The sequence below is a fragment of the Oenanthe melanoleuca genome, chromosome 8 (assembly GCF_029582105.1).
Source record: "Oenanthe melanoleuca isolate GR-GAL-2019-014 chromosome 8, OMel1.0, whole genome shotgun sequence".
In the NCBI taxonomy this organism is placed as follows: domain Eukaryota; kingdom Metazoa; phylum Chordata; class Aves; order Passeriformes; family Muscicapidae; genus Oenanthe; species Oenanthe melanoleuca.
In genome coordinates, this window is record NC_079342.1 from 28,305,057 (window position 1) to 29,252,851 (window position 947,795).

The 947,795-nt window shown below is 44.8% G+C and overlaps 12 protein-coding genes, 4 long non-coding RNA genes and 1 other non-coding gene across 40 annotated transcripts; 10 read left to right on the forward strand and 7 right to left on the reverse strand.

Moving 5' to 3' along the window:
• Positions 1–16,556: 16,556 nt before the first annotated feature.
• Positions 16,557–38,481, forward strand: SEC16B (SEC16 homolog B, endoplasmic reticulum export factor). 3 transcript variants are annotated; one of them, XM_056497727.1, is made up of 27 exons: positions 16,557–16,656; positions 17,710–17,897; positions 19,145–19,508; positions 20,486–20,592; positions 21,096–21,195; positions 21,311–21,425; positions 22,118–22,259; positions 22,601–22,758; positions 23,348–23,409; positions 25,074–25,209; positions 25,761–25,991; positions 26,637–26,734; positions 27,672–27,753; positions 27,868–27,985; positions 28,517–28,628; positions 28,822–28,927; positions 29,579–29,719; positions 32,549–32,662; positions 33,292–33,364; positions 35,374–35,610; positions 36,073–36,143; positions 36,438–36,575; positions 36,727–36,834; positions 37,636–37,717; positions 37,814–37,917; positions 38,017–38,085; positions 38,351–38,481. In XM_056497727.1, the coding sequence occupies exons 3-27, from the start codon at positions 19,210–19,212 to the stop codon at positions 38,411–38,413; spliced, it is 3,066 nt and encodes a 1,021-aa protein (XP_056353702.1). In that variant the 5' UTR covers positions 16,557–16,656; positions 17,710–17,897; positions 19,145–19,209; the 3' UTR covers positions 38,414–38,481. The 3 variants fall into 3 exon arrangements, with proteins under 3 accessions (XP_056353702.1, XP_056353703.1, XP_056353701.1); XM_056497726.1 differs by lacking the exon at positions 16,557–16,656 and having other exon boundaries at positions 17,636–17,897; XM_056497728.1 differs by lacking the exons at positions 16,557–16,656; positions 37,636–37,717; positions 37,814–37,917; positions 38,017–38,085; positions 38,351–38,481 and adding an exon at positions 37,528–37,629 and having other exon boundaries at positions 17,631–17,897.
• A 911-nt stretch (positions 38,482–39,392) lies between these two features.
• On the forward strand, positions 39,393–59,484 carry LOC130256401 (uncharacterized). Its single transcript, XR_008841106.1, has 3 exons — positions 39,393–39,861; positions 55,443–55,536; positions 59,410–59,484. It is a non-coding gene; the product is annotated as an uncharacterized LOC130256401 (long non-coding RNA).
• Positions 59,485–110,630: 51,146 nt separating this feature from the next.
• LOC130256477 (uncharacterized) lies at positions 110,631–129,246 on the forward strand. Its single transcript, XR_008841124.1, has 6 exons — positions 110,631–110,797; positions 113,862–113,999; positions 114,408–114,541; positions 124,301–125,598; positions 125,778–125,837; positions 129,207–129,246. It is a non-coding gene; the product is annotated as an uncharacterized LOC130256477 (long non-coding RNA).
• Positions 129,247–129,262: 16 nt separating this feature from the next.
• Positions 129,263–132,825, forward strand: LOC130256478 (uncharacterized). 2 transcript variants are annotated; one of them, XR_008841125.1, is made up of 3 exons: positions 129,263–129,391; positions 131,175–131,631; positions 132,112–132,825. It is a non-coding gene; the product is annotated as an uncharacterized LOC130256478 (long non-coding RNA). The 2 variants fall into 2 exon arrangements; XR_008841126.1 differs by having other exon boundaries at positions 131,175–131,268.
• A 21,808-nt stretch (positions 132,826–154,633) lies between these two features.
• Positions 154,634–168,262, reverse strand: BRINP2 (BMP/retinoic acid inducible neural specific 2). Of its 2 annotated transcripts, none has more exons than XM_056497687.1 (8): positions 168,091–168,262; positions 160,911–161,263; positions 158,707–158,897; positions 158,365–158,555; positions 157,902–158,007; positions 157,317–157,553; positions 156,935–157,157; positions 154,634–156,597 (listed from the first exon to the last, which is right to left on the reverse strand). In XM_056497687.1, exons 2-8 carry the CDS (start codon positions 161,195–161,197, stop codon positions 155,481–155,483), a joined length of 2,352 nt encoding a protein of 783 aa, XP_056353662.1. In that variant the 5' UTR covers positions 161,198–161,263; positions 168,091–168,262; the 3' UTR covers positions 154,634–155,480. The 2 variants fall into 2 exon arrangements, with proteins under 2 accessions (XP_056353662.1, XP_056353661.1); XM_056497686.1 differs by having other exon boundaries at positions 160,896–161,263.
• Positions 168,263–170,470: 2,208 nt separating this feature from the next.
• Positions 170,471–228,479, forward strand: ASTN1 (astrotactin 1). 2 transcript variants are annotated; one of them, XM_056497684.1, is made up of 23 exons: positions 170,471–170,788; positions 191,110–191,297; positions 194,545–194,938; positions 195,708–195,854; positions 196,304–196,411; positions 197,437–197,586; positions 198,388–198,555; positions 198,748–198,832; positions 205,962–206,036; positions 206,507–206,644; positions 206,963–207,113; positions 207,802–207,968; positions 208,134–208,328; positions 208,657–208,784; positions 211,036–211,140; positions 211,313–211,501; positions 213,937–214,205; positions 214,461–214,594; positions 214,961–215,112; positions 215,449–215,584; positions 215,712–215,812; positions 216,267–216,450; positions 220,602–224,093. In XM_056497684.1, exons 1-23 carry the CDS (start codon positions 170,506–170,508, stop codon positions 220,834–220,836), a joined length of 3,882 nt encoding a protein of 1,293 aa, XP_056353659.1. In that variant the 5' UTR covers positions 170,471–170,505; the 3' UTR covers positions 220,837–224,093. The 2 variants fall into 2 exon arrangements, with proteins under 2 accessions (XP_056353659.1, XP_056353660.1); XM_056497685.1 differs by lacking the exon at positions 220,602–224,093 and adding an exon at positions 228,395–228,479 and having other exon boundaries at positions 170,477–170,788; positions 196,292–196,411.
• Positions 228,480–228,803: 324 nt separating this feature from the next.
• Positions 228,804–317,092, reverse strand: PAPPA2 (pappalysin 2). Its single transcript, XM_056497683.1, has 22 exons — positions 316,636–317,092; positions 310,391–311,453; positions 287,467–287,612; positions 280,433–280,726; positions 279,350–279,542; positions 277,704–277,825; positions 275,717–276,209; positions 275,057–275,185; positions 273,957–274,048; positions 273,488–273,681; positions 272,212–272,349; positions 268,545–268,680; positions 268,119–268,341; positions 259,095–259,266; positions 256,748–256,925; positions 254,215–254,428; positions 247,710–247,878; positions 246,936–247,068; positions 245,713–245,822; positions 243,048–243,119; positions 230,782–230,880; positions 228,804–228,890 (listed from the first exon to the last, which is right to left on the reverse strand). The coding sequence occupies exons 1-22, from the start codon at positions 317,090–317,092 to the stop codon at positions 228,804–228,806; spliced, it is 4,914 nt and encodes a 1,637-aa protein (XP_056353658.1).
• Positions 317,093–344,766: 27,674 nt separating this feature from the next.
• COP1 (COP1 E3 ubiquitin ligase) lies at positions 344,767–475,816 on the forward strand. 8 transcript variants are annotated; one of them, XM_056497516.1, is made up of 21 exons: positions 346,100–347,015; positions 347,441–347,518; positions 351,962–352,021; positions 360,788–360,885; positions 362,251–362,327; positions 364,628–364,747; positions 366,732–366,800; positions 375,673–375,732; positions 377,582–377,658; positions 382,590–382,647; positions 386,102–386,216; positions 389,622–389,757; positions 404,638–404,781; positions 412,345–412,453; positions 414,152–414,233; positions 420,997–421,113; positions 439,298–439,415; positions 442,910–443,034; positions 444,105–444,265; positions 472,779–472,823; positions 473,659–474,675. In XM_056497516.1, the coding sequence occupies exons 3-21, from the start codon at positions 351,978–351,980 to the stop codon at positions 473,815–473,817; spliced, it is 1,914 nt and encodes a 637-aa protein (XP_056353491.1). In that variant the 5' UTR covers positions 346,100–347,015; positions 347,441–347,518; positions 351,962–351,977; the 3' UTR covers positions 473,818–474,675. The 8 variants fall into 8 exon arrangements, with proteins under 8 accessions (XP_056353486.1, XP_056353487.1, XP_056353484.1 ...); XM_056497509.1 differs by lacking the exons at positions 346,100–347,015; positions 347,441–347,518 and adding an exon at positions 344,768–345,317 and having other exon boundaries at positions 473,659–474,676; XM_056497510.1 differs by lacking the exons at positions 346,100–347,015; positions 347,441–347,518 and adding an exon at positions 344,768–345,317 and having other exon boundaries at positions 362,251–362,315; positions 473,659–474,676.
• On the forward strand, positions 457,704–457,849 carry LOC130256530 (small Cajal body-specific RNA 3). The gene has a single exon (XR_008841145.1). It is a non-coding gene; the product is annotated as a small Cajal body-specific RNA 3 (non-coding RNA).
• An 11,874-nt stretch (positions 475,817–487,690) lies between the features above and the next one.
• On the forward strand, positions 487,691–561,315 carry TNR (tenascin R). The gene is made up of 22 exons (XM_056497508.1): positions 487,691–487,923; positions 532,057–532,612; positions 535,286–535,762; positions 536,186–536,449; positions 537,322–537,437; positions 539,854–540,004; positions 542,636–542,905; positions 544,622–544,807; positions 547,481–547,570; positions 547,685–547,948; positions 548,591–548,857; positions 548,968–549,087; positions 549,591–549,734; positions 550,347–550,466; positions 550,766–550,909; positions 551,559–551,689; positions 552,649–552,781; positions 555,742–555,893; positions 556,814–556,910; positions 557,655–557,816; positions 559,407–559,570; positions 559,997–561,315. The coding sequence occupies exons 2-22, from the start codon at positions 532,117–532,119 to the stop codon at positions 560,114–560,116; spliced, it is 4,068 nt and encodes a 1,355-aa protein (XP_056353483.1). The 5' UTR covers positions 487,691–487,923; positions 532,057–532,116; the 3' UTR covers positions 560,117–561,315.
• Positions 561,316–572,930: 11,615 nt separating this feature from the next.
• On the forward strand, positions 572,931–582,034 carry KIAA0040 (KIAA0040 ortholog). 3 transcript variants are annotated; one of them, XM_056496969.1, is made up of 2 exons: positions 572,931–573,080; positions 578,853–582,034. In XM_056496969.1, the coding sequence occupies exon 2, from the start codon at positions 578,965–578,967 to the stop codon at positions 579,295–579,297; it is 333 nt and encodes a 110-aa protein (XP_056352944.1). In that variant the 5' UTR covers positions 572,931–573,080; positions 578,853–578,964; the 3' UTR covers positions 579,298–582,034. The 3 variants fall into 3 exon arrangements, with proteins under 3 accessions (XP_056352944.1, XP_056352945.1, XP_056352943.1); XM_056496970.1 differs by lacking the exon at positions 572,931–573,080 and adding an exon at positions 573,375–573,904; XM_056496968.1 differs by lacking the exon at positions 572,931–573,080 and adding an exon at positions 577,511–578,023.
• A 1,856-nt stretch (positions 582,035–583,890) lies between these two features.
• Positions 583,891–600,492, reverse strand: LOC130255908 (uncharacterized). Its single transcript, XR_008841036.1, has 5 exons — positions 600,051–600,492; positions 597,897–598,006; positions 591,875–592,119; positions 586,920–587,084; positions 583,891–586,357 (listed from the first exon to the last, which is right to left on the reverse strand). It is a non-coding gene; the product is annotated as an uncharacterized LOC130255908 (long non-coding RNA).
• A 147-nt stretch (positions 600,493–600,639) lies between these two features.
• Positions 600,640–603,516, forward strand: MRPS14 (mitochondrial ribosomal protein S14). The gene is made up of 3 exons (XM_056496972.1): positions 600,640–600,816; positions 601,573–601,731; positions 603,021–603,516. Exons 1-3 carry the CDS (start codon positions 600,772–600,774, stop codon positions 603,201–603,203), a joined length of 387 nt encoding a protein of 128 aa, XP_056352947.1. The 5' UTR covers positions 600,640–600,771; the 3' UTR covers positions 603,204–603,516.
• Positions 603,517–604,715: 1,199 nt separating this feature from the next.
• CACYBP (calcyclin binding protein) lies at positions 604,716–610,344 on the reverse strand. Its single transcript, XM_056496971.1, has 6 exons — positions 610,197–610,344; positions 609,454–609,646; positions 608,692–608,788; positions 608,105–608,204; positions 606,715–606,809; positions 604,716–605,033 (listed from the first exon to the last, which is right to left on the reverse strand). Exons 1-6 carry the CDS (start codon positions 610,215–610,217, stop codon positions 604,874–604,876), a joined length of 666 nt encoding a protein of 221 aa, XP_056352946.1. The 5' UTR covers positions 610,218–610,344; the 3' UTR covers positions 604,716–604,873.
• Positions 610,345–613,304: 2,960 nt separating this feature from the next.
• On the reverse strand, positions 613,305–873,748 carry RABGAP1L (RAB GTPase activating protein 1 like). Of its 9 annotated transcripts, XM_056497049.1 has the most exons (27): positions 873,512–873,607; positions 871,072–871,165; positions 851,913–852,080; positions 849,901–850,090; positions 848,285–848,495; positions 846,268–846,442; positions 845,343–845,503; positions 844,754–844,864; positions 843,317–843,383; positions 841,972–842,074; positions 840,940–841,106; positions 837,185–837,329; positions 822,679–822,772; positions 819,137–819,287; positions 746,941–747,054; positions 736,977–737,051; positions 734,243–734,368; positions 732,688–732,831; positions 705,337–705,378; positions 676,109–676,237; positions 631,792–631,884; positions 624,400–624,510; positions 622,613–622,717; positions 621,375–621,458; positions 620,823–620,894; positions 619,463–619,660; positions 613,305–619,129 (listed from the first exon to the last, which is right to left on the reverse strand). In XM_056497049.1, exons 3-27 carry the CDS (start codon positions 852,045–852,047, stop codon positions 618,983–618,985), a joined length of 3,150 nt encoding a protein of 1,049 aa, XP_056353024.1. In that variant the 5' UTR covers positions 852,048–852,080; positions 871,072–871,165; positions 873,512–873,607; the 3' UTR covers positions 613,305–618,982. The 9 variants fall into 9 exon arrangements, with proteins under 9 accessions (XP_056353024.1, XP_056353023.1, XP_056353025.1 ...); XM_056497048.1 differs by lacking the exon at positions 871,072–871,165 and having other exon boundaries at positions 873,512–873,748; XM_056497050.1 differs by lacking the exon at positions 734,243–734,368 and having other exon boundaries at positions 873,512–873,608.
• GPR52 (G protein-coupled receptor 52) lies at positions 795,176–800,024 on the reverse strand. The gene is made up of 2 exons (XM_056497059.1): positions 799,894–800,024; positions 795,176–798,041 (listed from the first exon to the last, which is right to left on the reverse strand). Exon 2 carries the CDS (start codon positions 797,847–797,849, stop codon positions 796,764–796,766), a length of 1,086 nt encoding a protein of 361 aa, XP_056353034.1. The 5' UTR covers positions 797,850–798,041; positions 799,894–800,024; the 3' UTR covers positions 795,176–796,763.
• A 19,316-nt stretch (positions 873,749–893,064) lies between the features above and the next one.
• CCDC180 (coiled-coil domain containing 180) lies at positions 893,065–922,744 on the reverse strand. 2 transcript variants are annotated; one of them, XM_056497484.1, is made up of 38 exons: positions 922,613–922,744; positions 921,986–922,086; positions 921,265–921,491; positions 920,356–920,438; positions 919,029–919,138; positions 918,809–918,937; positions 918,535–918,645; positions 917,366–917,461; positions 916,919–917,082; positions 916,632–916,751; positions 915,866–915,945; positions 915,063–915,151; positions 914,451–914,570; positions 913,654–913,827; positions 913,034–913,149; positions 911,658–911,784; positions 911,169–911,232; positions 910,282–910,514; positions 909,368–909,585; positions 908,669–908,844; positions 907,407–907,587; positions 906,750–906,896; positions 906,334–906,478; positions 906,024–906,140; positions 905,495–905,617; positions 904,496–904,609; positions 903,588–903,826; positions 902,941–902,993; positions 902,056–902,152; positions 900,982–901,053; positions 899,873–899,939; positions 899,533–899,677; positions 899,016–899,176; positions 898,060–898,197; positions 896,197–896,308; positions 895,849–895,954; positions 895,184–895,322; positions 893,065–893,770 (listed from the first exon to the last, which is right to left on the reverse strand). In XM_056497484.1, exons 3-38 carry the CDS (start codon positions 921,357–921,359, stop codon positions 893,639–893,641), a joined length of 4,593 nt encoding a protein of 1,530 aa, XP_056353459.1. In that variant the 5' UTR covers positions 921,360–921,491; positions 921,986–922,086; positions 922,613–922,744; the 3' UTR covers positions 893,065–893,638. The 2 variants fall into 2 exon arrangements, with proteins under 2 accessions (XP_056353459.1, XP_056353458.1); XM_056497483.1 differs by having other exon boundaries at positions 921,265–921,446; positions 922,613–922,716.
• Positions 922,745–947,795: the final 25,051 nt, after the last annotated feature.

The window sequence follows — 947,795 nt, forward strand, 5'->3', positions numbered from 1 at the left end:
GGAGATTTGGGACAGTGGTACAGAGGCAGGCTGAAAGTCAGAGAAACATCTTGAGCACTTGAGAAGAAGCACCTGAACAGCTACACCTCCACTGAACACAAGGATTTAAGCACGTGACAACAGCCACAATCAGAACAGTGATGTAGTTTTGTGTTTCTGAGCAGTGTTCTCTCTTGAGGAGGTCTGGGCTCCCTTGGTTACCATGTGAGCCTCATGTCTCACTCCTCAGGCCTATGTTTTTCCTGCCAGGGTCTCTGCAAGGATTTTGATGCTCTCAAGCAGCAAAATCCCTCCAGGAGGTACCTGCTGCTCATGCTGAGCCTTTGGAGCATCAGCTATTCCACCCAAGTCAATTAAAAGTGTCCCAGAAAAAAAATACAGCCATGCTTTTTGAGGAATAAAGCAGGCAATTTAGAGCACAGGTGTGCTATCCATACAGAGGGAGAGGAGGGGAGAGAGTCCTGAAGGTGCTGAGCAGACTGGAGCAACTCAGCTGCTGCAGCACAGGGAGAAAACCAGCAGCATAGGATGGTACTCTTTTTACAGTCCCTATTCTTCCCTTAATTACAAGCTTAAGTGATGGCTAATAAAGATGATCCAAAACAAATAAATTGAGCTGCTGCTGTAATTAAGTGGCTTTTGCTGCATGCAGTGAGCCAGACCCATCTGTGTCGCAGTTCAGCAGAAGCCAGGAGGGTTCTGCAAGGGATTCATTTCAATTGCATCTGAACTGCTTCAAAGGTGGAGCTGACCATCCTGATTCCTACACTGCTAGCCAAGAAACACTGGACTGTCCCCTAGACAGTGATCCTGGGCAGGGGCGCGGTCGTTCACAGACATTCAAGCTGGTTGCATCTGCCTTCATGGCAGGTACATTCAGGTGAGGACTCCCTTGCTTATGGGAAGGAAGCTGGGGGAAGCAGCATTTGTTCCTCTGGGCAGAAAATACCACAGCAATGACATTTCGTGGCTGTGCCCCTGATTTTTAATCAGGGCTGTACAGCAGAAACAAGAAGCAATTACTGCTGGCCGTATGCTTATTTGATGGATGAAATGAGCTGACAGATTCCCTGTGGCAAAGTGCAGCAAAAGGCTTTTCAAGCTGTCCAGTTCAGCTCACAGGTAAGGGCTGATGCCTGGCAAGGGCAGATGTGAAGGACAGCATACACAGAGAGAGCCCACGCTGTGACTGCCCTGGCAATGTACAGCTTGAATCCCAGGAGTATGAACTCCCAACAAGCCTCCACTGTCCAGATGTGCAGTGCTTAGTCCTCTGCAGGTACAGTCCAAAATATTTGGGGCTTGCTGTGCACGAGTGCAGATTTTTGCCTGAAAACCACTGAGCATCTGGGAACTGCATCAGGCATTGTTTCCTCCCGCCTCTGTATTTTCTGTGGGAGTGTAGTCTCAGCATTCTTTGACCACAGCTGATATTTTAAAATCCACTTGCTCCAGAGAATAGCCAGTTCATGGTCCTTTTGTAGGATTCCAATCCAAGTTGTGCATGATGTCTAGTAACAACCGAGTATATCTAAAAATAGTACCAGCACTCAGCTTGAGCCTGCTCCCTTCTCCTTCATGTCACCACAAGGCACCAGGGCTGGTGGTCATGATCCAAGGAAGAGAGGCACTCTCTCCCTGAGCTACTAAAATACCACCTACTTGAGCTAATTTTAGAAGGAAAAAAGGGAGACACAAAGTCTCACACCCATTCAGTTGCAGTGCATCCTGCACTGTGGCACATCTGCTGGAGCACTGATCAGGGCATAGATCCTGTCTCTCAGTCCCATTGCTGTTACTTTGCTCTTTAGCACTCTTGCAGGATTTTATGAGAGGAATTCACCTCTCTTCCTGATCCTGAGTGCCAGACAAAAGGGTGCTCATATGCAAACGTGCTGCTTCACTTGCAGATAAAGATGGTGGTGTGATCACTGCTGCCAACCAGGAGCTAGATCCAGAACAACCAGCCAGCCCATTTTACCCCACAGCTGGCATGACATGGGCTGGACAGCCACGTTGGCACAGCCACACCTCTCCCAGCCCTGGGTCTCTGTCAGGTAGCTGCTGTGTAGAGCAGTAACTACTGTGTGCGCACTGGTCGTTCTCTTAGAGTCAGAGCTGTAACAAATAGCCACACTGATTTCTCCACCCCCGATTTTTTTCTCATCACCCCTCCCCCACGTGCATTCCCATCCGCCTTCTGGACAGAGAGTTATTACAAGATGTTTCTGCCCAAGAAGCACATTATTTTCTCTGAAAATAGTTTTCTCCAAAAATCATGTGCAAGTGGCAACACAGCTTTGGAGTGTGAGATTCCCTGAGGGGAAGGGACAAAGTTGTGGTTAAACTATGGGGTGGAGAGTCAGCAGATCAGGGTTCTTATCCCCTGGCTCTGCGAGCTCTGACTCAGCCCATGGCCCCTGAATGTTCAGCTTCCCCATCGGGAAAACCGGTGTGATGACACATTGTGATGGCAGCACACAACCCTTTTTTACTGCTGGGAACCACCAGAGGCTTCTGCAAAAGCATCTTCTCTCACAAAAAAAAAAAAAAAAAAAAAAAAAAAATCATCCAGCCTTTGGAAGCCAAAATGCTCCTCTGCAAAGTTTTCATTTGGTGTGGTTTACTGAAGCTGCAAAGGTCTACTTAGATGCTCTAAATATTTACCCAGCATTTTTACATTTGCCCAGTATTGAAAGCACCAGTCAGAACTCAATGCACAATCCCTTGGGGATGCACAGCTGTGCCCTGGGATGCTGTGCTAGGAGGAGGACTGTGAAGTGCTGCAGTGAACCTGTTGCCTCTCAAGTCCCTCCAAGTTGGGACTGGTCATCCTTTCTTTTTTCCCCCATCTTCTTTTCCCTGTCATTCACCTCTCCCCTTACAGCACCCTCTGCTCCCCCAGGTGTGCCTGCAGCTCAGCCTCACAGCAGAGCTTTCTTTTGCTTTCTCCCCAAGCCCAGCACTGAAGATCTTTGCTCCCATACCACCATTTGGAGCACTCCAAAGATACTCCTCAGCTTTAATTGTAAGAGCTTTATGAAACACTGCCCTGGCAAGAGGATGGTAGAACCTTCCCTTCTGCAGGCTCTGGTGTTCATCCCAGGACATGCCTCCTGAAGAGGACATTCTCAAGGCTGCCAAACTGGCAAAGCTTCTGGTCATGTGGGATGTCCCATACCCTCCTCTGCAGCCCCACAAAGTACAGTGATCACTGCAAAGGCTTGTGTGGCACTTACTGGGTCACTGAGAACAATCTGATACCCTTACACTGGGGAAGTAAATCAAGGCATGTTTCTCAAGGGAACTTGTACCTTCCCTGCCTGTCTTTGCTGTTCCTCTGCTACTCTCTTTCAGTTCAAATCATCTCCCTCTCCAGAACCCCTTTCACTTTAGAGCTCTCCCTTATCCCTTCTACAAACACTGACAGGGTAGTGGCCACCATCTTCACACACCAGAGAAAGCCCTGCTCTGGTAATTTGATTGTGCCTCCAGCTCCCTCTTCAAACCCTCTGCCATGTTCATTTGCCCTGGAAACCTCCTTAACATGAGAATCTGGTTATTTTTAATAGTATTTGGGAAATACAACAGTATAAGCCCTGTTTCCAAATCAGCCCCTTTAAATGCTGCATTAGTAAGAAAAAGTTGCCTCTCTTCACTGATACATAGCCAGTGAAGCAGAGCTGTTGGTGGGCTGTTGCTGCCATCTTCTGCCCACTTGGAATTTTGCTGCTCACAACTTCCCCAGTCTGGCTCATTTCAAGGGAAAGGAGGTGAGGAAAATGCAGGGATACAGGAGTTTAGGAACAAGCTTGTGTTCCCTCACCAGTCTGTGTGGGTAGGGATCCAGGTGTGTGCCATGGAGGTTGCCCCTTTCAAGCCTTGGCACCGTGGTTGTGGATGAGGGATGCTGAGCTCTGCCAATGGAGAAGGCACAGGCTCATTCAGGAGATGAAGGGGATAAATACACTCAGTTAATGCAATTGCTAAGTGGACTGTCAGTAGACACAGCACGAGCTGCTCGCAGTCCTTCCTGAAAACACAGGGAAATCAAATGTTTAATTCAGAGAGAACAGCAGGACTACGTGATTTCTCTCCTGACACCCATCCAATAAAGGCTTTTTGGCAGGAAAGCAGAGTAAGTGGTGTGACTGGCACTAAAGCTGTGGCAGCAAAGCGTGTCGTTGATCAGAAGGTGAGGCTACGGAGCCACTGTTTCCCAAAACTGCAAAGACTTTTGTCTGTTTGTTCAGGCCTTTAGTTCTGACTGAACCACTGCCTTGCAACCCTCAGATTACTTTTGTCCCCTGTCATTTTTGGCAGAGTGTGGTGCTTGGGGGAAGTTTTTCCTAACAGTAGGCTGTTAAAAATGTAAAAAAACTACTAAAACAAAATTTTAAAATACCAAGCCCCACCATGGGTTCAGCTCAACAGATCTTTGACCCATCCCTCTTTGGGATTACAGGTCTCTAGGCAGGTGCTGGAGCAGATCTGTAGGTGTAGTCTGAGGATGTGGTGCAATTGCCAACCACCTGTGGCACAATCTCACTGGTTCTTGGCCACTGGACATGGACTTATCCAGTGTAAACAGCAGCAGCAGCATGCACATGAAGCATAACCCTACACCTGGGTATTTCAGCTGTCAAAATTTTATCTAAAAACCTGGTACCTTGTCTCTTTGGCACCTATCTGTATAAGCAGAGGTGATAATTTCAAGTTTGCACCTTGATTTTCCCTCCCTCTAAGCCGGGGAAAGCATGCCAGTCCCACAGAGATGAGGATTGCACAGCATCCAGGTGGGATACAGCCAGTGAGTGATTCAGTCAGCAGCCCCAACCTGTTGAGTTTCAACAGCCTGGAGGTGTCAAGGGCTGCAGGAAAGGCAACTCTTACAAACTAAACCCACACAGATACAGTGCAAACTTCAGAACTGTTCAACACAAACTTTATACCCGATTTTGAACATTCCTGGTGAACCTGTCTAGTGCTGAAACACCACAGGCCATGTGCAGTGGTGAGTTAACCCCCTGTTCCCCTCAGTGGGTAGCATCCTGAGCTGTCTCACTAAAGAGGAGCTCAGTATCCCTTGGTGGGCTCCAGGGCAGCAGCTCTGGCTGTGAGCAGCAGTGTCTGTGCCACTCAGCCTTCACCAGGGAGCTATAGTGGGGGTGTCCAACCCCTGCAATTTTCAGCAGCAGCCACCAGTTGAAATGCCAAGCTTGCCACTCCTCTGAAAGATGGGAACATCCCTAGGCAAAGGTATTGAAACAAATGTCCTGAGGTTCATACAGAGACACAGCAGCAAAGGATGGGACAAACTGCAGGAATAATTCCTATACCTTGATCCAAGCCAACCTCCTCCTCCTGCTCCACAGCAGAGGCAATTACATGGGCTGTGTGAATGGTATGGGAGTGACATTTTCAATACAGCCTGGAGTTAATGCACTCCTGCTTGTAAAGTCAGCATCAAACACAGGTCCTTGTGTAGCAGAACATTTCACTACATCAAAGCTTTGTGTTGGGGCAGAGGGGAGGGGATGGGGCTCCTTTCTGTAGAGGTCTTCCTTGGATGGCAGTACCCAGCACATCACTGATGGCAGGGGGTACCCATGGCCTGGAAACACTACACCTTTCAGAAATCAATGACATGCTTTTTTCCCCTGTGCTATATACACATTTAAATGTATACAGAGAAAGAGCTGGTCACACCCCAGCTTCCCACTTGTTTGAAAAACCTCATGTGTCCAGCCTGAGATTCTCTGTGCTTCTCTGAGCAGAGAGCTTTTGCATGGGGTGGTGGGTGTTCCTTCAGTCTCAAGTGATAGTGGCAGTGGAAATGACCCCAAAAGTGAGCTGGCACTGAAGGGCAGCACAAGCCACAGTATGAACTGCAGCTGGAGCATAGAGGATGTGAAATACTCACAAGCAGCAGAACAGTTGACATGGCCATCGAGGCCATTAGTGGGAACAAAATGACAGAAAGGGTTGGGAGGCACCTCAAAGCTCATCCCATTTCAACCCCCTGCCACGGGCAAGGACACTTTTCACTCTCTCAAGTTACTCCAGCCCCATCCAACTTGGCCTTGAACACTCCCAGAGATGGGGCATCTGCAGTTTGCCTGGGCATCCTGCTCCAGGTCTCACCACCAGCACAGTAAAGGATTTTTTCCCATTATCCCTTCTAAGCATCTTCAAGAAAGCTCTGGAAAGTTGCACAGAAGTAAAAGCCCACCTCAGCACATAGGTTATGTGTAGTAATAATGTCAATACAGACACAACTGGCACCAACACCAGCCTTTTATTAAAAACTGCATGCCTTCTCTCAGGCTACTCTGACTTCTTTCCTCATTAGCTGCTTCACACAGCACTGACTCCTTTTCTTACAGGCAGCTCCACACAGCTCTGACTTCTCTCCTCTCTGCATGACTGGCTAACCCCCAACCTGTCCCTTACCTGTCCCCCTAACCCTGTCTGTCCCTCATACAGCATCTTCTTACCTTATCTATGCCTTGCATGACCACACAACCCTTCCTCCTCACAGCACAGCCAGCAGACTCCATCCTAAACTGCAGCAGACCCCGGGACTCCAACTGTGACTACAACTTACTCTCAGCAGCCAGCCCACTCTTTTGTAACACCCATCCTCACTGGGCAGGCAAGGCTGTCTCCACTCCTCAGTTATCAGTACAACTGTAATGCATTGGGAAAGATTGTCTTCTGCACTATCCTTACAAACTATTCTCCTACAGTTATGCCTCAAGGCTACATGCAAGACCTACAGTGGATCTTCTTTCCTCTCTCCCCTTCCAGGTTCATGTGGGAGGGCAGGATTGTGAGAGTGGGTTTTGCAAGGCGAAAAATCCTCCTCTTCCTCCCAGTCTGCTGCTTCTGAAGAACCTTTTGTGCCATGGGAGCATTCCAAGTCCCTGCTAGGAAGATTTTTTTTTTCAGTTTTTCCTTTATCTTTTTCATTCCCCAGTAATACCCATCCCCATGTTGGAGCATTCTCCAAACTAGAAGGGGTAAGCATGGGAAAGACTCCTCAGAATTATTCTAGCAAATATCCTTTTTCTTTTTTATAGAAACAGAGTTTTGTGAGCAGTTAGACCCCTGGCACAGGAACTACAGAGTCCTGATTCTTTAAAAAACAAAAATATTCAATCAAAAAATCCCATTTCCCCCTCATCCTTTTAAATCTTCTTTCATTGTATTGGAGTCAGGAAGTCATTAACTCCTGGTTGGGTACTGCAAGGCCAGAACTGTGATGTGCTTAGTGGCAATTTCATAAAAACCCAGTCATTCCCATACCAAAGGGCTTGTGTTCTGAAAGAATAATATGTTGGGATATGCTTTAGAAGTGGATTAGTGGATCCTGATGCTCCTTCATTTGCATTTCCCCCCTCGAGCATGTTTGAAGGTGTTAAAATAATTTTTTTAACTTATTCAATGGTATTTTTAATCCTTAGGTAATGGCTCAGCTCCACAGAAATATTTACATAGCCACCATCCAGTACACTCAAGGATGTAGAGCAGAGGAATAGCCAGGAGCTGGTCTGGTCCTGCATTATTTCAACCTCTGCAGTGGATCCCAGGAGTGGAAAGCCAGGCTCAGATGCAGACTTCTTCACATACCTTATTCCACCCTTTCCTTCCTAACCTCATGGCCATCACCATAAATACCTCTGACTGAATTTGCAGTTAAATGAAATTTCAACCACCTGCTCCAGCATAAGGCCACAGGAAAGGTCATCATCTCCAGGTGTAAGTTGGCTTTCACTCTGCTTATCCAACCCCATCAGAAGGCTGGGGACCACTTTTACCCCTGGTAACAGCCTAATTTTGTGTCTGGGCTGCAATCAGTGCTTAAGGGAGCAGAGCATCATAGCTCACTTCCAGTTGCTTCTTACAGTTTGAGCTGAACTAAGAGCAGCCAATGCTAATCAGGGTCCCACTGGTGCCCATTTAGGAGCCACTGCCATAAAGGGGGGTGAAGAACAGGTTGCCCAGAGAAGCTGTGGCTGCCCCTGAATCTCTGGAAGTGTTCAAGGCCAGGTTGGACAGGGCTTGGAGCAACCTGGGATAGTGGAAGGTGCCCCTGCCCATGGCAGAGGGGTAGAACAAGGTGAGCCTCAAGGGCCCTTCCAAGCCAAAGTGCTCTGTGATTCTGTACCAGAGCAGTGCCTCACCAGCAGTGCACTGTCAGCAACTGCACAGAAAGGTCTGAGTTGAAATGAGGACCACAATCAGAAAGATTTCAGGGTACAGGTTTGTGTGTTTTGAACAGGGAATGAAGTCTATCCAGCCACCAGCAGTGGCCAGCAAGCAAGGGACACAGCTCTCCTGCCCTCCCTCCACATAGCCTGCCACATTCCCAGGCATTTTTGCCTGGAGAGAATGACTGTGTCCGTGACCCTGCATCAGCCCAGCTTGGACCCAGGAGGGGCCATTACAGACACTGTTACCTTTATAAGAGCCCCTGCAAACAAAGGGACCCTGAGGCACCACTAACGAGCTGGCTGTTACTCTTTGAAGCTTAACGAGAGAAACTTGAGCTACAACGGGCTGTGGAGTCATAACAGCCAAAACCATTTCATCTGTCAATGCTTCAATTTGTCTGTGCTGTGCCCTGCTGTTCCAGCATCACAGCAGCTCTGACTCCTCGAGCCGCTTCAGCACTGCCTGTGCTGCAATACCCCTCCCAGCTTGCTTTTGCAACTCCAGTCCTGCTTGGCACTGCCTTAGACCCTGGAGGAAGTTCTTTAATTCCCATCCATCCTTTAAAAGCTTTGCAAATTCATCACATCATGCACAGCTTCTCATTGCGGAAGAAAAGAAGTGGGTGTTTAGCTTATTTCACTGGTAATAGCAGAAAATGGCCTATTGCAGCAAAAAAATTTGTCCAAATAAGCTGTGAGCCATAGCCTTCCTGCAGATAAAATCCAGCTCATTTTAGTGCCCTGGAAGCACTCTACAGGTATCCACTATTGAAGCATCATTGTACTTCAGATAAATGTGCTGCTTAAAGATAGCTGTCAGCACAGGCTGCTGAATAATGCCTTCATTTTATACACTCAGATTGTTCCCCAAGTTATTGGCAACGCCTCAAGTTCGTAGTCTGACAGTAGAAAAATAGTCAGCATGATGGTGGAAGAGCAGGACCCTGACCCTGTGGCACCCACTGAGCTTCCAGCAGTGTTTAAGGGCTGTAATAGGTTACACCCAAGTTACTGCATTCATTAGTTGTCAGTCATCACCCTTCCATCAATTTGCTCTGGTGGAGTCGTGTCTTTGCTGTGCTCAGGTCACATCACTGGAGTTCCACATTCTAGTTACACACTACATACAGAAATCCTAAATAAGCAGATTTCAAGCCTACCTATTAGCATATATTGTTATATAGTATTAAAGTTACAACAAGTGTTTATCACTGAATACTGCTTCCCTCTGCCATGTTTTCTTTTGTTCTTCCTTTACTCACATAAATGAATCTTTGAGCCTTGAGAGACTACTACATGTTATAGCATTACATCTTCAAGGACAGAGAAGCCTTTTTAAGGCTCCCATTCATCTTTCACACATATTTATTTAAATTAAAGTAATAAGCACCTTTATTGGCTCATAACTCTCAATTATTTTTCAAGTTTTAGCCCCTACTTCTTAATCTGATATATAACTTCAATAATAATTTCATTTCAGCTCTTTCTTCAACAGCCAGCCCTACAGCACAGCAGCCTTTAGCTGCTCTGCCTCTCCATGAGTGCCTCTGGTGCATCCCCCCCCATGGGCAGTGGCTCTAGATAAACTCAGCCTGAGGGCTTTTCTGCTTTATAAGCCTTGAGTAGAAACACTAATCTCTAGCTCAGCTCAGCACAGTCAGCTTGGCCCTAGACCCTGCTGCTGTGGGCCTGGCCAAGCATGTTTGTTTCCCTGGACCCAATTCCAGCCTCAGGACTGACTTACCAGGTGGAATTAAGACCTGTTTCATCCCTACAGAGGTGCCTGATGCCGGGATTATTCTCAGGGGGTGCTCAGTACTCTCTCCTCCAGCTCCAAGAGGAGGTAAAACCTTGGCTACTTATTTTACATTCTAATGTCAGCAATATATCACGGTTTGTTGCTCCTGCTGAGTAGTTTCCACTGCCCAGGGGGTTCCTGGGTAGCATCTTTCCTGGAGCAGTGCTGTTTGTCCCAGTGCTTTTTCTGCTGTGAGCAGCAAGGGCTGTGGTACAGCTGGGTGGCTCTTGGGGAGGCTCTGTGGGATCTGATGCTCCTCTTCCCCCACATCTGCACGGCAGGAGGCACCCTTGGGATCTGTTCCCCATTTGAGCTCCAGCCACTGAGCCCTGGCACCCCCATGAAAGCTCCTGAGAGCTGTGAGAAGGCTGTGCCTCCCCCCAGGCTTCCTTCAGCACCATCAGGGGTGCAGTCAGCTCTGGGCTGCAGTGCTGGGTGTCTGTTCTTGCTTGCTGAGCAGTTTGTTATTGCCTCCTCCTGAACAGCTGCTCCTCAGCCTCACCATGGGGTCACTGAGTAATCTGGGAAAGGAGTGTGTGCATTGTTGGCCGGGGTGTTTCACACCCCTGCTTGGTAGAGTTAAGTGAGGGGAGGAAAATTGTGACTACCCACAGGGTGTTGCCTTTTTCAGCAACTATGAAGGATTTCTTTAGTTCCTCAAAATGTCTGGAGTTTTAGTACTTACAATCAGCAAAAATTGGAGTGGAATATCAACGGTGCACAGCTTTCAGAAACTCATTTTCTTTTTCCTTTCAAACTGACAATAGGATTTTAAGAAAAACTCTGAATAATGGATATACTTTTGAATAATGGATGTTTCACAGCCAAAGTCCCTTGACTTTTCTTTCTGTGCCTGAATGAGAAGCCTTTTAATTGCAGAACACGTGGCGAGGAGGTACAAAACGCTTTGTGTCTTGTGCTGCTGATTAACTGATGCATATACTCCCATTAAACATTCAGAGAGGGCTAAGTGTATCCCAGCCCGAAGCTGTGTGCTATGCACATTGGGTTTTTATCAGCTAACACTCTGGCATGAGATGTTTTGTGATTTTCCTTGTCTCTGTCATGGCTGCTCATAATTTTCCTCTTTTTTGTGTGTGTGTACTTTGGATTTTTCCTGTTTCTGGGGAGGAATTCTTCCACCTGGAGAGCTTGTAGCCTGTGCTCTGGGCTCATGCAATGGGCTGAGGTCACCTTGTGAAGTGAAAAAGACTCCTGAGCTGAGACTGTGGAATAAACTTTGTTTTCCAAAATAGCAGTAGGGGTTTTTGGTGGTTTTTGGTGTTTTTTTTTTTTTTTTTGGTGTGTTGTTTTGTCTGGTTTTTTTGTTTGTTTGGGGTTTTGGTTTAGTTTTGGGGTTTTTTGTTTGTTTGTTTGTTGTTGTTTTTGTTGTTGTTGTTTTGATTTGTTTTTTGTGCAAGGGTTTTCCTGAGAAATGGTGAAAGAGGTGCCAGGTGCCTCTGCCAGGCTGGATGCCCTGTCATGATGGGATGGAGTGCATGGAGCAATTTGAGCCCTCTGGAAATTATGCGTGTGGGATGCAGGCAGGGGAACTAGCAGGAGCAGCAGTGGTCTGGGTCTTTGTTGCTCTCATTCCATCATGTTGCTTTCTGTCCCTGGAGCTGGCTCTTCTCCAAGTTAATTCAGCTTTCATGAAAGTTTAACTCTGCTGCAGAAGGGAAAAGACAAGTCACTGTGCCCCTGAAAAATGTAAAGGGTGGTTTGGGGTCAAGTTCTTTTTTGTCCTCAGTTTCCCCAGTACTTGGTGCAGTGCCCAGCACTTTGAGTGAGCCCAGATGGGTTCAGCAGAGTTAAACCCTGCTGTGTTAGTACTTCTCTAACTCCTGTCTCCACAAAAGAGCTCCTCAAAACTTAAAACAAGAAGCTATGACCCCATCAGCTCCCCAGTTTTCTTTCCAAGCCCAAATTCAGGCTGAGTACTGAGCCTCAATGAATAAGTGCTGCTGGAACCTGGCTCTGTCCTTCTCCCAGCCCTCTCTGTTCTGGCTGTGAGGGACTTGAGTTTATTGAGTGACATCCTCTGAGTTTGGACTATTTTAACTCTTGGGATTACCCCACAGAAGACCTACAGAGGCAGCCTGGGGTGGCACAGAGGATTCTGTGGGCTCCCCACTATCAGGATCTTCTCTTTCACTGTTTTTGTGATCCTTGCCTCTACAAGCCATGGGAAGCTGCCAGCTGAGTTTCTGCCTTTAAATAGAGCTTGTTCTCTCTCAATTTTGCAGCTTCTCGCCTTAGAGTACAACTGCAATTTAGCTTTATTTCACAAAATTTGACATGACTTGAGACGGTGATTTACTGGCCTTGGAGGATACGGTGTATGTAACTGTGGAGGGCGTAAGTGGCTTTTCATGGCAGAGGAGTCATAAATTGAGATGGAAAAAAATGAGGGAAACAGTTAGTGTCCAACTTTACAAGGTAGCAGTAGGAACAGGACCCAGCCAAGCGATCTGTAACTGTCACAGGTCTTTATTGCCCCTGATTACCTGTAATAAAGCTCCGGGATGGCTCCAGCGGGGAGGCGGCCGGCGCTCGGGTGTCTGAAGAGACACAAGGTGGCAATGTTTTCCAAAGGACACCCTGCCACTTCTCACAGCTAAAGAGTTCCAGCTGATCAGCTTTCCCTGCTCGGGCACTCGCTGGAGACCTTGGGGAAGGGTCTGTGTCTGGTCTCTCCAGGAAAGGAGCCTGGGGCTCAGTGGGTGATGTGAAAGTCTCCAGCTCGAGGAGGGCTGGTGTTGCCCTCGTGTTCCAATCCAGGTGTTGTGGCAGCAGTTGTGGCTGCTGGGGTTTCTTCTTTTGACATCTGCACCCCCTCTTTGCCTGCTGTGCCCTCCACACCCTCCAACGACCCAGATCCGGAGGGACATTTTACAGCAAGGAGATTTTAGACAAGGAATAACAACCTTCTCTTGGCTTTTTAAAAAATATTATTGTTGTTGTGGGGGGTTTTTTTGTTTGTTTTTTGTTTGTTTTTTACTTAATACCACAAGACTAGCTTCAGGATTTGTCCCACTTAAAAATTAATTTTCCATGGTTGAGCAGGAGGTGGTGTGGGGCAGGTGGAAGAATTACTTCTGCTTTGGTTTTTTTGCATTTGCCTAACAAATATTTCTGCTTCTCTTGGTTTTATATGTTAATTTTCAGCTTAAAGGTTGTAAGGCATTGCAATGTGGCACGGGAAGGTGTGGTGTGACAGACTCCAGCCTGCTTGTGCTCGTTTTATCTGCAAATGGCTGCATTTGCAATGTGTAATGATCTCTGTAAGGCAGTTAGAAGCGAGATAAACATCAATTTTATGGCTGGGAAAACATAAGGAGTGTTGCACAGGAAAACGAGAGGACTTGAATACTGAAAACTCTCTGGCCTCCTCACTGCTGTCAGGTTCAGCTCTTGTCCCTCCATGGGTCCCTGTGCATCCCAATCCTTCCCACGATGGGTCCAGGCAGATGAGATGCTGCAGAGCTGCAGTGATGGGATGCAGGAGGTGCACAGCCTCTCCTTTAGGGGTGGGGGATGCAGGTGGCCAGGACTTAGAACTCACAGGCAAGAGTTAAGGAGGTCTGGCTGAAGTGGGAATGAGCTAAGACCCAGATTAGGAAATTTTTGGGGATTTATTTGGTTATAGGAGCTCATGCAGAAGGCTGAGGTCACGGTTCTGCGGCATCCAGACCGGGGATATGTTTTGAGTTTCACAAGTAAAAGCTTTTTGCAGCTCTGTTTCTTCACCAGATACAATGCAGGGTATAAAATGATTTTTCTAATATGCTGAATGCCTCTGGAATGCAATTAATATTCTTGCCCAAGTCTCCAAAAATTAATAGGCGTGTCTGGAAGCTGCTGAACGCGGCTGTGTGTGTGCAGGGGGGTGGTGGGGAGGGACAACTTATCCATCCAAGCTGGAAACAGCCTCATGTGGGGAAGGAAGGTGCAAAACCATTGGTGGGAACTCGAGCTCACAGAGTGGCTGCAGGACATGGAGTGAGGTCAGATCACACCCACAGGATGGTGCTGAGGCAGTGGCTTGCAGGTGGGAGCAGACCCCATTTCAGACCCCACCTTCCTCCCACCAGGATGCCCATGGCCTGGGAAGTTCCAAATGCCACCCCCTAGCTGAAGCAGGGGCTCTCACAGCTTCCTTTGAGCCTGGGAGGGGTGATCAAGCTAATTATTAATTAGCTGCCATTGAGACTGGCTGGGGCTGAGGGCTCTCCTCACGTGGTGCAGGTGCTCAGCCTGTCTAGGAAGCTGAGTCCTGGGTGGTTTTTGTTTCCTTACTCTGTGTGACATGAAATAGGCTGTCTAATGTCTCAAAAGCTGGCAGCACATTCAGGGCTGCTGTTTTTTGCTGTGTAGAATATTTAAGATGAGTTTTCACATTTTGCGCAGCTCATTTGCTACTTGCATTTTTGCCCTGCATGATGCTCAAGTAATCTCCACCAAAAAAATAAAAAAAAAAAAAAAAAGAAGCATGTTTGTTTACATATATATTTTTCACATTTGTAGGGGGCTGTAGCTCAGAGATTAACGAAGCTTCCTATCAATTCTGCTTAAAAAAAAATAAACTTTATCTCAGAACCATGAAGAAACAATATAGATCACCTCAAAATAGCTTCAGGTATTGTAGGCGCCTGAATTTCTGCTCTTGGGTTACAAAGGCTGCAGATGAGGTTGGGTTTGCTGTGGGGGCTCACCTAAGAGCCTGGGGCTGTCTGTGATCAGGGCCCCAAGGAGCTGCACAAATACACCGAGGGCATGAAGAAAAATGTTTTCCAGCTAATCTTGTTACTGTAACAACACCAGTGAAATTTTTAAAGCAGAAAAATGTGATGTTTCAATGCGATAGTAGTGTCCCTTCAGCTCTGTGACAAATGCCATCTGTAGCATGTGCTGCCTGCATTACAATAGTCCTGTAAGCTTGATGGCAGTGCTAGGACACAGAGCTTCGATTTCCAAGGAAGCTATGGCTCCTTTTAAATAGTAGTCTTGGCTAGATGTGATGACGTTGGAAGGTTATCCTTTTCTTCCCCTCTTTCTAGCCCATCTGAGCCTTTTTCTCTGTTTTTTCTTCTGTCACTTTTCATTCCCCAGCTCCATTCCTTGGCTCTTTACTTTTCCAACACACTTTCTGTGGGAGTCCAGAGTATTCCTCTGGCTTCCTTGGAAGGTTTAAGACCCCCCTGGCGGGGTCCCCAAAGACCCTCGAATGAGACCCAGGTGTCTCAGGGGCTGGATTTAGCTCCTTGGAGCAACTTACCAACATTGAGAGAAGAAATGCAAGCCACAAAAGTAAATAGAGTGTAAATTAGACTGTTAGAATGTAGAATTAGCAGATTTCTAGAATGTTTGTGATAAAGGACACGTGGCCAAGATGGAGAATTGGGGGTGTGGATACCTCTTCCTCCTTCTTCTCCGTGTCATCCATGCTGGGTGACTCGCTGGCACTCTTAGATTGGATGAGGACAGATCTGGACCATGTAACAAGACTGTATTGTATTGGGGGTCATTTGTAAATACCTAGTACGTAATTTAGACTATAAAAGATAAGTCCTGCCTCTGCCAGGCAGATTCTGCCCTGGACATCTAGCGAGCAGACCGCCGTTCGCTGGACAAAGCATTCCTGAGATAAAGAACAATAAACAACCATGAAAACCTCTAAGAACAGCCTCCTGCAGTCTCTCATTGGTGGGCATTGGAAAGAGCTGGGTTCCAAACCACCTGCATGTCCACCAGAGGTGATCTCAGGTCTAAGGAGACACCTCAGAATGTGACAACTTTCCTTCTTTTGCCCTAAAGTTGGTGTTCTCCATCCATTTTGAACCTCTTCTGCTCAAAGCTTTACGCTGCTGGTAGGGTTTCTCATGTCTTCTCCCCTAGCAAGAACGTGAGCAGCTTTTGCACACATCTCAGACACAAGCATTGGAAGTTGCAGTTGCTTTGATGCAGGACAAGCTCCCAAATCTTCCTTGTAATACAAACTTCTCAGGTTAGGCTGGCAGCAGCAGCCTGAGGATTCTAGAGGTAGAGTAGTTTGGGTTGGAAAGGACTTGCAAAGGTCACCTAAAAGGTCCCCTTGCAGGGAGCAGGGACATCTTCACCCAGATGAGGTTGCTCAGAGCCCCATCTACCCTGGCATTCAGCACTTCCAGAGATGAAGAAGCCACAGTTTCTGTGGGCAGTCTGTGCCAGGGCCTCACCACCCTCCTAAGAAAAACCTGCTTCTTTATATCTTATTTAAACTGACTCCCCTTTTCAGCATCTTTATGTGATGCTGATTGAGCCCTGCAGGCTTCCAGTATAGATTTGTGTTGTTGCTATAAAATAGACTGGAAACATCCAGCAGTCACCTCTTGGCTATAAAACTAAAATTATAAGCCAGAAACCAAGTGGAACTACATTATTTATATTTATGAAATATCCTATCAATTTGTGTATTTTTAAAGTGTGACTCTCATGGTTTCTAGGGATCCTTTCTTGCTTCCCCCAAGACCTGATCTGTCTGTAAGAGACCTTTTACTTCAAAACCTCCTGAAGGTTTGAAGAGCAGCTGTGAAATGAAGAGGAGATGCTTAATTTCATTCTACTGCAGCAGCTCAGCAGCACGAGGACAACACTGCCCTGGTTTGTGTTTCTCCCAATCGCATTTCTGTATGGCTGAGTGCTAAGGATATTTTTTTACTTGAAATCTTGAATTCTGCAGAGACCAAGGGCTTATTTCTCAGAATCACTAGGGAAAATTTCTTACTCTCCCAGCAGGGTGGAAATTTCAAGGTCTGAAGCTATAATATATGTAGTTTTTCAACATCATTAAAGGAGGGGGTTTCTGCCAGTGCCACCATGATGCAAAGCAAACTCTCCTGCCTGTGAATCCCAAATCAGTCAGTGCTGTGGTGTTACAGTGGAGGTAATTTGGAGGCTCTGGGAATGGGAGAAGAAGGTGACACATCACTAAACTGCTGGGTGGCAGATGATGGACCTTATATCTAGCTTTAATGTGGTTTTCTATGACATAATTTGCCTTAATTTGCTCATTTTCTCAGTTTTTAAGGTGCCTAGGGGAGTTCAGGATAGGGTCTCCAGGCAGGAATCCCTGGTCACTTAGACAGCAAGGGCAGTATAGTGCTGTAATGACTGAGATGAAGCAGTGCTGGAGTGGATCCCAGTTCCATCCTGCCCAAATTCTGCCCTGGGCAGTACTTGGCGGGATGGATGTTATTAGCTTGATCTAGCTGGGTCTGAATTAAACCAATCAGGTTTTATTTTTTATTATTATTTAGGAGGTGTGAGGATGTGAGAAAGACACTTCATAGAATCCTGGAATGGTTAGGGTTGGTAGGGACCTTAAAGGGACCTCATTCCACCCCCTCCCATGGGCAGGGACAGCTTCCACTATCCCAGGTTGTTCCAAGCCCTGTCCAGCCTGGCCTTGGACACTTCCAGGGATCCAGGGGCAGCCACAGCTTCTCTGAGCACCCTGTGCCAGGGCCTCACCACCCTCATGGGGAAGAATTACCTCCTAACATCTAATCTAAATCTCTGCTCTTACAGCTTAAAGCTTTTCACCTTTGTCCTTTCTCTATCAGCCCCTACTTACTTCACAGCATTAAAAAACTCCCCAGGAGAAATATCTGGCTTTTTTGAGCTTAGAGGGCTGCATGCTCCTTATCTTGGCAGAGAGGAGACCCAAGTGATGGGAAAGGACCCTCAGGACTCAAAGAGCAGCGGGATTCCCCCGGGGCCGAGCGAGCTGCCGACATGGGGCGGAGGAGCACAGGCTGCCCTTTGCCCACTGGCCCATGTGGAAGTGGACTTTGGAAGTGGCAACAGGGAGCAGAGGAAGGGCCCCAGCGGCCTCTGAGCAGGTGTGTGCAGCTGCTGCGGGGGGAGAATGGTGGTGGGAACCCCTGGCCAAAAATTGGGGTGGGCCCTTGGTGGGACTGAAATAGTGGGTGCCTGGATGTTTGTGGTTGGGGGCTATTTAGGACAAGGGTTTACCTGGATGTTACCTAGAAAGCCACAAACTGAGCCACCTCAGACCTGTGTGTCTTCTACTCCTGAAATTACCCTAGAGTGCCTTGAACTTTGAAGGGGAGGAGTGAGGAGGGGTTCAGGTAGCATCTGGCCATCTCACTGCATTGGGGAGGCCTGTAGTGATGGGGGCACTTTGGGTACTGATGCTGCAAGAGGAGACATGGGGGGCTTGAGGGTGACATCCCCCTGGTAGCTGGGGCTTCACCCATGTGCCACCCTGGGCTCTCCTCAGGATTCCCTCTTCTGCACGGGATTGCTGTAACTCTGGTGCCCACTTGGAATTCTTGCTGGAGCTGAAAGGCAGGAGGAAATCCCCACCCCATCCTATAGCTCACAGAATAAACCTCCATTTCTCCCTGCTTGCTCATTTCTTTGAGCAAGCCTCCTTGTCCTGCCCAAAGCTTTGTCAATGCCCCCTCCCTTACTGCGTGTCAAATGGGGTTTCAGTGCCCTGTCACAGAGGTGAGGGTGATTTCTCACTCTCTCACAGCTTGAGGGGGCTGTGAGTGCTGGTGCTTTGCAGCTTGGAGTGCAGGAGGATCCTGCCCGGGTATAAGAGGGCTTTTTAAGATAAGGACAAATTTTATATCAGGGCCTGTAGCAAAAGAGCAAGGGGTGATGGTTTTAAATTGAAAGAGGAGAGATTTGGGTTAGGTATTGGGGAGAAATTCTTTCCTGTGAGGGTGTTGAGGCCTTGGCACAGCTTGCCCAGAGAAACTCCTCATCTCTGGAAGTGTTGGATGGGTCTGGAAGGTGTCCCTGCCCATGTCAGGGGGGTTGGAACTAAATGATTTTTAAGGTCATTTTGAACCCAAACCATTCTGAGCTTCTTGCTCTGGGAAGAGATAGATGTCTGTTACTTTTAAAGGCAGACAATTTCATCCTGGTGTTTTAAGTGGAGCTTCAAGTTAAGGAAGATGTAGAGATGACTCTTCCTTGCCTCTGGGCATTTTGGAAAGGATCCTGGGTTTCCAGGGTGCTCCTGAAAAGCAGAGAGTAGCTGGCAACAGGCTTCAAAGGGGGCTTTGAGGAGGTTGAAAAACTGCTGATCACACACACTGTGACTTTTAATTTGCAGGCCACTGAAGCCATTTGGGGCTTCAGCTCCCCAAATCCAGAGAGGATTTTGTTGGCAAGCTTGTGATGGAGCCCCGGGCCCCTGTGCAGCCGGCCCAGCCCAGGGAGAGGCTGGCAGCCCGGGGGTCATGGGCAGAGGGGCACCACGGCCCCCCGGCCCCGCTCCGGCGGCAGCTCCTGCGCGCAGGGCAGGCTCCTCGCCCCGGCTCCTGGCACGGGAGACACCTCCCTGCTTACCCCTGGGATGAGGGCCCCCGGCCCCGGGATGAGGGCCCCCGGCCCCGGGATGAGGGCCCCCGTCCCCGCCGGCCAGCTTCCCGCGCTGAGCACTACGACAGCAGCTACCCCAGCCAGCCCTACTCCAGGTGAGATCCCTTTGATCCCTCTTCATGCAAATCTTCAAATAAGAACTGCCCATTCCACTGCTCAGAGCTCCTGCCCTTGTGACTGCATTGGGACACTACGTGTCAGTAGGTGATGTCCAGCTATTCAAGCAGCCCCATGACTTCCATATTTAAGCCTGTGTAGCATTTGCAGCTCTGATTTCTTGTTAAAACTGTCACTTCTGTGGTTGCTGTTTGACAAGCTCTGTCTCAGCCCCAAGGTGCATTTTTCTTATAGATTTGATAAAATACAGTTCTTTTTCCCTAAGTGCAAGATGAACAATAAAAATACAAGCAGTAATATAGGAGCAAGAGGCAGCCTGCAAGCTCAGCTGCTGAAACAGTGGAGAGTGGACAGATAAAATGTGGGCTGGAGGATGCTCTCAGTGCTGAGAAAGAGCTTCCAGCAAATCTGGGTTAATTTGCCTGAGTTATTGCCCTCAGTGAATTATGGAGTCGGTACATGGGGTTTTGTGCTGAGGTCGTGTGATGCAGATGGGATATTAGGAAGTAAATTTTCTCTCTGAGGGTGGTGAGGCTCTGGCACAGAGCAGAGAAGCTGTGGCTGCCCCATCCCTGGAAATGTTCAAAGCCAGGTTAGACAGGGCTTGGAGCACCCTCATCTAGTGAAAGGTGTTCCCTTCCCCTGGCAGGGTTTGAAATGAGATGACCATTAAAGGTCCCTTCGAACCCAAACCATTCTTGGATTCTATAAAACTGAGTGTCACCTGAAACTGCAGTGCACAGCTTTCTCATAGGTGGGGATAGCAAAGCATCCAAACCTCCTCCTGCTCTTTCCAGGTGTGATGCTGGACCAGTTTCAGGCCCTGCCACTGAGCAGAGGACCTGGCTTTATTCCCATCACCTTTTCTGGCTCCACAGGCCCCAAGCAGGAGGGCCCCTAGATGTGACCCCAGAACCCTTTCTTCCCCAGATCAGTATGTTGTGTTGTTTTCCAGGCAGGGGTATGAAAACCCCCACAGGCAGTTTCCTGCAGCTGGCTATGGAAATGGCTACCCCTACCAAAGCCACCAGTGGCAGCCAGTGATCTGGCAGGATGACAGAGGTATGGGCTCATCCTTTGGGTCTGGGGATGGAGGCGGCTTGCAGGAGAAGTGATGCTTTCCCAGGTTCTTCTGCCAAGGTTTGCACATATCCAGAGCTCTCTCCTGCCCCCACTCCTGGGTGGTGGTGCTCAGTGCTGCATTGGCTGCCTGTTTGCATTTAGGAAATACGAGCTAGGTGCACCCAAGGGATGTTTGATCTTCATTACCATGGCTAAAAACATATGTTTTTTTGGTCCCAGCCTGAGTTTGATGGTACTGTGTGATCAGGATGGCAGGGTTTCTTCTTTGCTGTTTCTAGCCTGAACAGAAGAGGAAGGAGGAAAGAGAAAAGGACATCAGTGCTGTGTTGGCAAATGTATACAAGGCATTATCATATCTCCACTGTGTTGGGATTATTTGGAAGCAAACTGGATGGGCATGGCAAATTATCTGACTCATGGCTTTTCTTTTGCAACTTCGTTGTTGTTTTGGAATGACAATGCTGAATCTTGATTCTTTGTAGACCTGAGACAGGGAGAGACTTATGGCAAGAATTACCGGGACCAGCACTACTACAGGGGCTACCACCCCAACCTGGCCACGGGCCCCCCAGGGCAGGACAGGTAAAGCTGAGAGTCTGTGCAGCCTTGTGAAACCATCTGCTGCAAAATTAGTGGGTTTGTGGGTGGTTCAAAAACCTCAGACCTTCAGCATGCCTCCCTTTGCTCCCACCTGCAGGACACAGACCTACAACTCCCGTGAGGAGAGCTACACCTCGACTGCCAGGAGGGAAGGGACAGGGGAAGGAACTCTTGGCAGTGGTTTGGGAGAGGCTGGTGGCTACCCCAAAGAGGTAACCTCAAGATGGGCAGGGTGGAGGACAGGAATCTCTCAGACATTTGGGAACAATCCACGTGTCCTCCTCCAGCTATGTTGCACTCAATGCCTGACATTCCCTGGGGATTATTACAGTGAGTTTTTAGTGTTGGTGATCTCTCCATCTGCTGGGCTGTCACTCTCCCAGGTGCAGGGCTGTATGCTTAGCCCAGAAGCAATACAGAAACCCAGGCTTAGTGGGATGTTCTGCAATGGAGCTGGTAAGAGTTTGGAGCACAAGCCTGATGAGGAGAGGCAGAGAGGACTGTGGGGCTTCAGCCTGGAGAAAGGAGGCTCAGGGGTGACCTTGTCACTCTACAATTCCCTGAAAAGAGGCCGTAGCCAGGTGGGGATCAGGCTCCTCTCCCACATAACAAGTGACAGAACATGAGGAAACAGCCTTAAGTTGTGACAGGGAAGGTTTAGGTTGGACATTAGGAAAAATTTCTTCAACAAAAGGGTTGTCAAACCCTGGCATAGGCTTATTTTTCTAAGTTGTTGGGTGAACCCAAGCTGGTGTAGGGCATGAGCTGCTCAGATGGGAATTGCCTGTCCTGTTCCTGCTGGGCACTTTCCTGGAGTGGCAGAGCCTGCCCCACTGCCTCAGAGCAGGAAATCAGCAGTGTGTCTAGTTCTTGAGCCAGGTTGTGTGTTCTCTCTTCCTCACAGCCCTCGGGCCAGCCCAGCCTGCTCCTGCAGTACCACGAGTCAGGACTCAGCTCCAGCAGCCATGAGCTCAGCCAGTACATCCGGGATGGTGCCGACCACTATGACCCTGTGCTTACCGGGCCCTGGGATGTGGGACAAGCAGGTGAGGTGTAGTGAGGGGCTCTGACAAGGGGGGAGCAAGAGAATAAATGGCTGGTAGTGGATATTGGCCGTCTCTCAGCTTGGTCCTCTCCTGGAGTAGGTTGTGCAGGCACAAGGCAGAACTGGGGGGCTGTGGGGTGGGTGAATGGTCCTGGGATTCTGCCTGGGTAGGTGTAGGAGCTGCTGTATACATCTGCTGCTTTGGGGGACAATTCTTACATAGAGGGGTCAGTGGAGGGTTACTTACGTTGGGGGACAAGGCTGGGACCTGGTCAAGTCCTCCATAGTGGATGTGGTGTGTGATCAGTGTGAGTGGTCACAGTGGCCTGTGTGTCATTGCAGGGGGGCCCTTGGTGTCCACCTCAGCCCCAGAAGTCCCCCTCAAGTTCCCACAGCTGCACACAGCACTGTGCTTTGGAGCTGGGGGCCACCTGGTGCTGGCGTGTCCCCACCACCCTGCTGAGGGATGGCTACCCCGTGTGAAGCTGCACAGCGTGGAGGTAGGACACAGCTGGCCCTCCAGGCCCCCCATCCCCCTGGAGTGGCTCCTCTTTCCCTGAGGGATGCAAACATGATTCACAACCCAAGCAGCCTCCTCAGCAGCCTTCCAGTTCCTTGCTTCCATCTTCTGTCCATCCCACATGGACTTTTGAGTCTCCATTGTGCCAGCCTCTGCCTGGGTGGTGCTTTCAGGCTTCAGCTCTGTAACCCTTGGTGTCTGTGACCTGCCCATAGTGATCCCTTCTCATGGGGACAGATGTGGTTTGTACCACTCCAAAGGACTCCACTCATCTTCCTGAGGTGCACCAACATAGTGGCCTGGTCCATGCCCCAAGTCTACCACAGCATTCCAGTCTCCTGTTTTAGCTCCAGAAGGAGGCAGATGCCATCTCAGCAGATATTTCATTACTGGACCTTAGCACTGGAGTCCATGTGATAGCTCAGGGTCTGTACTCTGTGGTTACCTTAAGACAGCACAGGGCTCTTTGGCACTGTTGAATCCTTGGCCAAGGCACTGGCTTTCCAATAGCCCAGCTGGGGCTGGTCTGACTGCTGGAGTCCAGCTGCTGAATTTACTTTTGTTTTTAGGCGATCCTTCATGGCACAGAAGAGCTGGAGGAGCTGCAAGCCTTCCCCGGGCCCCTGGCCAGGTAGGGCAGCACAGACAGGTCCAGGAGCTGTGTCCTCCTGGCTGTCTCCTTTATGAGGAGACATGAGCTCATGGCAGACTCGAAGGGTCCCTGTGGTTTTGAGTTATCTACAAAGGCCATGTCTAATTTCAGGTTGGGAGCCCAGCCCCCTTGATGCAGTGTGGGTTGGTCTGGACTGTGGGACGTGATTTTTTGAATATTCATAGGATGTGGGTTTAGTGTGGTTTGTACATCTGACCTTATTTTGTACTCATTTTGTCTCAGAAAAATGATTTTTTTTAGTTTCTTTGGATGTCTAAAGCCCTGGGTCAACCTGTGGCTAAGCTTTTCCTAAGGGTTTTGTCCCCTGGGATGGCTGAGCCACAGCAGGGTCAGACCCAGTATCTACCTGTGGGGAATGGATTTGTAGAGAGCTTTTAGGGCAAAATCCAACAAATACCTTCATCCAGTGTGAGCCTGGGGATGAGTCAGGGTGTGTTGCATCACGTTTTCTCTTTTTCTGGCCACTCCCAACCAAAGAAGGGAGAGAAAAGGAAAAAGCATTTTCTGGGCAAAAGAGCTGTATGTACACAGAAGCTGGGTGGAAGATCTGGAGCTCCCCCTGTACTCTGCTCTCATGAGACCCACCTGGAGTGCTGCAAGCAATTCTGATGCACCGGCATAAGAAGGACATGGAGCAAGTCCAGAGGAGGATAAAGGGACTGGAGCAACCTCCCTATGGAGACAGGCTGAGGAAGTTTGGGCTGGAGAAGAGAAGGTTGTGTGGAGACATTACAGCACCTTCCAATATCTGAAATGGCTACAAGGAAGCCAGAGAGGGTCTCATTGTGAGGAACTGTAGAGACAGAACAAAGGGAAATGAGTGCAAATTGAAAGAGGGGAACTTTAGGTTAGATATGGAAGAAATCCTTCCCTGTGAGGGTAGTAAGGCCTCAGGTTGCCCAGAGAAGTGGTGGATGCTCTATCCCTGGAAGTGGTCAAGGACTAGTGGAAGGTGTCCCTGGCCATGGCCGAGGAGGTTGGACTAGATGAGCTTTAAGCTCCCTTTCAACCCCCAGACCATTCTATGATTCTGATTACCATTTGTGCCAAAGGGTACATCTAGAATCTTCATATAATATATTGGAACGATTGAGTCAGGATCAACATCTCCACCTGCAGTTTCTCTCTCCGTCTTATCCACTCTTTCTTTCTTTCTAACTGTATGAATATTTTATTGTATGGCAGCACTTCTGCCTGGTTTGCACATAGCTTAAGGGTTTCTGTTTCAGTCCCAAAGGGTTTCTATGGTCACATGAGTGACCCTCCACTCTGCCTCCACAACAGATTGTGCCTGCTTCTGCAGCCTTGGACATCCATGGATGTAATGGCAGCACAGCAAATCAAAACTGTTTCTTTGCAGATGCAAGGAGGAAAATACTATTAGGAGGGCAAAGAGTACTTTTGAAATGTACTTTGCATCCCTGAAACACAGAGATCTGCTAAGAGTCACAATAAACTTGAGTATGTTTGGACTTAAAAGTATTCATTGGTACTGGGGATCTTCTTTCCTCCAGCTCTTGCTTGGAATCTTTGGCATCCCCATCAATGAACCTGGGGACTGAGCCTGAACCAATACCCTAGATTGCTTGCCTCTTCTTTGATGCTTCCTTCTGCTACTCTAGGGAAGATCTGCACAAGGTGGATGTGATGACGTTTTGCCAGCAGAAGATAACCACAGGCTGTGATCTCTCAACACAGAGGGGCAGAGATTCTTCTCTCCTCTGGAAACTCCTGGTCCTTCTCTGCCAGCAGAATGGGGTAGGTATCCCATGGAAGGAGACGACCCTTTTGATCTTAGAAATGAGACAAGTAATATGTCCCTTAGGTGCCTCCTGATCCAGTTGCTATTTTTGGGGGAAGGGGTGCACCTTAAGAGGATCTGATTTCCATACTACTATCCCTCAGTTTGATGCTGCCTGGATATTTGGAGCAAATCCTTCTCTGTGATTGCTTTTTTGCTCTTGGGAACGACCAACAGCCCAGTGAAGGGGACTGGTGCCACCTCCATTGAGGAACCAGCAATTACACTTAAAAGGGGGCCATTCCCTGAATCCACTAAAATCCACCCAACCCAGTCTGTAGCTGCTTGTAGGAAGCAGGTGGATAAGGTCATAAGAGGGAGTGTTGTGAAGGTCTTGCTAATTGTGCTGAGTCCTTTTCCTTCCAACCCCTCCTTGCTGGTGCCCAGAGCTGGTCTTGGGGGGATGTGCTGGCACAAGGATGCAGGTGCAAGGAGGGGCAGACTGGAAGTGCCATCACCCTTTGCTCGTGGGGCAGCCTGCAGGCCCCTCATTCCCTCCCTGTCGCAGTCCATGGTGGGCTCGGACGCGGCCGAGCTGCTGATGCAGGACTGCAGGCGCCACGAGCAGTACAAGAGGCAGGAGCCTGCGGCCAGCCTGGTGGGCCTGACGGACGACGAGTGGGCACCGCGCCAGCCGGGCACGCTGGACCTCATCACCGGGGAGGTCCCTCCCGTCGTGGAGACACAGGCACAGATAGTGGACAAGTTCACCAAGCTCCTCTACTATGGCAGGAAGAAAGTAAGTGGTGAGTGGGACCCAGGACGTGGGGCTGAAGGTTTTTTTCTTGGACCTGTTGGCCTCTTCTGGCAGGTTTTAAAGGGAAAGGGTGGTCAAGAAGTGACTTGTAGTTGTGGGATCAACTCTCCAAGCTGTGTTTGTACAACAGGGCTTATGGCAGTGATTTCCCACCACTGGGAACTGGGATGGGAGACTCAAGTGAAGATGAGATGCAGAGGCTTTTAAAACCAGCACTTGTACCACATTTAGTTTCATAGAGTGCTAGAATGGTTTGCTTTGGAAGGGACCTTGAACTCATGAGTTCCAAACTCATTTGCAGCTATATGATCTCACAGGATACCTAAGGCACAAGGAGAAGAGAGGAGGGTTGCAGCTTGGGTACCCAGACTGGGATCCCATGGCATTAAGAGCTAACAGGCAGCACAGACCTAGGGACACAACATTACTTTGAAGGTTCAAGTTCTTGTAAATTTTCAAGGTAGAAAGACAAAGGGATCTGGAGGAGATTTGAACATGGAAGAGATTTTTGGAGGATGCTAATTAAAGCCAGAGCAGTTATTGGGACTCTTCTCTGAGCTGGAGAAGCAGAGGAGGGTGGGAAGCAGAGTTGGTGGAAACCGTACTTCTTCTTCCCCTCAACTGTAGGAGGCTCTGGTCTGGGCCATGAGAAACCAGCTGTGGGGCCATGCCCTGTTCCTCTCTAGCAAGATGGATGCTCGGACGTACAGCTGGGTCCTCACTGGGTAAGTTGGAGAAGGTAAAGCAGGGAATGATGTTCCATGGCTGGCTTTCCAAGCCTGCTATCCCTTCAGTGCCCCCTGAACTGGAAAAGAGCATTGATTCCAGCTGGAGCCTTTCCAGAGGGGGCAAAGGGGACAGAGAGCATCCATCCAAACAGTACTGAGTCTTTCAGGCTTCCCAACGGACAGGAGAAAACAAGTGAGGGGCTGGAAAGCAGGAGGAAAGCCATTCTCTGGAAATGGAGGGTTAATTTTTTCTAAGTCTCTGGCTTTGCCTGTGCTGCCCTAGCAAAGACAGCCATGGGGCAGGGGGAGCTGAGCCATCTTCACTGTGATCCAGCCTACTCCCAGCTGTTCATCCCACTTGTATGAGCATTTTCAGGTGGAATTTAATGTGCTTAGTCTGGATTGGGTTTATCCCTTCAGGGAGAGTTAAGCAGAAATTTTTTGTCTTGTGAAACCCAAATCCTTTTAAGGAGGTTTTATGCAGTGTTGTCCTGGAGACCTGCCTTCTCTGAAGGTAATACAGATCATCATTCCCAGAGGCTGATGATCCTCTCTGTCTCCTATTTACAAGGGCATGGAGTATAGGGTGGGGAGGAATGGCTTGAGCTGAAGGAGAGTAGATTTAGATTAGATGTTGGATAGAAATTCTTCCCTCTGAGGGTGGTGAGACCCTGGCATAGGTTGTCCAGAGAAGCTGTCACTGCCCCATCTCTGGAAGTGTCCAAGGCCAGGTTGGACTGTGCTTGGAGCAGAAGGTGTCCCTGCCTATGGAAGGAGGGTTAGAATAGAAGGTGCCTTCCAATTCAATCCATTTTTGGATTCTCTGAGAAATCCCTCAAGACATCAGTTTCCTGGGCCATTTGGGATGTGCTCTGGGAGGTGAATGAAGGTTTGGGGTCCTGGGGTGCTTCCCTTCTCTGCTGTCTCCTCACAGGTTTACCAGCACGCTGGCCACCAATGACCCACTGCAGACGCTCTTCCAGCTCATGTCGGGAAGGATTCCTCAAGCAGCACTGGTCCGTGAGCAAGAGGCTGGCCATAGCATGTGTTCTCCAGGGCTGTCACTGCCTGTGACACCCACCTTTTGGTGACCATCTCAGCTCACCTTTGCTCTCCTCCTCTCCCTCCAGTGCTGTGGGGATGCCACTTGGGGTGACTGGAGGCCCCACCTGGCTGTGATACTGTCCAATAAAGTTGGAGACACAGAGCTGAACCACCGAGCCATTGTCACCATGGGAGACACTTTGGGTGAGCAGAGATCAGTGGGAGCAGCCATAACAGGGGCAGGCACTGCAATGTCATCGTGCATGACCACAACCACTAGGACAGTTGTGCTTATACCCCTGGAGCTGCAGTGCCTGTGTGGTGGAAGGGGTGAGGTGCCAATGAATCCTCAGATGAATTGGGCCCAGGCACATCCATTAGCTGCTCCTGTGGATACACCTGGAGCAGGTGGGCCCACAGAAGGTGTAGGTAACTGCAGGGACTGAGCCTTGCTCCCATTGGTGGGATTTTATGCCAATACTGGCACCCTGCAAGACTTGGAGCTGGCCATGCTCAGGCTCACCCAGTTCTACCATTGAATTGAAACCTCCTGAAACAAAAAGCAGCAGCTGGGGAAAACAGATGAAAAACAGGGACAAGGGAGGGATCAGGTCTGGGTGGGCAGGAAAGCAAGGCAGTTGGGTTTTGTGATTTTGAAGCTGAGGGCCTCCAAAGCAAAGCTGACCATGTGGTGATGTCTCAGGACTAATTGTTTGTCTTTTTTCTCCCATCCAGCCAGCAAGGGAGCAGTTGAAGCAGCTCATTTCTGCTACCTGATGGCAGATATTCCTTTTGGTTACTTTGGAGCAAAGGCAGCTCGCATGGCCCTGCTGGGCAGCAGCCACCGGTGAGCAAGCACTAGAGGCTGGGGTTCTTGCCAGAGTCACCTGTCCCACATTTCCCCCATCCCAGGGATCTCTCTTTTACAGAAAAGCAATCCCTGGCTGGGGTTTTTCTTGCTGCTAATGTGCACGCTGTGTGGGGCTGTTTGAAGAGGCAGCTCTGCCCCTGCTCGCTGACCCTGTCCCTCTCCTCTGCAGCCAGGCGTTTTCCCAGTTTGCCAGGACAGAGGCCATCCAGAGGATGGAAATCTTTGAGTATTGCCAGCAGCTACGCCAGCCTGAATCCTTCCTGCTCCCCTTCCAGGTAGTGGATATGCTCAGCTACATCTTGCAGCAGCTCAAACTTACCCCAAAACATGCATCCATCTCCCTGAAGCCTGGATTCAAGCTCTTCCTGAGGCTTGTCCCCTTACTGGGCTTTGGGAATGATGAGGAGGTTGCCTTGGCCAAGGGACTCATTTTGGGGGGCACAGTATGTCTGATGAGTGCTTGCTCAGCTCTCATTGCCTTCCTGCTCTCTGGGTAACAGGTGGGATTTTCCTCTTGCAAAGCAGCACCCAGCTGTTGCTGCCTTGGGTACTATGGATTTAGATAGATACATCCCTGGAAGTGTTCAAGGCCAGGCTGGATGGGGCTTGGAGCAACCTGGTCTAGTGGGAGGTGTCCCTGGCCATGGCAGGGCGTTGGAAGTAGATAAGCTTTAATATCCCTTCCAACCCAAACCATTCTAGGATCCTATGAAGCTGTCGTGCTCCTCCCTGCCTGGTTCAAGGAGGGATGGGGTGGATGCTTCCATGGGGGTGGGTGGAAGTGGCCCCAGGTTGCAAGTGACCTCTGGGTGCATGACCCAGGGAGCTCTGAGCCATGCTGGGGCCATGTGCCATGGCACAGGGCACCTGCAGACCTGTCTGTCTCCCTGCTCCCACCCGTGGCTGCTCTGCTTCCCTCTCCCAAGGTGTACAAGCTGCTCTACGCCTCCCGCCTGGCTGACCACGGGCTGCCAGCCCAGGCCCTGCAGTACTGTGAGCACATCTCCACCCTGCTCCTGCGCCAGGACCCGGCTGCACACCCTGTCCTGGCTCGGCAAGTGGTGAGGGTGAGTCTGCACCTCCTGCCTCCCCACAGGGCGTGGTACCCGCTCAGCACCTGCTGGGCTGGGAGTGGTTGGCAGCTCTGAGCAGCCCCCCAGGGTTTGCTGCCAAGTACGGCAAAGCCAACACTTCCACAGGGTTTCTAATCCCCATGGATCTGAGGCAGAAAACAAAGGTATTATGTTGACTGCCAAGTAGGAGCAGGGTTATTTGGAAACAAAGGATGTTTCTAAGTCTGGAGGGGTTTTCTGAACTTCTAAATGTCACAGAGTTAAGAACTGAAGTTTAAGTGCACATTTCCCCTCCAGCACATCTTCTACAATTCTCTTTACCTCCTGAGGAGTGTTCTGGGGTGACACTGAGAGGGAGTGTGGCCCAACTTGTAGTCAAGTGCAGCCCTTCTACTTCCTGAGCAGGGGGCTGGGGAAAGGCCAAGTGTCCCAGATCCCCCAGGATGGTGGAGCTCTCACAAGACCAGGGCAGTGCTGAGGCTGCTTGCCACCTTCCTCCAGCCTTTAGGACCAGGTTGTATGGGGCTTTGAGCAACCTGGTCTATTGGAAGGTATCCCTGAAAATGGCAGGGGGGTTGGAACAAGATGAGCTTTAAGGTCCCTTCCAACACAATTCTGTGATTCTATGAAAGGCACTAAAGCCATGGTGCTATGAGGTGAGGGGCAGCAAGATGGCTGTCTGAAGTGGGTGCAGCTGAATTCACCCAAAATTTGGCTGTCACTGCTTCCTCACCCCATCATCGAAGCCTATATATTGTCTAATAGTCTCTCAGAGCTGCCATTCTGATGGGGATAATGCTTCTCCTGGGAGAAAACACTTTCATCTGAAAAACTAGTGCACTCGTAGATGCTCTTGTCTTTGATGTTCTAGACTGTGTTACAAATTATGATACACATTAGTGTTTGATTAAGACTTCCCCTCTTTTGAAGCTGGGAATGATACACAACCAGGTGCTGGTTCATTAATACTGGATCAAAGTGCATATTAGCTTTTGGATTAAACATTCCTCCCGTTTAGGAGTAATCATGCTTATAATTTCCCTTTTCCTGTGATTGATTTAGGATGAGCATAGGTGTCTTTGTAAAGAGATGGGACAGTGGGTCTGTAGGTTGTGCAGTCTCCTGGCTGGCTGCTGGTTTACTTTGCTCTAGTGGCCATCCTCAGTCCCAAGCTGGGGTCCAGCCGTACAGGTCCTGTCTTGCTGTAAACTCACAGAGCTGGAAAGTGTGATTTGTGCTGGTTTAGAGTTTGTTTTTTAAAATTCAGGAGCAGAAAGAAATGGCTGCTGGTGCAGGAAGGAATACCTGAGTCTTGTGTGGCTGAGCTGAAAATCACCTATGGGTGGCTTTTGGTGGCCCTCAAGGTGGCAGCCTTCTAGCAAAGCATTGAAGATAAGGGGGCATGAAGTAGCTAGGGGTAACTTGAGAAATCCTCAAGAATTCTAGAATGGTTTGGGTTGGAAGGGACCTTAGAGATCATCTAGTTCCAACTCCCCTGCCATGGGGGCCACCTTCCAGTAGATGAGGGAGTTGATATTAGTCAGAGAAAATTCAGTAAAGGTATGGATGATCTCCTCTCACCCAGCTGTCTTAAAACTGGATCTGTGTCTACACAACTTCTTCAGACAGGGAATTAGCTCTGCAGGGAACCCTACATCTCACCTTGGACTGCTGGGTCACCCCAGAAGAGCCTCTTGCTCCTTTAATGGGAGCTGGAGCCCCATGTCACCAAGATGGCTGCAGCCAGGGCAGCACAGACCCCTCTTGTGCAGGAGAAATTAAACACATAGCAGCAATACTGCAGAGAGGGACATGGGGGAGATAGTGGAGCATGGAAAAATACTGAGCAGCAGCCTAACATGATGCTGTTACAAAAGAAAAAAAAAACCAACTACCAGTGTTGTAATGTTATTCTGGGTTGTGAGAGTACAACTGGCATATCTGAGACAAGGATGTGACAATCCCCCTGTGCTGGGGTCTCAGGGGTTTTGGCTGGGGCCTGTTTGGGCTGCTGCATGTGGAGACAGTGCTAAATTGGAGTGAGTGTGGGAGTGGAGAGCTGGGGTGATAAGAGATTGAGGGGAAAATGACCTCTGAGGCCTGAGGGTTATTTCTTCTAGGCAAGATATGGTGGGGGAGAAAGGGGTATGAGGGATGTGATAACAGTCTTTCAGTGCACAGGAGGCTGCTCGTGGGGTATGCTGGCTGGCTCCTCTCACAGCTTCCATGGGAGCAGGGATAGAGAGGCTTAATTTGCAGTAGGGAAGATTTCACTTAGATATTAAGAAAATATTCTTTAGCTCTAAGGACAAGCATTAGGACAAGCCTGGGAGGCTGTGAAATCTCAGAGATTTGTAAATGCAGATCAGACAAACACCAGCTCCCATCATGGGGTAGGTGAGGAGCTGATGAACTGCCCTGGGAGCTGGGCTCTTTCCTGGGCTCCTGGTGGGGTGTCCTGCAAACCTACCAGTGCCCCAGGATGGCTGTTAGGGGGGATTAAAGACACTCATGTTCCTCAGGGGGGAAAAAGGATGGTGATAGTTGCCCGTCTCTTTGATGTGAGGAGCATCTTTGACACAGTATTTTGGCATCTCCGTGGAGGTGCTCAGCCAGCCCTGCTGAGGCTGCAGGGCACAGGATGGGCCGGCAGCTCTGTGGTGGTGTGGGTAAGGGAATAAATCCAGAATAAATCTGCAGAACAGGCTGGTGTTCCTTCACCCTGCCTCACAAGCGATCTGTTTCCTGAGCCCGTTTGCCGGCCGTGTGTGCCGGTCCCTGTGGATCTGCACTGTGATAACCTGCTGTCCCCCGGCCCTGCAGCTGGCCGAGCGGCTGAAGCTCTCCGACCCGCTGCTCCTGGAGATGCCGGAGCAGGACCAGGCGCTGGAGCCTGACTGGCTGCAGCAGCTCCGGGCCCGCTGCTGCCAGTGCCAGGTAAGGAGGAGCAAGGATGCGTGGGACAGCTGCTCTGTACTGTGCTTTGTCTGCAGCAGCATCCTCCTCTTCTTCCCTCAATCCGAGGGGATGGAGGTTCATAGGCTGTTGTTCTTTGGCTTGTGAGCTCTGAGATGTGGTCTCTGCTCTGGGACCTGCAGATTCAGTGGGAGCAAAGAGCTTGCAGTGCCTGAGGGCTGCAGAGCTTCACATAGGCCAAAACTGTCCTTGTTTTGGCTCAAGGAGGGCTGGCAGGGGCTGGTGGATGAGTGATTGTCTCCCTTTGCAAGGAGGACACTGCAGAGGTCACCGGTGGGGTGTCACCTTGTGGGTGTACTCTTGGCTCTTTTAACTATGGTCTGGTGCTTGGATTACTGCTCTTCATTCAGATTTGGCCTCTGCTTTTGTTTTTGTGGCTTTTTCCATCTCGTTACCCTTCCTGCCTGCTCTCACTTAGTGGAAAAGATCTGTGTCTGTGCTGGTGTGGGTTTCTCCTGCAGCCTGGGGTGGGCTGTGAGCCCCAGATCCACTAACACTGCACTTTCCTTTGCATTGGCTTCCTGATTTCCTTAGTCTTTGTCCTGTGCCATCCTTTTTCCTATCAATTTTACTCTCTTTTCCCTCTGCAGGTGGAAGATGATCTTCCTCTAGAGGTGGCACCCACTCAGCAGGAGCTGCCCTGTGCTGTTCTACCAACAGCAGGTAAATAAAGCAAAGCAGCAGGTTGTAGTGTCCCCAGTGGGCTCTCCCTGCATGGAATTGTGTTGCCATGAGCTGGAAAGCAGCTCCCCAGTCCCTGGAGTTTTTACCAGCAGCAACTTCTTGCTCCTTGCATCCCCTCAGAGCCCAAAGGCTGCTCCTGCCTGGATGCATCCCTCAGGCATGGGCTGCAAAGCAAGGGCTCAGTGCTCGTGTCCTCGTACAAAGTCTGAGTAATTTGGCGTAATTACCACAGCTTCGGGGTCCCTGTGGATGCTGTGGGAAGAGACAGGAGCTGGGGGTGGGTGCAGGATGAGCCTCCCAGCTGAGCCTCAGGGGAGATGGCCCCATTCTCAGGCAGTCCTCTGAGGGTGCAAACTGGAGCTGAACTAAAGGGATTTCACACTTACAGAGCAAAGGATTCAGGAGGGAGCTCATCCTGCTGTGTGCCAGGCTGCAGGATGCCTGTTGCTGAAGACCCAGCATTTCTCCTTCCCTGCTGCCTCTTTGGTCCCCTTGCTTCACCCTTTGGTGACCTCAAGAGTCCCCTCCTGTGCCAACCCACTCAGAGGGTCCAGAGACATCAAGATGAGAGATGCAACCATTTGCTGGTGTCAAAGAAAGCTTTTCTTTCCCAGCTGGGCAGGCATCCATTAGGATGTCCAATTGAGGAGAAGTCAGTGGCAGGTGTTGCTTCACATCCACCTCCATCAGCAGGACACTCCTACACAGTACCCTGCTGCTTGGATCTGGCTTTCTGGGAATGCTGGCATTGAAGTGTGGAGAGCAGAGACTGGTGCAGACAGGATGAAACACAACTAATTCCTTCAAGCCATTTCTTCCTATCAGCTTTGCCTGCTTCTGCCAAATTCCTTTTCAAAGAGTTCTCCCAGGCAGTAAAAAGGATCATCAATCCTGGTTGCCTTCTGCTGCAATCAGGGCTGAGACTATGATCTTCCTTCCCTGGAAGGAAGTTGCAGGTATGATGATCCCATTGGCTTGGCTTCTCCAGGTAGCCAGGTCTGCTCCATGTGGTCTCCACAGCTCATCTTCTCTATGCTTGACTCTTTCCTTCATTGTGAAGGCCATCCACAGCTGCCACCTGAGGGACCTGCCTGCAGAGAAAGCTGGCTTGTTGCTGAATCCATCCATCTTGGAAAAAGCCTGAATCAGGTGCCAATATGGGACCCACATGGTCTTCCCTGACTTGTTCCAGCTGAGCTTGCCAGGCAGCATGAGTTTGAGCATCCATCCTCCTCCTTGTGGATCTTGAGCATCTCCAGGCCATGTAGGAGCAGCTCATGGGTGTGAAGCCAATCCTGAGTGGGCTGGAGGTGATGCTGACAGGGGTGCCATAATCCTTCCCTGTGGGATCTTGGTCCTGCCTGCTGTGTCTCATAGCACTGGGAGAGGAATTTCCCAATGCTTAGTGTTTCTGGCAGGAGGCTGCTGAGCTGGAATAAGCAGGACATACATTTGGGACCAACGTGTGTGTTAAATAAAACAAATCCCACTTGCTCAACTTGCCTTTCAAACAAAAAAATCCCAACCCTGAATAAATCTGCCTAAAGCAAGGAATTCATCTGTGGGTGTTGCTGTGGAACAGGAATGAAGGCTGCCTGATGAATCTTTCCTGCTCAGGGTGTGCAGCAGGAATGGGGGGACAGGCTGGAGACCTCAGACTCCTCTGAGCTGCTGGTGCATGCTGCTTGTGGGCTCTTTGCTTCCATAGCATTCTCCTTCTGAGTTCATTTATAACCACAGGTACATTTCTAGGATTTAAAATAAATTTCCCTTGGTCTTTCCCACTCCACCTTCCTTGAAACCTCTGGAAGGTTCCTGTTGCTGAGCTGTGTCCTACCTTCTCCCTTGTATGGTTCCTGGAGTCTTTCCTCACTCCCTCAGCTCCTGCTGATATGTAATGGAAAGGGGGATAAATCCGTGCAACAGCCTGATAGAATTATAAACATCACAAAAATTTTAAACTCCTGAGGTGTGGGGTTTTTTTGCAGATGAAGAGCCTGGCAATGAGATTCCCCAGAGTGAAGACTACCAGTATGACCAGTGGTTTGAGCCTGTGCCATCCCAGGGACATGGGTCTCTCAGGTCCCCAGCACCTGTTCAAATCGTGGCATTGCCGCTGCCCAGCACTGGGAGAGACCTGCAGCCCCCTGTGCTCGGCCAAGGGACACCTGCCCCTCTGGGAGGGGATTTTGCTGAGCCCTCTCTACAGCCAGAGCTGCTAGCAGGTAAGTGCTGCAGCCTTGTTTCCCTGCAAAAATCCCAGAATGGTTTGTGTTGGGAAAGGATATTAAAGATCATCTAGTTCCAGCCCCATGCAACGGGCAGGGATACCTTCCATAGACCAGGTGGCTCCAAGTCCTATTCAATCTGGCCTTGGACACTCCCAGAGATGGGGCAGCCACAGCTTCTCTGGGCAATCTATGCCAGGGCCTCACCACCCTCACTGCAAGGAATTTCTTCCTTAGAAGTTGCCTTTAGATGCACCAGCTCAGCCTCGCCACTTACTCCCTGGTGGTGGCAGGGACAGGGATCAGAATGGCTTTTTGCATCTTTTGGATGACATCTTGGCCACCAAGATGGCTGTACTCTGGAGAGGAGCATGGTAGAAGCTCTTGAAATAACTCTAATAGATAAATCTATAGCTCCACAGATCAATCATTGACTGTGTCCTCCCCTCTGCTCCACAGGAGAAGCTGGGGAGCCCTGGGGGCCCAAACTGTCCTCTGGAGGGGTGCAGCCAGCCGTCCCCACAGAGCAGGTGAGTCAGAGAGGCCAGAGAGACCATCTCATTGAGGGTTCTGGCTGGATCTGGGACATGTTGGTCCATCCTTCCATGCACTGAACTCACATGGAATCCCCCCATCATTGTGCCAGTTGTTCCCTTGATGAAAGCTGTGCCCTGCTGTGGGTGCTCTTGCTGTGTAAGGCATGTAGGGGTCCCTAGGAATGCTTTCCAATAATCTGGGTATGGAGCAGTCCCAGGGGGACTCTGACCACGCTCAGTGCAGCTCCTGTGGGAACAGCACATGGCAGCTTCCATGTCTGATGGCAGGAGGAGTTACCGACCAGGAGTCGGACGGTCTCGGAGACCTCCACTGTCTCGCTGGGGGACAGCCGGCGCTCCTTGGACAGTGCGGATGAGGACGCTGCCGGAGAGCGGGCAGAGGCCATGAAGCCAGAGGAGGACAAGGTGAGCAAGCCAGAGCCATCATGAGCCTCATGCACTGAGCTTGCTTCCCTGATGCCAGCCCTGCCCCTGGAAAAATGGTGCCCACTCCTGGCAGGCACCTGGAGGACCCTGCCATTCTTATCCCTTTCCACTCTTTTCCTCCATTTCCCAGAGCTCTGGATTCAGGTGGTTTGGCTGGTTTCGGTCAAAACCTACCAAGGAAACTTCTCCCAAAGCTGAGTCTGAGACAGACTCAGACTCTCCTACATCAGGATCACAGGTAGGGGACAAAAAGCCATCCTGTTCCTGGTGACATGTGGGGTGCAGCTCTGAGAATGGATGACACATCTCCTCATCACCCACTGTTTCTTCCTCTGTCCTCGTGCAGGGGCTGTGGCCATTCTGTGTGGGGACAGAGCGGGACTGGGAGCCTTTTTAGAGTGGAAGTGAATCCTTAATTAATAATAACTGTAAATTCATATAGGCTCTTTGATCCATGAGGTCATCCAAGCCCTTGGCAAACTCTGCAGGGATTGCAGAGTTTGCCAAGCGGAACACAGCAGCTGTGAGCAGCACTGCTCTGACAGGTTTTAGGAGATGCAGGGAACGGAAAACCTCTTTAATTGGAAGTGCAGCAGTGAGGGGAAAGCAGCCATGCATGGTTATCCCAGACCTAGCCAGCTCCTCAGGGCATCACATCCCTGATGGTAGGGCTTGGAGTGAGAACCTCCCCTGGAAGTTCCTTCCTGGTAGAGAACGACCTACAGTCCCAGAGCAAAAAGAGTTGTAATATTCCTCTAAAACTAGCAGGAAATGCAGAATAGAAGGGGACCCATGGATGTTGGCCCTTCAGACTGTAACCAGGCTCAGTGTCCAGCCTCCTGCCTAATTTTGAACCCTCAGGCTGATTTAGCTTCGTGCCAGAGTTGCTTGCTCTGAGCCTGTAGTCCCTCCTTAGCCGTGTTTCCTGCAGCAGGACAGGTGCAGAATTGGTACCCCAAATGCCTGGTGTGGTATCTGGTGCAGAGTTCTTCTCCCAGCTCAAGGAGTTTCTGCTCTAAATGGGTGGATGTGATTTCAGGAGCGGACGTCACCATCCCCATCCATTACCCCTCTTGCAGCTGGGATAAACCCTTTGGCTCAGCCTCTCTCCAGAAATCCCGGTAAATACTGCATGGTTCCCCTCACCTCTCTCCTCCATCAGCCTTTTACAAGGTTCTCCTCTTAAAATTAAGTTGGCTTTTGTTTTTGGTTGCCAGCCCTAGGAGGAATGCAGGGTGAAAATACCTTTGCTGTTAGTCCAGTGTCTGTGGATGTGAAAAGCTCATGGGAGAAGGAAGGAAGGCAGTCAGCAGGACAGCAGGTGAGGAGAGGAGGGAAGTGTATCCATGTGTGATGGGGTGTCCAGGACACCTCTCTGCTTGGGGTGTGTGTTAAGTTTCTCTCCTTTTGGTCCTTCCAGACTGGCTACCCTGGACCTCTCCCACCACTGGCTTCAATTCCTCTTTTCAACCCTGCCCAGGTCTCTCAGGTGAGAGCATTTTCCTGAGGTGGTGGTGCTGCATGGGGCTGGGTGTGACTCCTGACTTTGGGGAGGTGCCAGATTTCATCGTGATCTGCTATGGGCAGATGATACCAGTCCTGGGAATATGGTTTTTTTTAATGAGTAAATCGATGGGAGGGTGTGGTGAATGAACAAAACGTAGGAAAGGATGCTTGTGGTTACATCCTGATGATGGGAAATCGACATTTTTGGGTACAGCCCATTACTCACACCACCTCTCTCTCTTTTATAGGTTGCTGCCCGACCCACCCAACCCAGGCTGCTTTCCCGACATCGTTACCCCAACCCACTGTGAGGTGGTGGGTAGGGATGGCAGAGAGAAATTGCAGGAAGTTTTTTTAATTAAAATGGCGTTTGTGGTTATTTGCATGGGGTAGCAGTGGTTCAGCCTGCTTGGTGGAAGGTGTTGTAGAATAGGGGGGGGGTTGTGGCTTTAAAAGTGAATAAATGGGGGTGTGAGGCTGGGAGGGGGATGAACAGTTTGGCCACCCAGGTGGGAACCCATGCCCCTACCTTCCTCCTTCACAAAAATTAAGTCTGGTTTGTATAAGTCATTGGTGTCATTCCTTATGTGTCGTTCCTAAAGTCTAGTCCAGTATTTCTTTTTAGCTTTCTTTGGTAACATTTAGGTATTTATACATAGCTATTTTAATGAACTCTCCTCCCAGCTACTTCTTCACTCACTCAACCTTTCCCCATAGCCGAGTGCTCTTTAATGCTCTTTGTTGCCCTCTGCCGGGCTCTGGGTTTGGGGTGCTGAAGTCAACAAAAAACAGGGGTAGGAGTGGACCGGTGTCTGGGGAAGGTGAGGGGGACGGAAAAAGTGTCCGGGGGAGAGTAGTCTGAATTGGGTTATGGGGCGCTGCCCCACCTCACCCATTGGACTCAGCGCGCCGGCCGTGAGTCTGTCTCAAAGCGCCGCGGGGCCACGAGCATCCGCCGGGGGCTCCGCGCAGAGCGGAACCGCCGCGGCTTCTCCTGCCCAGGCCGGCCCTCGCCGCGCCCCCCCTTGCTGGTGGCTCACCCGCCCGTCGCGGGCGGGGCCCTGCTGGGGCCGCGGGCGGCCCTTCCCTCAGACCTTCCCCGAGGCGGGGCGCGGGTGACGCGCACCCCGTGGGTAGCCTCGGCAGTGAGCTTCCCCCGGACGCCTGGGAAAGCGCTGCTACCTCTATATATAGCCTCACTTGGGTAGCTTTTCGCGCTCAGGGTGAGGCACCGGCACTACCCGGCACGCACTACAATATATGCTGATTGAGGGCCGCCCATTGGTCGGAAGGGAGACTGGGGGCGTGCCCCGGTGTGGAGCTGGAAGCGCAGGCTCATGGCGGGGGACGGGCGTGCCGCCTGACGGGCTGCGGTCGGAGCTGGGGCCGGCAACCTCTGTGTTGGGCAGTGGGGCCGAAACCTGGCTGGGGCAGGCTGTGGGGTCTCGATGTCTGTCTGAAGGCCTGTGGGGTTAACACTTGCCTGTGATGGGCCGTGCGGTGGGGGTCCCCTGGTGAAGGGATGTGTGGTAGTGGCCGCCCGTGGCAGGCTGTGGGGTTCGTGCCCCATTGATCCAAGATGGAGTCCGAGCCCTGTTGGTAGCAGGCCTGGGGACGGGCTGTGGGGGGAGTCCAGGCTGCCCCAGCAGTTCCAGCAGGGTGCTGTGAGGGCTGGAGGCGGTGCCTGAGTGTGTGCATGGTTTTAACTCCCCCAGGCTGCCCCGACAGCTCCAGCAGGGTGCTGTGAGGGCTGCCGGTGGTGGGTGAATGTGTGCATGGCTTTAACTCCCCCAGGCCCGCAGTGCAGGGACTGCTGGCTTTTAATATCAGGGTATGGAGGCCGATGTGAGCCTGGGGCACCTGCGTGGGCAGATACAGGTACTGTCACCTGGCTGTCCCCTCTTCCAGGGCTGCTTTGCTCCCAGGACTACAGAGCTGGAAGTGACTGGCCGAGCCCAAGATGCTGTGCTGGGGTGAATCAGGCTGAGTGCAGCACACAATTCCAGTGGGTTTCCTGAGGATGGAGACCTGTATCTGGGATGTTTCTGTGGGTGCAGGGGGAGGGACCCCCATGTTGCTGGGTGTCCTCACAGCTTGGTGTACTGCAGCTGTGCACCCACACACCTTTATGTCCCTCAGTCCCAGCTGGAGGATGCTTTGGGCAGCTCTTTGATGGGGGGTGGGGGAGATGTCAGGATTTTGGTTTTTGGCTTGGCAGAGGCTTTTTGCTGCCCTAGGGTCCTTTGAGTTGGTTTAAAGGGGTGTGAGTGTGCAAATCTGATGCCTCAGGTCTTGGACATCCTGCTCTTCCAAGACTGAACATAGTCTATCCTGTTACTCAGGCAATCTTTTTCAGAGGAAAAATAAGTACAGGGGACTCCTTGCTTGTGGAAGTTGAAGATCTGACAAATAATTTTAGAAATAAATCCTGTGATTTTAGATTTGCTCCTCAGATTTTTGGTTTCTGGCTCTACACTTCATCCCCCTGAGGTTGGAAGGAGTCAAATAGCAAAACTTTTCTGAAGTAGAGTGTGCTGTAAATCCCCTTAGATTCAGTGTGCAGCCATGCACGTGGAGTTCAGGAGGTTCTTTGCTTGCCTGTTGCACTCTTGATACCACCTTTGGACGTTTGGAGATCAAAGGTCATGGAAAAGTTTAGAGGCTGAATCAACCTTAACTGTGTACCTGAGCTGGGTATCAACATCAGTTAAAGAACTAGGAAAAGAGAGTCTGTGTTCTCTTCCACCCCTGAGGTTGTCTTGTTTTGGGTGAAAGGTGATTTTCCATTTGCTACTTTCTGTATGAGGGAACATAGAGGTAGGACAGCTGTCTGCTTGGATTAGGAAGGCAGAAGGAGCTGATTTTTTTCTGTGGGGCTTTGGTTTTTTCAGAGTCTGGGAATATCCTGGGTAACCTGGGTATGGGGAAAGTTTGCCTGTGAGTTGCTTTCTTGTGGCCAGTGAATTCAAGGTAAACTAGGACTAAGACTCCCTTTTCCTTCTTCATCCTCTCTTGAGAGCAGTGGAAATGCATTAACCTGATGCTAATTGTTAACGTGATGGATGGCAGCAATTAGGGTCTGTAATCCAGTCTCTGGATGTGGAGTGCTGTAGTGCAGCCTGGGGAAGCTCTCTGCTAAACACCCTGAGCTGGGATGCAGCATTCCCGGAAGCCCTGGAGTGCTCCTGAATGCTACTGCCCTTGGAGAGAGTTGTGTGTGTTCTCTGCACTGGGCTTACTGTGCCTGAAACAGCAGTTTATTTCAGATTTACAGCCCTGTTTTGCTGGATGCTGCTTTCTCCAACAGCATCCCCCTGGTCAGGGTTGCTGAGAGGAGGCACTGCCGTGCCCGACATTGCAGTTTGGGCATATTTGTGTATGATGCTTCCAGTCTCATGTGGGTTCCACTGGGCATGGCAAGGCCGTGCTCATTTAGAACTGTTATTTATTAAAAGAAGTGCTAGGTGGTGACCCTGTCTCTGTCCCTTCAGCTCCTGGTGACATCAGTGACACAGCTGGTCTTGCAAGGTCACTCATTTCCCTTTGTTTAATGATCTGGTGAAAACGAGCTTCCATTGCTCTCTGGAGTGTCACTGGGACATGAATATTGATGAAACCTCGGTGGTCCCGGTGCTGTCACAGCGTGGCAGGCTCATTTGGGGCTGCCAGGCAGTGTGGGGAGCTCTGTGTTGGAACGATGATAAAATGTTGCTGAACTCTTCTCCAAGGTGCTGTTGGACACGTGGAACTTGCAGGTTCCTAGCACAGCAGCAAGAGGCTGGGCTGTGTTTTCCAAGGCAGGGACACAGCACTGTGAGCATTAACAGGGGAGGGATTCATCCCTCAAACATGAGAGTGCTGCAGGTATGGGAGAGTTTGTTGGTTGCAGCTTCAGGTGGCAAATGATCCAGTTAATGGAACATAAATATTCTCCAAGGTGGAACTGGGGTGAGGGCAGATGCAATGCAACATCTCTTCAAATGGTCATTTTGGGCTGTAAGAAATGGGATATGGCTGTTATAGATATACAAAGAAAGAGCATGATTTTAAATTTGCAGAGTGAGTTAATCCAGGTGAGTCCCTTGCAGCTTCTGCTATCCTATGTAGAAAGGTCAAGGTGACAACTGAATTCTTGTAAACAAAACAGTTTTTTTTCTTTGAACAATGAGGTATTTTGCCTGCTAATTTTGAATATATCACGCAGTATGATGTGCCTTTCAAAAGTGTATATTTAATATATGTGCTTGAAGGGCAGAGAGAACCCCAGGTCTTGTTCTGAACCTTTATTGTAGCTCCTGCAGTCAAGGTGTATGGCTGGTAACCTTTGTCCTAACTGTGGAGAAGGATCTGCTTCTCTTGGAATAATGCAGATCTGACCTGCTTTTGCTTAGAGCAGTATCTTCCTTTCCTGCCTCAGGTTGCAGGAGAGCCCTTCTGCAGGAATTTCTGCTGGGTTGAGGCCATAGGATGTTGGCAATGTCTGGTTTTAGTAATGGACACTAAAAGATACCCATTCTCCCTCAAAACCTTCATAAAACAGTGCCTGTAGGAGCTGACCCTTGCTGATCAGGTTTTTGCACCAGCCCCTCATTGCACGTTGCAGCAGCCCCTTGCTACACTGAGGGACTGTTCCAAACTCCTCTGATCAAATGGAGCATTGTCTTTCTTGCAGGTCCTGCCAGATGTGGCACAACTGAGCTCATTTAAGTTTTGTTTTTTTAGAAAGTGGATATTGGCTTGTGTGGTCTCCGAGCCAATGGTCAGTGCCAGCTGTTGTGTTTTAGCAGTGTGGAAAACCTGCTGTAGTAGAAAGACTGTGAGGCTGCCTTTGGAAAGGATGCACATGAAAACAGATACAGTTAGACTCAATAGTCTTAGAGGTCTTTTCCAGCCTTAATGATTCTATGATTCATACTTCCTCATCTTTGCTAGGGCACATTGGAGATTCTCAGCCCCCTAAGGATTTTAGGGAAGACTGACCCAATTAAACCCTTTCAGAGCTTGTGCCCATGCACCAGTGTTTCTGGAGCATAATCTGTATGAGTAAGAAATAGGAGAGGCTGTGAACCCTGAGGGATCTGTGCCACTGCTCTTGGAGATTTAAGGGTCTGAATAGTACCTTGAGGATGTGGATTATATTCACACTAGGGGGAAGGAAGCAAAAAAAATATTATGCTTTTGGCAGCATAGGGTAGAAGCATCACCTTTCCTGACATGTTTTTCTTGAGTGGAGATGGTATCCAGTGGTAAAGGATGAAGAGGAGTTGCATGCTGTCTGGTGTTAATTACAAAGGGAAAACCACAGGAAAATCAAACGAAATTGAATCCCACTGCATTTGATATTCCCAGAGTTGAAGGCCTCAGTACGTCTCATTAGTTTAAAACCCCTGATGGAGAGAGCTCAACTTCGAACAGGAAAATTGATATGACATTGAGACCTGGGAGAGGATTAGCTGTCTGCCTCAGAACTTGTCCAGAGGAGTTGAACATGCAAATGTTCCCAGAGAGCAGCTCCCTGCAAGAAGGATGCTGGATAATTAAGGCCCCTGGGACCACACAGTTGCAGCAAGGGAGGGATGAGGTCTGTGTGTCTGAAAAGTCCTTCCACTGCATTCTCTCTGTGTGGGAAATAATGCCTGGGCAGTCAAACCCAAAGCTTTGTGTGTGCTTGACTGCTGGTGACAGAGATGCTCAGTTCCAGCTCTCAGTGGAGTTTGCAGGTGCTGGATTAGGATTGAACTATGCAGGGTGTGGCACTCTTGGACTGATGAACTGGCTTGTCTGACAAAGATATCTGTGGAAGGTGTGTGGCTGAGACATAAGCCTAGGTTTGGCCCACAGGTGATTTGAGCTTTTGTGGCAAAGAGTCTGGTTCCATTTTGCAACCCTGCAGCAATGCTGAAGGCCCAAACACACCTGGTTGCTGCAACCCACTGTCTTTAGTGGTATGAAAATTGCAACACCAAGGCAACGTGTATAGAAAGGTGTAACTGCTTTTCTAGTGCTTAAGCTGGTAGGAGGTGTTTGCTTGGGAATGCAGGCCATGGGATGTACTGTGCCTGTCAGTTTGTATCTGTGAGTCTCTGCTTTGGGCCCTGCTGGGTTTCCTGTTGTGATGAAGTGTTCTGTAAAGCCATATGTGGAGAGAGGATATTTCCCATTTTCTCCTGCAAACCCCAGCCGTGCTACGTGCGCTCTTAGGCAAGGTGCTAATGATGAAGAATCCATGACTTGTCAGCACACTGGGGTTTTCAGCTTCTGAAAACAAAACGTGTTGGTGGACTGGCTGTTATCTCTGTGGCAGGTGGAGCTTGCAGACCATACCAGCATCACTGGGCTTCTTGTGTGCTCAGAGGGCTGTTTCTAGCTGGAACATTGCAGTCCTCAGGCAGGATTACTGGAGGGCTGGCGGGATCCCCTTCTTCCAGTAGGGTGATGGAGGCTGTGGAAGCCTGCAGGAATCTGGCCATCAGCATGATGACTCTTCTTTGGACAGAAACTGCTGCCCAAGTAGCCAGGAGGTGATAGTCTGTGCATCCCTCTGGCTTTCTCAGAGGGAAATCTTGTCTCTTGTTGAAGCAGTGACCTGAGGCAGGGATCCTCCTCACCTATTTTCTGCCTGTGTGCCTCCCTCTAGCCTGCTTAGAATAAGCAGACCTTCAGATTCTCCACTGGAAGAGCAGCTCCAGGGAGGAGCCCCAGAGGAGAACACTTGTCCCAGCACAGGGCATCGCTCACTCTTGACATTGCTGCTGGAGAATATGTTGGCAAGAGCAAGGAGCTGTGCTTTATATAACTTGGTGTCACAGCTTCCATCTGAGGGTAGCCTAGGTCAGGACTCACAAGCTTGGGAAAAGCATCAACATGGAGGACTTGAGAAATGGATAAAATCACCCAAGAAGATGATTAGAAGGTAACTGTTGTTTCCTGCAGGGTAAAATAATGGACTTCAGGTTTAAATCAAACAGCTTTACATGCTATGGTGTGGGAGCTAATTCAGCCTTGGAAACATGTTGTCCTGGGACACTGTGGCAGCCAAAAAATATCATGAACCTTTAAAAAGGAACTTGGCAATTTCATGGCAGATAACTCTTGATGATGGGCCTAAACACAGCCCTGAAGCAATTTACAGCTTGGGAGTTTTTAAGTGCTGGGCTGCTAGGAGCTGGAGAATCATCCTGGGAAAACACTTCCACCTTCTCTTCAGTTCTTGCCATTAGCATCAAGGCCAGTTCCTGTGGGAGACAGGAGGCTGAGTTGAAGGGACCTACAGTCTCTTGGCTGGTGGATTACGAGTGGACAAAGGTGGGTGAGTGACCCTATCACCCATCTTCTGAAGCGAGAGCCTCCTTTTTTGAGAGATTGGGATCAAAAGAGCCTTTTTGGGTCTAACACTGTGTTCCTTGGTACAGGCAGATGCTTGAGTGATTCCTCTGGTGCCCATGCCTGCCCGTGCAGAAGTGGAATTTGTGTTTAGGGAGTTGCTTGGTGACAGTTCTGGAAAGGTTTAGAGAACCAAACAGTTAAGTAGGATTAATAAAAACGTATCAAAATTTGTAAACATATATATCACTTCTCTTTGATAATGGAGGATCAGTTAATAAGTATTTGCCATCAATGTTCCTACCAGGAAGCTTTCTCTGGAAGCGTTTCTGGGGCTGCTCAAACAACCCATTTATTTCTATCATTTTAACAACCTGTTTTCTCAAGGCAGTTGAAATTACTTGCTCAAAAAGCTGTCTCCCCTCCTCCTCACCTACAACATGCTCTATTTTACAAAGCCTTGGCTCAGTCTCTGCCTTCTGGCTGTGTCCTGAATGGCTGGGGAAGATCCTGGAAACTGGTGCTGACTGGGATCTTGCTCTGCTGGAGGTGTTGGCAGGGCAAGTGGGCAGCTTTGGGTGACAGTGATAAGCTGGGTTATAATCACTCATGTGGAGATCTCTTCCTAAAAACCTACTTATGAGGGAAATCAGGAGCTGCCTTGATGCCTAAGTGTATGTGTGCACTGGAAACACTTGCACTGGCTGGAGGAATGTTGGTTTGGCAATGTGGGAAGCAGGGCACTTCTTTAGCTGTTCTTCTGTGGAATAAAATGATATGACATCCCACTGATGTGTTCTGAGGACTTACAGTACACTGACCTCTGTGCCTGGTGCTTTCAGCACCTTGATGAGCTGTTGTATATATCCTGGTTTTCTTCCAGCACAGAGAGATCCAGGTCCCTACCTGCTGCTTCCAGGATTTGTGGGCATTATGTAGGTTTGGATGATTTCTTTGGGCTGTTGGATCAGTATTTCTTCCTCTTCATATGTGTGAGTGGGTAGCTGGTTCCCAGAGCAATGATGTGCCTTCTTGAAGACTGCAGGATTAGTTGGGTTTGGTGCAGAAGTAGTTTAGGTTTCCTAGCCTGGGCACATCCCAGGACAAGGCTTAAAAGGCCAGTGTTGAAAATGGGGATGATCCCTGCCTGGTACAGAAGCAACTTACCCTTGATTAAGGAAAGATGACAGGTGATGAGTGAAAGCTTCAGCTTCCAGGGTTCTTCCCCATGTACTTCTTGCAAGGATTTAATTTCTCAGGCTGTACTGATGCTTTGCCTTTCCCTGGGAAACTGGGAGCCATGTGATTTTGACATTCTCTTATTCCCTGGGGTTATTCCTTGTCCTCTCTGGGGATGTGTTAGGGCTCTGCTTTGTGAGATAACTAATAGGGCTGTCAGCCCCCTTTTCCCAAGAACCTGAGAAGACAAATAGTCCAACATGTGTAGCCACCTTTGCATGTCCTGAGGCCCTGTCAGGAGCCAGCAGGGTGACGGATGGGCTGACGAGTGGGGCTGACACAACTGGGTCAACACGAATGTCAAAGGGGTGGAAGCCATGCCTCCTTCTCCCCTCTGCTTGGCACCCCAGCACCTCTGGGCCAGACACTGGCCACTTATCACCCTTTCTTTCAGTGCCTGCTGTAAGCTGGCAGCACCAGAGCCTTGTCTAGAAGAAAGACACAAGTCATAGTCCTAATGTTCCACTGTGGAGCTGCCATCTGTCCTCTCCTTGGATGTCACTGCCAGGGCAGCCTGGGAACATAACCCAGTGCTAATGCTGTCAGGCAAACATCTGGTTAGACTGTGCTCTGTCCCTCTGCCTTCCCAGCACACTGTGGTGCTGTGTTCCCTCAAAAAGGTGAGCTTCATGTACCTGCACATACAGATGTGTATATATATCAGTTTTTTTCAGAACTTCAACTCTGTGCTTTGCATCTTAATGCTGCTTTCCCTGCCCAGCCTCCTACAGCCTCTCCTCTCTCAGCTTTTGTGCTGTCGAAGGGTTGCTTGTTTAGAGAGGACTGTGCAAATAATCTCGTGAGTTTCTCCCTTTATGGATGGGTGAGGAAAATTTGGCAAAGTAGCTGCAAATGAATCTTGGGAGCATTCTGGACCGATGAGCTGAGAGCCCTGAGCCAGTCTCATTGTGCAAAATCCATTAGCCATGAGCAGAGCTGCTTCTGGACTCGGCATTCACTACCTGTTGTGGCCTGAATTAGCCCCTAATTTCTGTCCCTTACAGTTAAAATGACTCAGACATTTCTTTTTGAGATGGGATATTGCTTCTGATTAAATACCCTAAAGCCATGGTTCTCCTGACTATTAAATTGTTCTCAGGAATGCACTAATCCTCTTGTCTCTGGGTCACCTGCATGTCACTGTGGGGCTGGAAGAGGTACTTTGCTGTAGGCAAGCAATGCTGAGACACATTTGAGGACTTGATGGCTGCAGGTTTAATAAGATCAATACTACCTCTGCAAAAGATTATATGGTATACTAGGCAGCAAATAGAGCACTTCTGCTGGATTTGGAAACCATTTATTGAGTCTATTAGGGATGGTGAGGTAGAAGGGATGTGCCTGGAGTGAGTTGCACAGTCGTAGTAGTTGAGACTCCCACATTAAGGGTTTTTTGAAGTCTATTAAATAATGGAATTAAAAGAAAGGAGGAAGTTTTGTCTGAGAAGTCACACCTGCAAGCTACATTGGTCAAAGAACAGAGGAGAAACATGCTGCCCAGAAGATGAGTGCTTGCTTCTGTATCCATTGGCCTGCGCTGCCTCCTCGAAGCCTTGAAAGATGTCGGAAGCAAGAGAGGGTTGTCTGTCAAGCTTCTGTTGGGACAAAGAGCCAGTCAAGGTGGAAGTTTGGAGGTCCTCCTCTTCCCACCCAGCAGGCTGTTGGGTCTTCCACCCACAGCTGGCAGGTCAGAAGCTGTCTTGTGCTGTGGAACATCCCTTGTACCACACTATGTGCCAGGGTTGGTGCTGCTGCCTAACGTAGTGGGTTGGCTTGAGTTAAGGGGCGGCTTTTGGGAACTCTGCTGGTCTTGTTTGAACTGCCCTGGTGTTGCCATCACCTCCTGTGGTGTGCCCTGGAATAACTGGCTCTAATCACACATAAGCAATAGCCTGCCTGGGCACCCTCTCTGCCCCTGGGGAGCACAGCAGGGCACCTAACTCCTGTCATTTCTCTGGTGCTCTGTCCAGTCTCATTTGAAATGCCTTGCAGGATGAATTACAGTGCTCTAAGGGAATCTGCAAAATAGGATCACAGGCCAATTGAATCCATCTGCAAAATGCGGGAGGATGATGTATCACCTCGCAGATGAATTGTGCTCACCCCTTCTTTTTTTCAATTTTTTTTTTTTTTTTTTAATATTTTAAAACTCTTCATGAGAATAAGAACAACAAATGCTTGAGGAACAAGGAGCTGGATCAGGCCATGCTGTCCAAAGGTGGGTGATGCAGAAGGGAAGTAGGGAAGCAAGGAGAGATTCACACTGTCTTCTGGCCAGTCTGATCCCTCTGAAGCCAGACTAAAGTATAGGAGTGTTTCATGGCATAAAATGTGCTGGGACAGGCTGGAATTACCATTCATGGGCAGGCTTTAGGGACAAATAACAACCTGCCCAAGTCAATCAAAGCAGCTTCAAGTAGGAGCCAGCAGGTGCTCTGACCTCCCCCCATGGATGTTGCAGGTACCCCAGAGCATCTTGGGGCACAAAGGCAGCTGAGTGCAGCCCTCAGAATCTGATTTAGCAATTCCTGTCTGCTCCTTCCCATGCTCCCCCGGGAATGTGATCAAGGTCACCCATCTTGGCCCTGATGTGGCTGGACTGCCAAGGAAGAAGTTAACCCTCTTGCACTTCAGGTGGATTGAGGTTGGACTGGTGTTACCGAACTTCCTCCTCCTCCGGCTGGGATGCTCCAGCCGTGGCCTGAGGGGGAAGGGAAATGAATTAAACCCATCTTCAGACACGTTTGTATTGATTCTGTCACTTTCTTGCTGCTTGCTGACAGGTGATGGATGGCTCATAATGCGACCGGCACAGTACATTACGTTTCCCATCCAGGGACTCCTAAATCATTTCAAATTTTCAAATTCCCTAATCAATATTTTATCAGTAGCAGAAGAAAGTGGAACAGACCCATTTCTCAAGAGGTAGAAGAATGAACGTGTGTGGATGCGTGCCTGCACATGCATAGGCATGGGAGTTTGGGTATTTATAATCACAACTAAGGCACTGTTAGTATAACAATTATATCTGCAACCAGAAAATAAATACAGAAGTAGGACCAGGAGTGATGCTTACATTTAAGTGACTTCGTGATGAAGTAAATTAGAGATTTAGATTTCTGATATGAACATGGAGGATTAATGCCATGTGGGCTTTGCACTCATTGCTCAGCTGGTCTCTCCATCCTTATGCCAGGTGCAGGGGGATTGAGGCAGGTGCAAACATGCCTCATTTTTTGGGAAAGGAAATTGGATTTGCAACCACATGTATTGCAGTGGGACTCAGATCTCTCACACTGAAGCAGTAATGGGGAAGTATCCCTAGCAAGCTTGTCTGGGCTGGATTGTGTGGCCTGGATATTTTTCTGGCATTTTAACCAAGCATGGTGCTGCCTTCTTGGGACTGGGGTAGGCAGAGAAGGATCCTGTTGCTGCCATGATGTTGGCTCCTGGAGGCTCCTGGGCACTGGGAGACTAGATGGGAATGTGTGATGCAATGATTGTGCTTGAACTGGTTCTGAGCAAACGGCGTGTGCCTTTCTACTCCTGGGCTGGCACTTGCTGCCACAGTAGGATGTGATTAAGGTGGGGCTGAGTGAGGATAGAGAAGGAAGGACTGGGGCATTTCAGAGGAGATGCAGGTGGATTTCATGACATTAGGATATTGTGGAGTGGCTGGCTCCAAACTGGGACCCAGATTCAGTGACTTTCCATGTCTTCCACACTGGGCTTCCTCCACCAGTAGCTCCCAGTTCCTGCCTGGCAAACTGGCTTTCTACTGAGATTTCGGATGGAAGAGACCAGGGAAAAACGGAGCTGATTGTCCCTGTGGTAGGAGTGTGGTCTGTGCAAAGTGGAGGCAGCACAGGGCTCTGTTCTTTCCCCTCTGAAAGATGATCCTGGTGAGACAGTCGGAGTATGCCTGTCTGTCCAGAGAATGGCTGCTTTCCACAAATCCTTCCTGCGCTGGTGGTCCTTCCTTTGTGCTCCTTGCATCCTCTGACCTCACCTGCTCCACAATCTTTCTCTATCCAATTACTCATTCTCTTAGACTCTTGTTTTTTATTCCCAGACTGGATGTTTTCCAAGTAAAAGATTTATTCTTAAGCTATTTTTTCCTTCCCTGTGAAGAGAGCTTCCAAACAGCACAGATGTGAGGCTAAACATAACCTTCCTTGTTACTGTCACCTCTCCTCAGCGTTCGCCTGGCTGATCGGGTGTTGCCTCTGCTTCTAAGTGTTGTTTCACAGCTCAGTTGTAGCTTGCTGCTGGAATACACAAGGTAGGCTTGCAGGAGAGAGCAGGCTACTGCTCTTGGGAGCACAAGGTAGAGCTCAAGGGTGGCACTTAATCCCATGCTGACCTCTTGGCCCTTTCCCAGGCTGTGTGGGGACCCTTAGCCCTTTGGGCTGGTGCAGTGGCATGGGCTGAATAACAGGGAGAGTAAGGCTCTTTTTCTAGAGGTAGTTTAAAAAACAACTTTTTACTCATAGTAGAAACTTCAGTGCCTTTCCATCCTGACCTCTCTACAGATTAGGGGAGAATCACAATGCACTTTCCCTAAGGCAAGAGTGGCCTCACCACCAGCAGGGACGTCTTATACTGCAACACTTCTATGCCAACATTTTTTCTCTGTGTTCAAAGTTTTCTGTGGGCTTGGTTTCAGAGACTGGATCCCTGCTGTGCCCATGTAGAGGTGAAGTTTGCAGCTATACCCTTTTCTCTCTATTATTACATGCTCAGGGTTTGCCAGGGATGGGGGAGGCCTCTGGTTTGTGCTGCCCATACTGCTTCCTCCGCCAGAAGGCACTATGTGTAACAGGAACCTGGTTGAACATTGCAAAAAGATGTGTGGAAATAACTGATTTGCTTCTTCTGAAAGCCTGTGCCTGATCTGCAGGAGCAGGAATCCTTTTGAAGACCTTCTGCATACTTCATGTGTACCGGAGGCAGGTTGCAAGGCTGTTTTTCCTTGGTTCAGATAAGATTTAATTGAACCAGGGAGAAGTCAGTGTTTGCTGAGTCATTTACTGATCTGATGGCTGTTTGGAGTTGGATCTGAAAGTGTCTGAAAGCAGAGTTCCTTCAGCCATGCTGCTCCGGGCAGTGTGTCTGTGCTTCCTGGAGCACAGCAGGAGGGAGGAAAGAAGCTACTGAGGTGCCTCCCAGTGAGACAAGGTATTTGTCATGTAGCTGTCACCAACCACTCTTCAAAGCAAACTTGGTCACCCAGACTGCCTGCGGCTTTCCCTCTTTAAAATACAATAGCAGGAATTGTAACGTCCTCTTGTTCTGGTGCTTTTTGAGGACACATCATGTGTTTCACTGTGAGCAGGACAAGAGTCAGACCTAGACCTTGGTGCTTCTTCTCAGCTGCCACCTTTGCAACACATATGTAAGTCCCTGTCCATAGCTGACCTAGACAATGACTGCGTTTGGCTGATAAACTCAGTCCTTCTGCACAAGAGGTGAAGTCCATTGTTTGGGCACAGATGGCCCCCAGTGCTGTTTCCTTGGATGAGAGATGTTCTGAAAAACTCTGTACCTGAGAGAGAAATGGGTCCTTACCACCTGAAAAAGTTTGCTGTGGAATTGTGTGTTGCAGTTCTCATCTTTGTGGTTGCTGTTCTTGGGAAAGAGCAGAGAAACTGGGAAACTCTGCAAGGAGGGTTAAGATCAGCTCAAACAGGAGGGGATGAGGTGAACTGGCTCCTCAAAGGCAGTGCTTAACCCCCATTTGTCCTTAGGACAAGGAATTTGTTCAACCCTAAAACTCCAGGATGCAGCTCCACCCTACATCTTAAGAGGTCTTTTCCAACCTAAATGATCCTGTGATTCTGTGTCTTACATGCTTTAAAATATACTCGGGTGTCCTGAAATGATCTCAGGTTAGGAGCTGTGATTTATGTCCCTCAGGATAAGAGCCTGTGGCACACACATCTCAGCTTGGCTTTTCGCCTTTCTCAGCTGGCAGTGCCAGGGCTTTCTGCCCCTTTTGTAGTGGGACAGAGTTGGTCAGGGTGGCACAGCTGCTGTAGGGGCAAGGAGGATGTGGGCTGAAGATACCTCAAGACTTCATGTCAGAGCTGTCACTTGCCAGCCTGGCCAGAATACTGTGCAGGGAAGAGAATTTTGGGTAACAGCAAAGCAACACAAAGGCTCTGCATGGTTTTAATATCCAGCTTGAGGGAAGTCCTGTTCATTTAGTCTTGATTTAAAGTGGTCTGGGGAGGTGAAATCCTATTGCCTCATCTGGGTCTAAGCTGGGTGCTGATAAGCAAAGAGCTGTTTTTCCCTGCCAGCCACTTCTGCCAAGCCAGAAATAGCCTGCCCAAGTAAGCTCACCATAGCAGCATTTCTCATTCAAAAGTTAATAAGCTTTGAAATTGGATTTTAATCAACTAATCTTTGATCCTAGGCACTAGAGCTCGATTAGGAGCGTCCAGTAAACCAAGTTACATCTCTCTTCCCTGCTGTCTTCCCCCTGCCCCAATCTAGCAAAGAAAAGGCTGAGAAATGTTTCGGCATGTAAGGACCTGTGCATTTTAGGGTTTGTGTTGTCCCTGTTCTTTTGAACTGATCCTTCCCATGGATGAATGGAAAAACTGATCTCTGGTGGACATCTGCTCTTCCAAGGCTGTAAATGTCTTTTAACATCTCCTTTTGGGAAAAGGGCTGGACCCCTTTTTTAGCAAAGGTTTGGATTCAATCAGATGAGGTGGGACAAGGGATAGAAGATCTGCTGGGGCCCTAACCATATCCCTCCTATTCCCAGTGTCAAAATAGAGTACCATTAATTCTGCATCCCGCAGAATCATGAAATAGCTGAGGTTAAAAGGGCCTTTGGCATTTTGCCAGGCTGCACAGGAAATTATATCTGGACTTCAGGGTTCTGTAGTTAACACTTCTGCTCAAGGGATGGATTCAGCTCAGACCTCTCCCCATAAATCTGAGCTCCTGTCTCAATTTACCCTCCAAACACTTTTCTCTTGATCAGATAGAGGCTGTTTTTATTTTTTAAAGCTATATTTAGATTTGGGTGTACAAGGTTTTATTTCCTATAGGAATACTGGCTTGGTGAGCTCCCCAAGGACCACATAGTTCATCCCTGTGCTTGTGGAATGGTCAATTCAAATGGCAGAGGATTTGTCTGGGCAGCAGAGTAAGCACACAGAGGCACTGCACTGCTCACATGCTGTAGTCTTGTTATCTTGGGTCATCTCTGACACTGCTATGGTGTCCAGGATTGGGGTGGGCTCTCTAATGAGCACCTCATTCTGTAACACCTCACACTTGGGATGCTGGGAGAGTGGCACAGAGGCCCTGGAGTGAGCTGGCCACGGGTGCTTTGGGTTTGATGGGATGTTGGGGAAGCCGGTCACGCTGGCTCTGAGTGGAGTCTCCATATGTCTCTGCTCTCCAGTACTTCTGCTTGCTCTTCCAGTAGATGTTGTATTTCCCTTGCCCTGGGCTATGAACATCCATCTGAACATTTATCTTCTTTCCTCTGAGGAAAGGCAGCTGGGGGAGTGTAATGATCCTTCCGAACACACTTTACAACCTAGGATATCTATTCCATATAAAACTACCCTAATGGTCAGCTTTTACTGTTTCCAATACTTTTCAGGGGATTTAAGCTCTGTGATGGTACTTGCCAGGAATATGAACTGTGGTGTGTCAGCTTTTGGGGGCTGTCCAGCCTGTGCTGGGCTGACAGGTAGCTTAAAGGGAAGGTGGTTTAGTGGGCAGGATTGGCTGGCCCTTCAGAAAATAGTGTGCTTAGGGTGAGTCAGCTTCCTCTGGAGGTGATGCTTCTAGCCAGCCACAGCCACATGATAAATTAAAAGTGACAATAATCTACTAACCCTCAGGCCTGTACAGTTAGCAGAGCTGATTGTACCAAGGGAGGGATGAAGTTAGCATGGTTAGGATCCTCTGAAGCCTCTGGATTTTAGAGATCTTGTAGGGTGCTGATCCCCAAACCTCCCCAAGCTGTGAGTGGAATTCAGAAGCCCTCACTGGGCTGATCCTTAGAAGGAGTCCAGAGCAGGTGTGATGCCCCACAGAGTGGCAGGTGGGGTCCCAGAAGCTTTTTTCAAGTCATACTCAAAATAGAGGAGGTCTTGCCTTGTGTAACCCCAGCTGTGAAGAGATTATAGCCTTGTCAGGAAAATTGTAGAGTCTTTCAAGTTTTTCCTCATGTTTTCCATTCCTACTTGATATTTCTAGCTGTGTGTAGTTTTCTTCTTTTTAAGTTCAGATAGAGCTGCCCCCTCCCGACAAACCTCAGTCCTTTCTTGGGTCACCAAAGACCACACTCCTCACTCTGGTGGCATTTGTTGGTCTTTGTTATTTTGTGGAGCTTTTTGGAGTGAAGTTGCTGAATCCCATAACAGAGCAGCATGTCTGGTATAGGGAAACAGCATTGCAGGCCTCAGCTTGTCCTCCAGGCTCCATGAAATGTGTGAATGAGATGCCAGCAGCCATGGTGGATGTGAAGACCAGATCCTGCCTGCTTTGGGATGTGTGAATGTTTTGACCTTCTTAGGACTTCCCACTGCAATGTTTTAGGGGCTGATTTCTGACAGAGCTCTGCATCTCTCAGCATGTGTCCAGCTCTCCTGCACAGTTGACCCCAAATCTGAGCATGAGATCAGGTTTGGACACTTCTCCATGTTCTGTGGTATATGTTTGTGTGGCTGAAGAGAACAGGCATAGCTCAAAATATTTAGGAAAGAGCAACTCATCCTATTCCTTTTTCCTGATCGTCTTCTCAAGGTGATTCCTCCTTGTTGCTTCCAGCCAGCCACTGGAAGGGCTAGAATCTCTGGAGATGTCTCTTCTGGAAAGCCACTCAAGTTAGAGCCAGCTGGTGAGTTACAACTTTCAAATCTGAGATTTTTTTCAATGGTGTTTGAATGGAAAAGCTGCATGCCTAGCGAATTGTGCTTTTAAGTTTGGTTTTGGTTGGGAGTTTTTTGGGAAAAAATTAAGGCTAAATGAATTATGTTGTGCAGGTAGAGGTAAGCAGTTGATGGTCATGGAAGCAGATCTTCTTCCCCAAGAAGACCTTGGGGACCTGCATGAGTTGAGAATACAGGAGAATCAATTTTGAGTCCATGTTCAGCTTGATTCAGAGCAATGTTGAGCTTTTTCCCTCTCTTAGGCTCATGGCCTAAGGAACCTCTGTGCTTAATCTCACCTAATATTATGTATCTGTCTCCTTGAAAAAGGTTGGCAATATTGAAATAGCACTTTTAATTGTCTTTTTCATGGTTATGTTGTGTTAGGGCAGATTTGGTTATGACTGAGGAAGCTAGTAGGAGGATGTTATGGAAATGCAAGCCTGGGCAAAGAGGAGGAAGAGGAATGGAAATTTATTGTAAAACTATTGCTCCAAGGGGAGGGGAGGGTGTTTGCCTAGAAATGTTTTGAAGGACTGATGCTCAGTGCACTGACAGAAGCCAGTCTGTGATGAACCACTTGGAAGGTTTGATGATGCTTAGAAGTTTAGACTGAGGACCCACCAGTGACATTATTCTTTCCTTTTAATGAGGGCAGAGTTTGTCTGTATCCTTAAGGAGGAGGACCAGATCCTTGACTCGTGTAGAGATGGTAGTTCCCAGTTCTCCCTTGGAAGGCTGGGGCTGGCCTGGATAAACTACAGATTTTACTTGTCTGCCCTTCTCCCTATCCCAGCACAGAGTCACCTCCAGCTCAGCTCAGGATCTGTGGCTCATCCCTTGTGAAGGACATAATGAAATCTTGCCTAGGTGACAATCTCCAGGGACTGCTTTGCCGAGACTTGTCAGAGCAGTGGCAGCCACAGACTCACTTAAATTCCAACAGCAAGCTAGTTGGTGCCAAATGCCATTTGTATCACTAAGAAAAATGGTAAAATCATTGTTAGGTGTTCACTAAAATACTCTAAATTTTAGAGAACACGAAGCATGAGTCAGGCATTGAAACCAGCATCCAAAGGAGGGAGGGAGTGGCAAGAGGCAGCAGGAGTGCTTATGAAATATTTTGTTTCACTGGCAAGAAGACAAGAAATAATTGGGCCTTAAATCAAGGAAATGGGAGAATAGAAACAGCAAATCAAGGGAAATGGTGGAAAATTAGGTCTTAGAGTAGAGAAATGTGTACACATGATCACCTGGTGGTTCTGGCAGAGATATATGCCCATAAATCTTCACTTTTAACCTCTTCCCTGTTGCTTTATGGGGAATAGTGTCAGGCTTGCTGGCCCCATCCATCTTTTCTAGAGACTACTGACTTTGGTTTCAACTTGCTTGGTGCTGAGCCCCCCCTGAGTGGCCCACTGAATCTGTTTTAGAGCTGGAGAGGGAGTTCCCAGCCTGCCTGGACTCCTTGGGGCAGCCTGGAGACTATGACCCCCCAGAGAAGATAATTGTACAGATCCATCCTGTACGTGGGATGGGGTTGGATGGATGAGGTGAGCCACGGAGGACTCTCTCCTAGAGCTGTACTGTGTGTGTATACACTCACAGATGCTGAAATCTAGAAGAGTAAGGTACCTCTCTGGAGACACAGCCACCTCCCTACTGTTTAGGCACAGGACATCTCAGCAGAGTCTTCCAGCCACAAATTCTGCTATTAAAAAAAAAAAAAATTAAAAAAAAAATCCCCTTTATGCCTCCCTTAAGGTCCCAGGCTTATTTTTCTTATAAAAATAATGAAAAGTAAAAATAAAGCTTTCCCTGTTTGCTTTCTGCCAGCCATCCCTCCCTTTGCACAGTGCTCATTAACTCCCCTAACGCTCGAGTCAGACACGGCCTCTGGTTAAAAACAGCAACCGCCCTCATGCCTTGCCTGTTTCCCAGGAGCTGGCAGCCAGACAATAACAGCAATGGGATCATCTTCATCAGAAGATGTCAGCCCCTCTCAAAAATTTACATAACATGAATTTAGAGTCAGGGGGGCAGAGAGGAGGGAAGCAGATCGAAAAATAAATAAAGAATTCTGGAAAAAGAATTGGAAAGAGGAACCTGCTGTTTGGGAGAGGCTGCTGGAAAAGCTGCCTCTCTGCATGTCCCTGCTGAGGGATCTTTTGGGCAGGTAGGAGTTTCTGCTCCAGGATCACAGGTGATGTGAGTTATGTTGCTGCATCAGTGGTTGGACTTGATGATCTTGGAGGTCTTTTCCAACCTTAATGATTCCATGGTTTTCCCCAGCACAGCCTTTCTGATCCACTCTGATACCTGGGGTGAGAATACTCAGCAAGAGTGGGGTGTTAAATTATTGTGTCAGAAACAAAAGTCTCTGCTGAATATTGTTCTAAAATAGCCAGCTGGGGGCACATTCTTTGAGGAGCTCTATTAGTCAGATAAAAACATTGTCTTCTGATATTTAGGCAGAACGGGGGTGTCCAGAAATGTCTTAAAACAAAAACTGCTCCTACAAAGCCTTTAATCTGATTTTGTTAGGCTGTTGGTACATCCTGGTGGGAATCTGATGTTGGCCCACCTTTGGCTGCTCTAGGGCAGCTGCCCAAGGAAGGCAAGCCCAAGCCCAGCGTTGGTAAGCACTGTTAGGGTGATGCTGCTGATCTCCAATTCCTGCTTGAAATGGCTGCATACCCAGAGGGAAGGGGAGAAAGCCATCACTCACTGCTTTGGTGTGGGAGGAATTGTATCCTATTTGGGCACCTGGGGTGAGGCTCCTGAGCTACCTGGAGGAAGCTCCTTCATCTGTGGCTGTCAGCATAGCCCAGTCTGGTGTTACATTACCTTGGGGTTCAGTGCTTAATGCTATCGTGGGTCCCCTTTCAATGCCTGGACATTGAGGTTTTTGTTTTGTTTTTTTAGTTATCACTCCAAAGTGATACAGAGGAGTGAACACTTGTGCCAGCAGCAGATGAGGGTACCAGCCACTGTCTGGGGCCATTATGCAGAAGTTCAAGTTCTGGCCAGTGTGCTGAGTCCTAATGATCCCCACCTGAAGCGACATCAAAGATATGTCAGGCAAAATCTTATTCTTTATTAGTGTATGATTTTGTGAATGTGGGAGATGCTGTTTGGAATGAGCATCTGGGCACAACAGTCTTGCTATTCCTGCCTGCTTTTCCATCACCTCACTCTCTGCCTGTTTGTTTGCTATTGTGCCTGTATTATTTTTTTCTCTCTCCTCTTGCTTCATCTCTAGCGTGAAAAGTTATTCAGCCCCTGAGTGCACGGGAGCCTATTGTGCACAGAGAGCTGCAGCACAAAGGATTCCAGAGACAATCTTGTTCCCTCTCACCAGCACAAGCTGCCCAGCCAGATTCAGAAACACATCTGCAAGTCTTAAAAGGAGTCATGCTCTGTTTGACTGCAGCTTAAAGCACGGGGAATAAGGGAGGGAGAAGCTTTTTAGGAGCCTGGTGGGTTTTATTAGCCCACCCATGGATCTGTGGCACGGATGCAGCCCAGCCCATGCAGATGTTAGTGAATGCCCATGTTTGAGATGGAGCTTTACTTTGCAGCTGGTCTGAGGATAAGCAGGATAACTCTCCCCTTGAGAACCTCTGGTTTGTGGGGTATGGAGATACCACCCCAGGCAGGCTGCAATTTTAGCACCAGAATGGCTGCCCTGGTGGTGTGTAGATACTCATTAGTCCTGATGTTAAGCAGGGCTCAAATCTGGGTGCAGACGTCCTTAACTGCTTTCCTGCAGTGGCAGCTCTGAATGGCACTGTGCTGTAGGCATGGATCTACTTCCTCATAAGTAGCTTCATGTTTTCCAGGGCTTCCATTGCCCAGAGAAGTGCCTGTGCAGGGACACCAGAGGGTGTGTTGCCAGCCCTGGCACATGGTGGCTGAAGCACAAGAGACAAGTTCAGGAGACCTGGTTTCTATATCTCTCAGAGCTGTTCCAGGTAAGCCTGCTTGAATGCTGTCTTGACACTTGGCCTAACTCCAGCTTCCATAGCAGGGATGGGAGAAGCTCTAGGCTTGGGTTCTACAGGTCAGTTTAGTCACTGGTCTAATACAGCTCTGGTCCAGCTGGGGCAAAATGGGGTTTTTCTGACTACAGAATAACAGAATGGTTGGGATTGGAAGAGGCCTTAGAGATTTTCCCATTCCAACCCCCTTGCCATGGGCAAGGACACCTCCCACCAGACCAAGTTGCTCTGAGTCCTGTCCAACCTGGCTTGGAGCACTTCCAGGGATGGGGCAGCCACAGCTTTTCTGGGCAACCTGTGCTAGGGCCTCACCACCCTCACAGGGAAGAACATTTTACAAATATCTAATCTAACCTCCTCTCTTTCAGTTTAGAGCCATTCCTTCTCTTCCTGTTGCTCCAGAATCTGGTCCAAATCCTTTTCCAGCTCTCTTGTAGCCTCTTTCAGCATGGGAAGGGGCTCTAAGGTCTCCCTAGAGCCTTTTCTTCAGGCTGGACAGCTCCAACTCTCCCAGCCTATCTCCACTGGAGAGGTGTTCCATCCCTTTGAGCATCTTTGTGGCCTTCCTCTGGACTTGCTTCAAGAGGTTCACATAAACCTGTGGAAAACCAGGGAAACCCCTCATCTGCAGATCTGCACAAATGGGAGGGTTGGTTAAACCCATGCCACTAATCATTCCTTGCTCCAATCTTGTGATGCAAAGTATTCCCAAGCTCATGGGTCAACCTTCAAGCTGAGATGTGCTCTGTGAAATGTCAGGATTTTGCCTTGGATGCTGTTGGAGTTCAGCACTGCACCGAAATAGGAGGAGATATCCAAGCAAATGGCAGGGACAAACAGATTTTAAAAAGCTCTGTCTTTGCAGTGTGCTGTTTATTTTAGCCTTTAAAGACTCTGCCTTACTTCTTTTCTAAACCTCCTGCTTTGATTTCCCATTCACAGTTGTCTTTCTGGCAGCCCATGGGAGAAAGGAGACATGGATGAGGGTTAAAGAACAGCTGCAGGAACATAATTAATGCTTTGCAACATTTCTGAAGGCCTTTAGCACCTTGCCGTGACCCAGCATCTGTAACATCTGTGCGTTGGCAGCAGCCAAGCTGTAAAACTCCCCTCCTCCAAGTACTGCACAGAGCAACTGTCGCCTGCCTGAGGCGTGCAATCAGGGTGAAAATGTAACAAATCAGTACAAAAGGCAGGCTGGAACACAGATGGAAGGTCCTTGGGTGCCGGGTTTGGCAGTGGTAAGGGGCTTCCGGCTGCTGATCCTTGTTAAGTGTCCAAGGGGAGAGGTGAAAGAATGCTGCTTTTGTAGAGATTTGATAGGAGAAGCAGGACAGCCAAATGAGAGCATCCCTGCACTTTCCTGTGTTCTCACAGAATGGGTGCGGGCCAAAGGCACAGCCCCGCCCTGCCCGGCGCTCTCAGGGTGATTGCCTGTGCAGCCATCACGTACCCCGAGGGATGCCGGATGTGTCCCCATTTGGATTGTGTTTCATCAAGGTCTGTCTTTTGCAGCTCTTTTCCCTTTATGTGGCTAAAGGGCACCTTCAGGGCTTGCCACCTTCGTTTTTATGTGAGCTGTAACTCAGTACAAAGAAGACACGTAAGTGACTCCAATTCCCTAGGGTTCCAGCTAGCGGTTTCCTTTCAGTCCCAGACCCAAGTCACAGCTGGAGCTAACTTGGTGACCAAAGAGAAGATGAACAAAACCACTTTGTTTTTGAAGATTAACTTTTTAACTTCCATATCTCCCTTTTCCTCCCTGTTTCGCTGCAGCCAGCCCCGCTGAGTTTCCAACCTTCAAAGCCCATTGTATCCAGCTGGACAGGAGCAAGCTTGCCAAAGGGAACTGTTTATCCTTTGTTCTTTTTGGTTTTCTGAGAGGCCTGTGACTGCAGTGGATGCTGAGCAGCCCTGACCTTCGCCTGACTGGAGCTCCCAGCTACTACAGTGTTATTACAGCATCTCTGCCTGATAGAAATTCAGCTGCATTCCTTCAGATCTTTCCTGGAAATTTTATATGACAAATGTGCCTAATTTCTAATTCTAGCCTCCTTTAGGTAGACTGGAATGTCTGCTGCCTAGGAGAGGTTTGTAGATCTGAAAGGCTGGAAGGAAGCACTACATCTCTCTCCTTTGCCTCCTGTTAGAAGTGTGCCAGAGACACTAATCCAGCATTTGAATTTCAGCCAGGTAGCTGGAAAGGACTGCATCTCACTGGCACATTCTTCTGATGGACTATCCTGCTTTCTTCTTGTCATGCTTCCCTGTACTTCTCTTCTTTAGGGCATGAGGGAGGTGTTGCTGGAGAAACTGACTTTCTATAAAGAAATCTCTTGTTTCACAAATCAGATGAGGATGTTTTGCTGCATCTCTGATGAATTTTTTTCCCCTTTGGAAGGAAAAGTGGCTGGGTTTGCAATAGGCTCCCTCCTGGTAATAAAAATGATGGGATTACTTCAGGAACAGCATCTGGGGAATTAGGCCTGAGTAACAGCATATTATAACATCTCAGACATCTTTGTGCAGCTTAAACAATGCCTGAGCCACGACATCCCTGTGGGATGGTAAGTCCCATCAGGTCTGTGGGCACCTAGGGCACTTCAGAGGCAGATCTCTGCTTTAGCAGCAGCTGTGGGTTTAGCTGTGTCCATTGCTACACGCCTATGCACTACTTTTCTTGGTGAGGAGGAATATGAATTACTGCCTCACTGAGTTACTGCTCAGTGGCTTGGATATGTTTAGATTTCTGGTGCCGAATTATTTTTCCTTTGGCTGGCATTCATGAGGAGGTACTGTGGGTTTTTTTCCTGGTGTTAGTGCCCTAGGATCCTGGTTCTTGACCAGCTGTTTTTGCTGGATGCTATGCAATCACTTCTTTCTCACCCTGCAATCGGGGTGGTTTTTTTAAGGGAACTGGAAGAAGCCACAGAGTATTATTTTCATTTGGGAGTTGCAGCTGAAATAGAAAGTGCCTTGCTCTGATGGTGAGTCCAGTGTCAGATATGTCCAGCTGTGCTGGCTGGAAAATGGTAAGCAAGTTGCTGCAGGCTGCATGAAGGAGAAAAGGAGAGAGAATAATCATGGGGGAGTGAAAGCTGAAATGCTCTGAAGATCTAGTATCAACAGTCAGGAGTATGGGGGGACACTTTGGGCTCTGCAGACACATCAGAGGCGAAGAGGAAACAAATGGCACGCCAGAGGAAAAAGGGCAGTGGATTAATAAGTTACACAAATAGGATTACCATCACTCCTGCTCTTGGTTCTATTCCTCTCAGCTCCAAAACAGTGATTTAAAAAAGAAAACGAATGCCAAGACTGTGTGTGGAACGTACAAAAAATCCCAAGCGTTTGATTAGGAAGCTTCTTCTTTCTCTCTAGAATATTCTTTCTCTCTGTGCAAATGTATATGCTCTGGGCAAATCCCCTTAAAGTTATTCTGTGGTGAAGGCCCTCAAATACTGGTGGTTGAAAGAGAACATATTTCACTTTTGCACTGGAATTTCTAATTGTATGGGGAAAAAGCTCACATTTCCACACAATTCTCCTGAAGCAAGGAAGCGTTACATTCTTCTGCATTGCCTCTTATTAACAGAGTTTTTAGAGGTGCTGAGCTCCTGCAGTTCCCACTGATGTGAGCAGGGCAAAGCAACCTTGGAAACTAGATGTTAGAGCTCTCCAGAGACAGCTTTCCTTGCAATCCCGATGCATCCTGCAAGATCCCAGATGTGGGATGTGGTGTATCTGCTGCATGTCAGTTTGCCTTAGGATTCTCACCTGCTTTATAGCCCTGTGTGGTGGGATACTCAAACCAGTGAGTCACTGGTCAGGCCAGATGATAGGGGCCTGATCGGAGCACTATTACTTTTGGGTGGTGGTTGTCTCCCTTTGATTGCTGAGCATAAATCTCCTGGGGGTTCAGGCAGAGATAAATATGCCAGCAAGACCCTGGCTGTGGAGTCAGAGTGAATGTCTGAGGCACTGCCTGTGTGTTTGTCCCCAGTCCTGTTGATGTGGCAGAGTGCAAAGGACTAGTTAATCAAACGATAGAAATTAGGTGCCACCCGGCCATTTTTCAGTTGTCACCTAGTGATCCGACAGAGCAGCTGCTCCGACAGCCCCAAGCACTCAGCCTCTGGTGGTTGACAGTGAATTAAACAGCAGGACCATACTTTCTGCTTCTTTGCTCTTACAAATTGGGACTGAGTCCTCAAAGTAACCGTTTACCTGCGTGGGGGAGGAGGAAGAACGAGGATTGTAAAATAAAATGAAACAGACCATTCAAGTAATTTAATTCTTAAATCTTGTCTCCCTTGGGCTAATCTCCTCCAAGCCATTCTTTGCTCAGGTCAACTGCTTTTAATTAGCAAGCTTCATTGATCAGGGCAGGAGTGGGAGCTGGTGGGTTGCTGTCCAGGTCTTTTTAATTAGACACTTTTCTTCCTTGCTGGAGGAGTGGTATTACCCAGAGAGGAACCTGGCAAGAAGGCCTACAATTGTTTGAAGAAGGCTGACCTATGATTGCCTTCATGGCATCTCTCCTGGCAGTGTCAGGGGTTAGCGAACTTTCAAGTGGAGAAAGAGGGAGGAAAAAGAACCAAGCCTGAAAGCACGTTTGGTAAAACCGGGAATTACTGTAGAGATATAGTTGCAGGCAGGAGTGTGGGTGTGTGTTTTTTCTCCTTCCTAGAGAAAAGAAGAAAAACCAAAGGTCATTGCAGACACCTCCAGTCTCCCCAGCATCTTCAGTCTGCTTTCTCAAATGTTGCTGCCCAGCAACAGGAGCAGTGGAGCACCTTTGTGGGTAGGAGAGTGAAGAATACTTGCTCCCTGTCTTGGGGAGGAATGCCATGTAGTCTAACAAGGTAGAGGTTGCTATCACAGTTTTTCCACCTTACAATGATTCTCTGGGGCATTAATAGTAGTGAGGTTTTTTTTGCCTTCTTACAGTGGTTCTCTGGGGCAATAATAGTAGGGATAGAGCTCACCATATAACTGTAGCTTTGGGCAAGGGTGGTGGTGGTGGTGTTGCTGACTGTCTTCTCCAGCTGGTGTCCCCTTAGGGTACAAGGCTGAAAGTTAACCCCTAAAGTCTTCCATTCTCCTCAAGGATAACACTTTACTCCTCTTTCCTGTAAATGGAAAACCACTATATACCTGATATTAATCCTTCTTTATTCCATTACCAGAAGTAGTAATTTCTATTAAGTGTAGATGCCCACACTTCAAGGATGTGGATGCACTTGCATCTCTGTTTTCTGCCAGGTTCCCTCATGGTACAGTTGTCCTGCATTTTGGATTAATTCTGGCACAGTTGGATGTGTGGTGACTGTAGATACAAATCTATGGGCTGTCAAGATGTGTTTGCTGGGTGGTAATGCTCTCAGCCTCTGGGCTTCTGCAATTCATGGTTAAGGAAAATATATCTAATATTAATTAATTAGCACAAATTTGCTATTTTATGTATTTGATCAACTCAGCCGTGAAAATTCTGAAATGCAGTTAAATCAAACAGAAAGGAAGTGGCTTTGTATCAAACTATTGAATTAATATAATTACCTTATTGATTAAATCATCAAATCAACCTACAGCTCCTTTATCTGCTTTACTTGGCCATTTGGGAAAGCATCAGCTCTCAATCCCTGTAGCACCATTTTCAGTGCCAATGCCTGCCTTTACATTCCAGTCAGACAGCTGATCTGCAGGTGATCTCCAGCTGAATCTCCCCTGGAGAGCAAGGCTCTGATGTCCATTGCAGCTGTCAACCAAAATTATATATATTTGGGCAAGAGGTGATCTCTTGTATACCCACTCTGTTGTGAATCATAGAATGGTTTGTGTTTCACAGGACTTTAAAGATCCTCTAGTTTGTTACATTTCAAATTTCAGGGGTGGAAATGCTGGTGAGTGAGTCATCACTTTTTAGGGTTCCACATGCCATAGGAACACAGGCACCTGTCTTGCAGGCCAAGGACTACTTCAGGGGCTGATTTGGAGCTGAGGAGGTGCCCTTGAAATATCTTACCTAATACTTTGTGTGGCTCTTTCTTGCAGTTGGTTTCCTGTTCTTGCATCTTGAGGGAAAAGTGCGTGAGTGGAAAGATATTGGTATTGTTATTAATAAATACTAACGTGGGCTGGCTTAGGGAGACCTCCCCACAGGACTGATGTTCAGCTGCAAGTAATTTTATCCAGTGAGTTTAGTTGCTCAGCTATTTAATGTATCACACTGCTTTCCTTGCTGGAGGTTGCTGTCTTAGACCTGTGGAAACGAGACCTTGCTAATGGCCCTGATTCTTGGTGGCTCACCAGAAGTGTGAGAGGAAACAGCGATGTCATAAAAAAGATTTGTCAAGGAGAGCCTGGCAACTGAAACGTGAAGCTGTAAAATGTGGGCTTGAGTTTAAATCAGGGTCAGCTTTCCATTGGAGTAATCCAAGTTCTAACCAGGCAGCCAGCCAAGAGCTGGCAGTGATAAGTCAGAGCCATTGTGATCTGTGAGCCCACTTCTGTTGACCCTGCAGGACTCCCAGCTTGGAAACATTAAAAACTTGACACAATTTGATCCTAAAATTATCATTGAGCCCCTCAAAGTTTTATCTTCCATAGGCATATGCAAGAGCCAGTTACTGTCTCTGTAAGCAGATAGGTTTAAGTTGGTTTCAGGCTTTGAAGCAATGCTGAGCTTTGTGTAGGAGTTGGACAAAAGGTTGGGTCTTTTGAGAAAGTCCCTGCCTTGGGCTCTGTTTCCTAGTCCCAATTTGTGATTGTCTCAGTGGTCCTGCAGCCACCTCATTGCTGATAAGCGATGCCATTTCATCCTTAATCATTCCAGCTGACAGCAGTGAGTATGACTCATCCGCAGCACTGTTGTTGGAGTGTGAGTTTAGCTTCTGATTGTGCTGTGAGGAGAGAACAAGCAGGAAGGGTTCCCGAAGAGGATGTGTTGTTCCTGCCAGCTTAGGGCTGCTGGCAGGAGGTTCAGGCACTGACAATATTGCTGGGCTCTCTGAAATCTCACTCCTAACGTGCTTCAGTAGGGGGTGAAAGGGTAAAAAAAAAAAAGGGGACACAGAGTTTGTGCTGTGCTCAAACTTCTCCATGGTTCCTCCTTCTCCAGGAAACAGTAGCTCTGCAGGTGAGGCGTGAAATACATCCACTGAAGAAATTGAAAGAGACTGTCTCAGCAGGGGAGGGATTTGAATTCTGTCAGATTTGGGGGAGAGGTTTCCAGCCTTCCTTGGAAGCAAATTTCCCAGGGTTGATGCTTTTCGTCCTTGCATGTGATTTTTGCTTTTGGCAAGCTGCCCTTTGGCGCTGCATGTTGCTTGAGATGAAAGGCTGGAGCGAAGCATGTTCTTAACACTAAGGAAACCAGCTGTGTTGTCAGATTCACCTTGAAATACTGATAAACAGCTTTGCAGGGGACATCACTTGTGTTACCCTGCCTTGTCCAGGCTGCTGCCTTGGCTGTGATCCATAGGTGTGAGGAAGACCACAGCCTCTCTTTCTGATGGAGACAGCAGCAGGAGAGACGTGTTGATTGAGGACAGAAAGAAAGAATGGTATGGTTTTAGCCTCTGTTTCTGGAAGTCTGGTTCACCCATTGCACCCTCTGCTGATGTCCTCTTTGTGATGTGCCAATCCTACCTGGGCTGAGTGACACCATTTCTCCGGGTTCCCTCCTGGAGAACTGTCATGTTCATCCATCGGTATCAACTGATGGGACCTTCCTCTTGTCAAGATTTGCTTTCCTCTGATAATGTTGAGACATGGGAACTTCACCTTGGGGAGATACTTTCAAGTGGATGGGATTAATAATTTCTAAGTTAATGGGAATAGCTGAAGAAAAATCACTTGGAAATGTATGCAGGTCAGGCATCCTTGGCCTGGCATTAAAGTCAACATTTCTGGCTGTGTACAGCAAAGTGATGATGGGTTGTTTTTACAAGTATCTGCAGTGCAAGGGAGACCCTTCTGCAGAGAAGGTCTCTCTGTAGCAGGTGTGTGATTCTGATGGTGCCTGGTATGATCCATACCGTCAGTCTAGTGTCTGATTTATAATCCTTACAGTGCTATGGTACCTACACTGCAGTGTTAGAGACCTCGTCTCCCTTCTCTGATGTCTTGCTTGCTTTGTACTGGTAAATTTTAGGAGCAGGTCCTGTAGATTTGTGTAAGGTCAGATGCCTTCTCTTCTTCCTCTTCCTCCTTCCTTCCAGTATGCCTGAAAGGCTGATGTGCCCCAGGAAGATCTCTCTGTTCCCTGTTGGAAATCACAATCCTTTTCCCTCTCTGCTTCGATCAACCAGTCAAGGTTTATGACAGGGCAACACTCTGACTGCTGGACTGTGTTGTTGTTTGAGCATCACTGGGCTATGTATGAGTTGCAGATGGGAGGGTGCCCAGGTGCTTGATGCCTTAGTTTTCCCTGCTTATCCAAATGTGGCATCTCAGGAGGATGCAGTGGGGGTTTGCTCCCCTTCCTCATCTGTATTCCCTCACCTGAAAGTAGATGCTCCAGCACAGGATTTGGTGTCAGTGCTGGCATGGCTCATGATACTGCACATGGTAGCAATTCCAAACTGCTCCAGCCCTGCAGCATCTCTCTCCTCTTTCTCCTCCTTGCCATCCTAGGGCTGCCTACATGTCTGCACATGCCATGGCCATTCACCCTGTGGACAGCTCTGAGTCTGGACTGCTCTTTTTTGGCAGAACAACAATCTGTGCGTAGGTCAGCTGTAAATTTAATCGAGCAACACAAAGGATTTAGTACACCTTGCAGATAAAAATTGCCTTGGGCTGGACAAAAGAAACACACATGCCATTCCCTTTCTCTCTTCGTGCGACAGCTTAGGCTGTGGTTGTTTTTTTCCCCCTTTGTCTCCCACTCCATGACATACAACGCAGATGTTGTTTGCATCTCGGTGTGTCTCAAAACACTATGAGGCGTCTTACCTAGCAATGATTAATTCAGTATATGCAGCACAGAGCTATGATTTCCCTCAGGATCCTTTGTAGTAATAATTTCTGTAAATAAAGGCTGGAATCAGGATCTCTGTTGTAATAGGATTTTGTTTGTGCAAGGGCTGGTAGCCATGTCCCCTTGATGCTGCCCGGTAGTAGGACTGTAGACTTTATGACAGCTTTGTGTGTGGGATGGGAAGGGTGGGCTGGCACAGAACACCCTTGAAGGGAGGGAGAGGAGTAGGACTCACCTGTGGGAAGTGTTGGGAAGTTTGTAGGCCAGAAACACAGTGCTGATAGGCACCTCCACTGTCTCTTGAATTGCTGGAACTTGCCAGACTGGTTTGTATTCCTGACAGGGGGATGGCTTTCGGCAAAGCCATGGCCAGGGTAAAGTCCCTGTCCTGTGTAAGGTGCCAAAGCCTGTGAGTCTTGGAGGAGAAGGAAGAGCCTTAGGGGATAAGGTCTGAACAGGTTCCAGCAGCTCTTGCTGCTGCTGTGACTGCATTGATCTGTGTGGAGGAAAGCTGCAACCTCTTCATTCATCTCTGCACTTGCAGAACTTGCGATTCTCTGAGCTGGTGACTGCAGTGACCCGCATCCTTTCCGAGAAGTCACGTCTCTAAAACACACACCATTGCTGAGGGAGCAATTTGTCAGCCCCTCGAATGAAGGGTGCAAGAAAACGGTGCCTTTAATTATGCCTGCTTGGGAGAGAAGTGAGTGAGGAGTGTGTGCGATCTCAAGTCTTGGGGGCTGTTAGATTTTCTTCTCACCTGTTCTATCAGTAAGAAGCACATGGGGGAAGCACATGTGTGTTCACACATTCACCCTGCTGGGTGCAGTAACTCTTTCTGTGCTGGTGAAGGAATGCTATGGAAACTTCTCTTCAGTGGGAGGACCAGTGGCTGTGCTGGAAGTGATGGGGACCTTTGTGCCTGGGCTGCTGCAGCACTGTAAAACATCGTCATTGCAGGATCCTGAGCAGCTGTGGGTGAATGCAGTCCCCTTTGAACATATACACCTCAGACATGTTAGTAAATTAAGATTCCTATTCATATGCTGGCTATATCTCATCCTGACTTGGTCCTGTACCCAGGTTAGGTGGGCTCAGTACCACCTACTGATGAGATGCTGAACTGTAGCACCGCTACACTATGGAGATGAGAGGCTTTTCCTCAGGCAATGATGGCAAAGGATGTGTGCCAGGTTCGGTGTTAGCAGCAGAGAGTTGTGTTGTTCTCAAAAATAATCAGGTGCCAGAATTTTTTGTCATATGAAAAGGTGTGCTGGCACTTCATCCCTCCCTGGCATCACCCAGAAGGCTCAAGTGAGCTCTGAAAAAGCCTGCACACCTTTCACAGTGTAATTAGCACCACAAGTCTTGCTAATTGCTAAGGGTTTTTTCTCTTCCCCCTCCTTTTTTCCAGCACAACATTTCTCTAGTTATCTTGGGTTATCATCATGGTAGACTGTGCTAAGCCTGGATGCTCCTTCTGAGGGCTGGTGTCAGGAATAATTACTGCCATAGTAAGCTGATCAGCCCTTCCTTATTAGCTGCTGTTGTTGTTACTCGACATTGATTAGTAATTTGTAGCTGCCAGTGCTTTCCTCTGCCCTCAAAGCCGAGGGTTTGCTGGTGCTGCCGTGCTGTTCTGCCAAGGACAAATGAACATTTTCCCCCCCTTGCCACCCACCCTGGAGTTCCCTGTTTAGAGTGTGGTTTTTAAATCTCCAGCCCATGGCTGGGAGAGCAGCAGCAGCCCTGTCCGAGCAGCTGAGGGTCCCAGCCAGCTGCAGTGGTAGCAAATCTTGTGGTGAGTGACCCAGTGGTGGGACAATGTTTGTAATTTCTGGCTGAGACCTTTGCAATGATGCCCTCAAGTCCTGCATCATCCTGCTGGTTGGAGAGGTCAGTGGAGATGCCACCATAAATATCAAATGTCTCCAGAGAGATCTGTGATGTTTCTAGGTGGCTGCTCACTCGTGTTCATGTCTGAGCTGGTGAGCAGTGGTGAAGGCAGGTTTTGGAGGGGAATGAGGAGAAAACAGACCTGTTGTGAGATGTTCAGTTTATTTTGAAGTAAGGCTGCTTAGTAACTTGAAACCACAAATGCTGGGAGAAGGGGAGCTTCCCAACCAAGACCTGGGTCAGGGGTCCTTGCTCACAGTGCTGACTCCCTCTGTGGTTGGGTCTGTCTCTTATGTCTTTCAGCTGTTCCCATCTAGCTCTGAGAGCCACGTGCCATCACTTGTTTGTCTGACCTGCTGGTCTGCAGACCAGCTGTGCCTGTCAAAGCAGGGTCAGAGAGCAGAAGGCAGGCTTGCAAGCCTATGCTGGGATGGAGAGAGAAGTTTGGGGAAAGGAATAAAGGAATGCCTTTTATGTGATCTGTGTCTTTTGTGTTGGCATGTTGCTCACATATTGTCTCAGAACCTCAGCAGTGAATCTTTTGAGCATTCTGGCTTGTCCAAAGTGGCCCCTTGCAGAGTGACATCCCAGAAGATGCTCTCCCATCAAACACCTGCATGCAAACAGTAATCTGCCCTGGGCAGGCCCTCTGTGGAGGGGACGTGGAGGAAGTCTTGGGCTGGCATGGAGCAGAGCAGTATTTCCATCATCTCTGCCAGCCGTGCCGCCAGTGCCGGGAGGCAGCGTGTGCCATCACTGTCCGTCCGACACAGCAGGTATAAATAATGCATGGGCAGCAGAGACAGTGGGGAACGCGCCTCCTTTCACCCCTACTCTGACTAGCATCCCTGTGATGCCGGGGGGCGGCAGAGGGCAAAGCTTGATGTCACTTCTTGGCACTCTAAGAAGACATTATTCAAAGAGACGGTGACCTCTCCTGGCATGCAGAGCGCTGCCGGGACCTCCAGCCCCGCGTCTGCAGCAAATCAAATGATGTGCTGGGGGAGAGGAGGGTTGGCACTCACACATCCATCACCAGCCTGCTGACCGTGGAGGAGAGGAAGAGAGCTGCCAAGAAACCTCCCCTCCATCAGTCCTCGGAGGCGCCAGCAGCTTAAATCCTGGGGTGTCTTCTTACTCGTCCATTAGTGGACACTAACCGCAGCTCCCTGTGCAAGCACCTTAATGGCTGCCTCATCTGGACAAGCACTAATTAAGACTGAGGAGTGGTTTCATTTCAAAACCTGTGCTCAAGTGTGTTTTTCTAGTTTCTCACCTTCCCAGATGAGATTTCCAGGGCTCAGGCTAGGTGATTTTTCTTTTCTTTAGTAGTTCCAGTGATTCACCAGTTTAAAAACGTGAGAGGACTGCAGGACACCCGATCAGGCTTCCTTTCTGATCACACATTCAGGGGATTTTATTATCTTTCCTTTTCCTCCCCAGAGAGCTCAAGCTTTGAGGCAGCCCAGGTAGAAACCTGCAAACCACAGAAATTAATCTTTGCTGACAAAAGCTTTCTGACTAAGCACTGGTCTGGATTTGAGGATGTGCTTGATGCTCCCAGGTGAGCTTGCAAAGGTGGAGGGAGCACTGGCATGTCCCACCTCTGGCAGCAGATCACAATAGGGTGTGCACTCACCATGGGGCAGAGTTAGGGGTTCCAGGCCACTCTCTGTGACAGTGACTGTGTAGTGCTATTGCTGGGGGTCCTGGTGGGTGAAAGCAGTGAAGTGCTAGAGATCTGCATCTTGCTTGCAAGCTGCTCTGTAGGGCTGAGAGGTTTCTTCAGCTTGGAGGCTGTGTGCTCCAGCACCTGTTCTTCACTGGTACAATCCAGTTTACACCAGTGACTTCAGCGGGCCAGCTTTAGTTTACCTAACATGAGGATATTACCTTTGACCTCAGCTGAATTCCCTGGCTCACCCTCTCCCCTGTGATCTACCTAGCTTCTTGTCCAGCTTGCCCGTGCTGTGGAGTCCACCATCTCAGCCACAGGAGCAATGCTGGGCCTTGGCTGCTGGTTCATGTTTCATTGGAAAAGGTAGAGGCTGCCGTGCTCTCCCCCTTCCTTGTGCTTTGGGGTAGGTGTGGTTTCTGCAGCACTGAACACACCAGTGGAGGACACCACAGGCAGCACTGCCAGTGTCCTGTGTAGTCATTGCCTGAACCATGTTCTTCTACGGAGGATCTGCCTCCCTCTGCTGACAAGGAGGTGCTGGTGAAGTGCCACTCTGGTCCTGTGTGAGCAGCATGGGCCAAAAATGTTGTGGAGAATGTCTCTGCTGTGGAGTATGAGCCTGATTTAAAGTGGTGTCTGCTGGGATCTGAGCCTGCCTTTACAGAGGACTTTGAGTGGTTGCACTTTCTTGTGTGCAGAAAGAGTTTGAGATCCTCGGCTGAGCCAGATGCTTTCACACCTATTTCCATTCCACAGTGATGCTGCATTGGTGTCTCCCCACAGGACAGGTCAGTCCCCTCAGGGTGGTTTGCCCAAGGGTGTAGAGAAGCTTCCTCAGCTCACATCTCTCCAAGTGGGCTGCCGAGGGCAAGGCAAGCTTTCAAACACAGCAGAAGGAACAACTGTTACCCAAGCTCTGGCCAAGTTCTCCAAAGAAGAAAAGAAAGACCCAAGTGTTGCAACATCTCTGAGCAATGATGACTAAAATCTCCTGGAGTGTTGCCCATGCTCCCAAACCTCGGGTTCCCCGTCCCTTCTGCCAGCTCTCTTCGCACAGGTGCCTGGGGAGTATGGAAATTCCTCCCAGGCTTTCCCGACCCCTTTCACAGGCAAGGCCTCTAGATGGCAGTGTTTCTGTTCAGGAGCCCAGCAGCTGCTGTCCAGGCGAGCTCCATGGATCCCTTTCATGGCCACGCTTTGGAGAAGCTCCGAGATTAAAGCTGGGCTGGGCGGCTTTGCACCCCGCTGCCTCTTATCGCTTCCTCAGTGAAAGTGGCTTGAATTTTGTGACCTTAGGGGACCACCGGTTTTTGCGGGCTGGACAGTAGTTTCTGGCTGTCCTTCCCCACCACGTGATGAAATTGGCTCAGGATTGATTGCTTGGACAATTGCCTGTTGGTCAGGGAGGTAGCAGGGATTTTGGAGGTGGTGGGTGTCCTTTGCTGTGACAAAGCTCAGCTATTTTTCTGTGTGTGCTTGAGGATGCAGACAGGGTGTCTGCTTTTCCCAATGTGTGTGTAGGCTGCCTGTGTGGGACTAGGACTTTGGCTGGAGGACAGCTGTGAGCTTACAGAAGGAAAATGTTGCTGGGGAGTGGACTGTAATTGCTCCTGCACACTTGGAGCTGTCACTTGCTGTCACCTCCTTCCTGCACCCGGCTCTGCTCACTGCCTGAGTGATGGAGATCCTGGACTCCCCTCCTTTCCCAGGGCTTCGGCTGTCATGCTGGATGGAGACCACACCTCAGAGGCTGTGCCTGTGTTTATCTTCTCTCCTGGGTGCCAACGTGACAGGTACTCTCTTTGCCCATAAAAGTGTCAAGGGAAAGAAAGATGGAGGGAGCCTGAAGGCTGCTGTCTCTCACTGGCTGCACTTGATAGCTTTGCTTCAAGCTTGGGGCTGATCTCACTTGGCTTCTGACCACATTTTGTCATGGACTCAACCCATTTGGGGTCAAGAAGAGGGGAGGAAGACTCAGAAAGCCAGGATGTGTTCCTGCCCCTGGGCCCTGTGAAATGCAGCAGATGTAGACTGGGGTCCTGTAACTCTTCCCTATTATAGCCCTCCTGGGAGCTGGCAACAAAATTCAGCCCCTTGCCAAGGCTCCCAGAGAGCTGAGCAGGGGGAAGGCAAGCACCATATTCAGCAAAAGTCTGGGCCATTTGTACTCATTGTGATTACTTGGGATTTTATGAATCTAAGTGTACCCTCATCTTGGGAGAACTGGGTTTACTGTGTGGACCAGAAATAGAGGCTAGACCCAGATCTTGCCTGAACTTGGGTAGTGTGGTGGCAACAGCTGACCTGGGACCTGGGGCAGTCTCCTCTTCAGGTAACTCCTACCACATCCATTAAGTGTTGAGATGGGTGTGACAGTGTTTCTTTCCTGTATGGCAAGGATGGGAGGAGCAGGCCTTGCTCCTGAAGCTCTCCTCTTCAGGAGGAGAGTACAGGATGGACCACCCTCCATCCCCTCCCTCTCCCCTCTGCTCTCCCAGGCCCCTGGCCCAGGGCTGCTCATGCTCCCCCTCAACACTGTGCAGGAGCCTGGAGCTGCTCCTGAGCAGCAGAATGATGCTGGTGCTGCTAAGTGTGGAAGGGGTACTGCATTTCAGGGGCTGCAGGGGATGCCAATTGTTTCTCAGCTCTGCCACAACACAGGAGAAACCATTCCTATCTCCCTGTGCATCATTTCCCACTGCATAAAACAGACAGTGATCCTTTTTCTTGCCTCCTTGAGTTGATGCCAAAGGAGGGAGACTGGTTGCCCCTTGTTTTTTCCCCTGCACAGATGATAGTCTCTTTGGGGTTGGTGTGGTAATGCGTGGCCTTCCCAGTCCCCCAGGAGACCTTGGACCCTGGCTTTGCAGGAGTGTGGCAGCAGAGATGAGCTGCCCTGCTGTCCCTCAGCCTCTCAAGGCTGTGAGACAGCTCGCTCCCAGCCTATGCAGGGGCTTTCTCTGCCAGTCCTGCACCTGCAGCCTGGGAAAATGGCTCCAGTCATGCTGCAGCAGGCATGGACAATTGATTATAAGTGGTCATAGATTACCTGGAGCAATGCTATTAAATTTAATACACTTCTCCACCGGCTCTTGAGGCTCAGCCTTGGGTTGTGTAACTGACATCTTGTTGCAAAGCATTTTGGGGACATTGCAAGGGGTGGGAGGCAAAGAGATTCGACTGCAAAAAGAGGGAGAAGAAGATGAGTTTCTGTTGAAATTTATTTCCTGCCCTATAATTGCTCAGAAAAACTGTGTAAACCTTCTCTGTTTGTGGAACAAATACTGTAAGAGTTACTGCTCTGACCTTTTTTTTCTCTTCCACTGGACAATTGTCTGTGCCCTTGCTATTCTGAAGCCTTGATATGCTGCTGGCAGATTTATGCCATGTTGAAACCCACTTCTTATTGCCTCAGAGTTGATTGGAAGAAAGGAAACTTGCTTGCTGAAAAAATAAACCTTCTACCATGTGCTCTGCATGCCAAGCTGGGGCTGAAGTTTAGGAGTCCTCTTTTCCTTGTCAGCTCCTTGTCTTCTGTCACTGTGTCATCTTTGAAAGGTGAGGGAGCAGCTTCAAAGAGGATCACCACTGGATTTAGGCAAGAGTGAGATACCTAATGAGCAACCCACACTGTGATGCAGTGAGGCCACTGCTTGCTCTCGAGGGAAGGGTTGCTCGGCGTGCAAGTCCTGCCCTGGCTTAACAAAAGCTTGTGGCAAATCCCCATGTGAACACTCTAACACTGATTTGGCAGCTGCTAAATTTGGGAATAAATCCACCTTCCACGGGAGCAATAGTAAATCAGATGAGGCATGTCCAGTGAGGATTTAGAGTGCACTGCAAAAATGCACTGGGTTTCTGTGTTCAGAGCTTGCCTATGCTGAAGAGCACTTGGTGCTAAAGCTCTCTGGAACAAACCTTGGAGTTTTAAACATGTCCTGGATGAGATCCCAGGTGAGATCTCAGTTAGTGCTTTTTGGAGTCTTCATCACCCTGCAAGCCTCTGATATTGGTGCTTAGAGCCCCCTTTCTCTCTGTATCAACACAGAACTGACAAGCCAACAGGGTTGTATGGTAGCCAGACAGCCGAGAGGGGCTGTACAGCAAAGGCCACTTGGAGTCATCAATCCTCCCCTTGAATGCCACACAAGAGCAGATGCCACTTGCCAACCTCAGCTCCTCATAAGTGTTGGATAGGTTTGAGGTCTATTGCTACTGGCCCTGTCCAAGCAGGGGTGGTTGTGTCTAAGTTTTATTCTGGGTAACACAGAATTCTTGTGGTAGCTGGTAAATGTCAGCCCTCATTAGGAAGTATATAATTTCGGAGGTGTGTTGGAGGCTACTGCTGTTTCACTGAGTGTCTGAGTGGAGAATCGGTCCTGTATGTGTGTATACGTGTATGTTGCCGTGCACTTCCTCCTGTAGGTGACAGGAGAGCAGAGAGTGTGAGGTTTAATCTGTGTGTCTGTGTGGGCAGCTCTGCCGAGGGTGTTTGTCAGCTGGAATCCCAGCACAGGGCTCTGCAGCATCAGCTGCGGCCTTCTTTTTGCCTTCTGTCACACATGGAAGGAGGGAAGATGTAGCTGAGTCTTGCAATAGTAGGTCAAAACATACTGCAGCACTAAAGATCAGAGCAAAAGCTTTCTTATACAAACACATGGTTTTATTCATCCTGTTATTTTCTTTATCAAATGCTTACTTGCCTTTACAGAGCAGCTTTCAGCCCCAGGGAAAGAAAGTGTCTCTGGGAGGGAAGCTGGGCTAGTGACTGAAGTGGGTGACAGTTAAGGAAAATGGGTAATCTGGACTTTTATTCCAGATTCTGCTGTGGCTCCTGTTCTCTAGATCTCTGTGAAGAGCTGAAGAAATGAAGCACACGGGCTGTCACTGCATGTGTACGTGGCACACAGTGTGGTGGCACCCCCAGAGCACCGTGGGCACAGCAAGAAATGCCAGTTGTGCTTGCAGCTGTTTCTGGCTGGGTAGCAGTCTGGTTAGGGTACAGCCTGGTTAGGGTGCTGGAACGAGCTCTTTTATACAGACAAAGCTTTGCCTGGGATTCTTCAACGTCCAGACAAGCAGACAGCTTATTTTTAAGGTCTCGTTTGAAAGATGTCAGCTCCCCCTCCCTACTCTTCCCCAGGCAGCAAGAGCAGAAAACTAAATTTATCTGCATTGGGACAGAGAGAGCTGGAGTAAACCAGCCAGGCACTGCTCCAGAGCTGCTGGGTGGAACAACTGGCACAGAGCTGTCTGTCTGTCCGAGTCAGAGGTGCTGGGGTGCAGCTGATGCTGGGCTGACTGTGACACCTGAACAGTGTGCACTCCTGTCCCTGGGGTTCAGAGTTTGCTGGAAAGTTAGCCTTGTTGAGGTGATGTTTTATCAGTTTCTGGGTTAATATATCTCTTCTATAGATGCAAAGCAGTCCCTCTGCTTGTTGGGAGACAGATGAGGAACTACACTCCTTGCCTTGCTTCTCAAGACCTTGTGAGAGCCCCAGGGTAGAAACAGTGCTGGAGAAGAGGTGAAGCCCTTGTTGCTCAGGAACTTTTGAATATCCTGTAGGTAGTGCATGGGATGGGAACCGTGAAAAACTCAAATATTTTCAATATAAGGGTAGCTGGCCACAGTGCCCTTTTTGGGGTCATACTTGATTGGTGGAAGGGAACCCAGGGCAGATGTTTGAATGGGTGTGTGCTGCGCACTGCTGTGTGCCTGAGGTAAAGAGACTGTTTACTGCACTCCTTCCTGAGGCTGTCTGGGGCATGGGCAGGTGGGGAATTAGTGGGATCTGTTTTTTCTTTTACTGTTCGTAAAACTGGAGCATCCTTCTCTGTCAGGCTGCTGCTAATGAGTTAGTTAAACAGCATCTCCTTACTGGAAACTCTTTTCAGTCCAATTAAGATCTTGCAACATGTCAGTTGTGACAATAAAAGTGAATTAAGGCTCATTTCTCTTTTTTTTTACAATGTTTATTAGAAGATGGGAATGCTCGTTTAGGGAAGCTAATCATGGTTATTTATTTGTCAGTGGTACCAAGAAGCCCCTGCTCAGGCTAGAGACCCAGTGCCAGATGCTGTGTGTGCTCGTGGAAGGAGTGGGAGCCATGGAGAACCATGCAGGAAGAGCCCAGGTGAGGTAGGGAGACTCCTGTGACCATTTAACCTCAGCTGCAGGACTTCTGCTGCTTGGAGATGCTGTGAGAGCCACTGGAGTCAAAGAAGGCAAGAGGAGAATGCGTAATTCATCTTCCCTCTCAGGTTGCTTTGATTCAATTGCTTGGCCAAAACTTACAGCAAGCTCTTCCAGGAGCTGGGCTGCTAGTGATGATGCTTTCCAGCACACCTGACAGGGAAAAGGAGTTATTTTATTGCTGTGAGGAACCCAGGCAGGTGGATATAGTAAGAAAGGTCTATAGGAAGCTTCAGTGCTTCACCTTGTTTTCAAGGGGAGCTTGGTTTGTGCCTTCTCAAACACTTACCCAATAGCTTTAATCAAAAGATCCAGTAATTAAGAACAGAAATCCAAAGACATGGAGGAACAGAGACTGAGAAGTTGGCCAGGAATGAAAAAGCCAAACTAATGATCCTCCCCTGCTGTGTGTCCTGCAGGGAACCAAGAACAGTCAGCCCTCAGTGTCTCACTGTGAGGGTGACCCTGTGCTGGAGGAAGGGGGTAAGGGTCTGGCCCCCCTTGCCCTGAGGTTGCCATGTGGGGAGGGACAGAATTTACTGAAGGCAAAGGCATTGAGCACAATGAGATGAATTGTCCTGTGGGCTACTGCAGTCCCACGCTGGCATTGCTGCGCTGTGGCCTGCTGAGCTCTGTTCCTAGCCTGTGTTTTGGACTTCTCTCTTCCAGTCTGTGCTCCTGCTTGGTTTGTGGGCTCCTTCCTCAGGACTTTTTGCTTTATGCTGTTGTGCTTATGAGTGCACATAAGCACATCCACACCCTGGGTCCATCCTTGATGCCAGCGTCACATAAATATGGGTTGGGGTTCTGAAGGCTGTTGTGTGGAAGGCAGAAACTGAGGGCTTTGGAGATCATACTGGACATGAGAATGGAGAAAGCTGAGGTAAATGAGTCTGCAGGATGTGCTGACTTGCTCCCAACTCCCTTATCAGGATTGCCAGGCTGGGGTGAACCAGCAGCAGCCTATGGGGAACTGAGACTTCCAGGCTGGACTCCTGCTTGTGGCCACATGAATACAATGCACAGGGGCTCTTCCCCATCCATGAACCCATCCTGCCATGTTGTAGCAGGCTGAATCTCTGTCTTTATTATAAAAACATCATTCTTCTTTTTTCAGTCCTGCAGCTGTTGATGTTGAACTTAAGAAAACATTTAAATGATTACAAAAAAAAAAAAAAAATACCCAGCCTTGGTTTATCAAGGGAACTTCTAATGAGGAGAAGGGGAGGGAGAACAGACACAGGAAGGGCAGCAGAGACTAACAGCCTGGCAGAGCACTTGTCATCTTGACAACACAGTAAGTTTCAAACTGGGCTCGCTCCTGACGTTTGCCTGAAGGTATGTTTAACTAGTGCTAGAGACACTGGAGCAGAAGTGTGCACCTTTGAGCCCAAGGAAGCCTCCACGGGGGTTAGCCGCATTTGGGAAGGGGGGAGATGGGCTCCAAATGGAAAATGTGCTCCTTCCCTGCCTGTCTGCGTGTGGCCAGACTGCAAGGCTGTGCTCACAGCTTGGTGAGAGGATGCTAATGAAGCGTGAAGCGGCTGCGCTCAGTGGCTCAGAGGCAGCTCCGTGCTCTCTGCTGTCAGCCCACCTCTTCCCTTCATCCCTTCTCTAGCTCCATGTCGTGTTTGACGAATGGAAATGCACGTTTCTTTTTGAAGCAGGAGGCATGACAGATAGGATGGGAGCTCAAATTCAGCTTTCTTAGGGCTAGGCTAAATTGTCAGAGGATACACAAAACTTCTAGGAGAGATTTGCAGCCTTTGGGACTGATGAGAGACCCTAGGTTTTGCAGGGTTAGTGAGGTGCAGAGAAGGGTCTTTCTGTGTCTCTGTACTGTGTCCTGAAAGCTTTTACTGTTTTTTGTGTTCTTTTTTTTCATGCCCTGGCTTGGAGTACTCTGTGCTCCAGGGTTGCTGCTCCTCTGTATGGAGTTCCAAACCTCCAACCCTTCCTACTCCAGAACTTCCAAAGTGCACCCTCCACCTCCCTCAAACACCATTTAGCTCTCCCTGCTGCAGCAGGACTTGCTCCATCCCTCCTGTCCAGGTATTCCTGCCCTCTTCCTCACTGCCCCTGGCTCCTACCTCCCCTTCTTTCCCCCAGTTTCCCTGTTTTAGTCAGGCCTTTGCTCACTTTCTGTCCCCACAGCCTGTGCATAGGGGATTTCAGAAACAGAGACGTGAACTGTGCTTCCAGAAATCCTAAGATGGTGCCTACAACCATGGACTTGTGTTGAATCTGCATTGCCTGCACATGGGAGTGAAAAGCATAATCTCCTCAAACATACCTGCAACCAAAATTATTGTATTAAGGCTGGAAAAGACCTTTAAGATCACTGAGTCCAACTGTTAATCCAGTACAGCTCTGTTCACCTCTAAGCCATGTTCCCAAAATAGCAGGATGAGGTAGGGAGACTCAGAGCAGGATGCTTTATGTCTGTCTATTCCTGTGCTGTGAGAAGGTTCTGAGGTAGAGCTTAAGACTCATACATTGACATTGGATGCTGCTGAAAAGGGATGTGATTGTTTTTTTCATAGTGAGTGACTTTTTGGCATTTTTGAAGAGCAAACTCCCAACTCGGAGGCAGAACAAGCTGGGCATGTGAGATGGGAGTTGTGCCATGAGCCAGAGCATCTGCTGTATTGAAGGGTCTGAACTGTCCTGTTGCTTTCATCACATCCCCAGGCATCTAATGGCACCTCTCTGCATGCAAAGAAACATCTGGAAGGGTGCAAATGCCAATCTGTGTTTGTACTGTCCCTCTGTAACAAAGCCAGCCACATCCCAGCATCAGCTGTACCAGGAAGAGATGGAAACAGAGTGTTAGACACTGGAGTAGGGGTCCTGCCTGGGAGCCTTGCCTGGAAATGGTTGTCTGTGGCAGTATGGGGAATGAGCTAAAATTTGGGATCTTAGTCCATGCTCTCTCTTGCAGATGTATGGGTTTATCTTCCTTTCTAGATTGGCTTTAAGATATGGGAAAGCGTGGAGATTCTTCCCACAGGAGAGATTTGCTGAGGTCCTCAGCTGGTACAAATCAATCAAGCTCTAACTCACAAAGCACTCTATGGGGACACAACTTCGATAGGAACCTTCCCTCTGAAGTTTGATGTGATTTCCTTTTCTTCCAGCCACACATTTTCCTCTTTTCATTACAAAAATAAAAGCTGTGACAAAGCCTGGCATAGTCCCAAAGCTGGTCCCCACCTCCCTTGTCCCAGCCTTCGTGCCTTCTAAAACTGTGAGTCATCACCTCTTGGCTCCACCAGCTTTGTAATGTTTTTTTTCTCCTCCTTGTTCCCCCATCCCAGCTGGAGTGAAGAAGCGAGAAAGAAAATAGGAATAAATACCTCCAGCCATAAAAGTGAAATAAATCAATACGTCTTCTCTGAAGCCAGAGATGCTTAATAGGCAAGGATCACTGCCAGATTGTAAAAAATGTGTTTAGTGTGCGGCTGGGGCAAGTTTAACCCTTGGACATAAACAGCTGAGCAGCTTCTCTCACCTCTGAATTAAATAACTTTAACTGCAGAGGGCTGTGATTAATGGAGGCACCTCTGCTTGGGATTCTGCAGCTATTTTGTGCCTATGGATTGTGTGAGAGATTGGGATGGAGAAGTTGTTGTCAGGTCCCTGCTGCAGGCCCAGTGGTGCTTTTTTTCCATGAAGGTATGGCTCTATTCATGGGTAGGGGAGCTCCTGGGCACTGGGCTGAGTTGGTGAGACTTCAGCTGCCTTTCCCAGGAATTAAAGACCTTTCCAGCTCTCTGTGGTGGGAAAGCAGAGGACCAAAGCTTGGATGAGGCAGTGATAGACCTGACACAGTGATAGCACCTGAGGGAATGGCATGAATGTATGTCAGGGGAGGTTTAGGCTGGATATTAGGAAAATGTTCCTCACTCAGAGGGTGGTTGGGCACTGGAACAGGCTTCCCAGGGAAGTGGTCACAGTGGTCACATGCTCCCTGAAGTCTGGCAGCCGTGGTGGGATTGTTGATGTCCTGTGCAGAAGCAGGAGCTGAACTTGATTATCCTTGTGGGTCCCTTTGAACTCAGAATATTCTATGATTCACTAGGATAACAAGACATGGCCAAGGCTGGACTAACAGGGATTGTTGGAAGCCCTAGTGAGGTGCTGCTGGGGGAAATGTTAGCCCTGCTGTAGGCTAGACTGGTAAGACCACATCAGGAATTATGGGGATACTGTGGCCAGTCTTTCTGAAGACCAGCAAGGTCAAATGGGAGCAGGTAGAAGGAAGCCTGCAGAGAAATTCAGAATCATGCAAGTCCCATCACACCCTGTGTTTGGCATCACACAATCAAGGTTAAGAGGTGATGCACTCTGGGAGATCTGTTTAGAGTAAGCAGATGCTGGCACAAAGACAGCTAGCTATGGGCTGTCCATGAGCTCAGGAGACTGGCAACAAGCAGAAAGACAATGATCCCTGTCTTGGGTTGCAATACAGGATGTGGCCAGAAATGTGTATTCTGTCCCCATCTGTTGAGCCAGGTGGGGCAGTGACCCTGATCTCCTGGCACATATTATCTGCTAATGGGCCAGCTTTAAACCAGCTGGGCAATCATCTTTATCTTTCCCACAGCCCATCCTCCCTCCAGGAAGATATCATCTGCTGCTGGCCCATTCAGTCCCACTGCATGACTGATAAAATTCCATCATCCCACTGGGAGATGCTCCAGCCAGGGGAGCAGCCAAGCCTTTCCTACCCAGATAAAAACTGAGATTTTGGACACCAAGGTACCTTCTTTCCACTGGATTCCAGAGGAAAGCCAGACCTTTCCACATCATCCCTGCACCTTCAGAGGAAAACTGCACCTTCTCCAGGAGCACTGCTTCAGCTGAACCACATCTGCCACTGCAGGAGGATGCAGCCACCATTGAATGGGACTGTGCCAACACCCTGACTGACTGACAGGTGTCAGCTTGGATTCTGACTCTGGCAGGGTTTGGGATTGTTCTTTGTAACACTGTATCTCAAGTTTAATTTTCTTAGTCAAGAACTGTTATTCCTAATTCCCATATCTTTGCCTGAGGGCCCCTTAATTTCAAAATTATAATGGCTTGGAGGGAGGGGGTTACATTCTCCATTACAAAGAGAAGCTCCTGCCTTTATTGGCAGACACCTGTCCTCCAAACCAAGACAATCCCTTCCAGCAGCCATGGAGCAGGGAAGCACTAGGACTGGTTTAAAGTGAAGCTGAGCAGGAGTGATTATTTGACATAACTCCAGCACTGCTCAGAGGCTGGATGTAGGGATATGGGGTTTCTTAACAATTCTTATTTAAGATGGTGTATGTGCCTTTTGTTTGGGCTAGGAGCTCAAAGATAGCCAAGGTATTTCAGGAGAGGATTAGGGTCAGTTTCCCACAAAGCCTTTGTGCACGTGGATAAGCTCTTTGTTCCCCTGGCACACCATCTCACACTCAGTTAAGGGCTGCCTGACACGTGTATGTTTTCCTGAACTGCAGAGGGGAGCCCCATGATGGAAGTTAACTTGGTGTTGAGGAGCTGGAGGCATCTGACACAACTCTCAAAGCCAGCTGGTTTCTATGCAAAAGGAAGACAGGTTCTACTGGGGTGATCCTGGAAACACTTGTATTGCTTTGATGTTTATTTTCATGGGTAGAGGAAATTGCATCGCTTGTTAACATAAGCTTGCCACAGGGGTGGGAGTTACTAAAGTAGCAGTGGAACAGGCTATTCTAAATATGCCCTGATTTTACTCTTCTCCCATGGAGAATACTGCCATTAGTTGGGACACAACAAACAGGCTGAGGTCATGATTGGCATAAAATGGGCAGGATTTGTCCCATTACTTGTGCCAGATTTTTCTTATGGGAAGCAACAGAAAAAACAAGGTCTTACACAAAAAAAAGGCCTTTACTGGCTTGTGATGCATTGCCTCTGCCTTGCTCTGCAGTCTGTCAGACAGCTCCTACTCCTCCCGGCCAGATTCCAGGTGTTCCTCTTTGGACCCAGAGGTCCTTATAGTTAGACCAGGTGGTGTCACAGGTAGCTACCTAAATCCACTTAATTAAGGCCAGAAAAGATTTCCAAGATCATCAAGGCTAACCATTAACCCAGCACTGTGGCTTTTTTCAGTATCTTGATCCCTTCAAATATGAAGAAAGGTAGACAGCATTGCCTGTAAGGGACTGTAAGTGCCTGCTACCTCCAGGACCCCTGTGTTTTGGATGAGGTGGTGTCCTGTGGACATCAAACACCTCTGTGGCTTTGTCTGCGTCACTCCTTGCCCACTCCTCCACCTCCAAATGTGGGATAAAATCCTCTTGGTGGTGCCTGCAGAGTTGTCTGTGAAAGTCCAGCCATGGAAGAGCTGGTGAATTGTTTATCTGCCCAAAGCAAAGAAAGTGCTCCGGGTGGGATAATCAATCTTCACAAGAGCTCCCCCAGCCGAAGGTGACTGCCCTAACTTTATGGAGTGTGGAGCACCTCCCCTGCAATGGCCATGAGTCCCCCTCCCAGGCAGGAGCTCACCTGTGGGATGGGGAGTGTGTGTGTTTATTTGTGTGTTTAAAGGTCATAAATGCTCTGTGGAGGAAGGCTCTGGCCGTTACACGTGCTGACAGGAGAGCTCCCGGCACTTCAGTTTGCTTGGCGTAAAATCACAGCGGTGGAGAAATCCTGGAGAAATAAAACAAACCCAATCGAATTAACCCAGAACCGTGTGCAGGAGTGGGAAATGTTCTCACAGTGTTTCATCCTCTCTTGCGGGTACTGAATCATTGAGGGTAATTTTTCAGCTCAGTGCAGTTCAAACCAGCCTTGTTGGTTAATCCTAATCAGGAAGAGAGGCCACTCTGTTGGTCTGACGGTACCACATTGCTCTTGTGTTCCCCAAAATGGTAAGGAAAGGCACTGGCAGTGGGTTTTTGGGGTGCCCTTTTCCTTCCTCCTTGGACTTTCTGATGCTGTGCTTTGGGTTTGAGGGAAGGATGCTCCCTAATGTCAGCCAGCATTGGGCTGGGTATGCTCTGCCTTGCTGGCTGCCCCAGGGTGGGAGCCATCACCCAGGCTGGGATTTCTCCAGAGCTGGGAAGTAGCTGCCAGGCTGGATCTGGGATGGGGGAAGGGAAGGACTTGGTTTCTTTCAGTATCTGAGGGTGGATTAAGTGGAGCGTTCCTTGTTTGCTAATTGAAACAGTCAAAATGTCAAATGAGGCATTTCAATAATAGTGATGTTAGCAGCTTTACGTTTTTATTTCCTTCCCTCTCTCCTTTGTATCGTGCCTTCAAGACATGGCGACCTAAGTCTGCTTTTATAGAAACCCTCTTAAAGAGGGGCTTCAGGGGGATGGGGCAAGGACTGAAGCTGTTTTAATCCCCTCCAATTCCAACATTATTGTGTTTCAGCAAATATTTTGCAAAAGGATTTTCAGGCTGAACTTCAAACAGGCAAATTCCTCACTCCAGTGACTCGGGGAGCTTTGCAAATTTAGAAAAGAAAATGAAGATTGTTTTAGCTGACATTTAAACCTCTTCTCTTTTCCCAGCCTGTCAGGAAGCTTCATACACTTTGGGTCAGACACTCTTTCCCTGAAGAAGAAAAGGATATTTATAGCTGGGTAGGACCTTAAAGGGGAAATCTCTAGGCTGCAGTACCTGTCAGATGAAGTTATGTATAGCCCCAATAGGAACATTCAACCTGGAACCCACTAGAGGGAAGCAAAACGGTGATGGTCCAGCCCTGGGCCACACAGTAGGGTCTAGCTCAGGTAATTTGGTGAAATTCCAGGAGGATGAAGGTAGGCTTGGCTGGAGTGTGGTATTTTCCAGGTTTTTCTTATGGCTCACTGTGTTTTGTTGCCCTTCTGAATCTTGGAGAGCGTTGACACACAGAGAGATTGAAATTGTGGTTTGGATCATTCCTGCTCCTTGGAGAGGTAGGAAAGGGACTGATGAGAGAGGCAAACCCAAAGAAAGCCAGTTTATCACACAGAGAAGCTGTGGCTTACTTGCCCTGGTTGGTTAGGAGCTCCTGAGTGGCTGATGGAGCACCTGGCTGCAGGTCTTGGTTCTTCCTTGCTCCTTCAGCCAGGGTCTGAAGCCAGGCTGGCAGTGCCAAGCAGTGGGCAGCTGTCTGGGCTGTGAGTGGAGCAATTTACTCCCAGGGATTAGAGTGATTGGGGTTTCTTAAGGTAAAGACAGCTTGCAAAGGAAAGTAGCATGACAGCAGAGCTCTGCCACAACCTGCTCTTACCCACAGCTTGTTCTACACAAGGAATTTTTGTTGGCACATAACTCTCCTCCAGAACTGGTCTGAAAAGAGGGGAGCTCACCCTGTGGGGCTGGGGAGTGGGGTTGGAGTTGTCTTCTATGGCTGAAGGGGCTGAAGGAGGTTTTGGCATAAGCTTTTCTGCAACTTGGGCTCTGGGGCTTTCTCTGAGGCCCCAGGTAGGACACCAAGGACATTTTTGTGTAGCCCAAAGTAGCTGGAATATGGATGAAGATTGGTGTCAGGCTAATGTAGCTCTGGGGCTGTTATTTCTGTGTGGTATTGGCTTATTGGACTCCCAGGTGGAAATCTCTGGTAAGCTTCAACTAGACTTGGGAGCATCTCCCATGGTGTAGGTCCAAGTGTTCTCCTTTTGGCCAGCATCAGTTGGTGTTTTGTGTACTCTGTATTTTCCCAAGTCTCTCTAGATTTTAAGAAAAAAGAAATCCAGGTGCAGTGTCTGGAGAGAGAACTGTGATGTGTTCTGGCTAAGAATCCTGACTAAGCCCAAAGGGTGTGGTGCCCATTCTCCGTGGAATGGGCATGCAGGTACCCAGAGCTGTGTGGGGTGCTGGAGGCAGGCTTTTCTTGTAGAAAGGCCACCTGGGCTGAAGGAATAACAAAACCCCTCTTACAGACCACGTCTCATGGAGATGAGACCCAGAGGGATCTTCCCTGGGGTTTGCAGGTGACTCTCAGCTGGTGTTGCTTCTCTGGGCTCTGCAGGAGTGGGAGAGCTCAGGGCACTGTGCAGGATGTTCTGGGGGTGGGGTATCAGGTTTGTTCTGGCCACACTGTTAGTTCTGCTTCCATGTTCCTTCAGATACCAGCCCAGCAGTGCAGTCCTGGGCCGAACTGACCCAGCTTTCATGATCCCAGCAAGGAAAGGAACAAATCTCTTACACACAGAACCCTCCACTGGGGTTTTCCCACCTTCTCCCCACCCTGGTGGATGTTAACAAGCTAGTAGATCTGGACCTGCTGTGCCTTGATAGCAAGATTTATTTTTAGGACCTTGATATTTAAAATGATCTGTTATAATTTCATGCTTAAATAACACTAAATAATGTTCCCTGTTTGCACAGTGTAATTGGAAGAGGCGAATAAACCAAACAAACTAGCTATGACTGAGCTTCCTTAGTATTTTCAAATTGAAACACACAGCAAAAAAACAAGGGCTTAGCCAATTTAACATTTTGGGGGTATTTTCTAGTTGGCATTGCACTTCTTCATTTTCACAGGCCAAGAAACACCAGAGTTCTAAAGAGCCAGTGGCTTCTTGCCAAAGAAAACTCAGTTGATCTTAGATTGCAAAAAAAGAAAAAAAAATCAGAAGTGAACTTATTGTTTGTTTTTTAGGAACTGGCAGGGCTAATGACTCTGCAAGTGCCATGGGATTTTATGCAAGTGCAGGAAAGACTTAGAAAATATTCAGCAAGTTCATTTAGGCTCCTTTCATGCTTCTCAAATCCTGAGGCTTCTTTATTGCTTCTTTATGTCAATTTGGCACTGCTTGATTTCACTGCTGCCCTCAATGTTACTGCAATGGCATTGCTGTGCTCCATGTGGAGCAGCTCCTGCACTGATCACATCCCATGTAACCTGCTTGGGCTTTCAGGGGATTGAATTAAAACTCTGGCCTTTGGTTGGCCCCTTTTAGGGATAGGGAGTTCAGGCCAAGCTGCCATTCCCTGTGTGCAAAGCCCCCGGTGTCATTATTTAGCCAAAGAGGTTTTGTGATTAGTCATGAGTAGGTTCAAGGTGTTCCCTTCAGGAAAACTGCCATTGGAGAGGGAAGATAGCCCAGGCTAGTGAAGCTGCTGCACATCAGCTCATCTGTGTGTCTTTATCTGCCAGGACCCCTCTCTGCCAGGGCTCAAGAAGCGTTAGGACACTCTCGGGCTCATGCTGGGGTTCTGTGCAGGGCCAGGAGCTGGACACAATGGTCCCTGTGGGTCGCTATGATTTTATGATTCTCCTGTTAGAAGGGTGTGAGTAAATTTTCCCTCTGTGTCCCTGTTCTGAAATGCCCCATGGAGCAATGCTCTTGCAGGTTCAGGCTGTGGCAGTGATGATGCTGAGACTCCTTAGCAGCCCTGCATCCTCCTTCTGGTTCTTCCCTTTCCTTCCAGTGCCCTTTCCTACCTCTGCCCCACCTACCCTGGGGTGAGCAGGATTCCCCCAGTGCCTCCCCTCCTTCCTGTCTGGCAAAATCCTTCCCCCTCTTCCCCTCCCTGTGCTCAGCACAAGCCTCAGCTCTGTTTGTGCCCGCATTAGCATTTCTGCTGACTGCAAGGATCGGTTTAATTTCATGGGTGTCATTTCCTTCAAGAAATCTCTCTCTGAGCAGCAGCCCGACGAATGCCTGATAAAACATATTTTCCTACGGTAATGATTTTATGGACCCATAAGTCATGAATTTATTATGATCTCAGCCCCTGCTGCTGATTGCTGTAAAATGCAAAGTAATTAACAGTGAGCGGTAGCAGCTATTCCCACCTGGTAGCGTGTTCTTGGGTACGCTGATGGCTTTGATTAAAGTAATGGCTAAAGTGTACAGCCCGGCTGTAAAATATTAGCATGATTAATGCAGTATCCTAAATAAGAAACAAAACTAATGGGCATGGTTTATGGAATTAAATATATATGTATGTGTGTGTGTATACACATATATATATACACACATTCCCACCCTCTAGCTATTGTTCTGGCTCATTTATGCTTTTTTTTCTGTTAAATAATGTATGGGCTGGAGGACCGGGGGCCAGGCTACAGATGCATATTGCAGTTTCATAACATCTTAAGTGCTTGTGTTAATTTTTCACTCCTTCCTTATCTTTCTCCTCAACCTGCCATCTCCCATCGTGTAGAAAGATAATCGAGTTTCCTAAACTTGGCCTGAAGTCAGATGTGATTTGGTTTGGATTGCAGACAGCCTGGGGAAGTGGCTCCAAAGCAACCTGGAGATCTGGATGTGGTTTCTGGCCTCTCAGAAGAGAAACCCCGGCCCTGTGCTCACATTCCCGTGGCTGGGGTGATCTCTGGCTGTCACAAAAGCCAGGAGCCCATAAGTTTCTTGCACATGAAGAATAACCACATCTGTCCAAAAAGCTGCAGTGCTTCTCCTGGGAAAAGAATGCTTTTGCTTTTCTTTTTCTGAACAGTCTAAAAAAGGCAGTGACTGGATTTTAGTAGAAAATGAGACCCAAGTCAGATTTCTCCCTGCCACCCTTCCCAAAACTCTGATGAATTTGATTTCTGGCATTTTCCAATGGGAAATTTTCCAATCAGAAATTACTTCAGCTTGGGTGTGAGAAAAAGAAATGCACTTATTTTTTAAGACCAGTGCTTAGAAAATTTTATTTGGAAATGGAGGAAATACCTGATTGGGGAAAAAAAAAAAAAAAAAAAAAAAAGAGAAAAAGGCCTTTCTGACCCATACATTTTGATCAGCTCTCTTCTTCCTATTTCTAAAGATCTGTACACCAGTGTTATCTAATTTCCTCTGATCAGCCTCCACCTTTTTAGGTCTATTGATCTGCTCTAGTTTATGAAGCTCCCAACTATTGGAAAGAAGAGTTTATAAATAACTACAGAGAAACGTGATTCTGTATCACAGGAGTTCCAGCTGTGCTGCTTTTGTTTATCACACAACACACATTTTTTGGAACTTTTCTTAACCAGAAGGTTGCAAAAGGAAGCTCAGCATGCCAATGTCACTGAGAACAGTTGTGTTGTATTGTGCTGTGCAAATGGTGCTTTCTCCCTCTCGGGATGGAAAGGTTTCTGGGTTTGTTTTTGTAGATAAGATATAAACTCAGTAGTGGTTCTGCTAGTAAATACAAGTAGCCTCAAGCTCTGGAATGTGCCTTGTTGGTCCCTCTAGTAATTTGACAAAGTACCCTTCCAGCAACCTCCTGAAAAGTACAATATGAACAATTTTGTTGATCCCTCAGTATCCGGAATAATAGGAAGGGACACTTTGCCAGCCTTGGAGTGGGGTTTGGATGTCTCACCCACATTCAGTGGTGGTCAATCCCAGGAATCAGATGTGTTACCAGGAGGGTGAGTGAAGTTCTCTCTCTAAAACTGCCATTTCTGGAATTGTGACTTCCTTTTGGGGGGAAAGGTGTAGGAAACCGCAGAAAGGTAGAGTCTGTGATTCAAAGTACAGGGGACCTTCCACACAAGGAGAGAGTAGTCAGATTGAGATGTGCTGTTTGAGTAAAGAGGCAGCTGGGAGAGGGGGTGACCAAGCCAAGTACAGTCAGAGAGGAGTAGGATGCTTTGCTGATCTTGTGATGTGGGTCACCCCCCACATGTGATGTGAACTCATTAAGCAAAAAATTTAAAGAAAACAAAGGTAAGTCCATTCTCCTGACATGCATAATTCCATTATCACTTCCTGCTGTGGAGTCCAAATGAATAGATGTGAAGCAGGACTAGAACATCATGGAAGGCAGATCCCTGGGGATGCTGAATGTAATCAAAGGGTTTGTAGTAAGAAGAGAACCATAGATATCCTCATTTGCTTTCCCCCTCTTCCTCTTGGGAAGGCTGTGGCTATGTTCTTATTCCTGCTGTGGTTTCTTGTCCTGACACAGGGTATCAGAGGCTGAGTGCTGGAGGATGTAGTTTGACTGACAGCACTTCCTCAGGAATGGATGCCTCCAGTCTTCTCCCACCATGTGAGACCTTGTGTGCTGAATGAGAAAACACAGGGCAGGTGGTGAAGGAAGGGCAATGATGCTGGGATTCATCAGGATTCCCACCAGGACCATCTTTCCTGGGGGTGGAGGACACCACAAGCCCATGGGGCTGAGTCAGTGGCCTTGAGAGGTAAGAGCCAGGTGTGTGGATCTCATGCCAGCCCTGAGCCATGATGGTGCCACAGCAATCCCCAGCCTGTGAGGGTGGTGTGTGGTGCCTGGGCAAGGGGAGGCTGATCCTTTTCATCCCTTGTTTGGGCACTGTTTGAGGCGGCTGCTGCAGTCAGGCTGCAGGGTCATATTTGGAAGGCTTTCCCAGCAGTGCACACATGTTAATGATGTTTGAGGAGTAGTTTCTATGGGAGACCTGGGAGCCAGGCAGCTCTGCAAATCAGCCCATTAGTATTTTTAAAAGAAAACCTCCATCCTATAGGAACTGCTTTGGCCTCTGGAGATGTGCCAGAGCTATATCCCAGACTGCACTGCATCCGCTTCTATTAGATCTTCCCTTCTCTCCTTTTATCCACCCCTTTTCCTTCCCTCCTGCCTAGAGCTTTCTCTTGCTTTTCTATCCAAAACACACTTTAGCTGTTCCTTTGGAAGTTTGCACAAGGATAGGTTGGCGTTTACTTTTCCCCCTGCCGTCTCCTTTCTCCTTTTGGAGCTAATCACCCGGGTGAAATTGAGCTGTAATTCAGTTGGCAGTGGTCAGATTGAACTGAACATGTGTGCTCCAGCACATCCCCAGATTCTTGCATCAACAAAAATGAGCACAGACAGGCACAAAGCAAAGGAGAGATCGCGTGGCCTTGTTTAAAACACACTCGTGCAGCAGCGTCAGCTACCTGAACAAAAGCTGCCTGTCTGCTTTTTGGAGGTGGGTTTGGTTTGATGTGCACAGCAAGAAGGGGAGGTGGTGTTTCCCCCCTCCTTTCCCTGCCATCTGCAGCCTGGTGGCAGGTGGAGGAGGTTGGTTTGGTGGGGAGGATTTGTAGCTGCTGTGAGTCAGTCAGTGTGTCAGGGTAAATCAAGCCTGACGTTTTTAACATCTTCCCCACACAAAGAGGGGGAGCAGGGGGAAATGGAGAAAGCAATTGTAATTTTATGTCTATATCCTGCTCTACTAATCAAGGTGAGCAAGAGACTTGCCAGCCAGAGGTTTTCCTCTTGTTAGCTTGTTCATTTCTCTGCTTTGCCTTTCTCCTCCCTTTCCTGGACTATTGTAGCAAACTCCTCTGTAGGGAAAGAAAGATTCAGCTGATCAATGCTAGAGGCTTGTAGACAAATGGTTCTTGCTCCTTCACACTGTCTCTTGTAGTATGTCTCCAATTAGATAAGTGAAAACCCGTGGAAAAACACATTTTGGCAGTGGTTTGACTACTTTCATGCTGTATCCTGCCTCCTCACTCCTATTCAGACCCTAAACTTACTGCTAGCCCTGATGGCAGTGCTGTAGTGCACCATATCCTCTCCTGCCCCTCTTGGGAGCACCTTGTTCAGGTTGGACAGGCCTACACTGAACTATGGAAAGAAAGACTATCTGAGTCATGAGGGAAAGGTAATTCCAGGGGATTCCAGCAGCAGCATGGCTTTGGAGTTGTACTTGGTATGCCTCTTGTCTTGCCTCAGGCACGTGCTGCTGCAAAACCTCTCTGTGCCTTTTACCTTGCTGCCAGCACAGGCTGCCTGCTGTAATCCCAGGTGAGCTAATTCCCTCTGGTGAGCAAGGAGAGGAAGGAAGGCAAAGTAAATTCATAGATAGGTGCCATCCTTCCATTGCCACAGCCCAGAGTGTGGGTGTAACACATTAGGTGCATCCTGGTTTGAATATTTGGATTAACAGGATGCTCGACCTTTTGCTGGGAGAAATGATCCAGTAGCCTGGAATATCTGGTGGCAGTGAAAAAGCTTGTACTTCAGGTGAGCACCTTGGCTTCAGAGCTGTCTTCCATCCCAAGGCACAGGTTGTCCTGAACGGGAGGTGGATCATGCTCCATCATGTACTGTCCTGAGCAGGAGCTGTTGGGCAGCATTAAAAGCTGCACGCTGGGTCCATGTGCTGGCAGGGCTGGGCAGCATCATTAAAATTCCTGGTGTGCACAGAAGTGGACAAAGTCATCAGCACAGGGCAGGGAGCCTCCGAGTTCTGAGTGCTTGTGCTGATTTACACCAGCTGGGGAGCTGGGCCAAATCTGTCTCGTTCAATGAATGATCATTCAATTTTTCTCTCTGCTATCAAGCCCTTAAACAAAAGCCAATTGAAATCAATGGGAGACTTTCATCATTTTCAGGGTTATAGGCCTAAAAAATTGGATGCTTGGGGAAAAAGCAGGCAGGGGAAGAGAAAGGGAAGAAGGAATAAATGCTGCTGTAACATTATGGCTTACAACAGAAACAGATGGAAGTGAGAAATGCTTTAGTTACGATTCTCTGGCAGCACCAATTCAGCAAAACTGAACATGGAGATGTGTACATTGAAGAGCATCCCTCCTTATATAGACTGCTCTGTGAGTGCAAAGTTAGCCTGTCCCTCTGTGAATCCCATCTCTGCGTGTCCTATTTCTATATGTGATTAAGTTCTCTGCTCTTCCATTGCAGTTAAAGTTGTTATTAGTGGTAAGCACATGCTCCACAGCTGGCTGTTCCACACAGAAATGCAGGAAGAAAGTGCTGCCTTCTGCTCCCAGAAACTAGCATGTTTACAGTGTATATATATATATATATATATATATATATATATATATATATATATATATATAACTTTTTTCCAGTAGCTGGAAGAGGAGGAGGTTAATATCTCATCCAGCCTCTGGCTGTATTTTGATAAAATCCTTTGTCCAATGACTGCAAAGTATTTTGCACGTACAGCAGGATAAATCCCCTTCAGACAGGTATTATCTGGCCTATTTTTACAGCTGAGAATTTGGAGCCATCCGAAGGCACTGCCGGCACCTTGTGATCTCCTCGGCTGAATGAATGTGTCAGGATGGGTGCTTTCAAACCTGGCCCCAGTTCCAACACAGCCCTGCAGTGTGCCTGTTAGATCCTTCCTCCCTCAGCCTCCCCATCCCTGTCACAGGTGTGACAATCATCCCTTCCCACGGGTAAACATTTCATTATGCGATGCTGCTGAACTACCTCGGAGGGGAGAAGACCTACAGATAAGTCTGCATTCTCATTTTGGCTGTATTTGTGTGCATGTTTTCTTCTTTAACTGCTCTTCCCTTTCTTTGCCTGCTCATTAGTTCTGCCTGAGTGCAGGACCTCTCCAAAAAATGCAGTGTTGGCAGTGGGTATGAATTCTTAACGACTCCTGTCTCTAATGACAGAATCCAGGGCCAGACAGTCAGTTTGCTTGCTGGGAGAAGGAGAGGCAGATGAGACAGTGGCTCTTCCCCTTGTCATGGGGGTGAGTTTGCAAAATCACAGGAGGATCTGTAAAATATGCTCAGGTCTTGGACTGCTTCTCATGCTGCAAGGAGAATTGCCTGAGATGGCAGATGGAAAGAGATGCCTCCTGGGCTGTGGAAGGTGTTGAATTGTTTTTAAAGCTCACTCTGGCCTCTCTCTGCTGTTCTACCCAAGCAATCAACAACAGATTTTGGCTTTTGAGCCAAAGCTGAAAATCTCAAGTCTGACTTGCCCAGTGCCCTTTTGTGCTGCCCAACTTAATGCAGATGGAATGGATTAAATTGATAAAAAGGCCCAAACAAAACAATATAACAATCAATTCACAGGAAAAAAACCTGTCAAATGCTCAATTTTACTGAACAGGAGAAGGACTTTTCTTAATGGGAAGATGAAAACTTATTTTTAGTAGTGTTTTGGTTGTCTTTCATTCCTATTCTATCCTTGATTCAAAGTTTCCTTCACTTTTTTACAGATGCAGCTCTTAATGTGAGTTGGCTTTTCTTTCACAGACTCTTATTTTATTTAAAGAAGAAGGAAGTTTTCACAAGTTAGAAGAGGTGGGAAGATAAAGACAGGTGAATCCTGCTTGGGCGCCATTCTTTCTGTTTCATTTAATGTCAGGAATGAGAAGAAACAAAAACATTAAAAATCTTTGATTTTTAATTTTTAAAAGCCAAACCAAGGAAAATTACAATTTTTCATTCTAGTGATGAAATCCTAGATTTTTACTTTGGTGGATTTGTGCTGAAACATCATTCCGTGGAATTGTTTTGTTTCTGATGAAATCTCTGTAGGTACTGAGAAAATTTCAAGTTGATTGTGGGATGACCAATCCTTCTTGGAGTTCTGGTTATTTCTTTTGATTTGTCCTGGTCTCTCCTTCCCAATTCCATCCTTGCTGATGTATTTTCCACTCCTATTCCTGTTGCACTGAAATTGCCAGCACTAAGACCATTAAAATGCCCATGAGGCATTTCCTTCCTGGATGGACTAGCTGGGTTAAGATCTTTGTCATTCCCAGAGATGTCATCTTAGCCTGACTGAGTTGTCTCCATTTCACACACTGGTGCTGGAAAACTTTTCATTTTTCTGCTCAGAGTTCTTTTCTCTGCTTCTTCTATAAGGAAAGGCAGATTTGCAGTGTGACATTCCATGTGGCCTGTGGAGGTTGATCAGGTAAGCTGGATCTCTACCTGTGTTGACTGCAGAGTTAATTCTGGCTTTGCAACAACTGAAGTTCTGCTTTTTGGCCGGTTTATTGTTCCTCAGTACCTCAGATTTGTTAAATAAATAAGTAAATAAATTAGTAAATAAATTAGTAAATAAATTAGTAAATAAATTAGTAAATAAATTAAAAATGGTGGGATTCATTTGGGGAATCTTCAGAACCATAGGTAAACATTTGATTTGGAGGAAAGAGAAAGTTGGGAAGTGTTCTGTCCAGGGATTCTCCTCTCAGTCCCTTCTGTGTCCATGGGCCCAGGGAAATGAATGGGTGTTCACCTAGTTCTGACAGATGAGTGCATGCTGAAACACCAGTGTCTTGCACCTCTGGCAGTGGTCTTGGCAGAGTAATCTGAAAACCAAAGGATCTCTGTAGCTCTCTTCAGAGCTCTGTGAATGCTTCTTCTGCATGAAGCCTGTGCCATGATTTTGGAGACAAGACCTGGCCATCTCAAGGCCAGAGCGTTCTGCAGAAATGTGGAGCCACCACCTTTTGTGGCACTCTGATGTTCTAGACCAGCTCTGGGATGAAATATCCAAAATCCATTTGTAATGAGGTCTTTGGGACTCTCTTCTCATTCTTGCTGGCAGGAGGTTCCCACCTTCTGTGCGTACCTCCATCCCCTCAAGCAGGCATGTTGATTCCACATTCCTCTTGTTCTCGAGGGCAGGTTTTAAAATCCTGTCATAATTATTCACAAGCTTTGATTGGAGCCCACGCTCAGAAACACTGTTTGCATCCAGGGAGGATCTGATTATAATTGCTGCAGAGAAGTTTCTTTGAGACTGATTCTGTGTCAGCTTGAAATTTCTTGATGATGCTCTTTGGGCGTGAGAGCTGTGCAGGCTCAAGGTCCAGAGAAGGGTAGTGGAAGGGACTTTGGGTGTCAGGCTTGTGGATGGAAATTTCTTTTTCTTCAGAGAAGATGGATATGGTAGGAATGCTGAGCTGGAGAAAGAGCAGAGCAGTTAGAAATTGGAATTACCTGACTGGTCTTTGGGGCACCACTGTCTTCTCCACTCTAAAGATGAGGAGGCAGCCTGTTTTCTTCAGGGTGGTTGATTTAAATCACCCATTTTAATCATGATTTAAATCAACAAGCAGGAAATCTTGATTTAAAAACCACGTTTTAATCTTGTATTTTAAAGTTCACTTCCTAATGAAACGTGGCTTTTCATTGGTTGGCATAATTTGGTGCTATTTTTGGCAAAGCAAAAGGGGATGCGACACCCATACATATTTATTGGTGTGACTGTATAGTTCAATGTATATCTGTTCCAACTTTTACATCTTTTTATTACATTGAAGGAATGGAAAGCATGTAATTTCTGATATAATAGCCATAGATTTGTTTTTTACACTTGTCTCAAGCTATATGAGGATAAAAATTAAAATGCAATTAAAAATGCATGAAGAAAGTAGTTAAAAAGTTTGTGTTGGTATTGCAGAGGGCTGGAATGAGCTTCTGCAGATAATCTACTCTGTGTGTGGCATTGAGGCAAGACCAATTACACCCTTCCCCCCACACAGGTGTTTGTTTAACCTTTCCATAGACGTTTCCAGTGAAAAATTCTGCAACTTCCTTGTATCTGTTCTAGGCAGAAAGTTTTTAATCTTTTTTTTTTTTTTTTTTAGATGTCTAAACTTAAGCTTTCTTTGCTCCAAGTTAAATTATTTCTTCTTGTGCCACTGAACACAGAGAACAATCGACTGCTGTCTTAATAACCTGCAAGCTACTGGAAGATTGTTATGCCTCTGTGCCTTAGTCTTCTCCTTTATTTTTTTCTAGGCTGAATGAACCTAGTTCATTTAACCTTTCCTTGCCAGCTCTTCCTAAAGCTGTGATGGTTTAATTTCTTCTCCTCCAGACTGCCCCCTGCTTTTTCATCTCTTTCTGCATCTGCAGTGAAATTACTTCGGGGGTGCTTCAAGAGGAGAAATTGCTTGCCATGCCGTGTAGGCAAACTGTGGAACTCATTGCTATGGGATACTGTGGATGCTAAAGATTAAATGGGTTTGGAAAGGGTTTAAACAAAGTAATGAAAGCTGTTCCTGAGCTGTACATTGCTGGAAGGCCTTGGGAGATTGGGATAAACAAAGGGTAAAATGCTATGCTCTGTCTTAAGGTTTCATTGCTGGCTTTGGGGTGCTACCAACCCTGCCAGGGGTCACATTGCCATGCACTGCACTGCATCCATGCCATGCTGTTGTGATACCCTGGGAGCTAGTCCCACTGCTGTGTTTCAGGGAAGTGCTGCCATGTGCCTATGTCTTTTCCCAGAGCTTGTCTTTCCAGCCTTTCCAGCAGCTGCCTTCCAACTAGCTGGAAAAACAGAGTCCAGCTCTGACTTGAGCATGTCAGGAATCAGAGCCTCAGAAAACCTGGATGGCAGCAAGAGGTGTATGAATTTCCTGGGATTTGGATGTTAACCAGATGCTGTTTGAGTAATGTTCTGCTCCTCTGGCAAACAGGATCATGGGGTGGTGCTGGTGGCTTTGCTGGAGCACCACGGTGGTTAATGATACCCCAGCCAGGCTGCATGAGCGCTGCAAACAGCCACTGGGAAGCAGAAATCTCTCTCTTCTCCAGGACTACTGGATTTGACAGTTCCCCTTTTATCTGTTCAGAAAGTGCTGCAGTGTTTCTAGCTCCTCTTCAAAAGCAATTCTGCACTGCCCAGAGGGGGCTGTAATTCACATGGGGAGCCAGGAAAAAAATTATATTCCCCATCTCAGCAGATGTGTGTAAACCACATCAATTCTGACTTCAGCTCTCAGTGAGACTTAAATATGAGGGTGGGAATGTGGTGACAAGGACTCTGTGGGTCACCAGCAGGGCAAAGGTACACCAGGAAGCCCTTACTTCTGGAACAGCAGGGTTTGAGGATAGCAATGCTTTGTTCTGGAGCATCTTCAGGGGTGTTCAAAAAGGTGATTGGAGTCTGACTTTCCTGTTTGCCAAGCCTATGATGCTCTGTGGTTTTCGTAATACCCTGTTATTGAAGGTCTTTATAGAACAGTCCCTCTTTGTTCCCATCTGTTCTTGGGCTTCCAAATCCCTTTTTCCTTTTCAGTTCACCTTATGGAGGGGAGCACTTGCTCGAAAGAGCCTGCCTGGTTTTAACTCTGCAGGGGCCACTGGAGCTCAGCAAGCATTGGGCAGGTTCACCATTCCTTGGGGGAGAATAAGGCCAATTCAACATCTAAGGGGAAAGCTGGGATGTTGTTTTTGGTGGGCTGGGGAATCATAGAATCCTAAAACAGTTTGGTTTGGAAGGGACCTTAGTGTGGCTGTGTGGAGGTGGAATTAGGCAGCAGTGAAACAGTGCTGTTGATGTCCCTCGCCATGGCAGGAGGCCACTGGCAGTGGGGCCAGGGACAGCTGGGATGGGCAAAGCCAAAAGTTGCTCATTGTTTCCCAAGTGATGGTCCCAAAAGGAAGGCGATGTGTCTGAAAGGGACCCATGACAGTTACTGCGTCTCTTGAACCTCCTGAAAAACATTTGCAGGGAGAGATGTCTTTGTTTCAAGAAATAATAAAGCTGGGCAGCTTGCAAGCTGCATGCTTGCCTTCTCCCTGGTGTCCCTGTGCTTGGCAGTGCCTTTGCTTTTGCAGAAGAAGTGTGGATTTGTTTTTTAACTCTCGCTGCTCTGTGAAAGAGGGCAGCCAGAGAATGAACAGTTTGGGATTTTGCAGGTAGGTAGGGGGTGGACACCAGCCCTCTTTAATCTTGGGTGCTGAAGGTGATCAGAGCTTTTTATATAGACTTTTATCTGTTGGCAACTTAATTAACTAATGGTCCCAGAAAGCTCTTACAGAACAATTGATTTTATTCACTTCAATATCGTTATCTCTGTCCTATTGGCACCCAGGCAGTTGTGCAGACATTTTTGGGTGGTGAAAGCTGGCCATGGCTCCCTTTCCCAACCCTGTTTTATATCCATAGGTTTTTGGATTACAGATTTAGCTTTAGAGAGAATGAAATCCTTTCTGTCTGTGGCTGTGTGGGGAGCACGTGGCTGCAGCTGTAACAGCCTCAGAGTATGAATGCACAGGGCAAAGGAAACACGATCAGCATTGTTTCATTGCAGCCTTGCCTCACTGTCTGTGCTCCCCACCTGACCTGAGGACACACGTGAGAGCAATACAAGATATTCAGCCCCTCCTCACATTGTGTCTTTTCTTTGCCTCTGGCCTGAACCTGGGTCTTCTGGTTACTAGTTCTTGCAATTTTGCTGGTAGCCCTCGTGGTGATACATGTCACGTTGAACTCCCGTGTCATGGATGCATGTGACAGAGAGAATCACAGCCTTTATTTTAATAAAGCTTAATTCCTCTGCCTCCCTAAAAAAAATCTATGTAAGAAGACACAGCTGAGCCCCCGGGTATAGATAGAGAAGGCAGGGGGAGAATCTCCCCCTGGGCTCTGTGTGTGTGTGTGTGTGTGTGTGTGTGTATTTGAAGTGCTTTCCCAGTCAGGGGTGTGGACTCCTGGGACTGTTGGATTTGCTGAGACTTCTGTGATAGGGATAGCTGGGGTGAACTGGGATTTGATGAGAATTGAAGCTGGCTGTGAAAAAAAAAAAAAAAATCCTGAGTCCTCCTTCAACTTCCTACTGGGTTGGATTTTGCATCATCTTTGCCAAGGTCAGAAGAAATTCATAATGGCAGCTGGGGCCAGAACAAATAGCTTTAAGACTTGATGGAAGTCTTCCTCTTTTCCCATCCCTCCAGCTTTCTTGGCTACCTGGTCATTACCCCTTCTACCTACCCTTTCACCCAGCAGCTCATCAAACTGCCTGTCAAGCACATCTTCTGGCACCTCTGTCTGTCCCCATTCCCATCCTAAGGCATCGTGACTCTACTGGCATGGTGGCAGACTCCTCTCTGGGGCTGAGGCTGGTTGGGTCACCCCTTCCTGCAAGTGGTGCTCTGCAGTAGAGGGAGCTACTTCTCTTTTTTATTACAGCATAATCAAATAGGCCAGGACATATGGTGGCATCTCCATACAGGTAATATTTTGATCCTTCAGACCTGGAAGTGAGAACTATCCCCTCTGGTTTTCCCACTATCTGTGGAGGCAAATTTGACTTATATATTTTAGTCCCTTAATGGGGTCTTCTGGGCTGCTGGTGGCTGGGGAGGTGATGTTGCTTTGTTTGAAACCCACGAAAGGTCATTTAATCAGTTTGCCTTCCTGTATGGCTGTGCGAGAGCACCCCAGAAATCTAATGGGCTGCTTTCACAGGCAGCAGCTCATGCTTGATATTTATATAGAAATGGTGCTTTGAAAAGACCCTGTTTTTCAGCCTCTCCTGCTGTTCTCTAGCTAGGGCTGAGCTTTGCTGTTAATAAGGGAAATGCAAACATCTCTTCACAGTAAAGACAAAAAAACCTCCCCTTTTCTTTCCTTCTCATCTTGTCAGGAGCACCCTGCTGTGCCCCTCTGCTTTCTTCCCATCTCACAGTGGGAATGGATTCTCCTCTCGGTTGTACTCCTCACTAGAGCCCTGGTTGCTGAGTGTGTCCATGCAGCCATACCATGTCCCTTCAGCTGGCTTTTATTAGGAAGCAGAAAGCAAAGTGCGATGATTTGGGGGTGGGAGGGAGGGTTTGGAAGACCTGAGGTTAAGTCTCAGTTATGTTTTGGATTTACCATACAGCTTTGGAAAAATAATTTGTGTGCATCAGCTCTCTACTTGTAAGCATCAGTGTGGTCTGACCAACTTCTTCAGATTAAATGGTAGTTATATGTTGCTTTTACCATATTCCACAGAAGAAAAGAAGTGGGTGTTGAAGCAGGGGTCACTTTGATGCTGAGCCTCAGCCGTTTGTGTTTCTCAGGTACTTTCAGTAATATGACCTATGCTTTATGTCTCAGGCTGCAAATACTGCAAAAATCTATTTTGAGCCCTGGTAGCTTTAATTGAGATCCAGGCTCCTAACAGTCCTTGCAAAATGAGCATGACACCCTGCACTCTGTTTTTCTAGTGAAAAAAATGGGTTTCTTAAGCTTTTTGGCTGTGCTTTGGATAGACATTTGTGGTTCTGAGAAAGAACTGGGCTCTGGCTCTGCAGGACTCTTCAGATGTGTCAGAATTCTGATTTCATTTTCTCTCTGGAAAATCACTGGCCATATAAGAAACTCAGATGAGAAAGTGCTTGGTTAAAAACTCAAGGGACGCTCCATGGCAAACCCATGAGAGGATCCATTTCCCAAGTCTCCTTCTGTCTGCAGGGGTTATTAAGAGATTCATTTATTCTGCTTGAAGCCTGCAGCTTTATAAACTATAGGCTCTTCTCTTCAGCTGAGTTGAGAAGAACAACATTTGAATTCCTTTGGGACTGGAGATGACTGTCTCTATCATTCAGTTTAGGAGTGTAGCAGAAGGGAGGGGAGAAAGCCAGGGGAGCACCTAAAGGGTCTTGGTTTGTACTGGACTAGGAAAACATGCATCATTGTGAGGATGGGTAAAAAATGTCACAATTAAACTCATGCTGCTGCAGCAAAGAGGGATTAGTCCCATTAGAACTCTTAATGCAGCATCCCTGGTGTAGGTGTGTGGATGGGGATGGGCCTGAGAACATGACTGGGCTTTTAGGCTTAGCTAAACCAATTGTCTTTGGAAGGACAAAAGGCTGCTTTCCCTGGGCTGTGGCAACACTCAGAAGAATTTGGTGGCATTTCTGAACCCTCTGAATGTCACTGGTATGTTGAAGATGGCTTTGGGCTCATGGCTGAGAGAGGCTATCACTGGGAAACCCACAGTGTCTGAGAGGTTGCAGAACTGAGGCCAGAGAAAACATGTGGGATGGCTTCTCTGTCTGTTTTCATTTTCCTCTACCATTCTCAGGAAGATACAAATACTCCAGGCCCCTGTTCAGCTCTGAGGCCTCAGCCAGTCTGTAGCTGGTGGGGTCACTTTCACCATGCTGGTGGATGGGAAGGCTTTCACTCCCTCCTGCACACAGATCGAAGGGTTCTGCTCCCTGGCTTGTTAGACAGAATGACTGCAGTTGATGTGAGAGAGCAGGAAATCATCTCTGTAAAGCTGTCCAGAAAGCCTTGAATTCAGGTACAAGCCTCATGTTTGTAAGAACATAAAAGGAACCATGGAAACTAAATATGGGTCAGAGCACTGCAAATAGAAAAAAAAAAACCAGAGGGATTGCAGAGTTAGACTAATTTTTCTGCCTTTTGATTTGCTATGGTGGTTTCAAACCTGCCTGGGGTCCTAGGCTCTGAAGGAGGCTTTGGGATCCATAGGAGTAAGGAATATTTTTGGGAAGACAGAGGGCAGAAGACTTCATTTAAACGCCTGTTCCACGAGGGTCATGCTGCTCAGTGCTACATAAGATCAGCTGTCTGTGACACTCCCATAGAGTCCCAAGGGACATCAGGTACCTGGAGAGGAATGAAAGCTTCATTTGCATTGTTGACATGGATCTCAAACTTTGTTTCCCTTGTTTAGAGGATTACCCTGTGGAGCTCTGCCTGCCCTCCTGGGCCTGTCGCATGATTCACCTGCTCTGCAGTCCTCAGCTCCATCACGGGAAACTTCTTCACCTAGCAGCTGCCAGCATGCTTTTGGCGACCCTGGGTGTCCTGTCAGCTGTTACAGGCCATTAAAGGATTTGTTTCTCGGTGTATGAAAAGGCTTAATTCAATTCTCATTCTCTCCTGGCATTCCTCAGAGGTGAGTGCGTCCCCTCAGCATGAATCCTCCAATGCCGCTAATTGACTTGAAAGTAGCTCGTGTCTCCTTGGAAATGTCACCCAGCCCTTTTCAAGTGCAATTCCAGGCAATCAGGATCAATATGTTTCTTTAGCTAAGGGTATTAGCACATGACTGACAGCCCTGCGGTATTAGCTTATTCATATGGACTTTGCTCATTTTTCTTCCCTGTCTCAGCTCCAGTCCCAGTAAGGAGGGACAGAGCTTGGAGCAGAGCCATACCCTGAGCTGCAGTTGTTCCCAAAGCACTGGTGGGTACTGGGCTGGCTCTCTCATGTGTGCCCCAAATCCATGGGTTGTTCTCATTTCCTGCATTGCCCCATCTCCTTGCTCATCACATCGTGGCTGCGAGGTGCTCCAGAAAGGACGGGGCTGGATTCCTCTGCCTGTGTTAATCAGCGTGGCACTTGGTTTGATTAAAGAAAGGGTGTCAGCATATTTCAGCAGCACACCTTTGCACAGAGAATTCTGTCAGTGTAGATGTCCTTCCTCAGATCACTGCCCTCTTGTGCTCCCAGGGAGGCTGCAGTCAGCAGCAGAGGACTTCCCTTGCTGTCCTCATCGTGAGGCAATTGTGGTGTGGTCCTGGTGCCCAAAACATCTGGGGTTTTCACTATGTCTTCCATCAGTTAGATATTCTGCTTTCTTGCCTCAAAAATGTTTGTGAATTCATCCTCCTAGCACCCTGTGAGGAAGGGGCGTGCTGCTCTCTCTGCTTAGAGACAGGGGTGAAAGCACTGGGAAATTAATTTAGAGGAGCTTACAAAAGCACTTGAGACAATGAATTTAATCTGCATCCACGTGCCCTCTGCTTTCCTTGCCTTTCCTTTAATAAGGCTGCCACAGCTGATGCATCCACTCTGCTCCCCTGGAGAGACCTCCCATCCCTTCTGCACCCCAACTTTCTTTCCTTGGGAAGGAGAGGGGAACTCACCCCCTTCTTTTGGAAATACTCAGAAGTCTTACAAGCAACAACTCAGGAACAGATCATAGAATATTTCATGTTTTCAAAGGCAGAAGCTGAGTTGCTGAGAGATCAAGAGCCATGTCCTAGGTGAGATGACATTTCTCAGCCTTGGTTCTTCTGGGTCCCTGCCACCCTGCTAGCAAGCAGTGTTCCCAGCTCTCCAAGACAGCATGTTAGAGCTGCAGGGAAAATGAAGCTCCCAAATAGCAAACATTAACATACAGAAGGATGAGGTGTGCTGCACTGGAGCTCTGAGAAAACTTTGAGGACTTCTCTGCCATGCTGTGAATTTGAGTGCAGGGCTGGTAATGGCACATCATCTGCCCCCACCTGGGATTTGTAACTGCTACCAAAGCAGAGGTGGGGAATCTGTCAGGGAGCTGCTGAGAGCACGATCCCCAAAGGCACATCAAGAAAGAAACAAAAGAGCCTGGAAACTTTAATCTGTGAGTCTGCCTGGATACCTGCAGGTGTGTTAACTTTTGGTGTCCTCTGGAATTAGTCAGTAAGGAGTTAAGGTGCGTGCCCTGTGAGACAGGCAGAACGAGTGCATCCGAAACTCCGGCAATCAGAGGCAAAGCAACGATTATTAACGCCTCGGTGTTTAATGTGGCAGATCGCTTACGCCCCCAGTCATATCGTGTGCTCAGTTCTAGAGCCCTCACAGTTGTCAGTCAGCAGGGCCATAGATCATGGCTACCTCAGCATCATGTCAAGGGGCTTCACTCCATCAGGGATAATGAGCATCTCCCACCGGGTTCTTCCCATCATTCATTTGAGATCCAGAAGTTCATCATGCAAATGACAAACTGTGTTAATTTTCTGCAAATAATTCCTCCAGATGTCCGCAGGATTCCAGCACTCCTTGCCCAGAACAATAAAATATGTTTGTCTTCCTCCCTATAATTCATCACCAGGCCCACAAATCTCCCCAAAGTCTCTATAAACAAAGCAGGATGCAGAGTACAGAGGATAATAGTTCACTGCAAACATGTCTCCAGGTGTCTCTGTGCTCCACACAAGAAAAGAAGTGGTGGAAGAGGTCCAGAAGTTTCTTCTAATGTGAGCTGAGTTTGACTGCATGTAGTCTTGCAAATACAGTGAGTGGGGTGGTCTGAGCCAAGCCTCACAGCATAAGTCAAGTGGGAGGAGAAACTCAGGAGGAATTTTTATGGATTTGAAATTCAAGTCTGTCATTCTGGAATGGCTTGATCTGGAGTGAAACCTCCTGCAAAACATCACTAGAGGACTCTCCAGGAGACCCAAGCTTTATCATGGATCTGCATCATGCTGTGTTTTCTGATGAGCACTAAAGCAATTAGCCAGAGTTTGGTTTCTCCAAGCATCTCTCATCTTTCTGGATTCCACGTCCAACCAAAAATACACAAAGAGCTGAATTTCATGGACATTTGGGCCACAGAGCACAAGAAGTTTTTGGCTTGGATGAATTTGAAGATATGATGCAGGAGTTGGCTCCAGATGGTGTATCTGGCTGGGAATAGGGCAGACCCATGGTGAGGCAGACACAAAAATGACTATTTTTGACTCACACAAGAGGTCATCAAGCAGCTAGGACCCAAATCCAAGGAGGGTGGTGCAAATCCTGGACTCTTTCCTATGTTCCAAGTAAAGTTCAGAAGAATTTGGGGGTACCCAGCTTGGCCTCAGGCTTGAAAAGCTTCTGTACTTGAGATTTCTTTGGTTGGATATGTATAAATGTATGTATTGTTTTATTTAGTTGGACATGGACAAAACCAAGGACATCCCAAAACTCTTCCTCTTCTGGCTGTTGAGAACAGCCAACCATGTGCTCCTGCCTTACCTTGGAACCCATCAAGTGCTAGAGCCAGTCTTGGGGCTCAGTCCTGAGCTCCAATATGGAAATGGCCTGACCTGGAGGCACATCAAGGACAGTAACCCGCTCAGAGTGAGGCTTGTGTGTGCTGGAGGAGAGAGCATCCCAAGCTCTGGAAGGTCCTGTGAGGGCCCAAGGCCCCTCTTGCCAATGGCACAGCAGGGCAGTGTGACACCTGGCAGAGAGCAGGTATGCTTTGTTGTTCTGCTCTTCTCTTCTGTTTTCCACCAAGCTTAACAGGCCCAGCTTTGCTGTGGATTTTTCCTCTCCATTTAGCAGCTCCTGCCAGCCCTGGAAGCCGCTGCACCCACTCCCTCCCTCGCTGGCCTTTTCACACTGGAGGGGTTTTTAAAGGTCCCTCTAAGCAGCAGCTGCTGTGTGGCTTTTTGTTTTTGTGGTGTTTTTTATGATGGGCTGGAAATTAATTTCTTTTTCACTGGCGTTGGACTATCCATTCCCCATGTCACAGTGCAGAATGAGCTCGTAACTCTCTTGACTGCCTCATGGCTGAGTTATGGGGTCTTCTGCAGTGTAGCCCAAAGGGTTTAATTTAACAGCAGATGTTGGAGGCAAGCAGTGGAGCTCTGACAACTGTCTAATGCTTTTGCTGTCGGTGCACTTGGAAAATTTTCTTTAATATTTGACTGAAAGGTTCCTTGTTTTAAATTAAGCTCAGGACTTCTTGTCCTTTCCACAGATGGGGAAAAGTGGATGGATTTTAGTTCCCCCCCTTCTCTTTTTGTTTGTCTGAAGATTGTAACCATGTTTTTATCCTCTTAGACTGAGCATCACAAATGCTTTCTACCTCTCCTTGCCAACTGTCTCCTATAGATTTGCAGTCACTGTTGTCTGTCTCTCTTGGACTGTCTCCAATTTTTCACACTGCCTGGAAGATCAGCATCCCAAACTGGACAACACATTCCAGCTGAGTCTTTAACCATGCAGAAGGCGTGCAGGGTAACTTGGGCTACTTGCACAGGACATCTTTTCTGTGCTCCGATCTTGGCTGCCCTTGGCCCCATCTTGAACCTATTTTAGGGCAAGTGGGGTGAAGTGCTCTGGTTGCTGTCTGGGCCACCTGTGGTGGTCTCCTTGTCACCACATACGGACACTAATAAGGCCATCTGCCATAGGAACCTGTGTCTTGGATCAGGGATGCTCGGGTGAGCTAATGTAAAAGGACAAAAGATGCCTGCTGCTTGCAGGAGCTAGAGCTCAGTAACCCTCCTGCACATGCTCCTCCATTCACAGGCTGCTTTACTGTGCCTATTAATGGTGAAATTGGTGAGGTTGTGTCCACTGGAGTGCTCTTCTCACAGAACTGTGGAGGAGCCATGGGGAAAGAAACAAAGTCCTTGGTTTTTCCTCATCCCTAACTCTGCTTTTTTGTAATTTCCCCTTACAACCATTAGCAGACTTCACGTTTTTTTAAGGCCCAGCTTATTTTTGGTGCCCTTAATGAAGAATAACATCTTAAGGGCACTGTCCCATGGCTTTGTCTCTCACAGGGCAGCACCTAATCATGCAGTATTTGCTCAGTTGAATGGTCACTGGTTTTTCTGGACTTGCATGGTATGGATCCAAGTGCAGTTCAGTTCATGGAAATGCAGATGTATTGTGTGGGTCTGGAGTTACAACTCATCAGAGGACCCTTGAGTAACACCTGTCTCAGTGGGAATGAACAGGGAACCTGTGAAATCCCCCTTGTTTCTCAGGAGCTCACCCCCAGCTGGGTAAAGAAATCAGGGTAACTGTCTTGCCTTGCCTTTAGTGGTGTATTTGAGGCAATCATCTATTTCTGGCACCACCTGAGCACTGTTTGCTGTCCAAATCCTGACAGGTTCTGTGGGACAGACCCTGTCTCTACGTCAAACTCATCTCCTGGAGTCAGGCAATTAGATGAGACTCGTTTTTGTCTAAGTGCTTTTTGTTTTGCTTTCTAATCTGTGGAGGGAAGCTGGCAGATACCATCTTTAAAGGTGAGGAAAATGGAGCCAATGTTTTGTATTCCAGAAATCTCATTATTTTCCAACTAATATCCTGATTTTGGATGCTTGGGGTTTGGCAGTGGTGCAAGGGTCATTGCTGAACAAAGCAGAAGCAGGCCCAGCCTGGAGAAGCCTGCCTGGGTAAATGCACATTTTCTAAGAGTGGAAAACATGAATTCTCTGGGTCATGTCAAGGAATGAGGCCTTGTGGGTAATTTCCCTTTGGCTCTGACTTGATGAAAGCTTTTACAAAAGGAAAAAGTGTGTTTTAAGAAGTTACTTGATACTTATCTGTCCAGAGGCTGGATTTGGGGAGGGATTATCTCAGATTTTCATTTAGTTCTGAAATCCTGGGTATTGGTTTTATAAACTAAAACCCCTTCGCAGCAGGTTGCTTGTTCTGTCTTGTTGTTTTAGCTTGATGCCTAGGAAGGAATTTAAATTTCCTGAATGGATGGGGCCTGCGCCTCGCTGGGGTAAATCAGCATCGTTCAAATATTTAAAGGCAGATGCATCAATACTGGCAGCTGAGGATCTGGCTTACTTTGATTAAAATCTGATCAAGATTACTCAGCCTTGCCAAGGGACTTGGATTACCGGTCTATAAAAAGAAGAGGAGGAGAGGACATTAAATATAAAAATAATCCAATGAAGGACGTTAAGCTAAACTCATTGCAAATTGAACAATAATGAAAACATCCTCCTTAAGCAGGTGGAGGGCAGCAGGGCTTGCAGGCAAGCAGGGGGCTTGGAGCTGGGCTGAGGTAGAAATGTTGCCCTGGGGTTTCTCATGGGCATGGCCTTGTCTCTTAAAGGCAGATTTTTTTCAAAGGAGGGCCTTGCTCATTAAAAAAACCCCAAGGAAGCATGGCAGGAGATGTGGGTGACAAATCCTTTGGAAAATCCTTGCCTCTGCTTCCTCAGGAGACCTGGGCTAGTGCCAAATCTCACTAGCAAAGAGGTGATTGAAGCTGAGGAACAGAAAATCAACTCTCTTACAGACTGCAGAATGTGAAATGTGCTTTTGTCTTTAGGGCTTCTTACAGGGGTTGAATTTCAACTCTCCCCTTCCATCACAGCATTTTTTCACCCTGGTTCTTCATTACTTTTTAAATGTAAAGCATATTCAAGGAATGTTATTATGCCATGGGATTAGGCTTGATAGCCAGTGACTGATGGGGACACTGCACCAATCTCATTGCTTGCTGAGCCATTTCAGGAGTCTGTCCAACCATTTGGCACGTGTCTAGATTTCCCAAGATTTCTTATGCTTATGGTCTCTGAACCCTGCTCTAATGGGAAGTGTCCCTGCCTGTGACATAGGCTTGAAACTAGATAATCTTTAAGATCCCTTCCAACCCAAACCATGATTCCCTGTGCTCCTGTGAAGTGCTATAGCCTCTAGTAGGGCAGGCACACTTGGGTCCTAAACTTGTTGCCTTTTGAAGGCTCCAAATCCTACTGAGGTCAGCAGATTTTCTCTCGACTTGCTTCCTCCTCTTTCCTCCTCTTGCCTCCTCTCTTGCTGGAATGGGAAGGAAGCACATCCCTTGGTGATCTCTGTAAAAGGCATGTGAGTGGAAGGAGATCTATGGGGGTTGCAGGACTTGACTGTCCTTTTGACAGGCCTTGATGATCCCAGTGAGCAGGATTCAGGGAGAGGTGGCTGGTCTGAGACTGGAAGATGCTGTGACTGTGTCAGAGGACTCTGGGAGCCTGGCAAGTGGGGCTGAGTGGCCTTAAAATAGAATCACAGAATCCTCAAATGGTTTGGGTTGGAAGGGACCTTAAAGATCATCTGGTTCCAGGCTCCCTGGCACAGGACAGAGGGTGGGGGAGTGGCACATCTTGGGTTGCTGGAGGGAAGGAGAGGGTGGCTGTGGGACCTCCTGGGCAATTACACACATGGATGGTCAGTGACACGGCCCGAGTGCCCCAGCAGGGATGCCAGCCTGTCCTGCTTTCTGTAATCGGAATGGGGGTCGCATGAGGATAAGATTGTGTTTTAATAAATATTTGTTAGCAAGTGCCTTACCCTTCCCCCTTCCTTCTAATACTGTTCATTTTCCTTGCAGTGACACGTGTGTTGTTCAGCTTCTGTTGTTCCATGTGTCGTGCTCCATTACTCCTCTCAGCCACTGCAGCCACAGACAGGAGGAACACTGCCAAGGCTTTTTCTGGGAATTTGCTCTGGTCCTGCTACTTCCCTGGGGGTGCTCAACTGCTGTGTTTTGTTTGCAGGGGGAATAAAATGCTCAACTGTCAGCTCCTGAATGGCCTGTCAGAGACCAAGGCAAGGACCAGCCCTCCTTCAGCTCTGTGTGCAGGTGCCCACACAGCCGTGATAAGTTTTGGGCTATGACTTTTGGGAGAGAAAAGTTGCTAAGCAGTAAATGTGACCTTCTCACCGTGCTTTAAAATATGTGAGACTTTGCTTAAGGCATCCTTAGGATAAAGGTTCTTCCCCCACAACCTTTCTCAGGTGCAGAAACAGGGTCTCTGAGTGGCTGTGATACCCTGTGAAGAGGCAGCCCTTCACAGGGCTGAGGTGTGATTGTATTCTCCCGGGGTGTGAAACAGTGTTTAAAAACTTTGATAAATGAAATGCACTGGTGAACGTGTTGTTCAAACACTTGCTTTTTTGCTGGAAACAGGATTATTCTTACCCAGACTAAATGGCTGCAGGGAAGGTGGAGTTGCAGTGGTGCCTGGGCTGTGCCTTGGTTAACTTGAGGCTGAATTTCTGATGACTCAGAAGGGAGCCTGGCAGCCCCTCAGCTGTTTACAGGTCTGAGGATCAGTGGTACTGTGCTTATGAACCAGCACTGCACTGAGCAGGGCTGGGACCAAAAGCCACCTCAGTCTCATACTGCCTATAAAATGAAGCAGCTGAGGGTTCCCAAGTGTCAGGTTTGCACAGTGCACTCACAGACAAATTCCAGAGAAATAATAAGGTAGATGCTTATTATTTAATAAGAAGGTTCTTGCTGCTTGCTTCAGTTTCTTTCAGGCCATGAGAGAGAGCAGGGGAAATTTGAACTATCTAATGTACATTAGTAATGAAAGATTAATGTTGTGCATGAACAAGGGCTTTATTACTGCAGGAGCTGGTGATACTGAGTATCTTACACTTTCTGATTTATAATTCCTTCCTGATCTAGAGTCTTTGGTCAAACATTGTTGTATGCAAAGCCTGAGGAATGTTTGATGGGAAAGCCCCTTTTTTCATGGGACCTGCCTGCAAACCTTTGCTGCCAGGTCACAGCAGCTTCAGAGCATTTGCCCAGCAGAGCAGGCCAGAATGGCAGGGGGTTGGTAAGCAGAGCTCAGTAGCTCCACAACCCACACCTCTGCCTGCAGCATCCTGGCCTGCAGAGCTGCTGTGCTTGCTCGAGAGGTGTTTCTCCTCAGCTCAGCTCTTCAGGTTGTTCTCTGAGCTGTGCTTAACCCTCTGTCACCTGGATTTCTTCTCTCCAAGAGCTGGGCAGGGCAGCTGCCCACACTCAGTTGTAACACCCTTCCTTCTTGTCTTTTTTGCCTGAGAAAAGAGGGTTGATGTAGTTTTGGCTCCTTTTTACCCACCCTAATAACTTTCCTCAGTGATGGCTGATTGCAGCTCTGTATGCCAGAGACCTTAAAGATAACGAGTTCCTACCAGCTTGATATAAATAGATGGCCAGGGAGAAGACTTTATCTTTGCCCCTCTCTGTCAAAGGAGTTTAATCCTTATCAGTGCAAGAGCATCTGTGTGTGAGAGAATGAGGAAGAGAGATGTCATGAATGCCTCTGGGGAAAACTGTTCTTGGAGACAGTACCCTACTGCATCCTGGAGAATCCCACTGGGACATGTAACTCCATGGGAAATGGAAGTACTGCTGGCCCTGCTAGGGGCTGAGCACTGTGTGATGCTTTCTGTTGTTTGTTTTCCCTGCATCCTTTCATCAGAGACTAGAAGAAGTGATGTGTGTGGTGTTGCCAGCCCGACTTTGAGGAGGAAGCACAGGGACAGGAGCCTGGTGCTGGAGCAGAGGGTTACAGCCTGATTTTCAGGGAGATGAGGCTATTTTAGCCTCTGGCTGGTGGATGGGGCATCTTTCTCCTCCAGCAGCTTTTTTTCCCCCTGGGGAATAGCCTCAATTTCTAGGATGGTCCTCCAGCTCATCACCCAGCTACCTTCCTGCCTTCTGCCTTTTAGAGAAAGCTGTTTAATCAAGGATGTATCAAAATCCATCCATCTATGCTGGTGTCAACAACTTGGCTTCAGGGACATTTTAAATAATTTTAAAATTGCGTTCTGTAATGGATTTTGTTGCTGAGAGAATGGAAAGCAGGGCAGCAAAGGTGTTTTAATTACATCTGATTGTGGCATTTTGCAGACTTGTCCTGTCAATTGTTCTGGCACAGCACCATTTAAAGCCTGCTTTTGCCAGCATGGGCATGTTAGCTGGCAGGGGGGGTTACTGATCACAGAGGAAATCATTGATATTTTACTACTGACATTATCTTGGAGCTTTGTCTTCTTTCTCTACCTTGCTTTTGTGGCATCAACTTCTCCCACTGCAGGATTCCAGTGCTATATCGTGTTATTTGGGAGCAGTGAAAACCAGTCACCTGCCCTATTATTGTGCAGACACCATTTGGGGTGGAGCAGAAGTGCTCTGCTTGCTCTGAAGAGAAGCTGTGTTGCTGCAAGGAAGATGTCCCTCTGAACCCTTTCCCCAGCTCACATCTTGGTTTCACAGCCTGTTAACATACAAACAGCTTCTCTTTTTCTGGATCAAGCAGGAGAAGACTGAAATGCTGTCTTCAGCAAGGCTGGGGGAAGGAGGAGGGAATTGGATAGGGAAAGGCTGATGGTCTCACTAGGCTGAAACACCCTTGTCAGACCCATGGGACTCAATCAGCAGGTGGAGCAAGTCCTGGACAGGCAGGGCTGTAGTAGATGCAATAAAGCACATTTTTGGAAGTGCCTGCTCACCACACAACAGGAACTCCAGCTGGGTACATGTGGGAATGCCAAGAGCTGTTGTATCTGTACACATTTAAGGTGTATTTTCACTGACACTCAGGGCTCATGGTCTCTGCAATGATGCCTGTGTGTTTTTTGGAGCATTCAGCAGGTGGCAGTTCCCATACTTTGACTTGCCATTTCAAACTGCTTAACAGGCAGGAACTGTTTGAATTCTAACCTGGGGTTTGGAGGAATGAGAGTCCAAGGAGGAGGAGGGCAGAGCTGATGTAATTTTTCTACATGACTGCTAATATTGCATCCATTCTTTCCAAAGCTTTGGGCTCTGTTTTAATAGGTAGCTCAAACTTCAATATCCACAATGTTGGAATGTTTTTGTGCTCCTGACAACACTCATCTAAGTCATTTCCTCCTCTTAATAGCAGTAACCACAGCTGCAGATTAGAAGTACTTTGTTTGTGATTCCTGGGTGCTCTGCACTTGATGCATCGTCTCCCGACAGATGCAGGGCAAACTCCGCTCCTCCCGTCTGGCCTGGGCTGCAGTGATGGATTAAGTGGGTAAGTAATAGAGTGGTAATGAGATAACCACTGACACCGAGCATTAACGTGGGAATAAATGAAGTTACCAGCCAGAACTAATAGCGTGAACTATCACTGGCGTGTAATTAATGAGTGTGGTGGCTGAGATTTACAAGGATATTTTAGGATGCTCCTTGCATGCAGCTTTGGGTTTTATGGCTTGGTTGGAAAGAAATCGGTTAATGCCAAGAACTTAATGAACAGGCAGAAGCTATTCTTTGTCAGCTTGAAGTGCCCTTTTTGTGGAAAAGGCCAGAATGGCACATGTTGAATATCTGCCTTCTCATTATTTCAGGGACTGGAGGAGGGTAGGTTGCTGTGGCCTCTTGATCTCTCAACTTTTCAGTGCAAGGTATCTTGCGGCTCTTGTTTCTTCTATTTGGGCAGAGTAGTAGGAGTCCTGGTGGAAGCAGTGCATCTGAAGTGAACTTCTATGTAGAAGAAATTGCCATTGACATGGATTCTCCACTCAGAACCTCTAAACTGAGCAACGACAAGCTTTCCTGTTCTGCCCCATTAAGGTGGGACTTTTGGTTTCTTCTTCAGGTCTTCTCCTTCTTGCTGCTCTGGCTCTGTCACCTGCATGTACCCCCTCCCTCATCCTGCTCTGATGTCCATGTGATCCAAGTGCCTGTGTGTCATGCAGGAGTTTCCTGGAGCAGGAAATGAGGTGTCCATGCCCAGAGGGCTTTGTCTGGAGACCTAGCCCTTCCTGCTGGCACAGCTTTCTCAGTGTGTGACCCTGCTTAATGCTTCTCACGCATGTAAGAAACATTTCAGAGGTGGTTTCTAGGCTGTTGCAGGAAACACAGCAGAGCAGTCAAAATTCTTCATGATAATTGGTGGGAATACTCCAGCTACCTCACTGCTGCCTTCCTCAACTTTCCATGGCAACCTTCCCCCTATAGCAGCCCAGGTGCTTGTGGTTGGATAGAGTCGGAATTTTTGAGTCCTTTGTCTTCCAAATCACCCCTTGGAGCATGGGGAGAACATCTGTACTTTTAAAGTATGGGGCATCATGTGATACAACAAATAACTTCACTTGCTCTAGCCATATCCTTTTTTTATGCTGGCAGAGACAGAAAACTTTGGAAATATGCCTGAATCAGACTCTTGCATTTCTTTGGTGGAAAGAGCTGTTACCTTGTTTTTTAATGGGGAGAGAAAGGTGCAGAAAGACCTGAATGTTTCTTTTCCTTCCCATGGTCTGAGCCACCACACCTTTCCGTTATGGAGAAAGGGGTGGGACCACACTCAGCATCTGGTGAGCAAAGGGAAAGACAATCTTTTTCTTTCGGGCAGACAGCCTGCATGGAGCTGTGATGTCTCCTACAGGAAGCCAGGATGATAGCTGGAAGGAACAGAGATGAGAGAGAGCAGGAAGGGGAGGGAGAGAGAGAGAGAGGTAAGATATTGCCTCATCCTCATTTCTGCTCCCTGCTGTAAACAAGGGTGCGTGGGACACAAGACCAGACAAACAGGGAAAATGCCTGTTGGATGATTCCCAGCTCTGCCAGCATGGGCACAGTTGGGCATTGCAGAACAGAGGCATCTTCCTGCTCCACACTTCTCTGAAACATTCTCCATGCATGTTCTAGTACTGTCATCTTTTTCCAGACCTGTTTTACAGGCATTTTTAATGATTTCGGGGGAGAATGAGATTCAGTTGGCTGCTGGCAAACCAAGTCCAAAGCTGCCCAGACCAGGGGAGGTTGCCACTTTGTCTGGAAGCATTATTTATCCTTGGTGCAGGCCCTGTAGTTCCCTTCCATATTGAAAAGGAGGAGGAAGAAATTTCCACTTGTGGGGCCAGCACAAGCCAAGTCCCAAACTGAACAAAGAATGGGCAGTGCAGTCAGGGATATGTAAATTCTCTTCCCCCAGCCTTGGGGAGTTTATTGCCCTCCATGAAGTACACAGTGTGGCTGTCATTCCTGAGCAGCCCAGGCAGCCTGTTAAATGACAAGGGAAAATTACCCAGTCTGTTCTCCAGAAGGCAAGCGAGTAGGAATTTTCCTCCAACTGGTTCAGGACAAAGTTAATGTAGGGAAAGCCATTAAAATTAATGCTGGTAAACAAGGATAAAAACCAGCAGGGTTTTAACAAAATTTGGACCAGATTGGGTTTCCCAGCTGTCGTGCTGCACACTGTCTTAAAGGCAGGGGGCAGAGAGAGGAGTTAAGCTGAACTCAGAGGAGTCTTGCTGGAACAGGCTGTAGGGTGGGGTTGGGGCATCTGGGCTCATTTGGCACCAACTTTAGGGTCCAGCCCTCAAATCCCCTCAGGCTGGCTGGCTTTTTCTGGGAAGCAATGAAGCTGTTTTTTAACGACTATTTTTTAATGATTATTATATGTTAACAGTTATTACATGTTTCATATATTCTTGTTTCTCCTCTGCTGCATTCCAGAGGCTGCCCTCCCCATTCAGGCCCTGCTTCAGGACTCTGGCTATGTGTCCACATGGTTGCTGGCTGCATGTGTTTTGTGTGAGCTGGTTTGGGAGCAGATCTTGGGCTGTTGGGGCAGTGACTTGCTCCTAGAAACTTATCCTAAGTTCAGATGGGAAAGGTGTAAAGAGGCACAGCTCTGTATGTTACTACTCTCTTCTAGGTAAACAGCTTTTTCCAAACCCACAGCATGGTAACATGAGCCAGGCAACTTCTCCAGAATTCCTGGCACTGGATGTTCAGCTGACTTGACACACTTTGGAGTAAGCAAAATCTGGTATAACCAATCCAAAATTTCCAGCCCCAGAATAGAAGTAATGCCCCATATTTTCAGGTGACCGCTGACAGTGAGAAGCAAGAGGTACAAAAGCAGTCAGCCACTTTCTTGCAGTGCCTGAGGGACTTGGATTGTATATTTGGAAAAAGAAGGCAAGAGTCTGAGCACCACTGCCTTCAGCACAGATGCTGACATCCATAGAAAAATTTCCACTCCACAAGTCAGTGAAAACACCAGCAGAAATATCCTTTAATTCCTCAAAAAGTATCATATCCCTTGTATATCTTCCTAATGAGGCTGTGTTTGCTCAATGGTTTTGATAGCACTGTCCTGAATGGTCGGGTTTTGCAGGTTAGGTGGGCTCTGGAATCTCCATGCAGCAATTCACAGAGCCAAGTGAAGCTGCTGAGATAAGAAGCTGTGATGTCTCCAGCCCAGTGCAGGGAAGTAGAGCTGGATGTCTGAAATTTTCCTCTGCGAAGAGGAGTGTCTGGACAGGTCACGCTTCTTGCTGGAATGGAAAGCAGTGTGGAGAGAGGCCCAACACAGAAGGCTTCTTTTGTATCTCTATCCCTGTGGGAATCCACAGGCTGCCTCTGTGGGGAGGCACCAGCCCCTTTTCACCAGTCAAGCTGCTGTGACGTTGGTAACTCAGAGGTGGAAAGCTTTCTTTTGGTTTTCATGAGACATCACAAAATAATCAGGGTGACAGAATTCTTTTCGTGGAAGTAACTATGTGAAACATTTTTTATTTGAATTATTTGAAAACTAAAACTGTTCATGGGTTTTAAAATCCATGTCCCCTCCAGGTTGCTTCACTTTGTTTTGTTTCTTATTCCCTCTCCCTTATTCCTCAGAGGAAACCATCCAAACCTACACAGTGTGTTATTTCTTCGAGAAATGCAATCGTTTTGCAGTCAAACCTAGGCTGGAAATGCTTCTGGTGATTCATTTGTCTGAGAAATTTAAAAAGGCTTGGATGGAACAGAAACCAAGCTAGTTCAGAGAGTATTCTTGTGTGTGAAGACCCACTTTAGCGGGGGAGTTATTTTTTTTTTGTTTTGGAAAAATAAATTTTTATAGGCTTTGTTTGGGAGACTTGGGCTCCAGCCATGCTTCTGTTGCAGCTTTTCGTATTGTCCCGAGATCTCGAGTCTGGCTATCCCAGTTCCTGCTTCCCATGCCTGCTGCACTGTAGAGTTCCATGATTCCTTTGTTTGTTCTTTAGGGTCACTGTTTCTGCAAGGTGGGATGGACTTGATGCCATTTTTGCCTTGACTATACTTTGTCTCACAAGTCTTTCCCAAACACTAGTATCTTATGTGTGCACAGCTGTGTCTTGAGGGCAGCAGGGATCTCCGGCTATCACATGGTGAGGGGTCAGGCCCTCGATTCGTCTTTAGGATCTGCTTAAGCTCCTCCTCACCAAGAACCTATTCCTGACAATTCCCAGCACTCAGTGAGTTTCAGAGCCAGGAACCAGGAAAGCAGATTCATGGCTGGTAACCACCACAAGTCCCCTGAAGAATACCTTTTAGGCTTTCAGTTTCCTCATCTATAAGCCGAGCATTTTTAAATGGTGTGCTCTCTGAGACATGGCTTTCTGTTCCCTCAGACAACAGGGACTTGTGAAAACCTCCAGTTAGTGGCTGCAATCAGATGAGCTGGTATGTCACATCCCAAGAGTAATCCCGTTTTTGGGGATTGCTTTTATCGTCTCCATGGATGTCCCAGAGTTAGCTTGACTGGAGGCAAGGAGTACCATGAAAGCAGGGCTGGGTGGAAAGGCTTGGGCAGTGGGGAGGTTTTCAGGGGTCAGGAGTGGTGACAAGTGCCAGTCTGCCTGGAAATAGGGTAAGTGGGCTGGATAGAGGTAGACCACCACTCCTTTAATGACTGCTGTGAGGGCTGCCACCTCTGCTGCCCAGTGCTGGCCAGATCCATGGTGTGACTGCTCACCTCCAGTCCCTGCCTTCTCCATGTTGCTTTTCCTGTAAATAGTCTGGTGGGAGGCAGAGAATGGAGCCACCACAGATGGACCCCAGTTGCATGTGCAGTCGTGTGTGAGATCCCAGACAGGAGCTGTCAATACTTTGCCTCGAGCCACCCATGCAATCTCATTAAAAATGGTGTCTTCTTCCATAACCCCCATCACCCCCTCGCTTCCCACTCCAACTCGCCTGCATTCAGGCACCCTTATTAAACATGCACTTCTAAGCAAGGAGCGCTGACTCTCCCTTAATTGAGGCATAATAATTAGAGCATTAACACATTAGGAGGGTGAGACAGCATGTTTAGCTTTTGTGATTAATTATCTGAGGATTGTAATAAGTTGTTAAGACATTAATTACTCTGGCATGTTTATTGCTCTTTATTGCTGAACAGACACTTGGTAGCAGCAAGTGTTGGTTCGTGGGAACAGAGTAAGTGGTCTGGCAGGAGCAGACCACCTACTCACCCACAAAACAGTGAGCTGCTGCTGGTGGCAGCAAGGTGAGGAAATCTCCCTGCATGTGCCTTGGTGGCCAAATAGGTTTATTTCTCACAGATGGATATCAAAATGGTACTTGAGTCCCTCAGGACAGTCCCGGATGTGGAAAGTCCCTTCTGATCTTTTCATCTGGATTTTTCTCCTCTTTCAAATTAGGTGTTTCCTTCCTGATGCTTTGAGCTCCCCCTGATTTGGGTCATTGTGTTGCCAAGTTTGATTAGCATGGCTCAGTCTCTGTCCGGACCTTACCTGGAAGGTTGTCTGTATTAAAGGAAGGTTGAAGTTTGGAGCGTCAGCAGAGGCCAAGGAATGAACCAGGCCTCCACTGGCCTCCCTCACCCTTTGCATGACTTTTCCTTTGGAGTTTGGGGAAGTGGGTTAGGGGAGGGGTTGGAAAGGTTTGGACTGCTGCAGCCTCCTCTTTGCATAGCAAGCTGCTCTGTGTCCCCTAGGCAGCTCCATGTGGGTCAGTCAGGTTGGGACTGATGGCGGATTCAGGCCTGGAGGATGAGTGGTTCTTGTGTGTTCCTGAAGCTCTGAGAAAGATAAAATGCAACATCATAAAAAAAGACGTCATCAAATCAGCAGGATGACATGGTGGACCTGTTCCCAGTTTCCTGCTCTTCCCATGAAATACTTATGCTGATTGACCCTCTCTGCTCAACCTCTCCTTGCAGTTATCTGGCTGGGAGGAACAGGGGAAACATGATGGCAGCCCCAACAACTGTCACAGATAAAGAAATTTGGGAATATTATGTAAAACAAGAGGATGGTGAAGTCATAGGAGCAGTGTGTTGATATAATTTTCCTTTGGGACCCCTGGAACCCAATGTTTCCTGTCTCTGGGCTGTTCTGTGTCCCCATGTTATTGCAGCATGTGCCTGTGTTTAGAGTTAAAACACAAGATGATCCTGGCAAGTCTTTATCCTTCCAAGACTGACCCAGTGGCCACTTTCCCTGTGGCTTCCACCAGCTCAAGCCAGTGTCACTGTCACTCAGTTGTGTGAACAACTGGGGAGGGAAATTCCCTTCCCTGTGTATAATCTGGGATTTGTCCTGTGTAGCTGAATGTGATTTGCTGCCTTCAGCCCCTCAGAGCCTGGTCTGCCTCTCACTAGCCCAGCCTGGGATTGGAATTCACTCTCAGGGACCTGCTGTCTGCATTCAGAGTGTGGGACATGTCAGCCTGGCATTCCCTGCTCCATGCCTGGGGACAAGGCAGGTCATGACTTATGCATTTTATCATTACAAAGAGAATTTCCTCTAGATGTGTGCAATAAGACAGTGGCACTGACCTGTGATCCTGGCATTGAGCAGCATTGATGACTCCCCTTTGCAGGTAATAAGCAGCAAATGTACACATTTTGGGGAGATCTGAATATTTTTTTCTCTTTTTAAGACTGCTGTCTTCCTAGGCCAGACTTAATTAGCAGACCTCATTATTTCCTGAAATGTAACTTGACTTCTATTGAATGAGAATTGTTCAGTGGATGGGAAGCAGCAGAGCAGTGCTGCAATATTCATATTGTTTTAATTGCAACATTAACATTTCATGCCGCTCTTGGCGCTCTTTCAGGTGCGGCCCTTTAGCTCAATGCAACACTGTGAAAGGTTGGATCAGAACAATTAGGATAGAGTGACTGGATTTCTGGATTTTCTTTTCCTTCTTTTTTAATGAACATAAGCTTGAATTCAGTGCCCATCCCCCCATTCCCCCTTTTGTTGGACAGAACAGGGAGTCACCACCCCTGGAGTATAAATTCCTTTTTTTTTTTTTTTTTTGAGTAAAGGATATGCTGTAGCTCGTATTTAAATTCTCTTTTTGTGGAGCTGAAGCCCCACAGGTACAAGTGATACGTGATCCACAAGGCTGAAGGCACCTCCTGAGACCTGACCTTTACCAGGTGAATCAGAGAAGTCCCAAAATGTGTCTGGCCAGCTGGGATAGTGTCACAGATGAAAAGAGGAAAAAAGGTTGTTTCTCACTTCTGTTTCTGCCAGGGCTCTGGAATGCCTGAGGCTGGAAATGACACTCTAAACAGATAACCACTGGGTTATCAATGCAGACCCTAAATGAGCACAGGGATAGAGCCTTGCTCTATCCCTAAATTACAAGGATATGGTTTTGGCTTTCTGGGTTTGGCTTTCTGACAGAGGGGTCAGACAGCACTGACAGGCTGGGCTCAGCCTTAGCAAGGCTGTATCACACTGGGTGACCTGAGAACGTTAATTGATTCTAAGGGAGAGCCAGGAGGCTGTTGTATCCCCTTCAGAAGGAAGAAGAAGGGTTTCTGAGGGTCCCTCTTTCCTTCTGGGGGGAGGACACCCATGCTGCTGCCTGCCTGGCAGTCTGTGCTGGGGCTGGTGAGCAGCAAGGACCTGTGTGGGGAGGAATCTGCTCCCTCTGGTTCCAAGTGCCACCCATCAGTCAACAGCTGATGAGCAGCTTGATGTGCAAGTGATCCTGCTGAGAGCTCACCAGGCACAGCCTCGACTCTGGGCTGCCTTCCTGGCATTTCCTGGAAACAGTCTGTGGATTAAACATCTTTTTGGAAGGTGAAATCTCTGTCCATGCAGTGGAGAGGCAGTGGAAGAGTTGTGGGTGTGAGGGAGCTGTTTGGCCCATCAGTTCTCCCCCTTGGAGCTGGGCATATCACTTCCATTTTAGCAGCAGCTGAACTCATCCATAAGTCTGGGAGGGTTATTAAAGCTGGAAATGCAGAAGGACTTCAGCTTGGTCTCTTGAAGAAGGGCAAGGGAAGGAAACACATTCCATTTCCATGGGCTTTCCAAAGGCTACCATGCTGTCTTAGCTGGCTGGCTCTCCTGTCAGTCAAACAGGCCTGAAACCTGCTGTTGGTACTATTTGCAGTGGGATCCATGAAATCTCATCTTTTGTGGATGTACCATTTGGATTTGGAGTCTCTGGTGTCCAGTAAGTTGTTTGTGCTGAATGGAGCATTTCCCTTTCCTGGGATATTTATAGCATCTCTCCCACACAAATTGTCTGATGTCTAATAAGGGATGATACACTACAGTTTGGAAGATGCTAATAATGTCTCTCTGTTTGGGAGTCTGTTCCCATGAAATTTATAGACTCTGACTGTCTCCAAGACCTCTGTTGCTCTGTCACATCAGCTTGAAATCTGTTTGCAGTGTCAGAAGTTGCTGGGGAGTGGGCAGAGGACAGATTGATGCAGCAGGATTGCACATGCTTTGCACTCCTTGGGAAATCAGCTGAAAATGAGCAGCTCTGGGGACGGGGGCAGCTGTGGCTGGGATCACGGAGCTGGGTGTTGGGAAAGCAATCTGTTTTTGTGGGAGGGAGGGAGGGAGGGGTGAGCTCCGAGCGCTGCGTTCGAGCTGCTGGGGGAGGCCGGCGAGCATGGCCCTGGTGGGAAACAGCCCTGCAGAGGATGAACCAGCCAGCCCAGAGCTCCTGGCTGCTGTGAAGAATTGCCTGGCTAAAGGATAATGAATGCCACAGCAGGAGACAGAGCATTTCTCTGAGGCTATTCATCCCCTTTATCACCATGCTAACAAGCCCCAGAGCGACTTTAGAGAGACTTCTCTGGAGCAGCAGCATCCCTCAGCCATGCTGCTGGCTGGGTGCTGGGGGTCAGGGACACTCAGCACAAAAACTATGGACTGTTTCTCAAATAACATCCCTGGGTTTGGCTCTCTGCTCTGGGGACTTGGCTTTGCTTTGGCTGGTGCTGAGACCATGCCCTCCTTCAGGCTGTGCATGGTGCCACCTGAGAGATCCAGATGTAAAAGCCAAGCCATCCATCTTTTTTAAAATACTTTTGGGCAGCACCCACAGCACCCGTAGGAGGATTGCTCCATCTTAACTCCCAGCTTGCCTAAGATTTAAGATTTGTAATGTTTATACAAGACCCAAGAGGAGTTTGGGGCTGCCAGCACGTAGGTAAGTTGGTTCTGCTTCACTGGCAGCACAGCTGAGCCCGTGCGTGAGCCTTGTGAGAGGAGGAAAGGGCAGGAGTGATGGGCTCTTCATAAGAGCTAATAAAAGCTAATCCATCCCTTTGCTCCAAGACAGTGGGAAGCATTAGTGGCTGGCTGAGTGCCTCCTCCACAGCAGGAGCATGCTGGGTGCCTCTGGCTGGGAGCAAAGCGTGTCCTCCCATGGAGGGAAGGCATCTCTGGCACAGCTGTGCTGCCTGCAACTGCTCTCTGTAGCTGCTGTGCCTCCTGGGAAGGAAAAACTGCCAGAGCACCCAGACAGGCGAGTCTGGGAATGAGGATGGACATCCCTTGGGCAATCTCTCTTGGCAGGCCTCAGCTCCAAGCTAGTGGCTTGCCTCTGCTCCAGGACATGGGCCATGGCTTGTGGGAGCAGAGAGAGCATCACCTCTGATTTGACTGGTGTATATGAGACCCTCAGAAAGGCTGGAGCCAGTTGAGCCCAAACAGGTGTCCAAATAGGTTGGCATGCCTTCACCAAACAGCCTGTGTTCTCACCTGTGCACTGTGTGTGCAGGTACAAGCTGTGCCACCCTGCCAAGAATGATTTATGTCTGGGGCAGAGTACATAGTGGGTGATGAAGTAGAAATAATTGCTAGTAAATGCAAGTTTTTTCTTTGTCATCCTGTGTGTTTTCTTAATTTCTCCTTCTTCTCCAGGTTTAGCTGTTGGGAAAGGCATTTTGTGTCTCCATGATAAACACCCCACAACCAGTGCTAGTGGGAGAAGGGAAAGCAAACGGGAGTTTGTGTTGTGTTTGGGCGTCCTCAACAAATGCTGAGTGTAGTTTTATAGGGGCAAAAATCGAGGAGAAAAGCTGCAAAGCTTTGCAGATAGAGGGGGCAGAGTGCCATGATAAATAATTGGGGTGGTTCCTGTGAGGGGAGAAACAGCAGGAGAGCAGCAGGTAGTGGGGATGGCCTGGAGTGTGTTTGCAGAGCTGTGGAGCAGAGTAGAAACTGTGTCATGGAGCCAGGTGTCTCCTTGAGTGCAAGCAGCACAACAGCAAGAGGACTGTAAGCCTAATTTTTTCTCTCTCTTTTTTTTTTTTTTTTTTTTTTTTTTTTTTTTTTTAATCAGGAGGTCTCCAAGCATTTTCAAAGGAAGCTAACATTCACAGATTGAAAAACTTCCCATCTTGAGGTTTCAGTGACTGAGTTTGAAGCCAGCCAGAGGAACCTGAGAGTGTTGAGCCTTTGACACATGATTTCCTCCCAAAAAGTCTGCACTCTAGACCTTGGCCTCTCTCCCAGACCCCTGTGCTGACCAGACTGATGATGGGGAATTCACTGGAGCCAGTCATGTCCCATGGGGTGGCAGCAGGACGTGTTGTCTCCTGTGGCCACTGCTATCAGCTGGATGCCCCTGGAAGGGAGGATGTTGGCAAGCCAAGTGGCCTTTAAAAGCAGGCTGGAATTTAAAGAGGTGCCAGTCTCTGAAGCCCCTGTTCCTGCCCTGACCTCTCAGTGTTTTGGGAGGAGTTCACCAGTCTAGAAACATCTGGTGCTTTTTCTTCTTCTGCCAGCAACATTAGATGTCGAATTGAAGGGAAACACAATACATCACCTTCCTCCTGGGCTGCCATTCAGCCAAGAGTAACAGAGATTAACCTTCAATCACATGAGGGCTGGAGCTGAAGGAAACCTTCCTGAGGACACGCTGGAGAAACATTTTCATTAGCAGAGGAGAACGTGACAGAGATGAAGTGGCCCTTCACCTCAGCTACCAGACCTCTTGCCTTCCTTGTGTTAACAGGACAGGGAATGCAACTGAGGAGCTCGGGCCAGCTGTGGTGCTCTAAGTGCTGTGTGCATCCAGATGTGAGAAACAGCTGTGATGCAGCAAAGCAGCGCTTTTATCGTCTGCTGGGGCTGGTCTTGGTTTTCCTCCTGCCTATGAGCTCTCACTGCTAGAAATAAACTGTCTCTCAACACTGAAAGAAGAAAGTATGTGCCAGGGTATGAGCCAGAAAAACAATGTCCTTGGGTGATAATATCCATGAGGCCAGGAGGTATCACAGCCTCTGGCTCCTCAGTGCGTTTTGCAAATTTAACAGGACTGCCTTGGTGGTGGTAGAGGCTTTCTCTGCTCCATGGAAAGATGTTCCACAGCTCTTTGCTCTTTCTTTGCATCCCCCTAAGGCAGCTGAGGTGCCCAGGATTCGCTTCTGCTATTGATGAAACACACCCTGGACCCCAGCTGGGTGCCTGGCACAGACCTGTCTGTCCCAGTTACTGGAATTACCAGCAGGATCCCTGCAGCTCTGTCTGCTGTCCCCCACCACCTCACCTCCCTGGGGCTGGCGTGCTCCTGTCAAAGGCAGGCTTCATCTCTTTCATTCACAGCTGAAGGATGCCTTGCCTGCTCCTATCTTGCAGGTTGGAGGAAAATCATTTTAATTTGTGTGGCACATTCCTTTGGGTGGAGGCTGGGGGAAGAAAAGAAAAAAAATCCAGAAGAAACTCTGGTCATTCTGGGTATTTTTAGTTGTTTGCGAAGGACATTAATATATCTTTCTCTCTCTCTTTTTTTTTTTTTTTTTTTTAATTCCCTGCAGAGTGTTCTCTCTCAGGGACTGCCTGTGGTGCTGCACTAACATCACATCTCTGTGGTGAAGGTAAGCTAGTTCTCAGTGCTCCCTGAGACATGGACTCAGAGGGAGCCCCATCTCTCCACTCTCCCTGGGTGCCCACCACATGCACAGCCCTCTGAGAAGGGGCTCCCTGCCTGGGAGGGTGAAGGCTTGGAGTTATTTATGCCTTTTGGGATTGGTTTTATCAGGAATGGGATTTGAACTCCCTGAGAGGGAGGTGACACAGCTTGGCATCTAGGGAATTGTTTTGGAACATCAGAACAAATGGCTGCTGGTTTTGGAGCATTCTCATGTTAAGTTACCTCTCATGTGGCCCTCCTCCATTTCAGAACTGAGAGCAGTCAAAATCAGAGGAAAACATGGCTCCTGAGCATTTTTCCCCCTATGATGCCTTCACCTTTCTCCTACGATCTCAGCTGGCTGAGTTTCACTGGCAGCCTATTGAAAGGAAAGGCACGTGCTGGCTTATGGAGGGAGAGAGACCTGAGACGGGATAAATCTGTATGCAATGAGAATGGAGGGAAGCAAGTCAGCTGCTGTGACACTTTTATTATGGAGCTAGGCTGCTTGGGGATGAATCTTTCTTGAAACGTGTTGCTGGATGACATTTCTACCAGGTCTCAGCAGTAACCTTCACCAAGCCTTGCTGCCCAGCCCTGTGCTTGCCTTTTCCTGGGACAAACAGAGTGAATATCAGCTGGAAATCCCACAGGCAGCAGGGATCAATGGGGCTTGGTGCACCTCCTGGGAGTCTGAAGACACCTGGACTTTCTCACCAGAAGCTCTTCAGGCTTTGGTGTTTTCAGCTTATGGCTGCATGTGTTGTTTTGCAATGAAGGTGTGGGCTCCTACATTTGTTTCTCATTTCAGAAACAAAGAGAATGCAGCAGAGACCAAAATGAAATTCTCCTCGGAGTTTCCCAGAAGGATGGATAACTGCAATAAAATATTATTCCATGGCTCTGGAAAAGAGCTTGTTTAGTAACCCAGTAATGAGGTGCTGGCTCTGCTCTGTGCAGAGGCTGGAAGCCACAGGAGACTTGGGGTTACAAAGAGGGCTGGGCAGAGTTTGCTGCCCTCTCAGCTTCTCTCCTGTATAACTGTCAACTTAGATTTCACATCAAGGGGGTGATGTTATGGCTGGCGGTGACAACAGCAGAATGTCACTGGCAGAGGTGAAATCTTTCCCTCCATGAGGGTAATTCTTCCTTCCCTTTCCCCTTCCCCCTGGCTTGCACAGGGACCTGCTGGCTCCTGGTGCTGAGCAGGGCAGGCACACGTGCTGCTCAGGGCACAGCATATCCTGTGCTGAGCAGCACTTCTGCTGTCTGGGTCAGTGGCTCTGTGTCACTGACGCCTCTTGGCTGCACGGTGACCTGGGACACAGGGAAACCCCTTGTCACTGCCTGAAATAAGCTGGGGCCATTGGAAGCTGCTATGTTTGCCACCATGGCAGCATTGCACACAGTGGTCCTCTGCCATGCTGGCAGGCTTGTACCAGCAGGAGGTCTGCCAGGGATGTCCCTTCAGAGCCCTGGGGGCCCCTGTGCTCTTTAGGGCCAGGACTAAGCTAGGTCCAGGTCTGAGGGGCAGACTCACATGCTAATGGTTCCTGTTCTCTGCAGGTTGTCTCTCACCTCCTCTGAGCAGGAGCTGATCTTGTAGAAAAGTGCCAGTGCCCACCCACTCCAGCAGCCCTTCTACCAGCATCTGTCCCCAAGGACAGCAAAGCCTTGGTGTAGTTTTGGGTTCAGTTTTCATTTTTCAGCTGATTATGGGGAGAAGGATGAAGGTACCTGCTGCTTCCAGGCCACAGTAGAAAACAGAGGAAGGGGACTGGCCTCTTAGTGTGCTCAAAGATCCAAAAGTTTAATCTCACTCTGCTTCTCTCTCAACCCTGATCCTGTTGTATCTTTTCCAGCTGATGCCTGAGCCTTTTTTTGTTTTGCTATTTGATCTTGTTCCCTTTTTACCCTCACTTTATGAAAAATGGCTTTCTCATCTGCATCTGTCAGAAGTCTGCCTGAGCTGGGTGTACAGCTCAGTGAATATACAAATGTGTGGTTGGGTTGTGGCCCCCCTGACAGGCTGGAGATGAATTCCAAACATACAGGGAGAAGGGCTTCTGCTGCCTCTCATGGTTGTTTTTCTTATCCCAAGGAGGTGTGAGAATCGCCTTTGGGAGCAGTGCTTCCTTCTGCTCCTGCTCTGCCTTACCAAGGATCAGTTCTCTCTCATCCATCATCAGACGAGTCCTCCTTGCTCTCAGCTGCTGATGGGAATACTGAGGAAAGGGAAAACTTTTTAATCCTGAATTTTTACTACTATTCTTTTCCCTCTGCTTTTTGCATCCCTCCTCTTAGGCCCATGACAATGCATTTAGCAGGCTGGGACTTGAGAACACTTGCTCATCCAGGTACTTTTTTGAAGAGAGTTAAGGATGAGGTAGAGGGAAGGGCTTTATTTTGTAGAATCATAGAATATCCTGAGTTGAAATCCACAAGGATCATTGAGTCTAACTCCTGTCCTTGCACAGGATGCTGCAACAATCCCACCATGTGTCTGAGAGCATTGTCCAAATGCTCCTTGAGCTCTGGCAGGCTTGTGGCTACAACCACTGTCCTGGGGAGCCTGTTCCAGTGCCCAGTCACTCTCTGGATGAAGTAATTTTCCTAATGCCCACCCTAAACCTCCCCCAACACAGCTTCATGCTGCTCCTTCTGGTCCTGTTGCTGGTCACCAGTTTGACCTAAGCCCCTTAACGGGCTTAAAATGCAGCTTTGGAATTTTTCAGCAGTAGTGCATGACTCCACATAACATGCCCTGAAAGCACCCCAATGCTCCTGCACATTTCAGCCTTGCTGTGTCCCCTTCCCTTTCCCTGCTGCAGCTGACCAGAGCTGTGGGGCTCTCCAAGGAGGAGTTCACCCTCTGAGCTGTGTAACTGCAGGGTCACTCAGGTGCCAAAGGGAGTTGACAGCCTGCCCTGACACCCATGGATTTGCTGAGCTGCTTCTGCCTCTTGGCTGAAAGCAGGTGAGCTGTTTCCCTCACCCCTACAGACCAGAGGAGCTTACAGCCAGGTGGGCTCAGAGGAGCAGGAAGGCAGAAAATGAAATGAATGTCTGTCCACACTCTTGCCTGGTATCAACACAGTTGCCTGGTCAAAGAGGGGAGCTTTCTGGGAGGGCAGACCCCCACTTTGGCAGGAAGAGAGAGCAAGCAGCTTGAGCTGAGCTCATTTTTCAACAAGCAGATGGATGTTCAGTGGGGACCCATGAAAACCCTCTCACTCCAGGCTGCAAGCCCTCCAAACTAAAGAGTTGTGCTGACATGGAAAAAAGCATCGCTTCAGTGATGCTCAGCCTGAATTGCTTCTTCCATTCGATTCAGGACACAACGACAGCCTACTCCTGCCACCAGCTCCCTGGAGCCAGCTGCATGCATCCAGGCGAGGGAGCCAGAGCTGTTGAGCCATGAGGAAGGCGACCGATGGCAGATTCCTCCAGCATTTCCACCCCTGGGGCTCTTGGCGAGCGAGCGCTCGTCTGCTTTGAAAGCTCTTAGTGCTCCTGCAGGTGAGAGCCAATTTGTCTGCTTTCCTGCCCAGGTGCCATCTGTTTGTAGGATTGCCTGTGCGGTGGATGAGCACGGCGGGGATGGCGAAAGAAAAAGGGCTGCTGGGGTGGGAGAGATGAGCCTAAAACTTTCCCTGGATGTCTTCAGCACTTCTAGCTGCCGTTGTTCCTTCTCTTCTGCACGGCGGCAGCAGGGAAATCACAGCCTGTCATTTGCTGTTCCTGGAGCGTGATGGGGAGCTGAGGCACCGCTAATAGCAAACCATCATTTTAATGCTAATTTCCTACCATTAGCTCAGGCTGGGGGAGGCTCAGCCTGGGTGGAGGGAAGCCATTAACAGATGGAGAAAGGGGGTATGTGTGGGGATTTATTCTGCACCCCCAGAAGGGACTTCCAAAGGGCAGATGACTAACTACCACTGGGAAAATTGGTAGGAGGCACTGGGGTCAGTCTGTGGTGGATGTGTGGGAGGGAGGAAGAGCAATGCTTTGTTCCAAATCATCTTCCTATGGGGATTTCTCGAGTACTTCAGACTTTGGCTTGAATTTAGTGTTGGCTGCGTGTTGCCAGCCCTCTGTGCCCTGCAGCCTAAGGGATGCTCAGAGCACTGGCAGGGCTGCAGCTGGTGGCATCGTTGTCCTTTCAACAAAGGAGACAAGCAGGGCTGGGTTTAGCTGCTGTAGTCTTGGGAGGGGCTCCCTAGTGCAGAAGCCTGGGCATCCATGTTGGGTGATGGGCTTCAAAGCAAGGAAATTTGAAGCTGTTCTTGGGATACTCAACAGCTTAAAAAAAAAGAAACCTGTTCTTTTGTTGTGGGAGCAAGGTCAGCTATCCCAAGCTGGAGAGCTGGCAGGAGAAGTCCGGGGCTCAGTTTGGAGTCATGAAGGAAACTCAACCATTTCCCTGCCCTTTCCAGAGGTGGTAGCTCCCACATCCTCTTGGTCAGTCTCCTTCAGCCATGCTTACGAAGTGGGAGAGCCTGGGCTGGTGTGGGTGCCTGGAGCTCCGGGGGAATTTGAAGAAAGATGACTGGCTGCAGGACTGTAAGGTCTGTTTGGGATTGTTTGGGCAGGAGCCAGAGAGGTTCCTCTACCATTTCTAGACCAGCATGGAAACACTGGACTAAAGGAATGCGAGCTCAGATGCTCAGTGCCTGTCTGGAAAGAAACTGGTTGCCTACTAATGAGGGACAGCATTGTTTGAAGTCAAGGGCCCAGTGGTGTCCTGTCTGTGGTCTGACACCTCTCCTGAAGACACACCAGCCTGTGCTGATCTAGACTGCTGGCTTCATAATTTCATATGGGAGCCTATTGTAGATTTTTTTTAAAACCCAGTATAGGACTGTTTTAAAACTCTTTTGTCATCTGGCAGAGAAGCAGCGGAAGGACAAAAGCAGCCACAATAAACCAGGAACTGGTTGAATGGCAAAGGGGTTGAAAGCCAAGAAGGGACCATCCTGCCAGGAGGACAATAGCACAAGGCTACATTAGCGGAGTACCAGGTATCAGATCCATCTCGGTGTGGAGCATGACTCACTGTTTTTAAAGAAGCTGTTTCCACCTGAGAAAATGGCTCCTATATTTTAGAAAGGCTCTTCCCAGCTTTGGTTGATGAGAGAAAAGAAAAATTGAAGGGCTACTTTTTCCTAGTTAAGGAGAATCAAACTTTCCTTCAAGTAGCTGAGCAAGGAAGTTGGTGCCTTACGTGTGCCCAAGAATAATACAATCCAGTACCTTTGGGGGGAGAAAAGAAGTAAGAATTAAATAGCCTTGCTTTTCCCAGTTCAGCACTGAATAACGAGCCTGCAAGCCGGAGGGAGAGCTCCCCAGAGAGGCGCCTGCGCACGGGAGATGGACACAACAAGTGCCTCAGATGGGTCGGTATCTGAAGCAATCTCTCTCTAATTTTCTACACCAGTGAGAGCACAGCACAGCACCATCAATCACAGCCAGCCTCTCCTCAGAAAGCTGCCTCCCACCTGGCTGTGCTGTGGGGCTCCCCTGTGCTCCTGCCTGTGCTGGGGGCTGCAGGTGTCCTGGGCAGCAGCACTGTAGGCACTGTCCCTCCTGGGGGTTTCTCATTCCTTGTATTCCTTGTATTTCAGCCTGCTTGTGCTTGTGCCTGTCTCCTTCCTCCACCACCAGCACCTGCTCCTTGCCAGCACTTCATTTCCAGATGCATCTTCCCCTCCTGGAGTCAGAAAAGGCCAAATGCTCCCTTTATCCCCGGTGAGGAGAAGGTGGGGGGCTGCCTTACCTGGAATAAACCCACTGTGTGCTGCCTGGGGGAGGCCTGAGGGTGGGCTTGGTGCTTGAACTGCTCATCTGATGGGGAGGTTTGGCTTTGCAGTTCCCATGGAGCCAACAGGGCATGTTCTGGGGTTTGCTCTGGACTGGCTCCTTTGCCCAGCTGTGGGCATGGAGCAGCTTTCATGCTGTGCTTGTGATGCAATGCAGCAGCTCTTGGTCCCTCATCTTTCTTTTGTGGAACCCCTTCCTGGCCTGGCTGTGTTTCTGCCAGACCCAGGGGCTCTTCTTTGGCAGGAGCACTGGTGGTGGGTCTTCTGGCCAGGCACACTCCTAGGCTGGCCAGAGGGCTGCTGGGACACAGATCTGTGCCTGTGGTTGTTTCTTCTACTGCAGGATGGACATAGTTGGTGGGTTTGCTGCCTCTTGCTTCTTCATCTCTCTCATGTACTAAATTAGGTTCTCTTCCTCAGTTGTGATGGCTCTTGGACCTACCAAAACCTGGCTGACCTGTTTCTGGTATCCTGACACAGAAGTTGTTTTCAGCCCCATATCTGTCTCCCTGGGCTCAAGCACCAGCTAGAAAACCAAGGACTGAGCTGCTGCAGCTTTAGAAAGAAGCTTTTTCAGAAGAAACTCTTGCAATTGCCACCTCCCTCTCAGCCTCTTCATTGGTTTCTGAGAGTAGCTGAGCATCCTTGACCTCTCTCTCAGGCATGGTTCCCTGCATGTATCAGCCCTGCCCCCGTGTTGTGGAGCTGTTGCTGGCATCTGTAATAGCTGCGTTGTTTACTTCCCAAGCGCCTGCCCTTTCTGTAATGAGCTGTAATTCATCCTGGTTCATACAGGGCTCAGAGATACCTGCAGCAAGGAGGGTGTGCCATTAAACCCCCTTCTAGACTGCTATCTGGACCAGGGATTGCTAATCTCCTGGAGATGTAAAACAGGGAGGACAAGGGGGACCAGATGGAAATGGGGAATAATTACCTTGCAGGGTAAAGGGGGCTGGCTAGGTTGGAAGCTGCTGGGAGCTGACACGCAGGTGCAGATGGATGGTTATGGCAGGCAGGGTGGAGGGATGAAAGATGCCTTTTTAAAACATCTGCCTCCCTTTCTTCCTCTGCTTTATAGCCTGTTTTTATAGAGACTGCATGAGGAACACATTTTTTTTTATTAGCAGCTTGGGAGTGGAGAGTAATAAAGATTAATTTTTAAAAATAATTCTTTGCATTATCTTTTAATTTCCTGTGGCAGGGTTTGACTTTTAAATCTGCAAATGGACTTAACTGCTAATGTGCTCATCAGTTCAGAAGTGGCAGCCGGAGGAGCTGTGGGACTTGGTGAAGGTGGGAGAGGCCCCAGAGTTGAGCCTGGAGTCCCAGGAAGGGCTGTTCCACAGTCTTCCCTGGCCACGAGGACCCATGCAGGTCCACAGCTGTATCTTCATCCCAGCAAACTTGGAGAGATCTAGACCACACTGCAGCTCACCGTGGTGCCCATTTTGCCTCCTTCCACTGATGGCAATGATGAGCTTCTGTGAGGAGGGAGGGAAGCCAGATGTCCCTGCTGTGCTGCTGTGGGTGGTAGGTCCTTGCTGGCCTCCCCCCAGGATGGTGTGTCCTGCTGGGAGCTGTGTTGGGCTGTGTGGGATGTGGGCACAGTGCTGTCCAGATCAGCTGGGCTCCAGGGGTCGTGCTGGCATTAGGGAAAGTGTTAGGAGGGGGATGAAATGTCAGAGAGAAGTAACAACACTGGGGATCAGATAGGAAAGGCTCTCCCTGCCCCACCAATCCACACCATCCATCCCAGCCTCCACCAGCACAGACCAGCTGATGCTCTGCTGGGCTTTAACCTGCTTGGGAGACTGGTTTGCACTGGAGCTGGAGAACACTCCCTGACTTGGATCAGTTCTCACATGCCCTGTAAGTGTACCAACATGGCACTGGAGCTGGGGAAAAGTGATGCCTAGCATGCAGATGCCCCAGCTTACTTTGACCACTGAGCACCTTCTCAGAGCTTGTTCACCAAATAGCCCTTTTGATTGAGTTTGCTCTTTCTGATCTCCCTGTAGACAACATGGTGGAGGCAGAGAGCAGCTTTATGGAGAACCAGCCAGTGTGGACAGGAGCACTCTGGCTCACACAGATATGAAAGCAGCTGTAGCTCAAGTGCCTGGTGTGGGCTTTGGGAAGGCAGAATGGGAAGCCCTGTGGAAGGGGAAGCACAGCTGGAGTGTCAGTTAAGCCCTGAAAACTGGATTATATTGTGTCCTGTGGCCATCAGGACCAGGATGAGGGGTTTTGGTGATGTCTGGAGATGGGGAAGAGCCAAGTCCTGCATGGGGAGCACTGTGACCCAGACTGCTCCTGGTTCCCTCTGCCAGATGCCATCTGGAGCGGGCTCTCTGCACGCCTGGGTGTCTGTGTGCCTTGGCAGCCCTGATGGCCAGCTCTGCTGACAGAGGGCCGTGCTCCCCCTCCTCCCAGTGCTTCTCTGCACACTTGGAAGATGCAGGGTAGCTCCAGAGTCAGTCTGGCCTCACTGCTGCTCCCACAGCTCCCCTTGCTCCTGGGAAGAGGAGAAACCCACCTCAGACCATCCTCAGGTCGGTCACCCCTTGCCAGGTCACCTGTGTTTGTTGGCATTTTGCTGGGCAGAGCTGTCCCAGACCAGGTCTGGCTTTGTGGCACCGTGCAGGGGATGTGGAAGGTCTGCCTTTGGATCTGTGCGACTGCCTGGCACCAGGAGTCCTGCCTGCAGTAATGAATGTGGTTTGGGTTCTGGTTTTGTCCTTTGGCAGCAGGCTGAGCTCTCATCCTGCTGGCTAGGCTTCATCCTACTGGATCCTCTGTGTCCAAGGGAATGCAAAAAGCTTTGGTGCCTGTGGCTGCTGCATGTTTTGGATGGGAAAACTCATTCCTCAGCCTTTTGTTTGAATTCTCCATTTATTCAAGGCTTGGACAAAAAAAAGGAACCCTGCCCTCTGCCAGCAGGAGATGATAGAAGTGCTCCTGATCTCAGGGGAGAAACTGAGGCTCCAAGAGCTTGTACCACTGGCACCTCAGTCACACACTCATCCATCCCTCTGTACATCTGCCAACTCCTACGTCCCAACCTACTCTAAATAACCCCAACTTTGTGTTTTTTCAGCCAAAAGAAGCATCATTTGTTAAATTTTCCAGGTGTAAAAAAACTGGGAAGGCAGTTCCTGACTCTCAATATCTGTCCAAGAGCAGAAGCCTCTCCTGTTGTGGTGGGTTCTTCTTTTTTACCTTGTGAATTCACAGAGAGAAAAATGGAAATAAAAAGCAGCAGGGAGAGAGCTGTTAAAAAGCTCAAAGCTGTCACAAGGTATTGGTTAGTTTATGTTCAGTGAAGTATACAAACAAGTTTTCAGCTTGTTGGTTGGAGCCAAGGAGCGGGGTTTTTTGTGTGATAAATATGTTTTATAGGTCTTTCATGGGATTTTTTTAAATGCTTGTCCCAATAAATTATTTACCAGGGTAATAAAAGATCAAGGAAATTGTTTCAACCATATCGCTGAGCATCTAAATCCCAAACTTTTACTGGGGTGGAAGGACCCTCTGAATTCCTGTGTCCTTATGAAAGATGGTCCAGGTGTGCTGTTTGTCTGTGGTGTCCTTCTGGAGGCCAGGTCCCAGCCACCCTGACACTCTGTTTATGTCCAGAAAGCCCCAGAGGCTTGACACTGCTTTTCTACCCCCTCAGCTCTAATCCTGGGGATGGATAGCATTTCCTTCCACCACTGGCAGCAAATCTCTTGATAGTCTCTGACTTTTTATTTAGGTTTTCAAGAGATCTCAGAAGCTTAATGGTCCTTGCTGAGATGAAGTGGGAGTTAGAAATCACTTAAAAAGCAGGGGGGAGCTTAAAGAACATCCTAACCCCTGTGGGATGGGCTGGAAGGGCAGCCAGCCCTCCTGCAGGAAGCAGGGACCTTTTCCCACCCCAGGTGTCTGGGCTCAGTTGGCATCAGTTCTGCTGGCTTGGTCTCCGTGGCAGACAAACCCAAAATAGCCTCGGTGCAGGAGAAATAAAAATTGATGGTGTTCCAGCCACAAAGTCTGCAAATACATCCTTTTGGGGCATTAAAGTAGGCTTTGAGATATCCAGTCGCTCTCCCTCCCTGCTCCTCCCAAGAGAAAGGAGGGGGCTGGGTGTCCTATCAGAGGTCTCCATTCAGGACAGGGCAAATCCTTTGTCTGTGTCCCAGACTTTCTGTAGGAAGTGGGATTAGGTGTAACCCCCAGTAGGGTTTAAAAGACATCCAGTTGTTAATGCATTGGCTTTTGTGAGGACTCTGGTCAGGAAAGGTGCAGCCCTATGTTATAAGCTGGCCATAAATAAATTCAGACGGGATTTTAAAAGCAATTTCTGATGCTTGAAAGAGATCCTTCTGGAGTGGCCTTCAAAAGGGCTGGTGTGTGGGAAGAGACAGCCACTGTTTCAAGATAGTTCTCAGTATTCATGGGGAGGATTATTCATTCAGAGCCTTTCCAGAGGGGAGAGTCCTTGGGTATCTGGTGTGCTGAAGCGAGACTGGATTGATCTTTGTTTATGCTGTCTTTGCCATGAGTTAATCCCTCACTGCAGGGTGTCTGCTGTCCTCTGCAGAGTCCAGGGAGGAATCCTCGTCTCTCTTGGTGCCTAATTTAGTTCCTGGGTTTGGTGGTGGTCTTGTCTCTGAGGTGGTGGAGAGTGGCCACAGCTGGAACTGCATCTGGGAACAGGGAGCAATTTCCCTGGTCAGCCAACAGGGAGCACAGGGCTTTGTTTAGCTTCCTTCTGGTGCTTGGAGGCTTCTGCAGATCTTACAGTTTTCTGAAATAATTCCTCTGCTATTACAGGGCCCTAGGAGATTCACAGAGCTATTTATCTTCCTTGAATGCTTCCTATTCCACATTACAGTGGTGGCTTTTGGACTTCCCAAGGGCTTTTCTGACAGCTTGGGACATGGCCATGTCTCCAGGTCCAACAGATGTGCTGGGATGGAAATCCTGGGTGGCTGCTGGATATCCTGATCTGCCCTTCCATGCTGTCCTAAGCCTGGGGCGAGGACAGGCACTGAAAAGGAGCTCATTCCTCTCATGTGGGAGTTGGGCCAGCAGGAACAGCCCTGTAGCATCTATTTCTTGGGCTGGTGGCTGCCAAAGTTTTGGGGTGTGTTGGCTGCACTCCAGAGTGTGCAGTGCTGGTGCCCACTTCTGTGAGAGCGCCAAGCTGGGCTGAGGGCTCCCAGCCCATGAACCATCGAGGCTTTAACCTGGGAAAAGTTTAAATCAGCCTGCATGGTGTAATGTTCACTGGGGTCAAGGCCCTGCGGTTTGGCTTTTAGGCTGGCAGCTGGGGACCAGGTTTTGGAGCAGGCTTTGCATCACAGGGAGCAGAGGCTGGAACACTGTCTGATGATTGGCTTTAAAGAAGAAAAAAGAACACATCTCCCCATGTCCCTCTTATTAATTATAAACACGTCCTGCTAATTTGGGAATGGATGCCATAAATTTAAATGAGGATTGAGCTGACATGGGGCAGATATAAGAGACCTGGATGATGTGTGTAGGCCAGGCTTAGCATCTCCCCCTGCTCATTTCAGACTATGCAGTATGACTCTGCTGACTTCGATGGCATTTCCTCCTGGCTCCCCTCCTCATGATGGGAATTGGACTGCACGTAATTGAAAAGGATGGGGCGTCTGCCAGCAGACTGTGAGCCACATTCCCCTTGGCAGCCTGAGCTCACTGCTGAGGACAGGGGAGACAGGCTGGGGCAGACACCTGCACGGGGGGGAGGCGATCAGCATCGTGGGGATCCCAAATCCATCTCCATCTAAGCTCTCTGGATGTGGCTTCCCGCTGTGAAAGGATTGCCCGTGCCAGGAGGGGGGCTGATATCTCCAGCTGCTGGTGCATGAGCAGTAATTTTCGCTCATTCGTGATCTCCCCCGCAATGGCACCGGGATAGACACGTGAACTGCTGCTCCTGTGAGCAGCTTTCTGAACCAAGGACTTGAACTTGAAAAGCATCCTCTGATCCGTCCGGCTGCTGCTGACCCCGGGCTTTGCACCACCACATCTCCCTGTGAGCGTTAGCCAGGAGCGGCTGAGGAGGCAAAAGGCTCCTGGGGATTGCGTGGTCCTGAGCACTAACAAGAGCTCATCACACACGGACGGTGCAGGGGGCCTTGGTGTAAGGCCAGTGATCAAGATGTGAGGCTGTTGTAAATGTGGCACCTATAAAGACGCGGGAACAAAGCGGGGCAGGATCTGCATTTCAAAGCGCGTTGTTTCTGTGGCACCGGAGCTGACGTGCTCCTGCTGCCAAGGCACAGACCAAGCTGCTTGAACTGCGGGTCGGGGAGCCTGTGAGCACCAGCTCCATGTTCAGAGCACAGCTAAAGGAGAGGTTTATGACCCCACACTAATTGCATGGTGAGGTGATGCCGACTGGGCACAGTGCTGCCTAACATGGGCTGCAGCAGAGGAAGATGTCTTGGAACTGTGTTTTGCTTCCAAGTGAATGTGTTGCCTCACTTGGCTACTAATGACAGAAGCATCCCTGCCACAGAGTCATAGAATCACAGAATATTCTGACTTGGAAGGGACCCATAAGAATTATTGAGTCCAACTCCTGGCCCTGCACAGGACAGCCCCAGTGGAGGCTGGCCAGACCAGCAATAGGAGATTCTCTTAGGGAGAGCCAGTTCCTGCCTCACAAGCCTTTGGTCCAGGCAGGAGAGACAGCCATGGGAGCAGGAACTGAAACAAAATCCAGTGGTGATGAAATTATTTGGTTTTGTATTCCAATTATAGCAAGGATTGAGTCAGTAGTGACAGCCAGAGCCTGGCCATGATTGCTGGACACAGCCTACTGCACCACAAATGGCTATATTTTTTAAAAAATGAGGGTTGTTTTTGGCTGTGAAATGGGTTTTTTCTGTTGATATTTTCTGAAAGGGGAAATTCTAGAGAGTGGGTGGTTTTGGGCAGCATGGCACTGTTTTAATTTATCTGTGCTGGCCAACTCGGTGGGAGATGGAGCATCTCCTCTGCAGCACTGCTGGCTGCTGTCATGCTCCCAGGGCAGTTGCTTCCCTAGGGGAAGAGGGATTGCCAGCAAATCCCAATTTCTGAGTGATTCCAGCCTGCCCTTGTGGCTGTGACAGGATTGGACCATCAAACTCTCCAGGTGATGGGTGAGCAGACCTCCACATTCCTTGGTGGCCCTGCTGCCATCCAGACCCTCCAAGCCCAGACCAGGAGCAGGATCCTGATGCCTGGCTTGTGTTGGAACCTTGCATGCCTCAGAGGCACTGGAGTAAGGAGCAATTAGAGGGAGAGATGCTTCTTCTAGGAAGCAAAATTAACTAGAGCAAAGTAGTGGCTGAACATAGCAAGCAAGGCAGTTCAGTGTGTTCCCCCATTACCAAACTGAGTGGGAACAAGATGGTTTTATGAATAAAACTGTTCCAGGTGTGTCCAGGCAAGACACCTGTCTGGGTCACCACTGTGCACTTATATCTCAGAGGGCACCATCAGGGAATAAAAAAAACCAAAATCAAAACCAAAACCAAAAAGAGAGAAGAAAAATGCCATCTGTGCCACTCAAGCCCCCTCAGTCCACTCGGGCTGTGGTCCAGAAAAGCACATAGGCTTGTGCAAACACTTCTCCAGCAGTGTGGTGTCCCTGCCTGGGGCAGGGCAGCAAGGCCTGGCCTTGGGGTTTGGGAGCCAGGGAGCTCCTGCCTCTCAGCACCCTCATGAGTTGCTCAGCAAGGTAACCCTTCTTGGCCCTTCCTGATCCAGTTGTGGCTGAGCCTGGCCTGGGAAGTTACTGCATGTTTATTTTACATCACATACACCTGCGAGGAGTGGATCCCTGCCTGGAAATGAGGACTCACTCCTTCCTACTGGGATGGCTGGAGACCTGCAGGAAATCAGGCAGGACATCTTTTCTCATACAAATAGGTACTTTGGAGTCTCTGGGATGTTGAAGCAAATTCCTTTGGTCACAAGTCTGGCCTTAGGCCAGTCTCACTTTCAAGGCTACATCTGGATAGTTTGGCTTCATAATGACTTCAAGTGCAGTTGCCAGCACTGGCGTGTCTGTGGGACTTGCACGAGGCTTTCCTGGGAGCAGCAGATCCCTTTCTTGGGGTTCCTCTCCAGAAACACCCATGTCAGCAGGAGGGTGGGATAGGCCTCTGTGGCTCATTGGGCTCATTCAGAGAACAGAAGGATGACAAGTAGCTCTACAGCTGAGAGCAGAGCTGAATCCAGCAAGGTTGCCACCAAGGTAACAAGTGACAGGACCAAAGGAGATATCTTCAAGTGGCTCCAGAGAAGGTTTAGATTGGATATTGGAAAACATTTTTTCAGTGAAAAAATGGTTGAGCATTGGAGCAGCAAATGTGTTGAGTCATCATTCTTGGAAGTGTTCAAAAAACGGGCACTTGGTGGGTTTGGCAGTGCTTAAAGGTCTTTCCCAACATTAACAATTCCATGGTTTTCTGGTTGCCAGGCTGCCCTGCTCTGCTGTGACAGGGCATGTGGCTGAGGACTACTGTAGAGACTTGTGGATCCCCCCTGTGCCAGCTGCCAGCATGCAGGGCACCACACCACCAGCAATCACTTGTGCATTTGCTGTTCTACAAACCTTGGCCAGGCTGTTAACGGAGAAAGGAAATAAAAAAGCAAGGGCTCCAAATGGATCCCGGAGGGATTCCTTGTAGCAATTAGCTTTATACTTGAAAACATATTTCCAGACTTTACTGCCTGCTCTCTGTATTTGAAATAATTTTCTACCCAATAAACCTTAGTAGCCCCCAAACATAATTTTAGTGGTGCATTAATTAACAACAAGGTGACCCGGTGGTTCAAAGCTGAGCAAAACCTGATGCATCTCAAGGCAGTAAGGCAGCATTTCCAAGGAGCTCTCCGGGGCAGCACGTGAAGGCAGGATCTTTAAATAGGGTATCACCTAAGGCCTGGCTAGCCCCAGGGCTGTCTGGGTTCTCAGGTGCTGACAGCACCTTCTGCTTTGGATAACCACACTGGAATTTGAGACTTGCAAAGCTCTTTTCTGTTTTTTTAGTCCTTCATAAAGAATAATTTTGAATATCTGTTAAGTTTAGGAAGGTTTCTGAACCTGAATAAACCCCTCACTTCCTGGCACCCTGTGGCTGGGTGTTTCAGGGCTTGGACAGGTACATCAGATCCCTTGAGCTGTTGTGCAATCGCCTGCCTTCCCTGTGACTTCCATCCCTGTGGGTGTGTGAATCAGCTGAAAATCCCTGGTGACTCCTTGCCCACTGCTCCCTTGGCACCAATTCACACTGGAGGGAAGCACAAGACTTGAGGTGCCTGGCTGCTTCTGGAGGTCCAAGCCATTGAGTCAGAGCTGGTGAAGGCTCCTGGGCTGGGAAGGCATTAAGTGCAGAGGGCATATGGATTCACCACACCATGTGGAGCTGGTGCACCCAAAGCTGGGCTCCTGTGAGCTCAGCCAAGCCAGTCCAGGTCCCTCTGGGATCTGTTCCCATCCAGAGAGTGGACAAAGATGAGGGAGCACCTTCAAGGAGGCTGGATCTTGCAGATCTGGAGCCTGCTGTGGACTGGTGGAGAGCTATGCGATGCCTTCAGCAGGTTTCAGCTTCTGCCTGGGAGATGACACAGCGCCTGGCCATGACCCAGAGGATGGGGACCCTGCTGGCTGCCACCACCGTGGAGGCAACCAGAGCAAGGATCCAGTGCCACCCAGTCCCTGAGCATGTAATCTCCTACTTAACAGGAGATGGGAGGGAGCATTACAGACTGCTGCCACTATTGGGGTTTGCAGCTATCATGGGCTCATCCTGCTTTATCTGTTGCATGTGAAATATCCCATGTAAAGCCACGCAAAGCTGCAAAGCTACCGTAATCCTTCCTAAAGCCAGCCTGCCCTTCCCTGCAAATATTACATTAGATATGCTTATTAAACTCACTCAGCTGAAGTTTTACTTCCAGCCATGGTGATAGTCTTGAAATGCCATTAGAGTGATAATTATATCATGTTGTACTTCATCCAGAATTTGGGTGATAATTGTTCACACCTGCTGCCAGCTATTGAAGTAGTGGTAGATGCAAGGGAAGGTTGTGGCATAGTGGGTGGTGGGATTCCAGCTGGATAATTTGAGGGTGCCAGACTGGTCAGGGACCCTCCAGGCCATATGGGATTCAGTGCCAATGTCTTGGGGTGACTGAGACAGCCATTCTTTGGGGTTGGATAAAGGGTGGGAAGTTCCCTGTCCTGCGCTTGCACATCAGGGTTGTCCTCATGCCTTGGGGGTTGAAAAGGAGCCATTTAATACCTTCATAAACAGAGTGATGAACTTCATGATCAGAGGAGAAGAAATGGAAGGAAAGTCTTTGACATGAGACTGTTGTGGCTCCTTCTTACTATCCATGGTGTTGTTGGACCTGGGTCCCTTTGGTTTGACCAGTCTATGAGAAATGGCTTGTTAGAGATAAGAGAGCCATGAATGTCAGTTTGCTTCTGGCTTCTCCACTCAAATGGATGGTTGGGTAAACTTCAGCTATTTTTATGAATCTTACATGGAACTCATTCTTACCACTTCCACATAAATATTTAGGGAGTAAGAAGGTGCAGTTAGAAATTTAGCAAACGTGCAACAGGTGGTTATTTTGTGATTTAAGTGAGCTCTGCTTATCCTGCAGTCAGCTGTAATCCCAGTGCCTATCACTCATCCCACCCGCTCTGCCACAGCCCTGCTGAGATGACCTGTTTCTGGGTAAACCTTGGGAACCTAGAATGTATTTCCTCCTGGGTTAAATTTGAATTTAGCAGAGATTAAAGTCTCCCCTCACTTTGCTGCTATCGAGTAAGAGCAGAGCACAACCTGACATCCTGGTGCTGCAGTGGCCCTTTCAGGGGAAGAATAGGTTCAGATTTTGCATAACATGGGATTGTTCTCAGTGACTTTGCCAGTCCCAGCTGGAGCAGGAGGATCCTCTCCCTGCTTTGGACTAGGGAAATACCAGGGAGTCTGCTAGGCTGCTGGGTAGCTTGGAGAGGGATACAGGAAGACAAGCCAGGAGGGCTTATGGCTGTGGGAAGATGTAGCACTTCATTCCTGTACTTGGCACTGCTGAGGCACCTCAAATCCTGTGTTGGGTTTTGGGTCCCTTGCTACAAGAAAGATTTTGAGGCACTGGAACGTGTTCAGAGGAGGGCAACAGAGCTGGACAAGGGCTTGGAGCACAAACCTTGTGGCTGAGGGAGCTGGGTGTGGTTCTCCTGGAAAAAAGGAGGCTCAGGAGGCACCATGTTGCTCCCTACAACTGCCTGGAAGGAATCACAGAGGTAGTCATGGAGGTAAACAGATGAGCATGGCATGACCCTGGGCTTCAGCACTGGGCATCCCATCCCCTGCCCTCATCCTCCCACTCTTCCAAGCCTCCGGAACTGAAGCTCCTGGCAGACGTGTGGTATCAGTCACGGGTGGGGAGTGATCTGGGTTAGCATGACACTGATGTAAATTTAAAGCCTTCTTTTGCTCTCTCTGCTAGCAGCCTTGTATTTTCAGGAAGAAAGAGAATGGGAAACAACTTTTTTAATGAAGTCGAGCATTTAAATTCTCTTTATACTTAGTCCTATCTGGAGCTCTTTACCCAAATGAAGCAGAAAGCATTTACAGCTGTATTTTCCATCACACCAACCAAGGAATATATTCATTTGCAGTAACATGGCACTCAATGAAGTGGAAAATAAGCTCCCAAAATTGAGCTATGAAATGGTTTCAATGAGTAGGAAAAGCCCACTTGGACTCCACTGACCAGTCACTTTGGTTATGATAAAAATTGATTTGATTGAACACGTGAGCCATGGCAGAGGTGAGGTTGGCCCTGAGACCACTCTGCTCAGGACTGGGTTTGGGGCTGGCTCCTCTAGCATAGCTCCCACCTCTCCTGCTCGTGGCTTTGCTTGCCCTGGTGCCTCCAAGGGATGGCCATCGATGGCACACGGATGCACCGCAGCCAATGTCCCACGTGTCCTCCTCCACAGGGCTGCAGGAGGGGACAATGCCAGCACCATGGCAGGGCTGGCCCCTGTGCCCACCATGCACAGACTGGGCGTGTGGCAGCTCCGAGCAGACATGGAAATGGTTCCTCCTTCCCGGTGCCGCAGCTGCGGAGGACGTGAGCAGGGTGTTGAGCAGGCACGGCCAGGCGCCAGCAGAGGGTCTGCTAATTGCTTGTGATGTCTAGTCCAACTCCATCGGCACGAGCAACAATTGCTACTGGAAATGCAATTAATAATTAAGCACTCAGTGCTGGCAGGTGTCAGCAGGAATCCGCAGGGCCTGGCATCCCCTGCCTCAGCGCCTCCCTCTGCCCGCACAGAGCAGGCAGCGCCGGGCGGGATGCAGCCCCTGGCTGCCTGGATCGATGCTGGGGAGGATGCAGAGCCGTGCCTTGAGCAAATAACTCGCTGGTGGAATTTCCCCAGCATGGATGAGGGCTGCCTGCTGCCGAGCAGCAGGATGAGGACCCAAGGCTGCCTTCCCGGCTGGTGAGACCTGTGTTATCCCGTTATCATTGCAGGGATGCTTCCCAGTGCAATCCATCTTCACCTAAGACATTCTGCGGGCATTTTCTGAGTGCACAGAGTGATTTTGGGTGGAGATGACTGGCAGCACTTCTCTGCAGTGTTGGAGGCTGGGAGCATAACCCCAGAGCTGGCACAGGGTGGCTGGGCTGCAACAGCTGGATGATGCTTCCCTGTCCCAGCCATGGAAGCAGCCGGGGAGGACAGCAAGGAGCAGAGATATCTTAGTCTTGGCTGAAAAAAGCAGCACCCTGATGGATTAAAATGTCTTCCTGAGACATCTGGCTCAGTGCAGCCTCAGGACCCCCTGTGTCCCTGCTCACAGGCTCTGCAGCTTTCACTTGCAGTCTTGGCTGCTGCTTGTGATGACTTACAGCCTTCTTCAAACTGGCTTTTTATTATTAATTACATTTTGCCTCTGAAGATGGGCTTCTTTGCTGGTTCATTATTTTCCTCTGCTTTTTTTTTTTTTTTTTTCTTTTCCTTTTAAAGCCCAACAGACTTTAGGCTCCCTGAGAAATAGCTTCACCCTCTAGGAAAGTGCAGAGCCTTTTCCCTGAGTAACAAAATGTTGATTTGCTACCACAGGGCTGAGTGATGGTGATTCCCTTATTAAACTGCACTTAGAGGCAGCGACTGTCAGGCAGGGATGGAGAGCTTCTCCGATAAGTTGGAGCTATTCATTATTAAATTATCTTCATTCACTCGAACATCTCATTTTCATTGAATTAGATGAAAAGTGCTCAAAGGCAGCTGCTGCAGCAGCTTGGAGGCTGCCAGGAGTAGTGTGCCAATGTCACTGCTGGCCTTTCCTCCTACACCAGCCACATCTGACCATTTCCCACAGATGGATGGGCTTTGTGGCTGGTGTAAATCTCATGGAATTGCACCTGTTGATGGCCTGACCTTGGAGACCTGGGTTCACCAGCTCTGAGAGCTGGAGCTGATGGGGATTCACTCCACCAGGCAATAAGGTGCTGTGGCTGCTGCTGTCTGCCAGCTTGGCAGCAGTGACCAAGGTGGGTGTCCCCAGTAATTGGGGGCCAGTGTGACTTCTCAGGAGGGCCTGTGCCAGTGTTTTGAAGGGTGTGTGTTTTGCTAGGGGACTGCAGATGGATTTGTGAGTTACACAGGGCTTTACCCCTGCTCCTGCTGCCCCCTTCCCTCATGGGACACCTCCCTCAGGGCAACCACGAGCCCCATCGGGCGGCTTCAGCCCTCGATGGCAGATGAGCTGTTTTGTGTCCCGTGCTTGTTTTTGTGGGAGGATGCCATCTGGCTGCCTGATCTCTCCGCTTTCACCTTGGCACGAGCACCTTGGCACCCAGCCCCATGGCTCGGCACGGAACCAGGGGCTGCTGGCTGGCTCTGCCAGCCCTCTGCTCTTCAAGGCACTCTGTGGAGTCCAGACTGCTTTAGGGCTGGCCCAGGAATGGGGGACTTTTGTGTCAAGGCGAAAGACCCTGGGCACAGCACACTGTGCCCAGGTGTTACTCATCTCTGTCCCAGCCGTGCGTAGTAAAGTTGCATCTTTGCCTAGGAGAGCTCAGAATCAGGATATCTGCCTGCTGCCCAGTCCCAAACGCCTTGGGAGCAGGCAGCACCCCTCTCTCCTACAATCTTACCGAGCAGTGAAAACCCTTCACTTCGCTGCCCTGGGTGCCATGAAGTCCTCCTCACCTCCTACCCACCGCTACCACCTCCTTCCTGGCAGGGAGCCGCTGGCCCCTTGGAGCAGCTCCTCAACAACTGTTGCTTTTCCTTGCCAGCGAATCTCGCCCGAAGAAGCCGCTTTGATCAATGCTCTTGGATTTCAGCCTTCAGCCTTGATCAAGGCAGGAGGAGGGACCAGAGAGCGCGAGCACTCGCAGGCTCTTTGGGGACGGTCTGGGAAGCGAAGCTGCTTCTCCAAGAAAAGCCTGCTTCAAAGTAAGAGGCGGTGCTGCCAGAATAAGAGTGAACCAGACGGGCAGGGGAGGAGGAGGAGGAAAGTTGCTGGGGGCCAGAACTCCAGCTGGGATGGGGCAGGTGTGAGTCCAGCAAGCAATGGTGATTGTGGCATGAGGCTGGAGCAGTTTCTGGGAGAGGAAACCAGATGCATTGGAGGGGGCGAATCTATGCTTCCCCCTGTGCTTAATTCTGTACCAGACCTGTTTTTCTGTACTCACTAGCTTTTTCAGCTCTCCAAACTTCCTCAGCCCTGGGGACCTGGCATTGAGAAAGTTTTTAGAACTGGAAAGGGGCTGCATTTTCTTCTTTAGGTCAGTGGTTTCCTCCCAGTCTTTAGCTGGTGGGGATGGTGCTGCAAGTCAGGTGTTATGGACATAAGGACAGCTCTGGGACAGGGGCAGGGAGGACAGAACATCCCTTCCTTGCCAGCAGTGGTCTGGCTGTTTCAGCTGTAAAGGCTTTTGGTTGCATGAAGGGATGCATAAAGCGCTGCTCAAGGTTTGATCAGATCAGAGCTTCTGGTTAATGGTAATTAATGGCCAGGAGGAGACCTCCTGGGACTTTCTGGCTTTGTTTCTCCCCTCAGTGCCAGGGAATTCTGTGTCAGCAGCTCTGGAAGGCATGAGCCATTCCTTTGTGGGTTGCATTACCTGGGAGAGGAGCAAGAACCAAGCAGATGAATTACCTGGAGGTCCCCATGAGCAGAGAAAAGCTGGGGCCAGAGACTACCCTCTGATGCCAACCTGCTCCAGCAATCATCCTCCTCCTCCTCTCTCCTGCTCCCACTTCCTCTCTGCTGCTGGTGCCTTCCTCAGGTGCTCACACATGCGCCTCTCGCTTTTCCCTTTGGCTACAGATGGCAGGCAGGAAAACCAGCCAGCCAGATGTGTTTTTCATAGCTCCCAAGCCAGGCATAACTAAACATTTACATTTATTACCAATTAGAGGGGAAACAGACTGTAGTTTTATGTACTGTATGCGTCTGGATATATTTCAGTTTGTGACCTTACTACACTTACTACACCTCACCCCCAGAAACTCTCTTTTGGTCAGGGCAAAACCCTGGAAAGCATTCGGATCCCATCCCAGCATCCCATCACCTCCTAATTAGATGACATGGATTCCACCATCTTGTAGGAAAGCCTGTGCAGGGGTTTGCTTCTGGGTGATGTTGTGCATCCCTAGGGATGTCCCAGAGGGATTTCCATGGTGGAGTCCATATCCATTCAGTCCATGTATGGATGTGCCCACAGAGCAGCTGTCAATGGGTGGCTCAGGAGTGCCCAGAGCCTGCAGGTCCTGAGCCAACATCACAGCAGCTCTTTAATGATGTGTGAGCCAACAGCAAAACACAAATCCATAACCAGATGCTGAGCCTTGCTGAGAGCTGGAGAAGGAAGCAGGGAATGAATGTGCATGTCCCAGGTCACTAAGGGACTGATGTCCTAACCAAGTCCAGATCCTGGCTGGCAGGGGTCCAGCCCCAAGGTGGTCATATGCCACTGCAATCTGATCATCTCTGTGAGGCCAACACCTGAACCTGGGCTGTTTGAGGTGTACGAGCTCAGGATAGGTCTTCAGGTGCCCTTCAGGCCTTGGGCAGCCTGATAGATGTCCAGTCAGGTGGAAAAAGGAATTACTGGTTCTGAGGGGATACTGGGTTTGCTGTACCGGCACAATAACTCTTGATTCTGCCTCTGAGCAATGGTTAAGCTGATAAGAAAAGCATCTCAATTTCCTTCTTCAGGTCACCATCCTCTTGGCAAGAGAAGAAGGAGAAATGTAGTGAGGCCAGGGGACATTGGACAACAGTGTTCTTTAAACCAGGCTGTCCCACATCCACCTGAGATTGTGTCCCCCAACACCACCCCACAGCCACCCCACTGGGATGGGGATGTTGCAGGCACTGACCCTACTCAGCCTTCCCATGTCTCCCCCATCCTCCCTGCTCCCAGCAGGTCCCACAGCCTATTCATGCAGCAATACGCAATTCCTTCCTTGCTCCCATTTTTTCTTCCCACAGGCAATCATGGCCAAAGTTCACCTCTGGCTGTGCCTCCTGGATCCTTGTGCCCACCTCTGTAGTTGCTCAGGCAGCAACCTCTGGCCTGGATGCAGGGCTGTGTTTCTCTCCTCTTTCCAGGGGTGCTGCTGCTGGGGAAGCAGCCTAGACACAGAGAGAAAGCCCCGGTCGATGCCATGCAACAGTTGTGTGTGTTCCTCTGGGGACACTGAGGGGAATTATTCCATCACAGGGAGCTTCAGAAATGCAGTATTTTATTAGAAGCTCATTAAACTGTTCAAATAGGTGATTAGAAGAGGGGTGATGATGCAAATTGAAGCAAGATGGGGGTGGACTCCCACCTGAGCGAGGAGAGCTGTAGGGTGGATTTCCACCTGAGCAAAGAGAGTCGTGGCTGGAGGGCTGAGGTCGGCTCTGCAAGGCCAAGATAAGGAATGAATAAAGCTGAGAGACTTGGAGGAGGTGGGAGTGGAATGAAGGGCTACAGTATTTTGGCAGAGCTATTGAAGAGGGCAAGGGACCAGCCCTGGGGTGGTAAGGGTCCACCTCAACCCATGGAGGACTGTGTGGACATGCCTATCTCATGGAAGACAGCACCCTGCCTTCATTTGGATGGGAAGCACCAGGTACAGGCTGGATCAGGGGTGTCACAAACCCTGGCCACCAATCTTTGGGTCCCTCTAGGAAGGAACCAACACAGGGACAAGGCACGTAGGGAACCTTTGTCCAGCAAGGGCAGGAGAGGAGCAAGATGGGAGGTTCAGGATCTACTGCTCCATACATGAATTTGTCCCATTATCCTGCTGATCAGCAAAAGCAGGAGACAGTTTAACTGGAGAGTTGGATTTAAGATTTAAAAATAATACTTTATTATTTTTCTCCTCTTCTGTAACTGTGTTAGAGTGTGACAGGGTGGGAGCTCTTGGCAGCTGGGATGTTAAATGTTTTTCCACATGGTCTCTTGATTATTAATGGATTTTAGCACTTGACAAAGTAGAAATTAGGAGATAAAAGCCATTAGAAACTAATTTGGGTAATTGCTGATTCAGGTCCCCTAGGAGCCTTTCTGAGAATGTTGCTCCCAACACCACTGCCAAGTCTCAGGAGAGAAGGAATCTCTTTTCAGTAGAGTTTCTTGGACTTTGGAAGAGTCCTCTGATCTATGGCCAATGAGGACATGACTTGAATGGAGCAGGCCCAATCCAAACAACACTCTTCTCCCAGCAGCCTCCTGGTACTCATAGGATATCACATCCCTGGACACTATTTGGGGTGGTTTATGTGCCACATTTTTTTTACTGTTTTGTTGGTGTAACAACCATAGAAACTAGCTTGGGAAAACAAGGTGGGAGATAAATCCTCCTGACGAGGTCTCTCCCAGTGATAAAATGGGCTACAGGTGGAGAAATAGGCCCTTAAGACTCTTTATTTCCTTCAATTCCCATCTTTCTGAGTGGATCAATACCACCAGGGGCAAGGAAAGGATGAGGAACCATTGCAGGGAATCACTTTAAGGGAAAAGCTGGAAGGTGGTAGCTGATGTTGCAACCACTGCTGATTTTTGAGGCAGATGGGCTGGGAGGGTTTGCATATCCCTGGAGGGTTTGTGTGCAGAGAAGAGGATGCCTGTAGGCTGGGATAGCACTTTTAAAAATAATTTGACTGATTCTTCTCCTTCTTTCTTTCCATCCAGTCAGCCTCCACTCCTGGCATATGCAGTAGGAGCAAAAGGTATGTCTTGCAGATTTTTTTTTATTTTATTCCACCCTAGAGGAAAATCCCTTCAAATTTTATCCCATCCCAAAATTTGACTGTCTCAACCCTTGGTCCAGGAGCACAGCTTAGAGGTCCTGTGGAAGCACGGTCCTGGGGCAGCTCTGAGGGTCCCAGGGGAGCTCTATCCCAGGAAGGGGTCAGGGTCCAGTGGATGAGGTAAATCCTCCAGCCAGACTCCTGGCTGTGGATCAGCTGTGTTCCTGGCTCCAGCAGGGCTGATTTACACTGGCTGTGCTGACACCCCAGAGCAGGGCACCAGTATTTAATGGGTGGGGATATTGCTGCTGGCAGCAGCAGCTCCCAGCTGTGGGCTCAGGGAGGAGAAAGCAATTTGCCATCGTCATCCCTGGTCCTCTGCAAAGTTTTCCACTTGCAGAATGGGCTGCAGTTTAGAGACTTTATTTGATGATGTCTAAAGAGGTGTCTAGGTTCTCCTTAAGAGCTGAGGAGCAGCTGAGGGCACTCCAAGGGTTGGTGTAGGCAGTGGGGTTGGGTGGGTGAGCTTATCCTTTTTGATCTTTACTTAAGGAGGAGTTGGTGGGGAGGGAAGAAGGGAATTGAGGAACTGGGACTGCAGCTTCCTGAGGTCCCTACCAGCTTGAGTCATCCCAGGTTCCCACTGAGCTCCTAGTGGGGACACAGGAGGGTGGCTGGGACACCTTCTGCATATCTGTGCTTGCAGAAACCTCCCTCTTGCCTGTTCTGTGCTGATTCTCCTGCCTCCTTCAGAGACTGTGGAAGGAGGTTGAGGAGGAGGAAGAGGGAGGAAGAAGCTGAGGTCACCACCATTTCAGGAGGTTAATTTTCCCCTCATTCTCCTTTAAGAAAAGGCCATTTACCACAGGCCCTGTAAATTCTCTCCAGAGAGGAAACACCAGGGAGCATGGCATGGGAGGATGAGAGCCCTAGATGGCTTTGAAAGAGATGGCAGAGAGGAAAAACAGCCCAGCACTAGTGAAGGGGGAAAACAGACTGGAAGAGAGAGAAGCTGAAAATGTGCTGAAGCAGCTGATGACAGCCCAAACAGCAGGAGAAGGCTCCTGCCTGCCAATTAATGAGGCTCTGGTGCTAATTTGCCACCTTGACTGCACTTCTGAGCTTGTCACAAGGAGGAGGAAGAAGAACAAAAACATGAGGCTAAAAAAGAGCCGGCGAGGTTTTGCTTTGCCTCTTGGCTATGCAGATGTTGCTGGGCTTTGGAGAGGCAGGGGAAGCACAGGGAGCTGGTGGCAAACCCCACCAACCCACAAGCCTGGCGCGTGAAGAGAATGACGAGATTCCATGGGCATGTGTTGGCAGAGCAGCTCTGCCCACAGCGTTGCCCGGCTTAGGGATGCCGATTTCCTGGGATTCATCCTACCATCTGCTGGGTTAGCTGGAGAGTGAGAGGTGATCCCATGTGTGCCCAGGACCACCTCTGGTACCTGTGGTGAAACTGAGTTTTAAGGAAGGAGCCAGAGCAGCCCTGTGCTGGGGCAGAGAGGGCCACAGGCAGCTTGGCATCTCCTGCCTCCCCCAGAAACGCTGTCAAACACAGAGCAGACCTGCTGGCAGCTACCTGCTGTGTGGCTAACGGAGCCAGAGGTGCCCTGGGCAAAGCGCTCAGCATGAAGCTTCCTGCCAAGCCAAACGTCTGATTCTCGCTTCTTGCCCATCCTGCAGCCTGAACCCAGAGACCACGGCGATGGATTAAAAGCAACATCTGCACCAGTGTGCTGTTCATATGCAAACCTAAGGAGTTTCTGCCAGGGAAGAGTGTTACCTGAAACCCTCCTAGCCCTCTCTCCTCCTCTGGGATGTTTTAATTCCCATGCATCCATGTTCTTCTCCTAGGCTGACGCAGCATTAGCTGGGAGCCACAAGGGGTAAACTGAGGCAGGCTGGAGCAAGAATGCAGACTTAGCCTCACAGCCTCTCTCCATGCTGGCTCTTCTCTTCATGGAAAAACTGTCCTTGCTATTTGGGCCCAGCCTGATGTGGAAATGCCCCTGGGCCAGGAGGCTAAAGAGCACCACCTCATGGCACACGGGGCTGGAGGCTCAGCCAGTGCTATGGAAAAAGGGGGAAAAGGGTATAGGTGACATAGGTGGAGCTGTGGGCTGTTTGCTCAGCTGCAGCCCATCACCCATCTGTCTCAGGATGGGAAATGGAGTTAGGATCAGCCCCAGCCTGGGGGCGATGAGCTCTCACTGCCCTGGGAGAACTGTGCACATAACCCCATCCTGCTGCTTGGGCTGGGGGTGAAACATCCTGGCCTCTCCCTGGCATCCTTTTTCCTGACAATGCTGCTAAACTAACATGTCTGAAAGGAACCAGAGTGTTTGCAGTCAAGTAATTGAGGAGCTAAATTTGTTATTTAAAGCCCATATTCTGGCTTTTGTACTGCAGAGAATCTCGTATAAACACAGAGCCTAAAAACGGACAACCCCAAACACAACAGTTGTTAAAACCTAATGTGTTTGATGCTGAATTCCTGGTTCAGGGTGTCACACTGGCTGTTTCCATCTGAGGCCAGATCCTGCCGGTGCTGTGCAGCAGCAGCTCTCCAGCCAGCCCTGCTGCCATCAGCACTGCTCTATGCCGGGGAAAGCACTGCAAGGTAATCAAACGCTGACCTCCAGTTATTAACCTCATCCTTTTAATCACCTCCACTGAGCGCCTTAATTGCTGAGCAGGGATGGGAGGACCTGGCTGCTTCCAGCTGAGATTCCCACCCAGCCTGGCAGTGCCCTCCCAGGGCATGCATGCTCCTGCTGCTGCTGCTGCTCTTTAACTCACACACATCCCCAAAAAAGGTGGAAGCGGTTCTCTCCCAAAATACAGCAATTTAGCAGCCAAATTCAAGGAACCAACTCTGTTTCTCTGTCACTGAGTTAGAGGGGGTGCAGCCCTGTGGTGTTGGGGGTACATGACCAAGGCCTTGTCTGCCTGTCCCAATGGGATGCTTTTTGCTGAGACAGGGCTGTGCAGCTGCCAGCTTTGGAATGCCATGCACAGCTTCATTCCTAATGGGAACTGGCAATTTGGGCCAAACTTGGTGCTTTTGGGCAATAGATTATGGATCTTGCTGGGGGCTGTGGAGAGAGGAGAGTGCAGCCCCAGGGGCAATTGCTGAGGATGCAAAGAGCTGATGGCTCATCCTTCCAGCTGCCTGCCTCCCCCTACTCCCCACTTTTTATTTTTTGCATCAAATTAAAAGTAAATGGCCTTCATCCATCTCTCTTCTCACACATGGGACTGTTAGGGCATCACCTACATCCATCTGGAACCTACACAAAGCTAGAGAAGTCCAGGGTCCATTCCTTGGTGGGAACCTTGAGGTGCTGTCAGTCACCCCAACAGCTCTTGCATTCATGTTCACATGGGTTTAGGATGTGGGACTGGTTGAGGGCACTGAAAAACATGGTAGGAAATGCTCTGTCTAGAGGAGACAGGATGGAGTCAAGGAATGTTAGACTGACACATGGCCCACATGATGATGGGGAGAACCCTAGAATGGTTTGGGTTAGAAGACACCTTAAAGCTCATCTTGTTCTAACCTTCCATGGGCAGGGACACCTTCCAGTAGACCAAATTCCTTCAAGCATCATCCAACCTGGCCTTGGACACTTCCAGGGATAGGGCAGCCACCGCTTCTCTGGACAATCAAGAAGTGATGAGATCGAAAATGTACAGGAGAAGCCAAAATAATTTCACTAGCTGGGAATGCTCCAGGCAGCCCTGCCTGCTCAGGAGCACTGCTGGCCTTCATGCCTATGCCCTCCCCATCCCCAGGCTAATGTCTGCCTGGGAAGCCCAGAGGATGGCTTTGACTTCACATTTCCTCCTGGTGTGTTTAACTGCCTGATTTTTTTTCCTTTAGAACTGGGAGAAACAGAGGAGAGGTGGGCAAAGGAAGACAGATGTGTGGAAAATAGAAGTCTAGGTGACAGATTGAGGGCTGCTATAACCACAATAGCCAGCCTGATGGATTGATAGATTAGACAGGGAATATAAATAGTAAGTATGGTTTATCTATCCCTGTTTTATTTTCTTCTTGTCTGTCTCTTTATCTCTCCTGGTATTATTTTCCTCACGCTTATCTCTTTATCTGCCCAGCCCAAGGATGGGGGAGAGGCGGGTGACAGAAGCAGGATGGATGAGTTTGGGTTTTTACTGCCTTTGCAGCAGACAAGTTTTGCCAGCTGTGGAGGATTAGAAAGCAGGCTCAGATCTGCACACTGATACACCCCTCTCCTTACCCCTGCACCATCCCCTCTGTTGGCCCTCCCTTTGGGATACTGCAGTCAGAGGGTAGGCTCTTTCCTCTCCCTGGCTCATCCCTGGCCAAGGAATGAGGGCAGCCACTGGACCAGTGAGCTCTGCTTGTCTGGGTACCCGGCACTCCCATCTGACAGCCGGGCAGCTCCACTGCTTGATATTCCAGTCAGGCACAGAGTACAGCAGTGGCAGCACCACCAGGAAGAAGGGAGGGAGGGGAGCCATACAGCACAGGAAAAGCCAGGGCTAGGGATGACAGTAACTGTTCTGTTTTTTGGTTTTTTGTTTTGTTTTTTTTTTTTTTTTTTAATCTCAGTTGGTTTTGGTTGCTCTTTTGCTCAAAAAAGGCATTTTTTAAAAAATATATTAAACAGATACATTTTACTAAGATGCCTCTTGGCTGGAGCCACTGACAAGAAATGACACTCTCCAAATGAAAAGGCTTAAAAAAAATGGTCCCAAATAAATAAATACATAAATAAAACATTTTCTTTTTCTTTCTTTTGCATTAGGGGATTTTTGTTGTTTTCTTTGTTTTGTTATGTAGGGAATCATGGCCCAGAGGTCTCTGTCGGTGTCTGTGATGGCAGCATCCCTGGCTCAGGTGCCAGGTCCTTCCCAGGCAAGGGGTGATACAGTGCCTCAGCACTGCAGCAGACACAAGGTGCTCGTGGAGAGGCCCCAGGGGAAACCTGCTGGGTCTCCAGGGCCTTGCTGTGGACCCCCACCAGCACCGTGTGCAAGGAGACAGCTGCAGGATGGATCATGGGGGATGCAAAGGCAAAGGTGCAGTAGAAACCTCTTAAAAAGACTACAAAAGTTGGGGTGGCGAGGAGGCTGCCACTGTGGGATCCTTACGGTAGGTTAAGCACCTGCTCTGGCAGGACCAGCAGCTGCCTCTGGCCAAGTCACAACCCCCTGGGCCATTGGCACACCTCCCCAGCCACCTCCGTGGTGGCCACAGTGGCACTGTCCCTGCACTCAGAGCCAGTCTGCACTGCATGAGCCATCCCTCCTCCTCAGTCCCACTGGCATCCTCCATCCACTTGAGCCCTGTGTCTCTTTGGCCAGTTGCTGGGTGTACCATGGAAGCACGCAGTTGGCACTAAGGTAAGGCCTTGAGTTAGACTTTTAGGGTGGTTATTTCTCTCTCTTCCCCAGGAAGTCTTTCCCCCCAGCCCCCGGCACCGCAGTCTGAGCTCCCAGCCGTTAGCTGCACAGCTTGCCCGTCTCCGGCTCCAGCGCGTTGGGCAGCTTGGCGTTGAAGGCTCTCAGAGAGGACTGGATCCTCGCCACCTCGTTGTTGGCCAGCTTGAGCCGGTGCCGGAGCAAGCAAGTGAAGAGGTCGAGGCGGATTTTGCCAGGGGGTGAGAGCCTGTTCACCCGGTCCCTGATCTCCAGCAGCTGGAGCATGGCTGAGTCCTGGGAGCCCTGGGTGTAGGGGTAGTCCAGCTGGAGGATCAGGTCACGGATAGCATCCGGCTCAAAGGGCAGGCTGTAGCCAAAGACTTGCAAGCTGTTGATTTTCATGTACCCCAGGTTCTTGGAGGGATCTGACATCTCCAAGGGTTCATAGTAGATTGTCTCATTGGAGCTGTCATCCAGAGACTTGATGCGGCTCCGCAAGTAGACGTGGACCGTTTCAAAGAAGGTCTTCCACTTGTTGCCCAAGGTGATTGTCCAGTTTTGGCACTGGGCAGAGGCATCCACGGTAGTCCTTTCCCAGTCTGGGAAGCTGCCCTCATTGACAGGCATGAACCAGCTCTCTGAGTGGCTTCCCCCAAAGGGGTTGACATAGATGGCCATGACGGGCTCCAGGGTGCTGTTCTTGGTGAGGCAGATCTGCAGAGAGAGGGCCAACATGACGTGAACCAGCCCAGGCTTGTACTTGTTGCTCTTCAGGGTCAAGAGCATGCGCTTCCTCCAGGAGGGGTCAAACCAGCTCCCCAGGCGCATGTCGTTGCTGATGAAGATGGAGTGCACCTCGATGCGGCTGTCCCGTTTCTGCAGGAGGTACTTGAGTTCCAGGTCCTGCAGGTCGGTCTCCAGCCCCAGGTAGTGCTCCAGGGAGTCGGCCACCTCAGGGCGGCAGAAGCCCTGGGTGAGCACATAGCCGTGGTTGCAGATCCCGCAGCGGGTGCTGTTGTCCTGGTCACAGCTGGCACAGGCTGGCCCCTCGCCCAAGGCACACGGTATAGACCCCTGGCAGGAGGGCTGCTCGGAGGGACAGGTACAGCTGTGGCTTTCTTCCAGGAAGGTCCCAGGCACTGTGGTCTCGCTGCAGTACAGGAGTGACTGTGCGCGGCTCCACCAGTAAGGGAGGGACCTGTGCAAAGGAAACACAGAAGAGAAGCTTAGATGGCATCTTCTGGGATATGACTGACTTTCCCTAAGGATGGAAGAACTGCCTACCTTGTGTTTGTTTTCTTCTCTGATGGTTGCCCCCCCATAAACCAAGCCTCATTTTTCACCTTCAAGTTTGGACCTATCTCTCAGGGCCACATTCCAAGCTGGTACAGCCACTCCTGCTGCCTGCTCACCCCCAGGTGTCCCTCCTAGGTAGGAGCTTCTCCAGTCACAGCCAAAAGGAAGTAGCCCCTGGCTCTGATCTACCCTTGGGGCACAGGGAAGTGTCCCCAGCAAGGGATGCCATGGCACCCTACCTCTCCTTTGGCAGCTTGAAGCGAGGTTGGCGGTGGCAGCGTTTGCTGAGGTTGAAGAGCCGCCGGATGAGTCGGTAGGTTTTCCTGGAGAGCAGCTTCAGGCTGGTGCCCAACTGTTGGTAGCGATGCTGGACATCCAGATCCATGGTCCAGAAGTGGGAGATGGCTGTCCTGTTCAGGAAACGGTCTGTGGGGAGCCTTTTCACCAGGGCCTGAAACTCCTCTGTGGGGAGAAGGAGACGGTGTCAATGGACCCTGGAGAGCAGGCGGTGAAGGTGGAGCTGAAAGCAACCTCCCTCCACCTGAGGTCTGGAGACCCAGCACAAAGCCTGGGCTGCTGGCAAGGGGAAGGAGATGCTTGGTGGTGTTGCCCCAGCCTCACCTGACTCCTCGAACTGGCTATGGTGGCTCTCCCAGGCTCGCCCCAGCTGGGCCAGGCTGCTCTCCAGCGCCTGGATGTCGGCCTCGGGGCAGTTGCAGCGGGGGAAGGCGAGCTGGCACTGGCAGCGGCAGTCGCTCCTGCGGCACACCAGCTCCCCGGCAGAGCCGCAGGCAATGTAGCTGAGAGCGGCCGCCACGAACCTCTCCCGCAGGTAGGAGGGAAGCACTGTCTGCAGCCCTGCAACAGGGAGCAGCCCCGAGAGCACCAGGGCACGCACGGAGCCCCCCAAAGATCATCTGGGCGAGGGGGCACAAGCCTGCCCCCTCCCTGGGCTCCCACCCTCACACGATTATCATATCAATTTGCTGTGGAGCCGCTTGTCTGGGCTCTGCATCGATCTTGGCTCCTCTTGGCAGACAAGCAACAACCTCATCCTGCCCAGCGTTCATTATTTTCATCCCCTCTCCTCCCCAGCCCTGAAATTAAAAGCAGCATCTCGTGCCAGCATACTCCCCTGCAACCCCTTGTGCACCACAAGCGTGGCAGCATTTGTCCACCCCCACATCCCCACAAGCCCAATCCTACCTTGGAGCTGCACTTTGTTCTCAGGGCTCTGCACCAGGACAGAGCTCACCGAGTCCAGATTGTCATAGTTGCTGCAGCCGAGTGGCCCTGTCCGTGTTTCTGTCACCTGGGGCAGGGACACACAGGTAGTCAGGGATACAAGAGGGGACAAAGGCTGAGAATGCTGTAGATAATCCCTGACCCCACTGGCCAAACCCCGCTCCCCATAGCAGGGCTATGGCCAAAGAGGAGAACTAATTATCTGCTAATTAGCTCATTGACAGGCGGCAGCCCTGCCTGCAGCCCGCTGAAAAATGTGCCTTTATTAGCGTGCCCAATTTCCCATAAATAATGGGAAGTGTTCACTCTCCCTGCTCTCTCCTCTCCAGGTGAGGCTGTTTGAGGTCTGGCCAGCTCCGAGGGGCCGCTGGTGAGGCCGGGGCTGCCGTGTCCAGCGCCGGCCCCTCCCTTGGCCCCTGCCCACCTTGATGGCAGCCGTGGCGATCTGGATGTGGTGCAGCCGGCGCAGGGTGCTCTCCCGGTCGATGAAGTAGGAGGCTGCCAGCTGGTGCAGCGTCTCCAGCGAGACCCCCGAGCTGTTCCCAGCTCCCCCCGCAGGCTCTGCCCTCCGGCTCAGCTTGCGCTTGTCCACAAAAATGGTCAGGGACTCCTCTCCTGGGAACACACAATACCTTGGGAAGGCTGCTGGGCTCCCCCCGCTCCCTTTCTTGGCCGTGTTTCTCCTGTAGTGCTCCTTTTCCCACTCTCCCTCTCTGCACAGTCCTTGTGCGAGGGGGTGAGCAGGAGCGGGCACCCCAGCACTCACCTCCCAGCGTGGCGGCCAGCAGGAAGTGTGTCCCATACTTCTTGATGAGGCTGTCAGTGATCTGCTGGGGGCTGGGCCGACGCCCCAGCAGTCGGATGTTGCGGATGAATTCAGGGGCCAGGGGAAGCGGAAGGCTGAAGAAATCTTTCCTCTCCAAGGCCAAATTATTCACCTTCCAACGAGCAAACTCTCTGTGGGAGGAGAGCAGCAGTGGGGAGAGGGCGTGAAGTGGGTCTGGACATTGCACAAGCATGTTCTCCTTCCTTCTGTCCCTGAAGGGACAGCTCAGGACAGGTGGAAAACTGCTGTTAGAATCATCCTGACCTTCCCATCGTAAGTGAAGGACCTGATGCACGCACTTGCCAGCTATGGATCCAGCCAGGACAAAAGCACCGTTCCTCCCTAAGCCATTGATGGTGATAAAGAGCTACAAGCAGCGGAGATGCCTGATATTGATTAATCCAGCACCTCCGGAAGGCATTAATCACAGCCCAGGGCAGGGCTAGACCCTTCTCCAGCCCACTGGGCTGGTTGGATCTCATCCCTCCTCCAGCCTGATGCCTATGGATCCAAGTGAAAATCCAACATCTGGGGGTATCGTGGTTTTAAATACCAGCATTTCGTGGGAAGCTGGAGGTATTGGGATGTTGTGGGGTTGGTGGTGGGTCCCCTCAGAACCCCAGATGCTGTGAATGTGCCCCCCTAGCCTTGCCCAGCCCTAGGGAGCAGCCACCCTGTCTGTCACTGCCTCCAAAACCCCATGGCCTTGTAAACAACCGGCAGCAAATTTCAGCCTAATCTTTGGCATTTTGCTCTAATTAAAACCACGCGATGCCTTTCAGACAGTTTTACCAGGGCTGAATGGGAAAAGAGTGAGAGGGAGGAGGAGTGAGGGGTGGATGGGTGCAAAGCAGCAGCTGCTGGGCTTGGCAGATGACAGGCTGTCTCCCACCATGACTTTTGGGCCCAGAAGATAGGATGCAGGGGCCAAGTAGCAGAGTTGAGGACAAGATAGGGGGGATGCTGCCTCTGCCCTTGGACACACACTCCCTTGGGGCAGGGGTGCCAATTTCCCCTCCCTCCATCCCAGAGGCAAAGCAAGCTCTGAAGGCTGACAGCAGGTTCTCTGCCTCCAGGGAGGTGTGAGCCAGCTGATATCCCTCTGGCTGCTCCTTTCTGTCCCATCACCGTCACCAGCAACATCCCTGGAGGACGCAGGTTCCTTGGCATGGCAGCCTCAGCACAGAGGAAAGAGGAGAGGAACTCCCTGGGGGTGCCAGGCTGCATAACAAGGCTGCAATCCCGGCACCCACGTCAGCATTCCCAAGAGGCCATGGCCAGGCTTTGCTTCACTGCTGGAAGCCCCCAGGGCTCAGCTCCAGTGGGGAGTGGAAGGGAAAAGGCTCATTAGCCAGAGGTGACAGCCCCAGTTAGGTCCAGGAGGCTGTGGAATGGAGTGGGTTTCCCACAGAGGCTGTCATGGAGTGGCCCTTTGCTGTGGTGAATGGACCCCACCACTGCCAAACCTGGTTCTCAGCTGGCAGGAAAACCCCTCCAGCCTCAGCCCCCATGCATATAGCATCCCACTGCAGCAGTCCATGGGCTGATGGGACTGTGAGCATGCGAGGGGGTCAGTCAGGGTGGCTTTCCTCCAGCTCCAGCAGCATCCCAGCCCCAGAGGACTGTCAGTCTAGGCAGTTTCAGTAACTTGGCACAAAGAGACATCTTTGTGCATGGAAAAAGGACAAAAGAGCATCTTTGTCCAAAGGGCCTGGAAGGTGGATACCACATGCACATTGCCCCTTCAGCTGTGCCCAGTTTCCACCTTGTGGCAGAAGATGGGTAGGTAGAGGATGTCCAAATTGCCTGGAGTACACGAGACTCATCCAGCCCAGTGGGTTCTGTGTCACCTGCCATAAGGGCTGATTCCATCTCCACCTGTGCACCAAATCCTACCCAGCTTAGGGCAAATCCTGCCTGAAGCCCAGCCCAGCCTGGCCACACAGCATCCTGGGGGGGCTGCTATCATATTCCCAGGAAAAGCAGCATCTCACATGCACCCACCCCGCTGTCTGTCCCAATGGTCAGCCTCCTGCACGCAGGGGTCTGCTCATGTGGATTAAAGAGGGTCTGCCTCCACTTTGGCATGCCCCCACAGTCCCCCAGTTGAGCTGCCCACAGCCTCTCACCTGTAGATCCTGTACCTGGTGGTGAAACCCTGCCGGTAGCGCTCCATGAAGTCCACGTACTCCTGAGCTCGGTAGAAGGGTCCCCGGTCAGTGAGGAGCCAGTCGAGGGGCGCCCGGGCAGAGGCAGAGGAGGATGAGGAGGCAGAGGAGGGGGTCGCGGGGGCGGCATGGCCCTGGGGCACAGCGCTGCCCGCCCCACCAGCCACTGCCCAGCGGCAGCAGGCGCTCAGGGCCAGCAGGGCCAGCGGCCACGGCAGCATCCGTGGGGGCCCGTCAGCACGCGGGAGGTCCTGCCGCCCCATCCTGCTGCTGCCCGGCCGCCTTCTTCATTCTCTCACCCCAGGGCGATGCTCCGGGACAGCCCCGACCTGCAATGCCAAGCGGGGAAGCCGTGAGGACAGCGGCATAGATATGAACCAGGAGCAACCCCAGCTCTGGAATGCTTGCTGGGATGCTGACAGAGGGAAAGCTGCGCTCCAGGGAGAGCCATGCACCAGGCATGGCGCAGGAAAGAAGAGTTTATGGGGTTGGGGGTGCTGGGTGCTGCTGAAGTTAAATGAAACCCTGGCTGGTGGGTGTTTGAAGAATTTCTGGCTTTTTCTCTATGTTTTTCTCTGCCATACATCAGTCTGTCAAGCTGAGATTGCTGCTGTGGGGTGCCCGTGTGGGGGGGCTGCCCCCACCTTGTATTGTGGGGATGCATGGCACAAGCATGTGCAGCTCATTTCAGGTGGAGCTAAAAATAATAATCATGGGGAACTGGGAAAATGAGCATCTCCAGGTATGGACTGGATCATGTGTGGTTGATGTTAGACTGCTCTTTGTGTCCTGCTAGTAGATGGATGAATGGATGGATGGATGGATGAATGGATGGATGGATGGATGGATGGATGTCCACTCCAAGGTTGGCTAGGCTGATGGAAGTAGTGTTTTGAGTGCAAAGTAAAGATGGAGCTCTTCTGGCAACAGCACAAGGGCAGAGCCTGAATTTGCCAGTAAAAGTGGGAGATGGGGAGCTGCACAAGGTCTGGCCAAAGCCAGGTGTGCTGTGAGGCAAAAACATCTGTTTGCCTCAAAACAGAGATCCCATTGCTGCAGTACTGCCAGGGAAGATGTTTTTTATTCCAGGAAGGCAGCTGAAGTCCAAATGCCCATTCCTGCTAAGCACACACCAGCCCTGCGTTCTCCCAAATAGGACTTTGCTAGATGAATCATCATGCTTTAACATGTAATAATATGTTTTTTTCTATTTTTTTTCTCCCTCTCTTCTATTTTTAAACCCTTAAGAGTGCCCTTTGATTACACTTTCTCAGCTTCTCACTCAGCCCTTGAGGCTAGGGCCCTGTGAATTTTAAACAAAAGCTGAGATTTTCGCATCACCAAGCTGGGGTGCCAGAGCACCACCAGAGCAGTGGGGTGGCAAGAGCACCAGGCAGGGTTGATACTGTTCCCCCACACACTTTTGTTGTGTCACCCTGGTTTCTCCCAGCTTGGCAGACAGCCACATAACAGCCCAGTCACTGCCTCCTGCTCTTGGCACGTGGAGTCCCCCACAGCCACGATGTGACCAAATCCTGGTCCAAAGCTGTCTCATGCTTTGGGGGGGGCAGGGATTGCCAGGCTGGTTTCCTCACTGTGTGCCTCAAGTGTTAGAGGGGGCATCTGTCACCCCCAAAATGTGGCAGGACCCGATGCCAGAGGCTCACAGAGCTGCTTGTGTGCTGCCTGTGTGGGTGACTGCTGAGCAGATGAGGCACTTTGGCTGCCCTGTAATCCTCCCTGCCTGCTTTCCTGCCTGCAACCAAAGCTGGGCCGAGGGGAAGCAGGCAGATGGGATGCAGAGTCTGCCTGAAGCAAATCTGCACCTTGCTCCCCTTGCAAGGAATATCTGCTGGTTCAATTAAAAATTTATGTGGCCTGGGAAGCAAACGGATCCTCAAAGCTTAAGATTAAACCACCCCCAGGTCCATGCTGCCTGCAGCCATGGGCTCTGCTGCTGTGCTGACCCAGGACCAGCTGCCATGTCCAGGAGAGAATGGTGAGAGCCAGGATCTGGCAGCAAACCTCAGGGGTGGTTTAGATACTGACCACAGACTAAACCCTTGGTGATTTGATCCCTTTCCCGCACAACAAGAAGGAAAGCAGCACTCTGGATCTCAGCTGAGAAGCCAAGGGAGGGTACAGCATCCCTGAACAGCATCCTTCTAAACCCTGCCTATAGAAGCACGCTGCTTGTAGCATTAAATATGGCTGTGACAGCAAAACACGTTGTTTAAATATCTGGTGCACTGGGACTCTGCCTGTTGCCTCACAAACGGGCTTGGCACATCCTGTCACCTCGTCCCCTGTCATCATCCATGGGTTTTAAGTGGCTCCTGACCCACCTCCAGATGAGGTGGCGCTGGGCAGGGACTGCTCCCTGGCTGTGTCCCACTCTCCCCCCTCCACATATCTGTAACAGCCTGGGTCTTACAGGGGGATTTTAAGTGGTTAAAGGACATGCTTTTCCACAAGTGCCATGGGACATTGGCCTCATCCATCACCACTTCACACCACCACAGACTGGGGACAGTAGGGATGGTTCTGCACCAGTCACTTCACCATCCTCCCTGAGGCCTTCCTGGTGCAAATCAGAAAGACACAGGAGTATCCTTCCTTTGATTCAAAGCACACAAGGGATTTTTTTGGGGTGGGACACACCAGGTAGACCATTGTCTTTTCCATCAAACCATCCTAGAGGTTAAATGCTTCCCACCAGCACTAACCAGCCCCTTGCCATTACCACCCTGGGGGGCACTTCCATGTGACTTTGCCAAGAGAGGCTTCCCATGCTTTCCTTCCCCTCCAAATCCCCTTCTCCCACCATAGCTAAGGCAGCAAACATCTGGCTCACCATCATGAGGACAGATATTATGGATCGACCCACTTTGGGCCACCTTCTCCCTTAGGCTGTAGTCCCTAGACCAGCTAGAAACCATTTAGGCCTGCTCTGATGGCTTCCCTGGGGAGCTCATTCTGAGGTCTGAGGCTAAGCATGGCATGTTTCCCTGTGGCTACTTTGTGTTTTACTACAGAGCAATAAAAATACGATTTGGTGTTTCCAGCACTTGGGCAGGGCAAACTGGTGCAAAACCAGTGAAGATTCCCTCCTGGTATGAAGCAAAGTTTCCAGCCTTGCTGAGTGAGCTTGTATTCACACATCCATCTTACCTACCCCACGTGTGCCGGCTCCTCCGAGGGCAGGTCCTGCCTGGGGACGCCTGCTGACGCACACCAGCATCCTTGCCAACAGGAACTGGAAGTCCCAAGTCGGGCAGCAACGGGCAAGGAGGGCCTGTGTGGGGGCTGCACTGAGCTAAGCAGCAACTTATCCCCATGGAGCAGCTTTCCTGCATCATTGTCAGCTGGGATAATTTATTTCCTCCTATCGATCAGGAGTTATAGAAAATAAATATGTGCAGATATTGCCACAGCTCTGTATAGTCCTCAATCCTTACAGCTGAAGGGAACTGGCTCTGATTTGAGGGGAAGGCAGGCTGCACTGCTGCTCTGTGGGGCTGGGGCGAGGCTTTTTGGGGTGCACCTCCACATGCTCACACCAGGATCCTCCTGGGATGCTGGGGAGTAAAGTTCTTTAGAAGCAAGTAACCCCCTTGACCTTACTACTAGAGCTGGAAATAACTTGCTAACCACTTTTCCTTGATCCAAAAAAATGAAGATTTGATGAGAAGCATCTGACAACTCTTTCTTCTTCCTTTTGATTTAGAGTTTCACATCACAAAAGTTGGAAAACTTCCAGTTATTTTTTTTCTCCTCTTTCCCCTTCTATAAAAACCCCGAAGCAATGGAAGAAGAGTGCCAAAGCAAATATTCTTGGCAAATTTTTCTAGGACCACAACCTCTTCCAGGGCCAGGTCCCCTTGAGCTTCTTGCAGCCCACTGTGTCCCTGCTGCCTGCAGCAAAACACCCATATGTTGCTGTGATGGCTCATGCATGGCCCATACTGTCACTTGTCATGAGCTACATCTTAAAAAGAGCTTGTGGCAATTTCCAGAGGCACCCCTCACCCTGGGGATGGCAGTGGGGTCACTTCTGTGGTGGTGTCTTCATCCAAAATGGGGATCAACTGAGAGGCCCAAGGAGGGATGTGACATGGGGGTGCTCCGGTGGACTGCATAAGCATCCCTCTACTGCCCTTAGAGCTGACAGTGACAGCAGCAACATCCTCAGCGTAACACTGGAGTAATGACGAGGTCCTGCTTGCTTCCATGCCGACAGCACCTCCAGAGCCACGTGCTCCACTACTAATCAGGCTGAGTTCAATAATAAGACGTTAGCTAATTGTTAGGGACATTAACATTGATTTGTGCCCTTTCATGCTGCAGGAGCAGACCTCGAGATACAGAAACTGGGAAGCATGCACTGGGGAGAGGGGCAGTGGTATTTGCCAGGTGCCGTTGGGAAGATTCCAGAACTACCAAATTCCAGATTCCAGAACTATCTCTGTACACACCGAGCTGAAGCCCAGAGCCAAAGCAAACCCCACTGCCTATGGCAGGTACATGACTCCAGTTGGTGGCAGAGCTGTGGGATGTGCCCAGTCACAGGAGCTGGTCCCTGGGGAACAGTAGGAGTAAGGGTGCATCTGTGCAGGAGCAATGGAGAGGGATCTCAATTTCCCTGCGGATGTCTTTTAGTAGGAGTGAACATCAAACCTAGTGACTGAGTCACCTTCTCATTAAACATGGAAAAGCTTTATCAAATTAAGGCCATTTAAAAGAGGCTGGGCAAAGGCTAAGTGCAGTTTAACGTCTGAAGTGGATTGACTCAGCTGAGCCATGTCTATCTATGAATTCACGCAGGTGCCCAGGCCGCCTCTTACTCTGCCGCTTGCACACCTCGGGACAGACATTCCCAAAAGGCTCAATTTTTGCAGGATGCTCCCATTGCTCCCGAGTCACCAGTCTCACCTGGGGTTTCACAGAACCTACCTTCCCTACAGCCAGCCCTGCCTATGCTGCCTCCTCTGTCCCCTGCCCAGCTCGATTGTGGCTTGTGAAGAGCTGCATCGCCGGGCTCGTATCCACACACTCCCAAGGAAGCGCCAGGGCCCCATTGATCTGCCGGAGTAATTAAGAGAGTGAAGCAGGCACCGCCGGAGCGACAGCAGTGCGGTAATCACTGGCAAAGTGGGCACGGCAGGGTGCTGGCAGCCACCTGGCAGCCGGCCTCGGAGACACGGCTCCAGGCGGTCAGCATGGGGACAGCCACCTCGGAGTCTCCCGTCCTGCTGGAGCCGCGGTGCTGAGAATCACAACCGTGGCTGTGAACAGATTGTCACTGGGCTCCCGCAAGCCACCCTCTGTAGCCTGTTCAGTCACTATAGCCGAGGGACTCTAAGTCACTGTGCTCCTCTCAGCTCGTGAGACTTGTTAGAAAACCTGTAGGACTCAATGACTTGGGTTCCTTTTATTAGCTTTTCTTCACATCCTCAAGAGCGAGACACTTGAAGATGAGAGTAATGGAAAATAGCAGAAAATCCCAGGACTCAGGGATCCAAGGATTTGCATAAGACATCAAATGAGTCGAAGCCTGGGCCGCTGTCAGGGAAGATGGCAGCTGCATGCAGCAAGTTGCACCAGTACCATGTGTTCTGCCCTCTGGCTTTGCACACCCGAGACTTTCACACCTACAGGCAAAAAGCCTCTTAAATAAAGCAAATGTGCCAAATACAATCTCCTCCCCCAGAACAGTGATGGCAACAGCAGCTCCAGCTTCCCCACCTTGTGCTGAGCTCTCAGACCAAAGAATCCCTGCAGATGGACCTTTGGGACCAGGGGAGAGCATCCCTGCACACAAAGGGATGGGGAAAAAGAGCAACCCTGCGCACAAGGGGCCAGGGAAAGAGTGCAGCCCTGCAGCCTCATCCCCAGGGAGGATGGCTCCTTCCCGCTAACAGATCCTGCATGCCCAGTACCATCCTCAAGCAGGGGCTGGGGGCAATGCAAGATGAAGAGCACAGCTTCCCTTCCCTGCCTTGTCTTCTTCACAAGTGACAAGTGTCACAGATGGGCAGTGATGCACAATTGTAGCTCAACCTTAGCGGTGCAGGATAAATAAGGTGCTGTGGCTGGTGTTGGGCAGAGAGAGGGAGCCCTCCTCTGGGATGTCAGAGTGGGGCCACTCCCCTTTCCATCACCCCGCTGCTCCCCGGGTCTCCAAACTGTCACTGAACGGCCACCAAAGACAGCTCCGCTTCGGAAAAAGTGCAGGGGCCTCCTTGCAACATCTCCGAGGCTGGCAGGGACCCTCCTGGCTGCTGACAGAGAGGGGACACTGACATCTGCCGGCAGGTCCCACTCAGCCCCGCAGCGCCCAGCTCAGAGTGCTCGGCCCCGGGAGCACAGCGGCGGCACTCCGGGACCCGCCACCGCCACTCGGGGCAGCGACACGCGGGTCCCCTGCGGGGTCACGGCAGGTGGGCATCGCTGCGCCGACAGCTGATGCTCTCCAGCGCTTTAAAGACACACAGTTTTGTTTCATACGGGAAAGATGAGTGTTTAGGGGAAGGGAAAGGAACCTGGCAGAGGGGACTCCCGGCTGCCGGAGCTGCTCGTCCTGTGCCGGGCAGGCGAGCAAACATCTCCTGACGGGTCCCGAACCCACTGCTCGGCCCGATGCTCCGGGTGGTGGGGCGGGACCCTGCGGTGGGGGAATGATTCCCCCACAGTCTATTGATTGATCGGTGCCCATTGGAGAAATGTGTGTTTTAACATTTGCGGGGGCATCTCCCGCGGTCCCTGCGGGCGCGAGGTGTCTTACACCGCATTCCACACCGAGCAGCGCACTCAGCACACAGCGGCAGGTCCCAGCATCCCGGCCATCCAGTTTATCCCGGCAGCCCGCCGGCACCCGCTCCCACCGGGCCGATCGAGCCGAGGCGGCTCCCGCCCGGGAAGGACTCGGTGCCTTCCGCGACACCCGAGCTCGCCGGGGAGGCTGCGAAGAGAGCCCGGAGCGGGGACACAACTTGACCAAGGTCACCGAGCAAGCCAGCGTTAGTACCCGGGATCTCCGCCCTTACGGGGCCGCCGCTCGCCCCGCTCCACTCCTTCCCCACCCCGCCACCGGCAGGATTCCCAGGCCGGCTCAAACCCCGTCCCCCAAGTCCTCCCCGCGACCCCGCAGACTCACCCCAGGCTCCAAATCAGCGCCGGCGGGGCACCGGCCGCCTCTCCTTGGCGTCCCGCCCCAATCCGCCCCGGCTCAGTGGCCCCGGGCGCTGCCCCGCCGGCCCCGGGCCGCGCCATGTGCGGGCGGGCCCCGGCGGCGCCGCCACCACCATCCCGCGCTCCCTCAGCCCCCGCAGCTCGCCGCCACCGGCCCCGCCGAGCTGCGCGGGGTCGCCGCGCCGCGCCGATAATATATGCAGCTGCCGCAGCCAATCACAACCGCCGCCGGCAGCCCCGAGCGTTCCCATTGGCCGGGCGGGCGGGGCGGGGCGGGGCGCGGGGTCCCGCTCCCGCCTCCCGGGCCGGGGGCAGCGAGCCCGGGAGTCCGCGCTCGGGGAATGGGGACCTTGGACGGGACCCTGGGCATCATCCCGCTCCCGTCCTGGGCAGGCACACCTTCGCTAGGCCTGTTTGGGCCAAGCCCCACCTGCCTGGCGTCGAGCGCTTGCAGGGATCCACACTCACAGGTTCTCTGAGCAACCTCCTGTGCCGGTCATTGCCAGTGACCAGCGGGAAGACGCCGTCAGTGACACCAGATTTACTGTTCTCGGGTGGTTTTTAAAAATGTGTTCTCTTTATCCATCTGTGTTCTTCACACCTCCCACCAAAGCCCTTCCTTGCTCCTCTTCACGCATCGTTAAGCATTCCAGGGGTACTGCTCCCGGGGGTGCATCTCGTTTCCAAAAGGGAGGGTGGAAAGAAGCTTGTTGGAGGTTAATAATGCAATTGCACCTTTTTAAAAAATTATTTTTTCAGAATGAAAAAGCTCCTTTCAATGAGTTTGTGGTAAAAAAAGAACAGTAGAAGGACGTTGCGGAGATCATCCAATGAGATTTCCCTGTGCTCCCCAAAAGGAACACAAAAGGAGGGCCTCATCCTACAAAACACTGCTGCTCATTTGTCCTTATTTTCCCCTGATTTTCCTTCCCCAATTTTCCCCATTTGGTTTTTTTGTTTGTTTGTTTGGGGTATTTTTTTTCTGATTTTTCCTGATTTCTCCTGATCCTGAGCCAGTTGGTGTTGGAGGGAGACAGCACTGCTGAAACACACCCCACTACATCCCCCCTGTTTTAGTTCTGTGCTTCACTTTGGTTGTTGAAAATGGGTAATTTCTGGTAAGCACAGTTCTTCCTGCCCAAAGTCTCATGGAAGTTAAAAATGCAGATCAGGGGAAAAGCACCCACTGCTTGGGGTGTGTGGGGCACAGTGCACCCCTCAATGCCAATCCTGGGGCATGTTAAGCTTCACAGCTGGCAGACATGAGGGAGGAGGAATTCAGGGAAACACTCACAAGGGGAGGTGGAGAGCTCTGCAAAAGAAAAATACAAAAAAATGAAAAGGATCTGCCGTGTGGCATTTTCTTTGAAGGTGCCAGGTGGGATGTCCCCATGAGGAGATGGTGGGAGCTCTGTGATGCTTCCACACCATGTTCCAGAACCGTCTGCAATCAGGAGAGTCCCAGGGGGAAAACCACACCAGCAGACCATGGCCAAGTATTCCTGATGGGACGAGGGCTGGTCATTTTCCCCCATCAGATTTTGGCTGCGGTGGGGACCACACGTGTTTGCAGGAAGGTGTGGCTGTCGACAAGCTTTCAGAACTGCTTTGTGCACACTTAAAGAGGGTAAAAATAAAAAGCATCCCGATCTGGCAAAAAGATCCAGATCCAGCAGGTTTGGGATTGCTCTTACACTCTCTCTCTCTCTATATACACACATACACATGCACATATATATTTTTAATATATATTTATGTATACACACATGCACACATACAGACAATGATATATATTTAATATGGGCTTGGGGGATTTGGAGGTCTGTGACTTCTTCTAGGGCTTTAGGGTCCATAACTTCTTTTGGGACTTATTTTGGAGGTCTGTGGCTTCTGGTGAGGCTTTGGGTTCCATGACATCTCTTGGAGTCTGGAAGTCTGGGATTTGCCCTGGGATTTTTGAAGTCTGGGATTGTGGAGGTGTGGGATTTTGGAGCTCTGTAATTTATCCTGGGCAGGGTGGGTGATACCTGCACGCTGTTCTCAGCGCAGAAGGAGTCCGAGCAGTCCCGCATCCCTCCCGCCGCCGCATCGCTCCGCACTTCTCCCGGTTTCCAGGGATGGGGGGGAAAACGGGGGACGCGGAGGGAGGGAGGGGCGGGGGGCCGGAGGAGCCGAGCCACGCCGCGCCGCGCCGCGCCGCGCCGCGCCGCGCCGAGCCGAGCCGAGCCGAGCCGAGCCGAGCCGAGCCGAGCCGAGCCGAGCCGAGCCGAGCCGAGCCGAGCCGAGCCGAGCCGCGCCTCACGGGGAGGTGCCGGCCCGCGTCCCCGCCCCTCGCCGCCGCCTCCCGCCCGGCGCCGGGAGCGCGGCGCGGGGCTCCAAGATGGCTTTGGCCGGGCTCTGCTCGCTGCTGGCCGGCTGCTGCCTGGCCGCGGGCAGCGGCCCCGCCGAGGCGGCGGCGGAGGCGGCGGCCAAGGAGCTGGAGTGCAAGCTGAAGAGCATCACGGTGTCGGCGCTGCCCTTCCTGCGCGAGAACGACCTCAGCATCATGCACGGCCCCTCGGCCGCCGAGCCCAAGCTGCTCTTCTCGGTCCGCAACGATTTCCCCGGCGAGATGGTGGTGGTGGATGACCTGGAGAACACGGAGCTGCCCTACTTCGTGCTGGGTGAGCCTGCGGGAGCGCGGCGGGGCCCCGAGCATCCCCGGCGGGGCGGCTCCTCCCTGCCGCACAGGCGGGCGGGCTCCCTGCGGCGGCTCGGCCCGGGGCCGGTTCACCCGCTGCAGCATCGCAGCCCCGGGGCCGGTTCACTCACTGCAGCACCGCAGCCCCGGGGCCGGTTCACCCTCTGCAGCATCGCAGCCCCTGGGGCCCTTACCCCGCTTAGCATCACGGCTGGAGATGCTGCAGGCCTGGGTGCTCCTGGGTGCATGCCCACGTTGCCATCCACGGCGCTCGTCCCCGGCTCGATCAATGGCCACCGGCTGGCAGGAGGCCACAGTCTGCTCCCAGCGTGCCTGGCTGGATGTAAAGGTTTCTGCTTTGTCTGCCCCTGAGCAGAGTCACCTTTCCTGCAGCCTGATGGAAAAATACTCCACTGCCAGTATATCCCATCCTGCCTGTGAGTGCTTTCTCCAGTGCATCCGCCCCCAGGTTTTGGGCTCTGGCCTGTTCACATGGTCTGGATGGTTCCTACCTGTTCTTCATCCACTGGGTGAGGCTTATCTACCCTTGTCTCATGGGCTCCTTAAGTTTTCTTCCACCAAAAAAAGCCAACAATTTGCTCTTTTGTTTATGTAGAGTGAGGCCTCCCCCTCTTGTATGCAGGGACCACCGTTCCTCACCACCTGGAACAAGTCACTGAGCTGTTTAATTTCTGGTGACACTGGTGCAGAACATCAGTTCCTTGCCCACACATAAAATCCTGCCCTGGGCAAATGCCACCATCACGTTCCTTAGCCCCACAGTGGCTGTGTCACCTCTTGCAAGCCTTGTCCATCTGTTGCTTCTCCCGCTGCACCTTGGGTGTCCCATGAAGTTTTTTAAATGCCACCCTTGTTTGGATGTTGGCCCAAAAATGAGGTACTGGTATGTTGCTTGATGTGACATTGCCCCACTGTAGCACCCTTGTGTACAGTGGTGACCCCAGACTGGGTTTTTTTCCCAGCAATTTGTCACTTCTGTGGCCTGTGGACTCCTCCATGTGCTAAAACCACCCAGTTCTCGTTGCTGGGGGGGCTTGGGGCAGCACTGGCTGCTGTGTGGGCATCCCCCTTCTCCTGGGAGAAAGGCAGAGGCAGTGTGGGGCTGCTGATGCCATGGGGAGGTGTGTGGGGACAGCCAGGGTGTTGTGCTGGAGTCAGGGGCTGTGTGGGCAGGGGCAGCAGGCTGTACTGTGTCCCTGTCTCCTGGTCCAAGGCCGGTGCTGCGGGATGCTGCAGCGGAGGTCTGGGAGCGTTGCTGTGGCAACAAGGCAGCAGTGCTGCGGATGCAGGGGACGCAGGCATGGCCGCCAGCCCTGGCACCTCGGTGCCCCAAAGGCCACCCTAGCGCTTGTCCCCTGGTCCCCTCGGACCCCGTCCTGCAGAGCCAGACCCCGATTGGCCCCGGGACCTCGGGTGCTGCCAGCAGGGAGCACCTGGGTGGGGATCAGGAGGACATTCCTGAGCATGACCCCAGCCCATACTGTAGAATTTTCCTCAAGGATTTTCAAATCCATGAGGTATCTCAAACTGGGCAGCTCAGGAAAAAAGCTGCCTGCACTGATGATGCCTGGCAGGGGTTTGCTTTTGCCTCCTTCTACTCTCTGCTGCCAGACAAGTACAAGGATGACAAGCCCTGTGCCAATGCACCCTGGTGTCCTGGTGCTGGCCAGCCTCTGTGGGACATTGCTGCTTGGCACATTGATCCCCCAAAACCATGACTGTGCATGGTGCTGTGCCAGCCCCCAGCATGCAGGGGTTTGGGCTGTGGAGACACAGAGGTGATCCCAGTTCAAGTCTTCCTGCCTGGAATGCTGGGGCTGGGGCTGGGCTGGCAGGAGGGGGCATCTTGTAGGCCCCTCTTTGCCAGGTGGAGACCTCTGGGAAATGCCATGTTACATCTTCCTCTCTCCTGTGAGACAAGGGCTTGCCTTGAAGCTGACGTGGTCACTTTGCCATCTGTGGGTGTTACTGTTTTAGGCCGCTTTAACATGTGGGAGTGTTGTTTTAAATATTATTGTTGTTGTTATTGTTATTATTATTATTATTATTATTGCTATTATTATTACAACTACTACTGCCACCACTATTAGCCTGGACACTGCTTTTGTATGGCAGAAGCTCTGAAATGCACAGAAGTCTTGCAAAACCCAGACTTGGCAACTCAGAGGCTGCAGCTTCTGGATCTGGAGGTTCCCCAGTCCAAAAAACCCAGGAGCATCAGTGCTGTCACTCCACACTTGCTGGGGACATAGCTATGTCAGGTTGATGCCTGGAGCTGGTCTAAGTGGCTGTTTGTGTTTTCACAAGCCCTTGTGTGGGGAGAGGAGAGTGTATTTGAGCATCTTTCCAGAAATGTGGCTTCACACAGTGCTGCTTGCACGATCCCTGGCAAACATCAGACCCATTAATTGCACCCACCTCGCTGAGTTTGAATGTGTAATAAATACTGCCTTGGAATGGGGGTTTGTGGCTGGTCTGGTTCAGTGTCTCTCAGGGGGAGCTGGGCAGCTGCTTCTTCTGCTCTGGTGGTTTTCTTATCTACGGCTTGTGCACAGGGAAGGGGTTCTCAAGGGAAGGCGAGCTACTACTCTGGCCAGCAGGCTTGGACCAGACCCAGGTGCTGCCCCTGATCACAAAGGGCCTGGGTTTGGGCTGGGAGCGCCATCAAGTGCTTCACAGAGCCTCATGGCACTGGCACCTTGGCTCTGCCATGTGGACTCTCCATCAGCTCCCTTGGGGGGGTTCTTTCCATGACTGTTTCTACTCAAAGAGGGTGTGAACATGCAGGTAGGTGGCTACAGTGGGGGATGAGTGAGGGGAGAAGCTGGGAAGGGGTCTGGATCAGGGAGCCCAAGGATGGTGGGCTATCATCTGCCTCCGGTCCTGGTGTCCCCCTCAAATTCCTCCTAAATAATTCAAAGGCCTTTGAACTTGCTGGTTTTCATGAACACTAGTATGTGTGGTTCCCCTGCCTTGGTGACACCTCCCTGCCACAGTGGCCAAATGAGGCATCCCACTGATGGATGCCTGGGTTTTTCTCCCAACTGAAGATGTACTGGGGTCTTCGGAGAACCACGTATGCTGCTTGTTAAAGCTGAAGTGCTGGGGGGAGTTGTTGAACTGGGCATGCCAAGATTGGCTGTGACTCCTGACCCCTGAAAACCCCTGATGGTAACATAAATTAATGATGAGCTCTATATTTATCTTTACACAAGAAGCTGAGGCAGCACTTGCTGCCTGCTTTCCATGCACCTTTCCTGCGTCTTACCTTCCCTGCTGTGTCCATCCTGGTGCCAGAGTGAGTGTGTTGGTGCTCAGATCTCCTGAACGTGGGGACCTGGGACCTGGTGTCTGCTCCTCTGTTCCTCCAGAAGCAGATGGGCTGTCTGTAGGGTTATGACTTCTGCTCTAGGAGGAGGTGAGATGCTTGGACAAGGCTTTCCCCTACTTTGCAGCTCTTTTTGCTCATGAGTGGAGTGAGTTTTTATTGTGCTGGCTGTCTTCTTGTGCACGTGCTGCCTCACCACCTGTGTTTGCTCAGGGCTCTCACCAATAAACCCCACACTGGTTTATATGTTTACCCCCAAAGGGACTCCAGCACCATCTCTCCATTTTACTGTGGGGTTTTCTCTCACCTCCTTAGTTTTCAGAAAGTGCTGAGGGTGTGGGAGCTAGGATGGGGCCACTTGCTGCACACTGGGCTGCCTGCATTTAAAATCACCTGCCTTCATCCTGCTTTCATCCTGCTTTCAATCAAGCAAACCTTCATTTTAATGGTCGCCTTTCATCTCGTTTTGTGTTTGTTGCATTAGTTGTATTTTTTCCTGAAGGGAGGAAGCGTTTTGCTGGTTGGTGGCCATTAAGAAATGCTAATTTGCAGCTCAATATTCCCTGTCCACTCGCCTTCACACCCCCTTCTCCCTCACTGCTTGGCTCGGCAGCATCCAGCCACATTTGATGTGTCATTAACTGGATTCACACTCCTGCAGGCTGCTAATTTTTTTGGGCCCCATCCTTTGCAGGTTTAAAGAGGCACGAGGGGTATTTATGAGCATTCTGGCTTCCTTTAGCCCCTTGGGCTCAACAGAGATTTGTGATGCAATTAAAAACTGCACCACAGACAGTGTCTTTGACTCGTTCATCTTCTCTGTAATGCAATAAATATTTGAAAGTCTTGAAACACCTTTTTGAGTGTAAAATCGACTGAGAAATGAGAAAGCAGAGCTGACGGGTTGAACTCATGCTTTCTGGGTGCCAGATATTTCAAGATCTTGAAATACTTGAATTTTATTTGCATGCTGGTTTTTTTTTCTCCTGAATGTGGAAAAGCTGAAGGAGATGCTTCTGCCTCTCTAGGTTTCCAGCCCAGTTGGTGTGCTCTGAAATAGGGCAATGCAGCCCCTCATCTCCCAACTTCCCACTCCCCACTGCTCTCCCAGGAGCCTCAGCAGCAGAGGATGGGAGACAGCTCTTAACTTCAATGACTTTAATAGATTATCATAAACTCCAGCCTTAATACAAGCTGTCATGATTTCAAATTATCTTACTTTTAAATTAAATAGATTCCTTTTTAAATACAAAATCAATTCTAATTTTTTAGAGGGGTGAGATTTTTCAAAGGCACTGATGAGCTGGGCATATTTAACCACTCTTGAATATCTCCCCAAAATATCTAATTTTTTTTTTTTTTTTTTTTTTTTTTTTTAAGTCCTAGCTAAGCTGTTGGCTCTACTTCTGGAAGGTCTGGCCCTGACTTCCCTGGGTTAATAACAGGATAGTGGGGGGAAGGGGAGGGTTGCAGAGATGTGAGACAGATCAGGGCAGGATGTGGCTGCTGCTAATCGGGGTGACGGCCAGATGTGGCACCTGTCAGCTCTCATCCTCGTCCCACACATCTCCCTGCTGCTGTGGACTGCTGGAGGTTGTGTCCCCTACCCCCAGCTCGTAAAAGGCCGTGGATGTGGGAAACAGGAACCAAGGGGCTGCAGGGCTGCATTATCCCATACTTTTTTCCAGTTACATGGCAAGTGAGAAGAGTACCTTATTGAGTTTTGTTCCTCTCACCTGAATCTGGTTGCTGGCTGTGGGTCCCAAAGCTGTTGGCACACAGGGCAGCTCTTTAGTCCCAGCTCTTCGTGGTGGGAAGCAGTTCCTGGGGTGCTGAGGTTCCATTCCCTGGCTTGACTTAATCACCACCACTTAATCACCTTCCCATCATATGTCACTATCTCATGAGAGCAGAGCATGGCAGAGAGCTGCAACTCCACCATGGGGCCCACAGTGTGAACCTTGCACCTGGGAAGAGGTGTAATGGTGAAATAATGAAGCAAATATTAAGAAATTCTTAAGTACCTAGAGAATAACCAAGTTAAATTATACCAGGGGAGCTCAATTGCCTTGCTTAGATTGATTGAATTACTAAATGAGCCTGACTAATGGAATGGAGTGGATATATCGGACTTTTACTCAAGATCCTGAAATAATTTCTCTAATAAGATTGTGAGCCATTAATTGAACTTGGCTTTGATCCTGGGCACTGTCACATGCTCTGAAACCCGCCAGTGTGTTCTGTGCACTGACAGGCCCAGTGAGGGGACAGCTGCTGTCATCTCCCTGCTGGGTGGCCTGGAGGGCAGCAGGGGATTTGCCTGGGGACGTCTCAGGAGCTGTGGTGGGGAAGGGGACCCAAAACACCCCATCTCAGCTGCCCTCCTGCCCCTTAGCAACACCCCTCCTGGCAGTGGGCTTCACTGAATTCCTTCCTGCTGCCAGCAGCTGACCACCTGGCTGGGGTCTGAACCCCTGTTCCCATGAATTTGGGATGCACGTCTACTGAAAATCCAGGAGAGCCATGTGTTTGCTACATCCTCCTGGAGTGGTTGCTGCTGGTGGTGGAACATTGTTGTAGCACTCAGAGTGCTGCTGGGTGTCTGGTCTGCTGTGTGAGATATTTGTCCCCAAGGCTTGATGGCTTCCAGAGTTTCCAGCAAAGCAGACAGGGATCTATCAAGGGGACTCGTCCTACCCTGGCCCTGCCCTGGAGCACCTGGTGGGGCAGGACATTCTCATCTAATAGCAGTATCTAATAGCTCATCTAATAATTGGGTGAAAACTGCTGGTGGGACCTCATTCCCTCCTCTTGGCCACCAGCATGACCACATCCCTTTTCCGTCTGGGTCCAGAGCCTGGATTGAGGTGACCTGCACAGAGCCACTGGAGCACCAGGGACATCCCATGCCTGGCAACACCCCCCCTCTTCCAGGCAATGGAGCCCAGCACCAAGTTCAGATATGAGTAGCGACAGCCCTTAAAACCTCGTGGCAGGGTGGAAAATGCTGCAGGAGAGCTGTCAGCATCCCAGGGAGGAGCAGGGAGTCCCCTGTGGCCAAACTGGGGGTGATGGGGGCTCAGGAGGGAGGCACAGTGTGCACATTCCCATCCTCATGGACACCTTGTCCCCATGCTGTGTCCTTTGCAGACCCACTCTTTTGCTGGGCATGGACATTTCAGTGACATGGGGGATATACAGGCCCTCTTGTATATTTTTCTTCCTTAACCAAAGGGGAAAAAAAATAAGAAATAAGGATTTTGTCTCTGGGAACCCGTTGCCACAGCAACCGTGCATCCAGCTGGCTCCAGCGGCAGCAGGGCTGGGAGAGGATCTCACTGACCCAGAAAGCAGTGGGGGAAGTGGGGTGTGGGGCTGCTTGGCCTTTCCAGGGGGATGGCAGGGTCTGGCAGGGTGGGCAGGGAACCAGCACTCAGCCAAGGAGGCTCTGGGTCTCCTGACCCTCTGTTTTATCTCCCTTCCTAAATGTCTCAACTCACATCCAGGCAGGGATGCTCAGGCTTGGTCCTGTTCCTGCCCTGAGATCTGTCCCAGTTTTGGCCACTGGGCTGCCCATGTGGGTACACGTCAAAGATCCCCCCAAAGATTTCTGGTAGGATTTACGCCCCTGGAATTGGTTGGGGTTCCACTGTTGGAGAGGACCCTTGGGCAACCATACTCATGCCCTGATGCCACTATCTCACCTCTGCCCTCCTCTCTATGTGCCAGTGACATTTGCTTCTGGGCTGCATCCTATATTTTATTTTATATTTTATTTTATTTTATTTTATTTTATTTTATTTTATTTTATTTTATTTTATTTTATTTTATTTTATTTTATTTTATTTTATTTTATTTTATTTTATTTTGTGCTCTTCTATGCTATTCTATTTTGTTTCATTCTGTTTAATTTTATATTATGTTTTATTTTTTTCATGGTTGCTTAGCCAGCGAAATGGAGACTGAAATCATCTCACTTGGAGCCTTGCTGCAGAGTGGTCCTTCAAATGAAGGAATTTTTGCCTGGTGGGATTAAGGCAGTGCCTGGATGATGACGGCTCTGTCATTTAAGACTGATTGTCCTTTTATGTCCAAATTGCTGGGCTCCAGCATCTGCAGCTGTGGCTGGTGGCTCGCCCCAAACAGCAGCTGGGGGATTTGCCTAGATAAGGGAAGATTTTTGATTGCCAAGTTCTGGCTATCCCACTCCAGCTTTTTGCTGGGAAATCACCCAGAGGAGAGTGTGCTCTGCCCCCGTGGGCTGTGATGGTATTTCTTATCCTCTTTTCCTGCCCTGCAGCATGGGGTCCTTGAATGGATGCTCACCTGGTGCTGGGCTCTTTGGAGCCTGGTGTGGTATGTGGTTAATCTGACCCCACACTTTGCTTTGGTTTGGGGTCTTGTTTGCTGTGATGGGCTGATGAAGGGGTCTGAGCCTGTTCCCTCCATGATTCCTGCCTGCAGACCCTGAGATCCACTGGGAAGTGGGCAGGGACTTTTTGAAACGTTTATAATCAAAGGGAAGTAAGGGATCCTTGCAGGATCCTCTTGCTGGTGGTGGCTTACGGGTCACAGAAGTTTGGGGTCCACAGCTCCAACATGAGAGGGGGCACAGCCCCTTTTCTGGCCAGCTCTGAGGCATCTCAATAATTAGGATGACTAACAAGCATAGCAGAGCAAGCAGCTTGGGGGATGCAGAGAGCTGGCTTTTCTCCTGCAGGGAGCTGACCCAGCTGGAAACTGACCTGGTGGAGGAAAGAAATTGGAGACTCCCAGAGCCATAGAATCGTTTGAGTTGGAAGGGACCTTAATGTTCATCTTGTTCCATCCCCTGCCATGGTCAGGGACACCTCCCACCGTCCCATCTCCACCTGGCCTGGCCTTCAACACTTCCAGGGATCCAGGGACAGCCACAGCTTCTCTGGGCACCCTGTGCCAGGGCCTCCCCGCCCTCATGGGGAGGAATTTCTTCCTAAGGGTCGGATGAAGGGCAGAGAAGGTGGCAGAAGGTGCCAGTGCTCTTAGTTGAACATGCCATATCTGCTTGGGCTGGTGAGGGCTGCATTGCCTTGTGAGTACTTCCCAAATCAGGTCAGTGGTCTGAGGAAAACCACAGCCTGTTTGCCAGAGCCCTTTGGGATGGAGGCCTGACTGGACTGATGTGCACAGGCAGGATCCTGACCTTGTTTTTTGGGAGTGGCACCTCCTTTTTTCCTCCCTCCTGCACCCCTGCCAAAAAAACCCAGCTGTGATATCACCGTCACAACACAGTGGCTGCCTGGGAAGGCAGATATTAACAACCCTGAAATATCCCCGGGACAGGCTCTTGTGTGATGGGAGACAGTTACCATGGAAACCTCCTTCAAATAAAAAAAAAGAAAAAAAGAAAAAAACTCCAAAATTTAAAGCAGCCCTTGTAGCTCAGAGGAACTGTAGACCTTATTGTGGGTTTTGGCAACCCCCCTTTTTCTTTTATTGTTCCAGCTAAAAGCTCCAGGAGACAAGGCAATTAATTTGGCATCCCAAGGGGAGTGAGAGAGCGAGGATATGGCACTGGGAACCAGTTTCCTGGGCTGGCAGGCACCCGGAACTTCCTGGTGCTGCTGCCCTGCAGCCACCAAACACCCTCCTCTCATGGGGCTGCCCCAACACAGAGGAAGAAGCTGGGTATTTTTTAGAAGAGGCGGTTTAAGGATTAAATACCCTTTCTAGATCCATGAATGGAATGTTTGGGGGGGGGTGGGCTGAGTGGCACTGCTGGAGAGGTGAGGATATGGAAAAGCGCTGCAGATTGCAGCTCCAGCGTGGGCTGGGGGGGCTTGCCCTTATCAGGGTGGCAGGAGGAGGCAGTGCCCTTTCTTCTGCAAGAAGGGCAGCAGCATGGCAGGAGGCTCCTGTGCCGGTCAGGTGAGCTGGCTGGCTTTGGTAGGGAAGGGGGATGTTTGGCAGGGGAGACATCCCATTCCCACGTTTTCTTGCAAGCCTCTACTGTGCAGCAGTGGCTGCAGGGTCTGTAAATTGCTGCTGTGCTCAGCCCGTTTGGTCCTCTAATGATGTCCCCAGTGTCTGCAGCCTCCGGGAAATTTGTTTGGACTGGAGAGACGGCCATGCCTCACACTGCCCTGGGCTGGCCCCAAGCTCCCCTGGGCACTACTTTCCCAGTGGTGGCTGTTCTGCCATCCCAGTGCTGCACCTCCCAACTCTTCCTGAATTTTGAGCCAGAAATAGTTGGGCTCTGTCTTTTGCCTATTTGGGAGAGCTCTGGAGAGGAGCAGTGAGAGCTGTCATGCTGCCATTGAGCTGCTGGCTTTCCTGCATGACAACGGGTGAAGCCAGGAGTTTGCAGACATGACATGTATGGCCTGGGAATCTGGGGTGGGGGGGGATTATAAATGTTTCTGCTGGTCCATGAGCCAGAAGCTGCAAGGATCTCATCCCAGCTCATGTCAAGGTGCATCTTCAGTGGCCTGAGATGTGTATCCAAGCATCTGCAAGCAAGGCAGTGCCTGAAACATCCTTCCAGGGAAAAAGGAATCCAATTTTATTAGTTTTTCAGCAGGAGCTACTGGATGTGCTGTGGTCATGGTGTGCTCAGACTTGGTGGGCAGGAGAAATAGCTCAACCCCCTCCATGGGTGGTGGGAGGAGAGTCAACCTTGGACTTGGGCTGGCTTCCACAGCTTTTGTCATGTTTCTGCCTTTTTGTCCTTGCAGAGTAAGGCACATCTCTGGTTAACCCTGGAGGACTCAGCCTCAGCCCCAGCATGTCCCACAGTCCATTCATGTCGTGACACAAACTGGGAGAAAGGGGTGTCCTGCAGGAACTGGGACTGGTGGCTGAGTGGGGGGTGTGGAGGTTCCTGGGAAGTGGTGCTCATCTCCCCATGGGATGGTGGTGGCATGGGCAGCCTGGGATGGGTCTGACCTCCTTGTCATTAAACCTCAAGGCTGGGTCTTCCCAGCTTTCACATGCTGGGGATGAAAGGCAGTGTGGATGTGAAACCACCATGCCAGCAGTAAGGAATCCCAGTGATGCAGTAATGGAGGGAGGGCAGGAAGGGAAGGAGTATGAGTAGGGAGGAGAGGCACAGTGCCAGGAGGTCAGAAGGAGCTGCAGGAGCCACAGAAACCAAGGGGCTTTAGGAGCAGTGGTGGCAGAGCCACTCGCTGTGGGTGTGGGTCATAGCACCTTTGGCAGCTTCTTGAAGCTGTTGCACACAGAGCCCAGTGAAGTGACCTTTGGAGTGAACCAGAGCAGGAATTAATGGCTGGTTTCACACCAGGTGGCAGCATCCAGGTCCTGGGAGTAGCTCTGCAAGAGATGTGGCTATGTAGTCAGTGGGTTTCTGGCCAGGAAAGGGAGGAGATGCAGGAGGAAGTGGCAGGCTGGTCTGTTGGGCCCTGGACTCAGCAGCAGCAGCCAGAACTGGCAGGGTTAAGGCAAAGGTGTGGCTGTAAATGCAGGAGTTTGCAGTTACTGGTGGTCAGAGTCCAGTAGGTCTCTTTGCTCTTGAAATACTGAAAATGCAGCTGACTTCTCACCTTGATTTGATTTTGTTTGCTAAAATGGGCTCCTGCTCCTCTGGTGCAGGAATAAGAGACAGCAGCCCCTCTCTTAGAAACTCCCTGGTTGTGATCATGAGAGTGCTGTCCTGGCTAGGGCAACTCTTTTGTGCTTGGCTGGGCTGAAGCACCCCTACTTCATTCCCTTTTTTTTTTGCCATCTCCAATTTCAGCACTGGACCAAGAGAATTATGTAGATTTTCCTTCCTTTTTTTCCCCCACACAAATGCCTGTGGTTTCTGCCTATGGTTGTGATGTTGGGATCCCCATTTCCGTGCCAGGGGTGCGAGCCCCTACCTGAAACAGGTAGGTAAATACAGGCAGGGCCTTGCTGCCGTGTGAGGGCACTAAAGCTGATGGGTGCTGAAACCCAGGAGCAGTGTTACATAATTCAGACTGCAATGCAGAAGCTCTTCCTTAATTTTTAATTATCCAGTTGCCGTGCACATGGTGCTCAGCTCAGGATGCGAAGTTGGCCCATGCACACGTGTGAAGGGCCTTGGCTGGCAAAGGTGACAGGAAAGCCTTCCCTCGTGTTCCTGTCCCTGGTAGCATGGCAGGGAGAAATGAATCCCCATGGCACCAAGCTGGGCTGGGCTGTGGTGGCTAGAGAGGATGCTCTGCACCCATCCTGGGCACTCAGCGATGTCCTGCTGGGACAATGGGACAGGGAAAGAAGGTTTGTGTGCATGCCTCCAAAGGCCTTTGAGGTTTCTCTGGTTCACAGAGCTGGAGAAGTGGAAGGCACCATGGTAGTTTTGCATACAGATTTCCTGTAGAGCCCCAGCTGCCTCTCAGGGTGGGTTTGTTGGGATGTGGGAGAAACTGAAGGAGCTGTTGCAGAGCTCTGCTGTGAAGCACAATTTCTTCCCCTCCCTGTTTCTCTCCCTCTTTCAAATCCCCACTCTGCACTTTCTGTCCTTCCTACAAAGGCAGCTGCCTCAGAGCAGTTGAGGCTTCAAAGTTCCCAAAATAACAAAGGTTAAAATAAATTATAAAAAAAAAAACAAAAAAAAAGCACTGCTAAAAGATCAAGTCAGCACCCCACTTGCACCTGGGCTCAGAGCTTCAAAGCAGCTGCTAAGAACCCCTCACAATGTCCATGGTCAGGCTTCTCAATGCTTGTGGTCCTGTTTTCACCCTCCTGCAGGCACAGGAGATTCAGTAGTAGCCAGGGCAAGGATGCAGGTAACTGGAAGGGGTACAGGGTCCTGCTGCTTTTGTTGTCTGTGGGGGCAATTGGAAGTCTCTTGTGGAGGAGGAGGTTGTGGCGATGGCTGCGGTGATGGGCAGAGCCATGTGGGTGCCCTAGGGCTGTGTCCTGCACTCTGGCCAGGCAGGTGGGCAAATAGCTCCTCTGTGCCCAGAGTGTGCTTTGTGCCTCTGCTGATTTATACAAAACATCAATATGACAATAATATACGCCTGCAAATTTAATTACCTCCATTTTCATCAGGCAGCAACAGATTTATGCCTCTGTTCAGTTCCTGTAAATCTCAAACAAGCTTGACTAGACCTAAAAGTCTTCCAGTTGATCACTGTGCACTGGCTGGTCTCTGGCCATCTTGACAAGCTCTTCTTTGAAGAGCGATAAATTCAAGATGCACAGTTTTTCCTCTTCTACATCTTTTGTCCTTTTTTTTTTTTTCCTTTTAATTCTGCCTTTTCCATCTTTCAAGCCTCCCCAGAAACTCGAAAATGAAGCTTGAAATCGTGTAAGAGCTCCTAAGCACCAAAGAATTTATGATGGTAGGTTACAGGTGGATCAGCCCATGCCTGCCTTCTCCATCCCTTCCCCTGAGATCAGCATTGTTTCCTCCAGGGCAGATGGGAAGAAGAGGAAGATCACCTCTTTGGCCTAGCTGTGGATAGGAGAGCAGACAAGGTTGTTTTTGGTCCTGTTTCACTCCCTGGGAGGGCCATCCCATGTCTCAGAAAACCAGCAGGTCATGGCTTTCCCCCCAGGGAAATGAACAAGTAGCTGTGCTTGTTCCCCGTGCTAAGCATAGAAATGCCAAAATAACATCTAATTTTCCTGACCTCTCAGCCTCAGCACAATGAGCACTTACACAGATGAGTGTGTAGGAGTGAGCTGAAGCTCACCCTTGAGGTGCAGCCCATATCATCACTGTAGAGCACCCCCCCATGTCCCCCACTGGTCCCACCACTGCTGCCTGACCTCCCCTGTACGATATGCTCTGATGTCTTGCTAAGTGCCTGGCAGATGGGCTGGAGTGGCCAGCCATTACCTTCCCTGCCAGTCTGTGATGGATATAAATAGTCCTTTGCCTCCCCGTGAAAATTGCTGGCTGGATTGTAAAGCTGAGGGAAATCTTGGCAAGTATCTTGGATCTGTAGGGTCTGACAGCACAGAGGACTGGGATTTGGAAAGGGGGAGTTTCTGGCTGGGTGTTAAGAGGCTCTGTCACTAGGAGGGAGCTGCCCTGGGGTACCCCCTCCTCCCATGAGGCAGTGCTGGGGGGAGCAGAGGGTCTCAGACACTCCCAAAGGGACACATGGATGCGAGATGCATCTTTGAATGGTGGTCTGGGTAGCACAAAGCTAGCTTTGCAGCCACTCTTGAACCCCAAGAGACTGGGCAGTGTAGGGGTAGTGGGTTGTTGTTCCTTGGCATCTGCAGCCAACCTCTCCATAGGGGTAGAAAGGAGCCAAGATAGACTGTCATTCAACAGCATGAAGAGGATCCCAGTTTATTCCTCTTTACAGCTTAGCCATCCTGACTCTGACTACAGCAAGCTCCTACTGTAGGGTCCAACTGCAGACTCTGCTGGCTATTTCCTGCTGGACTATGCCTGCAAGTATTGGTTTGCAGACTCTGAATGCAGCTTTCACCTAGCTTGACTATGACTGCAGGCTCCAACAGCAGCTCTGACTCCATCAGACCCAGACTGACCTCACGGCACATCTCTTACTGCAGCAACTCTCTTCCTTGTTTCATTCTTCTTTGTGCCTCTCCAGGTCACTCCTCAGGGCTCCTCTACCTCCTCAAGGCCCATTTTCCCAGGCCCTCTGCCTCCAAGATCCCCTAACCAGTCAACCCACCCCTTTTAAAACACTTATCTTTATTAATCACAGCTGTGACCCATTAAGGGAAGGCTATTACTCTTCTTTGGTAATTATCTTAGTAACTGTGACTTATCAGGGATGAGGTTGCCCGTAATCTTTTCTTTTACATCTACAGATAACTGAGAAAAAAAAAAAAAGTTAAAACTGCAGAATGTCTATATATGCCCAGGTCTGTGCTGCAGGGATTTCTTGACCTAGGATGTATCTCTGAGCTCTCTGGCTCAATAGCTGGTGGTGGCTGTCTCCCCTGAATTCAGTACCTTTCACCATCCTTGGATACTTTAGGGTGGATGAAAAAGGACCTTTTGTTGGTTTTTACACGCGTAAATCCTTGCAAAGTGAGAAATAGTGAATAACCATTGCCTTTCCCACTGCTCCACAGCCTGATGGTTTTATAGGCTTTTATATGTCCTCATTCTGTTGTTTTGTTTCTTTACTGTGGTGTCCTAACACAGTTGATTTCTCCTCTTGATAAAGCCATTTGCAACATCTCATCTTCCTTGTACCCCTCCTCCAAACCTTCCAAGCTTTGCCTCCTCTGTTTCGAGATGGTTGACCTGAATATCACTTGCAGGATTCCACATCATCAGCTTGCTTTCACCAAGGTTCAGTTTCACCTGCCCACTTCCTTGCCTGCTTTCCTCCTGCACTTCTCAGCTTTGGCTTTGAGAAGACTAAATTTAGCCTTGGTGACCAACTTTGTCATTTGCCTCCTCTACCAGAGTGTTTCTGAGCAGCCAAGGTCCTGACAGAGATCTCTGTGGGGCTTCTTGGTAACCTCCTTTCATTGTGAAAACTAAATCCTTATTCCTCCCCCACCTGGAGGGCTTCAAGATGACTTTCCTTCTTTTCCCAACACCACTTTGGTGCTTGGGAAACTTTGAGGATTTTGACAAGAACGCTTTGAAATGAGTCTGTCAAATTGGATCACCCTTATCTACTGGCTTAACAACCCATATTTACTGATGCACCTACTGGATCCTCTGACAAAGTGCCCTGGACTTTACTGGTCTTTAATTTCCTTGATGTGCAAGAGCTTTAATAAGAAATTGGGGTTTCCTCTGGCAGGTTTTTCTTACCGAGTTGCTCACCCTTCTGGAATGATAGTGGTTGTGTTGGTGGAGTTCTTCAGTTCATAGGTGAGCACCATCTGAGCTGAGGGGTTTGTGTCCTTCTTCTTACTGATTTTCTGGGGGACAATTTAGCCAGGGCAGTAATTTTCCATGGCTGACTGGGAGCCTCTCCATCATTTGGACCCTTTCCATGGAGACCTGATTTTCCCTCTGGAAGAGGTGACATGACAGCATTGCAGGGTGAGATATCAACTACAGATGTGGTCCTTTCTGGGGCTTTTGTATCACATGGCATCTTGCAAGTGTAGTCACACATTCTCTTTATTTTGCTTTTGCTCCCTGTCGTGGGTGAGCATTTGGGTTCTTTTGAACATGACTGTGTCATCTGAGTTTTGGACCAGGAGGTGGATTTGCTTCTCTTCCCACATTTCCTCTGTAGTTCACAGTTACAGCAGATGGGGCCAATGTAACAAGACAGGAGTGAAAATCAAACACCAGCAAATGTCCCAATCTGCTTGTAGTTTTCCCCCCAGCTTAGGTCAATATTGACAAACGTGGTGGAAAAATGACCTTGGAGGGGATGTCGCAGCGGTGCGGTTGGGCACGTCCTTGGGCTTGCAGGGACGAGCAGGGCAGTGGGGACTGTCATGCTATAAAATCAGCATCTGCAGAGCAAACCCAGTAAGCTCAGGCCCACTAATGATGAATCAGTGTCCTTTGCTCAAAAACAGTTGTGCAATTCAGCGTCACTCCCAGAGTGATGGAGGGTTTGTTGTTAAAGAAAGGGAGGGCTTAGGGCTTTGGCATATTTGGGGCAAAAATCCCAGTTCAAGGCTAAAGCGTGGTTACGGCTTTGAAAGGTGACTCCTTGGTGACCTTCCCAAAAGCAAAGGCGCCCTGCATTCCAAGGAGACACCTGGTTAGCTGTCAGCCATGCTGTGGCACTCATGGCTTCACATGTCCCAGCCTCACGCATAGGCATTTTGGTGCAGTGACCTCTCTGACCCAGCCTGAGAGTGGCCCCAGGGAGATCACCTGTCTTTTCCTCAACCTTTATGTCCTCCCATATCTAGGAGTCTTTTGGAGATTTTCCCCTAGGGGCCCTCTCCCATGAAGCAGGTTCCTAATATATACAGTGAGGTTTATGTTTACTGGTATGGAAAAGCTGGATTGTCTTGAAAAGGCAGAATGACCTGCAGAATGAGCTGGTTTTCCTACCTGAGACTGGAGATAGGAAAAAATGCAAATTAAATATGGGTAGTCAGTGATGAATGTGAATTTTTTAAGCAGGTCCATAAAAAGATGAATATTACTGCATGAATGATGTGTCATTAAAATCCTGGAAGTATAAATGAGTTAAGTATCAAGATAAGCATTTTGACATCTGAATTGGTAGAAATCAAGGCCTGAGGTCCCAACAGAGAGAGTGAGTGACTCATGGTGGGAAGGTCTCCTGAGTCACTTCAGACACTGGAGACCCTCAGAGGAGTGCAAGGTTTGATTTAGCTGAGTTTGAGCCCTTTAAAGGGTGTGTGTGGTTTAGACATGGAGCAAAAGCCTTAGCTAATGGGAAACTTAAATAAAAACACAGTCAGGTTCTGGATGGAAAATAAGGCAGGTTTAAATGTTAACGAGGAAATACAAGTCCAAGTCAAAATCTGTGCTTGGCTGTATGAAATGAGTCTTTGGAGACTAGCATTATGGCAGAGTTCATTTGACTTATTGGAGGCATCTATTAGTGCAAAATGCTTCCAAATGGAGAGGAAAATTGTTTTGATGGGTGTTTTTTTCATCAGCATGCTGATGTGAGTTTTTAAGGAGAGTTGTTCTCCTTGAGTGCCACCATGCCAGGTCTCACTGGGGGAATGAGGACATGGGAATAGAGCCAGGTAAGCACCAGGCTCATGGGCCATGGTTTTGATGTTGCACCAAATCAGGTGCAGAATGGGTCTGTGACAGAGGTGTTGCCTCCCAAAATCAGGACATGCAGAGGTGCTGCCTCCAGAAGGACTGGGTCTGCTTCGTGTGGGACAGCTGTCCCAAGGGAAATGAGGCTGGCTGTGGTAATCAAGAATGAAGCAGGTATAAATCCACACACCTCCAGCACCTTCAATCTGGCTTTTTATCCTCTCCTCAAATTGCTCCTATGGAACCTTTCTTTCTCCAGTCCCTTCCCGGGCAGATGGTCTGGGAGGGGAGCAGCCACTGAAAGCATCAGCTGGGGCCTTTGGAGGCTGCTGCTCCTGCAGATATGAAGGACCTGGGCCACGTTTGATACCAGGTGAATGTGGCACAACCTAATTAGTGGGCCTCCTACTGTCATTAACCTCTGACTCAGACAGGCTATTTTTTAACAGAGGTGCAAGAAGTTAATACTAGTGCTAATGGCTTCCCATCCAAGGCCGTAATGAAAGCCATGCAAGGACCAGGCTTTTCATCAATATCTTTCAAACTTTGAACTTGAAATTTTCCTCTCCCCCCACCATTTTTTAAATTTTATTTTTGGCTTTCTGCCCACTTTTCTGCCTCCTCTGGGACATCCTGGCCCCACTGTACAAACAGGTCAGCAGGGTTGGCACCTGCCAGCTCTGTAGCAGAGCTGAGACCCTACAACATCCAGATAAATCATCCCAGTTGGCTACATGGGTCACCATAGCATCTCTCACCAGGTGGTGAGATGTCTGCTTGGAGAGCAAGACAAAGGGAAAAGTAAAATCTGTTGGACTGGGAGAAGAGAGAGTAAAGAGTTGCTGTGTTAAGGAGGAAGCTTGGTCTTGATCTTATTTTTGTCTTGATTAAACCAAATTCCAGGAGAGCTTCATGGATGCAGGAAAGCATTTACATGTGTAAATTTTTCAAGTAGAAATGGAGTAGGATAGAGGCAGCTGCTGTGTTACTGAGACACTTGAAGAAAGGAGGAGAAGGTCCAAGGCTGAAGCGCTGTCATGCAGGCACTGCCTCAAGAGCCTTTGCCAGGCAGGAGCAGAGATGTGGAGCAGCCTTGTCCTGCAGTGTGATGGAGGGCTCATAGCCTGCCAGTTTGGGGTGATGGCAGTTGATTTCTGGGGTGTTTTCCTTTGTGTCTTGCACTTTTGACCTGTGTGTAATGCAGCTACAGGGTCATGTCATGATGTCTGGTGAAAGAAGATAACGTGCTCAGGCTCTGTAGTTGGATTGTGCTATTCTAAAACAAGAATCCATTTTTTATTAAAATATATTTTTCTTTTAAAAAATAAGCCTGTTTAAATAAATTTGAAATTATGACAACCTATTTTAAGGCTTAAATTTACGATAATCTATTAATCATTTAAATAACTTCCATCAAGAATTTCTTCTCAGATATTAATGAGTTGAAGGGTGCTGCTTTTACAGTGATATGTCAGGTGAGAGGGAAAACATCTCTAACTCTAGCTTTCTAAGTGTCACAATGTCACATACTTAGTATCCATTATTTTCCCTCTTTACAATGGAGCAAATGCTGGTATTTACATTTTTTCCAAATGTCAGTATGTTGAATTCCTGCTGTGCATAAATGCTCTTGCTTTAATTACTCCTAATTTCACGTTAGCTGGCAGGTGCAGGGAGAGTGTTTTCTTCCATTTGAACTGGTTCATACGAAGTTGAGAAGCCGTGGGGAGTTGTGAAAGCGGGCAAGCTTGTTTTCCCCTCTAGTCCATGAATAAAGACCATGTGGGAGAGGAAGAGATCAGCTGCTTCCAATCTTCCAATCCTCCCAGCTCCCAGGACCGGCTTTTCAAAGGGGATCCATGTCCCTAAGCACACAGCTCAGCAGTTAGAGAAGGAATTTTAAAAGTGCTTCTGGCTTCCTGGTGGCTTAACTCTTGGTTTTGCTTCCCATGAGCGTCATGGAGCGCTCAGCATCCCTGTGCTCAGGACACTCTGAGTGCACTGATCACTACCAGAAACACGGCCCGTGCTGAGCACAGACAGTCTGCCAGTTCACTCGCTGTGGCTAATGCTTCTTTTGATTAATCAAATCAGTATGGGAGGATGAACCTGGTTCTCCATGCAGATTTTTTCCCCCTCCCCACCTCCCCCGGCAGCTAGCTCACTTAAGGCAACCTAATGAAATTAATTAACGGCAAATTTAAAATGTTGTTTTTCAGCACTGTAATTGAATTCCAGTTTTCATTTGAAGGCAGCATGAAACAAGCAAAATAAGGATGATAATTTGGAAAGTGTGACAGGCACTTTCCCATTGCCATCAATGTGGCAGATACAGGAGAGAAAGCTCTGCCTAAGTGGGAAGCTCATTGTGTTTTTTCTGGTCATCCCAACTAAATCTTCTGTTTTCATGAAAAATAGCTAACAGGCAGTCAGACTTGAGCTGATGGCTGAGATGAAGGTGGTGTGAGATAGTGATCAAGTTGATCTGGTCTGAGAGGGAGATAGTGATTAAAACAGTGCCCATCTCTTCTAGGGAGAGGTCTTGGTGTTACCCTGTCTTTGGCTGCGACCCAGCTGTAGGATGTCCCTGAAATTTTGAAGCCAGCCAGGTGAATTAGGTTTGATTTGGCATCTAGTGTCCTGGAGCATGTGTCATGTCCCTGTCCTCAGCTGCTCTTCCTGCCTGGGTGTCCTCTACTGCCATGACAGCCCAGCTTTGTCCATCTGTCTTATTGCCCCAAACTTTGGAATTAAAAGTACTTAGGGAAGATAGGGTTGCTTGGCAGAAGCTCTGCAGGTCTCTTGGTTAAGTCTTGGTTAGAGAGCTGTAAAAAATGGTTGATAACTGAAAACCTCTGAAATCGCGGCCACGTTCATGTTTCACTGTTCACAAAGGATAGTAAATATTTTGTCTGCAATAATTTGTGTTGTGATCCAAATGATCCCATCATGCTGCTGGGAAGTTGTCCTGTAACCTGTGTACCCAATGCCTGAAGCTGTGTTTAATATGGAGCGAGTAGGTGAAACCTGTCCAAATTAGAGCTGGAAGGACATTGTTGGGTTACTGCCATCAGTAAGTGCTCTCTCCCTGCACCTCAGCTGGATTTTTGGAGAGGCCCATGTCTGGATTATACCCAGAAATATTGCTTTACTCTGCTTTAGCACTTCAGGTTGTGATTTATGTAGGGGCAGCCATGGTGCTGGCAGGCAGTGACTGCAGGGTGTGCATCCTGTGGTCCCTCAAGCCATTTTTTTGGGAAGAGGTGAACATCTCCCAGGAACCCTCTGCTCCCCATTTCCCCCTTGACCATCTTTGCTCTTGCAGAGATCTCAGGCAACACGGATGACATCCCACTGGTGCGCTGGCGGCAGCAGTGGCTGGAGAACGGCACATTGCTCTTCCACATCCACCACCAAGACGGGGCCCCCAACCTGCCTGGCTTCGACCCCACAGAGGAACCCCAGACTGAGTCTGCAGAGGAGGAGCTGAGGATCCTCCACATCTCTGTCATGGTATGTGTTGGGAAAACAGCCCCTGTTTAGCTGTCCAGAATCCTGTAGAAAACAGAGTGGCTTTTGAAAAGCCATTTATTTGCCCATCTGGCTTCAGCTGCCCTAGGATGGGAAACTGTGCCCACCTTTGGGGTGGTTAGGATGCCCTGGGCACCTCTCTGAGTGGTGAATGCCAAGTGCCTTCACAGGCTGCTTTAAACCTCTCCCTTAGTTTGCATCACTTTGAGAACATGTTTGCAGGGTGCCTTTATCCCCAGGGGCTCTGTGCTTTGAAGTGTCAACCACATTAACCCAGGGTTAGTTCACATTGACTGGTCAGGAGCCCTTTGCTCTGCTGCAAAGTGCACAGTGCCTGCTGCCCTCTGCCCTGCTGCACAGCGCATGTCACAGTGCCACCAGGCACTGTCACCAACACTTTTATCAGCATGGCAGCCCCATGGCCATGGTTTCATGTGTTGAGATTGCACAGCAATACTCCACCTTGCTACATGGAGGCAAAGTTTTAAAGGCAGAGAAAGGAGAGATATGCATGTTGGGGGAAGATCTGTGGTGTGTTGATTGAGGTTTTTTTGTTGTGTTGGAAAAAATTTGAAGAATCTTACAATTTTTGTGCCACTGGAAGATAATTAGCCAAAGACAATGTGTTGCCGAGGCTGCAAACAGGCTGGTCAGTGGTGTCTACCCTAATAAGAGCTTCAATTGCTCTTCCAGATTGGCACCCGGACTCAGGTTTTTCCTTCTTCATTTGTACTTGATTAGTCTGAAGGAAAAAGTGGTTTGCAGAGCCACTCCCAAAACCATCTTGCACCATTATCTCTATTTTACTGTCCATTGCCAGCTGCTCCTAAGAGGGTGCATCCCATTCGGAGAGGCTGGCCCTTCCATGGTCTTGGTCTTCTTGGGCACTGCTGTATTCCAAGATCAAGGCAGAAGTGCCTGGATCAAGGCTTGTTATCGAGCTGATGGAAAGGATACCTGCAACTCACTGCTGTCATACCAAAATGGGCAAATGCAGAGTCCTCCTCTGCCCCTTTGTCCCCATCACTCTCACCTCCACTCCAACAGCATCCTTATTCCCTGACAAACAGAAGTTGGCTTTTGTGCTAGGAGTCAGGATCACGTGGTGTTTTCAAGGCTGATTTTCTTTCTCTCTCGTGGTTGCCAAGGGAAGAAGTGTGAGTGAGGGATTGTATCCTTCGTGACCAAGGTCCCTCATGGACTGGGTGAGGACCACTCCCACACCCTTCCAGTGCAGGGCTCCTCTCACAGCCATCACACGGATACTGGACTGAGGGGAATAAGACAGAATGGGATTTCTCTGCTCCTGTGGAGGGAAAATGGGTATGAGGTAGTGGTCTGACCCTCTCCAATAGGCAGTATGTGTGGGAGACTTCAGTTCTGGTTTTCATCCTCCTCTCAGAGCCTCTTGAAATCTCAAGAGTCCACAGGCTGGATTTCTCAGGGATAATTTGAGCTCTCAGACTATTGGGGCAGAAGAAGTTTCGTTTCAATGAAATAACAAGTCTCTTTTGTGAACCCACAGCCACTGCCTGAAAAAAAAGAACATCCTCCAGATTTGAGCTCCAGCTTGGTCTGTCCTATTCACCAGCACAGGCACATGGCAGAGCTCGCTGGTGTTGGGAGGATTTAATGTGCATACTGAGGGTGAAGGAAAGCCAGCAATGCCCTGGAATTCCTCCTGCCTGCTTGTCATGCCATCTGCAGGTGAACTTTCTCTAGGGTGATGGTGAACCATGACAGAGGAGGCCATCTCTTGTGGGGATGGATTCCCACTTCTTCATGGATCACAGGAATTCATATGGGTTGGAGCATGATACAGAATTAAGCTTCCACTAAAAATTTTGCCACTAAAAATTCTGCACGACTATGTCAGGCACTTTATACAAAGGCATGTAGTGGTGGAATTAGACTGATACAGAGAGTAGATATTGGGAAGAAGTTCTTCCCTCTGGGAGTGGCAGCACCCTGGCACAGGTTGCCCAGAGAAGCTGTGGCTTCCCCATCTCTGGGAGTGTTAAAGGCCAGGCTGGACAGGACTTGCCCCTGCTGTTGGCAAGGGAATGAGGTGAATTTTAAGGTCCCTACCAATCAAAACCATTGTAGGATTGTATTTCTGTGATCCAGGGCCAGTTTTCAGCCCCAGCAAGATTTTCTGGCTCCCTGGCCAGCAAGATGCCAGCCAGCCCCCCCCGGCTTCTGCAGAAGTGCTGGTCTCCTGAATCACAGAGCTTGTTTCCTCTTTTTTTTTTTTTTTTTTTTTTTTTTTGTTTGTTTGTTTGTTTGTTTTTAAAGAAAGAAAGGTGGGAAGGAGGCTAGGAGGGTGCATCACAGCTCCATTATTTTGGAAATGAAAGTAGGTTAAACTGTAGTGACCATTAAACTTCCTTTTCCAGCTGCCTTTCTTGCTTCTCATTCAATAATTCCCTTAATGTTTGAGCCTAATGGAGCAGATTATTACTATTATTTTATTTTCTCAAGATCACCTGTTGCATAGAAAAGAGGAAAGAGGCCGGAGCTGTGGATGGACTCATAGCTGTTAGCTGGCTCCGCATGCTCTTTATTGTTATTATTGTTATTATTCTTGGCAGATTGTGTGTAAGGGGCCAGTTTGGGGCTTTCATCTCACCACTCTCTATCTGTGTACCATGATGTCTTGAAGGAGAGTGATCTTGGGGATGGTAGCAGGACGGCAGGACCAGGTGCAGTTTTGGGGTCCATTCCTGTGGGACAGGAGCTTTTTCAGCCTCTTTCCCCAGGCATGTTCCCCAGACAAAACTTCAGTCATCTGCCTGTCTCAAGCTTTGATCTCTTTTAATCTGTGCTGCAATTTCTGCCGGATACCCTTGGAAAATCTCCCTAGATTGGGAATGACAGCACTGAAACTGATTGGAAATGGGTCAGAAAAAGTTGCCTGTAGGAGCATTTGCCTGGAATAAAGCTGATCTCTGTTTTCAAAGGCAGGAGAGTGAAACAAAACATGCCTTGCTTTAAATGCTGCTTTTTCATGCCTGGGTGGCGACTTCAAAACCGGTCCAGCCTGAGGCAGGCTCCAGCTGGTGCCCTTGGCCAGCACTGGGTGCTCCTGGTGTCAGCACACTTTTGGTGATCAGGGTCCCCTCTGCAGTGCCTTTGCTTTGGCCACCCTGGAGCATCCCTGGGGTGTTTGTGTCCCGGGGGAGCCTGATGGCAGTCCCTGGCTGATCCCTGGTCCCGTGTGCGCCCGCAGGGAGGGATGATCGCCCTGCTGCTCTCCATCCTCTGCCTGGTGATGATCCTCTACACGCGCCGGCGCTGGTGCAAGCGGCGCCGGGTGCCGCAGCCCCAGAAGAGCGCCAGCGCCGAGGCGGCCAACGAGATCCACTACATCCCGTCGGTGCTGATCGGGGGCCACGGGCGGGAGAGCCTGCGCAATGCCCGCGTGCAGGGCCACAACTCCAGCGGCACGCTCAGCATCCGCGAGACGCCCATCCTGGACGGCTACGAGTACGACATCACCGACCTGCGGCACCACCTGCAGCGCGAGTGCATGAACGGAGGCGAGGACTTCGCCAGCCAGGTCACCCGCACCCTGGACTCGCTGCAGGGCTGCAACGAGAAGGCCAGCATGGACCTCACCCCAGGTGGGCGTGGGCCGAGCTGGCTCCTTTCCAGCTTGCCTTCTCTCCACAGTTCTGTACATGTGCTTTCCCTGCAGTGTTTTCCCTGTTTCTCTGGGTTTTTGTTGGGTGTGAGATGGTGGTGGTATCCTGAAGGCACTTCCATTGCTGGGAGACCTTGCAGCCAGTTGAAGGCAGTCCCTGCTGAGTGGGACATGGCTGGGACAGTGCAACTTTGTGGTTTCCACGGCCTGACAGAGAACCAGAATGGGGTTCCCCCCATGCTTTCCCATCGAGACCCCAAACTTCCCTTTTGCATGCCCAGATTGCTGGTGTCTTCTTCAGATGAGGTTGTTAGTAGCAAATTTTGAATTGTCATCAGTATAATTCAGAGTTAATGCTGCATTCTGATCACCAGCAAGGCTTCTTTGAGGCTTATAACAAATCTATTCTTTGGTTATATCACTAACTGAGCCATCCAACTGAAATTTCCCAACTGAGACATAGTTTGCGAAGATTATCGTGTGTGCCTAAAGCTCTCCTGCATATGAAGAAGTGCCCTAAGAGGCTGAGTGTTAAATCTCAGCTTTTGGCTAGTTTGGTGGAGGTGCCAGTTGTCTTCAGGATTTGAGCTGTACATGAGTGTGCACTGGGGGCAGCTCAGCTCATTGGCTTCCACACCTTGATCACCTCATGATGATCTGGAGATGGATCCAAGGAAACCTTTCTCTCACCTGCATCTGTTTTAAAAATCTTTATCCCTGAAATATTTTGCTTTCTTCTTCCTGCTTAGGGAGCGATAACGCCAAGCTGTCCCTGATGAACAAGTACAAGGACAACATCATTGCCACCAGCCCCGTGGACTCGAACCACCAGCAGGCCACGCTGCTGTCCCACACCTCCAGCAGCCAGCGCAAGCGCATTAACAACAAAGCGCGAGGTAGGGCGGTCCCTGTGGGGATCGGGTGCCTTGGGCTTCCACCCTCCCACATTCCAGCTACCCGCCCTCTCCTGGGATGGAGGAATGGGACCAGAGCTGGGAGACTGCATGTAAAAGAGGGTTTGGGTGGGGAGAAACAAAAAATATGGTGCCTGCAAGGATGCAGATGATGTTGGGCTGGTTGGTTACAAAGATGCAGATGGTGCTTGCCCCAGTAAATACTACAGGATGCTGGCACAGCCGTGGGGAAAAGTTGCAAGGTAATCAGTGATGGTGGGGGGTCTTGCTTTGTGTGGTGGGAAGGGGAGCAGATGCTGTCCCTGCTGCACCTGGCAGATGGAGCTTCTGGTCTTTAGTGCAAGGCTTTCCCTGAAGGGTGGTGTAGGATGCCAAGGTTTGGGGTGGCACGGTGCCAACCCCTCCATGACTACACTCAGTGTCCCCTGCAGCTGGCTCAGCCTTTCTCAACCCCGAGGGGGACTCCGGGACGGAGGCAGACACCGATCCCCAGCTGACCTTCTACACGGACCCCTCACGGAGCAGGAGGCGCAGCCGAGGTGGGTGCAGGTGCAGCGGTGGGTGACAAGCCATGACCCCTCTTGCCTTATTTGCTGCTGCTTCTCTGGGTTAGGAGACTTTGCATTGGCAAAAAGATGGAAACCCAAGAGCAATCCCAGCTGCCGCAGGCAGGCACCGGTCCCTGCTTTGCAAGCTGCTGTTGCTCTCCGGTGGAGTTTCTCAGCAGAGGATGAAATGTATTCTGATGTTTGGCTGGAGGCTTCTGCTGGGCACTGGTGTATATTAATGAGCAGCACACTTCAAAGGCTGGCCCGTGTGTTCCCATGCTGCTGCAGCACTGTGCACATACCAGCTGTGTGTGCAGCAGAGGATGGGGACAGCCTCGCTCCCCAGGCAGGAGTCTGCCCCACCGCCCTGCACTGTTCCTTTGGGAGGTTTTCCAAGGGGAAAGTTAGTGTCTGTTTTCACTTGTTGAGCCTTGTTTGCTGGATAATGCTTTGTTTTTCTGGGAGTGGCAAGACTGGGAGCCATCTCCTTCAGCTGATGCTGGAAGGCTGATTCAGGCTTTGTCTCCAGCCAGCTTGTTTTCCGTGCAGCTTTTTCAGCTGAAAGATTAAAAGTCAAAGACCTGCATGCCCTGAGCAGTTAGGTCTCTCTGTTTCTTTTTCAAGAGCATCAATGAGCCTGTTGTCATGACAAAATTAACCCGAAGGAGTGGAGAAAACAAGGATGCTGCATTTACCTTTTTTTTCCTAATATTGCTGCTCTGCTTTAAAGATCTTGTGCTGCAAAGTTCTCAGCATGCTGCAGTGCAGGTTGTGGGAGAGCCAGGGCTCTGGGGAATCGGGAGGATCTTGGCTACAGTGGGAGAGAGGGATGGAGAGTCCCATGGCAAAGGTTGCTTCATGTTCTTCAAAGTCCAAAGTGATTCCATTTGATTCAATTGATGCTGGATTTCCAGGGGGCTGGGCAGGGTCTCTGCATCCTGAGGTCCCCTGGCTGTACGCAAAGATCTTCCTGGTCCCACAGGTGTCAGGTTTGACTGTGCTCCTGTGTTTTGCAGTGGGGTCCCCCCGAAGCCCTGTGAACAAGACAACGCTGACCCTCATCAGCGTGACAAGCTGTGTCATCAGCCTGGTGTGCTCTTCCCACATGAACTGCCCCCTTGTTGTCAAGATCACCCTCCATGTCCCTGAGCACCTGATTGCTGATGGTGAGCACCCCATTTCTTCCTGCTCCACTCTGTAAGGTTTGATGGAGGAGAGGGGGGAATGAGGGACAGGATGGGTGCAGGACAGAGGGGACAGGTGTTTATGGGGGCACCAGTGTGGGACAGAGGGAATGGGCATGGGATGGAGGCTATGGACACAGGACAGAGGGGTAGAAGACAGAGGGAGATGGAGGGAGTGGGTCCATGACTGAGGAGAGTGGTGTGAGGTGGAAGGTGCCATGTTGGGAGCAAGGGATGGAGTGGTACAGGATGGAGTGGATAGGCATGAGACAGAAGAGAGAGACACAGGATGGCTGTTGTGGGGCACAGGGCTTCAGGATGGAGGGGATGGGCATAGGGTGAAGGAGATTATTTTGGGTTGGAGGAGAATGGATATGGCATTAAATGGACCATTTTGAGATGAAGGACATTGTGGGACAGAGGGATCAAATATCAGTGTGGGACCAAGGGGAGGGGTGTGGGAGGGAGATAGCTGCTATGGGACAGAGGGGAAAGGCACAGAATGGAGGGAGCTCTCATGGGATAGAGGAGACAGGTATGGCATGGAGGGAGCTGTCATATGGCAGACAGGATGGGCACAGGACAGAGGACTCCTTGTGGGACAGAGGAGACTGTTGAGGGACAGAGGGTACTTTCTCAGGATGAATGGTTACGGAGGGATCCCATGGACAGAAGACAGGATGGGGGGAAACATCATGGGATGGATGGGAGGCAGGGCACCACCATGGGATGGAGGGTACAGCAGCAGGTTGCTGTCCCTGACTCCCTTTGTCTCGGTGGCAGGAAGCCGGTTCATCCTGCTGGAGGGCAGCCAGCTGGATGCCAGTGACTGGCTGAACCCAGCACAGGTCGTCCTCTTCTCCCAGCAAAACTCCAGTGGGCCCTGGGCCCTGGACCTCTGCGCCCGGCGCCTCCTCGACCCCTGTGAGCACCAGTGTGACCCTGAGACTGGTGAGTGCTCCTGAGGCTAGGCTGGGCTGGGCTGGTGAGCTTACCTCGCCTCCTCAGCCCAGCTGGGGTGGGAAGGTGCAGTAGGGAGCTGCCTGGTGTCCTGGCGTGGCTGCAGGCTGCACTTGGCAGGGAAGCACATGGAAAGCCTTGCCATGTGTGTTCCGCCATGTCCTCATGTCCCTGTCTCCACAGGGGAATGTCTCTGCTATGAAGGTTATATGAAGGACCCTGTGCACAAGCACCTCTGCATCCGGAACGAGTGGGGAACAAACCAGGGGTGAGTGCCCAGGCTTGGAGTGTCCTCACATGCAGAGTGTCCTCACACGAGCTGCTGGGCTTCCACAGCTCATTACCACAGCTGTGGTGACTCCTTGGATGGCAGAGTTAGAGGCACCTCGGTGAATTGTAGGGTCGGCGCACAGCTAGGCTCTGCGGCAGGTCTGTGGGAGGCAAGGATTTCTGTTCTTGGAAATAATGGGGAATGATGTGCAAGAGACCATTGTCTCATTTTAGAGTAAACACCCTCTGGAGAAGATTGAGATTGTTCCTCCCACTGTTGTTTGCAGCATCTTGGGCATCCTCTGCTTTGTGGGGCTTTCATTTTGGGTGTGTGAGGCATCAGAGGAGGGCTGAGGTTGGGCTGACGTCCCCATAGAAAACTGGGAAAATTAACACTGTGGCTGATGGAACAGAGAAGTCACCATCTGCTCCGAGCTTTTCATATCTGGAGGTGCTAAAGGAAATTTTTCTGATGTTTCAGCAGCAATTCGGTGATAGATTCCAAAAGTTCCCGTCTCTCTGTGGCCCTCAAGGGAGTGCTCCATCTATCCCTCAACTCATGGGTCTGTGAGTGCATCTGGGGGACTCCCAGGACTGGCTGGAGGGGCTGTGCAGAAAGCCAAGACGTCCCCAAATTCAGAGGTTCCACATGCATTGGCATCTCCAAACCCTTTTTTCCCCCCGATCTCATTACACCACAGATGGATAGGTGGTGGCCCTGCACGTGCCTGATGCCCTCTCTGAAGTTATTAGTCTTCACAGTGGGAAGAGAAATATCATCAAAGGCAGGGCTTGGATCTCCCCTGCCGTGCCGCAGTGCTGGGGGATGGCAGCAGCGGGGGGCTGGCTGCGCCAGCGCAGCCCTGCTGTGTGCCTTTTAACTGGGACCCTGGGGAGAGCACTGCTGCTCCATCTCCAGCCCCCTCTCTGTTTTTTATCATTTTAAAGGCAGTTTAGCAACTAAACCCAGTATGGAGCACCAGCTGTGTTAGACAAATTGTTGCTCTGCGTGCTCTGAGCCAGGGCACAGGTGGCTCCATGCTGGGGATGTGCTGTGTGTGTGGTGATGGTTCCCAAACCTCTGCAAGGTACCACTGCTGGAGTAGGGAAGTACAGCTCCTCGTCCTGTTTGTCTCCAGGGGCCAGTGGCCAAGAAGAATGTCCCCAGCTCCTTTGTACCATCTCATAAGAGGCATTGAGTGATGGGCTGGGATGTGTGGGAGGTTATTCCCCTGCCAGGGATTTCCCTGTTTTGGGAGGTGTTGTGTTTAGGAGTGTCTCACAGTGGGCTGGAGAGAGGCCACAGCCACCCAGGGCCACATATGGCTTTGGTGCCATCCTCTTTCTCCATCAGAGCAGTGTGTTGGGCCCACCACCTCGCAATAAGTGAATTGGCAAATAACTTTGTACATCGAGGCTAGTAATAAAAATGGGTAAGCACTGCAGAGGAACATTTGCTTCCTGACCCTCTGCTTTTCCTTTGCTCCTGAGTGTGGGTCTGCAGCTTCACACTTTTCTTCCATGCACACTGCTCTTCTCCAGCTTTTTCCTGATTTAGCTTCTACACTTTCTTAAGGCAAAGTGGAGAAAAAGATGCTGCTTTCAAGTAAATTGGGAAAAAGTATAGATGGTGACAGGCAAGCCAAGGGCAAGAAGAGCCAATATATTCCTGAAGCTCCTTGGGCCTGTTTGTATCTCATGATCCTGCTTTGGTCTCAGTAATGCACACCTGAAATGTGCTCAGGACCTCCTCTGTTCCACTGGGGGATTTGGGGCTGCTTTTTTAGACCTATCTCCGGCCTGATGCTCCCACAGGAGCTTTCTCTCTTCCTTTTCTTCTGCAAAAGGATTCATACCAGACATCTTGTCTTGTGTTTCTTCTTATAAATCATCAGCTCACTCCCAATTCCAGCCCAACCAGGTAGCTTGCAGGCTCACCTGAAAGAAATGTCTGCAAATCTTGGTCTCTCTCTTCCCATTCCAAGGTGAGATCAGCTGTGCCTGAAACATTTCTGACTACAATTTGTCTAATATGCTCTGAGCCCTCCAATATTGAAGTGATGTACTGCTGCCACAAGTCAGTCCCCAGGAAACCACATTGATGCTTGGTCAATAAAGCAGGATTTGCCAAATCCCTTGGCAAACTTGGGAATGAACCTGTTCTGGATGTGACCTCCTCTGTTTTCCCCAGGTGGCCTTTTTATCTGAAAACTCATTTCAGCCCTTTGGTTTAGATAGTTTTGCCGTTGGTTTGTTTTTATTTACAGTGATGACAAGTTGACTTGGTATCTGTTCACTCAGTAGCATCTAATTTTGCTCATGAAGGTGAGCTCATCTTTGTACTTTATTGGTGATGGCAGTGAGAAGCTTTTTGTGTTGTGTGTATTTTAGATACCAGACTGAGATCCACGCCTCCGCACTGCATCTTTTACCCAACATGTCTGGACCCTAAATCTTCAGTTTTTCAGAAACTCAGATCTTTTTGATCATGGGAAGCAGATGCATTTGATCAGCTGCTTTTTTTTTTGTTGTTGTTTGTTTGTTGTTTTTTTTTTTGTTGGGGTTTTGTGTTTTTTGGTTTGGTTTGGTTTGGGTTTTTTTTTTTTTTTTTTTGGTTGGTTTTGTTTTGGTGTGTGTGTGCTGCTCTTTGCCTGTTTTAAACAAATCTGTCTGGTGCTGTTTGTGTGCTCACAGTCTGTCTCCCTACTTTGATATGCATTGTTAATTAGCTGCTTTTTGACTCTTACTCTAGTGTTTCCTGGGTCAGATGCAGTTTCTAGCAATCCTACTGGCCACACTTCATGTTTTCTCATCGGACCAAATTTCTGCAGTTCTTTCTGTGGTATAACTTGGCCAGATAGTCAAATCAGCGCATTCTGTCTTTAGTTAATAAGCTGTTACCTGCCTGAGTTTGTATTTTTTCATCCCAGCCCTTAGATCCATCTCACACGTGGTTTTCCCCTCCCTACATGCAGTTCCCCGGCTGCACTTTTCAGCTTCCCCCGTTGAGATTTAAGGTGCCCTGCATCAAGGAGTCTTTATCAATGTGCTCTTTCAGCTTGTGATGGGTTTCACTCTCGCCTGGGGAGGTTTTAAGGCAGTTTAAGGTGATATGGTGAACACGTCAGACTGGGTGCTCTCATCCTGCTATAACTGTTGGGAAACTGTCCCACCCCAGTCTTGCTCCCCCACCCGCAGCCTTGCAGATGTTTTATTCCAGCACAGCACCCGAATTTGAGCATCAGCCTGTGCCCTGCTCACCCAGCTCCCCTCCCTTCCCCTCCCCTCCCCTCCCATTCTTTCCTCTTCCCCACACAGATTTCCCCATGCTGGCAGTGCCCCTGCTCGACTTATCCCATCCCCATCCCACAGAAATGCAAGAGACACACCAAAGTGACAAGGACAACACTTTTCCTCCTTAAGGTCTTTATTTTTCTCTCTTTTTCTTTCTCCCACCCCTTTTTCTTTTTTTTTTTTTTTTTTTTTTTTTTAATTTTCGTTGCCTCTCTCCATCCCCTGCTGTGTGCCTCAGCTTTGCAAGCTGAAGGACAGCCTGATAAACAGCTCCTCGTTCTTTCAGATCCTTTCATGAAGCCACCCATCCGCCTCCTCCTCCCGCCTCATTCTCCTCGTAGATTTACGGGCAGCTCAGGGAGAAAGTGCCAGCATTAGCATCTTTAATAAAGAGCTGCTTCAAGGGATGGCAGGGAGGGAGGGGTGGGAGGGGAGTGGGCTGGGAACAGGGGAGGCATCGGCAGCTGGAACCCGAGCAAAGCTGTTGCAAAATAAAGTGAAGTTGGGGAGGAGCCGTGATGGGCATTGCCAACTGGAGATGTCACTTGATGCTCATGTGGCATCTGCTCTCTGCTCTTCTACTCTCAGGGTGGTTCTGGGTCTCCATATGTCCCCACTTTGGGGTCCTGGGGTACAGTGGGAGCACACGTGCTGTGGGGATGCTCTGGTCCGTTCACCCTGGGCTTGGCCATCCTTGTGCTGCTGACTGGTTGGAAACCCTGAAAAGCACAAAAGGTCAGGGAACCAGATGTGAAGTCACCTATTCTGGCATGTAACAACCAACCACTTGCTCCTCCCATGACATTTCAGTCACAGTCCCGTGCAGCAACTTCCTGTGTCTTCTGCAAAGATGCTCTCCAGCCTCTTGCCAGCTCCCCTCAAACCAGCTGCTCCAAGGTAGCTCATGGTGATTGTATTCTGCCCACTGGGTTTATTCCTCATCCCACCCATCTTTGTCTGAAAGACTTTTGCATGTAGTAGGGACAAGCTGGAGCACAGTTCCTCATGCTACAGGTCAGCCTGGCCTCATCCTGGCCTCAACCCCTGGGGGCTGCAACTTAAGCATGGCCAGGACCCTGTTGAGCTGTTCAAAGCATTACCAGCATCATCAAGTTTGGAGGCCTTAGCAGGTGTTTTATGAGCTTCCACTCAAGCCCATATGTGGAGCAAAGCATCCAGACAATGGTCCATCTCGAAAAGACAAGAGCCTTAAGATTGACCTAGGGATCCACCGGCAACACTTTGGCCTTGGGAACTTGCTTGCTGAGTGTGGGGAATTTGGTGGTTCTCAGGGTGCCCTGGTTATTTTGTTGTTTGAGATGCCTGAGTGCCAAGCCTTGCAAGAAGCTGAGAGCTGTCGTTTCTGGCCCATTTAATCCAACCTGATCAGCTGCAGAGCTGCTGATCAGTCTCACTTTTCTTTGTGAGCTCTGAAGACTCTGCAACCAAAATACCCAACAAGAATAATCCAAACCAGAGCAGCGAGGTGCCTCCAGTGATGGCAGAAAGCAGGGAGGGAAGCAGACAAGTGGGGAATGAGACATCCATGTAGGGAGGGACGCATCCATGTGGCGAGGGAAACAGCAATGTGGGGGGACACACAGAGGAAGAAGGAGGTGAAACAGTGACAGAGCCACCAGGGGCAAAAGGCAACAACGGGGGAGGTAAGGTGTGCCTGGGGGAGGAGATGCTGCCCTGTCCTCTGCGGCAGAAGGCACAAGTCAGCAAGAGTGCATGGGTGGAAATACCAGTGCTGAGCTTCTAGAGCACTTCCTTGGAGATGAGGATGGTAAGTATTGAGCTGGAACTCTTATGTGGAGGACATCTCTGGGCCTTTCTGCAGAAAATCCACATCCTCACAGAGCCAGTTGTGCCTGGCAACACTGACTCTCCCTTGCCATGTAGGGATGTAGCTAAAGGCTGAACATTGCATTTAAAGGACTTTTTTTGATCCCAAGTGAAGGAAAAGTGTGGCAGACTGAAGAGATGCCATGCATCTCCCTTCCTAGAGCACAGAAATCTCTTCCCTGGATCAAAGCCATCATCACTTTATACAAGGGCATGTAGCATTAGGACCAGGGGTAATGGGTTCAAACTGACAGAGGGGAGGTTTGTTTAGATGTTAGGATGAAATTCTTCACTGTGAGGGTGGTGAGGCCCTGGCAAAGATTGCCCAGAGAAGCTGTGGCTGCCCCATCCCTGGAAGTGTTTAAGGCCAGGCTGAAGGAAGCAACCTGGTCTGGTGGAAAAAGGGTAGGATGAGATGATGTTTAAAGTCCCTTTCATCCCTGGCAATTCTGGGACTCTATGATTACAAGAATTTTAGCCACATTTGGAAATTGCATTCTGGGTGGACACATATGGCTTGGGTGCTGATTTCCATCTCCCAGGTCAGTCCAAACATACTGGCTCCATGTCGGGGGTGTGTTGGCATCCCTGGGCTCACAGATGTGACACCAGGCAGAGGTCTGGCAGTCCCTGTGCTTCTACAGCACCTGCCTCAGCACTGAGCTCTGCTGCAAGCCAAGAGCAGCTCTCCACAACCACTTTTCCACCCGAGTTGATGGGGAACAATAGCTCGCTTCTATACAGCCTCTGCCTTTGTTCCCGGCCTGGTGTGCTCCTCAGAAGCGAGAATAAAACCCATCTGCAGGAGCACTGGAAGGTGGGGGAGTGAAGCATTCGAGGTGTTGGCGAGACACAAGGAGCACATCTCTTTCTGGATGAAGCTGACCTCATTCAAGACAATCCGATTGTGAGCTGAATGTAATCCCCAGCTCCCAGCTGACCAGACAGGAAAATGGCATTGTATCCCAATGAAGGAATGAGAAGGCGTGCTGTAATCCTGCAGTCAGGATTTTTTATTATTATTATTTTTGTCCTTGCTGAAATAACTTCAGATAAGAAATTAAACTGCTTGTGCAGGAGAGCTGTAATTGCCTGGAGAGAAAATCCCTGGGTTTGTCACTGGCACCTGACACTCTTGACTCTGAATTTTAGCAGCAGTGATGAGATGGGATGGAAAATCTCCTGTCCCTAGCTCTGAGTTCTTGCTAAGGGGATTTGGAGTTTTAGGGTTGGGGGCAGAGTTCATGTTGCTTGATTCAAAGCCCACCATGGCTGGGTCTCTTGTTTGTCTCACTCTGCAAGTGATGGTCTGCCAGCAGAGCTGTGCTGCTGGGAGTTCATGTCCCAAAGGTGTCATGGCCATGGGCGTCCCACTGAAAGGCTCTGGCCTCCAAATCTTGGTGGCTTATCACTCATCACCCTGTGCTATATACAGCAGCAGGGAGGGAGGGGATGGGGCCACCAGCCTCCTGCTTGGCTCCACACTTCCACTTCGTCTTCCCGCCTACTTTGCAAAGTAAGGAACAGTGAAACACGGGTAGTACGGCAGTTGGTGAAACTGGGGTCCCAGACTTGATGTGCTCCTTGGCAAAAGCCTCACAGAGAAAGGATCCAGCTGCGTTTTGGTTTTCTTTTGCAATTCAGTAGCTGTAAGGGAAATCCCTAAAACAGGACCTGGCAGGTGGCACCAAGCATGAAGGGATGGGGGGATGGTTAGACTGTACCAAACCCCAAAGTAACAGTTGTAACACACTGCTGACCTATTGGCAGGTTGTGGCTGGGACGAGAATCTGATGTTTTGAGACCCCAAAATTAAGATCTCAGATCTGAAGCTATTTTATCGTGTTGTCCCAGCTACCCTAGGAATCATCCTACCCTAGGACCCTTCTGCTTGTGAGTTGAGGGCTAAGCAGGGGAAGCATTTTGGGCTGTGAGGAGTAGTGGGGATACGATGCTGGTGTGATGCTCCTGGGTTTCTTTTCCAGGCCTTGGCCATACACCATCTTCCAGCGTGGCTTTGACTTGGTGCTGGGCGAGCAGCCCTCTGACAAGATTTTTCGGTAAGCAATCAAGGCAACCTGCTCAGCACATTTTGAGGCTAAAATATGACTCAGAGCATACAGGCATGCAAGTAGCCCAGCTGGCAGGGCTGAGCACAGCTGTCCTATGCCACCTCCTGGGGACATGTGGGCATGGCTGGGAAGATCCCCCTGCAGCTGTCGTGAGGGTGCTGAATACCCAGCAGTCAGTTCCTGCTCTCTGTCCGTGGTGAGAGTGAGTTTTAGGCTCTGAAGGAGGCTTTCTATGAAAATGAAAGTGCCTTTTTTAAAAAATTACTTAAGTTACATGCAATTTTTGGGAATCATTGGGTGTGTTTGGAGGAGCCACCCCACTTTACCCTGCCCACACACCTTAGGCTGGCATCCCTGCAGGATGAGCAGGGAGGCTCAAGGGCTTGGATTTGGGCAGAGACAACCTTCCAGTCTCCTGTATTTCCCTCTATGCCAGCTTTTGCTGCTCTCCCTGGCAGGTTCACCTACACTTTGGGAGAGGGCATGTGGCTACCCCTGAGCAAGAGCTTTGTCATCCCACCGGCCGAGCTGGCCATCAACCCCTCAGCCAAGTGCAAGACTGACATGACGGTGATGGAGGATGCAGTGGAGGTCAGGTAGGTGTGACAGCAGGGTGAGGGAGTTCAGGAGGGGTTTCAGCAAGTAGAGCTGGGATGCCCATCCCACATTTTGCAGGTGGAGATTAGTACAACCATTAACCTGCCCCTCTTTAGTCCTGCAAAGCTGAGCCTTTGGCAGTAATCCCCCTCATCTCAGTAGCTCCTGCATCCTTCTAAAAGCTTGGCTGCCATCCAATTCAGTGTCAGCCCGAGGAAAGCCTGAGCTCTGGAAAAGCCCATGCAGCAGCCACGGTCACGCATGCGTCCACCCCATCACTGAAGCAGTGACACATCTCCTCTTCCCCCTCCTCGCAGGGAAGAGCTGATGACCTCATCCTCCTTCGACAGCCTGGAGGTCCTTCTTGACTCCTTCGGCCCCGTCCGGGACTGCTCCCGGGACAATGGGGGCTGCAGCAAGAACTTCCGCTGCATCTCGGACCGCAAGCTGGACTCCACGGGCTGCGTGGTGCGTGACCCCAGGGACTGCCAGTCCCTCTTGGTGGGAGCAAGGAAGGGGAGGCCAGAGAGGGAATCCCTCCTCCCTTACTGTCACTTTGGGGTGGATATTTTGAGGTTGATTTTGTAGCAGAAAGATGTTTTTGGGCTGCCATCTCCTCTGTTGCTGCACACACACACACACAAACACACACACACAGACAAACACACTTGAGGCAGTAAGTGTCCTTGTGTTTGTTGGCTCTCACACGTGGTGTGCCTTGTCATCACCACAGCTGCTCTGCCCCAAAATGAGGGGTCTGTGGGGCTGGGGTGTACTCTTGCAATGTCACCAGAGCTGGGCTGTGGGGTGAAGAGGCTGTGAGTGTGGGGCAGAAAGTGGGTGTAGAAAGGGCAGCACTGCTTTGTCAGTCACTGGAGCTGGGTTGCTGGAGAGTGGGGTTGATACCAGCACATTGCTTTGGTGGGGGATGGCTTGGAGAGCTCCCATCTCAGGGGATACACTCCAAGAGGCTTTGGTGCAGGAGGAGTATCTGCAGTTGTGGATGGTGCTGCTGCTGTCCTTCTTGCAGCCCCTGAGCACTGCTCAGGTGGCAGTTTCCAGTGGGGAGCAATGCCGAAGCCCTGCCCTGCACCTCAGCCCCAGAGACAGGTTCCTTCCCAGAGGTTTTGACCTGTTACTTCCCCCACCCCACCAGTGCCCGATGGGCCTGAGCCCCATGAAGGACGGCACTGGCTGCTACGACCGTCATGTGGGCGTGGACTGCTCTGATGGCTTCAACGGGGGCTGCGAGCAGCTGTGCCTGCAGCAGATGGTGCCCCTGCCTGAAGACCCCCTGCTCTACAACATCCTCATGTTCTGTGGGTGAGTGACCCGTCACCTCGCTGGACACAGGGACGCCCCCAAAGTGCTGCTGCCACCCTGAGCTTGTAGGGTTGGGATGGAGGGGGTCTCCTCTGCTCTCCTGGCTGTCCTCGGTGTTGGGGGTATCAGCTGCAGCTGACAGTGGGCCTCGTGCTGGCTCCCCAGGTGCATTGAGGACTACAAGCTGGGCACAGATGGGCGATCGTGCCAGCTGATCTCAGAGTCGTGCCCTGAGGCCGGAGACTGCGGCGAGCCCCGCGAGCTGCCCATGAACCAGACGCTCTTTGGGGAGATCTTCTATGGCTACAACAACCACTCCAAGGAGGTTGCACCAGGGCAGGTGCTCAAAGGGACGTTCAGGTGAGTTGTAGACATGGGGAGGGCACCCCAGAAGGGTCAGACCTCACCATCCTCTCCAAGAAGCAGGCATGGGAAGGAGCCTGGGGCTGGAGCATAGCAGACTGCCTAGTCCATCCATGTCTGGCTTCACTTTGCAGAAGGTGGAGGGGCTGGTGGGGAGGGCACATCTGGTGCTTTCCATCAAGAGTAAACATCTTTTTTAATCTGTGCCTGAAGGAAAAGAGAAGTATCAGGTGTTTTTATGGGATGGGTCACTTGCTGGAAGGGATGATCTCAGTAATTTCTGCTGTCCTTCATCCTTGCTCTTCTCCCTGCAATTAACTTCCAGGCAGAACAACTTTGCCCGGGGCCTGGAGCAGCAGCTGCCAGATGGGCTGGTGGTGGCCACAGTGCCCTTGGAGAACCAGTGCCAAGAGGAGCTCTCTGACCCCATGCCCGACCCTGAGTTCCTCACTGGTGAGTGAGTCCAGCTGGATCCATGTCTCTCCCAGTGAGGTGGCTGTCAGCATGTCCAGCTTCAGCACCTTAACCTCCCACAGCATATATCTACTGTGGGATGTATCTAGTCTGGCTTTAGCACCCTGTGCTCAGCTGCACATGGAGGAACCAGCAGCTGAGAGTTGGTTCCTTTTTCCAGTAAGAGGAAGGCATTAAAAATGAAGGAAAGGCAAAAGCTGTAAGTTATTGTAGAGTGTAAAAAGCTCAAGCATCTGTCAAATATTTGGGGCATTTGCTAAAGGATTTTTTTTGTTTTGTTTTTGAAGGCAAAAAAGGTTTTCCATCTACCTTTGATTTCTTTGCTGATCTAATGAAGCATTCAAAACCCATTGCCATCAAACCAAAACGTTTTGGTTTTCTGTGCCAGAGCATCGTGGGCCATGAGTGATAGGTTCCTAGACAGCGTTCAAGGATTTGCCTTTTTTTCCAAGTTGCCAGTACTCATAAATAACCTTCATTACCTTGGTGTTTGTTGCTGTTGGCTGAAATGGCTCAGACATCCCAGAGGACCTATTAAGCACAGGATGTGGCTAGTAAGGTGTTTTGGTCTCCTAGGAGACCTCATGCATTCACTTGTCTGGCAGAGCTTCCAGGAGGATTTTGGGGAGCACCCATGGACTGTATCCAGGGTCTGGTGGGTGCTGGTCACCCTGACAGGGTGTATGGCAATGAAGGTGTGTGTGCAGGAAGATTCAGAAGGGAGGAGGGTGCTGGTGGGTCTTGAGGAGCTGAACTTCCCCAAGACATCTGGATGGATGGATCACTCCTGCTTCTCTGGGGATGCTCAACCCTGCCTGGAGGTGCTGGAGGACACCTGCCTCCCAGTGGGGCTCTCCTACCTGTGACATGGTTACATGGATGTAAGGAAAGCACTGCCATCACAGCCCCAGCATCACAGCTGTGTCAGTGGGACTGGGGCTTCACTGGCAATTATGCTGGGGAGGTAAAAGCCAGTAAATTATCCTATTCGTTTCCCACTGCTGTGCTGACTTTGTGGCTGATTAAGGGGGGGAAAAAAAGGGGGAAAAAAAGGGGGAAAAAAAGGAAAAGAAGTAAAATATTCTCTGCTTGTCAGAAGCTTGGATATTGCTATGAATACACGAGAGACAGAGCTGCTGAGTAAGGAAGGGCTGTTTTTGCATAAACACTTCGAAGGGAAGAGCGAGGCTTTGAAGCTGTCAGCAGCAGCCAGCACTGAAGAGAGAGGCGCTGGAAGGCAGAGGATCTTAACCTACTTATACTCTGCCTTCAGGTCTTGTTACAGAGGGGGGGATGCCCACTGTTACCCTCCTGAACTCCTGCTGGGTGCCTGTTAGCAGCAGAGTTTGCTGCTCAGCTGCTGAGCGGAGCTATGACGTGCTGGCTGTGTAGTACTGGAGCTGCAAGGGAGGATGTGGCCTGTCTCAGCATCCTGCTGTGGCACTCTAGGGATGCTCTGGCCACCAAATTCAGAGCCATGAGCACTCTTCAGTTCCCTTGCTGGGCTTTGTCTGAGGCTCGATGGCCTCTCTGTCTCTCTGCTCGTGGAAGCTGAGCTGCCATGTGCCTTGAGCAGGAGTAAATGGCCACCGAGCCTGGGTCTCCATGAATTTCTGCCTTCTGTAACTCACAGCTAAATGGCTGAAGAACAGGATGTCTTTGAAGGAGAAGGACAAAGTCTAGGTCCTGTTCAGCCCCGGAATTGCCATAATGTCTTGAGGGAACATTAGCATCAGCAGGCCAGCGATTTCCCTATCCATCTGTTGCCCACTCAGCTCAGTCCCAGCCAAAAGGGACCCAAGGCCTCTTGGCTGGTCACACTTGGCATGACAGTGACCGTTCCCAGGCCTGCAAACAGCTCATTAAAAAGCACAGCTCTCATTAGTGACATAATGAGCACACCTGGGCATGCCTTGGGAGTGGGCACTGGGAAGGAAGCAGGAGGGAAAGCAGGAGGAGGCTCATTATCTTCCAGCGCAGAGCCCTGGATGGCAGAATGAAACAAGCCTATGTTGTTTTCCTTCAAAGCCATCATTTTAATTGCTGGGGACCACCTAACCCTCAGCTCTGAATGCCTCCCTGGAGGGCATGTGGTGTGTACAGAACCCTTTTCCCTGGCTTCTTCCCACCTTACTGGCTGTGTTGCCCAAGGCACAAAGGGCTGCAACCTTGCCTATGGTGAGGTATTGCTCAGCAGTGGCATTGACTGCCTGTGTCCTTCCTCTGGCAGGGATGGTGAACTTCAGTGAGGTGTCTGGGTACCCCCTCCTGCAGCATTGGAAGGTGCAGTCTGTTATGTACCATGTCCGGCTCAACCAGATGACCATCTCCCAGTGTAAGTGTGCAGGGACAGGGGGAATAAGGGGAGAAAGGATGGTGAGAGGTGACATAGCCTTCTGCTGGCAGGTGATGGGCTCAAAGGCTTATTGCCAGTTGCAAATGTGTAGGGAGGTAGCAAGGGCTTGGTGGGCTCTGGGAACTGAACATTTCTTCCATCTCCTTCCCAGCCTTCAGCAATGCACTCCACTCTCTGGATGGAGCCACCTCCCGTGGAGATTTTGTGGCGCTGCTAGACCAGTTTGGCAACCACTACATCCAAGAGGCAGTGTATGGCTTTGAGGAGTCCTGCACCATCTGGTATCCCAACAGGCAGGTCCAGCGGCAGCTCTGGCTGGAGTATGAGGACATCAGCAAAGGTAGGAGCTTATCCTTGGGAAGGGTACTCACAGACACCCCATGGGAGTGGGAAGCTGGGTTTGCTTTTGGCAAGCAAAAGTGGGAAGTGGGGTTTGTTTTTGCTTTTAGAAGGTGCCCAGCCTGTGTCAGAACTGCTTCCCACGTCATTGTCTCACACTGTGCTCTTGCACCCTTTGAAGCCAGCTGAAGGATTCCTATGGATTTCAGCAGGCACTGGTCCAGGCCAAAAAGAAAGATCAGTACCCACAGTCCCAGAGAGATGAAAGAAAAGTGCACCAGTCCCACCAAGCCATCCTGCCTCATTCTGAACTTAACTGTAGTCTTTCATCTTATTCTTTCCTTCCTTTTGTCTCTGCCATATCTTCTCTCTTCCACTTGCATCCCGCAACCAGACTTTTCTCCCTCCAGTATGTTTTTCTCTCTGAGGCTCTCAGCACTGTGCTTTTAATGCCTGGGAACCAGTCAGGAGCTGGAAGGTTTATCATGATGCAGAGGGCATCTAGCACTTCTGCCTCCCCTCCAGTGCCCTGGCTGCAGTGAGCTGTGATGAATCCCCAGTGGAAAAGGTGGTGCCCACTTTGAATAGGAGCTTTACAAAAGCTGAGGCAGCCTAACTCCTGCCTGCTGCCATCTGTCCTCAGGACTGTAGCAACTTGGTCTAATGGAAGGTATCCCTGCCTGTGGCAGGAGACTGGAATAAGATGGTCTTGATTGTCCCTCCCATTCCAAACTATTCTCAGATTCTATGATTCTGCAGTCTCTTGTGCTGGCCTCAGCAAAGCTGCCTTGCACGCATTTTCCTGCTTGTTCTGGAGGTGGTGAGTTGCAGCATCCAGGCTTGGACAGTAAATAAGAGCCAGCTCCCAAGCCTGGACATGGAGAATGGCTGAGCAGAGCTGCTGCTTTTCAGATGAACTTGGTTTGCTGCTCCTGCCCAGGAACTCCCAGGTGCAGGCAGTGTGAGCTTGGAGCTCACAGGCACCATAAACAGACACATCATTTCCATCATGAAGCTTCCTAATTCTCAGTATTGGCACCAGCCTATGGTGCTGCTCTTACTATGTCCCAGCCACAGAAACATTTATTATCTCCCCAGGGCTCTTGTTTAGGAAGGGCTTCTTTTAAAGCCTCAGTCTGGATCCTGTGGGTTCAAGTCTTCTGGAAACTGGACTTCTTCACAAGCCCACCTGGAAAAGTACAAACCTGGTGCTGTTTGGCAGTAGGCTGTCTCCAGATGTAGCACCTTTTGATTTCAAGTACTTCTTTTTTTATCCTGCAATTTCCTCCTCCTTGATTTTCGTGCTTGGAGGCTTTTCAGGTCTGGCAGCCTTTTTCAACCCACAGTATCACATTTAGGTTTCACTCTGGCACCTGCCACTTTCCTTCCTTTGCTTTTTGTTTGCAAACATCAGGGGCTGGATATTGATTGAGAAATTGCAAGAGACAAATCATTCCCTGGCTCCTCTGCTTTTCTTCAGTGCCTGCTAAGCTGCAATTCACAGCCAGCCTAAAAAAAAAAAAGTAATCCATCTCCAGTTTGCTGGGGGAGCAGAGCAATATTTTTGTATCCCAGGTTTTGTTTTAACAGCCTTGTTTTCTTTGCAGGAGTTTCAAGGATGTGCTAGTGCTGGCCCATTTCTCCAAAAATCCTTGTTATAGGGAGATTTCCTTACTGAGTTATGGATGTGGTCCATGGTGGCTCTCCACAGTAGCCAGCCCATACTGAGTCACCACTAACAATGGCCTGAGCCTGCCCTGGGGATGAGGCTTTGCCTTTTTGCCCTTCAGCTTCCTCCAACCCCACCAACCATCTTCAGTGGTTCCTCTAGGCCTGTCTTTCTTCTGTGTAAATCCAGTGACATCCTTTGGCAGGGATTTTGTGTGAAAAGCACTGTTTACCTTCATGGCAAGGCTTGCCATGGCAGGGTGATGGGCAGATTTTACCTTTTTGACTTCTTCTTTGACTGTTCTTGTGCCAAAATATTTCCTGCTATGTAGGACCAGAAGGGTTTTTGCAGGAGAATGGTTTGGCAGGGGTCTTTGTCTTTGCTGGGGAGTCAGTGTTATGTGAGGGTGCCCAGACAGGTCCTTCAGGAGTCTCCAGCCAAGTGAAGGAACTCCCTCTCGTGGGGACCTACTGTAAGGATAGTCTGTCCCAGTCCAGATATAGGGATGAGCCTGGGGAAACTGAGGCACTGGGAGACCAGAGGACCTGCAATCATAGAAGCCAGGATGGGCTTTTCAGTCCCTATTCCTTCTCTGAAGACCAGTTAGTATTTAGTCCCTCCAGAGCAAACAGCTCTTAAGGATACAGGGGCTCTTTGGAAGCACTGCCTCTCTCCTGGGTGGAAGGCAGAGCTCTAGCCCCCTCATATTCCATCAGCAATGGCTTCGGGCCCACCCTGATGTTGATGTCCCTTTTCCCCCTCTGCAGGCAACTCCCCCTCAGACGAGTCGGAGGAGCGGGAGCGGGACCCCAAGGTGCTGACGTTCCCCGAGTACGTGGCCAGCCTGTCGGAGTCGGGCACCAAGCGCGTGGCGGCTGGCGTGCGCATGGAGTGCCAGAGCCGCGGGCGCTGCCCCTCCTCCTGCCCGCTCTGCCACCGCGCCTCCAGCCCCGACCTGCCGCCTGAGCCCATCCTGCTGCACGTCACCAAAGCAGCCCCCCTCTACGAGCTGGTCACCAACAACCAGACCCAGCGGGTGAGCAGCCACGGGCTGGGGTGATGGAGTGGGCAGGAGGGGTGGCAGGGCAGCACTCCAGCTGTCTTTGGAGGCAGCTTGCCCAGAGAGCATCATGTGCAGCCGTGGCAGCCCTTGCCTATTGGCCAGCCCTGCTCTCCAGGTGGATGGACTGTGCTGAACCCATCAGGTTCAGGGATAGACGAACACTGGCACAAGTGGTGGTGGGATGGGAGCTCACCTGCCCGGTGCTCAACCCCTTCTCCTCTCTCCCAGCTCCTGCAGGAGGCTACCATGAGCTTGCTGTGGTGCTCGGGCAGTGGGGATGTCATTGAGGACTGGTGTCGCTGTGACTCGAGTGCCTTCGGGGCTGACGGGCTGCCCACCTGTGCACCTCTCCCCCACCCAATGTAGGTGCCCAGCCTGGCTTTTTGGTGTGATGGGTCTGTGAAGAGGTGCTGATGGCCAGCTGTGTGGTGGCAGGAGGTGGTGGGGCTGTGTGCCTTTATGGGACAGGTTTGCAAACTGATGGGTAACTTGAAAATGGGGCGGAGTTGCATTGTCTTAGTTCTAAATTCAGCTGAGGACTTTGGAGCTGGTTGTGGATCCATCCTGGTAAAGCAGCCCTAGGGAATGAGTCCTTTGGACCAACATGCCCAGAGCCAGGAGGGGAAAGGGAGGGGGAGTAATTTCTCTCCTGAGGTTTCTGTCTCCTGTGAGTTAATGGCTTTGAATCCCTTCTGTTGTGACAAAGTAATGCAAAAATTGTCCCCCAGCCTTCGTCTCTCCACTGTACATGAGCCCAGCAGCACACTGGTGGTACTGGAGTGGGGCCACTCGGAGCCCCCCATTGGGGTGCAGATCGTGGACTACCTCCTCCGTCAAGAGAAAGTCACTGACAGAACAGACCACTCCAAGGTGGAGACAGGTGAGTGGGGACTCCACTGGTTCTCTAGGGAGAGTGGGATGGAGATGTTAGAAGAGAGCCTCTGTCTTTGTCTTTGCAAGGGGATGCTACAACAAATCAAATACCCTGTGGAAGAGAGAGCAGCCCTTCTCCTGCCCACCATGCTGCAGAAAGGGGCATCTCCATACTATAGGGATGATCTTTTCTGGAAAAGCAGTGGGTCCAACTTCACACTAACTTCATGTGTTAGCCTTGGTCCCCCTTGGCATGAGGCAGTGTGGCAGCAGGCACAGGCTCTCCATAGCCCCAGGGACACCTATGTCATCACCAGTGGCACATCCTCCCCTCTCTCCCTAGAGACAGTGCTGAGTTTCGTGGATGACATCATCTCTGGTGCCAAGTCACCCTGTGCCATGCCAGCCCAAGTGCCTGACAGACTCTCTTCCACCATCTCCCTCATCATCCGCTGCTTGGAGCCCGACACCACCTACATGTGAGTGCCCTGCGTCATGCCTGTGGCAGTGCTGACATCCTGGCCGTGGTCCTCCTGTTTGATGCTGCCTGTATTTCCATGTGGTCTTGGGAGCCAGAGTTTGGTTTTTTTTCCCCTTCTCATGCAGGTTCACGCTCTGGGGAGTTGACAACACAGGAAGACGTTCCAGATCAAGTGATGTGATGGTCAAGACTCCCTGCCCTGTGGTAGATGATGTCAAAGCGCAAGGTGAGATGGAGGGAGCTGCTGGACTGTGATGCTTGGGAAGAGAGGGAGTTCCCCCTTCTAGCATGTCTTGTGTCTTGGCTGTAACATCTCCTTCACCCACTGAGGCCCAGGAGCTGCCACATGGTGTGGAGAGCTGAAATGGGGGGCTGCAGGAGGCACACATCCTCTCTGAAAACAAAAGGGAATAAATGGTGTTTCACACTACCTGATGGTGTCACCCATTTATTTTCTTAATTAGACCAAATTGTGGGAAGCTAACCTGGACTAAGTCCAGGAAATGCCATCTAGTCTGTTTCTCCTTCACTGGGACCTTGTCCTGAAACGATGTAAATCATAACTCAGTGGACAAATCTTGACTCTGGTTTTGGTTTCCCTCGAACTAAGCTTTAGCCCTGATGGGTTTATTCATGCCTTTCCTTGCACCCCACTGAACAACCCCTGTCCTTCTGCCCAGAAATAGCAGACAAGATCTACAACCTCTTCAACGGCTACACGAGTGGCAAGGAGCAGCAGACAGCCTACAACACTCTGCTGGACCTGGGCTCCCCCAGCCTCCACCGTGTCCTTTACCACTACAACCAGCACTACGAGAGCTTTGGGGAGTTCACCTGGCGCTGTGAAGATGAGCTGGGGCCCAGGTAGGCTCGGGAGCTGACTTGGCTAAGCAGGCAGGCCTGCCCACCAGCAGGCTTCTCCCTCATGGATAGTGGTCACCAGGAAGGCATGTCTTCAGCAGATCTCATTATATGATGATGGATGTTAGACCTTAGAGTGTCACAGGGGGGTTCTGTTTTGCTGGATGCTGTGCATGTGCAGAGACCATTAACACAGGACAAGGTGGAAGGTGGTTGACTGTTGTCAGCCCAACACTGTTGTCCATGCCATCAGCCCTATACTGTGTCTAGAGTTTGGCCTACCATGTTCAGGCTGTGCAGAGTGGCAAAGTGATGGGATTCTCTTTTTTCCTTCATAGCTGATGCCACAGGCAAAATGGCAGAAGGTCTTGGAAAAATAACGCACCCTTGAGGAATGGAGATCAGATTCTGCTTTCTACCTTTTCCTGGGCTTTGGCTTGAGCTGAATGCACCTCTGCGTGCTGAACTCTGTCACCTTGTGGTCCCCAGAAGGCAGAGGACTGACTTTAGGTCTGAATTGTGCACTTCCTCACTTTTGATCCACATCTGTGGTTGTGTAGGGGTGGCATGAGTTGCTTTGGTGCCCAGGCAGTGCTGAGCTTCAAAGTAGGTTTTGGAGGAGGTTCTCCCTGGTTCTTCCTGTCTAAAATAGTCTCTTTGTGCCTGAGTAAGCACCATGTCTTCTCTTCAGGCTTCTCCAAATCACTGAAGCCCCTCCAGCTGCCTGAGAATGTCCCAGGCTTGTGGAGGTAGCCAGATGTTCCCTTCTTCACATGTCCCTCAACATCTGCTTTAGTCTGCGTGGTTTCCCAGTATCGTAGATATTTCCAGTCAGTTTAGCAAGCTGGGCTGGGAGATTGCGTGCGCTGCAGTGGTGTTTCATAGCATCTGGCCTCCAAAGAACCAGAGAGTGGCCTCATCTGGAAAGCAGGTTTACTTTCAAATGTACATCAACAAGAGCTCCTATGTATGAAATTCACAGCCTCCTTCTTACACTGTGCCCTACACCTCCTCTTGCTGGTCTCACCACTGTCTGTCTTCCAGCCCTGCTTCTCTAGGTTATCACTTGTGTACTTCTAGCAGAGGATAGGAGATTCTCTGTGTACATTTCTGTCCTCCAAACCTCTGCTAGGCAGTGAGAGAGACTCACTGTACCTATCTTGCACTTAGTGCCTTGGTGCCTTGGACTTGTTTTGGTACAGCTTTGTTGGAAAACTCTGAGGAGGCCCTTCATGCCCTGGAGTGGAGGTGGGGTATCTCTTCTCTTCCCCCTTTTCCCATTTATGTCCTAAGAAATGTGAGCTTTTTGAGGCACAACCTCAAAGCTCAGGAGCAACATTGCAGCACATGGAGTCTTCCTAGGGCAGAGCTCTGCCCAGGGTTGCCTTATTCCCCGACACCAAGCAGGCTTGGACTTTAGTCTGACTTTTGTCTCAATCCCAGCTATGGTGATGCCGCTCTGTCTCCATTTCCAGATGTGAAATCCAGCCCCAGTTTGCACAGACCATCTGACACGTGGTGATTTGCATGAGGAGCCCATTAAATTCCTTACATGACAGACTGGAGTCATCACAGAGCCCTTACCATCACTGAGGCTGAGTGCTGCCACTGCTGCTCTCTGCCCCCGTGAGGAGACCAAGGACCAGCCAGAGCACAGCGTGGAAGCTGCCTCCTTGAGTCCCAGAGGCAGAGATGCATTGCCACGGGGCAGCCAGAAATACCTCTGAATTACCCAAATGATACAATTTTCTGTGTGAATCTACCAGCCAGAGGGTTAATTGCACCCTCTGGAAATGCTGGAGTGCTTAGGACAGGATGATGCAAGTTGCTGATGAAGTGTTTGCAGCTCGCACTACTTGGAAAGAGGCATTTAGGCAGCTGCAGCGGGTTCTGGCGATGACAAATCTTGGAAAGCAGACCTCCTGTTGGAGCGTTTGCGAGGGCGAGGCACCCAGACTGGTGGTGACAGGACAAATCACTTGCAGATGACATTATTTAGCCAGCAGACACTGTTTGTTTGACTGTTACTGATGCTCCTTTGAAGTCATGGATGCGGACCCACATGACTCACTCTACCATGTCCCTTCTCCACATGTCCAGGGCATCTCCTACTCTGCTCATTTGTGATACACTTGGCTCCCTTCTTGGCAGTGCTGGCTGCTGGACCAAAGAAGCATAACTTGTGAGTGCACAGATAACTTGTCTGAGGCTATGAAAGCAAGTCGCTCCCTCATGGTCTGAGAAGGGATGCAGAGAGTCCTGGTCTTTACATAAGGAAAGGAAATGGAGAAAAAAGCAAGCAATAAGTGGAAGTTGGATTTGATGCAAAGCCTACTGAAATCTGTTGGTGCCTATGGGCTTTGAGCCAAAATCTGTGGGATCATATCAGGCATTCCCTGAGGGTACCTGTAATGCTGGAGGAAGAGGCACCTTGCTTAGGTGTCAGAGACCAAGACAAGTGAGAGCTTCACTCTTTTCTCATGACTGGCCAGCTTGGGTGACTGTCTCCAGAGCCAGCACCATGCTAACCACCTTTGCCTCTCTGGCATGTCCTGGACATGAGCTTTGGGGTGGCAGTTGTCATGTGGCTGCAGAGCTGGACAACCGTTTAGCGGCTCCACATTGGGCCTTTGGAGCTGCAGTCACATACAAGGTTTTCTCTGCAGGAAAGCCAAGGTTGGCTCTGACTGGACTTGGGGTAAATTAATTCCTCTTCAAGCAGCTCTCCCGTGATGTGCTGGCTTGGGAGGTTTGGAGAGGCAGTGGATTCTCCTTCATGATTATATCCTGGAGTTGTCAAACCTGTTCACCCTGCTTATCCTAAGTAAGAATGGCCAGTAAGAATGTGATTTTTTCCTTCAGAATCATGATTTATGACTGCTGCCTGTTCTGGGCTGAGCAGATGCTGAGTTAAAGCTAGTAAGGGGATGTATCTTCTGTTCCCTGACTACTCAAACCCACCAACTCACTTTGTAGCTGGTTACTTATCACAGCTCATCAGACACTTAAACTTTTGTCTGGGTTTCCAGGCACATGAGATACCCTCAAGATGCTTCATTTGAATCCATTGCCTTCACAGTGGCCACATTCGCTGGAGATCACCCAAAGTGTGAGACAAATTTAAAATGAACACAGTGTGTTTTATCTGTACAAACTGATTTTCTTGATAAAAACATTAGAAGCACAGTTTTAAGAGGACAAATTTGAAAAGAAGAGAACACAACTTAGATCATGTTTGGCCATGATTCTCTGCACTCTTCCAATATCTTCTCCAATACAAGTGATTGGTAATTTAGCAGTTCCTCACTACCAGAACAAGCCCGCACTGAGGTTATGATGCCCTGGGTGTGCTGTGTCTGTTACAGAAAATGGATTAATCCTGGATCTCCTCTGTCTCTGTCACCTGACCTTCTTTCAAAGCTTCCTTGGCTCAGTTGTGGCTCTTCACAAGCTGCTGCTGCAGTGACTTGCAGAGAAAGCAGAAAAAGCGATTTATTGCAGAAGTAGATGCATTTTTATAGACTGGTTCGCAGAACCAAGGATAGAATTAAGCTCATTGGTCTAAGGAAGGTGACACCTCTTGTAAACATGCTTCTACCAAAACATCATGTTCCTCATGCACTCCTCCTGTCCACAACACTAGATGTTACACTTTGTTATTAATTCTTTCCTTTCTGTTTTCCTTTGAGTAGTTTGGGAAAACTCAAACTGTTTTTTTCCCTGACTCTCACCAGTATCCACAGTACAGGGTGGATAGAAGAAGAAGGGGTGGAAGAAGAGTGGGCAGAACAGGGAAGTGTGAGTCCCAAGACCAGTGCAGCAGTGCAGCACTGCCATTGTGACATGGGAATCTCTGCCCTGGGCAGGGGCTGTTCTCACATGGATTTAGTTTGCAGTGCTGCCTTGGGCGTGGTGTGTCCCCACAGCCTCACCATCCCTCCTTGTCCTGGCAGCATCAGGCTCCACACAGCTGCTCTTGCATTATCTCTTCTCCCTCAAGGAGCTCCCAAGGTGTCCTTAACTGTCTTTACTTTTCTCTCCTCATACATTCCTCCCTCCCTTCCTGCCATCCTCTCTCTGGTGTCTCCATCACTCCTGCCACCCCTCACTGTCCATCGCCCCCTGGCACCTCCCCTTGCCCGCCCTCGCTGCAGGAAGGCTGGCCTCATCCTCTCGCAGCTGGGGGACCTCAGCAGCTGGTGCAATGGCCTCCTGCAGGAGCCCAAGATCAGCCTGCAGCGCTCGTCCCTCAAGTACCTCGCCTGCCGCTACAGCGAGATCAAGCCCTATGGGCTCGACTGGTCGGAGCTCAGCCGGGACCTCAGGAAGACGTGCGAGGAGCAGACGCTGAGTGTCCTTTACAATGACTATGGTGACAAGGACTACTGAGGATTCTGGGCACCTGCTCTCAGGCTGGCCTTCCCACGGGCATTCCTGAGGGTTTTACACATGGACCCATGGAGGGGGAGGGTGTCACGTTTCTGGAGGCAGGAATTTGGACTGGGGAGCAAAACCGGCTCTCTGTGCAGGACTGACTCAGTATTAGTTTCTTCTTCAGCTTGGCCAAAAGCCTTTCTAGTTAGAAGTCTTGTGGGACCCAGTTTTCTTGGTTTTGTTTTATTCATTTTGCCAAGAGGTTCCTCAGCACTGGTGGAGAAGGCAGGTTGGAAGGGCACAGCCCTCTTCTTCTGCCCCATCCCTGCCCTGGCTGTAGGGACTGTCTCCAAAGGTGGGAACACCAGTCATGGGAGAAACATGGTGACACAAGCAGGATGGGAGAGCAGCTGATGCAGGTAAAGTGGAGGCAGGGCATGCAGGTTAGGTTGAGATGCTTATGGTTATGGCTGAGCTAATCAGCCACTGGATGGGCAACAGAGTTGGGATGGGGTTTTTTGCAGTTGTCAAGCGTGAGGTCTGGGTGAGACCTGAGCAAGCAAGGTGCTGTTGATGGGCGGAGCTGGCATGGTGTCTGTCATCAGCTGGGGTGAAAAGACAGGCATTGTGACCCCATCTCCTCAGGTTCTTCTGCTATGGTCAAAACCCACATGTGCTCCAAGACGCACAGTCGTCCAGAACAAAAGCAGTTTGGCCTTAGGGCCAATGGTCAGCTGGACATTGTGAGCTTTCTTCTTGAGGGACCACATTTCTAGGAAGCCAACTTAAAAATCTTTTCTATTATATTTTTTTTTTTACCCACAATAATAAAAACTTAGAAGCAGCATCAAGCTACTGCTGAGGAGAACTCAGCTAGGAGAGCAGCAGCCAGATAGCACAGACAAGATGTTCTGCACCAGACACTTGTAGCTGTGGTATAGCCCAGGCTCTGTGTGGTGAGGGGAGAGGGATGCAAGGTATGCCAAAGCCATGGTGCAGGATGGTCCTGAAGGTTCTGGTCCCAGAGAGGTCATGGAGGATGGGCTTCTGGGGGTGTTGCTTGCCCCTGTTCAGGCTCACATCTGCCTCTTCCTCTGGTAACCTTTTTTTTAAAGCCAGAGAGTTGAGGTTGTACTGGGACACTGGTTTGGAGCAAACGAGTCTCCAAATTCCTGTCACTGCTGATGATGTTGGAGGCAGAAAACAGGTTCCTTTAGCTTCAGCCTCCTGCCTGATTTGCAGAGGAGGCAGCTCTGGACTTGCCAGCTGTGCACCTTTGATCTGGACAAGACCAGAACCCTACAGTGGGATTTTTACGATGCCTCCAGAGAGAAATTTCCTTTTCATTTTTTTCAGTCTTGGCAGGAACAGTCTTCAGTCTGTCTCGTATGATTTTCTGCCTCATTCCTCCTCCTACCTGCCAAGGACATTGAATATCTGCATGGTGCTTGAGAGGGAGGCAGCTGTTCTCTACACCCCATCACTGCTGACAGCACTGCATCACTGTGTTTTCTCAACAGCAGTTCAGTATCTTCCTGCAGGAGCACACAGTGCTTTGCTCTTTACTTCTCATGGGCAGACATCTCTCCAGGGGCAGCTGGCCTGGACTGGGGAGCTGCTGGGAGCAGCCACCAGCAGTCATTATGAGCTGGGCATCCCCATGTCATTGCTGTAATGAGTGTGTCAAGCAGCGGTCATCAGACCAACATTTGCTCTGTGCAAGAAGGAAGTCTTCTGGATCCTTCTGGCTTTTTCTCATGTGTTTGTCCTTATATTTTGGTATGCCTGATGCTGCCAAGGGCTTAGGGCTCAGAGCAAGACCAGTGCCACCTCCATGCACAGGTATATGTGGGCAGGTGATCTGTACCGAGTCATCACTCCTTCTCCTTTTACATGAGACTTCTGGCCAAGACACTTCTGTTTATCCTTTTGCTTATCCCAGCAGATGCTGAGACAACTTTTAACTTTCATCTGGGCAGCCATCCAACCATGGCTGCATGGGCAAAGGGCACCTCTGCTCAACACTTCTAAGGGATGTTTGAATGAAGGCTGCTCTGGCCCAGACACCAGCTGGTTTCTTACCAAGTAATACCGTGTACATGGCCTTTATGTGAAATGCAGACTGTTCTCCTTTGGATAGCACACTCCTTTCTTTTATTGCTTACTAGGTGCAGCAGCAAGGACAGGAGTAGTGCTGTCTGCCAGCCACTCGCTGTGATGGTGCCAGGAAAACCCTGGACACCCCATGCATTCACACCTGCCTGGGTTACTTATTCATCTTCATTTGAAATCCAAGATCTATGCTGAGGCTCTGCAGATATTTCTCTTCTGCTTCTGTGCTGACACTTCAATGCCCTTGCATGGGCAACCAAAGCCCTACAGCATCATCAGCCATCTGGACCAGACTCTGCTCCCTGGGTCTCGGCTTCTTCATGGGCTGGGCTTTGGAGAGTGAGGGGAAAGCCATCCCTCCACAGTCCTTTGCCAGCACGCTTGCACAGCTGCATGGGGCTCAGCATCATCACCCCATGACAGACTTTGCGGGCTGCTGGCAGGCCCTGCCAGTGTGGCACATCTGTGGGGCCATTTTCACAGTGACCCTGGCTTTGTGAGGGCTTCCTTCTTGGTTTCCTCACTCTAGCTTTGGAAATCAGAACCTTGCCCAAGCTTGGATTTTCTTGCCCAAGTCTCTCAGCTACCACACAAGTCTATCTCAGACAAATGCCAGCAGCCAGCATTTGGGGGGAGCAGACCAATCCACCATGGGTGCTGCACCACGGCTGTAGACCTGGCCTGGTCTAGTGGAAGGTGTTTCTGTCCACGGCAGCAGGGTTGGTACCAGGTGATCATTAAGGTCCCTTCCAACCTAAACCATTCCATGTCTCTGTGATTCCCTGCAGAGCTGACACCATCCACATCTGCTGCAGGGTCCAACTTTTGGGCCGGTACAGTATTTTCTCTCTTGGACTTCTGATTCTTCCCAAGCTGTCAGCAACATGAGATCTGTTTTCCAACCATTTCTGCAACCTCCTTCACCCCCTTGCCTTTTCCTTTTGTTTTATTTCTGAATTAATAAGCAATCATTCACCTGAGATGAACCTCTGGGTCGTTAACTTTTCTTTGCTGCATCCGTACCCCTGTAATAGCATTACTACCTTTTCCTTGTCGTGGAGTTATTTAACATATAAAGACCGTTTGGTCCTTTTCTTTACAAAGATGGCTACAATTCATGTTCCTTGATGTTCTATTAAAACTCTAATGTGACGTTTTACTACTGTAGATTGAAAGTAGGGTGCTTTACGGTGAGATAGCCATGTGGCAAGAAATACAAAGCCCTTCTGGATTACTTAAGAAAAAAAAAAAAAAAAAAGAATAAATAATGAAGGTTTTAAACAACAGCAACAGAAATCATTGTAACTCTATGTAAAACTCCAGATGATAATTTAACTATTAAACGGAGCTGTTAGTAATCCCTGGCTCTGGCAAACTGGAGTGTTTGTTTATAGTCTTGGTCCAGTTGATGTCATCTTTGGTTGCAGATGAAACACTCCCTGCCTTTGAACTTGGGGAGTCTTTACACAAATTTAGCATTAGCCTGTCTGCCCACTGGGTTAGCCAAGTCCCAAACCACTCAGCACATACAGATGGAGCCATGTCTTGCCCACCTGCTCTGCTGGACGTGGGAAGGTAAAGATGTTTCCAGTCACCTTTAAGGGAGAAACCAGCCCTTGATTTGCAAACCTCCACAGAGGCTGGGAACTTGGAAGCAGACTCCAAAAATAGCTTCTTTTAGTCATTCTTTTAGTATATGAGGTTGATGGGATGGTGCTGTCTGGTGGTCATCAACCCCTGGAGAATGTCCTGGTCCATCTGGCAGGCTTTTGAGAGAGGACTAGCAGCAACATGAGTATTAATGTCCCACAAAGAATGTGAAAAACAGTGCCTGAACAGAGGTGAGATCTTCAAAAGATGCCAAAAGCCACTTACACTGCTGTGGACAGGCCATCAGGACTTCAAAGGGCAGGTCCCTTGGCCAAGCCTAGTGTGTACTGCCACCTGCCCTGCCAGATGGGTGAAAGACCCAGGGAAAGCCTGGGCAGACAAACAGGCAGACAGACAGGAAACTTGGGAGGACACGGGGATTTAGGGGCTATAGCACACAAATCCATAGGAAACCAGACTTCATCAAGTCTCATGGAACAATTTGGTTTTTTTTTTTCTTTTCCCAGTGCTAAATTGCAGGAAAATAAGCTAAAAATACACCCAATACTTTCCTTATCCTACTTCCCATGCAGTTAACCACCATCTCATTGCACAATAAGCTGTGGCTATGGAGCAAAATGGAGGAGGAGGAGAAGGAAGAGGAGGAGGATGAGGAGAGGGTCTGTATGGGAGCTGGGTGTGCAGCTGCAAGCCTGAACTGCTGTATAAATATCTCAGCACAGCTGCCTCATCACAAAATATTCTCAGGGGTCATCTGGCTTGCAATCCATGGGAGTTTGGAGAAAGCCACCCCCAAAAAAGGGTGAAGTGGACTGGAAGGGGTGCATCACCAGCACATTGGCAGGTTTTTAGGAAGGGTTTGGTAATTTGTGTCTGTGTGTTGGAAGGGTTGCCACTGGCTCCTCTCCACAGTCCATGATTTGGGGAGCTTTGCCTTAGGGAGGACATTTGATGTCACCAGGAGATGCTGTTCCTCCTCTGGGACTGAGCTCCTGTGCAAAGACCAGGCATGAAGAAAAGACCAATGAGGAGCATCAGAGACAGCTGGAGGAAGAAAAGTGGAGTTTAAACACAGGGCAAGAGCTTTTTGGTGTTTCTCAGTCTATAGGTACAAAATTTACCTGGTCACTTTAAAAAACAATGGAAAAAAATCCCCAAATCTTAAAGCAACTTTATTGTCTTGGGTTTTAACTTTCTTGCCAGGATGCCACTAGTCCTCTGGCTCTAGTGTGGGCCACCTTCTGCTCCCCATCCCCAGGGAGGTGAGGTGTGAACATATCTACACACACACACACACACACACACACACACACACACACACACACACACATACACACACACAGATGGATTTCTCTACATCTTTAGTGGATTACAAATTTCAGAAAGCCTTGGACCAGTTTGTAGGGTAACCTTCTGTAAAAGTGTTCTTGCACAGCAAAAGCTGCCTGGGTGGCAGCCTTGAATTAGGGAATGACATTGGAAGTAAGTGTCCCCCCCACATCCCAAAACCCAAAGGAAATCTCCAATTGGGCTGTGACTGTTCTGGGAGAGTCTGGTTTGGGAAGAGGAGAATATGTCAGACTGAAGCAAACCACCTCCTTGGCCCACTTTTGGGTGAATCAAGGAGGCAAGAGAGATGAAGGGTGAGAAGATTATTTATTTTTCATAGATTTTTATAAAAAATAATTATCAAATACAAAAAAATAAAAATAGCAGCAGCCTCCATTGTGAATAAAACCCTAAAGGGGACAAAAACCGCTCAATGTTGCTATAGAAGAACAATATTTCAGTATGTAGAAGCTGTCTGGTCATGAGAAGCACAAATGTCTACCAGCCAAGCCAGCAGTTCCCATCCCAACCCCCCAGTTCCCCTGTCCATGGGGCACAGTCCCTTCCCTGCACACACACGTGAGCTGAGAAAAGAACCAGGATTTTCATGCCAAAGGATACAAATGTGGCATATAAACATGTAGGCATCCAGGTAACGCTGACACCAGGCAGGGAAGGGTTTGTCATGGCAAGATGCTGGGGCTTGAAATTCTGCTGCTGTGTGTCATATTCATCCCACGTCCCACTGTCCCCACCTGAGGGGGGCTGCCAGACCCCCAGCTCTGCTGTGTTGGAATTCCTGGATCTCCCCTTTCCTGCACTGATGGAGCATGACAGGCTGCCTGAGCTGCACATCCTGGAGCTGTTGGGCCAACTACTATTTGAATTTCCTTGGGTTGTTTTTTTATTGAAAAATGGGTATCTGACAAAATATTGCTTCTGTCTGCCCAACTGACAGTGAATTTTGGGGTGGTGTCACCTGTGCATGATGAGAAAAAAAAAAAAGTCAGTGTTCCAAGAAGAGATGGGCCTCATTGTCCCCCACTTCTCTTCAAATCTGCCTAGGCCAGGTGGGTGGGGACACCTGGTGTGAGGAAAGGGCTTGGAGAAAGACAAGGCATCTCCTGCCTGGATGCTGGTAGGATGTCTGAGCACCTCTGCCCTACTCAGATCCTCCAGTAAAACACAACTGTAGGAAATTCCTGACAAAATAGGATGGGGTAGAGCTAGTGAAAACCAAATGGTGCCTTGCAAATTCTTGGTCTGTCCACACCGTGTCACCCTCTCTCCACCACTCCTTCACCAGACAAACTGGCTCAAAGCCTGTATGCAGCAGCACAGCCCTTGCAGGCAGGACACAGCTGGGCAGCCTGGAGTCATTTGGTCCCAGCCAGCAACTCACCCCGGGACACTGCAATGAGTCCCTTCTGTGGTCCCTTCTCTGCTCTGTTCTCCTCTTTCTGTCCCTTTTCTCTGCCTTTTTACAACACAAAACCATCAGTGATAATCCCAGCTGGAGCCAGGCACTTTTCCTATTGCTGCCTTTATGTGACTGGGTCCAAGCTGAGCTTCTGGCAATCAATTATGGGAGGCAGAGTTTCTTGCTGGGCTTCTTTGAGGCCAGAATTGAAAATGCAGATTTTCACTTGGTGCCTACAGGAACAAGACCCTGTTGGAAGTCAGCAATTGTATGTCCAGTGTGAGGGGCTGGGACAGAGATAATAATAACAATACCAATACTAAGGAAAATGTCAACAACAAAAGATTCTCAAAGTCTCCTGACAGGTTCCTTTGGTCCCTTTGGCATTACAGGGTCTAGTCTCCCCTGAGAGCTGCTGACAACACAACTCAGTGGAGCTCAGATGTGGGGGAAAGAGAAGGATCACCTCAGCATCCTTCATTCAAGCATCACACTGGTTTGGCCTCTACATCCAGTTGGGTGTGCAGTGGCTGGGGGTGTGAGACACAGGGAGCATGCTGAGCCTTTGCTCCTATTGACCATGCAGTGATCCCCATGGACACATAACCCTGCTCTAAAATAATGTGTGATGGATGCCTGTGGTGCCCTTGGAATCTGTTGTGCTCACTGGGATGATTCAAGGGCACAATAACATTTTTTCTCAACCCCAGAATCCTAATCTTGATCCACACCCTACACAGAACAAGGCAAAGCACTGCCAAATACCAAGGCCAAAACTTGGTCCCTGCAAGATGCCCAAATCACCTTGAGGTGTGAGCCTCCATGCCTGGGGAGCTCTCTCCTGGCATGGCCTGGATGTTTGGCTTCTCTCTCTGTCCTCCTTCCAGCTCCCCCTGAGCAAGGAAAGTGAAAATCCCTGCTCCTCCCACCCCGACCTGCACTTTTCCCAATGGTTTGTACTTCACAGCAGCATGGGTGTATGATAAAGGATATCCTTTCTCAGCTTCATTAAGAGGAAAGAAAATATTATATATATTTATATATATATTATATATATATATATATATGTATATAGATATAATTAAGTTTAAATATTTGCAGAGAGATCACAACTACCTCGACCTTGCTAAAAGACGTCTGTACAGCAGAGAGGGGTGAATAGTGACAAAATCCAGAGCAAAGACAGATACCCAGGAGCTGGACCAGGACAAACATCCACGGCAGCACCCGGGCTTGCAGCATGGATGGACCCTAGCCCGATGTGTGGCTGAGGTGGCACCAGACTGAGGCTGAGCACCTTGTGTGGTTTCTGGAGGGAGCAGCGATGGGGAGGGGACCACGTGCCTGCCCTGCTGTCTCCTGGGTGGCCTGGACCCCAGCCCTCCGTGCGCAGTGCCACCCCCACCCGGCTCTCCTCACACTCCTGCCCTTGCCTCCGTCATTCCCGTGGCCCCGCCGCTGCCCCTGGCTCCTCTGGCGCTGCCTGACTGAGAGAGGCCCCGTGCTGCCGCTACTGCTTCTGCTTCTGGTTCTCCTCGGCCGCCGGGTCGCGGCACGTGCACTCGTCCTGGTCGCAGTCAGCAGCAAACGGGATCACCTGGGAACAGAGGGACACCTCAGCTCCGCCCTGGGACGCCCTGTGCCCCGCACGGCCTCTCCTCCCTGCTATGGACAAAGGTACCTGCCCCGTTGTTGGCACTTCTAGGCTCTGCGCTCACTGAGGAATGGGCTCTGATACAACCTGTCCCCAGCTGAGTTTTTTCCTTAGCCTTTTCATTTTTGTTAATGTGTTTCGAATTTTGCACCCAAAGGTCAGGTTGAATCTTGTGCCCCAAATGTCAAACCCTGGGAAGAAGTGTCCTCTGATGGGTGTAAGACATTCAGACTAGGCCTGGCAGTGTAAGGCACCTCCAGATTAAAGTTTTACTTTGGTCCCTTTTAGAAAACCCACTTCATCCATGTCTGAACCTGTGGACCTCCAGCAAACCATGAAGATAATATAGCTTCGTCTTCTGCAGCTCTTGGGAGGAACTCAACCAAGCTCCCAGCTGCAAAGCTGACCTCCACACTGCCCAATATAAAAGCCAGGGTAGGTGCATTGTCCTTGTGCATTCTGGATTAAGGAAAGCCAGGCAGTGAGCAGGAACAGCCTTCCATGGGGCAGGCAGTGGCTTCATCTAGGGCCACTCACAAGCTGTGCAGCTTTCAGACACTCTGTGCAGGTCGGAAGGCTCATTGCACATTACTTTCTGTACAACAACTGCATGTGACCAAGCAAGACTGTGTCCCCTTAGCTGGTAGTAGCAGAGAAAGGAGGGAGGGCATACACTGAGCATCTGACTCCTGGTAGATAGTTGCCTGGTAATAAGCCATGGGAGCCGAGAAAACAGTTTCCTTCAGAGGTTTTATACACACCAGGCTCAGAGCCAGGAGTTTTTCTTACTGTGAAAACACACTTGATTTTTCACAGACTGGATCAGCAAAGGAAGGGCTGGAGCGCTTTGGGGATTTTTTGATGTTTAAACCCTGTATTTCTCCATCTGCCTTAACAGGGATATGCTGGAGGCTTGCTGAGCAGAAGATCTGGGAGCTGTGGGGGATGCAAGCTAGGTCTGGGTCTCCTGAGAGCCATGGGACTGAACCTACCCCTCCCCCCCTCCCGCTTTTCACTCTGAACCCATCCTTTATTTTGGCCATGCCTTGCTCTGAGATGTCATGATATTGTTGTGGGGATTTCACTCATCACTGGGGTGTAAAGCCTCTTCTTTCCTATCTCAAGTGGATCTTCCCAGGATTTTATTTTTCCTTTTCTCTGTGTATGTATGTGTGATGAAAGGAGAAATGATTCAAGCTCCACAACAAAGATGAGAAGATCCAAATTCACATATTTTCGCAGTGAGAAATTATTTCATGCCCTGTGATTTGTTTTGCTGTTGGATATGATTAGGAAGAATGGGCTGTGAGTGCTGGATAGCAAGTTAAGTGGAAGGGAAGGTGGTGATGGGAGACAAAGAAGGGTCTGTGCAACCCCAATGCCAAGTTGCTCCCTATATACTATTCTTCCCTTCTTCCCTCCTCAGAAGAAGGAAAACATCACTTGTAGAAGATGCCAGTGGACCATACCAAAAAACCCCTGTGACAGCTCAATTACACAAGGTGACTTCTGACTCACCATGTGTCGCACTATGTCCTATGGAAGTCATTTCTTTGGGACACATTCCCAAAACAAGAGGAAATCCCATAAACCGCAGTGGGAGCTGGGCTAAGGTTTCAATCACACTGGCCTGAGTTCAAATCCCACTCTTAAACAGTGTGATGATGTCCATCAGCTTCAGCTGGCTTTGGTTTAAAATTGTGCGTTTGTTCTCCCTTCATGGGAGAATTACATTGCAGGCTCAGTTCCACAGCCAGCAAAGCCAAAGAACATAGATAACAGTCACCCCTGAATCCCCAGATCCTGGCCAAGGCCACAGGAGGTGCTCCCTTACCTTCCTGGAGGACAGTGTGGAGGAGCAGCAGTCCCCACCATCATACTGGCAGTATGCCCGGTTGTTGATGGTGTCACACCAGCCATCTGCTTGGAAGGGCTAAGGCAAAGGAATGAGGCTTCATTAAAGGCCATTCAAAAACATAAGGTTTCCCACAAAAGTAGAGGCTCCAAGTCCTCAGCAAGGCCCCTGTGCCCACTTCCACCATATGCAGCCCCCTCTTGAAAGCCAAAGTGCACCAGATTATCACAGCTGGTGTGGATGGAGCAGTGGGTGTTCCAAGGGCAACAGCTAGAGGATTGTGGAATTGTGTCAGAAATGTTAAATGGCATGGGCAGCCATTCAGAAAACGAGTTTATTGTTGAGTCATCTGATCAGAGAATAAGCAACTGGGGCTGAGAAGCAGCCAGTGAAGGCTGAAAAACTATCCTGTGCAATGGCTGCGACCAGCGACGTGCACGGGAAGCACTCGCAGGGAGGCATCAGGAGCAGTCGGCAGCCAAGGTTCATTTATCATAGATCTACACCAGCACTGTCCAGCAGTCACTGAACTAGCTACAGGATGGAGAAGCCATTCATGACAGAGGGATTAGTTATGAAATGCTTCTTTTACTTTGAGCTCTGTGATTGTACTTATTGGCCCAGCACCCATGGGTGACCTCCAGGAGCACGTTTTCCATCAGAATCGTGGAATCATGGAATGGTTTTGATTGGAAGGGGCCTTAAAGACCATCTCATTCCAAGACCCCTGCCATGGGCAGAGACATCTTCCTCTAGATCAGGTGTCCAAGTTCTTTCCTATCTGGTCTTGAATATTTCCAGGGATAGACCTGCGCCTGCATCTCACCACCCTCAGAGTCAAAAATTTCCTCCTAATATCTAGTCTAAATCTACCCTCTCTCTCAGTTTAAAGCACTACCCGTTATCCTATCACTTCATGTCCTTGCCAAAAGTCCTCTCTCATCCTTGTGTAGCCCCTTTTAGTCCTGCAAGGTGCTTTTAGGTCTCCACAGAGTCTTCTCCAGACTGAATAGGACTCTTGGTGGAAACCTGGTTCTGTTGTTCATGGAAACAGCTAACCTATTTAATTGGATCTGGTCCCCAAACAACAACCAAACTCCAAAAAATGCCCAGACTCAGCCTTTGATGATGGACACTCACATGTACCACCCTTAAACTGAATGAGAGCCTGCTGAAAAATATCACTGCACCCACTGTGCCAAAGCCAACATGTGGGCCTGGTGATAATACCAGTAATTCACATGAAAAAACCATGCCAAAACCAGAGAACCCATGTGGATTTTTGTCCTTATGACTCACAAGGAACAGAAATGGGCTCAACACAGGCTAATAACAGTTTAGGAAGTAGCAGCAGGGATTATGGCAAACCACCAAGTCTGGTCTCTGCTATCAGTAGCACAGGCCACAGGCCAAATTCGGGCAGCCACTGAGAGCTTGCATTAGCCTGGAAGACTTTGGAAGAGCAGAAAAAAGAGAACACCTTCCTACAGCTGGAACATTGAGGCACAGCCAAGTTCAGTAGCTCGGTCAAAAACAAGAAGGGATTTGACTCCAATCATTGCTGTCACAAACCATGTCCAGAGGAGACCACAGTGCAATTTCATCAAGGCAACAGTGTTAACACTCCTCTTCCACTAAAAAGCATCAGGAGGGTCTTAAATGATTGTGATGAAAGAAGATATCTTAGCCTCGAAGCAGCTTTGAGCATCAGGAGGGCCAGGGCAGGGATGTTGGGGCTGGCAGGTGCCAGGATGCAGTTGGGATTGGCCAGGGTCGCTGGCAGGGGAAAGCTCTTCTGGGTGTGATTTGCTTTTGCAGCCTTCCACGCGGTGGAGTTTTTCCTTGAGCCTTGCTCCATATATCATGACTCACTGGCAAAACAACACCCGTCGCTTTGGTAGTTTCCATACAATTATGGGGAGGTTTGCCCATCCTGGCTGCACAGGTCTTAAATGATTTCCAGATCTTGCGTGCAAGGTAGGGGGAGGACAGAGGCAGGGACAGGATGGGGAAGGAGAGGCTTGCAGTCTCTCACTACACCTATCAGGGCTAACTGCCCCCTCCTCTCCCCCAGCCAGAGCCCGTACCCCACCCTAAACAAATACAGGCTCCTATGGCAACACTTGGTGGGGAAACTTAACAACTCATGCTCCAAATTACATTGGAAAAACATATGAAGGGAAAATAAAAAATGACTAATTGGACTTGAGACTCAGAAGAGCCAGGCACAGTGTTTGGGGATTTCTGTCCCTGTTCCTTGCCTAGTATTTGGAGAACACACTCCTGTGCTGTTGCCTTACTGAGAACTTCCATATGGTTTTGTCTTTGCACGCACAAAGAACAAGGTAAGGTGCTGCTTACCCTCGAGGATGCAGGAGCCTTTGTACTTGCATCAGTCTCATTTTGGCCTTGCAGGAATTTTGGCCTTGCATGGCAAGGGAGGACACAGACAATACAATCTACTAAGGGTAGGTGATGTGAGAGAGAGGAACCCATACAGACTCTGTTCAGCCTGTGCTTGAGACACATGGCTCTACAGAAAGCAATGCCAGTGGTGGGAGAAGGCGGTTTGCTCATGTCTTCGACTTGCAAAATCTCCTGATGATGTTTTAAGATGTTGGCAAGAAAAAGGAAAACATCAATGCCCAGCTGTGCCACATGAAGGTGATGGATGTGATCCAGGGAAATGGTCAGCTGGGTCTCAGCTGCCAGAATACGCATCCTCCAGTGTGGGGCGGGTAGTGGGCTGGTTGAAATGTCTCTCATAAACAGGGAAAAGATGAATAAGGTAATTGCAGCCGCCGCTGTACGCTGTGTTGAGTGGTGGGGAGCTGCTGGGCCGGGGGTGTGCCACTGAGGCAGCCAGGGAGCTGAGCTGTGTCAGCGGATATCCCGCTCGGCCATCCATCTTCCTTGTTTGTTCAGACAGGAGCTCCATGGGGCGTGTGTCAGCACGTGGAGGTGCAGCATCTGGCACGGCCGGGCCAGAGCCCTGTGCTGCCGGCACAGAAATAGCAACAGCAAAGCAAGTGCTTGGCAATTTAAATAGGCTAAAAAAACACAGGCTCTCAAAGCTGGGAGAGGCACAGATGAAAAGAGAAAAAATTTAGGGGGAAAAAAAATGAAAGAGGGAAAAACATTGCAGGCAAAGGAAGGACTCAAGAAAGGATTGGTTAGACCCCAATGCATCCCAGCCAGAAGCATCTCTGAGTACTCGGTGGTAGAGTTTCTCTCAAGGATGCTGGGAGATGCCCCGCAAGGAGCAGTGCCTGTGCACAGTATTTTTCCACTACCCTTGAAGATTCCCCAGGCTGGCTCCATTCCTGGGGCTGTTATCCTTCCCAGCAGGGAGTCCCCAGTGCCATCAGTGAGGTGGGCAGGGTCCAGGCATTTTTCTTCAAATCCACCTTACATGTAGGTTGATTCAGTGTGAAAGAGCACGAAAGGGTGCAACACGGTGAGGGAAAGCTGGATCACGAAGACTCAATCACAGATCACATCAGACATATTTCAGTGCTGCACTACTGGTGTTTGACAAACATTATTTTCCAGGAATGCACATTTTGCTCTGGTTGGGCACACCTGAAGGCCCAAGCACCTTGCTTTTGGCCATGCCTCCTTCCAAATGCTTTGGAGGAAGGTGGAAAAAAGAAAGAAAAAAATCAGCATTCACCTGGCCAACTGTGTAACTGAGGAGCTGAAAGACTGCCCTGATCTGCCACTAAGATGGAAAGTGCTTGTCATTTCTATCTGCATCCACCCAGTGAAAGGCCAGATTCCAGTCTCAGGGAGTCAAGTTCAGCCTTAAGAAGCAAAATGCTTTCTCCCAGACTGATCCATCCAAGGAGGGTATACAGCTTGCTTTCATGGAACTTCTCAGTCAGCATGAATTTTGCTGTCCTTTCATTTTTCCATTTGGGAATTGGTATTCTGGGCGTCAAGCTCAGACTGTTTCCATGCTAATACAACCACGTGGCTGAGAAGATGCAAGTGTTTTTGCCCTCCTCAGCTGTCACTTTGAAAGCAGCCCCAGAGAAACAGGGGAACCACCATTTGGGGAGGGCCCAGGCCTGCAAAAGCTGCTGCTGCCCTCAGACTCATGCCTTGTGCATCAATACTGGTAATTGTGCTCTTGGGACAGATGAGTCACCAGTGGTAGGAAGATGAGTTGGAAACCCCATCCCTTTGGTGGCAGGGGCATGTCAGCCCAAAGCAGGCTTCACAGAACCACAGCACATGAACATAAGTTGCCCTAGGGCTGAAGAGGGCTATAGCTGCAGGGGTCTTAGGCATGCAAGAGAAGCTGTGTCCCAGGTGAAGGTGCTGTCTGTGGCAGGATATCTGGGAAAAGGAAAAGTATGGACAGGCTGCAGTAGCCCTTGGAGAGGCAGAGGGCAACTTCTCCCTGCCATATGTCTTCCTTTCTTCCTCACCTCAGTCACCAGCACGATCTTTCCAAAAGCTCTGGGAGGTCCCTGGGAGGATTTGAAGAGTGCCCAAAGCCTGTTAAACATCTGTACTAGGGTTTCACTTAAAGCCCCAATATATCCACTACCCCAGCTTGGGTCCCTGAAAATTCCCCCTCACATTCCCATCCTAATCCTTCCAAACCACTGTTCCCCTGCAGAAAACTTTCAGTCCTTAAGGCCAGAGATGTGACAGGAGCTGGCTAAAGTGATGCTATAGCACCATGTCCCCAGGACACATCCCTTTCCTTACACACATTCACGCTGGTGAGGCAGAGAGCCCGGTCATTCTTGGCTCTCCCTGCTTGCCCAGGGAAGTTGACTGGGAATGCAGACTGTGGGAGGAAATGACAATGTTCATTGTTTGGATTAAATATTTTTCTTGGCCCTCTCTCTGTTGCAGTGTCTTTCATTTTATTTTTTCTTTCCCCCTTGACACCCCAAGTACATTCACTTTCCTTCTCCCTTTTTGGAGGCTCTCTGGCATACGGAGGAAATTGGCTCTGAAAAACAGAGGGACAGAGAAGGAACAGGTCTAGCTTATGCTCAGAAAGTTTTTTTTTGGGATGTTTTTGTGCCCTGAGCCACCCTGAGCAGTGAGCAAGGTCTACTTGGTCCACTGTAAAGAGGGAAGCAGGGTGAGCACCACGCAGAGGAAGAGACATCTAGACGTTTGGAAACCGGAACCTGGGACCAAGTGGGCTGAAGAAGAGAAACAAAATCCTACAGACTTAGTGCTTCATTGTCCATTTTTATGTCTTCCAGTCTCTGCCCCCTGAGCCATCCCTCTGCTCCTTTTGAACTGTGGCAGATGTCCCTTGGAGGTACATGCCTGTTGCATGATTTGTTGGAGACATCATGGACCTGCCCCATCACATCAGACACAGACGGAAAGCAAAATAGAGAAATTCCAACTGCTTGTTGAGCCTGCTAGTGTCCCTGAGCCACTCATCAGCTTAGCATGCAGATTGTTTATATCACATCTCAGAACTGTGCTCCAGCTCCAGTCTTCTCCCCAAGTTTCACTACAGAAACAGAGGTTTGCTGCTTGAGAACATTCTCCATATACCTGAATGAACACCCCAGGGAAGAGGTGGTGGGCTGGAGGGTTGTAACACCCCACTGTCTCATTTCAGCTCATGGACCTTCACTGGTACTGCCATACCACCTCCCAGCAGTCTTGGTGTGGAGCTCTAGGTGTTCTTCAGGACAGTGGGCTCCCTTGGACACAGGTTTTCTGCTAAGAGCTGGGCCATGTGAACCAGCCTGTGCTGAGGTTGTGCAGGGTTGATGTCTGTAAGGGGGATGGAGTGCACAAAGGCTCCACAGGCTGCTGTCAATGGCCATCTTGGGAGAGAAGGCCCTTGCCTTTATGATGCCTGAAGGTACTTCTGTGTCCCAGGCCAAGATTTGGCTCAGATATACTTCTGCTGCAAAAGTGAACACGGGCACTCAGGACCCTGAATGGGGATGTATTTCTTTATCCCTCTGAACTGTGCTGCTCAGAGGCCTCATGTTTCAGCAGAGAGCCATCTGGAAAGGTCTTTGCACAGTCCAAGGGACAAGAGGGAAGAATGCTGGTGTAGATCACCACACCAGAGCAGATCTTTGCTTCTATCAAAATATCCATGGCTATTATCTATTCATAGTGAGTTCCTCGGCATTGTCCTTTTTACACCCTGATCTCCATGCTAACAGGAGAAGATAAACAGAAGCAGGAAAGAGCAGAGAGAGAGAAGCAGAGGAAGTTTTTGTGTGTCAGTAGTGCTTCTGGCAAGCACGGTGGCCCACCAGTCACAGGGATAGCACTGGGACACACAAGAGAAGCAGGATTTCCCGTGCCATGAGCAACAGCCTGCCATCCTGCCCTCAGCAGCTCGCCTGCTGCATGGATTAGATCTCCTGCCAAGCCATTTGTGCAAAATATGTTACAGGATAGAACGGGTTATGGAAAACAAGCCTTGAAAACCACAAGGGCCTCCTGACCCACTTGTATCTGGTTTCCGCCAAGTTCTTGTTACAGATCTTAAACAGAAAGAAAAACAATGTACAAGGGATGAAGGAGCTGAAGAGGAATGAATATTCGTGTTGGAAGAGCAGTTGGCTGGGCTACGCTTGGGGATGTTTATTATCAGAAACAACTCACTGATTTTTACTTCAGCGGGTGCTTTCAGTGGTTTTCCACTCTGTCTTTACCACTGGCTGCATGACTGTGACTGCTAGGAGGGGGAAAAGCAGGACATGGACAGAGATGAGGGGAAAGCACCTGAACTGGAGAGGGCTGAGAAGCAGCTCAGGTTAGCACATCCCAAGTGCAGGGCTGCTGGCACTGTGGCTTGGGGAAGTTGAGGCTGTTTTCACCTCTTTGGGGCTCCACCACCACTGGTGGTGTATCTGGGCGGTGGAGCCGCATTTTTTGGGGTCCTGTCCGTGCAGGTAGGGGAGGGGCACCTGTCCCTAGTCCTTGCACCGTGCTGCTGTGTGATCATTTTATTTCCCTCTGCCTTAATAAAATGATGCTGCTACAGTAACACTCTGTGAGCAGGGGACACAGATCTTTTGACTGTTTAGGAAAAGCATTTTTGGAAGAGAAACAGATTTCTTTGGAATCATCCCCTGGAAGGCTAAATCCCACGCTGAGCAGCCCACACCACCCATGCCAAAAGCAGCATGAAAATGTACCCAGCAGGTATGTAAAGAGCTCTCCACCTTGCCTTCCACCTCCCCAGTATGAAGAGCTTTGCCTTCACGAGTCAGAGGTCAGGTCTGATTCAGAAGTGACCACTACCTGCAGTCCTTGCTCCTCATGCTCCCCCACCATCTGCACAAGCTGCAGTAAGCAGGGCAGAAGGTACAGCATTGTCTGGTGCAAGAGAGGAAAAAGATGTGTGAATCATGAGAGAGTCACTAAATTCTGGCCATGCTGCTCTAGTTGCTCTAGAGAATCTCCTTAGTGCAGGTGGGATGCCTGTAGTTTTCATTGCCTTAAGCCTCAGAAGTACAGAAAACAATCTTTTCTGGAGCAGAGTATTCCATCAGCATCTCATTTCTTACCAGTTTCCTGTGCTGAGTTTTGCCATGGTACAAAATCAGAGACCCACAAGTCTGGGATAACTGAGAACCAAGGGTCCCCAGCCTCACCGATATGCAAGAGCAGAGGCAGCTGGGCCTCAGTTGCAGTGCTGTCCCAGGGAACAAGTCTCACCCTGTCTCCCATCACATGAAAGAACAGCAGATTTTAGGTGACACTTCCCACCATCCTTATTGCATATGCCTTCCAAAGGGTTAATTCTGACTGAGAAATGCTGGACACAAGCCACAGATGTGTGCTGAGTGAAGGTTTTGTGCATGCTGGTGGGAAGAGCTAAGGATCCTTCAGAGTCCTTCACTACCTGTTGGATCAAGAGATTCAGGAACAACTTGCAACCACAAACACACTTCAGTCCCTGTTTGAACAGTTCCATTGTAATACCTCAGGAAAACCGCAAAACAGAGAACAGATTAAAGCTTTACGGTTGTGATAACGTGACCAGCAGCATGAGAGGGCAGCAAGACCTTATCCTTGTGCAGGGAAGACCTGAGAAATTCCCAGCAGCTCATGCTCACAACAGTGTTTTGTTCTCTGCCCATCTTCATCCAGGGCATGAGGCAGACCTCAAGTCCAAGTCCCTTCCAATTAACCCTTTGCTACCTGCACATAATGACGTGAAGCTGGAGGTGAGAATGAGGACAGCATGTTGCACAATGTGTTGGCTGCCCAAAAAAAGCTGCCCATGTTCACCAGTCCCTGATAGAGCAGTCTAGCTTTCTTCAAGTGCATTAGAGCAGGACAGTGGTGGTTACCCTGTTCTGTGAATAACATCGGGTAAACACTGATGATGACAAAATAAGTGAAATTTTGCACCTAAACCACATCTACAATGTGAAGCACAGGAGTCCCTGTGGTGGGAGACAAAAGGGTGCTGCACAAACTAGGAGGGGCTCTATAGGAACCATGCTCATGCATGGACTACTTTGGACTGTGGCAGGAAAAGTCCAAGGGAGCCACCTGGACCTCTGCACATGCTGTCTCCTCCTCTGAAGTCAACAGTCTCACTTGCTTTTAGGCATATCAGAGGTGATCACCTTGGCATGGCTCAGGAGAATGTGACCCATATGCTGCAAACACCTCCCTCACAGCAGTCAAACACACCACCAGGACCAAAACCACCTCCTCACAACCCATGGAGGGGAGGAGAGGTTTCTCTCCTCATCCAATCCCCTGTCCTGACAGCCCCAAGCCCCCTCCCTTGGTGCTGCCATCTGTTTTTCTACTGATGGCAGGGGACGAGATGTTCCGCTGGCCCTCAAAAGGCAAAGTGTGCTCAGTGCTAACTTGTATTCCTGACGGGCTCCTGGAAAGGTTTGCATCCCTCCCTCCCTCCCTCCCTCCCTGAAGTACGTGCCTCACTGCTCCGGCACTGGGGAACTTGGCAAGGCACAGCAAGAGAGCGGGAGGCAGATGGATGACCAGATTAATGGAAAGAGAAGGGAGGCAGGGAGAGGAGAGAGAGGGATGAGCAGGCAGACTGATCCACCGCCAGCACAGGATAAAGATGAGCGAGAGTCCCTCTAATGCCATTGCATGGTGACCTGGACTTTCCAACACGAGGCAGAGCTCCAGATGGAGCGGGGAAGGTTGAGCCTTGGCTACTGCTCCCATGCCCCGGCCTGAAGTGACTCCACCAAAGAGAGACAGTATGAGCTGCCAGGTGGCCTGGATTTCTCTTATGTAGGGTTGCTCCCCTCACTGAGGCATCCAGAAGAGAAAACTTCCTGATCCAACACACACTTGGCAGTCAATGGAGAGACAACGGAATCTCCAAGGAGTGACTCAGACCTGAAGTGACATGGACAGTCCACTGGAACAGCATTTCACTGCCCAATGATGGCAGTCTGGGCTCTTAAAGGAGGTGTCTCCATTGAGGGGCTCCTGTGAAATGAGAGGGAACCTGGGACTAATATGGCCCATGGACATGGCAAGTGAAGCTGAACCATGTGTGTGAGGGGGCCCACCGTGCAGTGAGAACAGAGTACAGATTATATTCTTTCTCTGCCCTGCCCCTGCTGTGAAATGCTTCTGTATCCAAAAGGGATTGGGGGAAGTGAAACAGCCTCTGAGAAGTGAAGAGCTTTTCATCATAAGGAGGGCAGAGAGGAATAGGAATGAGGATGGAACTCAGCAGACATGAGGTAGAAACAACATTCAGGGCATTCTGTGGTCAAACAGGGAGAATGGTGACATCTCCTTTCTTGCCAGTGCCAAGCAGCAGTTCCCAGAGCAACACTTTGAATGAGGCACTTTCAGTAAGAGTTATTCTTTATGGCAAGAAAATGACTACTATGAAATTCATGTGGGGGGAAAAGAGTTATCTAGGAAAATTTGGATTATTGTTCCAACCTTAACAGCTTGCAGCACCATAGGAGGAAACACATGGAAAAGAATAAACCAAGACATGCATGTGAGAAGTGAGAAGGAAAACAGAGATGAAGAGGAGGCTGGGAGCTGTATCTGAAAAGAAAGCATAAGGGTGAAAGAAACTATCTAAGAATGAATCTTTATTAGTATTACAGTGAATGACTGTGACCTTAAAAATAGGCCGGCCCTGATGGAAGTGGTAACAAGGAAGAAGGCACTGTTCCACAGGGGAGAATCAGGATATCTAACAAGGAGTTAGTTGACCTGAAGGACTAGGGAGAAAAACAAGATGACATTCTCTTGTGTAAAATTAAAGGGCAAGCTCTTGTACTGATGGCAAAACATCTGGTGTTAGCTTGGTGCTCATCAGTTGGAAACAAAGGAGGAAAAGAAAGATCTGCGTGTACTTGCTGACCTCAGGATATCTGAACTGCCAGACTGATGCAACTGCAGAAACAACAGATATAGTCCTGTGTCCCATCAAAAGAGACATTTCCAGTACAAGGAAGCTTTATGCAGGGCTTTGGTGAGACCTTGGATGGAAGAGTATGTACTGACTGCTTGGTTGTTCCTGATAAAACAATAATTGAAAGCAGAAAAAGCATTAAAAAGTCTATAAGGGAGAAGAAGAACATGGAATCTCTCCATCTTCTGGTGGGACACTGCAAGATTTTGGCTTGGTTAACCTCCTGTGTGCCAAGAGTCCTGCCTGAGACTGCTTTCTAAGAGTAAAGAAGGGTGACAAGCAAATAGGAACAGAAAGAGCTCATGTTGACTGTGAGCACGTTTGCGTGGTTGATGAGAGCACAGTGATGTACACTGAGACACTGGGACTTCAGGTACTCAGTTTTTCTTTCTTTCTCTCTCTCTCTCTCACACACACACACACAAACAAATAAACTGGCATTTTTCAGCATTCCCTATGGGATCTCTCACTGAACACACAGAGCCAAGATGAAGCACAGGAACCACAGAGGAAGAAACACAAGGGTCAGCTGTGTACCTGAGCCTAAGGGAGAAGCCTCACTCACAATTGTGTCAGATTTATGTACCCTGAGCTGCACAGGAAGGGAAGAAGAAACATCTCACACTCCATCGGCTTCTTTTTTGAAAGGACCTAGTCCCAGAGAACACAAGAAATTCTCCCTTGCTAGCAGAACCACCACAGAGACAATCACTCAATCATCTGGTCTGCTCTTCCACTTAAGCCATCCCATTTCAAACACAGTGTGCTAAAAGATGTGGTTTAGAAGACACAGAGCTCCCAAAATGTCAGAGGATCACTAACTTCTGGTACTCAATCACCAAACACCTCTATAGCACACAGCCCCTCATTCCCCTGCTCCTTCTGTCTGTGTCTCGCAGTAGACACAGACACTGTGTGTGTGTGTCATGCACAACACAAACACCAAATCTGGGAAATAACTGCTGCACCTTCTGTAGACCATAAGGTTTCCTTCCTGGGGACGTGCCCCCTGCAACATTGCCCTTTCCCCCACACTTCAGTAGACAAAGAGCTGAGCTCAGCAGAACCAGTGAGGAAAACTAATCATTCACATTGAAATGAGCACAAGAAAAAAATACAATCAGCAAACCCCAAAGCTATTTTTGGTGTGCAAACTCCATTTACATTTTCCTTTCTGGTAAAAATCCCAAATTTTCAGCATACAACATTCCAAAATCCAATCTCCCCCCCCCACCGCTTTTCCTTTTATCCTCAATCATAACAACTAGTGCTTGACAAAGACTGCCTATTTTTAATTTTCTTTGTGAACTGACTCCAGGCTGCCTATGATTTTCTCCTGCCTGGTCATTATTCAAAGTTAAATGAGTGGCTAACCAATTTCTGCAAGGAATTCTTTGTCTGCAGATTCTTCAGGAGCAGTTTGTTTTGCATATACAAGGCTTGAAGTCCTGATTGTTTGATTTGGACAGGTGAGCCATACAGGGCTTTTCTGGACCCATGTTACTCTAGAACTGCAGTTCTGGTTAGGGAAATATTCCAGCTTGGAGTCAGCTCAGGCTTTTGGGGGATACCCCTTGCCAGTGAAATCTTTTTGCTAGATTATGCCTGGGCTGGCCAAAACCAAGCAGGCAAGGAAGGAAATGGGTTATTGTGCAGCTCTTGCTCCCCAGCATCATCCTGGCTGTGGGGACTCTACCCAAGGATGCTTCCTCTGCTATCTCCACTCTTCCAGCAAGCCCTGGCCCAGCTTGGAGCAAACATAAGGTCAAAGCAGTCTGTGTTGGAGCAGGTCTTCACTGCCAGGAGCTCTCCTGCGAGGAGCAGGCAGCTCGTGCTGGCGACAGGGAGGGCTTACCTCGCATGACTGGATGCAGTGAATGACAGAGGGGTCCGGATACCACCGCAGCCTGCCCGTGCACACAATGCTCTGGGAGAGGAGAAGCCAGCAGTTAGGGGAGACGGATGAGGCAGAGAAACAGCCAGCATTGCTTCCTGGAGCTAGAGGGTCTTCTAGAACTCTACATTACTCACCGTGGGGCAGAACAGTAGTGACACCCCCTGTACCCTTTGAGGCCGAGCAAACCCAGGGTAGCTGCACCCAGAAACCCATGGACCAGGGTACATTGTTCAAGGCAGAGGCCAGAAACACACACAAGTGTGTGTGTATGTATATGTGTATGTGTGTAGATGTAGATGTATATTGGTTGGACTTGCTGATCTTGGAAGTCTTTTCCAGCCTTAGTGATTCTGTGTTTCTATATTGATACAAAACTGGAAGAGGACAAAGGAAAAGGACAGGGACTACCTGAGAAGTGGGTTTGGTGGGCAGTGCCACCACAATGTCTGACTTGGCCCCCTGCTGCTGGAAGTAAGCCACGAGAGGCTGGAATCTACCATTATGTCTCTGTGTGATGCTGAATTCACCAGCTTCTCAGCTAGTCATCACTCAGTGCCTACAACAACTGGCTCACTGATCCCTGCTCAGGCTCTGAAAACTCCATCCTGGAAGGACTCATCTCCCCAGACTTGACTTGAAATAGATACACCAGACTCACGGTCACTCTGAGGTTCTCACTGGTATTTACAAGGCACAAATTCAGCTGTTGCAGCCAGATGGACACAAGAGCGAGATGTGAACGGCTCGGTTTCCTGGCCCTGGAACACACCACCCTGCTCATTTAGCTGGGATTTGTGGGGAACACTCATGATTACACAGGGGGAAGAAAAGCCCCACCACACATGCAATTTCCTCCTTGTAAAGCTCAGGCAGGCTTTGAAATCTGAGGCCCAATAAAACGGTGTCTGGCCTGTGAAAATGTCCTAGGATGCCCTTCACAGCATGAGAATTGCACAGAGGGGTAGGTGTATTTTCTCCCAGCCTCTTGTTTGATATGTTCAGTGGCAGGAAGACCAGCTCCAGCATTCCCAGGTGGTATGGCAATTAGGGATGGGGCAGTTCTGCCCACACGACCAGCTGCAGGTCCTTCTGCAGCACCTTTGGTCAAGACCATGATGAGGCTGGAGGGGGATGAGGTCCTGGCCCTTCTCAGCCAGCGCAGGGGAGGCAGTCCCAGAGAGAGCCAGCCTAATGGGGCAAAGACTGGGAAATTCCAGAGCCCACCAATTCCTGCTCAGCCAAGAGGATGTGTGCATCTCAACCCCATGGAGTTACTTTGTATGTGGTTGTTGTGCAACTCAGATGACATTTTAGCATACTCATATTAGTATACTCATATTCCAGGCTGGGAAATAATGGCAGAGAGACAACCCTGCTCAGCTGCAGAATGCAATGAATCAGAGCTGAAAACAAAATAGGACTGTGCCTTCTCTGAGGGGCCTCTGCAGTTCCCAGTGTTGTTTGCCCCGTCCTCTCTATCTCATGGAGCATGGCAGCTCCTGGGAACAGAAAACTGTTGGAATCTTGGGGGAGCCAAGTGAGGAGCAAAGACAGAAGCCAGGACAGGGGAGAAAACAAGATGGTCCAGGGAGAGAGCTCCTGGCAAAGGACAGAGCTCCTTCTTAAAATAGTGTCTCCTTTCCCTCCTCCTCCTCCTCTCTGCAAAATGCCTCCCTTGCATGAAAGCCTGCAGTGGTGGTGAAAGGGAAGCTGAATGCCACTGCCTCAACAGGCCAAGCCATCTGATCCCTCAAAGGCAAGGACTCCTTCCAAGGCTCATGCTTAACCATCCCACATGCCCCAGGCATCCTCACACCCCCGGCAGCTGTCCACCGTGGGTCTGATTCAAGGCAATGCACAGTAGTATCCACAGGAATGATGCTGAGCCTCCTGCGGGTTCCCAAGAGGAGGGGGAAGCATTTGGATGGGAGCACTGGCTCCTGGGAAGATTGTTTGCTTTTCTTTGTTCCACCTCCTTCCTTATACATCTCGTTTTTATTTTCAGAAATATTACCCCGGCAGAGCTGCTATTTGGTAAAGTCATGCCATGAGGATCCAAACTATTTGAGCTGCTTTGCCTACAATATGAGTAAGAGGTGGGGAGGGAAAGGCTCCCCTGTTCCAGCAGCAGAGGCACCCAGCCGGCCAGCAGCTCCTGGCAGCTGGAAACACCTTCCAGCAGACAATGCCCTGCCTCTTCCTTAGCAGGGAAATGCCTGCCTAGGATTCCATCTCTGCTGCCAGGTAACTGGGGACCCAGGCTTACACTGTGCCAGAGGCGGCTTTTGCTCTCCCAATACACTGACCGGCAATAAACAGCAACTTAATGGCTTTAGGCACACAGCACATCCTGAAAAATCAGTAGGATTCTTGCATTAAACTTCATATATTGTGGTATTCTGCAATTCCTTGAAAGCTGGCTTGGGAGCTGATAACTATGCTGAACTTTGGTGTAGGAGAGCCGGAGGATGTGTAGTAATGCCCACTGCTTGTCTTTACAAGTCTTACCCTTCTTCACTTGAGGGAGAGATTTTGGTTCAAAACACCAGATGGAGAGAGAGGGAGATCCCCTCTCCATGCTGTGAGCAATCCACCTGCTAGAAGAATTCATCTCCCCTTTTACCTGGACTTTGGTGGGCTGCAGCCGGTGATCCATTGTCTCAGCAGTGACATTTTTGGGCAGTATGACAGGATCACTGGGAGGAATGATACAGGAAGGAATGCACACAGCACCTGTGGGAGGAGGGAAAGCCTTGAGGACCTTACCAGAAACCAGGCATCAATATCTTGTAGGAGGCCACCACTGACAGTAGAGACAGATGTAGAAGGTACTCTTTTCCTCCCAATCTGGGATAGCAATTCCTTCCCCAAGTCCTGAATTACCCAAGATACAGGAGTTGTGCACAATTATCTTCTCCTAGATGAAAGGAAAACTGAGCACAACCTAAGAGAAAGATTCCAACTCTGATGGCAGGACACAGGACCCAGCACGAAAGTAAGTCTGGCCTGAATATGATGTTTGCTGACATGTTAAAAAACATCTTTCACAATTTTTCTATCACAGAGAATTCTCACCGCCTTTCCATGACCCAGGAAGAAAAAAAAAAAAACTGCAAAAAACACCTTGGAAAAAAGGGTGGGATCCCAGTCCTAATCCTAGCCTCACATCAGATCTGTTCTGAGCTTAACCCTAGTAGTCCCTGTCACTAGACTGTCCTCAGCCTGGTTTGACCAGACTGGTGTGACTGGTGCATTTGCCTCAGAGCATCCTCAAACATCCTGTCCAGAGGGATGCTAGACCAGATGCAACAACCATGGTTGAGTGTTGCAGGTTTTCCTGAAAGCAAAAAAGAACCAAGTCCTGCAGACAGAAACGGATGATGCGGTCCCTCATCTGGTGAAAGTGCCCTGTTACACCCAACTGTCGCTGCAGCTTTTATGGCTTTTATCTAGGACTTGTCACATTAACCCTGCAAACAACAACAGTAGTAGCAAATGGAGAGACCTCAGGAAAGATGGAGGGCTACAGATCACGAAAATGTGCAAAAAAGCTGGGTTTGCCCTAAAGACAATCCCTGCTGCTTCTGAAAAGAGAGATGCTTAATGCTGGAGACAGCTTCAGATTTGGGTCTTGCCCAAGAGTGCAAGCAGGGGCAGCACAAGACTAAAGCCACCCCTGGCTCTGTGTTTATAAAGACCACGGAGAGAAAACAGGAATTTTTTTTCCTGTTTAGTGGGGATTGGTACAGGAAGAGTCTATATATAGTCTATTGTGACTATCGACTCTCTGGGATGACTGAGTCAACACAAAGTTTGGGTTTCTGTTTGGTTTTCATCTGCCCTCACCTATGCCATGCCCCTGCTCACACTTGTACTCCACGAAATTCAGCTCCGGGGGCGATGGGCAGGTGCCCTGCAAGCTCTCACACAGTTTGAACTCCTCTGTCCACACGCCCTCCTTAGTGCAGACGATGGGAACCTGCAAAGCAGAGGGATAGCAGTGGGCATTACTCACCCTGCCTGGCCAGTGCCCATCCCCACTGGAGCACTGTGCAAGTACACCCCTCCTACCAGCCACAACCAGAGAAAAGTTCCCCAGGGAATCTGGGTTGCAGCCAGCTGGTCCAGCCTATGTGCACTGACCAGAAAAGCAATTGTATCCCAGCTGCTGCTGAATCTGACCAGAGGGAATCAGCCACACTTCTTTTGACAAGACCTTTTCCAAGCATTGATACGACACCTGGGTGGAAGAGCTGGCAGCAGCCTTCCTGCTTGCGGAAACCCCTCGGTGAGCACAAGTGCTGCAGCAAGCTTGTCCATCATACTAAGTGAATGCTTTCACAGCAGCTCCCAAAACCTTCTGGAAACCCCCTACTTATGCTTTCTGACCCTTTTCACCCAAGATAAGCCAGTTTGCTTAGGACCACTGTTTGCCAGACAAGGTCCCCAGGGAGCTGGTGAGCATCCCCAGGAAGTGGTGCAGCTAGTACCATGTACGGGGCCCAGCCAAAACAGCTTTGGGCTTGTAAAGGGTCTGCTCTTCGGTGGTAAAAGGCAGCAGAGCCCCTCTGCACAGCAGATACTCATGATACACAAGGTGTGGTCACACCAGACACTTACCTGCTGTCCCTGCTGCTCACAGTTGAGGACACACTGGCTGTCCAGCTCGAAGCCCCGGGTGCAGTTGTACATGCCCTCGAAGACAGGGGGTGGGGGCTTGCAAACCACGGGGACACAGTGCCCCTCTTCCCACTGCCCACTCTCCAGGCACTGGACCTTCAAGAACTTCCTGGGGAAACACAGACACCAGACTGGCCTGCAGAACCCCATACACCGCACCTTGGCTGCACCAGGCATCCCACAAATGTCAGGAGCAGACTGAAGACATCTCTCCTGGAGCACAAACACACCCCCCATGTGTAGGACTGCCATATGAGGAATCCCTCACCATGGGCATGTCTTCCACAGGGACACTCCATGCTTAACCAGGACCCTTTTTTCTCCTCCCTGGGGGGATTGAACTGATCTAGGAGCACTGGATGCATTTCCCTTGCACTCACCACTCTGCTGCTCCCCACCTCTTGCAGTGCCCCTAATTCCTTCCACAGTCCCTGCAGGTCCTGGTCTGCTTTGTCTCACTGCCAGTAGCTGCATACTTTGCTGGATGGGCTTTGCCTCCGCCAGTAAATCCTCTGGCCTGTGCTCAGCTACTCCTGAGGCTCCTCTTTGTACTCCAGCCAGATCTGTCAATCCTGCTCTCACCAAGGGGCTGCCATGCTGCAGCAGACCAGTACCACCCTATGCTGCTAAAGCAGCCCACACACAAACTACTTGCCAAGAAAAGAAAGAAAGAAAAAGTCCAGGAGCAGAGCCCACCCACTTTTCAGTCTCCCATCCGTGGCAGTGACAGAGACACCACATCTTTTACACAGAGGCATCAAAACTGGTGAGGTTACCAGGCTGGCAAAGGCCTCTCTCAGCAGAGGACATGTCACTGCCCTGATGGGCTTTACTTGAGCCAAAGCTGATTGCTCCATCCTTAATGAGACATTCCCCCACTCCTGTCCTCCTTTACTAGACAGCCTTTACTCCAGCTGCCTGTCCTCTCCCACCACAGATGCCAGCAGGCAGGGCTTCAGGCACCACGTTAGGGTGTTTATAGCCTGCCACAGGTATGTGGAGGGGGCCACCGGGGGTTAGAGAAACCCCTGGGGGAAGGCACTAAATTGTCCCTTGTTCTGAGAGGCAGCAGACAGAGTGTGGGGCCACCCATGTGCCCCCTAACACCTGGGGCAGGGTCATAGCATTGTGTGGTGCCACTCAGTTGCGCCTCCAAACATGATGCGGGGTCACACAGCCTGCAGAAGCAAGGGGACCCCATCTGCACCCCACTGCCAGACTAGGGGTGTTCCCTGTCATGTTTCTGCTGGGATGAGACATTTTAGAGGTTTTTGCAGCATTCTCATTTTAAAATATTTGCAGCTCTTAGAGAGTCCCCTTCTCCCTTCAGAAATCAGGGATCTGTTTTTTCTCAAGACTGTATAAAGGGGCAGTGGGTTCCTGCCAAGATGAATGTGGGCTCCAGCAGTAACACGGAGGCAGGCAGGGTAGGGAATGGGATGCAGCAAGTCCACTGGCCCAGATCGCTGCACAAATCTTCCCTCCAGCCCAGCTGAAAAGTGAGGATGGCTGTGGTGTTAGCACCTGAGCAGTGAGGGTTGCTGCAATATCACCCCTACAGCAGCAGCCTTGAATTAACTAAGAGAACTGCAGCTGTGAAGTATTTCAGAAAGCTGGTGAGGCAGAGAGACTCTTGATTCCATTGTAGGCATCTGTGGTTTCATTCCATTCCTCATTTAACTTTTTTGTTTGCCTGTCCTTTCCATAAGGAAGACAGTCACTGCCTTGCAAAGATGTTCCCATCAAGACTTTGCTTTCTCCCAAATCTGACCGGATGCTTCACTCTGCCCAGGTTTAAAGGTAAGCAAAGACACAGGCCAAGAAGTACGAATCCATGTTGGATGCCCAGATCCACAAGCAGCATTTTCTGCTTCTTAAACTTCCTGGCTCAGAGAGTGTTATCCAGCTGCAGGACTTGGAAGGGGTAAAGCACTGGGGGTTATAAAGATAGAAACAAACTGGTAGTGTGAAGTCACTGAAACAGCAATACCTCAGGCACTGAGTAAACTCCTTTAAAAACCAGGAGCATCCCAGCCACACATGACTTTTCACTGACCACTGCATCTCCCTGCTGCTCTCCAAATCATGGCAGAGGCCCTGTACCCAAGAAGGGCTGGGGAGATGGGTCAAGCATGGGGAGGACACACTGTGGCAGCCACAGTTTGCTCAGGAGCAGGCTGTGGTTTGCAGCCCCATCATCCTCATAGGGGCTTCTCATTTTGATGTGGTGCTGGAGTGACCCCAGTTAGAGCCAGTGCCCTGCATGGCCTTTCACACCTCTCCCCCAAACCTGCAGCCCCCCAGACCATCTCACTCTGGAGGTTCAACCCACTGCCAGCATCCATCCAAGGACTTCAAACACAGTTAGTCCAGGCTGACCCCAAGGTAGCGGGTGGGATGTGGACCACTCCCACATATATGAAATAAGCAGTTCACGTGGAAGAAAAAAAAAATTAAAAAAAAAAAAGCCAAAATGAAACTATACACATAAATTCACACAACTTCATAGGAGCTAGAAATTTCTGGACCACCTCCCACCCCCAACCTCTTCTGATCTGGTTTAGTGGCACTTCTTGAGGATTAACAAGGAAGCCAGGAAAACTGGAGTCAATCCTCCAACCAGGCAAGCCTAATGGACAGAGGAAGCAAGTGAGATGTCTGAGGCCAGCAAGGGCTGTATCTGAGGTGAAGGCATGAGCACTTGCCTAAGTCCAGGAGCTGAACATGCAGAGCCTAGCACGGATCCAGCCTTCTTCTGAGCCACCTTGGGGGAGGGTGGATTTGCTGTGCAGGAATGGTGACAAAGGAGCCTAAAGCCTCATCTCCTATGTCAGGAGACTGATGCCTTCAAAAAGAATAGGGGATTGGAGAGAGATTTGTCATAAATTGAAAGAAAGCTGCACCAGCGTGTAGGACCCTCCGCTGCTGTGCTCTCTCCAAACAGCCTGGACAACCTGGGCTGAAAATGCTGAGACTTTAGAGGTGGAAGTGACAGGAACCTGGCTGACAGCCTGGGTTTTCTTTCCCTGGCTCTTTGGCTCCCATAGCTGTGTGTGTTTGCCTTTTATCTGGAAGGGGCAAGATACAGGCAGAGGCAGTTTGTGCCCACCACATGTTTGCCTGGTGCCCTCCTAAACTGCAGTGCTCCTGGATTAGGCTGCTCTGCTTGTCCCGCTATGACCTTTCTGTTTCCAGTCCCCAGTCTGCTAACTCCTTCCAGTCCCCATTTTCTCCTCCACATTCTCCCACCTCCCAATCCTTCTTCCAATAGTTTCTGCTGATTTTGAACAGGGAGAGAAGGAAAAGGGGCCGACATCTCCATGAAAGCTGACTGGGGACTGGGTTGGGCACCACCAATCTCTAGTCATAATGTACGTTGAGACTTTCAAATCTGCCTGAAAATACCAAAGTGGATCTTTGCTTCTTTCCCTCAAGCTAGCAGAAGGAGCTCAACCCCTCACAAAGGCAGCTTTGAGATCCTCAAATCTCTTCTCTCCAAGGAATCATCCCACAGTGGGCATGGGAAACAAGTCCCCTGAAGGGTCTGACCTTTTAGGTCCCCAAAACTGAGAGCATCCTCTCAGAGTGCTCCTCTAAAGGATCTCCCAGCTACTATCACACAATCATGGAATTGTTTTGGGTTGGAAGGGATCTTAAAGATCACCTTGTTCCAACTGGCCTGCCATGGACAGGGACACTTTCTACTAGACCAAGTTTCTCCAAGACCCATCCAACCTGATCTTGTCTATTCCTGTCAGAGATCTGTTTCAGATGGCACTTCATGCTGGAATCAACAGCAACTGTGGGGGTGAAGGCCTTTCCCCAAAAGTATCTGACCCCTGACTTTTAGGCAAGCACTTTTCAATGCCACAGCTCTGGGTGATGCTGAAGTTTCTCCTCGACAGTCCATATATTTACGTGATCCAGGTGGTGTGGGCTGGTACTGCTGTGGAACAGGTTCTGCCTAAATCCAGAAAGTTCCCATCACAAAGCACAAATGCATATGCATATGTTAAGTTCCCCTTGTTATCCTTACATTGGAATTAAAAGTGAAGTAACTTGGCAGCTGGAAGCCAGGCTGTTACATGGCCTCTCCAGGATCATGACAGATCTCTTTTAGGAAGAGTCAAAGAAGCTTTACCCTTCATGTCAGCATTGTCAGTCAGATGAACCTGCCAGCAGGAAGGCAGCAACTTTCTGGCAGGATCTTGATTACACAATCAATATTTCTTCAAGAATGCCTCGCTGACAAGCAGTGATTTCCCAAGGGCCTTTCCTCACCCAAGTTCATAGACAAATGCATCTCCAAGACAACTCACCTTCGTATTCCACTTAAACTATGGGAAATGAATTTCAACTATGACCTCAGCCCCTTCTAGGCATCCTTACTGCTCCTGCAGTAAAATTCAACTAAAAAATATAAGTGAGGTAATTGCTTGAACATCTGCATCCAAGATTACCTGTACTTGCATGGAGACAGCTGGATCCCATCCATGGTTCAGGCCTGGATAAAGTGGGCATCTCCACACAAGGAACAAAGCTAGAGCTAAAAGAGTAATTCAAAGGAAGCCTAACTATATTTCCAAGGGTGAGCTAGTTAGTGGACAGGAGGAATCTTCAGTGTCAGTCACAGATTATGCTTGACTTTTGTCCAATATATAGTATGTATAGAGAGTCTTGCTTCCTTATGTACATAGACCTGTATGACACTAAATCCTTTAGCAAGGCTTGTGCTTGCTGGATTGGTGGACAACAGGAGACAACAGATCAAGAACTCAGTTTTATGAACCCAGAGAGACAGCACAAGACCCCATAAACCTGGTGCCCAAATCACCAGCTCATCAGGAACCTGCACCTCATCAGTGTTGGTTGTTCCAGAACTCCCCACCACTTTCTCCAAAACTAGCATGGTCAAAGAGATCAACCTCTCACTCTGGCAGCTCCCACCCTCTCCTTGCCAGGGCTGAGACACCAGAAGGATATCCAGCAAACCAGGAACTGACTTACTAGCTAGTAACTACTACACCACACCAAGGGTTTGTACTCATGCTGAGTGTACAAGAGCTCCTGATAAGATGGTACAATGACATTTACAAGTCTGAGGAAATATTTTTGCTCGGGGTGGGCCACTCACATAGGAATTAATCTGCATGATAGGAAAGCAATATTATTTTTGTTAATGTGGCTTTTGTATTCCACCATCAGCTATGTCTGATGAAATAGCAGCAACAACAATTTCAAAGGGGAAAATGCGATGTCAACATGCACTGCTACGAAATCATAAACTGCTTCACATGGTTTTCCTTGACTCGTCTCACAGGCTGTTCAGACCCATATGGAAGTTTCTCACACATCAGAAGAGCCTCTGGATCTCCCAGGGGTCACAGTTTTTACCAGCAGTTGCTGCAGCAGGACAGCAGGCCTGTTAGGACAGGCCTAACTTTGCAAGCTGGGAGGATCTGTTTGAATGCCCAGTGCCTGAAGCGCCACAGGCACAAAAGCTGCTCTTGAATTTGCAAAGCAGTCCATGTGATCACTGCCATAATCATCATTTGCTCAGCTCTCTTTGGCCCAAGAAATGCTCCTAACACTGTGAAAAGCTGTTTACAGAAACCACTTCCTTCATTACTAGGCAAGAAATTTGGCAACTGCTTCCCACTGCACAACAACTCTACCCCAGAGCAAAGAAGAGATGAAGTCTGCATCCAATTAAAACTGGAAGGGGGCATTAAATAATTAACACATAATTACCTGATCTGGGCTAGAATCAAGACTCTGGGGAGGACCCAGCCATTGCCAAGGAATCTTTAGTGACCAGACTGAATGGGGACTTTGGCTGGAGGCGTCACAGACAAAACACTGCTTTGCCCCCCAGCACTGTGATATTGGCTGAGAGCAGGGCTAGTGAACCACCAGGAATCCTTCCCTGAAGCATCAGGAAAAATCTTCTTCCATTGAAAAGCCAATGCTAGAGATTAAATTTAGCCAAGAGGGTGAGATGTTAACCCTGACAGAAGGCAGCCATTCATTCTTACAGTGCCTCTGTTCTATGTTTTATTGTTTTTAGAAAAGACAGAAGCCCCAAGAATCTGCCAACATCTTGTAAATGTCTAATTACCTGGGAAACACTTAATTTGGTGCTTAACTTTCACAGAGTGACAAATATGTTGAGATGCGCAGGAAGATCTGCTTGTTTCAGGTTAAAGTACTTAACACACTTGTGTGTGCAACCTTGTACCCACCGGGTTCACCTGGACCAGGGAATGCCTCTTGTATTTCAAGAAATCTGTGTAATCAGATCACAGATCTGTGTGAGCAGGCCAGCTGCTCTGCCTTCTACCTATCAAGCCAGGTCTTTGAGACTGCCATTGTCCTTTCACCTCTGCTCCTTGTGCACACTGGGAGAAGGAAAGCAATGGTGATAACAGACCTGCCACTGACTTACTTCTTAGGCTTGTCTGCTGCGATCTCAGCCACGTGGTATCCAGGCTTGCACTTGTAGCGACAGACTGAGCCCACGTCGTGGTTCCTCTGCAGGCACCGAGGCACCAGAAGCTTCGCATTGGCCACGGCGGGAGGTGAGTCACACTCCAGCTTGCAGTAGGCTTCTGGCAGGGACCAGAGACCATCCTCCAGGCAGGTGAGCCACTGGTTTACTCCTGACCCCAAAAGAGAAGCAGCGTGTGGGGTTACAGCTGAGCCAGGAATGGAGTCCTGCCGAGGACAGCTCAGAGCCACCAGCAGAAGTCCTCTTGTTAGAGTGGATACTGACACCAAAGAGGGCAACAAACATGAAGACCATGGACTGCATCACCTGCTTGGTCAGGCTGCAGCAGAAAATACTTGAATGCAGACAAAAGGTAAGGTCAGCTTCTAGAGGCTGGAGATAGGATCTTGGTCCTGCAAATTTCCCCAAATCTTTCCAATAAACTTGCCCTCTTTCATGGTGCATCAGGATAGCCAGAGGCCTTTGTGTAAGACAGCTCTCTGTCATGTTCAGTTCAGCCCAACTTCATTCTCCCCAAGGCCTTTTTGCAGCTTGTCTTTACCTATGCTGACCAAGCTGTCATACCCTACTACAGATGCAGTGCAAGATCATAAAATCATAGAATGGCTTGGGCTGGAAATGACCTTTAAAGGCCATCTAGTCCCACCTCCCTCTGCCATGAGCAGGGACATCTTCCACCAGGTCAGGTAGCTCAGAGCCCTGCCCAACCCGGCTTTCAATGTTTCAAGGGACGGGGAATGCACTTCCTCTCTGGGCAACCTGAGAGTCAGGAAGATGGAAAATGCCACAAGGACAAATGTGGGAGGCTTCACTGGTGTGACTGGGAATTCCAACCACGCATGGTTAGAGGTCTGGGTTGAGTATTACAGCCCAGCTCTTTGTTGTCCCTGATAGACCCAGCTAAATGGGTGGCCAGCTCTGGATGCCTGCAGAAGGTGCCCAGGACTACATCACCCACATGGTGTGGATGATGCATACTTCATTGGGAACTGATGAGCAAAGAAAAAAAAGCCGGACTGGAGTGAATGGGACTCTTCCTAATGAGAGGTTTGGATCATCATGTTTGTGATACAGCCAGGCTGCTCTACAGCTCCTTCAAACACCACTTTCTTTTTACAGAAACACTTTTGGGCCAGAGACAAGACCACATCTCTACTCAGCGCCTGTGTTCCTGATGGGTCAAGGCTGCCAGGGTTTGTCTCCCTCCTCCAAGTGCCACATAGCCATGTCATCCTTCTGTTGCCTACTCTCAGCATTTATTAGCACTGGCAGCTTGCTTGTAAGGATGCAAGTCTTTGGGGGGAACAAGCATGAAGCATATCCCTGCCTCAGTGACTTAGTTGTGCCAGCTGGACTCTAAGAGTTCACTCACACTGCTTGGCAGCCTTGGCCAAGCCCCTCCAGCCATGGTGCTGGAAGTCACCCAGGAGCCCATGGAGGGGACGCCTTCCCACTGAGGGAGCCCATGGCAAACCTCCCAGTGACTGCAGCGGGACCAAGAGGCAGCTGTGAGTGAAAGATCAGATTAAAGCTCTGCCCTCAGTTGACCAACCCAAGGCAATGGGCATCAGTTCATGCAGAATTTGTGTTGTTAAGATGACATTCACATGGTACCCCTTGATCAGCTCACCATGGGGATTTGCCACCATCCTCCCTGGCATGAAATGAGATGTTAATTCTCTGCAGTTTTTGCTCCTCAGATTTAACTTTTTTTTTTTAAAGAAGTAAACAATTCTCATACATTTCAGCTATAAATGTCTCCATAAAATAGGTCACCCATTAAAATGATTTGTTGTATGTGATTTTTCCGAGCAAAGGCACTGGTTGAAACTCACAAAGTCCCAATGCTTGAAGCTGTCAAGGCACTTACCACTGAAATCCCATCCAGTTCAGCCCTTGCATAGACAGAACAGTAGCTCTCTTTCTCTGACTTGGCTTAAAAAATTCCTGCGGCTACCGATGGAGTCGGCAGAATGAAAGCCAGGCCATGGTGTGTCTGGGTGGTGAACATCTCCCAGACTGCTCTACAGCTGTGGGCATCAGTCTCTATGGCTTTATACAGCCTCAGGCCCCCTGAACCCCAGGCTTTCCCACAGCCAGCAGGTACAGAGCCACTTCTGGCTCTCTGAAGTCCTCTCTGTCTGCCTGCATGTTTCTTGTCTCCATCACTGTAATACTGGAGGCTGGACCAGTTATCAGGAGAGAACATCACTACACCCTGAGGAGGATGGATCAGGGCTGCCTGCCAGGGGATGGGAGTCAGAGGGAATTATCCCCACACCAGGATGTCTCCACTCCAAGGGGAGGGATACCCATTATTTCGGGAAGTATCTCAAGAGCCCATCTAGCTGGCAGATCCAGCATTAGTGAGAAATTCCAAGTAGCAATGCTCTGTTTGAACTGCTTGGGACAGGCACAGCAAGGCGGCATCAAAAAGGGAGATTAAATGTCTTGACACTCCAGACCATACCTTGAAGCTTGGCTGGGGGGATGCAGGAGAAGAAGCATCTCTGCAGGTAGGTGGTCCCCAGAGGGCAGGAGAACTCGGCATAGGACACGTGGGACTGGTCAGGGACATGGCAGTCAACAGGGTCACAAGTCACAGATCTGTCCCACTGTCCCAAACTGCACGTCAGCACCACCTCCTGCTGCAGAAAAAGCAAAACTACATCAGACTCCTAAAGAGAGCTTTGATCTACACATGTGCCACCACAGCAGAAAGATCTGACCCAGGTTTCAGGATGAGGAGAGCAACATTTTTCCTCCCCCAGTCTGCCCCTTCTCCCTGCTCTGGATAACAAATTGTGCAGACCTGACCTGTTCACAGATGTGTGGGGTGTGAAAGCAGCAAATGTGCTTTGAGGTAACAGTCCAGCTACTGTGCATGTTACATTGTCTGGGCAGTACCAGTCCACATTGGGGAAAAGAGTCCCTTCAAGATTCACTGAAATCTCTTGAGCTAAGCTATTCCCAGCTCTATGTGCTGCAGTTTTCCCCCAAAAGACCAAGTCTTACTTCAGCTGTTGTCAGAGAGCTCTTCTGTTGATTGTTTTTCCCTTAATGTACCAATTCCCTCATGCCTCAGCCCACAGACCCCATTGAAATCATATTACCTCATTTATAAATCCCAATTATACAGTCCTTCTTACTCAGCTGGGGAACTGCCTGTGATCAAAAACCACCATGGTCCCACCACTAAATATGGTCAACAGGTCCTACAGACTTCTTCAAAACTGAGTGGCAGATGATGGTTTGCTGTGAGCTGGTTTGGTGGAAGGTGTTCCTACCTGCAAGAGGGGGGTGTGTGGGTGGGTGGTTCGACTTAAGTGCTCTTTTGAAGGTCCCTTCCAACTCCAATTTTTCTGTGATTTCCATTTGCAAACTGCTAATCCCAGACCAGCAGCCCTCAGCCAGGGGCTGCAGACCAATATTCCTGATGTCCCTTCACTGCCTGAGTACAGTCACAATGCTGGTACAGCTAAACACATGACCTATCCTCCAAAACCAGCACATTTTGATTGAACCTGGATGCAGTGGCTCTGAAGAAGGTCGCTAAATCTGAGTCTGATGCAATCAAGTGTGCAGCAGGGTCATAGGGTAGCTGAACTAGGTGGAGAGGATGCTCAGAAGAGCTGTATGCATTTTTCTGAATAGGGTTACAAGCCAGACATCACTGCAGTATCACTGGAGGGCTCAGGGCAAGGCACTTGCAAGCTGCCCTCTGCTGTGACAGCCACTTGGTAAAGGTCTGTTCAAAAGTTTCTCACCTCACTGCCAAATACAGGGAAACTGTCACCCCAGGCACACTTACTTAATGTGGTTTCATTTTGGAGAATGGGAACATTTTGTTTTCCCTGGGCATGCCTTGGCCCACACACCCAGTGGCCATGTAATTAACAACCTCCCAGCGATAAGAAGTGCATTTCCAGCTGCCCTATTGCACTTCCCAGTACTCACCTCTCCTTTGGCCAACACTGCAGCACAGGAAACCTGCCTGCCAGGAAATGTCACCCTGCTGACGTGGCCCAACTCACTTCTGTCTGCCCCACGCGAGCTCACACTCAGTCTGGCATCTAGACCACCCCAGCCCCAGAGACTCCTACTCCCCCCTCCAGAAACAGCCTAAGGACAGGACACTGTGTGCCTACACCCCTGCCAAGGTGACTGCCTGGACCAAGGCAGCTCAGTCCCCAAGGACACATCATCCCAGGCCTCCTCGGTCAAGATCTAAGAGCTGAGCTGGCTCCTGGCTTTTATGAGGTAACCCCCAACCCTCTGGAAAGTGGGACAAACTCTTTCACAGTGACCTCTGTGCCATTATTGCAACACAACACAAAGGAAGAAAAGCTCTCCATGCTCTCAGCTGCGTCTAAATATAGTTGCTGTGCAATGACTTCATTTCTTCCTGAGCCACTAACTTCAGCTTTAAAAAAGAAAACATCCCAGGGATGTTTAACCCTCCAAAAAATGCCCATCTGGAGAGCAGAAATATCTACCTCTGCCTCTGCTAGAGCACATCATCTGGATTTGTGACATGTTCTGCAGCAACTTTCAGCCTAGCAGAGCTGTGCTCTGCAGACAACTGGGAGAACAAGGACTGCAGCAAAGGAAAGAGAGGGATGTCCAGAGCAGAAACAGCAGCCATGAGCACAGGGGTCCAGCACTGGAGTTCTGTTGAGCTAGGATGTGTTGGGAAAGCAGCAAGAAGGTTGGGATTGGAGGAAAGAAGCAGTCTGTGCTCCCCCCACCAATTTCAAGGTGGTTAAATCTTTTTTATCTAGGTCTTGGTCCCATGGGCCATCCTGAGGCCCACTCACCTCCATGGAGCCCAGCCTCTTCCCACCACTGGAGCGGAGGACGAAGCCCTTTTCACAGGAAACAGCGCAGGTCATGTGCCTTGGGCCATCAGAGCTACAGTTGAGGGTGGCAGCGTGAACAAGCAGAGGCTGCGTGCAGGTTCCTGATCCCATGCAGGCCCCATGGGCACAGCTGTGGGGGAGAACACAGAAGAGACCAACCAGTGGGTCCCAGGACCACTCCAGTAAGAAGGGCTCTCTCCATGTGGCACTTGTGTGGAATGAATGCTCAGCAGGTCACAGATGCCTAGAGATGCACACCTATCCCTCTCAGCTCCAGCTTCTTCCAGATTTAAAGTCTTCTGACAATGGAGAGTACTCTATCCTAGGTCTGTCTTAGCTGGACTTCAGCCCAACCCCAGCCCACACCTTCCTACCAACCACCGCCATGCTCTTTCAAGCTGATGAAAGGAGACACAGCTCAACAATATTCCAAAAATTGTGCTGCCTGGCACCAAAGGGGCTCATTACAGGTAGACCAAGAGGACAAATGAAGAGAGGTGACAAGGAGAGGGGAGGCAGAAGGTATATCTTTGTGTAACTTTTGAATCATGTATGTCACACTCTCTATAGGACACTGGAGAACCTACAGATGATTCTCCAACTGCAAAGAAAGCTAAGAGGAAACCCCTGCAAATATTAAGGAATCACCTATGAGATGTTCTTAAGATCCTGTGCAGTTCCCCTTCATGCCCATACAGCTACACCACAGCCTGTGGTGGAAGGGAGAAGCTGGATACACAACTGGCTCCTCAGCCCCAATCCTGTCACCTTCCCCCCACCCTGCCCTGAGGGTCTTCAGCACTTCTGCTCTTCCCACAGGCCAACACAGCACTCAGCCTCTTTGGGATCAAGACCATCTCAACATACACTTGTCCAGCTCTACAGCCTCAACTGTGGCCACCAAGGTGAGATGCAGTTAAAGGGAAGAATAACCTTCCCCTTGGCACCACTGCAAGTTACAAGAGGTCCCAGGAAAGTTTGAAATGCATCACCCATTCCTTGGTTTGCAATGCATCACCCACGTCTCTTCCTCCTCCTCCCCACTGCAGCAGCTTCCCACTATAGAGCAGCCATTACTGATAATTTAAGCATCACAATTCCATGAGAACCACTGTTGGTAAAAGGTCTCTATTAGTAAAATGCAGCAAGTCAATTAATTACCTGGGATGGAATTGGGACAAGACACAGGGCAATACAACACACCCTGGTTATCCATCAAGTCTGGCTTTATCTGTTATCAAGTGATATAAGTGCAACACCTGATCTCAGCCCTCTTCAGCCAGGGACAGAGGTGCTGCAGCTTCAGGCAGTAACTGGGGAGATAAGGAAGGGAGCTGTACCTGAATGCCTTGCTCTCCTCTGCTCCCTGCTTGGCACAGGGCTGCCATTTTCAAGCACTGCCTTTCTCCCAGCGAGGCAGAGGCCTCTGCCTCTTGCCTTTACTCAGTGTTTCCAGCCAAGGATGCACAGAGCTAGAAATACCACAAAAGACATAGACACAAAAAACCCAACAAAAAGCAAAAAAAACAACAAACCCCCAAAAAACCCAAATTGTGCCGATGCAGATGCTAAGGGAACACAATGTGCTGTTGACTCTGGACAAGTCCACCGAGCCAAAGACATGGTGGAAACCTGCAGGCCACAGCCCTGAACAAGCCGGTGGGCACAGGAGGGGACCACAAAGGAGAACAAGAAGAAAGGGGCTGTTTTTTCAATGCAGACCTGTTTATGAAGTGAGAAATGGTTTCAGGGCAGCTGCTGCAAATTCTTTCACTAGCTTATATTTCCATTTGCTTCCTTTTTAAAGAATTTGTTTTATGAGTGCAGCATTTGTCAGGTCATTAGCTTCTGAGGGCATCTGTTACCAATTGTAGCCCTCTCCCCTCCCCTCCTGCAGTCACCTTCTCTGGGCAGTTGCTCTGCTCCCTGCCTATGCCCCTGGCTCATACTTGCTCCCATTCCTAGTTCCATTGCCCAGTGATGGAGCCAGTATCCTAAACTCCCTTGTATGTTTGCCTCTGGACACACGTGTCCTCTTCCCAGCCTTGCTCCTCCATTCCATCCCCTTCCTCACCAGTCATGGGTGCAACACAGAGATGCATCTTTCCACCATGACCAGGTTGCTCCAAGCCCCCTGCAAATTGGCCTGGAACACTTCTAGGAATGGGGCATCCAGTTTCTCTGGGCAACCTGTGCCAGGGCCTCCCCACTCTCACAGCTGATGGTCAGGGTGTTGAGTTTTGGAGCACGAGCCCATCGCAGGACTGGTTCGAGAATGTGCCAGGGAACCCTCCAGATGCATCCAGGCCAAGTGCTTGGCTGGAGCAGCTCTGCTGGTGCTGATGGAGAGACAGCACATTGCCTGGGGCAGCCTTGGCAGCTAGGACAATGCTGTTATTAAATAAAAATTAAATGAATAAATCCTTCTGAGAGCTACCAGGGACGTTTTGGTTTTCCACCAGTTCAGAAACATAACCAGCAATGTGGTAGAAAGTAGATCAAGATATCAGCAAGTTTCTTATTTCTTTGTATTATAAATACAAAATGTTATATAGGGTAGTTATGCATAAGAGATTGATAATTACAGGTCACAAAATATTTTTATCTACATCACATATATACACTCCTGCACATGTTCTGTATGTGCATGTAGATATATTTTAGAAATAACAGAAAAGTTTCAGTTAGAATAGTTATCTTTCTCTTTGTCCCCAACAATGACTAACTCAGCACTATTTTCTCTGTGATTAACTACACCCCTAAACCTACAAACATCCACTGGATTTGATTTTGGAAACAATCTGAGACCAATCAGCTCAAATCCTGAGAAGCTGTGCTCATCCTACACCTTGCTTTGAAATCTGGTGCTGCTATTTCAGACCTGAAGAGCTGCTCACATCACTGAACACTGTCTGATTTTCTCAGATATATCAATAATCTCAAAAAATACATATCAACCCTACCAACAAACATTGCCTTGACTACTTCCTTTATCAGCATCATCACTGCTATCACTGCTGCACTTGGGGCCAGAACACTTTTGAGCCTGATGGTGAATAAGGGCAGATCAAAAGAGACAAAAGCCCTGTGACCTGGCCACACCATGATCCGCAAGCTATCCCAGGGCTCAGTAAAGTGACGAAATAAATCACAGCTCCCAGACCTTGGAACACCCTAACAAAGGTTGGACAAGGAAATGGTGCAGTTAGCCCAGTTCTGATCTCGGCATGAAGGAGCTCTTTCTGTTTTTGATGATAAATAAAATTCCTGTATCACAGCTGCAAACTCCTGACTTCTGCCCATTTCTGATTCAGGCCATATAAGATATGGGGCAAGCCAATATTTTTTACTTTTTTTCTGCCCAAGACATGGAAAAAAAAAATCCACTTCTATCTCAGCATCTTTTGAAGCTCAAACTAATGATTTGTCAACAACACTTTTACAAAATACCAAGGTTTTTCTCCTAACTTATTTCATGTCAGCACAAGCCTGCACGATGCTCTGGGCTCACCAAGTCCCATAACTTATACATCAAAGAACATTTCAGGTCTGGAAATCTGTGAAATTCTGCCTAGTGATGGCCCAAACGGTAAGAGCTTTGCTCTGAAATGGAAACAATTCTATAAACTAAAGCAAAACTTTTCCTTTGAGATCCTTCATCCTTCTAGAGTAAAAACAAGCAGCCACTACCAGCTCCAGAGCATGTTAAGCCAGTGATGGCAAAGCTAGTACAGTAACACTACTTTGTTGTGACAAATCCCAAATTCTGAAAAGCTGAAATTTCATGTTTTACAGCAATTACTTAATGCAACACAGAAAATACTGATGGATTTACCCACATCAGACTAAGCCAAGTCAAATGTGGTGCAGCTGCCTGATTATAATAAATCATCTATACATTGCTGTAGTGCCTAGTCAAGCTGTCAATCCCAAGACTGCTGCTAAAACATCCCTTATCATTAAGCTCCAGCTCTTAACAGCAGAAACTTGTAAGTTCTTCTCATGGTGCAAATTTTTGGGAGAGGGGGTTATAGGAGATGCTGACAGAAAGTAAAGGCTTCGGCCAAATCTCCTTAAGTAAAAAGTCATCACTGCATATACTCTGGTGGAGTCTGGACTGTAACACTCCACATTGGTGAGATAAAAGATGTTTATCCCAATGTGGAATAGCAAAAGAGAATTGCTAGGAAATGAGAAAAGGTGTTTTGGAAATACTTGGGAATGTCTCCCTTCAGGCATGTTTCCTGTGAGGGTGAAAGGTCTCACTTTTCCAGTAAATCTGATGGCAACCACCCTTGTGGGAGCAGACTGCATGTACAGACCCAACGGTGGTGACGCTTCTTGATTCCTATCTGCACTGAGGCTGCCATCTCAATAAAAGGTGCTTGCTTCTGTACGTGACTCCAAAAGAAACTTGGCAAAAAATAACATCACTGTGAGTCATCTGCTGTCACCCGCCTCAGAGACAGAGAAGAGGCACCAGTAAGACATCAAATGACCTGCTGGCCTCTCCACAGCCATAGTGGCAAAAGGGAAAAAAAAAGCAAGAGTACATAATGTATTTCCAGACTGTACCTTCCCATGTTTTTTTATTATTGTCCATTACACCAAAACAGTTGTACAGAAGCACAGAAAATGAGGTTGAATGGGATTTCAGGTTCGGTCCTTCCCAACCTAAGCCAGGACAGACTGTACCCAAAGAACATCTTTATCCATATCCAATCTCCACAGGACCACGCTCTACCTCATTTTCCCACCTTGTCCAGAGGAATTAATTCCTGAACCACATCCATCACCATGAAAGACATAAAAATAGCAGAGGAGTTTCAAAAGGCAGCCACAAGCAGAAGCCATAGCTGGCCTGCAAGACTTATGCTGTAAGATTTAAGGAGGAAAAAATAATTATCACGACAGAGAGGAGATAGTGAGATGATCTGATGGCTCTGTACAGACACACAGACACAGAGAAGTTGCCTGCTGGCAGGAGGCATTCAGACTTTTCTGACAAGGATGGAGCAAAAGCAGCAACTTTCATCTTGAAATCAGAGGCACCTTCTCAGCAGAGAGGGTTACTGGATATGATAATAGCTCAGCAGGAGAGATGGTGGACTCATCACTTCTTACAGCTTGTGACAGGAGGTAAGAGAACGTTCTGAAGGATGCATTTAATCCAGTCCCTGTGAAAAATCCCTGTGCCTGACAGCAGGAAGGGCAGGGCAGAATGGGGGAGACTGGCTGCAGCAGAAAACCAAGGCTCTGCTAGCTTCAGTGCTTGCTCCCTTCTTCACTGGGCACGGGAAGTCAGAGTGTTGTAACTCACAGAATACTCACATGCATCAGGGGTCAACTCCGCTTAGAATAAATGCATCAGACCGGGTGGCCCTTTCCATGAGGTGATACTGAGCACCCTGCCTGAAAGCAGTTCAGTTCCTGTGTTTGACTCAAGACCAAACTAGTGAAAAACTTGTGCTGGGAGTTATTTTTTCCCCAGGCAAGACTGGCTAGTCTCAGGGAAAGGTAGAAGACATCTTGATCATCCTCAAAAAACCCATATATAGAGCATTAATCTCAAGAAGCTTATTAGGCTGCAGAGAGCAAATGGGATGGGGCAACCCATGAAAGGTGTCTGGCCCTCCAAGGGTAACCTGTGACACCTTCCAGCTGGACATTAATTTAAATTTTAATTGAAATTAAAATTAAGAACAATTTTTAGAGCACAGTCTTGGCCACTGTTGCCCATCAGCCAGTCAGGGACCCACAAGAGAAGTGACAGAGGTCAAGAGGCTTTGATGCTGGAGAAGAAGCACCTCTAGAGGTCTCAAAGGCAGAGGTGAGCCCATTCTCTGGGGAAGGTGGTCATCAGGACCCTAGAAACACAGAATTGTTTAGGCTGGAGAAGCCTTGTAAAATTAAGTCCAATCATTAACCCAGCAGTGACAAGGCCTCTACTAACCCATGTCCCCAAGTGCCACATTTACATATGTTTTAAATCCCTTTCAAGATGGGGACTTGATCCACGGGGCACCCTAAGCCAGAGGCAAAGAATCAGGATTTTACAGCCCCTTCCAACCCAAACTAGTCTACATTTCTGTGAAATAAGACACCAGCATGTCTACCCAGGGTGCCCATAAATCTTCATGCCATCACGCATGCAGCTCATAAATTGACCCTGCATAAATTTGGTGCCTGGAAGAAAGAAAACAAACCAAACAAAACCTGTTTGGGAAACAGCCCTCTTTCCTGAATAAAGTTTATCAATTGAAAATAATAAACAATTCCCTCCTCCATCTAATCTTCTCTCCTCAGATCCATTTTCCATACTAAAGGAATCCAAACCAGACTCCCCTTGATGCCTTTCAGGCCCTTTTGGGGAAGCAGAGGCAGGCTATCACACAGGAAATACAAATACAAAGCAGATTGCCTTTTGTAGCACCTTTTCTGTGAATCCACCCAGACATTTCCCAGCCCATGTGAACATAAAATAAAACACAGTAAAAATAAATGCAAGCTAAAAATAAACATAACAGAGGAAATGAAAAATGTTCCCCTGGTTCAGAGTATAGCCTGTACCAAGTTAAACAGGAGGGACTGTGGCTGAGTTTAAAAATGCGAAAAAAAGGACGAAAGCTGGGAGACTTTGGGTCTCCTGGGCGGAAATATGTTAGAAGTCTGATTTCTGCTTGACCTCATAAGGTTGTGACCGGGAGCAGAATGCACAGACAGCCCCTGATCTGCTGGAAGAGACAGCAGAGAGGGGCTCCTGGTGATGGCAGCGAGGACACTGCATTGCTTTGGTCTGCAATTGCTCTGCCAACCATCAGCACCTTGAGTGGGGCCAGAAGCAAAAGGTGACACTTTCTTCAAAACAAGGGCACACTTTTCTAGAGTCAAACACCTGTTCATCCTGACCTTGAGAAGGCTGTATTTCATCAGCATAAACACGATCTCTATGTTTTCCCCAGTCTGCAAAGCACTGTGAGATCCTTCAAGATGAAAGATGCTACAAAAATACCAGCCTGTCATATATTTATTATTTTGGCAATGAGCATTTCTGAAGGCTGGAAACCTCATTTCTTTGTTGCTTTTGTTGCTGTCCTTTCTCAGGTTATTTTAGGGAAGCCCTCACAGGCACGTATTGTATACGTGAGGCTGGGTGCGTGCAAACCCTCAGCTCAACTCTCTACAGGAAGAACATGGATGTTCTGTGATCTTTTAGAGTCAAATGTCTCTCAGCCTCTGAAGATTTTCTATTCCTGGATTTTTATAGGGGACTTCCCCCTCTGCACACAGCCAGAGTCACCTACCTTATATGAAATAAATTGTTAACCTTTAAAAATACTGCAACACATTCCTTTTGGAGATAGAAAAGATTTTAAAAATATAATAAAGGTGGCATACTTAAATGCTTCCTGACTTAACAGAGGAAGATTCTTTATTATTAGTGGGGCTAATCAATGCTGTAAGCCTAACCCTCTGCCCCAAATATTCCAGATTTTAATTCTGAAGATCTAAATAGAATTTTCTATTCTGAAAATTCTGGGAATCTGATTTACTTTGAGTATTTGCTAAGGGCACACACATATCCTGCAATTCAGCATATTGCTGTGAAGTCAAGGCTGTGGGGAGCCCATGGGAGGGCAACAAGAGGAAGAGGAGACACGAGAATCCTGCTGTGCCCCTGGAAAAGGAACACAGCTTGGTGTGCCTTGGTAATATGGGAACTGGCTTGTTCTTCAGCTACAATGAGACTTTTATGAGGAAAACATCTATTTTTCTCTCTGTTTGCCCCTATATGGGCATCTCCTCATCCCCAGTCAATGCTCAGCTGTGTCCAGTGAATCTTTTCCTCCTTGCAGTCACTTCTGAGGGGAAGAGGGAAGCTCTCAAGCAATGAGAAGGCAAGATTATTTTAAGGGATGAGAAAATGTGATTGAAAAACCACATCAGTTGGCCAGGGTCTTAGAAGCATGTGGGTACATTGGTGTAACAGCTACCAGGAGGAAACACGCTGCATTTCAGGTGAACACTGATCTTTTAATGTAAGGTTGGGAATAATATTTATATACTGACTCACTAAGATTTATGTTTCTGTATAAATCACACATGCACTTTAAAAAAAAAGTAAAAAGCAACTTAAGGATATTCATGGCTTCAAAAGCTCTACATAAATCAATTGTACCACAATCCCACAAGCTTTAAGACAAACACATGCACACACTCATTTGTTATCAGGGATGTTCACCCATCCAGGCCATCAACAGAAGGAGCATGACAAAAACAGCGATGAGATGACCCCAGACAAATCCATTCTGTGCTGAAGAACCCCAAAGCTCCAGCAAAACTCAACTCAAAATTTGGTATTCCTGGTGGTGCGGTTTGAGTAACTGACTGAACTGGAGCCCTGGATCAGCACATGCACGTAACTCCAGGGAGCCTGGGATCTGAAAGCAAAGCCAGACTTGGCAGATTTGAAGTGCTGAGGCCGCTGTTAGCATAATCACCACGTTCAACAGGGCAGTGTGAGACTCAGTGAGGGGCCTGGATAGACTGGGAGTGAGAACAGAGAGGATGAGGAGAGCTTCATTCCCACCTTCCACAGCATGGGGAAGACCAGAATGGATGGAGATGGAGGTTGTAAAGTAAGTACTGAAGAAGCCGATGCTTCAGCTTTAGCAAGAACTCTCAATGATAACCTCTCTGCCATTTTCAAACTTCTCTTGGTTTTCCCACCAGGAATCAGTCCTCTAGCGCAGTTTTGTACAGTGCAGAGGCCATGCACAGAATCTGGTTTCTGCCTTCACATTCCCTCCAGCAAAATAAGCAAATCAAGACTCATTACAGCAGCTCTTCCAACAATGCCTCAAAAAGCATCTGAGGATAGTCACAAAGCACTCAATGAGAATATAAAAACTCCAGAATTCAAACACAGATTCCCAGAGGAGAGCAGTAACCCGGGGTGGCCACTGAGGAGACCAGCTCTACCTGTAGCACTGATGGTCACATCCCTCCTCGTGCTGCAGGAGGCAGGTGGTGAGGGGGTCAGATGAGCCAGGCTGAGCCAGGGTCCTCAAGGCCACAGCTGCAATGCCCACAAGTGGAGAGGAGAAGTTGAAAAGCACTGAAGCAACCTGGAGGGATGGGTCCTCCTGGCTACGGGTCACATTGATGATGATGGGGTTGTGCTGGCACGACAGCTCATACATCCCTGTGGACAAGGCAAAGAAATAAGTGACTAGTCCAGCTCCAGGGATTTGCTTTATGTTTACATCTGCTCCCCCCACATTCCAGCAGACCAGCCTGGAAGGCAGAAGGTCCTGCAAGGGGGGACAGGGGACAGCAGTGAGGAGCCACAGCTATGGTGGTGGCTCCGGGTGCCCCTGTTGGTGTCACAGCCCCTAAGCTGCTCACCCAAAGAGCGGTTCTGTCCATCCGTGTCAGTCAGCTGGACGGTGACCACTGCCTTGTGCTGCTGGCTTGAGACAGTGCCAGAGGAGGCCAGGAAGAGCAGGAGAGAAGTGGGCAATGCAGGTCTCTCAAAGCAAACCTAGAAAAGAGGGCAGGAGACACTCTGAGAGCAGGCACACCAAATACAGCTTCTCAGAGTCATATAGGCACGAGAGAGAAAGAAAGAGCAGTAGGACAGCAGGAGCAGGCATAAGGGGTCAGAGACCTTGTAGGGCTGCAAATGGGTACAAAGGTGGGAAGAAGGGGAGGAGGAAGGAAGGGAGCCGAAACAGTCCTTTCCCTCTGAATTTCCCTTCTTCCTTTCACTAGCCTTCTCCTCACCCATTCAGTCCCACCTTGACATAAATTTACAGCATCTTCACAGCATCCACATTTGCTAGTCTTTAAGTTAAGCAAGACCTGGATAACTTCCTTCCTGGTCCCCCTTTTCACCAGGCTTGGACTCCCACCCCACACAGAGCTGGCCAGGCAAGTGAAACACCCAGAGAAAACAGCTACCAGCCTTGCCACCAAAATATTTCCAATAAAAAAGCCCTCAAAAGAGAAAAAAAAAAAAAAAAACAAAAAAAAAACAAGCCCAAAGAATGCCCCCAGTACCCACTGCAACAGCAAACTGTCCACCAGCCAACATGGTGAAAGATCTGTGGGAAGAAGCCCTGCCCACTAGGAAAGCCAACAGCTTGCCACTTGTCTACAACCCTGAAGGCAGCTGGAAGTAGCTGGGAAACTCGTGGCAGGAACCATGGCATAGCAGATGTTCTTCGGAAGTAAGAAGACAGAAACGCTTTTATCCCCCACCCTCGTACCCCCTCTTCCCCCCAGTGCCAAGATGTGGTTTGATCAAGATCTGCCCAATACAGTGTTTTTATAGAATGATGGCATGGAAGAAGCTCAGAAATTTGAGGCAAAGGTGTATTTGGAAAGAAGACAAGTCCTGGCTGGCCAGGCACAATCCAAGGAGCAGACTGTGGAATGGAGGGGACAACTATGCAATCTGAGATGGCAGCCTAGCCTCAGGGTGGATTATGCCATGTCAGGCATTGCTCACACACGGGAACGGGAGAAAACCTTGGGCTTCAGCCCAAGGGTCCCACCCTGCAGGGAGCTGCTCATCAGCAAAAGCCCCATGAGCAAGGCCCCACTGCTGTCTCCTTGCTCCCTTAGCCAGGGCCTGCTTACTTACAGGCCTGCCTGGCTGCAAGGAGTGGAGCACAGGGCTCACATGTTTGTATTTGGTATATCCACACTGTCTCCCTTGGTCAGGTAAGTGGGTGTGGAAGGAAAAGAAACAAGAAAGCAAGAAGGGAAGAAAAGAAAGAAAGAAGAGCCAGCAGTGCTCACAAACAAGGAGCCCCCCAAGAACAGAGCTACAGCTGTGAAGTCCCACGTATGTGGATGATTTTAACCCAACCTCCAAGTGTGGTTCCTCAGGGGAGGAGAGCTAGTTGGAGAGGTCAGGTGAGGCTTTCCCTGGACTACACATCTTGAGGTGGAGAGCTCAGTCATTCACTTCCTGCAGTGCATCTGCACGAGGTAAAAGGCACTGGCCCCAAGTCAGGCCAATAGCAGCTGCCTTGATTAACATCCCAATCTTTTCATTATGTATTATGTGCTTGGCCACAGCAGGCTATCTTCTTAATTTTTCTCCCTCCCTCTCCCCACTTTCTTATTTAATTCCCTTACACATCCTGACTTGCTTGCAAGTGATTTTGATGTCTTTCCTCATCAGGTGTACTAAAAGCTGAGAACAAAGCATGGATGGAGATCTCCAAATTGTAATGATTCTCATGTGCAGACAGACCCAAGGGGCATGGCAGGTGCTCCGTTCAGGGCACAGACACACATACCTCTTACACTCAGCCTAAATACAGCACGACATTGAGCATGGGAAAACTCTGGCACCAGTTTTCCAGAGCAGTTGTGGATCCCTGGAAACATTTAAGGTCTGCTGGGGATCTCAACAACCTGGTCTAGTGGGAGGTGTCTCTGGCAGTGAGGTTTGAACTAGAGGGGACTGAAGTTCTTTTCTAACCCCAACCATTCCATGATCCTTTGACCCAGCTGTTCCCCTTGTTCATTGGTGCCACATCTTCAGAAGCACTGTAGGAAGTGATTCCAACCATAATGAGTTTTGTAGTGCAGCTCTAACCCAGGAGACACAGGTGCAACAGCTTTAAAATGGCCTAGGGAGCTGGTGGACACCGAACACCTCATGCATATGGGTACACATGTGCATCGACAGCACCATTCCTGTCTGGGCAGGCAGCCGTGCTAGGCAAACTGTCAACAAAAAGGCATCTTTCCTAACCCAATATGCTACCAATCAGGCCAACTCTTCAAAAAAAAAAAAAAGAAAAAAAACCCAAAAAAAAAGAAGCATATTTATTACTAGTCCATAAATAATTTTATGGGCGGAAAATAATAGCACTCCTAGAGAGAGCACGGAGAACCAGTAATGAAAGTCTTTAGTATAAACATCCATAGAGGAAGAGAACTCACCACAAGCTCCAATAAAACTGTAACATGCTTTAACCCCTGCTGAGAAGTGGAAAGCAAGCTTTCATCTAGGTAAGACCAAGGGGGAGAATTACTGCTTTCTCCTTAGCAAAGGAAGAAAGGAGGCAAGTTTGTCATGGCCAGAGACTGAAGCCACAAAGTGGGTTGGAAGCATACAGACAAGGAAGAGAGGAAAAATCAGAAGAAGGTTAAAGGAAGTTGTTTTGGAGAGATAGAGGACCTTGGAGCAGTACCCATGTTTATTGACTGAGGTTAGATGATTCACCAAGTTATCTGAGCATCTGGGGAAAGAGGCCTTCTCTAGAGAATGTATAACAAAACAGGGCAAGCTGCCCCTCAGTGCAGAGAGAGCAGCATGCCAGAGCTCAGCTTTCCAGCAACACCAGGCAACAGCCACAAAACCTCTGAACTGTGCCTGTGGTCAGAAACCAAACACTGTAAAGATCCCAGGGGCCAACCCTCAGCCCTCCTCTGTCGCCCTCCTCTACCTGCTGGGACAGAGGGGCTGGCCCCACCCAGGGAGGCCCTGAGCCCCTGCTGAACTGCAGGACCAGCATTCTGGGGCACAGAGGTGCCACCTCTGTCAGGAGTCATCAGAAGGACCTGTGTGCCACAGCTGGCTGCTGTGGGCTTGAGGTGCTCAGCAGCACCCAGGGGTGCTCAGGACCCCTCAGGATGGCAGAGGATATCCAGCTGCCCTCTGCTGCTCTTCCCAAACAAGGGCAACTAGAACTTTAAACACGAGCTGTGCCTACCCTTTGGGGGTGTTAAAGCACAGCTTGACTGCAGAGGAGAGTCAGGAGCAAGTTGTTTCTCATCCTCGAGGCATTTCTGTGGTATTTTGGTTTCATGCACAGTCCTTCGCTTGGCAATCTGCCCTAGGTTGGGTTTGCTGTTCACAGTGGGAATGGGGCAACTATGTCAGATCCAGACACAGGTATTTTGGGATTTACAAAGAGTGCAGTAGCATATGGAGTACTACGTGAGTGTTTTAAAGGTTGCTGTAGCTCCTACAGGACAGAAAACAATGGGTTTTGTCACCAGAGCTGGTGACAAACCAATATTTTGTGCCTGACCACGCACCCTCACTTACCTTGAGCCAAACTCCCTCATCATCACCCAAAAGCATCTTCTCATTTGGGTCCTGAGCATTCTCTTGGCTGGGAGCACAGGGAAACCAAGCAGCCTGCAAAAGGTCCTTTGGCACCTCATGAAGGTGGGATTTACATGCCTGAAAGGAGAGATTCAGTTCAACCCAGGAGGTTGCAAGGAAAGGAGAGAAAAACTGCACCTAAAAAACATCAAGGAAGATTCAACACATGTTGAGAAGGACCTCAAGATGGCTCCTAGCACAACAACAGCTAGGATGTGGCTCCCTAAGTGACATCTCTCTGTCCACAGATGTGCACAGAAGACCTTTGCCATTTTGGAGTGCTGTAAATGTGTTGTTTAAGCATCTCATGGTGTCTGTGGAGCTGAGTAACAAACAATGAGCCAAGCTGTGAGTGGGTAAGTGAGACCACAGCATCTGATTTTGGCTGGGCTCATGAGATACAAAGGTGTGATTCATTTGCCTAAATAACACTCTTCTGTTCCATTCAATGCCCTGTGTCATCCCAGACATGCCCACAGGCCTGGCGGACAAAACCTGGAAGATACATGTGAAATAGTAAAGGAACAGACACCAGAACCCAAGGCACCTCATTAGCATGTACATCTGGGCAGTTTAATCATGCTGCAGGTCTCAAGATCATTCCTTCTATCAAGTCGGTAGAAACACATGTGTAAAGGGCTAAGTAAGATCTCTTTACATATTTCTTGCCTTTCTTCAGCTTGCTAGCAAAGAACATACACACCACGTTAACACCGATCAGGCAAAATCCCCTCCAGGCTCTGCTCCAAAGCCCATACAAAAGATGGGAATTCTCCCATTGATTTTTCCTTGGCTTCAGATCAGAAGGCTTGGGAGCAGTACAGATGCTGACATGTGTGATTCCATCCTTTCAGGCCCTGACCTTATAAGGTATTAGACTTACAGGATTTTTTTAAGCCAACAATGGGACAAGTCGCATGCTCCAAGCTGAGCATTTGGCTGGCAGGATGGGGTGGTTACTGTTCATGAAATGCATGGCTGGGGGAGGTGCTCCCTGCCAGGATGAAGCACCTCTCCACGAACTGCAGTTCCTGCACTCAGGGTCTGATGCAAGAGAAGTGTGAGAAATGCCCAAGTCTTCCACTCAGTCCCTGGTTGAGGAGGCAGTAATTGATGATTGCTGCCAGAGCTGATTTTGTTTGTTCCTTGCCCAGCACAGACTTTGCTGGAAAAGTTGTTTTGTTTTGGTTTTTTTTTCGTTCATGCCTTCACTCACCTTCACAACAGGCTCTCCAGTGACTAAGGAAGCAGGGCAGGACTTTGCATCCTGTTGGGAGGCATAGGCTTTCACTGCCCACAGATCCACATATCCCTCAGGAGTGTGTGGACCACAGTCCAGCATGCTGCTTGTCTTCTCAAAGGGCTCACACACACCATCCTCTTCATGAATGTAGCACAGGCTTGGCTCCCCTGCAGGGAGAACAGGGATGAGCTGCTTACAAACCAGGCACCAGGCACACACACCTCCTCTTGTTATAAGAGGTTTGCTGTCTCATTAATCTGGGGTTTTCCCAACACAAGGGCCGGACAAGATCCATGGATCACTCCAGCTGCAAATCCAGGTTCTGTTGCGATGAGGTGCATGGCCCTCTGCTCTAAGGAGCAGTGTCAATAATGTACAGTTTTGACTCCTGCCTCAAAAGGAGTCAATCCATTTGGACCTGTCTCAATACAATTGGACTCACCAATACAGCTGAAGCCTTCTTCCTTTTTACACTTCCTGGAACAACCATCTCCATCCAGCAAGTCCCCATCATCACATTCCTCCTCCAGGCTCCTAAGAGGGCAAAGCCAGAGGTGTTATTACCACCTTTGACTCAACACTCCTGTGCTCCTGCCCAGTCATGAGTGAGGACCCCTTATCTTGGTTCTATTCCCACAGAAGCAGTTCAAAAGGAAGAATCACACATAGAATTAGACAGAGAAGAGAAAACATCTTGCCAGGGGACAGAAAGAGGTTAAAGTCACAGCATTTGGCAGCAGACATGATTGCACTGTAACTTTGCTATAAGACCTGAGGCAAGAACTATGAGAGAATGGAAGAAGTAGAGAATTAAGCATCATGAAGAATTTGTTGCTGGAGAAAGCAAGTGTTGGAGAAGGCAGGAGATTCTGAAATGGGGCTAGTGTTTCAGTGGGAGCTGGAGAAGAAGGGAGAGACAGAAGATTCCTCTCTCTTTCCCTTTCCTCACCCTGCTAAGAAAACTGGTTTCAAATGAAAGTGATCCTGAGTATATCCTGTAAGCTGAAGTCTAAAAAAGCTCAAATATGGAAATCTGAAATAATGATCTCCCAGGCAGAGCAGGTGAAGCATTGAGCTCTCTCAGTGTAGAGCTGGTGCATCCCTCATTATTTAGGGCCCCTGAATAGAAACTGGAGAGCTCTCTAAAGACTGCAATGTGCAACTGCGCCAGTTGCAGAACCTACTCCTGCTGGTCCCTGTCCAAAAAGTTATATTGCCCACTTCCAAAGACAAATCCTTTGGAATGGACTCTGCAACACTTCACTGAGATGGGCCAGAATCCAAGCACTGAAATCCAGGACAGAGGATGTTCAGGTTGAACTCCTCTTGCAGACCATGCCTCTCAAAAAGACCATCTCCATCTCCTATGCACATGGCATTTTACAAAACACAAGCTCTGCAGCTCAGTCTGCTGGAGGGATTTTGTGCAGCATCTTCAGCCATGTACCTGTACAAGGAGGATCCACCTGCTTCTTCCCTTGGGGGCAGGATGACCTGGCAGCTTAAAGAACCTCAGCTGAGAGCTTGAATTTTTCAACTTACGTGGTCACCTTCCCATCCCCACAGTAGGGTGCTCCATGCATATGGACGAGTGGTGGGGAGGCTTCTCCTGAGGTTGTATGAGAGACTACCTGCACCTGGTAGCGGTACACCTGCCCAGGCGTGACTTCCCTGCAGGAACAGAGAGAACTTGAGGGAACAGCAACATCTGCAACACTGAGATTTGCTCACCACAACTATAGACATCACGTGTATATATCCATGCAGTACCATAATCTGACGTGTCTTCATACTCTGCCAGAGGCAAAGCCTGTGGGGAGAGAGGCTGTTTTAGGTCACACTGCTTATTTCCCAAAGGTCTAAGTTGGGGAGAAGTGACATTAGCTTAAGTAATCATTTTACTCTTTCTATTGATGGTGGAAATGTAGTTTTATGGGTTGTATTGATGGGGAAAATGTTTCTGGTTTAATAAGCTCCTCCTCGTTAACCTGGGCTCACAGGCAAGGGTCATGCTAGCATGGTGGGTCTGCCACACACTTGTTCAATGGCACTGGATGCAGTAATTCCCAGAATGAGGGGACAGAAGGAACAACAAAACAGAAGAAAAACCACACAGGGATTCAAAGAGAGAAGACACAAGGAGGTGATCAAACCTGACTCCAGCACCCCTTGGGCCCATGACAGAGCAGCTCCGTGACTCACGTGTCAGTGAAGTGGCGATGTGCCTGCAGGGGGGCGGCAGGGGACCCATCTGCAAAGGGGGGGTCGCGGAGCAGCCGGTACTGGATCCGTCTGCAGGCTGAGCACAGGGAGCTGCGGGGCCTGGAGGTCAGCAGCGCTGTGTCGATCTCCATCCTCTCGTCAAAGGTGTAGATTCTAACTCCAGACATCTTTTTAGGGATATTGAGCTTCACAGTAAAGGGGACATCACAGAAGGTGTCCAGGGGGCCCAGATGGATGGACTCCCCCTGCTCTGTCAGGATTTCAATGTCAGACAGGGCCTTGGGAGAGCCCATGGAGAGGTATGTGGTCCAGAGGGTGAGAGAGTCGGGATAGACGGGGTACAGGAAGCGCAGCTCCAGGATGCAGCCATCCGGCTGGGGGCATGGCACAGTCATGTTCATGTCGTACAAGTGCAGCTCCGGACTCCAGGCCTGCAGACTGGGCTCACAGGGCTGATCGACATCTGGAGGACCTGGGACAAGGAAGAAGCTGATGAAAACGAGGGGACAGCTGGCTTCACAGAAGACCCACAGGGGAGTTCTTCCCTGTAAGGTGCTTACACATCTCAGGGCTATAACTGCATACCTGTGCAAGTTTGCACCCACTCCAGGCATGTCCTAGACCTGGTGGCTCCTGCCCTAACATCCTGGAAAGCAATAATATCCACTGATCTCCCAGTTCCTGAGTACTTGCACATATGCACAAGGCTCAGCAGATCTGGCGCCTAATAGCCCTCTCAAATGGAAACAATGGTATCCACACTGCAGCTGGACACAGTGCAAAGATCTAGGGACAGCCTAGACACAGCTCAGGAATGAGAACCCTGCTCTGCAGTCTTACAGGTGCAGAAACTTTGCCAAGGGCACCTGAGTGCTCCAAGCAGAGCAGCGACTGAAGCTTTGCACAAGCACATGCTGGGACAGGTGTAGTCAGGAAGGGACCAGGCCCAAAGCAGGGAAGCAGGTCTGGTGGAAGGCTGTTTTTCCAGAAGAACTTGGACAGTTCCCAGGCTAACCTCAGAGCCCCAATCTGTCTCCCCTGATGGTGGATTAGCACTCAGCAAGAGAAATGGAGTGCTGGCCTTTCAGACCCAGAAAGGACCACTGGAATTTATCAACCTGTAGTAGATATACCCTTGTCCTCATTAGCCACTGGAAGCATTTCTTAGGGCCCAGCACCAATTCAAAGCCTTCAACCATTTATGACAAGTCTCAGAGTTTCTGAAACCCACAAACTCTCTATTTTTATCAGAGTAAACAAGTACTTGTGGTAACTACAGACACACAGAACCACGTCCTCCCTCTGTATGGTTCAGCAGTAGCACATGCACCTCACACAGCTCCTAGGACCAGCTCCCCTGGTCTTCTGCCTCCTTTACCCTGCTCTTGGAGGAGCTGAGGCAGGAAGAAAAGCCCAACAGCTCCTATGGCAACTGAGTGACCCTGAAAGCCACCATCGTGCCCACAAGATGGGTCTCTAAACCAACACCCGGGTCTCGGCACAAGAGAAGTTGTAACACCTGGCTGCTGTTGGCCTTGCTAGGGAGCCATGGACTGCCCAGGGCTTGGCATAGTCTCAGTGAGACTCAGCACAGAGCTCCTCTTGCTCTGTTTGGACAAGACTACATTAAAGTCTATGAATGTCCCTGAGGATTAGAATGAGGTCCCAAGATGTATATTTAAGACTGATTTCAGTTAAATGCTCCTCCCTGGAGTCAGTATCATGCAGCAACATCTGTCTGAACAATGATTGGGGTATGATAATATTGGGGTGCCAGTCAGTTTGTCCAAAGCCATCTGGCCATTACCAGGTTTTTCCTGGGCACCAATAAGTCCTTCCTGCACTACAGAACCCTTGCGAAGGGAAGACAACTGATTCTCTAAAAGAAAAAAACTACATTCTTTTTCTTGTACCAGAAAGATTCTGTCTGGGGACTCACAGACAGGAAAAGAGAGGAGACATTTACCTTCTGCTTCTTCTGGGGTCCAGTAGCCAGAGGAATCGCAGACACGGGGGGAAGAGGCCTCGTGCACGTACTGACGGAAGGTGCCATCCTCAGCACAGCTGTCACAGAGTGTGTCCTGCTCCCTGCTGACAGAGCACAGACCCTGGCATGCCTATGGAGGAACAGCTAATTTCCCATCCACATTTGTCCAGGTGGGACCACACAGGAAGTTGGAAAAGCAGAGCTAAGGTCTCAGAAACTCCCTGGGTATATCATCCTGTTTGGAATAAGCTTCTTCAAAGACAGGGAAATGTGAGAGTCCATGGGACAGGCTGTATTTAATCTTTCCTCTTCTCTTCTCCATGCTCTCTGGGTACTCTTGGATGGATAGCCTGTTCCATCCCTGCCAGTCAGAGCTAACACACCCCACATGTCCCAGGGCAATGCCTCTGGACTAAAGTGGGTGCAATTAAGGCACTCTCTGCTAAACCTAGAGTCAGGTTTTGGCTTTCAGCATTATTGTAATACAAAACAGTCACAATAATATCAATTCCTGTGCTCTCCAGAAAATATAAAGGCACTTTTCTATTATAAGAGCCAGCCTCAGCCACTTCCCTTGACCAGTTCTTCTCGGGGGATGCGGGACTACCACAGTGGATCAGCTCCTGAGACAGCTATGACTGACAGCTTGGGATGGCTCCAAAGTGCCTCCCTTCTAGCCCCATGTTTTCATGCTTCCAAATCACTTCATTTCTCAACAAAGCAGTTTATTTGGATGACTCAAGGCTACCCAGCATTCAGAGCCTCTCTTGTCTGTGGGGTGACATGCATCTGCTCTTGCTAGTCCTGAGCAAAAGGCATATTGTAGAGAGCACTCGTTCTTTGAAAACTCAGCAAACACTGACCCAAGAGTGACCCAGCTGCCATCAAACAGCATTTTACTTTTAATTATAAAAGACAGCTTTAAGAAGCAGCTTCAAAACAAGTTCAAAAGCTCTTTATGTATGTGCTCATGATCCCATAAGCAAAAAAAAAAAAACCAAACTAAAGTATCATCATCTAAAACCTGGTGGAAACTGAAATATTTCAGTAAGAGAGGCTGCTGAATTGAGACCTGTATCCTAGTCTTGGTGGCTCCCTTAGTGGGGAGAAGACAAATCCACCCAACACTCACGGTCTTTTACTGCTCACCAGCCAAACAACCCTGCCTCCTTGGCATAATTTCTCTGGCTTGAAAAGTTTCCTGACTTACCCCCAGTTAGCTGCTTTGCAAGTCCATGACAGCGCTGGGAATGAAACCCAGCTCTTGTGGTTCGAGCTCCCTGCCTTAACCACAAGGCTGTATTTCCTCCTGGTAAATAGCTACTTTATACAATAAGTGCTAAATGAAGCTTATTTTTCATTCCCTGATTGTACCCTGGGGTTTAAGAGCTGGCTTTGCCTCCTGATGCTCTTTGGCTTTCCCTCCCAGCACCCCGAGTGCAGGAAGCTTGCAGGAGAGCCCATGTGCCAGGGGCCTTCGAAGCAGACTGGTTCTCGTGCCTGAGGGCTCTACTGGAGACCACCAGGGCAGGAAGCAGACTGGGGGTCCATCCCACAGAGATTCCTTGTTCCTTCCAACAGGCTCCTGTGCAAGCCCAGGAGCATGGCAAGCACGGCTCCCTCACCTCTCGTGGATGGCACCGCTGATGGGAGGCAGCCAGAAGATGCTGAGGGAGTCCTGTGTCTGCCCCGTGATCATGGGGGGGATCGGGATGGGCGCCGGCTTCTTGCTGTGGCCCCAGCGCTGGTACACCAGGTCCAGGTAGCAGTGCATCCGGGCCACCTGGTTGGGGGTGAAGCTGTTGGTGCACTCATCATCTGGGGGAGAAGACAGGCTGGCCTGAGGGCCAGGGCACAGCAGCATGCACCCCTCCTCCTGTCCAAACTTCTGCGGGGACTTAGGGAGGGCTGGGAGCACAGCGCGCAGTGGCTCGGCTGCCGGCACTCTCTGGTGTCGTGCGTCCCCAAAGCCACAAGATGGCAGTGCCTCAGCAGCTCCACGCCCCTGCACCTGCCCAGCACCAGCGCCGACACCCGGGCAATGCCAACACCCGGGCAATGCCGGCACCTGGACAATCCCGCATCCACCTGGGCAATGCCGGCACGAACCTGGGCAATGCCGGCACCTGGGCAATGCCGACACCCACCCGGGCAATGCTGACACCCACCCGGGCAATGCTGGCACCTGGGCACTGCCAGCACCTGGGCAATGCCGACACCCACCCGGCACCGCGGGAGGGTCAGGCTGGGCACGGAATTGCTCCTCCGGCTTCGGTCCTCCTGGCATGGCAGGAGAAACATGTGCCCTGCAGCATGCCTTTGGGAACAAAGCCAGAAGGGTTCAGGAGGTCAATAATCAACAGCAACAACAGAAGCAACAACAATAGCAACAATAACAATAATAATATTAATAATAATAATGGCAGCTTCAGGACTGGAGAAGAGAGGTACACACAAAAAAGAGCAGCATCGGTGCATATCCATGGACCCACTGGCAGGAAGACAGGGATGGATGGTTGGAAACAGCCTGAGGGAAGAAAGTGGTTCAACAGCCACTGCAAGCACTACCTGACACATCCCAATACACCAGGAGGGACCCTGCTGGTTAGGGAATGAGGTAAAGTACTACTGACGGAAGTAGAAGAGAGGGAAACCTAAGTTTTAAGGAAGGTGACCCCTTGTGGCTCCCAGCAAGGGTTACTCATTACCTGTGTAACTCATGTAGTTGTTGAAGGGTGTCCCCGTGAAATGTGTCTGCCCACAGGCATCATTGGTAGGGTCTGGGTCCCGACAGAGTTTACTCTTTGGGGTGGGGGCAGTGTCAGCACAGAGGTCTCCTGTCTCCATGGATGGAGTGGTCTCCCTGCAGGGATCATCACAAGATTCCCGCTCGCTCACTCCCTTAAAGACATGGTACAGCCCCAGGACATGTCCCACTTCATGGATCATGGTGTTGGTGTGGCCTTGCATGCCATAGTAAGCAGGATTGAGGACAACTCCACCTGGAATTGCAAGTACAAAGAGTATCATTCCAAGAAAGGGACAGTGGACATTTGTCATTACTCACCTATGAGAGGCAAAACTCCTCTCATTGTGCTTCCAGGCCACAGATGAGGGGCCAGATGGAGACCCAAACATGGCATACTCAGCCTCTTACAGGACAGGAGGAGGATCCTTTGCCTTCTGGGATTGGAACAGGGTGGGTGGTTTTCCTTCACCTCCTACTACTTAATTGGCCCCTCAACATCTTCAGTCATTTCAGCTACTGTTGCCCTCTGCATCTCTCTGCACAGTTGTAATACAGCTTTGGATCACACAACTCCAAAGGAGGTTTGGAGCCAGAGCACCAAATCAAGCCATGCTGTGACTTTACAGGGATCATCTTTTGAACCAGAAGACAGAAGTCCTTCCCTGACCTAGACAGGTGTCTATGGCAGGCCAGCTCCCATGGCAGGTGAGACAATGAGGTGCAGGGCAAAGTCCTGACACTCTCAGCTATGCCATCTAGAAGCCAGGTTCAGCACAAATCCACATGGAGATTCAAGTGCACTACCTCTGACCCCTGCTGAGAAACCACCCATGACCTATTGTTTCAGCCTCCAAACCAGACTCTGAGGGGTAAACTAAAAGTTTCACGAGGTACTGTTGAAATCCACTAAGCTTCTACCACAAACCTGACGCAAATTCAGTGTATTTTAGAGTGGGATTTCCCAAGACATAGCTTCTGAAGATCTCTTCCTCCCCTTCAGAGGAATCTGCATGTGAGCAAGGTGCAAATGAACCCAACAAGATCCTCACAAACTATCACAAACCTACTCCTCTTCACTGGGATATCCCAACTCCTGACTCAAGGAGACACAGAGGGGCAGTTTGTCTCCAAGTCAGTTTAGTGCAGGTTCAGCTGTCAAAGATGTTGGAACATGGGTACAGACCAAGTCCCCCAGGAACTGTCCCAGAGCTGCAACCTCATACTGATAGCAACACCACGGAGCTGGACAGAACCCATGATCATCCTGCCCTAAACTGACCTGTGGCTGCAGAGCAAGTGGATTTTTCTTTCCTGTGAGCCCATCTGTGACAGGAAGAACAAGGACCAAGGATACTGACAAAAGCCAGGTGGAGCAGAGCCTTCCCTTTGCTCACTGCCAGCATCTCCAGCTCCTGACCCGGGATGCCCACCCTACACTGATGGCTCTGTGTCACATCTGATAGGAAACTGTCCACAGAAGGTGCTCAAGAAAAAAAAAAAAAAATTGCTTCACTGCCCTCCTTTTATTTGCCTCCTTTATTTTGTCCAGATGAAAATTTCTTTGGAATGTCTCCATTTTTCTCACTGTTCTGGGGTTTTTCTGGCCATTTCCCCCCCTTTTCTCTTCTCATTTTTAACTACATCCATTTTTCCATGCTGCCTTACAGTGGAGTAGCAAGGGCTGGGAAATATCAACAAGACAGGGGTGCTAAAAGCAGACCCCAGCATGTGCCCAGGCTGACTCCACACAACTCCTTCATGTCTCGGGGAGGCTGTTTTTACACAACTCCTTTTAACCCAGACAGCTTGGATGGCCGTGTGGTGAATAGCTGGCTCCGGCACAGCTTGCTCCCTCCTTTGCAGGGCCCTGGAGGATTTTCTGTGCCAGCTACCTCACAGCACAGCCTCTGCTACTGCATCTCTGCTGATGATCACTGCCCTGCCAGCAAAGTTAGAGCTGGCAGGTGGCCACAGTGTGATCCTGTCTCCAGCCACACAGACTGCTTGAAATCTGCTCCTGGATCAGCTCCGCGCACTACCGACTACCTCATGTCTTCGAGTACAGGGCATTCCTTCCAAGAGAGGGTTTTCTTCAGATCACAGTGTCCCTGGCAAGACAATGTGACTGTGATTCCTATGGGGGAGCTATGCTGGGTGAACACTGAGCTGGGGGCTGGAAAGGGACCTTCAGAGATGCCCTAAGCAATTCTCCCAAGCCCTTCCAACAAGCAGTGAAAAAATGACAGTGGCATCTTCTGTGGAACATCCTGCGTGTGTGGCCCATGGAAGGGCTGAGAGGCACCACTGACCTGTCAAGTGGCACCATTTCTTAGCTCAAAATCCTTGTTTATTGCTCTTCCTTCCCACAGTGTGGATCTTCTGCCCAGGCTTGAGGCAAAGGATGTGTCACAAAGTAGCTGCATCCCCTTTTTTCCTAGCTGTGAGACAAGAGAGCAAAGGACTTTGCATCCAATCAGTCAGCTCTTGACCCTTCAGTTGCCTGGAGATGGGTCACAAGAAGGCACAGGGGCTGAAAAATTATTCATGTTCTGTCCTGTCAACTCTTAGGTTCCTGGAAGCCATCACCCTCTCAATTACCACCCCAGTAAATGCTATAGATAGTGAAGGGCATCCCATTGATGGGAAACCCAGTGGGCGCATAAAAGAAAAGCTGCTTCTCATTTCAATCAAACAGGGCATGAGAGAAGAGAGAATAGAAAGAAAAGACATCTCTACAGCCAAACCCAAGCCTGAGCAAGGCAGGGGGGCTGCTTGCCCAAAGGTCTGAAAGGAGGAATGCGCACACAGAAAGAAAATAGTGTTCATAAACAAGTAAATGAGACATGAAAGCCCTGCATGCATCCTGCAGCAATAACCACAGGGAAAGGGGATGAGCACCAGGGGCACAGGGCACCCTGGGACCAAGCTGCCCAGCCCTCCTCCCTGCAGAAATCCAGTGTTCTTCCCATGTGGTGGAATAAATGAGATTCCAGCACAGGGAGAGAGAAAATTGTCACAAGTGAGGGATGCCAGGGCCAGGGTACCCTGTCCCCTTCCCTCTTTTCTGCTGGCTTCCCCTATTCCATTCCTCCCCCACACTCCACAAGGACGATCATATTTTTAGTACTCATTTTAACAACTAATTAAATAGCAGAATTAGAAACAGCCTAAGAACTCTGCCTTCCAGAACATCCCTGTCCCTTCATTCCCTGTCCCCACTGCTCCCTGATGAGTTGGGAGTGCTCCCAGCTTTGGACCAGGAAGTTCTACTTCCCCTCTGCAGGATTCTGGCTGTGAAGACAAGATGTTCATAACATCCCAACAGTAACATCCTCCTCTCTCTCTCCACAGCAGATCAGGCATTCCCTTCTCACCCTGCCTCTTCCTGCCCTGGGCAAAGGGCTAAATTGGACTTTCAGTGCCTGAGAACCAGCTCAAGCAGGTTCACAAGGTCAGAACTTACACAACAAAGCTAAAAACTTCCATGTTCCTGTGGTATCAAGGGACAACAGCACTCCAAGGCAGCTGAACCAGAGATTTATTTGGACTTGCTCACCCAACCAAGCCCAGACATCTGGAAAGATTAAGGTCTAGCCCCACAACACCTTGTCCAGGCCAGACCCACCAGCTGCAGACCTGGTAATGTCCCCAAAGCCAAACCCTAACTCTGATCAAGCAACAAGAGATGTCCACCCCACCAGATTTCTGCTGGTGTAGACCATGCTTCTCCTTTACTCACACAGCCCTGGAAGCTCTGGCTCCCAGGACACTCTCTGCTGCTAGCCAGGATCAATGGCAATGCTGAAGGACTCCTGCCCATGCCAGTCCCAAAGAAGCCAACCTGTTCCTAGGTCAGAGCTGTCCCAGAGGACATTCCCAAGTAACCACAGGACCTTTAAACAGTAAACCACAAAGCTGAACCTGCATTGCAGAGGCAGTCTTCCCCAAACACTGAGTCAGAGCAATTAATAGAACAAATGCATGACAGTTAGTCAGACAGGAAGATGGCCATTGCCTAAGGTACCTTGGATGGAAGGGCTGGCCCTCCTTCAGGATCCACTGACCTCTGCCAGATATATGAGCTGGCCTCAGCTTATATAACTACAGAAAGTATTTATAACATCAAATGTCCATGATTCCCTTGCCTTTTGACCACGTTTATACAGTTCACATGCAGCTACACATGAAGTTTAAAGCATCTGCATTATTACATTACTGGGGTTTTGAACAAGGCTTTCCACCACAAAAAGCTAAGGGTTTTTATTAAAAGAAAGTTCTTCAACTCCTTCTGCTTTGTAGTTAAAAAGATTTACTTCTAAGTTCTCAGAAAACTCATTCCAGACTCCAAGAAATCTGAATTTGTGAGGAACTCACTGTGATTATGGTGGAAAGACTGAGACAGAATGTATAGTCACAGGGAGTGGTGCAAACAGACCTGAGACCTACCTCTGCTGCTGGCTGACAGCAGCTGTCTTTCCCTGGGAGCTGAAACACAGTCTAGAGAAACTTCATAGACCACTTCAACCTCTCCAAGCCAGTAATTGTCTTTTATGCTTCACTGAAAGTAGTTGCTGTTGGCCTTATTACTGGTAAACTATCCCCAAGCCTTCAGAAAGGGTGCCGGAAAATTTAATTTCATCAGAAAAAAGTCTGGAGGAGAGCAACAGAACTGTATATGAATATGAATGTATATGCATATGAATGGTCACGCAATTTCTGGTAGCCCCAAAGAAGCATTGTGAAGAGAAGGGGATGAAAAACAAAGTTCACTGAAAACTTCCAGAAGGTGATGACAGCAACAAGAAGGTGAGGAGGACCCTCTTGAAAAACACACTCAAATATCATGAAAAAATGGTTTACAAGGAGATCAAAATCCAGATGGCAGATTAAACAACTTCTAGAAAAGAACTAATGGAGAACAATAAATCTAGTGATCTCTGGGCTGAGGAAATGTATTAAAAAAGAAGAAGGGAAGGCAGCTGGAGAAGAAAAAGTCTCATGATGCTTCTCCTGAAAACATCTAAGAAAGTCAAGTTCAGAGATCTTCTCTCAGAGAAGTCAAGAAACCAATTTGATTCATGTAGAGAACTAAAGCATGGAGGGTCTGTATGTGTGCAGGGAAAAATCAGCATGGCATTTCTGCTCCGTGGCATAAGGGGTGCAGGTGTTGTGTGCTGACCCTAATATTTTAAGGTCAGTATAGACAGCAGATTAGCAAGATTTAGCACAAGGAAAGAAGTCTGTCTTTTTTTTTGAGACAGACTCCTCTCTTGTGTATAGACCTGTCTCTACCCCCAGCCACAGCTAGGTCCTTAAGCTCAGGAATTTTTCTCAAACTGCCATTAACTCCTTCCAAGGTTTTTCTTTCTCTTTACTTACTGCTTTACTTTCATACCTACTCAGATTCTTCAGTAGCCTCTTGTGAGAGTTTTTTGTCAGAAGCCACATATTCACGGCCTCCTCAGTCCTAAGTTCCTTCTGTGTGGGACAATAATATACATGGTACAAAGCAAATGATGATGCAGTGAAGCTCACTGTTTACAGAGAACAGAGTCCACCACCCGCCCTCCAGAGCTCATTAAATCTAAAACCAAGGAGAGTCTTGAACCAAAGTCTTCACTCTGTGCCAGAGACTCAAAGAAGTTCGGATCCAGCTTCATACTTCACAGCCCTGGCACCAGAGTCAAGACAACACCCCTTCGCCCCTGAACCTCCACGCTAAAACCCTGATCCAACATTTCCAGATGGTGCCATTTCTTGTGTCCCTGGCTGGACACAAGCACAGGGACGAGCCAAATGCAAGCTTTTGATGAGACCACTCATCCCAATTACCCCTCTGTACAACTGCTTCCATTGGGAGGGGTCTGAGGGGAACTTGTGTGGCTGAAGCACTTGCTGCAGTCAGATGATTGTCAAGCTGAGCCTTGGAAATGATTTCTGGAAGCTGAGAGAATAAATTTCATGGAGATTTGCCTTCCTCAACAAGCAGCTGGAGCAATATGCTATCGAAAAAACAGCCCTGAAACTCATTGAGGGAGGGAAACTGGCAAAAAGGAACTTTGAAACAGGTCTTTAATAGCAGTGCAAAACTTTTAAGGGTTGAGCATCACGCACTTGTAAAAACAGAAGGTCTAGGTCTGCTAGTGCAGGTGTCAGGAGTAATTATTTCCAGTTACTTATTGAGAAACACTTTAGACACTTTGACTGCAAAGTGTAAAGCGCTTTGCCAGAAAACTCAAGCACTGAAGAAGTGGTAGGAGAGGCAGGAAAAAGAGAAACAACAGAAATAGCAGAAAATGCACAAAACAACCATATTCTAGTGAACCAGTTGCCATTTTGGCTGTTTTGCTGCCTACATGGACTGATGACCTTAAGGGTCTGACCTGAATCCTCTGAGACCAAGGAGAACCTTGCCCCCAGCAGGCAGCAGGCCAAGTTATAAAAACATGGCAAAATTTGATAGTTATCCTCACACTTGCACTCGATTCAGAAGTGGCCAGTTCTGGCTGCTGCGTGGGCAGCCCTGGAGCTGCTGAAATCTGCCATCTCAGCTCTGAAAACACTGAACTCCTGATTTGTATCTGTTATTATGTGCTGCAGAGTAAGTTCACAAGAAGTAAGTCTCCAGAATCCTAAAAGATAGACCTGGAAGGTCCAGGAGAAACCAAATGTGAGTCTAGAACTCTCTCCAGAGCTTACTTATTTTACTTATTTACTTATTTGACTTATTTTACTTTACTTTACTTTAGGTAAACCTGTAGTCCCACTGCCTCACTTCCTTCACCATCAAGTTTCTCATAACAATGTTTAAGTCTCTTGTTGGTGTGTAACCTCACCATCTTACCCATGTGGATTCAGGGAACACCCAAACCCTGCTATTGTGACCTTCTTATCAAACATCCACAATGTTGAGGCACAGCACTCTACCTCTTTTTGCCAAGTCAAGGAAGAGAGAGGAAAACCAGTGGTTCTGAGACGGGGTAAGTTACTTACCCAGGTGACTAAGGGCCTCTTTATCCCACGGCCAAGTGGCAGCACCAGCCAACTCTTCTCTCACCGAAGTGGCAAAGTAAACATTGAGGAAATGGGTGCTGTTCAGCTGCAGAGCCTCCTTCAGCTCCTTCACACTCATGTATGCCCTGCAAGGACAAAAGAGAGGAAATAGTCAGCACACACTCCAACAGAGTGAGGAGGAAAAGCAGGAGTCATCCATAGACATCATACAAGGGTGCTGCAGACCTGGAGGCATCCCAAACTCTGAAACCAAGAACATTTTAAAGCAAAGAAAAATTCAGCATTTCAACAGGATATCCCATGACACCGCAAACTCTGCTCTGTAAGGTGCAGGTTTACTAGTGAGGGGTTTGGGTGGGGGTGGAAGGCACTCAAGCCTGAAGAAGCTTTGCTAATTACAGTAGCTTTGTTGGCAAGTTCTGCTTTCAGGAAAGGTTTTACAACCATGGGGACAAAAGAAGCTCCACGACATAGGATAATAGGGAATAAAACGGGAGGAGAAAAAATGAGAGAAGAAAGGAAATTAAGAGGTAGGTCCTGCTAGGGAAAAGAGAGGGGCTTGGCATCAGAAAAACAGAATTTGAGGTGGAGGGAGAGAAGAATGAATCCAGAACTCCAACTGCTTCTGACAAGGGTTTTTCAGGGGTTGCCCCTGATATGGGGCAAGACAGGAATGGATGTCAAACCTTACTGTTGGGAGCAGAGAGGGTTTGTCAGCTGGGGCTGAGAATTCTCTTCTCCAGCTTCTCTAGTCTATCTGGACTTTCATTCCATCCTTTTCCCCAGGAAAATCAGTATGCCAGAGATGGCAGTACGTGGCAAAAACAAGGGTGTCCTGGCAGTGAACAGGCACATCTCTCCTCAAGATACATCCCAGGGAATTGCACAAGGAAGAACAAGAGCAAAAGGTATCTTGGAATTTGCTCAAAAAACTCCCCCCAAAACAAAACAAAACAAAATAAACCAAAACAAAACAAATCTTGCAGCTTTTCTCAAAATGGACCTTGGAGAAGACTCTGCCTGGGTCTCCCAGCATTGAGCCAGGCCCTCTTCACATCAATCTGTCTCTCTGCTCATGATCTGAATCTTTCAGAGAAGGTCTGGGATGTCAGCAGGGACAAAAACAAGATAAAACAAGCTTAGTGGGGAGAGGGTAATCTCTGAAGCCAGATTCATGGAAGGGCAAGTTTAATGGGGAAAATCTCCTGACAACACTGCTGACTGTCTCTCCTCCCATCTTCAGAGCTGAGAATAAAGACTTGCAGGAGCAGAAAAAACAGTGGAATGGGATATCCAAGACATCCATTTCTAAAGGCCATAGGAAGGTAATGGGCTAGGGGAGGTGGGTGGGCACTGGGCACTGAAGCAGAGCAGTAACACCCATGGGTATGCCAGAGTGTCCATGAAGTAAACCTCACAATGTGGCATATCTCAGCACTTGGAAATAAAAAATAATAAAAAAAAATCCAGCAGTTAGGTTTCACTCTTCCCTCTGAGTGTTTCTGCACAGGTCAAAAGACTGTAACACATTCACCAGAACACCAACAGTCCCAGCATTGGTCTTTAGGGAGTTCATACACTCAGCAATGCAAAACAATCAAGGTCTAACCTAATATCAACAATAATAATTCCAATAGCAATAGCAATAGAATTATAAGGCCTTGGACTGTGATGCAAATGCCAGGTACCCTTTTAAATGGACTTCAATGATCCTTGTGGGTCCCTTATATCTCAGGATATCTATGATTCTATAATCAAGTACTGCCATTTCCACCATTTGTGCCATTAACCTCACGGGCTGAGACAGGACTGGGACAGGTAGCAGACATTGACTCGACATTTCTATGACTTGTCTCTAAGTCTTCAAAACTTGAAGACCCTGACCCACAGTTTGTAAAGCGATTCATTTAAGAGATTCTGAGCAAGAAAAAAAAAAAACAACTCATAGAAAGGCTTTAAATACATCACTGTGGAACGATGATGGAAACACACCATTGTGGAAATAAGTCATAAGGATGACTAAACCTGCAGAATGAGGCCAACAGCAACATGAAGGTGGCAGAAAGCATTTCACTTATTCCCATGCTTCCAGGAGCAATTGGCATCTTTGAGCTGCAGGGATAGATTATGAGCAGAGCACAATCGTTTCTTTACACTGGGCTCACCATGAAGGAACACCAGCTCTGTTTGAACAAGCTGCTTCAGGTGGTGTCCATTAGCAGTGATGCCCATTAGTGCATTCCTCATCACATGGAATGATGGACAGAAGGATGGAGCTGAGCATGGGCTAAGGGGAAAAAGGCACGTTTTCATCTGCGATGTGAACTGAGAAGGGAAACCAGTGAGATGAGCAAATACTCTGACATGGCAAGATCCCAAGTAAAGCTGTTACACCAACAGGCTTCTTCAGAAAAAGAGAGGTTGCTACAATAAATTGAAGACAAGGAGGAAACAATTAAAAAAAATAAAAGGATTGCAGAAACAAACCAGAGCAGGGTGGCATATGGAACAGAGCTGGGTAAGCCCAAGGGCTATTTTCCTGGACCTGAAAGAGCAGGGGGTTTCAAAAGCCACTGCTGACTTGGGAGGTGTCAGGTAATCAGGGTCTTCTAACTGCCTCTCTCCTACCAGTCAGTCCCAGAAGACCATCCCAGGCTGAAGGCATCTTACACATCTTCCCAGGAGCTGTGAAGATTCAGTTACTTCAGAAAAATGTTGGCTGGACTATGTGGCGAGATGAGATGACCAGCTTGTCTTCACCAGGCCCTGAGATCTCCCACCACAAAGCAGCATTCCCAGAACACTTTCCCCAGCCACATCAGCTTGTGGAGAGAAAACTCTCCCAGCCGGAAAGGACAAATTAGGAGAACTTGATCCTTTCTCTGTGATGTCTCGCCTGAGCATCCCAGACACGCGCCACGCTGACGCCATCCCTTCAACCCAACCAAGACGGGAGCAGGCCGCGAGGAACAGATAGTGAAAAGAATAAACAAACCTGAAGGACATACTTGTGGCATGACTCGGAAGGAATAGAAGCAAAAATTTCATAGAAATAGAGCATAAGGAGAGGGAAGCAAAGTCTCCTTCACTCACCAGAGCTGCTCGGGGGACACAGACTTAAAAATAGCATCAATTCCTGACCTATGATATCTTGGAAAAATAGCCCCAAAGCCTTCCAGGCTGTCCAAATTCCAAGAGCCGACGTCAGCCCTCTTCAGAGGGATATTCCTGCAGCCCCTCTTCTGAAGACACGATGTTTTTCTGGCTGCTGCCTGCCGTTCCCTTGACATTAGCAACATTTATTGTCAAGGCTTAATTATAAATAACTGTAATTTCCTCCATTGAGAGATCTGGATGGTTCAGGGATGTGTAAGGGTTAGGGAGAACAGCTCCAGCACTGAGAGCTGCTCAGATAGGTTGGATAGGCAAGGAGAAGAAATGACCCAAATTTCAACCCCTATGGCATAGAAAGCACAAATATCCTGCTAATATCCCCAAAGATATGAGCAGAACAATTCTAGAATGGGCAACTTCAATTCCCCTCAAACTACATTTCCTGCTGGCATCCTTAGGTTAGACAAGGAGCGTCCAACTGGCACCTGAACCTCCTGCTTCCAGCCAAGGTTATGCTCACCATGTCCTTCAGTGCTTCTGTGATTTTCACTGAGGCAAAGGCAGAGCAGCCTTTGGTCTCCACAAGCAGACTAAATGACAGCATCTCCTCTGCTTCCCAAATAGTTTTCCAATGCCTACAAGACTAGAGTATTCCAAACTAGATAGTATTTACAGCAGGATGGGCACTGCAATCCAACATGGAAGCACAAAGGAAGGACAGAAGGATACATGACGGACAGCTGTCAGTTGAGGAGCAAAACACAAACCAACCCCAAAGAATAGGATAGAGGACAGAAGAGACAGAGATGGGACATCAGGTTTGCCAGATTCAAAGTCAATGTTTTTCCAAGGACATCCAGGAGCAGCCAGATGTGTGGTGACACCACCTGAAGCTAGGGAACACTTGCAGCCCTGGAGGAGTGGAGCTTGCAAGAAGAGTAGATGCAACAGTAGAGAGAGATTAGGGATGGGAGGGCTATGGAGTGACATTATTAGATATGAATACAGGAATGAACACCATCCAAAATGATGGTATTTGAAGGGATGAGCCCAGAAATTACAGACTCTCTCACAACAGGTGATATTGGCTCCAAGTTCTGCTCAATGACACTGATGACCTGGAATTAAGGCACCACACTGCATCCTGGTTTACTTGAATGGGACATAACAAGGGGCTGTCATCCTGTGGTGTTTCTTGCTGCTGAAAAAAGGAAAGGAAAATGGAGCAGCTTCAGTGACTGTCACCACAGAACAGTAGAATCAGACTCCACTGCAGATCAAGAGGATCTCCACAGGCCATTTCCCAGGCACTGACCCCCTTGCTCAAAAACAGGTCTAATTAGATCGAGGTGTTCAAGGTCATGTCCAGCTGGGGCCTAAACAGCCACAAGGACAGAAGTTTCCCAACCTTTCTGGGCAATGTACTCTAGTGTTTTAGCATTCTCAAGTAAAAAAAAAAAATCCTGATGTCTAATCTGAATTTCTCACATTCCCAATTGCGGCCAGTCCTTCCTGACAACTGTCTTCCTGGAGTCCTGCTCCATCTTCCCTGTATCACCCCATCATACCAAAGGGGAAAGTCATTAAACGACTGTAGACTTGCATGCTAAACTCTTACTGCACTAGGCCTTACCTTATTAAAGTCTAAAGAAGCTTCCTTTCTGAGCAGTTGAAAAATCACACTCCATCCATGGTCCCAGACCTCCCTGGAGAACTCACATTCTTTTTTCATGCTTTTCCTTAGAAAGTTTTGTCCTGACCATGGGGGAGATAGCACCATTCTAACCATGGTTGTAAATCAGGCTCTGAGCTGGCTTGGTCAAAGGAGATTACTAGATATATTCAGGAGAGACAGAGCTGTTGCAGGTTTTCCAGCACAAACTTCTGGAAGCAACACCAGGACCATTGCTGGTGGGCAAGTGGGAGAGAGGAGAGGAGAGGATCTGCTAATCCATGGGGCAGCAGAAAACACTGTCAAGCTGTAAAACAGGCCTGACATGGGAGAAAAGGGGCAAGAGTGGCACTTTTTAGTGATAGCTACACCATAACAGGAAACCTTGGGGCCACAAAGTGGCCATGACAAGCAAGACACAAAAGATGGCACCTCCAAATGAAAAGCAAGGCCAACACATATCCCCTGCAGTACCATAAATCAAATCGAATTTTCTGGGTACCGCAAATGTAATGCCACAGGAATTCCACTGCAATTCAAAAATAGGAGTCTTTTCCCTGTAGACCTTTCAGAGGGGATGTGGGAGTGGGGTTGGGTGGACACCATCCAAGTGCCCTCCAAGGACAACTGGAAAATACTTGAGACTCAGCCAGCTCAAGCTAACCATCCAGCCTAAAGAAGTCACAGGGGATTCCTGGCTCTGCTTTTATGTCTTTCAACCACTGCAAGGAAATTTCTCTTCCTACTTCCTGCAAGCAGAGAGGCTCCTTTTTCCCCAAAACTGTGCTTGACAAATGAGGAATCCCTCAGACTTCCCAGAAATGAGCACCAATCTGCCAATAACATTTTCAGTGTGTGGGTAATGCATTTCTCCAAGACTGCAAAGGGTTAATGACAAACACAGCAACCTTGTCTCTGAGTCACAGCTCAGTCCATGAAGACAGGTGCTGATCCAGATGGTGTGAACATTTTGGGAGAGCAGACTATAAATTCATCCGTGAAGGGAGCTGCTCCTCCCGATGGTGAGCCAAAGGGGATATCTTCCATTTTGGCTCACCAAAAGACTCTTCTTCATGGTGAATCTTCAGCAGGGGGTCTACACAGGTGGGCCTCCACGCCTGGGCGCTCTGCTTGCACAAATGAATCATCCTTGCTAGAATTTGGGAACCCTCAAACCTGTTCTCATCACATCTCAGCCTTGCCTCCCTTTCTCCCTACCACAGGCAGACAAAGCCCACCACCACAGCATAAACACCGTGCCACCTTGCCACAGCAGATAAGCCTAGATTAGTTACTTGGTCTGCTTCCAGACAAGGCTGACGGCCATTCTTGTAACTGCAGCTGCCTCACACTGGGTTTATCTGCCCCAAAATTTCTGGCATTGATGCAGCTGGGGGGATGCTGTGTTTTTAAGTCCTCCTGTACTTGCTAAGACTATTTACATCCCCATGACCACATCTGGGAGCTCTGACTCCAGTCCAGCATCTGCTGGTATGCCACAAATATTCTCTGCCAGCATCATGACAACTTGACAAGGCAGCAACATCCCAATGACTCTCATCTGAACAGGCTTTGGTAACACAGTCAGACACAAAACACATGCAAGATGGGAAGGGAAGGGAAGGCTGAGAAAGAGCCAGACATTCCCCTGGGATCACAGGAAGCACAACACTGCTGGAATAATACCCTCTGTAGTGCTCAGGAGCCTTTCATCAACTTCACTGGGTGCTGGACTCCAGCCAAAGAGCATTTGAGTCCACAAGAGATGAGGACATCGCACAGTTCTTGGACGTGCCTGGAAAAATCCACCTCCGAGGCACTGACAGCACAAGTAGAAGGAAGGAAGCCTAGGAAGTAGCCGTCACTGGCAGGACAGTTTAAGTTTTACATGGGAGGCTGAGTGAGATGCCAAAGACAGTGAGAGGAAAAACAGGATCCTTCAGGATCAGGAGGTTTTCTTACGTCTGAGCAATTCCTGTTGGATTCAGAGTTAACTCTCCATCTCCATGTGTGAGCATGGGACTGAAGCAGACCAGGGTCAAAGAGCATCACTGACAAAAGCTGCAGATGGGATCAAAAAGACACATTGTAGCTCAAGGCTGTGATCCTTCCACATAGATTTAGGAGGGAAAGGGAGCCAGAAGGCTGAAGATTGCTAGCACAAAGCTCTGTTATACCAGAGGGTAGTACACAACTTCTTGAGGTCAAGTTGGGAAAAGAAAGACATTAACATTAGTTAGACCAGAAAGCCTGCAGGGCATTTTGCCCCGAGATAGGCTGAAAAAACGTGCTGCTAACAATGGCATGGCCCAGATATTCCTGGAAGCGTTGGCTAAAAAGTTGTTCACTAAATCATCACTGAATCAGCCAAAGGCAGTGCTATTTTAGACCCGGTTTTGGTAAGCAGTGCAGAAATTACGAAAGAGCAGATAAGAGAAAGAAAATTTGGCCTGAACTTGTAACGAGTTGATTCAGATCAATGAGGGGATGAACACAGGTCTTGAATGAAGAATTGAAGGACTGACCAGCAGACACTGCTGCATCAGAGCTGTCAGGGAAAATGGGGTGAAATGGAATTCCCTGAAATCAAGCTGACTCCAGTGAAAACAAAGAGTAAAAGATCCTTTTAGAAATAAGGAAAAAAGAAGGAAGAAGAGATCTGCTGAGGAGCTGAAGCTCAGTGTAATTGAGACGCATCCCTGGACAAAACTACAGTATGGTCCCCACCTTTATCCTAGTTTAAACACATGGTATGGAGCAGAGCTCAAGATAAAGACAAAAAATAAAAAAGGTGGCAGCAGATGGATGAGGGCTGAAGTGTCAGTGTGACTGGGTAGAAGACGGACCACTGGGGAGGTAGCAAGTCCCAACTCCAGAGATGTGGGATGTAGGTATATAGAGCAGGGGGCAAAAAGCAAAAGGAAAGTGTGCAGAAATACAAACATTCATAGTCTAAGAAAACCTCAGTGGATGTAACACATTTGCAGGGGAAATGCCACCTTGGATCCAGAAGGACTGACCACAGGACACATGACTGGAGAAGAGTTGATATTGTACATACAGAGATGTCTGAGAGGGTAAAGAAGGATCACAATGAGACAGGCTAATTGGGTTGTCCTCTCTCTAAAGACCTGTTCCCACTGGTTCTCTTACCTTTAAAAGGAATGAACTGTTTTTGTGCTTCTAGGAGAGCGTTCTTGAAAACTCCCAGCACTCACTCTTTAGCTTGTATCGAGCAAACTGAGCTTTGAGCAAACTGCAATTTACCCTTCAAAAATCTAAAACCTTTGTCTTACAACTAGCCACCAACACCACAGCAGGATCCAAAATCCACAATATTGTGACCACTGCAGGCAAGACTACCACTAGCCAAGCTATTACAAGCCAGGTGTTATTGGTTTGTGAGTAGCAAGACCAGCAGTGCCTCATTCCTGGTTGGCACATCCAACACATGTGTGAGGAGCAGCCCTCTACACACTCCAGGAACTTCATGGGTGATCTGTGAGCTGCTGTATCATTCTTCCAACAAACACCTGGGTAGTTGAAGTCACCCAAAAGAATGAACTTCTGATGACTCTGAGCTTAAATGACTCAAATATTGCTTAGCTGGCCTTATAATCTTGGTCTGGAGGTCAATAGCAAATCTCTCATTATAGTAATATATCCCTTGGAGACAGCCCCTCTGATCTTGACTTAGAGGCATTTGACAGGACTTCCACAATCAGCACAGTTGGCTTCCATACATTCAAGGTTCTCCTTAACATAGAGCAAAGCCACAGTCAGGCATCAAGGAGTAGTGTTTGCCTCTGCCATCACAACAGGACACCTGACTTTAGGAAAGCTGTGTTAATTTCTCCCTCTCAGCCTGCCCAGAGACTGTTTGCTTTTCTGACACATGCTGCTTTCCTCTGGATCTTGTTACAGCTTTGTTAACAGCTTACGTGCAGGGCAAGAGGGCAGAAACCAATTTTAAGGCTGGTTGCATGTGGTACTCATGTTTTTTGGGGCCTGAACTGAGGACACTCCCCCACTTGTGCTGAATACACCAGAATAAGCCTCAGGAGAGGTTAACCCCCAGCTGTGCTCACACAGCATGGTGGGGACCCTCAGGACAGCAGTGCCAATGGGGTGCACATGTGCATTGAATGCTCGGATCACAGAAAAACACTTTGTGATATTTGCACCCTGAGGGCAGGGCTGCCTCACTGCCTCACTCAGCTACTTGCTGCCATGCACATATTGGGCACCACAGCCTGTTCAAGGACCTCTTGGGATGACTGTGATGGGAATCCCAGCACATCTCCATCTGTCTGTGCAGACTTCCTGACCAGAACTCAGGTACCACCAGCCCTAGCATACCTTTGGAGGAAACAAGGTTTTAAAGAAATACTCATTTAAAGAAATTCTCAGCATTCTGTTCACACTGCTTTTCAGTTTGGAAAAAAAAGTAAAAAAAAAAAAAAAAAAGAATGCTGATGGTTGTAGCTATTTGACAATCCTGTAGTCATTCTCTCCTGAGCTCCTGGAGGAGTCAGTCCTGCACTGCAAAAAGCCCTAAGGCCAACAATCAATAACCCCAAGTGGTCAAGTGGTCTTGCTGCCTGACACAGAACCCATTATAAAAGAAAAGTCCCACAACACTTGTTCTAGGGATGGATGTCTGCACTCCATCCAGGAACAGGACCCCACATGCTCCTCTCCACCTGCCTCAAATTAAACCCTCTTAGGAAGGAAAGAACCAATTCACTACCTTGCCTCCTCCACTCCCATCACAATTATCATCCAACATCACTACATTGTTGGAGGGGAAGAGATGTCTTTTCCATGAATGGCCTAATGGAAGCATCTAGACACGGCCCCAGAGCACAGACATCATCCTCAGCAAGAGATGACAACAGGAAGAAAAGGAGTGCTGGATCAGGCACACACAGCAGAGAAATCCAGGGCTGTGGGAGGGAGCAGAGGGCTGTAGTGAAGCTGATTGAAGGAGGCATGAAGGGAGACAAATGAGAGAAGCAAGGCCTCTGGCTCGGCAGGGACTACCTGACCTCTCCTCCAAGGGGCACGGCAGCTCTGGGCTGACGCCGGCGGCGAGCCTGCATCCTGAGAGCTGCTGCTGTCTGGCAGAGGTGGCAAGCAGCAAAGCCCTAATCTGAAAGGACAGCTGGATCACAAAGCTCCCCGTGCCTCTCTGCCAAGCCAAGATGTGGGAGCCAGGGTTGGGACCCCTTCCTTCTACACTGCTCTTCCCCCAACCTTGGTGCACGTCCTGAAGCACTGCCCATTCCCAGAGGGGACAAGGACACATCATTGGGTCCCAGGCCTTTGGGTCACTTAGGGGATGGGCCTGCCAGAGCTGTAACCCTCCACCCACAGTGTTCAGCAGGGACACAGGGCTGCTCCACTCCAGTTTTAGCATTGACACAGGTCTTGTCTCCCATGCATGATAAGAGGTGTGGCCAGCAGGACAAGGGAGGGGATTCTTCCCCTCTACTCTGCTCTTGCGAGACCTGCAGAGTGGGGTCCAGAGCTGGGGGTCCCAGAGCTGCAGCATTTGGGGCTGCTAGCACAAGGAAAACATGGACCTGTCAGGGTGAGCCCAGAGGAGGCCACAGAGATGATCACAGGGCTGGAGCAGCTCTGCTGTGCAGACCTAGGCAACACAGGTAACCCTGTGCCTCCAAGAACTGATCCACAAATTTAGCATTTCTTACAGCACTTCAGCCCTAAAGCATCATTTGTTTCTGCCAAACAACCAAACTCTACACACACTTGAAATTTAATACAAAATAAGCTAAATGTTCCCAAAAAGCTCCTGCAGGAGTCTGGCTTTCAGCTTGTGTTAGCAGTAGCGAGTCAACCTATGAACCCTTCTTTTTACCCCCTCAGGGAAGACAAATCCATGCAAGTCCCATAAACTTCCTGACTTATATGACAATTCTCATGTTGCTTAAGCATAATGGGCCATCAACTTTCCCCTGGGATAAATTTGGCCTGGCAAACTATCTTTTAGTGCTCTACATCTTGGGGGAGCTGATAGCATTTAGGGTTTATTTTAATGGAGTCAGTAGCCATGATCAATTGTAAAAGCTCTATTTCCACGGAAATGGGAATTTAATAGATTTTTGAAAATGCTGGTTATTGACCCAATGGGCCTTAATGGCTTAAAAACCATCTGATTGTACTGTGTATGAGTAAATGCGTATGATTTTCAAATGAATCCTGGAATAGGTAGTAAAAACCCATTTAAATTGCAGGAGCCCGGTCAATAGGGAGTTTCCATTTGCTTGTTTGGCTTTTCTATTTCTATCTGAGTGAATCATGGCCATCTCTTCCTCGGAGAGGCTCACCATTTCCTCACAGCTGAGATCATCCTAACGCACGCAGCCCATCTGAGCCCCAGGAGGGTCTAGGGGTGTCTTTCATTAGAGCAGCAATGATGCAGTCTCTCAGAACAGCCGGGCTCCCAGATGCTTCCACGGTAGGAACAGAGCATGCAAGGACCATCTCTCACAGATGATGCACCCATTGCTCACAGGACAGCTCCTTGGGAGCTCAGACTCATGGATTTAAACTCAACCTACAGGCTCCCAGTTGACAATCTTTCAGGGAAATTCCCAGGCAGAAATCTTGGTTTGTCTGGGGTTGACACATACCAAAGACATCAATAGGAGCGAACTCCAAAGGAATGCACTAATTGCTAAGACGTAACCTTGGAAGCAATGGACTAAACTCTGATATTTATTCCACAGAGCCTGTGAGCACTGACTGAAGCCCCCTGCTCCAACTAGAGCATGTATTTACAGTTATCACGCCCAAAAGCCCTCCAAGGTCTACCAAGGCTCAGCACAAGGCTGCAATTATTCCCCATTTTTCCCATCACCAGAGCAGCTCTTTTCTGGCTGCCTTTTTTGTGAGGCTGCAGGAACACAGAAGCCCAAGATTTTTACCTGTTTGAAACTGAACTATGGGTTCAGCCATTACAAAGAGGAGATCCAAGGACATGTGTGCAGTACTGTAGGGCTGGGTGAGGGTCACAGCAAGATCCTTTAGAATAAAGCAGAAAACAACCCCAAGGACTGAAAATTCCCAAATTTCAAAGGGACATCTGTTCTCCTGATTTCTCAAAACATTCCCCTTCAAAAATCCAGTGAAGCAGCAATCAGAGAGTTCAGAGCTGCAGACTGCTGCCTCTTGTCCTCATCAGTGGAATAAGCAAAGGAGACAAACACTGCAGCTCCCCACCTGCTTCCACCCCAGTAATGCATCTCCCACTTCCACGTGCAAATATCATGGGTCGGTTTAGGTTGGAAATGACCTGAAAGACCATCTCATTCCATCCCTCTGCCATTGGCAGGGACACTTTCCATAAGACCAAGTTGCTCCAAGCCGTATCCACCCAGGCCTTAAACACTTCCAGGGATGGGGCAGCCACAACTTCTCTAAGACATCATCCCTGAAAATGTGAAAAGAGCTGTAGTTGCTGGGAGTTAGTCAAAAAACTTCAAAAGAAAGAGTTAAAGATCCAGTTTGGAACCATTGAGGGGAAGGAAAAGAGCTCTGTTTGGGAGAAAGGCAGTGTAGCAGCAGCCCAGGGAAGGAGGGGAGTCCAGCCTTGCAAAGCCCAGCATAAGCAGCATCCCAGCTCCAGCAGCCACCAACAACTTGGGAAAGACTTGCTATCCACGGCAGGGAGTAAGCACTCACCTTCCTTTGGCAATGCCAATGCTGGCTGGAGTTACACAGTGTGGGGGAGAGAGGGCAAGCAAGAAGCAGCAGGGGAAAGGGAGAAATATATTTGCAGTCCTGTACGGTTTTGGGAGGCAGAACTCAACAGTGGCAAGTTATTCTAGAGCCAGTTCCAAACTAAACGAAGTCAGGGATGATTCCCTTTCTGCCTGGATTGTTTGTTCCAAAGCAAAATAAAAAAAAACATCCAGGCCAGGATAATGTTTTACAGGTCTTTTTTGCCTAAGGTTGCACAGATCAGCCTTGTCCCACCTAAGCTACAAAAAAAGATCTGTAAATCAGTTATATTACTTTTTGCCTAAAATAAAAACATAAACCAATGTTCCAAGCTTAGGGAGGCCTTATGGTTCTTGAACACAGCTCAGGGTCACTAGGAACCCAAACTTCACTATCAATTTTTATAGTGCAATTTGCCGAGGTAAGGGAGAGGGGATAACACCAGTGGGAGTAGTTCTCTTAGTCTGCCCCACCACTGCATGGGCTTCACATGGCTGAGCAGTGTCTCAGTGCCAGGAGGCTCATTAAAGCCCTCCAGACAGGGGAACTGTGCAACATCTTTCCTTGTATTTAAGCCAGGACAGAGCAGCTTCATCTCCTTTCATTGAATGCCTCTCTTTCCTTATGTGCTGGTTGCACATGGAAGGGTGGGGGGTGGAGCCACCGGGGGGAACAGAGGGGCTGTGCCCCCTCTGGGAGCTTCCCCTGTGGGATGCGGGGACCAGTCGGAGGGCTGATTTGGTGGTTGGCATCCCAGGTAGCCAATGAAAGAGTTGTTTCATTTTCATAAATCACATTGGTGGGGGGGTGGGCCGCTCTCTTTCAGCTTCTGGCCTCCCTGGAGGTGCGGTGACCTCTAGCCGGGGCCCGGGCCCTGCTCGGGGCTTGGCCTCCGTCCCGGCACCCCGGCCCCGGCGCAACGGGAGGCCCGGCCCAGCACCGGCTCTGCAGGGAGCCCCTGGCCCAGCCCCGGCTTGGTTCGGCAGCGCCGTGGCTCGGCCTCAGCCCTGGCCTGGTGGCCCCGGCCCCGTGCGGCTCAGCTCCCCTCTGCACGTGGCATGGCCAAGCGGGGGGATTGGGGAGCCACCAAAGGCCCTCCCTTCCACCTTCCCCCCCAACCCACCCTGTTCTGAGAGAAGAGGCCTCCAGCTGACCACGTGGCTTCTTCACATTCTGGATGCAATTTTAACTCTTTTAATGCCTGGATAAGATTCTCGATCTCCTGAGCTCCCCTGAATGAGAAGGAATAAAGCATGGAGTCTACAGAAGTCAGTGGAATGAAGATAAAGTTCCTGATGGGAAGAGATTGAAAAGATGCAACTGATGAATAGCTGAAAACCTTTTTTGTGGGGCTGTAAGGGGACTGTGACTACACTAAAATTCCTTTAAACTGTGAAATATACTTGGGGAGGTTTAAGTGCTTGAAAAGAAGACCTTTTTGCTTTGAGGAAATGGGGCTCTCTGTTTTGGGACTGGAAATATGGACAGAGACATTTAACAGAAAAAGAGATGAAGAGAATTTTGTCTTTCAGCAGCTTGCCTTTAAAAGTGGTACCCCAAGTGTGTAACATAACCCATAGCACAGCTCTGGAAGGACTGTGGAGATGGGAGGAGAGACATAATCTGCAATATTTTCCCAGACAGGTGTAGATTGTGAAGGTGAAGACACCCCCTAAGCCTAAACCAAAAAAGGAACTTTTCTCTCTAGAGTGAACTGAAATGATTATTTAAGTAGATAACTGACTGAAGTGTTTTCTGTATGTTGTTTTTAAGAAATGTGGAATGAAGGAAGGGGGAGGAGGGAATAATCTAGAAATCTTACTCTGAATTCTTTTTGTGTTATTCATAAATTTCTTCTTATACCCTTTTAAGTTTTAAGCCTGCCTTGCCTCTGCTCCTGAATCCTATCTCTAAAGGAAACTAAATATATTAAAATTGGCAAACCCAAGTCACACCGTGACATCTACCCAGGAACTGGGAGGCAGAAGGGCCAGATGCCAGCATTAAAGGCAGCACCTCATTGCTGCATGACTTGGGGGAAGATGTCCAAGACTTCTGTGCCTCAGTTTCCCTGGCTTATGATTACCTTTGCCCACAGCATAGGCAGTGTTTGCAAGAATCTTGAAAGATGTAACCCCTGCTGTGTAGGGTTTTCTCAGGAGCTCAGAGAAGTGAGGCACCCATATCTCACTGCTGTTCAAGGGAAAGCAAGTGTCCAGCTCTTCCCAAGTTCTTCCTCCTCTCTCACAGCTCCCTGCTCCACAGGAAGACCTCAGCTACTGGGAAAGAGGAAGAGCAGTGGACTGGGTGAGAAAGTTGACACTACAGCACATGTGGCAGTGAGAATCTGCCATACACTGCCTAAAGCCAAAAAGCTGGGACTGATGCACATCACCTTCAGCACCAGGCCTCAGCAGAGGGAGCGTGGAGATCCATGCCACAATCAGTCAAGGCTGGAGAGAAACATGGACTGATGTGTATCAGGAGACAGCTTGATCACATCCTGACAGAAGGCTTGGCTGGAAAAGAGGGCCCAGACCACAGACTTGTTTCTGTATGGATGCAAAAGGAAGAACCCTGAATTTGAGGTCTTCTCCAAAAACAGCCAAAGTGACAAGAAAAAAAACAAAAACAAAAACAAAAACAAACAAAAAAAAAAAAATCAATCTCTGTTTTCCATCCAGCCTTCCTGACAAACAGGACAGGAGAAAAGGCAGCACAGACACTGCAAGGTTGGGGAGGGATTTCTATTGGTGCCAGACAAGCCCCCAGCCAGCTGCAATGGGCATCCCCATCCAGCAGCAGGGCAGCATAGGCAATACAAGGGTGGTAGAACAAGGTGCCACCCTTCCAGTCCCTAGCCTGTCACTTCTGCTTAGATTCCTGGGCACTGGCAGGATAAGAATGCTTTAACAGACCTAACAGCACTGGATCAATTTGCTGAGCAAGGATGATGCTCCCAGAGCATTAAGCTAACTGCTCAAAAGGAACCACACAACCCTGTGATCAATAAGCCCCTCTTTGTGCACTCTTCACCATGATGGCAATGTCTTCCCAAAAGATCCAAAACTTTGCTACATTCACCCTAAACTTCTCACTGAAGAGCAAAAACTTGCAACCCTGATATTGGTCAGGAAAGGGGTTGAGACAGAAGAAAAGGAATCTGCTCAAGCCAAACATCTCCAATTTGCTTCTTATATGCACACACACATATATATATATTTGTTGGTTTGGTTTTGGGGTTTTTTTTAGGGTAAAACCAAGTCCCAAGCCTCCAACTTATTTTTAGATCCAGGCAACTGGGTGTCCCAGCCAGAGCACAAAGTACACAAGCCAGTATTCTAAAAATGCCTTCCTCACAGATATAAAAAGGATCATGAGATAATTTACTGGGGAAATTCTGTAGTGTGACAATCATACATTAAAAGAAAAAAAAACAAACAAAAAAAAAACCCCAAACCACCAAAAACCAAGGCTGCCTCTCATCCCTAGCACAGCCCTTGTGAGATGACAGTCACAAACATTCAGCATCCTTATCCTTCTTAAAGCCTCCAAAACAAGTCGTCTACTTCACACCATCTCAGTGGGTTTGGGTAATGCTGGATTCATTCCCTCTCACCCCACTGTCCTTTGGAAAAGGGCAGTTTATTTCCGAAATAACAGTAGTGGCTGGGCCAAGGAAAACTAAAAGAAGTATGTTCACTTAAGGACTCCCCTGGCCATAGCTCAGGCTGCCAATTTAACACAGATTAAATCATCCCAGAGACCTCATCAGTGCCAGCCAATGGGATGTCCCTCCAGACAGCTGCCAAGTTCTTGGGGTCTCACGGGCCTGGCCAGGGTCTCTGCTGGTGTCCTCCACCCACAGGCATGGGTACAGCAGGATGAGGAGAAGCCCTGGAGAGGCCTAACAAAGACTGACCCCTCCCAGCCATCGGACACATGCTGTTCCTTCACAATTGCAATCCCAACACAATCGGCCTCCCTCAAGTGAGCCCCCAAGTTGGTGGTGTTTTGAGAACAATAGCTCACATCTGGGACAGCTGTTTTCCCCAAAAGCACCCAGGCTGCCTACAGCCACTGGGCAGGGGTCCTGTGCCCTCGCTCACACGCAGATCATGTTCTCCCTCTCCCACAGAGATGTGGCCACCCCTGGGGGAACTGAGCAGGTTCCTTCAGGAACCCACTGCCTGGCAGCTCCAAGCCCACAGGAGGACTCAACCTCCCACAGAGGCTTGCTGGACATTAACCCCTGAGCTGTCTACCTTGGCAAGAAAAAAGTACATTACTGTGATTTTATTTCCTAATTCAGCACTCAAAAAAGAGCAGAGAAGCTTTGTGCACATCAACAAGATGGGACCAGGAACCATCCCTTGGAGCTAGACACCTCTACACCCACTCTCTTGTGCTTCTCTTCCAGACCCATGGGGTAACACAACAAAGCTCTGGTCCCACCAGAAGGAAGTTTCACCTGGAGCCACAACCTGCCTCTGGAAGGTGCTCCCAAGAGCCTACACGGGCCCTTGGACAGCAGCACCTTCATGCTTAGCTATTTCCCTCTGGAAAGAAGTAATTTCTGCAGTCCCACTGCCCTCCAGCTGCTGGATGCGCTGAGTCAGACTCTGGTATGCCACCTGTGCCTTAGAGGGAGTCTCCATGCTGGAGTCCCCACCACCACCTCCTCTGCCACAGCAATGCAGACTCTCACCATCCCAAGTCCTCCCCCTTGGGAGCAAAATCCCACTGCTGGGCTCCTGCAACTAAGCAGTGGTAACATGCCAAATACTCTCCAATTAGAGATTATCTCCATACTATCCAACACTTTGAGAAGATGAAAGGCAAATCTGGGGTCTTCACCCCAAGCTAGGGCTCTGGGTGGGCTGAGGCACCTTCTCATGGGTGTAGCCTCCAAATCCCATCACAAGCAAGCAACTTGGGATATCCTGCCCACCTGATATAATGGGCTGTACAAAAATAGTCCCTTCTATTTTTGCTAAGTTTTAAAACTGTAAACCCATAAGAAAGCTTAGAGAGAAGGAACTTTCCTACAAGGAAATAAGAAGTCTTCAAATGAGCTCAAATCCAAGCACTCACAAAACTTAAAAGCATCCACCAAAAAATCATCAGGCTCTATAAAAAAGTTCTGTTTACTACTGCATCCCCACAGTCCCAGCAGGTGTACTAGAGGGTAGAAGTAGCAAACTCAGAAGCCAGTGAACCCATCACTGCCACTTTTGGTGTCTCCAAAGCACTCCCCTCCTCACCACTTCAAAGTCCCAAGCCCAGCACTTGAGACTTGGCTCTTTGGATACACCAGGACAGTATTTCGGCACACCCCAGCAGGACTCCAAGAGGTGCCAGAGGGAGCTCAAAAGCAGCCAGAGCTCAGGTTCTGAACAGAGAACTTCCTAGCCATATACTCCTCATGGGACCAACATAGTCTCTGCCATTCCATAGGCAGTGAAAAATCACTGAAAATACCCTCTCCCATCCAACCTTCAAGCAACCAAGCACCACAAGCGGCAGATACCTATCATCTCCAGATGAATCTGTTCTCTGCAACAGCACCAGCAGCCTGAGGTCGTATGTGAGGCATTTACTTTTGCAGTAACTTTGCATATCCCTGTCCTCTTTCACAGTAAGAAAGACCTACTAAGATTTTCTGTAGCAAGGGAAGAAGAAGGGGAAGGGATTAATTGATTTTAATGCTGTTTTACTATATGATTGGGATTAATGCCTAGGCAGGTCAGCTCTGGCCCCAAGGTATCTCATTGCCTCACCTGCTCTAAATTTGACACCCTTTATGCTCTCAGGTCCAGCCACATTCAGCTGAACATCTGACAAGGGGCTGCTCAGGTGCCCAGAGATAGCTCAGAGTGATTCCGTCTTCCTCGTGATTATCCACCAGAGACTTTTAGTGAGGTTAATCTGGATGAGCTTTTGAAGACAAGGCTCAAACTGCAGGAGGCTCCCAAGCAGCCTCAGCCAATTAAGCACCAGTCCCTTACAAGGGAGGCCACCTAAGCTTGCATTAAAGCCCATCAAGTTAATCAGGTACATTTTAACATCACAGCTTTGGTCATCCCAGCAGAGGCCACCAAGCCTGGAGACACCAGGAATTTTTCACTTCCTTTTGTCACTTTGGTTATTTCTGCTATTACTTTAAGCAGCAAGATGAAAGGCCCAGCAGCTCTGCCCTTAGCCACTTTGCTCTCCAGACTCCCCTCCGGTTTTTCTTTTCACATTAACTGTGTCACACACCAGATTCTCATTGACTAAGTGCCTGAGGGGGACCCTCGCTGAGTGTTAATTGCTGCTAATGAGCTGTTGCTGCTTTCCTTCCAAGACCACCAATTACAGAAGCACTCAAGCTCTGCAAGAAGATGGGAGCCTGCAGAAAATTAAGGCAAATTTTGCTCCAGACCTGACATTGGACTGCCCAGCAACTCCTGGAAAATGCTTGAAGTTGGGATAAAACAGGGTGAAAGATGATAGTCAGTAACTCTCCTGATGTTGCCTGCCCCCTTGCTCCTCATAAGGCGGACCAGGGGTGAACAAGAAGTCTATGATTTGTTTCCCATGTCTTCTGTTGAGGTGCCTTGCAGGAATGTCTACACCCAGCTCTCTACCTGAGTTCTTGCTCAAGTCTCCTCCAGACACAAACGCACAGTCCCACTAGTAGGTTCCACCTGTGGGTGGAGGCCCAGCTGGCTCATAGCACAGCAGGACTTGTCTTGTTCCATGTGCTACCAGAGGAGGTGCAGGAGGGACTCAGCAATGTGTTTCAGTGCCCATTGATATCATTACAGCATCAACCCTTATCCCAGTTTTTGCTTCGGCCACAGTTGGCTCCATTCCCACCAGAGTTTTCACAGAACCCTGGCATGGTGTGGGCTGGAAAAGATCTTAAAGGTCAACTCATTTCAACACCCTTCCAAAGGCATTGGAAGGTGTCCCAAAGGCAGGGATACCTTCCACTATCCCAGGCTGCTCCCAGCCCTGTCCAGCCTGACCTTGGACGCTTCCAGTGATGGTGCAGCCACAGCTTCTGTGGGCAACCTGGTGGGGCCAGGGCCTCACCACACTCACAGGGAAGAATTTCCTCCTAATATCCAATCTAAACCTGACCTCCTTCAGCTGAAATCCACTCCCCCTCAGTCACTACATACTCTTTAAAAAAAACTTCAATAATCCTTCTTTCCAATTCTCACTTCCCTCCCCTGGGTGAGGGTATAAGCTGGCACCAGCTGTAGCCCTGGAAGTATAATGAGATGTTCACCAGCTAAGAAGCACGGAAGCCACCGCTGCTCCTCAGCTCATTCCTCTAGTTTACCTCTCTCTAAGATGCAGCCCAAGAGGGAGTTTTAAATCAGGAATGTGTTAAGACAGAAAAAGCTTTTGCTTGAGTGTTTACAGTTGTGAAGGACAAGACATGGTGTTGAGACTCTTCACCAAAATATATTGAATCGGTCTACAATGCCGGCAAGAAATTACCCAGCATCTTGCTCTGGCTTTCTCAATTCAATTATTTTTGGCCGTAGTAAGAAACATTCACATCCAAACCACTCTTTATGAAAGCCTTGAAATGAAGTAGAATAGATTATTTAATCTATGAAAAAAGATTCTAAGATTTTTGGTCTTTCCATCTTGATCTGAAAGGAGATGCAGAGATCACCTGCAGGGGGGGTTCCCTCTCTCCCCTGGTTGTCCCAAAGCCACAGCTGCCTCCTGGGCTCTGGCACAGGTATGAGGAAGCAGAGAGGTCTGGGTGAGCAGCAGCCAGCTTGCTCTCCTTCAGTTACAAACCCCAAAGCTGTTGTTTGCATCAAAGCACCTGGCTCCTATCTTGCCGCCTTTCTGCAGTTTGTTAAATTTTATTTCATGTTATTTCTCCCATTTTGGCTTCCACCCTAAAAATCCTTCTGTAAGTTTGCCAGCTTCCCTGCTCATTTAAGTTTAATACCTTACAGCAAACACAGCAGCACTCAGCGGAAGCTCTGCCTGAACAAAACCTCTCAGGCTGAGGTCCCCAGCCTCTCTGTCTTGGGGCTCACCCACCAGTTCTGGGGAACACCACAAACGTGGCCAGGCTTTTCAGCAAGCACAAGTTCACCTCAGATTTTCCCAAACACACACAACTAGTTTTCCAGCGGTTTTCACACAAACATCTATATTCTTCCCCAGGAACCACCCTCAGCAGGGCTGAGCACAGGGAGGGTGGATGTCCACCAGCAGCACCAGATTGGGCGGGGCTTTGAGCAATCCGGTCTAGTGAAAGGTGTCCCTGCCCATGGCAGGAGGTGTGGAACTGGATGAACTTAAAGGTCCTTCCCACCCAAACCATTCAATGACTCCTTTTTTCTGTGATGTCTGAAGAAGCCAGCCAAAAGCAGCTCAGAAGACCTCAGCAGCAGCAGGATTCAACCCATGTCCCCTCATTTCCCAAATGCCAGGCACAGTGGATTTAATTTTTCTGAGTTTAGCCTACAATCAATCATTCTTGTCCTCTGCGTAGACCAATAAGTTCTGCGGAAAGAAAATTGCAAAAGATTTATTTCCCTAGTGTTCCCATTTTCCCATTCCTTTCCCACAGAAGCAAGGAGTTTTTTTGTTTTGTTTTGTTTTGTTTCCCAACTTTAAGGGGAAAATCCTGACAAATGGAAGCTCTGATTCATACCAGCAAAAATTTGGCCTTTTTCAATTTAAGGTGGAGCCCTTCTTGTCTGAGGATGAAAACATTTCTCTAACTACACATAGAGGCGGCAAGGACAGAGCCTTTGCCCTGCCAAAGCCAAGGCCAAGTGGTGTTGGGTGCTGATGGCGACCAAAAGGGGAGAGTTGTTGTGCAGGCTTTTCATCTGCTCCATGACCAGGAAAGCACTGCCACGCTGGTTCATAGCATGGGAAACAAGGGGACAGGTGGCCACAGGGTGGCAATGGTGGCTGTCACCAAAGAGACTTCCAAAGGTGGGAAAACATCTGTGGAGGGTGATTTGGGCAGGGACACTATGTGATCCCTCTCTGTGTCAGTGGGATGCATTGGAAGAAAGACTGCCTATCCTCTTCCTGTGTTTTCTCAGGCAACTTAAGGATGGGTGAGAAAAACTCAGGAAGGGGGGAGGGAAAGTGCTGCTCCTCTCTATCACCATTGCCCAAACAGAAACCTGCTTCCCTCCTTCCTCTGTGTCCTGCCTGGGAAGGAGCAGAGAGAAGAACTTGGGACTTGGGAAAAGGGGATTTATGGCTACAGCCTATCTGCTCCCACAGCCCAGGGAAAGAAAAACAAAAGGAAAAGAAGATCAAAGGACAGATATGTTCCTAAAACTCTCCCTTGCAGCTTTCCTCGACAGATGCTGCCATCTGTGCTGCACTGCTCCTGCTCGAGTGGGCACCTCTGCCTGTCACTGGGAGCCAACAGCAGGGAATTAATTTTCTCTGACACTGAGACACAAACGGCTTTAAATAAAACAAAAAAAGGAAAAGCCATGACTTTTTTTCTCCCTTCCCCATCTCATCCAGAAAGTAGATTTAACAGAGCCCTGGGTGCTGGAAGCCATCAACAGGGCTGTAGGCACTTCAGAGCCACCGATTGCACCAAGGAAATAGTCCCAAAAACCCAAGGTCCCCCCATCATGTGAATGGGTCTTCCTGTCCATTCTCCACCACCCCGCCCCCCTCCTCATTGCTGACTCCAAAGACCCTTAGGGAGAGCAAGGGTCCCCAAACACAGCACGTTGACGCTCTATGGGTTTTAGTCCATGTGTATTTTCAAGGTAATTTGCACCTGCACAGTAAAGACACACATCCTCTTCCAAACAAGGGAATCTCCTTGTGGGCATCACCCCCTGGGGCAAGATTCAGGAAGGTTTATGCACACCTTTCCAAACTCTGCACCTCATATCTCGCACTGCTGGGTTGCCTCCTCCCCACTCAAGAACTCAAGGCCTTTTGAGCACAAGTTAAGAAATCAGACTTCAGACACATCCAAAGAAGGTGGGAAAGGGCAGCAATCCCCAAGTACATGCCATGCAGGGGATCAGGGTAAGCAATATCCTTTGCAGGGGCTGCTCTGCCCACCCCAGGGATACCCACATTCCCACTGGCATGTAACCAGTGGTGGGCAGCTCTCCACTGGGAATCCCCCTGGGGGGAAAAACACTTGCTGGCAGGGCTTCACAGAGGGGTGCCATGTCACACTGCAGGATTTACTTCTTTTGATGGCAAACACACCCAGCCCACGAGAAAATGCCCCTCTGCCTTTCCACACTGGAAAGCCACCGGTCAGAAGCAAGACCCAGGTGCAGAACAGGTGCTGGGGAGAGGGTGCATCCCACCCCTCGACACACCACCGCCCACCAGCCCCACGCCTACCGCTGGGGCGAGTCAGGGTCGAAGCAGGTCTTGGCCACGTCGGTGGCCCGCGGGTCGCAGCAGTCGCCATCATCGAAGTCGTCCAGCATGTTGTTGCACTCCATGTGGCAGACGCCGTCGCGGCGCTTCCAGGAGAAGCAGCGGCCGGGCCTTCGGCAGTCGCCGCCATCGTATCCCGTGAGGGGATGCTCGCACTCGGGGTCGCAGCGCTCGTTCCCCACCTTGCTGGGCTCGCAGCCCAGAAGCACAGCGCGGCGGCGCAGGGAGGAGTTGTGCACCTCCAGCAAGCTGAGCTGCCAGGAGATGTTGTAGGGCCGGAAAGCTTCGCTCAGAGCCCGGTGCTGCCGCCAAACCTGCTCCCAGCTGACCGTGGGCCGGCCGCCATCATCCTCCGCCAGGTTCACCACGCGGTACCGCACCACCTTCCAGCTCCGCAGCGGCCAGTGCTGGTTGTAGTGGGACACCAGCTCCACGTTATCGCAGGCAGTCTGCCCGCAGGCCGGGGGGCCCAGCGGCCGCACGATGGGCGCCGGTGGGGACAGCAACACCCACTGCTGGGGGAAGGCACCCTCCCGAAAAGGCATCCAGCATTCCTCCGGGGTGGCAAAGCCAGCAGCCAGAGCCAGCCCTGCCGTCTCCTCAGCCACCTCCTCTAGAAAGGAACGCTGGAGGTGGGATTGGGACAGGGCACCGTGCCACAGAGCCAGCCCGGCCAGGTGTCCCCGGAAGGTGTGGGTGGTCCCCCAAGCGTCCCCTCCCAGCAGCAGCGTGCGGCAGGAGGACATGAAGGCACTGTGCAGGGGTCCCTCCTGCCCGCCGGAGCGGCCGACCCGCACCCCATCCACGTAGAGGGCCATCCACCGCCCATCGTAGCTGGCGGCCAGGTGTGTCCATGCCCCAGGGCGGTAGCGGTGGTGGGAGGTCACCTCAGTGGCAGTGGCTGCCCGATCCGTGCGGAGGGAGAAGAAGAAGCGGGCATCCTTCTTGCCGCTGAGCTGCAGGGCACGGATACCCAGCGCCCAGCCCTTGTCGCTGGCTGAGTGCGAGCAGTTGTTGAAGACACCTGCAGCAGGTCGGGGACGGGACGGGGAGAGAAAGGAGAGCTGTTAAGGACCAGAGAGCATCACCCTCCTCCCTGCAGCACAAGCTGGGTCCTCGGCAGCAGGTAGATGAAGGTGCCCAGAGGCCAGGCAGTGTCATCCATCAGGAATGACACCCTAGCCCCCATTCAAAATCATTTCCATGAGTAGGTGGAGTAGCCAGGAAGAATGGCAGAGCCAGAGAGGCAGGATGGAGAGGGGAGGAAGAGCGTGGATGGGAGGAGAGGCTGAAGAGCGAGGTGTTTCTGAGTTCCTCTCTGTAGGAGTGCTCCAGCGGGATGGGATTAGAGACTAAGCTTTTTATCTGTGAGCCAAAGCTTTTAAGAATTAGAGCACAGCAACCCAAAGCAATACAGGCTCCTCCAGGGACTGCTTCCTCAACAGCTTCCAGGCAGATTTACAGCTCTCATTTATGCTCCAGTTTCCCTCCCAGTCATGCATCCAGTGCTGGCGGGAGAGGGTTGGAGAGGGCTAAGCTGTCTCGAGCCTGGCGAGTGCACTCATCAGCCCCTAAGGTCACCTGAACATAAATCCATTTCCAGGAATAGCCTCTCCCTCTGCACCCAAGCATGTTGCAAACCTGTTTTATGCTGGGCAAGACCTGGAGCTGTGCTGACTTCCCCCCAGACTGCTGAGTGCCCACGGCAAAGAACCAGAGGCTTACAGGCACGGAATGCCCTTGGGAATCAGTGACCATAAGGCACTTAAACGCTGGTGAGGATAAAGGGATCTGCTGCGTGAAGTAAGTGTCTCTGGGCTCTTAAACACCACAGCCAGGACGTTCATGCAGGTCACTGGCTGAGGTGAATGAGTTTAAAGTCACTCTTTGAGCAACCAGTGGTGTCTTCTGGGGACACCCTGCTCTCCCATTCATCACCCCAAAAGTGTCCCAATGCTGAAAAACCTGCTGCCATGCCCAGAGACTCTTTCTATATTCATGCTGCGGTATTTCTTATTTTCCATTCTGTTTTTCCTGCTGCATGGATTCTCCTGCCCCTCACTGTGCCATTCCCATCGCATACCCATCTTCATGGCATCAGGACCTTGTGGTCCAAAACAAAGCACTCCTGCCTGTGCCACTGTCTTGCCTGTCCCTGGGGATACCCCACCTGCTGCCAGAATTGCGAAGAGGCCAGGAGAGAGAAACAGAGGTGTAGAACAGAAGGAGCTCCAGGAGGAGTAGGATCTCCTGGCTCTTATCCAAGGGGTGTGTCTGAAGCCGGGTTACCACGACCCCACATTTCCCCCTTAAAAACACAGCTGGCAAAGGTCACCCTAGTAAGCAGCATCCCTCCCTCCATCCATCACCAAGGACAAGATGGGTGGTGGCCTCTAAACCATCCCAGGGCTGTAACCACCCTGGGCATGGATCCCTGTCGCTGCTCACTACAAAGGCAGCCACGCACAAAGCCTCCGTGGGCGGATGGGCTTTGGCCAGCTCTTGCTTTCTGTGGATTGTGAAAGGGAAGCAGAAAGACATGGGGAAGCTGAGACAGGGAGAAGCCAAAAAGCAGGATGTGAGCAAAGGAGCCTTGCAGATATGAGAAGGCAAAGTTGGAGACTACTTTTGGGCTGGGTGCTAGCTGAAATATGCTGAGACCTGCAGACTCGAAAGCCATCTTTTGGTCCTCTCTGGGACTGAGGAAACAATGCTTGATACCTTCTCTCTTGGGAAAGCTCATGTAGTTTACCTTGAAATGATTCTGAGTGCCACATATTTGATAAAACCCTAGGTAAAAATGGGAAAAACAGCATCAGGGGTGGAACAGCTCCTGGGGTGAGTGGAAGCTATCATCGCAAACCCATGCTGGAGCCAAGACTTGCCTGGCAGTGCCTGATGAGTTCAACACTGGCCAAAAGAAATTTAAGTGGGCCCAGAACCAGGTATAAGGACTTCATCAAAGTCCTCAAAGGTATGTAAGTAAGGCCAAGACCAGCTCTACAACATGGGAGAAATATCAGTAAAGCAGCCGCTGGTGCATCCTAGATGTGGCCAGGGATGACATCTCCACATCAGCAGCAGCAAAGGTTCTGCAGGCAGAGCAGCATGTCCCACAGCCAGCAGCCACTGCAGAATAGTGTCACAAAAAAGGTCTAGCACCAGGTCCTGACATCTCTCAAGGGCTTTCATGAGAAAACATCAGGGAAACAGTTTCAAGAACCCAGAGTTTGCCAAGGAGCTTGGTATTTTGTCCTGAGGCAACCCACCAGAAGGGAAAGCTGTTTGTAGAAGTGTGAGGTATCTCCTCAGCAGCTCTAAATACAACTCTGCCTCTGATCCCTCAGTCAGGAAAGGGGAGCTCTAACCTGCTTTATGCTGTTCACCTGTGCCTTAGGGGCACTGTGGCTCTGGGGGTTGAAACAAGAGTTGTTGGCAACAGTGAAAGAAATTTGAAAAGGAAGGTACCTGCCAGGGAAGATCATGGAGAAAAAGCCCACAAAGAGACCAAGTGTGTCCCTTTATATACTGCAAGCAGCCTCTCCCACTGGGGCCAGAAGTTTTGCAGCACAAGGAATAGCTTTCAGTCGTGCTTTGAGACTCAGATTCTGTGGGAAATTGGCTGCTAAAGCTCCAGAGGGTCTGACAAAGGCTGGAAGCCTCTAGTCATGGTCACCCCTTAGGGTAAGCAGTGGGAACCAGCTCAGGCAACCAAGGAGGACATCTGGATTTAGACACAACAGATGTTTGGGATCGTCTCTGGTGAAGGATCTGACCCAACAAAATCACCTACAATCTGAGTAAAAACAAACCTCAGCCTGGCACAAGGGGAAATTCCTTGGGGTTCACCAGAAGCAGAGCAGGCATAGATGTGAGACAAAAAAGGTGGAAAAGGAAACAGCATCACATGAAAGGACTCTCATTTGCTGCCCAAAATGAGAAGGACAAGGAAGAAGTTTCCTTCCCTAACGTGGCTGTGGCAGGTTATACCCCAGCAGAAATCCCCCTGTGAAGGAGTGACTAAGAAAGATGAACAACCCCATCCAGGGTGGCCCTGAGGCAAAATGTGGCATCTAGGGGAAAAAAATGCCAACTCCTGAGCCTTCAATTCAAGCAGCAGCCACACCAGCTCACAGCTGGGACAGCTTGCTTTCCATAATCAGAGTGGCTCAGCCTGCCCTTACTTCCCAGCACTGATGCTGGGAGAGCTCAGCTCTGCCCTGCTTTCCTCCTGCCTTTCCTCACACATGGACACTTGGAGCACCTCTGGCTTCTCTACACCTCTGGATGACCTCATGCTCAGTTGCCTTTCTTTCAACAGAGCAGGAGCAGCAGATCAGGAGCAGACTCGGCACCTGCTGAGGGCTGGCAGCTGCTTCTGTCACCTGCTCACACAAAATGCCAGCAGCACAGGGCTGGCCCCCTTTGGCCACCCACACCCAGACCCTTTGGTCCCAAATGCAGGGAGACAGTGGAAAGTGAACAGTGACTCAGACAGCCAGAGGTTCCTGGGGCTGACTCAAATCCTGGAGGATATTACTCTAGTGAATGCCAGCACTCACGGGTGGTGCTTTCAGCACTAACAACTCTCCCACCCTCCAGAAGGAAATTAAAAAATAAAGAATAAAAAATAATAATAAAAAAAAAACTGCTGGCTAGCTGGGAAACTCAAAACCCAGCACCTGCAGGCCAGACTTCCAAATGCAAACAGCTGTGCTGCTGATGTGATGACTGGGAATGGTGCTCCATGCATCCCAAGGTGCTTCCTGCCAGCAGGAAGGCATCCAGGATGCTGAGAGGAAGCAAGGTGGATGCTAGGAAGTTTGGTAGTTTTCTTGTACAGCCTTGTACATGGCTGATTTCCCCCTCTGCCAGAGACTCCAGCCTGTCCCTCCTACCTCTTCCACAGCACAGGTGTGGTTATTGCCCTACAACCGAGGAGAAAAATCAGTGAAAGGGACCAGGCAAAGCAGAGGGAGGTTCAGTGGAATGATCACAAGCCAAGGGAGAGTTAGGATAGAGAGAGGGATTCCCCAGTCAGCTTGGCTGGGGCAGCACAGAAACACAGGAGCCCCCACTGAGGTGACCTCAAATATCTTGTCACTGCCATCTGTTCCCAGCCCTTGTTAGCATCCCTGCACTGCCCTGCCGAGCTTGTACCCAGACACGAACACTTCACAGCTGAATGAAGCACCACTGCAGGAGGTGACATCTGTCCCACTCTGGGCCTGTGTGCCAGTCTTCTCTTTCTCCTCAGCTTCTCCATCAGAGGATCATTAAGGTTGGGCAAAAACCTTTAAGGTCAAGTCCAACAGTTAACCCAGCACTGCCAAGCCCACAAATAAACCATGTCCTGAACACCACATCTGTACATTTTTTAACACTTCCAGGGATTGTGATTCCACCACTTCCCTGGGCAGCCTTTTCCAGCGGATGACAACTCTTTCAGAGAATAAATTTTTCTTAGTATCCAATATGAACGTCTCTTGGCACAATTTGAGGTAATTTACTCTTGTCCCATCACTTGTCACTCAGGAGAAGAGACAGACAACTATACTGTCCTTCCAAGGAGTTGTGGAGAGCAATAATGTCCCCCCGAGCCTCATTTCTCCAGGCAGAGTCCCCCCCCAGCTCCCTCAGCTGCTCCTCACGGGGACTCCTCATGCCTTGCCTGTCTTTCAGCAAGCTCTCGAGGGGGCAGTTATGGGTAGAACAAACCCCTGGGGCCGCCCGTGCCCCGCAGCCGTTCCGCAGCGCCCCCGGGGCCGCAGCCCGGGGATCGGAGCGGGGCCGGGCCCTGAGCGCGGCGCGGCTGCCACCGTGCGGCCACCGCCCCGGGGACCCGCCGGGAGCCCCAGGCACGGGGAACTCGTGGGCTGGGGGGGAGCGGAGGGCAATCGGGGGGAGCGTATCACCCAGAGGGACCTTCCAGCTCCCGGCGAGGGAAGACGGAAAAACCAGCTGGGGATGGGGCGGGGGGGACGGAGGCGGGCTGGGAGGACGGGGTGGGTGGAAACAGAGGGGAGGGGATCGTTTAGGGTTTGGTCTCAAGGGAAGGAGGAATATTCCACGCCCGCGGTGCTGAGAACGCGGGTGTGGGCGCGGGGTGTCGACTGCCAGAGCGGGGAAGTCAGGGAGTCCCCCGTGCGGATGTCTGAGCAGGGTCGCGAGGTGTCGGGTCCCCACCCCTCCCTGCCAGGGTTTACCTGCGATGATGGCCGGGTTGTTCTGTCCGCCCTCCGCCTTCACCCACAGCTCCAGGGTGAACTCCTGCCGCGGGACTGCGGGCAGCGCCTCCGCCCGCGCCGCCAGCTGCTCGCGGCCGCCCGAGAAGTACAGGGCAGGCAGCGGCCGCTCCCGGGGAGGGTCCAGCACCTGCAGCTCCCGGCCCCGCCGCCTCTCCCCCCGGCCCCGGCCGTCCGCCTCGCCCTCCGGCTCTTCTCCTCCCCTGGCTCCCCGCGGTCTCCGGCCCCGCGAGGATGCGGCTCCGAGCGCCCCGTGCGCGGCGGGACCCTGCGGGTACAGCCCGTACGGGTGATGCGGAGGGGCGGCGCGGCGGCTCGGAGCCTTCATCCCGCACCCCGGGACCGGCGGGGGCTCCTCGCGGGCCAGGCTGAGCGCCGCCAGCAGCAGCGCGGCCAGGGGGGCTCCGCCGCGCAGCATCCTCCTTGGGAACGAAGTTTGGGGGCTGGGAGGTGGGGGAAGAGTGGCCGCGGGGGAAATAGGATGTTCAGGGGGGCGGCGGGCGGCAGCGCCGGGGCACAGTCCCCCGCCCCCGCCGCAGCCGCTGCCCCCAACTTTTCCCCGGCACCGCTCTCCTCCCTTCTGCTCCTGTGAGAGGAGGAGGAGGAAGAGGAGGAGAAGAAGGAAGGCGAGAGCACCGCGGCAGGGACCCCCCTTCTGCCTGCAGCCGGGGTTCCCGGGGCACGGCGGACCCTGCGCCGCTCGGCGCTGCCCGGCTCTGCCTGCGGGAGCGGGGGACGCGTTAGTCGCCCTTATCTAGAAAGCCCCGAGGCGCTCCTCTCCCCCCCCCACCTCAAGGAGGGGTGTGGAGGGGGGGCTGCCCATATTTAAAGATGATTATGTCCAATCTAATAAACCCCGAGCGGAGCATCGCCCTCCCTTCCCCCGCCCTCCCGGGCGCTGCCCAGGATGCTGGCGGGGAGGGGATGCGGAGGAGACACAACCCTCCGGGCGCTGGGTGCCCTCCGCAGCCCCTTCCCGCCCTCGTGGTTTTGGGACAGCACCTGCCGTATCCCTTCCCGTGTTTTCTCCTGTTGTAGCTTCCACCTCGCCTCCATCCTCCATCTCCATCACCTAGAGGGGAGGAAAATAAGCTGAAAGGAGGGGTCATCCTCCCTCCACCCTGCCCCAGGCGAGAGGAGAGGTTGTCTTGGACTCAGAGTCCCTCCTCGGCAAGAGATTTTTCTGCTTTTTCTTGCTTTTATTATTTTTGCCCTTTTCCAAACAATGACACGTGCAGAAAGGTGGGGTGGAGGTGCCTTATCTGAGCAAACCACATCCAAAAGCCAAAAAAAAACCCTATGAATACAACAAGGGAGTGTGCAGCAGTGTGAGAAGCATCTCCTCCACCCTCTGCCGGAGGGTACAGCACCAGCGCTGCTGGGAAGAATTTCTCAAAGCATACAGGTGAGTAAACAAACCCCCAAAGTTTCCTCTTGGTTCCCAAGACTCCCCCACACCAGCACATGGCATAGGAGACTAGGAAAACTTCAGCAAGGAGATTCAGTGAGATGAGAAGCTTTTTAATGCTTCCTTTTCATTTTTAAATTTTTTTTTCAGTCCCAAACGCTATCTGTGGCGGTCAGTCTGAAGCCGGGTTGCCAGCAAAAGCTGGGAGGCCCATTCCAGGGTACAGGCTTTCAAACCAGCAAGGCAGGAGGGAAGGGTTTTAAGAATAAACAGCAGGAGCTGGCTATGTGGAGTTGGGCAGTTTTTTGTCTTCTCAAGGTCGGAGGGTGATGGGAATAAGAGTGAGGGACTGTTGCCTTTAGTCAGGGGGAGATAGAAAAATACAGTGCTGGAAAATTTGAGGGTTAGGAGGGGTGAGCACAGTGCATCTCTTGCTGCCCGGAAGGAAGGAAGGTAGGTGTGAGCACACAGAGAGGTGAGGGCTGGGCTGGCAGTGTGTGAAGAGGAAGGAAGGACACAAGGGAGCGAACAAGGCTAGGCAGAGCAAGGATGGCTCATGCAGAGCTGTTCAAGCAACTCCCAAGGACATTTGTGGCGTGAACCACATCCAAGCACAACACCAACACCCATTGCTTGCGGGGCAGTGGTGAGGTCTGCAGCTCTCCTGCCTGCACTGACTGACCCAGTGCCCATCCACTGGCAGTGGGGGCATGGAGATAACCCAGCTCAGAGCTTGGCACTGGTGAGGTGGCCCAGCAAGTGTTGTCTTGGGGCCAACGCCAGCAAGCACTGCTTACAGTGAGTATTCATTCAGGAATGAACCAGGCTCCTGATAGCTCTGTCTACCAGGGCCTGATACGAGAGGATCCCATGGGATGGCTAATTTTGAATGGTGGTGACTTTATTAAGAGGCTGTTTATCATCTTGCCACACATTCTTCCCAAGGTACTTCAAATAAGCAAGACCCTTAAGAGGTTCGACAGCACTGCCTCCTCAGGGACAGCCTAGCTGAGATGACCCTGGCATCAAAGCCACAAAACCCTCCAGAAATGCACCTAGGTAGGGATTCTATATATAGGCTCTGGCCTGGGCTAAGCCACTCCCTTGAGAGAATGACACTCACAACAAATAGCTCTGCTGTCTGCAGGGTTGGGATACACCAAGGAACCCACTTCCTGGGACAAGCAACAGCCATGCCAAGCCTCTGTCTTCCCCTGCTCTGCGTGTCCAAGCCTGAGTCTGTCCGGATTTAGGAACCACAGGAGCAGGAAGCTGAGACTATGAATCATTATCCCATGTTGGTTCCTGAGCATTCTCCACCCAGGCAGGTTCCTCTGCCAGTATGGGGCTGGTGAGGATGAGGATGACAGGACAATGGGGGCATATCACAGGGCTGACTCAGCATCTGGGGAAGAGACATGCTGGGATACCTTTCCCATCCCAGCACCACTGTGGGCTACAGGAAAAATCCCTGTCATTTGGGTAATATTTTCTTTGCTTAAAAAAAAAAAAAATTAACTGTGATGAATTCACTTCCTGTGAACCTGTGAAGAGAAGACTGGTCCTGTGGATAAGGTGGGGATTGCAGGATGACTGACTACTGGCAGTGTGCCCTCAGCATATTTTCTGTCTCTCTGAGAAGCAGAGTGGGCATCTGTTAGAGATCCCAGCTCAGAGCGAATGCTAAGGAACGCAATTGCCTTAGCCTTGGCTAAGGAATAGCCTTAATATTGGCTAAGGAATGCAATAGCTCTGGGATCTTCAATGGAGATGATCCTCGTGGGCAGGGTACCACTGCAGTTCAAATCTGCTAAGGATGTTCAGGAGCAAGTAAAAGGATGATGGGTGGGAGGAAGGAGGATGGCAGAGGGGTGTTAGAGGGTCAGTTTGGTGGGTTATTCCTCAGCTATTTCCCACTCATCCTTCCTGGCATGTCCCTGCTCTTTGGACTCTCTGGGCTGCCAGTCTCTGCAGTCAGGGTCATTTGGGGTGGGGATTGCATAAGACAGGCTACCGATGCTGGGAAGGAGCAGGGGCCAGGAGCCTCTGGGAGGAGGTAGGGGAAGGGGGGAGCTCCATCAAAGTGAGATGCTGTGGGACGGTCGCAACACAAGAGTGAGGTTACCCAGGATTGGTTCAGCCCACACTGAGGGAAGGTGGGGAGCTGCTGTGGGGTGCGCTATAGGGGGAATGGACAAGATGAACTTTAAAAGACCCTTCCAGCCCAAACTCTTCTGTGATTCTAGGATTTAGCTGGAGCAGAGGCCGAGCCTTGCTTTTCCCCACGCCTGTCAAAAACCATCAACAAAAGCCTTCCTCTCCCTGCTCTCCTCCTCGGGAAACCACCAGTGATCTTGACATGGGAATAAAGGCTCTGGGAGAATCCAGCTTTTTTGTTCACGGCCAGGCAGCCAAATCCGCAAGCCTGAGACAGCAAGCCTCAGCAATCAAAGCCACAAGCAACGGCCGACCCCACTCAGGGCACAGCCCCAGCTCTCCCTCCTCTCCCTCCCCATCTCTCCTGCTTTTCCCAAGCAGATTAGGAGCCTGTTCAAACACTCAGGACCCCGGAGGTCAGAGACACTGGCCTCCCGCACCAGAGGTTTGTTTGGGAACTTACTGAGTTTCCTGCTTCTGGTAGGTCTGGAGATAAGCCCCTGGTGTGCAGCCGCTGTCTGGTGACAGTGCCGGTAGGAGTCCACAGTTGCACACAGAAAATCCTGCAGAAAAGCTCCAGTGCCATAGAATCAAAGCATCACAGAATGGTTTGGAAGAGACTATAAAGATAATTTAGTTCCACCCTCTTACCACGGGCAGGGACACCTTCCAATATCCCAGATTGCTCCAAGCCCTGTCCAACCCAGCTTTGGACACTTCCAGGGATGGGGCATTCACAGCTTCTCTGGGCAACCTGTGCCAGGGCCTCACCACACTCACAGGGAAGAATTTCTTCCTAATACCTAAATCAAAACCTACTCTCTTTCATTTAAAAGCCATCTCCCCTTGTCTTATCACTACATGCACTTGTCCAAAGTCCTGTCCCATGTGTGTTTGTGCCTTGCGGATGGACACATCTTGAAAGGGATGAGAGACATTCACAGAGACCTCCCTTGGGTACAGCCCTGGATTCACCACAGCCTGGGAGGCTGGGTTCCCCTCACCCTGCAACACCCAGTAACACTTCCCTGTGCTGTTCAGTCCCATGAGTTTGATGACAACAATTTCCCCACTGAATTCAGCTGTACCTGCCTCAAGACTTTAACAAGTCACATACATGACCTCAACTCATTTGGCAATGGAGCCAAGGAATGAATTTAAATAACAGCAAAGGATATGTCTGCTGCATCATCCTCACACTTCACACCTGCCTACCCCTCTCTGTGCTCCAAGCCATGCAGCCTGTGGATTGCCTAGGGAAGCAGGAATGCAGGGAGTCCATGGAGGAAGCTAACTAGCCAGGCAGTCATTGGGGCATCAGCTAATGTGCTTGGAAGCTGGTTCGCTGCACCACCATCAGATGCAGCTATTTCAGAGCAGCCCTGGACACCATGCTGGCGCCCTGAGCTGCAGTGCAGATGTGCTTTGGATGGCTCTTGCAAGCTTCCAGTAAAAACCATTTACTTCCTCTTGGGAGGAGAGGATGGTGAGGATGCTCAGCAGTTCACTCACATCTCTACATAAGGAAGACATTCCCTACACAACAACCTCCAAGGATCTTCCTGCATCCCAGAGTTTTACACTTCACCAACAACTTGCAGGTGCTAAATTAAGACTTGCCAGAGAACAGGGCATGACTTTTGCCAGACAGGGTGTCTCAGATATTGAAAATGATTCGAACTGCTGACAAAAGGCAGGGACTGATCTGCCTTTAAGTAATGCAGGTCTTCTAGCAGCCGAGGAGGAAAAGCATACATGAAGCAGGAGGAAAATGGAATCTAGCTTCTCACTTCCATTCTGCTACTGTCATTAGGGAGTTTCAGCCCCATTAGGTCAGGATAGCCCAAGCATAGCTCTATCCCAGCTCTGTGGGAAGCGCCTGCCAAGGGATGCCACGCAGCTCCTGTGCCTGCAGAAGAGGCAGGATCCCACAGGAGCTGTGCAGGCACTGAAGGGAGGAGTATGTTGGTACAAACACAGCAGGGACCTGCTAAGCCTTTCAAAATCCCATACCAGCAGAGCCAAATCTGCTGGCAGAAGCTCCAGGAGAGCACCACTACACTCATAGCAGCTCTAGTGGCCAGGTGGAATAATCACAATCTTGTTGCATTTTCATCATCCATGTGCCCACACCAACACCTGCTTGTTAATCCCCACTGGAAATGCTGCTCACACGATAGCATCACTTCCTTAATTGAGCACGACACCCCTTGCAGGAGGGTCAGAGCAATTACCTGTACAAAGCTCCACAATCTCCTGATAACCCTGCTCCTGCATTTTTAGACACTTTCCATGTGTCACCCAGACAGAAAAGCCATTTGCTAGAGCCAGCTGATAAGACATGAAGTGAACACTTAATCTGGCACTGGTATCTGAAGGATGAGGGAAGGGAGAAAGGGCTTGTGCCACCTCAGATGCAAAGCTCAGCAGTTCCTCAAAATTCACATTTCAAGATCTTTCATCTGACTCCAGCCAGGGAACAGCTGCAGCAAGAAGAAAAGGAGCAGAAGTAAATAAGCACAGTGGCTGGGGTGGAGGCAAAGGGGCTGCCTTTAACTTTTACCTCAAGTTAAAGCAGGATTTTCGGTTAAAGCAGGATAGGTGAACTAGAGATGCATGCCACCTTATTGTTGATCCAAAACTCACTGTCATAGGGATATCCTCTATCCTGCAGAAAACTTGCTTTGTCATTTGGCAGCGACCAATAAAAAGAAGCCTGAAAGAGTTAGACTCAGCTCTTAAAAGCTGGCCAGCAGGGTTTTAAGTATTTGGGGTTTGGACAAGTTCATCACAATAAGGAAACACCTCTGCCTTCCCCATTCAGTTTTAGAAGATACAAATAAAAATAGACTTTCCAGAAGAGCCACAGGGGAGAGATGGGGATGGAGCCACATGCCAGCTGCCAAGGAAGCTCACAGCTTTCAGCTCAGAATTGTGCTGTGGATCTACACCACCCAGGTCATTCATGTCCCACCTTGGGGCAGGTTGGAAGCCTGGTTAAAATGTGGAAGAAAAGATGAGCACATACACACACACATTCTTTTCAAGCAAGAGAAAAATGTGATTGTCCCAGGCTGAGGATATGACATTTACTTTTTTTTCACTGGACAAGGAAAAAGACTGAGACATGAACTCTGGCACCACCCACTAACTATCCAGTAGATTTTCAGTTGCTTTTTAGTTTGTTTGTTGGATGTTGCCCTCAGTGCGGTTTTGCACCTGCACTGTAGGAAGTGGCAACAGCTCCAGGTGTGCACCCCCAGGCCAGTGGCATCCTGGTACCTGTGAGTCCAGAATGATGCAGGAGCTGGAGGCAACCAAGCACATTGGCTCTCTCCAGCCTTTTCAACCAAAATGGATACCTCAATTTCCTGTAGGACTTGCACTGGGATGTGTCCTGCCACATTGTGCCTCTTGTGCCAGTTAGCTGAAGCCCTTGAATCTTTGGTTTCGTGCTCCTGCGCCCTTCAGTGTCTCTGTCAATGATGTTGTGATGATGGTCCACCTCTGTGGCCCACTCAAGCACAGAGAAACCTTCTAAGGATGTTTAGTGCTTTGCTCCTGAGATGTTTGTGGCAGTTTTTATCCAATCTTAACCCCAGTGCCACCTTAAGACCTCAATCTGGAGTGCTCACCACAGCTGCTGAGGAGAAGAGGGCAAAGCATTGGTGTGAAAGCCTTGGTCAGGACAAGATCTTGCTGGCTAGGACCACCCCTTCCAAATCACAACCTTCCTTGGTGCTAAAACCCATTGGATCTTTGTAGCCTGCTCTCACAGTCTTCATCTCAGCTCAGTAAGAGCTAATTAGCTGTTTTATCTTTATCCCTAGCCCAGGTTTTACCCTCAACTATTTCTATGACTTGGAGATGCATGAGTGATCCCTGGTTGAGAAAGGTTACTCATAGCCATCCCTGACCTCCCTTTCATGCCATTGTCAGAGCTGGCCAGCAGCACTTCCCACCTCTGCCAGCCTCACTGTGCTGGCAAGCAGCACAGGAAAAATGCAGGAATCCCAGTCTGGGGGGAGCTGGCAAAATCAGTAATCTATCACTGGATGCAAACTAACTGGGCAAGGTCTTTCCAGTTAAAGATGAAGAGAGGCTGTTTGTGCTATGTCCTCCCTGTGCAAGCCTCCAGCTACTGAATCTGCTTTTGGAGAGTCCCCTGCAGCTCAGTGTGGCCACACAGTCAAGATCCCACGTTATCTCCTTCTGGCAGCCCAGGGCACTGTGCCCATTGCTGCAGCTCTACCACCATACCCACAGTCATCCTTTCCCTCCTTGCCTTTCCTGAGGCCCCGGAGAGCCTGAAAACATGCCATGTCCCACGCTGCTTCTCAGCTAGGCCTGGGCTACTAGGTCAAGCAGGAGGAGCTCCAAGGATGCAGCAGTCCCTCAAGCATTCCCCATTGCCCAGTGGGGTGTAAGCATTCCCCATTGCCCAGTGGGGTCCGAGCATTCCCCATTGCCCAGTGGGGTCTGTGCCTGCATGCTGCTCCCAGCCAGAGCACAGCTCTCCAGCATTGCCACTGGGGACTGTGGAGGAACGTCCAGGCAGCTGAGAAGGAAGATAAAGCTAAAGCTTCATTTTGCTGGGCACTGGCACACTGGCACTTATGCGACCTCTTCAAGCTGGTTTTCTATGCAGTAAACCTCAGATCAAACTCATCCAGCAAGATCCCTGAGTATAGAAAGAGTTGTCCCTGTCAGATGCTATTTGGCAGCTGTCCCAGGCCAGTTTGAGGGATTAAAACAAAAAGACCCTTTTGCTGGTACAGAAGGTCTTCAGCACTGGCTGTATTTTTCCTGGGATTAAACCGTGCTGGGAAAACGTGCTTTTCAAACTTGCCGTTGCCCTTCGGCTGAGAGGGGATCTTGGCTAGATGGGTTTTCCGGCTACCCCCCTGCCCTCACAGGACTGATTTCCCTGCCAGGCTGCCAAAGCACCACCAGCACCGGAGGCTGAGACGTGTCCGCACCCCACCACGAGGCCACCGTGAGCCCCTGGGAGCTGGAGGAACGCCGCACGGAGGGAACCCCTCCGAGCGAGGCGGGCAGGATCGGGAGCATCGCTCGCCCCGGGGACCCGGCACCCACCAGCCCCGGCGAAGGTGCTGCGGTTCTTGGTCTCCCCCCAGTGACCAGAACACAAATGACAAAGCTGCAGGTCTGGCTCATGCTGGGGATTTCCAGCCCCACGAGCAGAGAGAGCTCCTGGTGTATGATTACCAGGTAATTATACTAATCATTATTTCCCGGCATCCTGGCCATGAGCAAAGCCCTCTCGCTGGTGTGCAGGCTTGTGTTGCCACTTTTGGAAACAAGACCCTATTTCTTCCATACACCAGCACTAGAAATGTATACATTCATTCATTAAGGAGCACTGACACCACTGTGGCAAATGACCTGTCAACAGATTTACAGCAGGAAGTAAGTCACTGCCTCTGAGCCTGCACTCTTAATGTAATTAAAGTCCTCTGTTTGGAATTCGTTGTTAATTAATATTCATGCTTGGTTCCCCATCTGCCATTCCTTGTTACTGAATCCTTCTGATCAGAGGGACATTAAGGCAACAGACAGAGAAAGAGGGGTTGCCTGGTGGGAAGGGATTGAATCAGCTTTTGGTAGAGGAGCAGAATTTCATCCAGGACCCCAACTGCTCTGGGAGGGAATGGTTGAAGCATCAATCTGGCTTGCTCTGTTGCTGAGGGCAAACAAAAGGGATGGTGAGAATGATGTATCAAAAGATAGACAGCGCTGGTTGGCTGCTGGGGTTTTTCAGTGTTTCCTTCAGCCCTCAGAGGGAGGTGAGAAGCATCTCTGAAGCTGGGTGCTGAGGATGGGCTGGCAGCTGGTGCTGTGAGGGAAGCTTAATTGAGATGAGTCCAATTGCTGGATCTTGTGGTTTGGCCAGGGCAGCCCAGCCCCATAAACCAGACCTACACCTCAGTTACTTGGGGGTGGAGGCTCAGAGAGAGCTCCCATTGAAGCCATACTCACTTGAGCATATGCAAGGAAGATAGAGATGTGTGGTGTGTCAATGGACACCAAAAGATTTTCCCAACCTAGTGCAGGGCATGTGAGGATATTTGCAGGGACACAGGCCAGCTTCTCAGTGTGGACACAGCCTTGCAGTGGCAACACAAAAGGCAACACACACCTCTTACAGCAGGTCATGGGCTGGCCCTGGCTGTGTATGGACCCTGGGAGCTTGCCCCATCCCTGCACAGGCTGGAGGTATGATCTGCAGCCTCCTATCTGATCTGCAGTCATTGTAGCATTTCCACAAGTGCTCAGCATGGGCCCCAACACAATCAGATACCCATGGGAACAGTCACAAGTCCTGTACCAAAAACAATGAAACATGGCACACACTGTCCACTGCTCTGGGTGGGAAAGATGTCCCCATATCACAACCTGAGAGCCTAGTGGTTGTCACCCCACTGAACATGTGGACTGCTGTAAATGCAGTGCTCAGCAGCATGAAGAGCTCAGGCTGGAGACACAGTGCCCCTGGTAGTGGCCCTGTAACACCCCACTGCCCCATCTCCAGGTGCTAGAAGTATGTCCCTCATACTGACCCACATCACCCCCACCACCTCATACCAAGATGATGGAGATGCCAGAGCTAAGCATCCTTTGAAATTAAGGACACTTCATGCACTGCAAAACCTTTAAGACCTCTCTTGTTTCCAGGATAGCTGGGGGTCTGTGCTTGGTGCAGACAGGTAGGCAGCTGGAAGGCAGGTCTTGCAGTCAGCCTCTCTCATCAGGAGGGCACTGTCCCTCTCCCTTTCCTGGGACCCTTCTCTTCCCCAGGAAAGGTGTCACAGGATATCTCAGGATGGAGATTCCCAAAGGACCTGAGGGAGTGGGGCTGTCAGCCAAGCCCTGAGTGACAACGGCTCTGTCGCAGGAGCACTATACGTGGGGTTTCCTCTATTAACAAAGTACAGTTTGAATGTCTTTTAGATCCTTAAACACAATCATAGGGCTTAAATTGGACGTACCCTGCTCTGAAAGCTGAGTCCTCCTGGTACCTCCTGTTTATATATGAACAGTCAAAGTGATTCATTAATCTGCCTAAAGCATGGTTGCTCTTTGGGCATCCATCCATTATCCTTATCTATCTGTCCTAGTTAGGAGCTGAGCAATCCATCTTAGCCACCCTAATGTATGCCAAAAGGCTCCGTGTGCTTCCGCTCCAAGAGGGCTCTGCTGGAGCAGACAGCGTGGGCCTGGTTTGCAGCAGCATTAACGCAATTCCATTGACGTCAGCTGGAGCCACCTGTTGTCACTCTCCTAGAAAATTAAAGCCTAGGATGGGCAGAACCAAGGTGGGTACTGAAGGGATTTGCAGTTGTAATCAGGACTGAATGTGCCACCAGGCTTGCCATGGAATGCGTGGACCTTGTGCCCTCAGTGTGCAAAAAGCCCAGATGACCCAGAGAACTTCTTGATTCTCCTGATTAAACTGCAAAAGGGGACCAGTGGTGGGGTCTTGGGACATCATCTTCTCTTCTGTGATGAGAAGATCAAACTGCTCCTGTGCCACAGGGGTAGCCAACAGTGGCAGCTGCACCCTGGCTCCCCCCTGTCCCTGCCTGGGATGTTGCAGAGGGGCTCAGGGGTTGTCTCAGGTAATAGCAGGGTGCTGCCCTTCTGCCTCATGGGGAAGAGAGGTTCCACACCTTGTAGAAAGTGTGTCCATGAGGATGTTACAGCCCTGGAAGTGTTGAAGGCCAGGTTGGACTAGGCTTGGAACAACTGGGTCTAGAGGAAAGGGTCCCTGCCCATGGCAGGGGCATTGTAACAAGATGATCTTTAAAGGTCCCTTCAAAACCAAACCAGTCTGTAATTCTATGATCTGTGGTCATCAGAAATTTGCTCATAAAATGTATTGTCACCTCCCTTCTCATCTTTCCTCAGGGACAAACTGTTTGGATAAGCTGAAGCTCCTTGTAGCAGGCAGGTGCCCAGCAAGGAGAAGTGGGATTTGTGCTCTCTGTCCCACTGTCAGTTGCCATCCTGGGTTCTGTGGGGACTGTTCAATCCCACAGCCATGGATTGGAGAGTGCTGAGACTCAGTCATGCAGGAGACATGGAGGGTCTCCACCTTGCAGAAGACACGGCTCAGGGAGGATGGCACTGCATGGGGCTGCACACCATGTGCTGGGCACCTCTTGTCAGTGGGTTGGGTGACCACTGCCGAAACTATAAACTAAGAAAAATAATTCTATAAGCTTAAATAAGCTGCACACTCTCCCTCTAAGGAAACCAGGAAGGGTTTGCAGCTCCCCATCAAGAGAGTCCACTCTCAACAAATTTCACCTCTTCAAGTAAAAGTTTTCAGCCTCTCAGGGTGAAAGAGTTTTCCCAAGGAAATTCAGGAAGAGTGTTTGGCCACAGGCAAACCAAATCGCTTTCCCATGTCTTCTCTCTTGGAAAAAAACTGACCCAGTTTGGCTGAAATCTTTCACAGAAATTCAGGTTGAGACAAATCCCTAGGAGACAATTTCTGCCTAAATGTCTGTGTTTTGGCATTGTTCTAAGTAATGGGAAACACAGCTCCATAATGGGAAGTATTGGGCAATCTCAATAACTATCAGTGTAATCTGCTCTGTCTACAATAAAACAATTAATTACTGTTAATTTACCCTCTTTGCCTTTGAAGAGTATTTCTAGACTGGGAGGCATGGGAGAGAGGGAAGACAAAAAAAAAGGGATAAGAAAGCAATGGAATTAGCCAACCACCTCCACAGTTGAATCACTCTAGATCTGTGAGACAGCACCTGGCAGAGCAAGGAGAGATGCTAAAGGCTGTGGATGGGAGACCTCTCAGCTCATCTAATAAATAAGGGAAAGGTTCCACTGCCATCTCTGAGCAGGACCTTGAACAGCTGGGTAATGTAAGAGGAAATTCCAAGCATGGGGTGATAGGAGTAGGACAGCAGCAGTTCCAAAAAACTGGAGAGAGAAAATCAGGTGTTTTCACAGTATTTGAGACCATTTCCATCTGTGCAGAGTGGGCAACCAATGCTCGTGTCAGGATTCTCTATTGCATTGATGAATGTGGTTTGCAGCCTGCCTGAAAGCAGGACACACACAAATTTTTGTGAAAGTGCTCATTTTGGACAGATTTCCAGCCCAAGGAATTTGTGGTTTGGAATACCTAGAGAAGCTCTAGGTAAGCACCTAAAATTTGAGGAACCAAGGCAGACCCAGACCCTTCAGGCCAGTGCCTACAACTGGGTACCAGGCAGCACAGCTTGTTTCCCCACTTCTGCAGCCAACTTGGTAGATTGAAGTGGGGTGAAATGACCCCCCTGACTATGCACCTTCTTTGACATCAGCATGGTTGGATGGGAACAGGTACTGAGCATCAGTGCTGCTGCACTCATGCAGTCTGATCCAGTGAGCCACCAAGATGTTTTGAGTCATGTCTTGCTGTCTTCTGGAAATTCCTGGATAGATTGTGCCAAAAGATCATCCAGGTTCGACAAATTTAGCTTTGCTGTAGTGTCAGATGACTCTGTCCACAAGCCAGGTTGATTTCATAGCCTCAATAACCACATGTGTGGAGAGAAACCACAAGCCAAAAAGTTGGTTTTGTGCAAAGAAACACCCTTCACTGAGCTTAAGTCACGCAATGAAATATTTTAAGGACACTAAAGCAGTGGGCTCCCTGGCTGCCTCCTTATGGGAATCCAATAATACTGGAGACAGACTTAATTCAATATTCAAAAAGCCTCTTTCTCTTTCCCTCTCTTTCCATCTTCTCAATGTCTCTTTGGGTTCAGAGATCTTTCAGAAACCTCAGCTTTATATGCTGGATGCATTAGTGGAGAGAGAACAGTGGAGAGAAGGAAAGGGAGGAGAAGGAGTCGGAGCACAAAGATGGGGATCACATGCAGGACAACTGGAGATTTCTGGTCCTCAAGCAGCCTGAGGATGCTTGGCTGCAGGATCTGAGCCAACTCTTCCCAAAAGCATGGCTGCATGGCTTTTTCTGGGGCAAGGCTCACACTTCTGCTCAAATATGGCTAGATAATGGAGTCAGCTCTGGCCCAAGAGCTGTGTGACTGTGGTTGTGTGGTCCTGTGTTCTCACAGACAGACTCACCTCAAAACAGGATGCCTCAGCTGCAGTGGATGTCAGCAGCTATTCTGCAAAAAGAAGCTACTGAAGAGGGAGTCTTTGTCTACCAGCGTGGACTAAAAATTGGGATAGTTGGGCCCAGGCATTCACAGGGATAAAGCCCTCAAGACCCAATCATGTGGCTGCTGTTCCCATGAACAGTCAACATCAGTCAGGGTGAGGATGTGGATGCTGGCAGGGCTTGAATGAGCCCTTTGGGTACTCCCCAGTTGTTGCTGATGCTACAGCTCTCGATCCCTGACCTGGAAGAGCAATTCTGATGTCCTCCTCCCCATTTCAGAAGGAGGCAGAGGTCATGTTTTGGGTGGAATTGCACTGAGCAAACCCCCGGAAGACAATACTGACATACAGTTACTCCATGCCAGGAGATGGGCATTGTTTCATTCTGCAACCGGGTGGGAGGGAGCTGTAGCTCTATTGGTAGGACCTTTCTTCCAGCGTGGGAAGAGACAGCACTCAGGGTTGTGCCCAAAGCACCTCCAGCCATTAAGGGTCCAGTGAATTGCTTGCTGTCCATCCGAATACAAAAATAGGGGCAACAAAGGATAAGAGCAGTGAGACATGGCTTTCCACACCATCTATGGACACCATGGGTGATGATGAAGCTTCACACACCTCAGACAAATTCAGGAAAAAAAGTCCCCTGTTTGTCATCCGTAGCTTTGAGTAACAATGCTCTATACATGTTGCAGCAAAGATTTAGAAGAGCAACAGCTTCCAAGCTTTCAACTTAGCACAGTATTTCCCCCACTCCCCACCCTGCCCAGAATTCTTTCCCAGCAAGTATTTAAAATCCAGTTATTTACTCCACAATGAACTGGTTATTTGGTTTCTTCTTGCATCTCCTAGTCACGAATGCCCTCGAGCAGATCAGTTTCAGCTTCAGAAAACCTTTCTATTAGTATTTGATCTTGTCAAGCTCTTTTTATAGCCACTCTTAAAGCTAAGTGGGAGGCACTTAGAAGGTTACCTGCCATGCTGGAGTGTGCAGACAGAGGCCAGATAGCAGGGACAGGGTGCAGTTCCCATGCAGGAGGCTTCAGAGCACCAATGATGGTACAAACAATTCACAAAAATTATGAGAAATGGAGAAAATTCAGATCCATGCTCATGTGCTGGGGTGAGGATGGAGAGTTCCATACTGCTCTGAGCTGCCTCCCATCTCCAAGGCAGAGCAGGAGCCCTTTGGGGAAAAGAAAGGTGCTCCTCCTGCTGGTACCATCACCCTGATCTGGGGGCTATGCTGGGGATTCCCACAGAAGGAGAGTGTGAACAGGATGCCTGTAAGTCCTTTTGCACCTTCTTCAAGAGCCTGGCACTAGTGAGGCCCCAACCAAACTCCATTAGGAACCTGACATGCTGTCTCTCCCTTACTATGTTTTCCATGGCAGAAAAGAGATTTTTTTTCTCTCTTCCTTGTTCTAGCATCTCCAGGACTGATGCTGATCATGCAAACACAGTGCAGACACTCTTTCTCCTTACTGGTCTTTTATAGATCCTGGTTGCAGCTACACTTGCAATTATTTTAAGACTTTCTGGAAAAGAACCATTTCTACAGATTATTGCTTTGAAGCCCATTTTCCTGGACATTTGGAGCCAGTGCAGGTCGCCTGATGGGATCTCAGGAAGTGTTGTCCTTTGACTCTTTCCTGATTCTCCAGCTGCATCCATGCCCTGTCACCCTATAACACTTCCTGCCCCATCTGCCAATGCCTTGAGGCTGTCCTCTCTCCCCTTTGGGATTTCAAGCAAGGTGAAACAGCTGGACTGTATCTCCTAAGGGGAACAGGAACTTTCTGTTTCTGGAACGCTTGGCACTGCCTGGCATCACCTGGTCCATGAAGAGGAGCAAAGGTACAGTGCACCCAAAGGAAGCTCCAAAAAGGCACTGCTGATTCACTGTCAAACAGGAATTTTATAGTGTCAGGTTCAAACTCTTTCCTGTCTGGTGTAGAATCTCAGATACAGCACGGCAAACCACAACCCTAACACAGATACAGCTGTAATGCCATAGCATTGTTGTGTGTCTAGGCTCTAGAGGCAATGTGTCCCTAGAGTAGGTACTCCCCTATTCAAAAACTAGTCTATTTGTGGTGAACAGAGATGACTATGCTTGGTTTTCTCCAGGTTTAACTCCCAGTCTCAGGGGTCCAAACCAGGCTTTTTCCAATATTACAGTATTGTTTCAAGATGACTCTTGGTGAACACTAGGATATAGTTGATGGATCTTGCAGTCTACACTGGGAGTAGAAAGCAGAGACATGCACTGATGCTTGGTGGGAAAGTAAGGTATAAAGAACATCCAGACAAGGTTACATGGGAGATCTGTGGCAGAACAGGGACAGGATATGGAGTCTACAGTTACAACCCCCTCATATCAATCCATTTCTTCTCAAAGACAGCTTGAAAATCCTGAGGATCTCTATTTGCTCAAAGTTCTTGGGCTGCCGATGGGTGAAGGACAAGCTCTGCCCAATGCAGCAGTGGGTGCTGGGGTATCCCCACAATCCCACCTGCTGCCAGCTTCTCCCTTGATGAGCCCCCTGAGGAGGAGGGGCTGCCCACACAGACCCACAAGCCTTCCAAGAAGACCTTTGCAAGGAATAATGCATCTGATGGATGTTGCCTGTCTGCATGAATCATCTTCCAGTAGGTCACGAATTACTCAGATGTGTCTGTTATCCTGAATTATTCTCTGATTCACGTGGCAGCTTACGCAGGATTTCCTTGATTAGACTGATCAATATCGAATGCCCTGGCTTGCTGGCCTGACCTTCTCATCCATGTAAGCCTCCAGGCCATAGACCATTCTTATCCAAAATCTTGACCTCATGTTTAATTTTATCACTGTTGACGTTAACGGAGGTTAGTTAGGCGTGAGCATGCACTGGAAGTTAAGCTTTCCTGTACCAGGGCCTCCATGCATTTCCCAGCCCTGACTGATGACCTGAATTCAAGGATGCCTTTTCCCTGGCCTCGACAGGCTTCAGCTTGGCACATGCATAATTCCTGGAATCAGTTCTCCACCACTGATGATGAATCAATAATTTGCTTTCTGAATGTGTTCCACAGAATTCCTTTAGCCTTCAACATGCTGGCAGGCTTTCCCACCACAAAATTTGTTGGCTCTACAGCTTTTGGGATAGTGAGCACCCCATGTATGATTCCTGTCTGGAAGCAAATGGATTTAAACATTTGAACTTTTGTAGGATGATCTTTTTCAGCAGGCCTCAGACTTGGTGAGAGCCAGACTCAACACAGACTCAACTGCTTGGTGGGCAGAGGGTAGTTAAGGAGAAGGAATGGTGCACAGGATTGGTCTATTGACATCAGTCAGCCTGACACAGTCCAGAGACGGCTTTTACAAGTTCAGCAGAGCCCAGACCTCACCTGAGTGGTTTGATGGAAAATCCTTGTGATGGTCAAGTTGGACACACCTCACATATCTGTAAGATTGGTTGGTTTGCTTTGTTGTGTAAAGCCAGAAAATCATCCAGGCTCCCTCTCTGGTGAGTGAAAAGACAAGCTATAGTTCAATCCAGGAGCTGATTTATCCCAGGTTATTAAGACAACTGGCACAGATGGGATGAGTAACTTTCACATAGCTGTTCATTCAGTCCTTTGGTCATTGAGGGATACTGGACAATAGCTTTTGCTGCACTAACTAGCTTTTGGACAGCTAAGCTAGATAAAATGAATCCTATCTCTTGGTTCCCACCTGCACCTCTGCAGATCTCTTCCACTGTCTGAGCATTCTCCGAAGTCCACTTCCACACATTATGCCCTACAGTTGCTGCATGAGGAAAGCTGCACCGTCACAGCCAGCAGAGGGAGAGGAATAGACAGGTACCCCAGTTCACAGGGCAAACCTCATTTGGCCTTTCCCATAGAGGATCCCTCTGCCAGGAACAGGGACTTCCCACAATATCTCCTTGTGCTTCACTAATTTTACTTGCAGAAAGCTGTTTCCTCCATTTTTCATAACTCTTTTGCTGCAGTTTAAACCAATCACTTCTCATCTTTTTCTCACGAGACAGTTTGGGTTTTTTCCTCTTGGGGCGGTTTTGGATATGTTTGGAGCCTGTTTCTACACTCTCTCCTCAATCTTCCCTACTCTTGGTAAACTGCCCCAGCTCCCTGGCCTTCCATTGGTGGCTAGTTTTTCCACACTCACACAGTAAGTTTCCAGTATTTGTGAGGCCTCTGAAAACCAAGATTCATCCATCTCCACAAGCTGATTGTCAGCATCCAACAGAAGAGCCCAAAGTCAGCTTGAGAGCAGCCTTGCAGAGAAGGATTTGGGTATAGCAGCAGATGATGTGCGCTCCCATTTGAGGAAAGGCTGAGAGAATTGGGATTTCTTAGCCTTACAAACTCCAGGGAGACCTTATCAGCAGCCTTTCAATATCTAAAGGAGACTTAAAAGAAACTGAGACTTTTTAACAGACCACATAATAATTTGACAAGGGGGAATGGCTTCCAACTGACAGAGGTCAGGTTTACTAGATATTGGGAAGAAATTCTTAACTATGAGGGGTATGAGGCCCTGACACAGGTTGCCCAGAGAAGCCATGAATTTAATGCCCCATCCCTGGAAGTGTTCAAGGCCAGGCTGAGTGGGGCTTGGAACAATCCAGTCTAAGGTGTCCCTGCCTATGGCAAGGGTTTGGAACGAGATGATCTTTAAGGTCCCTTTCAACCTAAACCATTCTGTGACCATGATTTGGACTTTAGAAAGGTGTCCCTGCGTTCCTAAAGACACACAACTCCAAAGCCTTGTAGGGAAGTTCAGTGGGGCAGGGGATCCCCAGCATCTCTAGAAATCACATCACAATAGCTTAAGTGCCAAAAACAGGATTGGGGGAAGTTGAAATCTGAACATTGGCCCAGTGTGTGGGTGCCAATGTATTGGCATAATAGAGAACACATTTCCAAAACAGAATAAATAATTTTTTTGCCAATAAGTTTAATTGTTGAACACCGCCTCTCTTCAAATTATTCATGAACAGATGACAACTTTCTCTAATCATTAGTCCTAATTATTCATTCCATCTCTCCTATTAATAACATACAGGCAGCAGATTAACAGTAAACAGCTCCATGCAATTATTTTGCTTAGTGAAGATTGAAACAGAAGTAGTGCCAGGTATTTCTGATGGGGCACAGATTGCATGGCACATCCCTGCCTACCCACCACGTGGCTATGAAATTGTAGAACTGCATTTCTGGTGTGAATTCCCCCATTTGCAAAAGGAACACGTGCCAAAAAGCTGCTGGTTCCCAGGCTCAAAGGCATTTGTTTGAATATCATTGAACAGTGAATACAAAGAAGAACCAAGGCAAACATATTTTACAGAGCTCAATAAATTACCAGCCTCAACTTTGCAGGAAACAACTTTCTCCAGGTCCACAGTGTATCTGTGTATTGACAATGAGAAAATTTCCCACCTGAAACTAGGAGCGATTTATTGCAAGGATACATGCAGAGTATCCAATATTTAATTACCATGATGTCAATTAGTTACATCGCATTGGTTTCCTCCATTCATACCATGATCTAAATATAATAAGGCACCTGAGCTGCATTTGCAACCCTCTGCCTTTCTTTCCTTGTTGCCCAGAAAAGGATGCTGGACAACACACTATCAGTAAGTTACTTAAAGCTTAATGGTTTTAAGGGCATTTGAGGTTGTAGCCCTAGATTTCACCTTTAGCAGGAAAAAGAAATAGGAATCTCCTTTATGCACATAGAGAGCTAAATTTAGAGCCTTAAGACAGACAAAAATTGACTGCTCCCAAGTGTGCACTCATCCCCTGGAAGCAGCAGCTGTGGCATTAACTCTGGACAAAAATCCCTGCAAGAGGAAACATACTGATTTCTGATGGGGAGAGCTCCTGTCTTGGTTTTAAATTAACTCAAGATGCAGAGTTTATTCAATTATCAGCTGTCTTTAAACTGGAATGTGGCTTCACTCCGAATATCAGCTGGGCAGGGGAGATGATGGCAATTGGGTTAACCCTTTGTTTACTTTCCAGTTAGATTTAGGGTGGGCAGCAGGACGGCACTGAGAAATTGGCATACATCCACCATGCATCCCCAAGGTTAAAGCTTTTGGCTCAGTCCCTCATACACAGAAAGGGCTATGACACTGGCTATGCTAGGAGGACAAGTGGAAAAAAAAAAAACATCCCTGTGGTGTGGTACCCAATGGGAGGATGCTCTGTTTACAAGCCCCTTTTTGTAAGGAGACCTCATGCAGTACAAAGGATTCTCTGTCCTCAGGGGAGATCCAGGGTTGTAAAAACAAAGAGAGACACCGGGAAAGCGTCTGGTTCATTATTCCCCTCTGAAAAGCCCTCCAGCTTTTTAAACAAAGTCTCTGGCTCTGCGGGGGGTGTGGATTAAGACTGAGATTCATTGGAAGAGGCAAGGGGAGAGCTAGTAATATCTAAATCCTCCCCATATGCCTTGGGAAGCACGGAGGCTTTTGGGCTGGCAGCCGGGCCCGCATGCCAGCAGACAGGGCTCCTGGGAGAGTTCAGAGCTGCAGCAGTATAGAACACTTTGCTCCTCTAGGATGTATCTGAGGGGCACCACTCCCATAGAGGTTACTTTAATGCCACTGGTTTTGCTGGGACTGTAGAGCCATGCTCACCAGTGGCTCTGGAGAGCAGCAAGAAGCTGGACAGAGAGCAAGCACCAATCAATACAGTTTTTTGAGTGCTGCTCAAAGTCTAAATTCAGCCATAAATACAAATTCTGCTGTAATAAAAAGGTCATACTCTATTTGGTATGTTAAAGCCCAGACCTGATGCTTTTTGAGAATCTCTTCTGTGCTACACTGCTCTGACTCGAAGCTCACAGCACCATCCTTGCCTCTTGCTGCTGGCTGGGATGCTCCTGCAAAGCAAGATTTGCTCTCGAGGGAACCGGGAAGCAGAGCCCTTCCCAGCATCACGCAGAGATGGGAAGCTTCATCTGTCCTCTGTGAGAAGGACGGTAAATGGCCTCTTGCCTTTGTCATTATCTCGCAGAGATGAGCCTGAGAAGCAGCAGGCTGCAATAACCGGGTCCGGAGCATCTTCACCTGGGCTGAGTTTGCCCTCTGATGGCAAGCACTGGTACTGAGAAAAAGCAGCTCTAAAACCATGCCATCTCCAGCTAATCGCCTTGGTGCTAAAGCAGCATGTCAGAGTGCTGCTGCCATGAAGGCACTCTCAGCTCCTGGGCTGAAGTTTTTCCCGATGAGGGCAGCTTCTCCTTGGCCATGACAGCTTAAATTGTGCCCTGCCTTACACAGGGCTGGAGGGGACAGGGGTGGCAGAGGCCAAGTGAGGCAATGCAGATATGCTACAGCAGCTCAAAGGTGGTAACAAGGCCACAGAAAGTTTTTTTTTATGGGCGAGTTTAAAAAAGAAACAGAGAAACAAATGAAAATCAACTCATGTGAAGACAGGCCGGGAGAACTGGGAGTGCTCAGCCTGAAGAAGAGAAGACTTCAGGAAGACCCTAGAGCCCCCTCCGAGGTCTAAAGGGGCTTCAGGAGAACTGAAGAGGAACTTTGGAAAAGAGCCTGGAGTGACAGGACAAGGAGGAACGGCTTCACACTGCAAAGGGAAGATTTAAACGGGATATTAGGAAGAAATTCTTCCCTATGAGGATGGTGACACACTAGAAAAGGTTGCCCAGAAAAGCTGTGGATGCCCCATCCCTGGGTGTTCAAGACCAGGTTAGATAAGGCTTGGAGTAACCTGGTCTAATGAAAGTTGTCCCTAACTATGGCAGGGGGCTAGAACTAGATAATCTTTAAGGTCCCCTTCAGCCCAAACCATTCTAAGATTCTATGACTTTCTACCGGCCAACTACAACTTATTCCAAATCAAGAGCTGACTCTTGTGTGGGGGGTTCTTGCAGCACTAACCCCTGTCACCTGCCATCCACCCAGCCTAGCAAAGAGACAGCAGGCAGGGGAAGCAGCCAAGGAGCTGAGGGCTCCTGCATGCAGGGGACAAGCCAGAAGCATAGGGTAACCCCACAGCAAGGCACTCATGAAAAAGGGTCCAGCCTGAGCACAGCAGGGAGGGCTGTATTCCAGTAAAAGGGTCCACCAGCTCTCAGGCACAGCAGAGGAGTCCTAGGTCCATCCAGAGGCAGCAGCAGATGAGGCAGGACTGGAAACCAGTTAGTAACAGCAGAGGCACCAGATTCCACCCATTGAGAGGGTTAGGCATCATCACCCTACATCCTAAGGAGGAGCGAATTTCTGGGACTACCTTAAATATAGTGCCTGGGCCAACTGCCAGAGGATGTGTGCATGGAGGTCCCAGAAGAGGGAGGTCCCCAAGCTTGGGAGTGTTCAAGGCCAGACTGGATGGAGCTGGGAGCAACCTCATCCAGTGGAAGGTGTCTCTGCCCATGGAAAGGGTGACTGGATGATCATTAAAGCCCCTTCCAACACAACCCATTCTGTGATTCTATGACTTTTGCCTTCCTTAGTAATAAAGGAGGGAACTTCCAGAGATAGCAACATGTGCTCATGTTCAAAGACCCAAATGCAGTCCACTAAATAGACTTGTTTCATACTATAAGGACACATAACAACATCAATGCCATCATATTTTGTTGGTGAGAAATCAGCCTAGACAGAGATAGGTACTAAATCATCTTTATTAAAATGATTATTACAGTTAGACAAGAAGGTAATTAGGTCATGGTTGTACTTAGACATGGTGTTATCAGCTGAGTGGAGTGACAAGAGGAGCTGAATTTGGCCAGGTTTGGGGAGTGTCAATGAGAGCACGTAAGGAACAGCTGAGCCTTGCCATGCACTGCATGAGAACCAGAGAGCCTGGCAGAGCTTCAGCATCCCAAGACAGACCTGGAGTTGCACAAGCTGAGTCTGGGTCAAGCCTGTGTGTGTGAGAAACCATCTCTATCCATGCTTATACTGAGCAGAGGGCTTAGTTAATATTTGCCTAGAAAACCTACTCCTAATACGAGGTCAAACACTCTTGGAACAAAAGGACGTGCTTCACTCTACCCCCAAACACTTCCATTATAGTGTGGTGTCTAATAATAAGATGGTATTATTTTTTCCTGTGTAAAGGGAATTTCATAATTTTGAGCAGTGAATTAGGTATTTCTGCTGCTGTAGGTCAGGCTCCTCTGTAGCTTTGCCTCAGCGCACACATGTTAAAGCAGCAGTTCCATGGACATTTCTCTTCAGGTCTCTGTAGAGCCTGGAAACTCTGAAGACAGTATTTCAGTATTACAGAAGAATCACCAAATTATTTTAACCTCATTTTAGTTCTATCAAGTAAAATTTCTCTCCAGAAGATCAGAATGATGTAATTATTTGCTGTGCAAAGATGACACTTTTACCATATACCGCTTGCTTTTTTTTTCTGCCTTAGAAGATCTAACCTTTTTAAACACAGCAATAAATTGAAATATTTTATTTTTGTTGATTCTTGGTTTCTGAAATAAGTTAAACAATTTTTGCTTAAAATTCCTATGTCAGCTTGGAGCTAGCCTAAGGCTGAGGCATCAAATTTCATCTTGCGAGTAGCAAAGGTATTGTTATAAAGCATTGAAAAAAATCTTTAAGAACTCTGTATAATCTTAAATAGAGTAGATGTCTCTAAGCATCCTGCCTCCTAGCACTACTTGCTTTTGCACTGTTAAACTAGAAAAGAAATTTAAAAAACAACCAACCATCTCAGTCCCTCACAATTCCTGCTCTTCTCCTATCCCAAGCAGCCTGAGTTAACCTAAATTTTAACAACCATATAATCTTTCAAAGTCAAGTTTCAGGTGGTGACCAGACACATATCTGAGTTTCTACATGACAAATTAGTTCCTATCCCTGTATCAAAACATGGTCACTAAGTGCATCATGCCCTCTCCTTAAGGCTCTTCACTGTGGAGGAGATGTCTGCTGGGGGCAGGGAGCACTGAGCTGTGTTCCTCCATCTCCTCCAGATCCCCACGTCTGCCTCACTGCAGGAATTGAAATTCAGAGATGTGTCCTGGCTTCTCCCAGTAAACTGGGGAAGGGGGTACCTGGTGGGTAGGAACTAGGTCTCTCAAATGACTTTGCTGCAGGTTCACTCCAGAACTTGCTGACAGCCTAATTTTCAGATTTATGGGGCATTAAGATTCCCATTGACTCTGTAACCAGGTGATGAACCTGTCTACACTTCATTTTTCTCAGCTATAAAATGGGGGAAATGGCTTTTCTATCACTGACTAGCTGAGAGGTTAATGCAATGATTATTTTAAAAGTACCCTAATAACCTCTGGAGCAGCAATTCCCAAGCCAGAGTGGCAGTTCCTAGAATGGTTTGCTGAGATCCTGAATGGACTAACGGACCAGAACTGATACTTTGCTGGGATGTTGTCAGTGATTGCCTTTAGAAGCTAAAAATACAGAAAAGTAAGATCAGATTCTTTCAGTCAGTCTTACAAAATGTACATCTGTCAGAAATACCATTTTCTTTGTGTAAAACAACCACTAAAGACTATAGCTGGAGACAGCTTATCCCAAAGATATTGATTTGTTTGCAGCCTAAGTTTCAGGCCACTCGGGAATGGGTGATGTTTGCTTTCTGTGCTTGATCCACACAGCTTTGAAGGCAGACAGACATATCTCCAATAAGACTAAGTGAGGAAACACAGGCAATCCTCTGGAAGCAGGTATGAAGAATGTGCTACCTGAGGGTGCAGGTGTCCCCACACCAAGACTTTCCCCTCTGTCCTAAGCCCATCATAAGTTGTGCTTCAATGCAGGATTCTGGTCTGCAGGCAGTGCAAAGGCACACTGCTGACTGGAGGAGACAGAGAAACCTCTCACAGCTAACCTATCCTGTTTCACTCTTGCACCCTGGCCACTGAGAGTAATCACAGTGTTGTTGATATCTGGACTAAATCAAACTAATTCTTAGAGCTCATATTGTGCTAACAAGAACTAGAAGATAACTGACAAAGTTCACTGTTCCAGCTGCAGTGAACTTGAGAAATGGAAGAATTTTTCCAGGTCCTTCTTCCTGACACAACACACAGGTATCTGCTGTAAGTAGCATCTAACCTTCCCTTAGGCTGCATACATGGATTCTGGAACTGGTACTGCAAGATAGACCCAGGAAAGCAGTGTCTTCAGGAGCCAGAGGCTGCTCTGGATGTACATGGGCAGTGAAAAGAAGGCATTCACTCAGAGAGTCTCCAAGAGCTCATAATGGTATCCTAAAGTTCAGGAATCAGGGAGGTCTTCCCTAGGTATTGATGTGCTGTGTGTCACACATTGCCAGGGCTGTGAGTGTAGGGGATGTTGTGAAGGCCAGCTATGTACAGACATAAGTGGTCATATAAGTCATATAGTCATATAAGTGGTCATGATTTTTAACAGCTTTTGCCTGTGTAATTTTTTCGTCCCTGAAGCAGTCAGTAATGGCATCAGCAAGACTTTTAAAGGATCAGCCAGTATTTCAGTGTGAAGCATGGGGTTGTGCTATTGCCAATACTACTGCTTACTACTCCTGAAAGTCCATTGTAGACACTCATCCATAAAGCTTTTGATCCCTCTGGAAGAAAAGGAAATGAGACTTCCCTTTTTCTTAGCAATAGAAAATAAGATGCACAGAGACATAATGGCTAGGCTGAAAGAAAGGTCTAAATAACAGCAATTATCTTCTTCTTCCACTGAAAACAATGGGAATCACTACATTTTAATGACTTTATGGAGCTAGTCTTGAGATCTGCTAGACAGAAAGGTATTTACAGAAAGCAGGGGAACCCAATGGCTAAAAAACCAAAAATCCAAACCCAAAAGGAAACACCAAAAAGAGCCTCACAAACTATATTAAAAAATGTTTTCAATAACAGCAACAAAGAGTTAAATCCTGGGAGTGATTCTAATGGTAGATGTCACCTTGTAAAGGTGGGATGGCAGATCTGGATCTCACAGGGATTCTGCCTTTGAATTTCCCGGCTTGAATCAAATTTCTTAGAGACATTTTGGGTTTTGCTGACTCCCTTGGCAATTTTTCCTAACATGAGGGGTAAACATAGAGGCAAATACTCAATTGTACTCCAACACCTCTGAGAGTGGAGATTAGAAGGAGCACTCCACAGCTCCAGCCCTTCAGCTGAATCTCCAGGTTAAATCCACAGCTGCATTTTGCCATGCTGCCTTTGGGACATTTGTTGTCCAGCACCCCTGCCAGCCTGATGCGTGCCTGGGAGGTCTCCTGACCAATACTGCCTACCTGAAGCACCTTTTTTTTCCTCTCAGACCAGTTTTACCAGCTCCCATACTAGTTTTATAGCTCACTCTGTTGTCCCTACCGGGAGGAGTGCTGCAGCGCTGATCTTTTTGGGCGTTTTCCCATAACTGGGTTTAGGATTACTCTCCTCAGGGAATGCCCTAATGTTTCACCAGCTGCCTCCTCAACTCTAGACAAGTAAAGCTGACTGCAGACAATACAGTTACTCAATGCAAAGGAGGCAATACCAGGCTGTTGAAAGAGAAACGAAAGGGAACAGCAGGTATTTCTCCACAGTACTTCTGGCCAAGCCAAGGAGTTGACAAGTGAACTTTTCAGTTTGGCTTGCAAAAGGCTGGATCTGGGGTCAACATTTCTCATAACACCCAAAACATCTTTGGGGCATCCTTTATCAACACTTTACTAATTAACTTGGGCAGAAACTGGTCTGCCTTTGCTCTGTAAAACTCAGGCCTGCTGTTGGGAAACAGGAACCCAACAGGCGGTGGTCCTCACCACTGGGATTCTCATCCACCTAGGCAGCAGAGCACCGACTCAAACCTGGGAAAAGCTGTTCACTCATCATCAGACATCTTTCACAGAATCATAGAATCATTTAGGATGGAAGATACCTCTAAGATCATCAAGTCCAACCTGTGACTGATCACCACCTTGTCACCCAGACTGGAGCACTGAGTGCCATGTCTAGCCATTCCTGGAACAGTTCCAGGGATGGTGACTCCACCACCTCTCTGGGCAGCCTGTTCTAATGCTTAACAACCTTTGTCATGAAGAAATTCTTCCTGATGTCCAACCTGAACCTCCTCTGGACAGGCTGAGGCCATTTCCTCTTCTCCTGTCAATCGTTACCTGAGAGCAGAGCCTGATCCCCATCTGGTTACAACCTCTTGTCAGGGAGTTTTAGAGTGATAAAATCCCCCCTGAGCCTCCTTCTTTTCAGCATGAGCCCTCACAGCTCCCTCACCTGCTCCTCACAGGACTTATCCTCCAGCCAATTTCCCTGCTCTGTTGCCCTTCTCTGGAGCCACTCCAGCCCCTCAAAGTCTTTCTTGCAGTGAGAGGTCCAGAATTGGACACAGTGCTTGAGGTGTGGCTGCTGTCAACCAGCACTCTCAGGTCCTCCTCCACCAGGCCTCCAGTCTGTCACACTGCCTGGGATTGTTGTGATCCAAGTGCAGGACCGGCCACTTGTTGAACCTCACACAATTGGCTTCGGTCAATGGATCCATTTCTTTGTGTGGGGCTGGATGGCACAGGATAAAGCTCAGCATGCTTAGAGCTTTCTTTTCAGGTATATATCTAAGGTATAACTGCAGGTGAAAAACATCCTGTGAGAGACAGATCAGGCCTGCTCTTCATTGGATCTGTCTGTGGTGCTGGGGGCTCAGGGAGTGCAGGGAGGGTCTCTGAGTGATAGCCTGACACATTTTCCTCTGAGACCTGGCTGCCTTCCCCTCAGTGCCCTGAGGGAGATCATAGAATCACAGACTCAATTAAGTTGGAAAAGACCTGTGAAGTCATCGAGTCTAACCTATGACACAACAGCACCTTGTCAAACAGACCATGGCACTGAGTACCACGTACCACTTGCAGGCTTTCCTTACACACCTCCAAGGGCAGTGACTCCGCTGCCTCCCTAGGCGGCCCATTTCAGCACATAACCACCCTTTATCGTGTAAAAAATTCCTCCCTATGTCTAGCCTGAACCTCCCTTGGCGCAGTTTGAGACTATGTCCTTTAATCCTATCGCTCGCTCAGGAGCAGATCCCCACCCTCACCTGGCCACAACCTCTCGTCACGTGGTCGTAGAGAGCGAGAAGGTCCCCCTGAGCCTTCTTTCCTCCAGGCTGAGGCCTCCCAGCTCCCTCAGCACCCCCTCACCAGACTTGTGCTCCAGGATTGTCAGGGGAAGCCCGACGGACCCGAGTCGGCTGCTGAGGCCCGGGCCAGAGCTGCGCTAAGAAATCTCCATTCCCCGGCGGCCCCAGCTCCCGCCGGGCCGTGAGGGGAGAGCAGCCCGGCCCGGCCCGGCCCGGCCCGGCCCCGCCCCGCCCCGCCCCTCAGCGGCGCGGCGCCGCCCCGCGCACGCGCGGCCGCGCTCTCCGCCTGTCAATAAAGCTTGAACAAGCGCCGCGCCGGAGCCGCCGTTTTGGTTGTTTTTTTTCTTTTATTACTGTGTGGGGTTTTTTTTCATTTTTCTTTTCTTCTTTTTTTTTTTTTTTTTTTCCCCCCTCCCTTTTTTTCTTTGGAGGAACTTTATTTTCCCCCGCGCGTACGGGGATGCGCTGAGGCCTCTCCGCCCGGCCTGGCCCGGCCTCGGCATGTCGGGCAGCCGCCCGCCGCACCCCGCCGTGCCGCCCGCCGCCACACCGGCCTCTTCTTCCTCATCATCCTCCTCCTCCTCGGCGGCCATGGCCCCCGGCTCGTCCTCCTCGGGCGGCGCAGCGGCACGGCCCGTGCTGGTAGCGGCCGCTGTGTCGGGGTCGGGCGCGGGGCTGGCCCGGCTGGCGGCGGGGGCGGCGCGGCCCGGCGGCTCCTCCGCGGCGCCGGGGGGCGGCGGCAGGAAGAGGCCGCTGCTCACCCCGCTCTGCAACGGGCTCATTAACTCCTACGAGGACAAGAGCAACGACTTCGTGTGGTGAGCGCGATATGTCGCTGGGGGAAGCCGGGGGCGCCGCTATGCCGTCGGGAAGCCTGGGGAGTATGGAATAGCGGCGGGAGGAGGGAGCAGTCGGCAGCCCCTCCTGGCGCTGGAACGGCTGCTGCCCTCCGGGGATTGTGGCTTTGGGGTTTTCCCTCTTTTGTGCCTCTGTCAGAAATAGTGGCCAGCAGGACTAGGGAAGTGATTGTCCCTCTGTACTGGGCTCTGGTGAGGCCACACCTCCAGTCCTGTGTCCAGTTCTGGGCCTCTCAATTCAGGAAGGACATGGAGGTGTTAGACGGGGTCTAGAAGAGGGCAGGGACTGGAGCTGGCGAAGGGCCTGGAGCACCACGTCCAGCTGAGGGAGCTGAGAGGGGTAGCCTAGGGAGCAGAAGCGGCTCAGGGGGGACTTTATCACTTTCTAGAACTCCGTAACACGATGTTGCAGCCAGGAGGGGATCAGACTCTTCTCTCTGACAGCTGGCAACAGGAGAAGTGGACACAGCCTTAAGCTGCGCCGGGGGAGGTGTAGTTAGGATATTAGAAAGAATTTCTTCCCAGAAAGGTTAATTATACGCTGAAATAGGCTGCCCAGGGAGGTGGTGGAGTCACCATCCCTGGAGCTATTCCAGGAACAACTGGTCATAGCACTCAATGCTATGGTCTAGTTGGCATGGTGGTGTGGGGTCATAGGCTGGACTTGGTAATCTCAGAGGTCTTTTCCAACGTAACTGGTTCTCTGATTTTGTCTGGTTTTGGCCCCGTGTAGCAGCATTGCCTCTATGCTCTCTATTTTTAAGCAAAATCGGGTTATACCTGGCAGGTTCTTCTTTGAGTGCGCTCAATTTGTTGGAAAGGCCCTGCAGCACAAGATGTTTCCTCACAGCATTCTGACACCACAGCAACTGCCTTGTTTTCCTGGATGATGTGACCTCGAGTGGTCTGGAGCCCTCTGATCTTTGGAAGACGATTCAGCAAAGGTTGAAATACCCCTCTGGATGGGACTCCAAGGAGCCTCATGATGGTTGTTAGCTCCAGCAAAGCTGGCTTGGTTTGCCTGTGTTGCTGGGACAGATTGTCTAGTTTGAAACAACAATAAGTTTTGTGTAAGGCAGGCACCTAAAACCAGATTAGTAGAGAATTTCTTCTGTGACGGTTTAAACATTTTTCAGATATTGTTTTTCTAGCATTCAGCCAAGAGTTGTAGCTCGTAGCTGGAAATTACCTTTCAACATAATTGCTAAGCTAAGGCCCATGGTTTGAGAGCTGTTGGTAATTCACAGTTTTGAAGAGAACCTGTTGCTGGTGGGTTTCAAACTTCCCAACATAAGAAGTAGGTTTGAGTTTTGTAGCTGGCTGGATGTGCTAAAATGTGAGAGCAGGAGGTAAGGTGTTGCATCGAACGGCAAACAGGAAAGAGGTAGTGGGAAAAAGATCAAATTGTAGGAAAGTCGTGTATGGAAAGGAAATAGTAAAAAAAAGTTAAGTGGGCCACAGCTTCCAAGATAATTTTGAAAGTTCTGACTTAGAGGTGAGGACTGCATGTGAGGTATTTTTCACAGGACAGGTATTTTCTCAAAGCTGTGTAGGCTTAACTTTACAGCTTGTTAAGTGTTTTGCAGAGTTGATAGGAAATACCTTTGCTACTGAAGTGAAAACTTGAAGCTGCTAAGAAGCTAATGTCAGAAAAAACCAGTAAGTAATTTGTGTTAGGAATAAGTAATAGTCAAAAATTACTGCTTATTACTTTAGTTAGTAGTTTGTTCAGTAGCAGAATGGGAATGAGATGACTGCTGTTATCAGCTGATGCCCTGTTCTGGGTCTAGGCCATATTAGGTGGATTTAAGAGCTCTTGGCTTGAGCTCACAGGTCTTCTGGTCATGGGGTGTGAACACAACTACAAGTGCTCATTCTCCTCTGTTCCCTCTACACTTACACTCTGGAAGCAGTGTTCTGCCAGCATGGCTCCCTGCCCTTTCTAGTCAGTTCTTGTTTCCTATTTTGTTGTCTGTTGTAGAAATGAATAGTTTGGAAAGGAAATTACACCCATAACCAGTTTGTAGACTTGAAGTATTTTTAGATGGTTCAAAAAAACTGAGTTTCTTGCTTTTTTTCTGCAGGTAAGTACTGTGCATGCTTCAAGGAGAACCTGCGATTAGCTGTTTTCTCCTCATTGAGAAGCACAACTGACTGAACAAGTGAGAGGAAAGAAACCAGTAGTACTCAAGGCAAAATGTCTTGTCTTAGTATTTGCAAAAGCCATGTTGCGCATATTGTAGTGTGGATCAGAAGCTTTAAGAGCAGGCAGTGATTATAGTTAACTTGGGGTTTTTCACTGCTCTATATTTCTGTGGGCTAAAGGGCTTGTTCTTATTTATTATTGTTCTAGCTTCAAATTACAGTATCTGTCTTTTTTTTTTTTTTTTTTTCTTATTTGAGTTAGCAGTATGGTTATGTAGAAATAAACCAAACTGGGCAGCTCTGGAGTTTTGAGTAAGGTCCAAGAAGGCAGGGTGTGTGTGTATATGTGTGTTACTTTAAATAATTAAAATTTAAACAAGTTTTACATATCAGTGTGAGAAACAGAAGTTTCCCCCTGTGCCCTTTTTGCCTCTGTAAGGACAATTCAAGTTGCTGCCAGCTGCAGAGGACACTTGATAATTTTTCTGATCATGAGCTGTGAGATGCTGTTAGCCACAGCTGTAAACTCAGTGGTAGATTATGCCTGTACCAGATGGAAGGTGAGGAGGAGTAAAGAAATTTGGATGAATTTTGAACACCAAGGTGCAAGTGGAAATTTCCTCAATGGTATTGATATGTGTGACCTCCTTGCCTATCTTCTGAAAGCACTGTCCTAAGTGAGGAAGAGGCACTATGGTAAACATTGTCATGTGTTGCTACTTTCCGTTGCGAAATGTTTAGCAAGTGTATGCTCAGGGGTTTGTGAGTGTCTCCTGTTTGTGATTCATGTCAGCTTCTGCCTGGAAAAGCGTAACTCCAGTTAGGACTGCAAATAGGTCTTAGTGGACAACTTTATTATAAAAGGGAAAACGTTGTTTCTCTTAGTGTGGAATGCAAAATATAAAGGTATTTTTTGTGCTTCTCCTGTCTTTCCACTTGCCTGGAGAGCGTCTGAAAGGGACTTCTCTAATCAGATTATTTTCTCCTGCCCAGCAATGTAATTGCTTAGTTTTCCCAGGCTTTGTATTAGCTCTCTCAATTCGTGGTTGACTAAACCTATTTAAAACCACTTGCTATCTGCTTTGCTCCCTGGATGGATTGGATCTTACCTGTCTCTTCAGTGGCTGCTTCATACCAGTCTGTGTTTCTGAGCTCTGGCACAAATCATGTATGGAAGAGGGGATGTTGTATGCTGATGTGGAGATCAGCACCCTGTACCACAGCTCACCTGTAGGAAGAGCTGTATGCCACCTGGACTTGCACGTTCATGGGTTTTTAAAATCAATTCTTTCCTCAGTGGTTACGTGTTAATCCAGGCATGGTCCGAGTGTGGTTGTTCCCATGCTTGTGGTCTAGAAAGTGGCTTTAATAAGGAATATTGCAAATTTGCCCTGAAGTCACAAACTAAAAACACAGCAAGCTGTTTGCATGCCATGGACAAGGAGTCTTACTACCTGTTGTTATATTAGAGCTTCATAGTGAGTAGATAGTAACAGCAGTGATCTTTAACCTGGCTACCTTCCATGGGAAGGACAGAGCCTGTAACAAGTCCTGCTCTCTGATTAGACCAGGGAGGAGCTGAATAGGAGGCAGGCACTATAATGAATCTTGTTTGCTGTGGAAATGTGTTTAAATTTCATAGTGACCACTTCAGCCAGGTGTTTGTGTAGCAGTAGAGTGACATTAGCACTCTTGAGAGGTGCCTGGAAAACAACTGGCCATGAACTTGATTAAAATGGATGTTTAAAATGTTTGAGGTCTTCCCTGCAGGGAAAGAATGGTAAGCCTTTGCAGTGCTGGATTAAAAAATAGTGTTTATCAGATATGATACCTTATTTCCTAGAGATCAGTGACGTTTTTGACTTGCTGAAATAATTTGCATCCTTTTAACCTGACTCTGCTGCTTAAAACAAGTAGAGAATAAGCTACCTCATTCACAGAAGCCTTGATTTTACCATACTTCCGCTTCCCTAATTCAGGATATACTACAAACTGTAGTATGTCTCAAATTCTCATCACTCCTTTCTTAACTTTCCCTTTATGTTAGATTAACTTCAAACAACTGTTGCATAATAACTTTCATGTGTTGCAGTCAGCTTGGCTTCAGTAAGTGTTAAAATATATCAATCTTGTTTCCACTTGTAAATCAGGGAGCATTTTGGGGGAAACAGTTCTTAATGGAAACTTCAGTACCATTAATTCAGAACTCTGATACTGAATAGCTATGTTTGTTGGCTCTGATTGCTTTTTTTCAACTATTTTGACTCTGTCACTTCTCCAATCAAACTTGTATGAAGGAGTAGTTTGGGAGCAGTGATCTCATGTGACTGGTATATTTGGAGGTAATCTTCCTGTTTTAGCTCTAATTTGTGATGTTCTGCACACAGAGGAGCATTACAGCCTTGTTGATTGCTGCAGGGCGTTAGTAGCATCACCTCTGGCCCTGTGGCGGGTACCAGTTTCTAGGATGACACATAGAGCATATACTTCTGTTATACAGAGTGACTAGAAGAAGGTGAAAAAGTTAAACCATTCATCACCAGTCCAGTGGGGAGAAACAACCCGTAAATATTCCTCTAACCCTAAGTCTTTGGCTTCCTCTTTTAGAGTCCAGTAAACAGAATTCAGAGATGCCTTATTCTCCTGCTGATAATCTGCCCATGCTGGCTGAGTTTGCTCATAATTTATACTGACTCAACAGTGTCTTGAAACTAAATAACTTGAAGAAAGTGACTTGGAGACTCCTGCAGTTGGTGCTACTCAAGACAAATGTAGAAAAATGTCTGTCAGGATAGAAGAGGGACAGGTGTGTATTAATTATTTTTGAGGTCTCTTGAGATGGCTCAGTTGGTTCAAAGAGTAGCATTCTGGTTTGATTCATTTGCCTTTATGTTGTGTTCGTACAGGCAATTTGGTGGAATATTTAAGACAACCTGGCTTGTATGTTAGGCTGGACAAACCTTTCAGGACAGCTGTGTTTTCCAGTATGGTGTTTCAGAGGAAGGGCTTGTATTAGCAGGGGCCACAACTTCACCTCTACGTGCTTAAAAAGTATTTAAGAGGTGTTTCCTCCCTCCTGTTTTTAAGATTTGTTTTCTCATGGGGTAACAAATGTTAGTATACTCTAAAATAGATTACAGAATAGGGGGATGCCTTCTGTGGAGGTGTTTCCCTCTCCTGCTTAGACAAGGATGCTTGCTGTTTTTTAGGTTTTGGATGCAAAAAAGATTCCTGCTTTGCAGAAGTTGTTAACAGTTTATTAACAGCTCTTCGGTGAGAGCTGTCTTGTTGGCAGAAGGTGGGAGGAGGATGTTTTTGAAGAAAGCAAGTGCTGGTGAAAGCCTCTCAGAACTGAGATTGGTGTGGACTTGAGGGAGTGAGAGGAGAGCGTTTGGATCTCTGTAAGGCATTGAAAACAAGGTGAAGCTTGTGACACACCTGGTCCATGTGTTATGTGTGGAATTGTGATGTTGCTGTCCATGGCATCTTGCTGGATAGCTGGCCAGGACCGGGAGATGAGCATGTACCTGACAGCAAATCTCACCGCTTATCAGAGAGCAGTCGGGAGTCACTGGAAGAATGATGGATGCAGCTCTCCTTTTCTTTCATTTGTGTTTCATTTTCCTTTCAAACATGTCACAGACACTTGATGAGCCAGATTTCTTGCACTACCCGTCTCATGGGATTTCTGTCTCTAGTGCTCAGGTTCTTGTGGAGCACTGCTTGCTTGCACATCCTTCTCTTCATGTCCCTGCTTGGTTCTTGGCGATCCCCCGCGGAGAGCTGGCTGTGCTCCAGTCACTAACTAGTTATTCTACCTTTCCCATCTTTGGCTTTGTATCACCTGCTGCCTGTTGGTTTCATTCTGCTCTCCTGCAGCCTGCACCCTGGCAATGCTCTGCAGGCACACCCCCTCCTTTGCTCCTTCTCTACCCACTTATTAGTCCTTCTTCTTATGACATGATTACTATTTCTGATCTGCTCTGCCTCTTCGTGCCACTTTTAAAATTACAGATAGCTATTGGTTGAAAAAAAGAGAGGAGAAATTAGTTTTGGTATAATTTATGAATACATGGTGTATTAATGTAAAAAACATCAGTGTTCTACATTTTGTTTGAAACCCAGGACAGAGAGTTAGAAGGTTCTTCTACAGCCTTGCTTGTTGAAGATTCTCTGGCTTTGTTTGGGTTGTCTCCTGGTATTACAAGCTTAGGAGTGAACACTTACTGGTTTCTAATTGTAGCAAACTGCAGTACCGTTCAGAGTTCAAAGAACTGTTGATTGCCCTTTTGATCTTTACACTGCTTGATTGCTGTTGCACTAGTATGTCATTTCATTTTACTTATAGGAGATTATTACCTAAGCATAATTAGGTGGTTGCTTTGAATTAATAATACTTTTCTTCGTATTTTATCATAAAAGAAGACATGTTTCTGATTTTTGTTTTGCTTTTTTTTCAGCCCCATCTGTTTTGACATGATTGAAGAAGCCTACATGACGAAATGTGGACACAGCTTCTGGTAATATTTGGTTTCTTGTATTGCATAAAATGTCCATCTCTTACAGCATGTGCAGACAGGTGTTGCTGTGATTCCCTTTCATTCTGAGTTTCTTTTCTGTTTTCTGTCCCTACCCCAAAGAAAGAGGTTGAAATAAACTTTTAAAAGATGGATACCTGTTAGATTAAAAAAAAAAAAAATTAAAAAAAAAATCCAAGTTTCTTAACCAAATAGTGCTGTGCCACCATATATCCTCCTTAAAGAAATAAAATGTTCATAAACTACTGGTAACACCCAGTATCCAGAGTCAGAGCAGTTTGTTGATTTACCTCTATTGGCATCACCTCTGTAGAGGTGTTGGGAGCAATGGTGGCAGTTCTTGTATATTGAATATTGCAATTACTTTAAATCTTGTAAGAGAGTATATGCTTCAGGCATTCCTGTTGTGTTGAATTGGCCTGGCCCCACTTACTTTTCAGTGTGTTATCTCTGACTGTCATGAGGAGCAAATGTTTCATGGAGAAGTGCAAGAACCCTCTAGGGGCATTTCAGGAACCGCTTGCTGCTTCTTTTCTCCTCTAGGAATTGGTATAAATGTTGAACCATGATGTCCTGTAGTGTCCTGTCTGTGTTATACTCTTGTGGTGTCTGCTAATTAGAAATACTTGTAAGAAGTGATATTATAGTAGTATCAAGTACTTTCTCGAGCAGCAGATTCAGGTAACTTTCAGAAGAGTTTTGACTTGCAACAGGTAAGATAACAGCCGATTTTGTGCCCTCTGTGGTAACACTTTATCTCTGTAACTTAGAGGCCCAAGATGTGTGTCTTAGGGTGACTTAATGATACTTGTATCCCCAGTTGTCTGTTCTGTTGGTGTTAAATATTGAATTCTGCAGCTTTAAGACTGGTTCCAAGAGTTAAGGGAGAGAGAAGTGCAGAGTTTGTTATCAGAGACTGCACTTGCTCCCCCTCATCCTTCACACAGACTGTGTTGTCTGCAGTGGACAGCAGGAGAGAGCTCTCCTTTGCTCTTGGTTAGTTTCTGGCTAGCCAGAAGGCAGAGAAGCTCCCAGGACTGTAGTTTTTCTTCCTTTTCCTTGGAATTGTTTAAACCTGCTCAGGACTGAAAAAAAGAGCACCGAGAGCTCTCAGCTGTAGCCCACCAGGCCTGGCCTGGGCTGTGGCATTCCGCAGCGCCAGAGGGACTGAGTACAGCCTGAGTGAGCTGGGCTGCCACCCACGAAAGGAAAGTTCTGAATTTGTCATCTCTTTGGAACGGCAAGAAGTTTTGCTATTTAGTGTTGTTCATTTTTGTGCTAGGAAGTGCTTTGCCTGTTAAAGAAACAGGTTTTTCCCACTTCTCTCTGAAGAAATATTTCCCCAAACTGGTTGGGGGAGGGACTGCTTGAATCTGTTTCCTAGAAAGACCTCATTCAGAGGTTTTCTCCCAAATTTGCCCTAAACCAGAACAAATACATAATTGGTGCCCGACACGTGGCTCAATAAAGTGGAAAAAAAAACCTGTCCTGATTGCATTTTGGTTGTACTTACTCTCTATAGGGGTAAAGCAGTCAGTAACCATGTTTCTTGAATTCATAATGTCTCTTGGGGTGGAGGCCTTTGTGTGTCTCTGGTCCCTAGGCTTTTTTAAGGTTTCAATACCTTTCTGGTCCCTAGGCTTACTTTCTTATCCAGAGATAGCTCCCGTAGTGTCCCTAACCTGTAGTTTCTACAGTAGAGGCGCGTGGATTAGAATACCTATTGTGCTGGACTTGGTGATAATAATTTATAGAAAGTTTATAAAGGTACTGGAGTTTGTTCCAGGTATGCATAGTTTATAGCTTCTTCATCCTACCCTGCATCTCAGTTCCAGTGGCATGTTTTGGGGATTTATTATTACTTGCACCCAGTTTGTTAGAGGAAGAGCAGGGGGTAAGTCTTTTCAGCCTTTCCTTTTCTCCTTCTCCTTTGGATCTGTTAAGTCATTTTTTGAGAATGTTTAGTTTCCCCTGGATGTCAAGGATACCACCTTCCTGGTATTTCATCTGGTAAGCTTCCTCTTTACAGTCTGCAGCCTCTCTAGAATGAGGGCTGAGATGTCCAGAGGAGCTGATGAGACCTCTGACCTAGGAGTAGGCCCAGGTGTGGAAAATTCTGAGTGGTGTGGAGAATGGGAGAGAATGGGCCGAAACCTCAAGGAATTTTCTGATCTCCCAGCCTCACAATTATCATGTGAACGAGTTCAGAACTCAGCTGAGGTGGAGAAATATCTGGAAGCAAGTGCCATGATGATTCTAATGAGAAAAAACACCCTGCAATAAGCAGGCCCTTGGCATATGCTTATCGCCCACTGCTAGATGCTGTAGGGCAGCAAATAGAGGCCAGGGGACAGGGAGATAAATCAACCAACATCCCAGTTACTCAGGTTGTAGCTAAACTAGACAGTGAGCCTAAGTCAGCAGCTAAACCAGACAGTGACCCTAAGCCACTGGCAGTCACTACAAGAAAGAAGCATACAAACAAAACTGATCTGCCAGTGGACGATGATGATGATCTGGAGGAAGGACCCTCAAAGCGAGCTCCTGATACAAAATCAGAAGTCAATATTGAGTCCTTTTCCCTAAAAGACTTTTGTGGCCTAAAAAAAGATTACCCCCAACAACCTGATGAATTTATAGTTAGTTTGTCTGTCTGTCTTTAGGACACTGCAGGTGAGACTACAATTCTGGATAGTACTAAAATGAGATATTTGGGATCCCTGTCGTGTGATCCAGTTACCGACCAAGGAATGACGAAGGGGGCTAAACCTCGCAGTCTCTGAGCACGGATTCTGGAAAGTGTAGCACAAAGATATCTGTGTGCAGGTGATCTCTATATGCAGCAAGCCCAATAGAAGACCATAGAACAAGGGATTCAACGCTTGAGAGAAATGGCAGTTGCAGAGATTGTCTTTTCAAATAACGTAACAACTAAGAATCCAGACTTGGTACCATGTACATCCGTGATGTGGTGAAAACTTGTACGACTTGAGCCACAAGAATACACTTCTGCTTTAGCAGTAATGAAGCTGGATGACAGGGAGCTGTGCTTGATATGGTGAAGAAGCTCTGAGCATCTGCAGATGCTGTGTGTGGCCAACACATTCCAAATTCGCAGCTGTGGAAACATGCAGAAGTTCAAAGATAGAAGAGAATCACAAGAAACTCAGGGAGGAGATTAAAGAGAATCTTCTCCAAATCTTGGCAGTACAGATCAAAAGTTCTGGCCCCAAACCTAAATGTCCCGCAGATGAAGGAGAGAAGATACATCCCATGAGCTGAGCTGTGTTTTTTCCTGCATGATTGTGGAGAAAATGTGAAGAAGTAGGATGGAAAAATCTGCTGTTGCTCTGGAAAAATGGGTGGTTGAATTGCAGGACAGCGAGACGCAGAGAGGAAGTTCCACCAAGAAGGAAGCAGCTCCAGTAGCCCATAGCCAAACTGCTGGGTATAATGATGATAACATGTCCGAACCCCTTAAACAAACCTCCAAAATATATGCTCAGGGAAAGAATTACCAGGCTTAGAGGGGCATTGCCTCTAGCCGGGCGGAGGCTGGGGAAAACAATGTTTTACGGACTGTGTGGATTCATTGGCCTGGCATGTCTGAACCACAGAAGTATGAGGCCTTGGAAAACGCTGGTTTGCAGTGCACACTAATCCCATGAAGACATGTGGGGATAGAGTCTGTTTCTATTGCTGGTGTGACAGGGAGATCACAAGGTTTTACTTTGGTAAAAGCTGAGGTGAGCCTGACTAGAAATGAGTGGAAGAAACACCCTATTGTGACTGGCCTAGAGGCCCCTCACATTTTGGGCATAGCCTTCCTCCGAAATAGATATTTCAAAGACCCAAAGGATCTCAGGTGAGCTTTTGGAATAGCTGCTGTAGAGGCAGAGGGCATTAAGCAATTGAACACATTGCCTGGACTGTCAGAGAACCCATCTGCAGTGAGACCCCTGAAAGTAGAAGAGCAACAGGTACCAATTGCCACCTCAACGATGTGCTGCTGGCTGTACAGAACAACTCGTGATCCCCATCTACAAGTTGATCTGTGAGCTGGAGAGCCAAGGGGTGGTCAGCAAAACCCACTCACCCTTCAACAGTCCCATCCGGGCTGTGTGCAAGTCTGACAGAAAACAGAAATTGACTGTAGGCTATTGTGCCTTGAATGAAATAACTGCAGCACTAGGCACTGCTGTGCCGGACACGCTGGAACTCCAGTACGAGCTGGAGTCCAAGGCAGCAAGGTGGTATGCCACCACTTGACATTGCCAACACATTTTTTTCCATTCCTTTGGCAGCAGAGTGCAGGCCTCAGTTTACTTTCACCTGGAGGGCTGTGCAGTACACCTGGAACCGACTGCCCCAGGGGTGGAAACACAGCCCCACCATCTGCCATGGACTGATCCAGGCTGCACTGAAAAAGGGTGAGGCTCCAGAACACCTGCAATACATTGATGATATCATTGTGTGGGGGAACACAGCAAAATAAATATTTAAAGAAAGAAAGAAAATCATCCATATTCTACTGAAAGCTAGTTTTGCCATCAAGAAAAAGTCAAAGGACCTGCCTGAGAGATCCAGTTCCTGGGAGTGAAGTGGCAAGACAGATGGTGCCAGGTCCCCACTGAGGTCATCAATAAGATCACTGCAATGTCTCCACCAATCAGCAAGAAAGAAACACAAGCTTTCCTAAGTGCTGTAGGCTTTTGGAGAATGCACATCCCTAAGTACAGCCAGATTGTGAGCCCTTTCTACCTGGTCACCCGCAAGAAGAACGATTTCCACTGGGGCCCTGAACAACAGCAAGCCTTCGCCCAGATCAAGCAGGAGATCACTCATGCAGTAGCCCTTGGCCCAGTCAGGATGGGACCAGATGTGAAGAATGTGCTCTACTCTTACCACAGGAGCCATGGTCTGTCCTGGAGCCTTTAGCAAAAGGTGCCTAGTGAGATTTGAGGTCAGCCACTAGGATTTTAAAGTGAAAGTAACAGAGGGTGTGAAGCCAACTACACTCCCACAGAGAAGAAAATCTTAGCTGCCTAAAAGGAGTTCAAGCTGCCTCAGAAGTGGTCAGCACTGAAGCACAACTTCTCCTGGCACCCTGTCCTGGTTTGAAGGACAGGTGTCTGCCAATAAAGGCAGAAGCTTCTCTTTGAAATGGAGAATGTAAACCCTCTCCCTCCAAATTATTATAGTTTTGAAATTAAGGGGCTCTCAGGCAAAGATATGGGAATTAGGAATAACAGTTCTTTACTAGGAAAATTAAAATAGAAATATTACGAAGAACAATCCCAAAACACTGACAGAGTCAGAATCCAAGCTGACACTGGTCAGTCAGTCGGAGTGTTGGTAGCAGTCCCATTAAATAGTGGCTGCAGTCCTCCTGCAGTGACAGATGTGGTTCAGCTGAAGCAGTGCTCCTGTAGAGAGGTGCAGTTTCTCTGAAGGTCCAGGGATGATGTGGAAAGGTCCAGCTTTCCTCTGGAATCCAGTGGAAAGAAGGTATCTTGGTGTCCAAAATGTCGGTTTTCATCTAGGTAGGAATGGCTTGGCTCCTCCCATCTGGCTGGAGCATCTCCCAATGGGATGATGCAATTTTATCAGTCATACAGTGGGACTCAATGACCCATTAACAGCAGATGGATACCTTCCTGGAGGGAAGATGGGTTGTGGAAAAGATAAAGATGATTGCCCCAGCTGGTTTTAAAGATGGCCCATTAGCAGATAATATGTGCCACGGAGATAAGGGTCACTGCCCCACCTGGCTTCAAGAGGAGATGGTGATAGAATACACATTTCTAATCACATCCTGTATTGCAACCCAAGACACACCCCGACTACCCATGCTGGAGTGAATATTCAAAGTGAAAGTTCCCTCTACTTACCCTGCCACCAATGCCACACGAAGCAAATGAATTGCCTTCAGCGTGCAGTGTGCCTGCATTGGAAAATTAAATTGCCCTAGAATTTTAGAAATAATTACAAATTGGCCCAAAGGTGAAAATTTTAGTCTCACTGTCAAAGAAGAACAGGAACAAGTGCATGTGCTGAAAAAGCCCCACCATACAACCAACTACCAACAGATGAAACACACTACACACTTTTTAGTGATGGTTCTTGCCACGTTATAGATGGACCAGAAGTGGAAAGCAGCTGTATGGAGCCCCACGCGACAGGTCACTGAAGCTACTGAAAGAGAAGATGGATCAAGTCAATTTGCTGAACTCAGAGCTGTTCAGCTGGCCTTGGATATTGCTGAAAGAGAGAAGTGGCCAAAGCTCTACCTTTATGCTGATTCATGGATAGTAGCCGATGCTCTGTGGGGCTGGCTAGAAAAGTGGAAAAAAAGCTAGCTGGCTGTGTAAGGGAAAGCCAGTCTGGGCTGCTGATGAGTGGAAAGACATTGCCACTTAGGTAAAGAAGCTACCTGTAAAAGTCCGTCATGTAAATGCTCTTGTCACCAAGAGTTGGGCTAATGAGGAGCACCAAAATAACAAGCAAGTAGATCAGGCTGCACAAACAAAGGTGTCAAAGATAACTCTCCTTTGAGTTGTTAATGTAAGTTTATTCCTCGCTTGATGGGCCCACGATGCCTCAGGTCATCAGAGCAGAAATGCCACCTCTAAGTGGGCATGGGAGGGGTGTATTTAACCATGGGACAGTATTTCTCAGGTTATCCATGACTGTGAGATGTGTGCTGCCATCAAGCAAGCCAAGCGGGTGAAGCCTCTGTAGTATAGGTGGTGGTAGTACAAATATAAGTATAGAGAGGCCTGACAGATTGACTATATCATACTGCCTCAGAGCTGCCAAGGCAAGCGCTACGTGCTTAAAATAGTAGAAGCAGCCGCTGGATGATTAGAGACCTACCCTGTGCCTCACGCCCCTGCTTGGAACACTATCTTGCGCCTGGAAAAACAAGTCCTTTAGAGGCATTGTACCCCTGAAAAAATTGAATCAGACAGTAAGACACATTGAAAAAACAGCCTTATCAACACCTGGGCTAGGAAACATATCATTGAGTGAGTGTACCACATCCCCTACTCTGCAGCAGCTGCAGGCAAAGTAGAGAAGTACAATGGACTGTTAAAAACCACTTTGAAAGCATTGGGTGGAGAATCTTTTAAGAATTAGGAACAGCAATCTAGCAAAAGCCACCTGGTTAGTTAACACCTGAGGCTCTGCCAACTGAGCAGGCCCTGCCCAGTCTGAGTCCTTGCATATAGTAGATGGAGACAAAGTCCCATTAGCGCATGTCAAAGGTTTGTTAGGAAAGACAGTTTAGATCAATTCTGCCTCATGTACAGACAGACCCATCCGTAGGACTGTCTTTGCTCAGAGACCAGGTTGCACATAGTGGATAATGCAGAAAGATGAAGCAACGCAATATGTTCTTCAAAGAAATTTGCTTGTGAAGTAAGAACTATATGTAAATATTACTACTGAGTGTCATTGTCTGTATGTAGTTGTATACTATATATGTATAATGTATGTGTTTATAGAATTAGAATATATATATTAGAGATGGTAGTAAGCTGACGATATGGGGATAAGGGGTGGAATGTCTTAGGGTGACTTAATGATGCTTGTATCCCCTGTCATCTGTTCTGTTGGTGTTAAATATTGAATTTTGCAGCTTTAAGACTGGTTCCAAGAGTAAAGGAAGAGAAAAGTGCAGAGTTTGTTATCAGAGACTGCACTTGCTCCCCCGCATCCTTCACACAGACTGTGTTGTCTGCAGTGGGCAGCAGGAGAGAGCTCTCCTTTGCTCTTGGTTAGTTTCTGGCTAGCCAGAAGGCAGAGAAGATCCCAGGACTGTAGTTTTTCTTCCTTTTCCTTGGAATTGTTTAAACCTGCTCAGGACTGAAAAAAAGAGCACCGAGAGCTCTCAGCTGTAGCCCACCAGGCCTGGCCTGGGCTGTGGCATTCCGCAGCGCCAGAGGGACTGAGTACAGCCTGAGTGAGCTGGGCTGCCACCCACGAAAGGAAAGTTCTGAATTTGTCATCTCTTTGGAACGGCAAGAAGTTTTGCTATTTAGTGTTGTTCATTTTTGTGCTAGGAAGTGCTTTGCCTGTTAAAGAAACAGGTTTTTCCCACTTCTCTCTGAAGAAATATTTCCCCAAACTTGTTGGGGGAGGGACTGCTTGAATCTGTTTCCTAGAAAGACCTCATTCAGAGGTTTTCTCCCATATTTGCCCTAAACCAAGACAATGAGAAAAGGAGTGGATCAATGTTACCACCTGGTGTCTCTATCAAGGAGCTAACATCAAGCAGGTTCTAAGTGAGATGCTTAAACCTGGAGCTAAAGTGCATCTTCTCATTCCTCTGTCCCTCAATTCAAGAGTGAACACCTCTGAAGTCACTGATAGTGAGAAAAGCAGCTGTGGGGGTAAATATGAGAGGTTAGTGAAAGTGTTTCCTCTGTTCAATTACCTAAAATGCTTCTATTCAGCTAATCTAGACGATTTGCTTCTGAGTAGTTCAATCTGTTTGCCACCTCTAGCTGTGGAAGTGGTGGGGAGTAAGAGTGAAGTACTTGACTAAATTTTGTAATCCTTGCCAGAAACCTTTTTTTTTCTGCTGTAGCACACTCTGAGTTTAAAGACTGGAACATTTTGACTCCACTGTGGATTCTTGGCAGCACAGCTGTTAGCTGGCAGTGCAACAGTGCACCTTGTCATTATTTACCTTGTGCTTATGCTTTGTTCCTTCACATTCTGTTGTTTTTTGTTTTTGAACAGCTATAAATGTATTCACCAGAGCCTGGAGGACAATAACAGATGTCCCAAATGCAACTACGTTGTGGACAACATAGATCATCTTTATCCCAACTTCTTAGGTGAGCTTTCATTCTGCTTGCATGAGAAACATCTTGGTTGTTAAGGAAGGCAGGCACTTTTAAGTTTGTTCTGTAAATTACAGTCTTCTGGATGTTGAAAACAAAATCCAAATATCAGCTCCTTGGTTGTCATTTTTATATAAAAAAGATTAGTAGTATAAATTGTTAATACTGCACTGACTCCAACAATGCCTTAACTATGTGCTGAGTGACAATAGTGAGATTAACTTGTTGCTGTTTCCATACTGTGAAAAGCAAAGGCGTTTTTCTTACGGCTACAGATGTGAATCTCCTAACTTTTGTTTTCTTGCACTCTTGTCTGCCTAATAATAAAGAACATACCCTGTTTACAATGCTTGGACACTGAAAGGGTGGAGGCTGTACTAGATATTGTGCTGTTTTGGCTGCTGTAGTGAGGCCCGTATGATGGATATTGGTGTAAATTAGATACAGAGAAAATATTCATACATATACCTGTCTGCAACCCTAATTGCTTCTTAAAGAGGGAGGAAATGTTGCTAGGTGGAAATACAATTTAAAGCTTAGTTTTGTGGAGAAAAGATTAAAGGAAATGCATTGCAGTGTAAAATACCAAATTGAAGTAAATCTTGATTTCATGTGCTGAGTTACCCATTTAATAATAAATGTCTGAAAAGCCACAGTAGCCAAGAAATGCTTGAGACATGGGTATCCTGATTTAGCCCTAATCATGTTGTGCTGGAGGTGGTGCTGAGGCAGGCCTTGGAGTACATGGTGGGCCAAAGAGTGTTTCCATACCCCTGCATCCAAGGATTTATGGTATGTTTTGGAGGGGGAAGAGCTTATGTATAGGTGTGTGCAGAGGGTTAAAGTTATCTTTCTCTTTGCATTCGCTAGATTGGTGTAAAATTAAATTATAGCAAAAATGTACCTTTAGAAATGCACATTATAATTCAAGGAAAATGCTGTTCTATTCACCTGTGCGCTTTTTTTTTTATTATTATTATTTTTATTTTATTTTTTTTTGGCCTAAAATAGAACATTACCTGATTTATCTCTATTATACTTTTCTGTGTTATACTTTTGCCTTGGAGTTGAAAAACTTTCTCAAACAACCATGGGTGTTTAGAAAAAGGAACTGAATCAATTTGGAGAATGTGTAGGCTTTGTATTTGTTGGTGATTTTAGAAAAAATCTTTATATATGTTACAAAAAATCACCAAGGAATAAATTGATGAGGAAAAAAAGTGGAGACATCTTCTACTGTTTTAATTACTGATAAACATCTTACTGTGGAATTAATAACTAAAAATATTGAGGTAGAATCTTTCATACTGGTTTGGTGAACTTTAAATCCATCTTCTTGACATTTTGTTTGTTTTTTAGTTAATGAATTAATTCTTAAACAGAAGCAAAGATCTGAGGAGAAAAGACTCAAACTGGACCATTCAGTGAGTAGCACCGTATGTTCCAACTTTTTTACTTTATATTTAATGATTCTGTGCAGCAATTGTAATTGCATGACTTAAGTAACAAGAGATTGCCCTGTTGAGCTGATGCTTTGACTTTCTTTAAGAGGGAATAATACCAATATCAGTGGCAGTAGATCCCTTCTATCTTGTTAACTTCTCTTCTTCCTGCCAGCTATATGTGTAGAGAGAAGCTGTATTAGCATAGGCAATTGTCCTTTGATGTATTGCATATAACCTGGGAAACTGCCCATGGAAGTACACTTGTTTAAAGGTAATAATTTTTGTTCAGTGTCGGAAATTACAGCTGCAGTGAGAGCAGTGATTGATTGGAAGTGCCATGGGCTTGTCTGGTCACATGTGAGAAGCTGTATTCTGTCAGGAAACTGGAGGAATGCTAATATCAACCACAAGAGGGAGAAAGATACATTTGGAGTCTGGTGTGCTGCTTCACATAAAACTGCCTGGATATCTTCTAGATTGGCTTCATGGTCCAGAATCAGAGTAGGATCTGTGTTCTCAGTTCATCAGAACCTCTCTGTAGCACCTGTGGATGCTCTTGTATGTTAAGATCAAAAAGAATAAATGACATGAGCCAAAAAACTTTCTTATTTATCCTACTATGTCAGACATCCTTGCCTTCTGAAACTCATAAATAAGATTGCAAAATAATATTAAAAATCATGGAGCATCTATTTATAAAAGTTTGTGTTAAAGTGGTATTAATTTAGGGGCTGTGTTGCAGAAGCCACTGCTGTCAGTGTTTGAAAAGAGCATTCTTTAAAGATTAATTGGTTTACTCACAGTAAGTTTTTGTATTTATTATAAAATATGCATATACCGTATTTAGTATAAAATATGCGTAAATCAGATATGTTTTGAAGTGCGCACAACTGACCCAAAGGCATGTACAGCAGCTTCCAGCTTCTTGGAGATTCGTTTTATTCTTTAAAAGCTATGCTTGTAGTCTTGATAACTACCAATAAATGGACATTCTACCATGACTTCATGCCCAAAATAGTGCTATGTCTTTTGGCACCAATAAAAATTACAGACATCTATAAAAAGAGTAATGTTGCTCCTGTACCCCTTCTTTAATGTACCTTGTATTACTTTTGGTATTAAGGGAAGTCATTCAAGATGCATTGCAGCACATGCAGTGGTCATGGTCTCATGGTCTACTAACAGTAGTACAAGTAACTAGTGCATTAGTCTGTTAAAATGTGTCTCAAATCCTGTTCATTTGCTTAAAAATAGTGTGTTTTTTCCCAGTTACTCCAGATTGAAATTGAGTTTTTGGCCTGAGTACTTTCCGTAGGTTCTGTTGATCACTGTATAAAAAGTTGTGCATTGTATATGGATGTTACATTTTTTTATTTTTCTTAGTCTAGTAATACAAAAAGGCTACAGCCTTGGAGGAAAAAAAATTTGATGGCATTTCTAGTTCCTGCCAATTTAAAGAACTTGATTTAGTGTCATATCTTTAAGACAGTATTTTTTAATCCAGCTTTGTTTCTTAGATGTTCTTTAGACAACTCCGCTGTTCCTGTTGGTTCCTGAGGCTTTTTGATGAAAGGCTGTGCTAGCATTAGCCTGTTATTCAGGTTTTTCTGTGCTTAAAGATACCTTTTTTCTTTTTTTTATTGATAAGAGGAAAGAGCCTTAAGGGAAGAATGGGCTGTATAGAAGTATTTTGGTCCTCTGAGGAGTCCCCCTCCAGCTCCAAGCAGTTTAAATGAGATCAACCTGATGAGCTCCATCTTCTTCCCAGCTTTCACATTTCCCTTACACTTAGGAGGAGTAATATGAGAGGTGACAGTAGAAAAAATAAGCTGATACTACCCTCTTTGATTTGAGTTTATCATGAGGATTTTACCTATAACTTGGTCTTAAAATTAAAAGGTATTGGTGCATAGCAGTATTTCAGATGTATCCAACTAAGCTTGGATAAATATGGAGGTGTTTTTTTCTTCCTGAAGAAACATGTTCTCAGAAACTGGGACACAAATCAGATAAAATTGTTCCTGTGAAGTAATCTTCTACCAGCAGCAGAAAATACGCTTTCATGAAGCACAGATATATTCCAAATAAGATAAGAAGTTCCACAGTAGGTCGGAGGAGCCATATCCTATACACATGGCAGAATTGAGAATCTGGATACATGAAAACTGTTTTGCAATTTTACAAAGGGATGGAGTATTGCTGTGTTGCTTTTAAGATCTGTTGTTGGATGGCTTATAAAGCCCTGGATGGCTTGAACTCACCATCTCTTCTGTATCTTGTTCTCTTTTTAGAATGGCCACAGGTGGCAGATAATTCAAGATTTGTTGGGAACTGATCAAGACAATCTTGACTTAGCCAATGTCAACCTTATGCTGGAGCTACTGGTGCAAAAGAAGAAGCAGCTGGAAGCAGTAAGAAGTTTCTCTTATTTAAATGAACTGTGTATTTGAAAGTCTTTTCTTTTGATATATTTTCCTGGAAGAAAAATTCTGTTAGTGGATTGATTGCTCAGTATTTTCTCTTGGGTTTTGGTGTTTAAAAGGTGACTGTTGTGCTGACCTTTGTAGTGAAGTAACATTTCAGTTGGGATGCCCATAGCATGCTTATAATGTTGTTGCTGGCAGGGTTGTATAAATAAGCAGGAAAAGCGGAAAAGGATAAGAGAAAATGACCCACAGAACACAGAAAAGTACATGAAGAAGTTTGCTAATTGTCTATTGTACAAATAAATATCAGATCTTTTAGTAATAAGCATGAAGTCCAGAATATAGATTAAAGAATAAACACAATGAGCATGTGGAAAGGATCACACCCTTTAGTTCCTGCTAGAACTGATAGAATCTGAATGACCACCTTTCCTGAAGGCTTTTTCAGTATTTAGTGCTCGAAAGAAAAATTCAGATGTCTTTTTTATGAAGCTGTTTTGAAGATTTATCCAATATGAGGCAAGCTGTTCCTATGATATAACTGAAATATAGTTGGTTTGGGTTAGTTCTCCATGTATTTGGCCATTCCATGCTGATGATTTCAAGTGACTGTTTTCAGATTATAAGAACCAGACCTTATAAATTAGACTGGATTATTACAGTTTTTGAACCAGTGAACTTTGAGTAGGAGGATGGATTTTGACAGTGCTTTAAAACAGGCTAGGCAAAGTTGTATTGGAAATATTTTAACTTATTCACTCTTACAGAATCAATATTTGCAGCTTGTTGTTCTGATGGAAAGAAAGTAACCCCAAATATGCTTGAGTATTAGCAGAACTGTTATGTTGCCTTAATTGCATGGGGACTTGTGAGTATGTTTATTGTGGTTCAGTGAAGTTACAATGGGGAAAAAGAGAATAAAACTTTTTTCTGTAAGTCTTTTTTTATAATTTGCAACAAAACTGAGGAAAAGAAGGCATATGACTAACTGTATGAGTATTTCTGAGTATGAATATCTTCTAAGGATTCTAAGCCTAAAGAGTGAAACCACACCTGACATTTAAAGAGTAATTTAAAAGCATTATTCTTGTCTGGCTTTACTTGCTTCACTTTTAGTATTGTCAGATCATGAGGTGTAAGAAAATAACCTCAGAAGAGTAGTATTTTTGCATTCAATGTCTTTACTTTCCCTGTCCCCTCTGCCTTTCATGGATTTTGTGTGCTTCTATGTCTTGATCCTTTTTGAGTATATGTTCAAAATCCTTTAATAATAAATATTTTGATAGGTTTTGAAAATAAGTTTTGGAATGCTGGGATATGATTAGGGCTATATTAATGCTGGAATATAGGTCTTAGTTTTCTTTCCTCTTGTGGTTCTCTTTATCTTACCCTGTCGAGTTCTTGGCCAGTTTGGGTGAAAATACTATGCTGATGGCTGAAGTAGATAACCTGTCTCTGAGGTAAATAACCTGTACTATGAAAAATATTAGAGATGGTTTAGTTTCATCAGTGACTTTGTCATCTTTCACTCTGGAGAAATCTTCAGCAGTAACTTCTACATAAGCGTCAATGTAAATTTTGAGGAAGGTGCGTTTTTCATATAAATAAATATGTTGATCATGAAGTGGATGCTAATGATCTTCTAGGGTAGAAGGTGAGTCTGTGAGGAACCTGTCTTCCAAAATCCGTTCCAGGTGCACTACTCAAAGAAGAAAGACTTTCAACTTATTAGTAAGAACTGTTACAAGGACTGTTGCCTTCACATAAAAACTTGTGAACCAAGCAAAACCTTAAGATCTGTGAGATAAAGTGAAACTACCACTTTGAAAACTTCCTTAAGCTATTTTTCTCTTGCTAACCTCTAAATGAAAGTAGCTTTTGTGCTGTGTGGATTTCTGTGTGTAAAATGAATATTTGTTTCTCTTAATGTACATGGAAGAGTTACACTTCCTTATTTACTGTGTTACAGGAGTCTCATGCTGCCCAGTTGCAGATCCTTATGGAATTTCTTAAAGTTGCCAGGAGAAACAAACGAGAGGTAACTTGCTTTTTGTTTCAGTGGGTGTGTGGTGTTTGTCTGCTGCTTTCTCTCAGTGCATTTCTGGTGAAGTGATGCATTAGCCTGGCATTATTTCAGCAAAGAATAACTCAAGGCATGTTGGGGGAAATCTCAGACAGAGAACACATGGGTTTGAAGGAAAATTAATCTCTTTGTGTGACAGCTTCAATTTTTAATAATTTGCCTTCTCATCTCATGGTGGTGAAGCATGTGGGAATATAGAGACTCCTTGGTGTAAATGTACATCAAGTTCTTGAAACACGATTGTTTTCCCAACACAGAAAAAAGGCAAAGATTATGAAGGAGTGAAGTTATTTTCATTACTGAGTATTTTCTTTCAGTTTACCAAATACCATGACTGATGTGGACATAAAAAAATTAATATTCTTTGCTTTTTCATTATTTATCCTAAAATCAGTGTCTCAAGGAACATGAGAGAGTTCTATAATCACATACATAATCTTTCATGGTTTAGGATTCTTTTTTTGTAAGGTCATGCAATGCATAAACCCTTATACCAGAAATAGCCCAGAAACCTAGAAAAATGATCATGAAAACAGCAGAAGGATGAACTCTCTTGTTATCCATGGTTTCTGAGAAAAGATGTGAAGAACAGAAGACCCAACAGTGTGACTATAAGGTCAAACTTGAAACCCTGTAAATGTGATGGGTGTAAGAAACCTTGTCCAGCATGGACTTGAGTGCCTGGTTATGGAGTCATTCCAAAGTGAGTCTGGAGTCTGTCCACCAACAGATATCCATGGCCAAAACTAACAGGGGTTGTGAAAAGTCCAAAGAAGGGAAAGAGCTGGTGAAGGGTCTTGAAAACATCTTACGAGGTGCAACTCAGGGAGCTGGGGTTGTTTAGTCTGGAGAAAAGGAAGCTCAGTGGGGACCTCTGCTCTAATTACTTGACAGGAGGTTGTTGGTGGCGGGAGTCAGTCTCTTCTGCCATGTCTCAAGTGAAAAGATGAGAGGAAATGGCCTCAAGTTGCACCAGGGGAGGTTCAGATTAGACGCTAGGAAAAAATTTTTCACTGAAAGAGTGGTCAGGTATTGGAGTAAATTGCCCAGCGAACTGGTGGAGTCGCAGTCCCTTGAAATGTCCAAGAGGCATCTGGATATGCACTGGGGATATGGTTTAGGGGTTAGTGTGGTGGTGGTTGGACTAGATGATCTTGAAGGTCTCTTTCAGCACTAATTGTGTGAGTTTCAGTACCTGGGAAACCTTTCCCGTCTCGTCTGCATCTCTCTCTCTCTCTTTGGCTTTAGTAATATTTTTTAAAGGATAGCATATCCTTTTAAGGCTAAAGAAACTTAATTTTGGCTGCACATCCTCTGAAAACAGCCTTGCAAACATCCTGAAGGCAATTGGGATGGTAAAGTTTATTTCAGATGCTCCATGACCCTACTTATGTATTCCCTCTGTTGCCAAGATTTCCTCTGTTATTTTGTACACCCTTCTCCCCTTTATATTCCAGCATGAAATGCAGACTGTCACATCTCCAAAGACTTCTGTGCAGGCCTGTCAGTTCTGTCCTTGCTCTAGTACTTAGTGTCTGGCCTTGCCATTTCTTTTGAGGGAAATGAGGAATTGTCAGACTTGTAGCAGTCTTTGCTCTCACTTGGTATGGGTAAGAAAGATAAAATTCAGTGGGTTCAAAATACAGAGCAGTCATTAGGATAGTTTTATGTATCAAAATCTGTGTTGGGCAGTCAGTTTTACACATAGAGTAAGTTACACCAATTGATGCTTCCGCTTTGGTTAGTGCCAAGTTCCTCCCTGTAGGTGGTGGAGCTTGTGGCAAGCACCCCTTCCTGGAGGGAGTTTTGTAGGGATAATAGAGGAATTACTATTTGGGTTATGACAGTGGTGGTGTATCCAGACTGCAGAAAGCCCGAGGTGGTGGCTTGGAAGGTGAGAAGGGGAGGGTTAAATGACCATATTAATAATGCAGTAAAGGTTATCAGAACTTCAGAAGTTCACTGTAGTTTCTTTTGATTACTGTGAGAGGTGGCTGTTTAAGAATAGAGCTCAAGGAATATGTGTGGACCCTGGAACAATGATGTATTGCATGGCATTGTGAGTCAAACAAGCAGCCTTATTATGGGGAGGAGCATGACCTTTTTTCCTTTCTTAATTTGGACTTGGTTTTACTAAAGATAGCTGACAAGTAAATGCAATTTCACTCAGTAAACCCAGTAAGCCATAGCTATAAAGAGAAGTTCTTAATAAATAAAAAAGCTTGTTGTTTTTTTTTTTTTTTTTTTTTGTTTGTTTTTTTTTTTAATGAATGATCCTGAGTTCTTATTTATTTTTTGGCTTAAGTGTTTAAAGGAACTTTGGTAACTTTGCTTCCTAATATGCCTCTTTGGATACTGCTTATTGCAAGATTTTATTTACAGGTTTCATTTACTACATACTGCAAGTTTTCATAGAGACACTTTTGTAAGTGAATACAGACATTGCCTCAGAGTTAGTGTACCTGTGTAGTATTTCACATGTTCAGAGCAGATGATTAAGCACCTGTAACCCTCCTTGCCTACTTCGCTCATAAATTACGTATTTTTTCTCTTGCATTTATGAAATGGTGACTTCAGAGCATATTGGAGTGGATTTAATAGCTAGAAGAAAACTTACCTTTTAGACTTGTACTTCAAAATTTTGGTGCAGTTGAGTCTTTAGACAAATGCCTCTTCGTCACCTTTTCATAATTTCTCTAGAAGATAAATGTGAGGTTCAACACCTGCAGCAGTTTCTATTAGAAATCCTATTTTGATTTGTTCTTAACTTTTCAAAATGTTGATCTTTCAAGCTGGAATTTACTGCATGCTTTTTGCACAAAGGTGTTTGCAAGTCCTTTTTCTTTTGAAGTTTGTGTTTTGTTTTCTTTTTGATCTAGAGCAATATGGCAAAAAAACCCCAAGTCCTTGGCCAATAGTAATAGAAGAAAAAAAAAGTCTTACTTTAGAAAAGATTGAAAACAAATGGCTAAAGCTTAAAAATACTTTTTCACACAGATAGTTTTGGAGGGGAGGAGCATATCGATCATTCACAGCAGTTGGATGTCCCTAAGACAAACTTAGCATAGCTGAGTGCCTTTCCGTATGTGTGCGCAGTTAATTGAATGCACGCTCTGCAATTTTTCTTTTTTTAATCCAGAATCCTCTTCTGTTGAAATTAAGGACCCAAAATGTCTGGAAGGTCAAGTTTAATAATGGAATATTATGTCTTGGTGGTGATGGGTGTTTTTTACTATTTTCCAGGGAAACCAAATGCAGCCATCTGTGGCTTTTTAAAATTCTTGCTTTCATACATGTATTGCATAAATGCTTTTGCAAATTTAACTTCTTTAATTTTAAATGTTCACATGTTCTTTCATCTTGAACACTTTTTGAGAGAGGTGATTATATCAGTTAATCTTCCCACTTTTATGTTCAGTACTTTAAAGAAGAGGCCTTATTAATTGTCTGGTCAGGATTTGAATGTTTCTAAACAGTTAGACACCACCATATATATCATATAGATAATTTATGCCAAAATATTATTATCTCACCTACCTGATGGTATTTCTGTCAAGCAGCACCATTGCTTGCTAAAGGAGAATACTGAGCTTGATGATTAGTATCACATATCAAGTTCCACACAGGTGCTATTTTCTGGGTTTATTCATGTTTCCCTTGGCTGATGTCACTTCATTTTTGTTTTGTGGGCTTTTTCTTTCTAGTAATGTAATGTTAAGTCTCTCATGTCTAACAAACAAGGCCTCTTTCCTGCCTGCTAATATATAAGGCTATTTTTTAGCCAGTAAACATCCTGGGACAGAACAATAATCCTGAAGTGTCTCAGGCTTGAGGCACTGAGTGCCTGCTCAGCATTTCAGAATCATTGTTCTTTGCACCCTCAGATGTTAAATACTAAGAGTAAGAGGAGTTATTAGTTATTGTGGGGTAATTGTTGGGAATTATAAGCATGAATTCTCCAGAGATGTCATTACCTTGTGTTAATCACTTTACCTGTCAAACCTTATGTTCTGTATATGCACACATGGATGAGCTAATGAGTAAGCAAGAGGAGGTGACAGAACCAGAAATCAGTCATGCTCTATTGTTGTCATGTGCTCTTGATTACATTTCAGGACTGCTGAAAATTTATAGCTAGAGTAATATGGTCCCCATCCACTATACTTACCTGTTATTTTAAATCAGTTTGTATTTCTAAGTCATTGAATGAGAGATGTGAGCTCCAGAAGCAGAGATAAGAAGCCCAAGGATACAGTGAACGTGTGAGCAGCAAACTAAAAATTATCATAGTGACATCAGTGTATAACAGCTGGCTCTCCTTGCTGCACTGGAGAGGTCTTGCAAAGAAAGAAGCCAAGTAGCACCTACTACTGACACATTAGATCTAAGGCAATTTAATCTAATTGTTTAGGCAGCTTTGTTTCCTTCCCCAGGTGTCTTTATCTCATGAGGCTTTTCTATCAGACTCTATCACTATGCTTTCAGAGCATATTTCTTCCATACTGTAGCATTTAAATGAGGGAGAGAAATATTCAAAATATGAAACATACTTTATCAGCCCAGCATCTCCCTTCTCCTACCTTTGGGAATTCTGTGTGTTAAATAACGTGGATGTTCTCAAACATTTCTGTTAGCTTTTCCCCAGTTATGAGGAAATATCACTTGGAGGAAGTATTGATCAGAGAGAAGAAATATTCTCAGCAATAAATGTGTTATAGATGGACTGTCCACATGTTTAAGAGGCTTGAACACCATATTTCACTAATGAGACTTGTGGAGGCTCATGTGTTCTTGTCTTCATACCAACAAAAGCCTTGCATCTACTTGTAGTTGTGCAAAGATATTTTAACAGAGAGCTATTTTGTCAAAATAAGTGATATTTGCAATTAATTTATAAGCCTAAAATTTCTCTAAGGTCAGAAGATGTCCTCCATGCCATAGTTGCCCTGTATGTTATAAAAGGCTCTGCATCCAAAGCAGCAGTGTAAAGAAAACCCAGACACAGACAAGACTTCCAGAGGGAGAAGCTGATCTTATTGTGAATTGTCTTTGAGGTATTGAATTCTACAGATAGAAATAAATTTCACTGGTAACTTTAGAAAAGTTTCAGCTGTTAATAATGAAGTTTACACTTTAGTTTGTTAAAGTAGTACTTGGTGGAAGAACATGAAGTAGGAAGATACTGATGTTGGATGGATGAAGCTACAGGAGAGAATTTATTTACAGTGACTAGCTGGTTTATCCTTCTCATGTGGGCGGTGATAATTTTTGCCTCATCCTGGTTGGTGCAATGGCTTTGTGTGTCTGGGAAAATGATGTTCCCACTGATAATAGTCTCATCTGTTTGCCTGGATCTGTGGTATATATTGTGATGACTGCACAAGGGAGTCTGGATCAGAGCCTGGAAGTTGCGTTACTGAACGTAAAATGACGTGTGAGCTTCCAAAAAGTGAATCCAGATGCTGTGTTTGAGCTGCTTGTTAGAATGGTGTTGCTGATTTTGCAGTATTTCTGTACAAAATAACTTCTGTTGTCCTTCGCTTGTGCTGTTTCTAGAATTGGAAAGACAGTTGGTCAGAGGTCTATGGCTCCTTCCCTCGTGCATTTTTCTAGGCTGTGTCTGTGGCACTGAGAGGCTCTGCTGAGCTTTTAGTTTTGTGCAAATACTTAAAACTGGTACCAGGAGACCCAGCAAGGGCTGCATGTTGTCTGTGCTGTATAAACACAAAGCAGGAAGTTGCTGCCTCTCAAGTGGCCCTTGCTCCAGGAAAAACAAGGAAGCTCCAGGATGAAACCTTAGTGCTATACCTAGATAGACTTGTTAGTAGATGGCCAACCAAAAACAAAATTACCATGACCTGATGTTTAGCATTGTGTAAGTTCTTGACTTGAATGTCTGAAATTCCTTTTCTAGGATTATTAAAAAGTTTTTAAATTGTAGCTTTGCTTTTGTATATATGCCCATATGTGAAAACTGGGACCAGAATGTTACATACCTGTTTACTGTAGTTCATTCACTGGAGTTCAAATTGAGGTTTAACCACTGAATTAAGGACCTCCTCCTTGTCCATATTGGCTTTTTCATTTCTGGGAAGGCATCTGTATCTGAAAAGAGAGTTTACAGTATGTACTTGTCTTTAAGCATACATTTTAGTATTCATTGGAAGTGCTTTTGCTGACTTAATCCAAACTCTGACAGGCGTGATTCTGCCCATCACTGGGATAGGACTTGGCTTGCTTTCTGCACCCAACAGTGAAAATTAAATTAAGGGCCCTTAAATCTGAATATACTGCAAGAACTATAATTCATTTAGCTTTCCTTAAATGTCTGGAAGTTATAAATCGGTCTCATTTTTCAAAGTTTAATTGGAATGAATGTGGATTGATTTATGGTCTTTGATAGATTTAAACACTTAAAATAACATACCAAAAAATCAAAGGTTTAAGTGTGGACATTAATTCATTTTATGCTGATTGCATGAGGACTCCCTCCTAAAACAAGCATGAAACACTCTTGCCTGCTTTTTAGAGTTGCTGCTGTTGAGTAAGTTTACAGTAGGTTGCAACTAGAAGGAATAATTGGTAAATAAAGTCCCAGATCTCATGCTCTTGGCTGTGTGCAGTAATGACAGTTGGCCAATAAAAGGTCTCTGCTGTTGTTATTATAAAAAGTATCCTGTTTATGTGATTTCAACAACCATCAGTTATTTTTCAGACATCCAGTTTGGCTGTGTGCCAGTACATTGTAGAATTGCTGATTTTGTCACTCTAATTTTGGAACTTGTAAGTGGTTTTGTAACTTCTTTTTTAAATGAATGTGGGGGACTAAGGGTATTTGCTAGAGCTGAGTTCAGGCAGGACCCATACTGTGCAAGTGTCACTTAACTTTACTACTAATCTTGGAGCTGTAGCACCACCTGCTATTCTTGCTGTGGATTTCAAAAGTGAAAATGAAATTATCTGTTATGGTGTAGTGATTTGTAAATTATCTGTGGCAGTTTAGTTCTAAACCATTAAACTTCTGCTGTCTGCATCTCAAATGTAAATAGAAACCTTCAGAGTACAGAGATTAGGATACATTTATAATGTCATTTCATTCAAAGAAGCTGCCATGCTAGAAACAGGTGTGGGCCCAGCAGTCCTTTCTTTTCCTGTTTTCAGAGACAGAAACTTTTCTTAGTGTTTAAAAGGAAAATTAAAATGGTGAATTATTTAATGCAGAGCACACAGATGTTTGGAATGCTGTATTGTAAGAGAGGTTTAAATTGTGCTTTTTGTTTAAGCAAAACCTTCTGACACTTAAAGGACCAAATTAAGCACTTGAGTGAATAAGTCTTTGGGAGTAGCTTGCCAGATATTCTTTGGAATATGTCATACTAAGAGTAATATGTCTTGCCAAACTAATACCTTTGGATTTGGGCAACTTAATATTCCATTGTAAGGTTGAAAGTACAAAAATTTGTTTTATCTTTGGAGAATGTGTTGTGCGTAAGCTTTCAGTGGACTTAACTCAGCAAGCGCTTCTGGTCACAGGCCACATTGCTGGCTCTCTGTAGATTTTTACTGGGAGCTGAGAAGAGCCAGGGGGACTTCCAGTTCTGACAGCTTTGTCAATTCTCCATATATTTATTACATTTATGTGTCTCAGTGAACCAGACTTGCACTGGAGCTGAGTTTTGTTGGGACCTCTCAGCTAGAGGAGTGTGTGTGTATTTGGGCCCTGAGGCTCTGTGGGTGTTTGAGTGGGATATAGCTGCTGAAAAAGCAGGTAAAGAGATGATATCCTTGCTTAGGGGTAAACAGTTGTCAAGTCTGTGGCTTCAGTTGCTTGAGGTGAGCAAAGCCAGCTTGCTGACTGACTGAAAACTTGGAGAATATTACATGTGGCACAAAGAAGGGAAAGGAAATGTTGGCTGGTGGGAGGGGAAGTCTCCTGACCCTTTCAGGTATAGCCCTCAAATTCAGTGGAGTTTATGGTTTAATCCAGGGTAAGTATTGCACCTTTGGAAAAAGTGATACCTTGATACCATGTGGTGCTTGCTCAGTGCCAGGAGCAAATCTTGCTCTGCTCATAACATGTTTTTTCCAATCCAAAAACTTAATGACAAAATTTAAGTTGGCAAGTAACAGGTTAGCAACTAGGATGAGAATTAGTCTTGATACCTTTTAGCAAAACATTTTGTATTTAGTTGAAGGGTCAAATAGTCCTTGTCTTCATTGTGTTTTTTTCTAATTGTGACAGGACAAGTAGGAATGGTTTGAAAGTGGAAGAGTGTGGGTTTAGATATTAGGAAGAAATTCTTCTCTGTGGGGCTGATGAGGCCCTGGCCACAGGTTGCCCAGAGAAGCTGTGGCTGGCCCATCCCTGGGAGTGTTCAGGGCCAGGGTTGACAGGGCTTGAAGCAATCTGGTCTAATGCAGGGTGTCCCTGCCCATGGCAGGGGGTGGAATGACATGATCTTTAAGGTCCCATCTAACCCAGACCACTTTGTGATTCTATACTCAGTGTTTGCAAACCAGTTATACCTTGCTTGAGACATGTTAGAGGAGCATAATAGTATTACTTTGAATAATGCGACTCTCTGTAATAGATATCAAAATACCTCCTGCTCTTGTTTCGCATAGTTTCAAAATAACAGCTTTGTCTTGAATGTGGTTTGTATGCACGCTTATGTTAATCTGTGGATTTGAACTTGCTGCCTGGTGACTTGAATTGTGTAGCACACCAGCAAAGACAGTTCAGGTTCCTCTCTGGAAAGACTGTAATTTATCTTGGTAGTGGTGCAGTGCAGATTGATTTAGACTTCTCCCATTCTCTTATCCACAGCAATTGGAGCAGATCCAGAAGGAGCTAAGTGTTCTGGAAGAAGATATTAAACGAGTAGAGGTGAGGAGCCCAGACATTGTTCTGACTCTGGCAATTTTTCATTTTCATCAAGCTGTCTGCCTTGCTGTGAGGCTGCTGGGTTAAATTTATGGCATTTAACTTAGTAATGGGAAAATGAACACATTATGCTTTTTCTTTAATTTGTTCATTTAGTTGTTGTGTGCAGGCTGCGGTTTGGTAGCTCTTACATAATCATTTATTTGTGTTGGTAGAAAGTATTTAGAGCAGTTGCTAGAAATCAGCAGCTGATATATTGATCAGATTTTTGTATGTTGCTGGCTGTTTACAAGGGCTGTTTAAATCTTAGTAGCATGTAAGTCTTAAAATGGAGAGGTGTTGGGGATTCAGAAGAGGGTTGTTATGCAGAGACTGGGCAGAAAAAAAAACAACTCCTGGCTGCATGTCAGAACTGATTCCTGCCACCTCCTGGTATAGTTCTCATAATTCCTTAATGATGGGGGAATCTCTTGACATTTTTGCTAAGAGTTATTCTCCAAGAATTTGTAACCCCATCAGTGCAATCTTTCTGTCCTCACTGACTCTTTAGGTTCTTCTTGGTCTGTTCCTCTATTCATTCTAGTGTTTAATCTTGCAGTAGGAAGCTGATGTTTCAGGAATACATCAGACTGCCACCTCAAAATATGATTCCCTTGAAGCTTCTTGGGAATCAGTTTGCAGGTCTGCTTCTCACTTCTTGCTCTTCTTGAGCAGTTAACATGTGTTCCTAGCTATCTCCCAAAAAGCCTTTTCTATTTCTTCATGCAATTAATTGTGTGCCGATGAATTAGAAAAATGTAGATGCAACTGACAACTGCAAGAATTTCCATTTATCTGATAGCTGTTTGGAATTTTGTCAGACCTCTCTTCCTAATTATTTCTCAGCTTTGGTGAAATAAATTTATACGTTTTAGAAAACATGTTAGCATGTTTTCTTCAGACTGGTAAAATAAATCTTGACATGTCAGAGAAACTATTCTCAGAAGTTGTGGGATCTCTCAAAAAGCATCTAGCTACCTGTTTCTCTGCTCTTTAATCAGGCATTTCAGTGGGCTGCAACTGGGGTATGTGCCTGGGGTGTGATGGTGACCTTGGCTCTGACCTCTAAAACCTGCGGCCTGTCTTGTCACAAATATCCTTCTTTCTACCTACCAGCTAATAGGCACCTAGTGGGAATTTGAAAGCACAAGTAATAATTGTCCTGAGAACACTTTGCCCCTCAGCTAATGAGCTGCTGCATCCATCATAGCTTCCATTTCCCAGACAGATGAAAGACAGTCTCAGACTGGGTACACAGCAGTGACTTGTTCTAGGAGGGACAAAGCCAAGTTTATGTGCAAAGTTTCTCTTGTGCAGTTGTCCCACAGAGGACTGACATCCCCTTTTAAGTCTGTGGCACCACCTTTGCCGTGTTGCCTTGTGACTGTTCTTGACATGACCCATATCCAGCTTTACTTTCTAGCTGTGAAGGCTGTTACCTAGATAAGTTTGCACATATCTCAAAAATGCCGTTACGGCTTGCTTGTTCTGCCATGTTTAAGAGAGATGCTGGCTTAAAGGCAATTGCATGATAACCAAATCTGCTGGATTTTTTGTATAAGCTTCAAAACTGCCACTCTTGAAGCACAGAGCACCGCAGCTGTAGGATTTTTGTAACCCAATTCAAATGAAAACTGAAAAAAAATTTGAAGAAAATCAATGTTTTGTCAGATGTAGTAAAGATTTTAGCTAAGAGTAGAGTCAATGTAGACACAATTGGTTATCTGCATGGAAAAACAGCAGTATTCTGTGAGCACATGTATTAGACATACATGTTTTGTCAGCTCTGATGTAACGTGGTTTTCTGTTTCAGGAGATGAGTGGCCTGTACTCCCCAGTCAGTGAGGACAGCACAGTGCCACAGTTTGAGGCCCCTTCACCTTCACACAGGTATGGAGCTTGCAACTCAACTTGGATTTCAAGCTGTACATGTTGCACTCTACTTGCTAGTGCTTTCCAAACAGTGCCCAAAACACAAGCAAAACTGTTTTTTGAGTGCTATACAGTATTTTCCTATCATGTTTCTAACTGGTATAAACTTTATGTGAAAAAATAAGTGAAGAAAAAGCCATCTGGATGGCATCTGGATGAGTCTGGATGAAGAATCTGCTCTGAATCAGATGCCATGGAAAACCAATGGCTTTAAATGTCATGTGAATTAGTAAACTTGAGTCATAAGCCTTTTCTATGGAATAAAATATTACTGTTATTTATATGCTATGTTTTCTGAACATGGTGCCATTCTGCTTGGCATATGAAAGGCCATAATTTTGTATGATATTGGAGTGCTCTGACTTCCCCAATCAGCATGGATAGCTAAAGGTATGAGCTCACATCAAAATTTGATACGTACAGCCGATTGATTCTGTTTATCTACTGTTTTTATTTAATGAAATGCCTTTCTAAAAACATAATTTCATGTGTATTTTTGTCTGGAATATTGCATAGTCTGGTTTCTTGATGATAATATTGCAGATGCTTCTTGTATCCAAGTTGTAAGTGCCAGAGTTTGAAGTGCTCTACTTTATAGATGTGTCTTTTGCTCTAATTTCAGCAGGGCCAAGATATGTTATTAAGTGATCATTTCTGCTATCTCTTAGAAGTAGAGTTCTCTAAACTGTCATTTCCTGTTATAAAATTGTACTGGTAGATTTTTTTGCAGTTAGCAGCTCAAAACCTAATAGACCAGAAGTAAAAAATGATCAGATTTTTTCCTCTAAAGAGACTTAGTCACAGTGCTGTGGTGAGGAACTCAGCAATATTGGCTGGAATTTCCTACTGAGATGCTACTTTTCATCACAGAGACTAGTATCTCTATATTTCTATGAAGCTCTGGCTGCTCCTGAGGGAAAGGACAGGAATATGGTCACAGTGAATGGGAACAGCATTTCTAATTCAGCTCTGCACTGCTTCTTCAATTCTTTTAGGGTGCAGGCTTGTTTCTTGATATGGGGTATTCCTGTTTTGCCAAGAAGCAGTTTTGTGAAACTCATGAGATTCTTGTCAGGTTCTACTATTTCTCTGGTTATTGGCTGTTAAATAGATTGGTTTTGCTCTATGGTACTGATGCTTGGGTAAGCTTGAGCACTGATCGGGCTCAATTTGTTGGATGCCTTCAGGCCTAGAAACCTTTCTCTTTTAACAGGAGATTGTACTTATGAGTAGAAATGTATCTCTGTTGCTTGAGCTAAGCTAATAAACTAGCCCCCAAAGAACTTTTTAGTATATTGAAGGCTGGAATAACATTTTAAGCCCAAGAGTTTTAGTAAAAGAGTTGAGGGGGTAGCAGTCTGTAGTGAGAACTACACTGGTTTCAGTCTCCTGAGAATTTCTTAATATTCCTTTATGCCTATTTATTTCATGTCCTAGGGTTCAATCAATCTCAATTCTTGCATTTGAAGATTTTAGTATAAAAGACTGTAGTGGTCTTTGGATTTATGTGTTTCACCTGGAGTCTGCTGGGAGGCAGCAGTAGGTTGGAGCCATGATGGGTGCAGAGACCATGGGCCCTTTCTTACCTGCCTGTCTGGGTCCATCTTGGCTGTGTCTTGAATTTTGTGGTTTCCCCTGCGTGCAACATGCCAGGGGTGTGATATAATGGGATATTTAGATGTTTTCTAGGTAATGTGGGAATTCCTTTTTCTCTCTGCTTTAGAAGATCCCATATCTTTTTCTTGTGTTAAGAAGTAGCCTTGAGTGGTGAAAAGAAATCAGTATGTGAAGGAAGTGTTTGAAAAGCCATCAGTTATTGTCAGAAGTTATAGGAATAACTTCTATTCCCACCCCATTTTTACAGTTTTATATAATTCAAGTGATTGCATTGGTGTGAATTACCATAAATTAGATTCCAGGAAGGTCTAGCACTTGAAACTAGTTTTATTTTCAGCATTAAGTGTAAGATTCAAGAATATCTCAACAACATTCCTCCTTGGTAAGAATGCTGCGGATCAGCTGACATGAAATATACTGATTTTTTTTTTTTCCACTTCTGTTAACTGAAATATTTAATCTCCAGATTTCACTTTAGAAATGCCATGAACCACTAAGAGTAAAATACAAATATAGTTTGGGATGGATTCACTTCCATGTTAAAATTATATTGAACTTGCAGAGACTCTTTAGCTTATCAGTGAATTAAAATGGTATAGTTAAATCGAAATATAACCTAACATGCTTAACACACTGCTAATGGAATATAATTGTATAACACTTTAGTAGTGTGTTTTTTAAATAGTACAAGGTTATCACTAGACTAGTGCTGAGAGGAATAAAACTTCTTTAGCCTTTAAAGTTCAAGAAAATAGAGTTCTTTGGAATTCAGTTTTATCTGGTCTCTGGTGACTTGCCCTTATTCATCTGCTTCCTCTAAATCACAGGCTTGCTTCATTAATTTTCTGTTTCGTTTCATTGTTTGTGGTTTTTTTCCTTCCCATTCTTAACATCTTCAAAATGTGAAATTATTTTGCCTTCCCCCAGCTTCCTTCAGAAGCTCTTTAGCAAAAAAAACCTAGCACAGCTATGGTGATCAGAACATCTTTGGTTGCAAGAAACACGTGTTTTCTCTTGTGCCTAGGCAGGGTGTGATGAAACATTAAATTGGGTAATAGCACAGTGCTTGTTTACAGTGTTGCCTATTGCTTGGTTTGTATACTAATAGAGAACAAGAGGGGAAGAATAAGGGAAGAGAACAAATAGTTCTGTGTATGGCTTTTCTGAATGGGTGTGTATGTTATTTTTGCTCCCAGTAAATGGTGCAAACAGAAGATAGGAATAATGTGATGCTATCCAGGACTAATAGCAATAACAAACTATTGCTAATAGGCATCTGTGGGAAAATTCTGATCTAGAAATGAGTTGCTTGGTAACTCTGGTTCAGTTATTGAAATCCTGATTGTTCTTCCCCTCCATTTGTTCTGATTACCTCCTCCCATTCCTGTAATGGGGATATATAGCTTGTGGGTTGCCTTGTTTGTTCGTTGGGTTTTTAAATGTCATATGAGTGTAGCTGAATTTCCAAACTGAACCTAGTGTTATATCTTTTAAAAAAGAACTTGAAGGGCACTTCTATATTTTTCTGATTACTTGCTTCCCATTTGTTAAAAGGAAAAAAACATTCAAGCATATATGAGTTAACTCAGCTATAGGCACCACACAGAAATGTCTTTGAATTTGTACTCTGCTTAGGGAGATGATGTCTACACTATTGAGGGCTTTACATCACCAGACAACCTGCAGCAAATGAGACCAAGTACTATGTGTTTTCCTGTTAATTTCCACTGCACCTGTCTCTACTTTTTCATTGCTTTCTAGCTGAATGTGTTATTCCTGCAGTTCTGGCAGGATCTGCTGTCCATGTTTCGTTCTTTCATGCAGCCACATTCTAATTTAAAGTTCATTGTCCCCAACCGTGCCTGAAATGGCTCTGCTGTTTTCTCCCTTTGAATAGCTTCTGCAAATAATGATTTTTATCCCTCAGATTTTCTTTGTTTGCAGCTTTTGTCTTGCCTGGAACAGAAGTCCAATCAATCTCATTTTCCAAGTTAATTTTTTAAGTCTTGTCAGTGGTTATGTCTTATCTTCTGTTTCTGCTTCCCTTCGTTTCCAGAAGAGCTTGAAAATATTCAGAGAAATATTTAAGCAGTGGTACCATTCGTTCATTCTTCTAAACTTACAGATGCCCTGCCCGGCATTTCAACCAAACCAATTTGTTTATGACCAAGATTCTCAAGTTTACACATAGGTTCTGTCAGCTGCTGCATAAGCAGGAATTGTTACAATTATCCTTGACAAAACTAAGACAGCAGTGTTCTAGAAACTTTTTAAAGAAATCTTCAGCTTTCCCAGGCAGTGCTTAAAATCTAAGGTTATGTCATAAGAAAGACTGAGAATGAGAACAATGATCCCAGCTTGTTTCTTCTCTGTCCAAGTCAAATGACATAGCAGAAGCAAAGCAGTTAAAAAGATTCTTTTAGAAATGAATCATGATTATTTTCATAATGTATTCTGTATAATCAATAGAACTGTGTTCTTGTATGCTAATCTTTACCTGTCCTGGAAGTGTATGAAATTTGGGTGGTAAATGTGCTTTTATCTGGCTCTAGTGTCTTGCTGTGGGAGCTGAATTTTTTGCCTGTATGTCCCAAGAGCATTGAACCACCTGTTTTCTGCTTGGATCAGGAGATCTTTTTGCAGTTTTGAAATTAAATTCCATTGAGTTTGCTTGTCTATTCTGTGTTTTGAAAACAGTGATTTAAAAGGTATGTTGTGTCATTATAGATACTATAATATGGTGTAGTATTTTTTAATAATAGTAATCCTGGCTATCAGTTTGTTGTTTTTTTTTTTTTTTAAGGTTATTTCTGTGTTTCATTAAATGTTTGTTTAAACTAATATCTGTCTTACACTGATTTCTCTAGCTTTTCCCTTTCCAGTGTTGATTCAAATGCCAGAGCATTAGACTTCTCTATTTTCTATTTCTTTTTCTGTTAAGGAATTGAAAGCCAGTGGTAGCATGTTATTTTCAGAATGTCTTGTGCTGCATATTTCATGTGAAAGATACGCTTTTGCATTCTAATTAAAAGTATTTGACTGCACTACACATAATTGTGTGTAACAGCATTCTGCTCTGGAAAAACTCTGTATTTAAAAAAAAATCTCTCCCAAACCCCCAAACAAAACAAAACCTTGTGTTCCTTGTGTGGAAAATGGATTTCAAAGGCAAGTATGCTGCAGAGTGTCAAGTAAGGAATCGTAAACATGTTAAAAATTATAAAGGATGGTTGTGCAGTGATTTAAGCAGCTTATTTCTTTTCTTTTTGCAGTAGTATTATTGACTCCACTGAGTATAGCCAGCCTCCAGGCTTCAGCGGCAGTTCTCAGGTAAGATAATATATAAATGTCTGCTTGGGGGGATGGGAGTGGGCACCTTCACCCATCTCCAGAGTACTGGTCAACTGGAGCCGTGAAAGTGCTTTTAACTGGTTGTATGGGCAACTGCAGCTGTAGGAATTGTGCCCAGCTGTGTGAGAAAGCTTTAAGAAAAAAAGATGTCTAAATACATTACACAAGGTCTAACTCTTCCATGGAAGAGGGGATATACTTTGCTCTTCATCTTCCATATAGGCAGCACTGGGGAAGGGAGGTGAATTCCGTGACCCTTTGCATTGGCTTGAATAGCTGTAGATCAAGCTTAACTTTCAAAACAAAAAAAGAATCTCCAGGCACAGTTACATGATTTGTCTTTATCAGAGTGTTTTACAAACCATTATGAATTCATGTAGAGGGTAAAAATTGAGCTGTTTGGCAGGCAGCCTCCAAACTGTCTGATCTGTAGGGCCTCCCAAATTCCAAACAGCACTTCTGTAGTCTTGCACCTTGGAGGGATTCAGGTGGGCTAGGGAGGTGACACTCGTACCCAGCTCACAGTTCCAAAAAGGTTAAACAGTTTTCATTTGGGCAGATGTACTGTTGGACACATTCCAGTTGTGCCTGGGGTGCTCTCTGATGGTGGAGACTATCCCCAGAACTCATCTGCATGAAACTGGTAAATTAACAGGCCAAAATGCTGTTGGATCTTACTTGATATAAAGGAAAAAACGCCTGGACTTTTAAGCTGGTGCACATATATATTTGCATACAGCTGTGTAACTAATTAGTAATTAGAAAATTCCATCTATTAGTCTTTGGGAAAATGCTTGTTCCTGCTACTCTGGTTTTTGGAGGTTTTTGCTTGAACAGGGAGTTGTAGTTTTACTGCATTTCAGAGGGCTGGTGTAATGTAGATGGGGGTTTTATGTCCAGGACTCTAATGTGCTACAGTGTATTTGTTCTCCAGTGACATTACTTGTCTCAGTACTTCCTATTTCAAAGCCAAAATTAATAGCATAGCTATCCTGCTGTTGAGCTCACAAAACAAACAACCTAGACTTTCTAGTCATTCTGTATGACAGCCTTATTTGTGTGAGAATAATCTTTTTTGTCCTCAAATGCGATTTCTTGTCCTCCAGAGTGCAAGATCTGTACTCTCAAGTACAGTTTTTCAAATTAAACTTTAATATATGTTTGGATGGGGAGTTCAAAGAGACCTCTTGAAGTTAAACACTTCTGTTCAAAGGTAGTCTAATTTCAGCAAGACTTTACCATAAAAACAGTTTTAAGAATATAAATTATATTGTGGGGATTTTCACTAATTTGTCAGTTACAGCTAAAATTATGTATTGAGCACTGCTGGTGGTAAGAGTTATCTAGGATGGACAGCACAGCTTTCCTTTCTCAATATAATTACTTTGTACATTGCCCACAAACATGTTGTTAGGGAAGAATTTATATACCACAAAGCTCTAGGACAGTTCTCTTCCAGAAGATGAGCTTCAGAAGTAAATAGTGGACAAGTCACTTGGGCCCTGGGGAATTCTGCAGGTAGAATTTAATGGCAGTACTTTTTTTCTGCTAGAAATAAGGAGCTTATGTGCAGCTAAAAAGCTTTTTCACAGTTGTTAGAGGACTCTTAAGAGTATCTGATGGAGTTCAGACAGTAAAATCACTCCTGATAACAGAGGAATCCAAACTGATATCCTCAACTAGGGTAGCCATAGTAGTTTTAGCCACTGAATAAAAATTGCTTGGGTTTCTTTTCTGTCTTTCCTAGTTTTTCCCTCCTGTTGCCCAGTATTGCTTAGAAAGTAACCAAGAAGCAGGCTTCACAGAAATTGAATATCTAGTTTTTGGCAAAATATGAGCAAGTTGAAATGCTTAGCTGGGGGTGGTCTGACTGTGGCTTAGTGCTCCTTGCTTGGTTCTCAGCACAGCTGGGTTGCCGACCTGAGACCTGCTCCACAGGGATCTTCCTTGGGAAACACAGCAGGTAGTGGCACAGCAGGCAAATACTGTGGACTAGGATCTGGCAGATCAGACTTGGGTTTGGATTATGTCACTCATCATGGTTCAGGCATCTTGTCTTAACTTGAGGCTGAAAGGATTGTTCTTCACCTGAAGTTGTCTTGAGCCCAAATCACTACTGATGTGCTGAGAGAGACTGGAGATACTGCAGGCTGGTGCACAAAATTTACAGGGAGAGCCTATAGAATTGTAGGAAAATGCTATTAAGTATTTTTTAAAGATGTAAAATTTTAGGAAAAAGTATTTGAAAGGTATTGATGTAGGAGCTCTTCCTAGTATTGTGTGTGTCGAAGTTGGAGCTGCTTTTGAGGTGAAACAAGCTGTGAAGACCATGGCTTCTATCACAGGCCAGTGTGAGCCACGATGTCAGTGTTGTGGGAAATGATGACTTGGAGATTTCACTGCTTGGGGTTTGCTTTTTTCCTAAAGTGTTATTTTGCTTTTCATACAGGTACAAACAAAATTTGATCAGGGTGTAAACTTATTTTGTTCTCGTTGGCTTTTGTTGGTGGCTGTAATGAGGACAGGCTGTTCCCCTGTATGGACTAAGGGGGAGTTGTACACAAAGTGGGTTTTTTAGTGCCATTGAGTAGCATTACAGTCCTTGTACTTGCTCGGGGATGTAGTTTACAAGGCAGCTTGATGGTTCTTAAATCTTTAAAAATTTAGCTTTGAGAATGTGGTATGTGAGACTTCTTAAGCAGAAACTAAAGCGAGGAGCTCTTTGTGCTTCTCATGTAGTAGAGGATTTAGTTCCTTTTCATCACTCATGATTAAAATGGCGAGTACTGCATTTTCTGTGTTTGCTTCAACAGGAAAGATTACTTGTGTAGTTAAATCCTTTGCTCCTACTTCTCACTATTACTGTTTGGGTAGTTTGGGAAATGGCTTTAATGATGAGCTTCAGGAACTTTTCAATTAACCTTTGAACTTCATTCTGTCTTTTGCTTCTGTTTTATTTGCGTAGTTTTACAGAGAGTTACTGAATTGCTTCAAAATAAGTATTTCTGTAACTAAATCAAATAAACACATCCTTGTCTTTTAATGAGCTCTCTGCCAGAGATCTGGGGAATATTTGTTGTACAGTCTGTTTGATTTGTGAAGCTGGAAGTTGGCCCTTTGCTGTCTATCCCCAAAGATAGGACTCCCAAAGGGTTGGGATTGCCTGTCCTCTGTGTGTGATGCCAGAATCACTAAATTGACTAAGGTTCAGGAGACAAAAACTGTATAAAAGCAGGAATTTGGTTTTGTTATGTTAAAGGGTGCAGCATAGGACTATAAGAAATAACTGTTGACAGTGCCATTCATTTATTGTCATTTTACACTTCTAACCTCTCACATATATTGTATAACTGTTTATAATTAGATAATATCTATAGAATGAAACCTAGGCCTGACTTTTAACTTTCTGAAGTGCTCTGCCTTCTCCACTCAGACCAAAAAGCAGCCGTGGTATAACAGCACGCTCGCCTCGCGACGCAAGCGCCTCACAGCTCATTTTGAGGACCTAGAGCAATGCTATTTTTCTACCAGGATGACTCGTGTCTCGGGTGAGTTCTCGCGCGGTGTCCCACTTCTGACGTGAGGTACCTCTTGCAGAAAAGCTTTGCTTTTGAGAGAGCAGCTTTTGCTTCTTCCTTGCATGGGAATGTAGCTGTACATATTTGTGTTACTCAGATCATCTCATCTTGCTATTCTTGATCAATCTTTGAAGTTGCTAAATTTGGAAAACTTAGTCTTGTCACTTTGGAGGGGCACGTGTATTGCTTTGTAATCCCTTACTGTGAAGGGCAACACCCACAATAAACAATTTCTCTGGTGCCTGCTCTGAAGATGAAAATGCCTGGAAGCAGTGGCGGAGTTGTCTTTCCACTGAATGTGGTATAAGTTAAAAACATTGCTATTGAAGTGCTACACAAGTATAAACATAAATGGATACGTTCTCCTGTATTTAGTCTGCAAGAGGACACTTAGAGGTTATCCTGTATCTAGATTGTGTCTTGGCTAACAAATGGTTTGGACTACAGAAACTGAGTGTGCAGCAGTGCTGTTGCCCCATGGGACACGCCTTAAATTTAAGGCTTGTTTTGTAGAATTAGGAGCTGTTTTCGAAATTGCCTAGATTGCCTCATTCATAATTGAGTAACAGTGTGACAGCAGCTAGAGTAATTGTTGCCTAGTGGATGCATGGGTCTTAATTACACACAAGATTCTGTTTAGAAATGAGAGGGTCAAATCGCAGTCTTGAGGGTGAGGAGGGTTGTTCTGTAGCCGCTGTGGAAGAGAATCAAGCTGAGCAAGAAAAGGCAATGGACTGTGGCAAGCAAGAGATTTGCAGCACCAAGTTTCAGCCCATATTGAGTGTAACAGACTGCAAAAAATCAGCCAGCCCCTGGGGTGGGAGACACCATTTAGGGATGAGAGGAAACCAGGCTGCTGCAGCAAAGTATCTTTACTTATAACCTTGGAAGGCAAGGACCAACATCCCAAAGCAGTATTTCTGGGGCAGAAACCTCTGCTTTTTTCTTCTCCATTACTTTAGTTTTAGTCTCCTTAAAATAAATAAGTTACAAGTAATGTTTAAAATTAATTAATAAATGGCTCCAAATATAAAGGCTGCAGCATATCTTAGGAGAACTCACTATCTCTCTCTTCTACCTTCTTCAGAGCAGGGACTGGCTCAGTTCTCACTGTGCACAGCAAAATGGTTTTAACGAGGAATGCAGCATGTTGGGAGGTTACTTCAATATTTGAAAGATTAGAGAAGCACATTACATGTGTCCAGCCAGATCGCTGTGAAGTGCTAGCAGGTGCTTTACGGAATGCAGTTCTTCACAGCTCACACTGAGATGTTTTCATGCAGAGCTGTCTCGGTGATGCATAACTGTGTTTATGTAAAAATAAAACATATTAACCAAAGATAACAAATGGGGCTCTTCCAGCATTCCCTTGTAGAAAGCGTCTTTCTTCATAATTGAAACTATAAATATGAATGCAGTGTAACTGGTTTTTTGTATTCCCATGTGTCAGTTGCACCAAGAGTGGAGGATTTGCAAGCGCAGGTTTTCTCCTAAATAAGGGATAACCTATGATGCTTGATTAACTTTTCCTCTCCTGAGTCATTCCTGCATTTTGACACATTTTAAATAGGATTTAATGTGGATTTAAAGCTTTTTGCAAGAAGTGCCTCTAACTGTTTAAGTAGGGAGTGGAAACATAATATTACTGTAATTATCAAATGGCCTTGCACTTGGATGGGGAAAATGTCTTGAGAAATAATACTCAGTTTTCCAGGCACACATAGAGAATAAATTACAGGAGGACTGTGTGTTTGATCTTTAAATGAGGGTAATAGAAGGGTAGCAGCTATTTGTCCCTATCACAGTGCCAAAGGAGAAAACAGTCTTTGAAAAGCATTGACTGATGTTTGTGCTGCTTCTTGAGCTGTTTCCTGTAGTGGTTGGGTGCTGATGATGTTAATTTAGAGCAGCACTTTGTTCATTTTTCCCGTTTTATCCCTCTAACATGGATAATGTATATGCTAGTACCCCTAAGCATGCTAATTACTAGCCCTCACTGTTCCTTTATGCCATCAAACATTAAACAGAACATATGAGGGACACTTCAAAATGCTTTATAAGAGTAGAGATAACAATTTCTAATGGCAAGGAATTACCAGAGTGCACAAATGATTATTCTCTGTCTTTTCCCACAAGAAATCAGAGCTGGATTTTGCTTTTATAGATCAACCTCTCTTTTTTTTACCCTGGTATTTCCAAGTCATTCTAATAAATAGATCTTGTTATTACCTTATGCTGCAGATAAGGCTAGCTTAACTAGTGGGTGGAATTTGATCTCTGTTGTGTGTGTGTCGTTTCTCTGCTGCTGCAGTGGATGCTGGGGTTGAAGAGGAGACAAGTATGAAGTACCTGTAAACCAGCAGTGTTGGCTGTAGTTCCCCTAAAATGCACTGGTGCAAAAAGAAAGTGAGGGTGCAAGCATTAGAGAAAGGATTATTAGAGCTGCTGCAAATATGGGGGGTTATTACAAAGCCTGAAAGTGCTACTTTATGTTTGGCTGTGGATACGTGGTTGTATTGGGAATCCAAATTTCCTATGAGGCATCACTGTAAGTTAGGAATTTTTCCTTATTTACAAAATGCTACAATTCAAAATGGTTTAAATAAAATTAAGCTCCTACCAAGAAAAGTTAGGACTTCTGAGAATTCAGTGAATAACTTTCAACTATCTACACTGCAGCTCACTTTTAACTTTTCTAGTAAACTGTTCCATTTCCAACAGAATATTTATCATCATTATTCAAGCTGGCTCACTTTCACCTTGTCTGTTGAAGGTCATAATTTTCACAAAACTTCTAGTACAGGCAGCCTTCTGGTTTCATGCTTGTCTTCTCCAGCCCTGGAATGATTCTCCCTTAGCTCTGTTGCTTTTGGAATAACAGGAGAAGTATTTTTTACTGAAAGTATTTTGAATGTAATTAATACCAAATGTACACATATTGTAACAGAACAGGGAAAGGAATATACTTGCATCTCTGTTGAAAACTAGACATATCCTTTGCAGTGCATTTTGATATGCTTAAAAGTTTTCTGTTAATAATCTATATGGTCCATGGGCTCTGAATGTGACTAAAATAAATGAGCTTACAAAATTGTATTTGACTTCTAGGCAGATTCTCAGCATAGTGGGTTCATCCAGCATTGCAGTGGAGAGACTTCATTTGTGCTCTGAAAAGCTCATAATGCCTTCAGATGATGCTGGAGATGAGCAAGAGAGAGAGAGAGCCTGGTTTTGACCAAGAATCCTCCCCAAATAACGAGCATACGTGCATCACATGGAGACATATATCTTGATTTTTTTATTTTTTTTTGTTTACTGTCGAGTTTACCTTCTTACTCTGTTTCTGCCCCCTCCAATGTTGCTGCCTCTTCCTAGATGACAGCAGAACCACCAGCCAGCTGGATGAGTTTCAGGAGTGTCTGTCCAAGTTCACGCGCTACAATTCTGTCCGACCGCTGGCAACGCTGTCTTACGCTAGTGACCTCTACAATGGTTCCAGCATAGTATCCAGGTAGGACACACTGCAGTTCTGACAGTGGATCATGTGCATGTGGGCTGCTGAGGCTGACTTTATAACCCATATTAAGAAAAATATTGTTGGTATATATGCCAAAAATATATAATTCCCAAAAATAGTTTTGCCAGTGTGTGACTGACGATTTTGTGACTGTCATTGATCTGTGAAGGCACTCAGGGTCCTCAGTAGTACTTTTTATTTCTGTTGATGTTGGTCAAGACCATATCCAGCACCTTTGAGGTGCCAGTATTAGCAGTTGTTGTACAAAGCCTATTGTCTTCATGTTATAGCTAAGTTGTGTTGTAAGGGATGCTGTTCTAGCGTTTTAAAAATCAGCCATCTTGTTTGGTCTTAAAAATCTATGGTGGTTTTCCATTTTGTTGGTAGATCCAGTCACAATGGCAAATATTAAAAAGCTGAGTTGTTTCTAGCTGTGATTGCTTGAAGTCTTGGGCTTTGGAAGGTGTTTTTAGTGCTGAATACTAGTGAAGGGGTGGTTGTGGTAAAGCCAATGCAACAGTTCAGTTCTTGCCAACAATTCCTCTGTATGCCAGCTGTGCTGGGTGGTAATGTCCTGTGTACTTGCTGCTGAAGCTCATCTTAGCCTCCTATGGATCAGTTTTGACAACATAACTGGTGAAATGCTTTTGACTGTCTGTCAACAGAATCAGTTTCTTCTAGGTCAGGTCCACGAACCAGCTCCCTTAAGAATCAGGATATAAAAGAACACATGAAGAGGATGGGAATTGCCACAGCCCTAACTGGTTCCTCCCTACCCTGGGGGTTTTGTTTATTTGTGGTAGTTTGTCTTTGGAGCTCCTTGGGGTGGAAAAAATGATGGAACATCTTAACTAGGATGTCTTCCCTGCATGGTGTATATGCAGGACCTGTTTGAGCTTCTTGCAAGCACATTTCACTAATTTAAATGCTTATTCACAACAGTCTCTTGAGAGAAGTAGTAACATCCCTGTTTTATATATGGGGAGCAGGAACTCCAAAGAGACCGCACATGAGATCTTGGAAAAAATATTGTGTTGACAAGGTAGATAGATTAAACTTGGATTTTCTGACTTTTCATCTAGTGCCTTACAAAGGGGCCACACAGAGAGTGACAGAAGAGCTTGAATAATTGGTGAGGGACCCCAAGATATTTGTACTATGTGAAGAAATTGGAGGTATTGTGTAGCACAGAACACATTTTTTTTTTTTTAAAGCAGCACTGATTCCTTAACTATTGCAATATGTAGCAGGAATGTATAATGTCCGACTTAACCAGAGGTCAGAGCACAGTAATCAGGAATCTGATGTATATTTAACCTGCACTGATTGGGTTCACACTAGATGCAATGAAATGCAGATGGGAATCTCACTGCAGTGTAGACAAACTTTCTCAACTACCAGCTTCAGCATGGATTGGATTTTGCTCTTTTGCCCTTTCTTCTCCTTGACATTCTGCAAGAGCAGCATTTTTGTGGTATTTGGTTAAAAAATGCTGGAAGAACAGTAAATCACACTCCTGTTTGAAGGCATTCTAATTCTTGGGTGAATATATGTTTGGAAAGTGTATGTGTTACTGTTACAATGAAGATATAGTGAAGCCTTTGTCCAAGCCAGTGCAGTATTGGTAATTAAATGCATTTTACTGAAAAATAACTTGGTTTCCAAATCCATGTGCTTCCCTGGTCCTGGTTTTTATTTATGAAAGCATTTGAGAAACGTTTAAGGTTTTTAGCATGTAGGCTGAGTAAGAGAGTCAAGTTCACATCTGAGCACACCCTTAAGTGCTTTGGTAAAGTAGCTTTGTTAAATGTGCTGTTGCCATTGTTCTTGTTGGCTTCTGGCTAATTAAACAGTTCTGTAAAGTTAGAATTTGTTAATAGAGAATTTACACTTAGTATGTGTTGGCCAACACAGTCTGGTATTCACCTTTTTTTTCATTTAAACTAATAGCCTCAAGTTCAGAGTCTGTGAAACTAAATAAAAGCAGCTTTTAGATATTCACAGATGAGCCAAATTAAGGTACTTAAAAAATGAAATTATGCTTTTGAAGTGCTGTGAAAAGTTTGATTGTTTATTTGATCCACTGTGCTGATCTTAAAGCGTTTTCCTGGGCATGTAGTAAGAAACAGTGATGAAATGGCAGAAGGTTAAGTCTTGCTGTTGATACAAATGGATTTACATACAGAGTTAGTACAAGACTAATACATGAGAAGTCTTAATAAAATTTTTAGGAAGTATTTTAAAGGGATATTTTAAGTATACTTAGGAATAAAAATAGAACTGACCTGAAGTCAAATTTCCTTGCCCTTTAGTTTCCTTGTTCGTTTTTTTTTTTTTTTTTTTTTTTTTTTTTTTTTTTTTTTTTTTTTTTTTTTGGTTTGGTTTTTTTTTTGTTTTTTTGGTTTAGGTTTGGGGTTTTTTTGTTTGTTTGTTGTTTGTTTGTTTTGTTTTTTTTTTAAAGCTGCTGTTACAGATGGGCAGAATACAAGAGTGTTTGGTTTGATTGTTTTAACATGAAGTTCACAGATGACCCCAAAAGATCTGCTGGCTAAATGGCTTTTTTTTTTTAAGATATATTACCTTTAGGTTCACAAAGGAGAAGGATGTAAATATTCCTTATCTGCAAAACGCTGACATTTAGAAGTGAAATAAAATTTGGTTTATGCTAACAGGGTGAAAAGTGTAATTAAAGACTGTACAAATAGGCTGAAAAAGTCCTGGAACTAGGCAGCAGCAATACCCTCCTGAGAGCCTTGTGGTAAGAATGTTTATGGATGCCTGGACATACTGTGGACTAATAAAGTACTGTAAACGTATGTGATATTACTATAAAAATTCTGACCTCCTGGAATGAGGAGGCAAACCAGGAAAGTTTCAACCTTTTCTCCTTTTTCCTTTATTCTCTTTAAGAACAACAGATTATCAAGAAGAGTGTTCAGGGAAAGCACATTTGAGGCTTTGCTGTAACATCAAGGGGATTTAAGCATGCTTGCAGTGTGAATGTGCAAGTATCTCAATATGCTAAATGGCTTTTTAATACACTCACTTCTCCTAAGTACAAAGTATTTACAGTTTTCACAAGTATATTAAATTTTGTTAGAATTGAGCCAAGGAATAAATTTTCCATTTATTATGCCCCCAGACAGAGCAGTTGTCAGAGCTTAACTTTCCTTTTCTCTGCTGGCAGTGGCAGTAAATGTAAAGTCTTTCTTTTAAAGATGAGTCTGTAAACTGCTGCGTTAGCATTACCATGATTTATGGAGAAAATTGCTTTACCACTGTCAGAGGCCTTCAGAGAATACTGTGGCAGTCTTTCGTATTTGAGAAAAAGAAGAGGAAAATCCAAGAAATCTACTACAATGGGATGTCTCTCTGAAATCCAGGTATCAGAAAGCTGGTTCTCCCTGCTCCATGATTCCCAACTCTGGGAACATGAGTAGGCTCTAAGGTTTGGGGGCTTTGTGTGGGTTTTTGCTATTGGCTCAGACTTCTAATTCTTCTAGATTAGTTTACCATTTCTCTGAAAGATATTAAAGTGATGTTTAAAAGCTGACACTGACTGTGTCTAAAGGCTCAGTTATTTTCAGAGAGGGAAATAAATAACCTGTGGTTTTGGCTGCAGAAGCCTTGATCAACTTAACTGTTGAATCATGATCCACTGTTCAAAAACTGGATCTTACCTTTGGTGTCCATTGTATTTTTTTCATTGCTTACTCATTTTTCCATTGCTCTTAAGTAATGAACGAGATGGGAAGAGGTATTTCTTAGCATCCAAACAGTATGATTAAGTCTATTTCAAGATTGCATTTTTCTTTGTGTTCACCCTTTCAGTAACATGACCTGAAATCCTTTCTTCAAAAGCTTAAAAGAAAAAAATACATAGAGTGAGTTTTTCATGTATTCGTTGAACTGTTTAATTTTTCTGTTCCCCTTTTTTCTTTGGACTACAATTACTTGCCCATATAAATACTTAGATCCAGACTACACCAAGATACCTTTTAGTTCTGTATCCACCATAGCAAGCTTTTTTTTTTATGCTTGGGCTGGCTAGGATTAGATGAGCCATTTTGTGACCAGCAATGCTTCTTTATCTCGGAGGTAAAGATAAATGAATGAAATGGAAGTGGGTTTATCCTTTACAGGATTGTTTGAGTGCGGTAGATGCTACTCCTTGAGAAGTAAGGGAGGCTGGATTTTACTTACAGCCTGTTAAATAAATCATTTTTTAAATGGACTTTTATTTACAAGTGGCAGCTGGAAACTGTAGTTGAATCTGTCTTATTTCAACTGTTCTCGAAAGTAGAAGGGAAATACTTGGGTAAGGAGACTTAAATTGCAGAATTACTAAGGAAACTTGAAGTATAATTCCCTGAACCTGCATGAAATTTGTGCTTCTCCTGTGATTCTCTTGCCTTCCTTCATATGAAATTCTAACCTGTAGATCAGACATTGTCTGGGTCTGAAATGGGATTTTTGTTGAATTAGAGCTGAGCCCTTACTTTCCTATCTTCCCCTGAAGTACTGAACTATATATTTCCTAGTACACAATTGTGGTCTGAGTCCCTTGAGCAGAAGCTAAATGTGACTTGTACCCAGTAAAAAGGGTTATACAGGAGTCAGTTGATCTCTGAATTCAGAGTTCAGGGACAGTCTGCCCTGGAATGCAGCCCTCCAAGTCTCCAGGATGGGCTGCTGGTACCAAGAAGGACTGAAACCAGAAAAGAGTTTATTTGCTTGTATCTCCAGTCTTGACCTGAAAAGTAAACCTTCTGGTGACCATAGTGATGCTGCAGAGAGAAGTTTCTTCTTTCATCAACATATGAGCTAAAACTTAAATAACTTGAAACTGTGAGGTTAATGAATAGAAGTGGCATGGCTGCCAGTGGGACCTATTTTTTTTTCTACTAATTTGAGATGATTTGGTAGTAGGAAGATCTCTTCCCCATTAAGCTCTCTTAGTTCTTTAAACCTGTCTTCAACTGCAGACAATTAGATGAGAATTTTAGTTGAATTTCAACTTTATGAATTTTCATTAATTATGTGTTAAAAGTATTGAGCGGTCTTTTGATGAATTTGGGAATTGGGAACGTATCAAATAGTGATTGTTCTTCAGGTTTTTTCATTTTTCTTTCAATATCCTGAAGGATCTATATGCAGTTTATGCCAGGAGTTTCCATGTCTTGCCATGTAGCAGTCACTGCCTGCAGCATGGGGTAATTCAGTTTTGGAATAGGCTTCTCAAATGGGTGGTGCAAGTTCCATCCTCAGAGTTATTCAAGAGCAGGCTGGAGAAAGCCCTGGGCAATCTGGTCTGATCAGAGCTGCGCCTTTTCTGACCAGGATATTGGACTAGAGACCTCAGCATCTTGGGGATTGTACTTGTCATAAAGGTACATGATCAGAGCATTAGAAATGTTACACTTTGCCCTCACTTTCTACTGAGCATCTTCGTCTAGCCTTAGGTTTCAAGAAGGAGTTTAAGGAGGAATTCTGTTTGTGGCTTTAACGTGTGTTAATATACAGAGGGTATTTCACTTCCTACAAACCTTATGATTGCTGCTTGCAATTTCAACAGGATTATATTTATTAGATTTAAGACTGCTTTTCTTTTGAACAGAAGTTTTGTGAAAGTGCAGGAACTCAATGGATGCTGTAGTGTCAGAAATGTACTTTGAGAGATCAATATTCAGGTAGGAAGATGGTACTGATGCCTTTTTCAACCTAGAAATGAAACAACACACACATTCAAGAATATTAATATAGGAGGTAATATAAAAGTGTATCTTTATTTTGAGGTCTCCAGGGGCAGTTGGCAAAAGCCTGTCCACACAGAGTGAATACAGTTTTTATAAGTTTAGTGAATTAGCATAATTGGCAAAAAAGCAAATTAGGAGGACAGGTGGTGATGCGATTTCCCCCCAGGTCAAGCCCCTTCTCTGGAGCCCCACCACCTTGGTTCTGGCTGTACATTGTTTATGAAAATGTATCTTGAATAGTTGTTCTCAACCTTGGTAGCCAGGAAGAACTAAGATAGCATAGGGGCCCTGGAATTTGTTTTGTCTTTCTGCCTATGGAAAGAGCATGGAAAATTACTGGGAAAACTAGCCACTAATACAATAGGCTCCAGAGCTACAAATATATGTGCAAAGAATACAGAGGAAAAAGCATATAGGAAAAAAAAAGCAAAACCAAAAATGGCATCATTACCATGCAGAAATTGCCTTGCATCATTGTATCCACCCCTCTTGATTGCTCAGAATGAAAATGTTATCAGTGAGGCTGAAGGTAGCTGCCCTTCCATTCCTTGTGATGTTAATGTGGTAATGGGGTCATCAGGCACTAGTGATGTGTCTTGGCCTCAAGAATTGGAAGGCAAGCCACAAAAACTGTAGTTCCAGCATCTTACGCTCACAATTTGCATTCCAACGGTGTTTGTAAAAGTCAAAGATGGATTTCATTTAATCTCCCCCAATTTTATAGCTTTCATTCGGTGCTGTGTTGTTACAGTGAATTCTTGTTTCTGCTTAAAGACACAAACCTGTTATTAATAGAACATGGATATCTGTATTTTATGATAGTATTCTTTTAATTTTCTAGCCATATTTGTTGTAAATGCTTGAATTTTATAAAAGCTAATGATCTGAAAAGCATTAGCATGCCTTTGGATTTTTTTGTTTCTGGCCAACTAGAGTAGTTAGCCTGTTAAATGATAGGTAGTTGAAACAATATAGTAAGGTATTGTGTTAAAGCATGCAAAGATGTGTGGTGTGGGCTTAAACAATTCTGAGAATAAACCTTACAAGCAGCTCAGCCTGGAGAAGAGGCTTGAGCTCATGATTATTAATGTATCATTGTTTGCATTAATAAATACAGTTTCCAAGTCATATTTGGGATTTATGTGCTGCATAATTGTTTCATAGAATAAGGTAATAAATAACATAGATGAAGCTATGACGGGATGCTTATGTTTTCACGGGATCATATACAAGTGTGTGCATACATTTGCACAAGTGAAGTCAGAACAACTCTGTGACTGTGGAATTAAGGGTATACATAAACCATTCTTTAGAAAAACGAAAGAAGGACAGCGTTCAAAATAATGATGAAATAAGATTCAAAATGCCATTAAAACAAATCTCATGAAACAGTTTTGTCAGCTGCATGAAAAATACTTCAAATGATATTTTAACCTTGTTCTGTCATTACCAGGCAGTAGCATCATTGCAGTTAATTGCCCAAGCCCATCCTGTGGCTGCTTGGGAAAGGCTCATCTGTGTTGTATGGATATTTAGGAAGGCTGGTGCCCTGACTCATGGTGCCTGTTTGAGCTGAATTGTCTGAAGAGTTTACTGTCTCCAGCTGTCCCTCCTGATTTCTCTGCAGGGTGTCTGGCAGAAGAACTGATGGCAGTGTCAGGAAAATGTAGACTTGAGTTACTGGTGTGCTAGGCTTGGGGTGGTGATTTGTCCTGTGAAATGGGACCTCTGGCAACATGGTCAGCTGGAGACAAACATTCTCAGCTGCTGCTGCCAAATCATGGAGGAAGCATGAACTGGACCCTACAGACAGCTGGCACTGTTTAAAGTCCCTGTATTGATGGAGATCTCTTTCAGATCTCTTTGTTCCCCTGCCTCATCAGCTGTGTCAACTGTTGCTGTGCTCAGTTTGGAAGAAAAAAAGTCCTTGTGAGTGTAGTAACAAAAGAGTGGCTTGGAAACAAGCTTTTGAATGGTTTTACATCTAGAGGGCACACTTCAGTACCCACCATAACTGAGTTCCTTCCTACTTAATGCTGTAATCCTGATAAGATGGTGCTGTTGTTCAGACCACCTTACAAGTTGTCATGGAGCAGGTTTTCCTCTCTAAAACCTCAGCTTGGGTAGAGGCTATGCTCTGTTGCACCTGAGCATGAAAAACTTCTTTCCTGTGCAGTGACAGTGCACTGGGACAGTTGGCCCAGAGAGGGTGTGGAGTCTCCCTTACTGGGGTACTCCAGAACCACCTGGATGCAAACCTGTGCTATGTGCTCTGGGATGATCCTGCTGGAGCAGGGAGCTGGGACCTGATAACCCACTGTAGTGGCTTCCAGCTTTATCCATTCAATGATTTTGTACTGGAAACATTTATTTCCTAAACTTGAAGGCAGATGAGAATGTTTGTATAGTTGTAACCTCTTCCACCTCAGTATTTGAAAATGTTGACTTTGTGTTGTGGCTGGCTGTCAGAGCTGTTCATAACCCACTGTGTATCAGCCCAGCTGGGTGAAATGGTACCTGCTGGGTTTCAAATATAGGTATAGGTTACCCAAAATACTGCAGCAGGTAGACTGATCATTTGGCTTGAATTTTAAATAATGTCGTAAGGAACACTCTCCATTTAACTGTTGGCATTTTTAGTTAAATTTTTCCTGCTCTAGGAAATTATTTAAAATGGTGTTTGTGGAAAATCCTCATTAAGTTGCATGATAGTTGTTTGCAGCAGTTTTGGCTCATTGTACTTCTGTGGATCTGGCATAGAAACTCTGGGATTGTCGTCTTCAGCATGCAGAAGAGCATCGCCCAACAATAATGTAGCTTTTTATCAGTATGCTGTATATTTGGTTGCTAGCAGAATTCAGCAGTTCCCTATAGGTTTTCTCATCATTAGTGTTAATTAAGCCAAATTCCCCTGATACATGTATGGAAGAAAACCTTATGCAGCAGAAGAGGATGTCTCTAGTTATAGTCTTATAGCCAAGATGGGGTCTCTGCTATGGCATTCTGGGATATTTTGGGTTGTATTTAGAGGAGATGAGGTTCATGATAACTTCTTTGCAAAGCAGAGAGGAGCATGGTTCTGAAGACTGAGCTATTGCAAGGAGCCCAATTAATCTCACAGCATAGTATAGGCTCTCATTTGGTTTGAAAAGGGGACTACTCCGTTTTATCTAGAGATGACAAAGCGTGAAAGTAGCTCTGTTGGGTTTGATTTCTGAGCTGTGAGATGGATCTAAGCCCACCAAATCTCCTCAATTCAGGTTTAATATTCTCCTTTAAATAAGCTCTTTATATAACAGAAGTATTATGAAGTGGTCTCTGTTAGAACTGATGGCATTTCATTACACTTAAAAGCAAGAAGTGGGCCTGGAACTAGGTCTAATTACATTACTTTGTTAATGTGGTAGCTTTTTTTGTCTTCCTTCAAACAGAGTAGAGCAGCCCTCCAGGCTACTGTGCCTGTAAGAGAGGTCCTGAAAGTATGACTGCAGCATAGTTGGTGCAGTGATGTCTGTCCAAGGGAACCCAGAGCTGAGGACTGTCCTTCCCTGTGCACTGCAGGCTTTGATGGGCTAATGCAATACCCTTCCCAGTCTGTTTCCCAGCTGGTGTGGGAAAATTAATTGACACACTGAGCTGAATTTCTAGTCTCTTTTTTTGTGCTTCAAATAGAGGTTTGGGATAGTGGGATAGTGAATTCTCATCAGATGTTTGGAGCCTGGAGGTGGAGAGGTGATGGGAAGGGTACCCTGGCTACATTCAGTAACTGCTGGTGCCACTGGAGCTTGGATATTCCAAACAACTCCAAAGAACGGAATCAGCCTGAAATGCTTGGGGTCCTCTGTCCCACGGTTTTTATTAGACATCTATTAGACTTGAATCTGATCTACTGAGTAGCCAAGATAACCTCATCTTGATGAGAGGACAAATCTCTGATGATGTGCATGTCACATCTAACCTAAGGTAATGTGGTTCTTAGGGCTAAAAGTGTTTGCTCTCTTAGAGAATGACTTTGAGTGGCAATCTCATTTGTATATTTAACTTATCTATCCAAATAACAGCTTACAGAGATTTTAAGTGGTGCTTTCTGACTAGAGATTGCAACAACTTTTCTGGGATCATGACATGCTTGCTCAGTTTATGTTTTAGAAAACATTTGGCAGCCTGGAAGTTTGAATCAAGAAATATGTTCTGCAGTGGTGGTCTGTCCTTGTCCCTATAGCACAGATTAAGGACTCAGAAATAAAAGCAGTGACCTTACTTAGGTGGTGCTCTGGAATAAGGAGTAACTAATGGAGCTGCTGCTTTGATAAAGAGAAAAACTTCAGTGGCTTTTTGTTTCCACTCACAGCTTTAGCAAACAGGCTTCTGATACTGAAACTTCGTAAGCTTTGTCTCAGTAGCTTTTGTTTTTATGGGTGACAAAATTTTGGCTTTGAGCTGATAGAACACAAATTCTGAGTCCTTTACTGCAGCTTTCTATGCCTGAACACAGCTTTGTTTTTAAAAACCACATATTGGTATGCTAGTGCATACTTAGTGACACTAATTACTTTGCTTAATTACTTAAAATACCAGTCTGTTGTAAAAAGTCTCTCAGGTGTGATATTAATACCAATTTCTGTATTGGTCCCAGGTGCTTAATAGTCTGCACTGGTGCCCATGGTGTTGTATTGTAACCTAAATTTCTAATCTTTGGCTTTGATGCCTCAAAATGAGCATTGGAAAGAGATAGCCTTGGGATTGTTAGAAGTGACAGGATACCCCTTGGAGGTCATGGAGTGGAAGCACAGAGTAAGAAAGATTTTAAAGAAATTTAAGTGAAGGACAAAAACTGCTGCTGGCATTTCTCATTCTTTTCACCAATTAGGTCCTGACAATATATCTGTGTTGTCATAAAATATGGGACTCCACAGCAAGATAAGAGTTGATGTTAGAGATGCAGAAATAGAAACAGCACTAGGCTTGGGAGAAACAGAATTGAAAGGCTTTGGTATATCCAGAGAGGAAAATATGTCTCTGTGTGTGTGTCTGTATATATCTGTATACAGTTCCATGAATCATCTACTTTGTAGAAATGGCAACTCCTACAGTCACAGATCTTGGTAGCAAGTCAGGGCTGAGGCATTTTTGATTACAGTAGCAGTTGCAGACTGTATGGAAAAGGGAGAGAAGCAGTTGGCTGAACACCTTTAGCTGTAACTGGTGGTGCAATTAAAGGCAAATGCACTGAGAGGCCGCCCTGCCTTTTCCTGTTTTCAGACTGTGGATACAGTACATACCTGTTAATATCTGGTATGAACCAGTTGTACATGGATTACTGTTGTCAGGTTCATGCTCCTACTGATTGCTTGGAGTTACTACCTGAAACGTGTGGTTCATAAAATGTAACTGGGAGGGAGGAAACCCTCATCTGTCCCAAATGAAACCTTCTAGCAAGTACCTCCTAGTTGCAGTGTTGAACAGCAGTCTTGCTGTTGCTTTGCTCATAACCCTTATGGTGAGGCAGCTGCTCTGCTCCTTTAATCAATTTAGTTGCCCATCTGTATGCATTCCCTAACTCCAGTGCATCCTCCGGGAATGTGGAGAACAACTGCACACACCAGCAGGATGCAAATGTAGTAAGGCTTTACACAATGGAAAAGATGCTAAATACTCCTTCTTTACTCTTTCCCTGCTGCTCTATCCTCAACACCAAAGCAGGCTTCCAGGCATGTTTCAGAAGCAATTTATTTCATAATTCTATTTGTTAGCTATGAGTATCATAGCTCCAAGGTCATAGGCTTTACCATTAAAATAAAACAATTGATTATAATCTCACAGATTGGGAATTAAGATAAGCAGTGGAGAAACCAGAACCCTTGAGTATGTGCTTACTTTCTAGCGGCTCTTAGTGGTATTTCCATAAGACATAGGTTGTCAGCTTCTTAAGAGAAGGAAAACAGTGATTTTTGGAATGAGATGTCTCTCTCCTATTTTCCCTAGAACAAGACCATCAGATTCTTTCAATGGGATTTATATAAGTAAATCTGTGGCATGTTTATAAAGCTCTTTCAAATATCCAGCTGTTCATCTGTCCTCAAAAGATTCCTTATAGAAATTTTGTTAGTCTTTGTTGGTCAGAAATGTGGAGTTAAAAATAGGCTAAAAAAAAGAGCAACTCGTAACTGTTTTAACAAGTACATCTTTGAGGAGCAAGAACCACTGCTGGTCCTTGAGGTAATTTCACTGAGGGTTTTACTTATTTCCTCTTACTCTATTGCATGTTGTTGTTGTGCTAATGAGGAATTTGCTTGGATTATGGAAATGTATCACCTGCAAAGCAGAATGTTGTCTTTCTGAGCTGGCTCTGTTGAGTCTTTTGACAAGACCAAATAAAATTTAAATTCTCTGGTGATTTTTCATATAGATAAGCTTGTGTATAAGCAAGCCTTACCTTGACCCAAAGACTTCAAGCAGCAAGTGACAGGAATACCCATGAGCTAGTTAAACGCAAATAAAGCTTGCATAATACTAAGTGTATTTAAAAGACTTGCAAGAAAAAGCATAAAAATAATGATTGTTGTGCAAGTAGGCTGTTTGTCCTAATGCTGATTAGTCAAGGCATAAGCAGAGCTTTGCAAATATTAGAAACGGTTTTATATGGTATATAATCCGCTTGATTAGATACTTTAGATTGTTCCTATTTTTATTTGTAAATCACTGACGAAAAGCTGACTGGCAGAAAGTGAGAACACTGGCTGTCCCAGGAGTGAGCACAGGTGATGGGAGGCCAAGATGCAGGTGTGTGTTGGTCTGTATTGGTAATGGTTTATTTCTGCTTTCTTTTTCTCCCTGCAGTGTCTTTGATGCTGTTTGAAGGGCACAGGCCTGACAATTCCATTGCTTAAGGCTTTTGTTTTGTTTTGTTTTAATGATGTGTTAACTTTGGGCATATTGAAATACTCATTTGTTATGTCCACAGCAGGTCTCTATTTAAAAAAAAAAATTTGAATTAATGCTAGAGAAGCAAACCCAACCCAAATGAGAGAAGTTCTATTCTGTTCTAATAACTTGGCTTTTTTACCAACATTGTAATGCATTCTTTTTCTTTCTTCAGCAGAAGGCTGAGGGTTTAAATTGAATCCAGGCCGATGAATCACTGCTATCAGTTTAGTTGTGCTTTATCTGAATCCACAGGGCAGTGATTAGGAGCAGAGACAGTGGTTCAATTAAGATCACGGTACAAGTAAATCTGTTCTATTGTTATAGAGGCTTGTTTATAAAGTACTTCCACAGAATAGGGTGAGCTGACAAAACAAGACAGGCCTGAATGGTGTTTTCATCCTGTGTGTATAAAAAGTGATTTAGACTAGTGTAGATCCAGGGAGTGAGGAGAGCAGCCTGGATGCTTAGGTGACTTCTCTCCCTTTGCCATTTTATTTAAATAGATGCCTGTATGCTCCTTTAATCCCCCAACCATAAGTGTGTTCCTCCCGGCATTTTGGAGGCTCATGATTTTGCAGGCTGCACCTGACTAGCTTCTCTAGCAATCAGTTGTGAGTAGGGACATCTCCTGCTGCTGCCTGGGGAAGTCTGGGTGCCTGAATTAAAGGGCCAAGTTTCAAGCTGCTTCACTGAATTATTTTATAGCAGCAGACTGCATATCAACAATCTTTTCTCTCCCTAGTTTAAAAATAACTTGATGATATCTCCTTTACAAGTACTTGAAAATTCTGTTGGTGTTTAAATTTATCTTCTCTTGGAAACATTGCATTGCCTTCAACTTCTCAGTTGTGCTGAGGAGTGGCAAGCTCTTGCTGTTACAGCTATGGGGGCAACCTGAAGAGCCCTTTCTCTTCTTGTAATTGGTTTAATGCTTTCTAGTTCTAGAAAGGTACCTTAAATACCCCTGCTCTCAGGATTTTGAATGTGAAATCAGTGTAAACTCAGTTTTCCCTGCTACCAGTAAGATCTTCCTCCCTGGTTCATAAACATTCTGGATTCTTAAGGTGGAGGGTGGTGGGGGGGTGGTGTGGGGCAGGGGAAGTGACAGAGGCAGCAGGGGATTGAAATGAATTAGTGAGTGGAAGAACTCCAAAAGAGGCCTTTCTAAACAGTAGATTGATTGCTTAGTCAGAAGAGTTGGGGACAGCTGCTTACTGATCACAGAAACCTTGTGAATGAAGGCAAATGCTGCCACCGCACCCTTTCTGGGGAGGTGTCTCATTGAGGCTAGTGCCCTCAAAGGAGACAGGTGCACATTCACTTGCCCTGCCAGCAGTGCCATGGGCTGCAGGAAAGCAAAAGCACCCGGGAAATAGGATTACTTCCCTAGCTGCTGGATGTCTAGCAGATTTCTCTCAAGCCCTTCCAAGCTGTGAAGGTAGGAATGACATTAGCCATTTGTATCCTGCTGCCTGCCTTTCTCTTAGATGTATTTTACTTACAACCTCAGGCTTTTCTCATTTGCAGCTTAACTTTGTTGTAAGTTGACTGCTTTTACTTCCAGCTTCATTGATATTTATTACAAACTTGCCCTGTGGGTCAAGAAAGAAGGTGCCTCTGTTTGCACAAGCAACCCTAAGTGGAAGTCATAGTGTGTGTTGTTTTTACAGTACAGATGATCTGATTTCGAACCCCTGTTGTTACCCAGGGAATTTAGAAGGCGCTTTTTTTCCACGAATACTGCTTTGCTCTGCATTAGCACTTAGAAGTTCCTGAAGCCGTTGTACACAGGAGGAATCAGTGGGCAGTCATGCCATGGAATGTTAAGCACGTTTCCAGCACAAGTTGTTGGCTTTGGTCTTTGGGTACCATGCAATGTAGCAGATGGTGTGGCTGAACTGAAAAACCTCCACAGCACAGAACGAATATCCTGGCTGTGGGAGGGTGATTGTGCTACCACAGAAATGGAGATACGTGTGTGTTGATGGAGGGTGGATTAGAGAACAATGCTTCGAGCAAGAGCTCCACACTGTTGTGATGTGGGCCTGGGTGTTCTGAACTGGGTATTTGCAAACTGTGAATTGTGATTTTCAACTCTGCCGTACCCCAGGACATTTAGGTGGTAAAATATCATCCTAGTAAGTATGTAGAGTGTTTTATAGAGTTCTCAACCTGTGTTTTTGTTTCTCAGTATTGAGTTCGACAGAGACTGTGACTACTTCGCCATTGCTGGTGTGACAAAGAAGATAAAAGTCTACGAATATGGTACAGTCATTCAGGATGCAGTGGATATTCACTACCCTGAGAATGAAATGACCTGTAATTCCAAAATCAGGTAGGCGTTCATTTGTATTTGAACTCAGAGCATCTCTTCCACTTGATTGAGACATAGCTTTTCTCAAGCTAACCTCTGTATGCAGTTCTTCATAACAGTTACTAATTCCTCAATGCTTTCTCCTCTTCATTGACCAGATCCTTTCCTTTCTTCTAAGAGGTTGCTAGTTCTCAGGAAATGTTCCTCACTGGCACCTTCTATCTAGGAATTTTTGTCTCCCTGAAGTACTGTTCTGCTGGGTCTCATAATATAAAGCTCCTGAGAAAGGACCTTTCTGTATTGTTTTGCTTCTGTGCTGTCATTACTGTCAACTGTCAACTTTTATCCTTTTAGATGTATTAAACTAATGAAATATAGACTACCATGATAGAACTTCATCTGAAAGAATCCAGCTAAATAACTTAAAAATCCTAATTCAAAAATTCTTTTAAAGCTCAGAAGTAAATAGTACAGGCAGTCAAACGCATTCAGTATTATAATACAAGTCTCCGCCATCTCTGTTGAAATAATTTGTTTTTTATTTGGTACTCTACATTTTAAAAGCAGTAAAGCACCCACGGAAGTGCAAGTAATAAATTTATGTAGCAGTCCAGCTTCCATGAAAACAAAATGTTGTGCAACAAAATTGAGAATATTTGTGAGCCTATTTTAGTGCTAAAAGTCATGCTTCGTTTTGTAGCTGACATGTTTCTAAAGATAGATCAGTCATTCCTGTGTTGCCTGTGCTCATTATTCCCAGGAATTGCATAACACTAATTTATAAAGGGAAAGATGTAAATGCAGCTGACCCTGGGGCTAGATTTCACAATGGGTAGAAGCAGCCTGAGAGTGATTTGTATTGATATGCTGTACTGATTATGGAGCTTGTGTTTGGCTGGGCTGGTGAAGTGTTCTGCATTTTTACATGAGTCATAGCTGAGTTTGCACCATTCAGCTTCATTTTTGTGGAGAGAAGAGCAGAATAATAGGAGAACCATCTAGCAGTCAATTAATACCTTTTGCTTTAATTAGAAGGGGAAAAGCCATGTATGTTTGCTTTTTCTTGAACACCTTGAAATAAATTCCACACTTGCTGTTTCAGTTTTGACAGAGGAGCTACCCTGACACGCCTGCCAGTCCTTAGGAAAGTTAATTCTCCCTTTTCCCACAGATGCCATTGAGGAGAGTCACATTAGTGCCTTCAGTGGTGTTGCTCATCTTGGCTCCAGCCAAGATGCTGCTTGCTTTCAAGATTTTTCTCATTCTCGAGTTTCATGCATGTATATATTTAATGTATGTATGACAATGCTAAATGCACTGTCCTCCAAACCTCTGCCTCAGTAGAGGAGGATTGGGTCCTCTTTCATTTTCTTGCCCTAGATTTTCTCATTCCTTTGAAGAAATAAATGGTGGAGGTTTTTTCCCCATCAGCCTCCTCCAATTATATCAGGCTTCTTTTGGCATGTAGGTGCTTTTTGGTTTTGACAAAGCTGATCTGTCAGTCAGACACATCCTTGCTATGCCCATTAGCTGTGCTGCCAGTCACCGGTGCTGGAATTCGCTGGTGCAGCGTCAAGCAGCATAATAACTTGCTTTTCTGAAGTGGCATAGCTTGGGGGAGAAGTTATAGATGAAGGCTGTAATTTCATTATGGAACATTGCAGTGTGCTGAAAATGTGCCCCTGCTGTAATAGAAAAATCCAAATAAGTGGAGCCTGCTCTTTGTAAAAAGCCTCAGTTTAAAGCAGTTGATCTTAATTTGGGTGAAAGTGCAGCATCCTCAAGAGACTTTACCTGTGAGTACCCCTTCTGATACCAAAGACAAATATATTTCTGCTCTAGCTAATGGATGGTGTTTCTCTTCCTGGCAGAGATTCAGGGGTCTCTGTGCAGATGGGATTTGGTGACATGTCTCTGGTTAAATTGATCCTGGTTAACCTTGTTCTGAGCAATGATGCCAGAACATAAATCATTAGCGATGATGTTGGTGACTCAGCTTTTAGAGGAGCAGAGGCTCTGATGGGCTTTTATAAAAGCAGACAGGTGACAGCATTTGTAAGGACTTGTGTCTGGCCAAGAGCAAGTCTGGCCCAGAGCAGTTGCGGGAAGGGAAGCCCGTGCCTGGGCCGGGGCTGGTGCCAGCCCAGCCCTGCTCTGCTAAGTGCCAGCTGGGTGCCTGCTGAAAGCTTCAGCTTCATGCCAGCAGTAATTGATTGTAGGCTTTCTTGGAGCAGCGCCCTGGTACCAGCTGTAGCTTAGTCTCTTCCTCTTTTTCCAACCCTCTTTTTTACACCCACCTGCTTCTTAAATACATTCTTTTTCATCATCCACTAAGCTTTCTTATCCCTATTTTTAAGAACAGGGAGGAAGTCAGTGTGTCAAGTTACTGGTAAATGTGCATCGCATCCCCTGGGAACAACAGTGGCATAAGCTTCCAGGAAAAACACAAGATGACACATAAATCCTCATAAAAATCCCATTTACAGATTCATAGCTTCAGTACAAGAAACAAATCCTGGCATTGTGTAGTAGCTATAAACAGCACCCTGTGAGCTAATTATGACTTAGCTGTGTCCCTAGCTATAGCAGACACTAATCTGCAGCTCCTCCCGTGTAGGAGATGGGAAAGGACAAAGAGGAATGGCTAGCAGCAAGCTGCAGCTCTGTTCTGATTTATTCAAGAAACAGATTTGTTGTTTTGCCATAGGTCACAGGGGGAGAAAAATAAGGAGATCTAGCATTCAGGTAAAAAATTGGCTTTAGGCCTCATTAATCTACAGCAGGTGATGTGAGTGTGGTTAGGTAACCATGTTTTTAAAATCCATGTTTAGTATTCTGCATGCTCACTGCTGTGTGTTCGCAGCATCTGTACTTAAGTGATAGATGTTACCACAAACCTCCAAAATCAGCTGCATCTGTTTAGTCAATTGCAGTAAAAGCAAAGCATGAGTAGTCTTTCTTCTTTAGGAGTCTCTTGATATTTTACAGTTATTATTTTTTTGGTGTTAATAAATCAAATGTGTGATTGCTTTTTCCTAATAGCACCTTATGGTGTATTGCTGTCAGCTTTGAAAATGGCAGCTACTTCTCACTATTAAGTTTAAATTAAGCAAAAACTTGTCATATGGTCTTTTTCATTGTAGACTCTTTGGAATTTCGAGTTGTATGAGCTGGTTGTGTTAGATGTCTGTATTTCGAGTGCAGAGGGTGTTTGACGCTAAACAGGTTATAAGGAAATATGCGTTCAACTTACATTAATTCAAGTTTTTAGAATCACTGATTCAGTTTGCAAGAAGATGAAATTTTTCTTCAGAAGTATTTGTCTTTAACTATACTAGACATTTTCTTTGAATTGATTAGGAAAAAAGGGGTTTATTTTAAAACATTCATCACAGTAATGTAATTCCATATGTCTCTGAAGTATTTGTTTCGTGTTTTATTCATGTGGATGTTCTTTGCAGTAGTAGATCATGCTCTTAAAAACATTTCAGTCCTAAAACTATTAGTCATCAGTTGGCTCATGGTGACAGACTGGGTCTGAAGTACTTGGTGCTCAGAAGCAGATCAGACCACGGGAGTTTGTGCCTTATTAAAAGCCAGAGGGGCGGTTGACACTGGATAGCTTGAGCCTGGATTTGAGACACATCAGCCATAAAAATACTCTCTCATGAAAGAAAGATCAGCATAATGACAGTGGTAACTGAGCTGGCCCACTTGTGTCTCCAAATAAAATGAAGGATGCACATGAATCTTTACAGGGTCAGGATGTCTGTGTGGCTGGATCATACGGTCAGGTTAGGAGGGTTTTTCGGAGTTCAGTGATTAGCTTTCCACTACAGTTTCTCCAGCTTAATCCCCTAGGAAGGAAAGCTATCACAGCTTCTGATAAGATAAATCTCTAGGGTGTAACTATCACTCTCTTTCTGGATTAAAGAACAAAACAAAACCTGAAAAAAAATTCTAGCTACTGTACTTAAAAGTTGGCATCACACCCTTTAGTCCAGTGAATTTTACATTCTCTCAGCCCTAGGTAGTTATTTTTATATCATATCTCAGAGCCTTCATACTTCAGTTTCTCCTGGATTTGTCTGCAGACCATCTAAAGGTTGTCTACAAAAGGTTATTTTTATGAACTTCTGGGGATTTGATAGTTAATCTGTTTGAGGACTATGTAAGATGCGTTTTTGGTTCATGTTACCTTTGATTTTCCTTTGCCCTTCTCCAGCTTGCTCCTCCATGCCATTTTTGAGTTAGTTACTCAACTCGTTACCCATGATAACATCTCAAGGGTACCCAAAAAAATAGATGTCCTTAAAGCTTCAACAAAATTGCCCATGCTGGGCATGGAAGAAAGGTAAGTGCTTCCCTTAAGGGAAGTGATGGCAGTGAGTTCTCAGCCCTCTGCAGGTCCCAGAAAAGCCATATGGAAGAGAAACATCCCACATCCAGGACAGCCTTTTCCAGGTGTGGATTGTCACAGATACCAGAGGATACAACCTAAGGACTTTTTACAGAGTGACTTCGTAGAGGTGCAGAGAGAGTGATGGGACAAGGGGGAATGGTTTTAAGCTGGAAGAAGAGAGATTTAGATTACGTGCTAGGAAGCTGTCTGCTCAGAGGATGGCACATCTCAGGTTGTCAGAGTTGTTGCTTCCTCATCCCTGGAAGTGTCCAAGGCCAGGTTGGACTGGGCTTGGAGCAACCTGGGATCGTGGAAGGTGTCCCTGCCCCTGGCAGGGGAATGGAATGAGGGAGTATTTAAGGTTTCTTCTACCCCAAACCAATCTATAATTTCTATGAAAGGACAGCCCTTGCTAAAAAACTAGCTGGAAAGGGAGCTCCCCTCTACCTGACCTAACCCTAAATTGCACTCAACAAAGGTTACTTCGGAGAATTTAAGTTAGAAAGAAGCTCAGGTATTGCAATGTTAAGGGAAAAGCTCTAGTTTTAGACTTTGTAAAGAGAGTTGGATGGGGATGAGGGCAGTATTGAGGCAGAGAGCTGGAACAGAGTTGATCTTGTCTTACTATGATCCTTTAATCATATTACTGAAAAATGAAAGATTTATGGTGTGTGTGACTTAAAAGGTGTTAATTGAACCACTTAGTGGCTTCAAATCCCTAACCATTTTACACCTGTCAGTTCCTGTTTTCCCCTCTAAGTCTATCTTTAAATGCTTTCCAAATTAGTGTTAACCCCTTGTTAACACCATCAGGCTACAGTGGGATCTTTGCTGTGCCAGTTCTAATGGATGTGCTTTTGGGCACAGAAACTGGTTTTTTCCATATGTACCATCACTGAAGTATCTTAAATCTTTCACATCTCAAACAGAACTGTTAAACTCTTGTCCTTTACATCTTTCTACCTACTCAGTAATTCTTAATTTTCATTGTCTGGAGTGATTTCTTTTTTTGACAAGATGTGGTTATGTGATTATCTTCTTCATACTTCAGCTGGAACTTTCAGCATCAACTACCCAAGGTGTCACTAGCACATCAGCCTTCCTCTAAGACCCTCTTCACTTGCTGATGTTGTCTGATGTGCTCTCAAAGCCATCCGGATAGGACTGCCTTCTAAGATATAGCTCTGGGTTGTATTCTTTCTGCTTGTACATAATGGCTTCACTTACAGATTATCTCCTTTTTTTCCTTAAGCTCCTTGAAGCCCTGACTTGAGAGGAGATAATCTGGTTGGGGGAACAGGTTTGAAACTGATAAAGGTCTTCTGTGGTGTGGTATCTACCTCCCTGCCTTTGGCTGGAGACTGCTTCTAGCCCACAGCTCAGTGTGGTGTAGCTCTGAGCCTCTGAACTGCTTCTGCTTCTATCAGAGACTGCTCCACCTGGAAACATGACTCCAGATATCAGATGTGGTTGTCTCTGGGCTGCTGCAACCTTTACCTCATGGTCCTGGTGGGCAGTGCCTGCCAATTTCATTTGGAACTCAGGGAATCACTTACGCTTCTCAGAATAAGGCTTCTAATAAATCATAGGCTGTCTAGGCCTGCTTTTCTGTGTGGGTACCCAATGGAAGTAGAACTGAAATAATGATGACTCCTTGATGGTGAGTTTCTGGACAGCTCTCATGCCTACAAGGGTTAGAGATACTTAACATTTTCTCATTAACGACATGTCATGGAAGAGGTGAAGCCAGGGAAATCATTGTGTGACTTGTATCGCTGCAACCATTCTCTTAGCAACTGGTGGTTAAAAACAGTGACTTCTATTGGGTAAATAAAATTTTAAGTTTCCAAATGTAAAGTTTTAAAACCCAGGAATGCTGTTAAGTTTCACCGTAGTCAGGAGCAGAATCCCGATGCTGCTTGCTGTTACTTAACTAATGGAAAAATAAATGTTTAACTACCATGAGAAAAGAAAAGGACTTTTCCTCTTCTGTGTGTCAATTGTTAAGGAAAACAGGATGTGTATGGTGGAACCAAGAATTTAGCATGGTATAATACGCCTAAATCAGTGTTGATGTATCTACATCATATTTCAATGTGTAGCTGCACTGATCAAAGCAGTACTAAGAAATTACAGAATTGTGGACTTGTGGTTTATATTGCTGGTTAAAACCTGGCCCCAAGGCTACTATGATCTAGTTATCTGTGTCAGAGCTGCTTGAGGACCTGCATGAATGTGATCTGTCAGTTCAGGCTTCTGCTGTGTACATCATAGTTGATACCAACTGGTGTGCTTCTTTGCCAGATGGTCCAAAAATTGGTGCACAAGTATTACAAATTTTCTTACCTTTGTCACATGTTTTGGGAGTCAGAGTGGAGGCATAGTGCCAGAATGTTATGAGTGCAACTTGGCAGGGTTGCTGCTCTTGTTTTCTCTGCTGATTGTTACAGTTTGCCAGTGGAATCATCATATAGTTTTGCACAGCCCCTCAATTCAGCTTGAGATAAAAACCTGTGTGGTATATTTTCCAGTTCTTGATCAGAAACATTTCCAAAAATACTTATAGCAAACAAACTGCTGTTTCGTTCTGGATAGGAAGGCTTTTTTAGCATTTAGAGAAAGCTGGAAGTAGTTTCTCAGAAGTCAAACTTTCATGTGCACATAAGTACATACATAGAGCATTAGATGTGTGCTGCAGGAGAGGTTGATTTGCTGTCCATGCATCTATGTATTTTACATATACAGCTATTCTTAGGTAAATAGTTATCTTAATGGTATAATAACAATTTGTTTATGGTAATAATAACAGTAGCATTTATTGCAAGGAGGTTAAGGAGTCAAACATTCAGCTCTCTGAGAATGTGTGATATTAAAATAGCAAAAAAAATCACAATGTTTGAGATAAATACATTTCTAAAAAATTCTAGACCCTAGCACTTCGTATCAAAGGGGAAATGTTATTCAGCCAATAAAGTTTTGCTTTTAGCTTTTGGAATAAGTTTTGTTCTATTTTTGATGGGTTTTGGGTTTTTTTTCCCTAAGCTGCATGTTTCAGTGGGGTGGTTTGATCAAGGTGCTGTGTGCTTTGCAAAGATACTCATTGCCTAATGTATTGCAAGAGTGATTTTTGTGTTGTACATTATGATTTACTGAAAGACTGACCAGGGCTTGCTCTTTTTAAGCTGTATCAGCTGGAGTAGTTACCACAAGAACCTGCTAGCCAGCAGTGACTATGAAGGCACCGTCATCCTTTGGGATGGATTCACGGGACAGAGATCCAAGGTCTACCAGGTAACACACATCAGCGAGCAGCATTTCCTGTTGCATGCCCTCCTGTGCTGGGAGAGCAGCATTGAGACTGAGGTTCTGCTCCTAGTGCAGCAAAAGGCTTTTCCGTTCTACAGGGTGAAATGGATGTTCCTCCTGTTTGGTAAATGTGTCTCATCCACACAGCTTTATTGAGCTGTATCCTCCAAGGGAGGCAGCTCTGTCTTCCTGTCACAGTTGTGAGGCAGTTGATGTTTTCTTGCTGCTGCTTTCAGGCAAGGAATTTGTACAGGGAGAAATCAGTTCCTGGAAGCTGTCTTGCCTTTCTTTAGAAGCCTCTGTCTCTCCACACCTGCTCCACTTCAGTCTTTGTCAAAAGCCTTATATAAAACTCTGCAGTGATTGTCAGCACAGGTGCTCGTGAAACAGAAGTGCAAAATGTGGGCTTGAGTGGTGAGACTGGGAGAAGGGAGCACAAGGCAGAACAAGGAAATTCCTTCCCCACACAGTGAGACCTGCGTCAGGAGACGTTTCTGGCATTTTGTTTCTTTGTGAAACTCAAACGTGTTTCTATCTAATAGCTTCTGAGAAGCTCATGATCAGAACAAGGAGGTTGGAAAGAGGGCTGTTGTGTTTGGGAAGAGGCTGAAAGTGCTGCAGGCTGTTGTGTAGGTAGCATAGTCCATTGAAACTGGTCAGTGCTAATGAATGAACTACAGACTCCTTGAGAGTTAGACATAAATTTTAGTTATAATTTAAACCTCTGTTTACTTTTTCATTGTTTTTTAACCATTTTATAATGCTTGTTTTCACTAATTCATTGCATATATCAATGAAAGAGAAATTATACTGGACAGAATAAATCTAGTCTATTTTCCTCTCAAATACATTTTGCATTTTTTTGAGGTTGAATAATGAACCTAGAGAGGACCAGCTTATGTTAAAACAAACTCATTTTGCTTCCTATCAGATTACTTGAATTTTTAATTTGGATTTGCATAGAGGCATTGACATCTGTTTTGCATGTACTGAAACCCTTTAGTGACTTCATCCTCATGACCTTTTTGTATTGTAAGCCTGTGTGAAGGCTTTAAACAAAGGATTTGACTAAGTTTCAGATTTTATTCAATGCAATGCTCTGTTTCCATGTGGGATGTGCCAGCATAGCAATTACAGCTCTTCTTTTTTGAGGAAGAGTGTGCAGTCTTTTAATAATATTTATTTGAGTGGTAAAACAGAGGATTAGACACCAGGAGATTAACTTAATAGCTCAACGAGAAGGTAAAGATTTCCTGGGCTTTCAGGGAGTAGGTGTTTGAAATGGGCATCTTGTCAGTAATGGGTGATACTTAAAAGTTGCTAATTAATATTGAAAGATACAAGTGTGATCTAGGATAAGCAGCAGCACATGGTGGAACCACAGCCAGTCAAATCATGCTGCAAAAACAGGTTTTTAATGAAAAAGTTTTTTTTTTTCTTTCCAAGTAAAAATGAAGTCAGTTTTAGTTTTTAAAAAAGCCATTCTAGCTTTTTCTGCCTTCCTGGCATGTCTAGCATATTGATAAGATGGTCTGACTGGGAGAAAATATATTTTTTTAGAAACTGCTAAACATTGTAAGCTTCTCTCTTGAGGCCTCTGCTGACAATTTATACCAAACATGTGTTTCCCTTTGCTGTTTTATCATGTTACAACTCACTACCTTGCAATATTGTTCTCAACAGGAGCATGAGAAAAGGTGCTGGAGTGTGGACTTTAATTTGATGGACCCTAAGCTGTTGGCTTCAGGCTCTGATGATGCCAAAGGTACTATTTTATTTCAATCTGTGCAGAAGACTTAGGTTCTATGTAGTCCTTTGGAAGAAATGTGCTACTTCAAGTAGCTGATTCCTTAGCTGCCTTCAGTATTGTTAATTACTGTGGTAGTGTGGCAAGATATTACTCAACTATTTGGATCTTAGAGAAGGAGAGGCTTTATTTGGGTTAAGATCTCTTGCTTCACATTTTTTTGTGTAAAGTACTCTCAGCTAACATTCTCCTGAACTCCAAACACACCAAAATGTGTTTTAACATTAGTTAAACTTGTTGAGTTAAAGCCTCAGGGCCTTTCAAAAGAACAGAATGTATTTATATTTCAAAAATGAGGCTGTCAGTAAAACAGCAGCAGTTGAAAAATGCCTGCTGCTCTTTTTCCTGTAGCTCTGCATGTTAAAGGCTGTGTTTCTTGGAGCTTTAAGGAGTTGGATGGTGGACTGAATCGGAGTGCTGGGAGTAGCTCTCAGCCTCCCACACTCCAGGGTCTATTTTTACAAAGCACTTTTGGAGACCCCCTTAGGCCAAGCCCTTTACCACATGGTGGGGGAAAAAAGTTCATCCTCCAAGAAGATATAGGAAGTTCCTGAAGAAGAGGATAGCACTGAGTGAGATGTAGTACTCTTCATCCCTAATGAATGAGAGTTTTATCTGTAATATGTTTACAGTATCAAATCAGAGTTATTTAACAGCAAGAGCTTAAAATTTCCTTTCCTAATCAGTGGGGATCACTTCTCCCAGATAGGCAGATAGAGCTCTGGACAGAGCTCTTCATGATTTGCTTTGAAATGATAAATTAATTTTTTTATAAGTGCTAAACTTCGTAAGTTGCTCCCCCCTTTCAAAAAGTTTTTAAATGCTGTTCCAAAAGAAATTAATGTTCCTCAATTGCATTTGGCAATCACAGAATTGTAGAATTGTTTGGGTTGGAAGGGACCTTAAAGCTCATTTTTTCCCAGCCCCTGCCCATGTGCAGGATACCTTCCACTATCCCAGGTGACTCCAAGCCCCGTCAAACCTGCCCTTGAACACTTCCAGGGATGGGACAACCACAGCTTCTCTGGGCAACCTGTGCTAGGGCCTCAGCACCCTCACAGGGAAGAATTGCTTTCCAATATCTCATCTCACTCTGCTTTGTGGCAGTTTGAAGCCATTCCCCTTGTCGCTACAGTTCCCGAAGCTGGTAATTCCATTTACAAAACTTTAATGATTACTTTTTATTTAAGGCGTGTTTAAAATGTTTTCAATACACTTCCCCTTCCTTTTCTGGTGGAAGACAGGTGTGTTTTTGATGTGCTTTAATGCAGCTGGAGTGAATATTCACCTTGTAAGTTAACAGCCTCTTCATCAGTGCTCCCCACTCTTGCCATGCATATAAAAAGCTGATCTGCCAGGTAGATCTGCATTTATTAGCATGTTAATGAGGTGTCCAGTTTTGCAAAGCCCAGCTGCAAGCAGAGCTTCTGTCTTCAGTTTAACAGTTCACTTCTTCAGTAATTGTCTCTAAAAGTGTACTGGTTACTTAAAAATAATTGCAATAAAGCCTGCAGATCCACATAACCTGCATTTCAATTTACAAAGGTCTTCTGAAGGTATATTGGGGTTTTGGTGGATAAAATTGCACTGGAACATTTTATCCTTTATTTTTACCATGACTTTCCTGTGATTTGCATATATAAAGAGCCCTTTAGAGACAAATATAGTCTTAGCACAGATTTTAGAAGTTTTTGAGGTACAGAGCAATAGCAGCAAAATGTCCATGTTAATGTTGTAGTGTCCGCCTTCCATTTGGATAATCACACTGAAAGGGTTAAATGTGAGGGAACGATAACACTCATGACAAATATCTTATTTTATCCTTTTGCTTATGTTCATGACTGTTTGGTTGAGTTCTGCTCAGTTTTAATACACAGTAATATATGTCTGGCCAGGTAGCGTGTCTGGCAGGAAAGATCTTTTATCTACTCTTCCTGTCCTATTTTATTTCTCTGCTTCTTTGAGGCCACAAGGGGCTTTCTGGAGCTAATCTCATCATTCTTTCCCACAAAGCACAAGGATCATGTTTCCCTGTCAAGTGATGAGGACAAGCCAGCAAAAAAAAGGGACAGCTTTGCCAGTTATTCCTGCTTGCCTGTGTATCTGCTTGTCTCTTCTCGGTCTTTTCAAGTCAGAAGCTAATTTTGAAAATAGGCATGTGTTGGACAAGGTGATTTTAAATGAAAAATCTGTGCTTTTCAGCTCTCTCTGCCAGGGCTTAGGCACTGCAAAAGGGGATGCTAACAGAGTGCTATTAGGCAGCAAGTGATTCTCCTATAATTAGAAGCAGCATTCTTGGGCCCCAGGTTCTTCTATTGTCCATCTTGTTAGATGAAGATAATCCAGAATATGCTTATCTGTGGAAGATCTTCCTACTTTCATAGCAGATAATGACAGCATGAAAGCATTATTGTACTTAGAATGACTGCTGTGTGTACAAATCCTTCACTGTTACCTACAGTTGTTATGCCCTCTCTTTTTCAAGGGGCAAAGGTACATGAGTATGTCTATAGGGACCCAAAGGTATGCTCTAACTAGACAGCAGTGAGCAAAATTGGTGTTTACTTGTTCTACAAGGAGTTTGGGTCTTAATTTAAATTATTTTATGCACATAATAATGGCAGGAGCTGTGATGCTCCTGTAAGTAGGAAAGGGTGAACTTCTGCTCTTAGAGATTAATTTTGTGAAGGCAAAATGGTGCCATCAAAGTATCAGAAGCTAGTACACTTAGTGAATGGCTTACAGCTGTCAGTTCTGTCTGTGGGTGGAGTTTTATGGCCATGGTAAAGTTAGCAGATGAAGGAGAGTGAAATATTTTGTAATGCTCTGTGAGTAGAATATGTCTTCGCTGGGATGGATGCCTTTTTGGGGGTGATCAAGTGTTTTCCTGTTCTGGCTTTGTTTTTGAAGCTCTCTGAAACTGAAGAAGATAGAAGAAGCACTGATAAATTCATATGAAGAGAGTCCTGGTTTTTCATCTGCAGTTCCTTCATTATCCCTCAGTATTGAGAGGTGGGATAGAACAGGCACCCCTGAGAACTCTGAGTTTGTAGCAGTAGTTACTTTTGATTATCTCATGGCAAGGAGGAATGCGAGCATGTGCCTTATTGCATCTAAGGAAAGTAATTTCTATGCTGCCTCAGTAAATGAGACCCTGGTACCAGTCCTGCAGCTATTTTTTTTTATTATGCCTCTTAATTCAGCAAGGCAACACAGATATGCAGAGTTGGCTTCATTAAATAAAAAAGAAAAGCCTTCTACAGCGGGGAAATGGCCTGAGAACTGCAGCTTAGAGTCTGCTCCTCCAACTTCCACAGGATTTTTTGGGATTTAATTTTTATTGATATTTCATTCCTTCAGCTTCTGTTGACTTGAGGTGTAGGTATTCATTGCTCTCAAAATACCAAGTTGAACCTTCAGTTTGGTCATTTCTCTGGCTAAAACTTCAGTAATTTTCTGGAGATTTTTGGGGTTGTTGGATTCATTTGGTGGAATTGTCTTGAAGAGGTCAAGATGATGTTGATAGACTTTATTGTCAATATAATAACTGTACCTTATGCAAGGAGTACCCTGCAAGTCACTGCCTACTGACAGTCATCAGTTCACACCACCTTCCTGACGCCTGCACAAAGCAGTGGACCCAAAATTTTGCCTAGCAGAACAATTCAGCACCTTTCTCCTTTGTTAGGGATTCTGCTAATCTCTGCAAATGAGTTTTCTGGTAGCAAGATATTATTCCTGGCTTAGAGCTTTTCTATAGTAGCAGCAGGCTCTTCATTACATGAGCAGATAAGAATTCACAAGTGACAGGCTGGATGAAACATCCCTACTCTGCATACCAACCGTGAACATCAACATCTTCAGCTATTGTAGTACAGTCTTCTACCTCTTTTAGTCAGTGTTTAGACACAGAAATGATGCATGGGAAATTAATTTGTAAACTTACACATTTGGTGTAAAGCTCCAACCAAAAAAAAACATCTTGAAAAGACCTAAACATTTTAAACTGAAAAAACTATTCCAGGGACACATTTTTAATACTCTGATGGGGGGTAGATATTTGGCCACATAGAGATGTCTCTCAGCAGCTGCAAAATAAGAGAAAATATGCTTTGAGAACATGTGTTTCAGAAAATGTCAATCTCAGATGGTTGCTTGTCTCATCAACACAATTCTAGATGTTACCAAGACATCTGTGTTGTATAATTACTGCCTCGACCTCAGCAAAGCCGATGAAAGCTACAGCAAATAAACTCTACCCTTATGAATTATGCTTTATTAACCTGTCAGTTCTTCTTAAACAATAATGGGCAGTTCTAGGTAAAACTTGACATGTTTCATTATGTGTTGTTATATGTCCCATCTATCCTTTTTATGGTACTGACTAAGATATAATTGGAGCCTGGCATATCTCACAGCAGTTAGATCACAGAAATTGCTGGCTCTAATCTGCGCCTGTCAGTTGTAACGAATATTATGACTTTGAGCACATGGGTTGTCTCTACACCAGATCAAATGGTTCAACTTACAACCTGCAAGCTTGAATGAAAAAAAGGAGCCAAGCTGAAACCTAGCCCTCAATTAGCTTGTGCTACAAAGCTGGGGCCAGATGGCCATTTGTTTGGGGGGGTGTCAAGAGATTTGGCTGCTTTGGATGCAGCTTTAGATACCTGGGTGGAAAGCTTAAAAAAAAAGCCTGTGTAGTTTTAATACTAGTTTTTGGCGGAGTATTGGTCTGAACCTGAGATCATGTACTCGCCTCACACTCCTCAGGTTGAAGTGGTGTTGTCTGCTGACACTGTCCTCTCATAAACATATTTTATTTGCTTCTTATCTCATCCATAAACTTCATGGCTTTTACTGCCACCAGAACTTGGACTACTCATCTCTTGGTGTCTGTTCATATAAGCAAAATGTAAATATTTTCTTATTTTACAAAATTCTTCCCTGCTTCGTTCCTTGTTCCCCTCCACCCCCAGATGCAGAACATGGTGGAGAAGCTTTATCATCCAGTCTTGCCTGGGAGAAGAGAGCTTCTTAAGCCATGCTTACAAAAGCTTTTCTTTCATTTACAAATGTAGCCAGGTGTTTAGGGCGAATATAATAGCTCTGATCAATGAGAATGGATTTATTTCTGAAAACCAACCTCAGGCTGGGTGCTGTTTTCATTGAATTTTACATAATGCATCTGGCAAATAGAGTCTGCCACTGGAGTTTGTATTTCTGCTGGTGTCTGTGTGTGCTGCTTTCTGATGGTTCCAGGCAGCTGCCAGATACCCACACAGTGCTGTACTTGCAATGATTTCTTGGTGTGCTCTGAGCAGTGCTGTATTCTCCATCCTTGTATGGTCAGAATCAGCCCAATCTTTTTCCTTTTGTTGCTTGCTGTACTATTAAATAGTGCACTGGAACCTACCTGCCAGTATTCCTCCTTCATTCCTCCTTCATCTTCTAAAACATCCTTGGATAGCTCATGTCCAAACCTTGCTTCTCCCTTAAAGCCCCTAGGAAATGCTGACCAAGAGGTGACACAGAGGACCCCTTAGAAGGTAGAGGAAACACCATAAGACCACTGATCTCTCATGTGCTGATCACAGTGGGTTTCAAGATTCCTGTTGTTTTGCCATTTTTGCTCACTTCACCTCCAAAATGATCTGTCAGTAAGAAAACTGGAGGACCTGTTGGCCACAGATCTGAAGAAGCCCATGCAGCTCAAGGGGAACTCTTGAGGGGATTAACCCTTCATGCAGCAAATGCATATTCAACATTGGTTCCAGCTTACTCTTCTTGCAGCCTCAGATTGCGATACTCAAGTACAGCTTGATCCACTCATCAAGAAAAGAGGGAGGAGAGAATATTTGAGCCTTTCCTGCCTTGTAGGCATCAGTGGGGCTTGATGGCAATCTGCTCTTTTTTGTCTGGGCCAAAGGCAGTGCGTTGTTTAGCTTTTAATAATAAGATCGATTTATTATGTGAGGAGCACCTGGCACTCTTCATCTTAAGGTTAAATGGTGCTTGGAGTATTTCTGGCAGGTGGAGAAGGCTGTATTTTGAAAAGCTCTGGTGTTTTTTGTTGGTCATTGTCTGAAGCACTGGAGTGCTTGGGGGAAGAGCTCCTTTTAGCACGTAGTTTAATCAGTGTTCATGTGGTACTCTCACAGAACAGTCAAGTTCTTGTACCAAGGGATTATTACATCATAGAAAAGCTAGCATACTGATTTCTCTCCTGGCTGTGCCAGTTTCTCAAGAATAAAACAAGTTGTTCTCACTTGCTGTACATACAATTAGGTATATTTATCCTGTGCAAAGCAATTTTGCTGTGGAGCATGGAGTTCTTGCATCCCAGCATAGGGACACATTAAAAAAAAAGGATGAAAGCCTTCCTGTCCTTGGCTGTATGAATCTGCACTGAAATAACCTTAAGCACTGAGATTATAGCATGTGGTTAGTCACCTGCTCTGATGGTCTCAGGTGTGTGAGATAGGCACTTTTGGCATCTCCTGTGTCTAGAGAGGTGGGCGGAATATTTGCAATGTGGACTTGAGAATATTCTCAAATTTAGCAATCTCCAGTGACAACTGACCCTTTAGACTCACTAAATCGTTAGCAGCTGAGGCTTTCCAGAATCTTATTCATGAAATAACTAGATTTTAAGCCTTCCAGATGAAGCTCATGTTTTTTTGGTTTTTGTTTATTTGTGTGTTTCTTTCTCTTTCTCTAGTGAAACTGTGGTCTACCAACCTGGACAACTCAGTTGCAAGCATTGAGGCCAAGGCTAACGTGTGTTGTGTCAAATTCAGCCCATCTTCTAGGTATCACCTAGCTTTTGGCTGTGCAGGTAGGTAAAAGGGATCTGGGGCAAACAGATATTGTTTCTACCTTCCTTTATTCCTTATTCCTCCCAAAGATATGAGGTTGGCTGCTGTGCCCTACATGGAAGTGTCTTTGCAGTTAAAATGTCTCTGAGTAAAACTTCCTAATTGCCACAATGATGTGTCAATGTCATTCCCCAGCCTGACTTTTTTATTTGGGTGCCTTGATCAGAGATAAGGCAGGAAAAGAAGTCACACAGTGTGTTTATTGGGATCACTAAGGCAACCAGGCGGAGCTCAGCTGCAGGAGTCTCAATGTGTTAACATGATGAGAGCTGCTCTTTCTGATTTATAATATTTTTCTATAAATACTACAAAGCCATACTGAGAATTTTAACTGGTTTTACCTGAAGCGTGCTGTAAAGCTGCGGCTGTGCATGTTCCTGTAGCTCCAGCTACAGTCCCTGTGGGTGGGCTCATGTTTTCCTAGCCTGGGCAAAGATGGCTGTTAATGTTTTTATTTTTTTGAAGTAGTCAGTGGGGAAGGCACGATGAGCCTTTTATTCATGTAGATTAGATGATTCCTGGTGATAACACAAAGACCTGAGAGCAGAGCAGGTGTTGCTTTGGGAGGAAGCTTTATTGTGCTGTGCATATAGTAACTAAAACTCAGAGGTGCCTATAAATGTTTAACCGACTCTGCATTTGCTTTCTCCTTGGGGAGTTTTAATGCACTTGTAACTAGTTGTTCTGACAACATTTGTTCTCTCTGGACTCTAGGAGATATACTGATCGTTCTTGCAACCACTGATCTGCCATTTCATTCAGGTGTTCTCATTTCCAGGCTGGCTCTACTTTGGTTGTAACTCTAAGGAGGCAAAAAATAAACTTGCATTTTGAATCCAAAAAATTGGTTCAAGCTGGAGTGTAAAGTACTGACTTGCTTGACAGGTATCTCTATGAAGTTTAGTGAATTACATGTAAAAATAGTTGAATGACAATACCGACTAGCAACATTTGAATGAGAGGGACTCCCTGGGAGAGGCTCTAGGGAAAGATGAGAGCACTAGCTCCGAATGGATCGGCCACTGATTAAAATATACCTGTAAAAGCACAATGAAACAGGATTCTTGATAAATAGGTAACTGGGATTCCTTGCCATTTAAAAGGCAGAGGGAGGATAAGACACAGATAAATCAAGGCAGGTTTTTGGAGCTGCAGGGCATGTAGGGTAGGAGCAGGTGGGAGTGTCTCTATCCCCACACCCAGGTCCAACAAGACTGGGTTTGTCTTCAGCAATTGTGTTGTGCAAGAAGCATTAGGAAGCCCTAAAAGTTTTGTGGGACTGCATGTGTGTTTCTATGATTTAGAGGATGCTGAGGGGTAAAATGGTAATGTACTGAAAGAAGTGTTTACATCTGCTTGGTGTTTGGTAATTGAATCTCTAAATAAAATTTAAAATGGATATTTGATTGATATTATGGTTTCTGAAACAATTACATGGGGTAATTGAAATGATGGAAATTACTTCCCACAATGGAATTCTAATTGATCTTTCAGCCATAAATGCATGTGGGAAAAATGGCATATTAAAAGAAATACTAGAATCTTAAAGGCATTATTTCTGAACTCCTAAAAAAATAATCGGAGCAAAGAAATGAGTTAGTGTCTACTTTCATACTGCACATAGTAAAAGTCACATTTAATGTGGAGACAGAGGTTTTTCTTCTCCATCAGCTTCAGCTAGTCTTGCTTAATAATTTAATTTAGTTTGTGGAAAAAGGAACATAACTTTTGAATAGCATGAGTTGTCACATAGGCTATAAAATTAATAAAGGAAGAGTCAAAGCTGACTTCCTTGAGTAGTACTAAAAAAAAGAGCAGGGAACTGGGCACACTGACTTGACTGCTCCTGTTTGCCCTCAGTAGGAATAAAAATGAGCAGTCCACAACACTAAACACTAATTCAGTGATCAGTGTAGTAGGCAATTTTAGAAAGCTGTCTGAGCCCTGCCTTAGCTTGCTCACATGCCAAGAGGATTTTCACATTTTGAAAACTGCTTCAATTACTTAGTGATTTATTCAAGGATAGAAGAGCCAAGACTTCTGAGCATTTCATGCCCCACACAGTCTTGTATTGTATTTAAACAGAAGTGCTGTTTCTGTATATGTTCTCATTTTATTTGCTGATTTGATGGAACTTAATGCTACATTTGTCCATATTTTTGTGTGTATATATATAGAGAGAGAGACAGAGAGAGCTTAAGACTGGATGAGGTAAGCAATTCATAAAATGGGTAGGGAGGAAGTGTTAGGACTTAATATATTGAAATATAAAAGGAAGAAGTGAATTGATTTACTATACTATTAATAAATTACATACACATCTCAGCTCCCTTTTTCTGTGTGCAGAATAGCTGAAAGCCAGCATAACTTCTTTAAGCAATGTAATTTTGACTGGAAGTCTAAATTTTTTCAGGGTTAACATTTTAATTTTCTTTTAATTTAACCATCCATGAAGCTGGAGCATTTTTTCATAAGGTCCAGTTCTTTCACACCTTGCTTAAAAAAAGCTCTTCTCTGCCCTTGACAAATGCATCTTGCCCACTTGTATCCATCTGTTTAGAATGCCTCCTTGAAGTGGGTTTTCCTAATCAGATACTTCAGCTAGATCAGCATCTCTGCGCTGATCCTCGCTTGCCTCACTTGCTCTGTTCCTCACTTGCCTTCACCGCAGAAATAGGATGACCATCTTAAGGTCCTTTCCATCCTGTCCCCGTCTTACATTTCTTCTCACTTGTTAGTAATACTTTGGCCATTGGGTCACCAAGCCCATGATGCTACATTTTGCACAGGTGAAAGGTTGAGTGGTACCCTTCTGCCTTCTCAAATTTTAAAACTCCCTTTTACAGAAAAATTGTAAGGAAGATACCACAGTCCCTTAGAGATCTACCAATATGTGGTATGAATTGTGAGCTGAGGCAGCACAGGGTTCACAGTCTGACTTTGCTCCTCATGTGAAGCTTCAGGGCTCTGTAGGGAATTTTGAGCCAGAGATCTGAGTTTAATAAAAACATTTCCACCTGCACCCAGTCTACATGCTGCATTGCCAAATAAAAAGGGGGAACTGAAGGACTGTAGGGATGGATTTTGAAACAAAGTCAGGCTGTGAAACCTGTGGCACAGTGAGTGAAATAGAGGGATTCTGTCACAGGATTTGCTGTGATGTTTTGATTTAAACATAGCCATCTTTAAAAGTGTTGTTAGACTGTATATCTCCATAAGGAACACTCTTCTTTAGTAGAGAGCACTGAGTTGGCTTCAGATGCTGTAGGAAACCAAGCTTTAGGTGCCACTATAAAAGCAAATCTCAGGATTAGCATCTAATATGGATTATATATATGTTTCTTTTCTGGACTCTTCACTCTGAAGCTTTAGATGGCAAAAAAAAATTATCTTGGGTAGCTTAAAACAGAACAGATGAGCAATAAACTAGAAATAGAGCCTCTAGAAGAGAGAAATGGATATTGGTTTGAGAAGTAATTCACTTAAAATCAAGCACTTCAGGTGAGAGAGAAGCTGGTATGTCTGGCTGTAGCCTGATAGAATCTGTTGCAGTGGAGAGGGCACATAAAGAAGAAAAGACCCCTTTTATCTTTTACTTTAATGAAATAATTCTATTTGCATGCTTACTGAGTTGAAACATTGTCCAGTATAGACTATAATCACTGCCAAATACAAAATCAGGTCATTCTGTGGTCTTTTCCTCTTTTTAAAAACAGATAGGGTTTTATCCTGAAATTAACTATATAAATCATGGCTGAAGTTATTATTGTTCTGCCTCAGTAATAGCAATGATGTCCTTAACCCATCTATTTTCTAGTAGCACTGTTTCCCTGCTTTATAAAAGAAAACTAAAGGCTGAAAATGCATCATGCACTTTGCAGCTGGAATGTCAAAGTTGTGCAGTCAGGATGAGATCAGACTGTCTGCTAACTCCAGTGAGCTCAGTGTAGCTATTGATAGTAGGAATGTTTTATTCCCAGCATGCTGTAATAGTGTCAGCAGCTACAACTGACTTTTTATTTCCCATACATTATGTAAGAATTCAGAAATCTGAAGTTTCTATGATATTAGATGCATCATCTCCTCAAGTGCTGTATTTTCCCCCCGTATTTTTTCCCACAAATCTAGCATGTTGTATTGATGGCTGAGGGAGGTTTCTCAGGGCTGCAGAGATGCAGGACAGAGACAATCTCCTCTCCAGAAGCTTCTCAAAATAAGTGCAAGCAGTGGAGAAATACAAATGAACAGGGGATAGCAACAGAACAGCTGCAACATTTCCAGAACTTAAGGTTTTTTGCATTAGTGTTAGTTTTGATCAATCTCTGAAACACCTTTGCTATGTTGTCACAAACAAGATCTTGATAGTATTGGTTTAGATGAAGTGACCATGGCAGGGAAAATGAGGTGGTGCTGATTGATTCTGATCTTACTACTTACAGCAACAGAGTTTGAGACTATGTGCATTGGAGATGCCATACTCCCTCCTAAACATCCCATATTTTATTTTTCCATTTCTTCCTTCACACTACAAATTGCATGGTCAAAAGTGAATTGCCTTTTTTCTGGATTACGTTATTCTCTGATCCATTGACTACCAGTGCCAGCCCCAGACAGGCTTTTGGCAGCTTGTATCAATGCCAGGATTTGCTAACAAGGGGCAAGCCCTCAGTGAACATGAGGTCTGCTCTTAATACTGAAGTTCTCCTCTCTTACCAGCTCTCTCTCTTCCTTAATCCCTTCCCCACTTTCTGCTTTTCCTTTGAAGGTGATTTTGCCCTTCCCCACGTTTTCCAGGCTGTTTAAAGGTATTTCCTGTGCACCATCTTTAGCATTACACAAGGATGTTTCATTCTGGTTTTGAACGGTGCTACCTTTCTTTCTTCATTAAATGATCACAAAACTAATTTGATACTGAAGATCAGTGTCAGCATTATGAAGGAATCCTATTGTTGTGTTAACAGCTTTTTTGCATTTGCACCTTTTTTCCCCACCCCTTAAGGTCTCTGCATCACCCTGATGCACTTACAGTTCAGGGTCAAAAGTGTCTTTTTTATCATCATCATTCTACTTTTCTAATATACCTGGTGTCCAAGTGGGGCCACTTTGGAGACTATCCTGGCCAGTGAAATATTGATTTTTCTGCTGCAGTAACTGGAGCGGTGATTTCTCTTCTCCAGACATCTTCCTGTAGAGTTAGCCTTGCACACTGTCCCAGATCTGGGTGACTTACCTGGCTTGTCACTCAGCTAAGAAGAATGATGGTGTATTAATGACCAAGAATGTAGTGTGCCTTTTAGGAAGAGAATGAATGTTTTCCAGCTGAGAGCAAGGTCTTACCTTAATAGATTCTCATGGGTGAGTAGTGTGTTCTATTGAAAGCCTGCAGTGACTCAGAAAGGATCTATTTTTGTGAATATGTGACATGTTTAGGGTGGAGTTAGGCAGTTTCCTTGGGCTTGAGCTACAAGATTACCTCAAGTGTATGCATTTAGCTCAGTGTTTAAAGGCACAGACAAAGGTTAGGTATTTTTTCAAACCTATGCAAACCTTCATAGCAGTGAGTGCTCAGAATTCAACCTTGATGAAAGCAAAGTGGCATGCAGCAGTTCAGGCCTTGCCCATTATTTGGATAGGATTTTACTTGCAGTATGTCTTTGCATTTTAGGATACTTGATAACCTCCCTCCAGTCCATGATCTCTGAGACTGTTGGCAAGGGAAGTAGGGGACAAGGTCTGCATTTTGGAAGTGCACATTTGTCACCTTTAATTCAAACTCATTCCAGAATTCACTCCAAAGGAAATTTTGAAGCAAAGGAAAGCATTGCATTTGCATTGGAAAGCATTTACCGCACTTCAGTCAGTCAAGGGTTGTTTAGAGGAATCTGTATTTTTGGCCAGTATGACTGTGATCATATTTCTGTCCCAAAGCACTTATTGTTGTGGAAACACTGAGCTTACTGGGATTTTTTAGGTGAGGGCACATCTTTGAAGGTTTGACTTACATGTTGTCCTTCTTCATGGACCCTGGGATGTAAATTAAGGTGAGATATTAAACCAAGCCTTTTGCTGTCCTGGTGAAGACAGTCTTTCTGGCTCTGGTAGGTAGATCACATTGTACTTCTTCTTGGGACTGACAGTGAGAAGAACTGCAGCTATACCATGTTATTTAAACTTAAGATCTTTGTAGTTTTTCTCTTCCTTCACATCAGAGATGATGCCAGATCAGCCAGGCAGTGTCTTCCTGCCACCGCTTCCTAGGAAATCACAAAGGGACATGAAACCTCTCAAAAGTGTGCAGGATGTCTTGCATGTGCAATTTTCATATAAGCCTTAAGAGTTTAAGAGCTGATAGAACTTTTTTACTTGCACAGAAAAAATGGTATGTGAATTGTCTTGGATAAAGCATTTGCAATGAATAGTGAGTAATAATATAGAGATCTACTGGGAGTTTCCTAACTTTATCCCAGAGGTCATCGCACTTCAGTAACAAGTGAATTAATAAAATGAACTTGAAAAGCTCAATTTGATTCTCTAGAGAAAATTATATATCTGTCATTAGCTGAAATGAGTGTGCTAATTATTTGCTTAAATATTCTTTTCCTGAACATTTTGTCTAACAACTGGCACAGAAGTCATTTAGTCAATGTGACGAAATTCAAATTTAACTTGAAATGAGCCTTGGAATTCAGGAACAGATAGACAACTCTGACATTCATCTTTTTCTCAGAATGCCAAATTGCTCTTGCTGCTAACTGTTGCTGTATCCCTTAAGAATTTAATGCTTTCCAGCCTCAACAGTTTTCAAAGCTGCAGTTTTTCTGGTAGCTCACTCAAAAGAATTGCTCTTTGGAGTGGCATCCTCTATAATGGCTTCCTGTGTTTTCTCCTGTTCAGACTGGTGCATAGATTAACTGTTCCAGCCTTTTATTTGGGTACTGTGCTTCCATACTAACTGGTGTAGATTGTCACATTGTGCAGGAAAATCTGTAACTGGTGAGTGTATTGTGGGCTCTCACCTCAGAGGCATCTTTTCATAATGTCTGAGCATCTAACATCACATGAGTTTTTAAGAGTAGAGTTTTGAATGTTCAGTAAGATTCCTGTTAGCCATTTAAATGTCAAGAAGATGACAGGAAGTGAGACTAGATGCATGTGCAAACCCAGTTGCTCTTCATGTTACTTATTTTATTGCCTAGTTAGGGTATGTTGCTTTTTTCCCACCTTGGATACCTGCGTATCATCACATGCTTTCCTGTGCTTGTTTCCCTGTATGCATAATCCACCATACCTTTGGTTTAAGCCTTTTTATCTGAAACTTGGATTTTAGCAATTGTGACACTATATTTAGTGTCTTCCTCTCTTCCAGTGGAGTCTGCTGTGAGGTCACTTTAGGTAATGAATCAGGTCATCATCTCCAGGACCTAGTTAAGAAGGCTAATATCTCCTCAGGCTAGTGAAACAAATTGTAGTTCTGGTCTAAAATCAGGTTTGATAATTTGGCAAACTCAGGTTCTCAGGAGCCTGCACTTTCCTTTCCTTAGAGCTGCTTTGATGGCTCTGAAACCTGTTTGGTTCTCTTTGTATGATGCCTGCTAATACAACAGAAACTTGAAAGCTGTTGCTTCATAAATGCACTCTTAAAATCTTAGGGAGGATGTTCCTGTTTACATCCATTCTTTGTATCACCTCAAACCCTTATCTTACATGATTGTGACCTCTTCGAATGTGTGGTTTCAGGGAATCTGAAATTCTTCACATGTTCTAGTTGTTATAAAATTGATTTTGGACATCAGCTTACAGGCACTAGTGCATATAGAGTTCTGCATGTTACATACTAAATGAGAAAAGCTGAGTTAGGAGCATAATTTAATGTTGCATCTAAACAGTGCATAACTATTTTTTCCTCCTTCAGATGTAAAGAATGAATTCTTTCCAGAGCTGCAGGTTATTACTGCTGCTCTCTTCATTAGTTTTGTAGCATTAGTAAATCTTATTTGTGTGTACTGAATGTTATGTTTCTCCAACAGTCTGATAGACAGCAGTCCTTGAATTGCACAGTAACCACCTATCCCTTACTCCTGTGAGAAATTGCTATAAGTCTTTAAAACCATAAAGGTCAAAGTTTCAAAAGAGTTCTAGAGAAATCTGTTTTGTTCCACTCTCCCATCAGAGCACTTTTCTCAGCTGATTAATATCTAATGTTTTATGTCTCCTCCTTCTCTCCTTAGTGCAAGACAAGTTATTTAGGGCGAAGGCTTTATGGGCTGCTGTATCAAAAGCTTTAGACAAGTCAGTTACAAAGTGTCCCAAGTGTGTAAAGACCATTATCCATAACCTGGCAAATGTCATCTGTAACTTCAAGCTGTAGGGAATCCGTGGAATGCAAAGGTTATAAACCCAGCTGGCCGTTCCCATCAAAGCTGGTGTTCTCTTTATCTGTTCAGCAGAGGGAGATATAGATCTTTAGAGGAATGCTAGTGTTGGTATGTATTTTTAAAAAAATAGTACAGTTGGTGTGAGTAAGAGATGGAAATCACTGGCTGAAGTAGGGTATAGTGTTGCCTGCAGAGCTCTGTCAAAATATTTAAATTGCTGACCTGAAACCATGTGCTGGCACATCCCTGAACCTTTCTTTTGTAGAAGGAAAAGTAGAAGGGTCTTATTGTGCTGTTGGTTTTGCCAGAGATTAAACTGAGTCTACCAGACATTCAGTCTAACCCTCAACTCCTTATTTCAGTTTTAATGGATTGGATCTTTCTCATGGTGCTCCTTTTATCATCCAGTTTACTAAACTGTTAGTCATTTTTATTCTTCTCAAAGCTGTGTTCTTTGTTTGTTTAAATGAAAACTGGGCTGGATTTGTGTTGAATTCTCTAAGTATATTTTTTGAGGTTGAATTTCCACTGGATTCCTTAAATCTAATTTTTGGAGGCTTTCACCCATCATCTGTATTGCAGTGTAGGAAAATGAGATTAAGTTGTCGCCTCCAAATACCCATGTGCCTTCCTCTGCTTTAGAAACTTCCTTTCATCTCCTCGCTAGCATCATGGGCTCTGTGGCTTCCTCACTTTAAAGGGTTTAGCTGTTTGGTTTTTTTTGAGATTTTGCCACCAGCAAAATGAATCATAAAGACCTTGCTTAATCTTGTATTGTTTTTAGAGTACACGGCAGAGGTTTTCACCTGCAGGGAAAATATGTATTGAATGCTTTTCTCAAGTTTAGTCCCTTTTTGGGTGGCCATTGAATGTTTGACACCTATGTAGATGGGGTGTGCAGGACCTCCCCAGGAGTCTGGTATCACTTGTCGAGAGACCACTTGTCTAGATAGAACTCTGAGAGCAAATATAAATGAAGCACCGCATCCCAAATCATCTTGGACACACACATGAAATACAAAATAAGGGCACAGTTTGCTGCTGTCGACTAGAGTGTTGCTTCTAGAAGAGATTGCTGAGATTTCTCCAGGGCTGCAGAAGATGGTTATTCAGAGAAAAACTGTTCCTTCACTGCAAAGGAAGCTCCAGGTGAAAAGTAGAGGAAAAAGCAAATGCATCAAATCAATAATTTTCTTAGTTATAGAAACAAAGCACTTGCATTTTCTGCTAGAAGAAAAAATTGTGAATACAAAGCCATATCCAGCAAACATTTTAATGTGTCTGTGATAATGGCTGTTGGGATAATTTTTTTCTTGCTTTATTGGGGCTTTTTTGGAAGGGAAGGCACAAACAGGAAAAATAAAAAAATACCAGTTAGCTTTACCTGTGCTGCAGTGTTCTGCAGGGAGGTGTTGAGGTGACATGGGTTAATTTCTGCTGTCTGGTCCTCATGTGATTTGTCATGCTGCAAGAGAAAAACAGCATGCTTCATTCTTCAGCAAGATGCTCTGGACAGTTTTGTCTACAACAGTTCTTTCTTCAGGCTATATCAAACCCATTTTTAATCTCTTGCCTTTTCAGTAAGGGAAATGGTTTTTACAGAGGGCACTGAAGTCAACTTACTGTTGTTGATATTATCTAATTTCTTCTTCATAAAATTCTTGCACTAATTTTTAGTGCAGGGCTTTGTTCCTATGAATTCAAGTCCAGTTTTTCCTATCCCTAAAGCATTGTCATCTCTTTTCTTTTCCTGAAGCATCTATTTCTTTTATGTAGTAGAAAGTATCACACTGTCTTCCCTCAGAGAAATGGTTTGTGATAGCCCAAACCCTGCACTGATCATATCCCATCCCAGTATTACTCTCTCAAGTGAAATAAATCTCTTTATAGTGTTTTGTTGGCTGGAAGGCTTCTTCCCCATTCTTTGTCAAATGCCCAAGTGCCACCCTGCATTTCTGTTGCTGTAATAAAGACCATTTTTTGTGGGGAGGAGGGTGTTTCTGCATGAAGCTTCACTTGTTGAGTTATTCCCTAAGATGGAATGTTCAGCTGTCCTATGTTCCCAGTCTTCTCTCCACAGCCAGACCCACATACGGATGTTCAAACTGCAATCTGCTTTTAATGTGGGGACGCTCCACTCTAAACTTTCTGAACAAAACCACCTGAGTCACATGAAGATCTGCAATACTGTTGTTAGGTGTTACAGGCTTGGCAGCAATTAAAATTGAGCTGTTCATTTCCTTTTTCACTAGTAAGAAAAAAAGTGAATTAAAGGAGAGCTAAAGTTGTTTGACAGTGCTTCATGCCACCCGTGTTGTGTGGTCATAGATAGACAAAACCTGAAAAATCTGAGAAGCCAGAAACTTGTGCAGCAAAACACAGCCTAAATATTATTTCTATAATGTGAGAGGTGGGCTAATGCCTTGTGTTTATGTCAGTAGCAAAATAGCCTAAGCAAGTTTGTATTTTTAAAATTCGTCCCTCGTTCTTTGACATAAGAGCACTTTCAAGACAGCTGAGGGAGGCGTTTATAGAATTGTCTTTGGAAATGCTTGGAGCATGACTGAGTAGAAATCTTGAACACAAATATTTAACTTGGAAGTTGAATCTGACTTTGCAGTTTTCCTGTCTTTGACTGGGCAGTTGGACTGGCTGGATTTCAGAGGTCCCTTGCAACCTTCAGTCTTCCATGACTTTCAAGGCCCTTGAGCAAAAATTATTTCTAACAGAAATTGCATTCTTTCTAGGATTAAGTTTCATTTGAGCTTCTTCATAATTACATTCTAAGCTGTCTTTCAACTAGCCTTTGATATCACTGCTTTGGCAGGGAGGCTCCATTTCCTGGTGCACAGGTACGTAGAAGATTCACTGGAGAAGTTCCACTTCTTTTATTAGTGGCTTTTTAGTTAGTCTGTAAGTATTTCTGAAGCTATGTAGATGGCTTTTGTAGATTTCCTCTGGAATTTCAGGAAACGTGTTTTCAAGCATTTAATTTTCAAGGTTGGGTTCTGATGGCAGCTGTCTGCCTTTCCTCAAGTGTTGTTTACCTAGCCCTGTTCAGGTTTCTCTGAGGACCAAGGTACTCTAATGTGCCATGTCATCTTCAGTGTCCTAAATGGAAGAACAGTGATTTGAATTTATTTTTAAATCAAGATGTTTTTCCTTTTTATCTCCTTCCTCCTTCTCCTTCCTAACAGAAAAAAAAATTATCCTGTTGAAAACTGAGGTTTCATGTGAGTCTCCTGACCTGTTTCCATTCTTAGTCGAGCCAAAGACTTTACCTTTGTGGTTGCAAGCTTCCTTTTTTATATCAAGAAATCACACTAAGCTTGGCTGAAAATGAGACTTTTGGTGAACCCAGCTAAAGTTCTGTTGTTCTATGTCTTACCTGCATTCAGCAAATAATAATCAAGATGGCTTATCCCTTCTTTCACAACATATAATGTAGGGAAATAACAGTGAGTAGTCTTCCTTTTTACCCAGAGACACTCAAAGCAAGCTTTGATTTGAACCACTATACTCTGGGACACTTCAAGGCACGAGGATGTAGTTATATTTTCCTGCAACAGGTTGTCTAGAAACAATTCTCAGAGCCCTGAAAACTGAGTGATCTGGCTTAGGCTTGGTATACAGAGGAAAACTGAGTGAAAGGAAAGATCAATTTATGTAGGTAGATGTTTAAATATATATAATTGGATTTCAGCTAACCCCTTCAGTGTTTGAGTGATGGAGGTTTCCACCAGGATCTCTGAAATAATTTTTTTTTTAGACAATGGACATAAAACTGAAATGTTACAAAGTCATGTCTATCTTCTTTTATTCTGATGGAAACAATTTTGTGGGCTTGTTTTATATCCTTTTATTTTGCTTTTCTTTTGCTTTACCTTGGATAATCTAATTGATGACAAGCAAAGGTATCTTGCACCAAATTTGCCGTGACTCAGTTTGTCTTGTTAAATAAGTCATTTCAATACAGTCCCTCCGACTATAAACGTCTCTTATTACTGCTGATTTACAGAGTTTCACTGGTGAAAACAAGCTAGCTTTGATCCAAGTTTAAAGTTCATATGGAGGAAAACAGACAGATGAAGATGGGGCAATCATGAGCTGAGGACATGAGTTACTGGATGTAACAAGTCAGACCATCACGGTCAGAGAAGCACAAGATCACATTAAAGATTCTACTCCAGCCTAAGCTTTTGTTTCAGTAGAAGATCTGTAGCACAAGGTGTGCAGGACTGCAGGCTGCAGCCAGAGCATTAATGCATTGAATTATTTTGACCTTTAGGTTTGCTATTGAAGATGTATTGTATTTTTTTAAAAAAGTCCAAAATGTGCCTTGATCACAGAATAATATTTCTACCAGACCACTTAATTAACATCTGACTGCCTGCCTGACAGCTCTGCATCTGAATATGGGCATCTTCTTGGCCGTGATATTTATCTGCTGTGGAACAAGGAACACCCCTTATTCTCAAGTTTGTGAGTGCTGAGAAATCCAAATAATGTAAAGAACTTATTTTTTTAATGGATCAATAATTAAATATTGAACAGCTGAGAAATGTGCATTTTTAAATGACTGAAATAAGAAAAATGGGCATTGATTCTCCAGCAATTTAGTTTTCCAGAGGAGAGCCACAGAACCTTTGTATGCAGCTCTTGGGGCTTTCTAGTGGTTACATCCTTTGAATATAAAACTGTTGCATTGCAGGTGAATTTTTGTTTTGCTGTCCTTGGCTTGATATTCCTTCAAGTAAGTGGTTCTTGGTTGAAAAAAGCCTGGGGGGGGTCTTGTGAATTAGTTGATGCTGATTAATGTTCATGGTGAAGGTGGGTGAAACACATGACCTAGAAGATGAATGTTATCTGGAGAGTGGGATTGCTCTGCTCTCTGGTTTTTTGTGTGTGGCTGCCTTGTGTGTGCTGCTGGTACTCAGTGAAAGATAAAATTGCTGCTGTGTGACGCCCTATTATAACCCTTGCTGCTTTTTGTGGAGCTGTTGCTCATCAGTACACAGTAAGAGCTTTACAATAGATGGTGTTGAACCTAAAGCCTGCTGGTAACAGCAGTTTTGTAAATTTTATTAACAAGTCTAAAGGTAAGGAAAATCACTTCTGGCAAAAACAGACTTTGTCTTTTTCTTTCTTTTGATTTAACAACTAAAAATCCAAGATCAGTTCCATTTTTCTAAACAACTCAAATTACCTACGATGCTGCTTGGCTCCATTAGCAATTTCCAATTCTCTTATTTTAGAAGTTCTTAAATGTGATTTTTCTATGACTATGTAACCACATCATCAGCTTATTTACTGCATCCCCACCCCTGCAACCAAGCTGAATCTGAAAATTGAGACTGAGGAGGTGCTGATCCCTTTACCTTGTTCAGCACAAATCCATCCTTCTCTTTTGCCCTTTTCCTGCCAGCTGGAGTCTTCTGAATTTATGAGCAGCTGAGCAGAGAGGGATGCCATCCTTTGCTGATACGGGTTGTATTTACTGAAGAGGTGGCAAGATCTCAGAAGTTTTGTGAAGTCTGAATTCTTTTATTAGTTGTCACTAGATGGCTCAAAGGCAAAAGCAGCAGTGTCTTAAGGGAAGTAAGCTGAGCGTAATGGAAAAGCACTATTTAAAAATTCAGGCTTGTGGTCAGACACCTCAGCAGCAATGGCAGAGCTTAGCTGTCCTTTTTGCCTTCTGAGATCACCTAAAAATATATATAAAAAAAAATAAAATTACTTGCCAGCAAGCATTTGAATTCAGAAGGTGTAGCAGTAGATTCTGTCATGCTCAGCTTCTGCAGTGACATTGAACTAAATGAGAACTGTTCTGGAGTGTTTAATTTGTTATGAAATAGATACATGTTCTTTCCCATTATTTCATAAATATTTAAATTAAGCCTGAATGCAGAAGAAAAGGTGAAGCAGGGAGCTGTTGCTGCCCAAGGGTTGAGCGGGCAGGAAGCTTTAACTATAAATGTGAATTCTAAGATGAACTTGTTCTAAGTGAGTTTTCTAGTTGAGGTGGAAACTAGCTGAATTTTGATACTAATGTTCATTTTGAGGAGAAAACGAAGCAATTGCCCCTGGTGTTGCTAGTTAGCAGTGGAGCATGCTCCATGGTCTACCAGGGATGCTGAGGGCAGGAGTCAGTGCTAGGATGCTGGATGAGCTGATAAGTTCTTGTGGAATTCAGGACATGTTTGATTCCTCTCATTGCCCACTCCATTTCCCTCATCTTCAGCTGTCTCTTGGGAAAAGCTCATTTTCTGAGCCTCCCAGAGCATTCTGCCACCTCTCCTCGGACCTACTGGTGTGCCAGAGATGCTACCCACCCCAGACATTTCAGCTCATAAAAGTTCACCAGGCAAGGCTTCTGCTGGGGTACCTGGGAGTTGTATTTTTCTCATTTAGCTTCACTTTGGGGCGCTCTACTTCCTCAGCAGATGGCATTTTTATCATGTTTTTTGTGAAGTCTGTATGGCCTGCAAGAGAGAGTATCTCTTTAATTGTAAAATGTGACCACCTGTTCAGATTTTAATGAGTGCAGTGAGCATTTGTCTTCATACATCTACTTTAAAATAGCTGCTTCAATTGGATTAAAAAAAAACAAACAAAAAACTAAAACTCAGTTGGGCACCAACACTTTGTCTGCTGAAATAATCAATTAATAATTAAGTGACTAATTTTAGAACCCACTGGCCTTGCTGGTTCCCTCAGACCCGTTGTGATGAGAGCAGACAGTGATTGATTGCCCTGCTGATGCTGAGTGGCACAGCCGTGCTGGGGCCAGATGCTGCAAGGCTTTTAGCTGTTTACTGGGATATTTGGAAGGTGAATGCAACTTCATGGCTCTGCTCTGCAAATAGACTTGTCTGCCCTGCTATAGCTCTCTCCTCTCTGCATTGCTCCAGCTGCTCACATGCAGCCATCTGCAGGTATCCCTTTCCCTGCCACTTTCTTGAAGGATAAAATCTGGTGCTCAAAAAGGTGCCCTAATGATGGGACAGTGTTGAAACTGTAAGCAAAAAGAGACTTGAAAGGCTTATCCACTAACTGATTCCTACTAAAAAGCCCTGCTAGAATAATTTTGCTCAAAATTCGTTAAAATAACAATTGCCAGTTAACTGTTTCATAGCTCCCACAGGTCTGCTAGATAGATGAAAAACTGTGGAGTTTTTTGGCTCCAGCTTTCGGAGAAGTAGAAGAGACTAAGATGCCCAAATCTTGTTAGTGTGTTGATGCTTAATTCAAAGTTCGTTAGAAAATTAACCCATTTTAAAATAAGCATATTGCAACATCATGTTGCTCTAAAGCTAATTAAAATACCTAAATGGTAGGAGCACACTGGGAATTTTGATTGTTTGGAGGTTTAATATTTCAGAGGTTTAAAGACACAGGAGCTGTTTGGAAGAGTGCTTAGGGCACAGCAGCTTCATTGCAGATAGTAAGGGGTGCAATAGCTGTTGTGTTTTAACATAAGATTAATTTGGCAGTGTAAGTGGTGGAGAAAATTTGGTGTGGCTGCTTGAAGCATCTGCTTTTACACCTTGAGGAGGAAGAGAGGCAGAAATCCTTGCTTATCCGGAGAAACCTCTGAGCTGGTCATCTGCAGAGAGTAAAGTGCTCGTAGCAGTGAGAGGGGAAGTTGACTTGCCTACCCACCTTGTTTCATTGGAGGTATTTCTGACACAGTCTCCACCCTGTCCTGCCATGGCCACCAATTAGCTCCTTAATCTGGGGGTGGAGCTCCCCTTGCTGGTCTGATGGTGATTGCAGTAGCTTGATTGGTGTAAACCTGGTTATCTCAAATCACATGGGATTTCGAGACAGCAGGTCTCTCAGCTGTATAGAAGACAAGACCGACCTTTGAAATGCTGTGCAAATACAAAAATAGATGTAGCTATTGGCATTTAAATTCATTTCTGTGTAATCTTTGTGATAAGCTTCCACCACTGAGATGTTATTTCAGTGGGAGGATGGTCAGAGCAAATTTCAGCTGATGTCTGGGTATCACAGGTTGCTCAGTGAGAGAGATATCCAGCTTGGTTCCCATGCATGTGGCCTTTGCTGGCTTTCCCTTCCTGTGTTTCCAGAATAGCAAGGGGTAGTGTCTTGGTTTAGTCTCCTCCCATCTTCACAGCCTTCCCAAAGCTGTGTTTGTGGGTCATGTCAAACTCATGGGGTATTACTTTTAAGGGTAAGCTGTTCAAAAGCAAAAGTTCTCTTCATCTCTTTTTTCCTCAAATTTCTCTGTTCATGCCTCATTCTCTAGAATAGAGATACCTCTTTCCCTTAGGGCAAAGAATCCTTTTCTCAAACACTTCAACCCCCCATGTTTTCTCCACGATTTATAGAAATGCTTGGGGAGGCTGGATGAAACTACAGAGCCCAGCAAGCAAATGCGTGGTGGGGCTCAGCTGGAACAGAGCCCAGCTGCATTCCCCCAGGCCATGTGGGCAGCCGGGGGGCTTCACCTCCCCATGGCTGCTCCAAGACGGCAGCAGGGCCCCAGCCGAGCTGTGGCCATGCTGGAGGGGGAAACTAGGATCTTAGCAAAAGCTTCTCCTTCCCCTGGCCACCAGGGCCCCTGGTTGAAAGCGAGGGGCCCCGCGGCTCCCGAGCCCACCCCTGCCTGGTGGGCCCCGTGGGAGGGAGCTGGGCTGAGCCAGTGTTACCTGCTTAACACACAGAAGCTACAGAGAACTTTCCTGACATTTTCTTGCTTTTACTAATGTGATTCATGGAGGTGAAGTAGCTTCTCTAATTGGTTTTCCAGGCTGTCAGTTATTGAATCAGTTTCCAGTTGGTCTCATCAACTCACAGAGGAAGTTCTCATAGAGAAAAGCCTCTGTGTGTGTGTATGTGTGCCCTCTTCCTAGATGAATTCCATGCAAAACCAGCACAGGTGGTTAAATGAAATTCAACATTAAAGGCTGAAAGTTGGGAAGGAAGAAGTTTATTAACCTTGCTGAGCTGGGAAAGTGTCTGGGGCTTGGGTCTCATGAGGTTTTCTCTTCTTGTTTTTCTAGTTTCTTGAGAATTGACATTTAGTTGTTTAGAAAAGCAAACGTATCTCTAATTCTGCTGTGATCCCTTTTATATGGTTGTGGCACTGGGGCACATCTGTGAATTAAATCTTAAAGTGAACTGGAATTTAGTCTGTTCCCTCATTAGCAGAAATGCTAATTCTTTCTTGACTGGTAATAAAGTCAGAGGAGAGAATCAAACAACAAAGGTAGGAAGGTTATCCATCCAGAAGCAAGTTTGATAAATTTAATCCTGTTTTTCCACAATCCAGTGTAAGTAGCAGACTGAGTTTTTACCATTGGGTTCCTCAACAATTTTCCAAGAGGAGACAGCTTGAGGAAGGAAAATAAGAAGGCTGGGAACTAGAAGTGACAATTGGAGTGGCTGGGCAGGGAGCTGAGAAGGCAGGCAGAAGAGGTGAGAGTCCTTTTAGGTGCTGACTTGAAGAGGGTCATGGGGTTTACAGATACATTGGGTTTGCGGGAGGACACACATGCAAATGCACCTTTTTCCCTTCCTGATGCTTTGAAAGGGAGCAGGAACCCTTATAAGAATGAGTTTTGGGGCTGTTTTAGGAAGCCTGCTTAAAGACTCTTTTGCTGTAGTACAGACTGTTTATCCTAGATAGGGCTTGAAGTGAAATGTAGACACTGCAGGAAGGATTTCTGTTGTGATTATTACAGATTCCATGCATCCTTCCAAACTGATTAAATTTTTTGCCCCTTTTCTTCCTTATCTCCAGATCACTGTGTACACTACTATGACCTTCGCAACACTAAGCAGCCCATCATGGTGTTCAAAGGCCACCGCAAGGCAGTTTCCTATGCAAAATTTGTGAGCGGGGAAGAAATCGTTTCTGCGTAAGTGTTGCCTTTTATGTAGGCTAAAAACTGTGTAGCCCTCTCTTCTCAGTGCTCTTCAGGGCTGTTGAGGAAGTTCACCTGTGTGTGGCTGCTCTCATGGGCTGCTGTGCTTTTGGGAAGCAGATCACTGCTTTTCTCTAAGTCAAAAATAGAAATTCATTCCTGGTGTCACTTGTCTGTTCTGTCTTATGGAGCTAAAATGCTTAAGAGGAATATGAAGACAATTAGATGTGGCTCCTGTGCCCAAGTGCTGACTTTGGGAAGCTGCAGGTGGATTTTCACTGTGTGCACTGAGGATGCTCCTGACCAGAGTTCTGTGATAAGAAAAGGTTCTTCAGCTTCTATTCAGTTATATGGCCAGATGTGTCTGCCCCAAAGCCAGATGTGGCTGCCTCTCTTCTAAAGATAGCTTTTGAATCACATGGGAATGAATGTGTCAGGTCACCTAGTCAAAATTGGCAATGACTGGCTACAAGCCTCTTACCTGAACCCCTCTTACCTAAGGGGGAAGGTGAGGGGCTGCAGGGGAATCTTTGATCGTAACACATTTGTGTCTAACACCTGAGGGCAGTAGGTATGGATCACAGGGGTAGATCTAGTCCCAGGAAGTATGCCTCCTGCCTTGTGCTGAGCCAGTGGTTTTCCAGCTTGGTTCTGTCCCATGTTTTTACACAGTGAAACAGAGCATTTCAAGGTATTTTCAGGCTGCAAGGGAGTTACTCTGAGTTGAGCAGCATGATGGAGGATTCCCTAGTGGCTTCTGGTACTGCTTATATTTAATCAGCTTCTTTCTTCTTACTTCTATTAACATTATAACTCTATAAGGCTGCAAATTCATATCTGGAACATAGAGAAAATTAAATTTAATGCATTGAACCAATCTCTGTTACAGAAAGTATTTAATAGAAACAGGAGGAGGCTGGGAATGTTTTACAGCCATTATCAAGTGAAGCATCATTTATGGGATATTTTAGGACAGAATGACCCTGTTCTGCTTGGGCCAGCATTCTGAGAAAGCATTTCCCAAAGTTCTGAGAGGAGTTATTGATAGAGCTGTTAGAGTTGTCATACTTGGACAGGCAGCAGCAGGGTGAGGGGACTAACCGAAGGGTCCACCTACCTTCTTGTGTGTGAACAAGGAGAAATGTCAGAGCAGATTATTTTTCCTGCCTTTCCTTTTGCAAATTGAGTAGAGGCAACAGCAGTAGTGATTCTCAAAAATCAAGCACGGATTTAAGAAAAAAATTATACGTATATTCAGATTCTCTAGATTTCTAGCTAAAGCTGTTTTATGGATTGCATTGATTTTCTTTGCCTTGTAGAGATAGGTTTTGACCTCAGGGGTGTTCAGAACTGCCTGGTATTTAGCACAACACATTGATTATAGTTCTGATTTACATAGAGAAAAATTTAACAGAGCAGCACATACAAGATGTTTTTTTTGGAGAGGATATAAAACCAGAAGAGCAGTATAACACCACCAGGATCAATGACCTTTGTCTCTCCTTGCAGTTCTAGGGGGAGAGCTTTCTTCTTTCATGGCATGCTTATCCTAAGCCGTGTAAACATGGCTAGAGCCTGGTGGGAATTCATTAACAGTGAAACCTTTTCATTAGTAATAGACTTAAGTGTTTTTGTTTTAATGAAGACACCTAGTAGATATGCCAGTAAAATATAGAGGTTAAGTACCTATATATCTGAGGTCTTCTTGATGGGGAGCTAAAAGTAGCAGCTGCCATAGGAATCTGACAGCTTGTGGACCAGGGATTAGCCTTTTACTGCTTTTTTTCTGGCTGCAGAAAAGTTTAGTTTCCAGGAAATTCTGAAGCTTTGAAAAGCAGCATTTTAAAAATACAGCTGTCCTAATAGTACAGAAAGCACCTGCCTGTACTTGTGGGCCAAAAAAATCAGGAGTATACGCCTTTTTGCCTTCTCTGAGCTGATCCTCCTAGTGTAAGGACAAGGGAAGGGAGAATGAGCAGCAGTGTAGGGCAGGGACAGATGTGGAACAAACACCGGGCAGAGAAGCTGAATTCTCTGTTTTGGCCCTCCCATCTCAACCTGGGGTTAGGAATGCACTCCTGTTTAAGTCAAGGTGTTAGAGATAAAATTCATACCTTCTGATCTGACCTCATACTAACTAATAACCCTGACCAACAAATCTTGCTACAGCTCCCTTATCACTCCTTTGTAAATCCAGCTGTCATTGAGGACTGAGATAAGCTTTTTTGCAGGATAGCACAAGGTGCATCTCTCCTCTTCTGTCCTATATTTTTAGGTAAATGAAGCATTGGTGCAGGGCTAATGTCTTACGTCATTGGTAATATTGGATGGATGCTGTGTGATTTGAGTTTTTTTTCTTTCAGCTCTAAATATTCAGGGAGCAGCAAGGTTGGTGAGCTGACCTGTGTGGGGGAGCATGGTCTGCTTCTCTTCCCTCCCACCCAGGAGGCTGACAGGTCCTGCTCCCAATCTCCTTCAAATTTAGGGATCAGAACAGCACTATCCCTTTCTTTAAAATGGCTTCATGGGGCTTCAGTTCCACTGTATCACCATTTGTTCCCCTATCGTGTATCTCAGTTGAGTGCCAGAATACCAGAGTCGTGTCATCTGTGATTGCTAGGAAATAATGTTTGTGAAGTGAGAGATTATGTTCATGTCTCTTCAGCTTTGGGGGAAGAAATTAATCCTATATCTCCTGGAAATGTGGGATCTTCCTATTTGAGGTCTGCCAGGCAGAGGAGATTAGTAACCCCCAAAAGTAAAATGTTTTCTCACAGTAAACAGAAAAACATTTTGAAGGCAGGTACATTTGCATTTGGGGGAACCATGGAAAACAACGATTGTGATTTAATGCCAGCATATTTTGAATAGTAATATTTAGCTTTCCCACATAAGGGGAAAAAAGTAGAAGCTTGAGTTCTGTATCTATGCAGTTTTGATTACACATGCGAAAAAGATTTAATTTTAACAGCAACTCTGAGCCCCCATAGATTTTTCTGTGCTGCTTCTTGGTATTGGTCAGGAGGAGGAGAACGTGTTTCAGGGCACCTGGAGAGTGAGGAGACTGCTTTCTACCCAAGCCCTGGAAAGACATGAACGGGAGTTGCAGCTGGCATGGAAAAGGGAACTGATTTTATCCATGCTGTAAAGATTTAAAATACAAATAACTTTGTCTTGGATCTGTGGTGATCTGGAGGAGGCAGTGACAGCCCAAAGGCCATACAGTTCAGTGGAGGGCTCTGCAATTGGCAGAAAAAAGGAAGACTAATATGTCAGGGAAGTTTTCATTCAAACTTGTGTTTTGACAGGCTTTTAAAATAAGGTGATATCTTTCAGAGCTCAAGCTGAGCTGCATATGATTGAAAGTGGGATAAATCTGTTGTGCACTAGGGCTTCATTTACATTGTCGTTGGAGTGTTGAGGAGCAAGGTGGCCAGGGAGGACTTCCTGCCATATGGCAGCAGGGTAAATTTAAGTATTGTTTTCAGATCTACAGACAGTCAGCTGAAGCTGTGGAACGTAGGCAAGCCTCACTGCTTGCGCTCCTTCAAGGGTCACATCAATGAGAAGAACTTCGTAGGGCTTGCGTCCAACGGAGACTACATTGCCTGTGGTGAGTAGAGCAGCCATCCTGACATGCTAACAGGATTCCTCAGAGCTGGGGCCTCACCAGTTGCAAAGCACACCAACACCTGTACTGTTCAGCTGCATGGGCTTTTTAATAAAAAATTTTTCTGAACTTCCACACTCCTTCCCTTCCCAGGGGATGGCATTGGCAGCCCTGACCTAAAAGGGGGTCTATAGATGGTTTTCTTCCATCGCACATGAGTTGATTGTGCATGATGATTCAGGCTTGCTGTCATCAAAATCAACTGCTAATGTCATTGCTGTTGATATAATTTATATCTTTCAAGATTAACAATTGGCACAATCCTCATGCATCGCCAGTAGCCTGGGCCACATGAGGATCCAGTACTTGTCACTTAGTATGGCATTCTGCGTGGTGAAGTAAATAGTGCCCACATTGCAAACGGCTCCTTAGAAGACTGAATCATTAGTTACCCCTGTGGCTGTTCTGTCCTTTCACTGCTTAAGACAGACTGTCAAAGTTCTGTAAATCCACAGCTGGGAAGGCAGTGACAGGCTGATAGCTATAGGATGATCAGGATGGCTGTGCCAGCACTGAAGGATGGACCCTTAGCTTGTGTGTTCTCTGATCGCTGTGCAGCTTGCAAGGCAGAAATTGGGATGGACTTCTAAATAAAGTCTAGTCTCTCTTGCTTTAAGCCTCCACAGACCAGACTTGATTATGGCAGGCAATACTTTTAGAGTGCTACCTGCCTTTGAGCTGTGGCTCTTAGCAGGCTGGATGTAGTGGCAATATGCTAGTGCAAATGCTCTGCTCAAGATGCTTTGCCCTGAGGAAGTTGTGGATGGTTCTTGGAATCCTGTACATTTTACGAGTGTGCTGCACACTGCAGTTGTCTTGTAATAAACCATGTCCTATTATTGTGATGGAAGTTTGCTGTGGAGCACTTCCAGCTACCAGGGCACCGTGAGCATGATGATAACTACAAGGAAATGTCTGGGCTTGTCTTAAGCAATGAAAGAGCTACAAACCCTTAATTCTGTTTGTCTTACCATAACTTAATAACTTGTATACTTGTATTTTTTTATTTCTAGGAAGTGAAAATAATTCCCTTTACTTATACTATAAGGGCCTCTCAAAGACACTGCTGACATTCAAGTTTGATACAGTCAAAAGTGTCCTGGACAAGGACCGGAAAGAGGATGACACAAATGAGTTTGTGAGCGCGGTGTGCTGGAGGGCACTTCCAGATGGGGTAAGTTTTCTGCTTGGGTGCAGAATGAATGGCTCCTGCTTTCTCACAAAATAGCCTTGCTGAGGGTTTGACTGTGTTTGGTATTTTCCTGTTCATGGGAAAATTAAGGGTACTTGCACGTCATTGTGAGAACCCTGATGACTTGCAGGGTAACTGAAATGCTGGGTGAGAAGAGACTGCTGTGATCTTAACTCTTCCACCTGAGTATTTGAATTCCTCTGTATGGTATCTGAAATCCTGAAAGAAGCATTGTATTTCTGGTACCTAAATGGTAGTTGTGGGTGCATTAGTGAGGTTTTTGTTGCTTTAATGGCAGTGACTGCAGATATACATTGTGAAGCCTTGTCTCAATGCTCCTGTGTCTATCTGGGTTTGCTCACTGGAACACAGCCCTCTGTTTAGATGAGTAGATATGTAAAGGAGGGGAGTGCGGGCTCCAGTCACGTCAGTGACTGTTCCAGTGGCATTGAATTCACATCCCTAGTGTGCATACTAATGTGGCAGGCAGACCTGATGCAGCTTTTATGAGTGTGGCCTTTCAGAATGGGGCTGCTCTGGAGAGCAAAATGCTGCTTTTGAATTGTGGGTGCTCTTGAAAGGCTTGCATTAAAAATATGGAGCACGTAACTCTTGTATGTACAAGTTTGCAGATCAGATACATGAAGGGGCCTGTTGGGAGGGGGCAAAAAGGAGTTAATCTTAAATGTAGTCTTTCAAGTAGGTGAGGTGAAATATTGCATCATTGCTGTTCTGAGGTGTTGTATTCAGAAAGGCAGTGTCTACCGATCTGCTTTCTGCATGTGTAGGCATTACCCCAATAATCATGATTAAGTTGTCACTGACATAAACTCACTTCAGATGGATGCTTCTGAGTCAAAACCAAAATAAACCCACAACTGGATCTGCCCTTTGTGTTTAAAAATAAGAAGGGGGCTGCAGTGGTTTGAACAGGGGGCATGAGAGTCAGTTATGTAGGATCGCCCGTGTCTTTCTGGCTGGGGTTTTAGGAGAGCTTGGTATACATGTCTCAGGTGAAGATTGGCTATTGTAAGTTTGATAATTTGTCTTTCTGCTGGATAAAAACATGCTGTGGGAACCTGTGTGTCCAGAAATGCCCTTCCTTGAGCTGCCTTCACTTCAATGTTTGTATTGTCTTGCCCACTGCTTTTCTGAGTCTCTCTTCTACAGGCAGCGACTCACCCCTGGGGTTATATCTGTTCTTGTCCCAGTCCTTAGCAGTCTTTTCTCTGATAAATGTGCTCTGATAGACCTTCTGTTTAAGTAGCTGAGCCATTTCTAAGCAGTCACCAAGGGTTGTCAAGCAATTCTTCATAATCAGGATGAAAAATACTATATAAAAATGTAATAGTTAAATCAGGCCCGTCAAGATCACACCAAATAATGTTCAGGCTTCACTCCATTAAGCAGCCTTCAGAATCCATTGCTGTTCTGGTCTTTTTTTTTTTCTTTTTAGCGTTTGTCTGCTTTTCCCTGGGCTGCTTCTAAATGAGCCTGTTTCTCCTGTGGCAGCCCCAGTACCTGGCTCCAGCTTTTAAAGAGAGCAGCAAAAAGCTGCCTGCGGGTTGTTTTTACCTCTGTCTGTGGTACATGCCAAGCAAGCCGCCTTGCTTGCTTCTGCCAAGAGGCCTCAATGTTTCCTTGCACCATATCTTTCCACTGATCCAGCTGCACATTCCTCTTCTCTTCTACTGGTGCAGCGACTCTCTTTGACCTAATTGAGACTTTGCTCATCTTCTTAGGAAATTTAATTACTGCACAGCCAAAGTTCAGTTACATCCACGAAGTCTTTTTCAAATGACAAAATTCTTCTATTCTTGACTTTGATAATGTTTCTTCAATTTGCAATGACTTTTTTTTTTTTTTTTTTTAAATGAGCTTCATATATACAGGCTTCCCTAAAAGCTGACATTTATTTTTCTGATCCTGGGCTGAACCAGAGAAGGCCTGTACATCAAAGTGCTGTCAGCATCTGCAGAATTCGGGGAACTCACAGCGTATTTCCAGCTTAATTACAATTTTGATCCTGGTTAAGTCACTCTGCCTTTGTTTCCTAAATTATAAGAATTACCACATGTACCTCTCACCACTGGCTCTGATCTTACCTGCTCTGCTGCACAACTGTGTGTGTGGAAGCAGCTCGAAGCCAGTAGCTATGCGAAGCCCAGCGTGGGCTGGGAAGGCTGCCCCAGATCCACAGGCAGCACAGTAAGCAAGTTTTATACTGCTATGGGCACATTGTTTCTTGCTGGTCTGGTTCAAAGCTCATCTCCATACAATGGTCACGGGTCAACAGTTTGTTCCTGAGGGGTGGGAGATGCCAGCACAGCCTTTCCCCAGGGCTCCCCAGTGGAGCAGACTCTTGGTTTCCATACAGTGTTGCTGTCAAGGATTGTTCTTTAATTAACCTTTTGAGATGAGATGAGTAAGTTTTAGATCTGTCAGTTATCTTGGGAAGCACGAGTACATGTACTCCTTCACTTCACGCACTTAAGTGCAAAATCTCAGATCCTAATTAAAACTTAACTGAAACTTTCAGATTAAATGTCATTGATTCTTTCTTAAATCTATTTTTTACATAATTCAAGCTTTTACTTCCTCCTGAGCCTAAGTCAAGCTGTGCTAGCAGCCTTGCCAGTGCCCATCTTTTTGGTTTTTTCCCTTCTGCATTGCTTTTTCTTTACTTACAAAGGTGCAGAGACCTGTTTTCTTTTTTTCACCTTCCCAACTCAAAGGTCCAGCAGCACCTTTTGACCTATATCAAAGCCATAAAGAAGAAATTATTCTAAGTGCTTATTAGCATTTTGCATGAGGTTTACTCACTTTTCAATTTATGAAAGTGTTTAGAAGTAAGCACTAGCTTGTAGGTTACTTGTTCTGTTAGACTCTTTGGAAAAAGACAGGCAAACAAAAAGCCTCCCAGCAGACTATGAAGCAAACTTCTGATTCTTGCAGTACAGTGTTTTGAACAAAGGCAAATAGGCTGTTGGATGTTTTTTAAATAGCACCTAATTATCGTTCTTGGGGAAAACCATTTCTCCTTTCTTGTTTTATGCTAAAAGTTGATCAATATTTGAAATAAGGGAAAGCTTTAGGGTACCCTTGGCCTAAGTGATTTGATAAGCATGCATTAGACATGGAGATGCTTTCAGAACATTTCCTAGACTAAATCCTTTAATTTCCCAAGTCAAGGATTTTATAATATACCCATGCCATCCATTTTAACCAGCTTGCTTTGAATCAAGAACCAGGTCGTGAGATTGAAAACAACAGTCTTCTATTTTAGTAGCATCTGAACAGGGGATGCTCTTGCATAGGGAAAGGGAATTATAGTAGTGGTAGTAGCTCTGGGCATTTAAGTGAGTAGAGATGTCATCTATCTTAGAAGGGTCCCTGCAATTATGTCTGGGTATGTGGGTCATGGCTGGAGGAGATTGGTTTGTACTTTGCTTTCCCTTACAGGATGTCATCTGCCTTCCCAAAGGGAGCACGTATTGTTTGGACCTGCTCTGCCCTCTTGCAGAGTTTATGTGCCTTAAATATGCTGTGTTAAATGATCGCACCTAAAGTAGCCCTTTTCCCAGGCATGGTTAGTGTTTCTCAGAAAGAAGCTGTTGAAAGAGAAACCAAGGCTGAACCAGCTCCCAAGACAGCAAAAAGGTATTAGAGCTGAACACAGAAGCAATTTGATTATGTAGATTAAGCATGGCTCAATCTATCATAATCACTGTAAAGAAGCCATTTAATTTGTACCTGTTTGCACAAATATTCATTACTGCTGATAAGCAGGTTACCAGAGAAGCATTTCACAAGCAGAAATGTCAAGACTTTTATACCAGTGAGGAGATGCAGATAAGAACAAGAGAAAGCCATGCAAATTAGCTTAGGTAAAGCATTATGCGCATTTCGTTCTTTTGGAGGAGTAAAGAAAGAAAATCCATTAAAAAGCATGGTGCAGTCTTTAAACAGAGAGTGGGTGGGTCGTGGGGTGTACTGGATGGGTGCAAGAGGTTTCCTGGGAGAAAGGCTGCCAGTGGTAGAGGAAAGCATCTCCTCCATCTCAGTAGAAATCCATGTATGGGTTTTCTCACGTCATCACTCCTCAAAAGTAATTTAAATTTATGGGGATCTCAAAAAAGTCATCTAGCTATGGGGTAAGAGAAGGCAGCTCTGGAACTCCAGGCTTCATGTTGGCTTTGGGCATTGCCCTGTGATGAAAGTATATTCCTAATAAGCCCTGCATGTCTGAACTTCTCTTCATTAATCTAAGAGGATGAAATATTTCCTTCAAATAGGTTTTTGGTGCACCTTTTCATAAAACAGGCTTTTCTTCTGTTTATCTCTCCTTTCTTCTGAACATTCAGCTTTGTTTCTTAACGATGTCTGGCCTAGATTCTTTAAACAGAAACCTGTAATTGTAGCATTGTAAGTTAGTCACTTAATAGGGCTGCAGTCTTGTTCACTGATGAAAAGTAGCCATCCTCTGTTTCCTAGTAGTCTTATAAATGGTACACAGTGTACACAGGAGCTAGTCAGGGCCTCTTATAATTTACAATCAACAAATTGGCTCCCTTCACAGGAATTAATTTAGCCAATACAAATTATTTCAGGAAGTGATTCATTGCCACTTTAAACTGCTAATTAATTCGGGTGACTTATGAACATTAAAAATGAAACCTCCTTTGTCATTCCCAAGTAACTGAATGCTAATTCAGTGTCATTCTTAAGTGATTTGTATCAGCTGTAACTATACCTCTTGTAGCTTGATGTACAAATTCCAATGGGATTTTGAGGGAAAACAAGTAGCACTTGATTTTTCATTGTCTTTCTTTGCTGCTGAAATTTTAAAATCTCAAAATTCTCGCCAATTTTGAGATCCAGCTTCAACTCAGTAGTGTTTTATTTTCACAGCATCCTCAGCTTACCTCTTCAGGTGTCAGGAAATACCTGGGTAGAAACCAAAAGCTTAGGAGATAAATGCCTACCTGGAGCGATCAGACCCCAGTTGTCCCTTGCCTGCCTCTGATGCCACTTGTGCCACAGGTCACAGCATGAGTAGCTCCAGTTGTGGTATTTTCAGGAAGGGCATCTGCTGTTTTCTGACTCCTTTCTTTCCTAGACCAGGACTGGCCTGTAGCATTTGTGTGCAGCATCTCCCAAGCTAGTGTCCTTGCAGGTTATCCTCCAGTGCAGTCCCACACCACTGCTTCATGCTGGAAACACAGAGGTCTTCATTCTTGTTCTTGAAATGCACAGCAGTTTATGGAAGGCTGGGAAGGATGAGCTTCTTAAAAAAGCAAGACATGACTTTCATCAGGTTCATTCTACTGGTTTTTTTCTCCCTCACCTGAAAATCTTCAAAGGTCTCTCTCCCTCCTTGGAAAGCTGTCTAATCCCTATGGCCTGCATGCTGCAAGGCTCACAGCTGTCTGTGTGATGGGCTTCCCACTCCTCTTGACATGCCCTCTGCTCTCTGGCCATTGCCAATGCTTTAAACACAGAGTTTTCTTTGACTTTTATTTTGCTCTTTCCTTAGACAATAAATGTATTTGATTTCTCTTCCATTCTACCTTTCTCATGTCTACTGCTCCCTTACTCATTTGAAAATCTAAAATTTTCTTTAAAAACAAATAGAACCCAGAACATCAGAAGATGCATCATCCATGCTTGAATTCCCCACGCCCCCCCCTCCCGATTTTAGCATATTAGTTATGTGTACCAACACACACTGTATGTATTGGTTTATGTGCTGCTTGAAAGTTACTTTCTTATGCAGAATAATTTCTACTTGCAGATAAAAGATATCACGAGGTATGTATGGTCATTTGTGCTGAACATTCTCATATCTTTTCATATCCATATCTCTTCAAATGCTCTGTTTTGGACTCTATTTTTTCTTTGGCTAAGGAGAATTAATTAAAAAATACTCGAGTCACTGACAATATTTTATTCCCTGTCAAAAATCTTGGAGTCCGAGTGTGGAGAAATTTGACGGGGGGAAAAAAATACTATATTACTAACGGTTTGTGCATTAGATTGACATCTCAGTCTGTTGACACTCCAATCCATGTGAAAGACCATCTTGATACAGTGATTATGCAGATGACCAGCTTCATGAGGAAATGTTTGATTTTTAGTGTTCTGTAGAAGAAAAATACTGGTAAATAGTCTTTCCTTACTGCCTTCTCCCTGGTTGCAGGATACCCTCTGAGCTTCTTCCCATCGAGGAGATGACTGCACCACTGCCACAGTGTAGCATCAGCAGGGGTGAAGGGAGCCAGGAGATTTCCCTGATAACCCAGCCTCTGTCCACTGTGCTCCTTCTGCATAGTGTGTTTTGGGACAAAAAAGTATATTGCACCATTTATGTTGCTGTTTCAGGGTCAAGATGGTGCGCCGGCAGGTGGCTGGTATGTCAATAGCTGTGCTAACTCTTCCTTTTCTAGATGCAGGGCAGCTGCCCATGTCACTGCTGAGGACACTGGAGCTGAGCGGTACTTCTGTTCATTTCTCAAGTTCAGGTCCCCTGCGGTACTGCAGCACTCTGATATCATTGTAGCTTCTATTTTAAGAACAGATTCTTCAAGAAATGTAGGTGGCTCAGGTTTTTCTTCTCTGATGGTTTTAACTTTACATTTGCAAACTCAGTTTCTCTCCTTCTGCAAGGTGAGGTTTGTTTTTTCTTACATAATCACAGAAAATTGCCACACAGTCAATGTTGAAGTTAAGGTAGTTGAAAGTCCATGTTTCCTGAATGAAGACAGCATTTACTCTTTCAGACTCCTACAGATGGTGTTTGCTCACCAGTGCATCTCTTCTAATGCCAAGAGGAGTAGAGAGCTACTGTAGATAGAGCTGAGGTCCTTCTTATTGGAGTCATCTTTCCCACACGGAGTGACAGTGGCCAAAATAACTGAGTGCTGTTGACATTCCTATTCCAGTAGCTGATCCCAATGGTGCAACTGCAGAGATAATAGATTGCAGATCATTGCTGGTGCAAGCAGAGGTGTGAGCACACTTTTGCTGTTTCCTAAGCTTTAGAAAATGGCAGCATCCCAATGAAATTGCAAATCAGATTGCTGTGTTACACACAGTGAGCTGGGGATGCAAAGAAGTCTCTCTGTAGCTGTTGTTGAACTTGTAAGTGGATGTTTTTCTCTTATGGGCACTCAGCTGCTTTAGTAACTAGCAATTCTTTATTCAAGTATCAGTTTTATAGCAGATGAACTGTAGTCAGGAATTCACATGGAACCTAGACTTCATTCCCAACTCCATTCTCAGCTTGCTACTGAACCATAATGTTGCAAGGTGCAGCAGTATATATCATGTGGCACTTATATAAGCTGTGTCCTAAACAACTTCAAAGAGGATTTTTTGTGTTACTTATACTGGGGTGGAGAGAAAAAAAGACTAGGTTCATATTCAGGGAGCACTTGCTTTTGGATTTAAATGATTGGACAACTGTATTCCCTTTCCACCCAATCTCAGCAGTGCTGCTGTTGGGCCCCCTGGTCTGGACTCTGGTATGTACCCTATGGGGCTCTAAAGCCACTGATGAAGTAATTGATTAGGCTGTTTTAAGGTTTTGGGTGTTCTGAAATGATGCCTGGAAAGCTATTTATCATGAAGTGTGTGCTTCTCTCTTGCCATGCTTTGTCTTAACATTACACCTTTATCTTGGGGCATTTCAGTTGCTCTGGGAATTAGAGGTGGCAGGTGTTCTGTCTCTGCCCTCCTACAGCTCCTAGCCTTTGGGGAGGAATGTTCCTTCCTATTATTTTTGAAGGGACTTATAGCCACAGAATCATGGAGTAGTATGGTTGGAAGGCACATTTAGAGACATCTAGTCCAAGCCCCTGCAGTAAACACAAGCACGTTCTATTAGAGCAGGTTGCTCAGTCTCATCCAGCTGGGCCTTGAACACTTCCAGGGGCTTCCACCTCATCTGGCAATCTGTGCCAGTGCCTCACCACCCTCATTGTAAAAAAACTTCATTACATCTGTCCTAAATTGACCCTCTTTCAGTTTAAAACCATTTGCCCTTGTCCTGTTGCAACAAACCCTATTAAAAAGTATCCCCATCTTTCTTATAGGTTCCTTTTGAATAATGGAAGGCTGCAGTAAAGTTTTCCTGGAGCCTTCTCTTTCAGACTGAACCCTGCCTGTCTTCACAGGAGAAGTGTTCCACCCCTCTAATCAGCTTAGTGGCCTCATCTGGACCCACTGTATATAATGTATATTATATATAGTGTCCTGGAGCAGAGCCCCCTGAAAGCAGTAGGTCACAGCAGGATCCTGGCAAGTTCTATAGGTACTGAGCCAATATTCCCTGATCTCAAGCTCCAACTCTGATGGTTTCCTCTGAGTCAGAGCATCTCCTGCATGAGCAGCCTTTGCTTTACTTGCCACTGCTAGGCTCATGCTGACTTTTTTCTGTGTGAAGTGCCATCTGCTGAAGTCCGTGGTTGGTACAAAGTGCCAGTGAAATGAGATTTGAATGCCGGGAGCCGATACCAGTCGGGCAGTATTCAGTGTGCTACAAAGCAGATGAAGAGGGTCATTTTAAGAAAGGAACTGCAGGGCTAGAGCTGTGTGTCCCAACACTTACTGCTAAAGGAGGCCTTTGGTTTCAGAGCAGCAAGACCAAAGCAAGAATGAGGTAGGTTTTGAAATGCCGTTGGGCTAACCATTGCGTTTGAAGCCAGCTTCCATTCATCTGCAGAATTGCCCCACAAGGGTGGTGGTCTGCTGTCACTGCTGTTTGAACTTGATTTATAACCTCATTCCCTCTAACAAGTGACACTGCTTCACTTAAAGTCACTTGTGTTCTTCTTTTTTCTTTTCCCCATTCTTCAGTGCTGATATTGATGGCAAGTCCTGCCAGGCCCATGAGCTGTATCAACCTTTTGCTCTTGCACTCCTAATTAAGCAATTTGAATGACAGGGTTTAATGTTTTACACAGTCTAAATTAAGTGGAAAAAATATGAACTGATTTTTTTCCTTTCCTGCACAAGATTTTGATCAGATAATTTAACCTCTGGGTGAAATGGAAGTAGGAGCATTTATGCATAGGTGGTTTTCTCTGCAAAAGCTTTACTTCATGTACATCTGTGCATTAATAGAGTTAACGCTTGACTTTGGTATCCATTCTGAAGTTTTGTGTGTGCCCTCTGCCCTTCTGTTGTCAGTAACAAAACCCCAAAGCCTTTTGAAATCCACTAACTTGTGACCAGCTTAATGCCAATTGTGTTGCATGTTAATAAAGTGACAATAAAGGCTTGCAGAAACAACTGCTCAGATGATTTTCTAACAGCAACACAGATTTGTATCCTTTTGACCTGTTTAAATTTCTTTTGGTGGTGTTCTGCTCTAATTCTAGCTAATACTAGAGGAGGCTAGGTATGTGCATGGAGTGAAAACGGTCTTTCCTTTGAAGGCAATCTGGTGTCTGAATTGACACTACCTGATATATAATGAGGAGACATAATCATTTTATATAGGTTACACACAGAATTATAATAATCAGTCTTTTCTAAGGAAGAGAAAGCAAGTATGACAGGAAAGTTATGTTTAGTAATGTAATGAGTGCCTTTTTTGATAGAAGTGGCACTGTTAAATTTGGGGTTGTGCAGCTGATGGGCGTTTCACCCTCACACAAGGTGTTTTGAATTCTGCGAGGGAAGTGCTGCTTTAGATAATTATGTCTCTTATTGTATTGTATGTCATAATCACTTCCAAAATGCTTCTCTAGTTGCTGAAGCTGGAGAGAAGTGAACTGTTTGGTGCAGTACTGAATATTTTAGTTTTACTTTAATATGTCTGAAGGGAATATTGAGTTAAGCTGAGAGGTATAGTTGGGACAGCCTGAGGAGATGCATATGAGGCAGAGCATTGCTTCCTGAGTATTTAAAATAATGAGAGGTACTGGAGGGCAGACAAGGAATACTACAGATACTGGAAAGAAGGTTTGTTTCACACCCATTAAATAAATAAATAAACAAACATTCCTTTTACCTGTAATCTGCAGATAGCACATAAATTAACTGCAGTAAGAGCAGGAGGTCTTCATGACCTGTCCTGGCAGCTAAGTATCCTCTTGTTAATCAGGCATACATGATTCTTAGTTTCTAGGTTGATCAATTGATACCTCGCTTCCTTTTTTTTCTTGCAAGAAAGACCTTCTGCAAAGCAGATTGCTCTGGCCAATAACTAACTAACAGGAAGCTGCTCTAGTCTGGGGAGTGTGTGCTTGGGAGGTAACTTGACTTGTTTACAGTGACATATCCTTCATTAAAATAGGTTAATAGTTCTTCTCTGTATGTCTTGCTTCACAACTTGCACATTAGCTCCAGTATTTGTAAAGATAAATTTGGGCCAGCAGGAGTAGCAAAAAAAGAGAGAAAATTACTTGAAAGTGAAATACAAATGTCCTTATTTCATACAAAAGGATTCAGCTTGCTGTTGGCCTTCTGTTTTTCCCAGGTTTATACTTTGCTTGACAGTGCAACAGAAGAAATTTAAATTGTTGGGAAATACATGGGGGGAAAAAAAGTGATTGTTGAGAAATTGGAAGTAGAACAGGATTTAACAACTTTTCTTATGGTGTTATAGCAGGCAGAAGGCAGCACTGGGAGCTTGGGAATTTTCTTTGTTTCAAAACTTAAGAATATATATATTTAGCTTTCCAAAAGTAAGCAAAGGCTCAGAAGTTTGTTTAAGAAAAATACTGCTTTGGAGACTCCTTTCAGACAAATGTTTGCTAGATGTACTGCTACAGGGTGAAGGGATACAATTTGGTCGCAGCTCTCCCGCCATATCCGTGAATGTGAACTCAGATCCTTTCCATGCCTCCTGGCCACTCTCTGCAGCCACCCCTCTTCTTCCTGCCATATGTCTTGGTTTTCCCTCAGCAGCAGAGATGTCTGAGCATAAGTGGGGACAAGTCTCCTCTTAAACCCAGCACTAAATATTTGGATTTTGCTATTCATTGTGAACCTATGAATTACCCATTCTGGAGTGAGATGGGGAGCTAAGAAAACTTATATTCATAGAGGTTTTTAAAGCTTCTGCTGTTTTCCTTTGCAAACAGATTTGAGGTAGGTTTATGCTGTATTTTCAGTCAGACTGAAAATGTATTGATTTCAGATAACGCATGAATGTGGAATTTGAGCCCAGCTCATCGCATGTCTCAAAGTTAATGAACTAATGAATGTGACACCAAATGCCCGTGTCTCTGTCTCTTCTTATGCCCACACTTACTGTGTATGTGCTGTGTGTGTGGCTTTATTTATTTTAGAGGCTATTTCATTATACAATTTTGTATCTCTTCCTTGGATGGTGTAAGTATGGCAGGACATGATCATGAACTCTTTGTGGGAGCTTTTCTACTGATGTTTGTAGCACTACATGTAAGTTTGCTTTGACAAGAAATTAGTTGCGTAGTACTGGTAGAGGACAGTAATTTTTATTTTCTTATATTCTTTGTATTTTGTCCTGTATTTCTCACCATCTCTGCTCTGGAACATTTTAAGCATCATCAGTCTCAGAGAAAAGCAGCTCTGTGTGCTTCAGCTCTTGGTGTCCATTGAGAAAGGAGTCAACAGCAGCATCTATTCAGAAAGAATATCTAAAACTAAGGGAGCTTGAAGCAGATTACAAAAAAAGCCAAAATCAAGTGCCAGAAGTGGTTTTTTCCCTCACCCTTTGTCAGCAAATGTGGGGTTTATATTCTAATGTTTGTGTAGCTGAAGGGTATTAGAAAATCAGAAGTACTGTAGTGCAACACAAGGGCTTTTGTTCACTCCTGTAATCCCAGTAGGTAATTCTTTTCTTGAGTCTTTCGCAACTTTTTTTTCCTATTATTGTCACTGGTAGCTTAATGGATTTCTTGATAGTTGAGCTCTTCTTTTTGATGCACTATTGTTAGTCTTAGTATGCATTCAGAGTGACAGGGAGCATTAAAAATAGTCATTTCCATTTGAGATATCTAGAGATAATTTTTATAGTCACTGTGTGAAAATATCTTGAACAGTACCAGAAATATCTATTGTAAGAGAGATGATTTTACTTGTGAATTGGGTTTAAAGATAAAATCTGCCTACTTCCCGAGTCATGGATTTTGTATTCATTGCTCTTTTAAATTTAATCGGGAGCAAGACTTAATCCAGAACAAAGATGATTGAATTGCTCTTAAATAGTGATGTAGAACATCACTGAGATCTCACTTCAGTCTCACAGTGCTGAGAACTCACAAGCGTGAGAGAGTTGCTTGTGAGTACATTATACAAAGAGAGATGCTTTTTGCTCATTTACTGGCTCATTAGAAAGTGAAATGTTTTCTGGCTTTTGGAATAAAATTGTTAGGAGGTGTAGTACAGAATGGGTTAAATCTGTGTATTGCATTAGCTAGAAATTACTTTTTGCAGAAAGAAGGCTCACTTGACTTGCAAAAGCCTCGCCTCTGACAGCTTTAAGTTCTGCCATTAACTGAGCTGCTCCTGGGTTTGTGCAGTAGCCAGGAGGGATGATGAAGTACATTAATTTAGCTTTGATTCCTCTTTGAGAACCCAGATAAGAGCAAGCTTCTGCACTGGGCTGTGTGTCCAGCAGAGCCCCAGCATGATCCACTGTTCCCCTTTGCTAGTAGCCCCAACAAAAACATGCTTTCAACAATTACTGTCTTTTTTTAACCTCTTGTATTCTGCCATTGAGTATGTAGACCTATAAAGTCATCCTAAATCTCCAGTTACAGCCTGGAGCAGAGTTATGATATCAACTGGACTTTGCCCTTTGAGGGCAAGGAGAGAGCATGGGGGGAAGCAGCTAATTAAAGGATTTCCAGGCTGTGACATGGAAACTTCACAGCCCCTGTGTTCATTTCAGGGCTCTTACCTGAGCACAGACTTTTACCAGTAGAGTTTGAGAACTAGCATTGTTTATTTCAGATGCATATACCTCATTTAAAATAATTTTTAAGAAAAGGGGGATGGGGTCAGGGAGTGATGAAGCAACATCTTGCTGTAGGGACTCTGGCAGGCAACACACTATTGGCAAGCTGTTCCCTGGAGTTTAAAAATGTATTTAAGGCAAAGAAATGTAGGGACTTATTATTGGCATTGCAGCTCCAGCCTGCTGTTGGCTGGCAGTCACTGAGCGAGTAAGAAAGGCACTGTTGGTGCCACATTTAAGGCTTTCAGGCATGTGAGTGTGCCCCATGCAGCACCTCTTTCTTCTTGTTAGAATGATTTTGACCTTCTGAATTAAACTTTTCCACTTAATTATATTTTCCTATTATATGAATCCTCTCTTTTTTGTCTTATTTGCATACCTTACATCATGTTTCATTTAGGATTTGATATGGTCAGGAGTCCAGGATAAAAGAGAGTGTATAAAAGGCTGCTAATCATTAAATTTTCTAGGACTGGAAGCTGCTGGACCAATTGGGGCCAGTCATGGGCAAAATTAATATTTTTTTTGTCCTGTGTTGCAGTCTTCCTAGAGCAAAGTGGAGGTCTCTGTCTGCTTTAGGACAGACAACTAAACCAGATCGTTCCCCTCCTTACACGTGTGTTATCCTGCAATGTGATGAGAGAGTTCCTGCAGCATCCTCGGCTGCAATGTCCCACCATGTGGGGACAGCTCTTGGGCAGGATTTTGTTGGCAGCATCCACAGCTAAGTATAATTGCTAAGTGTTAATCCAGCACAGTAGCTTAGAGCAAGACTGTAATCATAGTTATTTGGTTTTGTATTAAAATGCTCTTTTTTTAAAGTTCCTGTTAGGTTTAGCAAACTGGCTGTAGAGGAGGTTGCATTCTGGTTGGAGGGATGTGTGTGAGTGGAACAGGCTGCACATCCTGAGGTTTACCTCCCCTCTTTATTCTTGCTGCTTCAAGAAACAGTCATTTGCTTTATAGTCAGGTTTGCATCTTGGATTGAAAATGACTGTGCAAAACCTATCAGAACTGTGCATGCCACAGAGTCACGTAAAAAGGAAAAATTGTAAAAGGCACTCTCTGGGATGCCAGGGACTATCACCTGTGTTTTTCTGGTGTCCCCAGGTAGGACCTAGTAAATCTTTGTCTGCCCAAAGAGCCCAGAAAAAAAGAAAATAAAGGATGAAATTGTGCTGTCTGAGGTTTGGGAATAATTACTAAGTGCTGGCCCACTGCCTGACAGCTGTCATGGGTTTGCAGAAGTGAGACAGATCTGGGAGAAGCAGCTGCAGTTGTATAGCTGGGAAGTTGGGCTTTTAATTGCTGATTAAAGTTACCATTTGCATTTGGGGTTTTCCTTTTTAAAGGACGAAATTATATTCCACAACAAACTGCAAGTGTTGTATATTTATAGCACAACCAAACTGGCAACTTGCTCTTGCTGCTTTGCTGGTACATCTGTATTTTACCTACTGCCTACTTTTGCTTTCCCATCTGTATTTTTTATGACTCCTGTCCTGACAGCCCTTGTTCCCCTAGTCCTTGACTCCCCTCCTGTGCAGACATATGATCCTGTAGCATTTTCCTTTTTGTCTTTATAAACAACAGGCAAGCAGTCTGATAGCACAAGTCCAAAGTCAAGGGAACTTAGCAGATTCAACTTGACAGCTCGTCTCTGAATTATTTAAAAGCCATAAACGGAAGAAAGCCCATCTACAACTTCAGGTGGCTTCTCCTCTAGTATTGTGGAGAATGCCTGATAGGTGAATTTTCATCTATGGAATTTAGTAAAATAGCAAATACAATTAGAATTCATGGTTTGCCTCCTGGTTTTCCATAGGGGAGGGTAAGTTGCAGGGAGGTGAATGAGGGAAGAGAGGGAAAGTTGGAAGGTGGATGAAAGAATAGAGAATTTCTGTCTAGTATTAATTGTATGTTGAGTTTGGATATTTTTTCCCTTTCACAATCAATGAACTTAAGGCATACTGTTTTTGCTTCTGACTTCAATCTTGGTGCTTGGTGGGTTTCCTTGTTTGTTCTTTTTGCATCCTTTGTTTTCAGATCTAAGATGCTTTTCTATAGCTGAAAGACCCAGTGATTTCTGACTTCTTGGGTGCATTTTAGTTGCTGGTTTCACTCATGCTTCTGGATTCAGGAGTGTTTTAGATAGCTGAGATTAGGAAAGCAGGCAGAAGGCACAATTGATTATGCAAAGTTCATTATTATCTTTTGAATAGCTCATTCTGCAGAATGAAGTGGGGAAGGTGCCCATGCTTTGCATTTATTATACTAAAGTTATAAAGCTATACTCTCATCATTCTTAATGCCTAAGGCATAGCTGTCTCCTCGCTCCCTTGTCCCCTCAGATAAATACAATGGAGAAAGCATCAGGAGTAGGATATCAAAAGCAACTTCATGTGTATCATCTGTATTCTGCATGATTTTGTTTAATGAAGTTCTTCACTTTTTATGTACAGTCAGACCTTATTAAAATGTAATTTACTGTATTGTCTTTATCAATAGCAGCCATACCATTTTGTTATGAAAGCTGATAGTTTGCATTGTGGCTTTACTATGAAAACTGACCTGCAAAAATGGCTTTGATATATCTTCTTTAAGAGATTCCAGCATCTTTCACTGAACAAAGCAAAGATCCCTCTCTTCCAAACAGCTTTGCAGGCATGACCTGGCCACAGTTCAGGTCAGCTCCCTCTTCCATACAGTTATAATACATTTACAGAGCCCTCACTGGCTGTAAGCCAAGCCAGTCCTAAACCCCTTCTTGGCTGCAGGTGTGTATAGGAGATGGTTCTCCTGGCTGTGGGAGGATACTCTGTTCTGCTGCCCCATCCTTACCGGTGCTTACCCGTACTATGGGAACACAGATCAGGAAATGTTTTTAATACAAATTCTATGACTTGAATTCACACGGGGAGAAGATTTAAGTATAACTGGAATTTTGCCTGCTCAGGAGAAAACTTGTGCTTGTGACATGAAGTGCGTGTCATCAGAACCTGCCTGCAGGACTTAGGCGCTGGCCATTTTTCTTTGCCATTCTCAAGTTTACCAACATCCCTTCTTCATTTTCCTGCGTGTCCTGGCTTAGTGAAAACATGTGCCCACTGCACTGAGGGCATTTTTGGAACAATATCTTGAGGAGACAAAGTGTCCTATTTTCTAAGCCTAGGGAAGGCCATGTGCTTGGTACAGCTTGCCCAGCCTTGTCTGCATTGCGGGAGGTTTCAGGTATGTAGGGTGACTCTTGATGCTGTTATAACATCCACTTATATTAAAAGTGGATGATGAAGGAGAACAGCAGACTGGGAATTCTATCAAGATTAATGGAAACTTTTGTTTTATTTTAATTAAACTTTCGTTCCTCAAATCAAAGTTCCCAAATCAGCATATGTTATAAATAGCATTGGTATTGGTACAATTTCATGAATTCTCTGCATGCTGGTGTTAATGTTTGTGCCTTGCATTTTGTCTGCTAGAAACCATTTATCATTCCTTTTATCTCATCAAGTCCTGGTGATTGCACTTCTATGGCACATGTGTGTTGCATAGAAAATAAAAGGAAAAAATTTATAAATATATCTTTTTATATAAAAAATAGTGGTTTATGCAGCTACAAGCTGGGCCACCTTGCAGGTATCCTTCCCTTGTCTGTTCTTACCACTGAGCAGCCTGCAGCCCTTTGGGTGGAAGCAGCCTCCAGGGATGAGACATTTTTGCTTTATTGGTGTGTTTCTTGCTATTGCTTTAGCCCTACTTGCCCCATAGATGTGTAATTCCCCACGCTCCCTGCCTGCAGCCTCAGCTTTAACGTATGCTGTTGTTCCCTGCCTCAGATAGCACCCTTAGTGCTGGCACTTGGAACTGTGACTCCATTCCTGTTGCTTTTAAATTTACTGTTCTTGTCCTAAAGAGAAATGAAGGCTTTGATTTCCATGGCTGCCAGACTTCTGGCCCATCCAGTAGCACAGTTAGAAAGCTTGCAGATGAAGCAAAACCATCATCCTTCTTTTCCAGCTGGCATAAGGAAAACATTTAGAAGAGTTAATGTGTTTATTGAGCACTCAAGTCCCCCACAACATTATTATGAGACCCACTAATGCAATGGTCAGGATTTAAATGTATGTCCAGACCTTTTGAAGTTGGTTGGTTTAGGATACTGTTGTATCAGGATTTGGCTTCGATTTGATGGAGGGGTCCCACTTAAAAATGGTTGGGTGTGTTTAAGGGATGTTATTAAAGATAAAGCAGAGAAACAAAATGTCAGAATTTAGGCTGATCCTTTTTTGATTATCTGTGTCAGGTCAATCTTGAGAGTGGAGGTGGTTTTCATTAGAATGGGGCAAAGAAGCTACAGTCTGCAGGAGATGCGATTTACTAGGTGGGTTTGTGTGGCAAGGTTTTGGTAGTGAGGGCGGAGCAGCTTCTGTGAGAAGTTTCCCAAAATTTCCCCCCTGTCCAGTAGAGCCAGTGCCAGTCAGCTCCAAGATGGACCCACCACTGGCCAAAGCTGAGCCCATCATCAATGCTGGTAGCACCTCTGGGAATAATGTATTTAAGAAGAGGTGGGAGGGAGTACTGCACAGTTGCATTAGGGAGAGAGGAGTGAGAATATGTGGGAAAGAATTCTGCTGGAGACCCAAAGCTCAGTGAGGAAGGAGAGGAAGAAGGTGCTCCAGGTGCAAGAAAATTGCCTGCAGTCCATGAGGCAGCTGTTCCCCTGCAGTCATGGCAGTCCACAGAGAGCAGAGATTCACCTGCAGCCCATGGAGAACTCCATGCTGGTGGGTGCCCAAAAGAAGGATGTGACTCTGTGGGAAGCCCGCACTGGAGTAGGCTCCCAGCAGGGCCTGTGGACATGTGGAGAGAGGTGCCCACACTCTAGAGCAGGTTTTCTGGCATGTCTTGTGACTACACAGGGACTGACACTGGAGCAGTTAGTGAAGAACTGCAGCCTGTGGGAAGAACTCACATTGAAGCAGTTTGTGAACTGTCTCTGGTGGGAGAGACCCCATGCTGGAGCAGGGGAGGAGCTTGAGGAGTCTTCCCCTTGAGAAGAGAAGGAATGGCAGAGACTGTATGAGCTGACTGTGGCCCCAGGTCTTTGTCCCTCTCTGTTGCTGAGAGGGAGGGAAGTGATAGAAAAAATCAGGAGTAAAGCTGAGCCTGGGAAGAAGGAAGGGATGGGGGAAGGTGTTTTTAAGATTTTCTTTTATTTCTCATGATCCTACTCTGATGTGATTAGTAATAAATCAGATTTTCTCCAAGTTGAGCCTGTTTTGCCTGTGATGGTAATTGGAGAGTGATCTCTCCCTGTCCTCATCTCCAGTCTAAGCATATTGTCTGCTATGTCCAGCTGAGGGAGGGGAGTGACAGACTGGCTTCCAGCCAGGTCACCCCACCATACTAGGTGTTGCCCAAACAGACAGCTTGGCTGCCCCAGATTGGTGACAACCAATCATATTAAATGAACAGTAGCAGAGTATGTATCTGTTACCAGTTTTAAGTAAATGGATTTCATGATTTTCTGCTGAAGTGGTTCTCTTTTGCTGACCCAGCCAGCCTGGCTCAGCTGGTTCCCTTCATCATTCCTGACATCACCTGTGATTAACCCATCTTCCTGTATTGATTGCCACCATCTCTGGTTGTGATGCATGAATTGTTCTTCCACCTTTGCGTTGAGGGGGATGGTGTCATGTGAGGGGTTTAGGAAGGTTTTTTCCCCCAGCCTGTCCCACTAGCAGTGGCCAGTATGTATTCCCACCAGTTACACAGCTGCACAACCTCTGTCCCCAGAGGTTAGCTTGGGTCATTCAGGAATTTCTGCTTGAATGGCAGCCTGGTATGAAATTCCCCAAGATCTAGTTGACCTGATGAAACACTTGGGAGCTACCAGACACTCATGTACATCTAGGACCTCCGACCACCAGGTAAGTGTCAGTTCCTAGGGGTGTAGGTGTGTGTGTAGGTGTGAAGGGAAGGTCCTAATGTGTCCTTCAGAACCCTTAACTGGGGATGATGTTGGACCCAGTGTGTTCACCCTCACATGGCTGTCACAATTTAGGGCTGGTTTTCAGCACGCTTGATTGCAGTGGTTTGTGACTCAAGCTTTTTTGAGAGAGGAATGCTACTGGAATGGATTTCCCATCAGCAAATAAGTAAATACTGCAGTTCCAACAGGAATTGAAGAGAATTAAACTTTAGTGGTCTTCATGCCTGCCTTTTTTGTTCAACAGCTCATTGGGAACACCTAGACTAACCTTGGGCGAATCCACCAAGTGTGTTGTCTCAGTTTCCCTGCGTGAAGGATAATACTTCACTACCTCACCAGGGCATTTATTACACTTAATTACTGTTGTAATGTGTCTTTGGTTCCTCTGATAAAACATGTGGTGCGAATGCAAAGTTGTTTTTACTGATTGGATTGTTAATTAAATGTGCACATATAAATGATTTATTTGCATTAGAGAACTAAGACTTAATAATTTAAAATATTAACATCAAGGTGGTTGGATCAGTTTTAAGCCTGTTATCGTTCTGTTATTAAATGGCACTGGGAAAGGAAGGAAAGCAGGAGCTGGATGAGCTAATGACTTATTTTGTGGTATTTCTATGTGGGGACCAATTTAATAACAGGATCTGAATTCTGGTGCCTGGCCCAAGCAAGCTGCTGGTAGCATCAACCATGTGCTGAGCTTTATAAAGCACAGGAGACATGTCATATAGCAGTGATCCTTCTTTGCCCAGTGGGATTTGTCAGCCTTCAGAGGACCAAGCTCCAGCTCAGAACAGCAGCTGATGTGCAGTATTAGTTCTTGTATATCAGGAAACAGAACGAAAACAAGGATATCTGGAGCATGTGTGAATCTGTGAGCTGCTGACGTGGATCACCTTCTCTAGGTGGATGTTCCTGGCCCAGTGCCAGCTTGTTCCCACGAAATAACATGAGGTTGCAGTCCCTGACCATAAGGCTTCTGCCTGCTTATATGCTTTTGTCCTCTGGGGTTTATCTAGGCAGATGTTTCGTAGATGTGGGAATGAGCTGTAGCTGACAGCCCAGGCAGGACTCAGGGGAATAGATGTATCATCCTAGTGCAAAAATGAGTTGAGGAACCAAGGGAAGGCTGCCTCTAGAAGCAGATACAGTTGGTTGATTGGATACTGGTACCAGAAAGGAAGGCTTACTGTCATCTCTTTCTGGCCCCAAGGAACATGTGCACATTGCTGCTGGTGCTAGTATGTTGGAGGAAAGGAAAGGGAAAGGAAAAGGAAAGAGGAGGGGAGGGAAAAGAAGGAAGGGGAAGGAAAGGAAACTGTGCTGTAAGCAGGGTTTTCAAGGGTGAATTCACTTGAGGAGGAAGACGAGATGTACCTAGTACTGTGGAAGATCGGCAGTTGAAACCAAGAACAGAGTCCTGAAAGTAAGGTTTTTTATGAGAAATGCTATGCCAGGGACAATGATCTGACAAATACAAAAGCCCTGAAGACAGTCTTGGAAAAATCGAAATGTTTTTGCACAAGTAAGAGAATTGCTGATTTGAGTGTGAAGACGATTTGAAAGAGGGATCTAAGGAGTGTTGGGTACAGTTGAGATGGAAGAGAAATCACTGGCATGAAAAAAGAAGGAAGAAGAATAGAGAAGATAAGGGGAATTGGAGAAGCACATTGTGAGTGTGAAAGAGGCATGACAGAACCATTTGAACATGAAGCAGGGCTCTAGCAGATTGAAGTTTGCCTTTCACAGTAAGGGCAAGGGAAGTGTGCTGTAAATTAAAGAGGACCAAGGAGCTGGGATAGAATCACAGAATATAACAAGCTGGAAGGGACCCACAAGAATCATGAAGTACAACTCCTGGCCCTGCACAGAACATTACAACAATCCCACCACATGCCTCAGAGTGTTGTCCAAACACATATTGAGCTCTGTCAGGCTTAATGCTGTGACCACTTACCTGGAAAGCCTGTGCCAGTGCCCAGCCATCTTCTGGAGGGAGAACCTTTCTGTCATTAGTTTCCCTGCTTCCATTCTTTCCTAGCTCAGCAGCTGGGAGCTGTGGTCCTTGCTGTGCTTTGGTACTGGGCGGTGTAGCTCTGGTGTTTGTAGGGTGGATTGTTTGTCTTATCTAATTCAGGGTAGCTTGAACAGAAAAGGCTTTTCACATTCTACTGATTCGTTTTTACAGTTCTGATCCCTTATGGTTTGCCACTGGTCTGCACAAAACTAAAATCTGAAAGTACCAGATTTAGATGAAATTTCTGAATACTCTCATGTAGATCAGTGGCTGTTTCTCCAGATTGTATACTTTGTTCCAGAGGCAAGTTTGGAAGGGAGACATATGCAATAGCAATATTAATGATAACACCCTGGGGCTTGGTTTTGCCCCACGCTGCACTGATGGGCAGAGCAGCCTGACCTTGGCTAGGGAGAGATTAAATACATCACCTCCAGCATGATGTGATGACTGACTGCAACAAACCATAGAATGGAAAGGGGGGAGAAATGTACCAGCAGTAGGAATGCAGGTCTTAAACTCTGCAGTTGTCAAGCAGTGTATGGCATTGTGTTGCCAAATGAATATTTGGGAGTTTTAAGTCTTAAAAGAATTGATGCTAAAAGCTGTCTTCACTGAACTAATGCCTTGCCATTTCCTGTAGTTTTGCAATATTAATGTTAATGTGTTGCATGTTTATGTATATGTTTTTTGAATGCTTATTGTGAGCTGTATTTATATACTGCTGCCACTTCCTTCAAGGTCTTGAGCATATTGTTTATGGGAGCATCTGAAATCCCGGGATTTATGACTATAGGAACAAGTAATTTTAGAGGCCCTGTTACAGATAAATGGGCAGTGGAACTCAGTATTCCCACACAGAGAGGAGGGGAAGACTTGTGCTTTGGGGGTGCAAGGTTAACACCAGAATAATTTGGTTTTAATGTATGTCTCCCTACCTTGCCTCCTGGGGGAGTGTGCAGCAGCTGTTAGAGCTGTGTATCTTGCTTTGCAGTACATGCAGAATAGTAAGTATCTAATGAGATTTTCTCATCTTGGATTCTAAATAAATTAGATGCTCATCAATACCAGCTTTGTTCTAGAATGACTAAATTGCAGAGGCAGTTGCCAATATATCAGCAGTATCTGGGGTAGGCTTTGCTGGCTGGCTCTCCTGCCTTTTCAGAGCTTTCTTTGCCTTCTCCACATCAGTCTCATTGGCCTCCATTTCCATCTTGAATTCAGAAGATGGTATAGAAACAAGCAAATTGATGGCTATGTACATCACTGGATATGTGTGTACTTCTATTTTCTTCTAGCCCTGTCTTCAGTTGTCTTTTTGATACTGGTTTGTTTTGGGGGTTTTTTTGAGAGCTACATGCAGAAGTGAAAAGGGCACATTAAGGAAAAGGGGTTTCTCACTTGGCTGACGGATAGCTTACTGCTTATTTGAGTGTGTCACTGGAGCAAACCTTGGATTGCTCTCTTCAGGGCACCCATGAGCTGTGAATACAAACCTGGATATGTATGATGACAAACAAGCTTCCAGTTATACAGCATCTTATGTTGGGTTTGATCTGAATAGAAGGAGAAAAATGTGTTGTAAAATCCAAACATGAGAAGACTATTTCAGGGAGTAGGAAAAAGGGCTGTAGTCATGTGTATTGAGTTGCAGCTAGAAATACTAGATGTGGAAGTGTCAGAAAACTTGATAAAGGCAGCCCAGGTACAGAGGTTAAAGTCTGAAATGGCTAAAAAACAAGGGAAGGGAGTCAAGGAGATGCTGAATTTCTACCTGGGCACATTTCCTAGTGAGATGCACTTCATCTTGTGTGGAAGCTGCAAACTCTGTATGATGTAGGATGTATTTTGTTTGGAAACTTTTTTCTAAAATGCTTTTCAGTGTGCCCATGAATTCTGACATAAGAAGAAACTGTATATATGTTTATATGATTGTAGGCAAGTCTTTCTACAGAAAGTGAGTGAAAGGAATGCCCTAATCTTTAAATCTGAGGCTTAACACTTTAGGAAATATCGTTGTTATGCTGAGTGGGTATGGTTGTGTAGCATTTTTTAACTTAAAAAATGTAAAAGATTGTGTATTTGCAGCTGGCTCTAGAAAGAAGCACAGACAAGACCTTTTTCAGATGTATTGAGTTTTCGCTTTTTTTCTGGGGCCCAGATAAGCCTAAGAGGCTTTATCTCTGTGTTTACAGAGGTATTACCTTCAGAATTAGATAAAAATACAGTTTCTAAGGATTGAAAGACACAGTTTAGGCATGTATGTTCTGTTCCAGGTTTTGTATCTGAAGAGTTAGGTGTTGCTGGTCCTGAAATATTTTGGTACATCTTTAGTACGTTAGATCTTGTTCTGTAAAGAAGCACTTGGTGTAAAGTAATTAGTTTCTGCTTGAGCCTGATGTTTGCAGTATAGATAATAAATATTCCTTTAAATTTGTTCAGAAGGAATTAATGTTAGGTGAGCATGATGGCATAGAAAGTAAATTCTGGTTTACAGAGAGAGGGTTGTGCATCACTTCAGCCAACCCACTGTGCCCCTTTCATTGATAACTGTTGTATCACAAGAATAGAAAAATATCCCCAAATTTGGCACGCAGCACATTGTCTTGCTGGGAAGGGATCTAATCTAGCAGTTCAGCTTTTCAAAACCTCTGGATTTTTGTACTGGTGGTTCATTGTGTTTTCTGGGGTAGAATTTGTAGTTTTCTTCCAAAAACAAAAAGCTGGCATGTCATACGACAAGAAAATAACTAGGGTTCAGGGGAGTTAGAGTGAAAAGCCATTAGAATCTGCTAATCACGAGATGAAGAGCAGTCAAGCAGTGGTGGTCTATTGGGGAACCACTTTTGTACATTTAGATGTGTAGAAAGACTTTGTGTGTGATATTGATAGAAAGTTTTGGTGAAATATGTTTTGCAGATAGTCTGCAGCTCAGTCCTAAAAGCCAGCACCAGTAATCGTTGCCACCTTCACTAAGGAAGGAGTAAATTTACTTAAATAATGGACTTTCTGCACGAACAGTACTAAATTTGGTTCAATTATATATTTTTATTCTACCTGTAAATAGTAGAAGACAATGGCTGCTTGAGTGCAAGCTTTCTCACCCAGGTGATTTTCCCACTCTATCAACAGCTTTGCTTAATTAGGCTCCAGCTCCTTGGAATAAATGTTGAAAAAACAGCCATTTGTTAGCCAGAACATCTGCTGGGGAGGGAAGGTGAGAAGTTGTTAATTTAAAATAAGATCTTTAAAAACCCTAGCTGTGAATCCATAGAACAAACCTAACTGAAAAACCAGGAAACTCATGCTTGCCTGAGTGATGGCTGTGCTGGAAGTTTGAGGTGAATCTCCTTTATTTGTGCAGAAAAGGGTGGGATAACACAGTACCGCAAACATTATGGCCTGTAATTGTTTATAATATGGTGAAAGACCCAGAAATTATTTCCAGTCCTTTGTGTGAAAATGTGCACATATAACTTGGAAACGTATCCATCCTAAGAAACAATCTCTTCAGCTTTTTCCTTCAGTGTGAGCTTCTGATTTCCATTTCAAGGATTGATATGTGTGGGATAGCAAGAGAGGAATGGTCTCAGAAAGGATTGTATTTAAGGGAAAAAAAGTTGTTAGTGATTTGTGTGCATCTTACCCTTTTTGAGCCCTTTTGGAACAGGTTTGATGTCAGCAGAGGAAGACTAAAAAACTCAGTTATGAGCCCACTAGTGAGAGGGATGTGTAGCTCCTACAGCTGCAGTGAGGCATCTTTATTGGTGAGGAGGGATAGCCAGAGAGGAGCCCTGCAGGTACTGGAAGGATGGAGGGTGTGTCCAGAGCTTTTCCTCACTCCCTGGCATTGAGTCCACTGGGGTATCAGTGGCTGTCCCTTCTGAGATGTATGCATGGTTTTAACAGTTGTCCATCTGGGATCACATACCCTCTCCTCCCAGCAGTGTTTTCTTACACAAAGATGTGAAGGAATGGAAGAGCTCCAACCTTAGCTGTCATTGACTCCCTGTGCACTAGAGCAGCTCTGACAGCTTTTCAGTCGTTCAGCTGAATTTCTTCAAACCTCGCAAAACATCCAGAGCATTTCTGATTGTCTTACTGTTGGCTACTCTTGCATGAATAGCAGCAGTCAGCCAGACTTTAATTGTCCTCTTTTCCTTTCCTGTACAAATTGCTTCCCCAGGGCCATCCAAAATAGGGCTCATCTTGGAGGGAAGAAAATCAGTGTGCTTCAAAACCCAGCTGTCACCAGGTGAATTATTCCTTTGAATGATGAATGTAGCAGGTGTCTCAATACTCAGGAAAGTCCTAAACTTGATTTTGTTTTTCTTTGCCAAGAATGTTCTGCAAAAATTTTTTTTTTTTTTTTTTTTTTTTTTTTTTTTGTGCAATCAGTGGAAGTCCATTCAAATCCCATAGGTGAATGCTCTAAAGTTACTGTGGGTCCAGCAGTCATACTCAGACTGCAGAAACAGATATTTGTCAGGTTCAGGACAGAGGTGCTTCTATTGGGTCTGTCTTTGCTCTCAAGACCAATTTACAGCTTCATTTTACATAATGGTTACCTCCTTGTGAATATATATCCAGCAGGTGCAAAAAACAGATTTATGGTGGAGTCAAGTCTGTCCCATGTCAAGGAATTGCTCTTCAGATTTCCATAATATCATCTCTGCAGTCCAAAAAAAGAGCAGGGCAGATGCAGAAAGTTTTTCATAGGTCTTAGCACAGAACTTCAGCCTTGGAGCATGTTAGAGCAGTTCTGAAACTGGACCCTATATTAATTTTAACATGAGTCCTGACACACACCTACATTTGCCAGTTAGATTTTTTAATTCATATGTAATACTAAAAGACAAGAAGATGCATTATTTTGATGTCCCCAGAGCTTTTTTCTATTGCTTTAAGAGGACCAAGATTCTAAAGGTTGAGATTAGCAGCCACACAGAACAAAAAGCTGCTGTTTCCAGGCAGTAAACCCTAATCTCTCAGTCTTTGCTATGTTTGTTCATTTTTCTTCTTCAGTCTTGATTTAGCAAAGGCATCTTGTTCCTTCTGCCTCTCCTACTAAGAGGGGCTACAGGTACAAACCACTCATAGGAGAAGATTCATGTGTAGAAGAGTCATTTTAATAACTGCTTTCCTCAGAGCAGGATTACTCAGTTGGGCTGGATCTTCGTCATTCCCACTGCCTCTGCTTTGGGAGTTGCTGGCTCCTGCAGGCAGCAGAAATGGAAGGGATGAGTAAGGCCAGTCTTTAAACCTTCTTGCCCTGCACAGAAACACCAATTGGTTATGGTAAAGTAGAACATGCATCCACAATGGTTGCCTCAGTGATACAGGTAGTTACAGTAGTGTGTTTAAGGAAATAGGTGTTCTAGTTCAGTGGTGATGGTGGTTTTCCTTTGAGGTCCTGGTGATTCCATTCATATATATCCTGGCAAAAAGATTTGTTTAATGTGCACACAGCTGTCACAAGTCATGAACCTACAAATCTAAACAACTTCATAACTTCTTTAGGTGTTTAACACATTAGTATATTGACTGTTTTACAGGCTACACAAAAGGAAGTGAATTGTTTCTTTGGAGGATTAAAAACAAGTTGCTTAGCTGTGTTTCTGGAGAAGCAATGCTAGAGTGGCTTAACAAGCAAGTCACTGTTTGTTTGGTGACAGATTTGGTGCTAATTTTGCTGCTGTCTGCTCCTGTTTGCATCTCATGGTTGTGGATGAAAGCAGCAGAGCAGTGATTAGCTCAGACCCTGCTGAAAAAAACCCCAACACCCAGGGGCTTCTGAAGAACAAGGGAGTGAGAGTAAATTAGCCTCTGGCATTTTTATTTTATTTAGCAGGTAAAACTGTTCATTGAAACAGAGTTCATTTACAGTGGCACCCCAGCAGACTGCAGCAGCAGGATGAATTACCAGTCACTCACATTGCAAACAAGAATCATTCAAACCCTGCATCATCTGTACTCAGGAGTTCGGGTCTCCTGCACTCGATAGTAGATCGCTGCTGGTCCTTCTCCCTTGCATCCAGAATCCTATCGGGCATCCTGCTCCCTCTTTCCATACCCAGATAATATTTATATCTGCTTTCCCCTGCCAGTGGGTTTTGATTTTAATGCTGTTAACCAGAAGCTGAGCAGTTCACTGGATTAGATTCTTAGCCACCAAATTAAAAGAAATTGCAGTATATTCTTCCTTTGAGGATATACTTTCTTTTCAGGAGCTTAGACTTGGAAGATCATTAGTGAGATAATATCAGGAGTTTTAACTAATCCTATAATGATTGTACCAGAGTGAACAAATCTGTGTCTGTTAGCCCCGTGGTCCACCACAAGTCTACTCTTACCTGACAAATGGATTTTCACACTGAAGGGAATTTTTCTCTCTTTGTCCCAAATCCAAAGACTGTGCAAAGTCCTGAACTTCATGGTGAGACAGCACACAGCCAGCTTGGGGCTGTGTTGAGCTGCCTTCCCACTCCCTTTGGAACAGGGCATGTTCTAGTCACTGAGTTTATTAAAAATGCATATGTTAAGTGATGGGATAATTACAGGAAGTTTGTCTAGGGATGGATAGCAGCAGTAAGAGAAATTTAAAAATGTGTCTCAGAAAATATATCAGCTGTCTTGAGAGAAAACAGTTTCCTACGGGCAGTTCAGCAGTGTACACTACATCTACTGGCATGAGGATGGCTGCAGGACACCTGTCTGGGAGTAGGGCTTCTCCCTCAGCATCTCTGGGGCTCTTTCCAGCACCCCAGCGCTTATGTGTTTCAGGCTTGTGGATTTCCCTCTAGATTTTGGATAGGATTTTGGCTGGGGAGGGTGCATCTGTGCTTGCTGATGAACATGAGGAATGCGGTCTGGAGAAAAGATGCTCTCTCTCCAGCTTTTGCCTGGGGGTTTCCTGACTGATGCAGCAGACCATTAATTTGCAGTCAACCAGGATATCTCCAAATGCACTTCCATCAATTGGCAGAAGGTAAAGAGATGCTGCCTCTGTGCTTAAGGCAGGGCTGGAGCTCTCTCTGTTTATCTTCCCTTTCAAACTGGGTGCATCTGCTATTGCTCTCTAATCTCTTCTCTTTGTTTTACTCATCTGAAGCCTCTTGGCCTTGGAGCTAGAGGGGTTTTGTAACGGTGATTAGTTTGTTTAGTTAGGGTGCTGGAGATCTTTGTCCATATGCTGCCAAAAGATGAAATAACTATTATTTTTGTTAGTCCACTTCACAGGGAGGCTGTGAGAATGAATTAATGTTTGTAAATTGCTTTGGAGATTTAAAGCTCTGTACAAGCGCTAAGGATTATTGCTTTCTAATTCTTCAAGGTAGTATAGCTTATAAAGACTTCTAGCCTTGAAAGCATCTCGGATATAGGAGGAGTTAAATCCCTTTAAAACTAGACATACTTCTAATGTTTAAGATAGAAATAACTTCTTCTCTCCTGCTTCATCCAAAAGAAAAAAAAAAAGAGGGGGAAAAAAAGCAGTGGCAGGTTCTGATAGTGCCTCTCTGTTTTTTTTTTCCAGGAGTCCAACGTGCTTATTGCTGCTAACAGTCAGGGTACAATTAAGGTAAGTTATTTTACACATCTCACCTCTAAATACTTGAATCTGTTGATAGTAAAGAGCAAGGTCAGAGACACTGAACAGCCAGGAGAAACCATTAGAGGAGGTCATCTTGGCCATGGAGGTTTGCAATTTAAATTATGTATTTGCCTCTGGCACACAGTGGAGTGGGCAGGCAGTGCCCCAGCAGTGAAACCAGTTGCAGTGAGGTGTAGAAGAGTTGCTGGTGGCCTTTCAGCACTCACTGCTGGTTCTTGGGGTCTTGTCTGCACAGAGGGCCTGGCACAAGCACCTCTCCAGGCTGTTGCTGGCTCCCATGGCAGCAGAGGCTAAGTGTTAACTCACCAGCATTAACCTGAGCCCGTCCTTTGGCTGTGGCAGCTGCAGCACGGCTGAAAGCTGAGCTCCTGGTATGCAGCTGGCTGGACAGCACTGGCATGAGCAGGGATGCTCCCTGTCATTGCAGACTGGTGCTCAGACGGGCAGTAACAGACAGCAGCTGCCAGCATGGGTTTTGTGAAAGCATCAGCCTTCCCCATGCATAGTACCAGGTTTTCAGCTCTTTAATTCAGTCTTCCAGAGTATCAATTCAATGTATTTCTATCCATGGAATGTCAGGTGATATGGAAAAGACTGTCCTTTACATGTCTATCAGCCAAGAAAAACCAGCACCCAAGACAGTACCAAACAACCCAAACCCAGAACTTAATCCCGCATTGTACACAGCAGCACTGACCTCCACCATGCTGTTGGGTTTGGTGCTTAATGCCCTAAGCGTGTAGCCCAGACCCCTGGCAGCATTCTGGAGCTGCTGGTAAAGGAGTTTACTTGCTGTCTGCAGAGTTTTACACTGCTTTGTCACTGTCATGAAGCTGAGGTCCTGATTGTCCCTCATATCCCTGTGGCAATAGCAGTTCTCTGGACCTATACTAGAGCTGCTGGTCGGAAACCTGGAAAAATCACCAAAAATGCAAGAATGGTGAGAAACCCAAGTGTTTAACTGCGTACCAGGATTTTTTCCCCCTTTTTTAGGACACTAAAAGGCTGCGTTACTCCTGCTGTTGCAGCATGTGATGCTGTAGCCTCTCATTCATAGCAGTTTTATTTATATATCATGTTTTGGAATTGGTTGGTGGTTATTTTGGTCACCTACTCCTTAGGCAAATGGACAAAATGCACAGATGCTTTTGATATTTTGAAGTGAATCCAGCAGCAAGAGCAGTGATTAGAGAGGAGAGATTTTGCTCATGCACTTAGCTTGTTAATGAAAGAAGGCGCAAAGAAATGTGCAGGCAGCCAGGGCTGTCAGAACTCTGGTATCTCCATTTGCCTTTGATGGCATGCAGGGGGAAGGTAGAATGGTCTGAGAAAGGCCTGGGTGTGCCCAAACCCACACCAGTCTGGAGCCAGATGCCATACTGGGTGTTACCCATGAGCTACAGCTCCAGAGCTTTTCCCAGTAAAGCTGAACCAAGTTAGTGCAGACTACAGCAGCCCCACAGGCACTTTTCTGCTGTCTCTAGTCTGTGCCTTCAGAGGCTGCTGTTCCATCCCAGCCTGGACAAGGGAAATAAGAGCACAGAGAGTTGGGATGACAAAAGCTGTGATCTCTGTTACAAGATTTCCAAGAGCTGTGTGATTGAGATGAGGGGAAATGAGGCATCTGTGGATGATTTTGCTTCATGACTAATTTATCATCACACAAGCAGACATCAAAATTGGGATGCTTGCCAAGTGCTTTTCTCATTTGTGGGATATTATTGCATGCTGGTGAATAAGGGGTAAGGGGTGAAGACGGAAGGGTCAGTCCTGTTTTAGTGATCTATATGCTGACGTAGGAAATAATGAATGTCATAAATTCCTATTCTAAATGTCTCATCTTCCTTACTAATCAGGTACTGGAGCTGGTATGAAGGGTTTTCTCTGAAGGCATGAGGTACTTGGTCCTGCTGATATGCTACAGTATTTGTCTGGGAACCACAGTGGGATAAGAAACCAAAACCACCTTGATGTTCCTCCCCAAAATGATCATGTTTGGGTTTTTTTCCATTTATGGACTTTCTAGGACATTTTGAGACACTGGTAACACCAGTGAACTGTCTACCATCAACATTAACTCCACAGATTTTGCTGGTGGTGGTGGTATGGTTGTCTAATTTTTATTATAGGAAAACGAATTCTTTTAAATAAAAACAAAAAGGAATAATAAAATTTATTGAGCCACAAGCTAAAGCTGGAAGATTGTCTTGTTGCATAAGAGAAGAGATTTACTTGTGAAGGGAGCTTACAGGAGCACACAGGGCTGTCCTCAGTTGAACATCTCCAGTTACTTTCATCTGGACTCTTCTTCATCCCCACTGGAAAAAGAAAGTCGCTAAGCCTTACCTGGACATGCAAGCAAATTCACTTTGAAATCCCATCATTGTACAGTTCTGTTGTTCCTTTGATTTATTATTTTTAGATGCATTATATGTTGAGAAATGTCACCAAGGTTGACACCACTGGAGGCTGAAATCCTCTAGTCATCGAGAAGGACACCCTCCCCTTCCTCCTCTCCTTAGATCCCTTCCTTGCCCCAAAAGAGCAGTTCCAAAGGAGAGGATTAAATTGTCCTCCTGTCCGTGTGGGCCACTTGCCATGGGCAACATGCTGAGATGAGGGGCCCTTCAATTCCTGGGACCTGGACTGACTTTGCCAAGACATCGTGGGATAATGATCTGCCTCCCTCTGACCTGGCTGTGCTTGACTATCTCAGCTAGACAAGGAAGCATCTAGATCCAGTTACCAAAGTCCTGCACCACTCAATCACCTGTGTGGTCTGGTTGTGTCTGCCCCTCTCTGCACTCCATGAAGCCAAGCATTTTGAATGTTGTAATAAGAGAGGGGATGGAGTTGGTTTGTAACGTGTTTCAGAGCCATGATATAAGTAGCCTTATTTTTAATGATCATGCATACACTTAATTGTACATATGGAGGGGGAATAAACCATGAAGCTGAGAGTTTTTGTTGCTTTCTTGGCAGGATAGCAGAGCAAATAAGAAAGTGCAGATGGTCGTCACAAGCAGCAGCCAGGCTAAACTGTCAGGATTGCTGCCAGAACTCGTTAAGCTTGAAAGTGGATTTGGTGGGAGTAGCATCTTTTCCCTGCAATGGATGTGAAAGGTGCAATGCAGATAGTGATACCTGTGGGAAGTGTTTTGATTTGCAAACAGAATCCCTCTCCATTCATTCACTGCAGGATGTGTCTCCCTCACATCATGGGGGCTGGGATTGATTCAGGGACTTTGCACAGGTCTCATGTCCTCCTGGTGTTAAAGGCCTGACTCTGATCTTCCAGGAAGATTGTGTGACCTTCTCACACCCTTTAGGCACAGAGCAGGGAAGAAGAGCAAGGATGCTCTTGAGAGTATTCATAAAGAAGCAGGGATTAATCCTTGTGGCAGAACTGGGGGCAGGTCCTGCCCTGGTTCAGTGCAGGGGGTAATCTGTGCTTCTTCAGAGGTAGAAGGATGTGGGACACACCACTTTCTGGAGAGTCTAGGCCAGTGGGGAGAAAAGTGATACTGAGCTCCAAGGGAGGGGTGGATGCATGGCTCTCAGATGCTGCATGCTGGTTTTCTTTCATGATTTCTGGTGTGTCAGTGGCAGAGAGAGTGAGGAGAGAAGAGGAGAGAAAGCACACCAGCTTGTGTCCTGCTACGTGCAGGGTTTCTGTTGTATGAGTGACCTGAGTCACTGTGGCAGAAGAAAACAAAATTGGTTCCTTCTGCCTGATGGCAGCTGTCTGACACATCCCACTGAGCACTAGCTTGATTTCCATTTTGCCACATTTTAAGAGAATTTGGTGTGGAGTGAGTGTGCTGAGCATCCTTCCCAGCCAGCCCTCTCCAAAGACAGAGCCAATGTGATGATCCATTGCCATTGCTCCTCCTGCTTCCCCTGATTTCAGATGTGGGTTTCCCCTGGCCTCTGGCTTATCAATACCTATGATTTATTTTGCAAACTGCCCTGGCTGCTGTTGTACCCCAGCCCAGTGCCACACAGCTGCTGTTGGCAGGTGACCTCATTCCTTTTCTCCCCTCACTTGAAGATCCTCTGTGGTTTAAACTGAAATTGCTGTGACAAAGCTGAGATCTTTAAAACAGAAGAAAAAAAGCAGCCGTTTTGAATGCTGTAAGGTTACTCCTTGAATTAAACAGAGAAAGCTGTTTAACTTTGGATGCCTTTAATTTTTTCAGTTTTCATTCTGTTTCAATCAAGATAAAATGCAAATTTGGTGTCTGGCCCTAATTAGAAACACAGCAGCTCATAAACACAAGTTGATGGCAATTTTTTGTCTTCGTCTCTTTGTCACAAGAGGTAATGCTCCTTATTTTCATCCCCTTAATTTTCTTTCCTTCAGGTAACTCTTCACAGCTGACAAATTAAGTCGCTTGTAATTACTGTAATTTTGTTTGGGTTTTTTTAAACAGCATATGGCCAGTTTTTTTAAATAAGTCACTGACTCAGCAAATGGTTCCTGTCAGGTTTTCAGCCTTTTTAGAGTTGGGGGGGACTTTGGGAGGGATGTCCACAGGTATTTGGTCCAACCCCCTCTGCAGAGCAGAGCTTAGTCAAAATTGGATGAGATTGCTTCGGGGCCTGAAGATGTTAACAACTCAACCAGGCAAGGATAGAAGATTCCCAAGTCCCTCTGGAAAACCTCTTCCAGCACTTAATCACTCTCCTTGTGGAAGTTAATTTTAGATGGGGGGCACTTGGAGTCTTTATTCTCACTTTCTTCTTTCAACAAAACCAGGTTACAAAGTCTTTGACTGGAAACTGCCCCAGAACAATTTTGCCTCTAGCTCTTGTGTCCTTGGGAGAGGTGTTAGGTGAGTCAGATTTTTTGAGAATGGGAATTTAAAACCTTTCTTGGCAAGCCAGCATCTTCAATTAACTTTAAAGCATTTAACAGAAGAGTAGGAGGAACATGCCTCAGTGCTAAAAAAATTCAGTGCTGGAAGGAATTGAAAATGATGGTCAATGGGAAATCTAAATTAATATCAATATGTCAGGGCTCTCCTGCAGTGAGCATGGCCAGCTGCTAATGCCAGTGTTCGACCCGAGTGCAGAGCTTTGTTTGTCTAGAGTAATTTTGTTTAACTATGGAAGGTCATAATGACATCAGCAGATAATTGGGAAGGCAGATTAATTCCTTTCCAGCTCAAAAGTCCTCTTGCCTTTCTCACTGCTTTTCTGGAGGCCAGGAAATACTCAGCAAGGACCTGCAGCAGTCCAGGGGTGAGTAGAGTGTTCACTGTGGTGTTTGCCTTGAAGAACTCCTTGTGTGTTAGCAGGACCCGGTGTCCTTTCCTGGCAGGCATCCAGAGGAGGTGATTGCATCCTGCAAAGGCTTTTCCTTGAGGGCAGCCTCGTGGGATGTTCCTAGCCTGATCTCAGAGAGGGATTTTCCTTCCTCTCAGCAGTGTGGAGACCATATCCTGCACTTACTAATGTGTGGAGCATCTGTAGAGGTCAGGGAGTGTCACCTACCTTAAATGCTGGGGGTCTGAGAGGTTTGGCTAGTGAAAAGGTGTGCTTGAGACCATGGGAGTCTACAAATTAGAGCAGCATCTGTGGCATAAGGACCAGAGCCCACATCTGTCTCCTCGAGAAGCATCTGTAGACTAGTCCCCCCAGCCTTCTGGTAACCATCACCACATGGTTTGCTTTAATTTTGCTTTCGGAGTGAGCTGCAAATTCTTGAAGAGATAATCATCTCATCTCTGTTCAGTTACAATGCAGTATTTGGGTATGTTAAGTCTTTAAATTCTCAAGATAATTTTAAAATGGTTAGTTGAGTTAAAGCAAGATAAATTTTCTGCTCTATGTGTTAACCAGCCATTTTAATTGAGTAGGTCTAGACAAAAAACTGTTTTAAATTTCTCCATCTTAGCTTTCACATGTTAAATCTGGCTCTGGCTGGTGGCTGGCCATTGTTACTCATCAGAGGCAGGACAAGAATTTGCCCTCTGTGCTGGTTTGACAGCAAACCAGTGGGAGATCCCAAGTCAGAACTACAATTTATTAGGAAAATTAAAATAAAATGCAGTAGTATAAAAACACTGACAGTGTCAGAAAAAACAACCTGACACCCTGTTGATCATGGTGTTGGTAGCAGTCCTCCTGGAGTGACAGATGTGGTTCAGTTGAAGCAGTGACCCTGTAGAAGGGTGTAGTTTCCCTCTGAAGGTCCAGTGGTGAAAATGGGCCTGGTCTTCCTCTGGGAATCAGGTGGAAAAAGGCTGACTGTGGTGTTCCAAATCTTAGATTCCATCCAGGTATGAATGCTTGGCTCCTCCCCCTGGGTGGAGCATTTCCCAAAGGGATGATGTGATTTTATCAGTCATGCAGTTGGGACTCCATGGCCCAGCTACAGGAGATACCTCCCTAGAGGGAGGATGAGTCATGGAAAAGATAAAGAAAACTGCCCCACCTGGTTTTAACAGATGGTAGTAGAATACATACTTTTGGTTACATCTTGCATTGAAACCAAAAACACCCTCCAACATCAAGCAGCAGGGGAAATTTCCTAGGTGGAGAAAGAAAGTGATGATTTTTTGACATCTCTTAGAAATAAGTTATGAGAAAGAAAACTAGTATGAACTTTCCTGACCAGTGTGCAGGGGAAAGGGAGAAGGTGGTTCCACCTCTCCTAGACCACAGCGTCTCACAGGGCTCCTCACATCATTAACATTTCAGGTGAAGGAGGGCTCCACATGCACATCACAGCCTCTAATCTACCTGGAATAGAAAGTTTGCAGTGTGCCTACCATCAGTGGGCTGTGGTGGAAAATAGCTCATTAGAGAGTGACTGGACAAAACCAATCTCATCTGATAGCTGCTTGCCTAAAACCTCTGATCCATGCAGAGAGAGAGGTTTTATTCATCTCTGACTTCTGTCTTCTCTAGTGTATCCCAAATCTGTCTGGAGAGTTGTATTACCTCAGTGCTCTTGTTTGACTCCCAAAATTTGGGGGTGGAAACTTGCATGAATACCAGAGGAGTGTGAGTGCCATGAGCATCTCTAGCACCATGGTCCTCCAGTGCCTCCACCTATCCAAGAGCTGGGGAGCACACTGTCTTGTAAGATCCTTTTGGGCAGATAATAATTTAGGAAATAATTTTGGAGGTAGAGGCTGTCCTTGGGAGGCCTGAGTAATAGTGCATGACAGCTAAAACTGAGCCAGTGACATGTGCACAATGTAAGTCCCAAATCCACAAGCACTGATGTGCCCTTGCAGCGCCAGGAGCCTTTAATTCATGAACTAGAAATGTTCATTTAAAGATTAACTTATCACAAGCCACTTGACATCAGGAGTCTCCCAGGGAAGGCCAACCACCACAGTGGGTCTGCAGGGAGCCACAGGCACAGTGATGGGCTCCAATGGACTGAGCCATGGAGGTGTGAAGGCAGTGGAACCTGTGTCCCCTTCTCAGACCTCACAGTAAGGACAGTGACCACTGTAGGATGAACAACTCATGTGCAAGCATGATTCCAGCACCTGTCTCTCCACTGTGAGATGGGCGGGGCTGGGTAGAGAAAATGCTCTGGTTTTGTCCTTAGGGGCCTTATTTTGACAAGTTTGTCTTGATTACAGTGCTTAATCTCACTTATCAAAAATCTCCATAAAACCATTCAGGGTGTTTAAGAAGGAAAATACACCCCTTTTATCCCCTTAGATTTGAGCAGTAACTGTTCTGAAGCCACCAGGCCAACTGCTCCTGTCCCATGACCAGTGTCCTGGGTCAGAGGCCTGTGCTAGGGTACTGCCTCCAGGGATGAGCCCACACCCCCATCGTGGTGCCAGGGCTCAGCTACCCATGAAATACAGAGAGTTATTTTGTTTATTGCTTAATAGTTAAGAAAACAATTACCAAGAGCCAATGGCTCTTTCCTGGTCCTCTGGTGACCAAAAAACATCCCGAAGCTGGCATTGATCTGTGGAGAGCAGAGCAACCCATGCCTGAATGGGGTAGGGGATGCTGAGGGGAAGTAAAGTGGGGCTGACCCCTCAAAGTCACTAGAGCATCACGCTCGAGCTGGTGCCAGACGGGCGCCCAGGCTGGGTTGAAATGGGCCAAAGCCCAGCAGACCGTGATGGCACAGCCCCAGGGAGGGCTGGGGGTCCTGGAAGGGACATGGGACAGCCCTCCCTGGGGCTGTGGGCAAGGTAGGGGGGCATCCCCTTCTCCCCAGCTCTGCACTGAGGAGGAGGAGAGCTGATTGCCAAGTTCTTTAAATGGGATGAGAAATTACGAGTTTACATTGCTAGCAAAGGGCAGTGGAGCCAGGAAGAGTTCGGGAGCATCACGTCCATTTTGGAAGAAACAGCTTCTGTCTGGTGTTAGGGGAGAAGACATCCCTGCATGCTCCAGCTCGCCCAGAGAGAAGAGGAGAGGATAGTGTGGATTACAACCTCTCCTCACCTTCCACTTTTCTCCTGTTCAGTTTTTTACCCTGTAGAAGATTAATGGGAACTCTTTGTCTTCTAACATGACTGTATCTTATGAATTCTCTCTCTCATCCTCATCCTTTAAATTATCCACATAATAAAATATGTATTCAGTGATTCCAGGTCATAATTTGATCTGCTTAGGGAAGAAAAGGAATGATAGAGAAGGGTTGCCATCATGTTCAGCTCTCCTTCATTTATCTTTATTTTTCTACTTTTTTCCTAACAACTTGTATGCAGCCAAGTGATGGAAATTCCAGTACCTGTGTGCTGGTTGCTTGCAGGACAAGCATCTCCCTCATGTCTCCTGAGCTGGGCAGAACCCACTGAGCTGCTCTGGCTGCCCCACTGTTCTCTGCAAAGGAGATGTTTGGGGTGATGAACCATCCCTATAACTCCTGCCTTGCCCTCACTGCTTCTGGGATCAGTTTATCCAACTGCGAAGTGGGCAAAAACTTGCCTCCATGCCAACCCCACATGTGTGTTGGTTCCTGCAGGAAAGTGGGTCTGCAGGAGTAAAGCTGGAGAGGCGCATGAAGCACGCGGGATGTGCTCAAACTGCTGGCAAAAGCAGAATGGCCTTATCCCAGGGCAGAGACATGGGGTTAAGGTTCCTTCCTTTGTGGAGCTTCTGTACAGCTCTGGAGCTGCCAGAGTTTCATTTTAATATCAGATTTGAGGTCTGAACATGGATTTTAATTATTTCACTACATCCCTGTGACATCTAAAAAGCCTCGTGCATGGCAATAACAGAGCTAAAGGGCATTTTGCACTTTGAAAAACCCCAGGAATCTGTAAGGTCCTGGTGTTGCTGAGGTATGCTGCAATTTCCACTAGGGCTGGGGAGCTGCCTGTGCCCCACAGCCTGGAAGAATGAGGAGGACAAGGGAGCCCAGCACCATGCAGCCAGTGAGGGGACATCTCCAGTCCAGTGTGTCCTAGGTATGGAGCACCCCCGAGGGTCTCATGTGGAGGAGTAGGAGAAATTTGGGGTGTGAGGGGCTTGTCCTCTTCTGCAGAGGGGCAAGGAGACTGTCCCTGCTTGGCTGCACCAAATGAGTGATTGTGCCAAGAGCAAACAGTGCTTGTTTTCAGTAAGAAATCAGGACTTAAAATCGTTGCATTTAGCCAGAGACGTAACATCTCTTGTGTACCCATTTCCCCCATGACTGTTTTCATGACTCTTTGCTTGGGGGCCTGCAGAGCCTCCTCTGATGGGATGCAAAACCACGGGTTTCAATCGCATGAGGGATGGGGGGGAGGTGGGGGGGGTGGTCAGCACTGCTTCTTAGGAGGCAGGAATTTGGGTGAAGGCTTCCAAAAGGAGGTTTCAAGGAGCTTCAGCACCACTTGTTTTGAGCCCCCAGAGGCTGTTTGCCTCTTGCCAGTGCTTTTAAGGGAGATGGAGATGGTCTGGAGATGGCGCTGCTGATGGGTGAGAAAGCAAAGGCTTATCACAAGGATGATGGTTTAATGATGATGAAGTGTTACAGTAACCCTGGACAGGCAAAGAGAGACAAAAACCAGATTGGACCTGCCTGCCCAGGGGCTCCAGGCATTTCCAAGTATCTAAGGCCTGGCTGCTGCACTTTCTGCTGTGAGCAGTGGGGCAGCGGGGGAAGAAAACAGTGAAGACAATGTCCCAAAGCACCCAGTATGATTTAGAAAGCTGGGAACTGTTGTGCTTTGCCAAGGTTCAAGTGTCTGGTCAGTCTGAGAGTAGGGGGAGTTTTCCAGCTTGCTTTGCATGGAAGAACCTCAGGATACCAGAGGAAGGAGATGCTCTGTCCAACGTTGCTCTTGATCCCTTCCTGCTCAAATTCCCTGCTCCTGCCTGCAGCCTGTCCTCTAGGCAGGCTGCTGTCTCCATCCTGGTGAGCCAAGAACACCACTGGTTGCTTCCCCAGTTCTCAGCATGTTTTGAGGCTGGAGGTGACAGCACCGTGGCAGAGCCCCCTGCCATCAGGGGCAATCTGCTGCCCCAGAGCCCTGCCAGCCTGGCTACAGCTCCCACTGGGCTCTGGGGTCCAAGAGGGACCCTCAGAAGAGTGAGCCCCTGCAGGGTGACACCTCTCTCTCCTTTTGCCGTGTGGCTGGGCACCAGCCATCTCAAACACAATGCAGAGGTATTTGGAAATGTATCGGAGCACAGGCTGGCAACAAAGCAACTGTTAAACGCAGCTGATGCTAGACAGGAGCAGAGAAATTGCTGCCAGCAGCACCCTGAAACCCAAGGACGGGGCATGGCTTTGCACCCACTTACCCCCAGCACCAGTAACCAACCTCGGCGATGCTCCGTGGGTGACTGTCTTCTCCTGGGCATGCTCAAGCAGGGGCTGAAGACAGGCAAAGGTGGACAAGACCAACACTTAATGCCAGGAGCTGCCACATGCTCTGTGCCCCTCACAAGGATCAACGTGTCTCCATGCTCTCAGCATCAAAGCTGTGTCTGTCCTTAACATGCAAAATCAAATAATCCATTTGGTTTCTTGTGTGCTCCTGGTGATCCCTAAGCACAGGTCTATTGGATGTTTTCTGAAAAGCCTCCTCTCTTTAATGGGTATTATAGATACAGGCATGTTGCCTTAACACGCCCACTGCAGCAGTTGGGCTTCACATCAATGCTGTTCCGCTGTATTGATATTTTTTATTCACATGTAAAACATCGGAATCTGATTGGTCATTACAAGACAAACTTCCCCTGGCTTCATAACAAAGGTGTTTGCTTCTCCCCGGCAAGGTCAAAGATGGAGACAGCCTCATGCTCTGCACAGGTTGTAGCTGCCAGCATATCACCCACCTGAGTGTGCTTGCATTTCCCACCGCTGGAGCATCTCAAGGTCTTTCTCCTCTCCTTTGGAAACACAAACTGCACTGAAGGAGTTCTTGGAAGTGGACTGGGGAGTGGCTTTCCCAGCTCATCACTAGGAGAATTGAAGCCCTGGTATGGACTAATAAAGCACCTGAGCTGTCCGCCATAAAGCTTACATCTGTTTTGTGGGACAATTTTTTTACTCTGTTGCCATTCCCCATACCCCTGCCAGCATACACATTCAGTGAACCATTGCTTGATAGCAGATAATCTGGAGGCTTTGACTGGTAGTTTTTCTGCCCTCATTATATAATAGTCAAACCTTTTTAATATCACCTTTGGTTTACAGTGTGCTATTTCCTCTTATTATAGACACACAGTCCTGTGTATCCTGCAAGTTCCTACTGTCAGCCTCCCATGGCCCTTATTCTGAGCATCCCACCAGGACCCTGAACTGGACCACCAGGACCCATCCATGGCTTCACATATCTCCCCAGTGCCCTGAGGATCTACCCCAGGTCTCTAAACTTCTGCCCTAGAAACTCAAGTATCCACCCAGATCCCTAAGAACTTCCCCCTCACCGTGGCCCAAATAATCCCTCCCCCATGGTGCTGAACATCTACCCTAGGTCCCCAAATATCCTCCCCAGCCTCGAGCATCCCTCCATAGCCTTGACCATCCCCCCCATGTGGTTCAAAGAGGCTGCAGCCTGGGATGCTCCTCTGCTCAGAACGAGCCCTGCGGGCTGGAGTCCTCTCCAGAGCTATTCAGCCTTCCTGAATCTCTGTGAGGGGAAGGTGGTGCCTGTCCTTGTCTGTAATTGAAATAGATGGAATCAGGATGGATCAACATCTAATTCCTCGCCTGGGTGAATGGAGACATATGTTTAATTTTCTGGTAATTCAGGCTGGGAGCCCCTGTTCGTTCCCCTGCATATGGGAGGGTCGCCGCTCCACGCACTGCTCCACACACTGCATGAGAGCTGCTCCGTGAGGCTGCAGTCCCCAGTGTTTCTTAGAGAAGGAATAAAAGCCATCTCCCAAACTTTTTCTGCAGAATTCCCATTGCCACACACCTCCAGGGAAATAGCAAGGATGCTCAAAGCCCAGGGAAGTGGGTGGGCACTGGCTGCAGATGTTTCCACACAGGCTTTTTTGAGGAGGGTGCTGGAAGAGGAGCAGCAGGAGGGGAGGGATGGGAAACAGCAGCGGCTCACTGCTAGGCATCCCCCCAAAACTGCACAGGGAAGTGATCTTGGGGCTTTCAGGCCACTCTCCATTGACTGGAGAGTGCTTTTCCTAATACTAAAGTGATGGAAACCCCTGGGGTATCCCTGAGGCTCAATTCCCACTGGCATCAGCAAGGCAGGCTTGTGAAACATGAGGGTGCCTGTGTGGGTGATTATGGCCCAGAGTCCCAAAATGAGCATGAGCAAAACAGAGACAAAAGGGATTTCAAATGATCTCCAAAATAATTTTTCTAAATTAAAGTCTCTAGTTTTTCCCGGCATGGCCCCCAGGGTCCCCTTCAGACCATCCATGTCTCATGCAAACCATATGCTCTTCCCTCCAGAGACTGTCCTTTGGAAAACTTCTTGTATTGGTTACGAAACAAACAAGTTTCCCATTTTGGGGTACTCTTTGCTCTGAAGTATATTTAACAGCAAGGTATTTTGTCTATCTCTCCTCAGCATCATTAAGGTTTCATTAAGGACCCTCAAACAGTGGTGACAGCTTTGGGCTTGACCCTGCTTTTCCCCTGCACCTTCACAGGGATTGGAGCACATGGGTTTTAGAGCCAGGCACCCTGCTCTGAGGGACTTGGGTGAGAAACTGCTCTTTCATGCATGGTCATACTCAAACACATGAGTTTTGGGGACATTTTCCTTGATTTGACTTGCAAGCTTGTTGTGGCTGGAAGGTGAAGGAGGGCAGTGACTCTTCCAGCTGGAGACAGCCAGGAGGGCCTGATCAGCTATTTCAGTCTTGCTTATGTATGGCTTCTTGAGGTTTTTTCCATCAGTGTGGTCCAAGGAACGTGATTTTTGTCATGCTGGAACATCTGTAAAGCCAAAGCTGAAATACCTCATTTCCAACTCAAACTTTTGCATGATAGTCTGCAAAGTTGCCTCCCACCTCACTGGGTGTAGGTCAGCCAGGTTAATACATCTCCAGTGTCTTGAGACCATCGAAAAAATCACTGCTGGCTTCCTTAGAGTGGTGGGTTTCACTCTGTGTAGGATGTCTGTGAAAGTATAGGACTCCCTACACGTCTAAGTGGGAGCTTATCTATAGAGCTGAACAGCTCATCACTATTATTGGCCTTTATATTTCTCATTGAGCTTCCATTTTATGGAGGTAGGAGGTGAATAAGGCAATTTACCCGAAGTGCTGCTGTGGGGAAATTGGGGCATGAAATCATATCTGGGGAGTCATGTACCATTTAGATCCATCCTGTTCCTATGACTGAAAAATGTGTGTTTTAACATACCAGGACAGGAGTCTCTAACCTGAGGGAGTGAGTAGCTTGCCAGGAAACCTGTCCAAGTTTTGTGCAGAATCGGGTGGAGTTGCTCTTCTCAACTTTGGTTCACCAGCTCAGCTGGGAAAAAATATTTTCTACTGTCAACAGTGCTACTCATCGTTGAACAAATAGATTTTGGAAGCCCATTCCTTTCAGTATTCAGGTAGGTTATGATTCTGGTAGGTTAAAAGGAATTAGAGTGCTCCAAATATGCTGCAGCTGCTGCTTCCTCCTCCCCAGGCAGCTCTGTTCGCCTGTCCTGTCAGGTACAACTGACACCTCAACCTCCCAGCTGAGTAACAACCTCTCCCCACAAATGTGATTAACCTTTGGGGGTGTCAGAACCCAAAGCTGTGGGTACTATCCACACCTGTTTTGTGGTATTACAGAATTCCAGAATGGTTTGGGTTGGAAGGTACTTTAAAGACCATCTCATTCCACCCCCAGAAGACCAGGTTGCTCCAAGCACCATCCAGCCTGGCCTTGAACACTTCCCGGGATGGGGCAGCCACAGCTGTACTGTGAGGGTGGTGAGGCCCTGGCACAGGCTGCTCAGGGAGGCTATATTATTTATAATATCCCATCTAACATCGCCCCTGGCTGTGGGAAGCCATTCCCCATCTCCTGTCACTCCATACCCTTGTACAAAATCCTCTCTCTTGGAGCCCCTTCAGCCACTGGAAGGGGTTCTAAGGTCTCCCTGGATCTTTCTATTCTCCAGGCTGTATGCCAATTTGCACCCAGACCCCAGGAAGGCTGAGGTCAAACTCAGCTGGCTCTCACGTTTTTTTGCATCTCATTTTACCCCCTTTCCTCCCTGGCCTTTGCCTCCGCTCCTTTTCCAGCGGCATCCCTGCGGAGCCGTCTCCAGGCGGCGGGCGGTGGGCGGCGCGGCGGGGTTGCGGGGGGGCCGTGGGGCGGCCGAGGGCTGTGGGAGGCGATGCGGCGGTGCCGCCCGCGTTTGCGGGTGGGATTTTCCTCCCGCCTCTGCCCACTAGGCGGCTGCGTGCGGGAGAGCCCAGAGCGGAGAGCGGAGAGCAGGGGAAAAAAACGGGAGGTGGGGGGGGGTGGGGGGGAACGAAGCTGCTGAAATTTAAGGAGGGGACGGAGCGGCAGCGAGGCAGTCCCGGGGTCGCTCCTCTCGGCTGCAGCAACCAGAGGGCTGCCGGTGCCAGGCAGGACGCCAGGCCGAGCCCGGGCATCCGCGGACGGGGCCGCTCCACGCGCTTCCCGGCGGCAGCAGGAGGAGCCGGCCCGGCTCGGCCCGGCCCGGTGAGTTGCTCAGCACCGCGGACAGCTCCGTGCTCCGGTCTCTGAGCTGCGCGCTCCGCGCTTCGTGCTCCCGCTCCGGGTTTCAGGGCACCGCGTTCCGCAGTCTGGGCTCCACGCTCCGCGACGCTGAGCTCCGTGCTATGGCTCTGAGCTCCGCGCTCCGCGGCTCCGCGCTCCGCGGGCACAGCTCTCCGCGCTCCGCTTCTCCGCGCATCCCAGCCGCGCCGCGGCCCCGGCTGCCTGGGCTCTCTGCTCCGTGTGTCCCCTCTTCTGCAGCCCGCGGCCGGGCAGGAGGCGCGGAGTTGAGCGCGGTTGGAAGCGGCGATGGGCAGGGACCCGCGATTCCCCCACGGCCCCGCGGCGTCTCCCCGGCCCGGCCGCGGGCGGCTGTGCGTGGGAAGAGGGGGTATGTTATTTTGGGATGTTATTTTGGGTGGGTGGTAAAGTCTGCGTGCACTTTCTGCAAGTTCTTTTTGTGGCTGGAATGAGATTGAAGAAATTTGGCTCTTAGCACCTGCGTCATACGGAGACAGTTCGTGGAGGGAGGAGGCTCCTTGCTGCATCCTTGCAGGCAGCTCTGGGGGGGCTCATTCACACCCTCTCCCCGTAAAAACCAGGCTCCGTCTCTCCTTCTCAGCTCGCTCCCTCCTTTCCGCCCACGACTTCCACTCCCCCGCAGAGCCAGCAGCATCCCCAACTCCGGGGAGCTGGGAACAAGCCTGAGCCGCCTCTCGCTCTCTCCCTCCCTCCCTCCCTCCCGCAGCGGCTGCCGCCTGCCCGTGGATCCTGTCGTCGAACGCGAAGCTCGCCCAGGCTCTGCTGAGCCTTAGCCAGGGCTTTCTGCTTCAATTCACCAAAGTTTGAACACGGCTTTTGCCTCCTCTCCCGCCTGCTCAAGCAGCATCGGTGCCTTTCTGTAGGAGAGCTGACCCTTGGAAGGGGCCATCGCAGAGCTTTGGGCTGAGAGATGCTCTCCGAGCCTGTGCAGAGCTGCGAGTTTTAAAGCCAGGGAGGGAGCGCTTGCTTGGCGAGGTCACCGCTGACGGAGAGGTGGCAAAGCATCTGGAGGAGGGGACGCCGAGGGTGTGTCTGAGGAAAGAATTAATTAGGCGTGCAGTTACCTGCTATAGCTTCTGACAGAATCCATCTATCTGGAGAGGAGGAGAAGGCTAAGCCCAGTGCTGGGGATCCTTTCTGGAGTCGCAAGGGGTTCCCCGAGGTGCTGTGGAACCCGGGGAAGGAAGCATCCCTATATTCCGCCGTCCTGGCTGGAAATGGGAAACATCTCGCTGTTTTAAGCTCTTGCCTGTGTATCGGCTGGGCAGCTGAGACCGGACATCTCCTGCGGTGGCACTGGGGTCTCAAGAAAGGATCAGATTTGGGCACTGGTTTCTGCCGGTTGCATCCCCATCCCTGTGGCTGCCCCCTGCATCGCAGCCCCTGGGACGTGTGTCTGTGTATCTGCAGGCAGGGAAACTGAGGAGTGAGGAATGGGCAAGAGGAGAAGGCTTGGCAGGCAGGCAGGAGGGTCGGAGGGACTTTTCCTGTACCTTTGGTAGACCGTGAGCTTGGCTGTTTCTCTGAATCTCAGGTGCTCCCGGCAATGAGGTTCAAATCCCCGGTTTGTGCACGGGGGCTCGGTGGGAGAGAGGGGCCACGGAGCACCGCCAGTCCCGCCTGCCGGGAGGAGCGGGTCCTGCCCCCCGCCACCTGAGCAGCGAGAGGGGGCGCCTGCTGGGAACCTGGGGCTTCTTACTGCAGCCACGGGGCTGAGCTGGGCCCTGGGCTTGTGGATTCATATGTGGAACCATACTGCCAGGACTGGGAAAAAAACGGACTGGCTGCTGGAGCTCACTGTGCTGGTGCTGGGGAGGGATTTGACTGTGAGGCCTGGCAAACCAAAGATGAAGAGACTGTTTCTGGGCTGAGGTTGAGGTTTCCTCTGGGCTCGTGGAGTGAGGTGGCTCTGCAGGCAGGGCTTCCCTGTTTGTGAGGCTGCTCGTGGGGCAGAAAGTCGCTCCCCTGGAGAGCTCCCTGCCCTGCCCTGCACCCCAAACCTGCTCACAGGGACTCGTCAATGGATTTGAGCATCAGCAAGGTGAATCTGCAGGGACAGTTTGTCACCATGGGCAGCATCCACAGGGGAACACATGGATCTCTTGCTATTCTCCTGATGGTGGTGCTCCAAGCTCCCCAGCCCCCCTAAAACAGCTCAAGAGCTGCATTGAGAAGTAGAAACCAATCCTATGGGAGCCTTTCTCTGACAGCTGCAGCTTTGACTGCTTCACCCACGGCTCTCGAGGGGTAACAGGCACGCAAACTTGCTGGGCTGGGGGCTGCAGCTCCTGTCCTGGAACAGGGGGTCTATGGGGTTCCCAGCCCTCTCCTTGCTACTGTTCATCTTGTCAGAGCCCATAGCACATGCAATAAAACCCAAGAAAAACACTAATTAACAAGTACAAGCATGTAGGGTGTAAAGTAGATGTTTAACCTTATTATATAAACAAACATAAAGGAGACATAAATTAGGCAGGGGAAGAAGTCAATTAATTGATGGAACTGCCCAGGCAGAAGATACAAAGGCAGCATGAGGTGGCTGAGGGATGGGGATATGATGCAGCCAGTGCCTGTAATCCTCTCTCTTTTTAATTGTGCCTGTAATGAGAAACAAAACATCAATGGTGTTAAATGCTGCTTCCATCCATGAGGTGGTCCCAGCCAGGGGAGCAGCATCCTAGAGCCAGGGTAGAAATCCCAGTGAGGGTAAAATCTGGGACTGCTTGGATGCTCCCAGCTGTTGGGTACCGGTCTATAAGCCCAGTTTGCTGACTGGAATTACTGGGAAGATGGCTCCTAAGTTTAATGTCAGAAGTGCTGGAAGCTCATGCTCTCTGCAGGACCTGTTTGACAGCATGATTAGTTTCTGGTGTTCCGTCACCCACACCCCTGCACAAGAAATAAAATAAGGAAATCAGAAAGAATGGGGGTAGGAAATTAAAAAATAAATTGGAAAATACAGGGCAGGTTCAGCAGCTGCCATTTTTCTGTCTCTTGTTCTAGAAAGGATTTTCCCCTCATTACTCTCGTGTCTCACCAGGTAGGTCCAGTCTCCCTTAGTGATGTACCTGAAATGAGTCCTAGCATGCCCAGCACCATTTCAGCTGACTTTTAGTTAAACACTTTCCCTGTCAGCTGCCTCCACTTCCACAGCCCCAAGGGGAGGTTCTTGAGCTGGGTTCCATGGGAATTGAAAGGGCATCTCCCCTCCATCATCCTTGCTATTACCTAGCCAAAGGAATGTCAGAGAGCAATCCCCTTCCCCCTGGGAAATATTCAAAGGAACACTCTTCCTTGGCAAAATCTCAGCACCAAAAATCCCATCCACAGGCTGAGACCCCCCTCTCCTCCTGTGCCTTCCTATTTCCCCCAGCTTGTTGTCTTCATCTCAGAGCCTGATTTAATTTTCCTTTTATAATTAACTATCACAGTTTTTCCCAGCAGCTCCTTGATGAGCCCCAGGTAATTGTTGGGTTCTGCCCCGGCCCCCCCTATTTTCCTTGATACTTTTAAATGTCAAAGCCTGGTATTTCCATAATTTCCATCCACAAGATGCAGGCAGAAAAGCCGTCTCCTAGTTCCACCAGCTGCCTCTAGTAAAATACAGTGCTTTTAATAAACCATGATGGTGACCTTGTCCTACTGGCACATGAGCATCTGGGATGGCAAAGGCTGGGAAAAGATGAACAGGTGGAGGTATCACAGCTGTGGGATGTCACACGTCCCATCTCATCCTTCCCAGGTGTGTGGGGTTTGTTACTATTTGGGCAGTTGCTGCCAGATTTGCTGGTGGGGTGACAATCCTGGGGATGCTAAATTCTCCCCTCATGCTCCCTGGGGTGGTTAGGGTTTAGGAAGGAGTCTGGACTCCCCCAAAATCACTAGAAAAAGGACAGTAGAGGTGGAAAGTGCTGCTGAGGTCCCTGTCCCTAAGAAGTCTAGTGAGCAGAGATCTTCATCTCAACATTTTCCTTCTAAACTGTCTACTTGACCCATGCTAGAAACCATCCCAGCTACCACCTCCCACCCCTCCCTGCCTCTTTCTATCTCAGATTTTTTGCTAAATAAACACTTTTGGGGAGGGATTTCTGCTCCCCATCTCTTTCCTCAAGGTGGATGGAGCTCCAGCAAGTCACTATTGGGGACGAGATTTGGAGCCTGTTGCCAGGGTGTGGTGGTGTGGATCATTGCTAGAGAAATTATCCAGGGATGTTTAACTGGCACCTGAGATGTTCCTCTGGCCCAGCTGGAACTCTCTCTCCTATTGGAGGAGATCACAAATCCCACACACTTTGGGGAAATGAAATGCTTGAAGCTACTACAAGTGTAGGAAATTCCTTTGGTAATGGCTGTTCCGAAAAACAGTTTGGCAGAGGTGAGGGATTTGGTCTCTCCTTCTCCTCCACTCATAAGAGGCATCACAGGAGGGAGAAATTAACTCAGCTCTCTGTCCTTCATCTCCAGGGCAGCTGCCTCCTCTTCCCCTCACTCATTTGGGAAGAATGTCCCACATGAGATCATGCAGGGCTGAAGGCTAGGGATGCAGCTGGAGTGGTGTCTTGCCAGTGGCAGTGCTCCGCTGAGTGCTGGCTCTCCTTCTGAAGTGCAAATATCCTCGCTGGTGGAAGGAAAAAGCCTTGCCCTGCCCACCTGACATCATGGGATGTGTGGCAATGTCCCAAGGGAAAGCTGTTCTGTTTGCATTACTGGGCACATGGCTGGCTGCTGTAATTGCTCTTTCTTGGCCTGGCTGCCCAGGGTTTGAGCATTGATTGCCGAGTCAATACTGATGCATTTGGGCCAGGCCAGGCTGCTGGCAGTGGGAAGTAGGCCCTGGGAATGGCTGCCCATGGAAAAGACTGGGCTTTGGCTCTCCATCTCATGGCCTATCAGGGGAGGTGACCCCCGAGCCCTACCATGCTAGAGCCAGGGGGGTGGGGGAGCAGGATGGATGAGCTGCAGGAGGAGCAAAGCATGTCCTGGGTCACACAGGCCCCCGTGGTCCCCACCACTGGAGCTCAATGCCCACCATCATGTTCCTGGAGCACCAATAAGGAAATGTTTCCTAGTGAAGCTCTTGAACCATTTCCCTGATGGCTTCATTGGTTTGGGCTGAAACCACATTAGTCAGCAGAAATCAGCAAAAACGTGGATTCCTAAAGTGCGTTGTTTATTTTCCTCTTTTTCTTTTTCTTTTTCTTTTTCTTTTTCTTTTTCTTTTTCTTTTTCTTTTTCTTTTTCTTTTTCTTTTTCTTTTTCTTTTTCTTTTTCTTTTTCTTTTTCTTTTTCTTTTTCTTTTTCTTTTTCTTTTTCTTTTTCTTTCTTTTTTTTGGTGGATGAGCCCTCTAATCCCATGGGGTTTTGTAGCCTCGCTTGGTTGATCACAGTCAGGATTAGGAACTGTTGATGGAGCACATCCATGTCCCTGCTAAATAACATGGGACAAGCAGGGAGCTTCACCCGAGGCGATTTTGGCTGCTCCCACTGCAGATGGCTTAGCGTCCCTGCAGAGAGAGTGTGGCTGGTAATTAAAATGCAGATTGATTTGATTCGATCTGGTTGTTGGGACAAGCAAGGGACACGTTTGTCATGGGGGATCGGGGTCCTACCTGGTCCTGCCTGGCTCTGCCAGTCCCTGCCCGTGGCCACAGCCCCTCATGCCATGCGTGTTGCTTCTACTTGCAGAGAGACTTAAAAGAAAATCCCTCTGCAAAGCATTAGCATTAAACTTGTCTTTAATTACACAGTTAATTTATTATGTAGCACTAGTAACAATGTAAACCAGGCAAACGGCTGCGAGATAGCATGCCGAGAATTGCCTCATTTGGTAAATAATTTTAACTTAAGTAATTATTTCCTGCAAGGGAGAGGATGCTGGGAGCACCCTGGGGGCTTTCTGGCCTCAGGAGGGATGAGCTGGTGGTGTAATTCCTCATTAATTACTCGAAGCTGTCTTTACCTCCTCCCCACATCTGCCTGACTTGCACCCATCACCCCGCGCACCCCAGGACAAGCACGGGATGGCAGTGCGTGCTTTCAGCGCTGCCCACGGGAGCCACTGGCAGCAGTCCTGGGCAGAGGTTACTTGGTTCTCCTTCGGGTTATTTCTTTTTTTTTATTCTTTTCCTCTCCGATTTTGACGCATCTGCTTGTCACGTTACTAAGGCAGTAACATGCCTTAAGCCTTGCTAATGAGCACTAATTGCAGTGGGGCAGCGACGAAGGCGCAGGACTCTTCTCCGCTGGGTGACTGGCAGTGGGCGATGGCTGAGCTGGAGGTGGGCGGTGCTCCAGCATCCCTGCTGCCTGACGCCTATGGCACTGCTGCCCGCATCCTGAGGTCCTCCAGCTGCCTCGCTTTCAGTAGGAACCATGGTTTTAGATGGAGCTGCTTAATTTATGTTTTTCTCCCCTTGTACTCCTCTCCAGCTCATCCTGCTTACCGTCCTCCCCTGGCTCCGTCCCTGTTCCCCCCACCCCTCTCCGGCTTCGCCCACACCGCTCTTCCTCACTCCGACCTTTTGTTTTCCCCGGGGCTTCATTTAAAAGCTCTATTGATGCCATTAGGCGCTATATGAAGAGAGTCTCTCTCCGGCTGCCCTCCGCAGATGGGGATCTCGGCTCAATCCACGTCCTGTTCTCCACTGGGGAATAACAATGAACTCAAGCGCCACAGAGAGACAGAGAAAGAGCCACTCTGTGCTCCGTGAGACAGCCCTGTCCCCGGGGCCAAAATAACTCCACTTGTTTTATTTATCAACTCTGGGGGTACGGGATGTGAGTGGCATACAGATGTTGCCACAGCTGGCTCCGCTAGCCCGATGTGCCTGGGACCAGTCCCACAGCCCAGTCCCGTGTGGAACAGGGGGATGGTCTGCAGTGTCTGTGCCTCAGCATCCCCTTCAGAGCTCCAAAAACTCCTGGAGGGTGTTTTAAAATAAAACCAGGATTTGGGCTATGGGCATTTCTATGGCCAAGCCCCAAGGAGCTTCCAGCTGCCAGTATCTGACCTGCCATGAGTTTCTCAGACCCTCACCTGGTTTGGTACTCCAGTGAAGCTCATACAGAGCCTGGGGCAGCTCAGCTTCTACTCATCAGCTCCAGAGTCCTTCATCGTGTGTGCGCACATGCAAAATGAAACGACGGGTGATAGAAACTGAACTGATTTCCTCCTCCCCACACTAATGCAGGCTCCCTGCCTCACTCCCTCTCTCCCTCCCTCTCCTCACTCTCTGCTCTCCCACGAGTGAATTGGATTAGTCACCTTCTTAATTAACTGTGCTGGTGTGAGCTCTATTAGGTATTAAATGTTTGTCACAATCCAATTTAAAAAATCCATCCAGCAGGGCAGGGTTTGGGAGGCACCGGGTGGTTGCAGCTCTCACCATGGGGGCTTGGGGGCATGAAGCTGAGTGGGACAGGAGGGCACTGGAGGGTGCAACTCCACTGCCCGCCCCCCCCCCCCCCCCCCCATCAGTTTCTGGATACCCCAGAGGCTTATTTTGCCTTTGGGAAAGGTCATCCCAGCCCTCTCATCAAGGGATAGACACAAAGCTGACACCCCAAGGCAGCCCCGAATTCCCCCTGAGCCAGTGCTGGTTGAAAATCAGGATGGAGCTGGGTGTAAATCCATGCTGGAGCTGTGGTTCTTGGGCTCTGACTGGCAGCAGGGTGCCTGGCAGCACCAGTGAGGCTGAGGTGGTAAGCCCAGCCTTTTGGGGGCATAAGGGTTGGTGAAGTGCAGGCCGGATGCTGTCGGGGAGAGATGGCATCAGTATCCTCAGCAGTGAAGGCAGCACTTATTTTGAATGAATGCCTACATTGGCAATGAATGCTTTAAAACCAACCCAGCTCCTGAGAATGGGCACAGATCATCCTCCTGCAGCCCCCACATGGCCCAGGCCCCTTTCTAGGGCATGTGCCCCCACGGGAGATGTTCCAGGCTCCCCAACTCATTGTGTGTCTTCATCGCTTCTTAGTTCTTTTATTTTTTCCTCTGTCTCCTAGACAGTTTCTAATCCATAACAAACTTTTACCTCTCATCTTAGTTTCCTTAATAGCCTCTGCAGAAGGACTTTATTAAAGCCTGGTGGAAACTCTGAATTCATTACAGCTCCTTATGCTCCATCACGCGTGCTTTGCTGGTTCCCGAGGGTCAGGGCTCTGGTAGTTTATATGGGCCCTATGGAGCACTTGGGCTTGTTTCTTCTTAGCCCAGATTATTATTTACAATTTTTATGTCTTTGTTAATTGTCTCATTAATTATTTATTATTATAATTGAATTTGTTTTCTCCCTGCACTAAATGGTGAGGCTTACTGGGCTGGGATGCTTCCCAGCAACACCCTGTATGTGTTTTGTCATAGAGGAGATGAACCACTTACTGGACAGGTGGGCAAAGCATCATTTTGCACAGTAAATTCTGTGTTGTTCAGCATTTTTGGTCTAAAAAAAGTCTCTTGAGTGAACCCTGAAGGTACCTATGGGGTCTCAGCATGGGTCACACACCTCATTCATGAAGTCCTGATGCATTCCAGGAGGGGAGACCTCTATGGGGTGCATCACATTTGCAGCAGTGGCAAAATGTCTAATCCCTTTAAATTTCTCTTCATCGATTGTGGCTTTACAGCTAAATCACTCTCTGCAGCTTCCCCATCCCCAGGGTTTTTGATGGCCTTCAGGCAGCACAGCAAGGCTGCTCCTTACCTCCTTTCCCTTCCAGGGGGCTCTGGCAGGGCCCAAGCATCCTTGATTTCCAGCCTGAAATGGGAATGTTTGGAGAGGTCCAGGCAGGAGAAGCAGGATGCAATGCATCCCCTGCACAGACAGGGTGCAGGGGCTGATGCACTGGGGCACTTGCCTCTGGAAGCAGCTGGAAGGGATTTGTCTTCCATGGGTGCAACATGGAAGGGACCAGGGGAATTTACAGGTTCCTCATATCATGCATCCTCTTCAGGTGTCACATCTTACATCCAGTCCTTCCTCCACTCTGAGGGGGTCCCCAAAGTACATCCTCTCCACCAAGATGAAGGACTGGTGTGAGGGGAGAATAGGGGTTTGGAGGTTATTGATTCCCAGAACAAAGAATGTGCTACTCTGGAAGACTTATTCTTTCCAGCAATCAGTGGAAATGTGTTTATCAGGAAACCATGTTTGACCTGGACAAGTGTTTTACTGATGTAAACAAAGCTGGGGAGAGGGATGGGGGAGAACAGATAAGGAGGCTTGAGAGAGGAGAGACGGTCATGGAAAGGACCCAGAGCAGATGAAAAGCAGGTGAAGAGATGATAGGGAGGTGCCCTGCCTTTCCCTGCTCAGGAGAGGGTATGCACCCACCCTGAGATTTGCATGGCTCCCTGTTAGTGGTGGACAGGGGCTGCCAGGTACTGATCAGAAGAGGGACATCACTGCTTGCCCCAGTGGCATGTTTCCATCCAGGCAACTCCTCAGAGAGCAGAAAGTTAGTTTCCTTAAATTAGCAAGAGTGCAGGCAGGGAAAATAATGAGGAGGGCAGGTTTCCATAGAAATGGGAGCTGGCAGGAGAGGTGGTGAAGGCAGAACAGACAGCGTGAGCCCTGGCAGGGGTGGTGCTCTGCCCAGCCCCTCATGCCCAAGGGAGGGCTTCTCCCTGCAGTTTTAGTGTACTAATTCGAGCAAAAATTAATCTCTTTGTGTTGGAGGTGTTCTTATTCCTGATGCTTTGGTAAAGGATTTTTTCTTCTTCCTCCATAGTATCATTTATGCTGTAAGATCCTCAGGAATGACAAGAAGCAAATGCCCAGCCTCAAAGTGTTGGGTTGGGAATGAAAGTAGGCAGAGGGTTTGGAAAAAAGAGCAGTTTTAAATGTCAGGGGAGTTCATGTGATGAGGATGTGGTTAACAGAGGGCAGCCAGGCTGGCAGGTTAATGTGCCTACCCTTTGCAAGAATGGACCAACGGACATTTAATGATTCTAAAGAGCAAGGGCTGGGGTTTACGTCTGTTCTTTACAAAGCCTGTTAAATCCCAGGCAATCTCTCACTCATCCGTATCCCAGCCTCAGTCTATGTTTCATTCTGGGTAGGAGTAGAGCTGCCTTTCAGTCCAGCCCTTGCATATCCCATTCATATCCCAGTGCAACTGCAGGAGAAATCCTCATGAGGGTTCCCATGAGGGCAGAGCAAGATGCAGCTGGGAAGAGCAGATTTCCAGCACCAGCAGGACATTGCACACAGGGGCACTGCACGAGCAGCACCATGAGCATCCCGATGACCAGCACATGGTAACTGGGGAGGGTGCACGCCTCCATTCAGCTCGGACACAACTGTTCCTCCTCTGCCCAAGGCTGGGTAAAGCAGAGCAGAGATGGAGCTGGCCATGCCACAGTGAAGAATAAGGCATTGTCTTGGATTTACACAGCTGCAGGAGAGATGTGTGTGCCATCGCTGCATCCCGCACATCTGTGTGCCACTGGCAGCTCGCTCCTACCCAGGACCTGTACAGCCTGGCTGGGTAGGGGGGAGATTTTAGGAGCTCAGTTAGGGGCCCATGGATGAGGATCCTTGCATTTGCAAACCCTGGCCCTGCTCCAGTGATGTGCTCTTCTCCCACATCCAGCAGGATTTGAGACAGAATGATGATGCTGTCATCACCATGTGCAGTCAGGGGCCACACTGCAAAGCATCCCTGCCCAATCTGGTCCTTACCTCACAGTGCTGATTTGAAGACATCCAGCCCTGAGTGGACCCCCAAGTATCCCCATCCTGGGGAAGGATTCCACTCACACCCCAGCAGGAGAGAAGGGACCCCACCAAACTCACGTAGACAGTGTTGGCACACACATCACTCCTCTGCTGTGGCACCCACAGCCTGTGTCAGCCTGGCCCTGATGGCTTCTTAATAAAGCCACTGCTTGGCATGAGGCACCAGGCACGGTGTGTTGGCACTGGTAATTTTTATTTCCAAGCCACCAGGAGTTTGGATCCCACAGAGCCTGGTGCAGGTAGACCTCTCATTGAATTCTGGCATGTGGTCTGGCACACCCGGCCAATGGGACAGTCCTCCATCAGCTGGAAAAGGCAGGAGGGACCCCACGTTGGCTCCTGGAGGCAGATGGAGCTGGGGCAGGCAACACAACCCTCTGCTAGAGTCTGCACTGCACCTGCTTCTGCCAGGGAGGATGCATGTGGGGGACCTGCAGAGCTGACCCAGAGGAGCTGCTGAGTTTCAGACCAGCATGGGCTCCCTTCCTCCTAAAATAAGTGTATGTGGGGAATGCCACACCGCAGAGAAAAGCAGGCTTCATTATTTACCTGTTCAATGCCAACACTGGGGTCATATTAAAAAGGACTCCAACAGACTTAAATCTCTGGAGTACAAATTGACCCCAAGCTGGGGATGCATTCTTCAAAATTATTTTCCCTTTCAAGTGCTTTTTGCCCATGAATGTGTACACCTCTCTACCCAAACTGGGGAAAAATATCAGCTTTTTTTTTAAGGGAAAGGCACTGACTGCAGCCACATCAGTTGGTCTGTGTACCCAGGCTCAATAACTTCCTGTCCACAGCCATAAATCACCCTCCCAGAGGGAATCTGCCTTCCCAACCCTAGGCAACCTTAGTATTTGCCTCTCATCCTGATGTGCCAGGGTCTTTTATTCCCACTAAGCTTTTATCCTCTCTTGTTATCTCCTTTGGTGTCTAATCTTCTCTCAGATCCCACTAAGCTGCTGACGTGGCTGTGCCCAGACCCTGACAGCCATCCAGGGATGAGTCCTGCATCCGAGGGTGGGATGTTTTGGGGTGCTATAGACTAAAACCTATAACTTAGGAGGGACCACCAGTCATCTTTATTAGGCTAAAAATTAAATTGGGGTGAAAAAACAGGTTTGGAGGAGTATTTCCTCCTGAATCCTGCAGACAGCTACAGAAATACCTTTGCTGCCACTTGACCGTGATAAAAGGACTCACTCTAAATGAGAGGCACCAATGTAGTTAATCGCTGGTTTGGGCTCCATACTGAGGGCTCAGTGGGTGACACCCCAATAATATGACCAGGGAAAGGGAGTTTCTTGCCTTGTTGCATCTCCTTTAGGGCTTTGCAGAGGGGAAAGGTATTGGCTCATTGGTCTCCCTTGGAGCTGTGGCTGCCCCAGCCCTGGGTTCTGCATGGCAGTGGCACTACAAACTCGTTACACTCGTGGGTACCAGCCTTCCCAGACCATCATCCACAGGAAGCTGCATCCGTTCTTCTCCTTTCCTTTTTCTCCTCGTGGTCACCTGGAAATAAATTATTTAATACAAAGATGGGGGAAAACAACCCAGAATCATTCATTTATGATGCATTTGTGGTGTATTTGATATGAAAAGTGTCCCACGGTGTCCCATGCCCACGGGTGCAAGTGCCTCCCCATCACGGGCAGCAGCGTTCATCGCCCGTCGTTATTTGGCAATTACTCGTTAATTACCAAATTACCAAGTCTGGAGGTGTGCTGTATTTACATTCCCCGGCCTTCCTCCCTGCACCCCGCAGCCCCATCCCTGTTAGGGGCATCTTGAGATTATCTGTAATGACGGTGGTGCAGCTAAATGCCAACATCCCCGTTTCCCTGTAATTTGCACCGCGGCAGAGCGGGCGGAGATAAAGCGGTTTGTGACTTGGTAATTGCTCTCTGGACTCATCAGGATGGTAGGTGTGAGAGGAGATGGCCCCTGGGAGTGCCACGGAGACACAGAGCTGTGGTGCCCCAAAAAGGCTCAGTGGGGTTGTCCCATCCCGGGCAAAGCGTGTAGGCAGGGCAGGAATGCTGAAATTGGGAGGATTTGGGAAGGCTTTGTCTCGGGCAGGAGGATCCTTCCTGAGCCTTTTCAGTAGCAAAAAAGCAAGAGACAGATCTCAGCATAGAAAATTAATTGAAAAGTCCATTGAAAGTGCTTGTCATGGTATGAGATGCTTTTCCTGGTGGTCGAGATCCCTCTATAAAAGATGGATCCAACAGAGCAGAATGTGTAGGGAGGTGAGAAGAAACAGAGGGAATGGTGAAATTCTCACAATTATGATTTCCAGGAGGAATTAGCAGAGATACAGGCTCAGTCCAGCTGCTGAATCCCCCAAAAGGTGCCTGCAGGAGGTTCTGAATGTTCCCCTTTCCCAAAAGCCTTCCAGGGTTGTAAATGGCTCCATCCCATTTGGAAGAGATGCAGGTGATGTCCATGGGGCCTTCCACCTTTTTATGTCATTCTACTAATCCAGAGGGAAGAACCAGAGGATTTTTATACTAAAAAAATGGGGTTTTTCAGTCTGGAGGTGTGCTGTACCCAGCATGAGGACTCAGTTGGGAGCCCAGGGTTGGGATTAGGGAGGTAGGGAGAAAACGAACCCCTGGAATTTCTCTTATTTGACCCCAACAGTGGGAGAGGTTTGGGTTTGCTCAGGTAGCACAGATGCAGGTTTTTGGCTGAGTTGGCAGCACATGGCTGGCAGAGGGCCAGTCCCCAAAGCAGCAGCTTGGGGCTTTAGCCTTTCCCTGGGGTGAGCACAGCCAGCGTCAGTGCTAAAAAAAAATGATGTGACAGAGGTATGAATCAGCAAGAGGAAAATTCCCACCATTTGGAGAAAGAAAGGAGGCAGAAAAATTACAGGCTGGATTCTGTGAGGCAATTTTGTGGGATGCAGTGGAGGAGTGGGAATCGGGAGGGCAAGGAAAGGCAGGAGCTGTGGTGCCAAAGCAGTCAGTGGGGTGTAGCAATTGGACAATGCATTTAGAATGGTCCTGATAATTCTCCAGATTTGAATTGCAGCTGCCAGGAAGCTTGGGAAAGCTGCCCTAGGTACCAATCTCAGAACATCTCTGAAATATAGGCCTTGTCTCCAAACCCACAGTCCTCTGCAGGGTGATCAGGTCTGGAGCATCCACAGGGGAAAGGATGCATGAGGCTGGGTATTTTTCAGCTGCAGGTTTCTTGATGCCTATGCAAAGGGCAATGCCTAACCCCAAAAATTGGGCAAAAAGTGCATCAGGAAGGGGATGCATCCACAGTGTGGGGTGCTGAGCTCCTGCATCTGATGCTCCTTTGCCAAAAGGTCTTCTACTTCATCTTGCTGTGTGGGGGAGCTAGACCTTAGGGTGGCTTAGGAGAGAGAGCAGAGAGGTGAGGAAGCATTAGCTCACAGGTAATGCATGATAGAGGCCATAAACAAGATTGATGTGTGGATTAAAGAGACAGAGGAACGGGGGCAAAGGTTAAGAATATAAATAGGTAAGTCTCTAACTAGGAGCACAAGGTAGAGGCTGGGCAAGAGAGACAGTGAATAAAGCAGTGAGTGGCTGGAGGGCTGGATAAATGTGCAAGGGGTGGAGGACTGAAAGAAAAGGCAGGTGGATAATTAAGAAGCAGAATGAGAGCACTACCAGGGAGCTGAAGGTCAGGGAGTCCTGGGGTGGGGATGTGGGACCCATCATGTTGGGCCACTTGGCATCTCTGGAGGGCAAAGAATACAATCAAACCCCAGCATGTCCCAAATGTAACTCATCTCAGTTCCCCCACCAAGCACTTTGTACAGCTTCCTATTTTCCCAGCTATCTGCTCAAACATTCATTTTATGGCCTGAGTGACAAGAGCTATCTGAAACAAAGCAAGAGGCACCTCGGTGCTAATTCTTGGCTGCAGCCAGGCCCCTCATACTGCCTATCCTGGCAGGCTAGACTACTGATTGCATCACCTGGCACCCTGAAAATATGCTCCACAATGTGTATGCTAGCATGTACAGCATGCACACTGTTCCTATTAACACTCATAATGGGGGTTTCTCCTTGTTTTAGGATGGCGAAAATGCTGGTGTTAGAAAGTTAGAAAGGAGCAGAGTGAAAAAACAGAAAATCTCCCTCAGGCATAGAGGCATTTTTGACATCTCATGGAGGAGCAAATCTCCCCTCCACAGCTTCTCCATGCCCAGCTTTGTTCTTGGCTTACTCCCCTCTCTCCCTGCCAGTGACTAGGGGATTAAATGCACTTTTCCCAGCACGTCTGAGGCGGAAAAGAAAACCCACCTGGATGACTCTTTGCTCTCCCCCACAGCCATCAGGTCTCCACACATCCCACAGGGTCAGATGCTGCTGGGGATCAGGGACAATCACCTCATTCTGGGGACAAGGACCTCCAGGGACACCCATGCCCCAAGGCACCTGGCAGCAGTCATGCTCTCCTTACCATTGGAGACAAGTTTTTTACAGCCACTTGGACAAAGAGTTGTTTTTACAACAGTTTTTTACAACTTCCAAAACCACTGAGTTGCAGTTCTGGCATCTCAAAATAGGCTGTCATTAAAGTGTCAGGATAGCAGGTCCCATTGGTTGTCAATTATTCTTCTTTATTTTATCAAAGGCACAAAGAGAAAGAAAAAAATAAATCTGTGTGATGCACTCCTCTTAGAGTTACTAACTAGACTGTCCTTCATAACATGCTGGGTTTGTGTCCAAGAAGTGTTGGTGATTTCAATTGTGAGAAAAGGATTTGTAAAGGATCTTTAAAAACTCTGTTTTTAAGGGGTACAGGAGTGGGATAATTGTACTAAAAACTGGAGGTTTTGTACATAGGATGATGGGGAGTAACATTTAATTGTGGATTTTTTTTGGTATTGAAACTTAGTACAAAATTTTATTGTAAAAGAACTAAGAATTTTTAATTTTTGAGGCTTAAAGTGTGTTTTAAGAAGATTAGGGGATTAATGATACTAATTGGTTATGGGATTTGTTTTGTTGGCACATTTACATTAGTAATTGTTATGGTTAGGTATTGGCTATTTTTGGTTGGTACTGGTACACTGATTAAAAAGGTTGTAAAAGGTTTGCTTGGGTTTGAATTAGTTAAATATATGGTGTTTGGGCTTGTTGACTTGGCTAAAGTAATTTAAACATTTGGTTTTTTGTTGATTTACAGGCATATTTGTACTGTATAAGTAAGTAAGCAAAATTAATAAGTACAAATATATTGTTTGATTTAACTTTATGTTTGTGTTTAGCTACTTTTGCAAAATATTTTATTATGTATTTTAATTTTTTAGTAAATTTTTTCGTACTTTTGGCTTTTTTAAAATTTTGTTTAAGGATTGTTGATTTGCTTATACTTAATTTTGCAAATTTGGATCTTTTGGGATGGTTTTAGTACAATAGACATTACGCTTTTGCTAAAAGAGTTTTATAACACTAATAATTTTTATAGTTTTAACATTGACATAAAATTTAAGGTTTGTAGTTTTTACAGGTTGGGTAGGGGACATTGGGTATGAACTGTGGTTTTTTTGTGTGGTTTATATTTGTGGGCTTGATTTTTTGCTTGTGGAATTGTCAGTGTGCTTTTGAGTGTGATAGAGCTTTATGTTTTTTGCTGGAATTCACTTTTTTTTTATTTTTGTACCTTTTTTTTGTTGTTGTTGTTTTATACTTGTGGAAACACAAGCAAACTTTTTGCTTCAGGTTATTAAATGAAATGGACTTGTAATTTGTTCTGCTTTAGGGTTTTTAATTAAAACCGGAGAATTTTTTTTTAGTTTAGTTTGTGTGTTATTTGAAAAATGTTTAAAAATTAGTGGATTGGGTTTTGTAAATGAGCTATTTAAACAATTAAAAACGTATAAAGCTTTAAATTAATTTTAGGCATTGCTTGGGCTATTTTTTTCTTTCTTTTTTGGTCTAAAATTAGGTTTTGAGTGTGATATGTTTTTAAATAATTGTTTGACTTGTAGGAGAATAGGAAATTTTAAAAGTGTGACAAATACTTCAGTTAATTAAAAATGTGACTAATTTTTGAGTTGCTTATGGAGGGCTTATTTATTTATTTTTTGAGATAACTTAATGAAGTAAAAGTTTGTAGAAAATATGATTGGCTTTTTTTTTTGTGTGGACAGAGGCAAAAAAAGTACTTGAAAGTATCTTCTGATACATGAATATTCTTAAATTTTTAAAAACGTGTATTTGGTAATATTTGTATAGTTGCAGGTTTTGTAATTTTTGTGGGTTGACAGCTCTTGTAGAAACAGGAGGTTGTACAAGTCTACAATTAGGGTAAGCATTAATAATGGCTTTTGCTTGATTTTTAGAGATGTGAAACATTTGTACCATGTGTTTGTGCATTTTGATGGAAAAAGGCATGACTTAGTTTTGCTTGTTTAAAAATGTTTGGCAAAGTGTTTCAAACAACTATTGTTTGGTTTTGCTTTTTTTTTTTTGCTAGGAATTTTGGAAGCAAGGAATGAGCTCTGATATGAGAAACAAAATATTGGTCAGTTTTGTACTGTAAAATTGTATAAAGACATGAAAGTTAATGATATAAAGTATTATTTGTAACATTTTCAAAAATGGATTTTTAATTTTTTTAACAATACTAGCAAAATGAGGTGAATTTGTAATTAAATTGAAAGGTTTTGAAAATAGTTGGAATGCTCTAACAACTGAAGTTAGTTTAACAATTTGAGGAGAGTTTTCTACTGTTTGAACATTTGACTTTTATGTCTTGGTCATTTGGTTTTGCTATACTATTACTGGTTGGTGAGGCTTTTTTGATTTATTAGTGAAGAGAGTTATAACATTTAAAGGCTCTTTACTTAGCATGGGTTTTTCTTTAAAACTTAATTTTGCTTGCAATAATTTGTGGCTTGAGTAATGAATAGAACAAACACTTGAATAATCTAGCAATGTAATTTTCAAGTAGTTTGAATTTTGCAAAGTTTAATTAAGGTAATTTTCCAGCAGTGAGTGTTGTCAGCAGTCATACCCCAAGACCTGAAACTCTCTATCCAGCTCATATAAGGGACAATGGTGCCATTGCAGCAGTGTCACTAGCACAACTTCAGTGAAGCATGCACCCTCTGGCCCCCAGGATTTTGGAACCTTTCTCTTTCATTGCTCCAGCCTAGGATACCTCTTGTTCAAGGGAGGACCTTGGAGCACAATGTTGTGTGTTGATAGGACACAACAATTTCTATGCAGTTATTAAGAAGATAATTGAGAAAATAGGAACAATCAAAAAAATAAGTAAATAAGAAGAAACATTTGAGGCCTTTCTGTTATTCGGACTCTTTTCCTGGGGAAAACAGGGAAAGAGGGTGCTGGTCCAGGGTACCAAACACGGTTTAGTCACTGTTTCCCTCTCTGTTTTCCCAGTGACACTGCTGGAGATATTTTCTTTGGATCTCATCCACTGGGGATGGGATTTTGCTGCATGAAAGGTCATCTCCTATTGGTTCTCAGTACTGGAGCAAGCTCCTGTTGGGATGGTTTTATCTGGCTGACACTTGAGGTCTGGGACTTTGAGTTTTCCCTTGGATCTATTGACCCCAAGGGTCTGCTGGGCTTGCTAAAAATAAGAGAGAAATGTTAAAAAGTCACATTAGCTGACTCCAGTCTTTTTTAAAAAAGGGCTCTACTCAAGAGGTGAATGACTGAATACCTCACTTAGGTTATTTTAAGTAATCTGTATCAGCATTCCCTTAATGCCTTATAACCCTTATACCTGGTCCTGCAACCTCTCTGCGGAGTGACCATGGTGAGGCTTCCTTTCTTGCCCCATTCCACACCATCCCATCTCACCCCATCCCAGGTCCCCGTCACCTGCTTCATCCTCAGGCTGGAGGGCCTTAGTGCTGGGCATGCTCTGGAGTTTTTGGGGTTTATTGCTATTTTTATTTTGCCCCTGAATTGGAATGGAGAAGGGATGTTTTGGAACTTGTTTTCCATTCAGTTTAATTCATTTTTAATCAGCTGGTGGTAGTGATTTGATACAGACAATCTTCCCCAACTGAGGTTAATCGGGACGGAGAGAGCCTTTCACTTGCCATTATTTAGAGAGGCATTTTATAGAAATACTGTTAGAGAGGTTATTTAAGTATATATTTGTTTTCATTGTGTACACAGCTTTTTCACAGGCTTCCCAGTATTTAATGCTGAGAGATTTTATTTATTTTTGTCATTTTGTCATTTGGAGGAAATTCAGGCCTGCCAAAGTGCCTGGGATGGATAGCCCAGGAGGCTGCAGTAATCTGTTCAGACCATCTGGGCCCCAGCTCCCAGAGCAGCCTTGATGGGGGCTGGAAAGCTTTAACAATCCTCAGCCACATCAGCATGGGATTTTTTTTTTATGTGTGGTGATAGAGAAAGACCCTGATGGGGACGTGCTGGTTCCTATCAGTCCCTGCAATGCAACACTGGTCCCACTGCAGCAGCTCCTTGGAGTAGGCAAGACTTAGTCCCTGGTGGAACATATTAAGATTGCAGGTTGGAGCAAAATTTGATTAGAAGATGGTGCCAACCCCAAAAAAGGTGAAATTTAAACTATGAAGCAGCTGAATGGTCCACCAGCCAGGCTCCAGAGCAAAACTTTCCAGCCAGTGAGGACCAGTGAGTATCCATCCCACCTCCAAAAACACTCTCCCTGGGGCAGAAGGGAGCAAACCCAGCCCCTTACAGAGCTGCTGAGCAAATGTTAATTTACTCTTACAGTTGCAGCTGTACATGGGCATTCTTAGGCCAGGCACATGTAGAAAACCACTTGTCAGCAAAGCCCCTGGGGCTGATGCTTTGCAAGGAAAGAGCAGCAGCTCTTGACACTTCGGAGATGTCCCCAGCACGGGTGGCACCTGCGTGGGGGCTGCACTTGTTTTTGTCTTGTTGCAAGGAGTAAAGCTCTGTCTGGAGACAGTAAATTATTCCCTCATCTGGTGTATCACTTATGTAATTGAGCTGCAGTTAAAGACTCCCTGGGGCGCCCCCTTCTAGCCCTGCACATCCCCTGGCTGCTGTCTGGGATTGTAATGGATGGGGGGAAAAAGCTTTTCTGCCTTGTCCAGGTCCCAGGCAGGAGATGATGGATTATTTACAGCCTGCTCTTAGGGAATGTGGGCTAACAAGCAACAGGATCAGCCCCTCATAAGGGGCGCTGCAGAAGAAGGCGCTACCACAATTCAATCCCAGAATTATTTACTGACCTTGCCAAAAATTTCCATCTCAATGAAGCTTGTAAGAACCTCTCTGCTCTACTGCCCATCATAACTATGTTTTACAACAAGGCAACCTGTGTTTTCTTTTAATTTATAAAACTTCCCAGATGTTCTGGCTCCACCTGTGCAGCAAGCAGCCTGGACAGCACAAACCTGCTAGCCAGGGCTTAGTGAGGGTGCTATTTTAATCCCAAAATTGCTTTTCCACCATGCTGTCAGCTCCTTGCTCCTTTTGTTTAGTAAAAAACCCAAAGTGCAGGTGTCAGGTCATGGAAGAGAAGCAGCTCCTCCATCTGTTCTCTCAGGAAATCCCAGTCTATGCTTTTTAAGATGAAAACTATGGGTATGGATTAAACCCAAAAGCCAGAAGAACCAGGCTCCATCCTCATGCTGCTTCCTGATTCTTCAGTCACATATTTTCCCTTGATCCCAAAAGAACTTACATTTCCTGCTGTCCTGTGTTATATTCAGCCTTTCCCTCTCAGGCTATCACTGAGGTGTGGAAAGGCCAAGACAGGGTGTTTAAATGCTCTTCCCAAATCCCCATGGGAATGGCAGAGCAATAGTGCCCTGCGTCTCTTATGGAGGGCACTGCCCCACGGTTTACAGCAAGCTCATCTCCTTTAGGTGCCCTTACAGGCAGTGAAGCAAGGAAATAATAGCAAATTGATGCTAAGTGCTCATTTCCCTTTCTTTGTTTGCCTTTAACCAAGACAGAATTAGGAAAATTCCCCCAGATTTTGCAGGGGGGGCACAGAGTGGTGCTGGGAGCTGTTACCTGCCCCTGCATGACAACTCGCTCTCCCTTCATTAGCTTTGAATCATCTTTCCCATTCCAGTGCTCCCCAGTGGTGTCTGTGGGGCAGCTGCACAGCATGGGGGTCACCCAGCCTGAACTTCCTGGCTGTGCCTCTACCTACACCCCCCTGTATTTATTTATAGCTTCTATTTTTCCCTCTGAGTCGTACTCCCTCTTAGCATTGCTAAGCCAAACAAGTACAAAATCTGATAAGCGCAAAGTAGCTTTTCCCCCGAGGGATACATTATTTATGAAGCTTATCGATTGTGGGAAATAACCCAGGGGCTTTCCGACATGACCTACATCCCCTCTTACACCAGAGCTGTTAATTACCTGCAAGCTGCTACCAGCCTCTCCGCCCACAGGCGGTAGGGATGCGAGGAATATCTCACCCACCTCTCCGTTTCCTGGAGCCTGGAGATGGGCATCCCTCTCACTTAAACCCCACGTGCTGTATCAGTCATCCAAATTTGCCTGCCTCCGGTCCCAGCCATTGCTCCTGTGCTGCCTTCCCCTGCTGTAAAGGGCTCTTTAGTTCCTTTAATATTTCCCTGCCTTGACAGTTCTTATAGGAAGCCATGAAGTCACTTCTCAATCTTCGTGGTAAACTAAGCAGACTGAGCTCTCCAAAGCTGGCAGTTTCTCCATCCTTGGGAAGTTATGTGACTCTCTCTGTAACCACTCCAATCACTCAGTGTCCTCTCAGGGAGCACAGGCACTGGACCTGCTGTCAGGGCTCTTCTCCTCTGTTGGATCAGGATATAGCATGGTACCCAACTCCTCCGTTGCACCCTAAAGGGTGCAACCCACTCTACGCCAGTCAAGAAGTCTTTTCCCTCCCCTTAGTGCTGATGAAAAAGCTTCCAAGGGCTGCTCCTGAGTCCCCATTGTGGCTTCTGGAAGAGGTATGAATGGAGCAGAGGCAGATCTGGCAGCTCTTGGGGTGGGCACACAGCTGAAACTATGGCATCAGCAACACCTGCGGGATGACAGAACGGTTCAGGTTAGAAGGGGGTCATAAACCACTGGGGTCATCGAGTCCAACCTCCCTGCTCAAGCAGGCCCTCCTGGAGCATATTACTCAGGATGTGTCCTGATGGCTTTGGAAATTTTCCAGGGAAAGACACACCACAACCTTTCTGGGATGTGATGTTTAGTGTTACACCATGAGAATTTATGAATCCTTGTGATAAAACCACTTTTGCTAATATCACACAGATATTCTTTCAATTTAAAAGGTCAAAAGGTCCCTAGAGCAATTGTCCAGGGATAGGGATAGAAAATCAGGCTGGGCCAGGGATGCTCCTCTGCCCAGGCAGGAGGTGGAGGGGCACGAGTGGCTAGAGAAAGTGGAAGGATAACAGAAAGATAACGTCAGTAATTAGGGCTGCAATGGAGATTAGGTGCTGGAATTGCAGAGTACAGAGATGGGCTGTAATTACCTGCTCAGGGCTGGTGCAGATCAGTATAATATCACTGACCTGAGTCTCAGCTCCCACTGCAGCTACGATACTTCAGGGAAATGAGAATGGCTGATAAAGGAAGCAATAACAGCAAAAAACTATAAAACCATAATGAAAAATAATTAGAGTACAACCATTGGTATGGGGATAGTTGGAATGCAGGGAAGGTATAGGAAAGCAACGAGGAACATGGAGCAAGAGAAGCAGGTGATAGTGCTGATGGAGACACCGACTAGTCTGGATGGAGATGCAGTTCTCAAAACCGTAATGGGAATAATTATGACTGCAATGGGGTGGTAATAAAGATAATGGAATCGTAATTGAAGAGGGGATGGCTGTAAAGGAGGAGGTGCAAATAACAGCCTTGTAAAGGAGATTATAAGAAAGATAATGGATGGTAATGGAGTTGTTGTTAAAGGTAATGGAGTTATAATGAGGCAATGACTGCAGCAGGTAGAAGGGGATGGTCGGTTTAACGAGGACTGTGATGCAAAGAAGATTATATTTCTGATTCATCATGACAGGCTGTGCTGGAGGTGACCATGAGGCTAATGATAACTGAAGGGTCAATCCTTGAGACAAATGTAAGCATGCCATGAGCACGGCATGACCACTGTCCCTGGAGATGCAAAGTGGAGGTGCAGATCCTGGGGAGGAAGGATGCTGTACCTGTGCTGCAGCATCAGGTACAAAACCGAGGAGACAATAAAAACACTGTGACAAATGACCTGGGCTAGTCCTGCAATGTTTGCTTTAGGGCCCGGTTGCCCCGAGGAGACAGGGATGTGGTTCGAGGGGAGCAGCTACTGATGGCCTCATGCCCCCGGGAAGGGCAGCCCACCACAAAGACAGGGATGAAGAGCCACTGCAGCAGAGCTGATGGTGATGGGGATTACCTGATGACCACACGCAAGAATTAGGAAGGGCAGAGCTGGACACAAAAGTGAGCACATCATCTTGCAGCAGCATGGCCACTAACAGCCAGAGGGGGACAATTCAGAAAGCAGTTGATGACATCATGGATTGAGGTGGTTGTTTTACGTCCTATGTGATGAGACAGCTCTTCACCTCCCCCTAAAGCTCAGCTCAAGGTCCCAAACCACCTCTGCAGAGCAGGTCATCCTCCCAAGGCTGCTTGCCACACTCCACCAGCCAAGCCCCATCCCAACCAGCACCAGTCCCCCATCCATGAGCCTGGCTCTCCTGTCAGGGGAGAAAATTACATTCATTTCACTTCACTTGCCCTTGACAAACCCATGCCAGGTGTCACCTCATTATCCTCCAGGTTCTTACAGATTGATTGTTTAATAACATCTCGCATTGCTCCATTTTGAAAACTCCTGAAGCTGCCCCACTGCAGCTCCCAGCCTGCCCTGCAAAACCCTGAACACTTCTGAGGTTGGATTAGCTCTGGAAGTACACCCAAGGAGTAATTCAGCATGTCCTGCTAGTATCAGCACACCTGACTCCTCTAAATACCCTGGCAGATCTTCTGCTCGCTGTTCAAGTTGGACTCCTGCCCCATTTAATCATCCTGTCCTGTTCAGGCAGGCTGAAGTGAAGTCCACAATGAATCCCTTCATTTGAGCAACACGCTCAGGCTTTCCTCAGCTCTCCTCCTTCCTGTGCATTTACAAAAGGGTTTTGCCCAGCCTTAAAATGGACAACCAACTGGAGCTTGTTCTGCAGCTTTGCATCTCCAGCTTGTAGCTGTGTAGCCACTGTTCTGTGATCCCTGTTGCCAGGTCTCTGGCATCAGGTTCCCTTTTCTGCAGGTCTTCTCTGTGTCTTAGGTCCATCAAGCCCCTGCATCATCTTCCCATTGTTCCTTGGGATGGGTTGTTGTGGCGCCCCTAACACAGTCACTTTAAGTAATTGCCAACTTCCCTATGCTCCTTAAGCCCTTGGATATCCTTCCCAGGGGTTGCTGCCTGATTCTCTGAGATTTTTGCAGCCCATTATCCTTACTCTGCTGTTTTCGCTCCCTTTCTCATGGCATTCTTGGCTCCACTATTTCATGACTTATTTCCTGAAATCACTTTCCACTTCTTTCAGCCAGATCTGCTCTATTATCCCAAATCAAGCTCAAAATAGCAGCTTTTCCAGTAGTCCTCATCACATTAGAGAGGAGATGTTGCACTAACACCCCCAGGGAACTGAGCAGCTCCGTCCTGCTGTATCACTCACAATGGAGTTTAAGATGCCATTTACCACCAAGCTGGAGGTACTCTGGGTTTTAAGAATCACTCACATCCACTCACCTCCTCTTTTTAACTCACATGAGGTCCATCCCTCCAGTCTCACCCCTTTTAAATTGCCCACACTGAAGTTGCCTGTTCCCAGCTCTTTGCTAAACTATAGGACAAACACGCCCCGTTCTTGGTACACTGCTTTCCTTCATTCCTCACTTGCTCTTCCCCAGCAACCTCTGTTCATCCTACCAAATTCCTATTTAAGCCCTAGTCTGAGCAAGATACTGTCTACATCAGTCTTTATGTTTTGCCAGCACTCAGCCACATAGAGACATCACCCTGCTATTTTTTTGCTTTCTCCTCGCTTTTCTGACCTCATCACCACATTTTTTGTTGGCATTTCTTCTGTTCTCCTGTGGATAAATGGCACCTCCTTACTTTGGCAGCCTGTCAGCAGGACCAGGTGTTTTTTACTACTAAGGTGACCCCGACCTCCCTCACCAACAGGACACCCTGTAAATAACAAGTGTCTCTGTTTCTGTTGGTCCCCAACTCATCTTTTCTTTAACAGCCACCTCTCAGCACATTTGACCCAGAGCTCCTTAAAACCTTTGAATTCTGCCCCCGTGTCCAGCACAGAGTATTTAATTGGCCAAAATTACCATCTGCACATGTCCAAGCAGAAAGGGAGAAGAAATATCCTTCAAATGCAAAGGAACCTGGGAAATAAATTGAAGACCTAACAGAAAAAAAAATTAAAAAATTAAAGGTGAGAAAAACATGGAAAAAGAATAATGCTGGAGATTGCAGCAGCCTCAGAGATAACACAGAGACATTTTTTATCACCAGAAGTCCATTTTCAGTCACAGATGGGACTTTTTTCTCTTAATCACTTTCCCAACAGCAAACCATGAAGTCGCAATAACCTAAATCATCAAAGGACAAAGCAATTGCAAGTCCTTTCTCTCCTGGGCAGTTGCCAAATCAAACTCTGCTAGATACAAGGGGGAATAAAAAAATTCACTACAACAGGTCTCCCAAAGGGAAAACAGAGCAAGGGTGAAGGACAGGAGGGGAAATTGGATGTGAAGCTTTGCTCGACTTCAGGATGAACTTGTGCACAGAGCCCTTAATGACTAACCTGCTGCTGCTGCCCAAGGAAGTTTGTAGAAAAACCTCCCATTTTTGTCATCATCAGAGGCTCCAGCCCTGATAAATAACAAGGTGAAAACTTTGTGAGCACTGTCATGTAATAGAAATCACGGGAGGCAATGGAGCTTTGAAGAGAAACTGTAATAGTCAGCTTTCACATGCTGTTACTTGGGAGGTTTGTACCAGGAAACTGTCCCTTATCACCAATACAGGGAAGGCCAGGGAGATCAGCAGGAGTTTGTATAAGGATTTCAATAGATGAGGATATTTGCTGGTTATTTTGTAAAAGAGCTGCTTACGCTGCATGATGTAGGAAAAAAAACTGAAAAAATCTAGAGCAGAGAAAAAAAATAAAAAATCCATGGTAGTGCATGGGAAGGCACCAGGACACAGAGCTGGAAAGGATCAGTGTCCTGTCCAACAGCCCTAGAATAAAACATTTAAGCTGTTTGGAGGCTGGTTTCTCACAGAGCTCTCTGCTCAGCCAGTCTGAGTGCTGAGTGCTGCGTGCTGCAGCACTATTGTCTGCAGTGAGAAATGCCCAGGGTTGAGGGCTCCCACCAGTCTGTGCATGAGTGGTACAATCCCTCCAAGGATCCCTTTAGGGATGGCAAGATGGAGACAAAGAACAAAAGCCTAGGCTGGGGAGAAAAAACATTATTCTGACCTGGTGCTGGCTGCCAGAGGGAGACTCAGAGCAGGACTTCTCTTCCTAGCTAAGGGAAACCCCACAGAGTAAGAACTGAACTCTCCTATTGTGCTCTGCCACCTGCTTCTCACTACATTCCTTGTCTTGTGTCTTCAGAATCTCCAGGCCAAAGCCCTTCCAGGCTCTGTGATAAGCCAGGAATTCAAATCTGGGTGCAAGGCTTGTGTGTGAGGCACTGGGATGTCTGCAGCAATGGGATCAGTTCCTGTTGCTGATGGCATCATCCACATTCTCCCTGCTTGTCACAGGGACACATCCTGCTGCCATCAAGGGATTAGACAACCATGAAGTGTGGCAGGAGAGTAGAAAACCCAAATGTATGAAGGCATTAACATCTGGGCCTAACCTCAGTGTGCTTCTGAAATAGAGTATAAAATAGAAAGGAAGGTGAAGTCCCCATTATTCAGGAGAATAAATTATGTTATTTTGCCTGGATGTTGGTGTACACAGTTAAAACTCCCTGAGAAACCATACCCTGTGGAAAAATCCTACAGGATGCAATAACAGTGCAGCTAATGGAATTACCCTGAAATCTGCAGGACTTCACAGCTCTTTCTAATAGTGTTTTTAACCATCCAGTGCAGGTTTTCTTAGGGCAGGAGAATCATTCTTTCCCTTTCACAGAGTATGATCAGACATTTTCTATTAAGATTGATTGCTTGCAAGGGGATAAAAAAGGCCAGGAAACATCACTCAAAACACATTTCCCCAAAGTTATGGTTTCTGCTTACTTCTTAGTTTAAGTTAGGATTTGAGAGCTGTATTATCCTCTCTTGGCATCCATGGTCATTTAGTCTGGAACAAAAATCAGGTATGTCACAGTTAAGAGCTTAGTGGAACCCAGCTTTGGACTGAACCCAAATGTAGTTTCCAGTTCAGGGTTTGCCAGACAAACAGGGGGTTTTCATGGCCTTTGCTTTGGTCACTTTGCAAGCAGTGAGAGATACAACTTGCTTTATAAAATAGCCAGTAAGAAAGAACTGGGCGAAACTTTACTGGTATACATTTCAAAAATGGGAGTAAAAACATCTCTTCTTCCTCACCCTTAACTGAATCTTAGGAGAAGGAGGAAGAGGATTCTCTGATACAAAGGATCCTGTGGAGATGGGGCTACCTTTAAAGTTCCTGCAGCATCACAAGTTCCCTAATAAAGAGCAGTGTGGTGGCACATCTTGGGAGACACCTGGCTCTTGGGTTTGTCATCTCTGAGCATCTCTGGAGCTGCTCAGTTTGAGTAAAGCAGGGCAGCCACCCCAGTCACTCACACTCACATAACCCTCCACGGCAGGTTCCTTGGCAGCCTCCTCACTTCAAAACATAGAACAGGTGCTGCAGAGATATCTCAGCATGCTCCCAGCCATTTCCTTGGCCAGCCTGCAGCCCCAAGCAGTGCTGCCAGGGGTGCAGGTGATGGATGGGAGCAGGGTGCAATCACCACAGGAGCTGGTTTTGGAGCAGTCAAGGCTTCTATGCTGCCTTTTGCCACCCCTGTCCTCATGGAATCTGATTTTCCTCACGTGGTGCAGAAGCAGAGATAGACAGGGGCTGCAGAGTACCTGTCACCACCTGGATGTGTGCACAGCTGGGAAGGAGGCTGTCTTCTCCAAACACTGCTGATGAGCCCAGCACCAGGACATCATTTCCCATGGCAGATGAACCTGAAGTGGATACACAAGCTCCTTCACCTGGGCATCAGCTCAGTCTGTGTCATCCTTCAGGCAAACAGCAGCAACCCTCAGGGCTGCACCTAAAAATAAAATTAGAAAAGAAAAAAGTATTCTTAGCCTCAGCTCTGTACCAGAGCCCCCCAGGAGACACTGGAATTAAGGGGAGAGGAGATGGCAGAGCCCAGGAGGTTGGAAGCACAGCTCTGGAGTGAGTGTGTGCAGCAGAAGCAGCTGCCTCCCACAGCAGAGGGGATATCATCTCCCTCCCTCTTTTTATAGGGAGGAAAGATAAAAATAAGCAAAGAAAACATCCAAAAGGCCGTGCCAAGCCCCAGTGCATAAGGCTGTGATCACCATGCTGTAAATCCTCCCCTGCATCCCGAAAGTTTTGTGCTGGTGCTGCCTCCTCGCAGGCTTGGTCACACTCTCTGGAGCAGTGTATGCAAGAGATTTATTCTCCCCTGGCAAGCTCAGCTCATAGGCAGCATCTGGCTCTCCACAAGGGTCACTCTGCTTTGTTAGCATCACCACTTCAGCCAGATTTGGCAACAGGAAGCCAAAACCCACCAAAATTTGGCTTTGCAGTAATTTCTCCTCCCTCCCCACCTTAGTTTAAGATTACTTAGAAAATAAGTTCTACTGAAATATGGCTTGAGAGATTTCCTTTAAAATAAATTAAAGCTTCAGGGCCATTTCTCAACCAAAACTCTACAAAGGTTAACCCCATATAAGTTTGTGAGCTGATTTGATATGTCTCAATCTGCCTTTGCCAACCAGCATTGTACTCTGGCAGGCAGACCCAGCCCAAAGCCAGGAGCTGGAGCAGTGCTCACAGGATGCTCCACTGCCCTTGGCAGGGCTCACAGACCTGCTGCTCTGGAGATTTTCTCCCTGCTCCCAAGCCTTTTCCATTCATTTTCCATGAATTTGCCAATACATGATAGTCCCTTCCAGCAGCCATGGTACTTTCTTCCAGCCCCAGGAAGCAGGGACTTCCACAGCTAATACAGTTTTATGGCTATTTAAGATTTAAGTTCCTGCTTTCATAGCAATTTAAAAAAAAAGTAATTTTTCAAGGAAGGCAGTCATGAAATGCAGGCAAATTTCCATCATCTATCCCCATGCCTCCCCAAAAAGATCCTCAACCTGGACTAGATATGAAGAAGTTTTTTTCACAATTAGGGTTGAGAGGGACTGGCACAGGCCTCCCAGTGAAGCTGTGGATGTGGGATCTCTAGAAATGTCCAAGGCTAGGTTGGACAGGGCTCTGAACACCATGGTCTAGTAGAGGGTGTCCCTGTCCATGGCAGGAGGGTCAGATTAGATACGCTGTAAGGCCTCTTTTGGCCCAAACTATTCCATGATTCTATGAAGATCCCGTGCTGAAAAGAACATAATTAAAAATCTAAAGTAGTCAGCTAGAGCTGCATGAGCCCAGCAGAAACACCACAACTATTGGATGAATGGATCCCATCAGCACCAACACTTTTTATTTCATTTTGAGCTCCCCAAACTAGCAAATCTCCTTATTTTTAAACTCAATTCAATATAAACTTGCATTTTCCTGTGGTAGGAAGTGCCTGGCAAGACCACAAGCATATCTGCTACAGGATAGATGGGCCCACCTTGGGTGCACCTGTGGCTGTGGTCCAACAATAAAACACTTCTAGAGCCACCATCTCTCCCGTGTCTCCAAAGCCTTTGTGCATCTCAGCCAGAAATCAGTTTCCAGGCTTTTTCAGAATTGGATTCACACCACCAAAGCCTCATGTCACACATACTCAAGAGCTCCATAGGAATTCAGTGGCCACTGGAGTGCCTGCCAAACAATATTATTTAAGCTCCTTGGAAAGGCAGGTGCTTCGGTGAGGGCTCAATCATATTTTAATCATGCACAGGAGCATTATCCTGTGGTTTAAGTATAGCAAAAATGCAAAACATGGTATCTAGCAAGTATAAACAAAGTTTTGTTGCGCTTCTGGCTGAGTTTTTAATCAGCTGAGGGAGAGTGACCACGGCAGCTCAGGAGAAGCAGTTCTGTGTCTCAGTGTCCAGCAGCTTTTCTCCATGCAGATACAGAGCTTCCAGATACAGCAGGATCCTACTTCCATCTTTTAAAGCCACACTCATCACTTCACAGGGCAATAATCCAGGAAATATACCCAGAAAAATCTCTGGGACATCTGGATTATGTTCTTCTTATGTTCTCAGGGCAGAAAATTCCATGTCTCCAGCACCCCTAGATGGGGACAGTACTGATGCCTCTTGATGGTTGTGCCTTCTGATTTTGTCAAACAGAAAGCATTTTACTGCTCCAGCTGTTCCTCCAAATTTTGTTTAGAGCATGCCAAAGTCTGTATGCTCCAAAGCACCCATTTTTGGGGAAATAAGAAGGCTCTCAGGTCACCCTGGATGTATAGAAGAGCCTGTGACAGGCACTGGCACACTCAGAGCTGCACAAGCAGCTCACAGGAAATATAAAAGCAGCTCAGAGCCAGCATCAGCTGGGCACACCATGAAGTTCTGGCATGAACCAAACCCCCTTAAAACCACTGATGGAGAAACATGGAGAGGGGAGACAAATGATGTGATAAGACCTTCCCTCCCTGCCTTCTCCTATCCATGCTTAAGCTGTGAGAACCTTAAGACTGGATGCTGGTTTTAAAATGTCATTTTTCTCAGGGCATGAAGATTTGTAGACAATACTCAAATCTTCTCCAAGCATGTGGCTGACTTTATGATTAACTGCTATGTCCTTCTATGACCCTGGCTTTGCATACATCAGGAGTTGACCACACATCTAAAATATAGAGAATATACACGTTGATATTTTATATAAATGTGAGATACAGAAGACAGCACTGTACAAAATGAGACAGCAGAATATCAACACAAAGAAGCACACTTGAACTGCAGAGCACAAGACCCATAGGCCACAGAAGATGGATGCATTTCCTCCTTTGTGACTCTCCCAGGAATGCAGCACACAAATGGCATGCTAATGCATACACTGGAATGAGACAGAAGCATTCTGGGCATTTTTTCTGCCCAGTATGAAAGACAACTTCCCATGGGCACTACACCAAACTTAAGATGTTCCTCTTGAAGAGCAAAAAAACCCAAACCAACAAACAGCCCCCTTTCCTCTCCTTCTTACCCTACCTGTCCAGAACATCATCAACCCCTCCTACACCACAATCCTCTGCTCCTGACCTATCTCAGCTGACATAAATGAGCACAGAAATTAGTGGAGGCACATAGTCTAATTAGCTGTGGCTGGCATCATCCCGCTAATCACTCATCTCACCTGCCCGATCTGCAGCAGTTTTAGAAGGGAGAAGGCGGAATTTCAAAATAACTATCAGCAATGCTTGATGTTTCTTTAGTTTCTCCAGAGCAGCCAAAGCAGGCTTGTGTCTAGCAGACTCAATTCTCTGCCAGGAAACAAAATCATATAGGAAAATTATTAAAATACCTTACAAGCAGAAAATCTTCTGTCAGAGCATCCTGCAGCACTGTGCAGGCACTAACAAGTAGAAGTCCCTCTGTGAGGCACACCAGGACACTGAAGCTAAACACAACCATGCTTTAGCTTTAGGGTACCCATCTATCTGGTCAGAACACATCTGAGATGAGTACAGGCAGCCCTGGCTTGCTGCCTGCCCCTGGCCACAGGGTTTTGGCCCCAGTGGTTGGGAAGGAAATTTCTGATAAAAGCCCAGAACCTGGCAGCAGAATTCATCATGTCCATGTGCTGCCTGAAAATAAAGTTTTCTCCACATACTCCCCAAGCCCTACAAAACTGAATATTAGAATAATAAGCATGTTAAACTATTGATCTTCTAGCCAAGGCTTGCATTGAAGGTATATTTTTTCTGCACCTATAAAAGAAGACAAGGAATCAAAGACATCACAGCTCAGTTGTATCTCCTAGAGACCAGCTAATGTGGCTATACCACATTAGACATGACAGGGCCATCCAAGACAGAAAGAGAACTCACCCAAATTTCAGACCAGATTGTAAAATTAAATTTTTCCACAATTTGAGCTGTGGAGTCATCCTTGTCACTCTTCCAGCCAAGCAAGTGTCTGAGGGGTCTGTTTCCCATTCGAATGTACATTTTAGTAGAGTATTTTGGACTTTTAGAAAGAAAAGTGCTACATAGAAAGTTCCACTAAAGAGGACTTTGAGTTCTAAAGTATCTATCTAGAATGGAAAATTAGATTGGCAGCTGTTATGGTCCAATTTTTAAAGTTCTTAGAAATGCCTCTGCCTGAATTAATCAAATGAGACCTTATGCCAAAGTCAATAGAATGCATTTTATTTGATAGTAAATATGAGAGAGAGAGAGAGAGAGATAGGAAGGGAAAAAATAGGAAAGAGGTAGGGGGACAGAAATAGAGTAGCAGAGACAGAATAAAGAAAATGTCACCCCTCTGTGGATCCCACTGGTGCCTGCATGATCCTCTCCAGCTGGTCTTCTAGTGGTGAGGGTGCCCCAGGAAGCACAGAATCCAATGGATTAATATCTCTCAGGCCAGGTGGGAATGCCCAGGTACCTCCCTGGGGAATGCAGTGTGATACAGTCTCTTGCAGCAGACTTTGGATGTGTTGCATCACCTTGCATCCCATACAGTTCTGTGTTGCTTTCTGTTACGAATGAGGCTGGGGGAGCACTTCGGGGGGGTCTTTGATGGATTCTGACATCCCCTCAGCTGCCTCCCACATGAATGTCTTGTGGATGTGGGGATAACCCTTTCTGGGGTTGGGGTTTCACAACTGGGCTGGTTTGTGTAAGGGAGAATGGGTGCTCAGTGCCTCTGACCAGAGGTTACACAACACATGAAACCTCCTCCTCCCCCTTGGCTCTGGGGAGTCTGTGCAAGCCTGGCCTCTGTGGGCTGTGGTCTTCCTGCACCCCAAACCCATCCAGGGATGATTCTCTGCTGTGTCTGGCCTTCCTGTGGATGCATTCTTTTCCCCCAGCCTTGTTTACTTCTTCCCAGACCTGAGATGATTGAACCATAGTGTCCCCTTTATCTAGGCAGCTTAACTCTATGTCCAAGGCTCCAGTCAGACATTTTCAAGGAGGAATGGACTTCTATGGTTGTAGCTTCTTTATACAGTTTTTGCTATGGGCAAAACTCCTTCATAACAATGTTAAAGGCATGAACCATTTCAGTCCCTGACAGAAGCACAGAGGTAAACTTCCACCAGCTCATGGTTCTATTCTGTAGGCTGTTATCTCATAAGAAACACTCTTGCTCTTTTGAAGACATTCCCCCTTGTCATTCCAGGCTCTTGTCCCAAGTCCCTCTCCAGCTCTCTTCAAGCCCCTCTAAGCAAAGAAAGGTGCTCCAAGGTCTCCCTGGAGCCTGCTTTTCTCCAGGTTGAACACCCCCAGCTCTCCCAGCCTGTCTGCACAGCAGACATGCTCCGGCCCTCAGAGCTTCTTCATGGCCTCCTCTGGACCTGTTCCATCAGGTTGTCTTTCCTGTGCTGAATGATGCAGCACTCCAGGGGTGGGATCTCGAGTAGAGGGGAGGTATTCCTTCCTTGACCCACTGCCCACACTGCCCACCAAGGATGAGAGTCATTTCCTGGGCTGTGAACACACAGTGTCAGCTTATGCCCAGCCTTTCACCTGCCATTACTTCCAAGAACTTCCCAGGGTTGCTCTCTATTCCTTCTTTGTGTTGATAGCAGGGGTTGCCCCAACCTAGAAGAAAGGCCTTGCTCTTGACCTTGTTGAACCTCATGAGGCTCCTATGGGCCCACTCCTTGAGCTTGTCCAGCCTCCTCTGGATGAAATCCCTTCAAACACTCTCCTATTTGCTGCTTCAGGTGTGTGAGGAGCAGTCCATGTCCACCTCAATTAATAGGTTGAGCTGGCCTAATTTGACAGGGTTGTCCCACTCCCAGCAGGCACCAAGGGGCATTTGCTCCTCACTTTCTGTAGGAATAGTATGCAGCTAGTAATTCCTCCATTTTAAACTGCTGCACTCCAACACTGGAAATATTTTTGGCTGTTTCCACTGCTGCAATTGCTGCCCAAGAGATCTAATTTCTCAGTTCAGCAAGCCCTACTCAAATGGCCACAGCATTTTATTTGTCATTATTTATCTATTTCTTTGATCAGAAGTGAAGGAGGACAGTAAAGGCAGGAAAGAAAGTGTGTTCCAAATGACTCTGGTTAGTTTTGGCTTAGAAAATATAAAAGTCTTGGAAATGCAAAGTGCTGAGCCAGAATTCTGGGACACTGGGGACCACAGGAGTCAATCCAAAGATGAATTTCAGCCCATTCATGAAAGGACTTATATCACTGTCTGTCACAGGACGTAAGAGGTCTCGTTCATCCTGAGTCTTAGATCTCCACAGAGTTCTTCAGCACTAAAACAGCCATAAAATTGATCTTAAGTGTTTGCTTGTGAGCTGTTTGTAACCAACACTTACAATACTACTTGGAGAACTAAAGTGAACAAAACCAAGCTCTCACTTAGAATATATGGCAAAGCAGTGGGCTGGCTTCCAAGCTCTCACGCCTCGCACTGGCTCCATGAAATTATGTTATGCATTTATACCCACTCCTTGATGAGACACTTGCCTGTTATAGACCAATAAACCCTAAGCTAACTCCAGTCTTTAGCTGGTGCAAGCCCACATTGATTACAGCTATTTTCCCCTCCTGAGGATCTTTTTTATCTCTGCAGTAAAAATGCTGAGGTTATTTCCAGTTCTTCCACAGGGACGTAAAAGGGGGAGAGATATGGGTTTTCCCACTTACCTTCATTAATATGGTAGCCCAGGTTTTCTGCCAAAGTCCAACAGAAACAAATCTATTTTTAACCAAATCAGTCCAGTTGAAGCCTTTAAGGCCTGCTATAAAAATGACTAAAGAGTATTTTCCCTGATTAAAGCCATTTTATATTCTTCTAGTAGAACCACAGGCTCCATGCAGGTGCCCAGCCCGCTCCTCAGGTCCAGACATGTCCATGGAGGTTATCCCAGCTGGCAAGAAGACAAAAGCTAAGGAAATCTGGGATTTGGACTGCACACCCACAGCATGACTTATTGCATATGACCCCCATCCTAAAAGCCCAGACCAGCTCTGTCCCACACCTGTGAGCCCCTCTCACTACCTCAAGCCAGACAGGCTCTTGCAGGTTAGGAAATCCTTGAGCCACCAGAATCTCTGAGGCTCAGGAATGGTCACAGTCCTCCTCTATCCTCCCTTATCCCCTCTTGCTATTCATCAGAATCCCAAGAACAAGAGAGGCAAGAGGGAATTTCTCCCTTTTTCTGCTTCCTAAAGAGACCAATTTTAAGCCCCCATTTTCCCATCTCCATGTCTTGAGATGTCACAAGAGGGAGGACAAGGACTAGCCCATTGTTTGGATTGTCCAATTGTGATGGTTCTTATTGTCTAAGGGCAGGAAAACTGGGCAGGAAAGGTGATGGGAACACCTCACTTCATGTTGTTATACCAGCAGCATGGGATCAAAAAGGATAATCCTTGCTCCAGCACTCTTCAGGGATAACCAGAGGTGATTTAGCTGGTCACCTCCAAAGCTCCATCTTTCCTGAGGAGACCCACCTGTGGGAGATGTCATGCTTTGGAAAGCATGCTAGAAGACAGAAAAATTGTTTCAGTGGTGGGATGAGGGCCTTGGTCCTGGGATGGAGAAGCCTCTTCTCCAGCATTGGGCTGGACCAAGGTTGGTGGGCAGTTCAGGGTGCAGCATCCTGGTGTTGGGAAGCTGGGACCCATGTGTAGACCCAGGGCCATACACCTCTCAGCCATACATCCATGGCACACAATACCTTCAGGAGATCCCCTGAATGTGCACCCCCAGCATAATTCTTTCCTTCTGCCATGTCTGGGAACGCCACTTCCTCTCCATACCCACACTTGTGGCTTGCCAGTGGTTAAGAAAAGCCCCAGATTAACCTATCTGACAAAACAGAGTCTGTCACACTGCCTGGGAGGAGGAATATATCAAAACCCAGCCCAGCTGCCTGGGTGGGAAGAAAGCGGTTATTACTGTAAACTCCATATACATTATTTATCAAATGAAGTCTCTGCAGCAGGACTATGATTCATTTCTCTGCTCCAGCTTGTTCATGCTCTCTTTGATTGTCTTTTCAATGGGACATGATAGAAAATCTTTGCAAGGTCCTTGTGGTCACTGATCAAAGGTTGTTCCCCTCCTGAGGAGATCCTGCAGGTGCCCGAAGGGGCCTGGAACAAGCTTTGCCCAAGGAAAACCACCCTCCAGCCAGCTCCACCGTGGCAGCTTTGTTCCAGCCTCAAATCTGTTCTACAAGTATCTGCTGCTGCTCTTTACATTCCAGGCAAATTACAATGGGAAGGTGAGTAGAAGATACCAATTACTGGAAGGTTCAGACAGCACGATCCCTGCTGCTACCTGCCAGGATGCATGTGCATGTAAACCAGCAGTAACGTGCCGTTTAGTATAAGTAATACATTAAAAAGAAAGAGAAATCTGGATTTTTTCCAGTATGGGGCTTATAAAGCAGGTGGGGGAATGTCACAGTATACTCAACTGTGATCACATCAGCTCTGCTTCATCTCTGTGGTGTAAAATTACATGTGAAGGGAAAACTAATGCAAGAACGCACCAGATGAACATTCCTTCTCCATCCCCCTGGCTTTGGGTGAGGGTATAAATGACTTGACAAACTGAAGAGCAAGTTAAAAACTGTGCTTATGTGACTTCAGCAGGTGGGTTTGCTTTTACTGAAAGCAAACTGAGTTCCTGTGTGCTTCTGCTCAGAGTTCCCAGGGGAATATGCTGCAATGCACTAATTATGGTTAAAAAACCTAGGGAAATGATAGGGATTTTCCTCTGCTGGCATGCAGCACTGTTCTCCATTTAAACGTGCTCAGGGTGTTTATATGGGGTGACAGAGGTTAAGGTGCATCCAAGTTCTTCAACGTGACTTTGTGCTTCATTGCGCATCCCTTTATCTTCATCAAGGCATATGCTCAATCTGTGCTGGGGGTAATGGGTGGCAGCGTTTTGGCAAGGGAGCATCCCAAGCCGGGTTTGCATCCGCTTCAGCTAAACCCCAAGGAAGTCTGGATGGCTTTGACTCTAATACAACATGACAGCCGAGCACCAGCCAGAGGAGCGTGAGGACTTGCTGCTGGCACCCGAGTGGAATGCTGGGAGCAAATGGGCAAAAAAGCCCCGTGCCCACAGCTGAGAGTGATCCAAATCCCCATAGCTGGTTAGGGGATGTGAGCTCACAGGTGAGGTGGGAAGAACGAACCACATAGGCTCTTGTGCCTGGTTTTCTCCATGCAGGGTGGTGAGTGGATACTAAGACTGACCAGTCCTGCCTTACCCTATCTGCAGGTCTCTGCCTGTGCATCAACATGCAGACAGACAGAGTGATGACAGAGTGGGGAATGGGAAGAGGTGACAAAGTCGTGGCTGTTGGGAAGGAAGAAGATGGGAGGTTCGTCTGTCCTGGGCAGTAGCACCTTTGCAGTACTGTGTTAGTGGAGTCCACACCATGCAGGTCCTACATTACCCTCCAAAATTAATTACCAGTGCCTCTGCTGAAGATAAAACTGAAATCATATTTATTTTTGTGCTTACATTCTTGTTGCCATGTAATTAAGTGCTACCATGTAATTAAAGAAGATTTAGAGGGTATTTATGCCCTGTGATGCTTCATAATTTCAGGTAATTTCTCATTTACAGCTTCTAAGCATCTCCAGTGAAACTCCAGGAGCTGCTGGGGCAGGGACAATGGTCATCATGGGGCTTAGGAAAACAGTGCAGAGCTTTAGCACTGAAGGCAAGCATCTTGAAATGTCTGTTCCTGTCCCAAAGTCTTTAGAAAGTTAAATTCTTCCCCAGGCACTGGGCAGGAGTAGTGACCCCAGAAGCATTATGGGCAAATGGGGGTGCTGTTGAGAACAACAGCAGGAGCTATCTCAGCCTCTGTCCCCAGCTCTCCCTAGTAAAACTTCTTTAACTCCCAGAGACACCATCTAAGGATGTAATAAACCCTTCTGCAAAATGCAGGCCTGCTGAGGGCAGATTTATTTCACAGCTCTGTGTCAATAAACATATGGTATGAAGTGCAGAATGTGAGGACTTTTCACAGGCAGGAAGTCCCAAAGGACAGGGCTGTCCAGGCAGCAGGGCAACTGAGGCCATCTCCAACAGACATCAAATCTTAGGGCTCAAAGGGCCAGGCTACCAAATACTCACCTGTCACATGCCCAGCCTCACAAGTTGGTATGGAAGAGTTCAGTGTTAGCAGGTAGCAACTCCCATTAGGAGCTGGGATTTCAGGCAGCACTGGACCAGGGTGGTAGACATGGACCCAGAAGGGAATGGGCCACCTTCCTGCAGGACATTGGACACTATGGGTGTTTATAGGTCTTCATATTTGTGTTGCAAAATAGAGGAAAGCCTTTAGCCATGAGCCATCCTGTGCCACAGCATGCGTTTGCAGCCTGTGCTGCATCTCAGCATTGCCCATGAAGCATTGGGGCAGATAACAGTGAAGAGGGACAGGCAGTGGCCAGACCAAGCTCACTGCTAACAGCTTTCATTATGAAATTGGGCACCCACCTTGGTCTTCAGTATCAAACTAGGTGCCCACCTTTGCAAGCCAGTCACAGAAACAAATTTTGCACTGAGCAAGAATTCTTTTGTAGCATGTGGTTAAACTAAGTTGGATTGAATGGGGAGATGATACTGTACCTGTAAATATATATATATATATAATATATGTAAATGAAGATAGCACCAAAATTTGCTCTTTAAAATGCTGGGATAGGCTCAGATTAGAGCTGTCACCCTCACTAAAATAAGACTTAACCTGGTGATTCCCAGACTTCGCAAGGGAGTGGGCAGGAAGCAGCTGTTGAGGTGATGTGAAGCCAGACATGCTGGATTCCCGACTCTTAATGTAAAAATTAAAGATTCCCCCCCAAAACCTCTGCACTAAGCTACTGGTTGCTTTCCTTTGGGAGTTTATAGAGGCTATTGACGTATTACATGGCAATTCAATAAAAGAATATGTAATAAAAGCAAGACATGACATAGGTTGCAATGACAGAGGTGTGTGTGAATTTTGAAACTGGCAGAATTTGCAGTCAGTTAGGAGAGCCATAGATTTCTTCGTCTGCATATAGTTAGGGAAAACTGGTAAAAGTTTTCAAAGTATTTCATCCTTAAAGGTCACTGGTCAGCAGAGTGAAAATCATTCCCTCTACGAGAGCTGCTTGGTGGCAGCATGGAATGGAAATGGAAACACTCAGTTAAGTCTTTTCTGGCATGGTGCAGGTTTCCTTGTTGCTCCTCAGCTCTGGGCCCATGAGTCCACAGGATCTGGCCTTCAAGCAACCACTGTTAGAGTGGATGGTTTGCTTCTCTAAGCTTTCCACCTTTAATTTCCCCAAAATCCTGAAACAGGCTGTGTTTAGAGAGGTGAAAAGGACTGCAGTTAAACAGAGAGTGCAAAAGGACTTTATCAGGAAGAAGGCTTCATTTACTTTCATGCAGCAAGGACCTTCATTCTCCCCCTGGAATTAATGCAATGAAAGCCTTTTTAAACAGACAAATTACACATCAGTAGATCAGTAATAACTGGGCACCAGTACTGTTTCGCCTCAGAAAGCTGCAGGAGGGTCTGCAGGACATGCTGCATCTCTACATCTGCTAAGGAGGATCCTACTGGTGCAGACCAGTCTCAGAACACCAAAATTGCAGCAGTTTCAGTTGCTGAGGAGCTGACCCAATTATTTCCACTATTTCTTCATTAGCAGCTGCTGCAACACATGTTCTTTCCAGTGGGACATGAAAATCACAAGAGTTTCCTGCTGAATCACAAAGCAAAGCAAAAGCAAGGCACACATCACAGGGTCTGAGAATCTTAGAATCATTTGGGTTGGAAAAGACCTCTAAGATCAAGGCCCAACCATTAATTTGACACTGCCAAGCCCACCACTAAACTATGTCCCCAGATGCCATACATACAAGATTTCTTAAAATCCCTCCACCCCTTCCCTGGGTGCCAGTGCTTGACAACGTGTACTGTGCCATGTACACAACTTCACCTGCCATGGCTGAAGGACATGGTCCCCAGGAAAGATTTCAATATCAAGGCAATAATGATGCTGATGGATGGGAACAATGAGTTGCCTTAAACCAGCAAGGACTGCAGCTTCGCTTTGGAGATCCCAAAAACTCCAGAGCTGGGATTCAGAACTTGCAATGCAATCCACGTCAGTTTTCCAGCTCTGTAATCACTTTGGAATGAAAAGTCTAAGGCTGGGAAGCCAACCAGGGATACCATGGGGCTGAACTGCCTTCCCAATGGACCCAAGAGGAAAGCTGCATGGGCTGCATCCTGTAACATGGAACTGGCATCATCTGCACTAAGCACTTGGTTATCTCCAGGGTAGTTTTGGAAGCCTTGAAAACCATCCATCAGCAGGTGCTTTTGGCTTAAAACCTGCAAGATACTTTTCAAGAAGTCCAAATAATACATCAGAGGTTTCCTGCATCACCATACCCTGGGGTCACTCCCACCATTAACAGCAGTGGGAGCAAATCCATCACAGAGGTCCAGCTCCTGCTAGTTATGCTCCAGCAGGGAACGCATCACAGCTCTAATCATACAGTTCAGGGACTGTTGGGTGTTAGCAAATACCTGCTTGCTTCTGCCATGCCAATGAAGCAGGCAGCAAACTCTGCTTCTTGATGGTTTGTTGGTCAGCATCAAGGATGAGCATAGGCCTGAACTCCAAGGAGATCTGATTTTCCAGCTGGTCATCTGCACCAAAGAGCAGGGCTTAGGGTTTACCTGATGTTCAGAAAAAGGGAATGCAATAAATGTACATGAATATATACATACATATATCCATCTCTTTATGTCCTGGGTAGATTAAAAGGCTTCTCACAAAAAAAAAAAAAAAAAAAAAAAAAAAAGTTCATTTTCACATCATTAGCAACTTCAAAAAACATTTTAATCCATAATATATGGCTGAAGAAACAGATATTTTCCTTTCTCAAGCATCTTGCCAGGCAATATTTGAATTTTTTTTTAACCAAAGTGATTCATCAAAACTGCCATGAAAATAGAAATATTGTTGGACCATCAAAATATTAAACTATCCTCACAAAATGCCACAGATAAAACTTCTGGCATCATACTCATTGTGCAGATCTGATGTCTCTGCACCTTTCCTGCAAAAGCCCAGTTTGCATTTGCTACATTCACATTGCTAAGTTACAAAAAAGGGTCTCAGATGCTGCTGGGGGAGCCGGTGCTGCATTTTGGGAGGATGCTGTTCCCCCCCATCCCCTGAAACCACTGCCACACCATTAATGACTTTGTTGGCACAGCTGCTCCAAGCATCCACACACACAGTTTCCCTTTTGCATTCATTCTCACAAAGCTGCTCACACAGATACAGCCCATCAGCAAAATGTAAAAATAACTGAAAATGCATAATTAGGGTGGATGCACTGTGGATTTAACAGCGTTTTTATATTTCTTCCTTTGCTGGCTCATAAGGTACAAATCCTGGATGGAGAGATGCTGATGGGGAGGGAAAGTGAGAGCTTTGCTGGGGTATATGTCTGGCAAAACCCTCAAATATTTTTCTCAGTTTTATATTGTCTGTATTTTTTATTGAGCACTACAGAGAAATTGCAACAGATTGATTCTTTCACAGCTCCCCAAAGTTGAAATGCTTTGGAGCCAAAAGCTCAATGCCTGCCAAAATTCAGAATTAGCTGTAATAACTCTTTAATTCGAACATCCATGTTTCAGGGGGATTGTAGGGGAAAAAAAATAAAAGAGCAAAACAAACCAAAGGTAGCCAGTTCTGGTAAAATACGGAAGCAGCCCTGAATTTCTGCTTTGACAGAGGCAACTGGAGATCAGATGTCCTATCCAGGTTACACAGAGGCCATTCTGGGATGGAGAGGCATTGCCCCAGTCCAGCAGAACATGAAGGAGAAGGACATTGACATCGGACACCAGGAAAGTGACAGCCTCAAAGTTGCCTTCACTGCCCTGGATGGGAGGTTTTCCAGTGCCACATCTAGGAATGAAGGAAACAAAGGCAACAGGAATGTCACCAGCTGGGAGTTTTATCTGAACTTGGGAACAACAAAGGCTAATTGAAAAAAAGACTAAAAGTGACCTAGGTAAATTCGCTCTAATGCAACCAGTTTGACACATTAAATGACACAGAAATTTGCTTATTTTCCTTGTAAAGGAGGGAGAAAAAAATATTCAGCCCTGGATCTGTTCCCCCAGTCAATGGTTTTTAATGGTTCTGTCACTGCAATGTGAGCTGGACTGGGAAGCACAGGAAAACAAGGAATGTTCATGCAGCTTCTCTTCGCAGGTAGATACGACTCAAGCTGTCAGACTGCTTATGCAGCCCCAGAGCTCTCCCAGCCCACCCTGGCTGAATTCACCATGATGGATCCTTTAGGAAGAAGCAAACTATTGACACGAGGAGCAGGAGACAGAGCAGGACAAGATAGAGAATGGAGATGACAGAGCTCAGGAATGCATTCACAAATCTGGCAGGGCTTCAGAGCTGTCAGCCCAAGCCTCTGGGAAGAAGTTGAGGATTAATAGGGATGTCTGGCATGATCTGGATTGGAGGACACCAAGAGGCATCCACCTGCCCTATGGATTCAGCCTGGTTTGAGCTGGGGTCAGCCTGAACCATGGTGACTTTTCACCATTTCACAGCTAAGAGCCCAAACACTGATACTATAAGAAATTACTGTAGCATCATGCCCCAGGGATGCCAATATTCCCTCACTATCATGCCCTAAGGGGCAGTGACTTGCCAGTGAGAGCCAAGAGCTGGGCAGGTGTAATGAATCTACTGATAAAGAGATTCAGATCAATAAGCCTGGAAGTTCCTACCAGCAAATGAATGGCTTTTGGTCTGTGGGTTACATAGTCGTTAATTACCCAACCACCCTGCTCACTGTCATTAGCAAGCAATTGCTGTGTGTATCTGCTCACCCTCCTTTATTCAGCATCCATCTCCCACTCTCTCATCCCTGCATCCACACAGAACCCTTCTCCCCCCATCCAGCTGTGCTCCCAAACAGGCTCTGGTGTCTCTTGAGGCAGGTTGGATCTGAAGCAGGGGAGAGGAAGGATTTCATTTCCCCGTGTCTAAGCTGCTCCTGTAATCCTGCAAGGACTCTTCCTTTGAAGCACTGGCCCTGCCCAGAGCAGCTGGCTCACGGCCACAATTACTTCTACTCTGACTACACACAAAAAGCCAAGCAAGAGGCCAAGGAGGGGGTGCTGAGATTTGAGCACCAACGAGTCAGTCAAAGGCAGCTGGTGTTCATTAGTCCCTGAGCCTCCCCCTGCCATGGCTGCCCCATTATGCAGGGACAAGGAGTCTGTCTGTGGGTCAGCCAAGGCCACCCAGGAGCCAGCAGAGAGCCCAGAAGCTAGAGGAGGACTTGAGGGAGTCATGGTCTGAGAATGCAGCCTCAAATTGCCACTTACGGAGCCTGTCTTCAGTGAGCATGATCAGAGCCACCCCAGTGCACAGTTATTTCTATTTTTCCTGCCTACCAAAGGAGTTACAGTTGTTGTTGGAGAGAAACTAGCAAACATACATTTTCATTCAGCAGCAGGGTAATGAGGGAGGCAGGAATGTTCCCCAGGGAGCTGGAAAGGAGCTCCAGAGCAGGAGGTCCATTAGAAGCAAGAGATAGCAATTGCTCAAGGTTATGGCATTGGCAGAGGGTGGCAAAGTAAGATGTGGTAAGTAGGTCAGAGATGAGTATTTGGTGCTTTGACAGTACCAGATTAACTGTTTCCTAAATAAAGAAGCAGTAGCAACAAGAATCTGTCTTTGTCCCTGCTCAAGGGCTATGACAAGGTCTTCCCACCAGCCATGTGTCGCACTCAGGGTTGATTTAGGCTCTACCAAAGCCTAATACACATGCAGCAGGACTGCATGTGGGTCAAGTCAGCCCGACATGTGTCTAGATAATTGCCAAGAAGGATTTGCCTCTCTTTGTTGACCATAGTTTCGAGGCTAACACCAACCATGCTCTTTTGCTTCTGTGTTACCAGGTCCTCGCCACTCTTGGCTGACCAAGACTGGCTTGGAAGATTCTTCCCTCTCCCAGGAAAATGGGGACTGACAGTGAAAACCCTGTCCTGAGAAATGTGGTCATCAGCTTCAACTTGCTTCTGATGGGTGCTGTCCTCAAGCCTTTTGAGTGCCGGCTGGAGATGACAACAGAGCCGGCAGAGGGGACAGCGGTGGATGAGGCAGGTGGCCTTGCTAACTGCAGCTCATCTATCAAAGAGCAGCCCATGGTCTTCCACCACATCTACAACATCAACATCCCGCTGGACAGCTGCTGCTCATCCATGTTCAAGTCTTCGGCCGAGGAGGTGAGTTCAGAAGATGACCGGCTGGCAGAGTACACAGAGCAGACCTCCGACAGCGAGAGCCAGTTCACCTTCACCCACAGGATAAACATGCCCAAGCAGGCCTGCAAGTGCTCCACCTCCCTCCCATCCCTGCAGGAGCTGCTGAGCAGGATTGAGATGCTGGAGAGGGAGGTCTCCATCCTCCGGGACCAATGCACCTCCAATTGCTGCCAAGAAAATGCAGCCACAGGTAGTAATGCCATCCTGTTAGCTCTTGCTGGGGACTGAGGGCTTGAGTGAAAGGCAGAAGAAATAATAGAAAACCCGATGATGCCAGTCAGAGTGGTGACAGAGGAAAACCAATGTTTACCCATGATGGGCTGTGGCTTTAGTGAAAAAAACTTAGCTTAAGTCCTCAAAGCCAGGAAAACCCCTGGAAAGGCTTTGGTCACTTGAGTGCTCATGTCCCACTCACTGCAAAAACTCCGTAATGGAGAGAGAGCTGAAGCCCCTTTATGAATGAAATTACAGCTGGTTAGGGGTGAGCAAGGAGATCTCCCAACTCTGTAGTCCTTCCAACACTCTTAGACATCTGCCACTGCTTGTGGGACAGGGAGCAGAGATGTAGCTGCTGCTCTCCTAAGCTGTCCCTGGGCTGAAGGTAGCCCCATGAGAATTGGCAATAAGTCCCTTCATATTCTCTGAAAGGGGAGGGAACACATCTGAAAAGCAGAGTTTAACCAAAAAAAAAAAAAAAAAAAAAAAAATTAAAAAATACAAAACATGTAAACAAAACCTAAAAACAAAGGTACAAAATCATCAACATGACATTTCATCTGAATAAAAATATGTGCTTTTGTGGAGACTTCCAAGAGGTCCCTTTAGGCTTATTCCATTAAAGGCAGCCCCTCATTTGTCCTCAGCTGTCCCTCAGGGTCAGGAAAGTAGCATTCAGTTGAAATGAGATGGGTCAGGAAGCTTTGGGCTAGCAGACACATTTCTATGGTACAGGAACCAGCACACTGATAGTTTTCCTTGTCTCAAGGAAGAGGGGCTGTCTCAAAGGGCATCTATCCCAAATGCAGTCCAGCCCTGCTCATGGCTTCAACAAACCAGGGCTCCTTGCTGGGAAGAAAACACTAAGCAAGGAGAAAAGCAAGAAGAAAACACTAAGCATCTTTCCAGGGGAAAACTGCTTTTCACACCAAGAATAGCAAGAGAAAAAAAGCAATCCTTTTACCCCCAATACTCACTGCATTTTTAAAAAAGTTTTGTAGCTACTAGTGTGATTTTTCCAGTGGTACCCCAACACCTCTTTGTATAGGACACATTAAAATTAAATGGGTGCAACCAATGCTCAGGTCAAAAGTTGGACCCTGGACACACAGCAGGGTGGCTTGGGCTAGCATGTGGCCAGTGGAGGTCAATGCATTCCCAGCTGTGGCTTCAGTCCACATCCATCCCAATGCCTCATTCATCAGCTGCATTAATAACTAAGACAAAACAGGAAACACCAGTCTGTGCAAAGTGAGGGTTAAACTCATGTAGGAAATGTTATGGGGAAAACCTGTTTTAAAGGAATTAATTTGAAACTCTGATGGGCCCATTTGGGTTACTTGCAACATACGCAGACAGTCTCATTAAACATTCATTGCTTGGTGAAGTCCCCACTCCCATCACAGATGTGTCAAGCTAAAACTGGAGTAATTTCATTTATTTTTACCAGAATTGTTTTTAATTCAATGCACTGCAAAGGAGATCAGGATCCCTACCCCACTACCCAAGGCATTTCCCTGAGGAAAGCCTCTTCCCTCCAGCACACTTACAAGCATCCGCTCTCATCTTTTGATAACTTAACTAGAGGCTGAGATCTGAAGAGGTCTGGCATTCCCAGTATTTGTAGTTTGAATGGAACTGTCCTGCAAAGTAACCCAAATGGGTCTGTCTGGCACAGCACGTAACTGAGCTGCTTTTTTATTTGCATCTGCTATATCCCCCATTGGAAGAGCTGCTCGGAAAGGTCAGCTAGGATGAAAAATTTATCTGGGGACAGAGTCCTGGGGCCTGGGGGCTGCAAAGGTTTCCCACAGTTTGGAGAATGCACAGAAAGGGTTTCTGTACTTAGTTCACATGAGGAAAAGCAGTAAAAATCAGCAAGGAAAAGTTAGCCTGCCTGGATAAACCCTTAGCTGGAGCAATGGCTCTGTTTCAGGGCAAAATGGGGAGCATTACCAGTGTCAGTGACTGGTGCCTTCATCCCCATACATCCCTCCTCACCCCAGAGCATCCTGTGCAAGGCTGCCAGGTAAAGAGGGCATTAGAAGTGCTGGCCCCAGAGCCCATGTATTGTCCCTGCTTTTCCACAACCTCAGTGTGCCCAAAGCCAACAGCTGTCTTAATCAGGTGCATCAGGATAGGGATGAAGATGACATCTTTGGGTACATATCTACTTTGTACAGGAGAGAGAGAATGCAGATGGGGATTTCTCATCTATAAAAAGGAGAAGTGGGTAAACATGAGACCAAAGGAGTCATGGCTGGTGCAGAGGGTTTGGCCAGGGAAGGGGTTTTTTTCCAGGAAGAGGTCTAGGGAAGTTCCTACCAACTGAGTGCTGAGCTGGAGAGAAACCAAAGGGAGCACCTGTACCACCACAAAGCTGATGGCACCCATATTTACGGAGGCCACCGCTTCCTAGGGAAAGATCCCCCAAACCCCACCACGACCCCGTAGCACCAATTCTTCCCGTTTCAGCCCTAAAGCCATCAGTTCGCCAGAGCTGGGCAGAGCTCAGAGGGAGAACTATGCCCCGCCTTGCCCCACACCTGCCTTCCTTCTCCCTTCAGTGGGATGACCTAAGACCAAAACTGACCTTTTTCTACTTCCCACCCGGTGGGTTCTGACCCTCGGTCCTGCATCCTTGCAGGGCAGCTGGATTACATCCCGCAGTGCAGCGGCCACGGGAATTTCAGCCTGGAGTCGTGCAGCTGCGTGTGCATGGAGGGCTGGGCAGGCAGCAACTGCTCCGAGCCCCGCTGCCCCCGGGGCTGCTCCAGCCGCGGCGTGTGCCTGGAGGGCCAGTGCATCTGCGACAGCGACTACGGGGGCGAGGACTGCTCCCAGCTGCGCTGCCCCGCCGGCTGCGGCTCCCGCGGGCTCTGCGTGGACGGCGAGTGCGTGTGCGAGGAGGGTTTCACCGGCGAGGATTGCTCCCAGCTGCGCTGCCCCCGCGACTGCTCGGGCCGGGGCCGCTGCGTGAACGGCACCTGCCTGTGCCAGGAGGGCTTCGCCGGCGAGGACTGCGCGAGGTTGCACTGCCCCAAGGCCTGCAGCGGCCGCGGGCTCTGCCGGGACGGGCTCTGCGTCTGCGAGGAAGGTTATGACGGGCAGGACTGCTCAGCAGGTAGAGGGGGGGATGTGTGAGGAGAGCCTGACTTGAGTGTATGAGCAAGGGTTTCAAGGTGCCCAGAGTCCCATAGGAGCACTGCGAAGTCTGGCAGAAATCCATACCCAGCAGAGCGCATCACTTAGGACACACTGAGGCCCCACAGTGTGGCTACCTCCCTGTTATCCCTGTCCCCAAAGACATCATGGACAAAAGTTTGGGAGGTGAGCAAAAAGCTAGTGAGGTTTATCTCGTGGGAGCTAAACCTTTGTGCAGCTGGTTCTCCTGAGCCTTTACCTAGCTGTTCAGACAGCCACAGACAGCACGTAACCCCCAGCCCGCGCCCATGTCCCAGCAGTAGGCCCAGGCACCCTCCCACAGGTGTGGAAGAATAAACCACTCACACCCTGACACTCTCTGTACCTCTGTCCTTCCCACCAGTGTCTCCTCCTGAAAACCTGCGGGTGACAGGGATCAGCGACAGCTCCATCGAGCTGGCTTGGGACAGCCCCGGGGCAGCCACCGAGTACGTGGTCTCGTACCAGCCAGCGCTGCCAGGGGGCACCCAGCTGCAGCAGAGGGTGCCCGGGGACTGGAGCAGTATCACCATCACGGATCTGGAGCCAGGTGTTGCCTACAATGTCAGCATCTATGCTGTCATCAGTGACATCTTCAGCATCCCCATTACCTCCAAGGTGATGACTAGTAAGTATCCTACTGCACTTGTCACTTGCTACCCATATATATATATCCTGAGGGAATGCTCAACCTGGCTCACTTTTTCTGTAAAAACCTTCTAGCAGCAGAAACTTGAGCTTTCAAAAAACAACAAAAAAACCAAAACAACAACAACAAAAACAAAACAAAACAAACAAACAAACAAAAAAAAAAACAAAAAAAAAAAAAACCAAAAAAATAATTGTATCCTTATAGGGATATAGGAAAGGAGGAAATATACCCACCCTCTTCTGAAAGACTCAGTTTGGATGAAAACCTGGACATCTAAAAAGAAGAAAAAGCTTCTAGAATTTGATTGAAGCCCCCAGAATGTGGCCCAAAACATCACATTTTTTCCCTCAGAGAAAATACTACAATATAACAGAAGTCTCAGGTTCTCATCCCACTCCTGACGGATGATTCCCCATGATGACTCCCCATGATATGGGCGACAGTGCAGCAAGAGAGGATGGTGCTATGCAATCAGGAGAAACACAATCCTGACCAGGACCGTGATGCACAGGAGTATCAAGCTGAAATGCCAGCTTCCAGAAGGGTTTCTTGGAGACTAGGGATACAGAGGACAGGCAAAAACCAGAAACTATCCAGACACCTCTTTGCAACTCCATCATTCGCTCTTCACACAATAGTGCTGTGGGATGGTTCAGTATCCATAGGTCCAGGCATTTCCCTCTTTTCCCACCAACCCACGTGGAGCAGGAAAATGGAATTTTGCACAGTTACCAAAAGTTTCCCTGTTTTTGTTGCCCAGATAACAAAACACCCACAGGGAACAGGGTGGGTACAGCAGCATGTGCACACCCACTACGCTCTGCTCACCACTCCTTGCTCCCTTCCAGACCTCGCCACACCACATGGGCTGAAGTTCAAGACCATCACAGAGACAACGGCAGAGGTGCAGTGGGAGCCCTTCTCCTTCCCCTTTGACGGCTGGGAGATCAGCTTCATTCCCAAGGTACTGCTGCCACACTTGTGGCATTGCAGGGTATACCCAGTCACCCTGAAAGCACCCATTGAATGGATCCTAAATCAGTTTCCAATTATCCCCTTCCCAAAATACCCAGCCTGTGTTTGCCACTTGTGTGCTGCACAGCAGACTCTCCAGACACTGCTAGCCTACATTTCCCCATTAGTTTTTGTGTCAAGATATACATGTCCTCAAAGAAATGTCCTCCAAAAAATCCCGTGATGGGAAAAAACCCCTCCCACCTCACTGCCTCTTGTTGTTGCACCTTCTTTTTCCTTTTCATCTCCTTTGCAATGACTTTTTCACCTCCTGCTCTTCCTTGCCCTGGTCTCTACATTAAGCTCCCCAAAGCAGTCTGGATCAAGGTAAGCAGCTGCTGGCTCTCAGACAATAACCTTCAACATCCCCGAGTCACACACGCAGTTAATTCCTGCCATGGAATTTTAATTGCTGTGACGAGCAGGTAGAAATCATGCCAGAAAAGATGAAAGGATAAAAACATTGCCCTAAATACCCCATATTTTCTGTGGACAGCAACAAAAATTGTACATCAAGTATTTAATCTACATTCATAATTTCTACAGCATTTAGCCCTAAGTATAGCTTCAATTGTATATGGAGCCTCTTTACAAGAGTATTCAAACCCCAGCAGTAAAAGAAATGCTGATCAAGGGCTCAATCATAATGTTTTCAGTTGTACAAAACCTTCACTGGAATCAAAGGCAGCTCTGAGCAGTCGAGAATGCAGAATTTGGCCCCAAAGTTTTAAATGCTCCTAACTGTAAAGTATCACTGCACAGCACAAAGCAAGGACCCAATTGCCTTAAATAATTAAATTCTCTCATTTCCAAAGAGTTGCTGGAAGATTCTTGATGCAGTGTTGGTTACATCCACAAATTGTATCAGAAATTGAAGCTCAGGTAATGCAGGTGTAGACCCTAGGATAATTTTCAGTCACCATCAGTCACCATTCAGGATTAAAGCTGAAAATACAGCAATATTAGAGAAAAGTTTTTGGTAGGAAAAAATAGCTCTTCCAGATATTTCACTGTTACTCAGGAATTAAGCTGAACAGCATCCTCCTGAAGCAAATAAATGCAAACCATTGGTTCTTTTTTCTGTTTCTAAGCTTAAACTTAAAAATGCATGAAACACTTTGGGATTTAAAGGCAGATAAGACGTAATAGGATGGCTGTTCCTGGATGCAGGGTCTTGGGTAGGGAAGGGATGTAGCTCACTGGCCTTTAAAGTTCTAAAATCCATTAGTCAAGACATAAAGTCACAGTCATGCTGTGGCCCATCAGCTGCCAAAATTGGCTTCTCTTGAGTCTCCATCGTTGGCTTTTCCCCTAAAATTAGGCAGAGGGTGCTGTGCCCTTTACTACCCTGCAAGCAATGCTTGCTTCGGTACATTCCAAAATATTGCCACACCTCAAGCAAAACCAAACCCCATGCCCAAAGGCTTAAAAACAACAGTTATAACTGCAGCATCATAACCTCTGTGAGAACAATTGACCTCTCTGTCTTCCCAAAAACTGGGTGAGAAGATGCTAATTTGGTCCCCAGAAGCCCAATGAGGATGTGTGCAGCTTCCTGCAGAGCTCTTTCCACTCTCCTTCCATGGTCTCCGTGATGCTCTCACTCCCACAGAAGCAGGGTCAGGCAGGATTGCCTATTTGCTGCCTGCACTGGGGATGGGATGGGAAAAAGACAAAGAGAAGACAGATTTTGAAAAGAAAATTAGGAAAGGTAAAATGGCAATTGATAGCTAGAATGAAAGATTTCCTGTTTAATGAGAAGAGAGACGAATATGAATTGAGAGTTATGTGCAAAGATTTGTTTAGCATGTTATTAGTAGAGATAGCAGCAAGGAAAGGTTCTTTGTCCAAACACTGGCAGGAAGGTGACATCTACAGTTGTTTAAAGCCTTACAATTTTTCAGGGCAAAACCACAAGGCATAGATGAGTGTACTAAAGATGGTTAAAAAGCAGGGCACAGCAAAATAAAGACCTCACAGCTTCATACCTATACTTCAGCATCAAAAGGCTCCTGGCATCTGAAGAGCAGGGAAAACAAGTCTAGCCAAGGCTTTGGTTTAATCATCTTTCCTCTTCTGGAGAACAGCAGAGGCGCAAATGGCAAAATACAGAAGCTGGGGAGGGAGAAGGGATGGGGAGGATTTTGCAGCCGAAAACAAATACATGAGTACTCCATGCTTGGTGGGTGACTTCATCCCAGGTTTCTCCTTCCATGGTGGGGTGTGCCCAAGTGATAGTGTGATTAAGGGATGCAGAGTGGGCTGTGGAAGGACGCAACATGGGGGGCACCTCCTCTCCATGCATCAGTCCCACCCAAAACACCAGTTGGTGAGGGAGGGTTAATGCTTATTTCATTTCCTGGCAGAATAATGAGGGTGGTGTGATCGCCCAGCTCCCCAGCACTGTCACCACCTTCAACCAGACGGGGCTGAAGCCAGGGGAAGAGTACACTGTCACTGTCGTGGCCCTGAAGGAGCAAGCCAGAAGCCCTCCCACCTCCAACAGCGTCTCAACCCGTGAGTGAGCCTGACCTGAGGGCAGCAGCACAGTGCCCAGGGTTTGGTCCCAAAAATAAAGTCCCATCAGCAAGAGCAGCTGGCACTGCATGGGCAGGGATGAAACCGGCAGCAACCAGGTGCCCAAACACTGCAGCAACAGCTTCTTCATTCAGTACTTTGTCCCTCTCTCTCCTAAATTGCCACGAGTACAGAAACTGTGGCAAGGTTAATGGAATTGGGAGTGAAGACTCAGTTCTGCTTTTATTGTATATATGGATAAATTATTCTTCTCTGCTAATCTCACATTTTGGAGGCTGGATGCCCTCAAAAAATGTCTACAAATGTATTATTTAGTTACATACAACAGATTAAAACTCCTACCTGGTTTTGTGCCACTAAATGTCCTCAACTCCCACCTATTCAGGCAAATCCGGCAGCAGGGCAGGGAGCCAGGAGAAACAGCATGTCTCTTCCTAACCAATTTGTTTGTCCACTCACTGGTCCATCCTGTAGACCAGAGAAAATTCAGCTGGGTCTTCTGGCTGGAGGAGGTGCAGTGATGGGCAGAGCTCAGCGGGGAGAAGAGGCTCTTCACACCAGATCTGTTGCAGTTTGCCTTGAAAGCCAGGGAGACGTCTACTACCTCTATCTGAGCTGTTCCGAGAGGAAATAGTGTTTAAATAGCTGCCGGAGGGTTGTAATAAGATGCTGCTAGGTGAGAGTGAAGGGAGGGTCCCTCCACCGAAGCAGTTTGTTGCAGGTCTGAGCTTCCTTAGCACAGTCATCTCTTCCTGCTTTGCCGCTGCTTTCAGCTCAGCGCGGCTTAATAGAGACATCTCCTGGTCAACTTTCTTTCCCTGGGAAGTCAGCAAAAACAGAAGCTGGTACTTCAAACTCAAGGGTTGACCTTCACAGAGAGTGCAGGTGAAGCAGTGGGCTCCTGGATCTGTGCTCCATGAAGGCATCCCTGTGCTGGTGTGTCTGCTTTCCTCTGCAGAACCCTCAGAGCTTTATCTCCATCACCCTTGTTTTTCCTCAATGTTTTGTGCCAGGATCTGGTTTTATGCCACACAGCTAAGTAGATGTGGACCACCTATATGACTGGACAACATGAAGTAGTTGGAGATGGAGGGTATGTTTTACCTGGTCCTGGCCAAGCTGGACAGCCAGCTACTACCTGAACATTGGGCTTCCCAGCTGTGCTTCCTTCTCTGCTGTTTTGCCCCCAGACCTCACATCACTACTCCAAATTCCTCCACGTCTTTTCCTAACCCTCCCTGGTCCTTCCCACCCCTGCCGACATGCTTGGGGCAGGGAACTGCCATCCCCTAGAACTTCCAACCCTGAGGTGCAACATTCAGCAGACCCTTATTATATACTGTCATTTTCTAAGAGATGCATTATATTAGGTATATGTATATAAGTGGTATAGTCTAAATTACAGAACCAAAGTGTGCTTTTTCACCCATCTTGTGATCACCTAAGTGATAAAACAGGCTGCCCAGCAGGCTTCATGAATGAGCACTGCCACAGCACAGGAGCAATGGCAAGGCTTGGCTCCATCCATCCATCCATCCATCCATCCATCCATCCATCCATCCATCCATCCAGTGGTTAAATCCTGCTGGACTCAAAGCATCCATCAGCCAGGCTTGAGCTCAGGATGTCCAAAGGCTGAGTGTTGGGAGATGTGGAGGAAGGAAGAGCCCAAATCTCTGGGGAAACAAAAAAAAGCAGAAATGTCCAAAAAGGTCACCCAGTTGATCCCTGGTATGAAATAAGCTAAAAACCTCTTATTTTAGAGGTTTTTTTGGACACCCACCACAGCCCCACATCCAGCTATTTATGAAGATTCACCAGAGCAGTTGCATTTTCTCCTCTCTTCCTGCTGCCAAGACACCAACAGCTTTATGAGCTGATCCCTCAGTTTAAAGACAAACCAGCAGCTGGCACCAAAGCAGGAACATTTCTAGAGACATTCCCCAGTTCTCAATGCTTGGATCTTTTCCTTGGCCCCATGTTATTTAACACATTGTCAACACCTTTCAAAAGATATAATACTATTGCTGATAAATTTTGCCAATGAGGAAAGGCTCAAAAAAGAATAAATTGAGTAGAAGAACATCCATAAAAGTCGTTTGGATAGTTTGAAGTCTTGGGCACAAAGGAAAATTACATGTTTTTCAATGCAAAATACGAGCAACTATCTAAGAGCAAAGAAAGTATGTTGCAGTTCGATATAGGAGTTTTATGTCCTGGGAAATACCACTTTAAAAAGCCAAGGAGGAATTATCACCAACAACCAGCTCAAGAAAAGGGCATGAGCTGCATAATAGCTGTAATGGGTATCAGTGAGAGAACTGCTGGGTCCTGCTGTGGCGTTCACAGAAAGTGGAGAGGGTTCAGGAAATAGCCAGGAGACTGGGACAAGGGACTGGGAACCGATGAGACCAAACCCCTTAAGTACCTTGGGGTCAGGGTCATGTCTCTTGCCCATGCCGCCTCTCTCTCTTGTCCCCAAATACTAATTCCAGCCACTCTGAAGTCAGGTTGAAGCATCCCTGAAGCTTGGTGTCCCCAAAGCTTCCACCTTTCCCCATCCAGCTCTCCCGAAATAACAGGTGCCCGTTTCTCCCTCCTCCTCTGCAGTCATTGACGGCCCGACGCAGATCCTGGTGCGCGATGTCTCCGACACCGTGGCCTTCGTGGAGTGGACGCCACCGCGCGCCAAGGTGGACGCCATCCTGCTGAAGTACGGGCTGGCGGATGGGGAGGGCGGCAGGACCACCTTCCGCCTGCAGCCCCCCCTCAGCCAGTACTCCCTGCAGGCCCTGCGCCCCGGCGCCCGCTACCACCTCATCGTCAGCGCCCTCCGGGGTGCCAACGAGAGCCGGCCAGCCTTTGCCCAGTTCACCACAGGTAACTCGCTGACCTCGATGGGAGAGCTGGTGTGAATTTTTGAGCCTCTGGCAAGCATGGGCGGATGGCTTGCTGCCATTTGCAGATGGGCTGTCCTGCAACAAGGCGGTGTCCAGAGAAAAACTGAGGGTTTTTGCATCTGGGGTTTAATGATACCTGTTCTTCCCCTGGTAAAAGTGAGCTGGTGTGCTAGGAGGAAGAAGTGGAATGAAAATAAAATGGTTAAGATGCATGTGTGAATAGAGACATTTAAATGCAGGTACCTTGCATCCTATCACAGAGCAAAGCAGACCAAATTATTCAGTTTACCCTAAAATACACATGCTAAAACTGCCCTCTGCAGACTCCCCTACCTCAGCCCCCGATCCCCCTCCCCATCCTTCCCACTGCTTGTGGCTGTTTGCCCACTAAACCTCCAGTGCAAAAGGTCCTCTTTATGCCCTGTGCCCCACAGGGGTGCTCATATGGTTCCCAGGGAAGCCCAGGTGATCCCAGATGCCAGTGATAAGGCATGGATGGACTCAACCCCTCATATTTAGATGATAAATCCCAAGCCAACCCCATCGTGGCCATGTCTTGCTGCAGCATCAAGGCTGAGCCTGCCTGGGACACACATCCCCACCAGCTCCAGTGCTCATTCAGACTCACAGCTTAGAACTCAGGAGTTCATGTCCTTAAGAGCAACCATAGCACAATTCCCAAAAGCACCAACATGTTCAGCACAGGTCTGAATTTTAGGCAACACTTGCTCCCACTCAGCATCAAGAGCCAAGGCAGGTGCCTTGATGAAGGACTCAGCAATCAAGCAGCTGAAATCAGCATAGCCAGAAACATGGTTATGTTATTTTATATCTTCTCTGAACACCCTAACTGGTCAGTAAAACTTTAATGAACGTTAAACTTGCTGATAGCTAAGGGATTTAATTTACTGTGCCATAAAGGAGGAGCGTGTATCTCTGTGCTGGTTTATGGTATATAAATTATTTGTCATGTACATTACTGCTGGATATGAGGCTCCTACTGTAATAACTGTGGTACGTGAATTGTGTGTGCACATATCTCTATAGATAAATATTTTGGACGAGATGCTTGCCCCAACTGATTTGCTGTGTTGGCCTTCCTTACTTCATTTCTAAAAGGCAACATAAAAATATACCCCCAAACTCAGATCCATCACCATTACACGTCTGCTGGTGCCCAGCCCCAAGCTGTTGCTCATTGGAGGGGTTTATTGTGAAACCAGAGCAGATTCAGTACATAGCCTAAGCAGCACCAATAAACAAACCTTTTGGGCAATGTCTGAGTGTGAATGAGCCTGTAAAGATGCTCAAGGTTTTCTTCTAGGAGCAGTTCATGTCAATGTGTGGCTACTACAGAGCCCTTTTTCTCACAGTGCCTCAGTTTCTTTTATACAGGGGAAAAGAGTTTTCTTTTTGAAATAACATGGAATCAGCTGCCAAACCAATTTAGCGCATGCTGCAAGTGCCCCAGCCTTTGTGACCCTCTCACAGCCTGTGGGTGGCACCTCACAGCCTGTGCTGAGCAGGAAGTGAGAGCAAATGTTCCAGCCCTTCCTTCCAGATTATGCTCTGGGGAGGAGGGACTGCACGTGGGATCTCCTGGATGTCCCATCCAGGCACTCCTCCACTGCTGTCGCATGGCTGTGGGGTGTGTTCCCAGCGGTAAGATGGTGCCTCTGTCCCTTGTGTTGCACAGAGATTGATGCCCCCAAGAACCTGCGGGTGGGCTCACGGACCCCCGCCAGCCTCGAGCTCGCTTGGGACAACAGCGAGGCTGAGGCACACAGCTACAGGGTGGTCTACAGCACCCTGGCCGGGGAGCACTACCACGAGGTCCTGGTGCCACGCGACACCGGTCCCACCACCCGGGCCACCCTCGCAGGTATGCATCCACCCACGCGCCCTTCCTCCCCCTTCACCCTCCTCCTCTCAAGCAGGTAGGGCAATAGAGAACCCAAAACAGCACTGATACTCAGTTGCCCTTCTGCTGGCACATGTTTGAGGTTGTTTTGGAGTTTGCTATATACTGGAGAGAAGGTTTTCCTTGGGATAGAGCTCATTTTTCTCTGTGTGGATCTGTGTACACCTCCAAGTAATGTACCTCCAGCAAGGATCCATCCAGGTGGCAAATAGAGCTGGCAAGGAGAAAAGTGAGAAATGGGAAGAAGTCTGTTTAGGCTGATCTACAGGAAAATATTATTTCACCCTTCTCTTTTTTGCCTGTTTGGATGATGCCCCGTGGGCAGTGAGGGGGGAGCCAGGCTGCCCGAGTTTTTTGTCTTTTTCCAAATTTGGCTCAAAGCAGACACAAATCTAGAGATGCTGGTTTTGAGCAAGTCGTTTAACTGGTACATTATCCAGGCCAGCATAAGGGGTGCAAACACTACACCTCCCACTGCCAGGAAAGCCCCAAACACCTTATGCAGCAACACAGCAAAGCACCATGTGAGATGTGATTTCCATGTTTTTTGACTAGAACAGCTTGCCTTGAGGATTGCTGCTCCAGTGGCATATTTTGAGCAAAGAAAATAATCATATGCAAAAATGTTCTCTCATTCTTTTTGAAGTTGTTCAGTATGGCAGGACACCAGGTTTTTCCGTGTTGACTCTCTGCCTTCCCAGGCAGGAAGGGAAGCCCTTACCTTCAAGGGCGCAGGAATCTGCCATATGGAGTTAAAGGAGAGAGTTCAGTGGGAAAGTAAATAGTTAAGTTACAGGCACAGCAGCAGTCACAAGAAAGGCTGGAAGACAGCAAGGCAATTAGAGCAGTTATCTTGAAAAATGTGGAATGCAGAAGTTAAGGCTGGTTTCTTCTGTGTTTGTGATGAGGATGGGTGGGGAGAAGTAGGATGAGATCAGAGACTCAGTGCTGGACTCCTGCTAGCTTTTCTTTAGGACATTTATTGGATTTCTAGGTGATAAGAAGCATTAAAAATGGGCCAAATCCCCCTCTCTGGGCAGAGGCACAACAGTGGCACACACTGTGATGATATCTATGGCTTGACGTGAGCTTGTCTTGGAGTATGTGGCAGCCTGAAGTCCCTTGTTTTTCTCAATAAAACTAAAAAAGCTCTGCCAGTCTCAGGCAGGGCTGCAAGAAATCCAACCAGAGCAAGCTGCAGACATGCAGATTCTTAAGTCAGTTGTAGAGAGTGATTTTTATATAGTGCCTCCATCATCATACATGTGCACTGCTTCCAGTCCCCAGGGTACTATGTAATAAACAAACTAATTAAAAAAACAACTGCATAATATCAGAAAATAATGAAAAAACCATTCTGCTAGCAAGAAAAAGAAGCTATGATAGTCATAGTGTGGATGGCACATGACCCTCTCCCATAGCTCCCTTATTTAGAGTAGTTATGTCCTCCAGAGTTGTTGGATGTTATGCAAAACCCATAGGATTTTTTTTCCAGTCACCCAGGACCTGGTGAGATCCATCATATGAAAGAAACCAGCAATTCTTTCAGCCAGTCTCATCTACCTGCAGGAAAATCAGTCATGAATGGCACTGAGCAGAGTTTATCAAAGATTTGCACTTAAAAGTGCAGCAAGCCTGGCGCTGACCCATAGTCTTTCTTAAAAATCAGCATTTGCACAGAAATAACCATAATTTTGCTCTTTACAAAAGAGTTGGGAGAGAAAAGATTTATATCCTCCTGCTTATTTCTTCCTTCTCCTCCCCTTCTGCCAGGTTCTTCTTTCCAGAATATTTCTGACACTTATTGAGCAGAGCCATCACCAAGACTGCATTGTAGTAAGAGAAAAGCATGGGAGGAGAGTGTCCCTCTCTCCTGACCTCTTGGGAAAGGTTTTGGTGGCTCCAGGGGATGCTGCCCCTGGGCAAGGCATGGTGAAGTTGAGCTGGAGAGTTTATGGCTTTTCTAACTTTGTGGGAAAGATCATGAAGCACTGGGAAAAGGGGAAATAAAGATACCAGTAGCCAAGCAGAGGTGACAGACAGAGGCAAGAGATACCCCATGGAGATAAAACAGTGCAAGAGGAAAGGAGCTGGACGAGCTCAATTCCCAAGTTCCTAGAGAGGCACCTCAGGATATGTCCACCCCAAGGAACAGGGCTTGATTCAGCTCACAGAAAGACTGCACCTTTCCCAGTTAATGTGCATTTCCTTCACTCTGCATAATTCATTTCTCTCTAAAACACCAGCCCTGTCACAATATTTGATGTTGCATCACTTTGGAAAGAAAATATAGCTACTTTATTGTTCCCATCTCAGCCCACACACACAGGAGCTTCTGTCTCACTGCCTGCAATTACAGCAGATCCCAGCAACAACTTTTAAAAATGGCTTGTTTCTGAGCTAAAATAATTCAAATTCCCTGTCCAAAGGCATCCACAGGGCTTTTTTAAAAGGCTCAGCTATTCTGCAATGTGCAGAGGAACTGCTGACCTGTGGGAGAGCTGCTAACCCCAGGGATAGTCTGGAGGGTCCTCCCCTCCCCCCACCTCTGGGAATGGGAAAAACACACACCCTGAGGTCACCCTGCCAAGTGCTACTTTCAAACCCCTTCATGTTCTTTGCACTCCCTGGCAGATCTGGTGCCAGGAACGGAGTACGGCATCGGGATTTCAGCTGTGATGGACAGCCAACAGAGTGTTCCAGCAACCATGAATGCCAGGACTGGTGAGTTTGGCCCCTCCTTGCCTGCTCCAGGCACAGCTGGCTCCTATGGCTCAGGTGCCCCCATAGGACAATCCATGCACGGGGACAAAGCTCTGCACCACCCCTCTCCCACAGAGCTTGACAGCCCCCGGGACCTCCTGGTGACAGCCTCCACTGAGACGTCCATCTCACTGGCTTGGACCAAAGCCACAGGTCCCATCGACCACTACCGCATCACCTTCACCCCTGCCTCAGGAATGGCCTCTGAAGTGACAGTGTCTCAGGATGAGTCACAGCTCACCCTCTCAGAGCTGGAACCTGGGACAGAGTACACCATCTCCATTGTCGCTGAGAGGGGACGGCAGCAGAGCCTGGAGGCCACTGTGGATGCCTTCACAGGTAGAGAAACATAAGCTGGGATGGGAGCAAGGGCACAGACCTTGTTGGCACCTCTGCCAGCCCACTGTGTCCCTGGCACTGAAACCCTTGAGGTGGTGATGGGGATGAGAGCTGGGGTCAATGTGTCCACACTGGAGCAGTTGACCTCAAAAGGAAGATGGCCCTGCAAATGTGTTGGCACAATCCCTTTGGCCAGCAGCACTGAACACACTTACTTTGCTGGAGGGTCCCAAAAGGACAAGACAGAATTGGGACAAACAGACAGCCCTCCGCTGTACTCTATGGTCAGGGTGCCTGTGTGCCCATAAGAAGAAGGAATGAAGCCTTGGGGGACCTCACAAGGACCTCTGGCTGAAAAGTCTGCAGTCATGAAGTGCAGACAACACATACCATCTGTAGTGGGACAGTTCCATCACTCACTGTGTAGGTCTGGGATGCAGGATGTTTGCTGGTGGAACTGAGAAAAGTGCCATTTTTCCCCTCCTGGTTCTGCCTCTTGATCCCAGCACAGTTTCAGATCAATGGAGAGCCCAGATCTTCGGCTTTGCCATCTCTTCTAAGAATTTCCCATACAAACACTGGGGAAAAAACATGGAGGATCTGCAGACAGTTGGGGTTGCATCTCTCTTCTCCACATTCCAGGTGTTCGACCCATCTCACAGCTACACTTCTCCCATCTGACATCCTCCAGTGTGAATGTCACATGGAGTGACCCATCCCCACCAGCAGACCGCCTCATCCTCACCTACAGGCCCCGGGATGAGGAGGAGACACAGCAGGTCACACTCGATGGCACCTGCAGGCACACCAGCCTGACAGGCTTGCAGCCATCCACCGAGTACCTGGTGTCACTGGTGGCCATGCATGGCACCATCAGCTCTGAGCCTGTCATGGGCTCCATCACAACAGGTACCATGGGGCACCCTCCAGCAGGGACGGGACATCACCAGGGAGGGCAGGCAGGGAGACGGGGACTGGACCTGCCTCCCACAGCTTTTCATTGTGCTCCATCTCACCAGGGATTGATGCACCAAAAGACCTCAGGGTGGGCAACGTCACCCAGGAGTCCATGATGGTCTACTGGAGTGCTCCCATCGCTGCCTTCGACCACTATAGAATATCCTACCGTGCTGCTGAAGGTAACAGGCTGGACCACTCCTGTTCATTCCCTGAGCTCACAGCTGCCAACCCTCTCTCCATCCACTGGCCCAAGCAAGCCACTAGATTATTCTCACCCAGGCAGTGGGTGCCTTGGGCAAAGTGACCAGTAACTGGGATTGGCTACAGGGCAGAGGATGGGGTTTCTGGGATGAGGATGGGAAGGGACCACTGCAGCCAGCTTGGCACAGCAGGGCACATAGAATGGCACCCAGCAGTGTGCCCTCACCAGAGATGGTTAAATTCAGGGCTCAATCCTCAAATCCCATCTCCCTCATCTGTTTCGACTACCTCATCTCCCTTGGCCCCAGTTCTGTTCATGCTGAACAGGTCAGGCCAGCAGAGTGATGGGCACACAGGAGTGTGCCACAGGCACGAAACCCAGTTACCTCCAGTGTCTTGTGGAACTTCCCTTCCAAGCCCCTCCTGAGCCCCAGGGATGGGGCCAGCCATGATGTCAATGCTCTTGGCTCCATCTTCACAGGGAGGACAGACAGTGTGGCCATCCCCAGGGACGCCACCGAGTACACCCTTCAGGACCTGCAGCCTGCCACCAAGTATGAGATCGGGGTGAAGAGCGTGCGGGGCCGGGAGGAGAGCGAGCTGGCCTCCATCACTGCATACACAGGTGGGAAGGAACTCTTGGTGGGAAGGGACCAATCAAACAGTGTCAGGTTCAGCCCTGGGCTGGCAATCCCTGCTTGCACTAACACTCAGGTGACTGAGAGCAAGCTGGAGATGATAAGCAGAGCTCACAAGGGCTCAGTGTGGGCTTTTGAAATATGTCTCATCAAAGTTTATCCCAAATATGCATGGGTAGTCATGGGTAAAAGTGATAAACCTGTGTATCACTCACAGGGAAGCCAGAAATGTGATGCTGGGCAATCATGACAACCTTTCCTAAACAGAGTAGGGATTTCCAGAAATAATTCTTAGAGAAGCCCTGTCACAAACAGCATCTGCTGCAAGAATAAAACCTTCTGCTATCCCCAGACTCATCAAAACCTAAAGAAAACCCCTTACATGCCTGACTGGGCATCAAGAAAAGAGTGGAAGAGCAGCCCAGGTAGCAGAGTAGCACAAGCTATGACATCTCTGCTTGGGCAGCAGTAACTCCTGTGCATGCACATGTGTCTGGGCAGCAGGGCAGGACATAGAGTGATATGCCACAAGAAGCCCTTCCAGTTTATAGTCCAGTCTTCTAATGCCTCTGACTCTCTGGATCTCTCCCCCCATGCAGCGATGGATGTCCCCCTAGGGGTCACAGCCACCAACATCACTCCCACTGAGGCACTGCTGCAGTGGAACCCGCCGCTGTTGGAGGTGGAAAGCTATGTCCTCATCCTTACGTGTCATGCAGGTACACCAGGGCTCTATTTCAGCTCACCTCAACCTCTCTCCCATCCCAAAGCCCAGGGCTCAGTGGGTGTCCTTCACAGAGGGAGTAGGGAAGGAGCCCTTGCCTTGGGTTTTATAGGGATTATGGGAAAAATTAGAGTACCCTTCGGACTGAACAGCACTACTACAGCTCAGCTGCTGCACCATACCTTATAGCGTTTCAGGAATAGAAATCCTTTTATTCATGAGGTCATATCCAGAGACACATTTTGGAGAACCACCTTGAATGTCTACTCTAACTCATTCCTTTTTTGCTTACAGTTCCAGGAGAAACAATTCTCGTGGATGGAGACAACCAACAGTACCAGCTGACCAACCTGCTGCCCAGTACCACCTACACAGTTGCTATGTATGCCACCAGCGGGCCTCTCACCAGCCAGACCATCACCACCAACTTCACTACTCGTATGTAAAATCACTTCCCTCACTCCTCAACCCTAGCCATGCTGCCACCCCAGGAAAAGCAGCCAGCAAGGCTGAGCTGAAGCTCTTGTTACATAGCGTGGGCACTATGTAACACATGCCAAAAGGACACAAACACCAATCCCAAATACCAGTGTAGGGCACAACACAAGAACAGAATTTTAATTAACATGCATCAACCAGTATTTTTACTCTTTAAACATCCATCCATCCATCCATCCATCCATCCATCCATCCATCCATCCATCCATTTCTTTCAGTGATATCCCCTGGATGTGGTTTCCTGAGCAGACCCTTGACCAGGTCTTTTTCTGGCCCAAGGCTATAGTCTAAAAGAACGTGACAACCCATTTTGCTCACAGACAGCTTGACAGGTTGCATAGCACATGAATTTAACAGTTGCTACCCTTAAGGTGGCGTGCAGGTAGAGAGAAGGACTTGTACAGGGTTTGCAGAGCTCTGTTCAAGACTGGGGATTGGTAATAAGGTCTTGAACCTGAGAGTGAGGATGGGCTTTGGGCTGTAGCTCAGTGTTGTAAGACTGGATCCTAGTGAGGTGAGTTGGGAAGCAAGGCTGAGGTGGTTGTGTGTGAGAAACTGCACTTTCTTGGGTCCCTATCCACTCTTGCAGTTTTGGATCCTCCAACAAATCTGACAGCCAGTGAAGTCACACGACGGAGTGCCCTGCTCTCCTGGGTTCCTCCTGTGGGAGAGATCGAGAATTATGTCATGACCTACAGATCCACCGATGGCAGCCGCAAGGTGAGTCCTCATACAGAAGAGGCTCATTAAGTCAGGAAATAATACAGCCATGGTAAAATGAGCGGGAGAAGCCAAACAAAGCAAAAGAATATGTTCACTGGCTCAGGGAGACCAGAAGGGAAGACACTGCCTCCTGCTAAGCAGGATGATGGGAAAAAACAAGAAGAGATTGCCCAAGGCAAAATGTTTACACAAAATGCACACCCACTGGTCTGGGCATAAGAGGCGTTACCTGGAAAGTTTGGAGTAACAGGGAAAATTCACAGCTTGTGAAACACAAGCTGAGGCAGGAGAATATTATTCTGCAGAGGTGTTAAAAATGCAAAAAGAAAGATAGGCACAGACAGCTAATTAATCCTGCAATACAATGTCTTTGATTATTAAATGAGTGTGTCCACATCTGCCTGTCTGGAGGAGCTGCAACAAAAAACACTATCAGAAATACATCATGGCAAATAGTCCGATTTCCTTTGCTGGTGTGACTGGCTTGCAGCAGCCAGTGGGTAATAGCTTTACAGAAGGGGTTCAATAGTGCTGTGTGGCACTGGGCCAACAACCAGAAAAATTAACATGACAGAAATTGACAGAGTCAAAACTGTCTGATAACCAGGTTTGGCCAGCTTTATTCCTTGCACTGCTTGGGCAATCAGTCATATCTTGTATCAAGGGCACACAGGTCCCAACAGAGCCAGTACATGGAGGACACAGACTGCAAATATTTAAATCCGTCTCCAAACCAGGTTGCTTTCTCCCAAACCGTTCCAAAATGTTGACTATATTCACTGATCTCACATTCACTCAGTCCAGCGGTCTAATGAATCATTCAGTGCTCCTCAGCCAAGCTCCAAGGGCTACAGTAGTTTGTGGCTTCCCTTCCCTCCTACTTGCTTTTTAGGCTCCCCATAACTTTTCTCATCTGTTGCTTTTGGTGTCTACCTCCTGCTGGGACCCATATACAGGAGCTGATTGTGGATGCTGAGGACACATGGATCCGTCTGGAGGGGCTTTCTGAGACCACAGAGTACACGGTGCACCTGCAAGCTGCCCAAAATGCCATGCGGAGCAGCCTCGTCTCCACCACCTTCACCACAGGTGAGGACGCACACTGCACCCATTCAGATGACTGGAGGCTGGCCCATGTGTCATGCTGGTAGGAATGGACTGTGCTTAGGGACTTTCCCTCCTCAGGTAGCATTCCATAGATGAATGCTTACAGTGCCATGACCCACAGTGTTGCTTCACTACGAAAAATTAATGGCTGAAGGATCTGTGATTCAAACACAAGACCCAGCCCAGGGCAGGAGGATTTGAGCTTCAGACCAGGAGCTGTCTACCAGGCCCTTTGCCTTGCCCATGTCCTCAAGAGCATAAACAGTGGAGAAAATACCCACTGAAATCAACAACACATATTAACAGGTATGCTCCTGGTAGAGGACCCAGTGTCCTCCATGCTGTAGACATGATCTGATTGCTCACAAATATCAAAGAATCATAGAATACTTTGGGTTGGAAAGAATCTTTAAAGGTCATCTAGTTCAATCCCCCTGCAGCAAGGTCATCTTTAACTTGATCAGGTTGCTCAGAGCCCTATTGAATTTGACCTTGAAAGGTTTCAGGATTGGGGTATCCCTGGAAATATCAAGCCGGTGCATCTCCTCCACCACCACCAGTGCAGTCAAAGACAGCAGACCCAGCATTTAATCTAATTGCATTATTCCTCCCCACTCATTCTAGAGCATTCACAGTCCACTAAGGCACTAAGTAATGGGAATGGTTTCCTTTTGAAAGCAAAACGTGGACATCCAAAGTCGCCACGACCCTCACAGACAGAATACTTACTCTTCCAATAATGAAGCCTGCATGAGCATGTCACCATTGCTCCCAACCTCTGCAACCATTCATAATAGAAATTATGCAAAGCAAATTGTTCCTCATCCTCTTTGAAAAGCATGACTAGCCAGGGCACTTAGAGACAGAATGCACCTTGTTCAGGGCTGAATCTAATCATGTTTTTCCTGGGCATCAACAGCACTGAGAAGATGATGTCCACCAAAACTCCTCCCATCTGCACTGCCAGTTCCATTAGGAGAGTTTTCTTTGACTCTGCTGTGGATACACTTCCCCATCTCAGTTCTATGCTGAAGTCCCTTCACCTGCTTTTAAGAGATAACAGAAGCTTTTTATGTAAAAAAAATAGAAATTACTTCTCTAATACATCTACAAAACAGGCTTTACTGTTATTCTTGCCTCTTTCACATGCGCATAAAGCCAATATAATTCAGGCATGTGATAGAAAAATACATGTAATCTTTGAGGTTGCTTGGGAGTCAGGGATGAAGCTGTATGGTGGTCAGACTTCTCAGATGGGATAAAGTAGCAGAAACTCACATCAGGCAAGGAGAACACCATTTCCATCAAAGAGAAATGTCAGACCTCAGCAAACATTAGTCTCCCCATTGCCAGCTAATGCAGTATCCAACACATTTAACTTGCTTTGAGGATGAAGATAGGCATTAGCAAGAAGTCAGTTTCTCCCCACTTGCACCAATATTGATGAGACAGAAGCAACCAGGAGCTATCATCAAGGCAATGCAATCTATGGACAGCATGCCCCATGAAAGCTTCCAGATCCGCATTTCAGTTTATTCTGGCAATGTATCAAAGCACTTTGCAGAGAACAAGGACTTGTCTTTAAGGACAACAACAACAACAAAAGCAACCCAGGCTTAATTTAAATTGTTTTGCTTTCTTCTGCTTACAGTACACATTCTGGGGTTCTTCTATTCCCTCTGACATATTAATAGCTCAGCCTCTTTTGTTTCATGTTTGCATAAGGTTCTTGGGGAATTGTATGCAGATAAGACAAAAGGAAGAAACAGATACAGTATTTAGAATTTATAGTGGTTTGAAATGTCTTTCAAGGTCTCCTTGGCTCCTAAAGATATGAATATAAATTAAGAAACAAGCAATCTCCACAGAGCTCAGGGGAGCCCAAAGTTGTTTTTGTTGAAGTTTTCATTGTTGGACACTGTAAAGTACAAACAACCAGACTGTGGTACAGACCATGAAGATGGGGAGAAAAAAGAGGGGATCTTCAACATTTGGACACAGCAATGACCTCAAAGTCTTCAGGTCACAAGGTGAGGGAAAATACACCCAAGTGGGAAGCAACAGACAAGTGTTGTGCCTTTGTCCTATGGGGCTCTACACAACTGTGATGGACACACACAGCATAGAAGATCTGAAGGTCCCTCACACCTTCTCAGTTTGTTACAGAGACGTCCTTGAAAACCACGTCTACATTGCCAGCTCTGCACTTATTTATTCCATCATCCATACATAGCAACACCAAAGAAGAACATGTATTTCCCTCTTTAGTCTTAAATAAAAGTTGTTCCCAGAGTTGACATTGCAATACTGCCAGAGTAGTTGTCATAACTAAGACTCTCCTAAACTCTGACCACAAAATAAGATGTTTCTTCATTAGAGAACACCTGTAGAACAGCCCATGCTACCTACCTCTAGCATCTCACACAGCCTCGTTCCTGCTCAGCTTGCAAGAAACAAATAGCTCAGCATAAGTCCACCATCATTTCCAAGGGCATGAAGAATCAGGAGAATCCCCCTGGAATGAGTAAAGTTATAAAACTTGGCTGGAGCTGGCAATCCTGAGAGGAAAACAGGTTTTGGTATTTTCACAGCTGTCTAAATATGCTTGTGACAGCTTAAATCCCAGGATTTCAGACACAGTGCAGAAAGATGGTCCAAGAAGTGACAGCCCTCATCATTCACTGTGATGTTACCATGCACCTTTCCAATGTAAGACACATGGAAGAATAATTCATTAATTAATATATGCACACTTTTTTTCCAGTAAGTCCTCTGAGGCTGATGGCAGATGCAAAGTCTCACTGCCTCATGGAATTACTTGGAACACAGAAGCCAAGATTGACTTTTCCTGGATTGTAATGAGTGGAGCCTGAGGCATGGGGAAAATTCTTTGCTTGAATTTGGTTTTTTGGTTTTTTTTGGTTTTTTTTTTGATTTTGCAGGAGGACGTGTCTTTGCTAACCCTCAGGACTGTGCCCAGCACCTGATGAACGGAGACACTCTGAGCGGGGTCTACACCATCTCCATCAACGGGGACCTCAGCCAGCGGGTGCCGGTGTACTGCGACATGACCACTGACGGAGGTGGCTGGATTGTGAGTATCCATGTGGTTTTCTGCATGTTGTCCCCATCACAAAGTAACTGAGCCCCTACCAGCAAAGCACAGGAATGACAGCAGGCCCAGCATCACACGCTTCATTTCCCACACCACAGGGAACAGACCACGCTCTGATAATAACAGTTACACTTGGAGAAATGCCCTTTGATTTATTTGACATGTTTGCAGGGCTTCTGGAGAGCAAAATCTGTGAGTGAAGCTGATTTATTGTTCTAGAAATGAAATTAATGGCTGGTAGCTTTCATGGGGAATGATTCACATGCCTGCAGAAGGAGGGTGTCAGGCATCACCCCAATTGAGTCTGCATAGGAGAACTTTGGAAACAAATTCCTATTTGGCTTTTGAAAATCACAAATAATGCTTGTCTTGGTGTAGATGGACTGACAGTATAAGTAAATATTGCCATGGTGCTTTAATCTTATTCATGTCAAACTCTTACTTACACACATTATCCAAAACCCTGCTAGATGTATAGTCAAAAAAAAAAAATGGGCTTCCTCAAATGCTGATTTTTAGCCAGTAAATTTCCCCTCTTACTCTGCTTCAGAGCATCCCCTTGGATATCACAGAAATAACCAGCTCAAAGCAGAATTCCACACTAGAAAACCAGAGGCACCATGTGTTAGTTAAAGCAGAAACCTCAAAGGCAAATTCCTTCCTATTCTACCATTGATTTGCTTTGGACATTATCTAATACCTCTTTGGTTTCTACCACCTGCACATGAATTAATTGCATGGCTGCAATTAATGTCAACTGGATGGGCATTGCAATTTTCTCACCTGAAAGGCACAATGGAAAGAAAAATTATTATCTTTGCCTTGTGTGTCCAAAGCCTGGCAAAGCCCTTTCTCATCTCCATCCTTATGATTTTCCCCCTGGTCTTCCTCCACATCAGGTCTTCCAGCGGCGGCAGAACGGGCTGACTGATTTCTTCCGGAAATGGGCAGATTATCGGGTTGGCTTTGGAAACTTGGAGGATGAGTTTTGGCTGGGTATGACCTTCCCTGGTTGCCTTTCACTGATGTATCAAACCTAAATTCCATGAGCACTGTGTCAGCTGTTGGCTCCTTGCCCTTCACCACATTCCTCCCTCAGACAGTTTTCCTTCTGTTCATTCCCTGTCCTTCACCTTTGGAACTCATGCAGAGGCACACCACAAAAGGGCACATTGTGAAGGTCAGCAGCTGCTGGTTTGCTCTCTCTAGGAGAGAAGGGGAGTATGCTGTCAGTTTTCATGAATCAAAACCCATCATTGTCTATTGGATGACTACAGGTTTCAATGGTGGCCAGAAAGTCAGCTGTCCAATGACAGCAGAAAAGGAGTGAATGGGAGACAGCACAGCTCTGAAACTGAGTGTGCTCCTCCAAAACTACACCATGAGCTAAAGGGACCTGCAACATAAACACACTCTGGCTTGTATGGGAGCTTAACAACAACATAAATAGCACCAGGGCTCAACAGCTGAATGTTCCAAGTTTCAGCAGCATGAAGAAATGTGAACCTGAGCCTTGAACCCACCACTCAGACACAGTGAAGTGAAGCTTGAGTGGGGACAGAGAGCTCAGACCCCAGCAAAGCCAGGAGACACGCAGGCTCACCACAAGTGCTGCTGCTTTTTGATTCCTCTCCTTGCTCTCATTTCCCACTCCTGTTTTATTTGCCTTGAGCTTTCCTTGTTTGTTTGTAGAGCGGATGCGGGCACCAGGTCTCACTGGGTGTTTCACTGTCTCAACAGGCTTGGACAACATCCACAAGATCACATCCCAAGGGCGCTACGAGCTGCGAATAGACATGAGGGATGGTCAGGAAGCGGCATACGCCTACTACGACAAGTTCTCCGTTGGCGACTCCCGGAGCCTCTACAAACTGCGAATTGGAGACTACAATGGCACTTCAGGTACAGCCTCATTGCTAGCAAGGGTCTTGGGAAATCCTGTGACTGATTGGTCCAAGACTGTAAAGGAAATCCCAGCATGATATTTCACTTGTCTAGAGAAGTAGGACAAAAACTCATAGTCCTTTCTGCCTTCCTGCAGTCCATCATGTAAACCAGATAAATCCCACTAAGGACACAGAATTTTCCATTGGGGATAAGATATTTAATATCAGAGACATTGCTGTTCAAATAACCAGGCCAATCATCAGAGGTGTCATCTCACTTGGCAATAGCCACAGCTGGCTATTGATGTCATGCTGGAGGCTGTATTTATAGCCTTTCCACAGCTATGGAAAAGTCTGAAATCCTCTGAGTCATTTCCTCACGTGAAGGCCAAACACTGCCCAGTTTTGTAAGGACATTGTCACACCTGCTTGCTTGGTTGATTCAGAGAGTTAGAGCTGCACACCAGAAAAGAGAAGGTGCTAGAGGGAGGGCAGAGGGGGTCTCTTCCTGAAGAAGGGAAAAGGGGTACAACTGTTAGCCCCTTCACCTGGGATACATATGTCCATTGCAAGCCTCTATGACAAAACTTCTACCATGTATTAGGTGGAATCCCACAACATAGCCAAGATGCAGGAATTTCCCTATTCAATACCAGTTAGTTGCCACTGGAAGAGAAATGACAGGAATCTTTATGGTGTGCAGCAAAGCACTTGCTCTAACCTCAAATCCCAGGGCACAAGGCAGCCAACCTATTGCCAAGAAGGCAGTAATAGGGTCATGCAGACATGATTCTGTCCCCTTTGCCATGCAAACTCTGCTTCTAGCCATCCAGCCAAGGAGCTTCTGCTCCACCTTGAGCTAAGGGAGCCAGGGTTCAACAAATGGTTCATTGCCAAGAAGTTTTCTAGTAAGTCTCTCCATGGCTGGATTGCACACAGCTACCATGGGTCCACTTCATATGTCCTTAGGAATTACCAAGGAGCATATTTAGAATGTCGCCTGTAAGTATATCACTCAATTGGCCATATTTTACTCCAGCTTTTCTTTCACACAAATGCAGCTCGCTAACTATCTAGTGAGGATGAGGTTAGAAGTTTTGGTGGAATACGATATCACACACCTTCCAAAAACTTCTTCCCCTTATCCGAAGAGAGAAAAGGTGGCCAAGCATCTTGGTTCAAGAGATGAATGTTTGGTCTCCTTTAAGAGAAAAAGCTTCCTTTGGCTAACAGGAAAGAAGGAGACTGAAAGCATCCTGAAGTTATTTAGAAGAGCCAAGCCTCAGGAAATCAGAGATGCTAAAATCTGGGATTGAATTAGTTTTCTGAAACACTGAAATTCAGATCCAAACATGTATCCAAGCACTTTATCTGACAAAGCCAAGAAGTCTCTAAGATTTGCTATGGTCTGCAATGATCCTGAGTGGACAGCAGAGGACCTCAGATGAATCAATTGTGAACAATTCCAGTTAACATTATTCCCAGACTGTCAGCTGTTCGAGCTACTAATTGGAACGGTTACTACATAACCCGAATATCCTAATTTCCTTGTGAAAAGACCAGGTAACTCAGACTCCATCACCTTTAATGGCACCTCTTTCTACAGGAGACTCCCTCACCTATCATCAGGGACGCCCTTTCTCCACCAAGGACAGGGACAATGATGTTGCTGTGACCAACTGTGCCATGTCCTACAAAGGGGCATGGTGGTATAAGAACTGCCACCGCACCAACCTCAACGGCAAGTATGGAGAATCCCGGCACAGTCAGGTAAGGGAAGAGCTGGGTTGAAAGCTTCTGGAATTTCTGACATGTTCTTCTAGGGGAACATGTCAGCAATCCTAGGTTAGGGCTGGGGCTGTGTGGTGCACTAGGGTCAAGACTGGTGGCATGACCCCAGAGCAGCTGGAGTAAAGGGAGCCACCTTCAAGCCAACTATGCTAATACTTTTTGTCTCACAAACGCTACCATAGTCATTTACTGTAGTGTTAGATTAAAAAAATTACCTACATGAAATTTGATCAGCCTTTGAGCAGTGGCAAAAAAACAATCAAGCCATAGAAGCAGGAGTTGATTGCTCCTGCTATAGCAAGCTTCTGGCTTCTCTACAGCAATCAACCTTGTTTCCTTCCTCTCCCACTCTGGTTTCTTGTTAGGTTCTTTCCTTACCCTCTGCCTTTATCTCCCTCCTGCCAGGGGATTAACTGGTACCATTGGAAAGGTCACGAGTTCTCCATCCCCTTTGTGGAAATGAAGATGCGACCTTACAACCACCGTAACATCTCTGGGAGGAAGCGACGGTCCCTACAGCTCTGAGCAGGCTGAACCCCTCTTGCCTCCCACCAACTTTTCTGTCATTTGTTTGTATTTTATAATACGAAAAGGGAAAAAAAATTACTACTCGTCTGAGATAGCAACCTGCCCCTCACAAGTGCTGGAGGGAACCATGACACAAGGAAAGGCCATGGAAAAGGAAAGACCTCATTGCTTTACATCTATCCCAGAGAAATACCAAATTTCCAGTCTCCCTATCCGAATACTCTAGCCCTTAACATAAGAAGAAAGAGAAAGAGACAGATTTTTTGATATTTTTTTTAAAAGACACAGAAATCTCCAGCAAACCCTGTTAGAAATGTTTGTCACAGGGCCTACAGCAGAAACCTTCCCCACAGGTACCTTGTATGGCCATTTCCAGCCCAGTCATGGCCAGGGATGCCTGTCTGCTCCCTGGCTCCCTGTCCCCTCCTGGCAGGGAGGTCCCAAGCTTCATGCCATCCTGTAGACACCAACTCTTTACAGCAGGCAGAGGCCCATCTCTTCCCTGTGTGCAGGCTCTGGACACATAGGGACTAAGTGAGGATGAGAAAAGGCTCATCCCATCCCCAGTTTTCACAGGAGAGCTTGGCAAATATCTGCATATGTAGGCAAACTCCAGAGAGTACGTAGCTCATGTGCTGGTCCCACCACAAAGTGATGCTCGTGTGTATGGGAATAGGAGTTACTCCACCAGCCCCAGCCTTCATTATCCATTCCTCCAAGCTGAACTCGGCCCACTCCAGGTCCATGACATCTGCCTGGGTTATGATGAACTTGATGGAGAAGAAAGGACTTAAATTAGAGGACTTAGGAGAAAAATCCCTACTCTGGTCCTGAAATCTAGGACCCATTTTCTGTTATTTCTACGTTCCATCATGCTCTCTCTCTCTCTCAGGTCACTGGTCCCAAACAAAACAGTTTCAGAGAAGAGGCAGCAATAAAAAGATATCACACAATCGCAGCCCAACCTAAAGCCAACAGTTGTCACAGCTCAGGTGCTTCTGTTCATGGCCCTCCACGCACACAGGGAATTATGACAATGCAGCTAAGGGAAGACAAATGCAAGCTGAGGAATGTCCATTTCCTTCCTTCTCCTACACCATCTCTCTTCAATGCCATCACAAGGACACAAATCTCAGTGCCTCAGTATTGCCATCTCTATAACAGGAAATTAACAGTTTCCCCTCCTGGAAGGGGTTCCATTCAGATTTTGGAGCACTTCAAGGCCCTTGAAAGAATTAATGGGTTTGCTCTTCCCATCCTTAACTTCTCCTGTCTCAAGGAATATGGACCCTTTGGATAGCTCTGTGTGTGCCCTGTTGTCATTGACTCCACCTCCACATAGCCCAAATGACCACCATGCTTAAGTCATTCCTCTGCCAAGGACTTTAATCAATTGTCACTGGCCTGGTCTTGAAGAAGGGACTCGTCCCTGCATGCAAAGACAATGCAGCTCATCACTGGATTTGCAGCCAAAGGAACATCATGAATGCTAAACACTGTTATCTGGTTTTATCACACTGAAACTGCTTTCTCTCAAAAACATCTTTCAGATGGCAACATAAAGGCATCCTTTCAGAAGCTTATAATTCAGGCCAGTGTATCTTTCATGGTCACACTCCTTAATGTTCTGACGTTACTCACTATGGCTGCAGAGCTGAAGAAGAGCATTAGGCGGGAAACATAACCTCCTTTTCCACACCACATACTGGCACATGGGCCCAGTCCTTCATGTGGTCAGCTTACATATGTAAATGAGATGTTCCTTCTTATTTCCCCTTGGCATCAAATCAGGCAACAAGTCAACCAGTTGAGGAACAGGTGAGTCAGAGGCTGCAGATGATGGGATCTCTTACAGGACACAGCCACTCCCATAGATGGCAGCATGTCACGCCTCCTGAACACCCAACCCTGCTTCAAGACTCAAAAGCCAACAAAAAGCAGCAGATGGAACTGGTTGAAGCCTCAGAAGGCGTTTAGTAGACCAGCAAAGTAAATTTTCCCCCAGACCATCAAGAATTTATAGGAAGAAATATCCCAACACAAGCTATAATGGAGCAGAGGTTATCACCAGCAGAGACTGGCAGTGGATAGTGCTGTTTTCTTACCTACCCAGGTGAAAGAAAGAGATGTCAGTGGAAACACACTTATCATTCACAGTCAAGTGAAAGGCAAGAAACCTCTCTTTTCAAAAGTAAGACTCAAACAGAAAATCAAAGTTTGCCAAGCTTTCCTAGCAGGTTCAAAAGAAGATCCTCAAAAAGGTTGATTATTCTCTAAACAGGTTTACTAATATGTATCTCTCCCTCCTCATGTCTGTCATCCCTTGTACAAGTCCTGTAACTAGGATGAGTCAGCCCAGTTGACCCAACTGCATAATCAGGTATGAAAAACACTCTTGGAGAAAATATCCAATCTTTCAGTGCTATTATACATCAGTGCTGGTCCCTAATCTCTGATGTGATACCAGGATGTTGCCTTTCCATGGCATTGGTGAAAGACTATTACTTTCTTAAAGGGAAGATTTCTACACACCATGGTTTTCTCCTGGTGATAACCCAATCCAAGCCCAGGCACACAACTAGCAATGACGACCTGGTCATTTGGGCCATCATTCCTTGTTCACATTGTCCATAAACAAGATAAAATTTGCCAGAAAGTTATTTTTCTACTTTTTTTTTTTTTTTTTTTTTTTTTTTTTTTTTTTTTTTTTTTTTTTTTTTGACAAACCTCCTGCCAGCAATTGCAAGCAAATTTGTGCTTAATGTTGATGCTACAGAACGGCTCCATGATTAAGTAGTTTCTTCTCACCCTCCATCACTGGATGGACTAGTTCATTCTCCAGCTAGACCAGGTTTGGCCCTGGAATTCCCAGAAACTAAGCCTGGATCTGATGCAGTATTCATCCTGAGAAACTTTGGCTTCAGCATGTGAACTATCACTGGGCTCTGGTGGCTCCACTGCCATCCTAGGTTTGTGTGGCTCAGGCTTGTTCTAGAGCCCAAAAAGGAACAGGAGGCTGTTACCTAGACCACATTATCTCTGTGAGATGCCATCTTGTGTAACAGGAAGTAGGAAGAAGAACATCAAATCCTTCACACACCAGAACACCGCGTGTGCCCATGACCCTTGCAGCCTTTCAAAGCCAGCTGTTATTTCTAACCCCAAAATCCTGGAGGGAAACACAAAGGGACTTTCATCCCTTGCCTGATTTTCATTTACCTCTGTTTTCATTCTCTGAGCCCACCTTCCCACTGCATTGAAACATAACCAAAGAAAAAAACAGTCCTGAAAGGAAAAACTGCTTTTAATAAAGTGATAGCATCTATAAATGAATAATTTCAACAAAGAGAGAGGCCAGTCTCTCCCCAGGGGTAGCTGGGTTTTGGTAGGAAGGTACCAGGAGAATATCCACACAGAGGTTGGGGAGAAGTCTCCTTCAATTCCTTATTTTTGCATTACTTTACCGTGGGCATCTCAAAGTTTAGTACCAGCCTAAATGCACTCTTGCCTCCTTCCCAACGGGGCACTTATCCCACGTGATGTGTGCGGTGTGGAAAGCACAGCTCATGCCACCTTCATTCCCAGTGATGCAGCTGGTGAGAGCTCAGCCAGTGGTGTCTCCATGCCTATAAAAGGCTCAGAGCAATCTGTCAAAATACAGCAGGAGCCAAAGTACCCTCCTGGTGCCTCACCTCCACGCCAGCACATGACCTTCATCCCAGCTCGGAGCTGCCCTCCTGCTGCGTCCCCACCATCACATCCGGGGGTCACCACACACCCCTATCTTGTGCCCCCCAGACACGCCCACAAGTTTTAACTTTACCAAACACTGCCAGCAATGAACTCTCACCCCAATAAAACCCTTTAATTCATGCTTACACCCACTAAGAAAGGGCTCTGTCCCAGGGCCAAACAAGAATCCCATCCCTGTTTCTGCCAGCCAAGTGCCCTGGGATAATAGAGTCCCCTGGGGACCACCAGCACCTCCAGGGTCACCTTCCCCTTTCGTAAAGTCCTGATGGTGGTGGCAGTTCCTTGCCCCCTACAGAGAGGAAATTTGGGGTAAGTGGGAGGGAAAGGCCCTTCCCTTGGAAGATCCTGACACCTAGACCCACTTCAACACCCAGCCTGCAATTCTTCAGATGTCAGTGGTTTCTCAGAAGGATGGTTACACAAAGAGCTAAACAAACAAAAAAGCAGCCCCATGTGTACAGATGTTATCCTGGAAATGTTCTTAATATGTTAAAAAAGTTTCAGATCATAAATAAGGGAGAGCAGAGACAACAAAATGCCTTGGACAGGTTCTGATGAACTCAAACACAAACCACTGCAACCAAATGAGGGGGAAGAGGAAAGTAAATAAATGCATAAATAAAATCTATAATATAAATAAATAATATATTAAGCAACCCTCCCCACCCTGTAATGAAAATGTAGCTTGGAGAATGGGATCAACGCTTGTTAACCATTGTTAACCAGTATTTTTAGTCCTGACCGCTCTTAGGCTATGTATAGTTCCTTTTTTTAATGCATTTTCTATACATTAATAAAAGATACTGAAGGAGTGAGCCGTGTGCCTGTCTGGGAGTGGGGTGGGACCAGGGTCCTCATGCATCCAAGACCAGCAACATTCCAGCCCCAGCCTCACACCAAGAAGGGACACACATCCCCTATCCCTGATCTTTTGTTATCCCATGGGAGGAGCATGGAGGGCTTAGCACAGGTTCACATGCAAACCTGGAGGAACAGAGCAGCTGATAGATCTAGCACATGTCATGTAATAAAAAAAAAGTGAGAGGAAGCTTTGGGGCAGCCCAGTTTTGGCTGGTGGTGCTATCTCCATCCTTGTAGGTGTTCAAGACCAGGATGAAAAAAGCCCTGAGCAACCTCATCCAACCCCAGGGCTGCCTTGGGCAGAAGGTGAGACCAGAGACTCCCAAGGCCCCCTGGCCCAACTATGCTGTTAAAATAAATAGCACTAACGTGGCCATGAAGCCAGGTCAGCACGGTCAGTCTGTTAACCACAGGAAGGCAGGGAGCTGCGCTTTGGCCTCAGCCCAGCATGAGATGTTTTGCTAATAAATTTAGCTACTTTCATGAGCTAGAGGCTCTTGGCTCTGCAATTTGCAGCCAGAGAAAGCAAAGCTGTGGTATGAATGCTTGGGAGCAAAGGGAAACAACCCCAAAATCTCCAGTGAAAACCATTTGCCTGATTTAAACAGCAATCTATTCCCAACATGATGGAAACTCCACCAAAAAAGAGATTGGAAGACTCATTCCAGCAGCATAGACTCCCAGTGGAAAACAAAAACACCAAAAAAACCCAACCAAACAAAAAACCCAAACAAAACGCCAGCACTGATTAGCAAAACTCTCTAGGACAAATATGAACTTCAGAAGATTTTGAAATTCTTCTCTTATTTCACAGCAAGACTTTACCCAAACCTCTTCGTTTAAAGTTTTCACATTCAACACATGACCAGACACTATGAGAAAGCTTGAAAGAAGCTCTTCTGCCAGACCACTTCAATATTTTCTAAATTTGATTTCAGAGAGACAAAACAGGGCAGTTTTCTTGGTGGCAACTCCTCAACTTCTCCTTCTTGCTCGGATTCATGAGACAAAAAGAAGGAAGTTGTGAGAGAGGGGATGTCCCACCTTGGCCATGACCTTTAGTACACCAAAAGCAAAGCCTGAAGCCTGATGGACTCAACCATCTGGAATAAATGAACTTTTTTTTGTGTCTAAAGGTAGTCAGTGCCATGGAAGACCCTTCATGCAAGACTTGTTGCGTGGAGGAGCTGAGGGATAGAGATGTGTTTGGGATGGGGAGGAAGGGTTATCTCTGATTGTATCCCAGTGGCACCATGCTTGGCCAAGCAGTTGACACAGTCCAGGGTGTTTCATTTATGGTCTCTAAGACAAGGGCAACACCTTTCACTGTACCTCCCCATTCAGCATATCTGGGGTCAAGTGAGACCCCCAGGGCCTCCATTTCTTGCAGAGAGGCCCCCAAAAAGCTCACCAGAAGGAAACAATGTCTTCCTATTGCAAAAACCAATAGCAAGAGATAGGTATGTATCACTCAGAGGTTGGTACCTAGAGAAGGCAGGTACATGGGGAGCTGCAGTATCCCTCTGGATCATAACCACCTCCCAGCATCACAGTCAAGGCCAACTCCATGTTTCAGATGGGAGTGAGGGATGGCAGAAGCCCTTTTCTAAATGCTACAAGTTTTGATTTAAGCCTGGGAAGTGTTTTGCCCCATCACACTAAACCCTGGCAAGCTTCTGCCCTGTCACATATGCCCACCACCCTCATTGCTCTGGTCCCCACTGCCCTTGCACAGCTCAGAGCCATCACCATAATCTAGACACGGTCCTACATGTGGTAGAATTTCATATTTCCAGCTGCTCCAAGAAGCATGCCTTCCCTTCCTCTTCAGGCACTTCCAGCCACCACAGTCCCCCATCTGCACTTTACACAGAGATATTTCATCACAGCCCTCTTACCAAAGTCCCCTTTCTGCATGAGTGATGCTCAGGAATATTGTTCCAACAGCAAACATTAGGAGGGTGTACAAAGGTCCTCAGCAAGGACCTCGGGCACCCATTCCAAACGCAGAGCTCAAGCAACGCATTCCCAACAACACATCTTGCAGCCTCAGCCAAAAAAAAAATGCAAGGGAAATGCTGGCCTAGGAGCACAGAGTGCAGCAGGAGGAAGGGCAATGCCTCCAAGAGCAAGGCTGGAGCAGGTCAATGAAGAGGCAGCTTTGTGCCATAGATTCACAGCTGCTTTATGGCTTAGGAAATGTGATTTTTATAGCACCATCTTCAACATTCTCAGAGTTTATTTTCCTCTCATAAGATGGCATGTGTTCATCATCCCTTTTAAAACTCTCTTTTCCATTTTTATATTTTTAACTCCTGGGGCTATAGGCTCTGATGTTTAGTTATGTAGAGTGTAAAAAAATTATAAATTATCTCTTTTCATCAAATCTAAATGCAGGGATTTTAAATTTTATTGATGTGTCCCCTCTCCCTGGGATGAGGAATGCTGTGAATAGCAGCCTCCAGGCTTATCCCCCTTCCCTGCACTATAGCCAGCAATTCTTCTGCTTGCATCTTGTTTCAACAAGCACAAAATCAATCCTAGAATGGGTTGGGAAGGACCTTGAAAGATCATCTAGTTCCAACCCCTCTACCAGCAGCGACTGCTTCCACTAGACCAGGTTGCTCCAAGCCCCATCCAATCTGGCCTTCGACACTTCCATGGATGGGGCAGCCACAGCTTTTCTGGGCAACCTGTGCCAGGGCCATACCATGCTCACAGGGAAGAATTTCTTCCAATATCCCTTCTAACCCTGCCCTCTGTCAGTGCCATCCTGCCCTTGTTCTTATAGCAGCACTTCTCTCCCTTCCCAGTATTTTTGGACTCTTTCTGCTATCAGTAGGAATATCAAAGGATGCAGCAATCCTGTAGCAGGTTTCTCCCAGCAGCATGGCTAATCCTCTTGCTCCCACCCAGGCCATCTCCCTGGCATTGCTCCTCCACAGGGACCAGGGCCTGGCGTGGCTTCTGACCAGCAAAGCAGAGCACACCAGGACAGGGTGGGGACACAAACTGCCTCTGTTCACTACAACAGGCCTTTGTCCCCATGCTGTCCCCTGCATTTGCTGATGTCACAACAGAAGAGGGGGTTGAAGGAAGTAATTCTGCAAACAGTTACGAGAAAAATCCTCCTTAAAAGTAAGAGATGGAATAGGACAAGGTAGGAAATTCTCCCTCTAAGAATTTCAGAAGGTGTTGGAAACGGGCACTTGGAAGAGGATCAGCAGAGGGAATGGGGCTGGAGGAGCATCAGGGCAGTTCTGTTTCCCCACTCCTGGAGACAGTGTCTGTCCCTGCTCCTGGTCCAATGCCCTCTGGCTGCACTCGAGCCAGGCCAAAACCAGATGTCATCTCCCTGTTCACCCCTTGGATTGGTTCCCCATCACAACCTAAGGCTGCCTCTGCTCCCTATCTGAGGGGGATTTTGCCCATCAAAATGCTCTCCCTTGCAGAAGGGCAAAAGGAGAGAAAACACACCCAGAAGAAAGGTCATGGTTGTTTTTTCCCCTCTTTCACCCACCGCAATTTGCATTTCTCTCTCGGTTCCCTCCCGGCAGGTGGGTGAGCTCCCAGCAAGCAGCCCTGCCCTAGCCGTGACACCCAGCTGCATCCTCCCCACTGAGCCCCCGGTAGCAAACAAGATGAGGACCAGGAAGACTTTGAACTGTGAAGAACAAAGGTCAGATAGTCCCACCCCCAGGCAGGAGCTACGCCCCAAGGGCAGCACAGAACATTCCAATGGCTCCAATACCCCCAGCCAAAATCCTCATGTGATCCTGAGCCAAGGGACATCAGCTCACTACAGATCTCTGAGAACAGCTTCCCCCATGGGAGTGGCTTATGGACGGGGGACAAATAATGAAAACAATAAAAATACTGCTACTAATTTGGCATCTGCATATCTTAAAAAGCAGGATTGGCTCTCCCTGCCCACCTCAGTTTGGCTCTGGGGGAAACCAGCCCTGAGGGATGGCCACTGACTGATTGCTCCTCAGCAGCACGGAGCTGAGCCAAAGGAAGGACTGTGAGAGAGGGGATGGCTGGCACAACTGGTTTTTCACCTAAAAATCAACCTTTGCAAATCAGACCCAACACCTGTGTAGCATGGGAAACCCCTAGGGATGGCTGGAGGAGGCATATGCTGGTCCTTTGGGGCACTCGAATGTGCCCAGTATCACTCCCCCTCCGGTTCACACATTCCAAAAATCCAGCCCTTGGATGCTGGTGCGACCCCGTTTCCATGCTGGGGGAAGGAGCACCCCCATTCATCAACAGATTTTCCTTCCCTGCCTTTCACAGAGCTGATCCTTGAATGCTTCAAACGGGAAGGCACCACGTCACACTGTCGGGACTCGCCCAGCCCGGGTGCTTTCCCCACCTCCTGGTGTGTCTCCTCTCCCCCTTGCCTGCCACCAATGCTGCCTGTAGGATTTCCTCAGGAAGGAGTTCCTGAAGGCTCATGCGCACAAAACAATCAGCTCTAAACATCCCAAACACTGAACTCTGTCCCAAGCAGACACATACCACCCTCCTCCTCACCTGCACAGAGGTCCCTTACACCACAGTTTTCTCAACACAAGCATCTAGCAGTATTTGAGGAGACATCTGCAGACCCCACTCACTCCCTGCCTCAGCATCCTTCTTGTCTAAGCACCAGGGAGGGATGATCCTGCAAATCCTTACCCACCTTGGCAAGCCCAGCTGCAAAGCCTCACAAGTGATGGGTGGGCATGAGGCACTCCCAAAAACTCACCAGCTTTGGAGCATTTTCCCTAAGAGCAGCATTTGCCCCCAGCACAGCCTACATGGGACCTAGCCCAAACACTTAAGGGCAGTACTGAAACAGCCCAAGGAGGGACTGGGACACCTGAGCCCAACCTCCCCTCAGAGCTCCCCCTTCCTGGAGGGGACAGAGCCCAGCTGGTACCAAACGAGAGAGAGCAGGAGATGAAGCAGCTTATCCCAAAACACCAGCTTTGTGTTTGTCCTCCACTTGTCAAGAGTCACGGTCACCATGCCATCCCATCCCTCCTCCTCATTTTCCTCCAAAGCCAGAAAATCCATTGCTGCTGCTAAATACCAAGAGCTGCTATTTTTATCCAGACTACAACCAGAGCATGTGTTATTTTTGGTGTTTAAACTGCAGGCTTTTTTTTGTGGGAGTGGGAGAGGGAGGAAAAAAGGCACAAGCATGGGGGAAAAATGAGAGGAATGTTTCTCTGGGAGCAGAGTTTTCCATTGCTTACTTTAAGCCAAACTAATGTCTGCAAATAGAAATCACCACCAGAAAGCAGAGGAAGCAGCTGGGAAAGAAAGGTGTGATGATGTCTGCAGTCACTCTACCACTCCCACCATGCCAAGAAAACCTCAAATAAACTGACCCTGGGTACCAGCTGGGTGTTATGAAGGAGTAAAGCCCACAGCTGTGTAACAGGGCAAACTGGTGACAAAGTTAGACAAATCCAATGAAACAAGAGGGAAGCAAGAGGGTGTTTCTATCTTCACTGTGAAATGTGTTTTCAAAATCAAATTAGGGGTTAAGGGAGTCTTAGGAGGCAGTTGAAGTTATCAGGGCACTTTTTGGCATGGGAAAGGCTTTGATACCACATGGAAATAAGGATTTTGGGAAGGATGGATGGAAAACAGGAGCTGGAGGTGGGATTTGATTTCCAGCTGGTCGCAGGCCTGGGCTCAGACTGACATCCCATGAGGTGACAAGAGCTTGCCTGGCATGGGCTCACTCAGTTCCTGTGCTTGAAGGGCACTAGCAAGCAGGACAACAATCTGGAGCTGCAGTGATTCATCAGCAGCTGAGTCACGGCTTCCTCTCGCCCATTAAAGTTTCTGAGGAGCAAAGCATGATTCCTTGGATCCTAGATATGCTGCAGTCCAAACAAAAATCTGTGCAAATGTACCTTTTTTTCATGCCACATGGGAAGGAGCCTTGGCACACCTTGCTGCAGAAGACATCCACAGGATCAAGCATCACATGCTGCTCAGATTAATTCAAAACATCTCCTATAGACCACTATGGAATTTGAGTTGGAGTTGGAAGGGACCTTTACAGGTCAACTATGGGGAGGTAGATGCTGGCTTAGACAGAGCAGGGGACTGATTATATTTGTATATTCTTGCACTAATTCTAAGTTTCTTAAAGTTTATCTGATGCTTCGCAGCTCAGTTTAATGGCATTGCCACCCTCGATGGCATCAAGACTCTCCTTCACATGTAGCAGCATTCCAAGACATCAGCATTAGCAGTGTCCACCACCTCTGCCACATCACCACAGCACTCCTGCCTGAAGCCAAGAGGCTGCCATAGCACTGTGTTCAGGGGGGGCCCAGAAATCCAGGGAAGGTGCAAGGCCAGCAGCTCCTCCCTTGCCAAGGCCTCTGCCAAATTAAATTAGTGTGGAGCCCCAGTAAGGCTGTTTGCCCAGCGAATTAAGCAAATATCCCAGGTGCCAGGGACAGGCTGGGCTTTCACTTTCCCAGGCCCAGGGACAGGCACCCTGAAGCCTAACATTTTCAGATGTGCTCAGCCCCAGAGAGCTCTGATAATAAATAGTTTTAATCAATCCTATTACAGGGGGTTCAAAGGTGTCATTGTGTTGTAGAGTGGTCAGGTAGCCCTCAGGTGAATGTCAGCAGCCAGGTGGCTTCTGTGTGCCCTGGGAAGGATGTTTTCATAGGTGGATTTGTTACCCACAAAAGAGGGAACGGCTGCAGCTCAGTGAGGGGGGTAAGCTGGGAAGCAGTGAGCTAGGATACAGGGGGCTGGGATAGGGTCAGGGAACAAAGGAGATATAGGATGGGGTGAGCTGGGACATGGAGAGATGGGATGGAACGAGTCAGGATAGGGGAAACTGGGATATGAGAAGCTGGGATGCAGTGAGCCATATGATTCAAAGCCCAGGGATCTTCATCCTGCAGCATAAAACCAAGGGAAAAGTTCCTAGCATTAAGCAGCAAATCTTTAGGGAAAAATTGCTTGGTGTTTCCCACAGGACATAAACACCTTCCCCAAGGCTATGAGAAGGCACTTAGCACAAGCTGTAGGCTACAATGTGTATTTCTGATGATCTCGCACCTCTCTGACCCTAGCACGAGGATGAAGGCAGCAGTAGGGCAGTAGAGGCTGGCAGCCAACTTACCTCCATCCCTCCACCCTCCTCTCTATCCCTCTTCCCTCCTATTCCCAGCTCCTGGTGCTACCAAGTCATAGCACTGGGACAGCGAGGCTATTCTCCAGGAGCCTTGAAGGGTCAGATAGCCCTGACCCAGCTCAACAAGTCAGCACCAAGGCTGAAGCAGTAAAGCCAAGCCACTGGCTCCGGAGCATGGAGGGCAAGGAGGGCAAATGTAGAGATTTTGCAATCCAGCATGACTCGATCCGACCAGAAAAATTCCAGCAGAACATTTTTGTAGCTGCAGCTTGCCCAGCTGTCAGCATCACAACTCTGTGTGGAGGCCATAGAGCCCTGGGCTGGAAAGCAGACAGGATTCAGCAATTCCTGGATATCACTGCCACGGTGTTAATAACGAAATTAAGTGGGAGAGAATGTAGCAAGTGAAGGGTGGCGGGGGTGGGGGGGGGCAATCCCAATGGAACTGGGATCGCAATTTGAAAACATTGAATCACAGAATCATTTAATTTGAAAAAGCCCTCTGAGATCATCCAGTCCAACCGCTAACCCGGTAATGCCAAAGCCACCACCAAACCCTGCAGAGCCAGGAGTGCCTTCCCAGGTTGAAACACCCATCATTATCCACGGTTGTAGAGCACCCATAATGCTCCTGGATGCTGCAGGGTCCAGGGGCAGTCCCTGGGGGTGCTCCATCAGCTCCTGCTTGGCTGCAGTGTCTCCTTTCCAGGGACGGAGGGCGGGCGTCAGGGAAGTACAAGAACAACGTGCAGGGTGCTGGTGATGGGGTGCTGGGTGGAGGTGAGAGGCTCCACGGTGGTATTCCTGGCACTGCTCTTAGGGAACTGGAGCTCTACCCTGCCCTCCCCACCACAGCAGCGGCACCATCACCCTGAGCCTCTCGCTGCTGTCTCCCAAAAACACTTCTGGGAAAACCTGGGCTTCACCACAGCCCGGCGAGCCAAACAACTTGGTTCCCTCCCTCTTCCCCACAGCAGGTTCGGGGGTGGTGCCCCGTCCCCGCCTCTCTCCCGGCCTAAATTGCGCGGCCCCGCAGTGCGTGTGTCGCCCCCGCCGGAGGTGCAGGGGCAGCCCCGGGCGGGGCCGGGCCGGGCGGGCGGTGCGCCACGGGACGGGGCGTCCCGTTTCCCGGCGCGCAGCAGCCGCCGGGACGAGCGGGCGGGACGGGGCCGCGGCCGAGGGGTAAGTCGGGGATCTGGGGGAGTACCTGGGCAGGGGATCCCGGGGCCGGGCTTCCCCAGACGTTGTACTCGGTGCTGTGTTACTCAAATCCAAGTTTTTTGGTTTTTTTGTTTTTGTTTTTGTTTTTTTTTTGTTTGTTTTTTTTTTTGTTTTGTTTTGTTTTTTGGGTTTTTTTGTTTTGTTTTGTTTTTTGGGTTTTTTTTGTTTTGTTTTGTTTTGTTTTTTTTGTTTTTTGGGTATTTTTTTGGGGTTGGTTGGTTGTGGGGTTTTTTTGGGTGGGGGGGTTGGGCTTTTTTTTTGTTTGTTTTTTTTTAAGGCCACATCATCTGCTTCGCGGAGCCCGGGGCGGGGGGAAGAGCGATGAGCAGCGACTAGCTCTCGGGGGACGTGTGTCCGGGGCAGTCTGCCTGACACCGGGGTTTTGGAGCACCCGAGCTGCACCCACACGTTTTGAACACCACAGAATCTTAGAGTGGTTTGATTGGAAGGGATTTTTAAGGACCACCTCGTTCCAACCCCCTTGCAGGCCCACCGTCCACTAGACGAGGTTGTCCCAAGCCCCGTCCAGCGTGACCCTGAACACTTCCAGGGCATGCACAGCTTCTCTGGCAGCCCCCTGAGCCTTTTGTAACCAAACCCACACGTGATCGTCCCCAGGAAGGGCCATGGCTGGGGACTGCTGCCCGCCCGGAGAGGCAGCACTGCTCTTTCCGTAGTTTGGAGGAGCCAGCATGGCTCTAAGGAGCTCCCAGTGCATCCAGAGCGGATCTCTTGGCCACAGTGTCGGTGCTCCGGGGCCGACGGCAGCCGCGCGTATGCAGACGGTGTGGACGAGTGGGCTCCAGGCAGCGGCTTGCAGAATAGTTTCACTTTAACCCTGTTATCCAACATCCATATCAGTGGTTTGCCAAATCACTCCCTTTAGGGAATGAAAGCATTTACGCGTGGCTTCTGGCATGAAGGTTTGATGGTGGTGGGAATGAGATGAAACTTCAGCTGGTCGTGTTTGCTGAGTGGTGGCTTTTGGTGTTTGTCTTTACGTTTGAGGAAGGTCTCTGTAGCCTGCCCCGAGTTCTGGGAGACCGGAGGCAAAACCCTTCTTAGTCACCATTTCCGAAACAGCAATGTGCAATCCCTGCTAAGGAAACTATTCACCCTCGGTGTCAGGTTTCATCCAGTTTTTCTTTACATCTGCAGGTGCAAGCAGGGAAAATAGGTGCCACTCGTGTGACAGCATAGCTATGTCTCTGCTAGGTGGATCAGGGAGCTTACAGGCTGCAGCAAAAATTAGCCTCTCCCTGCCTAAACCACAGCTGTAACTGCAATGGAAAGTTGGTATAAAGCTGACATAAAGCCAGTAACAGACAGAAATGGTTGTTTAATAATGTGATTCCTGCTTTGCACTCCTTAGCATCAACCGCACGAAGTGCGGTCTCATCTGCATTAAGGAAATGGGAGTGGCTGTAGGTCAGTTGATTTCATGTCACCTCCACAAGTCCTGAGTTGTAGCTGGCCACAAAGCACACCAGTGTTTAAATAATCCAGAAATACCTGGGTCAGTTGCCCCCAGAGCTGCCACTGCTCTCACCGTGGATGCAGGGAGCACCTTAGAGCAGCCCCACTCCTACCTGAGTCAGGTGGGATGTCAGCTGGCAGGAGCAGGTTGAGCTTCATTAGGTTGGAGGGAACTTCATGAAGACATAAGAGCCTGTTGAGGGTTGAGCCTGAAGAACTTAACTAGCAAAGTGACCTCTAGCTCTCTCTCCTCTGCCATGGTGACACAGCATAGCAGTTTCCAGTAAACTGCAGCTTTTCTGCAAACTCTACCTCCATCCCCAGTCACTGTGGTTGCTCTGCAGCACACAGGATGTGGACAAGCTAGCATTGCCAAGGCAACCCCGTCTGTTTTGGTTTCCCCACACGCAGGCTGGCAGCCTTTACCCCGCCAGCTCAGCCAGGCAAGCCCTGCATGCCAACGGTTTGTGGTGCCATTGCAAGCTATCCCTCAAAAGGACCTTGTTTTCCACCCACAGCCTCCCATAACTGCAGAGGAGTGGCAGATGCTCCCCACCCTTGCAAATCGGCTCTTTCGAAGCCAAGGGTGGATTAAAGAACTTCATGCTGGATGTGCAATGTTGATTAAAACTTACACAAGTGGCATAAAGCCCTGCTGTGCAGAGCTACCATCAGTTGGAGCCATCCATCCCTGGCCATAGGAGTTCCCAGGCAAGTCTCCATGTCAGCTTTTCCCTGGCTCTGCTAGCACTGGCTGCCCAAAAACAAAGAGCTCATTGAGCAGGATGCTTCACAGCCCTCCGAGACACAGCCCTGTCTCCCAGTACCTCCCTGGCCCTATCTTTTGGTCCCATATCTTGACCCAAAAAACAGCTGACCTCCCAATGGCAGCTCCACATACTTGCAGCAAATTGTTCACACCCATCCTGGACCACAGCATGTAAGCAGCTCTCCATGTTCATCCCCTCTCTAAGGGGAGATGTCACACCAAGTTGAGCAGGATTTTACTAAATGCAGCTCCTCGTGGTGCACTCAGGTTTTCAGCTGGCAGTGGGTGGCCTTGAGTGACCCCTCTGCCCTTGGAGTTGCTGCTTCCAAACACATCAGTTTTTCTACTTTCCCTTCCTCCCCATTTTTTTAATATGAAACTGAAAAACCCCATTATTTAGCACACAGACATCACTTCATCCTCAAAACAAAAAGCAATGCCATAAAGAAAAGGCATTTGGAAACCAGCTGCATGGCCATGCTGGAGGATGGCCCTAGGATTTGGGTGCTGCTAGATCAGGGTAGGGGCAGGTACCTCCACTTTCTCCTTCCATGGGGTGCACATTCAGCTTGCCCAGGGTGGCCACACGTCCCCAGCTGGACATTTCCCAGCAACAATCAGCCAGGGCCTCTGCAATGCATTCAGTTCTAGTTTAAAGTGGAAACTTTTCAAAGGGCTTTGCTTTTTTTTTTTTTTCCCTCCCTGTTCTTTTTAACTTCGCAAACAATTAATTACAAGTTTAAAAGGAAGTTCCAGCCCTCCTTCCCTCCCCAGAAGTTTAGAGGCAATAAATATAAAGCAGTTCAATGCAGGAATAAAACGGTACATCCTGTTTTGTCTGAAATTAAGGCAGTTGTTGTTTGGGTTTTTTACTTCTTTTTTGGAGTCTAGTGTATCATAGGCATCCTGTATTCCTGTCTGGACAATGGGCTGTCAGGATGGTTATGGATAAGTGGCAAACCTGCATCACTTGGATAATTGCACTGAGAAAAGCTGCTCTGTTTATTTATGTTGCAATGTAACCTTTACTGCATCTGCCCCCCAAAAAAAGACCTAGGTAAAGATGAAGGTCAGGACAGGGAGCAGGCTTTAAGAAGTGGCTCTCGCTTATCTCCCCCTGTGAGCAAAAGCAGATCCGGGGTGCTCCCAGTTGGCTCCACGCAGGGGGTAAGAAGAGGTTGTTTGGGATTTGAGTCTCTGAGTGGTAGCCTATGATTTCTAAGGTGGGGATATTGATGATATTTCTGTTGAGTCATGGAATGAGGGAATGTGAGGAACAGCCAGTTTTGATGCAGCAGACTGGACAAAAATCCAGTAATAATAATAATAATAGTAATAATAATAATAAACTTCTTCCAGCCAAAGCCAAAACCACCTCCGATAGCACTGCATTTCATTTGGAAAATCTCAAATGAGAACTTTTTTGAAAGGCACCCAGAGAAATTCATGTTCAAAAGAGAAACCACCAGGTAATTGGGGCCATCTCAACTGTGTGCTTTTGCAGATTGAAACAATAAATCCACTGTGGTCAGTCTGTTTCTGAGGGACACAGATAAGCCACTTATTTTTAACAGAATCTGAGCATTTATGAATCCCAAATAGTGAGCTTAGCATCTATGCTGAGGGATTCAGCTCTTAAGGTACTGACAGTCAGGTCTGAAAGCCAGCAGCCAAGGGAGACCAGTGAAACAAGACGCTGTACAGTTTTGTAGGTCCCAGGACATCATTTTTGAAGGCAGGTTTTCCCTTGAGAGCTGATTTTTGGGGGCTGCCCAGGAGTTCCTGCCCAAGCAGCATCATGAGAGCTGTGGTTAGGGCTGGGTGGGACCAGTGGCTGCTTTTTTGGGCGAGGCTGGTGGCCTGATCTTCCTTTAGGAGTGGAGTGTAATGGCACAGTGAGGCAGAAGGGAGCACAGTGATGCTAGCTGGAGGATCCTAAAACACTCCATACAAGACAGCATCCCTTAGCAGGTGCCAAATATATAATAAATGAGATGCAAAGCAAGGAAAGACAGTGCTGTAGACAAGGAGGATTCAGCTGAAACCAGCCTGAGTCCCCTTTGTGTCCCTCCCTCAAGGTCCCCAAGCTCTGTGAGAGCTGCCAGAAGGAAAGATAAGGAGTCAGTGCCACAGAGCACAAGTGGAACAGCCCCTCTAGGATACCTTTGGTGTTCAGGCTGTACCTCTCAAGTTTTTGTTACCTGAAAGTGTTGGTTTTCCTTTTACTGTGCCTCAGTTTCCCCTCCTAGGCACATAGGGATTTAAGCATTCCCTCAAGAGGCTGCAGGGGGCTTGAATCCCAAAGGCTGGTAAAGACACTGCTGTAAAATGTCGTGCAAGGGTGAAATAGGGTGTTGGAGCCTGATAGTGCCCCTGCCAGCTCTTCATCTGTACAACCTCCAATTTAGTGACCCCTGTGTTGAACCAGAACTGCCAACTTGCAGCACAAAGGCCCCTGCTCTACTCAGATGCTTTGCCTGGCCACAGGAGAGGAAGAAAGATAAGAGCAGAAGCAGCAGCTCCCTGCCCCTGCAGGAAGACTTCCCTGAGAGCCCTGGCACTCAGCAGCACCTCTCCCTCCCAGAGGGAAGAGAAAAACCTTACGTCAAGCCTCAGAAATGCTTCTCAGCCCTACCCAAACCCTTGGAGCAATTCCCAGGTGAGGCATAGCAGCAGCAAGTCCTCCATCCCAGCCAACCCTTATCCTCCCCTGCTGCTGCCTTTGTGGCCAGCCCAAGGCACAGGGAAGCAGCTGTGGGTAGGGCTGCTCACTGGACTCTACCAACTGAGCATCACCTGTGAATCCTACTGACCACAGTCCTCACTCAAAATACAGGTGGTTTAGCCACAAGTACCACACCAAACCTGCTGGTGGTGCCTGAGGTACAGCAAGAACAGACCCTGCCTCTGTGCTGCCCATCCCAGACCATGGACCCTGAGGAACAGTCTGACCAAAGATACCCCATCCCACAACTGGGAATAAGGAGGGATGTGACTCCACCTGTGACATGTGGAGTCTTGGCTCCTGTGGCAGTACTGTGTCTCTCCAATGGTCACTGGCCTAGATCAGGCAAGTCCTTTCCTAGACAGGAAAGCTTCTCCCGCAGACAATATTTCATCTGCTACAAAACAAGCCCTGCAGAGGACTAATAAGAGCTCCATGCTGTGACTGCTCAGCAAGAGCTGATGTGTAAATCCAAAGGGGCAGGATTTGTGCTTGGCTAAATTCCAACACAAGTAGGGATACTCAAAGCCCTCCTCACACATCCCCACCATCAAGAACAAATCCCAGGAGATAGGAGACTGTGTTTCTCAGATGAAGAAACCGACAGGGACATAGTAGGCAGCACAGTCCATCCCCCATGGCTCCAGGCCCCTCCAAGGCAGGAGACATCTTCCCTGCTGAGGCTTAGGCTGTTCTGGCAGCTCCATGGGGAAAACTGCTGAGGGAGCAGGCACCTGATCCATGTGGTTTCTTGTCTCTGCAGGCACCATCCAAGGACTCTTGTGGAGCCCACTAGCTGCTTACAGGAGCCGAACACATCTCAAGGTGCCTTTCCACTAGAGGGAGCAGCACAGGCAGCCTACTCAGGAGCTGACATGCAGCAGAAGATCAGCTCTTTTTTTAATTCCATCTTGGAGCTCATCCGTTCCAAGCATGAGGAAGGCATCTTCAACACCATCTGCCTGGCTGTACTCTTGGGTCTACCCTTCGTTGTCCTCATTGCTTTCATTTTCATCTGCTGCCACTGCTGCTTCTGCAGACGGAGGAAAGAAAGCACAAGGAAAGGTGGCTCCAGCAGCAATGGGCAGCTGCATGCTGAGAGGAGCAAGAAGAAAAAGAAGAAGAAGAAACAGGATGAAGAGGACCTGTGGATCTCGGCTCAGCCCAAGCTGCTCTTGCTGGACAAGAGACCCTCCTTGCCTATCTAGCAGACAGGAGGGTGTTCAGGTCCTCTCCCCTGAGATGCCACCATTCCTTTCACCTGTGCACCAGGAGGGGTGAGGAGATACCAAAGCTGCTGCCACTTGTGGTGATTTTCAACAGAGGCTGAGGAAGGGCCAACAGAAAACAAGGTGGTCAGGTACAGGTTGTGCAAGCCTCTTTTCCCCCACCATTACAGTATGCCCCGGGGCAGAGACTCCTGCAAAGGACAGGTGCAAGCACAAGGGTGACCTGCCACCGGGTCCTACGTACCTCCTGCCACGAGCACAGTGCACACACGTGGGGCTGGCACACAGCAAAGGGGGTACGAGGCTCTCCTTTTTCACTCACCTGCAAGCACACGCGCTGAGGCACTGACAAAGGTGCTCAGAACAGCATTCACCCAAAGACCAAGCCACCTGCATGCTCCCCCTTCGCAACATAGACAGCTGTGAGTGAAGCAGGCACACACACCTTGTTTGCTTGCCCTGCCATGGAGATGGCACAGCTTCACTGTCTAGGCTCCGTCCAAATCCAACTCCCTTTGAAGACACAAAGTCGAGTTACCCCACAGCTCGAAGATGTGCCATCTCCCAGGCTACCAAACCAAAGTCACTTGGCTGAAGTGACTGAAGCTAGATGCCCTCAGCCCAACCTTGGAGACCTCAGGCACCATCCTAAGGCAGCACAGCAGAAGGACACCTTACCACATAGGCTAGAGGCAGGAAAGAGAGAGGAGGCTGCCAAACCAGCCCTTTTGCACCAGCACTTAACACATTCCTTGAAAGACTGTTTTATACACATTAAAGAGCCCACCATGCTACTGCAAGAGCAGAAACATAGCCTGAGGCTGTGTAAGAGCTTTGCTACAGGCATTAGAGTTATTTATTGAATGACTACTAAAGAAGAGCAGGACCAGAGGCCCCTCTGGAGTGGAGCCAGGCACATGGAAGCAGTATTGAAGCAGCAGACTTGGTTTCCTGGCACACTCAGCCATCACCTCTCCCTGCTGCCCTCGTGCCATGTGTCAGACACAGACCCATAAGCATGTGCTGCCCCAGCTGATGCCAGCAGCTAACAGGACCAGACACAGCTCTCTCTCCTGCTCTGTTTCCCACCTGCCCTGCTCTGGCTTGTGTTCCTTTATGTCCCTTGAGCTGGGGGGTCTCCTCTGCTCCCCACTCTCGGCCGCACCAGGTTCTGTCTCCCCCTTGTCTTTTAGCATTGAGGGATGCATGTGTGTGATGAGAAACCTCATCACATCTGGGTTTTGCCCTGTCTGTACACTGGATGTCTTCTCTTCCAGTTCTTAAGTTGCTGGAGCAGACCAGAGCTGCCAGCCAGAGACAGGCATCTGTGGAATAAGCAGCAAAACCCAGATGGGCAAGCCTGGTCAGAACTGCTGGGCACAGGTGCTTCCAGCCCAGGCAAGGGTGATGCCACCTTTCCCTCACTTGGAGGACAAAGCCACTGGCTGGAAGCAGCTGCTTGTGCCACTGGGTCCCAGCACAGCCTGTTTTGTCCGATGCAAGCAGAACAATGATGGAGACATTGTGCCACAGGGTCTGGCTGTGTGTGGCTGTGTTGGGAACAGCATGAGCTCCTCCTCACACAGCCATTTAAATTGACCCCATATGTGCCTTATTTTCCAGTTTGCTTTGTCACAATTGAAATTACTGACTCCTTCTGCTCCAAAACAGGAAGCAACATATAATGGTATAAAAATTCGGATTTGCCACATGCTGTGCTAGGAAACCCAGACATAGCTCTGATCTCTATCCCAAGCTCCTAGCCAAGATCTTGGAGAACTAGCATTTCACTTGTATTATTCCTTCTTCATTCCCTCCTTTCCCCATCCAGGTACTTTTCTCAGCCCTCCTGACTCCACACTCACAGGGTGGCCAAAAGAGCCCCATGCAGGTGCTGTGATCCAGAGGCATGAGCAGCCCTGGAGGCAGGGTGGTGCTGCTTGGGGAAACCAAGAAAAATCAGAGTAAAGGGAACATGATGGGAGGCCAGAGGCTTAGCCAGGCTAGCAGGGCATGGAGGCAGCAAGCACTGTCAGAGTACAGCCTACCTGGTGTGGAGGTGCCAGGCTTTGTAGGGCTTCCTGCAGGAAGGCTTTTCTGCAGAAAGCATAGCGCGTAACTCTTCAGGTGAGGGCAGTCAATTCCTGCAAGAACCAGAGAACTGCTAGGAAAATGTGGGCATTGTATCACACACATCTCCAAATCCAGGCTTTGGGGAGTTCAGAGCTAGATCTGAATTTCAAGAGCTCCTCAAAATCATCATTCAAACCACCCTTGGGCTGGGCAGGGAGGGACCAGGCTACAACCCTGCCCTGATCATCCAACCAGTCTGAGCCTCTGCACTCCCTAAAGCACGGGGGCTGGTTTCTGTGGTATCTGCTGCTTGAGCCAAACCATGCACTGAATCAGCTGCTTCTGGAGGGAAAAGCAAAAGAGCAGCAACAGCCTGAGGTGCACTAGAACCTGTTACACACCAGCTGGGCAGCAGCAACCCTGCAGGACCTGCATTACCAAGGGGGCAGAGATGCACCGTGCAGAAAGTCCACTGCACGGTCCCTGCTCTGCAGACACCCCAGCCCTGCCTCCCACATCTGCATTTCAGTGTCAACCTTCCATTTTCCTGAACAAGTCCATGCAACAGGGAACAAAACAAATTCTGTGCAATCTTTTTTAAAACCAAAAATAAATGACTCTTGAACTGCAAACAAACACTGTATCTCAATCTCTTGTTCATTTTCTTTCTTGTACCTGTGTCCTGGCCCTAGATAGGAGACAGGGATAGCTCAGCAGCAGAGGCTGTGCAGTCTGCCTGGAGCCAACTGTACAGTTTAGAGATGTTTTCTTAAAGAAACAGCTTAACTTAATCAGGTTAATGGCCTTGCTTTATTAATGAGCACAGCCAAGCTACTCTACCCAAGGGCAAGAAATAGTGGGAAGAAAAAAAGGTGTGTTTGTGCTGTGGGAGGTGGGCTGCAGTGTTGTTTATTCTTACAGAGGATCAGCAGCACAGACTAATTAACCCCAGTTGGTTTTGATCAGACAAGTACTTCTTGGCCTCTGCAGCTTGCTGGGCAGAGCCTTTCCAAATCCTACACTACGGAACTCTGCCTCCATGAGGACAGAAAATAAAAACCTGCTTCTCAGCCAGGTGAGGCACCAAGCTGTCCCTTGCCTGCAAAGCTGGGGCAAGCTTATTTCCACCGGAAGAGACTGGTGAAAGAGGAGTGCAGGACCGCAATGATGAGCAGCTTAGAAATGGCAGAGGCCCACTTCCTGGAGAAGAAAGGAACTTCTTCTCTCCAGGTATTAGACACTGGATTCAGGGCAAGGTGATTTTGGGTAGCCTTAGCTGCAAGGCGAAAGGATAGTTCCAGAGTCCTAGGTTAGAAATATGCAGTGGTTGAGATGAAGTTTAGCATCCTGGAGCAGTCTAAAGATTGAAGGGAAGTAAAAATGCCCATTAAATCCCTCGGTAACAGAAGAATTGGATCCTCACTGGCCATTCCACTAGTTATTCAGCCAACAAAGCATACAGCGGCCAAAAGTAATAGCACTGCTTTCCAAGCAAGTGTCCAGTGCAGTAAGACACTTCAGGCTTCTCATCAAATCACAGCAATACAGAAATGCAGTATCTTTGGGAAGAGGCATCCTCTTCCTCCTCTTCCTGGGATCTCAGAAACAGCAGATATATTGCAACAGATGGGTTCTGGCTGGTATGACCCAGCTACAGGACAATCCTCAATACAGTGATGTCAAAGTAGTGAGGATCCTTCTGGGATTCAAATTCTGCCCTGGGTGTGTTGCAAATCAGACTTTTAAGTGATCTCAGAGCAAGGCAGTGGTTTTGAGAATGTAGTGGCCCTCTAGCATCATTGTTACAGGCCCGCACATTATAGCAAAACAAGCGTAGTAAAGGGGTATGACACTTTTATGGCACTACCCCAACCATCCTGAGCCTCAAAACCAGAACAGCCAGTTCCTCAAGGCAAACAAACTGCATTATCTGAGCTGTCCCAGCCGCCCAGGCTGTAGCACAGTCTCTAGTTAACCCCACAAAGGTCCTTTCGTGGAGGCCAGCTGAATATTGGGAAGTCTCTCCTGCATGAAGAGACAATGCCATCCTGTGGCTGTTCGGGGATACTGACTTTCTGCAATGGTTTTCCAGCAGCTGCCAGCTTTGCCCTTCCTGGTCAGAGACGCACATTAGGAATGGCAGATAGACCCTCCTCAGGAACTGCAAATAAGGTGCCCATTTGCCTTTAGCTCAAAAACAAAGCTTATACTGCTTAAGAGAACATTCCCTGCTCCCAGGTGGAATTCAACTTTAGGATGGGATTGTTTTGCTGCTGCACAGGAAAAAGTCACAGGTAATAATCATGCCTGCTGTTTCTAGAGCATACACTTACTTTTAGAGTGGCTGTGTGTGAGACTAGTTCTCCTCTCCCTCTCACCTTCTTGAAGGAGTCACCTTCCTGATGACTTCACTGAACCCTTTAACTGAAAATTGAAATCTGCCCTTGCCTACAGACAAGTGGGCAACAGGGAGAAAACACTTCATAGTAAAGAGCCCTCATTGCTTTCCCATGTCCTTCTCTCATACTCTTAGCACAGAGCCTGCAAAACACTTCAAGTACCATTTTCCTTTCTACTACTCTCATCATTAGTCTCCTCCTACCCCCAAACCAGGGCTTGGATATCTTAATGCAGCTCAGATGAGTCTCTGCCCACCTGCCCACAAAAGAGGCACAGCCCTGAAAGTATGATGAACAATTTAGTCCTCACCTTTGAGAGACAGCCCTCTAGCTGGCTCTTGTCAGCCAGGTCCTAGCAAGCACAGATCAGATAAGTGTTTCACAGAGTTAAGGCACAAAGAGAGCACAGTCCCCATCCCTGTTTTGGAGCAGACTCCAAAGAACTAATCTGCACAGTCCCACTCCAGGCCTGGGTAATGCTTCCACTTTGTGCAAAATGCTTAAATAGGAAGAAAAATAATTCTACCACCCACGCAAAGAAGACTGAAATATTTTAGGACCTCCTTAATTTGTGATTTTATTACTTTCTCCAGAGTCTGGGAAGGACTCTTTAAAATGTATTACTCAGTTTAGTACTGTGATAGAAAAGGCCAGTAAGACATGGGATAACCATGTCCCAGTGTGGTCAGACAAGAAAGACTTTGAGCAAGCAGTATTTGTTTAGCTCATACTTTTCCCTAGCTGGAAAGAAAATAAACCTCACCTTCATGGCTGTGAGAAAAAAAAAAAAGAAAGAAAAAAAGAAAAAAAATAGAAATAAAAAGCAGTCAAATGTGAAACCATACACTAGGGCACACAGGATCACTTTAACTCCAAGAGACGTTCATTTTAGAGGTGGATGACAAGTGTTACCATTTCAACAACACTACCTGCCACACTGCTGATGAAAAAGCAGAAGGCAGCAGATGGAACAGTGTCATGATCCGCTCAACCTGAGCGGGAGTTGTGATGGTTCGTTCGACCCCAGGGTGCAAAAGACAAAAGCAAGAGACTCAGGTTTGTTTAGCAGAAAGCAATAATGCAGTTTATTGCATGCTAATAATTAAGTTTTGAGAGAGAGAGAGAGAGATAAAAGGAAATTAAGTAGGGAGAGGGTAAGAGAGATAAGGATGGGATATAGCTACCAACAGACGGGACGCATCCTTGTGGTTGTCCGACGAGACGAGACGCATCTTCAATCCGTTGGGGAGAAAGAGATCTCAAATCTCCTTTAAGAAAGTCACTTTTTATAGTCCTTTTCCAAAGCAAGTGGCCTCTGGCCAAAAGGTGGGGAGATTTATGTACTATTGTATGTGGAGATCGTAGCTCCATGACACAGGTGCGGGGACAGGGTGCGATAACCAGTACCCTGCAGTGTGCCATGACAAGCACCAGGCACAGCTACAAACAGTCCTTGACCCACAAGCAAGGCCCGAGCTCAGTTCAGGGCAAGTGGTGCAATCTCAGGTCCCAGTCTCTGATGATGGTTGTGAGGCAGATCAGAGAAAACTTCAGACCGACTCTTACAAACAGTCACAAAGGGAGTTTGGTTAATTGTCTGTAAGGAAGCAATACAGGGAGGCAGGTCTGGGATGGTGAGCAGAGCCTGGATGACAGTGGACCTTACATTCACCCTGTTCTGGGCCTCACCCTGGAGTGTGAACATCAATCTATTGCACATCTTATGTTTTTCTCTGGTCTGGGAAACATGAAACAAGCAAAATAGCCAGATTTTAACCTGCAGAGATGTGATACTGGAGGTTGAGGAACCCAGTCTTCAGAACACACATGGGTTAATGAGCCTTGTCAGCAGACTGGCAGCATTTCCCAAACCCCAGTTTGGCAGGAAGAATAGGGAATATGTCCAAATAATGAGGAGAACTGCAGACCAAAACAGGGAGAGATGACAGTCTCAGAAAAGTTCGTTTTGATCTAAATTAGGGGGCTACTATTTGTTAGTGGGTTCAAACTTATTTTTGGAAGTCTGAAGTGGATGTCACCAGAGAAGGACAGAATTAAGAGAAGTCTACAGCCCAGGTTTCAGAAAGAACAACATATGTTAACATTTGTTTTACATAAAGTTCATAGAAGCTGTATGTATTGGATCAAGCAGGTTTTTCTCATGCATAGCCAACCAGACTATCTATAAGCAGGATGCCCCCACAAGCCCCTCCTAGTCCCTGGAATATCACCCACCAGGAGCTCTAAAGGCTGGTAGCAGGCTGGCCTGTAGATCCAGATGTTCCTGGATGCACATTGGTCAGCTATTGTCTCCTTTGTACTGGAGAAAGCTGTCTGAATAAAAGTGTTAAGAAATACTGAATCATTATGTTTGGGTATTGTTCCACAGAGAGTTCTATTCTCTGATAATCCTAAGAGAATCCTCCAGAGAATAATCCTCTTCTCTGATAAAGACTTCTTCCTCCTCCTCCTCAGAACTGGTTCATTACTGGAAGACTGAGGACGAATCTTCATCTCTGTAAAAGGGATGGAGAATTCATGTCTTTCCATGACTCCCAGCTCACACCCTGGGAAAAGACCAAGGAATTTCTCTTATTTAAATGCCCAGACCAGGTGCTAGGGTCTACCACTGCCCACCTCAAATACCATTTAACCCTCCAATAAACAGAGACTTTAATTATAATCAGTCTTTCAGACACTCTTAATATATAGATCCAACCTCTACCTAGTTTGGAACACAACAGGACTGAGCCATCTTAAATCCCAAATTAAGCCTGTACTGCAAGATGCACCCCAAGGTGTGCACTAAAAACCAAGGGGAAGGCTATATCAGACAGTGAGCAAGTATTCCAGTGTGGTTTCTAGTGAGTTTTCCTTCAGGTGTTCCCTTCAGACATCAAGACAGCTCCACCTCAAGTATCTTTGCCCACAAGAAGCAGGGAGCCATGAGCTCAGGTCCTCTGGATCCAGGGAGGAGAGAGTAAGAACTGTAAGTTTCGTTATGGATCATTTTGCTTTCTAATGAAATGAGTTGGAGGGCAATTGGTCCTGCTCTAAGGAAAGGCACTCCCTCCATGTGTTTTCTCCAGGCCATGAAGAGATAATCAGTATACCAGCTCTGCTGCTCACCTCACTGTGATTGCTCTCCCCGTGCTTCCCATTGAGGTTGGCCAGGTGGCAGTTCTTATACCACCATGCACCGTGGTGCATCACGGCACAGCTGCTGAGAGCCACATCATTTATCTCTGTCCCATGTTGTGAACTTCCAGACATTGTGGTAGGTCCTTGCTCTCCCTAAAAGAAGGGATGAAAGATTGTAAATTACTACAGCTGCTCAGCCTGAGGGCTTATCCACTCTTCAGGTGGGACACAGCAGGCCTGGCAGGGAAAAAGCCACAGCACAGGATAGGTCTGGACAGGAATCTCTAAAGCACTGCTATTAGAGGGCATGTCCAAGGGGGATCCTCCCAGCTGAAGATCTAAACCTTATGGCAAGAGGGTATTAAATGGAAAGACATGTGGACACAATAGCAATAGTAAGGATTTACCAGCATCAGAAGCCAGCACTGCTGTTGAGCAAACTCCCATCTGAATAAAAGACCATTTTATTCCCTCTTGGCTGGGAAGCCCCAGAAGTTGCTGCCCCCTCAGCACAGATTACTTTGTGGAAACTTCCCAGCTTGCCTTTTCAGGCATTTCCCTGAGTGACAGACTCCTCTCTTCCCCATGAACAAGCAACTGCTTCTCCTGTCTTCAGCATAAGACAGGCCGATGGGTGCACTCTCCTCGGTCTCCCTACAAAGACTTTCCTCCTCAAAGAGACCCACATCTGATCCAACCTTACCTAAGGAGCTCCCACTCTACTGGCAAAACAAATACACATGTCAAGGATTTGCTTTCCTGTGCAGAGACAGCACCAGTAAAAGGCCCTCTTCACCAGCTTTGCCTCTGTAATTCCCCACTGACAGCCTGTACCTGTCCCTGCTTGAGGCAACCTCGAAGAAGTCATAGACAGCACAGACAGATTGGCTGGCTGTCCACAAATCTACACGGAGCTCACAGAAGACGGAGCTGCTGCTCATGAGGTCGTGCAGCTTGTCAAGACCTAGAAATAAAAGACAACTACTCTTTAAAGTGGGAAGCCTGTTCACCTTTGCAGTCTTAGACACTCACCCCAAGACCATTTTGGTTAAATCAGCTACTTCCTGCCTCCTCCCCTGCTTGAGGCTTCACGACAATTTGACAAGTTTATGCTGTCTTATCTCAGTTTCTGGCAAGAGACAGAAACATCAGAAAAAGACAAACAACCTTAACCAGCACGAGACTAGCTGTACTGCAACATTATTTTCCACAGAACATTTAAAGTCTCTTACTCCAAACACTTTGCCCTATTTAATGCTGGATTCTCTGATTAACACACTGCATTTTCTGTCTGCACATAAGCACTGAGGCAAATACTTAGTTGTACAAATTTGACAGTTTACTTCCCACAAATCTGAGCATGATCTGAACACTCAGACAAAACAAGCTTAGACAAGATCCAGAAGGCGTTTGAGTTTCTAAACTTCACCAAGATCAGAGGGGCTTGGCAGCAACACACAACAATTTATTTCAGTGAAGAATATCACTTACCACTGAAAGGTGAAAAAGGTGATGGTCTTCTCTGGTTGTTAGGGAAGTCGCTGTCAGAGAACTTAGACCTCACTCCTCCACATTCATACGCACTCCCCACCACAAAGCATCCATGCTTCTGCCTTCAGATTCCTTTGAGTCACTCAACACCTCCTGTGTGGCCACAGTCAAGGTGCACACTCATAGCACTAGCAATGAAAACACTAACAGGCATCAGCTGAAACTGCATTAACTACATACACATTACCCCAGACTGTGGGTACATCGGCATCCACTACCCTCCCTAAGACCTGCTACTCCATTCAGGAAGGAGCTGATACACAGAAGTGCACCAGTGAGAAAGGAGCCTCAACTAACATTTGTGTCATGTCTGTGTGATTACATTCATCAAAAAGCAGGAAGAGGACCAGAGTTTCACTCAGTATCCACCTGCCTCTGTCAGTGCTCATGTCACAGTACACCTGCAGCAGCCTGCTGCCATCCCCATTCAGGTAAATGGTAAACATGCTGCTGGAGGCATTTCTAGTCTGCTGCACTTGGCTGCGCTCCATGAGATACTGGTAGAGGAAGCTCACTGTGTGAACAGAGCGGGAAAAACTATCCATCAACAAAGCAGGAGAAGGCACTTCACCTTGGGAAGCTCCTATGGACAAGGGTACTGGAAGAGAAACACAGGAAGCAGCAGCCCCTGCTGTGCCAGGGGCCGCACAGGGCCACACAGGGCCAGCTGCATCAGCAGGTAGAAGCTGTTGGCCTTCCCCACTCCCTGGGAGCTGGCACACAGATAAGGGTCCCCAAAGGCTGCAAGAGATATAATCCTAGAATGGTTTGGGTTGGAAGGGACCTTAAAGCTCAACCTATTCCAATCCCCTGCTACGGCAGGGATGCCACTCATAGACCAGGTTGCTCAGAGCCCCATCCAGCCATGAACACTTTGAGGGAGGGAGCAGCCACAGTCTCTGTGGCCAACCTGTGCCAATGCCTCCCCACCCTCTGAGCAAGGCATTTCTTCCTGATCTCTAATCTAAACATGCCCTCTGTCAGTTTAAAACCATTGCCCCTTGTCCTGCCACTGACTGCCCATGCAAAATCACCCAGCCTTGGCTTGCAATAAGAGTAGGAAGAGGACTGGCAGGAAAAATGGACTTTAATTTCTCTGCATTTCAGTTAATCCACAATTGGCAACGCCTGTGGGCATTCACACAGTACAAGAGGCTCCCATAGCATGCTGGCTTGAAATGTTTGATTTGCTGCCACTCTGGTGTGTGTTTCCTGACCTCTGAACAGGGCAGGACCTCTGGGCAGCTACTCAAGGCCCTGAGATTACTTACACTGCTGTGCCCTGCCATTACTAGAATGTTGTCCTGGGTTGGTGTTTTGACTGACTCCTCACCCTGCCCCCCTTGGCCATGAAGCTGTCTGCTCCCAGAAAAGAAACCGCCTGAGCTCAGCTCTGTGGACTGGCCTTAGTTTTTTTTCTCTTCTTCTTGCGGTAGCTCGCTTAGCTCTGGCTGCTGCTGCTGCTGCTGGTAGTAGCTTTTCGCTGCTGTAGTAGTAGTTCGTTGCCTGGTTTGTTAGTTTGCTGGTTTTTTTTTCTTAATTTTTTGGCTATATATTGCTCGAATTATTTGTTTTAGCTCGCTGTTGTTTAAAGCTTGCTAGCTGTTTTTTCTTTCCTTTTTCTCTCTCCCTTTCTCTCTCTCCCCCTCTCCCTTCCCCCCCCCTCACCTCCCGAAAATCAGCACCAGCTCGCTCCGAAAAAACCCTGTGGCCTGCCTCTGGACACCGGCCAGAAAAGCATCTCGTCCTTCTGGTAAAAATCAAATCGTCCACGTCTCTTTTTTCTCCCTCGGTAAAATTTTTTTTTTTTTTTTTTTTTCATCTAAATCTGTGCTAGGAAGTGTTTCCCTTGTATGTGTTAATAAATAAGTTTTTTCCACTTTTCCCCCTAAGTAAAGTATTTTTTTCTTAAGTCTAGTAAAATAAAAAATTGAAAGTTTATTCCCTGAAAAGCTCTTCTGGAGGTTTTTTTCCCCTAAGTTTGTCCAAACTAGGACAAATGTGCAGAAAGATCTCCTGCATTATCATCCTCTCTGCCCACTGGCTGCTTATCAGCAGGTTTTGTCCTGCACGTGGTTAGCAAGGCTTGCCAGCACTGGTGACCAGCATGGGCAATCTTCACTCACACACTGTATTCCCAAGCCTCCAGATGGTGTGGCTAGAATGGACATCCAGCCAGCAGTAACACCATTGATTTGCTAATTGGTTTGCTTATGATCACAGTTTCCCTGTACATCTGTAGGACACAAACTCTTTGACCTCTGCTGCAATGCACAACAGCTGCAGAGCACATAGAAAAAATGCAACATCCAAGGCCAGTTCCTAGCTGTTGAGAAGCTATGCTCTGTCCTTCTGCTCATCCAGAGAACAGAGGACACTTTCTGAGCCTGTACAACACTGAAGGTTTGTAGAAGGGAGAGGATCCAAAGTCAGACCCAAACAGCCTTTTGGAACAGAACTGAGCAACAGTCCTCTGAAAAAATTGTTTCTGCTCGCCACCTCTATAAAGGTGCTGCCTCCTGAGTAGCAAATCTCAGCCTACACACAGGAGAGAAGAATGCTGGATAGCCACACCATCCTCTACCTCTGTATAGTGTGGAATTGCCTGGAGGACTAAAGTTTTGAGCTAATAATCTTTTATTTAAAAGGTAAGTATCTGAGCAGACAGATCAGGTCTGAAACATGAGGGATGATACAGGGCAGATCAGACATGTAAAGAAGGTCACTGAAAACCCTTACTGCTGCTTAGTGAGTGCGGTTACTTCTTCACAAGGAGCTGTGAAAGATTACATCAAGAGCGCCATGCTGAGAAGGTGCTTCCAGGGCAAAAGGCTGAGTACTGGGGTACAAACCTGTGGCTCTTGGGAGGCAGAATGAACCACGAACTGCAGGACACTCCTCAAGGTCTTCTCAGACAAATCCTACTACTTTGTATCAGAGCAGGATAAGGGAGAATTTCCCAAAGACCTCACTTCAAAGGGGGGGCTTTTTAAAGGATTTACATCCTTTGTCTCACAGGTTTTATTTAATCAACTACCTCATCAGCAAGCAGTGCACACTGCAGCAAAGACAATTTCACCTTCTAATGTCTCATTTGTATGTCAAGAAATGGACTCTGTCTCCTCCTTCAGTTACAGGCTCCATGCTCATTTTGCTCTATCACTCAGCTGGTGATGCTAGCACTGTAACTGTATTCTACCTCCCCCTAATTCAGCTGTGTTTCCCAGGCAATTCGTGAAGACAAGGACCAGTCAGCCAGCAGAAATGCCAAACTAACCATGGTGATCCCAGGACTGGCTTACCTACAGGATTAACTAAAAGTGTATGGGAAGGAGAGAAGGAAAGTCAGATTGCAAGAATGAAGAGAGAAGTAGCTCCCAGGAATGTCTTACCCGGGAGCAGCTGAGGCCAAGGAAGCCATCATAACAGCAGCACACTCCAGTGTCACAGAACCCCTTGCTACTGCAATCCCCAGGACATTGATTTTCACTCCAGTCCTGTCCAATGAACTTCTTGTGGCACTGGCAGACCCCTCCAGCTGTATCACAGATCCCACTGCTGCTGCAGTTCTCCAGTCACACCTGAAGGCTGCAATCCTCACCAAGAAAGGCCCATCTTCTCAGCATTGCCACAGCCACTGCAGTGAGGGACACCAGGCCAGAGTAGCAACAGGATGCACGACAGCAAGCGTGACACACAGATGAGACAAAACAAAAATAAAACACAAGAAAAAAGTTAGGAATGCAGCATTAGATAGGCAGTCCAAAGGTATTTTCAAGTCCATTAAAGGAAAAGCATAAATATCACTGAAAAATATGGACTCAAAAGTACCTGATAGCATCACCTTGTCCATCTGCTCCAGGTCCAAGGAAGGACTGGCTCCACCCTTAATTTTTTCAACATGTTTGCTCAGGTCAGCAGGAATGCAGGTTCCATGACCGCACCAGAGAGTCAATTAGAAAGTTTTCAACAACCTCTAACCTGAACTTTAATGTTGTAATTTAAATACACTATTTCTCACCACAGATATTATTAAGATGGAGAGCACATTATTCTCATCTGCCACACACCTGTGTTTCTCATGTAAGCAGAGACTTAGGACTTCCCGTCTCCATTCCCCAAACAACAACAGTTTGTTACATCTTTTCTTAGAGGCCATGCAGTATAAATCTGTGATCCCAGGTAGAGCCAGTGGACACCACAAAACATTATCATCATAAAATTTGCTCTTAAGTCACTTCTCAAAAAGAAGATAAAAAGACAATTCTCAGCAATGGCAAAATCCTGGAGGCAAAGCTGGGAAAGAAAAAGAAGGCAACTAGAAGTGCTTACCTCATCTTTCACCCTCCTGTGCTCCAGAAAATCTTCTATTGAACCCTCTCACCTCTGTGAATCACGAAATCCAGGGCACCACACCATGCAAAGGAGAACCCCCAACAACCCTGACCAATTTCTCAGCCTCTCCAAGATCTAGCTGCATCCTACTATTCTCTATGTTGTTGTAATGGATTTGCTTTAGCTTTAATTTGGGAGGATGTGAGCAGGTCAATCTTACAGGAGTGGCAGAAGGATATTCTTTGAGCACTGCTGGTGTAGTTACGAGATGCAGGATGCTGAACAGCACGTGTCTGGAGAGCACAGAACAGCAATAAACCCACTGGGAAGGCAAGCCAGCCCTGGGAATTCATCTGGCAGGTTCTCAGAGGAAGAACTGACCCTTCAAACAGCACAGCTGCTTTCAAGATCAACAACAACAAGAAGTAAGAATTGTGATCATAAAACTGGTTTTCATGACTTTTTAAAAGACAAATAATTTTTTTCCCTGATTCAGAACTAGGCTGGTAAGTACCTGGAGAAGTCATAATGAGGTAGATACAAAAGAGCTTCTAGACTGTCCAAATAAGAGCTCAAAGTTTTCAACCTTCAATAAAGGCTTGGTATTATGGTCCACTGCAATTGTTAACTATGCCACAGCACCTCTCATTCCCTAGTTACAACAGGCTTTGTATCAGTCTCTCAGCTGTGGTCTGCATTACTGACCATCTTTTTGGCCATGGCATTCTCCAGCACTGTGCACGGTCTTCAACTCAAAGCCTGTACTGATGCTGCATGAAAAATTCAGAGAGATTATACTGATCTTTCTGTACAGGAAGTGTGGGACACAATTTTGCCCACTTCATTTTACTCTTCTAATATAGCATGTAGCCTACACTGTTATCTGGATTTGGGAGAATTAAAAGGTTCGCTTCATTTGACAACATGCATTGGCTTTTTGTGTGCCTGAATAATAGATTCACTTGAGAGATTACAAGTTTATTTTGTTTTGACTTTTACCTGATTTATCACCTTAACACTGGTGAAGTCCATCTAGGAGTTACTAGAGCACACCTGTTAACACATGGAGCAAGGTGATGTGTTGTAAGCTTACTTGTTTTGCCATACTTTTATTTCAGAATTAATTTTTCTTTCCTACCTTGCATAAATATATAGGAAGAGCTTATTTTCTGGCTAATTAAGTCTCAAAGCTAAAACCTAAAACTAACTAAATAAAATATTACTGTTATATTTCATTGACATTTAGAGGTCAAAACTGAAGTTCAATGTTTAAAGGTTTCAGGTACATTCATTCACACCAAAAATCTCCTTTACTGTAGATGTTTCATGCAGACAACCCACAAAGAATTTTGGCCTTAATGAACGCCTCATATATAAAAACAAGAAGGTAGAAGCTGAAAAAGAAAGGGAGGAAGGATGAAATATAAAGTTAGAAATCTGAATTTATCAGCTGGCTTATTCAATATTGTACACTAAATGTTGGCATTAATAGTACATGTCAATCTGTAGAGAAGGTGATAGGCATATTTGGTTAAAAAATTCAAATTTTATACCACATGATGCAAATTCAAAATGCCACCATATGTGACTTACTAAGCAACTGTGTTATTCACTGCACAAGCAGAAGGGAAAAAAAGCATTATTTAAGTCTAAATTAGGTAATGTGATAACTAGAAAGCACTTGGCCAATATACATCCACAGTAACAGCACATCTGGGTTCAGATTATAATCTCCATTACAATAATTCATCCAATCCTGAGTTACAATAAAAATTCTGTTTCTGTGAAACATCCTTATATCTCCTAAATGTCTGCCAAAGCTTTGGAAATATCCCTGCCTTCCACTGGCAGCACAGCTGAAGAAGGTGTCCTTCCTGTCCAGAAATGTGAGGCTTTGGTTGATAAAAACCAAACAGGCCCTACACCTCCACTGGACAGCCATATACCCACTTATACCTGCTTTGCAGACCACTTTGTTGCATCTCTCTTCAAGCAGAATAATCACAGACACCAATGAAAATGAGGCATGGATTTCAAGATTCAATGTACAATTCCTTACCTGACACCCTTATGTGATATTTGGATTAGGTTTTAGGAAAAAATTTCTTTACTGAATGGGTAAACACGCACAGGCTGCCCACAGCAGTGGTGGAATCATCACCCCTGGACAGATTAAAAAGACATGTACATATATGGCATTTGGATATGGTTTAGTGAAGGGCTTGGCAATTCTGGGTTAATGGTAGAACTCAATGATCTTAGAGGCTTTTCCAACCTTAAAAGTTCTATGATTCTATCCATAAAATAAGGGAATCATTGACACATCCTGAGGTGTCTCCTTAGACCTGAGATCACCTCTGGAGGACATGCAGGTGGTTTAGAACCCAGCTCTTTCCAATGCCCGTCGATGAGAGACTGCAGGAGACTGTTCTTAGAGGTTTTCATGATTATTTATTCTTCCTTATCTCAGGAATGCTTTGTCCAGCGAACGGCGGTCTGCTCGCTAGACGTCCAGGGCAGAATCTGCCTGGCAGAGGCAGGACTTATCTTTTATAGTCTAAATTACGTACTAGGTATTTACAAATGACCCCCAATACAATACAATCTTGTTACATGGTCCAGATCTGTCCTCATCCAATCTAAAAGTGCCAGCGAGTCACCCAGCATGGATGACACGGAGAAGAAGGAGGAAGAGGTATCCACACCCCCAATTCTCCATCTTGGCCACATATCCCTTATCACAAACATTCTAGAAATCTGCTAATTCTACATTCTAACAGTCTAATTTACACTCTATTTATTTTTGAGGCTTGTATTTCTTCTCCCAATGTGGGTAAATTGTTCGAAGGAGCTAAATCCAGCCCCTGAGACACCTGGGTCTCATTCGAGGGTCTTTGGGGACCCCGCCAGGGAAGCCAGAGGAATACTCCCACAATCATCTCTGCCGCCTGTACCCAAATAGCAATTTGTTTCCTTTGGTTTTCTGCCTCCATTCAGCACTTAACTACATTTAACATACATCAAGTGAAATGGAGGGGAACAAGTAGTTGATCTGTGAATGAGGGCTTCTTCCCTATCTTTTTCTCCTGGTATTTTGCAGATGCCTATTTCTGACCAAAGATGCAGCTTTCCCACCCCAACCCATCCTCTCCCTCCAAGGGACACAGAAACTAGCTCCACCTTTCTTTTTCACCTGTGCAGACTTCTGAAACAGATCACATTGTAAGAGATTGCTTCAAAGCTCTGAACAAACTTATGTATAAATTCTACAGATTCTCATCACAGTCCATTGCAGGAAACCCCCAAAGCTTTGTCTTCTGTGGTTTACTTCCAAACACCTGGAAATGATGCCCCCAAACAGACAGATACATGCATGAAATCCCTTTGCTCAGTATCTAGTGATAGCATTTTGGGTTGTAACATGATGATGTGACTAATTAGGGCGTGACTAATGTGGTTCATGGGAACCACAAATTAAGCTGAAACTTTCCAGGCCTTAGAGATCATTCCAGAAGAAGAACTCCTGGACACAAGCATTTCTGTCAAGCATAATGAAGGAGAACAATTTTTTTTTTTTTGTTTCCTCATCATATAATGTGGAAGGAGCAGAAACCCTGACAGGGCCTCCCTAGAAAATCATCCCTTAGATAAGAAATGGCTTCCTTAGAATGGCTAGCACTAGAAATATTTTCACCCCCTCTGCAGATCCCTGCTTTATCTCTTTGTGATTTAATAGGTCACTTTTTACCTAAAATCTTTAATAGTTGTTCAGTTTCACAATCCACTATACTGTTGGTCCGTTTCCAAGGCACCCTGACCCTACAAAAGCCCCCTTAGTACTTTATATACTTGGACTGCTGCCTGGACCCTTTCGTGGAAGAAATAAAGTGTCTGTGGAACCTCCATGCAGCTTTCTTGATCTCTTTTTCTCTGCTGGCCAAGAAGGTACTTTGCAAGCTAAGCAGAAATAACAAAAGAGCTTCTGGCCTAGACTCTAAGCTTGCTTGCATTCAAGCACCTTTTGGCTGAAATCTGCCTGAGACACCAGGAGAAGCTGTTCCTTACAGAACATCTTATCCGGGCTTGTTGTGGCAGCTCTGGGCAAACCCCAAGCCCCACCAGTCACAATATAACATAGAGATTTTTTTACCCGCTGTTAGAAAGAGTGGGTTTAACTGACTTTTCATGGAAAAGATCTCATACATATAACTGGCAATAACAGCAGAGTAGGGAAAGGACTAATTTAGGAAAGAATGCCTAACAGTCAGACCTACCTGGCACAGAATATTCTCCTAAGGGAAGGGATGAAAGAAACCCTTTTCACATATTTTCAGTTATTTCAGAGGAAAGCATGGGATGATCAAAGCTGGAGAGAATGTGGAATATCTGTGTGAAAGATTCCAACAGTCTAACTCTGCAAGTCTTTTTTCCATCCTACTGCCCAGTGCTTGAAGGTTTAGGGTATAGGCCTTCTATGTACAGATGGCATAGAGATAGGATTGAGAAGAGAAAGGGGGACTTGGAGTCACAAATAAGCAGGTCTAGGACAACTCCATGGTTGCAGAAGAGAGAGAATTCTAAGACTGAGAAATGGGGCAGAGTTGACTATGCACATATACAAGCCACAGAGTTATACAACACAACACTAGAAGCAACACACATTAAAACAATAGAGCCACAATAAAATGAGACATGGTGAAAGAAGCCATGGGGCAAGTTTGAGATCTGAGTTTCTGAGTACCAAGGGGGAATACAGAAGGCGATTTTTTGAGCACAGCCTTCTGCATGCTAAAAGCTAGAATGGAACTGCCAAGTGCATCACAGCACTAGAGACAGGAGAACTGGCAGATTCCTGATTACCTAGATAGCAAACTGGCACTTCAAGCATCCTAAAGCACGGGAGGTTTCTTGAGAAACACAAGAGGAATGACAAATACTATAAGGTATGTCAGAAAGTCCCTTGCAAGTTCACAGAAGTGCTGCTGATCTCCAAACAGCCACCACTTCAATAACTCTCTACAAGAGCAGCAACAGACCTGTCTGACCAACACTTTTAGTCTGAGGAGACACAAGCATTACCAGTGATCGATGCTTATCATAGGCTCTGTCCTCAAATGGATATTGACCGATGAGCTCTGTTTAAAGCATGGACATGACAATGTGGGAGCAGGGAAGTGTGCAGCAGCAGCCTGTGGAAAGAAGGAAAGGCACTTACAGAGCACATGGCAAAGCTGTGTGTTTAGACACAGCAGGAGATGTAGCAGCACAGAAGGTGATAAACCAGCTCATCCCTCAGTAAGCTGGAATGTAGTCATGCTCCTTACATCATGCAATGCTTTTAGCAATAAAGAACCACATAAGCTAGTGCACCAAAGAGCAGAACTTGGTCACTAGGGGCAATTATCTTTTGTTGGAAATCAGGCAAAAATAAAGTGGGGGGCTCAAAATGGGCACAAAATGATAATACTGCTACTCAGACACTAAGCTGTCCGGCCCGTTTTCCTTCAGTTTTACATATTTTTCTCAGTGATGTACTTGGGTGAGACAAGTTACTAGTTTTACAGACTTTGCATAAGTATAATTTCATTTAACCAACTGGATTACTTGCCTTTATTTTCTGTTGTAAAACTGTTCCAAACCTCAGCTGTGTTTGAAAACTGTGCATCACATTTCCATTTCTCTGGGATCAGTCACTGAAGCTGTTCCATGCATCTGCTTCAATAAGCCAGCCAGCATTCTGTTTTCAATATTACACAATCTTCATGAAATTAATGCTTACAATTAATGCAACCAATTACTACTAACAAGAAATGCAATCATTAGTTTGGCAAGATTGTTTCTTTTATAGGTATTTCCCTTTTTTTAACCAGACTGAATGAACCTACTTTCCACTAAAAAAATTTGGGATGATTAAAAAAAATCAATAAAACCCCAGAATTATAATCAGCCAAAGAGATACTGTGCTTCTGGATTCATCCTTGTATTTACTTTTCTTTCACACTAATTCTGCAAGATCTGATAAGCAAGGTGTATTAACTATTCATATGTGAATGAGAGAATACTTTCAAAATCCTACATACTCATGTGCAGAGAAGTTCAGCAGCTTTTGCCTATTTTATCATTAGCATAAATATGCATTTTTTTACAAGTTACCTAGCTCCCTTCTCTTTAGTCAGTAGCTTTCTGTTTAAGTCAGTCTTTCCTGAAGGAAACATTTTAAAAAATATTTAAAACTCAACAGCAATTAAACACTACATTTATTAAGCACAATACTTTTAAACAACCCTCAAAAACTACCCACACAGTTATTTAACCAGGTGCATTACTGAGCCCAGTTCTTAGCTGACAAACCCTCAGATTCTGAACAGTTGCTTTGATTTACTGCAATCAGAAGCTGTGCTGAGGGAGCTGGAGATGCAGCCTGAGGGATATCAAAAGGCATAATTAATGCCTGCCAGTCCCAGCTGGGGAAGTGCCAATCACACAGGTATTGCTGTTGAGCAAGTGAGGGAGTCAGCCCTGGCTGAAGAAATAGTTCTCTTTCGCATTCTCACCCATTCCTCCCACATCTGGACCATCTAATGAACACAAAAGGGGAAGTGATACACAAAATATTGTAGAAAAGAAGCATACTCTAGCATCCAAATCCCATTTGATCACATCTATTTTATCTGCTCTGCTCATATTCTACCAATTAATTTTACCATTTGGAATTTACCAAGTTATAGGAAATTACATCAGAGAACAAAGCTTGAAATTCTCCCCTTGCAAACAGCAGAAAGCTACCACAGTAAGCACCTAGGAAAGGTGCTGACTGTAGCACGGATAATAAAATTTGATTAGCCAGCCAACCTAGCTACTTCTTCCAGATTATTGCATACTTCTGTAGCAGTATAATATACCAAACATCTAAATAAAACAACTAGCACACACATAAAGCAGCTTGACAAACTGAGAGAACCAGCTTCTTGAATGACTTTTTGAATGTTGCTAATGAGCTGATACAAACAGAAAACTGTGAACTCAACATCAAAACCGTGATGCATGTTCTCCCTGAAATCAGGAAATAGATGTATTTTAAATGCTGCCTAAGCGAAGCCCCAGTCAGTTCCCAGTCAGGAATAGGACAGTTTCCCTCACTGAACAAGAACAATGGAAGCAGAATTTCCCATTTGTTTTTCTCTGTTTGGGGTCACGATTATCCAGTATTGTCTGCAAAGTGCTGTAACTTACCCAAAGGTTTGGATATTAGCAAAAGTTTCTTCCCCCAGAGGCTGGTGGGGCACTGGGATATGCTCCCTAGGGAAGTGGTCACAGCACCAGGTCTGCCAGAGTTTGGACAACACTCTCAGGCACGTGGTGGAATTCTTGGGAGTTGTCCTGTGCAGGGCCAGGAGTTGAACTCAATTATACTTACGGGTCCCTTCCAATTCAGAATATTCTACGATACAAAATTCACAAGCAGAAAAAACCCCTGCACACTGCAGGACAGGCTAGCTCTAAGACACAGAACTAGCCCAGCCTTGAGCAGACCTGCTGGCACATACCGGTCCCGCAGCAGGACAAGCGGTCAGGACGTACTGTTCCAGACAGGAAGCCCACAACGGCAGGGCGATGCCTCTGCATCCATTCTTCTGCTCGGGCAACTTTCCCTGTCATTTTTACAGCCCTTCCTCTTCAACCTGGGATACCTTTGTTGCACCCAAGGCCGGCCTCCGATGTTTCTGTGGCAGATTCAGATGCCTCCAATGGTGGGTGGTGCCAGCGAGCCCTAGCAGCATTTCTGAGATATACACACAGCACAGCCCTCAAATGCTGCCGGGGTTCTTACCACACTTGCAGCCGCAGAGCGATAAAAAAACCGGGCGCGTTGGGAAGGCGGCGGGAGGGAGGTGGGAGCGGCCGGAGGGCGGGCACCCGCCGTGACAGAGCGCACGCGCGGCACAGCGACAAGATGGCGGCTACCGCGCTGTGCTGGGCGCTGAGGGCGGTTCAGCAGGTCAGACCTACTCCGTCCCCTCCATTCCTACCATACTGCTTCCCCGCGTCTCTCCGGGACCCGGTCCCGCCGGCCGAGGCGCCGGGGAGCGGGCAGGGGAGATGCGGGTAGTGTTGGACCGCTGCGGGCGCGGACCCTGCCCCGCAGCGCGGGGACATCGCGGGTCCCGTGTTTCGTAGCGTTCGGTGTAGCTTGAGGCTTTTTGTGTCTCTCTGTGAAGAGAACTTGCTAACACTTTATATGAAGTTCAGAGCTATATACTAATGCAGTACAGAATATGGAAAATATGGAAAATATATAAAATATATAAAATATAAAAGCTAAAGCTCTCAAGGCATCACTGTAACTCGTCAGAGAAAGATCGGTGCTGCCCCCTCGAGAGGAATATGTTGACAGCGATGAGGTATAAGAAGGGTAACGTGTGATCCAGGACTGTAACGATACTGGAGACACAGGACCTGAGGGATCGGCTGGAGCTGTGTCAAGGGAGGGTTAGGGTGGATATTATCAAGAGGTTTTCCCCGTGCAGGTAGTCGGTCACTGGAACAGGCTCCCCAGGGAGTGGTCATGCAAAAGTGCCAGAGCTCAGACTGTCTCAGGCACATGGTGGGATTATGGGGGCCATGCATTGAACTCGGTATTTGCGGGTCCCTTCCAACTCCAGATATTCCATGCTTTATGGAAATAACAATTCATGCTTGACTAGGGCAAACTACGTGCAACAGGCAGGTATCAGAAATTTTATTTTTTAATCAGGTTCTTTCCTCGCCCTGCCCAAGGCAGGTGCGGAGCTACTATGTGGACTGGAGGATGCTGCGGGATGTCAAGAGAAGGAAGATGGCGTATGAACATGCAGATGAGAGGCTGCGGATCAACGCCATCCGGAAGAACTCCATCCTTCCCAAGGAGCTGCAGGTACCACAGCTGGCTGTGTCCAGCTGTGAACCCACATGAGGCTCTTGCTGCTGTGGTGTGCTCAAGGCAAGAGCAGTCACTTTATAGAGCCAAACAGCTGTCCCAGGTCACAAATGTTGTGTTTCCTCAGCTCAAAAGCACAGAATCATGTCATGTTCTACAGTGATTTCAGCCTTTTGGGGGTGTTTACAACAACAGCATATTCACTTGACTGGAAGTTGTGTACTTTGGGTTGCGGGGCTTTCTGAAACCAGCGCTTCTTGTCTAAGCAGCATATATAACACTAAATACAGTGAAGTCACATTTCCATCCCCCACACTGCCCTTACCATATGCTGACAAACCTATTTACTTTATTTGCAATTAATACAGAATAAGAAATAAACTCTAGATTTATTTTAAAAATCTGAAAGCCTGATCTAGCCTCAACCACCAATCTGTGAAATTAGAAATATTTAATTTTACTTTCTAGCCTGAGCTACAAGCATGTGAAACCTACATCAGATTTGGCTGTTAAAACTGTTCTTAAAACTTCACTACCCCGCTCTGAGCCTGCCTTACTAAGCACCAAGAACATTTGCAAGTATCAGATTATTCCTGTATTTGATCTGGCCATGATATTTACATATCTTGGGAGAGAAAGTGTATGAATTTGCTTTTATATATTGACTTTACTGTTGGGCAATTCTGACTGGTGCTGGACGTCCTTACGAGGCAAAAGCAATACAGAAAAAAGCCCCAAAAGAAGATCCTGTAACATCTTCCAAAGGTGAGATCCCTTTTACCGACATCAAAACATGCTACCTCGGCAGGCAGTTAATAACCAACATATATTTAAATTCAGCTCATCTGAAAGGACTAGCCTACCCTGCAACAAGGAGAAAACTAAGTGGGTTTCTGACTAATGTATAATTCCTGGCTTGAGGCTATTCAGTCTGTACTAATATTAAATCTTGGGTCTCTTAGAGGGCCTAGCCCACCCTGCAACAAGGACAGAGACAAGCTGATTTGACCGTTATAATTAGTGGCTTGGAATTGCTGTCTGTGTAATAAGATTAATTTGGGAATCTTCATGTGGGTCAGTTTACATTCACTGTTGGAATGCCCAGAAAGGGCAGGCTGAGGAAGAGAGGGTAAAGTTTGCAATTAAATAGCAAAGTTTATTCATGAAGTGGTAGAGAAGCTTGTGATGGTACCTACTCTACGTCTGGATTTTGACTTCTGGCAGTAAGGCCCCTCTAAATCCCAGGGAACACAGATGAACTTTTGTGCTCTGTTCTTCTGTTTCAGGAAGTGGCTGATAAAGAGATTGCTGCCTTGCCCCGGGACAGCTGTCCTGTGAGGATCCGGAACCGGTGTGTCCTGACATCCCGCCCTCGAGGGGTTAAGCGGCGTTGGAGGGTCAGCAGAATTGTTTTCCGCCACTTTGCTGACCATGCTCAGATGTCCGGTGTACAGAGAGCCATGTGGTAATAACCACCACGTGGATGTCCATTCAGGCAGATGAAAGAAACCAGGCTCATTTGTGTGGGTAATTAAAGCAAGTCCTGCCTCCAGCATCAATGTCAAACAAATAAGGGAAGGACGAGAAGCTGTGCTGATTCATTAAACTCACTGGATTACAGTTGGTAGCAGATGACAAGCCGGAGCACAACTTCACTGAACTGAGTGAGAGGCAGGTTTGATTGTGAGGAAAAAGTCACTACGTTATAGTTCCAGAACTAAACTGAGGTTTGTGGTATGGGCAACATTAGAAATAAAGACATACAGCAAAAGGCTCGTTCAAGCTTTTTTTTTTTTTTTTTTGTTTGCCACCATACGGTAAATTCTTCATGGTAATTTGGGTGAAAGCATCAACAAAACTGCACAACAGGAAACAGTGAGAATCTGCTGTGAACAAGGGCAAGCACAGAGTGGGAATAAAACACGGCCTCAAGTTCAGATACTCTTGCTATGCTAACTAGATATATACATATATTAACAAGCAGACAAAGTGGCTAAAGGACCTCTTAGAAACTACACTGTGCTGGTATTTCTCCTGTTCATAGTGCAGTGCTCAGACAAATGTTTCAACAACAAGGTAGCAAGGAAGCCCTAGACCAGACTCTAACAGTGGCTTCCTTAACACAGGTAGCAACAAATCTGTCCTTGGGAGACAAGAGGAGGCAGGAAGGACACAGTTAACAAGAGACTTGCTGCTAAGGTCATGTTTGCCCTGTACTCTTCTTCAAAGCAGAGCAGTTAAGGGGGAGGCAGTGGCTCTCTGTCCCCCTCCCCCCAGTGTAGGGCTGAGAGGTAGCAGTAAAAAGGCCAAGTACCACTAGCAGCAAACTGACAGCAACTCATCACACCCACCTGAGTCATATTTTGACATATAACCCATCTTAATATACTTACTTTCTTACCTTAAAACCCTTTTGAAGTTGAGGGAGAAAGTGGAGGTTATCCCTTGTTTCCTACTTTACACTGCTGGAGCCAGGGCATGCTCCCTGTCCAGCATCACAGCTCACTGCACTCCTGCTGGTAACTGCAGACTGCATCCTGACTGATGCCATCTCAAAAATGTCCCAAGATGCTCACAGCTGGCACAAGCACTTTCCAAACAAAATTCATAGTATTATTAGACAGTAATAGTTTCTGAGAGTAATCATGAAATTTGAATACCACAGGATTAACACCATATTGTTTCTGCTTAACTATCAAACTGCTTTCTTCAGCAGTTCTCCCTTTATGATATGCTTTACAGTTCAGGGCTTTCCCTTTTTTGATCAGAAAGCTACACCCTGTGAAGTGAGCGTGACACTAGCCCCAGCAACCACATACAGCTGCCACTGGCAACAGAGGTCTTGACCCACCCTAGTTTAAGATTCCTTTAGTTTTACTCAGTCTCACAGCACTCCCCACTCATTTGAGAGGCTCTTTCAAGGAGGGTAAGGATATATACCCTATGCTTTTCATTCCTCAGGAAATGCTGAACCACTTGACTGATGGAAATGCTTTATAAGCTATTTTATTTAAATATTTTGTCCAACCTGAAATGGAAAATGACTGTCTTTGCTTGGAAGAAGGTTATGTAAACGATGATCTTTGCAGCACAGCATCTCACATGGAAGATCAGTTTTAAGGCGGCCCTTAGCGTACTTTCAGATATCCATTGGTATGTCCCCTTTGTACTGCTTTTCTCTGCTTTCAACCCAGGCCTTATTGATGGTGCGCTTCATCTCATCGTCCCCTTCTGCATACATCTTCTTTAGAATGTTCATAAGCCCTTCACTAGGATCTGCAGTGTCATAGGCAGCCTTCCTGCAAGACAGATACAGGAGAAGGTCAGGTATACCCAAAAAAATTAAATACTAGTATTTGTTTGAAACATCCTGGTAACAGGACTTTTGCTTTAGCAAAGTCTTTTAGATCACAGCAGTTCCAAATAGGAAGAATCCTAAGAAACACCCTTAAACCAAGTCTAATTTGAATAGTATACCTACAGGTGTCACCTAGGGTGGGAGAGTATTTTGATGTGAAGCATTTTGCAGTAAACATGAGCCTGGAAGCACTCCCAAAATTAATTGTAGGAAGCAGACACAGAGAATGCCAATACCTGCCTTGTGTGATGTGACAAGTGAATAAAAATGGAGAAATGACACATAAAGCTCTTTGGAGAGGCCACATTTACAACAAAAAAAAGGCTTTTTTTGTTGCTTCCCATTTTTCAGATGATCTCGAGAGATGTACTGCCTTCTTAACACACTTCATTTCAAAGCAATTTTCCCAGGTGATGAACACCTGCAGTTAGCACTCTTGGAGGACATGGCCCGTATGACCTGACTATAAAAAAATTCCCTCTCTGGCAAAAGCCCTCTCTATCCCATTTTCCAAAATCCTCCAGGTAGTTCCTAGCTCAAAAGCACAGCAGATGATAACAGATCAGCAGAGGGAGCAATTTCTTCGTGCTCAAGGACTATGATCAGCTGCACAGACCCTGGCTGGCCCCAGCATTTCTGGAGCTGGTCATTTGACAAACAATAAATCTTTGGGAATTCTCTGCACAGGACACAGGTTTAACAAAGTGACCCTGTCCCTCCAGAAAACTGCATTAATTGTCAAGTGACTTGCTCTCAAATCTTCTGTAATGCCATTTGAGTGGTGAAGGCTGTTTTGCCCTAAATTCAGGCACTTAAGCCTGATCAGTTTTAGCAAATCACCCTAAAAGCATACACAGAATGAACTGTTGGCAGGGATAACATTCTCAATAGTGTTTCATTCTTCAAGGTGGCTATACATGTAAAACAACATTAAATCATTGTATGATATACATATATATATATATTAGTCTCTTGTCCCCAAGTGTTTTCCTGCTGTCATTTACCAAGCTCATACCTACGTGTGTCTAAGCTGCCTGCTGCTCCCAAGCACTTGAAGTGTTACAAAGTGTCTTGAGAAAGCCACTGGAAAATCATTTGGAACATCATCTAAGTAAACAAAGACCTGCTTTGCCAAAAACACACTGGGATTTTTTGTGCAGGCACTTCACACACAGGTGACAGTAATTACTTTTGACCACTACAGCTGCAGAGGATAACTCCATGTATTTCTATATAATACGCAGTTGATCTAAAAACAGTCACTTCACTAATGCAATTTTTGCAGTAAAAGCAGCCATCAAAATGCAAATGAATCTTTCATTAGTTGATTCCCTTTAGAATTCTCACTGCAAGTCTCCCCTATCATGTGTCCTATTATGCAGCCTTCATCATTCGCAATAAAACAGTGGAGGAATGGCATCTACTCAAAGTACATTTCTTCTACTTGCAGTCCTACAAGTACCAAAAAAATTCCAACCAGACGATCCTCCAACATCTCAGGGCCTGTCCCCCAGACCAACAATCCTCAGAGTAACTGCACAGTTGGTACAGATATCTCCCAACAGTCCTAAAACACAGAACAGGAAATGGAGAACAAGATGGAGGATTGAAAAGACACATACTCTTTCTCTTTGCTTTCTTTTTCCACCTGAGTGAGACAATCCCATTTTTCCTCCCGCTTCTTCTTACACATCACAAGGACCATGTCTGTCTTTATCTGTATGGTGAACAGCAAGGCATGAATTTAGAATGCTTCATAAAGGGATGCCAGTCAAAATGAATAAGGCTAGCTTGTAACATAAACGCCTTCCCTACTCACAAATTCCTGAAACATTTATCTCAGCTATCCATTATTATACGGCATAAAAAAATTATAGCATGTACTCAGTCTCAGGGTACAAACTTCACTGTGGACATTTCATATATGTGGTTACTGACTTACGGTACCAATACAGAAGAACATAAAGAGCTGCAGGAACACTGTTCAGTGATTTAAAGGATGCTCAAATACTCAGGACTGCCAGTGGAGTGACTATTTACTGGACTTCTCCAAGCATACCAGGTTCAGAGAGGCTCCTCCAATTTATTTCTCCAAGAACAAGAAACTAGTTTTAGGGTATTACGTTTACAAATACGTTTAGGGCAATACGTTTACAAAGCCTGTTGACTTGCAACCCTGACCTAAATTTCACAGAGAACTCCTCCGTGCCACAGCAGACAAGGGTCTACTGCAACTTTAGCTCAGCTTAACAAGTACATGACCACTGGTTGGTTTCCACCGTGTAAAAAGATCACCAGGGCATCAATTTCATTTATTTCAGGTGGTTTAATTTCACTCTGTACTCATTTGAGGCCAATTTCCAACTGAACAGGTAGTTCTTTGCATCTGATGTCACTAAGTACAACACAGAACTCAGAGGAGGTATGTAACACATTTCAGCCTGGAAAGTGCCACAAGCAGCAGAGTATGGATACCACCAGTCAGCAGCAGTACAAGGTTACTAGCTGTTTTGGTTTTGGCTGGGATAGAGTTAATTTTCCCCTTAGAAAATTACGACCCTGGTAGGGTTAAACCACCACACCAGTGTTCAGTTCTGGAGCAGCACACCCTTACAAAGGCAGAGCAGACTCGGCTTTGGGAATTAGCCTATTTAAGCTTCCCAAGATTTCAGTCTGCTGACAAATATCTTAAAATCGTGAAGAATTTCTCAGAGGTATTTAAAAGCACAAAGATGCAAATGAACGCTTGGCGGTATTTTCTGCTTAATTATTTCTGAAATCCTGTTGGTGAGCTATTAAATATTCAGACATGATCTCTTGAAATAGGATTCCAGAGACTAATTCTGCAGTTATGACAATCACAGATTAGAAAGACTCATATTCACAACGCAGAGATTTAGCAGCAGAAGGGAGGGACTGAACATTAGAACAGAGTCTCTTGAACTAGCCAGGCAATGAACACAATACTTTGTGAGCGCCCTAAATTACCTCCAACAGACAAGGTGCACTGACCTTTCTAGAGCTGCCTTCCACAGAGATGGGTTTCAGGAGATTGTTGAAGGTCATGGTGTAATTCTTCCCATTCAGATTCTTCACTAGCAGATCAAATGACCTGGACCCAGAAGTGGAGGGAGGAAAGATACAAATAGTCCAATCATTACATTGTCTGAAAACCCTTTAGCAGGCATATTTCTTAGGACAGCAAAGTACTTCTTGGGAAAGCAGGCCAACAGGCTTGAATTACTTTATTACAGGGTTCTCAAAATGTGCAGTTCAATTTTAACAGAGAAATTAAAAGGATCATCCAGACTTCATAGCAAATCAAGATCTTTAGGATCTTTTCTACCTACAAACTTGGAAAATCAAATTTCCTTAATGTACACCTCAGTTCTACCACCACGAATACCCAGGACTAACACTATGTGCCCCATCAAGCATGGTGAGGTGCACTTGTAAAATGCACCATGATACGCTCAAGTGTTACTAAAACCTAATACAGCTAAAGTTTATAAAAAGAAAAAAGGGAATGAAGAAAAAAGAAAAGCTGGTCCAACACTCCTGCATTTCAGTGTTCTTGCTGTGCTACAAGATGAACTCACCTTTCTGTGAAATTCACCTGCACATTCTCAGCTGGAAGCTTCTGGACACCATTTAAAGAGATGTAAATTTTAACAAACTTATCTGACTGATCCCAACCTGGAAGTGAAAAAAAGAGATTAAGTTCTACATTTCCTTCATAAGCTTCATGCACTCCAGCTTCCTCCACAAAGCCCCCTAGAATGACTTTGCCTTACTGAAGCAATTTTCAGAGCAATAAAAGGAAAACATGAATTATTCAGGAATAACTTGAGAGCAAAAGGGAGGTCCCCCCTTGTAGCCCTGTTCCCTAACCTCTGCAAATTCTGAGAAAACCCAGGTATCAGCTCAGGTCAAAAGAGAGCAACCTGGGCTGTGCAGGAGGAGTCAGAGCCAGCTGTTTACTCCCACTGCAGTTTCCTTGACCCACTTCTTCCCCTACTCCCTGCATCTTGAGCAATTCCCTCTCCTCTCACCTACATGGCAAGCAGAGAAGCCAAAGCTTACTCTTGCATTCCCGTTAAACACTAAGGAATAGAAAAATACCAGCTGGTACAGCAGGAATACTTAATGCACCCCACCAAACACTATCACATGAACATGATCAACACACACCTGGGGTTCAGATGGTAAGGTAAGCATGCAGTAGATTTTAAAGTGGGGTGTCCAGTCCACAATAAACACTTAGCACTTCACTATGATGCTAAGGCGCAACTCTAACTCCCAGTAATGCCACCATGCTATCTCTTCAGAGAGATGGTGGAGTTCTAGAAAAATAATCCTACCATAATTGTTTATTTTCACTGTGTACCCTCCCAGTGATGACTTTTCTTCCTCTGCCACATCTTTTGGCTTTGGTGGAGGCTGATTCTTGATTTCCAGCTCCAGCTTTTGTTTCTCTGCCACAAGGACATCACGCACCCGCTTCCTAGTGGCACTTGTGAGCAGTTCTTTAACCTCTTCCAAATCTTTCTGCAACTGGTTCAAACAGAAAAGATCACACATATACATTAGATACATTCTTTGTGCTCAGGGCTTACAACTTTTTATGACAATTTCACATGTTCCAGATGTTGGAGTTTCAGCTTTATCAGATCAGTAGTTTAGTTTCTCACTACAACCAGTTAAGCATGGAATAATCCCTTCCTCATCCCCTGTCCACTCCTATAGATATGTACAACTATAGAATCTTAATTCACAGAATAGATCGGGATGGAAGGATGCAACTCCCCTGCGCAACCATGGCTATGTCAGAGCACAGGGCTGGAAAGGACCTCCAAGGTCTTAACCCTCCAGACAAGGTCTAGGCCTTCAGTGCCTAACTCTTCATGCATTAAAAACCAACAAAAACCAAGAGAAGCAAGGCGGATAGCACAGCTCCCTCCACACACACGTCGCAGGGGGAGACCTCCACAGCCCTCAGCGAACGCGGGACCGAGAGCTCTCCGCCTCCCAGCCCGGGCCACACCGCTGGCCCTCGCACAAGGCCCCATCAGCGCCCAGCGAGCAACGCCGGGAATCGCCTCACCTCCTCCCGCGCCACAGCCATGGCGGCTCCCCGCGGAACCTCTGGAACCTTCCGGCTGCAGGAAGTGACGCTCCGCCACAGGTCCCACCCGCTCCGCCACCGAGAGGGCGGGATCAGGAGCTTTCCCGCCTCCTGGGCTCGGAGGGACGGGCGGGATCAGGAGCGTTCCCGCCCCCTGGGCTCTGAGGGACAGGCGGGTTGCTCAACGTGAGGCGGGCATGGGCTGGGTTTTATTTTGACGGTGAAATATCTCCCCCTCATTTTACGGCAGATGCCTCTGAACTCCTGGCTGTCAAGGTCCTCGAATAATTTTGCAAAAAGAAAGTGTTGTTTTCCTTCTTCAGGCAAAGAGTATTAGGCTGATATGGTGGAGGTAAATAGCGATCAGAGGGGAAGAAATGTCTGTTCCCGGCCTTTAAAGAAAGATGGGCTTATAAACTAAGTGCCCTCTACTGTGTCTGCTCCTCATTTTCATGGTTATTAACGCTGGAAAAAAATTCCAAGATCAGTTCCAGCAAGGTTTAAGCTTTCAAGTTCTAAGAGTTCATCTAAAAAACAACCAAATCCAATAGAAGTTGTGCGGATGGCACAGTGCTCTCAACACCACCGCAGGGGGAGACCCCCACAACTAACGCGTAAAGTTTCTACGACAAACCCGGAGGCTAAGTTACTCTTGGGAAATTATTCCTCACCTGTAATGTCACAATATGTACTCTGGGAGTGACTTTGTGAGTAAGAGACTTAGGTTATCAAACCATTTAAAAGGAAAATGTAGCTTTTATTTGCAGAGCCCTTGGCTATACGCATGTAAAAAACATGCTGGTGTAATGCTCCCAAAATTCTTTTAAGCATTTTCCTCATCAAAAGAAAAAACATGACTGTTGGCACTGTTACTAAATCAGTGCAGTATGTGCAGGTATGAAAGCATAATTAAGTTTTCATGTTTTACTAGCTGTCTCCTCTCACAAACCAAACTGGTATATCAGCTGGCAGAACTGCACTGTCGCCAATGAAGCTCTTCCAATTCTCATCAGCAGATGATCTGGCTTTGTCCTCCCCTTTCAGGTATTGGCATAATTTCTTCAGGATCTTTATTTGCCCCTAATTAGACAAAATCTGTATGTCACAAGAAGTTTTGGGGAAAAGAAACTGGATTTTTTTGTCTTCCCTCCAATATTAAAAAATAAAAATAGAGCAGCTGTTCTTTTCCAATTAAACACTAGAGAATGAACTACTGTTCATTGGTGCAGTAAGCACCAACAAAAAGAAGCTTCTATAGCCCCACTGGGCATTAAAGTTTCCCTGAAAGAAAACAATAAGGTAATGCCATTTTTTCTCTCAGCAGGAATGTAGAGGAGGCAGTATTTGCCCCCAGATGTCCTTTACAAGCAGTGTGACCCAAGACAGAACACAGCCCTTCAGCACTGGAAAAGTCAATTTCTCTAGAGCAAGGTGCCAGTTATAACACCTGTTTTACCAAACTGAGGAATGTCAGCTCATTTGCTGATACATGGGCTTAGGGTCTGGTTTTTTTTTTCTTCTAAAGTGAACATGCAGGAATTAATCTTTAAAGAGATCTGCAGAGGTAGGGAGGGAAGAAGAAGTTTGATGAATTCACAGAAGCACTGAAGCCAAAGATTTATGTTCAAGTTGGCATTCCCCAAAGTGGTTTCAACAGATGTTGTACTGAGGTGTTTATTATAACCCTCTGATGAGAAAAGGAAAAATTTTGTGGTTTTTAATTTAGCTACTAATCTTTGAATTTCTCCACACATAACTGTGGTCTTATTTTTACAATTTAAATTGGCATTGCTTTCTAATTTAAGTTCTGGCTAGAGGAGGAAACGCTTTCATTAACATAGAAATGCATTTGAAGTGAGCCTGTAATTTGTTTTTTTCCTTGAGGTTTTTTTTAATTAAGTTTCCTTAAATGACAAGCATTTCTGTATACATGGAACTTCCTTTTGAGCTACCAAGAGTTGTCACTCTTGTTATGTAAACAGAAGCTCCACTGAGCTCTCCTTTGCAGAAAGCTGCAACAGCAGCTGGATGCTGCCTCCTCTCCTGACAAATGCTTTGCATAGGTATGTGGAGGTAAATCCACATAAAACGTTATGGCTGGTAAATTTAATCTTCAGCTTTTGTTCCTCTTTGCCTTATCTTCCCCTGAAGTGCTGTGTGCTCTGGCTGTTACCTGGGAACAACTGTTCATCTCAGTTAACAGAAAAGAAATCCTAGAGCAGTTGCTCACATGGAGGAATAGTTTTATTAAGCATTTGGATACTTTTGACTGCAGCACATTTTGCTCTGTCCTGTTCTTGGTCAGCCCTGCCTCTCTCTTAGTAGTCACTTGCCAGTTTCTTGCTGTTTCCTTCTGCCCCCCCAAGTCTCTTCCTGCAGGCATGCTGCACGCTGCCTCAAGGCTTATGTACTACAGGGAAGCACGAAGTCTTTAACAACTATTGTCCTATTAGAAAAGCATTCTCTGTGCTGGAAATTGTGGAAGGGGCTGACAGCTGGTCTGTGAGCCAGAGGAGTGAGCTGACAGAAGAATAAATTGGTAAGATTTGTGTTTACCTGTGAAGGAAAAAAGAAGACAAGGTGGTTCACATGGGAACCGAGAGAACAGAGATAAACACCAGACACCTGCAGTTGGAAAAACAAAATTACTACCTGTTTGTAGAAAGTCTGCCCAAAAATGGTGACACTGACTACTTCGTACCAATGAACACGATGACTGTTATTGTAACGAATGAATGAAGTAGGCACTGTTTTGAGAAATGTATAAAAAGAGAATTCGCTGCCATAATAAAAAGGCCATTTTACCTGTTGCTATGTGTTGCTTTGTGTGTCGTGTCTGTCCCAACAGCGACAGGAAATCTCAGACTTGCATGTGGAGCAGTGCTCTCTGGCACAGCTCCCTGTGAACAGGTACACTTATCCTAAGGAACAGGCAGGAATTAGCATGCACTCCCTTTGGACAGCCAACCTGCCAAATCACTGTGTCCTGGTGCAACAGAGCTACTGGTGAGAACTGCATCATAAAATCTGACACAGCAGCTGCTTCTTCCTGCAAACAGATTTAAGTTGCTTAAGTAAATGGCTTTGGAAAATAAGCATCTTATTCCCAAGTTGTCTTCCATTTCCATTTATTTTACAAGGCATTGTTCACACAATGGTAACAAGGTACTGATATGAACAATTCTGTAACAATTAAAAAAGTAAACATTTGTTGTGACCATGTACATTGAATTGCACTTTTAATAACAAGCATTACACTTATGTCTTCATGTCATACTTTATATAATACATGGATGCGTTACCCAAGTAGTGGTAGTACTGAATGGTTCTCACTTGGAAGTCTGACCTCTGTCTGATGACAGACAGAGTCTGATGCTCTTTTTTCCTAGCTCTTGAGAATTTGTGAGCTTGGGACACACCCAGATCAATCTGGAAAACTTAATTGTCAGAGATTTGAAGCTGCTCTATTTTCAGTGTGCTGGAGTGAATCTACCATAATGGCAGACAGACAAAGGGAGATGGATTATTCTTGATTAGACACTTTTCTGCATTCATATGTCATCTTTTCCCAGGTCAAAGAAGTCCAAGAATCTTCTTCCACGGGAAAGAAAGAGTTTCCAAGGCTCGAGAGAGTTCCTGGCACAGCTTTTGAGGGTGGTATAGTAAAATTCCAAACCCAGGGATTACTGAAAGATAGGAATTGAGGTCTGAAAAAAAATCTGGGAACATCTGCTGTGGTTTGCATTGGTAGTACCATCCATGTATTATATAAAATACAAAAATAAGAGAAACTGTAAGGAAATTAGTACAGCCCAGGATTCTGGTGGTATCAAATCACAAATGAAATTTATAATACCAAATCCTTTTGATGTATTTATCCCCTTGTTCTTCAGTTTCTTATATATTATTCTATATGCAAGATATAGTTCTTCAAAGATACATATATATATATTCCTTTACAGGTTAAATAAAAGCAAGTCCCACTGAATAAGAAAATAATAAAAAGTAATATCCTAATTCTCTAGCCATTTTTTGTTTTTCAGGTAAAAACAGCATGAAATACATTCAGTAGCAAAGCCATTGAGACCCAGGAGAAATGGAGAGCCCTGTATTCCTGGAGAATAGACCTGTATGTGTTAAGTCACAGTTCTGAAATAAATTGTGTAGATTTCTGACCTGGGAAGGATAAGTTCTTGATCAATGCTGAGCATTATTTATCCAGTTGCAAATTCCTTGCATTTCCCAAAAGCCACCTGTGGATTAGCTCAGTTTGGAAGGCCGCTGTGGCATACACCTCCCCTAAAACATGAGAGATCCAAACTTGAGCATTTCCTCATATCTCTCCTTAGTGTTATTACCTGGAAGGAGCTAATGGGACAGTTCCCAGTAGGATATTAGCACAAAAGACAAACAATTTAACCTTTTGTGTTTGCATATCTGGTGCAGCCAGCTCTTTGCACAGCAGCCTCTCCAGCAGGGTCCACTAGGGACGGGGAGTGCTCGTCAGCCACAACAATCCCTCAGACCTGAGGGGAACATCTCTGCCCTCTCTTCACAATCAATCAGACATGATACTACTCTTTTCTCTCTAGCAGCTGGAAGAACACCAGCACTGTAAAGTAAGAGTGCTTCTGGTTTCAAAGCCAAGGGTGTTTAGGCTTAGCAGATGATGCAGAAGTTGCCAATTATCCCTGAGTCTAACAGTAAATGAAAATCCTCTGAGTAAATGAAAATCACCTGATTATACTTCTCCCACACATACAAGTAGTTTCATGGTTTTCACTGCAGCTACTTAATAGTAAGGAAGGGGAACAACAGCCCTGCCTTGATCCTGTGGAGAAAGATCAGCATGTCATTTCCAAATTTTGATACTTCAGTGCCAGTAAATGCAGGTTTTTATTTACTCCTAAACTACCATGTTCAGTCAATGAATGGCATCATGACCCTGAAGTCAATGAGATACTTAATACTTTGTGAAGGGGCTGGACTTTTGCAGTTCTTGTCTTTCCATCTCCCCGGGTAAATGGCTGGTTTTATTTCAAGTTGTTCTTAATAAAGTGAGAGATGATAATTAATCTTAAAAGAAATTTCAAGGGCCAACTAAGAGAAATCATTTAAAATGTCTAACAAAGAAAAAAATACTGCTTACCTGTGTAAGCACTTTAACTTAGTTCTAGCAATGTAACTCAGCTGTAAAATTAAATCCTTATAAATGAACGGGACAAGGGCAGGTTTGTCCACTGGAAGTACTGATTACATGGCTGACTACCCTTCCTGAGATTGGTTCTGCCAAACCCTAATGCAGATGCACCTCAGGGATTTTGCAGTTTCTTGGCTTCTCTACACATGGTGTTTTGTATCTTTTTTCTTTTTACTCCTCTCCAGGTTCATTTAGAAATGTAAACTAAGTGGCTTAAGTCCTTTTACTTTAGGATATTAAGGTTGGTTCACAAACATAATACATGACTAGTTCACAAATGTACCATGTAACTAAATCAGCCTTGCTTCATTTAGCCTGTAAAGTGTTACAGTCAAAGGAAAAGTAACTTTTTAAAGTGAAAAGAAGGACTTTTTTTTTTGCCTCCCATATTGGGCATCTCAGGAACAGATTATAGTCCAACAAGATAATAAAAATATTCTTTGGAGGTTTGTTCCTAATCAAAGTAAAGACTTTATTTCAGAATGGTACATTCTCATTAAAATTTAAATATAGGTTTTAGTTCCACATATGTATTTATAAAATTAAAATTAATTTTAATAGAAGTTTAATGTGAACACATAGTTTACTGCAGACTCAGGAAAAGAAGGTTAATCACTCCAGATGTAGGAGCTATGTTAGCTGTTCCAGTGCCACATGGAAAGAACAGTTTCAGTGAGACTTTGATGATGTTTCCTGCTGAAAAGCTGAACAATAAGTCAGCTATTCCTGACAAATCATCAATATGTGTGTAGGTAGTTCTGTCACACAGAGATTTCTTTTCTTGCAGGAGACTAAATTTCCCAATAGCATCTATAGTCAGCAGACAGAATTTTAGCTTGCCTGGTCTAATCATGGAGTCCTGCTCTTTTCCTTCATTCTGAAAAATCATCAAGATAATGCCATAAAGCTATTTTCTTACTTTTTCAGTAATGCTGAGAAGATGCACTTTCCAGGTAAATATTCCTCTTCCAAATGCCACTGCTACAGATGCTACCTTGGATCTACAGCTGGAAGGTGGAAATTGTTTACTGCCTTTAGGGTCATTGCTTTCTGAAACTTCCTTTGGGTGAGTTAAGTTAGCTTCCATCCTTACAAGAGCTTGAAATCATCACGGCTAGCAGGTAGCAAATATGGTTTTGTTCCTGAAACTCAATTTCCAAAGTCAGAAAGCAGCTACACTGAGAAATGAATGTTGTGTCGAAGCTCATTCTGTGAAATGTGGTGACCTTGTTTACAAGTTCCTTTTTGATAACTTGCAAAGTCCCCCTCCCATGATCTGTTTGCACTCATTGGACCTTTTGAGGTGATTTAACTAATTCACTTGACAAAAGATGAATTGTAGGGGGGGATAAATCCACCCACATCTTTTTTTTGTTGTTGTTTTTAATTATCTCCAGTACATACTACAATAAGGACAAGGGACAGGACTGTACAATGGGGAGTTGGAGGAGTGAGCAAGAATGAGCTCTTAACTCATCTGCTCAGGGAATCACAGTCTAACACATTTCTTTAATCGCTCTTACTGAACTTTTCCAAACATGGTGTAAAATCCACTTGTAAGTATAATGTAAGATAAATGATATGAGAAATTCAGACACTTGTCAAATAACCAGTTTCTCCTCATGGGCACTGTACTCTCAAATGCAACAATCAGATTTTCACCAGGTATCCTTAAATGTCACTTCAGATTTATTACTAATTCAGATTCCCATTCTGAATGTGAAACAGAACTTGTAAGTGAATGACTAACACTGGGTTTAGTCAGTAAAGAGAATGGAAACATTTATGCAAATATTATGAGCAAGACAGTGACAAGGGAAAAAGACCTTTGATAATATTTGCAAAAGAAATACCTTCTGTCTTCCCCCCTTTTGTTCCTCACTGTATTAATAATTCCAGATAATCACTGTTCTTGAAGATACATTTTAAAATATTAAAGTTTTTTAGCCCCTTATTCTTAGAAGAGAGAATTGTGTCTGGATGCTGATTATATTTTGATCTCAACTTCTATCAGCTGACTGCCTTTTAAACTCTTTCCTTTGGCACTGGTAACATTAAATTTGTACTACCCTGTTGAAAATAATTCACAATTATGCTTGACAACATAGCACAAGATGGGTATTATTAAATTTTATTGTACAAAACCAACAATATATGGCATTCCTTAGAATTAAAAAAAACAAAATCAAAACAGAATTAGTGTCCCTGCAAAAATCTTGTAAATGAAACAATTAATACACAACATTTAGTCCAGCAATGACATTTACCTGCAAGACCATCTTCTGACATGACACATATAATTAAAAAAATATTCCATCACTTCAAGCAACAGTTTAATTTTCCATGAAATAAGTATTTCTATGAACACTTTATGTTTAGTCAAAACAAATGTTTTTGAACTTTCTTACCTTAAGAGATATAAGACAACCAGACTGGTTTGGGAATCACCAGAGAAGTCTACACCCACAGGAAAGTCTAGGGCTTGTATTCCACTTGAAAATGCTTGTTTTTATAAAAATAAGTAATATCAACAAAGTGTTTCCTAACCAAACACTTCTAGCAAACAGATCTTATTTCTATGGTATTTTATTCATCAGTGCAGCACAAGCCTCTTGAGTGTTTTAACTGATACCTCATTTCTGAATTTTGAATCTGAATATAGATCCAGGGCAAGGTTTTCATTACTTTTATTCATAAAACCCACCCTTTATTGCACAGGATTTACAAAAGGTCAAACCATGCAAGGTCTCCACTCTGCTTCTCAACAAAAACATAAAGTAAATATCAAAACAGTTCTCCCTTTATCCCAGTGGAAGGAATTACTCCTTGGAATTCTTAATATAAACATGAATTTAAAAAAGGGAACTAGGGAACTTTATGTTAAATTACAGTTGAGATGTCAATAGCCTTTAAACAATAGTGTTACAAAACCTTCACTACTTGCATTTCTGAAGAAAAAACAATCCAAACTAAGAAGTTGTAAGGGAAGCTCATAGCAATTGTGCCAGGAGAGCACAAGCCTATCTTTGCTATGGCCTAAGCTTTGCAAAAGGTGCTTCTCTGCAGGATAAAGTTGCTGTGATAAACTTCGGAGATGGTCCCAGGGCCTAAGTCATCCTCAATGTCTTACACTGTGCTTTCTAGGTGTATTTATCATACACCTAGATTATGCTGCAGTACTGTACATTTTCCATTCTCTTCCTCCAGAAGAAGAAAAACCTTCTGTGCAAGACAAATATAATTTCAAATTAGATGTGTACTAAAGACCTAGTTTTGAAATATTTATTTAACATCTAGTCATATAAAATAAAGTGTAAAAGTATGAAGATATCAGAATGTGGCTTTCAGCAAGGCAGTATGGGAAGCAGGAATTCAACATAAACCGGGACTTTTTTTTTCCCCCTTTGAAAAGGGTCACATCAGAAAATGAATGAAAAACACTGAAGAATTTCACTTCAAGCCTGCACTCCTGCCTCATTGTCCTTTTCCCAGGAGGAGAGACCACTGGAAGAATCCTGTTTCAGCTGCGTTGTCCTTTTTGCTCTTGTGCCAGCTGCAGTTGGAACTATGTGCTGCCCTCTCTGGGAGGCAGGGGCGGCTGGGGTGCCTGTGTGCCTGTGGCCGTTTTGATAGAGTTCAGGGTTTTGCTAAACCAAGAGTTTTTGGCAGCTTGGATTTCATTCATAAGGGCTCCTCTCTGGTGCTCCAGCTCCTAAGAAAGCAGAATAGTCAAAATTGATCAAAACCTAATTAATTAACAAAGAAACATCTTCATACTCAGTCCCTGCATTCCGGCACTTCCCTTGCAGTCTCCCAGGCAAGAGAGAAGGGGAGAGAAGACATTCCAACTGCTGAAACAGCACAAGATATTTAGACATACAAATAAAATCATCTTTTTAAGACAGAACTCTTTTTCTGAAAGTTCAGATATACAGGCATGCAGGTATATGCTCCCTTTTGGAACAATTTTTTGCATGATTCAGAATAATTTTGGAGTAAACATGAGGTTATAGTGACTATCCTGCTGTACTTGGATTCCACATACCTGAATTTTGCACTTGGCTTCCACAAGCTGCAATTTGGTCTGTGCAAGCTCCAGCTCCATCTCTCTCAGCTGCTTCTTCAGTGCATCCTTCTCATCATCTGTTTCAATGCCTTTGTTGTCCGTGCTTACAGTAGGCACCTTCAGTGCCCCCTCCTTGCTGAAAATCTCACTGCAGTGTTTGCAGGCCATTACTTTACCCTGAAATACCCAGAAAGCTCATTCTTAATCCATGTTACAGGAGTTGCTGTACTTCCTGGAAGAGCCTTTTTATTTGTCAGACTGTGTCAATCTCAAACCATCTAGTACTGCAGTTTTTATAAATGGCATGAAAAGAATTGGAGTCATTCATTAACAATTTCCAGGGTATGTTAGCCAGTATAAAAATTCCTAAAATCTACTTAGCATGCTCTAAGCATGGAGACTTTGCTCCTATACCAGAATCTTCTTGCTACCCAAAGCTTTGTAATATTTATGTCAGTACAACTCAGAAGAGTAAATTAAATCTGAGTAGATGAAACAGCTGGCCTGGCTTGCACAGACTGTAACAGGATATTGAGCTATTTCAGCAGAATATAGGAACATTAATCATAGAATTATTTTATATTATTATCAATAACATTAAAAAGTCACTAAAAAGCAACAAATCCAGTTCAGCTTGAGTGCTGAAAAAATATGTAGAAGCTACAGCAGAGGGTAAACAACTCTGCCAACTCAGAATTATTATTATTATTATCATTATCATTATTATTATTATTATTAATAATAATAATAATAAAATAATAATTATTATTAATAGTAGTAGTAGTAGTAGTATCTATCAAGAAATGTTTACCTCTTATGTAGGTAATCCTGGTAAGGGGTTTAGAGAAGGGAGGGGAGCCCCTGTGGATATTCTGGGGATGGTCCTAACTGTGCCATTCACTTAAACCATTCCACTTAAATTACAGAAACCCAAATATAAACCTTGTCCAATCTGGCCAATTCCAATCCCTCTGTTGTGCACACTTGAGAAACAGCACGTTTTGTCTTTTAGAGAGTCTTTTTTTTTTTTTTTTTTTTTTTTTTTTTTTCAGTTAATCAAAACATCCATGTAAATACTATTTTCTCTACATTTCTTACCAGAAGTATATATTTTAGCAGCAAAAAGAAAAGCCAAGTTCTAAGTGCACTTCAGTTTGAGAGTTCCACACTGTCTGATGCAAGATAAAGAACCATGAGAGGAAATAAACCCTTTCCTTATTTACATCTGCTGAAGAATGCATGTGTGGCTACTGATGTACTTTAAGCTTCAGCTCATGTTTTGTTCTGTATCCTTGGCATTCAGCAACACTTGTCCCTTATGAAGAGACATTGTTCTCACCTTCACAACTTCCAGTTCATCTTTATTGGCCGCCTGTTGTTTTTCCAGCCTGGTACTCAGCTGGGAACAAATCTGGAGCAGAGAAAGAAGTCTCTTAGCTCAAGTTTACTCTGCTAAAGTAGAATTTGTACATTTTAACAATGTTTTTTGCTAGAACCAACATTTCTTAAATTGTCCCTCACTCAGGTATTTGGATTCCCTTTAACAACTCCACTGCTGCTGCTAATGATAAAAACCCAGCAGTATTCAATACACAACCAGAACATAGTGACAGGGACATTTTATGGCTGAGTTAGTTTATGATTTTTATACTGCATTATGTCACAAAGTACAGAAGCATTCAGCCTACAGTACAAAAATTAGCTGAAAGAAAGGTTATTCCTGACTGCCTAATTAGGAAAGCCACATGAAGATTTATGACAAATTACAACATTGCGCCCCCAAAGCCTGAAATGTGGAGCTTATTTGAAGGATAAGATCTGCAATGCTGAATATTCAGCTCTTGTAACAGGTTGAAAGAAGAAATATGAGAGAGGGTCTCTGGAATGGTACCTGTTTATACTCTGCAATGATGGCAGTGGTTTTCTTGATCTCAGATTCTGCTTTCTCCAACTGCTTCCTGAAGACTTCCTTCAGCTAGGAATTAAAGTTACACAGTACACTGACAGAGCTTCTCAAAATGTGTCATCAGGTTGTTTTCTTCATGTCTCGCTGTGCTTAAAGCAGGTCTACAGTTGCTTCTTATGAAATTCCAGTTCTCAGACAAGTGTCTGATTGACTCAGTTTACAAATACTGATTATATCAGTGATAACCAAAGAAGTGTATGCTGTGACCCTTTATCCCTGGTTAGAGAATGCTCCTGTAACTTAATTCCCATTCTCTGTGTTAAATGGTGATGAATCTAGGTCCACAGAAAAAAGCATTACTATTAAGTGGGGCTTACTGATTTAGTTTTTCTGCACACTGTCACAGCAGGTTTGGCTAGATTGTTTGTTTGTTTGGAAATGGCTCAAGAAGTAGAATCTCTCAACACTATCACTGTCATCTCCATAATAGGAGAAAAAAAATCTGTTTGGGTCTAGGACACTATGTGAAAACACAGCTAACTCATCTCTCCTTCAGAACCACTCCACTTGAAGAGTCCTTTCAGTAGGAAAAAAGCCTCACTGTTACATTTATGGCAGAGAGCTCCATTTTAGAGAGACACAACAAATGAACATTAATTGTTGCAGTCACTGTTGACAAATAGAAAAAATCAAAATCAGAGTATCACTTTTGAAACATACACATTAGATATATAGGATTACAGGATGAAGACTAAGTATTTTGCAGCTGAGTATGAAGCCAGGTCTAGATAGCAAAATTCTCCCAATCCCTACCCGTTCTTCTGCTCTTGGGTCTAGCTTCAGGCAGGAACACTATTTAAGTGATCCAGGAGCTGAATCCAGAATAGGCTCTTACAAGGCAACAACTCCTCTGGTTCCTTCATTTAGATATTTAAGAGGTCTGATCACATCTCCTTAGCTTGACATTGCTCACCACCAGTGGCAACAATCGTTACAATACTTGGAAGAGGATAAGCTATGAAAAACTTAACATTCAGAGCTCAAGTAAAAAAAAACACTGAAAACTGTACTTTGAAAAAAATTACACTGGCACTATAAAATTTTAAATGAAACTGCATTTTGAGGACAAAATCCTTTTTGTAATTGCAACTCATCCACACTTTTCTGCATATAATTTTTCTTGCATTTACTAACTAAATGGAAAAAGCTGTGGAATGCCTTACCTGAGCAGCTTCCTCTTCCTGCTTCCTTTTCTCTTCCTCAGTCTCCACTAGCTTCTGTTTGGTCAGGAGGAGCTCCTTGTTCAAAACATCTGCTTTGTCTTCAGCCTAGAGTCAGAGACACTTGTTATCTGTGCCAGTACAAACACACTGGGATATACAGCTCAGAAATATACTAGGCTCAGGTTTTAGCATTGCCTTTTCCTGCCCTCTAATGGCTCACGTAACTTTTTGATATGAAATTCCCTTTTTAATCAGCCTTTTACTAAATTATTTCACTGTGTTTTAACAACTATGCGAAAGGATCCTTTGGTCAATTGTTTACCTCTCCTAGCACAGTCATGTATAGAATATTTTTGTTGAAAGCAGTATTACTCTAAGTGAGGGCAGCATGAGTTACCTGCTATGTAACTTCAAATAACTCATCTCATTTTTTAATCTGTGAGCAGGGAAAACATAACTGTAAAATACTTAGGTGTCTGCATTGTACCCTACAAAGTGTTCAGGCAAAGACAAGTGTAAGAGACAAACAGGACTAGCAGATAAAATGATTTATCAATGCAAATAAATATTACATGAAGAAATTTGATTACTGAGAATATAATTTTCTCCAGAAGGACCAAGCATGGGGTGACACATATTTGGAACACTTTGCTTTTGTAAGCACTGTCCTCACCGATCACCAGGAGAGAAATGTATTTCTCAATGTTTTGATATATTCGGTAGGTCTCCCCAGCTGGGAAACACACATAAGCATCTCACCACCCTTCCTGTTCATTAATGAGGTCCAGGATGGAAAATGGTTGTGGCCAATTAGCATCGACTTTGCTGAAATTACAGGAGGGAAAAGAACATCAGAAACAAGTAACCACAGACAACTTGTCTCTGAGCTAAAGTTTGGTTTTCTACCACTGAGGTATCAGTTTATCTTTCTGCCACAGTAATAATGATTAATGATGATATTAGTGGTGTTTGTGGGCAGCAGAACCAGATCCACCATCTCCATGACTGAAGAGATAGATTAAGGATTTCCTCAATGCTTAGCGTGTATAAGGCTGTATGGGTGAAAAGAAAACAAACACTGCAAGAATGGAAAACTGGTAAGTTTAACATCTTAGAACAAAAGAACCTGGGGATTACAAGGATGTTTCTGATGAAAGACCTGTTTAAGATATGCTTTGAAGGTACTACAAATCTTTCCTCCTTTCCTGTGTTCATTCCAGTTTCTCTAAGCACCTACAGTGCAGAAAGAGAAGGCTGAATGTGTGGTTCTCTGAAAATCTTTGTCTCTGAGGCAAAGGGCTCTGAATGCTGCTGCTTGCCACATACCACAGGGAACATGAGCAGTTATCAGTAAACACCCAGGAGCCCTTTGAAATTTTGGTGGCATGCCACTTCATTATCTCTGAATTTTGTTGGCTATACTAAAAGTGCTGTGAAAGAGATCCACACAGACAATGCAACTTCCCTTGAAACTAGTCTCCCAAGAACTAAGTGATACCTTTTTCAAGGAAATGTTTGTTCTTTGTTATCTGCCTAAAGGTTATGGCCTACATGTTCTAAAAAATCCCCAACAGAGAAGATACAATCAGTCTTGGCCAGACCTCACTGAGTGTCTACAGTGGCATGTGGAAATCCAGTAGAGCGCAGCTAAGAGTGAGGTTGTCAGGAAAATAAAGGCAAAAATAATTATACTTTTAATGTGTTCATGCTTTCACTTGAGCACAAAGCAGAGCTCCTCATACTGCTGTTGCCAAGCCTGAGCTGGGACCCTAATCTGTTAACATTACCTGGTCCAGATCATTCCGTAAGGCAATTTTGCTTGTTACAAGCTCGTGGGCAAGGTCATCATTCTCCTGCTCCAGCCTCATGCTTGCTTCTTGGAGCCTGCGGTTTTCCCTCTGTGGAAAGAAAGGGACAACCAGGAAGGGAAGTTAATCCTTATAAAGAGCAATGAGCAAGTGCATGGAGCGTGCAAAACACTGAAAAGGCAAGAGTGCACATTAAGACAGGACTGCTGCTCTGGGAAACAACAGTGAATTAAGCCAGCAGTGCAAGTGCAGCTATGCCACTGGTTTTTGTTGAGTAAGGGACATACTGATAGTAGTGTTTCCCTGTCAAAAGTAAACACTGACCTCTCCACAAAAGCACTTAGTTTTGCTTGCTCATCATCTAAAGAAATCAGGCAGATAAAATCCCACCCAGCAGCAGCGAACAGGGACCAATTAAAGAGTTACTCATAATAATGCCTCCAAAGTAGCAAACTGTCCTGCTCCACTTTACAAAATTCTGTCTGCAGGGATCCATAAAAATAGTCCACTTTGTAGGTGATGCAGTGCCAACTTCCCATCTCCTGCAGGACCAGCAAAGAACATCACTTAGCAGGGAACTCCCTATAGCTCATACATCCTGTATCACCATTTATGCACTTCTCTGTAACTCATGCCAGTGACACCAATGTGTACTTTGTAGTGCCAGGTGGAGAGGGGAGCTTATCCCTGAGCACAGGCCCAGGACCTGCTGGGGGCAGTGATAGGAACACAAAATGGACAACTCAGAGGCTGCAGGCCCTTGCTTCACTGCCCTCCCTACCCACTCCACACAGGCAGAAATTACTATCTGAAGCATTAACCACAGAAAGTGAGTGAACAGGAGAATGAACAGCAATAATCCATTTCTTTCAGAAATCTGTGACTGTTGTTCTAGAGTTGAGAAACAGAACCATATTCAAAAGATTCCTGTGGGTCGGTGGACTTCCAGCAGTTCGAAATCAAATACAAGTTCTCATTTTCAGAAGAACACAGCCAGGTGGGGCAGACAGAGGTGCCTTCCTCCAAATGGATTTTAAGAGAAAAAAACTGTGCTGGCTTTCCATCACTGTGTATCTTCCATACCAAAACAGGCTTCAAAGGAATCTCTGCACTATGGAAATTCAAGGAAAAGCACCACTTTCATATGGAAACTTGTAAGTAGAAAAACAATAACCTATATGCTGAGATCTTCAAAAAGGACTTATTCTCACCTGAAAGGTAACTTATGTTCTCCAAAACAAAACAGCAGAAGTTCAAATATATCAGTAAAAGTCAATGATATAATATATTTCTACAAAATGCAGTTTCTTGCATAAGTACGTTATTCACCTGTTTTCACTTCTTCCTACTCACCAGCTATGCTCAGATATTTTTTTCTTTCCAAACTCTCAACTATGAAATTCCAGTTTTCATTTCTGTTGCAAGCAGATTTTGCATGTTTGTCTTAAACAAAAACAGGCGCTCTAAGAGGATGCAAAAAAAGGTCTCTTCTGTGTGGGAACTTCCTCTGTGGCAGGAAGTGGAACCTCTACATTTTTTTTCTCCTGAATGTGACCCTATTGTGTAACTAGAATAGGCACTGCCCTGTATAGGGAAGTAAGTTTGTTTCCCTTCCAAAAGATTGTATTTTGAGTAACTTGTCTTGTACAGAATCTAAAAACACTTTTGTCTTAACACAGTTAAAATAATCACTGCTAAAAGACACACAGCTTTGAGGATCTTTCTTATTTTAAATGCACTGTACTCTATTTGGGACAAGGAATTTTAGAAATTAAAGTAAAATTTTTCTGTAGACATAATATAAGCTTTGAAGTGTGAAACCAAATTGCAGTCAATAATAATAATACTAATAATAATCTCTAACACATTTTTATTCCTGTATTTCATTCAGACCATCTTAGAAATGCTGATTTTTATAGATGCAGTTCTGTCGATTGTCAGAAAGTGACCTGAGTTCACCTAAAACTTGAGACCTGAGTCGGACCAGGTTCTGCAGCACCAATACCTTTTCACTGGCATGTTGCTTAGAGGAAGAAAGCAGCAAATTCTTGTGACTTTCAGAAAATAACCAAGTTGGCTTTTCCATTTTTGCTATGTCTTTGCCAAAAGCTTCAGTGTCTGCAAAGCAAGGCACGCAGTGTGAGGTTGAGAGTTCCTGCTTTACATTCGCAGACAAGTGGGTAAGCAAGCTCTGTGCTTGGAAATGCACTATCCTCCTCTTAAACTAGAATTTGCATGACACATCGGTAGTGAGTTAAAGATTTCTTACCTTGGGCATCCAGTCAATAGCTAAAAGATGTTTTTAGCTCGTTCACCAAACTCTGAATGTCTAGCTGAGAGGTTCTTACAGGGCCAACTTTACTCTTCCTCCATTCAGGGCACTATGCCCGATTAGCTAGTTTGTCTTTTTCAGCTCCTCCCCCCAGGTCTAGCAGTGTAAAACTGCCTCCCTTCTCAGGAGGAAGCTCTTAAGTCTGCCTAAGTCTAAATAAAAACTAACAGGACACAGTAAAGACAGAAAGAGCAAACAGTGCTCTTCATGTGTAGCAAACTATTTCCACAGGCTGTGAAATATTTAGAGCTGTCTGAAATATGCAAAGACAAAGTTCTACAGATAGAACTGATCTGTTACAGCAGGGCTCACATCAGAGGCAGCATTTTGTAACTGGCATCAGCCAACTAGTCAGACCTGCTGGTTGTCCCTGGTACAAACAGACAGCTTCCTGCTTCCTCTCCACAACACTAAATTTACTATGACACCCATTTTCTTCTCCTCAGTATTGCTCAGTTTCTACAGGCAGTAAAATAACAGATCCCTCTTTCCCAAATTCCTCATCCTGGTTACAAAAGGTGGCTGGTGAACTCAGGTTAGCTTTTAAAAGGAGGATACTGCATTTCCAAAGAAGACAAACAATGCTGATACACACAAACACAAATCAACTTACCTCCTGTAAAATCACAGACCAAATACAGCTTTCAACCATTGGTGTAAAGACAGTGAAAACAGGACATAAAGAAATTTCTAATAAAAAAAAAAAGTTGCTTATTCTTAGTTGTGTTTTTTTTTGTTATGAGTTTTAGAGAGATATACTCCCACTTCCATCACACTCTGGGTGGAAAGAAGATGGCAAACTTGAAAGCAGTAGGCAAGCCTCAGTTCAGGATGACTAAAAGGCTGAACTCCACCCTCTGCTTCCTTCCAGGCTGCACCAAGGAGCAATTCCTGAGATTAGTGGCCACGATGCATCCTCTCTGTGCTGTTTTCGAGTGAGGCGTAATGAGTCACCAACCTTGTTAAGCAATTCTCTCTGTTCAGCAACACCCTGCATTTGGTAGAGTTAGTTTTCTTCCTGATGGTTATTAGGTTCTGGGTTTGTGCTCAAAGGTGTTGATAGGATAGAGATGGTTTGGTTATTGCTGAGCAGGGATTGCACAGAGCCAAGGCATTTTCAGCTTCTTGTACCTCCTCATCAGTGAGGGGGCTGGGGGTACACAACGAGCTGGGAGGAGACACAGCTGGCACAGCTGATCCTAACTGATCCCAAGCGATAGTCCAGACTATATGGCACCATGCTGAGTATGGAAATCAGGGAGAAGAAGAAAGAAGGGGGGACCTTTGGAGTGATTGCATTTGCCTTCTTAAGTCACTGTTATGTGTGATATAGCCCTGCTCTCCTGGAGATGGCTAAACAACTACCTGCCTATGGGAAGGGGTGGTTGAGTTCCTTGTTTTGCTTTGCTGAGCAAAACAGCAACACGGCTTTTGCTTTACCTACTGAACTGTCTTCATCTCAACCCACAAGTTTTGTCACTATTACTCTGGTGATTCTCTCCTCCATCCTGCTTGTGGTGGAGTGAGCAAGCCGCTGCCTGAGTTGCTGGCTGGGTTAAATCACAATTTCCAAATGCCAGACCTCTGAGTGTGAACAGATCCCCAATGACGGAATGAAAACACTGATTAAAAGTCACTTTCTGGATGTGAGCAAACTGAGGTTTTCATAAACTCAATGGAAAGAGCTTTTGATTTTGGAGGAGCTCCAAAGGAAAATCCTGTGAACCTCCATCTAGAAGTCCAAAAACCTTTTACAGGATGTGATCCAGGAAAGCCTCTCATGGTAAGCAACACAGAGGCTCCAGGAGGCAGTTGTGTTTTCTGTTTGGCGACTCTGGAGACTCCCCAAAGTGCCCCAGCACCCTTTTTAAAGAAACAACAGACAAGGTCCCACAACAAAAGTCATCATGATTTTCCTCATGATAGTTAACATTCAGTTGCCACAACTAAATAAAAATGACCATTGTATTAATTTTTGCTTCCCTTTCAAAACACAGAGAAGGCTGTTGCAGAGAAGGCTATTATGTCCACATTACACATTTATTCACGCAACTTCTCCATTGCACAGAGGTCAACAGAGGAAAAGGTGGTACAGAACAGCAGCATTTGCTTGCAAAACTCCAGCCCTTCTTTGTACAACTATATCCTCTTTATTTTAAATCAATTCCCAGGCTCACTTCTGGAAATTTCTTATCAAGTCAACTCATCTTGTTACATGAGGTGTTCTCAAACACAGAAATAAAACCCCATAATATTTAGAAAAACATCAACCTGAACTCTATTACTATTTTTTCTGCATATACATTTCACTTTTCTTCCTGTCTTCTATATGGAATTTGTAATTTATTTTAACTAAAAGTCATGAAATTTGGTGACAAACAACAATTTAGAACATATTTCACTTTTGCACCTTTTAAAAATCTGATAATTTGTTATAAGCAATGGAAAATAAAGTGAAAACATGTCCAGAAAAACCTGCACTTTTCCTAAATAATACTTGTAAACAGAATGAAACAAACACCAAAAATCATGGCACTCTTTAATACTGTTATTTTGGTAAGTCAAATCTCATGTATAAAAACATGTATAATATGTGCTAGGCAGGAACCGCTGCACATTTAACATAGCTCATGGGAGCACATAATTTAACCTGTCAGGCAAACACAACTGGTTAATGGGTCAGAGAGTGCAAAACCACCCCATCCACCTCTCTCTCAGGATCACCAATGCATTTCCTCTGAGGGCTCTGTCATAGAGAGGTGTCTTACTCAGACATCCTTCATCAATGCAGCTCTCAAGTGCCCATGTCTCTGTGGGCCTGACAAATTTCTGCTGGTAATAAAAACTCTAACTAAAAACTATAAACCAGTTGAAAGCTGTTTTCCTTCTTGACCCATATGAGGAACATTCTGCTCCCAGTGATCCCATCCAAGAAACATCCCCTTTCTAGGCAGCAAAAACCTCACTTTGTTTTGGGAAGAGAAACTGTAAAAGTTACAAGGTTGTAGGAGTGTGGGGCACAGCCCACAGAGCAGGAGCTGACAGCAGTGCTTGTACACAAGCCTTTCCCAAGCCAAGGCTGGCTGGTGGAAGCCCTACACAGGTGCTGCCCAAATGAAATGCATATCTGACCATGCAGGCTGCAGAGAGCTCTCCTAAAGGACAAGCAAAAAGCAAGGCTGGCTCCTCACATGCTGCCTGGGAGGATCCACACAAGTGACATTTTCTTGCTGCCCTTTGGAAGCACTCCTGAAATGTCAGTTCCTACCAACCTCAATTTCACATATCAATTAAATCTAACAAGCAAGACAAGGAACAAAGAACATTTACAAGCATTTTTCCATGACACCCATCAACTGAAGAACATGTCCGGACTTTGAAGTTAATGTGCAACTAACCTATCACAGGGACTCTCTAATCACAGCATCCTTAAGAGGATCAGACCCAATCCAGCTTAATAAAAAAATCCAGAGTGAGTTTTAGAAGCGCAAGCCAAAACCCTGGGCTGTGATCTTGACTGTGACAGTGACTCACATCAACAGTGGCCCAAGAGTCACTTCCTATTTCCTCATTTGCAGCTTGGGATAATGTTCTTCACTGTCCATTGACCAGGATTAATGAGTTAATATGCTTCCACTGAGCTTTAAGGAACCCTTATTTGTTTTCTAAGCATTATTTTAATTCCACAGTACTGTAAGTGAACCACTATAAAAATACTTAAAAGCTAATCAGCAGCCAGTTGTGTTTTTTTCCAGCAGTTCATACTTGCTATTGGCTCTCGGCAGCTACAGCACTCCTAAGTCTCATAAACAATAAAATCTCCACCCTTTGACAGCAAAAAACCTACACTTAAAATATACTTTTCTCACGGACAAATGCTTTTTTTTTCTTTTTCTTTTTTTTTTTTTTTTTAAAAAAGAGTAAGTTTGACTTAGTACCTGTAAGTCTTCTTTGTCACATTTATGAATTAAGGCACACACTCTCACCAGAGATTTCCATACTCTGGTTTTCTGAATGTGGTGCATTTTTCTCATGTTCACAGACCATGTCAAGCCTGTTGCAGTCTGTGTGATTATTCACCACTCCACACTTCTGGCAGACTCCATAAAAACCGCAATGGTATTTAACATATTAAGGCACACACTACAAGAATATCTAAGAAATGTCAGTTCCCAGCTATCCTGGGCAGTAAAGTGCTTCACCCCTGACAGCTTCACCTAGAGCAAACTGAATTGTTCAAAACAGTGAGGAATAACCAGATCCTGAATACTCAGTAAAGTCTGTGCCCAGAGGCAGAGCCTCCAGCACACAAAATCTATGGCAACAGAACATAGCTGTGACAATGAAAGCAAGTAAGTTGTAAAAATAAGCAAAGCTGACCCAAAATTGAAGAACTGTTCTTTTTCAGTGAACTATCAAGCTATCATATTAACAACTGAACCTTATTTCTCTGGTCCTTTAAAGAGGAATATCCATTACTATTAATTCTATTGCAGTAGTACTTCAGGACACCAGGGAGAGCTCTGGGTCCCACCATAATAGGCATTAACAAAAAATTATTGAAGCTTGGTATAAACAGGAATGAATAATAAAGGATCGTATCAGCCAAGGAAGAGTTCATCTTCCAAAGTCTCTGTGGATGCCACTGCACACAGCTTGCTCTAGAACAATGTGTATTTTCTCCTGTGTCTGTAGCTGAATCACCCTTTATTTCTGCAGCTCATGAAGATCTCCCGTAAAAGTGCAACAGCAGGAGAGTTACCTACAAACATATAAACTGAAAGAAGAAAAATATTATATGTGGCTACTTGCAGATGTCTTAAGAGTTACAAATTGTGATTGAAATATTCTTGAAAAAAAGACTAAGTCCACAGTTTTAAAGCGCTTATTCAAGAAAGGGGATGAATTTGCCTTCACTTCCCTCAGGCCTGAATTGGCACATCCCAGAGAGGTGAGTATGGTACCACACCTGTGCTTAACTCCTGGAGACAGCTCACTCCTCATGGGATTTACCAAATTCCCATATAGCATCTCCCTACCTTATATCTGTCCATAGGATCTTCCTGCTGCAGCTGGCTCTCTCGCATTGTTTGGTATTCTCTCTCATATTTCTTCAGCTTTTTTGTTGGCACCTGTGGAATAGATTCAGGAAACATGCATTTAAAAATTAGAGAACGCTGGAAAAGCTGACTGAAAGCTCTCCCTACAAACAGGAAATTGAGGAAGTGCTGGAAAGCTGTGCTGAATAAAGTTTCTCCCCACTGTCCCCCCTCCCCTATTCATTAAGCCATGTCAAACAGCTCACATTGACAAATCTTTCTGTGCCCACTGCTGCTAATTATTCAAACATTTAAAGGGAAACAAAAGTGGAGACATTTTAATAAGACTAACAATAAGATAAAAAGCACAAACAAGAGGGAGAACAGAAAGAGGAAGACATATTTTGATACATATGATTCACCAAAACAATGCTTTTGCAAGACAACTGTTAGAAGTGAGATGAGAACAAAGGAGTGCTCATACAAAAGGACTGGACAACTCCCTGAAGGAGATCCAAGTAATGCTTTTTACTGCTGAGAGAGAATTAATGTCTAAATGACAGCCTGTGACCAATGCCCTCATGAAGTCTGGCATCAGAGCCTTCCTAGGCACAGATGGAGATGCTGCAGTGCAAGAGAGCAGAGAAGTGGCTCAGAGAAATCACAAACAAATTTGGTAAACAGCCATGCAGAAAGGTCAAAACCCAGGCTGCTTGATCCTGGGAATGCTTCCACTTCAAACACTGATCAGAAAGAGCCTGTGTTCTTTTAAACTAAGTATGGGGATCTTCTGCTTTCCCTTCACCTTTTGGTTGGGTATGCAGTGCTCCCATCTCTCCCGGGGACCTTTGACAGCATTACTCAGGTCACATACTGGCAGTTGGAGATGTCCCTAATGCCATGCACCACCATGACTATAAACACAGGCTTTCCCTTGATCTGTCGTGCAGATATTCCTATTGCCTATATTGATCATATTTAGCTGCCTCCTGCTGTGAGGATGTGCCACTGTCACATTGCCTTAGGGCAAAAACTACTGCCAGTAAGCAGTGATATGAGTTTCTGGGTAGTTTTGGAGTTGTTTTCTCTTTGATGGTTTTCAGCCCAATACTTCTTTGTTCTGCCAAATACCCAAAGGGACCAAGCAAGTGCTCAGTGTTGATGCAGACGGAGGTGCAAGTAGCAAACATGAAATCCATGATCTGCAAAGCAGTAATAAAGTAGTACTAATTTCCACAATTACTGATGGAATCTGAAATCACTCCCCCTAAAGCAAACAAAGAGAAAACAGTAAAGATAAAAACATGAAGTACATTGGGCAAGCATACAAGAGAATTTCACTTTGATGACACTCAATAGGGCAAAACACCATGAAATGAAAGTGACTAAGAGATGCTTTTATACATTCCAACATAACACAAATCCAGCCAGCTTTGTCTTGGCTGCAGCCTGAAACTATTGAGGCTTAATAATCGTAAGAATAAGAAATCATTTCACTATAGCTTTTTCAAAGAAACAAACCCATCACACGTCTGGAGCCTGATCCATCCCCTTCTTTCACCACTGGATTTTCATTTAGAGAACCAGATCAAGGCTCCCCGGCTGGGGTGTGATAAGGACACCCTCCAAACACAATCTCAGGTTCTGCAGTGGAGTTTTGGGCTCCAATATGCAACCACCAGGAAACAAAGATAAATAGGAGGGAGATTTTGTGGTGCAGGATGGCAAAAAGCGACAACACAGGTGTAACTTAGATGATGATCTCTGTTCAAACGAAGACGTTCCTGATTCTTGATGCTTTTCATCAAAACCTTTAAAAGTGCACATAAGAACCAAGTTTCACTACACAGGGAGACAGACGAGACTCTTATTCACACAGCCATGTGAGTCCTTCAGTAAGAATCCTGCCATCTGAAGGAACAAGAGATGTAAGATAGATTTTGTGTCTGTGTGTGTCAGTAGGGGGATAAGAGTGGAAAGTGAAGGTAAAAATTGTACAGTCACAATCCTTTACCCCCCTATGCTTATGTGAGCAGTGCTGCCTGCCTTAGCTTGGCACTGGGTGTTGGGGGCTTCCTCCACTCGCAACTATCAACCATTTCTTAATGCCTGCTAATTAATTTCATCAACCCTTCTTATCTATATGGTCTCCTTACTTGCTTGTATTTCAATTCACAACTGTGAGCGGACCACATATGGGTCCCTGGGACCTTGCAAGTCATCAGCTCCCTCGTTCAGCACCACAGGGGCCATCCACAGCCATGGCCTGGGCTTAGGATGGCCCATGTGTCTGGCACATTCTCCAGCAAGGAAATAGCACAGGAACATTTTCTTAGGAATACTGTCAGTAAATACCTGAAACAAGCATCAGGTCATGTAAGCATCAGGCATGACACAGAAAGCAGGCTTCAGCTCTTTGAAAGATGATAATGAGTGATGCATGTTAGTATCTATTTGTGCTACAAATCTTGTCTTAACTGGGAAATATCTAAATACAGTCTAAGGCTAACTTAGGGGGCTGAAGGGAACTCCAATCAGAAACCAGTCCATACTAATCCACCTATCTTGTAAAATAGAAACTAGAGCAAGTATGCCCACAAACATTGGCAGGGACTACACTTCACTATTACTGTCTATTCAGCCACATTTCTCAAAGGAGTTTGATAATTTATTACGGCACTTTCTTCTTCGGAGTATGCATTAATAAATGGAAAAAAATTTAAAAGCCCATTTCTATATTTCCCAATTTAATTCCCTGAAACAGTCTGTGAATTCATCAAGGGATTTCTCAGTAAGCATTTTCATAAGTAAGTGAATAGTGCTAGCTATGCTTCAGTCTTCGTGGACTGATCCTGAAAAAAGTGCTCATAAATTCTCTGTAAAAGCTTCTGCAATATTGATTACTTTTTTCTTTCTTTAACACCATGGGATATACTGATGGTTATCCAATTTAAGAGACTCTTACAGAGTATAAACATAGTTTTTCTCAATATCTCATCTCATTGAGTTGTTTTATTTTACTGCCTTCAAGTATAAAATCATATTGTAAGTAGTTGTACGTAGGGAAACACCCATGCAGAGTATCATTATAAAACATCCACATAGAAGAACTGAACAAGCAAAACCTTCTTCTGAAAATACCCAATGACACCAAATGCTTGAAGGACTCACTGCAGAAGAGTGATATGTGGAAGGTGAGAAACAAAACCACTTTGGTTTTAGCTGGCCCTGTTTAGATAGGGCTGGAGGGATTTCCTTCAGTTCCTCAGGCAGTCCTGTGCATGGACAGTGTACCGAGCATCAGCATCTGCTCAGCTTCAGGAGACCCTTCCCTCATTCTGTGATTTGTTTAGCTGTTTACAGACAGTTCAGCCTGACCTTGCGATTCATAAATCACACCTATGACTCCTTCCTCCCAAATGTTTTATTGCTCTAATGCAGCCAGAGCACTCAGAGGAGGCAGTTATCACTGTGTTCATTTGACAGCCAAGGAAATGGAGGCAGAGATGGGAAGTGATTTCCTGAACATAATGCAGACAGCCAGAGGCTGATCCAGATAGTGAAATCCTATTACTTGATTTCTGACTTCCAGCACCAACACAATGCTAAACTGAGCAGGAGATTTCCTTCCTAGCTCCCCACTACCTTTCTCTATCTATCACTGCAATAACACTCCAAAAATACATTGTCCCACCACACTAACAATGTAGCCAGTATTCTCTAATCTCCTCACTCTTAACACTTTGTCCTCCCTAGTTCATGCTGCAATGAAAAAAAAAAAAAAAAAAAAAAAAAAAAAAAAAAGAAAGAAAAAAGCCAATGAAGAAAGTGTGCAGTGCTTTCCTTTCTCATTCTTTGAAGCAAGTGAAGTAATTTTCTGTTTCACTGGCCATGGATTTGCTTGGTAGTTTCAAGCTGAGGTGGGGATCTTGAACCTCTCCAAAGGCAAGCGTCCCAAGCCTGCTTTGAGTGAGCACTGACAGTGACCACAGACACTGGTGCAGCCCAGCCTCCCTATTATGCATCCACCACACACCTGCGTGCTGTGATCCCCAGCACAAACCCAGACTCTTCCCACTGCTGCACAGCAGGACCATTTCCAAGCAGAGGTGATGCCTGGGAGCCTGGCTCAGCCCCTGCTCACAGCCACAAGTACCACGTGCAAGAGGATCTCACAAAACCACACAAGTGCCCCTTCTGCGGAGATGGGAGTTACACTTATGTGTACTTAATCTTCTTCACCTTATGATTTAAAACAACATCAGAAGAAATTTCACAAAGAGGCTTGGTTCTTTGATTGCCAGATAAAGATTGTGAGCTTTAAACAGAAGCTCAGCAGATTAGCAATAAAAAATTTCCAATCACACACATCTTAGTTCACACTCAAAAGCTGTACCATTTTGTTCCAGTTAATACTCTGTTTTGAAATACAACTACATCAAGTTCCAGGAAGGAAGCAGCTCTATTTTAAGGACTACAGCTCTATTTAAGTACTTTATTAAGCCAAATGAAGGTTTCAGGGTAACAAAATTAGATTAAAAAACCGACCTGGTGCTACTCATTTGTGCAGTCATTACTACGGACAAGTGTATCGTCCTTTCCTTAAAATGTGGTTGGCCAAAAGCAATGAAGACTATCCTGCCATATCTGTGTAGGAATAAGGCTCAGAAGTAGATAAAGCCATTTGTTTTCCTTCTGGGAGGAGGCAGTAATGAAAAAGAACAAACCCTATGCTGACACAACAGACTTGTGTCATGGACTAGACTTTAAAGGAGGAGAATGGGATATTGTACTCAGCTATTACACAGTATAATCTAACCAAGTATCTCCAATGAGATCCTAGCCACAAGCATGAAATCTGAAAGGAAAAATTGTAATTTCTCACAAAACTATTTGGGATGGGTATTCTGCATAGAAAACCTGCAGCATCCATTTGTAAAAATTAATGCAGAATTTACATCAGCTGCTTAAAAAGAAATTCCAGGCTGGAGCACAGCTTGAAAAATTCCCATCTCTCATTTTTACACCATGCAGGGAAGGGGTCACTGGCAACAGCCTGTTTCACCACCAGTTTGAAACCTTGGAAGAGCCCTCCTCCATTGTTTTCACTATGCTACAGTATCCCATTCATCCCACACATCCTGTATTCAACCCCACACTCTAAAGCTCATTCAGCACCATCTGATCCCTGGTTTTGGGGTATAATAAAAGCCTCAGCTGTCAGATGCTAGCTATTTCACCATCTAAGCTGGAAGGAAGGAGATGTTCCCTGAAATTCCTTGGAAATGTTCATAGTGTTGGAGAGATGTCCTGCTGAATGCATGCCTAAGCATCTGCTGCAGAACAGCATCTCTCCATCTCGTGTTTGGAAACAGAGCTGAGAGAAATGCGCTTTTTACATCAGCAAAGCAGCTTTACCCCAGCACACCTAAGTATCCCTTCCATGCAGGGAGAGATGTTTCTTCTTGCTGCAAGCTCTCTCCTTGACAGCTCTGTACATTTAAAAATTCCTGAAGAGAGTTTTCAGGACAACAGAAAGCCAACCTGAAAGCCAGCTGAAGGCAAAGGAAACAAGCATTGCCATGAATTTTGCTTAATTTCTCCACATTAGTCTATTATCAAAAGGTCTCAATTGCAATGGCCCATTCAAAGGAATTTATAGAAACAAGAGAAAAGCAGGTTGCAAAATTTACAGAGCACCTGCACAATTTACTGTTACAAATCTACTATCAAACCAGCAGCAGCAGAGTCAGTGACGCTGGATCATTTCCAACACTAGGTCCTTTTGTCAGATTTTAATCTCTACAATGTGTTTCCATTCACGAAAATCCACTGAACCAGGTACAGCCTATTATTCTTCCACAGCACTGCTGTTTAAAGATCTGCTTAGTTAGGCTCAGTTAGCAAAGAATTTAAAGAAGAGTAAGTTAAGACAGAGAGATGTTCAATAAGCTCCATTGTACAGCAGTCCTGCAGCAACACAGGAAAAGAGAATGGAATTTGGACTCTCTGAACTATAATTCTAAACACCAACATGTACTTTTATACTGACAGCAGTGCTTGCGTTTGAGAGACTGCAAGGGAACCTGTATCTAAGAAAAAGGGTCAAGGAAATAATGTTCTGCCTGTGGAAGATGCTTTTCAGAATCCCAAAATGTATTTCTGCAATCAAAAAATTCATTTCCACTTTGACATATGAAAGGTTTATTATCCACTTCAATTCTCTTTGTTTTAGTAGAGAAGAGATACCCTGAGTAGCTGAAAAGCAGTGCTTGGAAATGGCTGATTATTTTCTGTACTTGCAGCTGCTGTCTCAGCTCCACCAGACACAAGTGCTTCCTTCTGTACAGATAAGGGCTGCAGCAGTGAGACACACCAGGAAAGGAACAGCCAGATCCACTGTCAGCCAGCACATGGTTTGCATTTCAATGGCTCTGGTCAACATCTATTGGTCAACAATTCTTCAACTGGTGAAGGACACCAATATCAGAAACATTCTACATGGAAAATATCTGCTTACAGGTTTTTTTTAATTATCTGACCTAACTTAAAGGATGCCTGAACAATGAGACCTCTGCCACTGAGGACTATCCAAACTTGTATATGCCACAGCCAGAGTGAGGACTGGATAACTGGGAGAGTGATGCTACCCAGCCATCTAAGCCAAGGCTCTGTTCTTGGCTCTAACACACTTCCTAGGAGCAGCAGCTGTTTTTCCAGCATAGGATTTATTCATCAGTTCATACCTCATAAACGTAACAGCTCCAAGTGATTCACTGCCTTACATACACACCCCTTTTGATATACAGCAATTAATGCTGAAGGTTTTATGTCTCCTTGGTGACTGTGCAAAACCCAACACTTAGCTCTCTCCACTAGTGATATACAATTCGTTCTGATTGAGATTCCAGAGCTCTGGTCACATTTCTTAGCACATCACAGCAAGGGAGGAGAATGGCAAGCAGACAGACACACACAGCCTTCACCACAATACGCGTGACAACAGAATCAGACATTCAGGAGAAAGAACCAAGTAATTTTCTTGCATCACATATCAGGGAAACAGCCTCTCCCAGCTACATGGTGTTAGGGTTCACTTCCAACCTCCTTTATTCTGGAACTAACACAGACCTACAGTACAACTGCCAGCACAAGGCCAGCAGCTTATCAGTGCCAAGGTTCAAACTAGTGGTTTTACCAAGGCTTTATTGTAACACCCATCTCATTCAACATATTTAGTCCACAGAGTGCACACCTTTCAGCTAATAAACCCCTGGCTCAAGAAATTTTCTGAAACCTGCTATGAGACTAGTGAAACCTGCTGTCAGCAGGACAAGGTTCTGATTCTGCTGAATGATTGAGCCACATCTTGTCTCCTGCCACACTCTGCATCCAGCACAAGATGAAAAATAATTTACTTCCCGAGATGGAGGATGGGTACTAGATGACAACTTTGAACCATATGCCCAAGTAGTCAAAGAACCTTGCAGTATTCTATAAATACACATTCTATGTGTTAGTATTATTTTAGATCAACTCTGAGTCACAGTATCAAAAATATTCTCATTTGCATCTTTAAAATTGGCATCAGGTTTCTCTGATGCATGTGGAGGTCCTTGATGCTCAAACCTGTCATTACTTTTATCAATATTTCAAACCTACAAGTTACTAAGAGCAATTATGTATTAGTGCATTACTCCACTAGCAGAAAATAGATACTTTTTCTATATGAAAACTGAACCATTGTGGACCTGTTGGAGTGGGTCCAGGAGGCCATGGAAATGCTCTGTGGGCTAGAGCACCTCTTCTATGAATACCAACTGAGAGCTGGGGTTGTCCAGTCTGGAGAACGGAAGAGTCTAGGGAGACATTAGAACCCCCAAAGGAACTCCAAGAGAGCTGGAGAGGGCCTTTGTACAAGGGGTGTAATGACATCACACTGCTAGAGCACAGGGTTAGATTAGATATTAGGAAGACATTCTTCATTGTGAGGGTGAGGAGGCCCTGGCACAGGATGCCCAGAGAAGCTGTGGCTGCCCCATCTCTGAAGTGTCCAAGGCCAGGTTGGATGGGGATTGGAGCAATCCAGTCTAGTGAAAAGAGCCCCTGCCCCCATGGCAGGGAAGTGGACTCAGATGATCTTTAAGATCCCTTAAAACCTATGGTTCTGTGATTATATAATTACATTCAGAGCTCTACAATCAACTTTGTTATATCCAATACTTTCATCAATATTTCAGCACCTAACACAGCTTCATTCTCTAAGTCTTGCCTTTTTTCTGCTTATCTAGCTCCATAAACAAAAAAAAAAAAAAAAAAAAAAAAAAAAGCTACACACTAAATGACCAGCATTTTGAAAATACAAATGGGACAGTGTCCAAGTCCAAGGTATCAGCAAGGCTCACTGAAGCATGGCAAAACCTTTTAGTGCAACAACTAATCCATGCCCTGCTCTGTTATCTCACTGATGCTTCATATACCAAGAAGGTACCCTCTACACCTTGAATGAGGCTTCAGGTTTTGCCTTATGTTGCATCTTTCAGCCTCTGTACCTGCAGGATGCCTTGGCACAGAGCTGGCAGTGAGGTGGAGGAATGGCAGGGCCATTTAAAATCCTTATTTAGCCATTGATGTGGTTTACACAGCTACCTGAGAGTATCCATGGGGATGAGACAGCAGAGCTGCACAGCCCATCAGCCCCCAGAAATACAAGGAGCTGCACCAGTTTCCAAAACCTGTATATACACAACTGCTGTGGGTTTGGTTTTTCTCAAACTTTCTGCTGCTTTCCCTGTCCCAGCTATGGTTCTACCACTGCACCAGCACTACTGCCATCGCTACCACATGCCTCTTCACCTGCGGACAGACCTGTGCTCATACATCACATTTAGCTGAGACCCTGTCAGGCTCATCAGTTACCAATGGACTCCAGACCTGCCACTTTATCACCCAGCATAGAACATCTCAACTATACTTTAAACACTGACAAAAGCAAGGAGTTTGTCAGGCAGGAAGGGCTGAAAAAGATTAAATGCGTCCATGCTGCCAGCTTCAGCAGGAAAGCCAAGCTACTGCCACTGAAGGGAGCCTTGCAAGGGAAAGAGCTCCCACAGAGAGAGAGCAGACTCTTCCTCTGGGAAACAATGGCAGTAAATTACCAGCAACATCTGGCTCCCACAGTTTTCACCCTCTGGTACCAGCAGCAGCAGAGAAGCAGCAAGCCATCTTTTTTTCCCCCTGAGCTCTCTGTCCTAGTGCTGTCTATTCCTTATTCCTCTGGCCATGGAAAGAATGAGATCCTTGGTTCTGAGGTAACTGGATTCTTGTTAGCCTGCTCCAATGTTGCCTGACCTGCTTTGGAAGTCCAGCCTGAGCATGGACAATATGTATGCTCGTTCTTGCCTATGCATTGTAGTCTCCAAGGTAATGGACAAATAATACACAGTATCTTACTTGATATCGTAACTTGGGATTATTTTGGCAACTCTGCCTTGAAGCAAAAGCACAACAATATATAACAGAGCATTTCCTTGGGACAGCTAGCACGTTGCTCTAAATCAAATAATCTAGATTTCTCTAGAAGCCCACAGCTTTACAACATCAGCACCCAGCATAACCAGCACTCCAGTCAAAACAGACAGCTGATAGTTTTTGGTGAGCTCATGTTGACACAGGTAGAAGGAAGCAATAAAAATAAAAAATATATTACACCGTGCATGAAAGCACAAAACCAACAGGATAAAACCCACTGAAATACATTTTCCAATTTCAGCACAAAGTATGCCAAATTCTTCTGAGAACTGGGTTCAAAAAGAACGTTTGTAACTAAAATTTCTTCTCCAAAATGGGCTTGTAATGATTACAGAAACAAGCTGTTTCTTGTGTGCCCAGAAACACTTGTATTGATTTCCCTGAATTTTTTAAAGAAGAAAATGAGGAAGCTTCAGAACATTGATGTCCTTCTTTTGAATGTTTCAAAATTCTATTGCTATCTATAAAATGTGTATTTGACACATTGCTTAAAGAATTCTTTCTTGATCCAATGACAATAAAAAGGCAGCAAGAAGAAATGCATTTAGACATGAAGAGAAAATAAACAGAAAATAATACAGGTTATTATTCGGGAACAAATTAAACAGTAATTCAGACTAAATGAAGAAAAAAAGTTCAAATTTTTCTTTGAATTCCATTAGGCTGGATGGTATTCTAGAGGATATAGGAAAGGATTTCTAAGTGTTGCTCAAATGAATTAAAAATTACAACTCAAAAATAATTATGATTCAAATGAGTCACAATGGTCCAGAAAACAGCTCAGCTCTAACCAGTCTGCAGGATTTTGCAGGGCAGAAGTACTGACAGGACAAGCAGAAGAGATATCTGGTCCACTCTTTGTTTTTTAGAGTAAATACTTAAAGCAGTAGAGATTCCCTTAGACCAAAATCCTTGTATGGAAATAGCATTCAAGCACCACAAATCAACCCATCTGGATGACTTTGGCTGGCAAACTGAAACCAAGAACTCACATAAATGCTCTGCAGAGCTGGTAAGAAGCTGACTAAAAAACTGGTTCCACGCCAACATCATGTTATAAACTGTAGGTCCCATTTTACTCTTTATCTACAAGATCTGTCTGTCTACATTTGAAAAAACAGAAGCCTGCCAAGGCAGGAACCTCTCTTGGAATCGAAAACACAACCCACTTCCCTCCAAATTATTGTAACTTTAAAATTATGGGGGCAAAGATACGGGAATAACAGTTCTTCACTAGAATACATCCATATATATATGTACGGGTCCCAGCCACCAGCGCGCACTGGTGGCTCCGGGCCAGGCAGGGCTGTGATGATCCCCCCGCGCCTGCAGGGGCCGCTGTGGCGCCAGCTCGGCCGTGTCCCCCTCGCGCGGTGATGGTCGGCACAGCCAGCAGAAAGAGACGAAGAGGGGCTTCCTTTGCAAAGTCAGGGCAGGCAGCTGCACCTAGTGCCCCTCCAGATCACGAAATGGGCTCTACCAGGGCCCTCGGAGCACTAGCTGGAATGGCAGAGGTGGGCACACCCTGCGAACCAAGTGTAGCAAAAATCTCCAGAGCCCTGCCAGGAGCTGCAGGGTGTCCAGGTAGGCAAGGGGTGTTGGGAGATAAATGTGTAGCAAAAAAACCCCAAATCACCACAGAAAGCAGGGCTGAGCAGCAGCAGCCGGGCTCCCACAGGCAGCTGGGAGACACTGCCTTCAGAGGGGTCTGGGGTCAGTGTGTCCTTCCCATTGAGGTTGGGTGTTGAGAAAGTTCCCAGGTCAACAGCTGCTCTTGAGAGCAGAGGCTCACCCATGATAAAGAGACACAGTGAAGAATAAAAACACTCTGCAGTGGCAGTGAATGCTCTTGACAGCAATAGTCTGGCACCAAAACCACACCTACCCCCTCTGGTCCTGAAGCAAGAGAGAGAGCTCAGAGCTGAGCCCAGCCCTTCAACCCCCCAGCCAAAATGTCATAGGTAGCTCTGCACTTCCCAAAGCCTTCAGCTCAGAGAGAGTAGCAAACGGCACCATTCCTCCTCCTCCTCTCCTCACAGCCACATCTTTGGTCTCTCTTAAGTATCATCGTTACCATCTCACAGGCAACAAATAGGAGAAAATTCCCTGAGAGAAAGAAAAAGAAAAAATTCCAACCTCCAACACTCTGATTAAAGTAACTTCACAGTTCTAAGAGTCTTCTCTAGCACTGGCTTCACTACCACATGAGGGATTTATTTTCTTAAAACCCAGACCCTCCAAGGAATACCCAACAAACATAAACTAAAAAGCTCAGGGAATGGGTCAAAAAGCCATGGCAAAAGGGAATAATTCATTATCCAGTGACAGCTTTCATTTTTGGTCAATGACATTCTGGGTCTCTACATCAGTGGCCTGCAAGTGAAAGATACAATCCAACTAATAGAATTTGCAGATGACACATGGAAAGAAAGAAAGAACAGTGCAGAAGAAGAACCAGAAACTGTACACATACATTTGAGTTCTGGAAGTAGCTTCCTCAGCTGAAACATGACCCTGTGCTGACTCCAGACCACAGGTCCACATGGGGTCTACATATTACAGCTTGGAGCTGGGAGTGTGTTATAGATGAGTACTGTGATATTTGGCTCTCACAATTAAAGGATAAATACTGTGTGTGTGTTAAGATAAGTTTTGTGGATGTATATGTTATTCTAATACATCCTCCACAGTACTCTTCCCCTTCCCCTTGAATTGTGGTCATCAGATAGCTGGGTAATCCGGGCATTTGGGGAGGGCCAGGTTGATACTACAGCTAAACTCCAATGAAGATGCAAGAAAGTAGTCATAAATGGACAGCAGAGAAGGAGTTAAGCGATAAGACTTTGGTTGGGAAGGCCTAAGGGCATAAAAGCATCAGAGCACACGGTAGTTTAGTCTTGTGCTCCCAGCACTGCTCTTTCTCCTTATTCAGTCCTTTGTTGCATTTTTGTTAAGGTTTAATAAACCTTTGAAATTCTAAAAAGCGAGTATTGTTTCTTACAGGTAGAATCCCATGAGGAGATGGGAAGGATAGAGGACAGGGTAATGGGAGGCACATGGTGGGAAAGCAGCCTGCCATGAGCTGGGCAAAACGTAGCTCTTTCTCCACAGCCCTCTCTCTCTTGCTTCACTGTTTGGTGGCAAGCTGATCAAACAAACATGAAAAAATATTTCCATTTAATTATTTTTGAAAATGTTCACTGCATTAATACCATTGATAGCTCAGCTCCACAAGCAGCTGCATTAGCTCAGGAGAGCATTGTAGGACTAGGCATAAACACTGGTACAGAGAGAAGGGAGGAAATAATACACCACCTTACTGCCAAAAATGTAACTCTACTGTCGGAGCCAGGCTGCAGCAGAAAGGCTGATTTGAGCCCTGGGATGCACAAGGATGGGGGAAAGAAGCTGACCAGGAAAGGTCAACCCACAGTTGTCACTGAGATAAATATTGTAATATCCCATCTAGGAAAAAAAGCTGAAGAGAATGTAGAGCAGAGCACTGTTTGGGACTGAACTGTTCGGGCAGAGTGTAAATGCCTCACCGTGAGAGATATAAGAGCTCAGAATCCTCAGCACAAGGGACCTGCTCCAAAGACAAGAGGATCACGACAGAATCTGGCAGCTCCTGCCTGCAGAGGAGGGAGGGACAGAGGTGGGACAGCTCCTCCAGACAGCCTGGAAAGCAGGATCCCTCCTTGTATTGGAAAGGAAAGAGGATTCTATCTTGTGGAAAGAGGCAATTGCCATAACAATAGCCACCAAACTTCTTTCCTCTGGCAGCATCTCCCACTACAGGGCTTCAAAAGCTCAAGTGTTGCCAGGGACTCTCTACCGCAAGATTCCACACACGCAGAAATTAAGAGACTCAAGGAAAAAATGAGATTGGAAGGGCTCCACAGGGCACATGGACCAAGCTCCTGCTCAGGCAGAGGCAGGTTCAAAGCCAGAGCATGCTGCATGCAGCTCCTGAAGGTCTCCAAGGATGGAGATGCCAGGGTCTCCCTGGACAGAACTGCTTTCCCTTGTTCTGAGCCAGAGCTGACTCTGCTGCAAATTACAACCATTTGTCATAATGCAAGGTCCTGTCACTGTGTGCCTCAGAGTTTGGCTCTCTGCTTTCTAAGACCTTCTTTTAGGTGGCCGGAGACTGCAATTAGATCCCTCCTAAGCTTCTGCTCTTAGGCTAAGATGCCCCAATTCTCCCAACCTTCACCATTCACTCAGACTCTGCCTTCCCATCAGTCTTCCACTCCACTCCACTCCACTCCACTCCACTCCACTCCACTCCACTCCACTCCACTCCACTCCACTCCACTCCACTCCACTCCACTCCACTCCACTCCACTCCACTCCACTCCACTCCACTCCACTCCACTCCACTCCACTCCACTCCACTCCACTCCACTCGCTTTAGCCCTGGTCTTTGTGGGGGCTCAGGACTGGATCCAGGGAGAGAGATAAATTTCACTGACGCTTATCTGTGCACAGCCAGCCTTGGGCACAGCTTATCCACCAAAACTCCCAGCTTGCACTCATGCTCTCTAAAGATTTAGACCCCATCCTGCAGAGATGATGGAGCTTATCCTACTTATGGTTTTGAATTTGCCTTTGTACTTGCTGAACCTCGACAAGCTTCTCTCAGCCCAGCACTTACCCTCCAGTTTCTGCCCCCTGTAAAACAGGGTGCATCCTCTTCTGGTGCCCTGGCCTGAAGATGTTAAACACAACCCCGCTACCAACCCCCAAAAATGTTCAGCTCCCTGCCATTTAGACTTCAACACATGGATGACTATGTACTGCACTTCTCCCAGGCCTCCCAAGTTTTTCACCCGCTTTGCAGTTCACCCATCCACTCTAAATCTCCTCAGTTCAGCTTTGATGAGAAGCTGAGAGCTTAAAAATCTTATGGCAGGGTCTTCCAGTGTGTAACCACAATTTCTTTCTATAAAATGGCTGATAATTCCCCCAAATAGAGAGCTAAACACAGCAAGACAGGCAGGAAAATGGAAATACAATGAAGCTTTCCACAAGAACATCCTTCAGCTGTGGATTAAGAGGATTATACTACTTAGAATAGCATTTTTGTAATCTCTTGAGTCCAAGTTTTCTGCAGATAAACTGAGAATTGAAATTCCCCAAAGTAAAGCTGCTCAATTCTTGCACAAACTGCACAGCAGCCCACTTATATATGCTGCCCTCCATGTCTGTGCAAAGTAGTTTCAGAACAACTTGAAATTCTGAAAGCAAGACCACACAGCAAAACAACTGCATTTCATGGTCACAATGCAATACAACTAATTTTATTATAATATATGTTGGAGGATTGCTATTACACAGTATAACTTTGAACACGTTTAACAAAGCCCTATCTCACATCATCCACATCCTGTTTGTTTAAGAGCATCAGAACAACATTATAAAAATACTGCTATATTTTACAGTAAAAAAAACTGCTAGAAGGGATGGACACAGATGATGTAGACAACAGCAGATAATTCTGACTGTGCCCAAGTTCATGCCTACATGGAACTGGTAGTGTCAGAAGGTCACACAGGGCTGGCCTGAAGCAAAAGGAACCAGCACAGCTCTAACCAGGACTAGTTTGGTTTCAGCGTTAACCCTTTGTCACCTGATGTCATGCATGACAAGTGGCTCTCTGTGCAAGAGAGACTCCTGTGCACCCTGGCCCACTGCACAACCCAAAGAAACTACAATGAGTTGCTTGTAGTGCCAGAAGCCTTCCAACAAGACCATCCCAGCCACAGAACGAAAGTCTTTACAGAACATTTTTTTTAAACTATTCTCTGCAACCTGAGCAACGTAATAGAAAAGCTTTTCAAAATAACTGAAACTGGATTTTGCAATCCCAACAGATGAATCCCAGTTTGCAACATACCTGTGCTATTAATATTAACGCTTAGAATAAACAAAACATCCACAAATCCTTCCTGCAGAACGTCCCTTTGTGTACAGTATACACTTTTGTGAAGTGACCGTGACAGTCAACATGATTTGTCTTATCCTGACTGTCAGCTTGTCCCGTAGTTAAATGTAGCAGCAGAGAACTGAAAGAAACTTTTTGAGCCAACAGGTCCTGTCCCTTCATAGTGCAGACTCTCATGCATTGTCTGGTCCTATTATAATCCTGAGGAGAACTTCATTTTAAACCTCTGCAGGTTGTTTGCACCATTATTTGCTTAGTTAATATCCTTCAAAAACCAATTAAAAAGCAGTTAGGTGTTTCCTGTGTAAACCAAACAAAAACCGCATTTCTTAACTTCTTTACCAGTGCATAATGCACTGAAACATGGAATCTTAGAATGGTTTGGGTCGGAAGGACTTTAAAGACCATCTTGTTCTAACCCTCTGCTGTGGGCAGGGACAGCACTAGACCAGGCTGCTCAAAGTCCCATGTTAATACACAAATATGTTAATACTCTTTGATCCCAGGGGAAATTTAAAAAAAAAAACAAAAAAAAAAAACCAAAAAAAAACCCAAACAAACAAAAAAAAAAAACAAACAACAAAAAAAAACCCAAAAAAACTTTATCAGAATAAACCCTTACAGTAAAGTAAATTAGTCAGATCTTCTAAATAAAAGTAATAATGGTACTTTTCCTCCCTCAGTTATTCTCTGTTTACTAGGAAATAATTAGTTAATTCATAGAGAAATGTTTTTCACCTTATTTTCAGAGTGGCCAAAATCATTTGGAGATGCAATGTGGTGTTTTCACACCAGTTCCTCTCTTTCCTGGTCACTCACAGCTGATCCAAAGGAATCTAGAGATCCACAACACAGTTCCTGCTACTCATGCTCTGCAGCTGCCGAGATCTGCAGAGGCCATTTCTGAGCCCATCATGGCAGCACTTCCCAAAGGTTTAAATTACAAGGTAAGCCACAATGAAATGTCTTCCTACTACAGGGATTTTAATTCAGCAACTGCAAGTGCTAGCTCTAGAACACCCCAGCAGTTCAGGGCAGGAAGCTCCCAAGAGAATGCTCTATTCATCATCCCTTGCTGAAAGAAACTCATCCTAAGATACTCTCCCTGAGCAACACCAGGTCCTGTTTGAAAGAGATCCTACTCTGGCCTTCCAGGAAATGTAACACATGCTGCCACAGCAATCAGCTAAGGCAGCAAGAGGAAAGGCTGTGGCTGGACAGTGAATTAAGCGATACCATACCACGTATTTAAAAATATTCAGCAAGGGAAAAGATATGCTTGTTAACTAAAGCCTGCTTGGAGCCCAGTGCCGAACCAGGTCATCTTAGAGCATGGTTTTGTCTATACTGAATTTCTATATTTATTGTCTAACAATGGAACTTGAAAACTCTGGCCTAAAGAAGGCCAGAGACAGGAAAAAGCATCATAAAAAAAAGGATTAGGCATAATTCTGGTTTACATCCAGAGATTCAACGATCCTATGTGAGATGCAGGAAATGAGTTTATGTATCCAAGATCTCCTGAGCATGGAGAGGCAGAAAAACCCAAGCAGGAAACAAGCAAAGAGAAGCTTTACAGAAGACACAGTAAAGCAGATTTTCCTATTCTGAGAACACCTGTCCCAGCAAAGGAACTGACTGGGTACAAACACACACCCAGCCCCAAATCTATAAACAAACATTTCTTTGGGCTACTGAATAATTTGTTTATTTGTATTTAGCCTGAAATGTTAACTGCATCTGCTTGTGCATTAAGCTTAATGGCTATACGTACATTTTTATTTTATTTCAAAACATTCCCTCTGACTGCTTCTAGGCATCCTGGCTCCCACATGGGCTCAGCTGAGGATCTGAGGCCAAAGATGAACTCTTGCACCAAATTTCAGAGCCTGCAGCTCCCTCCAAGCACTGAGATCTCCATGACAGGGGGATGATCACACTCTATATGTCATTTACAGAAAGAGACATGCTATTTAAGAAGAAATAGCTTATTCCATTCAACTAAAAGGTTTTTACAGATATTTATGCTGATTTCATAATGTATAAAAGTGGAACAACACCATTCCCAAAGAAGGGACTGATTCTCTCTTATTTAGTGATGAGGGTACCTGCATCCCAGAACCAGTATCTTCCCAGACCTCTTGACTCACATTCTAGGAGTCTACAGCTGGATTGGCTTAATTATTATTCAAATAATGTAAAAAATATTATTCTAACTATGATCCTACTGAGCAAATCGTCTTCTTCTAAACTTAGCTGACCAGAAAGAGATTTTAATTATTTCTTCTGAAATAGATGATTTTCATTTTGTTGATGCATGACAGCAAATTTTTGAAAAAGTAATAAAATAGAAACTAAGTAATAAATTACTATCACAAAGCAATAAAAAGAGAAACTAAAGAATTAAAAAGGTCACTAAATAGTAAATTTTTCAACAGAAGGACTTAACTCTAGGACAAAGTATAACCTTGAGCATTACTGGCAAAGGAACACCTACCATAGCTTTGGGTTTGCTGACTGCCACCAGATTGGCCAGAAAATCCTCATCGCACAGCTGGCCAAACACATGGGCATCATAAGCGACCACTATGGAGATCTCTTCCATCATTTTGCTGCCAGGCTGCCGTTAGTGGCTGAGCAGGTTCACAGTCAAGGTGGAGCCTTGGCTCAGCTCCGTGTCAGTTGTTCACACCCAGGTGAAGACGGTCATGGGGAAGGAGTGTCAGGGGAGAGAAAACATGACCCAGCAAATCAGCTCATGCTCGGGTTTTCCTCTCAAGGGCGCCTTTGGTGTCATGGGAAGCATACACAGCACATCTGCTCACACTCCCAACACCTGGCTTGCAAAAGGCATTTGCTGAAGTTTGGAGAATGGCAGGAACCTGTTTTAATTCCAGTATTAGGCCAAAGATGAAACAGCAGGAGACAAAGAGATTAGTATTAAACAAGAAAAGATCTATCAGTGCTTGACAGTAGCACTGAAATCACTGCTCTGTTTCTCCAGTTTGGTAGCAATTGTTCATTCTTTATATCCAGTTTCTCCCATGGAAGCTGATATTCCTGTCAGCAGAGTCTTTCCTTCCAACAAATTGCTGCTTCTGGTTTATTTGTAAGTTCACAGAGATTGGTATGATGCTGATTTCTTTCAAGCACTCCTTGAAATTTTCTGCCAACTTCTAAATCTCTCTTTTAAGATATTTTAAAACACTCACTTCTGCTTTTCTGCAGATCTCAACTGCATTCTGTACCCCGTAGATACTTTGATTTTAGCAGGAAGATGACGGTATCAAGTCACAACCCTCCAAAAAAGTGTCCTCCAGTTTCCACATGTAATAGAAGGTAAAACAGCCCTGAAAAATGCAACAAGGCTGTAAAGCTCTTTCTTGGACAAACAGGTATCTCCATAAGTGAAATTAAAACAATTTATATAATTAAAAATTTCCACAAAAGAAGGTTTTTAACTTAGATCTGGCACTGGTCTTGTTTTAGTTAAGAAGTAATATGTTATCTCTTGTCTCTGAATCTTAAATAGTGGAGCAGCTTTTCAAATTGTTCCTAACTTCCTAATTCATCTATCATAACTTCTTTTATCTGACACAGAGCAAAAACAGCACAAGAAAAAAATACAGAAAAAATAATTAATAATCAGTACTCTGAAAACCACAAATGAAAATCTAGAAAACAATACAGGATTTGAAGAAACAAACAAAACATCCCAGAAGAAAGTCCTTTCAGGACAATCTGCCAAGGTGAAACTCCGTCTACTAAATTTTTATCTCCTCTGGAAGCCTTTTCTTCCTGGTGAAATATCATACCTGCTCAAGAAACAGAAATCATTCTGGCCATCCGTCTCCAAAAAGAGTCTGTGCTGGATGCAATAAATCTGGTAGAAATGTCCAGTACGTTGGTGTAGCATATGGTTACACTCTCCCTTTCGAGAATGAATAGTCAGACCACCTTGCTTTTCTTTTTCCTCTCCTCCTGGAGTATCGCTATCAAAGACTGCAGCTATCTAAATAGTACCAGGTGCTATTTGCATTTGAATAGGAAACTTGAGCAACAGCTCTAGCAGGCAGGATTAAAATCCTAAGATCTCTTCCACTTAAATAGTGGGGAGAAATTACACGTTATTGCTAGGAAACAGAGAGTTCTAATAGGCTTATGGCAAACAAAAAATGCATCACTTGAGGTTAAACTCTTGAGACTAAGGCGGATTCTGATCATGCTTAACCCTTGCAGGATGAAGAAAGATATTTTTCCTTTGAAACACACCTATAGTGCGTTCTTTCCTTGTTTTTCTTCAAAGACAACTTTTTCCAATTAATTCCTGCAGTAGAAAGACTTCAGATTTCAGCCCGGCTAACGAGAAGGTGGGTCTCCATGTCACCTGTATAAAATGCCTACCCGCTATTGCAAACACAGCTCATGTTTTCTGAAGCCTTTAAACGCTGCTTCCTCCTCACGTCCATTGCCTTGAGGGGACTTTGATGTCTTCCTGAAGAACAGGTTCAGAGTGTGGGGCTGCTCGTGGCCGCTCCCTGGCCTTTCCGCAGTGCGCTGGCAAAGGCAACTGCTCCCAGAGGTACAGTCCCTACCCACATCCCTTCCCAGCTGCTGGCACCCGCGCCAGGGGCTCCCAACAGGGGCTGGCACTACCTTGGAACAGTCAGGTAGGCACAGGGGAGGGAGCAGGTGGTGGAACAACGAACATTCCCATGTTAATGGAAGTCAAATTTAATTCTGCAATTAGGGCAGGAGGTGGAGAATGCAAATTATCAAACATACTCCACAGCTGCAGCAACTTGAACCCCTCCCCTAATTTAGCTAACAGGCATTTCCATTTATAAGGAATTATGGATCAGAACTACCTTATTCTTTTTCTCTTAGAGAGATAGGTGACAGTTATTTAACATAACTACATCTGCATATTATTGTATAATTAGTTCAGCAATTCTCATACCTATTCATAACAAAGGGATTATAATTTTTGCATGTTCCAACTAGCAATTGCAAGAACTAACAACTGATTGTGACATCGGCTGATGCATCTCTTTAAATAGAATGTTTTTCTATTGTTCCAAGCTAATGAAGCTGAGCTGCCTGTAAATCCCTATGATCCTGCATTTTACATTCCTTTTAACAGCCTGTGCTGTGAATCAGCACACAAAATTATAACTATCAAGCCAAGTAAACTAAATATTTTGAATTAAACTGACCAAAGCAAACACATCTACCCAGGCACAACTGCAGTCTGCTCACATCAGAGTAGCTGGAAGGGAAAGGGCAAGCAGAGGTGCACTGCACCACCTCCTCAGGCCACAGGGCACACTCCTCCCAGCCCCTCCATACAGAGCCTTCCCCACTATTGGGGTTTTTGGGTGCTGAAGTGATGAAAAATCTACCAAATGACAATAAAACCCACATAGAATATTCATATTTCCTTACAGCAAAGAGCACATCTCTGTCTAACACCACATCTACCTTGCAGCAGCCTTCCTAAAGGATCGGAAACGCAGCCCCCTCCATGATACAGCTGTGAAAGCATACCTCTAAAGCAGGAATTTTTGGAGAAGTGGTGCAACCAAGCAGTCAGGAGACAGAGGAGAGACAGCAGAAGGACAGGTGAGCTGCAGAAAACTGTTAACTTGTTAAACTAAGTAGCTCTAATTGCAGTTGTTGGGATTTATATGCCAGTGGTTAATACAGAATGGAAAATTCCTGAATTGAGCAAACCAGCTCTCCTAGCAAAGCAATATCCTGCTCACTCCCAAGATAAATTCATTCTCACTCCACCCCCAGGAATGTCTTGCTGCTATCTGACAGGGATAGGATCTCTGACAGACAGGGAAGTGAGGTATGTGCAGCGCCTTGGTAAGCGCTCCCTTCCTGCTACCAGCTCCACAAAGGCCTTTTCTGTGATTTGCTTCTCATGCATTAATGAATCCGGGAAGATCATAGCTGTTCTCAGAGAAGGAAACATAAAAACCCTTTCAGAGCACTTGGAATGGAATTTGGCAGTCTTCAAGATAAGTTTACATGTCTTTTTCCCCCAGTGAGAATGAATAATGATAGTATCAGCTCTTCTTGTAATTCTGAACCCACACGAAGGGCTTTTTTAGATATCCAGCAAATGAAAACCACCTGGGTTACAAGAAAAATGCTGTGGATCACACACATATCTATTCTCTCCTCACCCACAAAGGGTTGCTAACCATCAGAGAGCAGCAGAAACTGGAACTCTGTTCCAGTTTTAGACATGTTTTTGGATTCCACCTGAGACTGGAATGCAAAGTCACCATGGCTTGCAGGAATTACCCGCACCATTCCAGAGATGCAATTTCCAGGCTCTGACTGATCGGTGATTGCTTCTCCAAGAATTTTATAATTTAAAATGTCAAATTAGCATGGCTTATTATTTTTTTTCCAAAAGTAGTGGGTGTATGCACCTGTGTTTCTCCTAAAATAAATCTCCAAGTGTGTGGAAAAATCTGGGCTTAGTGTGCTTTAGCACATACAGTTACGGGCTAAATTCTCCCAACTAGCTTGCTAGGTTTGAAAGCAGGCACAATTGTAAACTCATTTCTGCAGATTAAAGCCAACAAAGCCATCCCACTGCAGAGAGGGAATATGCCCTCCCAGTGGGGCAGACGTCAGTATGGCTGGAATTGCTGAGGCATTCCTGACGCACCGGTGATGCACTCCCCCTAAATGGTACTGTGTAGCCCAAAACTGTGTAGTGAAGAGCTGAGGACTTGAGAATTTTTGTTTTATGGTGCCAAATACCCAAATTCTCCTTTTCCAGCCTCCCCAAATCTGCTGCATGCCACACAAAAACCTACTTGTGCTTCCAAGCAACAACTGATGCATAAGGATTTTCTTCCACAGTGTCCCTACAGATGATTAAAGAAAGAAAAATTCATTATCAGCAACACCCTGAAACTCCAAAACAGGAAAAGCAGACCAGCCAATCACTGCCCAGCCTACTGGAGCTCACTCCCTGGATATCTATAAGCACATTTTCAGCTAATTCTGTTCTGTGTCTTTGCTCTGTTCCTCACTGAGGTGTTTACTAGCACTTGAAATTTTACGGGTTTGGGTCAAGTCTGCTCTTCATTTCAGGGTTTACATAACCTGGAACTACAGCTAAATAAGGCATGCCCAAAATAAATCTCCCTGTTTGGATTTCTAAAGCCACACAAACATTAAAAAGATTAAACAGCAGCATAGCTGGGACACCAGCCTACAGGTATGTGCTCATTATTCAGCTCAGTCCATTCCCGATTATTCTGAAGCTTTTAAAATGAATTAATGAACCTATTTTGGATTTTTAATTTATTAAATTCACATTGTTACTTTATGTTTTCATACATCCTTCTTATCCTGCAACTATCACTTTTTCTAAGAGCAATAGAAGTTAATTCTTCTCTCCAGCTAAGCTTTCTTCAGATGTGAATTGTCTGCCAAAAATATTTTGCTCCTTCTTGACTGGGAATCTGGGTTAGACTTGCATTGACTTTTTGCTTGTTCATGTTTCTCCGGTGGCAAAGGCAGCACAGGACTCCAACCAAACTATCAGTGCATTTTACTTCTTAGCCTCACAAAGAGCTGTGTACTACCACACAGACATCCCTGAGCCAGTATTGATACCAAGAGAAGGCATACTGAATCTTAGTGTGAGTTTTTGAAAATTCCAAATTTTGGCTGTTGAAAAAACAGGTTTTACAGGATATTTGGGTCATACTTTGTATTTACATGATATAACCAAATGAGCAGAGCATATTTCCTCTTTCTCCATCCTTTTGTTTTGGCAAAATAGGGTATTTTTTTTTCCTGTTTGGAAAAGCTAGAGGCAGCGAGCTCCCCAATAGGCAAACACTCCTCCAGCCTTATGCCCTCTGAATGGGCCAGGCTAGTTTGGAGCAGTAAGAACACTACAGAAACCATGCAGAAGGAATGGGCAGAAATTCCTGATCTGTCTTGGAATATAATTTCCTGAAAAACAGCAGGCTTCTGCCACCTGTCAGTCCTTCTCTTTGGGGTCCTTTTATCTCTAGTTCCATGACAGCAGACATCCACAAACAACTCAACTCTGCAACTCAGAGAAGTGGTGACAGCTTCAGAGCAGGGCCAGGTACCAAGAACCTTCCTACTCCTGCCCCACAGCCATGGCCAGGAAAACCTGTGCCTAAACCTGTGCTCACCAAGCCAAATCACTACCAACAGGTCCCTCAACAGGTCCCCCGGCTGCTGAATGGACAAAGATTAACAACATGTTTTCCATTACAAGTGTCTCTGATATTCCCTGCGGCTACTAATCCAAAAACTGAATAATGCTTGTATGGCATTTAGACCACACAAATGCCATTTAGAGCTGAATTCCATAATAAACTCAACACTACCTGAAATGTATTTTAAACTTTTTGCATTTATCATTTCACTTGGTATTGAAAAGAAAAAAAATGGGTCAAGCACATTATCCAAGAAAATGAGCATAATACTTTATAGGAATGCTTTGTATTTATGACTGACATGGATTTCTGGCCTGGTTTCTGTGCAGGTTGATTCAGGGATTTCACCCAAACAGCATGCTGTATTTTCTCTTACAGCAGATGATCAGCAAACAAAAGATACTAATTAACATTAATCAGCACATTAAATAGCGACATCTTCACATAGAGAGACTCACACAGGGCCCAGGATTCCGGCCTTCTCATTCTAAACCCATATTTTACTTTCTTTCTCAAGGTAGATACATTCCTCATATTTTTCATTCCCTTCCCAAAAAGGAGTTAATGGTCCTTACCTACATCCCTAAGCAAGACTAATAAAGGTAAAATTAATGAAAAATGGAAAACTCTAAGCTGTACTATTACTGATGTCTGTCAAGTTTGCTCTAGTGCTGAACCAGCCATGCTGCACAGGGAGAACGCAGTGACATGTTTACCTAGATGACCTGAAATGCCCTGTTTCAGGTCAGATTTTACTATGTAAAATCTTTACTATTTACTGTACTGACTATCATTTTGCACTTGACCTTCAGTCTGGGACAATAAAAAAAAAAGGGAAAGAGGCAAAGGCTGGAGAGGCAGATATAATGAGAAATTCTTGCAGTTAAGTAATAGGAAGAAAAAGGCAGGACCACAGTACATCCTCTTCATCAATCCCGCAGGAGCTGGCCATGAACAAACTCACCACGACACCCTTGGCTGTGCTGGTACCTCACTGACACCATGGGAAAGGTGAGACATTTCTATATGGAAGCAGCAAACGGTAATGGCATATTCACCAAACAAAAAATGAACCTGCCCTGTGATTACGTGAAAGATGAGATAATGAGTAATTAAGACTGAAGTGTTGTGGGTGAGCAGGAAATGGCACATGGTGTCAACCAAACTGGGCTAAACCAGGCAGACCAGTCCAGGCACCTTCCCTGAGGTTTACCACAGAGTGACTGTGAGACACATTGAGGCAGGCCCAATGACTCTGAAATGAGATAATTTCATGTATTTTGCATTTAAAGTACAAACCACTGACACCTTCCAGGAGAGTGGCATGTCCCTCAACGCTGGAGTTAAAAATCAAGGCATTAATTTGGAGGTCATTAATTTGGACTGAACACAGCCCAAAAAAGTCCAGCGGACAGCACTTGCTGGTAGATGTTGATACCAAAAGTAACAGCTGATTCAGAGAAGGCATTAGACCAAACACCCATTTGCTAGGAAAGGCAGAAAGCAGCTAAATCTCTGTACTCCCCTGCACAAATTCCCTGGGAATTTGCACAGGTCAGCTCCAGGGGTGAAAGGAAGATCAGGACCATGCAAGCTGATCAGCAGTATAAAACTACCAGCAGTATCCACTAATCTAAACTCCACATAATCTTCTGCCCCTAAATCCCTATTCACCATCATCCAGTACAGTGAAAGGAAAATTCTGTTCTCATAAGATGATTTTGGAGACAAAACTGTGCTGATCTAGTCTCCCACTGGGAGATCTACATTTAATGCTTCAGTGTAACACAATGAGAAAAGCTTCTGTATTTACATGTGATTTAAAGATTACCCTGTCTTGATTTGACTGTTAATAAGCTTATTTTAAGAGCTCAGATGGTATGTGGGGAGGGGCAGGGAAAGCAAATGCTGCCACCAGTTATCAAGGAGCTCTACATAATAATAAGGTATTTCTTCAGAAACCAGAGACCAAAGCTATTTCCATACATTCTTCTACTCTCCCCATCCGGCTTATTCCAAGCTTGTCTTCTATTCAAAATCTTGACTATATGTCTTACATTACTTACTACTATGATACCTACTCAATTAAAAGAAATCAGACACTCCCTAAAAAAATACCAATATAAGGAATTGCTCCAGCTCAGCACAGATGTGCACAGGCAAGAGGACATTTACGCCTCATATCCATGTGCTCAAGCTGGGTACAAAGCGCTGCTTAAGCTGAGATCAAGTGTAAGGGCTGAGCTCCCTTGGAAGCTCCCTCACTCCCAATGCTCCTGTTGGCTCCTCTCAACGTCCAGCTAGAGGCCAATATCAGAGACAAAACTGAGCCATAATTTCTAATCTGTACTTCATGTTTTAATACGTCCTTCATGTAGAGGAAGTATTTGTGCAAAATTCCTTCTGCAAGAAATACAAGGTAAGTGCCGGTAATGAGGGAGAGCTAGTTTTTGCTTGATCTGAAGGAACAAAACCCCATCAAACAAAGAAAAACAAAGGATGCAATAAAATTTAGAATGATATGTAAAAAACGTCCTAAAAAAGAGGCTTCTATCACTATAAAATTCCTTAATGTATTTCCAAAGTACATATTTTATCTGATCACCATCATTACTTTCACTGTTTAGAAAGTCAATGAAGCAAAATAAACCAACTCACAAGAAAGTAATAACTAACATGAAAAAGAAAAGCTATGTTGCTGTCTACGGTGAATTCCATATAAGTTCAGGTACCTACATAATGGTTTGAAAGGTTATAGATGTCCTTCTCTCATTTTTGACAGATGTACTGGTTTGGCACTAAAGACAACCCACAGAAGTGATTTTTTCTGAGAGGAGCAGCTAGGCTTCCTCTACGTCTGACAAAAAACAATCAATGATTGGTTTTGAGGACTGACAACCTGTTAAACCACTGAAAGAGATGGACACTCCTCTGTGAAATTCATATTTTAAAATGAACAAACTCTGGGAATCTCTCTTTCATTTCCAGTATCTCAGAAGGTAACTAGTCCTCGTCTCTGTGGCCTGGGGGTCTTGCGGGGCTGCGCCCTGCCTCTGCTGCAGTGCTGGCTGGGTTGGGTTTCCTCCCCAGTGCAGCCAGGCGGGCCCGTGGTGCAGCTGAGGTGCTGCCACTGCTGAGGTGGCCGCTGAGATCCTGGCTGCTTTTTTCCCCACGCCCCCTCCACTGGGCTCGTGTGGCCCAGCAGGGGCTGGGCAGGGGGAGGGGAAGACCATCAGCTAGTGGCTGGAATTGAAGGCAGTAAAAGGCAGAAAACACCTATGTAGCCAGAGCAGCCACCACCACTAGGCCCTACTCTCCTGGCCCAGCCCCAGCACAGGTGCTGCCCAGGCAAGATATTAACTCTTTCATTGTCCAGATAAGACTGGCAGACACTAACTGAAAGAAAAGGACAGTGATACACACAGATAAACAACCCGAAAACACCAAGCTCAGTGAAATAGAAGTCAGGTACCAGATAGAAGGTACTGATGCAGATTCCTCACTCTTCGGCTGAAATCCTCTTGGTAAGGCTACAGAGAAGATATGATTGATATGTCAGACTCTTTTTTCCCTATAAGTCACAGAAATGCATTATGGGGTGGATGAAATGTTCTAACTGTAGATGTAAGCAGAGACATTTGTGATAAAGTAAGTAGATGTTGAAATAGCTGTGATCCCATGAGAAGTTTGAACAGAGAGAAGACCCCAGATGCCCCCCAGAGAGGGAGAAGACCTCTGTTTTCAAAAGATGAAGGGAGCCCTTGCTTGAACTGTTAATCCTTAAACTTATGTGCCCCAGAAGTTGACACAGTCTTGATAACAGTTGTGGAAAGACTGTCAGTCGAGGAACGGACTTGGACACAGTGATCAGATTTCCATTCTCCCAGGCATCTGGGACACTGTCCACTGTGACATCGAGGCCACGAGAAAACTGTTTCTTGTGGAGAAGCCTCCACAGACAGAAGAGAAGTCTCCTCTCCCTACGTAAATTGGTGACAGACTATTTTTAGAGATGGCAGACTGACTGATTTGTTTCTGCATGTTGTTAGTCTGAAAGAAAAAAGAAGCTGTAGGGGAGGCAAAGTTTTCTGAAAGTTTTATTCAGATTCTTTTTTGTTTTTTCCTTACAGTTTCTACTAATAAAGTTTTTCTTTGGACTCTTTAAAATTTGAGCCTGTTTCGCCTTCCTCCTAATTCTATCTCGCAACAGGAAGTGAGTAAATAATTCTAGTGTGTGCACTGGTGATTTAGGCAGCACGAGACCCACCACATAAATTGGTGTATTGGCTGGGAAATCCCAAATTGGCAAGCCAAAACCACTACACAAAATTGGTGTTTCCACCCAGGAGAACCTGAACTGTGACAACAGAATAACTCTGTTTCCACACACAGAATCACATAATGGTTTGGAAAGGATGTTTAAAGGTCATCTTGTCCAACCCTGTTGCAATGAGCAGGCACATCTTTAAAAATAATTACTCTTTGAAAGGAGTGAATGATTTGATTACCTTTTGCAGACATAGAATCACAGATGAAAAATATATGACAGTTGTTTCTTGGAATGCCACACAGTATCTTTCTTTTGTAGATATTTCTCACTGCAGAACTTCCCCAGAGAAATACACATGGACTTAGTAACACCCCTGCGACTGAAGAGTTGCCTGGGGACTGGCAAATGATTTATCAGGACATTAACTGGACATCCCCAGCTTTAAGGAGAGTGAAACAAAGGAGTCTCACTGGTGACACTTGTGGTAGAGCATATCCCTGACAGTGCTCGGTAATGTCATGAGGGTGAAGGTATCTCAAGGGGAAAACTAAAACCAAAAGGGTAATTTCCTTGATGCTAGTTAGAACTATGAAATTGAGAAAAACCAGAAACAGGTCTGAGTCATTTTTCTTATCTCTCCTAATTAAATGTAACAGCAGCAAGAGAAAAAGCCCACTGAGCTGGAGATGGATCACCCTAACTTGGTCTCTAGGTGCCTTTAGCCATCCCTTAACAGCAATGCATGGCAAAATATCTGAGATATTTTGTTGGGCAATACTATGATTTTTTTCTCACTTTTAATTTTTTTTTTCATTTTTTCCATTAAGAATGCGCAACTGGTGCTCTGTTTATCATTTGATTTGATTTGATTTGATTTGAATTCCTCTGCTCTTCTTGAATGTTTCAGAGTTACTTCAGAGGTATACTTTTAGAGGACTTCAGGGTATAGAGAGCTGGCTGGTCCCACTACCATCAAAGAGAGAACAAGAGTCTGCAGCACAGGGGCACGGGGCAGCCAAGTCTCCTGCAATGCCCATGTTAGCTCAGGTTTACTTTGCCCTTTTTCAGCACTGCAGACCACTGCACATTTTGCCAGAGCTCTGGAAGTTCAACTGACAGCTGAGTATGCCAGGTGGGAAGAGCCAGAATGAGAAATGCAGAGATCCTCACCCATCCCAGCCACTTGTCTGCTTCTGGGTATAATTCAAGATGTTAAACATCATCTCCTGTTCCTTAATTATCTGACATCTCCCCATAGGAATGATCCTATTCTTCCTATCTTCAACCAAGGAAATTAAGATGTGTTAACTCTTCTTTTCAAATGTACCTGAAAAACTCTCTCAGGGCAGTAGAACTTAATCCTGGGCATTCAGGCTGATACCAAGTCTCCTGTGCTTTCTTCACGTCTCAGCTGAGAGGATACATGAGTAACTTCTCCACCTGCTGGAGCACCTGAGTGGTGAACAATAGCTCCAAAACCTACACCTGACAGAAACAGCACAGCTTGGCTTGTGAAATCTCAGCCGTAAAAAACTACACGGAACTGGTGGTCAGCAAAGGTTTTATAATCACCACCCCTCTGGGTGTAAACAAGTGGGGACACCCCAGTGACAGCTGTGTCATAAATGACAAGATCAAGAGTCTACTTTGAAAAAATGAGAGTACATCACAAGCATGCCAAGCCACTCAGATATAATTTAGCTTTCTAAATGAGTAATTGAATGCTTAAAGTAAGTAAGAAGAAAACTAAGTCTGGACTTAAAACATCACCTTCCTCTTCTCACTTCCATGTTAAAAAAATTACACCTGGGCTTGTGCACAACCCCTGTTTTGCAGGACTGTATGTACAAACCCAAGTGTTCATGTGTGGGGGTCCAGGGAGTCCCTCTGGACCCTCTGTGGGTGCAAGAACCCCCCTGTCAGACCCCTGAAAGACCCTCGAATAGAGCCAGGGGGGTCCGAGAGCTGGATCCTGCACCATGGGAACATCTGCCTTCTCTCAGAGAAGAAATGCAACCGTTAAGGGAAACTAAAGTGTGAATTAGATAGTTAGCATGTAGAAAAGGTAGTTTTTGGGATTGTTTATATTAGCAGCCACAAGGCCAAGATGGAGAATTTGGGGTGTGGTGTCTTCTTTCTTCTTCTTCTTCTTGTTCTCCATGTTGGTGAGGGATGCTGGGAATCACAGATTAGTTGGGGACAAGACTGGACATAGTAATAAGATATTGTAGTATTGGAAAGATAGTGTAAACATAGAATACATAGTTTAAGGTATAAAAAATAAGTCCTGCCTTTCGTGGGCAGACTTTCATCCTGAACACGGTGCTGACCAGACTGCTGCTCGCGAGCGTGAACACTGTATAGATAAGAAATAAAAAACAGACCTTGAGACCAGACGATTGTCTCCTGCAGCCTTTCTTTGGCATCTTCAAGAATACCCTGCGCCTTGAACCACAATCCTATGTCCATCTGAGTGGTCTTGGGCACAAAGAGACCCTCAGACAGTAACATTCATGTACCTCTCTCTGTTCTTCTCCAAAGAGTCAGGTAATAGCTGGATCATCAAAGCAGAAAAATTATTTTTTAGCCAACAGAATTCCAGAATGAAAACTACAGCAGTTAGACAAAGAAGCTGTTGGTGCAACCAAAGGCTGTAAGTAGAGGCCCAAAAGGCAACATCTGTCAAAGAAGTATAGTCCAGAGATTCAGCTCATGAATGTTGGCTCTGCTTCCTGAAACAAAAAGGAAATAGGGGGAAAAAACAGTTTTGTCCCTGTTTGTTCCAAATAAATCTCTACATGATTCGTTCCTTTCTCAAACTATGGTATTGTGCAGAAGGTGCAAAATAGTGCAGCTTCTGAGAGGTCCTGAATTGTCTCTGAAATTTTTACTGAGGATTGTGGTAGTGCTTTCACCAAAGAGATAAACAGGACAGCCATGCTATGGTGCAATATTTCCTGCTTAATGATTTCCTGGTTGCGAGAAGCGACTCGTATCAGTGCTACTGATCTTCTGCTTGGCAAGGAGGTTCTCTGGGCAATGCAGGATGTAACAGAGCAGAGCAACCACTTCCATCTTCTCTGGTTTTGGAAGCACATCTGGAACAAATGGCAGAGCAACATCTTCATTACACCTCTACTCTCCTCTGCTCTCCATGTGTAGCCACTATAAATGCTCCACCAGTTTTTATCTGTGCAGTGCACACTCCATCAGCAACCTGCTCCTGCTGTGGATACAATTACAGACAAAGCTATGCCCTGGCTGGGATCCCAACCTCACCCTATAAAAATGCAGTTGGTCCTGCAGAACTGCCTGTATTGCAGGGCTCTTCCCAGCACTGCTGGGCAGGGAAGAATAACCATCTCCTCACTCTTGACAGAGCTGGCTAGGCTACAGGAAGCCTAGAATGTGGACACTACTGAAATTAAAGCAGTCAGAAATAAAGTAAGAAAAAAAAATGGCTTAAAGCCATAGTTGTTCTGACCCTTTTATTTCCATCAAGCACTGTTGTGACCAAAAACCAGGTATGCAGCCCATGGCCAGCTATGCCTTTAAAACATACTTCCATTACACTCCTGGATGCTGCTACAGTTGAACAAATATCCTGAGAAGTTTCCTTAGCTGATGTACAGGAAAAACAGGGCAGAGGATGGTGCTGGACAAGCAATGATGCAAGTCAAGGCACCCTAGTGCAACTTGGAGGCTTGTGGCTCTGTTTCTGCAGTAGGGAAGAAATCTGTTTAGCTATGTAAATAAGATGCATAAATAAATAAATAAGAATAGGAGTGGGCTGAAAAAAAGCACCCAGACCCTGGCCTCTTCAGTATCTTGCAGGTTGCTTAGCAACAGGCTAGCTGCAGCAGGGTAAAAGAGCATGAAATCAGCATCTTTTCAGCAAAAGACAAATTGAATGGAAATGTGGGGAGGTGGCCCTTTCCTAGCAGCAGTGAGGAAAGAAGTAACTGGTGAATCTGATCCTGTGGCCATCGTTTTGGAGGGGTTCCTGAATGCAGGGACTGTTAATTAACGTGGCTGAGAGGCTTTGTCCTGCCAGCAAACTGATAAATTCCAGAGCAAGCCTCGGAAACCAGTAATTCAATCTTGATTAAAATGATGTCTGTCACAGTCACCTCCTGGGTTAATTACTTATTAACCATCTTAAATAGCTCATACCCAATTCTATTGGACTCCCCTGGCTATGTTAGTGCCAGCTTACCATAGAGCATGTTTTCAGTGGCAGTTACCTAAAATATTTCCCCAGCATTGCATGTTCAGGTTTTATCTCCATGCCATCTCTGCATTCACTAAAGGAATGTATGCCCTGTGAATCTTTAAGTAACAGAATCTCAGCAATACAAATCCACTTATTCTGGCCAGGTAATTCCTCTGAACACAACTGCTTCTCCAGCCTTCTGGAACAACCTCATGCGGACACAGAAGAGGATCATCATACAGACAGCACCTACCAGAGAGAACTGAGCTATGAGAGCAGCAAGAACAACACATGGATGTTTTGTGGAGGACTTAAATGAGAGTTCTGGATGAAAGGTTTTTCTGGGTCATCTAATCTGGGGATGGAGTGTATCAGTCAATTGTTTTCCACTGCTAAATGCAGCTGGATCCTGGCAGCAAGGCACAGCCAGGGACCTGTGTGGCACATGATCCACTTAGAGGCGGTATGGGATGGTAGTTGGGTCAGCAGAGGGACTAAGTGGCTTGTCCAGGAATCCAACAGGAGGCGCAAAGGGAAAACACACTCTTGCTCCTTGCTTTATACACACACAAAGCGTGGTAACTCATTTTACTCCTTATTTACAATAACTTGTAATTGTGTGGCACTTCAGCAACAGTGAAAACCATCTGGGGGCCACCGGTGAACCAAATTTACTTGGAGCAGGGAAACTTCTCACCTGCATTTTATCCTGGTGAGTGTCCTATCACAGCACTTAATCTTTCCTGTGGTGAGGTGGAGGGTTTAGAAGCTATCCCCAGTTCCACAGGCAGGAAATTACACCGTATAGAGCAGGATGGCTGCCTTCAATCCTTACAACTTTAAAAATTACTTCTGTGTCTTTGGGAGCTGCACAAAGAGATGCATTTGGCAATGTTTTGTTTCCCTCTTTGTCTGGGGTTGAAAGGAAGGCGACTGTGGCTCCGTGAGTAAACACTTAGATGAGATACTGTCCATTTCCTTAATGAACCTATTAAGTGACTTATCAAAGGTATAATGACAAGTCTCAGAAGGGAGAGACACAGAGATAACTGACTGCACTGCGATATTCCTAATGCACACAAAACAACCTATATGCTACAAGAGTTAATTGGGAATAATGTGATTCTGGTGCTGGAGAAGTACATAGATGGAAAATACCTTGGCAATTCTCCTTTCTGCAGGCTGAGTTGTCTGTGCCTGAGCTCACAGTTCCAGGTTTTCCTCCTCTGAACAAGGGATGACAAAATCCTGCTGTGAAACATCTGTTTCTGGGGTATTTGCAGAGTCAAGCATTGGAGTTGTTCGTTCTCCCTGAGTCTGAGCAAAATTCCTGACTGAAGGAGGAGAGTCTTGGTTTAGGTCACAAGAACCAAAGACCATATCAAAATTCAAACAGAATTTTGTTCTCTGCTTTCCTAAATGGGCCCTTGAAGATGTGCATACCAGGATTTAACCTCTCCAAAGAGATTAAAAAGTACTGCTATATTAACACAAATACACCAGGCATGCAGGAACCAGCTCACATCACTTTCCACCACACTGGATTTTATTTACAAGGTTAACTATGATTGACTGTTGCACATTTTCCAGAATTTTGTGTTCTGAATGTATGTTAAGAGTGGAGCAAGGGAAGCAGGACAAGCAAATAGCATCAATAACACTTAGGAGACTGAAAGAGAAGATGTATGAAAACACATGCTTATTTCTCCTGAAATACCACTTTATGTCAACTGCCATGGTTTCCAGACTGTCAGAATTGAATTATATTGTAATTTCATTCTATATGGACAAGGTCACCAGAGTAAAAGCTTAGTACTTTTCTTCATACAGGTGCTGTATGTTCTTACACCACTGGAGCAGACAAGCCTTCTTTTCTAATGGCAACAAATTTGCCTTCAGCATAAAATGCTGGTTTAAGTCAATTAGTGCAAGCTGAGGCACATTAAAAAAATAAGAGCCATCATTACTGATCTTTCTGAGCAGCATCCCAGAGCACAGATGTTTATATTCTCTTCCTAATCCTTACAGTTCACTTTATATTGTAACAGCAACAAAAAGGAAACAAACACAAAACCCAGACCCATGTAACCTTACAACAGGTGCTTGTTTTACTTGAGCCCTCATTAATGAGTCCAGATGTGTGAAACCCCTTACATCAGTGACTTGAATATTTCTCAGGTTTTTTCACCTTTCCAGCAGTTTTTTCCCCAAATTCCTATGACAGTATATAATCTTCTGTAATATTCCTGCATTATGGATCAAAGGTTGAAAATCCACAAGTTATATAGGGAAATAGTTCTGTTGTTTAAACAGGGACCCACAAACGCTGCATCGTAAAGTTCTTCTGCCAGACAGGATCATTACTAACATTTTGTGAATGTCACAATAAAGAAAGATTAAAGGAAAATAGAGAGGGGTTCTTGGCTGTTCTCAGGGGAGCCTGGGCTCCCAACAAGCCCAGGCATGAGCTCCCAGCTGGACCTATAAATGTGCTGCTCCTTTCCATTAGAGACTCAGCCACCAGAGGAGACCGTCCTTGTTATAGAAAGAGATGGATAAGAACAGAGAAACATGAGATGGGCTCTGGCACGACCCACAACCAGCCATGCTCCCAATTCCCCTCAGCAATTAGTGCTGCACCTGGGATGAGCATTTTCACTCCAGGCTGGGAGTTCCTCTGCTGTCAGAAAGCAGGGGTAGAAGTTTTCCAGGGTCACCAAGTCCAGGCAGCACTTTCTTCCCCTTTACACCCCTGATCCTGACCAGAAGTGTTTTTATCGAGTCTTGAAGCACTTGGATTTGTCATGTTGGCTGGAGAAGATGGCTCTAGTGCATATTGGGACAAAAGAAAAAAACATATGGCTAAACCAGATCCCCCTCGGCTAGAGAGTAATTGCCTTTGCAGAACCCCTTGTCAGAATTCTGGGAAACACAAATTGTGCCAAGGAAGATGTTCCTTTCCTACCACATGTCCTTCCTACTGCAAATGGAACATGCCCTGCTTTACATTGTGCTTAGAAAAGGGAAAAACTAAGGAAGTTCTTTTGAAGGAAGTTCATTATAACCCAAACCTACATTTCACTTTGCATTACAAGAAAAACAAGGGCCAAATTTGCCTCAGAGCTTCCTGCTGCTACTTAAAGCAACAGGATTTGTGTCCATACAAGCTTTCCTGAGTATGACAGCCTGGACAATCAGCTGGAATGCAGAAAACTGTGCTGGGGTCTGTATTCTCTGGCACCAGACACAGCTCATTTCAGTGAGAGAAATCCCTTTCACTATTACCTCATGAGGAAAGACATCACACTGTTTTCAGGACTATTTAGCATTTGAAAGTAATGCAGTGGAAGTTATTCTCCATTTCTGACAGGTCTGGTAGATTGCAAAATCATCAAAAGGAACAGTCTTACAATAAAGTTTTTGTGTGTCATCGACAATGGGAAAAGAAATGAGCCCAAGGTAAGGAAAGCAGTTTCTCAGACTGTAAAGGCATTATTCAATCCAGCTGCTTGCAATAGGTGCCTTGGGATGTGCAAGTGGAACATGGCATCCTCATTAGGCAGTTAGGAAGCAAAGCCCTGATCTCTTTTCCAGTTCTTCCCACTGCTCTTGACTGGCTGAAATAGAATCAATATTCCCTGCTGTGTAAAAAGGGAGTGTCCCAGGTGGCACATGCAGGTGGCTCACTCAGACTGCCACGAAATTGCTCATCACAAGGATGCACAATAAGGGCATTGATCTTGTGCTCTAAACTATAGTTAACCAAAGGATTTCTGAGATTAAAAAGGAGCTGCTTGACAGCCGCTTGACTCTGTGAAGAATTTCAGCTATAGTTTAACTGTTTTTCCCCCAGAAGTTGATGCATGAAGCTCTGAGCCTCTTGAAGTTACGTCAGCCACAGTGTGTGTGTGCATATTAGTGAACGCACACCTGTATTTCTTACTCAGGTAAAGAGTGAGGAGCACCCTCCTGGCTGGTGCCATTTGCAGCAGCACCTGAGACGGGTAACTGTTGAAGCTCAAGATTTTGTAGCTCTGTTGTCACAGTAACTGAGTGATTAAAGGTGACACTCTGGCCCCTGAGCCATGTGTGCAAACTGAATTAATGCCTAGATTTAAGAGATTATTTATTAACACAGAATCAAAAAACTGTTTGGGTTGGAAGGGACCTTAAAGCTCATCTTCTTTCAATCTTGTGCCATGGGCAGGGGCACCTTCCACTAAGGACACCTTCCAGGTTGCTCCAAGCCCCATCCAGCCTGGCCTTGAACACTTCCAGGGATGGGGCACCCACAAGTTTTCTGGGCAACCTGTTCCAAGGGCCTCACCACCCTCACATGGAAGAATTCTTTTCCAATATCCTATCTAAATCTACTCTCAGTTTAAAGCCACTGCCTCTTGTCCCATCGCTCCACACCCTCGAAAATAGTTTCTCTCCAGATTTCTGCATCTTTACTAATTATTATGATGATTTAATAACTTGAAGATGAGATTTTCTTTTTTTTTTTTATTACTTTTGATTGAATTGCAGAATCAAATTGTGGTTAAAGACTACTGTCTAGGAAATTGCATTAATTTATTTAGCAAAGGAAGTTGAAAGAATAACAGACAAGTAGGGCAACACAATGAGGTATGATCTTCATCTGCTGCTTGAACAACTAGAGAGAACAATGAGGTACCAGCCAGATGTAATCTACTTATGCCTAAACATAACCATACTTAACAATATAAACCATGTAACACTATGTTTACCATGCTACTTAATCTCCACAAGAGAAACAAGGCTACAATATTCTAAAAATAAAAGCAATTAACTGTAGGAAATCAGAGATTCCTGAAGCAGAGCAATCAGGAGATTCTAAAAATGTGAATATTGCCCTTATAAAGCACCCAGCTACAGTTCTGCTCCACACACAGCTACACACTGCTTAGAGAACAACCAAGTAACTACTTGCTAAATTTGACTTCCAACAGTGTCAATAATGCCAAAAACAATGCCCGGCATTTGTAATGACAAGTTATTAATAAGACCTTCAGCTCTAAAAGCAGCTGTCCCTGCAGAGCTCTGCATTTATGAAATGCAGTAACCGTCTTCTATACTTAGTTTTGTCAGTCCTCTCATTTTCAAAGCAGAGAAATAAATCCAAGTGCAGGTGCCTGAGAAATCAAACACTAGCAAAAATACATGAAGACAGTGTCCCAGCGCCTTTTCTGTTTATCTACAAAAGCCCTGGGGAAAATAAGGGAAAATTTGTTAGGCTTTGCCTTTTCTTTTCCTTCTCCTCCCTATTATTTTTACAAGTTTAGCTCTAGGTCTCAGCATAGCACAGTGCTTCAGAATTTGGCACTTCATTTAATCTGTCAAAAGCAAAATGAACCCAATGTCCCATTCCAGCCGTTCTCTGTGCCACAATGAGTGAATAACTGCTTTTCTCCCAAGTCACTGTGTGCATTAGCCATTAGCTCTGGATTATCAGAGCTTTCTGCAACAGAGAATCATAGAATGGAATCACAGAATGGTTTGGGTTGGGAGGGACCTTAAAACTCATCTTGTTCCACCCTTCTGCTGCAGACAGGGACACCTTCCACTACACCAGCTTCCTCCAAGCCCCATCCAGTCTGGCCTCAAACACTTCCAGGGATGGGACAGCCACAGCTTCTCTGGGCAACCACACCAAACCCCATCCCCGGCTGTTTCCATAAATTTTTTTTTTTTTTTTTTTTTTTAATTCTGTAACATCTACAGGAATAAAATAACCACAGCATTTCTGAGAAGGACACATACCACAATGGCTGATCAAAAAAGACAAAGGCAGCTTGAATTTTTTTCCTGAAATGCAATCACTTCCCAATGCATGTATTTTAAGACTTCTAGACTTAAGAAATAAAAGATAATTCTCTGTGGGTGCCCTGAACTCCCAGTAGACAATAGAGCTTCTCCCTCTGCCATTCAGAGGAGAGATTTCAGAATTTCTCAGGTCACAGGAGTTGAGTTCTAAAAAAATGCAGATATAGTGTTTTTCAGGGTCGTAGACAATACCAAAACTTTGGCTGGCAAGTTATGCCTTGGTCCCAGTGTCTTTTATGTATGAAGAAACACATTTCCTCAGAACTACTATGCTGGTTACTGCCAAGCTGCTACCTGCTCCCTCACACCTGACTGCCATAAAGATATCCAAGAGAAGCCCAGAGGAATTTCCACCTCCAGAAGGACTTTGCCATCTTAAGTCTCAACAGTTTTGTTGATGCTTAAGTCAGTATCAAGGAACACTTCTTTGCCAGCATAAACACGGGGCACAGAGCTTGTTTTCAGGCATTTCTGCATCTGTACTTTTACCTACATCTCTTTCTCTACAAAATATGAACTCCTGTGGCTTTGTCCTTTTCATCGTGGTTTGTAAGTGCTGATGCTGGGATATGTTTTTTCCTCTACAGCCTCTTTTGCATCACAGAGGTGTCTTTAAAAAGGACACCATCTTACTGGGAGAGTAAGAGGTGCTCCAAACTGCCAGGCACCATCATCAAAAGCCTCCTTCATAGCCAAACTCAGCATTCTTTGGGAAAATCAGTTACTGGTTTTGTTTTCTCCAAAGAAAGAGACAGTCGAGACCTTTTCCTCTAAAAAACTAGTATGAGCACTTGGCTGTCAATAGGAATTCCTGAACTGCTACTGCTCTCAACATGCAGACCCCACTGCAAGTAGAGAACTTCTTATGAGATATTTTAATGTGTCACCTAACAGGGTGAGTCAATGCTCCAGCCAACCTGCATCTGGGATTCAAGTTCAGCTTGGGAAAAAGGTTCACTTCCTCTTACTTCTAGAGCTGAGTTATTTTAGACACATTCTGGCAAAGATGCCAGAAGACAGAGCTGTCAAACTGTGACTCCTTGCCACCTTCATCTCCTGCTCTCCGTATTATTGTCAGAGTCAAGGATGGAAAGCAGTTGTTATTCATCCATGGAGAAAGCACCAGATTCAAGAAGTTTAAGCCAGAAGGCTTTTTGAGGATTCTTTCCTACTTCCATTTGGAACAGAAACATCTGCTGTCACACTGAAAAGCCCTGACTCCTGATGGCTCCAAGGTCAACAAAATGGATTTAGGTGGTCTGCTGAATCATGGAGCAGCTTTCAGGTGCCCTCCTTACTTTGTTGAATGAAACCACTAAAATTTGGGCAAAGTGATTCAACGGCTGGGGACAGAGACAATAAATGTTTGTATCAACTTTTCCACCTTAAACTTTTACAGTTCTTTGAAGATCCTTACCTGCAACACTGCTCTGGTTGATGCCACTGCTCAAAAGCACATATGTCAACTAGTGACTAATACATAAAGACACCAAAATATTTGTACTCAGTCAGGCAGCAGAACTACTTTAAATTGTTAAAATGTGATTATATTTAACTACTACTACTAAAATTATATTCCTTTCCATTTGATAAAGAATTAATGACATACGTGATGTCCCTTACAATACCAACTCAGTGCAAACAATAAAAACCAAACCAACCAAACAAAATAAAATAACTGAAGAGTTTTACTAATGTAATGCTTAAACACCATGAAAATATAGCCTCACTACTGGGCAACATGCCTGCTCACTGGAATATTAAAAAAGTATTATAAGTTAAAATAAATAAACATTTCAAGCTGAAACTGTTGTTTTGAATTAACAGCATTCCTTTCTACAGTGTTAACATTTATTATCAATATTACAATCACTTTTAATGTCCAGCTCCACTGCAGGCACTTTAATCTGATTTCAGGGTGCTGGCTCAGTGCGGTGCCCCACACCACAAAGCCCAGCAGAAAGAAGAAAGCTGGAGCTGCAAACAGGACAGGCATTGAAAAGCATGACCCTTGTCACCAGGATAAGTGGATCTGCACTTCAGAGATAAGGGCACAGACATAATAAGGGGAATTGATCACTGGCTTCTAATAAGAAATCGCATACAAGCATGGTGGGGTTTTCTATACATCTAAACCAAATCCTTTTCAGTTTCGCCTTTTCTTAAGAAGTTGATAAATGAGCAATTTTTAACCTGTCCTTTATACTGTAAGATTAAATAGATACAGCATCGGTAGAACCAATGCTTGTGCAGTTTCAGGGCCCTTCAGCAGTTACTCCCTTTGCTTATCTGCTGCATTTGTGTTGTCTTACCACAATAGCAAGATTCCCAAGTATGTGGATAAATACAGACATACAGAGAGAAGCATAGAGAGAAAGAATGCTCTGAAGAGAAGAGAGAGAACAAACCAGATATTTTTAATCCTACCCATTGAAACTCACATAAATCAACATGTGAGTTAACCCATGCCTGTAAAAAATCACATCCAGATAGAACATCAACACAGGTATGAGATCTTTCTTGCTACTGAAGATGGTGAAAGATGAGGCCAGGTGTCACTACAGTGCCTGAGCCAGGTAACAGAAGGTCACTACAGATGCTGCCAATTGATTGAACAACCTGTATATCTCATCCCGTGTGTTCACGGAATGACATCCCACCTATCCTTGGTAATTTCGAGGATGTCCCCACCTATCCATCTGGTACACTCAACCTCATAGCATTTCCAGAGCTGCAATGTAACACTTTCTGAATGGCAGCTCTGCTCCGTTTCCAAATGACACAGGACAGTCTTGGAGAAATGGGCACAACTCCCAGAATTCACTTGAAAACTGACAATCCAGGAAATTTTCATATGCAGTAGATCTCCCAGTGAGACGTTCTCCAGTTGCACACCTAACCTGCCTGAAGTCAGGTTGTAAGAACAGAGGTGATGGGGCTCCTCTATTAAAATCCAAGGTCATTATAACTTCTTTAGGACACACGGATCTGTACAAAAGAAACTGCAAGAAGATGTAAAAGGCAACTGAGGCAGATGTTTTGATCATGAAGAATTTGTCAGATGTTTTCATCATCATCATTAGGACTAACCTTCATGAAATCTAGCAGAGTCTTACTTCATTCATTAATTATCAAATTGGGCTTACAGAGACACAGAAAAACTTCTGAAAACTTTTGTAAAGACAGAAAAATTAGGAAAGTAGAAAAAAAAAAAAAGCCCTCCCCAAAGCATAAGCATAAAAATCCTTCTGTGATTACAAACCCATACTATATAATTTCTTAGGCCGTATTATGTCATAGTATGAATTAGTTCAAAATGCTCTTTAACAATGGAATATGACCCAACAAGCCCTGTAGGAAAACACTACCATTAATTCTAATTCCACTGACGTTCCCACTGATTTCCTTACTGGTAAATGACTGAAGTCCAGACCTCATGAATAACCACCAAAAATAATTCTTAGTTAAAAAAATTCTCTAGCACATTCTACACAGGAATTTCATTTAATAGCAGCTTTTTCCTTTGTATTTGCAGATCTACTCTTGAGAAAAAGATCGATACCAATCCTTCTTAAAAAAAAAGGCAATATGATAGAACTATTTCCAATACAGCACTTTCAAAATCCAAGGGTTACATCCTAAACTCAGCTGAAAAGCTGTGAAATTAAGGAGAAAAAAACACCAAGTAGTTTTAAATTTGTGTTCTGTAGGATGAGAAGTAGCTCAGCTAAAGCTCAAAAAGAAGGAGAGGTGGATTTTTATTACATTTAAACTCCCATTTTGTTTTGCAGTAATGTGGGAACAAAATTAAAAGAAACACTGCAAAAGATACAGCTCACTACAAAGCCTGGTCACAACACAGTTCTGTTCTTAAGTTCTTATGCCTCTGTAATTAGCTGACAAATCTGACGAAAATCCTCCATTCACTTACTGTGTGATACTTGCTCTAAAACAATCTATCGTTTAGTCTGCAAGTACCAATTCAGCCCACAAGCAGTGGAAAGACACAGGGTGGCTCTTTCATACAGCATAAAAAAGCAGTTTAAGTGTCTGGTTTGACCTTTTTTTAATAGAGCAAGTTCTGCTGCATTCAACAAGACAGACAACTGCTATTCATACAACCTCTGTGTTCCCTGGGACTCTACCACTGATGAAGAGCATGACTAAAACCTCCTGTTTGTTATAGGCCAGTTAGCCTGACCTCAGTACCTGGTAAGGTTATGGAACAGTTTATGTGAGTGCCATCAAACACACATCAGTCACTAATGCTGTCCCCCACGGGTCTGTGCTGTGGCCAGATCTGTTCAGTATTTTCACTGATGACATGGATGAGGATATTGAGTCTTTCATTAGTAAATTTGCAAATGACACTAAGCTGGGAGCATTTGTTGATCTACTGAAAGGTAGAAGGGCTCTGCAGAGAGACCTGGAATGGTTGGTTGGATGGACTGAGTCCAATAAGACGAAGTTTAACAAGTCCAAGTGCCGAGTCTTGCATTTTGGCCACAATAACCCCCTGCAGCACTACAAGCTCGGGATGGTGTAGCTGGACAGTACCCAGGCAGAAAGGGACCTGGGAGTGCTGGTCAACAGCCAGCTGAACATGAACCAGCAGTGTGCCCTGGTGGCCAAGAAGGCCAATGGCCCCTGGCCTAGATCAGGAATGGTGTGGCCAGCAGGAGCAGGGAGGTCATTCTTTCCCTCTACTCAGCACTGGTGAGGCCGCACCTTGAGTGCTGTGTCCAGTTCTGTCCCCTCAGTTTAGAAAGGATATTGAGACGCTTGAGCGCTTCCAGAGGCTGGTGAGGGGCTTGGAGCACAAACCCTATAAGGAATGGTTGAGGGAGCTGGGGTTGTTTATCCTGGAGAAAAGGAGACTCAGGGGTGACCTTATCACTCTCTACACCTTCCAGAAAGGTGATTCTGGTAGTCAGGTGGGGGTCAGTCTTTCTCCAGGCAGCACTGACAGAACCAGAGGACACAGTCTCAAGCTGCGCCAGGGGAGATACAGGTTGGATGTTAGGAAGAAGTTTTTCACGGGAAGAGTGATAAGGTACTGGAATGGTCTGCCCAGGGAGCTGGTAGAGTCACCATCCCTGGATGTGTTTAAAAAAAGAGTGAATGTGGCACCCAGTGCCATGGTCTAGTTGAGGTGTTAGGACATGGGTTGGACTCAATCATCTTGAAGGTGTCTTCCAACCTAGTCATTCTGTGAATTCTCTGTGAATTCTGTGAAACTGCAGTCTTGTACTCACAAATAGCCTCTTTCAGCAGCAGACTTGAAATTCAAGTAAAATTTTACTAAAAATGTTTGCACAGATCTTCCTTTCATTGGCTGGAATAAGCATTCAGGTGGCCAGACATATTTTTTCAAAGATCAGTGTTCTAACCAGAAGGAAAAAAGCCCTTGCTTAATAAATGATCAAATTAAACAGGACAAGGGAAATTAACAAATATATTGAGAGAGACAAAAAGAGGCAGAGTGTTGGAGGAACATTCTTCCTCGTGAGATGTTCTCCATGCATCACTGGGCTATACCAAACATGCACTTCCCATCAGAGTTCACATTCCAAGAAATGACAAAAACACTTTTTCTCCGAGATGGTAAGCCCCTCCACAGTGATACATATTCCAACAAGAAAAAAAATAAAATCCTGGACCTTCACTTTATGAACCTCTGCATCCATTTTAAACAGGTTTCCATCCTCAACAGCTTACATGTCATGCTTCTCTAATTTGGTTCAAGTCCAATACTTGTAGTCAATATGTTCAGAGTAGCCCGACTCCTGACAGCAGAATCTTGAGTAGCATAGAATATAAAAACATATTCTGTCTTGGTAAGCTTGATATGCAAAAAAACCCCATTTCTACCACAACTCAAATGTATTATACACAGCACTCAGCAGATACAAAGCTTCTGAGCGAAACAAATAATATATGAGCTTTGTTTGCATGATTATCACAGTGATTAATTTGTTTACTGAAATCACTGTTTATAAAACAAATAATTAACTAGTGAGTTCTGATAATTGTTGATAATGCACCATTTTTCTGTTTTAATTATTAGCTTATACCCAAGCAGACAAAGAGAGAAAAGGTCACAGATTCACTTTCTTTAAAGACAGAAGGTGTGTGTGTAATTATACAAACATACATAAAAAGCAATAAACCAGTTATTTAATTTCTTTACTTTCCACACACTACTGCTATTCTTAACATTGCATTTTACTCTTCCTCTACAAACTCCCAGGTGAATAAGAAGCAATGAAGTTCATCATTACCTTAATATTGCAAGCTTGTTCCATGAGTCTCCGGGCGTTCTCCTCAGCTCTGTACCTCTTGGGCAACTGAACTCTAAAGAATTTTAAAGCTCCTTCAAAATCAGCCTGTAGAAGGTCCTCTTTGGAGGTCTGCAATTAAACACAGAGAACTCAGTAAACCCTGGGAACATGCAGTCACGCTCTTCTACTTGATTTGTCATTTACTGGATACATTCCAGACCACCAATGTTCACATTAGCTCAAAGTCATCCTCCTTGAAATCAGCTTTCTTAGCTCTGCTTCATAAAACAAAGGCTAAAGCCCATCCAAGAAATCCTAGTTAAGTCAGCACAGATGATTGCAACATGGGAACGGATTTTAACATTCAATACCTGCCAGGTTAAAAAGGGATTCTGGCTCAGCCTGTCAAGATGTCAGTGAGGAGAAAAAAAAACCCAAGCAAGCAACAAAATCTAGGATAAATTATTATATTTCCTATAAAGCTTGTGCATTAGACCATTGCTGATTCTCATGTTACTGCCTTAAAAAGACAAAGTACACATATTTAATGTATGTATTCACAGACATGAAGAGCAGAAGCACACCATTCATACAAGGCATCAGCATGTCAGTGTGCTGAAGTCCGTGACCCAATTTCTCAAAGAACACCAAGCCAGAAAATGTTCTATATGCTCATTTCTACATCTCCCATACTCCTGGACGTCTCAGTGGTATCAAGTCTAAAAGGTCAGAAGATGTTACACATTCACCATGAATCCACTCTTGCCACTGACAGAGCACTGTGATTCACAGGGACAAATGTCCCATCCTCCAGGTTACTAAGACCTGCACCAAGAGATTCAGAAGGTACCAAATCCCAAGCTTTGGGACAGTTCCTTTAAACGGTTCACAGAAACGGAAGGTCCCGACATGACATTCAGGGTATAATTTCAAAAATGTGAATTTGAAGGGTTTTAACCCAGAAAAGAGTAAACAAAACTCTGTCAATGTAGGTTCTCATACGGTGGAGATCTACACTGTGTAATGTGTGTAACTGCAAATACCTCAGCAGCAGCACAGGCACTTTTGGTTAAAGATAATAACTGAATTAATTGCTCATGTACCACCACCACCACTTCCATGTGGGTATTCTCCTCTTTCTCCTGGGTAACAAACATCCAGTGTCATTTTTTTACCTCATTACACAGTGAGTACATTACACACACATTCGCTCAAAGTTTAATAACTATGTTATTATCCACTTGAATGCAGAGAATCCCACAATGGCTTGGGTTGAAAGGGACCTTAAAGACCATCTCATTCTAACCCTCTGCCATGGGTAGGGACACCTTCCACCAGACCAGTTTGTTCCAAGCCCCATCCAACCTGGCCTTGGATACATCCACAGATGCGGCAGTCACATCTTTTCAGGGCCTCACCATTCTCTCAGGGAACAATATCTTTCCAATATCCCATCTAACCCTGCCCTGTGGCAGTTTGAAGCCATTCCCTCTTGTCCTGTCACTACAGGCCCTTTTCCAAAGTCCATGTCCACCTTCTTTTCTTTTCTTATTGAGTTTGCCCAAGATTTATTTGATCCTCTCACCATTCATTGCCAAAAAAGCTGCTGGGTCCACACTGCAGGGACCCAGGAAAAGCTGCCTTGGGGATGGGAAACGTTCAGCTTTACAAACTATGGCATCAGATCCTGTCCACAATAATTTGGCAGCCGTGCAACTTGGCTGAGGCTCAATCAGATAAGACCACTGCATTTACAGAAAGCTGGGGTAGTTGGTATTGGATTAATTAGATCCAGTATGGCCAATATCACACTTCTGGATGAGTTTTCCTGAGGTTATAAACACTCTTGCTACACTTCAAGCCAGATCACTGTTTCATACCCCCAATGGGCTCGTTGTAGGAAGTTGCCAAGTGTGATGGGAGCAGCCGGTTGTGCCCAGAATCACTGCCAAACCCGAGCTGGAAACCAAGGGCTTCCAGGGAAGTTCAGTGGATAATGGTAGAGGAAAAGCAGTACAGGTTTCATAGGATCATAGAATCATTAAGGTTGGAAAAGCCCTCCAAGATCATCAAGGCAAGCATTTACACAGAACTGCCAAGTCCACTGCTAAAACATGTTCCTAAGTGCTACATTTGCACATCTTTTGAATTCTTTCAGGGATGGTGACCCCATCACTTCCCCCGGCAGACTTTTACTATACCTAATCACCCCTTCAGTGAAGAAATTTTTAATAATAACTAATCTAATGGGTATTAAGAAAAAATTTATATTTCAATGCCCAGCTCACAAACATGGATCTCTCTTTGTTCTCAGCCATGTTGGTATCTACAATCACTACCCAATTCAAACAGATTTCCCCATTACATTACTAATCTGCTGTCTTGGGATACTCCTACACATCCAGTTCCCTCCTCTTCCCTTCATTTATAGCAATTCTATGGAAAACAAATCAGATTTAATTTTTCTAGGCCTCTACTTGATCCATTGTTATAGTACTATTTTTAACAGTCTCCAATAAATTAGATTTATTAAACTGTAACTATTGACAACTTCAAGTTCTCCATGCTGAAAAATCTGTAGTCAATGAAAATCCAGTAACATCATGGAAATAAGAACTTCTCTAATAGAGTTTGCTGAGCTAAGATCGTAGTTAGAAAACTGCAAATCATCACATTGTACAGGCTGGTTTAAATGAGTGATAGAGCCCAGGCTCATCAGCTCCTTCTACTTTACTGAATATTTTCATTTCCTTAAAATAATCTGTTCATCAAAATACTAGTTAAACTATTAAAATCACAAGGAAAAAGTGAAAAATAGAAATTTTGGCATCCCAGGATTCACATTTCCTGAAATTTTGTGATCTTAATCAATAAATTATAAAGATATCTCTGGAAACTTCTGGCAGCTGTTTGACAGGTAGATATTTGTAAATCTTTGTTTGAAGTCACTCAACTCCTGAAACTCACCAACAGCTAATTTCTAAACAGTGGATTTCTCTTAATAAACAATTTTTAAGTTTAATGAGCTAATCATTAAAGTTTGCCAGCTGCATTGCACTTTTGTGCATTTGGGAACTTTAGGAAAGTTTTTATTATTATAGATGCTACTTTTAAGTAAACATATATTTGATTAAAATTATTTTCAAACCCACACAAACAAGGATACTCAGTCAGAACTACGACCAAAAGGCTCAGTTTGCCTTTTAGGGTTTGATTAAATATGTTCTCAAATGCTCTTCCCACATCATTTAAGTATTTCAATACAGTCATAAATTATCTTGACTGAGTTGAAAATTAGGGAAAGCCTGTTCCCAAAAGTATTAGCAAAGCTTTCAAATTTAAAGGTAAAGTTTGGAAAAATAGCAAATGTTCAAAAAGCAAGAACAGAATCTGAGAGACTTAAACAATGTTCATTTTTTTTAGTAAATAATGTTACTACTACTTTCCCAAAAATATTTAGGAAACTGTAATTACGACAAAGGGAAAAGTCTTGGATTTTTTCTTTAATTTAATTTCTCTGTCTTCAGTTATTGAGTCTGTATCTTCATTTATTACTGACTATCAAAACTCCTATTCCCACATGGGACCTAACATAACAGAAGAAATTTTGGATGAACCACATTGCACATCCCTAATTTAGATTGTCCTCCTTCATACAAACAGATAAAAATTACTTATTTTCCTAGACTTTTAGGTATATAATTAGATTTCTGCAGAATGCCAGTAAGCATAAACCACCTGTTTTACACTTTAATGAACATGTGTCAGAAATGAAGACAAGAAGTTAAAGACTGAAAAGAATCTGGCCATGCTTTACTATTACGTTTGCTTCTGGGTCTCAAAATGCTTGAAAGTATCCTCCAATTTTCAGAACACAGTACTTATACATAAATATATATAATATAAAAGCATATATTTCTATTCAATGCCTATAATACACAGATTTTAACTTCTTTTAAAAAATTTCTGGTTTTAACTTCTTAAAAAAGATACAAAGTGTAAAACCAAGATATACAGGCTATTTATTTCTAAACAAAACTGCAGTGCTGCATGTTGCAAGACTTCGCTTTGTGCTGCCCTTTCACATGAACCACAAATGTGAGAGCTGCTCAATGACTCACATGGGAAAATCCTGACCTTTTGTGCTGGATAAACTTGGACTCCAGGATTGGGGAAGTTTGGTGGACAAAACTATGATGATGCAGTAACATCAGAACACACATCTAGGGCAATACACCAAACTCCTTTGCTGGTATCTGCTGCAGTGTGTTTCTTGTTAATGGTATGTTCTGTTATTGCCCAAGCTAAAAGTTTAGTCCAAAATTATACCCTCCCACCCACCTTACCAATCTATCCTGAATTACCTGCCAATCCTGCTTTGTGCCAGCCCATTGCTTGGAATTCCCCTAAAACTCAACATCTCATTAGTCCATGTGACCTAGTTTTCCCCCCTATCTCACTGGATAATGTCTTTGGGAACCCTACCCTTTATCCCTCTTCAGAATTTCTCCAATTTGCTAAAAATTTGTACCTTCCCCTTGAACCTCCTCCATATTTAAGCTGTTGCACCTTCACCATCTTTGTCTTTTGCCCCGCGGATTCCCCAAAGTAATAAATCCTTTTCATCCTATGCAAAAGACCTCCCCCTCCTCCTCGCCTCCTTCCAATGCAGTCTGACAGCCAAAAGGCCATGGAGCCATAGCTCGAGCCACATCTAAGGCCTCCTGTTCCCAGAGCGTAACCCACTCCAGCCACGTGGCCATAGTGGCAAAGTGAATGCAGCTCTGGCCATCGCATCAGCTGGTGCCCATCACTCGGGGCTCTGTGAGCAGACCCCATGGATCAACTGTGGATTTTAATCCAAAAGAGTTCTGGCCATCAGCTGCCTCCAAGTGCAGCCAACGGGCTCTGCCCAGCAGCTCGTTCGGGGGAAGGAATGATAAGCCTCTGGCACCCGAGGAACACTTCCCTGAAAATGGATTTTCGCTGCAGCCCCTGTCCAGTGGACAGAAAGAAGGGTGAGTACCCCCCAAGTTAGGCGGAGTGTGCTCCAAGTAGAGGGAAGGGTGCATTGGCCCCAGGGTGTGGAGAGGGGGGCTCACAAATCTACAGGCTACGATAGTTAGCTGCGGAGACAGCTCCCTGTTCCTAAAACTAAAACTGGCCCTGGACTCTTATCTTTAGTTGTTGTTTCTTTTTGCTGCAGCAAAAAGTGGAATTTTGCTGTGCTGACCTAAGATCAAGGAATAATGGGTGCAAAACTTTCAGCACAGCAGAAGGGGATTTATTTCCAAATTGTGGATATCTTGGAGGATGGGAAAAGAAAATTTTCAATGCGGTTGTTAAAACAGTTTGTTCAATGGCTTTTCCTCTGCTTTCCAAGGGTAACCCCTAAAGAAATACTAACCATTCCTTTTTGAGATACAACTGGAAGCTAGTTGACATAACTAACAAATAAATGGGATGCTTTGATTGCTAAATTCTTATTATTTGTGCTAATTCAGTCTACGTTAGTTGAGGAAAGGAAAGTGGAGGAAAAGCCCAAACTAACCCTCCCAGCTCCCCCGTCCTCTGATCCAAAACTCTTGTCCCCTGCACTAGAAAGTCTGTGCCAGGCAAATCGCAATGCAGCAGAGAGCCACCAGCTCCCTGGCCTCCCACACACTTCTCGGTACCTCTGCCTCGATAGTGATGGCCAGGCTATCAAGGAAGTTTCCCTAAACACCTCTTTCCCACCTGTTAATCCTCTGGTTCAAGTTAATACTCCCAAAGAAGATCCTGCCCCTGTCCACATCCCTCTCCCTTCCCCAAACTCCGCTCTTCCCCATGACATCATCTGTTCCCATGACATCACCTGTAAACAACGTCCCCCCTTCTAGCTGTTCCCTCCTCCTTCTCTGGAAGCTCTCCTACTTTACTGGCTTCAAGTTCCCACAATGTCATGGGAACCAGAAGCAATGAGCCCAAATAATAAAACGCGGCACAGGAGACCATTCCCTCTGCCACACCTGTTACCTATACATGAGCAAGAGGAACACCTAGGTGGCAACCTTTTGATTATGAAAATAAAAAAGAACTTTAAAAGGCTCAGAAGGAGTTTGGGAGGAAAAGTGAATATTTTAAAGGCCTTCTAAAGGCCATCTTTTCCTCAAATACATTAGTTGCCGATGATATCAAGGATTTATGGGAGCTCCTTCCTGAGCTCTTGCAATGCCCTGACTGTGCCATTGATGCAGATAACAATAATATCTCAGTGGATCACTTGTTCAGTGATGGGAATTGGTCACAAGCTAGAACACAAGCTGAAAAAATACCACAACCTGTGTTAGAACATGTAAAAAAAGCTGCCAAGAAGGCCTTTATCCTTATGCCCACAAAAGAACCTAAACAAAGTTATGTGACTATTAAACAGTCTCCCTTTGAGGTTTTTATTGATTTTGTCAAAAGGCTTTGAGTAGAGGTGGAGAGGCAGGTTGAAAGTCGGCCAGTACAGGAACAGATAATATTGGAGGTGACCCAAGCAAATGTTAATGACATCTGCAAGAAGATCATCCTGGACCTGCCATTTGAACTGTCTCCGACACTCGATTTGATCATCAAAGCCGGCACAAAGAGAGACACCATCACAGAGCCTCGAGGAAAAGGACACAGAGTGGAGAGAACAGCTGCTGCTGCTACTCCAAATATACACCAACAGCATTTTCGGTGCTTTAACTGTGGGCAGGAGGGACACATAACAAAAGTTTGCCCAAAAAAGGCAACTTCTGCAAAATAAACCAATACATTTACAGGAGGGAGGGGGACAATCACTTCCAAAAAACTAGATGGGGAGTGCGCGCCTGCTTCGCATGTAGAAAGAAATGAAGCAGGTCAGAATCGGGACCCAGAAAAAATCTGGAAGCCATGAGCTCCTTTTAAGCTAGTCGTGATATGAAACATACTCTTTAATATGCTAAGCCACTGGCAAATTGTGCCGGTTGACCCACCTGACGAAGACTTATTTGCCAGACTGGACTGTAAGTATGTTGTTGTCGGGGTCACTAAGCACACATCCCAACAGATTGAAATCTCTCCAGAAATTGTAACATCAGAGCAGGAGGCGCTCATTCTTACAGAGTGCTGTGTCCACCCACCCTTTTTTATGTCACAGGACCAAATCATTATCCAGGTGATGCTGACGCAAATTAAACTGCCAGTGGACGGTTCTTGACCACATGTCTACTCGGCAGAAGTCATTGGAGAAGACAAGCATTGGATAGAGTGAGGACTCCAGTGAGGTGAAGATTACCTTCACCTTGGTGGCCTGTTGGACACAGGGGCAGATATGAAGCTCATCCCCACTATCAAATGGCCATCACATTGGGAACTGCAATCTGTTATAGGTAGAGGGCATTGGGGGTACCCAAGTAGCCAAACGATCTCAAAATGTTGTCCAAACTGAAGGGCCAAATGGGCAATTGACCAGTTTACACCCATTCATTTTAGATTATAAAGTTCTCCTTGGGGGAGTGGGGGAAAGACGCCATGTCCCAATGGGGAATGAAAACTGAAATCCCAAAGACCCCTCGAAATTCTTCATAGTGGCCGTTGATGAGCGCCTTGCCCAGAAGCTGAACTGGAAAACTGATCACCCAGTCTGGGTAAGTCAGTGGCTGCTCACTAAACAAAAACTAAAGGCGCTCGATGAACTTGTAGAGGAACAGTTAGCAAAAGGCAACATTGTGCCAACCACTAGCCCTTGGAATTCCCTGGTCTTTGTTATCAGGATCCGGGAAAGGACAAATTGGTGGGTCCTCCACAACCTCAGAGAAATTAACCAAGTCATTGAAGACATGGGGTCTCGTCAACCACGAATGCCCTCCCCGTCAATGCTCCCCCAAAACTGGAATTTAGCAGTTATTGATATAAAAGACTGCTTCTTCCAGATTCCCCTTGACCCTGCCGATGCTCCACGGTTTGCCTTCTCAGTTCCCTCCATCAATCGAGAACCCCAGTGAAGCGCTACCATTGGAAAGTTTTGCGGCCAGGCATGAAGAACAGTCCCAGTTATCTGTCAGTGGTACACTGCTTTACTGCTGTTCCCAGTGCGTGTCAAAGCAAGAGAAGCCATCATCCAGCACTATATGGATGATGTGCTCGTGTGTGCCCCCGATGACGATATACTACAGCACATAGTTGATTTAATTGTCAATGTTTTATTTGTTGTAGGATTCAAACTCCAAACAGACAAAGTTAAATGGATGTCCCCTTGGAGGTATCTGAGGCTCCAAATTAACAAGAGGACCATTACTCCTCAAAAATTGAAAATCAGAGACAACCCAAAAACCTTAGCTGTGTGGGTCCTTAAATTGGGTAAGATCCTGGCTCGGCTTAACAAAAGAACATCTAGCCCTTAAATTGGGTAAGATCCTGGCTGGGCTTAACAACAGAACACCTAGCCCCCTTTTCAATTTATTGAAAGGGAGAGAGGACCTGAGTTCTCCTAGGGTCCTAACCCAAGAGGCCAAGCTAGTTCTGGAGAAAGCTCAAGAAGCAATGGCAACAAAACAAGCTCATTGCTGCCTGCCAGACTTGCCATTTAAGTTTTGGGAAAACTGCCACACTCCATGGCCTGATTTTCCAGTGGGACCACCGTCAGAAGGATCCACTCTTAATTATAGAGTGGCAATTCCTCAGTCACCAGCGGTCCAAAAGTATCACCAGGCCACAAGAGTTGATGGCTCAACTGATCCAGAAGGCCAGTGCAAGAATGCGAGAACTGGCAGGGTGTGACTTCGCATGCATCCATTTTCCATTTACCCTAACATCAGGTAAGTTGACAAAAGAAGTTTTGAACAGTTGCTTCGGGAAAATGAGACGCTCCAAATTGCTCTAGATAGTTACCCAGGGCAAATTTCAATTCATAATCCTGGACATAAATTATTTAATTCGGCATTCAAATTAGTCCCCAAGGAAAAACAAAGTTAGAAGCCACTCAATGCTCTGTCAGTTTTCACAGATGCATCCCACAAGTCAATGATGACCTGGAAGGATCCTCAAACTCAGCAATGGGAGACAGATGTTAAAGAGGTTGGGGGCTCCCCTCAAATTGTTGAGTTAGACGCAGTTAGTTGTCAGAGCTTTCGAGAGATTTTCCGAACCTTTTCATCTAGTCACCGATTCAGCATATGTAGCAGGGGTAAAATCTAGAGCAAAGAATCCTGTTTTAAAGGAGGTCTCTAATCCCAACTTTTTAAAGTTGCTATTGAAATTAGTCTATCTTGTTTCCCACCGAGAGCAACCTTTCTATGTGATGCATGTGAGGTCACACACCACCCTGCCACGTTTCATGGTGGAGGGGAACAGAAAAGCAGATGCCCTGGCCATCCTAGCCAAAATGGTCAACCTGTCAGACATTTTTCAGCAGGCAAAGTTGAGCCATCAACAATTTCATCAAAATATACCTGGCCAGGTACGCCCAATTCCATCTAACACAGGACCAGGCCAAAGCCATCGTAGCTACATGTCCCGGTTGCCAAAGGTACGCAGTACCAACACTGCGTGCCGGTGTAAATCCAAGAGGCCTCAACAGCTGTGAGGTGTGGCAGATGGACATGATTCATCCCATAGTTCGGCAGGCTACAGAATGCCCACGTTTCAGTACATATTTTCTCCAGAGCGGTCTATGCTTCTGCCCACACAGGGGAGAAGACCGTAGATGAACAAAAACACCTAGCGCAAGCCTTTTCTGTGTTGGGGATCCCTAAATTAATTAAAATGGATAATGGCCCCACATCTACCTCCAAAGCTTTCTGGGAGTTCCTGCAGAAATGGGGAGTGAAATATAAAACGGGCATCCCTCACTTGCCCACAGGTCAAGCCATCATTGAATGAACACATCAGTCACTCAAGACAGTCCTAGAGCAGCAGCAGAGCAATACCACTAGCAATCCACCACAAATTAAGCTCCGTAAGACATTGTTTACCATAAATTTTTTTAACTATTCATTTGAAAACTTAAACCCATCTGTTGTCCGGAATTTCAACAATAACACACAGCTAAAACTGAAAGAACACCCCCCAGCTTTAGTAAAAAATCCTGAGACAGCAAAAGTAGAGGGCCCATTTGAGTTAATCACCTTGGGGGTGTGGGTTTGTGTGAGTGTCCATGCCCTCCGGGTTGAAATGGGTCCCTCAAAAGTGGGTCAAACCACACATCCCCAAGTCTGTACTATGATTGGGCTAATCCACCAAAGATGTAGCTGTGGCTTCCCTCTGCAGGTGCCGGTGCCAAGGAACCGGAAAACCTGATCCCCTACTCGATTGTGCCAAGTTGTCCCTGACTTTCCTTTTCCCAATGATATGTCAGATGTTTTTAATTAATGTTTACCCTGTCTCTAATTTCCTCTCCCCAGAAGAACGTCATTCTGTATCTTGTTCAGTAATCATCCTAGAATATTCTCTGAGTTAGAGAATGCCTCTAAATGCCATTTGGATCCTGACTCTGCTGTGCAAGTCCTCAGAAGTGCGGATCATCCCTCAGCCAAGAAAAAAAATGTGTGGGTCACCCTAGCCCAGGCCTTGAAGCAAGATCACATGTGCCTGTCGATGTCAGCCACTTGATCCATTGTCAACCTGACTGGTGGGGATTTCATTTCAATCTAATGAATACCCAGAAAGTTTTAAACCCCTACATACAGAGATCAATTCCCAACACCCCCACTCAACTCCTGTTGAAATTTCTCGCTCTAATAGTGACATTTACTCCATAAAAATGCCCGTAACAAGCCCTCTTATTTTATGAGGAAATTTGATAAAAAAATTACCTGTAGCTAAGGAAGAACCCCAAGAGTTTGAAATTCTAAGATACTCCTTTTCCTCTTATTGTGTTCAGCTTGTGTATCAGCCACAATACAAAAGAGAACTATTTGTTTCAGTTATTCAGTATAAAAAATAATACATTGCTTCCAGTTGCTTGGTGCTAAGCAATCAGACATAGAAAAACGGCTTCCACTGAAAATTACCATCACCTAAAGTTAGACAAAGACACCTTCTTAATTTGCGGTAATCGGGCACGGGCAGGAATTCCCACTCGCCTTCTCAGAGGCCCATGTACTTTGGGGCAGCTGTCGTTGCTTTCTCCCAAAAAAACCCCAGTTATGAATTGGCAAAACAAAAAGAATGTTTCTGTCATCCGAAAGCGAAGTCTTAAAGGCTTGGATGAAGATTGCGATTCCAAGATTTTTCATTGGTCACACCTCAAAAGATCTGCTATCTCCCTCTTTTTGCCTTGGGTAGTTTCAGCAAAAACTCTTAAGCGAATTGGGCCACTTAACGAGTGTTGGGTTGCAAAACAAGCAAATTTAATATCAGCTGCTCTCAGTGGCCTACTAGATGATGAGGAAATAACCAGGAAAGCAACCTTACGAAATCGTGCTGCCATCAACTTTTTGCTTCTTGCACGTGGCCATGGGTGCAAAGACTCTGAGGGACTCTGTTGCTTTAACTTAACATATAAAAGCAAAAGCGTCCATGCTTCCATCAACAAAATGCAACAATACTGGCGACATCAAACAAGAAACAGAAGACTGGCTCAGTTCTGTCTTTAAAGGAAGGCGATTAACAGGATAGCTAGCTTCTATTGTCAGGACCATTTTGTTAATTTTCTTAGTTGTGTTCCTTATTCTAATTGCCTTTTCTATTCTAAAGAGAGTTCTCTTAAAAACTATCCAAGATACCATCTCTCCCACCAAAGAAGTCAATCATGTAGCAGTATCCACACAGCAGTCCTGGTGGAAAAATGTGAATACCCAAACAGAATCTGCTCTTCAGCACCAGAACTATCCTTCTTAAACAGGAAACAGGGAGATGTTGCAGTGTGTTTCTTGTTAATGGTATGTTCTGTTATTGCCCAAGCTAATAGTTTAGTCCAAAATTATACCCTCCCACCCACCTTACCAATCTATCCTGAATTACCTGCCAATCCTGCTTTGTGCCAGCCCATTGCTTGGAATTCCCCTTTGGAAATCCCCTAAAACTCAACATCTCATTAGTCCATGTGACCTAGTTTTCCCCCCTACCTCTCTCATTGGATAATGTCTTTGGGAACCCTACCCTTTATCCCTCTTCAGAATTTCTCCAATTTGTACTAAGAATTTGTACCTTCCCCTTGAACCTCCTCCATATTTAAGCTGTTGCACCTTCACCATCTTTGTCTTTTGCCCCGCGGATTCCCCAAAGTAATAAATCCTTTTCATCCTATGCAAAAGACCTCCCCCTCCTCCTCGCCTCCTTCCAATGCAATCTGACAGCCAAAAGGCCATGGAGCCATAGCTCGAGCCACATCTAAGGCCTCCTGTTCCCAGAGCGTAACCCACTCCAGCCACGTGGCCATAGTGGCAAAGTGAATGCAGCTCTGGCCATCGCATCAGGCATCTTTATGTCCAGCTATATTTTCAAACACTTATTTTCTTAAATAAAATTCATGCATTTTTTAACACACTGGTACAAAAATGCTGTAGAAAAATAAAACATCTCTAGATTTGTGAGTGGAGAGTTGTGATCTACAAACATGGCACTGATCTTGTGCACACTCAGTGGTATCTCTCTGCTCAGAACTTCACCCTTGCCTTTCTATGTAGCTTCAAACTTACAGGGAAAAGTTCATTCTGCCACATAAAGAACTGATGCAGGTGGGTAAGAAAATCTTCCAGCTTCATCCACCCCGGGTCATCCCAAAGTGTTCAACTGGTGCTGCTCTACCTGCCCAAAAGTGTGCTCAGGTTGAGGAGGTTATCAGAATTTTTCTAAGACTGGCATAAAGGTTTTTTATGCCTTTATGCAGTGTTATAACACTGCAATGACATATATTCTACACATCCCAGGCATTTACCCCTAAAACCACATCAGAGAGAGAAGCTATACACATTAAAAAAACACAAAAGTGCCTAATTTTAGGAAACACTGACGTTCTGAAGGATCTTCAGTTCTGTTTAATGTACAAATTCTCAATCCTCAGAGATTCCTCATTTTTAACACATTACCAGAACACAGTCTGTCCTTTCTGAGAAGGGTGTATGTATGTCAAAAGGCCTGTATGTCAGGAGAGGTATATTTAACCAATAAAACCTGACAGGGAATCACATTGACTTCACAAGGCAAGTCTTCCACATAACACAAAGCACTATTTGTATTATTTTATCTTTTTCACACTCTTCCTTAATAAACAGTACTATGCCCCATAGCAAAGCCAAACTGCCTGGAAGATAGAGATGTGAAATTGCCTGGTAGACTATCTGGAGGGCCAAATACAAAGCCTGATTAAGTCAAGTGAAAAAGAGCTTGATGGTTTTGTCTCTGCTTTCCTTAGAGCTCATCACAGCACAATTCAGGGTGATTTGGCAGCCCTTGCCCAAGAAACCATCAGAAGGACGTGTGTTTTGTTACACCGGAAGGTAACTGGAATAATGATAGCACACTCAACAGTTCAAAACACACATCATCACGGACTAGACTCAATTCTACAAGTGACTGTAAATCCCCAAATCCAGCTGTACTGTAGTAATTGAGGAGTTTGTGAATTTTTCATTTTTATTTGGCATTCTCAAGGCAGGGAGACTGTTCCAACCACCCACACTGCTACAATTGAACAGGTTGCAACATACAGAGCATATGGATTTCTGTGAATCCTGAGGAGCACCAAGATGGGTTCAGTAATATGAAAAAAATGGACAGGTCACTGTATATAACCACAATATGGGTATGGGAATAAAGGAAAGACACCACAGAAAAAGAGGGGGATCAGGAAAGGACTGTCTTCCCACAATCACACAGAAATGTCATTCTAGTGTGCCAGGCCATGGACAGAGCAACACTCTGAGCTGCAGCCAGGTGTGGTTACGACACCCTGAGCAGACCCAGCCAGCACTAGGCACTGACTCCCAGATTTGCCACTTTCTTGTGGGTCTGAGGCTGCTTTGTACACCAGGAGAAATGATAAAAGCGTGTTCTCCATGCCATAACATGGCACACTAAGTGCAGGCACCACCCACACATACAGCATTTGCCATAATGGATGAAAACACCCTTAACAATTTACTTCCCAAATCATTATACACAAGTATTTTCAACTTTTTTACATACGTCCACAGCCTTTCCAAAACCAAACACAGAAATAGCAAAAGCCAAAACACATGAACACAGCTTGATTTTTGATGAGTCTTTAAAGCCAACCTGTGATGTCAGAAATACAAAATCGCTAATGCTGACCATTAATGCACTTTGCGTCAGTACCTAGAAGGTGACTGAGCACGCTGCTTATCTGGAATCATTACAGGACTGAAAAGAAAAGCACTCAGGGATTTAGGAAAGACAGGGTTTTTTTTTTTATTTAGCCCTGGTTGATGATCCTTCAAGCTAGGTAAGGAGTGCCACTGGACCCCATTAGCAGGACTAGTGTCCAGCTTTCCTGAGCTAACATCAAGAAGAAGGACTCAGTGCTTAGGAGACAGATTATGAGAAGCTGAGAGGAAAAAATAAGAGCCCTCTCATCCCTCCTGGGGGCAGAGGCAGGGATGGGAGGGAGAATGGCAAATTCCCAACTAATTAATTTCATGAAAAGGTGATCTCACCGCAAGCAGCCGAGGCACAAAGAGACGATGCCCCATGCCCAGAAGTTCCAGCACTCGACACGCATATTCATTCACCAGCTTGCTCCTCTCTTCATGCATGTCCTGGGACTTCTTGGCAGGTGGGGTGAGCTTGGCAGCCGGGCTTTTGCAAGGTACCCCTTCTTCCATGAGCAGTAAGTAGTAAGTATCCAGAGTGAGAAGAACAGGCCTTCTGAATGGCAATTTTCAAAAGTGCAAGATTAGGAGAGCCAGCCTCCAGTGTCTGGAATGGGTTTGGATGGCTGCTCCAGCAACGCCCCTTTAGCCTCTCAGGAGAAGAAAAGCGTCTTTGCTAAGAATCAAGGAAAAATATGATCCACCGTGCTGGCTCAGACAGAGTCTGAAGGAGATTTGAAATACAAACCAGAGAAAACATGGATCTAAAAATATACATAAAAAGCAGGAAAATGGCAGAGAATGAGCACAGGGAAGCTGGGATGCGAGCAGAGCAAGGGCGAGCTGTGAGGGTTCAGTTCCCGTACGGGTGTGTGGGAGCCGGGAGCGGCAGCAAGAAGGGCAGCAGAGCCCGGGCAGCTGGGAGGCTGCACAGAGAAAAGGATGAGCTCATTGCAATCCCTGCTCCGTGACCAGCGCTGCCGCTCGCTGAGCATCAGACATGAAGGGGTGGGAAAGAGGGGGCTGGGAGCAGAAGGAGGAGGAGGGGAAAGAGGAGGAGGAGGGGGAGGGGGTGCCTGGGCACCAGGAGCCTCTCGGGGAGAATGCCGTAATAAAAAACCAATGGTGAGCGTGGACAGCCGGGCTCCCACCCACCGCCCTCCATCAGTTCTCTGCTGGGGTTTGGCTGTTGAATCCCAGTTTACAGCACATCAGCTGCATCCTTTTATGCTCCATAGCGGGGAGGGATCGGCCTCCCAGCCGATATAATTACTTGTACATGCAGTCTGCTTCTGAATGATGAAACACAGATACGGTGTAGGCGGGGCAGGGCACCCCTCGCCTCGCCAATGGTGACCGGAGAGGGGTCAGGCTCTTGGGATGCATAGCCGGTGAGCAGCAGCGCACGGCTCGAAGAGCCCAGGAAGCCATAGCCCGTCTCTACATAGCTCGTGCTGGATGAAATTAAATACTTTAAAAATCGACCATTGCCAGCGCTGTGCTCTCAGGAGGCGTTTCTAAATCTAGAGACGACGGGCATAGAGGGAATGATGTCAGCACATGCGTTTGAATGGATTCTAGAACACTACTGCACATTTGTAACAAGAATGCAATGATGTCACACCTGGAATCGCCCGTCCATCACCCTGCGAAGAAAACAGCCCACGTGCCTCTGCCGTCTGCTAAAGGCAGCTCAGCAGGTACTGCTCCATCTCACAGGTCTGGATTTTAGAAAGCATGTTTTTACGCTCCTTCGTTTTTGATCAGCCTCAACATAAAATGGGATATGTAACATAACAACACCCATTTCCAACTAGAACAGACAGAAATATTCCACCTTTCTAACATAAAGGTCATAATTTAAAGTACTGTGAGTAGCTCTAAACCACATTGGCAAACACTTCTGTAACTGTATATTTAAGCTCTAAAAATAGTTTTTCTACCATATCAAGAAAAAACATATTTACTCAAAATACTAATACAAGGTAAATATCCGTAAGATGGGGTCACTGATTTAAAAGAATAATCATGTTAATGAGTAACTAAAATATGGAAATCATCAACATGTTGGCTTGAGGTGACACATGAAGGAGTTGGGAAAAGTGTTAAAGCAGAAGTCAGAGGTCAAAGGCAACAGAAAATGCCAATGGAGGCCTCAAGGATGATGACACAGGATTGACTCAGCTAAAGCACTTGCAGATGTGCAGTAGTGAACAGGCTGTTCAGAACAGATGGTGTCCTGAAAGCTCAGGTTTCAAACCAGTGTTTTGAAGATGAAAATCTGCAAAGGGTACTGCAATTCTGCCAGGCTGAGATTAAGGTATTCACTGAGCGCCTTGTGGACAGAAGCCATGACTCTCTTCAGGACAAAGAAGCCACAACCAACACACATTTCCAGTTTAAAGCTGTAGTCAGGATTGTGATGGGAACTCTGCCATTCCTTCCAAACTCCATCCGCATGCAGTTCCAGAGATTTTGGTTTATTATTGAGTCTGTGATTCTGCACACAGGTAACACCACAGTGCCCAACCCACCACAGGTTACACCACCAGACTGCATGTTTGTAGGGAAGGGGTTTGAAGGAAAGGAAGCAGCTTTGCTTATTTCTGAATTCTATTTTAAACACATGCTGGTAAGCGTGATATTCTAGAAACATCAGGTCCTACTTCTCTTGCTTAAAACATTAAAAAGGAAGAAAAATAAGAGTACTGTAAGTGTGAATGTTGGGAAAGAAGTTACAGAACTGATCAGGCACAGAGTCACCAATGACCCAACACCAAAACAGGCAATAGGATGGGGAACTCAGAGCACTAGTAGTGTAAAAAACCTTTAATTCTTAATTGTAAGTCAAACTTTAATTAGCTAATAGCTCTGATTCTCATAGAAATTCAGGTTTGGTTCATTCTGGGTAAGGTCTGGGCTTATGAAAAATGGAATTAACTGATGATTAAATAAAGTCTGTAAGTCTAAAAATTTGTAATAGGATCCAATGGTTAGAGATTAAAACCAGAGGAATTCAGGTTATAAATGAGGTGCAAATTTTTGAAAATGAAGAAAATGACCTGCAGGATTACTTCCCAAGAGATGTAGTCTACTACCATCATTATATTTTTTACATATTGTATTTACATCAGGTCTGAGGTTTTTTTTTTTTAAGAAGAGGTTTCCAAGGCTTGACCAAAAAAATCTCCTTAATTTTATCAGCTGAAATCCATTGTTCCATGTTTTTCAGCAACTCTTTTCAAACAGTGTAACAGTGCACCATCATTTAGATTTTTATTTCTTATTAATTTCCATATCCTCACTGAACACTACATCTTATTTTTATCCCCATGTGACCAGGAATTGTGATTTTTCTTCATGTATAACATTGGATAGTGTGTCAAATTCTTCAGAAGGGCCTGACTGAAGTGAATTTAAAAACTAAAAATAGGCAAAAGGTAATAACTGAGGCAGTAATTAAGATGTCTGAGGATAAACACACATTACTTGTGCTTTGACTTCCATCTCATGGACTATCTGGTCTTTAAGTGCAGGTAAGTTCTGTTTCTGGCCTTCCTATCCATGAAATGACCGCTCACTCACACGGCTCTGATGCAGTTCAGAGCTGCTCAGACTTACAGAGCTGGGGCCCACTGAACTCAGAAGAAACTAATGCCAAAATAATCTCAAAGTAAATAAAACTATATAGAATATGACTTGAAATTATCTATATTTTGTACCAAGATACCAAGGATCTTGATGGGCAGTCCTTTATAAATCTCTGTATTTTAAAATATTAAATCTCTGTATTTTAGTGGCAAAAATGACTTACTTTGAAAAGCTAAATAGACTAAGATGGGAAGAAAAAAGAAGAAGTTAACTTTCAAGTTGTTAGGAGTGGAGTTTTCTTCTCCTTGTTACCTGTGGAATTTTTCCCATTGACTTGCTACGAAGTACTGAATGGCTAAGTACTTGAGACAGGGGAGGAGAACTCCCCCGGTTTTTGGGAGTTTCTCTCCGAGGGACAGAGACACTGCGAGATTAGAAGAAGGTAAAAGGATAGTGTGGGCAGCTGGTCACTCTTGGCTTCGGAAAAGGAGGGTCACTGCTACCACCACCAGAACCCAGCCAGGAGCTGCCTCTTCTTCTGCTGCTGGACCCCACACCCCCTGCCCTGCTGGGTCATCCTGCCATTTCAGTTTACTGCTTCTGAGAGTCCTGCAGGAGCACCAGGACTGACACTACTCCAGGGTTTGTGAAGCAAAGCCTCTCTTTTCCATCCCTTCCCGTCTCGGACACAGCCGCCATCACCACGTGCTCTCCGAGCTCGCATCACAGCGCCCCCTGCAGCCTCGAGGGAAACACCGCACCTACCCTGCTCACCGGGAGCCTGCCAGCGCTCCCTGCCGGCTGTGACAAGAACTGCACCAAAGGGGAACGTGCCTGCGGCCGAAGGGAGTGTTACTAGGTTTCTGTTCTGTTTGTTATTAATTCCATAGCTGCTGCTGTTTTGTTTGCCTTGTTACACATATTAGTAAAGAACTGTTACTCCTATCCTCATATCTTTGCCTGAGAGCCCCTTAATTTCAAAATCATAATAACTGGAGGCAGGGGGTTTACATTCTCCAATCCAGGGGAGGTTTCTGCCTTCCCTAGAAAACACCTGTCTTTCAAACTGAGACACCAGTCTGCTCCTGTAAAACGATAAGACATTCAGCACCAGAATAGCTCTGAAAATCCACATAAATGACATAATGGCCACAGTAAGAACTTAACCACTTATCAGAAATTACTTTGTCCTTTCTGTTCTTCATGGCTAATTACAGCTGTGTAATCTGGATTTAGCAAAGGCTACATCTTGATCATTACTAGAGAGAACATATTAAACCAACTGATTTCTGTAGCAGGTCTCAGCAATGATCCATGCTGGTTGGGCTGTTCTTAAACAGCTTGGAAAGGTGAAGATGACAGTGAGATGACAGTGTCTGCAGATTCTTCTAAATTATTCAGGGATTTAAAGACAAAGGTTGCAATAAAGAATTGCAGAAGGGCCATAAAAGACTGAGGGACTCAGCAGAAGAACAGCCAAGGAAAGTCAATGCAGACAGATCTAAATTGATGCATACAGAGAACAGCAGCAAGTTTCCACATAAACGATAGACTGTGAGGTGGCAATTGCTACTCAGAAACAGATCTTGGGACTCAACTGTGGAGAGTCCTACGAAAATATTAGATCAGTGCACAGTGGAGGTCAACAAAATGCATCAGGAAAAGAACAGAGATCTAAACAGAGAACATCATATTCTTCAGTGTAACTTCATGTGGGATTCTTCTCCAATATCATTCACTATGCTGGTTCTCCCTTTTCAAAAAGGGGATAATGGAGATGGAGAAGTATTTAGAGAGAATCAGAAGCCTCCAAAGGAGGAGATAAAAACAGACTAGGATTATTAAGCCTGGAAAGCAGAAAATGATGAGGGATATGTAGACTACAAAGTCCTGAGGGTTGCGGAGAATGTGAAGAGATACCAAGTATCCAAAATGCCTGCTGATGCGGGAACCTCAAGCGTAAGTCACAGGTAGTAGGTCCAAAGCAAACAAAATAATCATTCAACTGAAAAGACCCCTGGGGCTACTCACACACATCCAAAAAGCCAACAAAAAAAGCGCCATGAAATAACAATTAATGCAGAATTCTTAAACATGAGTCACCACTTCTTTCTCACAGTTTTCAAGACATAAATTATTAGAGGCAAAAGAAAAGAGTTTTATTGTCCTGCTCTTAAAAGTCTTTCCCACGTATCTGCTGCCAGCAATGAGACACTAGAGTAGACAAGCCAGTACAATTCTGGCATGGAATGATGATTTGTATGTTTTCATTCACTTCAATTACATACTTGGAGAAAATATGTTCCCAAAGAATGATAAGCTTTGCTAGGTACACGAGATACACACACTATATTTAAATTATATTAAAAACAATTAAAAAAAATTTGTTTCAATCAGAACTGCATATAACCCTGAAAACACTATCTTTGCTTTCCAACATGTAGAAATTACTAATACATGATATAATAGGAGTCATTAGTATCTATATTGGGGTTCAATGCTGCTAAAGAAATTCAGGTCAACAAATTTCATGTTATTTTCTCTGCTATCAGTCTTCTATTTGAAAAGAGAGTTTGTCTCTACCCTCAAAATTAAAAACTTACAGTGAACATTCACCTAATAGGAATAGAACTGATTTTAGGTGTGAGGAGGAGATCAAATGGGCTGAGAGAGTAACTAATCAGCACAGGATAGATTTTCAACACACAAATAAACATGGACTTCTAAAAATAAGTTAAAGTAAGTAAATATAAAGTTCAATACAAATATAAATATAAGTTAAGTGAAAATAAGGAAGTTGGTTATATTAAGGCTGGAAAATCAGTGGTCTGGAAGTTGAATGATTCTGGACATTTTCAGGCACAGACTTCACTTTCTAAAGAGATAATTTCCAACAAGTCACCCAGGACAGGTTTTTGGCATAGAAGGAGTGGGTCTGGGGGAAGAATTATTCAGCCCAGTAAAACTTGAAATTTAAGGACATCTTCAGTTTTGAAACTAGAAATACAAAACCAGTAATCTGAGAGCCTCTTAAAGCCTGAATTGCTTTTGCTCTGCTCAATGCAGAAGGCCTTAAAAGAGAACAGATGGTTCTGATCTCTAAAAGCTCCAAAGAGTGAGGACCCTCTTCTCTTCCTAAGGTGTCAGCTCTAACCTTGGGATCAGCTACATGAAGAAGATATAAAAAAGGGGGTATAAAAATAAAGGACATGTATTTTTGCCTTAGATTCTAATGTGGACATTTCTGGGTTTTTTTCTGAGAAGAGCCTTTTGAAAATGTAATGCAATTATAGAGTGGAGACTAAACCAGCTCACCTAGAATCAAACTCAGTTCTGGCTGGAAAGGAGTCCTGCTTGTCAATTACTGGCTTAAAGCAATGCTGACTTAAAAATCAGTCCAGGCTCCTCAAGCCGTTGCAAATGCAAAGAAAGTACAGATTAAGAATCAAACAACCACATTAATTCTTAAACACAAGGCCTAAGTCACATTACTTACAGTCTTAGTGCACTTTTCATCTGACACCTCTCAAAAAATTACAATTGCCACAATTTCATTCCTGACTCAAAGACAATTGACATTTTTAAATTATCTGCACTGACAATATGCAAGTTCTATCTAAAACAAGCACCTGTGCAGTCTTCACTGGCTTCAGAAGTTTAGCTAGTAGGATTATACAAAATTTCTGTAAGATATGGAAGAAGCTGGCTGCTCAACTTACGCTTCTTATATTGCTCGCTTTCATATGAGGGATAAAACTGATTTCCTTATTTGCTGTGATGACTTGAATCCCTTGTTTTTTCTTTCTTAATTTCATTAAAAGATAGCACTACTTTCAAAACATTAATGTCCCAGGCTAGATTGTGGCAAGTGATAGTTTCAGGAGCAGATGATGCAGGGATGCACAATCCCAAGCGATGTCACAGGCATCATTTCAGTTTCCACTGCCATCCACACATCCCTGAGGGAATGGGTAGAACTTTGCCATGATCAGCAGGTGCTCAAAGACAGATGATTGATCTGACTACCTCCACTTCTCACATGCAAATCTTTGAACTGTGCCTTTAACAAAGAACAAAATTTCGGATCTGATTTTAAGGTTCTGGTGAAAGTGGTAAACTTATGGGCAAAATCTGTAGTGGTTTCAGTTCACCAATTTGAGATTTCCCAGCCAACACACCAATTTATATGGTGGATTTAGTGCTGGCCAAATTGCCAGTGAACCCACTAGAATTATTTACTCATTTCCTGCTCTGATAGGACTGGGATGAAGGCAAAACAGACACAAATTTTAAAGGGCATAAAGAAAAACTTTAGTAACAGAAGTAAAATAATAGCAAGAATCAGAATAAAACCTTCAGAACACTTCTCCCCCCACATCCACTTTTTTCTTTCCCACTGACAACGTGCAGGAACAACTCAGCCAGTTTACCATCTCTAAAACAGTCTTTTTCCAGTTCATTTAGGGAGAGGAATCTCTCTTGTCATACTATGGAGATTTCTCCACAAGAAGCACTTCTCTCGTGGCTTCGACGTCACAGCAAATCAGCCACCTGGGAGAATGGAAATTACTGGGATCACTGTGTCACTCCCCTCGACCTACAGTTTTCGAGGGCTCAATCTTTGGCTAATGGGGTACACTTTTAAGGATGAGCTGCTCAGAAGCAAAGATTCTCTATCTCTGAGATCATCTTCATCTCTGGAAACAGAGGTTCTCTTCTTCTTCCCTTGGGGCAAAGGGTCTTCATCACTCTCATCTCTCTCTGTTCAACTTCTCATGGAATCACAGCTACTACAATATCTGCTTGCTCAGCATGAGTGCTTTTGCTCATGTCTACAATTTGAATGCTGCATCCCCCCCCACCGCTTTTCAACGAGTTACAAGGAAAAAGAGTCTGATGTATCAATTACTTCTCCACAGCCTCACAAGAGGATTTCAGCCCAAGAGTGAGGCATCTCTGCAATCCCTCCCATCTGGGATCTGACTTCTGCTTCACTGACTTCACGTTTTCACTGTCTTCGTGTTTTTTTCTCTGTGTCTTCACTCTGTCCTTTTCTCTCACTCTAGAGAAGACTGAAGGTTTGCAAATCTCATCTGTGCACCGAAAGACTTAATATCTTGCCTGAGGCCTGCAGAGAGTCATGTGATCCCTGCCGGGTGGCTGTTTTAAGGGGACAATTCTTCGAGGGCCATGCTTGGGGGGAAGGCTAGGATCTTCAAAGGGCCCGGCCAAAAGGGCAGTATTTTCTGGCTTTTGCTGTGCTCAGTCCTAGCCACGGGGCTGATGGCCATCCATCCCCCCGCCTAGCAGCTGCTGGGGCCTAGCCCAGCCCCTGGCGGAGCAGGCCTGGCCCAGCCCATAGCTTCTCCCAGGGCCTAGTGGACCCTGGCTCGGCCTGGGCCAGCAGTGGGCAGGGCTCAATGGCGAGATGTTAGCAGCCATGGCCTGGCTCAGCATCTGCTGGGGCCTGTGTCCTCACCTCCCCCACCTGGCCACCGGAGGGAAGAGCTTCTCTCTTCAAAGGCCAGAAATCGAGAGAGCTTCTTCCCAGGCTTGTTCGTTTTTTGACATGTGTGTTCATAGAGGTGTGTTCAGCTTTCTCAGTGGTTTAACAGGTTGTCAGTTCTCAAAAATAATCACCAACTGGTTTTTGTCAGACATGGAGGAAGCTCTTAGCAGCTCCTCTCAGAAAAATCATTGCTGTGGATGGCTTCTTCCCTCATTACCAAATGTCAAATGTACAAAACCAGCATAGAGGGGTTAGGTCAGATGTCTGCCCAAGAAAGACGAAGTGAAAAAAGAAAACCTACAACAGATTCTGTATTCCTTAAGAACTGAAATATAAATGTATACAAAAGTACAGCATAATTTTATCTGTGCTCTTACACAAATTCCGATCTAAGGTGGGGAAATAGTATCTGTGGAACCCTCTGGTTAGTCAGGAATAATATTTCATACAAACATAAGAGCACAACACAGTCCTCAGAGTTGTCAAAACAAACAGATACTTTAGAAATATGAAAACAGAAAACACAATGTGACCTCTCTTAAAGATCCAGTCACCACTGGAGGTGATGTAGAAGAGAATGGCTAAGATGCTCTGTAGCTCAACAACACTCAGAATATTGGTTTATTTAATAAACCATGTGAATGGTATCTACAAATACTTCAAGGTGATAAAAACAAGCATGAGTGGTGCTGGAAGGGGACTGTTTAAGTTGAAGGACAATGCTGATGTAAGAGTAGATGAGGGTCAAATGGTAGTTTTAAATACTAAATAAATTTAATCAGGACTAAGAGAAATGGCCTTCTAACAGCAATTCTGAAAGCCACTGGCACAGGTTCTGAAATAGATGTCATGTCACATAATAGCACAACAGAGCAGAGAAGCAGTTCTTCAGCCCAGGAGGTCCTTTTCAGTCCAGACACAGAATGAAATTAAGGTAATAAATTACCCTCCCTATCCAAGGTAATTTTGACACATTTTCTCTTAAAATCTACAGCCACCATCCCTGCCATTGTAATTGGGATACTGCTTCCTGATGTCTGGGACACTGACTGACACAAAGAGCTTTGATACTGAAAGGTGCCAGCAGAAATAACCAAGAAACGCAACTGTCATGTTTGTGTAATACTCAGGTATCTTCTGATCACATGCAGAGAGGAGTGTCAGAACTCACAAGCCCTATTAGAAATGCCACTCACCTTGAGCTGAGTTCAAGGAAGGATGTAGAGAAGTACTGGGTTTAAGATATTACAAGAATCAAAATAAATCTCTGAAGATAAAAAAGCACTGGCTAGAAAACACAAGCAGTAACAAAAACATTTCTCACTATATTCTACCCATTTTCTTTTCAGTATTATAAACCTTCCTGGTCATAACTATGGCTTTCCTCTACCATTGAGCAACACATTTTTTAACAGTCACACATTAAAACTCAGTAAGTCAAATGTTGAACATAAGTGATGAGGATCTTACTCTCCCTGAGTAGATGAACCCTAAAAAAGAAAGGCTTGGACATGGACCGATTTTTAACACCTCTGGCTCACTCTTTTCCAGTGACCACGTGCTCTTCCCTGTCTTTTCAAGAATTAGCAGTCACAACAGTACTGAATCTAGAGCCTGAATTCTACGCAATCATGTATTTTAATTTTTGTCTCAGTTTGCTAATTCCAAAATTAAGTTTTCCTTTAGCTAGTTTTGCCAAGTTCTAAGATCACAAACAAGATTTAAGAATTAATCAGTGAAATCCCTCTGGTGACTAGTGACAGGACTCAAGGGAACAGTTGCAGCTGGGTCAGGGGAGTGTAATATATGATATGATGTAATTCGTGTAAGTTTGTAAATTTATGTAGAATAAGTAATGTTTGTATGAATAAAATAATAAAAAGCTTGGAAATAAAAAAAAAAAAAAAACGCGGACAAAGGGACACAGATTGCTTCATAGGAAACATCCAAGCAATGAGCGCCCGACAAGTTCCCATGATTAAGATAACCAGAGCCATCAGGAAAGATGCATCTCAATACGGGCTTCCCATAAACCAAGACCTGCCCTCATCAGAATCCATCTTGGTTTTGTCCAACGCAGAGAAAACCACATGAATATGTGGAACCATGAAAAGAAACAAAGACCTCTGCTCCAGGCTAGGAAAAACTGTATAAAAACTGGACTGACCAAGGCGGTTTTGCGAACATTGAAGGATCCAAAGCAGTGGAGTTCAGATCAGAGCGTGTCCACCTAGCGCTGATCCTGGCTCAGCGTCGTCCTTTGTGATTGTGGCTGTTGTGAACCATATCTCAGTCACAAAATAAATGATCTCTTATTTAAATTGTATTTAATTTGATTGAATCTCTTTATTATCTGTAACAGGAAGATTAGGTTGGATGTCAGGAAAAGGTTCTTCCCCAGAGAGTGGTGGGCACTGGCCAGGCTCCCAGGGAATGGGCATGGCCCCAAGGCTGCCGGAGCTCCAGGAGGGTTTGGACAATGCTCCCAGGGATGCACAGGCATTGTTGGGGTGTCTGTGCAGGGCCAGGAGTTGGACTTTGATGACTCTTGGGGATCCCTTCCAGCTCAGGACATTCTATGATTCTGTGAAATACTACAATAGGAAAGAAAGCTCACAATTTATTTCTTTTTCTTAGCATACATGAGAATTTTAATGCTTTTAATTTCCAGCAAAGAAAACTAGCTGATTACACCTGGGATTAGGACATGTGCTGGCACTGGAAGGGTATATTTTCCTCTGTCATTCTCATTAATTGTCTTAATTGGGATTTTTAAAATGAAAATATCAATGATGTTTGTTGGGTTGTTTTAAACCACAGATTTTTATGCTGTCTTCTTCCACATTGGGGTTTTCTTCCCACACCAGTGCTTCACTGCATTTTCCACTGCTCGCCAAATTAGAGGAGTTAGGATTTCTACTACCTCAGGTTCCTGAAAAGTAATTCAGATGCAGTCCCTACACGAGGCAAGTCAATGACTCCTAGCGTAAAAACAGTGCCAGCAGCTGGGGACCCTGAGCACGCCGTGAAGCACAATATTAGGATGCCACAGAAAAAACTCCATGTTTTCCTTTAATAAGAAATCAGATTAATGCCCAAACTATGGCTTTCACAGCTCAAGAGCTTTAATCCTCTAGCTATTCATTGCTACAAGCATACTTAGAATGTGGGAGAAGGAAAGAGGATTCCTGTGTGTCTTAAATGTTTATTTTCCAAGGATGACTGTACCAAGATGTCTCAGGCAATTGGTCACAGAAGTAGTGCTGTCATTTCCAAACTAACAAGCATTCACTGTGAGCACTAGCTGCTGGAACTGTGAGACACAGCACTAAGTACAGGAGAGTTCCAGATAAAAGCTTTTCTTCCGCTGCTATTTAGTGAGGGATTTGGATGCACACACTTCACTAGAAACAAGGAAAATGGCATTTACACAATAAAGGCTCCAGTATTCCACTGATGAAGGACTCCCTTATCCAAATTTAAAATAATTCAAGAGGTTCTGGATGAGAGAATAATTGCTCTGTTTTAAAAAAGAACAAATCCTTAGGTGTTGTTTTCATTCACTCCAAAATCAGAGACAAGTGACAGCTTTGAAACACAGTTTTTAAGGTAGTTTTCCTGCAGAATACTCAGGTTCTATAACTTGAAAAGAGCAGTACAATAAACCATTTTGCTTCTAATGATTAGGAGAGATTATGAAAACATTTGAATAGGAAAAAAGTTACTTCTGCTCTCAAATATTCTCTTCCCTAACAGAAGAGCAATTTTTGCTGAAAGCAAATTATAATGCTAATCCAATTGTATGGAGCACCAGATCCACCTCCATGTCACTGTGGAACTGTGCTCTTAGGTGAGTGTTTCTGACTTAGAATCTTATCTTTTTTACCTTGATTTTCTTTGTACTTGTTTTTGGCTGTATTATAGAAATACTTTCCCAGGAAAAAACCTCCTTTACAATTCATTTAGTGACTATTATTACTAGAACAGGCAGCTACGGAATACACATGCAAGAACTGCTGTAATTGCTACAAGCAAGATTAAACTCAACTCTTAAACTTAGAAAATAGTTATAAGTAAGAGTGACAAATTGCATTATTGAATTTTCCTCTGGAATATCCAAATAGAAACGTTCAGTTGGAGAAGCAACATGTCATGGGGTATACATAAAATGAAAAGACTGAACACTTGTGGTTAAAAGAAATTGGACTAATTACTCAGCAGGGAAAAAATTGCTGTATGACACCCATTTATTCTTTCCAAAGTTGTATTTTCTAAACGGTTGTTCTGCTGCTAACCTTGGTTCAACCCTTCCCTCTTACAGCAGCAGGAAATGTAAAGCAGGTGATCCCAAAGTGATCCTTCATAACTGAAGTGAAGTAAGTTTTACTTCCCTGAAAACCCTGTCAGCCATCTTTAGTTCTGTGCAAGTACTCTTCCTTTTCTTTCTTCTTTAGTTTTAGTATGCTAGTATTTAGTATTTAGCATTATTTAGTTTTAGTAAGTTGGTACCTCTGCCTCTTCACAGAACCTGTTCCTACTATGACAGCAGCAAACCCACTGGGTGTTGGCTGGGTTCTTCCTTTCCTCACTATCACGCCATACCCCACCAGGTTTCCCATTATTGATACTAGCCTTGAAAACTGGAATATTAACAAGCCCCCACAACAGCAATTAAACATGAAACAGGAAGAGAAGAGCACACATTTCCCTCCCTCCTTTTTACAAATTTTGATTTGTGTAGAAACACTTCCCTGGAAAGATATATTGAACCAATTTCCTGTTTATAGGAGTCCTCATTAAATACATGCACTCAAGTAGAGTCACAATCCCATCTTCCACATCAGCTGAGTAAAACACAAGTTATTTTAGACATTTCCTCACTGTAAGGACATGCACTATCTCCTGCCTACACTGCAGTACTTCACTGAAGTCATCTGCCCTCAAGTTGGACAAAATGATCCTTTGGGTCTCTTCCAACTCAGGAGATGCTATGATTCTGTGAAAATATACATCTTTGAAAATTTCAAATTGCTCTGTTTGCAGCAGCATGTGGATGTATATACCTGGTGTGGAGTACTTCTGCCATAGGATTTTGTGCCATAGAAGCTGAATCTCTGCGAATTACTCTCTGCTGAATAACTCAATCAGTAGTTGTTCGCCCCTTCTAGGAAAATCACACGGAAAGCCCACTAGAGCACCAGCAACAGTCCAGTGGTTCTAGTCTGTATCCCCATTACGTGGTGGATGTGTTAGGAGTGACAGGTTGTTCTACTCTGAGCTTCAGCCTGAGTTATTTCTGGGAATATTTGAACTCAAAGGTGGCATTTCAAATTCCATACAATGTGCTCACATGTGGGCTGGATTTGAACTAGAGCCAACTCATGGAGGTCAGGGTATGTTAACTCTGAGCTCATCTCACTGCAGCCAGTGCTTTACCTACAGGTTTATTTGTTCAGGTAAATTTTGCGTCCAGGCCAAAGACAGAAGTTCCCTGTATTAGAGAAGATTTCTATTCCTCTCTCAACATCACAAATACATTTGGTACCAGTCAATCACATCTTATAAAAAAGAACCCAGACACAAAATACGCTGTGAAATGAATCTGAATTGTTTTCTTCAGTAATTACATGAGACATTTAAATCTTTAGACTGCATCCCTTGTCCCACAAGCTTTATGATATGATTAAGTTTAATAAAATATATCTATCATAAATACAATTTTGAAAACATTTCTACCCAAATGGATATTTCTTCTTAATTCCCTTTTTCAGAGGTCCCACTATTATTGTTCCTTTAGACACAATATTACGATAATTGGTATTTTAGTTTAAAAAAACAAAGTAAATGTTAAAAAATTTACTTACCTTTAAAAGAGCCAAAGCCACATGGAAGATTATGTTCATACCCTGAAAATAAGAAGAAAGAAACTTCAATGAGTCCTAGCATTCAAACCTCTTTTCATACGTATCATTATCTGTCATCAAAACTTAATCCCTAGGGAATGCTTCCCTTTTCCTGCTACACTTCGAAGTTCCTCATTAAAGCCTCAAGGCAGTTTTCCAAAGTCCCAGGCTGGGGGAACATGACGGCTTATTGGAACTTTGGGAAACTTCAGTGACTCAGGTGCTATGGAAGTGATAGGCTGTCTCTCCCATTGTTTCAATGCCTGGCAATGCTGGTTTTCATGAACAGTGCAGGATATTGTCATGTGCAGGGCATCAACAAAATGTAAAAAATATTCTAGGTGATAGGATTTCTGTCAAGTAACCAAGCTTAGCTATGATATATCAGGTACAATCTTTCATACTCAAACTGTAAGAAAAACACAAAACAGAACAAAGACAACCCCACAAGACAAATTTTTTGTTGTGTTTAGCCAAAAGTAAAAACTATTTCAAAGCTAAACAAGCTGCCATTGTATCCAGTAGTTGCTTGCTGGTTTGCAAAAGCTGGAAATACAAATGTAGAGAAATGCATTCGAGTAAGAAATACAAGGACAATACATATTTATTTGAAGATTAAAGAAAGTTTGCAATCTACCTATGTTGATAATTTAAGATTATAAATAGTACTTTGTGTCCAGACCGTTTCCCTCAATTATATTTTCTAAATCTTCTTGCCTTGTTTAATGGCATGATAAATCTTTTCATACAATGGCTCCAAGAGCTGGTATCTAGAAACATCCAACAGATCTGCACACAAGTAATACTGCAATTATATTATATAGTTGTGGGATAACAACAAGACTTTTGACAAGACAACGTTCTCCAAGAAATTTCTGCTTCTGCAATTGAATGTGTTTTCAATCCTCTTCCTGAAAGCCTGAGAATATGTTTCTATAAAAATTATGCTAAGTCTTTACAGAAGCTTTCTCAGGAATAAATTGAATTTTACCATAGATAGTACGGTGCCTTGAAGGGATTGCACCATTACTGAGTCCTGGAAATGGTGCAACATCAGACATAATGAATATTGCAACACTGAATTACTTTGCAATTCACTGCATTATCATTGATAAGAAACTGGTTTTTCCCACTAGAGGTCACAATTGTAGCAGGACTGAATCTTGCTTCATCACTAGGAAACCCTTCATCCAAATGGGATAAAAATTATTTCAAGTTGTTTGGGTTTATGTACTTCTTTTTAATTGAGAAATGTAGGAAAATAGAAGCCCAGTTGTGACTTTCAATCAGGACACTGATAATACCACAGCTCCAGCAGTAGTGAGTAAGTTCATAGTACTTTCAGGTTTATTTCAAATATTAAGCTGAAGTCAACAGTTAATTCCACACCGTCATGCCATTCACAACTTTCACCTTCTAGCAGGCAGGACTGTCAAATATACTATCTGAAAATGAGAGAAATATCAACAAGCTTCATTTTATTTATCAACACTGCATTTTATTCTTAACAAACTGATCACATTTTGCTATTATGAGTAAGACTACTACATCTAATAGTTAGACTACTGAGGAATTAGTGTTCTGTGTATTTTCTGGCACAACCATGAAGAAATGTACACCAGTTCTCATTTATTTTCTAAATGTTTTCTTTTCTGATCTGCCTGAGTTCCTGAATTCAACTGAATCAAACTCTCTCCTGGCACTCCTCTTATACCATCACTCTTCACATGGACAGCAATTGCAGCAGAAATAGGTTTGTACCTGCCCTGACAATCTTTTTTAAGCCCCACCAGGCAAGGGGCAACTCACAGACGTGCTCCTGTTACTTGAGGTAACTCAAGGGTCAAGCAGCATCCTAAAATCAGAACATGAAAGGACTTAAAATCTTCATATCCAGCTGTCCTGAGCAGCATTCTGCTACTATCAGCAACAGAAAAACACCTGCAGCCTCCTCTTTCCTCCAAGGCAAGTCCTGAATCAATGCAGCATTTTAGCGCTGAGGCATCAATTGCTGCAGTTTCATGCTGACCCAGTGAGGAGTTGCAAGACCACTACACCCCAACAGCTGATTGGATTGGAGGTGGATGCTCTAGATTTCAAAGCAGTGAAACATCTTCCGCATGTCTGAACAACACACTTGATAACCACTGATCTACCTGCTGGAGTTATTTGTCCTAATTCATGCAAGACTCTTCTCCCACAGCCACTTCCATGATTATGATTATGATTATGACTGAGAAGGCTCAGCTCATTTTGCCACAAACTTATTTAAAACCTTACTTAATTTACCACACAGTAATTTATAAGCTTCAGCTTAAACTTCAGCTATTTTAGAAGAAAGACCAAAAATACCAAAGAGTATCAGACATATAAATCATTGGTAGCAATATCCCTCCAGCAATTTTATAATGGGAACATTATAAACATGGAAGGGAACATGGAAGTACATACAAATCATCCATTAGGGGGAAAGAGAAGGGAGCCCATATGAAATGAGCTTTTGATAAATACTTTTTAAAACCAAAGGTCATATACTTAACTAGGCATTTTGAAATAAATGTTGTATGTCTTGGAGATGTTTTTTTACCCATATCTAGGGAGGGAGTATGTGTGTGTGCTGTTTGTTGGTTTTTTTGTTTTTACTTCGTGTCCGGAATGGTCACTGTCTCTATCAAACCAAGACACTATAGTATCATGCAGATCTCACATTGAGATTTAAAAGATTTGCATCTGCGAAAGTTGTTATAATTACCGTAACACTTTTTAAAATACAGAACAGTCAAATGTAAAATTATATATTTATACACAAGAACTTGTAATAGCACAGGAATGGTGAGGGGCTTATCCTCATGTGCTATCATAGAATCATGTATTATTTAAAGACCTCCTTAAGCGTATGTGTAGAGGCCTAGAAAACTTTAGGAGACCTCATGAAACTCAGGAGTTTTGGAGGAGGAACAAGACAAACTCAGAGAAATGACTGTGGGAAGGGAAGTTTCAGGGAAGTTTCAGAGAAGTTCAGGGAAGGGAAGTTTCAGGGAAGTTTCAAGGAAGTTTCAGGGAAGGGAAGCTTCAGGGAAGGGAAGTTTCAGGGAAGTTTCAGGGAAGTTTAAGGGAAGTTTCAGGGAAGGGAAGTTTCAGGGAAGTTTGAGGGAAGTTTCAGGGAAGGGAAGTTTCGGGGAAGGGAAGTTTCAGGGAAGTTTTAGGGAAGTTTCAGGGAAGGTTCAGGGAAGTTTCAGGGAAGTTTCAGGGAAGTTTCAGGGAAGGGAAGTTTCAGGGAAGGGAAGTTTCAGGGAAGTTTCAGGGAAGGGAAGGGAAGTTTCAGGGAAGGGAAGGGAAGTTTCAGGGAAGGGAAGTTTCAGGGAAGGGAAGGGAAGTTTCAGGGAAGGGAAGGGAAGTTTCAGGGAAGTTTCAGGGAAGGGAAGTTTCAGGGAAGGGAAGGGAAGTTTCAGGGAAGGGAAGGGAAGTTTCAGGGAAGGGAAGTTTCAGGGAAGGGAAGTTTCAGGGAGGGAAGTTTCAGGGAAGTTTCAGGGAAGTTTCAGGGAAGGGAAGGGAAGTTTCAGGGAAGTTTCAGGGAAGGGAAGGGAAGGGAAGGGAAGGGAAGGGAAGGGAAGGGAAGGGAAGGGAAGGGAAGGGAAGGGAAGGGAAGGGAAGGGAAGGGAAGGGAAGGGAAGGGAAGGGAAGGGAAGGGAAGGGAAGGGAAGGGAAGGGAAGGGAAGGGAAGGGAAGTTTCAGGGAAGGGAAGTTTCAGGGAAGGGAAGGGAAGTTTCAGGGAAGTTTCAGGGAAGGGAAGTTTCAGGGAAGGGAAGTTTCAGGGAAGTTTCAGGGAAGGGAAGGGAAGTTTCAGGGAAGGGAAGTTTCAGGGAAGTTTCAGGGAAGTTTCAGGGAAGTTTCAGGGAAGGGAAGTTTCAGGGAAGTTTCAGGGAAGGGAAGTTTCAGGGAAGGGAAGGGAAGTTTCAGGGAAGGGAAGTTTCAGGGAAGTTTCAGGGAAGTTTCAGGGAAGTTTCAGGGAAGGGAAGGGAAGTTTCAGGGAAGGGAAGTTTCAGGGAAGGGAAGTTTCAGGGAAGGGAAGTTTCAGGGAAGTTTCAGGGAAGTTTCAGGGAAGTTTCAGGGAAGTTTCAGGGAAGGGAAGGGAAGGGAAGGGAAGGGAAGGGAAGGGAAGGGAAGGGAAGGGAAGGGAAGGGAAGGGAAGGGAAGGGAAGGGAAGGGAAGGGAAGGGAAGGGAAGGGAAGGGAAGGGAAGGGAAGGGAAGGGAAGTTTCAGGGAAGGGAAGTTTCAGGGAAGGGAAGGGAAGTTTCAGGGAAGGGAAGGGAAGTTTCAGGGAAGGGAAGTTTCAGGGAAGGGAAGGGAAGTTTCAGGGAAGGGAAGTTTCAGGGAAGGGAAGTTTCAGGGAAGGGAAGTTTCAGGGAAGTTTCAGGGAAGGGAAGGGAAGGGAAGGGAAGGGAAGGGAAGGGAAGGGAAGGGAAGGGAAGGGAAGGGAAGGGAAGGGAAGGGAAGGGAAGGGAAGGGAAGGGAAGGGAAGGGAAGTTTCAGGGAAGGGAAGGGAAGTTTCAGGGAAGTTTCAGGGAAGTTTCAGGGAAGTTTCAGGGAAGTTTCAGGGAAGTTTCAGGGAAGTTTCAGGGAAGGGAAGGGAAGGGAAGGGAAGGGAAGGGAAGGGAAGGGAAGGGAAGGGAAGGGAAGGGAAGTTTCAGGGAAGGGAAGTTTCAGGGAAGGGAAGGGAAGTTTCAGGGAAGGGAAGTTTCAGGGAAGGGAAGGGAAGTTTCAGGGAAGGGAAGTTTCAGGGAAGGGAAGGGAAGGGAAGGGAAGGGAAGGGAAGGGAAGGGAAGGGAAGGGAAGGGAAGGGAAGGGAAGGGAAGGGAAGGGAAGGGAAGGGAAGGGAAGGGAAGGGAAGGGAAGGGAAGGGAAGTTTCAGGGAAGGGAAGTTTCAGGGAAGGGAAGGGAAGTTTCAGGGAAGGGAAGGGAAGTTTCAGGGAAGTTTCAGGGAAGTTTCAGGGAAGTTTCAGGGAAGGGAAGGGAAGGGAAGGGAAGGGAAGGGAAGGGAAGGGAAGGGAAGGGAAGGGAAGGGAAGGGAAGGGAAGGGAAGGGAAGGGAAGGGAAGTCTCTGGGAAGGGAAGGGAAGGGAAGGGAAGGGAAGTTTCAGGGAAGGGAAGTTTCAGGGAAGTTTCAGGGAAGGGAAGTTTCAGGGAAGGGAAGTTTCAGGGAAGTTTCAGGGAAGTTTCAGGGAAGTTTCAGGGAAGTTTCAGGGAAGGGAAGGGAAGTTTCAGGGAAGGGAAGTTTCAGGGAAGGGAAGGTAAGTTTCAGGGAAGGGAAGGGAAGGGAAGGGAAGGGAAGGGAAGGGAAGGGAAGGGAAGGGAAGGGAAGGGAAGGGAAGGGAAGGGAAGGGAAGGGAAGGGAAGGGAAGGGAAGGGAAGGGAAGGGAAGGGAAGGGAAGGGAAGGGAAGTTTCAGGGAAGTTTCAGGGAAGGGAAGGGAAGGGAAGGGAAGGGAAGGGAAGGGAAGGGAAGGGAAGGGAAGGGAAGGGAAGGGAAGGGAAGGGAAGGGAAGGGAAGGGAAGTTTCAGGGAAGGGAAGTTTCAGGGAAGGGAAGTTTCAGGGAAGGGAAGGGAAGGGAAGGGAAGGGAAGGGAAGGGAAGGGAAGGGAAGGGAAGGGAAGGGAAGTTTCAGGGAAGGGAAGGGAAGTTTCAGGGAAGGGAAGGGAAGGGAAGTTTCAGGGAAGGGAAGTTTCAGGGAAGGGAAGGGAAGGGAAGTTTCAGGGAAGGGAAGGGAAGTTTCAGGGAAGGGAAGTTTCAGGGAAGGGAAGGGAAGTTTCAGGGAAGGGAAGGGAAGTTTCAGGGAAGTTTCAGGGAAGTTTCAGGGAAGTTTCAGGGAAGTTTCAGGGAAGGGAAGGGAAGGGAAGGGAAGGGAAGGGAAGGGAAGGGAAGGGAAGGGAAGGGAAGGGAAGTTTCAGGGAAGTTTCAGGGAAGTTTCAGGGAAGTTTCAGGGAAGGGAAGGGAAGGGAAGGGAAGGGAAGGGAAGGGAAGGGAAGGGAAGGGAAGGGAAGGGAAGGGAAGGGAAGGGAAGTTTCAGGGAAGGGAAGGGAAGTTTCAGGGAAGGGAAGTTTCAGGGAAGGGAAGTTTCAGGGAAGGGAAGTTTCAGGGAAGGGAAGGGAAGTTTCAGGGAAGTTTCAGGGAAGTTTCAGGGAAGTTTCAGGGAAGTTTCAGGGAAGTTTCAGGGAAGTTTCAGGGAAGGGAAGGGAAGGGAAGGGAAGGGAAGGGAAGGGAAGGGAAGGGAAGGGAAGGGAAGGGAAGGGAAGGGAAGGGAAGGGAAGGGAAGGGAAGTTTCAGGGAAGTTTCAGGGAAGGGAAGGGAAGGGAAGGGAAGGGAAGGGAAGGGAAGTTTCAGGGAAGGGAAGTTTCAGGGAAGGGAAGGGAAGTTTCAGGGAAGGGAAGGGAAGGGAAGTTTCAGGGAAGGGAAGGGAAGGGAAGTTTCAGGGAAGGGAAGGGAAGGGAAGTTTCAGGGAAGTTTCAGGGAAGTTTCAGGGAAGTTTCAGGGAAGTTTCAGGGAAGGGAAGTTTCAGGGAAGGGAAGTTTCAGGGAAGGGAAGTTTCAGGGAAGGGAAGTTTCAGGGAAGGGAAGGGAAGGGAAGGGAAGGGAAGGGAAGGGAAGGGAAGGGAAGGGAAGGGAAGGGAAGGGAAGGGAAGGGAAGGGAAGGGAAGGGAAGGGAAGGGAAGGGAAGGGAAGGGAAGGGAAGGGAAGGGAAGGGAAGGGAAGGGAAGTTTCAGGGAAGGGAAGGGAAGGGAAGTTTCAGGGAAGGGAAGGGAAGGGAAGTTTCAGGGAAGGGAAGTTTCAGGGAAGGGAAGTTTCAGGGAAGTTTCAGGGAAGGGAAGGGAAGTTTCAGGGAAGGGATGGGAAGGGAAGTTTCAGGGAAGGGAAGTTTCAGGGAAGGGAAGGGAAGTTTCAGGGAAGTTTCAGGGAAGTTTCAGGGAAGTTTCAGGGAAGTTTCAGGGAAGGGAAGGGAAGGGAAGGGAAGGGAAGGGAAGGGAAGGGAAGGGAAGGGAAGGGAAGGGAAGGGAAGGGAAGGGAAGGGAAGGGAAGGGAAGGGAAGGGAAGGGAAGGGAAGGGAAGGGAAGGGAAGGGAAGTTTCAGGGAAGTTTCATGGAAGGGAAGTTTCAGGGAAGTTTCAGGGAAGTTTCAGGGAAGTTTCAGGGAAGTTTCAGGGAAGTTTCAGGGAAGGGAAGGGAAGGGAAGGGAAGGGAAGGGAAGGGAAGGGAAGGGAAGGGAAGGGAAGGGAAGGGAAGGGAAGGGAAGGGAAGGGAAGGGAAGGGAAGGGAAGGGAAGGGAAGGGAAGTTTCAGGGAAGGGAAGTTTCAGGGAAGGGAAGGGAAGGGAAGGGAAGTTTCAGGGAAGGGAAGGGAAGGGAAGGGAAGTTTCAGGGAAGGGAAGGGAAGGGAAGGGAAGGGAAGTTTCAGGGAAGGGAAGGGAAGTTTCAGGGAAGTTTCAGGGAAGTTTCAGGGAAGTTTCAGGGAAGTTTCAGGGAAGTTTCAGGGAAGGGAAGGGAAGGGAAGGGAAGGGAAGGGAAGGGAAGGGAAGGGAAGGGAAGGGAAGGGAAGGGAAGGGAAGGGAAGGGAAGGGAAGGGAAGTTTCAGGGAAGGGAAGGGAAGTTTCAGGGAAGGGAAGGGAAGTTTCAGGGAAGTTTCAGGGAAGTTTCAGGGAAGTTTCAGGGAAGGGAAGGGAAGGGAAGGGAAGGGAAGGGAAGGGAAGGGAAGGGAAGGGAAGGGAAGGGAAGGGAAGGGAAGGGAAGGGAAGGGAAGGGAAGGGAAGGGAAGGGAAGGGAAGGGAAGGGAAGGGAAGGGAAGTTTCAGGGAAGTTTCAGGGAAGGGAAGTTTCAGGGAAGGGAAGTTTCAGGGAAGTTTCAGGGAAGTTTCAGGGAAGTTTCAGGGAAGTTTCAGGGAAGTTTCAGGGAAGGGAAGGGAAGGGAAGGGAAGGGAAGGGAAGGGAAGGGAAGGGAAGGGAAGGGAAGGGAAGGGAAGGGAAGGGAAGTTTCAGGGAAGGGAAGTTTCAGGGAAGGGAAGTTTCAGGGAAGGGAAGGGAAGGGAAGGGAAGGGAAGGGAAGGGAAGGGAAGGGAAGTTTCAGGGAAGGGAAGTTTCAGGGAAGTTTCAGGGAAGTTTCAGGGAAGTTTCAGGGAAGTTTCAGGGAAGGGAAGGGAAGGGAAGGGAAGGGAAGGGAAGGGAAGGGAAGGGAAGGGAAGGGAAGGGAAGTTTCAGGGAAGGGAAGTTTCAGGGAAGGGAAGTTTCAGGGAAGGGAAGGGAAGTTTCAGGGAAGGGAAGGGAAGGGAAGGGAAGGGAAGGGAAGGGAAGGGAAGTTTCAGGGAAGGGAAGGGAAGTTTCAGGGAAGGGAAGTTTCAGGGAAGGGAAGGGAAGTTTCAGGGAAGGGAAGGGAAGGGAAGGGAAGGGAAGGGAAGGGAAGGGAAGTTTCAGGGAAGGGAAGGGAAGTTTCAGGGAAGGGAAGTTTCAGGGAAGGGAAGTTTCAGGGAAGGGAAGGGAAGTTTCAGGGAAGGGAAGTTTCAGGGAAGGGAAGTTTCAGGGAAGGGAAGTTTCAGGGAAGTTTCAGGGAAGTTTCAGGGAAGTTTCAGGGAAGTTTCAGGGAAGTTTCAGGGAAGGGAAGGGAAGGGAAGGGAAGGGAAGGGAAGGGAAGGGAAGGGAAGGGAAGGGAAGGGAAGGGAAGGGAAGGGAAGGGAAGGGAAGTTTCAGGGAAGGGAAGTTTCAGGGAAGGGAAGTTTCAGGGAAGGGAAGGGAAGGGAAGGGAAGGGAAGGGAAGGGAAGGGAAGGGAAGGGAAGGGAAGGGAAGTTTCAGGGAAGGGAAGTTTCAGGGAAGGGAAGGGAAGTTTCAGGGAAGGGAAGGGAAGGGAAGTTTCAGGGAAGGGAAGGGAAGGGAAGGGAAGGGAAGGGAAGGGAAGTTTCAGGGAAGGGAAGGGAAGTTTCAGGGAAGGGAAGTTTCAGGGAAGGGAAGGGAAGTTTCAGGGAAGGGAAGGGAAGTTTCAGGGAAGTTTCAGGGAAGTTTCAGGGAAGTTTCAGGGAAGTTTCAGGGAAGTTTCAGGGAAGTTTCAGGGAAGGGAAGGGAAGGGAAGGGAAGGGAAGGGAAGGGAAGGGAAGGGAAGGGAAGGGAAGGGAAGGGAAGGGAAGTTTCAGGGAAGGGAAGTTTCAGGGAAGGGAAGTTTCAGGGAAGTTTCAGGGAAGTTTCAGGGAAGTTTCAGGGAAGGGAAGGGAAGGGAAGGGAAGGGAAGGGAAGGGAAGGGAAGGGAAGGGAAGGGAAGGGAAGGGAAGGGAAGGGAAGGGAAGGGAAGGGAAGGGAAGGGAAGGGAAGGGAAGGGAAGGAAAGGGAAGGGAAGGGAAGGGAAGGGAAGGGAAGGGAAGGGAAGGGAAGGGAAGGGAAGGGAAGGGAAGGGAAGTTTCAGGGAAGGGAAGGGAAGTTTCAGGGAAGGGAAGTTTCAGGGAAGGGAAGTTTCAGGGAAGGGAAGTTTCAGGGAAGTTTCAGGGAAGTTTCAGGGAAGTTTCAGGGAAGTTTCAGGGAAGTTTCAGGGAAGTTTCAGGGAAGGGAAGGGAAGGGAAGTTTCAGGGAAGGGAAGGGAAGGGAAGGGAAGGGAAGGGAAGGGAAGGGAAGGGAAGGGAAGGGAAGGGAAGGGAAGGGAAGGGAAGGGAAGGGAAGGGAAGGGAAGGGAAGGGAAGGGAAGGGAAGGGAAGGGAAGGGAAGGGAAGGGAAGTTTCAGGGAAGGGAAGGGAAGTTTCAGGGAAGGGAAGGGAAGTTTCAGGGAAGGGAAGGGAAGGGAAGGGAAGGGAAGGGAAGGGAAGGGAAGGGAAGGGAAGGGAAGGGAAGGGAAGGGAAGGGAAGGGAAGGGAAGTTTCAGGGAAGGGAAGGGAAGTTTCAGGGAAGTTTCAGGGAAGGGAAGTTTCAGGGAAGGGAAGTTTCAGGGAAGTTTCAGGGAAGGGAAGGGAAGTTTCAGGGAAGGGAAGTTTCAGGGAAGTTTCAGGGAAGTTTCAGGGAAGTTTCAGGGAAGGGAAGTTTCAGGGAAGTTTCAGGGAAGGGAAGTTTCAGGGAAGGGAAGGGAAGTTTCAGGGAAGGGAAGTTTCAGGGAAGTTTCAGGGAAGTTTCAGGGAAGTTTCAGGGAAGGGAAGGGAAGTTTCAGGGAAGGGAAGTTTCAGGGAAGGGAAGTTTCAGGGAAGTTTCAGGGAAGTTTCAGGGAAGTTTCAGGGAAGTTTCAGGGAAGGGAAGGGAAGGGAAGGGAAGGGAAGGGAAGGGAAGGGAAGGGAAGGGAAGGGAAGGGAAGGGAAGGGAAGGGAAGGGAAGGGAAGGGAAGGGAAGGGAAGGGAAGGGAAGGGAAGGGAAGGGAAGGGAAGGGAAGGGAAGGGAAGGGAAGGGAAGGGAAGGGAAGGGAAGGGAAGTTTCAGGGAAGGGAAGGGAAGGGAAGGGAAGGGAAGGGAAGTTTCAGGGAAGGGAAGGGAAGTTTCAGGGAAGGGAAGTTTCAGGGAAGGGAAGGGAAGTTTCAGGGAAGGGAAGGGAAGTTTCAGGGAAGGGAAGTTTCAGGGAAGGGAAGGGAAGTTTCAGGGAAGGGAAGTTTCAGGGAAGGGAAGTTTCAGGGAAGGGAAGTTTCAGGGAAGGGAAGGGAAGGGAAGGGAAGGGAAGGGAAGGGAAGGGAAGGGAAGGGAAGGGAAGGGAAGGGAAGGGAAGGGAAGGGAAGGGAAGGGAAGGGAAGGGAAGGGAAGGGAAGGGAAGTTTCAGGGAAGGGAAGGGAAGTTTCAGGGAAGTTTCAGGGAAGTTTCAGGGAAGTTTCAGGGAAGTTTCAGGGAAGTTTCAGGGAAGGGAAGGGAAGGGAAGGGAAGGGAAGGGAAGGGAAGGGAAGGGAAGGGAAGGGAAGGGAAGGGAAGGGAAGGGAAGGGAAGGGAAGGGAAGTTTCAGGGAAGGGAAGTTTCAGGGAAGGGAAGGGAAGTTTCAGGGAAGGGAAGTTTCAGGGAAGGGAAGGGAAGTTTCAGGGAAGGGAAGTTTCAGGGAAGGGAAGGGAAGGGAAGGGAAGGGAAGGGAAGGGAAGGGAAGGGAAGGGAAGGGAAGGGAAGGGAAGTTTCAGGGAAGGGAAGTTTCAGGGAAGGGAAGTTTCAGGGAAGGGAAGGGAAGTTTCAGGGAAGTTTCAGGGAAGTTTCAGGGAAGTTTCAGGGAAGTTTCAGGGAAGGGAAGGGAAGGGAAGGGAAGGGAAGGGAAGGGAAGGGAAGGGAAGGGAAGGGAAGGGAAGGGAAGGGAAGGGAAGGGAAGGGAAGGGAAGTTTCAGGGAAGTTTCAGGGAAGGGAAGTTTCAGGGAAGGGAAGTTTCAGGGAAGTTTCAGGGAAGTTTCAGGGAAGTTTCAGGGAAGGGAAGGGAAGTTTCAGGGAAGGGAAGTTTCAGGGAAGGGAAGGGAAGGGAAGGGAAGGGAAGGGAAGGGAAGGGAAGGGAAGGGAAGGGAAGGGAAGGGAAGGGAAGGGAAGGGAAGGGAAGGGAAGGGAAGTTTCAGGGAAGGGAAGGGAAGGGAAGGGAAGGGAAGGGAAGGGAAGTTTCAGGGAAGTTTCAGGGAAGTTTCAGGGAAGGGAAGGGAAGGGAAGGGAAGGGAAGGGAAGGGAAGGGAAGGGAAGGGAAGGGAAGGGAAGGGAAGGGAAGGGAAGGGAAGGGAAGGGAAGGGAAGGGAAGGGAAGGGAAGGGAAGGGAAGGGAAGGGAAGGGAAGGGAAGGGAAGTTTCAGGGAAGGGAAGTTTCAGGGAAGGGAAGGGAAGGGAAGGGAAGGGAAGGGAAGGGAAGGGAAGGGAAGGGAAGGGAAGGGAAGGGAGGGGAAGGGAAGGGAAGGGAAGGGAAGGGAAGGGAAGGGAAGGGAAGGGAAGGGAAGGGAAGTTTCAGGGAAGGGAAGGGAAGTTTCAGGGAAGGGAAGGGAAGGGAAGTTTCAGGGAAGGGAAGTTTCAGGGAAGGGAAGGGAAGGGAAGTTTCAGGGAAGGGAAGGGAAGTTTCAGGGAAGGGAAGTTTCAGGGAAGGGAAGGGAAGTTTCAGGGAAGGGAAGGGAAGTTTCAGGGAAGTTTCAGGGAAGTTTCAGGGAAGTTTCAGGGAAGGGAAGGGAAGGGAAGGGAAGGGAAGGGAAGGGAAGGGAAGGGAAGGGAAGGGAAGTTTCAGGGAAGTTTCAGGGAAGTTTCAGGGAAGTTTCAGGGAAGTTTCAGGGAAGGGAAGGGAAGGGAAGGGAAGGGAAGGGAAGGGAAGGGAAGGGAAGGGAAGTTTCAGGGAAGGGAAGGGAAGTTTCAGGGAAGGGAAGTTTCAGGGAAGGGAAGTTTCAGGGAAGGGAAGTTTCAGGGAAGGGAAGGGAAGTTTCAGGGAAGTTTCAGGGAAGTTTCAGGGAAGTTTCAGGGAAGTTTCAGGGAAGTTTCAGGGAAGTTTCAGGGAAGTTTCAGGGAAGGGAAGGGAAGGGAAGGGAAGGGAAGGGAAGGGAAGGGAAGGGAAGGGAAGGGAAGGGAAGTTTCAGGGAAGTTTCAGGGAAGGGAAGGGAAGGGAAGGGAAGGGAAGGGAAGGGAAGTTTCAGGGAAGGGAAGTTTCAGGGAAGGGAAGGGAAGTTTCAGGGAAGGGAAGGGAAGGGAAGTTTCAGGGAAGGGAAGGGAAGGGAAGTTTCAGGGAAGGGAAGGGAAGGGAAGTTTCAGGGAAGTTTCAGGGAAGTTTCAGGGAAGTTTCAGGGAAGTTTCAGGGAAGGGAAGTTTCAGGGAAGGGAAGTTTCAGGGAAGGGAAGTTTCAGGGAAGGGAAGTTTCAGGGAAGTTTCAGGGAAGGGAAGTTTCAGGGAAGGGAAGGGAAGGGAAGGGAAGGGAAGGGAAGGGAAGGGAAGGGAAGGGAAGGGAAGGGAAGGGAAGGGAAGTTTCAGGGAAGGGAAGGGAAGGGAAGTTTCAGGGAAGTTTCAGGGAAGGGAAGTTTCAGGGAAGGGAAGTTTCAGGGAAGGGAAGTTTCAGGGAAGTTTCAGGGAAGGGAAGGGAAGTTTCAGGGAAGGGAAGGGAAGGGAAGTTTCAGGGAAGGGAAGTTTCAGGGAAGGGAAGGGAAGTTTCAGGGAAGTTTCAGGGAAGTTTCAGGGAAGTTTCAGGGAAGTTTCAGGGAAGGGAAGGGAAGGGAAGGGAAGGGAAGGGAAGGGAAGGGAAGGGAAGGGAAGGGAAGGGAAGGGAAGGGAAGGGAAGGGAAGGGAAGGGAAGGGAAGGGAAGGGAAGGGAAGGGAAGGGAAGGGAAGGGAAGGGAAGGGAAGGGAAGGGAAGTTTCAGGGAAGGGAAGGGAAGGGAAGTTTCAGGGAAGGGAAGGGAAGTTTCAGGGAAGTTTCAGGGAAGTTTCAGGGAAGTTTCAGGGAAGTTTCAGGGAAGGGAAGGGAAGTTTCAGGGAAGGGAAGGGAAGGGAAGGGAAGGGAAGGGAAGGGAAGGGAAGGGAAGGGAAGGGAAGGGAAGGGAAGGGAAGGGAAGGGAAGGGAAGGGAAGGGAAGGGAAGGGAAGGGAAGGGAAGGGAAGTTTCAGGGAAGGGAAGTTTCAGGGAAGGGAAGGGAAGGGAAGGGAAGGGAAGTTTCAGGGAAGGGAAGGGAAGGGAAGTTTCAGGGAAGGGAAGGGAAGGGAAGGGAAGGGAAGTTTCAGGGAAGGGAAGGGAAGTTTCAGGGAAGTTTCAGGGAAGTTTCAGGGAAGTTTCAGGGAAGTTTCAGGGAAGTTTCAGGGAAGTTTCAGGGAAGTTTCAGGGAAGGGAAGGGAAGGGAAGGGAAGGGAAGGGAAGGGAAGGGAAGGGAAGGGAAGGGAAGGGAAGGGAAGGGAAGTTTCAGGGAAGGGAAGTTTCAGGGAAGGGAAGGGAAGTTTCAGGGAAGGGAAGGGAAGTTTCAGGGAAGTTTCAGGGAAGTTTCAGGGAAGTTTCAGGGAAGTTTCAGGGAAGTTTCAGGGAAGTTTCAGGGAAGGGAAGGGAAGGGAAGGGAAGGGAAGGGAAGGGAAGGGAAGGGAAGGGAAGGGAAGGGAAGGGAAGGGAAGGGAAGGGAAGGGAAGGGAAGGGAAGGGAAGGGAAGGGAAGGGAAGGGAAGGGAAGTTTCAGGGAAGGGAAGTTTCAGGGAAGTTTCAGGGAAGGGAAGTTTCAGGGAAGGGAAGTTTCAGGGAAGTTTCAGGGAAGTTTCAGGGAAGTTTCAGGGAAGTTTCAGGGAAGTTTCAGGGAAGTTTCAGGGAAGTTTCAGGGAAGTTTCAGGGAAGGGAAGTTTCAGGGAAGGGAAGGGAAGGGAAGGGAAGGGAAGGGAAGGGAAGGGAAGGGAAGGGAAGGGAAGGGAAGGGAAGGGAAGTTTCAGGGAAGGGAAGTTTCAGGGAAGGGAAGTTTCAGGGAAGGGAAGGGAAGGGAAGGGAAGGGAAGGGAAGGGAAGGGAAGGGAAGTTTCAGGGAAGGGAAGTTTCAGGGAAGTTTCAGGGAAGTTTCAGGGAAGTTTCAGGGAAGTTTCAGGGAAGGGAAGGGAAGGGAAGGGAAGGGAAGGGAAGGGAAGTTTAAGGGAAGGGAAGGGAAGGGAAGGGAAGGGAAGGGAAGGGAAGGGAAGGGAAGGGAAGGGAAGTTTCAGGGAAGGGAAGTTTCAGGGAAGGGAAGGGAAGTTTCAGGGAAGGGAAGGGAAGTTTCAGGGAAGGGAAGGGAAGGGAAGGGAAGGGAAGGGAAGGGAAGGGAAGGGAAGGGAAGGGAAGGGAAGGGAAGGGAAGGGAAGGGAAGGGAAGGGAAGGGAAGGGAAGGGAAGGGAAGGGAAGGGAAGTTTCAGGGAAGGGAAGGGAAGTTTCAGGGAAGGGAAGTTTCAGGGAAGGGAAGTTTCAGGGAAGGGAAGGGAAGTTTCAGGGAAGGGAAGTTTCAGGGAAGGGAAGTTTCAGGGAAGGGAAGTTTCAGGGAAGTTTCAGGGAAGTTTCAGGGAAGTTTCAGGGAAGGTTCAGGGAAGTTTCAGGGAAGTTTCAGGGAAGTTTCAGGGAAGTTTCAGGGAAGGGAAGGGAAGGGAAGGGAAGGGAAGGGAAGGGAAGGGAAGGGAAGGGAAGGGAAGGGAAGGGAAGGGAAGGGAAGGGAAGTTTCAGGGAAGGGAAGTTTCAGGGAAGGGAAGTTTCAGGGAAGGGAAGGGAAGGGAAGGGAAGGGAAGGGAAGGGAAGGGAAGGGAAGGGAAGGGAAGGGAAGGGAAGGGAAGGGAAGTTTCAGGGAAGGGAAGTTTCAGGGAAGGGAAGGGAAGTTTCAGGGAAGGGAAGGGAAGGGAAGTTTCAGGGAAGGGAAGGGAAGGGAAGGGAAGGGAAGGGAAGTTTCAGGGAAGGGAAGGGAAGTTTCAGGGAAGGGAAGTTTCAGGGAAGGGAAGGGAAGTTTCAGGGAAGGGAAGGGAAGTTTCAGGGAAGTTTCAGGGAAGTTTCAGGGAAGTTTCAGGGAAGTTTCAGGGAAGTTTCAGGGTTCAGGGAAGGGAAGGGAAGGGAAGGGAAGGGAAGGGAAGGGAAGGGAAGGGAAGGGAAGGGAAGGGAAGGGAAGGGAAGGGAAGGGAAGGGAAGGGAAGGGAAGGGAAGTTTCAGGGAAGTTTCAGGGAAGGGAAGGGAAGGGAAGGGAAGGGAAGGGAAGGGAAGGGAAGGGAAGGGAAGGGAAGGGAAGGGAAGGGAAGGGAAGGGAAGGGAAGGGAAGGGAAGGGAAGGGAAGGGAAGGGAAGGGAAGGGAAGGGAAGGGAAGGAAAGGGAAGGGAAGGGAAGGGAAGGGAAGGGAAGGGAAGGGAAGTTTCAGGGAAGGGAAGGGAAGTTTCAGGGAAGGGAAGTTTCAGGGAAGGGAAGTTTCAGGGAAGTTTCAGGGAAGTTTCAGGGAAGTTTCAGGGAAGTTTCAGGGAAGTTTCAGGGAAGGGAAGGGAAGGGAAGTTTCAGGGAAGGGAAGGGAAGGGAAGGGAAGGGAAGGGAAGGGAAGGGAAGGGAAGGGAAGGGAAGGGAAGGGAAGGGAAGGGAAGGGAAGGGAAGGGAAGGGAAGGGAAGGGAAGGGAAGGGAAGTTTCAGGGAAGGGAAGTTTCAGGGAAGGGAAGTTTCAGGGAAGGGAAGGGAAGGGAAGGGAAGGGAAGGGAAGGGAAGGGAAGGGAAGGGAAGGGAAGGGAAGGGAAGGGAAGGGAAGGGAAGGGAAGGGAAGGGAAGGGAAGGGAAGGGAAGGGAAGGGAAGGGAAGGGAAGGGAAGTTTCAGGGAAGGGAAGGGAAGTTTCAGGGAAGGGAAGGGAAGGGAAGTTTCAGGGAAGTTTCAGGGAAGTTTCAGGGAAGTTTCAGGGAAGTTTCAGGGAAGGGAAGTTTCAGGGAAGGGAAGTTTCAGGGAAGGGAAGTTTCAGGGAAGGGAAGTTTCAGGGAAGGGAAGTTTCAGGGAAGGGAAGGGAAGGGAAGTTTCAGGGAAGTTTCAGGGAAGGGAAGGGAAGTTTCAGGGAAGTTTCAGGGAAGTTTCAGGGAAGTTTCAGGGAAGGGAAGGGAAGGGAAGGGAAGGGAAGGGAAGGGAAGGGAAGGGAAGGGAAGGGAAGGGAAGGGAAGGGAAGGGAAGGGAAGGGAAGGGAAGGGAAGGGAAGGGAAGGGAAGGGAAGGGAAGGGAAGGGAAGGGAAGGGAAGGGAAGGGAAGGGAAGTTTCAGGGAAGGGAAGTTTCAGGGAAGGGAAGTTTCAGGGAAGTTTCAGGGAAGGGAAGGGAAGTTTCAGGGAAGGGAAGGGAAGGGAAGTTTCAGGGAAGGGAAGTTTCAGGGAAGGGAAGGGAAGGGAAGGGAAGGGAAGGGAAGTTTCAGGGAAGTTTCAGGGAAGTTTCAGGGAAGGGAAGGGAAGGGAAGGGAAGGGAAGGGAAGGGAAGGGAAGGGAAGGGAAGGGAAGGGAAGGGAAGGGAAGGGAAGGGAAGGGAAGGGAAGGGAAGTTTCATGGAAGGGAAGTTTCAGGGAAGTTTCAGGGAAGTTTCAGGGAAGTTTCAGGGAAGTTTCAGGGAAGTTTCAGGGAAGTTTCAGGGAAGGGAAGGGAAGGGAAGGGAAGGGAAGGGAAGGGAAGGGAAGGGAAGGGAAGGGAAGGGAAGGGAAGGGAAGGGAAGTTTCAGGGAAGGGAAGTTTCAGGGAAGGGAAGGGAAGGGAAGGGAAGGGAAGTTTCAGGGAAGGGAAGGGAAGGGAAGGGAAGTTTCAGGGAAGGGAAGGGAAGGGAAGGGAAGGGAAGTTTCAGGGAAGGGAAGGGAAGTTTCAGGGAAGTTTCAGGGAAGTTTCAGGGAAGTTTCAGGGAAGTTTCAGGGAAGTTTCAGGGAAGTTTCAGGGAAGTTTCAGGGAAGGGAAGGGAAGGGAAGGGAAGGGAAGGGAAGGGAAGGGAAGGGAAGGGAAGGGAAGGGAAGGGAAGGGAAGGGAAGGGAAGGGAAGGGAAGGGAAGGGAAGGGAAGGGAAGGGAAGGGAAGGGAAGGGAAGGGAAGTTTCAGGGAAGGGAAGGGAAGGGAAGGGAAGTTTCAGGGAAGGGAAGGGAAGGGAAGTTTCAGGGAAGGGAAGGGAAGTTTCAGGGAAGTTTCAGGGAAGTTTCAGGGAAGTTTCAGGGAAGTTTCAGAGAAGGGAAGTTTCAGGGAAGGGAAGTTTCAGGGAAGGGAATTTTCAGGGAAGTTTCAGGGAAGTTTCAGGGAAGTTTCAGGGAAGGGAAGTTTCAGGGAAGTTTCAGGGAAGTTTCAGGGAAGTTTCAGGGAAGTTTCAGGGAAGTTTCAGGGAAGTTTCAGGGAAGGGAAGGGAAGGGAAGTTTCAGGGAAGGGAAGTTTCAGGGAAGGGAAGTTTCAGGGAAGGGAAGGGAAGGGAAGGGAAGGGAAGGGAAGGGAAGGGAAGGGAAGGGAAGGGAAGGGAAGGGAAGGGAAGGGAAGGGAAGGGAAGGGAAGGGAAGGGAAGGGAAGGGAAGGGAAGGGAAGGGAAGGGAAGGGAAGGGAAGGGAAGGGAAGGGAAGGGAAGGGAAGGGAAGGGAAGGGAAGGGAAGGGAAGGGAGGGAAGGGAAGGGAAGGGAAGGGAAGGGAAGGGAAGGGAAGGGAAGGGAAGGGAAAGTTCAGGGAAGGGAAGTTTCAGGGAAGGGTGTTGGAGTTTGTACCATATATCAACCCCCTTACAGCTCCTGCTGACTGCCACTCTGACCATCCTCTGCTTTACAGACACACTCTCCTTTAGAGAAGCACTTACTTCAGAGGAAAGAACATGATTTAGCAGAAGAGCCCTTCATATCTTCCACTAGTGAGATGAATGGTCACCATCCAGGAAGCCCCCATTCAATTCATAAGGATTGTGCTTCATAGAAACACCTGCCTCTTTGAACTGTATGTCAAAAAACCTGTAATTTCCAATCACAATTGGAGGTGATGTTTTCACAGGCAAACCAGTGAAACTTTCTCTCGTGCACTGAAATTAAGACAGGCTGAAAGTAAACGGAAATCTTACAATGTTAACTCTGGTCTAGTGAAAGGTTTTCCCAGTTCCTTAATTCCCTCCAAAGCCAAAACTCCGCCTGCAGATAGAAGCCTCTTTGAGTCCCTCTGTACTCTGAAACAAGATGACTTTTGAAAAGGCCTGAAACGAAGGCTGGGAACAAAGAACAAACTGAGACCGGTAAAGATGCATTTCTGTGGGACCCAGTTTGTATTCAGTGAGATCTCTGTGACAGAAAGGCTGCCTCTGGCTTCCTGCTGAAGGGAGGAGGCAGATTTATTCATCTGACCAAGCCAAACCGCCCAGAGGCTGGACAAAAAGAAAGTCAAGGGGCAGCAAACCAATACGTGCGACAAGCCAAATTCAACAGCCAAGCACAGAGCTGAGTGAGGCCAAACAATTTAGTCATGTATATCTGGACAGCATTAACACTCAGGATGACTGTAGACAAAAGTCTAAAGAGAAGACAGGCTATATTCAATATTAGCATCTCTCCCTCTCCAACCCAGACCCCACGACAGACCTTCCTCTGTTTACATAGCAATACCCTCAGCACCATCTTCACCAACAAAAGAAAGTTAATCTCTTTTACAAAAAAAAAAAATTTAATTCATCAATGTCTTTATCTGTGTTCTTTTCCCCCTAGATAGGCATGACGTGTAAAAGGAAACAGGGTAATGATAAAATACTTCTAAAGTTCATCACCAGGTAAAAAGAGTCAAGTAAGCACCTCCTTAAGGGCTGAGAAGTCTCAAGCCCCACATGACATGAACCTCTTCCAGCCTTCTAATAACTGAATTTTCTTTTCTTTAAAGGGAAATTAGCTATTCAACAGAAGTTAACTTGACACTATTTCATAAATCCAACGTGTTTCATAACAATGAAATTAATTGCACAGCCTTTCAACTGAGTACAGAGGGTAATTTGGGTTACAGACTCTAAAGGAGAATTAAAATTCTATTTATGTTTTGGATGGCTTCCAGCAAAACAATTGCTTAGCAACTCTAATATGTTGAGAACACACAATTTTTTGTTGACAAGATGAATATATGGTCTGAAGCTCAAACCTCCCTTTGTAAGCAGGGCAACCTTGGAATATGCTCTGCAGGGGCATTTAATTAGCACCTTTCAGACAGAGTTTGTGCAACTTGTACATTTATTCTAGTTCAATAAGAAGGTGACTAAAGGAAAAAAAGTTAAAACTCTTGTTCAAATAAGGCACAACACAAATTAGCAGGTTTTGTGTAAACAACAGATACAGTTTTCTTACTAAAGGAAAAGAACAATCAAAAAACAAAGAGATCTTACTGCTAATGTATGAGTACAGTCAAGTTTTCAGACTGGGCTTCCCCCAGACTTCCCACCAGGAAATGCTACAACACAGAAAAGGAGAAAACACAGAAATCTCCCCTCTGATCCTATGATTCCATGAAAATTACACATATCCAGTTAAAACCAGTTGATTGAATTCTTACAGAAGCAGGTACCAGGGAGATGGCAAAAACAATGCCAGGGGATTCCGTATTGACTTGTGTCACTTTTCCGTATTTTGCAACATAAAACAGCACACCAGGCAAATAAATTCCAGGCAATCATGAACATGTATTAGTATGATTTCACATGAAATTTTGTTTATTAGGTTGCTTTTAATAGAAATAAATGGGATTTAGAAATGAGTATTTGCATGTTTTGGATGGTTTTCATGTCATTTGCTGCTGAGATGTTGCTATGGGTGAATGAAGGTAGAGACTGCTGTGAGATTAGCATTTTTTTCCTCTCCACTTTCTGTGACTCTTTGCAAAGAACAAAAATTACAGCCACAGAATTTTAAGTCTTTTCCACATATCAAACTGCCCCCTTGCATGAGGTATTTCTCCAGTGATACATTCCTAATTCACCAGCAACTGATTATGGGCTAGCAGCATGTGTCAACTAAGACATACACTAACTCTACTCTTCTGGTTTGCAAAGCTTTAAATTGCAATGGTTTTAGACATTTCTGTCCATTCTTCCAAAACTGATTAATACAGGGACAAAGAAAGGAGCCTAAATCCACACTAGGCACCAAGGGTGTTATCACACACAAGGAGAGAAAAAGAGTTCTCATCTCTTTAGGTAAGACAAGTCCTCCAGCTCTGGTATGGAAACAGGGCAAGGCTGTTAGATGTGCTCAGAGGACAAGGAATCTTCCAGATCCCAGTTTTAATGAAAGCAGAAAAGGTAAGAGGCTCAAAACACCTCTTGACAGAGAGCTGTGCCTCGTTCCTTGGGGACACTGCTGAAGGTTCATGGGGAACCTAATTGGGTTTTTTTCCCCAGGTTGTTGACTTTTCTCAGCTCCAGCCTAAATCTTTCCCAGGCTGAAAATCTTTCTCAGAGACAAAACACGGAAAGGTAGAAAGAAAACACAGATAGACACCTGGTGTTGACCACTGAGTCATGTGAGTGACTCATGATATTTTGGAGAGCATGTTTTCAAAGAGGTGTCACCTTCTTTGACCAATGAGTCTTTTCTACTTTGTTTTTTTTGCAATCTCCCTTATACATATGCCATGGCTTTTCAATAAATCATTCTTCTCGCTGTTAGGAAGAGGAGTCATGTTGTTGTATTCTTTTGCTGCTTCCTAGCCCCACAGTGACAGTTCCCCCCCACCTATGCTCACACACCACAAAGAAAAAGAAAAATAAAAATACATGCCCACACTAAATCAGCACCTGCCCCCTTGCACTCCTTCTGATCTTCTTCCCAGTGTTATTCCTCATCCTCTCCCTTTCCCTGCCATGACACAGCCCTGGCCCTCATCTCCCTGAACCCTGACATTGGTCTTTCCTTTCCAACAGTGAGTCAAATACAAAGTTCACATTTTGATTTTACGTATTTAGAAAATTTGTAACAGACTCAAATTCCAAGCACAAAGCAATGGAAAGTGCTTCAGCACAGGCAGACTGCACTACCCTCTTCTTTAAAAACATTTCCCAAATTACCTCAGCTTCCTGGATTTGCTCATGGAATGTCACTCTCCCATTTATGATGCTTTCCTTCAGTTATTTCTAAAGTGTTTTTGAAGCTTGCCAAGACAGTGTAGGATATGCTGCTACTTCAATACAGCAGATGGCACTAGTGTTAAGTAAGCATTATAGAAATCTACTGTATTCCTAGAAAAAATAACTAAGTGAGCATCAACTAGCAGGTGGCTAAAATATTTCATGAGTAATGGGGAAAGTAATTCAGAGACATAGTGTGAACAGGGCATTAGATGGGTGACCCCGCTAAGGCCCAAAAGAGGTCATTCAAACTGGTGACTCATCCTTGGTACCTTTTTCACCTAGATCTTAGAACATTTTAAGAAGTAGCCTTAACATTTAGGACCACAAAATTCATCAACATCACCCAAAAGGTACCTTCTGTTCCCATAAGTTATCTTGGATTGCAGGCTGTTATGAGATTGTTTTTCCTTTGCTCATGCTGAGCCTTTATCACCAGCCTTGTTATTTTGGGGATAAACAAAGCAGCAGCCATGACTGGAAGATACATAAATTATGGATGCTCATGGGAAGAGCTGGACAACCTTGAGTCAAGGGTTATGCTAAACCCTCTCCTAGAACCTCTCAGATTCTGTTCTCTATTAAAACACTCTTATCCTTGGTCCAAACCTGAATTATTAGAAATTCTGTTAGAACATTTTGTGTCCCCGGTCCCCATGGAAATACAGAACATGGTACTATATCTCCAGTATTTTTGCTGTTGACTGAATTTTATAGCACCTTATACTACTGGTTATCTTCACACTGAAAATAACTTAAAATTGTTTATCAATACAATCTGAATGTTTTAAACACACACATCCAAAAGCTTTAAGAAGTTCCTCATACAGTACACACAAAATTAAATCCTACATCCTTCTTTCTTTCTTTTTAAGTTAATTTCTGTTCTAGTGCTGAAAAGCCCCCATATTATATTACAGCCATAGATCATCAGATGAATTAGCATAAAATTACTTTTCCTTTGGATTTAAGTCACTAATCTAACTACATAAAAGCCAAACATATAGGTCTAGTAAACCTGAGGTTGTCTCCATTGCAGACCTCCCACTTCTGCAACAAAAAAAGATCATGATGGTTGACATGTCAACAGACCCTTGAATGCAGCAAACCAGCATTACCATTGGACATCCACATTCAAATTCTAGTCATCCATCTGGAGTCTGAGAAAACCCATTCTCCTTCTTCTAAATTAATTAAAAGCTAATTATAGCAGTCTGGGAAAGAAATCCTCTCCAGTCTCTTTACATGAAATAACAGTGGCTGATAAAGATTTCAGAAAGGCTCAGCTCTCCAGCAGGCCTGATGCAAAGGGACTGGGCAGGAGGAAAACACGGTCTAAATGCCAAAATTTACTTGCCTGTATTCCTAAAATGAAAAGAAAGAGACGGCTAATGGCCTTTTCCGACTAATATGTATGACATTGACTTTGCGCTGGTAAACAGTACTGAAATAGCACTCAGCTCCACCACAGACCTATGCCTACTTAGAATTTAAGCTTTTAATATGCTGTTACTATAAGAAATTTTATTTCCATTTTTCTGTTTTGTAAGATTTCATAAAATATTCGTAACTGAAAGGGTTAATAAATGAAGACAACATGGCAATAAAAGTAAGTCCAGAAAGTTCAATTTGTTTTCCCCTATACATCTACAGAAGATAAACAACTGTGCACAATCTTTTATTTAATTCACATTTCATCCCAGTGCAGATTTACAGAGGAAGTAGGCTTGTTCTTGACTCAATTCCCGAGGAAGTTTAATAAATTGAAATGTTAATCTGTTCTTTCTCAACTCTGTTGAAGACATCACAGACGTATCTGACAGTGACAGATAAAAAAAGAGCAGCCTATTACAGTTTCTCCTCCTATGTCAGCGCTAGCACGGTGCCAGCCAGCCCTGAGTGGTACCATACAGCATTTCCTGGCACATCCACCCCAGCAAGACACACACAAGACAGAAATCAAATCTTCAGTGTCAATACCTGTAATTCTGCTCTGGTTGTCAATGTTTCATCAGGAAGGAGTGCTCCCAGTAACCACATCTCCACAATGTGGTGCCACATTTCTACTATCAGTAAGTGTTCACTTACTAGCACTGCATTGTTCACATTTTAAAAGGTTTTTAAAGACACCTATCAGCCTTCACTATAACTGAATATTTTACACAATATTCTGAAAGCAATAGTTGATAAATAAAGGCCAAGGAATGATGGTATCCTAGCTTTCAACTCCCCCTTCTTGCACTGTGCTATGTGGTCCTGTGAAAGGCATTTTCCCTTCTTTGCTATTAGCTACATTAGTAAACATTAAATAATTTCATATTCAAAAATTATAATCAGCTGCATGCCTTTGGATCCAGTCATGATCCAGTCAGAATGGCAGCTTAGTAGTCAAACTAACTTAGCAGTTAAATTACATAGTCAAATTATATTACACTAAAACAAACAGCTGTGGCAGCCCAAGAAGGGCAGCATGCAGGAGAGGTTTTTGCATATTCCTTAAAAGGAGAGAAATACCATCCTCAAGTATTTAATATCCCCCAAAACTGCACACAAAAATAGCCAGATTAACCTAAAATGGAGTTAACCATAGTGTTTCAAAATTCTCAACTAATACTGGAATGACAGCTTGAGCTCTACACCTCCTTTAGTTTTGGCAGCGCTGTATATATCACAAAAGGTTAAAGAATTTTCTTCTTTAAGCAGAAAAAAAATCATGAAAATTTTAAAAACGCTTACTGATAATCTGCCAACTAGTTTGGGTTGATTTTCTCTTGTAATGCCTACTGAAGGTAATTTGTTTAATGTTTTTAAAATGAATATTTTAATTTTAAACTGAATAGATTAAAATGCAAAACAAAGTGAACAAACTGTTTGATATTCTCTAGCACAGCTGAGGTGCAGCTGTTGCAATGGGGACAGCTCTGAGTGACAAGAGCTTTACCTAGATGAACTGCTATTTCTGAGCACAACTTTAAATAAATAATTTAAAATAGAACAAAAAGAGACAGCAAAACAGAGCAGGCTTGCAAAGTGTTCAATAACATCATGTCATATTGATACATAAGACTGACAAGTCCAAATACAACCCTGTGTTTCATCAATAAAAATTTTCTACAATGCAAATAGAAATAGCAAAGGGGGGAAGAAGAGGAAAAGAAAAATGAAACAACTGAGACAGGCAGTTAAAAGGAATGTTGTAGAAAGACCTCCAGGCTCCAAACCACACAGTTTGCTGTAATCACATTAAAACTCACCTGGATCAACAAGTTTGTGTTTTTATTACAAGCAGCTGTGCTTTATAAGATATATCACTGTGGTGGTGTACCTGCCTGGAAGCCCAAAATTCTCTTCAAGCTTCTGTCACAGGGAAGAAAAGGAATTCCAAAATATTTCATTTCTACATGGGGATGGGTGATATGTTCTGCCTCAGTACTACTCAGGCAATGTCCTAAGACCACTGGAAATTGAAGGGTTTATTCACATCTTCAACAGTCTGGTGACAACAGTCACACAGAAGCCATGGCAAATCCCAAATTTGTGTGAATTTACATAAAACTGCTCTGAAGCAATACTTTATATGAGAATGATGAGAAGACCTTGACTGTAGTGACACTCACTTTGATGGGATTTTAAAAAGTTCTCCATAAAACTTAATTCCCATCATAACTTTAACTCCTTTTTCATAATTATGCTTCTGCCCAGGAGTTCCATCCTCAGCTTGTGCCACTGTACCACTGTGCAGGCAAGGGAAGGAAATGTGCCTCCCTTGTTAGCTGGGAAATTACAGCACATCCAACAGGTATTTTTCCCCCCTGGATTGAAAGTTGAATCTGTAATTGAAAGTGAAATCTGTAAGATTTCACTCTTCCAGCCACAATCAAAAATCAAAAACCCAAGCCAATACAAACACTCTCTCTTGACATAGAATCACTGAATGGTTGGGGTTGGAAGGGACCTCTAGAGATCAGTTATTCCCAGACACAAATTGTACACCCATAATCCAAGTATTTTCAAGGTGACCAGAGAGACTCCCTTAAAATTATTAGCTAGCAGGATGCATTTAGCAATGATTTTATATAGTTGTCTTCCTCATACTTTTTCTTTACTATAAGAGTTGCACAGAATGCAAACATTTTGTAACCACACACAGGACAAGGATGTGGAGAAAGCTTAAATCAGGAGCTTGAAGGGTATTCAAAATTCATCTGTATCTATGACAAATTAAGGAAAAGGCTGGAAGCTTGTTTTTAAAAACTTAAGACAATTCACTTCAAAAGCTTCTTGCTTTTCTGGGTTTTTTTTTCTGCAGAATATGTTTTAGTGTTAGCAGCTGCCACTGTTTTTTCTCCTTCCAGTTGCCAGAATTACCAGCATGCTGGTTGTTCGGAGATAAAGTAAGGAACAATTTATGCAGAAAAAATTATGTTTTTATTTCCCCCATAACTCCTTCCAGAGGCTGACTGGACACACAACTCCAGTCCTCTCTCAAGGAATGGCTTCTTCCTGCTTTGCCTATAGCCATACGCCTACAGAATTGACTTGCTGTCTATAAAGAGGGCCAACAAGATTTTTATTTTTTTATGACTAATCTATGCCCCTCCCACAAATTCTCAAAATGGCCTGTTACTTGAGAGTGGTTGACTCCCGAATGTTAGGAGCAATTTTCTGATAAAAAAACTGGTGCCTCAGCATGTTGTCTCCACACTGCCGCACTCTTTCTCAAGATGTCTGCATGTATCTTCTCACTAGAAATAAATTTTCTTACTCTTTCTGGTTTATTTTTATCTGTAGTAAAACACGCTTCTTTAGCTGCGTGTGATTACCCTCCACAAACACTACAACTTTCCCTTTCCCTAGCATGTTCTAATGTTGCACTGTCTTACTTTCTCCTTTGATTTTACTTGGATTCTCCTTGGATTTTCACCTTCTTTCCCACCTGAATTGCTTCAGACACATTGAGATAAACATAGCCAATATTACTCTACCTTGCTTTGATAACTGAGCACCAATATGCAGAATAAAAAATATCTCAAGGACTGATTCCTACCAAGGCATATGCAGCAAGCCTGAAGATTCTCAGACAAAATACTTCACAACAAAAATTAACAAAATGAACTAGAGTCAACAGTGTGTCATACTCAACAAAGCCTTCACCTTTAGAATTATCAAATATTTTATCTATCTATTTATTTTCACATTTGTGATACCTTGAAATTTGAGAGGAAATCAGTGACAGGTTTAAAAGCAGGTGTAATGCCACAGATGCTCTGACTTCTCTTTTACCAAAGGAAAGACTGGTATTTTACCAAAATAAATATTCTAGATTATCAACCTATTCTGATTGGCTTTTAAAAGAAAGTGTAAATATATCTACAGCACAGACACATACCATTTTGTATCTGGAGTAGTGTGTTCCTAGTTGGAATAGCAAGGGAAAAAAACAAAAGGAAGGAGTTTCCCTCATTTGTGTGTTTGGCCCCTCTCACTCTTTGTTTAATATCAGGCCACCAAAGCAACATGCACCACCATTTCTATCTGTGGGCACTCTGAAGCAGGCCACTTGGAGAGCTTTCCTTACTAGGTGTCAAGAAATCACAATTCCTAACTCTGAATAATCATTTAACAAATTAAATGAAAAACAGGTGTGTGCATCGGATATTCTTAATTAGACCCCTCAGCAAAAAATGAGGCAATCCACAGTTCTAATTTTTAAATCAAATCAGTGTTTCACTAAACATCTTCTGTTCAATATAACTATGGGTTCTACATAACTTAGTTACACACATTTTATAATTAAGCAGTAAAGGACTTCAACAAAACAAAATAAAACAAGAAGAAATATTGATGGAGTAGAGGAAGGAATTTCTGATTCCATATTTTTTTTACCTCACAAAGTAGTAAGTCAATGATATGGAAGACCATGCAGAGTGGAAACTTGGCAGTAAAAAGAGTGAGGAACCACTGGGATGCATACATGTGAGCTTCCAAATTGAGGTCTGAGAAATGGCTGTGCAAGTCTGGTAACTGCTCCTGGAACAAAGGAAAAAAAAAAGATGTTTCAATATTACTCAGTAATTTGAGTTCTTCATCCATACTTCCAGTAAGGATCAGGGTTGCTAAATAGCAAAAAAGCACAATAAAGTGAAAGCCTGGCTTCTCTTGGGCAATGAAGATGTTTCTCGATAAATTTCAATGCCAAGGTATCACATGGTTACATTTTTTAGTAAGATATCCACAGTGGATTCCATCACAGTATGAAAGAACACACTGAGACTATACTGAGTAATTACAGAATCTTCAGCAGTCAAAAGGCAGAGCACTTGTAAAATCTATGTCATGCTGTATATTTTAAGTTACTCATTTGCTGTGTCTTGCTATAAATGCTTCTGCCACAAAAAACAATGGCTACTGGAATCAGATCACTTTGCAGAGCAAAGTGTTGTGTGCAACAGAGCACACAACTCCATCAGACCATTTCTCTAACTAGGAGCACATTCAAGCAACACAAAATAAGCACAGAAAATCCTACTGAACCGTGATGATACGGTCATTTAATAAAATATCTTTGTTAAGGGTATATTTGTTAACAAAATCTGTTTTGTTTGTTAACAAAAATCTTTGTGGACATAAGTAAATATTGAGAAGACCATATGCTGAAGTAGCACATTAATTAGTATGCAATTCCACTCCATCAAATACAAAATATACAATTTGACATCTGAAAAAATACCACTAAATTAAAAATAGTCTGTTTTATTTGGTTTCAGTATATCCCACAGAGGTACCTATGGTTATCTGTGAGAATTGACTTCATCAAGCAGCTTTTCATAGTGCCAACAAAAGGGTAGCGCTTAACGAACAGTAAGTAATTCCTTATTAGTCAGAATAACAATGTATAATATTTGCAGCCATTCAGTTATGCTAAACTGCTCGATTAAGTAATTACACTTGAAAAAAGAGTAGAGTCTCTGAAGAGACAGTAAAACCTGCCCAGTGGTCCACACTTGACTGCTATTTCATAAGCATCAGGATGTCCTGATTTGTCTGACCTCTTAACACCCACATAATTCATGGAAAGTAGGACACTGATGGAGGCAGTTCAAAGGATATACTGGCCTCAACAGCACAGAGACATTCTCTCTAAGCAACATCAGAAATAGAGTGGGAGCAATCAAATGGGAGAAGCAAATATCTGCTCTGTTTGGATACAAAGATTAACTGCAGAAGTGGTATATCAGAGACAAAAAAACCTAGAAACAAATCTGATTCATTATGTTTGAATTCAGCTATTAAACTTCCCTGCTTTGCTTTATCCCACCTCTATAGGGAGAGGGGGTTTTATTGTCCAATAGCTTTTGGAAGCAAAGCATTAATCTCTTCTCCATGTCAGTATTTCCATTTATAAAACAAATCAAAGGAGAATCTGTTACTTTGGCCCCACCTGCATTAACTTCTCCAGTTGGAAAAATTTGCAATGGAGATCTTCAAAGTTATTTCTGTAGAGGTCCCTCAAGCCATAGTCATACATTATTTTCACAAATACACAGAATGCCTGCTCCTCTGGCATCTGGTTGGAAAAATACACAAAAATAGGGTTAATAATGGAGCTAAGGATCCATTATTACAGACACATTACATTATTACAGACACACACACTTAAACACCTTATGCACAATGAATTCTGAACCAGGGAAGTATTAAAATGTTCAGCCAAGTACTGTGAATGCCAGATTAACCAACTAAAATCTCACTGGGACTAGTCTCCTTGATGAGCACCTGGATTTGGCTCTGTAAGGCCTTCTCTGAAGAAAATGTGGGATCATAGGTTCATGTATGTCTACATCCCTACAGCAGCACAACTGTCAGCAGAATTCTTTTTGTAAAATAGGTATGAGAACAACTAGTACACAACTCTCAGTCACATAAAAACAATTTAAAAATAAAAAAGAATGAAAACAAAATAAAAAGGCAACAACTCATGACTGTGATGTCTTCTGAGAGATACTTGGTTAAATGGGAAAAATTCAGGAGAACTAAGGTACAACCAACCTCTATTGAGAACAATGCTCATCCACTTTCATCCAAACCTCAGGACACCAAAAACTCTTAAGCTGGGCATCCCACAACCCCATCTATTAACATGCTGATTTTTTCAGAAGCCCTACATCCATGATTTCTGTTTCATTCTGACCAAAATTTCTCATCCAACAATGGTATGGAAGGTGGTACTAACATAAACTGTCTGAGCCACTCTACACTTCTATTTGTCAGCTTGAGCCCACTGAATACTGAATTGGCTGGAAGCCCTGTGTCACTAAACCTCCACATCATCTTCTCCTGTGCCTTCAGGTAACATAATAATAACAGGCACAAACAGAACCCAAATCAACCTTTCCATCACATTAAAAACGTACTTTCTTTTGGAAGCACCAGATTGTAACAAATGAAAACAATTACTGAGAATCAAGAACAACACTTGACCTTTTAGTGTATTCACTCATTTGGCCTACTGCCAGCCTCTTATCAAGTATAGACCACATCTGAAAGCTCAGCATGTTTTTCAAAGAGAATTTTAGGCTTCTGATATTTCCCTTCAGAGTTTCGTCTCATGCTCAGCCCATGATTAGGGCCATGGGCAGTTTCATTTTCATTTTCAGACACCATAAAGGAAAGTAACTGGTCAGTACAAAGTATTACCAGATTGGCTGATGCCTATCAGTCTGGGCTTGATTTACCCAAGACAAATTCTAAGGAATTTCAAAGCTCTTAATCACAAGTTTATCTGGATGGAATGATCCTGACTGACAGCATATAAAAGCCACAGACAAAGTAAAGGGAAAAAATAATTGTATCCTGGCCAAAAGGCTCATTGAGACTCCTTGCTTCCCCCTTCTCTAAGCATTTCACTTCAATATCCTCTGATGAAACCAAATGTTATAAAGGACATATTAAAAAGAGTGTAATTTCCATTTCGCATTCCTGGTGAACAGGGCAACTTCTTCCAGCTCCAGAAACACTAAAAAAAGAGTTGATTCCTTGTAGTAATAATAACACAGAACTAAGGTAGAGAATCTGAGGTATTACTCAAATGTTAAGAATGTGACACCCACACATTCCTAAACAACTCTGGTATTGAAAATGGCTCATTTTTCCAGTGGAACTTCAAAATCCTGCTTTTGGTAAAAAATTAATTGCAAAATAACTTAGATAAGTTATTTTACAGTACATGTTAGACTGCAATAATGGGACTAATTCAGATTTATTCTTGAAAGATCTAAAGCTTCTCTGCAACTGTCGCTGTGTATCATGTTTCTCAAGACTTCAAGGAGTCACAGCTCTCACTAGGAATTACAACTTAAACTAATCTGAATTTGAGTTCCAAATGCTTTAGGCAGTGGGTATGTAACATACATAACACCAGCAGCTGTATCAAACCCACACTTCAAAAGGTATTTCAATCCTGACTGATAATTTACTAATTAAAACCTGAGAGAAAAAGCAAGCAAGAGCTTGAGTAAGAATTGTGGTTGAGCTTTGGGGTGGCTTATTCAGATAGACTTTATCTCAATAAATACACTATTTGAATCTGCTGCTTTTCCACGGAGACATCAGATGTAAAGCATCTTGCACTTATAAAATCTGTAATTTATCTATCTCTGAACATATACCCATTTATAAAGGAAGCAACAGATCAAATTTTGTGCAGTTTTTGATTACAGGCTAAAATATCAAAGTTAAAAATCAGCTTTCCCTCAGAAGATATTATAAAATATCCTGAGGAGAAAAAATCACCCAAAAAATTAGTGACTACATGCTTCAATGGGCTGCTCTGAGAATGTCTCGCAGACTTAAATTCACCATAAACACAAAGGGAGCTCACTTAGGTGACAACTACATTAAAAGAAAAAAATTGATATGTAACAAATTGGTTTCAAGTTTTTGCACAGAAGTACTTGAGAATTTAACAGTTTTCTCCCAGATAAAGGAAATCTACATTAATGAAGATAAAGGCCATTAATCTCTACGGCCAAAAAGCAACAAGAGGAAAAATAATACAGGCAAATAAGTAACAGTGAATATCTGTCAAACTTAATTTTGATAAACAGTTGATTTTACATAATTTTACAGCTGCATTGGTTTCAAATATCAAAGCTTTTATTTTGCAATAAACTCACATGAAGTAGAAGCACAGCTGCAAGGAAGGACTGTCCCTGGCAATAGCCAATGTCTTCATCATAGACAGAATAGGCCTAGAAAAAGAAAAGTCAAAATGTATTTAAAATGCATACAGACTACAAGGAAGTTGAAGAAATATGTTCCATCCAGTAGTGGAGTGGTAGGACAAGTGATTTCCCATGGACAGAGGGCAGGGTTAGATGAGATATTGGGAAGAAATTCCTCCCTGTGAGGGCAGTGAGGCCCTGGCACAGGGTGCCCAGAAAAGCTGTGGCTGCCCCTGGCAGTGTCCAAGGCCACGCTGGATGGGGCTTGGAGCAGGCTGGGAGAGTGGAAGGTGTCCCTGTCCATGGCAGCAGGTGTAATGGGATGAACTTTAATGTCTCTTCCAGACAAAGCCATTCCATGATTCTCTATGTAACACTACTCAGGCTAAAATCATATAGGGAGTAGTAGTAGTAGTACTTCTAAATTCCTATTATTTTTATTTTTCAATCACTCTAAAAAGAAATGGATGCAATTTCCCTTCACCTAGATCAATGATAATTCTCTTCAGGTGAGTAATGATAGAACTTTACCAATGCAACAAATACAAACATAAGTTTGACCTGTGGGGAAAGTGAATGTTTGTTTTTGGAAAAACAAGTTCTGACATTACGCAAGTACAGGATCTAAGGTTAGAAAACTGCTGAGAACTCACCTGAAGATTTCACCAGAAACAGTTCTTCCATGCCCTTGTTATGCTGAAGAATTAACAAGATTTATTTTCCTATGGTATGACAGACGTGCTTTTGCTTACTCTTAAGAAATCCCTAAACTAAAGTAACTAACCTTTCCTTCCCCTTTACTTTTCCAAGATGAGAAGACAGATACTGTTTTTAAAGAGCTGTCAGAGGTCATTAAGAATTTGTGGAAACTTGAGAAAGTCTAAGCAGCAGGACTGAGATCAGAGGAAAACATCCTGAGAGAATAAGCAATGTACTGAGGTTACAGCCAGGGAAAACCAAAGCAAAGGGCAGAACCAGGAGGAGAAAGGAGTTGCGTGGACCAGAAGATCCACTTTTCCATCTGATGGGGAGAATGTAGTATTTGTGAGGAATTCTGAAACTACTCTGAAACAGGATTTCTGTAAGTGCAGCCTGGTATTCCTTTCAAAGTCTGTTTCTGAACAATTCAGCTATACATTTTCTTTGGGAAAAGCTGACCTGGGTATTGATGCTCTCTGCCCTTTGTCTGTACCACTCTTTTGAAAGCTGTTTAATGGGATTAGTTAGGAGCTGAGTGAAAATAATCCCAGCCCATTGCTCAGTTTCAGTGGACAAGAAAATTCAAGAAGTCACAGAAATAACTGAAAAATATTTAATGAACCGTCACAATTCAGCTTACCAATTTAAAACAGCTCTAGTAACAAGTCAAATGTAAAAACTAACCTGAGGAGTGTACAATGGCAAACACAAAAGTCAATTGGAAAAAAAAAGGATGCTCTCTATAAAGAAGTTAATTAGTCACTAAGTAATAAATTCACAGAAATTGCTTTAGACACTTAAATTAATATTTTATATGATTAACTAGAATCATTCACTGGCTAATCACCATCATGAGTCTTTATCTATTTGTTCCCCAGGTCTATCAGTTTATAGATTCCTAATATCTTGTCTCTGTAGCTTTCCTAAATGATCCCTAGTTTTGATAGGTCAGGTCTGCTTAGAAACAGACATGCAGAATTACAAATGAGAAATGTGATTTATGATTTCTTCATACTATATAAAGCCACTTCTAATTTACTTTTAAAAATCTAGGCTGAAAAATGGACATCAAATTATCAATGCCTGGGGTTTCTCTCTTGTGAGAAGCCTTATAGTGAATAATTTGCTGAAAATAGCAATAAATTAATCCAAACCAGTTATTTTAAAGTACGTATTGAGAAACCAACACAGTGGAGAAAACAAACTGCTTCCAAAACTGACATAGATTGAGAAGTACAGAAAGTTGTAAGAAATAAAAACATACTTCTTATGAGATTCTGAAAGAAGTTGAAGTTACAGCAAAAGAGGGAAAACGAGAAAGGTACAAAAAAAATCCTCACTCTGCAGTTAAAAATAAAAATATGAAGGAAGAACGGCTAAGTTTCTCATAATCAACTTCCTAAAACACATTTGAGCTTGTAATAAATCCATTTCGAAAACATTCAGAGCAGGAAGGCAGTGTCACTGCTTGGAAAATATATGGTCAACATAAGAAATCTGTATTTAATCTCCAGCAGAAAATTCCCATGAACTTTCTCTGCATTTGTTTTTTTACAGAAGAATCACAGCATTTGTCATCCCGCTGGAACCATTTCTAACAGGGGATGTACTGAAGGATCTGTGTCCAACTGAATATCAGAAGTGATCATAAATTAAAGGGATTAAAATTACTGAAATTTTATTAAGAACAAACAGTATCAATTCAAAAAGTTTGAGAGGAAAAGGAAACTGGTAAACCACTAATTGCCTGATTAAAACAGAAGAGATGAAAAAACTCAAAGTTTTCTAAAAAAGATTGATCCATGGACAAATCAGCAAGTATTGGATAATTTGGTTTAAATAAAAATATGAAACTAATTAGTGGACACTGCCTATATAGAAGAAAAATGTCAAAGGGCCACAGTAAAAAGATGTAATTATTAAAATGCCTTTGAAGAAACCAAAAACCATGAAAAAAATTATCTGCTTGATCCACCTTTTCCAAAGTTTTTTTGAAATTAATTATTTGAAATTCATTTCCACCAGGTCTCTCCTCAAAATCTGATTTTGACAAGTAGTTGTCATCATATACTTGGACATAAACTTCAGCTCTGTATCAGAACTAGATCAAAGAAAGATTCTGCTCTTAAGTCAAAACATCATAATCTTGACAACTAAAGGTTTAGTTTTTAATGAAGTCTCTAAAATCTACATGATTTCATTGCATCTACCCAATGCAAAGAGACTTTGGAATCTTAATGCACACCACATTTCCAATTATACTATTTTATTTTTAAGCAACCTATGGGATTTGATAGTGCTGAAATATGTAATTAACCAGAATAACCCTAAAAACAAGGATGCTGCCTACAGATCCCACCATATCGTATTGTTAACTAAGTCTAAGATTAACTATTTAAGATTTGTGCTTCTAAGAAACTTTCATTTTCCACGTGAAATAGAAAAACAAGGCAAAATCCCAAATCTCCTATTTCCACTGCAGTCGTTGTAACTTTATAATTTCAAAAGAAAGGGATTTTTCCCATGACAACCTGTGACATGTCACAGTTTTTAACTTACTATTCTCCTAACGTCTTGAGGAACTTCCAATTACAATTCCCCAGTTAACTGAGATTTTAAATATTCTCTGTCTCATAAATGGGATTTAATGAAGGTTCTGACTTTAAGCCTATTTTCATTCATTTTAACTAAATTAAGATCTCACATAATTGGGACATCTTTTTAATAGTTTTCTGAATTCTGAAGAGAATTTATGCAGTTATTAGCACATCATGATTAGAAACGGAAGTCTTTGGAAGCAGAGTCTTCTCAAAGTCCATGACAGAGAATCATCTGCACGTTGGGAAAGGGAACCAAGAATCCAGAGCCGGGCAGAAATTATTCTCCAAAATAATTAAGAAAGGAACATTTCCCAAGATCAGAATCTTCTGTAGACAGAAAATTTCCAAATACACATAATTTAAAAGATAAAGGGAAAGATGGCTGATTTAAAACCTCAATTTGGGATTTCTGTAACTTCTGTCCATGAGTGCCAGCAGATTTAAATAAGGAAGAGAAGAGGTTATGCCTCTCTGTGATCTCTATGAAATGACCAAAGGAAGCTACTCAGTGTTTAATACAGACACAGCTCTGTGCTGAAGTCTACTTTAGGAGACTTAAAAGACTTATATGGTGTCTGAAACTCAGACTGTCTCAGGAAAACATCCATACTTTGATGCAGATTTTTCACCCTACAAGGTATTTTATTATATGCTCAGTTGCTAAAAAATTTTAGTAACAGTACAATTTAAAACTCCATACCTAAATTTATTATAAGACTAACAACTTGAAAGTAATAATATTCCTATGGGTGCAGCATTGAGTATGCATCACATTTTAGAAGGAATTTCTGCATTAACTGAAAACCATATTTTTAGACACTAGTTACTAATTTACAGAGTATCATGAAGAGGCACGTGGCTGTTACATAATATGCCTCTGCCAGAGCTGGAACAGCTGAGAGAACAAAGAAATCTTCACCTTCAATCAGGCAGGGTCCCAAACAGACCATTCCCAGCATTCAGGATTCCAGAGCTGACCTTCCCACTGTTACAGGCTCAGCAGAAACTCCATGTGTAAGAACAGTGCTGTTGAGCACAGATGCATAGAGAAGGATCCTTATTAAAATGTAAATGGAAGAAGACAAAGTAACACTAAAAATCCTTTGAATTAAACAAGACAATATTTACTAGCACTGCTCCTTCAACCCAGGAGCAAAGAAAATAAACAACTAAAAATAGATGAAAAATAATTTGTAACTGATTGTGTTTATCCGACACTTGGTAAATAGATTTCTGTTGGAACAAAAGAGATCTGCCCTCTGACAAATAATTACACCTGGACAAACACTGGCACTTCCCATTTGTAAATCTAAGGATGTACTAAGGATTGAAAAATGTGGAAGAATACATACACAGTGAGGTGACTATCTGCTGCAATGACATGGAAATGAAAATGTAAAAAAACCCATGAAAATTAGACTTTCAGCTTACAGGCCAGCACTAAGCAGCAGCTCTGCTGAAGCATAACCCATCATTCACAGCTTATCACGGGCATAGAAGCTATTGGTTACAGAAGAGCACTCAAAGATATTTTCATATTGCAATGTACAGTAACAAAAGCTAAAAAACCCCATAACAGATCCCACTCAATCTTAGCATTGCTAGAAAGCAGTTTATTATTCTCTCTGCTAATGTGGGTACCAAAAACCAGACATTACAACAACTAAAATGCAGTATCTGGTCTCACAGCAAACCAGCTACCACTCTGATCCTGCACCTAAATCCTTCAGACAAGTGAGACCAGGATTGGGAAAAAAACCTATAAATCTGATCCACAAAGGGATGAGTATTAAAAAAATATGTCCTGGTACAAACGATTCGTATCCTTCTGCAAGGCCTCATCTTACTGAGAAACACTAACACCAACTCTGAATCTTGGAGAAGCAATTCAACCATTTTCTGAAAAACATTGCCTATTTTCCCAGTCTGCTCAGTCTGAGCACCCACTGAGCTCACCTGATTGATTTTCCAGCATCACGCTCCCTCTTCCCCATTAAAGTCACAATGGTTGTTTGTTAAATAGGAGTTACTTCAATCAGAAAATTAGGGAAAGCACATCTCGTGTTAAATTTTACACTGCACACACTCCAGAGAGTTGAGAGGATTAATTCTGCCAGGTGCTCTGATTCCCTGGAGCACTGAGCTGTATGTAAAGAGCATGGAAGCACGCCCTGAGCGCTATTGAGTTATGCACTGTAACACTGAGGTGAGCTCTTTAAACAGAGCTAGAATTTGCAGAGTATTTAAACAGAAAGCAGGCATGAACCAGCAGTTTTCTCAAAGATTCCCCAAAATCTGCTCTGTGAAAATCCAATCTAACTGGTGTCCTCAAGTGAAATCTCCAGTCTAGAATCTGAAACTATTTTTCCTTATCACCACTGTCAGTCTTGAAGTTTATTTTTAAGTATTTTGTCACATAAAAGTTCTGCAGCAGAAAAAGTTTCCATCTTTGCTGATTTCCTACTGTTCTGAAGAGGAGATAAAAGAGTTGGAACAAAACCTGGCAGAACTGTTAAAATAAGGCAGTGAGCTTCTAATGATTTTCCTTTTTATCTGACAGTTCACACCCTCTCTCACTTCAGTGGAGAATGAAGAAAATGCTCTTCAGCTTTCTGCCCTCTCACTTGAGGACAGACTCTTCCGAGCCATATTCAATAAACCCATTCTTCAATCTCCTTGCTTTCACCTTAGAAGAAGGGCCCAAGTACCCAGCACCTCTAGAGAAAGTTATTCTAAGTAATACAAAGCTGCTACAATTATTACTTTCAATACAGATTATTACTTGTCATTCCCAATGGAATGACAAGTTTATAAGCAAATTAATTAGGCTTTAACAATATTTCTTGAAAACCCATACACTGGAGAAAAGAGTTTATTAATCACAAACTTGAGGTCCAGTCAGACCCAAGCAGACATCTGTCACAACCACAGTCATTTAAGAAAACTATGCAAGGATGAAGAAGTTCCCCAGCAGCTATGTCTGATCTCAATACTGACAAGTAGATATAAACCCCTCAGTGTAATCAGTAAATATATGAATAATTCTATGCTGAAGACTGGATATGGCTATTCTACCAGACAGCAATGCTTCCCAAATCCTTCTTTGAACCAATGAGCACATAAAAGAATGAGGGAGTCACTAAGATTACCAGGATTTTTATAAACCCTTCAACAAGATCCCTACCTAAAGGCTTTTTAAGGAACTGAGCAGCTATAGAACATCCCCTTATGCACTCAAATAATTGATTAAAGGAGAGAAAGCAAAAAGTAGGAATAAACAGTCAGTTCTAACCCAGAGGGTAAAGGTGAGGTCACTCACAGAACCCTACAGAAGGACATGCTGCAAATATTCCCAAACCTTGAAGAACACATAAAAATAGCACAGTAACAAAGACTGCTGATAGACGAAGCTGTTTGGAGCAGGGAATTAAAAAGTGATTGCAAAGCTGCTATGCAGAACATGTTCTATCAAGAGAAAAGGACCAAGTGACAGAGGTCATTCAACTGTAGGTAAATACAAAATGCTTCACAGGAAGAGCAGTCCTCAATTTGATAGACACACAGAGAGGTCTCTGATCAAAGATCACAGAACCCCAGAATGGTTTGGGTTGGAAAAGACCCTAAAGCTCATCCAATTCCACCCCCTGTCATGAGAAGGGACACCTTCCACTATCCCAGCTTGTTCCAAGCTCCGTCCAACCTGGCCTTGGAAACTTAGAGAGATGGAAGGATGGGGCAGTCACAGCTTCTCTGGGCAACCTGTGCCAGGGCCTCACTGCCCTCACAGTAAAAGAATTTCTTCCCAATTTCCTTTCTAACCCTGCCCTCTGGCAGTCTGAAATCATTCCTCCTTGTCCTGCCACTCCAGGCCCTTTTCCAAAGTACCTCTTCAGCTCTTTCGGAGCCCCTGTAGGCAACACAAGGGGCTCTAAGGCCTCCCTGGAGCCTTCTCTTCTTGCATTTTAAAAAATGGGGATTATGTTTTCCCATTTTCACTCAGTGGGAACTTCACAGGATGCCCATGACCTCAAATATGATGGACAGTGGCTTAGCAACTTCATCTGCCAGCTCCCTCAGGATCCACAGATACATCTCATCAGGTTCTGTGGCCTTTCAGGCTCCTTGGATTGTCTCAAACCTGATCTTCTCTTAAACTGGGCAGTTTTTCATCCTCTCTGTCCCTGCCTTCGCTTTCCGTGGCCTTAGCAGTGATGTTGGAGCAATTGCCAGTGAAAACAGAGGCAAAAAAGTCATTGAGTATCTCAGCCTTGTCCATGTCCCGAGTTAAGCAGGTTTGCCCTTTCCTTCTGGAGGGGGCCCACATTTACTCTAATCTTAGTTTTATCACAGATGTACTCATAGATTATTTTCTTGTCACTTTTCACATCCATGGCCAGATTTAAATCTATCAGGGCTTTAGTTTCTCAAACCTGATCCCTGTCTGCTCAGACAATTTCTCTATATTCCTATCAGACTACCTGCCCTTGCTTCCATTCTCTGTAGGCTTACTTTTGTGTTTGAGTTTGTCCACGAGTACCTTGTTCATCCATACAGGCCTCCAGGTGTTTTTCCCTGACTTTGTCAAGGATGCACCACCTCTGAGTTTCAAGATCCTTCAAGAACAGATAACTAACAGCTACAGCAACTTTCTCTGCAGCAGCAGTATAGGCCTTGAGAGCAAGGAAAGCTCCCAGATTTAGAAAACATGAATTCCTCACATTTCCTAGGGAAAGGAAACAATGCAGGAAGGTCTGAGATCTTATCCCCTCTGAAGCTGCCTGTTGAATAGGTAATTCCTCTAAATTGCTTCCAGTTCAGACAGATTCACTCCTTTATTTGTTCTTTATTAAACAAAATAGACTGAGATACACCTTGATGAAGAAGAATTTTTCTTTTCAAAGAATGTTCTCAAGTTCTTTCATCATTGTCACGGAACTTTAGATATTTAGAATAGTTGTCTTTAATTCTGGACACTGTAACTAAAGGCAGCTGCAGCACCTGCAAAACACCGAGTTGTTCAAGTCAAACTGTACCTACACAAGGTTCACCCATCTCCACATCCTTTACACCACATTATTTACCATCCCTTTTTTCTCTGTGTCACCAAGATATCTTCATGAGAAAGGGCTTTCTGGTTTCTTTCAGATGACTCAGCAGAGTACATGGAATGAACAAGGGATATTCTTAATACTTTGACTGAAATCCATTTATTCAGTGCCTGTTTAGGAACCTGCTGGCCAATCTTTAACTCCTTAATGTGCATCTTGTTCATGCTCTAACTTGTCCAGCATTTAAACATTCATAGCGTGGCAAGCTACAGGAACTACAGAATTTCAATGAGAACACCTTCCTCAATGAAACCTGTACTGCTGGGTTTTTCTGTTAGCTTGTCATGATCTATTTTCAGTAAACTCTTAGGCCTTCATTATAACATACTTCTCACATTTAATTCTTGAAAAACTGAATTATTCCATAATTTTTCACTTAACTGATATCAAAGTGGCAAGCCCACAATTACCTATATTGTTATTCTTTTCAAAGACAGGCACAGGAGTTTTTTCCTGTAGCCCTCTAGTGCCCTCCAAGATTAGGGAGAAATCACTACCATTGACTGGTTCGAAGTTCTCTCTGTTCCCTAATTTTGTACTTTTTAAAAATGTGAATTACTCATAATACTGAATTCCAGTACCTAAGCAGCTATATTTAACAGTCACTCAAATTATTATTTGAATAGGAGTCTGTATCACTACAGAACTTATCTAGAGAACAGGAGTATGTATCAATACATCCCAAAGGCTGAACACTTTTTTCTGCCTGCTATGACAACTCCATCATTTCTAGTAATCAACAGGTGGTGGAAACAGCAACAAGGAAGAGGAAGGGAAAGGGAAATAGTTTTGTCTAATACAATAATTCATTCTACATGAGCAGAATGAATTCTACATTATTTATCATATTCTACAGAATATTCTAAATGAATTTCATTACTTTTAGAAAAAAAAAAGTGAAACAAAAACTGTCTGCCAAAACTACAGCAAAATCTACAACTGCCAGGCAGAAAAGTACCTGCTTGGCTGCAGTATTTTACCTTCTGGATCTCTCTCAAACAACAAAAGTCCGTCTGTACAAGACGAAAATATCTATTTATTTTAGTACCTCAACTTTCCCACGTGCAAATTGGAAAACTTAAGAAGTGATCTGGCAGCTCTGAGTGAAAAGCTCTGCTCACACACTGCTTGTGGAATGGTCAGAGTTCTCCAGGTAAATATCTACCGACATTCTTGTTTAACCTCACAGCAGAGCTTGTTCTGAGGGTTTGTTTCTCTACCTCTGCAAATCTCTCCACCTCACAGCAAAAGAGGTTCTCCTACACCACACCCTCTGAAAAGGAGCTCACCTCAGCAAGGCCAGCTTGAGCCTCTTCTCACCTGTGCCTTAGGAGGTACAAAATGCAAGGTTGTAAAAGGTAATGAAGAAACACAAAGTCGCCACATACAATCTAAACAAAGTTTTAAAATCTTATTGATTAACAACTAGGATAAGAACAGGGTTATCAGGACAAAAGAAAGTCACACAAAATATGGAACATGCTTTAAAATTCAGAGTACTGACTGTACCTTACAGATTTTGTACAACGATTCCTGACCGTCTCCTTCTGTATCCTTAAAATAATCATGTGCTGGATATGTACGATGGATATCTCGTTTGATGACACTCTCTTGAGCAGAATCCTGCAAAAAAAAAGAGAAAAATCCTGACGTGTTAACCCATTAACAGCATAATTAAATATAACATAATAGAAAATTCAATGTGTACTCAACATTGATACATTAGATAACTGCTTTACTGAATTCTTCTTGAGAAGAAACTGAAAATCCTTTGTAGTCTCTTATGCAGCTATAGTCTGACATTTTAACAAGAGCAACATGGCATATTTTCTATCCTGCAGGCTTAAGGTTCAGCTTTAGAACTCCAAGGAAATTACCAGCTGTTTAACTGTTGGTGCGTTTTTACCACAGACCATACACTTACTGCATTTGTCTGGCAGTAAAAAAAACCAACAAAAAAAAATAGGCTGTCTCTGTCTTGCAAGCTTAAAGCTACTAATTTGAAATGTTGTATGAACCTACCATAAAAAGTGTTAATTAAAAACTCATAAAGAATTTCTATAAAAAGATCGGAATCACTGCATGCAGACCTAAAGAACACAACTGTATGGATAAGGTAGTTATATTAAAATATCAGAGCTAGAACTACAACAGTTAATTATCTTCAGGTTCCAGTGAGCTGTACCTTTAGGTTGGCAAATATCAAACGGTGCTTTTCTCCATTACTTTTGTAATCCTAAAGGAAAAACCAACAAAATCTTCTCCTGTAACTTGGAATACAAATCCCTTACAAATATTTTTTATACTGAAAACAGAGTATTTTTGTTACAGAAAAGCTTCTAAACTCACAGACTGTGTCTTGTTAACCAGGATTCTCCATTAAAAACCTGCTGGAGTCAGCAACCAGGTAATCTCTCAAATTTTGATGGTTTTCTAATTCCATAAAGTCTCTACAGTGCAACTGTGCCACACAGTAATGCAGCTTCCTAGCATGCTTAGCTGGAAGCCTACAGCAATTCAGAACTCCAGTTCCCTTTTGGATCCATCTATAGCCAATACCCTCCAAGGAATCACTCCAGGATAGATGTGGCAGCCCCAGAGACCAAGGTCCACCTCTGCATTTCTCCATTCCTTTCAATGGTAGCTAAGGATGTGAATGCAAGAAGCTTAGACATCACTTTGTGTTGTCTCCCTAAAGTTGACAGCTTCTCTGAATCTTTGCTATCATTAATTTACCCAATTAAAATATTCTAATGTTCAGTGATCTCAACTGTGGCTTTCCCTTTGTCTGACTTTAATGCCTCTAGTACCAGAAAGCAACATGATCTGCATTTTGTGAAGTCATAGAGACCCAGAATGGTTTGGGTTGGAAAAGACCCTAAAGCTCATCCAATTCTACCCCCTTTCACAGGCAGGGACACCTTCCACTATCCCAGCTTGCTCCAAGCTCCATCCAACCTGGCCTTGGAAACTTAGAGAGATGGAAGGATGGGGCAGTCACAGCTTCTCTGGGCAACCTGTGCCAGGGCCTCACTGCCCTCACAGAAAAAGAATTTATTCCCAATACCCATCTAACCTTGTCCTCTGGCAGTGGGAAGCCATTTCCTTTGTCCTATCACTCCAGACCCTTTCCCTGAGTCCCCCTCCAGCTCTTTCGGAGCCCCTTCAGGTACTGGGAGGGGGTCTAAGGTCTTCCTGGATCCTTCTCTTCTCTAGGCTGAACACCCCTGGCTCTCTCATCCATCCTCTCCTCATAGGAGTGTTCCAGCCCTCTAAAATGCCAGGCACATTTTTATATGAAAGGAAAGGTTACAAAGAAAGGTGGTGTTTTTATTATGCCAACTGGTACCATTGAAGAAAATAAACGTATTTTGATGCTTTTGCTGTGTTGTCATGATTATTCTCAGGACATCTAAGCAGCATGCAACCATCAGCAACCAAAACTAACCACACTATCTGAATCACAAGCAAAAAACCACAGACTAATGACAAAAAAATTATAACAAGTGACCTAATCAGACTTCTTTAATGATTATTTTCATTTACATAGCTTCCAAATACCAGAGAGGCTGGATAACTGCAGTCTGCCTCCCAGATCTAGCTGACCATTCAGTTAAATTGTGAGAAAATGCCTGAAACAGCATTTAAGATCTACCAGTAAAGTTACAGAATCTATTCTAGAAATCTGTTACATGCATTTTGCAGCACGAACTTGAGAAGAACCAGGGAAAGTTTCAGGAAGACCACCACATCCAGCACACACAAGGTTCTCCAGGCAAGCTGAGACAATTGTGCTTGACTGTCTCATACTTCTCTTGTCTTGACTGGGGAAGCCAATGTGTAACTGAGTACACAGAAGTTGAGGAGAATGTCCAAGGTAGGGCCAAAAATATTTGTGTAAAGGCCCAAATGCACATGTACTTTTACTGAGTTAAAAGGAACCTGAAGCAGTCTACATTCAGCCTTATTAATGAAAGATTTCTAGAATAGATTCTGTAACTTTCGTGTTCTTTTTGCCCTGGGACCACCATGAAATAAACTACGAATATTAAGAAAGGCAAGGAGCCTCTTTTGAAGCTTTGTTTACCCTATGCTATGCCTAACTCCTTCTTAGAGAAATAGCTAGGAAGGAGTTACAGCAATTAGCATATTAGTTAGGAAAAAAACGGTGAGATGGCTATCAAGGCATTCAGGGTTTTAATGCTCTTACTTCTCAAATTCATTTCAGTGCTGCCAACTCAAAGAAAATATTCTACCAAGGAAAAGAATTATCTTCATATGTCAATGCTATGACAGCTGCCATGCTACTGAACAAGCTCTGCCTCGAGTTGTCTCTCTTCTAAAACAGCTGAATTTCTGCAATGGAGCAAGTGTGCTGGAATGATGACTCCTTGACACTCCTGCCATTTCCAGTTTTCAAGAAGCTGCTGAATATGGGCAGTTGATGAGAGAAGGAAGATCAACAAAGAAATAAAACAAAGAGAACAGAAAACTCTTTAAATTGAATAAATCTTAAAAGAAACTTAGAGGTACACAAGCAATCACAGTAAAGAAATACAGGGCAATCTTTACGCACGCACTTCAGGAATTGTTTTTTAATTAAGAACATCTCACACACACTCCAAAAAGAACCTCTACTCATTTGACACAAGTGGAGCCACTCTGGTGATGAATTACAATTAGGGAGCAGAAGAGATTCCTGGAGGCATTTATTTTGTTCCAAGAAATGGAGAATAAACATTGTATCAGCCACAAGAATTTATAAAGAAAAAAAAAAATCTCTTGGGGCGTAACATCTCAATGCTGTGTTAAGATTCAATACTTGCCCCACTTTTGCCCAAAACTACTTTCATGAAAACAGGTACATCCCCAATGAAAAAAAATGCTAAAAGTGCTCGGCTGAATTTTCCTTACTGTACTTGCACTGCCTGCATTCCAACTTCTGAGTCAATATGGAGAGATGCAGAATTACAGTTGCAATTAAAGGAATTTAAGAGTTTAATATGACTACTAAACAAACAGTAAACCAGATAACAGGTGCCTCAAATCTGGCATTCAAACTGAGCAGCACTTCTGACCTCAATCTCCTTGTGCTCCATTTCCCTAGTTAATAATAATTCCCCATCTCACTGGGGTGTTATGAAAATCAGTTAACATCAGAAGCACTGAAATACTGTAGTTATGCGTCCTGCAGATATGTCAAATAGGAGAACAATAATTCCAGCCTCAAATCCTGATCTGAATGCTGTCTAGTAAGGCACAGGGTTACACAAAGCAAAAATAGTAAGGAGAAAGAAAAAGAAAAATAAAGCAGCTCATTAGATATGCACTATTCCTTGTGTACAGAACCAGGCAGAGATGTCAGGAAGAAAACAACCCAAAACAAAAGAACTACGTGAGATCAAGAATATACCATTATGTGTATGAGTAGGCAATTTTCATGCTGTACTTTACTTCCAAAGGCTTAATCTCTAACCTTGAACTCATTCAAGTTCAGTTTTACCACATGTTTACACACAGAAATATGATTTGCATTTTCTAGTGGAAGTTATCACTAGCCACAGCAGGGGATTGGAATGAGATGAAAGTTAACGTCCCATCCAACACAAACCAGTCTGGGATTCTCTGTGCTGGTTACTCAGTTCAAGTTCATCTGCTTGGCCTATTTAAAAGATCTGCATCTCTGGTCAGGCTGAAAGACCTGATTTTGCAGCACATTCTTCTGCCTGTTCTTCATCTCCTCACGAGCTAAAGAAAGCTAGATCCAGAGCACCAAGGAAAGTAAAAAAAGGGGAAAAAATCAAAATGGGCTTTCAACAACTAAAATTACCTTGCCCGGGTAATCTAGTGTGTCATGCTTCTTAAGGTTTAGATACTGAAACTTTTCTACATGTTGTATGGAAAGTAAAAATTCCTAGGCCAACACAGACATTCACCACTTGTTTAGCCAGGATGTGAAACACATCTTCTGCTGGTATCTGGAGTTGGATGTAGCCTCAATAAACCATCTCCTAACCCTGAAAAGCCATAAATTGAAACACTGACTTGCCAGCTGCATGTTACTGACACTATGACATTCTTTCAGTAGCCAAGTGTTTGCTGAAGGAACAGATTTTTGGCATATTTTTTATTTTGTTCCTTAAAGTTCTCTATGGTTCTGTGCAGTTCCCCACACATGTGCATGGGAATATGAATAATAACTTTAAGCCCTCTAAAACACAATCACAAACAGGCAAAAAATACATAATACCCAATAGTTATGAAGTCAACCTGGGTTTGATATGATCTGCAAAACTAGCACATAGCTCTGTTCCTTGTTATTACTGATGCCTTACCAAATTCCTGCTTTCAGTGAAATCTGACAAGCACATTGTACCAACACATCTTATACACATTATCAATCCCTTCCCTCTCCTCATTTTACATACACAGTATAACCCTCCAAGTAGAATGTGTGATCCAAGAAAATCCCAGGTTCCCTACTAATCAGTAGTTGGAAAAAAAAACTCCAAAACAATAGCTCTTTCTTTTAAAGACATTGAAGAAAATATGTCTGGATTATGCTCAGTTCTTCTGTAGTATTTTTGTAACACATACCTTGTTGTTCAGCTCCTGTCTATAAATAGATTTTCTTTCAATCAGCATCGGATTTATTAAACTGAGGACATCTAACACTCAGAAAGTACTAATTAAAAACTAACAAACTCTGAGAAAAAAATAGAGGATTATTCATTAGAGTATTTTTTAAAAACAGTTACATATCAATATACTGAAAGTCAACATAATATTTAGGTTAATTCAGTAAATACCCTGGTCAGCAGAAATTTGCAAATTCTGGCTCACTATCTGCTGTATTTATTGCTCTTTGGACATAACTGCTTTCCTCAAGCAGGAGGAACAGAAGGCTTCCTGGTTACAGGGCCACATCAACAGTTTGTATGTGAGCATCCCTGGCACATCACACCTGGAGCGAAATTTAACATCAAAGTCTCTCTTTTCTCACCATTTTGGATTACTAATATAGCTCTGCTCAAAGGAAATAAACATCTTCTTTTATTAAATTATGTCCCATTCTTCTCAAGCAGGAAGTGGCCAAATTTTGAGAATTCCAATTCAGAAACTACCTATATGTCTCTTTTTAGGCCAGGTATGCAAATTTACCTATAATTTCTAAACAGACAGTTTTCTAATTGTGAAAAAGCCAGCAGGATGGGATTCTGTTGCTTTTACATGCATTACTAGTGGGGCTGCACTAACCCGAAGCTTTTTAGGAGCTGTTGTATCACCCACATGACTGCCAAAGAAATGGGAAATTAGGCACACTGTGGAAGACTGTCAAAGTATTCCACAGAATCACAGAGGATCATTAAGACTGGAAGAGACCTTTAAGAAAGATCATTGAGTCTAACTGACAACCCAGCATTGCTGTATTCACCACTAAATCATGTCCCCAAGTGCCACATCCACACACTTCTTGAATGCTTTCAAGGATGGTGACTCCATCACTGACCAGCACAGTCGGTTCCAATGCCTAATCACCCTTTCAGTGAAAAAAACCTCCCTAATATCTAATCTAAACCTGCCCTGGCCCAACCTGAAGCCATTTCCTCTCATTCTGGCAGAGACCTTCTCTCAACATTTAAATCAATCTTAAAGCTACTTGGGAGTAGGATGATGTAGGACATATTAACCACCTGTAAAGAATAAGGTTTTTTAACCCTCTCAGAAGCTGCTCCTGATAATTTTTAGCTACAAGATGCTTGACAAGATAGACCTGCATGATGAAGAACGACAATTCCATGGTTCTTAAAGATTGTAGAAGGAAAAGGAAGTCTAAGAATAATACTAATATCTATGTCAATACTATTTTGTAGGCAGCTTTATAAAAGAAAGTGATGTGTTGTGACAACTGTCTTGAGAAGGAGAAGGAACTGTAGGAGCAAGTACAGAGGATGCCATGAAATTGATATGAGGACTAGGGCTTCTGCCCTATGGAGAAAGCTGTGGCTGTTCAGCCTGGCACAGCGAAGGTTGTGTTGAGACCTCATGGCATGTTCCAGTATCTGAAGGGGATACAAGGAAGCTGAAGAGGGACTCTGCAGCAGGAACTGAAGTGGCAAGACAAGGGGTAATGGCTTCACACTAACACAGGGCAGGGTTAGATGGAATACTGGGAAGAAATTCTTCCCTGTGAAGGTGGGGAGGCCCTGGCACAGGTTGCCCAGAGAAGTTGTGTTTGTACCATCCCTAGAAGTGTCCAAGGCCAGGTTGGAGCAGCCTGGTCTAGTGGAAGGTGTCCCTGCCCATGGCAAGGAGATGGAATGAGATGGTCTTTAAGGTCTCTTCCAACCCAAACCATTCTAGGATTCTATACTGTAGCAGTCACAGAGGTAAGAAATAGCTCAGCCTTTAGCACGGTTGAGCCATCAATCAGAGACAGTGGAGACGAAATTTTTCTCTAAAAAAATCACAACAAAATTAGATCAGACACAAAACAATTCTGTATAAACTCTGTTGTTCTGAAAAATAAAAGGTATCCATGACCTTCACTATCTTTGTGGTTTGTTTTCCTTCTCCCTCTCCCATTCTGTACACTCTCTCTCTGATAGATAATTTATTCTCCTTACTCTGCCACATCCTGTCTGAACCTTGTTGACAGAAGAAAAACATTATTTGTGCTACTGGGCAAGAGGTCAACTTCTGAATGTACCAGGCTTGGATGTTTTACTACTGGCACACAAGGTGATGAATTCAGAGTTACCCCTAAGGACTCAGCTTGGAAGCTCCCTGATTTCCCACAAGAGCTGGGGTGCTCTGTACACCACCTGATGAGGTCTGGGTACATTTTTTCTCCACATGATGTATGTCTGCTTGTAGATCCCACAGTATTTTCATTTCTATTTTACTATGTTAGGGGCTTTATTTGGGTTATGTGATCTTCAGCAGATATGATATCAAAGCATTCTTTTGTTAAATGCCAGAGACAATTGTTGAAGCATTGAATTTTGTCTGAGATTTGATCTGGTTTTTAATGGCTAGCACTCCACAAGGTTGGCTCTCTGGAGAACATGAGATCAGCTCAACTAAATGTCACATTACCCAGTTTATTCATGATAATTTCACCTTTTTCTCTGATTTGCATATAGGCACTAGCTTACAAACAGTTTGTAAAACTGACAAATAACAAAAAGGTAACCAACAGATTCATCCATGTAGTTTTGTCCAAGTTCCTTCTGGTTTGCTGATTTTTAGACTGGGTTTCTCATTATGTTTCCTCTGGCAAAGCCACAAATTGTGGGAAGATAGCTTGTAAGGATAGTGCAGAAGACAATTTTTCTCAATGAATTGCAGCTTTACTGATTGCTGAGAAGTGGAGACAGGCTTGTCTGTCCAATGAGAATGGGTGTTATGAAAGAATGGGTTAGCTGGTTGACAGTAAGTTACAGTTGAAGCTTGAGAACCAGAGAGTGCTGCAGCTAGAGATGGAGTCTGCTGGCTGTGCTGTGAGGAGGAAGGGATGTGTGGTTATGCAAGAGACAGACAGGGTTAGGCGGCCAGGTAAGGGGCAGGTTGGGGTTACCCAGTCATGAAGAAGGAAACTTGCAGAGAGGAGGGAAGGAGTCAGTGCTGTGTGGAGCTGCCTGTGAGGAAAGGAGTCAGTGCTGTGTGGAGCTGCTTGAGAGAAGTTCACAGAGAAAAGGCATGGAAAGTTTTCAATAAGCCAATTGTGTCTGTCTTGACATAATTACTACAACAAATGTATTTGTAAAGATCGGAAAAATTTTCTTATAATCAATCTGCAATTTGACATTCGAGTATTTCTTACTGTACCACCAACACAGAGTAATCTCCAGAAGCAAGTGGAAAGGTTAAGGCCTGTTTCTAACAAGCAATACTTAACTGCCCCAGTATCAGATGGTTGTGGAAAATTTATGTGAAACTTCGCAGGAAATGGAAAAAGTGGCATATTTAAATCCTTGACTCCTACCTCTCTACTCCAATTGATAGAGCTTCAAAACTCACTAGTTTTTCACAAGTGCCTAGAAGTTTTCACTACAAGAAGTATAAAACCCCAAAAATATAATAACTCCTTAAAAAAACCAAACCTTTAAGAAGAAAACCCTGGGTCTTAGAAGGATTTCTTTCAACACGTTTACAAATTCTGACACTAGGCCTACTTTTGCCATGAAAAGGTAACATGACCAATGTTACCAGTTCAAGTCTTGGTTTCTATTGTTCTTTGTCTTGTCCTTTGCAAGCTGAGTCTAAGAAAGAATTCCAATAAAACTCACAGCTACACCCTGCTAGCACATCCTGACCTTTGGCATCTGGTATTGCTTGCTGCTAGCAAAATGTTAATAAAAGGAGAAAAAGCTGTAAGTTTATCCAATTCAGTGATAGTGATTTTAACAAGGAGGAAATGCCTTGCAGCAGTATGCAAATAAAGAATTGCCAATGTACTATCTTTTAAAAGCTCCTTAAGCTTGTAGTCATTTAAGTACACAGACTGTTTCTTCAAAAAGGAAACTCCTGTCCCTCATTTTCTTAAACAATGGAGTTCTTTCAATAATCCAGGCAGAAACACTTAGGCAAGACACAGGGCAAGCTGTAATGTTTACATACCAACTCAGCTATCCTAGACCTACTCCCTGACAACAGCTCTGGAATCTAGCAATCATTTGATATCTTGATATTTGATGCCGCACTTTAATACTTGCTGTGACAACATCACTCTCACATTTTCTTTGCTGCAAAAACAACTTCATTATTTGGAAGGACTCTGTTTTTTTTCAACCATTCATCTTCCAGGACTATTAAGATTCCATTATAGAGCAATCTTCTTGATTCTCTTTATAAGAAATCCAAAAGCTGATGGGTTTGTTGACTTGAGAGCTCTCTGCATCATTCAACACTGAGTGGCATCATCTCACCAGACCAAAGACTCTGACTGTTTGGAAGCATAAAAGATCATAATCACTTTTTAACAAGATCTGTAAATCTTCACTCCATACTGAGGGAACAGTGCATAGCAGAAGCTAAAGGTGTGTTGGTTTCAAGTGCTGAGGAGGGGTGGATTCGTCTCAGGGAAAGCTCCCTGAGGCTGGGGAGTGGGAGGGACTCTTCTGTCTCTGGGAGCTTCCCTGTGAGCTGCTGGTACCAATCAGAGAGCTGATTTGGTGATGGGCAGCTCGGGAAACCAATGAAAAGTTATTTCGCTTTCACAAATCACAGTGGATCAAGATAATTACGGTCTTTCCGTAAGGTGCAGTGGTCCGTGGCTGGGGCTCCGGCCCAGCTCCGGGCTCGGCCTGGGGCCTGACTCGGGACCCTGGCCCCGGCTTAGTGGGGGCCCCTGCCCCACCCCTGACCGCATGGCTCCGGGCGGCCCCGCAAGGCCCGGGCTTGACTTCTTACATGGCGTGGGCGAGGGGGGGGCGGATCGGGGAGCCACCAAAGGCTCTCCCTTCCCCCCTCCCATCCCAGTTCTGAGAGAAGAGGCCTCCAGCTGCCCACGTGGTTTTCTTCATGATCTGGATACAATTTTAACTTCTTTATGCCTGGATAAGATATTCGATCTTCTGAGCTCCCCTGAACGAGAAGGAATAAAGCATGGAGTCCACAGAAGTCAGTGGAATGAAGATAAAGTTCCTGATGGGAAGATGTTGAAAAGATGCAACTGATAAGTAGCTGAAAACCTTTTTTGTGGGGCTATGAGGGGATTGTGACTTCACTAAAATTTCTTTAAACTGTGAAATATACTTTGGGAGGCTTGGGGTGCTTAAGAAGAAGACTTTTTGGCTCGGGGAAATTGAGCTCTCTGTTTTGGGACTGGAATATGAACAGAGACATTTTATAGAGAAGGAGATGAAGAGAATTTTGTTTTTTGCACCAGCCTGCCTTTAAAAGTAGTACCCCATGTGTGCACAGTAACCCATAACACGGCTCTGGAAGGACTGTGTAAATGGGAGGAAAATCCATGGTTCTGTAGCTCCCAGGCGGATGTAGATTGTGAAGGTGAAGACACCCCCTAAGCCTAAATCAAAAACGGGACTTTTCTCTCTTGAGTGAACTGAAATGATTATTTAAGCAGATAACTGACTGAAGTGTTCTCTGTATGTTGTTGTTAAGGAATGTGGAATGAAGGAAAGGGGGGGAGGGAGCAATCTAGGAATCTTATTCTGAATTCTTTTTTGTGTACTTAATAAATTTCTTCTTGTATCCTTTTATGTTTTAAGCCTGCCTTGCCTCTACTCCTAAATCCTATTTCTAAAAGAAGTTAAATATATTAAAACTGGCAAAACCCAAGTCACACCGTGACAAAAGGCCAGCCAGATGGTTAGGGAAAAGAAGAAAAATACAAGCACATGGGTTTTGTGCCTACCTCAGTCAGAATGTGGAAGTAATTATGAAGACGTCATTAACACTGTACTAAAAGGAAAAGTTAGATAAGGCCAGCTATCAGTGTCCATAACACTTTATTCTATTTTATTCCTGTTTTTTACCAAATTTACTTTAAAAAGTCCAATTCATCTATAATTTCTAGCTGAACCCTTCACAGTGTATGAGACACTGAAGACAGCTACTGAACCTGCATCCATTTAGGGGTCTGCTGAGCAATCAGCGCTTCTGCAGCAGATGGCGTTTACTGCGAGTATATCTTTGCAGTTGGCTGCAGGATGAAGCATGGGCATAACCAATTTAGAGACACAGATACAAGGAGACTACAGATCACTTAACCCTTCCCTCAAGTCTTCTCCTAGTTTAAAGGAGAGGGAATGCAGCACACTACATATAGATGAAAGTAGGTTTAGGGAAATGCTGCTTAGGCTTACAGTAAGTTGTCAGTATCAGAGCTTACTGTTAGAAGTCTTTAATACAATTTTAGATGAACTAATGAACAAAAATACTGGAAAGACAAGAATCACAAATATTTGACTGGGAAAGGATCTCTGGAGGCCACCTGGTCCAACCTGCCTGGCAGGGCAGCACTTGTTGCCTTGGACCATGTCCAAGTAGCTTTTGAACGGCTCTCTAATGGTGAAGACTCCACAATCCCCCTGGGCAACCTATTCTTGCTCACCCCCACAGTGTTATGATGGGGCCTCCTGTATGCCCAGTGCCTCTCACTGGGCAACACTGAGGAGAGCCTGGCTTTGGCTTCTATATAACCTTCCTCCAGGTATTTATCCACATTGGTAAGAACCCCTGAAGCCTTTTCTGCTCCAAGCTGAACACTCCCAGCTTTCCTCAAAGCAGAGATGTTTCAGTACCTTCACCTTGCCACTAGCCCTTGCTAGACTCCTTGAGTTCCTCAGGGTGCTACAAATTTCCATGCCCACCAGTTCATTCTGTGCCTTGAACTCCCAGGCAAACCAGCACATTCAGGCTACAGAGGTTTCTGGATCCAGCTTTCCCAGGTTCCCAAAACCCTCCTCTTCCCAGCAGAAAGAACAGCACCACACAGGACAAAGGAAGGGCCATGCTGGAGACCTCTGCATGTAACTGGGACCTGTGGGGGCAATGTGTGAATCACCACAAGAAACTCTGTTTCTGCTTTTTTTATATTGATCCAGTTTATTCCTATTATAGGAAAACTGGAATTCACTTTTGATTGGCTCCTCAGATTCAGATCAATACAGCACTGACATCAGACAGTACTCATCTGGTCACGTATGGGTCATAACCATGAAGACCAGACAATGAAAGGACAGCACAGTACACAGAAATAATACAAACTTATATTTAAAATGTTACCACTCTTCTATATACTGCTTTTTAGTGTATTTGATAATTTCTCAAGCACTGCATACAGTGTATAAAAAACCCTAGATTTCAGGGATACTGCAGCAGTTCTATCAGAAATCAAGGAACCCTATGTCCATCTCTTTTTTAGTGATTAAGTTTAGTTATTCCAATTATTCTGACTAAAATAGGGAAGTTATCTACACATAATCCTGTTACTTCACAATAATCCCTTACCGATTCCCTTGATTTTCAAAATAAGGCGTGAACAAAATTTCTGTTGATGTCTATGCGAACTCTCTCAACGACAAAAAAAAAAGTGTATCTGTTTAAATAGGCTAATTCAAAGTGAACCAACACTATCTCCTTGGAACCTCTGACACTTCAGACAATGAGCAATACAAAAGGGAAAATCAATGCTTTCCCATCCCATAAGAAACAAGGAACAACCACGAAACATGGAAAACCAACTGCTTTCATCATCATAAGATGCAATTAACTCATTTCAGTATAAACCCTTCCATGCAAGGAAGAGTAAAGCAAAGTTGTAACAATAAAATGAAAACAAACCACAAAGAAACAACTAATCCCTTCATGTAAAAAGGGTATTTTGGAAAAAATACGAGACAGTGCTTGTTTTCCATCTACATAAGCATCTTCCATGCATTTGCAGTCGTAACATGGCACATTTATGTAACTAGGGATGTTAAAGGCTACATGAAAAGCCAGCAACCGTAGACCTTTAAATAAAGCTAAATTTACTTTATTGACTTCTTGAGTTTACCACCCAAGAAAAGTCCCACAGCTAGTCAGAAGTGTATTTTCCTACTATACTTTTCAAGGGTCATCATCAATTAAATGTGATTTTATAATCTGGGGGTTTTGTTTACGGTATTTCTAGGTCATTGCATTTAGCAGAAAGAATATCCCTTCCCCATCTGTTAAATAAAGATGTGCACCACCAGTTAAATCTCATGCACCAGGCTGTGCTGCAAAGTCTTCCAAAACTCACATGAAAAAAGTCTCCAGGAAACAAAACTGACTTAGCAACTTCCACGTCATCATATCCTTTTCACCTCCAGGAACGTCCAAGATGTTACTGGCAGAAGGCAGAAGTAATAACAAAAAGGGCATCCTTTTATCAGGAATGACAGGAAACTGGAAAGGCACAAAGGAGACCTCCTATGTGGCTCAGCAGGACTGGCTAGAAAGAAACTTGAACCTCCTGAGGCGTTCTCCAACATAAATGACTCTTCATAAATCAAGAGAGATCAAGGTAAGCTACAGAGACAAGGTTACAGTGAGAGGTTGAGTTGTTGATTCATGAAACCATGATTGCCTTTTTCAACCTCCACTTTTTCCCCTTTTTTTCCACTTTTTTTGTATTTCTAGATAAAATACTTCTTATGAAATTTTGTTGCTGTATGCTATGTATATTTGCCTGAAGTGAAGGAGAGGCTCCAATATGTGCTTAAATCATTTCAAGTGCTTCATAAATGTGATTATGGTCAACAGCAAAGGGGAAAAAAGTTCTGTTGGACTCTCACTGTGCCGAGGAGTCAGTGGGCAATGAGCACCAAGAAGGGACTAAAATACAGGACAGAGAAATCTAAGGTAGGAGAGAGGGAGACAGAATTAAAAAGAAAGGGACAGAAATGAAGACAAGAAGAGGTGGTGAAATGGAGAGGGCCAAGAAGAAATAAAACAGTATAAAGTATGAGACATAAAGGAAGTACCAGGTAGGTTGTATTTAATTCCCACTGATTCGCAAAAGGAATAAATCAAATATATTCATTTAACTCCATGAAAATCAATTTTGGTTTTACACTATGCAAGCTACGGAACTTTATAAAATATAGTTACAGCTAGAGAGGTGAAAAGGCTTTTACTTTTTGGGTATTACATATACTACACTATTAAAGCAATCCTACCGTTTCAAGAATTCTTCAAATCCTACAATAAGCAGCTGATGGAGATCAAAATATAAACTTCTTAAAGTTGCTTATCTTTGTACTTAAGTAAGTGGATATTGACTTTTTTGGACACTGCTGCTTATTTCTTGTAATTATCACAGCTAAAAAGAACTCTTGAAGAAAGCCTTGTGTGCACTGCAATACTCTCTGATCTGGACACCTACAGCTATTCCTGAAAGGAATACAGATAACCAACAGCGGATCATGTTTCCATTACTCTTTCTAACAAGCTTTGCTATATTTGCATTACCCTTCCCCGTCATGTTCCTTAACTGACTCTTTAAGATCTCACTTGGTTCCAACACATAATTCCTCACCTGTGCTCACTCCCTCACAGTTCCCTTACAGGGCTTTAATGGCATATTTACTACCATGGACAACTGCTACCTCAAAAAGTGAAGGAAATATTATTTGGCAGAACAATTTTAAAAGTGCATAAATGTATACCAGGGAAAATTACAAATAAAGATAGCTTTCTACTACCTCTGAATCCATACTTCTGTAACATCACATTCATTTATACATCCATTTCCATCCATTTATACATAAAAACGACATTTCCCTGTAAGCAGTATTTATGAGTCGCATGTGGTTTGCATTTTTTGATTTTTCAGAGGTTGTTGTTTCTGGAAAAGTGAGTAGCCTTTCAGTATCTATGCATTTACAGACTAACAAAACATATTACTTTGGGCCACTTGGCATATAAATATGAGATCCACACAAGGTTTGGAACATTATATATGAAAAGTTCAACTGAGAACACAAAAAGTAGTTTATTGTGTTCTCTTTTATTATTTAATACTGATTTAAAACTGAATGCCCTACACTGTGGTCAGTCAGTGGCATAACACCCCTTATAGTGCAAGGTTCCAACTAGAGCTTGGTGATTAGGACTCAAAGTAAATGATCCTTGTGAGTCCCTTCCAAAGCAGGTTATTCTAGGATAGGTTTGTAAGAGTGTGTACATCACCATTTTCAAGAAGCACATAGCATGGTCAAAGGATTACATTACATTCTGTTTGCAATGGCAAAGTAAGGAGAAAGCTACTCTGCAAAAGTTATTGCTGACATATGCAAACAAGTAAATTTTAATAAAACCAAAAACAACAAGCAAGAGAGCTGACACTCTTTCCTTAAAATAAGATGTGCATCTAAATTAAGATACAAACAACGCCATGTACCAAATCTGTGAAACTGGGACTCTCCTGCCATAGACTGTGGCAGAGTGGCCAAACTTCATTTTGCAAAAGCCTTCACTTCAGGTCAGGAGGAAAAATCTGCCAAGGAGCTCAGTACAGCGGAGAGAGAAATCTCTCTTCACTCAAGGAGTCTCATATTTAATACTGGCTGCATGAAACTTTAGTTCATGTGTAAGAAAGAGTGAAAAAAAATTTCAAAACCCACAAAAATTGTATTAAGTCTTCATAAGGACTGCAACACAGCTATCCCACTACATCATTGTGATAAAACCTGAATTTTGGAGCGGAAGGATAATAAAGCTGCAGAACCTATTGTGACTGGCATCTCCTTTTGCTGCCTTACGCAGGATGTATCCAATGTTTTTCGGGGTATAAAGAACATTTGAACAACACCTCTGGTAACATGCCTTAACTTTTGGTCAGCCCTGAAGTATTCAGTTGGACTGGATGATTGTTGTAGGTCCCTTCTAACCAAACCACTTTATTTAATTTTATTCTGAACCTTCAAAGACACAATGCACTTCCACTCACTTCTCTCATCCTACAATTCCTGTGTGATACCTTCAGCAGAGGGCAGAGGCTTCTAAATCACAGCAAACTCTCTAAGGGCACACAGCCCATACAAGCACAGAGCACAGCCACAACGACATTTCTACCAACTTAGTGGGTCACAAACAGACCCCTGCTCAGGAAAAATTAGACAAAATGAGCACATTTCTTTTTGGATATTCTAAGTACTACAGGAGAGCATTATGGTGAACATCTTTAATATGCAATTTGGCACTGTAAACTTTCCCAAATTGTTTTATAACTATGATCCAAAAGGCAGGTATATCTTGTCTAAGGATCCATCTAAATTACTTTTTAAGATAAAGAGTCTGGTTTTTGTAGGAACAGACAGAACAAACGTTGATCAGGGCATTAGTAGTACTGAGTCTCAACAGCAGTTTCACCTTCACAAGACCACAAAAGAAAAATAATTTACTGTTACAGAAAGTAGGTTTCAGCTCTCCACGGAGAGATTAGGGAGAAGGAAAAGATTAATGTCCCATTATACAAATATCTTACTAAGATAGAATATAAAATAGGAAAACATCCAAAATTAGATAAAACTAGATCTGAATCTGAACACAAAATGGTATGAAGTCTTCCATAAAGTACCTGCAGCTTTTTCTGCAATGAATCAATCAGCATAAGCACAGGTTTCTATTTATAGCAAAACCAAAAAATGTGTGTCCAGGAAACACCTGGAATGTCTCAGCCTTCTGCTCTCCTACATGACAGTACCCATTTACCCAAGTTTTCATTTACTCAGAAAATATTTGTCACCAAAGATTCTAAAAGTATTCGACTTGATGCACAATTCTTACAAATCTAGCAAGAAACTAAGATATTCTATTCATAATGAAAATTTAAATAAATAAATTACTATTTATGTCTCAGTGTAAGGTAGGGAGCTAGTAATTTAAGAGATAATTCTAGTTTTATAACTGAAAAAGCTGTTATCTAAGTTTTTTAAACTCCATTAAATCTCCCAATGCAGTGCCACAGTGGCTCAATATCCAGTTAACAATATCAAAGTTCACAGCCTTTTATTTTTAGTTCAGTCTTGCTTTGTGTGATAGTTAAAAAACAAAATACAGAAGTTTAGTCTTAAGATAGATTTTTAATCATCTCTCTAGTTTTCCTGAAGCTAAATTTGCTGCTTCAAAGCAAGTGATAGAAAAATAACTTAAATGTTCTGCCCAATCTGAGCAGCAGAGTCAGCTACATATCAAAATTGGGATATTAAAGTGATAATAAAATTGAAGAAAACAAAAAAGAGAAAAAAAAAAAAGAGTGGGGGAGGTAAAGGTAAGGTTCCAGGTTTAAAACTCCAGGGATTTATCATATTGAAAATACAATGATTGTAATTTTTAAGTTGCTTTATATTACTTCATATACTCTAGTGTTTCAAGAGGTCATCACAAATCAAAGTGGTAGGGAGAAACATTTAATCTGAAAGATGACTTAAAGCTCAGTGTAGAGTAGATGGAACCTCCACCTTTCCTCTAATAAAGGAAAACAAACACACCCAAAAAAGTGCAGTTTCACAATGTCCAGGAGTCATTAACTCTGCAAATTTCCCAGCTGACTTAGGAATAATCCTAAATGTGCTCCATAAAGCACATTTTAGGTTGGGCTATGAAGAGTTAAAAATCAGCACCGACTGTCTCCAATTCTCAGGCCCATCATATAATTAAAAAATCCATCTCATCTTTTGCTTGTACGTCCTTTAAGAAATACAACCAAAATACTAATATCTAAATTACTAACTTAAAAAATTTGTTATTTCATTTGCAAATCACATAATTCCTATAATTCTTAGTCATCTGAAATACGTCACATATTTGTAGCTCAGGAAAAAAAAAAAAATATATAATGCATACAACTTCAAACAAAATGGCTTTTGCTTTGGATTGTTTCCCCCGTGCACTGTTCCAAGAAAGCAATACAACATGCTGCAAAAGGGCAATGCATTAAATTTGCAGAGGGGTCTTTTATTTGTCTTTGAAATTATTCATAACAAACAAATGCTCCAAGAGTAGACCTCATCAATAATTGATCACATGATAGGAGGAACCTTGCAAGACAGAAACAAGCAGTGCTGGGAAGCCTCTGGGTAAGAATAAAGAAGAAAAATATGAAATAAATGTTCACGAACTACACTAATGTGGGTTAAGATCACCTACATCACCACTCATCACTGACACTGACCATCATAGGGTGAAGCAGCAAACCAGGTGTTTAGGGCTGACAGAAGTCTCTATCTTCATGAATAAACATGGAAGTGATGACTGACACAAAACTATTACATTCAAAGTACACTGAGCACACCTTAAATACAGACCAAAGTGCATTACTATCACTGCAGGTGCAAAGCAAATGTATTTTTCACACCTATTTTCCAGTGGATAACCTAGGAATAGCCAGTGATGTTGTGGGGTTGTTTTTTGAGAGAACAAACATGTATTTCAGCAAGTTTGCAAAAAAATGAACCTTCAAACCAAAAGCCCAGACCCTTAAGTATTTAACTGTTAATTTGTAGGCCAATAGTTCTTCACGCTTCATTAAGCTTACTACTGATTTTCCAGCTGGCTCCCAGAGAGAGAAGAAGAGCAGCTCTTACCAGTGGGCTGCAATTACAGCCTGAGTGCTGGGAACAGACAAAGGTGCTCAGAAGTTCCCACGCATCACCTCAAAGAGAAAGGAAAAAGCCAAGAAAGGGATTTATTCCAGCTAGTCAAAATAAAATTGCATCTAGGGTTTGTCTAAAATCCACATTTTAAGAGTTTTTTAGAGAGAGCACCAACAGATGACTGAAATCACTAAAGATACTGCCTGGGTTCTGCTGTTACTTTTTGCCAGCAAAACTACTGGAATTTTTCAAGACCTCAAAGAGTGTCTGTAACATATTTTATGTATGTAACATATTTTAATTTGTAAGCATAAAACTACCATTATAGAAAAGTGTGCAGCTCCAACCTGCATAGTCACTCACAAAAACTAAAGTCAACAGCTTGTAGAACTGTGTTTTATACTTCAGAACTAATTATGTGAGGCCAAATTACAGCAATTTAACCCTAAAAAGAAATGTCAATTCTATTGGAAATTAAGGGGATTAAACATACTGAGCATCATTCAAGTTGAAGTGCAAATTAACCTCTGCCTCGATTAGCCATTCCCTTCTGAAATCCTGCATCCCAGCACTGTAAAGAACACTTGGCAATTGCAGTGACCATGGCTTGTGCTGCCCCTCCCTTTGGCTACATATCCCACACAATTCCCCAAGCCAGTACCAGCACTTATCTGATCACACACTGAACTAATCTAGGCCACAGCTACTCCTGAGGAAAATATATCATAAATTACCATCCAGGTCAGCTCCCTGGTGACTCTTCCCAGCTGCTCACATGAGCCACAGTGGCAGTGGAAAAGCAGAGACGGTGGGAATAGGGTAGGCCAGGGGGCAGGACTGCAGCTGCCCCGATTTAGAGTAGCTGGAGTTCTCAATGAACTCCCCCTCATCTTTACCAGTTCTGTGCTGCTGTTCTGTGCCACTTCATATTTCATGGAGGAAAAAGTTTAAAGATCCTCTACAACTGAAAATACAGGAAAGAACACAGCACAGGAGCTGCTTTCCTAAACAAGGGCTCAGGGAGGAGCTGGCACAATTCATTAGCAGCTATGACACAGAATGTCCGATTACCTGTGCACCTGCTATCCTTATTTCTACTATTTAAATATGTGTATATATCTATACAAAAAATTCTGTCTGCTGAAGCAGTGTAGGAATGGACATCTGTTATCAACAGACAGACCGGGTTTGCTTGACTGGGAGATCATTAACATCTCTTGGAGATTTCAGTGCCTCCTACCTTCCTGCAGTGCTCCCTATAAAGACTACTTAGCTCTCTACTCAGGAAAGTTATCTGCGTCTCTAGCAGACAATCCTATTTTATTTTCCTCCCTTAACTAGTTTCTAATGTATTTCAGTATTATGACAGATGATATTTCTAATGTATTTCTAAATGCAGCAGTAACACACTGTGGTATTTCTTAATCTTGAAAATACATTGAAACCAACACACTTATAGCTTTAAAAGAAAAGTAATTTACGCGGTAAGCAGTCAGGCACAGATCAAAACTTGGCTAAAGACTCCTCTGCCAGGAAACTGAAGCCAAAAATAAAAGCCTCAGCTACAAAGAAATGGAGCCCAGCCAAGTAAATTTTGTAAAAAACCACACCAAGTAAGAGGGCAATACACCAAGCAGAGAATTGGATTTCCAATCTCTCATCTTTTCTGTCAAAATTGCACAATGCTGACAGCACAGATGGCACCAACTCAGTCCTAATCAAAACTAATGAAGCTGAACTTGATACACAACTCTTTAACAAGCAGAATGTATTTTTGTTTTCCCATGCATTTTAAAGCAATCACCCAGCAATAAAATCATTCAGACAGCATAATAAATGTGCAATGCATTATAACAGAGGTAGTATTTTGTGAACATCTGAGAGAGTTTGTAGCAAATTATTAAATATAGAGACTGAATCAAATTGAATTGTAGATAACTTTCCTGTCTCAATATAAAGATCAACTGGTATCATACTATTCATCTTTAAATGAAGAAGTCTTGTTCAGTTTTTTTATTTTTAAAAGGTACTTTACAAGGCAACACACTTGAAAAAAAATACCCTCGTTAGCATTTAAATTCATATAATGCACATACACAGGAAAAATTATGGTAATGACTTAGATGACATTTCACTTTGCTGGCAGCTTTAGAATTAAAATCTTCATGCTTGAAGGTCAGAGAGAAACAAGGAAAACCTAGAATAAGTAAACAGATGTACCTCATCTAGATCACTATGTCAGTGTTGCATACAATTCAAAATAAAAAATCTGTATTTTTATTGGGTTGTCTTTAATTCTTTTCAAAATAAAAATCTAGAATATCTAGAGTATTTTATAACAAGTAATATTACACAAATGAAGACAGAATTAGTGCATGGCTTACAGTTTACAATGGGCTTTAATTGTCAATAAGATGCTTATTGACAATAAGATGCTTAAATGTCAATAAGAAGCAAGAAAATTCACCTCTAATGCACAGATTAGGCACAGTGCATTATGCCTCCATTTTGAGTTATCAGTGTCTGCAGTACCATATTATTCCATGAAAACATAGCTGTGCTGCTCCAGGCATTGAGGAAAGCAGAAGGAGGCTCTGGCACAACAGCACCAGTACCTGATTTGGCACCTGGCAAACACACTCATAGCACTGAAAAGGGATGAGTAGCTGGAATGTAAGGGAAGTTTCCTTGGATAATACAAAACTTCAGGTCTTCTCTCCTTATTCTTTCTCCTCACAGGCTTTTATCAGGCAGGCATCTGGATCTGCAGGACAGCAGAAATCCAACCGCACAAGCCCTACTGCTTTGGTATGAAATGATTCTATGAAATATCTCTTTTTATGAATGTGCCATCAAACTTCAAATCAACCATACACGCATAGGTTAAACACTGAAAAAATCATCTGATCTGATTTTAAATAAAACAAACAAAACTCCAAACTTCATGATGGAAACAGTAAAATCAGTGATTTTACCTAATCTGCCTCACTTAACTGTTGTGCAAACAAGACTGAAAAACATGTTACAAAAGATACTGCTAATGAAATAAAAACAGCCTGTTAGCATTTTTATTAATTATTTTCACAAATATATATTGTACCATGCAATTAAAATTCTGTGTGCCTGAGTTGCCATGGCAGCACAACTTCCGCAGTACAATAAATTTTTCCAGCTCAGCCAGGGCCAAGGCTACAAAGCTGGAGGCAGGCTGGATTTGAAACATTTTGGGGCAGCCAGTGAAGATAGGGCAGAGATTATGAGGAAAAAATAGCTTCCACTGGATAGAAAATGCAGGAATTCGTACTCAGCAAGCCTTGGGCGTTTCCAGGGTGACTTGCAAGAAATGCAAATTCTGAGTTCCTCTTTTTTCCCTCAACTTCCTGGTGCCCTAATAGCTAAAAACAACACGGTCAGACTCTTTGGGCAGCACTTACCTTGGGCAGCCTGGCTGGAGCTATAAATAGTGCTGCTGCCATCTGCCACCCTATCCCACACTATCCCTGTGCCACCAGCACTGCCAGTGGATGACCGGACCTTTTGCCAGGTCTGCAGGACCACACTGCCAGGCACAGATAATGAGGTGAGGAGCAAAAACGGGACCACTGTAATTGTGTGTGCAGACGCTTCTCTTAGTGAAGAGTTCAGACACGGCTCCTCACAATGATGCCGTCCTTGCTTTCAGTTTCATTAGAAATAAGTAATAGGTAAAAATAAACTTTAAATATCAACTGCAGTAGCCAAAAATAATCCAGCTGGGGAGCCAAATCTAGTGTTCTGAGTGAGTTCTGCACCAAGAAACTGGAGTGAGTTGAGGGACCGGGGTTTGCCCTCTCCTGCCCTTTTGCTCTGTCCATCATCCCCCACAGCAGCACAGACACTGGAGCAGACCCTGTTACTGCTGCTGCAACATAAAAGATGACAGGAAAGCATCTTTTCCTTTCCAGATTAATCCAGAGAGTTTGGAATTTCAGAAGCAACCCTCATGCTGTTGGCATGTCTGTGGTTCAACATCTTTTATGTAATGCCTATCTTGTGGAACAATGAGCACATGTGGCCACCATGATTGAGAAACACCTGATTTCACTGGTGAAATACACTGCACTGAAGTTGACTACAAAATGATTGTCTGGTACAGCCAAATAACACTGCTAACTTGGGAAAAAAACATTGTATTGAAAGCATTCAAGGCTATGTTGGACAAACTGGTCTAGTGGAAGACGTCCCTGACCATGGCAGAGGGTTGGAACCAAATAAGTTTCAAGGTCCTTTCCAAACCAAACCGTTCCACATTTCTATGATTGTTGATCTCCTTTCCGCCCCCTCCCCACCCCCGATTAAATACTTTGGGGCTTGATTCTGTTCTCACTGTGGCAAGAGGCAGAACTGCTACTGATTTAGCTATGCTATGGCCACACTGTTCATAAATAACAGTGGTATCTACATAAAGATTTTGACATAATTATTCAGAAATTATATAAAACTCAGCAATGCATTTCTTATCTTTCTATATCCTTGTAGAGTTGCAATCAACTGATTCAGAAAAAGCACACATTGCCTAATTTTTTAAAATGGTGTGGTTCTGAGTACATTGGGTTCCCCGATATTCCTGATGCTTAAACATCGATGTCTTGTTCCTCTGCTTGCTCCTGTATTCATCCCATATAGACTATGGGTAATTCTTCTGTACCCAGGACCTGTGGGTACTGCACATGGAACACTGCATGCCCCAGGTCAGGTTCATCAGTTTCATCTTTTAACTACAAAGTGGAGAGGGAGCAGCAGATATCCACCAGGATGGCTTAAGTCTGAAGCCTATGACACAAGAAAAGGCCAGAGCTGCCTAGTTTAAGCAAAGAGAAGGCCAAAGTGCAAGCCAACTGCAGTCTATCAAGAGGAAAACATCCTTCTCTGATTCTCTATGTTCTATACTTATAGAATCCCCAAGTCATTTAAGCCGAGCACTTTTTTTCTGCAATTAGGACATGGCTTGCTTATATTGGTACACTAGTATTTTCTTAACACAGGAAATTTTAATTTTCTATTATTTTGATACAAAACCTGGTTTGACATAAATCGTAACTGCCCAAAGCTTTTTTCAGTTAGAAAAAAAATAGCATCAAGTGATAACCTTTTGTTTATCATAGCCATATCTCTGAATAAATGAGTAACTTTATAGCCTCTACATAGATGTCTCCATCAGCACTCAAACCTACTCTAAGTGTTCTGCCACCAAATCAAGCAATAGTTCCCAATATTTTCCTAAGAGAACATGCTAATTGCATCATTTTATGATGATGCATTTTAAGGTCAATTTTGCCTGCAGTCCTTGAGCTTTTAGAGGTCTGTCAAATTCTAAAGAAAATACTTATTTCCTCTGCCTATAAAATCTAATAGTTGCAGAATGGGAGATGGATTTTCAGACCTGTCTGCACTCAGTTTTAAAAGCCAGGTAAGTCCCAGTGAACTGCCAGCACACGCACTGCTCACACCAACAGCTTTGTGAGCACGGTCACACTAACACAACTGCCACTCACTCACCTTCATGAAGATGATGTGAGAGTAACAAAACCTCATTTACCCTGGGCTGCTGTCCTCTGAGATGTCTTCTACACAAGAACACTCATGCTGTACAATGATGGGACACTGGGAAGCCAGTGCACCACCACATTATCCAGAGCGGATTCAGACAGGTCTGTCAGGTTTTCCTAGACCAAGCTGTCTAGGATTTACTGACAGCCAACAGTCCTGCTCCCAGGGAAAGGCCTGACTGCATGTCCTCTAGACACTCCTTCCCCATCTTTGGGTGTGCCTCCTGGATGGACCCTGCAGAAACACAAAGAAGCTTGTCCTGTCTCTGCATCTATCTAAGACCTCTGCTATAAAGACTGGAGTTCTTCAAGAACCCTTGGATTAGAGAAAAGAAGAAACTGGTAAATTAAGATTCCACTTGGGAATCATGCTACTAACTTGACGAACTAATGAAAGTCACCTGCTGTGTGGGCTGAGAACATGTTCCAGCTCAGCTCTCTAGTTCATAGAATCATATAACGGTTTGGGTTGGAAGGGATCCTGAAGATCATCTTTATCCAGTCTCCTTCTACTAGACCAAGGTGTTCCAAGCCCCATCCAGCCTGGCCTTGAACACTTCCATGGATGCAGCAGCCACAACTTCCCTGGGCAACCTGTACCAAGGCCTCACCAGAGGCACTGGTTCAGAAGGATGACAGCTGGGGATCAGTATTTTTTCCCCTGATAGCAGCCAGGATCTTCCAGAGCTTTCCCACTTCCTTTGAGTGAGTGTACACCAAGCCTGCCAGCACACAAAGTTTGTCAGTAGTGAGGTACCTAAAGAAGTCACTTCAGTACCTACAGAGCAAGTCAGTAGGAGGAGGTAACAAATATTCACATGTAATTTTTACAAGGTAATCTTTCTGACAAGGTAATCTCTAATGTACTGTAACCCACATACTGTTAACTTGTGCAGTCTTGGCACTTTAAATATCCACTTTTGCTTCACATGGGAATTCGCCCCGTCAGGGGAGCCAGTGAAATAGGAACATGACTGTTCTCTAGGCAGCCACCAAAACTGAAGTTTCTTATAAGTGAGTCTATCAACAATTTTGTTTCAATTATATGTTCAGACTGACAAATTGAATAAAACTAATCCTTAATTTAACTTTCATCTCATCTCTGAAAAGATAAATTCACCTGCCCAAATAAGCAAAACAAGCATAGATGAGTTTTTTTCTAAGCACATAGAAATAGCAAGTCATGGAAAAAATTGAGGTATAATCAAATACCTTTAAAAAGCCTCTTATCAGTACAGAAATAAACCACCAAATTTGTCTGCAATTTTAGAGCTCTTTGACTGAAACAGAATCACAGAGGTGTTGAGGTTGGGAGGTACCTCTTAAGATTGGCTACTCCAAGCTCTGCTCACAGTAGGGCTGCTCAGAACCACATCCAGTCAGAGTTTGTGTACCTCTATAGACGGAGATTTAGCTGCCTGTTACCTTATTTCATAATTCGTACAGTAAGAAGTTTTTTTCTAAACACTAAACAGAATAGTCTGTATTTCAGTCTCTGACCACTGTCTTTTGTCCTGTCACTGGATAACTGTGCTTGCCTCACTTCCAGCCTCTATCATCAGGTTTTTGTACACATCGGTAAGACCTTCCCTTCCCTTCCTTTCCCTTCCCTTCCCTTCCCTGAAACTTCCCTGAAACTTCCCTGAAACTTCCCTTCCCTTCCCTGAAACTTCCCTTCCCTTCCCTGAAACTTCCCTTCCCTCTTGGAATGTATTTGCCACTAACATTTAAAACCTGAGAAGTTAGTAAGAGGTCAAATTTTATGAGCACGTTGGCTCCCTCTGGACACTACACCTCCCAAAACTCCAGCACTGCTATGAATGGGTAAAACACATCAAGCTCACAAACCAGTATCTTTGGAAATAGCATACTTCTTTGATAATGTCTGTATTTAGAGGAGATGAACAAAATTTTTTCAATTTTTGAATTAGACAGGAAGTTTCCATCACAGTGAGGTTTCCAGGCCAGAAACCAAACGTAAAATACTAAGCCTGAAGCACTACAGGAGAGTAGCAGAACAAAGGGTTTTATCATTATTCTTCATACTTTAATTACTTTTATCAAATGCCAACTGAGACAAGCTATTTTTAAACCCTACCACTGATTCTGTAATCACATGAATTTAACAAAGATTTTATTCTTCTCTACTTATACAGGTCTATCATAAATAAATTTTAATATATTTGTGCAGAAAGTACCATAGGATATTTACACACCAATCAATTTGAAAGCAGCAATTTCCAGACACAACTTGAGGTTAAACTTGCCAGTTGAACACACACAAATTACAAAAGAAAACCAAAGGACACATTGAAATTATTTAGCACTTCAGTAGCAGAGATGAGTTTTCATTAAAAGATTTGCTATTTTGTGGTAGAAATATAATCTGTAATAGTCCAAATAGATACTGACATGGTATCAGTTTAGTATTACTTATGCGGTATCATTTTTTATACATCCCTTGAGAAAACAAACAATGAAAACACCTTTTTTTTTAATAATAACTTTCAGAGTTAATATCTGCCACTAAAGCAGCAATATTTACCAAAAAGCAATGGAAAGTTATAACATTCTTTTATTAGATCATAATGATTGATACTAAAAACTTTCAGTTTTACTTATCATCAGTTTTGTAAGAAAGCTTCTTTACCTTAGATAAATCTGTATTCTGAGCTGGATAGCTGAGTCTTTCTGGAGGCCTTGGATAAAAGGTGTCCAGCACTGAAGCCACCTTACATATGGAACCATTGAGACAAATTGAGAAGAAAAAAGCCACAAATGCACAAAAAAAAAAGTCTTATGAAGAACAGCTGAGTGAGCAGGGGTTGTTTAACCTGGAGAAAAAGAGGCTCAGTTGGGACCTTTCTCTCCACAATTCCACGATAGGAGATTGTGGCCAGGTGGGGGTTGGGTTCTGCTTCCAGGGAACAAGTGGCAGGATAATAGGAAATGGCCTTAACCCAGCCAGGAGAGGTTTGGATTGGACATCAAGAAGAATTTCTTCACAGAAAGGATGATCAGGCACTGGAAGGGGGTGCCCAGGGAGGTGGTGGAGTTCCCATCACTGGAGCTGTTCAGGGAATGACTACACACAGCACTCAGTGCTCTGGTCTGGGTGAAAAGATGGGGATCTGTCGCAGGCTGGACTTGCTGACCTTGGAGGCCTTTTTTTCAGTCTAAATGACACTGGGATTCTATTCTATAGATAGGGAAACTGTACACTTGGATACTGAGAAAAGGCAGAACAGCCCATTGGGAAGAAAGGTAAAACTACCCACTAACAATGTAAGGAGGCACAGTCTAGCAAGAACCAACACATTACATTACATTACATTAGTGTTAGCATCTAATACTTCAGAAGTAGAGATACAGAGAGAAAAATGAGTGAACTGTCACAGACTAACAAACACAAGCAGCACTACAAATTGCAACTAGTGCCAAAAGGTTTTCCAAATTTTTCCTTTTCTGGGCAAGGTCCTAACAAGGATTTGGACTCATGTTCAGATGGGCTTTTTCCGGCCAAACAACCCTCATAATTTTTAATGCCTGATGGCTGAGCACACTAAGAAAGGCAGAGCACACCCATCTCACATTTGCTGTCTGCCTCAAAGCTGGGACCTTCAGACATGAGCAACATCTACTTAAATCCTTCTTAAACCAAGGAGAAAATTTAATCCAATTCTTCCATATCCTTGCCAGTGAGTAGTCAAAGGTGTCTCTCTCAAGCATTCAAAGAAAGCAGACTATCATCCCAAGGGGGGGTCAAAGGACAGATAAAGGAGGTAGAAAAAATTAAATCTATTACCTTGTAAAACTATTTTTAATAAATCCAAATCTTGGTAGACAGTCTATTAACATAAGTTTAAAAGGTAAAAAATAGAAAGAAGGAGCAAAGATCCCAAACCATAATAATTCGTGCTGTTTGATTTGAAAGGCTTCTCTCTTTTACACATTTTGAGCTGGAGCAATAAATGCTTTTTAGGAATATTCTTAGCATTGTATAACTTGCACATATGTGCTAACTCAAAATATAATGCAACCCTTCATTGTTCTGGAAAACTAAAGGAATGCTAAGTATAGCTCAAATCCTGACAATGTTTTTTAAAAATACCTAACTTGTTCATTCTATGTTCTTCTGCTTTGATAATTATTTCTTTTCATCTCTCCTGACTCACACACTGAGGCGACCAAAGGAGAATGAACAAATAGAGGTGGGAGGGGAGTTGAAAAATGGCATGGACTTGAAAAGCTCTGAATGCCTTCAATCATCAAGTACCAATCTTTTAACTTTTGTAATTAAAGACTCATGGCATGAGCTGAGCAGCTCTTAGGAGTTCACTGCTAGGTGCAATTACATTTTAAAGGCTTCTCCTCATTTTTTTTTGTGCTGCTTTTCGTATCTAACACAGTATTTAAACAACTATTTGAATTCCATACTGAAAAACAGAGCCTGACTTGCAGTTGTGAAGGACAGGAAACAACTGGCCAGGAGGCACTAGAGAGGAGCCAGAGCTCTGCTATTCCTCAGCCATGCTGGTTTGAGACATTCCTACTCATCCCTCATTGGAAAATGAATTCTTGATTTTATGTGAGACAGAAATTACAGTAAACGATGCTGAAACTCTTAACCAAAAGCAAGGGGAAGTTGCATTTTCCCCACAGTGCTGCATCCATCTGCCCTAAATCTCTGAGGGCATCACATCTTCTTAATATTGCTAGATTGTCCTCATGATATGAAACAAAAACTGAGAGCAGAAAGAATCTTAAAAATGGGGAAAGAAAATAGGCATGATGGTGTCCACCATGTTCAGATTTTAACTGATACTCACATACAAATCTGTGGCAAGATTTTGAGTTGTTGCTTCAAATATCTCCTTTACTCTAAATTTTCTGCCTAATTTTGGCAGCTATTGTCAGCAGGTATTTTAGAAGTACAATACACGCTCCTCAAAAAGGATATTGCATGTCACAACTCACTGTGCCACATCAACACCAACCCACACCCACAAAGAATTTTACTGGATAATTTGGCACATTAAAAATATAAGAACTAAACTGTGTAAGCACTAAAACTTTCTCAGCACTCCCTACAATTAAAAGACAATAGTATGTACAATATGCTGTATTTCAGCTCTAAATTTAGAAAAATCACAATCTCCAAGTCCAACACAGAAAGTCTTAAAGAAATTAAAGAAATGAAACACACAAGTAACATTTTATATTTAAGAGAGAGAAGTGAAATACAAAATTAAAAAAAATTTAAATTGCTGTTTAAATCAAGTTGAAGTGCATGAAAATAACACTGTGGGGCCAAAACACAAGACTGTAAAAGAAGGAGCTTGCAGGTTCCCTTTTTTCATTGAGGAAGAGCAGTAATTCTGTCAGTGCTCAGGCCCAGGAGATAGGAATGAGGAGAAAGGGAATGCATTTGAAAGTAATCCATGTCAGACTGCTAATACCAACATACATCTCTTTGATATTCACAAAGACCAACAAACACAAATAATGTGCAGACAGTAGATAATATGTTTGTATTTCTACTCTGCTTTTTAATAAAGAATAGATTTTGTGAAATGAAAATGTTTCTCTCTAAACACTGAATAGCAGAAACAGAACATAGCACTGTTCAAAGGATTGTGGACGAGGAATTAGCACTGGTAAATCCTACCAAGACAGACTTTTCCCACTTTCACACTAGAGACATGGCAGGCAAATTGACTGGATTAATTTTTCACAACAGTGAAAAGAAGGAGAAAGATATTTTTAGAAGAGAAATAAAAACAAGGTTAGTTTTTAAGAGAAACTCTTACCTGAGACCTTCTCTTTCCATGATTCCTACCAATAATTCCTCTTAGCAAATATACATACAAGAAAATCTAAACCCTAAATAAAGGAGTAAGAGTAAGGCAAGAGTCTGTGCTGGTAAGGAAGTTGCACAAAGCAAATTAATTACTTTTATTAGTATATGTACACTGTGGGAACCATATATACATACCCAACCACCTGAGTCTAAACATGCAATGAATTGTACAGATATAACTTAATTTATCTTTCATATAAAGTAGAACAAATGATTGAACACAAATGCCTAAGTTGGAGCAGCTACACTACAGCCCATGTTGGGTTCTGGAACTGAGCAGTTCAGTGACCTACAAAATATGGGCCTTATTTAGAAAACTGAAAAAATACCTGAAATCTTTCATGACAGAAAACTTCTCAATTGCATACAGTATTATATGCAAAAAAGAAGTCTTCAACTATATTTCCACAATGATTCAAAATCTTCCTTACATCAAACAGTAACAAAACAAGCAAATCTTCATCTATATCTACATCATTTGCCTGTTTTGTGCAACTACTGAAAAACATTCAATCTGAGCAAGTACATTACTCCAAACCTCCTTGCTTGCACTGTGCAGGATATTTCTTGTCTTACTGAGCAGCCTCACTGAAAACTCCTCCCTTTGTTTGCAAAGCCTCAATCTCACTAATAAAAGAACTTCCAAATCAGTAAATACTACCTAGAGCCCATATTATTTTCATTACTAACACTAATGGCAATGGGGTTGCTGCCTCATTTTAGCTTCATGCGAGCAGCACAGCTCTACCTCAGCTCTGACTCAGATATCCTCATTTTACCATCATTATTCTTCAAACTCTCAGGCAGAGCAGTTCTCTAAATCATTATTACTCTTGGCTTTTACCTTTACTTTTAGTTCTTGATTTTAACACAAAATACTTTGCTAAGAAAAAAATACTGTTTTTCCACATAATCATGGAGTATTTTCCAAGCCTTTTGGCACGAAGGATAATCAGAACTTTGGAAGGATGCATGTATTAAAGAACAAGATCAGCAGTCAACTGAACATACTAATACAAAAGGTCTTAACATAAATGGGGAATATAATAATTACTATTAAAATTTGTGCAACAGTTGTAACTTTTGATTTAAATTATGTAGGTATATATATATTTACTATGTCAAATACTAAAAGAATCTGAACAGTATAAAAATTAAAAGGAAAACTGTATTAACATTTGACTTGTAAGGAGAAAATGACTGACTATAATTAAGACAGATGAGTACACTACATTTCCATTTAGCATACAGAACATTACACATTGTCACTGGATTTGGAACATTTTATGCTAAAACCTTTTTTAAAACAGATGGGTGTCATTTCCACTTAATGGTGGTTAAATCTCTTGGCAGTAGTATGTGCATTAAATATGACCAATGGAAACAGGAATAAAGGTTATTTTCTTTCAGACAGCAGCATTGAGAAGAGGTAATTTTCTCTAATTGGCTTCTGCCTACGAGCACCTACTCTGTTGGAGATGACAGAGGCAGGGAAGCATTGCTGCCATGCAGTAAACCAGCAGGGGAATGGTTTGTAACAAGAAATGAAGATGAGACATTTGAAAGTCTACTGACATACTTATGGTGTAAATTACAAACAGTTTCTGAGAAAAACTGAAGTTACTTTAAATAATTCCAAACATAAAGTAATAAAATTAAGTAAGGTAAAATAAAGTTGATAAACTGCATTTTCTTTCCTCTCCTTAAGAAAACTAACTCTGCTGCAAGGAATCTCCTTGGTTTCAGCAACCAAATAGCCTCTATTTCTCTCTGGCTCCTCAGAAGTAGCCTGAGAGTGTAGGAAATTCTGATTCCCCCAAAATTGGCCCCTGGAATTATATCCCTTAGAACAAAGACATTCCTAAGGACAGGGGCCCTCTTTCCTATCTCAGCTTCCGTTATCTTTTAGGATTTCTATTGGTTCTTAAAGTGTTACAATAATTGGTTCCTTTCTTACTTAGAATTTAGAGATAATTGGTTACTTTGAAATGTGTGAATTCTATTGGATGAAAAGTCAATCCTCCAGAAACCTATAAATACCCTTTTATTGTTTAATGTAATTGGACTGTTGTTAGCAATTCCCTTCGAAGATAATAAATTGTCTCCGGAACCATTCCAACACGGTCTCAAGCTTTCGTCCGTTGCTAGCGAGTAGCTGCAAGTTGCTGCCGAAGTTCTGGGCTATCCGAGCTTTAAGTACCTGCTTGGAGGAGAGCAAGGAAGCTCCTGCTCCCCCAAAACTCCAGCTACATTTTGGCGCCCCCTATTGGGCATTATTTTCCTTCTATTTTATTGGCCAAACTGAACAATCATCTCAGATAAAGCGCAGCCATCTATAGTCATCATGATCCACATTGCACCCATGTTCCCTGCAGTGGTGCCCAGCACAGCTCAGAGGCTCTATCATCTGCCTCTGTGCAAGTGGATAAATATATGGCAAGCATGACATGGGAGGCAGGATGAAAGCTCCTTCAGAGCTGTGGCCTATCAGTTACTCCCTCCTAGTAAAACAACAAGAGCAGGATTTGGCAACACAAGGAACTACCAGACTACTCAAGTTGAGCCTGTGCCTTCTCTTCTGCATTCAGACCCATATAATTTAAATTTCTGTAGACTGTGAAGAGTTGCATCAAAAGCTAAGAACAGCAATGTCCAGAGGAATCCTCACACAGTGCTTCAGGTAAAAGCAGTCGATTATATACTCCACTTTCAATATATTTATTACCCCTTCTCTTTATTTTCCCAAGTGTTTAATTGTTGAATCAGTTGAGCAAGCTTTACAAAACTTTACCTTCCTCTTGAAAACATGCACTGTTTCAGTAACTTTAATAGCGGTGACTAAATGTTAGCACTCACACCGCTCACACACCATCTTGTAATGAAAAATGTTCATAGATATTGTTTCTGTTTCAAATCTGACTGTAAAAGCTTCACCATCACTCTGCGACCTCTCTTTTATCTTTTCAGTTCCCCTACATTTGTAGCAAAAAATCCCAAGGCTGCTTTCAGTGCCCAATTACAGAACCACATTATCCTCTAACTGCCTCACCAATACATCACTATTAGTGATGCATTAAAATGCATTTTTAGCCTCATTTTTTATTGAAATGAATCTTCCCCACCTACTCCAGTCTTCTCTCAGTTTGTATTTCCTTCTAATAGCCACAGCCAGGGGCTGCAGAAGGGATTTTTGGTGACATAAATGGGAAAGACACTTGGCATTTTTAATTGTTGTCCATTTAAATATTGTATAAAAAACTGTTTATGACCAGTAGGTCAGAAAAAGAAAACTAATTACTTCAAATTTTGTGTTTTCACTAACTCCTTCTTCTATAAATCTCTGTGGTAATTGAATCAACTGAAATAGGAGACATGCCATGCCTGGCAAACCAGGCACTGTGAAGATGCTAATTATCACATTCCAAAGCAAATTTCATTCCTAACCCTGATTCTCAGTTGGCCCGAGACCTTTGCTTTAAAAGGTCAAGTCCTTGGGATTGGACCTTTGTCCTCAGGCATTCCCTATGTATTGTGAACATACCCTGACCCTCGTCTTTGGTTCCTGCCTCTCCTTGGATAACATTGCTTTTGGAAACTGCTTCACGGACCACGCGGATTAAAGGACATCCTTGCAGACCACTGCACTCGTCTCTTTATTATTTTTCAGCCACACTATGACCTAGCTAAGCCAGTAATGTTGTCGCAAAGGGGAGAATCCCCGAGGGACATGACAAATCTGTCCTGCCCAGCACTGATCGCAAAGCTAACACTTGATGTACCTGTGAATAACTAGCTAGTTACTTACCAAAACCCATCCGCGTATTTATCAAAGGCTGGAACACTACATTTAGAGTGGGATTTTTTTTATTTCTGGGGGTGCAGTCATGAGGACTTGAGTAGAGGTAGCTTGGGAGGTTAAAATCCATGACAAAAATCAGTCTTGTTTTAAATTTTGGCCAAAACCTTCTTCTACATTGTGGTGTATGCACTTCTGTTTGATAATAAGTAACTGAGCAAGCTGTTCACACAACAATTTCTTCTATGTCATTCACATTTTATTTTTCCAAGACTGAAATGAGTTCTCATGTAGGAACATACAGCACATTTTCTTTCACAAAGGGAAGCACATTACGCCCCTGTCCATAGGTTTGTACTTTCATTTTTTTTAACTTTTGGGTCAGCTGTATTTTAATCATTATTAAAACAAATTAATTCTGCTCTTCAAGTTTTTAGTTGCTCCTTTGTGGAAGACTGAGACCTTTGCTTCTAAAAATAGACAGTTGACAGTAAAAGGCACATGATAATCAACAATAATTGGCATCATCTGCAGCACAAGGCACCTGAGGAATAGCACTACAGCAATCACAGATGTATCTATTCAGAGTAATAACATCTTTTCTCAGCTGCCTATTTTGAATTAAGCACCATGACTTACACCTGCAAACAGTGCTTCAAAGCCTTACACTTATTTACAGTAAGTAATTCATTGCCATCCACATTCTCCATAAATACACTACCAATATAATTTAGTGCTAATTTAATCTTTCCACAAGCAATGCTACAACAATCCCATAAACCACTGATTTAAGCCTCCATAGCCACATCCATATAAGTATTAGATTATCCTGCTATTTTACTCATGCTTTAGAAAGCTATATGTAGTGGTGAACCAGTATTTCCTGCACTAACAGCCTAGACTCTTACTAGAATTTTACTGCTTTGATTATATAGATTGGATATTATTCACATCCTCTTATCTATCTAGAAATACCATAAACATGAATAACTAACTGTACCTGGAAGCCTGGGAAGTGTGGTTAAGTTAGTATCAAAAAGTTCATTTTTCACAGTAGAGTATTTCTTTGATAATGTTATGACACTCAGTTCAGACAGAGCATCCAGTTACCTCTACCAGAGGCTGCAGCATCTGTCAGATTTTAGAACACTATCTGTAACAAAAGGAATGGCTGAACGCTCCCTGCTTTACACAAAATTTACAGAGGCCCATTCTGAAGCATGCTGACTCCCTAGGATAGAGTTTTCACACACTCTTCTGATTCTTTTAATTATTTTTATGGGAAAAAACTTGTCACTAATGTCAGTGTAAGATTTTTTCCTATTGGTTTTTGTTGCAAGGTATTTTTGGGGTTGATCTGTAGAAAACACAGCCTCATCAGAAGCAGAAGTTTTCTTCACACTTTAAGGCAAAAATTTTCTAAACCTGGAAATCAGCCTGTCTGGTTATCCTGAGAAACTTACTGACAGCTTTCCTGAGAAAGCCCTTGCTAAGCTTTCAGTTTCACAGAATTATATAATCAATTAGGTTGGAAAAGACCTCCAAGATCATTGAGTATAATCTATGACCCATCCCCACTTTGTCACCCAAACCAGAGCACTGAAGAGCCACGTTCAGTTGTTCCCTGAACAGCACCAGGGATGAAGCTGTTCCACCACCTCCCTGAGCAGCCCCTTCCAATGCCTGAGCACTGTTGCCATGAAGAAATTCCTTTTGATGTCCAACCTGAACCTTTTCTGGCTCAGTTTGAGGCTGTCCCTTCTTGTCCTGCTTCCTACAAGCCAGGAAAATAACAGTAGCAATTCTAGCAAAGCCCTTTTTCACATAGTCCCATAAAAGCTTGGAATTGTGTGATTGTTGGGGACAATATTAAGAAATGGAGTTCTAAAACTTAATTTTTTTAGAATGCATTATTCATCTCAATGAAGTTACATACCTGGCCCACTAGAGACATTGGTTCATTCCTTAGACAAGAGATGCTGCCGATCACTCTGGCTCAGTCTTGCCTCACACTAAGAATTCCCAGGGACTGAGCAAACAAGGTGTTCCCAAACACTGTTTTTCAGCAGATGCTTTTCTAACCCTGTTCTACAGTTTTTAGGCTCAAATCAAGACAGCACACACAAATGTAACAGTACCAACTTCTAAGAAAACTCTTATTTCTAACATAATTGTTTTGTGACATAAACAGTGGAATTGGAAAAAAAACAGAGTGAAAGAATGAACGTTTTCTGCTTCTTGACATTAACAAGAAGCTAAAAAGAACTTTCTACTGGAAGATGGAAAGAGATAGGAGAAAAATTGCTGTCTGTTCCAACAGTGCAGAATAGTGATTTATTCTCACCCACTTGTAACCTCCTATTGTATTTCTTATACCAATCTCGTATCTAACAGATGAAGAGTAGCATAAGTCACCTACTCTAACATCCATCCCGGACATTGGACAAAGTGGGACTGCTGAGTTTAGGAGCACAGCCAACTCAAAAAATAAGTGTAATGGAAACACAGTCCAGCAAGACCTAGCTCTCCATGAGGGTGCAATGGGTGCCACCACTGTGCAAGCAAAGGCAAACACAGGCTTCAGCATTTGTTTCATTTGATTTAATTTACCTTTATATTGTTCAACTGTTCACCCACATTTTTGATCTCGTTAAAATCTCTCTTTCAGAGTAGAACTCCGAGTCTTGTAAATAGTTTTTTTGATCAAAATCCTTGATTTGCAGCTGCTTTGTATTAATTGCTCATGCCACGGAAACTTGCAGTTCCCAATTTAAACTAAAAAGTAGAAAATATGCTATTTGACACCTTGTAATTAGGAGGAACCACCTAAACACACCTTTGAAAAGAATTCAAACTTCCATTAGTTTCAGTCCCCTCTTACAACACCTCTTTCTCACTTCCACTTATTCTGCTTTCACCCACAATGTTCTCAGGACAACATGGAACACTGCTTGCTAGAAAAGCCTGAATAAACCTGTCTGCAACTACATGGAAGAGGGAGAACCAGAAAAAGAGAAGAATAACATAATATACATAATTAAATATATATATATAAATGAATTAAAAATAGGACAAATGAAAACAACCCATTACATTAAACTAATAGTATCCCTGTCAGTAGTATAACCATCAGTTCCTGGGAGACAACAATACAATCAGAAAGTGGATTTAGGATAAATACCTGCAATCCCTCTCTTGCCTAAAAAAACCCAATCCTCATGTCATATATGAGTTAGAATAAAATAATCATATTTCAGATCCCAGTAAGTTTAAAGACGATCTGTAAAGGTTATTTCCTTGTTTTAGTAAGTAATCCACAGTTGTTGCAATACCTGTACAAGATTTTGGGTTGTTCAGTAATCATGAAAAATCAGGCCAGGTCTATTTAGGAGCTTCAAGTTAGTCTTTGGGAATCTTACTTTAAATCTCCAAGTATCCAAGTGCTGCTCTATCTCTGCTACACTTCGAAAAAGATCACAATATCCAAAGCTCTAAAAGCCATGAGATACAATTTTTGTCTCCAAAAGTTCTAGCTATTCTTGATTATTTATTGCCAATCTAACAGCCCCTTGAGAATGACCTTCAAATTTAAAGATCTTTCCCTGTGGGTATATACCTTATAATACTGAGGTTTGGAAAAGGAGCAATAAGGTTACTGATGTGCCAGGAATACAGAACCTCTGAGAGGCAAACAAGAAATGCAAAACTGGTTAGAACCCATTCAGATCAGCTATTGGCCATACCTTAATAAATGGTGGGGGGGAAGGTGGATTTATCTTAGACATATTACAGGATAGAGAATTTATTCCTGAAATATTAAAAAATATTAAAAAATATTAAAAAATATTTAAAAATATTAGTTGGAGTTTAAACCATATAAAGAGAATATAAGCTTAGAGACTGAGAAGGTGCCAGAACAGATAGAATTTGGATCATCAGGGATCTTCTTCAAGATAAAAATAATGCTGCTCAACCAGGAGAAGAAGTGCTTGTTTGAAACCACCAAACAACCAATGGTTGTTTTTTTAGTAAAAAAATTTAGGAATTAAAAAAGCAACAAGCTTTTCTAAGTAATCTTCCCCTTCATTGGTCTAAAGAAATTCTTTTCATAGGAAAAAAAAAAGAAAATTATAGAAATCAAACCTAGTAAAGGTGAATATAACTAAATTGCTTCTCTTTTCTTTCACACTATGCCCTACTGAATTAGCTAATCAGAAATGTAAAAAACAATTGCTTCAGAAGCCAGTATTTGATAACAATGCAAATAAATACCCTCACAAATAAGGCAAAGGTTTTAGGCAAAATATTCTGATCACACTTCAAACAGTTTCCCACACTGACTGAAGGAAATGAATGCTTTGCAATATCACTCTCACTAAAAATCATTTTGTCATTGAAGGGATCAGTGCTGGTGAAAGGATTGCTCTGGTTGTGCTTTGTTCTGTTTGCTTCAAGGGTTCGGTAACACTGACTGGATGAGTTCCAATCCCAATGTAAGTTCATTCCACGCTCCCAGATGGGATCTCTGCATGTGACAGGCTGAGTAGGAAGGACATTCTCCTTCACCCTAGCTCAAAATGGATTTGTCCCTTTTCCTATACACAGATTACCTACTGTGAGTTACCTAACTAATAATGAAATGAGTGTGAATTGAACATTGCCCAATTTTACAGCCTTTCACTACATATTTGAACAATATTTCTTGCTCTATAAAAAAGAGATCAAGCCAAAACTAAAAAGAAGAAAAGTGCTCTTGCTATCAGTGTTGAAAGAAAGTTTTCATTCACGCTGGTTTATCAAAACTACTCAACTGTTAGGAGAAGTAAACAACTGGGTCTATGTTCAGTGTCAGTGACATGTTTCTAAATGTTACAATTAAAGTAATTATAAATATTATCAACATGTATTTTTATTAGGGTTCAGAGCAAAGATTTTGCTACCAATTTTCCAAACCAGGCTTAAAAATGGAAGTTACCAAACCAGGATACCATTCCATGGTACAAAATATTGAATTCCCATTCCAAATCTAACCATAAATTCTACAAACTCCAAGAAGAATGAAATCTAAATATAACACACTATATCCTAACATTGCCCTAATTTTGGAAGGAAACAATTAATAAAAAAGCAGGTCAACTCAAACACTGCCTGAGATGCTGCTGCAAAGAACCAGAAGAAGTGAAGAGACTGAATCAAGATAGATAATTCTGTCCAGTTCCAAACAGCAAAAGCCACAACCTGAACTTGATTTAAATGCATTAAGTTATTTTGTTGTGGACAATTAAGGCAGAAGAATAATAAACTGAAGTGTGGCAAACAACCATCTGTCTTGCATGAAGTTCTCTCAGGATGAAAAAGGCTTCTAGAAGCAGCAGCCAAGGGAGCAAATACCTAAGAAAAGTTCTGCACATCATAAAACAGTTACAGAACAGTTTTCTGTTTTTAAGATTATAATCTCATATAAATAGAAGGTTTTTCATAAAAAAGTCCCCCACACACTCCCAATAGCAGTTGAGATTCCAGCTCTAATTTTGAATTTTCAAATAGCCCATCAGACAAACTGGACAGTAAGAGATGAATGAAAGCAACAAAAGTAAGACTGAATCTTTCATCTAGTTATGGAATGGTTTAATGCCTTTTATATTCATATGGTCATATTTCACTTCAAGGAAAAATGGCAATATCCTGTTACATTTTAAAAAAATCAAAGCAATGCAATAGGGAGAAAGGGAAGACAAAGAAACTAAAATAAAAGTTAGCCAAAGTCTTTGGAGATACAAAGTAGAGATACAAAATTTTCAAAGGTATAACTCAAGAATGCTATTTTACATGCATGAAAAAATAAAGCTGCTTTTAAATCCTGCCTGTCAAGTCGCTTATTGCAAAAATAGACAGAAAATGTGAAGTGCAATGTAGCACACCAGAGCTAAGTGCTCTCTCCCCTTCCTCTTTCATAGTCCATGAGATTATAGCAGTATTTTTTTACCAGAAATGAGAAATGGGATTTCTGCTACGTATGTTAACATATTGTCTCCAGCTGAGCACACAAACACAGATGCACATTTTTTTCATTAGCAATGCTCCTGCTTCACTCCAGGCTACTGAGAAGGACATCTAGTGAGCCATGGGCGTAGATGCAGAAAAATCAGTTTAGGGATTGCCATGCCACTGTTAGGCTTAATATGCAAAACTGAGTCCAACTTACTTAAAGTTTCAATGCTTCCCTAAGGGAATGGGAATTTCCTTGCAGCAGGAATGATGCGTGAATACAACTTAGTTATATTTACCTGTACTATGCTTGATTTCTACAAAAATGTACATAACTAACAACACTAACACACAATCATACTTAAAAGCTGCAGAAATGCTTTTGGATAAAAATACTGCCATGTTTTGATGATTTTTAGACTGCATTCATTGTTAGGGGACATATTAGAAATGCCTGACAATGCTCAAACCTTCCTTTTTCAGTATTTTAAATTGGCAATCACAACAATACTTTCAGTACAGTAAGAGAAAAAAAAACAAAACCTACAGTATAACCCATATATTAACGTGAAATTTCAAAATTTTCTGTACAAGCACTTTTCAAACAATAATTACTCTATAATAAAAAATCAAAAACACTCAATAGTCTTGCTGGCTTCTGCAAGCATGATGAGAAACTGTACTCTATGAAAATGAAAAAGACAAACTCAGTCATCAAAATAACCTAAACACTAATATCTGAAACTGCAATTTTGCCTGACATTTTTCCATCTTTTCTGCATGAAAAAGAGCAAGACGATTCAAGCCAGCCTGAACGTGCAGAAGTACATGGAGCTGCAAAACAGGAAAACAAACCGGAGGACAGAGAATTACTTCATGATTTAGGCACTCAAATCTAGCAAAGGATGGACCAAGTATGCACCTTAAAAAAAAAAAAAAAAATCACATTTTATTCACAGACCATAACTATCAATACTGACTTTAAAAGCAAATGATAAAATGTTATTAGGGGCAAACCTATCTTAACGATCCAATTTTAAAATGAAAGAGTAGGATGGAACAGTCTTCCTCTCTAGAAAACTAAAAAACAATAGTTTTGGAGAATTGCTGACAGGCAGAGCTGTTTCCAATTCTATAAATACATGAGTGACAGTTCTTTCTGAATCTAGTTTGAGTTCTGGTTTATTTCTCGATAGATAACACGTCATTTCAGAAAACAGGTAACATTCTGCTGATTAGCAGTGGAACAATGTTGTTGGACTGGATCCTCATCACAGCTCATTAGGGTACTTGCCTTGGCTTTGCTGTTCTTCATTATTAATTTGGGGACTGCAGAAATACTTGAGAAAATACCTGTTAGCTGCTGGGAACTGCAAACGATGTCTCATTAGCCACAACAGGCTGTCAGGGCAAAGAGATTATATCAAGAATTCTTTTATTCCTTCTTGAATACAACATGCCCTTTCTTTTATCCTTTAGGTTTGATACAACAAGTTTCCCAAGGGCATGATGAAGGGGAGGACTTGCTGGACTTCTGCTGAACCAACTGCAGATTGACTGGGGTACTCGACTTACCCTCGTGGAGAGTCAGCAACCCTGCTTTTGCAGCATCACTTTGACTTCAAAAAAATCCTGTATTTTCATACCGTTAAAAAGCCCTTTCTGCTGTGACTGCCTATAAAATAACTTGGCCCTACCCTAATTTATTTTTTTAAGTATATCCCTAAATACTTGATCTCAGAACTAGCAATACAGTCCCCTTCACAACTGCTTTGTTGGTGCTTTTCCAGAAGGTATTTTGCTTCCATAGCAAGAAAAGATGGAGACAGTTGATGATACTGATACATCCCCCACTGCCACCTTACACACATACAAAGACACACTCCTCCCTAAATTCTCTGGAATTTTTAACCCATTTTAGTTTTTACCACCCAGAAACTCTTTGGTCAATGCACCTATGATCCACTATACATACAGTTTGTTTTCACAGTGCTACTTTTTTTGTTTTGGTTTGGGTTTTTTTTTTTTTTGTCTGTTTGTTTGTTTTCTGGTGGCTTTTTTCTTTTTTTTTTTTTTTTTTTTTTTTTTTTTTTTTTCTGGAACAGAGACATTGAATAATTTCTCAGATTTCTCAAATTCACCTGTACCTTAAGCCTCTTCTCTAAGATGGAAAATCCTAGAGAAAAAGGGCTCCTTTGCCATTCCTCAGAATTCCTTCCAGCTGTGCTACCATGGACTAGTTACAGCTGGGATTCAAGGTCTAGGCACATAATAGTGATGGTAGAGATGTAATCCAGTGATCTCATTATTTTAATTACTAATATCTCAACACTTTTTGGTAACCCATGGCTCCTTAAACTACCATCTTTATAAGATGACGTACAGAAAACCAAAATTCCGTGACAGAAAGCAGATTCAACTCATTTTATTCTTGTAGGAAAAGCAAGACCTGCTTTTCTTCAGAATTAATATTTACATTTAATCTCTTGAATTTCATCTTCCCCTGGAAATCCAAATCTTTCCCAAACCAAATTATCAGCAGGTATTCCCCACATACAACACATTTCAAATGTCTTCATAGCAATGTAGAGAATTTTCATCTTGGTATAATTTTTTTTTAAACAAAATCAATACCATTATTACAAGAGCACTTTGTTATGATTTTTATTTTCAAATTACAGGCATTACTAATGGAACAAATTTCATAAAATAAGATGATCACTGAAGTTTAATTGTATCAATGACCAAGCATCACAGACACACTTTTCCCAAAAACAGGGGGGGAAGTCGGTAAGGAATTTCCAGCAGCATTTAAGCAGCATTTAAGCAATAATCTTCCTGATCCGCCATCAGAACCAGAGGAAATACAAGAGACAGATAAATTATCTCCATAAACCCATCTAAAATACTGATTCACAATCAAAACAGAGTTTCTTTAGTTAGCAACATTTAGAAAGAAAATCAGCCCAACAGAGGATGTCAGACAACTTGTTATTTGTCACTCATGCTCTTGCCAAGACACCTGAAATCCAGAAAACAAGGTACAGCAATACTTCTTTCAGATACAATGATATGTAGTCTGAGTACATTTCAGATTGGATGCAGGTCCCCTCAAGGACATGACCTTCCCAATACTCAAGAGAAGTTTTTACATGAGTCAAGTGAAAACACAACTACAAAACAGCAAAACTGGATTAAAAACTCAAATTTAAAACTGAACTTCAAAAACCCAAAACCCAGAAATCAAGTAATCACAGCCAGAAAATGAAAATAATGAATTGGTCAGGAGCTCCTAAAGTAAGAGATCACAGAAAATATGTGAGTCCTGAGTTGAAAAATCAAAAATCTTGAACATAATTTCATTATGACAGCATGTAGTTCTGCTTACATGTGTTAGATTTCTTTCTTTTCTGTAAGGCATCTTCATAAGCCAACATGAAATAATTGCCTGGACAATGTAAAATATCCAGTATTACAGAGAAAGTAGTTTTGGATAAACATCTGTGTTTGCTGTCTTGGCTTTGGTAATTCAGAACGTACTTAGAAGTTACTGAACTTGAGCCACAAAGTGGTCCCCAATTTTCAGAATTTCTGCATTCTGAACTGCAGCAATAGCTGCTACTGAAACTTTGCCATTATATAACTACTTACAATCCTTATGTGCATACAGTTGCATTAAAACTCCCCATAAAAATTGCAGTGCCTGAAAATCTACCTGATTATAATAAACTTCTCATATGAAGATCCTTTTGGCATGTTGAGGGCACAGATGAAAACTGGACTACTCTGTTCTTGACCTAATAACAATTAATTACTCACGGCATATAGATCTCTCTTTTTTTAACGAATTTCCTTACCATTAGAAACCCTGATAACCACAGCTCTGAAAAAGCCTTGCTGAGGCAGTTTAAGGCATTATTGCCTTCAGCTGTTTCTCACCCCATCTGTAGAGGATTAACTTAATGAGTAAGAGTTTCAGCAGAGGACAGGCACCTGCTTAAGCTCTACACATCACTACCCAAAAACAGGTTTGTGCAGAGCTCCCAAAGACCCCAACCAATCAAGATATAAGGAGGTTCTGCCAGTGTCTTTCCTAAGGCAGAACAAATCTATTCTATCATGGAAAACATCCACAAGAAGGACTTTTCCATAATACCTGCACAAGCATAAACAACACTGGAGAGATGATACAAGGATTGGAAACCTCACTTGGGATAGTTTGAAGATGTTCCTGCCTAAACTATATGAAATTTGAAGTAATACATGCTTTCACAAGTAACTTGGGACCCTCTTTTATACCTGCCCAAACCACTACCCTGCCTGATTTAAATATCTCACAAAATTGACTTTTTCCATGATGGGAAGAATTTGTGCTTATTGAAATAATATAGAGAAGGAGGAAAAAAAAAAGACATTTCATTTAAAGGAAACAAAGAACAACGCTGTCAAGTTGCAGAAGTGCCCTCAGACAATGACACTGACATCTCTTGAGCTTCCCCTTCTCAAAACCTTGGTATTTATCTCTTTTTCTAACACTGCCAGCTGTAAATTTTAGATTGTGAGTTTTGAGGCAGGGATGAACATCGCATAGGAAAAAAGAAACTCTTCCCTGATAATCACTGCACTCAGAAAGTTTCATTTTGCTCCCACTCATCTTCTTTTTGCCTAGACGGAGTCACGCAGTGGTTAAAATGAAACCCTGCAGGCCTGCTGTCACAGTCTGCTCCAGAGGGTTACAGTCTGGCAGCAGACAGTGTAAGATTGGGATGAAGTTCCAAAATTTTACTGCCTGAAATTACTTTTCCTAGCCACCCATCAGAGCAGCTAAAAGCACTAAGGTTTCTTTATATTCATTCTACCTTTCATAGTTCTTGCCCAAAGGAGGAGCCTAAAGAAATTATGGATGTAAAAGGGGTTTTCAGTATTTTCTCATGGCTGTGTTGGGGCATGGAGCCATTAACAGCTTCTTCTCCATTCACATCCCACTCCTTTAGCACTTACAGCTTATGGAGTTCAGGGAACTGTCCTAATATCAGATGGGGAAAGGAACAATTTCTTTACAGAATGACTAGAAAAATCCATGTGTAGGAAGCTCTAAAATACCCTTCCACATCACTTTCATCCTATCAACAATAATGGCATAGGCTTCGGTTAAAAATGCTGAAATCCATGTGTAGTGCTTACCTAGAAAAAAATTATGTATGTCTATGTAAAATGTGGGGGGGGGGGGGGGGGGGGGGGGGGGGGGGGGGGGGAATCGGGTTTACTTGAACTCCGTACTTTGTTTGGCAAAATACATGCAATCTTTGGGAAGTGCTGTCTTTAAGCACTGTTCCAGGTAATGCTGCAAATGACAGGAAAACACTACGTTAGTGGTGCTGCCATTTCTGGAAAGGTCTGCAAATTAATTGGCATCTAGTTAACAAAGCAGTGTTAGGTCTGGCCACTCAAATGACATACATGAAAATTTTCAGTGAAAAAAACCTAACAAAATTAATCAAATTCAGTTCTTCAGTAGAAAGATGCACCATTCTATTCATAAGACGAAGAGTCAGAGGGAACAGAGCGCAGGGATAAAGTCAAGGGCTTAAACGTCTTCTTTTGGTGACAGGGACAATAAAACTCAAAGATCTTCAAATCAGCTGGTCCTGGTGGATGACTGTGGAGGCCACTGCCATCTTCAGTGACATTCCTCCCCCACAGCAACACCGGCCTGCTGAACCCCTAACACTGCTCCCCTGGCACAAAGCTCCAGGACTGTGGTGCTGCCAGCATGCTGCAACTGAGCTAGAAAGCTTTTAAAGGGATACTCCCACCCTGGGAACAACAGGGCTTGGGCTCAGAGATACAAATCTCCAGCATTCCAACACCAACTTTAAAAAATAACCTGGATATTTAAGTGCTTAGCTACAACCATAATGTGGAAAGATAAAATAGCTCCACATTGAAATGAAGCTGCTATTGAAATAACTCATCATTAAATCTCGATTTCTAATACCAACTGCTAAGTTAATTTACCTGTAAAAGGACATTTTACTGGCTTTGCTGAATGTAAAAACTAAGTGTACTCAAGGATATTTCATTGTCAAACACTAATGAATGAAAATTAATCATTAAAAAACCCCACTATTTTTAAAAGGTCTTACCAAGCTACCTGTGGTGAAAGGCAGCTCAATAAAGCAACCTTTGCCAACTTTTCCACAGAGGAAGAACAAAGACTGCACAAAAATAAAATTTGCACAGTACCTCATGCTTTACCAACTATAATTATAAAATGGATTCTTAAGCAGAAACAGGGAAAGAATATCTTACTATAAGACAGTAAATAAACCTTAAAAAATAGCAATGTGTTTTTCATCAGCACAGTTGCCTTTCCTGTTAAAGAATAGTATTTTAAGAAGAAATTTACTTAGCCAGAAAATAAGGAAGCACATAGAATAATTGGTGAAGAAAAAAATACTTTTCTCATAGTTCTTTTGCTGCCATTACACAGGTTTTTTGACTTTTCCTTAGGCTGCAGACATGAGGTTCCAAAAATGGTAAGGCAATTGACCTTGGCATTGCCCCTGGTATGCTGAGAGCATAAATATCCTACAGAAATGTAACAGTACAACACAATCTACCTGCATAAAGGAGTTTTTGTGTATATATATGTATTTGTTTTGCTTATCTATCAGGCATATCAGGCATATGGCTTTATTTTTCGTTTAGTATTTTACATCTGTTTCCTTTTTATTACCTATATTTTCAACAATGATTTTTTCACATCAACTTTAATCAGTGTCTGGTCTTCTATTTACTAAGTATTTCATAAATCCTAAACATCTTCAGTCACATGAAAGTGGGAGCCAGCTTTAAAAGTATCATTGTTTAATCAGGTTTTCATACAAGAACATGCAACTTTATATAATGACAGAATGAAAATCAAAAGTGACACACTGGGTGACTGGGATTTCTGTGACTTTTAAATTCCATTAAAATTCCCAGCCTTCTAATTCTGGAAGAGAATTTAGCACCAGCTGGAATCTTCAGACAGCATTAGTAAACAGTAACAAAACATCCCTCAAATAAAAATTTATAATCAGGAGTTTAGAAAGTACTTCCATAAAGTGAAACACACATACTAAATTTAAAGATTCATGTGACTGACCAGGTCAAATCCTGCCACCTGGGAAATAGAAAGAAGAAAAGCAATACTTAAATCTGTTTAGGGTGTTTATTTTGACAGATTCCAGGAGACTTACAGAGAGTAAGGTGAAATGTGACTTTATAGCAGCCGAAATTCAGATTCCAGGTAAGAAAATTAGTGTTCCTGCACCAACAACATAAAGCCATGTTCAACAAACCACAAAACTTTAAAAAGGGAGTAAAGAACCTTTGGAACCTACAAGGTGGTTCCAGCATACAGGATCTCTCCTCTATTCTCTCCTTTCAAGAACAGCCTGAGGAAAAAGGAAATCTCTAGTTCCACCCAACAAATCCACACACTAAACATGATGGCAAAGGAACATATTGTTAACTGTGTGTCCTCCAGGAGGAGCAAACTTGGTGATGCAGCCCCTGAGGCCACCTCTGACCCACCATTTTCAGGCAATAAAGCTTGAAGTTGCTGTACATCAACTGCACTTGCTGAGGTCACACAAACAGGGTTCAACCAAGGCACAACTGAGACAAATGAGCTTGCTCAGGTGTTTGACAGATCTGGAGTTAGAGTACCAGAGTCACAACACATCTGCTGCCTACAGCCCGGGTTCAGTAAACATCAATTCAACTACAAGCACTGCTGGAACTTTCCTTGAATTCCAGAAGGTCCCATAGAAACTTGTCATCAGAAATGTCAATGAAAATCAGAAGCCCTAAGCAGCCAGCTCCAGAGCACAGATATAAAATTACTTTACTGGTAAGAAACCAGCCCTGTCAATCATGAGAAATTAGATATTTCACTGCTTCTTGTCTAAGTCTTGCTTAAGCAGGAAAAAATGAAAAAACAATGACAAAACTAAGTGAATCCAAGTCATATTTGTAGGAAAAGTTGGGGTTACACTACCATACAGAGCAGCAGTGAGCCAAAAGATCCTCTCAAAATAAACATGAATTTGTCAAAAGAAGGCAGCAAATAGATTCCTGTAGACAAGGAGCATTACAAAAACCATGCAAAGGATACTACTCATTTTTCCCCAATATCTGTGAGAGCTGGGTGTCAGCAAGAGCTCAGCTCAGCTCAGCTCAAGGAATCTTTCAAGTCATGTTTGGATCTACTTTGAAGATGTGCAATTCCAGAAACCAGAATATAGATATTTAAGACATCAAATAAGCAGCTTTGAAATTTGGACTTGAAATTGTTCACTCAAGTCCTAATCCAAAAGGCCTTCCAGAGAACAGAGTGTAAAATCAGGGAACTAATGCCAAGACTGAGTTTGATTGACATGATACTACTTTATTCCATTATTTCAACTTTCTTACAGGTTTAAAAAAATTTATAGGGGTTCAGAACCACCTCAACAGAACAAAGAGTACAGTATTAAGGGAACTGTAGTGTCAAACCACAAATGTGAACATGTGGTCAGCTTTCATTACAAAAAGTAATAGGCACAGTCTTTACATACACATTTTGGTGAAAGAAGGAATAATAGTGCAGTGTTAAAAGGCACCAATAATCAATAATTGGGCCTTTTTAAAAAGCCAATAACCATCTAAGAAAATTACATTTGGTTCAAAGTTATAATTTAAATACTGTATTGACTGGCATGCATCTGAACCACTGGCAATTTATTACACAAACCTAATGTGTGCCCTCACAAAATCAAAAAAGATTTCATCAGTGGACCTGAAAGTCAGTTCAGTACAAAAGGACATACCGAAGCTCAGCCTGTATTCAACACTGAACTCTATTGTTCACCTTCTCTGAGAACACCTGTCTGAAAGAGCTGCACAGAAGTATTTCTCTTAAAGCAAGTATAAAAATTTTGATCCTGTAGCATTGACCTACTCCATGTGCTATGAAAACATTAGGCACAGCCCACAATTTACGTTCTCTCTTTAAAAAAATACGGTGCAAGTGAGGCTCATACAACAGACTGACATCTTCAACAGTAAGTTCTTTAGATTTCCCAAAGAAAAGGGTCAGTTAGTTTTAATTTTTTAAATAGTGCTGCACACTGCATATATCTGCATTAGGAGCATCTGTGGAACCAGTAAGGAAAAGCTTCAGTACACCATAAAGGGCACGACATCAACACCATGTGCTGATTGAACTAGGTCAAGAGATTGAATGACTGGAGAAATCCTTGTACACAGGCAGCTGCAGCCAGGCAAGGAGGGCTATTACTTCCTGCAGAAAGAATGGTTTCGAATCCAGGTTACCTCACAGGTGCCCTCAAACTCACTCACCTCCACACAATGGAATGGAGGGATGCAAGCATGGGACAAAAAGGGAAATGAGAGAGAGAGCTTCTGTGTAAGTTGTACCAAAAGGTTCCAGAATATCCCAAAGTGTCATGCCCGTGGTATGGTTTATGCACTGCAGACTTTTTGTGCAACTGAAAATCGTCACATTATAGGTGAGCAAAGATAGAGCTGACTATTACCTGCAATATCTACGACAGTCCTCAAGCATATAATTCACAGATAACTGTAAAATGTGCTGTTGATTGCTTCCTCTTGAAAGTATTAAAATTCTGAAGGCTACAACTTGTCTATGAGGGGGAAAATGCAAGATAGTAACTAATTAATTTGTTTTACAAGGAACTTCCTCTGATGTGCTAGTTACTTCATGTCCTTTGGAAGATTTTTATTTCTGACTTTCTTCATCATCTCTCTTGCTCTCCCAACAATCTCACAAGAGTTCAGTGACCCTTCCTACAGCTGCCTTTGCCTTTTCCAGGGCCCCTTTTAAATTCACTCTGACACCACAGCAAGCTGTTCAAGTCAACGTTTCTCGCTGGCAAGTTTTCAGACACCACAAATACTATCAAAACTCAGCATCTGACTACATGCACCAGTTTTCTTTAAATGGAGCAGGAATTAGCCCGTTTCCTTGGTTTAGGGTCTCGTACATCCCTGTCTTTGGAACACATACAAGATGAACATATTGTCTCCGATAGTCTCCGTAGTCCCAGCCTGAAAACACTGTTGGAGAGGCTATATATCACACAGTTGCAGAAACTATTGCTTATAGCAAGCCATGTAGTTAGGAAGGAGAGTGCTGGGTTTTCCAGCACCCTAGAGCTTTCCAGCAGAAAGTATATGATATAAGGAAGCCACAGCACGTAGAACACGCTGGTTATCCGGAACAAAACCATGGCATAGCGGCGGTCGGGGCTGTGCCCAGTCTCCTCAGCAGTATCCCCCTCATGGTTAGGAAATCGAGCTCTCCGATCACTGATCTCTTTGGTGTGCTGCCGGCAAATTTTAAAGATGTGAAAATAGGTGAAACATATGACAAAGGCAGCAGGAGCGTACAGCAAGCACACGATAAAGCCAGTAAAGTAGGCATTAGTTAGCCAGGAGATAGCACACCATTCAAAAATATCTCCATGGTAACCAGGTTTTCCCCAACCAAAAAAAGAAGGCAAGAAGATCACGCAAGAGTATATCCAGATGAGACTGATGCAGATTCTTAAGCGACAAGGTGTGACCAGTTGGTTATAGGAGAGAGGCTTTGTTATAGCGAGATAGCGATCCACACTGATGCAAGCAAGACATGCCATAGAAACGCTTTTGAGCACAGAGATGATGTATCCAAAAACTTGACAAGTCAAGGACTCGTGGACACCTGTTGAGTAGTGGAGCAGTGACAAAGTAGGAACCAAGCAGCTGACTCCAACAAAAAGATCAGCATAGGCCATGGTCTGAATAAAGTAGCTGGTGGTATAATGATGCAGGAGTGGAGCACAGTGGAAAACAAATATCACAGTTAAGTTACCCGCAATGATTAAAAATGTTAGCAAGACAATAACAACTGTCTCAAGGATACAGATGTCAACTGCATTGTAGTGACCAAATCCAAGAGGGCAGGAGAGGTGCTCAGATATGTTCATAACACTACTGCTCATATTCAGAGTCCTCCAATCAATCCATCGGGACAGGTTCATGTTTTGTGCTTAGGGAACAGTGCAATCTGAGCCTTAGTGAGCAGGCAACCTGCTGAACAGCAGCTAAACTCTGCTTCAGCGTCTCACGGTCTCTCTTTGCAGACACTGTCAGTGCTTACATGTGAGAGGATTAGAGTCCCATAGCTGTTGATGCCTCCTCAGCATCAGTGCATCACCTCTGGCATACCTTGGCTTTAAGGAAAGAACAAAAGGAAGAAAGAGAGAAAGAGAGAAAGAGAGAAAGAGAGAAAGAGAGAAAGAGAGAAAGAAGAAAGAAAGAAAGAAAGAAAGAAAGAAAGAAAGAAAGAAAGAAAGAAAGAAAGAAAGAAAGAAAGAGAGAGAGAGAGAGAGAGAAAGAAAGAAAGAAAGAAAGAAAGAAAGAAAGAAAGAAAGAAAGAAAGAAAGAAAGAAAGAAAAGAAAAACAAAAGCCAGAAAGAGAAAGGCCACTGATCAGCTCCTCCAGTGCTCTTGACCCATCTTTAGCAAATACAAGGCACTTCTAAAACAAATAGAAATAAAAACTGACAAAAGAGACACATTCATTTCCCAGGGAAGGAGGGGAGGGAAATCTCTGACTTATTTTCCTGAGAAAGTCACTTGCTTTGGAATATACTGGGGAGAGTGAGAGGAAGGGAAGGAGGAACCTCAGTATTCAGGTTTCCTGGACCAGAAGTTACTGGAGATAATCTTTATGTCTTAGTCTAAATCACAGACTGATTGGAGATTAAAGAAGAAAGTTCATCCTCTAATGCTGTCTTTTCTTGTTTGATTCAGAAGATGGTACTCCATCTTATCAATGCTATTCATTGGAAAGGTAAGGAAAACATTTTTGTCAAGGTTAATTCCAATAGACTCACCACTATTTGGATATGAATAATGAATTTTATTTAGGGGGAGATAGGTGGGGGATGAGGCAGATTTGTCCTCTGGCTCCCAAGAAAGAAAGCATACATCTCACATACAATGAGGAAGATCGTGTCTATTCATTTAGAAATGAAAATAATTTTAGAATAGATTTTGGAGACTCATGTCAGTATTTACAGTTCCTTTAAATAATTGGAGTCCATTACAATTACAAATGTCAGAATCATAATTCAGGTCCCCACAGACAAAATAAATCCTCTTGAACTTAATTCAGCAATGGCAATTTAAAAGAATCATCTTCAGAAACTCTGACATATCTACTACAGCGGATCAGTACCCAGGAGTTCATAGGTATATCCACGATATTGTTCACCTCTGTAGCAACAACTAAACCATTTCATAAACCCCCCACAAAACAAGCTCAGAAGCTTCCATCTGCATTCTGCTGGGAAGCTAATCAAATGCTGATTTGACTAGAAAAGCTGCCATTGTTTACTACTCCATTATTCTGTTGCTCAGCTTCATCTTCTCAGGGGTTTAAGATTTCTATATTTATTAGATGATCTGCATAATAAATAGTTGCTTTAAAAAATCATTCTTCTAATTGCAGGACATTAAGTTCATTTTATTAACAGCTATGGAGAGAGAAAACATTAAAAGAAAGCATCTTCTGTGTTCAGTTTTAAGTAAATGCTTGATTAGTTCAGGAATCATTAGGCAGGTAATTAAATGTATACAATCCTGTTTTTTGAAAGGCCCCTAGAACGTTAAAACCATCATTAATCCTAGAGTTCCTGAGACTAGAAGACTAGCAGTGAAAATTAATGAATCCACATAAAATTATCTCCAAGGTCATTCAGCTGGCATTTGCTTTAAGTCTCTTTAAAAGTACCAGGATCTCTCTGATGTTTCTGATAGTCCTTGCAGTGTCTTCAGGAGGAATTTCAGATTCTAGAAAAGCCAAATGTTCAAATCTGTCGCAACACTTTGAGAGAACACATTCTTTTTGGAGTTAATTTCCTGTTGTGCATCGCCACACTGTACAGAAAGTCCTTCTAGATTTTATAACATTCCCGAATATTTCCGCCTATTCGCTCCCTTTGTCTATAAGCAACGGAGCACGTATAAAATCACTCTTTTCTCCAATTCCCTGCTAAAGCAATAGAGAAGCTTTCTCACCTACACGCATCCTCAAGCTATGTCCAATACTTGACAGGGAGTCCTGTTACCACGGTGCGGCTGGAGAGGCTGCCGCTGTCTCCCTGCTCCCCCCGTGCGATGACTGCCTGCACCTGAGCCCGCTCCTCCTCCTCCCCGCCGCATCCCGCCGGGCGCTGGAGCGATGCCGGCCGCTCCCCGACTCTCGGTCCATCCAATGGCGCTGCCGCTAGCAGCGGCAACCGGGGCGGCAGCGGGCGGAGGGAGCAGCGGGCGAGGCCACCGGATCCACCGACCGGGTACCCGCGGCCCCCGAACCGCTGTGCTCTGGGAGCTTCAGGAGAAAGCCAACACACCCGTCCTAGAAATCCAGACATAACCTATTAAGCTACCGTCACCACCTCACTGAAACTGTTTACTAAAACAATCCCACGTTATTAATTATGCACATACCTTTTAAGCATCACCTTCTGAGGTTTAGCTTGGTAAAGTATCTGCCACAGTTCCACACAAATTTTCTAGTCTTCCTTAAAAGACAGAATTACAGCCCTCTTTTTAATTATGTCCCCAAATTACTTACTTTCAAACTCAACACATATATGTTACAAAACTCACCTGTACCCATTTTTATACTATACCAGTATTACCAGTTCCCCAATAGCTTCAACATCAGTTTAAATTCAAATACTTGTAACACATTTTCTAAACTGAACCAATTAACTCAGCTCTCTACTCCTGCACACAGATGCAGCTATTCCCAGATTAAGTAGTCAGAACTTTTGTTTCCTTTGTGCTTCATAAAAATAAACCCAGTCTCAGAAATACAATCATCTAAGTTATGTTACGCAGATACTCCATATATCATTAGACACTGAAACAACAAATTCAGATACCGAAACACCAACCACAGAACAGCATTTTGGGCTATCAATCAGCAGAAGATGTGTCTTGGAGGCTTTAACCAAGTCATTAGAAACTACAGTGATTTAAGTCCTTCTAGATCCATGGCAAACCAAGGCAAAATTTTAATAAGCTGCTCCTGAGTTAACATCTTGTACTTCAAGTATTGCCTGGAGCAAATGTCCAAGTCTGAATGACAAGTCTGTAGCAACATGAAGCAGCACAAACTGCAGCAGTGTAAGTAGTTTAGAGTAACGGCATGTGATCATTGCAAAGTCTTCTATTGCAGGATTTAAGAAAAAAATTAAACTATCTCCAATACCTCAGAATGGTAAATGGCTGCAACAACAGACTTGATAGCTAAATTTAGACCCTGAGCACAGCTTTAAGCCCCAGTTATCCATACCAGGGCAGAACAATAGGCAGCAATTTTTATTCCTCCTTTTCCCACTCTTGCTGTGGGGGATGAGGAGGACAATAAACAGTGTGCACAGGCATGGCAGTGACCAGTACTTCTCCCATTTCTCCTTGGGACAGATCATAGTTGGCACCTGGGATGTAAGGGGCCTAAACACCTTAAAAAGGACATTAGGGAGCCCCAAAGTACACAGGGGCATGAGACAAGCAAAGGTACAGCCTGACAAAGCAGACCACAGGAACTGTGTGCTCAGTACATCCTGCTCCACAGAAATTTAAGGACTGGTAACGACTAAAGCTTCCAAATGTCACAGTAACCACTGAGTCACCTTGGTCTCAGGTCAGCCCCAGCTGGTGTCTGCTGTGTGTGCCCAGAGTGCTCAGCTCTGAGAACAAGCACTCAGCAGCCATGTTTCAAGTCTGCTACGAGAAATCCAGGCTTTGCTGAGCAGGTAACAGGAAAATCAATGGCAACCTCTGGTGGCTGGTGCAGAGGAAGCATCCTGCTAACCTAGATGCAGGTCAAATGCATCCTGTAAAGAAATTTTAACTAAAGGGACAAAGTGGTTCAAAAGCAGGGAAGTTTGACTTCTTTGGGAATACAAGCAGTCCTCCTTCACTACCAAAAAACCAGTCATGTTGCAACCTGCCAGTGGCTTTATCACTTCAGCCGCTCGGTATAAACTGCACCATGCTGACAGCACTAAGTTTTACTGTTTTACATATACTTAGAGGCAAGTGAAACTTAAGAGAAACCAGCTAGTCCTGATGAAACTATGCAGTTACAGAGGGAATTTTACACAATGTAACAATACCAGAATGTTGTATCAGAGGTGGCACATTAAAGGAAAAGTTTTTTTATTTGGAGATTACAGGCACATCTGGGCCTCTGGCACACTTTTAAACAAAACTTGTTTCAGGATTTTTTTGAATTTGAGTTTTAAGAAAAGGAAGCGAGAAAGAGAAAAGTTCTGTTGGAAGAATTGCCTTATTGTCATCAATGCAGCATCCTGCATGGTGCACAAGCTCCCACAGCTGGTTACATCCAGCTGGTGGACTGAGCACTCTTCAATCTGAATAGAAGGAGCACTTCTACACCTTCCTTATAAATTACATCAGCTAGAAACAACACAAGTTGCCATACAAAACAGAACGTTCACACCATCTGATCCTACTGAAAACAGAGGGGATGTGCGAGGAGCATGAGCTTTGTATTTGCAAAGCAAGGCTGTGAAAGCAGTGGTGATGTGTGACCCTGAAAGGAAACCAGATGAAGCTTTTCAGACAGAAAAAGTCCATACAGAAGGAGATTTAGAAACTCCATGCAAGAAAACAATCTATTAGTCATTCTGTTTGGAAAGGAATAGTGGTATTTGTTTGCTAAATCCTTTGTTGTAAGGAAACAGGACTGATAGAAGCAATCCCTGTAGTGCACAAAGCAGCACTGCAATCACACCACTCACTTCTAGTTTGAAGTCTTCCCTTGTTATATTATTGGATGGTCAGCTGGATTAAATGGACAACAATAATTTCTGTAAAACCTTTTTGAAAGGCATTGATGAGAGCAAGGAGGTGCAGTTGAGAGTGTGAGATGAGGAATATGGTAGTCATTTATTTAGATGCAGACCTAAATGACAGTGTTGATATACATACCAGCTCATCAGCTTCTATTTTTTCTGCCCAACTCCACTTTTTGTTGTTGTTTTACAGTATTTTTTTCTTTTACATACTTTCTCCTAAGCCTTAAGAACAAAGGTGTTTCTTTCAGTTTGCTTTATTTTTAATCTTAACTACCTCTGGCATTGTACTTGCCCATGTATCTTATGGACACCCTGGTTTTGTTTTTAATGCCTCCAGAATAATTCTGTTCTATAAAGCTTGCAGTAGCAGTGCAGCTTAAACTAGTAGAAGAGGGAAAATAATCTGTCACCTTAAAAATTGTGCATATGTGTAAGTGTGCATACATAGGGTCTTCTATATCATATCGATATTTGAATTTGCTCTATGAAGTCATATTAGTGCTGTATATAAGGCAGAACTCTGTTCTATTTGTTATTTGGAATATAAAGCCTCTTCCCCAAATCCACCCACTACAGCTGTCTATTTAAAACCTGCCAGAGAGCTCACACTTACACAGAACACATGGGGATTTTTGACCTGAGTGCAGGCATATGATGAGATATAAGAAGTGTCTATATATATATAAATAAACTCTTTATTTTTTTCTCAAAACAAGCTCAGGCTTCTCAAGCCCCTTACACTCTGTGGATACCATCTGACCCTATGCATTGCTCTAAAGGGGGAGGGAGGGCGGCAAAGTTCTAAGTCAGATCCAACACCAAATTTAAGCCATGCTGTGCTGGGTACTTTCAGCTGAGCTGTAAACATCTCCAAGGATGGAGTTTTTACAGCCTGCCTGGGTCCCTGTTCCAATGTCTGACCACTTTCCCTGAGACTCCCACTATTAGCTCAGAATTTTTCTTGCTGTGGTTTGTCTTCATCCTCATCAAAACTAAACATACTTGGGCCAGTGGTGAAAACCCAGAAGTGTCAGTTCTGAAGGAAACAGTATATTGTAGAAACTTTTAAACCATTTCTCCACCTGCTAGTCTCATTTTTCAGTTTTGCTATCAGAGACCAGTCCTTTCCTTCTCCTTCCTATCCTATGATCCTAAAGAATGCCAGAAATCATTTTACAGTGCTATGGCCCACATACCCTGTGACACGATAAAGATCAAGAGACACTGGGTACACAGCTGCAGTTCTGAAATGCAGATGTTCTTGTGGAGCTCTTATCTGTTGGGTACAGGAAAAAAGCCAGCACAGGCCTTTTCTGTATTAGAAACTGGATTTGGTGGCAGCAGCAGAGTAGGTTCTGTAACATGGGGGAGAAGGAAGAGGCTGGTAAAATTTGGAGTCAAGGGTGGGGGCAGTTCTGGAGACTGGAAGGAGACAGTAGCCTTATAAAAGGTCAAGAGATATGAAGGGAGTTAATGATCCCTCTGACCTCTTACGACTGCTACTCCAGCAGGTTCAGGTTCAGCCTGATCCTCTGCTGAACTCACAGCTCAGTCCCTTTCCAGCATTGTTTCTAATGATGCAAATATTAGCCAGTATCACATAAGCGTTAGGTAATTAGGATGTTGTAATGCAGAACAAGAAGAAATAGACAAGATTTTTTTTTTTTAATGTGGATGAGTAGAGAGAGATGGGCATTCACATGTGCAAGTTTATTGTGCAGCCTTTTCATGCTGTTAAGCAACAATTACATCGAGTGCTTCTAACGTCTGAAACTTTCAAATTAATCCTAATATTATTCACGTATTTAATAAATATTAAGCAAGTTTTTGGAGTAAATTGCTACGGTCTCCTTTAAACATTACTGCCTTTAATCTCATGGATTATACTTCATAGCATCACAGAATGGTTTGGGTTGGAAGGGATTTTAGTTCCAATCCCCCTCACCACGGGCAATGATGCCACCCAGAGATGCATACAAAGCAAGTATTTTTCTGAATTTCATATAAAAGAACATTTTCCTTATGGAGTAGCTTCTCTCAAGGTGATATTGATGGTCCTACAAACAAATTGAACCCACTTTACAAGCTCAATCCAGATGACAAATACCACCAAACTCCTGTGCCCTGAATCAATAGAAATAAAACTTTGTGCAATAAACTATCAATCAAGAAATTAATTTACTTCAGGGAAATGCAATGCAGCCAACTGAATGGAGATAATTAACATTTTTCAGGACCCAAAGAGCAATTGCTTTAAACATCACATAAGCTACAGAAGGATGCTATTTACTGACTGACCATATATGATAAGAAGCACCAGAAAAACTTCTTAGGATGGTCTGAAAAGCAAAAAATTGAACATATACCCTCAGCTAGTTTCATGCATGTGCCACTTACACTAAACCACCTGCTCTTACACTAGCAGCAGTTTAAAAAAGAAAAAGGAAAGTATACTGGCAAAACAACACCAACTTACTATCTTCCACTGCTGGTATCTTTCAAGAGATGATTAAAATATTAAACCACATGACAAAGGCAATTAAGAGAATTGTAAATGAAGAAATGCTGAAATGTAGAGAATAGTCTGCACAGTGCAGGTAGCACTGCCCTTTCCTGTCCTGCGGGAATAATTTTTCATATTTCAAAATAATATATTATAGATTTTAGTACTGCATTCATTCAAATGTTTAGAGGTGTATTTTGACATAGTTGTACTTTTATTAATACTTTGTCTATGTCAAGCCAGGAATTGCATTCCATAGATATTAATATTCTAAAAGCATATTTCAAGTGTGCACCAAGAAAGTGTATTGAAAAGGATTCCAGCTTGCCTGGCAGGAGTGTAAGCTCAGTCAGTATTAGCAGTAATTCCATTTCAGCAGAGCTAGAATAAGAAATTTTAAAGCTATTTTTAAAAAAATCCCAAGCATTGTGATCACCTGCTTCAATTTTTCACACACTGCAAGCCAAACAGTTTTCTTAAACTACAGCATGACCTTTCAAAAGGCAAGGAATTTTTATTTAATGAGTTCAACTGATGAATAATTTATCGCTACCTTAATAAGGTAGCCAACTTGCAAGGCCCATGAAAAAGCAACTACTAAGAACACAAGGATAGAATCCATATACACCTGTCCTTCAACATCGAAAGTTTGGATGTACCATAGAATAGTTCCACTTCAGTCTAATTCTCTCTTCTTAGTATTCTAAGTACTCTCTTCTAGTAGTTCTTAGTGAACTGCCAGCTCTTTATGTGACAAACTTATGGACACACAGCAAGAACAGAATCAAATCCACTCTCCATGGATGCGGTTTAAACCATCACAGAACATCCTCTCAGAACACCCAGTCTTATCCAGACAGGATGGCTGGGAAAATGTGCCTGGTCACACCAACAATTTATGTTTTAGTTGATTATAGAATTGACACATTCCACCCTGAACTTTTCCTTTAATGGATTTCTTTAAAAATAGTTCTTCCTCAAGGACACGAGAGGTGGCTCAGAAAAGCACGGAACAATCAGGATTGTTCAGGCGATGAAGTCACAGTTCCTACTGTCAGTATGGGGAGAATCAGTTCAGAACTAAAGAGCTGCCTGCTATTTGTTTTAGTGCAGGGTCTACCAGGGACCAGGTGGTACCAACTCTAAATCCCACTAAATCCAATTCCTACTACTACCTGAGAACAAAAAAAGCTAAAAATAATCGAAGTAAATAGTAGATTTTAAAGACTATTTTAAACTAAGTGTTACTCAGTATTACTATTCTACCACATTGCAAAGAAAGAGGAAAGAAGAATATGAAAAGGATATGGCACAATAACTATATATAACCTGAAGGGTGGCACAATATTTTTATGGATTTTAAGCTCAGTTTTATTTCCACCAAATCTTCCTCCCAGCTGGAAGTGCTGAAGAGGTATCACTTCTGTTCTTCTCCAGCATGGATCTATACACACTTGCATCAATATCCACATATGAGAAAGGACAAAGAATAGCTTTCTACTGAGAATGACCTACAGGGAAAATTTTGCCAGTTACAGTGAAAGTACATTCCTAGGTAACTCACAGATGTGAAATCCAGAAATGAGAGGTGTTAGGAAAATGCCACTGAAAGCAAGATTTACTGACCTTCCTCCCCACACCCGAGTTAAAAATTAGCTAATTAAAATGTAATCATACATCTGATAACTATTTTTCAAGATTAATGACATCTAAATACATTCAAATTCCAATAACTAGCAAATTTTGTCTTATTAGATATTGAGGACACTTATATTTATAGCCAGAAATTGGCACATGTAAAATGTTATGTGAGCTATCATTTATTCTAGAAGAAATATCAAACCTGACATTATCTTCCATCTCTTAAAAAAGAAGAAATCAAATATACACCTTATCAGAATTAATAAGAGGTTAAATATAAAGACAACATTGATATCTAAAAATCCTTTTGGAAAGGAAACTATCAGGTAATGGAAAAGTCAAGTCTATAGATTACATTCAAGGCCAACTTCTTTCACCAATATTAAATTCACACATAAGCCTCTCCCCTCTGCTCAAGATTATGGGTTGAAGCTGGAAGTCATCCTCTTAATTCATATATTATAAAGATAAATCACATTAAACTGCCCCAAACATGGAAAATCAACATGCTGAATGAAACACTGCCTCTAACTCAGTGACTTTATTGCCATTCCATATATTGAAATAAAGATATTTGAAATTACTTTCTTAACAGTTAAGGTTTTCTAATACACTAACTAAAAGAAATAAGAATGAGAAACGGCAGTTTTTTACAAAAGAAAAGTTTTACACAACTGATTTGCATTCATTTTTCTGTCCAAATTATTAAAATACTCAGTAGTCAGACAAAATGCCATTGAAATGGAATAAGGCTTGATTTTAAAAAACCTTATTTTTCAGTTAATATTCTAACCCAAGTGCTCACAGGGGATGAGCTTTAGCACACTTCCTTTCACCCATAAAGAAGGTTCTCTACAAAACAAAGCAAAAAAAAGTAAGGGAAAAATGGTTACATTCAAAAAGCTATATTTTATTGTTATGGCAACTGATGTGCTAAAAATAAAGAAATAAAGTTGTTATGGCAACTAGAATTTTAAAGGCAGTCAAAAGTAGAATAATCAAACATTCTGCTGGCTTAAAATGTAACATCTATGACTCAATTTACAGAAAGAGCTTCAAAAACAAACAGAGGTTGGGTTTTTTTAAGGGGGATTCTGCTTTAGAGATCACAATTAGCACAATTCCAGAGAACCCTAAGGAATGCAAAGGAGCATCTCAAGGCAAGTTGAAAATTGCAGGATTGACTCACAGCCAACAGGAAGAAACAAATACCTTTTACCACTTATCTGATGTGCTAGTGACCTTATGTAGAGCCATAAAATGTATCAGGGTGCCCAGAGAAGCTGTGGCTGCCTCATCCCTGAAAGTGTCCAAAGCCAGGTTGGACAGAGTTTGGAGCAACCTGGTCTGGTGGAAGCTGTCCCTGCCCATGGCAGGGAGTGGACTAAAGATGAGATTTGAAGTCTCTTTCAACCCAAACCATTCTGGGATTCCATGATAAAGGTTACTTAATAAATTTAAATTAAGTACTGAAAAGGTAGGAAAAATTAAGTACTGAAAAAATTATTTGTCTGAAGCAGCAGAGTTCTGTCTGTTAGTATGTATGGAATTATAAAAATGCCTTTGACTACAAGATGATAATATCTTTAAATTTCTGATACGTCCTTGATGATCATTACAGGGCTCCTAATTATACATGCACTTTTACAACAATCTCAGAGAACTCCTCTCCTATCCATTATTTCTCAGATTGTCAAAACTGCTACTTCTATTTAAAATTAATAGAACTCTGTGCACCATAAAATATTCCAAAAGCCATAGTGATACATGCCTTAATTAATAATAAGCAAAGTATTTAACAGATACTTCAGGAAATTATTACTAGGAACAGTAACTTGTACTGGAAATATTTGCACTTAAACCATGTACATAGCATGTGCTAGGATCCCAGCATAAGCTGGTATTTTAACACAGCATGTGCCTTTTATTTTGGCTCCACTGCACTGAAAATTAAGATTGCTACTAACAGTACTTGTAACTCTTTTCTCATCTACATGAAAAGTCTCTCATTGCAATCCACAAAAGCTTTCAGTGAGCAGAACTAGCATGGCCAAAAATGCAGTTCAAATTCACGCTCTTCACTTATACTAAATGGAGAAGAATCAGATTAATTCCTTACTGAAGCAAAAAATCAGATGTACACTGGAAATTCAAATAACACACAGGGCTGTGCAACAAGGCTGGACATTCAAGTGTATTTCTGTTGCTTTGCTTCCCCGGCTGTAGTATTAATCTTTGAGGCTGGATACACAGTTAACTCAGCCCCTCTCAAGCATCATGTGAAGCTAGCATTTCCAGAAATGCAAATTATGTGGTAAATATCTCACCTAATGACCAAGTCAACAGCTTCTGCAAAGGAAACTCCATGTACAACACTCATTCTACATACATTTTCAGGAGTCAGGATAAATCTTAGACATGGGAATATCAAGACTTTAAATCCAAATTTCAGAAGTGTGTCTCTGCTTGGGCTAAAGGAGCCCAGCTGCCTATTTCCAAGGCTTGTTGCTGACTCAACCAGACACTGCAGACAGGCCTGAAAAGATGACCAGCTACTGCTGCTCTGAGCTTTCTATGAAATTAGCTTCCTCACTGTGTAATAGCCCAAACTTAATCAAGTGCATGGCTGCCTGAAATACACAGTTTTGAGTTCAAAAAAATAAAAAATGAGCAGACATCCAAATATTACTCCTCGACTGCCAGCTGTGTAATTCCACTGCTGGCATTCAGCATCAGTATTCTTGTTGTATCAGGGGCAGCTATTCTGCATTGAACACACATACATGCATATATAAAAGCATCGCCAAAGAATACTCATTCTAGCATTTGAGAGTGTATTTTATCCCTAATGTGTGTTTACATATTTTCAAATTTCCATTAAAGAAGAATTGCAGGGTCTTCACAGAAAGGAAAAGGAAATCCTAGACAAGTGATTACAAAGACCAAAAGAGCTTTCTGGAATTACAGTTACAAACTCATAAAAGAAAGGGAGCCTGGTTCCAAAAAGTACCTCCAATTCCTCTACCATACAGGCACCAAAAAGTGCAATTAGACTGCAATGTTACATGAACCTACCTTAAGGTTGCCTCACCGATCCATCCTGCTCAGCCCCAGCACTTGCTCCCATCTTACCCTGACACCACACCTGAACAGTGAACCTCTCTGAGAGAAATGGGGGAAGGAAATTTTCTAAATACAAATCCACAATTTTCTAAATACAAATCCACAATTATGTGACTAGCCCTGCAAATGTTAGGTAAGGGTATAAAAAAGAGGTGGAACATGGAGTAATGTGCTTTTGGTAAGCACACTGTTTGAAACTGCAATCCCCATTAATGACGATTTAGTTTAAATGCAGGCTGTATCTTGTACTACCAAGTCAAAAAAAGGTTGTATTTTGAAACTGGATTGCTTTGAAGACAAACCACCCATCTGAAGACAGCTTTGTCCTATGCAGGATATGATTAAAATATGTAGTGCTCCATATCATCAGCATTTGGTTGTCAGTTTATAAAGCAACTGATGAAAACCCTCAGCAAGAAAAAACATTCCTAGCTGCCAAAGTATTTGTCTATGTCCACAAAAACCTACATAAAAGATTGTTAGAAAGAGTATATGCAATAGCAGGCTGCAATCAATCTCCTTCTGGTTAGTTTACCTCAGCAGATGCAAATTTGCTTGCTGATAGGAGACATGACTTAATTTGTATGACCATAATCATCAAAGGGTAAAAATTCCATGATGGATACAGACTGTAAAGAAGATCTACAGGTTTCTAATCTCTTTTGAAGTGATTACTATAAAATCTACCTTAATACTAGCTCTCGCCCTTAGAAGAATATCCTACAGAACACACAAATAATAGCCTGATCATTTGGGGTTTTATCATGAAGAAGTCATCCATACAGTAAGGTAGCAACAAGTTCAGAATTCACTTCTATATCAAATTCCAGTTTGGATTTAAGTGATGTATTCCTCACTTTTGTATGCTTTAATATTCTACACATGCAACTCCAGCCCTGCTGAGTTTGTCATTATTCCAATTGTTCTGAACCGCTGTCCACAGCTATGGTAGACATTAATACTTTAATAAAGTGCTGACCACCAGTATTAGTGTTAACAAAGGCACTTTAAGAGACTTCAATCATCAAACGTTTGGATTCTTAGTGTTCCCCTCTAAGCATTTAGAGCACTCTAATTTTTATAGCATCAAACACTAACGAACTGAAATCAGCAACTAATAGTCAGATGAAGGTGGTTTGCTCTCTTAAATAAAGGCATTTAAGATTTCTAAAGCTCCAGTTCTGGAGGGCTGCAGCCTCCTGAATGCCAGTTATGCAACTTTTATTTGAAAGCGGAGGCCGGTTAGAAGAAGTGGATTTGAGAGGAAAGAGGAATACTAAGAGCAAGTTGATTGCCTCAAACACAATTATCCCTCAGCAATGCCAAGCTTTTGCAGTGGACACAGACATAACCTTTTGCTTCAGGTAAGCAACACCCTATGCTAACAGAAAAGATGATACTCACAGAATTCTATAAAGACAACACACCCTGCAGGGAACTTCTAAAATGATCCAGTTTTACCCAGGGGTGCAAAAAAACATGATTTAAAATGTCTCTACTACAGCTGCTCTTTCAGCATTAGCATCATTACTGCTACAGGAAAACTGAATACTGACTAACAAATCAACATTCAAATTCAACTGGGATACCTATTTATGTTTTATCTAGGACAGAATATCAAGGATTTTCAATAGAGCTCTGAGGTGCCAAGTACTAGAAGCTCTTACCACACTCTGCGGGAACAGCAAGGCAATGACACATTCCAATTTCATCCTACTTAAAAACCATTTGTTATCTGCATCAATATTCATATATACTGAGCTGATGACACTATCTGGTGTATTATCAATTCTTCCAGCAACTATCATTTAAACATATTCAGGCCATAATACTGGTACACCCTTAGTTTTATTGCTGTTTGAAATGATGGAGAACTCTGCTCCCCCAGTCTGAAGATAATAGATCACAAATTCACACAGACCAAATAGAATACAGACTCCAAGAGGGCACATGCAAGTCTCATTTCTACTCCACCCTTCAAAATAAACGTGTCAATTGATGTGACTTTTAGGGCAGAGAGGTCATACATCACTTCAAGAGCCAGGAATTGTATTGTGAGTGTTATTTTAGTGTTCTCCTGTGTGGTTATGTATGGAAAAGAAACTGCAGAAAAATTCTTAACGCAGCAGAATATTTTACAATTTTATGCAGGCCCTGAAAATAAAATACTACTGGCGATATTTTCCATCTCAAGTACCATACATAAACATTAAAATTTAGATAACATAAAAATAAAAATTGCTAAATGATGCTCCTCCTTTACTTCCTGAAGGGACCTGTCATTAAACTAATTCCTTTGAAAATGAAGACTGAGCATAAGATTTTCCCTTTCGTGCACACAAAACTGAAAGACTTTGCCCAGATGAGTGCTAAATGAATCAACACTTCGCAAATTAAATTCACCTTAGGGACATTTTATTCCTGAGTTTGTAAGAGTAATATTAGGATTTGCTGTGGAACTAGGTACCCTGGTACATTTATCATAAACTAAACCTTTTATCTGAAATCTAAATTTAAATGAAGCTATTTAAAGAACTAAAATCACAACAACTTCTACTCTTCAGGAACAATAATTTTTCCCTGATTCCTAGTAAGTATTTTTAACTCATATATACTTTATTGTTCCACAGTGTTGCAGCACCACTAAAATAATTCCAAGTAGTAACTGTCAGCACCAACAGACCAGCTTACACCAAAAATGAAGTTTCCTATCACTCCAACCAGCATGAGCTGATTTGTCTTTACAAATCACAGAAAAATATCAAGAATCAACTTGCCATGAAACAAATTATCTCTGTTTAAGAGAAGAGTTAAGTAATAGTCATCCTATGCTTACCCTGTAAAAAAAACAGGTGGGGAAAAGTAAAACCTAAGAAACTGCCTATATATAATGAATTTAAAAGAAACAGGAAACTCAGAGTGATCAGTTCCTCCAGAATTATTTTGCCTAATACCAAATGCCTCATTCAACAAGCAAAGTAATAGGTATTAGCTCTTTCTCTTTTCAGTCAACTGAAAAAATAACCCCACGTTTTTATTATAATGATTATTGATCTTTATGTAGTAGGATCTTTCATAATTGCTTAGCATACTGCTATGCCATCCTTGATATCTATTTCCTTTAAAAGTCAAGGGAGACAATTCCTAGTTAGTACAGAAACAAAATAAAAATTCGAAAAAAACCCCTATTCCTCACTACAGAAATCTAAACTCCCCCATTTTCCATCAGGACAAACAGATGCAGAATTCTGAACACAAATATTTCGTACAAAAATACTCTAATGTTTTAGTCCATTAACCAGCCTGCTGTGGCGGCCTGTGAACAGTCATCTTTTTAATTACCCTTACTGATTAAATTAGTCTCAGAACACTGAGCAGTGGAAACCTGCTTGATGTCGCTGGGATAAAAAAATATTATTCTTCCCTTTCTTAGCGCTAACTTAACATCCTTTGGTATTGCTGCAAATAACAAGCTTGATTCATTTTCTACTCACACTAAAATAGCCTTCCCATGTAAGGAATTCTCTCAATTCCCAGATAAATGTTTCACACAAATAGCATTTGCTTCATACAAATAAAATAAATTCAAAAACTAAATGAACAAAATCACACAAACATGGCATCAAAGCACCAGTTTCAAAGTCAACTGCATTTATCTTCTTTGGATAGAAACAGCGACTCACTTGTGATCTCCTCAGTTTTCCTTTTACTAACTATGCAAGCAAACTGACAATAAAAATTTAAAAAAATAAGTAAATATTAAGTATGAAACAAATAATCAAATACCTTTTCTTGTTTGAACAGTTTGGTAAATTCAAAATTTTAAAAATAAACACATTTCTGCATTAGGTTTACATGAAAGTTGATCTTCATTCCTTGGAGCTCAGTTCAAAGACATATGCATCAAGAAACAGATAATTAGAGTTAATGCAATACATGGAAGATTGTGTTGAAACTTCAACAATAGCATTTGCTCTTTTCATCTATCCTATTTCTAACTTTAAATTTTGGACAAGACACAATTCCAGAAACCCACAACCTTAACTTTTGGGTTTTTTTCTTTTTGCTTTCAAAAAAGAGGATTTGTCTCGTACAAATTGGAAATAATAATGCTGGTCCAAATTGAACAGATAAACTACACATATTAACTCTAAATTGATTAATTTAATCCAGCCCCAAATCCAATCCACTTGCTCCACCTTCTGCAACAATGGTAAATACTTTAATCGAACTGCAATTGCTCACCATTGCGTGAGTATTATACTGCTGGAGTAGTGATACCCTCGATTAGTGCTATTTTCAAATTATTAAATTACTGAGATCTATTATTTTCATGACATGGCAGTATTTAATCCCCAAATCAATACCACTCACAGCTTAGACGAATTCTTAGGATTTTCACTCTTATGTGCAGTGTCTTTAAATATTACTGGTCCAGACACAAAACACAAAAAATTACAGCCAACAGAAAAAGCTGGGGTTTGGCCAAGTCTTCTGAAGCCTGACCCTTTAATTAGTTATTATCTCTAACTGCTCTGGGCACGTGCTCATATTGCCAAAGGAAATGATAACAATAAAAAAATAATCTTATTTTTGGTTCTCTTACCAGTCATTTGGAAGGACAGCCATTCAATCTTTCGTTAAGACCTTCAACTCAATGTCACCACTCAGCTCAAATCCAGGCATTCGCATTCCTACACAAACTTTTGCTGCTTTGAGTAATATAATACTACCAGCATCTGCTTTATCTGAGAATAGGCTCCTTTTTCCAATCTTAATTTTAAAATAATAATAAAAAATTTCAAACAAGTTTTGCTTCCTTAAACCACAGCAGCAGCTGCATTTAAGTGAATTCTAAATAGGCTGATAGATGAACATACGGTTAATTTCTTAAGGGAATTCCTATTGTAAACTGGAAGTCTTTTATGAATAAATCATACAGTTTAAAATCAGAAATGCTACCTTTAAACAGTTCATCCAAAAGTTTTCAAACTACAGAATGTGAGTAATAACCTCCTGTTTCTGTTCTCGTTTTACTTACACAGCTACATGCAGCCCTGACAGGAAAGAAGTCTCACCCTACAAATTCAACAGTGAGAATTCATACAAGAATGAAATTATCTAAACCAGAGAAGCTAAATTCTGATAATAAGCAGTGTAACACACAACAAATAAAACATCTGTCCCCATGCAGATGCAGCAAGTATTTCAGGTGAAGTTGCCGCATCACTGCCATCAAGTGACAGCAAATTTCTACTCATTTTCACACTGAAAACGCCTGAAACCTGTTCTGACAAAGCCACAGTGGGCCACGGGGAGCACAATTCTTACAGGACACCAATTACCAGTCACTTCAGTCGTAAATAGGCTACACTATGATTTGGCACCCATCAGTTTATCAGAGCTCTGAATACACCTCATCATGGAAAAATTCATTTGAGTCTCTGGAGAGGAACCAGCGAAGATGACATAATGCCAAGCAGGCGGGAGAAAACACTCTGTCAAGGAATTGACCTCTGCTTGTGCACATTTTTCTACTTACATTTTTTTTAACAAACAGATTAGACGTGCTTTTTCAAAAGCTCTTTAAGTACCAGTATGTTCATTATCATAAGCAGATTTTTCTCACTCTGATTTTATTTTCCTTAAAGTAAGTACATAAATAAAAATATACATTTATCCCTACTCATGTATATTTGACTTCCTCCTTGCCGTCAGGCGCCACATGCAGCACTGTGAAGAGCCCATGGCACACACATCAGCAAGTAAAGTAAGGCACATTTTGACTGTCATACAGAACACATTTACATATATGGCAGAAAAGAAGCAGCTGCCAAATCACAACAACTACTCTCTAAAATTGTATGCAAAGCCTACTATTGTAAAACTTCCTAAGCAATTCGTGGTAATCATCAAGCTGGAACTCAGCAGGAGACCTAAGAGAGTGCAAGGTAGTGCTTCTCAGTACTTGTGGGAGGAGAAGCATTTCTTTCTCCCTTCCCTCCTGAACTCCAAACTTGCCTAGAGATGGGAAATGAATGCTCTGATCTAGAGAAAAGGATCACCAAATCATTCTTGACAGACTGCTGATCTCCAGTGCACATGACTAGAGAACATGGAGGCCTTCTGGAAAAAATAAGTGCAGCACTGACTTTTCTAAATGAGACATTTTATTTTGCTTTCAATGCTGAATTGAGACTCTAAAACAAGCCCCAAATTACCCTCTCCTACAGAGCACACTGAACCAAGCACTCCTGTAGCTGAGAAACACTGCAGCAGGTTCCAGAGCTCTGCATACACATAGTTATATACAGTATAAATGCACACCCAGATTTCCCAAGTGATGGGACATACAACTGGCCAATCTAACATAGCACTGCTGCCCAAAGCTGGAACAGAACAACAAATGTATCTGTATCATGGTCTCTTCACTAAATTCAAATGCTGAGAGTCTGCTGTCATTCAGAGTATCACAAGGCACACATTTTTGGCCTGCCAACAACACAAGTCTCACTAGGGAGCACAGTTTCACCAGAAGTTAACCAGTAACACTGTAGCAAAGTCAGAGCTTTTACCAGATTCTCTCTGTCCCCAGGAGAGGCAACCATAAATCAGGTTTTCAGCACTAATAATTCCAGCTATTGAGTTCATCTTTCAAGCTGTGCCAGTATCATGGTAGAGGTTTTTCTAGCAGTCGCCAGTGCCCTTTTGCTCACTGAGGTGCTGCAATTTCCAATTTAACCCAGGAGTGCACGTCAGGCTGGATGAACAGGGAGAGTAGGCTCAGAGGGAGGGTCTGTTACATTGGGCAGCATGGGACAGAACCTCAGGGACTTCTCCAGATACTGGACAGCAATGGGGAGTAGTTTGAGGGAGAGAGAGGTTCTGGGGGCTTTCTGGATGTCACTAGGCAATGGTTCAAGTTTAAGTTCAGAGATGCTTGTACCACATCCTACTTCTGGTATTGAGCCCACTTCATTCCCAGGACAGCAAGTTCAGAGCATCTCCAGCTCTCCCCACCTAAGAATGGTTCAGGAACATATATGTTCATTCAAGGAATATACTGCTGAAGTCGTCAATGCATCCACAAACACATCCAGCTTCCAGAAGAGAAACATCAAGCAGAATGACCAAAATACAAGGAGACAATGAATTTGTGCCAACGTAAACATACACTGAAAGAATAAAGATGAAAATTACGGGTTTGATGGGAAGAATAAATAATTACAGAAAAAATAAAATCCATATTTTTGGTATGTTAGGATGGTAGCATACAAATAATGCACAAAAAAGAAATCAGTTCTGCTTTCTCACACGGAGAAGCAAGTGAACAGTAATTAATACCCAAACAGCCCTGAAGCTTAACATTATTAAGTTATTATTCGGTTATTATTGACACACATAAGGTAACACTACAGCCAAGCTTTTACTAGTATATACTACTAAAATATGTACTACTATTCTCTCTGCCTAATTCACATTACTGACACAACAAAATAAAACTGGAAAGTTCTGTTCACAGACATAAATATCAGATAATAATTAATATTTTTAAAAATCAGCTGACTTTTTTTTCTGGAGCATCCCATATTAACTCTTCCTAAAGATGTGTCCTAGCTATGGTATGCCACAGGCTCTCTCCTGTTCATTTCTTTCATGAGTCTCTACTGCTAAATTATGTGATTGCCAGTAGTTTAGACAGACAGATTAGACAATAAGTTTTGTCATTTCAGAAAGAAAATTATTCACTTTAGAAAAAAACTGTTTGTATAAATGCTTCAGTTCAGCAGAGGACTTAAATTTTTCATCAGTAATACCATAATATTTTGTATAAAAAGCTGTATGAAATATCATCTTCCAAAACACACATCACCGCAATATTTCTGTAGTGAAAAGACCAAGTGTAACAAGGTATTTTTAAGGCACAAGGCTCCAGTATCAAGATAAACCTTGCACTTTAGAAGTTTTCCACTCCCTCCTCCACCATGAAACAAACATCTTTCCCACTTTTGGAAAGCAGGGGCAAATAATGGAGGTGGCTTTAATGCAACATACAACTGACAGATGTCCTTTGAATGGTTTCTAAGGAAAATATAACACAGCTACAACATCAAAATGAAAAATTTACACTATCAAAACATTCTTCCTTCTTGGTAAAGAAAAAAGAAGCCACCAGGACAGTTCTCACTCTGGGGATGCTTCTTAACTTTACAAACATAATTAATTATGTCAAATTAAGAGGAAAAGTAGCAAAACAACATGACAACATTATGAAAGGAAACTTTGAGTAACAATATCTACCCCAGAATTTCTGTGTGGACAGATAATTCATAAGCCAAATAACAAATTCAGTACTTGCTCTGAGTAGCATAGAAAATTATTTCCATCACTTTCTGCCATTGAAAGCATATTTGACACTGCTGCTCTTCTCAGAGCTGTAACAGCCCTGCAGCGGCAGAGCTCCAGAACCCCAAATGATGAGATCACCTCTGACATTGCACAGAGCCTGTGCTACACAACACAAAGCTTCTCCCTCTTGCCATCACAGATCTAAGATCAAACAGCTCCATAGACTTCTTAGAATGCTCAGTGACTGCATTAATGGACACAGAATGGGAATTAATTTCCAAAAGGATTCTCTTCTCATCTTACCCATACAGTAAGGAGACTTGTTTCCTGCTAGGTCAAAATGTTTTTAACATGCTTTTTAAAAATAAACAACAGAAAGAAGAAATACTCAATTTTGAGCCATTTTGTTTGGGTTTGAATTTTTTTAAGAATTGAAACCCCTGAAATTAAGACATACATAAAACAAACTTTTGAAAAAATAAGGTGATGGATGTGAGTTTATAAAAAAATCCATAAGCAAACACCTGAACAAGTTGATGTTACTATCATCACAGCAAGAGAACAGAAAGCTAAATGTCAAGCATTACTACAGATATAGGTCAGCAATTTCTATTGCTAATGCCATGCAGCAGGTACCCATGGCAGCAGGTAAAGACACATAATCACAATCACAGTTGCGTGAAACAAGCCAAACTGTTTCATTCTTCTGCTGCCCTGCCACTGACTAAAACTGCTGCCCAGCAGAATCAATCTTAACCAAAGGAAAGAAAAGTAAGCAAAGGAAGGAAAGAATAAAAAATAAGTTCCTTACCATTGTGATGAGTAATCTGTATTTATCCAACATTGCCTGGTTGTCATGGCATCCTGCCAGTAACTGCCAGATCTCTGCCCTCAGTGCCTCTGGAACACCACTCTTCACCAGACTGGACAATCCATTTGGCCTCACAACAAGGTTATTGTGCCTGAAATAAAGATGATCATTTGCCTGTTGTACTTCAACTACAGGAGTCAAAATAAAGATTAAAAACATTTAAAATCTTTAAAGTTATTCACTAAAACAGAGTCAGCAATAGCAACACAAACTTTTTTCCACTGGTTACATTAGTTAGTGTCTGTCAGATGGAAAGCAAAAACTCTGCAAGAATTTACAGTAAGAACCAGTGGGAAAATGTAGAGATATCCAAATTTTCTAGGTGTGGAAACATTAATGAAAATTAACCATAAGCAGGTGCAGAAATTGAACTAAGTTGGCTAATGAAGAACAATTTGAATTGAAATATGTCATCTGTGCAGACAATTCAATGGACTTTCAGTACCTTAAATGAGCTTATAAAAAGGAGGGAGAGAACCTTTATAGGGGCAGATAGTGACAGGACAAGGGGGACTGGTTTTAAACTGACAGAGAGGATGGGTTACATGGATATTGGGGAGAAATTCTTCTCTGTGAGGGTGAGGAGGCCCTGGCACAGGCTGCCCAGAGAACCTGTGGCTGCCCCATCCCTGGAAGTGTCCAAGACCAGACTAGGGACAGCCTGGAGCAACCCAGAATAGTGGAAGGTGTCCCTGCCCATGGCATGGGGTTGGAATGAGATGAGATTTAAGGTCCTTTCCAAACCAAACTATTCAGTTATTCTATGATCAGATACTCTAAGCAGTTACAGAATTATAACATGCATGTTGAAGACTACATATATAGTAAATACATCAGAAAGTCAAAGCTCTTAATAACCAAAAGTTTGGTTATTACATGAATCCAGTCATGTGTTATGTGAGAAACAAAGAAGGGCTCCCTTGAGGAACTGAGCAAGCTGATCAAATGAACAGCTAAAAAGGGACATTCCCATAGAAACTAACAGGGAAATTTTCAGCAACACCAAGGAAACAATGCAAATAAGGCAAAAACTAACACACATGCTGTGGCACCATCCTGAACATAATCCTAACTGAGAATTAAACAATCAAACTTCAGTGGCTCTGTCCTAGATTTGTATTTTATGGCAGAGGTAATACTTTAGCTATATGAGTCCATGCTGGATAGCATTACTAATTTCCATAGCCACGTTACAAGTACTGGATGGCTCTTTGGGAAAAAGCCTGTGCATCCATAATCCTTGCTCAGAACAACAGAAGTAAGCATAAAATAAAAGATTGTCTTATTCTAACTTTATCCTTCATCATGTGGGAGGTCATCTATCCATGGATGCTGACATCTTTAACTTGTTACAAAATGTTGCAATTTTCCCATGCAAACTCATAAATACAATTTTAAAAAAACAGAGAGTAAAAACACAGAGCAGCAATACTCAGACTACACTCCAACCTGACAAAAATATGTTTCTGATCAAAGACTGTTATTGATCATTGCTACTCGTGTTTTTTTTAAGAAATAGTTGACCAGTCAGCTAAAGCAGCTTAGCTGGCAAGAACAACTTTAATGGTGAGGATGCAGTAAATAGTAAAATAAATAGTTACACCATTACTTTTCAATTGTTTGCTCAATTGTTTATCTTTTTGGTAAATTATCTTATTCTTATTTATGTTTATATGCTTGAAGGAGAATCTTGGAGCAGGTGTTTCTGCTAAGTCCAATAGGTTACAGTGACATTTCAATGAAATGACAAAAAACAATTTAAATGCAAGAAATCTTTCATCAAAGAGAAAAATCAGCACACCAGTTCCCCAAGCAGAAAAATTAATTTTTGTTTATTTACTTTTTTACAAGTACACAGATCTTATATTAACATATGGCACAGTTTTTCAACACACTGAAAGATTTTATTTCGATTTGTTTTTTAGTTTTCAAATCCTTAGTATTTCTCACCTGTTACTCTAAGTTTTGTTTTTAAAATGTAACATAACATGGTTCAAGAACTCAGGTAGTTTACAAATTTGAATTACTCTCCAGAGGTAATACTGCTTGAGACACTCCTGAATAAATGTTTGCTAGTCTTCAAACAGACTGGTATCTCCCATTCCTCATCCCATTTTAAAATAATTTTAAACTGCTTTAACTACTAAACAATTCTCTTGATTTATGCGTAAGTTATGTTAGGATTCCAAAACAGTTTATTCCAAAAGTCTAAAATGTTTTGTCTTGTTGATTAGTATACTTGAGTAACCAGAAGAAATAGTTGGATACATAAAACTTAAGACCATGAGCTATGAGTGACTTTTTACTTCAGCATGCTCATGCACAGAGTCCAAGTATTTGACACAGACACAGGTTAAAAATAGAAGAATCAACTGACACATGAATTAAAAAAAAAAAAAAAAAAAAAAAAAAAAAAAAAAAAAAAAAAAAAGTTAAATTGAAAAGTAGCATCTTCCAGTCTTGGATTTTGGATTAAGGTCAGAAACATGGGTGGCAGAATAGCAAAAAACAACTAGAAGGAGAGGGTTCTGGGGGGAAAGTTCAGTTGAGCTCAGGAAAAACTTGTGATGCCTTATCCAGAAACCTTTGTGTGAGATCACCATACAGATGATGACAGCAGTAGCAGGCTGTTTCTCCAAAGCTACAGAGTAGCCAAGTAAAAGGGAGGAATTGCCCAACTAAATCCTTAAAACGTTGTTCATCTCTCTTTTTGGAGTTAGGAAAAGGAAACAGCCAATTCTAGATTAAGTGCCTCTGATTATTTTTGTTGCCAGCAGCAGGAGCTATTACTTACACAGGGAAAACCAAGTAAGTGGCTCTGGCACTTGCTTATGTCTCTCCGAGGCAGCAAACAGACAGACTTTTTACTCTCTTGGCACAGTATGCACTGCTACTGAAGCACTTAATTAAACAACAGAAATAACACTGTTGAGAACGTAGGCTGGGCTTACAAATACTCTTTGTTTTATTCACCAAAAAAAGTGTTCCAGTGAGGATTCACAGTCTTTCTAGATCCCTTTTCAAGTACTTACATATAGCACATTAACAAAAACAGAAAAAAAAAGTGCTTCTAAACAAATCAAATGTACACCAGCTGGCATGCATAGCTTCGATGGGACACATGGGAGTTGCTGTCCTATACTGGGCACTGAGTCTCCTGAGGATTTAACAGCCAGCCCCAAATGACAAGAATGTTCTCCCTGTGAAGACTCATACCTGCTATGTGACTATATACAAAAACACTCTCAAACACAAAATAAAACCAGATTTTTGCATATGCTACATGAAAGACTTGTCAAAAAAGCTCCCAGTTATCTATACCAGTCCCTTCTAAATTAAGTTTAAAAACTACACTTCAATGTGTCTTGCACTTTAGTTTTTAAACTGCCTAAATAGAAGAATTTCAAAGCTCCTGCTCAGGAGCATATGGTGTCATAAACCAAATAAAAGGTTAATATCTAAAATAAGAAATTAAGCATTACCATCTCCCCAGTAACTCTCCCCAGGAATACAAAATCTTCTCAGGACAATCCTTTGACACATCACCAGTGCCACTGGAGAGTTCATTATCACTCTCTGTAAAAATAAAGAAAAACAAGAAAACAAAAGCATGCACAGATTTACCCAAGAGCACAGACACTAGAGATGCATACATACAGGTATCAGACAATTTTTTTCTCATATATCAGTTTTAAAAGCAGAAAAAGATACAAAATTTTAAAGGAGTCATAAAGAATGTTTAGCAGACTTTACCAAACAAGAGTATTAATAAAGTTATCATAAAGTTTAAAAGAACAAGACTAGGGAATAATTCACAGCATTGTTACCAGAGAGAGGACTGGGACCTAGAAAAGCATTATGTGAGAAAAATTTCAAGGCTGTCAACTCTCCATTTAATGAGCTTTCACCATATTACCTAAAAGTCACATCCACTCCAGACTTCACATCAGAAGTCCCTGATAAAGCATAGTAGATAATGCTACTTCGTTACACCACATCCCTTTGGCTGTTATGTGGTACCCTTAGCTCAGGTAGCTTTCTCTGAGCTACAAGATCTTTTTTTTACTGAAGCAGGTTCATGAATGAGCAGGAAAAAAACAACACTGTGACATTAAAGGTCACTGTGCATCGAACAGAGAGGAGTGCTTCAAATGAAAGCTCATTATTATTAAGAATGAAACAGTTATATGACTAACATCCAAACCCAGAAGGGATCATGTGGGCCTGGAATAGCATGTTTAAAAAAACCATCCAATCTAAGTGCTCATTAGGATTTCAAGTGTCTCATGGGCCTGTGCAGCTGCCCACAGTAAGCTGGATAGTCTAACTCCATATGGCAAGTCCTTATGCAAATATGGTCTTGCAGTTATTTGGACTTTTTCCAGTTTTATCTGAAAAAAAATACTGGTAAGAATTAAACAAGTGCAATTTCAACAACACCAGATGCTAACAGGCTCCATCTTTCAGTGTCTTTAGTAGGAAACACAAACCAAAAAGAGACACAGCAACAGCCCTCTTACCATCACTATAGAATCCCAGAATGGTTTGCATTGGAAGGGTCTTAAAGCTCATCCAAAACCCCTGCCTTGGGCAGGGACACCTCCCACTAGCCCAGGCTGCTCCAAACCCTGTCCAGTCTGGCCTAGAACATTTCCAGGGCTAGTGCAGCCTCTCTGGGCAACCAGTTATCTTCAGAGGCTGCTGAAGCCACAGACAGTTTGATGTTAGAGTGCTCCAAGGCTGATCTTGCCCATGATTTGAACTGACTCCAGAAGTTAAAATGTAACAAAAAAGAAGAAACAAAGCTACACGTGCCCCCTCAAATCCCTTCAATACTCTCTTCCACACAGCTCTGTTGCTGACTTAATATCATGAATTCCCACAGGCGCATTAAACGCTTCAACTCCAGCCCTATGTCAACAATGCAGTTCAGGTAGAAGAGGATCTTCAGACCTTGTGCAATTACCCTGCCAACTCTTCATCCTTATCATTCTCACTACAATTACAGGTTTTTAATTTATATTCTTAGCAGTTCTCAAATACAAGTCATCAATAAAATATCATCAGTGCTTGAATTTGACAGTGAGCTGAGAGGACAAAGATAGCATATCTGTGTTTCACAGACAATTAACAGCAAAAATGCTGCTCTAAGAGAAGCATATCAGAAATTTCTGTTTCAAAATGAACACTACCTTGGTGAAAGGCTTCAGCTTGGAACCTGTTTGCACAGCTTTACAGTTCCCAAATATCAGTCAAACCTCCATTTAAATACTTCCCCATTACAATTAAAAATAATTCAAACAAAATAATTACCTACCTGCATCACTAATCTACAAAAAACTTCATTTTAAGATTTCCCAATCTTTTGCATGCATTCACTAGAACTAAAGATGGAAATAAGAAGATCTAAAACCCCCAAGTTTATAATTTTAACTAAAATTTTATATCACAATGACAGATTTCCCAGTAACCAAAGGAATCAATTGTGTCCTAAGGAAAAAAATGTATTTGAAGACTCTGCTTCCCCCTTAAAAGTATCAAAAACAGTGGAAAGGCCAATTTCCTCACTTACCAGACAGACATGGCAGTAACTAACAGAAAAAAGGAACTAAATGTATTACATTTGTTTAACTCTCTCCTCCCTTGATCTGCACAACCGTGTCAGAGGGACCAACAATAAACGCAGTCCCTTCTACTTCCTTCCCATGGAAAGGAGAAAAAAATTTGAGGAAACCTCTGAGATGAGCCCATTCAGAGACACAATACACGTTTATGATACTGGTATATATAAAGAATCTCAAGAAACCCAGCTCACATCAGGAATTTTATTGCAAACCACAATTTCAGAAAAATTTTATGCATTCAAAATAAAGGAAGAAAATTTGGCACCAAATGCTTAAAGAAGAGATTAGAATTTCTCTGGAGAAGATGAAGAACTACAGCACATCTCTATAAGAGTTAATGTTGAAAATACACACAAACAAACCCTGCAGCCTGGAATGAAATCTGATAAGGATGACTAAAATCCCTTCCTATGAGCAACAAAGCACAGTAGCTCTCATCGGATGCAAACCTGAGCTTGCCAAGGAATACTGACATCAGCCTAAAGAAACAAACCCCTTGATTTCTCACTGTGCTGGTATTCTGGGTAAAATTGTTCAAAGTTCTAAAGGAGATCAGTGTTACACAGCACATATACTCCAGTGCTTCAGCCAGAAAATTCTTTCATCGGAAAATTTGGCAGTGTTTGAAATATATTATTCAGTTGTATGTCAGAAAATTTCAGGCCTTAATTAGAAATGACATATGCTCCCCTTCAAAAGATAATAATGTCAAACTTCAAAACAGAACAGGGCCAAGGGAAGAGAATAAACAACCTTAAAAACCCTGCTTTGTTTCCATTCTAAAGAGTATTTACAAATTCTAACCTCTCAAAGCATTAAGATATAAGGTAAAAAAAAAAAAAAAAGATGCCATGGGAGGGATATTTAATTGTGGATATTTTTCTCCGAGTATTTTTACACAATTCTTTCCACATTCCATAACATCTATAAGCCAGCAGAATTTGCCAAGGCATGATTTAATCCACCCTTATTCTGCTGGGAAAGCCACAAACTCCTTCTTCTAAACGTTTTGTGTACTTCTCCTTCCTCCTGTATTTGCCCTGACCTATTAGAGCCATAAACTGGACAATAAAACTTAAGCTTTGTCAGAGCAGGTGGACGATGGAAGACATCTCAAGGGAGCAATTCTTGGAGTTGTGAATGTGTGCACTGACAAACAGGCTTTAAGACGACCCCAAGGGAATGGCAAGTTTCAAAGGTTTCCTGTTTTGTTTTGAATTGCAACATGATTCACAAAATTCACATAAAGGTCATGCCTCATGAATCAATTCCCTGAATTTAGAGCTTTTTTAAAGCAAGACTGATCACACTCCCACAGCAAGCATTGCTCTGTATGGTATCAGCATGGAATAATACTTTGGGCTGAAAGAGACCTCTGTAGATCAGCTAGTCTGACCCACTCCAAGCTCTAGTTAGATCAGATCACTCTAGAACCTGAGAGAGAGGTGTGCTGGGTTTGGCTGAGAGCACCAAAAGGGCTTGAGGTGCACAGAAAGCTGGGATAGGAGACAGACGCAACAGATGACCCCAACTGACCTAAGGGATGTTCCACACCATAAGGCATCACGCTCAGCATGTAGAGCAGTAAGGAAAGGGAGGAAAGGAACTTCAACGTGATGCCATTCGTCTTCCCAAGCCACTGTTTCCCAGGGGATGGCTGAGCACCAGCCTGCCCATGGGAAGTGGTGAATGAATTCCTTGTTTTGCTTTGCTTGAGCACCTGGCTTTTGCCTTCCCTACTGAACTGCCTTCATCTCAACCCACGAGTTTTCTCATTTTTACCCTTCTGACTCTCCTCCACCTCACCAGGGAAGAGTGCACGAGCAGCTGTGTGGGACTTAGGTGTCAGCCAGGGTTAAAACACAATATGAGGTTAGTCTTGAACACCTTCAAGAAAGAAGACTGTAAAATCTCTCTGGACAACGTGTTCCACTACTTGACCATACTGATGGTCTAAAAACAAACCAGTCAACCAACCACCTGTCGGAGACTAAAATATTATAATTCATGGCTTAAACATCTTCATGAAGGACTTCTGCCTATTATAGGGAAACTGTATAAAAATAGAAGCTTAAGACCACCACACTCTGAATGGGACCCTGCACTGCATGTTGATGGAGATAAGATAAAGTGACTCAGGTCTGGGCTGGGGAAGAAGAATTAATTCACAGAGCTAGCAAGAGCTTAGCACCTTGGGGGTGGAGATCACAGCCTCAAGGCTATCAGCTGCCAGACTTGAACAGACCCTCCACACCAAAGGGTGAGGAGGAGGAGAGGTTTTGAGTGTATAGTTAAAAAGCCTTTGGTCCAAAGCAGTGAGCACCCATCTTCTGCTGTGCAGAGGAGCTCAGCTGTGGGGCCCTTCATCCCAGGAAGGGGTCATCTCGCATTCACACAAGGGAAAGCAGAGGGGTGTCATGGCCCATGAAAGGTATCCCCAAGGGGTCCCCTTGGGACCTGAGCACCAGAGATGATGCAACAGATCTGCAGTGTTGCAAAGGACAGTGTCAAACTTGCCCTTCCCAGGGGAGGCACATGGGCATACCCACCCAGCCCAAAGGTATATTAATCCATTGGATTCTATACTTTCTGGTACAGGGCAGCTGGGGACCCTCACCACCAAGAAGACCAGATGGAGAGGAACCACATGACATCATTGGGACCCTCTAAAGGGTGATATGTTCCTATATAAACCCTGTCACTCTCTTCCTGTCCCGTCCCCCCTGCCACCACACACACTTTTTTTTTCCTTTTCTTTCCTTCTTTGCCTCTTTTACTATTAAATAAAATAATCAAGTTTTTGGCACCAACATCTAATCTCATTTGGTTTTAATCAAGTTTTGGGGTATATTTTGAAACTTTCTGGGTTCAATCCATTTAATCCACAGAGACTTGGTTTTCCTTGCTCTTCCCTGTTAACTGGGATCATAACACCAACCCACCAAAAACATCCTTGTAACTAACCAGAATTTCAGGGGTTCCAACTTGTGTCTGGTGCCTGCTGCCTCTCAGCCTGTTACAAGGCACCTCTGAGAAAAGTCTGGCTCCATCTTTACTAACTCCTCTGATATAGCAGATGTAGACAGCAAGTATTTTCCTCTCCAGCCTAAACCAAACCCAGTTCCCATAAACCCCTCATTGTACACCATGTGCTCCTGCCATCTGTCCAGCTTGGCCACTGGACATGCTCCAGAGTGTTTGGGTGAGTCCTGCACTGGAGAGCCCAAACCTGGCTGCGCTGCAAACATGGTCTCACAGGTGCTGAACAGAGGGCATTGATCGATCCTTCCCTGTCCTCCTGCTGCCTGGACTCTCACAAACAGCTCACGCTGTGCTCAGCTGCCTTCGCTGTGAGGATGCACTGGTGACTTGTTTTCACAATCTTGTCTGCTGGGACTCAAATACTTTTCTGAAAAAGTCACCTTATATCTAGCTCATGTTCAGCCTGTCTTGTCACAGGAGGTTGTTCCGTCACTAATACAGGACCGAGCATTTGCCTTCATTGAACTTCACAAGGTCTTACTAATGCCTTTTTCTAGCCTGTTCAGAAGCCTTGCCCTCCAGAGCACTGAGAACTCCCCTCAATTTGCTGTTGTCCCCACACCTGCTGGAGGTACACTTGGTCTTGTCACACAGGTGATTAATAAAGTCATTTAAGAGCACTGATCCCTGAAAAGCACCACTACTTGCTGTCTGCCACTCAGACTTTGCACCACTGATTGATTTTTTCATCCCAGCAGTTCAACCAACCTTCCAACCACACCATTTTCATCTTGTCCAGTCTCTATCCTGTTGATTTCATGATAAAGACACTAAGGGATACAGTGTTGGAGTCCCTGCTAAAACAACAGTGTACAGCAACCACTGCCTGTCCCTTGCCAACAGCACAGTCACCTTCCCACAGAAACTGATGAGGTTGGTCAAGAGGATTTGTCCCTCATAAATCTATGCTGGGGGTTCCCAATGATGTCACTGAACATTTACATGTTTAGAAACTATTTTCAGGAATATTTGCTCCATAACCGGTCCCATAGATTAGGCAGATTTATTAAACTGGAACTTCCTTTTGGCACTTGCTTCTTTTGGATATTTGCCATTTGCATGAGATGAATATGGAAGCCTGCACAGGTATCTCCTGGGCTGGGAGAGGATCCCCAGATATTAGATTTTGCATGTAGTCTGTTTTGTTAATGTACCTACAGACAAACAAATGTGCAAAAAGTCATCTCTCTCAAAAACCTGCAGGGACACTCAAGAACAAGCTAGAAAAAAGTGAATTAAATAGAAAAGAAGATTGGCAGTCTATGGATATACATAATTTTGTTAGTTCATTCCAAGGATTTTACTGCTCTTTTGACTGTGTTTCCCAGCTCAAGTCTAATTTTTTCTAGACGGCAATTTAAGCCAATTACTTTGTTTCCGCCTAAACAATTTTACCACATCTCACTTACAAAAAAAAAAAATCTTAGCCTTTATTGTTTCTTCTCTAGGATACTGTACTTATTTCCTCAAAGGACAAATTTTCCACATTTCTGCTCATTTTCCTTTTTCTCCTCCAGTCTGTAATTTTTCTTGATGAGAGATGTTCAAACAAAATACTGAGGCATCCAGTGTTCAAACCAGAAGAATTAAACACACAGTAACTAGAAAAAAAAAAACACACATAGGAACACAAAATCTTAGCCTCTTCTTTTCCATCTATTTTGATAGTCCAGGATATCAAATAGAGGTCATGCTCAGAGGGCAATCCCAGTACCTAGAGCAGCACTGACAGGTTAGGCAAAGACTGTAACAAAATACTACAGGAAACCAACTCAGAGCAAAGTCAGACAGTACAGAGGTTCCTCTCTCTCTCATCAGGGATTAACAGACTCAACTTTGTTTACTGGCTTTCCCATTTTTGGCTTGAGGAAATAAACTCTGGTGAAGGACTTAGACCAACAAAAACTGAGATATTTAATGTGCTTGAATTTCATTTTTCATCTTGCCAGTTTTAACGTGAAAGGATTTTTTTGTTTGTTTGGTTTGGGATGGTTTTTTTTTCAGTGGGCCCTTTTTTTGCATCACACTTCAAAATTTGGCTTTAAACAACACTCCCCTCATCCACATTTTATACCAATTACATAGCTATGGAGCAGCTTTTATGAGTGGTTCAGCTCTTCAGGAAATTCTACTAGTTCATCTGAAATATGACAATACTTCAGAAGTCAAAACTTTTTCAGTTAGCAAAAACAGAAACAAGGTGGAAAACTGCATAGTTGTTTCAGAATGCTGAGCACGTAAGTAAATAAGTGAAGTACCTCCTACAATAAGTTGAAAAGCATGAATAAAGCAGATAAAAATTAATATGTGGGATTTGAGCACGGATGTGAAAGAGAAAAATTGTATTTAATCTTTTTTAATTGAGAAGCTGTTACACCTGAAATAAAGAGTAGGTAGAACTGAAAAATAATATAGCTGTAACAGTCTGAGGGAAATCGGGTCTTTAAGACAGGTGGGAATAGAACTGCAATACTTCAAATATGAACAGTTTGATTTATATGTAAGAGACGAACAAAACAAAAGAAGTTGGCAGCATATTATCAGGGCACAATATAGAGCGTTACTGACATGGACCCCTTCCATACATGCAAGATAAAAAAGGATCGTGAGAAAGGCCACAAAAAAGAGCAAATTTTCATTTATAAGGTAACAGGAATTACAGAGCATGAACTATAATTCTACCAGGGAGAATAAGAGTTAAACAAAGTTTAAGTCATGAAAGTCATTCTGGTATTCTGGTATTTAATAAGGCAGATTTTCAGAGACATTTAACTTTTAGTGCATTACAAAGTATTTTGATGAACACAGAAGAATTTCCAAATGCCTTCCAAATAACTGATTTATGAAATGACAATCCTTAGTATATTCTCTTATTTAGAGGGAAGAGGATAATCAAGAGCAAAAGAATACAAATTAATGAATCTGAACAAAGACAATTGCATTGTCTTCTTGCATTGAATTCTGCTCAAAAGAACTTTCTGCTTACATTAGTTACATAATTAATTTGAAAAATTAATTTGGCTGCTACTGAAGTACATGTAAAGAGAGCTAAAAAAAAAAATAAAGGCAACAGTTTTTCACTAAAAGCAATCCAGTAATAGAAAAAACCCACTACTTTGATTCTCATTCCTTTTTATTAATTATACGATACACATTTTTCACTTAGAATCATTCAAGCGAAACCCAATGCTGACAAATCACAAAATTTTGATTGCCTTGCAAACAGGCTGCAAATCTAATTGTTTCTTTATGTAACACAAAATCTGAATCCCAAACCCAGACCAAATTTGATAAACACTGAGAGAGGGAGGCACAGCATGCAGCTGGACGACCTCTGCCTTTCCCTCACTGCATACCATAATGCACTGTTTTCACATGTTAAGGACTATACAAAAATCTCCCAAAGGACCCACATTTGTACTTGAGAGCAGTCCTGTCCTGCTCGTTGTGTGCAATGGCCAGCCAAAATGACCTTTTTCTTTTTAATGCAACAAATTCTGCATTTTAAACTCTGTATCTTTATATATATGATATGCCCAGCCTTTAAAACACTTTGTTCTATGTCATATTCTTTCAACACAGGCCCAGCATCACTATTATATAAAATGAGAATTATTTTAAAATGTCCCAAAAATAAACTTTAACTGGGCATCCAAGAGGTGATCCTCCCTTCGTGTACTGCACATAAAATTGAGCCACCATGACTTCTCTAAATTTGATGAACAAATGCTTAAAGCTGAATAAAAGAAAGTGGAGAAGAATTATTGCTTCAGTAGTTTTGCTCACACACAAAGCCAACTAAATGCTGCATAGTAGAAGCAGTCTTATAAACACAAACATGTTCCACATGTACTGTGCTATCTGATCACCGACAGAACAGGCAAGGAAACAAAATTGGAGGTGTTGTCACAACTGTAAGGCAACACATTAGTAATTTATGAATTTTTAGATTAAAATCGAATTCCATCTTTGATATGATCAAGGATAAAAAACAAATATCAGTGTTAGAAACACTCAGAAGTTATGTATTACCTGACATTTAAGGCATTATGCCAGGCACTTAGATTAGAAAGCACTTACGCTCACAAAATAACAAAAAGCTAATGGCCAGAGCTAAAAAAGAGAAGAATCTCACAACTGAGGTTAGGGGGATTGTTGATTGAGAACAGTCTTTTTATTAATCTTTATACAGAAGTGGTTAATTTTTTTTACTTATATGAAATGTGCAATTATCTAAGCAGTGGCAGCTTGAGGCCAAAATTGATGCCTGAAAATCTGTGAAGATTCTTTAGCAATAGGAAGTTTGAGTTCCTAATAAGACAGCAAGATTGGAAATCTTTTTTCCAACTGCTACATTACAGATGTATAAGCCAGCAAAATTGGAAATCTTTTTTCCAACTGCTACATTACAGATATATGTACAGATGTACAGATTACAGATAGACAGGGAAAAACAATCACTAATGAATAAAGCATCCAAATAATTTAAAATAATCTGCAATTGCTTCCAGACAAGATGAAAACACCAATTTATGCTCATTTTGTTTCTATTTTGTACAACAATCTGAAGAGATGCTATGAAAGTTATAAAAAAACCAAAAAGCCTGAAATCGAAGAAACAGAATTCACTATGATCCCACAGAATTGAAACCTACCTTTATTTGAAAATATCTTTTTCTATCATTCTGCTAAAATAAACCAAAGGAATAAACAGATTCCAGCCAGAACTGGTGAATTACGTTTTGCCTTGAACCTCACAAAGTAAGTATGAGGACCAAATTTTATCTAAGGAAAAAATCCCTACCCACAGAGTGCTCCCACACAGACTGTGCAAGAGTGTCGAGTGGCCACTGGGGAAGAAGAGAGGGATAAAAGAGCTCAGGATAAGTCACACTCCTTGGGCGTGTCCCATTTCCTGGAACAGAAAAAAAAAACCTTAACAATCCCCAATTTTCGTTTATTTTACAACCTTGTAATTTCATTAAATACTTCTGAAAGCCACAGAAGTGCTTCAAATTCAAAAACATTTCAAATACTCGCCTTGTAACACAAATACCATACTTGTATGAACAAATCTAAATACAACTGTACTATCAAAACTGCCACCATATTAAAAATAACAAGTCCTCTGCGCTCAGAATTTTTTATGTATTATGGAAATATCACATGATCGCATTCCTCCTGGCAGCACAATAATAGCTGCAGATGTCATATGAGTGCATTTATTTCATGATTTGTAATAACATAAGTGAATTTGTAAGGTGTGAAAATAATTCATTTTGACTTATTTTATGGACAGCAGAGTCCATAAAATGACATCAGGCTTGATATTTTCTTTTCATTTGGATGCTATTCTTAGTAGTGCCTGTATTTTAAAACTCTTCTCTTGTGGAACTGCAGAAAGGGTTCTTGTCTGGAGATAGCTATTGGCCAAATGGCCTCACGAATTTAGGATTTGTGACATTTTAGTTTATTTCTATGGAGATAGCAAAGAGACTCCAAGACAGATTTAATTGATCTTATCTAGGACCCACCAACTTTACTCTGTGTTGGATTAATATAATAAACAGTTCCTATGAAGTACATAAAGCTATTTTTAATTTTGATTAAAATGCAGAGTTCAACACTAGTCATGTTATTTTTCTTACACAATCACCCTCATTTGTTCACATCATAACCCCTATTTTATCACTAAATACTCTCTCAGTAGCTCTATTCACTCCTAAAACATCACCTCCTCTACTCCTTTGCTTTCCTGAGTACTGAAAACAGCCTCTACCCACCCACAACACTCGACACAGCATTTTGACTTCCTCTGGTCGATCATCTCCAATCATTTAGTATTGTCAACCTATCACCTACTGTACACACCTTCTTTTTGTGTGACCAACCCAACACCCTAGATTCCTCCTGAAACTTTCATGGTCCCTTACCTTTTTATGTCTATTTTCAATGTCAAATCCTACCATCCCCACACTGAAATTCCACAACCCTGAAGTTAATGTTTCTATTGTCTATCTCCACATTTTTGTTCTTCCTGTTCAGGTGGCTAGAGGGAGTAGGGAAAGTTTTACTTTCTTCAGTTTTTTTATTTCTTCTCTTGGCAAACAAAAGACAAAGGGAAACCATTCTGCATTCCTGGAAGTCATTTGAGAGTGTTCCAGAAGCACCCTACAGCTCAGGTTCAGAAGCTTCTTTTTGGTGTGCAAGTCATCTTTTACCTGAATTACCTTTTACCTGTTTCAGGGTATCTGCTAAACATTACTCTGCCGCCAACTCACAGACAGATAACAAACAGAAAACAAACAGACTTCAGAACAAGCTCAAATGGAGCTATCTAGAGTTCTCCTGAAATGTTACATATCATTACAAAAGATAAATTCAAATATTAGAGCCAAAGGAAGGTCATAATTTCTCACATGGTCTGAGCAAGCACTGCTGCTAAAAGCAGCCAATCTTTTAATTCTATTCTCCCCTTGTTATTTATTCCTGGGACCATATCCTCCTTTAAATGCTTCTGCTATTTCCCCCAATCCTTAACCTCACAAGTGCAGCCAGCCACTTCAGAACAATATTACAAAAAATGCTCTCTGAGCTTTGCTTTTTCCAATACTGCAGTATCAACATCATCAATTATGGGCATGCTCTCATCTTTCTTAATCCTCCAGAAAGGAGAAAAAGGAGTTTGACCAGCTGTACCCTGTGCCTTCTTACGAAGATCTACTCACAATAAATATTAACAGTGAACTTTTCTACATATTAATAAAAGCTGATACTTAAATCCACTTTATTTGAAACCTTTCCAGAAAGTGTAAGAATTTCCTCATTATATATTTTAATTTTTTTAAAATAATATTTAGAATTTAACAGAAAGCTTCTTATTAAGGAGTGCACTTTACAATCTAAGTTTTGACAAGAGATTATTAAAATTAAATATATTTTTTAAATTATCACCTCCAAAGCAAGGGACCATAAGTGATTGGATTGCCAGAAATATTTATTACAATATTAGTAATTAAAATACAAAAGCGAGGTTGACCTGAAAGACCTCTAAGTAACAACTGCACAATCTTAGCAAAGGTCTTAATTTTTTTACACAGCTGTTCACATGGAAAATCAAGCTAAAATGGGAAAAAAAAGTTAAAAGCTAAGAATGTTATTTAGAGAGTATATGATCTCCATTTTCTACAAGCAGTTGTTGAAAGATATTAGGCCTAACTTTAGTACAGTGAATATTTAAGATCATTATTGACAGGTACCATATTTGGCCTTTCATTAAAACAAAAAGAAAAGAATATTGGAAAATGCCATCTTTTTTTATGACCATCTTTATTCATGGCACAAGACATCCCAGTGAGCTGTGTGCATGCAGAATACACAGCAATCAGATACAGTGCATTCCTATTCAAGAAAATGCAATGTATAGTGCTTTTGAAATCAATTAAATAATATTCTGTGGGCATTTAAAGAGAAAAAATATACAAAAAAAGAAAAGTAAAAAAATCCTATATAGCAAGGTAGCTATCAAACTTAACATTATAAAGGAAAAAACCGTCTTTCAAGGCTAAGACATGGAAAACTCAAGAGTTTTTTCCATCATCATAATTAAAAGAAAAAGGAAAAAAAAAAAAGAATGAAGAGTTTTATCTAGAAAGAGTGCAAATGACTCATTGAACTGGCATATCCTCCAGGATAAAGAACTTCTCGGCACAGAACTCTAAATGTGGTTTCCATGAGAACAGCATCATATTTTTCTTGTCTTCTCTTAGGAAGTAATCTACATTTAAAATATGGAAACTAGCATTAAGGAGCTAAACCAAAGTTAAACTTAGGTTCATACCCCCAGTGGAATATCTTTTCTCTGTAATAAGATAAAGCCATTCTGTAATAGTACCAAGAGGACAGACCCCATGTTATTCCTAATTGTCCCGCACTCACCATATTCTGGAACAGTTGCATTCTTCCCAATAACCACAATATTGAAAAAAAAAAAGTATTCAATTATTTAAACTTTACCCTATCAAACAAGTCTCAGAAATCAATTTGGCTCTACAACTTACACATCCAGCAAGGAAAAGAACACCAGCAGCTGAATTACACTACACTGATCCACAAGTCCTAAAAGCCAAATCTGAAGTAATTCTTGCTATGAACAGCAAAGCAATCCTAAACACCAATGAAACAGAAAAATTCCTCTGGAGAAAATAGCATTTTTGCTATTCAGAAATGGTACTTGATACAAATGGGGGACTGACATTGCTAATCTGTGCCTATTCTCCTTCCTTTCAGGAATCAGATCAAAGGTCAAAGAGCACCTGACTGTGACGTTTTTTGCAAGCTTGGTGCCACCTGAGACAGGTGGGGGGGTTTGGCTTACGAGACTAACCACTCTTGCCTGCTCCAGCCTGTGTTAATCCCAGGGTTCTGACTCATATTGCACAAGCTAAAACCCAATACTTTCCTATAACTAAGAATCAAGGAAGAATTTTTCCACAGTAGTGAGTGAAGCTGTTTACAGTATTGACAGAACAGTGCCAGAAATCTGAAGAATAACTTGGCAAAATGATCACAATTCCTGGTAGGTCAGAAATCCAGATCAAAAATGGCACATGGAAAGCCTATTCTGAATGCTATGGGCTAACCCTCAGAGTACAAAGAGGCAACAGTAGGCCAAGGGCCTTCAAACAGACAAAATAAAACAAAAAATTCCACCCCCCAAAGGAAAAAAACCCAAACCACCAGTGGGAAATACACTGAGGTATGTAAACTTTGGAAGGGGCAGGCAAATACATTGAGTCCATGAACTGCATCAATCCCCAACTGAACCAGGAGATACTTTAATAAGCTCTGGACACAAATGAGGGAAACCAAGTCACATGTTAAGCAGACAGGAAATGAGGAAATTGCCCATGTGACTCTGTCTGGGATTTTTTTTGGTGTGTTTTCTTTAAAAATAGGCATTTAAAACATGCCATTTTGAAGCCTAATTTCATGCTGTCCGCTTTAGCAGCACAGCAAGTTCAAGGCAAATTAATTCTGACCAGAAGAAAATACCCTTGAAAAATATTTTCTAACTTACTGACAGAGCACAGGTGCCTCAGCAATGTATTTTGAAGCACACAGAAAGATGGACACACATTGTCTACTGCTGCTATTGGAGGACATCCAAACAATGGCTTGGTAAAAATACTATTACTTGTAATAGAAAAATCCTGGTGATTTTTTTGCCCAAAGCACTTGTATTAAGACTTAATTGAGTAAAATAACAGCAGAAATATAATAGTACTAACCACAGAAACTGTAAGTGCTCATTTATCCTTACCTTCTTCTGCCTCATCCTCCTGGGATGACATAGGCCCTCCTCCACTTGATGGGGTGATTAATTCTTCCTCTCTGGCAGATTCTCTTTGTAGACTGACAACTTCATAAATTGCATCTCCAGCACTTGTGTGGCTTTTTCTTTCAGACTAAACCAAAATATGGGTATGTATTAGGTTGAAAAATAAGGCTATGAAAGGCTAAACAATCGTTTGGTCAGGACCGCCGCAGATTTCTTTTCACAAATAAATGGCAGTATCTGACAGTTCTGTTTTTCTCAGTTTTACAAGCAAAAAATATAAATAAAACTGTGTTATTTCCAAAGCCACCTGTTAGCAACCATTTTCAGTATTGTTCACAACAACTTATTTAAACAGCTGTAATGAGATTAAGTCAAAGAGAAATCCCAGCTAAAGAAAAGAGGAGAGAATAAAGAAGAAAAATATTGGAGTAACTGAAAAAGGAACTGAATACTTGAGAGGGGCAGAAACATTGGTAAGAGCTTTTCTGTATGTAAAGACAAGACTAAAGACAAAACAAAACCTCACCCTTTTGAAACGCCTAAATTGTGAAAAGCTCTTTTTAGTCCTCTACTCAGTAAAAAATAAAACGAAAATCTATACTTCTTCCACAGAATATAGTTTAAAATACACTCCTTCCAATGGAGAAATGTAATGGAACCCCATGGCAGAGGGGTTGGAACTAGATGATCTTGAAGGTCCCTGTGAACCCAAACTATTCCATGATTCTATGACTTTCTTATGAAAAAGAAGTTAGTTAACTATAGCATTTAGCTATAGTTTAAGCAGTTGCAAGCTTCAAAATAAAAGGAGGATTAGTTTTTCCTCTGACTTTCAATTATGAACACAGTTATTTCTTGGTAACATGCAGTGATTACTACATTTTTAGAGAATCGTATATAGCTGCAAACTAATGATGGTATTAAATGAAGAAGCCCAAAATGTTGTGCTGTTTTGTTCTTTGTGCATCTTGCCTAATCAGTTAAAATAAGGTAATTTTTGGAACATATTAAAATCATCAAATTAACCACAAAAAAGGACACAGTTTCAGTTAGAGTATCCTTAACTTGTTTGAAAAACAAATATGATAAAGTTGAAAAGCTCCACAATACCTGCACTGGAGATATACAGTTCCCTTAAAGTAGAGGCTCCAATTATCAGCTAGTTTTGCTGACTGAATTTCTCATTACGTTTAGTGACTTCAGTGACTGCATTTCATAAAACATTAGGGCTGTTATCACTGTTTTATTCTCACATAACACCACTATTGAGTAATTGCAAAGTACTTAAATCAATCAAGTATTGATGCCACTAGTGTTATTAACCATGGCAATCTATAGCTTTTATTTTTGAGAGAATAAAGCTTGAGATATTGTGGGCTTTGCTGTATATTAAAATAAGTACAAGTATTCAGCTCCTTGCAAATATTCTGATTAACTGCAAGACCCACCTGTACAAAATGTAAAAAAACTTATTATTGTTTTTTTCTGAAGCACAAACCCACCATTACAAGGACAATGTTCTAACAATAAAAATGTGCATGAACAATACAGTAAGATAGCTAGAAAGAACAATCATAAATTACACATTAACCTGCATTTATGTAAACTTATTTTACCATTCTTTATACCTAACCATACCTTGCCCATCTCAGTTCGGACTATTAGATGTGTCTGAATCCTTCCTCAGAAGGGTTATGATTTGTCTAGAATCCACTTAATGCTCAACCACTTTCTCAAGAAGTTCACAAATGGCTGATCCCACTGCCATCTGCAGAGTTATCTCCCAAGGAGTAACAGTGCCCTGAGCTACAGGATCTTTCAAAGGTATTGGCAGGAACAGCTACTGCAATGCAAACTGTCCAACTGAGAATTGGTGAAATAAAGACTTGATATAAGTCACCAAAAGAGATCCTGGCAACCACAATCAAGACCTCACCTTGCAGAAGGATTACTAGGACTAAAAATATTCCTTTTTTAAAGATGTGCAGAACAGACTTTGAATTTTGCAGTAGGAAAAAATGCATGTGTTTCTCCAGGGAAGAGAGTTGTGTATGTTTGTCACATCATAAGGGGTGAGAAAAAGAAAGCGTCCATACTACCCAATTAAAAATGGTACAGTTGCAAGTGATTTAGAAGGCAAGCTGAACTGATTAATTATCAAACTGCTGAGAGCAGAATACTTTCAAATGTATTTTAATATCAAAATGCAGATATTCTTATTTGCATGTAACAGTAGGCTTTCTCAAATTTTCTTAAATTCCAAGTTGCTATGCTAATCTCTCGAAGAAACACAGAAACAACATTGCTTGAGATTTATTTATTCCCTAAGTGTTAAACACAGCAGAAATCTCCCCATGCAACATCAACAGAACTTAGTTTTTTCAGACCTATTGCCATGCCCCACAAAAACATGGTAACTCAGGTAGTCTCATTAGGTTCAGTAAAATTAAATCACTGTTCTTTGGGTCCATTAGTCAAAGATGGTGCATCACTGTTCCAATGCCCACAGTACAACTAGCCTCTGCTCTTTTTTGAGCCAATACCAAGACATAGGTCTTTGGAGAAAGCAGGTCAGCAGTGGCAGCAGGAAGATAAGGCTGCACATCATTCTACAGTGACCCTGGGCAAATGTATCTCTTGTATGTACCTCAGCCAATGCCAAACCAGAAGGGCCTTGAGCTTCAATCATAACAGCCTCACTTTCTGAAACCTCAGCATCAGGCTCCTTTGTCTTTAACAGGCCACATTCTTACAGCCATCTCCCTTCATATTGTAAATGTCAGTAGCCCTTCAATTCTAAAATGAACAATTATAGGGTCATTTCCCAATTTTACCAGTCAAATGGACTTGCTTTAGATGTCTTGCTTTAGAGGTCAGATTGTAGAGAATTAAAGAGAATTCAACAGGCAGTTACAAAACAGTTTAAACCCACAAAATCAGTGACTTACGACCCATTACAATTCAGTTTGTTTACGAAGTGTGCTGGTTTTGGCTGAGTTAAGAGTTATTTCCTTCACAGTGACTGGTATGAGGCTATGCTTTGGGCTTCTGCTGGAAACAGTGTTGGTAACAGAGGGGAGGGAGTTTCAGTTTCTGCCCTGCAGCAGCTAACACAGAGTCAGAGCCCTTGCTGCTCCTCATCCCACCCCACCAGCAAAAGGGCTTGAGACGCACAGAAAGCTGGGAGGGGACACAACCAGGACAGCTAATCCCAACTGAATCAAGGGATGCTCCAGACCACATGGAATCATGCCTGGCATGTAAAGTGAGGGAAAGAAGGAAAAAGGGGGGATGTTTGGAATGATGGCATCTGTCTTCCCAAACCAGTGTTACACTGTTCCCCAGGAGATGGCTGAGCACCTGCCTGCCCAGGGGAAGTGGTGAATGAATTCCCTGTTTTGCTTTACTTCAGCACACAGCTTTTGCTTTCCCTACTGATCCATCTCCATCTCAACCCACGAGTTTTCTCACTTCTACTCTGCTGATTCTCTCCTCCACCCCATCGTGGGGGAGTGAGTGAGCAGCTGTGTGGGCCTCACTTGCCAGCTGGGGTTAAACCATGACACAAAAGGCACTGAAACTACATACATGCTACTTAATCCTTATGCATTAGAGAATCCCTGAAATAAATAGTTAAAAGAAAAATTCCTGAGAAGCAGGTGCCATACTAACTTTTTAAAAGGTCAAATTAGGACATATGAGACAAATGTTACAAACAAAAAAACCAAAGGCATTACCTGCTTTAGCTTCATATAAAAAGTTTCTGTGAAGGTTTTCCTGCTGAAGTACCAGAAGCGTTCATTAGCAGGATACACACGCACAACAGTCTCCAGCAAAAACCGGACTGGCTCCACTACTTCAGTAACAACCATATCCACAGCCACAGTCATGAACACACGCTTATCTGAAACACAAAAATGAGAAAAATTATTCAGAGTTCAAATGTGTAAACTGCTGTTCAAATTGAAAATCCTGTTTCATTAACGATTCTATTGCACCTGTTTTAGTTGCCTGAGTTCTATACCCTCCATGCCAGTTGCACAGAATGAAAGCATGCATTAACTAGTGTACCAAGGAACTCTGATAACTTCAAAAACAAAGATATTATGTCTTCATTTTAAAGACAAGGGCAAGACATCATGCAAAGAAAACACCATTAAGGTACACGATCCCCATCAAACAAAAGGTGCATTCAGAAGATAAGGTCACACTGCAAAGAGTAAGGACTTTTGTTGCATGCAACTAGAAATAATGTGATTTGAAAATCCACAAGCAGGAACAGTGGCACTGGCTGTAGGTGCTTGGATATGCCTTTAAGCAAATGGCGTGAGCTCTGCCTTGGGACAGAAAATGAGCTCCCAGATTTAAATTACAAGCTTTTTAATCCCATCAGAGAATATAAATTCCGGCAATAAGAAACTCTGCTACACAATCAAGCACTTGAATGCATCATTGCCAGCTGCCCCAAGATGCAGGGGATGAAATGCTACCTGTAATCAACTCACAACTGGGAGGAGAACCCCAATGCCTGCTATCCATACTGCTTTGCTGATTACAACAATTTGCAAATGTTTAGAACCAAAAATCCCGACACCCAGGGACAGGCACATCAGCCCCAAACACTAATGTAACATCTCCAAATCAGCACCACATTGCTCTATGAACAATTATTCACAACTCTGTGTTCATCAACTCTGTGATCATCAAGAGAAAGTGCATGCACCAAACTCCTATTGGGCAATAAAAATACACAGATTAGGTTCCACTACCTTTTGGAGTTTCCTCATTAAGTACTAGAAACATGGGTGCATTAGGATTCCACATTCCAGTAATGACATAAGCCTTCCCATCAGAACTCTTTCCCATGGATTCCTAAAAATAAAATCACACAGTCATGGTTTGAGATCAAAGATGTTATGGAGATGAGAAACAGTTCTAGGAACCTTAAAGAAAAGGAATTAATGTAATGAACTATTACTAGCATGAGGCAAGTACATGCTTCCTGAAGGTTTCAGGAACAGTCCCTATGGATCACACAGTCCTGTTTAGTAGCCTCTATAGATAAAAGGAGACTGATGCTCCCTCTCAGCAATTCAGTGAGAGAAATAAAAGTGACTGAGTTCTCCAGATTTAAATATGGAGAAAGGAAGTTGAAAGTAAATCATGAATCTCTACTTCTGTGCTACAGACAAGAAACAAACTAACAATTCATTATATCCAGCAGTTAAATGAACTTCAGTGTGAATGTAAATCGAATTCAAGATGGAGTAAAGACAGGTATTCAAATACCTGTCAGTAAATACAGTAAAAAGCTGTTGTATAGATTTAGAGGAACAACAACACTCCAAAACTAATTTTAATTTATTCAGTTTTATAATCAAATAATAAAAATGCAAAATCTGAACTGCTTTCAGCAAATAAAACCAGGAAAAGAATGAGCTGGTAAATCAGGACAATAAATGAGTCTGACAAGAGAACTAAATACTTATAGACAGATCTGGCAGCGTGAGCACAGAAATGAACTAGGCAAAACTGGGACAACTGTAGAGCCACAAAAGGTGTGATGGGTCTAACTCAAGCACTTCATAACTTGAAAATGGCAGTATTATGCACAGAGAGGAAATAAATTGGTATTATCATAGAAAAGATCACATTGTTTTGCAGTTCTCTCAGAAGCAACTCTAAGAAATTGAATACTGTAGAAGACAAGAGAATACTTCAAACTCCGGGCAAGAATTTAAAATGAAATGAAGGAAAAAAAGGCAAAGTTTTCAGCCCCTTGGAAAAATAAGAGCACTTCCCTGGTACCCAAATATGAAAGTCATTATTTGCTCTAAATTTTTAGGGAACATGCTTAACACAATAGAGAAAGCTCAGTTGTTTTTAACAACCTAATCTCTGCTTCACTAATTGAACAAAAGCCAGATGCCACAGGTTTTGACATTAACTGAAATGCTTTGTCCATCTTACGATTGTAGACACCAAATCCCACTATTTAAGAAACAAAAAATAAACAAAGCAAAAGATATTAAAAGCTCATTTTGCTGGAGTTTGTGCAGTTTTTTTTTCCAATCACCTTATCTTATTTCATAAGTTATTGGAGCTAATTATTACCATGTCTAGTAAGTGCATGTCACTGTTCTTCACATTTCGTCCAGGGCTTAGCAACATCCCAAAGCATCTGTGAAGTTTATTTAGAAAACAAAAAAACAAAACAAAACAAAACAAAACAGAAAATAAAAAACAAAACAAAAAAAAAAAACTACATATATTAGCTTTTCACAGTACAAGATTCTTTGCTTGAACATAACAGACAGCCACCTACTGCTTCTAATTTTAAGAGTACCTTTCAGAGAAATTGTTACTGTTATGGCAATGCTCAGGAAACAACACAATATATGTTACAGAAAAGACAATGAAATTATGTACCAGAATGAAGATGGCAGAAATCTCCATCTGACCTGTGAAAATTCAATTATTCCTAAGAACCATTTATAATATTGAGTTCAAAGACACCAACAATTCTTATACATTACTGATGGAGACTGGCAGGAAAAAATTCACTCTCTCCTCAGTTCACTTTAAAAATTGTTTTCATGCAATCATAGGAAAAAATACAAATTCATTAATTCTATCATTTATAATAGCACTGCTGCAAAAAAACACATAGCATCATGGACCCTTTCAAAAAAAGCAAGAAACAACAATTTGCTCAATTTTAAGACTTCATTCTTCGTTTTTTTAAAATCTGAATTTGTGTGATATACAGGGCCTTGAATTCCAGAATTCCAGTCCAATCATTTTACAAGAAAATGCTTTGATATATTTTTAAGACAAAAAAAAAAAAACAAAACAAACAGCAAACAACAAACCACAACAACCAAAACAAAACAAAACAGAAACTTTCTCAGACATTCAGATTTAATCTTATCAGGGGTAAGTACATAAAACACCTTACAAGCCTGTGTAATAACTTTTTCACATCAAAGCTTGTGATGATAAAAATAACATTAAATATTCTAAACATCACCAAAATAAAAGCTAATTTCTAAGAAAGGTAGTTTTACTTTGAAGAGAAAAGCAATAATCAAATGATACTCATAAACGCCTCATTAACTGAATCCTGAAGTCAAACTGTTTAAATTAAATTTACACTGAAAGTAATTTCTTTAAGTCAATGAGGAGCAAGAGCCTAATTTTATAACACTAGAACATTTATTAAAAAAATCTACTGTATATACCTTGTCTAAAACTTCAGTTTCCATTCTGAAGTAAAAGCTTGAAACCAAGTCAAGAGATCAGACAGGTTTTGGGAGGGTTGGGGGGCAAGTTTTCTTGATTCTCCTGTTATCTTGAATTTCCTTTTCACTAGAATCAATTTCTCCCATTGCTATTCTTTTGCTAAGATTGCCATCTGGTGGCATTAAGTTTTGCAATCATGCCTTGTGTTACTGGTACATTTTTGCTATCACATAACTTGCAAAGTCAGAGAAAACTACATTAAATACCATTCTTTCAAAAATCTAACCATCATTCTTGTAAGTATTTTACCTTTCAATGGCCAGTTCTTTGTTTGAAAGTTGCTGAACTGTGATCACCACTTTTTTCTCAATTCCCTGTTTAAGCTTGAAGTACAATTTATCTCTATCCTTTGGCACAGGGCTAAAAGAATAGAAACATCATTCAGCAGGTATAGAACATACACTGTTAAATACAGAAAAGAGTTTACATTTTCAAAATTTTCAATTAATTCAAAATTCATTGGATTTAAAAAAACAAATCTAATCCAAAAAAGAGACCATTAGACTGTATTTACTCAAGAAACTTGGTTTGACTAAGTTTTTAACAGACTTCCTACTATCTTTTCCATTGGCACAGACCTCCACTGAGCATCCCTAAAATAAATGATGTAGTGAAAAGAAACTCACTTGAAAAAAGGTAACCTGAATTTTAGTCTTTTTACAGAAAAAATACAGAGAGGAAAATTGTAACTTTACAAGAGCAGCTTCCTATTTACGGCATGTCTGCTTCCGAAAAGAGGTTAAATGAATTTTTTTGCAACACAGTAGCTGTGAATGTGGAAAGTAGCTATGTGCTTTTTCCAAAGAGATTTCTGCTTCTCCCTTTCCATTCTGATTACCTAAAATTTCCTTTTCCATCATCTTCTTTGACTTCTAAGGAGACACTGAAAGTGTACACATCACTATCTGGTGTGGGAAGAACAAAGTCCTTCACATGATCAGATGCTTGTTTAGAAGAGCGCTTGAATGCTGTGGAGAAACTATACAAAATTCGGCTGACCTGCAGAAAAACAAAATCATTAATATCTAATAAAAAAATAAGGGACTTTTTAATGAGGCACTGTGATGTTTTTGAAGGTCAAAAAATCACTTGCCTCTTATAATGAACACAAATTATGCCTCATGTACCAAAAAGGACTCAACATCACATGTTCAATAACCAAGCCATTTTAGTAACAACATCTCCTATTTCCATTCCTGATACATTCCCTGGTTAGTGAGTTAATATAAATTAGATTAGAGATTAGGAATGCAGCTCATTAGTGGACCTGTATAATGTACTTTTCAGGTTGTGTTTTTAAGAACACAACATACAGTTTGCTCCCACAGATGCCAAAACCCAAGGACATTTCTTCTTTTTCAGCCTTTTTCCACCCTAAAAAAGTCCTTTTCTCCTGGACCGTCACATAGCTCTTCCTAAAATATCTAGGGACCGTAACACAGGTCTTTTTAATTCCAAAGGTATACATTGCAACTTTAGATGCCTACAACTGCAGGCTAAATGAGGCCTGCAAAAGCCCCAAATGAGGCTTTCCGGATCTTTCTATTACAGTGCACTTTGGAATTTTGTTCAAAAAACAAAAAAAGCAAAAACTTAAAATTATAATAATATTCATGTATCACACGCTGCACATTCTGTAAAACTCATTCATGTGTGCTAACATATTTTTCAAAGCACTATATACCACTTCCACGTTGGAAATGACCTCTTCAAATATTGCTTGTATCCTTTTTCCCAGTCACTGCACACCACAGAATACTCACAGCCTCTTTAATCTCACAGGAGAAAACATGGATCTGGAACTCTTCTGTTCCACAGCTGCTCTCAGTAAATGCAAAGCAGTCACTCTCTGAAGTCCCATTTTGTCCCCGCACACAAAACAATACCTTATAGATGGGAAACGAGGCTATCTCCAAATTGCTAAACTGATCGATTATTCTGGCAAGAAAAGGAACAGGGAAGATCAAAGCAACAGGTCAGTAAAACAGACAGGCCTACCTAAAAGGTTTTTCTCCATCTAGTAAACAAGGATCTAAACTCTAATTACTGCTAAATTCAAGTAGACGAGATGGACAGCAGGAACAGTAATCTCACGCTTAATAAATCTGAGGTCTAAATGTTTCTGGTTGTAACATTTACTTAATTTCTTTCAAGCGTCACAATACAGAAAAATACAGTACCTCTAGATCAGACAGTCAGCAATGGCTATTGATTGTGAAAAATAAAAAAGAAGAAATGTAGAAACCACAGAAAACCATAAAAATGTAATCTGTATAAAGACCAAAGAAAATGCAACATTAAAAATAAATTTAAATATCTGTTATAGTTATAAAAACCATTTCAGAATCAACAGGACTATGTAATTTAGCAAACGCTGACACATTCAGGTGAATATTTATCACAGATCTAAGACCTCATCCAAAATTTTAAAATACTCCCAAACACAGAACCCAAAGAATGTTTCAGAAACTTAAAAGCACGAGAGTAGTGTTTCAGAACAGACTGGGAAAGAATAACAGTGTTCTCCTCTGTCTTTTCACTACTTCTCCATATGCACATTCATATCAAGGGCCAATAAACATTAGTCACTTAAAATCCCAAGTCTGTACATAGGACTAATCTAAAAGCAAGAAGAACCCTGGGAGGATTCAGCACACTGTAATTTTGGTGATATGATAACCCACAGAACAAGTATTCGGACACCAGTCATGAACACATTCCTCAAAGCCAAGACTACTATTACCTAAGCTTTGATGGAATCCGTTATGCGGGAATTCACCTTTCCAGTTCTGTGCAGGTTCTTAGGCAGTCCCACATTTACTGATGTACTAAGAAATTAAAGATCAAAGGAATATGCTGTTTCACTTGCAAAACAACCTTCCTGAATGGCCACGCTGAGTACAAAAACAGGCATGGAACACCTTAGGTCTTGTGTCTGGGTGACTGTTACCATTGTACAAGTATTTTCCAATGTCAAATGAAACTCAAATTCGGTTCAAACAACAAAAATGAAGAAAATAATTGAAGGTCCTTCTCCTCCTCCACAAAATGACAGTCAATAAATAAACACAGCTCAGGCAAGGAAGGAAATCTAATCATATCCTTCACATACCTTGATATCAGAGCTTCAAAATAAACGTATTGGATATTGAGATGTTCCCTACTTCTGCACGCAAGAATGCTACAGGTGCATGTATAGTACACCCTGATTAAGAACCTTTGACTCCCTCACCATTAATTGAAAGACCCTTTTCACAGGGGGAAAGTAAATCTTTTCTAGTATCTGGAGACTGTCAGCATCTGCACCATGAGGCAGACGTGTCAGAGCTGGCTTCTGCACAGCAGTGACTGGAAGCAGAGACTGGCACCTCAACTCTGCAACATATATGGGAGAGTCTAAACCAACACTTCTGCAGCAAACCTAAGGCCAGAACGACTCCTGAAACATATGGACCTTGGAAGTGCTGACAGGTCAAGAGACCACAGGTATTATCAGCTCTACCTTTCCAATATCTCTCGTATTACCATATTTGAGCAGATATTAAGATAGAAAGAGATGCTTTTATTGACACTGTGTAGCAACTGGTACCACCAGCCATGCACTGCATAGTAGATTTGAGCACACATTTTGCTGCTTCAGAGGAATTTCTCAAAATTAACTGTCTTCAGCAAGAACCTCAGGCACAAATTCAGCAATTCTACTTCCCTGTGCAAGGAAAAAACTCAGAAACCATTTCCTATGTTTCTGCTTAAGCAACAAATGAAACTCTTGTGTGTTACCTTACAGAGCCTTCTGGAATGTTTGGAACATAGAGTGTTACTGGTAAAGGAGCTTGACTTGAGGACTTCATGTTGGCCATGGCACATAGAGCTTCTGGTTCATTCCGTGGGGCTGACACCTTTGTGCAACCCAAATAAGTCAGTTTGTTAAACAACACGCTGTCCTCTTCCAGGGTTTGACTGGGAGAATATGGCCTTGGCGCAGAGATTTCTGAAAATGAAGAAAATGCTTCTTTCAGCCATTTGCTTTCACTTTTACACAATTTTTCTTCCCAGTGAGTTCCACAGCAAAATCTCCTACATTTTCCACGAATGGACATGAGAGTAGACAGTTCAGCTCCAACAGCAGGAAATCCATTTGGCAGCTTAATATTACTGTGAAGTCTGTTCTAATCTAATTCATGTTTCCAAGGATGGCATGGGGATAAACTGCATTTTGATTCTATTTAGCACTACTGGAACATAACACAGACATTCTAAATTTTTCTAAGCAGTCACAGAATCACAGAATCATAGAATCATAGAATGTTAAGGGGCTGGAACGGATCTTGAAGATCATCTAGCCCCAACCCCCCTGTTTGCCCTGTTACTTCTATTTCTTATTACTAGAGCTGATATTGCCATAATACGTAGAATCATGAAGCCTGTAAAAGTGAATTATTCCTGTTTAGGCTGGTGTGGGGTGAGAGAAACACATGTGCAAGTGTTTATTTGTTCATTCATGCTAATGGCTGGGCTCTGTTTCAAGAATGTCAAACAGGAAGACAGTAAGGTAAGTTTCTCAGAAATACAGCAGAACTGTAAATAATAGACGGGTGTTTCCATTTCATATAAAGTATCTTATTGTATGACAAGAACATATTTCTTTTATTTCCAACAGATGCTATGGGAATTGGCTGACAGAATACCACAGAAGTGCCCTGCATGCTATTGAGGTAAAAAGAATTATAGTTCAAGGCACAAAACTGTGACCACAGCCTTGTATTTCTAATGTATGTAATGGAATACACGTATTTTTGTATTGCAGGCTTTTTATATGTATCTAAAAAAGCTACAATATATTTTACTTAAAATATATACAATATAGTTTACATTAAAAGCTTTCAGTCCTCCCCTTTTCATGAAAAATTCAAACACCAGGCAAGTACCACAATCATTCCTAGCAAATATCAAATCCTAAGCTAGCCTTACTGCTATCTGGTGACAGCATCTGAGATGGACAGTTTAATTGGTTTGTTCAGGTGTATTTCATTTGCAGGTAGCACTATCAATGAACACTGCCCTGAAACTTCTTGAGCTCCAGCAGCAGCAGATCCACCTAAAGTATTATCCACTCAGCAACTCATACAATCTTTAGTCCCAAGTAATCCTTGGCTGAATACAAATTGAATAATATTGTGACCAAAGCAGAGCAGCTCAGGTATCAATCAGTATGATGATAATCTATTCTTATCTATAATCTTCAACTAATAATAAGAGGAGGCCCCAAGGTATTCTCCAACATAGGTTTGGAATGAAGCACTGGAAAGCTTTATATTCATTTTAGGGTTAACTTGAAACTGCATAAAGAAAAAACCTGATATGTTTGATGAATGGGGAAAGCACTCAGTCAATACCTGTAGTAGAAGGGTCCAAAACAAGCTGCAAAGATGGCTGGGTTATTTGTCCTGCTGACCCATCTGCAGCTGCCTGGCCACTGGCACCACTGAAACCTTCTCGGAGTGCAGTGACATACTGGTCTTTCTCAGAATCCTGCAGTATCTCTTCCATTGCCTTCTCCAACTCCTCATCTCCATTTGAAAATACCTGTAAGCAGAAGATTATATCTTTTGAAGGTACTTGTAGTTTTACTTTCACTATTAGTTTTCAAACATATAGTCTTACTAATTGCAAAAATTAAGAAAATTTGCTGAACAAGACAACAAACCAAGAATCTGTAAAATTGAATCAAATATAATCCGGTGTCACATCACTTACATAAAATGTACGTTCTCACTGCTAATCCAAAAACCATAAAAAAATTACACAATTCTCATAGAATAATAGGTTTGTGTATTTAAAGCCTCCATTCAGACTAGAGATCAAAAGACATTGCTAAACTTAGTCTTAAAGGAAATTTTACTTCCTTATTCATAGCCAGTCCATTTCATTGCTTCACCAGTTTCCCAACACATACAAGTGGTGCATGTCTAAGGAAATTTTTTTAAAAATTGGAGATACACACTCGCTAAAAGAAAAATAGAATCTTTCCCAAGTATCAGCTTTTTGGACAAAAGAAAACCTTGGCCAAAGCTGCAGCATGGACTCTGCCTCGAGTTCACCAGCCCCTTTAGAGACTAAAGAATTCTGGGCTATCCGGACTCTTAGTAGCTGCTTGGAGGACAGCAAGGAAGCTCCTGCTCCCAAAAACCCAGCTACAGTCTGGAACCCAGCTCTTTCCAATGCCCGTCGATGAGAGACTGCAGGAGACTGTTCTTAGAGGTTTTCATGGTTGTTAATTCTTCCTTATCTCAGGAATGCTTTGTCCAGCGAACGGCGGTCTGCACGCTAGACGTCCAGGGCAGAATCTGCCTGGCAGAGGCAGGACTTATCTTTTATAGTCTAAATTACGTACTAGGTATTTACAAATGACCCCCAATACAATACAATCTTGTTACATGGTCCAGCTCTGTCCTCATCCAATCTAAAAGTGCCAGCATGTCACCCAGCATGGATGACACGGAGAAGAAGGAGGAAGAGGTATCCACACCCCCAATTCTCCATCTTGGCCACGTGTCCCTTATCACAAACATTCTAGAAATCTGCTAATTCTACATTCTAACAGTCTAATTTACACTCTATTTATTTTTGCAGCTTGCATATCTTCTCTCAATGTTGGTAAATTGTTCAAAGGAACTAAATCCAGCCCCTGAGACACCTGGGTCTCATTCGAGGGTCTTTGGGGACCCCGCCAGGGGGGTCTTAAACCTTCCAGGGAAGCCAGAGGAATACTCTGGACTCCCACAGATAAAGTCTACTACAGACAGAAATTACCACATGTAAACAAATGTCAAAGAGTACTGCAAAGACAGACTAGGTACTTAGTGTCATTTTGTTCCAAGCAGACCAAAACCAGTACATCGGCTACTACAGCTCAAATGTCAAAATCTGTACTTAACCAATCAGCTGCCACCCAAGTGCTACAATATTCTGCTATTTAGAGGCAGAAAGCTTTCAGAAAAGGTCTTACTCATGACTAAAGTAGCACTAAGCAGGAAAACTAAATTAGAAACTAAAGCCCAAGACATTGTGCAACCTATTCCTATGTAGTCTAATTACATGCTTTTAAGATAACGGTCTCTGATTCTCAATAAAGAATATTAAGCTTTAAACCAAATCTCACCCTTTGTTAAGTCCTTTACTAATGTACAGATCCACAGAATAAACAAATAACCCCCAAAGAAGTTATTAAAAGAAAACTTGATCTTCCACTTTAGGACAGATTTATTTAATCCAAGCTGTTAATTTCACCCGTAGTCCACAAGGACAAAAATTAGATTCTAAGACTCTCCTCAAGCACACACCAATTATGCACTCTTTTCATCAACACAAACCTTGCTATGTATATAAAAATTAATTCATAGCAAACCTTTAACTGTGGCTTTTCATTGTTTCCAGAGGCATCCTCAGATTTCTGATGTACCAAGACAAATCCTTCATTAATCAATGTGGACAGGGTCTCAGGAATCGTGTTGGCTTTGCTAAATGATGTTTTGACTTCCATCTCAGGTCAGTATTCTTTTCCCACCACCAAAACCTAATAATGAAAAAAAATACTAGTTTTGAAGCTGTACACAGTATGTTAGTAGGAATAAAGTTATTGTGGAATAATATAATACTTAAAATTATACTACTGTATTATACTGTATTTCTCAAACTCTGATTTCATTGGTATACAGAATCTTACGAAAGTGGCTGTTAACTATGCTTATATATAATAAACTAAGAGGTTCACCCCAGAACTTTGACTTCTCCTGTTTTTAATCTTCCGGAGTCTGCTTCCTCTACCTCCCTAATTTGTGCCCTTGGTTCTCCCAAATACAGACATTTTCCATACCCAGAGTGTCACAAAAGTCATGTGAAGATACAGATTATCTGAAAACTAATTTCCCAAAAACTGTATTCCAAGTGTATGCTCTCCACATAAAAGCGTTATTTAGCAATCACTTATGTTAGGGGCTTTTGTTATCCTTTATATCTATAGGTGGTGAAGTCAAAAGTAATACTAAATCACAATCAGATCCTTCTCACCCAATTTCCCTGAAACCACCCACAACTGTTAAAATTAACCACACCATTTTAAAAAATATAGACATAAGCATCAATGAAACTACAAATATTAGGCAACCAAGAGCAAGTCTTCCCATCTCTGAACAAGAAAAGAAATAAATCCAGAAACAAAGAGAAAGGGCAAAATAATGGCCAGCCTATACATTACAAAGTCATATAAAAATACAGAGCTGAAACATTCCAAGCATGCCAGCATGAGGACACCTATTGTAGGTATCCATCAAATAAAGACAGCATGACCTATATTAACTTAGAAAGTCTACCCTCATTCATTAGAGAACGAAGAGCTGAATCTTAAGACTTTTTGTATTTTAAATGCATCTAATTTTATATTTTCTATGTCAAAAAAGGGAAAATATATTTTCAGACTTTATAAAGAACATGCATCTCTACATATGGTCTACTTCCAATCCAGTTTCCTGAAAAATACTGCTGTGGCTGAGTGCTGGGATATATTGTGCTTAAGACTCAGAGTTCAGATGAGTCACACACAGCACAAGGAGAAAAATCTGTGATTGTCACCTTTGCAAGGCTGGAAAGTGCCCAAGGAGGGACAGCCCAACCCACATCTGCTGTGACCAGGAACAAGAAGAGGTTAAGCTTCACACTGCCCTTCCCAGCAGCACCAAGGAGCAGAACTGCACCACACTCAATTCTCTTCCAATTCCAACCACCCGGTGATCAAGAAAAGAATGCTGACTTAGGTCTAGATACAGGGAAGCAGAAAACGGCACATGAAAGAACAAAGATATGCATGTTCTCTACTATTGTGAACAGGTGCTACTTATGATATTAGCAGAAAGAGAAAGTTTCGCAATTTCAAACCAAAAAAGCATGTGTGGGAACTAGGCAACTTTCAATGCTGTAGTATTTTGTATCACTTTTGAAAACAATCAACATGCTTTTGCACTTTCAAAGACTTTGCTTGGCGTAACTTACACGAAACTCCTCAAAAAGCTTTTTCCTCTCCCTAACCAGCCCCAGTTTCACCCATCAACCTAGTGAGGGTATTATATGAAGGAATCCCAGAAAATAGAATTTAAGTTCTTTAGATAACTGACTTCTACAGCATAGAAACTCATTAGAAGTCACTTTATTAAAAAGCCTCTAAACAACAGCTGAAACACTTCAGACAATGGCTATAAATTTGGATGAGCAGTTTCACACACACTGACACCTTTCATATCTCCAGAGCAATCATGAACTCACAAGCAGGAATATTTTCCTGATGTTATAAATGAGAAACAAAAAGTCTCAATATTAAGCAAAATTTAGATCACTTTATTTTATACAGACAGAGCAATGCAGTGCTAGGGAGATGTGAGGGGTCACCACCCACTCCATGCTCCATCGAACTTCGGTTTGCAGCTTCTCTTTATAGTATGGTTTCTCGCTGTAATCAATTATTGTCAGTTTTTGCTGTCATAATTTTGCCAGGTAAGCAGTGGTGGTTGAAAAATATCAGTGAAGTGTCTGGTCGATTTGTCAAGTCTCATAATAACTATCTGGTCTGGTCTTGGGAGATAAAATCCAACAGGAATCGGGAAGTCTGGTCTTTGTAGCATTGCTCGAACAAAGGCAGGAAGTCTGATTTTGCAAAATCTATCAGACTATCTGGTTTTGCAAACTGGTAGTTGATACAACTTATTTAGAAAACATAATATTCATAACAGGGGGATTAAAAACAGAATGATTTAATCATATATTTTCCTCTATCTAGTGTGCATCATTCAGACCTTAGTATTCTGGTTTATACAAACCCCAATACTTCTATGATTAACACAAATCTTTTATCAATTACGACACTGACAAATGATGTAAGCTCAGATCCACTCAGCCTACATAATGGACTCACTGCTCCAATAGGTTTTGTTTCGATTTTTTTAAAGCATCTTAAAGATGCTTTAGAGATTTTAAAGATTTTCTTGTCAAGAGAAAGACAAGGTTTTACCACACAAGATTTTACATATGTTACAGAACGTTTATTAACTCCATGTATTTTTTAGCAAGTGCTGTAAAAACACTGCTGAAGAGCTTGTTCGCAATAAACAGCAAGTCTAGCTCAAAATACTAACTTCAAAACAAATTCTCTACAGGGAAGTGAAGGTCAACTATTACAGAACTCTTTAATAGCAACATCACTTATGGTCCCCAAATACAGTATATCCTGAAGAATCATTTTTTTTGCAGTGACATTAGCACTGGAGAAAACAGTAGCGGTGACTGTTAGCCACATTAGGAGCAAAGGACCAGGCTATGAGAGGCCCCACTGCAAACCTATTATTGCTGGACCTAATGATGACAAAAATGAAGTCTCAAGCACTACGTCCAGCACATCTGCACCATGGAGGGATCACAAGATATCCTATTTTGACAATTGTTCGTGTTTTAGTCTATTCAATTTTAATTTTTGAGCTTACTTATGGGAAGTAACACAAAAACTCCAATGTAAGATGATTCTATTTTATCATCAAAGTTAAATGCAGATTGCTAACATTAGGTTCTCACCAGTTCTTCTTTCTGCATTGAAGAACAAACCAACAAGCACCATGTGAACTATGAAACATTTTCTATAGCAGTATTTCAATAATAAAACAAGGGGAAATGTACCATTTGTAAAGCCAAAGAAAAATAGGATCATGCAAATATAGAAGCAAGCTGACACACTGATTATTTATTCTTGCCCCATGTGGGTAAAGGGAGTGTAAGAGAATTTCTACTTTCTAAATATTAACCCAAAAGTAAAGAAAATATTATAAACATTAGATGACTGCAAAGAGCTCCTTATTCAGGTCAGATACTTTCAAAGCATACCATATACACTCTTGCAATTACTTTTGAGTTACAAGGCCTTTAATGTGTTTAAGAATACACTCCAAGCTTGCCTTTACAACCAGCTTAAACTATCATAGCCAGCGCAGATACACACGTTTTCCTATACACAACTATATAAACTGGATAAATTAGCACCCCAGAGCCCCTAATTCCAGTTCTTCATTACAGACTATTCCAACCTACTGTCAATGTTCCCCTATCCCGCTGCAGTACAAACAAAGCCACTTTAGCTTCAGTTTGCCAGTAAAACACAAACACAAGCAGACCAGGCATTCGGAAAAATCTTTTTACACCATATTTTATGATCAGTCTTTGATCAAAAATAGGTTTTAATGCCAGAGACAAACTAAGCACCACAAATCATGAACAAGTCATTTCTTCAAACTAAATATCTTCAACTCACATGAACTTTACTCAAGAGTATGGATGTGATTCTTACGAAGATTATTGTGATTTACCCCATCTTAAGTAGTAAGCTACCTAAAGAGAAAAATGTTCCATTTTTTCATTTTAAAGACGTATCATCCAATACTTCAACGAAGTGCTTTTGAGGAAAAGTAGTAAAAAGAACAAAAACCTCTCTAAAAGAATCATGCATTAAGGTTATTTGAGGAAGGGAAAAACATCTGAAGAAGCTTTTTTATTCTTTGGTAACAAGAAGAGACACACGCCTTCTGGACTTTACAGTCATCTGCAGTCAGTGAACAGTCACTCTCATTTCCCTTGTGTCATTGGCTCTAGTTCTCTTTTTTACTCATTACTGAATCATAAACTTCAAAACTCCATTTTCCTACAAATGTAAAGAAAAAATGCCAGTTGACCTACTAGACGTGAACAAAATCTAAGAACAGATTCTTACTACCAAACTCAAGCATCTCATTTTTTTAATCATACTTTTTGATGAAAAGTTTAAAGTTGAAAATATAAGAATTTATTTCTGACTGCATTAGTCAGAACATACAGTTGTTAAGTCCACAAACACATCAGGTTTACTCCCTGATTACTTCAACAGCTGAATGCTGGCTCAGAATCCTGAGGAATGAGGTTTAGCATTTGCTTTACCAGTTCAAAGTTTCTGGGAGGGCAGCAACCAGCAGTGAGGAGCTGACAGTCAGGGACAGGAAAGCACAAATTCAATGCACTTCAGCTACCTCAGCTCCAAGTCCAGTTCCTTAGTTTAAGCTGGTGGTGGAGTTCAGTTCCAAATGAAAAATACACTCTCTGTGCTTCCAATGCTGACCCAAGGATTGAAACCCCAGATCAGATGGTATCTTCCCAAATCCTCAGAGCCAGGAGTCAGAGCGGATCCTCCAATAACGCCTTCCAACAAATTCTGCTGTCAAAGTTCTCTTCACAGCAGGAAACACTGGGAAAGTGGTACTGCTAGTGTGAGGAAGCTACTGCTACAAAAGAGGTACCTTGAACAGTCTTGCTAATTCCTACAGAGAAGGTATTTTCCCCCCATACTATGGTGAACAATATCACACACACATACACACACACAAAAAGTCAGTATCGAACACACAGGTGGAAATTTTTCTGAACTCAGTGAAGGAAAGCCTACTATGATAGCAGAATTAAATTTTTTAAAAGTAAGAATTTCAGAAAACATTTTCTGACAAACAGATTTTAAGACCAAAGAAGTTTTGAGATACAAGAAATTATTCAGACATCATTTTAAGAGAGAGTGTGTGTGGTATGGTGTGTGGCTCTTGCTCCAAAATATATTTTAAGCCATAGGGACAACAAAAGGACTGCAGAAAAACTAGCTTTATCATATAGTTTTGGTCAAGCCAACCTCTCTGATGCACATCAGTTCCCAGTGTTTTGCTTATACAAAGTCCTGGATAAAAGGTAACTAAGCCATACTACTGAGACTGTTCTGGGTCCAGTGATCAGAACATACCTTCACATATATACAATACTAAGATGTGGAAGGCTCAAACTCAGCAGCTTCCTCACTTCATTCCAGAGAGGCATCCCAAGTTCACTACAGCTGCCTTTGTAAAGTAGCCTAAGTCATTAAAGAGCAAGAGAAAGTGAAGAATAGCGATTCTAGAAGACCCAGGGAGATCCAGCACTGAATCACAGCAAGAGACACAGAATCACTTCTGATTCCTTGTCTCCGTAACTCTTCCATGTATTCCAATTGAATCCAGACTTGCAAAAACATATCACATACAGAACACAAATACCTAGGTAGCCATGTACATCCACGGGATTGCTGGGTAGAGCAACACAGGCCAAGGCACTGCTGGCAACATCATCACTCATCATCACACGCAAAAGAATCAAAGGGTCTAGAAAGCCACCAACTTTCCAGAACGAAACTGCTTTGCAGACCTAATAGATTCAAAAACTTCCTCTGCAAACTGGTCTCCGAAAATAAACATAATTTTTACATGAATCAGACTTCTGAAGCAGTTACCACACTTTTTTGCATTTACTTCCAGTTTATGTTCAACAAATATTTCGAAGTTACTGCTCTAGGTAACTGTGGGTTTGTGGAAAGAAAAAATATCTTTTGCTTCAGCATTATAAGAACCCAAAAATTTAAGAATTGTGGAGCTATGAAAAGACAGCAATTAAGGAAGACAAATATTGACCTATTTTCAGTAAGAAACAAGAAACACATTTTGAAAGGAAGTTTCTTACCTGCTTGAAAGAAGGCAATCAAGAGCAGGCTAATTCATACTTTTTTTTCAGCAGAGAAACAAAATCATCCTGTATTATAGACAGACTTGTATTAAAGGCAGGCTTCAAGGCCATACAGTTTGTCTGACGATCTCACACTGCAAAAAAAACCAAACTGGAAAAAAGTTATACCTATTTTCATAACTATGCCTCCTTAAGAGAGTCTCTGGGTCCTTTGTGAAGAGGAAGGTTCAATAGAGCTATGCAGAAATTCATCTTCTGCTAACTGAAGTAGAAATATACACAAAAAGGCATGGTTTATTCCCTTATTTGAGCTACAGCATACAGTGCATAACAGCAAAATGAGCATTAAACTAAATGGCCCTGAAATCATTCCATGACTCAGATTTCCAGATTACTGAAGTGGTATGGTGATGCTCTAACTTGCCCCTCCGGAAACAGGACATGGACAGCTCCACATGCACAAACACGTAACCAGGGGCTCAGCCAGAGCATCTTATTTCAGAAATGTATCAAAATTCTGCATTATGCTGGCTTCCTCTCCATGAGCTCCCTACCTTTAATAGGGGACACCTTCCTCAGAAAGCCAGAAATGCTGCAATTACAAAAGCTTTACATTTCAAAGCTTCTTCACTGAAAGACTAAACAACCTGATAAAATTCCATATAATTCTTTATGTTGAGGCAGTACAGCTCACCAGCTGCCCCAAAACCCTCTTCTCTATTGACTGACATTTGTAGAAGAAAATTCTAGGTGTCATAAAATCAGTTTGTTTAAATCTCACTGACCACAACAGCATTACAATTTTAATTTCAGCTTTAAACTAACTCCTCTCTGTGTAATCTTTTTATGAGAAACTGTCTCTGTGCTTATACAAAAAAAAAACTGCTGTATTACCCATAAATTGTTTCCCAGTCTTATCTCTGGCAGTGAAATATTATGTAAAGTACATAATGAAAAAAACAACCAACCATCCATTTATTTGGCTTACAGATACTACTTCCCAGGAATAAAATCAACTTAATAAGCAACAGAGCTGCATCAGTGTATTTTAAACACATACTCATATGTACATAAAAAAATGCTTCTTATTTCCAGGAAAGCACTGTAAAGAACAAAAATCTTTCCAAAAAAATAAAACAATACAGCAACAAAACAAAACCAAGCAAACAAACCCACAAGAAATAAAAATCCCACAACTAGATTGACTTATTTTGCCAACATTGTCTCCTGAGAAAGCAAACCTCCATTATGTAGTCAACAGTAAATAATTAGTCTGTTCATGATGGCGAGCTGTTTGGAATTGTTGTACCAGCTGCCTTGATACAGAGGTTTTTCAGATTCTTTTTACATTTCAATCCCATAGCCAAAGAATTGTAATTTAAGGAAAACAGAATCAAAAGAGAACTACACAAACAAGAAAATGTCTGTTTTCCTTCAAAAACATGTTACATCTGCACCTCCTCAAATAAATGATACCAGCACTTGTCAAACACACCCCAGTGTGAATACTGAAACATTTACTGGAAAGGAGCGAACCAGCTTTCTTGACTTGAATCTCTGTGTTACGCATAATCCACTGAACCACTTAAATATTACACAGTCATAGTATGGAGTTGCTTGAGGCAAAATATACTGCTTTTATTTAGTTCAAAGTTAAAACCACTCAGGTAATGAACCCTTCCAGAGGAATGGTGGGCATATGGTTGGTACTGAGCTGGAGCATGACTCAAGCAAGGCAAACTAAAAAAAACAACAAACCACTGATCACAACCCTTAAAATGTACATATTGGGTGGCAGAAGCATCATGGACACTAGATGAAATGCAGGCAAGTGAAAGCAATGACAAGAAAACTGCTGGCTACAAAGGCAACCTCCCAGCAAACTGAGGGCTTCCTTCTGTTTACTTGTACAATTTGAGCAAGCAGGAGTCATTGACAACAAGCTACACCTTAGATAAAACAAAGTTAAAAACAAAGTTGATGGGATTCTTTTGAACAATTATTTAAATAAATTTTCAAGCCTAAGATTTGTCCACACACAGAAGAGACATCAGTAGGAGAACAGAGCACACAAGCACACTTGCCTCTTGCAGCCACAGACTGATTTATGCTGTTTAAAAGTATAGTTGATCTTAGCTTATCCAATTAAGGAAAAACATTTTATTTTCAGCCGCTTAAGAGAAAAACCTTTCTTCTCTCTATTTATTCCCTTCCAAAGGGTATAACAGATAAGTGTTCTTCTGGTACTCTACAGAGATGTTACCAGTCTTCAGGTGTATCTTATTAAAAACAAAAATAAACCAACAAACCACAACAGGTTTACTCATTTAAGCAGTAACTCACTCTGCCTCATGGATAAAGCAACTCTAGCACACTTTCACATTGTTTCCCCGACACCAATTGAAAACTAACACTCTAATTTCTGCAGTCAGTAATGGAAGATATAAAGTAGCACGTAAAACTACGCCATTTTTCAAAGCTAGAGTTCAGCAAAACCAAGCTGCTTTTTTTGTCATTGCTACATGATGCTTGCAGGCAGCACTGAAAATTGAAACCAATCACCAGCCAAGTTATCAAACTGTATCATCACTCAAAATTATAATGACCTATATTCCAGAGGAAAGCAGAAGCATAATGCAATCATTGCTTTAAGGAGATTATTGTTTATTCCCTAACTGTAAAAATAACAGTGTTGGTCTAATGCAGTCTATAGAACAACCTCTGCCCATAAAATAATTTGAGTATTTCAACCAGGAATTTTCCCTGCACGCTACTACGCCCAGAAATAATTACATGATGTACAGCAAAATAGCCTATATGGAAAACCAATATGAGACAAGGCAGCAGTGATCCCAGGTGCCAGTCCTTGTCCGTGCCAAACAATCGTCTTATCCTGTGTCACAATCACTGAAACCCACCAGAAGTCCTGATTCACTGCCCTGGACCAACTGCCTTCAGGGTTAATAAAATCCTTGTTTCTCCAAGCCAGAATCAGAAGTTACAAAAATTATTACCTTGAGGTTTGCAATGTGCATTATGGGAATATCAGGTTTTCCAGATTTAACCTGAAATCACTATGTTTTGCTCTTAAGCTCATTAGGCACCTTTATACTACCAACTCCAGAAAGTGCTTCTCAGAAGCTGTTAACCTGCAGTCAGTGCAGCACTGACAGTGGGATGGACTAGACAATGTTTCATGGTCTTTTCTAATCTCATTCTCTTTATATATTTTTTAGATCTTACATCTTTCATTCTAATAGTTGTCCAAGACAATCACAAGTTGTAAATTAATAACAACACTAGGCGCTTTTTTCATACCTCAATCACAGATTTTCCAAAATTGTAAGCACTATGAGTTTTGATTTGACAGCTATATTCTAAACTTCTACTGCTGTTGTACCAAAATTGTAATTTCAACAGTGTCCCCAGTACTTAATAAGCAAAAACCTCCCTTCCTTTGTAGTATGAAACAAAACCAAGCTTCCTTGAAAAAATAAAATACTCCTGCACAAGTTAAAAATAAACACTTTCATTTACATTTTAAACAAATCTTTACATATATTTAAAACCCTTTAGGGTAGAAGCGAAGATTTTACATTGTCACTTGAACATCTAAATATTAAGATATAACATGAAAAGATGGATAGAGAAACCATATCTATTTTAAAGAACAAGTGAAACCTTCTGAAAGTTACCTGCTTGAAGTTGAGAAATACGGAACAATGTGCATGACAACAAAAAACCACATCAAATGACCCTCCTTCTAACCACTGTCCTTCCCAGTCCTATGTATGATGCAGTGCACTGGTTCAACTACCACTCTAAATTTACTTGACCAGTGAATTCTCAATGTGCTTCACATGTCACAACTAATCTGCTGGCATTTCACATTGCTAGGGCAAGTTTTCATAAATATATTCCACAATGCAGCTCTGTTGTTAATTCCAAAGGCCTTGACAGGTCTTAGAAAACAGAGAATGGAAATTCATAAATGACAGTAAGACCATTTCTTTAACAGAAAAATGATCTTCTATTGGTAAGAAGAGGTCAATAAGACATACCTAGTATTAACACATCCCTCTATCCCCCTAATCATACTATTAATAAAAAAAAAAAAAGTAAAGGTTTTCCTTCACTTTCTGCTTTTTTGCTTTTTCCATTTGAAGTCTGAAGAAGCAAACCGCTTTGCTCATTACATCGATCAAGAGGAGGAAAAACCAAGGTTTTGCCACAACATTTAAATCACTGCTAGAAGTCTTTCAAATTACCGTAACTCTCCTAGGAATTGGTATGAGCTGTGCATATGAAAGCATCTGGAACATAAGCATCAAGGAATGATGTGGACCTTCCTTAACCGAAAGAGACTTACTCGTTTTTTAAATTACTGTGTGTTTGTTGAGGTGATTTCTCCATGTGATCAAATTCATCACTAATCAAATAAATTCAAGTAAGAACTGCAGCTTGGAAAGGTAGAGTGAAAGCAATCAACTAATCCCTATACAAAACTTGTGCATGCAGTCAATAAACAATTAAGAGTATTTTATAATTCTGACCAAAAAAAATACTTGACCTGAAGGAAGTATCCTTCAAATCTATATGAGCAAGTAATTGAAAAAGTTATACAAAGAAAGATGTTTCCATTACACTACCTGCAGTTACCTTCAATTCCTCAAAACTGTTAACAAACACATCTCAAAGTATTATAGAAGACACTCAAAATTCACCTTCATGCAGTGATTACAGGAAAGAAAAGGTTTCAATAGATCAATTAATCTGGGGCTGCCAATGAAAGTTTTTAATTTGCTTTTGCAGCTTGTTTCTAGTAAAAATTAGTAAAAAGAATTGCTATAAAAGACGAAATCTATGCTAAAAACAAAAAAAGTTTTCTCAGATCCTTCTTAGGATTAAACTATCACTGGGTTCAAAGAAAAATGCTCAATTTTTTTTTTTTTTTTTTTTTTTTTTTTAATAAATAAACTTGGCCTCTTGGCCAGATTTCCATTATGTAGATCTTACACACCTCATTTATAATATTGAATGAATCCTGTGGATTATTTTTGGCCAAAGGCTCAGGTTAATGTGCAACAGTCTATAAAAATCAGAGAATAAGATCTTGCTGGGGAAATACATCTAAAATAATACAACATATCTACTTCGATTGTAATTGCAAAAATCTTGCAAAAAAATACACCAGAAGTCATTAATTTTTTTTATGTAATTTTTTTATCTCACATTAGCCAACAATCATGAACAAACCCAGTACCTACCTGTTGAGGGAGGCTATCCAGAGTAGTTTGAATTTTAAGTGTTTCATCGTATTTCTAGTTTGATAAATTCACTGATTGCATAAAAGACATGAGAAGCCAAAAATCTGTGTTTACTATGCCTTTTTCTCTTTCCTTTTTTTTTTTTTAAATCAGCGTCTATCTCTCAAAGTTTCAGACAGCTTCCCAAATATTACCACACCGTACCATCAGTTTAAACATAAATCATGCATGGTTTTCATTAAATGTAGGTATGAAAGCTTACTGTCCATGTTTACATACTGAATATTTCCACAAAATACTTTTACTTAAGGAAACAAAGAGAGGAAGTTACAGGCAGCTAATCTAAAAATAAAAGATCACAGAATGATGAAGTGGGACAAAAGGCCATGCTCTATGTAGTGGTTATATAAACCTATCTTTTCACACAATCTTGTTTTCAGCATCTTACCTCTGTCTCTTTTAAGTGAGAGTGTTAAGTTACAAACAAGCTACCGAAATGTCAAACACAGTTAAGAGACTGCAACTACCAAAGGCAGAGTGTCTCACTCTCTCTGAAAGTGTCTCTCAGAGCTGAAGAGGGCAGTGCTGCTCCAACAGGAGCAAACCCTTGCTATAAGTAAAGCATTTCCAATGCAAGGAATACAAATCTAAATATGAAGCATGACCTAGAGGAGCACCAGTATCCGACTCCTTATCCAAGTCAGAGCTAAGTCTGTGCAAAGTCACTAGTTGGGTGTTCAGAAGCCCCAGCAAAACCAATGATAATAAACTGCAGAAGTGCACTGTGCAAATGTAGAATTGTTGTGGCACCTCACATGAATTTCCTGGGAAATGTAAACTGCCCTTTCCATACTCCCAAATAAGACCCCTGGAGCTCAATTACCGCCAGAAATAACAAAAAACAGAATCATAAAGGCCAGAGAGAGAAACTGGGAGAGACTGCTGGAACAAGGATCATTTGCATTTGTCTTATTATACCCTTTGATTTCTCTGACTATTATCAAAAGCTCGTTTCTAAACCACACTTCAGTCTGAACTCCTTTATGTTCAGTCTGATTTACCAATGTCTCAAAATGATGAAAGAAGAATCAGAAAGTGAAAGCTGTAAGGGTCAAAAGCAAATTATCACTCCAAAAAACAATGGAGAACTTCCAACTTCATTTTACTGTTCTGAAATTTGACAGAATATTTTCCTGGACATTTTGATCAACTCATTTCCCTTCTCCCTTCAGTTTTTATACACATCTAATAGAAATAAACAGCAAGATTTAATCTTCAAAACAATGTAAAAATTACTGACTTCCATTCCTTACTCATTTGCTCAAAATTAACAGTTATGTCCAAGAATAATTCTAGTTATCAGTTCCTGACTTCTTGTGCGTTTATACTGCCAACACTAATTTTTAACAATTAGGATCAAGTATGGCAGGGCTAAAAAAAACCTCTTATGGTATGAGTGTACATCTACGAGCAAACACAAATTGTCTACATAAACAGAAGGGACCAATGTCTCTCCAAGGGCCAGTCTTCACCATGCTGCCTGACCCAAGTTCCAGCTGAAGTTCTACTCTGAAAACAAATGCTGGCACCCATAAAAAGTTCTTACTCAACTCCACAGCTATTCTGCACTCCTGTGCTCACACTTAAGTTCAAGCAGAAGATGATGGTATTTAAAAGCTACACAGATTTCAGCAGTATCTGGAAGATGCAGAAGGTGGAAAACGACCTATAAAAGGCTACAAATCTTCCTACTTTCTCTGCTAAGACCACACTTCACTATACAAATACCTAAGGGAGCATAACACTGCACAGAACTCAGACCAAACTCAGCAGCCAGCACCAGGGGCACTTATGCAGTGCTGCCACCAAGCAGTTATTTGAGAGTTCTCTTCAAAATAGCAGATAATAATAAAAGTATACACCAGTGGAACAAAATAAAATGAAGTGTTTACAGAATGAAAAAAAAAAATCATTTTCTGACACATGCATTTCAGATTAGCCAGTCTAAATCACATTATCTAGTATTTTGTTTCTCAGTAACAGCTAATTTAAAAACTCCAAGCTTCTAAGGAAAAAAAATACCAGCTTACAGCATTAAAATTCTTAATAAAGGGAATTACGCCATTATCTTATTTAAATACAAAGAAAAACACTCCAAATTATTTTCAAATTTTAGCCAGCTATTAAATTTCTCTCCACTGACTTATAAATTAAAATTCTGGACCTTGTATTTTGTATCTAAATATACAGAGAGAGACAAAACACTAGATTAAGAATATTTGCATCTTATTTTCACACTGATTCGCCTGCAGAGGCCTGGGCACTGAAAAGGCACAGCACAGCCTTTGCCCTCAATTAAAATCTTGGGATGAGAATAAAGGGTTAAAAACGAAGAGAAAAATAACACATACATACTTTTAAAACTGTAATGCATTTGTTAAAACTACAAAAATGTATTTGTATTTTTACAAATTTGTGTACTGCAACAGATCTGTGGATCTCAGCAAAATCATTCTGTCTAATTTCAGAAAAAAACAGTAATATGTTGCATATGTAATAGAAGTACAAATTAGAACTCACTATGCTAAAATAGCGGATAACACTAGATCTCTGCAAAGTGCAGAAATCAAGTGAAAATATTTAAATTGAACTTCTTTAAACTCTTTTTCACTGAAGGAACTTCAGAAAAGGCTTAATGCTGCAGAATTTATAATCGAAACATTCAAACCCACCTGGAAACATGCCACTCTTCACCACTGTGAAGCTGTAACACCACAAGTAATTGTACTGAACAGAAAAGCAAAGTATTCAAATGCAATTACTTCTCAAATAGACATTTTGGGGAACAGAGGAGGAAATTTCTGATTAAAACAAAAACCACTTCTCCAGAACAGGATCCATTTCCCTAAACAGTAGCAAATATTACCAAAATTAACTATATAATTAGTTTACACTAAAAGTCAAAAGATTCTTGGACAAATCCTCAACTCCCATTCTTTTTCCTTCCAAAACAAAACATTAAGTCTTATGCATGGACAACTGCAACAGATCAGCATCTGCAATTTGCTTTCTACCCCCAAAAAATCTGGTTGTGTGACTTAAGGTATGTACAACATACACGACCTAATCAGAAAGGTCAGCAATATTTGAACTGAAAGCACAGCTACTTAACTTAAATCAACACCCTGAAAGTCAGAGGTTTCAGCATCACTTATCAATGACAAGAAGTGTAACCTCAAGACTATTCCACAATTACTAAGTAATTGTCTCCTGGAAACTTGTACCATCACACCTTGCAATACAACACACAGAGGTTTTGGTGATGAAATAATAAATAAATAAATAAATAAACACACACACAAAATGTAAAAGACATTCTGAGTGTTGTGTTTATTTGCCTGCAAGAGAAGACCAGGGCTTGGTCATGACTGATTACTCAAAACTGATCAGTTTCATTAAAAAAATTACCACGACACAAGTTTCATAGTGCTGAGAAAGGACTTTTTTGTCAGTCACATTCACACTGATTTCATTCCTCACTTGTGTCACCGATATACTGTATGACAGCAACCAACCCATTTCACTTCTAAGCCCACGAGTGACACGGAAACCTTGCTAAGCCATTTAGCAAATGGCCTTCAAGATCCACTCTTAGATTCATTCACTGACTGAAATCCTGGTCTGACAGTTTACAGCTTCTTAAAAACACCTTTCACTTCCCTTTTCTCTGCCCTTTTACCTTTTCTTCTCTAGACAGAAATCATGCGGGAAAAATTGGGAGATATCAAGAATTTGAGCAATTAAGACAGGAAGCTGTCCACCATCAAAAGTAATGAGCTTTACTACTCAAGAGCTTTTGAGTATCCTAATGTAAAATGAAAGATCACACATGAAGGCAAACGTGCAGATTACAATTTTACCCTTAATTACCATAGTTGATGTGCACTGTTCTGCATCAAAGTGTAATTCCACTTTAAAATCTTTCTACTGTACCAGGAAACACCTCAGAACTCTCAACCGTGCCAGAAAGGGTATTTCTAGTCCAAAGAGATACCAAAGCCCTATTCAGACAGAACAGCCAGACCAGTAACTGACATACCCAAGGCTTTACCTTGACACCACTGAGTCACCAGAACATCAGCACAAATCACATTTACACCAATTAGGAAACTGTAGGATACATCAAACACATTCAGAGGATTTAAACTAACCAAGATCTTTGTTTCAGACTGTCTGTCTACAGAGATTGTAACTCAAGAACTCATTCCCTTATTTTTCTTGAAAAAAAAATACTTCCATTTCCAAAATTTTAGTTTATCTCAATGATTTCTAAAATGAATTCATGAATGTATTAACAGAAAATAATTAAATTAATTCCAACTGGAAGTATCAAGTATTTATCCACTCATCTTGCTGTTAAATATTAACATCTCCTTTTCAATAAAAGGGCAAGGACATACACTGAAGGTGTAAATTTCTATATGGAGTTAGTTATTTTAGTGATAAGAAAGAAAATTAATTTTTAAAAAAAGAGATGTGGATCATTTTTCTCATTGCTTTGCCTCCTTGGTACAAGTTGCACTCTACATCCCAGGCAGGAATTACCCCCTTATACAAGAGCTTGATAATCTTGACATCTTCCATTCAACCACAACACGGTGAGATTATAATCATTCATTACCCACCACTTCAACTAATTTCAAAGCTTTACATATTTAAAGATACAAAAGTTTTGATCTCTGCTTCACAAGCCCTCAGCAGGCAGACACTGGAAAAGCTACCCAAGAGCAGCCCAAAGACACAGGCTTTAGGATGGCATTAAGAAAAATCAGCATTGGCAGCAGAAGAAAATATAAGGAAGAAGTGATCTCTGTGCTCAGTGGAAAATGTCTCCTGTTAACAAAGTACGTGAAAAAGTATGACATACACGTGCTTTTTTTGCCCCAATTTTCAGTAGCAAGGTCCATTCAGAGGCCTTACAGACCCCTGAGCCCAGCAGCAGTCCGCTGGAGCAAGAAGTTCCCTCCAAAAGAGAAAAATGAAGTTTGGAAGCACTTTAGCACTGCTAACAATCTATGTAACCAGATGGACTACTTCTAAGAATCCTGAGGGGGCTGGCCAGTATAGCTGAGATACTACACTCTACCACTTCTTGAAAGGCCATGAGACTGTTTCCTTCTGACCAGAAAAAAGGCAAATATCACAAACAATTTCAAGAGCAAGGAGGAAAATTCAGGCAACTACAGATCAGCCAGTTTAACCTTAGTCCATGAGAGGATTATAGAGCAAATCCTCCTGGAAGGCATCCCTCTGCTCAAGCAGCACAAGAAGATGACAGGGAATAGCTAGCATGGATTTACCAAGGAGAACTGATGCCTGATGAACACAAGACCTTACGTAAGGAGACGACTGGCTTAGCAGATGATGGAACAGCACTGAACACAGAAGTCCATTAAGAACAGTCTCCCACAGTATCCCTACAGCCAAACTGGTTAGACAGGCATGGGGTAAGTAAGCAATGAGGTGTTCGGCAATTTGCCTGGACTGCTGAGCTGAAAGAACAGCCACCAGGTGTACCAAGTTCCATCCAAGCAGTTGCAGTCACATCCCCTGGAGACCACCACAGAAACCAGTAGTACCACCCGATGCCTTTATTAGTCATCTAGATGACGGGACAGGCTGCATCCTCAGTAAGTTTCAATGACATCAAAGTGGGAGGAGTAGTCAGCTACTACTCAGAGGGACCTGGACAGGCTCGAGAAAGGCAGTAGCAGTACCTTGTGAAGTTCAATGAAGTCCTGTATTAGTGACGGAACAACCTCCTGTGACAAGACAGGCTGAACACGAGCTAGATATAAAGTGACTTTTTCAAAAAAATATTTGGAGATCCCAGCAGACAAAATTGTGAAATCAAGTCACCAGTACATCCTCACAGCGAAGGCAGCTGAGCACAGCGTGAGCTGTTTGCAAGAGTCCAGGCAGCAGGAGGACAGGGAAGGATCGATCAATGCCCTCTGTTCAGCACCTGTGAGACTATGTTTGCAGCACAGCCAGGTTTGGGCTCCCCAGTGCAAACATTCTGGAGCATGTCCAGTGGCCAAGCTGGACAGATGGCATGAGCACATGGTGTACAATGAGAGGTTGATGGAACTGTGTTTGCGCAATCTGGTCAAGAAAAGAGCTCTAAAGAATCCTTATTACTGTCAGCTCTCTAATGAAAGCATGCAGAAGAGAGAACTGGACTCTCCTGGATGATGGACACTGACATGTTAAGAGGCAACAGACAAGCCGGAAAGTAAATTTCAACTAGCTTAAATGGAGGGAGGAAAGAAAAAACCACTGAGTGCAGTCAAATGTGGAAACAGATTACTGAGAAAGGTGCTAAAGGCTGGAACAATATTATCTAAATTATTCCTGCTTTAATAAATGCAGGGAGCTGGATTAGATGACCTCCAGAAGCCCCTTCAGACCTAAATGACTGTGTTTCAATAATGTACTATTTGACCTGCCAATTATTCTATATTAGTAACTTTCCTTCAGCAGGTTTTGCATCAGGTTTATTACTTTTAATCATGTATTCCAAATTCCAGTTCTCTGGTACATACAGTAAGCCTACATCAGTGCTGTACACAGAAATGTACGCATCTCCTATCTTTTTACCCTTAGAACTTCTTCCCTTTGTACTGCTCTGCTTCTCCCACAAGCAGAGCACATGTTTTCAGCATCAGATAAGTTTTTCACTTTTAAGCTTACTTGACCTTAAAAAACCCAAACCTTCTTTGATACCCTGACTCATCATACAGGGCTGATGAGAGCAGGAAAGCCAAGGGCTGTGACCCATCTCATTTTGTGTCAAAAGCTTTTTCCCTCTGTCCATTAAAAACATTAAAAAGACACCTGTCCCTGCTACTCGTCTAAAAAAGTAAGAAATATTCCATGAAAGACACAATCTAACAGATGTTTTCCACAAGGGCTTTACTCATCTTTCAGAGCAATCAATTTACTAAGCAGATTTTGGAATCCCATTTATGTATTTATGTTCTATTTACAGTCACACCCAACAAACTAGTTTGTCAGCTTCACAAAGTCCCCTCTGGGAACACTCCTGACAGTAAATTTAAATAAACACCTTAAAAGCCACAGAGGTTTTCTAATAAGCTATACATTGGTTTTGTTTCTCTGTAAAGTTAAAAATACAGGAAAAAGGTGAAATAGGTAATTTTCAAACGTGTCAGTCAGCTCATGTTAATGTTAATGCCTGAATTCTCACTAATGTTAATTCATTTTAATTCTCACTTGGTGGCTCAAGATTAAAATTAATGGGGAAAAGATGAGAATTATTACAGGAATGATTCGTGTAGCTTGAGGCCCAAAGAGAAACTTTCCATGGCGTATTACCACACATTTTTGCATCTTTTTTGTTAAAAACGCCTTTTTTTTTTTTTATACCAAGATCAAAAAGTGCCAATAAAACCTATCAGTCCACTGGGTGCATAAAATGAGTATAATCCCTTGACAAATTAATCTAGACTAGAATCAGATAGTGTGTAGTTACTAAGGCCAGTCAAGTTTGAAACAGCCTTACTATTACAGCAGAGGTAATAGCAATATACAGCTAATTATTTTTAAATTAGAGCTGAAAAAATTTACAAAAACCCCTAACAAGGCCAAGATCCCTCCCTGAAATTAAGAACTCACCAATAAGTTCAGAGAGAAGAACCGATGAACAAAGAAGAGAGAAGATGATTCAATTTCTGTGGGCCCATGGAAGAACAGAGACACAGAGATGGCTCTTCGGTCCGTTTAATGTTGTCAAAAGTAAATAAAAATATATAAATAAATTGAATATAAATTTATAATATAAATATAATATATAAATAAATTATAAATTATAAGCAAATACAAAATCTTCATAATCAAAGACATTACTGGCAGGAAAAAAAAAGAGCCACCACCCTTACTATCATTGCCACCTTTACCACAAGTAGCCAAAGTCAATCAAACCCACAATGTAGCTTCTAGCAGCACTGGCTTCTGCCATTAATTTACTAACCATAAAGCCAGGTCCTAGCTAAGGACCATCACAACACTTGTGACTGTTTCTCTCTCTCCTACCAACACTTGACTCCCTCCTCCAGACTGAGCCAATGTCCACATGGCCGGGCAAGTGAGCTGGATCAGGAAGTTATTGTCATTAGAATACCACAGAGGAAAAAAAAAAAAAAAAAAAAAAAAAAAGAAGAAGAAGAAGAAGAAGAACTAGAAATACATCTTTTTAACCAGATTAGTTCTTTTTACTCGCTTCCTGGCTGCAGAAGTCCCTTTGATGAGAGAAGGGAAGGAGCAGCCACAACTCAGACTGTCTTGAAATGCTAGGGAGTACACCAGGAACACATTATAAACTCGATCTTCTTGCAATCCCCTTACTAACACCACCAAATATTAATCTGTGAATCACTTTTTAAAGGACTGAATTATATTGTTAACCAAGCAATACCAACACTGTAACCACTTTAAAGCAAACACTGTAGAGCACTTTCTACAGTTCTCACATGTACAGCCAAGCTGTTCGCAGCCCCAGAGTCCTTTCAGAAAAAAGCATGATCTCCCACTAAAACAGAAAGTAGTGGAAGGCTCTGTCACTCACTGAGTTCTGGGGTTCGGCAGCTGGTGCAGGCTCTCCTCCAGACACTCACTGGCAGCATTATTACAACACTGGAGTTAGTTCAAACTTACTGCAACTGTATTTGCAGTCTTTTCAAGTTTAAACTACTTTAAATAACTTCCTAACTAGGAAGTTATTAATCACATAATTATTATCATCTAACCCATATAAACAGAGTTAGCTACAATCCTACTTAAAACTTAGGCAGAGGCATAATTTGCAGAACCAACCTTATAGGCCCAGTAAACCTTCATACAATCTGGAGCCAAGTTGGTCTGACAGGGAGTTGGGATTTGGCCTGTATCATAAAGGTTTGGTTAAATAAAGCCACAGTACCTTCTCTACATGTAAACGGATAACAAAATATTGCCTGTATAGTCAACAAGATGTCTCTCTGGAAAAGGAAAGCACACCTGCCCTTCTGAAAGTTTTAGGTGAAAAACAACGTGGTTGTGAGACTAGAGCTCAACAGTGAGAGAGACAAGCAATGCTTACCTAAGCACGTTATTTCTTAACTGTCACTAGATTTTTCTCTGTTTTAAGGAAGAGTTGACATTCTGAATCATTTCCCCCCCCCTTAGGCACACACTGAATGGAAATATACATGCACACAGTTGTGAAATGCGGTAGGATATGACATATTCAGAGTACTATCAAATCTAGCAGTCTTAGCAACACAGCTCTGAGAGAGTGACAGCAGGAGCAAAGTACACACGACACTGCAAGAACTTATAGACGAGGAGAGTCACAAGTCCATTTCGTTCAGTGCCGTACCTGCTTCAGATGGTATCGGCAGGTTTTCAAATACATTTATCTAAAGACAAGAACTTTTGTACCAGCTCACGAGTCGGGAGAGAGTGGAAGAGGGCTTAAAAATAAAACAAACCACTAGAAATAAAACAAATAACCAGAAAAAGAAAAAAAAAGAAAAAAAAAAAAAAAAAAAAAAACCAACAACAACAACAACAACAACAACAAAAAAACAAAGAAACCACCCCAAAACAAAACATAACGTAGATTAATCCGACGCACGCAGACGGCACAGATTTAGACAGTAGTTTGCTAGTCTGGGCTATTGGAAAGTGACTTCACTTTTTCCCGCGGAGGAGGCAGGGAGACGAACGCTTCCACAGCGCTCTCGCTTTCCTGACCATGAAAACTTCGTTTTTTATATCCTGCGCTGTGCTCTAACTCCTCTCCTCCCGGAGCGCCACTGCCCAGGGAACTCCACACACACAGACAAACACCAAACAACACGAATCAGCGGAACCATCACCCCGCGCCCTCGCCGCTCTGAGGGCCTGCGGCCAGCGGAGGAGCCACCTCAGGTCACCGGGCACTATCACACAAGGTGGGCCGGCGGCTCCCTCTCTTCCTGCACCCATTCTCCTGACGGAGCGGCGACCTCCCCGCCTGCGCCCCTCACAACACTCGCTCCGTTCGCCCCAGCGGGGTAGCGTCCCGATCTCTCACCGGTGCAACCGGGCCGTCCTCCCCGCGCTGCCGCTGCCACCAGCCCGGCGGGCCGCGCAGCCGCCTCAGGCCCGGGACAGCGTCGCCCACATTCCGGGTGCGCGCGCACGGCTGACACGGCGTGAGGGCGGGAGTGAAGGAGGGACGGCATCCGCCCTCAGCAGCAACAGCCCCGGGGCGGGGAGTGTGAGGGGCGAGGGGCTGCGCAGCCTGCCTGGCCCGGTCCAGCCCGCTCTCTTGTCGGTGTTGAATTCCTGTGCGGCCCTATGGGAGCACTCAAATGTAGCAGGTTTGCATTGGAAGGGGCCTTAAAGACCATCTCATTCCGCCCTCCTGCCATGGATAGGGATCTTCCGCTAGACCAGGTTCCTCCAAGCCCCGTCCAGCCTGGCCTTCAGCACTTTCAGGGATTCTGCAGCCATAGCTTCTCTGGGCAACCTGTGCCAGGGCGCCCCCACCCTCACAGTGAAAAATTTATTCCTAATATCTAATCTAACCCTGCTCTCCTGTGGTAAGCAATTCTGTGTCCTGGAACTACATGCTCTTGTAAATGAATTCTCCCTGTAAGTTTCCTTCAGGTACTGAAAGGCCACAATGGGTCACCCCGAAGCCTTCTGTTTTCTGGGCTGAGCAATCCCAACTCTCTCAGCCTTTCCTCACTGCAGAAGTGTTCCATCCCTTCTGATCATTCTGGCACCTCCTTTGGATTCGCTCCAACAGGTCTATGTCTTTCCTGTGCCGGGACCCCAGAGCTGGAGGCAAGTGGGGTCTCACCTGAGCAGAGGGGCGGAATCCTCCCCTCTGCTGCTGCCCACACTAGTTTTTATGCTTCTCTCCCACCTGTCAGAAAGCATCCAGCAGGCACTGAAACATCTCAAAATCCTCGCCCACGACTGCAGGGTAATGGAAGCAACCTATAAATCAGGGTGCTCTTTATAAAAAATGAGTTAAGTTTGCCTTCAGATTTTGTACAAGTTTTGTACACTTTGGTCTTGCCAAGTGGTAGATTGTGTTTGCTTATAGGCAGCGTTTTGATGTGGTTAAACAAATATTTAAAAAGTAAATATCTATGCTTAATTACATTTCACCATTGTTTGCGTTTAAATAAAATACGTTTAAATTACGACAGCTTGTCTTGTTAGGTTATGTGTGAAACAAATTACATTTAAATTAACCACGGCATCTATACAGCTTGTCTGTGTTCTCCCCATTTCAGGTGTGGTTCAGCAAAATCTTAAGGAATGTCATACCACAGGCTTCAATAAAACAACTTTAGCATAAAAGCCAGTAGCTTGTGTCCTATTGCCCTGGGACAGCCAGACTGCCCATGTGGGCATTAATTTTAGACTGTTTTATTGTCACTAAGGTCAAGAGGTCGGTTTGTTACATGGTCTTTTTAGAGCTGAACTGTCATAAAAATTGTGTCTCAAAGCTGACAAGGCAAGCGGGCAAAGGAGAGCATTTTACACACACACATACACACACACACACACAAACACACACACAAAAAAAAAAAAAAAAGGCAAGCAGGACTCTCTGGCCATTTAAGAATTAAATTAAAGAATTAAATTTAAGAATTGCAACTATTTTTCTATAAATGGTGTAAATCACACCACGGGTTCAGATAAACCCCAAAAGCATAGGGAAAGCAGAAGAATTCGAGGAGAAGAGGAAAATTATTTTATTGAATATTACAATAGAGAAATAATAAGAAGAAAGTATCCCTGGCACTGTACACAGGCACTGCACAGTGGTGTATGAATGTGGATAATAAACAGGAGGAACTGAAAGTCATTATATTCATAACCAGAATTATGGATAAATGGTCATAACTGGTTATTGAAAATGGAGAGTTTGTTCAGGAAACCTAGGTAGGAAAAAAAAGACATAAGGTACAGAATGAGTGACAATATTTGTATAATGGCAAAAAGGAAAAGAATAGCGGTAACCAGATGATTTAGAGGGGAATAGACCGAACCCAAAACACAGCCCCACACAAGCCACTATGAAGAAAATTATTTTTACCATCCAAACCCACCAACATACAAACATACAAACAAATTATCAAGCTAAACTACAGAAAGGAACAGTTTATTTAAAATGCTTACAAAGATTACCTGCAATTATAGACAACACATTTAGAAAAATGGTTAAGTAATCTGAAGGCTATTTGCAATTCACTTCAAGAACTCAGAAAAGAAACTGAGGTTCCATGAGACCAGCAAAAAGTAAACAGTGCCTACCCTAAAGCACAAAAGAATGAGAGTCCAAGGCCAATCAGCTTTATTTTGTATCAGACAAATTAGTGGAAGAAATTAATAAGCAATTTATTAGTAATTATTAAGTAAGGCCTTGGCTGATAAGATTAATAACAACAGTAACACCTCAAAACCAAATTATGGAATCTTGACTGCAGCAAGGGTTCTGACAATATATCAGCTAATACTCTTCTAAGCAGGACCAAGTAGCATTGGCTACACAAAACTTGGTGAAATGCTTAGAAAATGGCACTCAAAGGTATTACTGAGTAGTTTGCAGTTAGTCTTCCAAATGTTTCCATCCCAAGTCCTGAACTACTTCCATAAGGGAATAGTATAGGGAATATTCTTATCATATTTGTGGAGGATATCCTGTCCAGGTGAGCACTGTAATAATTTTGAAAGGTCTAATTGTAATTGAACAAATCATGACGAGTTGGAACAAAGATCTGAACTAAAGAGGATGTAATTCAATAAGGTGATATTACACAAGCTGAGAATAATAATTGTCTGCAAAAAAGTGAGCTGGGTACACAGGCAAAGCAGTTGCTTTATAGAAAATCTTGGTTTGTGGCAGTTCACAAATAGAAAATGAGGCAACATTGATTTATGACCTACCACTTACCACGCACACAGGCATTCTAAGCATCCCAAAATGTCTTGAGACAATTTGGTGTTGCAAAAAAATGTGACTGCGCTACTGAGATATAGTTAAAGGCTGTCAAACACAAGAGTAAAATCATTCTTCTGTTTAAAAAGGAGCTCAAAAAGGTCTTCCTGAAGAACAGTGCTTATTTTTGGGGATCTTCTTTCAAATACAGAGATTTCTGAGGAGAATGTGAAGAACTACCAGGAGCCTAGACAACATGGCCTTGAGTCATACTGAAGCACAACTGAATGGAAATCAATTGGATGTCTGAGACAAGCCTTCACTGACTTCACAGACCTCACAGACATCACAGGACCCATAGCCCACCCAATCCTTTCAGACTTCAAAACTCCCACAGCCATCACAGCCCCCATAGCCCCCATAGACCTGAATGACCCCGCAAACACCGTAGCCCACCAAGATTTGACAGCCTTCAAAGCCTACAGTGCCATATCAGCCCTCACAGACCCTACTGCCATCGCAAACCCCATAACCTTAAGAGGCCCCATAGCCATTACAGGCCCTGTAGCTTTCCGACAGAACTCAAAGTTGTGAAAGACCTCACACACCCCACAGTCTCCCAACACCCTTGAGCTCTCACAGTCTTCATAGACCTCACAACCCCAATAGCCCCTATAGACTTCATAACCCAGACATCTCAGTCCCCACAGACCCCACATATGCCCTGACACAGCCTATCATCCTTACACTCCTCCAAGCCCCTATAGCCTTCCCACCCACCAGAGACCTCAAACTCCCAAAGTACTCATAAGCCACAAAGCCCTCAGTGCACCTACAGCTATCACAGATTTCACAGCCCCCATAGCTCTCATAGCACCAGTAGATTCCAGAGCCCACACAGACCTGAGCCGCCATAGACCTCAAAGCCCCTCTGGCCTTCACAACCACCATAGACCTTGTAGTATCCCACACCCATCAAAGAACATGAAGCCCACATAGCCTTCACAGCCACTATAGCCCTCACAGCCTTCTCGGGTCACGCAGACCGGATAGATCTCACAGGCTGTATGGCACTCACAAACCCCATAGCCCTCTGTCATGATTTGACACTGGCCAAATGCCAGGCACCCTCAAGAGTCATTAGCTTACCCTTCTCTGCTACAGTTAGGCAGAGGAGAGAGAAAAAGATTAATGAAGGGCTCATGAGTTGAGATAAGGATTGGGAGGAAAATACACTCTTAAGGGCAAAACAAGTTCAAATTTAAAGGTATAATGTAAATTTATTATTAACAAAGGAGGATAATGAGAAGTAAAAATAAGCCTTTAAAGCGCCTTCCCCCCGCCCCCAGTCCTGCCCTCCTTCACACCAACAGCACAGGAAGATGAGATGTAGGGGTTTTAGTCAGTTCATCACTTGAGATCTTCTCTGTTCACTGATGGAGAGGAGTCTTTTTTCTGCTATGCCATGGGGTCCCTCCCACAGGCAAAACTGTGGCATAGGTCACTTGTACATGGCATGCAGTCTTTTAAGGATAGGCTTGTCTAGTTTGGAAGCAAGGCCCCTCTCTCTCTCTATCTCTGGAAGCAAGGGTCCTCTCTCTCTATTCGGGTAACTCACTAGAACACAGCTTTGTCTGGCATCCACCCACTCTGGCATGAGCAGTTTTCCCACAGGCCATGAGTGGATCTCTGCATCCCCCATGGACTTCATGCATTGCAACGGGACATTTTGTTTCACTATGGTACTCACTATGGCTTGCAGATGAATCTCGGCTCTGACACCTGCAGCACCTCCTTCCCTTCCTTCTTTTCCCCCGACCTTGGAGTGGCCATGTTCTCCTATCACATCCCGAGGTGTCTCCTTAGACCTGAGATCACCTCTGGAGGACATGCAGGTGGTTAGGAACCCAGCTCTTTCCAATGCCCATCAATGAGAGACTTCAGGAGACTGTTCTTAGAGGTTTTCATGGTTGTTTATTCTTCCTTATCTCAGGAATGCTTTGTCCAGCGAACGGCGGTCTGCTCGCTAGATGTCCAGGGCAGAATCTGCCTGGCAGAGGCAGGACTTATCTTTTATAGTCTAAATTACGTACTAGGTATTTACAAATGACCCCCAATACAATACAATCTTGTTACATGGTCCAGCTCTGTCCTCATCCAATCTAAAAGTGCCAGCATGTCACCCAGCATGGATGACACGGAGAAGAAGGAGGAAGAGGTATCCACACCCCCAATTCTCCATCTTGGCCACGTGTCCCTTATCACAAACATTCTAGAAATCTGCTAATTCTACATTCTAACAGTATAATTTACACTCTATTTATTTTTGCGGCTTGCATATCTTCTCTCGATGTGGGTAAATTGTTCGAAGGAGCTAAATCCAGCCCCTGAGACACGTGGGTCTCATTCGAGGGTCTTTGGGGACCCCGCCAGGGGAGTCTTAAACCTTCCAGGGAAGCCAGAGGAATACTCTGGACTCCCATATTCTCCCTCACATGTCCTCACTTCCTCCTCTTCTCTAACTAGAAGAAGAACTGCTGCTTGTAGGTACCATTATCAGCTTTCACCAACTCAAAGATTCTTGCAAGATCCCGCAGTGCCAAGAAGCTGATCTTGTCTAAGTGCCACATCGGGGAATCACTCGTCATGTTTCTGCTGCAGGCCAGGCAGCCCTGCTGCCACCAAGCAGGCAATGGCAGCCACCCTGGCACTGGTGCTATTTAATGCCTCTCTTAATTTGAGGTGCCAGGAAGAAGTCACCACCGCTGCCCCTGCCCTATTTGCCCACAGCGCAGCTGGCTAGGGGTGGCCAGGCAAGCCAAGTTTGCCACAGGCCATGCCAAGATGGCGGTGACCCCAGCAGTGCATCGCTGCCAGCCACGCCAGGATGGCTCCTGGCACCAGTGCTTCTCTGCCCCTGTAAAAAAACTGCACATGCACTGTTTTGATTTTCTTCTTAAATTACCAATCTCTCTAATTGGGCCAGCAGTATGTCCATCTTCAGAGCCATCAGAGTTTGCTCTGTCAGACATGGTGGAAGCTTCTAGCAGCTTCTCACAGAATCTACCCCTGTGGCCCCCCACTACCGAAAACCAGGCTGTGCTAGACCAACATACCCTCACATTGCCCGCAGCCCTCAAAAGTCCCCACGGTTCTCACAGTCCCTACAGGTCCCTGAACCATATCAGCCCTCAGACTCCATGGCCCTCAGAGACCCCTTGGTGCAGTGTGAAGGGTGCAATGTCAATTGGAGGTGTGATACATACAGGGGATGCAGCTCAGGAAGAGGTCGGGAAGGGTGAGAGGGCAGCACAGGGGTGAGTGTGAGGTGCATGAGGTGTTGTGGGGTTTTTGACTGTGTTTGTGGGGCTGCGGCGTGTTGGTGGAGAGAAATCCTTCCAGACTCCTGCCCCAGGAGGTTCCCCAGGGACCATTCCTGCCCCTGCTTATGGGGGGTGGTCACCTGCACATGTAAAGACTTGAAGGAAGGCGTTACACACCAGGCACATGGCAAGGACAGGAATAGATGTGGGGCTGGGCTTGATGTGGGGACAGAAGAGGTGATGGGACTGTGCACGTTGTCCCTGTGGCCTCTCCTCCAACTGCTGAGAGTGCAGGAGCTCTGATCCACCTACTCATGGAACCAAGGGGCCATGGCACACTGTAGGACCAAGGACATCATTGTTAACACTGTGGGGACCCATGGAGCCAAGGAGCAATTGTGACCCTGATGAGCATCATAGAAAAAAGGAGATGTGTGAAACTGCTGAACCTCATGGAACCAGAGGTCCATTCTAACATTTTGGAACCAAGGAGACCATTGTGACGCTATGAAACAATGGACACCATAGTGACATGTTGCATCTGTTTGTTACTCGGGGTGAGAGCAAGTAAAGAAGCAGGAAGGGCCTTTGCAGGGGTTTCACAGAGATGTTTATTTCAGCCACACGTGTGCACCCTCCACGGTTCAGAGAACAAAGGCAAAGGGGCTTGTGAGGGTCCAGGTTAAGTACATGGGATGATCAGGCAGGAAGAAGCCTCAGAGACCAATTACCAGGTGACATGGGAGTGTCACAAGGGTGGGCTTAGTGCACGGGGGCCAACAGAGAAACAGGGTGGGAGTGACCAGAGACTGAGGGACAGGGAGAGGGGCTGACCCAGGGAATAGGACAGGAGTTGCTTTGGCTGGATAAGATAGGATTGTTATCAAGAGAAGGCAGTGAGAGAGGCCTCTCATGTTCCCTAATTGGGAGTGCCTTTCTGAGTCTCCACAGTGACACTGTGGAAATTCTTGGAACCGGGGATCCATTGTGACATTGCGAAACCAAGAAGACCATTTTGTAACTGCGAAACCTCATGAAACCAAGAGCGCATTGTGACACTTAAAAAAAAGGAGACCATTGTGACACTAAATAACCTAATGAAACCAAGGATATACTATGACACAGCAGGACCTCATGGATCAAAGGGACTTGTGATGGAACAAAGGCAAAGTGGCACCATGGGACCTCATGGACCCAATGGTTCATTGTTACACAGAGGGGCACTGTATAACCAAGGGTCCTTTGTTACACTGCAGAACCAAGGAATCCATTCTTACCCATGGAACCACATGGAACTGTTGCCTCTTGAGGCTACCTAGACCAGAGACTAGACAGAGTTAAAGGAATAAAGTAGGTATTTATTAAAAAGACCTTCTCAGGACATACCTTGGGCAGTATAAGAGCCTGGCCGAGGCTATACCCAAGATAGATGATGGGTCACGAGTGTTCACAGTTTGATAAGTTTTGGTCCATTTACGTTTTGGGGTTAATTGTCCAATTACAGCTTCAGGTTATGAAGTCCCATCCTCCCAGTTTTTCTCCTCAATTCACTGTTGTTTATACAATTTGTGCATGAAGCTGCATCGGTGTCCTTGGTTCTTGGGCTGGAAAAGGATTGTTTTGTCTACCTAAACTGTGAAAAGAATTTGCTTACACTTTATATGAAGATCAGAGCTATATACTAATGCAGTACAGAATCTGAAAAATATGAAAGCTAAAACTTAAGGCATTGGAACCAAGGGTCCATTGTGACACTACAGAGCCTCATGGAACCAAGGGTGTGTCACTACGTGGCTGTCACATCCCGAGGTGTCTCCTTAGACCTGAGATCACCTTAGGTGGACATGCAGGTGGTCTGGAACTCAGCTCTTTCCAATGCCCATCAATGAGAGACTTCAGGAGACTGTTCTTAGAGGTTTTCACGGTTGTTTATTCTTCCTTATCTCAGGAATGCTTTGTCCAGCGAACGGCGGTTTGCTCGCTAGACGTCCAGGGCAGAATCTGCCTGGCAGAGGCAGGACTTATCTTTTATAGTCTAAATTACGTACTAGGTATTTACAAATGACCCCCAATACAATACAATCTTGTTACATGGTCCAGCTCTGTCCTCATCCAATCTAAAAGTGCCAGCATGTCACCCAGCATGGATGACACGGAGAAGAAGGAGGAAGAGGTATCCACACCCCCAATTCTCCATCTTGGCCACGTGTCCCTTATCACAAACATTCTAGAAATCTGCTAATTCTACATTCTAACAGTATAATTTACACTCTATTTATTTTTGCGGCTTGCATATCTTCTCTCGATGTGGGTAAATTGTTCGAAGGAGCTAAATCCAGCCCCTGAGACACGTGGGTCTCATTCGAGGGTCTTTGGGGACCCCGCCAGGGGAGTCTTAAACCTTCCAGGGAAGCCAGAGGAATACTCTGGACTCCCACATTTCTGCAACCTTTTCCAAAGCTCTTTGTGCTTTTGGTGTGAGAGTTCTAGGAAATTTGATATCGCTGTTCCTTTCAGAAAATTAAATAAAAATGAAAGGTCTTCTCTTGTGATTTCTAAAATCGGTTTCATCCAGTTTATCTTTCCAAGGAATTGTTGTAGGTCTTGAAAATTGTTGATTTTTGAGCTGATTTCTATTTTCTGAGGCTTTACAATCTCATTCAGCTTTCTGAGATCATGAAGCAATCTCCATGAACCAGAGGTCTTCTTCAAAGTAGCAAACATGAAAAATTCCAGCGTGCAATTTCACAAATCTTGAAGTGCTAATTTCCAATCCAGCCTTTTGCACTTTTGTGATCAGACAGTCATGAGCTTTTTGCAGCTTCTGTTGCATGGATGCCGCAATGAGCAAATCACCATCTTGACTAAATTCTTCAAAGCACTCAATTTCTTCTTTTTCAAGGCCCACTGACCCATCTAAAGAAGTTTATTAGTTTTTCAAGTCAGCTGTCTGGAGAGAAGTTCATGATCTTTGTTTCTGATTCAATCTGTGAGCTTGCCCCTTCACTTTCAGAGCTGGCATCTGCCCGCGTCTTGGCTGGACAGTGCCTCATGTATCTCGTTGGCACTCATCTCTGTCCTCTCTCTGTGGAGACATAAGCAGAACCCTTCCCCCAAATGTTTATTGGAGAATTTTCCTCTAACTATTATCTAACAAAAAACAAACCCAAAGTTTAAATCTTCTGCAGTTAAAACACAATACAGCAATTAACAATACCTTAAACATCAGACATACATTTACAAGATTAGATAATCATCAATCTTTAAAAACTGTGTCATCACCTCTTAAAAAACTGTGTCTTCACCTCAGGGTCTGCAAACAGCTGACAAACCTTGATTCAATGTGGAATCAGATGGTCATCTCCGGAAAATGAACACCAAATTCACTTCAAGGTTAGCTTCAGCTGTTATATTGATAAGGTCAAATTGCCAATCCAAACGATTGGAATATTATTTTGATGCAGAAAACACCTGGGTTTACACATTTTTCTCTTTCAGTTAGAATCAAGGCTTGGCCAGAGCCTAAACTCTAATTGGAAGAGAACTCCCTAACATCTTCTTATTAAAGAAAAAAAAAAAAAACCCACTTAACACTTAACAACAATACTACAATTAAATATTTCAAGGTGAAGAAGAAATTAAATTCCTTTAGCAACTCATTTTCTCTAAAATTCTTCTTTAGGGTAAGATGCTTTGAACATGGCAAGCTGCTGCAATGCTTCTGTGATAGCAACTCAGGAAAACCATAACACTAGAAATTCATTCTGAGAATGGAGCTCAAATAATTTTCTGGAATTCTGCAAAATATTCAAAACTTGCACAGGGCCAGGTCACAAAAGACCTGCCAAAATAAAAGTGAGAATTAATAAAAGAAAGACAAAGAAACATTAAGTTCACAACTTAACTAATTACACATTTGATTCAAGGATACATCTGGAGGCTTTCCAAAACTTACTTAAAATGCTGAAAGAGTTCAAATTAAACAATGAAACAGAAAACAAAATCGTTCTGTGATACAGAATTCATACAATCTTATTACAGTGTTTTTAAAATTAAATACAGAAACTATATTTAAATATTAAAAATTGAACTGATAGATAAATACTGCTTTTCCAATATATATGAAAAAAATTTTGATTCAGATTAAATTTTACAATTCAAATTATGATCCTAGAAGTGGTCTTGATTTGTGTTCACACAACATTTCATTGATAATTTTAAAAATGTAGACTAGAAATCCATTGCAATTTGATTTGAAGGGAAAACTAAAATATTAATAATAATTCTGCAAAATATAATCTGCAAGCTTCTTATAAAAATTCGAAATCTATTGATTTATATTGACAGTACTACAAATACTTAGAAACTGGTTTCTTTGAAACAATTAACTATAGGAAAATTAAAACTCAAATAAACGTCCACTCATATCTGAGAAATAACAAATCACTAAATATAGATGATGTGTATTCAAATAAAATACAAAATACCTTATTATACCTTCAATTATTAAAATACCTAATACTATTAAAATACCTTCATCACTCTTAACATTTCAGCATCTTTTTAACAACAATACAAAAACAAACACCTTAGTTTAACATACAAGAACTGAAAATAAAACTGAGTCTCTTATCAATTTCCCTCGTTCTGCTTGTCCTCCACAATATAGATAAAAACAGCTCTTGGTGTCTCTCCATTCCCCCATTCCTCCTCCCCTCAGCAGCACTTGACCCGTGCAGGGCAGGGGAGAGCAGCGTGGGTACTGTCGGAGCCCTTTTTTTGGGAGCGGGGCAGCGGTGCTCCCCCTCCTCTCTGTGAGCCCCGGGCTGGTGACCTCACGCTGTTGTGTCCGGGTTTTCTTTAAATCAGCACCATCCGGGCAGCTGCCTGCAATTGCTTAAAGATTGTTAAATTTTCCTCTTTTGACTTTACAAAGCATGAATTTTTCCCCTTTTTGAATCTGTCTTTCCCTGAAACAATTTTCCCTGTATCGGGGCTCTGTGTCTCTATCGCTGACATTTCTGGATTTTGTGTTTCCCACGCGCTTCCTGCTCGGGGCCGGAGCTGGGGCTGCTGCTGCTGCCGCACCCCGTCCGCCGTGCCTGGGGCGGGGGTCGTCCCACCTGGCACTGCCCTCGGGGCCGGGGCCGCTCCTCCCTTGGCCACGCCTCCGTCCGGCACGGGCCGGCCCCGCCCTGTGGTGACTCATTTCTGGCCCTTCCGAGCTGGAATCACTGCTCTCTGAACTAAATCTTGACCTTCGGACTCGCATGCTGTGATGTCTGTGTCCCTGTTCTGTTCCTGTCACTTCCGGGTTTGGGAGTGCTGGCATCTCCAGGGGCTGCGCTTGCATGTGTTCCCTACGCTTAGGTCAAACCACGCATGAGTCGCTGGCTGCTCCCGGGTCGGGCTGTCCTGATCTTCCTTGCGGGTGTGGCCCGCCCCCCCCGGGCGTGGCTGGCCTCGCCGCCGCTTGTGTGCCGGCCGCCGAGACCCACCCCGACCCCGGCATGGGCGGCGCCGCTCCCGAAAATCCCGCCGTGCCAATCCCGCCCGGAACCACCTCCCCCCGGCCGCGAGAAACTCCCCCGCCCGCCGCCTCCACGGCTCCCGCGTCGGGGACCGATCCCGCCGCCCCTGGGGATTGGTCCGCCTGGGTTCCTGATGAGGCGCCACTGACCAACGGGGTTTTTCCGCGGACAATGAATCGCTCTGGGGTTTCTATACTTATATCTCCACCCCCCGCCACTGCTGCGCCCGTTCCTGTCCCCCCTGCCCTGCTTTCCGAGATCTGTGGCGTCCCTCTTTGCGAAAGTGGTGTCAAAGCCGGTAAAATGTCACTGGTCTGAAATCCCGATGGTGTTGCAGTTACTCTGTGCGTTCCCGCAGCACCACGAATTGTCTGTTCTAGCATTGTAGAAGTATAAGGTATCATGTGTCCCATTTCATCTCCCTCCCTTGATCCCCCCACCGCTCCCGGGGTAGAATGCAATTGCCTCCCTGCTGGTGGTGAGGTCATTTTTGAGGGATTGAAAAAACAAGAGTCTAAATCGTCAAAATTCTTTGGAAAAACCTCCATTCTGAGTTTTCCTGATTTAGGGGTAGGTTCAGGTAATTCTAGGAATTTGGGTGAATCTGAGGAATCTAGGATGTCTGAAGACGAACTGGTCTGCTGCTGGCAGACAGTTTGTGTAGACACCAGCTGCTGGCTGGATGTCCCCTTTTCAAGTCCTGAGAGACCCTCTATGGCCTTCAGAGGACTAGAAACCTTTATTTTTTCGGCAGACAATGTCTCTAGCATAACTCACGCTACCGTTAAAATATCCCTTGCTTTATATATCTTTCATTGTTGCAGCGTGGTATACATCTCTGTTCACCTGCTGCCAAAATTCTATTGTAAATATCTGATTTGTCCCCACTTGAGGGTAATGTATACGAACCCATATAAACAAATCTCTGAGTTCATCCTCCATTACTGTAATTGAATGGGAGGAGACCTCATGGGGTGGGGGCAGTCTCTCTCTGGCTCGCCAGTGGGGTCTGAGGGGGTCCGGGGACTGCTCGTTTCCAGCCCATGCCATCTGAACGCCGGGAAGCGAGGCTCTCTTCAGTTGGACACTGCCCGGCCACCTGCTCCGCTCCAGCCTCCTACCTCTAAGGACACAGCTGACCACCAGGACCCAAACAGAGAACGGGGAACCCTTCCTCCATCCTCCCACCTGGGACACAGTGCGGCTGCTTCTGCCTCCCCCCACTTCCCCCCACCCCCTGCTCCTGTCTGCCACCTCCGCAGCAGCACAGGCCCTGCCCCACCTTTCACCACTGGAACCGGACACAGGCAGAGTGTGTCTGCAGCTGAAAAAGGACTGGAACTGAGTTATTTGCTCTGTTTTGTTGTTAATTTCCGTAGCTGCTGTTGTTTCTGTTAATCTGGTTAGATATATTAGTAAAGAGCTCTTATTACTACCCCCACATCTCTGCTTGAGAGTCCCTGATTCAAAAATTATAATAATTCAGAGAGAGGGGGTTTACATTTACCATTTCAAAGAGAAGCTTCTGCCTTTATTGGCAGACACCTGTCCTTCCAACCAGGACATCCCCAAAACAAGATTAAAATCCAAACTAAGTTATATGTTGATAAGAAAAAAACCTTATATTTACACTTTATTAACATAAAAGGGGCAAAAAGAAAGAAAGGGAAAAGAAGAGAAAAGCTAGAAAAAGCTAAGATTACTTTAAAAGCACAGGTTAGTTTACCACCACATTTGCTTCATTTCCACCAAGATGGGAAAGGAGGGGGGGATGATGCAGTTTTTGCCATTTCTTTTTCTCTGCTGCTATAAGTGGCTTTATCTGCATTTTCTGCTCTCAGGGCTGACAGCTCAGCTAGAAAGCAGTCAGTTGCCTTCTGCAATGAAGACAAAGTATGTGATACCTGCAGCTCATGAATGGCACTGGTACTCGTGCTTGTTCACTTTGGAAGTGCAAGAGCAGAGGGTGTTTTCTCCGAGATGGTGGCATCTTGGCTATTGGAGGCTTTTCTCAGTTTTGAGACAAACTTAAGAGAAGACACTCTGCAATGAGTAGTCTCCTCTAAAGGGTTTTAACAATTCCACCAATAGAAAATAATACTAATACTAAGGAAAGTGAAAAGAAAACAAAACCAGTAGTTTAATAACAACAAACTGCTCACAGAACTCATCCCCTACCTCACACAGACAGAGGAAGAAAGACCCAAAAATGCTCAGAGAATGGGGCAAACATTGAAGAAATACACTGACACATAGTACAAGAGAGATGGTGCCGGCTTTCATACTGAGGTAAGTGGAATTTCCACTTAGGAGTAGTAGCAGGAGGAGGCAAAAAACCTGGTGACTCTCTGGGGCCAACCTCCTCTACAGGGCAGAGGAAGCAGCTTGGCTGGAGTTTCTTGCTGTGCTTTCTCTCCCTGGCTTGGCTCCTTGAGTCTTGGGGCTGGAATGGGGCAACTCTGCTATTGCTGGTTCCCACTCCTCCAGTCTCAGACCAGCAGTTGTTCAGTTCACCTCAAGGCAGCTGAAAGATTGCCACTGCAGCTTCTCCAAGCCAGGGAACAGAAAAGCCTTTTGTCTGGGCCAAGAAAACCAAGCTAGCCTGTAGCAATGTATTTGAATAGTTTAGGCCATAGTTTATACCAGGTGCACCAGCGAAGAAATTTTTAGCTGTTTTTCAGTCCTTTTATCAAACACTATAGAATTCATCAAGGCTACTGAATCATAAATTGTGCTAAATTGGGAAAGAAGCTGAAAAACAGAATATCGAGATTAGAAGAACCAAGATAAAGGTGGACAGTGAAGCGCTGGACTGTAAGCAATCATATTTCCTGCAAGGTGCATGCAGAGCGTGTGGACAAGATAGAGGCACCAATCAAAAAATGCGTGATCACGTGGACAGTAGTATTAAAATATATAATTAGGGTATAAAGTACACAATAAAGTGGCTTCTGCATAATCACATTGATTTGTCATTCGGAAGTCCTTTGCTCTTGCACTAGCCAAGCAAAACCAAGCCACACAGCACCATGGAACACCTGGGCAGTGAGGCTTCAAACATGCCTGCCAAAAAGCCCAAAACTCCCCATCCCTAGCCCCACACACACCGGGTCCCTGGCCTTAAAGATAACAGCAACTATTTTTGGGCATAAAACAGAGGATCATGGAATAGACTATTACCATAAATCACTTCAAGACAAGGCTTCAGGTTGTTTTCCCAGCTGTTTTAAAATCTGTTTTAGCTGGCAGTGGTGAAGGAAAGGGGCGGGGGGGTGGGAGGGATTGGTCACAATTTCTTTCCCTTTTCTCTAGTTTAGCACAGGTTTTGCCTCCTTTTTTATGGGCCCATCTCTATTTAGAGACAAGTTTAGGAGAAAAATACTCTGGAATGAGTGTTTCTTCTAACAAAAAAGGGTTTCAACAATCTCTTTCTGCCAATAAGAGATTAATACTAGTGGATGAAAGTGAAAAAAACCCCAACCATTTGAGAGAGTGCCCACACAGCACAGCATGGGGGGAAAAAAAGAATAAATGTTAAATATTGAATTGTCAGACCTTACGCCCCCCCCCGCCCCTCCCCTCACATATACACCCACACTGGAAAAAAAAAACAAACCAAAATTCCAGGGAAAGAAAAAAATCTCCACAACAAAATGGCACTGGCTCCTGTCTCAGGAAGGGAAAAAACTCCAAAGGGTTCACACCACAGCTTGGGCAAAACAGATGAGAACCAGGTGAGTCACTGGTGTGTGTTCCCTCTTTACAGCAGATGAAGCGGGGGATTTGGCGTCCTTTCTCTTATTCGTTCAGCTTTTCCAAGGTCTGGGGCTGGGATGGAGTGACCCCTTGCTTTCTCACTGGTTCCTGGCCGATTCGTCCTCCATTGATTGTCCTCTCTGATCTCGAACCAAAACCAAACCATCCAATTCAAGGAAAAAAACACTGAAGGATTGCTGTCACAGACTCCAAGGCCAGGGAAAGGGAAAAAACCCAACTTCTTGTTTAAGCTAACGAAATCTAAGCAAGCTAAGTAAAAAAAGGAATCCATTCTGTACAGCATGACAGACGCCTGGGCAGCGAGGTGTTGAATAGAGCACATCAAAGACCCCCAAGGTTCCTCCCTCCCCTGGACCCACCTTAAAGCTACAGCAACCATTTCTGGGCATAGAGCAGATGACTACAGAATAGAAAACCACCCCAAGACAGCCCTGCAGAGGGACCCAAACAGGCTAGATTGATGGACCAACACCAATGGTGTGAGGGTGGTTAACAAGGCCAAGTGCCAGATCCTTACACTTTGTACACAACAACCCCCTGCAGCCCCAGGCTGGGGCAGACAGACTGGAAAGTGCCCATTGGGAGATGTCCAATGGCTTGACAGAAGTCCAGGTGTGGCTGGGTGGGCAAGAGACCAATGGTCTGGGCACAGGTTTGTTGTAATTTGGTATATGAGGTATAAGAAATGAAATACCCTGCAAACCTCCTTCCTGCTAGTCCCCAGTTCATGTCTTCCTTCCGGTCCTGTGACCTTCCCCTGTGACCTTGTACCCACCGAGGGGTCGGGTATTCTGATCCTAGTCCCCCTGTGTCCTCATCCCATTGGCAGCCAGCCAAGGCCACTCCCATTCCCCTCTCCTGAATACCTGGTTCGGAGAGAGGGTCGCCCTCTTTCCGGCCATACCATCGCCTTGGAATAAACTGAGATTGAAAGAGCCTCCTTTGTATCCTTTTCCATCCATGCTACGATACTTTGTCTGATCTAAAGTAATTAGGACAAAAAGACAAAGTAGCGCAGCACAGGTTCAGGGCAGTTCCTGTACTGGCACAACTGAGGGACTTTGAAAGCTGTGTCCAGTTCTAGGCCCTCATGACCAGAGAGACCTTGAGGGGCTAGAGCACGTCCAGAGAATGACAATGAAACTCATGAAGAGTCTGAAATGTATGTGTTATGAAGAATGGCTGAGTGAGCTGGCGTTGTTTAGCCTGGAGAAGAGGAGGCTCAGGGGTGACCTTATTGCTCTCTACAACTCCCTGACAGCAGAATGAGGCCAGGTGGGAGTTGGGCTCTGCTCCCAAGCAAGCAGTGATAGGACAAAGGGACATAGTCTTAAGCTGTAGTTGTTAATTAAATAGAAATTCTTCTCAGAAGGAGTGATTAGATATTGGAATGGGCTGCCCAAGGAGTTAGTGGAACCTTCCCCACACCTCTCCTGTATCACCTTGCTTACCCTTCCATTGTCTTCACTTTCCTTTCCTGTCCTTTCCTTGAATTTCCTTCCTGAAAGTCAAGGGATAGATAGGCAAAGCAAAGTAAGGGGCATGTAGACAAGGCAAGGAAAGGATGGAGTAGGCAAAGAAATGGAGAGTCAGGCAAGGCAAGGGCAAAATAAGGAAAAAGCCAGATAAGGAAGGGGCCAGATAAGGAAGGGACAAAGCAGGAAAGGGAAAAGTAGGGGGAAAGGGAGAGCAATGCAAGGAAGGAGAAAGGCAAGGTAAAGGCAAACAAGGGGCGGGAAAGGGAGAGCCAAAGGAGGAGCATAGGAGGGGCAAGTCAGTACAAAGCAAGAAAGGGGAAAGGAAGAGAAAAGAGAGGGCCAAGGGAGGGGCAAAATAAGAAAGGGTAAAGGGAGGAGCAAAAGAAGGGCAAAACAAGGCAAGAGGGGGGTAAGGGACAGTTAGGGGAGCAAGGAAAGGGAGGGAGGACAAGGAAATGCAATGGAAGCATACTGGAATGGAAAGAAGACCCCTCCCTGCAAATTATTATAACTTTAAAATTATGGGGGGGCCAGGCAAAAATAGAAGAAAAGGAATAACTATTCTTTAATAGAAATAAACCCTGACATAATAGCAAAAGAGTAACAGAAATTTCCCACATGATAAATACAAGGGAAGGGAAGATTCAGGGAAGTTTCAGGTAAGTTGAAGGGAAGGGAAGGAAAGGGAAGTTTCAGGGAAGTTTCAGGGAAGTTTCAGGGAAGGGAAGTTTCAGGGAAGTGTCAGGTAAGTTTCAGGGAAGGGAAGTTTCACAGAAGGGAAGTTTCAGGGAAGTTTCAGGGAAGTTTCAGGGAAGGGAAAGGAAGTTTCAGGGAAGGGAAGGGAAGGGAAGTTTCAGGGAAGTTTCAGGGAAGTTTCAGGGAAGTTTCAGGGAAGTTTCAGGGAAGTTTCAGGGAAGGGAAGGGAAGGGAAGGGAAGGGAAGGGAAGGGAAGGGAAGGGAAGGGAAGGGAAGGGAAGGGAAGGGAAGGGAAGGGAAGGGAAGGGAAGGGAAGGGAAGGGAAGGGAAGGGAAGGGAAGGGAAGGGAAGGGAAGGGAAGGGAAGGGAAGGGAAGGGAAGGGAAGGGAAGGGAAGGGAAGGGAAGGGAAGGGAAGGGAAGGGAAGGGAAGTTTCAGGGAAGGGAACTTGCAGGGAAGGGAAGTTTCAGGGAAGGGAAGTTTCAGGGAAGTTTCAGGGAAGGGAAGTTTCAGGGAAGGGAAGTTTCAGGGAAGGGAAGGGAAGTTTCAGGGAAGTTTCAGGGAAGTTTCAGGGAAGGGAAGTTTCAGGGAAGGGAAGTTTCAGGGAAGTTTCAGGGAAGTTTCAGGGAAGGGAAGTTTCAGGGAAGTTTCAGGGAAGTTTCAGGGAAGGGAAGGGAAGTTTCAGGGAAGGGAAGGGAAGGGAAGGGAAGGGAAGGGAAGGGAAGGGAAGGGAAGGGAAGGGAAGGGAAGGGAAGGGAAGGGAAGTTTCAGGGAAGGGAAGTTTCAGGGAAGGGAAGTTTCAGGGAAGGGAAGGGAAGGGAAGTTTCAGGGAAGGGAAGTTTCAGGGAAGGGAAGGGAAGGGAAGGGAAGGGAAGGGAAGGGAAGGGAAGGGAAGTTTCAGGGAAGGGAAGGGAAGGGAAGTGGAAGGGAAGGGAAGGGAAGGGAAGGGAAGGGAAGGGAAGGGAAGGGAAGGGAAGGGAAGGGAAGGGAAGGGAAGGGAAGTTTCAGGGAAGGGAAGGGAAGTTTCAGGGAAGGGAAGGGAAGGGAAGTTTCAGGGAAGGGAAGGGAAGTTTCAGGGAAGTTTCAGGGAAGTTTCAGGGAAGGGAAGGGAAGGGAAGGGAAGGGAAGGGAAGGGAAGGGAAGGGAAGGGAAGGGAAGGGAAGGGAAGGGAAGGGAAGGGAAGGGAAGGGAAGGGAAGGGAAGGGAAGGGAAGGGAAGTTTCAGGGAAGGGAAGGGAAGTTTCAGGGAAGGGAAGGGAAGTTTCAGGGAAGGGAAGGGAAGGGAAGGGAAGGGAAGGGAAGGGAAGGGAAGGGAAGGGAAGGGAAGGGAAGGGAAGGGAAGGGAAGGGAAGGGAAGGGAAGGGAAGTTTCAGGGAAGGGAAGGGAAGTTTCAGGGAAGGGAAGGGAAGTTTCAGGGAAGGGAAGGGAAGTTTCAGGGAAGGGAAGTTTCAGGGAAGTTTCAGGGAAGGGAAGTTTCAGGGAAGGGAAGTTTCAGGGAAGGGAAGGGAAGGGAAGTTTCAGGGAAGTTTCAGGGAAGTTTCAGGGAAGTTTCAGGGAAGGGAAGGGAAGTTTCAGGGAAGTTTCAGGGAAGTTTCAGGGAAGGGAAGGGAAGGGAAGGGAAGGGAAGGGAAGGGAAGGGAAGGGAAGGGAAGGGAAGGGAAGGGAAGGGAAGGGAAGGGAAGGGAAGGGAAGGGAAGGGAAGGGAAGGGAAGGGAAGGGAAGGGAAGGGAAGGGAAGGGAAGGGAAGGGAAGGGAAGGGAAGGCAAGGGAAGGCAAGGCAAGGCAAGGCAAGGCAAGGCAAGGCAAAGGCAAAGGCAAGGCAAGGCAAAGGCAAAGGCAAGGCAAGGCATGGCAAGGAATGGCAAGGAAAGAAAGTGGTAGGCAAAGGTAGGCAACACAAGATAGAAGTGGGAGAGGAATGACAAGGAATGGGAAGGGTAGGCGAGTCAAAACTTGTTGAAGCAAGACAACATATAATGTGTATCTTTTTCAGGCCAGCTATCTCAGTGAGAAGTCTCTGTGCAGAGGTGCTTGGGCAAGGGGCCTTGATTCCAGGGTATTTAGTTAGGGATAGTTCTCATCCATGCCTTGGAGAGTTTTCAGAACAAACCAGCTCACAGGGGCAAAACTGCAACCAAATCCTGTAAACTCTGATAATAAATACGCATTAAGTGTCCTTGCAGAGAGGCTTCAAGGGCACAAACACATGCGAATGGTACCAGATGATACTGTAAGTCAAATCAGGTGGTTATAAAAATTGTAAAGATTAGTATAGTAGTAGTCTTAAGACTGCATATGAGGAAACAAGAATGGTAACATGGCAAAATAAACAAAAAGGCAAGAAAGTAGCTTCTTTCAATGCAACAGATTTGTGAGATAAAAGAAAAATATCAGTGGCATTCATACAAACGTGTCAATTTACACCAACAAAGTTCAGCAAAATTATTTGAGTGATCTCAGACGTAGAGTCGCTTTATCTTTTGGACAGATTCTTCCCACCAATCATTCCAATGCTGAATTGCCAATAGCTGAGCTGAACTTTCTTCTTTGATCTGGGCAAACATCTGTTCAACTTTACTTCTGTATTTCTGTATAAAAAACCCCAACAATTAATGACAAAATTAAGAGTGACGAAATATAATTTTATTTGCCTAAATCCAAGTCCTGATCCATTGTGTCAGCAGACTACATAGAGGCCATTTATTTTTTGCCTTTGATAGTTGGACTATATGAACAATTAACTCTTAGTTGTGCTCCTTCTGAGTTCCTTTTAAAGACTTCTGAAATTAAATTATTAGCAATATTTAAATTTTGCTAAAATGCAAAATCTTCATCTTACTTTCATTAGTTCCTAAGAGTAGGGAGTTGCCTTCTTCAAGACCCAAGTATGCATCTCTAATACAGGATGCACTTTGGTTCTTGCTGGAGGTTCTTAACTCAAAAGTATGAACTAAACTATTACACAATTTCTAAAAAGTTACTTCCTCTAGACAGAAACTTATATACTACCATAGAAATCTCAAGGCACTTTAATGTTCCCAAACAGTCTATGCTCTAAAACATAAAGTACTATATTTTTAATGCAACACACATGCAGGAAAATACTGTGGTGTGTGTGCATTCTATATCCAATCCTTTTATCTAACCATTTGTATTAAACCATTTGTATCCAAACAACCACATTCTCTCCAAATCTGTAATCGGGTTCTTGGGCACTAGAACTAGATGTATAAAACACACATGCAAACTGATAGTTTTGATGTCATTTGCCATGATTTTACAGCATATTTTACATCCCCCTATTAAACACAGATATTTTTTAGAAGTTAATTTAGTTCTGTGGGAGTACAATTACTTCCAGGTCAGATGCATAAACACATGTCCAAGTGATTTAACATAAAAATATTCTCCTAACTGCTAAGCATTGCTGCTTTGAAAACAATTGTCTGTACCAGTCAGAGGCTCAGAGTTGTCTGCATTATTTTAAAAGACTCAGTGAAGAAAGAATGATCATTTTTATGGCGGTCACAGTCATCTGTGATAGTTGCGGATACAAGATAGGTATGAAGTATTTTACTGCTCTTCATTTTTCACGGGAAAATCAGCATTTGTGACCTAAGGCTGGAGCTGTAGGCTTCAGAAAGGTGAGTGAAAACAAGTAGGACTGGAATGGCACTGGGGCACAGCTGCTTTTAGAACTATGATCCTGCCAAAAAGCAGCGTCCTGTTTCTGACACCATCCATGCGTCTCAGCTGAAACAATTCCCCTTTGTCATGTCTCTGAATAAGACTCCCTAAGAAACCAACCCTGTCTGCTTTTAACAGCATCACAAAGAAATGGACACAAGAAAGGGTTTCTAGCACAGATAATAGGGCCTTAAGATCTGCAAACACTGTGTGTTAAAAACTTACACACACAACTAAAAGATTCTATAATTGTCTTCTTAAAAAACCAAACCCACAACAGCAGCAGCCTCAAGAGTTCTTCCCCACAGACCTACCTTATATGCAGCTTGTCTTGCATCCACCACTGCCAGATGGCCCAGGGTAGTCTTAGCTGTTGAAACTGATGCAGTTCCTCTGCAAAGAATATAGTCTGGACAGTCAGGAAGAGTAGTCTCGGGTATTCCTGGCCAAGACCTATAAAAAACCGAAACAACCAAAAAACACATGAGAAAAAAAAGTTAGAAAAGAGAACAGATCATACTAATTCACTTTACTTGTATTAAGGTGCCAAAGATCAATGTTGGTTTTTTTTCCATAAAAGGTTTACCCTAAAAACATCTTTGCTTAGTACAACCACCTTTTCTTTTAAAGCATTGGGATCTCTCCACAGTATATAATTAATTTCTTCTAAATAACAATACACAGACTATTCACAGATCTGAATGTAATGAATTGATAACTAGTGACAGGCAAGTGGCATAGCAGTAGGAGTGGCATGGTATTGTTTTACAATACTATATATAATTCACTTTTGTTTGGATCCATTGCAATTCTTTCTTTAAAATCATTACCCACTCAAACTATCCCATTAGTAGTTCAATGACATTACTAATGATGAGCAGTTTCAACAAGTGCAGCAAAAGACTATGAGGACAGCACCTGTTATAATTTCAGAGCAGAGGAATCAGACAGAACAGTGTTCATTATCTCCAAATACTACCTCCTTCCTCGTTTGACTAACTGTTGAACTTTGGAGGTTCCTAGAGGAAGTCCAGCTTGTTTATGATGCTTTAAAGTCAACATCTTCTCTGTAGGTATTTCAGTTCCTGGGAGGTAATAGAAGATATGCTCAGCAGAAACAAAACAATGTCAGGAATACAATTGTTTTGGTGTAATTGTTCAGCTCAATGCTCTTCACACTCAAGAAACAGCTTTGGGTGCATTATGATGCAAATTTTTGAATTTAAAATACTATAGCATAACAAAACCTTCCTCTTCCTAGGGACAGACTGCTGCTATCTTTGACAAGGGAGAGGAGGCCTGAACAAGCAATCTCTTCTTTTCTTACCTGCTACTTCTACATCATCAGCAGTGATGGTTTCGTCTAGTTCCAAGAGGAGCTTTTCAGTGAGGGCAGCCAGTGCAGAAAAAAAGCTCTGAGCACACTCAGCAGCACAATCCTGTTGCAGCATTGGAGACAAGTGAGAGGAATTACATTGATACTTTGATCTATTCTCCTTTTAACTTGGCTTCCAAAGACTACAAAAATATCAAACCCTGGCATTCTACAGCAGCTGCAGATAAAAGACAAAAGGCTCAAAGTTGCATATAAAAGGGTCTCAAAGTGTCCCTGCAGTATTCTTAACATTGCCTGATTATCTAATGTAGGAGTGTGTAAAACAGGGGTCTCTCTGAGTTCCTCAGAGAGAGATGAGAATGCAGGAATTGAATTAAAACCTTTAGATAAATTAAAGTATATTTAGCCACTCAAACATGAAATTGAGCTGGAAGCTTAAGTTTTAAGTAAGTAAGTTTAAGTAAGTAAGAATATGTTTTAAGTGCCTTAAAGAGCAAAAGCCTTAGAATCTGGTGTAAAAAGCAAGCTTCAAAAACAGGCTTCAGTGAGAACATAGTTCTAGTCATTAGTGTAAAAAACAAGCTTCAGTGAGAGTTCAATAACATGGTTCTATACATAATAAAACCATAGTAAGAATATTGCTTACATTCTTCAGATAGAACAAAATAGAATTATTTGCGTGGATAGGCTATATGCGCAAGTTATGTGTCAACTTTTGTACTATAGAACGAGAATTCTAATAGGTTTAGAAGAAATGCTTCAGAAGCATATTTTTAGCTCATTGGGTAATTTGTAAATAAGTATTCCTGCATTGGGGACCGGCATCAGCATTGTGTGGAAGAAGATAGGATCTGCTGCTGCAACTTGGGCCCTTCTTGGGACCTCGCACCAGAGAGCTGCTTCTATTTCCATTCAGGACTCTGCCGAAAGCTTTTAGAATGGACTTTAACACTTGGGACTCTCTGTCTCTGAAACTGATGTGCCTCTACAAATAACTTTACAGCAACCAACAATTGCTCTTGCCTTTTTTGAAGACCTAAACCCATGACAATCCTGACAATCTAAAGTTCAAAAAACTGTTTTGTGTATAGGTACCTAGTAGTTACACATTTGGGTTAAATGTGATAAAACCAGTTTCTAGCCAAACAGAAGATAATTTTGGAATTAAGGTATTTTGGGTGGAAGTGCTTAGCCCAGGTGTTATTCTCAAACAGGGTATTTGTGTTTGTCTCTATGCAGAGCTAGGAGTAGGAGGAGATACTACTTTGGAATTAAAAATACCAGTACTCTGCAGACAGTGTAGAATTTGGAGTAAGAGGCCTGAGAGAACCAAACAATGGGCTTTAATGTTGGGGAACCAGTCTTCAATTAACCCAGCGGGCAAAGGGGGAAAAGTATTTTGATTCCTGAATCTCTCCTGTAAATTCAGCTTATTTCAGTTCTTAATCTTATGTAGAAAAGTGTCAATTATTTGCACAAATGAAATGCACAGAAAAGAAACTCTTCCAGGCATCTGTTGTCTGGAAGTAAGAGAACTAACCAGAGGATGTCACCACCACAGCCAATACTCTTACCCATCATTAAGCTAGCCAGTAGGTTCTATGAATGATACAAAACATCACTAAGTTCTACAATGTATCTAAGCCCCTGTATATGTGCAGATATATTTATGTCTGTATTCATTAAATGCTGATAATACATCACTTAATAGTTTAGCAATATATGAACAGGATTGCCTAAAACTGAAAAAAAATTCAAGTCTCCTTTGGATGGGGAAGAAAAATATATCCAAAATACACCCTCCTTTCCAAATGCAACATTTAAGTTCACATTAAGCAAGGACTGTAAAATTACCTGCAGCATCTTCATGTTGAGGTGAACACCATCAGTTTGATCTTTTTGCCTTTTTATTTCCTCTTGGCACAAAGCCTCCAACTGAAGAGAGTTATTTGGGTGTCCTAGGGAGTAATGTAATTTTCTTCGATGCATAGTCTTTAAGCAAATATATAAGAAAGAAATGCCTTTAGAAAAGAATGTACTGTAAGCCATGAAAAGGAAGAAGTAAACCACAAACGTTTTCTATAAAGGTATTCAGAAAGAAAAGGAAAATGGAGCTACTTCTTGGCTGTCTGGATATAAGCTTTACAGTGCAATATGCACCAAATTGCCTCTCTGCTGGCTTCTGGTCTCACTTTGGGATTTATTTTCAACAAAAAAAAATCATCTCTTCTACCACGTGGTAAGTAAGATAGTTTTTGTATCTCTACATTTGCAATTTTTACCTAATTTTTAATACTCAGACATAATTGCAAGACATTGAAGCATTTTCTACGTGATCTCTGTTATACTTCTGTTCCCAGTTCTGATATTACTTGAGAGAATATGTCTCTTTTATGAATGATGGTAAAGAATAGTATTTCATTATCCCTACATCATAGTTCTTACAAAGGAGTGCACCCATACAGTAAGAACTGTCTGGCACTACCAGAAGGTCATAGCCCTCACAGAGCTGACAATCCAAGTGTAAGATGACAGGCAGAGCTGAGAAGATTAGAAAGAGTCATCCCAGTGCTGGAAGCTGGGAGAGAAGAGACAGAGTTCCACTAAATACAAAGCTTCCAGGAGAACAGATTCTGAAACACAAAGTACATCTGTTATTTGCAGATAACTGCAAACACAGAAACTACATCTGTGGTCAGCTCAGCAGAAAGTGATGAAGCAGCGAGAATGAGAAAAATAAAATTTTATCAATTTGATGCACTTAGCATTGGTTACACTAAAAAGCATTCCAATATGTCCAAGATACATACCTTCACATCCTCCCACTCTTTCAGCTGTCTGTTGAAGAGATGCTGAATATGACCAGTAAAAGAGATGAGTTTCTGCTCATGTTCTTTCAAAAGACTTTCCACGACCAGTTGGGAAACAGAAGACAGTTCATCTTCAAACCACTTCAGCTGATCCCAAAATTCTTTTTGGAAAAGACAGAGTGTGTATATGACACAAACAGCGTGAAATTTTCTCTCACAGAGATTGTGTCCCTGACATTCCTTTTTCTAGGTGCAAAGCTTTGAGAAACATACACTTGCTCAAAGTAGTGACTTTGAACAGGTCTTTTAACTTAGTCAAGTGCCCTTCTGCTACATTTTTTGTAGCTGATAATACATAATAAAGAATATTGGCTAAATTTCCAGTAAAGTCAACTGGAGATTTTGCACTGAGTGTGATGAATTATGACAACAACATAATTCTTGGTCACTGTAATTTTTCAGCTTACATACTGAAAAATTACATACACAAGAAAATGCAAGTCTTAACTGAATTTACCTCTAAGACAGAAATTGTAGTAATCATCTGTCTGCTTTTGGTATGACAATAGTTTCAGTCTGAGCATTTCTGCCCAATGTTCAAATGTGTCTGGAAGATCTTCAAGCAATCCCATCTGAGGATTCTTCTTTTCTCCATAGAACTCCTGCAGAAGGAAAAGATAAACCAGAAAAAATGTTGATAACATATTTAAACATGTCACATCTAGGTATATAACAGTAGGAGAAGAAAGGAAAATTTTTGGACGGTCTGCCAAACATTGAAAGAATCAAATTATTTCTCTGACACAAGAGTACACCTATGAAAGAAGAATTGACTAAGGAACATGACATTTCCTTACCTCACCAAGGCAGAGCAAGGTGTTGTTACCCTTCCAGAGAATATTCATAATAATCCCCTTAAAAGTACTGAAGAGCAAAAAAAATTAAAAATATAAAAATATGGTCATAACATTAAATAATCACACTGACAATATTCACTATTTTTCAAGTATTTTGTTCAGGTTAATTTTAGTACGTTTTTTAGAGCATACACAAACCAATATTTAGCATGCCTAAGAACCTTCTCCCACATCAGCACAAATTCTCTTCAGATGCAGCCAGGATAAGGAGCTATTGTAATTGCTCACTGGGGTGCACTGCTAAGTCACTGACACAAAAAAGCAATCTTAGCCAAATTCCGGTGCCCAAAGAGCTTACAATGTATTCTATATAAAGCAAAAATATTTGAAGGTGGGTCTAGGTGTTTACTGGAATTACTTTGAAACATAATATGGAACAAAATTCCCCAACGCTTAAACATCTTAAGCATTAATTTGAATAGTTTAGTATGGCATGCACAGTATATCTCAGTTCTACAGAGTACAGCTGCACAGATCAAGAAACAATATGATAATTTCCTTAAAAAAGGGGAATGAAACCTTTTTGGTCCTTGTTTATTCCAATTAATGAAATATTGAGCACAAGAATGAAGACATAAAATGTACTTGTTTTCTTAGGTGTGAAAATAATTGAAAGAGAGGCTATTTCACATTCCCCACCCACTTCTTATAAATATATAAAATAGGCTCCAATAAGACCCCCCACTTCAGACATTAGACAGAATGAAGAAGATGACTTATATCTTCACAATTATTATGCTGCAAAAAGGACCTGTTCTGGAAGTACTTTGACCTATAAATATCATGGCTAAATACCTCAAAATTCAGTGGTGAGTTCCGTAGGTCACAATGATAGGTTGGTAGGTACGTAGGTAGGCAGGTAGGTAGGTAGGTAGGTAGATAGATGATAGATAGATAGATAGATAGATAGATAGATACATACATACATACATACATACATACATACATACATACAAACACACATACAAACATACATACATACCTACATAAATATATACAATAGAGGGTTTTTATAGATTAACTTCTTGTTCTGGAAATACAGGACTCACTCAGACTTTGCAGGCTTCTTTCCAAATATCTCAGATCTCTCATCCCTGGTAAGAGATTTTCTGCCTTTTTCACTGGAAGGAAAAACATTAATTTGAAACTATCCACAAGTGTTTTCCTTCTCTGGCTGATGATTTGAGCTAGTCAGTCATACAACAGATGTGAAACTGAAGAAAAATTAGAAAAAACGTAACTCTAGAACTAGTATTCTGTGTGTCCTGGTTCTGGCCAGGACAGGGTTAATTTCTGCAGTAGCCAGGAGGAGGTATGGCCAGGACCTGGAGGTTATTCTCTACCACCTGTCATCATTGTGGGGGGTGGGTGGAAGAGTCTCTGCTGTTGGGGAATGTGGTAGCAGTCAGGTACTGTCAGGGATTTCCTCCTGGTGAGCATTCACATGCAAATCACTTGCCTCTCTGGTACACTTTACTATTAACATTGCTGCTGCTACTGTTCTTTTTTTAATCTCTTTGCTGTTTGTAGTAAATTGTTCTTATCTCAACTTTATCTTCACCTTTTGTGCCTCCAGTTTTTCCTCTCCAGCTGCTGCAGGGAAAGAGGAGTGAGCAACCAGTGCATGCTTTGGAGTGTTTCGCTAGGAGCACAAAAACGGAGAATACCATTCCCAAACCATGACAATATAAAGATAGTATTTTGATGGAAAAAGATTCTCAGAATTCTCTTCTAAACTCTCATTTGTTCAAAAATTTTTTGTTTTCGCTATTAGAGTAGCTCATTTCATCAATCTGTGGACTAAGTGGAGAGAAACTATTTAGACATACCTGAAAATTGAGCCACATTGATTTAAGGATTAGTCTATAGTTCATCAACTTCAAAACAGAAAATGGCAGCAGATGAAGGAAAAAAAAATTTTTTTCCAGTCAAAATCTGGGCGAAAAAACCCACAAACCTGATCATGTGGACATAAACAGGAAAGAGATTCCAAGTGATAAGCAGTACGTGGAAAGAATGCTAATACAAATAAGCAGTAAGAATCTCTCAATGTATAGACAAAGTTTAGGTAAATTCTTGCATTGGAATATTTTAAGTATAATTCCTATTTTTAGGGGTCGCACCTTTTTTTTCGCTTTGTTTCATCCCGAGATGACCTCTTGCTAGTAGACTTCTGAGAATGTGCATCAGATAACTTCTTCTTTACTCGGGGAAGAATTGCTTATATTTAACAAGAGAAGAAGATGAATATTGCATAAATGCTAACTGAAGTACTTTTTTTGTGCATATATATTTTGTATTCTTATTTCTATAATGTTTCTTTGCAATATGTAGGGGACAACTACAGGAACAATAATTTCTGTCTGACAGGCCTGAAATAACCCAGAATTGGCAACAACAATAAAGGTTATGTGCTGGTGCATGAGTCACAGGAACGTCACAGAAAATACATGGTAGATGGCAGAGATTTAAAGCAAGTTGGAGACAGGTCAATGAGCATGAATGGACTACATTCATAGAATCCTATAAATGGTCATGGGGATTTGCAAATGTGGAAGCTTTGGAAATGGCTGGAGGAATCAAAGTCTGCAGAAGAGAGATGAGGAAATGGGAACACTCGGTAGGGAGCATCTGAGGTTACCTCTGTGCTCACGTTTGAGTAGATGATAATATACTGTGAGAAGAATCCCTGGTTCCCTATATATTTCATGATTTCTGCTCCACTTCTTTTCTTGACCCCGTTTCCCTTTTGCTATCACAGGTACTCTTTATAACATCATTATCTCATTCTTCAGCTTTCATTGCTTTAGGAGCCCAAAATCATCTTAATCTAACTAAAGATGTTCAGGAAAAGAGTTGAGAGCTATCAGCACAACTACCTCAGAGTTCCCAGCATAGAAGCCACTGCCTGGACCACGCTAGACCGTGCAGTCTATGCAGGAACTACATGAAATGCCAGGAACTACAATTCAGATGAAAAGAAAATATTAAAAGAATTACAGGCACACCTGGATCATTTGTCCCACGATTTAGACCTTGGGATTTTTTTGATAGGTTAAATCTGAAAACAAATAGAAGAGCTAAGTACTACTGAATATCCTGTCATTTTATGTTCTATACTATATTATATAGCAAACTAGGCAAGTTCTCTATACCGGTCATGTGCTGAGTTAAATTTCTGAGATTATATTTAACAGACAGGGTTACTTTTACAACTGACAGTGTATATAGAAGTAATTTCATGGGACTGATTGTTTAACTGGAATTTTGGAATTTCTACAAGCAAAACTGCATTAAAATACTACTTGCAAATCAAACATCCGTCATACTCTTCATTTCACACTTTGTATATTCAGCCAACTATGCAGCAGGTAATCACCTTTTAACTAAAATAAAGCTCTAGAAGACAAAAAATAAATACCTAAAATTTATCATTGTATACTAGATGTCACTTATTACTCACAAAAGGGTATTTTTGGCTATGAGAAATCTTGGTTTTGAAAAGAAAGTAGTCTCAGCTAGACTAAATTTTAAATTTAGACTGATCAGAAAATATGTAGCATTATCTTTGAACAGTCTATTCACTAGTTCTGGGCAAAATAAATATAAATAAAGACAAGGACTGAAAAATACCTTTGGGCAAACAAATACTTACCCAGCTAAATTTTTGATAGCACTTATTGCCAAATCATCAAATATTGATGTATCCATTCCACTTGGATTTAACAAAGGGAATTTTTCAGGATCCAGTCCCATCACCATCCTTTTGCTCTCCTCTCTGAGACTCTCTTTTGGAGCAGCAAGAGCAATGAAATCTTGTAACCTCCCATCCGTGTCAAGACTGGTGAAGTCCTCTCGCAATGTCCCATCTGTGTCAGGAGTGCTGAAGTCCTCCTGAAATGGGAAGACAAATGAAGCCCTGTAGACCATAGCAGACAGTTTGTGAAAGCATTCCATGCAATGACTGACTACTAGAGCAGATTTTCTAAACAGGCAATATCTTGCTTCACAGGCTGAAATAAATTTTTTGTCATTCTAACCAAAATGTTGTTACAGCTGTAGAGCTCTAAAACACTTCAAAGCAGTTAAGAGTAGGTTCCCATAATCATCATAAACAGTATTTAAGGATATAGTCTTAAAACAATGATCCACTGAGATTACAAAATAAAGACAGACTTTCCAGAAAAGAGAGGAAAGAAAACACAACCCGTTTGATAAAAATAAAATCTCTTCAGGACACATTTGGAATTTTTTTTTAAATAAAGAAACCCATGAAATATGTACCTCTGAATAGTGCTACACATTGAAAACCAACTTTTGTGAAGAACTGAGCAACTCATCGCAATGCCATGTATCTCTTCAGTGTTTTGTAAACTTGGTGATTTACTCAGCCTCTTAAAAAGGCTGTCCTAATGCTACAGTGTCTTTGACATCTTGGCATAATGCAGATTCTTTTTTAATTTGAAAATTCAAAGCACAAATTCTGAAAAGCCATTAAAACACGTAGGCATGAAAATTCTCTCAATATTAAATAAAATACAGACATTGTGAATGCTATCTTACAGTGGCATGTGGGATCTTTGCTTTTTTTAAGCAGCAGTCAAGATACTTGCTCCTCTTTATCAGCTCTTTCAACACCTCTCTGGCAAAATCATACAACTCTTCAGAAGTTAAAGCCTGAAAATACAGATGGTATTTACTAAACTAACTGTTCTAACCTTTTCAAACATGCTGACTCTTGTGAACAACATTATTTGCCTCTATTCTGTCACCAGTTTATGTACACATACATGGAAGCAATGAGATTATATAAGAGCCTGAGGTTTTGGTTTGGCAAACAGGAAAACAGCTACTGACTGTCCAAAAAGGACTGTTGTGGTTTTAAACCCAGCTGGAAATTAAGCACTGTACAGCTAAATCTGCCTTCTCTCCCTCCTTGCCCTGGTGGAATGGGGAAGAGAATCAAAGGAAATCTAGTATGCTGAGATAAGAACAGTTTAATAATTGAAAGTAAAGTGAAATACAGTGATAATAATAATAATAATAATAATAATAATAATAATAATAATAATAAAGTGAAAACCAAGTGATGCACAATACCATTACTCGCTACCTCTGACCAATGCCAGACACCCCTTCCTGAATCCAGACTAGCCCTTCTGGATAACTCCCCCAGTTTATGGATTGGACATGACATTCCATGGGCTGGAATATCCCTTTGGCCAGTTTGGGTCACCTGTCTCAGCTATGCTCCCTCCCAGTTTCCTTTGTGATCCTCCTCAGTGGCAGAGCAGGAGACAAAGGAAAAAAGGTCCTTGACTTAGAATAAACACAACTTAACAAAAACTGAGTTATCAACACCATTCTCATTCTGGATCCAAAACACAACAGTCTAACAGCTACTGAAAATAACTCTATCTCAGTTGCATCCAAGACAACTACCTTTAAGAGCAAAAATTCTGTGTTTCTGCCCAGCCCCAAATATGAGGAAACATAAATTTTCCTCAAAAATATTAGTTTATGCCAAATTAATAACAATTAATAACAAGTCAAATTAAATACCATTTCTTGCTGATTAGAAGTTACTTCTTTATCTGCAATAGAATGAACATAAGCACCTCTCTTCCGCTGGAGCTTTTCCATGTAAGACTTTAATGTGACTGACTGCAAATTGGAATTCATTACCTAAAGCAGAAGCAAACACTGGAGAAGTCAAATCCCCGTTCACAGGAATTTCAGAGGTTCCACTTTCAAACCACTAGAACCACTGATAAAAACTGGTTTAAAATCCCCAGTACTAAGAGGAAAAACTGAAAACAGTAATTCAGAAAAGCAACACTTCACCACACAAAAATGCTGGTGAATTTAGACGTACATACTCAATGTGCTGCAACATGATAGCGTTCCAGCACAGCTGAAGCAGTATTAAAAATAAACTTTTAAGCAGATAGTGACAGAAAACACATTTTAAATCAACATAAAAAAATCATGTAATATTTGTCCACTATGAATTCAGCCAAAATTTCCTCAAAGGTATAAAAGAAAATTATTATAATGAATTTAAGCAAAGTTCTGATATTTCTGTTTGTACCTCTGATTTGATTTGCTGTTGTAGCTTTCTCAAAGATTGATGGAAGTTCTCCATAAAGGCTTGACTCAGAGAGAGAGAAGCAAACTTTTTTTCAGACTGCTTGAAAAGTTCAGTAGCCTTTAAGAATGTCAGAAACAAAAGACAGGACAAGACAATTTTTCACTTTTTAAAACTTAAATGATAGAATTTTTTCATCATGTAATTGCCAAACAGAACAGGCTTACAGTTGTAATCTGATAGCAGACTGACTGCAAATTGCATCAAATATGTCAATAGAAAACATAATTCGAAATAATGTAATTCTGCCTACCTGCTCCAAGCAGCTTGATTTTATTTTTTCCATGTCTGTGTTGACTGAACTTTCAAAGGAGTCAATTTGCTTACTTTCTTTCTGAAGACACTTGTTGAAAAACTTTACCTCCTCAGAAGAAAAGTCACCGACCTCTGAAAATAACCTGAAAGCAAACATAAAAACAATTGGCTGTGAGTCATCTTTTTCTCCAAGACTAAAATAGTATAAAACAGCCCTGAAACATATATATCAACACAAATGTGATGAAAACAGCATAATAATTGTGGTTTAACAAGATACATTTCTTTTTTTAAATAAGAAACTAGATGATTAACAAAATAAACTTTACTTTTACTGTTCTGCCTATGAGACACACACCGATTCCCAGAACTAGGTCACCATTTATAAACAACACTTCCATGAAACCTACATACCTACAACTTTTGAGAAAATTCACATTTGAATCCCTTAATTTTCCTAAAGCTTCCTCCAAGTGCTGCTGGTAACTTTTCACAGTAACCCTGATAGATTCCAGATGGTTGTGGAGCTCTGATTCGAGATCGTTGCTGGAAGAAGCTGACCTAACAGCAAATAATAAAAGACAGGGAAAACATGTCTGAAGAGGTACACACGAGATGATTCAGCAACTGCTGGCTCTAAAGACATGAAAAAAATTGAGGACTCAAAAGTGATTTATGACTCTCAAAGCAACTCCCTGAGCTGGGATGGTTTGGATAAACCCATGGAGGGCATCAACAACAGCTGATACTATTGACTAATTCAAAAACAATTAGTCAACTGGTATTACTATGCACATTCAGTAAACTGGATAAAATCTAAACAGATGAAGCATCTTTTCTACTTAAAGACTGCCAGCACTTCAAAGGGAGATGAAAATTTCCATGTGTTCAGTCCTGATTTTAATTTCTTCAGGGAAAGAAATTCTTCATGTTTTCAAGTTTTATGAAGTAGTCTTCATTGAAGAGCAATGACATATAGAACAGGTTCAGAATGAAAACCACAAATATCTCAGACAGCAATCAGGAGTATTTAACTAGGGAGATTCACAGCAACAGCAGTGGCACACTTACTGATCAGTCACAGGAGCGTGGAGCAAGTCATACTCCAAGTTACGGACTCGGGAATGAAAGTTTGTGTTGAGGTTATTTAGCTGGTCTGAAAATCTGAGGAATTCAGCTTTCTCCTTTTTCAGGCCTTCTGCCAGCACTGCACAGTGGCACTCAAGATGCTCTTTGTGAAGCGACAGTTCCGCTGAGAAGAAAGAAGTTTACAATAGGGACATTATTCCCTGTTACTGTGAACTGTCACAATGCCCAGTCAACCTGTGATCAGCAGTAGCAGCAAAACAAACAAAGCCAGACCAGTAGATAAACCATACAAATTAAATACATTCAATTTGGTTTCTTTGACTTTTCTCCTGTGTAAGACATATATCCTTAACAGCTCTTAATCCATTTAACCACAAATGTCTCGTTTGCTCTAAGCATTCTTTTTCCTTTATTTTTGATCATTGCTGACATCTCCATTATCTCTATGTTCTCAGTCTTGTAACAAAACTAAAGGTTATATTTTTAATGGAAAATCCATTTTTCCTGGTTTTGTGAGGGAAAGAAAAAAATCAGTTTTGGTCTCTCTTCTAGAATGATAGCTGGATAAATCAAGAGCCAGCCAATCACCTCAAGAAAGCTGCCAGAAGAAGCACCTGTCCTCTTTGCAGAAAAACAGAAATTACAAAATTATCTGCCTGTTCTCCAAAGGAAGAATATTTTAGCTTATGTGTTAAAGACCAACAAACCTGTCTAATTTTTTTTTTCTCACCATAAAAACTTGACACTGCCCATGCAAAAAGAGTTTTGACTAGAAGATGCTCTGTAGCTGCTCGATATTTCAGAGAGTTAAATCCTCCCTCTCATATTTTCAGAAGCTTGGCCCTGACATTTTGGCTCTCCCAACTTGCTAATTTCTTTTTCCACAAAACTTTGAAAATATTTTTTGTACACCACAAACTCTTGTTTAATAATTTCAAGGTGAATGCAAATTCACAAATATTGACAATAGAACATTCAACATCAACAATCCAGCTCTTACTCTAAGGCACGGCTGTCTATTTTTCCAAAAATAACACAGCACAAACCAGGAAGAGCTATAGGAAAGAAATGTAATTTTTAAATATATGTGAGTAACCTAATATACTGGGAATTCATAGACAGTCAACTGCTTTCTATTGTCCTCTACTACTGAGTCAACTAATGTTGACACAGATTTTGGCCCACTTAGGACCACCTCTAAACAATTACATGTGAGGCTCAGAATACAAAAAAAACGTCAATACCAGCTCGAGCATTGTAGATATTTGTCTGTATCTCCTCCTGTTTTTGTTGATAAAACTTAAGATACAGCAGAAGAATTGAATTCAACTCCTCTTTCTTGGCAGCTACAAAGACATAGGAGTTGGACAAAGATTCTGCAACCCATTTCTCTAAGTGTTCAAAAAAGCAGAGGCGAATCCTATGATTGAAAAAGAAATACGCCAGTGAGGAATAGTAAATAAGAATTTGTTTAATATATTATTTCTAAGAATTCAAGTTCTGGCTACAGGAAGGTACAGTTTCAGTACCATTTGCACAGTAGAGTGTTTGGGCTAGCTGCATATTGCTGAATACCAGGCTTTTTACCTTCATGGCTCTGCAGGGAATTTGGGCAAATTACTTGTCTTTCTCTAATACGTTTTCTCACTAAATAATTTTCCATAAAATATGAATGTTCTGTAAAGGTAAATGTTTTTGTGGTACTTTGACAGCCATGGATAAAAAGCAATATAAATATTTTCTCACATTTGTATCAATTAAAGAAGTGGAATAACTTAATAATTCTATTATCATAATTTTATAATTAAGTATCTAGCTATATAAATATATACTTATATAACAGTAATTAGATAACTTTTTCCTCTGTAGTCTAATGTTTCTTCTAAATAGCTGAAATTTGTCTATTATGTAGAGAGAAATAACAGAAATTGTTTTCTACTCACCTTTTATTCAGCTTGACAAACATGGCTTCTGTGAGATGTACATATTTCAGGTACATAGGAAGTGATTCTTCTTTTTCAGATTTTGTAAAATAACTCTCTGTGATGTCAGTCTTTCCTGCCTCTTCAACTCCAAGAACAGTGTAAGTGTTTCCATTAGCAGTGGAAAAAACCTCCGTGACAATTTCAGCACTTTCCACCTCGCTGATCTTAGATGCTGACTGGGAAACGACTGGAAATTATCACTTTACTTTTAAAGATATCAGCATAGAATCAACACTACACCAGCTAGTGTAGGAATCCTAAGGATATTTAGAATGATGTTCTCATTGTCAATTTGGACATTTACATAGTGCTGGCAATATTTATATATATTTTTATATATTTTTATATATTTATATATATTTATATATATTTATATATATTTTTATATATTTACATATATTGATGTATATTTATATATATGTATACTTGTATATAGTTATCTATTCAGATATTTAGATATTTATATACTTATATATTTATATATCTGCCAGCAGAACATAGGCAGAGTCAACAATATTTTAAAAGGTTTTTGTTATGGTAATAAAATATAAACAAATTCATGGAAATTGAAAAACTAATATTTAGGTACAAATACTTAGTTTAAATCATTCACCACAGGCTGAGAACACTGTGATGAAAGACAGATTAAAAAAATTATGCAAAGAGCTTCTACTAGGGTAAAAGACCAAGAAGAATGGTTATGAATTTGATACACTCCATTTTCCCATAAAAGGATCTAGAGCCCTGTGTGCTTTGTATACAAACTAAACAAAAAAGGACTTTCTACTCATTCTCAGCAAAAAGACCTCCTATTCCTCCTTATTTTGGACAAGACTGCCTTCACCTTCAAACTTATTCTCTTGCTCAGTTACCTGCATAATGCTTAGTCCCTGTTCTGTATGCTCATTTTTTTCACTTTTATAAGGAATACTCTCCTCATCTTCTTCTTCCTCTTTTTCTTCAATTTCCTGTGCCAAGATCATCTGTTTCTCTGTTAGGCTTGTTTCTCCAGCTGATTTTTGACAACTGTCCCTATCTTCTGGCACCAGTCGAGAAAGGTGATTGTCCTGCTCTGCTCTGGGCTGGGATGTGCTCTCTTCAAGCCCTGGGGGCAATTTTGGATGCCATAATGTCAGAAAGACCTACAGCTATTAGAGAAATGCCCAAGGAGGGACACAGAGATAGTGAAAGGTCTAGAGCAGAAACCATACAAAGAGTGGCTGAGGGCATTTGGTTCAGCTGGAGAGAGGAGACTGAGGTCACACCTCACTGAGGGCTGCAGATCCTCTCAAGGGCAGCAGAGAGATAGCTCTGATCTCTTTTCTCTGTGACCAGGTACATGACCCAAGGGAATGTGTCAGGAGCTGTGTCAGGGGAGGATTAGGCTGGGTATCAGGGAAAGATTTTTTCCTCAGAGAGTGGTCAGGTACTGAACAAGTTCTCCAGGGAATGGGCACAGCCCCAAGGCTGGCAGAGATCCAGGAGTGTTTGGACAATACTCTCAGGGATGCAGAGGGTGGGATTGTTGGAGTGTCTGTGCAGGGCCAGGAGTTGGACTTTCATGATCCCTATGAGTCCCTTCCAACTCAGGAAACTCTATGATTTTCCTCTCTTTCCCCTCCTTGCACAATGCTCTCAGCTTGCTGTTCCACCATATGTTCAGGTTCTGAAGCCTCAACTATCCATCTATTAAAATGATGCAGAGTTCTACTGGTTACAATCCAAATATACAGATTGAAAAACAACCAAGAAGAAATACCTGTTCGGACTGTTGTGGTATTATTTTGATCTTGAACTATGAAGTCTATTGCACCTTGCAAGTTCTAAAAGCAAAACAACAAAAAACACCCATCACAGCATTTTAAAATATGGATTTGCTTTCTTATAAGAAATCCACATCCCTTCTCAAAACGTCTCTATTTCAATAAGATATAATCTTGAATAGATCATTTACTGTCTAAAGAACGTGTAACACTCAAATTGATAATGGTAAGATTGTTACCTTGTATTTTTCTGTTCAAAAGGCAAATTAATTTGCTAAAATGCTGTTTGTAACAAGGACAGGGTTAAAAGTGTGGGACTGAGAAATGTTTTGGTTTTCCTCCCCTATCTCTTCCAAAAGCACTTTATTCAATGGCTGAAAACAATACTTTATATAATCTGAATTTTAAAGGTAATGAAAATTTTCTCTAAAGTGAAAAATTAATACACCAGTAATGTTTTAAACCAAAGGAAATTTCCTTTTTACCTGTTTGAAGATTTCCTTCACACTAAAATGCTGGCTGATGGATATACTATAAGAAATCAATTCCCACAAAATGGCTTTTGGGTAAGCCATTACTTCATCCACTACAATTTGCTTGAGGGTCTCGTTCCTGTCAAATTTAAGGTCATTGTTTAAGAGACTCAAGTATGCATAGAAATAAATACTATAGTGCCTTTAAATCTAAATCTAACTCCCTGATCAATTTCATAAAACCTTTAGGCTAAGTGTTGCCATTGATCTGTTTATACTGAATACAATCACATCCTGGCTTGTTAGAGATTAGTTCCTTACAAATAAATACATGCACAGAAGTTAAAAAATATTTACAAATAAGCATTTTACATCCTCCCTTTTGGATGGGGAACCATTCAAACACTGCTTATATAAGAGAGGTCAAATTACTGTCTTCCATGTTAGTTCTGCACTGTGCTCAGCTGAGCCTTTCTGGTTGATTTTCCTCTTACTTGAAAATAAAGCTGAGTCTTGATTCAAGAAAAAAATTAATACTCACACTTGTTTTCATTTGCATTTATATTTGCTTTGTCTCCTAAACAAAGATAATTATGGGGAATTTATGTATGTGTTCAGATGTTCAGATAGGCACCATTCTCTTTCTGCAACCTGGCATTGTATTTTACTTCATCTGTTACCTCTGGCTTTTTTTTAACCAAATTATTATTAAGAGTATCAAACCTCCATCTCTAATCATAATCCCACTGTGAGATGTGTGAAGGTGTGTGCATCTTCACCTCAGGTCAATACTGCCCTTCTAAGGTGCCTCTGATCAAACAGATAGAAAAGATCACCTGGGTGTGTGAACAGAGCTGCTTCCTCTATGGCTTCAGAGCTGCTGCTGCTAAGCTCTTTAGCAAGGAGAGTAGTATTGTACCAATTTTTATATGGTTTATAAAGTTGCAAGTGCTTAATCATGTGAAGGGAAACAGTGAGCTTACAGAAATAAATATTTTGGCTATCTTAAAGATCTTAGTTCTTAGAACTTTGACTGAGATCAAATCTGCGAGTGAAGAGGTGATGGTGCAGACCAACTTCTGATTCCTGTGATTCAAGAATATGAACTACTACTTTTGCCTTCTGATTAAGGCATGGATGTGATGGTACGTACAATAATGCTGATGTGGTACGTTTTTTGAATGATAGCAGTCTTCCTTTGTCCCATTCCTAAACTGTGAGTATTATTTGCCTTAACCTTGTTCAATATGACATTATTTTATATTCTTACATGAAGTAAAAAGCAGTCTTTTTCTATACCTTCACACAACAGCATAAACAAGGCCTAAGTAGTACAACCAATGTTAAAATATGCTCTACTTTTTAAGTTTACAATACAGAATTCATACCTTGTTTTAATTTGATCTAAAGAAGAAAGGGCGTTCTCCAAATATTCCTTCAGCTCTTCTTCACAGCTCGCCATTTTCATTTTTTCTAAAATTGTATCCAGATCATCTTTCATCATCTAAGGCCACATAAAAAAGCTAGTAAAAATGGTTTAGTCTCCATAACCACTTAGGATTGAAGTAAGTTAATTATGTACATATATTCTACACTCAGAAGGGAGGCTACCTTATCAAAACTCGTGAACTACAAAGATCTTCCTAGATAATGAACACCTCTGACATTGCCACCCCAAGCTGATTGTTTTAACTATGATAACCTCACATCCAACCAGACTCTATACCTGCACAAGATCTCACAATAGCAATTTGCACCCACTTTATACAGAAAGCAGCAGGGATCTTTACCATTGTTGCCATACCAAGAATAAGACAGGACTGTCCACTCAGTGCGAATCAAGCAGTTAGCAAAAATGCACTTGACAGAATGAAACTGAAGAGTAGAAATTCCAATATAAAAATCAAAGATTACGTTTTTAATTTTATAGCAGATATTTTGAATTTCAGAGGGTTCTTTGCATTAAGAAGTCCTGTCTTTATACCACACCCTTGTTTTTTGTTTATACCTGTATTATGTTATCTTGTTCCCATCTGCATTCATCTGGTTTTTTTTTAAGTACATCTTCCAGCCGGGACAGTTGGAGTTGATGGACATCCCAGAGACCCATGGCGTCCTGAACACATCTGTACAAGCCTTGACAGTGCTTTTCATGCCATTTAGCCATCTCCTTAAAATCATTCTAAAGAAAAACATTCAAGTGAACAAGTTATTTTTAAACTGCTAGAAGATTAAATGAATGAATAAGAGGTAACATGATAAAAGGCTGTCTGGAATTATATGACTGGTATTCAACATGGTGTCTTCTATCTGGAGAGTTAAAAAAAAAAATCTCCAAATAAACTAGGTAAGAATGTGGATTATCAAAACTTCTGTTTATTCTGCCATCATAAAGCACCAAATCACTTCCTATAATTTATCACTTTAGGAAAAACTGCCCAGTCATTTTTATGTATAGAAAAGATTGGAAGACATTTGGGAGATCATTTAAAGCTATTCCTCTGACTTTATGCAGACTGGGCCATATGTCATTCATCTCTACCATATGTATTTCAGATATAAATGATAATAAAAATACAGTATATTTATATTACAAATAATAAACACAATAATTATGAACACTTCCACATGAAACTCTTCCAACACCAAACTGTTTCTTTGTCGTGTTTAGTCACCCTATGGACCTCTTTCTAATGTGACATCAATAGCCTACAATGCAGAGGGCATTGCAGGTGGGAGCACAGGAAGAAGAGACTAATCCCAAGGAGTGATGAAAATAAATATAATAAAATAAAATAAACGTACATCCATGTGCTCCACTTTTTCTTCAAACCTATGTTTTAGTTTCTCAGACATCTGAAGCATGTTGGAATGCACAACTTCAACATCTTCTACTGTGCAAATGTTCATATCCAACAGGGTCATCTAAATGAAAAGAATAGCACATTATTGACAGGCATATAAAAAATACTGTGTGGCTTTTAGAGAGCATGGCTAAATTTAGTGTTTCTTTTCTTGTGATGGACAGAGAAAGATTCAGCCTCCTACATCCCATATTATCTAAGTAAACAACACAATTCAATTGGATACAAAGGGAGAAATTGAGACAGAGAGGTGGAATTTCTTTCCCAAGATAAAACAGATTTAGCACAAAGGCTGAGGGTCCTTGCATCTTCCTTATAAATGTAGGACAGCACTCCCTTCATTACTGGCATTTGTAACAGCTTTTACACATCTCAAGTACAAATACCAAATACTACTGTGAAACCAAACGGATGGTTACTTTTTGAACAGAGTAAGGCAGAAGTTAAAAAGTAATTCCACTTGTTATCTCGATGTTTGGTGGATCCTCAGACACATTTTACTGTAATGACATATTGTACCATGCCTATCACACCCAAAAGCTGTAACACTCACCTTGCACATCTGCATTTTCTCCTGACATTTGCCCCAGACCAGCTCACACTGGATGCGCATTTTCTCCACGCACTCCGCATTACGGGTGTCTGAATGATATGGAACAGACTATAGTCAAAATTGCCATATTTCATAGTGCAGTGTGAAATGGAAACATGACAGAAACCATGTGCTGAATCTCAGCACAGGAAACAGATCCCAGCAGTGCCTACAGACCTGTGCCTACAGACATTATCAACCAAACAAATCAAGACATTTCAATATACAGCTTTTTATCATTATGCTTAAAAGCAGCAAGGTATTCACAATTGCTACAAACTTCTTTGTTACCATACAGGCTACAAGCACCACAACAGGATGTGCTCTGGAGCAAGAGAAGGCAGACACAGAGAAGGAAGGCATACTACAGGACACAGAGAAAAGAAGTATCTCCAATACTTCCCCTCTTCTTCTCCAAGAGTTAAAAAGGAGTATTTTTGTACAATTGAGAACTGATCCATATCAAAATTAACTTTTTATTTCCCCCAGATTAATTCTAGTTCTGTTCTAATTCTAGCCAGTTCTTGCTAGATCTCACAATAAGTGAGCACAAGTGCTTGTACCAGCCAAAAGAAAGTGATAGCACAGGCAGCTTCTTTGCGTCTTACTGTCAGCCCAACGCAACTGAGAAGGTATGTGGGAACACATGGAACAAAGAATAGAGGAAACATGCACTTTCAAAGCGACTGTCTGCCTCACTGTTGCCCAGGAGAAAAGAAAATATTGCTTGAATTCCAGACTGTTCATAGGATTTCCCAACTTACCTATACTTCTGTTTAAATTCTCCAGAGTTCTGTACCATTCATTTATATCAGATTTTGTATGTGTTGGAGGCAACAAGGTGCTATCAAAGTAGGGAACAAGAGTCAGGTATCTTAAAATACAAACCAGGTAGTATTTAAAATATAAAATTAAGAATCAGAATATCCATACTACTATGCTTTATTTACAGCATCTTGGCAATGAAAATAAACCAGAGATTGTTGTTGTACAAGGCCAACTGTTTACTGCCCGACAAGGAACTAACAGTAATCTACCTTGTTCCTGCCTCCACTGTAAAAAACCTCTCTGTAAATACTGTAATACATTGCACCCAAAAATGTTTCTTTTGTTCAGGATGGATATTCAAACATAGCAGTGTTAGATTTCTATCCAGACTCCACTCTTGATTTATTACACAAATAAAATCCCATACCATGCAGAAAAAATGCCTTGAGAAAAGCACCAACTTCTAGGTCTACACCCATCTTTGCCCATTTCTACTATGTTTCAAAAGTCAGTAGGATTTATTTTTGTATTCCTACATTTTTAGCCTTTGACCACCACCTATTTAGTGTAGCTGGTTCACTGAAAATCAAGAATGCATTTTTTCCATTAAAAAGAGCGGTACAAAAATAGGTTTAGAGCCTGCCTTACTGCTGAATTTAACAATCACACATGGGCAGGAAGCAAAGTGCATTTTGTAGCCAAGTCCTTCATTAACTCCAGAAATAACTGTTTTCCTTTATGCTATACCCTCTTTTGCCATACCCAATATACTGCAAAACCCTCAGTCTCTGTTCACTAAGTACAATCTGCTCCTTTATCACATTTTCCATTTCCGTTTTCACAGCTGGGGGATTCTGTATTTCTTCACTTGCCATAAATTCTCTGCAGGATGGAAAATAGATACGTATAATGGAACCATTACATATGTGATATCATATGTGATATGTATAAAGAAAAAATGATAAAGTATTACTTTTATAGAAACCAAAAGTAAACATCAGCCACTTTATGTTACCCATTGTGCAAAATAAGACTGCAAAATTTCTGACCTGAAACTCTGAACTACACAGTTCTTTTGGATGAGCTTCCAGTCCTTGAGTCTCCCTTGCCATTTCAGTTGATGCAATTTTTCTTTCTCAAGCTCTGATTTCATTAGATTAAAGAGTAGCTTGGCAGTTGCCCTCTCATTATCCAGCAGCACCCTGTTTATATTCTGTGTATTAAAAAATAAAACTAGAAACAGCATACAACATGCAAAAACAAAAAAGGAGTAGAAGCAGTATATAACATGCAAAAAAAAAAAAAAAAAAAAGAATTGTATCTTCTACAGAAAATGAGGGGAAAAAAGAGCATAAATTATAATAAATACCCTTGCAAAGTAAAAATCTCTTCTATATTTCCGTGATTGATAGGTAGAAAAAACTAATTTCAGTTGGGGAAATAGAGACATTCTAGGAATATTCAGACTGCTATCTTGCCCCAGGTAAAACATTTACCATGGCCTTATTGTTAATGAGCTTGTGAACTTTAGCTGCCAAGAAGAAGGAAATTTCCTCCAGTTTCACAGTATACTTGGTCAGTACATCTGCTATCTGTGCAATAAAAAAAAGAAAGAAAAGCAACAACAACAAAAAGTATAACTCATATACCAGTTTCCCAAGTTAAAATCTACATGAACAAGGCAATTTTTCCATAAAAGTGAATTCCATTAAATTAATTAAATGTATTATAATGAAATAAAATTAATTAGATGACACATAGACTGAGAAGTAAATTAAAAAATATTAATCTTAGTTACCTTAAAGACTGATTTTTTTCAGTAATTCCTAAAAACAGTAACTAAAACCTTCAACTTTGCTACTACTTAGCTGATTTCTCTTTAATATCTGATAATTAAGTGCTCAGCAGACAGGCTGCAATAGGAATTTAAAAATCAAACCAACGTCCTTTCAAATATCTGAAGGGAATCCACCAGTTCCTGTTTTAAGTGAACACAAAATTAAAGCAAATGTGTTCATCTCTGACATTTGTAACTAATCCAACAAAAAGGTTACTGGCGATATTCCTTGACCTCTTCATCACACCTGAATTACAAAGAGAGAAGAAAGTGGCACTGGTAGAACAAACTGCTTTTCCTTGCCTACAAGGATAGTGCTGCAATCTCTCTCATACTCTATCCATTTTTTTATCCAAACACTTCCTATGATGTCAAATGACTTTTAACAGGTCAGGCTGAAAACTACAAAACTGCAACACGTTTGCTACTCAGACCCAGCCAACCCAAACTAAGATCAAGCATGGCCATGTCTATGCTCCTTCTCAGCTGCAGAATAGGTATGTTCCCCAAAAAATAACAGACCAGATGAAAGTTTGACCTACACAGCTCTCCAGGGAAATAAAAGCAGCTCACATATTCCTTGCACCTTTAGTATAGGAAATCGTGAAAGAAAGGAACACCTTAAGACTAGGAAAAAAGTAGCTTCTCCTGATTATGTGGACGTAAAATGAGTGAATAGTTTATTGGCGAAAAGAAAGCAATCACCACACAAAAGAACTATGGCAGACCTCTGACTCTTGTGGAAACAAGCTACTCTTTGCTCTGCATCAAGCATTGTGTCAGCAAATATCCTGTACTTAAATAACAGTTATTAAGACTGCAGCTCACTTTAACGGCTCGATTCCTTTCGATGTCCTTTAAGGATGTGTCCACTGCCCTAATCTGCTTCTTTCTGTCTGAGGATTCCTCATGGATCATATTCCACAGTTCTTCCAAATCCTGCAATAAAAATCTAGTCTCAATCTCACTGAAAAGTGAATATATATATATTAAAAAAAAAAAAAAAAGAAAAAAAACAACAATTTAGGACTCCACGGAGCCATAAGAAGATGTTACACTGTACAAGTAACTGAAGTTGAGCCAATGCTCTGAACTGCCTTACTTCAAATGAGAAACCTTCCAAAGCCATGTCAGACGCAATCTTTTCAAACAGAAGTTTACTCTTTTCATCTGATTTCATCACTTTTAGCTGAAGGAATTCCTGAAGCTTCAAAACAGAGGCTTCCATCTCCTAAAATGGTAGGTCAGTGTGATCATTTAAATATTGCGCCCTGACCTTAGAAAAGCGCTCTTAGACTCTGAATTAAAAAATCCTGCCTTACCCTGCCAATGCAGTCCAGCTCCTGCTGCATTTCAGTCACTGCTTGATCATGATGGTTTTGCTGCTGTTCTGCCAGGTACTTCCATGTACCACTGCCTGCTTCCACAGGAACTGATGAGAGAGAAATGAAGATTCTATTGCCTGGAACTGTTGCTGCAGAACGTGGGACTTACGATCAGTAAATCCCTAAATCCTATGACTGCTGTAGTTTGTGCCGCTCTCACAGTGTGCAACACCTTTCCACAGGAAGTGCAATCTTAGCAAATGGAGGTTAAAAATACAAAATACTAGAATGTATTTTAAAACTTCCTTTATTAACTTCTGATATTCAGAAGGATAATAGCACAGAACTATCAACCATATCATCATCAGGTATGATGTAAAAAAATTGCAACATTTCAGGAATGAGATCTGACTTCATAAAAACTGGAATTTATCATCTAAGCATAATGATTGACTGACAAATTCACAACAGTTTTTTTTCTAGTAAAAGACTCTTCATCTTTGAAATTACCTACAAATCATCAAAAATGTGTCAGGCCATTTCTGAGCTTGATTTTTGTTGCCTTGCAGGAGTAAGAGTGCCAATGTGGGTATAATCAAACTGTGTATTCTACTCCCCTCTACCTCATTTTATGATAAACTGTTAATGATGGGTCATTTTCAGGGCACACCTGACCCCCCAGGATACCTGTGGAATGTTAAAAAATGAGAAGAGGCAAACTCTGCAAGGTGAGGTAGTGTTTCTTTATACTTAGGATGACTCAGCTGGGGAAGCAGCAGCATCACCCATCCTGAAAGTATTATCTCTGCTAATGGGCCATAATGAATTGAATATGACTAGCAGAATGGACATCTGGAATGACTATTAAGAACTCCAAAAATATTCTGTGACTCAAGGGATTAATCATTCCATTGTGAACTTCTCTACCCTGGGGTATATACCTGAACCTCACTGTATATAATGAGGTAGGTAATCAGGGGTCTTGGGACAACATCACCACTGGACATTCAGAGGAGGACCCAAACTTCCACAAGAGCTTCTGACAGGACTGCAACCACCCTGACCAACAGAGTGCTGGTTTGTACTCTGACTTTGTGGTTTTAAACCAGTTTTTCTGTATCATTGCATTTGCTGTAATCTTTCTATTAAATTGTAACTCTGATTTGAAATCTCTCACAAGGTATTTGTGTGGGGTTAATTTGTCCTGCTGGTTTACTTTCAAACTAGGACAATGTTATACCTTGTTCAGCTAAACCCATTACATGTACCATGTCTCCTGTGAATACAAATTAAAATAAATGATATTAAGGGAAACCAGTTTTACCAACTACATCAGGCAGGCCTCTGACTTTCTCAGCTGAACTTGCATCTATATTTCCCCAAACCTCTAGAAAAGTTGTAGATTGTCTGAAACAGACAGAGAATAAAGCTTTGATTTGTACCAAAAATGTACCAGAAGAGGGACTAACATAATAGTATAATTCACTTTAATTGGCAAAATGTAACATTAAAGTGATCGTAAGTATCATTCTAACTTTAAAGAATAAAATTCAAAGAATCAACATTGTTTCTTTTGAGACATTGAAGCCTGGGTAGATCCCAACTTCAAATCTATTAAGATGGCATTAAAGCAATACATGTTAGATTTAGTACATGTAAACTACAAAGATATACATAACAGTTCTAAAAGATTAAAAAACCTATGAACTTTTATGGAAATACTAGCAAGAAATGTGGAAATAGCCTTTATCTGCCCACTGCTTTTCCCAAAAGCACTGTGTGGGTGTTTCAGTGCAAAGGGCACAGTGTTTCTCCCTGGGGTCAGTGAGAATCCCTGTATCATTATTCAGCATCTGGCTTAGGGTAAAAAAGGATGGATGCATTAAGTTTATTCTTGTTCATTACATAACCTTACTGCATCATCATGTAAGCCATTTACTTAGAAATATTGGTGTCAGACTGAGCTCATACCTAGATTGCTATGAGCATAGACAATTACTTTTAAAAAGGAAAGCCATATAATATGCCTGCCATGGCATATATTAATCTATTAGCCCTGCACTTCAAAAGGCAGCAAACAGTTCATTATACCAAATTTACACTTGGCAAAGAGACAGTCTATTACAAATCATTAGTTCTAACAAGAATTCAGGAGTTTCTAATTCCCAAATCTGTCAATTTCATACCTTTAGTTATGAACATATAATTGGGGGTTTGTGCTTCTGTTCTTTACCTGTTTGAGTGTAGCTTTTTTGTGAAGTCACTGATGAGTATTTTTCCAACACATTTCTGCTGATTACACGATAATGGCACAGCATCAGAAGACATTTCTGAATGTCTATTTAAAGTATGCTTTTTACTCTTCTTAGAGGACCTTGTCTTCTTTCCTTCACCCAAAACATGGGCTACATGAGCCTTCAAAGAACCATAATCTCAACAATTAGAATTCCTTCAAACCTACTGAATGGAGAATAGCGACAAAGTAATTAATAAAAACTAGTAAGGGAAAGATAGCGGAAGAGAAAGGTAAAATAATGAACCCTACATGCCACATGCATAACCATCTTCATCTAAGGCTATTTTCAAAATGAGAAAAAAAAAAAAAAAAGATAATATTTTCCTCAGAGAGGAAAAGGGGAGTAACTGGATTGTGTGGCCTTGCTTACAGTTACCAGAAAAGTCAACAGCAGAGTTTAAAATGCCTGAATCTGGCTAACTACGCCTCTAAATGTTTTACTGCTGTGTTTTGAGTCTGCCTTGACTTAATATAACCTGATATACAACAAAGAGATGGGAACACGTGTAGATGCATTGGAGAGCATATGCTGGAGATAACACGTTCATTTTTTAACTAAAACAAATCAAAAGCAGCAATGCTGAAAATGACTTGGGGTAATTTCAACTGATTAACACAACCAATCTTTGGCTTTTACTCAATCCTTTGCTTTTTTTACCTGGGCCTTGAAGATCTGTCTACACTTGTCCTAACTGAGAATCCGTGGCTCATCACAGTTGACTGGCCAGGCCTGCATCCAGAAGAACTGGTAACTATAAGCTGGGAGCCAAGAGATACATTTCACTTGGAAAAGGGCCTTCCATGAATTCTAGAATCCCAGAATGGTTTGGGCTGGAAGGGACCTTAGAGAGAGAACATCTTCCAACATCCTGACATGGGCAGGGACACCTTCCACTAGCCCAGGTTACTCCAAGTCCTGTCTAACCTGGCCATGGACACTTCCTGGGATGGGGCACCCACACAGCCTTTTTGAGCAACCTGTGTCAAGGCCTCAGGACCCACACAAGAAAGAATTCCTTTCCAATATCCAATCTACTCCTGCCCTCAGGCAGTCTGAAGCCACTCCCCCTTGTCCTGCCAGCCCAGGCCCTTTTCCAAAGTCCCTCTCAGGCTCTCTTGGAGCCCCAGTAGACACTGCAAGGAGCTCTAAGGTCTCCCTGGAGCCTTCTGTTCTCCAGAATCGACACCCTCGGCTCTCCAGCCTGTCCTAGAGCAGAGGAGCTCCAGCCTTCAAAGCAGCTTCGTAGCCTCCCAGAGACTCCTAACGGTGAAACTCCACGCCTACCCCTCGCCTTCCAGGCCCTACGGATGTTGCTCCCGGTGTCGCTCAGGGTCGCTTCGGGGTCTCTCCCGGGTCTCTACCCACCCCCCAAGGGGCTCAATGGTTCCGCTCCAACATGCTCGCGCCGAGAACTGCGCGTGCCGTTGTCAGACCAACGGCGGGGGGGGAGGGGGGGTTAGGGAGGGTGGGGCCAGCCCAGCGCATTCCACAGCGTCCCCGGCGGATGCGGCGGGCTCATCCCGGCCCGTAACCAGAGCTCCGGGACCGGGCATCACAGCCCCAGATTTGTGTTAGTCCCTGCACAAGCCGGGCCAGACCTCCCACGCCCGGACCTTTCAGCGCAGCACGGGAATGAGAATAGACCTGCGCCTTGGGAATAGAAATCTCTAAGGTCTTCCTCATACATTGTCTCTCAACTTAATGCCTAGGCCATAGCCATTCCTGAGGCTAGACTAACGCCTTTTTTTTGCCTTGCGGCTAAGAAATATCGTTGTTGTGGTGTGCAGGTAAGGTCGCAGATATTGGAAAAAATATATTTTGTGTGGATTTCAGCCGGTTTCTTTCTGCAGCTGAGCCAGTCTCCAGTTCTCCAGCGACGCAGGGTGTGAGGTCTGTGCTGCTGAGCAGGGGAGTCTGACACGGGGGCTCTGATGAGAAAGATCACCACACGCTGTCTTGTCCCGTCCCGGAATATTAAAGGATTTTTCTCGTGTCTTAGGCTAAACTTCTCCTGGATTTTTTCTGATGCTTTTACCAGCAATCCTTGGAATTTTGGCCGAGTTTCGGTGCTTTTGTACAGATTAAAGAAGTTTTTGGGCCATTTCTTCACCATTTTAGGGGGTTTTGGACCATTTTAAGTCACATTTCGTCCGGATATTTTGCTCACTCATTTTCCCAGTTTTTTCCTCAGAAATTCCTGGAATCTCACTGGATTTTGGGGCCGTTTTTGTTTTTTTAGTGCAGATGCTAGAAGTTTTTCTAGCGATTTTTTTTGTAATTTCTGGGGAATTTCTGTGTTTCTTACTGGGATTTTTGACGGAATTTTCTGGTCTGAAATTATCCTGGATTTTTCCCAATGTTTTTCCCAATAATGCCTAGAATTTTGACAGGTTTAGTGTGTTCCAGTGCAGATTTTAGGTCTCTTTCTGGTCAATTTAATATCGATTTTTACGGGACTTTTGTGTCTCCTAGTGCGAATTTTAAATGATTTTTTTTGTGTGTTACACTAAACTTTCCCTGGATTTTTTCTGAAGCTTTCCCCAGCGATCCTTGGGATTTTGGCAGAGTTTAGGTGTTTTACTACGGATTACAGGAGTTTTTAGGGCATTTTTAGTGCGATTTTAGGAGTTTTTGGGCCATTTTAAGTCGCATTATCTAGGGATATTTTGCCTGCTCGTTTTCTCAATCTTTTACTTTGAAATTCCTGGACTCTCACTGATTTTTGGGGCCTTTTTGGTTTTTTAGTGGAGATGTAAGGGTATTTTCTGGCCATTTTTTGTGCAATTTCTGGAGGAATTTTGTCTTCTTAGTGTAGATTTATGGGCATTTTTCTGGGTTTTAATGCTGAATTTTTCCTGGATTTTTCCTGGTGCTTTTCCCAGCAATCCTTGGGATTTTGGCAGAGTTGAGGTGTTTTTGTACAGATTCCTGGAGTTTTTGGGCCATTTTTTGCACCTTTTAATGGGGTTTGGCCCATTTGAAATTGCATCTCCTCTTGATATTTTGCCAGCACTCCCACGTTTTTCCTCAGAAATCCCTGGACTCTCACTGGATTTTGGTGCCGTTTTATTTTTTTAGTGGAAATTTTAGGATTATTTTTTGGCCATTTTTGGTGCAATTTCTGGGGGGTTTGGGCCATTTTAAGATGCATTTCCTCCGGAAGTTTGCCCACTCGTTTTTGCTGTTTTTTCCTCAGAAATCCCTGGAAACTCACTGGGTTTTGGGGTAGATATTAGGAGTTTTTCTGGCCACTTTTTGTGCAATTTCTTGTGGATTTTTGTGTTTCTCAGTGTGAATTTTAAAGGATTTTTCCTGGGTTTTTCCAGATGTTTTTCCCAAGAACGCCTGGAATTTTGACAGCTTTGGGGTGTTCCTGTGCAACTTTTGGGAATTTTCAGGTCATTTTCAGTTTGATTGTTAGGGGATTTTTCCTTTCTTAGTGCGAATTTTCAGGGACTTTTCTGGTTTTTTAGGTTCCATTATTCCTGGATTTTTCCTGATGCTTTTCCCAGCAGTCCTTGGGATTTTGGCAGAGTTTAGGTGTTTTAGGACAGAGTTTTTGGGCCATTGTTCGTGTGACTTCCAGGGTTTTTGGGCCATTTTAAGTCGCATTTCCTCTGGATATTTTGCCCACTCACTTTGGCAGTTTTTTCCTCAGAAATTCCAGCAATCTCACTGGATTTTGGGGCCATTTTTGGTTTTTTAGTGCAAATATTAGGAGTTTTTCTTGCCTTTTTCTCCCCAATTTTAGGTGGGTTTTTTTTTTTTTTTGTTTCTTAGTGCGAATTTTTAGGCATTTTCCTGTATTTTTAAGGCTGAATTTATCCTGGATTATTCCTGAAGTTTTTCCCAAGAATGCCTGGAATTTTGACCAGTTTGGGGTGTTTCAGTGTTGATTTTAGGACTATTCCTGGCCATTTGCATACCGTAGAAAGGGAGAAATGCTGTGTGGTGTGAATGCTTTCTCCTTACCTTAAAGTACACTTCCGTGCTCTTTGCTATGCAGAGTTGAAAGAGTGCATGGAGCAAGAGTGACTTTAGGTCACGCCGCAAGTGAACAAGCTTCGGAGAGCACATTGGTATGTTCAGTGGAAGGGGAGTAATGCTGTGTGGTGTGCACGCCTTCCCCTTAGCTTCAGGTTGACTTCTGTGCTTATCGCTATGGAGAGTTCAGAGTGCATGGCACTCTTACAAGAAGCAGGGTAGACTGATATGGTATAGAGGATTTTGAAGAAGCATGCACATCTCAGGCGTTTTTTGGCTGTAGAAAAACCTAGCATCAGAGTGTTCTGAGAGAGGAAAAGACGGCACTTCACCTCCGTTAGAGAGAAATTGCCGCAGGACACAAAGTGCGAAGAAGGAAAGCCACAAAGCACCAGAGTGCTCTGCGGAGCCTACCAGTTGTCAGTGATTAATGGTAAGAAGGAAGATCAACATCTGCTAGCAATGCGACTACATCCCTATTTGTCATGCAGCCTTCTGTGGTAAGCATGACTCTTGCTGTTAGGCTCCGAGATGCAGAGAAGACACTGGTATGTGCAGTGGAAAGGGAGTAAGGCTGTGTGGTATGCACGCTTTCTCCTTAGCTTAAAGTACTTTTCGCTATGCAGAGTTGAAAAGCGTGCATGGCACTCTTACAGGAAGCCAGGCAGGCTGGTGTGGTACAGGTAGCTTAGAAGAAAAGTGCACCTCCCCATCTGCCCTGCTTCTTTGATGAGTACCATCCACATTATTTTTCCTTCTTACCAGGAGTCATTAACAACCGGTATGCTGCGCAAAGAACTCTGGTGCTCTGCGGCTTCCTTCTTCGCACCTTGTGTCTGGCAGCGATTTCTCTCGAACGGAGGTGAACTGTCGTCTACTCCTCACACAGAACACTCTGCTGCTAGGTTTTGCTACTGCCAAAACACAACTGGGATGTGCACTTTTCTTCTAAACCCTCTTTTCCATACCAGTCTGCCCTGCTTTTGAATGATTGCTGTGCACTCTTTCTGCTTTACAAACCGAACAGCACAGGAGTGTACCTGAAGCTAAGGAGAAAGCATGCACACCACACAGCATTTCTCCCCTTGCACTGAACATGCCAATGTGCTCTCCGAAGCTTGTTCACATGCGGCGTCAGCTGAGGTCGCTCTAGCCCATGCAAAAGCAGCTCCCAGCTGTTTATCATGTCAGAACGTTGTGCTAGTCTTCTGCCTGCACCTTCACTGTTCCAAGGCTGTTCAGATCACAAGGCATTCTAAATGCACGTCTTCTCCAAATAGCTTTCAAACAGTGGACCGGCTGTCAGTGACTAGTGGTAGGAAGGAAGTTCAATGTTCGAGAGCTTTGCTGCTACAATACATACTCTTCATGCAACCTTCTGTGGTAAACATGACGCTTGCTGTTCGGCTCCAAGATGCAGAGAAGACATTGCTATGTGCAGTATAAGGGGAGAAATTCGGTGTAGTGTGAACACTTTCTCCTTACCTTAAAGTACACTTCCGTACTTTTCGCTGTGCAGAGTTGAAAGAGTACATGGCTCTCTTACAGGAAGCCAGGCAGACTGCTGTGGTATATGTGGCTTAGAAGAAAAGTGCACCTCCCCATCTGCCCTGCTTCTTCGAAGAGTACTATGAGTTACTAACAACTGGTAAACTGAGCAGAGCACTCTGGTGCTCTGTGGCTTCCTTGTTTGCGCTTTGTGTCCTGCAGTGATTTCTCTCAAACGGAGGTGAGCTGTCTACTCCTCACACAGAACACTCTGCTGGTAGGTTTTGCTACTGCCAAAACACACCTGGGACGTGCACTTTTCTTCTAAACCGTCTGTTCCATATGAGTCTGCCCGGCATCCTGTAAGAGTGCTGTGCACTCTCTCAACTCTACGAACTGAACAGCACAGGAGTGTACCGGAACCGAAGGAGAAAGCGTGCACACCACACAGCATTTCTCCCCTTGCACTGAACATAGCAATGTTCTTCTCGAAGCTTGTTCACAAGCATCATCAGCTGAGGTCGTTCTTGCTCCATGAAAAAGCAATGCCCAGCTATTGACTATGTCAGAATGTTGTGCTAGTCTGCTGCCTGCACCTTCACTGTTCCAAAGTTGTTCAGAACATAAGGGGTTCTAAATGCACGTGTTCTGCAAATAGCTTCGAGACAGCGTGCCGGTTGTCAATGACTAAGAATGTTGTCAGTGGCAGGAAGGAAGTTCAACGTCCAATAGGTTTGCTGCTACAATACATACTCTTCTGCAGCCTTCTGTGGGAAACATGACACTTGCTGTTGGGCTCTGAGGTGCAGAGAAGACATTGATATATGCAGTGGGAGTAATGCTTTGCAGTGTGCATGCTTTCTCCTTTGCTTTAGGTTGAATTCTGTGCTTTTTGCTATGCAGAGTTGAAAGAGTCCTTGACACTCTTACAAAGAGCAGGGCAGACTTATGTTGTACAGAGGTTTTAAAAGAAAAGTGTACGTCCCAGGTGTGTTTTGGCAGTAGCAAAACCTACCAGCAGAGTGTTCGATGGGAGCAGAAGACGGTTCACCTCCATTAGAGAGAAATCGCTGCAGGACACAAAGCGCAAACAAGGAAGCCGCAGAGCACCAGAGTGCTCTGCTCAGTTTACCAGTTGTTAGTGACTTCTGGTAAGAAGGAAGAACAACGTGCATATTATTCATAAAAGAAGCAGGAGAGACGGGGAGGTGCACTTTTCTTCTAAGCGACCAGTACCGCACAATTCTACCTGGCACCCTGTGAGAGTGCCATGCACTCCTTCAACAATGCATAGCAAAAAGTACGGAAGTGTACTTTAAGCTAAGGAGAAAGCGTATACGCCCCAAAACTTTTCTCCCATTCCACAGCACATATCGATATGAAAATGCCCAGAACTAGTCCTAAAATCAACACTGGAACACCCCAAACCAGGCAAACTTTCAGGAATTATTGGGAAAAACATCTGGAAAAATCCAGGATAATTTAACCTTAAGAACCCAGGAAAATGTCTTGAAATTCTCACTAATTAACTTAAAAATCCCCCAGAAATTGCACAAAAAATGGCAAGAAAAATTCCAAACAGTTGCCCCAAAACCCAGTGAGTGTCCAAGGATTTCTAAGGAAAAAAACTGGAGAAATGGATGGACCAATTTCAGGAGGAAATGAGACTTAAAACCAACAAAAATCGTGCCCAAAATGACAGAAAAACTCCAGGAATCTGTAGAAAACCACCTAAAATCTGCCTAAATCCCAAGGATTGCTAGGAAAGGAATCAGGAACAATCCAAGGAAAATTCATCCTGAAAAATTCCCAATGAGAGACGCAAAAATCCACTAAAAGTCGATACAAAAATGGCCAGAAGTAGTCCTAAAATTGACACTGAAACAACCCAAACCGGTCAAAATTCCCAGTATTATTCGGAAAAACATCGAGAAAATGCAGGTTAAAATCAGGAAAATGCAAAAAATTCCCACTAAGAAACACAAATATCCCCCAGAAATTGCTCAAAAAATGGCAAGAAAAACTCCTAACATCTGCACTAAAAACCCAAACATGGCCCAAAAATTCAATGAGAATCCAGGAATTTCTGAGGAAAAAACTGGCAAAGTCAGCGGGTAAAATATCCAGAGGAAATACGACATAAAACAGCCGAAAAAGCCTGGAATTCAAATGAAGAAGGGCCCAAAAGCTCCTGAAATCTATACTAAAACACTTCAACTCTGCCAAAATTCCAAGGACTGCTGGGAAAAGCATCAAGAAAAATCCAATGAAAATTCAGCCTAACAAATTTGCACTGAGAGACCCAAAATTACCCTAAAAGTCGATATGAAAATGGCCAGAAATAGTCCTAAGATCGACACTGAAACACCCCAAACCATTCAAAATTCGAGGCATTATTGGAAAAACATCGGGAAAAATCCAGGATAAATTCTGACTAAAAAAATTCGCACTAAGAGACGCAAAAATCTCCTAAAAATCTATATGAAAATGGCCTGACATAGGTCTTATATCTGCACTAGCACAACGAATACTGGCCAAAATTCCAGGCATTCTTTGGAAAATAATCGGAAAATGTAGAAAATTCAGATTTCCCCAAACCGGGCCCCTGGAACTATATCCCTTAGAACAAAGACATTCCTAAGGACAGTGGCCCTTTTCCCTACCTCAGCTCCCATTATCTTTTAGGATTTCTATTGGTTCTTAAAGTGTTACAATAATTGGTTCTTTTTGTACTTAGAATTTAGAGATAATTCGTTACTTTGAAATGTGTGAATTTTATTGGATGAAAAGTCAATCCTCCAGAAACCTATAAATACCCTTGTATTGTTTAATGTAATTAGACGGTTGCTTGCAATTCCCTTCGAAGATAATAAATTGTCTCTGGAACTTTTGCAACACTGTCTCAAGCTTTCGTCCGTCGCTAGCGAGTAGCTGCAAGTAGCCACTGAAGTTCTGGGCTATCCGGACTCTTAGTAGCTGCTTGGAGGAGAGCAAGGAAGCTCCTGCTCCCCCAAAAACCCAGCTACATTTTTGGTGTCCCGAACAGTTTTTGAGACCACCTCATCAACTGAAGAGCGGCGTTTTCTGTTCCGCCTTCGGACCGCTAAACCCGTCCGGCGTCGCTGCTCTTTGTTTTATAAAGAGTGGCGATTTCGGAGTTCTCCAACAACCCCGAGCACAGAATCGGGATTGGACGTCGCTAGCAGCTTCCAGCAGCAAACGATCCTCTCCTCCGGCTGAGATTTGGTGAGAACTCAGTCCCTTTTAAAGCTCGCTTTCTCTTACCGGGTCAAATTGAGTTTTTAGGGGTTTTTTTTGTTTTTTTTTTCTCCTTTTTCTGCTGGTTAGTCTCGGTTCCATGGGGACACGACTCACCAAACCCTCCCTATGCCCCATGGAAGAAAGCTTCTATTCCCAAATATTAACCATTCTATCTAATAATAATTTTAAATTTTCAATAAAACCTCTTTTTAAGCGTACTTTAAAATCTTTCGTTAAATTAATATTTTCTCATTTCCTTCTACTAATACTGATTCTATAGAATCCGGGGACTTTTGGAACGAAATTGGCACGTTAATCTATACCTTACAAACACAGCAAGACTTTACAGTTACGCGGTTTTTACCTTTATTTCAAGAAATCATAAGAGCCACCCGAAACACTTTTCCCCCCGGTTTTTCCTTCTTAAAATCTCCGCGAAACCCCATTTCGATCCCGGGGGGACCTTCCCGCCATCCGCACCATGGCCCCCCTCTTCTATATCCCGCGAACCGCGCTCCGAACAGACGCCCCCGGCTCAGAGCGCCGCTACAGCCGCCAACGAGGAGCGGGCCCGGCCGTTTCCTCCTCGGCGGCGCGCCGCCGCGGCCGCGAGGGAAAAACCGGCTCCTCCCTCCCCGGCCCAGAAAAGCGGCCCCGCCGCCTCCGGCACTGAGCCAAGCCCTCCCTCCCCTCCTTCGCGGCGCGCGCGTGGCTCTCAGTCGCGAGCAGCAACCACCCCAACCCCTGCAACGTCCCCCGGGCCCCGCAGTTCTGGGGAGTCCCCACCCGCACACACAGCCCGCCTTTTCTCCGAGCAAAATCACTCCGATTCGTTTTCCCTTTCGCCGTCCGCTTCCCCGCATCCCTGCTCTCAGCCGCCCCACGCGCCCGCTGGAGCCCGCGCTCCCCGCTCCGCAAGCCGCCTGCCCGCCGCACAGCCCCCGCGCAGTGCCGCCGCGAGCCGCCCCCCCCGCTGCGGAGCCCCGCGCGTCCGGAGTCACGCGTCGCCCCCCCGCCGAGAAGCCCCGCGCACCCAGAGCAGCCGGCGCGCTCCGCACCCCCAGCGCAGTGCTGCCCACACCTTTTCAGCCTTGCAGCTGCCTGCCTGCAACACAAACCCTACCAATTTCAGCATGTCCAGCAAAACAGCCACAAACACAAATCCACCAGCAAAAATAAAAACATCATTGTTAAAAAAGTTTTAGGAACAGTTAAATGGTTCAATGTAAAAAATAAATATGGATTTATCACCCGAAATGACACCAATGAAGATGTGTTTGTCCATCAAACTTCAATTAAGAAAAATAACCCTAAAAAATGTCTTCTCAGTTTAAAAAACAACGAATTAGTAGAATTTTACATAGTACAAGGAAAAAAGGGTCTCCAAGCAGAAAATGTTACCAGACCTAATGGATCTCCAGTGAAAGGAAGCTTTTATGCACCAAATTGCAATTATTTTTCAGCTACTAAAAAACCTTGTCCTTTACACAACCAAAGCCAACAGCCCTCTATAATCACAGCAGCAACCCTAATTCTTCATCTGTAAAACCTGCCAAGCAAATAAGTGCCTTCCCCCAATCCCTTTTGCCTTCCTATTTCCCTCCCTCTTTTCCCTTTATCCATCCACCAAATAAATCTTTTCAAAATTTTCCCAAATCCAATTACCCATTTTTTATGTTTCCCCAAATTCATAACCCCCTTTCCCCTCCAAAGTTTTCCCACAGCCATGCTTTTCCCTACCTTTCCCACCCAACCACCAATTTGTTTTCCTAAAATTTCTTTTTACAAAGGGGGGATGATTGGGGTGGAGGGAGAGAAAAAAAAAAATGAAAAAAAATTTCTGAAAGTAACAATTTTTGTTTTTTCTTCAAAATTAATGAGCTCTTTTTAGAGTTTCAACAGGTACAGCATTCCCATTTCGCTAACAGCCACCAAAGTGCCAGTCCACGCTGAAAAATCCTTTTCCTGTCTCAGTTTCCTAACAAGCCATGCTGAAAAAACTTCACATCTCTTCGTACCAGTTTCAAGATGCTTCAAAAATTCCTTTTTATACTAAAGACTCAAAAAAAATTAGCTTGCATTTAAAAATTGTTTTATTTAGGGTTTTTTTTACTCACCTCAACCATTTAATTTTAATATCCTCTAAAAAGCCTTCTTAATTAATAAAGAAAAGGGGAGTTATGGAAATCCAAACGCATTCCCAGCTAAAGAATGCAGCCCCTGTTCTGTTCCCTGAGTCAACCCTGTGCCCTCTCCCAGCCTTCTGGTCACTCCCACCCTAACTCCCTGTTGGTTTTCTGTTTTAAACCTTCCCTTGTAATACCCCCGTGTTACCTAATTATTGGTCCCTGATGGTTTCCCCGCCTTACCCTCCCATGTATTTTAGCCTGGACCCTCTGAGCCTCTGGGCCTTTGTTCCCCGAACACTGGACAATGCTGAGTAGTGGCTGAAAATAAACATCTTTCTATAACCCTGCAAAGGCCTTTCCTGCTGATTTCACCCCAAGCAACACCTTAAATGCTACGGGAAAAATTCAAGGATAATTTCAGACTAAAAAACCTAGAAAATTCCAGGATAAATTTGCACTAAGAAACACAAAAATCCCCCAGAGATTGCACAAAAAATGGCCTGAAGAAATCCTAAAATTTTCACTAAAAAAATAAAACGGCCCCAGAATGCAGTGAGAGTCCAGGGATTTCTGAGAAAAAACCTAGGAAAGAGAGTTGGCAAAATATCCAGAGGAAATGCAAGTTAAAAAGACCAAAAAGCCTGGAAATCACACGAACAATGGCACAAAAATTCCTGGAATCTGTACAAAAATACCAAAATTCTGCCAAAATCCCAAGGACTGCTGGGAAAAGAATCAGGAAAATCCAGGAATAATGAAACATAACAAACAAGGAAAGTCCCTGAAAATTTACACTAAGAGACGTAAAAATTCCCCTAAAAGTCGATATGTAAATGGACAGAAATAGTCCTACAATCGACACTGAAACACCCCAAGCCAGTTAAAATTCCAGACATTATAGGAAAAACATCGGGAAAAATCCAGGATAAATTTAGACTAAAAAAAATTTGCCCTAAGAGACACAAAAATCTCCTAAAAATTGATATGAAAATGGCCAGAAACAGACCTTAAATCTGTACTAGAACAACCCAAACCAGCCAAAATTCCAGGCATTCTTGGGAAAAAAATCGGAAAAATTCAAGGATAATTTTAGACTAAAAAAACCTAGAAAATTCCAGGATAAACTTGCACTAAGAAACACAAAACTCTCCCAGAGATTGCACAAAAAATGGCCCGAAGAAATCCTAAAATCTTCACTAAAAGAATAAAACAGGCCCGGAATACAGTGAGAGTCCAGGGATTTCTGAGAAAAAACCTAGGAAAGAGAGTTGGCAAAATATCCAGAGGAAATGCGAGTTAAAAAGACCAAAAAGCCTGGAAATCACACAAACAATGGCCCAAAAATTCCTGGAGTCTGTACAAAACCACCAAAACTCTGCCAAAATCCCAAGGACTGCTGGGAAAAGCATCAGGAATAATCCAAGGAAAATTGGCCTGCTAAATTCCCATTAGGAGACGTAAAAATCCCCTAAAAATCAGACTGAAAATGGCCAGTAATAGTCCTAAAACTGACACTGAAACACCCCAAACTGGTCAAAATTCCTAGCATTTTAAGAAAAACAGCAGGAAAAATCCAGGATAAATTCAGCCTTAACAAATCAGGAAAATGGCCAAAATTTGCCCTAAGAAACTCAGAAATCCCCCAGATATTGCACAAAAAATGGCAAAAAACATTCTAATATCTGCATTAAAAAACCCAAAACGGCCCCAAAATCCAGTGGGATTGCTGGAATTTCTGAGGAAAAAACTGGGGAAGTGATTGGGCCAAATATTCAGAGGAAATGCGGCATGAAACAGCCCAAAAAGCCTGGAATTCAAATGAACAATGGCCCAAAAGCTCCTGAAATCCATACTAAAACACCTCAACTCTGCCAAAATTCCAAGGACTGCTGGGAAAAGCATCAGGAAAAATCCAGGAAAAATTCAGCCTAACAAATTCTCGTTAAAGGATGAAAATTCCCCTAAAAGTCGATATGAAGATGGCTAAAATAGTCCTAAGATTGACACTGAAACACCCCAAACCATTCAAAATTCCAGGCATTATTGGAAAAACATCGGGAAAAATCCAGGATAAATTCTGACTAAAAAATTTGCACTAAGAGACACAAAAATGTCCTAAAAATCTATATGAAAATGGCCAGACATAGACCTTAAATCTGCACTAGAACAACCCAAACCGGCCAAAATTCCAGGCATTCTTGGGAAAAACTTCAGGAAAATCCAGGATAATTTCAGACTAAAAAATCCCAGAAAATTGAGGGATAAATTCGCACTAAGAAACACAAAAATCCCCCAGAAATTTCACAAAAAAATGGCAAGAAGAAATCCTAAGATCTCCACTAAAAGAATAAAACAGCCCCGGAATACAGTGAGAGTCCAGGGATTTCTGAGGAAAAACCTGGGAAAGAGAGTTGGCAAAATATCCAGAGGAAATGCGATTTTTTAAAAAGATCAAAAAGTTTGGAAATCACGAGCAATGGACCAAAAACTCTTGGAATCCGTACAAAAGCAACAAAAATCTGCCAAAATCCCAAGGATTGCTGTGAAAAGCATCAGGAAATATCCAGGAAAAAAAAAACAGCCTGACAAATTGGCACTAAGAGACCCAAATTCCCCTAAAAGTCGATATAAAAATGACCAGGAATAGACCTTAAATGTGCACTAGAACACACTGAACCAGTCAGAATTCCAGGCTTTCTTGGGAAAAATATCGGGGAAAATCCAGGATAATTTCAGACTAAAAACCCAGAAAATTTCAGGATGAATTCGCACTAGGAGACACAGAAATCCCCCAGAAATTGCACAGAAAATGGCCAGAAAGACTCCTAACATCTGCACTAAAAAACCCAAACATGGCCCCAAAATCCAGTGAGATTGCTGGAATTTCTGAGAAAAAAACTGCCAAAGTGAGTGGGCAAAATATCCAGAGGAAATGCGACTTAAAATGGCCCAAAAACCCTGGAAGTCACATGAACAATGGCCCAAAACCTCCTGGAATCTGTCCTAAAACACCTAAACTCTGCCAAAATCCCAAGGACTGCTGGGAAAAGCATCAGGAAAAATCCAGGAAAAATGGAGCCTAACAAACCAGAAAAGTCCCTGAAAATTCGCATTAAGAAAGGAAAAATCCCCTAAGAATCAGACTGAAAATGTGCCCAACATTGCCAAAAGTTTCATGGGAACACCCAAAAGGTGTCAAAATTCCAGGCATTCTTAGGAAAAACACCTGGAAAAACCCAGGAAAAACTCTGCCTTAAAAACAGGAAAAATCCTTTAAAATTTACACCAATAAACAAAAAAATCCACAAGAAATTGCACAAAAAATGGCAACAAAAACTCCTAACACCTGCACTAAAAAATGAAACATGGCCCCAAAATCCAGTGAGATTGCTGGAATTTCTGAGGAAAAAACTGAGGAAATGTGTGGCAAAATATCTGGAAAAAGTGCGTCATAAAATGGCCCAAAACCCCTGGAACTCAAGCGAACAATGGCCCAAAAATTCCTAGAGTCTGTACAAAACCACCAAAACTCTGCCAAAATTCCAAGGACTGCTGGGAAAAGCATCAGGAAAAATCCAGGAAAAATTCAGCCTAACAAATTCTCATTAAAGAATGAAAATTCCCCTAAAAGTCGATATGAAGATGGCTAAAATAGTCCTAAGATTGACACTGAAACACCCCAAACCATTCAAAATTCCAGGCATTATTGGAAAAACATCGGGAAAAATCCAGGATAAATTCTGACTAAAAAATTCGCACTAAGAGACACAAAAATGTCCTAAAAATCTATATGAAAATGGCCAGACATAGACCTTAAATCTGCACTAGAACAACCCAAACCGGCCAAAATTCCAGGCATTCTTGGGAAAAACTTCAGGAAAATCCAGGATAATTTGACTAAAAATCCCAGAAAATTGAGGGATAAATTCGCACTAAGAAACACAAAAAATCCCCCAGAAATTTCACAAAAAAATGGCAAGAAGAAATCCTAAGATCTCCACTAAAAGAATAAAACAGCCCTGGAATACAGTGAGAGTCCAGGGAGTTCTGAGGAAAGAAGTGGGAGGGTTGGCAAAATATCCAGAGGAAATGTGATTTCAAATGGGCCAAACCTCCTAAAAAAGTGCAAAAAATGGCCCAAAAACTCCTGGAATCTGTAAAAAACCACCTCAAATCCGCCAAAATCACAAGGATTCCTGTGAAAAGAATCAGGAAATATCCAGGAAAAAAAAACCAGCCTGACAAAGTGGCACTAAGAGACGCAAAAATCCCCTAGAAGACGATATGAAAATGACCAGGAATAGACCTTAAATGTGCACTAGAACACACTGAACCAGTCAAAATTCCAGGCATTCTTGGGAAAGATATTGGGGAAAACCCAGGATAATGTCAGACTAAAAAAAACCAGAAAATTCCAGGTTAAATTTGCACTAAAAAACACAAAAATCCGCCAGAAATTGCACAGAAAATTGCCAGAAAACCTACTAACAAGCGCACGAAAAAACCCAAAAATGGCCAAAACTCCAATGAGATTGCTCAAATTTCTCAGGAAAAAACTGCCAAGGTGAGTGGGCAAAATATTCAGAGGAAAAGGGACTTAAAATGGCCCAAAAAGCATGAAGCAGGATCAGTGTCAGCTTGCTGTTCTATTACACACCTATTCGGGAAGCAGCATTCTGTGGTACATATCCGTGATGCAGAGAACTCAGTTCTAAGTGTAGTGCAAAGTGAGAACTACTGTGTGCTGTGCATGCTTTCTCCTTAGCGTTCTGTACACTGCAGTGCACGTCCCTATGCAGAAAGTACAGAGTGCACGGTACGCTTCCAAGGATCAGGGCATTCTCGTATGGTACAGAGACCTGGACAGAAAAGTGCACACGCCAGGCGTGTTTTGGCACTAGCAAAACCTAGCAGCAGAGTGTTCTGTGTTAGCAGGAGACGACACCTTACCTCGCCGAGAGAGAACTCGCCACAAGATACATAGCGCAAAGAAGAAGGAGGCTGCTGCAGAGCACTGGAGAGTGCACTTGGCAGCAGATCGCTTGTCAGTGACTAGAGGCATGAAGCAGGATCAACGTCAGCTTGCGTTGCTACTACATGCCCATCCGCCAAGCAGTCTTCTGCGGTACATAGCCGTGATGCAGAGAACTCAGTTCTAAGTGTAGTGCAAAGTGAGACCTACTGTGTGCTGTGCATGCTTTCTCCTTAGCGTTCTGTACACTGCAGTTCTCGTCCCTATGCAGAATGAACATTGTGCACGGTACGCTTCCAAGGAGCAGGGCATTCTCGTATGGTACAGAGACTTTGACAGAAAGTGCACACGCCAGGCGTGTTTTGGCACTAGCAAAACCTAGCAGCAGACTGTTCTGTGTTAGCAGGAGACGACACCTTACCTCGCCTAGAGAGATCTCGCCGCAGGATACGTAGCGCAAAGAAGAAGGAATCTGCAGAGCACTGGAGAGTGCACTTGGCAGCAGATCGCTTGTCAGTGACTAGAGGCATGAAGCAGGATCAACGTCAGCTTGCTTTGCTACTACATGCCCATTCTTCAAGCAGTCTTCTGTGGTACATATCCGTGATGCAGAGAACTCAGTTCTAAGTGTAGTGCAAAGTGAGACCTACTGTGTGCTGTGCATGCTTTCTCCTTAGCGTTCTGTACACTGCAGTTCTCGTCCCTATGCAGAATGTACATTGTGCACGGTACGCTTCCAAGGAGCAGGGCATTCTCGTATGGTACAGAGACTTTGACAGAAAAGTGCACACGCCAGGCGTGTTTTGGCACTAGCAAAACCTAGCAGCAGAGTGTTCTGTGTTAGCAAAAGACCGCACCTCACCTCGCCTAGAGAGATCTCGCCGCAGGACACATAGCGCCAAGAAGGAGGTTGCCGCAGAGCACTGGAGAGTGTACTTGGCAGCAGATCGCTTGTCAGTGACTAGAGGCATGAGGCAGGATCAACGTCAGCTTGCTTTGCTACTACATAGCCATTCGCCAAGCAGTCTTCTGTGGTACATAGCCGTGATGCAGAGAACTCAGTTCTAAGTGCAGTGCCAAGTGAGAACTACTGTGTGCTGTGCATGCTTTCTCCTTAGCGTTCTGTACACTGCAGTTCTTATCGCTATGGCAGAATTTTCAGAGTGCAGGGTTCCCTTCCAGGATCAGGGCATTCTTGTATGGTACAGAGAGTGTGACAGAAAAGTGCACACGCCAGGCATGTTTTGGCACTAGCAAAACCTAGCAGCAGAGTTTTCTGTGTTAGCGGGAGACGACACCTTACCTCGCCTAGAGAGATCTCGTCGCTGGACACATAGCGCGAAGAAGGTATATGCACAGCACTGGAGAGTGTACTTCGCAGCAGTTCGCTTGTCAGTGACTAGAGGCATGAAGCAGGATCAACGTCAGCTTGCTTTTCTACTACATAGCCATCCGCCAAGCAGTCTTCTGTGGTACATAGCCGTGATGCAGAGAACTCAGTTCTAAGTGTAGTGTCAAGTGAGAACTACTGTGTGCTGTGCATGCTTTCTCCTTAGCGTTCTGTACACTGCAGTGCTCGTCCCTATGGCAGAATTTACAGAGTGCAAGGTACGCTTCCAAGGAGCAGGGCATTCTCGTATGGTACAGAGAGTGTGACAGAAAAGTGCACACGCCAGGCGTGTTTTGGCACTAGCAAAACCTAGCAGCAGAGTGTTTTGTGTTAGCAGGAGACGACACCTTACCTCGCCCAGAGAGATCTCGCCGCAGGATACATAGCGCGAAGAAGGAGGCTGCTGCACAGCACTGGAGAGTGCACTTGGCAGCAGATCGCTTGTCAGTGACTAGAGGCATGAAGCAGGATCAACGTCAGCTTGCTTTGCTACTACATACACATTCGCCAAGCAGTGTTTTGTGGTACATAGCCGTGATGCAATGAACTCAGTTCTAAGTGTAGTGCCAAGTGAGAACTACTGTGTGCTGTGCATGCTTTCTCCTTAGCGTTCTGTACACTGCAGTTCTCATCGCTATGGCAGAATTTTCAGAGTGCACGGTACGCTTCCAAGAATCAGGGCATTCTCGTATGGTACAGAGACTTGGACAGAAAAGTGCACACGCCAGGCGTGTTTTGGCACTAGCGAAACCTAGCAGCAGAGTGTTCTGTGTTAGCAGGAGACGACACCTTACCTCGCCTAGAGAGATCTCGCCGCAGGACACATAGCGCGAAGAAGGAATCTGCAGAGCACTGGAGAGTGCACTTCGCAGCAGTTCGCTTGTGAGTGACTAGAGGCATGAAGCAGGATCAACGTCAGCTTGCTTTGCTACTACATACACATTCGCCAAGCAGTCTTCTGTGGTACATAGCCGTGATGCAGAGAACTCAGTTCTAAGTGTAGTGCCAAGTGAGAACTACTGTGTGCTGTGCATGCTTTCTCCTTAGCGTTCTGTACACTCCAGTTCTCATCGCTATGGCAGAATTTTTAGAGTGCAGGGTACGCTTCCAAGGATCAGGGCATTCTCGTATGGTACAGAGACTTTGACAGAAAAGTGCACACGCCAGGCGTGTTTTGGCACTAGCAAAACCTAGCAGCAGAGTGTTCTGTGTTAGCAGGAGACGACACCTTACCTCGCCTAGAGAGATCTCGCCGCAGGACACATAGCGCCAAGAAGGAGGTTGCCGCAGAGCACTGGAGAGTGTACTTGGCAGCAGATCGCTTGTCAGTGACTAGAGGCATGAAGCAGGATCAACGTCAGCTTGCTTTGCAGCTACATACACATTCGCCAAGCAGTCTTCTGTGGTACATAGCCGTGATGCAGAGAACTCAGTCCTAAGTGTAGTGCCAAGTGAGAACTACTGTGTGCTGTGCATGCTTTCTCCTTAGCGTTCTGTACACTGCAGTTCTTATCGCTATGGCAGAATTTTCAGAGTGCAGGGTTCCCTTCCAGGATCAGGGCATTCTCGTATGGTACAGAGAGTGTGACAGAAAAGTGCACACGCCAGGCATGTTTTGGCACTAGCAAAACCTAGCAGCAGAGTTTTCTGTGTTAGCGGGAGACGACACCTTACCTCGCCTAGAGAGATCTCGTCGCTGGACACATAGCGCGAAGAAGGTATATGCACAGCACTGGAGAGTGTACTTCGCAGCAGTTCGCTTGTCAGTGACTAGAGGCATGAAGCAGGATCAACGTCAGCTTGCTTTTCTACTACATAGCCATCCGCCAAGCAGTCTTCTGTGGTACATAGCCGTGATGCAGAGAACTCAGTTCTAAGTGTAGTGTCAAGTGACAACTACTGTGTGCTGTGCATGCTTTCTCCTTAGCGTTCTGTACACTGCAGTGCTCGTCCCTATGGCAGAATTTACAGAGTGCAAGGTACGCTTCCAAGGAGCAGGGCATTCTCGTATGGTACAGAGAGTTGGACAGAAAAGTGCACACGCCAGGCGTGTTTTGGCACTAGCAAAACCTAGCAGCAGAGTGTTCTGTGTTAGCGGGAGACGACACCTTACCTCGCCCAGAGAGATCTCGCCGCAGGATACATAGCGCGAAGAAGCAGGCTGCTGCAGAGCACTGGAGAGTGCACTTGGCACCAGATCGCTTGTCAGTGACTAGAGGCATGAAGCAGTATCAACGTCAGCTTGCTTTGCTACTACATAGCCATTCGCCAAGCAGTCTTCTGTGGTACTTAGCCGTGATGCAGAGAACTCAGTTCTAAGTGCAGTGCCAAGTGAGACCTACTGTGTGCTGTGCATGCTTTCTCCTTAGCGTTCTGTACACTGCAGCGCTCGTCCCTATGGCAGAATTTTCAGAGTACACGGTACGCTTCCAAGGAGCAGGGCATTCTCGTATGGTACAGAGACTTTGACAGAAAAGTGCACACGCCAGGCGTGTTTTGGCACTAGCAAAACCTAGCAGCAGAGTGTTCTGTGTTAGCAGGAGACGACACCTTACCTCGCCCAGAGAGATCTCGCCGCAGGATACATAGCGCGAAGAAGGAGGCTGCTGCAGAGCACTGGAGAGTGCACTTGGCAGCAGATCGCTTGTCAGTGATAGAGGCATGAAGCAGGATCAACGTCAGCTTGCTTTGCTACTACATGCCCATTCTTCAAGCAGTCTTCTGTGGTACATATCCGTGATGCAGAGAACTCAGTTCTAAGTGTAGTGCAAAGTGAGACCTACTGTGTGCTGTGCATGCTTTCTCCTTAGCGTTCTGTACACTGCAGTTCTCGTCCCTATGCAGAATGTACATTGTGCACGGTACGCTTCCAAGGAGCAGGGCATTCTCGTATGGTACAGAGACTTTGACAGAAAAGTGCACACGCCAGGCGTGTTTTGGCACTAGCAAAACCTAGCAGCAGAGTGTTCTGTGTTAGCAAAAGACCGCACCTTACCTCGCCTAGAGAGATCTCGCCGCAGGACACATAGCGCCAAGAAGGAGGTTGCCGCAGAGCACTGGAGAGTGTACTTGGCAGCAGATCGCTTGTCAGTGACTAGAGGCATGAGGCAGGATCAACGTCAGCTTGCTTTGCTACTACATAGCCATTCGCCAAGCAGTCTTCTGTGGTACATAGCCGTGATGCAGAGAACTCAGTTCTAAGTGCAGTGCCAAGTGAGAACTACTGTGTGCTGTGCATGCTTTCTCCTTAGCGTTCTGTACACTGCAGCGCTCGTCCCTATGGCAGAATTTACAGAGTGCACGGTACGCTTCCAAAGAGCAGGGCATTCTCGTATGCTACAGAGACTTTGACAGAAAAGTGCACACGCCAGGCGTGTTTTGGCACTAGAAAAACCTAGCAGCAGAGTGTTCTGTGTTAGCAGGAGACCGCACCTTACCTCGCCTATAGACATCTCGCCGCAGGACACATAGCGCGAAGGAGGCTGCAGAGCACTGGAGAGCACTTCGCAGCAGTTCATTTGTCAGTGACTAGAGGCATGAAGCAGGATCAACGTCAGCTTGCTTTGCAGCTACATACCCATTCGCCAAGCAGTCTTCTGTGGTACATAGCCGTGATGCAGAGAACTCAGTCCTAAGTGTAGTGCCAAGTGAGAACTACTGTGTGCTGTGCATGCTTTCTCCTTAGCGTTCTGTACACTGCAGTTCTCATCGCTATGGCAGAATTTTCTGAGTGCACGGTACGCTTCCAAGGAGCAGGGCATTCTCGTATGGTACAGAGAGTGTGACAGAAAAGTGCACACGCCAGGCGTGTTTTGGCACTAGCAAAACCTAGCAGCAGAGTGTTTTGTGGTAGCAGGAGACGACACCTTACCTCGCCCAGAGAGATCTCGCCGCAGGATACATAGCGCGAAGAAGGAGGCTGCTGCACGGCACTGGAGAGTGCACTTGGCAGCAGATCGCTTGTCAGTGACTAGAGGCATGAAGCAGAATCAACGTCAGCTTGCTTTGCTACTACATACACATTCGCCAAGCAGTGTTTTGTGGTACATAGCCGTGATGCAATTAACTCAGTTCTAAGTGTAGTGCCAAGTGAGAACTACTGTGTGCTGTGCATGCTTTCTCCTTAGCGTTCTGTACACTGCAGTTCTCATCGCTATGGCAGAATTTACAGAGTGCACGGTACGCTTCCAAGAATCAGGGCATTCTCGTATGGTACAGAGACTTGGACAGAAAAGTGCACACGCCAGGCGTGTTTTGGCACTAGCGAAACCTAGCAGCAGAGTGTTCTGTGTTAGCAGGAGACGACACCTTACCTCGCCTAGAGAGATCTCGCCGCAGGACACATAGCGCGAAGAAGGAATCTGCAGAGCACTGGAGAGTGCACTTCGCAGCAGTTCGCTTGTGAGTGACTAGAGGCATGAAGCAGGATCAACGTCAGCTTGCTTTGCTACTACATACACATTCGCCAAGCAGTCTTCTGTGGTACATAGCCGTGATGCAGAGAACTCAGTTCTAAGTGTAGTGCCAAGTGAGAACTACTGTGTGCTGTGCATGCTTTCTCCTTAGCGTTCTGTACACTCCAGTTCTCATCGCTATGGTAGAATTTTTAGAGTGCAGGGTACGCTTCCAAGGATCAGGGCATTCTCGTATGGTACAGAGACTTGGACAGAAAAGTGCACACGCCAGGCGTGTTTTGGCACTAGCAAAACCTAGCAACAGAGTGTTCTGTGTTAGCAGGAGACGACACCTTACCTCGCCTTGAGAGATCTCGCCGCAGGACACATAGCGCCAAGAAGGAGGTTGCCGCAGAGCACTGGAGAGTGTACTTGGCAGCAGATCGCTTGTCAGTGACTAGAGGCATGAAGCAGGATCAACGTCAGCTTGCTTTGCAGCTACATACACATTCGCCAAGCAGTCTTCTGTGGTACATAGCCGTGATGCAGAGAACTCAGTCCTAAGTGTAGTGCCAAGTGAGAACTACTGTGTGCTGTGCATGCTTTCTCCTTAGCGTTCTGTACACTGCAGTTCTTATCGCTATGGCAGAATTTTCAGAGTGCAGGGTTCCCTTCCAGGATCAGGGCATTCTCGTATGGTACAGAGAGTGTGACAGAAAAGTGCACACGCCAGGCATGTTTTGGCACTAGCAAAACCTAGCAGCAGAGTTTTCTGTGTTAGCGGGAGACGACACCTTACCTCGCCTAGAGAGATCTCGTCGCTGGACACATAGCGCGAAGAAGGTATATGCACAGCACTGGAGAGTGTACTTCGCAGCAGTTCGCTTGTCAGTGACTAGAGGCATGAAGCAGGATCAACGTCAGCTTGCTTTTCTACTACATAGCCATCCGCCAAGCAGTCTTCTGTGGTACATAGCCGTGATGCAGAGAACTCAGTTCTAAGTGTAGTGTCAAGTGAGAACTACTGTGTGCTGTGCATGCTTTCTCCTTAGCGTTCTGTACACTGCAGTGCTCGTCCCTATGGCAGAATTTACAGAGTGCAAGGTACGCTTCCAAGGAGCAGGGCATTCTCGTATGGTACAGAGAGTTGGACAGAAAAGTGCACACGCCAGGCGTGTTTTGGCACTAGCAAAAACTAGCAGCAGAGTGTTCTGTGTTAGCGGGAGACGACACCTTACCTCGCCCAGAGAGATCTCGCCGCAGGATACATAGCGCGAAGAAGCAGGCTGCTGCAGAGCACTGGAGAGTGCACTTGGCAGCAGATCGCTTGTCAGTGACTAGAGGCATGAAGCAGGATCAACGTCAGCTTGCTTTGCTACTACATAGCCATTCGCCAAGCAGTCTTCTGTGGTACTTAGCCGTTGTGCAGAGAACTCAGTTCTAAGTGCAGTGCCAAGTGAGACCTACTGTGTGCTGTGCATGCTTTCTCCTTAGCGTTCTGTACACTGCAGTTCTCATCCCTATGGCAATAACGAACAGACAGAGTACACGGTACGCTTCCAAGGAGCAGGGCATTCTCGTATGGTACAGAGACTTTGACAGAAAAGTGCACACGCCAGGCGTGTTTTGGCACTAGCAAAACCTAGCAGCAGAGTGTTCTGTGTTAGCAGGAGACGACACCTTACCTCGCCCAGAGAGATCTCGCCGCAGGATACATAGCGCGAAGAAGGAGGCTGCTGCAGAGCACTGGAGAGTGCACTTGGCAGCAGATCGCTTGTCAGTGACTAGAGGCATGAAGCAGGATCAACGTCAGCTTGCTTTGCTACTACATACCCATTCGCCAAGCAGTCTTCTGTGGTACATAGCCGTGATGCAGAGAACTCAGTTCTAAGTGTAGTGCCAAGTGAGAACTACTGTGTGCTGTGCATGCTTTCTCCTTAGCGTTCTGTACACTGCAGTTCTCATCTCTATGGCAGAATTTACAGAGTGCACGGTATGCATCCCAGGAGCAGGGCATTCTCGTATGGTACAGAGACTTTGACAGAAAAGTGCACACGCCAGGCGTGTTTTGGCACTAGCAAAACATAGCAGCAGAGTGTTCTGTGTTAGCGGGAGACGACACCTTACCTCGCCTAGAGAGATCTCGCCGCAGGATACATAGCGCGAAGAAGGAGGCTGCTGCAGAGCACTGGAGAGTGTACTTCGCAGCAGATCGCTTGTCAGTGACTAGAGGCATGAAGCAGGATCAACGTCAGCTTGCTTTGCTACTACATAGCCATTCGCCAAGCAGTCTTCTGTGGTACATAGCCGTTGTGCAGAGAACTCAGTTCTAAGTGCAGTGCCAAGTGAGAACTACTGTGTGCTGTGCATGCTTTCTCCTTAGCGTTCTGTACACTGCAGTGCTCGTCCCTATGGCAGAATTTTCCGAGTGCACGGTACGCTTCCAAGGAGCAGGGCATTCTCGTATGGTACAGAGACTTGACAGAAAAGTGCACACGCCAGGCGTGTTTTGGCACTAGCAAAACCTAGCAGCAGAGTGTTTTTTGTTAGTAGGAGACGACACCTTACCTCGCCCAGAGAGATCTCGCCGCAGGATACATAGCGCGAAGAAGGAGGCTGCTGCAGAGCACTGGAGAGTGCACTTGGCAGCAGATCGCTTGTCAGTGACTAGAGGCATGAAGCAGGATCAACGTCAGCTTGCTTTGCTACTACATACACATTCGCCAAGCAGTGTTTTGTGGTACATAGCCGTGATGCAATGAACTCAGTTCTAAGTGTAGTGCCAAGTGAGAACTACTGTGTGCTGTGCATGCTTTCTCCTTAGCGTTCTGTACACTGCAGTTCTCATCGCTATGGCAGAATTTTCAGAGTGCACGGTACGCTTCCAAGAATCAGGGCATTCTCGTATGGTACAGAGACTTGGACAGAAAAGTGCACACGCCAGGCGTGTTTTGGCACTAGCAAACCTAGCAGCAGAGTGTTCTGTGTTAGCAGGAGACGACACCTTACCTCGCCTAGAGAGATCTCGCCGCAGGACACATAGCGCGAAGAAGGAATCTGCAGAGCACTGGAGAGTGCACTTCGCAGCAGTTCGCTTGTGAGTGACTAGAGGCATGAAGCAGGATCAACGTCAGCTTGCTTTGCTACTACATACACATTCGCCAAGCAGTCTTCTGTGGTACATAGCCGTGATGCAGAGAACTCAGTCCTAAGTGTAGTGCCAAGTAGAGAACTACTGTGTGCTGTGCATGCTTTCTCCTTAGCGTTCTGTACACTGCAGTTCTTATCGCTATGGCAGAATTTTCAGAGTGCAAGGTACGCTTCCAAGGAGCAGGGCATTCTCGTATGGTACAGAGAGTTGGACAGAAAAGTGCACACGCCAGGCATGTTTTGGCACTAGCAAAACCTAGCAGCAGAGTTTTCTGTGTTAGCGGGAGACGACACCTTACCTCGCCTAGAGAGATCTCGCCGCAGGACACATAGCGCCAAGAAGGAGGTTGCCGCAGAGCACTGGAGAGTGTACTTGGCAGCAGATCGCTTGTCAGTGACTAGAGGCATGAAGCAGGATCAACGTCAGCTTGCTTTGCAGCTACATACACATTCGCCAAGTAGTCTTCTGTGGTACATAGCCGTGATGCAGAGAACTCAGTCCTAAGTGTAGTGCCAAGTAGAGAACTACTGTGTGCTGTGCATGCTTTCTCCTTAGCGTTCTGTACACTGCAGTTCTTATCGCTATGGCAGAATTTTCAGAGTGCAGGGTTCCCTTCCAGGATCAGGGCATTCTCGTATGGTACAGAGAGTGTGACAGAAAAGTGCACACGCCAGGCATGTTTTGGCACTAGCAAAACCTAGCAGCAGAGTTTTCTGTGTTAGCGGGAGACGACACCTTACCTCGCCTAGAGAGATCTCGTCGCTGGACACATAGCGCGAAGAAGGTATATGCACAGCACTGGAGAGTGTACTTCGCAGCAGTTCGCTTGTCAGTGACTAGAGGCATGAAGCAGGATCAACGTCAGCTTGCTTTTCTACTACATAGCCATCCGCCAAGCAGTCTTCTGTGGTACATAGCCGTGATGCAGAGAACTCAGTTCTAAGTGTAGTGTCAAGTGAGAACTACTGTGTGCTGTGCATGCTTTCTCCTTAGCGTTCTGTACACTGCAGTGCTCGTCCCTATGGCAGAATTTACAGAGTGCAAGGTACGCTTCCAAGGAGCAGGGCATTCTCGTATGGTACAGAGAGTTGGACAGAAAAGTGCACACGCCAGGCGTGTTTTGGCACTAGCAAAACCTAGCAGCAGAGTGTTCTGTGTTAGCGGGAGACGACACCTTACGTCGCCCAGAGAGATCTCGCCGCAGGATACATAGCGCGAAGAAGCAGGCTGCTGCAGAGCACTGGAGAGTGCACTTGGCAGCAGATCGCTTGTCAGTGACTAGAGGCATGAAGCAGGATCAACGTCAGCTTGCTTTGCTGCTACTACATAGCCATTCGCCAAGCAGTCTTCTGTGGTACTTAGCCGTTGTGCAGAGAACTCAGTTCTAAGTGCAGTGCCAAGTGAGACCTACTGTGTGCTGTGCATGCTTTCTCCTTAGCGTTCTGTACACTGCAGCGCTCGTCCCTATGGCAGAATTTATAGAGTGCACGGTACGCTTCCAAGGAGCAGGGCATTCTCGTATGGTACAGAGACTTTGACAGAAAAGTGCACACGCCAGGCGTGTTTTGGCACTAGCAAAACCTAGCAGCAGAGTGTTCTGTGTTAGCAGGAGACGACACCTTACCTCGCCTAGAGAGATCTCGTCGCTGGACACATAGCGCGAAGAAGGTATATGCACAGCACTGGAGAGTGTACTTC

Coding starts and splice junctions, on each gene's coding strand:
- KIAA0040 (XM_056496968.1), top strand. CDS start 577,983: ATGCTTCTCAGCCCTACCCAAACCCTTGGAGCAATTCCCAG. Junction 578,024..578,852: donor ACCCTTGGAGCAATTCCCAG/GTGAGGCATAGC, acceptor TTGTCTCTGCAG/GCACCATCCAAGGACTCTTG.
- BRINP2 (XM_056497686.1), bottom strand. CDS start 161,197: ATGGGGCGGCAGGACCTCCCGCGTGCTGACGGGCCCCCACGGATGCTG. Junction 158,898..160,895: donor ACCAGGTACAGGATCTACAG/GTGAGAGGCTGT, acceptor CTCCTCCCACAG/AGAGTTTGCTCGTTGGAAGG. Junction 157,554..157,901: donor GAACAAAGTGCAGCTCCAAG/GTAGGATTGGGC, acceptor TCCCTGTTGCAG/GGCTGCAGACAGTGCTTCCC.
- ASTN1 (XM_056497684.1), top strand. CDS start 170,506: ATGGCTTTGGCCGGGCTCTGCTCGCTGCTGGCCGGCTGCTGCCTGGCC. Junction 194,939..195,707: donor CAGCATGGACCTCACCCCAG/GTGGGCGTGGGC, acceptor CTTCCTGCTTAG/GGAGCGATAACGCCAAGCTG. Junction 197,587..198,387: donor TGAGCACCTGATTGCTGATG/GTGAGCACCCCA, acceptor TCTCGGTGGCAG/GAAGCCGGTTCATCCTGCTG.
- CACYBP (XM_056496971.1), bottom strand. CDS start 610,217: ATGGCTGTGGCGCGGGAGGAG. Junction 608,205..608,691: donor CAGGTGAATTTCACAGAAAG/GTGAGTTCATCT, acceptor TTCTGGGTCCAG/GTCATTTGATCTGCTAGTGA. Junction 605,034..606,714: donor AAAGAAAGCAAAGAGAAAGA/GTATGTGTCTTT, acceptor TCTGTCTTGCAG/GAAGGCTGCCTATGACACTG.
- COP1 (XM_056497509.1), top strand. CDS start 345,001: ATGTCGGGCAGCCGCCCGCCGCACCCCGCCGTGCCGCCCGCCGCCACA. Junction 386,217..389,621: donor CAGGATGACTCGTGTCTCGG/GTGAGTTCTCGC, acceptor GCCTCTTCCTAG/ATGACAGCAGAACCACCAGC. Junction 421,114..439,297: donor CCTAGCTTTTGGCTGTGCAG/GTAGGTAAAAGG, acceptor CCTTATCTCCAG/ATCACTGTGTACACTACTAT.
- GPR52 (XM_056497059.1), bottom strand. CDS start 797,849: ATGAACCTGTCCCGATGGATTGATTGGAGGACTCTGAATATGAGCAGT.
- MRPS14 (XM_056496972.1), top strand. CDS start 600,772: ATGGCGGCTACCGCGCTGTGCTGGGCGCTGAGGGCGGTTCAGCAG. Junction 600,817..601,572: donor CGCTGAGGGCGGTTCAGCAG/GTCAGACCTACT, acceptor TTTTTTAATCAG/GTTCTTTCCTCGCCCTGCCC. Junction 601,732..603,020: donor TCCTTCCCAAGGAGCTGCAG/GTACCACAGCTG, acceptor CTTCTGTTTCAG/GAAGTGGCTGATAAAGAGAT.
- PAPPA2 (XM_056497683.1), bottom strand. CDS start 317,092: ATGCTGCGCGGCGGAGCCCCCCTGGCCGCGCTGCTGCTGGCGGCGCTC. Junction 277,826..279,349: donor AGCGGTGCCATCCACGAGAG/GTGAGGGAGCCG, acceptor CTCTGTCAGCAG/GGAGCAGGACACACTCTGTG. Junction 259,267..268,118: donor TGTGACCATCAGTGCTACAG/GTAGAGCTGGTC, acceptor TCTCCCCCACAG/CTGTGCCCATGGGGCCTGCA.
- SEC16B (XM_056497727.1), top strand. CDS start 19,210: ATGGAGCCCCGGGCCCCTGTGCAGCCGGCCCAGCCCAGGGAGAGGCTG. Junction 26,735..27,671: donor TACAGCTGGGTCCTCACTGG/GTAAGTTGGAGA, acceptor GTCTCCTCACAG/GTTTACCAGCACGCTGGCCA. Junction 36,835..37,635: donor CTCCTACATCAGGATCACAG/GTAGGGGACAAA, acceptor ATGTGATTTCAG/GAGCGGACGTCACCATCCCC.
- TNR (XM_056497508.1), top strand. CDS start 532,117: ATGGGGACTGACAGTGAAAACCCTGTCCTGAGAAATGTGGTCATCAGC. Junction 537,438..539,853: donor AGATCAGCTTCATTCCCAAG/GTACTGCTGCCA, acceptor ATTTCCTGGCAG/AATAATGAGGGTGGTGTGAT. Junction 549,088..549,590: donor ATCCTACCGTGCTGCTGAAG/GTAACAGGCTGG, acceptor CCATCTTCACAG/GGAGGACAGACAGTGTGGCC.
- CCDC180 (XM_056497484.1), bottom strand. CDS start 921,359: ATGTCTTCTGATGCTGTGCCATTATCGTGTAATCAGCAGAAATGTGTT. Junction 911,233..911,657: donor TGAAGGAAATCTTCAAACAG/GTAAAAAGGAAA, acceptor TTTTGCTTTTAG/AACTTGCAAGGTGCAATAGA. Junction 905,618..906,023: donor AACAGCAAATCAAATCAGAG/GTACAAACAGAA, acceptor CTTCTGCTTTAG/GTAATGAATTCCAATTTGCA.
- RABGAP1L (XM_056497048.1), bottom strand. CDS start 852,047: ATGGAAGTCAAAACATCATTTAGCAAAGCCAACACGATTCCTGAGACC. Junction 848,496..849,900: donor TTTGGACCCTTCTACTACAG/GTATTGACTGAG, acceptor CTTCATTTTCAG/AAATCTCTGCGCCAAGGCCA. Junction 732,832..734,242: donor AACTGGAGAAGTTAATGCAG/GTGGGGCCAAAG, acceptor CCTTTGTTCCAG/GAGCAGTTACCAGACTTGCA.